Source organism: Rhipicephalus microplus, chromosome X (genome assembly GCF_043290135.1).
Source record: "Rhipicephalus microplus isolate Deutch F79 chromosome X, USDA_Rmic, whole genome shotgun sequence".
Taxonomy (NCBI): Eukaryota; Metazoa; Arthropoda; class Arachnida; order Ixodida; family Ixodidae; genus Rhipicephalus; species Rhipicephalus microplus.
Window position 1 is genome coordinate 499651479 of NC_134710.1, and position 1153433 is coordinate 500804911.

The 1153433-nt window shown below is 44.9% G+C and overlaps 3 protein-coding genes, 2 long non-coding RNA genes, 2 other non-coding genes and 2 pseudogenes across 8 annotated transcripts; 4 read left to right on the forward strand and 5 right to left on the reverse strand.

The window, feature by feature from the left end:
* Positions 1-58660: 58660 nt before the first annotated feature.
* Positions 58661-776894, reverse strand: LOC119160767 (organic cation transporter protein). Its single transcript, XM_075880997.1, has 13 exons — positions 776781-776894; positions 714901-714954; positions 557234-557462; positions 432421-432563; positions 421159-421262; positions 254346-254500; positions 222507-222675; positions 212297-212444; positions 203736-203821; positions 201909-202120; positions 199376-199557; positions 92720-92856; positions 58661-58820 (listed from the first exon to the last, which is right to left on the reverse strand). The coding sequence occupies exons 3-13, from the start codon at positions 557448-557450 to the stop codon at positions 58754-58756; spliced, it is 1620 nt and encodes a 539-aa protein (XP_075737112.1). The 5' UTR covers positions 557451-557462; positions 714901-714954; positions 776781-776894; the 3' UTR covers positions 58661-58753.
* On the reverse strand, positions 160582-162695 carry LOC142776745 (uncharacterized; annotated as a pseudogene).
* LOC119160769 (uncharacterized) lies at positions 189767-194922 on the reverse strand. Its single transcript, XR_005108321.2, has 4 exons — positions 194514-194922; positions 194384-194447; positions 192882-192945; positions 189767-190004 (listed from the first exon to the last, which is right to left on the reverse strand). It is a non-coding gene; the product is annotated as an uncharacterized LOC119160769 (long non-coding RNA).
* On the forward strand, positions 232764-234663 carry LOC142776746 (uncharacterized). Its single transcript, XR_012887777.1, has 2 exons — positions 232764-233239; positions 234321-234663. It is a non-coding gene; the product is annotated as an uncharacterized LOC142776746 (long non-coding RNA).
* On the reverse strand, positions 594370-594442 carry TRNAT-UGU (transfer RNA threonine (anticodon UGU)). The gene has a single exon. It is a non-coding gene; the product is annotated as a tRNA-Thr (tRNA).
* Positions 644932-647587, forward strand: LOC119160768 (uncharacterized). Of its 2 annotated transcripts, none has more exons than XR_005108320.2 (4): positions 644932-645501; positions 645881-646071; positions 646659-646892; positions 647556-647587. XR_005108320.2 is itself a non-coding variant. In XM_037412999.2 (4 exons), exons 1-3 carry the CDS (start codon positions 645209-645211, stop codon positions 646878-646880), a joined length of 663 nt encoding a protein of 220 aa, XP_037268896.1. In that variant the 5' UTR covers positions 644932-645208; the 3' UTR covers positions 646881-646892; positions 647556-647587. The 2 variants fall into 2 exon arrangements, 1 of the variants encoding a protein (XP_037268896.1); XM_037412999.2 differs by having other exon boundaries at positions 646702-646892.
* Positions 696420-698530, forward strand: LOC142775171 (uncharacterized). The gene is made up of 2 exons (XM_075876516.1): positions 696420-696602; positions 696667-698530. The coding sequence occupies exons 1-2, from the start codon at positions 696428-696430 to the stop codon at positions 696930-696932; spliced, it is 441 nt and encodes a 146-aa protein (XP_075732631.1). The 5' UTR covers positions 696420-696427; the 3' UTR covers positions 696933-698530.
* A 122428-nt stretch (positions 776895-899322) lies between the features above and the next one.
* Positions 899323-899395, forward strand: TRNAT-CGU (transfer RNA threonine (anticodon CGU)). Its single transcript has one exon. It is a non-coding gene; the product is annotated as a tRNA-Thr (tRNA).
* A 128050-nt stretch (positions 899396-1027445) lies between these two features.
* LOC142776747 (uncharacterized) lies at positions 1027446-1031832 on the reverse strand (annotated as a pseudogene).
* Positions 1031833-1153433: the final 121601 nt, after the last annotated feature.

Consider the following 1153433-nt stretch of genomic DNA (forward strand, 5'->3'; position numbering starts at 1 on the left):
TCTTCATTTAGGACATCGTTTAAACCACCTGAAATTATCACGAGGTTTCGTCTATCAGCTGTAGTTTTGAGTTTTGCGCTCGCTTGCCTCATGACTGCTTCCAGCTTGCGTCCTGGGAACACCCCTACTGCAACCCTCTTGTCACCTCTTACCCTCTCTTTAATGGCTTCTGTGCATCGATTTAAATTCGAGTGCCCGGCGATTTTCACATGCTGTGACTTTTCAGATGGAGCGTCCTGCACCTGGGGTTTACTTGAACCTGTGACGCCAGCTGCTTTGTCCCCTCCCAGCCCCACCACTACTTCGCTGAAGCTGGGCCTTGCGACAAATGAACCGGCTGAACCTGGTTTTTCCAAACATTCTTGCTCTTCTTTCTCCGCTGTTCTGTTTGCCGGTTTTCTGCTGTTCTCTCCGTAGGGCGCTCCTCTGTTTACCTTGGCTAGTGCATCCTCGGCGGACTTCAGCTTTTCTCCCATAGCCCTTGTTTTCTCTTGCTCTGTCGCCAACGCAGGCTCAAGCTCGGCGAATCTCATCAACATGTCACTCTGGGTAACCATCATTTTCTCCATTTTTCCTCGACCTAACATTGCCTACACTTCACGTCTGCCTCTTCTCCTTCCGCTTCTACACTTGGGTCCACTTTAAAACCAACCTCACATCCTGAACACTTCACAGTCTTCTTAACCATGTCTTTTCGACACCAATTGTTCTACGACTTGTCTCACTCAATAATTACAAAACTTGAGCGCTGCCCTACGAAAAAGAGAAAGCCCAAGTACTATTACAAAAATTACAGTTCAGTAAAGCGATACAGTAAAATACAGTAAAAATACAGTAAAGCGATACAGTTCGTGCCGCGCCGCTCGTTCCCGGAGAGGACTGTGAGAGGGCCAATGCGTTGAGCAGGAGATGGCCCCAAACTCTGCGCAGGGCACGTTTCCAACGTTTCTGCGGCAAAGGAAACAGTAAGCGCCGATGGGCTGATGAACTGCTTGAGTTGGCAAAATGAGACATCACGATAGCCGCCATTCGCAAAGTCTAAAACGATACTTGTTTTAAGGAGAATGTCCCGCATGAGAATCACTGGAACAGTGACCACTGGAAAATGAACAAGCCGGCAGCCTCTCCTTCGATCTCCCCATCTGACATTCAACCTCGCAGCGCCTGCCAAATGGGCCATGCCTTTCGCAAGGGTGAATGTCGTTCGGCTGTCCCGTGAGCGCATTGAGTGCTTCTGCAAGTGGGACAACAACTGTTCGCCTAACAACGAGGTGCTAGCGCCCGTGTCCAGCGATGCCGAAAATTCACGGCCGGCAATATTGACCGGAATGAGCGGTGCGTGCGTATCAGCAAGAAAAGTGCTTGCCTTGCAAGTCTAGGGAAGAAGCAAAGGTTAGGTCACTCGTGCATTCACTAACGACCCGAAAACCCGTTTCCCTGCGTCGCAGGAGGCGTGAATTTGGTGCACTCTGTTAAGTTTGGCCTGGAAATTCGTCTGGGAAGACGACATTGTGTGTAAGCTGATCCACTGGAGAGGTTCTAAATCCCTTCGGTGCCCAGTCAGACCGACGCTGCCGAAGATTTGAGCTATTATCCAGAACAAACAGCAAGCAAAGGCGAGTTCCCGTCCTTCAAATGCGGACTCTTTTGTCGTCCCTTCAAACAGAAGTGGTGACTAATGGACTCGGCGACTCATCGGGCAATGGAAAAGCTGGCGTGACCGGCGCCAGAGCTGACGGCGGAGCGGCGCTTCTTTAATCCTCAGTCAAGTAGCCGACCGGCCGACTGCCTATGCAAGCCAGGCATTGTCCCTGCTGGCCGGAGGATGAGACGTCGTGTCGCCGCGACGCCACAGAGAAGACAACAGGGACGGCGTCTTCCTGGGGAGACCGATACAGACACCGCAGATCGCCCCGCTAATTGGGCGAGCTGTGCGGTAGACCCTTTGAAGTATGCGGCCAGGATCGTGGGAACTCTCGACTAACGGCACACACATGACGAGGAAGAGCCCTGCTGGCGCCACCACAGTGCAGTGTTCACGTGGACCGTGCATGCTCCCCCCCCTCACCTGTGTGTGCGTGAATGGTGTTCGACTCGGAGAGGAGGAGCCCGACAGGGCATAAAACGACGTCACAGAGTGCTGGACGTCGCTCTGAACTATGTAACGTTCAACCACCACACTCGTGGTTTGTGAAACCACTAATGTTTCCTTTCTGTAAATATGTGTAAATAATGTCATAAACCCCGTTCTGTTTTCTGTATCCTCTGGTTTGCGTTCAGTTCTTCCACCCGGTTACATCAGCAACTTCCATCAGCGACCTTCCTTCCCGACCCATAACAACTGGTGGCAGCGGTGGGATGCCATCACCTGCAACTTCTTCCTCCCCTTCTTTACAACTCCCTTGCTATGTGCCATCGGTCATGGAAGTGGTAGCGCACTCCATCACGGTCTGTTTTCCCAGACGGAGCAGCCTCTAGCAGTCGTGATCGGCTCACTAAGTTAACGCAGGATACGTTTCTGCGAGCGTCACCTCCCACATTAGGTTGGTTCGGAAAGCGTCTCTGTGGGGAAGCTTCAGGCGGTGCAGCGCAGGCTGCCCGCCTTTCATGCGTATAGGGATAAAGAACGCGAGTGCTCAACTCCCATGCATAGCCAGTTGCAGCCGCAAAGGCGGCGCCGAGGGGCTGTTGCCATTGGGAAGGGGTCATGGCCCCTCCCTAAGCGCAGCGCGGCTTGAGGGCATCGCTGGCTGGCAGCGGCGGGCAATAGGAACGTGCGGCAAGAAGGTTGCCTTGAACGCGCTACGCCTCGGTGGCCAACTCCTCCAAACCACCGAAGCGGCCACGGCGCAGGTATGCCGAAAAAGTCGGATGTGCCTGCCGTATCACCCGTTGGACACGCTCTTAGTTCGAGGCTCAGCGATAGAAAAAAGTTGATCCATCGCACAGACATACTCCTGTAAAGACTCGTCAGGAGCTTGTGTACCAAGTTTGAGCTCTCACCACATCCTACTTTCGTAATGAGCGGGTAGGAATTCGCGCAAAAAGCCTGCGCAAAACTGCTCGAGAGTTGCTGCACCGTAACCGGTAAGCCGATACCATCTCGCCACCTGGTCAGTCAGTGCAGCTGGAGCAACAGGTTCGATCACCACTTTATCATCCAAACTATTGCTCTCTGTTAACGTGACAGAAAGTCGAGGTAATCTCGTGTGGTGAGCTGATCACCGCTGTAAGTTGGCACAGGCAACATAACCGCGGGGCGACCGCTTTTCGGACTAGCCAATAGCGTTCGCACTGCTCCCGAGAGTGCTTGGATCATTTGCAAGGCGTTTTGCAGCAACGTTTGCGTCGCCACACGAAGCCGTTGGTGCGCAAGGGGCGCGGTCGGGTGAAGGTGAGCAGTCGCGCAGCTCGATCAGTGGGGCGGTTTTAAACGATGGATGAATGAATATGGCTGTACCCTTTAGATCGGGCGGTGGCTTGCGCCACCAAGCCGTAATACTTAATGAACCAAAAATTATATTTATTTTTTCTCTTAAATAATGAGAATGAGGATTCGTACTTTGCAGTGAAGGGTTTTTTTTCACTTGTGCCTTCACTTTAGCCACCAATTAGATAACCTCGTTCTAGTTAATTATACCCGCTTAATGTGTATTTTGCCCTCACTGTCCCGAAACCCCAGTGCTTTGAAAAAATCTGCGCCATCATTTTGAACTATGGGATGAAGCCCTTTACAGAACATTATCAAGTGTTCGGCAGTTTCTTCTTCCTCTCCGTACGCACTGCATACCGTGTCTACACCTTCGTACGTGGCCCGATATGTCTTTGTTCGCAATACTCCCGTCCTGGCTTCAAAAAGTAAAGAACTACACCGAGTATTATCATAGATCCTTTCCTTGGCTATTTCCTGCTTAAAAGTTTGATAGACCTCTAGTGCGGACTTCTTAATTATGCCAATTCTCCACATATTGGTCTGACCTTCCTTCACCTTCTTCTTAACCAATAATTCTTTTTGGTTTGGCGCCCTGCTGTTTTCCAAGAATTTACCAATCAATTGTCTGGTTTGCTTCCACCATTTTGTATCGACATTCTTCTGTACAAGTAGCTGAATACCTTCCTAGCTCAACGCCCCTCCCCCATTTCTCTCAATCGCTTCTCAAATTTTATCTTGCTGCTAGCTTCCCTGCCCTCAAATGATGTCCATCCCATAACACCTTGTACTTCCTGATTTGGTGTATTCCCGTGAGCTCCTAAGGCAAGCCTACCTATTCCACGTTGCTTAATTTCTAATATTCCTTGAACTTCTGATCTCCTGCACAAGACCGCTTTGCCGAACGTCAGACCAGGAACCGTGATCCCTTTCCATATTCCTCTCACAACACCATACCTATTGTAATTCCACAGCGCCCTGTTTTTCATTACTGCTGAATTCCTGTTGAATACCTTTAGTCGACACGTATATTTCGTGTTCCCTTAGGTACTCGGCCCCATTGTTTATCCATACACCCAGATATTTGTATTTATCTGTTATCTCTAGCGTGACCTCCTGTATTCTAAGCTCACTACCTTCATTGTCATTAAAAATCATGACTGCTGATTTTTCCTTACTGAATCTGAAATCTAACCTATCTCCCCCATTATCGCAGATGTCCACCAATATCTGCAAATCTTCCTTGTTGTCGGCCATTAGCACTATATCGTCTGCGTACATCAATGCTGGTAGGGCCTGTTCCATGAGTTTTCTCGTTTGACGAAAGAGAGGTTGAAGCCCAGTCCACTCTCCTCTAATTTGGCCTTTTATCCTTGTAGATACATCATGAATAGCAAGGATGACAGAGGATACACCTGCCTAAGCCCCCGTTTCACCTCTGTGGGCTTAGATACCTGCTTTTCCCACTTTATAACTACCTTGTTACTTTTATAAATCTCCTTTAAAAAATTAGTGACTACATCTTCCACGCCTAGTGTGTCCAGTATTCCCAACAATTCCTTTTGAACCACGCTGTCATACGCTCCTTTGATATCCAAAAATGCTAGCCACAGGGGCCTGTGTTCCTTTTCTGCTATTACAATGCACTGCGGCCGTGAGAACAGATTGTCTTCCAACCTCCTGTGTTTCCGAAACCAATTCTGCAGTTCCCCCAGCACCCCCTCATCGTCTATCCATGTCTGCAGTCTTTCCTTTATAATCTGCGTCGCCAGCCTGTATACCACTGATGTCACTGTTATAGGACGGTAGTTATTTATGTCAGCTTTGTCCCCCTTTTCTTTATAGATCATGCTCATCCTGCTAAGTTTCCATCCTTCGGGAACTTCTCCATCGATTAATATTTTGCTCACTGCCTCTCTCAAAGCCTGCTTAGACTTCGGACCTAATGTTTTTATCAGCATATTTGGAATGGCATCTGGGCCTGTTGATGCACTACTAGGAACCCTTTTCTGACCCATTTCCACTCTCGCTGGGAAAATGGAGCCATTGCGCCTCTTGATTTATCCTTGTCTACTTTGGGGTTCAAAGCATTTCTTTGTTGAAATTTTCTTGTCACCCTTGTTCTTATATATTCAATAGCTTCGTACACTTCTAGCCTAGCACCTTGAGCTGTAGTTATAAATCTCTGCTCTAGGCTCGTCTCATTTCTTAGAGAGTTGACATGGTTCCAACATTTCGCAGCGGCCTTTCTATCTATTTTATGTACTTCTGCCAGCCACTGGGCTCCCTTTCTTCTAATGTTTTCATTGATCAAAAGAGATGCATCCCTTCTACTGCTTAGAAAGATTTCCCATTTTCTTTCAACATCATCTGTCGGTTCACACCGCTGCTTAGCATGTCTGTGTTCCCTAGAGGCTTCCTGACGTTTTGCTATGGCTCTCTTAACTTCCTCATCTCACCAACTTTTGGGTTGCCTACACTTCGCGTCAGCTTCTTCTCCTTCCGCTTCTACTCTTGGGTCTACTTTCAAACCAACCCCACATCCTGACCACTTTACAGTATTTTTAACCATGTATTTTCGACACCAATTGTCCCTATGACTCGTCTCTGCCCTACGAAAAAGCGCCCTGCCCTACGAAAAAGAGAAAGTCTAAGCTCTACTACAAAAATTTGCGTGTTCAGTGTACGTGTACCTCTTCCACGGGGGGGGGGGGAGAAAAAAAGAAAAACAACAAAAAACAAAAAATTTAAACACATGCACAATTTAATAAATACTGGTGACTGACCCCCGAAAAAGCCGTACAATAAAATAAGCGCTACAGGGATTAGAACTGCTGCCCTATAATTATAAAGACAAGCTCAAAACATGCAGAACAACTTATCTGCGCAGTTGATCAGGAGCACTCAAAAAACACGTCCATCCACCATGACAGTCCGAACCGACTAGTTTCGTGACATTCCGAACGGACCACCGCCCTGCGCGCCACTCCCAGAAAAAGAGGCGTCTTTTGGGATCGGCCTGTTGTCGAACATAATGCGCACTTGGTGCGGCTACGGTCGACAATTCAGGCGCCTGCTCAACGTGCGTTCGAAGTGTCGATAGCACGACTGATGGCGGGCAAAACTCGGCCAGGGACAAAGCCTGTGCCCCGTGGATTCCACAGGGAACCGACTGCAAGCGCTGTGCCGACGAACTGCCATGAATGCCGAAGGGTGCATTAGCAGTCAGAGGCGCTTGTGCGTACTGTTCGGGTAGAGCAAGAGACCCATTCCGAAATGACGCGCCATTTCGAAAGGGTGCGGATAGGCGCTATGTGTCTTCACCACAATAGGGAGTGGTGACACGGACGGGTGCCGAAGGGTTCCCGTCCATAGAGGCAATGACCTCATTGTGCAACGCGGCATCCGCTAACAGGGACAGCGGAGAAAAATACTGCGAAGCAGACATGTTGCGACGAGCACGAATAGCGCAGGCGAACTGACTCGCTAAGAACAGTCAAAAGCTCAGAGCTTTTGATATCATGTTTGGAGCCAGTCCACTGTACCCAGTGTACCCGTATCCTGAAGGATTACGGCCACTAGCATGGGCTTGGTCTCAGTGAGCCGCAAAGCACACGTAAACCGTCGCCATGGCGAGAACGCAGTACTGCTCAAGGTCGCAGCACTTGATTGCCAGCGGCAGCACAAAAACGCAGTACAGCCCGTTGAAAAGGCGCGGCGAGAAAGCAAATAGGCTTATCCACGCCACGAGCGAGAAGTACTACACAGGGTGCCGCGTGCACGTCTCTATGGTAAGAGTGATTCACGGAGACACCGGGACAAAGGCCTGGCTGCTCGAGCGAGAAGAAGGCGCTAGTGTTGGCTTTGGACAGATACAGGTCAGAGCAGTTTGACCACGCACTAAGACAGCATACCGCTCTTCGGCCTAGCGTTCGGCAAAAGGGTGATATAAGGTGAGCGTTCGCCGCAGGTGCAAGGCGCTGTTGGCGAAGTCTGAACGAGCCCCAAACAAAGGGAGCCGACGGATGGAAAATGAAAGCGTGCTTATTTTATGTCGTCCACCACGGAGGAAGGAAAGGTAGGAGAGGGCATGCCCAGCCGGCGCGGGGTGTGAAAAGCGTGGCGGAAATGACATCATAGCGGCCATATGCACTAGGCACAATGGCGGCGTTGCTATGGTTACGTGTTGCGCAGTGGAGCTGGTCTAGCAGTGAGCGGCCGCGGCTGGCGGCGAAATGTGTGCCTCCCCAGGTCTCGTGCTGAGCCGTGGCGGACAATATCTGTGCTCTGCGCCGCGTTAATTGTTACGCAGTGTTCTCCTGGCAGTTACATTACTCTTAGCAACGTTGACAAATCCCTTTGTCCATCACGGGGTTTCAACAGTGCGTAGAACGAGTGCATATCCATGTGTCGTGCGGCGGATGACGCGGATGAAGCAATTAGTGTTCAGCGAAATTGCGTTGGGCACCACGACGAAGCTGAATGACGATGAACGCCTTGCAGGTCAGTGACGGTTGAGCAGTGCTCATGCTTGTGACAACCGACGACGCTGTTGAGCCCAGCAAGACGCCATGAGGACCATGTGCGCATACGTAGTTTGTAGTGTGCATACAGTAACAATTTGCATGTGCGCATTAAAACACCTTTTCTGTTCCGCTTGGTACACTCTCCACCAGCATTGCATGTAATCTCAACGTAACAGCAACCGCGTTCAACTATCACTAGCACCATGCTCAAAGTCACCACGGTCGCAGAATGCAGACGACGGTGAGTTTCACGCGGAACACGGACACAGTGGCAGGACGCTGCGTCGGCCGCGTGGCGGAATGCAACCGTAGAAGGTGCACGACCGATCGTGTTGTCTGTACAGTTGCTGAAATAATAACACGAAAGCACTCGCCGTTGTCAGTGCATCTAGCGCGCGTTCTCTCGTAGTTGCTTCGTTGTCGGTGAGCTGTTACTCCCTGTTATTACTCAGACGAAGCGATTTCGCTGAAGGTGTCCCGCTGGCTCTGAGTGATGAGCCCAGTTCGATTAGTTTCGGATCGTCACGACACACGCGCTGTACAGCCCACGTGCTTTCCGAGCCGGAGAGGGAGTCGCGCCTTCTGCTTCGCATTCATATGTAAACAAGAGAGGAGAATTTGCCTAGTATATGGCCGACTTCCGGCTTCATCGCGGCTTCACAACGAGCGACGTCAGGGCCTCTTCATATCTTTCCTTTCTCCATGTCATCCACGGAGAGGTCTCTCTCACTCCCGACGCACGCGCGCGAAACGTCCCGAGAGACCTCGCGCGCTGAGCCACAGTGGACATCCGCTACCGGTTGAGAGGGGTTAAGCGTCACTCCTCGCCCTCCGCGAGCGGCAGACAGCGGAGGAGGTGAGTCATGTCGGGACATGAGAACGGCAGAAAAGGCGGCAAAGCCCGCGCAAAGGCGGCGGGCTAGCCTTCATACATACAAAGTCATATGTCCATTACTACAAAATGAGGTGTAGGAGACGACAGGGGCAGCAACTGTCACTTGGCTGTGTGTAAATTGATTTCGCCATATTTGGCGGGATCTCAGTGACAGCCGCTAGATACGATAGCCGCTCACATTTTGCATGCATGTTGTGTTGCTTCTTTATTGATTTGCATGCTCATCAGTTCATGTATTCGGAATTGCACGACACATTACTTACACCCGAGTATAGTGCGAATTTGCATGTCACTTACCCATACTACATGGTTAACTGCTGTGTACCCAAGAAGTTAGTGTATGGTGAATGTGCAGTGGCAACAAAATCAAGTGATTGCATATGCGAAGCCTGGGCGACGTCCACTGTGCCAACCGGAAGACCCGGATGCTCGAGTGCGCTGTCCTGCAACAACGTACCCAGGACACATGAACGGCGGGGTATTGTTGAAGGCTGTACTAATTTTGCCGTGTCGTGATGCCGTGTTTCAGGGACAGGTTTTGTTTGCTCTTTAGTCGAACCTTCCTTCTGTGCCACATTTTCGCGTCCATTATCATGGCCAGCATGTCAGGATGTGAGATGGTGTGGGGACGTGTTGAAGCAGTCCTGGAACTCTCACTTCCTGCCTCCGGCCAGAGTAGGGGAGAGTTTCCTACCGCTGACGTCCAAGGACCCTTTAGGGGTTCCGTCATGGTCGTGTTTCCGAGATAATCGATCACAAGAACCTGGGTGAGGTCGGTGGTGCTAATATCATGACCGAGCCAATTTTTGGCAAAATCTGGCCATTGTGAGAGCTCCCCATACCCTGGTGGTACACCAGGAAAACTGAATGCATCAGGAACCATTAAAGCGGGCTCCAAAGACCTAATCCCAGGGGCTACCATCGGCATATCCCCATAGGAAGGTGGTGGTGGTTGACACAGGCCTATCAGTGCCGGGAACTAGCCTAGCGGCCTGCCTTTCATTTCTGTTTCAGCGTTCTCCACGACTCATCTCTGGGTCTGCGTCGCTGCTAGAAGGTGTTTCTAGGTAGTGCCATAGCCCAACCTCAAACTATTTAAACTTAGGCGCCTGTACGTGGGTCGCGACGTCGTCCGCGGACCGCCGGTATAAATCAATTCAAATTCCATAAGATGAAGCGCACCTTGTCAGCCGTGCCCACACAGAGGCTGCAATATGCATCTCTTTGGTCGGTGCCTGGGAAAGTTCAACACCAGGAAGAGGAACACTCAATCCTAAGTTATTTATGCTCTCGCTTTGGCCTTTATCCCCGGTGGACCACCTGGTCGTACAGCATGCCCAAGCTTATTCGCTGCACCCTTATACATTTTAATTTAGTCCCCAGTATTGCATATTTTGAATATTATTTGTTGTGCCTATAGCCTACATTTACTGAAGTGTGAGAAGCTGAATTGCATTCGCTGCTCTCCCAGACCAGACGTTTATGATGATCCTGCAACACATGTTATTTTCATTTAAATATGGAGGAGCGCACACTGCTATATATTGGACTTGTAGTATGTGGTGGAGGTTCAGGCACTACCACCTTTTCATTGAAAGCTCCATGCCATCTGATGGTTCGTTATTACCGATAAATTTAGGAGGCTTATTTGAAGGATGGCTTCATTTTGTAGTGTTGGGCTGTTGCTGCAATTTCTTAACACAGTGATTGTAACGTGCAGCAACTGATCAAGGACAAGCTCTAAAAGCACACAGATTGCATTGGCCTTTCACGTCAAAGTCGTGAAGAAACATGTAAGGGTACTCTAAAGCAGCCGGGTGTCTCTGAATTGTGGCATACATGGCATCTACTGGGTTCAATGACGTGCACATTCGATGCCAAGGCGGCTCGGCTCAAAAGGAAAACAACAAAAGTCGCAGTTTTGCCACAAATGCAATCCAATCAATGCGATAGCAACAACTTCGAATGTAGTACTCAGAATGGCTAGCAGATCAAAACGTACAGCCCTATGCTCACACACAAATGGCACAAAAAACAGCACACGCAGGACGATAGCTAACTAACAACGTTTACAGCACGATTCCTATCGTGCTGTGTAAATTAAAACGACGCACGGCCTGCAATCACAGGAATTGGTATGAGTGGGAACTAAAGAGCGTCCCAGTTGTTATTTTGCTTTGTTTGGATAGCGCGCTCTTTTCGCGAACTGGGCCTGCCCAGTAAGCGAAGTTACCTTTGTGGCTCTGATAGAGTGCACTGGTTTTTAGATGGGATGAAGTGCGCGAAATTAAAAGCGGATTGAATGTGTGAACTTTGAAGTGTGCGCCGTAAAACGAGTTGGAAGGTGAGGAAGAAGAAGCTGACACGAACATGAACGAACAAGCAATAAATGACTGAAGCTCCAATCCGATGCAGACGGCGATTGTTCAGAGCACGTGCGAGGGGAGACAAAAGAAAGAAGAGTCGCATTGGTGGCCGGACAAAGACAAGGCACACATCAGGGCAGTCCGGTTTCGAAATTGAGCCAAGGCTGCTTCCTCCATTACACATGACCCGAGGAGCTCTAGTGCTACCTGGCGGTGGTGACGTTCCCGTGCCCATAGACAAGTCTGAGATGTCGAAATTCAGGTTCGAGATCAGACGAGGCTGTCCGGCCGGGACTATACTTCAGACCCAGTGCATCATATGCGGCGTCAGCTGGTCCAGCGTTCGTCGGCAGCCTAGGAAGTTTGCGTATCCTACCGTTCGTGTGGCTGCTCAACGCCGAGGCCCACTATGAAGACGACAGCATCAACCTCGGTGCTTCACGCCCAGGCTGCCACTCAACGTTGTGGGTGAGACCCCGCTCCTTCACGACTTTTCACAACCAACTCTGTGTAGGAAGTGAGCGGTAGGACTCAAGGATTTGAGACTAAGCTACATCATTTATATTTCTTTGTAAATTTATCTGACGGGTAGGACTAGTTATATTTATTGGGGTTCCGTGTTCTTGAGTTATTGTTCATAAATGTTGGTTTTAAACGGACTCGTCCTTCGGGAAGTGTCAACTTGGACTTCCCACGTGCATAACAGAACTTGCACGTTGTGTGAAGTAAAACCACCGCGTTACATTGTCATACACAGTGATAAGAAGAGGCCATTTGCAAAGCTTGTTTGCGAGTCCTGGATATCTTTAAAGATGAGTGCAGCAGAGTTTACGGCCTTGGCAACACTCATAGGCTTATTAGGCGGAGTGTTGAAGGCATGGGTCGGGCAACGTGAAGCATGCGCTTGTGAGAAGAGGGCTGCTGAATGAGAAGGACAAAACATCTAGAGTGCTGGTAGAACAGTTGGCACTCGAGGAACTGAAGCAGGAAACGCTTCTACGAAAACGTAAGTTCACAGGGATGTCAGAGGAGCAGTTAGAAATAGAGGAAACTGTAATGTCTGTGGTTAGCTGTCGAGAAATGTTCGGTCAGCGCGAGTTATGCTCTTTCTCGGGATGAATGACCGGGAACCTCTCCATGGAAATTCGGTAGAGATAGACGCCCAGCTAAAGCATGGTAGAGAGATGGACATTCAAGCAAGTGGAATTAGTTGGAGGGAACTCAATGATAATCTCAGGTCAGAGGCAGACACTCTAACGTTCAGTACGAAGTCTTACGGAAAAAATATGGAGTCTGTGCAATTTTCTTATGAAGTATACGGAAAAAATATGTATTTCCTTGGAAGCATGTGAAAGTTGTATGGCGTATACGGAAAACTTATGGGGAAAATATTGAAGGATACGGAAATCATTTAGGATATACAGAAAGTTCCCTGTGAAAGATTTGGAAGAATACGGAAGTGATGTCATATATACGGGAAGTTACTTATGGAAAATATAAAAAGATGTGCAAATATAGGAGTCTTCACAGAGTATACGGAAACTTTCTTAAGAAAGTTACACGAAGCATACGGAAAATTTCTTACGAAAATATGGCAAAATAAAGACCAATCCGACTAATAAGACTGGAGATGTTAATGACCACATATTCGAAAGGCACTCTGAGCTACAAATACAATTCGATTCGTGGTGGTGCTATACCGCCGCCGAAAAAAAGTAATGTGATTGCGATTGTACATCATATCAATGTTTGAGTTTGAGTTTAGTTTATTTACCACATACAGTTGTACAGTAAGTGGCTGGGACAGAGGAAAAAAGCTGTATAAAACAGGTTGACAAAGCCCCATATCCCCATGGCAACTGTGGCAACAAAAACGGAAAAATCAAATTAAACACAGAACAGTTTAAACGAGCAATGCATATGCTTTGCATCAAAACAGAAAATGTAAACAAACTATACTACTTAAAAACGCACAAGCTATATATCGAAAGAAAGAAGTAATCAAACAGAAAATAATACAACACACAAATAATTACGCATATTTATAATAAAAATTGTAGAGAGCATACGAACATTTTCATATATAATTCCTAATTTATCTAGTATAATCGGCAAGCAATAACTCAATGTCTGAAAGCCATAATTTGTACGCGGTCTCGGCGCATGCCAATATTCAGAGTGTCGGTTTAGGCGCCTTGAAGGATTTATTGCAAGTTAGCTAAACTACGTACATAGCCGCGTCCTTTTATGGTATCAGATCTAAAAGAGACTGCTAAAGAATATTCGTAGAGCAGGTTTAATTTGACTATTTTGTATTTAGCAAATAATTGTGAAGTATGGCCAATAAAAGAAAGGTTAGCAACAGATCGTAGCGCCTTTTTTGTAAGATAATAGGATTACTAATAGATTGCTTTGTTCCATTACACCAAATTAGGTTGCAGTAACTCAGATGTGATCTAAAGAGCGCATTAAATATGAGAAGTTTTTGAGGAACTGGCAATAAACCCTGACATTTTCTCAAGACACCCAAGACTTCGCAAAGCTTATTGTATAAAAATTCCGTGTGATAATCCCATTTCATGTGTTCATAGAAAACAACACCCAAAGACTTCGCAGTGGAAGAGAATTCCATTATGCTGCTATTTAACATGAGATTGTAGGATTCAGTGGTTTAATTAAGGGGAGATTTGGCACCAAAAAGAACAGCTTTTGTTTCGAGACAATTTTTAAGTAAAGAATTTTTAAGGGTTGAGCTAATTATCTTTTGTAACGTTGAGTTAGCAGTGTTTACGAGATGACTAACATTCGTACCTGAAAAAAATAAGCTTGTATCGTCTGCGTAAATTACGTATTGGGCTGAAGACTCAACATGTACAATATAGTTTATAAATATAATGAACAAAAGAGGATCCAATATGCTGCCTTGGGGAACACCATCTTTAACAGTTTCCACGGACGAAATTCCCCTGTTTATAGATACACACTGGTGTCTGTCTGTTAGGTAGCTTTCGATCAGATTTAAGGCTACACCACGAATTCCATAACACTGCAGTTTTCCTAATAATGTCTTGTGGTTTATTTTGTCGAATGCTTTCGGCATATATAAAAATATGCCAAGTGTGAACTTTTTGGCCTCAATATTTTTGAGAATCAATTCCTTTTGAAACAATAGGGCTCTTTCGGTTGAATAGCCTGATCAAAACCAAATTGTGATTGAGTTTTAGCGAAATCTTTATAAAAAAATCAATGGTCTAGTATGAAATTTTTCTCAAGTCATTTGAAAAAAGCGGGAGAATTGAAATCGGCCTGTAATTTGTTAAAGTGTTTTTGTATCCACCTTTATGGATCACCGCCACCTTAGCATCCTTCATATTCTGTGGGAAAATGCCGCTTTTTAAGGAAACATTGTAAATGTGTGTCCGACATGAACTAAGTAGGTCAATAACATGTTTTATTGCTTCCATTTTTTGGACATTGGAATCCTCACTCTTAGACATATTAAAGCTTTTAAACACTCGTATCACCTCATCTTTATCTGTCGGACCCAAAAATATTGATCCCTTGAGTGGTGCTGGTAAGCACTCGAAGTCGCTTGTTTGGTGCGAGCTCTTAAATATAGATGTGAAGTATTCATTAAATTTGTCCCCTAACTCTTTGCTTTTAATAACCTGATTGTCAATTACAAGTTCTAAACAATGTGTAGCTCTACCTCGAAAAACGATGCAGTTTAACTTATTCCAGATTTTTGCTGTCAGGGATGCCTTCAAACATATAATGATAATAATTTCGTTTTGCTTGCTGTTGGACTTTAGTAACTGAATTTCGGTATTTTTTAACGTCTTCAAATCATCTGAATTCTGAGTAACTAGAAATACCTTAAATAATTTATCTTTTTCCTTCATCACTTTTAGGATATCAGAAGTCTACGCAGGTTTGCGATCACGTCGACAATTTGTGTCGACAATCAAAAAAATGCCGACACTTTAAAAAGAAATGGTCGGAAGCGTTCAAGAAGGGAAATGTAGAGTGATAAAAGTGAAGGTCTGCAGAAAAAAATTGTACATTTCGCACTAAAATGACCACTAGGCAAACGAAGAAAACACAATGACAGGATGTGCGCTCACTTACAACTGTTTATTCCTTGATGTATTCCTTTCAAAAGACACGCAGAAAGCCACTTTGCTAAATAAATGTGCATAGAAATTTTATGTAGCAGAATATATGGCCACCATGAGCCAAGACAACCCCCTTAACCAGTATACACACAACCGATAGAATACACAGAAGCAACACTGCGTGCGTGGCGTAAAAAAAAACGGCAAAATGAACGTCTCACGTCAATTCAGGTTTTCTAGAACGCGAAGTAGCAGATGCAGAGCTGGTATCTTGCGGTACAACCACACACATAACAAAATCCCAAAGCGTTTCACAGTTGTTCGCTTTAAATTATGTACTTTGTTGGACACAGGGGCTGGCAACTTCATCATGAGCAGAAAACTGGCGACGCATCTCAAGAAAGTTGGTAGGCCGTGGTACGGAACACAAATCTGTACAGCCAGCGGGCACGTCGTCACACCTGTCGGTATGTGCTCGACTAGAATTCGCATCTGCGGACGCACATTTTTCTGCAGCTGCCTTAGACTTCCCAATCGCTCGCGAGACCTCATCCTAGGCTTCGACGTTTTACGCGAATATGGTGCTTCAATTGACATCTGACAGCACGCCGTGACGTTCTCGACAGACAAAGCCGCAGAAAAATCTCCTGACAGTCATCTCGGCACGTTTTATGTTTTGGCCGACATAATCACGTTGCCCCCGCGTTCAAGCGTCCTGGTTGATGCCGTGTGTGACGAGCTACGTGACGGTGAGGCAGTAAACGAAGGCAACTTAACGCTTTTTTCAGCATATATATCTGCGTGGCCCACAGCCTCATCACGCTTCCTGACTGACGTCCCACGCTGCTCGTGAAAAATTTTAGTAATGAGCAGCGACACCTTTTTCGTCGCACCGCTATCGCTTTCGCCTACCCCATCGAAGACGTTGATGAATGTTTTTCCGCCACATCAATGGAGAGCAGGCTACAATCTACATCGACAGGCGTTTCTACAGCTCTTGCAAAGGTGGACATCAATTCGATCTTGATACAGCAAGAACGCACAGCGCTGCAGGAGCTGTTGCTTGAATTCCAAGACTGTTTTGCTCCATCGTTGAAGGTGCGTAAAACGCCACTTGTGCAACACCGGAATATTACGCACGCTGATGTCTCGCCCATAAAGCAACAACCCTACCGGGTTTCGGCCAAAGAACGTGAAGCGATCAATGCTCAAGTCAATGAAATGCTTCAGGATGATGGCATACAGCAATGCAATAGTCTGAGGTCACCGCCAATCGTTCTTGCAAAGAAAAAGGACGGAACGTTGCAATTCTGCGTCGACTACAGAAAGCTTAACGGTGTGACTAAAAAATACGCGTATCCTCTGCCATACATCAATGATTCACTAGACAGACTATTGCGGGATAGGTATTTTTCATCCACAGACTTGAAAAGCGGATACTGGCAGATTGAGGTTGATGAAAAAGACCGAGAAAAAACTGCTTTTGTTATACTGGATGGCCTGTATGAATTCAAGATGCTACCCTTCGGCCGGTGTTCTGCACCAGCGACGTTCCAAGGAATGATGGACACTGTTCTTACCGGTCTAGTTTATCTCGATGATGTCGTCGTCTTTTCGGTCACCTTCGAAGAACACTTGAAGCGTGTGCAGGCTGTTCCGGAAGCGCTCCGCTCTGCGAACCTCATGCTGAGGCCAAAAAAATGGCTCTTCGCCTATAACGAACTAAAATTTTTGGGCAATGTTATGAGCGCAGACGGTGTTCGACCTGACTCCTACAAGACAACCACCTTAGCCTCTTTTCCCGTTCCCCGTGACAAAAAATTAGTACGTCACTTCCTCAGCCCGTGCGCCTACTATCGGCGCTTCATCGCTAATTTTTCTAGAATTGCCGAGCCTCTGACTGGTATCACATGTGACAACGTTCCATTCGTTTGGAATGAAGAACAGAACGCGGCTTTTATCCATCTATGTGAGCGTATGCAGGCACCACCAGTTCTCACTCCCTCCGACGAAGATGCTGCTACCGATGTTCATACCGACGCGAGCAATGTAGGTGTCGGCGCCGTGCTTGTCCAACATCAACAAGGCACCGAGTGCGTGATAGCTTATGCCAGTCGTACCCTGTCTCGCGCCGAAATGAACTATTCCATCTCGGATGAGGAGTGCATAGCAGAAGTGTTGGCCACCATGAAATTGAAGCCTTACCTCTACGGTCGTCACTTCAAAGTAGTGACTGATAATCACTCATTGTGCTGGTTAGCCAATATATGAGACCCGTCGGGGCGTCTGGCACGATGGAGTCCTCGTTTACAAGAATTTGACCTTACCATTGTCTATAAATCAGGCCACAAGCACGAAGATGCTGATTCTTTGTCCCGTGCAACTACAGGATTTTGTATTGCCGACAATGACGATGACAGTGTCTTCCTCCGAGTCCTTACTGCAACAGACTTGATCGCACCACAACAAGATAACGTCGAGATTCGCGCAATCCTTGACCAACCAGAAGGACGCAGCACATCCGTACCTCGACACCTTTCTCGAAATCTCTCTTCGTTCTGCCTACGGAACGGTGTCTTGTATAAAACGAACTCGAACGGCAATGAGAAAGCCACCTTGCTAGTGGTCCCTCCTGACATTCGAGATGACATTTTTTGGCCTGCTACGACAAGCCCACATCTGGTCATCTAGGTTCTTCACGATCTTTCGCCAGGTTTTAACAGGCGTACTACTGGCTGAAACTTGCTACGTACGTCAAGCGATATATGAAAAGCTGCCGTGAATGGCGACGCTGCAAATCTCGGCCACTGAAACCTGCAGGCCTGCTGCAACCAATCACACCACCAAGAACGTCGTTCGATCAAATAGGAATGGATTTACTGCGGCCATTTTCTCTGTCATCTGCTGGTAACAAGTGGATAGCTGTATCGACAGACGAACTAACGGGATACGCCGAGAGAAAAGCCCTGCAACAAGCCACAGACTCCGATGTTGCCCAGTTTTTCGTCGAACAGATCGTTCTTCACCATGGCGACCCGTCTTGCGTGATCACTGATCGCGGAACAACTTTCACGGCTCAGCTCATTGACGATGTATTCAAACTAAGTTTCACGAGCCATTACGAAACGGAGGTGTATCATCCTTAGACTAGTGACCTGACGGAGCGACTTAAAAAGACCATTGCTGATATGTTATCCCTGTATGTGGACGTTCAGCACAAGACGTGGGATCAGGTCCTCCCATACATAACATTCGCGTACAACACTGCCATTGAAGAAATGACAGACACCATTCACACCGTTCCGTCTCGTCTACGGGCGTAAAGTCCAGACCAAGCTAGACACTATGTTGCCACACGATTACGACGGATTGCTCACACCTGATGCTGAACAGCTTGTTCAGTATGCCGAAGAAGCTCGACAGTTGGCACGCCTGCATATCATGCAACAATAAATTGCAGATGCACGCTGCTACAATATTCGCCATTGACAGGTCGAATACCACCCAGGAGATATAGTTTCGGTATGGACTCGTGTTCACTGCCAAGGGTTGCCCAAAAAGCTCTTGAGTCGCTACTTTGGACCCTACAAAGTAGTGCGTCACGTGAGTGACTTAAACTATGAGGTGGTCTCAGACAGAACCATGTCGCCCCAATGTCTAAAGCACTACCGAAAGACTCGTCACGTTGTATGGCTCAAACCCTACTTCAAGCGTTAGTGTGACTGTGCCTCGGCCTCGTTCATTTGTTGTTCTTCTTTCTTCAGTGTGTCCACAGTGGGCACGTTTGTTTACTTGCGCTTATGCCCTACCATTTGTGCGAGAGTCAGGCGATGCTTTTATTTTTAGGGGAAGAATGCCACCTGGCCATGAACTGCAGCGAGCACGAGCCCGCATTCAGCGAAAGTGAACGAGGAAGTCGTTTTTGGGAGAGCGCGTGCTCTCGCCGAGGCTTTTTTAGTTGTGTCGAGTCACGGACCTTCGTATCTGTGACTACGCGGTATTCCTTACCCGAAGTTCCTCTTTTTCACACGCGACAATGTGTTATTCATACTTGGTTTTTGCACTTTGTGCGCCTGTATGACATCTTTTTGAAGTGCGTCTATATATTGATCTAGATGCTGATCTCTGTTGGCGTCTGGGGTCCATTGCCGCCCAATTACCACACGAAAAAGTGGGTTATATTTTTGTGGTTTATCGAAGAAACAATTCTCCAATCGTAAATTTCGTGCCAAATCGTCCAGGTCTTTTAGGCTTATTTAAAAGTATATTTATAAATTCATAGATAGGCATGAGACCTCAAACTGGGCGTCCCCATTGCGGGAAAAGCAGATGCAAAGTATGAAAACACATGCAGACAACGACATTGGCGATAAGCACCCACTCGGATCTTAAGCACAGGATAAAAGGTGCACTAGAATGCGACTCACTGTCCACTTGGGGGAAGAGTGGATGCGTGGGAGGTATTGTTGACAATGCTGGCATGACTCTTTTACATTTGCCTTAATCTCTGAGAAGCTGTCTCTTCCTAATCTTATCTTTTTTTGTGGATTCTTCTCCAAATTGTTTTTTATTTTTAGCTTTTCTGCGTTTTTTCTCCCAATTTTCTTCATATTTTTCTTCTGTCCCCTTTCCTCCAGTCGCGAGAAGCTATAACAAGACACGGAAAATGTGTAAATAGTATTATGCCTTGAAAAAGACGAGGCTCCTGTCAAAACGTCAGCTGGATAAACAGTTGTTATATGAAAGCTCCTCTACTTTCATAGTTATATTCTTGCAGCAACTGAAGTTACTCTTCCGCATAGAAGCCGCACACACACAAACACACACACACACACACACACACACACGCACACACACACACACACACACACACACACACACACACACACACACACACACACACACGCACACACATATATATATATAAATATATATATATATATATATATATAGGCAGGCATGGTGGTTGAGTGGCCGTAGCGTTGCATATAGTCTAGTAGATCCTCCGTGAGCGGTCACAACGTGGTTTATTTCGACGTTTCGGCCTAGAGTCTGGCCTTCATCAGGAATAAAGATACAGTTTGTCCGTGCTCAGCTTTATACAATCTCAAATCAGAGGGCAAGGAAAGAGGAAAAAAAAGGGAAAGAAAAAAAGAAAAGAAAAGGAAAGAAAAAAAAGAAAAAAGAGAAAAATAATATATGGTGGACGCCCCTGGGGTGCCCCCCTTTTCCACTTTTCCCTCCACTTCCCCCCCATCTCTCTCCCCCCTCTCCCCTTCACCTTTCTGATGTCAGCGGTCTGTGTATGTTTCCGTTCACTAGCGCATTCCTCCCGATCAGACGGTCCCTCCTGGCACTGGCGGTTCGGTGTGGGGCAAAAAAGAGCTTTTCAGGAAGTCCTAAGCGTTTAACTACTCGGGGTCCCGTAAACAATTCGTCGTAGAAGGACGGGGGCCGCGTATTGTGGCAGAGGCTGGTCAGCGGGCATTTTAGGAAGTTCTAAGCCTTTAACTACTCCGCGCCCTGTCAACATTTCGTCGTAAAAATAGGGGTGCCCCGTATTGGGGTAGGCTGTGCAAGCGCGTGCAATGCGAATTCCTGGCCCGCTTCTAAATTACGCGTGTCGTGGGGGCCTCCTGGCTGTGCACATGGTTGCTGCTGGGCATGTCGTGCATGGCACAATTGATTGGGTAGTAAAATAAAACAAAACAGACGACAGCTGCACTTAGGAAGAGTAGTTACACTTGGAATTGTTTTAGGTTGTCCAGTGCCCTTCGCAGCTGCAGTGCCGTGAACTCAGTTACTATTTTCATTGTTGCCGTTATTGTTTTCTAATGCTTTAATTGCTGCAAGTGTACCAGGATTCTCATTTATTCCTCTATCGAGGGTGTTAAATCGGTGTATAAGGTATGACTCTCGTTGTTCACGTTCTCGATTTGATTTAAATCCCGTCTCTAAGAGCGTTACTGATAGTTTGTCGAACGCATGGTCGGGAAGATTGAGATGTTTTGATAGAGGTAGACTTGGGGCTGATTTCGCATGGGCTCTGTGATTATTGAAGCGAATCCTAAATGGTGTTTCTGTTTGTCCGATGTACTGCGTACCACACGCGTTGCATTCGAGTAGGTACACCACATTAGAGGAATCGCATGTTAGGTTTCCTCGTATGTTAATCGAAAACTTGGATTGCGTGCTGGTTGCTTTGTCTGTTTCTCGCATCGCCTTACATACAAGACATCGTGGCTTTAAGCAAGGGCGGCATGAATTATTGGGTGGTGATGTGTTAATTTGGGAGTGGACAAGGGTGTCTTTGAGGTTACGTGGTCGTCGGTAGACGACGCCTGGAGCGGATGGGAATGCGCGTTTCAGACGTTCACTTTGTTCCAGAATGTTGTAATGTCGTTTAAGGATTTTGTTTACATTGGGGAAGTTTGTGCTGTAAGTCAAGCAGAGGTTTGTTCGTTGTGGGTCTTCTCGTGGTGGTCGCTTCATAAGTAAGTCTTCACGCTTTAGTTTTTTCGCTTTTTGAACAGCGTCATTAATTACATGTGGGGGGTATTTTTGTTGCTCGAGCATAAGTTTTAGCCTCTGTGAGCTCGTGTCAAAGTCAGCGTCTCTAGAGCAGATTCGCTTAAACCGGTGAGCCTGGCTGTATGGAATACTGTTTTTACAGTGGCGTGGATGATCGCTTTGGTAATGAAGGTATTGTTGTAGATCCGTTGGCTTGCGATATAGAGTTGTAGAGAGCTTCTCTTCTTCTATCGTTATGGTAACATCAAGAAAATTTACGGTAACTTGCGAGTATGTGTGTGTGAAGTGTATGTTCGGATGTACAGCATTGTAAGTGTCTATAAAGCTGAGAAGTTCGTCCTCGCTGTGGGTCCAAATGAGAAAGATGTCGTCTATGTATCTTCTGTATAACATTGGTTTCAAGGAACTTTGTGCAAGAAATTCAGATTCTAGCTTTCCCATAAATATGTTGGCATAATTAGGTGCCATTTTGGTGCCCATAGCGGTCCCGCTGATTTGTCGAAAATACTCTTGGTTAAACTCGAATGAATTTAATTCGAGGACCATCCTCGTCAATGTTGCAATGGCAGAGAAATCTGGGGTGTTAGATTGTCTATGGTTTGTGTACATGTTTTGTAATGCAGCTATGCCGTCATCGTGAGGAATATTTGTATATAATGAAGAGACATCAAGAGTAACCAAGTACGAGTTTTTCGGCACACAGATACCCGCAATGTCTCGAAGAAAATGTGTGGTGTCTTTTATGTACGACGCGAGGGTGCATGGAATGTGGCTTATTAGTTTGTCCACGTACCCTGATATGGGTTCAGTTATTGTACCGATGCCTGATATGATTGGTCGACCTGGGTTACCGGGTTTATGAATTTTTGGGAGGATGTAGAAGCGACCTGGACGAGGGTATGCTGCTTGCATCAGTTTGTGGTCAGTGTTGGTTATCTTTTCTGCGTCCAACAGTTTCTTTAGTTCTGTTGATACGATACGTTTGTACTCGTCTGTCGGATCACCTGGGAGGCGTTCGTAAAATCTTGAGTCGTCTAGTTGGCGGTATGCTTCTTGTAGGTAGTCGGTTGTATTAAGGACTACAATTGCTCCTCCTTTGTCAGCGGGTTTTATTGTTATGTCTGTCCTAGATGCCATATTTTTCATACTTATTTTTTCAGATTTGGTCAAGTTTTCTCGGTTTCCTTTCTGTCTGTGGTATTCGTGTACTATATCTTTCTGTACTGCAGTGATATAAAGGTCCAAGCACTTGTCTCGATTACTGTTCGGTGTCCAATCATTTGATTTACGGCGGTGAATTGTTTCGTGGTTAGAAGGCCTATCCAAGAAATATTCGCGCAACCTTAAGCTTCGAGCGAAGTTGTCGAGGTCTCGGAGTAAGTGGAATTCATCGAAAAATTTTGTGGTCGGGCAGTAGCTTAGTCCCTTAGATAGCAGTTTTACTTCGTCAGGTGACAAGCTCGTGTCCGATAAGTTTACAACCACAGTGTCACACGGTGTGTTCCTAGATGGGTGCTCGTTTGTACCATTAGTGTTTTCCTGGGTGGTGGTGTTGTAATGATAAGGCACTGTATCAGGGAACGTGGGTTTGGGCACATGGTCTCTTTCGAGTTTATGAATTTTTGTGGTCCTGATGGCTTGGTATTTATTCTGCTCAAATTCTGTTAATCGCGTGATTTCTTCGTTCGATAAAGTGTTGTGGCGGAGAATGGTGTTGGTCATAGCGACCAGTTTCTTTACCTGCTTGTCACTATGATTAAGAGCAATTTCTGTTAATTTAAGAGATGCCTCAAGGAGGACGTTTTTCCATGTTATTTGGTCGTGTTTATCTAGATTTGTAGCGGCTGGTGTGAGGGAGAGTGTCATACCCTTGGGGGCTATTCTAGCACGAAGGTACACTTGCAATGTTGATTTATGCATTTCATGTCTAATTCGTTTGTCAGCAAGTTTTCGTACTTTAAGGAAAGTGGCACTGCAACTGGGAAGTGATGAGCTGGACTTACATTTCAGAAGTCAATCTTCTTTTGGGTGCGGGGATGGCACTGATGAGGTGCGCAGGTTGTAGTTATGTCCGGCAGGCCTTCGTCGTTGTGGGGAGAATTTCGGCGTTGGGCTCCCGGCGAACGTGTTCGTTGGCAGTTCCGGGGTCCGTAATAGGGGGACGCGGTTCCGTAGTTCGGCAGGCTTCCCTTTGAGGAGTGGTGTAGTGGTGCTGTCGTGTAGTGCTTCTGGTCTCGACATCCGCAATAGAGGGACGCGTGTTGGCTGTTCTGCAGACTTCCCCCCTAGTAGTGGTGCGCTGTTGATGATGATGAGGGGGTGCTTGAGGCTCGCGGGAGTCACAGTTTCGTTGATCGTCGGGAACTCATCTGTGGTGTTGGGAGGGTGTGGGGCTCCTGGTGTATGTTGATATGCAGAAGTCTTCTCATGGGTGTCTTCTTGTGTTGAACGTATATTCACGGGAGCTGCTGGTTGAGTCGACCACCCCGTTGTAGCTTCAAGATCTCCACGACCGAGTGCTTTCTTGAGGGTTTCGGCAATCAAAGCGACACCCATAAAACTAGACTAGACTATATGCAACGCTACGGCCACTCAACCACCATGCCTGCCTACACAAGACCGGCCACAGGCGCACCTCCAGTCGAGCAGGTCTCACGGAATTTCCCTAAACATGCACCAACTACAGCCATCATCGGAAACTCGCAAACAAGGTATTTACATCGGCATTTTAACCCACATGAGAAGACGACACCTGCAATCATTTCCATCCGCGGAGCCTCTACATTCGACATCGAGAAAGAGCTTGCTGGCATACCACGATCTGTGACCACGCTCGTCTTTCACGTCGGTACGAGCGAGCTGGCGTCGTACGGACTAGATGAATCGCTACGCCGCCTTCGCCGCCTAGTGAACAACACGCTTCGCACACGCCAGGAACTCGAAAGGCTCGTTGTTTCATGTGTGCTGTCCCGGTACCTCAACCTACACCTGCAGCGATCGAACGAACAATTCGTGCACCGCTTCAACCGGGACGCTCGTCAATTCAACGAGACAGTCAAGGCCTACTGCCGAAGACCAAGCAAGGTGTCATACATTGACTACCAATTCGAGCAGTTGCCACCAAGACGCTTTCTTGCTGCGGATGGGCTTCATCCGAGTTTTATGGGTGTCGCTTTGATTGCCGAAACCCTCAAGAAAGCACTCGGTCGTGGAGATCTTGAAGCTACAACGGGGTGGTCGACTCAACCAGCAGCTCCCGTGAATATACGTTCAACACAAGAAGACACCCATGAGAAGACTTCTGCATATCAACATACACCAGGAGCCCCACACCCACCCAACACCACAGATGAGTTCCCGACGATCAACGAAACTGTGACTCCCGCGAGCCTCAAGCACCCCCTCATCATCATCAACAGCGCACCACTACTAGGGGGGAAGTCTGCAGAACAGCCAACACGCGTCCCTCTATTGCGGATGTCGAGACCAGAAGCACTACACGACAGCACCACTACACCACTCCTCAAAGGGAAGCCTGCCGAACTACGGAACCGCGTCCCCCTATTACGGACCCCGGAACTGCCAACGAACACGTTCGCCGGGAGCCCAACGCCGAAATTCTCCCCACAACGACGAAGGCCTGCCGGACATAACTACAACCTGCGCACCTCATCAGTGCCATCCCCGCACCCAAAAGAAGATTGACTTCTGAAATGTAAGTCCAGCTCATCAGTTCCCAGTTGCAGTGCCACTTTCCTTAAAGTACGAAAACTTGCTGACAAACGAATTAGACATGAAATGCATAAATCAACATTGCAAGTGTACCTTCGTGCTAGAATAGCCCCCAAGGGTATGACACTCTCCCTCACACCAGCCGCTACAAATCTAGATAAACACGACCAAATAACATGGAAAAACGTCCTCCTTGAGGCATCTCTTAAATTAACAGAAATTGCTCTTAATCATAGTGACAAGCAGGTAAAGAAACTGGTCGCTATGACCAACACCATTCTCCGCCACAACACTTTATCGAACGAAGAAATCACGCGATTAACAGAATTTGAGCAGAATAAATACCAAGCCATCAGGACCACAAAAATTCATAAACTCGAAAGAGACCATGTGCCCAAACCCACGTTCCCTGATACAGTGCCTTATCATTACAACACCACCACCCAGGAAAACACTAATGGTACAAACGAGCACCCATCTAGGAACACACCGTGTGACACTGTGGTTGTAAACTTATCGGACACGAGCTTGTCACCTGACGAAGTAAAACTGCTATCTAAGGGACTAAGCTACTGCCCGACCACAAAATTTTTCGATGAATTCCACTTACTCCGAGACCTCGACAACTTCGCTCGAAGCTTAAGGTTGCGCGAATATTTCTTGGATAGGCCTTCTAACCACGAAACAATTCACCGCCGTAAATCAAATGATTGGACACCGAACAGTAATCGAGACAAGTGCTTGGACCTTTATATCACTGCAGTACAGAAAGATATAGTACACGAATACCACAGACAGAAAGGAAACCGAGAAAACTTGACCAAATCTGAAAAAATAAGTATGAAAAATTTGGCGTCTAGGACAGACATAACAATAAAACCCGCTGACAAAGGAGGAGCAATTGTAGTCCTTAATACAACCGACTACCTACAAGAAGCATACCGCCAACTAGACGACTCAAGATTTTACGAACGCCTCCCAGGTGATCCGACAGACGAGTACAAACGTATCGTATCAACAGAACTAAAGAAACTGTTGGACGCAGAAAAGATAACCAACACTGACCACAAACTGATGCAAGCAGCATACCCTCGTCCAGGTCGCTTCTACATCCTCCCAAAAATTCATAAACCCGGTAACCCAGGTCGACCAATCATATCAGGCATCGGTACAATAACTGAACCCATATCAGGGTACGTGGACAAACTAATAAGCCACATTCCATGCACCCTCGCGTCGTACATAAAAGACACCACACATTTTCTTCGAGACATTGCGGGTATCTGTGTGCCGAAAAACTCGTACTTGGTTACTCTTGATGTCTCTTCATTATATACAAATATTCCTCACGATGACGGCATAGCTGCATTACAAAACATGTACACAAACCATAGACAATCTAACACCCCAGATTTCTCTGCCATTGCAACATTGACGAGGATGGTCCTCGAATTAAATTCATTCGAGTTTAACCAAGAGTATTTTCGACAAATCAGCGGGACCGCTATGGGCACCAAAATGGCACCTAATTATGCCAACATATTTATGGGAAAGCTAGAATCTGAATTTCTTGCACAAAGTTCCTTGAAACCAATGTTATACAGAAGATACATAGACGACATCTTTCTCATTTGGACCCACAGCGAGGACGAACTTCTCAGCTTTATAGACACTTACAATGCTGTACATCCGAACATACACTTCACACACACATACTCGCAAGTTACCGTAAATTTTCTTGATGTTACCATAACGATAGAAGAAGAGAAGCTCTCTACAACTCTATATCGCAAGCCAACGGATCGACAACAATACCTTCATTACCAAAGCGATCATCCACGCCACTGTAAAAACAGTATTCCATACAGCCAGGCTCACCGGTTTAAGCGAATCTGCTCTAGAGACGCTGACTTTGACACGAGCTCACAGAGGCTAAAACTTATGCTCGAGCAACAAAAATACCCCCCCACATGTAATTAATGACGCTGTTCAAAAAGCGAAAAAACTAAAGCGTGAAGACTTACTTATGAAGCGACCACCACGAGAAGACCCACAACGAACAAACCTCTGCTTGACTTACAGCACAAACTTCCCCAATGTAAACAAAATCCTTAAACGACATTACAACATTCTGGAACAAAGTGAACGTCTGAAACGCGCATTCCCATCCGCTCCAGGCGTCGTCTACCGACGACCACGTAACCTCAAAGACACCCTTGTCCACTCCCAAATTAACACATCACCACCCAATAATTCATGCCGCCCTTGCTTAAAGCCACGATGTCTTGTATGTAAGGCGATGCGAGAAACAGACAAAGCAACCAGCACGCAATCCAAGTTTTCGATTAACATACGAGGAAACCTAACATGCGATTCCTCTAATGTGGTGTACCTACTCGAATGCAACGTGTGTGGTATGCAGTACATCGGACAAACAGAAACACCATTTAGGATTCGCTTCAATAATCACAGAGCCCATGCGAAATCAGCCCCAAGTCTACCTCTATCAAAACATCTCAATCTTCCCGACCATGCGTTCGACAAACTATCAGTAACGCTCTTAGAGACGGGATTTAAATCAAATCGAGAACGTGAACAACGAGAGTCATACCTTATACACCGATTTAACACCCTCGATAGAGGAATAAATGAGAATCCTGGTACACTTGCAGCAATTAAAGCATTAGAAAACAATAACGGCAACAATGAAAATAGTAACTGAGTTCACGACACTGCAGCTGCGAAGGGCACTGGACAACCTAAAACAATTCCAAGTGTAACTACTCTTCCTAAGTGCAGCTGTCGTCTGTTTTGTTTTATTTTACTACCCAATCAATTGTGCCATGCACGACATGCCCAGCAGCAACCATGTGCACAGCCAGGAGGCCCCCACGACACGCGTAATTTAGAAGCGGGCCAGGAATTCGCATTGCACGCGCTTGCACAGCCTACCCCAATTCGGGGCACCCCTATTTTTACGACGAAATGTTGACAGGGCGCGGAGTAGTTAAAGGCTTAGAACTTCCTAAAATGCCCGCTGACCAGCCTCTGCCACAATACGCGGCCCCCGTCCTTCTACGACGAATTGTTTACGGGACCCCGAGTAGTTAAAGGCTTAGGACTTCCTGAAAAGCTCTTTTTTGCCCCACACCGAACCGCCAGTGCCAGGAGGGACCGTCTGATCGGGAGGAATGCGCTAGTGAACGGAAACATACACAGACCACTGACATCAGAAAGGTGAAGGGGAGAGGGGGGAGAGAGATGGGGGGGAAGTGGAGGGAAAAGTGGAAAAGGGGGGCACCCCAGGGGCGTCCACCGTATATTATTTTTCTCTTTTTTCTTTTTTTCTTTCCTTTTCTTTTCTTTTTTTCTTTCCCTTTTTTTCCTCTTTCCTTGCCCTCTGATTTGAGATTGTATAAAGCTGAGCACCGACAAACTATCTTTATTCCTGATGAAGGCCAGACTCTAGGCCGAAACGTCGAAATAAACCACGTTGTGACCGCTCACGGAGGATCTACTAGACTATATATATATATATATATATATAGCCCTGCCGCGGTGGTCTAGTAGCTAAGGTACTCGGCTACTGACCCGCAGGGCGCGGTTCGAATCCCGGCTGTGGCGGCTGCATTTCCGATGGAGGCGGGAATGTTGTAGGCCCGTGTACTCAGATTTGGGTGCACGTTAAAGAACCCCAGGTGGTCTAAATTTCCAGAGCCCTCCACTACGGCGTCTCTCATAATCATAGAGTGGTTTTGGTACGTTAAACCCCACATATCAATCAATCAATCAATATATATATATATATATATATATATATATATATATATATATATATATATATATATATATATATATATATATATATATATATATATATATATATATATATATATATCTAATGCGATTCGGCTGGGTTTTGCCGCCGGCGCCGACATCTATGTTATGCGCCGTATATGTATACGTATCTATATATGTGAAATCGCAAGAAAAAAATTCCAGAAAAAAACATTGATTGATTGATTGATATGTGGGGTTTAACGTCCCAAAACCACTGGATGGATGGATGGATGCTATGAGCGTCCCCTTTATAACGGGGTGGTGGCAAGTATGCCACCAGGCTCGACAAAAAAAAAAAAACCTTTTTTTCCTTTTTTTTATGTTGGCCTAATGCCTCTACTTCGATAAATTCTATCTTAATGGAAAAAAGGTAAATTTTCAGCTTAAGTTCTCTGCCATTTACGGCACACTGTCCATATTTTATTTTTCCAATATTTATTTTTGTCCTTTCTCTCTAATTTTCTGCCACCAATACTCTAACCGTCTCTTACTTATTTCAATCGCGGGTGTGTTCAGCTTTCCATTGTTGTCCCTAAAACCCAAGGCTTCCTGTAGGCTCGTGCCCAAACGTACACCTGGGTGGATATCTCCACATTCAATCAGAACATGCTCCGCCGTTTCCTTATCTTTCCCGCAGCATGTGCATTGTTGTTCTTCTTTACTGAATCTTGCTTTATAACTACGCGTTCTAAGGCAACCCGATATCGCTTCAAACAGTAAAGCGCTTCCCCTTGAATTATCGTAAAATGCCTCCCTCCTTCTTTCATTTTTGCCCTTTCGGTAGTTACTCAAAGCCGGTTTTTTCTCCATAGCTGCCATCCAGTAAATCCTCTCCGCCTCCCTGACTTTTCCCTTAACGCTCTTTGTTGACATATGGCTCACAATACCAGCCGTATATTTACTAGTGAGTCTTCTAGTTCTTTTTCTCCACTGTGTGTCCACGCTCTTCCTATACAAATAACGGAACACCTTCTCTGCCCATCTACTCTCCTTCATATTTCTTAGCCTTTCTTCGAACCTTATTTTGCTCTGCGCTTCCCTCGCCTCAAAACCTGCCCACCCCATATCGCCCTTTACAGCCTCGTTTGTCGTCTTCCCGTGAGCACCCAACGCGAGGCGTCCCACAGTCCTTTGATTTACATCCATTCCCGATTGCACCTCTGCCCTCATGCACACCACTGAGTTCCCAAAAGTAAGCCCTGGAACCATTACACCCTTCCACAGACCTCGAAGCACCTCATACCTATTGTATCCCCACAACGCTCTGTGCTTCATTATTGCCGCATTCCTCTTTCCTTTTGCTGCCGAGGCTTTTTCCTGTACCTCCATGTATCTATCACTCTCATTTACCCATACTCCAAGGTACTTGTATTCACTTACCCTCGGTATTTCTTGGCCTTGTATTGACACCGTCTGATCACAGGGATCATTGAATACCATCAAACCACACTTCGTTACACTGAATCCTAGTCCAAGAGCTTCACCTTCCCTTCCGCATATATTCGCCAGCTGCTGTATAACATCTCGACTGTCCGCAAATAAGACGATATCGTCCGCATAAAATAAACCTGGAAGCTTCTGCTCAATCATCATGCCGCCCTGTTTGTGTGACAGATTAAAACCAATGTTGCTACCTTCTAGCGCTTTTTCCATACTCACCATGTACAGCATGAATAACAATGGGGACAAAGGACATCCCTGTCTCAGACCCCTGCTAACCTCAACGTTCTCTTTGCTACGCATTCCTTCCCACTCTATGCAAACTGTATTTTCTCGGTATATCTCCCTCAAAAGCTGTATACAGTCGTCGCCCATGCCCATTCCTTTCAATATATCCCACAAAATTTCCTGATTAACGTTGTCGTATGCCCCAGTGATGTCTAGAAAAGCCACGTACAAGGGCCTATTCTCTATTTTAGATATTTCTATACACTGAGTGAGAACAAACAGGTTATCGTCTAACCGCCTGTCGACTCGAAATCCGTTCTGAATTTCTCCCAAAATATCGTTATGTTCGGCCCATGTTTCTATTTTCATTTTTACTGCTTGCATCGCCAACCTGTATAGTACCGATGTAATGGTTAGTGGTCTATACGAGCGAATCTTGTCCTTTTCTCCCTTGCCTTTATAGATTAAGTTCATTCTACTTTGTCGCCAACTGTCCGGTATTTGTCCGTCCTTTAAGCTTTTTTCTACTGCTTTTAACAATGCTTCTTTAGTGTTATGTCCTAGTTCGTTAATGAGGCTAACGGGAATCCCATCTAAACCCGCGGCAGTGCGCTTTGGAATTTTTTCTTCGGCCTTTTTCCAGTTGAAATTATCTAGTACTAGCTCTTCCTCTGTTGCTTTCTCCGCCACACTTTTACTCACCGGGGAGATCCCCTGGACGCTCTTTTGAAACGAATCGGCTGTTACCTTTTGGATGTAACCTAGCGCTTCGTACCCTTCCAATTGATTTCCTCCTTCATCTAGAATATGTTGTTGCGTTGTGACAGACTTCCTACCTAGCGCCTTTATGTGGCTCCAAAAAATCCTAGGCGCGGCCTCCTTTTTTTCGTGTATCTCTGTCATCCAGCGTTCACTTTCACCTTTAATTTTTGCCTCTACCAATTTCTGTACAAGGGATTTTTTCTCCAAATATATTTCCCATATTTTTTTGACTTCGTCCAGCGGCCGCTTCTCCTTTTTTGCCTTTCTATGCTCCCGTGATGCTTCGCGTCGCTTCTCGATCGCCTCCCGGATTTCCTTGTTCCACCAACTTTTTGGCTTCCTTTTTCCTTTCCAGCAAACGGTTTTCTTCTCTTTCCCTATCTCCTTCGTCATTAGATGTAACAGCTCCCTATACTCCCAGTCCTTGCCTGGTATTTCGCCTACTTCTTCCTCGACTCTTGCGGCTATATTTATTATTTGTTTGTCATTTAAATACGAGCTGCCAGACTTTGATTCCATGCTCATATTTTTAGTTTCGTATCCCAATTGTAATGTTATTCGTTTATGATCACTACCCAAGCTGTTAATGCCTTCCTCGTCTATCCTCATTTCTGTCAGTTTGTGGTAAATTCCTTCAGTCATGAGACAATAATCAATACTTGATTGCTTGTTTCCGACTTCCCATGTGATCTGGCCGTCACATTTAGGCCCCGTGTTAACTATCTCCAGACTATGTTGCTCGCAAAGATCTAGTAATAACTTCCCATTGGTGTCTGAATATCCGTCAAGGTCATGTATGTGGGCATTCATGTCCCCTAGAAGGATGATTTCGGCCCCATTACCAAATTCCTTAATATCCGCACTCATGCAATCCACTATCTCCTGATTCTTTTCTCTGCAGTTATTCCCCGTCCACAAGTAGGCTACCCCTAGCCACGTTTCCTTTCCACCTACTGTGCCCAGAACCCAGAGGTGCTCTGAACACGTCTGTTTCACTCTAACCCATTTGGCTCCGCGGTGAATTAGCATTCCTACACCCCCACCTTTCCTTTCCGATATGGTCCTGTTACACCCTTCCCAAACATAATTTTTAATATGTGGTGGCTCTTCCAAGTCTCTAAGGTGTGTTTCTGTAACCGCATACACGCCTATCTGTTCTTTGTTTAACTGCTCCTCAATCTCTAACCATTTTGCCTTCTTTCTGCCACCCTGCATGTTTATGTAACTAATTGCAACACGCGCCTTTTTCCTTTTTCTTTTACCTTTTTTCTGGTTTTTCGCAATTCTACCTGTCAAAGCGTCCTCCTGGTTGTTTTCCCTGTTACGAGCTACCCCGGACTCCGAAGGGCCCGTGAGCCCCCCAAAAAAGCTACTGCGCGTCCTGCCAGTCGCCAGCCCACCTCGTGTCCAAGCCTCTTATCGAAATGAATCTTGTCTCTTTGGAATCCACCCCACCTGTGCACTTCCCTGTTTAAATCCACTACCTCGAAACCCTTCTCTCGACTAATTCGCCATATCTCTTTGTTTGCGTCGACTACCGCTCTTTGCAGGTTGACGTTGCGTACTGGTACTTCCGGTACTGTGTATACTACAATTTGCACCTGGGGGGACACGGTGCGCATGTCATCCACCCCTTTCGCCAAGGTCGTCGCTAGTCCTGACGATTCTTTTTTCAGGACGTCATTTAACCCTCCCGCAATTACAACGAGGTTACGATTGTTAGCTTTAGCTGCGAGTTGTTCACCCGCTTGACTCATTACTGTCCCCAGCGTTTGTCCTGGGAACGTCCCTATCGCAACTCTTTTATCGCCTTTCACCCTTTCTTTGATTGCCGCTGCGCATCGGACTAAATTTGAGTCACCGGCGATGATGACCTGTTCAGACATTCCTTCTGAAACCTGCACCTGGCTGCTGACTAGGTGACTAGCGAGAGTCACGGCTGCTGGTTTGCTCCCTCCCTCCCTCAAAACTACTTCCCGGTAGCTGGGCCCTGTGGCCAATGTATCTGCCTTTGTCATGCCTGTTTCCCTCATCTCTCCCGCACGGGGGGTCGTCGCCATAATGCTTCCGCCGTCACCTGCGTCTTCGTTCCCCTTCACGACCTTCGATAGGCCCTTCTCGGCTGCCCGGTGCCTTTCCTCCATGGCTGACGTTTTCTCTCGCTCCTTCGCCAATGCATTCTCCAGCTCTGCGATTTTCTCCATGAGCCCACTCTGGACCGCCATCATATTTTTCATTTTCTCCTCGAACTCGCACTGTCTACACTTGGCGTCATCTTCTGCTTTCTCTTCCGCACTAATTTCCACCTTCCACCCTATCCCGCACTTTGAACACTTTACGGTCTTTTTGACCATGGCTAGCTCAGTTTACCGATGCCCACGTGTTAAAAAACTGTACTAAAATACACTGGTCTAAGCCAAAAAGAACCACAATAATAAATAAATACGCTACACTTCACAGCACCTGCGCATGCACGTGGTCGGTCTACGCGCAGGCCTCAGCCACGTGGTGGCTGGAGAAAAAAAAAGACACAGTACAGAATACTAAAAAATCACTATATGATTATGAGAGACGCCGTAGTGGAGGGCTCCGGAAATTTCGACCACCTGGGGTTCTTTAACGTGCACCCAAATCTGAGCACACGGGTCTACAACATTTCCGCCTCCATCGGAAATGCAGCCGCCGCAGCCGGGATTCGAACCCGCAACCTGCGGGTCAGCAGCCGAGGGCCTTAGCCACTAGACCACCGCGGCGGGGTCCGGAAAAAAACAGTCCGGCGCGTGGAATCGTCCGTGGGACCTCTGCGTCGTGAATGCAACACGCTTACCACTGAGCCACCTGGAGCACAACGTTCACCGTTCAAACGGCAAGCCACTTATATCTACCACTTACCGCTGCTCACGAGTATCTCGGAGGGGGTTATGTTTTCAGCACTGCCCGCAAAATGGCACAAAGAGTGCGCGTCAAAACGTCTCCCGTCAAAACGGGAGACGTTTTGACGGGAGCGGTTGTCAACGCAAACCAAGAGATATGGCGGATCAGTTGAGAGAAAGGCTTTGAGGTGGTGGAAATAAACAGAGAAGTGCATAGGTGGGGCAGTTTTCAACGAGACAGAATTCACTTCGATGGGCGGCTAGGTCTTGAGGTGGGTTGGCGGCTTGCAGGACAAGCAGTTGCTTTTTTGGGGGGTAAGCGAGCCCTTCGGGATGCAGGATAGCTAGTAACGAGAAAAACAGCCAGGGAGATTCTTCGACAGGTGTTATGGACGGATACGATTCCAAAGTGGCACCAATATCTAAAATAGGTAGAGTCCGGGGCATAAATAGACGTAGCCACGAGCGCCGAGCCAATTCAGACATAGGGTATAGTAACATGCAGGGTGGTAGGAACAGGCTGAAGTGGGAAGAGATAGAAGAACAGCTAAGGGAAGAGAGACCGATGGTATACTCTTGTAGAAACACATCTCAGGGACATGAAACAACCTCCGAACAATCCAGACTACGCGTGGGAATATTGTAATAGAACAGAAAGCAGCAGAAAGGGGGGTGGTATTGGGGCATTCATTCATAAAAGTACAGAGTGCCAAAGAGTCAAGCAGGAGTGCAAGGAACATTTATGGCTAAAAGGGAAAGTGGCAGGTCAAATGACACTCCTTGGTTTCGTGTACCGTGGACGGGAGCAAAGACGAGAGAGGAAAACCAGGCAATGGTAGAGTGTATATCAAAGGACATTCAGGAGTTAGGAAGAGAGTGCGAGATAATTATACTAGGAGACATGAATGCGCACATAGAAGATATAGATGGGTATACCGACCCGACAGGCAAAATGATCATGGATATGTGTGAAAGGCTTGATTTGATCATTTGCAACAGTACCGAGAAGTGTGAAGGGCAAATAACATGGCAGGTAGGAAGGCTGCAGTCGACGATAGATTATGCACTGATGTCACATAGGATGTATGATAAGCTCAGGGGAATGCACATAGATGAAGGTGGCTCCAGAAGTCTGGGTAGTAATCACAAACGTATCAAGCTAAGTTTTGGAAGAGCAGTGAATGTGGGAAAGAGACAAGATGAGCAACTACAGGAAACTTTTTCTCCAGAAAGGCAAATTGAAATAGCCACTAAACAAATTGAGAAAGTAATCACGGAGGATAATAAGACAGTGTGGACATACACAAATCTAATATGACTCTTTGAGCTAGAGCTTGCTAAGACGCGTGAAAAGTCACCCCGGAAAAGAAGACACAAACCCGAACGTTAGTGGGATGAGGAAGATAAGAGAGCCATTGCAAAACTTCAGGAAGCCTCTAGAGAACACAGACATGCTAAGCAGTAGGGTGAATCGACAGATGATGTTGAAAGAAAATGGGAAACCTTTCTAAGCTGTAGAAGGGATGCATCCCTTCTGATCAATGAAAAAATTGGAAGAAAGGGAGCTAAGTGGCTGGCAGAAGTACATAAAAAAGATAGAAAGGCCGCCGCGAATATTTTGGAACCATCTAAACTCCCTAAGAAATGAGACGAGCCTAGAGCAGAGTTTTATAACTACAGCCTAAGGTGCTAGGCTAGAAGGGGACGAAGCTATTGAATATATAAGAACAAGGGTGACAGAAAAACTTCAACAAAGAAGTACTTTATGCACCACAATAGACAAGGACGAATCAAGTGATGCAATTGCTCCATTTTCACAACGAGAGTGGGAAAGGGCTGAGAAAAGGGTTCCTAGTAGTACATCAACAGGCCCAGATGGCATTCCAATTAGGCTGATAAAGACATTAGGTCCGAAGTCTAAGCAGGCTTTGAGAGAGGCAGTGAGCACAATAATAATCGATGGTGAAGTTCCCGATGGATGTAAACTTAGCAGGATGAGCATGATCTATAAAGGAAAGGGGGACAAAGCTGACATAAAGAACTACCGTCCCATAACAGTGACATCAGTGGTGTACAGGATGCCGATGCAGATTATAAAGGAAAGACTGCAGGCGTGGATAGAGGATGAGGGGGTGCTGGGGGAACTGCAGAATGGGTTTCGGAAACACAGGAAGTTGGAAGACAATCTGTTCTCACTGACGCAGTGCATCGAAATAGCAGAATAAGAACACAGGCCCCTGTGGATAGCATTTTTGGATATCAAGGGAGCGTACGATAGCGTGGTTCAAGAGAAACTGTGGGGAATACTGGACACACTAGGCGTGGAACATGTAGTCACTAATCTTTTAAAGGATATCTATAAAGGTAACAAGGTAGTTATAAAGTGGGAAAAACAGGTATCCAAGCCTGCAGAGGTAAAACGGGGGCTTAGCCAAGGGTGTCCCCGGTCACCCTTATTATTCATAATTTACCTACAAGGATTCGAGACAAAATTAGAGGGAAGTGGACTGGGCTTCAACCTGTCTTTAGTCAAACAAGGAAAACTCATTGATCAGGCACTACCAGCATTATTGTGCGCAGATGATATAGTGCTAATGGCCAACAACAAGAAAGATTTGCAGAGATCGATGGACATCTGCGGTAATCAGGGAGATTGGTTAGGTTTCAGATTCAGTAACTAAAATTGAGCAGTCATGATTTTCAATGATAACGAAGGTAGTGAACTTAGAATACAGGAGGTCACGCTAGCGAAAACAGATAAATACAAATATCTGAGCGTATGGATAAGCAATGAGACCGAGTACCTGAGAGAACATGAAATATACGTGACGACTATATAAAAGTAACAGGAATGCAGCAGTGATGAAAAATAGGGCACTGTGGAATTACAATAGATATGATGTTGTGAGAGGAATATTGAAAGGGGTCATGGTTCCTGGGCTGACGTTCGGCAATGCGGTCTTGTGCATGAGATCAGAAGTTCAAGCAAGATTAGAAATTAAGCAACGTGGAATAGGTAGGCTTGCTTTAGGAGCTCCCGGGAATACACCAAATCAGGGAGTACAAGGTGATATGGGATGGACATCATTTGAGGGCAGGGAAGCTAGCAGCAAGATAAAACTTGAGAAGCGATTGAGAGATATGGGGGAGGAGCGTAGGGCTAGGAAGGTTTTCAGCTACTTGTACATGAAGAATGTCGATACAAAATGGAGGAAGCGAACCAGGAAATTGACTGGTAAATACTTAGAAAACAGCAGGTGGCCAAACCAAAAAGAATTATCGATTAAGAAGAAAGTGAAAGAAAAGGAGACTGACATGTGGAGAATGGACATGATTACGAAGTCCGCACAAGAGATTTATCGAACATTTAAGCAGGAAATTGCCAAGGAAAGGATCTATGATAATACTCGGGGTAGTTCTCCACTGTTTGAGGCCAGGACGGGAGTACTGCGAACCAAGACATATCGGGCCGAACACGAAGGGGTGGACACAGTATGCCGTGCGTGTGGAGAGGAAGAAGAAACCGCCGAACACTTGAAAATGTTCTGTAAAGGGCTTCACCCTATAGTTCAGGATGATGGCGCAGAGTTTTTCAAAGCACGGGAGTTTAGGGACAGGGAGGGCAAAATAGACTTTAAGCGGGTAGACTTAACTAGAAGGAGGTTATCTGATTGGTGGCTAAAGTCAAGGCACGAGTGAAAATTAAACCCTTCACTGCAAAGTACGAATCCTCAAACTCCCATTTTAAACAAAAAAATAAATCTAGTTTTTCGTTTATTAAGTATTACGGCTCGGTGGCGCTAGCCACCGCCCGATCTAAAGGGTACAGCTATATCCATCCATCCATCCATCCATCCATCCATCCATCCATCCATCCATCCATCCATCCATCCATCCATCCATCCATCCATCCATCCATCCATCCAGCCACATCGCGCGGCGGTGCCCGCTCTAATCTCCTACGCGTACTTCGCCCGGCGAGATAAGAGCGCGTGAGGGAGTGACCCACCCTTATCTCGCGGCGGCGAGGAGGGGAAGGTCGTATGCCTTGGCCGCCCTTGGGCTTTACCTAAAACGATTCTACTGCAGTTACCTGGTGCACAAAAGTCACTGCAATCATTGCAGTATCTGTTTGCAAAAAGCGCGCGCTTGTGAGACTCAGCAAAGTAAGAAATGAGACGCTTATTCGCGTGCACTCGTACCTGTGAGTACGTTTTGTGCGTGAGGAACGCGGGGCATGTTTCGATCTGCTTTCAATACTGTGCGTGACCTATCGATTCATTGCTATCGCGTGCATTGCTTCACATTTCCGGCAAAGCTGTGACATTTTAATTTGTATTCTTACCCCATGACAACCTAAACAATATCAACTTAACACTTTTGGAGGTTGCAGTTTGAGGAGGGAGTTAGAGTAAAACAAAGGACAACGTATGCCGTGTTAGAAAGCCGTAGAATAAACCTTTGTGACAAGGAAACTGTTTCTGCCAGCTAAGCGTGCAAGAGATAAGACTAAAACGGAGAAAGAAGTAATATCAGACAGTTATAGTATACCGGTCTTACCGGGAAACCGAGTGCTCCATGATACCGAAATCGAAGTGCGCATACGCAGATGCGTACGTTACCCATGCCGTTTACCGTATGTGCGGTATTTTTCTGAATTAACGTTACCGTTGATTGATTGATTTGTGTGATTTAACGTCCCAAAACCACCATATGATTATGAGAGACGCCGTAGTCGAGGACTCCGGAAATTTCGACCACCTGGGGTTAACGTTACCGTGGTAGCGTAGGTGTACGTAGTGTACGTAAACATGGTGGCGCTGTTGAACGCCTGCTCTGAAGTGATTTTGGAGTAGTTGTTAAGTGATTCAACTTGTTCACAGTAAACGACTGTTCAAAGTGGCTTCGCTTGCCATCAGTTAGCTTCGACGACTGAATGTTGCAGATAAGTAGGCGGGGTTTTTGAGATAGCTTCCCATTTTAAATGTATATAGGCCTAACTACAAGATTGATGTTTAACGAATTGGCAACATAACTTTTTTTTGCGTTTGGTGTGTTGTTCATACTTATTTATTTCTATTATTCATAAAATAAACTTGTAACAAGACGCTTGGTGCTTCGCATGCTGGCACTGTGAAACATTCTTGTTTTCTTTTCTTTTCACTATCTTCAACTTATTAACCATCTCATAGGTGGCGCCATCGACCCAGATGGGGCACGTAAAGAACGTAAACGCTATTTCGCTAAACTATTAGACACTGTCCACAACTAACGTCTGTTGCACGGTAACGCCATTCTCTCAAACTCTGCTATCACGTTGACCGCAAACTATAACTGCCTATTCTCTCTTAGCCTATTTCGTAACGTAACATATTCTAATTTACCGAAACGCGAATTAACGTAGCATAATGGGCAAGTATTAGTGATGTTTCTCTTTATTATTAAGAATGCGCAGCATTCATAGCATACAGTGAAAGCGAATAGTGAAATTTGTTATCTGTAAGAAAATGCAAATTTCGTTGAATAATTTTGTTCAACTACCTACAGAACTTACAGAATGTAAAGAAAAATAATTGTTTTTGTCAATTACTCACTGTGATATACTGAAAATTACAACAAGGCTTAAGCAAACGTGACTTTTTGTTGTTGTTAAAGGCAAAGTGACACCGTCAACGAGTAGTACCAGTATTTGAGTGCTGCATTTAGAAAGCAAGTCAAGATAGAGGAGATTAAAGGCGTAAAATTTTAAAACTTTTTTCACATAGGCCTACATAGGCAAACACATAGGCTACACATAGGCCTACACATAGGCAAACTTAAAAACAAAATCTAGCCGAAAAGGGCTTGGTTTTGGGCGAGTTGAGGCTTAGTTGGTGCTTAGCCGGTCCAGATGACTGAGGCGCGAAAAACATTTCGTGAAATGAGAAGAACAGAAGAGAAGAAAGAGCAGTACCAAACACAATTTCGTATACAACCTAACGGCACCAAGTCTGCCTGTACGAGACCTTCATAATGAATAAGGGAAAAAGTGTATACCTAAGGGCTCGTTTTTCCGTGTTTTTACACAAAAATAATGAGATACAACAGACAATTATGCCAAGGAATGTATAGCGGAAGGTATTAGAACCAATAAAATGTAAAGAAGAAAAAAAGTGGGTAATACCTTGCCGTTAAGCAGGAATCGAACCGACGACCTTCGAATAACGCGTTCGATGCTCTATCACTGAGCTATCACGGCGACTACCCCCACAACCATGAGGGACTATTGGTCAGCTGCCAGCTCTTAATAACTTCAAGCGCTACGTGACGCCACACAGGCTCATAGATGAGTGTTCCACACTCACCGCCATGGCTACAGATGGCGCTCACTGACACTCCCACGTTTAAATTCCTATATAAACCCAATAAAGTGGTTGGGAGGGATAGCCGTCGTGATTGCTCAGTGTAAGAGCATCGAACGCGTTATTCGACGGTTGTAGGTTTGATTCCTGCTCAAGGCAAATTATGTTTCACGACTTTTCTTCTTATTCACATTACATTGGTTCTCATAACTTTCCCTAAACATTACTGGGCATTGTTGTCTGTTAGATCTACTATATATATATATATATATATATATATATATATATATATATATATATATATATATATATATATACTTTATGGCAATGCAATTAAACAAACAAAATTTTAGGTTGCAACCATAGGTTGCAATTAATACGACGTAATTAATGTATACGGGAGCAGACATGCTTTACAAGGAAGGAATCGTGTCAGGTCAAAAAGCGTATTGAAGCTCCCGAACCTCGCTAATATGATAAAGCAATCCTAAATAGTACTATGTAAAAACGACAATAATGCAACTTATACTGTTCACAATAATGTATAGTTTGGAGTGGCAGCAAGAAATGTTAATATCAATGCATGTTTGCGTGCGTATCGGTGGACGAAACTGCTGATTATGGGAAGGTTTTGATGGCTATATGCTCCCTTCGTTTAACGAAATTTCAGGTAATCTTGTTTACGCCCCTATGTGATCGCTTTCAGTTGCCATTTACCATAATATCCTGTGCAGTGCGAAGTTTACGAGAGTATCTTTGAAAATAACAAAAAGAAGTTGTGTGAATGCACCTCGCAGGCATTTATATGCTTAAATTCAAGATGGAAATTGAGCTAGTTTATTGCAAAATGCACCTTGCATTTCCTTTATTGTTCTTTGCTGTGTAGTGAATTTATCGAAAATATTATGAGTGCACTAGTGAACAATTTATTTGATGTAGTGCTTGCAAGTGTCAAATAAATCTCACATTGTACACACCTAACCGTTAAGCAGGGTCAACTGAGTCGCACATGATACACATTTATTTAACCATGTATTGAAATGCTGAAGCTTTATTACAACTTTTAACATAGGCTGCCGAATCGACAAAACGTCTATTTTGTGTGTGATCATTTGGTCAAGGTAGCACGTGCTTCGTCTGAATCCGTTCAAATATCACCTTTCGAACACAATTCGTAAGAAATATTTTTGCGAATGAGCCCTCGCATGATGCCTAAACGAAACTCTACGTTATGTAAACAGCCCTTCATCGCGCAGCCACATAATAATATCTTTTCAACACTGGGGTGCATTTACTTTTAAAATATGCATGGCGGTACGTGTAGCCACCAAAATGTGGAAATACACTCTCGCGTATAGCGGTCGATGGAGACACGGACACTAACATTCGCCTAAATGTGGCCAGATATTTTCGGCCATGTGAGAACGGAATAATAATAATAATAATAATAATAATAATAATAATAATAATAATAATAATAATAATAATAATAATAATAATAATAATAATAATAATAATAATAATAATAATAATGATAATAATAATAATAATAAAATTATTATTATTATTATTATTATTATTATTATTATTATTATTATTATTATTATTATTATTATTATTATTATTATTATTATTATTATTATTATTATTATTATTGTTGGTGTGTCTCGCGCAAAACATCCAACGTGTGAATTCTATTCTGTGTCAATACTGTGCCGTTATGCAAGGTTTATGAGATAAGCAATCTTGATGTTCTTTTGATAGAATGCTAAATTTTTTCTACTCGCATTGAATGCACTGCCATGCAAGGCCTTCGTTCTCTCTCTGTTGACAAAATATCTCTCGAGAATCCAGTTCTCCTATAGCCTTCTACAAATTGTACACCGTAATATGTCTTTCTCTACTTGAGTATAAGTGCATATCTGATGTGAAATGGCCTTGCTAAGTCTAGCAGTAACGCCACTGAGTGAGTCCAGAAACAATTAATGAGCATTTACACCCATCGTTTCACTAGACTAGTTTAAACACTGCTAGAAAATTGTCTTTGCCATTACTTAACGGCCGAAAAAATTGCACAGAGCTGTTATTTGTTTACAAGCTAGTTCAGGATAAGATATTCTGCCTTTCTCCGTTGTAATATTTTCAAATTCCGCCTAAGGTATCCAGAGAGAATCAACCGTTGCATGTTCCTGCCAGCTTATTCCCACGCTCTTTCCTTCACAGAATACCGAGTCTCTCTAACGTCAACTTTCTTGATTCATTAAGTTTTTCATAGCCCACAGTCATTTTTTTTATCAGTGAGGTTTGCCCTGTCCTAACGTAGATTTGCGCGTGTACATATTCTCCTCTTTTCCGTCTTTCAGTAAGCCTTCTACACAGTTGTGTATAGTCCGCATTATTTTTAACCTCAATCTACGAATATCTACTCTTTTATTTATTGTTCTTTTTGTGCATTGAATATTTTTTGTCTGTGCGTTTTTGTTCTTTTTATGCTGTGCTTTTCTGTAGACAGTCTGTAATGCATTGTTTCTTGTTATTGTTTTATTTTTGTGTGATCGAGCTCGAAATATCTTATGGCTGTTGTTGTATACGTTAAATAGATGATTGGTTGATAATTACTTGATTGAACATTATTGATAATGTTTTAAATGCTGGACAATTACGACGCAAATCTGGCTAGAACGTGTCTTGCTAGGCAGCGTACACGAAGCAGTGACTGCAGCTTCGCCGAATGGTTGTCTCAAAGATCATACACCTGCAGCTTTCTGGGCCCGCAGGGAGAAAACTAAGCTCCATTGTCTCAAAAAACTCGTCTGACTGCACTGCTGCAGATGCGCGCCGTAAAGAATGCGGAAGAGAGCCAGTCCAGGGGTGAAAAGTTCGGGGAACGTTTGCTGCACACAGCAGTCGGTTGACACAGCGGACAAGAAGTGCCGCGGCCCATTTCCATTAAAGACGAAGAAAAGAGTTTGCGCAAAGTTTTCGTCGTATGGTGATAATGTTGCGTCATTATTTGTGAACAAATGAAACTTCGTTCGCCAATGAGCTTAGGAAAATTTAGTTGCAGTGATAAGCTTTTCAATGAGTGATCTAAAGGGTAATGTAGGTTAGAATGTTAAGCATGCAGTGTATCCATCCACGCCATTGTTCCTTCTTGGCTCACCGGAGCCTTGCGTTCGGTGCGGATCAAGTCAATTTTCATTCCTCTTGCTCTTACTTTGTGTTCAACTACTGCTGCAATTTACACGAGATAATTACGCATCTCTCAGGAATCAAGTTGAGTGTACGTGGTGCAAATGTGGACGGACGTGGAAGTGTTTTTGTGTGCGTTTGCAGACCACTGGATTGGTGATCGCCAACTTTTTGTGCGAAAAAAATAGACACCTATGCTTGAGGGCAAGCTTTCCTTCACAGCTTCTCCTTAAAGCAGTATGAATAGACGTGGTGGCCTTAAGCTGTGAATGAGTTATCAGGATTAAAAAACTCCGTAAAAGACAAGTCTCGGGTTGAATGTTAAGGTAACTTCACCATTTTCATAACCACCGGACGTTGTTCGCAAATATTATAATAACTCAGAAAACATAGCCCATTGCATGCTTCGTAAGTATATAACCTCATAGCAATCATGGTAACGTGATTTGGCTGTTGTGTTTAAGCGATACGACAACACTTTCTTCTTTCTATTTCTTCCAGACAGGGCTCTATTTAATTGGAAACTCTACAGGAGCAAAATATGGGTTTCTTGCTATTGTACCTTCCCTAGAAATAATGATGTAATTAAATTTCTTTTGTAGTCTCGTTTTAACGCTTGAGGAATGATCATGGATAACTTACAACTTGCTCATTTACAAACGAAAAAGAATTGCTTATCTCTATCTCCAAGGATGCCATGAGATTTATGAGCCCGCATTTTATTTGTCCTTCTTCGCCTACTTTCCCCTTGTTTTTATAATTACACGTGCTTTGATAAAGATACGTAGCGAAAACGTTTTGCTAGTTTGGTTCTTCAAAGCAAGGTGCAGTGCTCACGAATTGAAACGGGACAAGTTAGAGAATAGCCCATATTTTTGTCTCCACCATTGATTATTTGATTGATATGTAGAGTTTAACGTCTCAAAACCACCATATGAGTATGAGAGACGCCGTAGTGGAAGGCTACGGAAATTTCGACCACCTCGGGCTCTTTAACGTGCACCGAAATCTGAGAACACGGGCCTACAACATTGGGATCCCGGCTGCGGCAGTTGCACTTCCGATGGAGGCGGCAATGTTGTAGGCCCGTGTGCTCAGATTTGAGTGCACGTTAAAGAACCCCAGGTGGTCGAACTTTCCGGAGCCCTCCACTACGGCGTCTCTCAAAATCATACGGTGGTTTTGGGACGTTAAACCCCACATATCAATCAACGGGCCTACAACATTTCCGCCTCCATCCGAAATGCAGCCGCCGCTGCCGGGATTTGAACCCACGACCTGCGGGTCTGCAGCTGTCTCCACCATCTACGGTTCAGGTCAGATCAGTGTAATTTTGACTGGAATGCGTGCATCACAGCCAACATTATTGTTACAGATGTCGCAACATCGCATATTCAGCTTGAGAAACTGGTCATACCCGTATGCATAGTTAAACAAATTAATGTGATGTCACGTTTTAATCCATGAACAATGTACATAATTTTATGCAATTCGACAAAGAAATTCGTCTGATACATTAGGGCTTGCTACTGTGTAAAAAATTGGGTGAACAATAAGCTCCCTTTCTCAGTGTTGAACGTGACAGCAATATCTGGTCCCTTGTGCGCAATTCAACCACTCAGCGTGTACTTTTTATTGTATGATGCTACTTGTATGATTTTATTTCTGCAATATGACGGTGTAATTGAGAAAGTAGAAAGTGTCTTGTCTCAAGGAAGGTAACGCTCATGGCAGCATTCTGTGTAAAATGATGTAGCATAGTTTAAACCACGAGCAATAATGTATAGTCTTAACTGAGTTGTGCAAAAAATTGAAGTACAAATCGAAGACACCTGGACACAGCGCACATTAAAACTCAAGATTTAGAAGAGAAAACATATATATGCCGTTACGAGAACACATGCGGTGAAAGAAAATGATTAGATGAACTTCAACAAGGTGCTTGATTGGGCTGGTTGGTGCTGCATGGTAGACGAACAAAGTACTTGACAGCGCAAACGACAGGAGGGGAAAGAAGAGACGAGAACAGAACGCTGGACCAACAACCAAAGTACGTGCTATGTTGATTGTGTTTTAGCGATTGTATACAACATATTGTTTGCATGCAGGCTGTGTTACATTGGCCAAACAGGCCGATGCATTAATGATTGCTTGAGGGAGGACGTTTACTCTCTAAACGGCTCCGTTCCCAGCCACTTGGCAGATCATTGTAAAAAGTGGTGCTGGCAGCCAATTTTTGACAAGTGTGTGATTATGGGGCGATATAAAAATCAGCGCCAGCGCGAAATTAGCGAAGCCTTCCAAATTCAACAATTTGGTGCTTCCTGTGTTAGCATACCTTTAATTTCCCTTCACGGCTGCGAATTTCATTATCTAGGGTTTCCTGATACGACTGGCTCTTGTTTAGGTAGGCCGTTCGGCACTTGTATGTCCGATTTCGCTGATGTTGCGTGGTTATGTGAAGATATATTGCAGTTGCATTGCAATAAACGTTGGTTGTTGGTTCAGCGCTCTGTTCTCGTCTCTTCTTTTCCCCTCTGTCGTTTGCGCTGTTAAGCACATTCTACGTCTACCATGATTAAATGAGCAGGCAGGTTGTAATAATGATGCGCTTCTAGAAAAGCTACCTCAGCGGCAAGCAGCATAGCCGAGGGTTGAGCGACAGATGAATCACGAGCTTTGTTGATGAGATACGTCTCTTCAAGTCCCCCTGCTACCTTGACCCTGAGTCTAACTTTAACTAACGTATCATCAAACAAGGGCGCTCAACCGCACTCTCTACAATGCGATAATAGGTTAAAGCCTGGTTGTTCCTTTATAAAAGCTTTGTGATCCATAATTATATTATTGAACCCAAAAGCATACTTCCCACATGGCAGCGGTACCCACCACGGATGTCTGCACGTGGAAAGAAAATGCTTAGGTGTCTGCTCATCTAATATTTTTTTTTCACCTCGCGTGTTCTAGTGACCGCATATATATGTCTGTATTCTCCAATAAAGTTTCAGTTGTTAGTGTGCGTTGTGTCCAGAAGACTTTCTTTTGTACTTCAGTATTTTCGCGCAACTCAGGTAAGATGAATTACCAACTCGAGCAGCAGACCGTGCTTCTCAATATTTTGTGCGTAAAATGTTTTAGAACTTGCTATGCACTCACTACGCAGTCTTGAGGGAATGCGCACAGTAATGTGTGTGCCTTTTGTAATGGTTGGCGTGTTGGTAATAATGGTAATAACGTGTTGTGACGCCCGATGGCTATGTACGCTTGCATAATGCAATATTGCTGCGATATTACATGTTGTGCTGTGAAACCTCATTACACTATGCGTGTGCTTGTTAAACATGACAATTATTTTTCCTGCATTTCTAACTAGAGGAAGGGATACATTATTTCCAAGTAGACGCATAGCTGTGTGGTAGAGCACTTGCTTGCCATGCAAATGGCCTGAATGGTTTCAATCATCACTCAGATCCGAAAAGTTTTATTGATAGTTTTATTTTCATTCTTTTCACCTTTCGGTCAAGGACAAGAATATTTCTCACTCATAACCGCCAAAGCCTATGCTGGAATTTCTGCGGAACGAGCTCTTTACCACTGTTGCGGTAATAATGCAGTATTGGTGGAATGGAAAGTGGGTTACATGTAGAAAAGACATTTTTAGTGACCCGTTGGCAAGAAATATTGCTAATAGCCTCCGTTTCCACGTGCACAGAGACCTATAGACACCACTTTTAGCAGTCACGCTCCATTCCTAGTCACAATACTTGTTCATGACAAGCCTGCCTACATACCAATCGCTTTGACCGAACTCCATAGATGTTGATTACCAAGTCCTTCATATTATTCAATGCACACGCAGTTCATACGGTCAACAGCAAGCAAATATTCCTTGTTTCCTCGCTATGGACGCTCCATTGACACGCCAAAAAAGATTTCATTTAAAAGAGTAGTGACGCCATCTTCCACACACAGTGTGTCTAGTATTCCCCACAAGTTCTCTTGAACCACGCTATCTTACGCTCCATTGATATCCAAAAATGCTAGCCACAGGGGCCTGAGTTCCTTTTCTGCTATTTCGATGCCTGCGTCAGTGAGAACAGATTGTCTTCCAACCTCCTGTGTTTCCGAAACCCATTCTGCAGTTCCCCCCGCACCCCCTCATCCTCTAGCCATGCCTGCAGTCTTTCCTTTATAATCTGCATCGCCAGCCCCTAGACCACTGATGTTACTGTTATAGGATGGTAGTTGTTTATGTAATCTTTGTCCCCCTTTCCTTTATAGATCATGCTCACCCTGCTAAGTTTCCATTCATCAGGGTCTTCACCATCAATTATTGTTCTGCTCACTGCCTCTTTCAAAGTCTGTTTAGACTTCGGACCCAATGTCTTTATCAGCATAATTGGAATGCCATCTGGGTCTGTTGATGTACTACTTGGAACCCTCTTCTCAGCCCTTTCCCACTCTCGTTGTGAAAATGATGCCATTGTGCCACTTGATTCATCCCTGTCTATTGTGGTGCCTAAGGCACTTTTTTGTTGAAAAGCCGCCCCCTCAAGAGCCCACCCTCTATGGTACATCTTTGGAAATACACTGTGCCACAACTACTACAGTGGCCCAGAGCCCTTTTGTTTACAACTTTCTTCTGTTTCCGTGGGGTCGGCCTGGAGTGGCAACATCAATCGTTAGTCCCTCACGTGAGTCCCTCACGCAAGTTAGCTTACCCTTCGCCCCACGCAAAGTCAAAGCGACATCTGTCATCAGCGTTGTTCTTTTTGAAGCCACAGATGCACGTTGCCGAGGGGTTCTCCAGCCTTGTCGGCATTCGGACATTTCCTCATTAGAAGACGCCATCTGCGACTTCCATGCCTGTGCACCCCCGCCAAAATGAGCATCCTCCTCTCGTTCAGCAATTCACATGAAACTGGGCCGGCGAGGCCACATGCCTTACAAATCCACAAATTTCTTCCGTGGGTCACTCAGAGTACATTGCAAGCTTCTTTGCCGCGCCAGCTGCGTCCCACTTCTCCGTTATCTCTCCGAAGTCGCACCCGACGCGCGCCTCTGGGGAGGCTCTTTGTTCACACACGGGCCTTCCTCGACGTACACAGATGGCGGCTTGACCATGTGTCCTTTAAAGAAGTGGTTCTTCTGTCGCAAAACAGTAGAACCAAAGCCGCGGTGCCGAAATGCGTGCGAAAAAACTGTTAAACAATTCAAAAGCGTGTTCCGTGCGCTGCGCCCTGACTTAACCACGCGAGGGTTTAGCTTCGTGAAGCTAACGTTCCTTCACTGTAATATCAATTGGCACTGTGTGTAATGAAATAAATAAATATAGTGTCAATAGATAAGCAGTAAATTTAATTACAATCAGTGTGTCACTTCAGGAAACGAGGGTTAACAATGGCATATAACAACGTCTCCTAATTATTATATTAAATCAGCAAATATACACTAGCAAGAAAACCTCTTTAACAGCCAGGATGGCAACAAAGAGCTGTTGTCGCGGAAATTTCGGTGTCGGTGTCAGTGTTGTTGATGATTCTGAGCGAGAAATGATCATCCTGTCCATGACAAGTAAGCCAGAAAGCTGCCAATAAAATAACAAAAGTTTAAGGTTCAGGTAAAGATTGAACCCAAGCCGTTTGCACGGCAAGCATGTGTCTTTCTATACAGCCACTCGTCATCTTAAAGTACAGTAAAAAAAACTTCCTGTTCTTAAAAAGGCAGTTTCATGACACACTTTGGCTGCGAAATATCAGAAGCACAGAGTAAATGTTTGTGATATTTCGCTTCCAAAGTATGTCCTTAAGCAAGTGCCAAGAAGGCCAACAATCTGTCTTGATTGAAATGCAGTAAAAATGACATTCATGCTTCACAAACACGCGCGTCTTGTTACAGACTTCACAATACAACGTGTAATACCGTATTAAAATTGCATGGCTCAAGCGTTCGTTGCCATTAGGTGTCACAATATGTGATTATCATTACAACTTCGTGCTTTAAGGGCAGCCGCTCATTACAAAAGGTGAACTCGTTACTGGGAGCGTTTATTAAGACAACGTAGTGAGTGCATATCAAGTTTGAAAATAATTTATGCATAACTGCTGGTGGTTTGAAGCATGCTGCCTATTACACAGACTGCATCCATGGGCGAAATTGTTTCCCTTAAGTTTCCGGAGGCACGTTCAACTCCTAAAGGCAACGCTTAAAGGGACTGTCTACTATCCTTCACCGCATTTCAGTTTGGTATCGCTATAGAAAACGTACTATCTGAAATGTAAATTTTTCTAGTGGTTTCTCGGATAAGTAGAAGTTGACAAAATTTTTTAACCTGCGTTCAGTCTTCTTCCAGTGGTGGGATGAATGTCCACAACACTTCGAATGTAGTGTCGGTGAAATTAGAAAAAAGGCTGTGTGCTGTTCTTGCAGCCTTCATCGAGCTTTGTTTTAGAGTATAATAGGTACCTTAGCGTTTGTTACCTTAATGCACACTGCTTAACTAGTGCACAAAAACTTATGCAAAAGGTGTTCATCTTTTAAGCACTGCGTAAAAACGTAACAATGAATAGCTGCCGACTCGCCCAAGAAAGTACCCCTATAGTCTCAGTGGTTCTCTAAAGTACGAAAATCACCAAATAGAGTTTTGTTACCACAGTTGTTCAAGTTTGCTTAATTAGCCTGAAAGCCACCCAAGTCGTGTTGAAAAGTTGGTATGTTCTGACAACACTGGCACGCAGGTGTTGTGAAACGAACTGCAGTAGTTTCACTCATGCCGAACGGGCTATCAAAGCATAGAAGAGACGTTCTTCACAAAAGAATAGAAAGTCCCTGCTGTTTTTCATTTATGTTTTGATGTTCTCTGTTGCATGTATGAAACGAGAGGTAGCATGGACGCCTTGGTGAATGGGTAAGTCATGACCAAATCTTCTTTATAAAACCTCGGGGAATTCTGGTTTCACTTCACGCGCGAGGACTCTCGCCAACTTACTACTTTAGATTCACGGCTATGGTTCACCATTTTACTGATGTCAGCCACTCGGCAATTCGCCAAAAAACGTTTTTTTGGTCGTGTGTTGTTATGACTGATCACCGCAAGACGCAGTGCTCGCGCGTCTTTGTCGTAGAAATGGAAGCAAAGGAGCCGCCAGCAGTGCCACATGGCGCCTCATTCAACCCTTCTTAAAAAAACAAACAAAACTTGCAGTATGACAAACCTAAGTCTGCCTCAAGTGCGTGAAAAACAATTTCAAGTTATACATGTTTGTTGATGATGATGTTTGATGTTTTGTGGCGCACGGGCAATTTCACGGCCAAAGACCGCCAGTTCATCTTGTTAAATATATGGACAATGATTGTGATAAGCGGCTGTATAAGGGCCATAAACTTCCTCGCGGTAAGGCGGGTAAAAACATACAAGAATTAAAATCATGACCATACCGTGAAAGGTGTGTGTGGTGTGAATAAATGAAAAAGTTGTTGATAATAGAAAACGATGGTGGACATGTATGGCAGTAGCACAAGTGCCTCACTTGTTCATACCTGTGCATCAAAGCGCCGTGAGGCAAGTGCTTTGTTGACTATAGCCACCGCAGTGAAAACCTCTCTGCAGAGGTCATGCTACGGAATGCCCGGGTATATGGTATGAAAACCATGAATTTCTTTTAAAACGCGAACAGTGATTTATGAGAAAAACGTGGTTCCCTACCGACAAACATTGCAGGGTGTAAAGGTATATGTGGTCGGTAAGGTAATGGAAAGTGTTGTTTTCTTAGAGTTTATAACTGTTTGCACTGGATTAAAGTGTGAAGAACTGTTAGTGCTTCAACACATCTGTCACACAATGGTGGATTGCCACCAGAAAAAACATATGTGTGTGTCGCGTATGTGTGTCCTATCTTGAACCTCGTTAGCATTACCTCTGTAAGCCGTGATTTTGATACTGGCAGCCAATGGCCATGGTGTGGCTTAATGAATAGTTTGTTTTGTGTGTGTCTATCCCACTTGCTCTGCCAGTAGTCCCTGAGCATTCGTTTGAGAGACGGCTTCAGATCAAGGGCCGGGATTGATATTGTGTAGTGGCAGTGCTTTCGTGGACGGATGCAGCAAGCTGATCCACCATCACGTTGCCTTAAATCTCACGGTGCCATGGCACTCAGCACACTACAACATGTTGTTTGAGTGTGTAGAGTGTGCATAAAATGAAGTAAAGTGAGTCGAGGACAGGGTTTTTCGTTTTTTAAGGGTTTGCAAAGCCGTTACCACATTGAGAGAGTCCGTATAAATTACTGCTTTTTGTATTGGTAATTGTTGGATGTGTTTAGCAGTCACAAGTATCGCGTAAGCTTCCGCTGTGAAGATACTTGTGCCTGGATGTAGAGGGCCAGCATCCGAAAAGGATGGGCCGACAGCAGCGTAGGACACAGAGGAGTTAGACTTGGAGGCATCTGTGAAGAACTCAGGACGTGTGTATTTGTATTGAAGTTCCAGGAAGTATGTTTGGATATGGGCAATAGGCGCATGTTTTGTAACTTCTAAGAAAGACACATCGCATTCTATAGTCTGCCACTGCCACTCTGGCGGGTATGCTACAGGAACCATTAAACTGTGTCTAAGTGACACTCCAGTTTCCTCATCTAGATCTTTCAGGCGAAATGAGAAAGGCTGCCTCATCTAAGGCCTGTTTTGAAACAAAATGGAGCTCGACAAATCATTAATAGTAGAGTATGAGGTGTGCTTCTTGTCTGCTTTCACCTTAAGGAAATATACAAAGGACATGTAAGTTCTCTGCAGATGAAGCGACCACTCATTTGACCCAACGTAAAGGCTTTCTACGGGGCTGAGGCGAAAAGCACCGGTAGAAAGGCGGATGCCCAAATGGTGCATTGGGTCCAGCATCTTCAATGCACTTTGAGTCGCAGACTGATAAACAACGGCCCCATAATCTAAGCGGACGCGAATGAGGCTTCTATACAGATTCATGAGACATTGCCGGTCACTGCCGCACGTAGTACGTGTTAACACTCTTAAAACATTCATGGCTTTTAAATATTTTTTAAATACTTGATGTGCGGTATGAAGGTCAACTTGTTGTCCAAGATTAAACCTAAGAATTTATGCTCCGGAATAACAGAGAGACGTTGACCGTTCAGTTGAATGTCGGGTTCTGAGTACATGCCTCTCTTTCGGGAAAACAAGACACACGTGCTTTTTTGTGGGTTCAGTCGGAATCCGTTTTCCTATGCCCATTTGGAGACCTTGTTTAAACTTAACTGAATCTGCCGCTCACACATTGCCAGGTCGCATGACTTAAAGCCAATCTGGACGTCATCGACATATGTACCATAGAAATTGTTGCGGGGGATAGACAGGTGCTAGAAATTCATTTTGATAATAAAAAGTGTACATTTAAGTGCACCACCTTGCGGTACTCCCATTTCTTGGGCAAATGTTTAGGAGAGAATACTGCCCACATGGAAACGGAATGTCCGATTGGACAAGAAACTCGATTATGGAAAGCATTCTACCGCGCACACCCAGGTGAAACAAGTCTACTTATAAGCCAAAACGCCATGTTGTGTCATATACCTTCTTGATATCGAGAAACACAGAGAGGAATTATTGTTTGTGGGCGTAGGCGTCTCGGATCTTTGCCTCGATACGCACCAGAGGGCCGATGGTGTATCTACCCTCTCGAAACCTGCACTAGAATCTGTCGAACAGATTCTGTGTTTCCAGGAAATGTAAAAGTCGGCGGTTTTAATTATTTTCAAAAAGTTTACAAAGGCAGCTTGTAAGTGCAATAAGCCTATAACTCGAAACTGAGCAAGGGTCCTTGCCCTGTTTTGAAATAGGAATAATAATAGCCTCTTCCCAGGAAGCAGGGATGGTGCCAGAAAGTCAGCTCGCATTGTATTGGGAGAGTAAAGTTATTCGCGTTTTGAGTGGCCGGTTTTTCAACATTTCATACGTGACACGGTCGTAGCCTGGTGCAGAAATACTGCAGGAGTTTAGTGATGTTTGTAGCTCAGTTAAGTTGAAAGGTTGGTTATATGCCTCGTAATTTGTGCACTTGTATTCTAGTTTCTGCTTTTCTATCCTTGTTTTGTATCTTTGGAAAGGTTCAATGTAGCGTGACGAGCTAGACACCTGCTCGTAGTGTGCACCGAGGAAGTTCGTCTGATCTTCCAGGCTGTCACCCTGTGTGTTTACGAGTGGAGTGTGTGTACTTGTCTTCCTGCTACTCTACCAACCGTGTTCCAGACTTTAGCCTCTTGTGTATATGAACTTATCCCTGATAGCAACTTGTGCCAGCTTTCTCTTCTGGTCTGCCGACGCACTCTCCTGCCTTGACACTTTATTTTCTTAAAGCTGTCAAGATTTTCGGCTGTCGGTCAATTCCGAAGCAACCTCCATGCCCTGTTCTTCTTCTTTTGGGCATTCCGACACTCAGTGTTCCACCATGGGACACATCACTTGCCTGGCATACCAGGTGTTTGCGGTATGCACTTGGCTGCTGCATCAGTAAGAAAAGCTGTCAAGTACTGCACAGCTTCATTTGTGTTTAACCTACATATGTCAGTCCAACTTAAACGAGTAGTGTTGTGAAACTGTTCCCAGTCCGCTTTGTCTGTCCGGCATCTGGGAACATGTGGAAGACCTTTTTCTAGTGGTGCACTTAGAATAATCGGAAAGTGATCACTTCCGAAAGGATTGTTGATCACGTTCCATTGAAGTAGAGGTACAAGCGATGGGGACACAATGCTGAGATCTATGCATGAGTAGGTTTTGTTGGCGAGGTTAAAGTGTGTTGGCTCTTTCATATTCAACTGACTCGCACCCGAAGAAAAGAGAAACTGTTCGATTAGGCAACCTCGTGCGTCGCAGCGAGAGTCACCCCATAGACCATTATGTGCATTCAAGTTCCCAAGGACCCCATAAGGTTCCGGTAGTTGATGTATCAGTGACTGGAACTCGTCTTTTCAAGACGGTACTGCGGAGGTATGTAAAGAGAGCAGATGGTGACAAGTTTGTTCAAAAGAACTGCCCGAACAGCCACTGTCTCAAGAGATGTTTGTAGCGGTAGATGTGTACATGCTACGCCCTGATCAACTATAATGGCCACACCACCAGATGACGCTATAGCGTCATCAGTCCTTTGTGAACATTACATAACGACGTAGAAAGTTGGTGTTTCTGTAACTTAAGTGTGTCTCTTGAAACACAGTACTTTTGGGGAGTGTTCGTGTAAGAGTTACTGGATATCGTCGAGGTTTCTAACCAATCCTCTGATGTTTTATTGTATTATTTGTGTATTCATTATGGGTGTAAAAGAGTGCTGTGTGCATTAAAAAAGGATTGCGTCAAGTTAAGAAGCCTTTTCAGGCCTTGATGATGGTTTTTGATTTTCTGGCGCGCTCCAATGAGCCGCGCTTGTCCATCGACACCGATGACACCGTTGGACTTGTTGTTGTGTCCATCACCTCGGACGAGGTGCTGGATGCCCGCTCGTGGTTCACGCTTGCAGGCACGGAGAACTTAGGGCTCTCTGTTGAGACAGAAGGTCCTTGGGCTTCAGGTCGGGAGGCCTGCGAGCCTTTTGGTGGCGGAAGAGCCTGTGCTACTTCTGCTGAGGGGGTGAATGGCGCTGCCGCTTGTACACTTTGTGTGGTACGTGCGGTCGCCGCGGATTTCGGTGGCACTGCCCTCTTTCGTGCCACCTCCGCAAATGAAGGACCTTGCATTAGTAGACGCTTGCGTGCCTCCCTAAACGAGACGTTTTCATTTACTTTCAGGGTGAGTACTTCTTTTTAATGTTTCCATGTAGGGCATGTGCGAGAGTAAGCGGGGTGTCCACCATCGCAGTTCGCGCAGTGGGTAGTGGCATTTTCACATTTGTCTGCAGCGTTTCCTGCGAACTACACTTTGCATAGGTTTGACGGCCGCGGCAGCTCTGAGAACCGTGGCCGAATAGCTGACAGTTAAAACAACGTCGGGGGTTGGGGATCTAAGGTCGAACCTTTAACTTCAAGTAGCCTGTTTCAATTTATTGTGGAAGTGTGCTTGTGCAAAATGTAAGATTGAGGTGCTTTGCGGGGTTTTGTATTATCACGCCTAATTTTAATTCTCTGTACATGCCTTACATGCTGTTCGTTTCAGCCCTCACGGAGCTCACTCTCTGTTAGGTTAATTATGTCTTGAGCAGACAATACGCTTCAGGAACTGTTCAGAGAGCGGTGTGGTGTGATAGATACTGGCGTTGTTCTTAAAAAGGTGAGTTTTGTCAGGTTTTCATACTGGGTCTTAGTTTGGGCTTCAAGAAGAAGGTCCCCACTAGCCATACGTGTAGCCTGATATCCTGGACCAAGGGTATTGGTTAGGCATTTGGAAACGACAAACGGAAAAATGGTTTCTTGCGTTCTTTTCTTGCATTTCACAGTGGATCACATGGAAGCGTGGGAAAATTCCTTTCGGCTTTATAAATATATCCAGTGTTGCTTCGGTGCGCCCCCTCTTAGGAGGAGGGCTATCACACAGTTTAGGAAATGAAAAATACATCATAAAGTATATATAAACTCGGCTGCCTTGCCAGCCGTCCACCATCGAGACCAACATGGGGACACGGCAGCACAGTTATAAGAGCATGCCAGCGCCAGCTGTACGAAGCAACTATAACCCAATAGTATGTGACCAAGAGAAGGCACATACACAAGCTTAACCCTTGCCACCTGGAAGATGGAAGTAAACAGAAGTGAGGAGAGGACAGGATATATTGGAAGAAAGAAAAGACGAAGATCAGGAGGGAGAGAGAGAGACAGGAAAAGGCGACTGCCGATTTCCCCTGGGTGAGTCAGCCCAGGGGTGCCGTCTACGTGAAGCTGGGGCCAAAGGGGTGTGATGCCTCTGCCGGCGGGCCTTAAAAGTCCAATCACCCAGCGTCGGCTCAGCCCCCAGGATCCCCTTTTCCCCGGACACGGCAAATCCACGCACGGCTAGGCTTGGGAGGGAGCCAAAATTCCCCCGTTAGCTCGGGTCCGTGGTTTCGCTACACACCAAACGCCTACTTGCGCAGGCGCCCCTGCGGGGTATACATGTTTGTTTTTAAGCAAAATGCACCTGACTACAAGGATTTCTTGTTCTGCCAGTAGATTGACACCATCATTGCCGTGTGACGCTAGCGGTCTTTCTTTGTCTACTTTCAGCGTAAAGTTAAAATTAGACTTTCTTTTTCATGAGACGGAAACATGCTTGTTGTCGCTGATGTGATGACAGGGCTTCGAATTTTCATCACAAACAGAAAAAATTTTCCGAGTAGTAGACAGTCCCTCTAAGCTTCCTGTAATTTTATTTGTCATGTATGTAATGAAACACTGCAGAGTAGACATCCATAGCCATCCCTGTGGCTATTACCTGATGTAGTTCCACCAAATGATAAAATTAGCGTAACATTTACTTGTAACTTTAAAGTTTTGAAGGGGAGTGGCGAGGTATATTTTCGCCTGATTAGATTACTGGTCGCGCTCCGCCGCGGTGGTCTAGTGGCTAAGGTACACGGCTGCTGACCCGCAGGTCGCGGGTTCGAATACCGGCTGCGGCGGCTGCATTTTCGATGGAGGCGGAAATGATGTAGGCCCGTGTGCTCAGATTTGGGTGCACGTTAAAGAACCCCAGGTCGTCGAAATTCCGGAGCCCTCTACTACGAAGTCTCTCATATTGATATGGTGGTATTGGGACGTTAAACTCCGCATATCAATCAATCAAGTTACTGGTTACAGAATAAAAATGAGGGGGTTTATTATCTGTATTTGACCAGAACTTCTTCAGCTTCTTACCATGCGCACACTTGTAAAGACAGCTTCCTCTGCGTACGTCCATCATTGCAGCACCGGCCTACCATATAATCAGCTTTCAACAAAAGTGACTGCGTGTAGCAGAGCTTTCAAGTGTTCTCAAACGTACAGCCAAAGCGAGAAAACAGCTTCACCTAACCAGAATTACAGTGCAGATAGCGTTACAAAATTTGTTCATGAGGGCGCGTTGATGCTCCCGAAGCAGACCGTGCAGCCTGTGTGACCACGTGCTTTCTGCCAAGCAGGTCACGCCGATGGTAGCGCTAGCTTTCTAAGTTAGTAATCCTAGCCACTCCCACTGGGACTTTACGTTGACGTCACGTGGTTACACCTTATATGTAGGGCATACCAAACTGAGGTCTCCGCGGATTTATGCTTGCCCGTCGAAGAAACAACAAGCCATTGCAGTCATTGTAGATGGCGCTACAGCTGAAATCTCGATCTTGACTTCAGTATGATATTACACTTGCAGCAGGGCATGCTCTAAGGTCAGGATTACTGATGAAAGAATGTCGATATGCGAAAAAATTACACACACAATCTCCAGTCAAAAATTTCAATTTATCTATTTTTTATATTTCTTTTTTCGGGGAAGGTGCCACCTGTTCCAAGAACTCCCGTCTTTCGAACCTTTTTTACCGCAGTGGTTGAGCTTCGGCGGGAACATAGGAATCCAGCACGTTTCTTTCTTTTTGACCATTCCTGCAAATGCCATAAAATTGGAATAAAAATAAAACGCTGCAATTTGTGACTCACTGAAAACTGTGAAGCTAATCTTGAATTGTGTGGTGTGCAATAGTTGTATGCTGTGTATTACTTTAATATCATTAGTCAGCAAGAGTTTGCGTATACTATGTATATATTACATTATTGCCAATAAGCAGTTATTGAAAAACACTTTATCTGTGGAACAGTAAACCCACGCTTGCGGCAATAGAATAACGAGTAGCCTATCAAGGGGGACTACAGCATAAGTGCTTTGTTTATTTAGATGATATGTACAGTTATTTACAGATAAATTCGGCCAGGCTTATTAAAACAGTAACAAAGAAATATGTCAAAACCAAGAATACCCAATCTCCTACATTGGGTACCCTACTAAAATAACGTCCACCATAGGAATGGTAGATTACACCATCCATCATTTTGGTGGATTACGGTGCTATATATATATTGGTGGCACATGGTGTATGGTGGCACTAGTTGTTGGTGGAGTGCCGGCAATGCTGGAGCGCGAAACGGCGTCAGAACCACCAAGACGACCTGCCACTAAAAAGTAACAAGATTGATTGTATCTAAACCGGTGCAGAAAGCACCCGTAAAAAAGTGAGCATAAGTATTCGAACGTGTAACCTTGAGATTTCCACATGAACAAGGTAAACACTGCGCCATGCCGACTTGTAGAAACTTTGTTGTTAAATCACCGGTAAACTTGCCAACTAACCGTTCAATTTCAGTTTTCTTTGTCGCTTCCTCCAGATAGACGGAATCTGCACCTGCTACTAAAGCTGCCACGTTTATTAAACACAGATGACTTCTTTCTTGAACGATTCACACTGCGATATTGACAACAGCGCTAGGTTTTTCTTAAATTCAAACCGCAAAAAAAATAAAAGACCTAGTGGACTGATGAGCAGGTATAGTTTACCGGCGGTTACTGTCAAATTTAGTATCAGTTTCTCGCGCGTACGAAAGGACGACATCAGCTCAGGATTTATGAGGTCCCTAGGCTCATTGGATTGATACGCCTACTAGAGTGATTGAGTAATGCGAAGTGTTTCGAGCAAACGTACAGCGCACTGCTGTAGCTTTATCATTAGCAACAACTACATAGCGGCTTCACCGAAACGAATGCAGTGAGCAGGAAACATCATGTTATTATGTTGGTTCAGTAAGCGTATGAGTGAACAAGTATGTGTTTTCGCATAAAAGCCTGAAAAGTGCACACGAGTGCGACCAGCGGCTGTCGGTGACGGAAGGCGTACGTTTGCAGGAAGTGCTGGGTCCGCGTCGCATCGATTTTTGTCGCTTCTTGTGTGGACGCTGTAAACTATAAAAAATGCTTCATTTAGGTTAAATGATGCCACGAATAAGCTTTATCGTAGTTCGTACTTGTTGAAATTGTGTATATTGAAACCCAGAAGAGCCGATAACACTTGAACGAGCTCGGCTGGTACGCCTTTGGTAGAAATCATGTTGGTAGAACAAAAGGGCGGAAATCAAACTCGCTGGGACTAGTCTCCACGTATGTAGAAGGTAGACATTTAGACATTTTAGCATCTCACACACTTTGTTAACTTAAAAGTATGGTCCAAGTAATTGGGTCTGTAAGAATTGCCAGAGTTGAGTTTCTAGCGTGGCGTCATCAAATGACCGCTGTATTCTGGTCGACCGTTGAAAGGGGTCGTTGCGAAATAGAGCTCGTTTATTTCTCGACAACTGCATGGTAATGTAACAAATGTAGTGTCACTGTTCACAGCGACACCTCTAGTCTTCTAATCATCAACACAAAGCCCCACATCGCGCATGTCAAACGCAAGTGCGTGAAATGTAAACATTCACGGCCACGTTCTACGCTCTACAAAAATTGAAGCGTTGTTGACACCACAGGAAAGAAAAAAACGTGCACTCACAGCCCAAACAGAGCGCTGACAACTCTCTTTGATGATATATGGTGTTTCTTTGGCGCAAGGGCCATTTGATGGCCAAAGAGCGCCACTTCATGGGACAAAGAATGTGGACAATGATTGTGATTAGCGGCTGTATAAGGGCCATAAAATTCCTCGCAATAAGGCGGGTAAAAACATACAAGTAATAAAATCATGACCATGCCGTGAAAGGTGTGTGTGATGTGAATAGGTGACAGAAGTTAGTGATAATGAAAAACGATGGTGGACATGTATGGCATTAGCACAAGTACCTCACTCGTTCATACCCTTGCGTGCAAGGGCCGTGAGGCAAGTGCTTTCCTGTGTAGCCACTGCAGCAAAAACCTCTCTAGAGAGGTCGTGCTGCGGTATGCCCGGGTATATGATATGAAAATTATGAATCTCTTTTAAAAACGCCAATAATGATTTATGACTAAAAAGTGGTTCCCTACCAACGAACATTGCAGGGCGTAAAGGTATATGTTGTCGGTAGGGTAATGGAAAGTGTTGTCTTCTTAGAGTGTCTAACTGTTTACATTGAATTAAAACGTGAAGAACTGTTAATGCCTCACCACATTTATCACACAATGGTGGATCACCACCGGACAAAAGATGTGTGTGTGTGTCGTGTATGTGTGTCCTATCCTGAGTCTTGTTAGTGTTACCTCTGTTAGACGTGATTTTGATACTGGTGGCCAATGGCCAAGGTGTGGCTTGATAACGTGTAGTTTGTTTTCTCTGTGTGTGTATCCCACTTGCTCTGCCAGTAGTCCCTGAGGTTTTGTTTGAGAGACGGCTTAGGATCAAGGGCCGGGATTAATATAGGTGTAGGGGAAGTGCTTTCGTGGACGGATGCAGCGAGCTGATCTGCCCTCACGTTGCCTTGGATCTCACGGTGCCCTGGCACCCAGCACACTACAACATGTTGCTTGAGAGTGCAGAGTGTGCACAAAATGGAGTAAAGTGAGACAAGGACCGGGTTTTTTTGTTTTTTAAGACTGTGCAGAGCCGTTACCACACTGAGGGAGTCCGTACAAATCACTGCTTCTTGCACCTGCAATTGTTTGATGCGTCTAGCCGCCACAAGTATCGCGCAAGCTTCCGCTGTGAAGATAGTTGCGCCTGGATGTAGAGGGCCAGCATCCGAAAAGGATGGGCCGACAGCAGCGCAGGACACAGAGGAGCCAGTCTTGGAGGCATCTGCGAAGAACTCAGGACGCGTGTATTTGCGTTGAAGTCCCAGAAAGTATGTTCGGATATGGGCAACAGGCGCATGTTCCGCAACTTCTAGGAAAGACACATCGCAGTCCACAGTCTGCCACTGCCACGGTGGTGGGCATGCTACAGGAGCCACCAAACTGCGTTCAAGTGAGACCTCAGTTTCTTCGGCCAGACACTCAAGGCGAACTGAGAAGGGCTGCCTCATCGAAGGCCCGCTTTGAAACAGAATGGAGCTCGACAGATCACTAACAGTAGAGTACGAGGGGTGCCCTTTGTCTACCTTCACCTCAAGAAAATACACAAAGGAGATGTAAGCTCTCTGCAGATGAAGCGACCATTCATTTGACTCAACGTAAAGGCCCTCCACCGGGCTGGTGCGAAAAGCACCCGTAGATAGGCGAATGCCCAATTGGTGCACGGGGTCCAGCATCTTCAAAGCACTCCGAGTCGCAGACTGACAAACAACGGCCCCACAATCCAAGCGGGCGCGAATGAGGCCTCGATACAGATTCACGAGGCATTGCCTATCACTATCCAAAGTAGCACGTGACAACACTTTCACAACATTCACGGCTTTAAAACATCTTGCCCCTAAATACTTGTAGTGCGGTACGCAGGTCAACCCGCTGTCCAAGATTAAGCCTAAGAACTTATGCTCGGCTTTGATGGACAGACGTTGCCCGTTCAGTCGAATGTCAGGCTCCGAGCGCATGCCTCTCTCTCGAGAGAACAAGACACACGTGCCCCTCTGTGGGTCAAGCCGAAATCCGCTTTCATCTGCCCATTTGGAGACCCAATCCAAACCCAGCTAAACCTGCCGCTCACACATGGCCAAGTTGCATGACCCGAAGCCAAGTTGAACGCCGTCGACCTATGTACAACAGAACATATTGCGGGGAACGGACAAGAGCAAAGAATTCATTTCGATAATAAAAAGTGTGCAACCAAGCACACCACCCTGTGGCACACCCGTTTCCCGGACAAATGTTTGGGAGAGCACACTGCCGAGACGGACACGGAATGTCCGGTTTGACAGGCAACTTTCGATTATATGAAACATTCCTCCGCGCACACCAAGGTGGGACAAGTCTCTTAGAATTCCGAAACGCCATGTTGTATCATAAGCCTTTTCGACATCGAGGAACACAGAGAGAAAATACTGTTTATGGACGAAGGCGTCTCTGATCTGTGCCTCGATACGAACAAGGTGGTCCGCGGTGGATCTACCCTCTCGAAACCTGCACTGAAATGGGTCGAGCAAACTGTTTGTTTCAAGGATATGTACAAGTCGGCAGTTTATCATTTTTTCGAATACTTTGCACAAGCAGCCTGTAAGTGCAATAGGCCTATAACCCGAAGCTAAAGAAGGGTCCTTGCCCTCCTTCAAAATGGGAACAATAACAGCCTCCTTCCAGGAGGCAGGGATAGTGCCAGAAAACGAGATAGCATTGTACAAGTAAGGTTTTTTGTGTTTCGGCTGGTAGGTTTTAACATTTTAACATTTCATACACCACACGATCAGAACCTGGGGCAGAAGTACTGCAAAAACGTAGAGATGTTCGGAGCTCAGCCAGACTGAAAGCTTGGTTATATGCCTCGTATCTAGTGGATTCGTGTTCTAGTTTCTGCTTTTCTAGTGTTATTCTGTATTTTTGGAAAGTGTCAGTATAGTGAGACGAGCTGGATACCCGTTCAAAATGTGCCCCGAGGAAGCTTGCCTGATCTTTCAAGGTATCACCTTGAGTGTTTACGATTGGAAGTGTGTGTACTTGTTTCCCTGCTATCCTACCGACCATGTTCCAGACTTTAGCCTCCTGTGTGTACGAATTGATCTCTGACAAAAACTTCTGCCAGCTTTCTCTTCTGGCCTGCCGACGCGTTCTCCTTCCTTGAGACTTTATTTTCGTGAAGGTGTCAAGATTTTCCGCTGTTGGCGAGTTCCGCAGCAATCTCCATGCCCTGTTTTGTTCCTTTCGCGCATTACGACACTCCGTGTTCCACCATGGGACGTGTCGTTTGCCGGGCATTCCAGATGTTTGCGGTATGCACCTGGCTGCTGCGTCAGCTAGAAAAGCTGTGAAGTACTGCACAGCTTCATCTATGTTTAACCAACATATGTCTGTCCAACTCAAACGTGTAGTGTTGTGGAACTGTTCCCAGTCTGCTTTGTTTATCAGCCATTTGGGAACACGTAGAGGACATTCATATGTTGTTTGTGAACTCAACACTACAGGAAAATGGTCACTTCCATATAGATTATTTATGATTTTCCATTTCAGTAGGGGTAGGAGTGAAGGTGATACGATGCTGAGGTCTATGGACGAGTAAGTTTTGTTGGCAACGTTATAGTATGTTGGCTCTTTCCTATTCAACAAACAGGCACCGGAAGAGAAGAGAAATTGTTCAATGAGACGACCTCGTGCATCAGAGCGAGGATCGCCCCACAGTCCAGTATGTGCATTTAGGTCCCCAAGAAGCAAATAGGGTTCAGGCAGTTCGTCTATTAAAGACTGAAATTCACGTCTTTCAAGACGGTGGTGGGGAGGTACATACAAAGAGCAGATGGTGACGAGTTTGTTTAAAAGTACCGCTCGAACAGCCACCGCCTCAAGGGATGTCTGGAGTGGTAATTGTGTACACGCTACTCCTTGGTTAATAATAATGGCTACGCCACCGGATGACGCCACAGCATCTTCTCGGTCCTTTCGGTATATGACGTAAGCACGTAAAAATTTGTATTGGAGGATTCCAGATGTGTTTCCTGTAGACACAGCACTTCAGGTGAGTGTTTGTATAAAAGCTCTTGGAGGTCGTCGAGGTTTTTAAGCAGGCCTCTGACGTTCCAATGTATAATTTGTGTTTCCATATTGGAAGTAAAGTAGTGCTGTGTGTACGTTAAGGGAGTGACTTGTTTAAGCTGAAAGGTCGAGCTCAAGTAGCAGGGCTATTATCAGGCCCTGTTATGAGCTTTTTAGTTTTCTTGGCGCGCTCCAGAGAGCCGCGCCGCTCTTTTGGCACCAGGGGTGCCGTCGTATCCATTGCCTCCTCGGAGGCACTGAATGCCCGCTCATGCGAGCTCGTTTTTCGAAGCTTGGGCCTCGCCTGGCAAGGTGAGGCCTTGAGACCCGAGGACCCTGGAGTCCCTGGTCTCTGTTCGATAGTAGGCGGAGTAGACTCAACTACTGCCACCTTGGGGGCAGGCGCCACAGCCAATGGCTCGCTCTGCGCAGGCCGAAGGAGTGGCGAGGGCTGGTGCGACACTGCCCCCTGGCGCGCCACATCAGCATATGTGGGGCCATAAAATAGCGAGACTCTTTTTCTTGCTTCTTTAAATGTAATGTTTTCTTTTATCTTTAAAGTGATGATCTCTTTTTCTTTTTTCCAGAAAGAACAGGAACGTGAGCACGCGGCATGACTACTGCCACAGTTCACACAGTGTGCAGGTGCTTCGCAGTTGTCGGACGCGTGGCCCACGACTCCACACAGAGCACAAGTTTTCTGGCCATGACAGCTTTGCGAGCCGTGGCTATATCTCTGACATTGGAAGCAACAGTGGGGGTTGGAAATATATGGCCTCACAGATGTCTTTGTATACCCAGTCTGAATTGTTTCCGGCAAATCGCTCGAAGCAAAGGTCAGTACTAAGTGTTTCGTTGGTATTTCTTTTTGATCTCTTCTTATCTTAATACGCTGTACGTTTGTCACGTTCTGGCTCTTCCATCCTTCAAGAAGTTCAGCTTCGGTCAGGTCAAGCAAATCTGCGTCCGATACGACCCCGCGAGATGAGTTCATGGACCTGTGTGGCGTAATACTGATGGGTGTGTCTCCAAACGTTGTGAGGGTGTTCAGTTTATCGAATTAGTCTTTGTCACGTATTTCGAGGAGTAGATCTCCACTGGCCATTTTGGTAACCTTGTACCCGGCACCGAGAGTTTCGGTTAAGGACCTAGCCACTACGAAGGGGGATACTGTTCTGGCTTGCTTGTTAGTTTTTTCACAGTGTATAACGTGGAAATAAGGAAAGCTTTGTCTTGGCCGGATGAAAAAATTGATATCTTCGGTGCGTACCCGCTTTGAGGAGGCACGATAACTAAGTAAAGGGAATGCTTTGTGCATGCTAATTGTATGTTGTTCAGCAGCGTTGGCGGTCACCCACCACGGAGCCCAACGAGGGGACGCTGCAAGTTTACAGATACTGAAACCTGCAGACGCCAGCCGTACAACGCCACTATAACCCAATGCGCCTAGACCAAGGTAGGCTATTTGCACAGGGTTAACCCTAGCCGCCAGGAAGTTTGGAAGTAAACGGAAGAGAGTAGAAGACAGGACAGATAAATAGTAAGAGATAAAGACGAAGATGTAGGGAGAGAGAGATAGGAAAAGGCGACTGCCGATTTCCCCTTGGTGGGTCAGTCCAGGGGTGCCGTCTACGTGAAGCCGGGGCCAAAGGGGTGTGTTGCCTCTTCCGGGGGGCCTTAAAGGTCCAATCACCCAGCGTCAGCTCAACCCCCAGGATCCCCTTTTCCCCGGACACGGCAAAGCCACGCACGGCTAGGCGTGGGAAGGAGCCGAAACTCCTCCGTTAGCTCGGGGCCGTGGTGTCGCTACACACCAAACGCCTACTTGCGCAGGCGCCCCTGCGGGGACAACTCTCTTTGCGGGAGTACTTGTCCCATATTCACTTTCTTTTCAGGAATGCTGAAAACTCTGTTCTGCACAGAGTAAGCACACTTTCTCGACAGAGTTCTGGTACTCTGGCAGTACGAGAGTGATTAAGCTCCCTCGCCTAAGTAGAGTTCATACACCCTCTTCGGTATTGGCGCTACTTTCTCACATAGTTTTACAACCTGGTAGGGCTAGAGTGCATCAATTCCCTCCAAGAGTAGAATCAGTCTTGCTGCGTCTCAAAGAACTTATGTTAAGCGTTTTGTAAAAGAACTGAACTGCATAGATTGATTTAAGCTTACGTCACATATGCAGGATGCACATAGGTATACAGATTATAATAGTACGTAACACAGCGAACAACAACACCAAATATATACCTCTCGCAGTGTGGACAACAATTCCTAAAGCAACCGGTATTTATACTCAAGATGTGTAGCCGCCTTCTAGTGCGGGTGGCACTACTTTTCTACAACGCGCTTTGAAGGACAAGTATACAACTAGCCTGTCCAACTATCTGGTGATCGTTAGGCACTATGTAGGCACGTGAACCTTTTATAATAAAAATACATGACATACGTTGCCACTTTTAATACTAAGTTCCAGTGATCAGCTAGTATTCTGTTATATCGGCTAAATTCGGTGAAGCCACTTGTGCCCAAGCCTGAGAGTTTTACTTAGGCGCTACAAAGACAGTTGACACGATCTGTCAGCAGTGCTGACCTAAAAATCATCTACGAGTGCTACGATTCGGCGTCCGATCTGACTTGCGATGCTGCGTTGGGTACTAGTATGCCTGAAAAATAACGCTACTCGGCAAAACCACAACTCAAACGCCTCTCTGGCAATGCCTGTAGTATTGCTTACCTCGTCTACCCTTTAATACAACCATGAGAGGCTTGAGGATTGCTCAAACCTCCGTCATCTTAAGCCACCTGCGCCGAGATTGGTCCAAGTTATAGTGAGTTGTGCGAGTACAACTCCCAGTGAATGTAGGCCTAGCTTACCGGCCGAGTCCGTCATGCATGTCATGGGCGCTTCTGAGTTTAATAATGTGCTATGCCGAGGAGCGAGAATGACTGTACAGTAAAGCCTTGCCATCGGTTAACTTGAATGAACCATTTTTTTGCGTACGGTGTGCGCACAAGGAGCGATGAGCATCGATGCGACGCTCTCTCAGTCTTAGGCGCAGCGCACACGGGCCATCGCCGACAGCCGCCTGGCACACTCGGCGGCACTTAGCTGACTCGTACGTAGAAACACAGGCTTGTCGTTCGGTGTTCATTCATAAGTAACACGGCGAGACAACATGCAATTTGTTTTTTAGCTATCAGCTATATACTTCCAGCTATCAGTTTACCGATGCAAATCAGTACACTCTAACATGGCCGCTGCACTATAGCACATTGTCTCTTGCGCATGAAAATACTCCCAATTCAATCAACTACGCGCGTATTTATCTTATCCAGCACTACAGTCCATATAAAACCTCGGCGCACGTCAACCAGCAGAAAATCCAAATACCAGCTGTTGCTCTCGGCAATAAATCATCTGCCCCTTGTTCTTGGTAATTTTTGTATATTTTTTATGTTGTGAATTCTGAAAGAATTGATTTATATGTGGGGTTTAACGTCCCAAAACCATTATATGATTATGAGAGACGCCGTATTGGAGGGCTCCAGAAATTTCGACCCCCTGGGGTTCTTTAACGTGCCCTCAAATCTGAGCACACGGGCCTACAACATTTCCGCCTCCATCGGAAATGCAGCCGCCGCAGCCGGCATTAGAACCCGCGACCTGCGGGTCAGCAGCCGAGTACCTTATCCCCTAGACCGCCGCGGCGGGGCAATTCTGAAAGAAACTTGGCGTCTTGGCTTTAGTGGCATGTAATGCGTGGACGCCAGTAGTTGTTTCTATTTACACAGCAGGTCTATTACTATGTGCAATGAAGTCCCCAAGGACCAGATTAAGTTCTGGAAGTTCATCAATTAGAGCCTGGAAATTATGCTTTTGGAGCTGATTCTGCGGGGAAAGTAGTTGGAGCAAATGGTGATGAGTTTATTGAAAAGGATGGCTCGAACAGCCACTGTCTCAGGGCACGTTCAAACGCGGTGTGAGCACGTGATTTCTTGATCAACAATAATGGCCGCATCACCAGAGGACGCAACAACACCATCCCCGTCCTTCCGAAATATAACGTAGTGGCAAAGAAAGTTCGTGTTCCTAGATTTAAAGTGTTTCATGTACGCACAGCGCATTTTGCAAGTATTCGTGTAAAAGTTCTGGCATATCATCAAGGTTTCTGAGCAGTCCTTTCATATTCCACTGTAGAATTTGTGTCTCAACCGTGCGTGCAAATGAATGCTGTGTATGCTGCAACAGTTGCTACTTTAAGTTTGGGAGCCGCTCTTGGGCACGGTTACGGGAGTTTTCGCTTTTTTTTTGACGCGCTCCAATGAGCTGCGCCGATCCTTCGGCGCTTGAAGCGCCGTTAGGGTTGCTGTTGTGCTCATCACCTCTGCAGAGGCGCTGGTTGTCCGCTCGTGAATTACGCGTGTGGGTGTCGTACTTTTGGGACATTCCGACTGAACAGAAGGCACCGGGCATGCAGGTCCTGTAGTCAGCATGCTTTTTAGTGGCGGAGCAGCATTGGCTACTGCTTTCGCTGAGGGGGTGGAAAGTGCTGCCGCTAATTCACTGTGTGTGGTGCGTCGCGAACGTTTGTGAAACTGCCCCCCCCCCCCCCCCCCCCGGTGGCGTACTACGTCGGCGAATGAAGGACCCTGACCAAGCGCAAGGAATTTTCTCGCCTCCATGAATCAAATCTTTATGTCGATTTCAGAGTTATAACTTCTTTTCCTTTTTTCTATGTGGGACAGGCGCGGAAAAACGCGGGATGCCCACCGTCACAATTTGCGCATTGGTGAGCTTCCGCACAGTTGTCTATAGAGTGATCATTTGAACGGCATTTTGCACAGGTTTGACAGCTGCGGCGACACTGAGAGCTGTGACCAAAATGCTGGCACTTGAAGCAACGTCGTGGGTTACTGATGTAGGATCGTACGTTCAACTTCAAGTAGCCAGTTTCGAGGTGTTCAGGCAGGACACTGGTGCAAAATGTCGCTATAACGTGTTTTGTTGGGACTTCCTTGTTATCACGCCTGATTTTTATTTTTGCACTTGTGTCACCTCCTGGCCTTTCCAACCCTCGAGGAGCTCACCTTAAGTCAGGCCAAGCCGGTCTTGATCAGGCACTACGCCTCTGGAACTTGAGGGAATTACTTGGTGTAATTGAGTAAAGTAGCCATTGCTTCCTGATGCCAATCCAAACGGTATATGCCTATACTGACGCGTTTATGTTATGCTGCATGTTCGTGAATTGACCTGTACATACTCAGTGCGTTTTTAAAGCATTATACAGATGTTTTCCTACAAACCTGCTATAGTTAGGCACTTGACGTCTTAACAGCCAGTTTCTAGGCCGAGGCAGATTTGGAACTAATTAAATTACTTAGGAGTTAATATTAATAACACAAAAATGCTTAAATTCACTTTTTATTATTAACTTTAGGGTTGTTGTTCATATGGTGATGTTGCTCTACATTGTAATTCATGGCAAGCACAGTTCGAAAAAAAATTGAAACTCTCACACGTATTTCTGAAGATCCATAGTCGGATTTACAGACCGCGATGTCAAATAAACCGAAACTAAACGCACTGGATGCGCTTGATGGGTGGTCCTTGTGACGCATCACTCGTCACTCTCGAACTTCCCTTTACGTAATTAGAATGATGGCACACGACACGAGAACCTCCTGGTCGGAGACTTTGTGTCATGCTAGCTGAGCATGCCAACCAGTGGTCCTTCGCACGTGATGTGTGGTGGTTATCTGAATTTTTGTCTTCTGAAAGGTGCAGGACACGAATATTATGACAAAAGCCTTGAATGGCACGAACTCGCGATGGCCCGTGGAACTCGCCACATCAGATGACATTCGCTTTTTCTGCGAGGAGGATTTCTCTCACACCAAACTGGAATGGGTTCTCTTCAAAAAGCGCAAGCACAGCGCCCCTGGTCCAGAGAAATGACACATGAAATGCTCAGAAACAAGATGCCTCCCAGCACCTTTTCTTGCTGGATGCATTCAGCAGTGTTTTCTTCAGCGCTGTCGTCGAGGATCAGTGGCACTCCGCTACTGTGATCCCTGTTGTCAAGCGAGGCAAACCACCACACTCGACCAAGTTGTATAGACCCATCTCCCTTACTTCAGTCGTGGGCAAAACAATAGAAAAGACGATCCTTTATGGACTGCAGTATATTACGGATACTCGCAACGCCTTCCCTTCAGAACAGTGCTGATTGCGGCCTCAGCACCTGAGAGTAGAGTCCGACTACATCACCGCGATCGTGAGCACCCTCGAGCAAGCCCTACACAATGGTGAAATGGCTGTTCTGCTCCTCCTTGACATACACTCGGCGTTTGACTTGCTCCCCAACGCGTCCATTATCAGTAGTGTGCGCACGCTCGGGGTCGAGAGCAAACTCTTGAACTACGTTCAGACCTTCCTCAACGACTGGACGTTTAATGTGCGCGTCGGCGGGGTGACAAGTGTGCCATAGTCCATCAGCTGCGACGTCCCAGAGGGCAGTGTTCAATTTCGATCTCGCGCCGTTCACCAAGTTCTTTCCAGAAACAGCTGTGTACGCACACAACGTCGGCCTCTATGTGCGTGGACTAACTTGTATTTGCTCAGCGGTGCGTGCCTGTATACAAGAAGCCCCCCAGAGTGTGTTCACCTGCGTTAGAAGCATAGGCTTCATGATCTCGGCGATGAAAACCAAGGCCCTCGTTGTTCACTTTTTTTGCTGAGGCCCCACGACGTCTTCCATGCCTTCAGCTAGATAGTGCGCCGATAGTTTGGCGCAGCGGCGTCCGCTACATCGGCCCCACAATAGACAATCGCCACCGATGGTTTCCGGCGGTGCGGCGCCTATGCCAGATGATATGTCGCGTGATATCGGCTGTGCGCCATCTACTCGCCCATGGCAACAGCTGCCTCACTGCCTTCACCTACATTTTACACCAGGCAATGGCTCTATCTGCCGTGCATTACGCACAGCCCATCTGCAAATTCAAAGCATCAAAGTGGCGACTCATAGACCAAGACCACTTCCGTGCCATCCGCATGTGTCACGGGATTCTTCGTAGTTCTAGTGTGGCCAAAGCACTTGCGGAAGCTCGCATGTAGCCTGCGTCACTCATGGTGGACCTGCGCGCACTGTGCCACTTGAAGCGTCTCCACCGGGCACCCGACCCTGGCCCCCTGCTCACGCTGTTACGTGTTATGCCTAATTCCCGTGTCGGCCAACTCTTGTACGCCTACGATAGCATCGGGGCGACGATCCCGCGTGCCCTTCGCACTGGTAGCCGCCTCACCGGTGATCGCCTATTCGAGTGAATCTGCACTTGGCGGGAATCCGATCGAAGCGCCTCACCCCGCTCAGTGCCATGGCACAGGTGGCTGAGGTGCGAATGTACAGGGACCTGGCCGGAAGGATGCAAGGGTTCAGTGATGGGTCCATCCTGCGGGATGGCTCTGCTGCGTCCGCCTGCATAGGCCCTCAGCTTGGCATGGAGTGACAGTACCACTTGCGGTATTCTGCATCCTCGACAACAGCTTAGCTACTTGGGCTTTTTTTGGCTGCCGACCTCCTACGCTAGTCACCAGTCGTCAATAGCGCGGCAGTATTCTGCGACTCAAACTTGCCCCCAGTCAGCTCGCGAGGAAAGAACGTCGCCCACTTCTGGCTGAGCGCGTTACACGCAGCCTACTGGCCCTCCAAGAGCGTGGCTGTAATCTCGTGCTCCCGTGACTCCCATCACACGTCGGCATCGTGGGGAATGAGGCAGCAGACGAACTTGCCATGTCAAACGAGCACACTCCGCCAAGATCCCGCTGACCGACTACCCAAGCTCCTTCGACTCGGCACGCAGCTTCCTTCGCTGGGAGGACGCTCGGGTTGACACCAGACGTCCCCTCCTCCCATATAAGTGACTGGTTTCACCCGCTGCGAGCGAGCCTCCTCCTAGCCTTGAGGACCACCTCCGAGTGCCAGCTGAACGAAGGCATCGTCTGCGCGGCGCGAGCTTTTCGAAATGCGCTGACTGTGGTGGGGCGAAAACATTGTCCCGCCTCTTGTGCGAGTGTACTGCTCTCTGTGAAGCGCGCAAGCGGTTCGGGAAGAGATACCATCTCGTCAGACTGTCATGTGGGACCCTGCAGGAACTCCTACACGTCACCTGCTACGAGGACCATCACCGCTCTGTCCTTGAGGCCTTACTGGACTTTCTTGGGGACACCAGCTTGACCAAGCGACTTTTATAAGTCACTCGCCTTGGTGAAGCGTGCCTCCTCCATCATACTAGTTTCCTTTGCTTTATCCTTCTTGATCTAACTCTCTCTCCTATCCTTTTAACCTAATTTCTTTCCTTCACTCTGTCTCTTTATTCCCCGTTCCCTCGTGAGTGTAGTAGCTGAAGCGTCCTCACACGAGAAGCAGTTGTCGTGCACTCTACACCCCATTTGCTTAACTTCCGCCTTTTTTTACTTTTTTCCCTAAAAAATACCCCCCTCCATTTTGTTTCTCCTCTCGCGTTTATCTCTCCGGCATGAGCGCTCGTATATAGATTGGTTCACACCAGCGACTAGCACTGTTCGCGCAACGATTTGCGACTAGCGACCAAAAAGCGACAGATGTTCACACCGGCCGAGGCTGCATACAACCAAACAAAAGTCGTAAAGCCGGTGAGTGACGTCCGGACGTCGTTATCAGCGAGACCTCTGAGGCCAGCGCCGATGAGCTGATCAGGAGACATCCTCCAGCTGATTGGGCGGAACGAATTTAGCGCCCCACATTTATTGTCTTCTTCCTCTCTCGTGCAACGTTCCCAGCAGAGCCATGGAGTTCGATTCGAGCGAAAAACAAGAGTGTCACGGCGCTTATGCGATATGCCATGGTGTCAGCACTGGCAGTACAGCAGCATCGAAAGAGAAAAAAATCACAGTATATTCACGAATGCTTTGGAATGACTTGGTATAACTTCTACTAGAGAGATCTCCGTCTTGCTAAGCCGGACTCTAGGTCATGTGCGACGAAAGTGAACTTGTTGTGTTGCTGATGACTGTGCAGATCCCTCTGCCGATCAAAAGCGCACTTGGACTACTAAACTACACGAGAGCTGACCAACGCCTGCGATTCTGAGTTCCCAATACCCTAGAAGAGATTACAGAAGCTCAAGAAAGGTGACAAAATATCAGACTTTCTGGCACCAGGGCGAGCAGACGAGCCCTCATAGAGATGAACTTCAGTAAAACTTGCGTTGGGTCTAGTTGGTACATAGCACAAAAAAAAGAAGTTAACTTCTTTGGCGCAAACAATACGGAAAAAAGGAAAACAGAAGGCGAGGAAAGAAACAGATTGACGCCAAACTAACAACTACTTTATTCTTCACACAGCAACGCATATATATGCCGAAACCACATACATTGCATGCGCACGCACAGCTTCGTATCGTATACGTAAAAACGAAAAATTCCTAAACCTTAACACATCACACCACACACCTGAATGTACACGCGTGTTGTCATATTACACTTGTAGAACACGATATCTTAACCAAGATGTGTACGCAAAAATTCATATTCGATGGCATGCAAAGAAACGGAAGTATCACTGATACAGTCAGCTCCGCTTTTCTTAATATGATAAGCCTCCAAAGCAAGTCTTGCATCTTCATTCCTGCTCCTGCCCAGAATCATCGTATCATGAAACCGTGGCGAACATCCAATGCAGGATTGCAAGTGAGCAACAAGATGTGCCCCTTTGTCTACCTTGTTAACTATTTTTTGCGCATGTTCCCTAAGACGCTCGTTTATGCAACGTCCCGTTTGCCCGATGTAGATCCTGCCACATACCAGAGGTATGCCATATACCACACAGGTGATGCAAGAAATAAAGCAGACACCGTGTTTTATTTTGCACCCAGTTTTGCTACTACCGCAGGTGCGGGAGCACAACTTCAAGAGTTTGTTGGGCGCAGAGAATACCAAGGAGACCCCATGCCTGTTAGCAACTCTCTTGAGTTGATGTGTGACCTTATGTAAATAAGGTATCACAACAGGCCTGAACGTATCACGTTCACATGTCGCCTTCTTTCTTGTTTTCCTTTTCTGAAGCAGGGCTTCAGCTACGGCTGTAAGGAGCGTCATAGGGTAACCTGCAGCCAAAATACGGCGTACCTATACGATACGAAGCTGTGCGTGCGCATGCAATGTATGTGGTTTCGGCATATATATGCGTTGCTGTGTGAAGAATAAAGTAGTTGTTAGTTTGGCGTCAATCTGTTTCTTTCCTCGCCTTCTGTTTTCCTTTTTTCCGTATTGTTTGCGCCAAAGAAGTTAACTTCTTTTTTTGTCCTCATAGAGATGGGCGTCCCGCTCTTCAACGTTGACAACTATCAGGGCCTTCCGAAAGAGCAGAAAGAAAATCTTATCTATCCCCCGCCCCGCACATTATGCATCACCAGCGCAATCTGGAAAGAAGGAAGGCCATGGCTGTGAAGTTGCTACCTAGAGCGTCAGAACTTCCTGGTGAAAACTGTTTTTTCGACGCGGCTCAATATGGCAACACAAATTGTTTTGCAGCAGTATCTATCAACCACAGGGGTTCAAGCGTTAACGCTGCTTAAGTACGGTGATCGTCGTCGTGTGCGGCCGAGTACAGAGCTATTGCCTAGGCGCTTCTCCGTGACAAACACACCTATATTCCGTGAGTCCAGGGCAGCCATCCGAGCTTTCAGCGTTGGCACCGTGTGCAAAAAGCCAATCACATATTGGAGGACAAAGGTATCACCACCCACAGTGACACGTGGTGTCCCGCTCACATGGGATCCATCAGAGGGGGTGGGCAGAAAATTTAATGAGCTGGCTGTCCCACTCTAGGGCGCAAGGTCTCCCTTTCTGTAACCTCATGCAGAGAACTACCCCACCGGCCCGCAGTTGTGGAGAACAGAGATCAAGCGACCATTTACAACGAAATTACCCAGCACTTTTATCTGGGCAGGAGAGACTTCCCCTATCTGAAAATAAACTATATCGAGCGCAGGCTTGGACTATCAGGCAACTGCAGACGGGGTCGTATGCGAGCCCGGCTTTATTACATTTATCCTATTAGCGCTTGCAAGCACTGCAACGAACTCACTAGCCTATACCACATGTTCTGACTTTGCCCCTCGATGAGGTGCACAGAACAATCTAATAAAAAAGTGCCTATCCGCTATCAAGAGGCCCGATGTTGGGGATCAACTGTGGGCTGCCCAGAGGGCCCACGGTGGGCAACGTGGGAGCGGCCCGCTGTGCGTTGAGTTGTGCACCTCCGGACGGCAAATAAAGTTTCACACCTATCCATATCCACGGAGTAGTGATGACTGGGGCAAAGCGTCCTTGCGTCCGTCCGTCTGTGCGCTTGTCAGTTCATGTGCCCATCCGTCCGTTTGTACCTCTGTCTGCCTGTCCGTCCGTCCATACGTAGTTCTGTTCTCTGTCCCTGTGTTTATCTGCCTGTACGTCCGTCCATTCATGCACCCGTCTGTCTGTCTTTCTGTGTCCATCTGCGCGTCCGTTCATTCGTCTATCCATCCACCCATCTGTCTGTCTGTCTGTCTGTCTGTCTGTCTGTCTGTCTGTCTGTCTGTCTGTCTGTCTGTCTGTCTGTCTGTCTGTCTGTCTGTCTGTCTGTCTGTCTGTCCAACCGTACGTCCATCCGTCCGTCCATATAGTGGACACTCCTAGTACCACCACGTCGCATCTTTTCATCGTATATTCATTATATAAAATACCATTATTTAGCCGACATTTTAAAGTCTAAACGAGAGGTGGCGACTATGACAACACGGCAAATACGACCCACGTCGTAAGAAGCTTCGCCCGTAAAAAAAGCCGACGGTGTGTGTGACGGTTCCTGCACGCGCGAGAGTTAGCCTGCTATACAAGGCGCCCTGCTCCCGAGCTGCGTTCACATACCGAGGGTTATTTACGAGAGGGACGTATTTAGGAACCATCCTGTAAATAAACTTGACTTGCCATCGCCTCCAGTGCAGCACAAACGCGTCTCGATTGCGCTGTCTTTAGGTGGTGCCAAGGCATGCAGCATAAACGTGTTCAAAACGTGCTGCATTAAGAGCAGTGGCAAGTTAAGTTCAAGACAAAAAACGATTCCAAATACGGGGAAGATAGTGCGCATCCATTTTCGCTTTATTTTGATGGTCTTTAGCTTCTTGCTGATGCAGCTACTTAAATTCTACACTTTGCTTGAGCTGCTGCACTCGGCCATCTCTAATCCAAGCCGTGCTGGCTATGGTGGCACAGACCCACAGGAACGCACTTGTTTGTATCTGGTGATAGGGGGCCAGCGCAATGAAAAAGAAAAAAATAAACCTGGATGTGAAAAAAAAACGCTTGCGTCACTTCTGGGCATCGCTGATTGATTCCAGCAGCTTTGCGACAGCAGTCGCGCGACTGAAAAATCGGTCAGGAAGCGACTTGCGAAACCTGTCACCTTGTGGCCGATGCTACCATTTGCGACCAGTCGCAAATAGTTGCGCGACCAGTGCTAGTGGCCGGTGTGAGTCAGCCCTATAAACTTTTGTGCACTCACTGTGTTGCACACTCATAAGCAGCACTGGGGGTTCAGATTGCGGCACAAACACGGTAATACACACAATAGAAGGCGGGGAACATAAGCGGTACACAAAATATTGTCACGTTATAATGAACAGAAGCCGGTAACTGCAGCTCGGCCGAAGGTCAGGCTGGACCACTCACTGGCAAAACCAAAGCATCATCTTCTTTTGCGCGCTATTTTTCATCGTCTTTGCTATAGCGGCACATACAATTCCGCCAGCAACAATACGACGTAATACATGCTTGTGGCATTACCCTCCCTCCCCAGGAAGCATTGTCACGATGCGGGTGCATGATTACAGGAGAAAACGCACAGACACACAAGCTAACGGTGACGAAAGGTTCATAAAGTCACGCGTAGGTTTGACGGGTAGTCAACGTTGGTAGAATGGTTTCATCCAGAAAACGTGGACGACGTCTGGCTGCGGTGAATGACGGGATCGATGAGCTTCATCTTCGGGGCGAACTTCGTTGTTCACTTCGCTGAGACGCCGGAGAACTCTGTAGGGACCAAAGTAGCGGTGCAATGCCTTTTATGAGTGGCCTCGTTGGCGATTGCGGGTCCATAGTCAGACTTGATCGCTGGTTTAGTAAATAACTTGGGGATGACGATGGGAGTCGATGGGAGTCGACGCATTGCTGGCTATGGATTCAGAGTGCGAGCTTGCGAGCGGCGTGCGCGAGTTGGGTGAATTCATTGGTGTTGACGTTAACGGCTTACCTGTCGCGTAGGAGCACGACATTCAGCACGGTGGCTGCCTCCCTGTCATGGAGCAAACGGCATGGTGTGAACGTGGTAGTTTCTTGAACAGCAGTGTTGTAGGCGAACGTGACGTACGGCAAAACGTCATCCCAGTTTTTGTGGTCTCGATCAACGTACATGAAAAGAGTGTCCGTAATCGTCTTGTTTAGCCTCTCTCTAAGGCCGTTGCTTTGTGGGTGGTATGCAGTGTTTTTTCTTATGTGCGGTTCTACTAAGCTGCAGGACATGCTCCATCATCCGGGTGGTAAAAGCTGTTGCGCGATCTGTTAGTATACAACTTCTGCCGCTCCGTGGCGGAGAACGAGGTTTTCATAAAGAAGCGGGCTATGTCACTGGCGGTGCTTCACTGTAATGCTTTAGTTTCACAGTATCGTGTCATGTAATCAGTGACGACGACGATCCAGCTGTTGCCATTGTGAGACTTGGGAAAAGGTCCGAACAGGTCCACACGAATCTGCTAGAATGGTTACGCTCGCGGGACAATAGGTCTTAAAAAACCAGCGGGGCACTGAGGTGGTGCTTTACGGCGCTGGCATTAACGACTCTTTCTAGCATAATGCTTGACGTCCTGTGCGAGTTTCAGCCCGTAGTGGTGCTGGCGAATGGAAGAGAACGTTAGTGTGAATCTCTAGTGGCCCGAGAAAGGCTTATCATGACAGGCCGATAAAATATCTGCACGTAGCGTGGATAGAACGATGAACAGGTGTTCAGTCACGTATTGGTTCTACTTATAAAGAACATTGCTGTACAGACAAAAGGATGATGACGAACGTGCGAACAGTCGTGGAGGGTGCGAGTTGCACCCTTCAAGATATTCGATTAATTGTCGAAGCTCGGCGTCAGCCCTATATTGTTGCGCCAAGTCAGACGCAATAATAGCGCTAAGGAAACGACCGTCTATGTCGTCGTCAGTTGCCGTCGTTGTAAGTGGAGCGCGCGAAAGCAATGTGCTTCCGTGCAGTTCCAGCCAGACTTGTAAAGGATTGTTACGTCTAAGTCTTGAAGGTGTAAAGTCCCCCTGGCCCGACATTCTGCAGGTTCTTTGAGATTCAGAAGCCAGCTGAGAGCGTGGTGATCCGTAACAACTTTGAAAGGTCAGCCGTAGAGATATCGTCGGAACTTTGGTATCGCCCAGACAACAGCTAGACATTCTTTCTCCGTGGTCGAGTAATTCGTCTCCGCAGAAGATTATATCCGGCCAGCATAAGCAATGGCACGTTCGCCTCCCTCTTGCCATTGAACGAGGACTGTGCCAAGGCCGATGTTACTTGCGTAATTGTGCAATTCAGTAGAGGCATCTTCATCAAAACGTCCTAGTAAGAGCTGAGTTTGCAGGCGCTGCTGAAGGTAGGAGAAAACGGCCCTTTGCTTAGGGCCCCACACAAAGAAAACGTCATCTTTCGTAAAACGAGTCAATGGTTTGGCTATGTTGAACATATTTTGCACAAAATGCCTCTAGTATGCGCAGAGGCCCAGAAATTGACGTAAATAGCATTTGTTGGCAGGTGGCGGAAATGCTGCAACAGCGAAAGTCTTTTCTGGATCCGGCCGAATAACATCATGGCTGACAAGGTGGCCGAGGAAGTTTAGTTTGTCGTAACCAAAGTGGCAATTCTAAGGTTTTTAAAGAGAGACATACAGAACAAATTGCATAAATGAATAACTGAAGCCGCTCCAAATTCAGTTCGAGTGTTTGTGAAAACACAACGATGTCATTCAAATGAACAAGGCATGATTCTCACTTAAGACCTGAGAGCACTGTATCCATCATCCTTTGGAACGTCGCAGGAGTAGAACACAGAACAAATCGCAGCCCTTTGAATTCGTAGAGGACATCAGTGGTTATGAATGCTGTTTTTTCGCGGTCATGCTCATCCAGTTCGATCTGCCAATAGCTGCTAGATAAATCCATCGAGAAGAATAGTGGGCATGTCAAAGGCAGTCTTGTGAGTTGTCAATGCGTGGAAGAGGGTAGACGTCCTTCTTAGTCACTTCGTTAACTTTCTGATAATCTACGCAGAACCTTAGAGTGCCGTCCACCTTTTTTACGAGCACGACGGGAGATGGCCATGGACTGGTTGAGGGTTGGATTACATCGTCGTCAAGCATATAATAATAATAATAATAATAATAATAATAATAATAATAATAATAATAATAATAATAATAATAATAATATTAATAACAATACCTTTTATTTCTTGAAATAAAACAGTACATTTGACGAGGCCTGCCAAAGCCAATTGGTGGCTTGAGTGGCAGAGCCTGGCAGACAGCAAAACAAGTCAGACGCTTTACAAAATTGCATTTTATGGCCTAAGAGGGATGATAGGACAAAAAAACCACGTGCATATAACATTAGAAACAACAGGGCATATAAGCAATAGTTACAAGCATTATACAATAGTAACAGCAATTTAAAGTGGAAAGGTGTAAAGAAAAAAAGAATGAATGCGAGCAAATGCTTCTTAAGCAAAGTAACACACTGGATAATTGTGCAGCATCATGCTTGCGAATGAGTGTATATGAAATAACACACGACATGCATTACAATTGGAGACAGATACGCCGTAGCAGTTTCTTTATTTTGCATTTTGTTTTTGTGCGAAAAATTCTGGTGGAAAGTACATTGAAATAGGTTGGTACATAAAGGGCTCGTATTCTAGTTCCATACTTTGTTGAACACCACGGCCTCCAGTAACGTATTTTGGGCCTTAAAGAACGAGAAGTAACATACGGAACCAGGAATTCTTTGGACCAGAACTGTTTTAAAACAACCGTTTGAATTAACAGATTTGTGAAGTTTGGCATAAACAGCGTTTTGAAAATGTCTTTCTCAAAATTAATGTTCAGGTCATAAGATATATTTTTTAAAATCGAACGCAATATTCTTTTTATTCTATTGTGCCAACGGACAGCACAGTGTCCGTAAATGGTTATTCCGTAACGCAGTATATTGTAACGTAAAGCGTGTGCTATCAGCTTACGTACTGAAAACGGCTTGTTGTATCTTATGGTATATAATAGACATGACACAGCGCGAAGTCTTTTGCAAACATAGGCGAGATGACTATTCCAGGAAAGGTCGCTGTCAATGTATAAGCCAAGGTATTTCATAACAGATGAAAACTGTAATGGACTACAAGAGCAGGATGAACAGTCAGAAGAATGCAAAATGAAAGGATAGTCAAGGGTTACTTTCTTCAATGGATTGTGGAGGCAAATTAGATTAGTTTTAGATAGATTTATAATAATAAGGTTATCTCGAAACGAAACCATGGCTTTAGTGGGAGCTGACTGAAGAAGAGTAATCGCCTCATAAAAGTCGTTTGCAGTCGTCACGATCCAAGTGTCGTCAACGTATTGATATTGAGAAATCGGCATCGCGCTGTGAAGGTCATTTACAAAAATATTAAATAGCAGCGGACTAAGAATTGATCCCTGTGGAACGCCGGTTTTGATGATTTGGAATGCGCTGTGAGATTGTTCAACGGATACAAGTTGACGCCTGCCTTGGAGGAAATTTTCCTACAAAAACCAGAAAGCACCCCTAAACCCTGACTGAAAAAGTTTATCGAGTACCAAGGTATGATGGACACTGTCAAAAGCCTTGCTGCAGTCAAGAAAGAGCGCACAGGCAACTTTGTTGTTATCGAACGCCTCGTTCAATTGGTCAGAGAAGTCTTCCAATAGCGTCTGAGTGCTTTTCCCCTGTCGAAAACCATACTGGCAAGGCGATAAGATGTTTTGACTATCGAGAAAGCTTGTCATTGTTAACAACAAATGTTTTTCTAGTATTTGTGCTATAAAAGGCAGAACTGATATCGGACGATAATTTTCAAGTTTATCACGCGCACCAAATTTGTGTAGAGGTATAACTATTGATGTTTTCAAGTTTATGGAAATTTCTCCACTAGAAATAATGCGATTTATTAGTGCTAGCAGAACTTCATGGGCGTATTCAAATGTACGGTGCAAGTCGGTTATAGAAACAGCATCAATACCAGCAGATTTTTAACACTTCAAACTGAAAATGATAGATCGTATGTCCTCATGTGATATTGAAGGTAGATAAGCCGATTCGCTAACACTGTGACGTAAAGTGCACGGACCTACTTGGGAATTTGTGTTCTTATTTGTTCGAGAAAAAAAGTTGTTAAATTCATCAGCAATCTCCTGTGCGTTATTGGCTTGACTAGGAAAAAAGTTATTCAAAATATAGACGCCAGTGTTTGCGCCTCTAAAGGTGTTAATTAACACCCAGGTTTTTTTTGCTGCTGTTACTGGCATTCTTAAATTTGGCTCGGAAATGGGTTCGTTTAGCCGAGCGAATTATAACATTAACCTTGTTTCTGCTTTGCTTAAATTTGGCTCGCAAGTCTGAACAGGTAGGATAACGCTTACACTATGTCCAAAGCAAGTCCTTTTCTTTTATTGCAGCGAGTATATGTGCTGACATTCATTTATTATCCAATTTTTGTTGTGTAATGTGTACTGTTCGCGTCGCACTTTCTTTTAAACTTATGAACGCTTCTACAAATTTATCGTAGAGATCACTAGGAGACGTTATTGACAACAAATAATTCCAGTCGTAATGAGCTACCAGATTATCAATTTTTTTTTAATCTAGCACCGAAATTAGTTTTTTTGTATCGCTTGGCATCGTCGTCATATGAGGACAGCTGGTTGAGCCTCAAACAAAGTAATGGTCAGCTATCTTCGTCTGTACTATTGCGGTTTTTGCAAGCAGGTTCTGCGCACGCACGAAAACGTGGTCAATGCACGACACGACGAGCTTGCCAGCCAAAAATTCCTCTCGAGTCGCTTGATTTAGCCGACACTCTAAGCCCCATTCAGAAAGGCAGTCTAGATAATCAGCAACGAGGCCAACAGTGGGACGTAAAAGGTCAATGTTGACGTCTCCTATGATGCACACATGCTCTTCTATCGATAAGGATGATAGTGTGGACTCAAGTTCAGATAAGAAAAGGCGCGTATTGAAACTGGGAGGCCGGTACACCGATAAGAGAGTCACCAAAAAAGCGCGCGTGTTCAAGCGCAGTGCTAACACTTCTGCTTGTGAAAAGAAAAAGGATAGCTGCGAAATTGCCCATCTGTTACTTATAAAAACGGCAATGCCTCCCCCTTTTCTTGTTGGGCGTGTGTATGAAAATGATTGATTGATATGTAGGGTTTACCGTCCCAAAACCTCCATATGATTATGAGAGCACCGTAGTAGAGGGTTCCGGAAATTTAGACCACCTGGGGTTCTTTAACGTGCACCCACATCTGAGCACACGGGCCTACAACATTTCCGCCTCCATCGGAAATGCAGCCGCCGCAGCCGGGATTTGATCCCGCGACCTGCGGATCAGCAGCCGAGTACCTTAGCCACTAGACCGTGTGTATGAAAAGGCTTGGTAACCCGGCAGAACAAACTGTGAGAATGGCTCAGATGAAATGTTGATTTCAGTAAGGACGAAAGCATCCAAAGTTAGGCGAGATGAAGAGGTGATGGCACAGAAATGATTCCAATGTTTCTGAAGACTGCGAATATTGACATGTGCTACTTTGAAGCCGTCAGATGAGGCACAAGAAAGGAATTTAGCTGCATTGGCGAAGTCGGTGCAGGTGATACTTTCTATATCCTCTATGTTTAAGCCAGCTTATCCAAATCCGATAGTTTTTCAATGCGAATGGTAGGTGCTCCTTCCGCTTTTCTTGCTAGCACCTTTCCGTCCCTCGTCCACACGAAGTTATAACCTTTTTATTTTCCTTTCGAGCGGGTCAATCAGAAGAGTTCGCGGTTCATCCATGTCAAGTTTTCATTAATGAACTAACGAGGAAAGTCATCGGACTGGGGAAGACCACAAAGGCCATTTCGAGCTCGAAGCCATTTTTCTTTTACCGAAGTGTTCTCTACTTGCACAAGAATATGTGGGCGGCGTGTAGATATATCGTGGGTTGGCCAACGATGTACTTGGTTCAAACGTCAAGCTAAGTCACTAATGAAGGACATCAGGTTTTCACCTGGTTTAGAAGGGATACCATAGATTTTAAAGTTACAACGTCTACCATATTGCTCTAGTTCATTTATTTGCACTGTCGTTCTGTCAAGAACTTCAGCTTGATGGGCAACTGTAACGGAAACAGTTTCCATCTGAGATCTTAGATGAGAGATTTCGGCTTGGTTACAAGTCATAGTAGGGAGCATGGAATCGTATTTTTCTGACAGGAAGTCAATAGACGTTTGAATTTTTGTCACAGTGCCCGCCATCTTTTCACAGGTTTCTTTGAAAGAGAGCAGTTCCTCAACTTTCGACACAAGCATCTCAATAGTGCTAGTCAGATGGTCCAATTTGGTATTAACAGTAGATAACTGGGGAACACGTGAACCATTGCTATTACCCGAACCCATGCGAGACTTGCACATCTGACACGCCCACGTTTCACGCTTAACCGTAGACATTTTGATATAAGCACTGTCAGTGATCGCGGAACAGTTTTTTCCTAGGTGAAAACTTGCTTTACAACTCGAGCACACCAGGAATTTGCCTTCGACAGGCTTGGTACATGATGAACACAAGGAAAACATTGCAGTGCAGTCAGCGGCAATAACCAAATCACTATTTGCAAGGTGAAGTTTAGGGACCCACCTGCCAAGAATGAAGAAAATGTTTCAGTGACGCTGGCCCGTCTTGCCGCTGACTGCAATGCCAAGCGAGGAACGCAGGCTTTTTGTACGCTGCTAGCGGCCCACAACGACCAAGCGGACCAGGTTGCGGTGATGAAGATCCAAGAACAGGCGTGTCCAGGGATTCGGGGGCCGCATGCACCGAAGAGCGTCTATGATGTCAGCGCTTGACGAAAACAGCGATTATCTACCAGACTTGTCACTGTGTCCTGCCAAGAATGAAGAAAAATGTTTCAGTGACGCTGGCCCGTCTTGCCGCTGACTGCAATGCCGAGCAAGAAACGCAGCCTTTTTGTACGCTGCTAGCGGCGCACAACGACCGACACCAAGCGGACCAGGTTGCGGTGATGAAGATCCAAGAACGGGCGTGTCCAGGGATTCGGGGGCTGCATGCGCCGAAGAGCGTTATGATGTCAGCGCTTGCCGAAAATAGCAATTATCTCCCAGGCTTGTCATTGTGTCCTGCCAAGAATGAAGAAAATGTTTCAGTGACGCTGTCCCATCTTGCCGCTGATTGCCTCACTTGTGCTTCACTTGTGCTTCACTTGTGCTTCACTTGTGCGCGTGTCGCCTCTTGTTCCTTTTGTGACCCTCGGTAGGCGTGCTGACAGACTGGCGTTCAGTTGGATCCATTATAATGCAGTGATTCGTGGTCTGCGTTTGATTTCTTTCCGGGGTGGATGAGAAGCACTCACTGAACTTCTGTAAAATACTTGCATATCCGCTCTTTCTGTCGACGTCACCGCGGTCATCGCGGGGTCTACTTGTACGGCTGCGAAAATCGTAGTAACCACTGAACATGCTTCACTGCCAATGGTCTCAAGGTGAGCAACCGTTGTTTGCTTTGTCAAATGCTGGTATTTGCCACTGAAATTCGTAACCATGACCTCAGTCGTCCTATGTTCCAACCTTACTATTCCGTGGGCGACGCACATTTGCCGAGCTAATAGCACCGACAAGTTTTCTTTGGCGATGCCACTACTACTGTTATCTATGTCGCTCATTACAGTTACGAACATACTGATTCACGTCGGAAGTGTGATGGCGTCGTTGGCGATACGAAGTGATGTTTTCTACGCAGCAGTATCTCTCGGCGTCTGAGCATGGCTATCAGTAAACGTTCCAAGTGATTATCGCAGGTCAATAACGGCTCCATGCTCGCGCAGAAAATCCATGCTGAGAATGACCTCCCGAGAACATTTGCACGAAACGATGAATGAAGTGACAAAGGTGGACTCGCGCATTTGCAATTTGGCAGTACACCACCCGATTGGCGTCCAGAGGTGACCTCCTGCTGACCGGAGGTTCAAGCTATGCTCCCAGGAAGTAATCACCTTTTTCAGTTTAGCGATGAGTTCAACGCTGATAATGGAGTAGTGAGCCCCAGTGTCCACCAGAGAAATAATCCAATGATTGTCAATTCGAGCAGAAATATCGGCAGATACGCTTATGTCGTCGGTGGAAAATTTGGGAGAAATAGAGTCGTCAGAAGTCGGCGGACTAGTCGGGAGAGGTTGTTTTACCGATCGCTCTGCAGTGGCTCCACCGCTGGAGGTTGCTGTTTCTAGTTTTCCTGGCGTGGACTAGGGACCTAGGAGATCGTCCCGCACCGACATCAGCGAAACTTGACGGTCGACCCGGTGATGTGGAGCGTCAAGGTGATGGCGAGCGTGACTGGTGTCGCTGAAAGTTCGGGGACTGAATACTTTCCAGGTACTCTGTAATAGCGCGGGACCGTTCACCATCATGGGGTCGACGGGAATCTGGCCGAAAGCCAAGAAGGCCCATGTGTCGGTACGGACAGTCACGGTACATGTGGCCTGTTTTGTCGCAATGGTAACCAAGGAGCTGATTGTTGGGAGCACGCCACACACTGGACTTCCACACGTAAACTCGCGGGATCTCACAACGCGACGGGGCTGCGAAGTACTGCGTCACCAGCAGAGTGAATGGTCGGAGGAAATAGCTGACCGCAGGTGCAGGAGTACGCATAGCTCCTGCGTGCGTGAGGAGATGAGCTTCGTCTGGTGGCGTCACTAATGATTGTACCAGCTGCCGTACCTCTTCGCGGACGGCGTGAGTTAGGGCAGCTGCCTGGGCCTGGGGAGGCACTGCATGAAGTTTCTGCCACTCGTTGCGTACAATGCTGTGCACAAGCTCTACAAGGTCTCTGACAGTGGTGACGTCGAGGGTTGCTGGCGGTGAAGAGAGGCAGGTGACGTTGTTCGGCCGCTTGTACTGCGAAGACTGCTGCCTTAGTATCCGCTTCATTGTTGTAGCTTCACGGTGAAATTCCGCTACGGTACCAGGTGAGTTGCACATGAGTCCCACAAAGAGCTGTTCTTTTACCCCCCGCATCAGGAAGCGTACATACTTCTCTTTCGCTATTGCGTAGTCAGCTCGCCGGGACAGCCGAGACATCTCCCCAACGAACATAGCAACGCTTTAGTTGAGTCTTTGATTCCTGAAATTGAGAAGGCGCTATGCCTGTTCTTTTCGGTCGGAACTTCCACACGAGTTCCGCAGCCGAGTGCAGAACACCAACCAGGTTGCCGAGGCAGCTTCACTGTTCTCGTACCAAATGCGTGCCGCATCCTCGAGGTAGAAGTGCACGTACCCAAGCTTCGAATGGTTGTCCCATTCGTAGGCGACGGCAGCTCACTCTTGCTGGTTAAGCCAGTCTTCAACGTTCTCGAAAGAGTCACCATAGAACGGCTCGGGGTTTCGAAAGGCGTTGAAAGGCTATGGAGGTGTCGAGGCCTACGGAGTCTGGGTCGGCGCTGTTGCGCTTACCATGTTTCTGAAGCGTTCTTGAAGAGGGCTGTACCAAGGTGGTAGGCCTAATAGTCGCCGACATCGTTGATGCTCACCCGAGTCTTCTAAGGCATCGTTATCTATTTAGGGATGATATTCGTGTTAGTAGTGTGTATAGGATGCTAACCAGCACCTCCACCTGAAAATGCCACCTTAAAATGAACAGAAAGCCATAACTGAAAGTCGGCCGAGTGCCAGGCTGGTCCCCTCACTGGCAAAACAAAACACATTCTTTCTCCCACTATTCTTGATCATCCTTTCTATAGCGGCACATACAATTCTGCCACAAATGATATAACGTAATACATGCTTGTGGCAATATAGACAACTCCGCACACAAATGAAACATACAGGGAAACATGCAGATGCAAACAGCAAATGGAAACGCGAGTGCTTCGTATCACCACATACTTCCCTTAATTTAAAGATGGTATTTTTTAGGCATACGTGGACAGGAAATAGCCAATTTGGTGTGAAGGATTCATAAACGGCAAGCCATTGCTATTTAGCAGCTCCTCTTTAGTGCTGTACAGCATAACTAAATGCAGTAGTATATTTTAACAGCTGCAGCTCAAAAAAGAAAGTACGGCAGCTTTTCACTTGTGGTGCGAAGACAGAGGTCTCCATACCCTTGCATGCGTCTTTCTCTTTCTATTTCTGCATAATATATACCTAGCTCTATCTTCCGAAATCATTCTTTGTCCCTCTTTGTCTATATATTTCTCTTTTTTCTCTCCAAGCCTTTCTTTCTGCCTTGCGTTCTTTCTAATTCTACATTTTGTTCAATGGCACGTTTTACTCACACCTCCTCCCCCTTACGTCTCACTTTTTTCCCCTTCCCGTTTGAGCTCTGCTAGTCACTCCATGTTGTGTACACAACTTGGAATCTCAACAGGTGAAGAATTTTTTCTCCAAACATTTCACTTTTGATATCTCTGTTTTCTCTGCTCTGCTTTCTTTGTCGCAGATCAAAGATATTGCATCCCATTCGAAAGGAATTGGCGCTATTGTACATGAAGCAAAGCAGAAGGTGAAGACGCGATGACGATAAAGAAGAGAACGAAGAGGGCGCGCGCTGCTTCCTGAGGATAGTTACAACGAACCAACTATGGCTATCTGCAACAGGTGCGTTGTAAATATCTCTTAGTTCTACCAGTCAATGTTACACCAAGAAATTTCAAAAACTGTGCTGCGTACACGGAGGTGTCAAAATGTTTATGTATCACAAATATAGAAGAACATGTCAACAATGGCAACGCCCCGGACGGTTTATCTGTTGTGAAACAACAAAAACTGCATTTTCTCCGTAACACCATCGCACCGCCCTCGCACCAAGAACTTTAAATGTTGTAGTGCACTGTCTGTTGCCTCAAAATTATTTACAAAAGTATTGGCTAATTAGATTTGTACCACCCTAGACAACAATCAATGAAATGACCAACGATGCTTCAGTAAAGACTTAAAATATTGCTTCATAAATACGGGGCACCACTTCTCAGAAGAATCACCATGTTTGCTTATTCATGAAGGTCACTTCGATGCTCAGTGTGTAAGTGACGCAATCATATTAGTAATAATATTACACTGTTAAGAAATGGAGTGACATTCTCTCCATTAAGGAAGAAATGGCAATATCCCCAATGTTCGCCTTTAAATGGAGAAATGTTGCTGCCTTTTGCCACGGAAAAACTGTTTCTCTCCCAGAATCAAGATGGCTGACCCAGGGTTAGAGAAGTGAGTAGGCCCAGCGAATGCATCGATTCTCGGCTGATAAGGAGTACACGGCACTAAAAATTACAGAAAATGGTCCCGCTGAGCTTGATATTGAATGAAATGATAATAAAAACAAGCAGACGAATCTGTAGTGATGAAAACATCACGATACAGAACGACGGAGCTAGTAGGTTGTGTTCGGCCAGCAAGACGACGTTCACTTTGAAAGACATGGATACTGCGAAGTTCTCACCCGGAGAGTGTATTCTAGGCTTGCTATATTTATTTCTCGCAGATTCACATATTGCAGCGACGTTATCCACGCGTTTATGTGTCCGCAAGCCACTAGATGTGCCTCCAAACCACAGACCCAATCGCAGCTAAACCATTCCGGCTCAGCAGTTCAGGTGCTATAGATTGAAGTTCCGCATTATATAAGCAGCTGGAGGTGTGATATTGTCATAGCCGTTAAGTAGGTGGTAGCTGGCGCCAACTCGAGGGACTGAACGGTACTGAAAATAAAAGTCGCCTGCAGTGACTTACGTTGACACACCGCACGGCTCTCTAGTGGATAGTTGGTGAGTCAGCCCATTCATAAATTACTGACTGACACCAGACGCTTAATGTATGCTGATGCAATGCATATAGATACAGATGCACATAAGGACACGTAGTACCCGACATTGAGTGATTGATTTGTGGGGTTTAACGTCCCAAAACCACCATATGATTATGAGAGACGCCGTAGTGGAGGGCTCCGGAAATTTCGACCACCTGGGGTTCTTTAGCATGCTCCCAAATCTGAGCACACGGGCCTACAACATTTCCGCCTCCATCGGAAATGCAGCCGCCGCAGCCGGGAATCGAACCTGCGACCTGCGGGTCAGCAGCCGAGTACCTTAGCCACTAGACCACCGCGGCGGGGCAGTACCCGACATACATATATAATGAACTGAATGAACGACAGTACAATCAATAATTCGCCACAATGGCACACACTTAGACGTGTTCACTCACACCCTGCTACGAAAATGCACAAGCCTATATTGCAACAAATTTCGACTAACCGTAGTGGCACAAGTGACAAATAAGTTTTCATAATATTTTGTACGTTTGGTGGCCGTACCACAACATGCGCACACGTAATTATGATGTATCTGATTCTTAGGCAATCAGAAGTTTATTAACGGTTCCACATTGATGAACGGAATAATTACTACTTCTTATCAGGTTTTCGCGAAAACGATGACCCCAAGCCATGAATACAACGCCAACGCCATTCCGAGGGCTGACACATCTCTCGGCCACTGCCACAGATAATTTTTTTCTCGAAACCTACGAGAAGGCAAACGCTTGCCGCGCGCTCGCCATTTCGGAGGTCACGCCTTTTTTTATTCTTCCACTTGTTACTCAGAGAGGGCGCACCATGCAGGCCAGACTTGGTCTCTGTCGTCACGTCGACTTCGTTTAGTTGTTTCGTGTTAACGTTTTCTTATATTCTATTTACGTGCTTACCACAAGTGTGACAATTTGCCATGGATACAGTACACCGCTGGCCCTTCAGTGACAATGTTTTCGATGTGGTGACCACCGTCTCAGTGGTGTATACGTACGTTACAACGCGGGTCGTGCGACGGAAATAAGAGATGACCTCGCACCCGACGGTGTTCTTTCGCGAGCGATGGAAGTGACTGTTGGCTTCGCGGCAGCTTGATTACTTGAGCGGAGCAACTACTGGTACAGTACGCGAATTTATTATAACATTACAGCATGATGTGCCTACATATTTTTCTGCTTCAGATGCGTCTCGCGATTCGCGTGTCCACTTGCGGTCATTGTGCGTGCCTCAATTTTGTTGTTGGCACTGTGGCTGAGATGGTTACTATTACTCTGAATTTGGAATACTCTTTTCACAAAGGTGACTAAGAGTGTTAGTACTTACCTGTTGTGCACAGCTGTTACAAGAAAGGCATTTTGTGTTGAGTTAAGCACGACAAAAGAGAATCATGTGGACGAGAGAGGCATACTGCACGTGTGCATGATTCCGTCCTAACTTACAGTGCTGGCATAGATAATTCGAAACGATAGCGATAGAAAATTTACTTTAATTGACAAGAACCATTGTTTTACTTCTAAGAAAAGTGTAGTTATGATGATGTTTATAACGTTTCTAATGATTGTAACTCAGTGCGGTAAATAAACGCCCGGTGAGACTTGGGAGCCCGCTTCCTTTTCGGAATTCACCTGCCGTGGTAGCATAGCCTCATTTGGTGTTGGGTGACTACGCTGGAGAGCGCAGGTTCGACTCGTGGCCACAGCAGCCTTCTATGGATGAGGATAAAATCCAAAAAAAAACACTCGTGTGCTTATCCTTAGATTCACAAAAAAAACTTCAGTGGGTCGAAATTCTTCCGCAGAACCCCCCGACGGCATGTCTCATAATCATATGGCGGTAGCGACAGCGACACGTATTGCTCCAGCAATTCTATACGATCGTGCTTTCAAGTAAGAACTGTGCAGAGGTATCAATTTTCCTAGAATGTTGAAAAAGTAACTGGGATGCAGTTTTATCCACCTCGTTGAATTGATTAGTGCTTTTGGGGCCGTGCGGAATTAAAAACACGTATGCTTACCAAGTATGTCGACAATAAAAAAATCCATTATTTGTGTACAGTCTAAGGTAATCAGTAAAGCAGTACTGTTTAGGGAAGCAGAGCTTCTTGTATTTGTAAAAAATTGGTTGTATGAAACAACATGAAACACACACGAAAGTGTGGGGAGCATCGTGCGAGTTCCTGGCGATAAAAAGACAAGGCTTTTTTGGTGCACCAACAAAACAAAGGAATAAAAGTCACTCCAGTGTTTCTTGCATCAATCGTAGGTAAAAGTAGTAGCACGTGACTGGCCGCGGCCGGCTAGGCTCGGCGTGTGCATACATGCTTGAAAGACGGGTTGCGGAGAAACGAGAACGCTGTAGGAGAAACTCAGCTCTTTTAGTCCATGTTGTGATAGGGTGCGATAGGTAAGAGCGCCCGAAAAGAAGAAAGTCACTGCGGCGAAGAAGAAACGGAGCTCGTTTCTTCATTCTCTCTTCCTTTTTTTAGAATGTAGGTGTCATAGCTTATACGTGCAAAACCACAATATCAATACGGCCCTAGCGGAAGGACCCAAAAGATTTGACCATTGGGTGTTCTCTCACGTGCACTATTATCGATTGGTCCACGAGACCGCAGCAATACACCTCCATCAAATGGAAACGTTGAGGCTGGGATTGAAACGGTGACCAAGTAGCAAAGCTGTGTATCCACTCTACCGCCTGGGCGGAAAATCTCTACCGTACCTTGCCTTCTTGATGTCGTGCAGCGTGTCCGGAAGTGGTTCGTTGAACGTCTCTGGAAGAGGGAGGGACACGAGAATCAGGCAAGCGCACGCCGCAATGTCAACCACTTTCGGCACCCAGGAGAAGAAAACCACGCCCTGGAGCGAAGTAAAAAAGAAAACATTGTCTTTTCAGCCCTGAGAGATGCGATCAAGAGCTCTATTTCACCGCTGCGCTGATAGATCCCGAGGAAATTATATTATAAGGTACGCTGGCTTTATTCTCGGTGTGTTCATGACTGCAATTAACGGTCACTTCTACTAAACAAAAAATTAAGGCACATAGCATACAGTGTAAAATAACAATCACAATATTCTGTAGGTTCTATTGGACCCGTTTTCCCCTGTTCCAAATCAAGTTTAAGATTGCCCCGTCGTTGTAATCAACTGGCCAAGATACTCGGCTGCTGACCCGCAGGTCGCGGAATTGAATCCCAGCTGCGGCGGCTGCATTTTAGATGGAGGCAAAAATGCCTAAGCTCGTGTGCCCAGATTTTGGTGCTTGTTTGAGAAATCCAGGTGGTATAAATTTCTGGAGCCCTCTACTATGGCGTCTCTCATAATCACATGGTTGTTTTGGGATGTCAAGCCCACCATATAGATCAATCAATCAATCAATCAATCGATTGATTGATTGATATGTGGGGATTAAAGTCCAAAAACCACCATATGATTATGAGAGATGCCATAGTGGAGGGCTCCAGAAATTTTGACCACCTGGGGTTCTTTAACGTGCACCCAAACCTAAGCAGACGGGCCTACAGCATTTCCGCCTCCATCGGAAATGCAATCAATCAATCGAGAGTAGGATCGTTCAACCTTTAGGAAAACAAAATGAAAACATTATACCAGCGTTAACTAATAGCACGGAAGAGAGAACCCCAGAAGGTAGTTGAGGACGACTCCATCGACCACGCCGAGCGGAATGATGCAAAGACCCAGCATTGCATTTGACCTGCAAGTTTTACCTTACATTGGGGTTAATCAAATAGAATATTGGTGTGGTGACCATTGCAGAGAAACCTGCGCAGCCTGTCTTGTCATTGAACAACCTGGCGTGACACGGCCAGTTACTGCAATACGCGTCAGATAAAGAACAGCGCTACTGCAGTTTCACCGAAAGCTTACGTCACCATTAGTTGTTGTAAAACCCAGGCTGTCAAGCTCGGTTTCATGATCGCTCCGCCATGGTGGTCTAGTGGCTAAGGTACTCGGCTGCTAACCTGCTGGTCCCAGGATTTGAATCCCTGTAGCGGCAGCTGCATTTTCGATGGAGGTGAAAATGCTGTAGGCCCGTCTGCTCAGATTTGCGTGCTCGTTAAACCAAGGTGGTATAAACTTTCGGAGCCCTCCACTATGGAGTCTTTCATATTCTAATGATGGTTTCGGAATGTTGAACCCCACTTATAAATCAATCAATCAATCAATCAATCAATCAATCAATCAATCAATCAATCAATCAATCAATCAACCAATCGAGTTTAGGATTGTTTATGTCTTTGAGAAAAAACAAAAAGAAAACAAACTACCAGCGTTAAGTAAAAGCACACCAGGAACAAAGAAGGAAGTTTAGGACTACCTAATTGGCGATGCCGAGTGGAATGGTACAGATACTTCGTATTTCATTTAACCTGCAAGTCACGCAATAGCGTTAGAGAGCCCGTTCGCAGAAATAGCGCCGTCGGTATCGGCCTCGTTGGTAGTGAGCACAAAATTGCCCGTGAGAGAAAAAGCAAGTTACAGAGATCGCCGCGGAAGGCCGCTACTTGTCCTTGCGTGCGTGCGCGATCCCATGAAGAAGCCGCGCATTCAAAGAAAACAAAAGTGCTCAAGGTCACGAGGCGTGGGTAACGCAGTTTCTTCGCCCCTGCCACCCCTCTCTGCTTAGCTTCCAGCGCTTTCGTCAGAACGAGTGACGAGAATGCAATTTCAGTAAGTGACAAACCTTTGTAACTCCACTCGCGCTGGATGGCGTCTTAAAATTTTCGCGGCGTTGAATTCGAGATGCAATAAGCTCTTTTAGTGAATTCATTCCATGGTTGCTTGAAAAGTGTTTCAGGGCTCCTTTAATGCATTTCTTTCAACAGCTGTCATTGACAAAAATGAGCCCCTTCGGCGATCCGTAGGCACATTTGGGATGCTTCAAACTACGTCAAAAAAGGCTGGGATAGTGCAGCTATCGCTGCTAAAAACACACAGGAAGTTTCGAAGAGCTCTAAAAATGGACAACAATGCCCATCTAGCGCAAAGCATATCATGCTTTTCCAGCGGCGTTGATCAAGGAAACAACTGGGGTGTTGGCTCACCATCAGAGCTCTCAATACTCTATGCCAACGTGCACAGCCTTATTCCAAAAAGAGACAGTCTAAGTGTCATAATTAATGACACGAATCCATATATATTTCTGTTGACTGAAACCTGGCTGTCGGACAAAGTCACCTCGTGTGAGCTTTTTCAGCGCGAGAAAACATTCACCATACGTCGTTATGATCATTCTGAGAAAACGGGTGGTGGTGTCCTCCTTGCCGTGAATGAATGTTTTCAATGTTCGCGCTTGAAAATCCCATGAAATTTAGAAATGGTGTATTGCTGCGTAACCGCATGTTTTCAAAAAATGGTTTTTGGCATTTGCTACCACCCGCCTAATACCATGGACTCCTTCTGCGAGAAAATTCATGATTGCGTAAGCCATATCTTGGCATTGTTTACCGGTATTCCAGTTTTCCTTCTAGGTGCTTTTAATTTTTCCTTCAATCCAATGGTCTCATTCATGCCCGCTTGCGGAGCGTACTTCAGCTGAAACTAGCTGCTTCCTAACCACGTATTTCGATTTGAATCTATCCCAACTAGTCTGTCTTCTTACTCGAGTTACTTTTACTACATCATCCTTACTAGATTTCGCACTAACTTCATCACCCCATACTCCACCCAAAATAACTAATTTTCCCGGATTCAGTGACCGCGAAGCGCTGCATTTTTCAATCTCTGTACCGACGACTAGAAGGAGCAAGCACTTTAAACTTATAAAGGATTACAATAAGGCTAATTGTGGCGCTATAAACAATAAGCTTTCCACCTTCCTCGACAGTTTTTGTTCTTTGTACACTGACGCGTCAGTTGAAGAATTGTGGGCGTGTTTTAAAAACAAATTATGGTTTTTGATAAAAACATATCCAGAGAAGGAAGGTGTATGAGTCATCTAACGCACCATGGTACACAAGACACCTGAATTGGCTTTCTAAAAAAAAGGTATACTCTTTCTTGCCGCTAAGAAATAGGCATCTGCTGATAAGTGGTCCGCTTATGCCGCCGCAGCAAAAGCATACTTCAGTGATTTGAGGGAAAAGAAGTTTAAATTTTATAACACTACACTTCCATCGCTACTCAAAGCCAACCCAAAATGCTTTTGAAATGTTGTGAAAACCCACGGTAAACTAACTAGAACATTTACTGGTGAGTCGGGTGAGACAATCCCAAGCAGTCAGTGTGCTTCTGTACTTGACATTGTTTTTTCGCGTTCATTTCGCTCCACACAGTCTGGCATCTCTCCACCATTCACTGCACCTAGCTACCTTCCAATAGAACCCGTTTTACTCGACGCTTCTGGTATCAGCTCCATGATTAAAAACATAAAACGATCCTCCCAGTGCGGTATCCATTGTGTCACGTCAAAATTTATGCAGGCGACTGTCGAATATACTTTCATTATACTGAACTTCATTTTCACGAAATCGCTCAACAACAGCTCGCTATCCAGAGACTGGAAAACAGGCAAAGTGATTCCACACGCACGTCCGGCGATATTCAAAACCTTCACAACTACAGACCTATTTCCTTGACATCAATACCTTGTAAAATATTTGAACACGTCATTTTTTCGCATATAGTAAATTTTTCAGAATCAAATAGGTTTTTTCATAACAGTCAGCATGGGTTCCGTAAGTCCTTCTCATGCGAAACGCAAATACTAACATTTTGTAATGATCTTCACGCTTCTTTAGACGCTGGATTTATAGTGGACTGTATATTTATAAATTTTGCAAAGGATTTTGACAGAGTTAATCACCACTTACTCTTACTAAAACTCAGCCAATTAAATAATGATTCCTTGGTCTTTAATTGGATTTGGGAGTTTCTTTCTAACCGAACGCATTATGTGGGCGCTGATGACACTGACGTTCTTGAAATACCGGTACCGCTCAGGCGTACCCCAAGGCTCTGTTCTAGCACCCTTATATTTTGTAATTTACAGCAATGACCTTCATAACCGAATCCCAAGTACTATTTGTTTGTTCGCCGACGATTGTGTCACATATTGTGCGATTGAAAGCCTTAACGATACGTTGACGTTCCAGCATGACCTAAATAACACTTCAACACAGTTTAAGCTCTTCCTAATGAAGCTCAACACGTCGAAATGCAAAACAATGAGAATTTCTCATAATAATTCAGCCTGCTTTACTTACGCACTTAACAACACTACCCTTGATCAAGTACAATCCTATAAATACCTCGGTGTGCATATTACTAACAATCTTTCATGGAAAAAACACATCGAACACATAACGTTTAAAGCTAACCACATGCTTGGTTATGCTAAATTAAACTTTTCTTTAACTCCACTGAAACTAAAACAACAACTTTACATCACTCATGTTATATGTAACCTTGAATATGCATGCTCGATATGGGACCCTGGCCATGCTACTCTGAAAAATACAATCAAATGTACCGCTCAAATGTACCACAATCAAAAATACAATCAAACAGGCCGCTCGATTTTGCAAAATATGCAAAATCGAGCGGCCCGTTTAATTCTTAACAATTACCATAGATATGCTAGCGTCACTAATAGGAAACTAACACTTGGCCTTCCTCTCCTTTATTCTCATAGGAAGTTAGCTCATCTTTCCCTCTTTCATAAGATCTATTATCATAACTATGAGCTCAAGGGCCGATACATTACATGAGCATCTTATATCTCCCCACGTGTCGATCACCCTTGTAAAGTTCATGTACTTTCACAGCGCACAGTCACCTACTCATATTCATTTTTGCCGAAAACATGTCACGAGTGGAATCGCCTGCCTGCGTCACTTGTCGCTATCAGAGACACAGATCGTTTCCGCAAAGCACTAACAAACGAATTATAGGCCTGCACCAAGCTGCTTCATTACTGCGTTTGCGATTTATTGTTAGTTTGCCTCTTACTTTTTATGCTACATCTTTTTATGCTACATTTTTTATGCTACATCTTTTTTGTTGTTGTTGTTGTTGTTGTTGTTGTTGTTGTTGCTGTTGTTGTTAGTCAATATGAATTTGTGTTTTGCTCTGGTACTTTGTATTCATTTTTTCCCTGTCATCCTTGATATCCGGTATGTTTTCGTTTATTTTTTGTACCATTACTTTTTCTAGCTATATTTATGCACCAAAGTGCATAATTCGATTGTTTTAATTATTATCCACTGTCACTCTCTGATAATCACTGTGCTTTTTATCTTGCGTCGTATTTTCTTTAGCAGACGTGTAAATATATTTTCTTTATTACTGTTTGTGCTTCATTACCTACACTATTATATTATTCTTGGTAACATTGTTTTTCTCCTTTATATTTCGTTGTAATATACATACTTTTTGCATGTATCACGGTACCTTAACTCATCCTTCTATAATGCTTCTTGTGAGCCCTGGGGGTATAAATAAATAAATAATAAACAAATAAATAAATAAAAAATACACGCTAGATAATAAGCTGCTATTTGTGAGGCATTGTGAGACTCCTTATGGCCTCCGAGATGGCGAGCGCACGGCGTGTGTCTTGTAGGCCTTACGACTCTTGCTTTAGATCAAAACCCTGCACGTACCATTCGTGCATGCACGCTGGTACAATTTATTGTGTGCTGTGAGTGTGTATGTAACAAAACATATTACTAAGTAAGCACTTAGCGGTTTTAGGGCGCACTAGCGGCTGGATTTCGCTATAGCGTTCAACTCCTAAAGGCGAGGCTTGAAGGTTCCGCATTTTTTTTATCTTATAATGAAGTTCATCAACAGGAACAATGATGTGGCGACCATTGCGCACATACCTGCGCAGCCTCCATCTCGTTAATGAACAGCCTGGCGTGACACAGCCACTTACTGTGACACGTGCCCGATAAGAGACAGCGCTACCGTAGTTTCATCGGAGGCTTTATTTATTTATTTTATTTACAGATACTGTCGGTCCTCATCATAAGCAAGATAGGCGTGGTAACAATACATAAACATAGAGCAAGCAGTCAACGGAACAATAGAACACTGCGATACAGCGATATACGCCCTATTGTTGTAAACACTCGGACACAAGGGCACAAAACTGATTACGAGTCCCTGCATTTACAATGTTTGGAGAGAGACAATTCCAGTCACGTGCTGTCGAAAGAAAGAATGAGTATGTGTAGCAATTCTTTCGAAATATATTTTACTTAACGTGTCTACTATTTTTTTTCGCACTACGTCGATTTAAATTCATTTAAGTAGAGAGAGTTATCAACAAGTAGCAGCTCAATAATGATTGAATAGAAAAAGCTTAGTCGTTTCTACTTCCTTCTGACATTAAGTAGGGGCAGGTTTGCCCTCGCGTAAAGTGGTGTTACGGCATCTTTCCGATGGGATTGGGAATGAATAAAGCGCAATGCACGTCTTTGAACTTGCTCTAGTATTGACTCTGAATCTTTCAAATACGGACCCCACACTTCATATGCATATTCTTATATTGGGTGCACTAGCACTTTAGTGGCAGTCAATTTCGTGGCTGAAGAAGCCAGTTTAAGGACACATCGAATATATCCCAATGTCTGTTTGTCTTTCCCTACTGCTTTTTAAATGTTTGGTATCCAACTAAGGTCAGATGTTATTAAAATTTCGATAACTTTGTACTCTGTTACGCGATGAAGTGGTTCTCTTTGTAGAGTGCACGTGAATGACAGAGTTTCATGTTTGTGTGTGATGGTCATACATACTGTCTTTGCTGGGTTAAGAGACATCTGCCACATGTCACACCATTGTTGAGCTTTTCCTAAGAAGGTAATAAAGAGTATCTGGTCACTACTAGATTTCACCGCTGTATATTTGACACAGTCATCTGCGAATAACCTTTCTGTAAATGTGGCCGATTCATCGATCAGGTCGTTAATGTATACCAGCAACAACACAAACCCAAAAACTGAACCTTGAGACACCTCTCCTCTCACATCACAGACCCTGGACTTATTTTCATCAATACTGACGAACTGTTGGCGATCAGTAAGGAAGCCTTCCACCCATTTGACTACATCTATATCTTCTAAATTAGCCCTTACTTATTTAACAGTTTTCTATGATTAACCTTACCGAAGGCCTTCTTGAAGTCGAAAAAGATCAGATCTATTTGTCCATTTCCATCAGTAACTTTACTGAAATCGTGAAAAATTTCTAGAAATTGTGTAACGGTTGTTAAACCCTCACGAAACCCATGTTGATAATTACTAAGAATTCTGTTCTGTGACTAAAACAGCCGAATGTACTTAAAAAAATTTGTTCTAACACCTTACAGGAGCATGATGTCAGCGCAATGGGCCTATAATTGGCAGTAGACGTGGTTTCACAGTCTTTAAAAACGGGTATACCTTAAACTCATTTTCCATTCTTCAGGAAGTGTACCTTACCGTAGTGACTTCGTGAAAATAACGAAGAGGTACTTTGCAGTCCATTCTGCATACCTCTTTAAAAACAAATTTGATATCTCATCAGGACCGGCCGATTTCTTTGTATGTAGGTTTTGCAGCAAATTTAATAGTCCTTCATATCTTAACTGTTACTTCACCCCTGGTTGTTATAAAAGCCAGGCTGTCAAGCTCGGTTTCATGATCTCGCCGCCGCGGTGGTCTAGTGGCTAAGGTTGTTGGCTGCTGACCCACAGGTCGCGGGATTGAATCCCAATAGCGGCGGCTGCATTTTAGATGGAGGTGAAACTGCTGTAGGTCCGTGTGCTCAGATGTGGGAGCACGGTAATGAACACCACGTGGTCGAGATTGACGGATTCTACCACTACGGCATCTCTCATAAGCATACGGTAGTTTTGGGACGTCACACCTTACACATCTATCAATATATCGATTTCATAATTGGATTGTTTTTCTCTAACCATTCAAGCGCAGCCTTGGCGTGCCACCCGGCTGTTGCTATCACATCAATAAACACCTATAATTTTATGTTTGGATCTGTTCTTCGTCAACTCGGCATCGCACAATGGTAATCATTTGCAAAAAATGCATTGCTCATGCATAGCACCTGCTTTAAGCAATATTTTTCTATCGGGACTTCAAGGATCCATGCCATTTCATCGCGTAGGGAGAAATCCAAAAAACGTTTTTGAGTATGTGGGTAATTTTATCATTTTTTGACAGGTCGTGGTAAAACTTTGAAACTGTGAGTATAATTGTTTTGAATGCATTTGCGATGGTCTTAGAGGCCAACTGTGGACATATTAGGAGGACGATAGATTGCGATAAATTATCTGGTTGCGTTATTTTGCACAGTTACATCATTTCATGCCAAATTACAGGCTTGAGAAATATGCTGAATAAATTCAAGTGAGTTTTAAAGATTACGCCGAAACGCTAACTTGGCTGTCCAGAATTATTGGCAACACTATCTATGACACGTCATATTTGGAAAGTCAACGAAAGTGACTCATTTGATGGCATCGCTAGCTTTGGCCACTCTATCATTTACTGTGCTGGCCACGAGGCGGTGACGGTGGTGTTTGGCACAGAGAAGCCTTTTTTTCTCCTTCGTGGTGTTCATCGCACTTTTTTCTGTTCCCTGTAGATTAGTGTTCGATGAGTGGTAGTTGGTATTGCGTTGTGCGTTGATTAAACCACTCATACAAGACGCAGAGAGTTTGCTATCACGGCTTACCAAGTGATACTGATCTCCGTGAGAAGTGGGTCATACTGGAGAAGTGGTTACTGAGCAAAATGGCACGCTTGTGGTCTGATCACTTCTCGCCAGAGTCTTATACGTCTGAGTCCCCACTGTCCGACAGCTCCGAGTGCCTTCTCTTCCCGGCTTTCACACTTTTAGCAGTTTTCAAACTCCGCGCAGGACTGGCCAGTGTGCTTTGTACGACTTCCGGTTCTTACCAAATAATCTGTCATACTTAGACAGTGCGCCCGGTTGGGTTTTGGTTTCAGTGTTGCGTCTTCTCGTTTGTTAAAATGTATCTTAAAGTTTTCTGAGCATTTCACCTATAGGACGCGTGACAAAAGTGACTAAGGAACATAGAAGCACCAGTACCTTGTTATTGTTACGGAAGAGAGACGCTATATTGACGAGGCTGTGGATGAAATATATATCAAACCAGCAGCAGCAGCGGCGTGACTGGTAGACCAGACACCTAGCGGAGACCACTCTTTGTCCTCTTCATCAGACACACACGTGCATCGTCCCACAAAATATCAACATGCATGTAGCATAATCCCAGGTGGCAAAAACACCGTCTCGGCGCATCTAGATGTCAACGACAGCGGGAGAGTGGTAAGGCTTCAAGCATGAAATATGTACGATATCGGTGTTATGAGGGGCAGTTCAAGGTGATGAGGCAGCAGGGGCAATTTTGTATGTCACAGGAGTAACTTCACGAAGGACTCGATATGGACCTGTGTAGCGGGAAAGAAGTTTTTCCGGCAAGCCGACTTGACGGGTCGGGGACCACCGCAGCACCAATGAACCGGGTAAGAAGTACAGGTCACGGTGACATTGATTGTACAAACGCCGCTGGTTCTCTTGAGAGACCAGAAAGCGAGTACGGGCGATTTTGCGTGCGTGAGCAGCCCGAGTCATAGCGTCAAAGGCATATTCGCTGGTCGTTGTCACGGTAGACGGAATGACTGTATCTAGGGGTATCACATCACGTCACTTTAATACCTTAAAGACCCCTATGTAGGGGGTATTACATAAGGGGTGGGTTACAGGTAAATGTACACCGGTTTTCAAATGGAAATGTGCGTGGTGACCTTCTCTTCAAATGTTGATGGACACGTGATGGCTGGAACGTCACAGGGAAGGCCGTTCCAGTCCACTGCTACACGGGGGAAAAAAGAGGCAGAAAAAGTAGTAGTGCGAGCATGTGGACGGGCAATTTGAAACGCGTGGGCAGTGCGGTGAGATATGCGCGTCGGTGGGACGATGTAGGGTGCTTGATTAAGAGGGCTGTGAAAGAACTTGTGTAGCAAACAAAGGCTGGTAATGCGGCGGCGCGCTGAAAGATTCGAAAGACTAGTTTCACGTTTAAGGGATGATATGCTTATGTTATATGAATATGAAGAATGTATGAACCTAGTGGTGCGGTTTTGCACAGACTCTAATTCATCTATCAAGTATACCTGGTGCGGGCTCCATATGGGAGCTGCATATGCTAGTTTAGTTCGGATTAAAGATTTATAGGCGAGAAGTTTGATGTCATGTGGGGCATGACGCAAATGACGCTTCAAAAAACCCAGAGTTCGGTTCGCTGATGATATGACGTTTGTGATATGCGTGCGCCATGAAAGATCACTGGATAAGGTGACGCCTAGGTATTTATAGGAGTTAATTTGCTCAAGAGTAGAGTTAGCTATTACGTAAGAAAAATGCAAGAGATTATGCTGGCGTTGAAAAAAAACAAGTTTGCATTTAAAGGGGTTCAGCTCTATCAACCACAGGTCGCACCATTGCTGTACACGATGAAGGTCATTTTGAAGCGCAGTTTGATCAGAGGGTTTAGTAATTTTGCGGTATAGAACGCAATCGTCGGAAAACATGCGGATATGAGAAGATACATGCATGGGTAAATCGTTAATATATATTAGAAACAGAAGGGGTCTGAGGACGGAACCTTGGGGGACTCCTGATGTTACCGAGAGGGAACTAGAATGTTTATTTCTAATATCGACAAACTGGGAACGGTTAGCAAGAAATTCTGAAATCCATGCAAGAATTTTGGGGTGCAGATTCAACTGGGCAAGTTTTAGTAACAGGCGCTTGTGTGGTACCTTATCAAAAGCTTTAGGGAAGTCTAGAAAGGTTGCATCAGTCGGGAAGTTACGGTCAAGATTAGCGTGCAAATCATGAGTAAATGTAGCTAGTTGTGTTTCACAAGATAAAGATTTACGAAATCCGTGCTGGGAAGAATGAAAGAAATTGTTAGCATCCAGAAAGTTCATTATGGGAGTGTATATGACGTGTTCCATGATTTTGCATGAGACGCTGGTTAGTGAAATGGAGCGGTAATTTAGGGGTGACTGTTTGTTACCTGATTTGTGGACCGGAATGACCTTTCCCACTTTCCAGTCTTCTGGCAGCATTCCTGTTTTAAGCGACAATAAAAACAGCATCGACAAATACACTGCAATAATTTGTTTAGTGTTTTTTAACAGTTTAGAGTTAATGTTGTCAACGCCAGCCGATGATGAAAGCTTAAGTCTGTCGATAAGGGACGAAATTCCACCAACAGAAAATTCAATTGGGGTAATGTAGGTTCTCAGCCGAGCAACAGAAAAAATGAAGAGTAAGCGGCAGTGTCATGGCGAGAAGAATTGTAGGCAAATGTGACGTACGGCAACGCAAGATCCTAGTCGATATGGTTGGTAGAGACATACAGAGCATGTCTCTAAGAGTTCGATCTAGACGCTCCGTGAGTCCATTGGTTTGCGGGTGGTATGACGTATTTAGCTTGTGCCTTGTTTGACAGGACTGCAAGATGTCAGCTATAACCTTCGAAAAAAAGTGCGACCACGGTCTGTAAGCAGCTGCCGTGTGGCTTCGTGTTGCAAAATCACGTCCTTGAAGAGGAAGTCGGCGACATCTGTGGCGCAACTTGTTTGAAGAGCTCATGTGATGTCATAGCGCGTGGCGTAGTCGGTGGCCACGGCTATCCACTTGTTACCCAAGGAAGACAAGGGGAAATGGTCAAACAGGTTCAAGCCAACGCGGAAGAACAGTTCTGACGGAATATCAAGTGGTTGAAGTGATCCGGCGGGAAGTGTCCATGGTGTTTTGCGGTGGTAGCATTTCTCAAAAGCTGCAACGTATCTTCTGAGTGAGCGCGCAAGTCCTGGCCAAAAGAAGTGTCGGCGTATTCGGTCGTAAGTGCATGACACACCAAGACGACCAGCCGTCGGAAGGTCATGAAGTTCATGTAGAACTTCCAAGCGTAGGTGTTTCGGAATGACAAGCAGCAGGGCCAGCCCATCCAGCTCGAAATTTGGCGGTATAGTACACCGTTGTGGAGCAGGAATGAGCACTGGGACTGATTGGAATATGGCCATCCGAGGCGCTCAATGATAACACGCAAGGACGCATCATGGCGCTGCTCGTCACTGATGCATGTCATTTGCGAAAGGAAGAAGACACAAGGCTCGGTGTCGGTGTCAGGCATAGTGCTCGAATGAGCGACCTGGTAGCGGGACAGGCAGTCCGCGTCCTGATGTAGGCGTCCGGACTTGTACGTCACCGTGTAGGTGTACTCTTTCAGTCGCAGAGCCCAGCGCCCAAGCCGGTCAGTAGGATTCTTCAGTGACAAAAGCCAACATAGCGCACAGTGGTCCGTTATTGCAGAGATATTCGTGCCATAGAAATATGGGCAGAACTTCATGACTGCCCAAACAAGAGCAAGACATTCACGCTCTGTTATTGAATAGTTGTTCTCGGCAGCTGTAAATTAGGCGGCTAGCGTAGGCGATAACTCGGTCGTGTCCCCGCTGGCGTTGGCTAGGATGGCTCCAATCCCGTGACGACTCGCATCGGTTCGCACTTCTGTTGGAGCGGACGGGTCAAAGTGGGCCAATATAGGTGGGGCCGTGAGAAGGTTGATGAGGTGAGAAGCCCACGTAAAAGTCACGTCTTTTTTCAGAAGGTCGCTGAAGGGTCAAGCGATCGTTGCAAAATATTTCACAAACCTTCTAAATTTGGAACGAATTCTCACAAAGCTCCGGACGTCCTTGACAGACTGGGGCAAAGGAAAGCTCGTGACAGCACGAATTTTCTCCGGTTCAGGCTGCACACCTGATTCGTGGACAAGGTGGCTCAACACCTTAATCTGCTGGACATTTTGACGAGTTTAGTTGAAGGCCAGCAGAACGGAATGTGTCGAGAACCGCTGACTAATGCGGGAGGTGTGTCTCAAATGTAGGCAAATATACAAGGACATCATCCATGTAGCACAGGCATGTTGACCACTTGAACCTTTGTAATAGCGAGTACATCATACGCTCAAACGTGGCTGGGGCGTTGCATAGTCCAAACAGCATCACCTTGAACTGTTATAGGCCGTCGGGAGTTACAAACGCAGTATTTTTTGTCTTTTTCGTCCACCGCAATCTTTCAATAGCCAGAACATAGGTCAATTGAAGAAAAGTATCGCACGCCATGAAGACAATCAAGGGCGTCGTCCATGCGGGGTAAAGGATAAACGCCATTTTTTGTGATCTAATTAAGATGGCGGTAATAGACGCAGAAGTGCCACGTGTCATTTTTTTTTCTGATGAGCACAACAGGAGATGCCCAAGGGCTCGAGGAGGGTTCAATAATTCGTTTGGCTAGCATCTTGACTTCTTCTTGAATTACCTTACGCTATGTGGCAGACAACTGGTATGGTCGGCGGTGAGTGGGAGGAGAATCACCAGTATTAATGCGGTGCTTCACGAGGGCAGTTTGACCGAGTGGACTACTGTAGATGTCAAATATGTCGTGGCAGGAAGCCAGAAGGTGAATAGGGCGTCGGATTGCTCAGCTTTGAGTTTCTGGTCGATCATAAGGCGCAAGGGCGCATCGAGGGATGTGGCATCATGCGGTTGACATGGAAAGTCAGGGCATGCGTCTGCCGCAAAAGCGGTGACATGACCGTCTGTCAAGGGTCGAAGTGCGGTGACTGAAATTCCGTGCTTGCTGCGTGAAACCGAAATTGATAATGGGCAGACATGTTCGGTTAGAAGCCATGGTTACGATGGAGTGTGGCACGGTTACGCCGCGCGCCTGGAGAATATCTGGAATAGGTGTGACGACATAATCACCGTGAACAACGGGAGAACTTGTTGCCAATTCAATAAATATTAGGGGTTTTGGCAGTATTCGACCGAAGTCTGTGGTACAGAGGCTTTTCGGCAGCTCGGGGCGAGAATCTCGAAGAAGAGGGAGTTCTAAACAGAAAGTGCCTGCGGAACAGACAATCAGGGCAAAATGCGTCGATAAGAAGTCCATCCTGAAGATGAGGTCATGAGGGCGATTTTCGAGCACGGTAAATAAAACTGGAACATGGCAACCGGAAAGGCTAATACGAGCGGTACACATTCCAATGACGGCAAAAGTTCCACCATCAGCGACACGGAGGGCTTGTGTTGCGGCAGGCGTGATTACGTTTTTGAGACGGCGACAGAGACCAGCACTCATTATAGACACCTGAGCTCCACTGTCAAGTAAAGCCGTCAAAAAAAGATCGTTCACATGCATTTCCAGCATGTTCTTATTAGTAGGTAGCGTCAACGGAGGATTTGGGTCAGTCGCACTTGATGCAGCACTACCTAGAGGAGCTGCATATTATAGTTTTCCATCCCGGAAGATCCATAGTTAGTCGGCGTTGGACAGTGGCGGTGTTGGGGCGACAGAGAACGGCGCCGTTGCGGTGATGGTGAACGAGCGGTAGAGCGGCTGTTAGGTGCATCGGAAGCAGGATACTCACGGCTGGTTGAATAATGAGGGCGGTCTGCGTATGGCCGAGGAGAAGAAGAAAATTGGCTCCAACGGGGGGGGGGGCGTCCAAGTGCTGTGGTAGTAGCGGGAAACATGGCCAACTCGGTGACCGCGGAAGCATATTGGCTTGTCGTCTGCTGTTCTCCATTCCGTCGGATGTCGGGAGCTGGGCAGCGAGTATGGGTCGTGGCGTGGTGCATTTATTGGCATCTATCTGTCTGTAGTCCGGTCAGGAGACGGAGCAGGCGACAGAAAAACCAAGGTTAGCAATTTCTTGCCGCACGACTGCCTGAATAATGGACACCGCCGGAGGTGTTTGCACGGTGCTCTGGTCGAGTGGACGTGCATGAAACAGTGGCAGACGGGCCACCTCAAGCTCGCGCCGAACGATGCGTGTGACATTCTCGTGCAAGGGTGGTGCGGCACCGAGATCGGTACAGGTTGACGTGACAGCCGTGTTAGGCAGCCGTGAAAATTAAAGCCGAACTCGGCGGTTTTTGGCCATTTCGAAGTGGCGGCATTCCTTAATTACACAGTAAAAATTTTTACACCCAGAAGGGTGTAAATGGGCTTGTCCCGTGGACGACACCCTAAGGGTGTTAATTTAGCACCTTCCAAAAAGTGTGCTTTTTTATGCACCCTTAGAATAGGTGTACATGTAAAAAAACGGTAGGGTGTTAAAAAACACCCTTAAGAAAGGGTGCCTTCGATGTCCATCACTTTTTTAGCACCCTCTGAGGAGGGTGCGAGAAGGGTGCACAAGGGTGTTGAGTGCCCATGGCACGGGTGCCAGTATTCTTTTAGACTGCACTAATAGATATCAGCATGCACTGATAACACACTACTTGAAGAAAGTGGTCCTCATTATCAATGGTGCGCCACCTGTCGAGCTTCATTCATTGCGTCTGGGCAAAAATATAAACGCGTACTATCGTGTATGAACTTGTGCTGGATCTATATATACTTCACAGTATATGCATAATGCGCGTTACAGAAAATGAAGCCTTGCTGCCCTTGCATATTGCGTTTTTTTAATAGGCAAATAAAGCATAAACTTTTCTTCTGCCACAAAACTTTTTCACCAGTTATACGTTCACGTATACGTACGTTACACATGCAACACCTCAAATGTTTATTATATTTATTCAGTTTCACTTTATTGACAATTCTTTGCAACATACAATTACACTGGTTTCAGTTTAGTATACTGCTTCAAGTACATAGAGACTACAAATGAAATATACGCTAATATATCCCTATAATTCTTTCAAGGATCTACAATCCCAGTGGTTTCCAGTTTAATACTCGTTCATGTACACAATCGGTTAATAGGAATGAAATACAGGCAAATATATACTTATGATTCTTTCAAATATATACAATCACCATGATTTCACTATATATGCCTTCATGTACACAATCGTTCCCAAGAAGTGATGCACACAAAAATATATATGAATAGTGTTTTCAAATGTATACAATCACAGTGGATTAAGCTTTGTATTCCTGGATGTATAACAATTGGTTATGAGAAATGATGTACATGCAAACATATATGGGTTTTCTCACATATAACTTTAGTGAATACTTAAGAAACCAATACAATGATCAGAAACACAATAAGCTAAAAACGAACACAAAACTGAGTTAAAACACACAAAAAGCAAAAGAGGTAATGCATAATTATGGCTAATGACACAGCTGGGTCACTTTATGCCAAATGTCCCAGCCATTTTGGCAACCATCTCAAATGTATTCGAAAAACTCGTGCTGCATTGAAAATAGTGAACTTCTGGAATATTTAGGAGAGGAAAAATATTTGGTCACGTGGCTGCCTTCTGAACTTCCTGGAATGCCGTCTAGGTGTTGTATGTCAAAAATTTTATTTTAAAAGCACCGCTCCTTCTTTTCATACGAAACTTGGTCTACGTGTTACGTAACAAGAGCTTAATTTGGGAGAGTTGGTTCATCGTGGTTGTGTGCTAGTCACAGCGCGACAACTTTAGGAGGAGACAGAAAGGACAGGAAAGAGCACCGACTGTCAACTGAATTTAATGAATGTGCTACGAGCGCTTTTATACAGAGTACAAGAACCGTGTTCATGCTCGACGACACATGTGAGCACTACAAAATAATCTTTAACTGTGAAAATAATACTCCCTCTCGTAAAGGATAAGTGAACGTGTAGTAATGCACTGATCATTGGTTTACCTGATAAAAAATACTTCTACAAACGTTAAATTGGCATTAAGTAAACCTATTCTCATGACGAATGGGGCAAGACTGACTATTCCTGTTGCTGGTTAGCACACACACTTTTGAAAGCTTTTGCAAGGGGTGGAAAACAACACGCTAATATGATATCTGCTGGCTATTTCTATTCAATTGTGAGACACATGATGTGGTATAACATGCAAAGGTTTTGGTCATTGTTTTTTGTTGGTCCTGTCTAACTTTACTTTCTGTAGGAGGGTTTTGCAAACGGGTGTGATGATACTGTTGGGATAACCAGCATCTTTTAGTCTTTTAATGTGGTTTTTAAACCTGACCTCACCCTTGTGCTAACACGACTTCTGAAGGGTGGCCTGAGTACATGTAGTATCAATTCCTCTTTCTACTAATTTTGAATGTCCACTATCAAAACACAGAACATTCTTAGCACTCCTGGGCTGATAGCACCAGCCAATACCCCAACAGCATCATCACACTTGTTTGCGAAACCCTCCTGCAGAAAGTAAAGTTAAAGGAAACAGGACCAAAAGAAAAAATATTACGGCATATTCACGGGGTGAATGATGATGAATGGGCGAAGCTCCGGAGGGATTCATCGGTAAACTGTGAATCTTCCGTGTAATTCACCCAGTCGATCATCTTGTAAAGACGTGAGAAACGCTGTGTGTGTATATACACAAATCAACTTTTATTTGTTCTTAGACGATGGATGGCTTGCGATGTCCCTTCATTATGACGGCTTTATGGTCTGTGAAATGAAGGGAGAGCGATTCCTGTATGGGTTGCAGTGGGCAATTTGCAAATACTAGGTCTATGCATGTTCCTCGGATCGTGGTAGGTTTCATATGGTCAAACGATATACGTCTGAGTGCATATCTAGAAGCCATATGTTGGATAAGCCAATTATTGTCTATGATAGCCACGTTAAAGTCTCCAAGTAGTACAAATGGTCCATTCTTGTATTTGTTCTGCGCTCTCTCCGCTGTGCAGCCTTATTCATCCGGCGACTCCGAGCGCGCGCCAACAGCGAACGGATTTTATTACAACGCTCCCCCTAGCGTACGTCGCCGCACAAAATCGAACGATTCCCTTCAACCAATGACACGCGCCATATGTGACATCATTCCTATTTTATAAGATCTCGCGTCTTTCATCAACAACAAGTACCGCTTTCTAGTTTATAACATCTTGCATCTTTTCATCATCAGCTACAAGTACCACCATCTAGTAAACACTACAAGAACTAAACGAGAGGTGGCTACATACAGGAGACGGTACCGCCATCTAGTGAACACTGCAAGAACTAAACTAGAGGTGGCTACATACACGGGACGGTACCACCATCTAGTGAACACTGTAAGAACTAAACTAGAGGTGGTTACATACAGGCTACAGGGGACGCACAGCCCACGCCCTAAGGAGCTTCGCCCCTAAAAGAGAATGACCAATCACCTTTGCAGGTCACATCGTGCTACGTACATAAGGTGTCTCACAATTTTAGGAAAAGAGCCAGCAGATATGACATTGTTGTTTTCCACCCCTTGCAAGCTTTCAAAACTGCATGTTCTTACAGCAACAGGAATAGTCAATCTTGCACCATTCGTCACTAGAATAGGTTTACTGAGTGCCAATCTAATGTGTATAAGATACCGCTAACATGTGGAAAAGTAAACATAGGACAAACTGGGCAATTCTTCAATGATCAAGCAAGACAGCATGCTTTAAAAGTTAAGAAGGGCTATAGTAGTCTCATGGCCGGCCACCGTAAAAATGTAAGTATAGTCCTAGGTTTCATAAAACACGGTTTTTGAAAAAAAAAGCAAGCAGAAAAATGAGAGATTTCAGAACTCTTTATCAGGAAGGCCAAGGATCAATGCATCAGTACACCTTGACTTATCTTTTCCGAAAAAGAGTATTCTTTTCTCGGTTAAAATTATTTTGTCATGGTCACACATGTGTTGTTGCAGATCAGCCCTGGTCTTGTGCTCAGTATAAAAACGCTCGTAGCACCTTCAATAAAATTCAGTTGACAGTGCTCTTTCCTGTCCTTTTTGCGATAAGATTTTTATTACAGAAAGAATTTCATTTTCTTACAATTTAGGTATAATGATGAGTTTTCATTGTATCACAACATGGAGCAAATTGTATCTCAATACGGACAAAAATCACGATTTTGTGAAATTCGTGATATTTTCTCGTATATTTCAGCAGCTTGAGAGGTCTAAAGTTAATTTTTCCTCAAAATATACCTTCTGTGGAGTAAGTATTCACTGCTCAGATATTCATACAAAGTGCAATATTGCAATGAAAAATGCAAACATAACACATTTTGGATTTATTCTTAGAAGCGAATGTGGCAAAAAAGTGCACTATTATTATTGAGCTTCAAATACCTTACAGAAGCACATTTATTTAACAGGTAGACCGAATTTGCTTTAGAAAAAATAAGCGGTAGTTTTAAAACGAAATTTTCCACAAACAGCACACAGACGGCATTATGCCAGGAAGTTATAAGCCAGCCACATGAACAAAACTTTTTTTCTCGCTGAAATATTCTAGCAGTTCACTGTTTTCAACGCAGAAAGTCAGCACTTTTTTTTTTCAAATACAATTCAGATGGTCGCCAAAGTGGCCGGGACGTTTGGCATGAAATGGTCCAGCTATATTTAAGCAAAATAACTACACAAATAACAATGTTTGTTCATCTACCAAGACCACACTAGAAAAGTTGTTCAGGCATTGTTACACTAAAATTTTCAGCGTCGTACTGCCTGAACAACTTCTTTGATAAACTCCAAACTCACGCCGAGAAAAAGCCGCTCAATCACAGTGGTTGTTAGAGGCCTTGCGGCCGTAGACAATGTTGAAAATAAAAAAAATCAACTCATCAGTGCTGTCACTCCTTCTTCGTCATTACTGACACGGAAAATTTTTCGGTTATCCATGTGGAGGTTAAGGAAGTAGGCTCGCTCTAAATTGGGGCCGGGGGGTAGACTACGCAGGACGTCAGCGGCACCCTCTCATCCTGTAATAAGAGCAAATATGACTTCTCATAAAGGATGTTCGTGCTGTTCTGGCAGCACCATATATAAAGATTGTGTAGTGTGTATCCTTCGAAATGGCGTGTAATTGACATTACACTGAACTCGAAGCGTACAACCCATACATTCCGATAATTTCGTATGATAAAGATAAGAGTTTTCCAGCATACAGCAAATTCCCGAAATGAGGTGAAGTGTAAGACTACAGCTCAAAAATGGCACTTACGAAAGCCTGAACTCACCTAAGAATCAAATTCCTTCTAGGGTAGTGAGCCAGTGTGAAAAACAATTCCGAAAGTACAACGTTCAGAACATGTAACATTAATCAAAATGCACAAGAAACTTACCTCTTCATGTACAAACAGTGAAGACATCTCTGCTTTCTCTTTTACATGAGAACAAATGATCTTGGGCGTGGCGCTAGCGAAGAGGTCTGCAAAAAAAAGTAAAAGATTTACTGACTTTAATCACGCCTCTAACAATCTGAGGAATTGTTAAAAGTCACCAATCAGTGCAATTCTGACTGCCTCTATAAGGGCATCAAAAATGAACAATTTTCTCGTTCTTTCTACCCTCAAAAAACGCTCCGTCAATGGAATCTAATCCAAATTTGACGCTGTGCTTCCTATTTGCCTGCTTTCTAGACGTAGGGCTGCGAACATGTGTTTTGTGCACCTAATCTAGCACAGAAATTCGTCATCTATAATTCAATCATCTTAATTCATTGTAATTTGATAAAAGATGTGATAGCTCGTCCAGTTTTTAAAGAGTTGCGGGCCTGCAATAGGCACTGCTTTGCACGTATGAAAGTACTTCTTTAAAAAAAAATTTCAAAGCTTGCTTTCAGAAAAATCATCTGCATATTTCGACAACCAAGCCCATCCTCTGATGGCAATGAGGGGCACGCAATTAGCGATTATTGACTACGGGATTTACAAACGTAACCCGTGCCTAAATACTCAGTTAAACACAATCACGCAAGTAAGAGCGCTCGAACGACACCAACGCGCGCGGACGCCGACTACGTTGCAGCAGCCATGGCTTATGCTAGAGCAACCGCATATAGCTCCAACAGTCACGTATACTCTCTCGATTCTGTTATAACGCCGAACATTATCGCAGATGAAAGCGAAGCACGAAAACAGCAAACAGAAACGAGGGAAAACAACGCACGGCGATGGCCACAACAACGCGCCTTTGGAAGTCTGCTAGATCTTTCCCTGTTTCTGGTGGCACTTGTCATAAATAGCTTAAAAGACTGAGGCGCACGTGCTGGGAGCATCGCGACATATCAGCACCTCCAACTATACCGTCTTTAAGCAAAAAACAGCCATTTCGTACAGTGCGCCTCTGTACATAGTTTTTTATTTTTCTTTGTTTTTTTACGCTTACACCTACAGAAGCATGTTGCACATGTGAGTTATAATAGAAATGTTATTACGATGTAGCCCAAAGCACATCTTAAAACAATATTAATCACTTTGTGCAGTGTAGAGACAATGTGCGATCAGCAACTAATCCCGCCCTTGTTAAGTGATCACATCACTCACTGTATGAGTGATGCAGGCACTTACACAACATCGCGCATAGCAGTGTGAACTCGTTAAGTCACACGTTTAATCGGGCATCTGCAACAGGCCCGCGAATGCATGCTGTTGTAAATGGCTGGCAGCCTACTTCGGCAGAGCTGCTGCAGGCGCCCAGCTAGCGCTGTATGATTACTACCTACGAAAACAGTACACTCACCGTTAACAGGCCCACGTTGTCCGTGTCCGCCACTCCATGAATATTCCTTAACCCGAGCGTCACTTCGAACACAGTGTCATGCGTGACCACCATTGAATATGCGCCTGTTCGCTAGAACACACACAGTGACCAAGACCCCAGACCAACGCAACGCATTAGATAGACGATGAGACAGAGAGAGCGACGTTGAGAGAGAGAAGCAGGAGGCACTGGCGGCGGCGCCGCAGCTGTCGACGCAGGTGTTCGGTGACGCAACTTTTCGCTTATCTACGCCGCCGTTGTGGGAGCAACGCTGGCCGGGGTGAGCGGGGGGGGAGGAGCGGGAAACCCGCCCGGACGGCGCCGAAAGGCAAACGCTATGGCGCATACGGCAGAAGGCCGTTCGACGCGGAATGACTCCTTGTAAATGGCAACTCTCCTTCCAGCCAGTCGCACAGCGACGCAAGTTATTTACCAGCCTTGGGTTCTTTGAGTATTTTGACGGAATGCGATTGCAGTGGGCGAAAAATAGTGAAGCCAAACTTGCGGAAAACAAAGTGCACCATGGAATGGCCAGAAACAATAATTATTTCGTCCTCGGTGGCATTACCGGGAGAGCATCGCTACACCTTTTTCCAGAGGAATTTCTTTTTGTATTGTCTGTGTCTGGCACTTCCGCGTATGGTGCCGCAAACACTGAATACGTAGTCGAAGCTGGAACAAATTAATCCACAGTCGCGGATGTTTAGAAGGCTTGTCACGCACCACGAAACGTGCCGAGGTTGTTATAACAAACTTTTTGCTGACCACATGATCAGCACATAATTCCATATGGTTGCCCAATGAGCTAGCTAAGCACCTGTAGCAAAGGCAGGGCACGTTCTTGTTAAACGTTGTTAATATAAACGATGGTTGTGCATAAGTGCAGTGACAGCTTTTCGTGGGAATTGGTCATAACCCACGTTTTCGGGCGTAGAAGCACCTCAGCGGACCTAATCAGCTACCACAGCAAGTTCGTAAGCAACGATCAGGTACGAAAATGTGCAGCTGTTTTCCATGTACTGAATAGTCCGTGTACAGTGCGTTGACCACCGCCATTCCTTAAGCCACCTCCCATATAGACTCCCAGTCTCAACAGGTGTGGGACCTTAAACAATAAGAAGCAGGGCCTCCCCCCCCCGCACACACACACACACACACACGAAATACGAGGGCGCACGGGCTGATACACACGCATACTTATTCACAGGCGCACACACATACACGTATACACGCATACGGCCACACACACACGCGACCGTAAACGCACGCATGCATGGGGGTACACATGTGAACAGGCACGCTTAACACAAGCGCGGACTCGCACATGCACGCGCACGCACACATGCACGGGTGTACACACAATCGCGCTTACACGCACACACACCCATACTCGGGCGAACATTATTTGTGTAAATCCATAGCAAACATGCAGCTTATAACCAACGCTAAGGAAAGCTTTCGTAACATGGATTGCAGTTAATTGCTATTATAGATGAAACGCGATTTGCTTCTGCTGACATTCTGCTGTATTCGGAGAGCACCTTCACACATTCTAAGTCAATTAGGCCGTCATTTAACGCAAGGTCCACATATTCGTGCAGTAGCTGCGCTGCTCGGCCGCCAATCCGAAGGTCGCGGGTTCGATGGCGGCCGCGGCAGTCGAATTAAGGCGGAGGCGAAAAGGTAGAAGCCTTTGCACTGTGCGATATGAGCGCTCATTAAAGAACACCAAATCGTAAAAATCTCTGCAGCTTTCCACTACGACGACCCTCATAATCATATCGAGGTTTTTGAGACGTAAAATCCCAAATATTATAATTATGTGTTCTTCTTATGCTGCATATTCCATCTGATGAATCGGCACCTACACCCTTCTCGGGCACAAAAGCACCCTTAGAGCCTATGTTAGGGTGCTATCGAGGCAAGCACCCAAACAAAGGGGTGCTTTTTTTTTAATCGACCATTTATGGGTGTCAAAGGGTGTTGCAAAGGGTGCTTTCTCGTAAAAGCACCCTTTTTACATCCTTTTGAGTGCAAACATTTTCACTGTGTATGATATTGACGGTCGTGACGTTGTTGTACACGAGCAAGCTGAAAGCGTCATCCGCAGTGCCCTTGAGTGTGTTGTCCACCTTGTCGCTTTCAGTTATTTTCTCGTCAACTTCGCGGCACAACGCGAGCACGTCCTGTATGTACGAGACATACGACTCAGTTGATGATTGTACTCGGGTGGCGAGTTCCTGTCGTGTGGCCGTTTGTCGACCGGACGGGTCCCATAAGATGTCGCGTAGTCGCTCCGTGAAGATGTCCCAGCTGGTGAGCTCGGCCTCATGAGCATCGAACCATACACACGGGCTGCCATCCAAGTAGAAGATTACGTTGGCGAGCATCATGGTAGGGTCCCATCGGTGAGACAGACTAACGCACTCGTACACGTGGAGCCAGTAGCCGACGTCAAGGCCAGGCTTGGCGGAAAACGTACCGGGATCACGGGGGTGGGACATTGCAAGGTACGTAGTAGCTGGCGCTTGGGAGACACCGTATCGACGATGCTGTGGATGAAATATACTTCAAACCAGCAGCAGCCGCGGCGTGACCGGTAGACCAGACACCGAGCGGAGACCACCCTTCGTCCTCTTCATTAGGCACACACGGGCATCATTTCACGAATTGTCAACATACATGTGGCATTAAGGGTAAAAATCGACGGAGTAGGCCTTTAAGCCTCTTGAAATGATAGTTGATTGGCCAAGCGGCGAACGTATTAGGTTATTTAGATTCATGGCATGTTTGTTCTGACAATAACGTATGCCGCTGCTATGATCCAAGTAAAAAACAGCTTCGCTCTCGTTTTATTTAAATTATTCTTAACTAACCAAGAGAGGTATTATGACGACGTGCCTCAGCAGCCCCGCCATGGTGGTCTTGTGGCTAAAGTACTCGGCTGTTGAACCGCAGGTTGCGGGATCGAATCTCGGCTGCGGTGGCTGCATTTTCGACTGAGGAAAAAAAAGTTAAGTCCAGTGTTCTCAGATTTGGGTGCACGTTCAAGAACCACAGGTGGTCCAAGACACCCGAGGACACCGGAGCCCTCCACTACGGCGTCTCTCATAAGTATATAGTGGTTTTGGGAGATTATACCCAACATATTAATAATCCACGTGCCTCAGCAACGCATTGAGCAAGCCTCGTGTTCACCTAACAAAGCAAAGCTTCCACAATCAGATATCACGATTGCTAGAATCCGGTTATTTTAACCATGTTTCAGTTTCTGATGCAGAAAAAAAGAGTCCAGAAGAACGGTCGGGAGCGCTAGCTATCGTAACGTTTATGGCCACATAACGGTAGAAACTATATGTATGGCCATACTTCCATATTTTCATTAGCTGCCACATATTATGAAGAAGATGGCGCTTTGCGTTAATAATAAAGTGGTATTTTCAGTACCTAAGAAACTCGAGAAATAGTGTGTTGTGACCAATTTACCTTGCTGTGAAAAAGTTGTGATGACCCCCTAAAAATTAATCGCGACAAATCTATCTTTTCAATAACAACACACCAATAACGGATGAGCAGTGCTAACATGAGTTAGATAAATTTTTATCGTCGGTATTCAGAAAAGAATATCACATCTGCGTGCCTTATGTTCCAGATTTAGATTACCCATATATTACACAGATAACGGTCACTGAGGTTGGAGTTGCGCGTCTCATAAATAACCTTAAACTATCAACATCGTCAGGTGTAGATAATATTAACACTAAAATATTGAAAAATACCCTACCTCTTTCTAGTGAAATACTCTGCAGAGTATTTATTCAATCATTGTGTACCGAACAACTGCCTAAAGACTGAAAGGTTGCAAAGGTTATTCCAGTATTCAAAAAGCTAGAAGAAAAATCCACCAGACAATTACCGCCCATTTCCCTAAGTTGCATTTCCTGTAAAATGCTGGAGCACATAACTGCATCGCACATTTACCGCCATCTGGAGACTGATAAGTTCTTTTTCACTAATCAACATAGATTGTGTGAACATCTGTGGTGTGATACGCAGTTGCTCGAACTTACTACTGACTTGTACTTTCACTTGGACAACAATTTACAAACCTATACCAATTTTCTTGACTTTTCCAAAACTTTTTACCAGGTGCCCAGTTTCGATTGGTTTTCAAATTAAATTCCATCGGACTAGACTTTGCTAGCTTATCTTGGATTAGTAATTTCTTATCGTCTCGCGAACAGTTCACCGGGTATAATATTTGTGTTTCTTCCTATCTGATGTAACATCCGGAGTCCCTTAAGGCAGTGGTCTAGGCCCTTTACTCTTCCCTATTGACATTATTCACCTGCCCAATAAAATTTCTTCAAGTAATAGATTATTCATCGACAACTGTATCATTTATAGAAAATACCATCTATTGATAATCACCACATCCTGCAAAATGACATTGGCCCTATAATTACGTGGTGTAAAAAATGGCTGATGATATTGAACTATAAAAAATGTTAACTTATTTATTCGACCCCCAAACATTCGAACTCTGATTTTCGCTGCGTATTTAACAACTCTTTTACATATCGTGTTCAGTCATTCAAGTACCTAGGTATAACTCACTTAACTCACAACCTTGCATGGCGCCGCCACATCACTGCTATCATTGCTAAACCATTATAAACGCTTGGATACACTCGTCGTAATCTGTGTAAATTGCCACCAAACATTTGCAAATTAGCGTACCAAACCTTTATTTGCCCTCAGTAATAATTCGCGTCATCAATTCGGTCCCTTATCAAGACTACCTAATCACTAACTTAAAGCTCGTAAAACCATGCCGCCTGTTTTATTACCGGAAGTTACAAACGGTGATGTGGTATTACTAAAATAAAACTTGAACATTCGCTGCACACTTAGTAAACACTGCTAAATTTGCTTCGTTTTCAATCACTGACTGTCCATGTTTATTCAGTTCGTGTTTCGCGCACGTGCTGCCTGTGTTTGGTTTTTCTCCCTGGGTGTTATTTTTCCTTTTCTGGCGCTCGTTTACATCGCAGTGCACTTTTCAGATTGTAAAGTTTAGATTTCACCTTTTTCTGTATTTTTCACTTGTCATACTTGACATTGTATGCCCCCCTTACACAATGCTACAATAAGTAGTCTGTAAGGTATTGTAAAGAAATAACTATTACTATAAATAAATTAATAAGAAAAGACGTAGAAACAATATTGCTGATTGCAAGATGTTCGTCATTTTTTGTGTTCTGTTCTCATGTATTAAACAATATACCTGCTGAACCACCAGGTGTGTCAATCACCGAGTGTCAGAGCACAATGCACCTTTCCAGAGATCGCAGCGCCACGCCTTCCCCTGGTGGATTAGGGCAGGAGAATAATGGGAAAGCGGAGCGCCGGGCGGGCAGAGCAGACGACGATTTCCCGCTTTCGCCTGCTTTCGTCTGCTGGCGTAACCTGGTGCTCCTGAGAAAAAATGGCTACTCCTGAGTGCTCCAACTTTCATGCTCCCCAACTAGGTTGCAGTGCTCACGACAAATAGCCAGAATCATCACAAAACATGCAGAAAAAGATGGAAAGCGGCGGACAAGCCTGCTCTGTTCGTGGGTGTCATATGACGCGAAAGACATTGGGCGGTTCGTTTTATTGATAAGTGTTACTTCAGAACTTGAAGTTTTGTGATGCTGCAGTTGAGCTTGAACTTTGTTAAGATATGTGAGTTCTCATTCACTGTGATTACGGGGCTGGGGTTTTAGCGTTGTTTTACCACGTATTACACGAAGGCGATGCCATTAGATTTTTCATTAGGTAATCACAAGGTCCATTATGCATTCACCTAAGAGAACAAAGAGGTGAACACACTCTAGTTTTTGTTGTCAGTCTACACTGTAAACAGAAATAAACCGAGATCGGAGTAAATGACCTTGTCCTCTAGCGCACGCCTCGATGGGAGTTTTATAAACACCTCCGTTGGGAGTAAAAAATTTACTCCCTATCAGTAGGCGTTTTTGCATGGTACCAGGGGGGTTTTTATTTACATCCATTGGGGAACTTTTTCAGGTCAGAATGGGAGTAAATTTTTCGCATCGACAAAGAAAAAAATTACGTGAGCAGCCGTACCATGCGCAAGCGTAACTTTAATTACATTACATTTATAGCGCACAACAATGATTACAGTACACAAACATTATCACAATGTTCACGTTAATTCACAACACTCGCACTTACCACAGCTTGCCACACGCAGTACACACCTACAATATAGTCACCGGGTATATATATGCACCACATTTTTACCTCCCATGTAGCCCTGGTGAAAGCCTTTTTTCGCTAATAATTAGGCAATAAATACGCACGGCGTAAGTATAAACTTGCGGTGGTCTGATGTAAGCACTTCAACACACATGCCTTTTATCCTAAGCCTGCCTAATATTTATTATATTTTTACTATAGCGAAAAAGTTTCATTAGTTGACGCTCTGTCGTACGGGCTGAATTTGCATTAGCAGTACTGTTTGTGGACCCATAAAATGCACGGAATCATACACAAAGTGCGCGCGGCCTTAAATGAACACATTAACGAGGCACATTTAGCAGCTCCAGCGATCAACCGAGGTAGACCACCGCTACCGCGTTCGACGACTAGGCCTCACTCACGAGTACGGCACGGTGATTCGATGAATGACAGCTGGCGATCACAAAATGCTTGCTGATGTGCAGTTTACGTCTCGTTTTTCCCATGCACAGAAATAGGTGTCCGCTATCCACGCAGTTTAAGCTACGGAGCGATAGACTTAAACGAATGAGACGGTTCGCAGTCGCTGTTCCCGTTGCTGGCATGCATTGCATGTATAGCTCGCAGAGCTCGCCACGGCGGCCGGTGCGCAGTGCGAGCTCGATACGATGCCGGCTTGATACCAACGCCATAGCGAGGCCTTCTTACCGCTTAGATGTTGCAGCCGGTGAAATACCGGTGACACTCCGAGAAGCCACTATCGGCGGAGACGGAGCGAGCGCGTCACCGGCGCAACTCTCAGACCGGTTGCCGGCCAGCCTGCCGTAGTCGAGCGAAGCCTACTTCAGACCACTTCGAAGTTTCTGACGGTGAAACTCCAGGAGCAGCCACTGACGATCGTAACAGCTTACTTTTGCTACCATTATTTTCTTCTTCGAAGTTTTTTGTTACTCGGCCCTTTGAAGCGCGGCATTCACGAGGTTTCGTTGAGGAATCGAACCGATGTGCAGCGTGGTTTAACGGTGCGAAATATATTGAAATGTTCCTAGTTAATACCAACCGGTCATTGCTATTCTTCGCTGCACTGATAATTTCATTGCCTGTCGACAGATGCTTACACGGTTAGCCACACAAAGCACATGTGTTTCACACCAACGTTCAAACATGTGCCCGTACACACACCTACACACACACGCACACACACACAAACACACGCACACACACACTCACACACACACACACACACACACACACACACACACACACACACACACACACGTCACGCCCAAAGAGGGTTTTAAAGCTCCTATAGGGAGTTTGTAACCACGTGACCTGAAACTCCCTGGGGAGTTTAACAAGGTCATGTCGTTCATAAACTCTGTGATTAAGCAGGGGGCGTTTTACGATGACATGTGCCGAGTTCACTCCCTACCAGGGAGTAAATAATTGGGGCAGGGGAGCTCTGTGGGCTCATGAGCTGGAGAAACTCCCATCTCGGCTAACTTTTGCTTACAGTGTACGTGCAGATTCTACCCCACCAGTCCAATAGTGTCAGCAGGAATGCCATGGGTGCGAATCCGTCTAGAATCGCAGCTGGGGAAAGCACTGGTGTAGCTTGGGCGTGGTGTACCTTGAAGTAGTAAATGTTTGGGATTCCTCCACTCATAAAACCATGGCAAAGCCAATTTAGATGCAGAAAACCTTCGGATGGGTGTGGGAAAGACCAATATCCCGACTGAATAAAGAAAGACGGGTTTTGCCTTCAAATCGTGTTGGATGAACCCATAAAAACAATGCAAGTTTTTTTATCGCAGTCTTCCTTAGTGTTGAATTTGCTGTTTACTGCTTAGTCATGTTCAATCGTATCTGCTTGTTATTCACCATAATCCTAGAGGCCTCACCCATTGTAGCTTCACACACCTTTTTTTTTTTGGTTTCCTGTGTCAAGGCAAAGAGTGCTAGCTGTAGTTTCATTATTACGGATACAAAAAAGACACTCGCAGCCAGGTAAAGTTGCCAACTCATGTGAGCGCTGCTGTGGTATTCTACACATTTTACACACTGAATGAAGCTTCTACTATTACATTCAAAGTCACAGTCTCACCATTAGCAGCCTTGAACAGCATTACTTTTCAACGTTTTCTGGCTTGAACATAGTGTGCCCAAACACTGCGAGCTTATTACCACCATGACAATGCTCTATTCTGGAGATTTTTTTCTTTCTGGATACGCCGAGGCAAGTTTTCAGATGTTCTGTCTATGACAGTTTTGGCGAAGTTGACAGGAAAGGTTGTATGTTTTCTGCAGCTTTGAGGGCCATTTGCACCAAAATGCCAAATTACTAAATTAGCTTAACCATAAACTGTAATGAAACGAGGGATCACGGGAGCTCAAGCAGTAAAGTAGAATATGTAACAAATTGTGCACACTAAGGCCCATAGTTAGTTTCCTCCTCCTCCTCAACTAACTTTTACCCTAGCTAAGGAGAGATGTTTGAGGTTCGGAATGGGTCCCCTCGATGACTCGAGTGCGCGGTGGCAGTGCCAAGGAAGAGCCGTAGTCCGGTGAAGCGACGCTTTATTGCAGCCTCAGGCGTCTGCCCAAGTCCAAGCCCGAACCTCCACTCTTCTCTTTCAGATTCAAACATCCTCTTTTCAACCCTCGGTACAACAAAGGGTCTTCACGCAAACCAATGACACGTTGGTACTCGAAACATCACAACCAATCGCAGGATCACTTTCACACCAGGCAATACATTGGTAAATATCACGTTATGGAGTACAACAAGCCAGGAGAAAGATTCTCCGCGTTTCACACTCTCTCCCATGTCAGGCCGTGTATCGGCCGATCTCTGTCGTTAGCCGCTCTCACGCTAGGGCTCCATCAACTAACTTTCTCAATACCGTCGCTTTGTAGAAGCTTCCGTAAGCGCGGAGATTACATCGTCAGGCCTTGTGCGCTGACCAGGTGTGCATGTGACAGCGAGGCGCCCCGCCGTCCTAACAACACTCGGTAATGACGCATACCGGGGGATGACTATCTCTGTCCGTGCCGCCACTATGTCTCAGTCAGCCCAGTGGTCGCGTACCCTCGTCATTCTCAATGGCACGCGTGCATGCCAGCAATGGCTTAAAATAAGACGGCGGCGCCTGGCCTGCTTCTTGCCAGACGGTCTTCCGAGTAAACCTTCCCCTTCTAGTCCCAAACGTGGGTGATCTTGACGGCTCCGCTCGTGAACCGTCTGAACGAAGGAGTCTCCTTCATTTCCCGTGCGCAGGTCTCCCGCGTTCACCTTCGCGGAACCGATCAGCTTCGTTAGTTGACGGGTTAGGAACTGGCTACGTGCTCTGCATCAGTCGTATTAATTGAGCTACACACATTGCGCCGGTAATTGTTGCCTCATGCTAACTCCTCCCCCCTCAAAAGAACTGGATCCTTGATATTCAGTAACGTGATACAAAAAAGAAGGAAAAACATCGCACAATAGTAAAGTAACTCTCGGTGCGCGCACATGCGTGAACTGATTCTCATTTTAAACTCAACTGAAGAACTTTCACATTCTAATGCAAAGTAGACGCAGTGACATATATACATATTGCGCGAATGGTCCTCCGAAAGAAAACACTCTCGTAATGCACAACAATAAAGAATACACTCTGAATGAAGTCTGCCACGCAAGTCAGTTCGCATTGGCTTGATGCAGGGCACGCGCACCGTAGATAGTTCGGTGGCATATTTATTTTAAATTCACAACACCACACGGTCAATGTCCCAACACGGGAGACTCACTCCATGCGCCCTCCAGGCCCCACATGACACACTAAAAGAGAGTGACGGAGTCAGCGTTTTAGCAATACCTTAACCTCAACGGATCGCACCAAGAAAAAAATTATAACGAACTCTCTTCACAAACGTTACCTTATTTCTTTTGCAAAACTATTCCTACACAACACATCTATTGCACCAACAAGCAGTTCTGTTATTTAGAGGCAAGCTCGGAGCTCAACAACTAAAGTCAACAAAAATGCCTGGTACAACATACAAGGCATTTTCACCTCACGCTGGAATTATTAGTCTCTTCGACCCACTTAACATCAAGCATAACACTTTAGCATGTGATGCAAACTCCTGTACATTCATTCAATTCACATACACTACTTGAGTGGCAATACAACATTAATAACAACAAAAAAAACTCATCCATATGAAACAGACAAAACGTCACCTTGCCACAAAGAGTTACGATCACGCAACGCAGTGATTATTCGAGACACGAAACAGCACAAGCAGCCTCGTTCAGCGCGCCTTCAATACGAACCATTCATTTTTCACTTTCGCCTCTTATTCAACTGTGGACGCTTCCCGTTGCGACTGTTTCAGCCTCTTACTGAAGAATGCGACTGATTGTTCACATTCACCTATCGTTTGGGCGAGGCGACCTCTAATTGATTTTTCCGATGCGTTCATAGCCAAACAAAAAGCTTCGCTGGGGTTTGTTGCCGTCAACTAAGAAAACTGCTTGTGCCTCTACGTATCACGGCAGCGTGTTCGACACCCTCGAACGGCCATTACCGATAAATACCTGACTTTTCACTAAAAGCTATTCACAATCTCCACTCTTCAGTAACACGCCATACCTAAACACTAAAACAAAGCAAGAAACTTGGTAACAATATAACCTCTCATCACGTAAGATAACTGTTTCAAACCTGAAAAAATAAGGAAACCAAAATTACCTTTAACTAATCCAGTAGTCCGATTCTCCAAAGAACTTACGGGTCCATTTTGCACTTCAGTCGCGCACCCGATGGTCCTAATCTGAGGACTTTTTCTTTTAAACGGGGCATACGCAAAACGTAGAACCCCCTCGTTCTACCACCAAACCCCAATGCTAGCCGTTTTTAACGCGCTTTCTTTTCTTTTCTGGGAAGTTCCCACAGCAAGAGTTGTTGTGCGCTGACACTTCATCTAGGCTCGACTCTGATCCTACTGACTGCTGTGACTGCTTCCCGTCTAACTGCTTCCGTTAAGTTACTTTGACGTGCGAACCCATTTCACCTGACGACGCACATCAGTCAGCGGCTGATCTCGTTTCTGCTCTCCCTCGAGAGGATTTAAATCGAATGGACCATGCTGTTCGGTGTCCACAATAACACATTCCGCAGCATAATTGAGACTTTTCAACTCCCCCTGCTCTTTAAGTGACGCGAAATCAGTCATTCGCGGCTAGCTTGCTCAGCCATCCCGTTCATTCTGCACAGCACAGCGTTAGCCTCACGGCTAGAACTTTGAGACACATGTTCTGGCTCCCGCATCGGTGCATTTGCCCCTGTTTATTCTCCCGCTTTTCACAGGTCACCCTCGCATCGCGCTCCTTTAGACAATTCAGTCGCTTTCGCCGGTGGTGACGGAGACATTCGTAATCTTTCTGTGTAAGCAAAACGGATACACTCGAAGCCAACTGATCGGTAACCGCGCGTCGCGATTTCACCGGCTGAGCAACACTTCCTGGCGAGGCTGGGAGTCCGAGAGGTACCCACATTAGACGCGTGGTCACACCTTGCCCAAAAGCGTCGGTTAGCTCTATTGCACCGCTACTCTGACCCAAAACATCAGCGGACACTTCATTCTCACGTACCACTGTGACATTCGCACCTGAGTAAACGCGTGCAAAAGATGGCTTCTTTACCACGAGGACCTCAATCTGCGGATCCCTCATTAGGGAGTTTTTCATATTCGCAGAGTGTCAGGACGGTGTGGCTTGGCTATAAAATGATTGCTTATTCTGGGAAGTTACGCATAAAACTTCGGCTGTACATAGTAAAAAATTTTCCACCCAAAAAGGTGTAAAAACTTTGCAACAGCCTTTAACACCCATAAACGGTCGATTTTTATAAAAGCAGGCCTTTATTTGGGTGCTTGCCTTGGTAGCACCCTTAAATGGGCTCTAAGGGTGCTTTTGTGCCTGAGAAGGGTGTAGGTGATGATTGATAAGATGGAATATGCAGCAAAAGATGAACTAAGATTTGTAATACCTGGAGTTTCACGCCCCAAAAACCACGTTATGATTATGAGGGTCGCCATAGTGGAGAACTCCAGAGATTTTGACCATTTGGTTTTCTTTAACGGGCGTTGATATCGCACAATGCACAGGCTTTTTACCATTTCGCCTCCGTCCTAATGTGACTGCCATGGCCGGCATCAAACTCGCGACCTTCGGATTGGTGGCTGAGCAGCGTAGCTACTTTACCAATATGTGGACCTTGCGTTAAATGACGACCTAATTGACTTAGAATGTGTTAAGGGGCTCTCCGAATACAGCAGAACGTCAGCAGAAGCAAATCGCGTTTCATCTCTAATGGCAATCAACTGCAATCCATGTTACGAAAGCTTAACATAGCGTTGGTTATAATCTACATGTTTGCTATGGATTATATACACACAAATAATTTTCGCCCAAGTATGTGTGTGTTTGTGTGCGTGAGCCATCGCATGTGTTCGTGTGTAAGTGTGATTGTGTGTACACCCGTTCATGTGTGCGTGCGCGTGTATGTGTGATTCCGTGCTCGTGTTAAGTTTGCCGGTGCACATGTGTACGACCATGCATGTGTACGTTTACGTTCGCATGTGTGTGGCCGTATGTGTGTATTTGCGTATGTGTGTGCACCTATGCATGTGCCTGCATGTGTATCAGCCCGTGCGATATCGAATTTTTGTGTGTGTGCAGGGGGGGGGGGCACTGCTTCTTAGTGTTTAAAATCCCACACCTGCTCAGACTGGGAGTCTATATGAGAGGTGGCTTAAGTATTGGCGCTGGCCAATGCACTGTACACGAACTATTCATTACATGCAAAACAGCTGCACATTTTCGTACCTCATCATTGCTTTTGAACTTGCTGTGGTAGCTGATTACGTACGCTGAGCCGCTTCTACGCTCGAAAACATGGGTTATGACCGATTCACACTGAAAGCTGTGAATGTGCCTATGTACAACCATGGTTTAAAATCATAATATTCAACAAGAACGTCACTTGCCTTTGCTACAGGCGCTTAGCTAGCTCATTCGGTAATCATAAGAGAGAGAGAGAGAGAAATAATTAAAAGGAAGAGACGGGGAGGTTAACCTAGACGAACTGGTTTGTTACCCTGTACGGGGGTGGGGAAAAGGGTCGGAAAGAGGATAGCTATAGAGAGATATAAAATAAGTTAGAAAAAAACACATGCACACACATTCAGGGAGTTCCAATCACAGTCGTTTGGACAGGCCGGTTGAACGCAAGAAGCGCATGAGCGCCTTCACAGCCTTCTTCTGCGACATAGATTCCTGTCGGCAGCGCAGGAGTCTTTCTTCCGAATGAGGCTGGTTGTCCAGTTCATCTAGTGCATTGCAGAGTGACTGTCTCTGCGAGCAGTATTGTGGGCATTCACACAGAATGTGCCAAGTTGTTTCATCACTGCCACAATGGTCGCAGGCAGCAGTGTCAGCCATTCCTATGCGCAACGCGTATGCATAGGTAACTGCGACGCCCAACCATAATCTGCACAGCGTAGTAGCGTCTCGTCGGCGTAATTCCGGAAGAATTCGAAGACTGAGAGTTGGGTGTAAAGTACCTAGCCCTGCATGGAAGAAATGTGACTCGTTCCATTGTGACGTGGTGTGCTTGCGAGCAAGCATGCGGAGTTTTCGTGCAGCGTCAGTTCTGGAAAGCGGAATTGATATTTCATCGCTTTCAGTATAGGCAGAACGGGCAGCTCGATCGGCCCGTTCATTGCCAATTCCACAATGACTTGGCAGCCATTGAAAGGCTATTTCATGTCCTTCCTCAATGAGTTGGTGAGTCTTTTCTGCAATCTAAAATACCAGCTGTTCGTACGGGCCGTGGCGTAAAGGTGATATAAGGGATTGCAGTGTCGCCTTTGAGTCACTGAAAGTTGTCCATTTTTGTGTCTGTTGATCGCTAATGAATTGCAATGCGGCACGAAGAGCTGTGAGCTCTGCTCCCGTTGATGTCGTAAGGTGGGAGGTCTTGAATTTTTTGTCGTGTCTTTTATCGGTATAACAAATGATGCCGTTGAACTCTTCTGTAAAACAGAGCCGTCGGTGTATACGTGTGTACAGCCTTGATACGTCTCGTATAACAAGAGCAGAGCAAGCTGTCTAAAAGCAGGTGACGACATATCTGCTTGTTTCTTGATGCCACGTATAGTTAGCCTGATATTAGCATGAGTCAGGCACCAGGGAGGAGTCAAAGGCCTGGCGGCGGGTGTGAAACATGTTGGCAAAGAATCGCGGTATGTGGTGACCGTTTGGCAAAATGACGAACGTGGTCTGTCTGCTGGTAAAGAGGCTAGGTGGTGGCAGGGTGTCCGAGCAATATGCCTTATATGTGTCCGGAGTGCCTCAACGTCAATATGTGTTGTGATGAGGTGGTCACCGGCGATAGCTATAGTAGCCATTGTTGACGCACTACGAGGCAAGCCGAGGCAAATCCGGAGTGCCTGGGACTGAACACTCTGTAGCGTTCGAAGGCTTGTTTTGCTTGCATTGGTCAATGCCGGTAAACTATACCGCAGGAAACCGAGAAAAAGTACTCTGTACAGCTGTAACATTGCACTGGGAGACATTCCCCATGTCTTCCCTGCAAAGAACTTCAGTATATTACAGATGTTCATTAACCGTTTCTTCATGTATGAAACGTGATCGCTCTATGATAGATTTCTGTCAATTATGACGCCCAAAAACTTGTGCGATCGAATGCATGGTACAGTTTGACCATTGATGCTTATAGTGTACTTATCCATAGGCTTTCGTGTAAAAGTTACGAGGGCGCATTTATTGGAAGAAATTTCCAAGCCTCGATTTCGAAGGTAGTGTAATGTTTCAGTGGCAGCTTTTTGAATTCTTCCTCGTAACTGCAGGCGTGTTACAGCCGATGCCCAAATGCACATGTCATCTGCGTACATTGATAGCCTGACCGTGCTTGGCAGATGCTCAGTGAGAGCAATTAACGTAAGATTGAACAGCACAGGGCTGAGTACGCCACCCTGGGGGACGCCACGGTGGCTGTAATGTGAAGTGGTTGGACCGTCTTCAGTGCTCACAAAGAAGGATCGCATTGACAAATAACTACGTATCCAGCGATACATCCGACCACCTACTCCTATATCTTCGAGAGCGGTGAGAACAGCTTCATGCGTAACGTTGTCATACGCCCCTTTGACGTCCAGGAACAAAGATGCGCAGAGACGCTTACGGCCTTTCTCGTGTTGGACATAAGTGACCAGGTCGACTACGTTGTCAATCGATGCTCGACCACGCCGAAATCCTGCCATGGCATCTGGGTAGATGTTGTTACACTCCAAGAACCACTCCAGGCGTCCCAGGGTCATCCTCTCCATAACTTTGCTTACACAACTGGCCAATGCAATCGGACGATAAGATGAGAGGTCCAACGGTGACTTGCCTGGCTTCAGAAGTGGAACTAGGCGACTTGTTTTCCAGCTTGTCGGGAGCGTTCCATCTTGCCAGGATTTGTTGTACAACTCCAAAAGGAGGATTCTCGCGCGTTCACCCAGATGACACAAGGCCCTATAAGAAATTCTATCGGGCCCTGGTGCCGACGTGCGTCCACACAAAGCTAGTGCTGCTCTGAGCTCCACGATAGAAAAAGGCATATCCGTGCGGGAATCCAGTGCTTGTGCACAGTTAGTCGAGGGCAATAGGCTATTGGGCACTGCGAGTGGCCCAGATACTCTGGCACAGAAGTCTTCTGCCACGTCAATGCTGCGTCTCTGTTCAAAAAGTGCGAAAGCCCTGAATGGTGACCACTGAGTGGGTTTTTTGCGGAGGCCTCGTACCGTCTTCCACAATTGGGATAAAGGTTTTCGTGGGTCAAGTGACTCACAAAAAGCAGTCCAACGTTGTGACTCGAGTTTATTTATCCGGCGCTGAATCTTCTTTTGTATACGTCGAGCAATCCGTAAGTCTTCTATTGCCTCCGTGCGTCGGTATCTTCGTTCAGCACGCCGTCGGATTGCTCGAAGTCATTCTAGCTCGATGTCAAATTCCGTTGATTTGGGAGAGCAGGTGAGGGTACACGTAGTATCGTGTATTGTGCTTTTAATTATCTCCTCTATGTCAAGGGTTATGTTTGCTTCACATTGCTCTTCCATGCCAGACTAGAATTTCAACCAGTCCACTTTCTGAACACTGTCGCCTATCTTAGCATGGGACAATCCTTCGATTTTGACGTAAGTGGGAATGTGGTCCCTTCCATGCGTTTCTATGTCTGGAAACCATTCAGCATGCCTGACGAGGCTTCGTGAGACAAAGGCCAGGTCAAGGCAGCTGCTATACCTTGAACCACGTAGGAACGTTGTACTGCCATCATTTAGCAAGAAAAGTTGGTTGTCGGAGGCGAAGGACACCAACTTTCTCCCTTTAACATTGGTCTTCGTACTTCCCCAGATTGTATGATGGGCGTTGAAGTCGCCAATTATAATGCATGGGTGAGAAGTTACTGACAGGATACCTTGTAGTCTTGTATGGTCGAAACGACTTGTCTGAGAGAGGTAGGCACCCACAACCGTGATGGTAAGTCTTCTTCTCACTGTTATACTTATATATTGATTGTCGTCGTGGGGTGACACCGGATGATGAATGTAGGTGAGGTCGCGGCGAATAAACATCAGAACTTTGTTATTGTCCACAGTTGTAGACGACATGAATGACTCATAACCAGAAAGTCTAATTTCTTTCTGCCAATTTGGCTCGGAGATGACAATGATGGGGAACTTATTGGTGTACACGAACCGACGGAAATCGGCGATGCGTGACCTCAGTCCCCGGGCATTCCATTGAATAATCGCTGCTTTTCGGACCTCTTCTTTGAAAGAAAGTGGCTGGTGAGCCATTATTTACTCAAGCGCTGCGAGTACTGGACTCAAAGCGTCCAGTAATTGCAATGCACTTCTTGCTGACGGTGTGTGCAAGTTGCTCAACAACAAGCGGATGGCGTTAATTAATGGTCGCAAAAGAGCTATCACTTGCTGATCTGTGTTCCGCAAGTCCTCCATTACAGCAGCTTGCTCTGAAGAAGACTGCTTCTGCTGCGGCTCTTCTGAGCGTTGTGTACGCGTAAGTGGAGGCCACTCATCTGTAGAGACTGGTCTGCCCCTTTGCTCTTTTACAACGTCTGTGTTTGCCGTGCTGTAAACTGCAGCTGGCGATCTTTCCTGATGCGTCGACTTATCGCCTGAAGTTGGCGCTCTCCGACGTGAAGACCTTCAACGGCGACGTCATCTTCGCCGGATTTTCTCGGCAGCTTCTTTGTGGGTTGAGCTGTCTGGTACCATTTGTCTCAGAACAGAAAATTCTTTCTTTATGTGCGGACATTCTTTCGAAGAAGCCTTGTGAGCACCCTGACAGTTAGGACACTTCAGTGTGGTAGCGCTACAGTTGTCTTCCGTGTGTGGTTCGGCGCACCGGGGGCACGCTGCGGAGCTTCTGCAAACACCCTTTACATGGCCGATCTTCTGACAATTGAAGCATTGCACGGGTTTAGGAATGAATGGTCGAACTTGTTGACAAAAGTGGCCAACCTTCACGTATGCGGGAAGACAGTCACCTTTGAACATTACTCTCACACAGCGTGTGTTTCCAAGCCGTCCAACGCTGACAATGACGTTGTCTTGACTTGCTGGTTTTATAAGTATTGGAAGGTCGGCGTTTGGGATTTCCGTGTTAATGTCGTAAATGACTCTTTATGTGGTCGCACTATCGGCTGGTATGATGGACCTAACTGCAATGTTTCCCAGTTGTGTTACTTGTTGCAGCGTGCTCAGCGCACTCGGGTGCCGCACATCGACAGCCAGGATGTTTCTTCTTGTATTAAGCCGTAGGTCTTTAATCTCGCACGGCACAGTGTTCTCAAAATAGAGCGAAAGCGCTTGCCTGTTCAGAACACGCAGACTTTCGGTAGCGTTCTTTGGCACAAACAGGATAAAATGAGTCCATCGCTGGGCCGCCGTTTTCACAGTGGCTGTACTTGACACCGGCGATGGATTGATGATCCGTCGCTTGGCCTTGCGGTGCATGACAGGTTGAAAGCCGTCGTCTGAGGACTCGTCGCAAGATGCGGAGTACAGCTCAGTGTCATCGCTTTCACTGGATGTGTTTCCTCGCTTCCTCGAGGTAGTGGCCATGGTCGAACCGGAGTCAGACGTTGCCTCGTGAGGTTGTACATCCATTACCGCAACCTACGGGGCAATACACCCCGCAACTGCAGCGAAAAGTCCAGAAAAGCACTGAGACGAGCGAGATGTGCTCTACAAATAATCGGCAACCATAAAGAATTATGTACTGATCATGTGGTCAGCATGAGGTTTGGTAACAACCTCGGTACGTTTCGTGGTGCGTGACAAGCCTTCTAAACATCCGCGACTGTGAATTATTTTGTTCCAGCTTCGACTACGCATTCAGTGTTTGCGGCACTATATACGGAATTGCCAGACCCAACAATGCGAAAAGGAATTCCTCTGAAAAAATGGGTAGCGATGCTCTCTCGCTAATCCCACAGAGGACGAAATAAATATTGTTTCTGGCCGTTTCAGGGTGCGCTTTGTTTTCAGCAAAATTTGCTTCACTAATGTTCGCCGACTGCAGTCGCATTCCGTGAAAATACTCAAAGAACGCAAGGCTGTTAAATAACCTGCGCCACTGTGCGGCTGGGTGGAAGGTGAGTTGCCAATTACAAGGAGTCATTCTCGAAGCGAAATTCAATTGCCTTCCGTGTCGAAGCCGCCACCCACCCTATGCGCCATAGCGTTTGCCTTTCGGCACCCTCTTGGCGGTTTTTCTGCTCACCCCAGCTAAGGTTGCCCCGGCAACGCCCGTGTACACAGGGGAAGAGTTCCGTCGACAGCTGCGGCGCCACAGCCAGTGCCTCCTCCTTCTCTCTCTGTCTCATCGGTCTTTCAAATGCGCTGCGTTGGTCTGGGGCCTTGGTCACTGTGCGAGTTCCAGCGAACAGGTGCATCTACAATGGTGGTCACGCATGACTCCGTGTTTGAAGTGACGCTGGGATTAAGGTATATTCGTGGAGTGACAGAAACAGACAACGTGGGCCTGTTAACGGTAAGTGTACTGTTTTCGTAGGTAGTAATCACACAGTGCTAGCTGGGCACCTGCAGCAGCTCTGCCGAAGTAGGCTGCCAGCCCTTTCCAACAGCATGCGTTCACGGGCCTGTTGCAGATGCCCAATTAAACGTGTCACTTAACGAGTTCACACTGCTATGCGCGTTGTTGTGTAAGTGCTTGCATCACTCATACAATGAGTGATGTGATTGCTTATCAAGGGCAAGATTAGTTGCTGATCGCCCATTGTAGTTGCACTGCTGAAAGTGCTTGATATCGTTTTAAGATGCGCTTTAGGCTACATCGTAATAACATTTTTAACAGTACTGAAATGGGCAACGTGCTTCTGCAGGTGTTAGCGTAAAAAAGAAAGAAAAAGAAAAATTCATGTACACAGGCGCTGTAACAAAGGGCTTTTTTACTTAAAGACGGTATAGTTTGAGGTGCTGATATACCGTGATGCTCCCAGCACGTGCGCGTCGGTCTTTTAAAATATTTAAGACACGCGTCACCAGCAACGGAGAAAGATTTAGTAGACATCCAAAGGCACATTGTTTCCCCTCGTTTCTGTTTGCTGTGTTCGTGTTTTGCTTACATCTGCGATAACGTGCGGCATTATAACAGAACCGGGAGAGTATACGTGACTGAAAGCTATGTGCGGTTGCTCTAGCATAAGCCATGGCCGATGCATTGTAGACGGTGTCCGCGCGCTACGGTGTCGTTCGAGCGCTCGTACTTGCATGATTGTGTTTAATAAAGTACTTAGGCATAGGTTACGTTTGTAAATCTTGTTGTCAATAACCACTAGTAGCGTGCCTCTGATTGCCATCAGAAGACGAGCTTGGTTGCCGAAATATGCCAGGCGCTTTTTCTGAAAGCAAGCTTTGAAGACATGTATTAAAAAAAGAAATGCTTTCATACCTGCTAGGCAGTGTCTATTGCAGGACCGTAACTTTTCCAAAAACTGGATGAGCTATCACATCTTTTGTTAATTTACAATGAATTAAGATATTGTATTAGATGACGAATTCCTGTGCTATATTAGGTGCACAAAATACACGTTGGCAGCCTTACGCCTAAAAAGCAGGCAAATAGGAAGCACAGCGTTAAATTTCGATTAGATTTCATGGAGAGAGCCTCTTGTGAAGGCAGAAAGAACGACAAAATGGTTAATTTTTGATGCTCTTATAGAGGCAGTCAGAATTGTACTGATTGCTGAACTTTCACGATTCCTAGAATTGTTAGAGGCGTGAATAAAGTCAGTAAATCTTTTAATTTCTTTGCATACCTCTTCGCTGGTGCCACGCCCAAGATCATTTGTTTTTATGTAAAAGGAAAAGCAGACATGCCTTCACTGTTTGTCCGTAAAGAGGTAAGTTTCTTGCGCGTTGCGATTATTGCTGAATGTTCTGAACGCTGTACGTTAAAAATTGTTTTTTTACACTGGCTCAATACCCTATAAGAAATTTCATTCTTAGGTGAGTTCAGGCTTTCGTTGGTGCCATTTTTGAGCTGTAGTCTTACACTTCACCTAAAATCGGGAATTTTCTGCATATTATTTATATTATCTGTATCTATCTTATCTGCATCTCATTGATCTATCTTATCTGTATCATGCGAAATTATTGGAATGTATGGGTTGTATGCTTCGAGGTCAGTGTAATGTCAATTACACGCCATTTCAAAGGATACACACAACACATTTTTCATATATGGTGCTGCGAGACAGCACGAACATCATTTTATGAGAAATCATATTTGCTCCTATTACAGGACAAGAGGGTGCCACTGACGCCCTGCGTAGTCTACCCCGGCCCCAGTCTAGAGCAAGCCTAGTTCCGGAACCTACACGTGGATGACCGAAAAATCTTCCGTGTCAGCAATGACGAAAAAGTGACAGCACTGATGAGTTAATTTTTTCATTTTCAACATTGCCTACAGCCGCAAGGCCTTTAACAACCAACGTGATAGACGGCTTTTTCTCGGCGTGAGTTTTGGAGTTTATCAACGAAGTTGTTCAGGCAAGACGACGCTGAAAATTTTAGTGTCACAATGCCTGAACATCTTTCACTAGTGTGTTCATGATAGATGATTAAGTATTGTTATTTGTGTAAGTGATTTTGCTGAATTATAGCAGGGGCATTCCATGTCAAACGGGCCAGCCATTTGGGTGAACATGTGTAACGTATTTAAAAAAACGTGCTGAATTACTGCGTTGAAAACAGTGAACTGCTAGAATATTTCATGCCGTCGGGGTGTTGTTTGTGGAAAATTTGATTTTAAATGTACCGCATTTTTTCAAAACCAAATTCGGTCAACATATTAAGTAAATTTACTTTTGTAAGGTATTTGAAGCCCACTAATATTAGTGCAATAATTTCACCACATTCGCTTTCAAGAATCAAGCCATAATGTGTTATGTTTCCATTTTTATTGCAATATTGCGCTTTGTATGAATATCTGAGCAGTAAATACTTACTCCACAGAAAATATATTTTGAGGAAAAGCTACCTTTTAAACTCTCAAGCTGCTAAAATATACGACAAAATATCACGAATTTCACAAAATTGTGACTTTTGTGCTTATTGAGATGCGATTTGCACCATGTGGGGATACAATGAAAACTCATCTTTATACCTAAATTGAAATCAAATAATGTTACTTTTATAATGAAACTCTTTTAATGAAAAGGACAAGAAAGAGCGCTGACTGTCAGCTGAATTTTATTGAAGGTGCTACGACCACCTTTACACCGAGCACAAGAACAGGGCTCATGTGCAACGACACATGTGTGACCATGACAAAATAATCTTAACAGAGAAAAGAATACTCTCATTCGGAAAAGATAAGCGAAGGTGTACTGATGCATTGATTCTTGGCCTTCCTGATAAAAACTTCTAAAATCTCATTTTTCATTTTTGCTTTTTTTCAAAAACCGTGTATCATGAAACATAGGACTGCACTTACATTCTTTACAGTGTACGACCATGAGACTACCATAGCCCTTCCTAATATTTAAGGCATGCTGTCTTGCTCGATCATTGAAGCATTGCCTAGTTTGTCTTATGATTACTTTTTCACATGTTAAAGGTGTCTCAAAGAAAACATTAGATTGGAATTCAGTAAACCTATTCTTGTGACGAATGGTGAAAGAGTGACTATTCCTGTCGCTATAAGTACACACACTTTTGAAAGCTTGTAAGGGGCGGAAAACAACAACATTATATCTGCTCGCTCTTTTCCTAAAATTGTGAGACACCTTACGTAAGTACCGGGTAACATGCAAAGGTCTTTGGTCGTTCTGTTTTTCGTTTGGTCCTGTTTCCTTTAAGTTTACTTTCTGCCGGAAGGCTTCGCGAATGGGTGTGATTATGCTGTTGGGGTATTGGCTAGTGCTATCAGCCCAGGAGTGCTAAGATTGTTCTGCCTTTTGATAGTCGACATTTAAAATTAGTAAAAAGAAAAATTGCCACCACTATTATTCAGGCCATCCTTCAAAAGTAATGTTAGCACAAGGGTGAGGTCAGCCTTAAAAACCGGATTAAAAGAATCAAGATGCTGGATATCCCAACAGTATCATCGTACCCGTTTGCGAAACCCTCCTGCAGAAAGTAAAGTTAAAGAGAACAGGACCAACAGAAAAACAGAATGACCAAAAACCTTTGCATGTTATAGAAAATCTTAAAGTTTCTTCTTCTTGTGGCACTGACAACATAAATTCCAATTTCTTGATTATACAAAGTTGTATTGTTCCATAATTCTTAATAAACTGTTTGAACAATCCCTTGAAACAGGTTGTATTCCCAATCATTGGAAAGTTGGGAAGGTTATTCTTCTGCACAAGTCTGGAAATACACATTTCCCTGACAACTTTCATCCCATTTCTCTCACTAGTATACCTTGTAAAATCATGGAGCACGTCATATACTCTCATATCGTCTCTTTCTTAGAATCGAATTCTTTTTTCACTATAGCCCAGCACGGATTCCGTAAGCCATTTTCATGCGAAACCAAACTCATATGTTTCACGCATGAACTTCATTGCGTCCTCGATCATGGATCTCAGGCAGACTGTATATATTTGGATTTTTCGAAAGCCTTTGACAAAGTTTCGCATGAACTTCTATTTCTTAAACTACGTAATCTTAACATTGACCCTAATGTACTTGCATGGTTGATCTGTTTTCTTTCAAACCGCTCACAATTCGTAACAGCAAACAACTTTGACTCACATCCTTTACCAGTCCGTTCTGGTGTACCTCAGGGGTCCGTTCTCGGGCCCCTTCTGTTTCTAATCTATATAAATGACTTACCGACTAATATTTCTTCTTCAAATAATCTTTTTGCAGATGATTGTGTTATTTATCGCGAAACTAACGACAATAACGATGTCTCTTGCCTTCAATTCGACAATAACAAGGTCATGGACTGGTGCAACACTTGGAACATGAAACTAAACATTATTAAGTGTAAGCACATGCACGTTTCTCGAAATTCTAGCCCAGCTTCCACTTACCATATTAACAATGTCTTTCTTGAAACTGTACTTTCTTATAAGTACCTAGGTGTTCACATTTCTTCTAACCTGTCTTGAAAAACTCATATTCATTATATCATAAATAACGTCGACCGCATGCTTGGGTATATTCGCGGGAACTTCTCTCATTCATCCAGTTCAATAAAACTATTACTTTATAAAACGCTGGTTCGCTCAAAAGTAGAGTATTCTGCATCTGTCTGGAGCCCCGGCATTGAATCGCTCATTTTCGATTTAGAGGCTGTGCAGAACCGTGCCTGCCGTTTTATACTCTCCAACTATCACCGAGCAAGCAGCGTAACCGCCATTAAATTAAGATTGTCACTCCCTCCTCTTTCTCATCGCAGGTCAGTAGCTTCGTTATGTCTTTTTCACAAAATTTATGACAACAGCTATCTGAAACAGAAATTATTAACAAGGCCATCATACATATCAGCTCGAATTGATCACCGCAATAAAGTTGCAGTTCCATCATGTCACACCAAATGTTTTTATGACTTATTCATACCCAGAACTTGTGTCAGTTGGAATGATCTTCCCCATAATATCGCTTATATAACTGATAAAAGTATGTTTCGTAAAACTATTATTCTTCTCTAAGTGTTTGTATATATATATATATATGTTTCTATATATGTAGTATATATGTGTGTGTATATAAGGTTATTATTGTTAGTATACGTTTTTCCTTATAAATTGTTGTCATTTATGCCTACTTTATTTCACTTATCTGCTGTGAGTTTTTTTTGGCTGTTTTACATTGCTTCTGTTATGTATATCTCCACTCCCCTCTGTAATGCCCTCGGGCCCTGAGGGTACAATAAATAAATAAAAGAAATGTTATACCACAAAAGGTGTCTCACAATTTAAAAAAATAGCCAGCAGATATATAACTTGTTGTTTTGCGCCCCTTGCAAGCTTTCAAAATTGTGTGTACTAAACAGCAACAGGAATAGTCAATCTTACACCACTCGCCACGAGAATAAGTTTACTTAATGCCAATCTAAAGTTTTTAGAAGCATTTTTTATCAGGAAGGCCATCAGTACACCTTCACTTATGCTTTTCAAAATTTAGTATTCTTTTCTCAGTTAACATTATTTTGTAGTGGTCACACGTGTGTCGTCGCGCATGAGCACTGCTCTTCTTATACTCCACATAAAAGCTTCGTAGCACCTTTAATACAAAAGGAGAGGAAGGAGGGCTGACTGTCAAGTGACAGTCGGCCCTCTGTCCTGTCTTTTTTATCTCTTCCTAAAGTTGTCGCGCTGTGACTGGAACACAACCATGATGAACCAACCCACCCAAATTAAACTCTTCTCACTCAACATGTAGACCGAGTCTCCTATGAAACAAAAAGCGGTGCTTTTAAAATAAAATTTTCCACATACAACACCTAGACAGCATTCCAGAAAGTTCAAAAGAGAGCCACGTGACCAAATATTTTTCCTAAATATTCTATGAGTTCACTATTTTCAATGCAGCACAAGTTTTTTGAATACCTTTGAGATGGTCGCCAAAATGACTGGGACATTTAGCATGAAGAGTGGGCGCGGTGGACCGGGAGCGAGTATGTGGTTTAACAAGCCATTCTTCTGTCTCGTTCAGGTGCTTGTTCTTGGATCCGCCGGCTTAACACATCGACGGGAACGTGTACCTTCCGGAATAAATCCGCAGCTCGAACCAACCGAATTTGGCAAGCTTCGTCAGTATTCAGCGTCATCTGAGGAGCCACATCGTGATACTGTCAGCAGTGCGATATCCGTGCTTCTTGACACCCGTGCGCAGACGCAGTCGGCACTCCATGTGACTGCCGCAGAGCACCTTATAAGGCAGCACCGACACTACGCTTTCAGTGGGCGCGGTGGACCGGGAGCGAGTATGTGGTTTAACAAGCCATTCTTCTGTCTCGTTCAGGTTGGTGAATACTTCAGCTCAACTAAGAGCGATCATCGTGGTCTTTTGGTCCTACCGTGCCCACAACGCTTATTTAGCTGTGCAAATGATGTCTTTTGTGTGTGCTTGCTTTTGATTTGTGGTGACGTGGAGTCAAATCCCGGTCCTTCAACTGAGGCCTTGCTAAGAGAATTGTTAGCTGGTCAAAATAAGTTAGCTGATGAAGTTGCAGCCATTAGAGCTCAGCAGAATAATATGGAAAAGCTCATGGCTGACTGGGTCGCTCGTTTTTCGGAATTAGAAAAGCGAGTGGCACGTATTGATATTCTAGAAAATACAGTCAAGTCCTTGGAGGCGAAGTTGACGGATATAGAAGACAAATCTAGGCGTTCTAATTTGGTGGTTTTCGGCATACCAGAAGAAGCACAAGAGACCGATTCTATGTTAAAATCTAAAATCTTAGACGATGTATTTTTGAAGAAACTTAACGTTCAGTGTAAATCAATCGGCAGAATTCACCGTCTTGGTAGACCTGGTAAAAAACGTCCTGTAATCATTTATTTTCAAGTTTATAACGAAAAACAACAAATTCTAAAGAATGCCTACAAACTCAAAGGGACTGTCATATCTTTGCAAAATGATTACTCGCACACCACATTAAGAAAGCGCAAGCTACTGTGGGACAGTGCAAAATTGGAAAAACAGCAGGGAAAAAAAGTCAGTCTAAAGTATGACAAGCTTCGTGTCAATGATGACACATTTATCTGGGACGACACCCAAAACGCAAGAATTAATATTCGGACCCACGGATCTTCTAAACAGAACTGACTTGCCCATGAGGTCTGCAAGGAACTACGACTACTTAATATCAATGCGCGCAGTATTGTAAATAAAAGTGACCAACTCGAGGCAATTATTTTAGGATACGCCCCTCACATAGTGGTGATAACCGAGACATGGTTACATGAAGCTATTGACGATACGGTTGTTTTCCCCCCTTCTTATCGGGCTTTTCGTCGTGACAGGAATACTAGAGGAGGAGGAGTAGCTATTTTGGTCAAAGACGATATTCCAGTCGTGCTTTTACGTCAGCCAGAAAATATTGAATGCGTTACTTTAAAGGTTACATGCTGGAATATTTCATTGTTGGTGTTTGGCTTGTACCGCCCTCCCGATTCATCCCCTCAGTTCTTACATGACCTCTGTGAACACATGTCTTCATTTTCTCATGACAAAATTTTTCTTGTTGGAGATTTCAACCTGCCTGAAATAGATTGGGTGAATGAATACCCTGGTCCCGATTTAAATACAAATTCTAATTATATAAGTAATATCATGTTGTACCACAACTTGAGGCAGGTTGTCAATCAACCGACACGTGTTCATGGTACGTCAGCTACGGTACTTGATCTTGTCTTTGTCAGTCAAACAATCAGTGATTTTTCTGTATCGGTTGAACCAGGTATATCTGATCACCACATGGTGTATTTTTCCTGTCCAATACAGTCTTGTAGCATCAATCCATGTAAAAGGGTGACTGTTAAAGATTTCTCGCGCGCCAGAGACGAGAGTGTGTTGGACTTCCTTGATTTTAGTCTCAACAGTTTTCATGGTGACGATGTTATCAGTCTTTGGAAAAAGTTTATAAACATATGCATGTACTGTATTATTAATTTTATTCCTGAGAAAACAAAGAAAATAGCAAAGAAAAATCCCTGGATGACGCGAGAAGCGCTACAACTGAAAAGAAAGATTAAACGCTTAAGACGACAAGGCGCTTCTCGTGATACTATTCTAAATATTCAACCTAAATTAAATGAAAAAGTGAAAAACGCAAAAGAAAGGTACTTCCAGCATACGTTGCCAGGTTTTATGCGAAATGCCCCGGAAAAGTTTTGGAGGTACTTAAAAGAAAAAACAAGGTCAGTTGACCAAATTGTACACGAGGGATCCCTAGTCGTCGAGAAGCAAAGCATTGCTGATCATTTCAACAAATTTTTTCATAGTGTTTTTTCCCGTTCTTATGATCTGCCGTTAATAAAACATATGCCTCACATTATACCACCCGATATAGTATCGCAACCAGGGGTAGTTTCTATGTTGCTCAATCTGAAAACTAAGTCATCACCTGGTCCGGATGCTTTACCAAATGCTTTTCTGCGCAGATATGCAGAAAAGTTGTCCCATTTTCTAGTTGTCATTTTTCATGCATCGTTATCTTCTGCAGTTCTTCCTAGCGATTGGTTGAGAGCACGTGTCGTACCTGTGCCTAAGAAAGGAGATGCAACACTTTTAAGTAACTATCGTCCGATTTCACTAACATCCTCTTCGTGCAAGCTGCTTGAACATATCATAGCAAACGAGATTAACAAATTCCTTTCTGATAGAAATATTCTCTCTAACTACCAGCATGGCTTTCGTAAAGGCTTTTCTACGGTTACCCAACTGACTTCTATCGTTCATAATTTTGCGTCTGTCCTTGACAAATCTGGGCAAATTGATGTAGTTTTTTTAGATTTTAGGAAAGCGTTTGAGCTTGTTTCGCACTTTAACCTTATAAAAAAACTCGAACTGATTAACTTGCCAGCATATTTAATTAATTGGATTTCTGTCTACCTGACTAACCGTAAGCAATTTGTTGTTATCGATGATAAGTTTTCGGGTGAACTTCCGGTAACTTCGGGAGTCCCACAGGGCAGCATTTTAGGACCTTTGTTATTTTTAATTTACATTAATGACATCACTGACACAATTACAGAGCCCGTTCAAATCAGATTATTCGCCGATGATTGTGTGGTATTCAATGAAATAACTTGCAGTGACGACCAAACTGCACTTAATTCTAACCTTCAAAATATCGTATCTTGGTGTGAAAAATGGAATATGGAATTAAATGTAGAAAAGTCTGTCTATATGAAAATCGCCAAAAAGGTTAAAAAGTTATCCTTTCCATATAGTATCGCTTCCAAAGCCCTAATTGAAGTTAATCAATATAAGTACTTAGGTGTTACTATTACTAACAATTTATCCTGGAATACGCATATCTCTAACATCTGCAAGTCGTCTTTCCGTAAGCTCTGCTTTTTGAGGCATAAATTAAAACAGGCTCCCCACAACACTCGTCTAACAGCTTATTACTCGTTAATCCGTCCCAAATTAGAATATGCATGTACAGTGTGGGACCCTTACACCAAACGTAACACTGACGCATTAGAAATGATACAACGTAAAGCAATAAGATTCATTTTCTTCAAATACCGTTCAACTGATTCCCCATCAACCCTAATGCTAACTAATAGCATTCCAACATTACAACTACGGCGTAAAATTCTCAGACTAAAATTTATGTTCTCGCTGAAAAATAACCGTTTATTCCTTAACCCGCAGCCTTTCATAACTCCGCTCGAAGCACGCCGGACAAGGCATCGCCACGCTGAATCCCTAACGCCTTATAGCACTAAAACTAACGTATTTAAGTATTCATTTTTTCCCCGTACAATATCAGACTGGAACAACTTGCCTTGTGAACAGCTGTCCAATATTGACGCTATTGCTCAGTTAAGATGTTAAGTTTTTTATGCTTTGTGTATGCCTTGTGTATGCCTTTTTGTTCTTGCCTTGTATTTGCTTTGCATATGCTTAGTTTTTATGCCAACTTTTGTATTGTTTCTTTTCCCGTTCCATACTTACAATGTTGTTTCCCTCTGGTTATTATAATTTGTACTTCCCATGCCCCTCCTGCTTGGGCCCTTACCTGGGCCTGCAGTATGTCATAAATAAAAAATAAAAATGAAATGGCCCAGCTGTGTCATTAGACGTATTATGCATTACCTCTTTTGTTTTTTTGTGTGTCCTGATTCAGTTTCGTGTTCGTTTTTAGCTTATTCTGTTTGTGATCATTGTCTTGGTTTTTTTAGGTATTCCCTGAAGTGATATGTGCAAAAGCCCGTATATGTTTGCGTGTGCATCATTTCTCGTAACCAATTGCTATACATCCAGGAATACAAAGCTTAAACTACTGTTATTATATACATTTGAAAACATTATCGGTATACATTTTCGTGTATGACTTATTGGAAACGATTGTGTACATGAAGGCATATAAAGTGAAATCACGGTTATTGTATATATTTGAAAGAATTATCAGTATATATTTGCTTGTGTTTCATTTTTAGTAACCGGTTATGTACATGATGAAGTATATTAAACTGAAACCACTGGGCTTGTAGATATTTTTAAAGTATAAGGATATATTTGCGTGTATTTCATTTGTAGTCTCTGTGTATTGAAGCTGTATACTAAACTGAAGCCACTGTAATTGTATGTTTCAAAGAATTGTCAATAAAGCGAAACTGAAACAATATAAGAAGGATTTGAGGTGTTCCGTTTGTAGTGTACATAATGGTGAACATGTTACACGTCTGGTAACCAAGTTGTGTGGCAAAAAACGTTTACAGGAATGGCACCAACTACTTATTAAGTTTTGTTTGCTTAGTAATGAATGCAATATGCAAGGGCAGCAAGACCTACTTTGCCGTGACGCGCATTGTGCATATACTATAATGTATATATAGATTCGGCAGAAGTTCGTACACGATTGCACGTGTTTATATTTTTGCCCACATGCAATGAATGGAGCTCGACAGGTGGCGCACCATTGCCAATCAGGACCACTTTTTTTCAAGTAGTGTTTAATCAGTGCATGCTGATATCAATTAGTGCAGTCTAAAAGAATAGTGGCACCCCTGCCATGGGCACTGAGCATCCTTGAGGACCCTTCTTGCATCCTCCTCAGTGAGCAGTATTAAAGTTAAGGACATTGAAGGCACCCTTTTTTAAGGGTGTTTTTGTAACACCCTACAGTTTTTTTACATGTATACTTCATTCTAAGGGGTGCTGGAAAAACACCCTTATTGAAGGATGCTGAATTAACACCCTCAGGGTGTCGTTCATTGGCCAAGCGTATTTACACCCTTTTGGGCCTAAAATTTTTTACTGTGTAACAGCAGCAGTCTCACGTGAGAGCTCGCAATCTCTCTGAAAGTGGCCCCGTTTTCCGCAGCAAAAACACGCTCCTCAATTAGGTATGAAATTCGCACTAGCGAAGTGCTCAGTTTGCGACCGGCCACTTTGATTCTTTTTCACAGTACCACGATAACTCCATTGCGCAACTTCCAGCCTGCCGCTGTTGATACTCTCTTCAAAATTGGCAGCTAGCTCAGCAATATCCTTGGGCTTCAAGCAGCCCTTTATTTTCTGCTGAATGACCAATGAACGGACATCTGTTGGCCTTACCTGCTTCAGCCTGTCAGCTATAAACAACTCTTGAAGACATTCAAATGACTCTACTTCTCTACTTCTAAGATAGTAAGTGAACATAGTCTGCAGGCGCGCCGTCACTTGGTTTCAAGATTCATCTGCCTCTCTTTTTATTGACAGAAACATTGGGGGGGGGGTACTCACTTAGAGTTTTCCTCAGCTCTTTTAGAACTCTCGACTTTAAATCTGAATACAGCGTAACCCCAGTTCCTGCCTGATTAGCAACGAACCTACGCATCTTGTCATTTAGGAATGGTAGTATAACCGAGCCCTGAATTTCGCCGGGTATGCTCAATGCTTCAGAAAAAGCGTCCACATGTTTGAAGCAGGCTGGAATTATAGGCTCATTACTGCGCATTAGCGCTAGGATTGCTTTTAGCTCTTTCGCGTGTCGTTCAATACTGGTATGCTGGTTCCGGTTTTCCGGCTCCTCTGACAAAGCACGCGACGATTTCATTTTCTCTAGCTCAATCTTGAACTTTAACACTTCAATCTCAAGCTGCAACCCGTGGGTGCGATCTAATTAGTTACCACTGCCATCTTCTATCACATCTCTGAGTCCGCCGTCTCCCAGAGTGTGCCTGAACGCAAGTGCATTCAGGAAGAAAAAAATTGTGGCCCGAAGAGAACACAAAGCAGCCCTCAACTTGCAGTGATCCATCGCCCGATTACCATGTTGGTTGGAACGGCGTCCGTCTCGCCACCAACCCTCGTTGCGATAAATTCTTTGAGGCGGCAGTCGCTCAACTAGATCACGCCTGTCGTTGTCTGAAGTCAGCCGCGCCGGCTGTCCCGGCTGCTCGGCTCTCGTTCACCAACGCGCAGCGCTCTTGCACTGCCCAACTCCTGGTTCCAAAGTCGATTAGCAGGCTCGAACCGAATGCCACTGCTGCTTTTCGCAGCACGCCAACAGGTCCCGAAGCAGCGAGCATCTCGACGCTACTTCTTGCAGAGCACCAGCAGGTCCCAAAAGCGGTGAGCGTTTTGTCAGCTTCCCGGACTTCAGCACCTTCCTCGCTGCGGGCTCTCCCCTCCCCTTCGACTGCGCCTGTTCATTTCCTTCTCCTAGACTAGCTTTTACACTAGATAAGGAAGGAAGATGTTTCTCGTGTGCACGGTGGCAGCGCGAAGAAAGAGCCGTAGTCCAGTGAAGAGACGCTCTATTGCATCCTCAGGCGTCTGCCCGAGTCGAAGCCCGAACCTCCGCTCTTCTCTTTCAGATTCAGGCATCCTCTTTTGAACCCTTGGTTGAACAAAGGGTCTTCACACAAACCGATCACACGTTGGGACTCACATCATCACAACCAATCTCAGAATCACTTTCACAACCGGCATAAATTGGTAAATGTCACGTTATGAAGTACATCACGAAAGATATCTCCGCGTTTCACACTCTCTCCCATGCGAGGCCGTGTATCGGCCGATCCCTTTCAGTAGCCGTTCTCACGCTCGGGATCCATCAACTTTCTCATTAACGTCGCTTCGTAGAAGCTTCCGTAAGCGTGCAGATTACACCGTCTGGCCCTGTGCGCTTACCAGGTGTGCATGCGACAGCGAGGTACCCAACCATCCTAACAACACACGGTAATGACGTATAGCGGGTGAGGACTAGCTCGTGTCCGTGCCGCCACTTTGTCATGGTCAGCCCAGTGGCCGCGTCCCCGCGTCATTCTCAATGGCACACGTGCATGCCAACAATGGCTTAAACTGAGACGACGGCGCCTGGCCTGCTTCTTGCCAGACGCGTTCCCGAGTAAGCCTTTCCCTTCTAGTCCCTAACGGGGGCGACCTTGACGGCTCCGCTCGTGAACCGTGTGAACGAAGGAGTCTCCTTCATTTCCCGTGCGCAAGTCTCCCGCGTTCGCCTTCGCGAAACCGATAAGCTTCGTTAGTTGACGGGTTGGGGACTGCATCTGCGCTCTGCATCAAGCGTATTGATTGCGCTACACACAACGCGCTGGTAATTGTTGCCTCATAGTAACTCACATTATGTTATATATTTCTTCCCATTGTTACCCTTTGCGAAGTCAGACCGAAAAGTATTAAGTTCTTAATGCGAACCACATAGAGACAGCATGTTTCCCGCCGTTTCAGAAAAGTGCTATGAAGGCAAACTGGGAAACTTTTTTCGTTTTAATAAGTGCAACACCACGTTGTAACTATGTAATCTCCGCACCCGACAGCACTAACTTGATGTCTGGTCTATGGGAGTGCTGGTAGCTGGTTTTTACTATACTCTCAGCATTCCAAGAGCAAAGTTTCTCTGGCACAACTTTTGAGAAAGGTAAGTATAATTAGGATCGATCAGCATAGTGGGGCTCGAAATAATTTATAGGGGTTGGATTTTGACATAGATTATCATGCACGAAGTTCCACTGTCTTGCACCGCGTATCTCACAGAAGCATACCACGAGTGATAGTGCCTAAGATAAAGTACTGATAATAAAGCTGTACGGTCATCTTGAAAATAAAACAAAAGAGAAATGTTTCCGCTACATAGAAATACGACCAACGAAGTGAAAGGGCTCGCCACGAAAGCCGAGTATTGTTTTTAATTCGATGGGCTCTTTCGCGGGCACGTTAGCATTTTTCCGGGTCTTTACTAAGTAGGGTATTTACCATTTCCTAACTTTATGTTGCTTTACGTTGTTACTCTTCTGTGAGTGCAGATAGAAGAAGAATTAACACGCGCGATATTCTCGCAAGGATGCGTTCGTAGGCCTGCGCACTGCGGGAAACTAGGTGAGCCAACGCTTCCTTGAGCAGACGACACTTCACCGGCACTCCGGCTTCCTGTAATGCATCGCGGCTGGCCTAGGTGGCGCGCGCCAATTTCTGCAGAGGTCCACTCCATGTCGAATAAACTGCCACCTGAAGAGTTCCTCGCTCTTCACGTTCATGCATGTGGTTGCCAACCCTTCTTGCACAACACAGGCAATTTTGGTCGACATAAGGATGACAACTCGTCTGATTGTGGCAGCTGAGCTTATCGACACACTTTGTGCTTTGTGCATTAGTAAACCATAAATAGCATTGTCTCCTGAAGAGTTGGGCTTGCTGCATAAACAGTGATACAAGTCAGTATTTGTTATGCTTTTGTGTAGGTAGAGTAATATTGTCCCACATATAAACAGTGATGCACGGTTGTCAACCGTGTAGTTATGATTTACTGCTGTTCCATATTTTGTTATTGTTAGTGCCACTTTGCTTTTTTTGGAACTGTTGTTTTTTTGCCCACACCTCATAAGTTCCTCGGGCCCCTAGAGGTACTAATAAACGAATAAACGAATATATGTAGTGATACCAATTGTCTGCTTAAAGATTGAGATTTATAAGTTGCCTGAGTTCGAAAATAAAGCTTTTTTAGCTACTAGCGCTATCCATGTGTCAGTTTGCGCGTGCCTTATTTGTGGTGAGAAATGTTGTTATTGCTACATTCGATTTCTGAAGTTTTATTTTCGCCCCAAAACATCACACAATTCTCAGCGCAAAACGCGCGTGCAGTTTTCGAGAAGCTTCCGGACTTTAGTAGATCATTTTGATAAGATCACGCCCACTCTGCGAACTGTACAGATTATTCTGGAACCTACGCCACCACCAGCGATAACGCTAGAACATTAGATGGCAAGAGTATAAATGCCGACGCACTTTGCCGCTTGTCAGTTGTTGATCGCAGGCCGATGCTCCGTTCGCCGGTCTAACTGTCTCTTCTCGAATCCTCAAGCGAGACCCGGGGTCACGTCACGCGGACGTCGACCCCAGGGTTTCAAGTCGGCAAAAGAAGTCTACGCGGCACCGGCGTCTTGTACGCGCAACCGCCGCCCCTAGGTCTCGGGCCTTGCTGCCTGGAGCCCGCCTACCCCATGCCAGGAGGAAGTGCAAGGTCTCCGGTTCACGCCCGCCGTCCCGGAGTCCCCCTGCGGTTCACCTGGTACCACCAAGACCTGCGCGGCACCCGCCTCGGCTGAGCCGCTGCCTACTAGAGTGCAGCTCGACTGCACGTTAGAAGTCACCCACGAGCCACGCCAAACCAGCGGCTTGCGGGGTCCACCCACCAGAATGGCCACGCCATTTGAACTCCTGGCGAGGGAGAATTGTTTCATGTTTTCCGCGCCCGAGGGCGATATCTCCGTCGATGAGTTAATTGACGCAATTGAAGAGACAACTGGTGACGACAGCGTATTAGTACTGCAACTTATGGGGGGCGCAAAATTTCTTGTATGCACCCGCAATGCTGGCCAGGCGACGAAGCTAATGGTGGCGGAAGGGTTTGAAGTGAACGGGGCGAGGGTGCCAGTAGAGGCAGTCGGGCTGCCGGTTACATAAGTGAACGTTTACCGTTACCCCCCTTTTCTATCACACGATGCCCTTAGCAATGCCTTAGCCCAGTTTGGTAAAGTGAAGGGCATTTCGTTCGCCACACTAGCCACTCGCCAGACCAAGTTAAACGGGGTACGTGTGGTTAAAATTGAGATGTGCCGCCCAGTCCCCAACTTCATCACTATTGCGGGGCACAAAGTCATGTGCGGGTACAGAGGCATGCGCCGGGTGTGCGCGCGTTGTGGTGAAGTCGGGCATATGGCGACTGCGTGCACCACGGCGTACTGTAAGCGCTGCGGCACCTTCGGCCATGATACTGAGGGCTGCTCAGCAGACTGTAAACGTTGTGGGGGTCACCACGGAACACGCGAGTGCTTTCGTAAGCGCTCATACGCTTCGGCCGCCCGCGGCTTCCCCTCGCTATCTGAATCCGCTTCGTCGCACTCTCAGTCAAGCGGCCCCGTCTCTGCCCGAGCAACTAACTCGCCGCGTATGCAGGTCCTTACGTCCAGGTCCGCATCCCGCACAACCGAGAGGGGATCCCCTTCCGGGGACCGCGACTTAGACTCCGATCTGACTTCAGGCAGTGGCATGGGCAATCCGTCCGCCAGTGAGGGGGAGAGGCCCGGGAGTTTTGACGAGACTACCACCAGGTCGACGGAAACAGAGTCGAGCGATATCGAGACGGGTTCAGCGCAATGGTCCCCCCCTAAGCCGCCTCCACCCTCGGCGAGCCGGGATGACAGCGGGAATTCGCTGACCACGGCTGAAGCGACCCCCGAGTCTAACGAGCAGGGTGAGGCCCTCCTCGCTTTATCCCACACACCCGTCAATGTCCGGGCCCCAGTGACCAGCCTGGCCTTGGAGGCCGGCACCCAAGACCCAGCCGGCGACGACGCCCGCATAAAAAGTAAATGGTATTACTTTCTACCCGGCGACAGCGAATGCGACCATGCTGCACCGACTTCCTCCCCCGCCTCCCGGTCGGCACGCCCAAGCCGGAAATCGGATGCAAGAACTGAACAGATGGCCACTGGGCTAGAGCAGAGAGCTCGCTCACGCTCACAAAGACGCCCTGATGACGATAAGGGGTATCTGGGTGAGAGGGCAGCCAGCAAGGAGGCCCGGCAGCGTAGACCCGGGTCAGCAGGTCAAAGCAGTGATAGTGACGCTCCACCACACGCGAAGGCTCAGAAGCTCGAGAAAGACGGTGTAGCCAAAGGGAAACCACCCCCAAGTCCCGAGACGCAAGTCACTGAAGCGGCGCGCCTGCCCTGTCGGCTTCACGGCCCTTTTCCCTTCCTCTCGTTCGCTCTGGCCGCACTATGTCCCACTTGCCTTCTCTTCTCCTTTGGCGCAGCACCCTCCTCGCCCCTTTTTGCCGGCATGCGGCTGTCGCCTATTTTACTCGGTGCATTCGCTCACCCTTCTTTCCTTCTCCCCTCCAGCGCTTGGCATCGCGCCCAATCGGCAGATGACGGCCACGCTGCTCGCTAGCTTCGATACTTCCCACGTTTTGTTTTCTTCTTTCTAAGGTTTTTGATGGCCTTTTTGAAATTGGCTACGTGGAATATCCGAGGGTTTAGAGATAGGGCGAAACAAGCAGCCATCCTAGGTTTCGCTAGGAACCAGAACATAGATCTCCTCTTTATTCAAGAGGCGAATTTCCGAACGCCGCTGGATGTGGTTAATTTCCGCCGAGATCATCAGACCGGCGCCTTTTTCTCTCTGGCGACCATGAGAGCATGCGGGGTCGGAGTAATATTCGTATCAGGCAGATTTCGATCAAAATCCCATTGTATTTTCGGGGCGAATGGTCGGTACATAATGATTGACATTTTCATCGAGGGCAAAAAAATACGCATTGTGAACGTCTATGCCCCCGTGACAAGAAAAGTTACGAATAAGTTCTTTCGAGAGATGCACCAACTCCTCCTAGAGCCCATTCTCCACGTACTGGTCCGTGATTTTAATTGCGTGGTAGATTCTAACCGGGACGTGAAGGGGCCAAGCCAAGGACGATCAACCTACAATGCAAAAGAGTTGGTGAAAACCCTTCGCCACCTAAACCCCTCGGCCATATGGGTACGCCACTATATAGACCGCTTCGTAGCAACCCGTACCTCTAGATCAGCAGGAAGTAGAATAGACCGGATGTACTTTCCAGACCTCCTCCTCCCTTTGGTAGAAGGATGCGAAGTACTCGTGCTCCCAGCCAACCTGAAAGAGAAGACGGATCATGCCCCGCTTGTCACGATGGTAAAGGGATCCTCCGTTCGCACTCTGATAACAATAGCTGGAGAATAGACGCTGAGCTGCTGAGAGATGAGACTTGCGTAGAAAACTTGAAAGCTGTCATCAGCGTATCAGTAGAAAATGCCGGACATATTACCCCCCCTCTGTGGGATAAACTTAAGGAAGAATGGAAGGCCCTGTTACAAAAAAAGGCAAAGCCAGAAAAAGACATCATACACAAAAGATGAAAGAACTTCTTCGCCGGTTGCAGATCATCAAGGCAGCCGACACGTTGACCTCATGTACAACAGAGTACCTGACCTCGCTCGAGGAGCAATACAACCAACTCCTCAGAGATACCATGAGGCGACCTAGAAGTGAGCATGGACTGTTGGGCACGGCGACCGGAGTTGATGTGAGGGAAGTACGTGGAAATGGCTGTTTGCGAATTACGGAGGCAAAGCGCTTAGACGGTTCTGTAACCGACGACCCAGCAGAAATTGAGAACATCTTCACAGATTACTTCAATCAGCATACAGTTCCAAGACACCAAACCAATAGACACCAATCGAAGACCCGGCCATGTCAAAGAACTTTGCAAACATCTGCAGCGAATTAAGGAGGAGGAGGAGCCAGCAACCCTTAGCGCTGAAGTCTCCCCTGCAGAGCTTCATGAAGCCTTAAGAAGCATGACCCCCAATTCTGCGCCAGGTGCTGATGGTCTGACTGGAGCCTTCTATGTGACTTTTCTCGAAGTTCTCGAAGAATCGTTGTTCGCGATGGTGAATGCGATCTTCAGGTCCTTTAAGAAACCTGACTCCTTCGAAGAGGTTAAAACTGTCCTACTACAGAAAGAGGGTGCACCACCAAACGAGCCCACGGCGTGGCGTCCAATCACGCTTTTGAACACCGATTATAACTGGTAGCCACTATATTGAACAACAGGCTCAAGCTCCTGTTACCGGACATCATTGGCCTGTACCAAACGAGCGTGATTCAAGGAAGGTCGCTTTTTGCGAACCTCACAGTGATCCGTGACTCTTTCGAATACGCGACGACAAGAGGTTTCAATGGAGTTTTTATTTCCCTAGACCAAGCTAAAGCATTTGACAGGGTACGACACGATTACCTCTTCGACGTGATGCAGGAGTTTGGCTCACCGGCAAGTTTTATAAAACTGGCAAAAACTTTTTACGAGGACAAAACCTGCACCGTTGTGATTAACGGAGTCACAACGCCGGCATTCAAGTATAGCAGAGGCATAAGGCAAGGATGCCCATTGGGCCCGACCTATTTTGTCATGTCGTGCGAGCCGCTGATCACAAGTGTCATTGCGCATGAAGGCATTCGGGGCTTCCCACTGACGGGCCAGGAGCAGGTGAAAGTGCTGGCATACGTGGACGACATTTCCCTGTTTTTTCGGGATGAAAGCAGCCTCCAAGACTTCACTGCGACGTTGACGAGATACGCACAGGCATCCGGAGCGGCGATAAATGTGGACAAGAGCAAGGCGATGCTATTTGGAACTTTCCACAGAGAAGCCCTAGGAAACATCGAAGTGGTGTCCATCGTTAAAGTACTGGGAATCTACTTCTCCAGTGAAGGGGTTGCACCAGCCATGTGGCACAGAGCCCTCGAGAGGGCAAAGCAGGCAGCCGACCGCATTCGCCTCCTAAACCTCACGTTACGTGAAAAAGCGCTGGCAGCAAGGACCACCGTTTGCGCGTTTGCGTTCTACGCCAGTAGGGAAGCGGTGATCCCTAGGAAAACCGCGAGCCTACTGAACGCCGTGATCACCGATTTGCTATGGGAAGGGAAACCGGCACCAGTCAAGCGACACCTCCTTCAACTACCCGAGGACAAAGGTGGTCTCGGCCTCCCACACGTACAAATGACCAGCCAGATACTGGCCCTCAAGATTACCCGCACGCTTTATTACGCAGCGAGTTACGTTGGGAAGAATCTAATCAACTACTGGACAAGCACCATCACGCAATATCTGGAAAACCACAAACACACTGGCCCGCGCGCGGAAGCGCCCTCTCACTTTTACAGGATGGCGGCAACTACTACAAAGATAATAGAAAAAGAAGTCATGAACTGCGACATTGACAAGGACTCACCAGCCCGAATCATCGAAGCGATAACAGAAAACCAGTTGTCCGAAGAAGAAAAGGAGCAGATCAAAAGCTTAGGACTGTGCAAACAAAAAAAGCAATAAGTACCGACCGCGCGAAGTACATGACTTCGAGTGGAAGCGCAAGTGGCAAGTTTTGCCCACGAGACATCGCCTGCACCATTTCGGCATCACGCCGAATAGCCAGTGTCATAATTGCCGCGCTGAGGAAACGATCTCCCACGCGTTGTTAGAATGCGGGGCGGCCAAGTCGGTATGGCGCCTGGTTGCGAGGTGCTTCAACATCAGCCCTCCCCCGGCCCTCGAAAGGAATAGGGGCTGCTTAGCAAGGCTGGTGATTTCCATCACGCGCTTGGTGATTTGGAAACGCCGGTGCCTGGCTGAGGAAAAGAACACCCCAGTGAGAGCAGCCTACCCAGCACTAGCCATGATCAGGCAGAAAATAGTGCAGTACTTGGCCAAGCAACTGGTAGCTGGCGGGGAGGACCAGTTCCTTCGCCGCTGGCACACAAAGTTTTTTTTCGTCAGAGGTGCGAAACTCCGTACCCCCATAAGCCCCTATTACCCCTTCTCCCCAAAACATTGTGTGGCAAGTGTATGTATAGCGCCAGTAGAAGTATTGTAATTATGCCTATCCATGTTCACGATCTGTTGTAAATATATGTATATATGATTGTAAATATATATTTGTAGTTTTTTTACGAATGTATGCGTAGTTTAGCACAAACTTGTATGTACATATATCTCTGTATGTGCCGCTAGTTTCCTCTATGGATAATGGAATTTGTATGCCCCATAGTGCACAAGAGGGGTGTCTAAACGAGCACTGTATGTATAAAATGATGTAAAGATTTTTTTTAGTATGAAGTGAATAAACTTCTCTTTGTATCAGTCCAAGAGGGGTGTCTAAACTAACACTGTATTTATAAAATGATGTAAAAAGTTTTTTGAGTTTGAAGTTAATAAACTTCTTATTGTGTCAGTCCAAGACTGCTACTGTAATCGGACTTTTCGTTTACCGAGCACAGGTTCACCCAAATAAACAGTTAAATTTCAACACAAAGTCTCCTGTCCTTGGCCACGTAACGAACCCGCGACATCTGGTGGAGGTGCTGGGTACATCGAAGAAACAGCACCTCCACCAGGTGTCACGAATTTCAGCAATGAGTACAAACATGTGAACAAAGGAACAATGATCGCATACATCGAAGAAATTGTCGAAGCCACCAGTGCTTCCGCCCTCGCCGATTCTGCGGAACCTGCTCAGAGGAACCAAGCCCCTTCCATAGCTTTTGATCTCAATCCCAGACTTCCGAACCATAAGCAAGAACAGCTTAAGGCCCTGCTCCTCCAATACGAAGATTGCTTTTCGTCGTCATCAAAAATTCGGCATACCCCAATCACGAAACATCGCATCATCACCGAAGAAAATGCCAGACCACTCAGTCAGAGTCCGTACAGAGTTTCGACGCGAGAACGTGAGGCCATGAAGAGACAAGTTGATGAAATGCTGCGGGATGACATTATCCAGCCGTCCAAGAGTCCACGGGCATACCCCGTGGTGTTAGTGAAGAAAAAGAATGCGACCCTACGTTTATGCGTCGATTATCGCCGTCTGAACAAAATCATAAGAAACGACGTGTATCCTCTCCCATGAATAGACGACGCACTTGATCGGCTCCATAATGCCAAGTACTTTTCGTCAATGGACCTCAAGACTGGCTATTGACAAATCGAAGTCGACGAAAGAGACCGAGAGAAGACGGCGTTTATAACACCGGACGGCCTCTTCGAGTTTAAGGTGATGCCCTTTGGTCTTTGCTCAGCACCTGCAACTTTTCAACGCGTTATGAATACAGTACTGGCAGGATTGAAGTGACAGACTTGCCTTGTATACTTGGACGACGTCGTCGTGTTTTCCTCGAGTTTCGACAAGCATCTTCGGTGCCGTGAAGCTGTACTTCAAGTCATCAAGATGTCTGGACTCACACTGAAGCCAGAAAAGTGCAGATTTGCGTACGAGGAGCTTTTGTTTCTGGGGCACGTTATTAGCAAGTCTGGAGTTCGTCCCGATCCACGGAAAACAGCCGCCATCGCCGACTTCCCGCCGTCTACTGACAAGAAGGCCGTGCGCCGTTTTCTAGTCCTGTGCGCCTATTATAGCGGTTCGTGAAAAACTTCGCCCACATCGACGATCCTCTCACTATCCTTACCAAGGCCGACGTGGAGTTCAAGTGGGAAAACGCCGCAGGAACACGTCATCCAGCAGCTTCCTGACGCCTCCTGACGCCTCCTGACGTCGCCTCCTGACGTCGCCTCCTGACGCCTCCGTTATTTGCCCATTTCGATGAATTCGCCGAGACAGAAACACACACTGACGCAAGCAGCGTAGGCCTTGGCGCCGTTATTGTGCAGAGGGCTCACGGACTTGAAAGGATTATTAGTTACGCCAGCCAATCGCTATCCAAAACAGAAGCCAACTATAGCACAGCAGAAAAAGAGTGCCTCGCCATCATCTGCGCTACGTCGAAATTTCGCCCCTACCTCTACGACTGGCCCTTCAAAGTTGTGAGCGACCACCACGCCTTGTGTTGGCTAGCCACCTTGAAGGACCCTTCAGGTCGCCTCGCACGATGGAGCCTGAGAATTCAAGAATATGACATTACTGTCATTTACAAGTTCGGAAAGAAACACTCCAACGCCGACTGTCTCTCTCATGCGCCTGTCGACCAATCACCACCCAACGACCCGGACGACAAATACTTCATGGGAACGATAACTACCGACGACTTCGCTGAACAACAGCGGGCTGACCCGGAACTTAAGGCACTAATAGAATACTTCAAAGGCAGGACCGCCGAAGTCCCGAAGGTATTCAAGCGCGCACTTGCGTCGTTCTTCCGGCAAAATGGTCTTCTCCAAAAGAAAAACTTTTCACCGCTTTAAGACAAGTGCCTCTTTGTGGTTGCTTCAGCTCTGCGACCAGAACTCCTGCAGACCCTGCACGACGATCCAACGGCAGTGCAGCTCGGTGTTTCTCGCACGCTCGCGAGGATACAAGAAAGGTACTACTGGCCACGTCTTACCACCGACGTCACTCGTTATGTGAGGACATGCCGGGAGTGTCAGCGACGCGAGACACCATCGACAAGGCCAGCGGGACTTCTGAAGCCAATTGAACCACCTTGCTGACCTTTCCAGCAGATTGGTATGGACCTACTGGGGCCGATCCCGACATCGTCTTTCGGAAACAAGTGGATCGTGGTAGCTACCGACTACTTCACCTGCTACGCCGAGACAAAAGCCCTTCCCAAAGGCAGTGCATCCGAGGTAGCTAAGTTGTTCATCGAAAATATCGTCCTACGTCACCGTGCCCTGGAGGTCCTTATCACCGACAGAGGAACTGCATTTACTGTCGACTTAACTCAAGCCATTATGGCATACAGCCAGACAAACCACCGCCGGACGACAGCGTACCACCCACAGACCAACGGCCTCACCGAGCGGCTTAACAAGACGATCGCTGACATGCTGCCAATGTACGTCGATGACGAACACAAGACGTGGGATGCCATTCTTGCGTACGTGACCTTCGCATACAACACGGCAGCGCAGGAGACGACGCAGATATCTCCATACAAATTGGTCTATGGAAGGAGCCCGGCAACGACGCTCGATGTCATGTTACCTAACGTCACCGACGAAGAAAACCTCAATATGAGTGAGTACCTTCAACGCGCCGAAGAACCCCGACAACTCGCGCGTCTCCGTATCAAGAATCAACGAACGACCGACAGCCGCCGTTACAATCTTCGACGACGCTTCTTGGAATACCAGCCCGGTGAACGTGTTTGGGTGTGGACGGCGACACGCCGACGTGGACTAAGTGAAAAGCTTCTGCGACGATACTTCGGACCGTACAGGCTGGTTCGACGTCTCGGCCCACTTGATTACGAGTTTGTCCCCGACGGCATCACGAACTCTCAACGGCACCGATCGCGACCTGAAGTCGTCCATGTCGTGCGCTTCAAGCCATTTCTTGCGCGTTAACAAACTGAAACAGTGTTTTTTGTAGCAAAAATGTATAGTAATTTATTCATTTTACTTTCTTGCATTGTTGTTGTACCTTCATTTTTAGTTAAAGCATCGGGACGATGCCTTTTTCAGAGGGTTGAATGCCACGTTCCATTTCTCAAGTTTTGTTATCGCCCCAAACACTACACAAATCTCAGCGCAAAACGTGCGTGCAGTTTTCGAGAAGCTTCCAGACTTTAGTATATCATTTTGATAAGATCACGCCCACTCTGCAAACTGTACAGATTATTCTGGAACGTGCACCACCGCCAGCGATAACGCTGGAACATTCGATGACAAGAGTATAAATGCTGACGCACTTCGCCGTTTGTCAGTAGTTGATCGATGGCCGACGCTCCGTTCGCCGCTATCAGTCCAAGACTGCTACTGTAATCGGACTTTCCGTTTACCGGGCACAGATTCGCCCAAATAAACAGTTAAATTCCAACACAAAGTCTCCTGTCTTCGGCCACGTCACGACCCCGTGACATTATTTACTTGTTTGCACCGGCATTGTTCTTACTGTTTCGTTACTGCAGAAAAATCTTAAGACGGTTGAATATTGAGGGAAGCAAACCTGTCCTACATTTTATTTATTTCTTTCGTGAGTTAGTTATTTCGTCATACTGCGGGTCGAATTTCCAGGCCCAAAGACGGGTGGACATTGTATATTCACGCTTATACACGCATACCCCCTTCAACCTAAACAAACCTATCCGGAACTTTCACATTCAAATAAAGGGCTTACAGAAATGCATGTGCAAGCAGCACCACAATGACGTCTTCATATGTAAGAATAAAAGCTGTACGCAAATGTAAAGTGAAAATAAAGCAGCACCGGAGACACTAAAACATTTTTCGAATAACGCGTGCGGTGCTCTACCACAGAGCTACGGTGGCGGTCATCTCTCCATCCACTTTATAGGAACCCAGCGCTGCCCAGGTGGTGCGCTTACCCTTCCTCCGTGCGTTAGGTAGGAAGTCTGTTACAATGCAACAACATATGGTAGATGAAGAAGGAAATAATTTGGAAGCGTACGAAGCACTAGGATATATCCGAAAGGTAACAGCATATTGGTTTAAAAAGTCGGCCAGGGGACTTTTCCGGTGAGTAAAAGTATAAAAAAGAGTGCAGTTGAGGAAAATGTAGTACTCGAGAACTTTAATCGGAAAAGATAAAATTCCTCAGCACACTACTCCGGCCTTAGGTGAGGTTTCCGTCTGCCTCAATAACGAACTAGGATATAGAACTAAAGAAGCACTGCTGAAATCTGTAGAAAAGTGCTTATAGGAGAAGGAAATACCAGACACTGGGGGGAAAAGTAGACTGATTGATTGATATGTGGGTTTAACGTCCCAAAAACACCATATGATTATGAGAAATGCCATAGTGGCGGGCTCCCAAAATTTCAACCACCTGGGATTCTTTGACGTGCGCCCAAATCTGATCACATGAGCTTACAGCATTTCTGCCTCCTTCAGAATTGCGGCCGCCACAGACGGGATTCAATCCCGCGACCTGCGGGTCAGCAGCAGAAAACCTTAGCCCCTAGATCACTTTGGCTGGGCGGAAAAATAAAATGGACTTAAGCCATAAAGGCAAAGATCAAAATGATAGCATTCACTCGTATGGGCCGCTAGCCATTACATATGTGCTATACAGATTGGTGATGCAAGCAGCAAAACTAAAAATAAAAATGTAAGCAGAGCAAACAAATATTTTGGGAGAACTTCATACTAGATTCTGAATCGAGAGGCGGTTGGACGATTCACCTGAATTTTCTTACTCAGTGTGTAGAAATATCTAAAATAGGAAAGAGTTCCTATACGTAGCTTATCTTGACGTCACTGGGCACATGAAAACGTTAATTAGGGAATTTTGTAGGACATATTGAAGGAAGTGGCCATAGGCGATGACTGTATAAGCTTTTGAAAGAAATATACTGAGAATATTGCAGTTTTCATAAAATGGGAAGGAATAAGTAGCGATGATAGCGTTGAAATTAACAAAGCACTGAGACATATAAATACTTTGTTCCCGCTGTTATTCATGCTGTAGATGGTACGAATAGAAAAAGCTATGGAAAGTAGCAACATTGGGTTTAATCTGCTATACAAACAGGCTGGCGTGATGGTTCAGCAGAAGCGTCCAGGTATATTTTATGCATTTGATTGATTGATTTTGTGAGGTTTAACGTCCCAAAACCACCATATGATTATGAGAGACGCCGTAGTGGAGGGCTCCGGAAATTTTGACCACCTGTATATTTTATGCAGACGATATTGTTCTACTTGCGGATAGTCAAGACGATATGCAGCGGTGATATACCGACAGGGGCCTACGTGGTCCTCGCTTTTGCCGTTACTTGGCGCTGGTCTCCGCTCGCCGTTGCTGGCTCACTGGGTCCTTGCCCTTCGATCACTCCGATGACCTGCTGGATGGCCCAGAGCTGTTTTTGCTGGTCATAGTTCTTCGCGGCCACCTCGAGCGGCGACGTGATTGTTCTTGATCGTGCTTCCTCTGGGTGTTTCATGCAGTCCCAGAAGATGTGCATGTGATCTGCTGTCTCCCTCCGGCAGGCCTTGCACTTGTCGGTCTGGTATGCCTCGGGATAGATGCGGTCCAACAGTGCCGGGCTCGGTAGTGATCTGGTCTGGAGCTGTCTCAGTAGTACTGCTTTCACTCGACCCAGCTGCGGGTGCGGGAATGGGAAAGTTCTGCGAGCTATGCGGTAGGCGTTTCTGATGTCGTTGTAGTCCGTCATGTGGTCTTTGACTTCTAACCGCGTTGGACGGTCTGTCGCCGGGGCGTGGATGGTGAGCGCTCGTGCCGCTGCGTGTGCCATCTCGTTGTGGTTGTCATTGCGTTCTGACGTGTCGCCCGCGTGCGCCAAGAACCACTTAATTCTTATGTTTCTGTTTTAAAGCTTTGCCGCACGCAATGTACGCTCGGCCTTTCAACAGATTTGGCATTTGGCGAAGTTTCGCACCTGTCTATAGTCACTCAACACCATGTGGCAGGCTGTGTCAACGATAGCCAGGGAGATGGCCACCTCCTCCACTTGTTCCGCTGTGGAATTTTCACTCGCTACCGTTCTTGTTGCGTGGGTCCATGCCTCGATGACAACCGCTGCGAATGCGTTCTCTTGGTATTGAGCCGCGTCCACGTACCTCACGTGCACGTCGTTGGCGTGCAAGTCAATGAAGGCTCTGGTCCTCACCCACCTTCTTCGCTTCTTGTATTCTGGATTCGTATTCTTCGGAATGGGGTCGGTTTTAATGTGGCGTTTGACCTCTTTGGGTACTGGGAGCTTCATCTCAGGCATCCTATTCCCAGATCCTCCAGTATCTTCGTACCGGCTTTGGTCGTGTACAGCCGCTTCAGTTGAGTGGTTCCTTGCGCTTCAACTATTTCCTCGAGCGTGTTGTGTATTCCGAGTTGTAAAAGGCGGGTCATGCCCGTGGACTCAAACAGGCCCAGCGCCGTCTTGTGCGCTCTTCGGATGATGGCGTTGATTTTGTGGCGTTTGTGTTGCAGCCGTCTGTGGTAAGCTGCAACATACGAGACGCGACTCATAATGAAGGATTCTATGAGCCTGATTAGGCTCTCCTTTCTCATGCCTGCCCTCCGGGATGCGACTCGTTTGAGGAGTCACGTCGTGTTGGCCACCTTAGCCGTGAAACGGCCAATGGTGTCGCCACTCCTTCTGTGTTGCTTGATGACCATGCCAAGATTCCTGATTTTATCAACTTCGGAAATCGCGTTAACGGATTTGGTAACAATTCGATTTTTTTTGTATTGGCGTGGTCTGGTCTAGCCTCTGCCGTTGTTCGCAGGTAGACATTCTAGCAGCTCGGATTTGCTCGGCGAACATTTTAGTACGGCGCCCTCCAGCTGGTCTTTTATCGCGTATACAGTGGCTCGAAGCGCACCCTTGATGTGGGCCTCGTTGCCACCAGCACCCACAGCATGATATCATCCGCGTAGATGGTGTGCCTGACGTGTTCGTTATCCGCGAGCTTCTCTGAAACTCAACTCCAATCATTACCAGGTTGAACAGCATAGGTGAAATGATTGACCCTTGTGGTGTGCCAGTTGTAAGATCTTTCCCCCATGTTGAGTTTAGAGACTTGGGACAAGATCGCCAAGTGATTCCCCTTGTCTGAAGGAGCTCTGCACCAAGCTTTAGGATTGCCTTATTATCGCGCCTGCTGCCGCCTACGTCGATGATTTGGTATTTGATCTACAGCATCGCGTCCTGCGTGCTCAGGTGCTCTCTGAAGCCGATTACTGTTGTTGGATACATGTCTTCCCTTTTAATTTAGTCTTACCGTCTGTTGAGAAAGACGTGCTCCAGCACCTTGCCCACGCAGGGTATGAATGAGATGGGCCGGAGGTTGTCTGTATAGGGTGGCTTATGGGGCTTGGGAATTATAATGGTCTTGGCTGTCTTCCGGATAGATGGATGGATGAATCCGGCTCTGTCTTTTAGATCGGACGGTGGCTCACGCCACCTAGCCATAAAACTAAGTATTATCACTGTGTGCTTAAGGACTGAATTTCACTCGCGCCTCGATTGTAGCCATCAATCAGTTAGCCTCCTCCTGGCTATTTCTCCCCATTTAATATCTGCTTTGCCTTCATCGTCCCTAAATTACAATGCTTTCAAAAACTCGGCACCACTATTCTCGACTATAGGGCGGAGCCCTTTACAAAACATTATCGAATGCTCAGCCGTTTCTTCCTATTTTCCACACGCACAATATACCGTGACCGTGCTTTCGTATTTTTTTCGGTACGTCTTGGTCCGAAACTCCCGTTCTAGCATCGAAAAGCAGATAACTACCCCAAGAATCTTCGTATATCTTTTCCTTTGCAATTTCCTTCTTAAAATATAGTAGGTCTCTAGTCACGATTTCGTAAGCACTGCCATCTTTCACATGTCTCTCTCCGTTTGCTTCACCTTATTCTTCACCGTTATTTTCTTTTGGCTTGGTATTCTGCTGTTGTCAAAATACTTGCTTGACAATTTTTGAGTTCGCTTCCTCTATTTAGTACCGAAAATTCTTTATGCCCAAATAACTGAAAAATTTTTTAGCCAAACGCTCCTCTCCCATTTTCTCAATCGCTCCTCAAATTGCTAGCTTCCCTGCACTCAAACGATGTCCAACATATGGCACCTGTACCCCCTGATTTTGGGTATTCCCATCTGCTACCAAAGCAAGTCCACCTATGCCACGTTGCTTATTTCCAATGTTGCTTGAACTTCTGATTTCACGCACAAGACCGCAATGCCAAACGTCAAACCCGGGAAATTAAACCTTTCCAAATTCTTCTTACAATGGCGTACTTATTGGAGTTCAACAGTGCCCTACTTTTCATCACATCAGCTTTCCTGTTGCCCTTAGTCATTGCGTATCTTTCATGCTCCCTTAGATACTTAGCCCTGTTATTTATCCATACACCCAAATATTTGTATTTATTCAGTATTTCTAGCGTAACTTCCTGTATCTTATGCTCACTGCCTTTGTTATCATCAAAAATCACGATTGCCGTTTTTCTCCTTCTGAACTTCAAATTTAACCTAAGTTCCTCATTACTACTGTTGTCTATTAATCCCTGCAGATCTTTCTTGCTGTCAGCTAGTAATACTATATCATCTGCATAAATCAATGCCAGTAATGGCTGTTCAATGTGTTTTCCTTGCTCGGCAAAACAGAAGCTGAAGCCGAGTCGACTCCCCTCTCATTTGGCTCCTACTTCTGTAGATACAGCATAAATACCCAAGGTGACAAGGGGCATCCTGTCGAAGCCCGCATTGTATTTTTATTGGCTCAGATACCTGTGCTTCCAATTTCATAACTACCTTGTTACTTTTCTAGACATCTTTTAGAAGACTAGTTATTCCATCTTTCATATCTGCTGTGTCTAGTACTCTCCACAAGTCGTCTTGAATCACACTATCATAAGCTCCCTTGATATCTAGGAATGCCAGCCGCAGGGGCCTGTGTTCGTTTTTTGGCTATTTCAATACACTGCATCAATGAAAACAGATTGTCCTCTAACCCCCTTAGTTTACGGAACCCATTTTTTAGTTATCCCACACCACCTCATTCTTCACCCATGTGTGCAGTCTTTTCTTTACTATCTGGATCACCACCCTGTGCACTAATGGTGTCACTGTTATAGGACGTAGTTGTTTATATCGGCTTTGTTTCCCTTTTCTTTATAGATCATGCTAATCCTACTTAGCTTCAACTCAATGGGAGCTTCACCATTCAGTATTGTTTTGCTCATGGCTTCTGTTAATATTTGCTTAGAGTTTGGTCCTAGTTTCTTTTTTTAGGATAATTGGGATGCTGTCAGGGCTGGTTGATGTGCTATTAGGAAACCTTTTTCTTGCCCTTTCTCTCTCTCGTTGTATCATTAAAACCACTGAGCTAATTGGTCCATCCTTGTCTGGTACGGTGCATTCAGCGCTTTTATGGTGTTTAAATTTTTCTGTCGTCATTGTTTTTGCATATTACATTGCCTCACCCTTTTCTAGTCTGACCCCTTGAACTGTGGTTATAAGCCTTTGCTTCGTACTTGTCTTATTACTCAGAAAATTCAGATGCTTCCAAAATTTTACAGCTGCCTTTCTATCTTTTTTGTTCACTTCCGCCATCCATCGGGCTCCATTTCTTCAAATGTTTTCACTGGTCAATTCGGACGCTTTCCTTCTGCAGCTCAAAAATTATCCCATTTTCTTTTGACATCATCTTCCGGTTCTCTCCTCTGTTTAGCATAGCTGTGTTTACCAGAGGCTTCCTGACGTCTTACTATGGCTCTCGTAACTTTTTCAGCCTACCAGCTCTTGGGTTTGTATCTGCTTTTCCTGGTTGCTTTGACTCGTACCTTACGAAGCTTCAACTCAAACAATTGAGTTAGATTTGTGTACGTCTACTATACTTTAGTATTCTCGGTGATTACTTTCTCAATCTCTTTAGTTGCTATCTCCAATTGTCATTCTAAATAAATACAACCGTGTGATTGCTCGTAATGCCACCTTTTCAATTCTATTTCTTTTCAAAAACCCAGCTGGATACGTTTGTGAACTACCTAAGCCTCTGGCCCCATATTCATCTGTGATCATTGTCTTTAGCCGATCAAACATCCTATGTGACATAATTGCGTAATTTACCGTCAACTGCAGTCTTCCCACTTCCCGCGTTATCTGCCCTTCACATTTCTCGGTGTCGCTGCAAATAATTAAATTATGCTTTTCACACATACTCATTGGAATTCCACTTGTTGAGTCAGTATATCCATCCATATTCTCTATGCGCGCCTTCATATCTCTTAATATGGTTACCTCACACTCTTCTCCTAGTTTGTCAATGTAATTTTCTATGCACTGCACCATTTGTTCGTTTTCTTCTCTAGCTTTTGCCCTTGTCCACAAGTATACAAAATCCAGGAGCGTGATTTGCCCTGCCACTTTCCCTTTTAGCCATAAATGTTCCTTGCACTCCTGCTTGACCCTGTGCCAGTCTGTACTTTTATGAATGAAGGACCCATTACCAGCCCTCTTTCTGCTGCCTTTTGTTTTATTACAATATTCCCATGTGTAGTCCGGATTGTTAGGTGGTTATTCCATGTCCCTAGGTTGTGTTTCTACAAACCCATATACCATAAACCTCTCCTCCCTTCGCAGTTTTTTATCTCTTTCCACTTGAGTCTATTCTTGCCAGCCTGCATGTTAATATACCCAATGTTTTCATTGGCTCGGCCTTCGTGGCTACGTCGATTTCGGCCGTGGACTCTACGTGCCCTAAATATTCGTGCCACTTTCGTATCGTATTGGTATATACCACCTGTCAAAGAGTCCCCCAGGATGTTTTTCTCGTTACTTGCTATCCTGGACCCCGAAAGGCCTGCGTGCCCCCCAGAAAGCTACTGCTAGTCGCCAACCCACCTCACGACCTAGCCTGCCATCGAAGTGAATTCTGTCTCGCTGAAAACCACCCAACCTATGTACCTTTCTGTTCATTTTCACCACCTCAAAGCCTTTCTCTCGACTCATCTGTCATATCTCTTGGTTTTCGTTGACAACCGCTCTTTGTAGGTTGCCATCACACACCGGTACCTGCGGTACCATTCATATCCCTACCTGTACCTGAGAAGATATTGCGCGCTTGTCATCGACCCCTTTCACCAGTGTGGTCGCTAGTCCTGCCGTATCTTTATTTAAGACATTGTTTAAACCCTCTGCAATTATCACGAGGTTTGGTACATCACCTGTGGTTTTGAGTTTTGCGCTCGCTTGCCTAATGACTGCTTCGAGCTTGCGTCTCGGGAACGTCCCTACAGCAACCCCCGTGTCACATCTTAACCTCTCTTTGATTCTGCGCATCGGTTTAAATTCGACTCCCCGGCAATTATCACGTAATGTGACCTTTTAGCCGGAGCGTCCTACACCTGGGGGTTACTTGCACCTGTGACGCTGGCTGCTTTGTCTCCTCCTAACACCACCACTACTTTGATAAAGCTGGGTGTTGCGACCATTGAACCAGCTGAACCTGCTTTTTCAGAGCTTGCTTCCTCTATCTCCTCCGACAATCTGGTTGCCTCTGCTCTACTGTTTTCTCCGTCAGCCGCCTGTTTGTTCACCTTTGCTAGTGCTTCCTTGGTGGACCTGAGCCTTTCCCTCATAGCCTTCGTTTTTTCCTGTGCTGTTGCCAACGCTGTCTCCAGCCCAGTAATTCTCTACAGCAGTTCACTCTGGGCAACCATCATTTTCCCTATTTTTTCCTCCTCCTCACATTGCCCACACTTGGCGTCAACCTCCTCTGCATTCGCGTCTGCAATTGCGCCCATTTTCAAACTCATCCCGCAACCTGTCAGTTTTAGTTTTTTTCACCATTTCTGTTTGACACCAATTTTTCTTATGAATTTTCCCACTCAATAATTACAAAACACGGTGCTCGACGAACCCTGCCCTAAAAAAGTGTAAGCTCTACTGCAAAAATTTGCGTCTTCAGTGTACATGCACCTCTCCCACCGGGTGGCAAAAGAAAAAAAACACACAAAAGACACACCCACACCCAAGCAAGTAAATACCTGGTGACAGACTCCCGGAAAGGCCGCATTGTGTAATAAGTGCTAAAAATGTTTAAACTGCTGCCCTACTAATTATAAAAGCAAGCTCAAAACATGCAAAACCACTTATCTGCGCACTCGATCGGGAGCGCTCGAAAAACACGCCCATTCACGATTCCAGTCAAAACCAAACTCCACTGCTTCAGCAGTGGCGTTTCGTTCGGTGGAGTTCGGCAGTGGAGTTCAATTTTTAGTATACATCAACGACTTGCCTAACAATTTACCAAGCAACAATCGCTTGTTCGCCTACGACTGTGTTATCTACAGAAAAATTATTAACACTTCTGACCAAGTTGCCCTACAGAATGACCTCAATAATGTGTTAGACTGGTGTAACCTCTGGCTAATGACCCTTAATTATAAAAAATGTAAATTAGTTTCCTTTCACTACTGCAAAAACCCGCTCCTATTTTTCTAAGAAATCAGTAACATACCTGTCGAAACAAGTGACTTTTATAAATACCTTGGCGTAACACTAACCCCTGATCTTTCCTGGAGCACGCATATTACTAATATCATTTCATCGGCTAACGGGTCATTAAGATTTTTAAAACGCCATCTGCGTCACTCACCCTATCACGTAAAACTTTTGACTTACCAATCACTAATACAACCAAAACTTGAGTACCCGTCAACAATTTGGAGCCCTCACCAAGTATACTTAGTAAACGCCATCGAAGCAGTGCAAAATCGTGCTGCGCGTTTCATTCGTTCTTCCTATTCATGTGATATCAGTGTGTCATCTCTCAAAAATGAATCTGGGCTGACCGCTCTTTCGTCTCGCCGCAGAATCGCTACACTATCACTTTACCACAAGCTTTATCACAGTTCTTTAAGCCAACCTCCTTACATCGCTCCCGCCACGCACACCCCCCCCCCCCCCCATATGGGCCATCCGCTTCAAGTTTCCCGACCTTGTTATAGCACCACTACCTTTTCTACACCTTTTTTCTTCCGCGCAGCTCCAGAATGATATGGCCTTCCCCGCGACATCGTTTGTATCACTTGTCCATCACATTTTGTTCATAGTGTATCTATGTACCTTTCTCGTTATTAAATTGTGGCATTAGTTACGTCTCTGTACAACCAAACCCTTATGTGTAACCCCCTTGAGGGGTCTTTAGGGTAATAAAGTGAAGTGAGGTGCCCCCTCTCTCCAGCGCTTGTTGAAGTATTTTGCTAGGTTCTCAGTCGATCTGTCATCGAGGTTTCTGAGCACTTTGTTCGTGACGAAGTCTGGGCCAGCCACCAACCACATGTTGAGGTCATGCAGGGCCGCGCGGTCCTCTTGGACGTCGATATCACGATCGAGCTTAGCGTTGGGTAGGCCGCTGTATGGCGCGTGCAGCTAGTTGGGTGTACTTGGGCAAGTATTTGTCATTGATGCGCCTGATGACTTCATCGGCGCCATGTGCCGAGATCGCACGATGTATGAACTTGACGAGCCCGTCCCTTTAATGCAGCTTGGTCTTGGTGTCATCTAGTAGGTGCCACAGCAGGTTCCACGTCTTCCTGCTGTGCATCTGTCCATCTGCTGTGTGGCAGATCTCGTTTCTCTATTACGGACATTGCGCTCGGCAGTGATCTTCATTGGCACGGTTGAGCTCTGCAATCTTGTTTCTCACCCTGCAGTTTAGCCGCTGTTTTTTCCATCGATTGAGTACCGACTGTCTCGCTTCAATGAGATGCGCTAGCCGGCTGCCTACTTTGTCGATCTCCGCACCCGTTTCAATTTCTTTGGTCGTGTCGCGGACACTGTTGGTGATTCCGGCCGTACACGAGTCTATATCTTTGATCTCGTTGTCATCGTCTCTCTCCTGTTTTCTGCTGTCTCGGAAGGCATTCCAGTCTATGCACTTGTGTGTTCTGTTTCTGGTGTCGTTGTGTTCCGGTATGCCTATTTCCATGATGGTGTAGTTGCTACCGAGATCGGCCCCCGTTTTTCTTCAAGTGATCGCACTCCAAACATCAGTTTTGACGAACATGAAGTCCGGAGTGGTGTTGTGAGACATGGATTTGCTGATTCTCGTCGGATGCATCGGATCTGTGATAAGGGTAAAGTTGAGTTCCGTGGCTTCTTGGTACAGGACACGGTCGTTTGCTGTGTACTTGTTGTAGCCCCAGGCTCGGTTCATCGCGTCGAAATCACCACACACGATCAGCGTGTTGTGAACTACTGCGGTGCTTGCTTCTCGCAACAACGTCTTAAGTCTCTTTTTTCTTTTTGATGGGTTGCTGTACACGTTGAGCAGCAACAGGCTTTCTTTTCTCTTCTGGCCCGAGATGATTTTTTTGAGAGCGTGCTCGACCTTGATAGTGTTGTGCAGCTCGTGTTCAACGAACGCGAGTACCTTCCTGACCAAGGTGCACAGGCGCCTCTGCCATCAGATGGGCCCTTGTACATTCTGTAGCCGGGGAGTGTCGTTGTGTCGGTGTCTCTTGTAGTAGTATCACGTCCGGCTTGCAAGCGGCATGTGTGATGTGCTGCTGGATGACTGACTTTTTTCTTACGAAGCAGCGACAGTTTAACTGCCACACTTATGCCTGTTGCTGATGCACTAAAAGCTATGATTGAGTTGGCAGGTACGATGTGTCTTGGTTTGGTGGCTGGAGTGCGAAGAGGGACGCACACGTCAGGTGGCCCACGATCGGCTGCAGGGTCATTCAATGTAGGCAATTCTATTCACGTTCTCGGCTTCGTAGACATCCACTGTTTGTTTCATTGCTGTTACAGCTGCGATGTCCACCGTGATTAGCTGTTCGATTTTGGTGAAGCTCTCTTCGAATTTTGCTTCGAAATCGTTGTTGCGTTTGTTTTCTTTTCGCTTGCGCTTGGCCCCGAAAGCTCGTTTCTTCTTGGCTGCTTCCTCTAGGACGGTCTCCTGGCTGTTCAAGATAATTTCTTCGGTATTCCTTGTGCATGCCCTATTGAAAAAACGTCCACCATAGAAATGGTGGATTCCACCGTCTACCATTTTGGTGGAATATGGTGCTGCAAATATTTGTGGTACATGGTGGATGTTGGCGTATGGTAGAGCGGATGGGGGGTGGTGTGCTCTAGCCGGCAATAATGGAGCGCGAGGCAGCGTCAGGGTCACCGTGATGAGCTGCCAGTAACGAAATAATAAAAATAACTGTATCAAAACGATGTAGAAAGCTCTCGTGAAAAAAAAAAAAGATGCGACAGCGCCGAATCGAACCTGCCACCTGTGGATGTTAAACTGAGCGCACTAACCACTGCACTACACCGACAGATGGCAGCTTGGATGTTAAAGAAGTAGTCAACTCACAAACTCACTGTTTAACTTCAGCTTTGTTTGTCGATTAGTCGAGCTGAACGGGATCTGCACCTGTTATTAGTATTTGCACTATGGATAAACACGAACAACTGCTGCCTGTAACGATTGCTACTGTGATAATGGCAACAGCGCTAGGTTATGGTTTCAATTTACAACAGCAAGAAAAAAACAACTCAGTGGACTGTGGAGCAGGTAGAATTCATTGGTGGATACTGCCAAGTTTAATATCCGTTTGTCGTTCCTTCCAAAGGGCGATAACTGTTCAGCCTTTATGACGCTTCTATGCTCATTCGATAGATACGCCCGCACAATTGATTGTGATAATTTTCGCACAACGCACAGTGCAATCGTGCCAGCACACCACTGTGGATCTGTCGTCGGGAACAACTACATAACGACTTGGCAAAAACCAATGCAGTGCGCCAGAAACAATATGCTATCATATTGGTTCAGTAAGCATACGAATTGACGAGTCCGTGTTCGCGCATAAGTGGCAGCGAAGTGCCGGTAAGTGCGACCGGCGGGTGTCGGGGAGACGTACATTTGGTGGAGGTGCTGCAAGCCCTTCGCTTCGATGTTTGTCGCTTTTTGTGCGGACACCATACACAATCAAAAAAGGCTTCATTTTGGTTAAATGATGCCACAGCTGTGCTGTACGGTCACTTTTACTCATCGAAATAGTAAATTTTGAAACCCAGAAACGCCGATAACACTAGTACGGGCTCGGTTGGTAGGACTAGTCTTTGGGGGAAATAATGGTGGTAGAACAGAAGGGCAAAAGTCAAATTCTCTGGGGATCATTTCGACGCATGTCCAAAGTGAAAATTTATGCATATTCGCACGCACTTTGTTAACTTAAATGTACGGCTCAAGCAATCGAGTGTGCAAGAATTGCTTGAGTTGCATTTCTAGCGTGGCGACATCAACGGACCGCTGTGTTGTTCTGCTCTAACATTCAAAGGGGAAATCGCGAACTAGAGCTCATTTGTTTCTTGACAACTGCGTGCTGATGTAAAACATTTATTGTCATTGTTGACAGTGATACCTCTAGTCTTCTAAACATCACAACAAAGAAACACATCGCGGATGTCAAGCTGATGTAAGTACGTGCAGGAAATGTAAACATATTCACGGCCGCATATTCTACGCTCCGCAAAAATGGAAGCATTGTTGACACCACATGAATAACACAATAAACATGCTAGAGAACGTAATGAGAAGCGTTAGTTTCTTTTGACCGTAAACACATATCTTTACGCATTGAAGAATGAAACATAAAAAATAAGTGATTTCACATGCTTTCATGTGCTTTTTCATCATGCCAACATCATCCACCAAGCTTCTATCACACCACCGTCATCCACCTTGCTTGCCAAGCCTTCCACCAAACACGTATTGCTTCGCCACCATAAGCCGGAATTTTTCACTGTCACCACCATTGGCTCACCCCTACCACAACCATCTGCCACCAATTTTTCCCCTCTGGCTGTCATCAGCCGCCATTTTCCACCGTCACCACCATTGGCTCACCACTACCAACACCGTCTGCCATCATTTTTTTCCACTCTCGCCATCATCAGCCACTATGCCCGCTACAGTTTCCACCACATTCACTAATATCTCCGCCATATCCACTATTCTTTCCACCATATCCACCAACAATCCCAGCATCCATCAAACCCTGATTTTCAATAGGGGGGCATGGGTCTCTGTGGAGGCTCGTTCGAAGATAGCAGCAGCTTACAGATCTCGGCGATCTCTTTCTTGAGGTTCGATGGTTGTTCGCAGCTCCGCGTTTCCTTGTCTAAGGATCTCGTTGACTTCACTCACCTTGTTCATATCGTCTTTCTTCGTGGCTTCGGTTATTATTTACACGTTCTCTGTATTGTTCTTTTTTGCTGCGTCTGGCCAGCCCACTCAATTACGTGACGAAAACGTTTTCTTGCTGAGGCTTCTCTTTCTGCTCTCTCTTTATTTTGGCACGCGGTTCTTCGATGGGGTCCTTGACTTTCGCGCAACAGGCGGCTTGTCGAGTGGGGGAAAATTGTTCACCGACTGCGGCTGGCGTTCGGCATGTCGTTGAACCCATTGTCACTTGCACAAAACGTAGGGCATCTTCTATTTTGCCCAGCAAGTTTGGTCTCGAGTCAAGAGTTTACACTTTGGGGTGCAGTTATGGTCATCATTGGGGTTCGCAAGCCCGCAGGCCAGGCATGTTGACTGTAGGGGTGGTGCACACGTCCTAACGGTATCCCACTCAGCCGCACTGCTCGCAAACGTCGATCTGTTTTCTGTACAGGTTACGCGGTATCAGGGTTTCTCCTTATCGAATGAAGTTCGGTAATTTGGGTCTTTGGAACACCACGATTGCGCTGGTCATGCTGCCGATCCTCTTTGCGCCGACTGCTAGCGGGTTCCTCTCGTTAACCTTGTTTATATCTAGCTCTTCAGCACTCGCGTAAGCGGGTAGGGCTCTTATGACGCCCTTAACTGTGTCGTGAGTTGACGTGCGATTTGCGCTTACTTCGTATTGTTTGCCTTGAATAGTGATTTCTTGGATTTTAACGTTTCGCGTTTGTAATAATTTTCACGTTTCGCGTTTCAATAGTGATTTCTTGGATTTTATCGTTTCCAAGCGTTTGTAATAGCGGTTTGAATTTAATGTTCACCTGTAAATTCAAAGTTAAGTTCGTGTATCAGTGCTAAAATAGTGCCTCAGGTGAAGTCGCTAGAAGTTTTGTCATCAACTGAGTCATTAGGGCACTTTTTGGTGAAACATAACCCTTGCGCCAATAAAGCAAACCGAATAAATAATCTACCGAGTTGTATGTTTGGAGTACAGAAACAATCCCGTTCTCATGAGGTAAATTGTGTACAGTGACGCCAGATCTAGTGTGATCAGAAGAGGATCACTTCCAACACGCATATTGACAATGTCATGCAGAAAATGATTAGTGCCCTTGTTATATGAAGAAAATTTGGAAAGACTGGAACTAATTAAGCTGTCTGCATAGCGAGACAAGCTTTCCGTGATGGTTCCTATTCCTGAAAGTATTGGCCAGCCTCGATTGTTGTGCTTATCATTTTAGGGAGCCGATAAAATCTACCAGCTACCGGACTCTGGGGGACGTAAGATTTAAGCGTAGTTTCTGGAATTTTATTTTCTCTTACTAGCTCTTTAAAGTGTTTTTTACTTTGGTTTCGAATTACTCGGTTGCGTTGTAGCTCGAATGCATGTAAAATGCGTGGTCATTCAAATGTCTATGAGTATCACGAAGTTCCTCAGCCTTATTTATTACAACAATTTCACTACCTTCATCAGCCGTTTTGATGACGATGTTGTCTTGGCAAGTCAGGGTTTGGATCACTTGTTTTTCTTTGGCGCTTGGGTTGCGGTGAAATGGCGATTGCCTTTTGTATGCTTCCAGTTCATCTTGCTACACTGCTCGGGTGTAAATATCGAGACATAAATTCCTTTGGGAAAGAGGAGTCAAATGCTTAGTAGAAAAAAACATAGTTTTATTATATTTAGGCTAATTATGAAAGTATTCACGTAAACGCGTGCTCCCTTCGAAATTGTTTAAGTCACCAATTAGTTGGAATTCATTGTATTCTCCAGTGTCAGAACAAAAGTTCAAACGACGAAAAAAAAAACACTAAATTCCTCTTCGATAACCTGGCACTAGAAACATTTACTATATTTTCAGCTTCTGCGTTGGACGAATGCACCAAGGACGTTGCGTCATCAAATCATCAAGATTGCTGACGCTAGAGGAAATGTTATCGCGCATCAAGTTTTTATATTTTTTGTCGTGGAGCTCCCGAGTCTTTTCTTGCCAGTATTTATCAACTAACACCTTTTTGATCGGCAGTAAAATTCCACGTTGCAAAGATTTGGCTCTCTTTGTTTTTTAGCTGCTTTGAGGATGACTCATTATAATTAGAAACACTGGGCATGAGCTTCTGCAAAGCTTGTTTGAATGTGTTGTACCACCTTGACAGCTCATTGCTAGATAATTCAGACGTGGCAAGCCTTTTTTTTCAAGTGTTCAAGTTTCAAGTTTTATTAGTTCCAAAAACAAGGTACAAAATTTAAGATATACAGACGAGGGTCCCAAAGCCAGAGACTTTAGTGGAACCCTCGGTTTGTCGATACAAATTGATGGTAAAATTTATACACAGCAACAGAAAATTCTTATAATATACGGTCATCGAAATGCACTTTTGTATCACAAATCAAGCCAAAACACGCAACATGGTATAAAAAAACGAAGAACAAATGAGTCAAACGGGTAAATTATGATAAGTGAGGTTATTCGAGAAAATGATTTTTGACGGACTTTTTAAATAAAGGAATTGAAGTACAACACTTAATTCTTGAAGGTAAGGCATTCCAAAAGGATATCGCACTGAAAGCGGAAGTTTTTTGTCCATAGTTAGTATGAGCGGGGGGTAACAAGAAATTTTTATCAGCCGCAAACCTGGTCACATTATTATTCTGCAAAAGATCAGATGTAATAAATGAGAATGCGAGTTGATTATACAGCAGTTTTTGGAATAAGGTCACAAGATTTAACCGGAACAAAAGATTTACTGGCAAGATATTGTAAGAGCGTAGTAATGTGTAGGCGTTAGATTGCGAAGAACTAGAAGTGACAATAAGGATTTACTGATTTTGAATGTGCTGCATTGATGATAAATGACAAGCATAAGTGTTGCCCCAAGAGACTACACCGTAAGTAATATGACTATGAATGAACGCAAATTGCAGCGCCAGTAGAGCTTCACGGGAAAAGAAAGGGCGAGTTTTGATTAGTGCGCGGATACCAAATGCCGTCTTCTGCTTAAGATGGTTAAAGTGACTGCGAAAGGTAAGGTATGGGTCAAAATGTATGCCAAGAAAGACGACATCAAAACAAGCAGAAATGGAATGAATACCAAGTTGTATTAAGGGAATAGCAGACCTCTGAGCACTTTTAAACACCATAAATTTAGTTTTTGCAGGGTTGATAACTAAGTGATTACTGCTGCCCCAATTATTAAGGGCACTTAATGCAAGATTCAACTTTGAAACAAGAGCATCAATGTTTTTATCAGATGAAGATATTGTTGTGTGATCAGCGTATAGAACACAGTGGCTACAGTCAAAAAAGCTAAGAACGTCAGAAAGATCATTCATATATAAAATAAATAGCAACGGACCCAATACTGAGCCCTGCGGTACTCCTTGGTTAACATATTTTGTTGTAGAGAAGGTATTTGCGGCGTGTACTGTGTACTGTCAGTCAAGTAGGTATTTTTTTCAGAATGTAAGCGCAGGGGCTGTTATTGAATTAAACTGAAGTTTATGCAATGAGACTTGATGATTTACAGTGTCAAAGGCTTTAGTGAGATCTAAAAAAATTGAACCCACTAAATTTCCCGAATCGATACTTTTCTTTATGTAATCAGTCAGAGACAGCAGAGCTTGACTTGTTGACCTTCCTGGATGAAAACCAAATTGGCTGTCTTTAGGCAATTTAAATTTAACAGGATATCCATTCATACGTTCAACAAGCAGTTTTTCGACTAGTTTGCTGAGGCAGGAAAAAATTGAAATGGGACGGTAGTTGGAAACTGTTTCTTTATCGCCTTTTTTAAAAACTGGAAATACTTTAGCTTTTTTTAAGAATGCAGAAAATAAACCCTGTTTACAGATAAGGTTGATACTATGACACAGCTTATCAGAAACTAAATGTGCAATCAGTTTTAAATGCCTTACACAAATGTCAATTAACCCTGGCTTGTCAATACCTTGTCAATAGCTTGGGTAGCATCAGACCGCTTTTTTTTTTTCAAGACAATAGTCTTTCTCAGGGACCTTCGACGCACAATTTGGTCTGTCTGCCTGTCCATTTGTTTGTTTCTTCCACCTTAACGGTACTGGGTACCCTAAACAGCATCAGATGATACCCCAAACGGCTGACCCCATCCGCAGAGCCCACCTATATTGCTCAAGACTCAGCGTTCATACTTGTGCGATTTTCAATTAAAAAGCAATTATTGCACATATCTGATGCGACATAACAACACGTATATATTCTGTATGAGCGGATTAACTGGAAAAAGCATCCATAAGTAATTCTAAGGACTGTAGCGTTTATCGTGCTGCGCTGACCACGGAATCCTTGCACGAAAAAGCAGGTGTTTCCAACGCTTTTCTAAATTGACACGGTTGTGGCACCTACCTTTCGCCTTACGTTCCACACCTTATTATCTCTCAGACGGGCGCACACACCTGTCTCGGAGCCATGCGCTTCGTTTTCCAAGATAACTGCCAGATAGCGTTCGTGTCTCACGTGTGACGTGACTTGATGCGCTCGTTTACCTACGCTGCACGTTCGAGGAACTCTAACGCAGTGCCTCCAGAATACCGTTCACTGATTTTATTGCGCAGTACATCAAATAAACGTTTTCTTTACGCTCTCCAAACGCAAGACTATCATCTTTCGACGACGTTTGATTGATATGTGATGTTTAACGTCCCAAAACCACTATATGATTATGAGAGACGCCGTAGTGGAGGGCTCCGGAAATTTCGACCACCTGGGGTTCTTTAACGTGCACCCAAATCTGAGCACACGGGCCTACAACATTTCCGCCTCCATCGGAAATGCAGCCGCCGCAGCCGGGATTCGAACCCGCGACCTGTGGGTTAGCAGCCGAGTACCTTAGCCACTAGACCACCGCGGCGGGGCTTTTTCGACGACGTTTGCAGTGTGACATGCAGATCAGGGCCAATTTTTAATATGTGCTTTGACTGAGACAATATTGCATCGAAGGAAGTTGGAGAATTTGCCGGTAACTTGTCTGTCGCCTTACCACTCACTGAATTGTTCGTAACACTGTTAAAATTCACTGCTTTGTTTGTCGTCATCATCGTCCTGACCGGTGTCTTGTTTCTCATTGTCAGGCTGGTTGTTGCGTTAGTTGAAGGTGGACCACTTGGCAGTGTGTTTTTCGTTGGTATCAACTTGTTCACTGAGTCACTCGTCGCAACCTTGTTTCAATGAAACCCTGCTTGTCAATGGCTGGCTTGTCGTTTACTTGCTTGTCGCTTTTCTGCTCGTATATGTGTCGTTTGCCATCTTGTTCGGCTCGTTACTGAACAAAAGAGCAAACAGTTATCGCTTGGATACCACTTGGCGGCATTCTCGCAGCTAGTGCAGGCACTTTGTGAGATGACGGAAGACTATCGTGAGAACCTCGAGTTTTCTTACCGTGAGGCACATTAAAAAGAGTTCTGATGCTTGTGTAGTCTCGCCAAGCAGCCGATGACGCATAATGTGGATTTTCGAAGCGCAACTACCTAAAGTGACAGGCAAGTAGCGTGAATCCCTCGAGGCTTGGGTGGAGACTGTCACTTGTGAACACACGAGATGGCGGGAGCCATTTAAATTCATAATAAACGTATAGTACCAATTGTGAAAGTTGGCCAAAATTTCGAAAGAGCTGGTTGAAAAATCTTACAGGCTTGTTGCGACGTTGCACAAATGCTTGGTTTCTGTTACCTTGACGACGGTTGCAGGATCGTAGCAGGACCAGGCTCACGTATATTCGACGTATCGCGGGGCACCGTTCGTTACGATATCTAGCATCTCGAGGTACCTGGCAAAAGCCTTGTTGCCAAAACACTTCTGGACATCATTACTGCCAACGCGAAACATGGGCATTTTCGTTGACAGTGGCAGAAAATCCAGTAGTGAACTTGGAGCACTAACGGTAGCACCACTTTGAGAGAAGAAAGCTGGCGTACGCACACGAAGCGCATCAAAATATTTATATAGGTATTTTGTCTGCGAGTCGCCCGAAATGGCTGTCGATGTGGCACTCTAAGGGTATTTGCAGTAAACAATTTTTGTAGTGGTTTTTCCGGCACCAATGGTAGTAAAAGGAATCAAAAAGAAGTTCTGCGGGTCCGGTGCACATATAGTTAGAAAATAAAGAAGCACAACTACAAAAATTGGATACTTTTTTAATCATTTACGTTTCTGCCAAGGCACAGCCTTTGACAGAATCAACAGAAATACGAGTGTACGGCCGCGTTTCTCGGCAGGCATGGGCAATTGGGTACAAACACAAAAGATCAGCATGTGAGTGTTCCAAAATTTTGAAAACAACCGCGAAAACGCAAAAAAATCGTTAGAAATTGAAAAACGTCCCCCAGATCATGGCCATGAAAAAAGGCATTTGTAACTCTGACCATTGAACACGATGATTAAGCATGAAGGAATAAAATATGACAACATTTATGAAGTAGGGAATACGTTCGGGATGCTTCTTTATAGATTTCACAAAAATGCGGACGTCAGGGCCGTGCAGCGAGTTTACTCGAAGCATACAAAAAGCAATCGCCCTTCCACCACTATGAAAGAACAAAAAAAAAAACAAGTGATCCAAACCCTGGCATGCCGAGAAGAAATCATCATCAGACCAACTGGTAAAGATGGTGCAATTGTTGTAATCAATAAGGCTAATTACCTTCGTGATGCTCACAGATAAATAAATGACCATGCAATTTACGAGCATTTGAGCTATAAACCGACCGAAGAATTTCAGACCAAAGTACAAGAAACTTTATAAGAGCTAGTAAGAGAACATAAAATTGTTGAAGCTGCACGCTAATCCTTATTGCCCTTGAGTCCAGAAGCTGTTAGATTTGATCTGCTTCCTAAAACTTATAAAACTTATAAGCTTAAAAATCCTGGCCAGTCAATAGTTTCAGAAATAGGAACCATCACGGAAAGCCTGTCTCGCTAGGCAGAGAGCATAATTATTTCGATTCCTCCTAAACTTTCTTCATAAATCAAAAACACTAATAATTTTCTGCGTGACATTGTGAATATGCGTGTTCCGTGTGATGCTCTTCTGGTCATACTAGATGTGGTGTTCCTGTACATAAAAAAATTCCTTGCAGACAGTATTTTTTCTGTACTCCAAGCATACAATGACTCGGTAGACTGCAAACTCATTGACAATTCTACCTTAGGCACTATTTATGTACTGATAGTCGAACTTAACAACTCTGAATTTAACGGTGACAATTATGTTCAAACCAGCGGCCCCACGACAGACTCAAAAATAGGTCCCAATCATGCAAACATCTTCACGGGCACGCTAAAAACTGATCTCCTCGCCACTCGTGACCTTAAACCCCTTTATTACAAACGCTTCATTGACGACATTTTCATAATTTGGCCCCACACTGAAGGCGCATTGCTTTCTTTCATTGCTGACTTAAACAACACAGAACCATTTATCTCTTTTTCCTACTTGTACTCACCAGTCAGCATAAACTTCAATGAAGTCACTGTATCTTTGAGCAATAATAAAATAAGGACCAACCTTTGCACGAAGCTCACTGATCAAAAAATATATCTATACTTTAAAAGCAGCCATTTTTATCATTGCAAAGCAAGTATCCCGTATAACCCAGCTATCTATTTTAAAAGAATTTCTTTGGACAACAGGGAATGAATTGACTCGTAACTGTGACCAGATTCGTCAAGATAACCGAACAACAATATTCTTCGCGAAAGATTGACGACGCTTTCCAGCGAGCAATTGTCTCGACCATGAAGAGCTCATCAGTAAGAAGAAGATATCAGCGCCACCGTCACGAATCAGCTGCACCACGTCACGCATTCTGCATGTATTCCTAATGTGTGGCATATTCTCCGAAAGCATTACAAATATTTCACACAGAGCGATGGGCTCAAAATATTTTCACTGAATCAGCACGAGTTGTTTATCGAAAATCAAGCAACCTGCGCGATATTGTAACTTCTTCCAAGACTAAATTCATTGCTTCTGCTGGTTCTCACCCCTATATTAAACCGCGAAGTAACTTTCGCACGCACATGACCACTGCGATTGTCGCTGGCTGTCAAAGCATCAAACTTTCCACTTTATATCAGCAACATGATTTACTTACTTGAATGCTAAATCTGCCACATGCAAAACCGAAAAATACTTTCGTACTCGTTTCAACAACCAAAAATCGCACGTCAACAGTTCGGCGCATCTCCTATTGTCCAAGCATGTTCACATATAAGGCCATTCGTTTGACAAGATCATGGGGACCCTATTAAATCAGGCTTCAAACCACATCATGATCGCGAAATTCTAGTATCTTTTTTGATGCATGAATTCAGTAGTGTGTTATCCGGCAATAACAAATGCGTGGGCACAGTGTCATGTCTTTCTACGATGCCCTGATATCCGAATTTTTGCGAAATCGTTGATGAACCACCCCTAACGTGTCCTCTACTTCCTAAATGTCATCACACTTTTTTTTCCTTTATGCGTAATCATCGTGGTCAATCGTCAGTGTTAAAAATGTCTTTTCTCAACCCATGATTTTGTCTAGTGTGTTACAATTTTTTATATTTTTCTAATGTCTTTTTAGTGTAGTCGCGGTTGCTTTGAACATTTTGAACTCTCATAAGTTGATCGCACGCGCTTTGTTTCTACGTCTCCGTGCCTAGTCATAAAAGCGGCCACACATTCACATTTCTGTTCATTCTGAAGAAGGCAGTGCCACGGCCCAAAACGTAAATGAGTTAAAAAAAGAATCCATTTCTCGTAAGCGATATATATATATATATATATATATATATATATATATATATATATATATATATTGCTACATGCATGAATCTTGATATTCTAGAGGGTGACACTCGTGTGTGCCTGACGAAGAAGACGAAGGGTTGTCTCCGCTCGATCATGGTGAACCGACCACGCCATTACCGCTGGTTTTAAAATAGATTTAATCCCCAGCCTCGTTGATACAGCGTCTCTTCTTTTCCGTAACACATTTGGTGGAGGTGGAACGTTCCCCGTCTTCACCACAAAGCTTTGCTGTGGCCGCGCCGTTCAGCCTCCGGCCATGGCTAACAACGACCACCCGTCAGCGTCTCCATCTGTAGTTCCAGCCACAACATACCTGACGATTCTGTGCCCCCGTGATCCTGGTACATTCTCTGCACAACCTGGGCTTGACGTTGACTGATGGCTCTATATGTACGAGTGTGTTAGCCAGACACACCAATGGGGCTCTACCATGACGCTCGCCAACGTAATATTTTACTTAGATGGCACCCCACGTGTCTGGTTCAATGCCCATGAGACCGAGCTCACCAGTTGGGATATCTTCAAGAAGGAACTACGCGACATCTTTGGGGACCCGTCCGGTCGCCAAATGGAAGCACGAAAAGAACTCGCCTCGTGTGCAGTCCTAAACTGAGTCGTATGTCTCGTACATACAAGACGTGCTCGCGTTGTGCCGAAAAGTGGAAGAGAAAATGACAGAGAGCGACAAGGTGGGCCACATACTCAAGGGCATCGTGGACGACGCCTTAAATTTGCTCGTATACACCAATGTCACGACCGTAGACATGATTATCAAGGAATGCCACCGCTTCGAAATGGCCAAAAGCCGCCGTGTTCTGCCTCAATTTACACGGCTACCAAACACGGCTGTTATACTGTCACGTAAGAGTGAGGGTAGCCCGAAGACAGGAGACCGGGAGGCTCGTAGAAATAGAAGAAAATCCATTTATTTGGCGGACTTGCGCCCACTAAAGGAAAGTAGACACATCGGCTTAGTGGGTGGCGAACAGCGTGTTCGACGGCTGTCGGGGAACAGAAGGTCCCACTGAATTGTAAGGCGCGTTCACCATCCGAGATACAGTCGTCGTAGCATCTAGGGCTATCTCGTAATCAACGAATTGTCGACGTGCGGGCCACGATCTTCGCAGATGAATCGCGGTGCATCCTGGACCACGATAAGGCCGCGTGCCGGAAGTATCGGCATGCGCAACACTATCCGCAATACGCTTCGCGGCATTGCTCTCCTCCTCAACGTAAGCATCGACTGGATGGTTTGTTTAAAATAAAACCAAAACAAAGGGACATCCTGTGCGAAGGTAAATGGCAAATAAGCACGAATCACGCACACATAAACCAAACAAAAGATGCAAACAGAGAGTGTCCTTTAGCGCGCATGATAGGGCTTCAAACGGGCGACGTGTACCACTTCTTGTCGTGCGCGGCGTTGTTGGGATAAGCTAGCCCCATCAGGGGCCACTTCATGGTCCACTTCGCCCACTTGACGGATGACTTTGTATGGGCCGAAATAACGGCGCATGAGTTTTTCGCTTAATCCGCGGCGGCGAATGGGCGTCCAAAACCAGACTTTGACACCTGGCCTGTATGTTAAATCGTGTCTCCACAGGTTGTAGCGTCTTGCGTCGTTTCGCTGTTGGTCTTTTATCCGTAGACGAGCAAGCTGCCGGGCTTCTTCTGCGCGCTGAACATAGGCGGCCACGTCTAGGTTGTTTTCATCGGTGACATTAGGCAGCATAGCGTCCAGGGTAGTAACGGCATCCCTGCCGTGGAGGAGAATAAATGGTGTCATTTTACTGGTCTCCTGCACCGCGGTGTTGTAGGCGAAGACCACGTAAGGCAGAATTAAGTCCCAGGTCTTGTGTTCTGTGTCCACGTACATAGTGAGCATATCGGCAATAATCTTGTTCAAGCGTTCCGTAAGACCGTTTGTCTGCGGATGGTACGCAGTTCTTCTTCAGTGATCTGCATGACTGTAATGTAAGATTGCCTGAGTAAGATCATCCGAAAACGCCGTTCCCCTGTTGTTATTCGTACCTCAGGTGCGCCATGATGGAGCAGAATGGATTCGACAAAAAATTTGGCAACTACTACGGCTGTGCCGTTCGGAAGGGCCTTAGCTTCAGCGTATCGGGTAATGTAATCAGTGGCCACTATGATCCACTTGTTACCTGATGTTGACGTGGGGAAAAATCCAAGCAGGTCCATACCAATCTGTTGGAATGGTCTCGACGGGGGTTCAATTGGCTTGAGCAATCCAGCTGGTTTTGTTGGAGGTCTCTTCCGACGCTGACATTCACGGCAACTCTTGACGTACCGCGCAACATCTGAGGAGAGGCGGGGCCAGTAGTATCGCTCTTGAATTCTGTGGAGTGTGCGTGTAAAACCGAGGTGGCCGGCAGTGGGTTCGTCATGTAACGCTTGTAAAATTTCTTCTCTGAGGCTGCTTGGGATGACAAGAAGGTAAGCTGCCTTATTCGGTGCGAAGTTCTTTTTCACGACCACCCCGTTTTGCACACAGAAGGAGGATATCCCACGCTTGAACAGTGCAGGTGGTATGGAGGCCTTTCCTTCGATGTAGTTGATCAACTGTTGTGGGATCGGGTCTGAGCGCTGCTGTAATGCAAAGGTGCTGCTGCTGATAGGCCCAAGAAAGGCATCGTCGTCTTCATGGCTTGGTGGTGCACCGACAGGGGCTCTTGAGAGGCATTCTGCGTCGGAGTGCTTACGACCAGACGTGTAGACCACCTTCACGTCAAACTCCTGAAGCCGTAGGCTGCATCGAGCGAGGCGGCCAGATGGGTCTTTCAAACTGGCCAACCAGCACAACTTATGAAGGTCCGTTACAACCTTGAAGGGTCTGCCATACAAGTATGGGCGAAATTTCGAGGTGGCCCATACTATCGCAAGACACTCCTTCTCAGACGTGGAATAGTTCATTTCCGCTTTCGACAGTGAGCAGCTTGCATACGCGATGACGCGCTCGCAGCCCTTGTGCTTCTAAACGAGAATGGCACCTAAGCCGGTGCTGCTGGCGTCTGTATGTATTTCAGTTTCGGCATTTTCAACAAAGTGACCCAGCACCGGCGGCGACTGTAAACGTTGTTGAAGTTCTTTTAATGCCTCACGTTGCGCAGCTCTGCATTTGAAAGAGGCGTCTGACTTGGTGAGCTGCGTAAAATGGTATGCAATGGTTGAGAAGTTCTTGACGAACCGCTGGTAATAGGCGCACAGTCCTAAAAATCGGCGCACTGCTCTCTTATCTTGCGGCTGAGGAAACTGTGCGATAGCGGCTGTCTTCTCAGGATCGGGTCTTACGCCATCTTTGCTTATAATAGGGCCAAGGAACTGTCGTTCTTCATAGGCAAAATGGCATTTTTCTTGCTTCAGTGTCAGCCCTGATGACTTAATTGCGTCCTGTACCGTCCGGAGCCTTTTCAGGCGGTCGCTAAAGTTGGAGGCGAATACGACCACATCGTCCAGGTATACGAGACATATTTGCCACTTGAGGCCTGCCAGTACTCCCCCAGCCGCATTATTGAGATTACATGTGAATTGAAACGTTGGAGTGTCAGTCAGCGCCACCAGTAGCCATGACGGCGAGTGTGGCACACTCTTTTGAGCCTGTTTGGCGTATCGTCGCACGTGAACTAATTACGAGTGGGGGTATAGCTGCCGTGGTAGCTCAGTGGTAGAGCATCGAACGCGTCATTTGAAAGTCGCTGGTTCGGGTCCTGCCCATGGCAAGTTGTCTTTTCACCCACTTTTCTCTCTTCATATTCACATTATGATTTGGTCTAATATATGCCCCAATACTTTCCTAGGCATCATTGTCTGTTAGATATCATATATATATATATGTAGCGTAAGAAGGTAGCGATGGTTAGGAGTTAGAAGTAGTAGCCGAGAAGAAAGAAGTGAGAATGAAATAAACATGGCGTATGAGCCAGGCCACGTCTCCCAGTTATCATAGCGTCACACGAGTCGACAGGATGAAGACCTCCCAGCCACTTCATCAGTGTCTCATCATCGACGCAGTTCTCCACAAGACGCCCTGACCATACATCGACTACGGAATCATCTCTTAGCCGCACACAGTGACCAGCACCATGACAGAACCATCGGCTGATTTTGACATCCCAAAGTACACCGGAGCAGCGGCGACGAACCCGTACAGGACTGGTTCAACCTATTTGAGCTCCACGCCGCCGCTGCATTATGGTCGGAACGGGAGATGATCACCAACTTCACTGACTACATCTCAGGTGAGGCATTCAAATTTTACCTCACGCACATCTTCGATAACGATGAATCTTGGAAAAATATCAAAGAAGAAATGATCACCCGTTTCAAAGAATACGATGAAGATCTGTGCATACCTCATCAGCGGAAGGCTTTTCAACTCACCCATAACAGTTACGCGAAGTCTTCCCGCAGTAGGCCTATTTTCCAAACGAGACCTCAGGGAAAATATACCACCATCGCACTATCGTATGACTCTTCCGAAAAAACATCACCCATTTGGACACCGACTGGTAACTTGCATGTCTCAACAGACAAGGTAAAGCCTCCGTATACCGAAAGGAATCTAGACCGTTTCGCCAAAATAATAAACCTAAAGCCGGCTTTTCCAAGAGCAATGAAATCAGCATTTTCAACGTGTTCACTGCACCACAACACTTCAGATGTTACTGAACCACCCGAATCCCACGATGCTTCGTGTCACACACAAGGCCCAGATAGTTTCGAACGTGTGACGGCATTTACGCGTGACGAGTTCATGAATTCTCACAATACCAGCCCACATTCTGATGTTCAAGACCAGATTCTTTCAAAAGACGTTCTCAGCTCAATTACGCAGCAAAAAGAAAAACAAATGTCATCAGAAGCACCTCAAGCCATGTCTGCTGTGCTCTCATCTTCAAGTGATAACACGCATGCGAGTCGAAGCACTACAGCAGTTTCGAATCCACCAAAGCCGGCACATTGTGAACTTACAGAAACATTTACAATGAATGATGACACACAAAGATCTGGGAAGCTTTCCCAACAGTCTGCCACACTGATTTTATCTCAAGAAAAGCCCTGCAGTACAGTATCGACCACCGACTATCTACTGATCACAGCACCATGCAAAGAAATGCAGACTCATGTTCCTGAGAGATGCCCATCTGACCAACTTTCACAACAGAACGAGCAATTTCAACAAAGGCAACTCCACGAACTCCAGGAACTACAACGGCTGCTCGAACAAGAACAACGATCAAGTGAAACCTCCTCACGAGTACACGTGTGGCTTAAAGGTCATAAGAGACAACACAATTAAAAAAAAGCAAAGACGAAGTGAATGCCTAAGCCATCATCGCAGAAAGCAACGTCGACGATGTTTTCTGCACCAGTTCTCAAGGCCGTGTCTGCGATCCAACGAACCGAGAGAACGCCACAGAAAGTTACGAAAAAGGCATGAAGCTACCACGTATACAAAGGAGAAAAAAAGACTTCCTCCCATCAGCCTTGGCTCTCACGCACGCCGACTAGAAGCAAAGCGTCTGTTGCCACGACGGCGCTGAATCCGAAGCCAAAGACATCCGTCAACCCAATGCTACACAGATTTCGAGCCTTGTTCGTTCTCCTCACAAGACCTCAAGTCGTGTCATCATCAGTGCAGATGTGCAGGGCGGGGTTATGCCATCTAGGACGCAACAGCCAGCCTCGTCCACCCGAGTTCTCTTAGATATAGTCGGACTGCTTTCCTTTGCGGTAGATTTTTTGTGCCACTTAAGGAACTCCCTTCTGAAATGGAACTATGGTGCATTTCGACATTTTTCGCTCGCTTTAACACCCGTTTTTGTTGTTTTGTTAAGTGTCTGAAGCGACTTCTTCCCGGAGGGAGGAGGCATCCTGTAACGTAAGGAGGTAGCGATGGTTAGGAGTTAGAAGTAGAAGCCGAGATGGAAGAAGTGAGAATGAAATAAGCATGACGTATGAGCCAGGCCACGTGTCCCAGTCATCGTAGTGTCATATATATATATATATATATATATATATATATATATATATATATATATATATATATATATATATATAAGCCCTATGTGCAGAACAACTTGGGGTGCCGGAAGGCTCTAAGTATAAAAGCAGATGCGCTTTCACATAACAACTTTATTCAGCAGACGTTTTGACGGACTGCTGAATAAAGTTCATCAGAAATTCTGGATGCGCTATACCTCGAACAACATGAATAACCAACAAGCCCGCCGTGCAACCTTTGACGGAAGCTTCATCTTTTTCAAGGCATAATACTATGCACACATTTTTGTGTCGTCTTGTGTTTTCTCGAGACAGCAGGAAAGAGGATAAAAAATATTAACAACAACAAAAACAAAGAAAAGAAGGAGGAAGAAGCGTTAGAAAAAAGCAAGAGGGACATGGTGGGATTGCGAAGAAACAGGAACTCAACAACGTAGGGTGAACGTAAACAGGCTATGCCACCTTTGTCAACAATACCTCAAAAGCACCCAGGTAGGCGTTGTTTAAGGTCGCAGAAAGCGTCGGGTTCTTTGAAGCCCCGGATAAAGGTGATGTCGTTTTTGACGATTTGTTGTAAAGGATCCGTGGTTTTCAAAAAAAATTGGCACGAAGTGGCGGTAATAAACACAAAGTCCTAGAAAGTGGCGTACATCATGCTTTGTTCTAGCTATCGAGAACAAAGCAACTGCCATAGCCTTTTCATAATCGGGGCAAATACCACTGCTGCTGACAATGTGGCCGAGAAATTTAAGTTCCTCATTTCCAAAACAACACTTTTTCGGCTTCAAAAAGAGGCCGGCAGTGCGAATAGCCAGAAGAACCGCCTCAAGCCGTTCAATGGGTTGTTCAAAAGTCGCATAAAAACTACTACATCGTGTAAATACACTCTAAAAGAGTGCCACTTCCGGTCACATAAAACTGTGTCCATCATTCTTTGCAATGTGGCTGGAGTGGAGCACAGGCCGAAAGGGAGAATTTTATATTCATAGAGACCGTCAGGTGTAATAAACGCTGTTTTTCTCGGTCCCATTCATCTACCTGAATCTGCCAATATCCGCTACGGAGATCCATAGAAGAGAAGTAACGGGCGTGTCGCAGGCGATCCTAGGAGTCACCAATACAAGGAAGAGGATATACGTCATTTTTCGCCATCTTGTTCAGTTTGCGATAGTCGACGCAGAATCGTAATGAAGCATGTTTCTTTTTAACTAGAACAACTGGTGACGCCCAAGGACTTGTCGATGGTTGGTATACGTCGTCGTCGAGCATTTGTTTCACTTGATGATGGATGGCATCCTGCTCCTTCTGCGACACGCGGTAAGCATGTTGGAGCGTGGGTTGGACGTTGGGCTCAGTGATAATTCCGTGCTTCATTAGATGGCTCCTACGAAACAAATTAATTTGCATTTATAAACAGACTAATGTCGTTCGACATCACAATCAATTAACTGTCTAATGTTTTAGTCAGGAATTGAAAACAATTCCTAGCTTCTTTAAATACCCAGTGACAATGGAAATGATACCAGTATGTACTATTTGTATGTTCTGTAAGCAGCCATGTAAGTGGCCTTATTGTTAAACTTGCCATTTTTGTATGCACTTGTATTTTGTTTATTATGTTGTGTAAATATTGCTGATGTACAAAGTGCCAGGTTGATGCTGCTTTTATGTTCTGTATTACATTTTTTTTTACTATGATGAGCAATGATAGCATCTGTACAGAGAGCCACCTGCTGTGGTCTCAGTAGAGACTGGCAGTACTGCAAATAAAAAATAACTAAATGTCAGTCTAGTGCGTCTTTTAATGCGTACCTACTGTGAGTCTAGTAATAATTGGTCACAGTTAGTCTATAGAGTCATGACATTAGAGTTCCTGATGAGCTTTGTCTAGCGTAAGTCTATAGAGGCCCGACGTGCAAGTTTCTGAGGACCATTGCCTAGCGTTCGTCTATAGAGTCCTGACATTCGAGTTTCTGATATCCGTTGTCTAGTGAAGTGCTATCGCACATATGCATTAGGTTGACTTCCCACGTCATCGAACGACTTAGGCCCGATGCCATCAAGAGCACATTTGCAGCACGCAGATCTATAAATCGTTTCATTAATAATATAAAAGTGTGCACACACTACAGGATTGAAAAGTGTGCGCAAATTACAGGATTGCAAAACAAATACCAGCAGACCATTTACACAAATGAACAGTTTAATGCTTTTAGATGTTAGAATATTTCAACGCCGATAAATAATGTCCGCATTTGAAAACACGCACTCCGATTTTTCCTAAAGCATCATTTCATAATTACAAAGTAACACCGATTGAGCCTTTCCTAACGTAATTGCATTTCTATTTCATTTTTGACTTTGCACTGATGAAAGGGTTTCTTGTAGCACCGTTCTCGTGGCACCACTGCTGTATATAAAACCTGCAAGAGAGAACGCGAAAATTTTGTAGGCACTGACGCATACATTTTAGTGCAGAACATGAATAGACATTGCAATTGATGACTTATGCCATTTCTAAATAATGATAAATTTTTAACATTCTTTATTGAATAATCCCTCTGGATGCAATGCCCAACTACATAGGCTTGACTTCACACTGCTTTGAAAAACAAAAGAAAGAAAACTAACCACTATTATCAGTTCAGAGGGCTGCAGAATCATCAGCAATCAGAGAGATGCCAGCTATCACTGACAGAGGAATTAGCTCAGTCAGCTTCTCTAATGCAATATTGCAGAATAACCGCCTTTCATGATTTTGATGGCACTCCATTTATGACTACGGCATGCATCAGTAGGTCTCTTCCACATACTTGTTTTACACAAGACATTCACACTAAAATCCATCTTCTTTAACAGCAAACTCTTGAGAGCTCATGCTCCGAGCTGCAATGTCATAGGTGTGCGCAAGCTTTCCCTACCCTGGGGTGGCGCGGAGGTTTACCATAGCACCCCTTCCCCCTTACTTAGTTAAGTAAGCTTCTACTTTTTTGGCCCCCACTTTAGGTAACTAGGTGGGGGGGGTGGCTGCCCCCCACCCCATGCGCACTTCTATGTGCAAGGCGAAATTGAGTTTCAAACAGGCACACGAAATGTAGAGCTACATCTTGGGGATAGAGATACACAAATTTAAACCCTAGTGAAAATAATAGTAAAATGGCTATTTCTGTAACCTACAATATATTACACAGATATCATGTTGTAATACGTTACAGGTCATTTCTACACATCTTTCGACAAGCAACAGATTACATGAAGCAAGCCTAAAGATTTTTGTACCCTTGACTACTTTTGTGTAATATTCGACAGCTAAAATATATTTTTAGGTATCTTTTAAGGCGTCAAAAGTTTTATAAAAATGGAAATATAATTTCTAGCTACATGCTTTAGAGTGCACAGTTGTGAATGTTCGCTAGCAAATATTGCAAATTATGAAATTGATCTCTGGTCATTAACAAGCAGAAGAATGCACACTGGGGTGTGTTGGTACTTGCTGAACATCTTGATAGAATAAGGATAGCAACCCTTTCTAAAGAAAAATTTCAACAGCAGGTAAAACATGAACAATCAAAAGGGTAGCAACACAAACTAGTGCTACGTTGTGTCGTCTCCCTTATCTCTGTTCATATTTTGCCGTACTGTAGAAAGTTTCTAGGTGAAGAATACCAACTCAACCAAACACTAGCATTAATCAAGTATTTAAGGAAAGAGCACCATTCAGTAGTGAACTCACGACTATGTTAGAAATCGTGGAGATGCCAAAGATATTGCTTGAAACCATATGTCACAGAGATAATACAAGTGAGAGTGTATGCACAAGCTAAACGAGGTAATAAAGTGTACACTCAGGAGTGGACAGCAGTACAAGCTAGGATGCTGACACAGAAATAATAATTGATGCAGCTGTCCATGTATTTTCTTGCACTCCTGTTTTCTTCCAAGTACGTACCAACTAGCCCAGTATGGTTAACACATATTTACTTCCATGAGAGTAGAAATTCATTTAAGTATTGAACTTTAAGGCCCAGCGGGTCTATTCAAGGCACTATCATACAAATTACACTTCTCTGTGTGGTAGGCCTTGATCTGTCTTGCGAGCTGTGTGACATACAGATTCACGGTATTTTTATAGATTGTGGTGGCAACATGTTCCAAACAATGTGATGAAAGATTAGTAGCTACTGCCTTCCAAGAAAAGCTGTCCATGTTTTAGATGATCAAACTATCAGGCATATAAATTATGTAAGAAAACTTTGTTGAAAAGAAATAGGTACTTCCATGTTGCATTAGGCTAATTTAAACACGAGTGCGCTACAACCTATAAAAATACTACGAATCTGCTCATACGTGTGAAAATTTGAAAACCAGCTGAAACAAGAACCGCTGTAACTTCCTTAAGCACGAATTCACCAATTTTTTTGGGCATCATGTGCACACAGCAAAAGTGTGCTTGTTATATTTCATTACTTTTCGGACTTGAAGGCTGTTTACTGTCCCTTTAAAAAGTGCAAATGAATAATTGACACTTTTATTTGTAGAAAAAACTTTGTTAATGGAACGTTTTGTTTTCAATAAAACAAAAAAATTGGAAGGTAAAAGCGTTCATCATAAAAATAAGCGAAACACCATGATTATAAGTAAGATTTCACTGCACAGTTTTATGGGAGTCAAAAAAATTAGATGTTGATTAGAAAATGAAGTAAACTTGGAAACACAAGCAACTCCTATAACAGGAAATGTTGCTGCAGCCAACCATCCCAGTTATGTGATATTTAGCACAATGTAACACAAAGACCAGAAGAGAGAACACAACACATGCCCTAGCTTTATATAAACAGGTTTATTGCAACCATAGCAATAAAATATACAGGGTGAGCATCACCACTGCTACTTTTTGTAGTTCTATTGCAATAACCCATTTTGTTTAAATAGGGAGCACCGTTCTCATCCTTGTGTTATACTGGGCTAATTATTATTGAGGTAAATATCTCACAAACATTACTGTACTTTTTCTTTGTGCAACTATTCAACAAGTAGATCAGTCTTTGTCAAGACAGCAGTGACAAGAAACAGCTGTTCTTACTATTCAGACATCTCCAAGTGTCACAACGTTGGCTCTGGCAGCAATGCAAGTTCAAGGATTACAAACAAAATTATACATGTTCCATGTCCAAGGAATACTACACTGAAGTGCAGGACATAGGCTTCCCACACCTAAGCTAAAAATCAGTACCCATTTCTCAATAGGTGCTATGTGTCCGAAATGTCCCACTGTGATAACAAAAAGAAGAAATGCCTACCACTCGATAAGGCGCGTCAAGGCTTGCAGGAAGACAGCTCCAATTCTGCACTGCAACTTGTCCTCTGTGTCAGTGACATGAACAGTTGTCATTGCAGATACATATATAAAAGATGCCACAAAAAATTACTTTCACACGAACAAACGTTATATCACACACAGATAGCAAGTACCAAACATGTCTTCAGCAAATTGTATATTGATACATTGAAAGGTTGATCCTTGAATAAAGGGATGATGGCAAAACTATAACAGGTAATATTAGCTTAGCCCCATCTAGCTGACAACTGAGAGCGCCACTGCATGTTCAGCTTTCACAAAATTACATAATAACACTACCCAAAGCATGCAAAACTGTATGGGTCATCTAAATATTGAAAACAATATTTGAAAAGAGTGCATTGTCTATGTGCACATGACGTGGGGTGTGAGTGAGCCATACATATTGTTTTCCATCTATTCAGCAAATGAACTGCTGGTACCTTGAAGCAAATTCCCATGTAGTTTGACTTGTTCTCACAAGCTATCTGAAGAATTTCTTTTAGTTACCTAAGCCCTTAAAAAAAATAATATTATTCCGAAATTTTTTGTCAAAATTAAAAACTAATGAGTCAGATATTTTATGTAATTTACTACCTTACAAAACAAAACAAAACAAATAATAAATCACTGAATGCTACACACTGGTTACACATCTTCGTCATACAAGCAAATAGGCAATATCGATAGAGCACTGATGTAAAAAGCACGAAAATACAAGTTGAAGCACCACACAATCAATCAACAATTCTACTACATGAGCACACTGTAAGTTATTTTTGATGAAGAACCTGGTATGCTTCGAGAAAAAAACAAAAGCTTATATGGCTAAGAAAAGTTCACACACAAATATTGAAACAAAGGGTGTTATGTATTAGCCTAATTAACATAACTGAATTCATATATTCTTCTACAAACACTACTCGATATCTCGATATCCACATATCTGCAAAGCAGTGGTAGGAGTGTACTGTTAGTTTCAGCACATACTGCAGTTTATTGAAATACATATACTTCAAGTTAGCTCTCTTGAAATATTTATGAGGCTTCTAGGTTGAAATCTTAACCACAGAGGAATTGCGTGGATTTCTCAACAAAAAGTTTCGGGGTGCAACCACAAAAACATATCCATAATGTGTGCTTGAAAGGGCTGTGTGTTTTTTTATCTACGTGCCCAGTCATATGGTAGTATTGAGCGTAATAACGCACAGACTATCGAGTTGTGTGAACGTGAACTGGTCTGGTGACACCTGTATTTTTAAAATTAGACACTTCTTTTACACGGCGACAAGGAATCAAAGCATAATCTCGTGCAGTAAAAAGCCAAGGAATAACAGCCTGGCACTAGGCTTTCATGACCGAAGGATAGATCGCGTAGCGCAAGGCGAATCTTTAAAACATGTAATCATTGCGAACAGCGACTGGTTCTTACGGTGATGTAAATTAAGCCACCTCAAGACATACCTGCCTATCAGATCTCTGGCCCATCATCCTCACTGTGCCAACACGCCGTCCGGGGCATCGGTTCCTGCATACCAGTCGTCACGCAATCAAGTAACCCAGTTACGTAGTTCAGCAACTTTTTCCAACTTACCGAAGTTTGACATTGGCTGTGCACTCTTCAGTCACCCGTCAAAAGGCTCACGCTTTCGCTCTTATATAACACCAGTCACTGCTTGTCACAACACGGAGTCGTTGATTGTCTTCAGAAGTACACTCGACATTGAATCACGTGAACAACACGAGTAATCGATAAAGGAAGGAAGAAATGACTTTTGACAGCGGACACAAAAGCGCACGTCCGATGAGGCCATTTGGAGCGGCAACGTAGTACGGCGAGGCATCTTCCGCCCCTGGATAAATGCATGAGAACTTCCCGACGCACAGAAACTATCCAGTAGACAAATTACAAAGGACGATATGCATAGAATGCATGCAATATCTATCAACACGGCAATTATATAACCGCGGACTTGCACATGTGCACGCTTGAAGGTGGTGGTGAGCCTGCAGTACAATGAGGCGTGTTGCAACTGCTGATTTACATGCTTAACCAAATTAAGTGTGCAGGTGGCAGCACTATCAAGTCGTTATAGAAGTAATTTTACAATAACAATCAAATGCAATTTGAACTTTTGATGCCAAATCAAGCTTTATTACTAGTTTTAATATATTTAGTTTTCCAGTTGTGTTTGTTTTGCAAAACAAACAAATTTCGCAACTCTTGTCAAAAGCGGTCGTCATTTCTGAGTCTCTCTGTTGCCAATAAGTACAGATCTCAAAGGCAATGTTTTCGTGGCAATGGCTTTGCTGGTGTGTAGAAAACCATGTATGGCTTGCATTCCTGCTTAATAAAGAAAAAAGGTATCTGACTGGTTGTCGCCTTCTTTACCTCACTACGCAGTAGCGTAGCCAGGGGCTAGCACACCCAGCGCGTGAACCCGCACTCTCCCCGCCCTTCTAGAGAAATGTTTTTTCTCGTGGTGTCATACATAAAGAAAAATGACTACTTGCCTGCCCCCTCTTCCCCCCGAGATCCACGAAGTGTTCTTTCTCTTCCCCTCCCCATGTTTTTTCTTTGTTTACCTACACCACTGTCTGCGTGACAGCTAGCAGGGTGAGAGGCATGGCTGCGCATTAATCCTTCTCTCTCCCTCTCCATCGCTCCTTCGCTCGCCACTACCTACCAGTGGCGGGGAGGGGGGGGGGGGGGCGAGGGGCGCACATGTTGGCAGTTGCCGCTCCTAGCCATATTATTATTGTAAAAGTGTATCTAATATTTAAATAAGCTTCCAAATGCTCACTACAACGATAAAATAAGTTTACCTCCTGTGCTACCCTCGGTGTTCACTGATCGGCTAATGTAACCATCCCCCTCGGGGCAAATGAAAAAGTGGCACGTCTATGGTGCAGAAGACTGAGGCGCAAAAAACATAACGTGAAGCAGGAGAGAAGACAGAACAGCGCTTTTCTGTCTTCTCTCCTGCTCTTCCTGCTTCACGTTATGTTTTTTTGCGCCTCAGTCTTCTGCACCAAGTATGCACCAACTAGTCCAAAAACAAGTCCTTTTGGCAAGTCTATGTTTAGGGTATCGCTTCACCGTGAGCGATCGACCTTATGCTTGTTAGTTTTAAATATATATACAAAATTTATGCGCGGAAGGTGGTGGAAATCACCTCGGAATGCCCCATTAAAGTTTTCCTCCACATCGCACTTTTGGCACGAATATCTCAGCAATATTAATAATAATAATAATAATAATAATAATAATAATAATATGATCTAGCTAACATACAGTCAGGCATGTGTACGCAGACATTCTCGTAATATCAATGTTATGTTTACTGAAACATGATCTAAAAATCAATGGTATTACAAACTGTTTGGCGTTTTAGATTTCTGGACAACAACATGAACATGAATGTTGAGATCAGCAAGAACTCGAATTGGATTTAGGTGCACGTTAAGAAATCACAGGTCGTAGGAATTTCTGAAGCACTCCACTACGGCATTCCTCTTAATCATAAAGTGGTTTTGGGATCTAAAGTTTCCTCGATAATTACGTTTAGTAAAACAAAATTGAGTTTTTATTGGCTATAAAAGATTTACGTGAATTTCTTCGTTGTGATATGTCTTGACATTTGGACACGCAATGGAAAATATCTGTACTTTGATCATCAGAAATTCTGGTGCATGTTGTCATCTGAGTCTCCATTGCACACCTGATGCTAAGAGACATTAGACTTTGCAGATGTAGTGTCCATCTAGTCACTCAATAAATGTGCATTAGGTGTACGTTAGACTCTCAAAATTCTTTTTCATAAGAGGGGTCTGCTGCACTTTCGAAGTAGTGGCAAAACAGTCGCTCAAGGATGAGAGGAGACTGAGGAGCCTTGCCCTCTTAGGTTCTTCTAACTGGCGATTGACGTTGAGACGACTAGTCACGTCAGTATCACAGCTGTTCTCAGTCGGGATCGTCTTAATCAAAAGGAAGGCGTCCAAATCATCCAATGCCTTCAAGTAAGCTATGGTTGTGCATTTCGCAAAATGCGTGTATTCGCCACTGAAGTTCGTAACAAAAGCGTAGTCTGGCCATTTCGGACTTGAACGAGACTTCGAGCAATGCTGACTTCCCGATCAAGCAATAACGTCAGGTTAGGCGATGCCTGTGATTGACTGCTCCCGTGGACATTCAACAAGCACGAAGATACTACTGTGAGGAGGCAACGTGACGCAATCATCAAATACACGTAAGGCCATGCCACGATGCTCGTTCTCGATGTCGGAATGTGGAGAAACACAGTTAGCAAAACTGACGAACAAATCACGCAGATTTATTATTGCTCTATACTCTGGCAGAAAATCCATGCCTAAAATTAGCGGCCGAGAACAATTGGGCAGTACCAGGAATGACGCTACAAAGCCGATGCACAAATCTCTAGCCTGGCAGTTGACCTTTCTATAGGATATACGAGGTGTTATCCAGCGCTGATTAGTTGAGGGCCGTCCCACGTTGTCAGCGCCTTGTGTAGACGGGTGGCCAACGAAGCACTCATCACCGAGTAGTCAGCTCCCGTGTCGACAAGCGCAGTCACTGGATAACAGTCGACGGAAATGGTAATGGCAGCGGACGTTCTGTTGGCGGTTTAAGAAACAGGCTTTAACTGTACGTCGTAAGGCAGCGGCGGAGGGTTTTTGTCGGTTCGCGTGACAGCGGCTCCATCTCCGGAAGTCACTGTTTGCAGTTTCCCCTGGCGTGGGCTTGTGCCACTGACACCAGGGGACCCTAAGGCGGGTCGGGCGCGGTGCCTTGATGCGGAAGGACGGGGTGATGGTGACCGTGACTGTCGTCGCGGCGGGACAGTAGCGTGATGGCTACCTTCCAAGTATTCCGCAATTTCTTGCAGGCGCTAACCATAGCCTCAACAAAGGGCATCTGGGTGGCATCCGCGTAGGCCTATTCGTCGGTAGTAACAGTCGCGGAACATGTGTCCAACTTCGCCACAATGCTATCACAAAGTACGATTGTCAGGTGCACACCAGACGGTGTATTTCCGTGGGCCAGGATGAAAATTGGCCTGAGAAGGCGGGCTATGGGCTGGACTTGGAAAGCACTTGGGGGTCCCAGCAGGTGGATGAGCAAAATGTGCCGTCGACGGCATAAAGATGCGTAGGGCATATGTGTAGAAAAGGGTGGGAGGTCGGGCTTGCCTTGGTGGTGAGAATTTAACGAACTGCCTGATTTCATTACGAACAACGTCCGTAAGAGCAGCGCTACTGGAAGGTGACGCTGCGTGAGATTTCCGAAGTTCTTCGCGTACAACTTGCCGTATGAGTTCTGTGAAGACCTCCCTGTTATCACCACCTGGTACAAGCGAGCACTAAGCGGACATGACCGTCTGACGCTGACAACCGCTGCCGAATCATGCGCTCCATATTTGGGGCCTCACGTATGAATTCCGACACAGTCGTAGGAGGGTTGCGTACAAGTCCCGCGAAAGGTTTCTCCTTTACGCCTAGCATTACCTGGTGCACCTTCTTGTCTTCTGGCATGTGGGGGTCAGCCCGTCGAAACAATCGCGACAACTCTTTGAAAAACATGGCGACGCTCTCGTCCGGCATTTAAAACGGAGAAAAAAGTGCCGGCTCCGCTCTCTCTTTCCGTTCGGGGTTACTGAACACCTCGCGCAGCTACCGATGGAATTCCTGCCAACTTGTGAAGGAAGTTTCGTGGTTCTCCTACCACACTCTTGCCGCGTCTAAGAGGCAGACGTACACGTTCTTCAATTTACGGCGATTGTCTCAGTCGTTGATGGCAGCGACCCGGTCGAAATGGTCAAGCCAGTTTTCGACATTCTCACTGGCATCACCATGGAATGGGTTGGGTGTGCGAGACATGTTGATGACACAGGGTACGCTAGGGAATGGGTCATGCTCGGTTTGGGTTGCGGATGTGGCAAACATTGTCCTCACGGAAGTTGCCAAGAGGCCGTACTGTGGTGGTAGTTCTTGAAGGTCGCGGCTGCTTCAATGAATATTACCAGACCTTGGTTCACTGGTGGTGGTTGCTTCTAGTTCAAGACCAGCAGACATAAGACGCTGCCGTACAGTACCCAGCACCTCCACCAGTCTGTCACGAGAGGAAACAATGAACATTAACTTGAAGAGGACAACTGTTTACTCAGGCACACCAGCCATTCACTTTGCTCTCCTCTTCTGCCACTAACACAGCGTGGCAACATATATATATATATATATATATATATATATATATATATATATATATATATATATATATATATATATATATATATATATATATATATATATATATATATACAGGGCATTATGGCGACACCAACGGCAAAACACAGTAGTGCATAATGAGATCTGCGGCAGTAATAAAGCTGTTTAATTCTTACTGCAGGATTTTCAGTGTTCAGAGTGTATACATACCAGCTCTTTGGTGAAGGGTGCCAGTATGGCACCGATACGGCTCGTGGTGATCGTGAAGCCCATGGCGGTGGTGCGCAGCTTGGTCGGATAGAGTTCGGACATCTGCACCACGTTGACGCAGTGGGCCGCTATGAGGCCAATCTTGGCCAACAGAGCACCCACCATCAGTGCCCACGAGGCCTCTGCGAAAGAGACCATTTTTGCCATTCGCTGTACTTGCGCAACATATACACCCTTAAATACAAAGTCTAAGTCGCACGCTTACTAACCCTTTGCGCTTTTAACTGCTTCTTAGCTCTGACTACGCGGAAGCTGGTAAAACTAGTGTGGGCTGCTGTACTACAAGGAACTAGTTATACAGCTATGTGTGTATGATAATGACAGCAGATTTATGTCGCAAAAAATATTTGGCTCCACAATTGTTACTACAGATTTTAGTAGTTTCTCTGGCGATATTAAAATTATAGTAATTGAACAATGTTTGCTCATCAGCATTCCTAAAGTATTTTATATTTCTGAATGCAAGTCGCCTACGACGTAAAATGTAATCATGGGATATAACTACAATGACCATTAGACTTAGGAGAAACTAGCACTCACAGTCTGATTGAACCACTTGTTGGCAAACAAAGAAGCCTTCGCCAGACCCAATCACAAACTACGATTGGAAATCAGAAGTCTTCAGGTGTCTTTTAAGGAGTGCTATAAAAGAGCAATTTTTACTCCGCGAAATTCAACAAAACGTTCTTCCAATATGCATACTTTGTGATAGCCCCATTTTGATGACACTTTTTGAGCATACGGTTCAGGTGCGCAAAGAAATTTCACTGCTTTATTAAAGACGATAGTCTTTCTTGGGGAGCTTCGACACAAAAGCGTTGGTCTGTCTGCCTGTATATTTGTCTTTTTGTTCACTCTTACCGCACAACGGGTACTCTAAACAGCACCAGCCGATACACCAAACGGCCGACCCCATCCGCAGTGCCCACCAATGTTGCTCAAGATTCAGCGTTCATACGTGTGTGATTGTCAAATAAAAGCAATTATTGCGCATATCTGAGGCACCATAACAACACGTATATAGTCTGCAAGTGCGTCTTTCACTAGAAAAGGTATACATAAGTAATTATAAGGGCGGTAGCGTTTATCACGCGGCGCTGACCATGCAACGCTTGCGCGAAAAGGCAACTGTTTCTAACGCTTTGCTAAATTGACACGGTGGTGGCCCTTACGTGTCGCCTTGCGTTCCACACCTTATCACTTCTCAGACGGGCGCACACGCCCGTCTTAGGGCCACGCGCTTTGTTTTCAAAAAAAGAAAATTGTCTGATCGCGCTAACGTCTCACTTGTGATTTCACTTTATGCGCTCGTTCGCCTCCGCTTCACGCTGGAGGCACTTTAACGCAGCGCCTCCGGAATACCATTCACCGATTTTCTTGCGCAGAACATCAAATAAATGTTTTGTTCACTCTCACCACACACAAGACTATCGCCTTTCGACGACATTTGCAGATTGCATGCAGATACGGGGCCAATTGTTTTTTGTACACCGACACTTCGAAGAATGATAACCGGCTGTATATTGCATAAAGTGCGCAATAGGCTTTTTCTGTTGTGTTTTTTTTGCTTCAAGATCAGGAGTAGACCATTATATGAACTGGAAGGAAAAAGAGCGCCAAATGAAGGAGCACCAACGCATGCGACGTAGCGTGAGAACGACGTGAAGCCGCTGCTGGAATTGAACGAACTTCTATTTTTACAAGGGCCAGTTTTAGCTTTAAAGAAAGTTACGCACTTCTCTCAGGTATTCTGATTTGTTTTATGTCCATTTATTTTAGGGCGGAGGTGGACTAAGTATAGACTGTCTCCATCGCCTTTAGTTAAATGCTTTATAAATTCGTCGGCTTTAAATACCAACGAGGTGTGGCCTGACGCCGGTGCACGCAGCTTCATTCAAATAAAATGACCACCGTATATAACATAGACAGGAATAGTGTAAATGTGCACATAGACAGGAATGGTGTAAATAATATAGCAATAAGGCTAGCTACACCTTGTGAACTTTAGCATCCTTCACCTGGGAAGTGGGCTGGAGGAGCTCATGAGAACCGAGGGTACATGCGCCGAGAACAGCTTTAGGTACATATCGACTCCTTTGCGCGCTGTTAAAGCGTTCTCACAGCTTTCTGGGCTCGTGAAATTTGAGGTCAGAATCTTGCTTTCATAAAAAAACCAGTCGGCTCAAGCCTCAGCGGAGAGCATGACGTCTTTCGCGCAAAAGGGTTACTCATTTACCGTGGAGGTTTTACCGATGTACACAAGGGTTATTTACTTCTGCATAATTTGGACTTAGCACTGAACATTAGTTATTCCAGCGCCATAAATGTACGACTAGCCCACCACTGCGAGCCACTGGTGTGGCGCCGCGTCGTGAAATATTCGTTGGTAAGTGCCGTAAGGGTTGAATGAGGATGCACCACTTCATGATACGTTCAGATTTAAACAATTCCTTGTCGCTAAACATGCACTTACCCGCCGGCACAAAGATGGCGGCCGCCGAACAGAGGGACGCAAAGGAGTACAGAGCGATGTAGGCGGTCCTTCGATGCAAGTAGTTCACACAGGCCACGCCGAGAAGTCGGCCCGGGTACTCGGCCACAGCGACTAGCGCAAAGCTAAGGTACGGGTCCCCAAGCAGGATGCTTGAGTAAGTCAGGTTGTAGTACACCAGCGTGTCCAACACCCTGCACCATGGTACATCGAAAGACATGGCCTTCTTTGATTGATATGTGGGATTTAACGTCCCAAAACCACCATATGATTATGAGAGACGCCGTAGTGGAGGGCTCCGGAAATTTCGACCACTTGGGGTTCTTTAACGTGGACCCAAATCTGAGCACACGCGCCTACAACATTTCCGCCTCCATCGGAAATGCAGCCGCCGCAACATGGCCTTCTTCAACGAATGCCGATTGGCAGAAGACGGAACACGTGGAAAGTGTATGAGCGATTGAAAAGTCCACCTGCAGTATATCGGTTCCTGCCAGGAATACTAGCGCATTAACGAATGAGTGCATATTACCACTTTATGTGTGTGCGTTCAAATATTTAGTCCGCCTAATTAGTTTTCTATCTGTTGCGTCTTGAAGAATTTTTTTTTCGGTTTGTGTCATTGTTGTGCCATCTCCCACCAGACCAGTTTAGGCCCTTACATCAATGAAATAAGAGAAAACTAAAAGAAACGATAGAATGAAAGATGTTTCATGGTGGCTGAACCCATAAGGAGTTGTCCAGGCTGCGTAATAACTGCTCAATTCATAATGCCAACGTATCTTAGTACAAAATAGTTAATGGTCGAATAAATAGATAGTTAATGGTCGAATAAATAGTAACACAGGTGAATACTTAAAGTTCTCTTCCGGTTACTCTACCAGACAACGTCATAAACACACTGTCGTTCCTTTCCAGCCCAATAATAATACTTTCAAGTATTCCTTTTTTTCCGCGCACTGCCAAAGAATGGAATGAGCTTGACAGCAAAATTATTGAAACAGACAGTATCGAGGCATTTGAAAAATTTATATCTGACTAGTGTTTTTTTTTCTTCGTGAAACATTTTTTATGTTGTTTGAAGTGCTTTGTTCTGTGTTGACTGCAGTATTGTACTGTTGATTTTGTTGTACTATGTACACCCACTCTGCTATGGCCCCAAGTTGGGGCTAGCAGTATTGCTAAATAAAATACATAGTTTGGTGAAGAGGAACGTTTTCAAGGTGGTCACGAATACTTATGATAACACTGCTTTCGATGGAGTGGAAGATGGTGTAGGACTGTGTGTACAGATTTGGGTTCATGTTAAAGAACCCCAGGGGGTCGAAGAATTCGGAGTCCTTCCCTACGGCGTCTCCATAATCACATGGTGGTTTGGGAACGTTAATACCCAGATAGATATTATTATTATTATTATTATTATTATTATTATTATTATTATTATTATTATTATTATTATTATTATTATTATTATTATGTTAACACAGCTGGGAGAATTTATTTCCAGCGTTTCACATATATGGGCATCAGAAGAGCGGTGAAAAAGCACAGTTGCCTCCATCAAGCCACACCCAAGCTTCTCCTTCCTCCTCAGCAATTTTCTACCGCCCCCCCCCCCCCCCCCCACAGTCACGTCTCTGAAAGAACACAAAATATAGCACTTCACCACACTTCACCGGGTAGTGGTGACTTATGGAGAATTACTGGAAAGATTGATTACAGAGCTGGTGATAAGCGCCTTTATATGGCCGAGAATGTGAATAACGAACTACACACGCTATTTTTCACCGTAATTGGCGAGGAGCTTACGACTTGGCAGAGAGGAGACATGAGGTCATTCGAATGCATCTTGATCGGAAGAGAGCCGTGAACGTGGGCTTCGTTGCAAGCTTGTCCTGTAATTATAAAACACAAAAACTGCAGCAAAAAGCTTTTTTGTCATTGCCAATGCAAGTATATTATTAGGCTCCAAAGGTTCTAAAGCACGAGCTGGAACAGAAATTTCTTAAGCAAACCACCGCTGCGCAAAACCTACGCAGCGTCATGAAGCTGCTTACATATGGCGTACATATTTCTAAATGTGGTGTTTCTCGCCTGATAAGTCGGGCTCACTTGAAGTAGTGGTTCAAAAAGATGTACTTGGTCGTTGAGGTCTTCAATTGAGATCCGGAAAAGGCAGATATAGTGTGGCAGATTGCGTTGATGATGATGTTGATGACGCCTTAAATATGACTCATACCTACTCAGAGGAATCGGCCGAAACGTGCAGCCGTACGTCACTAGAATAACAAAATGATTCCGAAATAATAATAATAAAGTTAAATCTGCCTATTTACCTTAATTTAACTATACAAAAGACACTAAGACAACATTGTATGGGATTAAAATAACGTTGGAGTGTTTTAATAGACGCATTCTGCCCGAAACCCACAACGACGGCACAATCGCTGCCAGCATAAAAATTCGCGTAAATTGTTGGCACACCAAGAAAAATTATGCGAACTGCATCTCACACATCAAAGTTTTTTTTTTGTTGACAATAAGCTAACCTCGGAATTTATACATTGCACTTCATGAGCAGCTTTTACTCGGGAGTCGTTTCTAGAAATAAGATCCGAGGAAGCGAACACGCATTACTGCCTTCTATTATAAAAGTTTGATATGTCTATCCTCGACTAATACGTTCTAAAATAGTGGAAATGTGGGCTGTTTGGTTGACGGCCTTAAGGTCGTAAAGCACGGAGGCAAGAAGCGCGAAACGAAGAATTGCATGACACACTAAGCGTGAACAGAAATTTACTCTACCGTAATTTGACGGGCACATACATGGACTAAGGATCCATTTTGTACTTTACATGTTGTTCATAATTTTGTATCGTGCGTCTGCACTACGCCACCTTAATCTCATGTCGCATACACCTCTTCGAAAACCAGACTCTGTGGTTAAAACTCACTTTATGTCGCACTCTGGTTAGGCAGCTCATTTGAGTGGTCTCATATATACTGTATGACAGTGAATAACTCTTGCACACACGTGACAAATAGCTGTCGTTATTATGACCACTTGAGATGTCTAAGGGCAGGACAAAAGAGAAACCAGTCATCTCTTTTCCTCCTAAGCACTCAGCTACGCAACAACACGATGCTGACCTAGAGTATTGCGAATGACACAATTGTTATACCGTGCTGCTCAACGAGTACAAAGCAACGACGACATAACAAAGCACACTGGTTGTCAGAACGTCAGAGCTGTTTAGCAATAGTTATGTGAGAAGCAGCAAAAAAAAGCGATGTCAAACGCAACATAAATGCTGGCAGTGTGGGGACACGTTTGTCAAGAGAAAAGTCACAGCTTTGCCTCAAAGATGAAGCAATGAACGCGATAGAAACAAATGGAAAGGTCACGCGCAGAATGGCAAGCAGATAGAAACGTGCCCCGCATTTCTCACGCACAAATAACGCACGAAACGTACTCACAGGTACAGGTGAATGTGAATCAGGGTCTCAGTAGTTACTTTTCTTTGTCTGAAAACCGCGCTCTTTTTGCAAACGGATACTGTGCATGATTGCAGTGGCCTTTGTGCGCCTGGTAACTATACAACAGAATCGTTCTGTTGAAAGCCAGAGGGCAGCCAAGACATACGATCCTTCTCGCCGCGAGATAAAGGGGCGTGAGTGAGCATCCACCTGTGGGACAAAATACGCTTGGGAAATTAGAGCGCGCACCTCCGCGCGCCATTGCGCCATCTTGCTGGTAATGCTGAAAACACGATAGTTCCCACCCTTCTCCGAGATGCCCATCACCAGTGGTATAGTGGTAGATATAAATAGCTTGCTGTTTGACCATAAAAGAACGTGCTTTTCCGTGGCTCAGTAATAAAGAGAAAGAAAAGCTTCTCCGTGGCTCAGTGATTAACGCCTCGCATTCATGACTCGGAGGTCCCCCGTTCGAATCCGCGCGCCGGAATCTTTTACAGGATTTTTTTCTTTCCTGCGTTTTCTTATGTATAGAAACGTATACATGTAGGACAAGTGATGGTGATGCTGATGCCGATGCCGGCGGCAAGATTGAGCCGAGAGTTTGAGTATAATAAATATAATTGCTATCGCCATTCAAACAAAATGTGTGAAATGTCTCGCAACACGAATGGCATGTCTGTTAAGTTTGTCGTACTGCAGTTTCAAGCTTGAAAAATCTTGCTAAAGTCACTTTCTACATGAAAAGGTCATTAGCTGAATTATATAGGTAAATATTTGTACTATTTCGGTTTTTGTTCCTAAAAACATATGTGCACAAATAAAGAAATGATTGCTAAAAAAGCTTGTATGACTATCAATGCATGATTGAGCGTAATTTGAATTTTGCGCTCTTTCGATAGCCCGAACAAGCTCACCGACTCAGTGCATAGTGCTCGCCAGCAGAGCCATCTCACCGGGCTACTATATCATTCGTGGCGAACATCCGTAATTTCTAACGAAGTGTCACAGGTAGCCAGAAAGAACTTGACCACACTTGCTCTGGCGAATGTTGGAGAAATTCTTTCACATGAGCATATCACCTTTTTTCTCTCTGAATGCGCTTAGCGTGTAGTGCACAATTTAACCAGCGAGACGTTCCTATGCTCTGTGAAGTTCGACGGTTTGGTTAGGCGATGTCTTATTGTAGTATTCCACCGCTTACTGTGCATCTTTGACGAATGTGACAACTATCCATATTTGCAGGATTTTACATTTGCGAGTAGTACGAGTCATATAACCGTGGAGTCATCTCCACGGTTGGATCGTACCCTAAAGTCAAAGTTTCCTTATGCCGCACTAACACTTGTTATGCTTCTTTTCTGCCACAAACAGGCAGTGACTAGAACCACCTGTTTCTTCCGTCGCTGCGATCAGAGAACCTGCCGCCTTCAAAGCTTCAATCATTAACATATTGTTCAACCACTCCTCTCTGTAATGCTGTCGGGCCCTGAGATTATGAAAATAAATAAAATAAATGAAGAAGTGCAGCCTCAGCTGGTCACGACAGGGGCTTAAGCAAAGATACAACCAAGAAATATGGTCCTCATAATTTGAGTGGGATTCAGTATTCAGCGCTACAGTTCATCGTCAAGTAAAAAATAAGAGGCTGAAAATCGACTATGTACATTTTGAAACGGTTTATTAAAGTCCTTTTTATCGAGAATTTTCGGCTTTAGCTTGGTCTTGAAGTAGATGGTCTAATGCTTGTGCAGGGGACCTTGGTGGGCTTGATTAGAACTTTCTACCACAAAATTTGACTAAGTTGTGAAACAGCTTAATGTTGATGTGCATAGCGACATCGTTTTACAGGCTACGCGGCAAGCAACTGCACATCTTTGAAACGTCCATAGGCACGATGAAACTCTGTCCCTTGACACCGCACTGTCTTTCTAACTCGGTGAGGTGACAAAGGTACTTGAAGGGGATTCGGAGTGAGATTAACCGCTCTTCGACGAGATTTGCCTCGCCGATTGATGTGGTTTCGGCGGGTACCAGACGACGTTCATCACCTTGTCCCGCACAAGCATTCTGTTGCACGTCCAACACAAGTCAAACTCGGCGTGCTCATCCGCACTAGGGAACGCTTTCTTGAGCACTCTGACTGCGAGTTCTTGTTTTCCCTTGTTGCGAATACCACTGATGTGAGACCAATCGGTCTTTAAGCAGATTGTACTGCATACGCAGCATCTATGTATGAAAGTGCACTCGGTAATTGAGAGTCTTTTGGCACCGATGTTGAGGTGAGGTTGCCCAATTCGTCGTTTTACAGCCGCTTCACGGGCTCGGTCCAACTGCATTTCTTGGACCAAGGGCTGCATCTATTTTTCCGAAAGCCCGGCGTGCCGCATGCTGCGCTCGAACGCCTCCCGTTCGCGCAGGACTTCATTACCCACATGCTGAAGCCGATGAGGATAACTTTCGGCGTGCGATTCTAGCAGTGCTTTGCGGCTGCATGCTCCTTTTGAGCCTTGATCTCGCTTGATCTCGCTAGTAGCTTTCACGGAGGTGTGAAGTGGGCGAAAAGAGCGTCAGCCAGGCCTCACCACACAGTCTGTTGCAATGCGTCAGCGCGTGGCTTTTCGATGTGGCGCCACACCTTCTTTTTATGGAGAGAGCGCGCCCGGCTACGCGAAGTGGCGTCTCTCTCCACGAGGACAGGGCGTGTCACCGCGTCGAAAAAATCACGCACTGACACGCTGCAACCAAAATATTTGCTACAGAAATAATGCGAAGCATTTCTCAGCGAACTTCAGCGACATCTATCTATCTATCTATCTATCTATCTATCTATCTATCTATCTATCTATCTATCTATCTATCTATCTATCTATCTATCTATCTATCTATCTATCTATCTATCTATCTATCTATCTATCTATCTATCCATCTATCTATCTATCTATCTGTCTGTCTGTCTGTCTGTCTGTCTGTCTGTCTATCTATCTATCTATCTATCTATCTATCTATCTATCTATCTATCTATCTATCTATCTATCTATCTATCTATCTATCTATCTATCTGTCTGTCTGTCTGTCTGTCTGTCTGTCTGTCTGTCTGTCTATCTATCTATCTATCTATCTATCTATCTATCTATCTATCTATCTATCTATCTATCTATCTATCTATCTATCTATCTATCTATCTACCTATCTATCTATCTATCTATCTATCTGTCTATCTATCTATCTATCTATCTATCTATCTATCTATCTATCTATCTGTCTGTCTGTCTGCCTGTCTGTCTGTCTATCTATCTATCTATCTATCTATCTATCTATCTATCTATCTATCTATCTATCTATCTATCTATCTATCTATCTATCTATCTATCTATTTATCTATCTATGACTCTTAGCTCTCTTAGCCGTTTGATGATCGCATCTATACCAAAATTCCAAAATTGATATGGCATAACATGACTGTATTACGGGCATAATTGACTGCACATAACATGAAAAACATGACAGATATATCATGAATGGAATGATTTCCATGTCGTGGTTTTGGTGCTCTTGCGGTGGTTTCGTTCCAATTACATATTGCAAATCTGGTATGGTATGGCATGACTGCATGGCGAACATAAGTGACAGGCTTCAACAATGATGTGCATGTCGTGTAAGTCATGACTACACGTCATACGCTGATGGTGCGCTCACGGTCGTTTCGCTAGCTTCATAGCCTCGCTGCGATGGTCTAGTGGTTAAAGTACTCGGCTGCTGACCCGTAGGTCACCGGATCGAATGCCGGCTACGGCGGCTGCACTTTCGACGGAGACGAAAATGCTGTAGGCCCGTGGGCTCAGGTTTGGGTGCACGTAAAAGTAGCCAGGTGCTCTAAATTTCCGAAGCTCTCTACTACGGAGTCTCTCATAATCATAGAGTGGTTTTGGGACGTTAAACACCACGTATCAATCTTTCGCTAGCTTCACATATACCTAGTTTGGTATTACCTGGCGTCAATAGATGACGCAGGCATATGACTGGTGCAAGCATGATATTCACGATGTGCGTGGCACTTGTACATGGCTACATGCTATGCTCATAGTACGCTCACGCCTGTTTCGCTAGCTTGATATATACCGTATTGGGTATTGCGTGACGTGAATAGATGACTAAGGTAAATGACACGTCCAAACATGATAATCATTGCGTGTGTGTCTAGTAAGAGCATGACTACATGCTACGCTCATAGTGCGCTCGCGGCCGTTTCGCTAGCATCATATATACCAAGGTTGTTATTATGTGACGTGAATGGATGACTAAGTTATATACTTGTGTCAATATGATAATCATGACATGCGAGTCACGTAGGAATATGACTATATGCCACGCTTACGATGCGCTCGCGGACGTTACGCTAGCTTAACCTATACCAAATTTGGTATGACGTGACGGGAATGTGCGACGAAGGTAAGGGACACGTTTAAAAATGATTATTATGATATGCGTATCAAGTAAAAAATCACCACATGCTATGCTTATAGCGCGCTCGCATTCGTTTCACTAGCTTCACATATACCAAGTTTGGTATTAGGTGAACTGAGTGAACGACGAACATAAATGACACGCGAAAACATAATAATCAAGACACGAAAGGCACAATTCACGTGCCCGCCACTGCTGCTGCTGGTATCGCAAACGTTAGTAGTACCATGGTTTTGCGACTATAAGCAATATACGTGCATCCTATGTAGATACCTGAGAGCGCATAATATTTCTATTTGTGTTTACTGTGAACTACATCCATGCACCTCGTAAAGTTGTGCTGATTTTAGGTGACATATCAAGCTTTCTCATTCGTGCTTCGCATATCACCGATTCCCACTGTACGTATGTAAGATCTGCCATTTTTTTTTGTCATCAACCAACGAATCAATGATGCGTGACGTTTCCAGACAATTTTGCTACAGTGTATTTAAGCTGGTTCATGTCTTTGGTAGAAAATAGACGTCTGGTTTCTTCTACTTTCGGGACTGTACTCATCCTCTGCTTAGAACAGTTCTACAAGTGAATTTCTCTGATGCTTCACCAAGTTTGCTGTTTACTAATTTTGCTTCTCCTCCCTATTGTACGGATGCATTCCCAAAGTATACGAATCAATGCATTTTAAGAAAGTTAGATTTTCTACTCTTTGCTTATTATGTTGCTAAAGTAAGTATATGTATAATAACAATCACAATACGTAATTTCTCACATGAGTGCACCACACGCCATAAATTAGATAGCTTGGACATCACGTGTTTTTACGCGTGACGAAAACACCCATTTCGCCAATATCGCAGACATTTTTCTACGAATTGCACACAAAAACAGTATACCCAGTTGTTGAGGCCTGGTTAAGCGGCTACGACTTCTTTGTATCCTCAATTATTTGCCGCCTCTGTGAAGTTTCACAATAATCAGAAATTTTTGTGTTACTTTAAAGGGCGGTACACTCATTTGGGACGTCCTCAAAGGAGCTAATAAAAAAATTTGATTCAAATTCTCATAGCATACGTTTACACTTGCCACCCAAAAGCAAGCCATGTTATGCCTGTGTACATGGTGTAGTTAATGGGCCTGCACAATTCATTGAAAAAAAACTGGAACGTTAGACTAGCATAAGTGTCCCGCCGCGTTGGTCTAGTGGCTATGGTACTTGGCTGCTGACCCGCAGGTCATGGGTTCGAATCCCGGCTGCGGCGGCTGCACTTCCGATGAAGGCGGAAATGTACGCCCGTGTGCTCAGATTTGGGTGCAAGTTAAGGAACTCCAGGTGGTCGAAATAATCGGAGCCCTTCACTACGGCGTCTCTCATAATCATATGGTGGTTCTGGGACGTTAAACCCCCATATCAATCAATCAAGACTAGCATATGTGGAACTATTAGTGTTATTGCGGTCACATTCCGCACAATTGACTATACAGCTACGATAATTTCATGAACAACTACAGTTCAAGCAGGAGTGGTATTCGCTGTTCTTGAAATCCACTGCCCTGATATGCTTTTGAAAGAGACATTTCTAAGCACGACAGGTTTAGCTTCCCGTCTTTAGAGCGCGTGCTAATGTAGAGATTTCCTTGCATGTCCTACACCGAACGGCACAGTGTGTGCAGTTACTCCTAGTGCTATATCACAATCGACCATTATCATGCACTTTTCTTCTCTTTCTTTCCATTTTCCCCTTACCCCAGCCCCGCCGTGGTGGTCTAGTGGCTATGGTACTCGGCTGCTGACTTGCCGGTCGCGGTATCGAATCCCGGCTGCAGCGGCTGCATTTCCGATGGAGGCAGAAATTCTGTAGGGCCGTGTGCTGAGATTCGGGTGCACGTTAAAGAACATCGGGTGATCGAATTTTTAGGAGTCGTCCACTACGGCGTCATTCACAATCCCATGGTGGTTTTGGGACGTTAAACTTCACACATCATCATCCCCTTACCCCATGCGGAGGAGAAGGCTATAGAAACCCACTTTCAAAGTCAACCTCTCCTCCTTCTTCTCATTAAAACTTCCTTCTTAGAACAGAGTGCTGTATAAAATTTGCTTTCCTACACTTTTCGCACAATATAGAGGTCGCCTTGAATATTTCGTACTATATATGTTTATACATGAAACCCCAATGTAATAAGTACCAAGAAGAAAAAGTGTGGTTCTGTGGTTGAACACACGCTTGCCACACAGTGGCCAATCTGGGTTCAATTTTCAGTTAAATCCAAAGAATATTATTATTTATTGCATTGGGATATTTTTCTAGTTTTAGGTCACGGGCAAGATGATTTTTCGCTCACATGCAGGCAACGAGGCTGTCACCGAAGCCCCGCCGCAATTTCTGCGTAACGCTATCGCGCTAACATCGTTGAACTACGCTCACCAGGGAGATCTTTTCCTTGAACTGTTTGATGATTGCTTCCACAGAAACTCCAGTCACCTTGTTCTTGCGAGCAGCTTTCTCGAGTTCTTCACTTGCTTGGTCGTATTTTCCCATTGCAAGGAGCCATCGGGGAGATTCGGGAATAAAACTGAAAGAGAGCATGATGTCTGGTAAACACGGGGACATGCTCATCGCAGCATGAGGAGTGTTTTTTAGGTGATGCAATATTTTATTGAGGGCATGCGGCAGAATCTGCAGTTTTATCTCTTGGGCTGGATTACTGGAAAATGTGTATACGTTGGCGGCACTGCAACTGTGAATACAGAACTGACAGATAGCAATACTTTCCTAATTATGTTTTCAGTGAGGTGCTTTACGCGCCTTTGCTGATTTACCAACTGTAGTTAAAGTGTGAAAGGTGGAAAGGTTATGCCTCTATTCAAAAAATCGATTCTCAGGATAATGCATTGTTTAGGTACTTTCAAAGAATACACGACAAAGCTTACTAGCTCCGCAGTTAGTTCAAGATTTCTACTCCAAAAGCAACACTTCGGAAAATCAGTACGCGCCACGAAAAGGCACAATTTAGCCGCAAGTTTTTCGGTGCTACATTGCTTTAGCATATTGTTCATGGGAATTTTACTGCACATGTTCATTCAAGTAACTGGAATTCGAAGGTCACAGATTGCATAGCGGCAGCGGCAAGTTAGTTTTTCATCGGCTTTTCTTTTTCTCATTAACAGAACAATTGTTGTAATTAACATCCTCTTTATAATTTTGTCTGTTATATTGGACGGTTAGAATACATTTGAGACTTTTGCAACAGCGCGCACTACCGTGAGTTTTAAAGTTCTAAGACAAGGTGTAACTTTCTTTTGGGATCACTGATGGGCACTTTTGATGAACAAGCGATAAATCTTCAAACTAAAATGGCCGCGTCTTCGACGATTATGTCACCTTGACTCTTGTTATGTATAGGTTAATATTGTTACGACTGATAACCTTGCCGAAAACACCTGTGCCAAAAGAAACTCGAATCAAGGCCAATAACTTCAGCTATGGGTTCCCAGGTAGATAAAAAAAGCCCTATAAACGCTGACCAGTAAAATTGTTCACCATTCTAATTTACCTGACAGACCCCAAGCTTTCTTCATTGCAGACTCACAAATCAGAAGTAGTGTTCAATGCAATATTGTGTGAAAGCAACTCTTAGCATATCTTATCAGCAGCTTTTTCCCAAAATCTTTGAATATAATAATTAATGATCCTTTAGGCATGAAAAATTCTTTTAATATATTTTTTCCTCAGCGATAACCATTCACAGGTCAACATTTTTCCGTGGACGTCGAACATCTTTATTACTCGATAGCGCACGATGAGCTATTCTGTAGTGTGATGACGTGCATCGGATTGCATTTACGCAATGCTGCTGGGGGCCCTCACAAATATTTTTGTCCTTTTTTGAATTTTCCTTATATGTGCAATGTTCTTTAAGAAAATGAGAAAATAAGCAATAAGAAAATAAGAAATAAGGAAACAAGAGACACCCGACGTTTGTAGAATGCAGCGTTAGTGTGGTCTTCAGGATTCGTCTCCCTTATAAAAAACTGTTGTGTCTGTATGGTCATTGTGTTAACAGCTCCTAAAGGACATGAACAGTCTTTGCCGACTGGCACAGTCAAGCTCAAGGCTGAAAAAATGAAAATGTAGAGCATTGCCTAAGCTTAGCCTTATAATATAGGAGAGCCGTGCCACTACTCGGAAATAATCGGAAGCATTCTTTACACAGTTTTTGGGTTCGCAGTGCATTAGTTCGCTTGCTTAACCTTGCTTGGTGTTGAACTTTCTGTTTTGGAAGCGTTATTCTGGGTGCGCTTCGTATATCAAGTTGTGGTTGTTGTTGTGCATGGGGGAAACTACGTACAATGCTGTGCACAGGGTGGACACAGCTCAGCGTGTGATCACATTACAGTCAGCGCGGTGGGGCATGATATCGAAGTGGCGCAGTAATACGAATGCGCGGCTCTTCATGTACACCAGACAAGAAAAAGCAGCACAAGGCTACTTTGAGCGGCGCACTCGAGCGCTGTAGCTAGTGACGTAAAATGTCTTCTGTGTGTTTGTAACGTCTGGCGTGGCAGGCCAGGGGAGTGAGTCTTCTTTGTCGCGAAAGGGTGCGCTTCCCTAAGAACCGATCCTCGGGAGACGATAATCCTCGCTCGCTGGATTGCGTGCCGACCGATTGTGCCCTCGCGATCTCCGACATCAGCGTAGCTTTGGCCGACTGGGCTCGCCCTACGTCATCTCCTGACGCCGACCTCCGCCGACAGTGTAGCTCTGACCGACTGGACTTCCTCTACGCTATCTCCTGACGTCGACAGGAGCTCTCGCAAGTGGTGCCCCGTCCTCGAACTCCTGGGACCGTGTTTCCATCTTTCCTATCTCTCCTATCCCCTCGATATGTCGTCGCTCTCTGGCATACTGTTTCTCTCTCTCTACACGTTTATACCTATTCTTTTAATCCCTCCTCACCCCCATCACTTGTGAGCTACTGTTCAGGTGTCGCTTGCTGAAGCAGACAGTTACAGGGCTCACTTTGTTCTTCCTTTCTCTCTTAGAACCACTTTGAAGACGATAATTCCGGCGTAAGGACGCCCATTCTCGTAAGAAATCCATGGTCAGTCCCCGCTTTTAACAACCAGCTATGTGGTCCTCGGCCAGCAGAGTGCCGGCGGATGACGTGAGGACATCCGGTATATCGACACCCATTCATCTGGATTAGTGTCCACGGGACGGCTGTCACGCTGGAGCGTAGTCAACTCGCAGTAATGGTATGGGCCCGCAGCCGTAACGACATTACCATCGTGTGCGTTCATGCAGTTCGCGGAACATCGTGTGCAGGCCGGTCCTTTTGTCTTTCTCTCTCCGACCGAGAGGTCGAGTGCTTGAATAAGAGAGCGAGAGGAGAGGACTACAACAAGTGTCTTAGTCTGTCTAATAAACGAACTGATGTGTTTTGGTTGGCTGTGAAGAGAATTGGAAAGGGCAACCGAGGGTTTAAAACCTGGTATCTGTTTCCTCTCGGTCGTTCTGGTCACAGCAAAGAGTGCTCTGCACTATCGGCTCTGCCGAGGCAACGTGTGACGGTTCCAACGGTGAAGAGTCTTGTAAATTTGTACATACGTTCTTATACATAAAGTCGTGTTATTGCAATGTATCGAAAGGCGCTGGTCTACATCCTTTACAAGCAGCAGCAGCCCCGACAAGACAAGACGGACACCATGCAACCAGCCTTGCACTCCCACCTATAGCAACAACAGCTACGCAGCTGAGAGAGCTCTGCTCAAGGGAACAGAGAGCGTGGGTAGAACGTTGACTTTTACTGTTGCAGTCAGATAAGATCGAGACGACGACGACAAGGAACGCTCTGCGCACCAAGGAGTTCGTCGTGTGGCGGAGAACACGCAGTACCAAAAACCAAGACATCGGCTGTTCTAATGAAGAAGCGAGCCACCCTGCTAAGGAGGCTGTGGTGCGGCAGCCATCAGTTTCAGTTTCAGTTTATTTTAGCAATCTTTTTCAGCAATCATATTAATAAAGTACAGTGATTCAATGTTTTCATACAATGGCAATGGTCAACACAAAACAAAATGTAAATGAGATTAAAAAGTGAAAAAGATGCAAGAACAGGATATAAAGGCTGCTAAAAAGCAGCTTGACGGGATTCCTGACCTTGAGCAGATTGGCCGCAGAAACGTGGTGATGTAAAAATGAAATAAAATACAAGCAAGTAAAAGAGAAAAAGTGCAAGAACGCATAAAACAAGCAAGTGAAATTTCAACAAATTTAGCAGAAAACTTCAACGGCAGACATAATGTAAAATCACAAACACTGAAAGAATCCGGCATAATATGGGAGAACAGAGAAGAATTACAAAATAACATAATTTATATATATAAGAAACACTACCTTGAAACAGTATGCCTAACGAAAACACAAATACATGAAACAGTTCATGTTTGTACATATACATACGAAAAGGCACAAATGCACTTCTATTCAAACGAGTTATCAAAGTGAATATGATATTATAAAATAATACATAGTGAAAATGAACTCGAAAAAAATTGATCACATTCTCAGACTCTCTGGGGTTGCTAATTAAATATTCTTTTCACTGCTTGTTTGTCAGCGTATCAGGCGTAATACCTTTGTTGTTTAGGTGATTCAAAAAGTTTGGCATGATATGCTTAGGACTTTTAAGGCTGTAATTCGTTCGCCAAAACGGTATTTGCCATGTGTCTCTTTTCCTTATGTTGTAAAGTGTTGCGGGTGACTCTTTGAGCTGACACAGTGTCAGAAAATTGGTTTTACTTTTCAAACCATGTTTGTATTTAGCAAAGAGATTGAAATTGTACAGTTGTTCTACTTGGAGCGCATTATATGTTGTAAATATTGTTGATGTATGAGCGTCGTATGGAACACCTGCGATATGTCGTATTGCCTTCTTCTGTAGCCTGATCAAGTTTTATTTGTACTTTTGCGTGGTGTTTCCCCAGACGAGGGTACAGTAATTGATGTGCGAGTGAAATAAAGCATTATAATTGAGGAGTTTAACATTTGGAGAAACTATATCTCGGAATTTTGAAAGCACTCCACATGCCTTGACAAGCTTTTTGGCAACATCATACACATGGGAATCCCAGTTTTAGTCTTCACTGAAAGTGACCCCCAAGATTTTAACGTCTTGTACAATCCCAATTGTTTTGTCACCGAGGTGTAAGTCTAAGCTAGAATGTATTTTTTATTAGTTGGTTTGAATAGAACAGCTTTTGTTTTAGCAGCATTGGTAACAAGAGTATTCACTTCACTCCATTTCTGTAGCTTTTCTGGCGCGTCGTGAGCTAGTATACTAAGATTAGATACGTCGTTGGATTGGAGGAGCAAGGTTGTGGTATCAGCGTAAACTGAAAATTTGACGTTCTCGCTAACTCTTACTATGTCGTTTACGTAGATGTTAAATAACACGGGGCCTAACACACTTCCCTGCGGAACACCGGTGTTTATGTCTAATAGCGAAGAACTTTTATCTTTAATGCTTACACATTGCTTTCTATTCCCTAGATAAGATTTGACGAGATTTAGGGCTACACCCCGCTAGGAGTTGCGGTAGGAGATGGAGAGACTGTCGCAGATGATGGGTGGAAGCTCTCGGCGGAGTGGACTTGAGTTCGGCTGGCGGGATCCATATAGCGAACTGAGACGCTACTCGAAAGTCCTCACGGGGTGTTACCCATAATTCCAACAGAGGCTGAAGCACCAGTGTGGTTTGAGTCCGTGGAGAGTGCCCTAGAAGTATACGAGGTACCAGGAGAGTTTTGAGGACGTTTGGTTTTCCAGTTGGTAGCGGATAGAGTCCCTTTTTTGTCCACGTGAATGAACCCAATGGAGCATAAAGATTACAATGTAATCAAGCAAATGGGGCTGGACGAGCTCAATTCTTGGGCTGGGAAATTTCTAAGAAGATTCTTGGGGTCGGGAAAGCGTGCGAACGAAGGGTGGAGACCTTTTTCGACACGTTTAGAAAGCTACCTCCACTGTTACCTTGAGGCAAGGCGTGTTTCGACATTCGAGGGCCTGGTTAAGCTTTTGGTTGCCGACTAATAAAAGAAAAATTTGTCGGAGGAGGCCGTGTGGTATGTGACACTCCAAGAAGGAATAACGTGGATGAGTGTCCCAGAGATATCCGCGTTGCTGCGAACGTTTGAGGAAGCGCAGGGTGCGAACAGCGCTGTGACACACGCGAATCAAAAGCCAGCGGAAGCGCACCACGTGAGCGAAGATAGAGCTGAGAATGAGACAGTGAAGAGTAGCGGGGCCGGATAAAGCCTAGGCGCACAAGGAAAACGTCAATCCAGGACATGCTACTGTTGCGGTAGCACTGGGCACCGAAAATTAAATTGCCCTCAGCGCCAGAAACAGCCGACTGAAGGGGTTCCGGGCGCTGAGAGCGAGAGCTTAGTGGCACACGTTTCGATGGGAGAGCTGGTGGTAGCGCACAGCGACTTTATTGCCGTGTCCCTCGGCTGTAAGGACGCATATAGGAGTGGTTTTGGACGCGGGGTGGAGATCACTGTGTTGCGGGAGAGCGCGATCCCACCGGAGATGGTGAAGCCGCAGGGCATCGTTAACTTAACATCTGCGTTCGATGATACAGTGAAGGCGAAGCGCGTGGCGGTCCTGTTGACGATGTCTAGCGAAAGTGGCGTTGGCATTGATCTGAAGGGGATGGTTCTCACGCTTTGCTCGTTAACTGGCCGACTGACAGCACGATCGAATTGCCTGCTGTCAGAAAAAGCGTGGAAATCACTTAAACATGAGTGCGCTTCCGAGAGCATATTTGAAGGTGCGGAGGAGACTGGTGGCACAGAGCTGACGCCGAAAAGTGGGCCGTTGAACACGGCCAAAGTGCGGGAAATAGAAGCCGAGAGCCCTGAAAACCAGGGGGAAACCACGACTAGAAAGGGTGTAATGCCCCAGGTTTTTGTGAGTAACGGAGACGACGACAAACACCAGGGCAGCCGCGCGTCGCCCGACGGATCGCAAGTGGCGGGCAGGGAAGATACAGGCGCACCCGAGGAGTTCCGCGAAAAGGAGCATGCCGAGGTAAAACCGCAGATAGCCGAGGAGGGCGCGGAAGCGGAAGAAATTGAGTGACAACGCGACCGTTTGCGCGTGGCACAGAGGCTGGCAGAGCCTCAAGAGCTGGGGGACGCGAGTGAATTGCGCTTTTGTTGCCCAAAAGTTGGGTCAGTTGCCATATCATTCGAGCAAGGCGTGGAATTTAGCGATGTTGAGGATGAACTGCGACCGACAGCAGCGTGTGCTGTGGGTACTTGCCCAGTCTCCGATCAGATGGCCGATACCGAAAAAATAAGACCACGACCGAGACTACGACCGAGTGCGCGAGATGTTTAGTGAAAACGGAGTGCCGTTCGGTGGCCAACCCAATGCGACTTCGGTGCGCCAACCGAAAACTCGTGAAGAAGAGAGATTAACTGGAAAGAGCTTGCATCCCCACAGAATCGCAATGGGGGAAGTCGGGAGACTTCTCGAGTGGGAACAGTGTTGCGTGGAGTTTCATTTTTAAAGCTACTTAAGGCGTGTTGCAGGTTTCCCTTGTCGGGCGCCTGACGGTGAGGAGATTGCGGTTGTCAAAGGGTTGAGAGTGCCAACCATACGGATGGAGCTGATAAAATTTCAGGGATCGTGTGGACACTACCTAAGCTGTGAGCTAAAGTACGCGGAGGTAGCTCGGCCGTTTTTTGAGCTAATGGGAGAGCAGGTTGAGAACAAGCTTGCGTAGGTGGATGAAGCGTCTCGGCGGCATGGAGCCACACTGTGTGAGGCAGCGCCATTGATAAGAGTAGATCCTGAAAAGCCATATTGGCTCGTAGGGAACTTGTCCATGGCCACCTCTGAGGTCTACCTGTCGCGGCGGGCGAAAAGCGACGCTCAGGCGTCGATCGCGTTTGCATGGCACGGGTTTTCTCCAACTCAATGCCGCGATTCCTCACCAGTCAGCTAGAATTCGGGAGCGTTCAGTTTCTGGCCCTTCAGCGCACTGATGACCATGGTCTGTAGCCCCCCCCCCCCTCACTATTGTTGCCGACGCATGCACACTGTCGAAAGCACCTAATGGTCGCTCGGGAAATGGCAGCGGTGTCTCAGGGCCCGTTGAGACACTAGAGGACTAGGCACGTGGCGGAAACTCCATTAGTTAGGAGTGACGTGCGGGAACCTCGATAGACTTTAACAGCAACATGCGTTGAAATGTATGTGTCTCAGTGAAGTGTATTTTTTCTTGTGCGTGTGTGTAAGCATGCAGGAGTTATGGTATTCGTTGTTTAACTTGAACAGCACCATGTGCTGAAGGGTGTGTGTGTTTCGGGGAAGTGTTTTTGTGCATGTGTATGACAAGAAACATGTATGAGTTGTACAGTTGTACTCGTGTACACTGTGACCCCGTGTCGTTTTTCTTTTCCTTTTTTTTTGCTGCTTTGTTGTGGCGCCCGTTTGTTGGGGCCCCGAGGTTTAAGCAGAAAAATTTAATGCACGCCTTGCAGAGACGCCTGTGGCGTTCAAAGAACTGCGAAGTGCGGCCAGCAGGGTTGGGGATGTTCGGCGCCATCCTTTTATGATGTTGTTTTTCGCGTAGCTGCATTTGAGCTTAGAAGTGTGGCAGCTTGGGCCTAGTTGGTATGGCATGACGATAATTCTCGTGTCTTTCGTGTCCTTTTTGTCTCCGTGTCATTGTTTTGTTCTCGCCCTATAACTATCGTCATGCATTTGAGCGCTAGCGCGAATCTTGGGAAAGGTGTGTAATGTCTGGCGTCGCAGGCCAGAGGGGTGAGTCTTCTTTGTCGCAAAAGAGCGCGCTTCCCTAAGAACTGGTTCTTGGGAGACGATAATCTTGGCGTAAGGACGCCGGTTCTCGTAAGAAGTCCGCCGTCGGTCACCGCTTTTAACAACCAGCTAGGTGGTCCCTGGCCAGCGATGTGCCGGAAGTTGACGTGAGGGCATCCGGTGTATTGACACCCATCCTTCTGGATTAGAGTCCGCGGGACGGCTGTCACGCTGTACAGCGTAGTCAACTCGCAGTAATGGTATGGGCCCGCAACCCTAACGACATTACCATCGTGTGCGTTCATGCAGTTCGCGGAACATCGTGTGCAGGCCGGTCCTTTCGTCTCTCTCTCTCCGACCGAGAGGTCGAGTGCTTGAATAAGAGAGTGAGAGAAGAGGACTACAACAAGTGTATTTAGTCTGTCTAATAAACGGACTGATTTGTTTTGTTTGGCTGTGAGGAGAATTGGCAGGGGCAACTGAGGCGTTAAAACCTGGTTTCCCTTTCCTCGTGGTCGTTTTGGTCGCAGCAAAGAGTGTTCTGCACTATCAGCTCTGCCGAGGCAACATGCGATGATTTCAATGGTGAAGAGTCTTGTAAATTTGTATATAAGTTCCTGTACATAAAGTCGAGTTGTGGCAATTTATCGAAAGGTGCTGGTCTACATACTTTACAAGCAGCAGCAGACACGACAAGACAAGACGGATACCACGCAACCAATCTTCCACTCCTTTCTATAGCAACAGCCACTACGCAGCTGAGAGAGCTCTGCTCAATGGAACAGAGGGAGTGGGTAGAAGGTTGAGTTTTACTGTGTTCGTGTACGCATGCTCCACTACGCTTTGATTCGCGTTCACACCGGTTGCACTATAGCATTATACGCAGAGCATGACAAAGCTGAGCAGTATTCACCCTAACTATGGATGGCACTGTACGTCCTTCTTGTCGATGTATAGATTGAAGCGACGCAGTAAGTTATGTCAACTTATGGTGTAGTGCTTTTTCCTGTTTTCTTTTCTGTAGAGTCCTTCCACGCTAAACAAGCACTGTGGTGCCTCTATGCGTATGTTATTTGTGCGTTCAAACGATCCCTACGACTGAAGTACACTTTTGGTTGGCACTGGTGTGATCGTCCTGAGATATTATTTGATTTCAGATATAGAAGTGTTGAGAATGTTCCGAACCTAAACTCTGAATTATGGTGAATCGGGGACTGGTGAGAAGTTATTTTCAATGAACGCAGAATTTTCGCAAAAAATTAAGCTGCAAAGCAACCTGCAATTTTCAGGAAAAATGAATCCCAAGAACAGAGAGCCCAATCAATAGGTGAACAATTATACGAAATAATATAGCTTTTCAAATAGCTCCTCATAATTTGGCAAGACTTACAGGTGCATCTCTCAGTGCGCAGGATCAGAGTTCCAATATTTTCTCATTGTCATGGCATCATAACTGCGTGAGTGGGTCGTGCTTAGCCCTGGGTACGCTGTGTTATTTTCTTTTTTGTCTCTTTCCACTCTTTCAATAAACAAAAAAGAAAGAAAATGTTTACAAGTCCACATCATTATCCAGCCCTTCTTTTTATTTCAATACTGTGTGGAATGTGGTTAGTTTTATTCCTACCTTCAGATTTCTTTTCGCAACACCTGATAATGTAAAATGCAGAGATAGGCACATGCTATTGGCATCACTGGCTTAGCGTGGATATCAATTAGTGAAGATACGCTAGAGGTCATCGTATAATCGAATGATTGCCACGGATGAACACACAACCACCACCATGAACATCGTGTATGTACTTACAACCAGTTAACGACACTGCCCATGGCAGCAACTGTGATGACACCCTGGAAGATCATCCAGTCTCGAAATAGCCAGGCGAGACCCGTCAATGTCAAGAGTCCTGTCGTCCAACCACCAGTGGAGATTAGAGAGCCCAGCGCCCGGTGTCGTGCAGACAATACTTCCATCGCTGCATCGAAAGTGTAGACATTGCTCAAGTTAATACCTCACACACTCTATATACATATATATAAATATATATATATATATATATATATATATATATATATATATATATATATATATATATATATATATATATATATATATATATATATATATATATATATATATCTTGAATAAACGTGCCTGATAGGGGAAGGAGGGATCTGAGGGTGCTCAAACAACCCTCCTGTGAAAAATTGAGAACAATGCAAGCCTATCTATACCCGCAACTTTAGACACACACATACGAACACACGAACTAAGTTATACAGGTTGCCCCATTTTTCTTTATCCAAAGTTTAAAAATACGCCGACACACGCAACGACAACGCGATCAAAATGATGACGCCATGTTGCTGACTGTTACCTGGAGTGAGTCTGACTGTTTCTGTGTTCTGATTAATTTCCTATTTAGGCCATGTTGATTGACTGACTTTATAGGTAACGAAGAAGGTACAGAAATTCCATTGACAAAGTTGTTCGTTGGTTTGCAAAACGTGCGATTAGACAGTTTCGAGCTTTATCTTGTGTAAATTTTAGTGTTTTTCTGCTAACTACAAATGCCCGTGCTATGAAAAAAAAGTCACAGCTTTGCTACAAAGCTTAAGCCATGAACACAATAGCAACAAATTGGAAGGTCACGTGCAGATTGGCAAGCAGATCGAAACGTGCCCCAAGTTTCTCACGCGCAAAGAACGCACGAAGCATATCCACAGGTACAAAACAACGTGAATAAGTGTCTCGTTGATATGTTGGGTTTAACATCTCAAAACTAAATAAGCGTGTCTGTTGTTACTTTTGTGTGTCTAAAAACTGTGACCTTTTCACAAACGGAGACTGTGCAACTATTGCAGTGACCTTTGTGCACCTGGTAGCTACAAGAGAATTGCCCCACTGCGATGGTCTAGTGGCTAAGGTACTCGGCTACTGACCCGCAGGTCGCGGGATCAAATCCCGGCTGCAGTGGTTGTATTTTTGATGGAGGCGAAAATGCTGTAGGTCAGTGAGCTCAGGTTTGCGTGCACGTTAAATAACCTCCGGCGGGCGAAATTTCTGCAGCCTTCAACTGAGGCGTCTCTCATAATCATATGGTGGTTTTGGGATGCTAAACCCCATGTCTCAATAAATTAAGCAAGTGTACTTAATGTAGGCTTTCTAAAATAGTCTGAAATGGCGAATGTTACGCGTGCTAACGCTCGTTTCTTTGTGGCATACTTCAAGCACCCATTAAGAACCAATGTTACGCTAGCAACCGATCAGGAGATATACATTGAGCCCGATGACGTGTCACGTTATACTCTTGAAGTAGAAGCTCAAGCGTCATCCAAGTTTCCTTCAATATATAGGTTGCCACCCATTCACCAATATTTTCTTTTTATTTATTTATATTATTTATTTGATATTGTACCCCTCGCTTGAAATCATTATAGGGAGGGTGTTGCATAATACATAGTATTCACACAATAAAACAGCATTCAATCGCACACAGGAATAACAGAATAATAGTCATCAACAAGAAAAGAAGAAACAAACAGCAGTGACTTTGCGGATTAAAAATCAGGAAACAAATGCTGGTGACAGAATTTAGCAATTATCACTGCAGAGAAAGCTGTCTGACGCATCTTTAAAGTTGACTGACATCGTTTTTAGCACAACCAAATCGGGTAGGCTATTCCAAATATACCCGCATGGCCAGTTTACAGTAATAAAATTTCAGCTCAACTTTCCTGAACTCACCATTCGGCGTAAGATAGCCCTGTTCTGTCTCTTTCATAAGCTTTATTAATATAACAATAGCCTTCGTGAACATTTTGTTAAACCCCCTCATTCATATTACTCAGAATCAATCATCCACAAAAGAGTCATGTTCCTCAAAGGAGAACCACAACCCATTTTCACGCTTTCATTGTAAGAACTACATCTGAATAGAATCTACTCCCACGATATGCTACCGCAATTACCAACACTGCACGTATTAAGGTTTTTTTTACAACACATGTTTGGCGTTGCTTGATTGCTGCTTCGTGGTATATATATATATATATATATATATATATATATATATATATATATATATATATATATATATATATATATATATATATATATATATATATGTGTGTGTGTGTGTGTGTGTGTGTGTGTGTGTGTGTGTGTGTGTGTGTGTTTATTTAGTTAGGATTGTTTGCTGTTCTTTGCTTGGTTCTTGAACATGTACTACCTGCATTATCGCTACTGCTACATTGTTTTTGTTGACATAGTTTATATATGAAAATTTCTGTATTATTCTGCCAAATATTGAAGTTTCGTTCTTGTATATATTTATCAAGTGTTGTTTCCGGTTTTGACATATAGCATGCCCCTCCCCTCTGTAATGTGAAAACCTTCAGGGTAAAATGAATTGAAAAAAATTGCGTCTGGGAAAAAGGAGTGGCGGAAATCATTCATGCGTGTGAAATAGGGTTGAATAGCTCTGCTATTAATAAGACGATAACTTCGCCTTCCATGTGGCCGCTAATTTCCTCCTACTCGACTAGCTTCTACACTAGCTAAGAAGAGAAGATGTTTGAGGTTCGGAATGGGTCCCCTCGATGACTCGAGTGCACGGTGGCAGCACGAAGGAAGAGCCGCAGTTTGGTGAAGAGACGCTTTATTGCAGCCTCGGGCATCTGCCCGAGTCCAAGCCCGAACCTCCGCTCTCACATTTCAGATTCAAACATCCTCTTTTCAACCCTCGGTTGAACAAAGGGTCTTCACACAAACCAATCACACGTTGGGACTCGCATCATCAAAACCAATCTCAGAATCAGTTTCACAACAGGCAGAAATTGGTAAATATCACGTTATGAAGTAAATCACGAGCGGAGATAGATTCTCCACGTTTCACACTCTCTCCCATGCCAGGCCGTGTATCGGCCGCTCTCTTTCAGTAGCCGTTCTCACGCTCGGGATCCATCAACTTTCTCATTAACGTCGCTTCGTAGAAGCTTTTGTAAGCGCGGAGATTACACTGTCGGACCCTGTGCGCTGACCAGGTGTGTATGCGACAGCGAGGCGCCCCGCCATCCTAACAACACTCGGTAATTACGCATAGCGGGGGAGCATAAGCTCGTGTCCGTGCCGCCACTATGTCTCGCTCAGCCCAGTGGTCACGTCCCCACGTCAATCTCAATGGCTCGCGTGCATGCCAACAATGACTGAAACTCAGAGGGCGGCACCTGGCCTGCTTTTTGCCAGATTGTCTTCCGAGTAAACCTTTCCCTTCTATTCCCAAACGTGGGTGACCTTGACGGCTCCGCTCGTGAACCGTGTACACGAAGGAGTCTCCTTCATTTCCCGTGCGCAGGTCTCCCGCGTTCACCTTCGCCGAACCGATCAACTTTCTTAGCTGACGGGTCGGGAACTGGCTCCGCGCTCTGCATCAGCCGCAATAATTGCGCTACACACAAGACGCCACCAAAGGTTACCTCATGCTAACTCATCCCCCCTCAAGAGTGTTACTACATACTCGATGTCCAGTAACGCAATAAAAAAACAAGAAAATTGTTCAAAATAAACTCACTCTTGGTGCGCGCATATGCGTGAGCCGATTTTCACTTCAATCTCAACAGGATAACGTTCGCGTCCATCTGCGAAATAGACACAGTGACTCTCTCGTAATGCACACCAATGAAGAGTGCACTCAGAATGAAATCCACAGCGCCAGTCATTTAGCATTAGCGTGAAACAGGGCACACGCACCGTGCATCTCCTGCGGCTATTGTCTTTTAAATTCCCCACACCACAAGGTAGTTGTCCCAACACGTGAGACCCACTTCATGCGCCCTCCAGGCTCCGTATGAAGCACTTAAATAGAGTGACGGACCCAGCGCTATAGGTATACCTTAGTCTCAACGGATCACACCAAGAAAAGTATTTAGAATGAACTTACTTCATAAATGGCATTTATTTTATCTACAAAATTATTCCTACAAAACATATCTACTACACATAAAAGCAGTTTTACCATTTAGAGACAAGCTCGTATCTCTACAACTATAACTCAACAAAAAATGCCACGTGCAACAAACAAAACATTTTCACATCACGCTGGAACTATTACTCTCTTCCACCCACTTAACATCACGCATAACACCTAAACGTGCGATGCAAACTCCTGTACAGTCGTTCAAGTCACAGAGACTACTTGAGTGGCAATACAACAACAACGAGAAAAAAACTTAAATATATGAAACAGACTAAACGTCACCTTGCCAGAAAGAGCTACAATCACGCAACCCAGTGATCATCCGAGACGCGAAAGAACACAAGCAGCCTCGTTCAGCATGCCTTCAATACGAACAAGTTATTTTTTCACATTCGCCTCTCATTCAACTGTGGACGCCTCTCGTCTCGACTATCTCAGCCTCTTACTGAAGAATGCGACTGATAGTCCACATTCACCTATCGTTTGGGTGAGGCAACCTATAATTGCCGTTTCCAATGCGTTCGTATAGCTAAAGAAAAAGCTTCACTGGGGTTAGTTGCCGTCAACTCAGAAATCAAACCGAAAGCTTCTCTCAATCAAACGCTACCTGTGCTTCTACGTTTCACGACTGCATGTAAGGCATTCCTGAACCGCCGTTACCGATAAATAACTGGCTTTTCACTAAAAGCCTTTCACAATGTCACCGCTCTTCGGTAACACGCCATACCTGAACACACAAATAAAAACAAAAAAAATGCTTACAAAATTAACTTCTCGCCGTGGCAATCACGTGAAAAAAAAAAGACTGTTTCAGAACATAAGATCAACAACTCAGAACAATGATTACCTTCAACAAATCCGGTAGTTCAATTGTCCAAAGAACTTACGGCTCCACGTCACACTCGAGCCGCACACGCGATGGTCTTGGCCTAACGTCTTTTCCGTTTGAACTGGGAATGAGTAAGACGTACAACCCACTCATTCCACCACCGTTACGCAATGCTAGATGCTTTTTAACGCCCTTTCTTGTTTTCTTTTTTGAGAAGTTACCACCGCAGGAGTTCTAGTGCGCTAACATTTCGTCTCGGCGCGACTCTGGTACCACTGCCTGCCGTGACTGCTTCCCGTCAAACTGCTCCCTACCAGGAACATTGACGTGCGACCCCTTTTTCACCTGACATGCACCGCACACCGGCAAGTGGCTCATCCCATTTCTGTTCTCAAAGGAGACCATTTCTATAGAATGGACCAAGCCGCTCGCTGTCCCCATTGTGACATTCCGCAGCAGAATTGCAACGTTTCAACAGGGCCTGCTCTACACATGACGTGGACTTGGTCATTTGCGGCTCCCTTTCTCGGTCATCTTGTTTCTCCACTGCACACTGCTCGGTGTTAGCACTAGGGCTATAATCTCGATGCGCAAGCTCTGGCTCTCTCATCACTGAATATTGCTCCGATCTAAGTTGCTGTCTTACACAGTTAAGCCTCTTGTCACACTCCTTTCAATCATTGAGGAGATTTTGTCGGTGATGACGAAGACACTCATAATCAGCGGGAGTTTGCAATACTGACACATCAGTAGTTTGCAGATCAGTCACTGCACATCTCAGTTTCGACGGCTAAGCAACGCTCCCTGGCGAGGTTGGGAGACCAAGAGGTACCCACACTAGACGCGCGATAATGCCTTGCCCAAAAGCATCTGCTACCCTTATTTTGCCACTACTCTGACCCAAAATCTCCGTGGCCACCTCATTCTTTCGTACCACCGTGATATCCCCACCAGAGTCAACGCGTGCGAAACATAGCTTGTTTGTCACGAAAACCTTCATCTGCGGATCCCTCATGAGCGAGTTTTTCATAACTGAAGAATGTCGCGACGGTGTGGCTTGGCTCTCAAATGATCGCTTCTTCTGGGAGGCCACACATGAAACCTCGGCTGTATTAGCAGCAGTATCATGAGAAAAATTGTGATCTCTCTGAAAGCGACCCCGTTTTCCGCAGCCAAAACACGTTCCTGATTTGGGGCTGAAATTCTTGGGACGTTAAACCCCACATATCAATCAATTGGGGCTGAAATTCGCGCTAGCCAATGGTTTGTCTCACGGCCCATAACGGAAATTTCTTGGTTCCATACCGCAATAACTGCCCTGCCTGACACTGTCGAAGCTTTCTTCGAAATTGGCGGTTAAATCCGCAATATCTTTGGCCTTAAACCAGCCCTTCACCTCCGGCTGAGTGACCAGTGAGCGGAGATCACTTGGCATTAACTGCTTTAGCCGATCAGCTATCAGTAATTCTTAAAGACTCTCAAATGACTCCACATCTCTACTTCTGACGTAGTATGTAAAGATAGTCTGCAGGTGCACCGTCACTTGGTTCCAAGACTCGCCTTTCTCTGTTTTGATTTCCACAAACATACCGCAGTACTCGCTCTGAGTCATACGCAGCTCCTTTAACACTCTAGACTTCAAATCTGAGTACGGCATCACCTCAGCCTCTACCTGATTGGCAACGAATGTTCGCATCTTCTCACTTAAGAATGGTAGTAATATTGTGCCCCGTACTTCTTCGGGAATGCTCAATGCCACAAAAACACCGTCTATATTTTGAACCAAGCTGGAATCATAGACTCATTAACTGGCATGCGTTCTGGGACTGCTTCGGTTCTCGCGTACCGTGCGATACTAGAATGACAGTTCCGGTTTTCCGGCTCCTCTGACAAGGCACATGATGAGTGCACTTTCTTTAGCTCAAGCTTCAGCTTTAACACTGCAATCTCAGGCTGCTACTCACGGGTACGATCCGATTCATTCACACTGTCACCTTCTATGACATTTTGCTCTGAATCCGCCATCTCTCAAAATGTGCCTGAACGCAAGTGCATTTAGTTTTACAAAATTTTTGGGGCCCCGAGAGTGCACACAAGAGGACTCATCTTGCAGTCATGCGTCGCCCGATGGCCACGTTGGTTGGATCTGCGTCCGTCTCGTCACCAACCCTTGTTGCGATGAATCCTTTGATGCTGCGGGTGCTCCACCAGACCGCCCCGGTCGTTGTGTGAAGTCAGTCACGCCGACTATTCCTGCAGCTCTGCTCTCGTTTTCTGACGCGCAACGCTCTTCCACTGCCGGACTCCTGGCTCCAACCTAGACCAGCAGGCTCGTGCTGAATTACAATGCTGCTTCTCGCAGCACGCCAACAGGTCCCAAAGCAGCGAGCGTCTTGACGCTACTTCTCGCAGTGCACCAGCAGCTACAAAAGGCGGTGAGCGTCTTGTCAGCTTCCCGAACTTCAGCACCTTCCTCGCTGCGGGCTCTCCACTCTACGTCGACTAAGCCAGTTAATTTCCTGCACTGCGAATAGCTTCTACACTAGCTAAGGAAAAAAGATGTTTGAGGTTCGGAATGGGTCCCCTCGATGACTCGAGTGCACGGTGTCAGCACGAAGGAAGAGCCGCAGTTTGGTGAAGAGACGCTTTATTGCAGCCTCGGGCATCTGCCCGAGTCCAAGCACGAACCTCCGCTTTCCCATTTCAGATTCAAACAACCTCTTTTCAACCCTCGGTTGAACAAAGGGTCTTCACACAAACAAATCACACGTTGGGACTTGCATCAGCAAAACCAATCTCAGAATCACTGTCACAACAGGCAGAAATTGGTAAATATCACGTTATGAAGTAAATCACGAGAGGCCATAGATTCTCCATGTTTCACACTCTCTCCCATGCCAGGCCGTGTATTGGCCGATCTCTGTTGGTAGCCGTTCTCCCACTCGGGATCCATCAACTTTCTCATTAACGTCGCTTCGTAGGAGCTTCCGTAAGCGCGGAGATTACACCATCAGGCCCTGTGCGCTAACCAGGTGTGCATGCGACAGCGAGGCACCCCGCCATCCTAACAACGCTCTGTAATGACGCATAGCGGGGGAGCATAAGCTCATGTCCGCGCTGTCTCGGCCAGCCCAGTGGTCGTGTCCCTGCGTCATTCTCAGTGGCTCGCGTGCATGGCAACAATGACTTAAACTGAGAGGGCGCCGCCTGGCCTGCTTCTTGCCAGATGCTCTTCCGAGTAAGCCTTCCCCTTCTAGTCCCAAACAGGGGCGACCTTGAAGGCTCCACTCGTCAACCGTAGGAACAAAGGAGTATCCTTTATTTCCCGTGCGCAGGTCTCCCGCGTTCACCTTCACGGAACCGATCAGCTTCTTTAGCTGACTGGTCGGAAACTGGCTCCGCGCTCCGCATCAGCCACAATGATTGCGCTTAACAATTAACAAAGTCCTCGACGTTGTACGGGAAAGGGCAAGCTCAATGGGTGCAACAAAAACATAACGCTGGATGTACAGGTGTGATCAAAACTGTGCAGGCCACGGGATCATGTTGCAGAATTCATCGACGTGCCAGCTAGCGACGAGACACGATGAGACACCTGCTGCAAGGCACATGCGCGTTTCGTCTTATCAGTGGCTTCTCATGTGGATCTGTTGTACGTGGTTGTGGCACTCGTAGCCAAAACGACAACTGGGTGTCGCTTTCTTTGCTCCATCGAATCTGTGCCGTTGCTTTACGAAGCGGCTGTGACGGCGCCAGTCCAAGCGCCGGATCGCGTTTTTACTCACACCGGTTGATTAGGCATATAGAGCATCGTAAGTAAGCATATCGAGCATCGCAGAACCGGACGAATCCAAACGAACAAAATTGAATTTTCTCTGGCCAGCTTGCCTTTGTCGAGATAATCCAAGCTGCATCTAAATGAGCTTAGTTAGGTCAAAGTTAATGGCGCCGACATTAATCAATTGTAGTCAAGCACGCACTTTCTGACCTAAATAATTAGGCGTAAGTAGGTTTAGTTAAGCGCAGTCTAACTTGGTGTTTTCATGTTAAACGAAGTCAGGCTCAAATGAGCCCAGATGAGTCGAAATAAGTATAGCCAAATCTATTTAGGCAAAGTTGATCATGCTCATCCTTAACCTAGCCGTGCAAATTTAGCCTATACAAGGCGAACATTTTCGAGGCCAATTATTTATGTCAACTTCCCCATGAGCCCACAGAAGTCAATGCCAGGAAGATAATAATTACTATTTACCAACTGTATGCAAAATAAGATACATTATCTTCAATTAGTGCTAAATATATGAATACTAATAATGGCATAATATTAGTCTAATATCTAACTAAAGTGCCATTTATACTGGAATTCAAGTGGCATACTTAGGCTTAATACGCATAGCTAGGCTAATTAGGCAAACACCAAGGTATCTACAAAATGTATTAAGCTTGGTTGGTAATAACATCATAAAACAAATGGGATTATGATAAGCTTTCATTGGGCAACGTGGTAATAAAACACAAACATTTAACGTGATTGAAGTCAAACTTGCTTGAGCTCAAAGAATCCAAGCTCAGCAAATGCTGATTGCTTTCACCGGGTCGAGTTTCATTTACCTAAATATAAATATTTGAACCATAACAGTATTTTAAATATTACTGTGTAATGTGCGTGACATTGAAGCCCACCCGAATTACTCGAGTTTGATGTGGCACAATTATGCAAATCACGCCTCAATCCGCCTAATATAGACATCTGTTGTTGGATAGGTTTGTTCTGAAAGTAAAGGTGTCTAATGCAGTGTAAATATTCACGTTTAATTGATTTCGGCTCCATAAAATTTGACATAATCAAGCTCATTAAAGTGCAACTTGGATTAGCCCAACAAAACCAACCTGGCCTGAGAAAATTTAATTTTGTGCGTTTGGCTTCGTCACGTTGTACCATGCTTGCTACGCTTACTTACCCTAATAAACCAGTGTCAATGATTACGCGAGCCAGCGCTTGAACCGGCCACGTCGCAGTCGCTCCGTAAAAGAACGGTACAGATTTGGTGGAGTAAAGAAAGCGACACCCAGTCCTTGTTTTGGCTACCAGCGCCGTAACGGCGTCCAACAGGGCGATGTGAGAAGCCAAGTGATAAGACGGGACGCGCATGCACCCTGCATTGTAAACAAAAAATATGCGCAGCTGAAAGGAATCGGGAAACAATGTGCCCACTCTTCTTCGGTGACCTCATTCAAACTGGACTGTACTGGAACAAATACATTAGTTTTCCACCGTTTTCCTCCGGTGATCATCGGACGAAAAAAACCGGAAGAAAACAGTGCAAATCCCTGAATATGCTCCCATGGTTCCTCCGGAAATGCTCCCGCGCATCGCTTTGGCCTTGGTGTAGGCTCCTCAATTGCTCCGGGTCATCGCTCACTGGTATTCATTGGCTGTTCAATGAGTGACGTATGCAGCCTCACCACCAGGAGGCCATTCCCCACATACCAACATGGCGCAGACCAAGCCGGTGCAGTGAGGATTGTGCGAAGCGTTGGGCCGCGTTGGAGAAAAGGAAATTGTTCTGAGCACCTTCAGGATATAACAAGCGGCGAGCAGCAACGAAGCTTATCAACGACAAAAGAGAGTTGCGCGAACGGTAATCGTGTGATGATTCCTGGCAGTAAACGACCCATTGTGATCTCGGGAGTGTTGATGTAGCTCGAGGTTGCTGGTGGTGCGACAAAATGGTGAGTGAGCTCTCCTTGAATTACCTGTCTTGTTCTTGTCAGGTAGTGCTAATAACGGATAATTCGGGGTTGATAAACCAAACATGTGATCAATATTTGGCTAATTATATAAGACATCAGAAATATCAGCGGAATTCCGATAATGCGTTGTTTCGACTACCTGTTTCTTTTTTCTTAATATAACTTCGGTAAAGCAAAACAGAGAGGTGAGCGAGTTGGCACTGATTCTTTACGACGTAAATGTAGCGCAAAGAAAGTGAACACTAGAAGCGCTTGTGGTCGTTCACTTTGTGTACTCGTCCTGTTTTGCGCAGCATTAAGGCCATAATACCTTCGGTATATTGAATCAACTCACTGTACTATTTGGAGCGCTGACTAGATATGCAACAATAGAAAATATCAAAATTTTAGGTTGATTATATGAAACGTTATTAATTTTATAGGTAAACCTAACTGGTTAAAAATATTTTTGGTCTTGTCAGTACACATAAACGGTAACATTTGTCTGCTTTTAATATCAATTAATGCCAGGTGGAGGTCTACCACTAAGAAAAATTATTTTGATAAAATATGTAAACTGAACTAATAAAACTTGAAAAACTAAAATCAGTGTAATTCTTTATAAATGTATTGAATTGAGGTAGGGCTTTGTAAATGGTACAGACTTTTACAACGCATACACGCACTCATGCTTGTGAAAAAGTTATTGTGGTTGGATCAATGGCATCTGATATATTATTCTACAAGTACACTAGGCTCTTCGCGGGATGTGGTGCTTTCAGGAAAAAAAAGAGAGGAGCGAAACCAACTGACGATACTAGAGACGAGCAATCCAAAAAAAAAAAAGGAGTTGCTTGGCAGAACGAGCCGTGCAGCGCTCGACGTTTCTATGAAAAGGGGTGGGGGGTAGTAAATTTTGCCCATATGTTAGCAAGGCTCAACTTTCTAAGATGGAGGGGACATTTTAGTGAAAGAAAGAGAGAAAAGAGAAGGTGCACCCTTTCAAAAAACTAGCCACATTTTCTATGTTGATAATAGGAGAGATTACAATCTCTGCTGCTGTATTTTTTTCTCTTTTCAGTCGTGCTACCAAGTCTGCGGCTGCAGTTTTTTTTTTTTAGCGAAAGACGAGAGTGCGAACAGTGCTGAGACGTAGTTTTGACCATGGAAATGCAACGACACTGGCTTGTGAACAGAAGAAGGGAAAAGAACATTTCTTGAAGCTTGGGACGCTCGTCGTGACGCTTGCACATGCATCACAATCTGTGTCCTCCGAACGTGTGCACGGACCTCTCACCAGAGTAAACGGATCGGCCTTCCTTTAATTCTGTGAAAATGCAGTTGGCATAAGTGGCGTTATGTTTGTGCCATTTATAACTTATTTTTTCACGTTGTAGTAAACTTTTCCTTATTATGTGCTTTAAGCTCTTCATCTTGCAGAAATACATGCTCATACAATAACTACTTTAAAAAATGTTCACAACAACAGGTACCATAACAAAGCGGGCAGCGCAAATTGAAAAATAAAACAATGCCAACTTATCTCGAAACGTATTTTACAAAGGAGATAAAGCTAGGCTTTTCCTAAAGACAGACTGCAACCATGCCCACTGTAAGGGCCCACTTTGCTATCATATGAAAATGAGAACGTACTAAATTGCGACTGTAATATTCAGAATTATTTTTGGTTATAATTATTGGGGGGGGGGGGGGCATTGCTGATGCCGTCTACAAGAGTACTGAAATAAGATTATTCTAGTCAAAAATTGCTTTTCAATCATTCAGCAAACGAAGAGCTATTGATTTAGAAATATATAGATAACTTTGCCCAAATTGGAACTTTATTCGCGTCATGGAGGTGTGTTTTTTTCATGTTGCGGCTGTCTCACACCGGATTACATCGTATATGCTTGTTGATATTGAACGCTCATTCTGTCTTTGTGCTTGCTTGTGTGTGTGTTTGTGTGTGTTCTTGTGTGTGTGTGTGTGTGGTTAGTTTTAAAAGTTGCTTCTTTTCATAGACTCACAGACTGTATAGTGTCCGTGGCTCCATTTCCGTGCCTCTCGCATGATTTGCAGTTCGCATGGTTAATTATTTTTTGCTAACTTATGCAGGAGGCATCCAGCTCAACCCTTGCGTCTCAATGAATATGATGAATGGTGCTTCCGGGATGGTCCGCTGGGCCAATTTCTTCAAGTGGCCCAGTGGGCTAACGCACGCGTGGTGTTTTCAGCACCACAAAAACTAGGGAAGCTTTGCAAGTTGAGCTGCCTAAATAATGCCATTCTCTTGGTCTGTGATAAGAAACACCAGGTTAGATTTGTAGGTTGTGTGTGCTGCGTTGTGTACATGCTCTTGTTGTTATGTGGAAAGTAATATACAGGGCAGACCAAGCGGTGTCTTAATGATAGACTACGTGAACATGACTATAACGCAAGAAATAAACTTTAAGCGGGAGTGTTCATGGCGGCACACTGCAAAAATTGTGGGTGCTCCTCTGATCTGTACAGCTGCACCGTTATCGGCCGGCCTCGCAATCAGCTGACACGTCAAAGTAAAGAAGCTGAAGCTATACCACAAATGGGAAACTTGTGTGTGAGTTCACCATCAATTGCACTGAAGGGGAAATAAATCGCTTTTCTGGAAATGGCACCACGTGCAAGATGAGATGTGTTTCTACACATGTATAAGATGGATGTCACGGGCATGATAAAAACAGTTGGAAGCTTAGCGTCTACCTTTCTGGCCATCCCTGTTGTCCTTCCTCTATCATTTTCATATGTGCCACGCTAATACAAGCTAAGTTCTAGAACAATAAAAAGATGGGATATGCATAACATTTTCGTAGTTATTACAGCATATTAAGTGTAAATTTTTGTCGCTGGCCTATTACATATGCCTATATTAATATATTAATGGTCAATCAAACCGTACGTTTGGGCTTAAGACCAATAATATGCAGCGGGAAGTCACTGCGCAGTAATATGGTAGTTAGCACAGCGGTTTTTTACTCCTTTTAGGTGCCTCGAGCGTTTTGATTGGTTTCTCTCTCGCTAATGCACGATCAACCCCTTTCAAGACGATCATTCGCATCTTTCAAAGGCACCATGAAATCACATGCAGGCGCCTCGACTATGTGGACAAGGTCTCATAAATGCTTTAAAAAACAGCCAGAACGCGCGCGCACGCACGCACTCTCTCTCTCTCGCACACACACACACACACACACACACACACACACACACACACACACACACACACACACACACACACACATGATGTGTCGTCCAACCTCCCAGCACCCCCTCATCTTCTATCCATGCCTGCAGTCTTTCCTTTATAATCAGCATCGCCAGCCTGTAGACCACTGATGTCACTGTTATAGGACGGTAGTTGATTATGTCAGATTTGTCGCCCTTTCCTTTATAGTATAGATCATGCTCATCCTGCTAAGTTTCCATCCATCGGGAACTTCACCATCGATTATTATTTTGCTCACTGCCTCTCTCAAAGCCTGCTTAGACTTCGGACCTAATGTCTTGATCAGCCTAATTGGAATGCCATCTGAGCCTCTTGATGTACTACTAGTAACCCTTTTGTCAGCCCTTTCCCACTCTCGTTGTGAAAATGGAGCCATAGCGCCACTTTATTCGTCCTTGTCTATTGTGGTGTATAAAGTACTTCTTTGTTTAAATTTTTCTGTCACCCTTGTTCTTATATATTCAATAGCTTCGTCCCCTTCTAGCCTGGCACCTTGGGCTGTAGTTATGAAACTCTGCTCTAGCCTCGTCTCATTTCTTAGGGAGTTTAGATGGTTCCAAAATTTCGCAGCTGCCTTTCTATCTTTTTTATGTACTTCTGCTAGCCACTGAGCTCCCTTTCTTCTAATCTTTTCATTGATCAGAAGGGATGCAGCCCTTTTACAGCTTAGAAAGGTTTCCCATTTTCTTTCAACATCATCCGTCGGTTCACCCCGTTGCTTAGCATGTCTGTGTTCCCTGGAGGCTTCCTAACGTTTTGCTATGGCTCTCTTAACTTCCTCATCCCACCAACTTTTGGGTTTGTGTCTTCTTTTCCGGGGTGACATGTTACGCGTCTTAGCAAGCTCTAGCTCAAAGAGTCTAATTAGATTCGTGTATGTCCACACTGTCTTATTATCCTCCGTGATTACTTTCTCAATTTCTTTAGGGGCTATTTCAATTTGCCTTTCTGAATAAAAATTTTCCTGTAGTTGCTCATCTTGTCTCCTTCCCACTTTCACTGCTCTTCCAAAACTTAGCTTGATACGTTTGTGATCACTACCCAGACTTCTGGAGCCACCTTCATCTATGTGCATTCCCCTGAGCTTATCATACATCCTATGTGACATCAGTGCATAATCTATCGTCGACTGCAGCCTTCCTACCTCCCATGTTATTCACCCTTCACACTTCTCGGTACTGTTGCAAATGACCAAATCAAGCCTTTCACAGATATCCATGATCGTTTTGCCTGTCGGGTCGGTATACCCATCTATATCTTCTATGTGCGCATTCATGTCTCCTAGTATAATTATCTCGCACACTCTTCCTAACTCCTGAATGTCCTTTGATATACACTCTACCATTGCCTGGTTTTCCTCTCTGGACTTTGCTTCCGTCCGCAAGTACACAAAACCAAGGAGTGTCATTTGACCTGCCACTTTCCCTTTTAGCCATAAATGTTCCTTGCACTCCTGCTTGACCCTTTGCCAGTCTGTACTTTTATGAATGAATGCCCCAATACCACCCCCCTTTCTGCTGCCTTCTGTTCTACTACAATATTCCCACGCGAAGTCCGGATTGTTCGGAGGTTGTTCCATGACCCTGAGATGTGTTTCTACAAAACCGTATACCATCGGCCTCTCTTCCCTTAGCTGTTCTTTTATCTCTTCCCACTTCAGCCAGTTTCTAAAACCCTGCATGTTAATATACACTATGTCTGAATGGGCTCGGCGCTCGTGGCTACGTCTATTTATGCCCAGGACTCTACCTATCTTAGACATTGGTGCCACTTTGGAATCGTATCTGTCCATAACACCTGTCGCAGAGTCTCCCTGGTTGTTTTCCTCGTGCACCCCTAAGGGCTCGCTTGCCCCCCAAAAAAGCTACTGCGCGTACTGCAAGTCGCCAGCCCACCTCATGACCTAGCCGCCCATCGAAGTGAATTCTGTTTCGTTGAAAACCACCCCACCTATGCACCTCTCTCTTTATTTGCACCACCTCAAAGCCTTTCTCTCGACTCATCCCCCATATCTCTTCGTTCGCGCTGACAACCGCTCTTTGCAGGTTGCTATCACGCACCGGTACCTCCGGTATTGTGCATATCACTACCTGTACCTGAGGAGAAGTGGCGCGCATGTCATCGACGTCTTTCGCCAGTGTGGTTGCTAGTCCTGCTGTATCTTCATTTAAGGCATCGTTTAAACCGCCCGAAATTATGACGAGGTTTCCTCTATCAACTGTAGTTTTGAGTTTTGCGCTCGCTTGCCTCATGACTGCTTCCAGCTTGCGTCCTGGGAACGCCCCTACTGCAACCCTCTTGTCACCTCTTACCCTCTCTTTGATGGCTTCTGTGCATCGATTTAAATTCTTCGAGTCCCCGGCGATTATCACATGCTGTGACTTTTCAGGTGGAGCGTCCTGCACCTGGGGGCTACTTGCACCTGTGACTCCGGCTGCTTTCTCCCCTCCCAGCCCCACCACTACCTCGCTGAAGCTGGGCCTTGCGACAGTTGAACCGGCTAAACCTGCTTTTTTCAAACTTGCTTGCTGTTCCTTCTCCACCGTTCTGGTTGCCGGTTCTCTACTGTTCTCTCCGTAGGCCGCTTCTTTGTTCAGCTTCGCTAGTGCTTCCTCGGTGGACTTCAGTCTTTCTCCCATCGCCCTCGTTTTCTCTTGCTCTGTCGCCAACGCAGTCTCGAGCTCATCGATTCTCACCAGCAGTTCACTTTGGGCAACCAACATTTTCTCCATTTTTTCCTCGACCTCACATTGCCTACCCTTCGCGTCAGCCTCTTCTCGATCCGCTCCTACGCTTGGGTCTACTTTCGAACCCACTCCAGATCCTGAACACTTTACAGTCTTTTTAGCCATGTCTTTCTGACACCAATTGTCTTTCTACTCGATAATCACTAAACTCGAGCCCTGAACTATGAAAAAAAGAAAGTCTAAACTCTACCACAAAAATTTGCGTGTTCAATGTACGCGCACCTCCCCCACGGGATGGCAAAAAAAATTTCAAACACACACACCTGCACTAACTAATAAATACCTGGTGACTGGCCCCCGAAAAAGCCGTACCATAAATTAAGTGCTACGAAGATTTCAACCGCGGCCTTATAATTATAAAGACAAGCTCAAAACATGCAAAAACACTTATCTGTGCAGTCGATCCGGAGCGCTCTAAAAACACGTCCATTCACCGTGACAGCCCGAACAGAACTCTCGCGCCTAGAGCGACAGCGTGCCATCTCATGAGCATTCTTATAATCACCAAAAAACCGACGGCTTGGAAGGCACTGCACGTTCGTGTGCGGCCAGACAAAACGCCAATGACACGCTCCTGTAATCGTCTCTCTTTCAGGCACCTTTATCTCCCCTCTACCCATCCCCACTGTTTATCGTTGAGATAAGCACCCCAGAGAGAGACAATTACCACGAGACTCTTGTCTGATCACATCCATTTGTTTCAAATTCATTTCGAGGAGTCGAGCGCGCAAGCCATCGAAAACCGAGGGTTTGGGGGCTGGTGAGCAATCTAGTAAGCATTGTTGAAATCACTGGGTAGGCAACATTGAGCGCGACCTCAGAAGTGTACAGGCAACACTGGTGTACACACCACCGACATAGGACAAGCCGCGAGCAGAAAGAGCAAGCTCCTGAAAGGGCGAGTGAAGCTTGCCAGATACAAATATTTCCTCGAAAGTGTATTCCTGGACATGACACTGTTGGAGTTCTCGGGCAACATTGACGCGATAATATTCAAATCCAACTTGAGTGTTCTGTTTTGATGCAGCTGCCACGTCGGGTTACTGTCAGTTGTAGTTAGGTACCATTCCCTGAAGTTGATTTATGAAGAAGTGCCCAGAGCAATTATCCTCGTGAGCACCATTGCTCTATGTCAGCGCACAGATTCTGTTGTTAATATCCATGTTCCTTTTGTCATCGTTACGCAAATGTAAAGAAATGGTTGTATAAAACATATGTGACTATTTAACGTGTGTCTGTACGTGCATTTGTTCATATCTTTAGCACCACTTTGTAACGTTTCGGTCAATAAGAAAAATTCCACACAGTCACCTTCCAGCCAGAAGCTTCTCGTAAGATTGATTATGGCGCCGTTATAACATCGAAATATTAAAATGGCTCCTACGCGAATCACTTCTCAATTATAATCAACACTCTTAGAAGTAACTGTAACAAACTTTGATTGTGCCCTCGTTTTGGCTGACCCTTTCATTCACAATATTAGAGACCAAATGCTATATTTTTGTTTGTAAACCAACTCAACAACGTACCCAAACAAGTACGTGGAGAATTTTTCTATATACTTACAAATCTTGAAACGCTGAATATGTTTAGAGAGCGCTTGAGCAGAACCAACTAGAGAAATGTGTTTGGAGTGAGCACCCCCAATTTAGCATTCAATTTATTTATGAACAATTTCATCAAAATATATTTTCAATGTTTTACCCTAAAGTCATTCAAAACATTTCAAAAAGTCGGAAAGCTTGGGTAAATAAAGAATGTTTTAAGTTTCTAAAATTGCGGGACCAATTGTTCAGAGCATGTATAGCTAGTGAGTCCCTTGGAGAATTGAAAGCGTTGATTAGAGCACCGAAACCTGATCACCAAACGCCTTCGTGATTAAAAAAACTGTAATATTCTAACGCATTTAACTCAACCCAAGGGTGTAAACAGAAACGTTTCGAAGGCACAGTGCGCTTAGTAATCCACCAGAGACATTACCGAAAATTGTGAAAGATGGTACAGAAACTCAAAAACCTGAATTAGCTGGTGCATTTTAGCGACTTCTTTCTGTCACTTGGTGGCACTACATGCAGTAGTAACGCTCTAAAATACATGAATAATTGAAACAACAAAACGAGTTTTTTAGATCTAGTTCGAAAGAGTAAATTGGGAGTGACATTTTTTATTTTCAATTATATCAAGGCCACTGACACGGACAATATTCAAATGAAACCAGTAAAGTATGTAATTGGCATGCTTGCAGCTTGTCTTACCTACGTATTTAACATATGCTTGCCCACAGGACACTTCCCGCCAAATGGGCAGATAGAAAAAGTTAGTTATCTATAAGAAGAGTCCCAGAAGCGACATGTCCAACGTCCCATATTCATTCTTCCTGTGTTTCAGAAGGGCCTGGAGAAAATTAATTCGAAACGCATAACCTCATGTACTGACAAGTTCAACTTGATCACTTCAGCATAGTATGGCTTCCGGAAAAATTAATGTACTGAAGCTTGCGCTACTGGCACAAAAAATATATTACAGAAAAACTTTGAATCCCGAAACATGATACTCAGTTTTTCTATTGAGTTTTCAAAGGCCTTCAAACTAATTAATAATGAAATTTTTCAAGAAAAGTTGGATAATTACGGTGTAATAGGCGTTGCGCTCAAGTTCATTGCGGCGTACTTGCATCACCATAGTCCGTTCGTCATAATCTAAGGCAAAAATTCTGCAATAATATACTATAAAAAAGCGTCCTGCAGGGAAGCACCTCAAGACCGTTTTCCTTATTACAATATGTTATTGAGATGGTTCGCATTGATGGATCAGCTTATTACACTATATACGCGGACGATAAGAGTTTTTTTAAGCAGATGTATCCGTGATCTAGGAGCCGAGCAAATAGCACATTGTCTAAAGTTAACTCATTGGCCTAAGTATACTCTTTAAAACTAAACATAAATAAAATAAGACTAGTTTCTGTCAGCTCGCCACACACAACTTGAATTTTCCATCATTTCAGTAAATAACACAGGAATTGAAGTCGTCAAAAGATTTAAAACATTAGGCACGTATTTTTCAAACATGACATGGGACGATAACATGAACCCCATTCTTAATTAACTATCTCAGATAATCAGCGTTAGGCGCCACCGTCACTACTTCTTTGCTATTTCTGGAAATATGCTGTTACATAACTCGTTCATTTCTTCTTTATTTCATTATATCTTTCTTGTATAGTCCACAACGTAAACTGTAAGCGTTAGGGAACTTACAATCTTACAAGATTTGCGTCTTGCCTTGAAATTACCACATTGCTGCCACAGAGCATAAATACTTCAAGAACACTACATCATCCAGGTTGCATCAATTTATTATTATTAACAAAATTGTTTATATAGGTTCGGTATATTGAAAATAATGATAAGATTGTCAGAATAGCTTGGTTTCAGAACATTTTTCAGCTCGTGAAGTATGTTAACTTGAAGTGTAGTACATATAAAAATGTAGAACACAATACGGAAATAAATGTTGAAGTTTGAACTGCCTACACTTCTAAATCAGAGAAAATAACATTCACAAATCTAGCCTATCACCAAAACCATTGCGATAGTCTGCCGACTACCTTTTTCATGTCTGGGATATAATCTTTCATTTTGAGTTTCTTTTTTTCATGCCCCTTGTTAAACTCTTTCACTTTGGTTGTCCTTAGTCCTGGTGCAGCTGGCAGGACATAACACTTCATGCTCTTTAAGTAATTTTACATCGCCCAACACCACTTTCAGTCCTTAGCTGCACGCTTTCTGTGCCAACCGGCGTACTAGGGAGGTCAGGGCTACTCAAGCTGTTCCCACAGCTTTTACCTGCCCTTCTCGTAACGTGTTGCTGTTGCAGAATAAAAGTTCATTTCCATTCGCAAGGTACGTGGGTTCTGACAATTTGTTAATTTTTTATAGTCACAATCTTTTGTTCTGTTTCATTATTTTCCACCATTTTTCCTCTTCCCTAGTAGAGGGTAGCGAAGCGGAGTATTCCTGCTATTTGTTAATCTCACTGTCTTTCCTTTATTCCTGTCTCTTTCGTATCTTTCTCTTACTCGTACTTGGCACGCCAACCAAGCGAGATAACCGGGCGTGATCCAAATTGGGAAATCCTTGAACTAGTGACAAAAGTAAGTAAAGGCAAGCATTACAAAAACATGTTTACCACTTCTCGCGCTTCCATATGAAAATTCAAAAAAGAAGAAAATACAAATAAACTCCAGAAAGCTGCCGTGACCCTAAGGCGAGTGGTAGAGCCCCGGAGCATTTGCCGACATCGCCACTCGCGACGTATATTGAGTACATTTTGCTTGAGATATGAAATAACTCCTGGTTGAATAAAGGAATGTTTGAAGTGTGCCATTTTTGGAAGACCACTCTTTCTTCCGAATCACTAGTGATATGGCGAGCAGCGATGCCAGGCCATTGTACACAGGTAAATCAGAAAAACACCAGTGTCTCGGTTAGCGGGCTCGCTTCGCTTTCACTTTGGCGCTTCACAACGATGACGCTGAGAAAGTGAATAACGCATGCTAGCGCATCGCATGTGCGTGCAAACATAACAGTATTGGCAAAAAGAAGTGGTCTTGATGACCTGGCGTGTAATTGCAAACGCCGTCGGTGACGACCGGCGCAAACCATGCTAGGCCTATACATATTGAAGTCGGGAGTGACGGCGGGCTGTTGCGATTTGCTTGTCGCTCGCGAAGACGTAGTTTTAGTGATTAAGGTCGGTAATGTTAGCGCGGCGATGAGTAAATGCACTGAAAACGGCCTGTAGGTGAATGGCCGTTTTGGTGGATGGCAACGGTAGTCTCCTGGCCGTATACGGCAAATAATGTAAGTGCAGTCCTTTGTCTCACAAAACACGGTTTTTGAAAAAAAAGCAGAAACAAAGTATGAAAGAGAGGTTATAGATGCATTTTTATCAGGCAGGCCAAGGATCAATGCATCAGTACTCCACCAGTTCTCCTTTCCGACAAAGAGTATTCTTTTCTCAGTTGGAAATGTTTTGTCGTAGTCGCATGTGTGTCGTGTCACATGAGCACTGTTCTTTCACTCTGTATAAAAGTGGTCGTAGCACCTTTAATACAGTTCAGTTGGTAGTCAGCGCTTTTTCCTTTCCTTTTTGTCTCGTCCTACAATTGTCACGCTGTTACTAAAACAGAACAACGCATACTGGGCACACAAGGCGTTGTGTAAACGCGACTTTGGGGGAGTGCCGAAATCCTCTAGGAGGTATTATGCCCTTGAAACACATGGCTATGCAATGTCGGGTCTACGGGTGCACTGCAGATTTTTCGAGAACACGAGTGTTCTTCTCCGCCACAGTGACCAGCTGGCAAAGAAAGTATTCGAGGCCTACAGAATTAAAAATGCAAGTCTAAACTGCATCAGTCAACCGTGATTTGTCCTTCATTATTATGAAATATAATTTTTATGTAATTGTAATGGCTAACATTGCTAAGGTAAGTTACCTCGGGTCTACAAAGAAGTTTTTCGATTCTACAAAGAAGTTTTATCGGCTTGTGAGAGCATGCACGAAAAAATGTACATACTTGGTGTTTTCTCATTAAATTTCTTAGTTGAAAGTCAGTGCTCGTATTTTGTCCTTCCTTCACTCTACCTTCATTTTTGCGCTGTTTCCCTCGACCAGCTACGAATCGTTACCAACTTGCCGCGTTTTCAATACTATCTTTAGGGATTATTTACTTATATAACGAATCAAGGCTGTGTAAAATTGTTTGTTTTGTGATTAATTACGAAGTCTCTCATGTGTGCATGCCATACCTTGCGAAAATCCTATATACGGACCAACGAAAATTCTGATATATGGCTAAATCAGAAATTGGATATTACAGGCTCTATATGGAATCCCCATATGTGTGTACTATATAACCATATATGTCCAATACCTGATATAGCCACATATGGGCCTTATGCAATCTGATATACCTAATTCCTTATATATGCATATATGGACGTTGAAGTTTATGGCCATACATGACAATCATCAATATATGGCTTTTAATAGAAGCATTCATATCAAGGTAAATACGTCCTTATATGGATACCATTACATATAGATATTCAGATGATTCATCTACAAGAATTCAGCTTGTGTCGCCGGCATAGCTTATAGCCCAACAAACTATTGTACATCTAGAAATATTACTGTTTGTTGAAAGGTCTGCATGCAGTCCCCATCGTCTCCAAAACAATGTTGTACGTATCCTCTCGACATTCTTCTTCAAGTTATTCTCATTATATCCCAAGTTATACTCAAATAACACTTGCTGAAAATGTAACTTGGCAAATTATTTAAAGTTGCGGTGGGTGCATGTCAATGTTAGTCCTCTTTTCCTGAAGAGATACATTGATTTTGTTTAAATTTATTGCTTATCTATCAATAATTTATTTATTTATTTAATTACCCAATGCGCCAATTGGCATTACAGTGGGGGAGCGTTTACAAGAGTAGACTACAAAAAAGATACATAGTCAGACAAACAAATAAATAAAGTCGCCTCAATCACAATCCGCAAAACAAATGCATATATTAATAAAAAATGCAAGACACTCATTCTAGCAAAAAATAAAAGAAATTAATTGAGACGGTGGAGGCAATGTTATAAAGCAGTTGACTCTATTCTCTGATTGTTTTGGTTAAAAAGATCAATTTGAAATACGTCTGTCTTGCATGCGATTTCTCTTATCTTTAACATATGATCAACACCGTCTGAGACATAGTATGGTGCAAGTCAATAATAATAATAATAATAATAATAATAATAATAATAATAATACGTTTATTTTATCATCATTGTGTACATGATGACAGGGGCCCGCAGTAAAAGCTGCAAAATCCGAGGATCAAAAAACAGCTTGACTGACCTGCTGACCCCTAACTTGGCGAACAGTAACAAATATTTCGGTTTATCAATTCCGAATTGACAACAATAAATTGCATGAAAAACCTCAATCGCGATTCGAGTTTCATAAAGTGATTTTTGAGTGTTTTATTTTAAAGCTTTTCTGACATGTCAATTGAGCATCCATAGTGAGTCAAAAAGAAATATTGGCTTGCTTTTGACCGCATTACCTTCGTGTGGTATTGAATAATTTAGAGAACTTGATTACAACCTTTACGGTGTGTGGTCAAAAGTGATTGATATGCAAGCAAGCTTGCCATGTACAAGTATTGTGACTACGAATAGCCTATAGCGTGACTTCTAAAAGTGGTGTCTATAGGTCTCTGTGCGCATAGAAATGGAGGCTAATAGCGATATTTCTTGCCAACGGGTCACTAAAGAATGTCTATTGTACACGTAACGCACTTTTTGTTCCACCAATAATGCATCAATAACGCAACAGCGGTAAAGAGCTCGTTTCGAAGAAATTCCGGCGTAGGCGTCAGTGTTTCTGAGTGAAAAAGCATCCTGCCTGTGACCGAAAACTGAGATAAGAGAAATTAAAAGAAATAATAAAATTTTTTGTGTCTGAATGATGATCAAAACCATGCAGACCATTTGCATTACAAGCAAATGTTCTACCACACAGCTATGTGTACTTGGAAATAAAGTATGAATAACTTCCTCTGGTTAGAAATGCAAGAAATATAAATGCCTAACACATGCACTGTGTATACAGGTTTCACAACACAACATGTAATATTGCAGCAAAATGCGTGATACAAGCATACATTACCATCAGGCATTAGAACGCGTCATTAGCAACGCGACCTTGTAGTTTAAAGACAGCCAACCATCACACGTGGCACACACGTTACTACGCGTATTCCCACAAAACTGCATAGTGGGTGCATAGAAAGTTCTAAAACATTTTACGCACATAATATTGAGAAGCAAGTCTACTGGACGAGTTGGCAATTCATTTTAACTGAGTTGCGCGAAAAAACTGAAGTACAAGAGGAAGACACCTGGACACAGCGCACGCTAACCACTGAAACTTGATTGGGGAAAACAGACGTGTACATGTGGTCACGAGAACACGTAAGTTGAAAAACAAATGATTAGATGAGCAGAATTCAAAGCTTTTTCTTTTACCATGCGGACATCGTGGGGTGTGCGGCACTCCGCTGTCGTGTACAAAGTAATATTATAGAATCATTACTACAATTATGGATCACAGAGCTTCTCTAAGGCAATAACTATGCTCTAACCTATCATCGCATTGTAGGGAGTGCGGCTACGCGTGCTTTTTTGATGATACGGTAGTTCAAGCTAGATTGAAGGACAAGGTAGCGCTGGAAGTTGAAGAGGCACATCTCATCATCAAAGCTGCTTATTTATGTGTCGCGCAACCCTCAGTTGTGTTGCTTACGCTGAGGTAGCTTTTCTGGAAGTGCATCATTATTACATGTCTCCTCATCTAACCATTTTCTTTCGCCACACGTGTTCTCATAACCACGTATATATGTCTGTTTTCTCCAAAAAAAGCTTCAGTTGCTAGTTTGCGCTGTGTTCAGGTGTCCTTTTGTACTTCATTTTTTTCGTGCCACTCAGTTAAGATAACATATTGCTCGTGGTTTATTCTATGCTACCCTTTTTTACACAGAATGTAGCCATGTGCGAGAATTTCATTGAGACAAGACACTTTCAACTTTCGCAACTACACAGTAATATTTCACAATTGAATTTGTTCAAATAAAATCATACAATAAAAACTACACAATGAGTGGTTGAATTATGCACAAGGGACAGGATGTTGCTATCTCGTTCAACTCTGAGAAACAGGGGTTATTGGTCCCGCAGTTTTTTTTACAGTTGCAAGACCTAATGTATAAGACGAGTCTATTTCTCGGATTGCGTAAAAGTATGTACAGTGCTCAAGGATTGAAACTGGATATCACATCATTTTGTGTAGCTATGTATACGGGTATGTGCGGTTCCTCAAGATAACCACGCGATGTTGTGACATCTGTAACGATAATGGTGGCTGTGATGTACGCATTCCAGTTCAAATTACTTTTATGTGACCCGAACTGCAGATGTTGGAAACAAAATATGGGCTATTCTTCAAGTTGTCCCGTTTCGATCAGTAAGCACTTCACTTGGCTTTGAAGAACCAAACTATCAAAATAATTCACTGCGTGTGTTTATGAAAACGCGCGTAGTTATAAAAAGAAGGAGAAAGTGGGCGAAGAAAAATTAAAACGCGAGTTCATAAATTTCATGACATTTTTGAAGATGGAGATACCCATTTGTTTTCCATTTGTAATTGCGCAAGTTGTAATTTATTCTTGGTACTTCCTCAAGCGTTAAAACTACAAAAATACAAAACAATTATACTTACATCCATATCTTTACGAAAAGTACAATAGCAAGTAAACCACATTTTGCTGGTGTAGAGTTTACGACTGAACAAAGCCCTGTCTGGAAGAAATAGAAAAAGGACGTGTTGTGGTATAGCTTAAACGAAACAGCCTAATCACGTAACCACCATTACTATGACGTTATTTACTGACGAAGCATGCAATGTGCTATATTTTCTGAGTTATCCTAACATTTTCAAACAACTTGCGAAGGAAATGAAAAGGATGCACTTATCTTAACAATTAAACCGAGACTTGTCTTTCACGGAGCTTGTAATGCAGATATGCTATTCACACCTTAAAGCCAGCACGTCCATTCTTACTGCTTTTGGGAGAAGTTGTGAAGGAATGCTTGCCCGCAAGCATGGATGTCCAATTTTTTTTGCACCAAAGTTTGAAGATCGCCAATCCAGTGGCCTACACACTCACACGCACACACACAAAAAAAAAACACTTCCACGTCCATGCACAATTGCACCACGTACTGCGAAGTAGATTATGGAGAGCTGCGTAATTATCTTGTGTAAATTGCAGCAGTAGTTTAATATAAAATTATAGCAAGAAGAATGAAAAGTGACATTTATTGTGACATTGACATTTAAGTGACAATAATTTATCATTGAGATGAATGGCTTACGTGCTTTTCACTGAAACTAAGTTTTCCTACGCTTATTGGCGAACTCAGTTTCATTTGTTCACAATAATGATGCAATATTATTAACATACGAATGAATGTTTGCGAAAACTATTTTCTTCGTCGTTACCAGAAATGGAGCGTGGCACTTTCTTGTCTGATGTGTCGACCGACTGCTGTGTGCAGAAAACGTTCCCCGAATGTTTCACCTCTCCGAATTTCACATTCCTTACGGTGCGCGTCTCTTGATTGATTGATTGATTGATTGATATTTAGTGTTTACCGTCCCAAAACCACCATATGATTATGAGAGATGCCATAGTGGAGGGCTCCGGAAATTTCGACCACCTGGGGTTCTTTAACGTTATGTTTTTCATAGTCTACAGTGATTTTTTTATCAGTGAGGTTGGCCCAGTCCTAACGTAGATTTGCACATGTACAGAATTGTCTTTTTTGAGTCTTTCGGGAAGACTTGTGCACAGTTGTGTTTATTGCGCATTATTAGTCTCATGCCACGAATATGTTTTCTTTTATTTATTGTTCCCATTGTGCTTTCATTTCTTTTTGTCTCCGTGTTTTTGCTCTATTTATTGATTTTATTTTCTGTAGACAGTATGCAATGTATTTTTTCTAAATATTATTTTGAGTTGAGCGTGCGCCAGCATGAAAGACTTTATAGTTATTCCTGGATGCATTAAATAAATGATTGATTGATGCTTAGTTTAGTGAATAATATTAATAATGTTATATATGAATGAGAAATAAGATGAAGATCTGGCTGGAACGCATCTCGGTAAGCAGCGTACACGAAGCAGTGACTGCAGCTTTACCAAATGGCTGTATCGAAGGTCATACAAATCTGAGCACACGGTCTTACAACATTTCCGCCTCCATCAGAAATGCAGGCGCCGCAGCCGCGATTCGATCCCGTGACCTGCGGGTCAGCAGCCGAGTACCTTAGCCACTAGACCACCGCGGCAGAGCACAGCGCACGTCTCTTGCAAACTTGCAACCTGCAGCGCAGTCAGGCGAGTTTTTCGGGACCATGGAACTCAGCTTCTCCCCGTGGGCCCAGAAACTGCAGGTGTATGACCTTGGAGACAGCCATTTGGTAAAGCTGCAGTCACTGCTTCGTGTACGCTGGCTAGCAAGACGCGTTCTAGTCAGATTTTCATCCTATTTCTTAAACATTTTTAGTAATATTAACAATAATCACACAACCAAATGTCAATCAATCATTTATTTAACGTATTCAGGAACAACCATAAAGGATTTCATGCTGGCGCACACAAAACCAAAACAATAATGAGAAACAATATATAACAGACTGTCTACAGAAAAGAAAATCAATAAAAAGAGCAAAAACGCGCAGACAAAAAGAAGTCAATGCACAATGAGAACAATAGGTAAAAGAGAACATATTCATGGCATGGGACTGAAAAATAATGCGCAAAGTACACAACTGTGCACAAGGTTCCTGAAAGACTCAAAAAGAAAAAATCTGTACATGTGCAAACCTACGTTAGAACAGTGCGAACCTCACTGATAAAAAAATCACTGTAGACTATGAAACACACAACAAATCAAGAAAGTTGGCATTATAAAGAGTCGGTGTTCTGTGAAGGATAGAGTGCGGGAAGAAGCTGGCAGGTATATGCAACAGTCGATTCTTTCTGAATATCTTACGCGGAATTTGAAAATTATCACAAACGAGGCGGGCAGAATATTTTACCCTGAACTAGCTTGTAAAGAAATAACAGCTCAGCAAGATCTTTGTTGGCCGCTAAGTGATGGCAAAGACAATATTCTGGCAGTGTTGAAAAGAGTCTAGTGAAACGATGGGTGTAAATGCTTATGAATTTTTCCGTACTCTCTCAGTGGCGTTACTGCTGGACTTAGCAAGGCCATTCGAGATCAGATATGCATATACACTCAAGTTGAGAAAGATATATCACGGTGTACAATTTGTAGAAGGCTATAGGAGAACTGAATTCTCAAGAGATATTCTGTCAACAGAGAGAGAACGAAGGCCTCACATGGCAGCACAGTTAATTCAGTTCATTCTTTCATAGGTCTTCTGCAGCAATTTTCACTCCTAAGTACCTAAATTACTTCACTTTGTGAGTGGTTGAAAATGGAATTTATATCACCAATACGGTTTCTTTTAATAATATTCGTAATTACTGATTTCTTGCTGAACTGTGGCCTAGGCATGTGTCTCTTAAGGGACAGTAGGATTGGGCATGTCAGTATAACATGATAACGAGTGCTTAACAGCGCAAACGACAGGAGGGAATAGAAAAGGCGAGACAAAGAACTGAACTGCCAACTATTTACTTTTTGCGAAGGTCTTCGCTTTTATATAGTTACCAGTTGCACCAGTCATGTGCGAAACACAATGATAATGCATAAGTACATCACACCGACAAGCAAAGGAACGACTTTCTTTATCGGTGACCGCGACAAAAAGGGTGCTAGCACAAGCATATTTCAATGAGCATACCTTCTCTTCCTCTATGATCTCGCGTGTGGTGTGATCCCTACATCTTGCAACAATAGTACGCTCTCAAAATGCAGCCGCGTAATAAATAAAACTGCTTGTGAGCATAATCTTTCCACACTAAATCTGTGGTGCATTTACTTATAAATTTTGTATGCTTGTACGTGCACCCACCAAAATGTGGAATTCCCCTCGCGTATAGAGGTTGATGGACACCCGGACACTAGAATTTGCTTTAATGTGGCCAGGTGTTTTTGGCCTCGTGAGATTGATATGAGTGTATTATTATTATTATTATTATATTATTATTATAATTTTATTATTATTATTATTTTATATTATTATTATTATTATTATTATTATTAGTAGTAGTAGTAGTAGTAGTAGTAGTATTGTTATTATTGTTGTTGTTGTTGTTGTGTCTTGCAAAACGCCCAACATTTCAATTTCATATCTTGTGAATCTTGGGTCGGTATTTAAGGTGATAAAATCAGTAACCTTGGTGTTCTTTTTGATAACATGCGAATTCTTTTCTACTCCCATTAATATGAGAAGAAAATCGACATCACATGCAGCGCTAATGAAGAACAAAACACTTTGCGGTTGAAGTGAATACCTGGCGTTGGTAATGATTATCTATGGCTCACAATTATCATATCAGGTTCAGGGGAAATTGTAACTAGTCACGTCACGCAAAAATTTGACGCAGAACAGAAAAATGAACACAAGCGCTAACTTTCGAGGTTTATTTTGAAGTGCCAGTGCCTCCTACTTTTTAATGCGAGCCAGATGCTCCTGATCCAGCCAATCACCACCCTCTCCTATAAAAATTTCCTGGTCTCGGCCATCGGCTAGCCTTTCCATGTGCTTTGCGGTCATGAGGAAGAGGACCCTCTATGTTGTGCCTCACGACAGAAATCACATGAACTAATTTTTTGTTCGGTTGCGTACCCGTTCGTGGGAGGTGTCTTGCATTACACGTGTTCACAACGTTGGCGGTCAAGCTGGCAATGTAAGAGATACGGTGTTTAGAGTGAGCGTGTCACCGTTCGTGACGCTACCCGGTCAGCTAATGTGGAAGCGTCATTGCAACGCTGCTGCATGCGCTGACATTAAGAGCACTGCAAGCCGGCGGCAGTGGTATTGCTTCCAGCCACTAAGAAGTAGCACGAAGGAAAACATCAGGCATTTGGTATTGGAGAAGGAAACGCGTATATCGCATGCTAGTGAGGAAGCGCTCTGGCGCACGTGGGATGCAAGCAGCCCGACATTACATGTGGAGTTGCATCACGACCACTCTCTGAACTAAGATGAACCGATGGCACCAGTTGAGGAGCGCGCTTTTGCACTGTCATTGAAAGGAATAATGAAATCGTTGGAAGGCGTACACAAATAAAGCTCTCGAAATTCTAGAAACAAAGAATTCATTCAAGAAGCCCACATCGGCAATGCGCTAAAGTCCTCCATTCTTATTAAAGGTAATTTTATTGACGAAAGCATGAGAAGGGGAGCGCTTACGCAGCTGAGCCCCACTTTACCATTGCTACTCTATGTTGATAATTTCCTGTGTCGTTTCAATAATGTTTTTACTAACAATAACGTTGAATACAAGTTGTTTGCAGCCACACAAGCTGCGTTGCAAGGCGAAGGCACCATATCGACTATTCTTGATTAGAAGCTTGTTCCCGTAGCCGGTCAATATTACAGCGGGCAGGTTGTCCTACGTACTGCTTGTCACAATGAACAGATGTCTGAGAGATGATTTTTGCTGTACACGTGACGAACGGTATTTTGTGCCTTTTTGATGAACCTCGTTTCGCATTTGAAACATCTTAGCACAGAAGTACGGGGCAGAAAAAACCGCCTTCACATTGGATCTCGTCTTGATCTTTTTCAAGTTTTTGGACATTCCATGAAGATATACAGTATCTGCATGCTTCTCAGGCCTCACTGGCTCAAGTTGTGGGAGGGCTGGCAGCAAGAATTGAAGATTTTTTATCAAACTTAACGCTACGGAAACTTGTTTGTGACAGGGGAGTCTGCATTAAAAATTCACTCTGCTTGCTTTTTAAAACTACTAGCTATTAGATGTGGGCAAGAATTTTGCAAATCATTGCAAAATCTCAAGTTTACAAAACAGTTTTTTACAAGTTTTTTTTACGTGTAATGTTACGAAAGCAGAGGTTTGTTGCTTTTTCGATGGTGTGACCAACAGGTATGGTCTTTATTAAAAGTGAAGTCAATGTCTAAAAATATGAAAGTGTTGTTATTTGGCAACTCGTAAGGAAGAGCGGTTCAAACCGCTATTTGACAAAATTGAGGATGATGTCTAGAGCACTAGACTTTAAGCCACTGTCGGGGAGATTAAGAAGTTGTCAACAAATCTAAAAATGCGCATGGTGTCCTCGTCACATGGGTCGCTAGAAACGGCTATGTTAAGCATATTTAAACACAAGTCACTTAACATTGGAATAATACATGTTAGTGTAGTTTTGTGCGGATAACGAGGAATTAGTGAAAAGGCAAAAAGTTACGTCTGATAATGAATCTCAGTTGTGTGAGCGGCACGCGTATTGGAAAGTTATAGCCCATTGTATACTCACACAAGGTGTAAGTGGTGTTGAGAATGCCGCCGAGGCCCAGAGAAGCCACCAATCTGCCAATGTTGAGCACGAGGAAGCTTTTAGAGCAACATATGACGACGCTCGCCAGGATGGGCAAGGGGGTCATGAACACCAGGGCTCGCTTCCGGCCGTACCTGTGGCACATTTAAAGACGGAAAGAAGAATGAAGGAATGCGCTCGCCGTGGGGTGAGAGAGAGTGAAGGGTGCGTGTAAAGTATGGAAAGACTCTTTCTAGCAGCTTGCAAGAAGCGAGAACAATCATTTGCCCTAGAGAGACAACGCCGACAGCGTTTTATAGCGAGTTTATTGATTGAAAAACAAAAACCACAAAAAACGACAGTGTTTCCTTCCGTATGACCGTTCACAAGCCACCCTATATATATATATATATATATATATATATATATATATATATATATATATATATATATATATATATATATATATAATTATATATATATATATATATATATATATATATATATATATATATATATATATATATATATATATATGAATAAATATGGTGGGGTGAAATTCAATGGATCCGGTGGAAAATGCGGTAGAAAAAGAGGCCGACAAACGTGCGAAAAAACACTAGTTTTACTTACGTTTCGGCAGGTGGTCCTGTCTTCGTCGGAGTGAATTGATTCACTCCGACGAAGGCAGGTCGAATTCACTCCGACGAAGTGCTAGTAGAAGGTGTTGCTGTACGTGCACTTGTCGATCCAGGCACCGTCGTTTCAGTAATTATTGAAAAACTCTCTCGCGATTTGAGAAAAGTTACAACGCCGCTTACTAATCTTGCTCTGTGTACAGCCACCTCCCATTTCATTGCGCCGACGGCTCAGTGCACAGCACGCGTTCTTATTCAAGATGTTTTGTACGCCGTCAACTTTGTTGTTCTTCCACGTTCATCTTACGACGACATACTACGATGGGATTTCCTTTTTACCCATCAGGCCCTCGTCGACTGCGCTCCTGCTGAACTCATGTTGACGAATCCATGCCTTGATATTGACCACCACAGTCCGTCGAAAGTGTTTTCCGCAGAAGACGTCCGCATCGCGCCATCGTCCGCCGTCCCAGTGCCTTTGTTTTCCCCTGCTGCCACTAACTCGATGCTCCTATTCAAACCAACTATAAATAGTGTGCACCACCGAACCATCGTCCTCCCGTTTACCGTCATCAACATTTCCAATGGTTCGGCGGTACTTTATGCGTGCAGTGTTCCTGCTTGTGCGTACATCCTGCTACGCGGCGAGTGTCTGGGAGGTCTCGAGACCTTATATTGTATTTTCGAAGACCCGATGTATCCAGACAAGCCATTTTTACCAACTTGTGCCATTACACCCGCAACTGACGCCAATGAACCTATGGATGTATTCTGCAAGTCTATTGATTGCCACCTCACGCCTGGGCAGAAGGAACAGCTGATCAAGCTCCTCCAGCGTTTTCCAGCCTCGTTTGACCACAATCAGCCTTCCTTAGGTCGAGCGTCATCTGTTGTTCACCGTATAGATACCTGTCAAAAGACGCCATTACGGCAGCATCCATATCATGTGTCAACTACCGAACGCCGTGCCATCAATGAACAGGTTGATGATATGCTGATACGGGGCATATTCGAACCGTAAAGCACTCCATGGGCCTCTCCAGTTATGTTGGTGAGGAAGAAGGACGGATCCATCAGATTTTGCGTAGACTACCAACGTTTCTTCGGAATCACACGCAAGGATGGCTATCCGCTGCCACGCATTGACGATGCCTTGACTGCCTACAGGGAGCCAAATTTTTCTCTTCTTATTATCTGCGCTCTGAATAATGGCAAGTGCACATGGCAGAGGCCGATCGCGAAAAAATATCTTTCATCACGCCTGACGGGCTTTACGAATTCACAGTCATGCCCTACGTCTTCTGCAACGCGCCAGTTACTTTCGAGCGAAGGATGAACTCTATCCTTCGAGGCCTTAAATGGAACGTTTGCCTTTGTTATTTATATGATAATGTCATCTTTTCAACTGACTTTGCAACTCATTTAACCCACCTCGAGAAAGTCCTCAAGTGTGTTTCTGCCGTGGGGCTGCAACTGAATCTGAAGAAGTGCCACTTCGCTGCTCGAAAACTTACGATCCTTGGCCACGTGGTTTCAAAAGACGGTATTCTTCCTGGCCCTGCCAAAGTTACAGCCGTGGCAGCGTTTTCCAAACCGACCACCATGAAAGAGCTCCGAAGCTTCATAGGCCTTTGCTCTTACTTCCGGCGCTTCGTCCGCAATTTCGCGACAATCATCGCTCCTTTGACCAAGCTCCTCGCCGACTCTAGAGACTTTTCAGCCTGGTCTGCCACCTGTGACGATACTTTCAATTAACTGCACGGCCTCCACACGTCGCCGCATATTCTGCGACACTACGACCCATCGGCACACACTGAGATCCACACCGACACTAGTGGTGTCGGGCTAGGCGCTATTGTTGCACAGCAGAAAGACGGCTTCCAGGAGTAAGTGGTTGCCTACGCAAGCCGAACTCTTAGCAAAGGCGAAATCAACTATTCTGTCACTGAAAAGAAAGGCCTCGCCATGAATTGGGCGATAGAGAAATTTCGAGCTTACTTGTACGGGCGCCCTTTGGACGTCGTGACTGACCACCACGCCCTCTGCTGGTTGTCGTCACTGAAGGATCCAAGCGGTCACCTCGCCCGATGAGTGTTACGCCTCCAAGAATATAATATTCGTGTGGTCTATCGCTCCGGCCGGAAACATTCGGACGCAGACGCTCTCTCCCGTTCGCTTCTACCCCCTGACACGGACTGCTGCAAAAGTCTAACCTGTGATGCCACTGCTGTCACCATCACCGACATGCCATCTGAGCAACGCAAGGACCCTTGGGTTGCTTCGATTCTAGACATCCTGGCTGGGTGGACGGCATCCGCACCCCCCGTCCCCTTCTCGCACGTTGCGTCGGCAAGTCGAGCACTTTACCACTCGTGACGACGCGCTGTACCGACGCAACTACGCACCCGGGGGACGTAAGTGGCCACTCGTGATTCCACATCATCTGCGATCCGAAATTTGTTCCGCGTTTCAAGACGACCCCAATGTGGCCACGCAAGTTTCCTGAAGACTTATTCTCGCATACGTCTCCGATATTACTGGCGTGGCATGTATCGTTTTATACGCAATACATTCGGGCCTGCTGGACGTGTCAGAGACAAAACACTACACCTCATCACGCCAGCGGTACCTTATTACCCTTACCAAGCCCATCCCGACATTTCGACCGCGTCGGCATCGATATCTATGGTCGCCTTCCCAACACTGCTAATGGTAGCCGCTGGATCATAGTTGCCGTCGACCACCTCACGCGGTATGCCGAAGCTTCATCCCTTCCCTCGTCTACAGCAAAAGACGTTACGACTTTCGTTCTTCACAATATTGTATTACGTCATGGAGCACCTCGGGAGTTACTGAGCGATCGTGGTCGCGTATTCTTGTCAGACGTCATCACAGCATTGCTGCGTGAGTGCCACGTCGTTCACCGCACTACAAGCGCCTATCATCCCCAGACCAATGGAATGACAGAGTGCTTCAGCCGCACCCTTGGTTACATGCTGTCTATGTACATCTTGTTAGACCACTTCAATTAAGACCGAGTGCTCCCGTTTATCACGTTCGCCTATAATACCGCCATTCAAAGCACTACTGGGTTCTCTCCTTTTTTCCTCCTTTACGGACGCGAACCTTCTTGTACTATGGACACCATTCTTTCGTACCAACCTGACTCCTCAGAGTCCACGACTTTGTCTCAAGCCGCTACATACGCTGAAAAATGCTGCCAACTGGCAAGATTATTCCCAACCCAAGACCAAGGACGCCAAAAGCACCACCATGACGCATCAAATAACACTACTTCCTGCGATCCAGGTTCACTCATCTGGCTGCATGTCCCTTCTGCTACACCTGGCATTTCTACCAAGTTGCTCCCCAAGTGTCACGGCTCATATCGTGTGCTACAAAAAACGTCACCGGTGAATTACCTCGTCGAGCCACTGGAACCATCTTCTGACCAACGTCGTCGTGGCCAGGAAATTGTCCACGTCTCGAGACTTAAGCCCTGCTGCGACCCTGCCGTGTTTCCTTTTCCATAGGTCGCCAGGATGGCTCCTTATTTCGCGGGGAGTAATTGTAATGAATCTGAATAACGGACGCTCTGCTGTTAATAATGAAGGAGACGATGATGATCGGTGGCTGTAGTAGTAGCTCGTGCACGCCGCTCGCCATTAGCCAGACCTGCCTGATAAAGCACATTTTGCCAAGCTGCGTCTGAACCTTTCTCGACGTACAACACCTCTATTATATATATATAAGGGAAAGAAGTGTATACCTAAGGACTCGTTTGTCTTTGTATTGACTATAATAATGAGATCTAACAGACAATTATGACAAGGAATGTATATGGGAAGTTATTAGTACCATTGTAAAGTAAATAAGAAGAAAAAGTGGCGGAAAAGGAACTTGCCATGAGCAGGAATCGAACCTACGACCTTCGACTAACGCGTTCGATGCTCTAGCCACTGAGCTATCACAGCGGCCATCCCTACAGCCACTTTATTGGGTTTAAATGTCAGTTTCAACGTGGGAGTGTCAGTCAGCTCCATCTGTAGCCACCGCGGCTTGTGTAGAACACCCTTTTATGAGCCTTTGTGGCGTCAAGTAGCACGTCAACTTATTACGAGCGGGCAGCTGATCTCGTATACAACCTAACGGCCCCAAGTCTGCGAGTACGAGACCCTTGGTAACGAATATGGGAAAGAATTGTATACCTAAGGGCTCATTTTTTTGTGTTTTGACACACTATTAATGAGATCTGGGGGTGGTGTGCCTATTGCTGCACATCGTTTGCTTAAGTGCTCTGCTGTAAATGTAAAAACGTCTCTGGAAATGGTTTGGACGTGCTGCCATGCCACTTCAACGGCTGTTGCTACCGTTAATCGGCTGTTGCTACCGTCCACCAACCACGGATAGCTCCTTTCTTTCGTCTTTTCACGAAGCATTGTTAGAACTAACAACGACGTTTCCCAACGCTCCCATCTTATTATTCGGTGATGTCAATTTTCCTTCAATAGATTGGAGTAATGTTGCGTCATGTCTTGCACAAAATAACATGGCTACAGAATTTGTAAACATGTGTTTGCTTTTTGGCCTCTCACAGCTGGTCAATATACCTACCCGAGTAACCCAACAATCGTCAACAGTCTTGGACCTCCTTTTCACGTCACAGCCCGATAATGTGCCCCCCCCCCTTACTTATATCCCTGCTATTAGTGAACGCAACGTCATTTATGCAAGATTTCCTTGAAACATAATAAAAAGCAAGAAATCTAAAAAAGTACTCACGCTATACGACAAACCCGATTATTCCAACATCAACCGTGAACTTTGTTTTTCACGAGAAACTTGCACTTACATATCGGCAGCATTCAACTGAGAGCATTTGGATACTATTCAAAGCCGAAATCCTGCGTTTATTGAATCTTTACATCCCAACTATCACTATAAATGAAAAAAGCACGTTTCCCTTGAATTAACCAGTCTTTAAACGGCCTTAATAATAAAAAATCGATTATTTCGAGTTGCTAAACGAACTGGTTCATCCTCGGCCTGGCAAAAGCATAATGAGGTCGTTAAAAGGTACAACTCATTAAAAGCACGCGCCAAGCGTGGCTACTATTTCCTTACCATACCAAATATGCTGCAGTCTAACCCATGCCGTTTTTGGAAAGCGATTAAGCCTGATAATAAAAGTGCCATTTCACAATGTGATAACACGGGGACACCCATTGCTGATTCCGAAGTGCCCGACGTACTGAATCTAGCGTTCTGTTCAGTGTTCACAAAAGAAAGTACAGATGCATCACCACACTTTTCATATTTAGATTTTTCTCCAATGGAGGGTATTAAATTCAGGGCAGAGGGCATTGTCAAGGTCATTGATTCCCCGAAGTTCTCTTCATCCTGCGGTATTGACAGAATCAACGCGAAAGTTCTAAAAAGTACAAAATATGCGTGCAGTTCGATTCTTTGTATTATCTTTCAGCATTCACTTGACACCGGTACAGTGCCAGATGATTGGAAGACAGGAAAGGTCATTCCAGTCTTCTAAAAAGGTGACCGATATTCCCCTGGAAACTACCGTCCCATTTCCCTCATCAGCATATGCTCTAAAATCAAGGAGCACGTCATCTACTCCCAAGCTGCTCATTCCCTAAGCTCGGTGAACTTCTTTCATCCAAATCAACATGGTTTAAGGAAGGGTCACTCATGCGAATCTCAACTTTCTCTATTCACTCATGACATTCATTTAAATTTAGACTGTAACATTCTAACCGATGCTCTATTCCTAGATTTTGAAAAGGCCTTCGATAATGTTCTTCATTCTCGTCTTTTGTTGAAAATGTCTTGCCTAAACATTCATCCACTTGTTCGCAATTTGACTGAGTGTTTCTTAACCAACCGGAAACAGTTCGTATACGCTAACAATTACACATCATTCACTTACCTGTTCTGTCTGGCGTGCCTCAAGGCACTGTTCTAGGACCGCTCCTCTTTCTAATCTACATCAACGACCTGCCATATATTGTAACCTCTGAAATACGTCTTTTTGCAGATGATTGCGCCATGTACCGCCTGATCAACAACTCCTCCGACGTTTGTACTGTTCACGAAAACTTACTTCGTATTCAAGACTGGTATACCACATGGTTCATGTCACTGAACACCAGTAATACCGTGAACATTTCATTCAATCGTCGACTCAACTATGCACCCTTCGTGTATAAGATTAATGACAGCATTATAGGTAATGTACATTCCTTCAAGTACCTAGGACTTCACCTGTCTCAAGACTTATCTTGGACGAATAATATAACCCACATTATCAATTCAGCGAACAAAATGCTTAGTTACCTTCACCGAAACATTTTCATGGCTCAGTCACATGCAAGATTACTTGCATACATAACGCTCGCGCGACCTAAACTTAAATATGCCTCTGCTGTCTTTGACCCCCACCAATATAATCTCACTAAAGCTCTCTAATCAGTCCAGAACCGTTCCGCGAGATTTATCCTTTTTGAGTACTCGTATCACACAAGCGTTTCGTCTCTAACGTCTAAGCGGGAGCTGGTGTCCCTTGCCTCTCGTCGCCGCATCTCACGACTTTGCCTCTACCACAGATTCTTTCACACCGTGCCTCGTGACAGTCGGTTGATTCAACTGACTCATCGTTCGTCCCGAACAAGTCACCTCAACGCAGTAATTCCACCCCGTACCCGCACTACTACATTCCATCAGTCATTCTTCGTCAGAACTGCCCGAGACTGGAATGGCCTTCCAAAAGCTGTTGCACTTGTCCGTGATGCAACACGCTTCCGATATACTATCAACCATACATAAATTGATGCCTTTGGACTTGCCTTTGTGAAATGGATTGTCTTTTTATTGCCACCATTTTCATCCGCATTTTGTATTTTAGTTTTATTGATGTTTATTGTTATATTGTTTATCGTTTTCTCTTCACTTATGATACCCACCCCTCATGTAATGTCTCTCGGGACCCTTGAATTACCAATAAAGAAAAAAATAAATAAAAATAAACAGATCTAACAGATTATAATGACAAGAAATATATAGGGAAAGTTATTAGAACCAACGTATTGTAAATAAGAAGAAAGAAAAGTGGCTGAAAAAATAACTTGCCGTGAGCAGGAATCGAACCTGCGACATTCGAATAACGCGTTCGATGCTCTAGCCACTGAGCTATCACGGCGGCCACCCCTCCAGCCACTTTATTGGTGACGTATTTTCATCCGAATATGACGAATACAAACTAAGAGATTGCAACCCAACAAAGTGGCTGGAGGGATGGCAGCCGTGATAGCTCACTGGCTAGAGCATCGAATGCGTTATTTGAAGGTCGTAGGTTTGATTCCTGCTCACGGCAAGTTATTTTTTCAGCCACTTTTCTTTCTTCCCATATAGGTTATAATAACTTCCCCTATACATTCCTTGTCATTATTGTATGTTAGATCTCATATATATATATATATATATATATATATATATATATATATATATATATATATATATATATATATATATATATATGTATATATATATATATATATATATATATATATGTATATATATATATATATATATATATATATATATATATATATATATATATATATATATATATATATTGTGATGTACTAGACAGAGAACAAGAGACAACACCCGATTCTGGGCCAGCTGTTCTTATTCCGACTCCGTTATTCTGCTCTTTTCTCTAGCTGCCCGCGCGCCGGAGCCCCAGTGTCTTTCTTGGTCATGACACTCGTCCATGCCTGCGCGTGCGCGGGGCTGGCGGCAATGTTTTTGGTGGGTAGGCTTGGCTGCATCGTGGTTGTTGGCCCGGACCACGATGCAACATCGGGCGACGGTCAGGGGGAAGCGTGTCTGGTGGACGGCAATTGTCTGCCTCGAGCTGGTTGCTGGTTTGCACGCCATGATGTCTCTTGAAACAATGCGGTGGACTCAGGCGGCTGACACTGGCTGACCGTTGTGGTCGACGCTCTCAGCCATGCTGCGATTTGGTCCGGGTATCTGCCAGAAGTAGATCTGGTGGTCGATACTGGCTTCATCGCAGAGGTTGGCCTCGGCCACGCTGGAACTGGGTGCCGGATTCTACCACAAGTCTATCGGGAAGTCGAGACTGGCTGCATCGTTGTGGTTGGTCTCAGCCGCGCAGAGACTTTCTGTGGGAAGCAGCTAAATATGCACCTGACAGCGCGCTTCGGACGGGCTGCAAAATCAGCAGCTGACGTAAAACACCGGTCGAGGGTTGCCGAAAGCGTATCCCACAAGACGCGCTAGGTGCCTTGGCTGGTGTCGTGAATGGGTACGCAACTTCTGCGATGTGTGGCAGACACATAATTCATGGCCGGTCTTGGCATCTGCGGCTGGACATTCTGTGAAGCTGTCATCGTATTGGTTGCGTCTGTGCGGGTCTCTCGTGGACGTGATGACTCGCCCTGCGGGGCTGTCGAACACTCCCGTCGGTGACCATGGCTATCTCGTAGCGGTCGCAGCACGCTCAGCAGGCAATTCCGTTGGTACAGTTTGGGGCACTGGTCTTCATTGCCGTCGGCGTTCTGGAAAGGCTGCGATGCCCAGGCATCAAGCTTTGACACAGGAGCCTCTGTGCAGCCATCTCTGCCTCTTGTTGTTCTGCGGTCGCGAGGAATTTGGATGTTTTTGGTGGTTGTGTACCACGCCGTTCATAGGGGTTAACGCCACCACAGCTGCACACCATGCTGCAGACACCAGGGGCTGACCAAGGCCTCACCTCGCTGCTCTGTGCGAGCTGGTCAGCGGCTGGGTGATCTATCTCTGATTCCTCCTTAACGCACACTGCTTCCTGGTGATCTGCACGGCTTTCAGACGGTCTCAAAGTCATATTGCATTGCCCGTGATGCCAAGTAGGGCTGTACGCCGGGAGGCCGGAAGTGCTGATGTCGACTTTGCCTGCTTGCGGCGCATCACTACCGTCGGCCATGGCGTGGTGGGCAGATACGGATAAAACAGGCAAATAGTCCATTATTCTGTCTTCAGCAGACATGGATTGATTGAGTGAAGCACTCTCACACTCGGCGAACGACTGCCGCGTAGTAGGCGAATCACCCACCGCCTGATCACTGAGTCTGCACTCCTCGCTGGTATCACTGGGAACTGTTGGTATCGTAGACAGGTATGTCATGTCGTCAGCCATCCGGCAGGACAAGGGTGGACGGCTCCACGTGCCCAGGAGGTGTCGGGTTCGAAGGCCGCAACGCCAATTGCTTAGGCTCGAGGGTGGTTTCGTTGCCTGTTGTCAGACTGGAGGACTGCGATGAGACATCGAGCTGCCGCCCTTCTTGAGCTCGATATGGTAGTGCGCACGTTGACGAAGGGTCAAGCTACCCTGTGCCCCTCTGTATCCCCCCTCCACGAAAGAGGACGGAATGGCCGTTGGCTGACAAGAATTTGGTTCCGGTACCAGCGACGAGTCTGGAAGTTCATGTGGAGAACTGGAGTGCTCAGCTGGAGCCTCCAGATGGTACCCTTCTTGAACTGCATCCTCGGTACTTTCAGGTTGGACGGGGTGGTGGTGGAGAGGTGGTAAGGATTACGACCAAAAGCAGCTATAAGCTTGCAGCTCCACTCCGCCCATGACTGCTGCTTTCAGCCTTCATACCGGTGCCACGCCGCTGCACCTTCCCGAAGATGGGCAATGGCCACATACCATTTCTGACTCTCTATCCAGGCCACGCGCATTGCTAGCGCGTTGACGGTTGCCACCCAGCTGTCCGCGTCGTTCCGGAGCCCGTGGAATTCCGGTAGTTCGCAGACGGCTGGTGATTGTGGGGTGGCAGGTGGCAGCGCAGAGATCACCGACGCGAAGCAGTCGAGCTGGTGTGAGAGCTCGATGAGAAAGACCGAAGCTGCGTGCGCCGCTCCGGTGTGCTTGCCTCAAGGTCGTATGAGGCTGCTACATCCAACACTGCGTTAACGTCACACAGTGCTGGCAACATTGTAGGAGCTCGCTCGGTGATCAACGCTGTTAGTTTGTTAGTCTCGACGCGGAGTAGCGCAATGGTATGCCGCAGGTCCGCGGTGCTGTCGGGCGTTAAGCCCGAAGAGTCGGTGATGGTGGTATGAGTAAGTAGCGATTGCAGCACTCACCCCAGTGAGGTCGACGAGCCGGGAAGCCTGGGCGGCGTTCCGTGGTGGCTCGTTTGTTGAAGGAGTGCCGCAACTGGAATGTAGGCAAGGGGAAGCATGAGCGGCATTCCCAAGGGACAGGAGCCGGTGCGGATCCTTGCCGTGAAACGGTGGCAGGGTTTCAATCAGGTCATGGCCTACAACCACAGGGGAGGCCTGGACGCCGTCCACAGGTGGTCTGATGGGTGGCTGAAGCGGCGGGTGGGACCCCATCGCTAAGGAAGCGTGAACGGCGTTCCTTGATGGGGAAGCCTGCGCTGCCGAGGAACCACGAAGACACGTACCGGTGGCTTTCTGCAGAGGGTTAACTTGTCGGACTGCGCCATTGTGATATATATATATATATATATATATATATATATATATATATATATATATATATATTGGATTTAGATGTGCAATGTCGTGCCGATGAGAGCTTTCTCTTGCGTGTAGTGGAACATAGAACATTCGCAGTGTGCACGTTAACTAAAAGCATTATACATACTTAGGCTCTCCCCAGGTTTTAAATTGGTGGAGCAGAAATGCCCTTGCCTAGACACTTCGCCTCTCCCCAGTTTGCGACATGAACGTGTCTTAGGCAATTGCCCGCCATCGCTCCACTGACGTATTTTATTCAGGAATATGACGAATACAAACTAATAAATTGCAAATAAAAAACAAGAAGAAAGTTTCGTCGCCAGACCTATAACCTCTCATTAAACCGCGAGTGGCGCAAAGGGTACCACTCCGCCACAAAGCCACTTTAAACCACTCCGCCAGAAAGGGTACGCTCTTCAGCTTACTTACGGTGCACTATTTAAAACATCATATACGGTCGGCAGTCTTTTGAGCTCGGGGACTTCATCGTGTTTTCGTCATCGCTAGCGAGATGGCGCGAAGGTGACGCGGAGGGTTGCTATAAGAGTCGTTGTGCTTTTTTGTTACGAAGAACACGCGCCTACACAGAGCGTGGTCGCCCACGCACGTGCGCTTACCTCATGATTGAGACATCGGGGCGCTTTCTACGTCTTGTGCTTACATGGCATGTTTGCTTTAAAGTTACTGGTTCCAGAGAGTGCGCGAAGATCACCTCGTTCACCGCAGTGGCCGCATTTACGAAAAGAGCATGCTGCTCACACCCGAAATAACAATTGTGATAGAATAACAATTGTGTTCGCGCTTGTTCTGTGTATACTTGTGTGCTTGTTTCGCGCATTTTTCTTTGCATTTGACCAGCGCGCTTTAGATGTCGAGTTGTGATAGTTGTAAGTCTGTGCTCGTCCTGTGTATGCTCATTTCGTGCATCTTTTCTGCTTTAGGGGCGTGCTGCTTATTTGGAGCTTTGGCCGTTTTTCGCGTGACATTACAATTTGTTGCTGTAGCATGCATCAATTTGCCTTCTTGGCGGAACAATGCACAATAAACGCTCAACGTCCTCTTCGATAACACCTTTCACTCCTGTTTTATATACTAATTTTTACAACCGAGTGATCAGTCGTGTTTTTTAGGCGCGAATCACCTTTGATGATGATATATGTTGTTTAATGGCGCAAGGGCCATTGATGGCCAAAGAGCGCCAGGAAATGATATCAGATGAGAGCAATGGTTATGGTAAATGGCTGTAAAAGGGCCTAAAATTCTGCGCTCTAAAGATGCGTAAGACATATATTCATTAAAATCATGAAAGTGAAGTGAAGCACGCCTGGTGAAAATGAGTCTTTAGTTATCATGACATAATAAAATAGGAGCGTTATATTAGCACCGATTTCTCGCTACCGCCCTTCGTCCCAAGGGCTGAGAGACAGCTGCCCTCTTTGGATGTAGCATCCGCAGCAGCAGCCTCCTTTCATAGGCTGTGCTACCGATCACTTGAGTAGATAACATGGAAAGTATTTACTTCCTTTAAGAATGCATTCAATGCATTATATTTAAAAAGAGGTTCGCGACCAATAAACATAGCTGCGTGAAGGGGTATGTGTTCCTCGTACGCTAGTGGAAAATGTTTTTTCCTGTAAGCCTCTAGCTCAGAGCATTCAAGGAGTATGTGGAGTACGGCTACATCTGTGACAGCTGGGTGGGTCACCACCAGATAAAAGGTGTGTGTGCCTGCTGTGTGTGTGTCCTATTCTAAGCCGACAGAGACTGACCTCTGTACGGCGTGTTTTCGACGTGGGCGGCCAGTTATCGAGGTATTGTTTAATCAAGTGTAACTTGTTATGAGTTTGTTGATCCCATAACATCTGCCAATAAGCCCTGAGCTTTTTCCGTATGTTTGGTTTTAGGTCCATTATAGGGACAGCAACTGAAGAGTTTGCGGAGCTTCCGTTAATTGACGTGGCGAGCTATTCGGCCAACACATTTCCTTCGATCTCGCGATGTCCTGGCACCCAGCACACGACGACATGTTGCTTGGAAGTATAGGCCGCGCAGAGTACCGAATAGAGGTATATAATTATAGGGTTTTTGTGTTTTTAAGATTTTTCAACGCTTTTACGACACTCAGGGAGTCGGTGTATATAACTACCCTTGGCGTATTCAATTCTTTGATGTGTTTAACGGCTACGAACAACGCGTAAGCCTCGGCTGTAAAAATGCTTGTGCTGGTGGACAGAACGCCGGCATCCGAGAAGGATGGGCCAACCGCCGCATAGGACACGCCAGTATGGGACTTGAATGCATCAGTATAATATTCTGGACACTCATATTCATGTTGCAGCTCTAAGAAATACATCCGAATGTGTATGGGAGAGGCATGCTTTGTGACAGCTACGAAAGATGTGTCACAGCCTATAACCTGCCACTGCCTTGGCGGGAGCCGCAGAGCGCGGGGGGGGGGGGGGCTGAGGTGGTATTCAAGCAGTGGGACATGTGTTTCTTCAGCTAGGTCTCTGACACGCAGCGAGAAAGGGCGTGTCATTGCGGGTCGATTGTAAAAAAGTTGAGAGCTGGACAGGTCGTTGATGGTGGAATATGCAGGTTGCTCACTGTTCGCATTTACTTTAAGGAAATATATGAAGGAAGAATATGTTTTCTGCAGATGAAGTGACCACTTGTCCGATTCTACATAAAGGCTTTCAACTGGGCTTGTTCTAAAGGCGCCTGTGGACAGGCGAATGCCTTGATGATGAACAGGGTCCAACATTTTCAGAGCGCTTGGTGTGGCAGAGTGATAGACTATTGCCCCATACTCAAGACGTGAGCGTATAAGGCTTCTATACAGATTCATGAGGCACTTTCTGTCGCTGCCCCACGTTGTTCATGACAGCACCTTCAGAATATTCATTGTTTTCAAGCATTTATTTTTAAGATGTTTTATGTGCGGTACAAAGGTTAACTTCGCATCTAAAATTATACCTAGGAACTTATGTTCTGTGTTTACGGGTAGACGCTCATCCTTAACGACAAGTTCAGGATCAGGGTGCAAGCCTCTTTTTCGTGGACACAGGTGCTTTTCTGTGGGTTCAGTTTGAACCCGCTTTCATCAGCCCATTTGGATACCTTGTTAAGGGCGAGCTGAACCTGTCGCTCACAGATCCCAAGAGAACACGATTGAAAACCTATCTGCACATCGTCAACATATGTTGAATAAAAGATATTACGTGGAATGTACAGACGGAGAGAATTCATTTTTATATTAAAGAGCGTACAGCTGAGCACCCCACCCTGTGGCACTCCGGTTTCCTGTACAAATGTTCGGAACAGAACATTGCTTACTCTAACGCGGAAGGTACGATCAGACAGATAGCTTTCAATGACACTGAACATATTACCTTGTATACCTAGGTGTGAGAGGTCTAACACTGTCGAAATTTGGGCTTGTTGGTGCATTGTGACGACGTGGAGGTTTGGAATATTGAGAGGTCTCTCAATATTCCAAACCTCCACGTGGTATTGTCGGCGTTCTCTATGTCGAGGAACACAGATAAGACAAAGTGATTATGAACAAAAGCCTCACGTATGTGTGCCTCAGTACGTATAAGATGGTCGGTGGTAGATCGGCCCTCTCTAAACCCGCACTGCTATAGGTCGAGCAATTTGTTTGTTTCTAAGTAGTGGAATAAGCAGCAATTAATCATTTTTTCAAATAGTTTGCAGAGGCAGCTTGTTAACGCTATGGGTCTGTAACTTGATACAGTAGAGGGATCCTTTCGCTGCTTCAAAATTGGAACTATAACAGCCTCCTTCCAGGAGGAGGGGATCACACCTGAAAACCATATGCGATTATAAAGAGAGAGGAGGGTTCCTTTAGTTTCGGAAGGTAGTTCCTTCAGCATCACGTACATTACGTCGTCAGAACCTGGAGTAGATGTATTACAGCAGCTGAGTGCTGTTCGCAGTTCTGCTAAGCAGAATGGTGCATTATATCCCTCATTTCTTGCGGATTTTTTTCTAACTTTTGTTTTTCTATTCGTGCCTTGTAATTCTGGAAGGATTCAGAGTAGTGTGAGGAGCTCAATATATGTTCGAAATGTTTGCCAAGAAAGTTGGCTTGATCCTCCAAGCTTTCCCCGAGGCTATTTACAAAAGGAAGGGAATACGTTTGTTGGCCTTTAATTTTCTTTACCTTATTCCACACTTTTACCTCATCTGTGTACGAGTTTATACTCGATATAAACTTTGTCCAGCTCTCTGGTCTAGCTTGTCGACGCGTTCTCCTTGCCTGCGATTTGACCCGCTTGAAATTTTCCAGGTTTTCTGCTGTAGGGGAATCGCGAAGCAACGCCCATGCTTTGTTCTGAGTGGTCCTTGCTTTCCTGCACGCGTCGTTCTACCATGGGACACGCCGTATAGAAGACATGCCGCTCGTTTTGGCAATACATTTAGATGCGGCATCAAGTATAAAAGCTGTAAAATACGTGACAGCGTCATCTATGGTCAGGGCAGACAGCTCAGACCATGTCATGTGTGTAAGAGTTTTATACCCTTCCCAATCAGCTGAGTCAATCTTCCATCGAGGAACCTGTGGGGGTAGTTGATCTTTGTTCGGCGCACTCAGGATGATTGGGAAGTGGTCACTCCCATAAGGGTTTTAAGAATGTTCCACTTAAAAACAGGTAAAAGGGACGGTGATGAAATGCTAAGATCTATAGAGGAGTACGTGTTGTTTGCAAGGCTAAAATACGTAGGCTCCTTTATATTTAAAAGACATAAACTAGAAGAAAAAAGGAGCTGCTCAATGAGACGTCCTCGCGCATCACAGTGAGCATCGCCCCACAGGACATTGTGTGCATTAAAATCACCTAGAACCAAAAACGGCTCTGGGAGTTCATCTATTAATAATTCTAGATCACGTCTGTGTAGCTGTTGATGCGGTGGTATGTACACGGAACATATGGTAATGAGTTTGTTAAAAAGTACAGCTCGAATGGCCACTGCCTCAAGAGCCGTTTGGAGCTTCAAATGCTGGCATGCTATACTACGATCCGCTATAATGGCTACACCGCCAGATGGTACGACAGCATCCTCCCGGTCTTTTCGGAAAATAATATATTGTCGTAGGAAGTCCTTGTGCTTAGGAGTTAAGTGCGTTTCTTGCACACATAGCACTTTCGCAATAAACTTACTCAGAAGTTCTTGGACGTCATCTAAATTTCTATTTATTCCCCTTACGTTCCACTGTATGATTTTGTCCATAGTGGAAAAAAAGGGAAAAAGTGCTGTGTGCAGAGAAGACGGAGATTACGTCATTTTACAGGGCCTTTGTCAGGCCCTGTAATCGGCGTTCTGTCCTTTTTGGGGTGGTCGAGAAAAGCTCGCCGCTCCTTCGGCGCTTCCTGCGCCGTTTGGCTTGAACTGGTGTCCATAGCCTCTTGCGAGGCACTGGACGCCCGCTCTAAAGAGCGATTTGTGCGTCGTTTAGACTTCGCCTAGATCGACGAAGTCTTTGTCCCCACCGAGCTAGGGGTCGGTGAAGCCCCCTTAGTCTCGTGATTGCCCTGGCTGCTGCCAGAGCTTGTAGAGGTCACTGGTGTGGACAGGCTGAATGTGGGCAGGGCAGCGCTGGCTGCTCCCGCCGTAGGGGCTTGTGGCATTGGCCTCGGCACGCTAGGCGCGGTCCGGGCAACTGCCGAAGGCCTTTGTGGTGCCGCCCCTCGTTGCACCACTTCGGCAAAAGGTGTTTTTAGTGGCAATGATAACGAGACCCGTTGTCTTGCTTCCCTGAATGTGATATTTTCCTTAACTTTTATAGTTATTATTTCTTTTTCTCTTTTCCAGGCTGGGCATGCTCTGGAGTATGCGGGGTGACTACCTCCGCAGTTAGCACAGAGGACCTCGTCATGACAACATTCATCAACACTGTGGCCGGTTGTGCCACACTTAGCACACATCAGCTGTCCTCAGCAGCTCTGGAATGCATGACCAAATCGCTGGCATTTGAAACAACGCCTCGGGTTTGGAATGAAGGGTCGGACATGGAGTTTTACATAGCCAGTTTCGAGAGTCTCAGGTAAAGTGGTTGAGTGGAAGGTGAGTATTAAGTGCTCTGTTGCTATTTCGTTGTTGTTACGTCTGATTTTGATGCGCTGGACATGTATTACACCTTGGTCCTTCCATCCATCAAAGAGTTCTTCTTCACTCAGTGTCATCAAATCTTCGTCCGATACCACGCTCTTCACTGTATTCATGGTACGATGTGCGCTCACAGAGACGGGGATGTTACCAAAGGCTACAAGGTGCGAGAGTTTATTGTACTGCTTTTTGTTTTTTAGTTCGAGAAGCAGATCTCCACTTGCCATCTTCATGGCCTTATAACCGGTTCCAATGGTCTCTCTCAAGTACTTGGCAACAAGGAAGGGTGAGATTGCTCTAGCTTTTGTAGATGATTGTTCGCAGTGGAGGACATGGTATTTTGGGAAAGTTTCTCTGTTTTTGGGCCAAAGTAGTAGAGTTGCGTCGGTGAGTACCCTTTTCGAGGCACGATCAGTTAGAGAGGGGTCGAGGAACCCATGGGAAAATATAGATTTTTCGGTAACGGCGCCTACCACCCACCACGGAGTCCAACAAGGGGACGTGGCAAAGCATGTGGGCATGTCTGCGCAACGCCAGCAGTACGCAGTTACTATAACCCAATATGGTTTACCCTAGTTTGGATAGCCACACAAGGTTAACCCTTGCCGCCAGGAAAAACAGAAGTAAACAAAAGAGAGTAAAATACAGGACAGATAAATAGTAAGAGATAAAGACGAAGATGTAGGGAGAGAGAGATAGGAAAAGGCAACTGCCAATTTCCCCTGGGTGGGTCAGCCCAGGGGTGCCGTCTACGTGAAGCCGGGGCCAAAGGGGTGTGTTGCCTCTGCCGGGGGGCCTTAACGGTCCAATCATCTAGCGTCGGCTCAACCCACAGGATCCCCTTTTCTCCGGACATGGCAAAGCCACGCACGGCTAGGCGTGGGAGGCAGTAGAAACTCCCCCGTTAGCTTGGGTCCGTGGTGTCGCTACACACCAAACGCCTACTTGCGCAGGCGCCCCTGCGGGGCGCGAATCACCTTTAGACCACACAATGTCCGTGTGTCACCGTCGCCTAGGGCAGATCAGCGCAGGTGTACGTAAAAAAACTGAAACATTTGTGAACAACAAAAAGCTCACAAAAAGTTTGTTAACCAGAATAAACAAAATGAAAGGTCACCACACAGTAAAATCGCCAAAGTTTAACAATCCATATATCAAAGCATATGACAAAACAAAAGGTTAACAAGAAGAACACAACAGGCTCTTGACTATCACAAAATAGAAAGTCACAACTCCATAAAAGCAGGAAAGCCACCAACACGTGAACAGAACAGAACACCTGGGAACAACAAACTGGTCGCGTATCTCAGTTCTTCGCTGCAAAGCACGTCGAAAGACAACAGGTTTCTTTTTAGAGGTGCTGCGTGAGGTACGCCACGATCTGGCAGTAATGTAAAGAAACAAATGTTTTCTAGAACGCGGATCCACTGGTAGGTGGGAGCACCGGGCGTTTTAGTTAACTCTCATGAATGTTTCAGCGAAACGTAGGAACCACCCGCTTTTTCGTTCATAGCGTCGCATTGTCAGCGTAGCACAATAAACACTGCGGTCTTTAGATTTACGTATCTATGCATTTTCTAAATGAAAGGACACACTGCCTAACACCTCGAATATGCGCAATGTTTTCTTTTTTTATTGACATTGTTCACAAGTATGAAGGCATGCCACCAAAGCAAGATGGGTGGGCATCGAGCAAAGTATGAACTTTCTCCGGGTGGCCGAATTGTTAGACGGACACCAACAGACAGACAGTACTAAATTTTTGCGCTGAAGAATCTCGAAAAAGAATGTCGTCTTTAAAAGGCTATCAAAAGACTAATTAGGACAAACTAAAAGAGAAGTCAGAACACCGTGAACCACCTACATTTACTCACTCATCTATGATGAAATATGAAAGGAGAAAACGTAACAAGAGCAAAATTGGACGCTGTAAAGTAGAACAAAATACAAGGCGATGATTCACAATCTGATGCACACCATTTGGCCCCAAAATTGGTATTCACTTTGTTGATACGCGTGAATTTTTAAATAGGGTGTGTTTGCGTGGTTGCTTGGTGCGACGAGTGCACAAATAAGCGGTCTGTGTAAAATTCTTTTATCGCACCTATTGAGCATGAGCGTTTTGTACTTTTTGTTGATTCGAGATGATTTCTTTAGCACGCATAGTCGAGTGATGCCTCTCGCTTCATATTTTTTTTCTATGATCTTCTAGTTATTACTTCTCTCTTCTGTGTGTTTTTGTGTATTTCTATTTTTCTCCCTACTGTCAATTTGTGTTTTTAGGGGCGAAGCTCCTTAGGGCGTGAGCTGTGCGTCCCCTGTAGCCTGTATGTAGCCACCTCTAGTTGAGTTCTTGCAATGTTCACTAGATGGCGGTACCGTCCCCTGTATGTAGCCACCTCTAGTTTAGTTCTTGCAGTGTTCACTAGATGGCGGTACCGTCTCCTGTATGTGAAAGGGCAAAAATGAAATAAGGAGGGAGGCATTTTACGATAATTCAAGGGGAAGCGCTTTACTGTTTGAAGCGAGATCGGGTTGCCTTAGAATGCGTAGTTATAAAGCAAGATTCAGTAAAGAAGAAGAACAATGCACATGCTGCGGGAAAGATAAGGAAACGGCGGAGCATGTTCTGATTGAATGTGGAGATATCCACCCAGGTGTACGTTTGGGCACGAGCCTACAGGAAGCCTTGGGCTTTAGGGACAACAATGGAAAGCTGAACACACCCGCGATTGAAATAAGTAAGAGACGGTTAGAGTATTGGTGGCAGAAAATTAGAGAGAAAGGACAAAAATAAATATTGGAAAAATAAAATATGGACAGTGTGCCGTAAATGGCAGAGAACTTAAGCTGAAAATTTACCTTTTTTCCATTAAGATAGAATTTATCGAAGTAGAGGCATTAGGCCAACATAAAAAAAAAGAAAAAAGGTTTTTTTTTGTTGAGCCTGGTGGCATACTTGTCACCACCCCGTTATAAAGGGGACGCTCATAGCATCCATCCATCCATCCATCCATGTAGCCACCTCTCGTTTAGTTCTTGTAGTGTTTACTAGATGGTGGTACTTGTAGCTGATGATGAAAAGATGCAAGATGTTATAAACTAGAAAGCGGTACTTGTAGTTGATGAAAGACGCGAGATCTTATAAAATAGGAATCATGTCACATATGGCGCGTGTCATTGGTTGAAGGCAATCGTTCGCTTTAGTGCGGCGACGTACGCTAGGGGGAGCGATGTAATAAAATCGAGTGGGCAAAATGTACGGAGGATTCATGGTTTACCAGGTTTACTTCCGGAGCTTCGCCCACTCATCATCATTCACTTCGTGGATATGGCGAAATGTTTTACTTTCATTCTTTCTTTATTGTCTTTAGCTATAATTCTTTCTGTATCATGTCCTGCTAATTTGAACCCCTGACCTATTTTCATGATCGATTGATTGATTTGTGGGGTTTAACGTTCCAAAACCATTATTTGATTATGAGAGACGCCGTAGTGGAGGGCTTCGGAAATTTTGACCACCTGGGGTTTTTTAACGTGCACCCAAATCTGAGTACACGGGCCTACAACATTTCCGCCTCCATCGGAAATGCAGCCGCCGCAGCCGGGTTGACCTATTTTCATGGGTCGTTGTTGGCTGCCCACTGAGAAAAAAACTGAGGCGAAATTTTAATTCAGCGCAACAGTCTTATATAACGAGATATTATAACATATTTTTTCTGGACTTCTGCTGAGGTTTTTTTTTTCGTGTCTACCGCCCTTTCACTGTAGGCTTTCTGCGTTGCGGGCCGTTTATGCAACTCTTCCGCGCCTTGCGGTCGATTATTGCAGAGGAAGCTACCGCTAAGCAGGGGCTCTAAAACGTTAGACCACTGTGCCTTGCCTTTATACTGTGGTTTGCCTGAATATGAAATTTTCATCACAGGTGACGCAGGTGCTGGTGGGAACCAAGTCGAAAACACTTTATACACCAATCACACCCTCTTCGCATCTAAAAAACATAATTCTTAAAAAAACAAATTGAGACGCGGCTGCTCTTATAACTACCAGCTGCCATGAGTCAACGAAGGCGTAGAAGTGTGTGTGAGCGGGCTGAGTGAAGAGAGCTGAAAATGCTTTGCACTTTACTCTCCGATTTAGCAGCCTCGTCTAACCCTATGGTAGCTTAACACAACAGTTGTGGCTTGCAACAATGGGATAGGTAAGGAAAAACACAGAAGAAAGTTCAGCTGTGCGGCTTGTCCCGCCATTTGGATTGATCCGAGCAGGGGGACGGTTGGAGTCCCTCAGCTTTTGGGAAAAAAAAATAAAAAGACGGCCCACCTGCGAACGCTTCCAATTATTATTAATATTGTTTATTTCTTTCTATCAGCAAATAGTTCACAGAGACCTGCACAAGTGCCTAGACCATTACACCACAACCTAAAATATTCATTAAAGCCATGTGCACATGAATCCGTACCGCCAACTTCGATGAAAGCTGCCGCCAAACTGATCAACGTGATTTTTTCTCAAATTACGCTCCGACGGAGGCACTTTCCAGCACTGCCGAAAATTGTTCACCACAGTTATGCGTTGTTTATTGCGCACACGTAATTTCAACACAACATGTAGTCGCTGATTAGGGACATCGCTTATCACGCAGGCAATTTACGGAACACAAACTTTTTTGCCATTAGGCAAGAATCTACATATCGAGGTGGTGCGCAAAAAACAACGCTAGAGAAACCAACCAGTTTACAGCGCTATCAACTAATAATTTATGGAAAAACAAAAATACGCATCAGTGGTTAGATGAATGGGCGTTATAAAAGAATGATCAAACAAAAACTAGTTCATTAGCGCACTCCTATGAAGTCAAAATCTGTGGCATGTATAATGACCGAGGGTCTCCCGACGAATGAATTTCCTCCTTTGAGAATGGGATACGTTTCTTGAAATTCACGAGCTACCCTATTCAATATGTGTTGCAATGCCGTGGCAGCAAATAGGAGTGGGTAGCCGCATTATCAACAGTGCGAAGGTAGAACAAAACATGGCTTTTCCTTTAGCAAAACTTGAGTGTACTTGAACGGGAGAGTGCTCGAAACTGCCACAGCACCATTGTACAGAAAGTGAAGGCCAAACACGGCCAAGCTGCTTGAGGCGCCACGATTTGGAAAGTGTAGTCGTTTTAAGACTTGCGCGTGGCACCACCGAAGTGGTGCATGAATAAAGTTCTTGCCCAATAAGCTTACACTCGCAAAGATAAAACTGAAAGTAAACAACCATTGACGTTTCAGGCCCCACATGGGTCCCTTGATCACAGTGATGGGCATGCAGCTATTTATAGGTCAGGTGGCGCAGCGTGTGGTTGTATATCTTTGGGGGATTTCCGTTTGCACCCAAAATACGGGCTTGCAGTAGGCGGCGTTCTGCTTGGAAACGAAGGCGACAATCGAACGCTTTGAGAACTACATCTTCGCCCAAAGCCGACTTGAGCACCGCTTTCCGGTCGAGTTTCACGACACCTTCTTCACGCCAACAGCATGGCTGCTGCTAAGCGTCATGAGACTAGCTTTCCAGGACTCGAAGTTCATCCTTCTCTTGGGAAGGAATTCCCATAGTTCAAGTTCGCTGGGTGTTCAAAACCTCTCTACGTACAAACTCGACGGGGCAGAGGAAATGCTTCTCAGCCGCGGCCTTAATTACAAAATCAGAGCACGACGAAATATCGCACGGTCGACATGTGCGGTAGAACAAGCGGTGCTTTTTCACGAGCTTATGGCACGAAAAAAAAACACGAAAGAAGGACAAGCGTTCCCTTCTCTCGTGTTTTTTGTGCGCCATAAGCTCGTTAAGAATGAACCAACTCGCCCAACAAGTCACTCCACCAGTGCTTCTTGTTGAGCCAAGTCTAGGTAATGAGGCTCGCTCACGGGCTATTAGGATTGTCTCGAAGGCAACGCGGAAAATTTCTACGATGCTACTGGCAGCAGAAAGAAGTGCGTTAAAACGACTAAAAGATAACTAGAAAATGGTCATCCTTCCCGCGGACAAGTGAAATGCTGCTGTAATCTTCGACCGCGCTGAAGACTTCAACAATGTGAACGGGCTTCTCAAAGACACATTGACATATTCACAGCTGACGAGGAATCTTACGAAAAAAAAGTGGAATTTGAATTTCAAGATTTGCCCGTTGAAGTATTCCAGTTTGTTCAGCCCGAAAACAAGAACCTGTACTACAAGCTGCCCTGCTACAATGGTTCGGCTCCGTCCATGCTCTCTGAAATTCACAAGCCCGACGTCCCAGTACGGCCGATTGTGGCCTACACACGCTCCTTACTGTGCGAACTCTCGGGTTACCTGTATCGTATCCTGCGACCACTAGCGGGGGGCTCACCGAAACTTTCGTCAAAGACTCCGTTCATTTCATTGAGCAATTGAAAGGTGTGCGCCTTGATGACGATAAGCTTATGATATGTTATCACGTGAAGTTAATGTTTACCTGTGTGCCCGTCGACTATGCTGTGGAATGCTGCAAAAAACATTTCGAAACGGACTATTCTTTACCTCAGCATACGCCTTTTGAAGCCCAGGACGTCTGCCGCCTTCTGAGGTTTTGTCTTGTCAACACATACTTCGAGTTCAACAAGGAATGTTTCAAGCAGGTGTTTGGCACAGCAATGGGCACATCCGTGTCCGTCGCTTGCGCCAACATTGCACTGGAGGAAGCGGAATGTGCCGCTCTTTCTTCATTTGGGACGCGACCAAGGTTTTTCTGATATAGAAGTACGATTGCTTCTGTATCATCCGTCACCAACACACAGCACCGTTTCTGCAGAACCTGAACTCTTTTAAGGCGAGCATGCAGTTCACGGTGGAACAGGAAATCAATGAACGAATTCTTTTTTTTTTGACGTCCTTGTGGGAAGAATTTTCAATGGGTTAAAAACAAGCGTGCACAGAAAACCAACGCACACGAGAAAGTACCTAAGCTTCGACTGGGCACACCCTATTGACAAAAAAGATCCGTTACAGCGGCACTTCAATCCCGGGCATTCCGTGTCTCCTCCAGCCCTACAAAACGTACGCACGAACTTCAGAGGGTGATAAGGGACCTGTTAATGAACGGTTACGCTAATCAATTTCTCAGGACTTAGGAGCGTAATGCAGCTAAGCCCTGCCATGAAAAGTAAAAAAAAAAAAGAAAGGCCGAAGCGCGCAGCGATTCCTTACGCAGCGGGAAGACGGAGGTGCTCGCGAGAATTTTTAATAGCTATGGTGTTAAAGTAGCTCACGTACCTACCGGAAAACACCGACAACAGCTTTTTGACGCAAAGAATCTTTTGAAGCTCACGGATTTTTCGGGGGTTTATCTACAGGATACCGTGTGGGGTATGCGATGTGTCGTACATCGACACGAGTAGAAATTTCAAATGGTGTTTTAAACAGCACTAAAATGACGTCGCCAAGGGCTAAACAGCTGTGAATGCCTTGGCGGAACACCACAGAGAAACTGGCCGCAGTATTGAGTGGGACGCAGCACACACTATTGCAACAAAAAGACATTGATCTGCCCGTATCCTATTAGAATCATTTTATATTCAATCGACTAACCACATGATAAACAGGATAAACAGCCATCTACCAGAAATATACACGCGCACTCTGCGCCACCTGACCTATAAATAGCCGCATGCCCTTGCTGACATCTTCATTGTGATCAAAGACCCGCACGAGGCCCGGAACGTCAATGCTTGTTTACTTTGATTTTTACCTTGGTGAGTGTAAGTGTATTGCAAAATTATGTTTCCATGCCAGATGATGGTTCATGAAAGGCTTGATGATATTATGAATAAAATACCCGCTTCCAACTCGACAGGCCCAGGTTCGAAACGCAGCTGTAGATGTCAAGGTTTAATTTTAAATGCGGAGCATTTTTTAGACGTATAATCTCATGCGGCGTGCGTCGGCAGCGATGCCCAAACCACTACTGCGCATGCTAGCGCCTCGCGTGTCGTGCCGCATGCTTGCGTCTCGTGCCAACTGTTCGCTCCCCCCCCCCCTTCTCTCACCTCGAAAAGCCCTCGCACGCAGCGTCTGCAAGTAAAAACCGACTGCTTGAGCTGCACAACCGTTCACTGGCCACCTTTTATACTTAGACACTGGATCGCATGTCAGCCTCCAACAACTCGTTGAAGGCAACGCTTCTCATTGAATCAATAAAAGGAATATTGAAGACGAAATAACAATTAGGCATTCCAAAACCATATACAATGACGAAACACTGACGCGATACGCCCCCCCCCCCCCCACCCCTATGTGACGGTTTCACACGAGTTCTCCGTGTGGAAAGAGGCGCGTGGCAATTTAAATGCGAATGTATTTTTTATATCGGGTATGGCGGGCAGGTGGCGTTATCTTGCCGATTTTACTCCCTCTCATATAGCAACAGCTGTGAGCATGCACGCTTACTCTCGCTACTAGCAACCAGAGCATGTTGTACGTGTAATGAAAATTATTCTTTATCGGGGCTAAGGTTCGTCAACGCTTGTTTGGCGTGTCGTGCGAAGAGAAATGGACTTTGAGACGACGCGGTAACCCACACGACGTTTCTGACAGAGCACAAAAGATAAAAATAGAACATAGAACCAGAAAAAAACGCGAAGCCGAATAAGTAACAAAACTGTCTGATCGAATAGAAAGCTATAGAATGCGAGTTCAAGGCGGAAAGTTCCAAAACCTAACGATGAGATAGGGGGCCCGACGAACGCCGAGGTGCAGGGCAGAAGGTGGCGACAGGCGATCGGAAGCGGGTTGCGTCTGCATGTGTGACACTATGGTGACGATGACGCTTGGCGGAGTGGGAGCGTGGGTCCGACTACAGAGCAGTTCACCCGAATCGGAGACGCGATGCTCCATGCGTGTAAATGGCTAGCCCGTCCAGCGAACAGCTTGCGTCGGGACGCGATGCTCGGCGCAAGCGTGACCATTAGCCAGGCTACGTACGTCGCTGTGCCAAACGTCTGACCACGGAGACGCCTTGCCGAGATCCGCGATGCCCTCGGCAAAGAGAACAGCAGGCCAGTCCGCGCCCCGAGATGCAGTACTCGTGCCGGCAATGCCTTCCCAGCTGGTGGTTGGACGGCAGCAGTGTGGACGGCCGCGTTCTCTGACCGGAACCTGGATCGCCTGCGTCCGACGCTTTGGCCCACTGCCTTCCTCCCGCTGCTTCGGCTCGTCCCCAGCCACAATGCTTACCGCCACGTAATGGTCACACGTGGCCCGATCGTGGCACGCCAACTCTATGGGCCACCACAGGTCATCAGCTGATTGGCTGACCTCACGCGCACAGTTGGCTCGAAATCACACGCGCCTTGCCCCACACTTCTGTCGTTGTCGTCGTTTTCTTCACTCATCACAATACGAAAGAGTGTGGGAGAGGGTATGGACAGTGCTTTGCCGCTCCTTCTCTCGCCGTTCGCTCTCTCTCTTCCCTGCACCCCACTTTCCCGTCTGCTTGCGCCTAACTCTCAACTATTCGATGGCTGGGTGTAGTAAAGAACATCAAGGAATGAGTGGTCGAAACGCCGCTGTAAAATGCCAACGCCGAACCGAGAACGGTGTATGTTTTGTTCACTGCACAGTATTTTTTAACCGTGCACGCTGGCTACTAGAGCAAGAAACCCATACCAAGTTTCTCACGACAGAAAAACGCCACGTGCGGCAAACGGCTGTATAAGCTGCGCGGTTTAAAAAAAACAAAAAGAAAACAATCTTCTAACGCTGGGTTCTCACGTGTGAAATGCCATTGTGAACACTACGCAATTCATTCGTGTTTCCCGAGGATTCCCTTAGGGAAGGTGGGGGCATTTTTTATGGGAATTTCTTATAGCTGTATTCATGTATTCATTCTTTTCTTAAAACTAGATTCAGTTGGCACATGCTGCTACAAAAACTAACTTGAAATGTGAGGTAAATTAGAAAAAAAAATTACATTAAAAGTATAGTATCTGCAGCACCGTCTTACAGCATTCAATGAAAACGCAAAGTATGACTTCCGACACTTCACGTAATTGCAAAGGTCTCGGAGCCGTACTTTTCATTTGCCTCGATTGGCCTCGCTCATTTCCTTCGACTTTCTGGACAAATAAACTCGGGAATAACAAGTGTAAAACATAACAAAAGAGGAAGCAAGCGCGAAACAAAAAGAGAAATGGAAAAGTAGGAAGAAAGATAAAAAGGGAAAAAAAGAAAAATTGATATAGAGTGAGAAATAAATAGATAGCAATAAATGGAGAAAAGCACCATAAAAACGGAGAAAGAGAAAAAAGAAAGAGAGGACCAAATAAACGAAGAAAGTGGTCTTAATCTGCACTTTCATAAGGCTTGGCACCACTAGGCGCAAAGTTTCTTTTTTTTTTTTTTGAAGGCGGCCACTGGTAATCACCACAGAGCGATAAAATCTGGCGAATTTATCAGGCGAAACCGAAAACTACAAGCCAAACAGCACATCTAGCATCGAACGCCGAAAAATACACACCAAACAGCACATCTAACAACGCCCTAAATGACGACATTGTTACCCTAGCATTGGGGGAGGAAGCTAAGCAAGCGTCAATAATCGGCCACGAAGCGAAGTGTCTAGATTGATGGTTGATAGCCGCGAGAGAAAGAAGGTAGTCACGGAGGGTGCTTTCGGGGTGAATGGTAAATGCGCTGCATGGTGCGTCCGTTGCGGTTTAGCCTCCTTAGTTTAGATCATTTAGATCCACATTTGATCGCTCCGGGGTGATTACCAGAGACCACACCTTCACTTCCTTAACTGTTCAGAACTCCTCGTATCAACGTAATCTTTCAAATGAGCAAACATTTTGGTGTGCCTTTTGCAAGTGCGATCTCGCAGCTTTCTTGTGCTCTTACGACTTAGGAACCTGTTGCACTCGAGGTGGAATGCTAGTACACGGGCGCTTTTGATCAATCGACTAAGGTTCAGTCAAGCAAAATTGCAGGTGACTTTCTGAGGCGCAAACTCTCTCGATGCCTGTCATAGGATCCTGCAGCCAACACAATTTCCGAATGCAATGAGTTGGTCTCAATCACGACTAAACTTGCTGTGCATTGAGCAACAGGTTTCACTACGCCCCACCGGTGCTTGCAAAGGTTGAAGCCCTTCCGCACGAAAGAATGCGTGAAGCGACCCACACTACTATGGCAACGAAACTTATTCGTCCGGGCACCCCCTAAGTTTTCCCGACGATACAGTGAGCGGCTGCTTCCGTGGCCTGTAACCTAAAGCTGTTGCACCCGTCATGCAATTGTGAGTCTCTACTGATTTATAAGCTTTAAGTTTGTCCCTTGTTGCGAAGTTTGTGCCGTTAACTAAGTGGCATTTGATGTCCTTGAACCCAATGCGAGGGTGCGTGAACTGTATGCAATGTCTGATGTATTGCCGCTGAAGTTGCACGCGTCGATACCACCGCAAAATTCAGCCTTATTTTCATAGCGAGCATTTAGGAGCTCCTTCCTTCGGCGTGCTCACAGCTTGTTCTATGTCTGTGGCGTGTACATCAGTGTACATCAAGGGCGGCTTTCAGACAGGCTGCATGTCACCTTTACCAAGCCATGACATGTATTTGCCGAACAAGTTCGTCCAAAATGTCGCCGAGGATTTTAAAGGTGGTCCTCAACAGCGGCGATTCCGCTCATATATTGTGTTCGTGCGCGCATTGGACGCTGTAATGTGTACCCACATGGTCCAGGAGAGGCCGGGTCACAGATCAAAGAACCCACGGTGGGACAAAAAAGTGGAGGTGGCAAATCGGGAACAACAGATGGCTGTGAAAGGCCTCGGCACTGAGGTATGTGTAGAGAAGTGGGCTGTGTATCTGGCGATAGTTATAGCGTGAAAACAGAACGACGACAAAGGGACAAGATAGAGACGAGCGCTATTTTTGGCGGTTTTGGCTAGTTGGTAAGACATGACGATAATTCGATAATTATAGCACGAGAACAGAACGACGACAAAGGTACAAGTGCTCATCTCCTTCTTGTCTCTTTGTTATCGTTCTGTTCTTGCTCTATAACTATCGTCATGTCATACGAACTCGCCCGAACCACCGCCTTTTGTGTATCTGGACCGTAAACACAATCTATAGACCCTGACTCAGTGCAATATAGCAGACTACAACCTTAAGTTGATGCAGTCCATCAGACAAGAAGGAAGATCTGCAGCCCACAAATTTTGGACACACGTCAGGTCTTTGGACAAAGTCCCCCCCCCCCTCCCACAACTTCCTCTCATAGATGCGGCAACAGGGCACACTGTCGGCAAGCCCTGTGAATACACTACACAGCAGTTCTCCCGCATCTTCAGGGTTTTATGCCTGAATACAAACACCCACCTTAGTGAATAGGAGGAAGCTAGTCCTATTACTAAAACGGCCCCCAAGCCTTGAAGAACCAGCCTGGGCCTATTCAAGGTTTATAGTTGAACGGGCGTTGGAGCGGATTAGGGCTCTAAGGGCAACTCTTCTGGGCGGCATGCCAGCGCGCGTAGTATAGTGCTTGGAAGAACACTTGAGGGAACAGCTCGCAGAGATCCTCACGACCATCATCGAAGGTAAACCCATCCCCAAAGAATGATATGAAGACAACATGTTTTTTTATCCCAAAAGGGGCGGTGATGCGAGAAAAACAGGGGACTACAGAACAATAATGGTCACCAGCGTTATGTAACGCTTGTTTGTGTGTTGATCAAAGCAGAAATGAGTGGCTGGGTGGAGACCAAGGGACGACTCAACGAGCTTCAACATGGCTTCAGGCCAGGCAGATGGCTGGATGACAATCTCTTCGTCGTCACGCAGTGTGCAGAAATAGCTCACAGGTAGAGGAAGATGCTGTTGGGCTGCTTCCTCGATGTCGAAAAAGCGGACAATAACGTGCCGCATGGCTCTCTCTTTGCATGCTTATCTGACGTTGGACTGCCACAGCTGATAACCTCTACTACACAACGGTAGTACAGCGACAATGTAATGAGTGTGCAGTTGGGTGCCATAAATACTGGCCCAATTAGTGTAAATAAGAGAATGAGGCAGGGCTGCCCACTGTCACCACTGCTGTACACTCTATACGCATCCAGAATAGAGTGGGCCTTGTTGAACTCAGACCTTGAATTCAGCATGCGTTACAGCATAACCAGTGCCGGAGTGAACTTTCGCCTGCCCGGTTCGGCATTTGCAGACGATCTAGTGGCTATATGGCAGAGGGTAACCAAGAGCTGCGATCCCTCTTCGACATCTGCCAGGTGCAAATCACGAGTCTTTGACTTTAATTCAACATAAAGAAATCAGAGGTTTTCCGTCTCGCTGGAGGGAGCACCGATGCAGCGGCGTTGACTTTAGGAGAAGAACCACTGGCCACACGCAACAAATGCAGGTACCTCGGTGTCTCCCTGTGTGTGGATGCCGCAAAATACAGTCTACCCGAGACTATGATTCGACAGACTATGCTGCAGGCTCAACGAATCCTCCGTCGTCGATGCCAATAGGGTCGCAACCTGTTCGAAATCATCCAGGACCTATGAAAAGTGGTTCACGTAGCAGGCCTGACGTTTGAAAACGTGGTAATGTGCATATCGCCAACGACATGGGAGTGGCCAGAGCGTCAGCAGAGAGAGGTACGCCGTGCAGCGCTCGGTTGCCCTTGTCGAGTTGCCAACGAGGCGATACAGGAGAAGTTGAGTTTGTTCGTTGTGTGTTCTCCTTCCGAAAGATCAAAGTCTCGTCAAGGAGATAATATTGGCGTTGATGAAGCAGGAGGCAGGTTGGAGATAATGAAAACTTCAACATAATATTGTAGCAGAATATTTACAGTCAAATATTTACAGCTTGCCGAAGCACACTGACAATAACATAGATGTAAACAGCGTCTTACTCTTCTACTTAACTAGTTTAAGTTAGAGCCCAGAGCACTGTTACTAGATACAAAGAACCTCGTCTCACTGATCAACCACAGAGTGGTTACGGCCCAGACAAAAGTTGCATCGTACGAAGTCTTAGTGATCTATCAGTTCACTGATTGCAGCCTAGACTGAAAGAAAGTGAATTTCATAGAGTATTTATTTCCTTGAGGTAAACTGAGAAAGGGGGAGGTGACCACTGGTGGTCTGCCTCAACATTCTGTTAGCCAATTAGTTCACCGCCAACTTAAGCCACTCATTTTAGGGCTGACCTAATCTCGATATGGTGTTTTCGTAATTTCGGTAATTTTGGTGGGCCTTGGCACTCTTTCTTGGCTCTCTCCTTCTTCTTCACAAGCTGTCAGCGATTCCTCGCTGCGCAGATTTATCGCAAAGTTGTTTACTCTTTCCGCACCACGTGTCCGCAGGCACACTTGCACCGAACACCAGAAGCGACAGCGGGTTCGCATACCACGCCTTAGATATTGATGTTGTAACCGTGTGTCTTTGCGCTGTTTTCTCGCACCCAGCGAGACCAAATCGCAGGGCCGGTCAACAAAATAATTGGGAACCGGCCGCCATTGTCCTCTAACATGGTCACGGGAACTAAGAGATGTTTGCCTGTCATCACCTCCCTTGCATTCAGAGCGCGCGTCACCACGCCGTGACCTTCAGCCCAAGCCTACCTAGGGAAAGCAGTAGCAGGGTCACGTAACCACAACCACAGAGAGCTATGAGCTGGCCACCCCTTGAACGAGCCGTGCGAGGGAAGCCCTTCGCCCTCCATAGATAAGCTTCCAGTCAAAAGACCGCATGGCGAGAGAGCCGAAAAAGTAGTTGTATAACGTACAGTGCCACTTGTCTATTCTGCCCAATTGACATACAAATGGTAGAACGTAACAGGGGAGATGTCGGATAGTCCAGCTTTGAAGCTGAGGAAACCACCGGCAATATTGCTTATCGGGGTCGTCTCAAGCTCTTGAGACGCACTCACTGGGCGCGCTGCGTGTTCGAGTATCTTTGTGCATCATGCATGAGGACCCACTACAAGCGACTACTCTACCAGCTGGAGAGAAAGTATGGCTCCTTTGCAGGAGCCCGCCCTGCTGAAACAGCGGCAAAGTGGGTGGTCGAGGTCCGCCTGCGAGTCAGAGTAACGGAAGAAACCCAAAAGCGAGGAGCTATGGAGGCTAAGTCCACCATCGAGTGCTACAGAAAACACCAGAACAGCATCTGTCTGTCGCGTTTCTATGATAATAGCATTGGCACTAACCTTCTGTTTGAGGCGAGAGCTGGAGCTCTTCGCATTCTGGAGTACCACAGAAAGTTTGATGGCACTGTTGTCAGCAAACTGTGCAGAGTTTGTGGCGTAAAGAGTGAGGCGCAAGAGCACCTAGTTCTTCGCTGCACGAGTCTCCCAACTGTTCCGGTGGAGGGCGCAGCTTTCCCATAGGAGTTCAGTTCGGGCTATCACGGTGGATGGACGTGTTTTTTCAGCGCTCCGGAGCGACAGCACAGATAAGTGTTTTTGCATGTTTTGAGCTTGTCTTTATAATTATGTGGCAGCGGTTGGAATCTTCGTAGCACTTATTTTATGATACGGCTTTTTCGGGGGCCAGTCACCAGGTATTTATTAGTTAGTGCGGGTGTGGTGTTTGAATATTTTGTTGTTGTTTTTTCTTTTGCCACCCCGGTGGGGAGGTGCGCGTACATTGAACACGCAAATTTTTGTAGTAGAACTTAGACTTTCTTTTTTTCGTAGTGCAGGGCTCGAGTTTAGTAATTATCAAGTATAGGGACAATTGGTGGGAAAGTGGGCGTGGGAACAGAGCAGAAATGCGGCACCGTAACCTTGCTCGCTTGTTCACACAGGTTGCTTCACTTCTTCACTTCTGCTCGTGGCTATCACTGACTGCTGGGCATGAGCCACGGACAGTGCTTCTGCTTGATAGCGACCAGTTTTCGGCCAGTTCAGGATTTGGCCGGAAACACCCCTGCAACATCTTCGCGAGCCAGGCGGCCACTTCATCGGTCGTGACGTCATCGCAAGCCCAGGATAAAAACAGATGGCACCTACCTGGCCTCTCCAGTGGGCGTGGGAACAGCGCAGAAATGCGGCACGGTAACCTTGCTCGCTTGTTCACACAGGTTGCTTCACTTCTTCACTTCTGCTCGTGGCTATCACCGACTGCTGGGAATGAGCCACGGACAGTGCTTCTGCCTGATAGCGACCAGTTTTCGGCCAGTCCAGGATTTGGCCGGAAACACCCCTGCAATATCTTCCCGAGCCAGGCGGCCACTTTATCGGTAGTGACGTCATCGCAAGCCCAGGATAAAAACGGATGGCACGAACCTGGCCTCTCCAGTGGGCGTGGGAACAGCGCAGAAATGCGGCACCGTAACCTTGCTCGCTTGTTCACACAGGTTAGTAACAATACTCCTTTATATGCAAAGAAGTCCAACAATGTGTGCTTGATGCTGTTCCCACGCCCGGGAGTCTTGTTGTCACTGTTAAGTGAATGTGTAGATGTTATATCTATGCTTGTTTTGCTATCTGGCGACGTTGAAGAAAACCCAGGGCCAAATAAAAAGGTTCCTGAGTCTGACGTATCGAACAGGGCTCATGAGCCAAAATTTAGTGACATGTTTGCTCTTCTGCAGAGCGTGAACTCTCGAACCGAAAAAAATGGAACAGGACCAAGTGAAGTTAATATCTAGCGTGAATGAAATTAAAAACAACCAGGAAGCAATCGAGCGCAAAGTTAACGACATCGACCGTAGGCTCGCCACTGTCGAAGCAAAAGCGTGTGACAACGCCGAAGTCGGGGATGAACGTTTGCAGCTAAAGCAGCTAACCGACCATCTGAGCAGAGAAAACGCTAGGTTACACGATGAACATTCTCACCTTGAGGATAGAATGAGACGCAGTAACCTCTTGTTTTATGGTTTGACAGACTGTCCGCAGGAGAAATGGAACCAAACTGAAGAAAAACTGGTTAAAGAGATCAGTACCGTTTTTAAGTCACCAGTGCCGAGCGAAGCTCTTGAGCGAGTACACAGGCTAGGAACTTTCAGGCCCAACCAAAATAGACCAGTTATTGCTAAGTTTGCATCTTTTAAGTTAAAGCAGGAATTACTATCGCTCAGCGGAAAATTCAAAGAGAATGGCATCACTGTAAGTGAGGATTATTCCCTTCAAACACGGCAGGCGCGAAAGAAGCTTGTAGAATATGCCAAACAAGGGGATGTTTCTTTCAAGCTTCGGTACAATAAGTTGCACATAGGTGATAAACGTTACAGTTACAATTTTTCTGACGACAGTGTGTACGAACTTGGCGGCGCCTCTGGGGAATTCGTTAATCGGTAGCTTTCAGGCGAACCCTCAGTATCCAGGGCACCGTTATCAGCTGCAAACTCGCCGCAGTAGCGACACGCGAGGGGTGGGGGGCAGTGCCCAAAAAATCGCTTTCTTTTCTTTTCACGAACATCAGGAGTGTCTTATCGAAACGCGATGAACTAAATGCGGTGGTCGACTCATGTGACGCTGATGTTGTATTGTTAACTGAAACGTGGCTTACTTGAAAAATTAACAACAGTGAATTGTTTGATTCTACAAAGCGTTTCAATGTGTATCGTCGTGATAGAGGTGATAGCTGCGGCGGTGGTGTACTTGTTGCTGTAGCGGATCATATTTCTTCGTCTTTTGTGCCTGTTGTAACCAATTCAGAGATCATATTTGTTGAAATTTGCACATGTTATAAAAAGATTATCTTGGGTATCTGCTACCGTCCACCGTCCTGCGATCCGAGCTTTGTCAATAGCCTTCACGATGTGGTTAACATAGTTATGGAACGTTTTCCTAATGTACCAGTCCATTTAGCCGGAGACTTTAACTACCCAAATATATTTTGGTCCAGTGATGTACCTCAGTTAAGTCCGTTCTCTACTGACAGTTATAATTTTTTGAGCTTTTGTTCTGATTTCAACTTTACGCAAATTGTCACCCAACCAAGTCACATTACACCTACTAATTCGAGCGTTTTAGATCTCGTGTTAACCAACGTGCCTGACCTGTTCATGTCTCCACTTTGTTTGCCTCAATTAAGTGATCATTCTTTGCTCCATTTCACTATGGATGTTTGCGTTCTTCACCATGAAAATTATACTAAGCACATTAGAGATTACGCTGCTGCCGATTTTGATGCCATCAATAGAGAACTTTGTTTATTTCTGGACAGCTATCTTGATAAATTCGAGGCTCGTTCCGTTAATTCGAACTGGATTTTGTTCAAAGAAAAAGTAGCATACCTGACTGAAGCGTTTGTTCCCCTGAGGCTAGTCACCACCAATAAGCATGCTCCCTGGTATAGCCAATCTTTGAAAATGCTGGCTAATAAGAAAAAAAGGCTGTTTCGGTCCGCTAAAGTTTCTAACTCGCAGGCCAGATGGGATTCTTACTACGTTGCTAATGGGGAATATAGGAGGGCCACAAAAGCAGCAAAGGAAACCTACTTTAATAACACACTCCCCAATATGTTAGTCAACAACCCGAGACAATTTTGGAGGGTGGTGAATAAAAAAGATACTCATGAAATAACACTTAAAACTTCGGACGGGGTAACCCATAAAGATGATTGCGCTGTTATTCTCTGTGACACCTTCGCGGCGGCAGTGTCAGGTCTCCTCAACAAAGGTTCAAACCCTGTTTGTCAAGCTAGTGGTTATCTCCCGATGGAAGCAATTCGTTTTGACACAGCAGGTGTACAAAAAATAATAGAAAATCTTAAAGTCTCGTCTTTCGCCGGAATCGACAACATTACTTCCAAGTTTTTAATCAACACTAAAGTCTACAGCGCCATAATCTTAACAAAAATATTTGAGCAAACTCTGGAAGCGGGCTGTCTTCCGGATGATTGGAGTGTGGGAAGAATTATTCCATTCTTTAAGTCAGGTGATAAACTTTGTCCGGAAATTTACAGACCAATATCAATCACTTCAATACCATGCAAAATAATGGAACACGTAATTTATTCGCAGCTTGTAAAATTTTTAGAGGGCAATTCTTTCTTTACTGATTCGCAGCATGGATTTCGTAAAAACTTTTCCTGTGAAACGCAACTAATATGTTTTATACATGATTTGCATTCTATTCTCGACAACGGCACACCCATTCACTGTATCTTTTTAGATTTCTCAAAAGCGTTTGACAAAGTACCTCATGATTTACTCATTTTAAAATTACGGAGCCTCAATATAAATGATAACGTCCTCGCGTGGGTGATTGCTTTTCTCAGTAACCGTTCCCAATTTGTAACTGTTAATAACTTTGATTCGCCGAAGGTCCCGGTTGGCTCTGGGGTCCCACAAGGCTCCGTGTTGGAACCATTGCTCTTTCTGGTCTATATAAATGATTTGCCTCTAAACATTACTTCTTCAGTGAGTCTTTTCGCAGATGACTGCGTAATTTCGCGGGCAATTAAGGGACATGCAGACGTTCTAGATTTGCAGGCTGATATGAATCGGGTTCAGGAATGGTGTGAGACTTGGGGCATGGCGTTAAAGGTTAACAAATGCAAGTACATGCATGTTAACCGACACAGCACTAGTATCAGGTCATATCATATTAATAATGTTCTTCTCGAAGTAGTAAATTCTTATAAGTATCTGGGTATCCACATAACTTCTACATTGTCTTGGAAGACGCACATTGAATATATTGCAGGTAAAGCTAATAGCACGTTGGGTTACCTTCGAAGAAATTTTAATCAGGCACCCGTTTTCTTGAAACTCTTATTCTACAAAGTATTGGTACGTAGCAGATTAGAATATGCAGCATCTTTTTGGGACTCGCTTATCTATGAATTAAAACGAGTGCAGAATCGGGCAGCGCGCTTCATCCTTTCAAATTACCATCGCACCTCGAGCGTCACATCAATGAAAACTACACTAGCATTACCCCTACTGTCTCTTCGCAGAAAAGTGTCTCGGCTGTGTATATTCCATAAAATTTACTTCACCAATCCGTTACTCAGAAGCAGATTATTGGCCCAACCAACTTACGTTTCCACTCGCATTGATCATCGCCATAAAGTAGGACTTCCCTTAGCGCACACCAAGTGTTTTCATAATTCATTTGTGCCAAAAACTTCTGTATGCTGGAATCATCTTCCTTATGATATTGTTGGTATAAAAGATGCTGCTTTATTTAAAATTGCCGTCACTAATTTTATTTGTACGTAGCCTCAGTTCAACCCTGTAGCAAGCGACGATTGCAATTTTTCTGTTGTTGTATTTTGCTTTGTATGCTGTACATGTATGTATGTACCCACTCCCCTCTGTAATGCCCTCGGGCCTTGAGGGTAACTGAATAAAATAAAAAATAAAATAAAGACATGGTTAAAAAGACTGTAAAGTGTTCAGGATGTAGAGTGGGTTTGAAAGTAAACCAAAGCGTAGAAGCGGATGAAGAAGAGGCTGACGCGAAGTGTAGGCAACGTGAGGTCGAGGAAAAAATGGAGAAAATGATGGTCGCCCAGAGTGAACTGCTGATGAGAATCGCCGAGCTCGAGACTGCGTTGGCGACAGAGCAAGAGAAAACGAGGGCAATGGGAGAAAGACTGAAGTCCGCCGAGGAAGCACTAGCGAAGCTGAACAAAGAAGCGGCCTACGGAGAGAACAGTAGGAAACCGGCAACGAGAGCAGTGGCGAAGGAAGAGCAAGCAAGTTTAGAAAAAACAGGTTCAGCCGGTTCAATTCTCGCAAGGCCCAGCTTCAGCGAGGTAGTGGTGGGGCTGGGCGGGGACAAAGCAGCCGGCGTCACAGGTGCAAGTAGCCCCCAGGTGCAGGACGCTCCAGCTGAAAAGTCACATGTGATAATCGCCAGGGACTCGAATTTAAATCGATCCACAGAAGCCATCAAAGAGAGGGTAAGAGGTGACAAGAGGGTTGCAGTAGGGGCGTTACCAGGACGCAAGCTTGAAGCAGTCATGAGGCAAGCGAGCGCAAAACTCAAAAATACAGCTGATAGACGAAACCTCGTGATAATTTCAGGCGGTTTAAACGATGTCTTAAATGAAGATACAGCAGCACTAGCAACCACATTGGCGAAAGGCGTCGATGACATGCGCGCCACTTCTCCTAAGGTACAGGTAGTGATATGCACGATACCGGAGGTACCGGTGCGTGATAGCAACCTGCAAAGAGCAGTTGTCAGCGCGAACCAAGAGATATGGGGGATGAGTCGTTAGAAAGGCTTTGAGGTGGTGGAAATAAACAGAGAGGTGCATAGGCGGGGTGGTTTTCAACAAGACAGAATTCACTTCGATGGGCAGCTAGGCCATGAGGTGGGTTGGCGACTTGCAGGACGCGCAGTAGCTTTTTTGGGGGGCAAGGGAGCCCTTCGGTGTGCAGGATAGCTAGTAACGAGGCAAACAACCAGGAAGACTCTTCAACGGGTGGTATGGACAGATACGATTCCAAAGTGGCACCAATATCTAAGATAGGTAGAGTCCGGGGCATAAATAGACGTAGCCACGACCACCGAGCCAATTCAGACATAGGCTATAATAACATGCAGGGTGGTAGGAACAGGCTGAAGTGGAAAGAGATAGAAGAACAGCTAAGGGAAGAGAGGCCGATGGTATACGGTTTTGTAGAAACACATCTCAGGGACATGGAACAACCTCCAAACAATGCGGACTACGCGTGGGAATATTGTAATAGAACAGAAGGGAGCGGAAAGGGGGGTGGTATTGGGCATTCATTCATAAAAGTATAGACTGGCAAAGGGTCAAGCAGGAGTGCAAGGAACATTTATGGCTAAAAGGGAAAGTGGCAGGTCAAATGACACTCCTTGGTTTCGTGTATTTGTGGACGGGAGCAAAGGCCAGAGAGGAAAACCAGGCAATGGTAGAGTGTATATCAAAGGACATTCAGGAGTTAGGAAGAGAGTGCGAGATAATTATACTAGGAGACATGAATGCGCACATAGAAGATATAGATGGGTATACCAACCCGGCAGGCTAAATGATCATGGATATGTGTGGAAGGCTTGATTTGGTCATTTGCAACAGTACCCAGATGTGTGAAGGGCAAATAACATGGGAGGTAGGAAGGCTGCAGTCGATGATAGATTATGCAATGATGTCACATAGTATATATGATAAGCTCAGGGGAATGCACATAAATGAAGGTGGCTCCAGAAGTCTGGGTAGTGATCACAAACGTATCAAGCTAAGTTTTGGAAGAGCAGTGAAAGTGGGAACGAGACAAGATGAGCAACTACAGGAAAACTTTTATCCAGAAAGACAAATAGAAATAGCCACAAAACAAATTGAGAAAGTAATCACGGAGGATAATAGGACAGTGTGGACATACACGAATCTAATCAGACTCTTTGAGCGGGAGCTTGCTAAGACGCGTGACAAGTCACCCCGGAAAAGAAGACACAAACCCAAACGTTGGTGGGATGAGGAAGTTAAGAGAGCCATAGCAAAACGTCAGGAAGCCTCTCGGGAGCACAGACATGCTAAGCAGCGGGGTGCACCAACAGATGATGTTGAAAGAAAATGGGAAACCTTTCTAAGCTGTAGAAGGGATGCATCCTTTCTGATCAATGAAAAGATTAGAAGAAAGGTAGCTCAGTGGCTGGCAGAAGTACATAAAAAGATAGAAAGGCAGCTGCGAAATAATGGAACCATCTAAACTCCCTAAGAAATGAGATGAGCCTAGAGCAGAGTTTTTTAACTACAGCCCAAGGTGCTAGGCTAGAAGGGGACGAAGCTATTGAATATATAAGAACAAGGGTGCAGAAAAATTTCAACAAAGAAGTACTTTATGCACCACAGTAGACAAGGAGGAATCAAGTGGTGCAATGGCTCCATTTTCACAACGAGAGTGGGAAAGGGCGGGGAAAAGGGTTCGCAGTAGTGCATCAACAGGCCCAGATGGCATTCCAATTATGCTAATAAAGACAGTAGGTCCGAAGTCTAAGCCGGCTTTGAGAGAGGCAGTGAGCAAAATAATAATCGATGGTGAAGTTCCCGATGGATGAAAACTTAGCAGGATGAGCATGATCTATAAAGGAAAGGGGGACAAAGCTGACATAAACAACTACCATCCTATAACAGTGATATCAGTGGTCTACAGGCTGGCGATGCAGATTATAAAGGAAAGACTGCAGGCTTGGATAGAGGATGAGGGGGTGCTGGGGGAACTGCAGAATGGGTTTCGGAAACACAGTAAGTTGGAAGACAATCTGTGCTCACTGACGCAGTGCATCGAAATAGCAGAAAAAGAACACAGGCCCCTGTGGCTAGCATTTTTTTATATCAAGGGAGCGTACGATAGCGTGGTTCAAGAGGAGTTGTGGGACATACTGGACACACTAAGCGTAGAAGATGTAGTCACTATTCTTTTAAAGGATATCTCTAAAGGTAATAAGGTAGTTATAAAATGGGAAAAACAGGTATCCAAGCCTGCAGAGGTAAAACGAGGCTTAGGCAGGGGTGTCTCCTGTCACCCTTATTATTCAAGATGTACCTACAAGAATTAGAGGCCAAATTAGAGGGAAGTGGACTGGGCTTCAGCCTCTCTTTGATCAAAGAAGGAAAACTCATTGATCAGGCACTACCAGCATTATTGTACGCAGATGATATAGTGCTAATGGCCAACAACAAGGAAAATTTGCAGAGATTGATGGACATCTGCGGTAATGAGGGAGATAGGTTAGATTTCAGATTCAGTAAGGAAAAATCCGCAGTCATGAAGTTCAATGACAACGAAGGCAGTAAGCTTAGAAAGCAGGAGGTCACGCTTGAGATAACAGATAAATACAAATATCTGGGCGTATGGATAAGCAATGGAACCGAGTACCTTAGGGAACACGAAATAAACGTGACGACTAAAGGTAACAGGAATGCAGCAGTGATGAAAAATAGGGCACTGTGGAATTACAATAGGTATGATGTTGTGAGAGGAATATGCAAAGGGGTCATGGTTCCTGGGCTGACGTTCGGCAATGCGGTCTTGTGCATGAGATCAGAAGTTCAAGCAAGATTAGAAATTAAGCAGCGTGGAATAGGTAGGCTTGCTTTAGGAGCTCACGGGAATACACCAAATCAGGGAGTACAAGGTGATATGGGATGGACATCATTTGAGGGCAGGGAAGCTAGCATCAAGATAAAATTTGAGAAGCGATTGAGAGAAATGGGGGAGGAGCGTTGGGCTAGGAAGGTTTTCAGCTACTTGTACATGAAGAATGTCGATACAAAATGGAAGCGAACCAGAAAATTGACTGGTAAATACTTAGAAAACAGCAGGTGGCCAAATCAAAAAGAACTATCGTTTAAGGAGAAAGTGAAGGAAGTGGAGACTGACATGTGGAGAATGGGCATGATTAAGAAGTCCGCACTAGAGATCTATCGAAATTTTAAGCAGGAAATTGGCAAGGAAGGGATCTACGATAATACTCGGGGTAGTTCTCTACTGTTTGAGGCCAGGATGGGAGTACTGCGAACCAAGACATATCGGGCCAAATACGAAGGGGTAGACACAGTATGCTGTGCGTGTGGAGAGGAAGAAGAAACTGCCGAACACTTGATAATGTTCTGTAAAGGGCCTCACCCTATAGCTCAGGATGATGGCGCAGAGTTTTTCAAAGCACTGGAGTTTAGGGACCGGGAGGCCAAAATAGACTTTAAGCGGGTAGACTTAACTAGAAGTAGGTTATCTGATTGGTGGCTAAAGTCAAGGCACGAGTGAAAATTAAACCCTTTACTGCAAAGTACGAATCCTCAAACTCACTTTTTAAAGAAAAGAATAAATCTAGTTTTAGGTTCATTGAGTATTATGGCTTGGTGGCACTAGCCACCGCGCGATCTGAAGTGTACAGCCATATCCATCCATCCATCCATCCATCCATCCATCCATCCATCCATCCATCCATCCATCCATCCATCCATCCATCCATCCATCCATCCATCCATCCATCCATCCATCCATCCATCCATCCATCCAGTCTGTCTGAAGAGGAAGAGATGAAATATAAATTTATTTTTTCTTGTTATAATTAAACTGATTTAATTGAATTAGATGAAACATTAGGCAAAAATAAAAAGAAAGTTTTCTTTAATTTTTTTTCTTGCTAGCTTGGTGCCACACATGTCACCGCCCCGTTATAAAGGGGACGCTAATAGCATCCATCCATTTATGCTCGGGTTTCAAATACTCAATGAAGATGGCAGCAGCGGCAATGGGGGGAGGTGGGGCAGTACGCAGTTGCAGCCACGAAAAGGCGGCCTACTGAGCGGTGGGCAACAAGAGGAAAGCATTTCTGGAATTTCCACGACCACTCTGTCGGTGAGGGAGCGCACTTCTCAGCTGCCATCGCAGACATGGCGGCTATCGCAGACACGGCTAAGTGGCGGCTGGTAGAGGCGGTGCGTGCGCGCATCGCCGTAACAAAACTAAAGGGCGCTGGCGGTATTGCTGCGTATTCTAGTGCAACCACATATAAAAAGAGAGAGGACGTATGAAGGAAAGGGATGACGTAGAAAGAGGAGGCAGCGGTGCATCCGAGCGGTCAGGCTAGCAAAATTCTGCTCTCGCTCCCCTGTCCAGTGCTGTTGCACTCGTTTTTGAGCCGAATGGCGCGTGTATGCTATATTTATTCGATAGCGAAGAGAGCCCAGTGGAAACCAGGGTGAAAGAGTCGAGTTTGAACGGCGTCTTTCCGGAAATAAAACGAGCGTGTTATACAACATATGGCCAATCTAAACTTTTTGTTTTCATCTGGCCCGCTGAGCGCTGAGTCGTGCACTTCAGGACTAAGAACGTTTTTTTACGTCTATCCATCTTTCCACCACCACCAAACGCCGATTCCACCGCGTGTTGTGAATGATACAATAGGCAGGTAGTCTTTTCTTTAAAGCAGTTGCGTGTAAAGGAAAGCTGCCTTGTCCACAAGACTTGTGCGGGGCCACGTTCACCTACGCCTCTGAGCTGTTATAAAAGATACTGTCGCAGAAGTGCCATAGTTTAACTTGTTTGTGCAAAAGACAAAGTTCTTACAAAAAAAGCAGTGAAATACTCGAAGCTTAGCGATAGAGTAACATAAATTTGATTTTGACTCAACTTTCTGGAGCCAGCCGATGTGGTGTTTTTCTCAATGGCCGCCGTGGCTAAGTAACATAAGAATTTACGCCTTACTATAGAAGTCTCAAATGTTTTCGATTTTCACTCATTGTTTAGTTCGCCTAGCAAGTAACATAGTTTCAGTTTTCCAGCTTGACTGTGTCGGCCTAAAATGAAGGTGCCTGTTCAACGTCGACAATTTCTAGGCTTTCATGCGCCAAACTAGATATCATTTCGAGGTACGCTGTAGTGTTCGTATCAAGATGCGCACACATATCTTGGTTTACGCGTGTTCTTTTTATATTTCATCCCCATTAAAGTGCGGCCGCCATGGTCGCTAATCTATTCTGCGCTCTCAAGAATAGTAGCGCGAGATCACACGTGATATGCTGCCACGGTGGTTTGTTCGATCAACGTCCCCGCGCATACCTACTGCCGGCAGGGCGTACAAACGATGCCAAAAAAAATGACGCAGCTACCACTTACTCTGCTTTTGTTTTTGTTTTGCTTTACCACATATGTTGGCAGCATGATATTGTCGCGGCATGGACTTATGAAGGGGGCATGTCAGCCAGCATTACGGCATGAGCCCAAAACCCAACACGGAATCAGAAAATGAGGACGAGGGAGCTGCCATCATGGCACAGCACTGTCCCTTCGATACTATATGCATAGACGCAGTCTGGTTTGCAGGGCTTCTTTCCGATTTAGTGCTTTTTATGTGAAACTAGCCTTTGGACAAATTTATTTTTCGAAACCACGGTGCACCATTACTGTCGCAATTGCTTTTTGAGCTGTTTGTTCCAAAAGGAAGCACGGCAGCGGCGTACGCGTGTGCTCTCTGAGTGGTACACTGCGGCCGGTCATCTGTGTGGGAGCCGCTGAGTTGTGTCACGACTCTCCGCCAGGTGATCTTTTTCGGCGCGCCACCTATCCAGCGCTGGTCCCCCATACGGCTTACTTAGGACCTAGACCATTATGTGTGCGTCTCCTGCTTTTGTCCTTTAAGCGAGTGGATCCTTCTTCTTTTTCTGTTTGAGGCCAGATCACTTAGTGTGTTCCCCCGTTGCTAAGGGGCCGGCTGCCATCACATCATCATGAGACACTTACAGTATGCCGGGCTTACCGGGATAGAGGGTGTACCGTGATAGCACGAACGAAGTGCCCATGCACAGATACATACGTTACCCGTACCGTTTTCCATACGTGCGCTATTTCTCAGATTTAACGGTAGCGTGTTAGCGTAGGGTTACGTAGTGTACGTAAAACATGGCGGCACTCTTGGACGCCTGCTTCGAAGTGATATTGGCATAGTAGTTGAAAGATTCACTTTGTTCGCTATAAAAGACTGTTGAAATGGCGTCGCTTGCCATCAGTTAGCTTTAATGAGTGAGTATGAGGGATAAGCTGGCGTAATTTTTGAGATAGCTTCGGATTTCGAACGTCCCTAGGCCTAAAAGGAAGATCGATGTAAACAAACAGGCAACATAAATATTTTAGCGTTTGGTGCGTGGTTCATGTTTACTTACTTTTATTATAACTAGAATAAACTTGTATCAATGCTTTGCGCGTTGGCATAGGCAAACATTCTCCTTTGCTTTTCTTTTTTACTGTTCTTTAACTTATTACCCATCCGATGGGTGGCGCCACCTTCCAAGGTAGGCACGTCATTCCCATAGACGCTACCCCGCTTAACTATAGACCATTTCCAAAACGCCTTCCTGGGCACCCCTATAGTCCTCTTTGGGCTGCTCAAATTGGCGTGACCCCTCAAAAATGCACTGACAAGGCTGCGCCCTTGGCCTTTCTACTCCCGCACGCAGCCAATCATGGCGGTGTTTTTTCCCTCCTGTGAAAAGATGTATAATAAGCTGTCCACAACGAACGTTTGCTGCAAGGTAACACCATTTCCTTAACCTGCGCTATTACGCTAACTGTAAACTATAATTCTCTGTTATCATCGGGTTCGGGAGGTCGAAAACACACAGTGGCACTCAAGGGTAACGATTAAGTTCACCCTGCATGGCGAACATAAGGCAGCAGCTCACATGGAAACGTTTTACGACAGTAGGGGTTTTTAGGAAGCTACGTAAACACGTTACAGAAATGCGACATGGTGCCTTACGTATGCGCGTAAAATGGTCGTGCATGCGCACTCCTTAGCCGGCTGCGTGTTGCCGCCTTTCCGTAACGTGTTTCCGTAGCTGGCTGAAAACCTCTAATAGCGTTTGAAGCACGTGCTGGAGGGCTACGTACACTCACATACCATCACCGTTTCGACGAAACGCTGGTAAAATCCCTCTATTTTTCAGACAGCCGGAACTCCTCTTCCCACTTTTAGCACCTTTAGCTCTCGCCCGTCACTGTCGGCTGCCATCATCGGTCGAGACTCGCAAGGCGCGCCCGGCCTTCTTGCAGCGCGCTGAAGCGTTTACTTGTACTTGCTTAGAAACACGACGATTCCGGACGCAGATTCTCCTATTGGTCTGTACGTAAGGTGCGTAACAAACATAGTTTGTAGTTAGGCGGTACCTTGGCTCTCGGCTCATGTTATATAACCTGGCACCAGCGTTCCTGCACTAAAGAAAAAAAGACAATCATGACACTTTACATGCCAACAGATTTCTGGATATGGAACCTGTTTTGAGAATGTGAAAAAAGCAACCTAACATTCGGGCATTGTACTTGAGTTTGTCAGTGAGAAATACGTTGTTCAATCCAAGAAAACAAGCGGCAGAATTCGTTAAACGAAATTCCAAGAAGTCTTTCCAGCTGCCATTTTTCTTTTCTAATACAGGGGTGTTTATTTAGAAGGCGCGTCTTCGAAAATCAAATGCTACATCAACTTATGTATACGCATTAACGCGGAGGCACTGATTTTCTAAATACCTCTGGCATATAATCTTCTTCGTGCGCCCATTTCCCCCATTAGTAAATCTTTTCAGTTTCGTCGCGCACACCTCATGCACCTAGCTCTTTGATTGAAGACTCTTTGTGTGTCCGCAGTCTATGAGATGTTATGTTGGTATTGCTATTCCTAAAGGCCGCTATTTTGTTCAAAGAAGAGCATGGACCTTTCGTTTTCGTTAGTCGGCTAATGGTGAGCTAACGAACACACCTTCCTGCATTCGTGACTAACTGGGTGGGAACAGCTGACAAGTCCCTCATTCAGTAAAGGAGCTTCCAAGCGCAAATAACTTTTTTTTATTTCTATCGATGACACAGGCATAATTATTCAATACAAAGCAAACATATTATTTTAGGGGATCGAAATCACTGCTTCTAGTTGACAAATTATCACATAAAGTAAAACATTGCAACAAAACAATAATTTACACTACTTCATCGCACTTTTGTAATCATTATATAAAACTGAAGAAACTCATTTGTAACACAAATACATACAAACAACTATACAGTGAGGGAACCGCATTGGGATTTAGCTTCTTGCGGTCAGTTCGCTCAAGACTGACTGGCTCGAATTGATCGTCCGTGAAGTGTTCCTGAAAAATACAAACATTTTCCATTGCACCGTCTTTCATTTGGCTAACGAATCACGGAGGAAGTATGCTGCACAACATTTTGCTTCCTGCTTAAACAAAAATGCCAACAAAAACAGTACTGTGCCCTTGCTCTGAATAGGCTCGCGTATATTTACAAGGCAAATGTGCAATTAAAACGTGCAACAAAATATTAAAGCGCATAGAAAAGCAACAATAAGGGAACTGTTTTACAATGATTCTTGTTCAACAACAAAAGTCAGCTATAAAGAACGTAGAAATGTGGATAAACTTAGGATTGTAAAAATCGAGAGCACAAAAAAGTGATCTCTTACATCCGCCTGAAATGAACATATTGTTCACGATAAAAATATTTAGAGACAGAGAACGAACATAATTTCTAAATATAGTTTCTATGCGGACCACCTTTTAGCATTGCTAAGTAAAATGCGTTCATCATACGATGCTAGTTACTTGCCTTGTCTCTTTCTTTATCGAGAAAATCTCTTCACCAAAATGTAGTAATGCAATTTGACAAACTTACCGCTTAACAAACTGCCAAATTTTCAATGTAAGTTTTAACGACTTGTGACGAGTGAATTTTCGAAAATCCACGAATCGTGCCAGGGCTGACCGCAAAAAGAGTGCTCCTTCATTTTTTTTCTGAAACATGGCCGAAAGTTTTTTCCAAAACGTGTGGTAGTTGCCAACTCTAAAACTTCGATGTATTTACTGTTTTTGAGAAAACGTGGCCGATAGTGTCATGTGATTTTCTTTTCATCTTTAAGACATCAGTGTCGAGCCTTAGCTTAATCTGAATGATATAGATTGCAAAATTTGCGTGAAATGGTTTAGTATTATCGAGTTACCTCACAAAGCTTCCCTTCGCGGCAGTTGAAGTTCTTTCTCCTGATGTGATTGAGCCATACTGCTTGCCGTTTGAGTTTTTTTCTTTTTTTTTCCCATGAGGAACACAAAAATCTTCTACCTCTTGGCAACGCTGTTCGAGCAGGCAACAGCGTAACATGTTGGCATCTCGCTGCAGTTGAAGGCGTCATAAAAACTTTAAAAATCTTTAAAAAGCCTGCGTTGAAGTACAACACGCACGTGTATCAGTGCTTACACGGCCGATAATAGCGTCGTTTGCCGAATAGTTCACAAGCGCTGAAAGAGAGCAGAGGCAACAAGCACGGCAACAGCAGAGGGTCCTCCGGGATAGATTGTCACGAGTGGGGCTTAGCCCTATAGGATTGCTCAAGAGGACGAAGAAAAGGGAAAAGACGTAGAGGCGGGGAGGAAATTCGTCCTTTCTTTTTTTCACAATAGTTCGCGCTACCTCTGCAAAATAGACAGGCCTTAAACTTCGGAAGTTCAAGCCACCATCTGTCGCTTCTGCAGAATGTGAAGCGTGAAGCCAGGAGCAAAAACTTCTGCTATAGGGGAGCTGGTGTGCTCATCCCGACCATTTTTCCTAATATATACTCTAGCTCTGGCGCTAGTTTCTATGGAAGTTGCAACGCACGGCGTTTCAGTGGGCTTGGGAATGAGGGCTAGTACACACATTTGTCTAATCTTCGTACTTCTGGCCTGCTTCTGGCTCCGTGTGGGTTCGTGTGGCTTGGAGCTGTTTTCTCACGAAACAAAAATCAAGTAATGTTCACTGGTTGCGCTTATTCACCTTAGTTTTTTAGGCCTAACATTTCGAATCGGGTCACAAAATTGAAAAGAATTCGTCCTTTCCTTTAAAACAAAACCGAAACCAGCAATTAACGAAGCCGCAAGTGCGATTCGTCACCCGCAAGCACGAAGACTAGGCAAATACGTGTACAACCCATCATTTCTATAGTCGCTGAACAATCGCAGCGCCATAGGCCCCTCTAGTTAATTTTAGTAAACTCTTTGATCCTGACTAGACCGTGCCGGCTGCGAGCGATTGCCCCCTTGCATGGTGTTGCAACGAATTATGGTGTTTTTCTTGTTTTTTTTTTTTCAAGTGAATCTGTCACTTCATCTGAGTTCGATGCTGTGCTAATGTTACTTTTCGCGTAATGGAAATGAAGAAAGAATAAACAACGGATACGTATTGCTATGTATCCGTATTCAAAAGCGGTTATCCTGGTTTTCGAGAATTAAATGGGCCCACGTTGTCCCTTATTGGAAGGCCTAAGGACCATGAACGGCGGAAGCAATGGGACAGAAATCTTCACCACAAGAATAAGGCACTTTCCGAGACTTCAGCTGTGTGCGAGAGGCACTTTGAGGAGCAATTTAATTTGAGCGACAATGTTCACGTCGTCAACGGTTTGAACGTAAGGATTACTTGGGGTGAGCCGGTGCTGAACGACGACGCGGTCTCTACTCTGCTTCCTGATTTGCTGGCCTACATATCAAAGGAGACGCATCGGCGAAGACCACAGAGAAAACGTGTTGCTGTGTGTCCAGCAGTGTTGTACACGTTCCTGTAAAACATAAACAAGAGCTCCTTCATTCCTAATTTTAGAGTGAGGTCCCGTTACTAATTCCCTAAATGCAAAAGGAACTCGTTTGTAGGCCCGTGTACTCAGATTTGGGTGCACGTTAAAGAATCCCAGGTGGTCAAAATTTCCGGAGCCCTCCACTACGGCGTCTCTCATAATCAAATGGTGGTTTTGGGACGTTAAACCCCACAAATTAATCAATCAAAAGGAACTCGTTACAACTACAATTCGAAAAATAAACGAGTTGGTAAAATAGCACTACATTTGATTTTCCTACATTTGATTACATTCCTAGATAACACCAAGGCCAAATAAAGTGAGAAATCAAAAATATACTTTAAGCTACGTATCTTTTAGGAATTTAACATTGGCTGGGAAAGATTATATGTAAATGAAAGTGTAAGAAAACACTCATAGAAAAAAATTTCAGAGGTTACTGACCCTGCCAGTAAGAAATATGTATAATTGCAACTTTAGTGCTCGTCTGTTACACGTTCCACGCGTTTGGCACTTTGTACATCAGTCATCAAATGCACAGTCAGAATATTACATTTAAGATATTTAACTATAGCGTTTTAGGGCTTGTTTCGCTCAAATTGTGGAGTCAGCTTTGTTGAAATTTTGAGCTAAACATGAAGTTGTCTATTAGTGAAAGTTCGAGATAACTGCACAGAAATAAGTATTAAAAAGTAGTTCGAGTGCGAATCGAACTCGAACCTTTTACGTAGCAAGCATGCATTTTACCGAACAGTGATGTCATTGCTTGAAACTGGCTTAGAAAAAAAATACACAAATAACACGTAAGTAGACGAGTCTTCTTAACGCATAGTGTTGCGCGGCAGGCACGTACAATTATGCCAGGCGTCAACACATCGGAACTGCGCAATGAGGGAAAGTTTTCAAGACCGACTCATTATAAAGCGCTCAGACAAAGTCAACGGCCCGTGTAGGTTCACCTTTGCCTTACCGACACGCAGCGTGCTCTTCCCTAATTCGCAAAAGGAAGAAATATGGCGTAGTGGGCACTTTGCAATGAAAATTGTAGTAGGCATTGTGATATAATTTGAAACGGCGAATCTTACGCGTGCTCACTTTCGTTTTCTCGTGGCATTGTTGAAGCATCCACCGAGAACCGAAGCTGCCTCAACCACGCTAACAGCGTTGCGCATTTTAGCGTTAGAAACCTTAGACTCAATGTGTCAAGAGAGTTTTTTTTCGTATAGGTTCTTGAATGCACCTTTCTCTCGTCTTCCCTATTGGACTGAGGGTAGTGAGAATTCAAAGGGACAGGAACCCCGTCAAGCTGTAGTTTCGCAGCTTTTTGTTCCTTTCACTTGAGTGTCCTATCTCGGCTGTAAAAAGGTAATGCGAGATAAACTTGAAGCTTACGTCACGCTATCAACTGATGAGGTGACTCACATAGAGCCCGATTAAGCTATCACGTTTTTGAAGCCGAAGCTCAAGAGTCATTCATGTTTTCGTCAAATAGAAATCGCCACACCAGCACCATTTTTATATAGCTTTCATGCACAGAAAATCGCACCTGAATGGAACTGTACGTAGGCGTTTAATGAGTTCTGATTCGATATTGCACTGAGAGTATAAGAAATAATGCCCAAGATACAAGTTCCTTGATCGCAGATGGCAAGGGTTCTATCTCCATGTTGGTATATAATGTACAAGCTTCGTTTTGTTGTCAGTGATTCGTCGGCAATGTTAAAGAGCCGTTTCATGAAGAGCTTGAGGATTCTGAAATGTTGTACAGAAATAAGAACAAAGTAAATCAAGGTTGTAGGGGCGAGAACAGGCTCAGAGGGTGCAGCAAGAATTTATCACTGGATGCACGTGTATTATTATTACGTGACGCTCGTTATCTGTGTGGCGGCTGTTTAAATAAATGATAATGAAAATTATAAACCGATAGCCACAAAGATATTTGGCATGGTAAAGGCATTCCTGGCCGAACGAAACCATCGCAGGCATACGACAGTCACCATTGCGACACCCAATTTCATTACGTCTCGGTCCTCTTCCCTGCCACCCACTCACCTGATTGTCAAAAGTGATATTTTTTATCGCTGCCGATGACATGCACTCGATATTAATACATGATTGAGCGAGCAGCTAAAGCACACGTGATGAGAAAATTACTGCCAGGATTTAGGCCAAAGCTTTGCAGCCGATGAGATCGTGAACATGAAATATATATAAACGTGCGATGCGTTCACTGAAAGCGGCGAGGGGCTTATTTTCAAGGGATATAATTTAAAGTGTACCCTTACGCTTGGGTCCAAGACCATTCATGGGTCGTCGGAAGTCACTGCGTGGGATTGTGTTGGTTAGCAGATCGGTGCTTTATTCACTTTACCATTTGTGATTGGTTCTTTTGTCCTATCAATACGTAACTGTTGACAATGAATTGCGTTATTATTCTGTTGTAGAAGTGTGATTATATGTAATATGTGTTAAAATTTTGTATTCATCCCCTCCCCAATATAATGTCCTTGGACGCTGTGGCTACTATGACAAATAAAAAATAAAAATCTAGGAATAACCTGTTTCACGACGATGGTTTCCACCTTTTGAAGACACCATGGAACAACATCCAAATGCTTCGTTTACGCCGACAAATATGGTGACATTGACGTGTTGCAGAACCACAAAAACATGCACAAAAACGCATGTGCACATGCACGCACTCATACATACACTAACACACATACAAAAGCTACTGATGAGTTCGCTGACAGAAAAATTCGCCGAGGTAAAAGATAGTACGCCCTTTCCCGGTGGCAGCCTTACAATGCGGTTCAATCATTCTCGAATGTCAAGTAAAAATTTAAAAGGTGTGTCAACACTCCTGCACTCCAGAACGGTCTTCATTGCTGTGAAGTGGGATCATACTAATAGAAAAAATATTGAGATGTTCTTCCAACACATGGTTAGTCTCGTCGTTGCACGCTTCCGTGCACAGAGGGTGCCTTAAAGCGAAAACCAGGATGCAGCATAGTCAAATGACAGGTCAGTGTTAGATTGTTGCACCTCACGCAGTAGCGAATTCAGCCCGTTTCGCATATATGTGTTGCGTGCGTGCACCTGTTCAATGCCGAAGAATCCTTACAAAAGGAACGCCGTTCCCCGAGTCTGCCGTTGCTTCCTAAACATAACACATTACCGTTACATTTACACTGATCCTCAAGCGAATGGCGGCGTTCCTTTGTTGCTGAAAAACAAGCAGCTAAAGAAGAGCTTGGCTGAACTGAACGCCAGGCTTAACTTTTTCATCAATGCGCCGAACAGTCAAGCACCGAAACATAGGGAGCACTCATCTCAGCAGCCAAAGGTACAGGAAGCAGTCCCGCAACCCCCGGCACCAAACCTACCGGTACCCGAGGAAGAAAAGGACAACATCGAAATGGAAGAACAACGAAGCGCGGAAAATAACACTGAACACGAAACTGGAGCGACAGGCAGGTCTTGCGGACCAGCACCAAAAAGAAGGGCCCTAAAGGGAGCCCGAGAAAAGCGAATCAATATGAGACTGGACGGACTCGAGGAAAGGCAAAACCAACGGGAGGCGAAAATCGACTGCGTGGACCTGAGGGTCGGCGCACTCGAGCAAAGAGTCGGAGCACTTGAGCAGAAAGTAGACACACTTGAGCGCAAGATCGACATGATCATCGATCATCCAAGCACTCGTAGCAAGAATCATCCCACAACCATCACTCAACCTCAGAACCCTTAATGGATAACGCACCAAAGAAAAATCAAGGCAACCACCAAGCAAGGAAACAAAGCGGGACACTCACAGTATGGCAGTGGAACGCTGATGGCTTTCAAAAGAAGAAGGCACAGCTTCAACAATACATACTACAAGCAGAAGACGCACCGGACGTCATCATTGTACAAAAAACACTCTGCAGCGAAACACCGACACTACCAGGGTACAGATCAATTGAGAAACCCCCCTAGCGCCCAGGAAATGGGAACAAGAAAGGGAAGGGGAGTCTGCACCTTGGTAAAGAAAGGACTTATCGTAGTAGAACACTATCTGATGCAACGGAGTGCTATCGAACACGTGGCAATTCTGAGATCGTGGTCGCTAAACGCAAGAAGCACACGAGCATCATGATAGTTAATCTATATAGTACCCCAAGACAACGCAAGCTAAAGTTCAAGGTACTCATCCAGAAAACGAAGTAGATCGCGGTGGATAACATAAACATCATCACGGGAGGCTTCAACGCACAACAGAAGCTCTGGGGATACAACAAAATTAAGAACAAAAACACCTGCTGGACGACATGACAGAAATGGGCTACCAACTAATCAATGACTTGGAGACCACATCACGGAATGCACTAACGTCAACGCAACGGGACATAAACCCAGACCTGACTTTTTTCAGCGAAACTACAAGACCACTCAGGGATAAATGGAGCAATACCGAAGAAACACTGGGAAGTGATCACAAGATTCTCGAGATAGTGATGCCCTTTCGTGGCAACACTAAAGAAAGCAGAAAACAACACATCGTGGACTGGCATGACTACAGACGGAAATTAAAAGCCAACGGCCCAGAAAAATACAATAGATCGAGGCGTGGGCGAACCTGCTCAACCACACGATCCAAAGTGCCACGCAAACGGTTAATGCCGAGGCAGAGGGCGTGCGAATCGATGGCCGCCTAGCCCACCTAAGGAACGCCCGAAACTTACTCCATCACCACTGAATACCAATCAAGGAGGGTGTAGGGCAGGGGGGCACAATCTCACCAATGCTATTTACCACTTACTCAGAGGAGGTTTTCAGAAGCCTAGAATGGGAACAGTTAGGGGTAAGAGTTAATGGAGAGTACCTTAATAACGTGCGCTTCGCCGATGACATTGCATCGCTGAGTAACTCAGGGGACGAATCGCAACTCATGACTACGGGGTTAGACGAAGAGAGCAGAAAGGTGGGTCTTAAATTTAATCTGCAGAAAACGAAAGTAATGTACAACAACCTCGGAAAGGAGCAGCGCTTCGAGATAGGTAATAGTGCACTTGAAGTTGTAAAAGACTATGTCTACTTAGGGCAGGTAATAACCGCAGAGCCTAACCACGAGATTGAAGTAACTAAAAGAATAAGAATGGGGTGGAGCACATTTGGCAAGCACTCTCAAATTATGACAGGTAGATTGCCACTATTTCTCAAGAGGAAGGTATATAACAGCTGTATCTTGCCGGTACTTAGCTACGGAGCAGAAACCTGTAGACTTACAAAGATGGTTCAGCTTAAAGTGAGGACGATGATGCGAGCAATGGAAAGAAAAATGGTAGGTGTAACCTTAAGAGACAAGAAGAGAGCAGATTGGATTAGGAATCAAACGGGAGGTTAAGGATTTCATAGGTTGAAATCAAGAAGACAAAGTGGACATGGGCCGGGCATGTAGCGAGTAGACAGGTTAACCGCTGGTCATTAAGGGTAACTAACTGAATTTTCAGAGAAGGCAAGCGAAATAGGGGGAGACAGAAGGTAAGAAGGGCAGACCAGATTAAAAAGTTTGCGGGTATAAATTGGCAGCAGCAAGCACAGGACCGGGTTAACTCGCGGAACATGGAAGAGGCCTTTGTGCTGCAGTGGACGTAGTCAGGCTGATGATGATGATGGGTCATGTGTTATTACAAATTAATAAAGGTGTCCGAAAGAAATAACCAAAAAGCTACCACAACTGAAAGAGGGAATTGGCTGAAAGAGGGAATTGGTTGGACTTGTACAGAAAATGTAAATAATCTGCTTGTGTTGTTCCCAGATGTGCTCAAAATATTTTACATAATTTAACATGTCTTGCGTAAATGCTGCACTCAATATGAAAGTGAAAGCGAAACTTTTTTTGCTATTGGTGACGCCTCTGTAGCATTCTGGTACCTAAGGAACAGCCTGCAATCAAGAAAGTCTTGGCTCAACACAACAAACCCTGTGAAGAGAAACACCAGTAAAGTGCTATGCAGGATGATCCGAGCTTCTCGGGCAGACGAATTTGCTCCGAGCTCACCCTGTGGTGGCCATGGCATGAAGACAGTGCGGAGCGCGTGATAAAAGCGTTGATTAAAATGGGTACAGGAACGCAGGGGCAATGGAAACGCGTGTGGGTCATTTGCGGTGGTTATCAAAGAAACACCGTGTCTAAACACGTCAGCGCCGCCGCTCAGCGTTTTAACAGTGCAGCAACATCACCGTGATTGTGGCGCTATTTTTAGGCCTATTCAACATGTGCCTCCCACAGGCAAGTTCGTGGCCGTTTGTCCTCTTTCGGAGAGGTTCTTTCGTTCTACCTGTAGCATGCGAATTTCCACTGTCGAAAGCAGCAATGGTGCACACGCAGCTCTATCGGGCTGCTCGTTTCGTTTCTATCAAATATTGTTGACGAATAAAAGGACAGGTGGTCACCAGCGCCGCTCGCATCATGGCGGCAACGGGGCTCTGATTAGATACGTCGTGAGCGTGGTGAAATTGAATGCGAGACATTGTAGCTGCGTGGTGATATCACTTTTACTTCTGCGTGCGTGTCTGCAGTAAGCGCCATAAAGCTAAGAAATTAATCAGGCCGCTTGACGAGAGAACTGCCCCTCGGCAAGAGCAAACGTGGTGGGCATAGCGAATCTTCGCCGCGGGCGTCTGCCAATCAAACTGATTGACGCGTGAACTTGGATACAAACTCGTTGATTTTGAGAAGGCCCTAGTTTATCTCGTGACTGCGATGGTGCCAACGTGACTGTCAAGCATTTGATGCGCTGACCGCTAAGCTGCAGCCTCTTTGAACAGAAAATAATTTGGTGAACTTACACTACTTGTACAAGGAGGAGCTCGTGATAAAGTGGAGCCTAATTGTACGAAGAGGAGCTTGTTATAACCGCGCGTCTTTCAGAATTTTAAGTTGGTTGTCTGCTCTTATGCGTGGTCAGCTTCGAAGTAAAAACCGCATCAGCTCTGTCTTAATTATGATTGTACTAATTGACTGTGGCTTCACAAACAATACACTGAGGTGTCTTGTGTGCCACTGATAATTGTAGTACGGGTTGCAGTTCAAGAACGAAGGTGCTGGAAGAAAGGCGAATGGAAGGCGAGAAATGGAAGAGAAAGAGGACAACACAAGTTCTGTTGTTGTTTTCGTTTCCTTCCATTCTTCAGCTTCCGTTTGCCTTTCTTCCAGCATCTTCGTGCTTGCGCTGCAGCACTTATTACAATTAAATCTAACCAAGTAGCCCAAATCTTCGTTCTTCTTCCATTGATAGGGCTGTCACTAAAAGGCAATCATCTCGGGCTTAATTAGCTAGGCCATGATCAGTATGGAGCTATAAACGTAGTTCTGAATAGCAGGGCACCAATTGTCATTATATTAGTAAGGGCTCATTATATGGTATCACTTGACGTGCTCATGAATAATTGCGCGTTAATTAGGATGGTTTCGTTAGCTCATAAACTAGCATGTTTTATAGTTAGGCTGGTTCTAGCTTTGCATGGCTTCATATAACACGGTCTTAAGATGTGGCGTAATTTCCTCGGCATTACTACGACTTGGCGCAGTTAGTTTGATGATAGCATGTCCTGGCCTAACCTGCTAAATATACCGTCCAGCCAAATAGCTAATTAGTCGACCGCATGTGTTCGGGTGCTAGCGAGTGATCACAAAAAATACGACGCACACCGGCCAAGCAGCGCGCTACAGTGTACAGACTGACCATGATGATTATAACGTGGTCTCGAGTTTAGCTGCGGTCGCGATGTTGTAAGGCGCTTAGCCGGTACTGTTTTCAGAGGCGATCATGCTGATTATTCTAAAACAGATTGAGTGCAGGCAATAAAAGCTCTAAAGTAAATTTTAACACACCGTGCATCTTAAAAATATCATCACGAACAGTTAGTGACACGTTTATTGTATGGGTGCACTTTTGCACTTAGTGGTACGACAAAAAAAATGAAAGAAGATGTCTCTGCTTTGAAAACACCACCCAACTTAGTCAACCGTCCTTGACGCGATAACTGGTTTCATTGTAACCAATTTTAACGCAGCGCACCGAGGGGTGGACTTGACTTCTTTGTATTGTTAGCTCGTTCAGAAGTGGGTGTCGCCAGCACCCGGGAATACCCCGAGTTTAGCGAAACACGGGCAGAACTCGGTTGATCCTGCAACGCCACTGAGCACCTGAAGCTGGCTCGGTAAATTATAAAGCGCTTGACTTGACTTGCAAGCACACTGCAACAGATAGTTTCTGAAATAAAAAATGAAAATTCAAAAACCACTGGAGATGTCTTAAAGAGAGAACTTGAAGCACTGCCATCAAAACAAAAAGAGGCCACTATGCATATGTTTGCGGCTGCTAAGCGTAAATGTGTGCAGGGACTGCCATACACCAAGAGCTGGATCCTCGAGTGTGTCATAATGAAAATGAAACGCCCGAAACTCTATGAGCACATACACAAGCAAAGTATTTTCACACTCCTCTGCAAAGTCAGCGCTTAGTAACCACCTGAAGTCGTAGAGGATTTGGTTTGGCTTAATTTCAAAGTATTTAGAATAATTAGGGAAAAACAAGCACAATAGATAACTTCAAAAGACAAGGAAAACTGCTAGTAGATGAGATGAAACTCCAAGAAAGTCTAGCTGTTACTTCCAGTGTTTTCATTGGAGGATTTATTGATCTGGGTCTCTTCACGCCAAAGCCTTGCAAACACACTGTGATGACCATGCAATGGTCATTTGCTTGGTGCCATTCGTTGAGAAGTGGACATGGAACCTAGCTGTCATCGTCACTCATGGAAACGCGAAAGGAGACCTGGTAGTGATAATTTTAGCAGAAGCGGTTATCCTTCCAAAAAATGTGTGATTATCTGTTGGCTTCATTAATATTGATGGCACATTATGGAACAGGATGGAAGATGTGGTCTCTGATGACAATTGGAGTGACCGCAATACTGCCATATTGCAAGGTGCAACACCCAGTTGATGCAAACCGTTCACTTCACTTTGCGTCGGACTTCCTGCACCTAATTAGGTGCATCAAAAATCAGCTCCTGAACAGCAGCTTCATTACATCAGAAGACAGGTAAGATGGTTCAGTAGATTTTTTCCTCCATTCCATTTGTAGCAAGCAGGCTTGTCTGTATGTCCAAGGCTGCATATTTATGTGAAATGATAACGGTTTGACTTTTACCTGTCTATACTTTGCAGGTGCCTTCGTCCACTGCAGAAAGCACTGCAGCTTGACTGCTCTAATGTAAATATTCAAGCCATGGCTGGAATAACAAGGTATCACATCACTCCAAACAACTACGGAAAAATGAGGGTTACTCATTCATTCCAAGTGTTCGGCAGAAAAGTGATGAATGGCCTTGTACGATGCAGTCACGGCTTTGGTATCGCGAAAAATGGCAAAAGCGATTTTTTGAAAATTAGGTTTTTGGTGTCTGTAGCCATTTTTCTATTTGATTCCAAAATATCTCCACTGAAAACTGCACAGAACTTCTTCAAAAAATTTGTTTCACCCTCCTAGGTAGCGAAACTTTTTCTGGAAATTGCAAGAAAACGGCAATATTCAAAAAATTATAGCTTCTTGATTGCGCGGCTGGAAGCTAGCTTCTTAGGCTGAGCGGAAAGAGAATTTTTTTGTGTTTAAGTTTCTTGCCTTATCTGGATCCTCCTTTCAAAAACAAGCGCACAAAAAGCAAATGTTCAAAGGTCGTTTTGAGGCGCCTGATTGGCTGTGGCCGCCCCTTGCCTCAGCTCGCCTCACCATTGACCTGATGCTCGCTACGGGAGATCGTCGTTGGATGCTTGTGAGGCGTGAGGACAGAGTTTTTGAAAATCGCAACTTCGTGACATATTCACGGTTCATTGATCACTTAGGATATATTCACGCTTTAGTTAGGAGCTGTAGGCGGATGCACGATCAGATTACTATGATCAGGAACTCAGACTCAGACCGCGGGCGCGCGGTCTACGAGTGCGGCGTGTCATCGGAGTTGTCTTTAGGCCAAACTCCGCTGACAGCGAGACTGCAGGCAAGACCAACGCGATGGAGCACACGTGGAAACGTGCTTCTTTGCAAGCAACGAAGCTGTAAGCGCATTCACGACCAGGTTACTATGAGTGGGTGCGTGATCTAAGAAAGCGCCGCGTCATTCGAGTTGTCTTTAGGCCAAACTCCGCTGACAGTGAGACTGGAGGGAGAACGACGCGCTAGAGCACTCGTGGTGATGTGCTTCTCCGCAAGCAACGAAGCACATCACTCCCTAGGTCTTCGAAACCACGACAGATATTTTACGCATCGGAAGTGGACCCAACACTCTAGCTGGCCACTCTCCCTCCCCCTCCACAGCCAAGGATTGCTTGGAGCAGCGGCTAGTAGTTTTGCGCGTCGTCGCTCGAAAATGCGCCGCCAAGTGCATCATGCGCTGGTTGCACTGTCTACGCGACCGCGCACTTCACGGGCATATCGAGTGCTGTCAAGCGCTTTTGGGATACGACTTAGACGTGCTTGAAGCCGTGCTTGGTATCGCCATGAGTGTCTATGAATGTTCTGGGATAATCAAAGCCTTGTAGATCAGCGTTTCCGCAACCGGTCGTTTGGTGATGCGTTTCACGGCTAGAGTGGCAAAAGAGCATGTATGAAACATGGGCGTGAATTTTTCTACGCCCGTCTCACGTAAATAAGTAGACTCGGCCCCTAGTATGCTGGCCATAACTTTTTCCTCAGCCCCTAGCATGCTGGCCATAACTTTGTTATTTTTAAAGAATACATAGACTGTCATAGTGTGAGTCATTTTCTTGATGCAATAAACTTCTTTGTATATAAAAATGTTCCGTGAATATTTGTATTCATGTACCTAATTACTCTAATGACAGCTTGAACACAAGAAATATGTGTAGTCATTTCAGTGTATGATCTTATTCACTAAAACTTTTTTCTGACACGGTTATCACACCACTCGTTCATACAAAGAGCTTGGTTTGAATCGGTACTTGTTCTTCGTAGATCAAGGAAAAAGGGTCATAAAAAAACGGCAACAAAGGCACACTGGGCGGAGACCGCATGCTTTAGAAGTCAAATATCCCAAAACAAACCGTAGATCACTAGTTTGAGGTGGTTTAGAGACGTAAAGAGAGTTTGAAACATTAAACGCAGTTTCCTCAATACTGTTTTTTTTTCTATTATGCTCAGCCCCTCCACGAGGTTCAGTGAAGAAATACCTTGTCTTTCTTTAGGTATTCGTGGTATTGCCTCGAAACGTTTATGGACGCAGCTAGAGGCCGCTCTTAGTGTCTGTGACGATTTTCATCAATATTCAATCAGAAACAAGAAAGTTCGTCGAAAGAAGCACGTCGAAAACTTCGATAGGCTTTTTCTCACAAGTGTGTTTTGAACAATGTGCATTGCTCGTGGAAAGTGTAGCACGGGAGTAATTGGACTGATTTTGATGCAGTCTTTTTCTCTGAATCCCAAAACATTTCTTGAAAGTCTGACAATCTTCGAGTTATTAATTATGGCGATGTTTTTTTGTAGAATATGACTTGTACATGACACTGTTTTTGAAATTGTGTGTAGGCAGTCTTCAAGATCTCTATAAAAAGGGAAGTGGTAAAAAAATTCTGATATTATCATACCCAATAGTCTTTTCTGAGTAGAGATCAGCACCATTCACAGCTTCCTGGCATGTTTTGGTACAGCGCTAGGCTTTGCACAGGCAGACCGTATAGGTCGAACCACGTAGCATGATGTAACTTGAGAACTACTCATATATCTTGACGAAACCTCACATTTCTATATTGAAGACACATATGAGTATGCATGCCAAATTTCATTGCTAAAGGTCAACAAATGTTTTTCAATGCTACCTCCCCCCTTAGTTAGGTGCCTCTGAAATGAACGCCTGAAGAGCAGCTTCAACACATGAGCAGGTGAGGTAAAATAGTTCAGTAGATTTTCCCGGAATTTCACCTGAGCAAGCAGGCTTGTTTGTATGTCCAAGGCTGTATATTTGTTTCAAATTTCTTAGCAACTTAACGGCGGTCTCCGAACAAGGTATGACAAAATGGTCATGTACATCTAGCCTTTGCAAGTGCGAGTGAAGATAACCTGACAATAAGTGCAGCCAAATGAAATGACATGCCAGTTGGATACAGAGCTATAGCATAGACGTACATGACTTGTATTATGCGATGCCACAAGAAGTGTGGCTGAGGTGTGATGAGGAATGCATCTGTGGATTCAATCATGAGGTTGCCTTTACAACACGTTGTGGAGTTTCAGTTGAAGGCTTTCTTGAACTGTTGAATTGATACGTTCGGGAGTGTGTATAGGGTCTCGAGTGGCTCCTATTTTGAGCAGTATTTTTTCGGGTTGCGTCGACAAGGCCTTACAAAAGCATTTGTGTGGTCTAGTCCCGAAGATTGTGAGTTACGTTGACACAATCAACGGCAGTGTAGTAAATATGTTGAAGCTGTTTAGAGAACAAGGTTTAGAACTGAAGTTCAACTTTGAGTTGCCACAAGAAAATATGATTAAGTACCTTGACCTGCAAATTTCTTTTCAAGAATGCGATATTTTCTGAGTGTATCTTCCCCAGGCCATTAAAGCGCTTAATTTTAATTCCTCACACTTTGAACTTGCAAAAACGGCATTGTTTTGTCTTGTCTACGTTCCGCCGTCAGTACATCATGTGAGCATCTCATACAACAAAGTGTTCAGAAACAGGTAGATAAGGTCTGGAGTGCACGGTATCCAAATTCAGTGATTGTTTTAGCGGCTTAGAAGGCTCTTGAGACTGCCAGGGCGAAATGCAAAAGCGAACAAATGAATGTGTCACTCAAAAAACTGCCTTTTGTGATTATTCCGTATTCCCATGGATTTTCACATCGCTTGAAAAAAGTGGCCGCTCGACACAGAGTTGACGTCATTTTTTCTCCAAACAACAAATTAAGCACTAATTCTCCTGCACTGCAGAGTCGCTTTGGCTCTAAGGATCGTGGTAAAAGCAATCATTGCAACGTAAAAGATGGCTCGCAGTTTGCGCACTGTGAACAAGGGGCTGTGTACTGCACTCTTCTTACGTGTGGGTGATGCTATGTTGGTCAATTGGGCCGTTGCCTGAATGGTACACTTGGAGAGCATGATAGCTCTCTCAAGAGAACAGCATACTCGCACTTTCTGATGCATTTCCATGACGACTGGCGTGAACCAGTTTTCTCTGACACTTCTGTAATTTACAGACTTCAAAACAAATTGACAAAGAAAACTCTCGAAGCCTCTATGATAAAAGTGAAACGTGATGCATGTGTAAGCCAGCCTTCAATTAGCTTGCTTGACGGTGAATGTAGTCTACTGCATAGTCTGGTGTCTTATCTCAGTGATTTTGTGTGTGTGTGTGTGTGTGTGTGTATGGGCCTGTAGAAGCCCATAACCTTTTACAGCAAACTCTTAGCGACATTGAATCTTGATGCACAACGTGGGACTTGCAAATCAACGTTGATAAAACAGCGCTCATTAAATAACTTGAAAAACAAACTGAAGTGTATTTACCTACAGTATCCATGGTTTTGCCGTTAGATAAGTAACGCAATATAAGTATTTGGGGATCACCATTTCAAGTGAAATGACGTGGCAGGCACACATTTCTTCAGTCGCACTTCTGCTTTTCGGGAACTCTGGTTTTTGAAAACGGAAGCTCACAAAGGCCACTGTGAATGTTGAAATTCAAGCGTACAATCGTATTAACAGACTTCATCAGAGTATGCATCCGTGTTATGGCATCCGTAGGCGAAAAAGGATATACAGAGCCTAAAAGCGCTACAAAGGAAAGCTATCAAATTTATATTTATTAAATACAAAAGGCATCATCATCATCATCATAATTTCTTTATCATCGTCATCATCAGCCTGACTACGTCCACTGCAGGACAAAGGCCTCTCCCATGTTCCGCCAGCTAACCCGCTCCTGTGCTTGCTGCTGCCAACTTATACCCGCAAACTTCTTGATCTCATCTGCCCACCTAACCTTCTGTCTCCCCTTAGCCCGCTTACTTTCTCTGGGAATCCAGTTAGTTACCCTTAATGACCAGCGGTTATCTTATCTACGCGCTACATGCCCGGCCCATGTCCATTTCCTCTTCTTGATTTCAGCTATGATATCCTTATCACCCGTTTGTTCACTAATCTACTCTGCTCTCTTCTTGTCTCTTAAGGTTACACCTACCATTTTTCTTTCCATTACTCGCATCGTCGTCCTAAATTTAAGCTGAGCCCTCTTTGTAAGTCTCCAGGTTTCTGCCCCATAGCTAAGTGCCGGCAAGATACAGCTGTTATATATCTTCCTCTTGAGGGATAGTGGCAATGTACCTGTCATTATTTGAGAGTGCTTGCGAAATTTGCTCCACCCCATTCTTATTCTTCTAGTTACTTCAATCTCGCGGTTTGGATCCGCGGTTATTACCAGCCCTAAGTAGACATAGTCTTTTACAACTTGAAGTGCACTATTATTTATCTCGAAGCACTGCTTTTTTCCGAGGTTGTTGTACATTACTTTCATTTTCTGCAGATTAATTTTAAGACCCACCTTTCTGCTCTCTTCGTCTAACCCCGTAGTCATGAGTTGCAATTCGTCCCCTGAGTTACTCAGCGATGCAATGTCATCGGCGAAGCGCAGGTTATTAAGGTACTCTCCATTAACTCTTACCCCTAACTGTTCCCATTCTAGGCTTCTGAAAACCACCTGGAAAAACGCGGTAACCAGCATTCGGGAGATTGTGTCCCCCTGCTTTACACCCTTCTTGACTGGTATTCTGTTGCTTTCTTTATGAAGCCCTATTGTAGCAGTTGATTCGTTGTAGATTTCTTCCAAGATGTTTATCTATATATTTCATCGACGCCCTGATTCCGCAGTGTCTGCAAGACGGCTGATATTTCTACTGAATCAAACGCCTTCTCGTAATCTACGAAGGCTATTTATAGTGTTTGGTTATATTCTGAGCATCTCTCTATTACCTCATTGATAGTGTGAACGTGGTCGATTGTTGAGTAGCCCGTTCAAAATTCCGCTTGTTCCTTTGGTTGATTGGATTCTATTGTTTTATTCACTCTGTTAGCAATTACCTTTGTAAATGCTTAATGTATGTCCGTTCCTTTTCCTAATGTACCCACTCCTGCTATGTCTCGTGTATCGAGACAGCAGTATCTGTAAATAAATAAATAAATAAATAGCTTGTATACTACAGAGAGCAAGCTGATCAGTCTCTAATTCTTTAAGTCTTTGTCATCTCCTTTCTTATGTAATAAGATAATGTTAGTGTTCTTCCAGGACTCTGGTACTCTTCCCGTCAGGAGACACCTCGTAAACAGGGTGGCTAGTTTTTCTAACAGAATCTGTCCTCCATCTTTCAGCAGATCTGATGTTACCTGATCCTCACTAGCAGCTTTGCCTCTTCGCGTGCGCTCCAAAGCTTTTCTGTCTTCTATCAGTATTGGTGGGGTGTCATCTGGGTTACTGCTAGTTCTTATAGTATTAAAGTCGTGGTTGTCCCGGCTACTGTACAGATTTCTGTAAAACTCCCCCGCTATTTTAACTATCCTATTCATATTGGTATTTATTTTGCCTTCTTTGTCCCTTAGTTCATACATCCGATTTCTGCCTATCCCAAGTTTTCTTTTCACTGCTTTGACACTTCCTCGGTTATTCAGAGCGTGTTCAATTCTCTCCATGTTATACCTTCTTACATCGCATACCTTACGCCTATAATCGACTTTGAAAGCTCTGCTAGTTCTATTTTGTCTGTTGTACTTGAGACTTTCATGATTTGACGCTTTTTAATGAGATTTTTTGTTTCCTGGGAAAGCTTGCGAGTGTCCTGTCCAACTACCTTGCTTCCAACTTCCACTGCACACTCCGTAATGATACTCGTCAGATTATCATTCATTGTATCTACGCTAAGGTTGGTTTCCTCACTAAGAGCCAAGGACCTGTTCTGAAGCGATACTCTGAATTTCTGTACTTTCCCTCTCTGTGCTAGCCCATTGATTGGCTTCTTGCGTATCAGGTTCTGTCGTTCTTTCTTCAAGTCTAGGCGAGTTCGAGACCGTACCATTCTGTGGTCACTGCATCGTACCTTGCCAACCAGTTCAACATCCTGCACGATGCCTGGGTGTGTGCTTATTATAAAGTCTATTTCGTCCTTATTTTCGCCATTAGTGCTCCTCAATGTCCACTTGCGGTTTCCTCGTTTTCGGTAGAAGGTATTCAAAATCCGTAAATTATTGCGTTCTGCAAATTCTACTAGTAGCTCTCCTCTGGCGTTTCTAGTACCGATGCCATTATCTCCTACTGCCTGGTCTCCTGCCTGCTTCTTCCCTATCTTTGCATTGAAGTCTCCCATCAGTATAGTATATTTATTTTTACCTTACTTATTGCCGATTCCACGTCTTCATAGAAGCTTTAAACTGAAGCGTCATCATGGCTGGATGTAGGCGCGTAAGCTTGTACCACCTTCACCTTGTATCTTTTATTCAGTTTAATTATGACAATTACCACTCTTTTATTATAGCTATAGTATTCCTCTATATTGCCAGCTTTATTTCTGTGAATTAGGAACCCCACTCCCAGTACTCTTCTGTCAGCTAATCCCCGATAGCAAAGGATGTGCCCGTGTGCTCAGATTTGGGTGCACGTTAAAGAACCCCAGGTGGTCTAAATTTCCGGAGCCCTCCACTACGGCGTCTCTCATAATCATATGGTGGTTTTGGGACGGTAAACCCCACATATCAATCAATCAACCAACCAATCAATCAATCAATCAATCAATCAAAGGATGTGCCCACCCTGTAGCACCGTATAGGCCTCATCTGTCCTCCTAACCTCACTGAGCTCTATTATATCCTATTTAACACCCTATAGCTCCTCGAATAGGACAGCTAGACTTCCCTCACTAGATAAGGTTCTAGCGTTAAACGTTGCCAAGTTCAGGTTCCAATGGTGGCCTGTTCAAATCCAGAGATTCTTAGCACCCTGTGCTGCGTTGCAGATCTGACCGCCGCCATGGTCAGTTGCTTCGCAGCTGCTCGGGACTGAGGGCCGTGAGTTATTTGACGTATGCATGTGGGAGGTAGTGGCCAGCTACTGCACCAGGGTTGCCAATCTTTCTCTGGTGGGAAGGATTGGCCACCCTGGTGGCCAATCCAAAGGCAATACCAAAGGCCAGATTCTCCAAATCAACTTATGAAAGCTTATATTATCCCCCCTCTAGCAGTCCGCAGAATAGTCAGTCGACTTAAGTTCTTGCGTAATAATTTAAACGGTAAGCTTATATGTCTGCACCTTCGTATCTGACAGCCACTACAGCCAGAACCACGCGAAATAATCGCAAACACACCTTTCAACACATTTTTGCCAAAACAGAGGTATTTATACAGTTTTTTCCTCGCAATTTTTTGGATTAGAATGGTCTGCCCTAGTTTGTTTGCGAGGCAGACAATTTTGATGAAGCCATTGAACAATATCTGTCATCAAATCTCTGAGACTGTTACATAACACTTTGTGAGAGTGTTGTATTGTATTGATGCTGTCTTTTATTTCTCTGTTTAAACATCACTTTATAGCAAAACTAATGTATTGCATGTGGTGCTAGTATTGTTGATCAGCTATTTCTGTAGTGTTCTCCTTGATTTTAGAAACCCACTTCTGCCTGGGCCACGCTCGCCTGCATTATCATAAAATAAATTAAAGGGGGGGGGGGCGGGGGTTGACTTTTTTCGAGCAGTATGTGCAAGCGTCCACACATGTGTACCGTCTAAAAGGGGTATACCTTTTTCCTTCTTTTTTGGAAACAAACATAAGTTTCAAGTTAGCACTCGTCATGTGTACTATTCTCTAAGGTCACTGTTTTTGGCGCTTCGAATTTGTTCCTTAATTTTTTTATGTAGGAAAGAAACAAATGGCCACTCTTTTTATTGCGTACCGGGTGTGGGTGCGCCTATGTGCTTGTCTCAGTCGATTCTTTATTCTATGGGGGCTCTTTTTGATAGAAGCGGACGAAAGAGACTGCGACTCATGCAGGGCTATGGATGTCTCGTTATGTTTCGCCCGCTTATTTTAAGCGTGTCGATACGCCCGCCAGCACAATACATGTGCGTACAAAGGTTACATGAAACCAAAAAACATTCATTGGCAGCGGGCACCAGTAAAAAAAATTTCCGACTGAGCATGGGGAACAATAATATTTATTGACAGTGAACCAGCAATTATGTTTGAATGCAAAAGAAATAAAGTAATCTATTGTGTTTGAGGGGATCCACAAGGTGGCGTCGAGTAACATGGTTGTGCTTTACGTCGGCCGCTCTCTTTTTTTATATTTTTTGGGAGAACTCTGCTCAGTGTTGATGCTTTTTACGCCAATGGATGCATAAGGGCAAGAGGAACCCAGGCACACCAGCGTTTATTCGGTGGGTGGAATTTAGGTGGTTTTTTGAGCTGCGTCTCTTCCGATGCTGCCAAACTCTCCTACGCCTGAGAGCAGGTAGGCCTAGCCAGCGTTCGTCGGGCAGGGTTGGTCCCGCGTCCCACCGGCCCTGCCATGGCATAGGGTGTGGTTGTAATGGAAGGAGAGGATCTTCCTCCGGGTGAATTTGGTGAAGAGCATGGCTGCTGCTCCACCGTTGTGATAAAAACGCCAAGCGCGTCTCTCATCGTGACAGCGCCCAGATAGACAGATAGACAAAGAACTTTATTGGGGTCCTGAGGAACTGCGTTGTGACGCACCATCTAGGGGGAATCCGTAGCAGTCGCGGGCTACTCCCACGTAGGGACCACAAAGTTATGGCCCTCTGCCCTCTCACAGGCCCTCTGGACAACCCGGAGCTGAACCGGGAAGTCACCATGATTTAGGGCTTCTTTCCAGTACTCTTATTTGTTGAACTCGGCGTCACGTAACAGAGGAGATTGCCAGAGCATGTGAAGTAATAAGCAATGCACCTCTCCGTAGTCCAGACAAAGTGGTTCTATGGTGGGCGAGAAATGACTCAACCAGCCCCGTGAACGGAAAGACCCGTTTTGAGCACCAATAATGCTGACGATTGCAGTCAAGTAAGTTTAGGATGAGGAAGTGGAAAAGCCCTCCGATGGGGATGATAATGGGTCATAATGGGAGTGTAATGTACATCATATGTGTGACAAATTTAATACTGTACTGCCTCAGTTAACAAATACACATACCCCTAATGTTGATTCTTCACAGCTAAAAAAGCACAAACAGCCATGGGTAACAGCACCCATGATAAAACTTATTAAGAAAAGGAAGAGGCCGTTTCGCATATTTAAGAAAAGCAAATCAGTGACTCACTTTGAAAATTTGAAGTAAATTACCCCCGTATATAAGCAAATGATAGAAAAAGCTAAACATGATTACTTCACTGAGCTGAACACCAAAATGAAATCAAATCCTAAAATGTTTTGGAAGTACTTAAAACAGTGTGGCTCAGAGTAGTTTGAAATACAGGAGTTGAATTAAAATGGCAAGCCAAATACAGATGACGGGGCAAAGCTACATGTCTAAACCACTGCTTCCACTCGGTATTCTTACCCAAACACAGCTGTGATTATCAAGCAAGTATTATAAGCATTCTGCCTATGCTTCTTGTTGAGCTCAGTGTTAACGGGATTCAAAAATTGTTGCGGGACATTGATGAGAATAAGTCTTGAGGCCCAGTTGGAATTTCTCCGCGTGTACTCAAGCGTTGTGGTGTGGGGCCCATTTCTATGTACTTTTTTGCGAGTTTTGAAAAATACTTAGACAGGTAGCCTACCACAAGACTAGCAAACTACGAACGTAGTACCGATACATAAGGGTGGTTTCAAAAACGATGTTGGTAAATTAGACCAATATTGCTTACGTCTATTTCGTGTGAAATACTCGAACATATTTTATACAAAAAATCAATTATTTAAAAAATCGCAAGGTTCTAATCAACGAGCAGCACGGATTTCGCAGAGGGCTGTCTTGCACAACACAATTGGTAGAATCTTATTACGATGTATTAACGGGTTGAGATACTGTAGGACAAGTTCACGGTGTGTTCCTTCATTTTTGGAATGCCTTCGACAAGGTGTCGCATCCACTCTTACTGTTTAAACTTGCCACCCTGAACGCCCTGAAGACTGCGTTAAAATGAATCGAAAACTATTTTTCTCAAAGAATAGAAACCGTGCTTTTAAGTGAAAAATGCTCTCAATATGCAGAGGTTACCTCGGGGGTCCCACAGGTCTCCGTTTTGGGTCCACTATTGTTTTTAAAGTATGTCAACAATATCTCTGCAGGCATTTGATCTTTTATACAGTTGTTTGCAGATGACTGTGTTGCGTACAGAAAAAAATTCGATCCCGATAATCCAACAGAACTTCAGAAGGACGTATCACTGACTTAGAGCTGGTGTATCAAATGAAAAATGAATTTGAATTTAACAAAATGTCTAAAATATTTCATTTGCTAAAGAGATGAAACCGTTTTCGTAACAGTATCATCTGAACAAGGTACAGTTGAAACAAGATAGTACATATAAGTATCTAGGTGTGCTACTATCATATGAGTGTTAATGGAGGACCCAGGTGGGAACTCTCAAAGCGAAAGCTGGTAAGGCCTTAAATTTTATTCAAAGAAACCTGCAATGTTCGCATGCGGGTTTAAATCGCATGGCATACACTACTTGTATTAGACCTATTTTAAAATATGGTTGTTTTGTGTGGGATCCCGCCGAGGTAACCTTCATTGCTGCTCTCGAACAAATCCTGAATCGCGCTGCTAGGTTCGTCATGGGACGGTAAGGAAGGTGGGAGAGCTGCACTGCAATGAAGGCTGAGCTGGGATGGGAGTGTGTTTCTGAACACCACCATAAACAAAAATGGAAGTTTCTTTGTTTATGTTCAATAATAAAACTGGAATTATTAGAGACATTTACCCACACAAATCCTGTTACATATCAAAATGTTTTGATCATAGTTGCAAGATCCTCGAACACCAAGTTAAAACGAACATGTACGCAAATTCATTTTTTCTTAGAACAATTAAACAGTGGAATAAGCTAACTGCGAAGCAAGTACATAGTGCGAATGAAGGCGTATTTTATTCAATGCTGTAATCCCATGCTGTTAACTGAGCGAAGATGTACATATGTGTGAAAATAACTGTATTACGTGTGTGTGTTAACCTCATGGAAAATGAGTAGCGAGTCTCTGTACCTTCCGGCGTCCCCACCTGCGATTTTACCAGAACCGCCACGGTAAGCGATACCTCGCGCAAGGTCATGGCAAACTCATTGGCGTTGGGGATATTGGGATATACGTCGGCCCCAATTTGCGCTGGGAACCATGTCATGGTTTGAAATCCGGCAGCTCCCTCACAGTGAGGATGGCTGCTGCCTCCCGCGAAATGGAACCCAAAGTCGAAAGAACCCGAAGTCTGCAGGACGCGAATCTGTAAAAACCTTTGGACCAGATGGGTCGTTGATTGCTATGACGACGGCTATTCACTGAGCCACCATCACCGAAACCTCCCTAACTGAGGTGGAGCACAGCAGAGTGCCACTGTGATCGACTGAAACCAAGGCAAAGCGATCAAAGCGCCCGTACTGTGCTGCATCGACAAATGTGGCAACATCCGGACTCTGCGCAACCGTCTTCAATAAAAAACTTGTCTGAGCTTTGCAGCGGCCTACATTGTAATGTGGGTGGACCTGTCTAGGAAGTGGAGCTACCGCAAACGTACCTATAATCGAGTGTGAAAGAGTCACTTTACGCTGGTTGATTTCTGTAGTGCCGCAGCCTTTGGATTCCAGGATGCGCCCGCGATGACGATAGTCGGACAACCTGAGCCATCTTCTGGGCCTCGATTACATCAGTGAGGGAGTTGTGCATGTCCAGTTAAAGAAGCCTCTCGGTGCTTGTGTGCACAGGGAGCCGGAGCCTGCCTATAGCTCTCTTTATGCTTTGGCGCACTAGCGTGTCAATTTTCTCCTCTTGATTTTGCACCAAATTAACGCCGAAGCAACATAATTATAGTGGCTTCGGAGAAATGCATGGTAGAGTCGAAACAGATTGCTCTCGCTCAGCGCACCTCTGGGATTCGAGACACTGAGTATGAGTCTAAGCATGTTCTCTGTCTTGAAGGTGATGTGGGCTATAGTCCGTGAATTGCTTCCTGAGACTCCAGGTGGAGCCTGAGAACCCTGATCGAGTCCACCCTGCAAATTTTCTGCCCATCCCGTGTGCGTAATGCTATTTTCATCTGCTAAAGGAGTCACGTTCCTCATATTTTTTTTGGGGTGGGTCTGTGGATTAACAAATTAAATTTGGTCAATGACAGACTCAAGCCTGAACCAACTAAAAAGTTCTTTGTTAAGGTCATCGCCATTTAAAGCACCTGCTCTACACGGGCGTCAGAGACTCCCTTGCGCCACATAGTGATATCGCCCGCGTAGAGAGCGTGGTTAAGCTTGCGCACAGTTGTGATGTGCTCTGATAGGAATTTCATAGCAATATTGAAAATTTCGAGAGAAACAAGCCCCCTGTGGGGTCCCTCTCACTCCCAAAAAAAGTTCTGATGATTTATTTTCACCGAACTTGATGGTGGCCCTGTGATCCCTAAGAAAGGAAATAATGTAGGCATGAATACGTTGTCCAAGACCAATAATAAAAATCGCCTCAAGCAAAAACTTGTGCTAGATACTACCGAAAGCTTTAGTCAAGTCTATAGATATTATGCCTCTGGTGTCCCTAGTGTTGCTGTCAATGATTTGTCTTTTGATAAGAACCGTGACATCCTGAGTAGATGATACAGGTCTGAATATTTTCATATTGTGCGGAAATAGCTCTTTGCTGTCTATGTATTGGGAAATCCGATGGTGATTCGCATGTTCGGCCACTTTGCCCACGCAGGACGTAAGCGAGATGGGCCGCATAATCTCCGGCGCTAAAGTTTCGCCTGACTTCGGGATGAGCCCAACCAAAGCAGACTTCTAGGATTCAGTGGCGAGGCCCGTATCCCAAATTTTGTTAACTTCCTCGGTCAGTTTTTCAACGGATTTGCCATCCAACTTATGGAAAATTTTATTTAGGTTCGATCCAGGCCTGGTTAATAGAGCCTGTTGAGCCCATGTAGGACCTCAGAAATTTTTGGCTTGGTAAATGGCGCGCCCAGTTCCTCCACCGTTCTTCTGCGATAATGCGGATAGTTCGAGTGTCCGGAAGATCTCAGCGAAAGGTAGAGGTTCGCTAACGTTTGCAGGAGGGCCATTTCAGACACCTCTTTTATCATTTCACTGTGAACGAATCCGTCTATAGCCATACTCTGATTTCCCTTGGACTGTGACTCATCAAGTAATTGTTTGAGGATATTCCATTTGCTCCCTACTCTCATCTGTCTGTCAACTGAAGAGCATACTTTATTCTACTGCTGTTTGGACAGTTGAATACAGTAGTGTGCAATCTCGCGATTGAGCTCAGCAATTTTCTTCCAAAGTCTGCGGTTCAGTTTTGCGTCCTTCATGGAGCTATGATGCAATTATTTGCTTCTAACAAATGCGAGAGACGCGCATCTACCCGGTCAACCATCAGATCTGTTTTAACAATCTTGGTCGCAACATCGGCATCCTCCTTGAGCCTCGCAACGAGGCCGTCTAAGCTGTCATATACATCCTAGTTCTCTTTTTTGCAATTTGCGAAAGGCATCCCAGTCTGTTACTTTAAATTTGCTGGCGGAAGCTGCATTGACTATTAGGGTAATAGCCACTACGAAGTGGTCACTACCTAGATTCTCTTGCAAGTTTTTTCATCCTGCTGCGGTGACGTTCTTCACAAATTCCTACTCCGGAGTTATGTCTCGAGTCACTGATGTGCCACTTCTCGTTGGGTATTGTGAAGCTGTAATCAATTCCGGAGAACAGTTCGATACAGTTTTTAGGAGGTTGCTGCCCCTGGGGGATTGCCTAGGGTAGGCCCAAGCGTGATGCGGAGCATTAATGTCTCCCGGAACCACGATGGGGGCCCCTCTGGCCAAAGACGCTGCTTTTTTCATGATCAAAGCGAACGCCTGCCGGTTGTCTAATGATGAACTGTAAACATTCAGAAGAAATACGATCTTTTTGAGCCAGCTCTTGAGAATGATTTCGATCGTAATAACCTCAGCCTTAGTTTTGCGAAGCTGTAGTTTGTATGCATGAAAGGAGCATTTTTGCACCAATTTTACCAAGTACCCCTCCCCCTCTGTATAAAGTCGAGCCTGCCATTGAGAAAAAAAGGGGTTTCTTTACAATGAGCCACAGCCTCAATCCATGGCTTGCTGCTGCAGCGCGTGATTACAAGGCCAGCTAACTTCGTCCTTTTCATTATCAATATTTTATTCCAACGTGCTGCCGCGTGCACGGAATTTTGCAAAAAGTTCAATTCCAGTGGGTACAGAAGCTGGAAGGTCCAGTCATTTCTGTAGCTCTACCTGGTAGTCTGTGGAGCTCCAGTATTCGAAGAATCTGTAGTTTCCGGGGCTCGCTTGAGCGGTGTAAACGAGGCACTAGCTTTTGGCTTAACGTTCTTCTCACTTCAGAAAGGCATCCGGTAAATCAGTGTTCCCAGAAAAGCATACTGCACCGGCTTTCATATTTTCGGCATTGAGGACTCCCTTTGAAGCACTCATATGCTTGCTCTTTGAGGCATGGTGTAGTAGCCAAGCTGTGACATGGTCAGTAGAGTTGTGCGGCCATTCAAGGTCTTCAGGAGCAAGCCATTTCTATCCTGCTCACCAGGCAAAGGAAGGATTCATGACCTCATGCTCCTTTTGTCAATTAGTCATGTAGGCTCTGCTTGCCAGGGCTTATCTTCACTGTGGAAAAATCTAATAAACAAAAAGTGTCGTTTAGGCCTAGAGTCGCTTCTTTCGTTAATGTTTGCTGTCGTTTATTTGCTGTGTTTTGCTTCAAGAATTTCGCAAAACTTCTCCGACATGACGACAATACGTCGGTGCCAGGGTGCCATATAAATGTTAAGACTTCCGGTTGATCTTTCTTTTTTTAAGACGCAACTCCGAAGGTTGCATAGACTGCATGCCGATACCGTGTGAGATATTATAAGCCAACTTCTTCGTCTTCACGAAAGCACGCGTTGTGTCGTTGACTTCGGACTGCAGCCTGGAAGCGTCTTCGACTGAAATTTCTTCTGGGTTTTCGTTGTGGATTCTTTTACGTCCATTGCAGTTCGTTATGATGATTTGTAAGTTATCATAGTTGTCTGTGTTATATTTATAGTCTGTCACTGCCTTCAGTAGAGGAGAAGGCTACTTACTGGTCCATGTAGAGTCCAGCTTAAACTAGTGTCGATGGCCTTGAGTCCATTGTCCAAATTTGTCGTGTTGCCTGTGACAAGGGACCTATTATAGTCACTATTGATCAAGACATCATCACGTTTGAGCTTCCAGCTTGATCAACATCAGAGAAGTAATATCCTTGCTGTTCAAGCATGCCAATGAAGGCCTGATGCGGTTGTCGCCCCGACTGGTGAAAGATGTTTGTCGTGACAAAGGCTTAAATCATAGTGGCACCTTACTACGCTGAGAAGTTAAAAAGACGAGCACACGCTGGAAAGTCTTCTCATCATGTTGTCCTCTGATATATCCCATCGTTAGGTTCTTGTGATTCAGTACGTGACAATTAAAATTTTGAGCGGAGTGCTCAGTGATAAAACTGCTCTGGCTGCCTCCATGAAATAAAACTTGAACAAGGCATTTGTTTCCTTGTCCGGTGGCCCAAGCTGTAGCTGTCAGAAATAACACACGCCGTTTAGACCTGTGAGTTCCAATCATTTCTAGCTGCATCGGCAATGTTGATGTCTGTGGACTGTTAATCGAATTCAGCAACCGAGGATCACACATTGTTGCAGCACGGCGTTGATTACACTTTGTACAGAGCCGTCCACTTCTACACCTAACACTGCGCCGTGCGGCGGGCACTCCGCGGAGCGTCTTTGCAAGGCGCTTCGAAAATTAGCGCGCAAACGCAATGACAGCTGTAGCCGTGGCTTTCGCAGCGTCGTCTACTAAAGCGCAGCCGCTTGACCGAATTGTACCTTCGTTTAGGTGAAGCAAACACAGCTCTTGTTATGTGCGCACGAAAATTGAGAAGTTTTTCATTTTATTTATTAATCTATTTAATTAATACTGTAAGCCTTTCTCAGGCTCATACAGGGTGGGTGGGAAAATATACATAGTCGCGTACAAACCTGGCAATATCGCACATAGCGGAAGAAAACAGAATCAAAAGATGTTGGTGAAAAGACAACTTGAATTATGAAAGCAATTGCACAAAATCATGGGCAGGTCACAAAATTGGTGTCGTTTTCGAGCAGTGCAGAAGATGTGGATTTTTTGCATACAATCGTACAAGTAGGAAACCAAGGCCCATACATGAGCAAAAGTTTCAAGGCGCGCTTGCGCTGCCACAACTAATCTATTCAGTGTAAAGAAGTATTATCCCGCAGCTTGCACGACTGCTTTGGTTACCGCAAAGTTGAGCGTCACGAAATTTAAGGTAAATATATCATGCAAGGCCTAACGTAACAGCTTGCAATGTGTGAAAATTTCGATTAGTTACTAACCTGTAAACAAAATAATTGGACTAGTCCGTTATTCTCATCGAACTGATATCACATTTGTGTCTTGCCGATAGTGCAGCTCTGATGTGCTACCAAACTTAACTCACCGATATTCCACCCTTATTCACTGTTTACCAGCAGCTGTGTTTCTTTTTGCCATTCATGCAGACAAATTGGAAAACGTTCTAATCAAGTTTTCTGCAAAACTCGCACGGAGCAATCAGTGCACCAAACAAGCAGCGATGACAAATTTTTATTGCAGTAAGCAGTTGCGGAATAAAATTTCATACTTTTTGTCTCTGGGCGACTCAAGACTTGCCTATTGCTTTATATCGTTCTTGGCTCGAAAACTTAGCCTACTGCGGTTATTTGTTGTGACCCTTCAATTCGTAGTGCCATTAAACTTTCTTTTTCTTATCGCTGCGTAAGGAAACACTACATATGTTCGGTAGTACTTCATTACAGTATTGCCTTCTGATTGATGGACCACGCTGAAAGTGCCGGAAGACTAAAGACGACGCATCGTAGATTTATGCCTGCGAAAATATTTTCAACGTACTATATCTCCGATGAAAAGCCGTCTTCTTGCAACTGTCAAACGAATCATTCAGCCGTGCCGGAATTAGGGACGCATTGGAGACGCTCCTCGGCAGCGCCGTCACCGGGTGACTATGAAGGACGAAGACCTGCAAGTTGTGGCAGCAGCAGCGGGAACATCCGAAAAGTGCAGTCCAATAGGCACAGGCGGAGCACAGACTAAACCACTTTTCGGCCACAAACGCGAAGCGCCACCGCTACATAGCATTTTAGGGCCAAACCACGGTACAGCCGCACGCCCGGTTCCGCTCCGTTTTTCTGAACCGTTCCGGTTTTCAGCCGGTCTGGAGACGGAGGCTGTTCACGGTGAGGCAGCACGAGCAGAATGCATGAGCACGCTGATTGACAGACGCGATGTTCACGAAGTGCTGGCAGCCGTTCGGTGAAACAGAGGTGTTCGATGGCGACTATAATCAGCAGACGACAGAAAACCTATACTTTTGCCCATGCTGGTTCAATTTAAACGAAGTACGTGCACTGTTACGTTCTGTTCTGCAGCGGCACGAGTGGCATGGTTTTAGTCGTGGACGCTAGAAACTCTACAGTGGGCCTTAACCTGCGTGATTGTTGATATTCGCTTAAGCTGCCGTATCTAGCATGTGATCAGCCCACCTGCACTAGGCTCGTTCTGCGTGACATCGCCGTGCTTGAATGTGCCCGCGCTTCAGCTTGTTAGAACACGACGTTGCTGCACACGTTTCAAACTAGATTATTCAAGTGGGCACGCTGATGACGATCAGGCCATCAATCGCGAGGATACAGACATGTAGTTCGAGACAGATAGACACAAATCTCCATAACTGCCCCCCCCCCCCCGCCAGAAACGCCCCTCTTTTAGAGCAGGGCCGCGGGCCGCTCTAATGAAGTGCGCAGCGTCGGCACGACGTGACAGTGCCACAAACCAGGGCTTGGCAACCTACTGCAGCCGGGCCTCATGCGCGCGCCCTCGCACGACGTCCGAACTCCTTCCCCCTTACCTTGTGACTTTTACCTGAAGGCTAACACAGCAGTTTTGTGCTGAAGAAGATTTTTGCTTCTAAGTTTTAAATGTTTGTAAATTGCAGCTTTGTGACTATTGCACTAACATTACCCATAACTTTTATATATCGACCTATTCTAGTTTTTTTTACATTTTTCTCAATTCGCTAATTTTTTTCCTTTACCAGTGCTGGGTTCCTCATACTACTGAACTGGAAATGTGAGGGGAGATAATTAGAGATAGTGCAATATAACGACTCATACACAGACCAGTGGGCAGGCACACATTTCCTATACTTAACATAACGAAAAGTACACAGCGTGAGAGAGCGTAAAGGCAAATATTCCTACAATGCACGCACGCAGACATGTTTCGATGGTCCCTTTACCTAGAAAAATTCGTCACGAATGACACAAGAAAAGACAGCAATCATATGACAGTCTACAGTGAATATGGAAAGAAAAATTAGCAACATGGCATCTACATTCTCAAATGTTTCCCATTTATTTTTCAAGTGGTTGTAGCTTAGATGTAAATCAAAAGCAGTTAGAGTCATTCATGATCTAATCAAGAGCCATACTAGCAACAATTCTTTGACACCAAGTTCAGAGTGTGATGAAAACAGCACGTTGTTCATGTTTATTTAGAACCCACATGCAGATAGCTCATCGCAATTTGCCCATTGTAACAGATGTCGATCGATGCGATACTAAATATGAGCTGGAAACACCAAAAGAGAGGACGAATTGCCCATTTCGTTGATTTTACACGAGCCAACTATGTAACCTATGAAAGAAGGGAATTCAAATGGCTCGTTTTTTCTGTTTAACTCCACCTTAATGAAAACCAGATGGTAAGGAAGCCGATAAAGGTGTGGGGAATGTTAACCGTACTGTTTTCACTGTATCGTAACAATTGTGATATAGATGTGGGTAACAACAAAGTGGACGAAAGGCAAGTTCCACCGACAAGCACCAAACTTGCAACTTTTAAATGATGCACGTCATGCTCTACCGTAGCTCAAGTTGTATAGCAATGCCCGCATTATCAAAAGTTTGCTGGTTCAGTCCCTTTTGGGGGCAAGTTGTTTTTCCAACCACTTTGCTTTAAGCACATACATATCACAATTATACATTTACAACGGTGCAACTTAGGTCCCCTGTACCTTTCCTTACCTTCACTAATTTCTGAATTTCATTGTCCTGCATAAGTGAAACTGGAAATTTCGCAAGAAGAATGCAGCAGCACTCGAATGATTTCATGAAGGGCAATGCAAGCTTGAATGCCACAACGGATCATCACTGCGTCTGAATAAAATAATCAGATGGTCATCACACCTAACTAAATTATCATGTCTAGCTACTATTATAGCATATGAATGATGACGAATTGAAGTCTACACATTCAAGAAATGCCTTTTTGATTAGATGGTTTTTACAACTATACATGTTATTTCAATTGTTAATTTTTGGTATCACATTTTCACCAAGCATACAAATACGATGTCGTTATGTCATTCCTTGGTGTTTTTATGCATACGATCGCAACGCTATATGTGTGGTAATGCTGTCTTTTGTACAAGTGTACATATTGATGGTTGGTATATTGTAGGATTGGTCTACCGTAGCTCAAGTTGTATAGCAATGCCCGCATTATCAAAAGTTTGCAGGTTCAGTCCCTTTTGGGGGCAAGTTGTTTTTCCAACCACTTTGCTTTAAGCACATACATATCACAATTATACATTTACAACGGTGCAACTTAGGTTCCCTGTACCTTTCCTTACCTTCACTATTTTCTGAATTTCATTGTCCTGCATAAGTGAAACTGGAAATTTCGCAAGAAGAATGCAGCAGCACTCGAATGATTTCATTAAGGGCAATGCAAGCTTCAATGCCACAACGGATCATCACTGCGTCTGAATAATATAATCTGATGGTCATCACACCTAACTAAATTATCATGTCTAGCTACTATTATAGCATATTATAGATGTGAAAAGTAAACAGCAACTGACTTACTAGGTGTCGATAAACAAGTTTTGCAACTCCGTATGATAAGATGTTGGCGCGGATCTTCAAGAAAAAAGGGGTTCAAATCGCGGACGTGCCTTCGTGTACGCTGGGCCGCCTCCTCTCCTGCCAGAAAGACCGGCCAACAATAGACAGGACCCCCGGTGTTGTTTACGAAATTCCGTGCGCCGAGTTCCCCTGGTCGTATATCGGCGAGACGAACAACCAACCGGCACGACTGAAGCAACACGCCAACGATGTGCGGAAGTTCTACAAAGAGCGCAGCACAGTCGCCGAACATGCTGAGACGTTGGATCACCAGGTCAATTTCGAAGCGACGGCCATCCTTGAAAGCGAGCCGAACTGAAGGAGAAGGTTGTTACTTGAGTCGTGGCACATACAGAGGACAGCCCATTGCATCAACCACTCTCTCGGAACCCTTCCCCCAGTGTATACACACGGACTGCGCTCCACGGCAAAACGAGAGAGAGAGGGTGGTCATTACCCACCCCACGAGTGCTTTGAAGACGCTGCTGCCACGTAACCTCCGCAGTCACCCCTGAGGGAGGAACCAAGTCGGTTTTGAAACGTCGGGTTTTTTCAAAACTTTTGGTTGGAGTCTAAATCATTCCCCAAACTTACACTACTGACGAAATTTTTTGTTTATGGTCTTCTGAGGCCTTAAATAATAGTAAAATACGTAATAAGAATGTGTCTGACAAAAATAAAAATGTCAGGCCTGAAAGGGTTAATAACACATACAAGATGAAGGTGGTATAGGCTTACGCACCTACATCCAGCTACGATGACATATTATTTGAAAGCTTCAATGATGACGTGGAATCGGTAAAGAGTAAGCTAAAATCACAGTATATTATACTGATGTGAATGTCAATATACACCACCGCGGCGGAGCGACGCCATGGTAGGGAAGAAGCAGGCTGCAGAACAGGCAGGGGGGAGATATGGCATCGGTACTAGAAATACCAGAGGGAAGTAATTGATAGATTTCACAGAGCGCAATAATTTACGAATCTCATACCTTCTTTTGAAAATCAGTGAACCGTAATTGGACATAGAGAAGCCCGAATGGCGAAAGTGTACACTCAGGCATTGTTCAGGATGAGAAAGTGCTTGGCAAAGTACGATGCAGTGCCTGTAGAATGATAAAGTATTGTATGCACTTAGACTTGAAAGAAGAACGACAGAACCGAACGAAGCCAATCAATGACCTCAAATTGCGAGGCAAAGTACAAAAATTAAGAGCCTCGCTTCAGAACAGATACTCGGTTGTTATCGAGGAAACCAGCCATAGCGTTGACGCAGTGAATAATAATCTGACGAGTGTCATTATGGAGTGTGCAGTAAAAGTTTAAGGTACGGTAGTTAGGCAGGAAACTAGCAAGCTGCCCGAGGATACAAATAACCTCTTATGAAATGTCTTATCATGAAATACTCAAACAGTGCGTACAAAACTTAACGGGCTGAGCTTCTGGAGTTGTTACTAAGCGTGGGGTATCTGATGTACGAAGGTATTGCATAGAGTTGATTGAACATGCTCTGAAGAACGGAGGAAAGGTCAAATTGGTGAAGTGGAAACTTGGGATAGACAAAAACCAGTTGTATGCACTAAGACACAAGGAACGTGAACTAACTACTAATACTGATGTAATAGTTAAAATAGCGGATGCGTTTTACAGAGATCTGTACAGTAGCTGGGACCACCACGACCATAAGTAAAAACTGGCAGTGCCCCGGATCACATCCCACCAGTATAGACAGAGGAAGTCAAGAAAGCCTAGGTCGGAATGCAAAGACGCAAAGCTACTGGTGAGGATTACGTAACATCAGATCTGCTAAAAGATCAAGGACAGATTGTGTTAGAAAAACAGGCCACACTATTTACCAAGTGTCTCCTGATGGTGAGAGTGCTGAAATCTTGGAAGAGTGCTAACATCATTTGAATTCGTAACAAAGGGGACGACAAGGACTTGACGAATCACAGGCTGATCAGCTTGCTCTGTGTCATGTACAAGCTATTTACAAAGGTAATTCCTAACAGAATTAAGACTGCTTTATTATTCACTGTTCTGAATGATCAAGCAGGATTGGTACAGGTTATTGAACAACAGGCCGCATTTCTATTGTGAATCAGGTGTTAGAGAAATGCTAATAACACACCACTTCACATAGCCGTCAAGGGGCCCCGCAACACTTTTTGAGCATGGTTAGAAAATGCTGCCGATCGGTAGTAGAGGCTCCCGTCAGCACGTGAGCCAAGTATTATAGCACAGCACGCGGCCTGAAATTCACAATAAATTGTCAAAATCAGCTAAAAATAGCTTTCTCTTCTTTCGACAAATCACAGAATAAGCCCAAAAGTCACTCGTAGTAAGCCCATCTATTAGGCATTGGCTCATTTCAACATCGCGCGCTTGGTTGTTACAGAGGTCACCGCGAGAGTCCGTCACTTGTCCAACCGTGCGCGCGCGATCGCACTGAAAAAGCTGCGTATACGAAGAAACAACAAGAAAAAGTGCCCTAGTTCACGAGTTGCCAATGACGTTTTTTGTTTGCCCCTCCCACTCCTCCCTGATAAGCTTCCAGCGCTTTCTTCGGGACGAGAGGAGAGAGAATGCGATTGCAGCGTGTGATAAATCTTTGTAACTCCGCTTGTACTGGACGGTTTCTTAAACTTTTTGCGGCATTGAACTTATGAAGTGAAATGCTTTTCCGGTGAATTAACTTCATGGTTACACAAAAAAGTGTTTGACGGCCCCTTTCATAGAATAGGAGAAGGCATTTTATTCAGTTGAGATGTCAGCTGTCACCCAGACACTGCGAAATCTGGGCGTCGGCAAAGCGTGTAAAAACATCCCGGAAAAATGGTAGGGTGGATCAACTGCCACCATAGTGCTCCATAAAGAAAGCGACAGAATACTTATAAAGAAGGGGTGTAAGACAAGGGAATACCACGGCCGCTGGATGAAAGAGTGCACGCGTACGGCCCGCTGCGTGCTCCAAAGCCGGCGTGACAGGTCTAGTTCCCGAACCGCCGCTCTGGCGCCACCGGACGGGGAGGGGGGCAGTTTTCGCGAGCGCCCATAGAATCGCATGCGCGGCACGCTTGCGGTATTTAGGATTGAGCGCGTGAATCATTGTGTGACCCACGAAATCTTCTTTAAATATCCTTCTGGCGTGTGCGCACCAGGTAATTACTGACCTTGCTTTTAGATACCTGCAGTCCTTGCAAATGGTCTGTATTATCTTACCCGAGATGGAACCTTGCACACTGATCAGTTTTTGCGGAAGTAAGAATTGTAAGGACATTTTACTCGGATTCTACAAGATTACAACTAACAGATCGGGAAGAGCTACACCTTTGTAATGCACATAAATTAATTATCGTACCTGAGTATGTTGCTTCAGAAAACATTGCTTCAGATTTATTATTTCAATTTTTGAATTTTTACCCTCAGCAACTACAGTTGCCACCGTTATTTTAACACAAAACAAGATAGACTTCTCACTTCCTCCAAACACGTCTATTGTATTCATACAATGCAGTATCAGATGCAGTAGCCGCGAATTATACTTGGCATGTGTGGGATATCATAACAGTGGACTAGAACCTCTTTGAAATTTCATAACTGTAATTTCAACGCTGGCAATTGAGCGACCAGCTCACAAGTGAATAATATGAAAACTGTGACACGAGAAGAGCAATGAAATGCTGCAAAATGCGAACACAAATGCTTGCGTTCCTGGACTTGTGAATGTTTTTTTCTCTTTCCATCCTCACTTTCTTATGATAATGCAACTAATTCATCAGTGAACACATAATCGGAAAAAGACGCGTGAAAATATTTTATTTGTTCTCAATTTAGGGCTGATTCTGGCATTATTTTTTTCTTCTTTACAGCTTTGCATAATAAAACGACTTGACATTTGCTGCAGCTTGTGCACCCAACTTTTGGCTTCTGCGTCTATCGACAATAAAACCATCCGTTTGGTCTTTTCATGTTAGCCCCTCAACGGGCACTGGCAAATGCCGATAGCACTCCAACGCGCTTGTATTTCAGGCACCGTCATGCGGTTCTGTCATCCATTACTGTTTATTTGTTCTACGGTGTATCGTCGACAAATAGGCACCTTTGCGTCCTCAAACGAAGTCACCACGTCACGTGCATTGTTTTTGCGACGTAAAACCAGTGCGTGGTTGTCACAGAATACGGCCATTGTATATATATATATATATATATATATATATATATATATATATATATATATATATATATATATATATATACACCCTGACGAAGAGAGGGCCGCTCCCGAAAGTGTTGGGAAATGAATATATTTATCCTTATTGACAACACTCCCGCTGTTCCATATATATATATATATATATATATATATATATATATATATATATATATATATATATATATATATATATATATATATATATAGACAACTTAGTGGTTGTCCTAATTTAATTTCCAACGGTGTTCATCACTGGACCGGTCTTCGTCAGGGTTTGCGAACAAGTGCGACGCTATGCGAACATCTCGCATCGACATGGCGGTTTACTAAGAGGGAAAGAGCGATAAATTAGTGGTGTGTTATGTGTTATACTGGTGACATATGCTGTGCCGAACAGTTCTCTTTCGTCACATTCGTTGGAGCAAGCATAACTATATATATATATATATATATATATATATATATATATATATATATATATATATATATATATATATATATATATATATATATATATATATATATATATATATATATATAAGGGTATACCTAAGGGCTCGTTTATTCGTGTCTTAACAGAATATTAATGAGATCTAACAAACATTAATGCCAATTAATGTACAAGGGAAGTTTATTTGAACCAATAGAATGTAAATAAGAAGAAAGAAAAGTGGATGAAAAAATAACCAGCCGTGAGCCTGCTCACGGCTGGTAACGGGCACCATTTCATGCGACATCACTCATCATCTGTCAGTGTTTGCGATATCAAATCCGGCTAAGCAAACAACGAAAAATAAAGTCACGCACACATTTTATTACAAGAACCAGATTTCCAATTTTTCGGCAAGACAAAACTGGCAAGATATGTATTATGCAAGTTCAACTGAGGAAAAATATAGTGCTTTGATCAACATCTTACAGTGACACATGACGGTTGGTGAGACCACTATCACCGCTACAAGAACTAATTTTAAAAGCAAACCATGAATAACGGCGGGCCTTTTGCGCTCCATGAACCACAAAAACAACATGTACAAAAAGTTAAAACGACAACCGCATATCGTCAACCTCGACGCTAGGTACAAGCGATACAACAACCACCTTAGCAAACTAGCACAAGCTAATAACGACAGTAAGGCGACTTGGAAAGTTATTGATGAAGTTCTCAATAAAAGAAAGATGGATAGGAATGTCACAGCAATTATTGATGGTAATGACATTATGGTTAATAATACCGCTATGAGCAGTGCTCTCAATGATCACTTGGCAAATGTATGCACTATCAGTAACGCAATTTCATGCAACAATTCTTGTTGTAGCCTTCCTGGCGGGAAAAACGTGAAATCTATTTTCTTTTATCCGGAAACCAACAATGAAATAAAATATAATTCTTGCACTAAAAAACACCATGTCAATAGGTGACGACGGCGTATCGGTTCAAATTATAAGACACTTATCTACACTCCTAGCTGAGCCATTGACATATGTCATCAACGATATTTTTGAAACTGGTTGATTTCCTTCGAAATTAAAAGTCGCCCAAATAATACCCGTGTTTAAGAAAGGCGACAACATGAAAGTAGCAAATTATCTTCCGATCGCCATATTGCCAGTATTGGCCAAAGTTCTTGAAAGAACAATATATATTAGACTGAAGAATTTTTTTTAAAAACACAATCTATACGCACCTGAGCAATACGGCTTCAGGAAGGGAAAAATCGACAGAACATATACTACTTAACATTGGTGAAAAAACAGAAGCAAACATAGAAAACAAACTACTTTAATGGGTATTTTCGTTGACCTCACGAAAACGTTTGACATGCTTGATCATGACATATTATTAACCAAACTAGATCACTACGAAATACGCGGGACAGCGCTAACGCTTTTGTCAAATTATATGAATAATAGAGAGCAATATGTGCACGTGGACTGTGTGTCGTCATGTCGATCTATAACTATTAGAGGTGTTCCGCAAGGTTCAATTCTACAGTCATTCTTGTTCGTAGCTTATATTACTGATCTGCCATCCATAACATCGAAAGATTGTATCCTTTACGCAGATGACACTAACATATTTATAACAGCAAAAAACAAAAATATCCTACACCTTGAAGCAACAGCAGCCTTACAAAAATTATCATCTTGGCTTAATGCAAACAAACTACCCACCAACAGCTCTAAGAGTAATTACATTATCTTTGCCCCTTGAAACACCCACCTTACATTAAGTACTCAGCTTGAAATGAATAACACAGTGCTAGAAAGGGTTAGTAATACTACATTTCTCGGTGTGTACTTGGGCACATAACTTTCATCGCACACACACGTACATGAGACAACACTGAAGATAAACAAAAATATACTTATTCTTTACAGGCTACGCTACATTTTCCCAATAGAGACAATGTTAACATTATATCATTCTTTCATACATTCACACATCACATATGCCATAGTAATTTGTGGATTGACCTACCTTACAACACTGAAACCCTTCAAGGTTGCACAGAACACGGCTGTGCGTGCCCTTCTCTCCATACCAAAAAAAGACTCAGGTTCCTATGCTTAAAGACTACTAAACATACCACCCATCACAGTTTGTGTCAATTATTGTGTTTTACTATTTGTCTACAAACTTTTGCATAACGATGTTTAATGCCCGTCTACAGCATTACCATATCAAACGCCCACATAGTCGTTACGTTCTACTTTAGGTAAACCGCTATGCATACCTCACTTAAGGACTAACTACGGTTCACATTCATTTTCTTATATTGCATCAAAACTCTGGAACACTTTACCTTGTACCATCGCAGCATCTACATCATTTCATTTGTATAAACAATGTCTTCGCGATCACCTGCAAAACTCACAACAGTAATACATGAATTAAGAATATTATTCTAATTTCTTTGTCGTTATATGTATATTTGTATTGCTATGTATCAATGATATGTATTTATTGTATTTCGTGACGCTTGTATGTACTTACCATCTGTTGGTAGCTCAGCAGTACCTACTACTGTTATAAAACGGACCCCTGCAACTGCCTTGACTGGGTTCTGGGGTCCTACCTGTATAATAATAACCAGCCACTATATGTATGATACACAATAAAACTGATTGAATTGGATTGAAAACAGTTACACTCATATTTTCAAAACTGTGGATTTGCAGGCGCAGATGTCTAGATAAAGGTAGCATTGGATGTGAAGTGGAGTGGTACCGGTGAATATTGAACCACAGCCAAAATGTCGTGTGCCGTCATCGCGGACTCCATCATGCGGTATGTCCACCCGCACTTCAGCCCGAACGATTCAACGACGCCGTGCTTCATCTCTTATGGTGGTGCTATGTTTTCGGATATAACGGCGCTACTTGAGTACCTACCATACCAGGTGGACACGTGTTTCTGAATGTGGGCACTACGGACATCCTCAATACTGGCTCCTCAAGATCACTGAATTCATTGAGGGAGGCATTGAAACAAATGAGGCTGATGTGCCCGAACATGAAGACACGGCATCTTAGTTTTCTACTGCCTCACGCACCCAATCGCCGACGGCAGGACTCGAACTGGTGATCAATGGGGAGTTTTAGTGCTGGGTACGCATTCTCTTGGGGCCTTGCGGGCTTGGAAGCGCGTGGCGTTGCGTGCCCAACCCATACCCAACCGGAATGCCTTTGCATTGGCGCCACGGCGGCACGCACGCAAAAGCAAGCCGCACGAAGTTCACACGCGCGCGCAGAGCAATAGCGTCTTGTCACGTAAGTATTATTTAAGTCTTTTTATGATTTAAAATGTTAAAGTAAACATACATAGTGATCAGGACACTTTTTTTATTGTGTACAGTAATCTGGTATACGCGAAAAAGTTAAATACAAAGTTATTGTAACGACAGTGTCGACATCTTGTGACACTTCGTGCAACTGCAGTCATGAACATGTTAGGTTACGCGTAATGTTTTTGAAGTGCAAATGAATAAAAAGGTTACTTATTCGTAGTATTGTCGCTGCGCAGTTTTTGCACCAGATGTAAAATGCACAATGTTCCTGCAATAACTAAGTTGTGGTTGTCTGTTTCACTATGGCCGCGCTAGATGGCGCCACCTATTCAGTTGGTCGGGGGCTGGCATATGCTTTTTAGTTTCTATGTTCCAGGCCATTCTAGCTTTAGAAATCTGGCTGAAACCGTGTAATCGCTATAAGTGCTCGCACTTTGGCTTACTTTAACTCGACGGCTAGAGTATCCGCAGTGCGGATACCGTGAGTTCTTGCAAAGGTGGACCGCGCGGACGCATTGCCCCATCGCCCCAGTGATCTTGCGACGCATCTGTTTGGGGTTTCGCGCATGCGCAATACTGCTGCCCCAACGTCCTGCGTACGCAAGCCGCTTGGGTACCCAGCACTAAAACTCCCCAGTGACTCAGTTTAATATGGAGGTACAACGATTCAACAGAGAGGCCCGCCGTCTTTGCCACTGCGGGTTGTTAGGAGCAAGCGTCTATTACGTAGAACATGGTTTCTCAACTCTCCTTCTGCGCTGCTTCATGGCTGCTGACGGCTTACATGCGAGCTTCGAAGGTGTCGCGCTGCTGGCACAGCACACGAGGGTACAGCTGCGATGGACGTCAGCGGCATGAAGATCGGTGGCAACCGCTTGCACGGCCAACTCCAGTGCCAAGCCCCCTCAACAACAGGAAGCGGAGGGACACACAGAGCCATCCAGAGCCCCAGCAGTGACGACGTCGCAACTCCCACCAACGAGGCCCTACAACACCAGGCGTACGAACGCGGCGTTCGTACGCCTGGTGGGAAGACTAAGGCGGCGGTTTCCAATTGACACGGGAAAACGAAAGGTACAGGCAGTCTCAAACATGCATGGCCCCAGCCATTTCTATCGATTAGGAAAATCATTGAAAAACGGATGCAATATGAACAACATGTGGAACAGCTAACAAAATCTATATCTCACCAAATTGCACCTAAAAGCCTCCGCCTAGCCTGCAATCCATCAATGTCTACACTAAGTGAAGCAGAAAGGGGGAAGTGGGAAATATTACTAGAAGCGTCCTTGCAACTGACTCGGGTCATTGCAGACCACAGTAAGCGTAAGGCCGCTGAATACAGTGTCGTGGAGGCCATGCAGAAATTAGTATCTCATCTCGGAGAGCATGAGGCAAGAGAACTGGAAATATATGAACTAAAAAAGGATAGCCTAAATTTCAATAGTAAAAGATAGAAAATTCTATCGGGACTGCAGAGGCTCCACTGGTCTGCAACAGGGGAATAAGAATGAGACCCTACAAGAACGCCAGGGACCACCCGTACCGCAACATAACTTTGAGGAGAAAAATGGAACTCGAAACTACAGTGTAAACATAATCAAAACAGCCTTACTCTCGAATATGACGCTGACACTCCCGTGCCACGTGATAGCCGAGAGCAGCAAAAAAACTTATGAGAAAAATGTCCTCAATCTGTCCAACACAACGCTTACATCCGCTCGGCAACAACTTTTGTCGAGAGGCTTAACCTTTTGTCCATCATCCGGTAGATTGAATGAATTTGAACTGTAACAAGACCTCGATAACTTTGCGCGTAATCTCCGCCTCTGTGAATACTTTCATGATCGGAAGGACTGTACGGACGAGAATACAATGATTGGTCGTGACAAATCATGGTTTCCAGGAGAGCAAAGGGACAGTGTCGTGGACGGCCAATTTTGGCGACCCGGCATCACGGCAATTAACGGGCGCCGTACTTCCCCACTGACCGTGGGAACGGCGGGCGCATGAAAGGGAGCCGAGAAGTGCAGAATGAGGTGCTCTTCTTAGAACGTTGCCGCCGACGTTTGATCCTTTTGTAACTTCGGCGGCGTCTGCAAGGTCGTGGAAGGCCGCGATGTACCCCGAACAAGGATTAGGCTACGGGACGCACCAGCTGAGAGCCAAACAGTCTGACCGTTTCCCACGGGGAAAAGCGTGGGAAAACCTCTGGTGGCCAAGCCGTATGACAACATCCCAACAGGCTGTCACTCTCGCTAGTTGAGGGCCCTCTCCCAATTAAAATGGGGTGGGTTCAATATATATTGGGGGCGGAGTTTTCAACAATTAAACACGCATGATTGGACCCATGTAGAGGTCTCTTGTCCCCAAGGAAGAGAGCGAGGAGACACGAGGGTGATTTACGCGCAGGATTTTGCCCTGCTAGGCAGACTAGTTGCTGCCCAACATGGTGTAGAAACAGATCAACAAGCATCTCTTCTAGAAGTTTTTAGTGTGGCTCTGTATTGGCTGGCCACCTAAACTTAGCCGTTCGTCTATTTGTGACGCGATATTAACGTCTGCAACGCAGACATCGGGACTTCGCCTCGAGTTAGCTCAACCTGCACGAAGTCACCTGCAAGCACTAGCCTCCCGGAGCCACCAGCGTTGCAACACCGCCGACATCGCAGTCGTGCCAGAACTCTCTTCGACTTCTCGCATCCGATCGCCGGGGACGCAACGCTGCCGGTCATCACACGTATGCCTTCACCTGTTTATATCTCCGAACTTTTTCCTCCGTAGCTCTACTGTTGTTATTTTGTGTTGTTTGTAATAGTTCTCTCTCGTAAGCTGATTTATTGTTTTGATATGTATTTTTAGTTGTATCAAGTGTTAATGTATTTTGTTAGTTGTATTGAGGTGTTGTACAAGATCCCGTGTGCTGAAATATCACTAGAGTAAAGTTTGTTTTGTTTTCTCACGTCTCTGATTTCTTCACTGTCTCTGCTTGCGTACGGAACGAACCAACCTGCTGTCCTTTCCAGCCGACTTCGCGCTGGCGACGCTAGAGTGGCAGCTTGTAAAAAAACTGGCGTCCGCGAGACAGGACGTTCCGTACAAGAGTAAGACAGTTAGGGGTAAACGAGAACCGTGCGGACAGCGTGGTGATAGAGCCGCACAGTTGAAGTGGTTGCATCGTGCATATCATTGCGCTGGTTTTATAGTGGCATTATAGTGACAGTTTGCAGTATGGAGTGTATGGATTTGGATAAGTGGATTGCGCACGGTAAACAGTTAGGCCTCGAGGGCGCCGATCTGAGACGATGGGTTAAGGAGCAGCAGGAACAGGCGCAGGCGTTAGCCAGAGAAGAGCGGGCACGGGCCCGGGAGGAAAGGGAAAAAGAAAGGGAGAGAGAGCGCGAAGAAAAGGAGAGAGAACGCGAAGAAAAGGAGAGAGAACACGAAGAAAGGGAGAGAGAACGCGAAGAAAGGGTGAAAGAACGAGAAGCGGTAAGGGAAACGGCAAGGGAAGCCGGAGAACGGGAAGTGCAGTTACTGCAATTAGAGATTCGCCTCAGTGAGAGTAACAGTGTGAGGCTGATCTCGCAAAAAGCCAGTGAGGAGGAGATTGAAAACGCGGTAGAGATTTCAGAAAAAAGAGAAAAGAAAGAGAAGAAAAGGAAGTAAGGGATAGAAAAGAGCGTGATCGAACACGCGACTTGGTTATCGAACAATTGGAACAGAAAAACGAGGCAATGAAAACAAAATTCAGCCATCCGTAAGTGTAGCTCAAGAAGAAGTACGATATTCAAACGAGTGAGGTGCAGTCCAAAGCTATAGAGAAGGCTAGCACTTGTGAAGAGCGCAGCAGGTTCGAAGACGAACCAAATTTGAGAGCTGCGAAAGGTGCTCCTCTGAGTATAGAGGCCGACAAAGGCCAGAGCATTTGTGACGAGGTGCTGTGCCAGTTAGATGCTAGCACAACAGATAAAATATCTGTAGGCAGGCTGGTACAGGCCTCAACTGAGGATGTTGCGCCGGTGGAAGTTGCAAACAATGTGGTAGTAGGCAAGGAAACCGGAGAAAGCTCAGGAGCAGCAGCCAAAGCAGAGGGTGAGAATAACAGTACAGTTGCCGACAGCTCCCACCCATTCGAGGTAGATTGTGGAAAGGAAAACTGTGGCACTGTTCTTGAGTGTGTTGAGTTTTCCACCAGTCTAGAGTGCGAAAACATGGTTTTTTAGAAAATCATTTAGACTGCGTGGATTCGACAGCTGACGCAAGGTGTGCGAGGGTTGACGAGCTGGAGTTGCGATCGGGAAGCTCGGAAAAAAGTCGCAAGAAGCGGCGCAGATGCAAGAGACGTCGGAAAGCCGCGCGCGAGAAAAAGGGTACTACGTGGAAAAAAGGCACAAATTCTTTTAGCGTAGCAAGTAGGACCAGGTGTTCTGCATCGGCTTCAAAGCTGGTTTACATGCGTGCGAGGAGCCGGATCAAAAGTAGAAAGAACACTGGTTTGCAAATAAAATCACCTGGAAAGTGCCAGACTTCCCGTTCTATTACCATCATGATTATTGGTGCGCCCTTGAGCTGTAAAACTACCGATGACGCAACCCGAGGCCAATTTCCTAACGGTGCAGGAAAAGTCGATCGCAGACGTCGCCGTAGAGGAGTGAAGGGTACGCACGCGACAGAGCGAAGGCAAGAAGGAGAAAGCAAGCATCGGGGAGAACGAAAAGAGGGTAGCTCATCGGCCAGTTCAGCGAAGAGGCCTTTGTGGCGGGAAGTAAGGCGCCAGTGGCAAAAGGGTAGGCCACAGCGCGCATCTTCGCGACGGAATGTACGCTGGAGATTTAAAGTTTTGTGGGGACAGGACTGTCGAAGGGGTCCTAGAAAAAAGGCCACAATAGCTAAACACCACACGGGAGCTAGCAGAAAGAAAGCATGGCCACTCTGTGCCACGCATCGCCCGGGTCCCCCCCACCAGATTGACCGAAGTCACCTGAAATCGCGAATGATGCGTGACTGTGCCGTCAACTGGTAGCACATACGCGTCGTTGCCTCGGAAGTTCTCGAATTCCGGCAAGACCGCGACCGCCGCGTGTGCGATTGAAGTGAGGGACAGCTGTAAGCTGGAGAAAGTGTATTTCGAGTATTTTCTTTTTGCTTGGTGCATTGGTTGTTTTTACATGTTGTAATGCACATTGAAGGATTTCACTGCAGTAGAGGAGCGCACCTGTTCCGTTTTGTTTCGTAGTATGCATTCGTGCAGTGTATTCTGTATTGATGGCTGCTGTACACGGCTATTTCTTTTTCTTGTTTGTATGGCGCATTGATATTGTTGCATGTAAATGAAGCTGGTACTATAACACTAGTTTTTTTTCCTTTTGTTGTTACTTTGATGCACTCTGCCTATTTCGGTTGTGTATGAGAGGGACAGTCCTCATGTCTCCCTCGTTGGTGGTGTTTTGTTCCTTGTTGTCGAAAAATTCCCCTCAGTCTGAACAAATGTTATGAATAACATTCTGAAAGTGGGGGGCAATGTCACGGACGGCCAATTTCGGCGACCTGGCGTCACGCCAATTAACGGGCACCGTACGTCCCCACTGACCGTGGGAATGGCGGGCGCATGAAAGGGAGCTGAGAAGTGCAAAATGGGGCGCTCTTCTTAGAACGTCGCCGCCGATGTTTGATCCTTTTGTAACTGCGGCAGCGTCTGCAAGGTCGTGGAAGGCCGCGATGTACCCCGAACAAGGATTAGGCTACGGGACGCACCGGCTGAGAGCCAAACAGTCTGACCGTTTCCCACGGGGGAAAGCGTGGGAAAACCTCTGGTGGCCAAGCCGTATGACAACATCCCAACAGGCTGTCACTCTCGCTAGTTGAGGGTCCTCTTCCAATTAAAAAGGGGTGGGATCAATATATTTTTGGGGCGGAGTTTACATCAATTAAACGCGCATGATTGGATCCATGCAAAGGTCTCTTGTCCCCAAGGAAGAGAGCAAGGAGACACGAGGGGGATTTAGGCGCAGGATTTTGCCCTGCTAGGCAGACTAGTCGCTGCCCAACATGGTGTAGAAACAGATCAACAAGCATCTTTTCTAGAAGTTTTTAGTGTGGCTCTGTATCGGCTGGCCACCTAAACTTAGCCATTCGTCTAGTTGTGACGCGATATTAACGTCTGCAACGTAGACATCGGGACTTCGCCTCGAGTTAGCTCAACCTGCTCGAAGTCACCTGCAAGCACTAGCCTCCCGGAGCCACCAGCGTTGCAACACCGCCGACATCGCAGTCGTGCCAGAACTCTCTTCGACATCTCGCATCCGATCGTCGGGGACGCAACGCTGCCGGTCATCACACGTATGCCTTTACCTGTTTATATCTTCGAACGTTTTCCTCCGTAGCTCTACTGTTGTTATTTTGTGTAGTTTGTAATAGTTCTCTCTCGTAAGCTGATTTATTGTTTTGATATGTATTTTTAGTTGTATCAAGTGTTAATGTATTTTGTTAGTTGTATTGAGGTGTTGTACTAGATCCCGTGTGCTGAAATATCACTAGAGTAAAGTTTGTTTTGTTTTCTCACGTCTCTGATTTCTTCACTGTCTCTGCTTGCGTACGGAACGAACCAACCTGCTATCATTCCCGTCACCGACTTCGCGCTGGCGATGCTAGAGTGGCAGCTTGTGACAGACAGACACCACGATATGTATACATCAGCAGTTGGAAAAGATATCATCAGAGCGTATGAAAAAACTCGGCCCTCTCGAAACAACTTATCAAAATCAGAACGAAAGGCACTCATTGAACTACGAAAAAACTTTGAAATTGCCTTCAAACCGGCTGATAAAGTGGGCTGCACAGTAATTCCAAACACGTCGAACTCCTTAAAGGAAGGGGAACGACAACTATCAGACACAAAATTCTACAAAGAACTTCTAACGGACCCGACTCCAGAATTCGAAATAAAGATAAAAAAAGTAACCCTAAATAATCTCCACCAGCACTAGAAAATTACCGGCCAAATGTTAAAAGCAATGTTACTGGCCCATTTTGTTCGCGGTCGATTTTATTTACCCTCCCAAATACACAAAGCAGGCAATACGGGACGCCTGATAGTATTGAGTAACAGCCCACCAACAGAAAATATATCAGAATTCATCAATTCCTAATGAAACACATCCCCCAAATTTTCCCTATTACCTAAAGGACACAAACCACTTCATCTGCGAAACTTCAAGTCTCAGCATCCCAAGCGGTAGTTTTCTGGTGACCATGTACGTCTGCTCACTGTACACCAACATACCCCATCATGACGAAATAATGGCTATGGTTTCTGAATATGTAAAATCTGACTCATCAACTGGTGTAAGTGGCGAGGTACTGTGTGCACTTCTTGAACTTGTACTAAATTATAACCATTTTCAGTTTAATGGCAAGCACTTCCTTCAGGTCAGTGGCACTGCAATGGGCACAAAAATGGTCTCAAAGTTTGCCAGCACCTTTATGGCTTCACTTGAAATACCATTCATTGAGTGACCCACCTTGAAACCTTTCTACTTCAGAAGATACTTAAAGGGGAAGTCTTTTCCGCTTCATAGAGGATTTTAACAAGTGGCACCCGTGAATTAAATTTACGCACAAAATTTTAAAAACTAGCATTTAATTCTTGAACGTCACTGTCATGGTCGAAAATGACCACTTGTCAATAAACATTTAAAACAAGCCTACAGACCGTCAAATGTACCTACAATTTAACAGCAGCCATCCAAAGAATTGCAAAACGGGTATTCTATATTCTCAGTCCTACCGGTACAGAAAAATATGTACCGATATGCAGGAATTGGACAGACACGCAGAACACCTAAAGCATTCCTTATTAAAAGAAAATTATCCCGAAGACATTATTGACAATGCCATACCACGTTGTCGCAATGTGAACCGGAATATTAGTATTAAGGGGCCAAACAGAGTACCTAAACGACTTTCCAAACAAACCATGTACTAACTTACTCCTCATAAGTGCCACGAATCAACAACATACTTTCCTGCCATTTCAACATAATCAGGCAAAGCAAACGACTAACTTCGATTTTCGCAAAGCCACCTCACGTGGTGTACCAGAGGCAAACAAACCTGAAGGACATTCTTGTCAGAGCAAAAACAAACCCCTCCAAAATTCGATCAGGGTGCCATCCCCGCGGAAAAGCTCGATGTAAGGTATGTCCACAGATGGTCACAAGACGTGAATCAAAGCGAACTTCGCCGATTTCAAATTCTGCATAACTTAAAGCCTTAATTGTGACTCCAGTAACGTAATATACATGATTCATTGCAACATCTGTGGACAATATTATATCGGCCAAACAGACACGCCATTTTAGCTGCGGTTCAATAATCACCGGTACCCCACCACTTCACTGCCATAGCTACTTTTATCTAGACATCTGCGCCTGCCAAACCACAGTTTAAAAATATCCGCGTAACTCTTTTACAGTCCGGTTTCTCAAACAGGCGTGAGCGCGAACAGCATGAGGCATATTTTATTTTCAAATTTAAAACATTAGTAGCCGGCATCAATGAGGACTCCGGTAGACTCTCCTGCCTCTGAGAAGTAAGCCAGAAAGAAATCGGTGACAAAGATTCATAGCTGGAGACCTTGCTTGTTTTTTCTGACTGACTCGTACATGTACACTGTCCTTTCTTCTTTTTTATTTTCTTTTTCCTTTTCTTTTCTTATATATATATATATATATATATATATATATATATAATTAACTTGAAGATAGCACATAAGAAAAGGATCGTATTTACTAACGTTTCGGCCGTGGCACGGCCTTCGTCAGAGTATATATATATATATATATATATTCCTCACGTGTACATACAAAGTGTTTACGCTCGCCTACCACTATGGCCATTGAAGGGAAACAGGCGGAGCTGAAAGGTAAAGAGCCGACCGACCCATTAAGGGGAAACTCTTACCTTACGCACGCCATTGCGGGCCCCTCCCGCCACCGCAGCGAGCATCTTGGGTAGCCCGACACACGCCGAGAACAGCCAGCATGGGATGAGGACCGGATGTGGACTTACACTGACATTTGGATGTGCACAGTCTGGTTTCTAGCTCAGAATTCACTGTGTTTTGTTTCTTCTTTTTCCCTTTTTGTTTGTTGTTTGTTTTTGTTTGTTTCTTGAGCTCTCTAACTCTTGCAAACATCTTTCCAGGCAAAACGGACGTGGCAGCAATGAAGTTCGAATGTCTACGTTAGTATAACTCATCCCCTCACGAAGGGAGGACCCCTTCCCGAGGAAGCCGCCGTTACGCCTTTCCGCGTCCCTCCCGGTCCCGCCCTTTACGCTGCAGCGGCCGCAATTGACCCTACCGTTGACACGCACTCTCCCATAGAAAACCGCTCGACGTGGCAGGCCGTACCGTGAGCTTTTCATGCAGCGGCCGTGGGAATACAATCCCTCCAATGCAAATTACCACGCGCTTAGAAAACGTCTTCAGAGGTCTAAAATGGAAAGTGTTGGATAATGAATAAGGCTGATTACCTTCGTGAGGCCCACGGGCAATTGAATGACCACACATTTTACAAAGATTTGAGCTTCGACCCAACCAAGCAATTCAAGACCAAACCAAAAGAAACTTTAAAAGAGCTTGTAAGAAAAAATAAAATTCCAGAAACTGCGCTTAATTCCTTCGTTCCCCTGAGTCCGGTAGCTGGTAGATTTTATCTGCATCTTAAGATTCATAAACAAAACAATCCAGGCCGGCCAATTATTTCAGGAATAGGAACCGTCACGGAAAGCCTGTCTCGATATGTAGACAGCCTAATTAGTTCCATTACTCCTAACTTTTCTTCATATGTCAGGGACACTAATCACTTCCTGCGTGACATCGCAAATATGCGAGTTCCGAATGAGGCTCATCTGGTCAAACAAGATGTGGTGTCACTGTCCACAAATATACCCCATGCGGACGGGATTCGTTCTGTACTCCAAGCATACAATGACTCGGTAAATGACAAAACCATCGACGGTTCCATCTTGGGCAATATTTTAGCACTGATACTCGAGCTTAACAACTTTGAATTTAACGGTGAACATTATGTTCAAACCAGCGGCACCTCGATGGGCACAAAAATAGGTCCCAGTTATGCGAACATCTTCATGGGCATTCTAGAAAATAACTTTCTCGCCACTCGTGACCTTAAGCCACTTTTTTACAAGGGCTTCATTGACGAAGTTTTCTTAATTTGACACCATGGTGAAGCGGCTTTACATTCTTTCATTGCAGACTTCAACATTGCAGAACCATTCATCTCCCTTTCCCACTCTTATTCACCAGTCACCATAAACTTCCTTGACGTCAATGCAGCTTTAAGCAATGGTAAACTAACGACAAACCTATACACGAAGCCCACTGACTGAAAGAGATATCTGCATTTTGAAAGCAGCCATGTCAAACACTGCAAAACAAGTATCGCCTATAGCCAAGCTATCATTTTTAAAGAATTTCTTCAGACAACAAGGAATTCACTCGCATCTGTGACCAGCTCCATAAAGCATTAACCGAAAAACAATATTCTTCACAAATAATCGATGACGCTCTCCAGCGGGCCAAATGTCTCGATCAGAAAGAGCTCATCAGTAAGGACAAGCGATTAGCACCACCTTCCCGAACCAACCTCGTTCTAGCGCATTCTGCATCAATTCCTAACGTGTTGCATATACTCAGAAAGCATTACAACTTACTCGGCCAGAGGAATCGGCTTAAGGACATATTCACTGAATCACCACGGGCTGTATATCAGAGATCAAGGAACTTGCGCGACATAGTAACTTCTTCCAAGACTAGATTCATTGCTCGTGCTGGTTGTCACCCCTGTAAAAAACCACGATGTAAAGTTTGTGCGCACATGACCACTGCGACTATTCCTAAAAGCACTGCATCTAACTTTTCACTCAGCATTAAAGGGGACTTAAATAGCAATAGCAGCTACATCATTTACTTATTTGAATGCTCATTCTACCACATGCAATACATCGGTCAAACCAAGACATCCTTTCGTATTCGTTTCAACAACCGCAAATCACACGTAAACAGTTTGCCACATCTCCCATTGTCCAAGCATTTTCATCTGCCAGGTCATTCGTTTGACAAGATTATGGTGACGCTATTAGAATCAGGCTTTAAATCGCACCATGATCGCGAAATTCGAGAATCGTTCTTGATTCCCAAGTTCAATGGTTTGTTATCCGGCATTAACAAATGCGTAGGCGACGTGTCGTGCCTTTCTACTATGCCCTGACGTCCGCATTTTTGCGAAATATTTAAAGAAGTCCCTAATGTATTCTGTACTTCCTAAAGTTTATTACATTTTTTTTCGTGCTTCATCCTCGTCGTCAATGATGAATGTTACACATGCCTTTTTACATGCCCATAATCTTGTCTATTGTATTACATAATTTTAATGGTTTTTATTGTAGTCACGGCTGTTTCAAAGAATCTTTGTGACACTCACATGCTGATCGCACGTGTTTTGTACTCACGTGTTCGTGCCTGCCCATAAAAGCGTCCACATACTCGTATTTCTGTTAATCCTGACGAAGGCCGTGCCACGGCCGAAACGTAGAGTAAAAACAATGAAATTTTCGTTAGTGTGCTTCTTTATGTCCTTATTATAGTTGCACCACACCCACAGAACTTCTTTATATATATATATATATATATATATATATATATATATATATATATATATATATATATATATATATATATATATTCGAAGCTCACCGATTTGGTTCCTAGGCAAGTTATTTTTTCACGAACAAACTTTTCTTTCTTCATAATACCATTACAATTCGGTGTAATAACTTCCCCTCTACTTTTCTTGGCATCTTTGTGTGTTAGACCTCACTACTATTGTGTCGAAACACGGAAATGCGAGTCCTTAAGTCTACACTTCTTTTCCTTATATATATATATATATATATATATATATATATATATATATATATATATTTATATATATATATATATATATATATAAAATAAGGGAAAGAAGTGTATACCTAAGGGCTCGTTTTTCCGTGTTTTTAACACAATAATAATGAGATATAACAGACAGTAATGCCAAGGAATGTACAGGGGAAGTTATTAACATTAATGGAATGTAAATAAGAAGAAAGAAAAGTGGATGAAAAAATTACCAACTGTAAGCAGGAATCGAACCTACGACCTTCGAATATATATATATATATATATATATATATATATATATATATATATATATGCGCTTTCACATAACTTGTTTATTCAGCTGACGTTTCGACAGAAGCCTCGTATTTTTCAAGCCATATTACTATTTACACATTTTCGTGCCTTCTTATAGCTTTCAGAGACAGGAGGGAAGGGGACAGAAGAAACATAATAACAAAAAAAATAAAAAGAAAAAAGTAGAAAAAACCTTTAAAAGTAGCAAGAGGCACATGGGGGGATTAGGAAGGAACGGGACTTAAAGAAGTAAGGAGAACGTGAACAAGCTATGCCATCTTTGTCAACAATACCTCACGAGCACCCAGCCTTCATTTAAGTGGACATTTTGACCACCGTTTCTGTATTTCACCACCCGGTGCAAACCGCTGGCTGCTTGCCCTCCTTTGAAGTTTGCGACAAATCAGTGGGTAGAGCTTAAGCACTTCAAGTGAATGTTGGTGGCGTTGGAAGATATGAAAGGGCCGGTAATTGTGGCGTGGCTATCAATATTCATTATATGCATTGGCTCCTGTCAGTGAAAAAAAAAGACGAAGAAAAAAGCAAAGAAAAGAAGAAAGAAAAAAATTGGCCCCGTATCGGCATGTTAATCTGCAGATGTCGTCGATAGACGATTGTCTTGCGTGTGGAGAGAGTGAACAAAACATTTATTTGATGATCTGCGCAAGAAAATCGCGAATCATATTGTGAAGGCGCTGCGTCTGAGTGCCTTAAGCGTGCAGCGGAGGCGAACGAGCGCATCAAGCACGTCACATGTGAGATATGAGCGCCATGTGGCAGTTTTTTTTGGAAAACGAAGCACGTGGCTCTGAGACTGGTGTGCGCACCCGTCTCAATGGTGATAAGGTGTAGAACGCAAGGCGACGGGTAGGTGCCACCACCGTCTTCTCTTAGCAAAGCATTGGAAATACTCGCCCTTTCGTACGAGCGTCGCATGGTCAACACCACGTGATAAGCGCTATGGTCCTTAAAAATTACTTATGTATACCGTGTATAGTAAAAGGCGCTCACGCAGAATATATACGTGTTGTTATGGTGCCCCACACATGCGCAATAATTGCTTTTTAATTAACAACTGTGATAGTATGAACGCTAATTCTTGAGCAACACTGGTGGGCGCTGCGGATCGGGTCCGCCGTTTCAAGGACTCAGTGCTGTGAAGAGTGGACAAATAGACAAATGTACAGACAGACAGACGGACTAAAATTTTTGCGTCGAAGGTCCCCAACAAAGACTATCGTCATTAAAAAGGTTAAAACTGTATGACATCCGGGACCACTTTTCTGTGCCTTTCGGCTGTACTTGAAGTTGAAAACCATTTCTTTATTGTCAGATGTATACGCTAAAAGCTTTGTTAGGGCGTAATAATATTGTTGTACTGGGAGGCTAGGGGCCAAGTACTAATTAAAGAGGGGCGTTAGCGCCTTTAATGATCGTAACGCTGACAGGGTACCTGTAGGTTCGATTATTACGTTTTATCATGTTGAATTTGTAGATAAAGTAAGATTCCTGTCGTTCCCGCTCTGTGATATTTCTTAAATTGCTTTCCAATGATGTAACTCTAATGTCATCAAAGCTGTGGACATTTAATGTACTTTTTTTTTGAAAGTGGAAAACCTGGCAGAGAATGTACATATATATGCCTGATGGTTGTTGAATCTAAATCTAAACGGAGTAGCTGTCTGAACCATGTATTGCATCTCACATACCCCACATTCTAGAAGGTATATGATGTTATCCGAGTCACAGTCCAGTGCACCTCTTATCCTGTGCTTAAAATCGGAGCGGGTGCTTTCAGGCACTGTCATTGTCTGCATGTGTTTGCATGCTTTGCATCTGTTTTTACCGCAAGGGCGATATCCCGTTTGAGGTTTCATGCCTATTTTGGAATTTATCAAATAATTCCTTATACTTTTCGGCCACCTGTACACCACACAAAGAGGACAAGTGAAAATTTTGGATAGTCACACGCTTTCTTTCAATTTGTTAAAGTGTTTTTTTAGGACCTCGTTTATGTTAGGTGGGTTGCTCGTGAAGGTAATAGCAAAGTTTTGTTACGGTGCTGGTCAGGATCTTTTTGGTTGTGTAGAAGAGTCTGGCGGTCCAGATATTCCGCTTTTTTGATGGCGTCGTTAATGATAGCTGACGGGTATTCTTGATGAAGGAGCATACTTCGCGCATATGTAAGCTGTTTTTCAGAAGTACTCGGTGCAGGAGAGGATTCGTCGGAATATGTGTGCTTGGAAATAGGGAATGCTGGTCTTGCAGTGTCACGGGTGGCAGCTTTTGAAGTGCAGGTATTGTTGCCTGTCCGTAGGTTTTCTGTATACGCTAGTTACCAACGCACTCTCGTCTATTCGAATAAGTACATCAAGGAAACTCAATTCAGTGTTGGAGTAGGAGTGTGCATATTGAATGCTGATGTGTACTTGGTTAAATGCGAGTGTGAATTTGAGCAGCTCGTTTTTCTAATGCGCCCAAATTATTTATATATCGTCTAGGTACCATTTATCGATTAAATGATTGATATCACAAGATGAAACAAAATTGGACTCTATTTGGTGCATGAATATGTTAGCGTAGTTTGGGGCCATTCTTGGACCCATTGTCATGCCGTTGATTTGAAGGTAGTACCCATTGTTAAATTCAAAGGTGTTCAATTCGAGTACAAGTCCGTTAAGATTACAATTACTTTTTTCCTTGAACATGCAATAGAGCTCTGGGTTCCATACAATTCCACAAGCACCCTTACACCATCGTGATGTGGGATATTTGTGTAGAGTGAATTAACATCCAATGTTACGAGGAATGCACCTTCTGGAATTTTCACGTGCGATATTTCCCGAAGAAAATGGCTTGTGCCACGCAAAATGCACTATTGTGTGGTTGGTAAATTTGTGTTTAAAGAGTCATAATAACTCTAAATTGCTTCAGTTAACGTTCCAATACCTGATATAAGGAGTCTACCAGGGTTTCCTTTCTTATGTATCTTCGTCTCATCTAAAAACGACCAGGCACCGAATGCACCGTAACAGGTTCTTTTTTGAAGCTCTGTATCAATGGCGTCTTCACATGTGGGATCCTCTAGGGTTGTTACAACGATATTTTTGTGCTCGGTGGTACGGTTCGAGTCGACGTGATTGTAGAATTGTTTGTCATTTTATTGTCACTTGCCTTCCTTGATGTAGTCCGATCTATTCAGAACAACAATCGCGCCTCCTTTGTCTGCTGGTCTAATGACGAGATCTTCGTGGTTGCTCAACGCAAGTAGTGCACCTCTTTCTTTTCTTGATATGTTATTCATACCTGGTTTGTGCACTTTGTAGGCATGTATGACATCTTTGTGATCCGCGTCTATATATACATCCAGATGTCAATCTTAGTTGCCGTCTGGAGTCCATTGCCGTGCGATTACCGCACGAAATAGTGGTTTGTCTTTTTGGGGTTTATCGCAGAAATATTCCTCCAATCGTAAATTTCGTCCTATGTAGTCTAGGTCTTTTAGAAGGGTGAATTCATCGTACTTTTTATTGCCAAGGCAGAATGTAAGTCTGCGTGATAGTACACTCAATCGTCGTTGCTAAGTTCTATAACTGAAAGGTTGGTAACGTTTGGTTCTTTAGACAGTGGTGGCCAATCTTTCTGAACAAAAGGTGGCTTGATATTTTTCATGTAAGCAGCAGAGGGTATAGATTTGGGTGAGACATTGTCCCACACAAATATCTTCCTCTTAATTTTTTTGTTTCCTCCGTTTTTCGTGCACAAATATAGCGAGATCTTTAACCTCCCACTCCGAAAGAGGGAAGTTGTTTCTTATATACCGCTCTTCCTCTGTCAGTTCGTTCAGGTTGTTTCTACAGTATTCAATGGTGACCTTAGGTAGCTCCTATGTAGCGTGACCGAAAATTTGGTTCACTGTTTCATTACCCATTTTCAAATTTTTGCATTGATTTGGCCAAAGAGGAAATGAAACAGTGGAACTAAATTCTCGAAAGAACTTAGCAACGAAGAACTGAGTGTACTATCACGCAGACTTGCATTCTGCCCTGCCATTGAAAAGTACGATGAATTCACGCTGCTAAATGACCTACACGACTTCGCGCGAAATTTGAGTGATTGATTCATTTGTGGGGTTTAACATCCCAAAACCACCATATGATTATGAGAGACGCCGTAGCAGAGGGCTCCGGAAATTTTGACCACTTGGGGTTCTTTAACGTGCACCCAAATCTGAGCACACGGGCCTGCGACATTTCCGCCTCCATCGGAAATGCAGCTGCCGCAGTCGGGATTTGAACCCGCGACCTGCGGGTCAGCAGCCGAGTACCTTAGCCACTAGACCACCAGGGTGGGGCCGCACGAAATTTACGATTGGAGAAATGTTTCTTAGATAAACGAAAAAAAGACTACACGCTATTTCGCGGGGTTAATAGGACGGCAATGGACCCCAGACGCCAAAAGAGATTGATATCTGAATCTATATATAGACGCGGTTCTGAAAGATGTCATACATGCGTACAAGTTGCACAAACCAGGTAGGAATAACATATCAAAGAAAGAAAGAGATGCACCACTCGCGTTGAGCAATCACGACGATCTCGTCATTAAACCAGCAGAGAAAGGAGGCGCGATTGTCGTTCTGAATAGATCGGACTACATCAAGGAAGGCAAGCGACAACTAAATGGCAAACAATTCTACAAAGACCTCTACTCACACCCTACCACCAAGCACAAAAAATGATTGTAACAGCCCTAGAGGATCTCATACGTGAAGGCGCCATTGATTCAAAGCTTCCAAAGGCACTTACAGCGGTAAATTAGGCGCCTGGTTCTTTTTACAAGCTGCCGAAGTTTCATAAGAAGGGAAACCCTGGCAGACCCATTATATCAAAAACGGGAACGTTAGCAAAACCCATTTCCAGTTATATTGATTCTTTATTCAAAAACATACCACCCACACATGAGTCCTTCTTGCGTGGCACAAACTATTTCCTTCAGAAAATATCGGACGTGAAAATTCCAGAACGTGCATTTCTCGTAACAATGAATGTTAATTCACTCTACACAAATATCCCACATGACAATGGTGTAAAAGCACTTGTTGAATCGTGTGGCACTTACAACCCTATTGCATATGCAAGCAAAAAAGTAATTGATATCTTAACGAGACTTGTACTCGAATTGAACACTTTGAATTTAACAATGGGTACTACCTTCAAATCAACGGCACGGCAATTGATTCAAAAATGGCCCCAAACTACGCTAACATACTCACGTACCAAGTAGAGCCCAATTTCTTTCATCATGCGATATCAATAATTTATTCTATATGTGGTACCTAGACGATATATACACAGTTTTGGACATTAGGAAAACGAGCTGCTCAAATTCAAACTCGCATTTAACCAAGTACACATCAACATTGAATTTACACACTCCTACTCCAACACTCTATTGAGTTTCCTTGATGTACTTATTCGAATAGACGATAGTGCGTTGGTAAATAGCGTATACAGAAAACCTACGGAGAGGCAAAAATACTTGCACTTCAAAGGTGCCACCCACGACACTGAAAGATCAGCATTCCCTATTCCCAAGCACACAGATTCCGACGAATCTTCTTCCGCACCGAGCACTTTTACAAAAAAAGCATACATATGCGCGAAGTACTCCTTCATCAACAATACGCGTCAGCTATCATTGATCACGCCACCAAAAAATCGGAAAGTCGGAACTTCGAGACTCTTCTACTCCACCAAAAGCATGCCGACCTGCACCATAACAAAAATTTGCTGTTGACTTTCACGAGCAACCCACCAAACATAAACAAGGTCCTAAGTAAACACTTTAACAAATTGAAAGAAAGCGTGTGACTATCCAAAATTTTCACTAGTCCTCTTTGTGTGGTGTACAGGCGGCCGAAAAGTATAAGGGATTATTTGATAAAAAAATAGGCGTGAAAGCTCAAACAGAATGTCGCACTTGCGGAAAAAGCAAATGCAAAGTATGCGAACACATGCAGACAATGACCGTGGCGGAAAGCACCCACTCGCATTTTAAGCACTGGATAAAACGTGCACTGGACTGTGACTCGGATAACGCAATACACTTTCTAGAATGTCGGGTATGTAATATGCAATACATGGGCCAGACAAACACACCGTTTAGAATTAGATTCAACAAAAATGGAACACTTGTACGTTCCCTGCCAGGCCTTTCGCTTTCAAAACACTACAGCTTTGATTAAAACCATTAAAAGACCACAGATTTGCTGACATCAGAGTTACACTATTGGAAGGCAATTTTCCAACTATCAGAGAGCGGGATCAACGGGAATCTTTCTTTATCTACAAATTCAACACGATCAAAAATTGAATAAATGAACACCCAGGCACTCTGTCAGCGTGACAATCAATAAAAGACACAAACGCCCCTCTTTAATCAGTACGCTACCACCAGCCTCCCATTACAACAATATTACTACCCTCTAACAAGGCTTTTAGCATGTACATCTGACAATAGAAAAATGTTTTGCTACCTACAGCACAGCCGGAACGCACAAATAAGTGGTCCCGGATGTCATACAGTTCCCCCTTTTTTCTTTTTTCTTTTTTTTTTGCTTTTTTTTCTCCTTTTTTTCATCACTGCGAGGAGCCAATGCATGTATTAAATATTGATAGCGGCGCCACAATTACCGGCTCTTTCATATCTTCCAACACTACCAACATGCACTTGAAGCGCTTAAGCCCTCCCCACCGATTTGTCGTGAACTTCAAAGGAGGGCAAATGCCCGCGGATTGCACCGGGGGGTGAAATACAGAAACGGTAGTCAAAATGTCAACTTGGGGGAAGGGTGGGTGCTCGGGAGGTATTGTTGACAAAAATGGCATAGCTCGTTTACGTTCGCCTTACTTTGTTTAGTTCCTGTTTCTTCCCGATTCCGCCATGTCCCTCTTGCTTCTTTCTAATGTTTTTTCTTCCTTTTTTATTTTTTTTGTTGTTATTTTCCTTTTGTCTCCTTTTCTCCTGTCTCGAGAAGCTATGGAAAGACACGAAAATGTGTAAATGGTACTATGCCTTGAAAAAGAAGACGGGGCTCCTTTCATGCGAAAGCATATATATATATATATTTAAGGCAATTAGTTGTATCCTTAAGGGCTCGTTTTTAGTGTTGGTATAGGGGAAGTTATTAGAACCAATGGAATGTAAATAAGAAGAAAGAAGAAAGAAAAGTGGATGAAAAAATTACCAGCTTTGAGCAGGAATTGAACCTACGACCTTCCAATAACGCGTTCGATGCTCTAACCACTGAGCTATCACAGCGGCCGTCCCTCCATCCACTTTTTGGGGTTTATATGTGAATTTAGAAGTAGGAGTGACAGTCAGCGCCATCTATAAGCCAAACAACGAGTGTGAAAACACTCTTAGTCGCATGTTTGCGTCACGTAGCACGTGAACTTATTATGAGCGGGCAGCTGATTAATATATATATATATATATATATATATATATATATATATATATATATATATATATATATATATAAATATATATATATATATATATATATATATACGGCTTATGCGCAGATGCCTCAAGGTTGTAAGTATAAAATGGATGCGCTTTCGCATGAATTGTTGATTCAGCCGATGTTCGACGGGAGCCTCGTGATTTTCAAGGCATAGTACCATTTACACATTTTCGTGTCTTCTCATAGCCTAATATATATATATATCATGTGCCCATTTGCCTGGTTCCAGAAAATTTTCTCTCTCTCTCTCTCTCTCTCTCTATATATATATATATATATATATATATATATATATTTCACCTATCGCAAAACGAAATAGATTTTCTTCAGAACGTTGGCACACGTGTTCATGGTGCGTTATCACGATGATTACTCGGTTCTTAGGTGAATTCTGTTTTCTTTGATTTGTATTTGTCTCTTTTTTGTCAGATACTGCTCAAGTATATATTACGTGGTTCCAGCAAATAAATATTGTTGTAAGTCAGTGCCGCTGTCTGTCTCCTCTTTTTCTGGTCCCTCGTTATGGGCGCTGTTTTTTATGCGAACCTTCAATTTGCGTTATACACTCCCAAAACGGCTCGCCATATGCAACGAGCTACACAATGCTGCCCAGCTTCTTCGAAGAAGTTGTTTTGTGTGCCGCCTAATAGCTGCATCCAAGCGGTTATAAGGTGTCTAATCAGAGCTTCTTGTAGAACGCTTTGCCCTCCTGTAAGCATGTCATCGACAAGCACGTAGTCTCAAGAGCTTTAGGTCAGGGTTTGGCTTGTCTATGCTTCGCAGTCGTTGTACCGTAACTTACTGCAGACATTCACTCTAGTTTCATTCACAGATTATTGTGCGATGGCACCCCCGCAATCAGCTGACGAAACTTGTCCCCATTCACTGCTGTGTAGGCAGCACTCTGGGTGCTAGGAGAATTTTCTGGAACTAGGCAAATGAACAGATGATCTTAACCCCATGGCTCAGCTTCGCTTGACCAAGTAAGACGCACATCTCTCGTTGATATGGCAAGATCAACGGTGAATAGTTTCTTTCCTTGCCTATAAATGTGAATGAGCCGTCATTAAGGGTCTGCAGAAAATGTTTAACAATAAGCTCAATGATTTCCATTGCATGATTGTCTTGTGTGCGACAACACCAACGAGAATTATGGGCATTGAAATCTCAACACAACACAAATGACGAGCCACACCAAGATAGCAGGCACTCCAGCAACGTGATGTCCTAAGATCGCGTTGAGCGAAAATGTATGCTTGCTACAGTCTCAGTTGTGTTCCTGAGATTAATAGCAACTGCTATACATTCAACGTCGGCGTCGTAGAGGTCACTTGCGTCGATCACTGCGAAAGGAACATCAGATCATATGTACAATGACGCTTTCGAAGCATTTCGTGGATGCGTGGTGTCTCTACACTGGAAAGATGCACACGCCATCACCGTGCAACAGGTATTGCTGTGAACTCCCACGTAACCCGGAAGTCAGAGTTCGTCATTTTTCACAATGGTTTCTTGGAGAGCTATAACATCTGGTGGATTATTCATTGAAAGAAGCCCAAGAACGAGATCAGAATGGCACGATCGTAGAGACCTGTCGTTCCTTTGCAGCACATATGGACGGGGCTTGCGGCGGGTGTTCATGTTGATTTTAGTGAAGACTTTCGAAAAATGGAACGAGAGCCTCCAAGAGCTGTTGTGCGGCTAATGCTGCTGCCGTTTGATGACCGGCTATCAGAGATCTGACGGCGTCAACAAGCATCTTAAGCACGGTTACAAGTTGGTAATGATCGTTGGCTGGAGCCGTTTTTGGTGCCATGTTTACAGCATTTTCTACTGCAGACATGGCCTCGGCAGAAGCTGGTTCCGACACTTCATGCGGCGTGACTTTTGAGGAGGTTGTGTCGGACGGCTTTCATAGAAGCGCCGGCACCAATGTTGCCGAAACGCTGAAATTTCACCTCCGACTGTCGCTTCGATTTGCTCTGACTGTACTATTCTTCGAAAGTACAGGTGCATCTTCCGTTGTGCCGTTGCCAGCTACTTGACGAGTGCTATGACTAGGCGCCTTTTCTCGTGATGCTATCTCTTTAGCTTTTTCTTTCAGGACCTTCCATTTTTTCTTTAGCTTGGGACATTCTTTGTCCATTGCCAAGTGTTCACTATTATAGTTAGGGCAGCGAGATGTCGCACCGTCACAAAATTTTACGTTTTGATTTGCGCCACATTTTGCAACTATCATAACACTTGTGCAGAAACCCTGAACATGTCCAAACTTGAGACATTTGCGGCATTGTGGAGGCTTTGGTATGAAAGGTCGGACCGGGTAACGCCCTAGTCCGGCCTTTATGTGACTTGGTAGCTTTTCGCACCCGAAAAGATTCTTCACACACTTTGAAGAGCCAAACCTTCGAGCGCTGATGACTCTACATGTGGGCGTGCAAACTATCACACTTTTCAAAAAGTCGTATGAACGTTCTAGGTCTACATCCGATATAACCTCAGCTGTTACATTACTGCCCTGTGGAACAAAAGCCCGCACGTTGACGTTGCATAGCTGAGATAGACCTAGCAGGGTTTGCACCATCTTCTCATCTGTTGTGTCTACGGCAATAAAACTCCTGGGATTCACTCGAACTTCTTAAATTAGACCAGGGGTAAGTTTAAAAAAAAAGCCATGAAGCTTCCGTTCGGAGATTGCGTTCAGGTTTACCGTGACGTCGACGGGCACAAGCAACTGTCGTAGTCACAATTCTGCTGTGTATTACGGACTCTTCACTTGAGAACGATGCTGCCGACTTCCGTCTAGGCCGTCGATGCTTAGTAGGTAGAAATGCATCCGAGTCACCCGGCGTAGCATCGAACTCAGAATCGGCAACTTCTCATGTCACCGAAGAGGTGAGCCGCTTCCTTGCACTGGTAGGTCCACCACCATCTCCTCCATAGCGAGACTTGCAGGGAGCGTAAGGGTCATCCCAGCAGAGCAGAGGATCATGAGGACCAGTACAGGCAGTGCTGGGTGCCAAAGATGCACGATGACCCACATAAAGTACGAAAAAAATTCACCAAAAACTGACAACTGAACGATAAAACTTCGTCATGGTCATCGACGACGAAAGAGTAAATAGAATTGCAGCATGCGACAAACCTGTGTAACTCAACTCGCACTGGGTGGATTCTTATAATTTTTGCTGCGTTGAATTGGTAAGGCAATAAGTTATTCTAATAAATTCATTCCATGCTTACTTAAATTGTGTTTCAGGGCCCCTTTACGCATTTGTTCAACAGGTGTCACGACGAAAACGAGCCCATCTGGCGATAATAGCACGCGCTGGTCCAATATACTGTGTACGTGTTTTTGTGCGGGCATGTGTATGTAACAAAACATATGAATAAATATGCACTTAGTGGTTGAAGGGTCCACTGGGGGCCGGATTTCGCTATCGCGTTCAAGTCTTAGAGGTGAAGCTTAAGGGTCCCCCAAGTTTTTTTCTAAAAAGCTTTGAACCCTTCAGCTAACGCAAATGTCTAAAAACTCTACTGGGAGGGGATTTTCTCTTCGGTCAGTATCTGCCCCATCTAATGACTGACCTTTAAATTTTTTTTCACGCAGTGGAGTCACAAGTATCCCGGTGGTCTTAGTTCATTCTAGCGGAGGCTCTACTCGTCTGCACAACCCTCAGGCCATCCAGGAATCCCTTTATGCTGCCACTCCGTGATACCAGAAGATAACGGATTTCAGACAGTTCGGTTGATGATGTATTGTGTGCAGGTCGCCAGACCAGGCCTGTGTTGCTAATTTACTCTGATTCCGCAGTGTCTGTAGCGATACAGACACTGCGGAATGAGAGCGTCGGTAAAGCATATATATATATATATATATATATATCCTGGAAGAAATCTATAGGAGATGAAGTGCTACTATAGTGCTTCATAAAAAAGCAACAGAATACCAATCAAGAAAGGTGCAAGGCAGGGCGATGCAGTCTTCCCAATACTATTTACCACGTGCTCACAGAAGTTATTCGGAGGCCTAGAATGGGAAACCTTAGGGATAAGAGTTAATGAAGAGTACCTAAGTAACCTGCGCTTCGCTGTTGACATTGCATTTCTGAGTAACCCAGGCGACGAATTGCAACTCATGATTACGGAGTTAGACAAGGAGAGCAGAAAGGTGGGTCTTAAAATTATTCTATAGAAAACGAAAGCAATGTACAACAACCTCGGAAGAGAACAGCGCTTCGAGATAGGTAATATCGCACTTGAAGTTGTAGAAGACTATGTCTACTTAGGAGAGGTAATAACTGCGGAGCCGAACCACGAGATTGAAGTAACTAGAAAAATAAGAGTGGGGTGGAGCACAATCGGCAAGCACTCTAAAATTATGACAGGTAGATTGACACTATTCTTGAAGAGGAAGGTATATAACAGCTGCATATTGCCAGTACTTAGCTAGGGAGCAGAAACCTGGAGACTTACCAAGAGGGTTCAGCTTAAATTGAGGACGACGCAGCGAGCAATGGAAAGGAAATTGTAGGTGTAACCTTAAAAGACAAGAAGAGAGGAGAGTGGATTAGGGAACAAACCGGCGTTAAGGACATCGTAGTTTAAATCAAGAAGAAGAAATGGACATGGGCTGGGCATGTAGCATGTAGACAGGATAACCGCAAGTCATTAAGGGTAACTAACTGGATTCCTAGAGAAGGCCAGCGGGTTAGGGCGAGACAAAAGTTTAGGAGGGTAGATGAGATTGAGAAACTTGCGGGTATAAATTGACAGCAGCAAGAACAGGACCGAGTTGAATGGGAGAACATAGGAGAGGCCTTTGTCCTGCAGTGTACGTAGTCCGGCCTATGATGATGACTGCGCTCGCAAAACCTCCGGTGAGTGCATTTATTCCTGCTCGCCTCGCCTGCATCAAGGGAATCGTAAGAGGTGTCGATGCAAGTCTAGCTCCTCATCAAACACTAGAGAAGTTATTTACAGCTGGCGTTATTGCAGTCTACTGCTGTAGTAGAGTAGTTGACAAGACCCGGATGCATAATCAGTCAGTCATTGCGGCTTTTGTGGGTACAGCATGCCCTTCAGAAATTAAGGTATGGCCATTGGTATTTAGAATGGATCAACTAGCACCACGTCTACTTCAGTGTCGAAAATGTCGGTGGTTTGGTACAGTGTAGGCAGATGTAAATGAGCTCCACGGTACTGCAAATGTGGGGGAAAATGCCCAAAAACATTGCACCTCTCAAGCTAAGCGATGTTGCCTGTGTCGTGGGGATCACACCGCTGATTATTCGAACTATTGAGCTCGTGCCCAAGAAACACAGACTCTGGAAATAATAGATAAACGGCGATGTTCTAGGAGACAAGTGAAAGTCGCTGTAAAAAAAATTCATTTGTATATGCAGGAGTTGCTACCAAACATAATGTCATCTCAGATCAATCTCTCACTGTAATCATTAAATCAGCTGTGCAAAAGGCAGTAGCGAAGGCAATGGACCAGCCCATAGCAATCCTGGGAGAGAGAATATTTCAGAGGCTATTTCGAAAAAAAAATGAATTCCGTTATTCATTCTTTTGGTCAGGGGGCTGCATCCTTGAATCCGAAACCAACACAGTGTATTATTGAGGGAAGACATCAGTTGCCCATCCTAGAATGTGAAATTCCGTAAACGAGGTCTTCTACCCCTGTTTCTGAAAAACCAGCCCATCCACGATATGGAAATGACAGACGCAGAACATACTGCCAGGGCTCAAAAGTGAGCAATGTCGTCCACTAGCGAGGGCTTACCCTCTCTTCCTCTTTTTAAATTAAAGAAAAGTCAGCTAAATATAATTCTAAAAGAAAGCATACTAGAGAATGCCATTTCGACTGGTGCAATATGTTTACCATAGGATCGTTGAAAGTAGTTCACTGGAACTGGCGTTACATTTTTGCAGGTTCCGTAGACTTATTTTGTCTTTAAATAAATTCATTGCAGATATAATATTACTACAAGAAACTTGGTTAACCAGAGAAAAATTTTGCCTCTGCTCTGCTTTGTGCACCGCTGCCGGACACAGTCCGGCAGCGGTGCACAAAGCGATCAGACGGCAAAAATACATCTGCAATTCTTTGCAGGAAATTTCCACGTGTACGCTTCGGTTGGACGCTACGGCAAAACTACCCTTCATCGACGTATGGCCCGCAACGCATCGAGAACCGGCATCGTGACGCTGCTGGCCTGATTGCTGGAACAAGATAACACGGAGTCGGCGCAGAAGGCTGTCAGCTGATCCTCGGCTGGCTTTATAAGCGCTGAGATTCTCGTCTCCCACACAGTCCGGCAGCGGTGCACAAAGCGATCAGACGGCAAAAATACATCTGCAATTCTTTGCAGGAAATTTCCACGTGTACGCTTCGGTTGGACGCTACGGCAAAACTACCCTTCATCGACGTATGGCCCGCAACGCATCGAGAACCGGCATCGTGACGCTGCTGGCCTGATTGCTGGAACAAGATAACACGGAGTCGGCGCAGAAGGCTGTCAGCTGATCCTCGGCTGGCTTTATAAGCGCTGAGATTCTCGTCTCCCACACAGTCCGGCAGCGGTGCACAAAGCGATCAGACGGCAAAAATACATCTGCAATTCTTTGCAGGTAAGAAAGAGGTATCCCTCGACTACTTTCCTTGCTTTTTGCACTGCTGCCGGACAAACATTTTTTTTTCTTTTTTTTGTACTTGTCAAGTGAAGTTCCTATCATGAGTAAGGGTGACAAGAAAGAAATCGCAACGTTAATCTCTGATTTTCAACGGGAAATACGTGCCGAGATAAGGTCACTAAAAGAAAGCCTGAAATTTTGCTGCGATACATGCGATGAAGTAAAGAAAATAGGAACCGATATCAGGGCACTAAGAGCGGAAGTAAAAGAACTGGTTTCTCAGAACGAAAAACTAAAAGCCGAGAATCATCGGCTTGAAAAGAAAGTTGAAGAACTTGAGCAATATCAAAGAAGTAACAATCATGAGATAAAGGGTGCACCAGAGGAACTTGACTCAACTATCGTCGTGAAAAAGATAGGTGAGCTTGTGGGCGAGCCAATATCTGACAGTGACATCGACATCTGTCACAGGGTGTCGACGGCAAAAAGGAATGAACGGAACATCGTTGTCCGGCTCATCTCGCGCAACAAACGTAATGCGGTGCTCGCAAAAGCAAAGAAACAAAGGATCCTTTCTAGTCACCTCGATTACGAGGGAGCGGAAAGCGTTATTTATGTTAACGAGCACCTGACGCGACAGAACAAGCAGCTTCTTGGCGCAGCCATAGCAAAAAAGAAATCTGCAAAATGGAAATTCGTATGGTCTAGTGGAGGAAAAATTCTTGCGCGCAAAGATGAAACGTCAGATGTAATCCGGATAACAAGCCCAATTGATTTAGGTCTCATTAAGTAAAGAAAGGGGAAGGGAAGGAGAAGAGAAGGCGGATTTTTTTCACCATGTCTACTATAGAAACAACAATACCAATAATTAATGATGCCTCCTTTACCATACTACATCAAAATATAAGAAGTATTAGGAACAAGCATGAAGCATTTGATGTCTTTATGAGTTCTCTTCACGTGGACATCGATGCAATATTGTTTACAGAGACATGGCTGTGTAATACTGACATGTCTCCTCAGTTCACTAACTATAATATAGCACGCTTGGATCGCGCAGGAAGAGGTGGAGGGTTGGCTATATACTTACGGCAGCGATATTGTTTTCAAATGCTTGATGATCTTTCTGTGAGTAATGGTGACATAGAGTGCCTAGCAATAGAAACAAATTCTTTTGTACTTGCCGTGGTGTATAGACCCCCAACTGGATATAAGAGGCATTTTCTCAGTCATATGGAAAACCTCATGCATTGTTTTAATGAGATAAAAAAACCATATTTTATCATGGGTGATGTAAATATTAATATGATGAGTGAAGAGCTGTACGCGCTTGACTTGAAAAACCTTGTAGCATCATATGGATGTCGGAATGCCATTATATATCCAACCCGTATTACTCACAATAGTTCCACGTCACTTGACGTCTGTATAACAAGCCTAAATAGTTGCGATTACACCTCGGGCAGACTGTGCTCAGACCTAAGTGACCACCTACCTATCTACATTTCCACACAAAACCTGCAGCACAAAATTAAATGTCCAAATATCGCGCGGTATAGATATATTGATGACAAATCACTGCTTAAGTTTACCGAATTAATTGAACGTGCTGACTGGTCACCTGTGTATGTGCAATGCAACCCAGATAGCGCATATAATACTTTCCTAGCTATTTTCCTTGAGTGCTACGATATTGCTTTCCCGATACAACAGATCAGAACACGAAAGGGTAAGAACAGAAAACCATGGATAAACAGTGACCTCCTGAAACGAATCAAGCAGAAAAACGCGCTTTTTCACAGGTTTCTTGCTACTAGAGATATTGCAATATTGCGTGAATTCAAGCGATTCCGCAACAAACTAAATAGTGACACTAGGAAGGCTAAACTTGCCTATTATGAAGCCACCTTCTCACGTATAAAATCAGAACCGGCAAAAATATGGAAACAAGTTATTTCCTTAACTGGGAGAACAGCAACGTCAAATACACCTAAACAAGTAAAAGTCAACAATATCATTCTGGAGGGTAAGGAACTGGCAAACGCAATTAACCAATACTTTGTAAATGTGGCTGTTTATGATGAAGACTCAACACAATATGAAGATGAAACAAGTAGTTGCATGAACTCTCTCGTACTACACGAAGTATTACCCGAGGAAGTCTACCGATATATAAAAGAACTAAAGACAAACGTTGCGAGTGGTTACGATGACGTAAGGGTGGCTCCAGTTAAGGCTGTCGCATCTATACTTAGCCCCGTATTAGCATATCTGGTAAATTATTCCTTTCTTATTGGAATCTTTCCAACAAAACTTAAGGTGGCCAAAGTTACACCCATTCATAAAGGTGGCAACACTACTGAATTAACAAACTATCGTCCGATATCCGTATTACCTGTATTCTCAAAAATTTATGAAAAATGTATAAATACGCGCCTTATGAAATATCTTGAGAAGTACAATATCTTATCACCGCATCAATATGGTTTTCGCAAAAATAAAACCACGGAAGAGGCACTAATTGATGTAAAAAGCCGCATAATAGAAAATATTGAAAATAAAATGTTCACGTTAGGTGTCTTCCTTGACTTGCGTAAAGCGTTCGATTCTGTTGACCATAATATCTTACTGTTGAAATTAAGCCGCTATGGAATTCGTGGAATAGTCTCTGATTTATTTAAAAGCTATTTATCATCCAGACAACAATTTGTTAGCATAGACAGTAAAAAGTCAGACTATTTAAGCGTAAAGAAAGGAGTTCCGCAGGGGTCCATTTTAGGCCCCGTGCTTTTCCTTTTATATATAAATGATATTACAGAGGTTCAGTATACACCCGAAATTAAAATGTTCGCTGACGACACAAGTATATTCTTCACAGGCTCCACCATTCAGGAAGTAGAAGCTTCGACAAATGTATATCTCTCGAAACTTTCAGGCTGGCTAACAAAAAACAAACTAAAATTAAACACACAAAAAACAAAATTTATTATGTTCAGACCCATTAACAAGCACATCAGTGATAATATAGTAATCTTGTTTGACAATCAGCGACTCGAACAAGTCAGCACACAAAAATTCCTTGGAGTCTGGTTTCATGAGCACTTAACATGGACACCGCACGTAAATAGTCTCTTGGTAGATCTAGCTCGTTCTGTAGGGTGCTTGAGTAAAATTGCTTTCCTCCTCCCTTCATGGTTATGTAAATCATTATATTATAGCATGTTTTACTCCAAGCTTCTATACGGAATGCTTGTATGGGGAACAACAACTAAGACCAATTACGATCGAATACTAATCTTGCAAAAGCGCGCGCTCCGTGTAATAGAAAAATATAAAGGTCACCCCAAGGACTTAGACACTCAGCCGCTTTTTCTTAAACATGGAATTCTATCTGCTAGGAAAGTATATAATCTTAAACTGATGCAACACATCCACAAACATAAACTACAGGATTCCTTTCCACGCACTGTATCAACAACATATGACTTCAGAAATTCTACCCGCAAAACTAAGAAAACACGCACGAACTATGGCAAGCAGGCTATTGATTATAAGATCATACAATTGCTAAACCTTCACGAATCGAATATAGACTTTACTCTGAAAACTAAACAATTTAAATGTCATCATAAATCCTTTCTTCTTTTGACTAAAGACATAGTAGATCCATAGGCTTTTATATTTAGGAATACTTGTATACTGAGTTGATTTTTTTCTTACTGTGAACAATGATACTTAAACAGAATCGTTTGATACCAAAATTATTTCCTGTTTATGTAAAACATATTCTGAATGTATATCATGTAGAAATAAGCTATGTAACTAAATAAGATATGTATAATGTCACTTATTTGTATATGTATGTTACTGATGTGTGAATATGTGTAATATGGCACTGATGCAGACTGTATCAGGAGGTCAAGACCTCGTCAGGCTATTTAGCCTTTAGTCTTTGCCTCCCGCAGGGAAGTTTTTGTATTTTTTTTTCTTTCCTGCAAATAAACTTTGAAACTTTGAAACTTTGAAACTTAAAGTCCTACACGTTGTGACGAGCTGTTGTGGCCATTGGATGTACTGGATTGTGAGGTAATAAAGACGTCCACACTATTTCACGATAAGGAAGGGACTGTCAGACCCTTTTTTTTATTTCACGTTTCTCGAGCGCCCGTGAGCACAGTGCCGATCTACTTTGTTTTCCTGGCGCAAAGTCACGAGAGACGCACCGAGTGTCGTCTGCTATCGCTCGCCCCATGCCCGGGTTAGGAAACAAGTCGTCCCGACTTCATACACAAAACACTAAGACATACATAACTAAACTAACCTAAACAGTCCTATCTGTATCTGTTTACAAAAGTCGTCAAAGCATTGACATTCCACTTTCAGGCACATAAAACAATATACAAGCACCAACAACTATTTACACTGCACGGCACCCATGTACCCCTTAGTGCGAAGCATAGAGTTGCTCCATGTGAGCAATGGGGTTCAGATATGGTTTATATTTTTCAAGATGACAAAGTCACTTTCCATGTTGCCCGCGAGTTAGATCTTGTAGTTCACGGGAGAGAGTTTGATCACTATTCTGTGAGGTCCGATGTACGATGTAGTTATTTTCACACCGGACGCTGGGGCCTTGAGGAACAGCAGTTGTCCTCTTTCAAACACAGCGTCCTTGTGGTGCTTGTCAAAGTGCCGCTTCTGTTTTTCTTGAGCCAGTGGGATGTGCGTAGCTGCGAGCTCCCTGGCTTTCTTTACTCGTTCACACACTACCGTGAAATAGTTCAATTTATCTTTGAGCTCTTGAAGCTCTCGGCAGCTGTATACAATGTCTAATGGTAGCACCGAATCCCTACCATAGACCAGGAAGAAGACAGTTTCGCAAATCGTGTCTTCGTACCTGGTGTTGTAACAGAATACAGTATAAGGGAGGACATTGGCCCCCTTTTCTTCCCTGGCTGTAGTCATGGCAATCATCTGTTTGATAGTCTTATTGGCTCTGTCGCACAAGCCGCTTGCGGCGGGGTGATATGTGGTAGTGGCAGCATGTCTGATGCCTCGATGTTTGAGGTATGCTTCAGTAGAGCGCGCCATCATTTGAGTATCATGGTCTGTGATAATTGTAGCTGGGCATCCGTGCTTTAAGATGATTCGTTGTTCGACAAATTTCTGGATGGTTGTTTCCTCTATGTGCCGGAGTGGTTTTGCCTCCACAAACTTTCTAAGGTATTCAATGGCTACAATGAGGTACTTGTAACCTCTTGAAGTTTCGAATGGCCCTATTATGTCCATTTCAACTTTGTTAAATGGACTGTAGCCTTTTTGGCTGTAATAGATTGTAAGGCACCGATGTCTACATCTTCACATCCTCTTACAAATGTCACAGTGACGCACGTATCGTCTGACATCTGCATAGAGCTTCGGCCAGTAATACTTAAACCTAAGGGCATCGAATGTTCGCCTGATGCCCATGTGGCCACTGTATCGTCCTTCATGCATTTCACGGAGTACCTCAGCTTGTCGTTGTCGAAGGCAGAGGAGAAATCTTCTGCTGACTGGGCCTTGGTCTCTTTTGTACAACACGTCTTTATGCGTGATAAACTTCTTTTGCACGCGTTTCTGTTGCCTGTTCGTGCCCAGCGCACCCCTAAGCATATCCAGGACTTTACCGCGAAATGCATATTAACGCGGCTCCCCACCCACCTTGTCACAGAAACGCAGCGATAGATATGATACTGCAAAAAATGGTTAAGCTTCATCAACAATGGGAAGATTCCTGGAAAGGCAATCTGGTGCGCTGTGCAGAAGTCCTGATATATAGATGACATCAAAGTCAAATTTCTAGAGGATCAGTGACCAACGAAGAAGGCATTGGTTTCCTTTCTTGTAGTGCAAGACCCAGCGCAGCGTATGGTGGTCGCTGTCAACTTGAAATTTTCGGCCAATCAGATATGGTCTTAGCCCTTTACTGCTCATTTTACTGTAACAGCTTCAAGTTCTGTCGAAGAATAATTAACTCTGTGCCTTTAACAGATTGACTCAAGTATAGCATTGGACAATATCGTAGCTCTTCATTTTCTTGCAGCAATAGACCTCTCAAGCTGAGCCGAGATGCATCTGTGTGTATTTGGACACCAAATTCTGATTTTCAGTGAATAGCTTAAGGATAAACCCTTTAATGTCTCAAATGCCACTTGCTGATCTTCCCAAGAAAAAGTAGCGTTTTTATTTAGGAGTGATCGAAGATTTGCTGCGATAACGTTGAAATTAGGGATAAACTTCCTGAAGTACTATGTGAGCCAGATGAAGGATTGTAGTTTCTGTACATTTTGAGGAGGCCTGAAACCTTAAACCGCTGCCAGTTTCGATGGGTCACGAGATATACCGTCTTTTTTAACAACCTGCCCTAGGTAATTGATGGCACTACAAAAAAAGAAACACTTCTGTGGCTTTAACTTCGAAGCTGCTGTTTCTAACCTTGTAAATTTGTTCTAAAGGTGCGAAACGTGTTCTTCGAAATACCGGCTGAAGACTATGCAGTCATACATATACACAAGGGCATTGTCATGCTCAATACTGTCAATGGTCATATCCACTGCTCGCTGACATGTGAATACGGCACCTTAAACGCCAAATGGCGCCCGGAGAAATTCGTAAAAACCCCACGGCGTGACGAAGGCAGTCTTTTGTATGTCATCTGGATGCATGGCAATCTGATAAAACCAGAGACCAAGTCCTTAACAGAAAAGTACTTGCTTACGGTGAGTGGCTGCAGTGCATCTTCAATTCTCAGGAAAGAGTACACAATGTCCTCAGTGACGGCGTTGAGACCTCAATAATCAACGCACATGCGCGTCATCCCGTCTTTCTTTGCTACAAGGACAAGGGGTGACGCCTAAGGACTTGATAAGGTCGCACTATATTGGCATCTATGAGGTCCTTGATCATACTTTTGACGAGATCACGCTGTGTTGGTGACAATCTGCAACGGCGTTGCGATATTGGCTTTGCGTTTCCAGTTGTTATGCGATGTCACTCATCTGTGAAGTAGCCTACATCTGTACTTGACTGTGCAAAGCAAACCGATTGTTGCACCAAGAAATCCTTCATGACCTGCAGCTCATTGGAAGATAACGTTGTTCCAATGTTAAAGCAGGCGTCTCGTATTGCAATTGAAGAGTGCTGCGGATTGACGACCGTATGAGCTGGTGGCGCATCAAGGTCCACAGGAGAAGTCAGGCATGAAATTTGGAGGATACGTTGGAAGTCCTCTCCCGAATGTTCAATATCCTCAATTCTGCTTGCTTCTTCAATGAGGCCAGGAGGAGGAGGTAAAACTTTATTAGACCAAGGGATTTGGGCACTTACGTCCCAGGGTCCCCGCACGACCCCACTGCGCTATGCGTTCATGAGTTCATGCAGTTCCATGACGTGGGTGGCCTGGTCAGTGGCGATTTTCAGCTTGGCCAGGTCCGTCGAGCGCAGCAAGGTCTCCCATTCCTCCCATGTGGTCAGTGGCTCCGGGCCCCGCGGGGGAGGGTCCGCCGGGCATTCCATGAGAATGTGGGTAAGGGTAGCGTGGGGGTGAGTGCATTGAGCACAAAACGGGGCGTACGCTCCCGGGTAAATGCGGGAAAGAAAATAGGGGGAGGGAAGGGTGTGGGTCTGAAGGCGACGCCATAATATTTGGTGAACATTTTTGAGGGATCGGTGGGGTGGTGGGTATAGCTGGCGTTCGGCGCGATATGACTGGGTCATCTCGTTGAACGAATGCATGCGCTCCCTGGAAGAGCCTGACTCCGATACCGCCGCCGCCCGGTTGATGAGACCTCGGGCGTGGTCATTGGCGGCTTCGTTGCCGGGATTTCCAGAGTGCGCAGGCACCCAGATCAGCTCCACATGGCGGGCCGGGTTTTCGGTGGGCGAGCTGAGAATTCTGAAAGCGCTCTCGTGGACTCGTCCTCGCGCGAAATTTAGGATCGCGGTTGTCGAGTCGGAAAGGACGTACCGGGCATCAGTGTGTGCGAGGGCAAGCGCGATCGCCGCTTCTTCCGAGGATTCCGGGGTGGATGCAGGAGGAAGGTGGAGAGTTGCAATGGGTTGGAGTGTGCGATCAACGACTGCGACTGCCGCGTCGTCGCCCGTGCAAGCTGCATCCACCCATACGGCGTCCTCTTCAAGCCCAAACTCCATAAGCGCGAAAATGCACGCGACAGCGACGAGCGACGCTATGAGCGACGAAACAGGGCGTTCGCGCGACGTGTCGCGTGCTCGTTTTCGCGCGATCGCTCGGTTCTCCAGATTTGGAAACCGTCGCTCATCGCCCGGAAGTGCTGGGCTCAAGCAGCCAATAGCGAAAAACCGGAAAAGACGAAGACTACATAGGTGCACGTGACCCTGCCCGAGTCACGTATGCGCAACAAGAAATAACGCAATGTTTATTACGCATGCGCATATAAAAAATGCTGCAAGGCAATAATAAACACTTTCCGTTCCATTACACAACAATATATCTTATTTTTAAATTGAAAACCGCTCGCTACGCGGTTTTCTTGGTGCGAGTTGACGGCCTCATGCCAGCAACAGTGGAATTCGCTTGCCGAAGCCGTCGCGTGAATGAGGTTTGCCTGCGCTAGCGACTGATCGCGCGACGCCGATCTAAGTCGCGTCGCTCGTCGCTGTCGCGTGCATTTTCGCGCTTATGGAGTTTGGGCTTCAGAACCGTAGTATTTGTGGAGAGCTTTTGCACGGGCCTTGCGGCGGGCCGAATGGTAGGTAACGTGGGTGTTTCTTGGGAGAGGTTTAACTATTATTTGTGTGTGTATGGGTCGGGGGATTGGTAGAAGTGTGGGGTCGGCTGCTGGTATGTGAATATTGAGGGTGTTAAGTATGTAGCGTCCGGTGAAAGTCTGAGCTAAACGAGTGTATTGCGCTCGTCTGTGGGCCTCAAGAGGGTTCATGTGTGGTGTTATGGAGCCCAAGCTGAAGAAGTTTAGAGGTCTGTGTGTTAGGGGGGAGGTGTAAGGCCACCTTGTAAGGCTTTACGAAGCATGGCATCCAGGGTGGCTATTTCTTCTTGTCGAAGTCGGAGATACGGGATTGTATAAAGGAAGCGGCTCAGTATGAAGGCATGAATGAGACGACACAAATCGTGTTCCTTCATACCATAGTGTTTTCCAGAAACTCTGCGGACAAGGAGCGAGAGCGCATTCGTCACTTGAGTTTCCGGATAGTGAAAGTGTTACGGCCGTTATTTTGGATGTGAAGGCCCAAGATTCGGATTGTGTCGACCTCTGGGATAGGGCGCCCGTCCAGAGTAACGGTGATGGGGGCAGTGGGAAGAGTACGTGGTGAAGGGCGTATGAGAAGCAGCTCAGATTTTTCTGGGGAACAGGAGAGACCAATGCTTTGCTCGTGTTGTTGTGTAATGTTTGCGGCGGTTTGTAAGGTTTCCTCTATGTCGCCATCACTACTGTGGGTGGTTCACAGTGTGATGTCGTCTGCATAGAGGGTGCGGTGAAGGTGAGGGATATTGTGAAGAGCGCGGGCTAAGGAAATGAGTGTGGCATTGAAGAGAGAAGGGGAAAGGACCGAACCTTGCGGAGTGCCTAGACCACTGAGGGTATATGGAGGGGACGCATGGGGGCCCATATGAACCTCGGCCGTGCGTCCTGATAGGAAGGCTTGTATGTAGGCGTACATACGAACGCCCACATTGAGGGGGGAGAGAGCCGCCATGATCGCTCGGTGTTCTACTCGATCAAAGGCCTTGGTTATGTCCAGGGCCAAGACGGCTTTAGTATGAGCGGGGATGAGAGGATGAAGAATGCCATGCGTCAGTTGAAGCATGGCATCTTGGGCGGAGAGACACGGGCGGAAGCCCACCATGCTGTGCGGGTATAGGTTGTGGTCGTGCATGTGTTGAGTCAGTCTGTTTAAAGCAACGTGCTCGAAAAGCTTCCCGAGACACGATGTGAGTGAAATGGGGCAGAGGTTTGATATGGTAAGGGGTTTGTTAGGTTTAGGGATGAATACAATCTTGGCATGGCGCCAGGATTGCGGCAAGGTGCCTTCGTTCCAGCATTTATTAAAGTAATCTGTAATCTGTGCAATCGATTGCTCATCCAGATTACGGAGCATGGAGTTAGTTATCCCGTCTTTCTCCGGTGCAGAGCTTGTTCGGATGTTCTGGAGGGCCATACGGACCTCTTGCTCCGATATGTCGTTGTCCAGGGCTTCATTCGGGGCTCCCGTGTAGGGCAGGAGAGGCGAGGAGGTGCCGGGTGCCGTGTGTGTTGTGCGTAGTTGGTCCAGAAGGGTGTCAGGGGAAAGCATGGAGTTGTGAAGTAGGCGTGTAATGTGATGTTGTGACGTTGTGCGTGAGTGTGTAGGGTCGATAAGGTGCCGTAGGAGGTGCCATGCGTACTTGGTAGAGAGGTTGCCAGCTATGCTGTTGCACACCTGACCCCAGTTGGAACGACACAACTCCTCGGCGTGCGCAGTTATTTGTGTCTGTAGCGTAGCCAGTCGGCGTCGTAACGTTCGGTTATGTTTCTGTCGTTTCCATCTCTCCAGTATGCTGTGGTGCGCCTCCCAGAGGTGGGCTAAGCGAGTGTCCAATGTAGGGGTGTTGGGTGGTGTGGTAATCTTTTGTGTGTGTGCGGTTATATCATCTAGGAGAGATGAGACCCAATGATCAATGTCTTGTATCGGGGTATTGGGGAGTTCCCGACGAGCGGATCGGATAGCGTCCCAGTGAATCAGATTGTGGGTGAGGAGTCGAGGTCTGTGTGGTGTGTGAGGTATTTGTATGGCGATAATACAATGGTCGCTTCCAAGTGTGTGTTCTGTACGAGACCATGAGATATCTTTGAGAGAACGGCTGAGTGTGAGGTCTGGACTAGTGTCCATTGTTACGCTATTGCCGATTCGGGTTGGTGTGAGAAAGTTGTTATGTGTAGTGAGGCGCAAGTCTTGAATGGTAGTCCAAAGCCTGCGACCCCGTGCTGTGGTGTACCGATAACCCCAGTCTGTATGCTGAGAGTTAAAATCACCGCCTATGAGTAGGGGATTTCGGCCCGCGATGTGGTGAATTCTCTGCAATAGCGCATCGAGAGTGGCCATGGCCTGGCGTGGGGTGTGGTAGATATTGGCTATAAAAATCGGAGGTGTGTTAAGTTTTGTGGGGATGAGTTCTATGAGGACGCACGGAGTGGAGGAGGTGATTGTGTGTTCTTGGTAGGTAAGGGTGCGATGAATAAGTGTGGACACTCGGGGAGTGTCAGTGGGGTCTGAGTGTACTGCATGGTAACTTGGAAGTTTGGCTTGGTGTTGCGTGTCTTGTAACAAAAGAAGTTTGGGTATGGCAGGGAGGGCAGGTATTAAGAGCTGCAGCGGTGCGCGCTTGCCCCGAAAGCCGCGGCAGTTCCATTGAATTAGTGATAGGTGGGTAGAAGTATCACGACCCGCCATATTGGAGCGTGGGCGGAGCTAGGATTGGTTGTTGTTGCTGTAGTGGAAGTGAAATAGAAGGAGCAGGTGTGTGTGAGATGTAGGTAGAAGACCCCTCATGTGATGAGCTGGTAGTTTCGAGCCTCTGAAGGCGGGTCTCAAATTGCGTAAACCTAGTTTCTAGAGTTTGGGTTAGGCGTGTGAATAGTGCATCCATCTGTTGCTCAAAACGAGTAGACAGCTGCTCGACTATCGTTGAAAATTTAGCTTCGATGCGCGCCTCCAACGCTACCAATTTGGCGTCAAATTTGGCTTCCAAGTTTCTTAGGTCAGCCTGATAATCATCGACTGAGTCTGAACTGCGTTTCTTTTTAAGGGGGGGTGAGGAGTGTGTGGCGGGGCTGTTGGGTGACTGCGCAGTGGGTGGGGTGACTTGTTCTGGAGACGGCTGTTGCGAAGGAGGTGAGGGGAGAGTAGGGCTTTGTGTTAGAAGGGTCGTGAGACGGCTTACCTCCACACGCAGGGCCCGGAGCTCCTGGTCACAGGGGTCCCGGGCAGGCGGAGTGTTGGTTGCCGGTGGTCTGGTCCCATTGGGCGTCTTCAGCTTGTCCGCCCACGTAGGTTGGTCGGAACTCTTCGACTGCCCTTTTCGTTGGCCGGCATGTGGCTCAGAGCGTTTGGTGCTTGCACCGCGTAGTGAGTGGTCTACTCTTTCCTGTGATCATGGTTCACGTGGTGACTTGGGCCTAGTTACTTTAGGTAGGTGCCGGTGCTTACACTCCCGGGTCCCCGACAGATGTGGGCCTTTGCAGATGATGCAGACTGGAGTACACGTTGGATTTGCCTCCTTCGGGTGTAATTGGCCACATCTGGGGCACCTGTGCATCCTAGGTTGTATGCATACATCCGTGCGGTGGCCCATGGTCCGCCAGTTACTGCACGTCTCGACCCTTGGTGTATAGGGCGTGCACAGATGCAGTCCTCCACCATAAACAATCTTTCGTGGGACGGTGGCTTGTCCAAAGGTAATGAGAATCGATCGCGTGAGTCCCATTCGTTGAGCGTCTAGTATAGTTTCGTGCGGGTTGCGGGAGATCAAGTCCACGAGTAGTTCTTGTGGTGATTCCTTCCAGTAGGCGTTTGTGATAACACCCCTGACTGAGCCATCGGGGGGGTGCGATGTATGCCGTCATGGCATACTCATGCTTGTCGTAGGTGATGTGCTGTAGCTGCACAAGCTTGAGCGCGTCCTTTTCATTCACCGCAGACACTGTGCAAGTGTTTTTGACAGGGTGAATCCGGAGGGTCAGCGTAGATGGGTTGGTCAGCGCAGCGGCCTGCATGAGAGCGGTGAGGAGGTAGCGTGGCTGGAGCGTCGTAAGGTCAAGGCCTCCCTGGGAGCGGAACACCACTTTAAATCCGTCGAGTGGAAGGGGCGGTAGTTGGTTGGTCTTTTGGGTGGTTGTATGGAGAACGCGCAGCTGCGTCGAAGAGCTCTGTAGCCCGGAAGTTGTGGCGGCCTGCGGAGTCTCGCGCGACTGGCTCGGCGTCTCTCGCACAGAAGGATCGGCGTTCGTACCGTGGGTCGCGTTTCGTGTTTCCCGGAGCTTTGCCTGGGCTCTGAGTACTTGGGTCCAGTCCCGAGGGTCATACTGGCTTGGGTCCATGTCCGTGCCTTGTACTCGAACCTCGATGCTGGCCTAAGGTGAGGAGGCTGCGGCGCGACGCGTCGCAAGGCCTAGCACGGCGGTGGCGCGACGGGGCTTGGTTTTTGGGCCTGGTGGCCCTCCTGGGGCTCGCCGAAACCTCAAGAGGCGTTAGTGGAGAGCGCGCACCTGTATGAAGGCGTTCGTGTTGTTGAGAGCACTCGAGATACCAGCGATTGGCAATTTTCGCTGTCGCGGTACGGAGCCGAAGCGAAGTGCTGCTGCACTCCAAGACCCCTAGCGGCCAATCTCCTTCAATGAGGCCAATTGTCATCTGATAAGGAAAGAAGACGGCATGAGAAGAGCAGTTTGTGTTCAAAACCTTCGTTGTATTTTTTCATGCAGTTGTCACCATGGGCTGCACTATGACTGAGTAGCGGTCATACAAGAGCTTTGTTCCGGTGATGACTAATAAATGCTTTTCATCTTCCGACAGGTGATGCAAGGCCACAGGAATTAACTACCGTGATAATGCTGGCAGTGGTTGCTCCCTAACCAAAGAGAGCTTGCGTAGCCTTTGGGGGACCGATACCGCGAAGCTCGCCGAGCCCCAGTCGATGACGGCTTTTGAAGCCCGCAAGAACTCATCGCCTAGCAGTATTCCTTCGTGAGGTAACTGTGGAAGAAGAACAAAGTCATGCTGCAGTGTTTGGTCGTCCGCTGTCACCACAGCACTGACTTGACATAAATTTTGTAGCTGATGGCCGCTTGCTCCTACCAAACCTAGGGCAGAAGGCCTTATGCTTAATTCGAGTTTTTCAACTATTGGTGCCGTAATCAAACTTTTGGCAGCTCTCGAATCCAAGATGCCTTTAGTCGTTTGTTCGTTGATGACGACAGGAACAGAAAAAGTACTCGCTTTAGAGACACATGACACCTGCTCAATTACTGGTGACTGTTCGTCGGAATCAGCGACACCAGCTGTTCGTCTCCCGCTGTTGTGAGCTGGAAGATTCAAAATATTCCTGCCACATCAAACATTTTGCAGTTAGCGGTAGATGACACTGCGTGAGAAAATGGCCACTTCTAGAGCAGTTCAAGCGCAGTTTACAAACTCTCAAGGTATTTACTTGCGACCTTTCAAAAACACGCGTTGCGAAATAAGTCGATTGCCGCGACGGTGATGGCTTCGCTTTCGTATCCCCTTTCACCTCTCTCAACCCCATATTCACAAATGTTCCTCGACTCGAATTTTCACTCAAAACACTCTTCAAGTGACATTTTCCCATTCACAAACCGCCCTTCACTTGAAACGCTTCCTTCACTTGAGAAAACCTCGAGCGTTTCCTCGAGATTGTCAAGGAAGCGATCGAGCTACCTTGATTCGTCCCTCGAGTGCGCTTTCTGCGCCAACATCGCGTCCATGGCGGAGCCCGTCTCGCTTTGACGGCGTTTCTCGATCAATTAGGATGCCACTACCGCGTTCTTTCAACAGTGACGGTGCACGTTCACTACGGAGCTGGCTTGGAACGGTTCGACAACGGCTACTGTGTCGCCAAGACAGACGGGCGTGGTGTCAAGTGTAGCGCTCACCAGTGCCGTGATGTGTTTGTTCGTGCATGAGCCAGTGAATTCCCTGCCTTCGGGTGTGCATATACTCACCGTGCGAGTGCTCCATGACTTACTGCACACGCCAGTGCTCTCAAGTGGTTCGATGAAGCTCGCACACCACATAAGTTCAAGCGTGGCGCGAGAACTTGACAAACAAGTGGAGAAGAAACGTAATAGCAATTTTTTGATGCGCTGCATTCACCGTACTCCTGAGCGGCTTCCTCTCCGGTGAATCTATGCTACCCTAGCCGTAATATATGGCGAAGCATACTTTCGTTAGATGGTTGTCTGTATCTACGAGGAGGTAAGTTCTCCTGTTTTCTTTTTTTGTTCATTTCTTCCTCTGCATAGGTCAGATGACTATTAGAGGTAGTTATTAGAGTATTAGAAAAAAAATATTGCAAATGAGCCCTTATGAATGTGCTGTTGTTGCTGCTACGCGTGAAACATAGCTTAGATATGCAGTCTCTATGCAGCTCACAATACGAATGAACAAGCACACCCAGCTTTAGGGAATCAAGCAGAGGTTCATGCTCTGTGAAACGGGCATGTACGTGGTAATGCATGGAGTGTCGTATAAAAACGCGAACATACGAAATAGAAATAGAGCAGATACAATATACGGATGTTTTTTTATGGTTGAATCATCCCCCCAGGAGACATTCCTGGTTGCACCATTGATTCGTGCAATGAGATAATCAAATTACATAACCATATGCCTCGTAAGCTGCGCGAGTGTCCGAGCCAAACATGTCTCAAAATAGGCAAAGCTCAATAACTCAACCGTGTCTGTTCTTTAATGCAAGAAATGACAATGATTGTGTGCACTACGAGAAGTTAGGAAAAATGTGGCTTTGATATTCTAGCTATTACGTTTTTCTAATATTATTTCTTGCCTCTTTTGTGCAGGGGCCAGGCTGCCAACAGAAAAACACAGAAGAAAAGTCTTATAAAACTTGTCGTATTCGCAATGCATTGTAGTGTTTGCACGACTGTAGAAAAAAGGATAAAATCTGCCGTGAATGTGTGCAGCTGCACTGCATAAGACACGCTATAGTGTCTACCACATTTGCGATATTTATGACTTCCTATAATCTCAAAATTTATTTCGACAGCGTGTCAGCTGCATGTGCGTCATTGATACACACTTTGCAGCTACAGTCTTGTGTTTGCCACATAACTCTTCATCAGACAAATGTAATAAAGGTTCATTTTTGCCATTCGAAAGTTCTTCTTTGTTCATTTTCATACATAATTATCGTCATGTTCATCTTTTCAGATTGAGACAGAATAACAAAAAACCACTTCTTCGATTCTACAGGAAAGCAGCTCTACAAAAGTCAAGCTTGTTTATATACACCAGCACCACTTTCCTTCCACGAAACTGAGATGGCGTGGTTCCAATGTGCAGACATGCTAATGATGCAACAATAGCGGATATTTTATTTACAACCCACATGATCGTGTTTAAGACAAAACAGCGTAAAAAGTCAGAAGCGGCCTAAATTTTACGATTTCCAAAAGAATGAAACATCTACTTTAAATTATGTACCGCCCAGGCTTTAAAATGATGCACAAAACCACGATTATTTTCAAGAAGTATTCCCGGCAATCATATTCTACAAATAAAAGCCAAAACATAAGTGCAAAGGTCATTCGTTCATTAACAAATGTGCTTCTGAGCAAACATTTTAAGACGTGGCCGCTGTGTGAACTCGGAGACAGAAGCTACAGTGGTTTAAAGACTACGTGCAATTCAATCTGTCATATTAAAGCATCCACAAATGCAGGGCGAAAAGAAAGAAAAAGTAACTGCTTACTCAGGAATGCTTGGAAGATTCAGATTTTAAAATTGAAATAGACACACACACACAAACACACGCACTCAACCGATTATATATATGTTGTAACTGAAAAAACAACAACTTTAAAATGCTGTTTCGCTTTTATTTAAAGAAAAGCACACAATCGCTTTTTTAACTTGCATAGCAGTCAAATTCAAACGCTCAGCCCCGAGTATACCATGCCTATTTTTAACGGTACCCTAGTATAACCTTGAATATCAGTTACAAGCATAGTCTTCCAAGTTTTCTATTACATGCAGAAAAACAACTACCAAAGTGCCGCGTTGAAATTTGCAGTAAATGAGAAAAATAAACATAGCAGAGTCCCCTGAAATTAGGAGCTGCGCACGTACTCCCGCTGCGAAAACTAACTTACGTACCATTATACTTTGTACACAATGGAGTGGTGAATTCGAAAAGCACACCAATGTAACGTGACATAAAAAATTACACACTCCTTCGCGTTACCCGTTCGGTGGCTACACTTGTGATCACAAGGCTTTCAGCAAAGCGAAAGTAAACAAAGCAACAAACCATCTGTTGTACTTCTTGTCATCACTCGTGCAGTTCGTTAGTCACTCCGGTGAAAGTAGGGTCTCAAACAACACACACGCAGACATTAGCGTAAGTCTAAACTGCTATTAATTGACGCATATGAGAACAAATAAACGAATCACGTAGAAACGTTCAGCAGCAGACAAAACGCCATCAGCTGTTCATTCAGCTGCCTGGGTGTGATTGTTGCTAGACTTGAAGCAGGGGTTTCACTAAAATACCGGCTCAGGGAAACCACTTTACCACTCTAAATTTATTTATTTATTTATTTATTCATACTGCAATCCCTAGTACAGAGATTTTAGCAGGGTGGTTACAGATAGAATTTTCACAATGTTGGCACTCAAGAATGCATAAACCAAACAAACAAACAAAAAATAGAACGGCATGATGTGAACAATCAGGTCAAATTTGCCGCAAACAACTTTAAGGACGGCTCCATCACTTCGTTATTAGTTAGTCCATTCCACTGAATTACTGTACGAAAGAAAAAGGAATATTTGAAGCAGTTATTTTGGGACCGGAAAGGGGTTATTGTAAGTTGATGCCTTTGGCGGGTGGCGTACCCAGAAGAAAAGGAAATTATATTGGAAACATCAAGCTTGTAATGCCCTTTAATTAGTTGGTAAAGAAATTGTAGTCGTAATAAACGATTTCTTTCGGTAACTGAAGGCTCATTGGCACGATGTAGGAGTTCAGTTATAGAGGTGCGTCCAAAGCTATTAAAGATAATGCGGACTGCCTTTTTCGGCACGTTTTCCAATTTAGTTATGTTTGCTTTAGTGAAGGGGTCCCAAACAATCACTCCATATGCTAACACTGGGCGAATGATAGTTCTGTACGCTAGAGTACGCACCGTGGAATTAGAATGTTTTAGAGCTCTTCGAAGGAAGAATAGTTTTCGGTTAGCGTTTGTAATTACGGAGTCAATATGTTTAGTCCAGCTAAGGTCATTGGTAACCCAAAGGCCAAGATACTTAATGTTAGTTACCTCAGAAAGGGTGAAACTTGCGGTGGAATAATTAAATAGTAGGGTTTTTTTTTCTTGTGGGTTATACGTATAAATACTGTTTTATCGAAGTTAATTGACATCTGCCATAAATCACACCACTTCACAATGCTATAAAAGGCACTATTCAGAATGATTTCATCGGTTACATTGGCTATTTCAGAATATAGGACACAATCATCTGCATACAACTTGATTTTTACAGGAATTTCATTCACAATATCATTGATAAAAATTAAAAACAAAAGGGGTCCAAGAACCGTACCCTGTGGTACGCCAGAGTCAACGGTTGCCTCTTCTGAACGGAATTCATTAAAAACAACAAATTGTTTACGGTTTATAAGGTAGTCTGCTATCCATTTTATTAGCCGCGGATTTTTTAAGTGTTTTCTCCGATTTAAAAAGTAATTCCTTGTGTGAGACTTTGTCAAACGCTTTTGAAAAGTCCATAAAGATGGTGTCAGTTTGTGTCCCATTGTTATTTGAAGTTGCGAAATCGTGAATTGTTTTGACAATTTGAGTACAGGTTGAATAGCCTTTTCTGAATCCGTGCTGGTGCTTTGTTAATATATTATGCTTACTAAGAAACTCAGAGATATGCGTATGCATTATGTGTTCTATAAGTTTAGAGGTAGTTGACGGTAATGAAATAGGACGATAATTCGAGATAAGTTGCTTTTTACCCGACTTATAAAGAGGCTTGACTCTGGCGGCCCTCCAATCATCTCGTACTCGACCTTTGTGTAGCAATTTTGAGAATAAAACATACAGATATTTGGCGATCCACTCGGCGTAACGCTTTAAAAATGCGTTTGGAATGCTATCCTGTCCAGGTGACTTTTTGAGATTGAGTTTAAGTAGCATATTTAGAATGCCGTGCTCACTGATAACAACGTCAGGTATAGGTGGATAATCTGCATCAAATGAGGGAATAAGATTATTGTCAATGGTGAAAACCGATTTGAATTGTTGATTAAAGGCATTCGAAATAACCTTGCTATCATGGACATCAACTCCATCAACTACAAAAACATTACATTCACTAGATGTAGGCCTAATGCTCCGCCAAAATCTCTCAGGACACGTTTTAATGAAGTTTGGTAATGATTCGCCATGATACAGCTGTTTGTCAATATGGATTTGGTGTTTTAGTTAAGTTGCAATTTCCGAAATCTCTTCGTTTATACGAGCGATATTCCCAAGACTACGACGCTTTTTTAGTCGTTTTAACTTCTTTTTGAGATGCAACGTGTCCCGAGGATGCCAGGGGTTCCTTTCTTTCTTCTTTTTAACAACACAAGGAACGAAGCGATCAATACATTCATTCACCAAATCTTTAAATGAGTCGCAGTGGCCTTGCACGTTAGCAGTACTGTTTAAAAACGAGTCGAAGTTGAGGGAGAGGAGATCTATAATTGATGTATCGTCAGCTTGCGAAAAATTTCGAAAACATGACGTTTTTTGTTTCCGTGCCATAGAGCCATTTGCCAGGGTCAACAGTACAGCACTGTGGTCAGAAAGACCAGGAACCACTTCACAGGTGGCCGAAAACTTAATACATCCACTAACAAAAAAGAGATCAAGTACTGACTTCGAACTTCCCTGCACCCTAGTGAAATCGTGAACAACTTGTAACAAATCAAAAGTAAAAGCAACGTCGAGCATTGCTTCCCCTGTGATATCGTTATGCTTAGTAATTGAAAGAGAGGTCCAATCCATATCTGGTAGACTGAAATCTCCCGATAAAATTATTCGAGCTCCTGACTTTGCATGAGTGCACAGATATTTTTTTTAATTCATTGACGACTTCAATGGACGAAGTTGTGGGTCTGTATATGGAAGCTACAATATATGGAATATTATTGTGGTACATTTTGCAGAATAAGCCTTCCACTTGAGGAATATCTGGCATCCTAATTACTTTGAGACATTTCTTAAATACAACTGCAACGCCTCCTCCCTTACTTTCGCGATCTTTTCTTAGCACACTATAACCAGGTAGAATTATTTCACTATCAAATATTGTACTATTCAACCATGTTTCTGTAAGTGTTATTAAGTCTGGATCATGAGTAAGAAGCAATAATTCTAATTCAGTTGCTTTGTTTACCACACTTCGGCAATTTACATTTAGGATTCTTAATGGTTCAGATACAGGATCACGACGTCAGTTTCCCTTCTTCTTTTGAAGTTTAAAGCGCGAGTTTTTGGTTTCATTCCAACCATACAGGGTGTCATCAATGCTCAATTTGTCATATATTAGCTCAACCTTTGCGCCATTTCTCTTTTCTTGAGCCGCGCTCTTCCACAAATTTCTTCGTACTTCCCGTACCCTGCTAGAGGAGTCCTCAGAAATAGAAATCGTAGTTCCCTTTAGCTTAAATGCGTTCGATAACACAGAAGTCTTTTCCCGATAAGCTAGAAATTTTATGATTACTGAACGTGGCTTATTTCCAACCTTACGGCGAAGCCTATGGCATCTTTTAATGACGGATGTCGTTACCTCAAGGTTTTTTTGAAAAAATTCTGTTACTCCATTCAGTAGTTCCTCGTTAGATTCTCTAGCAGGTTTTTCTATTCCATATATAATTAAGTTATTTCTGCGGGATCTGTTTTCGAGATTGTCAACTTTCAATACAAGCATACAAATCTGTTCATCTCGTTTTGACATAGCAATCTCGATACCTTGTACTTTACTTGTCAGGGTATCTAAAGCAGATAACTGTGCTTCAACCCCTTCTATGCGCTGGGTTAAATCGGAAATTTTTTTCTCGACTCCTTGTTGAGAGCACTTTATGGCGTCAAGTGAGGCAGTAATTTGTGCATGACCATTTAACAGTTCTGACAACATCTGCTCTGTAGGACCTGGGTTTGCCTCTACATCCCCGCATCTCAACAGATCCAGTGACACAGAACAAACAGCAGAAATTAAACCCCTTAAACGTAGTGGGCAGGGCAGCAGCACCAGAAATGGGTCATCACTACGAAAACACTGAACGCATGAATAATTACAAACCTGCAGCACGAAGCGAAAAGGGTTGAGCACCATGCCAGGAATGCTGCTGCGAAGCCCACTGGTGAAGTCCCGTTCCGCTGGTGCTCTTAAAGCCGGCAATTCTCCAACGTGAGGTGACGTCACTGAAGATAGCAACCATGTTGAGTCATTGGAGCGCAGCAGACACGATCCATCCAGGGTGAAGTTATCACCCTCCGAAGATGAGACGCAGCCGGAGGCCATGAGTCTGTGCGCATGCGTCGTCTGCGAAGCGTAGTAGTGCGGCCACGAAGAGGCTCCCAGCAGAACGGTGACAGCCTGCAGCACGAAGCGAAAAGGGTTGAGCATCATGCCAGGAACGCTGCTGCCAAGCCCACTGGTGAAGTCCCGTTCCGCTGGCGCTGTTATAGCCGGCGATTCTCCCACGTGAGGTGACGTCACCGAAGATAGCAACCATGTTGAGTCATTGGAGTGCAGCAGACACGATCCATCCAGGGCGAAGTTATCACCCTCCGAAGATGACACGCAGCCGAAGGCCACGAGTCTGTGCGCATGCGTCGTCTGCGAAGCGTAGTAGTGCGGCCACGAAGAGGCTCCCAGCAGAACGGTGACAGCCTGCAGCACGAAGCGAAAAGGGTTGAGCATCATGCCAGGAGTGCTGCTGCCAAGCCCAGTGCATGTATTTGCTGCAATGTCAATGCATGTATTTTGTTGCAATGTCAATTTATAAAAAAATAACTGAAAAAAGCTTTCATTTATCACACAGAGATAGGAATTTATTAACCGCAATTATGAATACTCTCGTTATCAGGCGCTTTTCTCGGCCAATGCAGTTCACTTAATTTGAGAGAGCATATCCAATGCCTCATTTGACGAAGGAAGTGTGGAGGAGCATTCATGACACGCGGCGGCTGCTTGATTGGAGGAGCACGCTTGGCCTTGACTTCGTCAAGTCGAGGGGAGCCCTTGAGTGAAGTAGCGTTTGGGAATACGAGCCTCAGCTGCTTCATCATCTGGGGAATCGTTAGACTCTATGTTGTCCGCGCGTTGGCGATGGCTTAAAGGCTTTCGAGGTGGACGCTTTGCCATAACACGGCATTTGGCAGATGGCGTTGTGGATGACTTTTCGTGTTCTTCCGCAGAAAAAATTTGAATGCTTTCCTCGTATTCCCTGATGTGGTCAAATCACAGAAAAGAGCTTATCATATCGTCTAGCCACTGAAATGTTTTATCAAAAAAGTGCTTCTTTGCCTTGGGTGACAGAGTATCCATGATAACTTGGCACTTTTCCTGTTGTAGTACAGGATAGTTGCACAGCTCCGTCAGGTCGATCTTTCAGTATGCGAAGTCTGTATATGACTCGCCTGCGTGTTGCGTTGCGTCGAACATTCACTGCTTAGATGTTACATCGAAGTCCATGTTATAACGTCGGTGGAACGCTGCCTTCATGTCATCCCAAGTACTGACACTAGCCACCTTCGTGGGGTGACGCATCAATGTAAAGACTTTACCAGGGAGCCTTGAAATAATGAATGATATGGCGACCTCATCGGGAACGCAGAAGGTTCTAAACCAATAGTCAACTTGGTGAAACCAGACGCTTAGATCTTTCCTGAGATGTGGTAAGGAGCTCGTCACGAAACTCGAGAGTCGGTCGCGAGGGTATTCACTGTTAGACATGCCCACGGAAGTATCACTCCTGGCTTGTCTTTTTGTCTTTGCTGCTTTCTCGAGCGGCGTTGGAGATTCATCGACGCATTGCTCTCTTCTGCACTCGGGCTTATTTCGGCGTCTAAATTTTCGTGCGTTTTTAGTTCTAGACGCTCAATGTGCTCTACTAGCAAGTTAAGTTACACAAGAGGTCGTGACTTGCTTTCATCTGCGATTCAAGAGGCGGTTTTGGTGCGTCGTCGTCTTGGACGGCGTTGTGGTCCTTGAGAATCATAGTTTCAGTTCCTCCAATTCACTTCGGAGCTCGCCCACCTTAGTCCTTAAGACACCGGCTTCGGACACATCTGACTGGTAGGCTTCATCCAGCTGCTCAAACCCGTCGACCGAACACTGGGCCGTCGCCATGTTGGGATCACGGAGCCGACGCTGTTCAAACGTCAGTGGTTGAGCCAAAGGAGTGCGTAGGGAGCGACGTCCCCACATAGAAGATGTAAACGTCTTCTTCGTTTACTTCGAGCCATTGGGCCCCAGTTGTGACGTGCCGTTGTGGCCGTCGAATATACTGGGTTCCGAGGCGGCCTAATAAAGACGTCCACACTCTTCCAAAATCAGGAAGGGACTGCCAGACCTTTTTTTTATTCGACGTTTCTCGAGCGCCCGCGAGCTCGGCGCTGATCTACTTTCCTTGGGCAAAGTCGCGAGACACGCACCGAGCGTTGTCTGCTATCACTCGTCACACAAGTGCTTTCCATTTGACTGACCTACAAGAGGCGGATGTCTAATGACAATTAGTTCGAGTAAAATATGTAATAAGGCGGAACTAATTTTTTTCAATTTATGGATCCAGACTGTGAAATTTTAACCACATAGCTAGTCCTTCCCGGATGTTTTCTGATATATATTGTGAACACTTACTTCCCTAATCGTGTTCAGTGTACTAGCCATCTTGACTGGGCTCTAAATGTTTGCGGGCGTGATATGTAGGTTTCTGGGGACTTCAATTCGCGTCATATTTTTTTGCTGTTGAAGGGCAGATTCCTGTGGTTATTGACTAACTGGTCATTAGACAAAAACTTCTATTGCAAGAACTCCAGTGCCTATACAATTACGAGAGGTCTAACCTGCTCTACAATTCATTTCACCTTCTCTAGCAGTAGTCTGTCTGTATCCTCGTGGTCGATTCATGATAGTGCTACTAATAGTGACCATCTTCCTTTACTTTATAATATTGTTCATCCAGTGATATTCACTGCTTAATAAACTAATACTTTTATAAATTACAGAATATTTAATAATTACTTGGTGTCAACTATTTCTTCACTATCTGATGTTTCTGATGAACAAAAATAAAGCTAATTTCTAATGTTAAAAACTCCAGAAAAAGTCGGAATATATTGCTCAGTCTTAGAAGGATCATTTGTTCAACACTTGGTGAAATGCGGATTGTTCACGCAATTATAAGAGAACGAAATCATCCTGGAAAAGCTTACTACATTACCAGTGTCCGAAAAATTGTAGCAACTATAAATTCTACCAAACTATATTCAAACACACAGTCACCAAAGAAAAATGAGTGTAAGACAATAAAATTGGTTTTTTTTATCGAAACCAAAAATAAGAGCACGCTTTTCAAACTATGCGTAGTAGAAAAATTCTTCCTAGTAAGAACATAAATTCATCAGTTTTATCCAACGAAGAAAGCAAACAAATTCTAAACAATATAGCGAATGGTCTAGAAAACAGATTCTCATCTCTCCTATCTCCTTACACTAAATTGAAAACACATAGTGATGACGGCAGAGTGGAATCAATGGCTGAGCTGGCCATAATTATGCATGAACTTCGAAATTTTGCTTCAGGCGGTTACGGAATCACTTAAAAATGTTAAATATCCTTTTCGATGAGTCTGCTAATATTTTATTACCTATAGTTAACAATTTTTTGTGAAATGCTCATAGATTTCTTATAGTTGGAAAACTGCTAAAATAATTCCAGTTCTTAAAAGCAACTGTGCACAATACACCTTCGGCAATTTAGACCCATTGCGTAAACTTTCAATTTGTTAAATTAGTAGGAGAAATATCTTATTCTCGTCTCAATAAATTAGTAAAAACAAAAAATTCTTGGCCTCTTCATAATTGGTTTCAGACATGGATGCTGTATTTGGCTGTCCATGTAGGCTTTGACAGCCGAATTCAACTAGCCCGCCGTCACAGAGAAGTATCAGCTCTGGTAACATTCGACATCTCAAAAGCTCACGATTGTGTAGAACATAAATTATTATTCCATCAATTAAAATATCATGGCATCCAAAAGTACATGGTGAGGTGGTTTAGTGCATTTTTAAGTGGAAGGGTGTTTAATTACTCACTAAAAGGTCATTCCTCAAATATACATTCACAATCACGAGGAGTTCCACAAGGAGCAGTTACTTTGCCTCTTCTTTTTAATAAATTACTAAGCACCATTCCCAGCCATGATGGAGTATACCCATATGTATATGCTGGTGGCATAGCCTTTTTCGCTTCAGATACAGATACACATTCAATATATACTCGCTTACAATCGTATTGCAAAATGGTAAAAAGCTTTTCATTTCTGTCCTAATGTTAAAAAAGCGCAATTATTGTTTTCCCCTTGGATCATCCTGTTATTATCAGACTAACTTACAACCTGCAGAATATACCTCAAGAGTACTCAGTAAAATATCTGGGAGTTATTTATGGTAGCAAGCCCCTTTGGCATTCACGCAGTGAATACATAGCCAGCCCTTTCAACCGTCAGTAAACCGCCCCAGAATGCCACTATATCTACCACTGACGTCACATACTCAAATTCTTTATACTAACATTCGTCGTGCTCTTCCCAAGCGCGGAGAACTATCTGCCGTAATTCAATCAGCTGATTGCGATTTCATCATCCTACAGAAACATGGCTTTCCTCACATATTACCGACTCAGAAGCTACTTCGTACCAGCCCGGTTTCGCTCTTTACCGTAGAGACCGCTTACTTAGCCGAGGTGGCGGTGTCCTAATTGGAATAAAATTTTCAATTAGTCACTTCAAAATACAACTACAAATCCCCCTAGCAATAATCTTCATAACTTGCCGAACCCGATCAAACCTCACTATTGTCGGAGCATGCTCTCGCCCCCTCAAAACCAGATGCTGATTTTTGCACGCAATTTATAGCCTCCCTTGACCTGAATAAAAAAAAATATCCCACTGCAAACTTATTAATATGCGGCGACTTTAACTACACTGCTATTGACTGTTCTAATCAGGTCAGTGGAGCCAATGGGGAGTCCGGCTAATTCCTAGCTACACTCCGAAATTTTCAATTAAAGCAAATAATAACCCAAGCCACGAGGAAGAACACTCACACGGCAAACATACTAGACTTGATTCTTATGTCCAACCCAAGATGTATCCAGGCAGTTCATTACCTAAAAGAAATTAGTGATCATAAAGTTATCTTGGCATTTTTCTAATCATCATTTCACACAGAAAAACCGAAGGGGAAGCAAATGAAGCTTTACGAGAAAGGCAAATATGAAAGATTTACCGCTAAACTGGGCGAATTCTATACTTTTTTCGAGCAAGGTTATTGCAACCACTCAATAGAACAAAACTGGGGGCTATTTTCGGATAAAATGCAAAAATTAACTGACAAGTATGTTCCAATGGTAACTATTCAAAGCAAACAGTCAGCGCCATGGCTCTCTAACTCAATTAAAAAGGATTGATTGATTAATTGATATGTGGGGTTTAACGTCCCAAAACCACTATATAATTATGAGAGACGCCGTAGTGGAGGGCTCCGGAAATTTAGACCACCTGGGGTTCTTTAACGTGCACCCAAATCTGAGCACACGGGCCTACAACATTTCCGCCTCCATCGGAAATGCAGCCGCCGCAGCCGGGATTCGAACCAGCGCCTTGCAGGTCAGCAGCCGAGTACCTTAGCCACTAGACCACCGCGGCGGGGTTCAATTAAAAAGGAATTAAGTAGAAAGAAAAGATTGCTTAGGAAATCAATGGCCAGAAATGATCAACCCACGTGGCAAGCATACCAAAGTGCAGTAAAAAGCTTTCAAAAGCTATTCGCGCTGCGATACAAAACTCCTTCGAGATAACACTAACAAACATGTTAAAAAATAACCCCAAGCAATGTTGGAAGGTCGTTACCCCATCTCCTCCAATCAGGATAACACTCTATGATGACAAGAACGATTAACTAACCGAGAGTAACGCTGCTGTCACACTGAACAAGGCTTTTTCTTCAGTGTTCACAACAGAAGCAGATATGAACCCCTCCCTTCCACCACATCCAGTAATTTCAGAACCGATGCCCCCGATTTCAATTACGCCCAGCGTAATTCTTCTTATAATCGAAAATATGAAACTATCGTCCACCACCGGACCGGACGAAATGAACTTCAAAATCTTGAAAAATGTTAAATTTCCTATCAGTGCCATTTTTCCTTGCTTTTCGCTCAATCCTTGTCATTTAGCTGTGTTCCCAATGAATGGAAACTAGAACAGATTGTTCTCATCTATAAAAGTGGTAAAAAATCATCACCTTTGAACGACCACCCTATCTCAAGTACTTCCGTTCTATCGAAAGTTATAGAACATATAATTTTCATGAACATCCTAAACTACCTAGAGCGCAATAACTTCGTTTCCATCGCACAGCACGGGTTTTGTAAAGGGCTATCGTGCAAAACACAACTAGCCGCCTTCACCCATGATTTACACGTTAATTTCGACAGCAATATTCAAACAGATGTAATTTTTCTCGATTTCTAAAAAGCGTTCGACAAGGTACCTCATCGCCGTCTAATGTACAAACTATCACTGTTAAATCTACGTTAATTTGCATTCAACTGGATAGAAAACTTTTTCAGAACAAGAAAGCAATTTGTTGTAGTAAATGCCGTGAAATCTAACACAACCCCTGTTCATCCGGCGTGCCACAAGGTACGGTACTTGGCCCACTGCTGTTTTTTATTTATATCAATGACCTGCCTTCCGACATTACTAACAACATACGTCTCTTAGCAGATGATTGTGTGCTGTATGCGAAAATTACTTGTAACCAAGACCAACTTACGTTGCAATCCGATTTTACTACGATTGAAAACTGGTGTAAATGTTGGCAAATGTCATCAAAAGTTTCTAAGTGCAAATAATTGTCTTTTTCACGACGCGCGAGTCCGCTATCCTTTAATTACACTCTATAGGGTCGTATTTACAATCCGCAAAGTCTTATAAGTACTTAGGTGTTCATATCGCGAATGGCGAATGTTCTCTGCTGGACCGTCAACATAAACAGATAAATCGCCTGCGCTACCAGATTTCTTCGGTATCTGCAGCGTACAATGAAATTTGCTCCTTTTCACTTAAAGCTACTGGCCTATGAAACCCTAATCCACCCAAAACTGGAGTATGCAGCCGCCATATGGAATCCGCATCAGCAGTACCTAATTGATAGCATTGAAGCAATTCAAAACCGGGCCGTTAGATTCACTTTCTCGGACTACTCATCATTTACTGGTGTCACAGACCTGAAGTCACTCTTCGCACTTCCTCCCCTCAGCCATGGCCGGAAGCTTTCAAGATTGGCATTTTTGCACAGGTTTTATCATTATTTATCACCCAACACTTACATCGTGCCGAAACCACATGTATCGAGCACCAGCAAAAAATGAATTACAAGTAAGATATCTTCGCCCCCGTACTAACACATTTGCACAGTCATTTTTTATATGCACTACAAAGGAATGGAACCATCTTCCAGATCACGTGGTCCAATTAAAAAACCTTGAGCAGCTCAAGTCATCACTTACTGCGCCCAGGATTGTGTGATACGTTGGTGCCGTTCCTTTGCTTGATGCCCCTCGCATTTATGATGCTATTTTCCATCTCATACATTGCGTTTTAATACTAGTTCCCTGTGCCCGTTGAATTTTACATTTATGTACAAGTTCTTGACCCGACGTTTGTTCATTTCCTTTGTATCATGCAGATCATGTCACTTTTGTATGCTCATACCAAAAGTATCTTTTGTACACCCCTCATGTCATGCTTTCACTGCGGAGGCCCTTGAGGTATTAAAAAAAGTGGTACGGGCGCAAGAAGTCCTATGAAGGCTAAGCAACAGTTAATCAAAGATGCAGGGAGTATAACTAACATATACAAAAATGTAAAAACAAAATGTACAAATATAGAAACAAAATGTACGTACGCCCCGTTTTAGAATTTAGATGTGTTTTATATTCGGGCGCTTCAGCTTATGAATTGCGTCCACTGGTACTCCTGGAAAGAGACGCCCGAGGGGTATATCTTGGATTACCGAAATTCGTCGTCAATAATCTTCTGTACTTAGAGGCAAGTTCTTCCTTCGTTTTGTGCAGATTTAGAATACTAACCGTAGACATTTCTCAAGTTTTATGAGTACCCTATAAAACTAAGTAGTATTTTATGCACCAGCCAGCGTTACTTTTTATCTGATTGGCCTCGGTTTCCGACTCCACAGGTGGGATACGTACAATCACTTATTGGTCCATTAGATATGAAACTGTGTGAAATCCCTTCCTTTAGCAATGCAAGGCACAATTTCGAAATCATGTTTGACGATATATATATTCAAATGATGCAAAAAATTTGTCGTCACATTTGTTAAAAAGCCTTCTGCAACAGCAGTAGGAAAGACCAATATGATAAATATCATAGCTACAGATGCCTCACAATTGAAGAGAAATCTGGCATTGGCGTTTCTACTGAAACCTTCAATTGCTCTTTTAAACTAAGACTACCCAATTTCTTGTCAGTATTTTCGGCAGAATTTATGGCAGTAATTATGGCAATAAGAAAGCTGTGCCCAGCAGCCTCAAGTGTGGCCATAGTTTTCCAATTCGTTATCTTTGTGTCTGGCACTCGCCTCCAATAGTGACTCTTACATATCATGCACAATTAATTTTCTGGTCCGAACTCATGTAACTTCAATCAGATTGATCCGGGTTGCAGGACACAAGGAAATAAAAATGAATAAAATGGTGGACGCTCTGACAAAAGCCACTCTAAGTAGTCGGGTACTTTCAGTTACTCCCACATCGGCACTCATATTACGAGACAGATTTCGAAGACGTGCTATAATTGAAGACTCTGGTGAAGCATTAATCACTCACCTAAATGAATATGGACAACGTTTGTTCCCTTAGCGTACGAAGTTTTGGTCAACACGCAAAGAAGAAGTTACTTTTACGAAATTATGCTAAAAGTGCAAAAACAAAATTACTACATGCATAGAGCTGGTCTGGCTCCTTTCACTCTCTCCTCAATCTGTAACAAGGATGAAACAACCAAGCAAGATTTTTATCTCGTACTCGCTTCAAGTCACTAAGGAAAAACATGTTTAAAGTTGCTTTTAATTGAATTAGGTTGGATTATATTATTTCTAATATTGTCTCCTTGGCAGCCTCCCCATAAGGTTATTGTCACTGGGATATCTGTTCTGCTGTACAGAGATTGTTAATCAAGTCAAGACAGTTTTGATTGCAAATCTCGGATGTGTTTATATTACTTAATAAAACTTGATTTCTTTGAGCCTTTTTTATTTATTAGATTTAAAAGTAATATGTGATACACTATCTAAATAATTGTTTCTAAGCCCATCCCCAAGTTTGGGTGTGAGCCATTCGTTTAGGCCATCATTATCACCATCAACAGCCGGTGCAGGATCGGCTGTTGATGTTTATCTTCATTACAATGACGCAGTTCGACATCTGAACTTTGCGGCTGAAGCCACCTGTACCTCGCGGGTGGTCAGCAGTACGGGTCTGTCAATCAAGAAATGGTGTCCATGCTTCCTGGGTAATGAACTTCACGACCCGACTGCTGCTGCAGCTACCCAAGGAATCATTCACGGTCGGCGTCAATGTCTCTTCAGTGGTATTAGGGTACGGCCTGGCTGAACCTAACTACAAACCAAGTCAGAGAAGGCGCACAACCTCCTGTCGTTTGGAAATGCCGTGTACGCTTCCTGTGATCTGAATCTCGAGCCTAAGGCTCTTCTAATGGGTGCAAAAAACATCGGTTAGACTGTCTTGGCGTACCCCTCTGTCGCCAAGACAGTGCGTGGTCTCTGGTTGCCCGGGGACGCTGTCTATGCTTCTCGTCGCGAAAACCACTCGTTAAATAGTGTATAGACTCTTCAGCACCTTTGAAATGCTGTATATGCTCCCTAGGACAAGCAACCCTCTACCATGACAATAACCAACACCTCACGCTTCCCCAACATTTCAAGGGCTCCGCGTTCGGCTCATCGGATAGCACCGTGCAGCTGCGGTGCACCCTCACGCGACTCCGCTTTGAGCTCAACGTTTGAATAGCGCGGAGTTCCATGATATGTCCTGCTGCTGTACCAACATTCTGTGCACCGAATACCCTGCTGGCTGCGGCCGCTTCGCAAGACATTGAATCCAGTTCAGCCGATAATCGCAGAGAGCTCAGGCATGTACTCGCACAGCTCTCACAGCAACTTGGCAGTTTGGCATCGGCACACTCTGGATTTTCACCTGCCGTCCAACCATCATCTGCACTCTGCGAACTACTAGAATTCCACGGTTTCGAAATGACGCACACGCCTAGGTGGCGACTGTCAACGCTCTAGCAGCACGTGAGGCCTGGACGGAGCCTCAGAAATGGTACGCGGCTGTAGACTACCTTCGGGAAGGGGGAAGGCGCCGCGGTGTGTCAGCGGTATGAAGGCGTGAGGCAGTAGTCATGGGTGGAGTGGAGTGCAGGTCTGATTGCTGCTTTCGGTCCTATTGGCTTTGACGCCACCAACGAACCTGCCACGTCTTTTACAGAGGTTGAATCTAGAAAAGGACATCGCCAATAATTCTAACCTGACACGTCTTTTACCGAGGTCGAAGCTCGAGAGGGTCATCTCCTCGAGGTTGCAACTGCAATCTGTAGTTCACCAGCAGATACCTAGGCAGCCGGACCTAGTACGAATCCCAAACTCAAGATGTGCTCCAACTTTGCCTCGGTAGCGACGCCAAAATATCCCTGTCAGCGGCTGAGAGTAGTTTCCAGCCGCATCCATCGGGAAAGCTTCCCCCATTCTCGTCATCGCTTGGACACTTAGGGTCACTGGCACCCGTCGAACTGAACACCTTAACAGCAATCCCGTATGTCTCCACAGATGTAGCGAATACGTTGCGTGTCCTATCACTACTCAATCAAGGCGAATTTGCAGATCCTGACAAGACTGGCCTTGACCAGGCAGTCCCATATGCCTGAGCGCCACGGCACCTATTGGAAGGCGAGCTCGTGGACGTTCGTTATGCGCAAAGTGTTCTAAGTGCTACCACCATGAATGATACCGACGTGACTGTGACTGCTGTGGTCAGTGTCATCGAGGGCTTCAACGTGGAGCTTGAATGCGCTGCTAGTGATGTGAATTCTGAGTGCCACTGCTCCAATGTTTGCAAAACTTTGTCGAGGACCACCACAACGAGATTCTCGTTGAGCACACCAGAAATACCGCAAAAGCATGGGGAGCATCGATCGTCAGCACAGAGGCTCGTCGCCACTTCTTCAGTAATGGGTGGGAGATTCCGCTGCCGCAGTCCGACCCTTCACAAGCAGCGCGGCACTCTACCCATTGAGACATTCAGTGGTTGCGAATGCGCAGCACCTTGCCCTGTTTGTATACCTACGATGTAACAGACGTCAACTGGAAGTGCTGCAATCTAGAAACATTCGGGTATGCCCGCCAGAGACATTGTTGGGAAGTTTTTAGAAAACGTCACGCTGTGAAAAAGACCAGCCGCAGTGACGCAGACAATTCCGAACTCCGGAAAACACACAGGAAGGTCTTCACGTGGAGGCACAGCGTCACCGGGACTGACCACCTCGGTGCAGCCAACACCACCCACGGGAGGCATCTTTGCCAAGTTCTCACTAGTTCACTAAAAGAATAAACCGACCCCAGCAATATAGCCAATTCCGTCCACCAGACAACTCAAAGACAGATACACAGGCAGAGTCGCAACATGGCTGGTTCCGACCTCTGCGTTACAGGCAGCATCGCTCACCACAAATGTCAAGTGCTGCATCTAGCCTCACCCACCGGAACATTGTTGTTTGCCCCATGGACAATGCTTGCAGTCATGGCCGAGTGTGGTGATGAAGACGGACACTGGGACTGGCACAGGCGCGCAAGCTAGGAGAGCGAGGAAGACGAGGTAGAGAATAGAACAGCCAGCCTAAGATTGGGCGTTGTCTCTGTTATTCTGTATTACAGTACATATATAAATATATATATATATATATATATATATATATATATAGGCAGGCATGGTGGTTGAGTGGCCGTAGCGTTGCATATAGTCTAGTAGATCCTTCGTGAGCGGTCACAACGTGGTTTATTTCGACGTTTCGGCCTAGAGTCTGGCCTTCATCAGGAATTCCTGATGAAGGCCAGACTCTAGGCCGAAACGTCGAAATAAACCACGTTGTGACCGCTCACGGAGGATCTACTAGACTATATATATATATATATATATATATATATATATATATATATATATATATATATATATATATATATATATATATATATATATATATATATATATATATATATATATATGATGAAGGCCGGTCTTCGGCTGACCCGTCGGAAAAATAAAAAGTTTTCGTTTTTCACGTCCTCTAGTTCTTCCTATATATATATATATATATATATATATACACGTAATTCACAAAATGAACGTTTATGCACAGTTTAGTCCGACGTTTCGGCCATGGGACCGGCCTTCGTCTAGAAATCCAGAGCATAGAAAACTATATGTCAAAGATCGAGCCCCCCCCCCCCCGAAAAAAGCACGTCCCCTAGTATAACGAACAAGGCTATTCTGTATCAGCACAGAAACGGTTACGGTTTTCAGTGATAAAAACAATATCTATATAGCACTGTGTGATGTCACCCTGTGGCAGTCATTGGTGTGTGATACGGCTTTACGGGATACACGTGTAAATCGTGGCTTTACAAATGGCATAGTTTTTTTACAAAGACAGTGGGTACGTAAAATATATGCGTTGCGGATGACAAGTAATAAAAATATATGTAAACAGATCGTTTTTTTTAATTTTATATATTCTCAGCAGAGCGCACTCTCAAAGGAAAAGTTCTACTGTCAAAATAATTGGCTGTGATAAATAAGAAGGCTAGCCTACGCTTGTACTGTTGACCAAGATAACTTACGTAGAAGGAAGACACGTCAATATGCCTGCATCCTCATTGATGCATCCTCATCTCCTAAAATATTAAAATTGAATATCTGGTATAATTCCCGGAATCGGCGATCATAACTTGAGCGGACACCAGATTCAAGAATGGTTGCTTTCACTTGGTCGAAAGAGTGGCCTGGCATGCGAACATGTAGTGACAGCGGTAGTTGAGGGAAAATATTTACATGAGATTTGTTGTTATTAAAGCGTATTCTGAACGGAGTTTCTGTGTGACCAAAATATCGTTTCGAACAGGCACTACATTCCAACATGTACACGGTATTATAAGTGTCGCAGGCAAGTCTACCAAGAATCTTTAATCAAAAGCCCGAACACGTGCTTGCGACGTTTTGCGTGGTTTGAATGTGCACACAACCTTTGCACCGCGGTTGGTTGGTTGGCACCGCGGTTGGTTGGAAGGTGCACAGCCCCGCCACTGTGGAAGTGACAGGAACGATAGCTCTGTTCAAACTAATCTTGTTCCAACACTCTCATCATGAGTTCCTAAGGTTTCCTAAGGTTTCCAATATACCTAAGGTATATTGGAACGGCACTACAACATCTTAACACAAAGTGATAATCTTAAAAAAATATTCCCTGGGCCGCCTTGTGGTTTTTACCGACGGTCAAAAAACGTCGTGAGCACGTCTTACGTCTTTGTACTTCCTTTAGCACGTCTTTGTACGAAGGCCGCGCCACGGCCGAAACGTTAGTAAATACATTTTCCTTTTCAAATATGCTGTCTGTCAGTTCATTCAATATATATATATATATATATATATATATATATATATATATATATATATATATATACAATAATAATGACACAATATTAATGAGATCTACCAGACAATATTGCCAAGAATTGTATACAGGAAGTTATTAGAACCAATGTAATAAAATAGGACGAAAGAAAAGTGGGTGAAAAAATAACTTGCCGTGAGCAGGAATCGAACCTAAGACATACGAGTAACGCGTTCGATGCTCTACCAGTGAGCTATCCGGCAGCTACTCCCCCAGCAATTACATTGGGTGTGGGGATAGCCCACCCACTGTTGTCTCTGATTTTCTGCATTACAATATTTATATATATATATATATATATATATATCTAGGCAGGCATGGTGGTTGAGTGGCCGTCGCGTTGCATATAGTCCAGTAGATCCTCCGTGAGCGCTCACAACGTGGTTTATTTCGACGTTTCGGCCTAGAGTCTGGCCTTCATCCTGATGAAGGCCAGACTCTAGGCCGAAACGTCGAAATAAACCACGTTGTGACTGCTCACGGAGGATCTACTGGGCTATATATATATATATATATATATATATATATATATATATATATATATATATATATATATATATATATATATATATATATTGTCAGCGGCACTCGAGTTCGCACAGCTGAATTCTCCGGCAGCGTCTCCGTGCTTGCTCGGGAAACGCCGCACTGCGTTAACGTGGACTCCGAGCCCTGAGCGCGTCCACTCGACGCGGTTGCCCATTGGTTCAACGAACATTCAAAAAACAAAAAGTGAGCCTTCGAGTGAGACCGCATAGCAACGCATCGCCAGAGAGGGAGAACGAGCCGAGATTCGAGCCGGGACCGCAGAGCAACGCACCGCAGAGCGAGCCGAGACGCGAGTGGCGTCGGACGTATCCGATCGAGCTCCTGCACTGAGTCCAGTTTCTTATACATGTAACCACTGCCGATTCACCTGTAACATGGCACAATACAGTTTTTCTTAAAATTTGAACCTTGCCTTGACTACATTCATTCGGACATCGCTGACATGGCGCAGCCGACAGGATGTGAATCGACCGAGCTGCATGCGGAGGAGGAAACGACGCCACGAGAAGGAGCGACGCCACGCCGTGCATCGTCTCGGGACTCCGAAACGACCATCGTCGAAAGTGTGTTCACGACCCTCGACCACAGCAGGATGGCCAATGTAACGAAAAAGCAACTCGTCGACGAGCTGAGAGCACGAGGTCTACGGGGCTCCGGACGAAAGGACGAGCTCATCGCAAGAATCATCCGCGACAACATCACTCGCCAAGCCCTAGAGCCGACGGACTCGTCAACGAAGGACCAGGCTGCCTACGACGACGACAGGCAGGCGCACCTGGAGACGCTGTCCGCCGACAACGCGAGGCTTTGCGCTGAACTGAGCAGCCTGCGAGCCCAGCTTAACCGTGCGACCACGAGTGAACTTGAGACATTGCACGAAGCCCATCAGAACGCTTCACTGCCAACGGAACGGGTGACGACTCCAACCCTCGGGCTGCACCATTCCGTCCCTGCTGACATAACGATGTCCTCGCGTTCGACGTGGCCACCGTCACTGAACGACGGCACCAACCAAGACGCGGCACGCCCCGCCGCACCGACCGTTTCAACGCACGAGGGAGAACCTTCCATGGCCCAGATCCTCGCCGCGCTCGTGAACACACAAGCCCTGCTCGCCAACACGCTGTCGAGAGGATTCATTCCACAAGCGACACGTCATCCTCAATCCCCTTGTTCGATGGGACACCGCAACAAAGTACTCACGAATGGATTACGCAAGTGGAGAGAATCGCAGCGCTCGCCCACTGGACGCCATCGCTGACGTTGGTGACAGCAGCAAGCCGCTTGACGGGATCGGCCAAGGATTGGCACAGCGCCTACGGCTCACAGTATGACACCTGGGAGCAATGGAAGGGAGCGCTCATTCTCCGATTCAAACGAAAGCTGACAATGCAGGAGTTCCTCGAACTGCAGACGAAGCGAAGCCTTCAGAGCCACGAGACCATCGTCGAGTACATGTACTCGAAGAACGCCATTCTGAACAAGGCGCCGTACCGTTTAGCAGAGGAAGAACGTATTTCCCTCATTCTCAGCGGCATCGAGGACGACACATGGGCCAACCCACTCGCAGCGCAGCTGTGTGGCACAGTAACCGAACTCATTGACAGAGCGGCTTTGCTCGACGCGAGGCGTCGCACGACCGTGTGTGCCGAGAACGACAAGAAACCGTCATCGTCTACAGCAAGCCGTGGTCAGGGTTCGAACCATCGGGTGCCAGCCAGCAGCTCTGCCAACTTGCCGAAGGCCAACCCGCGCAGCGATTTCTCGGGAGCTTCACACCCGTGGCCCATCTTTGCTCGTTCGTGCTTCAACTGCGGCGACATCGGTTACCTGTCCCGTGATTGCAGAAAGCCGAAAACGCCAGCAACGATCAGAGCGGACGAGAAACGAGCGAAGAGGGACAATAGCAGCCACGAAACAGGGACCACGTCACCTAGGCAAGCGAACTGTTTTTTGCATTCGACGGGCGGCACATTACCAATAGTGTCCGGTACTGCTGACAACCGACCCGTCCGCGTGTGCAATCACAGTGGCGCCAACTTATCCATCATGAGTGCCAATGCCTTGACGGACGACATTCCCACGCACGCATGGGTATCGCGCGAGAACATTGAAGTTCTCAACCGCAGCATATGCCCAACTCTCGCTGCAACGCTTGATGTGACATTGGGCACCACGAATGTGCGACTCGAAGACGTCGTGGTAACGGAACTGCCCAGCGGCATCGACCTGATTCTGGGATCAGACTTGCGACGAGTCGCGAACGTCGACGTAACGTTTCACACGTCAAACGATGTGACTATCATTCCAGTCGAGCCCTCCGGAAAATTTTCATCGTCCGAAGTGCCACCCCCGAAACAAGGCACACCACACTGCACCGGGGAAACGCTTATTGTGACGTTCTACCGGCATTCGGACGAGAGTGTTCTAAAGACGAAGGGTACGTGCGCCTCAACACGAAATGTCCCGCACCCGACGAAAACTTCACGAGTATAGTCGAAGACGCCACACGGAAGATAACGAAGGATGCCACCGAGGCAGAGAGAGAAACTTCGCGCAATTCTGTTAAGGCATCACCAAGCGTTCACTTCCAAAGGCGACACTTTGGGAGTGTGTCCTCACACCGAGCACAGCATCGAACTCAGAGACAATATACCAGTGTCATCGAGGCCATACAGGTGCTCACTGGCTGATCGCAAGTTCATCCGAGAACAGGTGAATGACTACCTCTCCAAGGGCATCATAAGGCTGAGCGAAAGCGAGTACGGTGCTCCGACGATAGTCGTCGACCAACCGCACCACTCGACGACTCCACGAAGAATGGTACACGACTATCGCAAGCTCAACGAGAAAACCATCAACCCTTCTTATCCAATGCCCATCATGGAAGACGTTATTGACGTTGTCATGCGCGACGGATCGGCTTACTTCACTGTGTTGGACGTGAAGACGCCATTTCTGACTAAACGAATGAAGCCGGACGACGTACACAAGACCGCATTCGTCACTCCTCACGGAAAGTACTAATACCTTCGAATGGCCTTTGGGTTTTGCAAGGCCCCTCAGACCATGCAAAGAGTCATGCGTCGCACGTTCGATGGCTTACCTAGGACAGCAACGTACATGGACGATGTTGGGCAGGGAGCCACAACAGTGAGGGAGGCTTTCAATTTGCTGAACGAAGCACTCAGGAGAGTCGTGATCAACGGCTTGAAGATGGATCTCCGGAAATGCCAGTTGATTCAAGACAAAGTATCTTTACTGGGTTACGTGATCTCCGCCGAAGGACGAACACTGGACGAATCCAGAGTTGCCGCTGTCGAGAAGTTCAAGCCGCATCGCAACGCAAAGAAGCTGTACTCCTTCCTGCAGTTCGCTAACCACTACCGAAAGTTCATACCGGAGTTTGCAAAGGTCACGCACAAGCTACGGCACCTTCTGGTGAAGGACGTTCTGTTCGTATGGACTGACGCTCATGAAGCAACCGTAAGCGCCACGAAGCATCGTCACAGTGGCCACAGCCCATTTCGACTCATGCACGGATACGACCCAAAACTGCCAGGAGAGCTCAACCTCGCCTCAGTCGAGGGAGACATCGACGAGTCTCATAGACTACACGACTTGGCAAGGGGACGTGCGGAAACAAGAGAGAGGCTACTGCAGAGTCAGCACAAAACAACGATCTGATACGACAAGAAGCGGCGAACTACGAGGTTCAAAACGGGGGACCTGGTCCTGCTTGAGTTGAGCGCTCGAGGCACATTAGACCCTCGCTATGAAGGTCCGTTCAAGATAACGGCCCTCGTCGGAGGAAACAGGGCCGAGATCCAAAGAGTACCCCACACACCGGGCATGATCAACCAAAAAATCGTCAACGTGGAGCAGCTTCGTAGATATAAGGAGCCGCTCCTAGAAGTTACGGAACCATCGCCATCTAACGACATGGACGCCTGAGGACAGGCGCAATTTTCGGGAGGGCCGTGTCAGCGGCACTCGAGTTCGCACAGCTAAATTCTCCGGCAGCGTTTCATTCTCCGGCAGCGCCTCCTTCTCCGGCAGCGTCTCCGTGCTTGCTCGGGAAACGCTGCACTGCGTTAGCGTGGACTCCGAGCCCTGAGCGCGTCCACTCGACGCGATTGCCCATTGGTTCAACGAACATTCAAAAAACAAAAAGTGAGCCTTCGAGCGAGACCGCATAGCAACGCATCGCCAGAGAGGGAGAACGAGCCGAGATTCGAGCCGGGAGCGCAGAGCAACGCACCGCAGAGCGAGCCGAGACGCGAGTGCCGTCGGACGTATCCGATCGAGCTCCTGCACCGAGTCCAGTTTCCTTATACATGTAACCACTGCCGATTCACCTGTGACATCGCACAATACAGTTTTTCTTAAAATTTGAACCTTGCCTTGACTACATTCATTCGGACATCGCTGACAATATATATATATATATATATATATATATATATATATATATATATATATATATATATATATATATATATATATATATATATATATATATATATATATATATATATATATATATATATATATATATATATATATATATATATATATATATATATATATATATATATATATATATATATATATATATATATATATATATATGTGTGTGTGTTGTAGGTTCGATTGCTCACGGCAAGATATTTTTTCACTCACTTTTCTTTCTTCCTAATTGAATTAAACTGGTTCTAATAACTTCCCCTATACATTCCTCGGCGTTATTGTCTATTCGATCTTATTATTATTGTGTGAAAACACGGAAAAACGAGTCCTTAGGTATACACTTTTTGTCTTATATATATAGATATATATATGAGATATAACAGACAGTAATGCCAAGGAATGTACAGGGGAAGTTATTAGAACCAATGGCATGTAAATAAGAAGAAAGAAGAAAGAAAAGTGGATGAAAAAATTACCAGCTGTGAGCAGGAATCGAACCCACGACCTTCGAATAACGCGTTCGATGCTCTTATTCGAAGGTCGTGGGTTCGATTCCTGCTCACAGCTGGTAATTTTTTCATCCACTTTTCTTTCTTCTTTCTTCTTATTTACATTCCATTGGTTCTAATAACTTCCCCTGTACATTCCTTGGCATTACTGTCTGTTATATCTCATTATTATTGTGTTAAAACACGGAAATACAAGCCCTTGGGTATACACTTCTCTCCCTTATTTTAGATATATATATATATATCTTGCTCATGGCTGGTTATTTTTTCATCCACTTTTCTTTCTTCTTATTTACCATCCATTGGTTCTAATAACTTCCCCTGTACATTCCTTGGCATTACTGTGTGTTAGATCTCATATTATTGTGTCAAAACACGAAAAAACGAGCCCTTAGGTATACACTTCTTTCCCTTATATATATATATATATATATATATATATATATATATATATATATATATATATATATATATATATATATATATATATATATATACCAGAAACAAAAGTGGTGCTGGGTCCGGGTAAGATTATCCGTAGGCAAGAAGACGCACGTACGAAGTGATTTTATTGACGTTTCGGCCGCGGGTCCAGCCTTCGGATGAAGGCCGGACTCGCGATGAAACATCAATATATATATATATATATATATATATGTGTGTGTGTGTGTGTGTGTGTGTGTGTGTGTGTGTGTGTGTGTGTGTGTGTGTGTCGTTGTCACTGATGGTGCTCATCACACAGAACTGCACTCACTTAGGCAATGAAACGTACGTGCGGATTTCTGGTGAGCTTTACAGCCTTTCAGCTTCTTGAAAACCAAGTGTGAATGCACCGTTAGATATCTGCTTCGAATCGATGAGAGACCTGTGGATTTTTCATCATGACAGTGCAACTTTAGCCCTAACAAAGCCCAGTCACCAATTTTTCAGTAGCCTTAACATAGCCACATAGTCAACTAGTCCAAGCCGACACCAAAAATTCTTCTCTGTAGCCACATTCGACTATATATAGCCGAAGCATGAAATACTGCTTTCCTAAGAAGCAAGCCTCGCTCCCTGCTGTTTCTAGATGGGCGTTGACTTGCGTCTAAAAATAGACTACTTGCCCCTGTTAGCACAGCGACAGCACACAAGCAGAAGATAAGAGCTTGTGTACTAGAATTTAAGAAACTAGTGCGTTATGCGGTTTACATGCGCATCACCTGCTCTGGTCCCATCATCATCAGCAGCACTCGTTCCACCCGTTCTTCTTCTCTCATGTGCGCAGGAACTGGCCACAACATACACGCTCAGACTGACCTCTCTGCTTTTTTATATATTAGCTCTCTCTCTCTCCTACTAGTGTTACAATTTGTTGAACGCCATCAATTTTTAAAGTCAGAAAGTTGTTTGAAGCCTTAAGGACTGTTGCCTCCTTTGAAGTTTACGTTTGAAAAAAAAAACCAAACATCACTTTTATTGTTTCGAAATTCTACAGACCTTGAGACCTGGGCTGGTGTAAAAAGCATATCTCGTTGTGGTTTTTTTAATAGTTGTGTTTGTTTTCACAACTACTGGTAAAACTTCCTGAAAAGACAACTAATATTTTGTGAAAAGAAATCCTACATTTTCAATACTAAAATAAACATATATATGAGTTCATCAAGTTCGTGGGTAGCACTTAGTTCAGTTGGTAGGGAAGCATGCTAAAGCTTAATAAGAATGAGCGATGCTAATCACTGTCAATGTTTATTAAGAATTGCACTAATTACTATGTGGAGGCACAAGAAGTCACACCATGTTTACACTGCACCGATGTGTTGTACAAAGCTATTTCTTACCCACTTCTGAGTCACGTATAGTTGCCTTACAGAATGTAACAAGATATGGCTAAGCTTCAAATGGGACAGAGGCCGAAACGCAATGTGAAAAGTTGCCGTGCTAGTAACGGAGTAAAACCTGTGGGCACAGTGCAAACAAGCAGCGGGGAGGTTTTTATATAGTGTACTTGATTGAGGCAGTGTGTCTCCTGGCGCCGAAAGAATTGCTAGTTTTTCGATGACGGCCGGTCATGCTTGAGCACACAGTACTACTGTGTCACTACCTGTCACCGCCTCCTGAAGTAATTTTTGAGAAGCTGAGGTATAAGGTATCCAAGATTATTCGTTGAAGTTGCTGCCATTCCCGCACTGATCGTACGTGTGCGGGGGACACACGTCGATTGCTTTCTACCGTTTCTCATTACGCATCAGTGAGTTTCAGTGTGTGCAATATATACCCGGTATTTGCGAAAGCCTGATGCATAGCAGTTTTTGCAGACCCGCAGGAACTCAAGTGTAATTACTTCTGGAGTACACACATAAACTACACTATAAACCTGAGTGCTTTGAAGACAATTTCCAATTACTTTTCAGGACTTTGGCGTTCCTTTGTTGTGTAAAATTTACAAATAAGCACAGCAGTGTTCGTCATTGAGCGTTTATTTTTTTAACATCACGACTACTTACTCTCCTGGCTTATGTAAGTGGTAGCCGTGGAACCCACTCGTTGATAACGCTATTTTTTAGGATCTCTTCGTTTGTTTTGTCGCAAGACTTCAACTTAGTGCGATAGCTAGGGAGTGTACATATGTATCAAATCAATAGCCATGTGCTTTTGGTGCTTCTTGACATCAAAACAGTAAGCATGCTGAAGATCTGGCTCCCTGGTCTGCGATAGAAATTGTGCGAGCTCAGACTACGCAGAAACAGCAATATAAATCGATATATATATATATATATATATATATATATATATATATATATATATATATATATATAGATATATATATATATATATATATATATATATATATATATATATATATATATATATATATATAAGGGAAAGAAGTGTATACCTAAGGGCTCGTTTTTCCGTGTTTTTAACACAATATTAATGAGACATAACAGACAGTAATGCCAAGGAATGTACAGGGGAAGGTATTAGAACCAATGGAATGTAAATAAGAAGAAAGAAAAGTGGATGAAAAAAATTACCAACTGTGAGCAGGAATCGAACCTACGACCTTCGAATTACGCGTTCGATGCTCTAACTACTGAGCTATCACAGCGGCCCTCCCTCCATCCACTTTTTTGGGTTTATCTGTGAATTTAGAAGTAGGAGCGACAGTCAGCGCCATCTATAAGCCAAACAACGAGTGTGAAAACACTCTTATGTGCATGTTTGGCGTCACGTAGCACGTGAACTTATTATGAGCGGGCAGCTGATTAATTGTCCCTCTTATACAACCTAAACACACCAAGTCTGCCAGTACGAGACCCTCGTTCAATGAAATAAGGGAAAGAAGTGTATACCTAAGGGCTCGTTTTTCCGTGTTTTTAACACAATAATAATGAGATATAACAGACAGTAATGCCAAGGAATGTACAGGGGAAGTTATTAACATTAATGGAATGTAAATAAGAAGAAAGAAAAGTGGATGAAAAAATTACCAACTGTGAGCAGGAATCGAACCACACTGGTGGCGTCATCGCAAAAGCGACCACCCCTACCTATTTGTTTGCTGTGGAGATGGCACACTGCACCACTTCAGTTCAGTATAGTTTTTTTTAAAGACACGCTTAACAAAGAGAAGGATGTGTGCGCCGAGCTCAGTTTACGCCATATATTTTGGGGAAATTTAATGTTGGAATACCGACAACGGGATCGAACGCTTCAATGGGATGCTTTTTCAGCATGTGCCTAAAGATGTCCACGGATGCCCAAAAATGTTTTTCCTTTGTACTTTAAGGTTGTATAACTTTCAGTTCGGTTCAGTTTCAGATCGTATATAAGTTCAGCATGAAAATAGCGGCTCGATGAATATCTCGACCCAGGCTAATGTCGATCGTGGCTACAGCAGCACAGAAGCTTCTCTTAGCAGGAACTAAACACGCATGAAGAATGCCAGCTGCCAGTCAACGGCTGACAAAACAACCTTAAAAACGAGGAGCGACTAAACCACGTACAAGTCAACTCATGGCAGTTACAGAAGGTGCCAGCTATGAGCCTGGTGCTTTCTAGCATCCCACAAATCTGCAGTGCTGTATATAACACGTTTGGAAAACATCTGTCTTTAACATACTTTCTTGTTTTACTCAAAAACTTCATTTTTAGCTCATTTCTTAGCCATAAGCCAGAACTTGCAATGATCAAATGTTGCTTAATACAACCTCACATACTTCTGTATGGAACAACAACCTATGCAAGGAAGTAAGTTGATTGAAAACCACCGGCAACTTTTTATGTTATAAGGTTTCAACGGCATTGAAACCACTCGAAAGAATACAATGTTCTTTTGTTTGGCCTTAGTACGCTTACTATTGAAGACAGCGCAAATATTATAGTACAGCTACACTGTTGCCTAGCGATTTTTATTCTGTGTCACGAGATCGGTACTTATCACTCTTCGCGTGGTGAACATATTTAGGGTAATTTTCTTATTAAATTTAGTTGCACATTTTTTGCTCAACCCATTCGAAGTTTCCTTCTAAACAGTATTTTTAAGACAAACATATAATATTAGGTTACGTTTAAATTCTTAAAATATTTTCGAAAAAGAGGGATCATACCGTTTTAAGGACGAATTCTTCGAACGGTCTATTATTCCCATGGTACTTACACCGCAAACCTTTTCACATCCTTAAGGGTGAATTTTTCTATAAATCACCCTTCTTACACCTATTATTTTTGCTCAATATTTTCGTCAGGTGTAATTTATGCACTTACACCTTTTGTACGCCCATTTGTCATGATTAGGTGTAATTGTGGTGTATGTTCGCAAATTACACCCAAGGGTGTGTCTTTGAATGTTACACCTATCATATTTGTATATAGTTTAGAGCATCAATACATATCACATCTCAATGGATGCAATCAAACTACATGCCAAAGTTCTGGTGAAAAGAACCATGTTTTGGCATTTGTTTTCATTTCACGTTTCATTTGCCAAAATATAACGTCCTATAAAATATATTTACCATACCATTCCCTATTTACATTGCTCAAAAAATTCATCACATGTTCACTGACCTAATTCATGTGTTGACTTTTTGGGATTCTTACTAAAAAGTATTTTGCTGCCAATCATGTCCATTCATCACTAATTCTCACAGAGACACCGGTAAAAGTGACTATGTTGCGCTTAAACATAACATTAAACAATTACATACGGTTTTCGACAGGATGTCGTTCGTGCTTTTTCATTTCAAGTCACCCTAAGTTTTTCGTGTCAGAGGTCCTGTTTATTTAGGATGGGGTCAACACATTTCCGCACACTGAAAGTATTTCGCAACAATCCACAAATCTCTTATTTATTTAGGAAGTTATATTTGGATCAATGAACATGGATGAGCTCCGATTGACTGTTTGCAGAGTTGTCATTGCCATAGAACTAGAACTGTGATGCAGCTGCTGTGCATGCATGGCGCGCCACAGGACAAGCTTGGCGCACATCAACTAAGCACGGGTGAAATCGTCCAATTGGACGCATCACTCTGTGGGCACTCACTGCTCTTTTTGATTTCCTTAATATGAACGCTTGCGTAGTATAGCTTATACGTGAACGATCGCAGACGACATTAGCGCACTGTACTCATGCCGCAAAAAGTGAGAGTAGTTGATTACTTGCAGCATTGTAATTGACAGTTCTTACTAAGGCGTTACAATGCACTGATAATCGCACATTCGTATGCTCGCATAAAATTTAAAACTTGAAATAAAAGCAAGCATCATTCATACTTTGTCGGTAAAAAAAGCATAGTCCCCAGGTTCTTGCTGAAAGGCAGAGTGTTATTTAAAAAAAAAAAAAGCTGATAGCACAGCAGGGGTACTGCTAGGATTTATGTATGGAGAGTAATAAAAAAAAGGAACGAAGGGGGCCTGATCCATATGTATGTACATTTTTGCCTGTGGTTGCATACGTGCGGATCCAAATCAGAAACTTTTTTTTCGGTATGGGCCAAATCCTGGCCCTAAAGTAGCTCAAACGACTCTCAGTTGGCTCATACATACTTTATTCTTTTCACTAAAACAGTAATGTGAAAACATTTTATATAAATAAAACTGTTCTTGAAGAACGTTGATATTAGTATATTAGTACTACGTATATTAGTATGTTGTTTAGTATATTAGTAGCTTGTTTCGGTTCTAGATTTGGCCTATTTGGAATTTTAAAAAAAGCTCCTCAAGCGAACACATAAAATGGGTGGAGATATGTGTCAAATAAGGAACAACCTCCTCGCCCCACCCTAACTTTCTTTTTATATCTATGATGCACAAGTACCAAATGTGGACTCCAAAGTGTCGAAACAACGCCGCAATTACGCCTCCCTCGGGAAAAGAAAAATGTGCATCACGAAGGCTACGCTATTGTCGCCTGCACACGTCAGTGGCAAAAAAAAAAGAATTTGAAGCTCCGCTAGCAAATCAATATGTTTTCAAGCATAATATATTATACTGTATCTTAGTAGCTTCACATAACTTCGAAATTATATCATAAAACGGTGCTGCTATGAATTTCGGTTTCGGTCTACAGGTCTCGGGGCAACTGCGCATCGCCATCAGGTAGACTTTGAATTGGGTGGTAAAATGTCATGAACGTGTTTGCTGCAGGCTCACGGTGGAGGATTGTTTTACTATTCACTTGCTTTGTCCTGGATATGTACTTCTACGGCTTCCACTGTTTAACTCGCGCTTACAGTAGATATAGTACATGTATCTGTAATCGTGCACCTGTCACTGCAATCTGTGGCGCGTCGGCAAGTACAGAACAACTTCGGTGCGGCGGAGTGCGTCTTCTCTCTCAACGGCTTCCGTTGAAGCTTGTGCACGCCGCAAGTTGAGTGTTTCTGATCTAGCATTCAACGGAGTGTACGCTGGGAGCTACATGGAGAACGCTTTTAGATTTTGTGCTATTGCTTGAAAGGTAAGGTTTCGTGCATGTGAACAGCGAAGTGCAGAAGTGCGTGCTTGCCAACTCCCGATTTGCCCTCAATACTCGTAATTGCAGGAAGCGACCGTTCCTTGGCGCCAGTAGCTTCGTGGCCTTCGCTCGCTGTGCGCTTATCAGCTGCAATGTCTCAACAGTTGCAGCATTCGTGAACCCCGCTGTGGCGCACGGTTAAAAAAACGGGGGGATGTGCCGCGCGCAGATAGACCTTAAAGCGCGCGGCAGCGGGCGAAAAAAAAGGAGGTGAGGGGGATGAGCGAGCCGAGGTGGTTGAAAGGGAAGGCATAATAATAATAAAAAAACGAAACAGATCAACGGGCAATGAGGTGCCAGTTGTGAGTTAGCGGGGCTGCAGCGGACAAATCGGGCGCGTTCATTACGTGAAACAAAAAAAAAATCCAGATTTCAACGACTGAAGTTAGGGCTGCGTTTATGATGATTGTAAATATGCTAATTAAAGCAACAATTCAAAAATATTTGAAATTTGTATCAGTGCCCCTTTGATGCCTGTGCGTTGCATCGGCGTGACTTGTGTTTTGTTGAAAATTGTGCAGCTAACCAAATAAATTATATATACCTTGTCTCGTCAGCAATTCGTGCTTTTATGCCTCGTTAGGTTTGTTTATATCTATACTTGTATATCACAGTCAATCAGGCTATAGAAATATTGATCTGCTTCAGTAAGGGCTTGAACAGCTACACTCAATTGCACACATAATTTTTTGCATTTTTGCACCGTTGCAGTGCGGCACATAAAATATTGTAGAATAGAATGTTTCTAAATATTTCGGTGTATGGTTTTGTGGCTGCGGTTACATAAAAGCTTAGCCAAAGTGCACCGACACGCACCCACACAAAACTTTGTTACACTGATACAGCACAGAGGATAATGGTGTACACATAATTAGCCACTAAAGAACACGCTCACGAAAAACAAAATGAGGATGACGACACAGGTGGCTGTGGATAAAATAAAACAGACCTAACAGCCCTTGTATGTCTCATGCATTTTGTCTGTGAAGGTTTCATCCTTACGAATGTAAACAAATTGATCCAACTAAGAAGTCCTACATGCATATATTCCTGTTAGCATCTTCTGCAATATGTCGTGATTATTTTAAAATTTATTACATATTTAGTGTCTAGCAGTTCGGAGCTTATTGAGTATCTATTTAAATTACTTGTGATACTATATGTGTTGCAAGACTAGTTTTATGAATTTAAAAATTCGAATGCGAAAAAGCTGCTTTTGCATGCACTCGAAGAAGAATAAGATTAGCATGTCTTATTGATTTTTTAGAGTAGTCAGCCATACTTGTTGGCTAAAGGAATCATTTTGTTGACCAATAAGCAAACTGTGAAAGACATAAAATTATCCAGTATACCAAATTTATGTAAATGGAGAAGAAATTTAGAGGTGAGCATCCACAAATAAACAGTGCTGTGTTTCCAGCTGTAATTGTCCAAATATAAGTGCTGTTAATCCCCTCAGATTGGGACTTGCTCGATGCTTTACGCTAGTTTCACGCAGTAGATTGTACATCTGTGATGTGTACATGTCAATAAAATGATCCTTCGAAGTAAATGATAAATATTGCTACATTTGTGTCACCCATTGTTGTGACCTATTGAATAGGGTATTCTAGCTAAGCAAGAAATCTTGGTGTAAAGGCTGAAATTTGAGCATCCCGGTATATTTCAAACTTCTTGGTAGGTGCATTATTGAAGAGAGAAGCACTTTTCCACCACCACGTACATTTGCTAAGGTTTCCGATGAACCATGGTGTAGACTCACCCATAGCACTTGCATTTGTACACTAATATGCACAGGTGCTTGTAAACGTAAAAGTGAAGAGTGGTAAAGCTGAAGTGGGGAAGCTAGAGCTCTCTATTAAAAGATATGCCATAATGAGGTTCTGATTGTTCCCAGTATTTTAAAATTCTTAGTTGAATGTTGTGCATGTCTTACATGCAGAAGGTTGAAAGGACAGCACACTACCGCTTCTACAACGGACTGGGTGCTGACGATGCAGTGCACTCTACATCACAACCTGAAAGCAGCTGTTCCGGGCTCACAACCTCACTCAAAGAGTTGCAGCAGTGGTGGACGCTACTCATAGGGTGCACCAACTATCTTGTACATTTTCGGAACATTTTTCTGGTGGGAAAGGCTTCATCTCAAGCTATGTGTCTTATATACCTATTTATTTTTTCAATATGAGTATCAGTTTGCCATCAGAATAACAACAATGCATGTAGAAAACTGTTTGCAAATGCATATTGTTAAGAGAATTGTATAATAAAGTGCAGACAGCCTAAATGTCTCCTACTTAAAAGGTTGATTCACTAATGGGTCATTTCATGCCAAACATCCCAGCTATTTTAGCGACCATCTCAATAGTATTTAAAAAATGTGCTAATTTACTGCATCGAAAACAGTGAAACAGTACAATGTTTCCGAAAGAAAAAATTTTGGTCACGTAGTTACCTTATAAACTAGCCGGAATGTCGTTTTACTGTTCTTTGTGCAAAAGTTTATTTTAATAGTACTGCTCTTTGTTTCTATACCAAAATTTGTCTTCATGTTAGGTAAAAGTTCATGTGTGAAGCGTTTGAAGCTCAGTAATATTAGTGCAATTTCACTGGCACATACGCCTCCAAGACTAACAAAGTGCTTGATACGGCTGGTTGGTGCTGTATGGTAGACAAAGAAAGTGGCTAACAGCACCAACGACAAGAGGGGATAGAATAGACAAAAATAGAGTGCTGAACTAACAACCAAAGTTTATTGTAAATCAACTGCAATATATAGAAAATAGATTCTGCGCATAACCACGCAACATAAGTCAAATTGCTCATATATGCGCCATATGGTGTTCCTTATCAAGAAGTTGTCATATCAATGGACCCCAGATAACTAGTTTCACAGCCGGAAAGGAAAATTGAGAGTATGGTAACACAGTATGCACAAGTTAATGAATGTGAAAGGCATCACTAATCACGTGCTTGCGCCAAATTTTATATGGCCCCATGATCACGCACCTGTCAAAAATTGGCTGACAACCACACTTTTTACAATGGTTCACCAAGTGGCTGGGAAGAGAGCCTTCTAGAGAGTTAGCGTGTTCCATCAACCGATCATTTATGCATTGCTGTTTGGCCAACGTAACCAAGCTTACAAGTAAATAATATATTCTAGAAAATCGCTGAAACACATTCAACATGGCACGTAACGTAATTCTTAGTGCATGCTTCCTTTTTAGGTCCTTTGCGGTTGACCCTGCAACATATCCCAGCGAGCTTTTCACGTGCGCAGAATACAACTCTTACACTTATTTTGCCAGCGACCTTCTTTGGCCTATGGGAAACTTCGTGTATGTAAAGAATGACAGCCTTGCTAGAATGAGGCTTCTTGAGTTAGCTGTTGCTTTGTCTCTTATCAGGCACTCTTAGTGACGTTAGGAGAGTCTCGGCATCAGAAGTTAGCAGGGGATTACGAAAGGCTGCTTGTTGAAGGCGGTGAACTTGGAGCGAAAAACTGCATTGTATCTGGTGGTGACAAGAGTGAGTTAGAGCTGCTTTTAGGCAGGAAAAATCAACGCTTCACTTAAGTAGCATAGAATGGGTGGACGTGAAAAGCAGGCTCTTCCTTGAGCACGGCTCGTACCGCCAACATACATGGTCAACCAAAAAAAAAAAACATTTCTAAGTCTAGACATCGTACCTTGTCTTCAAAAATAAACTCCGACGTCAATTCTAGTTTCTTAATTTCACGCCAAAAAACGTCAAACATCATCATCATCAAGTATTTTGCATGGTTAGTATATAGTGACACTGTTAAGCCAATTTTGCTTACTGTCTTCACTCCTGTATTACTGTTTCTCCAGTAGTCTGAATGTCTGAACACACGAGGGTTATTGTGAAATGAAAACGCTATTTTAAGACTGTTTTGTCCTTACATTCATTAGAATACCACTAGCCTTGCATATTATGCATAAGGCACGCCACAACACATGCAAACTGTGGCGTATCAACGTGGCAATTGCTGTGTGCTTTGATATAGTATTTCAGTATATTGGAAAAATAAGGCATGCTGCATTGCACTACCCTTCCTGCTGTTTGTATGCTTCACCGCACTGTACTTTTGTGTTACACTAAGCTTGTTAAAATTAGTTCTTCATTTTTAAGTGCAAATAAAGGCTCTTCTGTTGTACTGTGATATGCATGCCTTGGTCGTTAGAGCTCCATGCCATGCCATCGTCGTCTAATTTCCGGTCTTCTTTTGTAGCAAATGGCATTCTGCTCCGCATAATTGAAAAAAGGTTTTTGATTAAGCTACAATTTGTCTCTGAAGCCTGTATGTTCTGTGTGTCTAATACAATAAAGCTTGACTTAATTTTGCACTATGGGACGACTTTGTGAGCGTTGTGTTATGTGTGACAGCTCATTTTGAGTGTTGCCTTCTCAATAAGCTAGGATTACGTGTTATATGTGAGAGCCTTATATGCCGTGCTTCATATATGCACTATAAAAGCAGTGCTAGGGCCAGAATTACCATACTGTGGCAGGAGCCACTACAATAGGACATCTGCGCATGAAAGGTCTAGCTAAAGGGTGAGCTTTCACGTGCTTCCACGGGGGCCTACTGAAAAAGGGTAACACTCGAATTATGGTAATTTGCGCACGGGTGTTGGAGAATAATTCTGCGTGAACACCTCCAAACCCTTTTGCTGTTCGGGTGAATTACAGCCCTACCTTACTTTTGTTGTTTAAGGGTGTTGGGGTGTCATAGCAAGATTACACCCTTCCGCCCTCAATAATACTTGGGTGTAGATTCGCTTTTACACCCTCACTCCCTTAAGCCCACTTAGGTGTACATTTGCTTTTACACCTCGAAAAATGTTCGTACGCTAGGGTGTAAATTACGAAATCCACCCATGATATAGGTGTAGTCCTGCTTCTTACACCCATTTTGTGGGGTGTAGGGGTGTGAGTTATAGACACAATATTACACCTATATGGGTGTAATTTGTTTTACAGATACTTAGCCCGGCGAATGGTTCCAAAGAAATTACGTCGGAATATGCATTTTTTACAAAAAACGCGATACGCAAAGCTCTGTGTCACAGAAGGGTGGCCTATTAAGAAGCTGCCGGCCTGAATCCTACGAGTGGAAGCTTGGTGACAACGGGTCTCTAAAGAATGCGTGATCATTTCACCAAGAGGGGCAGTTGACACGCCGCTTTAATGTACTTGATGGGAAAATGTTTCTTGTTCTCATCATGACAGCAAGAAACAACTCTTACCAGTCTGAAAGGTGTGAGAATATGAAGTTTCCGATCATGAGGCCCGCCATGTAGAAACTTTGCGACGCTGCTCGAAGCCATACACGGTCGCAGACGAGGTCGAACTGCATGTAGAAAACTTTGTTAGGTTATTTAAAAGAAGAAGTGTGTAGGATTTGACGATGCATCTTCTGAAATGAGTACTTTATGCATCCGAACCCTTGTCACGCCTAAACAAAAACAATGTTCGGGAAAGTAATAAATAGCGTCATCATGCTAGTGGTTCCCATTGAAACCCGTCGATTTCTTGTGCTCAACCCACGAACGCATTTTGAAGGACACTGAAGCTCGAAATAAAATTTACAAGCACGTGAGGCTGAGTTGAGGCAAGGCCTATGTGCGACGTAAAATTTTTAACGTTAAATCTTGCCGAGTGGGCTGTTTGCATTATCCAATCCATCGTGACGATTGCTTCATGCGCTGCGAATCCATGCACTGTGCGATGCGCGAAATGATGCTCATAATCTAGCGCATTGCGCTCGTCGTGTATACTTCGTAACGCGTGTCCTCTCTTACGACTTTTGTCTGAGTAGCGTAGTATTCTATTCACGGAAAACTAACCAGACTGGTACCTCATTTTTCAGACCTCTGTTTTCTGACTTCACGCCAAAATACTCTAACACTTCATGGAAGTTTTTAGTCCGCAAAGAGTATTAGGGTAAGAAGCTAAAAGGTGCTCGACAAGGAAGCTACTCACCTGATATTTCTATGTCTCATGTTTAATAATAACAATGTGGAACAGGACGTTGCGTTATGTGTGCTAGCAGTAAAAAATCATTAATAAAATATTTGACCTGTGTGATCTAGTTGGCTCACTAAACTTGTACAACAAATCTTCACAAAAAAGAAACAACCATTTTTTAAATTTAAATGAGCTTGCTTTTACAGGCTTAACTTTCTCGTTAATCGCCTCTTGTGCTCTGTCATTAAAGACTTGTCTAGGGATAGCCACAAAACTGCCTTCCTGCATCAGACAGACTTGTCTTTAAAGAAGGATACCACGTGGTGCGTCCTTCGCACTTCACAACCAGTGCCAGCCTTTGGAGCCGTCTTGTGTAGACTTCACACAGGCCACGCTCACGCTGTTCATGGGGCACATTTCTGTAAACTTGCTTGTTCCACGCAAGAAGTTTTTGTGGTGCAACCTAATAAAGCCCAAAGGCTTTATTTTTGTCCTTTTTATTTAAAAATCTTGCCTAACGGAGTGCATAATTGAGGGTATAAAAAATATCTGTTTCTTGAATGTAAATATTTGACAGAAGTCTCTGGTTGGGTTTTAAACTGGGAGATTTAGACTCCATCCAAAATGTTTTGAAAAAACCCGATGTTTTCAAACCAACTTGGTTCCTTCTTCCGGGGTGACTGTGGGACTACAAAGCAGCGGCGTCTTCAAAGCACTCGCGGGGCGGATAATGACCCCTCCCTCTCTTTCTCTCTCTCGTTGCCTTAGAGTGCAGTCCATGTGTATACACTGGGAGAAGGGTTCCGAGAGAGCGGTTATGTTATAGGATGTCCTCTGTATGCGCCACTACTCGAGTAATAACCTTCTCCTCCAGTTCGGCTCACTTTCAAGGATGGCCGTCGCTTCGAAATTTATCCAACGTCTCAGCATGTTCGGTGACTGTGCTGCGCTCTTTGTAGAGCTTCCGCATATTGTGTGCGTGTTGCTTCAGTCGTTCCGGTAGGTTTTTCGTCTCGCCGTTATATGAACAAGGGCGCTCAGCGCACAAAATTTTGTAAATGACACCGGGGGTCCTGTCCATTGTTGACCGGTTTTTCGGGTGGCGGAGGAGGTGGCCCACCGTACATAAAGACACGTGCGCGATGCGAACTCCTTCCTTCACTAAGATCTGTGCCAACATATCACTGGTTTCCTAAACGTATGGCAATTATACGTGTTGCGGGGGGCTGCGATTTAAGGTTGATGGGGGTTTGCGTATTCTTTGTTGCTCTGTACGGCGGGTGGCGGCTTGAATGAAGTTTTTTGGTATCCTTTTTTTTCTGAGGTCTGCAATTACGTAGGCCTCTTCTTTCTTTTCATCCGTGTCATTGGAGCATAAGTTTTAGCTCTCTGGAGTAGCGTGGTTACAACCGAGGTCTTGTGGCAGGTGGGGTGGGAAGAATCAAATTAAAGGTAGCAGCCAGTGCGCGTTGGCTTCCTGTGAACAGAGAGGTCTAGGCTGTTGCGCTTTCTTGCCACCTGGACGTCAAAAATAGCAGGAAGGGGTCGCTTTCACACTCGGTCGTAAATTGTATGACTGGGTGCACAAAGTTTAGATGTTGTCTAAAGTTTTCAACTTTAGACGTCTTCATAACAGAAAAGCAATCGTCCATATAACGGAGAAAAAACATGGGTCGCGGCGAGAAGGAGCTGAGTGCTTCCTTTTCTATATACTCCATATATAGAAGAGAAAGCACTCAGCTTCTGAGTTCTTTCTCTTCCTGAGAAAGAGCAGGAAGTATTTTATGATGTACGGTATCTCTTCATAAAGAGTTCGCTTGCGTTTGACAAAGTATAAACGTTTGATCTTGGGAGCAAGTTTTTAGATCCCTGTAAGGTAGGCACATGCTATCGTACGCATATAAAGTCGCCAGTTCTAAATGGTGCATAGTAGTGTGTCCTGTGAGGTATCGTTTTCGGAGTTTCTTGCGCTTCTTCGAAATTACTGACTGCTTTGCTTCGGCCGTCTGTCAGAGTCAGGGGCCTTTTGCTGTGGTCAGAGGAGAAGAACAGGCTTGATGTGCACAAACTTTTGATGTGACATATTTGGTATGAACGCAAACAATAGTTCGAAAGGTGAAAGGCCAGTACTTTAATAGCGATTTGTATTGAAAGCGAAAGCTACTTCGTCTAGTTATGATAGTTTTTTAAGAACTTATGACAGTTTTTTTAAGAACTGTCATAAGTGTTCTAACTGGCAAGCTCAACAAGCCCGTTTGTAGCAGCATGACAGGCTACAGAAAAAGGCATGCATTCGTGTGCAATTTTTGAAGGGGTGAGATTCAAACACCTTGGCATGATTGGATAAGCAGCCCTAATAACCTCCAAATCTGTAGAACAAGGAATGCAAACGCTTTAGCACATCATTGTTTGAGGTTGTGGGCACCGCTGCTCTGGCAAGATATCTGGTTGTGGAGTCTGTGACGTTGAGGATGCACCTCTCTTCTGTTCTCGCCATTGAAAAGTAGTCAAGGGCTATGACACTCAAAGGAATGTCAGTCGTAGCATGTGACACATTGTGGCAACTAAACATGTGGTAGGCCCGTAATGCACCTGGTAAACTGAATGGGCTTCAAATGAAAAGAGCCGCATGACGTTGTATATTGCGCTTCACGGCTGTTTGTACTTCGGGATTAAGTGAGCATAGTGGCAGATGTCAGTCAGTGGATTATCAATGGCGTGAGCAAGAAAGTCTGATGGCAACAGGCTGGAGTAATTTGTCTAGAGTGGGCTTGTAGGTCAAGTTGTTTGCCTTGTTGAGCTCAATGCGAAAGGGATTGTTCTTGACTGGTTCGTATTGAAGTGGCTCGGCCTTTGGCAGCGAGCGGTCAAAACGTGACAACAACGACGCCTAATTACGGTATTTAATATCAATTTCAATTTTTTTCCTGCACTGAAGGATAAGCTTGGTAGATAGTTGGCAGATAACAGGTAGCTTTGGAGGTGTGAAGTGGACTGCAGCTTGTGCTGTGTAAAACTAATTCTTTCAGAATGAACGCCATTCAAGAAATACTGCTTCGATAACTTCAGAGCGACGTTTTATACTGATTTTTAAAAAGACTAATCCTTCAGGCATGACGTTGCTTCCACCAACGACGAGCAAATGTGGCTTCGTTCATCATTCGATGTTAAGGTTTGATGCTACGCTTGCTGCAAAAATTGTGATATTTGAGATGAGGTGAGGGAAAGCACCAATCGCTCCTAGTTATTTAACATGAGCAGTAATGACGGAACATATGCATTTCGATCCATACATGGTGTTGTTGACATGACCAACAAAGGCTTTCATGACTGTGTTCTTGTGGTCACTAGTAGACGTCTTCGGTGTAGCACATTTACTTGAAGGGTGGCCTTTCTTTTTAGAGTCGTAGCGGACAGCATCCAGCAAGTCTTGTCTTCTTCTGTATGCTCGGGTGCCATACTTAGCTGATGTGGATTCATACCTTGACTATTGGTGAGTCCGTGACAGGCTGGCAATACAAGGGGGCTACGTCCTTCTAGTCGTGAGCTCCAACGTAGATGGCCGAGCATTCTGTGAGGTGGCACAGTACTGTCAGTTCAAGTAGTAGCACTCTGCAACCGAAGATGACTCGGCTGTGCTGCGAAGTGGTCTGTGCGCTGCGGTGATTGGATCAGGTGGGCTTAGTATAGTGCTCTATCCACTTCGAACACTATGTTAAGTAAGTCATTCACAGTACGGAGGTAATTGAGAAAAGATGTATGTGTTTACTTGATCGTCACGAATGTCTTAAACGAGGTGTTCGATGCGTTTGTTGTGAGTGATTAGATAGAGACAACGATACGTGATCTAAAGCTTTGCAAAATATACTGCTACAAGCTCTCTACGGCTTTTCGTGTGAGGACTGGGACCTTTTATTGCTACTGTAAATCGAAAGTCACTCGCGAAATTGTTATTTTGTTGAAATCAAGCCTTCCAAATGGTCTCAGGCGGTAAACTGTCGCCCTGTTGCTGCCACTCCACGTAGCTTTACTTGGGTGGTGGCGACGCGAGTTAGGTTTTGCCATCGTGAAGGTATATACGTGCTCTCATGCTCTTATATCCAGCGCTTGAAAGTAAGGGTACCACTTCAGTTGAAGGTAGATAGGGACGCAGAGAGATCTGGTAGTGTTGTCACGTGCGCGTGGTTTGCGTGACTTGCTATTGTCGTCGTCTAAAAATCATTTTCTAGTGAAAAAGTCATTCCAAGAGGTGCACGTTCATTACTGGGTCTGACGTGAGAGTTAGCATGTTTCCAAATGACATCACAAGTGCTGACATGAATAGAAACGGCGTTAGAATTGTGCAAGCGCATGAGGTGGCCTTATGATTTGGCTGTCAGTTTTTTTGCAATATCAACCAAGGCTCTTCTGATTAGTTCCTTCTTGTTGCTGTTGGTGGAGAAGCTGCGGTATTGCCACTCTTTTCTAATAAACTGTAATGTTGCGAGGTCTTCTGCGGCGGCAACACGCCAGTCGATGAATGACATCGTTGTTAACACGCTGGAAGGGTTAGGCTTAGGAATGGTTTGGTAAAACAGTGTTCAGTCGAGGGCATGACAACTTGGCGGGAAACGTAGCTGTAGTAGGTTGTAGACGTCAACTGCTCCATGTGTGAGCAGAATAAGCGCGTGAAAATACGAAAAAAATATTTATCTCAAAGAAAAATAGGCTGAATACAAATTAGCTTTTATTGCTCTTACATTTTTACCGTAAAGTGCCCGGGGAACCTTTCCCAACTTAGCGGGTTGCTGCATTACCTCCTTCTAGAATACAGCTATGTTTAGAATTGGAACTCACAATATGATTGAGCTTGTTCAACAGTGAAATTATAGATGAGGTAAGAGAATGATAAAAGACTACGCTGGTGTTGAAATGCGTTTTTGTTTAGTAGGACTAAGCTTCTGGTACTACAGATCACACCACTCTTGTACAAACTTAAGTCTTTATGGCGTGCAATTTATTCAGCATTAAGTTAAGTACCTGATAAGCAATTGATAACGTAGACACCAGAATATGAATGGCTAAGTTGACATAGATATATCAGTATGTCACTAATACAGGGAAAAAAGAGGGTGTGAGCACAGATCCTTGGTGGACACCGGATGATTGTGGGAATGGTAATTCACAATGGTTACTGACTGAAGTGGTAAACTTTAATTGACGCAAACTAAAGCGGTTAGTATTGAGTTCTAATATTATAATAATATCTGGAGTTTTACGTCCCGAAACCGTGATATGATTATAACAGACGCCGCAGTTGAGGGCTCCAGAAGACTCGGAGTTACTCATCAGTGTGAATGCGTGTCATGAACCGAAAGATTTACACGGCACTGTCTTGGGTGCCTTTGCGGCCACTTGGTTATTTTACTCATAATACGTTTGCTTTGGCGTGACAAGAGTCAATGACCAACACAAGTGAGGGGTTCTATTCTGTAGATCATGATGCTCATGCCATCTACAACCAGCCATATGCACCCGTACCAAAATTGCCGGTGGTGGGGGCGTAAATGGCGTGAGGTTCATCGTGTCGGGGGGGCGGGGAGGGGGAGAGGAGAGTCAACATTTAGGATTTGTTGGCGAGAGAAACTTGTCCCATTAATTTTGAAAAAAATAATATGTTTTTCCGAAAGGGCGACGCGGACAACGTGACACTGCTGTCTCAGTTTTCGGGGCTTAGCAGGTGTGAATACAAATTTTCTGCACCTTGAAAGATACAACTTAACAAAATACATGCTTACGCAGTTGTATTTTTTTACTTGCTTAGCACCGAGTCTGCGCAGATACTCATATGGCTCAATCTAAAAATGCACCTTCTCAGAAAAGCAAACTAAGAACAAGCAAAAGAAAGCGAGAAGAATTCTGGCTTGACCTAACAAGCATAATACTTGGAGGATCAAATCACCGGGTGTAGTGTGCAGAAGATAAAGCAAATGATATGGGTGCTAGAACACTTGAACCACAGGGTGAACTATCTTATGCAGGAGGACGACACCATTGCAAGTGCGCCAATATTCGAGTAGGGCTTCCACGATAAACATGCGCATGTAAAGTAAGCGTATAAAGGTGGTCATAGTGACAAATTTTAAAGCAGTATTGATTTTTAGAACTGATCCTAACATAGTTATGTCAAGTTTTTGGTGAAGTGACCAAACATCCAACGCATATTTGACTCTAACAGAAGTTTTGTGCACTGCCAGTCAGCATTCCTTTATCGAGAAGCTTAACGTGCGTCGGAGACACCGAAGTACTGGAAGTGCTAGTTAGAAATTGTCTCGACCTGCGTATGATATTTTAAATTTCCTGTAGTAGTTACACTTATTGTATTTAGGCTACGTAACAAATACTACACTTACACTGTCGTTAGCATATCTAAAACCATTGATTGATTGATATGTGGGGGTCCCGAAACCGCCATTCGATTTGATTATGAAATGCGCCGTAGTGGAGGGCTCCGGAAATTCCGACTACTTGTTCTTTAACGTGATCCCAAACTTCAGCATATGGACCTACAGCACTTTCGCCTCTATCTAAATTACATCCGCCTTCGCCGGGATTCAATTCCACGACCTGCGGATTAGCAGCCTAGTGCCTTAGCCACTAGACCACCGCAGTGGGGCTATGTATAAAATAAAGGGGCTGTTTCTTATTCGAAAAGGTCGTCACTAGTTTTTTTTTATGTTTGCCACGTTTCAATCCCGCTACCAAACGGTGAAAAAGTAACACTATTCAGCGCAACCTAATCTTGAGTATTAGAGATGGTTCTACGACAGCGCAGTCGTCTTAAGCATTCTAAGTTCAATTTCAGTATTACTGACAATTTCTACTCTGTCACTTACATAAACAATCAACAAAAGCGCACCAAGCACCGAAGCTTGAGGCCTCTTACTGATGCAATATGTACTTCACATGACTTCGCGTGGTTATAACGCAGCAACTTTTGAGCGTTAAAGCAACTAACGTGCTATTCAATCAACCAGCTTCATGGCGCAAAAATTGTAAAAAGAATATTAGCATGGCCATCATGTCAGAGACCTTCAACTATCATCGCTCATCACGTAAACTTGTTTTCGGTCGTTCAGCGAATAGTCAATGTAATGCGTAAATTGTTGTAACTGTGTTAAGCAGAATAGTCGGTTGAAAATGAATTGGGTGCGTTTAGGTATATATAAGAGATTTGTTAATGATATGCCCTAAAGATTTACGGTTGGTTGAAAGCAAAAATATTTACCTGTAATTGGTATAATTTGTTTGTTTCCGGAGCTATACGGGTTCAATGATTACTGATTTCAATGGCTGGAGAACTGTTGCAAATATCATCTTTATTCAATATTATTGAAACATAGTCATTACAGGAATTCGAATACTACCATAGAAACATAGTTACAATAAAATCTGGGCGAGATGGTTTGAAAACCTCGAGATTTATTAAAGGTTATGTATTCCTGAGGAGGTTAGTTCAAATTAGGAAGAGTGGGTTGATTGCTCCACGCGGAATATAAAGAAGTGATCTCGTTATAGGTTGAAAATACAGATTTGAGGTAATTAATAAATGCATTTCCTAAAGCTTGAGTATTTGAGGAGGATTGGACGCCAAGAGTAAACGATGAGGTCATAGACAATGCAGGACTAAATGATCTCTAACCTGGGTGTATTTTTTCTCATAAATGTAGTGAAGGCAGTGATTTAGAGGTATTTTTTGCCTCTTTCTTTTAGCTACTAACGTATATTTCAGTGCCATAAATTAAGAACCATTATCTTTGCACCTGAAATGAGGTAAGCGCTTTATGCAACAAGTGAGATTAAGTATATCTTTATGGAACCATAAGTGTCTTGAGTTGCATTACACATGTTCTTGAGGCACGTAGTTGGATTGAGTGATTTTTTAAATATTTGGGGTTTAACGTCCTGAAATCACAATATGAATATAAGAGACGCCGTAGTGTGGGGCTCCAGAAATTTCAACCACTTCGGGTTCTTTAACGTGAACCCTAATCTGAGCACAAGGGCCTACAGCATTGTCGCATCCATGAAAAATGCAGTCGCCGCTATCGAGATTCGATCACGCGACCTGCGGGTGAGCAGCCGAGTACCTTAGCCACTAGACCACCATGACGGGGGCACATACTAGGTATTCACGCACAATGTCACAAGACGTAATAAAGAGCGCATCTACATAGCGAAATTTGCAACAAAATTCAAATTCCTGAAAACATGAGGCTAAAGTGTCAGGTACCGAAGTTTTATTGACTTTAGGAAAGTTCAAAACGTTTTTGAACTAAGTTCTTTGAGGAGAACACGCAAAGTTTCATGTCACTTCAACAGTTTTATGGTCAGAAAAGCCTTTGAAGACTTCACAATTTGCACCATGCGATAGGAGCACGCAGTCCCGTGTTACTTAGGCTGCAGCTAGATTTATTTTTTCATCTGATATCGAGAAACCGCAAGACGCTGGTCCATAGGAGTACGACTGCTCAAATGAAGAGTTTTTCACAATGTGATAATCTAGCGTGTAGAAGGAACGGTACGCGAGCTATTGACTGATGTCTGCTGAAATAGCGCATGCAAGAACTTGCGATTGCGCTCTGATAATCAAAGTTTACAGTTGAGAATCGAGCCACGCAGCATCCTACCCACTCCTTCGTCCAGCAAGAAACAGACAGTGCTTCCTTTTCGGTTGGGGAGCAATTGATGGCAGAAACCGCATGTAAAGTGATGTAATCGCATGCATCTTCCGGGCGATGGAGATAGACAGCTTGTTTCATTTACGCTTCAGCAGTGTTCCTCTTCGCGCTGGCGAAATTTATTTGCGGGAACAGCATACAGTGTTCGTACAAAAGTAATTGATTTTGACTTTGGACAGATTATGACAACGACGACAAAAGCCTGTAGAGTGTCCATACAATATTTCCTCGCAATTAAAAAATATACAGAGAAACTTTGAATTGGCTTGCCTTTTTTATGGCGAGCTGCGTCGGCCTCACTAAAGAATACGTCCGTTGGGAGAATGAAATAATCTGGAGCCCTTTACTTTGCTTTTGTTATTCAATACACTCCACTGCACTCCCTGTACTATAATTCTTACACGCTGTATCTTTTACGTCTTAATAAAGCACGTGTACAATATGTGAGCGCTAAGCATTGAGCCTAACAGAGTTTCAAGCTTGTGGCCTACATTCTATTATTTACACTTGCGCAATCCCAGTCACATAATGCAGCGAAATCCTAAGTTCATCACACGTCATATTGATGTGAGACGCGAAGAAGAACGGGGGGGGGGGGGCGGTTCACGTGACTCACCGCTCACGCATCACGAAGCGCGCTAAATGTACAAGAAACGCCGAGAGAGAATAACATGCTGCACAATCGTGTATCTTGAGTAGCTGTTTTAGAGTCATTCCATAACATAGACACAAGGTACCGCAAACGCCACTCTCAAAATTTTCAAGCTGCAGAAAAAACGGGAATCATGTATTTTATGCCCAGCTTCCTAGCTCAGGTAATGATGACCGTGAGTCGCAATTATTGCGCGGCGGCGGTGGTGGTGGTGGTGTGGTCTCTCTCGGGACGTCAGCGTTGACAAGAACGGCGTAGGCAATAATGGGTCGCAGTGCACAGCTCTATCTACAACAATATTTACACGACATGGTTTCAGAGCCCTCCTGCTTGCCTAATTAATTAATGTAAACCAAAATTGCTATGACTACTTATATTTGTAAAAGAGCCGAAATTTCAGGTTTTAACCTGAAAATCATGATTGGCATGTCATGTACGTTGCGACTAGCGAATCGCCACGCTCATGGTGTGCTCGCGGTTAGTTCGCTAGTTTGCTCTACACCGAAATCGACACTGCAGCTCACGACTGTACCACGTGATACTGCAGCTTGAGACTATTCCGAGCATTATTATTAGGCGGTATCTTGACAATCATGGCCTGCATTTCATCGACGGCACTATTCACATACCGTGACCAAAGGGCTAACTCTTTTCAATCTAGGGCTTCGAAAAGCTCCTGTAAGCACACGGCCTATTCATTGGAAAGGTCATGTCTCCCAGCCAAACAGCCTTCCTTGTTTTGATTTTGTTGATTTTTTATTTAGGGCTATGGTAGCTGTGCATCCCTTGTAGATTTCATCCAGTATATTTATGTAGACGTCGTGGATGCCCTGATGCCGTAGTGCCTGCATGACTGCTGCTACTTCGACCGAATAAAATGTACTTTCATATTCTATGGAGGTATTATTCTCTAAAGGTTGATATGCTGTCTCTATCACCTACTTGATCATACAAGTTCATCATACATATTTTTGAATGTCCTGTGCGAAATCCCGACCACATTAGGGCTCTTTAACGTGCGCCTAATTAAGAACGAGCGCCTTCAGCATTGTCGCCTACCTCGAAAATGCACCCGTAGCGGCCAGGATCAAACCCGTGCCATTTAGGTCAGCAACAAAATACCACTGCACCACGTCATTGTGAAATGAAAGAACAAACACAAAACTTACGTCATTGGTCATCGTATTCGTGTGGTCCCCTAACTCATACTCCCAACTGGAGCAGCGCACCATAGTGTCGTTGGTAATGGTGACAGTGCCATTACCGAGGACTTCCACCGTGTATGTGTCGCACTGGCTGGTCATCCCGTTCACTGTCACGGAAGAAGTAAAAGACACCCAAAATACACTTGCGCTAGATTGTCGTTGGTAAGATATATATATATATATATATATATATATATATATATATAGAGTGAATGAACTCGCACGTAGCACAGATTAAACACGAAATACTTTTAAAACGTTTCGGCTATGTCACGCCCTTCTTTTCTAAGTAGGTCTCTCACAATGCAGCCACTTTTAGTAGCTCACGTGTGAAACTATCAGTACAGCAGCTAGAAAGCTCGAAATAAAATACATTTAATTATTGGCTGCAAATATCTGTGTTAACATAACTGACAAGTGATAGGTATCTGCATCCGCAAGTTTAAAATATTCTTTGCGTGTCAACCTGTGGTACACCATATGGTAAGCAGGACATGTAAATGTAGCTCTGAAGTAAACAAATCAAAAAAGCGAAAGAAAAAAGAAAACACTTCTCAAATGAACAAGATGACTAATATGAAAAGTCCTATTGTTTTATTGCAAGACAGGTGACCTTTTCGGCGTTTCGTTCATTGAATGAATGAATAAATTGATTTTATTCAAGTGCAAAGAAATTTCACTGCGGAAAGGGAGGACTAAAAGGATTCACGCCTGACGAGGCCCTTCAATCTGAAACAACATTTTGCGCGGAAGCAATGACAGCAAATCTTACATAAAGTAACTAGTAGTTAACGTGCAACTTTGAATACACATAAAAAGATAAAAAAGAACATTTTACGGGTAAACATTTAATCAAACTTATCATTGTTGAGACCGAGAACATTGAAAGGAATTAGCATGCAATATGTACAGAATTAAACACAATTAAAAAGCTTCGAACGAAGTAGTTGACTCAATTGACGCTTTATTATTATTCGTGCTTTGTGATTTATATTATTTCTTGTATCTTTTTGTTGCTTTTCAAGAGTGTCGTAACCTGGTAGTGCAACGTTTGCGAAACATAGTTTGTCCGTATGCTGTCATTCCTGACGCTAACATGTCGGAATGTATATGGTAAATTTTCTTGACGATCGTGTAAAGTGAGTGAAAAGGTTATGTCGTTCTTAAGTAAGCGATGTGGCTCAAGAGCTAGCCGCAAGGTTTTCATGTCGAGTCTGTTTGGAATACATAGTTTGCTCCATTGTGCGTTTGTACTGTCTCGATATATCATATTACTAATGAATCGAATGGCTTTTTATTTGTAAAACAAATAGTGATCACAAATTAGATTGTGTAGTACTTTCCAAAACCAATAAACAGTAATGAAGGTATGATTGCACAAGAGCGCAGTACATTCGTTTTTTGAACTATAGGGCCAACAAATTTCTTATTTTATACATCATACCAATAGAACTGGAGACTTTAGAACATACATAGTTACCGTTATCTGTCCTTTACGTGTAATTAAATTACACCTAAAACCTTAGAGTCTATGTGCGATGCAGCATCATTGCGAAAAATTAAGGGGTTTATTATCAATAGCTTTGTTTTTTGGTCTGAATAATACAAACTTTGTTTTGTGTACACTGAGCTCTATTTTACTTGCTGTGAGCCATTTTGACCGTCAAGCCAGCCACGTGTTTGTGCCGCTTACTACTCAATCTATATCATACTCAGGAAAGAAAATATTTGTGTCTTCTGCATAAATAACCACTGAAGGAGTTCAAGAACTGTTGACAATATCATTATTATGCCAGAAGAAGAGCAGTTGTACCCAAGTTCAGTCCTACGGTACGCTTGTGCGTATTACCATGTAGCTAGATGAAGAGCCACTCATGCTAGTGAAAGAATAGTAAAAATACGTGGATCAAGAAGGATCTCCCTCACTTCCCTATAGTGAATTCTTTTGAAACCAGACTCACTAATGGTAGCCTCATTTTGTCGTAATCATGGTAAGGCGTACTGACGTGCTTAGACTATATGGTAGAATGGAGAGACCTACCGCACGCGCGCAATAAATAATAGAATAACTTCTGGTATTGCAACATGAAAGTATATTATGCCGGGGTCGAGCAAGACTTCAGTGACGTGTTTCACTCACGGATATGACGCTGTAAATTTAACGCTAATAAATAACAAAAAGAAACGTGACAGCTTTCCCACAAAGGCGAAACAACGAACGCAATAGCAACAAATTGGAAGCTCATGCGAAATTTGGAAAGCAGATCAAAACGTGCACCGCATTTTCTCACGCACAAATGACGCACAAAAGGAACTTACAGTTACAAATCAACGCGAATAAGCTTCTCAGTTCTTACTTCACTCTTTCTGAAAAGCGTGCCCTGTTCGCAAGCTTAGACTGTGCAATAAGTGCAGAGGCCATTGAGCGCCCGGTAACTACAACTGAATTGTTCCTGTGAAAGCCCAAGGCGTAAGATTGTGCCCGCCGTGAGCTAGGCGAGTGCATGCGAGAGCGTCCTCTCTCCGCGGGGCGAAGTACGCGTGGGAGATGACAGCGCACACCACCAGGTCGTGATGATCTGGTGATGTGCACTCATTGCGCCATCTCGCTGGTAATGCTAAAAACACGATAGTAGTTCTCTGCAGATGTCCATCGTCAGAGGTAAGTAGTAGGTATAAATAGCTTGCCGTTTGCATGCTGAAGGAGGTGCTACTTCGCGGCTCAGTGGCTAACACCTGGCACTCATATTTCAGAGGTCCGACGATCCATTCTGCGCACCGCAGTCTTTTTCTGGGCTTTTTTTCTTTCTTGTGCTTTAACATATAGATACGTATACATATACAGTGAAAGAAAGTGACTACGGCAGCCAAATATAGCTGAGAGTGTCCATATTATTGATATCGCATTTAAAAACGTGGCTCATAACTTCATTTTTCACTGCGAAGGACGTCAAAAGATGATAGTTTTCTGGCTGCAAGCATTGCGTTAGAATGCGTCAATGTCCTCCTAAATCGCCTCTCACGCTTACGAAGGAGAACATAGAAGCACTCTACAGTGCATTCACAGAGTTAGAGTGACTTCACGCAGGGCAACACGGATGGATGGATGGAATGTCCTTCTAAATCGCCTCTCACGCTTACGAAGGAGAACATAGAAGCACTCTACAGTGCATTCACAGAGTTAGAGTGACTTCACGCAGGGCAACACGGATGGATGAATGGATGGATGGATGGATGGATGGATGGATGGATGGATGGATGGATGGATGGATGCATGGATGGATGGATCGATGGATGGATGGATGGATGGATGGATGGATGGATGGATGGATGGATGGATGGATGGATGGATGGATGGATGGACAGACGGACGGACGGACGGACGGACGGACGGACAGACGGACAGACGGATGGATGGATGGATGGATGGATGGATGTATGGATGGATGGATGGATGGATGGATGAATGGATGGATGGATGGATGGATGGATGGATGGATATGGCTGTACCCTCTACATCGGGCGGTGGCTAGCGCCAGCAAGCCGTAATACTTCATGAACCAAAAACTAGATTTATTTTTCCCCTTAAATATTGAGGTTTAGGATTCGTACTTTGCAGTGAAGGGTTAATTTTCACTCGTGCCTTCACTTTAGTCAACAATCGAATAACCTCCTTCTAGTTATTTCTACCCGCTTAAAGTCTATTTTGCCCACCCTTTCCCTAAACCCCAGTGCTTTGAAAAACTCTGCGCCATCATCCTGAACTATTGGGTGAAGCCCTTTACAGAACATTTTCAATTGTTCAGCAGTTTCTTTTTCCTCTCCACACGCACTGCATACCGTGTCTATCCCTTTGTAATTGGCCCGATATGTCTTGGTTCGCAATACTCCCGTCCTGGCCTCAAACAGTAGAGAACTACCCCGAGTATTATAATAGATCCTTTCCTTGGAAATTTCCTGCTTAAAAGTTCGATAGATCTCTGGTGCGGACTTCTTCATCGTGCGAATTCTCCACATATCAGTCTCAGCTTCCTTCACCTTGTTCTTAAACGATAATTTTTTTTTGGTTTGGCCCCCTGCTGTTTTCCAAGTATTTACCAGTCAATTTTCTGGTTTGCTTCTTGTATTTTGTATCGACATTCTTCATGTACAAGTAGCTGAATACCTTCCTAGCCCAACGCTCCTCCCCCATTTCTCTCAATATCTTCTCAAATTTTATCTTGCTGCTAGCTTCCCTGCCCTCGAATGATGTCCATCGCATATGACCTTGTACTCCCTGATTTGGTGTATTCCCGTGAGCTCCTAAGGCAGGCCTACATATTCTACGTTGCTTAATTTCTAATCTTGCTTGAACTTCTGATCTCATGCACAAGACCGCAGTGCCGAACGTCAGACAAGAAACCATGACCCCTTTCCATATTCCTCTAACAACATCTTACTTATTGTAATTCCACAGTGCCCTGTTTTTCATTACCGCTACATTCCTGTTACCTTTAGTCGACATGTATATTTCGTGTTCCCTTAGGTACTCTGCCCCATTGCTTATCCATACGCCCGATATTTGTATTTATTTGTTATCTCTAGCATGACCTCCTGTATCCTAAGCTCACTATTTTCATTATCATTAAAAATCATGACTGCTGATTTTTTCTTACTGAATCTGAAATCTAACCTATCTCACTCATTACCGCAGATGTCCACCAATCTCTGCAAATCTTCTTTGTTGTCGGCCATTCGCACTATATCATCTGTGTACATCAATGCTGGTAGTGCCTGTTCAATGAGTTTTCCTTGTTTGACGAAAGAGAGGTTGAAGCGTAGTCCACTTCCCTCTAATTTGGCCTCTAATCCTTGTAGGTACATCATGAATAATAAGGGTGACAGGGGACACCTCTGCCTATCCCCCGTTTTATTTCTGCAGGCTTGGATACCTGTTTTTACCACTTTATGATTGCCTTGTTACCTTTATAGATGTCCTTTAAAAGAATAGTGACTACATCTTCTACGCTTAGTGTGTCCAGTATGTCCCACAACTCCTCTTGAACCACGCTATCGTACGCTCCCTTGATATCAAAAAATGCTAGCCACAGGGGCCTGTGTTCTTTTTCTGCTATTTCGATGCACTGCGTCAGTGAGCACAGATTGTCTTCCAACTTACTGTGTTTCCGAAACCCATTCTGCAGTTCCCCCAGCACCCCCTCATCCTCTATCCAAGCCTGCAGTCTTTCCTTTATAATCTGCATCGCCAGCCTGTATACAACTGATGCCACTGTTATAGGACAGTAGTTGTTTATGTAAGCTTTGTCCCCCTTTCCTTTATAGATTATGCTCATCCTGCTAAGCTTTCATTCAATTGGAACTTCTCTATTGAATATTATTTTGCTCACTGTCTCTCTCAAAGCCTGCTTAAACTTCGGACCTAATGTCTTTATCAGCATAATTGGAATGCCATCTGGGCCTGTTGATGTACTACTAGGAACCCTTTTCTCAGCCCTTTCCCACTCTCGTTGTGAAAATGGAGCCAATGCGCCACTTGATTCATCCTTGTCTATTGTGGCGCATAAAGCACTGCTTTGTTAAAAGTTTTCTGTCACCCTTGTTCTTATATATTTAATAGCTTTGTCCACTTCTAGCCTAGCACGTTGAGCTGTAGGTATAAGCCTCTCCTCTAGGCTCGTCTCAATTCTTAGAGAGTTTGGATGGTTCCAAAATTTCGCAGCTGCCTTTCTATCTTTTTATGTACATCTTCCAGCCACTGAGCTCCCTTTTTTCTAAATTTTTCAATGATCAGAAGGGAGGCATCCCTTCTGTAGCTTAGAAAGTTTTCGCATTTTTTTTCTACATCATCTGTCGGTTCACCCCGCTGCTTAGCATGTCTGTGTTCCCTAGAGGCTTCCTGACGTTTTGCTATGGCTCTTTTGACTTCCTCATCCCATCAACGTTCGGGTTTGTGTCTTCTTTTCCGGCGTGACTTTTCACGTGCCTTAGCAAGCTCTAGCTCAAACAGTATAATTAGATTCGTTTATGTTCACACTGGTTTATTATCCTCAGTGATTACTTTGTCAATTCGTTTAGTGGCTATTTGAATTTGCCTTTCTGAATAAAATTTTCCTGTAGTTGCTCATGTTGTCTTCTTCTTACTTTCACTGCTCTTTGCATTTCCGATGGAGGCGGAAATGTTGTAGGCCCGTGTACTCAGATTTGGGTGCACGTTAAAGAACCCCAGGTTGTCAAAATTTCCGGAGCCCTCCACTACGGCGTCTCTCATAATCAAATGGTGGTTTTGGGACGTTAAACCCCACAAATCAATCAAATCAGTCAACTTTCACTGCTCTTCCAAAACTTAGCTTGATACGTTTGTGATCACTACTCAGACTTTTCGAGCCACCTTCATCTATGTGCATTCTCCTGAGCTAATCATACATCCTAAGTCCCATCAGTGTGTAATCTATCGTCGACTGCAGCCTTTCTACCTCCCATATGTTTTGCCCTTCACACTTCTCGGTACTGTTGCAAATGATCAAATCAAACCTTCCACACATATCCATGATCATTTTGCTTGTCGGGTCGGTATACCTATCTATATCTATGTGCGCATTCATATCTCCTGGTATAATTATCTCGCACTCTCCTCCGAACTCCTGAATGTCATTTGATATACACTCTACCATTTTCTGGCTTTCCTCTCTGGCCTATGCTTCCGTCCACAAGTACACAAAACCAAGGAGTGTCATTTGAACTGCCACTTTCTCTTTTAGCCATGAATGTTCCTTGCACTCCTACTTGACCCTTTGCCAGTCTGTACTTTTATGAATGAATGCCCCAATACCATACCCTTTTCCGCTGCCTTCTGTTCTATTACAATATTCCAACGCGTAGTCCGCATTGTTAGGAGGTTGTTCCATGTTCCAGATTATGTTTCTACAAAACCGTATACCATCGGACTCTCCTTCCTTAGCTGTTATTCCATCTCTTCCCACTTCAGCCTGTTCCTACCACCCTGCATGTTAATATACCCTATGTCTGAATTGGCTCGGCACTCGTGGTTACGTCTATTTCTGCCCCGGACTCTACCTATCTTAAATACTGGTGCCACTTTGGAATCGCATCTGTCCATACGACCTGTCAAAGAGTCTCCCTGGTTGTTTTCCTTGTTACTAGCTATCCTGCACCCTGAAGAGCCCGCTTGCCCCCTCAAAAAGCTACTGCGCGTCCTGCAAGTCGCCAACCCACCTCATGACCTAGCCACCCATCGAAGTGAATTCTTCCTCGTTGAAAACCACCCCACCTATGCACCTCTCTCTTTATTTCCACCACCTCAAAGCCTTTCTCTCGACTCATCCCCCATATCTCTTGGTTCGCGCTGACAACCGCTCCTTGCAGGTTGCTATCACGCACCGGTACCTCCGGTATTGTGCATATCGCTACCTGTACTTGAGGAGAAGTGGCGCGCGTGTCATCGACGTCTTTCGCCAGTGTGGTTGCTAGTCCTGCTGTATCTTCATTTAAGGCATCGTTTAAACCACCCGAACTTATCACGAGGTTTCCTCTATCAGCTGTAGTTTTGAGTTTTGCACTCGCTTGCCTCATGACTACTTCCAGCTTGCGTCCTGGGAACGCCCCTACTGCAACCCTCTTGTCACCTCTTACCCTCTCTTTGATGGCTTCTGTGCATCGATTTAAATTCGAGTCCCTGGCGATTATCACATGTGACTTTTTAGCTGGAGCGTCCTGCACCTGTGGGTTACTTGCACCTGTGACGCCGGCTGCTTTGTCTTTTCCCAGCCCCACCACTACTTTGCTGAAGCTGGGCCTTGCGACAATTGAACCAGCTGAACCTGTTTTTTCCAAATTTGCTTGCTCTTTCTTTTCCGCCGTTATGGTTGCCGGTTCCCTACTGTTCTCTCTGCAGGCCGCTCCTCTGTTCACCTTAGCTAGTGCTACCTCAGCAGACTTCAGCCTTTCTCCCATAGCACTCATTTTTTCTTGCACTGTCGCCAACGCAGTCTCGAGCTCGGTGATTCTCATCAGCATGTCTCTCTGGGTATCCATCATTTCCTCCATTTTTTCCTCGACCTCAGCTTACCTACATTTCGCGTCAGCGTTTTCTCCTTCCGCTTCCACACTTGGTTCTCCTTTCAAACCAACGCCACATCCTGAACGCTTTACAGTCTTTTTAACCATGTCTTTCCGACACCAATTGTCCCAATGACTTGTCTCACTCGATAGTTACAAAAATTGAGCCCTGCCCTACGAAAAAGAGAAAGTATAAGCTCTACTACAAAACATTGCTTGTTCAATGTGTGTGCGCCTCCCCCACGGGGTGGCAAAAGAAAACAAACAACAAAAAACGAAAAATCAGCCACACACACGCACGCACAAACTAATAAATACCAAGTGACTGACCCCTGAAAAAGGCGTACAATAAAATAAGCGCTACAGAGTTTTAACTGCTGCCTTATAAATAAATGGACAAGCTCAAAACATGCAAAACAACTTATCGGCGCAGTCGATTGGGAGCGCTCAAAAAACACGTCCATCCACTGTGACAGTCCGAAATGAACTCTGCGTGAAATATGGGCGCCATCTAGCAGTGATTTCACGAAACGAAAGTATTTTAGAATGAAGCGCAACTAATATGTGGCAGCAACGTGTTGCTTCAGCGAAGCATTGAAAACATCCGTTTTTTCATTCATAGCATCACATTAACAGGGCACAGTAATAGACACTGTGGCCTTTAGAATTGGGCATCTATAAAAAAAGAAGCACTCTATATTATACTCATCTATTGACGTTGCGTCTAAATATGCGCAATATTTGCTTTTTAATTGGCAATGTTCACTAGTATGAACACAGCCAGAAAATCAGGACGCGTGGTCGTTCAGCATGGGGCACGGTGGCAAGGGGTATAAGTTTTGCTCGGATTACTAGATTGGTGGACAGACAGACAGACAAACAGAAAGGTAGACCAAAATTTTTCGGATGACAAATCCCAAGTACAAATATTATTATATATTATAATATTATCACAGTGTATTATTATATATTATAATAATATTATTATAATATTATCAATAAAAAACTAATAAATCATTCTACCACCAGGAGTCGAACCTCCGACCTCTTGGGAAACCCTGACAAGCAACTGGTGCTCTAATAACTGAGCTATTCAGACATTCCAGCTTTTCTACGATGCCACTGCGCATGCCCACTTCCATAGCGGAGAAGTCGCGAAGGCTTTCATTCTAGCCATACCAGTTCGTCCAGCCACTACGAAACTCTACCAAAACACCACAGTGCAGCACAGGAAAATAGAAAAGGCGGATTGCTAACTCCGTACAAACGCGCCTTCTTTCTTTCACACACTTTTTTTTTGTTCCGTGCTCTTTGTTGGTGAAGTGAGGCGGGGCCACCATCTGTGAGTGCTTAAGAAAAGTAATGTGACATGATGCAGTTGAAGCATGGCGTCCGAAATTGCGTGCCGCGGTACAGTCTTGGAAGCCATGGTGAAACTTTCTCGATAGCAGTGAAACTCTGACTGAGCAAACATCGGAGAGTAGCTGTGGCAGTTATGCTCACCTTTCGCTTCGTGTTGGCTTCTGGCAGCTAGCTCGTTTTTGAAGTCGTGAAGCTTCCACGTGCACCAACGATGTTTGATCACCGGCTACTTCGAGTGTGATAACACCTGATAATTTAACCAAACTGCTGCAGTAAGCATTGCAGCAAGGCAATGACGTCGATGGGTGGATGTCATTCATGCCTTGGCGGAGCAAAACTGAGGTCTGCAGGACGTCGAACGCCAGCGTGTGGTCGCAGCTCAAGCCAGGAACCTCTGCGTCTCACGTAGCTGAAGCGCAGTTTGCATGAGCGCTGGCCTAGGTTGGAGCAGCGCACACCGTGTTGTTTCTCTTCATAACTTACGATCTTTGAAGACACGCATATTGTCTAGCAGTTTTTAGTGTGTGCTTTTTGAGCCATCTTTGTGAGCGATAAAGGATATGCTGTGTTCAGGTATGTTAAAAACTTCAGTTGCCTAACGGTTAAATTATGATCATAAGTCGTAGCCGTCACCATGGAGACGTGCCACCAGGCGTCCACGTGGCTGAGAAAAAGCGAGAGAAGTGAGAGAAAAAGCTGCTTTTAGGCAGCTTCACAAAGCTCTCACCCCGTGTATCTTAAACTTCGGTCAGCATTTGGCCACAGACTCTATTATTACATCAATATCTATTACACAAGTCATTAAAATAACGTGTTTGAACACTGTTATCATTGAGAAAAGTACTACAAAAAGAGAACCATACAGTGAAAAAATAGTACATAATTGCATATTCTTTACAGTAACAAATTGTGAAAATTTTCAGTTTAAGTCAGAATAAATGAAAGAAAGAACTGTCACGAAAATGGGGATCAAATCTATAAATCATATATTAATGTTACATGTAATGTTGCTTAATCTGGTCGAAGGTGAAGTACTCTATATGTATGTTTTGAGTATAAAAATTATTTAGCTTTCTAGAGATGAGACAACACAGCCTATCTTCACCATTGTTTGTTCTGCTAAGAGGCGCATCCGAATATTCAGGATGCCTAGTGGAATAGCTGCTCGCGTTTACTCTTAATTTAGCCAGGGTGAGTATACTAGGTGTGTCTCTCTTAATTCAATTTCGCAGTGCGAAACTTAGTTTAAAATCATAGAGGTTGTCTAAACGGATTAGGCCGTACTTATGAAGTAATGGTTCAGCTGAATGATCAGGAGCAGTGTTAGCAATTACTGTCATTATTTTGTTTTTGATTCTTTCAAGTTTGAAAATATTTCTAGAAAAGGCTGTTACCTAAACATAAAAACATTATTCAATGCAAGAAAAAAATAAAGAGTTGTACATAAATTATGGTATTTATTGGCAATGAGTCGTGATGACGGCACAGAAGTCCTAACGCATGAGCCGCTTTGTTAGCTACACACTCATTATGCGAGTCCCGTGACATATGGTAAATAAATACTACACCAATAGTTTTAAGTTCGTTACCAACTTCAATGGAGCTGCCGTTTAGCAGGAGTGAATCGTACGATACAAAAATATTGGATTTTGTCCAAAAAAGAACAGCTCGCATTTTGAAAGCATTTATAACTAGATTATTACATAAGCCCATTCTGCTAGCCTAAACAAAATCTGATTAGCGCGTTCGAATGAGCGCTCCATCTCATCATCAGCCAAAAAAAGCATCGTGTCGTCGGCATAGATAATATGTTTAACATTGGGGTCCACATTAACTGTATCAATGCTGTATATATTGAAAAGGTATGGTCCTAAAATGCTACCTTGCTGCACTCCGGAGGAAGTGCTTTTAAATGAAGATACTGTGTTGTCGATAAAGACACACTGCTTTTGTTGACTAAGATAAGATATGACGATTTGTCGAGCTTGACCACAAATGACATAGATTTCTAATTTCTGGATAAGATATCTCTAATAAAAGAATTGAATGCTTTCGTAAAGTCTATAAATATTGTCACGGGGTCGTGACGTGGCCGAAGACAGGAGGCTTTATGTTGGGATTTAACTGTTTATTTGGGCGAACCTGTGCCCGGTAAACGGAAAGTTCGATTGCAGTAACAGTCTTGTACAGATAGCAGTGAACAGAGCGTCAGCCGTTGATCAACTACTGACAAGCGGCGAAGTGCGTCGCCATTTACACTCTCGCCGTCGAATGTTCTAGCGTTATCGCTGGCGGTGGTGTAGGTTCCAGAATAATATGTACAGTTCGCAGAGTACGCGTGATCTTATCAAAATGATCTACTATAGTCCGGAAGCTTCTCGAAAACTGCAGGCGCGGTTTGCGCTGAGAATTGTGTAGTGTTTTGGAACGATAACAAAACTTGGGAAATGGAATGTGGCATTGCCCCCCTCTGAAAAAGGCATCGTCCCGATGCTTTAGCTAAAGATGAAGGTACAACAATAATGCAAGAAAGTACAATGAATAAATTACGATACAATAGTAATACAAAAAAACACTTTCAGTTTGCGAGCGCGCATGAAACAGCTTGAGGCGCGCGACATGGACGACTTCAGGTCGCGATCGGCATCGTTGAGTGTTCGTGATGCCACCGAGGACAACCTCGTAATTAACTGGGCCGAGACGTCGAACCACCCTGTGCGGTCCGAAGCACCGTCGCAGAAGCTTTTCACTTAGTCCACGTCGGCGTATCAGCGTCCACACCCAAACACGTTCACCGGGCTGGTATTCCACGAAGCGCCGACGAAGGTGGTAACAGCGGCTGTCGGTCATCTGTTAATTCTTGATACGGAGACGCGCGAGTTGTCGGGCTCCTTCGGCGCATTGAAGGTGCTCACTCACATCGAGGTTTTCTTCGTCAGTGACGTTGGGTAACATGGCATCGAGCGTCGTTGCCCGGCTCCTTCCGTAGACCAATTTGTATGGAGATATCTGCGTCGTCTCCTGCACCGCCGCGTTGTATGCAAAGGTCACGTACAGAAGAATGGCGTCCCACGTCTTGTGTTCTACATCGACGTACATTGCCAGCATGTCAGCGATCGTCTTGTTAAGCCGCTCGGTGAGGCCGTTGGTCTGTGGGTGGTACGCTGTCGTCCGGCGGTGGTTTGTCTGGCTGTATGCCAAGATCGCTTGAGTTGATTCCGCAGTAAATGCCGTTCCTTTGTCGGTGATATGGACCTGCGGGGCGCCGTGACGTAGGACGATATTTTCGACGAAGAACTTAGCTACCTCGGATGCATTGCCTTTCGGAAGGGCTTTTGTCTCGGCGTAGCGGGTGAGGCAGTCGGTAGCATCCACGATCCACTTGTTTCCAAAAGCCGACGTCGGGAACGGCCCCAGTAGGTCCATACCAATCTGCTGGAAAGGTCGGCAAGGTGCTTCAATTGGCTTCAGAAGTCCCGCTGGCCTTGTCGGCGGTGTCTTGCGTCACTGACAGTCCCGGCATGTCCTGACATAACGAGTGACGTCAGTGGTAAGACGTGGCCAGTAGTACCTTTCTTGTTTCTTCGCGAGCGTGCGAGAAACACCGAGGTGCCCTGCCGCCGGATCGTCATGCAGGGCCTGCAGGAGTTCTGGTCGCAAAGCTGAAGGCACCACAAGGAGGTACTTAGCTCGAAGCAGTGAAAAGTTTTTCTTTTGTAGAAGAACGTTTCGCAGGAAGAACGACGCAAGTGCGCGCTTGAATACCTTCGGGACTTCGGCGGTCCTGCCTTCGAGGTATTCTATTAGGGACTTAAGTTCTGGGTCGCCCCCTGTCGTTCAGCGAAGTCGTCGGTCGTTATTGTTCCCAAGAAGTAGTCGTCATCTGGGTCGTCGGGTGGTGGTTGGTCGACAGGCGCACGAGAGAGACAGTCGGCGTCGGAGTGTTTCTTGCCGGACTTGTAAATGACAGTAATGTCATATTCTTGAAGTCTCAGGCTCCATCGTGCGAGGTGACCTGAAGGGTCCTTCAAGTTGGCTAGCCAATACAGGGCGTGGTGGTCGCTCACAACTTTGAAGAGCCTGCCGTACAGGTAGGGGCGAAATTTCGACATAGCCCAGATGATGGCGAGACACTCCTTTTCTGTTGTGGAATAATTGGCTTCCGCTTTGGATAGCGATCGGCTGGCGTAACTAATAACCTTTTCAAGTCCGTCAGCTCTCTGGACAAGAACGGCGCCAAGACCTATGCTGCTTGCGTCAGTGTGTATTTCTGTCTCGGCGAATTCGTCGAAATGGGCAAGTAACGGAGGCGTCTGGAGGTGATGTTTAAGCTCCTGGAAAGCGTGTTCCTGCGGCGTTTCCCACTTGAACTGCACGTCGGCCTTGGTAAGATTAGTGAGAGGATCGGCGATGCGGGCGAAGTTTTTCACGAACCGCCTATAATAGGCGCACAGGCCCAGAAATCGGCGCACCACCTTCTTGTCAGTGGGCGGCGGGAAATCGGCGATGGCGGCTGTTTTCCGTAGATCGGGAGAAACTTCTGACTTGCTGATAACGTTCCCCAGAAACAAGAGCTCCTCGTACGCAAATCTGCACTTTTCTGGCTTCAGTGTGAGTCCGCACGTCTTGATGGCTTGAAGTGCAGCTTCAAGGCATCAAAGATGCTCGTCGAAACTTGAGGAAAACATGACAACGTCGTTCAAGTACACAAGGCAAGTTTGTCACTTCAATCCTGCCAGTACTGTATCCATAACGCGTTGAAATGTTGCAGGCGCTGAGAAAAGACCGAAGGGCATCACCTTAAACTCGAAGAGGCCGTCCGGTGTTATAAGCGCCGTCTTTTCTTGGTCTCTTTCGTCGACTTCGATTTGCCAATAGCCAGTCTTGATGTCCATTGACGAAAAGTACTTGGCGTTATGGAGCTGATCAAATGCATCGTCTATTCGTGGGAGAGGATACACGTCCTTTCTTGTGATTTTGTTCAGGCGGCGATAATCGACGCAGAAACGTAGGGTCCCATCCTTTTTCTTCACTAACACCACGGGGGATGCCCATGGACTCTTGGACGGCTGGATAATGTCATCCCACAGCATTTCATCAACTTGTCTCTTCATGGCCTCATGTTCTCGCGTCGAAACCCTGTACGGACTCTGACGGAGTGGTCTGGCATTTTCTTCGGTTATGATGCGATGTTTCGTGATTGGGGTCTGCAGAATTTTCGATGACGACGAAAAGCAATCTTCGTATTGTAGGAGCAGGGCCTTGAGCTGCTCTTGCTTATCGTTCGGAAGTCTGGGATCGACGTCGAAAGCTATGGGAGGGGCCTGGTTCTTCTGAGCAGGTTCCGCAGAATCGGCGAGGGCGAAAGCACTGGTGGCTTCGACAATTTCTTCGATGTATGGGACCGTTGTTTCTTTGTTCACATGTTTGTACTCATTGCTGAAATTCGTGAGCATAACCATTGATTTGCCTCCTCACAGCTCTGCAATTCCTCTTGCGACGGTAATATTTTGGGTGATCAACAGATGCTGACTGCCTTCAACGACGCCTTCCAAGTCAGGTGATTTAGGAGCGCCGACTGAAACATTGACGCTTGAGCGAGGCGGAATGGTGACTTGTTCTTCCAGCACATTCAAGGCGTGGTTTCCTGACGGCGTGAGCGGCAATAGTGCTTCTTCTGAGGATAACGTTATCGACTTTGTTTTTAGGTTGATGACAGCACCATGGAGGCATAAGAAGTCCACGCCAAGGATGACATCTGTCGAGCAACACTGTAGGACTACGAAATCTGTAGGATAAATATGGCCGGTAATGGTGACTCTCACTGTGCAGATTCCTGCAGGCGTTACGAGATGACCTCCGGCGGTGCGGATTTCAGGGCCTTCCCAAGCTGTCCTAACTTTCTTTAACTTCGCGGCGATAGACCCACTGATGACGGAGTAGTCGGCTCCAGTATCGACGAGAGCAGTCACACTGTGACCGTCCGGTACATGAACGAAGCAGCACCTCCACTAGATGTCACGTGGTCGTGACGCGGCTGAAGACAGGAGGCTTTATGTTGGAATTTAACTGTTTATTTGGGCAAACCTGTGCCCGATAAACGGAAAGTTCGATTACAGTAGCAGTCTTGCACAGATAGCAGTGAACAGAGCGTCGGCCGTCGATCAACTACTGACAAGCGGCGAAGCACGTCGGCATTTATACTCTCGCAGTCGAATGTTCTAGCGTTATCGGTGGCGGTGGTGTAGGTTCCAGAATAATCTGTACAGTTCGCAGAGTAGGCGTGATCTTATCGAAATGATCTACTACAGTCCGGAAGCTTCTCGAAAACTGCAGGCGCGGTTTGCTCTGAGAATTGTGTAGTGTTTGGGACGATAACAAAACTTGGGAAATGGAATGTGTCATTATAATAAGAATATATTTCTCGTCTTCAATGTTCTGCAGTATAAGTTCTTTTTGATTAAGAAGTGCTAGTTGCGTGGAATAGTTTTTTACAAAAGTCAAATTGATATTCTGTCATTACGTTGTGTTTATCGGTAAAAGACACCACTCGAGAATACAGAGCTTTTTCGAGAATTTTTGAGAATGAGGACAATATTTAAAATGGTCTGTAATTCGCTAAGTGATTGCCGTCTTCTTTTTTGTACAACACGCAAACTTTAGCTGTCTGTAGTGTAGCAGGAAATATATCCTTCGAAATGCTGGTTTTAAATACATGCACTAGAATTTTAGCAAATAAATCTGCAATGAATTTGCCAGGACACACTTGAGTTCCAAAGATGTAACAACAACTACTATTTACTTCTCTATCAGAAGGCAAACTTCATCTTCTGATATACGGTTTAAATACACCGAACCAGCGTGATCGACTTTCAAGTTATCTACTAGGATTAGCTGCAGCCATAGGAAAAAATAAATTTGTAAGATATTCATTGAACAGTTGAGTTAGTTAAATACCCCGAACTACTTCACAATTTACATTAATTTCATGTGTGATAATATAATTGCTAATATCAAGTACTGACTTATTCGTCTCCGTGTTTCACCAGCATCCTTCGACACCTCTGAAAACATGTTGTTAAAGTAGGCATTTTTAGCACGCTGAACTTTTTATATATTAAATGGTTACGGTATTTTTCAATTCTTCAAGTGAAGCAGGGTCATGAAGTTGAGTGAATGTGTTATACATAGAATTTTTTGTTTTGATTTTCGAGTATAACTCGCAAGTAATCCAAGGTTTTTGTATACCTCGAGGACGTGAGGACTATCTATACGAGAGGTGTGTGTCGTATAAAATTTTTGAATTTACAAAGACAGATATCAAAAGCCACAGTAGCATCGTTAGAAGTAATAACATCAGTCCAGCGAGTAGTCAACCATTCTTGGCGAGAACGCTCGAGGTTCTGAGAAGACATACTTTGCACTAAATATAATAGTTTCGAAACTCTGTGGGCTTGTGGCAATATCATGTTTTTTGGTAAATGATTATTAAACTCACTCGCAATAACACTGGAATGTACATGTGGGATGCGAGAACGCGCAAGAAAAATAAATAAAAGTTGCAGTGTTTTGACAAATTCTAGTTGGCAAACAATAACATTGACCTAATCAAAGCTTTTATACAGATAGACCGATTGGGTACTTTTTTTGGTATTAGTTTACGTATTTATAAAGTCACCACCACACAAAGATAACCAGCTTATGTCTAACATAGTAAATTGGATTTAATTCTTAATTGGATTCAATTCCTAAATGGATTTATTTAAATTGGATTTTATTCTTAAGAATACTCAGCTTCTAAATTGGATTTCCGGTTGTCTTTCGAATCGAAAACAGTACGTCTTTTTCAATGACCACTGTTCTCGTACAGTACCGGTTGACTCGGGTGTTCCCCAAGGCTCTGTGCTCGGACCCCTCCTCTTTTTATTGTTTATAAATGATATATCACATGACATACCTGTAAAAATTAAGTTATATGCGGATGATTGCATCCTGTACTCGAAATTAGAAAACCATGCTGAACAAATTCATTTAAACGATGCATTTCAAAAGGTCATTCGTTGGTGCGATAAATGGCAGATGTCAGTTAATTTTACAAAGACCATTTTCATGAAACTTTCTCCCAAACGTAACACTCTTAATTTTGAATATTCAGCCAATAATGTTTTTTTTGCAGGAGGTACAACACTACAAGTACCTTGGTCTTTGGATTTCGAATGACCTGAACAGCACTAGACATATTAACACTGTAATAAGCTCGTGCAATTACAAATTATTTTATCTTAGACGAGCTCTTAAGCACTCCACTCCCGCCGTTCGCCTTGTTGCATTTAATGCAATTTTTCAACCTACTTTAGATTATGAATCCATAATTTGGTACTCTTACACCAGAAAAAATATCAGCGAAATGGAAAAAATTCAAAAGAACGGTGTTAGGTTTATTTATAACAGTTTTGGTCGTACTTCAATAACATGTTTATTAGCAAAAGCTAACCTCCCAACACCTACACAACGAAATAAAGTATTAAGATTGAAATTTTTCTTTCAGTTAGTTAAAGGTTATTTTAAGTTAGACTTATCACATATACTTCATTTGTCCACAAGATATACCACAAGGCAGAGGCATGCCTTTACAATAACCCCATTTTCCACCCGTAATAACACATTCAAGTATTCGTTCTTCCCTAGGACAATTACCGAATGGAATAACCTTAGTAACGAAGTTGTTTCCCAGTCATCCTTGAACCATTTTGCTGCGCAGCTCTAGCAGCGAGTGTCTAATTTCTATGACATGTGCTCCTGTTGTTTATTTCAATCACTGTAACCATTCTCCACTTGTGATCATCTTGAATTTAGCACTCATTTCTCTATATGTTCTTCTGCCGGTTTATTACAAACCACAGTTTTTTTTTTGTTATCAAAGTGTGTAAATGCCTTACCTGTTTTATATTTATTTGTTTGCCAATTTGTAAACTTATCAAATGCATATCCACCCTGCCAAAACTCTATGTTAGGGTTCCAGTATTCATAAACAAAAAAAATTAAGTACTCTTCTAGGTATTCAAAAAATGGACCTAATTTCCAACTTGGAGGGCGATAAACGTTAGAAAACATACACTGATTAACTTTTACAGATAGTATTTCATAGTCGCCATTTCAACACGTAAAATTGCTGATAACTTAACATGACAAACTTTCCATGACCAGAGCAGACACACCACCTTCACGACGACCTGAGCAATAAGGCTCAAAAGCATTGTAGCCACGTGGCTGGTATGCGTCACTACCACGTACATAACAAGTTTCAGATAGCATGATCACGTAAAACTTAACACCAAGTTGATCACAAAACGCGTCACAGTGGACATATTTATTTTGTATAGATTGTGCACTTAAGTAAAAAAACTTTGATACATGACAAACCGATTTCGCCTAGGTGTGTTTTTACATCGTTATGTCGATAGACATGATTGTTTAAAAAGAAAAAAGAAACATGCACGTGGTCTTTGCTGAAATTGTGCCCCGCCATGGTGGTCTAGTAGCTAAGGTACTTGGCTGCTTACCCGCAAGTCGCGGGTTTGAATCCCGGCTGTGGCGGCTGCATTTCCGATGGAGGCGGAAATGTTGTGGGCCCGTGTGCTCAGACTTGGGTGCACGTCAAAGAACCCCAGGTCGTCCAAATTTCTGGAGCCCTCCACTACGGCGTCTCTCATAATCATATGGCGGTTTTGGGACGTTAAACCTCACATATCAATCATTTGCTGAAATTGTGGAAAGACTTAAGCTCTCAAGTTGTTTCTTCCCCTGACGACGATTACTGACTGGCCTTCTTTCCACCTAGCTAGCGCTTTCCCATTATTGTACCAGAGCCCCACCACGGTGGTCTAGTTGCTAAGGTACACGGCTGCTGACCCGCAGGTCGCAGGATCGAATCCCGGCTGCAGCGGCTGCATTTCCGACAGAGGCGGAAAGTTGTAGGCCCGTGTGCTCAGATTTGGGTGAACGTTAAAGAACCCCAGTTAGTCGAAATTTCCGGTGCCCTCCACTACGGCGTCTCACATAATCATATAGTGGTTTTGGGACGTTACACCCCACATAATAATCAATCATCAATGTGCTAGACAAAACGAAAGTCATGTTCTCGTGCCCACTGTTTCGTCTCCCACAGAAGCTGACGCATTTGCTTAGTTAGGTTTTTTTGGATGCGTACATCTGATTGAAGCCCGCAGCTTGCTTCAGTTTCGAAGCCAGTCGTCCCTGACAGGCTGTCTGGAAAAAAATGACAGCGGGTGTTTTATGAGGCTTTGATGGCAAGCGGTGCACAGCGGTTATATCAGTGAGAGAGAGTGTTGATTGTTGAAGCGAGGCAGACACTTCATTTACTTTCTCGAGAAGGTTTTCACAATAAATTTTCGGAATGCCATGGAATACCAAATTAGGGTTTCGATTGTGACACTCCGGTTCATTCATTTCTTTTCTCAGCTCACATATTTGCTGTGATTCCAGCCCAGCCACATGTCCATCCACACGTTCTCTGATATCCTTTAGCTTGTTACCTTGTTTGCTTAATTGAAACAGTATTGTATCATATTCATCATACAACAATTTTGCGCTTGTCTCGGTACCTTTTATGATGTTCGTGAGGCTGTTGACTTTATCATGAAGCTCAGCTATGGTAGCAGCACTAACTATGTCAACTATATTTTTGCCTCACAACCTTGCACATTGGGCATCGCCACTGTTTTCGAGCCGCGTCATTTCTCAATTCAAATGTTCTTCCTGAATTACCTGAGCATATACATCGGAGATACGAGAAAAGGCCTTCATTGTACACAGTATAGCCTGCGTTGCGCTCTATCTTCAAACTGTATTGAAAGCAACACTCATTGTGCTCTGCATTACTCATTTTGAAAATTCCCAAGGGCAGCACACAGCTGCAAAGAAAGATAACAAAGAACTTAGAATACACAAAAGAGTGATCGTAATGCACCTGTAAATAGATAATCAAAAATGAGACACGTGTGTGGTCTGCGCCGCTGCTGCTGCCCTAGTGAGATTTGCAGAAGCTGCACGGTCATTTATAGGTGAGGACGGTGATTGATTGATATGTGGGGCTTAACGTCCTAAAACCACGATATGATTATGAGAGACGTCGTAGTGGAGGGCTCCGGAAATTTCGACAACCTGGGGTTCTTCAAAGTGCACCCAATTCCGAGCACATGGGCCTACAGCACTTCCACCTCCATCAGAAATTCAGCCGCCGCAGCCGGGATTTGATCCCTGACCTGCGAGTCAGCAGCCGAGTACCTTAGCCACGAGACCAACGCGGCGGAGCTAAGGTGAGGACGGTGATGCCCTCGCAAGGCAGACCGGGTTTGCAGATCGTCAGATTTTCGGCGGGCCAAGTCACGATTACAAGAAGGCGTCAGCAGTTGTATCTGAACTCCGTTGCTGATCTACGCGACATTGGCTTTAAACAGAGCAGCAAAAATAAGACACGTGTGTTGTGTGCGCCGCTGCTGCGGCCCAGTATCACTACACAATAAGCACTACTTTATAAGGGCACCCTTAATTTTTTGTTATAAGTATTCCTATCACAGAGGGATCAGCTATGTTTTTTCAGCCTAGGATGAAGCATACTGTTGCTATTTAATTGATTAGCAAGAACATAGCGACAGTATTCACTTCCCTACGCGCGTGCGCAAGCATCCTAACGCGATAAAGCAATGCGAACTGGGCGCCATATACATGCTCAGTTGCTATCATTTATTAAATACGCAGAAGTTTTGGGAAGAATCTGTGTGTTTCACCATATCTATCTATCTATCTATCTATCTATCTATCTATCTATCTATCTATCTATCTATCTATCTATCTATCTATCTATCTATCTATCTATCTATCTATCTATCTATCTATACCTTCGTCCTCTCATGGTGGTTTCATTCATGGAATGCGGAATGTAAACCAAAGTTGGTATGGCATATATAACTATGATGAACATGAGTCACACACCGTAGTGTGAAAGTTAAAAGATGCATGTGATGTACCAAATTATCTACACGTCCCTGTTTTGGTGCTCTTGCAGCCGCTTCATTAGTTTTAAAGATATCACGTTTGGTATGGCGTGACAAAAGTGAATGCCGAACATGGGCTACTGGTTCAATTGCGCGAAGTATGATACGCATGCAATCTACAACATGATTTACATCACGTGGTCATGGGGTGGGAGTGTTTTTTTAAATAAATGCATGTAAGCAAAATTGCTATGACTATGTCTATTTGTACGAATAACCTAAATAACAGGTTCTAACATGAAAACCATGACTCGCAGTTCATGTACGTTTGGCTTACAAATCACCATGCTCAAGGTGTGCTCGCGTTCAGTTCGTAATCTGGATATACACCAAACGTTATTCTGCAGAGCACGACTGTATGACGAGACGATAGTTATAGCGCGAGAACAAAACGATGACACAGAGACAAGAAGGACATGAAAGACACGAGCTCTAACTTCCAACGGAGCTTATTGCGCAGAGCACAAAAATATATAGAGGAGACAGTAACCATGTGGTAAACGCCATATGGCACAAAGAGCAGAACATGAATAAAAGAAACACAAAAGAAAAAAAACAAGAGCACAGAAAAACGGCAAAGTAAAAACTAAAAGAAAACGAAACAGGAAAGTAAAGATAATACAACTAGTTGCGTGCACCGAAAGCTTCCAGGAACCTGAGTTCCTTCCCGCAGAGAGCCAGGGAGGGCTTGCTAATACAAGGCACCTGTTCGCGTGCCATCTGCGCGGCCTCGACAATGAATCGGGTGCACTCATCTCTGTGGTTGTACAGCGTCGCTGTGTCCTTGAAAAGGGGCACACAATTGCACTCAGTGCAGTGCTGAGCAGAAAACCATATTTCCCGTTTCTAACATTGTTAGCGTGTTCTCTCACCTGATCGTTGAGACATCTTCCGGTCGTTCCGACACAACAAGCACCGCATGAAAGTGGGGTCCTATAGACAACTTCCCGGGAGCATGCCGCATACCTGTTTCTATGTTGAACTCTGAATTCCGATGATGAATGCGTTTTCAGGGGGTTTGTAGATTTGGTGGGGCTGACTAATTTGAACGGTGCCGAGAACAGGACACGAACTCGAACACGTTTTCCGATTTTCTTGAGCCTGTGTGATATCTGGTGTTTGTATGGAATCACGGCTATTCTTTCACGTTCTGTATCCATGTTGCTCGGATTCTGTCACTGCCTCTGCTCTGCCTTATTAGTCGCAGGATAGTCTCAGCTACGGAAGCGATAAACGGCTCGGGGGAAACGCCAAGCCTTAAGCCGGAAAACTTGACCTTTGAAGCTCGCAGAGATATTATGGGCGCACAACCTATTTAAGGCATTCTCAAGACAGGTTCGTGCTATGCCTCGCTTAACTAACTTGCTGTGAGCGGAAGAAAAAAGAAGTAGCGGTTGCTTTAGAGTGTTGCTGGCCACGCTTCACCAGAGGATTCTGACAGGTGCATCTTAGAAGGCGTCAACGTGCTCCTACGGGGTAAGCCTACCAGCAACAGCCTTCCAGTGCGGAAGACGACCAAGTTTCTTAGAGACAATGAACTTTGTGTCGTGCCGTCAGATAACGAGGGTGGTTTCGCCGTTCTTCCTAATTGCTTGTACCTAGAAAAGGCGGTCACAGCTATCGACTCTGTTTTCAAATATTGTACCGACATTCGTCTAGATAGAGTAAAAGCGCAGGCCAAGGAAATGTGTCGTAAACTAGAGTTAAAACAGTTAGCACAGCATATTAGCAAAAGTTACAAAAATGGGCTCAGCATGTTTTTTACTGCCAAAACACATAAGGTTGACATGCCCTTCCGTGTCATTGGGACAGAAAGTGGTGCGTGGCAAAAGCAGCTTGGCTTGTTTATTCAGACCCATCTAAAGAGTCTAAAGATTGATGACCTTTTTCTGATCAAAAACTCGCAGGCTCTGATAAAGTTTTTCAAACAGTCAAATTATCTAGTCTTTTCGGTCTTTCAATTGACATAAAGGACCTATACTACTCTCTGCCTAGCGATGAGGTATTAGACTATATAAGAGATATCATAGAAATTTTCGGAGAATCGAACTTCCAATTAAAAACTTGCATCAGCTGGTGCGCGAGATTTTCTTGAACTGGTTTTGCTGTACCTTACCTCTACTTTCGTTCAATGGAATGATTTCATTTATCTGCAGAAAAAGGGTGTTCCAATCGGCTCATGCGTAGCAGCTCTACTCAGTGACCTTCCATTGGCAAAAATGGGCAAAAGACTGCAGGAAATGTTAGAAGGCTCGCATGTCGTCAAAGTACTTAGATACGTGGATGATTTCTTGGTTCTTCTAAATTGTGATTCTTCTGTTCCACTCGTGTGCAACTCAAACGATAGGTGTGTTCGAAGATTGTTTAAAGCCTCTTGTGTTGACACATGAAATGCCCGAGAATATTGTTACGCTTTTTTTTGGATTTAAGACTGGTTTATAGCTCACAGCACATCTGTTGGTGTTATGAACCACGTGCGCAGAAACCTCTACTTCCTTTTTCTTCCGCTCACAGCAAGTTAGTTAAGCGAGGCATAGCACGAAACTGTCTTGAGAACATCTTAAATAGGTAGTGTGCCCAAAATATCTCTGCGAGCTTCAAAGGTCAAGTTTCTCGGCTTAAGGCTTCGGATTTCCCCGAGACGTTTTTCGCTTCCGTTGCTGAGACTATCCTGTGGACTAATAAGGCAGAGCAGAGGCAGCGACAGAATCCGAGCAACACGGATACAGAACGTGACAGGATAGACGTAATTCCATACAAACACCAGACATCACACAGGCTCAAGAAAATCGGAAAACGTGTTGGAGTTCGTGTCCTGTTCTCGGCACCGTTCAAATCAATCAGCCTCACCAAATCTACAAACCCCCTGAAAACACAGTCATCAACGGAATGCAGAGTTCAACATAGAAACAGTTATGTGGCATGCTCGTGGGAAGTTGTCTATAGGACCCCCTTTCATGCGGTGCTTGTTATGTCGGAACGACTGGAAGGTGTCTCAACGATCGGCTGAGAGAACACGCTAACAATGTTAGAAATGGGAAAGATGGTTTTCTTGCTCAGCCCTGCACTGAGTGCAATTGTGTGCCCCTTTTCAAGGACACAGCGACGCTGTACAAGCACAGAGATGAGCGCACCCGAGTCATTGTCGAGGCCGCACAGATGACACGCGAACAGGTGCCTTGTATTAGCAAGCCCTCCTTGGCTCTGTCCGAGAAGGAACTCAAGTTCCTCGAAGGTTTCGGTGCGCGGAAGTAGTTATATTATCTTTACTTTTCTGTTTCGTTTTCTTTTAGTTTTTACTTTGCCGTTTTTCTGTGCTCTTGTTTTTTTCTTTTGTGTTTCTCTTACTCATCCACGAGTGTTGAAGATTGGGCGAGTTGGTTCGTCGTACTTGAACTGGTATAGCGCATTACGGGGAAGAAGAAACACAAGAGGACATAGCGCTCTGTCCTCTTGTGTCGGTCTGCTCGGCCGTTTCTTCTTCCCCATAATGCGCTATACCAGTTCAAGTTCTCTTACTCATGTTCTGCTCTTTGTGCCTTATGGCGTTTATTACATGGTTATTGTCTCCTCTATATATTTTCGTGCTGTGCGCAATGAACTCAGTTGGAGGTTAGCGCTCGTGTCTTTCGTGTCCTTCTTGTCTCTGTGTCGTCGTTTTGTTCTCGCGCCACAACTATCGTCATGCCATACCAAATAGCCCAAGCTGCCACACTTCAATGTATGACGAGAATTACTAGCAGGTGGTAACATGACAGTCACAAAGTTCATTTAATTTACAGCGTGATTCGCATGCTGTGCCCATGTGACACTCGCGGTCCTTTATTGTTGTATAATGATTTGTGGGCTTTACCGTCCCAAACCATCATATGATTATAAGAGACGCCATAGTGGAGGGCTCGAGAAATTTTGACCACCTGGGGTTCTTTAACGTGCACCGAAATCCGAGCCCACGGGCCTACAACATTTCCGCCTCCATCGGAAATGCAGCCGCCACAGCCGGGATTTGAGCCCGCGACTTGCGGGTCAGCAGCCGAGTACCTTAGCCACTAGGCCACCGTGGCAGGGCTGTTCTTGTTGTATACAAGATTGATATACTATAGGGCTCTGTGGCGAAGTTGAATGGATTGTGAACTGGCCACAAGCGCTTCATAAGTGATGTATGTGAATCATGCTCTAAATGAAATCCATGTCGCAATTTTTATTTTTTGGTCAGAGGGTCAGGGTCACCATGCAGTCACCTCACGCAATACCAATTTTTAGTTTATATCAAACAAGTGAACAAGCCACGAGCCCCCCCCCCCCCCCCCCCCATGATTCTCGCATGTAAATTTTGCCGTACACGACATGAATGTTATGATTTTTATGTTATCACTAGTCGTTTGTGTTCGTCATACAGTCTCATCATGCATACGGCTCTTGGTGTATATCAAGCTAGTGAACCGGCTACAATAAGATTTATGTGCGGTACATAAAACGAATGGCATCATTTTTATGTTAGCACCGGTCATTCAAGTTTGTCATGCAGTAACCATACGATCATGCCAATTTTGGCCATTATCAAGCGAGGTAACTGACCGCGAGCACAGCATGAGTGTTGCGTATAAATCATGACGTAAATGAAATACATGTTTCAATTTTCACGTTACCAACTGTCATGGAAGTTTGTGATTCAGACGCGTGAAAAATTACACTTTGGTGTACATCAAGGTAACCAACCGGCTGCAAGCCGACTATGACCATGACAACTATGCCAGGTCGTGCATCGCATGCAAGTCATAGTTTTTATGTCGCCACCTGTAGTTTACGTTTGTCTCACAGATGTATCTCACCAATAATATCAATATGGTATATATTTGTTAATGAACAGCCACTAGCGCCCCTAGAGATTCTGGAGTTGAGAGAGCTCGAACTTTCATGAACCGATATCACGGAGAGCCTGCGGCGGAAGAAAATAAACAAAAAACTAATGTCGTACTCTTCCTGCTCAAGTGACACTATTGTGCGCTGAAATCTACACGAGTTGCACTTTTTTTTACTTCACGACTTTCATTATTACCGTAAAAAAGCTAGAACGTGACTATTACTTGAAAAATAGATGAGTCAGTTGCCATTTGAGCAAGTTTGCACACGCCCTTCTGACATAATAATGATTAGATTAGTACTGTTTCTCCTAAAAACATAATTAAAACGTGGGAGAACTTTATCAAACATCAATAACTAAAAAGTAGTAGTGGCTACTGCACTCAGTGGGGACTAATATGCATTAGGTGTGTTATGCGTAGCGGTGCTTTTTTTTAAATCATGCTGAGTGGCAGCTGGTGTGTCCTGTCTACATACTTCGACAGAACTTTCCAGTTATTACCCCGCGTCGTTACACAAAGAGTGCGTATTTTTTTCCAATAGAGCACAATAGCCACTAATAATTGTTTCGTTATTGTTGCGTAGTTTTTAGACCTAAGTTTTTTCGCTGATAATTTTTCGCATGTCATTTCAAACGAAGCTCTTTTCAAAATTGTGTGAGGGATAGCTGGATTGCCCTGTATACATTTTAGAGATAGGTTAGCTAAACACTCACCCTATGAAGCGACTGGGAACGGACGCGACATTCTCCACTGCCGACACGCACGATGTCACTACATTGTCGATTCTGTGACACGGCGCAGAAAAGACGCATGAGGCGGGTCGTCGACGATCAAAAGTTTATTATTCGAAGACACAGTGCAATGCGACAAGCATGGGCTCAGGGCCGATAGTAAAATCCGCAAGACCAATCGAGGACACTAGCCTGCGGTACCACGGCTACTGCACACAGAAAATTGCCGAAGGGCGTGAACCAGAAGACATCCGCAAAGGCCGAGCATAGCTTCCTTGTTGCACGCGGTTGAGCATCTTTCCCAGCGCGTAAGCAAGCCCGGAGGGGTTGTCACTGGCAGTCAGTGAGGATCAGCGAACCACCGTAACGCAAGGGGCAGGCATTGTCCGGGCATCTTCGTACACGTGTCTGGAGAAAAAACTGACGCATGGCTCGAACCAGACAAAAACGTCTGGCAAGGAAACCAAGGCGGCAATATTTCTGACGTTTGAGGGCATGGAGCCAGCACTCCTGCTGGCTCGGGAACGAGGTGGCAAAGGGGGAAGGCACCCTACAGTCCACGATTTATATATATATATATATATATATATATATATATATATATATATATATATATATATATATATATATATATATATATATATATATATATATATATATATATATATATATATATATATATAGGCAGGCATGGCGGTTGAGTAGCCGTTGCGTTGCATATAGTCCAGTACATGCTCCGTGAGCGGTCACAACGTGGTTTATTTCGACGTTTCGGCCTAGAGTCTGGCCTTCATCAGGATTAAAGAAACAGTTTGTTGGTGCTCAGCTTTATACAATCTCAAATCAGAGGGCAAGGAAAGAGGAAAAAAAGACAGAAAAGAAAAAAAAGAAAAAAAGAAAAAAGAAAGAAGGAGAAAAAAGAGAAGAAGAGAAAAATAATGGCAGAGACTGCTGCGCCGCGCGGCGCACGAGCCACCCCCACACAGAAACGGCTGCTGCGCCGCACGGAAGAGACGTGTTGCATTTTCCGGTTAGGCGCTTTGTTTGAATAGTCGGGAGTGTCTAGCTGTACGTCTAGACATAACAATAAAATCCGTTAAAATTACGTCCAAACGAAAAAGTGAACAAAAATGTTATTTAGGTTTCGCGTGACAACAATACAAAACAGGCTTGTTTGTCTCCTCAAACCGATCGGCAGCTGTGGCGTAGTTGGTTGAAGCAACACATGAGCTGGTGAGCTCGGTGGTTCAAGTCCCATTGCAGTTATGGATATTTTTCTCTTTTTTTGTTAACGCGTGTATTGTTTTCACATTTGCGCCTCCTCATCAGCCCAACTTGCTGCTGGTGGTGGTCCCGTCCACAGGCCCTTTAATATTGGATCTTCGATGACGCTTGCAGGATTGACTATATTTATTACGATACAGTGTTTTGCAAATTAGTGCTCTTAATCGGCGAGACGCAAAAAGCCACAAAAACTCGAATGCAGCTGGCTGCATTGGTTTCTTTTGCACAGGTGTCAGAAATGTTGATTTCCACGGTTTATCAAAGTCTTGATGACAGAAAGGTGCACTGCAACGTAGTCTTGGGCAACTTTTTTTATGTCGCTCAGTGTACCATCACCTGACGAGGTAACCAGCAGGCCGCTTTCTTCAAAAATACTGACGTGTCACCGCAATGTTCTCGGCGATCAGCACTTGATAAACAATGCCCAAGGGCAAGTGCCGACGGCGTTAGCCCATCTAACTGCTTGTCTGCGTTCCTCAAAAACTCGCGCGGCCTGTGACAGCACGGGGGCATTCACGTAGCAACGGATGAGAACGGCCGTACGTGTTCGCACTTGACAAAACAGACGGCAATGCAGTAGCTCTGGCCTTCGGAGATCACAGGCTTCGTAAGAACATTACAATAAAGTTGTTTCCATCCATCGTATGAACACTTCGCCGACGCACTCGGGTTTCATGCATGTGCGTCCGGTCAGTCACACGTGAATCGTGCGAAAGCATTTATTTCATCGTCGACCTTGTCCTTCGCGACAAGCAAATCTCGGCAGCAAGAACACTTTCTCCGTTGACAACACCATGCTTGGCATTGCAATCTAGAAAATGCAGTACGTCCAACGACTCTAATCCGCACATCATACTGAGAAACTTTATGGCGCACACACTCAGATGAAGCTGCGGCGCGGTGGACCGCCGCGCTAGCTCCAACCACCAGGTTCAACTAAGCATCCAGCAATCACATGAAGCAGCGACGACACTCCAGTCCACCTTGGGAGTGGCCTAGGCCATGGCCACGATTTCATCGGAGTTTTCACCACCTCCTTCCTCCGTTACCTAACACATCGCAGGCGGCTATATTGCGCGGCTACCATCTCGCAGTGTTTATCTTCCGCAGCCGCAGCGCCCAAGGCGCCCCCTGTATTCAAAATACTTGTAATATGTATTTAAATAACAAACCTAATTTATTGACTCGTTAAACACCTTCTTATTAAATGTTTTGTAGGTTTAATGCATTAGGCACGAATAATTTACACATTTAACTAGCTTTAGGTAATAATTTTTTATGTGACATCACTTCCATGCGGCGCAGGAGCCACTTCTGTGTGGGGATGGCTGCTGCGCCGCGCGGCGCAGGAGACGCTGCCAAAAATGTTATACGGTGGACGCCCCTCCGGTGCCCCCCTTCCAGTCTTCCCTCCACTTCCTCCCTTCACTCTTCCCTCCACTTCCCCCTTCATCTCTCTCCCCCTCTCCCATTCACCATTCTGATGTCAGCGGTCTGTGTATGTTTCCGTTCACTAACGCATTCCTCCCGATCAGATGGCCCCTCCTGGCACTGGCGGTTCGGTGTGGGGCAAAAAAGAGCTTTTCAGGAAGTCCTAAGCCTTTAACTACTTGGAGTCCCGTAACCAATTCGTCGTAGAAGGAGGGGTGCCGCGTATTGTGGCAGAGGCTAGTAAGCGGGCATTTTAGGAAGTTCTAAGCTTTTAACCATTCCGCGCCCTGTCAACATTTCGTCGTAAAAAGAGGGGTGCCCCGTATTGCGGTAGGCTGTGCAAGCGGGTGCAATGCGAATTCCTGGCCCGCTTCTAAATTACGCGTGTCGTGGGGGCCTCCTGGCTGTGCACATGGTTGCTGCTGGGCATGTCGTGCATGGCACAATTGATTGGGTAGTAAAATAAAACAGGAAACAGACGACAGCTGCACTTAGGAAGAGTAGTTACACTTGGGATTGTTTTGGGTTGTCCAGTGCCCTTCGCAGCTGCTGTGCCGTGAACTCAGTTACTATTTTCATTGTTGCCGTTATTGTTTTCTAATGCTTTAATTGCTGCAAGTGTACCAGGATTCTCATTTATTCCTCTATCGAGGGTGTTAAATCGGTGGATAAGGTATGACTCTCGTAGTTCACGTTCTCGATTTCATTTAAATGCCGTCTCTAAGAGCGTTACTGATAGTTTGTCGAATGCATGGTCGGGAAGATTGAGATGTTTTGATAGAGCTAGACTTGGGGCTGATTTCGCATGGGCTCTGTGATTATTGAAGCGAATCCTAAATGATGTTTCTGTTTGTCCGATGTACTGCATACCACACGTTGCATTCGAGTAGGTATACCACATTAGAGGAATCGCATGTTAGGTTTCCTCGTATGTTAATCGAAAACTTGGATTGCGTGCTGGTTGCTTTGTCTGTTTCTCGCATCGCCTTACGTGCAAGACATCGTGGCTTTGAACAAGGGCGGCATGAATTATTGGAGGGTGATGTGTTAATTTGGGAGTGGACAAGGGTGTCTTTGAGGTTACGTTGTCGTCGGTAAACGACGCCTGGAGCGGATGGGAATGCGCGTTTCAGACTTTCACTTTGTTCCAGAATGTTGTAATGTCGTTTAGGGATTTTGTTTACATTGGGGAAGTTTGTGCTGTAAGTCAAGCAGAGGTTTGGTCGTTGTGGGTCTTCTCGTGGTGGTCGCTTCATAAGTAAGTCTTCACGCTTTAGTTTTCTCGCTTTTTGAACAGCGTCATTAATTACATGTATGGGGTATTTTTGTTTCCCGAGCATAAGTTTTAGCATCTGTGAGCTCGTGGCAAAGTCAGCGCCTCTAGAGCAGATTTGCTTAAACCGGTGAGCATGGCGGTATGAAATACTGTTTTTACAGTGGCGTGGGTGATCGCTTTGGTAATGGAGGTATTGTTGTCGATCCGTTGGTTTGCGATATAGGGTTGTAGAGAGCTTCTCTTCTTCTATCGTTATGGTAACATCAAGAAAATTTACGGTAATTTGCGAGTATGTGTGTGTGAAGTGTATGTTCGGATGTACAGCATTGTAAGTGTCGATAAAGCTGAGAAGTTCGTCCTCGATGAGGGTCCAAATAAGAAAGATGTCGTCTATGTATCTTCTGTATAACATTGGTTTCAAAAAAAATTGTGCAAGAAATTCAGATTCTAGCTTTCCCATAAATATGTTGGCATAATTAGGTGCCATTTTGGTGCCCATAGCGGTCCCGCTGATTTGTCGAAAATACTCTTGGTTAAACTCGAATGAATTTAATTCAAGGACCATCCTCGTCAAAGTTGCAATGGCAGAGAAATCGGGGGTGTTAGATTGTCTATGGTTTGTGTACATGTTTTGTAATGCAGCTATGCCGTCATCGTGAGGAATATTTGTATATAATGAAGAGACATCAAGAGTAACCAAGTACGAGTTTTTCGGCACACAGATACCCGCAATGTCTCGAAGAAAATGTGTGGTGTCTTTTATGTACGACGCGAGGGTGCATGGAATGTGGCTTATTAGTTTGTCCACGTACCCTGATATGGGTTCAGTTATTGTACCGATGCCTGATATGATTGGTCGACCTGGGTTACCGGGTTTATGAATTTTTGGGAGGATGTAGAAGCGACCTGGACGAGGGTATGCTGCTTGCATCAGTTTGTGGTCAGTGTTGGTTATCTTTTCTGCATCCAACAGTTTCTTTAGTTCTGTTGATACGATACGTTTGTATTCGTTTGTCGGATCACCTGGGAGGCGTTCGTAAAATCTTGAGTCGTCTAGTTGGCGGTATGCTTCTTGTAAGTAGTTGGTTGTATTAAGGACTACAATTGCTCCTCCTTTGTCAGCGGGTTTTATTGTTATGTCTGTCCTAGATGCCAAATTTTTCATACTTATTTTTTCAGATTTTGTCAAGTTTTCTCGGTTTCTTTTCTGTCTGTGGTATTCGTGTACTATATCTTTCTCTACTGCGGTGATATAAAGGTCCAAGCACTTGTCTCGATTACTGTTCGGTGTCCAATCATTTGATTTACGATGGTGAATCGTTTCGTGGTTAGAACGCCTGTCCAAGAAATATTCGCGCAACCTTAAGCTTCGAGCGAAGTTGTCGAGGTCTCGGAGCAAGTGGAATTCATCGAAAAATTTTGTGGTCGGGCAGAAGCTTAGTCCCTTAGATAGCAGTTTTTCTTCGTCAGGTGACAAGCTCGTGTCCGATAAGTTTACAACCAAAGTGTCACAGCGTGTGTTCCTAGATGGGTGCTCGTTTGTATTATTAGTGATTTCCTGGGTGGTGGTGTTGTAGTGATAAGGAACTATATCAGGGAACGCGGGTTTGGGCACATGGTCTCTTTTGAGTTTATGAATTTTTGTGTTCATGATGGCTTGGTATTTATTCTGTTCAAATTCTGTTAATCGCGTGATTTCTTCGTTCGATAAAGTGTTGTGGCGGAGAATGGTGTTGGTCATAGCGAGCAGTTTCTTTACCTGCTTATCACTGTGATTAAGAGCGATTTCTGTTAATTTAAGAGATGCCTCAAGGAGGACGTTTTTCCATGTTATTTGGTCGTGTTCATCTAGATTTGTAGCGGCTGATGTGAGGGAGAGTGTCATACCCTTGGGGGCTATTCTAGCACGAAGGTACACTTGCAATGTTGATTTATGCATTTCATGACTAATTCGTTTGTCAACAAGTTTTCGTACTTTAAGGAAAGTGGCACTGCAACTGGGAAGCGATGAGCTGGACTTACATTTCAGAAGTCAATCTTCTTTTGGGTGCGGGGATGGCACTGATGAGGTGCGCAGGTTGTAGTTATGTCCGGCAGGCCTTCGTCGTTGTGGGGAGGATTTCGGCGTTGGGCTCCCGGCGAACGTGTTCGTTGGCAGTTGCGGGGTCCGCAATAGGGGGACGCGGTTTCTTAGTTCGGCAGGCTTCCCTTTGAGGAGTGGTGCTGTCGTGTAGTGCTTTTGGTCTCGACATCCGCAATGGAGGGACGCGTGTTGGCTGTTCTGCAGACTTTTCCTCTTTCCTTGCCCTCTTATTTGAGATTGTATAAAGCTGAGCACCAACAAACTGTATCTTTAATCCTGATGAAGGCCAGACTCTAGGCCGAAATGTCGAAATAAACCACATTGTGACCGCTCACGGAAGATCTACTGGACTATATATATATATATATATATATATATATATATATATATATATATATAAAAAGCAAGAAAGTTTTTGCGTTACCACATTCCCCTTCCAAAACCACTGACCAACGAAGATTCCGTTCCCGTCGAATCATCCTGTTCTAGACGAGACAAACTATCAGCTAGACCTGACGTAGTAAACGTTTCAAACGTGGTTTTATCTGACTCAGAAATGAGTGTGCTTGCTCGGGGATTGAATTTCTGTCCAGCTACTGGCGGCCACAATGAATTTGACTTGATAAAAGACTTAGATGAATTCACGCGCATTATGAGGCTAAGCGAACTCTTCCATAAACGTTCATCATCCAAGATTAACATGTCTTCCCAACAACACTGGACGCCGCCAACACAACACGATAAATTCCTCGATATGTACTTTTCTGCAGTTCAGCGTGACATCCTGCAGGCTTATGGAAACCGCATTTCATTCAAAAGAAACCTCACATTCAAAGAACGGAATGCAGGTAAATATTTACAAGAACACACAGATATTGTAATAAAACCCGCTGATAAAGGAGGCGCAATCGTGATAATGAACACAACGGACTACGTTTGTGAAGCTAAGAGACAGCTAGATAATGACACGTTTTACAAGCGACTCAGTGAAAACCCCACCGAAGAATTTAAGGACATCGTTACTAATACAATCAAGCATTTAATACTGGATGACAAACTTCCCGATAAAGCAAAGTACTCATTAGTCCTACTGAGCCCTGTTCCAGGAAGGTTTTACCTATTGCCTAAAATACATAAGCCCGCTAACCCCGGACGTCCTATAGCCCTAACATATTCTGTATAACGCACTGCTGCTACGCTATCAACAAAATGCTGCGCATGCCTGAATATCTTTTTGTTAACATGTATGTCAATATTTCTAGAGTGATTATTCACAATTGGGGGCCCCCATGCTATGTCCTTAAGAAGTGCGTGTTAGTGTAATATGCACGTATGCCTTGACGAAGGCCGGTCCCCAGCCGTAACGTTGGCAATAAAGCATCGTTTTTCGTTTGCTCGTTCGCTTCTTCTGGTGACTTATAACTCGACCGGAATCGAGGAAGACTTTCAAGAAAAATATATATATATATATATATATATATATATATATATATGTATATATATATATATATATATATATATATATTTATTTATATTTATATATATATATATATATATATATATGTATATATATATATATATATATATATATATATATATATATATATATATATATATATATATATATATATATATATATATATATATATAAATTCAAAATACCTTACAGGCCTCACAGGGCATTGTGTAAGGGGAGCATGAATTGAATAGATACACGAATTTGCACAATTTCTATAAAAACAATAACATAAACTAATTGCCAATTATTATACAAGTCCTAACAGGAATAACAAACAGAAAATATTATCAATAATTTTAATAGGAATAGAACGGCAATGAAAATCAGATGAGTATATATGTAAGATAATGACGTAAAACAAGCTAGAAAGCAAAGAAAATTTGAGGAAACGCTTTCCAATGATTCAAAAGAAAAAATTGCTCAGGAATACGCAACAGAACTGGATGGCACGTTAGTATTCGAACCCTAAATAAATAAATAAATAAATAAATATATATATATATATATATATATATATATATATATATATATATATATATATATATATATATATATATATATATATATATATATATATATATACATATATATATATATATATATATATATATATATATTTTTCTTGAAAGTCTTCCTCGATTCCGGTCGAGTTATAAGTCACCAGAAGAAGCGAACGAGCAAACGAAAAACGATGCTTTATTGCCAACGTTACGGCTGGGGACCAGCCTTCGTCAAGGCATACGTGCATATTACACTAACACGCACTTCTTAAGGACATAGCATGGGGGCCATATATATATATATATATATATATATATATATATATATATATATATATATATATATATATATATATATATATATATATATATATATATAGTCAAGTAGATTCTCCGTGAGCGGTCATAACGTGGTTTATTTCGACGCTTCGGCCTAGAGTCTGGCCTTCATCAGAATTGAGGGTACAGTTTGTTGGTGGTCAACTTTATACAATCTTAAGTTACAGGGGGAGACCGAAAGAAGAAAAAAACAAAGATAAAACAAGAAAACAAAAAAGGAAAAAAAGGAAAAAAGTTGAATATAAGGTGGACTCCCCCAGGCGCCCCCTTCCACTCTTCTTTCCCCTTCCCTGTCCATCTCTCTCCTTTTTCTCCGTTTCACTTTTAGGATGTCTGCGGTCTGTGTGTCCTTTCTTTCACCAACGCATTCTTCTCGATCAGACGGCGCTGCCTGGCTCTGGCGGTTGGTGTGTAGGAAAAAGAGCTTTTTAAAAAGTTTAAGCCTTTAACTACTCAGCGCCCCATCGACACCTCGTCGAAGAAAGAGAGGCGCCGCGTATTGCCGCAGAGGCTGGCAAGCGGGTGCAATGGCAATTCTGGCCCGCTTCTGGATTACGCGTGCAGTAGGGGCCTCCCGACTGTGCACAGGGTTGCTGTTGGGCATGTCATGTGTGGCACAATTGATTAGATAGTGAGGTAAAAAGAGAAACAGACAACAGCTATACTGTGGAAGAGTAGTTACACTTGAAATTATTCTCAGTTTTCCAGTGCCCTTCGCAGCTGCAGTGCCGTGCACTCATTTATTTTTTTCATTATTGCCGTTATTGTTTTCTAATGCTCTGATTGCTGCAAGTGTACCCGAATTCTCATTTATTCTTCTATCGAGGATGTTAAATCTGTAGATAAGATATGCCTGTCATTGTTCACGTTCTCGGTTTCATTTAAATCCCGTTCCTAAGATCGTTAATGATAGTTTGTCGAATGCATGGTTGGGAAGACTGAGATCTTTTGATAGGGATAGATTTGGGGTTGAATACGCATGGGCTCTGTGATTGTCGAAGCTATTCCTAAATGGTGTTTCTGTTTGTCTGATGTACTGCATACTGCAGACGTTGCATTCGAGTAGGTATAACATATTAGAAGAATCGCATGTTAAGTTTCCTCGTATTGATTGATTGATATCTGGGGTTTAACATCGTAAAACCACCATATGAATATGAGAGACGCCGTAGTGGAGAGCTCCGGAAATTTCGACCGCCTGGGGTTCTTTAACGCGCACCCAAATCTGAGCACATGGACCTACAACATTTCCGCCTCCATCGGAAATGCAGCCGCTGCAGCCGGGATTCGATCCCGCGATCTGCGGGTCAGCAGCCAAGTACCTTGGCCACTAGACCACTTCGCCGGGTCAGGTTTCCTCGTACGTTAATCGAAAACTTGGATTGTGTATTGGTTGCTTTGTGTGTTTATCGCATCGCTTTACATGCAAACGTAATCCAGATGTGGACGAGAATTCCCATTGCACCCACTTGCCAGCCTCTGTGGCAATACGTGGTGCCCCTCTTTTTACGACGAGGTGTCGACGGGGCGCTGAGTAGTTAAAGGCTTAAACTTTTTAACAAAGCTCTTTTTCTCCTTCACCGAACCGCCAGAGCCAGGAAGCGCCGTCTGGTCCGGAACAATGCGTTAGTGAAAGGAAGGATACACAAACCGCAGACATTCTAAAGGTGAAAAGGAGAAAAGGGAGAGCTATGGGGGAGGAAGGGGAAGGAAGAGTGAAAGGGGGCGCCCACGGTAGTCCACCTTATATTCTCCTTTTCTTCCTTTTTTTCCTTTTTCCTTTTCTTTGTTTTTTTTTCTTGTTGTTTCTTTCGTTTTTTTCTCTTTCTCTCCCCCCCCCGTGATTTGAGATTGTATACAGCTGAGCACCAACAAACTGTACCCTCAATCCTGATGAAGGCCAGACTCTAGGCCGAAACGTCGAAATAAACCACCTTGTGACCGCTCACGGAGGATCTACTTGACTACTTGCAACGATACGGTCACTCAACCACCATGCCTGCATAATATATATATATATATATATATATATATATATATATATATATATATAATATATATATATTACATATTACTGTTTGGCATCACTGTCTGTTATATCTCATTTAATATTGTGGTAAAACACGGAAAAACGAGCCCTTAGGTATACACTTGTTTCCCTTATTATATATATATATATATATATTGCCACCAGCACGTAGTGGGTCGACAGCAAGAGCGGCTCTCAATCTGGAGGAAAAAGATGATCGCGTGCTTTCTTCTCTGCTCGAGAGCCAGCCACGACTGACGCATCGTCCTAGAGCTAGCTATTCGGTCGTTCAATAAATCCCCCAGTACTTGTGACTCATCGTGACAAACTGGTGGAGGTGCTGGGTAGCCTCACGGATGCTGCAGACCCCCCCAGGAAGCCGTAATACGAGTCCAGTGCCAGTCAACACTCCCGTGCATCGGACCAGCCGCCGAATCAGGGGATTGCCTCCGGAAGTCAACGATACTGCTCCCACCACGTCAACAAACATGACCAGCACTTCGGTACGAACCTTGGCAACCGGCACGGGAAGCACGTCGCCGAACCGCTATACGTTGGAAAGCCCACGGGCACCGCCGACGTTCCATGGTACGGAGCGCGAAGACGTTGAGGACTGGTTGGCGGACTTCGAGCGTGTAGCCAACTTGAATCAGTGGGACGACGCGGCGAAACTGGGTTGTGTCTACTTCTATCTCGAAGACGGGGCTCGCACGTGGTATCAAAATCGGGAGGAGCAGCTGACGACGTGGCCCGAATTCTCTCGTAGACTTCTGCAGACATATGCCAGCACTGACCGCCAAGAAAGAGCTGAACGAGCTATTCTTGCCCGCGTCCAGTCGCCAAACGAAACTGTGACCGCGTACGTCGAAGACATGACGCGCCTCTTCCGACGGGCCGATTCAAGAATGACGGAGGACAAGAAGTTGCGTCACTTGATGCGCGGTGTCAAGGACCAGCTTTTTGCCGGCCTCGTGCGAAGTCCTCCGAAGACGGTCGCGGAGTTCTTGTCCGAGGCCGTGACAATGGAAAAAATGCTGCAGCAGCGATCCAACCAATACGACAGGCAAGTCAGTGGCATGTCTACTGCCGACATTTTCACCGCCACTAGAACCAACAACGACTGTCTACGTGAACTCATCCGTGATATAGTACGTGAAGAGTTACAAAAGGCTGGTGTAACACCTCATCCTACAGTCAACTCTATTGCAACTGTGATCAAGGATGAGCTGCACCAGGCCCTCCGGGACACCTTGCCTCATGATACAGATGTGCCAGCTCCTGCTGAATACCGCCGTGAGACAACCTACGCGGAAGCCTTGAAACGCCCTGCTGCAACGCCGCCATTATTCGTCCATCCTGTTCCTGCTGTTTCACTACAGTCAGCGCAGCACATACCGTACTACGAAGGCACGTACACGCCACCGCCCCTGCCCTTTGTCCCTGGTGCTTCTGTCGCCCATCGTTCAGTGCAACCAGTTCAGTACATCGACGATCGGCGCACGTCTCCTCGAAAGTCTGATGTTTGGCGCACACCTGATCGCCGGCCTCTGTGCTTTCACTGCGGAGAAGCTGATCACTTGTACCGCCAGTGCCCATATCGCCGTCTTGGGCTTCGCGGCGTTCTCTGCGTACTCGCCGCCACCCCGTTACGGTCAGAGACCACGCGACATCCAAAACTACCTCTCCCAGCAGCATGCACCACCGTCTGCCGGGCGCCAGTCGCGCTCGCCATCACCGAGGCGATTTTCATCAACGCCCCAGCGGTATTCTACCGCACGATCTCCCAGCCCCCGCCGGGAAAACTAGCCGAAGCGACCTCTGGGGGCGGGGTCGCTGAACGTCGAAGCGCTGAAGACCTCCTATTGACGCAGAACTGTACAGAAACTGGTCCGACATCACCTGCTGCTGCAAAGGATAGCCGGCTTTCACTCGACATAGCAGTAACAATTGATGGTTGTGTAGTTAATGCGTTAGTGGACACCGGCGCAGACTATTCCATACTGAGCGGGAAACTGACAACGCAGCTGAAGAAAGTAATCACACCATGGCATAACTCGCAGATTCGGACAGCTGGTGGCCATGCCGTTACTCCACTGGGTGCCTGCACAACTAGAGTACAGATTCAAGGGTACACATTCGTAGCAAGCTGCCTTGTTCTACGTGAATGCTCCCGTGACGTCATTCTGGGAGTTGATTTTCTACAGGAAAATGGAGCTATCATTGATCTGCAAGAGCGCCGCGTCACGTTCTCAGCCCAGCGAGCAATCAACGTGCAGGATGACGGAATGCGTGTCGACGTACTCCGTATTTCTGAACAGAGCGTGACGCTTCCTCCCCGAGCCAGTGTTCTAGTCGACGTAACATGCTGTGGTTCGAGCGATGGCGATGTGGTGGCCGAGACAAATTTAGAACACCTCCTGCAGCAAGGCATATGTGTAGCGAGAAGTGTAATACACGTTCGTGACGGCCGATCTGAATTGCTCGTTACCAACTTTAGCAACGAGCATCGACACCTTTTCCCTGGCACTTCGATAGCGTTTGCCCACGAAGTAGCAAACGTAACCAACTGTCTCACGTCAGAAGTAGTGGATAACGCAGACACATCAATGAGCAACATTGACATCAATCCTGATCTGTCCACCGATAACCAGACTGCGCTACGAGCGCTCTTGTTCGAGTACAGGTCTTGCTTCGCAAGTTGCTCGAAGATCCGCTAGACGTCCATCACTCAACACAGGATCATCACGTACGAGGACGCACGCCCAATACACCAGCACCCCTACCGCGTGTCGGCTAAAGAACGTGAAGCGATACGTACGCAAGTTCGCGAGATGCTTGACGATGGCGTTATCGAACCATCCAACAGCCCGTGGTCATCTCCAGTCGTGCTTGTCAAAAAGAAGGACGGGTCGCTACGCTTCTGCGTCGATTACCGAAAGCTTAACAACGTGACCAAAAAGGATGTGTACCCGCTACCGCGTATCGACGATTCGCTAGATAGACTTCGTCGTGCCTATTATTTCACTTCTCTCGATCTCAAAAGCGGGTACTGGCAAATTGAGGTAGATCAGCGAGACCGCGAAAAGACAGCCTTCGTGACTCCAGACGGCCTATACCAATTTCGAGTACTCCCTTTCGGCTTGTGTTCAGCGCCGGCGACTTTCCAGCGAATGATGGACACTGTCCTCACAGGGCTGAAGTGGCAGACTTGTCTTGTCTACCTTGACGATGTGGTGGTCTTCTCTGCCACGTTCGAGCAGCACCTTCAGCGCCTGCGCAGCGTGCTGGAGGCTATCCGATCGGCGGACCTCACACTAAAGCCACAGAAGTGCCACTTCGGCTATAAAGAACTAAAGTTTCTTGGACATGTAGTTAGCGCCAAAGGAATCCGTCCCGATCCGGACAAGCTTGCCGCTGTTGCCGAATTACCAGCTCCTGTCGATAAGAAAGCCGTCCGTCGCTTCCTTGGTTTGTGCGCCTACTATCGCCGATTCATTCATGGCTTTTCACAGATAGCAGAACCTCTGACTCGTCTCACAAGGGACGACACACCGTTTGTCTGGAAAAACGAGCAACAAGCAGCTTTTGATGAGCTGCGACAGCGCATGCAATCAGCGCCCGTTCTCGCTCATTTCGACGATGATGCTGACACGGAGGTCCATACCGACGCTAGTAACATTGGGCTTGGTGCAGTGCTCGTTCAGCGTCAAGAAGACATCGAAAGAGTGATAGCCTACGCCAGCCGCTCTCTATCGCGTGCTGAGGCGAATTATTCCACTACGGAGAAAGAGTGCCTCGCAGTCGTGTGGGCAATCACCAAGTTCCGCCCGTACCTTTATGGTCGTCCCTTCAAGATAGTGACGGACCACCACGCCCTCTGCTGGTTGGCAAGCCTGCGCGACCCTTCAGGACGGCTAGCACGGTGGAGCTTGCGGCTGCAGGAATTTGACGTCACCATCGTCCATAAGTCCGGCCGTAAGCATGAAGACGCTGACACACTGTCACGCGCGCCCCTTCATGTCGTCAGTCAGGAAGCAGAGGAAGACGAAGGCTTTCTGGGCGCCATTAGCTCATCAGACTTGAGTAAACGGCAGCGGGATGACGCAGAGATTCGTCCGATCATCGATAATTTAGAGGGCCAGGACACAATCATACCACGTCATTTATTCCGCTCGTTGCCGTCGTTCTGCCTTCGAGATGGTGTGCTGTACAAGAAGAACGCTCGTTCGAACAACCGTGCCTACCTCCTGGTGGTTCCTCGAGACATGCGAGACGACGTCCTCTTCGCTTGCCATGACGAACCCACATCCGGTCATCTGGGCTACTCACGAACACTTGCCAGAGTGAGTGAGAGGTACTATTGGCCAGGACTTTCGGCAAGCGTCAAGAAGTACGTGAAGAGCTGTCGGGAATGTCAGCGCCGAAAGCAACCATCTGTTAAGCCAGCTGGTTTGCTTCAGCCCATTGAAGCACCTTGCACGCCATTCGACCAAGTCGGCATGGACATTCTCGGGCCATTTCCCCTGTCTGTGGACAGCAACAAATGGGTGATCGTCGCGAAGGACTATTTGACACGCTACGCTGAAACCCAGGCGATCCCACGAGCCACGGCTTCTGAGGTAGCACAATTTTTCATGCGCCACATCGTGTTACGACACGGTGCTCCTTCCAGTGTAATAACGGGCAGAGGGACGGCATTCACGGCGCAGCTTACGGATGAAGTTTTCAAACTGAGCAACACCAGACACCGAAGAACAACTGCGTACCACCCGCAAACCAACGGACTTACCGAGCGACTGAATAAGACCCTCGCAGACATGATCTCAATGTACATCGACGTACAGCACAAAACATGGGACCGGATCTTACCTTACGTGACCTTCGCGTATAATACCGCCGTGCAAGAGACCACGCGATTCACGCCATTTCGGCTTCTCTACGGCCACGAAGTGCAGACCATGCTAGACTCTATGCTACCGTGTCAAGACGAAAACGAGTTGGCAACTGACGCCGAAGAATGCGCAGAGCGTGCTGAGGAAGCCCGGCAGCTCGCGCGACTGCACATCGGCCAGCAACAGCAGGCAGACGCACGACGCTATACTACCCGCCACAGAGAAGTGTTTTACAGCCCCGGAGATCAAGTTTGGGTGTGGACGCCCGTCCGCCGCCGTGGCCTTAGCGAAAAGTTGCTGAGCCGGTACTTTGGCCCATATAAAGTGTTACGCCGCGTCAGTGACGTGAACTACGAAGTGGTTCCGGACTCAACACCCCATGCACGGAGCAGGACACGGCTGAGGCCGGACGTCGTTCATGTGTTGCGCATGAAACCATTTATTGCGCGTTGCTCTTAACTTTTCCTTTACCGTACAGCATTCTTTGTGTTTTTTGTTTATTTGTGTGAACTTGCTTTCTCGTTCATTGACGTTTCTTATATAGGCACGCTCTTCAATTTTTACTTTCACATTATCCGAATTTCCAATTTCTTTTTCACGTGCCTATGTAGTAGCATCGCGGTGATGCTATGTACTTTTCTTTCCTCTTTTTGGGACTTGTTTTTTTTCTTTTCGGAAGGGGGGATATTGCCACCAGCACGTAGTGGGTCGACAGCAAGAGCGGCTCTCAATCTGGAGGAAAAAGATGATCGCGTGCTTTCTTCTCTGCTCGAGAGCCAGCCACGACTGACGCATCGTCCTAGAGCTAGCTACCCGGTCGTTCAATGAATCCCCCAGTACTTGTGACTCATTGTGACAATATATATATATATAGAAAATAAAGGAGCACACTACAAAAATTGGATACTTTCTACGTTTCGGCCGCGGCACGGCCTTGGTCAGGTTCGCCATGCAGTCGCCTCACGCAATACCAATTTTTAGTTTATATCAAACAAGCGAACAAGCCACGAGGTCCCCATGATTCTGGTATGTAAATTGTGCCATGCACAGGATTTGATCCTGACGAAGGCCATGCCACGGCCGAAACGTAGAGTAAAAAGGTATCAATTTTCGTAAGTGTGCCCCTTTATTTCTTGATTATACGGGCACTGTACCCACAAAAACTTCTTTCTTGAACTATATATATAAATTCGTGAGCAATATATATATATATATCTATATATTTATATATATATATATATATAAGGGAAAGAAGTGTATACCTAAGGGCTCGTTTTTCCGTGTTTTTAACACAATAATAATGAGATATAACAGACAGTAATGCCAAGGAACGTACAGGGGAAGTTATTAACATTAATGGAATGTAAATAAGAAGAAAGAAAAGTGGATGAAAAAATTACCAACTGTAAGCAGGAAAGGTCGTAGGTTCGATTCCTGCTTACAGTTGGTAATTTTTTCATCCACTTTTCTTTCTTCTTATTTACATTCCATTAATGTTAATAACTTCCCCTGTACGTTCCTTGGCATTACTGTCTGTTATATCTCATATATATATATATATATATATATATATATATATATATATATATATATATATATATATATATTGCTCACGAATTTCACATGTTGGCAGAAACACCTTGGCGAACTTATTATGAGACTGCGACGAATTACCAAAGCCTAGTACCTAGCTTTGTAAATATTGATTTGAAGGGAAGTGTTTATTTATGAAGTTTGAGTACGGGCTAATTTATGACTAACATATTTCGTTAGAAATCAGGAAATCGCACGAGGTTGGAGATATTCAACAATCAACTTGCGTGAAATTGAAACTGATTGCACCTGGTGAGCACGATACGTGGTGGAAGACAGGCATGATACACTGCAGGGAAGCGACGAAATTGGAATAAAGATGCACCAAAGCGCCCTTTGGTAAGAAAAATTGGCGAAAATTTGGAATTACGCCAGTAGACCACTAAATGTTTGCTGGCGACGGGTGGTGCATACTCATTTATCTCTTGAACGATATGGTACCCTGCTGGGTCAATTAAATGTTCTTTTTGTTGATTGAATGATTTGTTGAACAAATATAGACGCAAAAAACCATTCAAGAACAAGCGTCGCAGGGGCTGTGCCAATGTTTATGCTTCCCAGACAGGGCAAATAATACTTCCACAGGGTTGAGACGTGAACAAAGGGAGAAGACTCGATGCTCAGATGAAAGTGTTTATTAGACCAAACTTGTGGGCAGCAAACTGAAGGTCAGTTTATAAGAATACACGTGCACCGATATCAGTGAACTGAGCGTCGGCCGTCGATCAACTGACATGTAGGGAGGCACGTCAGCCTTTTTACACGTGCCATCGCGTATTCTGCCGCATTGTTATTGAAGGCATAGCTTCCACAAAAATCTGTAATGTTCGTGAAGCGAGTGTAATCTTAACAAATTGACCTACTGTACCCCTGAAGCTTCTTGAGCACTGCAGGAGTTATTTGCGTTGAGAATCATTGAGAGTAAAAAAGGGCAATAACAAAACTTGAGGAGGGAATGTGGGGTTGCCCCCCTCTGAAATAGGCATCGGCCAGTTGCCTACCAAATGATAAAAGTACAATAAATATTAAAGTAAGAAAATAAACAATAAGTACGAGCAATAAACACAACAACAACAAAAATGCAGTCCTCAGATCCGCGCATGAAATGGCTTGAGGTGCACAAGGATGACTTCATGTCGTGCATGGTGCCATTGAGAGTTCGTAATGCCGTTGGGGGAACCTCGTATTCGAGTTAGCTGAGACTTCGAACTACCCTGTATGGTATTAGGTATCGTCGCAGAGGTTTTTGACTGATTCCACGTGGGCGTATCGTCGTCTACACCCGAACACGGTCACCAGGCTGTTATTCCACGAATCTTCCTCGAAGATTGTAATGGTTGCTGTCGGTCGTCTATTCGTTTTTGATGCGGAGGCGGGTGAGTTGTCGAGATTCTTCCATGCGCTGTCGGTACTCACTTATATCGAGGTTTCCTTCGTCGGGGACGTTCGGTAGCATGGCGTTGAGTGTCATTGCTGAGGTCTTTCCGTAGACTGAACTGTATGGTGTCAACTCCATAGTCTCTTGTACGGCGATGTTGTACGCGAAGGTCACGTACGAAAGAATTGCACCCCACGTCTTGTGTTCAACTTCGGCGTACATGGCCACCATATTGGCGATGATCTTGTTAAGACACTCAGTGGGGCTCGATAGTATCACTAAGACGCTGGTTGTCTGTGGATGGCAGGCGGTGGTCTGGCAGGGACTTGTCTGGCTGTACCTCAGAATCGGCTGTTTTAGGCCAGCGGTAAAAGCCGTTTTTGCTGTCAGTAAACAGAGCCTCTCAAGCTCCGTAACGCAGGACGACGTTCTCGACGAAGAACTTTGCTACCTCGGCGGCACTGCTTTTGGGCGTAGTGGGTCTCAGCGTAGTGTGTAAGGTATTCAGCAACGACGATCGATTAGTTCCCGGAATTCGACATCGAAAATGGCCCCAGTAAGTTCTTGGTGGCTTGGTAGAACGGCCGATGAGCTGGATCGATGGGTTGGAGAAGTCCAGCAAGCCTAGTCAGCGGTGTATTTTATCACCGACCGTTTCGACAGGTCCTGACGTATTGAGTGATGTCGGCGGCTAGTCGTGGCCAGTAGTGTTTTTATTTCTATTTTTTGTGAGCGTACGGGAAGGACCAGGGGTCAGGCCTTCCAGTGGTCATGTAGGATCTCAAGGATTTCTGGCCTCACTGCTGAAAGAACCACGAGAACGTGTTAGGCTCAATGGGGCGAAAAGTGCTTTAAGTGGGCTACATTTCGCAGGAAGAGTGACTCCACTTTTCTGTTTAAGATCTTTGGAACAGTCGTGCTGTTACAATTGAGATATTCCACAAGGCTCTTAAGTTACTGGTCAGCTCAATGTCGCTCAGCGAATCGTTGGTAGTTATCGTTGCCATGAAGCGGTTGTCATTCAAGCAGTTGACGTTGTATTGTTCTTTCCAGACTTGTAAACGATGGCCACATCAAATTCTTGAAGTCTGAGACCCTACCGTGTGAAGTGACCCGAACTGTCTTTCAAATTAGATAGCCAACACAAGGCTTGGTGATCGCTCATAACTTTGAAAAGCCTGACGTAGAGGTAGGGGCAAAACAACCATGTAACCCAGATGATGGCAAGACACTCATTTTCTGTTGTAGAGTACATGGCTTCTGTGTTAGATAAAGACCGGGCCGCATAACTATTGAGTGATGACCTTTTAAAATCTATCAACCTTCTACACTAAAACGACTCTGATTTGCACGCTGTTCCCCTCCATGTGGATTTAGGTATCGACGTATTCGTCGAAGTGTGCAAGTAGCGTCGTTTTAAATCTTGAAATGCTTTTTTCTGTGGTATTTGCTACTTGACCTCGACGCCGAGTTTTATAAGGTTGGTGAGTGGCTTGGTAATGCGGAAGAAGTTATCGACAGACCGATGGTTAAGCGCACATGCCAGAAAATCGACGGACTGGCTTCTTCCGTTGGCGGCGGGAAGGCGGCGGTGGAAGCTGTTTTCTAGAGGCCGGCGCAAACTCAGGATTCCCTGATGACGTGGCTCCGGAACAAGAGCTCCTTATTCGCGAAGCGGCATTCTATTGTCTTTAGGGTGAGTGCAGATGCCTTGATTGCTTGCAGTGAAGCTTTGAGGTGGCGGAATTGTTCATCGAAGTTTGAGGAAAACACGACGACGTCTTCCAAGTCTACGAGGCACGTCTGCCACTGGAGTTCTCCGACTACTGTATCCATAATGCGTCGAAAAGTAGCAGGTGCCAAGCAAAGACCGAAGGGCATGACCCTGAATGCGAAAAGGCCATCTTGTGTAATAAACGCCATTTTCTCTTGGTCTTTCTTATGGACTTCGATTTCGTAATAGCGAGTCTTGAGGTGCATCGACAAAAAATTCTCCGTGTTGTGTTGTCCATTCAGAGCGTCGTATATCCGTGGAAGAGGATAAAGATCGTTTTTTCTGATTATTTCGAGGCGGTGATAATCGACTCAGAAACATAGGATTCCGTCCTTTGAAATAGAATTTCTTACCCCCCTATTCTGGAACGTCCCTTCACTCAACGCTTCACCTTCACTTGAGAAAGTCGATGGGAGCGCCGTTTCTAGGCACAGCAAGGTACTGAATATCAGCAATATTCTGCTGCAATTCTTGAGCAGCGCAGCATCATTTTCAGCCGAGCAGATGCGCAGTGCTCAAGTCTGTCAAATGAAGGGTGAAAGTCGAGTCTAGGAGCGTTTTTGAATATGGGGGTTAGTCACACGATGTCACGCGTAGTTCATCGGCGGCGACCTCCACTCCTCCACTTCGCATGATCGTGCCTCGCGTGTCGTGCCGCATGCTTTCGCCTCGTGCCAACTGTTTGCCTCCCCCCCTCTCTCACCTCACAAGCTCGGGTAAAAACCGACCTCTCGAGCGGCACAATTGTTCACTGGCTACCCTGCATATGTGAGCACTGGATCGCACAACAACGTCCCACCACTCGTTGAAGGCAAAGCTTCTCGTTCATTCAATAAATAATAATAAAGACTAAATAACAATTAGGCATTCCAAGACTGTACCTAATTACGCAAAATTTACGCGATATTGCCCTCGCCCACTGCGCGACGCATTTACTAGTGTTCCCCCCGAGGCAAGGTGCGGGTGGCATTTTTTTTTCTTCAGTAACACCATGGGTTACACCCATGAAGTATTAAACGGCTTGGTTATGTCGTCACTTAGAATTTCAACTTGTATTTTTGCAGCCTCGAGTTCTCGCGTCGAAACTGTGTGCACTCTGGCGTTGTGGTCTGGCACTTTCTTCTGTGATGATGCGAAGTTTCATGACTGGGGTCTGCCAAATTTTTGACGACGACGGAAAACAGCCCTTGTATTGCAGGGGTAGGGCTTTGGGCTGCGCTTGCTTATGCTTCGCAAGACTCGGAATGACGTCGAAAGCAGAGTGAGGAGCTTAGTTTCTTGGAGTAGGTTCTGCATAATCAGCGAGCGTTAAAGCATTGTTGACTTCCATAATTTCATCAATGTGGGTGTAACCTTAACAAAATAATCTACAGCAGTCCTGAAACTTTTCGAACACAGCAGGCGCAGTTCACGCTAAGAATCATGGACAGAAAAAAGGGACGATAACGAAACTTCAGCCATGATTCGGCATTACTATTCTGGCTTTTTGTTTACAATTCGACAGAAACCAACAAGCACGAAAAATTACGTTCAGAAGCAAGGTGCCGTACACGCACAAGTAAAATAACTTGCAGCTTTAAAAAATTTTACTGCCATCTCATACAAAGCTCCAGTCTGACTTTGAAAAATAATCGCTCTTCGTGCGCACCTTGACCAATAGGTTTTGATTTCGCCAATCAAGTTCGATTATTAATATTGTGATGAGGTCGTGGCGTGGACGAAGGAAGCGGACTGTAATTACAATATGAAACTTTATTTGGCTGAACTTGTGGCCTGTAAACTGAAGGTCACATTACAGTGATGCCCACTGGCACTTATAGCGGCAACACAGGGTCAGCAGTCGTTCAACTGACAAGCGGTGAAGCGCGTCAATATTTGTACACGTGCCGTCGAGTATTCTAACGTTATCGCAAGTGGTCGCGTAAGTTCCAGAATAATCTGTAATGTTCATGAATCGAACGCTATCTTAAGAAAACAATCTACTACAGTCCTGAAGCTTTTTCGATTACTGAAGCTGCGGTTTGCGCTCAAGATTACTGACCGCGTAATCGGGTGGTAGCAAAACTTGAATAGGGAATGTGACATTCCCCTCCCCCCCCTTCGAAAAATGCATTGTGTTAATGCTCTAACAAATAATTGATTTGTAGGGTTTAACGTCCCAAAACCATACTATGATAATGAGATCACGCTGTAGTGGAGGGCTCCGGAAATTTCGACCACCTGGGGTTCTTTAACGTGCACCCAAATCTGTCTGAGCACACGGGCCTGCAACATTTCCACCTCCATAGGAAATACAGCCGCCACCGCCGGGATTCAAACCCGCGACCTGCAGGTCAGCAGCCGAATACCTTAGCCACTAGGCCACCGTGGCGGAGCGCTCTAAGAAATATTAAAACTACATTATTAGTAAAGTAAGCAGATAAACAATAAGTACGAGCAATAAAAACAGAAACGACAACAAAAACACAGCCCTCAGGTCAGCGCATGAAATGGCTTGAGGCGCACATGGAGGACTTCAGGTCGTGCATGGCGCCGTTGAGTGTTCGTAATGCCATCTGGGACAACCTCGTAGTCGAGTAAGTTGAGACTTCGTAGTACTTTGTATGGCTCTGACGTATTGTCGCAGAAGTTGGTCACTGAGTCCGCATGGACGTATTGATGTGCAGACCCAAACAAGGTCACCAGACTCGTATTCTGCGAAGTATCGTCGAAGATTGTAATGGCGGCTGTCGGTGGTCTGCTGATTTTTGACGCGCAGGTGGGTGAGTTCACGAGCTTCTTGAGCACGCTAAAGGTAGACAGTGACCTCGAGGTTATCTTCGCCCGTGACGTTTGGTAACATCGCGTTGAGCGGCGTTACTGGGTTCCATCCATAGACTAACTTGTATGTTGTCATAGGCGTTGTATTTTCATGGCCGTGTTTATGAGAAGGTCTCGTTTGAAAGATTACGTTAAACTTCTCGTGTTCGACGTCGACATACATAACCAGCATGTCCGCGATGGTCTTATTTAGACGCTTGGTTAGCCATTGGTTTGTGTGTGGTACGCGGTTGCACGGCGGTGGCTTGTCTGGCTGTGTCTCAAGATTGCCTGAGTCAGTCTGCAGTGAACGTCGTGTCTCTGTCGGTAATGAGAACCTCTGGGGGCAATGTCGTTAGACGATGTACTCAACGAAGAACTTGTAACCCTCAGTGACACGTTTTTTTGGCAGGGCTCTTGTTTCGACGTAGCGGATGAGGTAGCCAGTAGCTACGAAAATCCACTTGTTTTCACCCCGCAGTGGTAGTCAAGTGACTAAGGTACTCCGCTGCTGATGCGCAGGCTGCAAAATTGAATCCCGGCTGTGGCGGCTGCATTTTCGATGGAGGCGGAAATGCTGTGGCCCCTGTGCTCCGTTTTGGGTGGACGTTGAATGACCTCAGGGGGTAGAAATTTTCCGAGCCTTCTACTACAGCGTCTCTCATAATGATATGGTTGTTCTGGGACGTCAAACACCACATATAAATGAATCCACTTATTTCCGCAAGTCAACGTTGGAAACGGCAACAAGAGATACATCTCGACTTGCAGGAATGGTCGCCGGGGAAGGTAGATTGGCTCGAGGAAGCCTGCTGGTCTTGTGGGTGGTGTCTTCCATCGTCGACAGTCTTGGCCTGTCCTCACGTAACGAGTGACTTCGGTGATAAAGCATGGCCAGTTGTACATTCCTTGTATCCTTGCAAGCGTGCAGGACACAACAAGGTATCCTGCCGTTGGATCATCCTGCAGGGCCTGGGGGAGTTCTGGTCGCAGAGCTGATTGCACCATAAAAAAGTACTTGGCTCGAATTGGCAAGTTCTTTTTTGTAGAAGGCCGTTTTATGGCCAAAACGACGTAAGTGCCCGTTTGAATACTTTCGGAACGACGGCGATCCTGCCCTCGAGGTAGTGGATCAGGCTCCTAAGTTCCGGGTCGGCCTGCTGTCGTTCAGCGAATTCGTCGGCAGTTATCGTACTCAGGAAGCAGTCGTCGTTCAGGGCGTTGGGTGGCGGTGGGTTGGTGGAGCTTGAGAGAGGCAGTAGGCTTCGAATTGTTTTCTGCCGGATTCGTAAGTGACGGTAATGTCATATTCTTGAAGTCTTCTGCATGATGGGTAGCTAACTTGAAGGATGCTTCAAATTGCCCTGCACAAACACAATGCGTGCTGGCCGCTCTCAACTTTCAAGGGTCGGCCGTAGAGCTAAGAACAAAACTTTGACGTCGCCCAGATGATGGAAATATACCCCTTTGCTGTTGTGGAATAATTGCTTTTTGCCTTAGATAGCGACAGGCTAGCATAACTAATAAGCTATTCCACTCCATTGGTTTCCTGCACAACGATGCCACCGAGTCCTACGCTGCTTGCGTCAGTGTGCACTTCTGTATCGGCGTTTTCGTCAAAATGCGCGAGTAACGGAGGCGTTTGCAGACATAGTTTTAGTTCTTGAAACGCTTCCCCCTGTGGCGTTTCACACTTGAAGTCGACGACGATCCTAGCAAGGTTAGTGAGTGGCTCGACGATGCGTACAAAGTTTTTTATGAACCACCTGTATTAGGCACGCAGGACGAGAAATCAACGCATGGTATTCTTGTCGGCGGGCGGCGGGAATACCATGCAATAGGGGCTGTCTGCTGCGTGTCAGGTCTTACTCTGGACTAGCTTATCACGTGACACAAGAACAAAGGAGAATGAGGAAAGTTTAAGCGAGAGGACAGGGATGGTAGCCAGTTCTTAGACCGGCTGGCGACCCTGTGCTGGGGAAAGGGACAAGGGGAATAAAAGATGATAAAAAGAAATGTTTAGAAGAGAGAGAAAGAGAGAAATTAATAAAATAGCGACAGAGGAAAGGCAACATCAAAAAGTATAAGACACTAATGTCTGTCTATGAGGTCAGTTGTCCTCAAAAAGCACAGCAAAGCTTTCGAAGCTTTATGCGCTAAGGATGGCCTCGGCCAATGACCCAGAATCTTTTGTTCCGACAAAAGCCGATCATTCAGTCTATCTAGAGCTGCAGTCAGTTCTTGTCTTTGCGCGTTGTCTTTCCTCAGGGATATCTCGAGCTAAGGAGACACTTCTATGCTGCCTGTGGCTTGGAGTGGCTTTCACGAACGCATACTCCTATCTCATCGGAATGGCCAGCTCTTCTACATGCGATTACTGCAGCTGCGAAGAAACCATTGCGCACCTTCAATGTGAGTGCACCCAAGAACAAAAGTTCCTCTTATGCGAAGCGGTACTTTTTTGGCTTCAGGGTGAGCCGGGAAATCTTGTTTGAAGTACAGCTTTAAGGCGCCGAAGATACTCGTTGAAGCTCGAGGAAAACACGACGCCGTCGTCCAAGTAAACGATGCAAGTCTGCCACTTCAATTCTGCAAGCACTGTATTCATAATGCGTTCAAAATTCGCAGATGTCGAGCAAAAATCGAAGGGCACTACTTTAAATTTGAAAAGGCCGTATGGTGTTATAAACACCAATTTTTCGGTCGCTCTTGTCGACTTCAATTTGCCAGTAACCAGTCTTGAGGTGCATAGAATGAAAGTCTTTCGTGTTGTGGAGTCGATCCAAGGCGTCGTATATCTGCGGGAGGGGATAAACATCGTCTTTTGTGATTTTGCTGAGGCAGCTCTTTCACTAACACCACGGGTAATGCACGTGGATTTTCCGATGGTTGTATGATGTTGTCGCGTAGAGTTTTGTCCACTTGTCTCTTTACGGCCTCGTGTTTTCGCTTCGAAACTCTGTAGGGGCTCTGCCGTAGTGGTCTGGTGCTTTCCACTGTTAGGATGTAATTTTTGGTGACTCGGGCCTGGCGAATTTTCGGCGACGATGAACAGCAGCATTTGTATTACAAATACCTCGAGGGCCTTGAGCTGTTCTTGTTCGCGAATTGGGCGTTATCCTAACAAAACGATCTAGTACAGTTCTTAAGCTCCTCAAACACTGCAGACGTGGTTTGCGCACAGGATCACTGACAGTGAATTGTGGTGGTAACAAAACTTGAGGAAAGAATGTGGCAATACAACGACGGGCCACACTTATGATTCCAATGAACACCGGAGCCTGTGACCATTGCGGCAGTGACAAAACAACTCGGCATAATCTGTGCGAATACACACCGTTTTGTGCACAAAGAAAGTCACTCTGCAATGCCCTCGATCAACTGGCAGACCAGACTCTTTTGGAAGAAGAAATCCTACGCCACAGACAGGACTGCACGTCTCACAAGAAGGCTGCTGCGCTTTTGGAGTTCAACTGGTCTCTTCAAACGACTGTTATCAGAACGCTCTGCATGGGTGTGCACGTATTCCTATTCAAAATCTTGGGTTGGTGGAGGCTGGAATCGTTGGTGGATATGGTGGAAACAATTGCTGAATATGGTGGAAATATTAGTGGATATGGCGGATCCTGTATTGGTCGTAATGATTTGTTGATTTGTCGGGTTTAACGTCCCAAAACCATCATATGATAATGAGAGACGCCGTCGTGGAGAGCTCCGGAAATTTTGACCACCTGGGGTTCTTTAACGTGCACTCAAATCTGAGTACACGGGCCTACAACATTTCCGCCTCCATCGGAAATGCAGCTGCCACAGCCGGGATTTGATCCCGCGACCTGGGCGTCAGCAGCCGAGTACCTTAGCCACTAGACCACCATGGCGGGGCATTAGTCGTAATGGCTGATGACGGCAACAGTGGAAAAATGACAGCAGATAGTGGTGGTGGTGACGAGCCAATGATGGGGACAGGAGAAAATGCCGGCTGATGACGGTGAGAGTGCAAAAAATGGTGGTGGATTGTGGTGGCGCGCCAATGGTGGTGACAGTGGAAAATGCCGGCTGATGGTGGCGATGCAAAACGTGTTTGTTGGAAGGATTCGTGAACAAACTTGATGGTGGTGGCATGGTGGAAGCTTGGTTGATGATGGCGGCATAATTAACAAGAGCATGAGAGTATGTGAAATCACCTAATTATTTGTAGTGTTTTATTCTTGAATGCGCAGCAAAGTGTGTTTCTGGTAAAAAACCAACCCTACTTATCACGCTTTCTAGCACGTTTTTTCCCTGCGGTGTCAACAATGCTTAAATTTTTATGGAGCGTAGAAGGCGGTCGTTATGCTTACAATTCGTGCACGTACCTACATCAGTTTGACATGCGCGGGGTGTTGTTTTGTGGCGATGCTTAGAAGAACAGAGGTGTCGATATGAAAAGTAACAGTAAATGTTTTTCATCTCCATGCAGTTGTTGAGAAATAATTGAGCGCCATTTCGCAATAGCCCCTTTCAACGGTATAACAAAATACAGGGGTCACTTGATGTCGTCACGCGAGAAACGCAACTCTGGCAGTTCTTGCAGACCCAGTAACTTGAGGCGTACTTTTGAGTTTTAACAAAGTGCGTGGACTCTAATATGCAAGAACCTCTACCTGCAACATACGTGGCGACGACTCCCAGTGAGTTTGTCTTTCACCCTACTGTTCTACCACCATGATTTCCACCAAAGTTTAGGCCCACCGACCAAGCCCGTACAAGTGTCATAGACACTTCTGGGTTTCAGAATACATAATTTCGACGAGTAAGGTTGACAATGGAGCACATTCGTGACATCATTTAACCTAAACGAAGCCTTCTTTAATGCGTACCGTGTCCGCTCAAGAAGCGACAAACACTGACGCGACGCGGTTTCAGCACTTCCACCGCACCAACGCCTCCCCTCACCGACAGCCGCCGGTTGCACTCGCTGGCTCTTCTCTGGCTCTTATGCGAGAAGGCAGAGTCGTCCATTCGAATGCTTACTGAATCAATATATTGACATATGATTTTCGGTGCAGTGCATTCGTTTTGGCCAAGCCGTTATGTAGTTGTTGCTAACGAAAGAGCTACAGCAGTGCTCTGGCATGGCTTCGCTGTACGTGGCGCGAAAAACATCACAATACCCAATCAATTATATAAGCGTGTCTATCGAATGAGCCTAGAGGCGTCAAAAAGCCTGAGAAGATGTCGCCCTTGGGAACGATTGTGAAACGTATGTTAAGCTTTACAGTAACTGCCAATAAATTGTAGCTGCTCCCAGTCCACTTAGTTTTTTTTTTCTTGCGGTTGTAAGTCACAGCAAAAAAAAAAACAGCGCTGTTGCCATTATCGCAGTGGAAATCACTACAGGCAGCAGTTGTTCGTGTTTATTAAATGTGAAAATTTTATTACCAGGTTCAGATCCCATCCATTTCGAATACGTGGTGAAGAGAGCTGAAATTGAATAGTCAAACGTAAATTGACTACTGATTTAACAACACACGTTTCATGGGTTGGCATGGCGCATTGGTTAGTATGTTGAGTTCGGAATCCGAAAGTTGCATGGTCGAATCCACGTGGTCGCGTTTTTTTTTCTTGTGTATGCTTTCTGCATCGTTTTCTATACAATTATTTATTTATTTATTTATTTCAGTGGCAGCTCATCATGGTGGTTCTGGCGCCAGTTCACGCTCCAGCATTGCCAGCAGTCCACCATCCACCACAAGCTAGCATACACCATGTGCCACCAATATTTCGAGCACCATAATCCACTGAGACTGTGGATGGTGGCTATGGTGGATGTTTTTTTCGATACAGATGTTTTTTTATTCATTTGCTTTATCTACATTCCTCTTTATTCTATTTTCAATCCTGATTTCCCACCCTACTAGTTTAAAAACTGAAGGTTCTTCTAGCAGCTCAACCTACCTGTCTTTTATCTATTTATCTCTCTTAGAATTTCTAAAATATGGGTATGCTATAAATTTGCATGCCCTGTAACTACGTAATATATAAACACCTGCTCTGAAAGAAATAACAATATTTGCTGGGGTTTAACGTCCAAAAACCACCTTATGATTGTGAGAGACGCCGTAGGGGCGGGGGGGGGGCTGCGGAAATTTTGAATACCTGGGGTACTTTAACATGAACCTAAATCTAAGCACACGGGCCTTATTCGTTTTCACCTTCCCTGAAAATGTGCGCCAACGCAACGGGGATTTAACCCCACGACCTGCGGGTCAATAGCCTAGTGCCTTACGCCAGTCCTGCAGTAAAGAAATAAATGAATAATGAATTTTCATTATAGTGGTAAGTATCATGTAAACCGCGACAAACTATTCATACAAAAATGGCAGGAGCTTTATGGTCATTAAATTTGTGTAAAATGCATTAAAGATTAGAAATCACCCTGTCTATATATATATATATATATATATATATATATATATATATATATATATATATATATATATATATACTTTTCGGCTTCTACCAACCATTCATGCCTTTTTACGTCACAGGATTCTCCCTCCACCGCAAAATGCGTCAGTTACATTCAACAGAAAATTAATGCGAAAACCGACAAAATGCGCAACAGTTCAATTTCAGTATTCAGTTTCTTAGCTCGCACAAAAACTCACATTAGAGGGAAGAAGTCCGGTGATACTGCTAGACTCTCTGATGATGTTGCTGATGTATGGTGTTTAGTGGCGCAAAGGTCACTGTTTGGCCAAAGAGCGCCAAAACTGTTGATTGATTGATTTGTGGGTTTTAACGTCCCAAAACCACCATATTATTATGAGAGACGCCGTAGTGGAGGGCTTCGGAAATTTAGAGCACCTGGGGTTCTTTAACGTGCACCCAAATCTGAGCACACGGGCCTCCAACATTTCCGCCTCCATCGGCAATGCAGCCGCCGCAGCCGAGATTCTATCCCGCGAGCGCCAAAACTGTGGTTATGTTGTTGTATGGCTTTATGGTTTATGCAGTGGCTGTAGAGATGGCTCAAAATAAAAACTATAAGTGCTTTAAAGCAACTGGAAAGCCCCGCCACGGTGGTCTAGTGGCTAAAGTACTCGGCTGCTGACCCGCAGGTCGCGGGATCGAATCCCGGCTGTGGCGGCTGCGTTTCCGATGGAGGCGGAAATGTTGTAGGCCCGTGTACTCAGATTTGGGTGCACGTTTAAGAACCCCAGGTGGTCAAAAATTTCCGGAGCCCTCCACTACGGCGTCTCTCATAATCAAATAGTGGTTTTGTGACGTTAAACACCACAAATCAAAACAACTGGAAAATAAAATTATGGCGGCTGCTGTAAATTGGTTGAGTGCTATGTGCAGGCAATGTTAAATTCTAAAAAAAGAAGAGCACCTTAATTCTAAATAGATGAAATACAAAGTGGCACAACGGCCTCAACAAGGCCTTGTTTCCAAGGTCCAGGAGACATGGGCCATTACAAATAAAAATCGCAAATACTGCCTCTCGAAGAAGGCAGTGTTACGATTACTGGAGCAGATAATGTTGAGCATGCAGACATCGCTCAATAAAGCTAAAATGGATTTCGTGCTAAATAGTGGTTCTCTGCCTAGAAAGAGAGACAAGTGAAGCGGTATGCACTTTTAAATGCTAATCGGAAGTGTCTCATCCTTTTAATTACTGCTTCATGACATCCCAACAGGATATGATAAACTGTAAGCCTTTCGTCACAACTACCACACAGGGGATGCTCCTCACCAGTATATAAAAAACTGTGCGTGCCGTAAGTGTGTCCCATTCTGAGGCGACAGAATAGAACATCACTTCGCCTTGACTTGGTTAATGATGGCCGATGTCCTAACTGTGGCTTAACTATGTGGAGTTTGTTTAAAGATTGGGAGTCCCAGTCAAGTTGCCAGTGAGTTCGTAGCTTTTTTTCGCAGGTATGGCTTTAGATCTTGTGCAGAGACAGCAATAGATGCTTTATTTGCATTAGCGTAGGGTGAATATGCGATTCGGTACGCCAGTACATTTCCTTCGATACCCCTGTGCCCCGGTACCTAGCACACTGTTATATGTTGGCCAGAGGTGTAGACAGAGCACAGTAGGGAATACAAGTGCGCGAATACTGGTTTTCTGAGTTTCCGGCAATGCATTCCGGCTTGAACCACGCTCAGTGAGTCTGTGTATATAACCGCCTTGGCCTGTTTAAGCTAGTTGATGTGTTTTTGACAGCAGAAAGTAAGGCATATGCCTCTGATGTAAAGATGCTTTTATTGAGATGTAGAACATCTGATTGAGAGAAGGATGGACAGACGGCTGCAAAAGACACGCCGGTCCCAGTGAGACTTGGAGACACCTGTGTAATATTCATAGCAGGAGTATTTCGACTGCAGCTCATGGAAATGCGTGCTGATATAGGCGTCTGGAGCATGCTTAGTCACTTCTGTAACTGACGTGTCACAGTCCACAACATTCTGCAACCATGGCGGGAACGATTCATATTGACACTGTAGGCGATACTCAAGGAGCGGAACAGGTATATCTTCACACAGCCACCTAACTCGAAGTGCAAATGATTCTCTTACTATGTATTTGTTCTGAAAAAAGTAGTGCAGAGGAGGTATTAATTTTTTGGGGTAGCAAGGATGGTGTTTCTTAGAATTTACATTCAGGAAATAACTAAAAGCACAGTATTAACGTTATAAGTCAAGTGACCCCTTATTTGACTCGACATATAGGCTTTGGATTGGGCTTGTTCTGAAAGCACCGGTGGCGAGACGTATGCTTAATGATAAATAGGATACATCACCTTCAAGGCGCTGGGTGTAGCTGATTGGTAAACTGCAGCGCCGTAGTCTAGGCGTGATTGAACAAGGCTTCTGTAAAGATTTACCAGGCATTTCCTGTCACTACCTCATAAGATGTGTGACAAGATCTTCGGGATATTTATTGCTTCGGGGCAGCTAGCCTAAAGGAATTTCACGTGGGAAATAAAAGTAAGCTTGGAGTCAAGTGTAACGCCTAGAAATTTTTCACTGCATACGGCGCTAAGCGTTGTTCATGAAGTTCAATACTTGGATCTGAGACCAAGCCGTTTTACCCGGTAAAAAGGACAATGCAGCTTTTCTTAGCATTAGGTTAAAGCCATTCTCAACAGCCCATTTTGATAATTTGTTCAGGCTCACTTGTACGTGTTGCTCACAGATAGTTAGGTTACAGGACCTCAATCCTACTTGAACATCGCCGATATACACGAAGTAGAACATGTCTTTTATAATTGAGCTTCGCAAAGAAGTCACTTTTACAACAAAAAAGGTACAGCTAAGTAAACCACATTCTGGTACCCAAGTTTCTTGAATGAATGATCTGGAAAGCGTGTTACCAATACTGACATGGAATTTACGGTTTCATAAGTAACTCTGAAAAATTTTAAGCATAATCCCACCAACCCCCGTTGTAGACAAACCATCAAGAATTCCATAGCACCACGCCATATCGTACGCTTTTTCAATGTCAAGAAAAACTGAGAGGAAGTACTATGGACAAATGCATTACGAATAGAGGTCGAACACGCACAAGGTGGTCTGTTGTCGACCTGCCCTCCTTGAAGTCACACTAATGCGAGTCTAGAAGGTTGTTTGTTTCAAGATGATACAATAAGTGGCGGTTTATCATTTTTTCAAACACCTTGCTGAGGCAGCTCGTTAGTGCAATAGGGCGGTAGCTTGTTACCAAAGAGGGGTCTTTGCCCTGTTTTAATATGGGAACTACTATCGCTTCTTTCCACGTGTCTGGAATGTCTCCGTTAGCCCAAATATTGTTGTAAATTTCAAGCAGTATCATTTGAGTGTCAGGGTGTAGGTACTTAACCATTCACATACATGTCTGTCAGGTCCCAAAGCAGAGCTCTGACATGAAGAGAGGGCAACCTTTAACTACGCTATGCAAAAAAAGACAATTATAATGTTCATTCTGATGGCATTTATGATCCAGTGCTTTGAGTTCTTCTTTGTTTTTGTATTTCCGAATTGACTTTCAATAGTTCATAGAGCTAGACACACGTTCCAAGTGCTCTCCCAGGGCGTCTGCTTGATCTTTCAAGGTGTTTCTCTCATCATTCACAAGTGGCACTGGTTGAGCTTGTTGCCCCTTGAAGCTCCTCATGTTATTTCATACTCTATATTCCTGAGTGTGTGAGTTTATGCAGGAGAACTTCTTCCAGCTTGTCCGTTTGGCCTGCCTCCATGTGCGCCTTCTCTGTGATTCGGTCCGTTTAAACTGTACCGGATTTTCCGCAGTTGGATATTTTCATAGGGTACCTCATGCTTTAATTTGCTCTCTTAGCGCATACTTGCAGTCGTTGTTCCACCAGGGAACTCGTCATCTGGTTGTGTGTCCATTTGATTGTGGTATCACTTTTTCGGCTACGTCTAAAATAAAAGTGGTGAAATATGCAACAGCAGCGTTCATGTTAAAATCATCAATAAAATCTTGTGACAGATGTGTGAATTGTTTAAACAACTCCAAGTCAACAAAGTCTAGTTTCTATTTGGGGTTATTTATTTTTTATTTATTTTTTATTTATTTAATACTGTAAGCCTTTCTCAGGCTCATACAGGGTGGGCGAGCAAATATACACAGTCGCGTACAAACCAGGCAATATCGCACATAGCGGAAGAAACAGAATCACAAGATGATGGTGAAAATAAAACTTGTACGATGAAAGCAATTGTACAAAATCATGGACAGGTCACAAAACATCAAGGTATCAGCAGGGGGTACTGTGATCAGTGTGTTCGGAAGCGCTCACAAACACAAAAAAAACAAAAGTTGCTTTTAGTCTTCATAAAACAGGCTTTCTACATTCCGAACAAATGAATCTACAGAGGAATGATTAACGCATTCACGTGGCAATTTGTTCCACTCTTCCACTGCTGACGGGAAGAATGAATATTTAAAAGTGTCACAGCGTGACATAAATGGTCTAATGCACTTATTGTGGTTGGTACGACGGGAGTGATGGTTAGGCGGCTTTATATAGTTGTCTTTATCTATGTTTAAACCATTGTGATACAAAAGAAAAATAAACTTTAAGGAAGAGATACGGCGACGGGCTGCAAGGGTCGGCAAGCATGCCTGCCTGCGCAGCTAACTGACACTGTCATGCCTCGAATACTTAGAATAGATAAAGCGAAGGGCTTTGCGTTGGACCATTTCTAATTTGTCGGAAAGATATTTTTGGTGGGGGTTCCAAACAATGCTGGCGTACTCGAGGATTGGCCTTATGAGAGATTTATATGCTATCAACTTTACATTAGGAGGCGCCAATGCAAGTTTTTGACGCAGGAACCCCAACTGGCGATAGGCTTTTGTGTATGTGCTGCTTATATGTGCATCCCACTTCAGTTTACTTGTAAAGGTAACGCCCAAGTATTTAACAGCGTCGTTTCTTGCAATGTTTGTGCCGACCAAATTGTAACTAAAAGGCTGGATTGTTTTTCTGCGAGTTATGCTAAGGCAAGCTGTTTTTGACACGTTAATTTTCATTCCCCACTCAAGACACCAACATGCAATATTAGCTAGTGTGGTATTAAGTCTAAGCTGGTCATCAGTTGTGCGGATAGTGGTGTAGATCACGCAGTCGTCAGCGAATAATCTCATTTTAACATTAGGCTCAAGGCACATATAGATATCATTAACATATATTAGGAATAAGGTGGGTCCTAAAACAGAACCTTGTGGTACTCCGGAAAAAACTTCCAATGAATCAGAGGCTGTGTTGTTTACGGTTACATACTGGCTTCGATTTGATAGATACATTTTTATCCATGCTATTATGTTACTGTTCATACCAATAGACACAAGTTTGTCAATCAATATCAGATTTGGGTGCACGTTAAAGAACCCCAGGTGGTCGAAATTTCCGGAGCCCTCCACTACGGCGTCTCTCATAATCAAATGGTGGTTTTGGGACGTTAAACCCCACAAATCAATCAATCAAGTTTGTCAATCAATTTACTGTGAGGCACCTTATCAAAAGCTTTGGCGAAGTCTATAAATATGGAGTCGGTTTGCAATTGTGAGTTAATAGTAGTTACGAAGTCATGCGTTATTTCCAAGAGTTGAGTAACGGTAGACAGGTTTTTACGGAATCCGTGTTGGTTTGGGTGCAATAGGTTGTTGTCTTCTAAATAAGTAATTATTGCCTTGTTGATTACATGTTCAAATAATTTACAGCAGCAGCTAGTTAGCGAGATAGGCCTGAATGTTTCTATGGACAGCTTGCTCCCGCCTTTATGAATTGGAATAACCTTTGCACACAACCAGTCGGCAGGTAAAGAAGCTGTTAGCAGGGATGTTTTAAAAATTGCTTCAAGGAAGGGACATAGTTGCTCTGCGTGGCGTCGAAGGAATACATTTGAAATATTGTCAGGACCCACTGATTTCTTAACATCGATCTGCAACAGCAGGTTCAGAATACCTTCTGTAGTGACAACGACATCGGGCATTAAAAAAGGATGCACCGGAGCAACAGGGCTGCTTGGTGCGCATGCTCGTGTAAATACCGACTGAAAATACCTATTGAAAGCATTGGCAACGGTCCGCGCGTCCTTTACGATAGTACCCTCAATTTCTACTTCAGTTGTTGGGTTTTCAGGCCGTGCCAAGAAACGCCAAAATTTTTGCGGCTGATCCGCCATGAAGCGAGATAACGTATGTGAAAAAAAAGTTTGTCTTGCATTTCTAATTTCCACCTTAAGCTGAGATGAAAGTTCCTTTAAAATGATTGGATTCCTCTTTTTCTTACGCATTCTCTGTACCCTTCTTTTAAGGTGAATAATACGGCGATTGATCCATGGTGTTTTTCTTTGTGTGCGTTTTAGTTTCGTTGGGATAAAATTTTGTTCACAGTACGTGATTATTTTTTTCAGTTGAATCCACATACCTATAACACCCTCACATTCCTCTAGAGAAAAAGTCTCTTGTGCTGTGTCGAGGTAATCAATAACACAAACATCATTAGCTCTAGTTTAGTCTTTCACGGCTATCCGTGAATTTGTGCCATCGGGTTTGGTATTTAAGCATTCGAGGTTAAAAGTTATGATTAACATTTTGTGGTCAGATATTCCATCTTCTACAGTGGCCTTACCGGATAGCTTATCGGAAAGAAAAGCTAGGTCTAGTATGGAGCGAGTGTTTCCTTGAATTCGGGTTGGTTCCTGGACCAACTGGGACAATGAAAAATTGAACATTAAATCGTATAATAGCTCGCTGTTGGCGGTATTTCTAGTACTTGTTAAGTTTTCCCAGTCAATATCGAGATTGAAATCTCCAGTCAGTATCAATTTGGTACGGGGGGTAACCTTATCAACCAGATAGTCATGTATTTGTAAAAGGTAACCATCAGACGCATTTGGTTTTCTGTAGATGCCACCGATCAGTACTGGAGCATCGTGAGCAAATATTGTGCACCAAACGCTTTCGTGATTCGCGATACCCCTTTCTCTACGATATTGCAAACCACGTTTTATTGCAATGGTGACCCCGCCCCCGCGACCGTCACGATCTGACCGAAGTAGGCAGTATGAAGAAGGAACAATTTCAAAATCAAGAATGTCTTGGTGCAGCCACGTTTCAGTTATCCCGACAATATCAGGAGTGTACGAAAATAACAATTCTTCTATCTTGTCAGTTTTGTTAACAATGCTACGGGCATTCAAACATACCAATGAAAACGGTGTGGCGGCTTGAGGGTGTCACGCGTTGCTTTTCGCGCGACCATCGTGACGTGCCCTTCTCATGGAAACTCTTGCATTTTTTGCTTCATCCCATACGTACAAGTCGTCATCTCTCTTTAGTTTATCGAATACAAGAGTGACCTTAGCACCATTGTCCCGATCTTTCTTTGCTGATTGCCATAGCTTTTTGCGCAGGTCCCGAACTCGTGCGGAAAAGTCTTCGGATATCGATATCGCTGTTCCCTTCAGTTTGTTGCAATTACGAAGGACGAACATTTTTTCAGAGAAATTGTACAGCTTAAGAATTACTGGCCGCTCTCAATTTTGTGTTTTCCTGCCGATTCGGTGTATGCGTTCTACAGATGTAACATTCACCTTGAGGATGTCTTTAAAAATGCCCTTAACAATACGCTGTTGTAAATCTGCATTTTGTTCGTTATCACCCTCTTCCACGCCATAGATTATTATGTTATTCCGGCGGCTCCTGTTTTCCAAGTCTTCTACCTTAACTGATAGCTCTCGCACCAGTTTATTTGTTTCTACGGTCATCACCTCATGCTCGGCGAGTTTATCCTCAAATTGCTGTAGGCGAGCTAACTCTTTTTTCATGGCGGTCAATCTTTCCTGTACGTTGCTTACTGTAGTTTCTACGTGTTTTAAGTTTTCAGAAAGAGCAGTGAGCACTTTATTCGTCTTTGTTTGTTCCTTTAGAATTTTCTTGAGGAGCTGGCTATTTAAAGTGGCTTCTAAACCAGACTCTGAGTCTGAGCGGGGTCCAAGGTTTAACTCCACATCACCTGATGTTAACAGCAGCAGCCTAATAACAAGAAAACAATCACAAAATGAAGAAAGCAGTCTCTGTGGGCCCGGCAGCACTACTAAAGTGAGCGAATCGTCTCTAATAGAGCAGACAGAATGTTTGTCACCCACCTGGACGAAAAAGTAGAAAACCATGAGCAACCGCCCGAACACGGTGCTGCCAAGCCTACTGAAAGACTGCTGAAGATGGCTTCGGATTTTATGCTGAAGCTCAAGCGTGTCCGCTGACGTCACTCGGTTGACCACATGGTAGGGGAGGGGCACTTGAGGCGCTGCTTTCCATGATGGTTCTTCGTGGACGGGGCTGTCCGGCGCAGGCGCGGCGATGTTTCCCCGTGGTGGGAAGAGTTCCGCCGGGCCAACGACGGAATCCACCCGCCGCAAGGCGATCTGGACGAAAAAGTAGAAAATCATGAGCAACCGCCCGAACACGGTGCTGCCAAGCCCACTGAAAGACTGCTGAAGATGGCTTCGGGTTTTATGCTGAAGCTCAAGCGTGTCCGCTGACGTCACTCGGTTGACCACATGGTAGGGGAGGGGCACTTGAGGCGCTGCTTTCCATGATGTTTCTTCGTGGACGGGGCTGTCCGGCGCAGGCGCGGTGATGTTTCCCCGTGGTGGGAAGAGTTCCGCCGGGCCAACGACGTAATCCACCCGCAGCAAGGCGATCTGGACGAAAAAGTAGAAAATCATGAGCAACCGCCCGAACACGGTGCTGCCAAGCCCACTGAAAGACTGCTGAAGATGGCTTCGGGTTTTATGCTGAAGCTCAAGCGTGTCCGCTGACGTCACTCGGTTGACCACATGGTAGGGGAGGGGCACTTGAGGCACTGCTTTCCATGATGGTTCTTCGTGGACGAGGCTGTCCGGCGCAGGCGCGGCGATGTTTCCCCGTGGTGGGAAGAGTTCCGCCGGGCCAACGACGGAATCCACCCGCAGCAAGGCGATCTGGACGAAAAAGTAGAAATTCATGAGCAACCGCCCGAACACGGTGCTGCCAAGCCCACTCATGGGCTTGGCAGCACCGTGTTATGGGGCAGGAAATAATCTTGCTCTGTTAACTGCAGCCTTATGGGAAAGTGGTCACTCGTAAATTGGTTTTTCACAACATTCCATTCATGATGGAGAAGGAGAACTGCTGAACCAATCACTAGGTCAATGGTTGAGTATAAATTGCGGAATAGATTGCAGTATGTTGGTTCCTTTTTCTTGAAAAGGCATAGATCAGAGGATGTGAAAATGTTCTCCACAAGGCGACCTCTTGCATCACAGCGGATGTCTCCCCTGAGTATGTTATGTGCATTGAAATCTCCAATGAAAATGCAGGGCTCAGGAAGCTGGCTAATCAAGTTGTGTAACTCCGCTTTAGCGAAGGGGTAGGTAGGTGATATTTAATTAGAGCAGATGGTAAACAACCTAATAAATAAGATAGCACAGATTGCAATTACTTCAACAGGCATTTGGAGGACTACGTGATGTCAAGGCACAGACTTGCCAAGAATTAATGCCACACCTCCCGATGAAGAAAGAGTTTCTTCACGATCCTTCTTATAACTGGCATAACGCCGTAAGAAATTCTTTTTTTTTTCAGTTCAAATGTGTCTCTTGGACACAGAACACCTTGGGTTGATAGGAACATAACAGCTCATTTAAGTCGTCTAGTTTACAAATGAGGCTCCTGATATTTCAAAACATTATTTGTGTGAACATACTAGCAAAGATAGAAGTGTTCTGTGTGCGACAGTACTAGAAGTTGTTGTTCAAGTGTCCTTGGGAGGACCCGCGATTTTCCGCTTTCTTTTTTATTGCTGTCCGCAGCGTTGCACTACTATTTCGGCGCCAAAGGCTCCGGAGTAGTGTCCATTGCTTCCTGGGAGGCACTGGATGCCCGCTTATGCAGGCTGATCGTTCGAGTTTCAGACCTCCCTTAGTGAGACGAGGCCTTGTGACCCGACGACTCTGGAATCGCCAAGGTCTGTCGTGTTGACGGAGACGATTGAACTACTGCCACCTTAGGGGCAGGTGCCACAGCTGACGGCACGCTCAACGCAGGCCAGGCTGGGGCCATAGGTTGGTGCGACGCACCCCCTGACGCACTGCATCCACATAAGTGGTGCCATAAATCGGTGCAACTCGTTTCATGGCTTCCTTAAATTATATGTTCTCTTTGACCTTCAAATAAATTATCTCTTTTTCCTTTTTTCCATGGTTCACATAATCGTGAGTATGCTAGGTGGTCACCGCCACAATCGCCACAGCAGGCTGCGCCCTCGAAGCCTTCAGAAACGTGATCCGTTGAGCCACATCTGGCACAAGTGGACTGACCTTTGCAAGTATGGGAGCTGTAGCCGTACCTCCGGTACTTAAAGCATCTACGTGAGTTTGGTACGCAGAGCCGAGCTTTAAGTTTTGTGTAACCTATCTACATGGTTTCTGGCAGTTCACTTGATACAAAAGTTAGTATTAAGTAATTGGTTGGCTTTTCTGAGTTGTCCCTTCTTATTTTGATCCGCCATATGTTGACAACATTTTGCTGTTTTCATCTATCAAGTAGCTCATGCTAAGAAAGATTCAGGAGATCTTTATCTGAGACGACACCACGAACGGTGTTCATGGACCTATGTGGGGTGACTGTGACAGGGATGTTCTCAAATGATGACAAGTTGGAGAGCTTTTCGTACTGCGTCCATTTTTTGAGCTCAAGGACTAGATCGCCACTGGCTGCCGTCTTAGTCGCTTTGTAACTTGGTCCTAATTATTCAACTAGAATCATTGCCACCAGAAATGTCTAAATGGTTCTGGCGTTTTTGTTTGATTGCTTGCGGTACACAATGTGGCGTTTTGGGAAACGTTCAGACATCTTGAAAAAATTGCAGAGGTGCTTCGGTGCGTACCCTTTTAAGAGTACGATCAAGTTAGGACAAGGATGTACTTAACATAGTAAGTGTTTCTGTTTCAGCGGCAGTGGCAACCGCCCTCCACCGAGCCCAACAAGAGACGAGACAGGGAATGTGCGATGACAAGCGTGACGTCAGCTGTACACCATTGTTATAACCAAATATGGTGAGCCAAGACTGGCCAGCCGCACATGGTTAACATTAGCCACCAGGAAGTTTTGAAGTAAACGAAAGAGAGTAGAAGACAGGACAGATATAAAGTGAGAGACAAAAACGAAGATGTAGGGAGAGGGAGATGGGAAAGGAGACTGCCGATTTTCCCTGGGTGGGTCAGCCCAGGGGTGCCGTCTACGTGAAGCCGGGGCTAAATGGGTGTGTTGCCTCTGCCGGGGGGCCCTAAATGTCCAATCACCCGGCGTCGGCTCCACCCCCAGGAATCGCTTTTCACCGGAAATGATTCAGCCACGCGCGGCTAGGCGTAGGAGGAGGTCGAAGCCCCCCCCCCCCCCCCCCCGCCCCGTCAGCTCGGGTCCGTGATGTCGCTATGCACCGAACACCTACTTGCGCAGACGCCCCGGCGCGGTGCCACACTGTTTCATCATGTTTTGTTATTACTTCGTTTTACTGTCAGTAATTCTCATTGCAAACCACGCCTACACTCTTCTAGAATCTTCGGGACAGCAGCATATCAATTAGTTAAGATTAGGCCCACTTCGGGAACACAGATTATTCTGAAACCTTCGTCGCCACAAGCGATAACATGAGAATAATCGATGGCAAGTGTATAAATGCTGACACGCTTGGCCGCTGGTCGGTTGATCAACGGCCGATCAATTGACTCAGCGCTATCAGCGCCAGTGTTTTGCTGTTATCTCACTTTCTTTTAAGTGGCTACATGTTCAGCTGAATAAACAGTTTATTCTTCAACATACAGTGTGCTCCCTTCATCGACGTCACGATCCTGTGACAATATCTCGGGGAGCTCTGGTGGCCGAGGCCGGCTGTTGCGTCCTGGATAGTATAACCAAGCCCCGGGGATCTGCACTGATGACGACATGGGTTGAGGTTTTGTGACGATGGAACAAGGTTAGGAGTCCGTGTAATATTTGAAGTTCGGATGTCGAAGACGCCGCCTTGCGTGTCATATATGGCGGGAGCCGGAGGTGTGCTTCCCGCTTCCGTGTGCGATGGTCGCGGCTTACGGGATGTTGTCTTGCTCTCTGCATTGTGCAGGCGTTGACTTCTCGCCTGTTTCGTGGTTTTCTGCGGTTTCGGAGTTGTATTCATAGTCTTGATCACTTCTGCAAAATGCGTTTATTTCTCACACCAATCTCTTACGTAAATATGCCTCAAGTCTTGAGCTTGCTTTAAGACACTCGCTTTACGTCATCGTCCTTGTTGGTGTGTCCGTTGGATTGTCTGGAATTCTTGCACTCTTTTTACGCTGGCGTTGCTGCTGTTGCTGGGGAACGTGCTGAAGTGGGAGCCCTTCTAAAACACTGTGCCGGTTTTCTTTGCAACTTCATGTGGTGGCCAGCCGACAGCTGGTAGTCTGTGGGCTGTTGTAATCCTGTTTTGGCGGTGCAGATATTGCTCCAGAGTCAATGGGAAGCTCTTTAGAGGCTCCTTCTGCACTTTTTTTTATTTTTATTTATGAATACTGCAACCCTAACATAGGGTTTTGGCAGGGTGGATATACATTTGATAAGTTTACAAATTGGCAAACAAATAAATATAAAACAGGTAAGGCATTTACACACTTTCATAACGAAAAAAAAAAGAATAGTGGTTTGTGATAAACCGGCATAAGAACATATAAAGAAATGAGCGCTAAATTCAAGATGATCACAAGTGGAGAATGGTTACAGTGATTGAAATAAACAACAGGAGCACATGTCATAGAAATTAGACGCTCGCTGCTAGAGCTGCGCAGCAAAAAGGTTCAAGCATGACTGGGAAACAACTTCGTTACTAAGGTTATTCCATTCGGAAATTGTCCTAGGGAAGAACGAATACTTGAATGTGTTATTACGGGTGGAAAATGGGGTTATTGTAAAGGCATGCCTCTGCCTTGTGGTATATCCTGTGGACAAACCAAGTATATGTGATAAGTCTAATTTAAAATAACCTTTAACTAACCCGTCGGAGTCTTGTTGCAGTCCCGTTGCAGTCTTGTACTTTGGGACCCTCTTCTGTATATTTTACTCCCTGTAACATCATTTTATGGCATGATAATAAACTGATTGATTGATTGATTGAAAAAAAATTTCAATCTTAATACTTTATTTCGTTGTGTAGGTGTTGGGAGGTTAGCTTTCGCTAATAAACATGTTATTTAAGTACGACCAAAACTGTTATATATAAACCTAACAGCTTTTTTTTGAATTTTTCCCATTTCGCTGATATTTTTTCTGGTGTAAGGGTACCAAATTATGGATGCATAATCTAAAGTAGGTTGAGCAATTGCATTAACAGCAACAAGGTGAACGGCGGGAGTGGAGTGCTTAAGAGCTCGTCTAAGATAAAATAATTTGTAATTGCACGAGCTTATTACAGTGTTAATATGTCAAGTCCAGTTAACGTCATTCGAAATCCAACGACCAAGGTACTTGTAGTGTTGTACCTCCTGCAAAAAACATTATTGGCTGAATATGCAAAATGAAGAGTGCTACGTTTGTGAGAAAGTTTAATGAAAACGGTCTTTTTAAAATTAACTGACATCTGCCATTTATCGCACCAACGAATGACCTTTTGAAATGCATCGTTTAAATGAATTTGATCAGCATGGTTTTCTATTTCAGAGTACAGGATGCAATAATCCGCATATAACTTAATTTTTATGGGTATATTATGTGATATATCATTGATAAACAATAAAAAGAGGAGGGGTCCGAGCACAGAGCTTTGGGGAAGACCCGAGTCAACCAGTACTGTACGAGAACAATGGTCATTGAAAAACACGTACTGTTTTCGATTCGAAAGATAACCGGAAATCCAATTTAGAAGCTGATTATTCTTAAGAATTAAATCCGATTTGAAGAGTAATTTATTGTGAGAGACCGTATCGAAAGCTTTAGCAAAATCCATAAAAATTGCCTCTATCTGTTTTCCGGAATTTATAGATAGTGCGAAATCATGAACTGTAGTTACCAGCTGAGTACAAGTAGAAAATCCTTTCCTGAATCCGTGTTATGAACCTGACAAAATATTGTGCTTATATAGAAATTCTGAAATATGCTTATGTATTATATGCTCAAGTAGTTTACAGGAAGTTGAAATTAATGAGATCGGCCGATAGTTAATAACAGAATGAGGATTTCCACTCTTATGTAGGGGCTTGACTTTAGCAGTTACCCAGTCATCCGGAACTTGACCATCTTTCAGAGATTTAGAAAAAAAATTGTTGGGTACTTTGAAACCCATTGTGCATAGCGTTTTAAGAACTCATTCGGTACTCCATCAGGACCTGAAGATTTTTTAACATCAAGCTTTAAAACTAAAATTAAAAACTCCCTCTTCACTTATGACAATATCCGATAGGGGTGGGCCTGCCATATCAAATGTTTCCAGGACTCCATTAGCCTTCGTAAAAAGTGACTTAAAATGATAATTGAAAGCATTAGAAATAACAGAGGAATCACTAGTTTCCACACCGTCAATTTCAAAAACATCAGTAGTCACAGGATTGGGCGAAATTAAACTCCAGAACCTCTCGGGAGACGAAGACATGAGACTCGGGAGTTCTTGGCAATAATAGCGTTCCTTGTCAGACAATACATTTGCTTTTAGTTGAGAAGCCAGTTCAGAAATTCTTTGTTGGAGGATACCTCCGTCTTTAGAGTACCGTCTCCGATTTTTTATACGTTTGAGCCGTCTTCGCAACTGCAGCGTTTCCCGAGAAATCCGGAAGTTTTTTCCTTTCGATTTTTTACAATGAGTGGAACAAATCTTTCAATACACACATTTATAAAGTCCTTGAAACGCTTCCACAAATAATGAATATCAGCAGTGCAACTCGAAAAAGAATCAAAATCAAATGATAGTAAGTCCAATATTGAAGTGTCATCTTCACGAGAAAAGTTAGGGAATGATACCCTCTTGCAATTTTTCTTTAAAACAACATCAGAAAGCGTAAGTATCAAAGCCTGATGATCAGATATTCCAGGGAGAACAGAGCAGCTAGCTTGAGCAGAGATTGAGCCACTAATGAAAAAGAGATCTAGAATTGAACAAAAGTTTGCCTGTATTCGAGTGAATTCATCAACGACTTGCATCAAGTCAAAAGCAAACGCTATATCGATCATTCTTTCACCAATTTTATAGTTAGGTTGTTGCAAAGAGAAAGATGGTTAGTTAACATCCAGCAAATTAAAATCTCCAGCTAGAATTATCCGATCCTCAGGCTTCACATGCGCGACAAGGTAATTGTGTAATTCATCCAGAACATACATGGAGGAACTAGGTGGACGATAAATAGCCCCAATAACATACCTGGTCTTTCCGTAATACACTTTGCAAAATATGCCCTCGACATTATGTATCTCACGCATTTTTGTAATTTGCAATGACTGTCTAACCAGGATCGCCACTCCACCGCCTCTAATCCCATGGTCATTCCGGTACACACGGTAGCCCCGAGGAACAAATTCACTATCAAGTATGTTATCGTGCAACCATGTTTCGGTTAGGATAGCAATATGGGCCAGGAGGGTTCCTTCTAATTCTGTGGTTTTGCTAATAGCACTTCTACAGTTTAAATTTAGTATTTTCAGCGACTGAAGACTTCACATGCTCCGTCATTTTGCATTCTTCCTTAGCTTAACACGTGGATTTTTCGCTTCATCCCAATTAAACAAGTTCCCATCCACACTCAGTCGATTGTAGAAAAGCTTTACTTTAGCACCGTTCTCTCTCTCTTTTTTCGAACTTTTCCAAGTTTTTCGAACTTTTATCTACCAAGGGCTCTTACGCTTGGCAGCATGTGGCGTTCAATGCGTCTGAGCCTTCTGCTTTGCTTCGACTGTCGAGTGTGTGTGCACCGGACGGTGATGCATGAACCCATGTGGAAGGATCATGGCTCGAGAGAGTATTTTACCATTGCGTCAGCTCGTCGATTGTCAAAATTTGCGTCTTTAGGATGCAAACGGTGAGTGTAAGGAGCACTGGAAGAGTCACCTGAAAAAAACCGCGTAGTTCTGAAAAACCTCCAGTCTTATATTATTGGGAACTTGTATAAAATGCCGATCTCTTTGTATATGGCAAACTTGGCATGTAGGGTTTCTTAGGCAAACGAGCCAGATGCTTTTCAATGCGAAAAGGCTCTACTTTGTTTGTTGGGACTGTACGTTCGTATTCGGTGTTCGTGAAAATTCACATGATGGGTCTATCAATACTTTCTGGGACTATGTCTCGTTTGGTAACTGTGTTTGCTGTGAGAAGACTTTTCTTCACTATGTTGAGCGAGATGAAAGGACTCCAGCTGATGACTTGCGCTGAAGTCTTCATCGTATTTTTTAAATTGAGTGACTAATTATTCTTTGATTTTTTTGCCACAATTCGTCGTTTGCAAATATCTGCGTGAGGTAAAACTGAAATGCCTCGCCTGAGACCTAGTGAGTAAAGTTGTTGACCTTCTCCCATTCCGACTATAATGCAGCGGTAGCGTGGAGCTCGAACACTTCAAACCAGTCTTTTACGGGTCCATCGTGCACTGCTACGGTGTACTTAGGGATGGGAAGATCAGTCAGTGGTGCTGGCATGATGCGGGTCATGGTGTAGAGTGGAAATGCACTTCTGTTGTCCACGTTCAATCACTTGGTCTTGCTGAGGTCTTCGTTGACGATGGCCAGTTGAGTAAGGGGCTGCCAGGTCTTCATCCACTCGACTGGTGTGACGCTATTGGTGACTGGTAGACGTGACCTGGCTCAACCACTATATTTGTTTATATCTTCCAGCGCCACCGGCATGCACTTGAAGCGCTTAATTTTGCCCCCACGAACACACCGTAAACGTCAAACACAAGCCACCAGCGGATTGCACGGAAAGGTGCAATACTAAATGCCGGTCGTGCAATTGTCAATAATGGCATGGATTCTTTACTACTACAATGTTCACGTTCGCCTTACTCTCTTGGGATGCCATTCCTCCATAATCCCGTCGTGTTCTAGGGGCGAAGCTCCTTACGTCATGGGTCGTACGTCCCGTGTCGTGAGCGTCCTAGTAGTAGCAAGTTCAAAAGTTTAGTAACGGTGTCACAGCATATCCACTGAGTGAATGATAATGAGTGGGGTGAAGCGTCCTTCAGTTCATCCGTGCGTCCATTCGTCGGTGCGTCCATCTGTCCCTCCGTTCGCGCATCCACGAGTCTGTCCATCCGCTTCGCCCCACTCGTCATCATTCAACTCGTAGATATGCTGTGATTTTCTCTCTTTTTCTACTTTTCTGTTTTCAAGTATTTTCTCTCTTCATTCATTTTTTATGTTTTCCTTCTTTTACCTTTTTCCCGCTTTTTACTTTTCGTTCACTTTTTCCTTCGCCCTCCTTCCCTCTTGTCTTAACAAGCTATACGAAGGCATGAAACTTATATTAATATGCCTTGAAGAAGACGGGGCTCCCAGAAACGTCGGCGAAATAAACAGTTATGTGAAAGTGCATCTACTTTATTATATATATATATATATATATATATATATGTGTGTGTGTGTTCATTGATATGTGATTGATATGTGGGGTTTAACGTCCCAAAACCACCATTTGATTATGAGAGACGCCGTAGTAGAGGGCTCCGGAAATTTTGACTGCCTGGGTTCTTTAACGTGCACCCAAATCTGAGCACACGGGCCTACAACATTTCCGCCTCCATCAGAAATGCAGCTGCCGCAGCCGGGATTCGAACCCGCGACCTCCGGGTCAGCAGCCGAGTACCTTAGCCACTAGCCCACCGCGGTGGGGCAGTGTGTGTGTGTGTGTGTGTGTGTGTGTAATTGAAACGGGGTTCATCGAACATCACCTCAACAAGTGGCCTGAGTGTGGGCATTGACGACTGAAAAAAGAATTATGGAACGGCAGCCAACACCTCGCTCTTGGCGCTTTTGGTTAAGGACACGATTCAATACTGGGCGTTGTTTTTCTTCCTCCTTACAACTCCTCGGTGACAAAGAGAGCCATCCTGGTTAGTAACAATGACGACAGTGTTAAAGGGTTTCGGTATGTCTTGAGGCAAGTTACGTGGACTGTCTCTCGATCAAGTTGCCAGCTATCGATGAATTGAGTGGCTTTATTGCATATGTTATATTAGAGCGACGTTCCACGACGTGCTGAGGACTTTAAAATTTTGGGTCAAGCTAGGACGACAGGCCAGGAAAGTGGATAAGCAGTCGGAGGCAGACCAGTGAGCCTATGGCGAAAAACTGAATTTTATGGTTGTTGCCACGGCGTTACAAAAAAGAACGGTCCCGCTGAGCTTGATATCAAACGAAATTATTATAAAAACAAGCAGATGAACTTGCGGTGATAAAAACATCGCGAAAGAGAATGACGGAGCAAGTAGGTTTCGTTCCACCCGCGAGGCGACGTTCACTTTGAAAGACACGGATACTACAGAGCCCTCACCCGAAGAGTGCATGCCAGGCTTGCTGTATTTATTTCTCGCAGATTCACATAGTGTAGCAACGTTATCCACGCGTTTACGGGGCCGCAGGTCACTAGATGCGCTTCCATACCGTCGACTATATCGCAGCGAAATCATTCCGACTCAGTAGTGCAGTTTTGGTAGATAGGTGTTCAACGTTATATAACTACCTGGAGGTGTGAAAGCGTCACAGCCGTGAAGAAGCGGTAGCTAGTGCCACCTGGAGAGACTGAACGATATTAAAAAGGTTGCTTGCGGTGACGTACGTTGTCATACCCACCATCAAGGCTCTCTTACGGATAGTTGATGACACAGCCCATTCATGGATTACTCACTGACACCGGACGCCTAATATATGCTGATGCAATGCATATAGCTACACATGCACACAAGGACACGTACTACACCTACAGAGTGAACTCAATGAACCAGAATACAATCAACAATTGTCCACAGTGGCACACACATATACGTGTTTTCTCACACCCTACAACGAAAGCACAATGAATTTCGAGTGACCATAGTCAAACAAAGCACAAGTAAGTTTTTGTCAACTTTTTCACGTTTCGTGGCCATACCACAACATGCGCACACGTAAATATGTTGTATTTGTTGCTTGAACACATGGAAGTATATCAACGGTTGCATAATGATGAACGGAATGATTTCTAGAGTTTATCAGTTTTCTGCGAGAATGATTACCCGAAGTCATGCACAGAATGCCAATGGCATTCCGAACGCTATGCCATCTCTTGACCACTGCCACAATTGTTTTTTTCTTGAAGCCTCCGAGAACGCAAACGCTTGCCGCGCACTTGTCATTTTGAAGGTCACGTCTTTTTTTTATTCTTCCACTTGTTATTTGGAGAGGGCGCAGCATGCAGGCCACACTTTGTCTCCGTCGTGGTAAGTGTTCTGTGGTCGCGTCGACCTCGTTTAGTTGTTCCGTCTTAACGTTTGCTGATATTCCTTTTACGTGCTTACCACAAGTGCGACCGTTAGCCATGAATACAGTACACCAGTAGCCCTTCAATGACAATGTTTTTGATGCGGTAACAACCATCCTAGCAGTATATACGTACGTTACAACGCGGGTCTTGTGAGAGAAATAGGAGATTACCTCACGCCCGACGGTATTCTTTCGTGAGCAACGGCAGTGGCTGTTAGCATCGCGGCAGCTTATTATTTGAGTAAAGGAGCTAGCGCTGTAGTGCGCAAATTTACTATAAGGTTATAGCAAGCTGTGCCTACATACTTTTCTGCTTCAGATGCCTCTGGCGATTCACCTCGTGTGTCAACTTGCAATCAAAGTGCGTGCTACAATTTTGTTGTTAGCGCTGTGGCTGTGATGGTTACTGTTACTCTGAATTTGGAATACTCTTTTCACAAAGGTGAGTAAGTGTTAGTTCTTACCTGCTGTGCACAGCTGTTTCTAGAAGTGAGTTTTGTGTTGATTTTATCACGACAAAGGAGAATCCCGGACGAGAAAAGCATAATGCTCACGTGCATGATTCCGTCTTACCTCTCAGTTTTGACTTGGGCAATTCAAAACGCATGCGAGTGAGAATTTGATTTAACTGACAGAAGTCATTGGTTTACTTTTCACAAAAAGTAGTTATGATAATGTTTAAAACGTTTCTCACGTTTATAACTGTCCTACCAGTCCGTACCAGTAACACACTGAGTAAGCTTCAAAACAAGAACGTGTATTCCAGATAATGCTGCTGTATTTATGCTGTAAGTCTTTGCGCACGCATGCGCATACGTTGGTGCCGAGTCCGCACTTTAGACGCCGTGATATGGCACTTCCTTTCCCTTCGATGAAGTCCAGTCTATCAGGCTGCCTTCTTCTGTGCGTAGAATGCCTGGGAAATTCAGACGCTGTCTGTGCCCTCTATCCTGGTTCACTCACAGCTCGCGATGTGCCCAGCGATAGGTCGGTTGACTTGATGTCACCTTCTAGAGGTTGGTCTGGTGAAAGTAGATCACGTGGTGGGGGTTGTTGCTCAGAAGATCGGTTTGCGCAGAGCTCCTGCTTTGCCACCACTGTGGGGTGCTGCGGCCGCAGTTCGTCCACGTGACACTGCATTCCTCTGGTGGTGTCCACCAGGACCAAGCGCTTGCCTCTTGAAGCCGTCACTGTGCCCGGTAACCATCTCTAGCCGGCTTTATTTTACTGGCGTGCCCACACAGGCACCCCCTGAGGAAAACACAGCGTCTGCACTGGGTCCCGGTCCACTGCGGGGTCCCTGTCTACCTTCTCTAGAAAAGGTGCGCTTAGACGGGTCCTCGGCTGAAAACCGAGCACCATCTCTGCGGGCGACTGACCGCCTTCAGTCAGTTTTGTCCTGTATCGTAGTAAAAACTTGTTAATTCGACTAAGCGAACTCCCCACTTTATTTTTATTGATTCTTTCACTAATGGTGCGCATAGCGCGCTCTGCGGATTCGTTTGATTGAAGGTAGTATGGGGCAGAGTTCACATGGTGCCCCTAACTATCTTCAAAAAAATTTTAGTCTCTGAACTGTTAAATTGCGGCCTATTGTGGGAGACGACTGTCTGAAGCAGGCCAAAACGAGCGAACATACCCCGCAGTGTTTCAACTGTGGTTTCTGCACTAGCCGTCAGGATGGGTACTGTTTCTAACCATCTAGTTTCCGCATCCACTACGACCATACTCATGTGCCCTTCCACCGGCCCCGCGTAGTGGATGTGTAGGCGAGACCAACGTTGGTTGGTTTTCGGCCAGCTGATAGGGGCCTGCCTTGCCGGCATGGGCCAATTCTGGACACATGGCTGCCAGCTTTGCACCAACTCTTCTATGTCATGGTCTAATCTGTGGTTTTGAAACAATGAGCGCGCCAGCCGTTTCATAGCCGTCATGCTGGGATGGGTATCGTGGAGCAGTTGCAGCATATTTGACCCCATTGCTTCGGCCAGAACCACCCTATGACCCCAGTAGATTAGTGCCTTACTGACAGTAAGTTCGTGTCTGTGGGTGAAGTACGCCAGGAAGCCCTGTTACTCCTGCCCGAGTTTTTTGGCCAGCCATGCAGAATTCATGTCTTCACCTGCATCAGGAGACTGTCATCGTTCGTGCTGTCCGCCAACTGCGGCGCGCAAAGAGATAAATCTGTCAATGCTTGCGCATGCAGCACATAATCTACGGGATCATCTTCAACATGATTCTCTGCTTCCGGCAAAGGCATACGGCTCAAGGCGTCAGCATTCACGCTCAATGGCCCGTTTCGGTACTCAATGTCGTACTGAAAGGAGGATAATCGCAGTGCCCATCTCTGGATCCTAGCCGCTCCCAGTTGAGGAATAGGTTTGTCGCGATGTAACAGCCATGTCAGTGGCTTATGATCAGTCACCAAACAAAATTTGTTCCCAAAAAGATAGTGTCAGAACCTTGTCACCCCGAAAACCAGCGCAAGTGCTTCTTTTTCCGATTGTGAGTATTTCCGCTCCACTGGGGTTAAGGTTCTTGAGCGAAAAGCTATTGGATAGTTTGCGCCATTAATCCGGTGCAACAACACTGCGCCCTAGCCAACCGCCGACGCGCCGCACTCCAGTCTTAGAAGCTTTTGCGGGTCACAGTGGGCAAGAAATTTAGCCTTACTTAAGGCCATCTTTACAGCCTCGCAAGCCCTGTCATGTGTTGGCCCCCAGTTCCATTGCACTCTTTTTTTCAGAAGACCATATAGAAGAGCTAGCGTCGTTGACAAGTTGCGCAGAAACTTCGCATAGTATGTCACCAAGCCCAGGAAAGACTTCAGCTGGCTTACTGATGCTGGCTTCGGCGCTGCTAGTAGTGCCTCTAGGTTGTCTTGCAGGGGGCGAAGGCCATCCTCGTCGATGCGATGCCCTAGGAACAACGCCTGTGCTTCTCTGAAGCGGCAATTAGCTTTGTTCAACTTCAGATTGTTTTCCCGCATCCGCTGAAATACCTGCTGGAGCACGGAAGTGTCGTTTCTCTTTTCCGCCACGATGATGTCGTCGAGGTACACTTGAGCATTCGGCACCCCTTGCAGTATGGATTCCATGCGTCGCTGAAACAATGCGGGGGCTGAAGCAATACTAAATGCTAGCCAATTGTTGGAATGCAGGCCTCGCTGTGTGTTCAGCACTGTTATCTTCCTGGCTTCTGCGTCCAGTGGCGGCTGATTATAGGCTTTGCGCAAATCCAGCGTTGTGAAGACTTCCCCTCCGGAAAGAGCCGCAAAAATGTCTTCAACATTGGGCAAGTGGTATTGTTCCATGTGCGATGCTGGGTTAACGGTCAACTTGACGTCGCGGCACAACCATATGCCACCGTTTCTCTTTGCGAGTGGGAACACCGGAGTTGCTCATACCGAAACACTTACCGGCGAAAGCACCTCGTCTTGTACAAGACGGTCGATCTCGGCTGAGACTGTTGCACGCACAGCATACGGCACTGTACGTGCTTTGTAGAATCGTGGGCGGACTCCCGCTTTGAAGTGCAGTTTCACAAGTGGCCCCTTGCAACAACCAAGCTTGTCTTCAAATATATCCGCAAATTCTTCGAGCAAGGGGTTCACTTCGGCGTTTTCATGCACTGCATTTACATTCGACGAATGGCCGTCGTCCCAAAGCGACACCCCTACCCTGAAGAATGCTTCTATAGTGTTACGGCCGCAGAGCAGAGGTCCGTCACAGCCAATAACGATTACCGTGCTCTATACCACCGTTGAACCTTACTGTACATTCATAGTTATCCGACCGACAACAGGTCATGGCCCCAAGAAGCATGTTAACCAGAGCAACGTCTTCTCCAGAGCCGGCCACCACTTGCGATGTTTCTCGAATATGCTCAATGGTATGACGCTGACCAGAGAATCTGTGTCTATGATCATCCGCAGGGTTCGACCCTGCCATGTCAAATTTTCTTCGCATGGTTTCATGGTAGCACCGGTGCCCGAGCTGTGAGCAACGAAACCAAGCAGCACCTCTTCTTCACCCTCACCTTCTGCTGGCTCTACTGCATATGCTCCCGTCATCCGGGAACGCCCGTGGCTGCAAACCTTTGCTAGGTGTCTTTTTATGCCACAATGATAGCATCTTGCATTGCAGTGACAGCATGTGCACGTAGCATGGGGGCCACCACATCGATCGCACACCTGCCTGCCTGCTTCATTATTGCCCCGCTGTGTCCATTGCCGCCACCCTAGCTGTGACCTCAAAACGTTGGTGCTTCTCGCGGTCGTCTCCGGGAGCCCTTCGCGCATGTCTTGCACGTCGTTCAGCGCTTTTTCTGAGTCTATGGCGAATTCTTCCACCTCCTCGACAGTTAGCTTCTCGCGCGTAAGGGGGCAACGACAAGTATCGTCGTCCCGAATGCCACATACGATGCGGTCTCGCCGCCTCCGATCGAGAGAGTCGCCGAAGTTCCAATTCTTCGCCAATCTTCGGATGTCTGAGATGTATTCCCTAACGTTCTCACCATCCAGTTTTTTGCGCATGAAGCATTAAAAACTTGCTGCTGTTTCATTAACTTGGGGGTTGCACTGTTCCTCAAAGTATTCAACGATTTTCTCGTAGGTTTGCCTGTTGACCGACATGGTTGAAAGGCGATTTTGCAAGTGGCGGACGACATTATCACTCAACGAAGACACCAGAAGAGCGCGGCGCTTTGCACTGTCGGTTATTTCATTTCCTTCAAAATAAGCTTCCAGGCATATCCGGTACGTGCTCCATCTGCTCACTGTTTTATCGAACCCCGGGGGGCGTGATGCCGTCGTCCATTCGATGCGTGCCACTGCTAATCGCGCTAGCAGGGGGTGTTTCAGGTAAATCTCATCCTCGTCGCCATTGCAGTAACCCCGTCTGAGAAATAAACTCTTGGTGAAACTTCGCAGCCTGTTTCCCTTTGTGCTTTCACCTGCCAAGGTAGCATAGCCTCATTGGGTGTCGTGTGACTATGCTGGAGGACGCAGGTTCGACTTCCGGCCACGGCGGACGTATTCGATTGGGGGGAAACTGCAAAGAACACCCATATGGCGGTAGCGGCACGTAGAACTCCTTCAATTCTATATGAATATGCGTTCACGTATGGACTGTACAGTAGAATCAGGTTTCCTAGAAGGTTGAAAAATTAAGTGTGATGCTTTTTTATGGGCCTCGTTGAATTCATGAGTGCTGTTGGTGCCGTGCAAAACTGAAAATTCGTGGTCTTGCCAAGTATGTCGGCACCGAAAAAGTCTATTATTTGCGTACAGTATAAGGTCATCGATAAAGCAAGACTGCTTGAGAAGCATCGCTCCTTGTATTCGTGACAAATTGGTAGTATGAAACGACACGAGATACACACGGAAGTGTGCGGAGCATCGTGCGGGTGCCTGGCGATAAAAAAAGAGAGGCTTTTACTCTACACCAATAAGAAAAAACACCATTCGTGCATTATTTGCATCAATCTTAGGTAAAAGCAATCGCTCGCGAATGGCCATGGCCGGCTAGGCTCGGCGTGCGCATGCGCGTGGGCAAGACCCATATGATTGAGGAGAGACTTGAACACTGAAAGAGGAACGTTGCTCCCTTGGTCCTTGTCGCGAGAGGGTGCGATGAGTAAAGCGCCCGAAAAGAAGAAAGTCGTTGCGCTAAAGGAGAAACGGAGCCCATTTCTCCAATCTCGCTTTCTTTTTTTAGAGTGTTGTTGACTGCGTCGCAGTATTTTATGCATAGTTAAAAATGGGAGCACCGTATGCCAGTTTAGTTGGTCAGAATAGAAATACATCGTCAGCGTGTCTCCCTACGTTCGGTAGAATCTCTCTGTTAGAGCATTGATTGGCATGTGGTATAGGCTGTAAAGTGTGGTGAACCATGTGGCATGCGCAAAGGATTTCTCGAAGAAACTCAGATAAATATACGAGCCCACTATCACTGAGTAGCTCGCGTGCTGCACCGGGACATAGGACGAATCATCGTAAGATAAAATTGGCTGCATCCCGAGCACCATCTAAAAGTAGTGGAGCTGTTTCAGCGTATTCATGAGATGGTGCACGGCATCAATTACCCATGAATTTCCAACCACGGAGTGAGGAAGCGGTTCATATGGATCAATTTCAACATGGTAAAAAGGGTGTGCCGGACATGTTAGAGGCTGCAGTAATCCGGACTAATACAAGTGCTATAAACAAAAATGAACAACGCTATCTCTACAACAAACATGGTTCGCCCTGAAGCAGAAAAAATTATGGAAAACAAATGCTACAAAACCTATCTACAGCGCTGGTTAATCAATTCAAAAATAGAACGCATTCCACGTCAGTCTAGGTGCACTTAAAACGTTAGAGAACTTTTGATCGGAACAGAAATAACTCATCATCACTAATATTGTATAAAACGAATAAGTACATCAGGCTCTCACATTTTAGTAAATCTCCGAAAAGTATGTCGTTATTTTTAAGACAAATATATACTGGTGCTTGCATTAACTAGTTTCGTAATACTACAATTACTAGTTTGGTATTACTGGTGTTACTAGTTTTGTTCCTGTTTTTTTTTCTCTTTTTCATGTGTAACACGAGCATCTATGCAGTAAAGGAAATGTAATATGTGGTGCTTGTTTTTTGTTGCATTATTCAGTTGTTAGTGCGCATGAAGTACATGACATGTCAAAACGTTATGCTGTACGTACGTAAGTGCAAGTAATGTGAATCTGTGGTGAACTTCAAGTGCAGATGCCTTTGTCAGGCGTATGAAACTCCTTTAAACTCAGTTAGCTTTTTTTTGTAGTCAAAGAAATGAAATTATCCAACTACTAAAGCTACCACTTCTCTTGTTGACACAACGTACACGATCGCGTATATTGATCAACGAAGGTGTACATGCCACACCGGTGTAAGCGTTGGTCGAGGCTTCAACGCTCCATACAGCAAGTTGCCGATCAGCATGAAAATAAGCCCATACGTACGTCCGATCGCATGACGCCTGGTCTGACCAATGGCCGTTTATGGTTATTCACTGGCTTCTTCCGTGTAATAGCACGTCTCGAATTGCGAAATTTGTGGCTTGACGATAAAAACCACGCATGTATGCATACATGGAAGTATATAAAAAGAGGTTAAGGAGAAGTGCAACACATCGGTTATTACGCTGCCAGATGATATACTTGTGATGACGAGGGTAGTGAGGGGAACGTCAGTTACTGAGTGGGGGTCTTTGGTAGATGACACTCGAGTGCACTGGCGACCGAGAGAGTTCGTCAGTGTCAAACTATTTCCGCCCAGATTAATATTCGACGTGATTGTGAAATTCTTGTTCGTGAAGAGCCCAACGTCGAAGGCCACCGGAAGGATTCTTTGGAGAAGCTATCCAACAGAGTGCATGATGGTCGGTGACGACATAGAGTTTCTCGTACAAATAAGTCCATTCGTACAGCCTATAGGTGCCCTGCGACACAATAAAGCACCCATTTTTTCTTTGCGGTTTGCGTAGACCAATAGATGGAAGTTTTTTAGTAAAGGTCTAAGTGCTGATAACAAAATATTTTATCACGCAATGAAGTTATTAGATCACTAACAACGGCCTCACCACGTAGTGGCGCTCGTCGGAACTTTACGGGTAGAAATGACACTGGAAGGTTGCCGCCACATAATTGGATAAATGTAAGGTTAGAAGCGATCATGTTGTAGGATTAAAATTGACGTTAATATTATGTTTTCTTTTTCAAGTTTTCGCTTCTTATCAAAATTTAACAGACGCGGTCACAAGAAAAAAGATCGCTGCGACTACAAAGCATGACAAAGACGCTTGTTGCCATTTCGTCACTAGATTTTTGGCTTGCGAATCACGGGTCGAATTTTCATACGTAAGAACTCTGTCTCTTTCTTTCCTCCTCTTAGTTTTGGAAGTTTGCGAGCTGTCTTTTTCCGCACGTGCGCTGCTGAAGAGGCGCAGTGCTCTATTTTTATTCATCGGGTGGCTCACCAAACAACGTGCGAAGGGTCAACAGTGCTTCACTGTTCTGGTCTTTCCACGAATTTCTCAGAATAAAAGGGAGTGACCTGTAGTGTTGTAAAAAACTGTAGGAAATACCTCGATTCGACACAGTAGCTCCCGCTCGCGTTATGGCAAGCCAAGGCTCAGGCACCATGTTTATTACCTTTGTCCAAAAGGTCAACCTAGGTGAAAGGAAGGCTGAGGAGAGGCCTTCGCAATGCGCGCTGCAGAGCGAAAAGTGTGGCCGAAGTCACGTGCTTATGCAGGGAGTTGTGAGACAATGTGGACACGCCAGCGTCTAGTGCGCCAGCGAGAGGAAGACGCCGGGAAGCGAGTAAAGAAGAGCCGCCATGCATGCCGGCGCCTCCATCTCGCTGGCGCCCGTTGTGCATGCGCGAGCGCCGTAGTGCGTCCACAAGTGCGATGAGCAGCGCTCCTACTCTTCTCTACATCTGGCCTCACAAATTGTGACGTAATGGCCTCTCCTAAGTTTTTTCTTTCCTCCATGAGGTCAACATTCCGTTGAAAAAAAGAAAACAATCAACAATGGGGAGTGAGCTTCCCCTACCTAGGCGCTTCCTGCTTATTTCATTTGGGGACTTTCCGACGTCATGGGTAAGTAAAATGTGGTCAATTGACCCCGTAAAATGGAGGTAAGGGTCGGCATTGCTTTCTTGAATTTTGAAATTTCTAAGTCGAATATGTTCAGACTGCGTGCCGTTATCACTGCCGATTTGCCGCATTAGTCTGTCTGTACTTCAGTCTACAAAACCCACGAATAGCACATGGGGCGGGGGGATAAATATTAATGAACAGCCCCTTTAAATGCCAGCGCAATTAAGAGGTACTCTTTCTGGGTGACTTAATAGTTGGTTTCCGCTTTCGTGAGTGCATGGATAGCATACCCGACGACATATTCTGGAATACCGGGCTTACGTTTCGCAAGTACTGCGTGAAGACCGACACTTCTCTCGTCAGTGTGTAATTCAGTCAGGGCAGTTGGCTTGTGATGGCGCAGAATGGATGGTGACGTAAGCAGGTGACGCAATGTCTCGAAGGCTTCAATACATGTCTCGTTCCAATTCGAAAGGTTACGAGGGCCAGCAAGTAGTTTCGTTAGTTGCGCTGCCTTTTATGCACAGTTCCGCACGTAATGATGAGAACAAGAGCACAAGTCAATGAAGGTCCGCCACTATTTAAGTGTTGTCAGCTTTGTAAACTTGGCGATTGCACATTTGTACTAATCTGGAAGCATTTCATTTTTTGACATAATATGGCGAAGTTTACCAATTGCCGAGCCCTGAAGCGACAGTACTTGAAGGGTTACTTTGTTAAAGTACTTAAGAATCGTGCTCGAACTGTTGACTTGCGTGGGAAAACGAAAGCGTCACAGAGGTAAGATAAATGTATCTGCCACTTAGAACGTAAAATGCTGTCCATCATTCGGTCTAAAGTTGCAGGCGCATTACAGAGACCGAATGACATTACTGTTAAATTGTGTGTCTATGTTGTGTGACGAACTCAGCTTTAGGATGGTGACATGCTGCCATCGGTTCTTCCTAATATCTAGCACGTAGGCCCGATGAAGAAATGTATTCTGCCCTTTGCAGCAAATCGATGGCGTGATTGACTCGGGCACTAGGGAAGACATCTTACGCGTACTTTTGTTAGGGCGTCTGTCATCTACACAGAATCACATTGAACGATCTTTTTCAATGAAGACAACTAAAGGCGAAGCCCAAAGTGGAAAAAGGCATTATTACACTGGTCTGAAGCATGTGATTCACCTGCTCTACAATAATATTACGTTCCATTGCTGGGAATGGGCGTGTATAAGGTTGGTCACAAAGCAGTGTGCACTGCCATGTCGATGTTGCGAGCACTGGTTTTGTTGGGACTCAGTGGCTTCTGTGGATTGTCGGAGCAATAACTAATCTCCTAAAGAAACGCCATAAGCTATGCCTTTTGATCCCGAGGGAGCTCGTGGTCGATGGAGCGGTTGATGATATTGTAACGGGGAGTATTCAAAAAGTGAACGGCGGGCGGGCAATCACTGCACACAGTATGCAAGCATGCAGGACAAGAGGGCAGTTCAGACACAGCCCCACAACAACATCGTTGTCTTCATTTTGTCTGCGTCATTTATGCACCCGTGCCTGAAGTACCTTTCTATACTCGTGACATTACCCCGGGCGACAAAGCACCGTCCCGGTGCCTGCTGTTATTAGATGGACGGATCACTGTAATAGGGCTTCAGGCGAGTCACATGCACAATGTCACTTCTGGATGTAACAGTGGGGTTTGTAGTAGGAATATTTCATAAGTGACAGGTGTGACTTGGCGCAGAACTCGGTAAGGCCCAACGTGTTGCGATAAAATTTTCTCGCCCAGGCTGACACGACGGGATGGCAGCCACAGTAGCATGAGAGAGCCCGGAGAAAACTCGACATCCCTATGTCGGCTGTCGTAGAGCGACTTCTGTGCTTTCTGTGACGATCAGAACCTGGCGCGGGCTACTGTACGTGCGATAAGAGCACGAGAGATGGCATTTTGTGCCTATGAAGTGGTAGATGGATAGTCATGCGCAAGCAGGTTATCAAAAGGTAGTGAGAGATCACGGCCAAAAAGAAGATAAAATGGTGAATAGCCGGCTGTCTTATGACGGGACGAGTTGTAGGCGAAGGTTACGAACGGAAGGGCAGTGTCCATATCGGTGTGGTCGTCAGAAACATACATAGCAAGCATGTCCGTCCGTGTGCGGTTTAGGCGCTACGTAAGTCCGTTAGTCTGAGGATGGTAAGAAGTCGTAAAGTTCTGCCGCGTAGCACAGGATCTAAGGAGGTCGTCAACCACACGAGACAGAAAGCAGCGGCCACGGTCCGTGAGTAGGTGAGAAGAATTGCCATGCTGAAGGATGATGTCATAGAGTAGGAAATTTGCGACTTTCATTGCGCAGCTGGTCGGTAGCACTCGAGTAATTGCGTACCGAGTGGCATAATCCATAGCTACTGCTATCCATCTGTTTCCCGTTGCCGATGTTGAGAAGGGACCTAACAAATCCAAACCCACACGATGAAACAGCTCGGCTGAGACTTCAATAGGTGGAAGGTGACCGGCAGGGAGAGACGTAGGCTTCATCTGACACTGGAAAAGGTCACACGCTGCAACATAGCGGCGAACTGGACGATTAAGGCCTTTCCAGAATACCCGTCGGCGGACGCGATCATAGGTTCTGGGGACACCTAAATGCCCGGAAGTTGGTGCGTTGTGAAGTTCCTGCATGATGTCCTTCCGCAGATGACGTAAAACGATGAGCAAACGTTTTGCGCCATGGGGCTGTAAGTTGCGGCGGTAAAAAACGTTGTCTTGAAGAAAAAATAGGCTCAGTGAAGGGTCTTTATGGCCGGATTGAAGACAGTCGATCATCGATAGCAGTGATTGATCTCGACGTTGTTCGTCGGCTATTTGCAGAAAATCTGTTATGACCAGGATGTTTGCATCAGCTTCTAACTCAGAGGAGTCAGGTGGATCAACAGGGTGTCGAGATAAGCAGTCGGCATCGCTGTGAAGCTTGCCAGACTTATACACTACAAAGAACGCGTACTGCAATCGCAACGCCCATCGCCCGAGTCTTCCTGTAGGATCTTTGAGGGTTGACAGCCAGCAGAGCGCATGGTGGTCTGTGATGGCTGCGAACGTGCGTCCATATAGGTACAGACGAAATTTTGCGGTAGCGAAGATGAGAACCAGACACTCTCACTCAGTGATTGAATGGTTCCTTTCCGACTGAGAAAGTAGGCGGCTGGCGTATGCTATGACATGGTTTGTGCCGTTCTGCATTTGTGCGAGTGTTGCCCCCATTCCATGGCCACTTGTGTCGGTGTGTAGCTACGTTCGTGTGGCTGGGTCAAAATGAGCGAACACAGGTGGGGATGTGAGCGCAGAAATCAACGACGTGGAGGAATGTTCTTGGTATTCACACCAGGAAAAAGCCAAGTTCTTTTTGAGGATATCTGTGAGGGGCCGAGCGATTTCCGCGAAGTTGCCGACAAAGCGGCGGAAATACGAACGGAGTCCCAAAAATCTGTGGACTTCTTGCGTGGAACGTGAGAGCGGAAACTCGCGCACAGCGCAGACTTCATCAGGATTGGGTCGTACACAAGCAGCGTCAATAAGGTGGCCAATTAGCTTTATCTGACGATGCCCAAAGGTGAACTTAGACGCGTAAGCTGGAGGCCAGCACAGCGAAAAACCTCAAGGATGGCCGACAGACATGAACAATGGCTTTCGAAGGGTGGCGAGAAAACGATGACATCGTCTAGATAGCACAGACAAGTCAACCATTTAAAAACGTGAAGGAGGGAGTCCATCAAGCGTTCAAAAGTTGCTGGCATATTGCACAACCCAAAAGGCATGACTTTAAAATGATAAAGCCCGTCGGGTGCTATGAATGCCGTCTTATCCTGGTCTGGTCATCGACTGAAATTCGTCAATATCTAGGTCGCAGGTCCAGGGAAGAGAAATACTTGGCACCATGAAGGTAGTCAAGCGCATCATCACTTCGAGGCAGAGGATAGACATCCTTCTTGGTTATTCAATTGAGATGACAATAGTCGATGCGGAACCGCCAGGTGTTGTCCTTCTTTTTGAAAAGCACAACAGGTGATGCCCAAGCACTGCTGGAAGGCTCTATGACTTCTTTGTCGAGCGTTTTCTCTACCTCCTTCTGGATTATTTGGCGCTATGAATGAGACAGACGGTAAGGACGCTTATGAAGGAGACTGGCGTCGTCAGTGTCGATACGTTGGGCTACGACACTCGTGCGGCCCAAGGAACGGTCGTCGATATCAAAAATGACAAGGTAAGAAAATATAAATTCACTGAGCGCTTCAACTTGGGACGGCGACAGGTCGTTTGATATCATTTTGTCTGGGAAAGCTCTTTTCTGTGCGGCTGCGGCTACGGTCATGACGTCAGGAGTGAGAGATGAAATATTACATTGCTCCAGAGTGCAGAGTTCTGCTAAGGCCATACCTTGAAGAATGACCTGGGTCGCCCGAAGAAGATTAGTACAGGGAGAAGCGTCTTCTTGTCGCTAATCCTCACTATAGTATGAGGAAGTATGATGATCCGGGGAAGGATCAGGTCAATGAGTGGAGCGGCCAAGTAGTACCCATCAAGAACAGGTGAAAACGGCGACATAGAAAGGTACACAGCAGCCTCGGGCGGTAATCGTAGACACTCCACAGACCGTAGCCGTGTGCGAGCTGCAGGAGGGACATCAGAGTACAAAGGCAACTGAAGCTGTGAAGTGCCTGTGGAACAATCAATGAAGGCTGAATGCGCGGTCAAGAAGGCAATGCCAAGAATCACGTCGTGTAGGCAAGCGTCTAGAACAACGAAGAGGACTGAAGTGTGAAGGCCGGCAACAGTGACGCCTGAACATTACAGCTCTAATATACACTGGTGCCCACATAGTGACGCGGGCCGTGCATATACCAAGAACTGATGTTCGGTTGCCGTCGGCTACTCGCACAGTCGAAGACATGGCTTGGGTAAGGAATATTTTCAGGCGGTATTGAAGACGTGAACTCAAAACAGATATGTGGGCACCAGTGTATATAAGAGCTGTAATGTTCAGGCCATCGATAATAACAACAAAAAAATTTCGTCTGGAATTAGTGGTCGGTAGAGGTTTTTCGGTCCGAGTTACCAATGCAGCGCCACCTCCAGGAGCTGCATCTGTTAGTTTCCCGAAAACTGCCCAGAATACGCCGGTGACGGGGAGCGATGGCGTTGATAGGAGCGGGGCTGGTGACCCTGAGGCGACGGCGAGCGGCTGGACCGGGTTCGCTGGGCGACGACATTGGCGTAGGATGGTTCGGAGCGTTGCGTAGAACGGCTAGGTGGCAGGTCCTGAACGTGGTCATTGAAAAAACGAGGTGGGAAATACTGCCCACGATTCAGTCGGTGGTCGTCTAGAAGACGTTGCCGGAAACGCCATCTGTTGCGGCAGTGGCGGAAAATGTGGCCAACGCGATGGCAAGGGAAGCATATCGGTCAATCATCTTGTGTGTGCCACTCAGATGGATTTCGGTAGCGCGATGAGAACCACGGGACCAACGCGGCAGCAGCGAGTGGGGCGGGGTGGTAGTGAGCGTTAGGATTTATGGGCTGCGGTGTGTGGCTGGAGTTTCGGGAACTAAGACACCCATGTTGGCAAACTCTTCTCGCACAACAGCCTGAATAAGAGATAGTGGGGCCGAGTTGTCAGGCACAGGGGGTTGATAAGCGAAAGAAGCCATGGCTTCCAGCTTCAAGCTCCTAGCGCACAATCCTTGTGATGTTTGAAGAATTCACGAATGGAGGTGGCGCCACAGGATCCTCGCAGGAAGAAGTCGCAGCAGTTTTCGGGAGTCGGGAAAAACGTTGCGTGATTCTCTTGCTTTTGGCTTGTTTCAACCGCCGACATTCACTGACAATTGAGTCAATTGTGGTACAGTTCTTGCGTATTAGAATGTTGAAGGCATCGTCGGCCATGCCTTTCAACACATTGCTTACCTTGTCTAGTTTGGTCATGTCTTTGTCAGTCTCCGACACAATGCGAGCACGTCTTGGATATAGGTGACATACGAATCCGTGGAAGATTGAACTCGTGACGCGATTTTCTGCCTGGCTGCCATTTGTCGAGCAACTGACTGGGCGAACAAGTCACCGAGCTTCTGCTTGCACACATCCCAACTCGTCAGGTCTTCCTCGTGCATCTCGTACCAGGCGCGTGCAGTACCTCGAAGGTAAAAGATGATGTTGGCCAGCATTAGCGACTCATCCCACCTGTATTGCTTGCTGACGCGCTCGTATAAGGCGAGCCACTCGTCAACGTCAGTTGTGTCGGTCCCGCAAAATGTACCTGGATTGAGAAGATGGGAAGGGATCACAGGTGATGGAGCAGGCGTAGACTAAACGGATGGCGCACAGCCTTCAGGCATCGTGGCTGGACGATGCTGACGTCCGCTACGGAGATACAGAGTCGAGATGTTACCCAGCACTTCCACCAAAAGTATGTAACGGGGAGTATTTAATAAGTGAACGCCGGGTGGGCTAACACTGCACACAGTATGCAAGTATGCAGGGCTAAAGGGCAGTTCAGACACAGCCTCCTAACGACATCGTTGTCTTCATTCTGTGTCTGCGTCATTTCTGCACGCGTGCCTGAGGTACCCTTTTATACCTGTGACAATATTGGAGAGGCGTCATCCGGAGTAAAACAGGGAATTACGCCGTCAAACTTAAGTTTTGGTCCAGTTTCGTGTGATTCAATAGGCACGATAGCATTTTCAACTACAGGGTGAACGGGGCCAAGCGTCAAGTGATTGCGTAAGGTGTCAGGGTACCCCGCCACGAAGGTCTAGTGGCTAAGGTACTAAGCTGTTGACCCGCAGGTCGCGGGATTGAATCTCGGCTGCGGCGGCTGCATTTTCGATGGAGGCGAAAGTGCTCTAGACCCGTGTGCTCAGATTTGACTTCTCGTTAAAAAACACCAGGTGGTCGAAATTTCAGGAGCCTTCCTCTACGGCGTCTCTCATAATCATATGATGGTTTTACAATCTTAAATCCCACATATAGATCGAGATGTTAGGGCATCACATGTGGTTGCAAACAACTATTCCAGTCGCATCTTGATGGCACGTGGCAGAGACGTACCGGGGCGACGACTCAGAACCTCACATGGCGTGTACATAATGGCAGTGCAATCATATCAGTGTAATCAGTGTGGTCACAAGGACAATGACAATACTAAGAGGAAGAACGTCAGGGGCCACGACAAGCGTGCTAACGCTGTGTTGGTTGGGGTTGGTAAACGGGGAATCGGCAAACACAGAAAGTTCCACTTGAGTGCGAGTGTTGTCATTGACGGCGCGGTGGTGTGATAAGAGGTCCCCTCTGAGCATTACACCATGAAAACACGTGACGAACACTAGAAATTCTCACTCTGTTTAGAGACACTCCAACCGGGCAAATTTAGTGCGCACCAGCTGTACTAAGCAAAAACCCAGATGGCGGCGTCACAACCATTCGTATCCAACTTGTCCCTTTGTCGCTTACGATTTCTTTCGGTAACCCGACTCGCGATAAAGCCTCTACCTCCTACGACATGCACAGCGACAATTTCGGGGAGTGCAATGGCATCCGCATATAAGGTGGCAAAGTTAATAAGCATTAGAATGTAGTGGTAGCCACGGTCTGACTTCGGTGAGAACAGACCAATTAAATCGACCGCAATACGCTCAAACGGCGTACGTATAACAGACATGTTGTCCATAGGCGCCACACCAATTTTGCCATTTGGTGTCGTTCGTCGACACTATTCGCATGACTTTACGAACTGTTTCACATCGCCATACAGATCCGGGCAGTAAAAATAAGCTAAATTGCGATCTGTAGTGTGCCGAATGCCTTGGTGCCCTGCCACAAGGCTCTTATGGCCAACTTCCAGGATATGCCATCTAAAGTTATTTGGTATGCCGAGTTGGTTAAAGGTTCTGCCGGTCGCAAGACAGTATTGTCGGTAGAGCAGTCGAGCTCTCTCTACAAACATATAACCGAAGCCATTCGGTGACTTGAAGTCTTTACCAATTTCAGCGAACACAGCCTTCAATGTTTTGTCCTTCTCCTGTTCTCCGAAGAACAGGTCCTTTATCACGTCACACCATTTGATTTTGAGAACAGCCAATAGATTAATCTTGTCTTCATGTGGTTTAACCGTAGCAGAAACGTATCTGGGATGTTCATAACTTCCACAGGGCAATATTGCGTCGACTTAAGTGTCTGGTCAGTTGCCACAGGCTTCCGCTTATGATCCTCATTGTGAGGGTCTTTGCCACCTGGCAGATTACCAAGCACCCAATTGTATAGAGGCTCGTTCATACAGAATGCTGTTATCTATCCTGTGAAATACGGAGTATTCGCAGGAATTTTGGCCTCTGGTACTTCGATATCCGAACCATCAATGTGCAAAACTTTCCTACTTATCCCGGTCAAACTTCATTTGGCACCAGATCTCTCCAGATAATTGCAGTGTTACTGCTTGTATCTTGAAGCACTTAGACTAGCTTGCCCGGAACTTCACCTGCAACTACTGCCATTCCCTTAACAAGAAATAGGGGTTTCATTTCCTCCAATTTTTTATTACGACAGTTACGTTTCTTTTCTTTTTTTCCTCATCCAGTATGTTTACTTGAAGGAAAACTTGAAGAAGTTTTGTTCGCTACACACGCGCATCTTTTTTTTGTGTTTTCATGCTCCAGCACTCATTGCTTTTGTGAACGATTTTCCCACAAACCTCACATTTATTCGCCTCTTTAGATGAAGTACTACACTCATGTGCTTGATGCCCTAGGCGCTTGCAAAGCATACACTCTAAAGAAATAGCGAGTAAAAGGGTATCTTTTTGTCCCACAATAATAACCGTCATCTATATTGCGTTCCATCCTTGCGCTCTCGCCCTGCGCCCGGTACATTCAGTTCACGATGGACATGCCCATAATAAGGGTTACATTGCATTCTCGATAGGAAAGTAGCCAGCACCGAGTTTTCAAGAAAGGAAGCGCACGCAAGCCTGATGACGATTATTGTTGTGGGACAAAAAGACACCCTTTTTAATCGATATTTTTAGAGTGTACACTTTGATAGTACTTTTTGGAGCATTATCAATATTTTTGAAATTTCTCGAGTCGTCGTGACCTTTTCCGATGTTAGATAAGTTTTGTACTTCCATGAAGCGATCAACAGTGCCGGCTAGCTGTTGGAGTAATCTTAACTCGCGTTCTTTCAAAAATATCGTGAGCTTTGGATGACAGCAGCGGAGAAACTGTTCGGCGATCATGCGGCCTCGAAGACCGTCGAACGTTCTAGGCACATCGGTCATGTCAATTCAATGGTCGAAGTACCAGGAGAGTCTCGCAGCTAAGTGTATGCCGGTTTCCCCATCTTTCGCTCGTGTCTTGCGGAATTGCTCTTAGTATCCTTGCACAGTGAATCGAAACCTCTGCAACAAAGCTCTCTGAACTTTCTCAAAATCTAGAGAATCTGTGGCAGTAATTCGGCAAATTACTGTCAACGCTTCGCCACTCAGACACATGCTAACCGCTAATGCCCATTTTTTTGTGGCCAGTTATGGCCTGTTGCCACGCGTTTAAATCTTTGCAAGTAGGCATGCAAATAATTTCTTCGCTCGTCGCACAATGGAAGCAATTTTGGTAGATTCAACACTGAAGAGGAGCTATCTGGAGGAGCCACAGAATTAGAGTGTGCTGTTCCATCTACCTTCAGAGCTTCTTCTTGAAGCTCCAGCTCCAGCTCGAGGATTCGCATCGCTCTCTCATCTGCTTCCTTTCACGCCTCTCACTCAGTGGCACGTTCATCCCTCTGCCTTGCCTGTTCTTCAACCTACTTGCGCTGTTATACACCTGACAACCCTAGTTGTAACTCAACGGTGGTTATCTTATAAGTTTCATGATCGGACTGACCGTTGTGAGGGTACACTCGAGAAACGATAATTTCCTTAGATGTCTTTACGAGTGGAATCCTGGCAGGCTTGCCAGATTGTGATGTAACATCAGGCTTTGGCCCCAGGACCACTCACAAAGAAACTGAGTCGAGCCACGAGTGCACACACACACAAACACATATTACATAGAAAGATGATCTAATAATGATCAATGTGGTAGGTACGCTAATATATGCAGTCGTAACTGCGCTAATTGTACTTTGAATTCAGAATGTTCTTGCCGTGTTTGAGGCCGTTGAAGGACGTCGATGCCCGACGCTCGAAGACAATGTCCCGTCTGGCTGGTTGACGTCGCTCACGTGTGCCTGCCCTCGCCAAGGTGCAGCTCTCTGCTGCAGCAGCTCGTAGCTCGGCTTCCACGCTCGTCTCGGCCCCGCTCGCGTCGTCTCAGGGACTCTGGACGACCTGAGGAACAGTATTCCACCACCCACGGAACACGCTCGATCAATGTACACGACAGCGAAGACGAGGGCACCTCGTCAGATCCCTGCGCCAGCTGCCCCGCCGGAATGCAGGCCTCACTCGTCACGGTTGCCCTGCAGCAGTTAGGAACGCCAGCCGGAACTTCTGCGCCTTGTCTGGTCCCTGGGACAGTCCCCAGCCGGAGTACAGAAATGGTAGTGCCTGGAGGACCTCGCTTAGTTCCCCGGACCAGACGTCCAGCTGAGAACCATCTGTCCTTGACCGCTGGGCTGTGTCGACCACCGGCACGCTCACCGCGGCACGTGGCTCCCGCACACACTTCAGTTCTTCTCTTCATCGCCCCCGCCCGGCGACCACTTATTTGTTTTTTCACGCATCTATCATGACAAAGCTGAACTTTCTTTGTAGGCATCTGGATTTCTGCTTCATAGGCACGTACCGACAAGGTGCAGCTGTCATATGCCTTCATCTAGAGGGATAGGGCAATATATCATTCACAATTTGAGAATGATTGCCACATGTGCTTAATCCCATTTTTATTCGTAGTTTGGCTCCGCGGTTACTACTTGTCTTCACTGTGAAGTAGACGTATTCTTTTACAACTTCAAGTGCACTGCTACCTTTCTCGGAGTGCTTCTCTCTTCTGAGGTTGTTTTATTTTTCATTCTTTTTCTGTAGATTAACTTTTAGACCTAAGACCTTTCTATTCTCCTTGTCTAATTCAGTAATCATGAGTTCCAATTCGTCCCCCGAATTACTCAGCAATGCAATGTCAGCGGAGAAGCGCAGGGTACTAAGTTATCTTCCGGTAAGTCTTATTCCTAACTCTTCTTATTAGAGGCCACTGAAAACCTCCTGTAAGCCCGCGGTAAATAGCATTAGGGAGATTGTATTGTCTTGTCTCACACAATTTTTGATTGGTATTGTTGCGCTTTTTTTACGAAGCGCCATGGTGGTAGTTGATCATCTGTATAATTCTGCCAGGATGTTTATTTATGTTTTGTCGAAGCTCTGATACCACAGTGTCTGAATGACTGCTGATATCCTTATTGAGTCAAAGCCTTCTGGCCATCTATGAAGGCTATGTGTAGTGGTTGGCTGCAATCTGAGACAGAGTGCTTGATGGGGCTGGTTGATGCTGCATGGTAGACTAAAAAAGTGCTTAACATCACAAACGACAGAAGGGGAAAGAAGAGAAGAGAACAGAGCGCTGAACTAACAACCGAAGTTTGTTGTAAACCAACTTCATTGTGTATATTGTCACGCACTAGGAGCTCGAAGAAACGTAGAAGGAGACGTGACTGTCAGAACCTCAGACACAAAGAAAGACGTCTCTGCTGGCACGGGTTGCTCGTCACTGGCACAGAACTGGCTCACTGTTCACTTGCACAGAACACCAGGGGACATTACTCCTCCTCTCAAGAGAGCATCGACCCGATGCTCAAACAAAAGTGTGCACAGCAGTGGGTCGAAGTAGGCAACATAAACAAACATTGGGCAAAGTAGCGCACAAGAGAAAATGCGTGCTGAGCCCGGCAATCGAAAATAAACGGCATTCACTGTTCACATGAAGAGTTCACTGGCACACGAAGAAAATTCGCATCACTGCGTAAAGTACGGTTTAGGTGGCCGACGTGTACCGTCTCTGGGCGCGGTAACCTGCGCTGGAATGATAGTGAGCTTCCGTCTGGAACCGTAGTTCACGTCAATCACACGTCAGAGTACTTTGTAAGGTCCAAAGTACTTCCTTCAAAAGTTTCTCACTGAGACATCGCCAACTATTGGGTGTCCAAACCCAAACTTGGTCACCAGTTTCATAATCAACTTATCGATGGTGGATGTTGTACTGGCATGCATATGCACACTGTTGAGTTCTGATGAGCAACCGGGCTAGTTTGCGTGCTTCTTCAGCGTGCTGAATGTACTCTTTGATGTTGGGGGCTAATTGGTCGAGCTTGTCGATGTCCTCATACAGAATCATGGCGTCTAGGATAGTTCTCGTATCTCGCCCATAAACGAACTGTAATGGCGTGAAGCGTGTAGTTTCCTGCTTTGCAGTGTTGTGCGCAAATGTTACGTACGGCAGGATGTCGTCGCACGTTTTGTGCCGCACATCCTCGTACATAGAGATCATGTCGGCTAGTGTTTTGTTTAGCTTTTCTGGTAAACCACTACTCTGAGGGTGATATGCAGTGGTCTTTCGATGGGTTGTGTAACTCAACCTGAAGATAGCATCCAAGAGCTTCGCTGTGGATGATGTCCACCGGTCAATCATTACATAAGACGGGGCGCATTGTCGTTGCACAAATTGATGCATAAAAAACTGGCAACTTTAGATGCGGTCCCTCGCGGCAATGGCTTCGTCTCAGCGAAACGCGTCAAGTAATCGGTTGCGACAATAATTCATTGGTTGCCGGAAGAAGACAAAGGAAACGGGCCTAGGAGGTCCATTCCCACTAGATCAAATGGTGTACGTGGTGGATCGATCGGTTGTAGATGGCCTGCAGGCTTTAGGGGTTGTCATAACCGGCAATAAAAAGAACCGGCATGCAAGGGCCGCTCATCGGCGTACCTGTCATACGCTGTCCACGTTCCACAAGAACGCGGGAGATCTCTTGGCGCGCTGCGAGGAACGCGCATCGGCAGGCCTGCTGTACGCAGTCGGCGTCTAGCGCGTGCACGGACGGCTATAAAAAGAGCGTGTCGGGAGTGCGCTGGGCTCTCTCTCTCTCTGGACTTCGCTGGCCCGCTCGTCTCGAGTGCGCTCTGAGCCCTTGTGATGGGAAGGCGCGTCTGTACGCTCTCGTTACAATATACTTCTCTTGCAAATATGTAAATTAAACGCATCTTCTACTAGTTCGTGAGACGCGTCGCAAGAGTCGTCCTTCGCCGGATCCTGGGTGGCAGCCTCAACCCCTCCGCGGGCATATCAACTGGTTGGCAGCAGCGGAATCGGTTCGTGTTCTTTTCTGGTACCGATGCTGGTGAGTGGTCAGTTTCCGTAGAGATTCTGTCAGGTGTTTTGGATAGATGGTGATGTTTATCCAAAATGGTAGATTAGTTGCTGCTTTGTGAAGGATTGGGTTTATTAGAGGTACCTTCACGGCAGTTTGAGCAACAGAAGTCGGCACGGGGTGACCATGGACTTGAACAAATTGAGAAAACCAGATTTAGTGCTGTTGTGCCAGGAGCTGGGGATTGATGTGGCGACTATACATAGAAAGCCACTTTTAATACAGGCGGTTGAGGATTCTGGCGCGGATGCGGAGGAGCTCGCCGAGTGCTGGGAGCTAATTCAGGAGAGGATGAAAAGGGCACAAGAAGTCCAAGAGCGAGAGCGCCTTATGTTTGAAAGAGAAACCGTCAGACGCAAAGAAGAAGCGGAAAGCCAAGAAAGGGAGCTTGAGCGCTTGCGGCTTCAGCTTAAGATTGCAGAGGTTGAGGCGTGTCAGGAAGCGCTAGAACCAGAGATCGCGCCGGAAAAGGGCCCGTTATCCTTGAATGCATCAAGGTCGAGCATGTAAACAACGAGGCCTTGGCCGGTCTGGAGGTAGGGATGATGTCGGAGGACGCTCCTTGCATGGATGAGGAGAGTTCCAGCAGCCCTGAAGAGCCCAGTGAGGAGCTGGAAGGTTTTTTCATGCCTCAAGAGGATGTTTCGACATCGTCAAATGTAGGCATAGATAGCGCAGTGGCCGGTGAGAGTAAGAACGCCTTGCTTCAGCAGTGCAGCCCTATTATCGAGGTGATTTGCGAACATCGCAGAAAAAGAAAGAAGCGGAAGCGTTCGTCACTGCGTAATCCTAGGACAGGCCCCACTCAGTCGCAAGAAAGACGAGAGGGTAGGCCGTTAATCCGTTTTAAGGAACGTCAATGGTGGCGTTCAGAGAGGTACAAGCGGCGAGCCAGGTGTGGAGGGGAAAAGGAGGGACGTCACCCAAACGAAGCGCGTGGTTCAGTTCGACGACTTCGGAAAAGCGGCCTTGCCGGAAGGGTCAAAGTTGGAAGGGCAGAGTGGCTAAATACCGCGTAGGGGTGAACACAAAGAGAAAATGGCACAGGCTCCCGCCCAGCTTCTGGCGTCACATTCAAATTCCTGTGGGGAATAGGCCCAAGTGGAAAATGAGGTGTGACAGCAATGCACTGCTTAGAGTTTGTGAATTTTGTAGCTTCTGGAGTTCTCGAAAACCACCGGGACCGCGACCGCGTCGTGTGCGATTACAAATAATCTAGTTGAGAAAGGGGGAACGGTCAGTTAGAGTAACTGTTGCACGGGCGTGTTAAATATTGTTACTCAGTGTTGCATTAGAGATGCATATTTGAGTCCTTTGTCAGACGCAAGTGCTACTATTTAGCCTTGTGCGTGTGTGCGCGCGTTTTTATTTCTTTGTTCGAGTTCACTTGGTCACCACCATAGTGTAGTCTTCTGTTGTGCAATAAATTACGAGCCTTGCAGCAAGTTACACCTGGTGATTCTCGGTAGAGCTGAGTGTTCTCAGTGTTGGTGCCCGGTTTGAGAGCGTCTTCCCCGCTAAAGGCAGGCAGAATATTGCTATGCCTACCGGTCCAACAGCAAGGCATGGTGGACACAACGAACCAGCTATTGCGGACTGTGGCCCTTCAGTAGGGCTTCCTGCTTCCTTCGGCCAGTGGACGACCAGGCAGCGGTGACGGGGCCTTTGCAGCTGTGGACAGTCCCATGCTGTTACCAAGCGTGTGATGTGCTGGGCCTCTTTACGACGTCGAGGTGCGCCTACCGTAAGACCTGCTATGTTGTGAGTGTGTCTGTGTTGTGGTGGACAGTGTTGCGCCTACGGAGACGGACTACGGCCACTTCAGGGAGCAGCGCCACTGCAGCCCTTACGTGACCTCTTCGGACGGCGGACGAGCTGTCATAAGCGGCAATACAAGGAACCGGCATGCAAGGGACGCTCAACGGCATACCTTCCATACGCTGTCCGCGTTCCACAGGAACGCGGGAGATCTCTTGGCGTGCTGCGAGGAACGCGCATCGGCAGGCCTGCTGTACACAGTCGGCGTCTAGCACGTGCACGGACGGCTATAAAAGGAGCGTGTCGGGAGTGCGCTGGGCTCTCTCTCTGGACTTCGCTGGCCCACTCGTCTTGAGTGCGCTCTTGGCCCTTGTGATGGAAAGGCGCGTCTGTACGCTCTCGTTGCAATGTACTTCTCGTGCAAATATGTAAATTAAACGCATCTTCTACTTGTTCGTGAGACGCGTTGCAAGAGTCAACCTTCGCCAGATCCTGGGTGGCAGCCTCAACCCCTTCCCGGGCATATCAGGGTGGTGTTTTGTGACGCTGGCATTCACGACATCCCTTCACGTAGCCTTTGACACAGGCAGACATTTTAATCCAGTAGTATAGCTGTCGCACCCGATGCATAGTTCTCGAGTAGCCATCGTAGCGCATGAGAGAGGCCGGATGTGGGCTCGTCATGGCAAGCTATTAAGACATCATCACAGAGAGCTTCAGGCATGACAAAAAGGTGAGATCTGTCACCAGCACCGGTGTACCTTTTGTATAAGATGTCATTTCGTAGGCGAAACGATGGCAACGTTCGCGAAATTGGACGAGGAATGGGCACGGTGCCACCTTCTAAGTGATCTATAATAAATCTTAGATCGGTGTCATTTCATTGATGAGACATCAGATCCGGCTCTCTGAGAGTTGCCACGAAGGCGCCGTCCTCTTCTGCGCTTGTACTAGCGGATTGAAGAGGTGCTCACGATAGCGTGTCGGCATCTTCGTGCTTTTTGCCTGACTTGTACACTATGGTGACATCGAATTTCTGTAGGCATGAACTACATCGTGCTTATCGTCCTGAAGGGTCTCCCAGATTGGTCAACTAGCACAAAGCATGATGATCAATCACGACTTTAAATTGTCTTCTATAGATATATGGCCTAAACTTTGTAAGTGCCCAAATGACATTCTTTCTCTCATGTGGATTAGTTAGATTCTGTGCCAGACAGTGTGCGACTTGCGTAGGCTATTACCTGTTCAATACCGTCTTGTATTTGCACCAATATAGCTCCAAGACTAATATTGCTGGCATCAGTGCGTACTTATGTGTCAGCATCTTCATTGAAGTGGCCGTGCTTCGGAGGGGAAGAGAGCCAATGCTGTAGTTCCGCAAAGGCAATCTGCTGTCCGTCAGTCCAGACAAATGGTGTGTCGTCACGCATGAGGCGTAATAGTGGCTTCGCAATGTTGGAGAAGCGCCGGCAATACGCGCACAGACCCAGAAATCGTCGAAGACTTTTCTTCTCACTTGGAGCTGCAAAAGCGGCGATGGCAGCAGTTTTGTCAGAATCACGCCGAACACTAACAGCGCTCACGACGTGACCAAAAAACTTTAACTCTTCGTAGCCGAAATGACATTTATCAGACTTGAGGGTGAGATCGGCCGTTCGAATGGCTTTGAGCACATTCCGAAGGCGACAAAGATGCTCGTCGAACATTTCTGAAAACACAACAACATCATCGAGGCAGACGAGACAGCTTTTCCACTTGAGGTCTGCCAGGACGGTGTCCATCATTCGATGGAATGTGGCTGGAGCAGAAGAGAGACCAAAAGGGAGCACTCTAAATTCATGAAGTCCATCCGGCATTACAGAAGCGGTCTTTTCCCGGTCGCGTTCATTGACCTCTATTTGCCAATAACCACTCTTCAAGTCAACGGCTGAAAGATACTTCGCGCACCACAGCCTGTCCAGAGAATCATCAACTCTGGGCAATGGGTGCACTTCTTTTTTTGTGACATTGTTCAACTTCCTGTATTGAAAACAAAAGCGAAGCACGCCATCTTTTTTTTTACAAGAACGACTGGTGATGACGAAGTGCTGCTTGAAGGCTGTATCACGCTATCCTGAAGCATTTCCTTAACCTGCGTTTGAATTGCGTGCCGTTCGGTTGACGAAACACAATAGGGAGTTTTAGAATACCGTTTGCAAGCGCTGCGGGCGTTGCGGGCGAGCGGGCGCCATAAGAGATTTAGAATGGCGTTTGCCCTGCTGCGAACCGCAACGCACAATCGCAGCGACACCGTAGCCTCAAAACCAGCGCTTGCAGGCCACATGCGGGCCTCCATCACCGCCCGTAGCCTCAAAACCAGCGCTTGCGGGCCACATGCGGGCCGCAATCGCCGCTCGCGATTTCGGATTTTCTGCGTGCGGTCCACGAACGCGAACACCGACTCGAGATACGACGCATGCGCAGTGGCAGTGACCGTACCGCAAGGGCTCGCGGTGCGCTATTCTAAAACTCACTAATAAGACTGTGGCCGTATTGCAAGCACGTCGTCGTAGGTGATAATACGGCGTTTCGTTATCGGTGTTTGACGTATCTTTGAAGAACGTGCAACGTATGTGCGGAATTTCAGCAACAGCTCGCTCAAATGCTGCTAGTTCACTTCAGCAAGCTTTCGATTGACCTCGGCGCTGCAGAAAGGAGCTTCAGCAGTGCCGATGGCCTTGGAAGCAAAACACTCAGTGAAATAGGCGACTGGGTCGGCGTAGGCGATGACAGTTCCATGAAAAAAGGGCTGGTGCTTGTAGCTGAAGTTTGCGACAAAAACGTCGCAGTGATCATCACGGAGGTCAACAAGGCTTCTCGCTACGCAGACACCCTGAAACAGCAGGAGCGAGTGATTGCTTTCCACGACTGCTTCACCGTGCATCACTCCGTCCCACGCCACCTGAACCACAACAGTTGCACGGGATGGTAACTTGGCAGTGTAGTCGATGACGCGAAGAGACACTCGGGAGTGGCTGGGGTCTGCGTAAGCTGTTGTGGCGTTTGTGGTTGCGAAAGTGCCTTGACGCCATCGAATGTAAGTTATAGCACCATGCTCCCTGAGAACATCCATGCCAATGATCAGGTCTCGATAACACTGCCGGAGAACGCTCAAACTGGCAACAAATATACAACCACGGACTTCTAATTTTGCCGTGCACATACAGAGTGGCGTGACGATATGCCCGCCAGCTGTACGAATTGGCGTTCGGTTCCGAGGAGTATTACTTTCTTCAAAAGGGCGGCCGATTTTTTGCTAATTATGGAATAGTCCGCCTCAGTGTCCACTAAAGCGCTGAATTTGTGACAATCTAGCAGAACACGAGTATCTAATGAAACTCTTCCGCAATCAGCCAGTGATTTCGTTGTCGATGTATCGTCGGTATCTTTAGTTCGCGTCAGAGGGCCTTGAGCATGATCAGTCTGAGCAGCCTTGCCGCCAATGGTCGCTGCGGCTACTTTTCTCGACGCGGGCTAGGTGACCAGCCCTGCACCCCGCCCAAATAGGTGCGATGATTCGGCGAGAACCGCTGCGGTGATAGAGAACGTGAGTGGTGCCGAGATGTCAATCCGTGCCGCTGGGCAACGTAGTCCGCAATTTCCGGAGGCCGCCGACCTAACCTATTGGGTGGAGAGTTGGCCGAAAAACCACGAAGTTCCAGCTCTCGATAAGTGCACTGTCGGTAGATGTGCCCAGGTTCGTCACAGTGATAGCAAAGAGGACTTCGATTGGGGGTCACCACACGTCTGATTTTTGCGGAATCGGTTTGTGGTCACTGAGGTATGGGCCCTCTTGAACTGCCTAAAACATGGCTGGGGCCGTGAAATAAAGCGGAGTGAAATGTCGCGCAGATTGGCGCAGTTTGGTTTGACAGAAGCATGGCAGAGGCAACATTGGAAGCGGAGCCAAAAGTGGTGCTGGCTGAAGCAGAGTTTGCGCATAAGACTTGCGAGGGAAGTCATTTAGGGCCGCGGCTCTGTCTGACAGGACGATTCTCGTAGTGCCTGCGGAACTTCATTTCGGACGATGCCGGACAAAGAACTGACAGTGGGTGCCGAGTGTACTGATAACTTTTGCAGTTCTTCGCAGATTGCAGATCGTATGAGCTCTCGGAAAAAGTCGACGTCAACTTCAAGATTGCCCATGTAGTCCGTAGCAGAGGCAAAGCTCACTTGTCGCTCGTACGACTGGGTCCTTTGTCAAAGCGTGCTTTCAATTAGGACGGCATCAACAAGAAACTTTGACGTTGTCTTTGGTGGGCTGCGTACAAGACCATCGGACAACTGCTCCTTCACTCCACGCATCAGGTATCGCACCTTCTCTTCCGGCATGTGAGGGTCAGCCCGTCGAAAAAGACGCGTCATGTTATCAACATACAGTGCTACGCCTTCATTTGGCATTTGCACACGGCACTGGTGTTCACGTTCAGCTCGCTCTCAGCGATCGGGACTTGCATACGTTTCGAGAAGCCGGCGTTTGATGTCCAATCATGACGTGAACACACCTGCCCGGTTTTCGTACCAAACACGCGCCCCGTCATTCAAACTGAAGTAGACATCTCGGAGCCTATCTGTGTCTTCCCACATGTTATGAGTGGCAACGAAGTCATTGTGGACTAGCCAATCCTCAATATGCTCATGGACAGCACCATAAAAGGGATTCGGCATTCGTGATTTGAACAGCGTATAGTGCATTGACGTTGCGCATTCCATACCGGCTGGGTTGGAGTCGCTTGGGACGGCGCTGACTGGAATAGTTGGGGCCATCATCCTCTCTGAGAGAAGTCTGAACTGAGGGTCCACTCCACGTATCCTTCGGCTAGCACGTAGAACAGGCGTAACCACTGGTATGGGGCTGGATCTTCTTGTACTGGGAGTGTTTCGTTGCATAGGGTACCCAGCACCTCCACCAAATGTCACGCGCTAGGAGCTCGAAGAAACCTACAAGGAGACGTGACAGTCAAAATATCAGACACGAAGATGGACGTCTCCGCTGGCACGGGTTGCTCGTCTTCGTCTTCTTCGTTGACTGGCACAGAATACCAGGTTAGAATATCAACTAGATTTAACGTCAGAGATTATTTGTGATGACAAGCTACAAGTTTTAAACTTATAAATGCTTTCTTTCTTGGTGGACCATGTCTGTTGGCGGTACGAGCCATCATAAAAAAATCATTATTGTTTTTAAGTCCGCCCATTCTAAATTAGCCAAGCGAAGCATCATTTTCTCCTTCCTAAAGGCTGCTCTTAATCGCTCTTGTCACCACTAAATTGGAGGCAGGTTTACGCACCAAGTTCGCCGCCTTCATCAACCAGGTTTGCCTTATCTCCTGCTAACTTGCATCGCCGAGACTCTCCTTACGCCACCAAGAGTGTCTGAGGGGATACAAAGCAACAGCCAACTCAACAAGCCTCATTCTAGCACGGCTGTTATTCCCTACGCACACGACGTTTCCCATGGGCTAAACAAGGTCGCTGGCAAAATAGGTGTGAGAGTCGTGTTCCGCGCACGCGACAAGCTCGCTGGGCTATGTCGCAGGGTCAACAGCGAAGGACCTAAAAAAGAAGTATGCAGTAACAAACACGCTACGCGCTAAGTTGAATCTGTTTTAGCGATTGTATACAAAATATTGTTTACTTGCGGGCTCTGTTACATTGGCCAAACAGGCTGATGCATAAATGATCGGTTGAGGAAGCACGCGTTCTCTAAAACGCTTTGTTCCCAGCCACTGTAAAAATGTGTGTTCCCAGCCACTGTAAAACATTTGGTTGTCAGCCGATTGTTGACAGGCGTGTGATCATAGGGCAACATAAAAATCAGCGTGAGCGTGAGATTAGTGAAGCCTTCGACATTCAACAACTTTGTGTTTCCTGTGTTAGCGTACCCTCAATTTTTCTTTACGGCTGTGAAATTAGTTATCTTGGGTCCACTGATATGACTGGCTCTTTATACGGTGAGTCGTTTGGCGCATGTATGCGCGATTTCGCTTATGTTGCGTGGTTATTCGCAGATTCCGTTTTGCTATATATTGCAGTTGGTTTGCAATAAACTTTAGTTGTTAGTTCAGCGCTCTGTTCTCGTCTCTTCTATACACTCATGTCGTTTGCGCTCTTAAGCACTTTCTACGTCTACCGTGTATTTTGAGCATTTCTCAATTACTCGATTGATACTATGAATAGGGTCAACTGCTCAGTAGCCTGTTCGAAACATCTTTATTCTTCATTCTTTATTCCTATATATCCCCGCTTTGCCTCGAGGCGTTACAGCAGGGGGGTTACAGAGTTGAAAATATACATTTTCATTGACACTGGACACTTGCACAGTTGTCAAATAATTCCATTGGTTGATAGTTTTTACGCAGAACGAATGTGCATACAGTTTCGTCCTGGCCTGGCATGTTCTTATTCAGTGTTCATGGTCTGTGCGTTGAGAAATATTATCTAGTTTTTAAAGTAAATGTCACCGTCAGTTGCCATTTTTTTACGAAATATCTGGTACAGAAAGCTTCAGACGCTATTTTTTACGACGGGACGACAGCAACTCCCAGTTTAACTCGTTTTTCATTTCGGTACAAGTGTGATTTTTTTCTTACCAACCCAAGACAAGCCTGTCTGCTCTGTTTTGAATTCTTTCTAATTCATTAATAAACCCTCTTGTGCTGGGTCCCAAAGAGTACAGGCATATTCTAAAATTGGGTGAATACAAGTGAGGTAAGCCGTGCTTCCAGGGCTAGATTCTGAACATCTCAAATTCCTTTTAATATTGTGGTGGATTGAATCCTAATCTAGTTTTCATCATCATGAGAATAAGGTCATGTAAAACATTACTTCTATGCGTACCTCATGGCTTACTCATGACCAGTTCACTTGCTTGATATACAACAAATTTTGTATTGTATGTCTTCACTGTGATTACCACACACAAGCGATGGTAATCATGGTATTTGTTCCATTGTCAACATGGTTTGCATTCCACGCTCATAGTGAGCTTGTGGCCAGTTCTCTAGCGTGATGTATACTAAATTTTCTATTGCGTGACAGGTCTGTGTGGCGGACATAATGAGAAGTAATATAAAATAAATGAAGTCATCTCAGCATAACTCGCATACCACGCTCATGGTGCGCTTGCGTTCAGTTCGCTAGCTTCACATGAACTAAATTTGGTATTGCGTGCCGCGTTGGTATGACGGACATATATGAGAGGTGGTAATAAGAAAATCTTGACATGTTACATAAGCATCACTTGCATACCACGCGTAAGGATCGCTAACGGCTGGATAGCTAGCGTGACATACACCAAAATTGGTACCACGTGACGTACCTGTATGACAACCTTTCATGACAAGTGGTTACATTAATCATCGCATGTTAGGTAAGCATGACATGCAAAGCACGCTTATGGTGCGCTTGTGGCCAGTACGCTAGCATGAAACACGTTACTGGTATAGCGTGGCAGGTCTGTATGATGGACATATATGACAAGTGGTTATATGAAAATTATGTCCTGTCATATCAGCGTAACTTGCATACCATGCTTATGCGTAGTATGCGGCCAGCTTGCTAACTTGATATAATCTAAATTTCATATACATGACGTGCCTGTTTGAGGAAATTTAATTACAATTGGCGATGTGAAAATCATGACGTTCTTGTCATGTTATGAACGATTCGCTTGACACGCTCTAGGGACGCTTGAGGGCAGTTGGCCAGCTTGAGATGCACCAAGTTTGGTATTGCATGACGTGCCTGAATGACGACTATAAATTACAGATGGTAAAATGAAAATAATGACATCGTCATTATGTACAAAGCGATTTAGATCCTATGCTCACGTTGCGCATGCGCCAGCTTCACTTGCGTGATATGCACGAAATTTGGTATGGCATGAAGGGTCTGTATAAAGGACATAGATATATATTAAAATATAAGTCGTCATATCTATGACATGTGCAACATGATTCACATGCCACACACATGGTGCTCTTACGACTGCTTCGCTAGCCTTATATACGCCAAATCTGGTATTGCGTGACATGAATCTAATACTAACATTACTGAGAAGCGGTAATATGCTAATCATGGGATGTCAACTCAGCCTGGCCTAAACACCGCGCTCTTGGTGCGCATACGGCAAGTTCGCTAGCATTATAACACCACACGCCGTATATATAGTGTATGAGCCACCCGCTGTGAAACAGCGCGATAGCCTGAAGCTAAGCCCAATCATTTACTGCCTCGAAGGGCCCAATATCAATCTTACTCAAACGTTTGCACGCTCGCTCGCCTCCTTTTGCATCTGGCATGGAGTGTTCTATAGGAAAAAAAATTGACCATACGGAAGCTACTTACATGCTGGTGGCGCTGACCTGGCTCCATGATGATATTTTGCATGCTTATCACGACCAACCATCATTACGACACCTTAGCTTCACGCGCACCTTGGAACGAACTCACCGCCGCTATTACTGGCCACGTCTCATGAAGACTTTCAAAGAGTACATTCCTACATATTACTACTGCCAACTCCGTAAGAATCCAGCTGTCCGACCAGCTAGACTACTACAGCCTATAGCTACACCGAAACACTATTTCATAAAATTGGCATGGACTTTCTCAGAACATTCTCCACTTCTTTCGAAAGTGATGGATTGTGGTCGACACCGAATACTTTACAAAATACTGCGAAAGAAAGGCCCTGCCCAAAGATATCACTGCCGAGATCACCCAGTGCTTCGTCAACAGTATCGTCCTCCGTCAAGGAGCACCCGATGTCATAATTACTGATCGTGGGACAGCTTTAACCGCATAGAGAGAGAGAGAGAAAGAGAAGAAATGCAGGAAATATAGGGAGGTTAACTAGACTATGCGTCCAGTTTGCTACCCTACACATGGGGAGGGGGAGAGGGGAGTAAAAAAGAGAGAAAATGATAGACACGTGTAACATCACACACATAATGCCGAGTTTCACAGGCGGTCTCTCATTGAAGTTGCTGTCAAATATCTCAGGAGAGCTCGTGTGGCTTTCTGTGCTGAAGTGCTGCGCGACCATGCTCCTCAGATCTTTGCTTCATTAAATGGCCAGTCATCGAGTCTTTTAAGGCACACTGGAGAGTCCAGCGATCTCCATCGAATTGGGCTCAGTGGCACAAGAGATGTTCAATAGTCTCTATACAGTTAAAGCTTTCACATATGGATGAATCTGCCGTGCCATTGCGATGGCTGAATGACACTTAGTAAACGCTACCCCAGTCCACAGCCGGCACAGCATTGTAGCGTCATGTCGAGAAATCTTGGATGGTAGTTGTTTCTGGAGTAATGACTTAAGGTTATTAGGGCGATGATTGGAGTTAAGTGGAGAATTCTAGTGCGCAAACGTGGCATTATGCGCGATGTGACGAAGTTCTCTAGCTGCGTCTACTCTTGACAAGGGTATTAACAGTGTGGGCGCTCCATCGTGGGCACATCGGGCAGCGTCGTCGGTGAGGTGGTTACTACTGATGCCACAGTGGCCCGGCAACCATTGTGAAACAATGTCGTGTCTTTGATCAGCGGCGCGATGACAAATTTCATTAATGCGATACACAATCTGGTGGTAGTTTCTACGTCATAGACTTCACACGCATTGAAGGGCTGCCTTGGAGTCGCAGAATATGGCCCATCTACTAGGGGATTTTTGCGTAACAAACTCCACAGCGGCTTGAAGAGCAATGAGCTCGGATCCCGTAGATGTCATGTCGTGTGATGTCTTGAATTTGACGGTGATTGATCGAGATGGTATCACAAAGGCACCTGTCGAACTTCCCCAGACCGAACCATCCGTGCAAACATGAATTTGGTTAGCATACGACAAATGCAAAAGGTCCAGTGAGATCTGCTTCAGGACTGCATGTGACAGGCTTGCCTTTTAGGATATCCCCGGCACTTCAAGGTGCACATTGGGTCTGTTCATGCACCACTCTGGAGATAGTGGTATGGTTTCAGGCCAGAATCTCCACAAAATGGCATTCTGGTTAGCCGCAACAACTTTGGAAAACGCTGCCTGGTCTTTATAGTGGCAAGCTAGCAAGGTGGTGGTTAGGCACTCTGGGTATATGACGAATATGTGTTCTGAGTGTGTCTACAGTTATATACGTCGTGATTGGATGGTCTTTTGCCATACGAATTGTTGCTAACGTATTAGCACACCGAGGTATCCCCAAGCATGTGCGGAGGACTTGGCCTTGAATGCTTTGCAGGACCCTGATGTTAGTTTTTCCGGCGTTGGAAAGCACGGGCGTGCTATAGCGCAAATATCCCAAGAAGAGCGCATAGATACTGCAGGAAGTATTGAGTGGCACAGAACATCGCACAACCCATGGTTATCACTACCTAAACAAACGGGCCAACCAAACGGATCAACAAATCTATTTCAGAGACAAAGTCTATCTATTTATGTGGCCATTGACCACAAGAAGAGGAAAGATATCCTCCCTTAGGTACCTTTTGCTTACTATAATGCAGTTCAAGAGAGTACACGTGTCAACACTTTTCGCCTAGTCCAAGGTCGAGAGTTCACAACGATGCTTGATGCCATGTTCATCCCGACAACCTGGGCATGTTTAACACGCACGCAGCTTTGTTCACTCCACGCGCAAAAAAGGCCCGTCAATGCACCCGACGCCGTATTCAGATTCGCTAGACTGCAGACGCACGCCACTAGAATTTTAGACATCGAGAACTTATATTCGAAACGGACATGAAGTCTGGGCGTGGACCCTCATACCACAGCGTGGCCATTCCAAAATGATACTGCTGCGCTGCTTCAACCTGTGCAAATTTCTACGCCGGCTCAGCTCAGTGACATAACGTATGAGGTTCTCCCAGGTCTTTCCTATCGACTTCCACGAAGTCATGTAGTGCATGTTTCAAGGCTCAAATTCTATTTTTCGTGTCATCAATCGAACATACAGTGATTAAGATGATGATGATGATGATGGCCTATAAGTATGGCTCACACCAACTCTGTGGAATTGAACAAAGGAGTATAATTAGGTAGAAGGCATAAACCTGTTGATCGTAGGTAGGGTGGGGTAAAATGGGCCAAAATTTTTAATATAGCAAGGGCTTATTCCATTTTGCTCCATACAATTAAATATCAATCCAGAAACTTTTTGGGTGCAAGATATGTGCTACATTATTATTGCTCTGTGGCGGCCGTTTAAAACATTATCTTTAAAATAAATGAAAAGGTACTTCATTTGGCCCAAACCGACGGGGCAAAACGGCACGCTGCGTGGGACAAAACGAAATAGTGTGAAAATAATTCAATATTTCAGTTTTTACAAAAAAAAACACTTAAAAATCACTCTTTCGGCCCTTACACAGTTTTAAGAAGCGAAGTCCTCTGTCTCCGCGCATTTATTCTAGACAGAACACGGTATTGTGTTGCTCCGAAACTTTTTGCACATCAAACAGCGCCACTTTTTCTTGGTGCTAATTTCGTCTTTGTTAAACGCGGATCTCATTGGGTTATTCAACTATGGGAGGCTCAATATGTTTTGACATATCTTGTTCAGAACTATTTGCCGTTTTGATGCAGAGTTTCTCAGGCGTTTCATGGCGTTCAACTTCGTCCGGCGGGCTCTGTCAGGCAATGAATTTAAGCCTGTGCTATATAAGATTCTCTGGCCTTTTTTTCAACTAGGGTATCGCAAAAACGTAAATAAAACTCAATCTAATTATGTGTTTGTAAAAGACTACTCGGCGATTCGGCCATTTTTATGCATCTATTGAGAGCATCATTGTAAACAAAGAAATACCTAGGTACAGCGTCAACAGAGAAAGTCAAGCCCTGAACGACATTAAGTGCTTTTTCATGTCGTTTTGCTCCCAGGAAGCTCTGTATTATGTTTTCTTGTATGTACGAACTCTTTTAAACAAATCAATATGGTATATAAGTAGTGTAAGTTAATGGTTAAAATAGCACACTCTCTAAGACACTCTCTACGAGACACTATGAGACACTCTATAAGACGCACTCTATAAGACACTCCTAAAGCGATTCGGTGCCTTTTTGTCGCGTTTTGCTCCTCTCAAATGCCAAAATTAAAAACGAAATTTTGTTTTTATTTCCCGGGTACTAAACGAACTAAGCTTTTGATATTATGAAGCTCCTAGTCTCAAGTTACAAAATAAATATTTAGGTTGCTGTACTAACGCATAGGTGGCTTTGTGTATGGAATCAAAAATATGGCCGAGAAGAATTTTGTCCCTTTTTGACAGGTCACGAAAACTCTGACACCAGTCGCGTAATCTTTCCCGTGAGAACACTGCGAGAAATCATAAACGTTTACACATGAAAAGGTAGACAATAACCAGAACTTATTGCTGGAAAAACGAAACAAAGATAAGTAGTTTTTACATAAGCTAGAGAGGCTGGAAATGTCAAATGTCGCGTTTTGCACCGTGTCTCATCGTACCCTACCCAACCACTGAAGCATTAAACTGAAGCATTAAAAATGGTTGAAAATTACTTTTTCAAATTTAGGAATTCACAATATAAACCGTTCTCATTCGATTAGGAATATTTCTGCAGCGGAACTGATATCCCAATGACAATTACCTAATGAGGGGTTCCCAAAGAGAAAATGCTGAAAAAAAATAAAATAGAATCAAATTTTTTGAAAACCACTTTAAGAATTCTTTTCCTCAGTAAATTGAAGCGACTGTACGATAAATTATATTGTCCGATTGTTTTTTTCTTGTTACAAAATGAGCAGAAAGGAGAAGGGGCTAGACCAGCTCTATGCATATAAGTATTTAGTTTTGGAACACGATAGCGTAACTTTGTAAAATCAACTTTTTTACGTGTAGACCAGAAATGGGAACGAGAGTAGTAGGTATTCCTTTAAAACAGTGATTATTGTTGCACCAGAGTCTTAGAATATGGCACGCCTTGGAAATCTGTCATGTATAAAGAGTGCTGATGTGGGAATGATTGAGATTATTGAACCACTCATAGCGGCTTTCACCAGAGCGTCAGCAATTTCATTCGGTTTTATCCCTTTATGTCCTCGAACCGAGATCAATATGAACGAAGTTACCTGGATTTTTTTTATTATTATACAAGCTTTTATTGACGCAATGACATCTAAGGCCAAAAAGCGCAAGTACAAGCGCTGTTTCATTTCAGGTTATTAGTGTGAAAATAAAACAAAGGATGTTTAGTAAATATCTGTGAAATACTTAAGACACTGGGCGTTTGAAAGGAATGTCACTTTGTGAAACATTTTCATTTCGTTGGCTGGAGTCTGTGACGATAAAGGAGTCAGCAAGGTCTAAGACCCTCGCGGTTGAAGTCCTTGCATGAGCAAGAGCTGCGAAGGCTCAGATATATTTATGTTTTTTGCACAAGGTGTACCTCACACTTCAGGCGCAGCCTGGCGGCTAGGATGGAATATTATCATTGGTAAAAATGTGACTTTCAGATAATCAAGAAGTCTCTTAGAGTCGAACACTGCATCAAGTGATAAAAACGGCACGGCATGAAGTGGAATATGATACTGGTCGAGCTCCCTGAACTGGGCTAGTCGTGCTTGATGAAGCACAGGACATTGAATGAAGGACATGCAAAACGGTGAGATTCTCTCCACGGTGTATACATGTAGGTGGATCAGTGCCTGTCAAAAAGTGTTTATGTGTGGCATAAGTGTGGCCTATTCTGAGCCATGCTAGAGTGACTTCAGTGAATCTGTTGAGCTTTTGTGTGATAACTTTCCTTAGTTGGGGTTTTACTAGGTGGAGTTTGTTGTCGACCTGTTTTTCCGATTTATCTTGCCAGTGGTTGCGTAGCCCTCTACGTACAACAGGTTTTATGTTCACAGCAAAAACAGTGGTTACATATATGGCTTTCCGATCAGTGGTTTCTCCGGCATTCTCGTCCACTATTTCATCCCAGAATGATCTGGCACCCAGCAAATAATGATAGAAAGTTTTAAATTAGAGGCTGCATAAATTTTATTAAAGATATTGTTGAAAGTGGGGATCTTGCTATACTTGCCACAAAACAGGACCGTGACAACACTTAAAAAATCTGTGTACACTATAGGATTTTATATCTTTTGTTGTGTAATGTGTTGTAATATAAGCAGGATACCCAAGGCTTCTGCTGTGAAAATGCTGGTATGTGTATGCATGGCTGCGGTGTCGGAGCAGTTTTGTCCGTAGGCTGCACAGGATGCAGACGCTCGAGACTTTGAGCCATCAGAGAAGAATGCGGCTGAAGAATATTTGTGCTCAAGTGCCAAGAAAAGTTGCTCATTTAACGCACTTGAACAATTTTTAAAGTCTTTGAAGGACCAGTCACAAGTGACCGGACACTGCTGCAAAGAGAAATGTGTTAAGCGTGGTCACTTTGTTGTAATTTATGGAAACAAATTCCAAGTTTTCCTACTCCAGGTATTATTGCCTATTGAAACGGTGGGGTGATAGAAGGACGGTTTGCGTATAATGGAGTAGTGGACAGATCATTCATAAGTAATTTGCATTGGGGCTGCTTTAGGGACATAGGTGACTAACTGCATAGGTGACTCCTAGATATGTGCACTGATAGTCCAGCGGCCACTAATCTGACTCGGTATAAAGGCTTTGAACAGGGCTGGTACAGAAAGCAGCAAGTGCCAGTCGGAACCCTAAGTGGTATACAGGGTCAAATAGATTGAGTGCTGTCCTTAAAGCTGACCGATGTACTATGAATCCATAGCCTATGCGTGACTGGACCAGGCTTATAAACAGATATATGAGACAGTGCCTGCCTGTCGCTTATGACTGATGCGATAAAATCTTTGAAAGGTTCATGGTCTTGAGAAATTTGAACTTCAGCTGTTTTATGTGCTGAATGAAGGTGAGTTTAGCATCAAACGTTACACGGAAGAAGTACTGTTCCTTTGCGATGACTGAGCTTTGTCCATTCATTAGTATGCAGGGGTCAGGATGTATACCTCTTCGTCCGGAGAAAATGACACAAGTTGTCTTGTCAGCGTTAACCTAAAACTATTTTTCATCAGCTCATTTTGCTAGGTGGTTAACACGTAACTGTGTCTGGCGTTCGCATACAGTCAGGTTACATGATTTGAAACTAATTTGGATGTCATCCACATAAACAGAGTACAATATCGCAGGTGGAATAAGAGAGCGAAGAGAATAAAATGCGTGTAGCTTAATACTCCTCCCCATGGTACTCCATCTTTCTTTGATGAAATATGCGCGATATCACACTGCCTATTCTTACACGAAACTTTTTTTCTAACAGGTAACCTCTTGATATAATAAAAACCTGCCGCGTATTCCGAAGGACAATAAGTCTTCCAGCATTTCGTATCGCCAGGCAGTATCATATGTCTTCTCAAACTGAAAGAAAACGAACAGACAGTATTGGTTGTGTACAACCGCGTCACGCATAAACGACGCCAAGAGGACAAGAATGTCACTTGTGCATATAGCTGTATGGAAGGCAGACTGGCATCGGTCTAATATATCGTTGTATTCAAAGTAAAAGACCAAACGGTGGTTAATCATTTTTTCCAATACTTCGAGTAGGCAGATTGAGAGTGCAATAGGCTTGTTTCTATTTAAAGAAGAGAGAGCTTTGCGCTGTTTAAAGATTTGTATGACTATTGCCTCTTTCTAAGCAGAGGGTATTTTCCAGTATTGAAACTCTTGTTGTGAAGTGCTGAAAGACATTTCAGGGTTTCGCAGGGAAAATTTGCGATCATTTAATAGGTAGTTGTATCAGAACCAGGAGCATAACTTCCACAGAAACCAAGGGCAAGCTTCAGTTCATGTGATGGTAATGGTTTAACGAATCGATTTGATACAGGCTAGTTCAGGCGCAGAGGTGCACTTTTAGCTATGCCTGTGTGGCGTAAGAACTTTGCGCTATAATTTTCCGAGCTTGATATTTTCTCGAAATGTTCTTCAAGGGCATTCGACTGTTCTTCTATCGTACCACCGCAGTCATTCACTAGGGGGAAGGGATTTGGGCGTTGTCCTTGAAGTTTATGACCCTATTTTACACCTTGTTGGCGTCTGCGTAGAAGTTCATTGAGATTATGTAGTGTGTCCAGCTTTCCCGTTTGGTTATATGGTGTATACGTCTGCCATTCGTTTGTAACTTCTGAAGTTTGTCAAGCTTTATACTGTTGGGTGGCAAGAAAAAGTGTTCATGCTTTGTTTTGCCGTTTTTTAGCAAGTTGACACCCACGATTCTACCAAGGCTCTTCGTTGGCCTTATTATTGCTAAACTGCGGTATACGCTTTTTAGTACAAGTGAGCACGTATTCGCAAATATAGTTTGACATCTCTTCTATATCCATATGGTCCACATCTTCTAGGCATATTGTACATAGCTCTCCAAACTTTGCCCAGTTTGCGCCATGAAATTTCCACTTTTTAGGATAAAATGGCCGGTTATTCCGTTGTCTTGTTTCTAAAACAGTTGGAAAATCGTCACTTCCATATGGAGTGCTAATGACTTTGCAATCTAGGTAACTTGGAAGTGATGGTGACCCAATGACTAAATCTATGCATAAATATGTATTGTGCGCGGTACTGTCGTATTTTGGCTCTGCCTTATCGAACAGACAGGCTCCAGGCGAGAAAAGAGTTTTTTTTTATAGCATGACCTCTCGCATCACATCTGGCATTGCTCCATAACAAACTTTGAGAATAAATATCTCTAATTGAAACATATGGTTCTGGAAGCTGATTAATCAGCTTTTCAAGCCCCGCCACGGTGGTCTAGAGGCTAAGGTACTCGGCTGCTGACCCGCAGGTAGCGGGAACGAATCCCGGCCACGGCGGCTGCATTTCCGATGGAGGAGGAAATGTTGTAGGCCCGTGTGCTGAGATTTGGTTGCACGTTAAAGATTTGGGTGCACGTTAAAGAAGATTGGAGAGCATGCAAAGAGGCAAAGCTGCTGGTTAGGATCAGGTAACAGCAGATCTGCTGAAAGATGGAGGACAGATTGTGTTAGAAAAACTAGCCACCCTGTTTACGAGGTGTCTCCTGACGAGAAGGGTACCAGAGTCTTGGAAGAACGCTAACATCATCTTAATACATAAGAAAGGAGATGACAAGGACTTGAAGAATTACAGGCCGATCAGCTTGCTCTCTGTAGTATAGAAGCTATTTACAAAGGTAATTGCTAACAGAGTAAAGAAAACATTAGAACTCAATCAACCAAAGGAACAAGCAGAATTTAGAACAGGCTACTCAACAATTGACCACATTCATACTATCAATCAGGTAATAGAGAAATGCTCAGAGTATAACCAACCACTATACATAGCCTTCATAGATTACGAGAAGGCGTTTGATTCAGTAGAAATATCAGCCGTCATGCAGGCACTGCAGAATCAGGGCGTAGATGAAGTATATATAAACATTCTCGAAGAACTCTACAGGGGATCAACTGCTACCATAGTGCTTCATAAAGAAAGCAACAGAATACCAATCAAGAAGGGTGTAAGGCAGGGGGACACAATATCCCCAATGCTATTTACCACGTGCTTACAGGAGGTTTTCAGAAGCCTAGAATGGGAACAGTTAGGGATAAGAGTTAATGGAGAATACCTTAGTAACTTGCGCTTCGCCGATGACATTGCATTGCTGAGTAGCTCAGGGAACGAATTGCAACTCATGATTACGGAGTTAGACAAGGAGAGCAGAAAGGTGGGTCTTAAAATTATTCTGCAGAAAACGAGAGTAATGTACAACAACCTCGGAAAGGAGCAGCGCTTCGAGATAGGTAATAGTGCACTTGAAGTTGTAAAACGCTATGTCTATTTAAGGCAGGTAATAACCGCAGAGCCTAACCACGAGATTGAGGTAACTGGAAGAATAAGAATGGGGTGGAGCACATTCGGCAAGCACTCTCAAATTATGACAAGTAGATTGCCACTATCCCTCAAGAGGAAGGTATATAACAGCTGTATCTTGCCGGTACTTAGCTACGGAGCAGAAACCTGGAGACTTACAAAGAGGGTTCAGCTTAAATTGAGGACGACGCAGCGAGCAATGGAAAGAAAAATGGTAGGTGTAACCTTAAGAGACGAGAAGAGAGCAGAGTGGATTAGGGGACAAACGGGAGTTAAGGATATGATAGTTGAAATAAAGAAGAGAAAATGGACATGGGCCGAACATGTAGCGCGTAGACAGGATAACCGCTGGTCATTAAGGGTAACTAACTGGATTCCCAGAGAAGGGAAGCGGGTTAGGGGGAGACAGAAGGTTAGGTGGGCAGATGAGATTAAGAAGTTTGTGGGTATAAATTGTCAGCAGCAAGCACAGGACCGGGTTAACTGGCGGAACATGGGAGAGGCCTTTGTCCTGCAGTGGACGTGGTCAGGCTGATGATGACGATGATGAAAGAACCCCAGGTGGTCGTAGCCCTCCACTACGGCTTCTCTCATAATCAAATGGTAGTTTTCGCACGTTAAACCCCACATATCAATCAATCAGCTTTTCAAACTATTTTATCGAACGGTTCGTCAGGAGGTATGTAGATGGAGCACATAGTTATCAAATGATTGAATAGAACTGCGTGAACAGCTACAACCTCAAGAGAGCTTTGTGGCGTAATGTGCTGACATGCTACGCTCTTTTGTACAATGATTACCACACCTCCTGACAAGAAATCGACACCATTTGGACCTTTACAAAAAAACCCATAATGATTCAAGAAATTCATGTGAGTTGATTTTAAATGAATTTCTCGAACACAAAACGCTTTTGGCTGATAGTACTTACAGAGTCTTTGATATCATCCAGGTAATGAAGTAAGCCCCTGGCGTTTCACTGTAGTAGTTGTGTGGTCATATTGAGGAAAGATGTGTGTGTCCTTTGTCAAGATGAATGAGCTAAAACTCATGTGCTATAGGGAAGTAACCCTTCAGTTTACTGACCCCTTTGGCAGAGTGGTTATGGGACTCTTTCCTTTCTTATTACCCTCCAAGTAGCGCTGATCATAGGATGTACGCGATGCTGGTACTCGCCCATTGACTTCCATAATAGCCTTCTCTGAGGCACTTGAAAATGGAGCACCGGGCACAAGGACTTGAGTCTCCACCGTTGGGATTCAATTCAGCTTTGGGACCTGATGAGCCGAAGCCAGCTGATCCAACTTCGAATTTGTGGCGTGGCAATAGCAGCAGCCACTTGAGGGGTGGACGGAGTGACTACTGAGCCACTGTTGGTGACCGCAGTGGACTGCTGAGGCACTTGCGGCACTACCCCCCGTTGCACCACCTCGGAAAAACTTGTGTGATAAAGGTATGAAACACGGTTCCTTGCTTCACGAAAGGTGATGTTTTCTTTTACTTTTAGTGAGATGATCTCTTTTTTGATCTTCTATTTAGGACATCTTCTAAAGTAGGCTGGATGACTTCCATCACATTTCACACAATGCGGAGATGATTCGCAAGCGTCGGACTTGCGTTCATTGAAGCTGCATTTAGCACATGTATGCTTTCCCCAGTATGTCTGATATCCGTGGCCATACCACTGGCACTTAAAGCACCACCGAGGGTTAGATCTTCGGCCTCACGCCAAGTTTGATGTAGCCTGCATCTAGTGTAGTAGGAAGCACACAGTTGTGAAAGATTAGTATTATGTGCTTAGCGCGGATCTGCTCATTGTTTTCTTGAATCAAGATTCTTTCAACTTTTATAACATTTTGATTCTCGAAATCATCAAGACGTTTTTCATCACTAAGGTGCAAAAAGTCATCTTTCGAAATTACACCACGGCTCATGTTCATTGTTCTATGTGCAGAGACTGTGATTGGTACGTCGCCAATGCGTTTCAAGTCATTCATTTTCCCAAATTGGTATTTATCCTTAAGTTTCAGGAGCGAATCACCGCTATTCATTTTCGTGGCCTTCTAGCCTGGCCCAATGGTGTTTCCAAGGCGTTTTACCACCAAGAAAAGGGACAATTTAGGAGCAGCTAGGTTGCCCTCACTATGGATTACATGATATTTAGGAAAATGGTCAGTGCTTTGCAGGAAGGATTGGACAGGTGCTTCAGTGCGCCTTTTTTTCTGAGGGCAATGTAGGTAAAGGGACACTTGTTTAGCTATAGAGTACTGATTGTGTTCGGCTATAGCACCAACCGTTCACCACAGAAGCCAGCAAGGGGATGCGGCAAGATTTCAACCAAGCCTAAAACGCCAGCTGTACGCTATCATTATAAGCGGATATAGCATACCCAAGCTTCAATACTTACACGAGGTTCACCCTCGCCGCCAGGAAACAATGAAGTGAATAAAAAAAGAGAATAATACAGGATAAATTTCAAGAGGAGAAAAAGATGAACATGTAGGGCGACATAGATAGGAAAAGGCGACTGCCAAGTTCGCCTGGGCGGGTGCCGTCTACGGAAAACTGGGGCTCATCTCTTTAATAAACACAACATTATTACGCCGTCACAGTTCGGTTTTCAGTCAGGCCTCTCAACCGAAAGTGCCTTACTATACCGAAAAGAATTGATTCTAACAAATATAGAAGCAAAAAAACTTACCCTAGGAATATTTCTAGATTTCTCGAAAACTTTCGATAGAATAAACCATGATATTATGCTAGAAAAACTGACTGTTATGGAGTTCGTGGTGCCGTTTTAGCTTTAATAAGAAGCTACTATTTATAATATGAAACAATCTGTATAAATCAATCGAGAGCTATCATCATCCATGTACCTTAAGAGTGGTCAACCTCAAGGTAGCATTTTCGGACCCCTGTTATTTAATATTTTTATCAACAATTTTGTACGTATTCACAGCTCTGTAGAATATGTAATCTACGCGGACGATACCAGTATCATTTTTCTGGGGAAACGGCTGATGACCTCATTGTTTCTGCTATTGAAATACTAAATAAAATATATGCCTGCACTGTGGCAAATTCTCTACACAATAATTGCTCTAAAAGAAAGGCTGTACTGTTCCGTGCGAAAGCCAGGTCATTTGAAACTTCTCACAAACTAATACTTAATAACGTTGAAGTTAAACTTTCTCAAACAGTTAAAACTCTCGGTGTCCATTTTCACGAACACATGGCATGGAATTACCATGCCGAACACACTAGTCACAAACTTTGTAAAGTTTTAGGTGTGTTGCGTCGATGCCAGAACATACTACCTGTGAGACAAAAAATATAAGTGTGCAATGCTCTTTCTTCTTCACATTTACACTATTGTCATTTGGTCTGGTCTACAGGCTCTAAATCATCTCTAAAGAACCTGGTCGTGTTACAAAAAAATGCCTTGCGGTGCATTGAAGGTGTATCCTATAACGCACTCACTGCTTCAATATTGGCAAAATATAGAATTTTAAGAAGTACCTGTTATTACGAATACCAGCTTTTGTCAGCTTTTAAATGGAAAATACGCAGAGTAAGTATCTTTTTACGAACCTTGGCTACCTTGCAACCAAATCCTGCCAGTCGCGTTACTCGGTGTACGGAGACTTGGCACGTACCTTGTCCTCGCACAAACTATGGATTTGAAACACTACGTTACCGCCTTCCAAGCGTGATGAACAAATGGAAACTAACAACTGATAATCTGCGTATATTGTCGAAAACCGAAATGTTAAATCGGATGTGCTGATTGCGTTGTAAATGAATGTTGGGTGATTTCTGTAATGATTATTCAGTTTTTATTCCTTCATGCTTTGCTTTGTTATGAATATTTTTGTGTGTATTTTAGAGTTGTGATTCTATTATTTGCTGTCAAGGGCCACATGCGTGTTTCTTTTTGTATTGTCGCATTCCGCTGCCTGTAATTTTTGTATTTTTGTAAATTTGTAGTTCAAATTTTTTTCGGTGTGAAGGGGCAAGTCAAGCTGTAAAATGCAGCTTTTTTCCCTTCGCACCAAACCACGTATACAGTGTATTTTCGTGTACTTGTCACGTGGTTAAATAAACTCTAACTCAAGAGGTGTGTCGCCTCTGCCGCGGGGCCTTAAAGGTCCGATCACCCAGCGTCGGCTCGACCCCCAGGATGCCTTTTTCTCCGGACACGGCTCAGCCACGCACAGCTAGGCGTGGGAGCAGGTCGAAGCCCCCTCGTTAGCTCGGGTTCGGGGTGTCGCTATGCACTTAACGCCTATTTGCGCAGACGCCCCTGCGGGGAAGTTACATGAGTGGAAACCAGAAAATGAAACGTACATGGTAATTGCGAATTACTATTAGAATTTAGCTCGTAACGCAAAGTTTATGAATCAGTAAGCATGGCCGTTGCGGTTGGTGGGCTGATGTTTCTTAATGCCATAATCACTGCCAGAAGCTCCACCAAAATACTGACAAGAAATATGGAAGTCTTCATGAGAATTATCAGTTACAGGTCTTGGAAAAAAATGCCGTTGCCAGATTTTTCTTCGACTGGTGATGTGTCTGTAGCTGTGATGTTTACTATAATTATACCTTTTAAATTCTGTTGCAGAAGACCAATAACTAGGCGTGAAGCCAAATATATTTGCTCCAATGAAAACTTGGCTTCTTTTTTTTTCTTTGTTTCTGTGTTTTTTGTACTGGCTCGAGGCCTATTCCTGCTTTATCTATTTACTACTTGCGTGACATTATCATATTTATCTTACCTTACGAAGCAACTGTATAGGTTATAAAAGAACGAGTTTTCTGAATTTATCATTTTAGTACATATAACCAGAATCAAGCCAATTCTTATCGTGCAGAGGCAATAACACCACAATTTAGAGTGTATGAGCCATACGCTGTGGCATGTACCCGGTAAGGAGGGGAAGAAAAGAATAGCGCTCTTCTTGGTCAGGTTCCGGGGAAGACGTCATTTCCTGGTTGTTTGTATTTCGTCCTTGATGATATACAACAAATTTTGTTAATTTACAAGTGGGGTTGAACGTCCCAAAACCACCAAATAATTATGAGAGACGCCGTAGTGGAGGGCTCCGGAAATTTCGACCACCTGGGGTTCTTTAACCTGCGCCCAAATCCGAGAACACAGGTCTACATCATTTCCGCCTCCATTGGAAATGCAGCCGCCGCAGCCGGGGTTCGATCCCGCGTCCTGTGGGTCAGTAGCCGAGTACCTTAGCCACTAGACCACCGCGGCAGGGCTACAACAAATTTCGTATTGTGTGATTCGTATGTATGACGGACTTAAATGACAAGTCCTAACTATAATTTATACGATTCATGCCATGCATACACGGCTTACTTGCTAAGCTCATGGTACGCTTGCAGCTGTTTGGCTAACTTAACGAACGAAAGAACAGCACGTAACACAGAACAGTGACGGAGACGGACGAGGCGCTGAACTTAAAACCTAAGTTTAGTTTATACATGAAGGTATATCTAGCACACGAAACTTAAATAGGAGGTAGAAGAGGAGAGTGACATGGAAGAGTAACTTTTTTTGTGTTTGCATGCGTTCTAGTTAATTCAGGCAAGTGATTGATTGCGTAATCAGTTTTTTACTCAAGGGCATAAAAATATAACAAAAGTTACTCTTTCATGTCGCTCTTGTCCTTTCCCTCCTTTTGAAGTTTCCTATTCTATATATACCCCAATGTAACAAATGGGCGTTGGTTGTAAGCTCAGCGCTTCGTCAACCTCTGTCAATGTCCTGTGTTGCGCAATGTTTTATCGATTCTTTGATCATATACTAACCGGCGCAAATGAGCACGTTTGTGCAGTTCGCTAGCTTAAGATACATCAAAACTGGCATTACGTGACATGACTGTATGGCGAAATTAGACGACAGTTGGTAGCAAGAAATCATGAAATGCATGATATTTAAGGCATGCGCACATATCATGCTCTTGACGCACAAGCACGCTCCGCCACGGACGTCTAGTGGCTAAGGTACTCGGCTGCTCACCAGCAGGTCGCGGGACCGAATCCTGGCTGCGGCAGCTGCATTTCTGATGGAGGTGGAATTGTTGTAGTCCCGTGTACTCCGACTTGGATGCACGTTAAAGAACCCCAGGTGCTCGAAATTTCCGAAGCCCTTCACTATGGCGTCTCTCTTAATCATATGGTGGTTTAGGGACGTTACACCCCACGCAAAAATCAATCATGGTGCACAAGCAGCCGTTTTGCTAGTTCGGTACAGGAGAAAATAGCTATTGCCTGACGTGGTTGTATGAAAGCCTAAATAACAGGTCTTAGCAAGTAAGTCATGACATACACGTTATGTACAGAATAATTTGATTCCTGCTGCCTGCTCACAATACATCAAACGCCAAATGAGTGAGATCAGGCACTTTTTTGTTTATACGTCGTTTTGCCAGCATTCGGCCAAGCACACTAGCTTTTTGTCTGACGAGTATGAGTGATCGTTATTATTCATAATAATTATTTAAGTTTAAATTTCCGAAACCCACATATGACTACGTAAGACGCCGCAGTGGAAGACCCCGGAAACTTTGACCAACTGGGTTTTTTTTACAATCACCTTTAGTCTAAACCCACGGGTCTCAAGGATTTTCGCTAACTGATCATCATTAAGGCACTCGAAGAACAAGAGGAAGATTTCTTGATGTGAGCGCGCGCTCAATATGATACGCACGGAGCGTTGCGTGACGTGACGATAACAACATCTGCAGCACACGACAGCATAGGACCGCCCGGCCACCTGAAATGCTCTGCACTGAAAATTATTTGAAAAGGACGTCTTCGTCTCATTGATGGGAGCCTTGTTAAAAAAACAGGCTTCCATGAGGGAAGCCGAAACGCCTTTTTCCAGGTTGATGTCACTGCATGGTATAACGGCATTATATATGGAGACGCCATACTGAGGTTCCCTTTAGGACTCCTATAGTACTGTGCTTACAAGAACTCGTTTAGTAAATTTTAGGGAGTACGTTTACTGGCAGGTCCTTGGACCACTTCGGTCGGTGATAGGCACAATTACCATACCTTCAGTGGGAGGCACGGCTTCTGAGTGCCACTGTTGTGAGGTCCAGTTTCGCAGCTGTGGTGGCCTGGCGCACCAGTGTCGCAGGGAGGGAGCCGTGAAAGAGAGTGACATGGCGTAATAGGCTGCCGGGAAGCCTCGGAAGAAGCAGAACACCAGCACCGGGTAGTGCCAGGGCCCCAGATGTACCAAGATGTCGTCTACTGTGCTCGTGGCCATTGGGGTGTTGGGCTGCGCGTGAAGAAGACGATTGCTGGGACGCGATTCAAAGAGTTGATGCCCTTCTTTGGGCTACTTCGCGTGACATTCCGGATGATGCGCACTCGCTTTTGAATTGTATAAGCACCACTGCCGGATTCAGTGTGGATAGCTGGTACACTATAATCTCTGTGTCTAACTTACGGGAAATGAACTCATCAATTCAGCGTTATCAAGCACTTTTTGTGTGGATTGACTTGTGTAGTTGGTGGCCCTATTGCAGAAAAACCAACCCCACTGGGTACCAGCGTCCAGCGCCATGCCTGATTATGGGCCTAGCATTGCGCTGGTACCAGCGCTTCCCAGCGGTGGTACTGGGACGCTGAAGCGGTAGTGTCCCAGTACTCTGCGCAAAATGGCTTCACAGGTTAAAGAGTTTGTACTCATTCCCCATTAATAAATACATAAATAAATAAATCAGCGCGCATTCACATTAGGAATTAAAAAACAAAAAATAGAAACTATAAAATGCGTCCTGTCGGAATTCGAACTCGCCATCTCCCGATTTCGAACAGAGTATACAACCCACCACAGCACACCAGAGCGTGTTTGTTGGGTTGTAAAATGTATATTTATCCGAACAACACGCCGTTCGACTTCATGTTCGCAAGTTGCACAGTGAAGATTGACAAAATATTCCTTTCCAAATACAAATTGCGTCTTGATTCAACAGTTACGAACGGCTTCCGGGCACCGAATGACTTGAGGATATTGGCAAGAGCACAAAGTTTTTTTTTAAAGCATCCGCATCTTAATTCTGAAAAAAAAACTAAAATTGACTGGACTAGCAGCCACAGATTGTATACATCCCTACCAGCATAATTTGCTTGGGCCAAGCATGATAAATCATCAGTGGCCAAGCTGTCCATGCTTGGAAAGTTATTAAAGGCCAAGGAAAGTATGTGCTTGGGAAGTATGACAAGCCTGCCATCGGCCAAGCAAAATAAGGCCGTGCTTGGAAAATCATTGGAAACACCCTTTTACAAATACGGCACTGCGTTGGAATACCATGCAATAGCCAAGCATGTTCTTGGAATCAGAGCCAAGCATTTGGGCCAATGCATTATCGGGCCAATTCATTTTAGTTTTCATCTTGGCTACAACTGGATGCCCGGCTACTTTCTTCAAGATTTTCGCATGCCTCCCCCCACTAGAAGTAACAAGATAAAAATTTAGGTGCTTCATGTTTATTTTACCCGTATTATACAGAAGGCAATATGTCATTTTTTTCATTTTCCGAACTTTTGTGACTCTGAAGTGTTGCATGGGCTTCGCTTGAAGTAATCCATCATAGTGGCATGCCTTCTTGCAAAGGTGCACCTTCTTGATCAGAAGCAAACATGAGCAATCCTTTTGTTACGTCCGAAACAGCTGCGTCAGCTTTGTTAAACAGAGTATGTCTCATCTGGGAAATGAGAAAACAAAATAACATCATGAGGTCCTCTTGTTCAATAAGCCATCATTTAGACCACCACTTTCACCAATTTTCAACAAAACACAGTAGGAACATTTTTTTGGGAAGCAAATTCGATATGCATGATTATGAGAATGACAGCATCTGCACAGACGTGAAGAATATACTTGTTTGACTGCATGATGCAGTTTCGTTACTGAAGTAGCGTGAATAGTCATGAGAGACTCCCATCAATACAAAAAAAAACATCTCGCACATTATAACATATATTCTCTCGATTGAAAAACGGTAATCTTTTACTGATATCATTAGGAAAGCAGCATTGGCACAGAAGCACTGTTAAGTGTCCTTGCTTTTTCTTGTATGTACGTATTTTTATATTTGAAAACATTACTGAGGTATTGAATGCAGATTCCATTATGAAGGTTATTTTGGTCGTGTAGCTTGTGTTGTAAGTTCTTTAATATATTTCAATGCTTATTATAGAGCAGTGCTGCCGCTTAGTAGTGTAGCTAAATGTTAAAACGATGAAATTGGTTAGGTGCTCTGGTTCTCGGCTCCCATAAATCGGCAAGCTGACAGAGCAGGAAATAGAATCAAACAACATTGAAGTGGTGAATATGATGGTAGTGAAACTGTTTCGATGCTCAATCTTTGCTTGAGATGGCAGAAGTTGGCTTTTTCAGGGAGCCAGCATATGTAAAATGAAAAAAAAAGTATATTATTAGGTCCAATTTTCATAAAAAACATCAGTGATGCAGTATGTGCAATATTCTGTTCATAGTGAAACATTTTCTAAAAACAGCAACCAAAATATCACAGCATAGAGAAGTCTACATAACAAAAAGTCATGAGGATGTTGACAATAAAAGCTAAAGCAAGAAACCAATTTATTTGTTTTCTGTTGATGCTCACCAAGCAGCAGCGGCCGCACATTTGCAGGTATATAAATGGAAAATTGTTCTCAGTGACTCAGCAGTACTTCTTCGTAACCACACTAGTAAATTATGATGAAGCTTTCTGTGCACAGCGTATTCAGCACTGCTGACATTTTTTTAGGAATAGCTCACCTGTAAGAAAAAAAGCAATACATAAATGAGAAAATTGATAAACGTAACACATGTATAAAAGCTTTGAAAATCCTCTACTATATGCAGTGGTTGTGGTACCAACATAAAGATAATCTTCCCATAACAAAACAGCATCAGTTCATCAAAATGTCCATTGCACATTTACAAAGTACTTGTAGGACTGGCGAAAGTATGCCTTCGTTGTAGAAAAATGTGAATAAAATTCGCAAGACTCAGTAAGCATTCAGGCCTAATTACTTCATGTAAACAGCAGTTTTTGTTTAAATTTCATAAATTTCTTGTTGGACAACTGAAAGAATCGTGTTTTGGTGTAATTTAAAAATATTCTGACGACTGGCACTCACTCCATGCAAAACAATACAGCGGATATACGTAACTAATAATACATTTAGATGATTATACATCATTTACGACAGATAATACAATGAAAATTTTGAATAAATGCATTGAATTTAGACTAGCATGGCTCACCAACGTTGCGTACTTATTCACTAACCACAACTTTCAAACTGCGCCAACATCTGAAATGACAACTTTCTCAATATCGATAAACGAAATCACGAAGCCGCTTAAGCTCAAATTTCATCATAACTTTTTTCAAATGTATATTTCTACTAAAGTAGACCCAACAATACCGAGGAACCCTACTGCGTCAAATCTTTACGTAAAAGGAAAAAATTACAGGCGCAGAAGAATTTCGATGGTCACCCCATGATTTTCTGGCATTCGGCACCAGCCTTCATATCTATTTTACCTTTTAAATATGACCGCACGCCCAAGTTTATAATTTCGAATTAATTAATAAAGCACTGGCGTCGACCCTAAATCACATGGCGCGTTAGCGAGATGCACTCGTCGTCAGCGACAAGAAGTCTTGCCAGAAGCAAACAAGAAATAGCCGCGCACCACGCGTCAACATACACAACCAGCGGCTGGGCGACTGTCCTTCGGACCGCGCCGTTTTGGTTCATTTCAAGTTTTTCCCGAAAACAGTGTATCGCTCATTTAAAAAAAAATACACCGAATTGAATCGATGCTTGAACACTGTGCCGAAGAACGTTTCGAATTTGTCCGGCTTTTACTTGTAACAAAAGAAAACTACGCCATGTTCAATCTCGCCAAGACGAGCTAGGACTACAGCTAGGACTACGCAGCGCCCGCTTCTTAACACATGCGCTATTTTCGCCGTTGTAAACCTGACCGCCAATTCGCATAAGGCACTGAGAGAACAAGGGCAAATACAGGTACTGCTGATACTTACTCACCTTCAAGTTGAACTTCAATAAACAGCTGGTCACTGCACGGCTGTGACGGCCGTGAGATCTATCCAACGTGCAAACAAGGTGAAGATGGCGCGCAGACATACATGCACGCGGTAGAATGTGAAAGCGAGCATAAACGCCGCATGCGTGTATAGTGGTTTAAAGCTAGATTATTTCCAATATTTTGATGACTTTTGTGCTAGTACGTAAGTCCTTTATAGCTGTTTGTAGGCATCTGAGAATGGCCTGTCTGGAGGCTTTGGTGAACTATTTTTAAAGCGCAGTAGGGCTGTGCATGGGCCAAACGGCGCGCGCATGGTGGAAAGTGTGCAGTTTAAACGCCACACTGTGCACTTGCTGGTACACTTCTGGTGCTTTGGATGAAAAGAAAACAAAAAGAGGTATTCCATAGAGAAGCCAGTGCGAACTGAATTAAGGACTGAAAAAATGATCATCCGTGGCTATTCGGTAGCTGTTCGTCTGACTTCGCGACAAAGTGACCTTGTACATCCCTTGTACATGCTCCCGTGCCCCGAATTTTCGTCGAATAGTATATAATACACAAAAGTAAGTAGCCTTGATGCCCAGGCAAATTCTGTCAGCATAGACCAGCCACCATTGTATGTGTCAAGAAAGCCCTCGGCCTCCATGTTAATTATCAAAAGTATTTCGCAAAACTTTTGTTTTCTTTATATTATTGAGAACGAAAAACTAGGAGAACGACCAAAAACTAATAAAAATTGAGGTTTTCGCTACCATCTCGCCCATATTTTGCTTTTAGGCCATGCCATTTTCTGTCACACTGTCCAGGCATTGGCCAATGATAACGGAAGCCAATGGGAGTCCAAGCTGCTGCCAATCGTCGGTAATCGGCCACTGCTAGCTGGTAACGATATTTGCAGTTATATTGATACCTGCAACTAAGAAGCCGCCGAAGGAATTACTAATGCAATCCGCTGAAAAAGTATGCCAGCGTGCTAGTTCACTAAGTTGTACCAAATTACCAACTCAAAATGGCGTGTTATTACATACGAGTCAGAGAAGTACCGGCTACTGCGCTCAGAAGGAAGCTTTTGGGTGACAGCCTGCATGCGTTGCTGAAAGCATGACACATCGATCGGCCTCGTGCGGGCGTCGCACACGGGATGGATAAATTGTCGATTTAGGCTCGCGGATGTCTAAACTGTACTTTACAGTCATTCTTATGCTTTTGAATTGTGCCTACCTAAAGTAAAAAGCGCCGCCAGCTTGTACACTGACGCGGCCGGCACGATAGGCCTCGCGGGGACGGGGCACAGGATGAGAACCGGATGTGGACTCACACGGACATTTGGATGTGCACAGTCTGGTTTCGTGCTCAGCGTTCACAGTGTTTTGTTTCTTCTTTTCTTTCTTTTTTATTTTTTTGTTTTTCTTTTGTTTGTTTCTTTAGTTCTCTCTCACTCTCGCAAACATCTTTGAAGGCGAGAGGGACGTGGCAGCAACGAAGTTTGAGCGTCTATGTTAGTATAACTCATCCCCTGACGAAGGGAGGACCCCTCCCGAAACTTTTGGGAAATAAATATATTTATCCTTGTTGACAACGCTCCCGTTGTGCCATTTCCCATATATATATATATATATATATATATATATATATATATATATATATATATATATATATATATATATATTGTTATGTCCGGTGTTGTCGTCGGCCCATAGACGTACGCGTTGGTCGCGGTAGTCCAGAAAGATCAGACAGCTTCGAACGGTTAAAAACAAGTTTATTCCTATTCGGATGGAGGCGGCGGCCGAACTGCCGGGGGAAACGAACGGTGGCTCGTTTGCGCCGAGCGGGGGAAGGGGAGGAGTCAACATCTGGAAGCAGTTTTAGCATCCGCTCCTTCGCGGGTTCGGAGGCCCGCTCGCGACAGAGGGGTGCTTGGAACACAACATCTCCTCCCTCCTTAGATTGTCGCTTGGAAGCGATCTGGGGGCCGCCATGGGCGCGTGGACGCTCTGGACGCACTAGGAAGAGAAGCCTCCGCTCACTGGGTGTCGTTTCTTTTGTGTTCAGGGCCGGCGGGCGGCGGCGCCGATTCATCTGGTGCGAGATGCCAGGCTAAGTGGAACGAATATTCCGTTGAGGTGGCTGCTTGAATGGGAGGTTCCCTTGGCAAATTATCTGAATGGCGTAGCTGATTAAGGTGGCGGCGTGTGGCCTTTCTACCAATTATGGTACACCAGCGCCCTATCAGGTTTGCGGTGGATTCCGGAGCAGCATGTACGCTCATCAGCGAGGACACTTTTTGCGCTACTTGGCGTGAAAACGCGCCAGCTCTCCAGCAAGACGACACGCAGCTGAGAACGTGGTCCGGACATTCCCTTCCACTGCTGGGCTGTGCCAACGTAGACGTGTACTACAACGGGCAGACCCATCAGCTCTCCTTGCTAGTCGTCCGCGGTTCTGGATCAAGCCTTTTAGGACGAAATTGGTTCACCCCCCTTGGAGTGGTCATTGGCGGAGTTCACCACACACCCAGTTATCCGTCAGTGGAGCAGCTTCAAGATAAGTACAAAGCGGTTTTCTCCGAAGAAATACCAGGGAACAACGGACCTCCAGTCACACTGGAGCTGCGGGAGGATGCGACGCCGAAATGTTTAGAAGCTAGGTCGGTGCCTTTCGCCCTACGAACGTCAGTCGAGAATGAGCTTGACCGACTGCAGGAACAAGGGATCATCGAACCGACGCAACATTCGGAATGGCTACACCACTCGTTGTCGTCCGAAAGAAGAACGGCACCCTACGCCTCTGCGGAGACTACCGGAGCACTGTCAACCTGGCGACAAAAGCATCTTCCTACCCACTGCCAACACCGGAAGAGGTTTTTAGCACGCTTCGTGGTGGAAAAATTTTCAGCACCTTGGACATGACACAAGCCTACCAGCAGCTGAAGATGAGCGAATCAACGTCTGTACTGCTCACGATAAACACTATTAAAGGTCTTTACAAAGTTAAAAGGCTACCATTCGGAATATCTGCAGCGCCAGCAATCTTCCAGAAATTTATGGAGTCTATACTTAGCGGGATGCCAGGTGTTTGCGTCTACTTGGACGATGTTATTGTCGGTGGCGCCTCCAATGAAGAGCACAAAGAACGCTTGGAGCTCATTTTGGAAAGGCTAGCAAATGCTAATTTGCGCATCAGTAAAGAAAAATGTGTTTTTGCGGTGCCTGAAGTGAAGTTTCTTGGACAACAAATTGACGCGCAGGGTCAATTTGTTGTCCCATCCTCGTTGCCACTGTTATGTCGGGTGTTGTCGTCGGCCCATAGACGTACGCGTTGGTCGCGGTAGTCCAAAAAGCTCAGACAGCCTCAAACGGTTAAAAACAAGTTTATTCCTATTCGGATGGAGGCGGCGGCCGAACTGCCGGGGGAAACAAACAGTGGCTCGTTTGCGCCGTGCGGGGGGAAGGAAAGGAGTCAACATCTGGAAGCAGTTTCAGCATCCGGTCCTTCGCGGGTTCGGAGGCTCGCTCGTGACACAGGCGTGCTTGGGACACAACAACTATATATATATATATATATATATATATATATATATATATATATATATATATATATATATATATATATATATATATATATATATATATATATATATATATATATATATATATATATATATATATATATATATATATACAGAAGAATAACTTCGGTTATAAATATGAAAGTAGATGCGCTTTCACATAACAACTGTTTATTGTGCCGACGTTTCGACAGGAACCCTGTCTTTTTCAAGGCATAATACTATTTACATATGTTACAGGAGGGGAGGGGTCTTTTCAAAAAGAGAAAAAGAGGCACTACTCACGTTGAGCAACTGCGAAGATCTCGTCATCAAACCAGCAGACAAAGGAGGCGCGATTGTTGTTCTGAATAGATCGGACTACATTGAGGAAGGCAAGCGACAACTAAATAACAAACAATTCTACAAACACCTCGACTTTGACCCTACCACGGAGCACAAAAAAATCATTGTAACAACCCTAGAGAATCTCACACGTGAAGGCGCCATTAATTCAAAGCTTAAAAAGGCACTTATTACGGTACATTCAGCGCCTGGTCGTTTTTACATGCTGCCGAAGATTCATAAAGAAAATAACCCTGGCAGACCCATTATATCAGGCACGGGAACGTTAACGGAACCCATTTCCAGTTATATTGATTCTTTAATCAAAGACATACCACCCACACATGAGTCCTTCTTGCGTGACACAAACCACTTTCTTCGGGAAATAGCAGACGTGAAAATTCCAGACGGTGCATTTCTCGTAACATTGGATGTTAGCTCACTCTACACAAATATCCCACATGACGATGGTATAAGGGCACTTGTTGAATCGTATGGCACACACAACCCTGTCGCTTATCCAAGCAAAAAAGTAATTGAAATCTTCACAAGACTTGTACTCGATTTGAACAGCTTTGAATTTAACAACCAGTACTATCTTCAAATCAGCGGTACGGCAATGGGTACAAGAATGGCCCCAAACTACGCTAACATATTCATGCACCACATGGAGTCCAATTTTCTTTCATCTTGTAATATCAAACCATTACTCTATAAACGGTACCTAGATGATATATTCATTATTTGGACACATTCGGAAAACGAGCTCCTCAAATTCATACAGGCTTTCAACCAGGTACACCCCAGCATTTATTTTACACACACCTACTCTAACACTGAAATAAACTTTCTTGATGTACTCATTCGAGTTGACGATGGTGCGTTGGTAACTAACGTATACAGAAAACCTACAGACAGGCAACAATACCTGCACTTCAAAAGCTGCCACTCGCGACATTGCAAGACCAGCATTCCCTATTCCCAAGCACACAGATTTCGACGAATCTGCTCCCGCACCGAGGACTTCCACAAAAACAGCACACATATGCGCGAAGTACTCCTTAATCAAGAATACCCGCCAGCTATCATCGATGACGCCATCAAAAAAGCTGAAAATCTGGACCGCCAGATTCTTCTCAACCACCAGAGAAACGCCGACCAACACCGCAACAAAAACTTGCTATTAACTTTCACGAGCAACCCACCGAACATAAACAAGGTCCTAAGAAAACACTTTAACATATTGGAACAGAGCGTGCGACTATCCAAAATGTTCACTTCTCCTCCTTGTGTTGTATACAGAAGGCCGAAAAATATAAAGGATCATTTATTAAATTCAAAGATAGGTGTGAAATCTCAAATTGGGTGTCACCCTTGCGGAAAAAGCAGATGCAGGGTATGCAAACACATGCAGACAACGACAGTGGCGAAAAGCACCCACTCGGATTTTAAGCACAGGATAAGAGGTGCACTAGACTGTGACTCAGACAACGTCATATACCTCCTGGAAGGTGGGGTATGTAACAAGCAATACGTGGGCCAGACAGACACTCCGTTTAGAATTAGATTCAACAACCATCGGGCACATGTACGATCTCTGCCAGGCCTTCCACTTTCAAAACACTGCACATTAAAAGACCACAGCTTTGATGACATCAGGGTTACACTACTAGAAAACAAATTTCGAACAATCAGAGAACGGGAACAACGGGAATCTTATTTTATCTACAAATTTAACACGATAAAATACGGAATAAATGAACACCCAGGCACTCTGTCTGCGTTACGACAACTAAAAGACGCAAACGCTTCTCTCTAATCAGTCCGGTTTCATTACGACAATAATATTACCCGCTAACAAAGCTTTTGGCCTATGCATCTGAAAACATAGAAAGGATTTGCCTCATCAAGCACAGCCGGAACGCACAGATAAGTGGTCCCGGATGTCGTATTGTTCCCCCCCCCTTTTTTTTTTCTTTTTCTTTCTCTTCTTTAAGTTGAAACGCACATTATGTTCCTTCACTGACAAGGAGCTGACAACTAGGTGGTTTCGTTAACTTTTTCGTGAATGCGCGCATGTCTTCCCAAGTGAGCCGCAACTGTGTGGTGACTGTCTCAGATGTCGTACAGTCTCCCCCCTCCCCCCCCCCCCCCAATGGTTTTTTTTCTTTTTTTTTCTTCTTCAATTTTTAACGCACATTCTGTTCCTTCACTGACAAGAAGCCAATGCATATAAGGAATATCGATGGCGGTGCCTCATTCACCGGCTTTTTCGCTTCTCCCGACGCCACCAGCATGCACTTAAAGCGCTTAAGCCCTCCCCATTAACTTGTCATACACTTCAAAGAGGAACGAGCCGCCAGCGGACTACACGGAAAGGTGAAATACAAAAACGGTGGCTCCCTGCCCACTTGGGGAAGTGTGGGTGCGGGGGAGGTATTGTTGACAATGATGACATTCCTCATCTACCTCTGCCCTACTCTGTTGAAATGCTGCCCCTTTCTAATTACGCCGTGTCGGTCTTGCTTCTTCTCCTAGATTTTCTATATTTTATTTAATGTTTGTCCTCCGGTTTCGCTGTTTCTTCTTTTTTCTTTTTTTTCTCTCTCTCTCAATTGACCCCTCCCCTCCTGTCTCGACAGGATATAAAAAGGCACGGAACATATGTAAATAGTATTATGCCTTGAAAAAGACAGGGTTCCTGTCGAAACGTCGGCACAATAAACAGTTGTTATGTGAAAGCGCATCTACTTTCATATATATATATATATATATATATATATATATATATATATATATATATATATATATATATATATATATATATAGAGAGAGAGAGAGAGAGAGAGAGAGAGAGAGAACTTAGTGGTTGGCCTAATTTAATTTCCAACGGTTTTCACGGCAGGACCGGTCTTCGTCAGGGTTTGCGAACAAGTGCGACGCTACGCGAACATCCCGCATCGACATGGCGGTTTACTAAGAGGGAAAGAGTGATAAATTAGTGGTTTGTTAAACTGGTGACACTGTGCTGTGCCGAACTGTTCTCTTCGTCTCATTCGTTGGAGCAAGCAAAAGAGAAGAGAGAAAGAAACAAGGGTGAGATAGGCCCCATTCAGAGTGGGGCATGGGTTATACGTTTGGGCGAACTATAAATTAGGGGACAGCAGAATGCAAACAAACCGACTAAACATTCAAAAGAGTAAATATAGTAAAAAATTTGGTGGGGGGAGCATAACAGAGGGGGATTGGGCGGCCTATGTGACGTGGATTTGAAGGTCGTGAAGGGACATTGTTGACGAGTTTGGGTGGCAGGCAATTACTTGCAGCGAAATGACGGACTCGGCAGAGAGAGTCTCCGATCCGGGCCCTTCTGTGGTAAGTTAGGAAAAAGGAAAGAAGAAACAGGTGCTTCATTTTCGCTTAAACTATACTGACACGTTTTTTATGTGTGCGGGGGGAGGGGGGAATTCCGGGGAAAAGATGGTGAAAGTACACAAGGCCGTTTAAAAAGTAAAGGATCAATCTAAGGCTTGAAGATACACATTGTCCATATGACTGCATGCACGTATTCAGCCCTTTGGTACTAGTCCCCGAAGCGGCTGTGATTGAAACCGGCTGGCGTTGGTTGGGATCTCTCACTTACAGATAACAAGGCCAACATAAGTTAAACGGAATGGCAAAAAAATTATAAAAAAGGTGAATTGTGAAAAGGAACAAATATTAACAAACATAATGAAATAGGTAATATTGTGCGAGAGATATGTGGACAAATCTGGAAAATCAGGAAAATGCAAACAGAACAAAAGTAACGATAAAATAAAATACAATATTAATTTCCCAGATTTATCCACACATCTCTCGCACAAAATCACCTATTCCATTCTGTTTGTTATAATTTGTTCTATTTTCATATTTCACGTTTTTACATATTTATTGCCATTCAATGATTCTGGCAGGCTATGCAGTCGAAAAACGCAGTTTGAACTATGAAGTGCCTTCTTTGAACAGAAATATCCATCTAGGTTAATCAATGATGTGATGAGGCGCACTGACGCATTAGAGCCCACAACGCTCTGTAAAACTGAGAAAAAACTAAGATTTGTTCACAGGTTAACTAAGCTTTAACACACATTGCATCGGCCCTTAATGTCACAAGTATTCTCAGAAAACACTACAACCTTCTTCAGCAGAGTGAATGCCTTGCACGATACTTTTCACAACCACCAAGAGTTGTGTACAGACCTGTGAAATATCTAGGCGATTTGCTGATTTCGTCTAAAACTAAATGCAATACAACATTCAAATGGTAGGTTGCCATCCCTGTAAAAAAACCTCGCTGCAAAGTGTGCGCTCACATGACAACGACAACCTTAGCAACAAGCAAAGTGACTAACTTCAAAATAACTATCAGGGGAAATTTTAATACAAACACAAAGAACGTCATTTATTTGCATGAATGCTCAGCCTGCCCTTTAAAACTTAAACTGCTTTTAGTTGCCCCGCCGCGATGGTCTAGTGGCTAAGGTACTCGACTGCTGACCCGCAGGGCGCGGGTTCGATTCCCGGCTGCGGCGGCTGCATTTCCGATGGAGGCGGAATTCTTGTAGGCCCGTGTGCTCAGATTTGAGTGCACGTTAAAGAACCCCAGGTGGTCAAAATTTCCGGAGCCCTCCACTACGGCGTCTCTCATAATCATATCGTGGTTTTGGGACGTTAAACCCCACAAATCAATCAATGCTTTTAGTTATCGCTTCAAAGATCATGGAGCTCAAGTGCATGCACTTTCTCTCTTACCAGTTTCAAGACATGTTAGCACCACATGTCATTCTTCTAGCAACATCCGAATCACAATAACTGAACCAGGTTTCAAAACACAATATTGCCACGTTCCATTTCCCAAGTTTTTGTTATCGTCCGAAAACACCGCACGATTCTCAGCGCAAACCGCGCCTGCAGTTTTCTAGAAGGTTCCGCACTGTAGTAGATCATTTCGATAAGATCACGCCCACTGTGCGAACGGTACAGATTGTTCTGGAAGCTACGCCACCGCCAGCGATAACGCTAGAACATTCGACGGCAAGAGTATAAATGCCGACGCGCTTCGCCGCTTGTCAGTTGTTGATCGAAGGCCGACGCTCCGTTCGCCGCTATCAGTCCGAGACTGCTATCTGTGCGAGACTGCTGCTGTAATTGGACTTTCAGTTTACCGGGCACAGGTTCGCCCAAATAAACTGTTAAATCCTAACACGAAGTCTCCTGTCTTCGGCCACGTCACGACCCCGTGACATCTGCATGTGAACAAAGGAACAACGGTCGCATACATCGAAGAAATTGTCGAAGCCACCAGTGCTTTCGCCCTCGCCGATTCTGCGGAACCTGCTCAGAGGAACCAAGCCCCTCCCATATCTTTCGACGTCAATCCCAGACTTCCGAACGATAAGCAAGAACAGCTCAAGGCCCTGCTCCTGCAATACGAAGATTGCTTTTCGTCGTCATCGAAAATTCGGCAGACCCCAATCACGAAACTGCAGGCGCGGTTTGCGCTGAGAATCGTGCGGTGTTTTCGGACGATAACAAAAACTTGGGAAATGGAACGTGGCAATATGACCGTGAAGTTAGAGAGTCATTCCTAATTCATTCATTCCAAACTCTCTCAAATGGAATGAATGAAAGCTCGGGAACACTTACTTGCATGTTGCCTTAGCTCATCATTAAATTTTAGCAATAGCTGGTGCTGGTTTGTTGTGCTAGTTCAATGATTTGCCTATTATTGCGTACATAATGTCTCTAGTCTGCATCCCGCACACCTTTGAACACACACGATTTCTGCACTTTTTGTAACGTCTTAATAACACGTTCTATAAGTTTTTTCTGTGCTCATTTAAAAGGAAATCCTTCTACATTTGTGTTCACATGAGCGATTGTGCGTAGTTTGATGCTCTGCCTGAATTTGCTCAGTGCGTGCTTTTAATCATTGAATTTTGTTTTATTTCTGATGTTGTCTTGTATACTTCCTTCGATGCGAACAATTTACCGCGTCTGTATTAGCCAGATATGTCATCTGGCTATTAGCCAGATATGTCATCTGTAATAGCCAGGTAGGCCATCTGGCTATTGTGAATTGTCTAGTGTATTGCATATATTCACGTCTGTCAATTGACTTGCATTGTTTATCTGTTATCTAGCGTAAAAAAGCGAGAAATGACGCATTCTGTTGATACCGGAGCCAGCCGCTCATATATAGTCACTGCGCGGCCTTTCATCATTTCGGCGAACAGTCATTAAAAGCTGCGCTTCGTACGTTCTTGTCGTTTTTTCCTGACAGTATATATACAGTCGCGAAAAGTAGACGAAAAGCGTTATATATTGCGGGTGAATAGATACTTTGCCGTGGGCAGGAATTTGCCCATGGCATGTTAACTGTTCACCCACTTTTCTTTCTTCACATTTACATTCCATTTGGCCTCCCCTATACTTTCTTATGCTTTCTATACTTTCTAAAACTAGCCACCCTGTTTACGAGGTGTCTCCTTACGGGAAGAGTACCAGAGTCTTGGAAGAACGATAACATCAACTTAATACATAAGAAAGGAGATGACAAGGACTTGAAGTGTTACAGGCCGATCAGCTTGCTCTCCGTAGTATACAAGCTATTTACAAAGGTAATTGCTAACAGAGTAAAGAAAACATTAAGATTCAATCAACCAAAGGAACAAGCAAGATTTTGAACAGGCTACTCAACAATCGACCACATTCATACTATCAATCAGGTAATAGAGAAATGCTCAGAATATAATCAACCACTATACATAGCCTTCATAAATTACGAGAAAGCGTTTGATTCATTAGAAATATCAGCCGTCATGCAGACACTGCGGAATCAGGGCGTCGATGCAGTATATATAAACAACCTTGAAGAAATCTACAGGGGATCACCTGCTACCATAGTGCTTCATAATGAAAGCAACAGAATACCAATCAAGAAGGGTGTAAGGCAGGGGGACACCATCTCCCCAATTCTATTTACCGCGTGCTTACAGGAGTTTTTCAGAAGCTTAGAATGGGAGCAGTTAGGGATAAGAGTTAATGGAGAATACCTTAGCAACCTGCACTTTGCCGATGACATTGCATTGCTTAGTAACTCAGGGGACGAATTGCAACTGATGATTACGGAGTTAGACAAAGAGAGCGGAAAGGTGGGTCTTAAAATTAATTCGCAGAAAACGAAAGTAACGTACAACCTCGGAAAAGAGCAGCGCTTCGAGATAGGTAATTGTGCACTTCAACTTGTAAAAGACTATGTCTACTTAAGGCAGGTAATAACCGCGGAGCCGAACCACAATATTGAAGTGACTAGTAGAATAAGAATAGGGTGGAGCACCTTTGGCAAGCACTCTCAAATTATTACAGGCAGATTGCCACTATCCCTCAAGAGGAAGGTATATAACAGCTGTATCTTTCCGGTACTTAGCTACGGAGGAGAAACCTGCAGACTTACAAAGAGGGTTCAGGTTAAATTGAGGACGACGCAGCGAGCAATGGAAAGAAAATTGGTAGGTGTAACCTTCAGAGACAAGAAGAGAGCAGAGTGGATTAGGGAAGAAACAGGGGTGAAGGATATCATAGTTGAAATCAAGAAGAGGAAAGGGACATGGGCCGGGCATGTAGCGCGTACACAGGATAACCGCTGGTCATTAAGGGTAACTAACTGGATTCCCAGAGAAGGCAAGCGGGTTAGGGGGAAACAGAAGATTAGGTGGGCAGATGTGATTAAGAAGTGTGCGGGTATAAATTTGCAGCAGCAAGCCAAGGACCGGGTTAACTGGCGGAACATGGGAGAGTCCTTTGTCCTGCAGTGGACGTAGTCAGGATAATGAAGAAGATGATGATGTTGATGATACTTTATTTGCCATTATTGTCTGCTAGATTTCTTCAATATTGAGTCAAAACACGGAAAAATTAGCCCTATTGTATACTCTTCTTTCACTTATTCATTAACGAGGGTCTCCTACTGTTAGACTTGGTGCCTTAGGATGTATACGAATACGAGTGACTATTGGTAACCTACCAGGTCGTAATGAGTTCACGTGCTACGTGACGTCACACAGGCTCTTAAAGAGTGTGTCACACTCACCGTCATGGCTACAGATGGCATTGACTGACACTCGCACGTTTAGTTTAACTTATATACCCAATAAAGTGGCTGGGTGGATAGCCGCCATGGTAGCTCAGTGGTAAAGCCTTGATCGCGTTATTTGAAGGTCGCAGGCTTGGTTCCTGCCCACGGCAAGTTATCTTGTCGCCCACTTTTCTTTCTTCACATTAACATTACTATGCGGTCTAATACCCCCCCCCCCTATACTTCTTTGTATCATTGTCTGTTATATTTCAATAATATTGTGCCAAAACACAGAAAAAAGAGCCCTTAAGAATACTCTTCTTTCCCTTATTCAACACCTAGGGTCTCGTACTGGCAGACTTCTTGCCTTAGGTTGTATACGACAGACTATTGGTCAGCTGCTTGCTTGTACTAAGTTCCCGTGCTACGTGACGCCACAGGCTCATAAAAGAATGTACCGCCATGGCTACAGATGGCGCTGACTGATAGTCCCACGTTTAAATTCAGATATATACCCAATAAAGTGGCTGGGAGGATAGCCGCCATGGTACCTCAGTGGTAGAGCATCGGACACGTTATTTGTTGGTGGCAGGTTCAGTTCCTGCCTACGGAAAGTTATTAAGTTATTTCTTCGCCCACTTTTGTTTCTTCACCGTTATACATTACTATTTGGTATAATAACCTCACCTATACATCCTTTGGCATTACTGACTGTATTATATATATATATATATATATATATATATATATATATTATGAAGTCTTGGTAGTCTTGGCTGCGACAGCGTTTATTTGAGGAAAGACCTCGCAAAACGAACGGGCAGAGCCAGCACACAGACGATGACGATGATGATGAACCAGAGTGGCGATGAGGGCAAAGAGACAAGCGGATGATGGTGATTGTGATTATGCAGGGATGAGGACGATGTAAGTTACAAATGCCCACACTAATTCCCCCCCCACTTGAAAGCGGACACCCTGGCCGCCGTAAGTCAAAGTGATGGGGAACGTCGCGTGAAAGGTTTCATGCGACAAACGTGTACAATCTCTGTGCTGCGGTAGCGGCGGTCTGTTGGGGCGACGAGTGGTGTCACACAATAATTAACCGGCGAAGTCTGTTCTAAAACAATGTATGGCCCGATGAAGCGTGGTTGGAATTTGTCACAGAGACCAGGAGTGCGAATAGGTGTCAAAAGCAGCACCTCGTCACCAGGTTGGAAAGACACAACGCGGTGGGATTCGTCATAGATGATCTTCCGCTCGTGCTGTCTCGCTTCAGTATTGATGCGAGCCTGATGGCGAGACTGGGCCAGGCGGGAAATGTATTCTTCGCTAGAAAACTGACATGAATTCCCATGGCTGCTAAAGAAGGAGACGTCGAGAAAGGTAGTCGGGGTGCGTCCGTACACGAGGTAAAACGGTGAGTAGCAAGTTGTTCGCTGAACGGCGGTGTTGTAAGTGAATGTCAGGAATGGTAAAAGAGTGTCCCAGTTTTTGTGGTCGGGTTGGACGTAAACGGCTATCATGTCTGCAAGGGTTCGGTGAAATCTTTCTGTGAGACCATTTGTCTGAGGGTGGTAGCTTGAAGCTGTCTTGTGAGTAGTTCCAGATGCGCGCAGTACTTCATTTACAACTTGTGACAGGAACACTTTGCCGCGGTCACTAAGCAGTACACGAGGAGCCCCATGACGCAATATTATTGCGTGAAGAATAAAGTCTGCAACTTCCACAGCTGAGCCTGTAATAACAGAGGAAGTCTCAGCGTAGCGTGTCAGGTGGTCCACGGCAGTCACTATCCATCGTTTGCCAGCAGATGTGACGGGGAGAGGCCCGTAAAGGTCAACACCTACAACCTCGAACGGCATTGAAGGGCACGGAAGTGGCTGTAGAGGTCCAGCAGGTGCCGACGTGGGGAGTTTACGACGCTGGCATGGGTAGCAGGAACCGACGTACCGAGCTACACTAGAAGAAAGGCCAGGCCAGTAATAACGACATCGAATGCGGTCAAGAGTTTTTTTAAAACCAAGATGACCAGCAGTCAAGTCGTCGTGGAAGGCTTCGAGCACCTGAAGTCGGAGAGAGCGTGGCAGTACAGGAACCCAGCGCTGACCGTCAGGGTGGTAGACGTGGCGGTGGAGAACCCCATTGTCCAGCCTAAAGTGCAGGAGTTGACGACGGAGTCGCGCGTTTGGTGGATGAGAAACTCCCGAAAGGTGGTCCATGATGCGTCTGCAGTATGAATCGGACCGCTGGCGGGAGATAAATGTTGGCTCGTCATCCGAAAAGGGTTGCGTCATTGATGCGAGCGTATGAACTTTGGTAGATGTGGTGGTTGAGTTCTCACCAACGCTCATATGGGTAGTTGGAAGCGGGCAACGAGATAAAGCATCGGCGTCTTGATGTTTTCTGCCTGACTTGTAAGTTATATCAAAGTCGTACTCCTGCAAGCGTAGTATCCACCGACCCAAGCGTCCGGACAAGTTCTTCAGTGTAGAAAGCCAGCATAAGGCATGGTGGTCCGTAACGATTGCGAAGTGACGCCCGTGGAGATAGGGACGGAACTTCTGAACCGACCAAACCACAGCCAAACACTCTTGCTCAGTTATAGTGTAGTTCTTTTCAGCAGCGGTGAGTACGCGACTGGCATATGCAATAACTTTCTCTAGGGAAGACTTGTCGCGTTGTAGAAGTACGGCTCCTATACCAAGGCCGCTAGCGTCGGTATGGAGGATAGTTGGTGCGGCTTCGTCAAAGTGGCAGAGCAGAGGTTCAGACGTGAGTGCCCGCTTCAACAGGTCGAATGCAGTTTGGCATTCTTGAGACCACAGAAAGGGGACGTTGGAAGCAAGTAGTTGGTGTAATGGAGCAGCAATAGAAGCGAAGTTCTGGATAAACCGGCGAAAATAGGAGGCAAGGCCAAGAAAACTGCGAAGCTCCTTTGGTTTTTCGGGGCGCGGAAAGTGAAGGACTGCAGAAATCTTGTCAGGGTCGGGCCGGATGCCATCTTTGCTAACGACGTGTCCTAAGACCTTGATAGATTTGCTAGCGAAAGAGCATTTCTTCGTGTTTATTTGAAGCCCGGCGCCGGCAAGGCACGTCAAAACTTGATCCAATCGTTCTAGGTGCTCAGGAAACGTTGACGAAAAGATAATAATGTCGTCCAGGTAGCAAAGGCAACTTTTCCATTTCAGGCCACGCAGCACGGTATCTATCATGCGCTCAAAAGTCGCGGGTGCGTTGCAGAGCCCGAAAGGCATCACGTTGAATTCATATAGCCCGTCGGGGGTTGCGAATGCCGTTTTCTCTTTATCGTCTTCATGCATGGGGATCTGCCAGTACCCAGAACGCAAGTCGATGCTTGAAAAGAATTCCGCGCCTTGTAGGGAATCAAGGGCGTCGTCAATGCGTGGCATAGGGTACACGTCCTTGCGTGTGATCTTATTGAGCGCCCGGTAGTCCACGCAAAACCGCACAGAGCCATCCTTTTTATGGACCAAAACAATAGGAGATGACCAAGGGCTAGATGAGGGACGGATGACTTCCCGTTTAAGCATGTCCGCAACGTTTTCTTCTATAATTTTTCTTTCAGTTAGAGACACGCGGTAGGGTCGGCGGTGTACAATAGATGTCCCAACAGTTTGAATTCGATGTGCTGTAGTATTAGTGCGGCCCAGCTTAGACGAGCAAATATCGAAAGAATTTGCATGTTTCTGTAACAATGCGAGCAACTGCTGCCTCTGTGAATATGTCAATTCGCTGCTGATAGTGGTGGTAAAGGCGGAGGAAGAAACATGCTCACCGAGGCAAGGTTCTTTAGATGCGATGGCCTGAAGTGGCGTGACGAGTACAGGCTCGAAGTCATCAACACGGGCCACAGTAGTGCGCTGTGGCAGTAAGATCTTCTCCGGTGTAGAGTTGACAGCGGTGACAAGTGCCGAGCCATTGCAAAAACGAACGACACCGGACGGAAGAACTATACCTTTGCGAACGCAAAGTGGTGACGGTGAGACCAATACATCCCCGTGATAGATGCCGTTGGACGTAATGGTGACAATTTGCTCTTGTAGTGGCGGGAGTTCGATGTCTTTCGCAGCGACCAGACGAAGTGGCTTCTGATTATCGTCGTCAAGCATGTAGTCGGTGTCAGCGAGGTGAACGACGCGTTGTCCACAACAAATCGCCGCGGAAGCAGATGATAGAAAATCCCACCCTAAAATTAGTTGGTGAGAGCAGCGGGACAGGACAGCAAACTGGACATGATGGCGGATGCCGTCGATGAAAACACGCACAGTACAAAGCGCGGAAGGGCGAATGATGTTCCCCTGGGCAGCAACTAACGTGGGACCATCGTAAGGCGTCATTACTTTCCTTAAATGTTCACACAAATCAGCACGTATCACAGACAATGTCGCACCTGTGTCCACCAAAGCATCGACTCGCACTCCTTCCACTTTCACAGAAACCATGTTACACGGGCCTAATGGAGGAATTTCAGTTCTAATTCCGAATGCAGTTTTTCCTCCACAAACTGCATCACTTAGTTTTCCGAACGAATATCAGAGGCGAATGAGGCGGGCCGAAGTGGAGAAGTGGAACGGCGGAAGGGCGAAGGCGAGCGGCGTCTCGTGTTTCGGCTGTTTCGTGGTGCAGTCGATGCAGGAGGAGATGGAGACCGGTGCGGGGGAGACGAATAACGCCGACCTTGATAAGACGCCCCGTTGTACAAATCCCGTTCACGCACATCGTTCCGACGCTCATCTTGCTGGCGCTTCCGGCAGAAACGGGATATGTGGCCGCGATAGCCACAGTAGAAGCATACAGGGCGAGACGAGCGCCACGGTGGAGAATAGAAGGCATTCGGGGCACTTGGAGATAGCGCGGTCAGGTGGGCCGAAGGGTCAGGGGGCACGGAATGGTAGTTCACAGGGGTAGCGGCAGCAACTGACGCGTAGGATGGACGTGGCAATGTCGCGTGGGCGTCGCTGGGAGGCACGGCAGCAACTTGAGGGTACGTGGCTAAAGGGTGAGAAGCAGGTGGCTGTACGGGTGCAGAGCCAGTCAGAGATGTAAGTTCCTCCCTGATGATGTCACGTAAGGGCATTCCCGAAGGCTGAGTAGGTCGCAGTGTAGGAGGTGTGAAGCCCATGGACCGCAATTCTTCGCGTATAATGTCCCGGATGAGGTCACGCAGATGGCCTTCTGACGTGGAGTGGTGGTCGCCGATGTCTGGTTGAAGGCGGACGGAGTCCAGCGCATCAAGGCGCTGGCATGTCGCAACGACATCAGCGATGGTAGCTGGGTTTTGCACAGCGAGGGCATTAAAGGCAACAGGCCCAATGCCTTTCAATATGTGGCGCACTTTGTCCGATTCCGGCATGGATTTATTGACACGCCGGCAGAGTGCGAGGACATCCTCGATGTATGAAGTGTACGATTCACCGCGATGTTGTCGGCGAGTATCGAGTGTCCTCTTCACGACGGCGGATCGAATGTCTGGTGTCCCAAAGACGTGCCGCAGCTGCTGCTGGAAGGTAGCCCAGTCGGGTAAGTCAATGACGTGGTTAAAATACCATGTCTTTGCGACTCCGGTCAGATAAAATGGGACGTAACGCAGTTTGGCGGCCTCGTCCCACCGATTAGCGACACTTACGCGGTCGTAGTCGTCGATCCAGTCTTCTACGTCTTCTCCACGACTACCAGCGAAGAGCGGGGGTTCCCGCTGATGTCCGTGTATGTAAGTAGGAGGGGCAGCTTGCGGCGGTGCGTGGTTGATGACATCAGTGCCGGCAGGCTCGGTCTGGGACATGCTGCCTGACTGTGGGAGCAAGCGGCGGCCTGAACGAAGCTCCAGGGGGTATAGCGGGCTGCGGGAGGTCAGAGGACCGAAAATTTACCTCCACCACGTATGAAGTCTTGGTAGTCTTGGCTGCGACAGCGTTTATTTGAGGAAAGACCTCGCAAAACGAACGGGCAGAGCCAGCACACAGACGATGACGATGATGATGAACCAGAGTGGCAATGAGGGCAAAGAGACAAGCGGATGATGGTGTTGTGATTATGCAGGGATGAGGACGATGTAAGTTACAAATGCCCACAATATATATATATATATATATATGTATATATATATATATATATATATATATATATATATATATATATATATATATATATATATATATATATATATATATATATATATATATATATATATATATATGACGTCTAGGTTTAGACAGCGTTTATGCGGCCAAGCCCAAGGGCTCAGCAGCGAACCGGCAGCCTGAGACCGAGCGAGGGCGCACACACCCGATGATGATAGTGGTGACCCTCAGTGAAGATGAGGACACAGACCCAGACGGATGATGATGATTATGATAATGCATATATGAGAAAAAGCACATGACGAATGTCCATACTAATTCCCCCATCGAAACGGCCAACCTGGCAGTGGGAAGTCATTGTGACAGAGAACGTCGCCTGATAGGCTTCATGCAAGACACGTGCACGATCTCTGTGGTGCGGTGACGGTGGTCTGTTGGGATGACAAGTGGGGTCAGATGTAATTAACGGGCGAAGTCTGCTCGATAACTCTGTAAAGCCCATTGAATTATGGCTGAAACTTGTCACACAGGCCAGGTGTACGAGTTTGTGTGAACAGTGAACGAAAGCACCTTGTCACGAGATCAAAAGAATACAAGGCGATGCGATGCGTCATAAATGACTTTTAGATCTGGTTGTTGCGCTTTTGTGTTGATGCTAGCACGGTCGTGACATTGGGCTAGTGTTGAAATGTATTCCTTGCTGGAAGACGGAGACGAGTTCACGTCACTGTAAAAAAGGAAACATCGAGGAAGAAAGTAGGGGAACGTCCATAAACGAGGTAGAACGGCGAATATCCGGTGGTGCGATGAACGGCCGTATTGCAGACAGAGGTGAGGAACGGCAGAAGAGTATTCCAGTTTTTGTGGTTTGGACTGATGAAGATAGCTATCATATCAGCAAGAGTACGGTGAAACAACTCGGTGAAACCGTTGGTTTAAGTGTGGTAGCTTGAAGCTGTCTTGCGTGTTATCCCAGAGGCGCGCAATACTTGATTTAGCACTTCTGAGAGGAACACCCTTCCACGGTCACTCAGCAATATACGAGGGGCGCCATGGCGCAAGATGATGGGGTGCAGAACACAGTCGGCAACTTCTGAAGCAGAGGCAGTTGATACAGACGTTGTCTCCGCGTAGCGTGTCAAGTGGTCTACGGCGGTCACTATCCATCATTTGCCAGTAGTTGTGACGGGAAGAGTGCCGTAAAAGACAATACCTGCAACCTCAAACGGCGTTCTTGGGCATGGCATTGGCTGCAGAGGTCCAGCCGGTGCAGTTGTCTGGATTTTACGACGCTGGCACCGGACACAGGAACTGACGTAGCGCGCGATTCTAGTAGAAATACCAGGGCAGTAGGAGCGATTTCGAATGCGATCGTAATTTTTTCTAATACCAAGATGTCCAGCAGTCAAGTCATCGTGCAAGGCTTCAAGCACGTCAAGCCGAAGAAAGCGTGGTAGCACGGGAACCCAGCATTGACCCTCAGGGTGGAAGATGTGATGGTACAGAGCTCCATTCTCCAGCTTGAATCTCAAGATTTGACGACGATACCACGCGTTTGGTGGACGGGACGCTCCTGAGAGCTGTCTTATAATACGCCTAGAGTACGGATCATACAACTGGCAGGAATGAAATGCGCACTTGTCGTCTGAGAATAGCTGGTCTAATGAGGTGAGCGCGGGCGCTGCAGTAGAAGTGATAGCCGAACTTTGACCGATGCTGAACTGGGTACTTGGTAGCGGGCAGCACGAAACGGCTTCGGCATCTTGGTGTTTTCTACCCGACTTGTAAATGATATCGAAGTCATACTCCTGTAAACGCAGAATCCACCGACCCAAGCGTTCAGACAAGTTCTTCAGCGTGGAAGCCAGCATAGGGCGTGGTGGTCCGTAACAATCGTGAAATGACGACCATAGAGATGTCGACGGAACTTTTGCACTGAGCAGCCCACAGCCAAGAACTCCTGCTCAGTTATGGTATAGTTGTTCTCGGTCGTGGTTAGTACTCTACTGGCATGTGCAATTACTCTCTCTCTCTCTCTCTTGTGAAGAGGGGTCGCGTTGAGACAGAACGGCAACTATACCGCGGTCATTTGCTTCCGTAGGTAGAATGATCGGTGCGGCCCCATCAAAGTGGCGGAGTACAGGTTGAGACGTAAGGGCACACTTTAACATGTAGAATGCTTTTTGACATTCTTCCGACCACAGAAAGGACACGTCGCAAGCAAGAAGCTGGTGCAGTGGAGCCGCCATTGATGCGAAGTTTTATATAAAACGGCGAAAATAGGAGGCGAGACTAAGAAAACTTCGCCACTCCTTCGGTCTTTCAGGGCGCGGAAAGCGAAGCACCGCAGCAATTTTGTCTGCGTCTGGCCGAATTCTCTTTGGTCACAACGTGGCCCAAAACCTTGATAGCTTTTTTGGCGAAACGACATTTTTTGTGTTGAGTTGGAGAGCAGGTGCTGAGAAAAAGTTGACGAAAAAAATGACGATGTCGTCCAAGTAGCAGAGGCAGGTCTTTCATTTGAGACCACGCAGCATGGTATCTATCATGGGCTCAAATGTAACGGGTGCGCTGCGCAGCCAGAAAGGATTAACGTTGAATTCGTATAGCCCGTCTTCGGTTGCGAATGCCATTTTCTCTTTATGCTCTTTGTGCATAAGAATTTGTCAGTATCCAGAACATAGGTCGAGGCTGGAAAAGTATTTCACACCTTGTAGAGAATCAAGGGCGTCGTCAATGCGAAGCATCGGGTACAGATCCTTGCGAATGATCTTGTCGAGCGCCCTGTACTCGACGCAAAATGCACGGAGCCATCCTTCTTACGAACCAGAACCACAGGCGACGACCAAGGGCTAGATGAGGGGCGAATCACCTTTCGTTTGAGCATGTCAGCTACGTTTTCTTCGATAATTTTTCTCTCAGCAGGAGACACGTGGTAGGGCCGGCGGCTTACAACAGATGTTCCGACTGTGTGGATTCAATGCGTTGTAGTAGTATTGCGGCCCAACGTCGAGGAGTAAACATCGAAGGCACTTGCGTGTTTCGTCAACAAATAAGCAGCTGTTGCGTCTATGAAGGTGTCAAGTCGTCGCTAATGGCTGCAGTAAAGGCGGAAAAAGAAGCAGCCTCATTACTAGGGCTGTCATTGGAGGAGACGACATGAAGTGGCACGGCGCACGCCGGCTCGGGATCCGTCCCGCAGGCCACCGTGGTGTTCTGAGGAAGTAGAGTTTTGTCATATGTTGCATTCATGGCGGTGACAAGTGCGGAACCATTGAGAAAACGAACTACTTCGGAAGCAAGAATGATGCCTTTACCGACGCAACTATATAATGGTCAAACCAAGACGTCGCCATGGTCGATGTCTTTGGAGGTAATAGTTACAATTTGCTCTTGACCTGGCGGTAATTCGGTATCTTCCGAAGCTGTCAAATGAAGTGGCCTCTGAGGGTCATCCTGTAGCGTGCCGTCCGCGTCGGTGAGGTTGACGACGCGTTGGCCACAGCAAATAGCTGCGGAGGCAGAAGAAAGAAAATCCCACCCGAAAATTAATTGATGAGAACATTCAGTCAGGATGGCGAACTAAATGTGGTGTTGGATACCATCAATAAAAACGCGCGCTGTACAGAAAGCGGAAGGGCGAATGGTAATACCCCTGGGCCGCAACCAACGTGGGTCCATCGTAAGGAGTAATCGATTTTTTCAGACGTTGGCCTCAATCAACACGCATAACAGTAAATGTCACACCCATGGCCACCAGAGCATGCACGTACACTCATTCCACTACCACCGAAACTATGTTGCATGGGCCTGGTGGAGGAATATTAGTCCTAATTTAGAATGCAGTTTTTCCCCCAGAAGCTGCATCACTTCGTTTTCCGAATGACCGTGCAGTGGCGGATGAGGCAGGCCGAAATGGGGAGGAAGAGCGGCAAAAGGGTGAAGGTGAACAGCATCTGGAGCTCCGGCTGCTCCGTGATGCACTCGATGTGGGCGGAGAGGGAGACCAGTGTGGAGGTGATAAATAGCGTTGACCTTGATAGTACGAAGTATCTCGTTCACCCATGTCGTAACCGCGGCGCTCGTCTTGCTGGCGCTTGCGGCAGAAACGAGAAATGCGGCCGCAATATTCGCAGTAATAGCAAACTGGGTGAGATGAGCGCCAGGGGAAGGGTAGAATTCATGCGGAGTACTTGAAGAGAGTGTGGTCAGGTGTGCAGAGGAAGGGTCAGGCGGGACTGAACGAAAGTTGAGGGCAGAAGCGGCAGCGACCGACGCGTACGATGGTAACCGCACCGTCGTGTCTACTTCGCTGGGAGGCGTAGCAGCGACCTGCGCGTATGGACCGAGACGGGTGTGACTAGACGTGAGTTGGAGAGTTCAGACATGTCCATTCCTGCCCGATGATGTTGCGTAATGGCGCTCCAGTAGACTTTGGAGAACACGGTGGCGAAAGTGAGAAACCCATGTTCTGCAACTCTTAACGTATTGTCTCTTAGAGGTCACGGAGAGGTATGTTTGTCGTGGAATAATGTTACTTTATTTTATTTTTTATTATATTTGGTAATACTGTCAACCATCACAGAGGGTCAAAACACAAAGGACACACATAAAAATGTACAATGTTCATTAAGTTTTTTAATATTTCGACAACTCACAATGAAAACTGGTATTCTCTTAATTAACAACTCAACATTCAAATAACAATTCAAGAACAATTCAAAACTCAGTCACTTTTCAAAATATTTGCTATGAACATGAAGTCGCTTACATCACTTGGCATTGAAAAACAAATTTAATTTACCAATCACGTAAATGCGCTTCTACAGCATTTTTGAAAACAGTGACATCTTTTAAAACAACAATTTTGTTGGGTAGTTTGTTCCACTTTTTTATGACATCTGGAAAAAAGAATATCGAAATGTGTCAGTATTTGTACGGTATGGTTTTATGACACAATGGTGGTTAGTTCGGGAATTTCTTTTGCCTGAAGAATGTATATACTTGAGCTTATCTATTTTCAAGTGATCGTGCGTTATTTGGAACAATACTTTCAGCCTATATTTATTTCTACGTAGTTCAAGAGGATCTAGGTTGCATTTCCGTAACATCAGTGTGACTGATTCTTTCCTTCGGTACGTTGAACAAATAAAGCGCACCGCTAGTCTCTGTATTCTTTCTAGCTTCTTCTTAAGAGTAGCTTGATGGGGACTGAACTACGGATAAATATTCTAGTACGGTCCTAATGAAGGTGGTGTATGCAATATGTTTCACGTTGCGCGAGGCATCCTGCAGCTTCTTCCTCAATAGATATAACTTTTGACAGGCTTTCGTGCAAACGTTATGTATATGACTACTCCATGTTACTTTTTCCGTAATTGTTACCTCAAGGTACTTGAACTGGGTCGTATTCACCAACAAGTGTTCACCAATGCTGCACAAAAAGGAATGGATTGTTTTCTTTTCGCTGATGTGTGTAAATGTAGATTAGAATAGTTTACTGCCATTTTTTATTTCCTACACCAATTATTGAAGTTTTGCAAAGAGTTCTGAATTTTGATTTGGTCGTCTAGTTTGGTAATTGCGGCATAGATTAAGCAGTCATCTGCGAAATGTTTAACGTGAACACTCTCTTCTGCCACACTACTGATATCACTGATGTGCAGGAGAAACAATATTGGTCCCAACACAGAGCCTTGGGGTACTCCCAAAAGTATCGCCAAGGGTTGTGATAAGTGATTATCCAGTTTCACTACCTGCATACGATGTGACAAATAAGTTTCAATCTATTTTAGTACAAGTTCATTTATTCCTGCACGACGTAATTTGACGATTAATTGGACATGGGATACTTTACCAAAAGCTTTCGCGAAATCCACACATATCACATCAATTTGTTGTCTTTTATCTATAACACTTGAAAATTCATGAATTGTTTCTATTAACAGGGTCACGGTTGATAACCCCGTCCTAAAGCCATGTTCATGAGCGTATAGCAAGGCGTTCTGATCCAGAAATGCGAGTATGAATTTTGCAATTACGTGTTCAAACACTTTGCAAGCAACGGGAGTGATACTGGTCGGTAATTTGTTGCCAGTTTGCGACTCCCGCTTTTAAATACAGCAATGACGAAGGCAGTGCACCAATCTCGTGGCAGTGAGTGCGTCGCATAAAATTTCTTAAAGATAACAGTTAGATAATGTGACATTCATTTTGTATATCGCTTGAGGAATACATTTGGTATATTATCAGGACTACTAGATTTTTTCGTATCTAATATGAGTAGCTGCTGAAATACCCCCTCCCTAGCTATTTCAATGGTTTCCATCGAAACAGTAGGAAAAATTAATAAGGGTTATTCCGTACTTGCTTTAGTTTCTGGCAGGTTAAATACATACTGAAAAAAATGGTTAAACTGGTCTGCTATCACATCTTTTTTCGTTATATATCACTAACAACATGTATTTCGTCGACTACTTCTTTCCGATTGCTAATATACCTCCAGAGTTTCTCGGGCGAAGATTTAACGGAATCACTGAGAGTTTTTTCAAAAAATGTTTGTTTTGATTTAGCCTAAACATGCTTAAGATCAATTTTTAGATTTTTCAGAGCCACTGGTGACTTGCTCTTTCTACGCTGTCTCTTATTTTTTCTTCACATGAATTGTATCTCGGGTGATCAAAGGACTTCCTTGTTTTGTTTATTTAACACGTTATGGAACATTATTGTGTATGCAGTAACTTATAACACATTTAAATTTTTGCCATAGCTCTTCTACCGATTTCAATGCAGAGGTGGTCTCGAAGTTTTGAAATTAAACCTTCAAATAGTCAAGAATATAAGTATCGTCCACCCTAGCATAGTTTTCAACCTTTACTTGTGTATAGCTCTTCACATATCGCGTTGCTCGAACAGGCAGCTGAATACAGGTCCACCTGTGATCCGATATATCATATTCCACTGTCATTTTGTAATCGTTTAACTTATTGGATAGGAACACCAAGTCTTGTAACGACCTTGACATTGGCGTAATTCTGGTATCCTAAAGAACTATTTGCTTCGCATAATAGGGAAGCCTTAGTTCTAGCATTTTTTCAGCGTTTACTGGTTCCCCACCACTGGACAAAAAATGTTTCCAGTTTTTATGTGAAATATTGAAATCTCCAGCCTTTACCAACCTAGTGTTCCCATTTACATGCTAACATAAAAACTTGTTCAAACATTTCAGGAACTCAGGGGATCTTGAGGGTGGCCGATATACAAATCCAATAAGGAAAACAGTGCTGTCACAAGTTAATCTGCCCCAGAGAGCCTCTGGTACTTCACAATGAATCAATGAAGCATTTAGAGAACCTTTACAACTATGCACACCCCAGCTACCCCTGAGTCTTTGTGCTTTTTAAATATATTGTAACTGGCAGGTACAACACAGTCATTTGGCACAGTTTCATGCAACCATGTTTCCGTTATTGTGTTTATATGAGGATTATGTGAAAGCAATAAGTACTCAAGGTGTGTAGTCTTGTTCACTACACTGCGAGCATTGAATGAGAGTAATCTTAGCTATTTTCTTGGTGTCTCCAAAGAGCTGCCTGGGCTATCAGATTCGTCTCTTTTGGTTGATACGACCCGCTCAATTCGTTTCATTTTATCGGTGTCACGTTTGCCCGAGAGCAAATGGCACTTGCGTCTGATGTCGATATGGGGGGTTTAACGTCCCAAAACCACCATATGATTATGAGAAACGCCGTAGTGGAGGGCTCCGGAAATTTTGACCACCTGGGGTTCTTTACCGTGCGCCCAAATCTGAGCACACGGGCCTACAACGTTTCCGCCTCCATCGGAAACGCAGCCGCCGCAGCCGGGATTTGATCCCGCGACCTGCGGGTCAGCAGCCGAGTACCTTAGCCACTAGACCACCGCGGCGGGGCTTGCGTCTGATGTAGTGCCATGCGTTTATCTCACTGTTTATATTACGTTTATCATGCACGAGAACTACTTTAGCACCTACCTCCCTATCCGTAGCACCGCTTTGCTATAACTTCTTTCCTATCTGCACTGTTTCCTACGCGTGGTCGTTGCTTATTCTGATCGAAGTTCCTTTTAGTTTTTTGCACCTACGCGTGGTCGTTGCTTATTCTGATCGAAGTTCCTTTTAGTTTTTTGCACCTTTTAAAATTTAAATCTTTGTATTTGCCGTCGTAAAACTTCTAGATCACTGGTCTTGGTTTATCCGGGTTTACTTTGCCGATCCGATTAATTCTTTCCACCGTAGTGACTTCTACTTCAAGAACTCTAAAAAAAATGTCATTCACAACGCGTCTCTTTAACAATTGTGCAGACTCGTTCGCGCTTTCAGTGAGGCCAAACACTAAGTGATTATTTCGTCTGCTTCTATTTTCATAATCGATTCATTTGTCATTTTGCATGGTGGTCGCCAATTTATCTATTCTATCTTTCACTTCATCAAACATTGATTGATTGATCAAAACCACGCTATGATTATGAGAGACGCCGTAGTGGAGGGCTCCGGAAATTTTTACCACCTGGGGTTTTTTAACGTTCACACAAATCTGAGCACACGGGCCTACAACATTTCCGCCTCCATCGGAAATGCAGCTGCCGCAGCCGGGATTCGATTCCGCGACCTGCGGGTCAGCAGCCGAGTACCTTAGCCACTAGACCACCGCGGCGGGGCTTTCATCAAACATCGATAGCACACCTGCATTTTTTTCTGTTTTAGCATTGGCTTCAGCAATTTCTTTTTTAATATCATCAGTTTGGCTACCCAAATCATTTTGTTTTCAAGAACTTCCTGCAAAAGTTCACCAGTCTTTGGGCCGGGGTTCTTCTTAACGTCACTAGCCAGCAGCAGCAACAGAACAGACCAACAATCATTCAAAATAGCATGGCATCTGTGAGGGTACGGCAGAACTAACAACCATCTTCTCTACGACACGTAGAGCTGTAACTGATGTGCAATTGCAGCAACGGCGTTTTAGACATCTTGCTCGTCGGCCAAGGGCCGTGCCCTCTGAAGCTGACGTTCTCGCGCAGTCTGTTTTGTAGACTGGATGCCGGTGACGTCACGCCCGCGCAAACAAGCCGAGAAAGTGCGCACTCCAAGCTTGCATTCCCACAGCGCTGCTCATCGATGACGAAAGAGCAGCCTCCGTCGTCTTCCACAGGCAATTCGACGAAAAACCAAGGCAGCATCTGCAATAACAGCAACGGCGTTTTAGACATCTTGCTCGTCAGCCAAGTGCCGTGCCCTCTCGCCAATGTCTGGTTGTAGACGAACCGAGTCCAGAGTGTCGAGGCGCTGACATGTCGTTACGACGTCGGCTGTAGTAACCGGGTTCTGAGCAACCAGGGCATTGAAAGCAACAGGGCCTATACCCTTCAAAATGTGGCGTACTTTGTCGGACTCCGGCATAGACGAATTGCCACGCAGACAGAGTGCAAAAACGTCCTCGATGTACGACATGTACGACTCACCGGAATGTTGTTTTCTCTTCGCGACTGAGGACCGAATGACTGGTGTGCCGAAAACATGAAGGAGCTGCTGCTCGAAAGTCGCCCAGTCGGGTATATCGATGACGGGGATTTGCGGCCACAAGTGGCAACTGTCTAACGATTGCTTTCTGCTGTTTTAGCATTGTAAAGTTCGCCTCATGCTGACTGCCACCTGGCTGCTTATTGAAGATAGAAGACCGAAGCAATCGTGACCGTGCCATTTCCGTGACGCTGACCAATCACGTGATGTCAGCGACGATGGCGCCTTCAAACCCATAAAACCGAAGTGAAGCGACGAACCACCGGGATTTGCGGCCACAAGTGGCAACTGTCTAACCATTGCTTTCTACCGTTTTAGGTATGAATTTTTATTGTTAAAGCTGCTACTGAAATTTATGTGGCCTGGAGATCCCTCTTTTTGAACATCGGTATTGATGTGTGTAGTTATCGTGCTCGCATTGTTTTGTTCTTTGCTTGCCGAATGCCTAAATGTTTCTTCGGCAGCCGTCTCTCTACCGGATCAGGTCTTATCCGTGTACTCAGCCCTAGGCCCTCGACTCTCTTGCTGTCAATGTGTCTCGCATTGCTACTGCTTTGTGCTGGTGACGTGGAGGCAAATCCCGGTCCTAAGATCGAGGATGTTCTCAGCTTGCTAAAAAAGTGTCATAATGAAACCACGTCCAGCTTAACTGAAATCAAACAGCAGATCACAAGCATTGAGTGCCGCCTCTCAAGCCTAGAAAACACCGTTCACAAAGTATCGGACCTGACAGGAAACGTTGAAACTGTCATCGACACTGTTCAGGAAGTAAAAGGAAATGTTTGCAAGACGAACGAACGTCTTGCTGACGTCGAGGACGATATGAACAATTGAATGAGGCGAATTAACCTTATAATCAAAGGCCTTCCAGAAGAAGAGCACTAAGCCCCGCCACGGTGGTCTAGTGGCTAAGGTACTCGGCTGCTGACCCGCAGGTCGTGGGATCAAATCCCGGCTGTGGCGGCTGCATTTTCGATGGAGGCGAAAATGTTGTAGGCCCGTGTACTCAGATTTGGGTGCATGTTAAAGAACCCCAGGTGGTCGAAATTTCCGGAGCCCTCTACTACGGCGTCTCTCATAATCATATAGTGGTTTTGGGACGTTAAACCCCACAAATCAATCAAGAAGAGCACGACGGATATGCGGAGTCTGAAAGAATAGTCAAAAAATTCTTTTCAACACGCCTTAAAATTGAGGCTGGTGATATCGAACGTGCTTATAGATTAAAAAAAACCCCGACTCGACTTTAACCGCCCTATAATAGTGATTTTTTGAACTTCAAATCAAAATTAGAAGCTCGGTCTAGCGCCCCAATTTGAAAGACCTACAAAAGCTCAAAGTCTGGCTTGAGGAAGATTTCTCGCCAAAAGTCCAACTTGCCAGAAAGAAGTTACGCGACTACGCTAAAGCTCAACGTAAAGGCGATGAAAAATATACGTTGCGTTTTAACAAGCTTCAGATGCATGGTTCTACATTCTGTTACGACTCGGTAAACGATTGCGTTGTCATGTTGTTAACAAATAAACAAAGCCCTTCTGAATGACCCTGTAGAACACGTCACCACATGTTAAACTTGTCAAAATCGGTCTCGCTACTTTTATTTAATTTTCGTAACGTTTATAAAAAGCTTGATGCAATAAACGCCCCCGTGTACACGTTCTCAGCTGATATAGTCATAGGTACGGAATCATGGTTGACCGAGGACGTAACAAACAGTGAACTTTCGTTTCCATCATCGTTTGTTCTGTTTCGTAAAGATAAAATAGGTTGTCGAGGTGGTGGCGTTATTATTGCCACAAAAGAAATCTATCAGCCATCGCTTCTTCCCTCAGATTCCCCCCTTGAAATTGTCTGGGTTTCATCATATTTCCATCACATTTATTGCATAATTGGTGCCTGTTACCGACCCCCTGATTGCCGGCAGGATTTTGTTGAGCTTCTTGAGGAAGTCATTTATTCCATTCTCCTCAAGTTTCCTAATTTTTTTCTAATACTTGGTGGTGACATTAACTATCCTTCAATCAACTGGTCCACTTTATCTGTCCCTGCTCATACTAATCACCATGAACAGCTTAACTTTCTGCGCTTTCTCCATTATCACAATCTACAACAGATTGTACAGGAACCAACACGTGACAGCAATATTTTAGACCTTATAATAACCAATCATCCCGACAGCCCTAAAGTGGAGATGTTAGAAGAAATAAGTGATGATATGACAGTTCACTGCTCTCTGCCTCTTTCGCATGCCAAGAAAACAAACGTCCGACAAAATATACTTAACTACGCACGCGCAGACCCTGATAAGCTTAACAGATTGCTAGAATCTTTTTCGGATAAATTTTTATCTAACTTTCCCAATAAGTCTACTGAATAAAACTGGTGCTTATTTTGTGACAAATTAAAAGAAATAGAGCGTCTTTGTGTGCCGGTGATTACAATAACTGAAAGAGCGGATGATCCATGGTTCACCCGTGACATTAAAAGATGGCTTAATAGAAAAAAGAGAGCGTACACTAAAGCGTCGAGAACTAACGCGTCGGAGGAGTGGCAGAAATATAAAAACCTTTCCAAACAAACATAAACCGCCATTTCTGAAGCGAAAAGTAGGTACTACAATGACACGCTACCTAACATGTTCAAAACTGACCCCCTAAGAAGTTCTGGAGCACTGTAAATCCCAAGAAAAGAAAGTCGGTGCCAGCACTCTGTAGAGAGGATGGCAACACCCTGAGCTTAGCCAGCTGTGCTGAAAAACAACCTTTTTTTTTCTGAAGTTCACACAATCGAGATACCGCTCGATAGCAACCTAAATTTGCCACAGCTAACTATCTCTAATCAATTTTCTCCCGTCACAATTACTGCACACGGTGTAGCTTGTGAAATAGATTGTTTAGCTCTTAAAACCAGCCCTGTCCCTGATAATATTAGCGCTAAGCTTTTAAAACTAACCAGCCACTTCTCAGCCTCTTTGCTCACGTTAATTTTTCAACAATCTTTAGATACTGGTTGCTTACCAGAGGACTGGAAATCTGCTTACATAATCCCAATAATGAAATCTAGTGATAATACTCAGCCCAATAACTACAGACCAATCTCTTTGACGTCCATATGTTGCAAACTTCTCGAACATATCCAATTCCCAAATATAATGGCTTATCTTAATTCAAATAACTTGATCCTAAAACACCAACATGGTTTTCGTCAAAATTTCTCATGTCAATCGCAACTTTTCGAATTAATTACTGACCTTCATTCTGCGCTTAACTCTTCCCGTCATGTCGATGCCATATTTATTGATTTCTCAAAGACATTTGATAGGGTCCCCTACAAACGTTTAGAACTAAAAGTTCGCAATCTGAAGCTTGAAAACAATACAACACAATGGATACTGGAATTTCTTACTAACCGATTCCAATCTGTAAAACTAAATAGCTACATCTCGAACCCGACTAGCGTTTTATCCGGTGTTCCTCAAGGCTCGGTTCTTGGTCCTCTTTTGTTACTAATATACATTATTGACATAGCATGTAACATAAGTTTGCAAATTCGGCTATTTGCAGATGACTGCGTTATTTACAAAGAAATAACTTGCCCTACCGATAATACCAATTTACAATCTGACCTCGATAGGCTGGCCGAGTGGTGCGACACGTGGCAGATGGAAATTAATATATGGGAAACTAAGCACTTAGAATTTAGTTCTGCTCTAATCCCTTTGCATGAGTCATACACCATAAATGACATTCGAATAGATTCAGTACAATGTTTTAAAAATCTTGGGGTAATTTTCACAGCCAATCTAAACTGGACCTTTCACATTGAACATATCACTACTAAAGCAATAAAAAAACTTGGCATCCTCAAAAGGCGATTTTACCTTGCCACCGAAGAAACCAGACTGTATGCATACGTTTCCCTGATATGACCATCGCGGGAGTATGCTTCAATAATATGGCACCCTCACACTGAAAATTTAACTTACCTGGTTGAATCAGTTTAAAACAAAGCTGCGCGCTTCATAACATCGTCATACCCACCGTATGAAAGCATAAGTTCCATACTGAAATCGCTTAATCTGCCCTTCCTAGCCACGCGCCATAAACTTGCAAGGCTATCTAATTTTCTCTCACTCTTCCACAGCAACTCGCAGTTTGCGCGCAAGCATATCCTCCCGCCATCACACATTTCAGCCCGTGTTGATCACCCTAACAAAGTTAATCCCATCTTCCCGAGAACAAAAAAATACCAAACCTCGCCCTTAGCCCTGTCAATAACAAACTGGAATTCCTTGCCAGCTGATGTAGCCACTCTAACAGAATCATCATCCTTTCTGAAAGCGGTAAAAGTGTTCTTAGAAGTTCCGAACGATTAATGTAGTGATGCGGTGGTGTTGTTTGTGTGAAATACTTGAATATTTTTGTTTGTGTTCTTCGCGCCTACACTTGTTACCTGAAGCCTATTGTATTTTTGTTAACGTACCTTTTCTTCTGCAGAGTTTATATATATGTTTTTATTATCCTTTGCACTACTGTTGTGTGTACTCTTTTTTTTTTCAATTTTTTTCCATTTAGGCTTTATATAATGACGCTTCTGAATATTTATTGCATTTTACACATGTTGAAAATCTTCCTAATCCCCCCCCTATGTAATGCCCTCCCGAGTCTTTAGCATATGTGAATAAATAAATAAATAAAGTGTGGTTAAAGTATCATGTCTTCGCCACACCGGTCAAGTAGAAAGAGGCGTAACAGATTTTGGCGCTATCGTCCCAGCGATTAGCAACTATCACGCGGCTGTACTCATGGAGCCAGTCCTCCACGTCTTCCTCGTGACGACCGGTGAAGAGAGGAAGATCATGCCTATGGCTGTGTACGTAAACAGGAGGCGCGGCTGAAGACGGTGGGGGATAGATGGCAGCAGCGCCGGCAGGCTCGTTCTGTGACATGCTGCCAGACAGTGGGAGCCTGAACGGAGCATGAACCAGCTCCAGGGAGTCGAGCGAAGTGGGAGAGGACCGAGGAGCGAAAATCTACCTCAATCACGTATGACGTCTGGGTTGAGACAGCGTTTTTTCAGCCCAATGGCTCAGCAGCGGACGGGCAGTCTGATACCATGCGAGCACACACCCGATGATGATTGTGGTGACACTGAGTGAAGATGAGGACAGAGACCCAGACGGCTTATGATTTGATGATTATGATAATGCATATATGAGTGGAAGCGCATGACGAATGCCCACAAACTATATGTATACATATACATATATATATATATATATATATATATATATATATATATATATATATATATATATATATATATATGAGATATAACAGACAGTAATGCCAAGGAATGTACAGGGGAAGTTATTAGAACCAACGGAATGTAAATAAGAAGAAAGAAGAAAGAAAAAAGTAGATGAAAAAATTACCTGCTGTGAGCAGGAATCGAACCTACGACCTTCGAATAACACGTTCGATGCTCTAACCACTGAGCTATCACAGCGGCCTTCTCTCCTAAACGAGCCCTTAGGTATACACTTATTTCCCTTATTTTCATTGAACGAGGGTCTCGTACTGGCAGACTTGGTGTGTTTAAGTTGTATAAGAGGGACAATTAATCAGCTGCCCGCTCATAATAAGTTCACGTGCTACGTGACGCCAAAACATGCGCATAAGAGTGTTTTCACACTCGCCGTTTGGCTTGTAAATGGCGCTGACTGTCACTCCTACTTTTAAATTCACATATAAACCCAAAAAAGGGGATGGAGGGAAGGCCTCTGTGGTAGCTCAGTGGTTAGAGCATCGAACGCGTTATTCGAAGGTCGTAGGTTTGATTCCTGCTCACGGCTGGTAATTTTTTCATTCACTTTTCTTTCTTCTTATTTACATTCCATTGGTTCTAATAACTTCCCCTGTACATTCCTGGGCATTACTGTCCGCTATATCTCAATAATATTGTGTTAAAACACGGAAAAACGAGCCCGTAGGTATACACTTATTTCCCTTATATATATATATATATATATATATATATATATATATATATATATATATATATATATATATATATATATATATATATATATATATATATATGATTCAAACAAGAATATCCGTGGGTCCGGTGCAAATATAGTTAGAAATAAAGGAGCACACTTACGAAAATTTGATAGTAGTTTACGTTTCGGCCGTGGCACGGCCTTCGTCAGGATTAACATAAATACGAGTATGTGGCTACTTTTATGGGCAGGAAGGAACACGTCAGTACAAAATACGTGCGATCAGCATGTGAGTGTCACAAAAATTTTTTGAAACAGCCGTGACTACACTAAAGAAAACAATAAATATGCAATACAATAGACAAGATTGTGGACAGGTAAAAAGGCATTTGTAACATTTACCATTGACAACAAGTATCACGCATGAAAAAAATATATAACAAAAAATAAAAAAGTAATATATATCTGGTAACCTTTAGAAAGTATAGAATACGTTAGGGATGGTTCTTTAAATATTTCGCAAAATTTCGGACGTCAGGGCATCGTAGAAAGGCATGACACTTTGCCTACGCAATCGTTAATGCCAGATAACAGACTGTTGAACTTGTGAATCAAGAACGATTCTCAAATTTCGCGATCATGGTGCAATTTACAGCCTGATTCTAATAGTGTCACCATAATCTTGTCAAACGAATGACCTGGTAGATGAAAATGCTTGGACAATGGAAGATGTGGCAAACTGTTAAGGTGTGATTTGTGGTTGTTGAAACGGATGCGAAAAGATGTCTCGGTTTGACCGATGTATTGCATGTGGCAGATTGAGCATTCAAGTAAGTAAATGATGTTGCTGCTATCGCTGTTTAAGTGCCCTTTAATCCTAAGTGAAAAGTTAGATGCCGTGCTTTTAGCAACAGTCGCAGTGGTCATGTGCGCACACACTTTACATCGCGTTTTTTTACAGGGGTGACAACCAACGGGGGCAATGAATCTAGTCTTGGAAGAAGTTACCATGTCGCGCAAGTTTCTTGATCTCCGATATACAACCTGCGGTGATTCAGTGAAGATGTCCTTAAGCCGATCGCTCTGTGTCATTAAGTTGTAATGCTTTCTGAGTATATGTGACACGTTATGAATAGATGCAGAATGCGTTAGAACGAGGTTGGTTCAGGAAGGTGGCGCTAATCGCTTGTCCTTACTGATGAGCTCTTTCCGATCGAGATTTTGGCCCATTGGGGAGCGTCGTCAATTATTTGCGAAGGATATTGTTGTTCGGTTAATGCTTTACGGAGCTGGTCACAGTTGCGAGTGAATTCCCTGTTGTCCGAACAAATTCCTTCAAAACGATTAGCTTGACTATAGGGGATACTTGTTTTGCAGTGTTTGACATGGCTACTTTTAAAATGAAGATATCTTTGTCGGTCAGTGGGCTTCCTGTATAGGTTTGTCGTTAGTTTACCATTGCTTGAAGCTACATTGACGTCAAGGAAGTTTATGGTGACTGGTGAATAAGAGTGGGAAAAGGGGATGGATGGTTCTAATTTGTTGAAGTCTGCAATGAAAGAATGTAATGCCGCTTCACCATGGTGCCAAATTTAGAAAATGTCGTCAATGAAGCGTTTGTAATAAAGTGGTTTAAGGTCACGAGTGGCGATAAAGTTATTTTCTAGAATGCCCATGAAGATGTTCGCATGATTGGGACCTATTTTTGTGCCCATCGAGCTGCCGCTGGTTCGAACATAATGTTCATCGTTAAATTCAAAGTTGGTATGCTTGAGTATCAGTGATAAAATAGTGCCCAAGGTGGAACCGTCGATGGGTTTGTCATTTACCGAGTCATTGTATGCTTGGAGTTCAGAATGAATACCGTCCGCATGGGGTATATTTGTGTACAGTGACACCACATCTAGTGTGACCAGAAGAACCTCACTCGGAACATGCATACATACAATGTTACGCAGAAAGTGATTAGTGTCCTTGACATATCAAGAAAAGTTAGCAGGAATTGAACTAATTAAGCTGTCTGCATATCGAGACAGGCTTTCCGTGATGGTTCCTATTCCTGAAATTATTGGCCAGCCTGGATTGTTTTGTTTATGAATCTTACGAAGCAGATGAAATCTACCATCTACCGGACTCAGGGGGACTAAGGATTTAAGCGCAGTTTCTGGAATTTTATTTTTTCTTACAAGCTCTTTTAAAGTTTCTTTTACTTTGGTCTTGAATTCCTTGGTTGGGTCGTAGCTCAAATGTCTGTAAAATGTGTGGTCATTCAATTGCCTGTGGGCCTCACGAAGGTAATCAGCCTTATTCCTTATTACGATTGCTCCCCCTTTATCGGCCGGTTTGATTACGCTGTCGTCTCGGGAAGCCAGGGTCTGGATCGCTTGTTTTTCTTTGTCGCTTAGGTTGCGGTGAAACGGCGATTGCTTCTTGTATGCTTCGAGTACATCTCGCTACACTGCTCGGATGTGAATATCGAGAGATTTATCCCTTCGGGAAGGGGGGTCCAGTGCTTAGTAGAAAAAAATGCTGTTTTGATAAATTTAAACCGATAGTGAAAGTATTAGGGTAAACGCATGCTTCTTTCAAACTTGTGTAAGTCACTGATTAGTTGGAATTCATTGTATCCTCCAGTGGCAGGATGAAAGTTCAAATCATGGGAAAGTACGCTCAATTCTTCAGCTGATAACGTGGCACTAGAAATATCTACTATATTTCCAGCTTCTGCGGAGGACGAATGCACTGAAGACGTTGCGTCATCAGGCGTGTTGACGCTTGTGCAAATGTTATCGTGCATCAACTTTTTATATTTTTGTCGTGGAGCTCGCGAATCTTTCTTGCCTGTAGTTATCAAGCGACGCCCTTTCATCGGCAGCGAAATTCCGCGTAGCAAAGAGTTGGTTCTCTTTGTTCCTTAGCTGTTTTCGGGATGACTCATAATGGTTAGTGACAATGCGCGTGAGTTCCAGAAACGCTCGTTTGAGTGTGTTGTCCCACCTGGAGAGATTATTGCCAGTTATTTCAGACGTAGCAGGCCTCAAGTCAAGGCTTAAACGTTTAGGTACTTTTGATGTAGCAAATACATTTTTAAGGTGGAAGCATGCAGGTCACAGCGAATACGCTTTTCGATTACTTTTCTCAGCTTCAAAAAATGCACTGAGGCATCCCCGGCTAGGTGGTAGTCATTCGGTTGCTTGGGTAGGATCATGCCGCTTGCTTCTGAATTGGTACCTTGACTGGGAGGCAGAGAAGCGGCCGGTGTTGCCTTGCTGCTCACTGGATTGTTCGTAACTCTGTAAAAAGACATTGCTTTGTCTGTCATCGTCGTGGTAATTGTCCTTGCCGGTGTCTTGTTTCTCGTTGTCAGGCTGGTCGTTGCGTTGGTTGATGGTACACAGCTTTACGATGTCTTTTTTGTTGGTGTCAACTTATTCACTGCATCTCTCGCCGTGGCCTTGTTCTCAGAAGCCCTCCTGGTTGATGGCCACCTTGTCGTTGGCTTGCTTGTCGCTGCCCTGCTTCCATATGTGTTCTTTGCTGTTCTCGCACTTGATCGGCCTGTCGTTGAGCGAATTTATATCACTCCGGTACCACTTGATGGCATTCTCGCAGAGGGTGCAGCCACTTACTCAGATGACGGAAGACTGCCGTGAGAACAAGCTTTCATGGCACGAGGCACATTACAAATAGTTCCGCTGCTTCTGTAGTCTTCCCAAGCAGAAGATGACGCATCATGTGGATTTTCGAAGCACAACTGTCGAAAGTGACAGGCAAGTAGCGCAAAGCCTTCGAAACTTGGGTGGAGACCGTCACTTGCGAGCACGCGAGATGGCGGGAGCCATTCAAATCCATCATTGACGTGAAATACCAGCTTTGAACGTTGGCCAAAGTTCCGAAGGAGCTGGTTGAAAAATCTTGCAGACTTGTTGCAACGTTGCACAAAGGCTTCATTTCTGCTACCTTGATGGCGGTTGCAGGATCCTGGCAGGACCAGGCTTGCGTATATTCGACGTATAGCGGGGCGCTGTTTTGTCACGATATCCAACATTACGCGGTACCTGGCAAAAGCCACGTTGGCAGAACACTTTGGGACGTCATTGCTGGAACGTATATATATATATATATATATATATATATATATATATATATATATATATATATATATATATATATATATATATATATATATACACATATATATTTATCGGGGCGTCATCAAGGTATATTAGAGGGTCGAGAAGTCTCGTAGTCTCGTTATAACAGTTCAGGATGTGGTGACAGTAAGGGTCAGTAGGTTGTTGGGATAACAATAAATCACACTCGTTCGGAAAAGTTGGGTCCAGAGTAGCTATGGACGAAACATGTGAACATGTGGGGAAGAGACAGCCGAAAGCTCGTCGCGTACGGCAGTGATGGGTTTCTTCATCACCATCATCATCATCATAATTATCATCATCATCAGCCTTACTGCGTCCGCTGCAGAACAAAGGTCTCTCCCATGTTCCGCCAGTCAACTCGGTCCTGTGCTTGCTGCTGCTAATTTATACCCGCAAACTTCTCAATCTCATCTGCCCACCTAAGCTACATGTCTCCCACTAACCCACCTGCCTTCTCTGGGAATCAACATAGTTACCCTTAATGACCAGCGGTTATCCTGTCTGCGCGCTACATGCCCGGCCCATGTCCATTTCCTATTCTCGATTTCAACTGTGATATCCTTAACCCTTGTTTGTTCCCTAATCCACTGTGCTCTCTTCTTGTCTCTTTAAGTTACACCTACCATTTTTCTTTCCATTGCTAGCTGCGTCGTCCTCAATTTATGATGGTTTTGTTAGGTGACTTCAAAGGCAGCGAGCAACGCGAAAGTGCGTCGGCGTCTGGATGTTTTTCCCCGACTTGTGTGTAATACCGAAGCCATATTCTTGCAAGCGAAAAATCCAGCGGCCACGGTGGCCAGACAACTTTTTGATTGTCGAGAGCCAGCACAAGGCGTGATGGTCCATAACCACAGTAAAGTGGTGGCCGTGGAGATAAGGCCGTAACTTTTGTATAGACCGCACGACCGCTAGGCACTCTTGTTCGGTGGTAAAATAATTCTTTCTGCAGGGGTCAGTGCACGTCTTGCGTATGAGACGACCCTCTCACACGAAGGTTTGTCTCGCTGTAGGAGAATACCACCAATGCCATGACCAGTAGCGTCTATATGCAGGAGCGTAGGCGTGGTTTCATCGAAATGACAGAAGACTGGTTCGGATGTGAGTGCACACTTCAGTTGGGACAAACACCGATTCACATTCAGGAGACCACATAAAAGCGTCGCTTGATCCGAGCAAGTTGTGCAATGGTGAAGGTATTGAGGCGAAGTCTTGAATGAATCGGCGGAAATAAGAAGCGATGCTAGGAAACTGCGCAAATCTCTGGCTTTTTGGGAGCGCATGAAGTGTTGCACCGCAGAAATCTTGTCTGGATTAGGTTGAATGCCGTCCCTGCTTACGATGTGGCCTAACACATTAATTGTCTTGCTCGCAAAACGGCACTTCTTGGTGTTCAGCTGAAGGCCTGCGTTTTCAAGGCACGCGAGAACTTCGTCCAGTCGTTGCAAGTGCAGAGGGAAGGTTTACGGGAAAATAACGATACCATCTAAATAGGACAAGCAAGTTTTCTCCTTCAAGCACCGTAAAACTGCGTCGATCATCCGCTCGAAGGTTGCTGAAGCATTGCAAAAGCCAAATGACATGACCTTGAATTCGTACAGCCGATCTGGTGTTGAAAACGCTGTCTTTGTCGTCCTCGTGCATGGATATATGCAAATAACCTGAACACAGGTCTAGGCTTGAGAAGAACTCGGCACTGCGCAGTGAATATGAAACGTCGTCTATGCGCGGCATTCGCTAACCATCCTTGTGGGTAATCTTACTAAGTGCCCTGTAGTGTACGAAAATTCGCATGAAACCATCTTTCTTTTTTCCTTAGCAAAACAACGGGAGATGACCAAGGACTCGCGGAGGGTATGATGTTTCATTGCAGCATATCGGCGACATTTTTCCAACGACCTCGCGCTTGAATGAAGAGACGCGATATGGTCGACGGCGTACGATGGAAGTGCCATCGGTCGTGACACGGTGCGTGATAATGAACGTCAGTACCAGAGATGAAGAATAGGCATCAAACAACTTCTTACGCTTTTGTATGAAGGCAAGCAACTCATCTATCTGTGAAGAGGTTAGCTCAGGACTAATAGTCACGGCGAGAGCATAAACACGTCCTGAACGTCCAATAGAAGGAAGGTCAGAACACGCTGGAATACGCGGGACAACAACGACAGGCTGGGATTTGGTAACGCAAGCCGTTGTGGTGCCTTTAGGAACGAGAATTCTCTCAGATGTCTAGTCTGTAGTGTGGAGAAGTCCAAAGCCACTGTGGAACCGTACTAGACCTGAAGCAAGGACTATACAACATGCGACACAGCGTGCAGATGGTTGGACAAACACGTCACCAGAGTCGATCACGTTAGAAGCGATGGGAACTATTCACTGATGACCGGGTGGTAGCTCGGCATCTTCCGCAGCGAAAAAGCAAACGTGCTTGTCATTCGCATAAAGGGGATAGTCAGTATTCATCATATAAATAACGTTTTCTTCACAGCAGATGGAAGCGTTCGCCGTAGACAGAAAACCCCAGTCTAATATAGGCTGGTGGGCACACGAACTCAGCACATTCTTTAAAAAAGTTAGTAAAAAGGTAGCAACTGCAAGCAAACAGATAGCAATTGCAGTGCTTACCACCTTTCTCAAACCATTACTACCCTTTTATACCTGTTTTCTGCCTACGTTAGTAAACAATTACAAGCTGATGCCATTACTAACTTTTGCGACCTGTTACTACCTATGTTAGTAAACAGTTAGTAACTGGAATGAAAGAGGTAGTAACAGCATCTTTTACTACCTTTATTGTTCCGTTGCTACCTTTTTGCTACAAGGCAGCTTACAACCCCAAAACAGTGTGTGATTCTGATTCTGATAATTTATGCGAGGAATAGTCTCGACGTACCATCATTAAACAGAAAGATGACGCAGGAGATATCCATAGATAAGGAAAAAATTGTTATATATTACGTAAGTGAGATATGTAAACGTCATTCTGATATTGTCGAAGCGAAGAAGTACAAGTTAACAAACCATTAGCAAGTACTACACGCATTGTAATAGACAATTACAACAAACTTAGATAAAACAGAGAATTAGCAAGACCGGCGGATCAAAATGACAAGACGGTCACAATTATTCCGGAGGACGGTCACAATTATTTCACTGTGAAGTGTCTCCAAACATTATTGTTGTTTTGGCACGTCACACCCCAAAAACACTGACCCGCCGCGGTGGTCTAGTGGCTAAGGTACTCGGCTGCTGACCCGCAGGTCACGGGTTCGTTTCCCAGCTGCGGCGGCTGCATTTCCGATGGAGGCGGAAATTTCGTAGGCCCGTGTGCTCAGATTTGGGCGCACGTTAAAGAACCCCAGGTGGTCGAAATTTCCGGAGCCCTCCACTACGGCGTCTCTCATAATCATATGGTGGTTTTGGGACGTTAAACCTCACAAATCAATCAATCAATCAATCACCCCAAAAACAACTATTACCTTTTAACTGCTGATATACTAGCTAAGTAAAGCATTCAAATGCACTAAGACTATGTTAACATGTACGGTACATTGTTTCAGCCAATGTAAATAATGCCTTTTTGTGACCCTTTTATGATATAGATATGGCATATATTTTTTACAACTAAAGCTGATTAAAAGTTTTGTGCTACGTTCCCAAACACACGTAGTCAAGCAGTATGATATAGTGCTCCAGATTAACATTTGCAATAATTCATCCAGAAAGACAAGTGATTCCCTGTGCCAGATATGCATTTGCAAAGTAGGGGCTATATACCACACGTGTAATCAATACTGTAGCGTAAAAAAATAGTGAACTTCTTAGGTCTATGTACTCATCACACTCATCGCACACAACGCAAGATTACCCGAAGTTGTTTAGTAATGACACATTAATTGACCAACATAAGCAATGAAGAGAGACTATGCCAAAATAAGTGAACAGGGTGGTTTCGCTTGGTACTTTTTTTTGAAACCTTTAAGTCTTACTACCCATAGGTGGTAACGGCTAGGATAGTAACAGTTACTACATGATGGTAGTAACAGCAAAGGTGGTAACTGTTACCACCCTCGCCGTTACTAACTACACTTACTACCAGGGTTATAACGTATGTGACAAACCGTTACTACCGGACAGTTAGCACGTACTACTACCTTTTATCTAAGAGTGCACGGCAAATCGTACAAAGTGGAGACCAGCAATGAAAACACGAGTGGTGCACATACGACAGGTATAATGGCATCCCCTTGAGCAGCGAGCACTGTAGATTCATCATAAGGGGTGGTGACTTTTCGCACTCGTGAGCACAAGCAACGATCAACCCAGACAAACTAGCACCAGTGTCTGTTAGAGCGTCCACGTACCCACCTTCCATTAAAACAGACATCATTTTATATGGAAGCACTGCAGAAATTCGTCTTTTCGTTGAATGTAGCTTTTCCTCCAAAAGCTGCAGAGACCAGTTTTCCGGGCGTTGGTTGGTGAATTGTGAGACAGGTTACAATGAAGACGTAGAGCGGCGGAGGGGTGATGTTGAGCGGCGTCTAGTAGAGCAGTAAGAAGGGGTTGTCTCAGATGTCGCAGCTGGTGACGGAGAACGACGTAGCGGCGGATCATAAGGATGGCGTTTGTCCACGCTTGTCCCATCATCCCGTTCATAGGGGTCGAATCCAAGACGCTCGTCCTGCTGACGCTTCTTACTGAAGCGTGCAATGTGGCCCCGATATCCGCAGTAATACCAGATCGGACAAGGTGGCCGCCATGGTGGGTAAAAGGGCTGGCTAGGCGCACTCGGTGTCATCGAACCCAGGGGGACAGGCGGCGAGTGTGCAGGCATTGGTTGTACGACGGGTGGTGAACCAGCGAGGACTTGTGCGTACGTCACCTGGAGTCGAGGTACTGGAAAGTCTACATACGCTGGCTCAGCCATGGACGCCAACTTCTCTTTGATAACATCACGCAAAACAGTGCTGAAGGGGGAGATGGACTCGAGGTCACTGAGAGGCCGAAAGATGTCAGCTTTTCCTGTATAATCCCCCGGATCATAGCACGCAATGAGGGATCAGTCGTGGTGGTGTTTTCAGGGCTTTGCGGCGCTACTTTTGCAACTCAAGTTCCTCTAGGCGTTGGCACGTGGCAACAACGTCAGCGACTGTGGTCAGGTTTTGTATAATCGAGGCATTCAAAGCGATCATGCTGATATCTTTCAAGAGATGGCAAATCCTCTCTGATTCGGACATGGGCGTGCTGAAACGGTGACAGAAAACAAGCACGTTCTCTATGTACGAGGTGTAAGACTCACCACGTTGCTTGCGAGCGTCCATTTCTTCTTCGTGACAGCTGAATGAACCGCCGAGGCACCGTACATTTGGCGAAGCTGTTGCTTGAAATGTGTCCAGTCCGTGCGATCTGTAGTACCATGAGTTGGACATGACGCACGAAGAACACAGGGCACGGCGCCGAAGCGCCGGCTGTCAAGAAGTATGCACCAGCCGGTAGCCAAGCAAGAACTTGTTTATTAGATACAATGCCGTGCATATATATACAGTGTAGCACCCCTTTAGGGCGAAACTACTACGCATGAAACCGACACTAACACGCCACATCAATGCCCCCCCCCCCCCTAGAATAAAAAGAACATGTGGCTCAAAGAATCTTATACAAGGAATAATGCAGACTATTATCATTATTTTGAATTATTATTAGAATTATAATGGCCAATAAGTAACTTGTATTACGTTATACAATTTTAGAGTAGTGGTATGACACATAGGACTTGTACTACTATACTGACAACCACAACATCCCCCCTCCTTTTCTTGTAAAACGTAACCAATTGAAAAAGAAAGAAGCGACATGAGAAGGATAAAAAAAGCATAGCTATGTACACAGCGCACTATGACTAAAAGCACTTATACAAACATTATAAAACAAAAAATCACAGCATACCACTGTACCAAGCGGTCGACTTAACCCTTATACAATAAATTCACAGCATACACACAACAATGCACACGTATGGTACAGACTCCATTACACGAGTAAGAAGAAGAATTTAGGACACGAAGCCCTTAAACCTGGACGGTTTCTTACGCGAACGTTTAGAACGCCGAAGGTCATTGCACTCTGAAGCGCTCCCTTGTGAAGCATGAAGTTTTGTATGTGAAGATGAGCCTACTGGCTCGACTTACGCGCTCCTCAGGCACAGCTGAGAGCGTAGAAATATACCTGAAGTCAGACGACTCGCTTAAAGTCCCTGAGTTATAGCTGGAAATGGAGAACTCTCTCGCGAAACATTGGAACCTGCAGGTTCGGAAGGATGTCCATTAGTGTTAGGAAGGATACTGGCAAGGAGGCTGGGCTCGCCAGTGAAGTAATGATATGGAGCCTGAATCCGAGAACTCTGAAGCGTGCTCGGTACACGGTAAAACTTCATGGTGACTGGGCACCACTGCCGGACTTGCCTGAATAACACTTGCAGTGGTGCTATGTGCAGTGGTGCTATGTGCCTGAATAACACATAGCACCACTGCCGGACTTGCCTGAATACCGGCGCCTGAATAACATTTTCCCCAGAGAAAGATGGTGATGCTGCAGTAATAGGGATAGAAACCGCTCGTGGAACCGAGACATCGTATTGCGACTGGTTCTGCAAAGGTATTGAAGAGTGCAAGTGTGAAGGTGGTTCCCATTCGGAATGGACGATTGCAAGTTTAGAAGCATTCCCTACTGAACAATCACTGAGCTTAAATGTCCGGGATCCCACCGCAGACATAACGGTGAACAGATCTCGATAGTTGTGTTTTTTCCCTGAAACACGTACTTTGACTTCTTGGCCAACGTGAATGACTGGAGGCTTCGCTACTCGCTTCTCATCTACATAATTCTTCCTGTATTTTTGCTTATGAATACTTCACGTCCTTATGGTATTGTCCAAAAAGAACTGAAAAGTTGAAGGCAATGGCAGATCAGTTATGTGAACCGCTGTGCGAGGTCGACGCTTAGAAGCATCATCGTGGGGGACGATCCCGCAGTTGGCTGAGAATAAAAACGGTAAGTACCCAAATACTCTGTAATAGCCTTAAATAAAGGACGTTGTTCTATTTGGACTAGTTGAATGTACTTCTTCAGGACCCTGTTGAACCGCTCAACCTGCCCATTGGCTTGAGGATAGTAGTTGGAAGAAGAGAGATGTTTAATACCTCGTTCGGAAGAAAAGTTTCAAACTGATGAGACTTCAACTGTGGACCATTGTATGTTACTAAGTATGCTGGAAAGCCTCCACGGCAGAGGACGGAAGTCAAGAAGGTGATGACTGCATCGGACGTAACGTCTCGAACGAAACAAACCTCCGGCCATTTGGAGTAATAGTCAAAGTGATAGCAAAGCGACAATCTGAGGCAACATATGAAACAGGACCAGTAATATCCATGCGTAACTTCTCCCACGATTTCTCAGGAAAGAAACTGGTTGTAGGGGTGCAAAGACAAGTTTCGCCAATTTATTGGCAGTCTGACAGATGTAACAGTGCCAAACCGCACGTTCCACTTGTTTGTCAAGACACGGCCACCAATACCTGTTACGAAGCAGCTGCTTGGTACGGATTATGCCTGGATGATTTTCATAGGCTAACTGAAATTATTTAATTGTCCCATGCAAGTTTCCCGAACTGTAACATGTTCGCCACTGAAAATTAGCCGATAGGCATGAGACAGCTCGTCTTTCACTGCAAAGTAACGTACAAATACCGAAATCACATGCTTCTTTGGAGGCCAACTTTCAGCAAAGTATTGTATAAGCTGCTGGAAAACACTATCTTTAGCAGTGGCTGCCTGTAGCTCCTCCTTATTTAGTCATGCAGCAACTAAAGAAATTATCTATTCTTCCGGCACCTGTGCTGGGGGAAGCCGGATTGGCAGCCGAGATAATGCGTCCGCTACGACATTATCGGCATCTTTGCAATATTGTACAGAAAAGTTAAAACAGCTGGGTGCACCATCGAGAAACTCGCAAGGGACGTCGCCCCACCGTGCCAGCAGACAGCAAAGTAGTTAAAGCTTTGTGGTCAGTCCGTCATGTAAAATGTTGACCTCAAAGGTACACATGTCATTTTTCTACCACGAACAGACAAGCAGGAGCTTCGCGTTCTCCTTCTGAATAGTGGCGTTCTGCCGGGGACAATGTTCTAGATGCAAATGCAACAGTTAGCAGCTCATCTTCTCTCCGTTGTTGAAGCACTGCTCCGAAGTCGACATTCGATGCATCGGTGGTAACGCTCACCGGATGAGTGTTATCAAAAATATTTGTGATCGGGTGGATATTGAAAGACAGTGAAGAGGGTGGAATGGCGAAGGATAGCATAGGGAATGCCGGCCTACTACCCAGAAATTGTTATTTTTACTATGCCGTCACCGGTGCCCAGCAAGTGTGCTTGCAGCAGGCAGCCAATGGCTGTTTAGAAAAGGCTCTGAAAGGCCGCTCTCATAGCTTTTGCTGTGACTGTGCTGCGCCTTCCATGCTGTCCTGGCGTTTTTTTTTTGTTTCAATTTCTTTTAATTTTTGCCTTGGCGTAAAATTGTAGTATGCTGCATGCTTAGTGTTTTTTTTAAGAAACACAAGTTTTTCCACTGTTAGGTACTTATATTTGCTCTTGTATATGTTTATATATTATATGAATAAAGTACTTCGGGAGTGAGAAAAGTACAAACACTGCCAGAATATTGGGACAAATTTGGAGAAAAAAGCACTTTTACCCATATTGCGGCCTGATTACTCAATGCAGTTTCATATAAAGCTATGGCTTATATATTTTTGCATAGTACGATTTGTCAGCTAGACTTTAAGGAAGCTTCAAAACAGCATATTTTGTCTTAAGGAAGAAAAAAATTTCTATCAGAACAACCACAACGTAGTACAAAGCTTGCCTTTGTCTCGCCTTCACTGCATAGCATGTCAATGCGAGCTTCCAGCGGGGGCTTCTCACCAGTGAGTAATGCATTTCGTACAATTTCTGCTCACTTATTTGAGTGATACTGTAGTACAGAACGTCAAAAGGGACAATAGTGCTAGTTTTATGGAACGGTATTTTACTCCTTGGATCATTAAAGGGCACGTTTCAACCCCCTTCTCAGTGCCGATGAGCACAACTATATTGCAGTACATCACCTGCAAGATAGTATTGGGGCGTTTTTGCTGGGCTATGATAATCATAGCACAAGGACTTAAAAGTAAATACGGACATACCTTAAGTGTAGTTTACCTTATTACGATGTGTCATGTATAGGCCTATGCGTGATCGTTTTCCGCTGGTGTGTTTAATGAAACAATACTTCCTAGGTGTAAAAGTAAGAAATGATTTGTTATTGTGCCCATTAATGACACTAAAGCCACCATCGCGAAGGGATTTTAACATTTTCATTTGAAGGGGCCTAAATGTTTTCATTGAAAGCTCGTTTGGTAATGGTCACGTATATTTAACACTTTCAACAGCATAGGTTGATTAAAGAAAGACGGATAAAAATGTTAAAATGCGTCATGAAATGGCAAAATAAATGTCATTTATGAACACAATAACGAATAATCTTCAATTTGTACACAAAAAATACAAAATTTCATCATGCACACCAGGCGTCAACGATCGTATTACTGAAACATCATAAAAACAGGTCAGCGAATTTATACTATAATTATGTCATTATATATTTTTAGGACGATAAGTAAAATTTATCTTAAGGCAAACAAAATGTCCCTATACTGTCTTGCGGGCCATCGACTGCACTATAATTCTACTTCTTGGAACTATGAGGCGGTTGAATATAACCTGCCATTTAATGGCCAAAAAGGTAGATACTGTTGCATTGAACTAGCACTATTGCCCCTTTTTCTGTTTTATGCAGCACTATCACTGAAACAAGTGAAAAGCAGTTATGTAACATGCGTTATTTACTGCTGAAGTACAGCCACTGAAGCCTCGCGCTGATGTGCTATGCTGTGAAGCTGAGACATTGGGAAGTTTCGTACTGCCTTGTACTTGTTTCGATGCAATTTTTTTTTTGCCCTCAAAACAAACTCTACTCTTTTGAAACTTTCATCATGTCTTACTGGGAAACTATATTATGCAACTATACATGAGCAGTTTTTTTACTTGCACTACTACATTGAGAAAATAAGGCGACAACATGAAATAAAATGCTAATTTTTTCAAAGTTATCGCAATATTCTGTGAATTTTTATGCTTCATTCACTCCCGTGATGAGCTAATTAGAATACATAGGAACGAACCTATACCTAGAATTTTTGAATACATTACTCGCGCAAAAGTTGTATTTTGAATTAAAAACAGTAATCCCGCAACGTAGTGGATTTTTTGTTTGCCCAGGCGAGAAATAATTGCAGTTCCAGTTTAAGGTTCACTTTTTATTCATTCAAAATGCAAACTTCTAAACTAAAAGTATGCAGAGGAAGGTCCGAAAATTGGGCGACTGCAGTGGGACTGCCGGTCAAGAATAACAATAAAAGGTTTATTATAACAGCATGTAATACTACACACCGAAAGTGGAAGTAGCAAAATAGTACGACAAATAAGTGAAAGATACACGATCAAATAAATACACGATCAAAGCGATACAAGTACATAATAATTAGTTGTACAAGTGGAATAAGGAAACCATAAAAGAAAACGCAACCTAAAATTTTTAATTACTTAAACTTTTATAAGCGTCTCATAATCATATCATGACTTGGGGCGTTAGACTTCACATATGAATCAACACTTTTATACTATCAATTATTGGTGTTGCTAGCCTAGCTATACCAGATGAAATTTTGAAGTTCATGTTTGAATGCATGTAACGATGACAATGATTTTATTGAGTAGGGTAAATAATTCCATAACTTATTAACTTAGTCATTTTGCCATAACAGCTGTTATATTTAGGTAAAGTTGTGATTACGGGCGTACCTAGTGCTGTTAGTGTTAGTGAGTAATCTAGCATTGATTAAATGAAAAACAAGCTCTTTCTTCAGCTGTTTAACTCTTTCCTTACCCCGCCTATTCAAATTGATCACCGGGGATTGACGATTTTCGGAAATCGGTTTTGGCATGTTAAATTTTTTCTCATGCACCCAGCACTTTGTAGTAGTTAGTTCCACCCCTCAACTTTCACAATTGTTTTGAATTTGCTGACTTCGGCAACATAGCGACTTTTTACAGACTTTGCACGAACCAATGTGCGTGTGTAGTTGGAAATATGCACTAGGTTGGCAGACTTCATGATTTGATTGATTGATTTATGGAGTTCAACGTCCCAAAACCACCATATGATTCTGAGAGATGCCATAGTGGAGGACTCCAGAAATTTTTACCACCTGGGGTTCTTTAACGTGCATTCAAATCTCAGCACACGGGCCTACGACATTTCCGCTTCTACCGGAAATGCAGCCGCCGCATCCGGGATTTGAACCCGTGACCTGCGGGTCAGCAGCCGAGTACCTTAGACACTAGACCACCGCGTCGGGGCGTCGGCAGACTTCACAGAAGGGCGTGCCCCTCGTGATTATGCTCTAGTAACACCGAAGTTCTGTAATGAAAAGAAACTTCGTAAGTAAAATATCGAACTGATGTGTTAGCTTCGCAATTTGACCGAGCTGACCTGTAATATATGTCGAAAATTCATGCGAGCTAATCAATAAAGAGCTGTTGCTAGAAGCCAGAGAGATATAATTCTGCAAAAGATATTTCAGAAGGTGCGCCGCATGTGTAAAGTGTGCACGTGGCTCTCACAGCCAGTTTCCAGCCGCTTTGAATTTGCTTCTAGTGATATATCAGACCCAGGCTCACATCTAGTGTCACTAGTCGCTCCTATTACGCGGTCGTCACGCGTGCATGGGTACGCATCAGCGCTGCAAAACATATGCGCTGATTAAAACTGTCTTGCGAGCACACCTGAATTGAGTGAGAACGAGCTGCGATTTCGTAGATGGCAGCACCTCAGCTTCAAGTTTTATTGCGACGATGTTTTGCGTCAGCCTGAGACATCCGTAGCTGTTCGTTGGTTTGGTTTGTCTACATTCTCAAGTTATCTCCTCCACCACAAGTGCATAGAGCTTCTGACCTTTGTGCATTGGATTGGATTGGATAAACTTTTATTTGGTCCTCCAAAACACAGATCACTGTGTTGCGGGCAGCTCCCACGTGGGAACTGAGGTGCCAAGCTCCTCAGCCGCCTCGCGGGCTTGGTGGACAGCCCAGAGCTGATCTGCCAAGGACGAGCTGCGGATTGCCGCCTCCCATCTGGCAGAGGTGATGTGCGATAAATGAGCGAATTTGGCGCACTGCCAGAGCATGTGTTCTAATGAAGCTATTTCCCCACAATGTGGACAAAGATTACTTGGGTATAGGTCAGGGTACATGATGTGTAACATTTTCAAAGTAGGGTACATCCGCGTTTGCAAAAGCCTTAATGTAAGTGCTTGGGGCCGGGTTAGATTTTTGTGAGGTGGAGGGAAAATCCTTCTAGACAGGTAGAAATGTTTAGTGAGCTCGTTATATGTTGTAAAAATTTCCCGGTTATCCCCTTCACCGGTAGAACGCATCCCCGGGGAGGCGCGGTTGGAGAGTTCTCGCGCCGCCTCGTGTGCTGCTTCGTTGAGATTGGGACGGGAATCGTTGATTTGTCCAAGGTGAGCTGGGAAACAACTCAGAAGATGATGTGTTATGTTCTTGCCTTGCAGTATTTTCAGCGTTTGTTCACAGACCGTCCCCTTGGCGAACGCCCGTAGTGCTGCCATGGAATCACTGTAGACGACTTCAATGTTATCCATCTTGAGTGCTAAGGCGATGGCCACTTGTTCCGCAATGATTGGGTCTTTCGTCCTGACTGTCGCTGAGTTGACGACATGGCCAGCCCCATCGGCTACCACTGCCACAAACGCTTTCCCATTGGCGTAGGAAGCCGCGTCAACAAATACGACCCCTCGTTCTTCGTTTGAGACTTGATGAAGTATAGTCCTAGCCCTCGCTACTCTTCTTCCGACGTTGTGTTCCGGATGCATGTTTCTCGGTATAGGAGATACCGTGATGATCTCCCTGATGTTGTCAAGGATATCATTGTAATTGCGTCTGATTGCTATTGGGTGTTGGCCCAGCTCCTGCAGGATCATTCTTCCCGACCTTGTAGTAGATAACCTTGCAAACTGTGCTCTCTCTTGGGCTTCTGCTATTTCTTCGAGCGTGTTGTGTATGCCAAGCTCAAGCAGACGCTCGGTGCTGGTATGTATGGGTAGGCCCAGGACCTTCTTGATAACTTTCCTGAGGAGCACATTCAGTGTCTCGGACTCTGCTCTTGACCAGTTGTGCATTGCTGCCTCGTATGTGAAGTGATTTAGAACAAACGCATGCGTCAACCTGATGAGGTTGTCTTCCTTGATCCCATTTCTTTTGTTGGCCACTCTGCGTATGAGGTACACCGCACTGTCTGTTTTCCGAGTTAACTTGGCTATAGATTTGCTGTTGGCGCCGGTAGACTCTATGGGCATTCCCAGCACTTTGATGGAGTCGACCCTCTGGATGGCATCCCCTTGATGTGTACGGAGATGAATGTCTATCTGGTTTAACGGCTTCCATCCCCTGGGCTTCGGTCCCCGGCGTGCAGTCCGATAAAGCAAAAGTTCTGACTTACTCGAGGAGCACTTGAGCCCGGAAGGGCGAAGGTAGTCTTCTACGGTGTCAATCGCCTCTTGCAGAGCGCTCTCAATCTGCCCCTCGCTTCCACCTGTACACCAGATGGTAATGTCATCTGCGTAGATGCTGTGCTTCAATCCTTCAATGCTCGATAATTTCTTTGACAGTCCAATCATGGCAATGTTGAACAGCATTGGTGAAATCACTGCCCCTTGTGGCGTGCCCCTTGCTTCTAGTTCGATTGCTGCGGTCTCGATATCTGCAATCTTCATCACGGCTTTCCGATCTGTAAGAAAGGACCATACGTAGTCATAGAAGGCTTTCCCTAGACCAAGCTTGGAAATTGCTTCGAGTATGAATGAGTGGTGGATGTTGTAAAACGCTTTTTCTAAATCAAGGCACAGAATGGTTCTCATGTCTCTGGTTTCATTGTCAATGACCTGGTGTGTGATAAGCTTCAATGCATCTTGTGTGGATAGCCCTGCCCTGAATCCAACCATATTGTGTGTATATATGTTGTTATCTTCCAAGTACTTGTTTATCCTGTGCAGTATGGCATGTTCTGCGACCTTGCCGATACATGATGTCAAGGATATTGGCCTCATGTTGTCCAAGTTAGGGGGCTTTCCTTGCTTAGGAATAAGGATCGTGCTGGCCAGCTTCCACTGCTCTGGCACCCTGCCTTCTTTCCATGCTGAATTGATCATATCCCTCAGGGTTTCAATTGAATCGTCATCAAGGTTACGCAGGGCCTTGTTTGATATACCGTCCGGGCCAGGGGCCGACCTGCCTTTGAGATCATGCAAGGCTCTTCTGATCTCCTCGATGTTAAAGTCGCCCTCAAGACCTGGATTTGGCGTGCCCTGGTACTGTCTACTTGGTGGTGCCAATCCTCTTTTGATTGGGAGGTACTTATGGACGAGCTGCTGGACAACTTGCTGTTCTGTAGTGCGCCCTATCTCTTTATGCAAAATTCGAGCGATAACATGCTTTTGATTTGTTTTGGTGGTGTTTTCGTTGAGGAGATGCTTTAACATATTCCATGTCTTGCCATTGCGCATCTGACCATCGACGGAGTTGCAGATTTCGTCCCATTGCTGCCTCAATAGTGTGCGACAATGTTCCTCGACTGATCTGTTTACCTCAGCTATCTTCTTCCTCAGTCTTCGGTTCAGGCGCTGACCCTTCCAACGGTTCAGTAGTGCTTGCTTTGCCTCAAGAAGATGAGAGAGCCGGCTATCCATTCTTTCAACCGGAAAATCTGTGGTAATGGTGGAGGAGACGGATTTGATGTCATCTTTAATCTGTTTGACCCACTGCTCCAAGCCTTGTCTGTGGACATCTTGTTCCCTTTCCATCCTTATTTTCCTGAACTTATCTCAGTCGGTGAAGTGAAATTCTCTCTGCTTTTTACGCTCCACGGAGAAGGTAGTGGCAAGAATGCAGTGGTCACTCCCTAGGTCTACAGCAAGGTTCATCCACTGGGCCTTCTTGATGTTCCTTACAAATGTAAGGTCCGGGGTGGAATCCCTGCAGCAAGATGTACCAAGCCTTGTTGGTAGGCCGGGGTCTGTGATTAGGGTGAGATCAAGTTCACTGGCACTTTGCCAAAGTCGATTTCCTTTCCCAGTGTTGTACTTGTAACTCCATGTATGATGAGGGGCGTAGAAATCACTTGCTATGACGAGTAGACATTCCCCGGCGATATTAACAGCTTTATTTAGAACCGTCTTGAACCCTTGCTTTTGTTCCTTTGGACTGCTGTATATATTAAGAATGAAAATGCTCTGACGGTTGCTGGTACCCGACACGATCTCTACCAAGACGTGTTCCAACCGGCCTGCTTCTATCTTGAGGTCGTGGGTTACGTGCGTTAGTTTGTTGCATACGAAGGTGCAGACTCCCCTCCCTCCAGTATCCCCTATTACAGGCCGGAATCCAGGCAACATTGCTTGCGGTGAAAGGGTCTCTTGTAATAATATAATATGAGGCTTTTCTTGGCTGCTCCTGATATACTGCTGCAGGGTTGCCTTCTTTTTAAGGTAACCTCTACAGTTCCATTGCCAGATACGAAATGCTTCACGCAGCGCTGCCATCATGGTTATTACATGGGCGGCCAGAGCCTGATGCTGCACCTGTCGACAGGTTTGGTACCACTAGTATTGGTGGCCGAAGGGGTGAGCTTGGTGCATGAGGAGGCCTTGCTGTGTTGTGCAGATATGCTTCGACCTTTGTAATGCGCAAAGTCATATGCTCTTCCAGTTCCGCCACGCTTGATTGTAGCCTACCCATCTGCTCGCTAAGATTGGCTACTACTTTGCTGAGCGTGTCAAACACCTCTTTCATATCTGCCATGGTCGTTTGGTTGGATTCCACGTGTTCTGCCATGACTGCCCTCTTTTTCGCGGTTCTCGAGTCCCCCACGTTTTCAGCCACAGGGACATCAACTGGCTGAGGCATTGGCTGTGAAGATTGCGCGCTGGTTAGCTTAGTGAGAAGAATTTTTATTTCCTTTAACTCAGCTGGTAGCCTCTCATTCGATTTTGTAAGTCTCGCGTGTTCTTGCTCTAGCTGTGCAATTCTATCATGCTCTGGCAGCTTACCTGTCATCACCTCTGCCCCGCCGTTGCGCACTCGCTCAGCCCAGCTGCCTTTCGAAGTAACTGCAGGCGTCCTCCCCGGGTGTGAAGCCGTGATCTCGAACTGAACGCCAGGCAGCTGGCCATTCGGGTGCCGCCCAGGCTGATCCCGACCCTGATGGTGACCTTGAGAACTCGAGCGCCCCCGTGATTGGGAGCGGGCTTTGGGTCTAGAACCTCTTCTGGAACGCGACCTCCCCCTGGAGTGGGGCCGCCTTTCCTGTTCTTGTGCAGTCTGTATGCTCTAGGTCCCATAGGCTTGAATAAGCTGCTTGTCATTGATGTCTGGACTCGATGTGATTGATGCGTCCCGGGCTTCTGCGGCTGCTCGCGATCTTTCCCAACGTCTGCGTCTGACGACGTATGGCACTAAGAACCTGTTCTTGCACTCCTTGTCTGCCGTGGGATGGTGACCGTCGCACAGCCTGCATCTTGGATTGCACTGGTGCAGGCTATCTGGGTTCTTGATCTCGCAGCCTTTGCAGATTGTTTCAGCTGGGTTCAAACAGACGTCAGACCGATGTCCCAGCTTTCCCCAGACGTAACAAATATTGATGTTCTTGTGGTAAAGGGAGCACTGCAAAAGTGAAGGTACATATCTCACGAATCTGGGCACCTTGTGTCCTTCGAATGCTATGATGATTGTCCCGGTGTCCTTGATTCTCTTGGCCTGCAGCGCGAGCAGGTTGTTCGCGTTCACAATCTTTCGGGTCAAAATGTCCTGAGTATAGCTTACGGGGATCCCGCGAATCACTCCTTTACAAGTGTCGTGGGGTGCCGCGGCGTACGCGCTAACCTCGTAAACTTTGCCTTCAATGTCAATTTGCTTGACCTTGAGGTATCTTGAAGCTATGTCTTGGTCCGGAGTGCTTGCCACCATAATGTTCTGCTGCAAGTTGGAACAGATGATGTCCTGCATGGCCTCTTCCTCTTTGACGCCGGCCGCCAGTACTATCGCGTCTGCCACGGCTCCAGTGCCAATTCTCGAGATATTTAATCCTCCACGTGGTCGTAGCACAATTTTGCTGAAGTCCTTAGGTAGTGGCGGCATGCGTCCAGCTCGCACGATTGTATGCTTGGTGTCATACCTACTACGACTGGCTCGAGCGTCTCCCGCAACGCCGGCCTCGGTCGAACCCTTGGCAGCAGGAACGCTAACCGCGGCTTGCTTATTCCTTGAGCGTCTCGTTTCGGCTTCCTTCCAACCTATTTCTTCCGTGCGATCCTCTGGAGAGATGTCCTCTCCATCTACTTGGTATTCCATTCTCAGTTGCAGATACTGGAACGCGTAGAGCGTTGAGTCGCGTTGGCGCCGGGCCGGCGCATCGGCGACAATCGCCTCCTTGGTTAGGCCTAAATCCCCCGGTGGCGTTGCCGTGTAAAAATGTCCCAAAAAACGGTTTAAAAGTCCACTCACCGGCACAAAGGTGGTATCTGCTGATTTCTTGAGAACTTAGGCACATGATGAGAGCAAAAACTCGGCGACAAATTCGTGAATACCACAGCAAAGCATTCTTGAAAGCAGGAGCCGATCTTCGCGCGTCCGCACTGGTCGGCACCTCGGTGGTTTTCGACCTTTGTGCATAATCTTATAGTTACTCAGGTTACGTGCGTGGTCCACACTTCGCTAGGGCCCGGTGTGGTGGCGCTGGCTGCAGAGTTTCCCTTAATGGCAAGCAGGCCCTCAGATACACATCTTGACCCTGACCACGGAGCACGGTGAAACATTTTAGTACTGCGTGCGATATTGTACCTTTTTGTTACGATATGCGCAAAGATGCTAAGGATTATGCTTAGATGCAAATATTGGAACGCCAACATATGCGGAGGGAGGTGGCTCGTGGAAAGAGGTGATGCTAGAATAAATAGCGAAATTCATTGAACATCTTATTTATAGAGGGATTATTCGCATCGCGGGTATCCATCTGCATTGGAATACCTAAAGACTTATCGCAAGGCAACAAAAATTTACTGAGAAGAATGTACGAGTACGCTTGTTTCTCGAGAAAAACCATGCAATGCTTGACCGCATGACATGAGCATACCCCGGTTCTGATTTTCTTTCTCTATGGAAGAGAAACATTTCGTACAGCATCAATTATTTTTATTCTGTTCATGGGTCATTTATCTGCAAAGTGTACATTCTGAATTTTCTTTTTTTTGAATATTTTTGTATATATACTGTTTTTTATTTCACTGTTTACTTGCAGGTGACAAAAAACTTCACACTTTTCACATTTTAATTCACTTTGTGGCTCTACAATGTATATTTTCTGGAAAAAGCATTTCATTTTGCAAAGTTTAGTGTGCGTGCTGGGGTACTTTTCGAACTTGCAAAAATGATCTTCCCGAACCATGAGAAACAACCATTCTCACGCGGTAACGAAAGAGTCAAACAAGATTATGATTAAGTGAAAGTCAAACAAGCTAGACAAAGTGAGAATGTGGTTAGACTGTAGGAATAGGTTAGCATTGAAATGAAATAAAATGCTGGTAATGATTCGAATGACCTGATTCTCAATGTGTTGTATATATGGAAGATGAGTGTTATAGGTATTACCTCATAAAGAAATGCCATAGGTGATGCGACTATGTTTGACGGCAAAGTATAAAAAAAGGCTTAAGAGAAAAAATAATTATATTTAATTAGTAACTTCATGCCTGTTGCTGTTTTTTGTTTAGGATAAATTATATGAATACGGAAGTTTTAGTAACGGTCTAGTTTTATGCCCAGAAAACACACAAAATCAGATGCAGGAACGAAGTGATGGCCAATAAACACCTGTTGTATAAAAAAAAGCATTTTTATAGGTTTAAAAATCACGAACAGAGTTTTAAGAGGGTTTCAAAGGAAGTTGTTGACGTACATCTTTTTAGTACCTACGTTTCAACCGGACCTTCCAAATTTCGACCAGACCTGGGGCGAAACGTAGGAACTAATAAACGTTTTTGTGTTAATGTGACAACCCAGCCCGAAAACGGCACACAAAAGAAGGAGCACACAGTACAAGCGCTGAACTAGCAACTGACATCTTTATTACAAAAAAGGAGAATAAATACAATCAGTACCACTGCTTGCACATCTTTCAAACTCCCCGTAATTGTCAGGCTGGTTCAAGTAAAATGATTTCACAGTCTTGTAGAAAGATGGAAGGGGCAGAGATGCAATTATCATGCTTTTCTTGATGTGTAATGCTTCAATAATTTTACGTGCTCTTTAACACATGTGTCTGAAGATGACGTGCGTGTTAAGCGACCGCATGTACCCGATTTCCTACAGCGACGAACGACAGTGAAAAACTTGCTCCGTCGGGCCATCGCGTCGCGACGGCTGCAACCGCCACCATAACCGCATGTCGGCGACAAAAATTTATTCTAGCTTCAATGATAAACTATGGCGTGCATACTCACAAATTTTGAGTAGAAATTTAATTGTTGGTCGACGACAACATGTCAAATTTATCACTGTCTTGTGTGACATAAAAAAGCCACAAAAACTTTTCGCCACCTTCTTTTTTCGCAATATCTTGTTTAACAACTACAGGCTGCTCAGATGCGTACGCTGCGGTGGTAGCGACACACTTCGCACGAAGATTTCGCTCTGTAGCAAGGGACTAGTGTAGCAAAGCTACTGTCAATACATCAAAAGAAACCTTCAATAACAATATTTAAGACAAGATACGGCCGGTCTCTCACTCTACGCGTAAGATGAGAATGTAAAAAAGGGGGTCCATACCTTGCATAACTTGAAGTAACATCGGATAACAACCATCGAGAGAAAATTTCAGCCAAAATGAGAACCAGGGGCGCAGCCATTTGGCCGGAAACCACCACACTGGCTTCCGGGCGACAAGGAATCTTTTCTAGTGTTTCCAAAAACGCACGACGTGACAAGTGGCGCCCACGGATGGGCCTCCACGACAGCAAATCTCTCCGCTCGTCGCTGCCGCTTGTCGTGTCGCGTGGAAATCGCGTGCATGTGGTTAGAGCTTCATGGAACAAAGGTTTACAACTACAGGTGCGACAGTGGGAAGAAAAATGTGAAGTGGGTGTGCCCTTCAATGTATTGCAGTGGTGCCGAAGCCTCTTGTTAAGGCATGTGCCAGTCTTACCGGTATACACTTTCCCACATGATAATGGAGTAATATATACCGCGCCAATTACACACATGACAGACAGATTTCGATGCTTGATGGAACACACTTTTTTACGCGATAGCTCTGTAAACCTTCTATATACAGCGCCGCATGCTCTTCCAACCTTGCCGTGGGCAGAGCACACTACATCATCGTCGAAGCCTTTTACAATTTTTTTTCAGCCAGAATGATAGATCACTTATGATCATAAGGAATGACTGTGAATTTCTTTAGCCTATTACTGCTGAAAATGCATTGCCAAGCTGTACAGCAGAGAGCTTCAGAGATTTAGGCAACCTGAGAGAAACGCATGACAAGGTTAAACCCGGAAAACCCGCTTTTCTTAAGCGAGCTAACTGCTACAGAAAAGTGTATTCGATCCCGTGGTGGCAAGACTTGTTAAAAGCAGAATTTTACGAATTAAAGGCGATGCCGTTCTTTACAATATGCCTGGACGAATTGCTTAAAAGTAATTTTTATTTTGCTCGAGGCAAAAAACACCAGCATAAATGGTCTGGCTCGGTACAAACACAGATCTAATGACATCATTGACCGGCTCTTCAGCCGCGAACTGCAACGCAAAGGCATCGTCTTTGAAAATGTTCAGTCAATCATGAAATAGGGAGGTACAGGCGTCACTTGGCTGGATAATTACAAAGCCATCATTATAATCAAATATATTATTATCTAGACCATATGCCTTCTTTTCTATCCCCTCGCAAGGCCGACGCAGGCCGTGTCTGCTAGTAAAAACTGACTGCTCGCACTGCACAGCCATTCACGGGCCACCAAGTAAATGTAGGCACTAAATTGTGCGTTTGCAATTCAGTCAAGAGCATCTTTATTTGGGTTTCGCTTGGCTTGACGCTTTGTTTTACTTTACTTGAGTAGATGTGATGGAAGCAACAGTACTTTCAACCAGTAGTGCGGCACAACCCAAAATCAGCGTCCCACCACTCGTTTAAGGCAACGCTTCTCTTTCATTCAATAAATCAGAATAATAAAGATGAAATAAAGATTAAGCATTGTCGAAATTTACCCATTTACGCAACATTCACGCCATACTGTCATCACTCTGCGACGCATTTACTTGAGCTTCCCCCGTGGGAAAATGCGGGTGGCGTTTTGTATTATGATTATTCACTCAATCCGCAGAAGACATGCGCCTAATGCCAACGTAAGTAAATATGAGCAATATATATATATATATATATATATATATATATATATATATATATATATATATATATATATATGGGTTTATACATTACATGTAAAATGTACCCGGTAAATTTCCGACAATATCCGATTATGCGAAAAAATATTGTGCAAGTATATATGTCTGTGAGAAGTTTTTGTTGAAGCATTACATTCCGCGAGAAAAATTATGTTGCCTAGAAGCTGCTTCAATGTTCCGGCCTCTTCAACACACAGTGGCAGTACTTAACTTTAAGGCTAGGTGGCGTGAGCCACCACCCGATCTAAAGGGCACAGCCGGATACATCCAACCATCCATCCAACTTCGTTGTGCGCGTGCCTCCACTTCTTGCGTAGACACACGATGGATGGATGGATTGATATGTCTGCACCCTTAAGATAAGGCGGTGGCTAACGCCACCAAGCCGTAATACTTAGTCAACCAAAAACTAGATTTATTTCTTTTTTTCTTTAAATAGTGAGGTTGAGGACTCGCACTTTGCAGTGAAGGGATTATTTTCACTCGTGCCTTCACTTTAGCCACCAATCAGATAACCTCCTTCTAGTTAATTCTGCCCGCTTGAGTTGAAAGATTGATTGATTGATTTGTGGGGTTTAACGTCCCAAAACCACCATTTGATTATGAGAGACGCCGTAGTGGAGGGCTCCGGAAATTTTGACCACCTGGGGTTCTTTAACGTGCACCCAAATCTGAGTACACGGGCCTACAACATTTCCGCCTCCATCGGAAATGCAGCCGCCGCAGCCGGGAATCGAACCCGCGACCTGTTGGTCAGCAGCCGAGTACCTTAGCTACTAGACCACCGCGGTGGGGCCGCTTGAGTTGATAGAAGTTGGGAGGTACATCACATGGTCGATTCTCTCTGTTTAACTTACGTGGAAGCCAAAAATTTAAATAACTGAGAAGCAAAGGGCACGATATCATACCGGGAACTAGCTTTTAAAAAATAAGAGGTAAGCACGGTTTTGTCAGCAGTTAAGTGATCGCAATGATGAGAATCTGTAAGTGTTAGAATGATATCAGAGGCATTTCTGGCAAAGCAATGGTTGCAAATACTAATGCTTTTTTTTCTGGACTCGTTCAATTGTGTCACTGCCAGATTTAGCGAATAATAATAATGAAATGAGGAGGAACGAACGCTATAGTGCGTCATCATCTGCTGTAACATGGCAGGTCTGTCTATACCACACACTGCTCGAGGGCGCTGTTCATTTGCTTGCAAGATCCGTTTATTAGAGTCGTTGGTCAAGCTACCGGCCGATCCCTATGCCAGAATTCAATAACCTTTTGAACAGCAACAACAACAAAAACACAATAATTATATGAGAATAATACATTTGTTATTAAGATATAATTACTTTTGTTATAATGATAATACCAATAACATTACTAATATTACTACTATGTAAGCTGCACATTTTCTTTGAAAAAGTGAGTGTAGTGTAATTAGAGGCGTCCCTAACGGGAACGATGCATTAGTACTATAGTTATTACACCAACAACTTCGCGTTTTCGGGGCAGCGCGTGATAATTTATAGGCAGCTGAATATACCGAAAAAGAGTGTTCTTTTGCGAAATAGCAGTGTCGGCGGTGGTGTCGGGGTCCAACAAGATATATGCAAATAAATGAGTAATAATAATATTAATAATAATAATATTCAGCTAGCGCATGAATTTAACCTAGTACTTCTGCACAAAAAGCAGGTGTTCTTTCTACAACACAGCCATGCATGTGCTCGAAACTGTTTAAAAAACTATGATAATTGTATATATTGTGAAAAAGCCCCTTCACTCGTGTAGTGTTGCGTCACAGAAGCGTAGAATTGCACCAGCGTAAAACATTGAATTGCACAACTAGTGGCCACTTTAAAAACTCGCCAATACGTGCGCCAAGCAAAAAATAACAAAAAATTAGGGAATCCTTTAGCTTCGCCTTTAAAAGCTTAACGTGATAGCGACATCCTGTCCTTAGTGCATGCTTCAAACACTTAATGTATTAAACCTTTTCGAACACCCCGCCGCGGTGGTCTATTGGCTAAGGTACTCGGCTGCTGACCCGCAGGGCGCGGGTTCAAATCCCGGCTGCGGCGGCTGCATTTCCGATGGACGCGGAAATGTTGTAGGCCTGTGTGCTCAGATTTGGGTGCACGTTAAAGAACCCAGGTGGTCTAATTTTCCGGAGCCCTCCAGTACGGCGTCTCTCATAATCATATAGTGGTTTTGGGACGTTAAACCCCACATATCAATCAATCAAACCTTTTCGAACAAGTTATGCACCTGCTGCGTGGCCTTAATATAATAGGCGTGGTAACATGTGTGACTTTTGTAGTGGGTGACAAGCTTTAAACCAGGAAGTCATTATGATGATCACATGTTCCTGGCGAGTAAGTGAGTTAATAAATTTTTAATGAGCTCAGCAAAACATGTAAAAGATCGTAGGGCCCGGTTTAATCACATGTTCTGACGCCCAATAGCAATGAGCGCTTGTACCACACATTATTACTGCAATATTTCTTATTGTATTGCAAAGCAGAGGACGTGTGTTTTGCCAAGCAGAAGAAGTTATTTTCACTGTATTCAGAAGCGGACGCGAGCCATTGTTGTAGAACACCCACTTACCACGCAAACGATCTGGGTTCGATCCTTCTTTAGGTTTTCAATGTTCTGCTGTTTTATTTGCATCTTTGTGAAAGTTTCGACCACGCACAAGATAGTTTTTCGCTCACAACCAACGAAGCCAACACAAGAATTTCCTTGAAACGAGCTCTTTGACACTATCTCGTCAATGGGTCTTACAGGGTACCTTTTAAGAAACATTACCGCATAAAAATTTCAACACACTGCTCTTGAGCAAAATGCCCCAAGAAACAATTGCACTAGTAGCAGCATGAAAACCCGACGAGCGATATATCTTCAAACTTGCATATGTGCGTTCTTTGTCCTAATTAAAGGTGGCCAAAAAAGCTGGGTCTCAAAACAAAACCTGATGCCGCTGTGCAGACCGCATCAAAATTTACAGAGCCCTCCACTACGGCGTCTCTCATAATTATATGTTGGTTTTAGAACGTTAAACCCCAAATATAAATCAATGTGCAGACCACTTAGCCATTGAAACAAAGAGGTGTGTGTTACGGTTGTGTACATATCGCACAGTATAATACGCGCTTCCACCATTCTGCTTCCATCAAAATATCGCCACGGCGGCTGGGGTCGAACATGCAGCATTCGGGTACCCGAGGACTGTAACCACTACATCTCTGCCGCGGACGGTGGCACATTCGGTAGCAGCGGATGGTTGCGCATTACGGTCGTAATGAAACAAATATAATTGGTTGCATTACACTTCCTTGAACACTTAGCAACAAGGGGAAGACGAGCTCTATAGCATGTCATGCAGGTATGGAATGCACTATTTCAGATGGCTTTTTCTATGTGCTCTAGAAACATAAAGAGCGTTATACAATTTAAAGCGTCTTATTTAGGATGCTCATAATAAATATAATAAAGCAATTTCGTTCCTGCACTAAATTTCCGTCTTTCCATCTGCATCTTTTTGAACTCTCAAAAAGATTGTCACTGGCAGAGAATACGGCACGGCAAGGTGCATGCTTCGCGCTATGGAAGGAAAAAAATCACTGCTACGGGACACCAACAAATATTAGAGGCCTGTTTCTGCATATTCTCAAAGACTCATCACCATTTATTAGGCGGATATTTGTAATTAGCTTTTGTGTAATACAAAAACAGCAGTGATAAAAGAACATCCTAACTTTCTTGAATGAATCTGTCCCGCCAACTTTACAACTGGACAAAATATATTGAAACCGATGACAAGAAGGGCAATGCTGCCTTTCAAAATAAAAGGTTTTCAAGCACAGCCAAATAACTGATGCGCCCGAATTCATAAAAAGCTACTCTTGAATCACAATCCAGCAGCAAACCGACCACTCGTCGTACGACTTGCGCTTATCAGTCGTGATAAGCGCGAGTTGCGCTCTTGGTCATGATAGTCGACATCGAACTGCTGTTTATCTTTGGCCAATTTGTCTGCCGCGCGCCATACGTTATCGCGCTAGCTTTAAAAGTTGAAGGTCTGTACGCCACGTGGCTTGAAAACCAGCGAACTAAAAGCGATGTCCCGAATTCCTGGGTATGTCCGCTCAAAGATGAAATGGCATAGCTATGAAAAAGACAAGACTAGACTAGGCTATCTTCTTTCGCATTAAACATGAATAATTAAACGTGTGTTAAGGTAAACTGAACAACTCAATGGTAATTGAACTGAGGATAATTAGCCGTTCAGTTGGCTGCGTAGGTTCGCATTAGGTCGATTCGATTATCTAGGTTAAGGTACTCTGAATCTTGAACCATTCAACTTTGAGTAAATTGAAATTGCCTGGCCTGTTGGATAACAGAGTATCACAACAACAACAACAACAACAACAATGATAACAACAATTTAATGTACACATCAATAAGAAATACAACGGAACGGGCCTGTTTAAGTTTTAAGAACTTGTGCGACTAGGCCCAGAAGAACCGGTTAGAGCAATGTGGATACAAGGTAACAAAAACTATTGTTGCTTCTTTGCGAACGAGCAGACTAATGATTGACACCATTGCTTTTTACAGGCAGTAAATAAAAAAAGAACAAATGAGGGACCCAAAGCATATGTGACATACAAGTAGACCATGTAATTTTACAGCTGAGCGAGTAACTTTTTCAATTGCTTTTTTGAACCCGCAGAAAAAATTTTTCAGTTTGTTCATTGAAAATTTTTGAAATATATACACTTCAACACGCTTCTTTATATCTGGTAGAAATACGGGGTACTATAAAACGCTTTTTTTTTCTTTGGGATCGCCGCGTTACATATGGCACTTTGGAGTCATCACACCAATTGTATCTCAGCACAATTGCTTTAGTAAAGACATCCTGGATTACACAAAAGCCCAAATCTTGAATAATAGTACTAGCATCTACCTAACTACCACAAGCTACACTTTAAAATATTTTGAAGCAAACTGTCACTGCTTGTTTTCCAGTGTGATGAGCAAAATGCGAAATCTGTAATACCATATCTCACCACACTATATGCTAGCGAATGCACTATAATTTTTTGTTCACTGGTCGGACACCAAGCTTTATATAGTGAAAAGCAGACAAGCCACACTTCTCAGTTTGGAACAGAAAAATTCCATGTGATGTTGCCAAAATATACCACTAAGAAAACTTACGCCTAGGTATTTGAATGTTTATACATTTTCCACTGCAGAACAGTTGCATGGGTTACAATGCTTTGTGTGAAGAAAAAGTTGTATATTCATTTTTGTGTTTTTACATAGCTTGAAAAGCAGATCAGTTTGGTTTTATTTTGTTTACAATTAAGCAGTTTCCTTCAAACCATATTATTGCATTATGAATTTCACTCTGAAGAGCAATAATCGCCCCTTCATAACGTAAGTCAGGTGATAATAGCACCGGGTCATCTACATACTGGTACACGTCGGCTTTACAAATTCCTGAGGCGAAGTAATTCATAAATAAATAAATACCAATGGTAACAACGCCTTTACTTGTGGCACACCAGCATTAATATATTTTCTATAGCTAATTACTTCTCTACGTCCAACAACGACTTGTGACCTGTCTTGTGTGTAATTATAAAGTACATCATAAAAAGTCCCCCTAAAGCCCCAACAAAATAGCTTTTCTAACAAAATGGTAGAGTTCACTGTTTCAAACGCTTTTGGCAAGTCTAAAAACAGAACACAAAACAGCAGGCTCTTGTCTAAAGCCGAATATATTTCATCACTAAACTCTTCTAATAATGTTACAGTACTGCGATTAGCAACGAAACCAAATTGCCGGGGTGTTAGTAGCGAGAATTTTGGTAAGAAGGACGTCATATATTAAATCAAATTTTTTCTAATCTGGGAGAGTATCGGCAAAATGGAAATTGGTCTGTAATTTATTATATTAATATTATTATTATTATTATTATTATTATTATTAGTAGTAGTAGTAGTAGTAGTAGTAGTAGTAGTAGTAGTAGTAGTAGTAGTAGTAGTAGTAGTAGTAGTAGTAGTAGTAGTAGTATTACTATTATTATTATTCTATTGCAAAAACCAGCGCCACTGGGTACCAGCCTCCAGTGCCATGCCTGATTATGGGCCCAGTATGGCGCTGGTACCAGCGCCTCCTAGCGCAGGTACTGCAACGCTGGAGCGGCAGGGTCCCAGTACTCTGCGCAAAATGGCTTCCCAGGGAAAGAACGGGGGCGCCCATTCGTCATAAATAAAAATATATAAGAAAAATAACACGCATTCATCATAAAAACTACAAAAAAAATGAAATAGAAAAAATAAAATAATGCTTGACGAGATTTCAACCTGCTACCTCCTGATCTCTAACCGTGTACGCTACCCACTACACAACTCCAGAACGTGTTTATGGGGGTTGTAAAACGACTATTTATCCGATGAACGCGCCGTTCAACTTCATGTTTACAAGTCGCACAGTCAAGACTGACACGATATTCCTTTCCAAAGAACAATTGAGCCTTGATTCGACAGTGATGACCGGCTTCCAGGCACCGAATGACGAGCAGTTATTCTCAAGAGCGCAAAGTTTTTTTTTTTTTTTTTAAGCATCTACATCCTAACTCAAACATCTCAAATAGACTGGAGGAGCAGGCACAGATTGTCAGCTGTTGCTGCCGATAGTCTTTTTTTTTTCCTTTGATAGTCGTTTCTAGCACTTGCTACTGGTCAACAAGTGTAGATGATTTTTTTATGTCTTGTTTGGTAGATACTCACTCACATGAGTGAATATTGAGTATTTCTTTGACTCAAGCGACAATGTAGCAGTACACATCTGGCATGCCAGATTACATATTTGCAGTTATATCGATACCTGCAACTAAGAAACCGCCAAAGAAATGACTAATGCAATTCGCTGAAAAAGTATGCCAGTATGTTAGTTCACAAACGCGTACAAAATTGTCAACCTGAAATAGCGTGTGCTTACGTACGAATCAGAGAAGTACCGGCTCCTGCGCTCAGAAGGAAGCTTTAGGTGACCACCTACGTTTCAGAAAGCATGACGCATCGATCATCGCCGCGCCTTGTCCAGGCACCTGACACACAGATAAACGGTGGATTTAGGCTCAGGTATGTCTGAACTGTACTTTGCAGGCATTCTTACACTTTCAAATTGTGCCTACGTCAAGTAAAAAGCGCTGGCAGCAGCTACACTGACGTGGGTGGCACGATAGGCCTCGCTGGCACGGGGCAATGGGTAAGGATACTTTCGAAGCAGCTGAGTTACGATGCTTGAAGCAATTAGCTTTGAGCTTCGCAATATTTCTAACTGTTACCTAAACTGTACCTGAAGTAAGTGGAAGGTCAATCAATGCCAGATATGCATTTACGGAGTGGCGATGGCGAGCGACAGCCGTTTATTTTGGCCTCCACTGGCAGTGAACAGCGGGCGTGCCAGTGTACAGATATGTGCAGTTATATTAATACTGCAATTAAAAAACCCGTAGAAATACCAATGCTTTCCGCTGAAAACGTATGCCAGGAAGTCAGTTCATGAAGGCGTACTAAATTACCAACTGAAAATTGCGTGTCGTTACATATCAGTCGGAGAAGTACCGGCTAAGTGCAGCCGGCAGCTTTTGGTGACCGCCTGCACGCATGCGTAGCTGAAATCGCGACGTTCGATCGTCAGCGCTCTTTGTGCGAACATCGACACCAGACAAAATAGTTGATTTATGTTCATGGATGTCTAAACTATCCTTTACAGTTATTCTCACACTTTAAAGTTGTATGTACACGAAGCAAGAAGCACGGGTACCATATATACCAACGCGGCTGGCATGACAGGTTTATTGCTCAGTACCTGTTGAAAAATTACGTACGCTCACTATCTGTTAGGGTAGCATCTCTTCCTGCCGTCGAATCGAGCGTTTTATATTCAACGACACCAAAACAAACGACGGCACACGCTACAATAGGATGCACGCTGCAGCTGCGCTAGTAGAAACAGTGCGTGCTCCAGTATTCACCAGCGCTTTCCAGTGAAAATTTCAGCGCTTAGCAGCGTGCACCAGCATCGCAGCGGTTGAGCCAGCGCCCCTACCAGTGCGACACAGATTGTTTCCAGTGCGCCCAGCGAAGGGCCAGTGATTACAAGGGTGTAGCAGCGTCTCCAGCGTGTACCAGTGCCAAAAAACTGTACTGGCATCACGCTGTTTTTGCCATAGGGTATTATTATTATTATTATTATTATTATTATTATTATTATTATTATTATTATTATTATTATTATTATTATTATTATTATTATTATTATCTTCTACAACACAACACAGTCATCAATTGCAATCACAACGTCTTGTACCTCTGTGTCCAAAGATCAACCCGTTCAAGTTGCATGCTTCGACATCTCTCTTGTTCGTCTTGACAAATCCCACCCACCACTTAATGTAAGAATATCTGTATGTGCCGAAACTACGAGCCATAGTAGTCAGTTTAACCAATCCCCAAAATTTGATTTTAAGAGAGGGGACTGCACTTGCTTTTATCACTACTTGTCAGCCGTTGATTGGTCCCAGATGACTAACAAACCAAGTGTTGATGAAAAAGTTGAGCAGTTTACGGAGCTTGCATAAAACAGCATGCATAAGTTTATACCACAATATACGTCTAAAAATTGTTAATATCCCCGCTGGTTTCCCCTGAGCCTATAAGTGCACAGAAGCATCAAGGTCACGCTCGCAAGAAGGCCAAATGTTCTCCTTTTAGCAAGTGGAAGGAAAAGTTCGGCTTTTTCCGAGCTCTATCTAAACGCTTATATAGACGGTACCAAAATTCATATATTGCATTATTAAAAAATATTTCTGACAGGCCAGCTGAGTTTTGGAAATGTGTACGCAAACGGTCTGGCAAAAGTGGGGAGTACGTCAGGCTACTAGACTCGGAAGCTGACGAAGTGCATACCGTTGCTGACTGTTTGGCCATGCAATTGTCATCTATTTATAAAGCCGCAGACTTTTCGACTGAAAGAGTACAACAGCCCAAAGCAGTTAGCACACGTAGTGCTCTATCGCTGGATGAAAAGCTCATCTGATCATGCATTAAGCGCTTTAAACCGTCCTCATCGTGTGGCCCAGATGGCATTCCTTCCGCCATAGAAAAAGCTTATGGTAGTATATTTGCCCAGTACTGACTACAATATATATTAACTGTATGAACGCTTGCACATTTTCTAGCATGTGGAAAACTGCGCGTGTTTTTCCAGTGTTCTATTGAGGCTGCAAAACTGATGTTTCTAAGCATCGCCTGATTTCTCTATTGTGTGCCGCATCTAAGACTTTTTAGCTGGCTCCTCACAACATTTTGTATGTTAGCGTGAATAATTCACGAATTCCTAATCAACACGGGTTTTTCCCTGGCTGCTCAGCTACAACAAACGTTGCTAGTTTCATGACCCAAATCTCTTCTATTTCTCTCAGAGGACACGTTGATGGACTCTACAGTGACCTGAGCAAGGCTTTTGACCGAGTCAGCCATTCACTGTTTTTGCTTAAACTTGCAAACTTTTATGTTGACTCGTCTGTTGTGAAACTCCTGCACAGCTATCTGCTTGATAGATTATGCTATGTTGGCGTAAATGACCAAACGTCTTTCTTGTACAAATCGACTAGTGGAGTCCCCCAAAGATTGGTATTAGGCACACTCTTATTTTTAATTTACGTTAACGATGTTTTTTCTGCAATTCGTTTTTATTCTTTTCTCATGTATGCTTATGATAACATATTTAAGGAAATCCAATCAGTCAACTACTGGCGCTTGCTGCAGTCGGATTTCTGTTCTTCCTCTAAATGGTAAAAAACCTAAGTCTGAATACCCCAAAAACCAAAATCATGAGTATATTTTGCAAACAATCCATCGTGTCATTTCTATACTCTGTCATTACCCTGTCTTCATGTAAAGTACGTGAATTCAGTGATATTGGAGTTCTTCCTATTTATTTAATTTACAGATGCTGCAATCGCCATAAGGAATTTCAGCAGGGTGGAAATACATGATCATGATAAAAAAATTTAGGCAGGAAAACAAAGGGTAGAAAACATTCATTCTAAAAACTACGATATAAATAAATACAGAGCACGCTTACGAAACGTCAACTACATAAAAATGACAATAAATACATATTTGAACGAGATCATGCTGCACACTTGCCGATTGGAAAGTACTTAACAGATATTTGTAGCAAACGAAGACAGTGAAGGTTGACCGACTTGATTGTTAGGCAGGTTATTCCACTTAGTCACAGTATTTGAAAAAGAGAATATTTGAAACAATTCTTTTTTACGCGAAATGGAGTTATTGTTAGGTGATGTCTTTGTCTTGTCGCATGCCCAAAATAAAAAGTTATGGTGTAAGAAATGTGAATTATAATGTTTATTGATAAGCTGAAATTAGAGCTTTGATCGGGAGACACGACCGCGTTCCGTAAGTGAAGGCAAAGAGGCATAATTTAGGAGGTCTGTTGCAGAGGTACGGGAGCAGTTATTGACGCCATTGAGCAAGTCAAGAAAAAAATCATAAGCATATACAATCATCGTTTCGCTAGAAATAACTCTCGATCTCGTTCTAACACTGCCAAATTATTATCATTGCCATCATTTCACTGCGGACGAAATCATGCAGACCTATTATTTCTTTACAAACTAGTTCATGGTATGCTATCCTACCCTTCATAGTTGTGTGAGTTTTCGGATTCCCCATAAGTTAACCATGCTATCCTACCCTTCTTGGTTGTGTAAATTTTCGGATTCCCCATTAGTTAACCAGGGAGAATCGATCCTTTCATGTACCTGCGAACTTCTTTCAACACTCAACTCTTCACAAAGTACAAAGTATATATAATGTTAACTTTCATTATCTTTACGTTTTAGGGGTGAAGCTCCTTATAGCGGCACCCGTTCGTCCCTCGTGGCCGTAGTAGTAGTGTGTAACAAGTATTACATTTTGACCTCCAAGGTGGTGTCGGTGAGAGATTTCTTCCGTGCGTTGTTGAACAATAAAAGATAGTGCTTAATGAAGATGCCAATAGCTGCTAAGAGGGAATGAGAGACAGGAAAATTTGGCTTTTAGCGAACACGCACGCTGCGAATTTTTTATTTAGCAAGCGTAGGGCCACAGTGCCATGAATACAGTGAACTTATATACCATGAACTCGAGGTGGTTAAAGGTGGGAAGTAGACACCAAGCGCAAGCCGTAAGAAAGTGTGCATGTGCCTCCTCTCTTTCAGTCCTTGGAATGTCCGCTGGATAGCGGTGCTTCTATATGAGGATTATATGATGAAAAGATGCGAGATGGTGGTACTTGAAGCGTTGAATAAGTGGACGAACGGACACACAGACAGATGCATGGGTGGACGCAAGGATGGCTGCACAGACGGATGGACGCATGGACGGACGCAGGAGCGTATGCATGGACAAACGCACATATAGACGTGTGGACGCACGAATAGACGCACGCACGGACGGGCGTATGGACGCACGGGCGGCCACACAGACGCACGCATGGATGAACGGAAGCAAGAACGAATGGACGGATGGATGCTTCTCCCCACTATCCATCATTCACTCCGTAAATATGCTGCCATTTTTTTCACATTCCACTATCATTGTTCATATCTCAGCTCAGCACTGTTTTAACGTAGTTTCCCACAATGTACAGATTCTTCCCTTTCCGTTTTTTAGGTAGGTTTCTGCATAGATATCCATATTCTCCTTTATTTTTCACTCCCAAGCTTTCTGTGATTCTAGTATTGTCTCTTTATTCTTCCCATTTTGCGCTGATTTATTTTTTCTGTGTTTTCACTATTTATTTCATCATTCTGAAAAGTGCCTATATTGTACTATTTGTATTGTTTTATTGTTATTTTTAGTTTTTATTAGTTATTTGTATTGATTTATTTTGACTTAGCCTGCACTAAGACCCCATGACTGTTCCAGGGCCCGTTAAAAATGATTGATTGATTGGTTGATTGATTAAGCTAATTCGATTAGCAAGAATAATATACTCAGAATCTTGAACCATCCAATTTTCGTAAGTTGAAATTCTATTATTATTATTATTATTATTATTATTATTATTATTATTATTATTATTATTATTATTATTATTATTATTATTATTATTATTATTCGTAGTAGTAGTAGTAGTAGTAGTAGTAGTAGTAGTATTTTCACGAATACCGTGTTGTTGAATGGAGTGGGCACTTACAGTGCTTACCCTTTCCATCAATACTGTATTGTGTCAGATTAACCTAAGTCACATTAAGCTAATCGCGAGCAAGTGAATTAGGAGTGACTTGAGATTGTCTAGCCTGTTGATCGTCAAGCTTGGTCACTTTAGGCCTTTCCGGAGTAAGCCACATTAACCTAATTCAAATTAAGCTAATCCCGAGCAAGGTCGGTATGCAGGATCGGTCGAGTTTCGCCCGAGTATTGCGAAACTCGGGATATTCCCGCGCCCCGGCGACGGCCCCTTATGAACTAGCGCAAAGTACAAAAAAGTCAAATCCACCACTCTGCGCTCTGCGTTTCATTGGTTACTAGAACCAGTCATCGCGTCAAGGACGGTCGAGTATGTTGAGTGGTGTCTTCAAACTAGGGGCATCTTGTTTCATTTGTTTGTCGTTCCACGGAGTGGAGAAGCGCACCCTTGCATTAAAATTGTCAAAAACCTGTCGTGATGATATTTTTTTTCAGGCACGGGGTGTTATTATTATTATTAAATCTATTTTGAAGCTTTGAATGGCTGCACTAAGTCTGTGTTAGAATATTCAGCAAGGTGGCCTCTGAGATCAGTGCTGGCTAAGCGTCTTACAACATCGCGACCGCAGCTAAATTCGAGGCTACATGTTAATCATGGCCAGCTTGTACATTCTAGCGCGCTGCTGTGCCGCTGCGCGTCGTCTGTGTTGTCATCGCCAACTAGCACCCAAGCATGTGCGGCCCACTAATAAGCTATTTGGCTGGACGGTATACTTGGTTAGTTAGGCGAGGGCGTGTTATGACTTAGCCAATTAGGCCAAGTCACGGCAAGGCCGATGTAATTGCGGCACATAATAAAAAGACCGTGCTGAAGAGACCATGTAAACCTAGAAAAGGGCTAACTAAAGCATACTTTATAGTTGATGAGGTAGCTTAACTATGGCAAATAACGCGACGTTAATTGTGATCACGCTATGTAAAACAATGCTAATTAGCCCTTACTAATATGATGCCAATTAAGATCCTGGTAATATGCGTCGAACTCAACGTTTCATTGCGGCATACTGATCATCGCCTTGCTAATTGCAACCAAGCTAATTGTTTTTAATTGAAGCCTTATCAATAAAGACTAGACAGCTTAGTGTAATGGTTGTTAAGCCTCAGTATACCAGTACAATCAAAATTAGGACAGAGATGATGCGGTCTTCTCATTGAAGGCGACCACTCACATCAGTAAACGACCAACGTTAAAAGCTGCAAGAAGCTAGGTTATCACAAGCTACACTATGGCTCCAGAAGAATGGCTATTTGGGCTAGTTGGTTTGAATTCATGGTTTTTTTCGTGGGGAGGGTCTCTTTATAGACAACGTAAGGGAGTTTGCATCGGGTCAAGGGTCGCCCCGGTTCTGAGTGACATTTTTCTTGCCAAGATTGACACCATCCTCAGCGAAAAACTTGTGAATTTGGCGCAAACCGCTTTCAGATATGTGGACGACTATTTAATTTTTCGGCTGCCTTCCGTAACTAACAGGAAAAACCCGGCTGAACTTGTATTGAGTGCTTTTAAAACAAATGGAGGTGGGCTAGACTTCACTTGCGAAGTTCCCCAACAGGCATCACTGAGGTACTTAGATATTAATATTACATTGTTTCCAAATCACGTATGCTGGGAATACCAACCGCGAAGTGTTAAACCCTTGTTAAACTTTGCCTCCTGCCGCACAAAACTGGTCAAGAGAGCTATTGTTTCGTCGGCAGTTAGTGCTGGCTTATCTAAGTCATGCCTACACAAAATGACTGATAGTGTAACAATGCAAATTAACAGACTTCTGTCAGCGGGATTCCCAAAATCTGTGATTTCTTCACTGTGCGAAGCTTTGTTGCAAAAAATCAAACAAAAACAAGAAAAGGCAGGAGGAAATAAAGAGCGAAAAAGAGTTGCAGTCATCCCATACTTCCACAATATATCTTATGGTTTGAAGAAGGTAGGCTCGAGATATGGTGTAGATGTAGTTTTATCAGCCCCGTGCAAAGTAAGCGAGATTTGCAGAATGACGGATGAGCGACTTAGTGGAGTCACCAAAAAAAAGTTGGACATGCGCCGTAAAACACATAAATGAATTCGTAGATTGCACAGTTGGTGTTGTTTACATGCTTACTTTAACGTGCGGTCGTTGTTATATAGGCCAAACTGGGCGGTGCATCAATAAAAGGTTAGGAGAACATGTGAATGATATATGTAAAGGAATTATTTCAAACCTTGTTTTGCACTGCAAAAGCTGCGGGTGCCAGCCTCGATTTCCGGGCGGGAGTGTGCTGGCACGCCACATGGACAAGTTAACTCGTGAAATAGCTGAAGCGTATTTTATTAGAAAACATAGTGACGGATGCGTGAGCCAACCTTCAGTGGCCTTGCATGACAAAGAGTTCGCGCTTTTAGATAAGGGTTAGCCATTTTATCATTGTACCTTCTTTTTATCAGACCATTCCCCAGAATATGTCACGTTGCTCACGTTTGCTGTTAAAAGGTTGCCTGTAGTATATATTATCATGTGTGCTGCGAATAATAAAATTCAGTTGGTAGTCAGCGCTCGTGTTGTCCTCTTTGCCTTCCGTGCCTCGCCTTTCGTCTGTTTCTTCTAGCACCTTCGTGCTCGCGCTCAGCGCTCATGTTGTCCTCTTTGCCTTCCGTGCCTCCCCTTTCGTCTGTTTCTTCTAGCACCTTCGTGCTCACGCTGCAGCCCTTATTACTATGGCTCCAGCCTTGCACAACTAGTGTAAGCCGCCAAAATATTTGGGAGGTTTAGAATAGTGCACAGGGAGCGCTTCTGGTCACTGCTACTGCGCATGCATCGTAACTCGAGCCGCCATTCGCGCCTGCGGCCCGCCCATAGAAATTAAGACACATGAGTGTGGCGATCGTGGCCCGCGAAGCCCGCAAAGTGTTGTAAGTAGCTTCCGTGCAGTGTGTTAGCGGTCGGGGCAAAAGTCCCTAGACTTGTCCTTAGGGGGAGCAAACGCTATTCTAAAACTCATATGTCGCTCACAACTGATGATTGATATGTGGGGTTTAACGTCCCAAAACCACCATATGATTATGAAAGACGCCGTAGTGGAGGGCTCCGGAAATTTTGACCAACTGGGGTTCTTTAACGTGCACCCAATTCTGAGCACACGGGCCTACAACATTTCCGCCTCCATCGGAAATGCAGCCGCCGCAGCCGGGATTTCAACCCGCTATCTGCGGGCCAGCAGCCGAGTACCTTCGCCACTAGACCACCATGGCGGGGCGGCGCCCACAACCGAAGCAACGCCCTGAACGCCTGCTAACGTTAATCGAAACCTCCATATTTTATATGCAAAGAAGCTGCCGCTTAGCGTTCATCACATCAAATGCCTGACAGTCACATTGGTGGTGCTATGCAGGAGTAATTTATTAACAAATATTTATTAGGTTTATTGCACAACAAGGTTGCTAGGAGACCAGTCAAAAAAGCTGCCCTGAGCAGCTTGAGGAGAACCTGGCAACCTCACACACTGAGCGCTCAAAACAGTTCAACGCATGCCCTATACCTAATGCATGACCAGAGCAGCAGAAACAGTAGGCAAACACGATAAGCAATAATTAACAAGTGTATGTATCAACCTTTAAGAAATACCCGTAGTGATGAAAACAGAAAAAAGTTCGGCAGATCACAAGCACCAGAGAATCCACGTTATGCGAAGCATGCGGAAGGAAAGTGACCGTGTTGAAATTTTTTACTGAGTGACACGCCGTGAAGTGACACTAAAAAACCAGAAGCTGATATGAAGCGCTCATGCTCGTAAGAGTGCTGGCCCTGGACACTGCTACATAAATTAACTTCAGCGCAAGGCAACTAACTACAATTGACGTTAATCTGACATGACGGCTGCATTAAAGAAGTACATATGTAGTGTTTGTAAAATTGGGTAGGTAGCACTGCAACCACTACTGACGTTTCACGAAGATTAGTCCCGAGACCTGGCGTAGCTCTTTGGTAAAATGCTTCATTGCCACGCAGAATGCTAGGGTTTGATTCCAGCTGGGACTCTGACATTTATTCTTTGCATTCATCGGGTCGACGCTTTCGATGTTGGGTATTTCATAATGCTCGCGCGTTGAAACTTCCCATGTGTGTTTTCGTAGTTTCTGAGTAGATACCAAGTTTCAATCGCCTGTGGCACATACCCGCATACCAGCGGCATGTACCCATCCGTAAGTATGTGCCACTGTCTGGTGGAAAGTGTTTGACGACGTACGCGACGCAATTGCGACGTTATTTATGTCTTGACCAGCACATCATATTCGTCAAACCATCTTACCCTCCCATGATAACTTTGGTTCACGCCAAGTTAAGGGGGGGAACACGAGATCACCCAAACATAAGCGGCCATATATATATATATATATATATATATATACAGACAGACAGACAGACAGACAGACAGACAGACAGACAGACAGACAGACAGACAGACAGACAGACAGACAGACAGACAGACAGACAGACAGACAGACAGACAGACAGATAGATAGATAGATAGATAGATAGATAGATAGATAGATAGATAGATAGATAGATAGATAGATAGATAGATAGATAGATAGATAGATAGATAGATAGATAGATAGATAGATAGATAGATAGATAGATAGATAGATAGATAGATAGATAGATAGATAGATAGATAGATAGATAGATAGATAGATAGATAGATAGATAGATATGCTCAACAAAGCCAAAGTTTGCTCAGAAATGCTTCGCATTAAACAAAAAGAAAACAACGGGTGAACCTATGGCAACACAGGCAATCATACGAATATGTCACGTGGGCTTTTCAGCGACACAGTGCGTTTTTTTTTGTGTAACCGTTTTAAAATAGTCGGTAAACAAAACTGTAGCATTTCGTCACCCTATACAGTTGTGTTTATGTAGACGATCCAAGGTTCTATATGATAAAATTTATAAAAAGTAATTATGTTACTGTAAGGATCCTAGTTGTAATAAAGAGTCATCATTCTTAATTCTGCCCAGTCTGATTTGATTGATTTGTGGGGTTTAACGTCCCAAAACCACTATATGATTATGAGAGACGCCGTAGTGGAGGGCTCCGGAAATTTTGACCATCTGGGGTTCTTTAACGTGCGCCAAAATCTGAGCACACGGGCCTACAACATTTCCGCCTCCATCGGAAATGCAGCCGCCGCAGCCGGGAATCGAACCCGCGACCTGCGGGTCAGCAGCCGAGTACCTTAGCCACTAGACCACTGCGGCGGGGCTAATTCTGCCCAGTCTATGCATGCGACAAAGCCTATATGTGTACAGCCCTGCCGCGGTGGTCTAGTGGCTAAGGTACTCGGCTGCAGACCCGCAGGGTGCGGGTTCGAATCCCGGCTGCGGCGGCTGCATTTCCGATGGAGGCGGAAATGTTGTAGGCCCGTGTGCTCAGATTTGGGTGCACGTTAAAGAACCCCAGGTGGTCTAAATTTCCGGAGCCCTCCACTACGGCGTCTCTCATAATCATATAGTGGTTTTGGGACGTTAAACCCCACATATCAATCAACCCTATATGAGTACAAAGATTCAATTTTTATGGTGCTAAGCTTTGTGAACAAAGGAGCAGTATGCCAAAAATACAGAACCCTGGGAACAAGGCGTATCGCTTTTTTTGTAGTACCTCGAGTCACTGAAAATTTTTGACTGCAGTGGTCCCCCAGACTAGAATTCCGTATTGAAACAAATAAACATTTTTTTATGTATTTATGTATATTTGGTTAATGGGATGTTGGAAAATAACTCATTGGGATGCGCAGCATCTATTGCTCTAGATAATTTACTAAGTAATTCACTCGGAAATCCCATGACATGGTTTTAGAGAAATATACGCCAAGTGACTTGAAAGACGACAGAATTTCTATTGAAGTAATGTTTAATTTAAAAGGGTTAATTAAGATTGTTTTTTCTGCAGATAAAACATTACAGGTTCTCTTTTTCTTACAATATTTTAAGATAATTGCTCGTCGCCCACTTCTGCATACTTGCAAGCGTCTTATTGGCTCGATTTCACATTTCAGAACCTGAGTCACCCTCAAAAAACATGCTTGTATCTTCTGCATAAAGTAGGCACTTTGCCGATGGGTCAACATTAACCATGTCATTGATGTAAAACATAAAGAGGTATAGACCTAATATGCTCTCCTGCGGGATGCCTGTTACGGATTTGAACCCTGAATGCTATATCTACGAAGTGAATTTGAGTTTAAGGTAGGGTGTAAGTAGAAAAAGAGTTACGCCTCAGATATCATAGTCATCAAGTTTTTCAACCAAGAAATTATGACTTATAGGGTCAAACGCCTTTGAAAAATTGTGAGAAATACCAAGAAACATTTTCTTTTCCTCAAACTTTTGCAATATAAACTATTTTTGGGTCATAGGGATAATTCAGTTGCTAACGTGGTTGCTTGGGCGAGTTGGTATGACATGATTCACATAAAAAACAACGCCTATAACGAGGGACAAGTAAAAAGACTAATTCAGTTTACCTGTCATTTGTAAAACCGAATTGTACAGGACTTATGATAATAAAGTCGTCATTGAACGAACGAAACCGTTCCAATACAACTTTCTCCAAACCTTTTGAGAGAAACAGGTAGCAGTGATACAGGGCGGTAATTTGAAAAATGTTTCTTTTCGCCTTTTTTAATATTGACCTTTACAGTCGGCATGCTTCGAGGAAAAACGCCTCTTGTCAAACAAAGATTAAAAATGTACTCTAGGCAAGATGCATTTATGTCTGATAAATTTCACCGGCGCTATTTGAATACTAAATCCATCAGCGGCTCTGATATTACTTACTGATAAGAATGAAGCAATAACCTCTTGCGTTGTAACCTTCCTTAAAGAGAATGACAGAGAATCAGATGGGCTTCTGTACAGTTCAGTGCATAATTTTAGAGACCACGGGAGCGCGTGCCGAGGCGCGTCGCTGCGCCTTTTGGTGGCTGCACGGCTTTGTCCGGGAGCGCGTACTGCGCACGCTCGTCCCATATCACCCGGCAGCCTGCCCTTTCGCTCGTTTCAACCGCGCGCATCTAGAAACGATGCGGACGGTGCAAAGTGTCACTTCTGTAGTCGCTGTGAACACAATGAGAAAAGTCGAGCGCAAATGTGACGACAGCACAACATTTGCGGGTTTCGGCGTGCTGCACATAGTGCATGTTACTCCTAGGCGATCCGCGGCGTGATCACATTTTGAATGTCGAGTTAGGCAATCAATAATCTCAGCCAGCAGTGCTGCCTTTTGCGCTTTCATTCACCGAACTAGCGCTTGTAGTAATACTCGGTCCAAATATCATGTGTCTATTAATATGCATGAAACCACCAAGCGTACAAAAGCTGCAGAAAAGAGCCGAGGAAGAAAGGTGAAAGCAAACTCGGTTTATTAAGGATCAATCCTTTATTGAGGCCGCTGCGGTGGTGCAGTGGTTTCGATGCTCGGCTGCTGACCCAAAAGTCTAGTCCCGCATGCCGTATTTCGATAGAGGATAGATATTGAAACTAGTATACTGAGTGGATGTTAAAGATCCCCGAATGAGCAAACATTCCCAAGACGTTACTTTGGTGGAGCTCTATGTCATATCTATATAATAAAATTTATTTCTCTCTCTATATCGTGGTTCTGTCACGTCGAGAACCCGCACTTATTATTGGTAGGAGTCGAGCCTTGACCCAAGAGTTTCTAGGATTCGAATTTCAGATATTCATGTGTCGTCTTCTACTACTAGGACCATAAACCCCGATTGAAGTCAACCCATTAATTAGACGCATTATAGTAGATTAGGAGAGGTAAGCGTGATATAATGCGGATTAAGACGTGCTAGAGATGTCATAGGCTTTCACTTTCGAGTCTTTTTATATTTGGGGGTATCTTTCCTGGATAGCAGTTATAGCTATCGTTTTCTTTTTTTCTCGCCCATAAGAATAAACTGTTTATTCATCGCGTTTCCTGGCAATTCATTCTGGATGTGCGATATTCAGGGGTTTGCTGCATACCACTGCACGCGCGATATTCACACCATGATTGATATGTGGGGTTTAACGTCCCAAAACCGCCATATGATTATGAGAGACGCCGTAGTGGAGGGCTCCGGAAATTTAGACCACCTGCGGTTCTTTAACGTGCACCCCGATATTCGCACCAAGAAATGGAGCCGCCATAACGTCTCCGACACAGAGCACAAAATTTATCACTGCAAGATGAGCATATCACGCAACTGCGTTTGAGAAAAGCTGAGAAACTGCATATTTTCCGGGCTGCATCAAGGAAGAAAGCGTATTGCATGGCGCACTCGAGCTAGCTATTACATTAGAGGCATTTTCGCTGCTATATTATTGCTCGGGAGTACCTGTGCTTGCACAGCGACTGCAGAAGTGGCACCTTGCGCCATTCGCATCGTTTCGAGATGCGCGCGGTTGAAACGAGCGAAAGGGCAGGCTGCCGGGTGATATGGGACGAGCGTGCGCAGTATGCGCTTCCGGACAGAGCCGTCAGAAGGCGCCAGAAGGCGAAGCGATGCGCTTCGGCATGCGCTCACGTGGTCTCTAAAATTATGCACTCGACTGTACGAGACGTCAATACCATCAGATGCCTGACCAAGGGACAAAAAAGTCCATAAACGCGTTAGCAAGACCAACCCCTTTTATTCAATTGCTTATGTTAGCACTGTCATAGTTCTTTCAAGCGCGTTCCAGTTATCGAAGCGTGTGTCCTCCAAATTTAATCAGAGCGCCTTGCAGTCGAGTTTAACAGATTAAAATGATAGAGCTTTTTAGCATCTCTTACTGTTTTGTGACGTAGTTTCTTTATTCTTTGAATGTTTTTAATGCTTCCGGTGGTTTAGTTGGGTTAAATAAGCTGTATAACCTCTTCCTCTTTTTTATAAGCTTGAGCAAGCGCCTATATATCCACAGATAACGACATCTTTTTGTCTGTTTAAAAGTTTGCATCGGAGAAGATGCGGAATACATTTCCCTAAATATTTGCATAAACTTGTCAAAAGCCTCATTTGTACTTTTTTTCTTTGTGCACATTATTCTATGTGACCCTGACAATACGTTCTCGAAACGCAGACAAAATGTTAGAGTTTATGCGCCGATAAGAGAGCGCTTGATGTACATGTTTGTTACTCAACTGCAGTAGCAATGAAGAAAACACAGGTAAGTGGTCACTAATGGCATAAACCAAAACACATGGTTTTACAGAAGGCACATCAAAACTAGTCATGAACAAGTCTAATGCAATTTACACGTTGCCGTTGTTGATGTTATATTATTCTGACCGAGATGAATGTTTAAGAGAGATTATATTTCTAATTCCACCTTTTTCTGGGTAAGCACATTTATATTCAGGTCCCCTCCAAGAACTATCTGCTAAATGTTACTGCTAAATTCTAGCAAAGAATCTAAATATGATAAAAAGAGCAGATAATTTCCCGATGGGGGCCTGCAGCAGACGTAAAATATCATATTGTTCCATTTAACTACGACAATGTAATAGTGCTGATTAGTACAACGGAATTCCGAAAGAAGCTCAAAGTTGAATGATTCTTATATCAGCATTAAAACGCCTCCCCCACGTCTATCTCGACGGTTTATGTAAAAAGGTTTGTAACCGGGAAAGCTATACACATCATCTTCTGAAGCAAAGCACGTTTCTCAAAATATGACAACACCAAATCTACATTCTGTTCCACCGAAAAAGCAATCAAGTTCATCTTATTTTTACCAGATCTCAGGCTGCAATGTATACAACTATAGCGATTCGAACCGTGACTTTGCATGATGGCATCCAAGTCCGAGAAATTTACTCGATCCATGAAAAACAACTCGCATAAGAAGAAACGTTTGCTATAAAATTTCAAGTGCTGGACAGTTGATCAAGGTCAGTCGTAGATCGCGTGACACCTGCAGGCTCGTTCTCATTCATTCGAACAAAGATTTTCCAGTTCGCATGGCATGCGAAGCAACAATCATTTGCACCTGTTTATTCTTTCACGTCGCGCAGCAATTTCTGGTTTTGCCGGGTCATGTTTTAGATTGAAACATTAGGATTAATGTTACGTAGGACTTTGCGTTTTTTATGCATGTTTCGCGGGGAGAGCTGTAGAAATTGGACGATAATTCCAGGTACTTTGCCTTGCCGCTAAGGCAACCTATGTACCACCTCTACATCAGTAGGTACCAGCTGTGACGAGTTAACGGACTTTGCTACATTATTTAGCTTTCTGGTGAGATTTTCGCTATTGGTGACTGGTATTCTAGGCACTTCAACGTTAGGCCTCCTGCTGCGCCATTCAAGGTCATTTATAAAGGCACCAAGTTGCTGAATTTCACTTGACTTTGAATTCTGTTCAAGCTTGGTTACTTTCTTCTTCAAGCTAGTTTTTTTTTCTGGGCAGTTTGAAGACTCAGTATATATCATCGTATTTTTGAGACAGTAGTTGGATTGAGGCTTTTACGTTGTCGACCTGCTGTGGCAAGCTGCTAAGCGTGTGTAACTTACGAGCTATCTCTGCCAAGGCGACTGGAAAGTCGGTATCTATCGTCTGTCCTTTCGCTGCAGAAGCTTTTGGCACCCTGCATATCACACATCGCCCCGTCCTACGCCCACTGTCGCCTTTACTTCTATAGGAGACTTCACTGCAGCCGGAACAATCTCCGAGATGGTAGTCGTACTCACATTCAGAGCACTTCATGCAGCGGCCATCTGCGAGAAGGGAGTCGTTGCAGGACCGGCACTGCATCATCATTCGCCCACCAAGTATACACGCAGCGCAAAAGAGTATGAAAACGCCACAGCACTTGACACCATAAGAAGTAACACGGCGGCAACGGAAGTGCTGGTGGCACAAAATACATGGTAAGACAAGTTTTGTTAGCAATTAACCCGAGTTTGCAACCTGCAAAAGGTAGAATAAAGATGTAGGGGGGGGGGGGGGGGCGTCCTTTTACTACCACCGTCACCGCCCGTGTGAGCTGGGTCAGATGACCGTCACAAGCGCAGCGAGCACAGCCAAGACGAAAAAAATCTATTTGTGACGTGAGTGCCGGCAAGAATCCTTGAAGCTGGCACAGCACTTTAGCGTTGCGTCTTGGATGAGTATTAAAAACACACATTTATTGTTGCGTCGAAAAGCACTAGGTAACGACGCTTATCAACACCATGCGGTCAGGTAAGCGGAGTCGCCCACAAACCTGCAACGGATAGAATAAAAATGCAAGGGGGGGGGGGGTGCCCTTCCATCACCGCCCGCGTGAGCTGGGTCAACTTGACCATCACGCGCGCCGCGAGCACGGCCGAGATGAACAAACTATTCGTGACGTAAGTGCGGGCAAAAACCCTTGAAGCCGGCACAACATTTGTGCTTTGCGTCCTGCAAAGGGCAGAATAAAAATGTAAGTGGGGCGTCCTTCCACCACCGCCATCGAGTTTGCTCCAAACTCGCACTGTGGCGACCATGGCATTAAGTAGACGAGGTGCCGATCGCGTGATAGCATTGATAAATATGGCTACTGGAACGCACGTGGCATAGGAAAGGGATGTGGGACATTTGCGGCGGCTAGCAAAGAAACACCGTGTGTGAACACGTCAGCGCCGCCACTCAGTCAACATTTTTAACACTGCAGCGACGTCAGCGAGATTGTAGCGCTTTTCTTTTTTTGCCAACTCAAGACGTGCCTCCCAGAGGCGTGATCGTCAGCGTATGCCCTCTTTCACACAGGTTCTTTCATTTCACCTGCAGCATAGAAATTTCCACTCTCGAAGGCAGGAAGGCTCCACACGCAGCACATTCGTGCTGTTTGTTTTGCTTCCATTAAGTAACGCAGATCAATTCTAAGAACAAGTGGTCCCCAAGGCCGCTCGCATCATGGTGGCAGCGTGGCTGTCATTTTAGAGAGTAAGAGCTAAGCGGCTCAGCGGGTCCAGCGGAGCAGCGGAGATGCCAGCTGCGCATGCGCGGCACGCCGGGGCAGCCAGCGTCTTTGCGGAGAGAGTCGCTCACCCGCTCATTTTGTCTCCTCAGCGAAGCGGGCGCAGCGGACGAGCGTGTTCAAAATGGCAGCCCCCAACACAAGCGGCGGCGGCATGCCTTCGGCGGCGCTTGCAAGCGCTGCGCAGGCTCAGCTGCTGGCGAAGAGGCCCCGGCGGGGTTTTACTGCTGAAGATGACCTGGCAGTTTTGAGGGAAGTGTCAGCGGTGAAGCTCTTTGGTGACAATTTACTGTGGATCCGTATGATTGGCAGCTTAAAACCTGTGCTCGGCCGGGAGACTACTCTCAGAAGTCTAAAAGATCGTGTAGATCTTTTAATTGGTTACTGGAGGCAAGAAGACAGTAGGAAATTAAGAAGGTAAGAACCAATTTTCATGTATTGTCCGCGCAGATAGCATTTAATCCCGCGCGAGAGCTGTCCAACGTGCACGGCAACGCCGGCGAGGCTCAAAGCCGTTCGCGCCTCCGACAAACATAGTCGCACTGTCAAAAGGAAACTCTGGTCGTTCACGTCGAATCTATCAAGTGGCCGCCGTGCGCTCTGTAGCTTGTAAGTTCCGAATTGATGCTTACACTCACTTTAGATTCATTTCCCTAAGCTTCGACAGCAATGTATTCGTCCCGATTCGGCATCCTTTTTGAGAGCCATCGCCGTGCCGCTAGCGTGAGCGGGTATTCAGAGACTTGTTTTAGAGTAAAGCAAGCCTCCTGTAACATACTCGCATTTCGCTTTGCAGGTCGGGAACGGAGGAACAATACGCCAAAAAAGAGCAGATACTGCAGGACCTGTCGGAATATACAAGGTCTATAAATTATGTCCTCAGAATAGCACCTAGAAGTTCAAACAGCTCTGGCCGCAAAAGAAGTCACGCAGCTGCGTCCTGTCTGGCGACGCTGCCAGAACAAGTTCGTGCAGATGGAGAACAAGGTGAGTGTAGCAGTAAAGCCTCATATCTCTGAAATCGATATATTGGTTCTACGATCATAGACATGTGTACGCAATATCTTGCGACACTTCAGGTATCTCGCATTCTATAACGTGCTTGCATAGTTGCAACCATTGAAAAAAAATGTTGCACTTTTTCTGCCCTGCCTGCCAACTCTATTGATTCGCATAGTGAGAGCAATGAAAATCAATAGTATGCAGTGATCCCGAGAAGCAGGTGCATTATCATGTATCAACCTAACACATTAATGAAGTTGTCAATCCATGGACTTGCATAACGACAGTGTGCATTGTTCATTTGTGGTTTTGAGTAAAAGTAAGTCTGTAATAGTTTGTTTTACTATTTAACATTACCTAGAACATGCAAAGTAAACTTTCAAAGTGCGATTCGCATGTGAGCCCACAATATTCATTCATTACATTAGTTAGCGATTTGGATGGCTATGTGTTATTGTAATACAAGAAAGTTAATCTCTACTGGGGGTTCCCAATGTGCCAGAGTTGTAATGGAATGTGCTAGTGGGCTATTATGTGACACCTCCCTGTTTTCTATTATGCATTACAATCAGGACATGCTGCACAACTCCTGCTCTCAATGACCACCCCGCGCAGTCCTGCTACTGTTGAACTCTCTGGAGAGCCGTGCAATGAGGAGGAGGAGGAATAGCAACACCACCACCAGCAGCAACAACAACAGCAGCACCAGCAGCAGCAACAACACCAGCAGCAGCAGCAAGAAGAGCAGCGGCAGCCACAACCACCGCCTGCAGCTAAGCAACGAGTTCCTGTAACGGCGAGTAGAGGTAAATTTTGAAGGACTCCTTATTCACGTCGTAACATGGTACAATATTGCCACAAGGTGCAGTACAAATAGGCAACATGATGTTTCTGTAGAGTCTAGAACATTGGACTCCCTGGTTTCACTATATGCAAGACCAACTAGCCCAATACTTTACATTCATTGCTAGAACACTGGTAGCATGTGAACATCACATTTAAAATGAACATTGAGTCAAGAACATTGGGCTTCCTGGTTTCACTATATGCAAGACCAACTAGCCCAACACTTTACATTCACTGCTAGAAGCAAGGTACTACAAGCAAGGTGAAAAGAATGATGGCTTTCTTTACCACGCCTAAGTGGGAGTTTTGGATGAGGTTAGCATACGACAACTGGAAACTTTGACCCTCTCTTTACATTGAACACTTGTAAATAGCGGTAACTGAACAGTTTTTCTTTTGTCGTTACACGAAATGTCAAGATCCTAGCAACTGCTGCGATGTTATCAATCTTCGGGGATCACCCTGCTGAAGCACAAAATAGATTATCACTAAATGATGTGCGATAGCATAGAGTTGAAGGCTGATACGTTTGTGTTACGAGTCCATCAAATTAGCTTTCTATGACATGTGATATGCGTATGTGAACTGACTTACTGAATGGCCTCATTTTGCAAAATTTGCAGGAATCAGAGGCCTGCAAAGCATGGGCTTACAATTGTTGACTATGCATCAAACGCATGAATTTGAGATCCGGCAAAGGAAACTTGCCGTTGAAAACAGAAAATTGGACATTGAAGAGAGACGACTAGCTCTGGAGGAGCGCAAGCTGGCACTTGCCGAAAAAAAAGCATGAACTTGAGGTTACAAGTCGCCAGCAGGAACGCCTGGACTTTGTGAAGCACGTGGAAGAGATGTTCGATAAACTCAGCCAAGAAGTAACAGACCTAAAAATAAAAATGTCTGGAAGCAGTTGAATAATAAAAAAGTGATTTGTTGCACACTTTATTCTTTTAATACGCAAAAGGATTCCCCAGTGTCCCATTGAAAGCTGTCCCAAAAGTTAACGGGCATTCAAGTACACTTTCAAGGATGATGGTTGCAGATCAAAGTATTGCGTCACCTGTGCACCATACAGGCAAGTATGGCAGTTTGCCAGCAATGCACTCGCTTTGTATATCCTTGCAACATTCTGGTGGAAGATCTTTTGGTTTTTTCCGAAATCTACAAAGGCAAAGAGTCGACCCATTTTTCCGAAGCCCCATTCCACGGCCCGCCTCACGCTGCTCATTGCCTTGTTAAACGCACAATGCTCCGGTGTCAAAGATGCACCGTCGTAAGGTTTTAACAGAAGTGGCCGCAATAGGTAAGCAGGGTCCCCTTAAAGACAGTAGTGGTGTCCCTGCACCAGCTTTTCCAGTTTAGTGTACATCTGGCTGTTGCCAAAGTTACCTGAAAAAATTGAAATGAGATACTGCGTTAGCACCACTACGCCTGCTGATCAAACATTGGGTGCAGGTGTGGTAGAGATTATAAAAGTAGCAGCAGAATAGGCGAGATGCCCTAGCAGGCGTTTGCTTATTTTACAAAATTTATTTTTTTATTCTTGCAAGATCGATGTTCAACAGGGAGGAAGTAGTAAAGCTATATATAAAATTTAAAACAGAGAAGTCCATTATGGCAACACCAAAGAATACAGAAAACAGCATTGTTCACACATAAGTGAACCTAAGGCATGCTATTTCAATACAGTGGTAAGTCATTCGAAGCAGAGGGAAAACAAACTACAATCAATGACAGCATATATATATATAGCACTTAATGAGAGACGCAAAAGTATAATAAAGGTGTTAATTTCAGACAAAGTTCACGCGTCAGCGCAACCTTTTCCTTGCCACGTCTTCTTGAATAGCCTACTCTAGCCTTACTTAGTTCAGCTAAATTCCTGAGGCTGGCTATAGTATTTCTTATTTTCGACATGAATACCACACTAAGGCAAAATTCATGATGGTTTTGTGCTTTGGTCACTTTATAGTGACTAATTTAAGCTGCAGTCGAATTGCGCTGTGAGATTTTATATGCATGTCTGAGGTACCTTTCTTGGATTAAGTGAATGCCACTCAACCTGGTGTGCTCCAACCTAGGTAACAATGATCTAATGTGAGTTTGACTGAGCTGTAAGTCAGCACCAGGCATATGAACTACCCTTTACTCACCAGCATCGTGCTTGCTCCCGGATAACATCCATCCAACTGACAAATGATGCCATTTAGGCACATTATGGATTGGTACTTCAGGGCATGAAATCTTTTGTGCCTGCTGAAATACAGCTGCTGCTGCCTAGTTGGTTGGCATATAGCACGCGCAGTGCCATCAATGCAGCCCCAGAAGTTGGTAAGTGGGGCTCCCTTAGCATAAATGGCCGGAAAAACAAACGCAGAAAAGTCAACAGGTATACCACAATCTCCAATTTGCACAAATGCAGCTTCCATTCTACTGTCATTGCTCCTTACCTTCGAGAAATTCTCCAGCGTGTCAATAATCAGCCAGCTGTGATGATTCACATCGTCCAGCAAGTGGAAAAATTCTCATCGATGTGCCTCAAGACCTCTATCGTCAGGGACGATATTGTCGACCTGTGTCGGCCGAAGAAGTTCTCGAGGTCTTTAAGTCGGTTCGGATAGGTTAGCCGTCGAAGAGTAATGCAGAGAGTTCATCTCCTGGGATCGGCACACTCTGAGCAGTAATAACCGTTTCTGTATTGCGCAAAGCTACTCGTACCTTCACTATGTCCTCTTTCTCAAAACGAAAACAAGTTCAGAACATGCCGTTGTTCATAGCGTCAATCTTGAGCAGGCCACGGGAGGAAAGTGGTTCACGGAGAGCCTCCCCTTGCACCTCTAGTGCTACTAGATCTTCTATCTCCGACCATTTGAGTTGAGAGAGAAGCAAAGGGTCTTGCAATACGCTTCGCGGCATAGCGCCATTAGCAACGAATTGCAAAACACTGCAACAACGGTTCCGCTAAAAACACACCCACTCGATTGCTTGGCTTGGCTTCACCTGCAACCTTTCCGCGCCGACTTTTTTATTCCAACGTAGAACAGTTCGTCATGCATTCAAACCACTGCGAAAATCAAGTCATGCAAAAAAACGAAAATTTATGTCCGCCTAACGCCCGCTACGTAATAAAAATTCCTTTCGTAATATTCTTTTCGCAGTAAATTCAACTTCATTCGGCAGGTGACGCAGCGAAGACTCTGCTGAGTTCAGTTCAGGCTGTCAAGGTGGATGGACGTGTTTTTTGAGCGCTCCGGATCGACTGCGCAGATAAGTGTTTTCGCACCTTTTGAGTTTGTCTTTATAATTATAAGGCAGCGGTTGAAATATTCGTAGCACTTATTTTATGGTACGGCTTTTTCGGGGGCCAGTCACCAGGTATTTATTAGTTAGTGTGGGTGTGTGTGTTTGAAATTTTTTTTTTGGTTGCTGTTTTTTTTGCCACCCCGTGGGGGAGGTGCGCGTACATTGAAAACGCAAATTTTTGTAGTAGAGCTTAAACTTTCTTTTTTTTCTCGTAGTGCAGGGCTCGAATTTAGTAATTATCGAGTATAGGGACAATTGGTGTCACAAAGGCATAGTTAAAAAGACTGTAAAGTGTTCAGGATGTGGAGTGGGTTTGAAAGTGGACCCAAGCGTAGAAGCAGATGGAGAAGAGGCTGACGCGAAGTGTAGGCAATGTGAGGTCGAGGAAAAAATGGAGAAAATGATCGTTGCCCAGAGTGAACTGCTGATGAGAATCGCCGAGCTTGAGTCTGCGTTGGCGACAGAGCAAGAGAAAACGAGGGCAATGGGAGAAACACTGAAGTCCGCCGAGGAAGTGCTAGCGAAGCTGAACAAAGAAGCGACCTACCGAGAGAACAGTAGGAAACCGGCAACCAGAACGGTGGAGAAGGAAAAGCTAGCAAGTTTGGAAAAAACAGGTTTAGTCGGTTCAACTGTCGCAAGGCCCAGCTTCAGCGAGGTAGTGGTGGGGCTGGGAGGGAACAAAGCAGCCGGCGTCACAGGTGCAAGTAGCCCCCAGGTGCAGGACGCTCCAGCTGAAAAGTCACAGCATGTGATAATTGCCGGGGACTCGAATTTAAATCGATGCACAGAAGCCATCAAAGAGAGGGTAAGAGGTGACAAGAGGGTTGTAGTAGGGGCGTTCCCAGGACGCAAGCTGGAAGCAGTCATGAGGCAAGCGAGCGCGAAACTCAAAACTACAGCTGATAGACGAAACCTCGTGATAATTTCAGGCGGTTTAAACGATGTCCTAAATGAAGATGCAGCAGGACTAGCAGCCACACTGGCGAAAGGCGTCGATGACATGCGCGCCACTTCTCCTAAGGTACAGGTAGTGATATGCACGATGCGTACCGGTGCGTGATAGCAACCTGCAAAGAGCGGTTGTCAACGCAAACCAAGAGATATGGCGGATGAGTCGAGAGAAAGGCTTTGAGGTGGTGGAAATAAAGAGAGGTGCATAGGTGGGGTGGTTTTCAACGAGACAGAATTCACTTCGATGGGCGACTAGGTCATGAGGTGGGTTGGCGCTTAGCAGGACGCGCAGTAGTTTTTTTGGGGGGCAAGCGAGCCCTTCGGGGTGCAGGATAGCTAATAACGGGGAAAACAACCAGGGAGACTCTTCGACAGGTTGTATGGACAGAGACGATTCCAAAGTGGCACCAATAACTAAGATAGGTAGAGTGCGGGGCATAAATAGACGTAGCCACGAGCGCCGAGCCAATTCAGACATAGGGTATATTAACATGCAGGGTGGTAGAAACAGGCTGAAGTGGGAAGAGATAGAGGAACAGCTAAGGGAAGAGAGGCCGATGGTATACGGTTTTGTAGAAACACATCTCAGGGACATGGAACAACCTCCGAACAATCCGGACTACGCGTGGGAATATTGTAATAGAACAGAAGGCAGCAGAAAGGGGGGTGGTATTGGGGCATTCATTCATAAAAGTACAGACTGGCAAAGGGTCAAGCAGGAGTGCAAGGAACATTTATGGCTAAAAGGGGAAGTGGCAGGTCAAATGACACTTCTTGGTTTCGTGTACTTGTGGACGGGAGCAAAGGCCAGAGAGGAAAACCAGGCAATGGTAGAGTGTATATCAAAGGACATTCAGGAGTTAGGAAGAGAGTGCGACATAATTATACTAGGAGACATGAATGCGCACATAGAAGATATAGATGGGTATACCGACCCGACAGGCAAAATGATCATGGATATGTGTGAAAGGCTTGATTTGATCATTTGCAACAGTACCGAGAACTGTGAAGGGCAAATAACATGGGATGTAGAAAGGCTTCAGTCGGCGATAGATTATGCACTGATGTCACATAGGATGTATGATAAGCTCAGGGGAATGCACATAGATGAAGGTGGCTCCAGAAGTCTGGGTAGCGATCACAAACGTATCAAGCTAAGTTTTGGAAGAGCAGTGAAAGTGGGAAGGAGACAAGATGAGCAACTACAGGAAAATTTTTATCCAGAAAGGCAAATTGAAATAGCCACTAAACATATTGAGAAAGTAATCACGGAGGATAATAAGACAGTGTGGACATACACGAATCTAATTAGACTGTTTGAGCTAGAGCTTGCTAAGACGCGTGGCATATCACCCCGGAAAAGAAGACACAAACCCAAAAGTTGGTGGGATGAGGAAATTAAGAGAGCCATAGCAAAACGTCAGGAAGCCTCTAGGGAACATAGACATGCTAAACAGCGGGGTGAACCGACAGATGATGTTGAAAGACAATGGGCAACCTTTCTAAGCTGTAGAAGGGATGCATTCCTTCTGATCAATGAAAAGATTAGAAGGAAGAAAGCTCAGTGGCTGGCAGAAGTACATAAAAAAGATAGAAAGACAGCTGCGAAATTTTGGAACCATTTAAACTCCCTAAGAAATGAGACGAGCCTAGAGCAGAGTTTTATAACTACAGCCCAAGGTGATAGGCTAGAAGGGGACGAAGCTATTGAATATATAAAAACAAGGGTGACAGAAAAATTTCAACAAAGAAGTACTTTATGCACCACAATGGACAAGGACGAATCAAGTGGTGCAATGGCTCCGTTTTCACAACAAGAGTGGGAAAGGGCTGAGAAAAGGGTTCCTAGTAGTACATCAATAGGCCCAGATGGCATTCCAATTAGGCTGATAAAGACATTAGGTCCGAAGTCTAAGCAGGCTTTGAGAGAGGCAGTGAGCACAATAATAATCGATGGTGAAGTTCCCGATGGATGGAAACTTAGCAGGATGAGCATGATCTATAAAGGAAAGGGGGACAAAGCTGACATAAACAACTACCGTCCTATAACAGTGACATCAGTGGTCTTCAGGCTGGCGATGCAGATTATAAAGGAAAGACTGCAGTCGTGGATAGAGGATGAGGGGGTGCTGGGGGAACTACAGAATGGGTTTCGGAAACAGAGGAGGTTGGAAGACAATCTGTTCTCACTGACGCAGTGCATCGAAATAGCAGAAAAGGAACACAGGCCCCTGTGGCTAGCATTTTTGGATATCAAGGGAGCGTACGATAGCGTGGTTCAAGAGGAATTGTGGGGAATACTGGACACACTAGGCGTGGAACATGCAGTCACAAACCTTTTAAAGGGTATCTATAAAGGTAACAAAGTAGTTATAAAGTGTGAAAAACAGGTATCCAAGCCTGCAGAGGTAAAACGAGGGCTTAGGCAGAGGTGCCCCCTGTCACCCTTATTATTCATGATGTACCTACAAGGATTAGAGGCAAAATTAGAGGGAAGAGGACTGGGCTTCAACCTCTCTTTAGTCAAACAAGGAAACCTTATTGATCAGGCACCACCAGCATTAATGTACGCAGATGATATAGTGCTAATGGCCAACAACAAGGAAGATTTACAGAGATTGATGGACATCTGCGGTAATGAGGGAGATGTGTTAGATTTTAGATTCAGTAAGAAAAAATCAGCAGTCATGATTTTCAATGACAACGAAGTTAGTGAGCTTAGAATACAGGAGGTCACGCTAGAGATAACAGATAAATACAAATATCTGGGCGTATGGATAAGCAATGGGACCGAGTATCTGAGGGAACACGAAATATACGTGACGACTAAGGGTAACAGGAATGCGGCAGTCATGAAAAATAGGGCACTGTTGAATTACAATAGGTATGATGTTGTGAGAGGAATATGGAAAGGGGTCATGGTTCCTGGGCTGACGTTCGGCAATGCGGTCTTGTGCATGAGATCAGAAGTTCAAGCAAGATTAGAAATTAAGCAACGTGGACTAGGTAGGCCTGCTTTAGGAGCTCATAGGAATACACCAAATCAGGGAGTACAAGGTGATATGGGATGAACATCATTTGAGGGCAGGGAAGCTAGCAGCAAGTTAAAATTTGATAAGCGATTGAGAGAAATGGGGGAAGAGCGTTGGGCTAGGAAGGTTTTCAGCTACTTGTACATGAAGAATATCGATACAAAATAGAGGAAGCGAACCAGGAAGTTGACTGGTAAATACTTAGAAAATAGCAGGTGGCCAAACCAAAAACAACTATCGGTTAAGAAGAAAGTGAAGGAAACGGAGACTGACATGTGGAGAATGGGCATGATTAAGAAGTCCGCACTAGAGATCTATCGAAGTTTTAAGCAGGCGATTGCCAAGGAAAGGATCTATAATAATACTCGGGGTAGTTCTCTACTGTTTGAGGCCAAGACGGGAGTACTGCGAACCAAGACATATCGGGCCAAATACGAAGGGGTAGACACAGTATGCAGTGCGTGTGGAGAGGAAGAAGAAACTGCCGAACACTTGATAATGTTCTGTAAAGGGCTTCACCCTATAGTTCAGGATTACGGCGCAGAGTTTTTCAAAGCACTGGGATTTAGGGACAGCGAGGGCAAAATAGACTTTAAGCGGGTAGGCTCAACTAGAAGGAGGTTATCTGATTGGTGGCTAAAGTCAAGGCACGAGTGAAAATTAAACCCTTCACTGCGAAGTACGAATCCTCAACTTCATTATTTAAAGGGAAAAAAAAGATAAATGTAATGGTTAGTTCACTAAGTATTACGGCTAGGTGGCGTTAGCCGCCGCTCGATCTAAAGGGTACAGCCACATCCATCCATCCATTTATCGAGAGTAACTTCAACGTTGTTCAACAGATGGTGCAGCAATGCGATCCGCTGAAACGAGAGAGGCGACGCTCAGCTATTACTCTTTTTTTTCGTCTTGCGCTCCGCTGATAGGGTGGCTAGAATGCCACCCTACCGCTGCTTTCTCCCCTCGTCTGCTGGACCCGCTGAGCCGCTTAGCTATTGCTCGCTATTGGAGACGTCGTGAGCGCGGTGAAATTTAATGCAAGACACCATAGCCGGGTGGTGATATCACTTTTACTTCTGCGTGCACGTGTGAATAGTCTGCGCTGTAAAGATGATACATTATTTATGCCGCTCGACGGGAGTACTCCTCCTCGCCAAGAGCAAACGTGGTGGGCATACCTGATCTTCATCGCAGGTGCCTGTCAATCAAACTGATCTACGCGTGCACTCGGATACAAACTTGTTTATTCTGAGAAGGCCCAAGCTCAACTCGTGACTATGATGGTGTTGGTGTGACTGTCAAGCATTTGGTGTGGTGAACGCTCAGCGGCAGCTTCTTTGCAAATATAATAATTTGGTGAGCTTACACTACCTGTGCAAGGCTGGAGCCATAGAGGAGCCTGTGATCACCTAGCTTCTTGCGGCTTTTCAAATTGGTCGTGGTCGGCTTCAATGTGAAGACCGCATGAACTCTGTCGTTATTTTTGCTGTGATAACTGACTGAAATCTCATAACCACTACTTTGACCTGTCTTGTTCTAATTAATAAGGTTTTAATTAAAATTCAATTATTTCGGGCGCAACAAGGAAGGCCATGATTAGTATGGAGCTAATAAACGTAATTCTGGTTAGCAGGGCACTACTTAGTTATGTAAGATAAGGGGTAATCAGCATGATTGTATTTAGCGTGGTCATCATTATCGCCGCGTTAATTAGCGTATGTGAGTTAGCTCATCAACTAGCATGCTTTAGTTATCCCGGTCTTTGCTCTACATGGCTTCATTATCACGGTCTTATTAAGATTTGGCGTATTACGTTGGCCTTACTATGAATTGGCGTAATTACTTGGTCATAGCATGTCCTGGCCTAACTAGCCAAGTTTACCGTCCAGCCAAAAAATGATAGTATATCCACGGAGGGAATGACGATGAGTGCGGTGACGCTTCGGAAGTTTTTATTGGTAAACCGTGAATCGTCCGCCCGTTCGTCTGTCTGTCAGCACCTGCTGATTGAGTCAATGAACTAAGTGGTCACGAACCACGGGCTACGTGGGTCAGACCCATGGCTTTAGGAACTTCGCCACTACCGTAATAACTAAATAGCTGGACGCACTTGCTAGCGTTCTAGCACGCGATGATGGCCAAAGACGATGCGCACCGGCTGGGCAGCACCCTAGAATGTACAGACTGACCATGACGAATTACACATGGCCTCGGGTTTAGCTGTGGTCACGATGTTCTAAGATGCTCGGCCAGTATGATCTAAGAGGCCACAGTGCTGATTATTTTGAAACAGACTTAGTGCAGGCATTAAAAGCTTCAAAATACATTTAAACGCCCCATCTCTCTGAAAACATCATCACGAAAAGTTTCTGACCCTTTTATTGCATGTGTGTAATTCTGCACTCCGTGGAACGACAAAAAAAATGAAAGAAGATGCCTTTGGTCTGAAAACACCGTCCAACTTAGTCGACCGCCCTTCACACGATGACTGGTTTTATCGTAACCAATGAAATGCGGCATGGTGAGGGGTAGATTTGACTTTTTCGTACTGTTGGCTCATTCATAACGGGGTGTCACCAGAGCTCAAGAAGATTCCGAGTTTCACGAAGTGGGGCGAAACTCAGCCGATCATGCATAGCGTCCCGGCACCATAACAGTAACAAGTTTAACTGGGGTCTTCTCTGAACGAACGAGTTCGTATCTAGGTTCACGCGTCAATCACACTGATTGAAAGATGTCTGCGGCGAAGATGCGCTTCGCCCACCACGTTTGCTATCGCCGAGGAGCAGTACTCAGGTCGAGCGGCCCAATTATTCTATTAGCTTATTCACACAGACTATGCGCACACTCACGCATAAGTAAGAGTGATATCACCCTGTGGCTACGATGTCTTGTATTACATTTCACCACGCTCACGACATATACAATCACAGCCGCGTTGCCGCCATGATGCGAGTGACCCTGGTGACCACTTAATTTTTTATTCATCTGCAATACTTCATAGAGGGGAAATGAGCAGCGCGAGAGTGCTGCGTGTGCGCCCTTGCTGCCTTTGAGGGTGGAAATTGTCATACTGCAGGTGCAACGAAATAACCTGTCCGCCAGAGAACATACACCCAGGAACACGTCTGTGGGAGGGGCGTGTTGAGTTGGCGAAAAGATAGCGCGACAATCACGCAGATCTCGCTGCACTTTTAAAATGTTGACTGAGTGGCGGCGCTAACGTGTTCAACGAGGTGTTACTTTGATAACCACCACGAACGTTCCACGTGCCTTTCCGATGCCACGCGCGTTGCTGTAGCCATTTTTATTAACGCTGCTATCACGTGCTGCGCACTGTCTTCATGCTACGGTGGTCGTAGAGCGAGCTCGGAACAAACTCGTCGGCCCGAGAAGCTCGGGTCATCCTGCAAAGCACCCAGAGTTTCTTATCAGTAAGTTGAAATTGCTTATCTGTTGACTGAGTATGACCAAAGTAAGACAATAACCAATAAGCTGGAATACTCTACCACGGATTAAGCTAATCCAGACTGATTTGATCCTGAAGCAGTCATTTTGAGTATATTCAGTTTGTCTAGTCAGTTGCATGATAAAGTATGTGCACAAAACAGTGTGGGTTTAGCCAGATTGGACTGATCATCTACAAGCTAGTCACAACGATCGAATTCGGAGTGACATTTTGTCTTATCTGCTGGGTGCCTGAGCATGGCCACGTTAGGCAAGCCCGGAAAGAAAGCGGAATAATCAAGTGTGATTTGAGGTAATGCTAAATAAATCTATTTTGATTGAGTTCAGATTACCTAGCCGGTTGGATGACTGAGTAAGACCGCAATAGTAAAATGAAGATTAAGCCTGATTAGGCTAATCCACAATAAGCTAATCAAGAGCAAGTGAATTCGGAGTGAGTTGAGATTGTCCAGCCTCCTGGATGCCGGAACATGATCTCAAGTCTATCCGTATTAAGCCAGATTAAAATATTCTGAATTCATCTCGACCAAGTTGCTTATTAGTGGTTGTAAACTGCTTAGAACAATTTGATTACTGAGTACGTCCCGGGCTGAGCTCAACCACTTGTGTTGGGAGTGCACTGTGTACAACCCACCTAGGCTTTGTGCCCTGACCAAAAGAAAACGGGAACCCTGGCCTTCTCTCCGGACATAAGCCTGCCCGGAGCCTTCGCCCCCAGATGGCACCATCTGATTCTGGCGAGCACTAATCTTGTTTCTCCAGGACCAAGCCGCGCCACTGGTCGGCGACCGGCTTTGCGACAGCCACAAGGTTTAAGCCATTTAAGCAACCCCCACTTAGCTGCCTCTATGACGTCCATTCATAAAACGAAGGCTACTCTTCCCCCTCACTCTGCCCTGTACCTGTCCACCGCAGCGCCCTCGGTGTGAACAAAGTGAAATAATTGTGGTTTCATTTATTCACTCTGAGCATGACCACAATAACATAATAGAGAATAAGCCACAATAATCTAGACGATATTAAGCCAGATTAGGCTGATCCAGACTAATGTAATCCAGAACAAGCCAATTTATGTATGTTCAGCTTGTCTAGTCAGATGATAGAGTATGGCCACAAAGCAGTGTGGATTAGCCATAGTAAGCAAATCTGCATTAGGTCAATCACAGGGCTCCATGACCGGGTGATGTATATCATGGCCTACATGACAGGCATGACAAGGTCTCATTGTTAAAACTACCTATTCATGTTATTCATAATTTTTCTTGTGTCATGTAAATTTCGGTACTCATCAAGTTCATTAAATCGCCATTACAGCTTCATGATCTGGTCACATGACGTACACGACATGCGTGACATCTTCTTGGCGTTTTTACCAGTCATTTTTGTCATCTTACGCTGTTTTCATTTCCTGTCAATTTTAGTGTACATTGAGCTAATTAAATGACCGTTAGAACACTATGGCTGTGCATGTTTGTCATGGTGCAATTGTCCCATCAAAATATTTTCGTGTTATGATCAGTCATTCATGTTAAACATACGCTCCTATATTGCCATGTCGGTTTTGGTAAACATCATAAAGTGGCCATAAGACCTTCATTACCAGGTCCTGTATGACATAGCCTACAGGACATGCATGACAACGTTTTCATGTTATGACCGTTCATGTGTATTTTCCTCATGCTCGTATCATACTGCATCAATTTTAGTACTAAGTTCACCATACGGCCGCTGTAGCTCGTTGACCCTATCACCTATGTCATGGCGTACATAAAAGGCATGTCGTGATTTTCATGAAATGAGCAGTCATTTAGATTTTCCACATGCTCTTCTGCTGCCATGTGAATTTTAGTGCTCGTCAACTTAACCAACCAGTTGTGAGAGCCCAAGTACGCAGCCAATCACATAGACCGATCAATACGCTCTAAATGTATTTATTTCGTCATCAAAAGCTTCATCTGTATTAGTGCCTATAATCTATTTTTTATCTACATTGCCACATTGAATATGCAGCACCAAGAGAACAACGAAGAACACGCGAAGCGAGAGAAAAAAGACGAAGTTATCTTCCGATCAGTTTGTCATTGTTCTGGTACAATTAAAGTGAGTTTCCTGTATTCGACTGCTTCTGTTCCTGCATTGTGACGCTGGTGGAGGAGCTGGGTACATGTTCGGGACGCCTGACAACAGCCCCGCATCTAGTCAAGACAGGCTTCCGCGCATCGACACCCCCGTTCACCGTAGCAGCCGCCACCTGTTAGGCCTCAGCCCGGAGTTTGGTCCATTGCCAGAAAGCGTGACCGTGCCAGAAAGCATAACGGCGCCTAGAAGCACTGGGCCCAATATGTCCAGTCCGAACACGACACAGGTAACTGTTTTGAACCCTTGACTTCCAGTTGACTTCCACGGAAACGCATGAGGAGGCACATGACTGGCTCGAGGAATTCGAGCACACAGCGAATGTTAACCGGTGGAACACCACACAGAAATTGGGCTACGTTTAATTTCCGCTTCAAGACGGAGCCCAAACATGGTTCACGAATCGCGTGTGGTCGTCTTGGGACGAGTTCCGGCAGAAGTTCCTCTACACGTTCGCGAGCACTGAAAGACGAAAAATCGCACAGCGTCTCTTCGAGCCACGTATTCAGAAACCAAATGAATCCGTTACGATGTTTGTTTAGGACATGGCGCAGCTATTTTGTCGAGCAGATCCTAATATGCCCGAAGCCAAAAAGGTTAGCCACTTCAAGCGGGGCGGCAAGGAGCAGCTCTTCACTGGTCTCGTACGAAACCCGCCTACAAGTATTGATGATTTCTCCAAGAAGGCGACATCTATCAAACGCGCACTGCATCTACGTTATCGCCAGTATGACCGCCCAACCCACCGTGCACCGATCGGCGTGGCAGCCACGACCACAGCAACAACACCCGATGAAGGATCCTTGCGCCAACTAATACGAGAAATCGTACAAGAAGAGGTCAAGAAGCTCGTCACCAAACCGAATGACTGCGCGATCACCTCAGTAACAGAAGTTGTATGCTAGGAGATCAGGCAAGCGCTCTCGCTTCCTGAGTCGAACATGAGCACTCTCAGGGCAAGCAATGCAGACATAGTCCGCCGACAGCCAGCGAACGTGCCGACACCACATCAGTACTACCAGACACATCCGCCGATAGCACCTTGGTACTACAGAGAAATTCGACGCCTAGGCAGCCACCACTTCACAAGACTGACATCTGGTGTACCCCTGACCATAGGCCCCTGTGCTTTCAATGTGTGGAAGCAGGCCACATCGTTCGGTATTGCCAGTATCGCGTCGCAGGGTACCAAGGGTTTCCTTCCACTATTCCTCGGCTCCATTTCAAGGAAACACCTAACGTCGACATGAGTGTCATGACCCCGCGGGTAGTTCCTCCAGGGTTTCGGTCACGCTCACCCTCTCCTGGCCGTTATTCTCCATCCTCTAGACAGAGCACCACTGACATGCCAAGAGGGAGATCTCCTAGTTCACGCCGGGGAAACTAAAAGCAGCGACCTCAGGGGGGAAGGTTGCGAATCGTCGAAGTGATGAAAATCCCCCAATACTGCCGAGCGAACAGACACATTTTCAGTGAATCGACGATAGACTGGGTTGGTACTGCCGAAGTTGCAATTACCATTGACGGACATGACGTCATGGCATTGGTCGACACTGGCGCGGACTTCTCAATAAGGAGTGAGAGTCTGGCAGACATGCTCAGGAAGGCTAGAATGGAATGGACAGGACCACAGATTAGAAGAGCTGGAGGGCAGCTACTCACACATACCGGAAAGTGCACCGCAAGAATGAAGATAAAGGATGCATCCTTCGTCGCTTGATATGTGGGGTTTAACGTCCCAAAACCACCATATGATTATGAGAGACGCCGTAGTGGAGGGCTCCGGAAATTTTGACCACCTGGGGTTCTTTAAAGTGCACCCAAATCTGAGCACACGGGCCAACAACATTTCCGCCTCCATCGGAAATGCAGCCGCCGCAGCAAGGATACGAACCCGCGACCTGCGGGTCAGCAGCCAAGTGCCTTAGCCACTAGACCACCGCGGCTGGGCATCCTTCGTCGCAACTTTCGTTATTCTTTCTGAGTGTTGCAAACAGGCAATCTTCGGGATGGATTTCTTGCGTGAATATGATGCCATCATCAATATACCAGACGGTGTACTCACCTTTTCAGTGGATCAGAGCACAGCGCTACACCGAAAATCCCTGCGAGTCATTGACGATGTGACCCCACCTCCGTTATCGTGCTGCCTCGTTTCAGTCACGTGCAGCGAGCAGAATACTGGAGAAGGAATTGCTGAACAAGTATTGACGCTTCTACTCTCTTGCGGTGTCGCAATTGCCAGAAGTATCGTCAATGTTGTGTGCAGGGAAGCGGAGGTTTTGTTGACGAATTTTACGAACGAGTGACGACACATTACACAAGGCACTACAGTTGCCTACTTTGACGAGATCACCGAAATCCGCGAGTGCTGTGTAGTACAACAGCACGAGCCGCAAGCCACGTCAGCCCCACCACCTATTGACGTAAGCACGGATTTGTCACCAGCGCCGAGACAGCGTCTAGTAGATCTTCATCAGTTCAAAGACTGTTTTTCATCGACCTCGAGGGTCAGTCAAACGCCACTGACGAAGCACCAGATAACAACGGAGGAGACGGCAAGACCAATATGACTGAACCCATAGCACGTAGCACCGAAAGAGCGTGAAGCAATCCAGGAACAAGTGAAGAAAATGCTCGATGATGACGTCATCCAGCCGTCAAGAAGTCCTTGGGCACCGCTGGTAGTGCTGGTTAAAAAGAAAGACGGAAGCTTGCAATTTCGTGTCGACTACCGCAAGCTGAATCGTGTGACAAAGAAAGACGTATACCCATTACCGCGCATCGATGATTCACTCAACAGGCTGAGGTATGCACGTTACTTTTCGTCAATGGACCTCAAAAGTGGGTATTGGCGAATTGAGGTCGACAAGCGAGATAGAGAAAAAACGGCTTTTGTTACGCCTGACGGGCTTGATGAATGTAAAGTCTTGCAATTCGAATTGTGCTCAGCCCCCGCAACAGTTCAGAGACTGATGGATACCGTTCTGTCAGGCCTTAAGTGGCAGAGATGTCTGGTCTATCTGGACGACGTCACCACCTGAGCAGGCTGCTATCGGTATTCAGGGCAATAAGGTCTGCCTGCCTGACCCTGAAACCCAAGAAGTGTCATTTCGGTTTCAAGTAGCTTCAATTTTTAGGCCATGTGGTGAACCATGAAGGTGTTCGACTAGATCCCGATAAGATTGCGGCCGTCAGAAAATTTTTGGTGCCAACAGACAAGAAAGCAATCAGGCGTTTCCTTGGCCTATGCGCATACTACCGAAGGTTTATTGCCGATTTCTCCCACATAGCCTCGCCGTTAACACGACTCACAAGAGAAGACGTTTCGTTCACATGGGGCGCCGATCAACAGGCGGCATTTGACGATCTCCGACAACACCTGCAGACTCCGCCTGTGCTTGCTCACTTTGATGAGGGTGCTCCTACCATGGCCCACACAGATGCCAGCAACGTGGGTTTAGGTGCTGTACTCGTCCAGTGGCAAGACTCAGCCGAGCGTGTGATCGCATATGCTAGTAGGACACTTTCCCGCACCGAGTCCAACTACTCCACAACGGAAAAAGAGTGTCTTGCTGTCGTATGGGCGGTTATGAAGTTTCGTCCGTACTTCTATAGTCGTTCCTTCCACGTAGTCAGCGACCCTCATTCCCTCTGCTGGCTGACCAACTTGAAAGATCCGTCTGGTCAGCTCGTACGGTGGAGCTTACGCCTTCAAGAGTTCGATATGACGGTCGTGTATAAGTCCGGGCGGCAGCACGCCGACACCGATTGCTTATCAAGGTCATCGATAAAGCGTGACGATGACACAGAAGATGACAGCATGGCGTTTGTAGGAGTCGTTCACACCACTACGATTTCGTGCAAGCAGAAAGAAGACAGCGAGTTGCTTCCCCTAATTAATTTTTGAACGACCGGACAACAACCGTCCCTAGAAGACTTGCAAGGAGCCTGCTGTCATTCTGCTTACGCAGTGGTGTTCTCCATAAGAAGAACTTTTTTCCCAGAGGAAGCACCCACCTTCTTGTCGTTCCGACGTCAATCCGTGAGGAGATACTTTGTGCTTGCCAGGATGAGTGAACTTCTCGTCATCTCAGATACACTCGCACATTGGCCAGAATCCAACAAAAATGCTACTGGCCAAGACACCAAGCTATTGTGAAGTATTACGTGCGCACATGCCTCGATTGCCAACGATGAAAATCGCCACCGTTAAAACCAGCTGGACTATTACAACCAATTCAAGTGCTTATGGTACGTTTTGCCCAAACTGGAATGAATCTGCTCGGACCATATCCGACTTCCCATAATGCAAACAAGTGGGTAATAATCGCCACTGATTATCTTACGCGCTACGCGGAAACAAAGGCTTTGTCAAGTGGCACCGCCGTTGAAACCGCACGATTGTTTGTAGAAAATATCGTCCTGAGGCACTGTGCTCCGAAAATCATATTAACGGATCGAGGTGCCGCTTTCAGGGCCACGCTCCTGAAGACAGTCCTTGAGCTCAGTGGAACAGCCCATCGGAAAACCACTTCCTATCATCCACAAACCAACAGCTTAACAGAACGCCGCAGCAAGACTATTGCCGACATATTGAGCATGTACGTTGACGTGGATCACAAGAACTGGGACGACATTGTACAGTTCAACACTTTCGCCTATAATACAGCACAGCAAGAAACTACACAAAGAACGCCGTTCAGTCTCCTTCATGGCCTTGAAGTGACGACGATGCTTGACGCCATGTTACTGCACGACTGCAATGACATCAATTTGGACGTTGCATCTTTTACCCAATGAGCAGAAGAAGCGCGGCCGCTTGCACGCGTCCGAATCACCCTGCAGCGAAATTACGACGCCCAACGTTATAATCTGTGACACCGATTGGCCCAGCGACAAAGTCTGGGTATGGAGTCCTATCCACCGCCGAGAACTGTCTGAAAAATTGCTGAAGAGGTATTTTGGCCCCTACACAGTTTTACAACGCCTCAGCGACGTTAATTACGTGGTCGTTTCTGACAGCCCCTCGACAACTCGCCAGCAAAAACCAGAAATCGTGCACGTTGTGCGAATGAAGCCCTATTTTTCAGACTGATTTACACCATACATGCATCTACTACACCATCTTTTGTAGAAGAGCATCGGGAGGCTGCTCTCTGGAGGGGGGCAAATGCCACGTTGAATATGCAGCACCAAGAGAACAACGAAGAACATGCGCAGCGAGAGAAAAAAGACGAGGTTCTCTTCTGATCAGTTTGCCAGTGTTCTGGTACAATTAAAGTGAGTTTCCTGTATTCAACTGCTGCTGTTCCTGCATTGTTACAATATAAGCTGTACGTGTCACGTGGACGTATCCTTCTGAATGTGTCTGGTGCCGAGAGTCATCGGGGCCAATCAATTGAAGTTGATGCTATGCGCTGAGGGATGCAAACACTTCATTAATTTCGAACGAAGTTTCTTGCCTTACGCCTCCTCTCTAGAAATAAAAATAATTCACTCCTTACATTTCCGCCCACTATTCTGCGTTATCAGGCTAGCCGTATATGTCATTCCTAGTACGCTTATCTGACTCTCAACAAAAGACCACCACTATATCTATTTACCAGTGTTTTAAATACTACTCTGAAACGCCAACAAATCAGGATACAAGCTTAAAGGCAATGCCCGTCTTTATATTCTTTAGCAGTTAGAAACTTTTGGCGTTTTCTTTTCATGCCCTCCAACCACCCGCGCCGGGTACGCTCAGCGTAACAATCACATAAAAGTGGCCGATTTGTTCGGAAAACAGGAGCGTGCAAGGTGTCAGTGGACAGGAAACGTCAAAACAGGAGTGCGTCCACTCGGACTACGCAAAACTCTAATATTACGGGCATTTTGAAACACACAATGTTTAAATTTGGTGAGGCAGGAAGAGGTTAGGAGAAGATAAACGCATAAGAAGGAGGGCCATTCAGCGCACTAATCCTGCCTAAGCTCACATGGTGAGAAGCTCAAAACCATGTCTTTTTTTATAATAATAGAACAATGACTTTTAAAAAGTCAATAAAAGTCTATGAAAGCTCCGATTCATGTGAAGTTGAGAGCTGCTTGGCTGTCAGTTGGTATTCTACAGTGCTAAAAAGTGCACCAAAACACTCTACTTAGAGGTAGCGCGTTAGCCTAGCATGCAGTGACCAAACTGGGTTCGAATGCAGATGCCAGGTAATTCCCAATTGTATATTTACTTGAAACGCGTGACAAATGTATCGTTAAAAAAAAGAGGCCTGAGGTGCAGCCACACTGGCGACCACTTGCTGGTCATTGATGTACGTTCTTAGCATAGCAAGAACAGCCACCCTAGTGCCTCTACCTCCCTCATTAAAGTACCAATCAATATTTGGCCCTCAGTGCCCAGCGGCTGCGAAGCGACTGTCCAAGGCGGTGGTCAGACCTGCGACACAGCAGAGGTTGCTAAGAATCTCTGGGTCCAAACAGGCCATCAATATAATATGAACTAGGACCGTTCAATGCTAGAACGCTATCTAGTGAGGCTGGTCTGGCTGTGCTTTTGGAGGAATTAGAGAACGTAAATTGGAATTCAGTAGGGCTCAGCAAAGTTAGGAGGACAAAGGAGTCATGTAAAGTGCTGAACAACGGACACGTCCAATGATATTGTGGATTAGTTGACAGAAAAGAACTTACTACGGCATCACTGAGAAACTGGCAAGTATGATAACTATGTTTACCAAAAGGTACAAAATGAAGGTGGCAGAGGCTTACGTGCCTATAGCGGGCCATGATCATCATTTGGTTGAACGCTTGTATGAACCCATTATTAAAGACGCAGTATAATATTGTGATGGGCAAATTAAATGCCAAAGTAGGCAAGAAAAAGGCTGGAGACCATGCAGTGAAGGAATATGGCATCAGCTCTATTGATGCCAGAGGGGAGTCATTAGTTGAGTTCGCCAAACGTAATAATTTACGGATCTTGAAGATCTTCTTCAGAAAACAGGCTAACCGTATGGGCACGTGGCTAAGTTTTAATGGTGAAACTAAAAATCAAATAAACATAATTATGTGTGCACAATGTTATTATCGGCCTGCCTGGCTTGGCGCCCCTTTGTTGCATAAGACCTAACCTGACTTCTTCAGAGTCACCGTTCCCAGAGATGCACCAAGAATGCCGACAACAGCGAAATTGTTCTTGTAGTTATCTCAGCCATCAGCGCCCCTCGTAAAACCCTTTGGACATGCCTGACCGAGTGACGGATTAGGAAGAGCTGTTGGTCGTCTAGGTGGCTTACTTTGTCATCAAGGTGCCCCGGGTAAAGGGCCCAGCGTCTCAGAACCATCTGCAGATGCCTTTCCTACGTTCTTCGTGGCACCTTTGCCACTGTTTTCACAGTTTCTAGTCTGCCTGGTGCCTGATAGCCAACACTGCAAGAGACTAGGAAATAGACTTCCACGTGAGGCTTAACGTCCTCGTGCTGTGCTGTGTCGTGCGTGGTGTGCAGTGTTTTATACCTCGCCATGGGCTGAACTGGGTCTGCTTCTTCCCTCTTTCTTCGGTCGGAAAGGCGGTGGCGTTTGGCCCTTTCGAGGGCGGAGGTGAATATTGCAATTTTCATTCGACTGTCCTGGCCTCCATTGTTTTTCATGCAGAGAAACTTGGGAAGGCCTGGACATGAAACGCGAGTGCCAAGGCGCTCCCGAGAAGCTTTCCGAAGCTACCATCGTGCTTCCATCGAGAGCTTCCTTGATGCTACCACCATCATGTACCACGATACCTGTAAATAATGTAATTAAAAGTTACTGTTACCAGCTTCAGGCTCCTCCCCTTGACATCTTCCCGAGACTCTGGCTGGCTCTGGTCCTCTGGGAGAACCCTGACTACATCAACTGGATGGCAGTGGTGGGATGCTGCTGACAACCGGAAAACAACTGGTTAGCAGCAACGGAATGACCCATGCTTGACTCGGGCCTCATCGATATGGTGAGTGCTTGACTAGAGTTTTGCCAGGTTTTAGCTTTTGAAGTTTTTTAAATGTGTGTGTAATGTTCTGTGCGTATAGTATTCGTTATACAATACCATACGTCACAGCTATTCACTAAATTTTAGCTTTAATGTTCTAAACTCGCAGTGTTTTTACCGTGCGTGTAGGCTTCGCTTGTTCGCTACCTAAAGTCACGGTGGGTAAGAAAGTCCTGACTCTTGAGTACCATGGATTTGGTAACGAGGCTAGAGAAACCAGACCTCTTGCTAGTTAGTGAAGAGCTAGAATTTTAAGTCGGGAGAGAAGAGAGAGAGACACAGCTCATTAAGGGTATTCAGGAATGCGGGGCGGAGGATGATGAAATGGAGGAGTGCTGGGAGGAAGTTGAAAAGAAGAAAAGATGGGCTGAGGATGACCGGATAAATGAGAAACGACGCTTCGCTTTAGCAATTTAATAGGCCTCAAACAACTTGAATAACAAGATAACATCCTCCGACAAAAAAAAGAACTGCAGTCCTGCCAAGTCAACGTCTACAGTGAGCCGCTCAGAACATCCCTATAAACGAGAGATGTTGAAGGCTAGAAAGCCGGTCGTATGCCACCGTTGCAAAGAGCCTGGTCACATAGATATCGGCTGCCGTTTGCCTAAGAGTGGTCTCTTTATGGTGGGCAGCAGCGAGAGTAAGCGAGAGCAATAGAAACCCCACATTCAGGAATTAGTTGAGTATAACGTACTACCGGATCCAGCCATACCATTCATTGATGTACATTCCGACACCATGAAAAATGAGGTGACCACAGGGGAACACGCGTGCGCACGGCAAGTAATTGAGGAAAATGTGTGTTTGCCATTCACCCGTATGGAGAGTGAGGGACCGTTCAGACTACTCGCAACAAAAATTGTGGTGTCCCAAGGCCTGCCCGAGCATTATTCCTCGCAGAGTGACGTGAATATGCTTTTGAGAGGCCTATGTTTTGGTGATGAATTGGCGGCAGCTCTGACGCGTCTGATGACCAGTGAGTCCACGCATGAGATGCCAGAAACAAAAAGCGCAAATTCGAGGCAAGGAGACTGTAAAAGTGCCGATGATGGAGCACTTAGCTTATCCCGAGAGGGAGAGACGCTTCACATAGCGCGAGGTGATGACTCCGATCAAGGAGAGACATCTGATGGCGAGCCCGCTGGCTTAGCAAGTGTCAATTGTAGCTTTTTTTCTAAAGTGCAGACAGCTAGGAATAACGCCGAGTATAAGCCAGTTGAGCCGCCTGGATTTTTTAGCAATGTACTTCCGAGTATTACTGCCGAGTCGGTGAGCATTCCTACCGCCGCGAAAGGAAAGGGCGCCGGCGAAAACGTAGAGGGAACGCGAAGGGTCGAAAGTGCCTCGAGCGGAGGCCAGAAATTCCGAGCAAGCGGGCTAGATGTCAAAAGTTGACAGTCCCCCTGAAAACAGCATTTGGCATGAAGCCTGTCTAGCAGACGAGGAAACGGAGACGCCAAAGTGGTCGCCCGGTTTCATCTTCAATGCAGACTAGATGTAGGAGCAGAGCAAGGTGGCGCGTACGCGACTCTAACGAGAGAAGCCGTCCGCCACCTTAGCGGAATAGTGACTGCTGTTTTCGGAGGCCTACAACAGGGAAGCTAAAGCGTCAGTATGCCTCTTTGTCCAAGTTTGGGGGCCGTAGAACAAAGGTCACCGCCACTGAGTGCTTCCGTAGTTTCGGACAGGCTGGATGTTTGTCGCTTTCTCGCGATCTGGAGTCTCAAAAACTGCGGTATGATCATCCCCCCAGCGCCCGTCTGAAACGGTGCCGCTTAATTTTTGGGACAGAGCAAGGGTACTGAGAGCTGTATCCAGTTTTTGATTATTTTACTTCTATTGTTTGCATGTCTGCCGATAGATAGCAAGGAGTATGTCAATTTCCGAAAGTTTTACTTTCCTTCTATCTTAACAGCAGACTTTAGGAGATTTATTGGTTTGCTTAAATTTAGCAAATACTTGCACTCGAGAAGAGGGCTTTTGCGCTGAGTAAAAAAAAGACGAAGGCTGACTAAAAGCCTCTGCTTAAACCTTTTGTTTTTGCAGTGTAGTATATGTTTTCGTTACTCTGTTTATTTTGTTTTATGCGCAAGTTGAATTTATTCAAGAAGTAGGCTGAAGATAGAAAGCATCTGTTTAAATCTTCTGTTTTTTGGATGGTAATGTAGGTTTTGTTTTTTTTTTGTTTTAAATTTTACGCGCAAGTTTGCTTTTTGGATTTACTTATGCCACGAGAAGCGTTCTTGATTATTTACTTCTTTTCGTTTTTTGTGTCGCCCATAGCCCCTGCGCGCCTGAAACGCTGTGAATCTCTCTGAAAAATGATACAAAACGTTAGGCTGTTGATTTGCTTCGCATGTAGTAGGTCTGAGTTTGTTATGGCTTAGTTATCTCATTCTTGATTTTGGTGAGTGAGCGCGCCCATTGGAAATTTCTAGGGAGTTTTCCCTGAACTGCAACCTGGCATTTTTTGAGGTCAATTGAGTGCTCTCTAATTTTTGTGCCTCGGGTCTTGCGTGGTTTGTTTCTGGCGTGTGCGAGCCATTGCCTAGGTCAAGAGATTGGTACAGCTTGCGTCAACGTCTACAACAGAGCAGATCTACGGCTTCTTCGGAGTGCTTTGGTGCTGCAACCCCTTTGAGACCTCCTGTGGCGGTGGACGGGCTGTTATGATTGGCCTTACTGGCTTGACACCGCTTTGACGCGTGAGACATGGCTGGGCCTACCCTGATTTCTTCCGAGTCAGCGCTCCTCGAGATGCACCAAGAGCGGCGACAACAGAGAAATCATTCTTCTAGTTATCCTAGGTCGTCGGCGCCCCTCGTAAACGCTTCGGACACGCCTCACCGACAGATGGATTAGGAAGAGTTGTTTGCCGTCGAGGCGGCTTGCTTTGTCGTCAAGGTGCTCCAGCCAAAAGGCGCAGCGTCTCAGAGCCGTCTGCAGATGCCTTTCCTACGTTCTCCGTGGCGCCTTGGTGCTGCTGTTTCCACAAGTTGTGGTTTCTCTGGCGCCACATACCCATCACTGCAACAGACTACGAAATCGACTTCTACGTAAGACTCAATGTCTTCGTGCTGTGCGTGGTGTCGTTGTGTCGTGCGCGGTCTGCAGTGTTTTCCCCCTCGCCATGGGCTAAACTGGGCATGCTTGTTCCTTGTTTCCATGGTCGGAAAAGAGGCGGCTTTTCACTTTCCCCTTTCGAGGGTGGAAGTGAATATGGCAATTTTCATTGGACTGTCCTTACCTCCACTGTTTTTCAAGCCAAGAATCCTGGGAAGGACAGGACATAAAAAGTGAGTGCCGAGGCGCTCCTTACAAGCTCCCACAAGCTCCCAGAAGCTATCATCATGCTTCTATCGACTGATTCCATGATACTACCACCATTATGTAACATGCTACTAGGAATTGACGTAATTAAAAGTTACCGTTAACAGCTCCGGGATCGTCTACTCGACATCTCCCCGAGACTCTGGCTGGCTCCAGCCCTCTGCAAAAGGATCAAAATGTGGGCCAGTTGGTAATTCATTTTCTTCGTTCAGCGAACTGGGAGCGCAGAGAAAACACAAAGGACGAAGCGAGGAACCACACAACACGAGCGCTCAACTAACAACTGATTTATTTTCCACATCGGGAGGACATATATAAACACAAAATGCGCATGTCAAAAAAAGATTATGACGAAATCAAGGGCAGCATGCGAAGCGTGTAATCAAGGCACATGTCTAAGGGTTATCTAGGTAGCTGAATTCACAGTCAAGTAGTGAGAGGGAAGGATGACTTATACATTGGTCAGTATTCCTGGAAATGTGATAGGCTTCAGAAATTTCGCGCGTAGTTTGATGAGGATGCCGGAACAGAACAATTGTATTCTCAAACAGAGGTTGGCACTTGCACGAAACGCAATGTGACGCTAAATGGGAGTAAGGTGTACTTTTCAACGAGCTTCTGTGTTCCCTGAGACGCACGTTCACACATCGGCCGGTCTGGCCAATGTACATCCGTCCGCAAGAAAGGGGTATCTTATATACTACTCCGGTGATGCACTTAACAAACTTAGTTACGTGCTTCTGGAGGCATCCTCTACCTTTAGATGCATTATGTGCCCTCCTGTGCACCATTGAACATATACTGGCCAATTTATTGGGTGCCGAGAAAACCACGCGCACACCGAACCGGTTTCCCACGTTTTTTAACCCATGGGCCATTTTATGAATGTAGGGGATTACTGCCGCGCGCTTCTTATTCCCTTCCTTGTTCTCTGAAGAAGTACATGTGCGTTTTTCATTATTTTTGACCGTACGCAAGAGCTTTTCACAGACTGAGGCTATTACGTAGGAAGGGTATCCCGCACCTATCAGCCGTTCCAACTGTGCTACGAAACCACTTTGCAAGGTATGCAGGCAACATTTTCCGAGGGCTGAACGTAAGCATGACATTACGATTCCGCGTTTAACAAGCTTGGAATGTCCGGAAGAGTAGTCTAGAACGGGTTTTGCGGAACGAGGATTATATCGCCAGCAAAGGTGCTTATCACCAAAAAACAGGGAAAGGTCTAGGAACTGCAATTTGTTATCTTTTGGAAGCTCGGAGGTGAACCGGAGGCCCATGCCTTCCTTCTCGAAGCATGCCTTCATACTTTCAACGTCCACTGCTGAACACTTTTTGATGATAATCAGATAATCGTCAACATAACGGAATACTTTTGTGCCAGGTTGAAGTTTAGTGCTTAAGGCTGCATCCACCTTCCCAAGAAAGATTTGGCTTAAAACAGGGGCCACACTTGAACCTATACACACACCTGATTTTTGCATGTACAGGTTCCCAAGCCATACGACGAAGGTGGACTTCAAATAGAACGTCAAAATTTCTAGAAAAGACTGAGTCGAAATTCCCGTGCTATTCCTGAACGATATCTCATCATTGTCTTCCACAATGCACTGCTCTACGCTGTTTAACAGTTGATCATGCGGCAAAGAATAATATAAGTCGACTACATCAAGACTAAAAGCTGTAACACCGGAGCATTCACATGTGTTGAGGTATTCAACCACGACACCAGAGTTTTTTGCGTGAAAAGGGTCATTTACGCGCAACGCAGAAAGATGTGCTTGCAGATACTGAGATACAACCAACTGCCACGTATCCCTTTCTGAAACAATCGCGCGCAGCGGCATTTCCGGTTTGTGTGTTTTAATGGAGTAAAAAAGTTCTAGCTCTACACCTTTCGCCTTTTCTACTGAAGAGCCGAGTTTTTCCAGGTTAAGCCTTTTCAGCAGCGATATCGCTCTAGTCTTTACTTCCTTGCTTTTTACAGAGAGTGGTTTAAAAATTCTTTCTAAGGCTTCCTCAGCCTTCTTGAGAAAATCTAGTTCATTAATGATAACGAAGAACCCTTCTTTGTCAGAAATGAGTACCCTTAGCTGATTGTTCAAACAAAACTTAACAACTGGATGAACGCGCAGTCTTCTACTCACATCGCTAACATTGCTCGAAACTGCTTGAACACATTCTGTTACACACCTATAACGCTCTTCCTCCTTGGCCAGCTTGGAGACAGTCCTTGCTGTGGCAATCTTTTCTTCAGGTCGAAGGGTAGGTTCTACGGAGAACTTCGGGCCTTTTTGCAGAACTTGCTGAATTTTTTCCGGCACAGACACATCACTTAGGTTCAAGAAACGTCCCTCACTTGAAGCTTGTTTTTTCCTGGCAGGTAGTTGTGGTCTGATCCAATTCCACAAAGTTTCCGTGACGGATTTCGAAGTTTTGCACCAGTCGCGATACGAATATCGGTTGTTACGTCTATGAACGTCTTGGTCACACATGACCCTCAGCCAGTCCTTATACCACCGGACTTGTCTGTACCATTCCGAACGAAGGATTCGGCACATCCTTTTGGTATGCCCAAACGACGGACTCATCATTCCAAAAAGCATTTGTACCTCTGCCGGACAAGTTCCTTGACGAAGGTGCCACGATGCTACTCTTGCCCGACATGTTGAGACAGCAATCCACGATGCCAAAATGGCAGGGTCTTGAAAAGAGGGACTAAAACAGTTAAAAGAGCCCTGTGTACTAGAAATACATTGCAAAAGGATCAAAATGTGGGCAAGTTGGTAATTCATTTTCTTCGTTCAGCGAACTGGGAGCGCAGAGAAAACACAAAGGACGAAGCGAGGAACCACACAACACGAGCGCTCAACTAACAACTGATTTATTTTCCACATCGGAAGGACATATATAAACACAAAATGCGCATGTCAAAAAAAGATTATGACGAAATCAAGGGCAGCATGCGAAGCGTGTAATCAAGGCACATGTCTAAGGGTTATCTAGGTAGCTGAATTCACAGTCAAGTAGTGAGAGGGAAGGATGACTTATACATTGGTCCGTATTCCTGGAAATGTGATAGGCTTCAGAAATTTCGCGCGTAGTTTGATGAGGATGCCGGAACAGAACAATTGTATTCTCAAACAGAGGTTGGCACTTGCACGAAACGCAATGTGACGCTAAATGGGAGTAAGGTGTACTTTTCAACGAGCTTCTGTGTTCCCTGAGACGCACGTTCACACATCGGCCGGTCTGGCCAATGTACATCCGTCCGCAAGAAAGGGGTATCTTATATACTACTCCGGTGATGCACTTAACAAACTTAGTTACGTGCTTCTGGAGGCATCCTCTACCTTTAGATGCATTATGTGCCCTCCTGTGCACCATTGAACATATACTGGCCAATTTATTGGGTGCCGAGACCCCGCATCCAGCCCTCTGGGCAGAACCCCAACTACATCAACACCCAGGCATTGTACAGGATGCAAAAGTAGTTGTAAAGATCGGATGCAGGGTCCATAGAACGCTAAGAGTTCGTATTTACCAAAATTTTAAAAAAGCAAATGCATAAACTAATATGCAAGAAGCCGACTAATGAGCTAACAGTGAGGAGGAAATTACAGGAACTCAGAGTTTCACTTCAGAATAGATTCGAAGCTCCAAACGAGGTAACCTACGTTAGCGTCGACATAATCACCGACAATCCCACTAGTATCATCAAAGACTGTGCAATGGAAGACAGAGGTACAGTGAATAAACTGGCAAACTATCTCAGGAGGTGAAAAACCTCACTAAGGGACGACAAACCACGAAAGCCTCAAATGCAACTGAGAATATAGAGCTATTGGGGCTTTCCACGTTAATCAATAGGCGCAAGGTAGCCGACATCAGAAGGTATAACTTGGAGCGAACTGAGCAGGCTGTAAAATGGGACAGAAGCCTAAAAGCTGCAAAAACAAGCTTGTGCATAGGCAAACACCAGATGTATGAATTAAGGGACAAGGAAAGCATTGTCATAACCAATATGGATAGGATAGTTGATGGGGCGGAGGAGTTTTACAGAGAGTTGTAGGGAAGCCGAAACAACGAACATGATATCATGAGAAACAATATTAGCGCAGAGGGATTCGACATCGTACCAGTAACAACAGGAGAAATAAGGAAAGCTCTAGAAGGAATGCAAAGAGGCAAAGCCGCTGGTGAGAATAAGCTAACAACGGACCTGCTGAATGAGGGCGGAGAAATTGTGTTACAAAATCTGGCCACCTTATATAGGAAGTGTCTCTTGATGGGAAGCGTGCCAGAATCCTGGAAGAACGTGAACATCATTTTAATCCATAAGAAATGACTTGAAAATTTACAGGCCGATCAGCTTACAGTTCGTTCTTTACAATTTATTTATAAAACTAATAGGTAATAGATTTAAGGTGATATTACAGTAAAATTAACCAATTAACAAGCAGAATTTTGTACAGGCTACTCCACAACAGACCATATTCATACTAGCGCTCAGGTAATAGAAAAACGCGCGAAATACAATCAACCCCTATACATAGCTTTCATAGATTACGAGAAGGCGTTTAACTCAGTCGAGACATCACCATTAATGCAGGCACTACGGAATCAGGGCATCCGCGAACCCTGGATTAACATACTGGAAGAAATCTACAACGAATTCACAGCCACCATAGTTCTCCTTTAAAAAAGCGACTGAATCCCATATAGAGAATGGTGTAAGGCAGGGACACACGATCTCCCCAATGCTATTCACCGCGTGTGTACAGGACGTTTTCAATGCTCTAGATTATAAAGAGTACAGGCAAGTAGCACGTATAGACAGGATAACCACTGGTCATTAAGGTAAACTTACTGGATTCACAGAGAAGGCGAACGCACAAATGTGAGACAGCGAGTTATCGGGGACGGTGAAATAAAAAAAAGTCACAGCTTTGCCGCAAAGGCGAAGCAATAAATGCAATTGCAACAAATTGGAATGTCACGAGAAAAATGGCAAGCAGCTTAAAACGTGCCCACATTGCTCACGCACAAATGATGCACGAAACGTACTCACAGGTGCAGATGAACGCGAATAAGTGTCTCAGTTGTTAGCTCTCTGTCTGAAAAGGACGGTTTTTTTGCAAAGGGAGATTGTGCAGCGAATTCAGTTACTTTTTTGCTCCAGGAAACTACAACAGAATTATTCTGGTGAAAGCCCAAGGCGTACGATTCTTCGCACCACGAGATACGCGCGCGCACGCATGAGCGTCTACTGCCCCTTCGCAGGGCAAATTACGCGCGGGAGATGAACGCATCAGCGCTCGTTGCCGCATCGTGACGATATGGGGACGCGCACTCATTGCGCCACCTTGCTGGAAACGCGGAAAACGCGATAGTTTCCCCAAAATCACCATCGGCAGTGGTAAGTGGTAGTAGATATAAATAGCTTGCCGTTTCAACGTTGAAGGGCGTGCTTCTTCGAAGCCCAATGACTAACGCCGCGCACTCACAAGCAAGAGGTCGGACGTTCGTTTTCATGCGCTGGAGGCTTTTTCAGGATTATTTTTCCTTCTCGCATTTTCAGAAACACACACACACACACGCATATATATATATATATATATATATAAACGGTGATTGACGGCGGTCACCAACATCGACGCCAATGATGGCGGCGCCAAAACCCAGCCGAAAATGTCCACATCGCAATAAAAGTTCGCAGGTGTAACGTGGCAGCAGTAAACACAAGACCGGGTTGTTTGGTGGATCATGGGAGATACCTTTGCCCTGCAGTAGACGTAGATCAGCTGACGATGAATGGATTTCTTACCTAAATTATCTATGTGAGCCCTACCACCAGAAGCGATAAACTGAGCCAAGTGACCACACATTTAGCTGAAAACGATTCCTCTCTGCATACAAGGCATGCCATCAATTGATTGATATGTGGGGCTTAACGTCCCAAAACCACTATATGATTATGAGAGACGCCGTAGTGGAGGACTCCGGAAATTTCGACCACCTGGGGTTCTTTAACGTGCACCCAAATCTGAGCACACGGGCCTACAACAATTCCACCTCCATCGGAAATGCAGCCGCCGCAGCCGGGATTTGATCCCACGACCTGCGGGTCAGCAGCCGAGTACGTTCGCCACTACAAGGCATGCCATCAAACTTGAACGTTTGGCGTCAATATGGCGTCCACAAAAGCAGTGTATCCACCCTGCTGCGGAGGAGCACATTGAGGCACCCAACGTAACTTTATAGGTAATATTACTACAGCTTAAATATATAATAAGCCTTTCACAAAGCAGTAATTATTATCTTCCGCAAAACTGGCACGATAAAACTGAGTCGTCACGGATATAAATGTTGTCCCAACGTCACTTATACTCGAGTTTCTCGTGAAACAGTCGAGCACACCGGGGCTTGTACGAGAAACACTGAGCTCCGGATATCGTAGAGACTGCCGACAAAACGAGCGTATGATTTAATTGTGGTTTTGATACTTCTCCTCTTTTAGTAGTTCGTCAGAAGTCACTTATGATGAAACGCAGCTCACAGCGTTGCTTGAGTGACAAGCAAGGCGGATCCGTGCAAAGTCCGATTGATTTTTTTTTTTGTGTGCATCGGCTGGCTCTTGAAACATTGATTGTATCGATGCAATGTCAGCGTACCTGCATATTCACTCGTGCACCATGGTGCGTAGCAGGTGCATTCACTGATAAAGGTTCAGAAATGCATTAAACGCGCTAAAAACAAGCAAATACACGCTTTCGTAGGCTAGGGCACGCGCGCTCCTCATGATGACGCTCCTGAGATCTTCAGTACCATGGGACAACAGTGCCGCCACTACTATCACCCGCCGGAGAATCAGTTAAGATGCGGCGTGGCCGCCTCGTTCATTCCACTGTTCCTTTTAGTACACTGTACAAACCGCCCGGGTTCCGCTATTATGGAACACTTGCCAGCTTTCGTGTGACGACAGTGGTGTACCAACTTCTTCGCGAGGGGGTGGGGGTGGGGGTGCAAGTTTTTTCTTTTTGTCGTGTATATATATATATATATATATATATAGGTATGGGATATGGCACAACGGGAGCGTTGTCAACAAGGATAAATATATTTATTTCCCAACAGTTTCGGGAGGGGACCTCCCTTCATCAGGGGATGAGTTATACTAACATGAGTTTCCAAACTTCCTTGCTGCCGCGTCCCTCTCGCCTTGAAAGACGTTTGCGAGAGTGAGAGGGAACTGGAAGAAGAAAAAAAAAGGAGAAAAAAGACGAAAAAGAAAGAAAAGAAAGAAAGTAAAAAAGAGGAAGAACCACTGTCAACACGGAGAACGAAGCCAACTGTCCGTCTACATCCACCTACGGTTCATATCACGTGCTGTTCAGTTCTTGGCGTGTGTCGGGCCACCCAAGTTTGTCGCCGCGGTGCCGGGAGGGTCCGGGACAGCGTGCCTAAAGAAAGGGGTTTCCCCGTTATTGGTCGTTCGGCGGGCGGCGGGCGGTGTATATATATATATATATATATATATATATATATATATATATATATATATATATATATATATATATATATATATATATTTGAGATCTAACAGACAGTAATGCCAAAGAATGTACAGGGGAAGTTATTAGAACCAATAGAATGTAAATAGGAAGAAAGAAAAGTGGATGAAAAAATAACCAGCCGTGAGCAGGAATCGAACCTACGTTCTTCGAATAACGCGTTCGATGCTCTAACCACTGAGCTACCACAGCGGCCTTCCCTCCATCCACTTTTTGGGATTTATATGCGAATTTAGAAGTAGGAGTGACAGTCAGCGCCATCTATAAGCCAAGCGACGAGTGTGAAAACACTCTTTTATGCGCATGATTGGCGTCACGTAGCACGTGAACTTATTATGAGCGGGCAGCTGATGAATAGTCCCTCGTATACAACCTAAACACACCAAGGCTGCCAGTACGAGACCCTCGTTCAATGAAATAAGGGAAAGAAGGCCGCTGTGGTAGCTCAGTGGTTAGAGCATCGAACGCGTTATTCGAAGGTCGTAGGTTCGATTCCTGCTCACGGCTGGTTATTTTTTCATCCACTTTTCTTTCTTCTTCTTTACGTTCTATTGGTTCTAATAACTTCCCCTGTACATTCCTTGGCATTACTGTCTGTTAGATCTCATTAATATTGTGTTAAAACACGGAAAAACGAGCCCTTAGGTATACACTTCTTTCCCTTATTTCATTGAACGAGGGTCTCGTACTGGCAGACTTTGTGTGTTTAGGTTGTATACGAGGCACTATTAATCAGCTGCCCGCTCATGCTAAGTTCACGTGCTACGCGCCGCCAAACATGCGCATAAAAGAGTGTTTTCACACTCGTCGCTTCGCTTATAGATGGCACTGACTGTCACTCCTGTTCTGTTTGGGCTGTCACGGTGCATGGACGTGTTTTTCGAGCGCTCCAGATTGACTGCGCAGATAAGTGTTTTTGCATGTTTTGAGCTTGTCTTTATAATTATAGGACAGCGGTTGAAATCTTCGTAGCACTTATTTTATGGTACGGCTTTTTCGGGGGCCAGTCACCAGGTATTTATTAGTTAGTGCGGATTTGTGTGTTTGAATTTTTTTGTTTTTTTTCTTTTGCCACCCCGTGGGGGACGTGTGCGTACATTTAACACGCAAATTTTTGTAGTAGAGCTTAGACTTTCTTTTTTTTTCGTAGTGCACGGCTCTAGTTTAGTAATTATCGAGTATAGGGACAATTGGTGTCAGAAAGACATAGCTAAAAAGACAGTAAAGTGTTCAGGATGTGGAGTGGGTTTGAAAGTGAACCCAAGCGTAGAAGCGGATAGAGAAGAGGCTGACGCGAAGTGTAGGCAATGTGAGGTTGAGGAAAAAATGGAGAAATTGATGGTTGCCCAAAGTGATCTGCTGGTGAGAATCGATGAGCTCGAGACTGCGTTGGCGACAGAGCAAGAGAAAACGAGGGCAATGGGGGACAAGCTGAAGTTCGCCGAGGAAGCACTAGCGCAGCTGAAGAAAGAAGCGGCCTACGGAGAGAACAGTAGAGAACCGGCAACCAGAATAGTGGAGAAGGAAGAGCAAGCAGGTTTGGAAAAAACAGGTTTAGCCAGTTCAACTGTCGCAAGGCCCACCTTCAGCGAGGTAGTGGTGGGGCTGGGAGGGGACAAAGCAGCCGGCGTCACAGGTGCACGTAGCCCCCAGGTGCAGGATGCTCCAGCTGAAAAGTCACAGCATGTGATGATTGCCGGGGACTCGAATTTAAATCGATTCACAGAAGCCATCAAGGAGAGGGTGAGAGGTGACAAGAGGGTTGTAGTAGGGGCGTTCCCAGGACGCAAGCTGGAAGCAGTCATGAGGCAAGCGAGCGCGAAACTCAAAACTACAGCTGATAGACGAAACCTCGTGATGATTTCAGGTGGTTTAAGTGATGTCTTAAATGAAAATACAGCAAGACTAGCAGCCACACTGGCGAAAGGCGTCGATGACATGAGCGCCACTTCTCCTAAGGTACAAGTAGTGATATGCACGCTACCGCAGGTACCGGTGCGTGATAGCAACCTGCAAAGAGCGGTTGTCAACGCAAACCAAGAGATATGGCGGATGAGTCGAGAGAAGGGTTTTGAGGTGGTGGAAATAAACAGAGAGGTGCATAGGTGGGGTGGTTTTCAACGAGACAGAATTCACTTCGATGGGTTATTAGGTCATAAGGTGGGTTGGCGACTTGCAGGACGCGCAGTAGCTTTTTTGGAGGGCAAGCGAGCCCTTCGGGGTGCAGGATAGCTAGTAACGAGGAAAACAACCAGGGAGACTCTTCGACAGGTGTTATGGACAGATACGATTCCAAAGTGGCACCAATGTCTAAGATAGGTAGAGTCCGGGGCATAAATAGACGTAGCCACGAGCGCCGAGCCCATTCAGACATAGGGTGTATTAACATGCAGGGTGGTAGGAACAGGCTGAAGAGGGAAGAGATAGAAGAAAAGCTAAGGGAAGAGAGTCCGATGGTATACGGTTTTGTAGAAACACATCTCAGGGACATGGAACAACCTCCGAACTATCCGGACTACGCGTGGGAATATTGTAATAGAACAGAAGGCAGCAGAAAGGGGGATGGTATTGGGGCATTAATTCATAAAAGTACAGACTGGCAAAGGGTCAAGCAGGAGTGCAAGGAACATTTATGGCTAAAAGGGAAAGTGGCAGGTCAAATGACACTCTATGGTTTCGTGTACTTGTGGACGGGAGCAAAGGCCAGAGAGAAAAACCAGGCAATGGTAGAGTGTATATCAAATGACATTCAGGAGTTAGGAAGAGAGTGCGAGATAATTATACTAGTAGACATGAATGCGCACATAGAAGATATAGATGGGTATACCGACCTAACAGGCGAAATGATCATGGTTATGTGTGAAAGGCTTGATTTGATCATTTGCAACAGTGTCTTTCGTGTCTTTCTTGTCTCTGGGTCGTCGTTTTGTTCTCGCGCTATAACTCTCATCATCGTAGTACCGAGAAGTGTGAAGGGCAAATAACATGGGAGGTAGGAAGGCTGCAGTCGACGATAGATTATGCACTGATGTCACATAGGATGAATGATAAGCTGAGGGGAATGCACCTAGATAAAGGTGGCTCCAGAAGTCTGGGTAGTAATCACAAACGTATCAAGCTAAGTTTTGGAAGAGCAGTGAAAGTGGGAAGGAGACAAGATGAGCAACTACAGGAAAATTTTTATTCAGAAAGGCAAATTGAAGTAGCCACTAAAAAAATTGAGAAAGTAATCACGGAGGATAATAACACAGTGTGGACATACACAAATCTAATTAGACTCTTTGAGCTAGAGCTTGCTAAGACGCGTAACAAGTCACCCCGGAAAAGAAGACACAAACCCAAAAGTTGGTGGGATGAGGAAATTAAGAGAGCCATAGCAAAACGTCAGGAAGCCTCTAGGGAACACAGACATGCTAAGCAGCGGGGTGACCCGACAGATGTTGTTGAAAGAAAATGGGAAACCTTTCTGAGCTGTAGAAGGGCTGCATCCCTTCTGATAAATGAAAAGATTAGAAGAAAGGGAGCTCAGTGGCTGGCAGAAGTACATAAAAAAGATAGAAAGGCAGCTGCGAAATTTTGAAACCATCTAAACTCCCTAACAAATGAGACGAGCCTAGAGCAGAGTTTTATAACTACAGCCCAAGGTGCCAGGCTAGAAGTAGACGAAACTATTGAATATATAAGAACAAGGTTGACAGAAAAATTTCAACAAAGAAGTACTTTATGCACCACTATAGACAAGGACGAATAAAGTGGTGCAATGACTCCATTTTCACAACGAGAGTGGGAAAGGGCTGAGAAAAGGGTTCCTAGTAGTACATCAACAGGCCCACATGGCATTCAAATTAGGCTGATAAAGACATTAGGTCCGAAGTCTAAGCAGGCTTTGAGAGAGGCAGTGAGCAAAATAATAATCGATGGTGAAGTTCCCGATGGATGGAAACTTAGCAGGATGAGCATGATCTATAAAGGAAAGGGAGACAAAGTTGACATAAACAACTACCGTCCTATAACAGTGACATCAGTGGTCTAGAGGCTGCCGATGCAGATTATTAAGGAAAGACTGCAGGCATGGATAGAAGATGAGGGGGTGCTGGGGGAACTGCAGAATGGGTTTCGGAAACACAGGAGGTTGGAAGACAATCTGTTCTCACTGACGCAGTGCATCGAAATAGCAGAAAAGGAACACAGGCCCCTGTGGCTAGCATTCTTGGATATCAAGGGAGCGTACGATAGCGTGGTTCAAGAGGAATTGTGGGGAATACTGCACACTAGGCGTGGAACATGTAGTCGCTAATCTTTTAAAGGGTAACTATAAAGTAACAAGGTAGTTATAAAGTGGGAAAAACAGGTATCCAAGCCTACAGAGGTGAAATGGGGGCTTAGGCAAGGGTGCCCCCTGTCACCCTTATTATTCATGATGTACCTACAAGGATTAGAGGCCAAATTAGAGGGAAGTGGACTGGGCTTCAACATTTCTTTTGTCAAACAAGAAAGACTCATTGAACAGGCACTACCAGCATTATTGTACGCAGATGATATAGTGCTAATGGCCAACAACAAGAAAGATTTGCAGAGATTGATGGACATCTGCGGTAATGAGGGAGACAGGTTAGATTTTAGATTCAGTAAGGAAAAATCAGCAGTCATGACTTTCAATGACAACGAAGGTAGTGAGCTTAGGATACGGGAGGTCACGCTTGAGATAACAGATAAATACAAATATCTGGGCGTATGAATAAGCAATGGGACCGAGTACCTTAGGGAACACAAAATATACGTGACGACTAAAGGTAACAGTAATGCAGCAGTGATGAAAAATAGGGCACTTTGGAATTACAATATGTGTGATGTTGTGAGAGGAATGTGGAAAGGGGTCATGGTTCCTGGGCTGACGTTCGGCAATGCGGTCTTGTGCATGAGATCAGAAGTTCAAGCAAGATTAGAAATTAAGCAACGTGGAATAGGTAGGCTTGCTTTAGGAGCTCATGGGAATACACCAAATCAGGGAGTACAAGGTGATATGGGATCGACATCATTTGAGGGCGGGGAAGCTAGCAGCAAGATAAAATTTGAGAAGCGATTGAGAGAAATGGGGGAAGAGCGTTGGGCTAGGAAGGTTTTCAGCTACTTGTACATGAAGAATGTCGATACAAAATGGAGGAAGCGAACCAGGAAGTTGACTTGTAAATACTTAGAAAAGAGCAGGTGGCCAAACCAAACAGAACTACCGGTTAAGAAGAAATAGACGGAAACGGAGGCTGACATGTGGAAAATGGGCATGAATAAGAAGTCCGCACTAGAGATCTATCGAACCTTTAAGCAGGAAATCGCCAAAGAAAGGATCTATGATAATACTCGGGGTAGTTCTCTACTGTTTAAGGCAAGGACGGGAGTACTGCGAACCAAGACATATCGGGCCAAATACGAAGTGGTAGGCACAGTATGCAGTGCGTGGGGAGAGGAAGAAGAAACTGCCGAACACTTGATAATGTTCTGTAAAGGGCTCCACCCTATAGTTCAGGATGATGGCGCAGAGTTTTTCAAAGCACTGGGGTTTAGGTACCGGGAGGGAAAAATAGACTTTAAGCAAGTAGATTTAACTAGAAGGAGGTTATCTGATTGGTGGCTAAAGTCAAGGCACGAGTGAAAATTAAACTCTTCACTGCAAAGTACGAATCTTCAAACTCACTTTTTAAGGAAAAAATAAATAAATATAGTTTTGGGTTCATGAAGTATTACGGCTTGGTGGCGCAAGCCACCGCCCGATCTAAAGGGTACAGCCATATCCATCCATCCATTCATCCACTTCCAAATTCACATATAAATCCCAAAAAGAGGATAGAGGGAAGGCCGCTGTGGTAGCTCAGTGGTTAGAGCATCGAACGCGTTATTCGAAGGTCGTAGGTTCGATTCCTGCTCACGCCTGCTTACTTTTCATCCACTTTTCTTTCTTATTATTTACATTCATTGGTTTTAATAACTTCCCCTGTACATTTCTTGGCATTACTGTCAGTTAGATCTCAATAATATTTTGTTAAAACGCGGAAAAACGAGCCCTTAGGTATATACTTCTTTCCCTTATTTCATTGAACGAGGGTCTCGTACTGGCAGACTTGGTGTGTTTAGGTTGTATACGAGGGACTATTAATCAACTGCCCGCTCATAATAGGTTCACGTGCTACGTGACGCCAAACATGCGCATAAAAGAGTGTTTTCACACTCGTCGCTTGGCTTATAGATGGCGCTGACTGTCACTCCTACTTCTAAATTCACATATAAACCCCAAAAAGTGGATGGAGGGAAGGCCGCTATGGTAGCTCAGTGGTTAGAGCATCGAACGCGTTATTCGAAGGTCGTGGGTTCGATTCCTGCTCACGGCTGGTTATTTTTTCATCCACTTTTCTTTCTTCGTATTTACACTCCTTTAGTTTTTATAACTTCCCTTGTACATTCCTTGGCATTACTGCCTGTTAGATCTCTATAATATTGTGTTGAAACACGGAAAAACCAGCTCTTAGGTATACACTTCTTTCTTTTATTTCATTGAACGAGGGTCTCGTACTGGCAGACTTGGTGTGTTTAGGTTGTATACGAGGGACTATTAATCAGCTGCCCGCTCATAATAAGTTCACGTGCTACGTGACGCCAAACATGCGCATAAAAGAGTGTTTTCACACTCGTCGCTTGGCTTATAGATGGCGCTGACTGTCACTCCTACTTCTAAATTCACATATAAACCCCAAAAAGTGGATGGAGGGAAGGCCGCTGTGGTAGCTCAGTGGTTAGAGCATCGAACGCGTTATTCAAAGGTCGTAGCTTCGATTCCTGCTCACGGCTGGTTATTTTTTCATCCATTTTTCTTTCTTCTTATTTACATTCCATTGGTTTTTATAATAACTTCCCCTGAACATTCCTTGGCATTACTATCTGTTAGATCTCATTATTATTGTGTTAAAACACGGAAAAACGAGCCCTTAAGTATACACTTCTTTCCCTTATTTCATTGAACGAGGGTCTCGTACTGGCAGATTTGGTGTGTTTAGGTTGTATACGAGGGACTATTAATCAGCTGCGCGCTCATAATAAGTTCACGCGCTACGTGACGCCAAACATGCGCATAATAGAGTGTTTTCACACTCGTAGCTTGGCTTATAGTTGGCGCTGACTGTCACTCCTACTTCGAAATTACCATATAAACCCCAAAAAGTGGATGGAGGAAAGGCCGCTGTAGTAGCTCAGTGGTTAGAGCATCGAACGCGTTATTCGAAGGTCGTAGGTTCGATTCCTGCTCAGGGCTGGTTATTTTTTCATCAACTTTTCTTTCTTATTTACATTCTATTGGTTCTAACATCTTCCCCTGTACATTCCTTGGCATTTCTGTCTGTCAGATCTCATTATTATTGTGTTAAAACACAGAAAAACGAGCCCTTTGCCATACACTTTCTTCCCTTATATATATATATATATATATATATGTATATATATATATATATATATATATATATATATATATATATATATATATATATATATATATATGTGTGTGTGTGTGTGTGTAGCTTGGGGGCAGCGAACCTAGTGCTCACTTTGTCATAGAGGCATACAATCTTAGATATATAAGGTTTAACGTCCAAAAATCACCATATGATTATGAGAGTCGCCATAGTAGAGGGCTCCGGAAATTTCGACCACCTAGGGTTCTTTAAAGTGCACTAAAGTCTGAGTACACGGGCCTACATCATTTCCGCCTCCATCGGATTGCAGTTGCCCCAGCCGGCATTTAATCCCGCGACCTGCGGCTCAGCAGGCGAGTACTTTAGCCACTAGACCACTGCGGCAGGGCAATATCGTGCCAGGTGTCGAAAGGTGTGATTTTAGCAACAATTAGGTGTTTCAGAGGCCCTGCCAGTACGAGCATTCAGGCATATTTATTCATCATCAGCAACAGTAGCATCAACAGATTGAACAGCTGCGTAGTCAATAATATTTGAAGTTACCGGAAAGTTGTTCATGAAAGCATAGTTTAAAGGAGTTGAGGAATGACTTTATAAAGTTGCGTTGCCGAAACTCTAAGCAACAGTAGTTTACAATGATGCTTTGTGCTGTGCTCTGCCAGGTTTAGGCTTGATAATTGGTCCTTACGCTCATATTTTCCGTGTTGATTTCGTTGTGTCACCTTGGCTACCTTCCATTTCATCTGATATAAATATCGCCATATACCAGAGGCATCTGGTAGACTACATAACCGCGAACACGTGTGCGGGCACGTTATTACTGTGCTCAATAAATCCTTAGTTGAGAGTCTCCGCTGTATGTGTGTTTGCCGTCCGAGGGGTATTTTGCACTAGAGAAGCCCATTCAGAACAACACAAACCACATATATGCTTTCGCGTGGTATTTTTAGGTAGTTTTTAGTCACAGAAATTATACCAATTTAGTTGGGTCACATTAGCTCTTGTTGTCAAGTTTGCATTTAGTTTTTCAGTGAAAGATAAACTGGTGTTATCTACATGAACTGTAAATTTAGCGTTGTTGTCATTGCTTCAAACCCACCTGTGCCAATTATAATGACAAAAGTTCCCAGAAACGGTTGCTCGGCGCTTGCCCCATTTAGGCTCTTTATGGACTGCTAACAAGAATCTGAGTTCAACGCGTTAAATATGATTACGGAGAACGTTCTACATCCCAATTACATTAAATCCTTAAATTTTCACTATCTAAATTAATAATGTAGCTGGCATAGCTAAGTATTTCAGAGAAAAGTTTAAAAGAAACCATGTGCTAATTTGTACCTGTAAGTGTTCACTAGTACAGCGAAAGCTTGTTGATTAACTAACGTTTATTCGGAAAGTCGGATAATTTAGTCGTGTTATCTGGCCCGGCTGGAGTATGTATTGTTTATTGGCACATGAAATATCATATGTATGGTGAAATTTAGATGCAACCCAGATAACTCAGACTTTCCTTGGAGCGCAACGAGTGTGAAGCCCGCAATTATGCGACAAGGTACGGAAACGAGTTTCGCGGACAGCCGAAATCGGCACCGCCTTTCAGAAAGCCGTGGTCACCAACCACAATCGTGTTGTTGGTACGTATCAAGGTATTCAATCAGAGGACACTTCGGATGGAAACACAGGGGTCTTGAGGTGCGCTCACAATGTGAACAAAGTCACAAATCACAAAAATTGGGGCTTTTGCAGTGTTCTTACGCAGCAAAATCAATAAAAGCAACTTTGCCGGTATACTGGTGCCAAGCCTGAGGAAAGTGCGAGCCTGGGTAGAATTCTTTGTTTCTTTGATCCCTTCCTTGATTTTTTGTTTTTCCGTTATTTTCTGTTGTTCCCCTTTTATTTATTTCTATTTCTTTCTTCTTCTTTGTATCTTTTTTTTGCTCTCTATAATTCTTCCCAATTTTTCATTTTTTTCTCTGGTTTGCGTTTGCTTAACTGCTGACACGGCTTTGCATTCCCGGATGAAAGATAGGGAATGCGTGAAAGTCAAAAAGTGCATCCCGTTCACGAAGCAAGTAGTTACTGCATCGCCAAACTGTGTACCGAACCCTCAGTCATGTTACTTGCCAGAGAGTTGGACTGCTCAAAAGCACCCTGGAACTCAAGATTTTTTTGTTTTTATAGTATTTTACCATGTTTGAGTTTGAGTTTGAGTTTATTCAACCACGTGACAAGTACACGAAATTACAATGTATACGTGGTTTGGTGCGAAGAGAAAAAAGCTGCATTTCACAGCTTGACTGGCCCCTTCACCCAGAAAAAGAAATCTAAACTACAAATTTACAAAAAATACAAACATTACAGGCAGCGGAAAGCGACAATACAAAAAGAAACACGCATGTGGCCCATGACAGCAAATAATAGAATCACAACTCTAAAATACATACAAAAAATTCATAACAAAGCAATGCATGAAAGAATAAGAACTGAATAACCATTACAGAAATCACCCAACATTCATTTACAACACAATCAGCACATCAAATTTAACATTTCAGTTTTAGACAATGTACGCAGATTATCAGTTGTTAGTTTCCATTTGTTCATCACACTTGGAAGGCGGTAACGTAGTGTTTCAAATCCATAGTTTGTGCGAGGACAAGGTACGTGCGAGGTCTCCGTACAGCGAGTAACGCGGCTGGCAGGATTTGGTTTCAAGGTGGCCAAGGTGCGTAAAAAGATACTTCCTCGGCGTATTTCTGATTTAAAAGCTGACAGAAGCTGGTATTTGTAATAACAGGTAATTCTTAAAATTCTATATTTTGCAAATATTGAAGCAGTGTGTGCGTTATAGGATATACCTTCAATGCACCGCAAGGCATTTTTTGTAACACGACCAGGTTCTTTAGAGATGCTTTAGAGCCTGTGAACCAGACCAGATGACAATAGTGTAAATGTGAAGAAAAAAGAGCATTGTACACTAATATTTTTTGTTTCACAGGTAGTATGTTCTGGCATCGACGCAACACACCTAGAACTTTACAAAGTTTATGACTAATGTGTTCTGCATGGTAATTCCATGCCATATGTTCGTGAAAATGGACACCAAAAGTTTTAACTGTTTGGCAAAGCTTAATTTTAACGTTATTATGTATTAGCTTGTGAGACGTTTTAAATGACCTAGCTTTCGCACGGAACAGTACAGCCTTGCTTTTAGAGCAATTAATGTGTAAAGAATTTGCCACAGTCCAGGCATATATTTTATTTAGTATTTCATTTGCAGAAACAATGAGGTCATCAGCCGTTTCCCTAGAAAGAAAAATATACTAGTATCGTCCGCGTAGATTACATATTCTACAGAGCTGTCAATACGTACAATATCGTTGATAAAAATATTAAATAATAGGGGTCCCAAAATGCTACCTTGAGGTATGCCATTTTTAACGTTCATGGATGATGATAGCTCCCGATTGATTGATACACATTGTTTTCTATTAGATAAGTAGCTTCTTGTTAAAGCTGAAACGCTACCGCGAACTCCATAACACTGAAGTTTTTCTAGCAAATTATCATGGTTTATTCTATTGAAAGCTTTCGAGAAATCTAAAAGTATTCCTAGGGTAAGTTTTTTTGCTTCTATATTTCTTAGAATCAATTCCTTTTGGTATAGTAAGGCACTTTCGGTTAAGAGGCCTGACTTAAAACCAAGCTGTGTTGGCGTAATAATGTTGTGTTTAATAAAGAAATTTGATAGCCGAATGAAAATAATGTTCACTTAAAAACACATATTCGTTTTTTTTTTTCAATAATTGGTGAGCTCACAGTTCACGCCTTGTCAGTGCTACTTTCTCTTGTGTTATTTTTTTGCGCACCATCACACTAAAATTATTTTTACTTAATGAAAATTTTTGTGTACCACATAATCATTTTTGTGATACGCACTTCAACAAATCTGTGAAAACTTGTTGAGTTGAAATTGTGTGCACAAGGAGCAATGTGTTATTGTGGCGAAGTTTTTTCGGCATTGCCGGACAGTGTCTCCTTCGGAGCGTAATTCAGGAAGCATTCCCTGCCATCAGTCGGACGGTGGCTTTAATTGCACTTGGCGAAATGAATTCGTGTGCCTCTAATAACTATATTCAATTCTAACATAACCGTGTTGGGCCACTCATGCGCACGCAAACATCTCCGTGAACTCTCCGCGGATAGGGGAAAATAAACATGATTAAAAACCAATGAGAGCCTTCTTAGGTGGGCAGTCTTTTAAGGACGATAGTCTTTCTTGGGGACCTTCGAAGCAAAAACTTTGCTCTTTCTGTCTGTACTTTTGTCTGTTTGTCCACCGTTACCGTTAATTGAGAACTCTAAACAGCACCAGTTGATACCCCAAACGGCCGACCCCATCCGCAGCGACCACCAATGTTTCTCAAGGATCACCGTTTATACGTGTGCGATTGTCAATTAAAAAGCAATTATTACGCATATTTGAGGCACCATAAGAACACGTATATATTCTGCAAGTTCGTCTTTTACTAGAAAAGGCATACATAAGTAATACTATGGACCATAGCGCTCATCACGCTGCGCTGACCATCCAATGCTTGCACGGAAAGGCGAGTGTTTCCAACGCTTTGCGAAAACGAGACGGGGTTGGAACCTACTCGTTGCCTTGCGTTCTAGATCTTATCGCCTCTGAGGCGGGTGCGCAAACACGTCTCAGAGCCGCGCGCTTTCTTTAAAAAAAAACTGCGAGATGGCGGTCATGTCTCAGGTGTGACGTGACTTAGTGCGCCCGTTTGGCTCCGCTGCACGCTCGAGGCACTCTAGCGCAGCGCCTACAGAATATCATTCACCGATTTTCTTGAGCAGAACATCAAATAAATGTTTTGTTCACTCTCTACACACGCAAGACTATCATCTTTAGATGACATCTGCAGATTACATGCAGATATGGGGATAATTTTTTAGTTCAGAAAACTTGTACTATCTCCCTGCTAAGGTGGATCAAGCCGTGGGGCAAGCCTGAAAGCCGGACTTTCCTCTGCGCTCAAGTATATTATTTTACCTATCGCATTGTTGCAAACCATCACAATTGTTTGAGCATACCTTAGTATAAATTAAGTGACGCTGGCTCTCCCAGTGTCACCTAGATTTTAGCTCCCTCGACTCGGGCTCCTTCAAAAAATATTCTATGCCTTCAATGACTCACGGCAGCTGAGATACAGAGGAACCACAGTTCGATTCGTTTTCTAACAAAAATAATGATATTTTAAAGCGGGAACAGCGCCTGATCATTTCATAAAGCGTTTTCTATTTGGTTCCCACCTGCACCTGCGTTACCTGTGATGTACGTAAATTTCAGGTTAAGCAAACCCCAATAAAAGCATGACAGAGTGGTCTAAAATTCTAGTGCCCCTGATGAGTGGTAGCTTCCTCTGCAATATCTAAGTTCAAGGCATGATAGGGTTGCATAAGTGGCCCGCAATGAAGAAAGCCTCTGTTCATAGCCGCTTTTCCGCTAGACGGAAAACAGCATTCTCAGCAGAAAACTCAGAAAATTATGTTATAAAATCTCAATTTTCATTATTATGTGACTGCTTCGTTCCATGAAAATTTTTATCCAGTTAGTTTTTCAGTGGGCAGCTTGCAGTGACCACTGCCGAAACGGGGGGGGGGGGGGAGGGGGGCTCAGCCTGCCTTACTATTCTCAGCCCTAGGAAAACTCCCCATAGAAAATTATATTGCTCACATGCATAATTTGTGTGCGCTCTTTCATTTATATAAGACCTTTGTAATGCAAATGGGGTAGTGAATTGGTCTCTTAGGATGAAAGCTATTAGTTCTATTGGCATATAAGCACATGGCTTATGGTGTGTATATGGTCCGAGTTAGCTCTATTGAAAGACGTCTATGGGTGTGACCAATAACACCGACAAAACTTGGATATATGTGTGTATGTGGTACAGACATTTTTTTTAAAGAACATCACATTCATTTGCTCGTGTACTTCAACATAATACACAATGACCAAGCAATATATGGAAAATATTTAAATTGAGCAACCCTAGTAGAACAAGTTAACAAATCTAATGGGCAGATTCAATACCTTCAGTTTGCATCATGATTGATACACATTAAAAGTCATGAAGAACAATATTTAGAAAAACATTCAGTGATAATAAAGAAAATCTATGATTATGTGGGCTCAATTTCACTATTGTTTATGGTAGATTGTAGGCAATGCCAATTGAAAACCTGCAAGTCCGGGCCTTTAGGCAAAAGTTGTCTTACAGTGGCCAAACACAGGCTGAAAATGGGGATGATGACGATGATGATGAATTGAAAAAACACAACACAAATAAATGAAAGCATTTCCTTAGTTTTCTACTGCTTCTCTCCCATCCCGTTCCCACATATTCGGCATATCTACCACATATTGCTTACTGCCAATTGTCAAAAAAACAGAAACTGTTAACTTCATGAGGAAAAAGCACTACCTTTTGAGCTGCTTGTTTACACGCATACATATGAGGCAAACGTTTATATATTTGACAGTCCATGCGTGTGCACATTAAAACACAAGTGCCTCCAACAGCTGTATGGCTTTTACCAAGGCATAATGGTGCTAGTCTATGCTGCTGAAAACAAAGTTGCTAGTCTTCTTGGCACGCCTCTAATTTGTAGCATGGATGTGCGGGTTGTGCACTTCCAATCGTAGGCAGCTTGTGGGTACAAAGCCAAAATGCTGAACGCAAGCTACCTGTTCGTCTTGTTCAAGTGTTTCCAAAACTATTCCCTTTCCTAGAAGCCTGGATCTCATGTTACCTGCAGCAGCTGCTGCAGGTGGTGGCTTCAACTCTTTCCAGAGCAATTTAGCACATTCACTAAGTTGAAGTGTATTTGCAAGCTTTGTCATTTGAGTTTTCATTACAAAGTGCTCAAGAACTTGTTCAAGCACACCTTTTGCATCAGATATTAGTCGCAGTAAAAAGCCATTGCCCGACTTAAAAATGAATCTGAGTGTGACCACAAGGGCCCAGCTCCAGCACGCTATTTGGAAGGTGCAGCAATCGATGCACAATAAACGTCATTGCTGCTTCACTCTAGAGCTCCTGAGTGCGAATAACAAAGCTTGAATTGCCATTCATAGATTTGCAGACATATTCTTTGACAACAGCACCCTTAAGCAGAAGATAAACAGCAGACACAAGCAAAGACATAAGCTCATGATATATATCTGACGAAATGCCGTCCAGGCATGGCAAATTGTAGAATAGAAGCCACCACTACCTCTCGCTGGCTTTCCAAAGTGGTCTCTCCTCCATAGCACGTGATAGTTTTTTACCCACTGTGGTGGCGTCAAGCCAAGAAGCCTTAAGTTCACCTGTCGCACAGTAAAGGGCTCCCCAATATATGCAGCAGATCTGTGTGCTCCCAACCAGACCTCTGCCAGCTGCTTACGAACTCTTTTCAAGCTGTGCATATAGTCAGGGGAAACGCTCCATTGATTGATTGATATGTGGGGTTTAACGTCCCGAAACAACCATATGATTATGAGAGACGCCGTAGTGGAGGACTCCGGAAATTTCGAACATCTGGGGTTCTTTAACGTGCACCCAAATCTGAGCACATGGGCCTACAACATTTCCGCATCCATCAGAAATGCAGCCGCCGCAGCCGGGACTTGAACCCGCCACCTGCGGGTCAGCAGCCGAGTACCTTAGTCACTAGACCACCGCGGTGGGGCAGGAAAAACGCTCCAGACAAGGTCAAAGTTATGCAGGCGGGCAAGAGGAGAGTGCCCTTTGAATTCAGGGTAAAGCCCTCCAGTTGATGCTGCTAACCACATGTCCTTTCATACAGCGCTCTCTTAGTGCTGTCGGCAGTGCTCTACTGACTGGGTACTTGACAGCGCCTAAAAAAACACATGCATGATTGTACAGGTAAAATATTGCCTTAAAATAAACACAGTTACATAGCTGAAATTCCAGAAGATACTGTAAGTGAGAGCAAAATACTACTATGGTGTCATATAAGGAGGACTATGAATAAAATATTTTTAATGGACAACAGCTAAGGCTATCTGCTGCTCTGTTGGGCTTATGCTTATATTAAAACTAATCAAGCTCTCCAAAGAAGTATGACATAATAATGAAAGCTTGAGTGAGTTGGTATGCGTTCATCTTGGTTGAACAGAGCACACAATATGAGAATAACGAGAAAGAACACAGACAAGGGCTGTCTCTGTTCTTTTTCTTCGTTTTCTTCTCGTGTGCACTGTTCAACCAAGAATAAATATAACTGCCAGACATTTTGCGGGTATAATAGGTGCTTCCTATACTCAATAGATACATTTTAATATACTTAGGACCGACAAGGGCACCCTTATGGGTGCAGTAGCTGCAGCCGTAGTATCCATTGAATTGTTTCATGTTGAGCACAGCGCCCTTTGCAGGAGCGTCTACACAACAGCAGATTGCCCGCATTCTGTACTTGAAAAGTGGTCCATCACATTCCCAATTTACCACTACTGGCTGAGTGATGGCATCAGTAAATACTTGAAGAAATGTCTTCATTTTCGGACGGCCCTTTCCGAAATAAAGTCCACAGAGTAAGATACGGCTCCACCCCATCGCAACAGCAAGTTCATTTACAGTTAATTTGAAGTTCATTTACCGGTCATCGCAACAGGAAGTTCATTTAGGCCACAGTATGCATTTAGCGCTCTCGGTATTAAAGTTAAGAGAGAGGTCTCACCAAGATGCGTCCTTCCTCAGGTGCTTGTAAATCTTTCCATCAGTGATGTCCCTGAATAGGACATTGCTGTTCTAGGAGACACTGTGTGCCTGAACCTTCTTGAATGAGTTCTGAAGGGCCTTTCACACCTTTGGGTCGGAGAGGTGCAGCTCCATATGTTTTTTTATGTTCACAGCCTAGAACACATTGCTGGAAGGATTGTTAGCATTGCAAAATGGGCAGCTGTAGTCTTTTCCAGCTTCATCATTGAAGACAGTTTTTCCACCATTCTCACAGTACAAGTTGTCTGTGAGCATGTCTTCTTCCCACTTTTTCCACACCTAACAGATAAGATACTGAGACATAGCCAGCACAGACAATCCCAAAAGTGGTTAGTTACTGAAACTAACATTTCCATATGCACCTAGTTCAAACCAATGGACGCGGAAAATGGATAATAAATGAGCATGGCGTCTCTGACAGTGAAATCGCCATTTGGGAGGCATTCATCAGAGAACGTATTGCAGAATTACTCTGCGTCACCTTGTTTCGCGCTCTCAGCATCAGAATCGTCATGACATTCACCACTGTGTCGAAAGCGTGCACTTCGCTGCAGGGGTCGTGACCTATTCTGCTGTAACTGCTATTTTCTGATACATTGCCAGAAAGAGCAGTCTCACTTTACAAGCCTTGTGAAGAGTTGCATCATACTGTGGTATCATTTTTCGTTTCGTCATCAGATGAGGAGGAAACTATGTTTGATCCGTCCTGTGGGTCGCAGCACTTATTATTGGAGGTTTGCAGCAAGTCACTGACTGTGTTAATTACACATTACCGCTGCTTATTTCCGCCTTGATAACGAAGCGCGGGTCGCGGACCTACGCAAAGTTTCCCCGATTCCAGATAACGTTTTCGTTTTCTCGCAAGAGGATGCAGGAAGTTGGCAGCTTCAGTGACAGCGGTAGAAGGGCGTCGGCTGAATCTTCGCTGGCGTCGGCAGAATCTTCAGCATCACCCATAGCAGTTGAAATGGTCGAAACAGATTCAGACAACAAACCATATGAGTAGCCAAAAAAGGAAAAACACAGAATACACAACGTCACAATGCTTCTGCGCCTTGACTTTTCCTGGCTTGACTTAGCCAGTGGCTTAGATGTTAAGAGGCGCCCATTGCGTGCATGGCCCGCGTTTAGTAGACCACTAAAGCGCTATTTAGTGACATTCAGAACAATTCTATTGAAAATTTTATTATTATTTCATAAATCTTACTTAAAAACGCGCATTTACAAAAAAGCCCAACGCGTATTTACAGCAAAAAAACTCAAACGGAGTTGAGCAGCATCCGCGGCAGCCGGAGTGGTATCGACATCATCACGCGCGCACGGCATAGAAGTGCACGGCATGTTGTGTGCCCGCGCGTAGTAGTGACTACTGTTTAGTGACATCATCCTTTGTGATTGTTTCTTCCTCAAGTCTGCTCACGCTGTCATGTACGCCTGCATACGGTTCCAGGATGATAATCATCGAGCTGTTGTTGAGACAACAGACTTTCACGACTTCAGCCCTGAACACAAGGATGACTTTGAGAACAGGTGGTACGAAGTCTTCTGGCACGACGAGTTCCCAAGTGCTTACTTCAAAGCACTAAGTGTGTGCTTGTACGGTAAGTGCTCTGTAGTTCTATGAGCGTTAAAGTTCTGCTATCAATGTTTTGTTACTGCATGCAGCTTCAAGACAAGATACCGAAAAGCTCGGCAAGAGAGTGCCCATACCACCGCCTCCCTCGGACAGGGACAGCGACACGGGCTCGAGTGATGAGAGCCAACCAAAAAAAAGTTCTTATACTGGAACCTTCTTGATGATGATGCGGCCAGATCGAAAGTCCTGTTGCTCTAGGATCATGTTTTTAGATGGTCTCGCGGCGTACAATGACCATAGTTGTGCATCAAAAACGACACGTGAGTGCATTGGAAGTATGTTAGTAACACGTTGACCGATATGCCGCAGTGAGGGAACAGAACAAGGACCATAATGCCGTAAACACTGTTGTATATATGTACTTCAACATACAATGCCATTGAACTTAGTAAATCAGAGTAATAGAGTTTCATCGCTTGTTGCTGATCACACTTCGCGATAAAATATTACTGAGAATATTGATGCAAGCTACCTTCAAATTATGTGCGCTGACCGACTCTTACACCCTCCCAATATTCATGGCATACTTGAGCACTGAGTACAAATATAGTAGCACATGCCTACATGTGCAGGGCCACAGCAGCTGTGTGCGACCTTCCTAGGCCACAAGAAAAACAGGGGGAGGAGAAGAGGCCTGGAACTCGAAAAAAAAAAGTACTTGCCTGGAGCTGAGACTTTTTCCGGCCCGAGTTTACCCCAACTACTTTATTCTACTGACGTGTGCTCCTTATTGTGCGCTACAATGTAGTATTACTGCAAAGTCAAGCAAGAAATAAGTGCTTCGTAATGCTTACTTTTTGTTTAAGAAATATATTTGAGAACAGTGTTAGGTGGTTATGCCACAAGAAAGTTTGCATAACAGTCTGCCAGTCAGCAATTCTTTTTCTTTGTTTTTAAAATTCTTGTCGGAAGTATTTACACTGGTGTTTGTTTCATACATTCCATTGTTGATTGCATTTGTCTGGTCATGTAACACTTTCTAGTTTATATGTTTTCTCATCGTTAAAACTGCGAGTTAACATCCGGAAACTTCTTGGTTGCTATGGATGAAGGTGTAATGTCACCAACATATTGCCCAAGCACTCACGTGTTACTTTAAGTTAATTCTTTTTTTCTCCTGGGTTATCTTAGAATTGTCTTGCTTATCCACAGAATCTGCAAGTCAGGAAGGGGAGGGTGATGATGGTTTTCTGGATGCCATTAATACAGGCGATGCCGAAAAGGTGCTGAAATTCGCCCAATAAAATAGTGCTTAGAGGGTCGCTGATGATGATGATGCTGTGAACGTACCCTTTGAAACGGGCTGTTATTGATTTACGCTAGGCCAGCGATAGTTGGAAAGACTTAAAAAACATGGAAAAGGGTAATAAGTGCTGTTATACTATGCCAACTATCCCGCATCTCGAAATCTTTCTGCCTTCAAGACGGTATACTGTATAAAAAAAAACCACCACAGTGGTCTAGTGCCTAAGGTAGTTGGCTGCTGACCCGCAGGTCGCGGGATCGAATCCCGGCTGTAGCGGCTGCATTTCGGATGGAAGCGGAAATGTTGCAGGCCCGTGTGCTCAGATTTTGGTGCACGCTGACGAACCCCAGGTGGTCGAAATTTTCGGAGCTTTTCATTACGGCGTTTTTAATAATCATATGGTGGTTTTGGGACATTAATCCTCAAATAAATCAATCAAATAGAAAAAACACACCATCTACAAGCCGCGCTTACCTCCATGTGGTTCCAAGGGACTTGCATTCAATGTATGGTAAATGCATGTTTTAAGGGTGCGCCATCATCAGCCCAGCCTACAGAATTGAACTGAAACGTGCAACACTAAAGCTACTGATTTAAGGAAGAGTGTTAATGTTAAAATATTGTCCTTTAAAAATCTTCGAATAATGTGGTGCCTTACTTTTTATGCAATAAATATGGTCCCGTTCTATCAAATAAGCAGTTTGGTCAATGTAACTGCTTTTATATCTGCAGCTCTTCAAGAAACCAATGTGCAGCATGCTGCCAGAGGAGCGCTTCAAAACAAGAAACATGAAACTGCTGCGCGCCAGAGATGAATATGAACTGGATGAGCTGAGGGAGGAAAATGAAAAACTTCATGACCGCATCGAAATGCTGGAAAAAGCGTTGTGCAGCAAAATTTTCGAAACAGGTGTAGTTTCATGTTTTTCACTCACTGGGATGATTGCATGGTTCAATCTATAGGAAGACTTCTGCGTATAAGTGAATGTGCATTCGCTATCCTACTTTGCTTCAAGAGTATAGGCATCCTTCCTGTACACAACTTAAGTTTCATGGGCCTTCTCTAAGCAGAAGAAATCCGGTGAAAAAAAGCTGGCCCACTACCGAAGAAAAACAGACTTCTATGCCACACAGTCCGTCTTGGAGTGCAGACCACTCCACAAAATATCCGGTATGAATTTTTAGATTAGGTGATTGTGCCACCTTCACCTGACAATGGTGCAAGTAAGGTGCAGAGAAAAGCTCCCAAGGAGGAAAATTTGGTGCGATTTGCGACCGTTGGCTCTGAGGTATGTATATCATAGTTTGGTTTGTTTGCACAATATTAAGAGATAAATAGTGTGGTGTTGCTGTGCATCATTTATTTCAGGTATTTATTTTTATTTTTTTTATTTATTTATTACTGTAAGCCTTTCTCAGGCTCATACAGGGTGGGCGAGCAGTCGCGTGCAAACCAGGCAATATCGCACATAGTGGAAGACACAGAATCACAAGATGATGGTGAAAAAAAAAACTTGAACGATGAAAGCAATTGTACAAAATCATGAACAGGTCACAAAACATCGAGGTAGCAGCAGGGGGTACAGTGATCAGTGTGTTCGGAAGCGCTCACAAACATCAAAAAACAAAAGTTGCTTTTAGTCTTCATAAAACAGGCTTTCTACATTCCGAACAAATGAATCTGCAGAGGAAAGATTAACGCATTCACGTGGCAATTTGTTCCACTCTTCCACTGCTGACGGGAAGAATGAATATTTAAAAGTGTCACAGCGTGACATGAATGGTCTGATGCAATTATTGTGGTTGGTATGAAGGAGGTGATGATCAGGCGGCTTTATATAGTTGTCTTTATCTACGTTCAAACCGTTGTGATACAAAAGAAAAATAAACTTTAAGGAAGAGACACGGCGACGGGCTGCAAGAGTCGGCAAGCATGCCCGCCTGCGCAGCTCAGTGCCACTGTCATGCCTCGAATACTTAGAATAGATAAAGCGAAGGGCCTTGCATTGGACGATTTCTAATTTGTTGGAAAGATATTTGGGGGGGGGGGGTTCCAAACAATGCTGGCGTACTCGAAGATCGGCCTTATGGGAGATTTATATGCTGTCAGTTTTACATTAGAAGGCGCCAATGCAAGGTTTCAACGCAGGAACCCTAGCTGGCGATATGCTTGTGTGTATGTGCTGCTTATATGTGCATCCCACTTCAGTTTACTTGTAAAGGTAACGCCCAAGTATTTACAGCGTCGTTTCTTGCGATGTCTGTGACGACCGAATTGTAATTGGGATTTGCGGCCTGCAGCAGCCATGGCTAAGTCCTCGTTTTGATTGTTCTAGGTTCCTGCCTCGTGTTCCTTTTGCTGCTTGGTCGCACACCGTCACCGAGGATTGGCACCGATTCATCCTTTCTGCGCCGTCACCACTCAAGAATGACATCATCCTCCCGCTGACGTCATAACGAATGTAGCGCCACCGGACACTACATAAAGACGCTGCCCACAGCTCTTTCTTGGGATTTGCGGCCTGCAGCAGCCATGGCTAAGTCCTCGTTTTGATTGTTCTAGGTTCCTGCCTCGTGTTCCTTTTGCTGCTTGGTCGCACACCGTCACCGAGGATTGGCACCGATTCATCCTTTCTGTGCCGTCACCACTCAAGAATGACATCATCCTCCCGCTGACGTCATAACGAATGTAGCGCCACCGGACACTACATAAAAACGCTGCCCACAGCTCTTTCTTGGGATTTGCGGCCTGCAGCAGCCATGGCTAAGTCCTCGTTTTGATTGTTCTAGGTAGGCATTTAGTCTTGCCCTCTTTACAGAACTGTATTTCTTGCATACTGCTGGCCGCTGATCCCCACTGTTCCTTGTTGTGTTCTGTATCCTGGGCACTAGTATGGGTGTAGACGTGTCTACATACCGGGCACGCATCGGGTCGTTTGTGTCTTGTTGTAAGAACACAAGTTACCCTAGAGCTCGCTTCAATGGCGCGTCTAACTTGTTCCGCCTTGCTAGCCCGAGACCATGTGTTTTGTTGGTGAGCACGTGCCTTTCTTTGCTCCTACCTTGTGCTGGTGACGTGGAAGTGAACCCTGGTCCGAAGATTGATGACGTTCTAGCTTTGATGAAAGATTTTCATGAAGAAACTACAGCTACACTGACAGAAATAAAACAAAACATCGCAGGCATTAATGCTAAAATTCATGACATTGAGACAGGTCTGCAAAAGATATCGCAAATTGAGTCAACGTGCGAAGATGTAGGTGATTCAGTACGTGAAGTAAAATCAAGCATATCAAAAGTAAATGAAGATCTCGTTGATGTAGTAGACGATATAACTAACAGGATGAGGCGGAACAACCTCATCGTTAAAGGCCTTCCCGAGACCGACAAAGAAGACTACGAGGAAACAGAAAAAATTGTTAAAGAATTTTTTTCCGCGCACCTTGAGTTACAAGTTGGTGACATTGAACGCGCCCATCGCGTCGGTAAGCGACGCCCGCATTTTGATCGACCCATTATAATCAAATTTCTAAACTTTAAGTGCAAAACCGAGGTCTTGCGCAATGCCCCGAAACTGAAAAACTTAGATTTTCCCAAGGTTTGGATTGACGAAGATTTCTCGCCGAAGGTGCAGATGGCCCGTAAACGGTTGAGGGATTTTGCAAAGCTTAAGCGCAAAGGAAGCGAGCGTTATTCGGTTCGCTTTAACTGTTTGTACATTTGGGGCCGCGTTTTTCGATACAACTTTGTCACTGATAGCGTTGTCGAAGTAACTCCCAGACAGGAATTCACGCCCCATGCAATGAAACCCCAAGGCAGTTCTCTTAATGAAGTCTCTCCGCACCAACCTCTCGCTGATTGACAAACTACCTCTTCTAATCGAAACTCCACCTACAAATCTGAAGTAACGTTGCTCCTAATAAATTTTAGGAGCATTTTAAATAAGCTAGACACCCTAAATTCCTTCTTGTACACATGTTCCGCCGACATTTTGATCGGTACGGAAACGTGGCTGTCGGCCGACATTTCGAACTCTGAACTTAACTTTCCTGCACAGTTTACAGTTTTTCGCAAGGACAGATCGGTATCTAAAAGAGGAGGAGTAATTATAGCTGTTAAACAAGAATTCCAACCGTCAGTTATTGCTTACGACTCGTCCATCGAAGCAATTTGGGTTACTGCGCAGTCAGCTCACACTACCGTAATTATCGGTGCCTGCTACCGACCCCCCGATAGCGGTCCAGAGTTCGTCGACTTGCTGAATGATTCACTCGAGTATGTGCATGCCCATTATCCAAATTCTCTTCTTATTCTCGGCGGCGACTTCAACTACCCAGGCATAGATTGGGCATCTTCTTCTGTCAGCAGCAACAGCTCCCACCGTCACGAATGCTTGCGTTTTCTACATTTGACACACGTCCACCTAATGACCCAGTTAGTAACAGAACCTACACGTGGCGATAACATTTTAGATTTACTTTTCACTAATAATTCCCTGGAAGCTCTTACCCACGTGCTTGAAGAAATTAGCGACCACAGAGTTGTCCATTGTTCACTATATCTACCACGCGCCGACAAATCAAAAGTAACTAAGCAGTTATTGAATTGCGCATGTGCTGACATCGATAAGATGAACCGTATGTTAGATGATGTTATACCAATATTTGAGTCAAGTTTTGAACATCGCGCTGCAAACGAAAATTGGCTTCAATTCCGTGACACACTAAAAAAAATAGAAGAATGCTGCGTCCCGAAACTAACAATCAGCACCAAAACAAATGACCCGTGGTTCACACGCGATGTAAAAAGATGCCTAAATAGGAAGAAACGAGCTTTTAAAAGGGCTACACGAACTAATACTCCGGAAGATTGGCTTAATTATAAAAATCTTTCAAAACAAGCGGAGGCCTCAATAAAAGAGGCCAAGGAAAAATATTTTAACTGCACCTTACCTAACCTTTTGAAAACTGACCCCCAGAAATTCTGGTGCGTGGTGAACCCTACAGCCTACCCTTCTGAGCCAACTCTACTGAGTGATCAAGGCATAGCGTTGTCGCCAGAGGAAAGTGCTGAATGCTTCAACGAATTTTTTGCATCAGTGTTCACGGAAGAACTTCCACTAGACTCACTGGCACTGTTAAAACCTACCATTCACGACCCTTTTTCTTCAATTACAATAACTGAAAATGGTGTCGCGCAAGCTGTACAACGCCTTCCTCATAAGACTAGCCAGGGGCCCGACGGAATTAGTGCCAAACTCCTAAAATTAACCTGCCACAGATCAGCGTATTTATTGTCGCTGATCTTTCAGCAGTCGCTTGACACGGGCTGTGTACCGGAAGACTGGAAATATGCCTTTGTTAAACCCATATACAAATCCGGCCAAAAGTCAAGTCCGAACAACTACCGTCCAATCTCTCTAACTTGTATATCTTGCAAGCTATTAGAACATATCATTTACTCGAAAATTATATCTCACTTGAACAGAAACAACATCCTCATTCCAAACCAACACGGCTTTCGGGAAAAACGCTCTTGCAACACCCAACTATTCGAATTGTTGACAGACTTGCACAAATCCATGCATAGCTCTGCTCCTACAGATGCTATTTTTATAGACCTTTCAAAGGCTTTTGATCGCGTCCAACATAACCGATTAATAACTAAAGTCCGTAACCTCCAGCTTGATCAGAAAACAATCCAATGGATTCAAGAGTTCCTCTGTAACCGGTCGCAATCGGTCAAACTTAACCACATAATTTCCAGAAAGTGCATGGTAAAATCCGGTGTCCCCCAGGGCTCCGTGCTCGGACCATTATTATTTTTGGTCTACATCAATGACATTGGATCTAATATTGTTTCTTCTCTACGCCTATTCGCAGATGATTGCGTTATATATAAGGAGATTACCGAACCGAATGACAGTAGCATTCTACAGTCAGATTTGTTAAAACTCGCTGAGTGGTGCAATTTGTGGCAGATGCACATCAACGCTGAAAAAACCAAACATATTAGATTTACTTCCGTAGCCAAACCCTCATCATCCGTCAGATACATAGTCAATAGCACCGTAATTGAGACCGTTTCATCCACAAAATACCTCGGCATTTTCTTTAGTTCCGACCTAACCTGGAACAGTCACATTGAATACATCACCAGCAAATCATCAAAAAAACTCGGTCTTTTGAAACGCCGCCTCAGATGCGCAAACTTGAAAACTAAACTTCATGCATATCAAGCTCTGATCAGGCCTTCACTAGAGTATGCGTCAACCATCTGGCATCCACACACGGCAATGTTATCTGATATGCTAGAATCGGTACAAAATAAAGCAGCTCGGTTTATCACCTCCTGTCATTCTCGCCACCAAAGCGTAACATGTCTTAAGCGTTCCCTGAACCTTCCATTGCTTGCCACGCGCAGAAAGTTGTCCCGCCTATGTTTTTTCCATAGTTTATATCATAGTGACTCGTCATTTTCCCGATCATTCATTCACCCAGCTTCCTACGTTTCTGATCGCGTTGGCCATGCACATAAGGTCAATACAATATATTCACGCACTAAGAAATACCAATTTTCACCTCTGCTGTTATCCATTAACGAGTGGAACGCGCTGCCCTCAAACATCGTCGCTATTACAGAACCCTCCCTTTTCCAGTCTGCAGTACAAACTTACTTAGAAGTTGACAATAATTTGTAACCACCATTGACATTTAATGTGTAACGCATGCTCAAAGAATGTTTATTGCTATTTCTTGAAATATGTTTCCTGTTATGGTGGGCTGCTTACTGTGTTTTTTGCTTATTGTGTTATTAGTAATGTTGCTTGGGCTATCGGTCTGTTTGATTACTAGTATTACTCCCTGACATGTTGTTTTACTGATGCTATAGTAAACTCTTGTATGTATCCCCCCTTATGTAATGCCCTCCGGGCTCTTAAGGTATTTAAATAAATAAATAAATAAGTAACTAAAATGCTCGATTGTTTTTCTGCGAGTTTTGCTAAGGCAAGCTGTTTTTGACACGTTAATTTCCATTCCCCACTCAAGGCACCAACATGCAATATTAGCTAGTGTGGTATTAAGTCTAAGCTGGTCATCAGTTGTGCGGATAGTGGTGTAGATCACGAAGTCGTCAGCGAATAATCTCATTTTACCGTTAGGCTCAAGGCACATTTAGATATCATTAACATATATTAGGAACAAGATGGGTCCTAAAACAGAACCTTGTGGTACTCCGGAAAAAACTTCCGATGAATCAGAGGCTGTGTTGTTTACGGTTACATACTGGCTTCGATTTGATAGATAAATTTTTGTCCACGCAATTATGTTACTGTTAATACCAATAGGCACAAGTTTGTAAATCAATTTACTGTGAGGCACCTTATCAAAAGCTTTGGCGAAGTCTATAAATATGGAGTCGGTTTGCAATTGTGAGTTATTAGTAGTTACGAAGTGATGCGTTATTTCGAAGAGTTGAGTAACGGTAGACAGATTTTTACGCAATCCGTGTTGGTTTGGGTGTAATAAGTTGTTATCTTCTAAATAAGTAATTATTGCCTTGTTTATTACATGTTCCAATAATTTACAGCAGCAGCTAGTTAGCGAGATAGGGCTGAATGTTTCTATAGACAGCTTGCTCCCGTCTTTATGAATTGGAATTACCTTTGCACACAACCAGTCTGCAGGTAAAGAAGCTGTTAGCAGGGATGCTTTAAAAATTGCTTCAAGGAAGGGACGTAGTTGCTCTGCGTAGCGTCGAAGGAATACATTTGAAATATTGTCAGGACCCACTGATTTCTTAACATCGATCTGCAACAGTAGGTTCAGAATACCTTCCGTAGTGACAACGACATCGGGCATTAAAAAAGGATGCACCGAAGCAACAGGGCTGCTTGGTGCGCATGCACGTGTAAATACCGACTGAAAATACCTATTGAAAGCATTGGAAACGGCCTGCGCGTCCTTTACGATAGTACCCTCAATTTCTACTTCAGTTGTTGGGTTTTCAGGCCGTGCCAAGAAACGCAAAAGCTTTTGCGGCTGATTTGTCATGAAGTGAGATAACGTACGTGAAAAAAAAGTTTGTCTTGCATTTCTAATTTCCGCCTTAAGCTGAGATGCAAGTTCCTTTAAGATGATTGGATTCCTCTTTTTCTTGTGCATTCTCTGTACCCTTCTTTTAAGGTGAATAATACGGCGATTGATCCATGGTGTTTTTCTTTGTGTGCGTTTTAGTTTCGTTGGGATAAAATTTTGTTCACAGTACGTAATTATTTTTTTCAGTTGAATCCACATACCATTAACACCCTCACATCCCTCTATAGAGAAAAAGTCTCTAGTGCTGTGTCGAGGTAATCAATAACACAAACATCATTAGCTCTGGTGTAGTTTTTCACGGCTATCCGTGAATTTGTGCCATCGCGTTTGGTATTTAGGCATTCAAGGTTAAAAGTTATGATTACCATTTTGTGGTCAGATATTCCATCTTCTACAGTGGCTTTACCGGATAAGTTATCGGAAAGAAAAGCTAGGTCTAGTATAGAGCGAGTGTTTCCTTGAATTCGGGTTGGTTCCTAGACCAACTGGGACAATGAAAAATTGAACATTAAATTGTATAATAGCTCGCTGTTGGCGGTATTTCTAGTACTTGTTAAGTTTCCCAGTCAATAGCGAGATAGAAATCTCCAGTAAGTATTAATTTGGTACGGGGGCAACCTTATCAACCTTATAGTCATTTATTTGTAAAAGGTAATCATCAGATGCATTTGGCTTTCTGTAGATGCCACCGATCAGTACTGGGGCATCGTGAGCAAATATTGTGCACCAAACGCTTTCGTGATTCCTGGGAAACGAGGTGAAAATTTCAAGGGCTACATTGAACCATTTGATGAGCCGTCATAAGGATAGCAACTTCGTGCGGGAGGCATCGGTTGCAATATTTTCAACTGTGGGGCTTCTTGGTCGCAGTATTACGGGCCCTGTGCGCAATCGAACAAAAACAGACCAGAAACCATCTTTGGGTACCCTGAAGTACGACGCACTCAGTGGTATCTCATTGAGGTGCACGCTTTTTTCCAGAATCCCGTGCCGTCTGTTTTTGTAGTAGGAGATACCACAACAATGCGAGCATGAATGGCTGTGCATTGCAGTTAAGATGAAGCTGATTAAACACTATCTTTCTCTGCGCAACACTTTAGTCAGAAGCAAGAAAAAAGTTGACAGATGCCTATACAGCAGCTAACTAGCTTCTGCTTGTCTACAGTGTAGGCTTCTCACGTATCCGCAGTAATGGCACTTCTCTTTCTTCCTGCGAGCCCTGCCTCAGTGGTCTAGTGGCTAAGGTACTCGGCTGCTGACCCGCAGATCCCGGCATGAAATCCCGATGGCGGCTCCTGCATTTCCAATGAAGGCGGAAATGTAGGCCCATGTGCTCAGATTTGGGTGCACGTTAAAGAACCCCAGGTGGTCGAAATTTCCGGATTCCTCCACTATGGCATCTCTCATAATCATATGGTGGTTTCGGGACGTTAAACTCCACATATCAATCTTTTTTCTTGAGAGTCTCAAATAGTAGATGGGTTATGTAAGAGGATTTTCCAAGGCTGAGTGTGGGTGTTTAATATACATATCAATCTTCCTTCTTGCGACTCTCAACTAGTAGATTGGTTATGCAACAGGCTCTTCCAAGGCCCAGTATGGGTGTTTAATATATGGTGTGTCTTATCCTCAAGATTTGCTCAAACACTACCTAGAGCAGCATTGCACAGTGCCTGATGTACAGCTGCGGCACCGTTCCTTACGGAAAATCCTTGCCATGAAGATTGCCGATGTAACCAAAAGACTGATACTCAAATTGAATGAGATTCTCAAAGCAAAATAAACCTGGGTAAATATTCTCATGTTTTAATGGCTATAGTGCACTAGGGACAACTTTAAATAGTACATGCAAACAGGCATATAGGTCCGTATTCTTGTATCGGTCCAAATATGCCTATAGGTATTTGGACAAATAAGCTTGTTTGGCCACTTAGCTCTATAGGTTCAAATAGGTGCATAGGTTTAAATTGGTCTATAGGTGTCTATAATTAAATAGCCTATTGGTGTTTTCGATTGGTTTTTTTTTTTGCAAGGAGAAACTAGTGCCCCCTTGCCCCCCCCCCCCAGGCATACGCCTATGTGTGGCGTCCACTCGCACTCGCCACTGAATGCTACAATAACTCCTGGAATTTTCGTGTCTTCATGGCCCTCTTTCGCGTCGCAGTAAAATACTGTCACACATAGACGAATTGTTGGCTCTAACAACACATTAAAATGATTTATGTATGCTTTTTTTATTAAAATATGCACACACAGAACATATACGTATTGTTATGGTGCCTAATATATGCGCAATATTTGTTTTGTAGTGAAGAGGAATGCCCACTACCCCAGCGACATCGACACGTTGGCGCGAGGTGCGAGCTGGGACTGCCTGGTTTCAGCTGCGACGACGCCCATATATCCGGCCAGCTCCTGCTGCTTCAGTCCTGGCGCTGCTACCGCTTATCGTCTTGCATCGACATCATATTCGGGTGGAGACTGCTGCGGTTTTCGCCGACCCTGAAATTGCGTAGCCGAAAGCTGCCGTCCGTCATGCCTGACGGCGCTGTCTTCAGCCTCCCCCCCCCCCTCCCGGGCTTCACCACCCAGGGGTTGTCCCGGTGCCCCGCTCCTGCGTGAGCCCGACATCTTCAGCGGCACAGAAAAGAAAGACGTTGAGGATTGACTGGAATTCTACGAACAAGCCAGCGCTACCAACAAATGGACTTATGCCATGAAACTGGGTACCGTGATCTTTTATTTAACGGATGTCGCCAACCTGTGGTACAGAAACCACGAGACGTACATTCCTACTTGGGCGACCTACAAAACCTCCATAAAAGCTGTTTTAGACGCCCTGGGGTGCGCAAACTTCGCGCAGAACAGTGATTACGAAGCCGGTCCCAACAACCTGGTGAGACATTCACCAGCTGCATCGAGGACATCTTCGACCTCTGACGGCATGTTGACCCGACGATGCTGGAAACTCAAGGTACGACACATTATGAAAGACATTTCTGACAACGCCTTTCAAATGCTCCTCTCCAAAAACCCTGCCACTGCCTCAGAGCTCATCGAGCTGTATCAGAGTTTCGAGGAGCTCCGACGACAGCGTCTTCTCACGCGACAGCCTAACGTCCCGGATGACACCCTCTCAAGCTTCACAACCACCTATGACCAGCACTCGCTGCTATCGCAGATCAGAGTTTGTTCGCGCTGAGGTCGCTCGTCACCTGTCACTGCTATCAACAGCCGGCCGACCACCATCACATCTGCCAGCAAACATTCGTGAGGTGATTCAGGAGCAAGTTTGTGTGGCTCTGCCACCTGCCCGCGACACTTCGCCGTTGTCGACCCCTGTGGCCTGTGCCGAGGTGAATGCACCTCCAAGCTATGCTGAGGTTGCCGCGAGGCCCCCTCTTCAGACTTTTAGGTCACTACCATCAGCTGTGCCCACTCCTAGGTTTGCTCAGCCAAGGTCCCTTCAAAGTAGCGGACAATGGCGTACACCCAACAATCCGCCGATATGCTTTGCCTGTGGGTTGCCTGACCACATAGGGTGATAGTGCCGTCGGCGTGTACCTGCCTATCACCAGAACTACCACCAGAGCTTCGAACCTGTCCCTTATGTGCTACCGCGCCTTTCGTTCGCTGGCTCTCAGCATCCCGATCATATGTCATAGTACGCCGACCACCACCCTCCTGTTAACCGTCACTCGCCATCACCTCGACGCCGCTCGCCATCGCCGATGCGTCATCGTCCTTCATCGCCGGAGCGGGAAAACTAATTGCCGCAGTTCCAGAGGCAAGGAACTGCGACACCCGCGAAAAGTGTAAGGCCTCTCTCTTCACCGACAAATGTACTGAACGTATATGTGGACGGCGTCGCTGCACTCGCCTTTTTCTACACTGGTGCCGCAGTTTCAGTGACCAGTGCCAGACTCTGCCACTTCCTCAAAAAAGTTATGACGCCACAAGGAAGTATATCGCTTCGTACAGCAAACGCAGAGCACGTCACGCCGGCCACTGCCTGTACTGCTCACATTGCGATTGACGGCCTCATCTATGTCGCCGAATTACTAGTGTTGAATTTTTGCTCCCATGACCTCATTTTGGGCTGGGCATTTCTCTCCGCTAATAAGGCCGTCGTCAACTGCTCGCGCGCTAAGGTGGCATTTGAAGTGTTTAGCGACGCTACTTTACATGACGCTGTTGAAACCGGGGACAAACTATTTGTTGCTGAAGACATTACCATACCGCTGCACTCTTTTGCCCTTGTCATGGTGTCTTGCAAAGCGCTTGCCGAATCAAGTGCCCTTTTTACGCCATCTGCCGTTTTCGTTCGTCGCAAGTGTTTGCCGCTACCTCATGCCCTTTTGGAACTTCATGACGGTGTTAGCAGGCTGCTCATCTGAAATCTGCTGTCATGTCCTGTAACATTACTTCGGGGCTAATGCGTCGGGCGCGTTTACAGAGTCGACCCTTCGGCGATTATTGACATGCCGACTGGTTCTTTCGCCGAACACCAGTCGCTGGATTGACCTGTGCATCTTCGTCGCAGACTATTAGACCTAACATACTGAGCAGCTTCATCGCCGACACGTTAACCGTTTCGCAACGTACTCAGCTTCTACGACTCCTAAACAAGTTCCGTTCTTCCTTTGACTGCCAGCATAGTCCCCTCGGCCGCACATCAGCTTTGTGTCACCACATCAACCTGGGCACCAATGCACCACTGCGTCAAAGACCCTATTGCGTGTCCGCGACAGAGCGCCAGGTTATGACCAAGTAGCTGACATGCTCAAGTGTGGCGTCATCCAGTCTTAGAATAGGCCCTGTACATCTCCAGTCGTTCTCGTTAAGAAGAAGAACGGGTCAATTAGCTTATGTGTTGACTGCCGTCGTCTTAACAAAATAACTCAAAAGGATGTTTACCCCTTACCGAGAATCGATGATGCCCTTTACAGCCTCCAAGTTGCGGAGTTCTTCTCTTCTATTGACTTACGGAGCGGCTACTGGCAAGAGTGGCGATGTGGGCTTGTTGGTTAAACATTTGAAAGAAATTTATGTAGCGCGAGGCGAAAAAACTGACACAGGAAGCGCTCTGTCCTTTCAGTCTATTCCTTCCTGTGTCCGTATTTTCGCCTCGCGGTACATAAATTTCTTTCAAATGCTACTGGCAAGTCATTATGGCGCCTGAGGATCAGCCTAAAACGGCCTTTGTCACACCTGATGGCCTTTAAGAATTCTGCGTCATGCCTTTCAGTCTTCGGAACATGTCCACAACATTCGAGCGGATGATGGACAATATTTTGCGTGACCTGAAGTGGAAAACATGCCTGTGCTACTTAGATGACGTGGTTATATTTTCACCAGATTTTCCCACGCATTTCCGCAGGCTAGATGAAGTACTACAGTGCCTAACTGACGCCGGCCTTCAGCTCAACCTGAAAAAATGCCGCTTCGGCACAAGTCAGCTCACGATTCTCGGCCATGTTGTTTCTAAAGACGGTATTCTTCCTGACACCGCCAAGCTTCAGGCAGTTGCAGAGTTCCCTAAACCCTCATCTCTAAAGAATCTTTGCAGCTTCCTTGGACTCTACTCGTATTTCGCCGCTTTATTCGGGACTTTGCGATGATCACCGCCCCCTTGACTGAACTTTTACGGAATGACTCGAAAAGTTACGCTTGGTCACCCGCCTGTAATGATGCCTTCAAAAAGTTGCGCCACCTGTTAACCTCACCGCCAATCTTGCGTCACTTCGACCTGACTGCTCCGATTAAGGTACACACCGATGCAAGCGGTGTTAGACTCGGCGCCGTACTCGCGCAGCGCAAATCCGGATTCCAGGAGTACGCAGCCGCTTACGCAAGCCGTACCCTCACCAAAGTAGATAAGAATTATTCTGTGACAGAGAAGGAGTGTCTGGCAATTACTTGGGCTCTAGATAAATTTAGACCGTACCTGTATGATAACCCTTTTGACGGAGTCACCGTTCACCATGCACTTTGTTGGTTATCCACGTTGAAGGACCCCTCCGGCCCTTTAGCTCGCTGGTCTTCGTGGTTGCAAGAGTTTGACATGCACGTTGTCTACAGGTCTGGCCAACGTCACACTGATGACGACGCCCTATCGCGTTCTGCTGTATCATCGGAAAGTTCCGCCTGTCTATCTGCCGTGGACGAAACAGTTGCGTTTCCAGCAAACTGCTACATGGCGTCTGAGCAACGTAAGGATGACTGGATCAACGCTCTTCGGCGATTTCTTTCAGACCCGTCGACTTCTCCATCTTCTCGAACATTACGCCGTCAAGTCGTTCACTTTGAGATCCGTGATGACCTCCTTTATCGCAGGAATTACAAGTATGACGGCCGAAAGTGGTTACTGGTCATACCTCGCCAACTTTGTGCTGCAATAAGTTCAGCTTTTCACGCTGACCTTCAGTGCGCACATGCGGGCATCTTCAATACATACGCTTGGATTTGCTCCCAGTTTTATTGGTGAGGCATGCACACCTTTTTGCGCAAGTACACTCACTCATGCCTGCCGTGCCAATGAGAGAAAGCTCGGCCTAATCACACCTCTGGTCTGATCCAGCCAATTCCTTGCCCAGCCAGGCCTTTCGACCGCACTGGAATCAATCTGTACGGGCCTCTTCCACTCACGGCTTCCGGAAACCATTGGATCGTTGTCGCTGTCGACTACTTGACGCGATACGCAGAAACAGCCGCTTTGCGTGCTGCCACAGCACACGACGTGTCATCTTTTCTCCTGTGCAACTTCATTCTCCGTCACGGTGCGCCACGTGAACTCAGCGACAGAAGACGTGTGTTCCTCTCTGAAGTCGTCAACGCACTCCTTGCCGTATGCCGTATCGTTCCCCGGACTACCACCGCCTACCACCCCCACATGAATGGCTTGACGGAAAGATTCAACCGTACCCTTGGCTACATGATATCTAAGTATGTTGCCTCATACCACTGCGGATGGGACCTCATTCTGCCTTTTGTGACATACGCCTACAATATTGCTCCACAGGCGACTACGGGCTTTTCGCCATTTTTCCTGTTATATGGCCGAGACCCCTCCACCACACTAGATACCATTGTGCCCTACCACCCCAATTCCTCCGAGTCTACGCCCATCTCTGAAGCTGCCCGCCGCGCCAAGGAATACCGTAAGCTCGCTCAGTCGTTCACAATCATCGACCAATGGAGACGAAAATCTAGACGTGACGATAACCACCCGAACCCCAACTTTGTTCCGGACACCCTTGTGTGGCTTTGGGTTCCAGCTGTCCCTACAGCCCTTTCTTCGAAACTCGTTTCGAAATACCAGGGACCCTACCGCGTTGTATCGCAGAATTCACCTGTTAACTACATCATCGAACCCGTGACGCCATCCACAGACCAGCGCTTTCGCGGTCGCGAAACCGTTCACATACAGCGGTTGAAACCATATTACAATCCGCTCGTACTCTGTTCTCCGTGAGTCGCCAGTATGGCTCTTTTTCCGACGGGGGACGATATGTAGTGAAAACGAATGCCAACTACCGCAGCGACATCAACACGTTGGCGCGAGGCGCGAGCTGGAACTGCCTGGTTGCTGCTGCGACGACGCCCGTATATCCGGCCAGCTCTTGCTGCTTCTGTCTTGACGCTGCTACCGCTTATCGCCTTGCATTTACATTATAGTTTTTTTTAATTGACAATCGCACAAGTATGAACGCTAAATCTTGAGCAATATTGGTGGGCGCTGTGGATGCGGTCGGCCGTTTGGGGCATCGACTGCTACCGTTCAGAGTACCCGATACCCTTAAGGATGGGCAAACAGACAAATGTACAGACAGACAGACAGACAGACAGACAGACAGACAGACAGACAGACAGACAGACAGACAGACAGACAGACAGACAGACAGACAGATGATATATACTGCGAAAATCTGGGTGTTTTACCTGCTATATTTAGTGCTTCTTCAAATTACTGTAATGGCAACAATGACAACGTTCCAAGATGTCAGCGCTTTGGTGGGTACAGTATGGTCCCTACAATATGTTATAGTTATAACCATAGTTATAGCTTTTCTGACCCAGCTTTTCCTTTAGAGTCTGTATATTACCTCTATTAGCCAGAAAAAAGAAAGGGAGAGTGAGCATAAGCAAGCAGATTCTGCTTGCGTCGGCGTTGTGAGGCGGGAGAGGAAGGAGCGTTGGAGAAAAAAGAGGGGGAGGGGCACGAATGCTGAGTATGGGGGGTCACGCCGCGCTCGACAATAGAACGCTTGTCATCTAAAATAAATACGGATGAAAAATGGCGAAGGAAATGGCGAAGTGTCATTTATAGGCACCGTATAGAATTTTCTGCAGTGTGTTCACCTAGGATGCGTCATTTCATCATGCACACCAGTGGTAAGCGATCACGCATCGGCCTATAGGTTGTATTGACGTGACGTCAGCTTGGCGGAAGGGGCAGCGAAAAGTGCGCCAGCTTTCTCACAACCACGTGGCCACCATTTTGAAGGCCGCCATATGGGTGGCCGGTGGCATACCGGCAGTTGTGTCCGGTGGTTCCAACAGGTGCCCACAAGTTACTGCGGGCACGTTGCTCTTGTTTTATTTTACTTGGATTTAGAAGGTACGAGATTTACCATTTGTGAAGCTGCTGCAGCCATGGGCGATGCGTACTCAGCTCGCTTGAGCCTGTACGCCAAGAAATTGGACGCCGATGCTACACGGACAAAATGGCTCTTTGCAGTGTGTGTTGACCCGCTCATTCTGGCGAGCGAGAAGGCCACATATGACACCAGACTTGTTTCGAAGGTAGATCTCTGAGACATAAAGGACTGGTTGGTGCATATACAAGTTTTGTGACGCGTAAACGACTCAAAGCCAAGAAATTGTTGGATGCTTGACTAGGGAGTTTGTCCACAAACCTTTGCTGAAAAGTGACGGTGACTGCGTTGTTGTGGGTGCAAAGGTAAGATAATCTGAAATTAGTGCAAAAATTTGTGAAATTAGTGCAAGTGCAAAAGTCTTGTTTACTCATAAATTCGACACTCGTGCAATCTTTTACAAACACTGTCGAGTTGAAGCGGTGGGCTTAACAGCGCCTACGAACTTTCACGTGAAAACTCCTAAGCAAGGGGCAGATTATATTATGGTAAAGTACATACGAGACTAAAATTTTGACGTGGTTGGCTCACCCACAGTTTTACCAATCAAATAAAAAGTATCAGGAACATTAAAGTATTCACTAGACCAACGTTTCAAGCCACCTGTACTTCGACGCAAGTGTACTGAGCCAGGTGGCTTTAGTGAAAAAAAACAAAAGCATGTGCCTCTCATCAAGCTCGCAGTTTACTGCGCATGTATTAATATGAATAGTGCAACGTTGAGTACTCCGCTGTCTTGTTTTTTTCGCAGACGTTTCGGCCAGAGCAATGAAACTTACTGCATTTACTGTGTTATCGTGATTTCTTTATTTTCGTGTTTCGTTCGCATCTGAATTACCTAAAGCTGTCAGAATCCAAACTCAACGGAGTTTTCACCTCGCCGCAGTGGTCTAGTGGCTAAGGTACTCGGCTGCTAACACACAGGTCTCAGGATTGAAACCCAGTGGCGGCGGCTGCATTTCCGATGGAGGCGGAAATGTTGTAGGCCCGTGTGCCCAGATTTGGGTGCACGTTAAAGAACCCCAGGTTGTCAAAATTTCCGGAGCCCTCCACTACGGCGTCTCTCATAATCATATGGTGGTTTTAAGACGTTAAACCCCACAAATCAAGTCAACTGAGTTTTCATTCACAGGTGAACCAATGTCAAGCACTCACCCCACAGCCAATCAATAAAATGAGCTTAGCGAAGACGGCTGAATTACTCGACACGACGCTTCGCCGTAACCTGCAGTGTACGGCCTCATTACCGCAAATAACGTTCGGCAAGGAATAAAATTTAACCGTTTTTTTTCATGCTCGTCACCCTTCCATTTTGTGCGATTGCTGCACACAAATATGGCACAATCAAACGTGATAACGGATAGAGGGCGCAGACAACGACTCAACTTTAGTATCACGCAGAAGCATACGCATGTGTACATGGCCCTATTCATGGCAGCCAGAAGTAGTACATTCTTCGCAGTACCAGCATGCTGTGCGGATAGCTGAAGCGTAGGCTGCGGGAGCACATGGTTGCTCGGAAGTGAATACCACCTAGATATGAGACATCTTAAAACAGCTTGGGTAAAATATAATTTATATATACCATTGATGATTAGTAAGACCAATTTTATCAATTATTAGAAGCCTAAAAATGTCGCAAGTTTGTAGTGCAGGCCATTGATTGAATTATAATTCTGCCCCTTGGGACTATGAAATGGCTGAATATACCATGACCTTTATTGTCCAAGAGCGAAAACACTCTTCCAAAAAATGAGCACTAAAGCCCTTTTTCACGTTTTATACAGCTGTACAATCATAACTCTCGGTTCGAATAAGAGCTCGCCTGGCTACATTCGGGTGGCTTTTGCTCTTCTATTGAAGAGTACCAAGTACTCTAAATCGTTACACACTTTTTCTAAACACAAGAAGTCGTATGACCTGCATTCCTCTCTGTTGGAATGCCACCACAGAATCTTCCCGCTGACGTGCTATGGGGTGGAAACGAGGCAAAGTAAAGCTTCGTACTACCTTGCGGTTCTTCAGATAAAAAAAAATACCCTTCAAAAACTACGTTATCTAAAACATTCTGAATATCTTACTAATAAAGTATACTAAGCAACAATATACAAGCTATATTTTTTTATTTTGATCGCTACACTACAAGAATTAGGCCGTAATACGAGTTAAAATACTATTTTTTGAAACTTTGTCACAATATTCTGGCAACATTTTTGCATCATTCGCTTTCGAAGTATAATATATTTTGTTATATTAACATACCAAACAGAAAAATTGATTGCAATGATGGCGACTAAAATTGTGCTTGGTATGAAAAACGTTAAACGTACCACACATTGCATTTTTCCACCATTTTGCTAAATAAATTTAAAACAAGAATGAACAAACTATATATTCATGAAATGGAAGTACTTGAGTATAAAGAAAAGATGTATTGTAGTGATTGCCTAAACAAGTCATATTATCTTATTTCATTAGTGCACATAGAATCATTGAAGTAAATGAATGAACGCTATGAGCGTCCCTTTTATAACGGTGACATGTGTGCCATCAGGCTCACATGAAAACAACGAAAAGAAATAATTAATTTCATGTTGGCATATTGCTTATCTACTTCAATAAAATTATTCTGATTATAACGAAGAAAAATAATAAATTCTGTTCAATCTCTCTGTCTCTTTAGGCAGAATGATCTCAATTTTTGATAAATTCTGTCTTTCATCTCTACTCTTCTACCACAAGTAACTCTAACCACTCTAACCGTCGCTCGCATGCTTTTATCGCGGACGTGTGCAGCTTTTCATGTTTGCCCCTGAAACCCAAAGCCTCATATAGGCTTCTACATACACGTATACCTGGATGAATATCGCCGCAATCAATCAATACACGTTCCATTGTTTCTTTATTTCCCCCACAGCATGTAAATTGTTCTTCTTCTTCACTGAATCTCGCCCTATGACTATACACGTTCTAAGGCAACCCGATCTCGCTAGCAACAGTGATGCGCTTCTCCTTGACTTAAGAAACCTCCCCGGCCGTACTCCGTTCTGGCCCTTCCGGTAGTTACTGAGAGCAGGCTCTGTTTTCATCGCTGTCATCCAATAAATCCTCTCCACCTCTCTGACTTTTCGATTAGTGCTTTTGTGGACTTGTCGCCCAGACTTTCAGCCGTACATTTACTGGTCAGCTTCCTAGTTTTTTTCTCCACTTTGTGTTCACACTCTTCCTGTATAAATACCTTAACACCTTTCCCATACATCTACTCTCCTTCATTTTCCTAAGCCTCTCTTCAAATCTCATTTCGCTCTGAGAGAGAGAGAGAGAGAAACGAGAAAAAAAAGGAAGGCAGGTAGGTTAACCTGATGCTAGTATCCGATATGCTACCCTACACTGGGGTTGGGGAATAGGGGGTTGAAAGAGAAAGAGAGAGTTAAAAAATAACTAAGAGAAAAACACCGACACACACACACACAAAATCAGTCCACTCAGAGGCGTTATTCAGGTTTTATCGCGGTCAGTGACATTATCCAGGTTTTATCGGTCTACTGTTGTATAAACAGCCTGTGTGATCGCAAATAAAACATTAGTTGCAAGTTAGCGCTGTGTGTGTGTGCATCTCTCCTTTGTGTGTGTGTCCTTGTCGTGGTGCGCTATACCAGTGAAAATGATGAATCTCAACTACTAGTCCTGCAACGTGCCTTAGCAAGGCCAGTAGTTCGCAAGAAGCCCAGTAGCGCTTGCACGGCTTTCTTCTGTGACGATGAGTCATGACGATGGTGCAGTATACTTTCTTCTGACAGTGGCTGGTCATCTAACCTGTTTAGTGTATTAGAAAAGTGTTGTTGTCTTTCCAGGTGGTATTCCGGGCAGTCACACAGGATATGTTGAATCGTTTCTTCATCTCCGCAGTGTGCACAGTCGGCGGTCTCGGCCATCTCTATGCGCAGCGCGTACGCACGGGTAAACGCAACTCCTAACCATAGTCTGCACAGAGCAGTAGCGTCACCTCGTCGAATTTTCGTTGGAGGCTGTAAGCTTAACGTTTAATCAAGGGATCGTTATTTTGCATACGTAAAGAGAGGCTCATTCCAAAGAGCCATGGAGCGTTAGCGAGCAAGCATGCGGAGCCTCCTAGCAGCGTACGTCCTTGAGAGAGGTATTGACTGGTTGTTGTCTTCTCTATGGGCGGAACGGGCAGCTTGATCAGCTCGTTCGTTACCGATAATTCCACATTGGCTTGTAAATCACTGAAATATAACGTGGTGCCCTTGTTCTGTTATATGGTTTAGCATTTCTGCTGTTACGAATACCAAGTGCTCATGTGGACCACGGCGTAGGTTTGACAGAAGTGACTGCAGTGCCGCTTTGAAGTCGCATAAAATCGTCCACCGTTGCGTGCTTTGGTCGTTAATGAAACGGAGCGCAGCGAGAAGCGCTGCAAGCTCTGCTGCCGTTGTTGTGGTTCCATGAGCTGTCCTGAATTTGATGGTTGTGGCGTGCGTTGGAATACCGACCTCCGCAATTGAGCTGTTTGGCAGGACGGAGCCGTCGGTGTAGACGTGGGTGCAGTCTTGTTACTTCTCGTACAGCAGAAGTAAGCGAGCTGCTTGAGGGCTAGTATGGAGAAATCTCGTTTTTTCTGGATGCCTGGTATTGTTCAGGTTGATGACTGGCTGTTTGAGGCACCATTGAGGAATTAAAGGTCTCGCCGCGGGCGTAAAACCAGTTGGTAGGGAGTCACCATCTGTAGTTATTGTTCTTCAAAAGGAAGTATGAGGTCTATCCGCTGGTAGAGAGGCTAGGTGGTGATGGGGAGTCCGGCCCACATGCCTTATGTGTGTCCTCAAAGCTTCAATTTCAATATGAGTCTGCACGAGGTGGTCTTTGGCTAAAGCTAGAGTCGCCATTGTTGAGGCACCCTGAGGCAGACCTAGACATATTCGAAGCACCTGTGCCTGAACGCTTTGTATCACGACTTGTTTTGCTGGCGTTTGATAATGCAGGCAGACTGTATCGTAAAACACCAAGTGAAAGCACTATGTACAGTCGTAACTTAGCATTAGGCGGAATTCCCCAAAGTTTCCAGCGAGAAACTTGAAAAGAAGGCATATGCCTGTCAATCGCTGTTTCAAATACGACACCTGAGGGCTCCATGATATGTCTCTGTCGACTATGACACCCAAAAATTTGTGAGCTCGACGATATTGTCACGGGGTCGTGACGTGGCCGAAGACAGGAGTCTTCGTGTCGGGATTTAACTGTTTATTTTGGCGAACCTGTGCCCGGTAAACGGAAAGTCCAATTACAGCAGCAGTCTTGCACAGATAGCAGTCTCGGACTGATAGCGGCGAACGGAGCATCGGCCTTCGATCAACAACAACTGGCAAGCGGCGAAGCGCGTCGGCATTTATACTCTTGCCATCGAATGTTCTAGCGTTATCGCTGGCGGTGGCGTAGGTTCCAGAACAATCTGTACCGTTCGCACAGTGGACGTGATCTTATCGAAATGATCTACTACAGTCCGGAACCTTCTGGAAAACTGCAGGCGCGGTTTGCGCTGAGAATCGTGTGGTGTTTTGGGACGATAACGAAAACTTGGGAAATGGAACGTGGCATTGCCCCCCTCTGAAAAAAAGGCATCGTCCCGATGCTTTAACTAAAGATGAAGGTACAATAAAAATGCAAGAAAGTACAATGAATAAATTACGATGAAACAATAATACAAAAAAACACTGTTTCAGTTTGTTAACGCGCATGAAACGGCTTGAGGTGCGCGACATGCACGACTTCAGGTCGTGATCGGCGTCGTTGAGAGTTCGTGATGCCGTCGGGGACAACCTCATAATCAAGTGGGCCGAGACGTCGAACCACCCTGTACGGTCCGAAGTAGCGTCGCAGAAGCTTTTCACTTAGTCCACGTCGGCGTATCGGCGTCCACACCCAAACACGTTCACCGGGCTGGTATTCCACGAAACGTCGTCGAAGGTTGTAACGGTGGCTGTCCGTCGTCTGTTGATTCTTGATACGGAGACGCGCAAGTTGTCGGGCTTCTTCGGCACGTTGAAGGTACTCGCTCACATCGAGGCTTTCTTCGTCGGTGACGCTGGGTAACATGGCATCGAGCGTCGTTGCCGGGCTCCTTCCGTAGACCAATTTGTATGGAGATATCTGCGTCGTCTCCTGCACCGCCGTGTTGTATGCGAAGGTCACATACGGAAGAATGGCGTCCCACGTCTTGTGTTCGACATCGACGTACATTGACAGCATGTCGGCGATCGTCTTGTTAAGCCGCTCGGTGAGGCCGTTGGTCTGTGGGTGGTACGCTGTCGTCCGGCGGTGGTTTGTTTGGCTGTATGCCAAGATCGCTTGAGTTAAGTCGGCAGTGGATGCCGTTCCTCTGTCGGTGATAAGGACCTCCGGAGCGCCGTGACGTAGGACGATATTTTCGACGAAGAACTTAGCTACCTCGGATGCACTGCCTTTTGGCAGGGCTTTTGTCTCGGCGTAGCGGGTGAGGTAGTCGGTAGCTACCACGATCCACTTGTTTCCGAAAGCCGACGTCGGGAACGGCCCTAGTAGGTCCATACCAGTCTGCTGGAAAGGTCGACAAGGTGGATCAATTGGCTGCAGAAGTCCCGCTGGCCTTGTCGGCGGTGTCTTACGTCGCTGACAGTCCCGGCATGTCCTCACATAAGAGTGACGTCGGTGGTAAGACGTGGCCAGTAGTACCTTTCTTGTATCCTCGCGAGCGTGCGAGAAACACCGCGGTGCCCTGCCGTCGGATCGTCGTGCAGGGCCTGCAGGAGTTCTGGTCGCAGAGCTGAAGACACCACAAGGAGGTACTTAGCTCGAAGCGGTGAAAAGTTTTTCTTTTGTAGAAGACCGTTTCGTAGGAAGAATGACGCAAGTGCGCGCTTGAATACCTTCGGGACTTCGGCGGCCCTGCCTTCGACGTATTTAATTAGGGCCTTAAGTTCCGGGTCAGCCCGCTGTCGTTCAGCGAAGTCGTCTGTAGTTATCGTTCCCAAGAAGTAGTCGTCATCCGGATCGTCGGGTAGCGGTTGGTCGACAGGCGCACGAGAGAGACAGTCAGCGACGGAGTGTTTTTTGCCGGACTTGTAAATGACAGTAATGTCATATTCTTGAAGTTTCGGGCTCCATCGTGCGAGGCGACCTGAAGGGTCCTTCAAGGTGGCTAGCCAACACAAGGCGTGGTGGTCGCTCACAACTTTGAAGGGCCTGCCGTAGAGGTAGGGGCGAAATTTCGACGTAGCCCAGATGATGGCGAGGCACTCCTTTTCTGTTGCGGAATAATTTGCTTCTGCGTTGGATAGTGATAGGCTGGCGTAACTAATAACCCTTTCAAGTCCGTCAGCCCTCTGCACAAGAATGGCGCCAAGACCTACGCTGCTTGCGTCAGTATGTATTTCTGTCTCGGCGAATTCGTCGAAATGGGCAAGTAACGGAGGCGTCTGGAGGCGATGTTTAAGCTCCTGGAAAGCGTGTTCCTGTGGCGTTTCCCACTTGAATTCCACGTCGGCCTTGGTAAGGTTAGTGAGAGGATCGGCGACGCGGGCGAAGTTTTTCACGAACCGCCTATAATAGGCGCACAGGCCCAGAAATCGGCGCACGGCTTTCTTGTCAGTGGGCAGCGGGAAGTTAGCGATGGTGGCTGTTTTCCGCGGATCGGGACGAACTCTAGACTTGCTGATAACGTGCCCCAGAAACAAGAGCTCCTCATACGCAAATCTGCACTTTTCTGGCTTGAGTGTGAGTCCAGACGTCTTGATGGCTTGAAGTACAGCTTCAAGGCGCCGAAGATGCTCGTCGAAACTCGAGGAAAACACGACGACGTCATCCAAGTACACAAGGCAAGTCTGCCACTTCAATCCTGCCAGTACTGTATCCATAACGCGTTGAAACGTTGCAGGCGCAGAGCAAAGGCCGAAGGTCATCACCTTAAACTCGAAGAGGCCGTCCGGTGTTATAAATGCCGTCTCCTCTCGGTCTCTTTCGTCGACTTCGATTTGCCAATAGCCAGTCTTGAGGTCCATTGACGAAAAGTACTTGGCGTTATGGAGCCGATCAAGTGCGTCGTCTATTCGTGGGAGAGGATACACGTCCTTTCTTGTGATTTTGTTCAGGCGGCGATAATCGACGCGGAAACGTAGGGTCCCATCCTTTTTCTTCACTAACACCACGGGGGATGCCCATGGGCTCTTGGACGGCTGGATAATGTCATCCCGCCGCATTTCATAAACTTGTCTCTTTATGGCCTCACGTTCTCACGTCGAAACCCTGTACGGACTCTGACGGAGTGGTCTGGCATTTTCTTCGGTTATGATGCGATGTTTCGTGATTGGGGTCTGCCGAATTTTCGATGACGACGAAAAGCAATCTTCGTATTGCAGGAGCAGGGCCTTGAGCTGTTCTTGCTTATCGTTCGAAAGTCTGGGATTGACGTCGAAAGCTATGGGAGGGGCTTGGTTCCTCTGAGCAGGTTCCGCTGAATCGGCGACGGCGAAAGCACTGGTGGCTTCGATAATTTCTTCAATGTATGTGACCGTTGTTCCTTTGTTCACATGTTTGTACTCATTGCTGAAATTCGTGAGCATAACCGTTGCTTTGCCTCCCCGCAGCTCTGCAATTCCTCTTGTGACGCAAATATTTTGGGTGACCAAAAGATGCTGACTGCCTTCAACGACGCCTTCCAAGTCAGGTGATTTAGGAGCGCCGACTGAAATGATGACGCTTGAGCGAGGCCGAATGGTGACTTGTTCTTCCAGCACATTCAAGGCATGGTGTCCTGAAGGCGTGCGCGGCGGTAGTGCTTCTTCTGTGGATAACGTTATCGACTTTGTTTTTAGGTTGATGACAGCACCATAGAGGCATAAGAAGTCCATGCCAAGGATGACATCTCTCGAGCAACGCTGTAGGACTACGAAGTCTGTAGGATAAATATGGCCGTTAATGGTGACTCTCGCTGTGCAGATTCCTGCAGGCGTTACGAGGTGACCTCCAGCTGTGCGGATTTCAGGGCCTTTCCAAGCTGTCCTCACTTTCTTTAACTTCGTGGCGAACGACCCACTGATGACAGAATAGTCAGCTCCAGTATCGACGAGAGCAGTCACACTGTGGCCGTCGATAAGAACGTCGACGTGGCTAGTTCGCCGTCTCGCATTACAGTTAGGGCGTGGCGTCGGGTCACGGCTGCGTCGGCTTGTTCCGCTGCTTCTATGTTGCGTCGTCAGGCCACCTTCGGTAAGTGAGCTTTCGCCGTCAGTGCTTTGCCTGGTTGGCGTTGTGTTCGGAAAGCTCCGTCGTGGCATCGTCGTTGTCGGAGGATCTTCGGTAGTTCGTCGCACAGCAACCGCACCTCCACCGGTTGCTGCCCTTAGTTTCCCGGATACGGGCTAGGAGACCGGCCCCGCGTTGGGCCGGAGTACTGCCGGGGGTGTGGTGACATATCTGGGCGACGGCGAACGGGAAGGACTTCGTGGTGTCCATTGAGTTCTTGTCAGGTAGTCGGCGATGTCACGTAGCCGTTCCCCTGGCTGCGGACGTGGTGCATCGACGGCGAAGCCACGCAGTCCCATCTGTCGGTACTGGCAACGGCGGTAGGTGTGCCCGGCCTCGCCGCAGTGGTAGCACAGTGGGCGGTGGTCAGGGGTGCGCCAAACGTCGGTTTTCCTCGGCGCACTGCGCTGGCCCGCTGGCGAACGGTAGGTCGTCGGTGGGGGTGGTGGCGGCGGTGGTGTCTGGCGACGGAAGTGTGACGGGGCGGCGTTTCGGCGTGGACGGGGAGGAGCGTTGTGGCGCACTGCAGCGGCGTAGCTCAAAGTTTCTGGCTCAGGCAGCGGTGTTTGGGGAATTTGAAGCGATTGCCGAACTTGTTCTCGCACAATGTCGGCGATCGAATCCACTTGAGGTTGCGCCGAAGGCAACAGTTTGCGCAGCTCTTCCCGCACGATCGCTCGGATCGTTTCACGCAGGTTGTCGGAGTCACTGGCTTGAGCAGCAGCGCATTCTGGAGTCAGGCGACGATTATACTGTCTGGTGCGCATGTCCAGGGTTTTTCGATGGTGGTCGCCTCGGATACAAATTTTTGGACGGTGTTCGGTGGATTCTTCATTAGTCCCGCGAAGAGCTCCTGTTTGACCCCTCGCATGAGGAAACGAACTTTCTTCTCCTCAGACATGTCTGGGTCAGCGTGACGAAACAGGCGGGTCATCTCCTCTGTAAAAACTCCAACCTTTTCATTTGGTAGCTGAACCCGGGTCTTTAGTAGAGCAGCGGCCCTCTCTTTGCGTGCGACGCTCGCGAACGTTTGTAGAAATGCGCCGCTGAAGACATCCCACGTTCGGAGCGTGGACTACCGATTCTCTAGCCAGGTCCTTGCGGTGTCTTCCAGGTAGAAGTACACACGACGGAGCTTTTCTTCGTTGTCCCAGTGGTTGAGGGCGGTCACACGGCCGTATGTTTCTAGCCAGGTTTCCGGGTCTTCAAACGATGACCCATGAAACGTTGGTGGTTCCCTGGGTTGATGAATGACGATCACGGGCTGGGACGCTCCGGTTGTCATAGTCGCTGCATTAGAGGTCATGGCCTTGGCTTTTCGCGCCTTGTCTTGTAGAAGCCCGTACTCCGGTGGGGGACCTTGCTGTCGGCGGCTTGTTCGCTGCTCTGGGTTGGCCTCGGTGTCTTCGCGACGTGGGCTGGGTTCACGGCTTGACGGGGGCGTCCGGTACATGAACGAAGCAGCACCTCCACCAGATGTCACGGGGTCGTGACGTGGCCGAAGACAGGAGACTTCATGTCGGGATTTAACTGTTTATTTGGGCGAACCTGTGCCCGGTAAACGGAAAGTCCAATTACAGCAGCAGTCTTGCACAGATAGCAGTCTCGGACTGATAGCGGCGAACGGAGCGTCGGCCTTCGATCAACAACAACTGGCAAGCGGCGAAGCGCGTCGGCATTTATACTCTTGCCATCGAATGTTCTAGCGTTATCGCTGGCAGTGGCGTAGGTTCCAGAACAATCTGTAGATAGATATGTGGGGTTTAACGTCTCAAAACCACCATATGATTATGATAGACGCCGTAGTGGAGGGCTCCGGAAATTTTGACCACCTGGGGTTCTTTAACGTGCACCCAAATCTGAGCACACGGGCCTACAACATTTCCGCCTCCATTGAACAATCTGTACCGTTCGCACAGTGGGCGTGATCTTATCGAAATGATCTACTACAATCCGGAACCTTCTGGAAAACTGCAGGCGCGGTTTGCGCTGAGAATCGTGTGGTGTTTTGGGACGATAACTAAAATTTGGGAAATGAAACGTGGCAATATGGTATATTTTGACCGTTAATTGACACTCTGTAATTCGACATGGTTTTGCGCGTAAATGCCAGAAGAGCGCACTTTCCGGAGGAAATTTCTAGGCCTCGATTGTGGAGATACAAAGCAGTTGCAGTAGCAGCTCTCTGTATTCTTGCTCGTAACTGCAGGTGAGTTACCACAGATGTCCAGGTGCAGATGTCATCTGCTTATGTTGATAGATAAATTTTGTTTAGTAGGTGCGTATGGAGAGCGATTAGTGTTATATTAAATAGCACGGGCCTCAGTACACCACCCTGAGGGACGCCACGACAACTGAAATGTGCAGACAAGTTCCCAGCCTCCGTACTCACAAAAAAGGATTGCATTTGGAGATAACTGCGTATTCACCTAAACATTAGGCCACCCACTCGAATCTCTTCTAGTGCGGTAAGGACGGCTTCATGTCTAACGTTATCATAGGCTCCTTTGACATCAAGGAACAGAGATGCGCGAAGACGCTTATGGCCTTTCTCGTGTTCAACGTACGTGATTAGGTTGATGACGCTATCGATCGATGATCGACCACGTCGAAAGCCACCCATGACATTGGGGTAGATCTCATAATACTCCAAGTACCACTCGAGTCGGCCGAGAATCATTCTCTTCATCACTTTCCCCACGCAACTAGCCAATGCGATCAGGCGATAAGAGAAGAGTTCCAATAGTGACTTGCCAGGTTTTAGCAATGGTACTAGACGACTAGTTTTCCAACTTGAGGGGACAGTGCCCTGTAGCCAACAATCAGTATATAGCTGAAGTAGAGCTATTGTGCGTACTCACCCAGATGAAACAGAGCTCTGTAGGAGATTCCGTCAGGTCCTGGTGCAGAGGTACGTTTGCATGAAGCGAATGCTGCCTTGAGCTCCTGAATGGTGAACGGGAAGTCCATACAGGAATCATGTGGTGGCGGACAACTGCTCGAAAGTGGTGAGCTGCTAAGTGCTGTAGTTTGCCCTGAAAATCCGGCGCAGAACTCTTCGGCAACGTCCACATCTGGTCGAATTTGGTATAGGGCTAAGGCCTTGAATGGTGACTTCTGAATGGGGGATGACCGCAAACCTCTTGCCGTCATCTATATCTGCGATAAAGGCTTGCGACGGTCGAATGACTAGCAGAAAGTAATCCAGCGTTGGAATTCTAGCTTGTCCAACCAACGTTTGATATTCTGCATACGTCTAGCAGTCTGTAAATCTACTATGTCCTTCGTGCGCCGGTGCCTTCTTTCAGATCGTCGTCGCAAGGCTCGAAGTCACTCCAGCTCTATGTCGATGTCCATGATTCTTACAGGGCATGGTATCGTACACACAGTCTCTTTTACAGTGTTCGTGATGGCCTCTTGTAAATCGGATATCTGTCCTTGGCATTGGTCTTCCATACGAGACTGAAATTTTTTCCAGTCCACTCTTTTAACCATGTCGTGCACTTTAGGAGATGACAATCCTCTGATCTTCACGTATGTTGGAATGCCATCACTCCCATGCGTTTCTATATCCTAAACCATTCAGTATGTTTCACTGGGCTTCACGAAACAAAAGCTTAGTCGAGACAGCTACTGTATGCGAAGCCACGTAAAAATGAAGGACTTTCATCGGCCAGTAACCAAAGTTTGTTGTCGGAGGCAAAAGACACCAAGTTTCTGCCCTTCATGTTGGTATTCCGACTTCCCCATAATGTATGATGAGCGTTAAAATCCCCGATGATAACACGGGTAAGGAGTTAACGCTGTGATGTCTCAAAGTCTTTTTTGATCGAGCCAGCTTGATGGTGATAGGTATGCGCCAACCACAGTGATGTTGAGCCTCCTCTTTTTCCCTCTCAAGCATACGTATTGGTTTCCGTCATGAGGTGGTACAGGTTGAAGGATGTAAGTGATGTCTCGGTGAATGAACACCAGAACCTTGTTGCTTTCAGTAACAGTGGACGACATAAAATGCTCGTATCCCAAGAGTCGTATTGCACTCGATAAGTTCGGCTTATAGATGACGATAACGGGAAACGTATTGACGTACACAAATCGACAAAAGTCACCAATGCGCAATCTCAGTCCCCTCGCATTCCACTGTAATATTGCTGCTTTACGAACCTTATTCTTGAAAGACAGTGGTGGGTTAGCCATGGTCTACTCTAGGGCTGCTAGCACTGGACTAAGCGCGTCCAGTACTTGAATGGCCCTTTTGGCTGACGGTGTACTCATGTCGCTTAACAATACGCGAATGGTGTCCACTAATGATATTAGCATCACCATCCCGCGATGATGTGGCTTCCCGGCCGTTGCAGCCTCTTGTGCTTGTTCTTGAGACGGCTTCTGTTGAGGCTCAACAGGTCGTGTAGACGGCTTCTGTTGAGGCTTAACAGATTGTCTAGGCTGAAGGGGTGGTCATTCCTTTGGTGAGAGAGATCTCGCAGCATTTTCTCTTTCAGCGCAGATGTTTGCCATGCTGAAAGCCACGCCTGTCGATTTCCCTTGAGTTTCTGACTTTCTCGTTAGATTTTGCACTGTCCTTCATGAGGACCTTCGACGATGACAGCGCCTGCGCCTTACTTTTTGCGCAGCTTCTCTGTGAGTCGAGTTGTCTCGTACCATTTGCCTCAGAATATAAATCTCTTTCTTAATCTGAGGACAGTCCTTGGAGGAAGCACTGTGAGCGCCGTGTAGTTGGGGCATTTCAACGTAGTAGCACTACAGTCATCTTCTGAGTGGTGTTCAGTGCATCAGGGGCACACTGCGGAATTTTTGCAAACGCCCTTCACGTGGCCAATCTTCTGGCACTTGAAACACTGCACAGGCTGGATGGATGGATGGATATGGCTGTACCCTTTAGATTGGGCGGTGGCTAGCGCCACCAAGCCGTAATACTTAATGAACTCAAAACTATATTTATTTAATTTTTCCTTAAAAAGTGAGTTTGAGGCCTCGTACTTTGCAGTGAAGAGTTTAATTTTCACTCGTGCCTTGACTTTAGCCACCAATCAGATAACCTCCTTCTAGTTAAGTCTACTTGCTTAAAGTCTATTTTGCCCTCCCGGTCCCTAAACCCTGGTGCTTTGAAAAACTCTGCGCCATCATCCTCAACTATAGGGTGAAGCCCTTTGCAGTGTTCGGCAGTTTCTTCTTCCTCTCCACACGCACTGCATACTGTGTCTACCCCTTCGTATTTATTTATTTATTTTATTTATTTATTTATCATATACTGCGAAACATTTAAGGTCCAAGCAGGAAAGGTACAGCAAGTTCAAAGGTAAAATGAAGGTACAACAAAGTTACAACAAAATTGATACTGGTATACACGAAATGTAAGAAAAACATAGCAATCACCATCAAATTATACTCGTTTCCAGAGGGCTGAGTACGCCCACTGCAACACAATCCTTAAGCAAAGCACCACACTCTTGGGCACACAACAAGTTGTTAAATCAAACAAGTATTGTGAAAGCCAGGAAACACAAGGCGCATTTCATGGTGAAAAGGAAAGAAGAGTAGAGTTTCGGGGCAACAAGTTCCACACAGAGATTGATTTCGGGAAAAAAGAGTGTTTGTATAAATTAGTTCTCGCGAAAATTGGCTTGATGCTACAGCTGTGTTTGTGACGGGAAGGCCTGGAAGAATCCTTTGCCATGTAGTTTCCTGGCTTTATTTCGAGTTTAGAAAAATATATTAGACGGAGTAAGTTAAGTCGAGCAGCTCGTCGTCTGTCCTCAAGAGGTTCAAGATTTGCCAACTGCAACATCGCAGAGGGGCAATATCGGCGTCTATACCTACTGTAAATAAAACGGGCTGCTAGGCGCTGAATTTTTTCTATCTTTTGTATATTGCTTTTTGTGTGAGGGTCCCATACTACTGAGGCGTACTCCAAGGAAGGCCTTACCATTGTTTTGTAAGCTTTAAGCTTTAAGGAACTGGGGGCATTAGCATTAGCATTAGCATTAGTATTTGGCCCGATATGTCTTGGTTCGCAGTACTCCCGTCCTTGCCTCAAACAGTAGAGAACTACCCCGAGTATTATCATAGATCGTTTCCTTGGCAAAGGCTTCGGAATAATTGGGCGAACCTGGTGACGAAATTGGGCAACCTTCACGTAAGAGGGAATAATTTTATTCGCACACAATGAGAGTTGCCTAGGCGACAAGCATGCACAATGACGTTGTTTTCACTTATTGGTTTTATCAGTACAGGAAAATTTTCATTGACAATTTCAGTGTCTATATCATAAATAACTCTTGTTACGGTGTCATTATTCGCTGGTATGATCGGACTTTCATGTTTCCCAGCTCCGACACATGCCGTAGCGTCTTCAGTGCACTCGGGTTCATCACACCGATTGCCAAAATATTCTTCCTCGTGTTTATCCTGGTGTCCTAAATCTCGTTAGGCACAAGGTTTTCATGATATAAGGGCAGTGCTTGCCTGTTGAGGATGCCTAGATTGGCAGTACTGGTCTGCGGCACAAACAGAATGGAGTGAGGCCATCACTGAGGCGCTTACCTCCCAAAGGCTGTACTTGATGCCGGTGATGTGTTCATGATTCTTCCTTCGGCCTTGCAGTAGAGCACAGGTTCGAAGCCGTCTTCTGAGGACTCGTCGTCTGATGCAAAGTACAGCTCGGCGTCCTCGCTCTCGCTAGATGCATTACCACGCTTTCTTGAAGAAATGGCAGTGGATGAACTGGTACCGGGTTGGATCTCCAGGGATTGTACATCCATCACCGCGATGAAAGGGGCGAGAGACCCCGCTATTGCGCTGTGGAACGCAGAAAATACAGTACAGACCGCAAGATGTGTTCCACAAGAGAAGCACTTCGTCTTCCCTCTCCTTTTTTTAGCTCTAGGCTCCGAGCTTCTCTTAATTCAAATCCTGTCCATCCCATAACCTCCTTTGTAGCCTCATTCATTGTCTTTCCGTGAGCGCCCAACGCGAGACGTTCCACTGTCCCTGATTTACATCTTTTCCGATATGCACTTCTGACTTCATACACACCACTGAGTTCCCAAATGTAAGCCCTAGAACCATTACGCCTTTTCACAGTACTTGAAGCACTTCGTACCCATTATACTACCATAATGCTCTGTGCTTCATTACTGCAGCATTCCTCTTTCCCTTGCTGCGAATGTTTTTTTTTTCATGTACCTCCATATATCTATCTCCCTCACTTACCCATATTCCGAGGTACTTGTACTCGCTTACCCTCTGTATTTCTTGGCCATCTATTGAGGCAGCCTGGTCTTTTTGATCAATAAATACTATCAATACGCATTTTGTTGCACTCAATCCTAGTCATAAAAGCTCGCCTTCTCTTCCACATATATCTACAAGCCGCTATATATCGTCTTGACTATCCGTAAATAGAATAATATCGTCTGCATTAAATAGACCTGGAAACTTCTGCCCCACCAATGCGCGAGCCCAAACTTTGAAGCGCCCTCTGTGCAACACAAACTTTTTGCGCGAAATATAATGTCTCAATAAGAACTTCTGACATTTATATATACTGGTACGATGTTTTCAGCAAGAACAGAGATGGTCGAAAATTGATGACCTTTCTCTGTCTCTCTCTTTATATATATATATATATATATATATATATATATATATATATATATATATATATATATATATATATATATATATAGTTACGAATAAATATAGCACCTGGTACTATATAATTTCTTTATTTAGGGCGAACTTGTGCCCGTAAACTCAAAGCTAAAAATGGTCTGCCAAAAAAATGTCTCTGCTCGCTGACCCCAACTTCGCTGGTCTCTTCTTCTGCCCCTCGAGTTTCGTGCCGGTCCCCTGGTGTAGCATCGTGGCGCGTGCAGGACGGCGTTCCATGGCGCGGCACTTGCTTGACGGCTTTTACGAACGCGAATTGTGGTACGCGTCTTCTGCGATGGTCGAGCTGTGGCATTAGTCCCCCTCCTAGCATGCATCGCCCCGACGCGTAGAGCCGGCAGAGAGTTTCTAAACAATAGGACTTGTCCTTGTGTTAGACGACGTGAGTCAGTTCACTTGTTCAGTTCCTGTCGTAGTACGGTTTCATACGTACTACATGTACAACTTCCGGGAGATTCCTGCGTCGTGTTGTGCATACTTGACCTTCAGGGATCACTTCGTAGTTTAATGGGCCTAGATGACGAAGAACCCTGTAAGGGTCAAAATAGCGCCGCATAAGCTTTTCTGATAGGCCACGTGCACGTACAGGCGTCCAGACCCACACATGGTCTCTAGGGGAGTACTGAACGTCCGTTCGTCTTAGATTGTAACGGTGCGCGTCGACGTCCTGCTGTTGAATGATGCGGTTCCGTGCTAGTTGTCGCGCCTCTTCTGCCCTTTCTACATATTCGCTTATGTCAGGGTCCTCTTCATTCGTGCTGTTGACAGGCAGCATCGCGTCTAATGTCGTTATTACTGTCCGACCATAAACAAGTTGAAATGGCGTGAAGTGGGTTGTCTCTTGTACTGCGGTATTGTATGCAAATGTAGCATACGGTAATATGGTGTCCCAAGTCCGATGCTCGACGTCCACATACATCGCGATCATGTCAGCAAGCGTTCTGTTCAGCCTTTCAGTTAACCCGTTAGTTTGCGGATGGTATGCGGTAGTTCTTCCGTGATCGGTGTGCGTTAGTTTCATGACAGACTGTACTAGCCTGACAGTGAACGCAGTTGCTTTGTCAGTTATAAGATCTTAAGGTGCGCCATGTCGCAGCACTATCTGGGTCACAAAAGGCTGAGCCACTTCATTTGCCGTTCCTTTTGTGAGAGATGACGTCTCGGCATACCGGGTAATGTAGTCAGTTGCTACAACTATCCAGCGCTTCCCAAACGATGACATAGGAAATGGTCCTAGCAAATCCATTCCGACCTGCTCAAACGGGACTTTCGGTGGCTCTATCGGTTTCAAAAGACCTGCTGGTTTTAGGGGTGGTTTTTAGCGTCTTTGGCATTCTCGACATTATCTTGCGCAATGCTGTACTGAATCCATCAATTTTGGCCAGTAATATCTCCGGCGGATTCTTGCCAAAGTCCTACTATTGCCTAAGTGACCTGCCGATGGGTTATCATGACACGCTTCTAAAATTTCCGCTCGCAGTGATGATTGTATCAGCAGTAGGAACGTTTCACCGGTGTGTTGAAAGTTTGTCTTGTAGAGAACGTTGTTGCGGAGGACGTAATAACGCAGTCCACGGACGAAAACTCGCGGTACTGCGACTTGCTGCCCCTCTAAGTATTGAATGAGCAGAAGTAATTCTGGGTCCATTCGTTGATCATGAGCCATCTCCGACACATTCACAGCTCCAAGAAATGCGGAGTCTTGTTCATGCTCAGGAGACGAGTTCTGGATTGGTGCTCGTGACAAGCAATCCGCGTATTGTGCTTGTGGCCAGACTTGTAGAATACGGTGATGTCATATTCTTGTAGACGCAGGCTCCATCTAGCAAGTCTTCCGGAAAGATCTTTGAGGTTCGCAAGCCAGCACAATGAATGATGGTCACTGATGGCTCGGAATGGTCTACCGTATAAATATGGACGAAACTTACTGATGGCCGATATAACTGCAAGACATTCCTTTTCCGTAGCTGAATAATTATACTCAGCTTTCGACAGAGTGCGGCTTGCATAAGCAATAACTTTTTCTTCCCCGTTCTGCCATTTAACAAGAATAGCACCGAGGCCAACGTTGCTGGCGTCCGTATGAATGTCTGTTTTGACATCTTCGTCAAAATGAGCGAGTATGGGAGGTGACTGCAAACGCCGTCGTAACTCAGAGAAGGCGTCTTCTTGCCCTTGGTGCCAGATGAATGGCTCACCTTCCTTCGTAAGCCGTGTCAGTGGTTCCACAATCTTGGAGAAATTTTCAACGAAGCGCCTATAGTAGGCACAAAGCCCCAGGAAACGTCGCATAGCTTTCTTGTTTCTTGGCCTTGGGAAATTTTCAACCGCAGTGATCTTATCCGGATCTGGGCGGACACCGTGAGAACTGACAATGTGCCCGAGGAACCGAAGCTCCCGGAATCCAAAGTGGCACTTTTCGGGTTTGATCGTAAGTGCAGCCATACGAATAGCGTCCAGTACCGTTCTCAATCTCTGTACGGGCTGCTCGAACGTAGCGGAAAAAATTACTACGTTATCCAGATTGACAAGACATGACTGAGATTTGAGGCCGGAGAGCACAGTATCCATCATCCTCTGGAAGGTAGCGGGAGCAGAACACAAACCAAATGGGAGTACTTTGAACTCGTAGAGTCCGTCGGGTGTCACAAACGCCGTCTTTTCACGATCTCGTTCGTCGACTTCTATTTGCCAGTACCTGCTCTTTAGATCCAACGATGAAAAAAAGTGAGCATTGCGCAGTTTATCCAACGTGTCGTCGACTCGTGGGAGTGGGTACACGTCTCGCTTCGTGACGAGGTTGAGTTTTCTGTAATCAACACAGAACCGCATGGTGTTGTCCTTCTTCTTCACCAGTACTACCGGCGATGCCGATGCCCATGGGCTTTTGGAGGGCTGTATGACATCGTCGTCGAGCATCTCCTGTACTTGCTTTTTTATCGCCTCCCTTTCTTTTGGAGCTACTTGGTATGGATGCTGACATACTGGTCTAACATGCCCTACGATTACAATGCGGTGATTGCTACAGGCGTACGTCCGACGTTCGAAGGAGAGGAAAAACACTCTGGGAATTCCTTGATCAACTCCACAATCTGGTCTTTCTGCAGAGATGAAAGCTCTCGGTCAGTATCTATTTTCTCGAGGACACTGTCCACTGTTGAGGGCGTTGTAGGCACTTTCTCTATGGTGCAAACATCTGAGACTTGTACGTAGTCATGAAGTGATGCTATGGCTGCTCCTTTCGCCACATGCTGTACCTCGTGTATAAAGTTAGTCATTAGCACATGAGTATATCCGTTCCGCAGATCACTAGACCTCTCGCCACGCGTATCCCCTTTGTGAGCAGCAGTTCGATATTTCCATCAGCTAGTCCGGCATATTCACGAAAAACGTCGCTTTTCACAGAAACTGTCACGCTACTACGTGGTCGCACTGTCACACCTTCATACACAATACGAAGAGACGAAACAATTGGTTGCTCCGCATGACACACGGCAACAGCGTTCTCTGTAGAGAAAGAAACTTGGGATTTCTGCAAGTCGATGATGGCACTGTTTGCTTGCAGAAAGTACATGCCCAGAATTGCCTCACGAGAACATTCAGGGAGAACAATAAAACTGCAGACGTACACACACATGGCCTCTTATTCTCACTCTCGCTGTGGACAATCCTACGGGGCTGACTAAATGCCCGCCGGCGGTGCGTATCTGCGGTCCGATCCAATGAGTGAGCACTTTCTTCAGCTACTTTGCATGGCGTTGCATGGCGTTACATGGCGCGGCTTTCTTGCTACTTGCTTGACGGCTTTTACGAACGCGAATTGTGGTACGCGCGTCTTCTGCGATGGTCGAGCTGTGGCAATATATATATATATATATATATATATATATATATATATATATATATATATATATATATATATATATCAGATTCTTTGAACATCATTCGCGCTGGACGCACGACGTATTGTATGCAAGAAAGAGACGACGAAACTTTCATGGAAGCGTCTTTACTAAACATTTTGAGCTGGTGGACCAGCCTTCGTCAGAGTTTAAACAGTCAATAATGCCAAGGGATGTATAGGGTAAGTTATAAGAACCAATGTTGTGTAAATAAGAAGAGAGAAAAGTGGGTGAAAAAATAACTAAATGACTTGCCGTGATCAGGATGCAAACGTGCCACCTTCGAATGACGCGTTCGATGCCCTAACCACTGAGCTATCATGGCGGCTATCCACTCAGCCACTTTATTAGGTTTATATGTGAATTTGAACGTGGGAGTGTCAGTCAGCGCCATCTGTAGCTGTAGCGGCGATTGTGGAACACCCTTTTGTGAGCCTGTGTGTCGTCACGTAGCACGGGAACTTATTCCGAGTGGGAAGCTGACCAATAGTCCCTCGTATACGACCTAACGGCACAAAGTCTGTCAGTAGAAGACCCTCGTTAATTATTAGGGGAAAGAAGTGTATACCTAAGGGGTCGTTTTTCCGGGTTTTGACACAACAATAATTATAGCTGTGTTTAGGCACCAAGTGCCGAAACAGACATATATATATATATATATATATATATATATATATATATATATATATATATATATATATATATATATATATATATATATATATATATATATATATATATATATATATATATATATATATATATAGTGGTAGTAATAATTCAATGGGCCAGTTATTCTTTGTGAAGGTATGGGATATGGCACAATGGGAGCGTTGTCAAGAAGGATAAATATATTTATTTCCCAACAGTTTCGGGAGGGGTCCTCCCTTCATCAGGGGATGAGTTATACTGACATGAATTTCCAAACTTCGTTGCTGCCGCGTCCCTCTCACCTTGAAACATGTTTGCGAGAGTGAGAGGAAACTGAAAAAAAGGGGGGGGGAAGAAAAGAAAAAAAGTAAAAAAGAGGAAGAACCACTGTCAACACTGAGAACGAAGCCAACTGTCCGTGTACGTCCACATACGTTTCTTATCACGTGCTGTTCAGTTCTCGACGTGTGTCGGGCCACCCAAGATTGTCGCCGCGGTGCCGGGAGGGTCCGTGACGGCTTGCGTAAAGAAAGGGTTTTCCCGTAATGGGTCGGTCGGCATGCGGCGTGCGTAAAGGAAGGGTCTCCCGTTAATGGGTCGGTCGGCTCTTTTTACCTTTAATCTTCGTCCGTTTTCCTTCGTTCAGCGAACTGGGAGCGCAGAGAAAATACAAAGGACGAAGCGAGGAACCACACAACATGAGCGCTCGTGTTGTGTGGTTCCTCGCTTCGTCCTTTGTGTTTTCTCTGCGCTCCCAGTTCGCTGAACGAAGAAAAATGAATTACCAACTGGCCCACATTTTGATCCTTCGTCCGTTTCCCTTCAATGGTCATCAAGTGGTAGGCGAACGAAAACACTTTGTATGTGCATGTGGAAAAAGAAAGAAAAAAACGAAAACAAGAATGGACAGTGTACACGTACGAGTCAGTCAGAAAAAAGCATGGTCTCCAGCTATCAATCTTTGTCACCAATTTCCTTCTGGCTTACTTCTCGAAGGCAGTTGAGTTTACCGGGGTCCTCGTTGATGCCGGCTACTAATGTTCGAAATTTCAAAATAAAGTATGCCTCACGCTGTTCGCGCTCGCGTCGGTTTGAGAAACCGGACTGCAAAATAGTTACGCTGATATTTTCAAAACTGTGGTTTGGCAGGCGCAGATGTCTAGATAAAGGTAGCTTCGGCAGTGAAGTGGCGCGGTACCGGTGATTATTGAACCGCAGCCGAAATGGCGTGTCTGTTTGGCCGATATATTCTTGTCCGCAGATGTTGCAATGTAGCATGTATATTACGTTACTGGAGTCACAATTAAGGCTTTCTGTTATGCAGACTTTGAAATCCGAGAAGTTCGCTTTGGATTTACGTGTTGTGACCATCTGTGGGCATACCTTGCATCGAGCTTTTCCGCAGGGATAGCACCGTGATTGAATTTTGGGGGTGTTTGTTTTTGCTCTGACAAGAATGTCCTTCAGATTTTTATCCCGGCTGTACACCACTTGAGGTGGCTTCGCGAAGATAGAAGTTAGTCATTTGCTTTGCCTGATTATGTTGAAATGGCGGGACAGTATGTTGTTGATTCGTGGCGCTGATGAGGAGTAAGTTAGTACAAGTCCTCATCAACGCCACGAATCAACAACATACTGTCCCGCCATTTCAACATAATCAGCAAAGCAAACGACTAACTTCTATCTTCGCGAAGCCACCTCACGTGGTGTACCGCCGGGATAAAAATCTGAAGGACATTCTTGTCAGAGCAAAAACAACCACCCCCAAATTTCAATCAGGGTGCCATCCCTGCGGAAAAGCTCGATGCAAGGTATGCCCACAGATGGTCACAACACGTGAATCCAAAGCGAACTTCTCGGATTTCAAAGTCTGCATAACAGAAAGCCTTAATTGTGACTCCAGTAACGTAATATACACGCTACATTGCAACATCTGCGGACAAGAATATATCGGCCAAACAGACACGCCATTTCGGCTGCGGTTCAATAATCACCGGTACCGCGCCACTTCACTGCCGAAGCTACCTTTATCTAGACATCTGCGCCTGCCAAACCACAATTTTGAAAATATCAGCGTAACTCTTTTGCAGTCCGGTTTCTCAAACACACGCGAGCGCGAACCGCGTGAGGCGTATTTTATTTTCAAATTTTGAACATTAGTAGCCGGCATCAACGAGGACCCCGGTAAACTCAACTGCCTCCGAGAACTAAGCCAGAAGGAAATTGGTGACAAAGATTGATAGCTGGAGACCATGCTTTTTTCTGACTGACTCGTACGTGTACACTGTCCATTCTTGTTTTCGTTCTTTCTTCATTCATTTTTTATTTTCTTCCTTTTTCCACATGCACATACAAAGTGTTTTCGTTCGCCTACCACTTGATGACCATTGAAGGGAAATGGACGAAGATTAAAGGTAAAAAGAGCCGACCGACCCATTAACGGGAGACCCTTCCTTTACGCACGCCGCATGCCGACCGACCCATTACGAGGAAACCCTTTCTTTACGCACGCCGTCACGGACCCTCCCGGCACCGCGGCGACAATCTTGGGTAGCCCGACACACGTCGAGAACTGAACAGCACGTGATAAGAAACGTATGTGGACGTACACGGACAGTTGGTTTCGTTCTCAATGTTGACAGTGGTTGTTCCCCTTTTTTAATTTCTTTCTTTTCTTTTTTTTCTCCTCCCCCCTTTTTTTCAGTTTCCTCTCACTCTCGCAAACATGTTTCAAGGCGAGCGGGACGCGGCAGCAACGAAGTTTGGAAATTTATGTCAGTATAACTCATCCCCTGATAAAGGGAGGACTTCTCCCGAAACTGTTGGGAAATAAATATATTTATCCTTGTTGACAATGCGCTCCCGTTGTGCCATATCTCATACCTATATATATATATATATATATATATATATATATATATATATATATATATATATATATATATATATATATATATATAAGGGAGAGAAGTGTATACCTAAGGGCTCGTTTTTCCGTGCTTTAACACAATATTAATGAGATCCAACAGACAGTAATGCCAATAATGCCAAAGAATGTACAGGGGAAGTTATTAGAACCAATTGTATGTAACTAAGAAGAAAGAAAAGTGGATGAAAAAATAACCAGCCCTGAGCAGGTTATTGCTGGTGATCATGGCTGGTTATTTTTTCATCCACTTTTCTTTCTTCTTAGTTACATTCAATTGGTTCTGATAACTTCTCCTGTACATTCCTTGGCATTACTGTCTGTGGGATCTCTTATATATATATATATATATATATATATATATATATATATATATATATATATATATATATATATATATATATATATATATATAGCTCTGTTTAGGCACGGGGTGCAAACACAAGCAGGTATGCTTTTTTCCGTACAAACCCAGAAACGTTCATATAGTAAAGAAATAGCTTTCCTCATAAAATGTAACAAACCAGCTGGCCAAAAAGTCAGTTCCAAGATCCATGTTGTGTAGGCATCTGTCTGGGAAAGATAGATTACGTGGTCGGCCAGTAATGGAAGGAAGCATTGCGCAGTGCGGGTAAAGTTCATGAAAGAACGCGTGAAATATCTCTAAAAATCTCAGTGCATTAGCCTCCGCAGTCTTTTTTGAAGCTCGTGGTAGGATAATGTTTGAAGTATGAAGAATTACCTGACAAGCTTTGATTTGAAGATGTGGTATATCTTGCGTTTAATGAGTATATAATTGCAGGAGTATACACGAATTGTGTCCTCTCTGATTGTTCATTAGTTGAGCACTTGGGCTTCGGTTGGGGTGTATTGTGCTTCGTTCTTTCGTGTGTTCTGAAATGTACAGAAAGGTTGTTTCTCATATTTCAGAGAGAGCTTTTCATAATTCCGTAAACAAGGCGGGGAGCTTCGGGTGCGTGTTTTCCAATGTCCACATCTATGTTGTATTTAGGAGCATTATGAAGGTTGCTCCTTTTGTTAAAAAAATTGTAGTTGATTCCTATGATAAAGAAACCATTTAAAATTACAACAAGGAAGCATATCGTCAGAAAAGTGGTTTAGTGCATTTTCTATATAGGGTGTACTGGTGTTTGTTGACAACAACACTGTTTCATTGTTACACACCCTTGTTGACGCCTGGTGACACTATTTCTTCATCAAGGAAAGCAAACGCTCGCGATGGGATCCAGAGGCATTGCATTTGTGATTTGGAGCATCGCGCGAATCTCACTTGAACCACAGGCGTTGTGAAGCAGCGTAGCGAAACCGGATGGACTTTAACTCGGCCGTTTCGTCAACTGACGGACCGCCGCAGCAAAGGGTTCATGATTTCCGGGTGAGTGACCGTCCTGCGGAAGTGTATGGCATGCGACGTGGTGTTGGTGGGCTGCGTCCTGCCGGTGGGCCGCGTTGGTGAAGATACCATCATTTCGGTCCTCATTCAGTGGGTGTATGGCAGCTGGTGGGTTGCGATGCGCTCAACTTCAAAAACGCGAGAAATGAAATTTTATGCAAACCACGAATGCGTTAAGTCCTTCCGCTCCCCCTGGCGTGTCCCTCACTGTATCAAACTTACTTGCGCGACTTTCACCCGTTGACTCCGTTGTCTTAGGGAGGTGTTTATAGCAGTAGTTCTCGAAGTAAGCGCCTAAATAAGCATTTTTTGTAGGTGCTCAGTATTCTCATAGTGCAGCACTCCTCTTTTCCGCTTGTATGCGGTGGCACTACTCCGACATACCATGAGCGCAAGTACAGAGAGTAGTGTGCGATATATATGGCGCGTCTGATATATTTTTCCTATATGCGCTTGTGGCGCAGTTAAGTTACCAGTATGTATAAAAAAAGACTTCGTTTGGGACGAGTTGATGTTTAACTTGCTTAGGTATGGATGATTGAGGAGTGGAAAAGAAGAAAGAGCAGCGCCGACTACCAACTGTTTAATGACAGTGTAAAAACCACAGAGGACAAAAGGAAGACATTTTTCTCGCGTGCGTCAGCAGCCAACAAATGACGTAAACTATATGATCCAGACAGCCCATTATGGCATCCCGCTCCTTTTTTCAGCTCCCAACAAGTTTGCTCAATGATTCCCGTGTATCACACGCGACGGGCCAAGGGGCTGCCAGAAGCACCACACTAAACTGTTTAGGGCGTTGTGCACAAGAGGTGGTATATAAGATAAGCCTAAGCTGTGGCGAGCCCTACATCGGATAAACGAGACGTTTCGTTATTGTTAGACTGAGGGAACATGCTAACAGGTTTGACAAAAGAGATTATGCGCGTCTTTTGTGCATTGAAATGCCGACGTATGTGAACCATTCTTTGCGCAGGCGTTGACTCTAGGCAAGTGCAATAAGCAAACAGCTAGAAAGCTCTTGAAATCCTTATTTATAAAAAGGGGTCTCATCGTATCAGTGACACCTCTATAACGTTGCATTTGACAGAAGTGCTCTTTCTAGATAGCTTGTTGTCTTGGCCATGTCATTGAACATCATTTGTTGGCTGCTTATTTGCTTGCTTGCTTGTTCCTTTCTTTTGTGGCTCTCACCCACTAAGGGGGATTGACCAAGAAGCCGGTGTTTAATGCAAGTCAATACCTTTAGGGTTTCTAGACTAGGGGAATATGATTAGTGTTTTGACTGTGAAATTCATTTGGCGCAATATAAAAAAAGGAAAAAGGGGGGGGGGGAGAAATAATAGAAGTTGTTGAATATCTGAGGTGGAATCGTTATGTGAAATTCTCCTAAAAGTTGAATTATTGCAGTGTATCAGCTAAATAATAAGTGGTAGTGTGGCTAGTAAAATTCGAGAGCTGATCGCTGATTCAGCAAGGTAATTTTCTTGTGTTATATATGAATTCGCAGAGGGCCCCGCAGATGTTCCTGTCGCTGTGTCCTAATGAATCGCCCCCAAAAGACAAAATATTGGGAGTAATAAGTGATATTCTTAGTTTTCTGAATAAAATTTCGAAGCAGTTTTTTCTTTGATTTTTGAAACGGTGACATGTGATAAGAAAATGGTTGATATGTTTAGGTTCGTTACAGCTTGAGCACAGAGGGGATGGCACCAGACCAGACCTGCTTACTCATGCACAGAAATGTCTTCTTTTTTTTCTGTGTGGTTCTGAAACTGTCATTAAACAGTTGGTAGTCGGCGCTGCTCTTTCTGCTCTTTTGCTACTCCTTTTTTGCGGTATGTTTATTGCGCTTCAGTAATCCGTACCAAAGCATGCCAGTTTGTATCACCGTGGACCGAGATTTCGTGGGTTCGAATTCGTGGAGTAAAATTTGCGAACATTTTTCTTCCGGCTAGTATTTTTGTATTCTGTCCTTGAAAATTTTAACCATGTCGTGTCTGTTACGAAACTACGTCACTAAAATCTCAGTGGACCCCTGTTTTGTGTTAAACTATAATTAAACTTGTGACTAAACCAATTTGTGGAATCCTTGGCAGATTGGTGTAGTTTTTACTGACTCCTGTAGTGACGAGACATACTCATGAAGCTATTGTGTAGTAGAATAACAGTACTATGCGTGCGGACAATAACCGGTTAGTTTATTGACCTGCTGTTGCAATGTGATGTAAATAACGTGATATCAAGCAAGAGTGAATCAAGTTATAGAAGATGGTATAAGCTTCATTGCATGCACACATTGAAGAAACTGATTACCAGAGTGAATGTGCAATAGGAGAAAGGAATATGTCAGGGCCGCAACGCTTGTCTACGACCGCAAGAGCATCACTGCTTGAATTATCCAGTGCCATCCAATCCGTGGCGGCTGCATTTGAATGAAACAGGTATGCAGGTTTTTTCAGGTGCTTGTTAAAGAACTAGGTACGGTGTCCCTAAATCATGCGGAGTTAAGCGGGATGCCCAAAAATGGTTGTACACCCACTGCAGGTGCTTAATGTGGCCCACTTTGTCATTGTCTCATGGTCTCTCGCACATATTTAAATTTTAGGAAATTCTATCTCGAGTATTCAACATTGAATTAGGTCGGCAACCATGAGCACCCGCAGCCCCGCCCTCGGAGTCAGTGGACAGTAGCGTCTGGTGAACACCAGCATTCCTCAGTCTGGCTTCGTAAGCACTTGCACTCGGCTGGCAATAAAATACAGCTACGCACACATAACAGTCTCCACAGGGAACATTTTTTTTTCGCATTTTGTCTCTATCTATTATCATTTTAGCGAGACAATAAAGAGAAAAAATATTTTAACATGAAAGTGTGTTACGGCGGCGTTCATTGAAATTTAAGTTACGTATTTTCGTCCCACATATGACATTGCTGTATAGAACCTAACAAATGAGAAAGGGGAAAAACCTTGTCGGGAAAAAGTTCCATCGCGGTGGATCGGAACTACATTGTCTCGGACCACAAACGCCCGGCTCGCTAAAGACAAAGCTACCGAGGCATGTCCCACTACAAGCGCGCCCTTACATCTCGCACACATTTCTCGCAGGGTTCTTACTGTTGGAGGGGCTTGGCGGGGTAGTGTGGGGCTCTGAGTGGTGAAGGGAAGAAATGCGGCTTAAGGCCCAACCACATGTACGCTCTGAGTACGCTCTCCGAGCGCACGCGCTCCGCCGGCAGCGCATGTGCGGAGGGGGCAAGCTCGCCAAAACACGCTGCATATGCGACTGTTTGTGGCTATCTGATTTGGCCTTTGAAAAAGCGGGCGTTCGGCCGCGCATGAAGTACTGCAGATACGCAATGATGTCCTGGCTCAGTCAGCAGTCGATCCGGCATTTAGGTACCAATTTAGAGTGCGTTTCTTTTTCGTGCATATTTTACATCCTTACACACAAGACAAATACACTCATATAGATGTATTCATTTACGAGCTCCATCACATTACTGTATGCGACCGACTAGCTCTTGTATCTCGTGCGACACGGCGTGCACATCGTACCGATACACACATGCACTCTAGCGTGCACTCGTAATCGTCTGTCCGTGCTTTCTAGTGCTGAATTATTTTAACCCCGCAGCACTCGTTTGGCTCACGTCGCGGTGGATTCGGCGTACCTGCCGGCGGTGCACTACGCGTCGTGCGCATAGCAGCGATGAGCAGTTCACTTGTCTACGCATTCATGTTCGCCTGTCCGTGCGAAGTGGTGCGGTATGGCTCTGTCCGGCACCAGCTGGACTTGCCGAGAGTCGTGAAGTTCATACAGACTACTTCGAAGCTCATAAACAGTTCAGTATAAGGCGCCACCCGGCTATTCCCGCGTGCTTGGAATAAGCGCGCGCCACGCACTCCTGCGAGTAGAGGTGTGCGCCGAGGCGCTTTCGACCGGCGGCAGCGTGGCGGTCGTCCAGAGTCGGCGGCGTTGTCGCGCACGCCGGTAACTTCATCGGCGGCGGCGGCGGCACTGGTGGCGCAGAAACCGAAACTGAAAATTCAAAAGACTCTTCTGCCACAGGCTACTGAATTAGTTGAAATTTCGGGATTTTCATTCAAATAGCATAAATGACACTACACAGATGTGTCGACATCACGAGGAATTCAAAGCGTTCTGTAAAATAGTTTTTATTTCGCTTTCATAAAAAATAACGCGTATTTTAATCTATGTCCATGTTCTACCGTGAATATGCAGTATTTTGCTTGTTTTTTTTACTTAAGATGCAGCAGTTTGTTGCTGTTGTTGGCTACGTCATACTTCATGAAAACTTCTTTCATTGAACAATGAGCAAGCAGTGACGCACGTCACTCAATTCGCTTTTTCCGAATCAGATCTTACTTTTACATTGTACGCTGGACAAAAAAAGAAGCACCCCTGCTTCGAGTTTTCTTATTGCGATTGCATGAAACCACTTTTTTGAGTATCTGTCATGCCTTGAATGTAACTTTCCTTCAGACGAATCAAAATAGCTAGTTTTAACAATGTGAGAATTATTTATGCAGTGGTATAGGATGCGGAAGAAAACAAATCTGCGCATTTATTCAACTAGTCCTCACCGCGGTCTTCAATGAATGAAGCGTAGACAGGGGCGTGGGCGAGGCGGGTGGTGCAGAAAGGACACTTGACCCCTTCAAGCTGCACCAGCACTTGCTACCCACTCTGGCGACACCAACACGACCCGCTCCCTCAGCCATGATGCAAGTTGAAAGAAGGGTTTGCATCCCCCAAGACAAAAACCGGTCGATGGTCATATGTGCAGATGAGAGCAAATGCAAAATTTGCTCAGATACACAGCCCATCCTGGTCACGAGCTGAACGCCCGTTGACCACGCCTGCAGAGTACCTTGACTCCCCGACCTTTGTGTTGTCAGGGGAGGAGGACACCCCATGCAAGTGGGCACCATTAAAATTTATCTTTAAAAAACGACACAAATAAGAATGCTTGATAAGTATGTATAAAACATTCAACTTTTCAATGCTTTTTTTTTGTAGCGTGTACACGTGCTTAATACCCATCAGATGTGTGATACAATTGAAATTGCAACTGGCACTCTCGACTGGTACCGAAAAAGACTCAATAGAAGAATGCAATTAAGAGTGCTGAGAACCTACGTTCATTTGTATATTTGATTTCTAGGCATGATTTAAATTCTTGTGTAAAAAAAATAAAACCTGCAACACATTTTAAAGGCTGCTATTGCAAAATGTGCGTTGCAAGCCGTGATTTTTCTAGACTTACGCCTCTGCCAGGTTTATCTGGTGTCACAAACTAGCAAGTGTCCCCCCTTTTTCTCCACGACATCTCCCGATCCCCCCCCCCTAATAAAAAGGCACCAATGTAGGCCTCCGTAGGCCTCCGTAATTGCCTACTGGCGCGCGGCGCGCCACTTCGGTTGCTAAGACCAACAGTGCCGATTTCGACATGCTTGTTGAAGGTGCTGAAGGATCAAGAAAAGGCCGATTGTTGTAAATTTTTTGAGAGATCAGTGATAGTTTCTTTGTGAATACCGTGGATTATTGAACCTAACTGTGTAAAATGCTCCAATGAAAAAAAAATGGTTTCATCCTTGCGTCACTGCAGATTCAGAAGCCATCACATGTGCAGGCATCATTAAGTCTCTATATTACATTGCTAAGGTCCAGTACGTTTGTACAAATAATTCTCTTTATTTGAACATTTTAAGCATAATCCTTACTTGGGTTAGTATGTGTGAAACATAAATTTCATATTTAAAAATTCTCATAGTGGGTTTCTGCAGCAAAGACACATTGATTAAAACTGATGATTCCGGAGTTACTGCAGAGGTAACATTTGTTATGTTTTTCGGTTACGGTAACGGTAATGCGTTACCTTTTTTATGTATATCTATAACGTGGAGCCCTTAAACGTTCCATTTTTTATTGGAGTAACGAGTAACGTATTTAGTTACTTTTTATTGTAACGGATACAACAATAAATAGACTTACAGAAATGATGTCGGCCCACATCGTCAGTTGTTGCTGCGGTCTATAGGCTGGCTGTAAACATTACATGGATATATTCCTTTCACCCAGCACATGATAAGGAAGAGTTGCTCGATCATTGAGGATCTGGACCTTTGAGGAATGCACAACAGCTTCTTAATGATATGCATATCATCGGTTCTGTATGAAAATGGCGTCCACATTGAAACATATCGCGACAATAATATACTGTCACGCTCGCTTGTATGTTTATGTCACTGTCCTGCGCAAAGGCATCGCCGTAGTGGTTCAGTAGCTAAGGTACTCGACTGCTGATCCGCAAGTCGCGTGATCAAATCCCGCCTGTGGCGTCTTTATTTTCGATAGAGGCTAAAATGCTGTAGGCCCAACTGCTGAGAATTGCGTGCATGTCAAAGAACCCCAGGATGTCAAACTTTCTGGAGTCCTCCCCTACGGCACCTCTCATAATCTTGTGGTGGTTTTGAAACGTTAAACACCACATGTTAATCAAATGCCTTGCACAAAGCACGGTTGGCTGTCTGTGAAAACTCTAGATTATTTTAGAATCTTCTGATAGCTTGAGACACTTACGATATGCTTGATGTTCGATGCCACGTGTATAAATGGTGACATAACTTCGCACATATCATATTACTGACTACCAGTGCTCTGATCTATCTGCCGCTATCTGCGCTATCTGACCGCTATCTGCGTAAAGCATGAATTTCTAGTACTTTGCGCTTTCCTAGGCGGCACATGTTCACTCAATAAAATGTGTCGTCTTGAGCAACCCACGTACCATCTTCTTTGACGTCGCAAACACTTGGCGATACCGCAAGTGAAATGAGAACGCTGAAATCATTGATACAAAACAGTGAGATAAGGCGTAAGTGCAAACCCTAGTTTTATTTGAGATACGTATACCACAAGCTATTTTCTTCTATAGAACCAATATGATGTGGGTTTGTTAAATTACTGTGAAGTTGAATGTCAACATATTAAAGAACACGAACTTTGAAAGAGACAGTGGAGACGAAAAGTGATAGGTATCGACGTAAAGTTTGATCGGTCATTCCACGCCAAACGTCCAAGGTGTATTGGCGACTATCTCAGGCATATTAAAAAAATTTCGGGCTGATTTACTCCATTGAAAGCAGTCTATTGCGAAAATGTTTCGCGGAAAGAAATGTTTTGGTCACCTATATGTGACCGAAATTCCGGCTATAGGCTGGACCCTATATCGAGTCGTAAGATAAAAGAACATTTCCTGAGCGAGTCTATGTGGGCTACATTTATTTTGCCGACCTATGGTTCCGAATATTTAAAACTTCCCACGATGACGTGCCTTGTCGTATGGACGTTCCTGCTTGTAAAGCCGAAAATTTTATTTTTCAAATTATAAAACTGTTCATATCTCCACCCTCCCTGGAACTTATTCTAGCGCTGGTGCTTTGATAAAAACCAGTCACATATCTTTAAAAAATGCTTAGATATCAACTTTTCATAGCTCTCATTTAAGTATATGGAAATAAATGACCATCAATAAGTGACTGATGAGGTGAAATATTAACATTAAAAGCATAGTAAACGTGACTAAAAAGCTAATTCTACAAAAACAATGTAACTTGAACTAATGATGTCACCACAAATCTAAAACATCATGCATTGTATAATGCATACCTGCAAGGTGCAGTTATTCGAGCGCTTTTTGCAGTGAAATTCGGTCACGGACCGAATTACCACCCGTTCATGGTGGTGCTAATTTTAAATTTAACGTTTGAACATCTAACGAAACATGAGCGAATTCTTCCCGTGAAACCCGTATTTTTTTGGCGATGTGATTGAGGATTGTATGCATTGAGCTGGCACGAAGTTCAATGTAGGTGATGTGTTTATAGGGTACACCGTTCGGGGACTGTAATGAAAGAAAAACAGCAATTTATGGTAATTCATGCTACAAAACTCCAGTGACCTGCTCCCAGAGAACAGAAGAATGCATAACAAAGTGCGTTACTAACGAACAGAAGAATTAAATATTTCTGGCATTTTTTTTTTGTTGTTTCTGTATTCCAATCTACAAACGTTCGTTTTAAACGAGCATGATGGTAAGAAGGCATGGAATGGGGTTCTGCAGCACGTTGTGACGCATTTGCCACTCCAGGTCACCTTTATTACGTGACATCGGAATTCACACTGAGCTTGATCTATGATTATGTACCTAATCAACGGAGAATATGTGCTAAGCTCCGGATTCATTATTATTGTTGCTTCAAAGACAAGAAAGCAGCACGATTCGTGAGCAATTGAGCACCCGTTCTCTCTCTCTATTGCGTTGAACTGCTTGTGCCCTCAGATGCCACTTGAGTTTTATTTGAATAATTGTCACGATTGGGAAAGTTGGCAGTGCCAAACAAGACGCTAACAACAACAAGAGAGACAGGACGGCTGCGTGTGAACGTCGTGTGGAAGCATTGGTTTGCACTCAAAATTTCTCTATAGCAATGCGCCATCAGGATGGATTTCAAGTTTAGTTAAAATGTAGCGATGACAGAGACCATAGGCTTTTGTCATGTCATTTGCTACAAATTAAACAGTGGCTGTGTAATTTAGGGTATTATGAAAAATGTCGCGGCCATATTTCAAGAAGGAAGGAGGCAGAAGCCCACCGTTCATGCTGTACGTGATCCTTCACCACTGGCGAAAATTAATTTATACAAGCTGTAACGTGGTCGAAGAATTTGGTTACCTCTCGGCAATCAGAGAGGCTTTTAATTCTCGAGACTATTTATGAGATATTGCTGACATCTTTTTCCAACAGGCCGGCAATTCTTTTGTACCAACACAACGTAGCAATGCCCATGTTTTTGTAGTTTTTTTTCCTCCCCATTCAGACACTTTTCCATTCATAGACATCTTTGAAGCGCGTAAGAACTTCCTGTCATCCCTCATCCATCATTGCGTTCGTCCTGACCACATTGCAAAAGGATTGATGTCAAAGTTGTTTTACACGCTCAGGTATCTCGTACCAAAGCTTTCGCGCTCTTTGTGCATTTCAAGGAATGCAGAAAAACCACAAAACAACGCAATGAGCTCTACGCCGTGCCGTCAGGACTGGTATGGGGCGAACATTCTGCGAGTGGCCTCGCAGTGTTCGGCCATTGTGCTCCGTTCGCTGTTCCCTGCACTCAAGTTGGGTCGACACGCGGCGTCGTTGCTGCGCTATTGGTGTCATGTTTCCCATGTCTTTTCTTATACACAGTGTTCTGGCAACACATCCCTCTGTGTAGCCGCTGGTGCCGAGGTCACGGATTACGTTTTTCCTACCTTCCTTCCGCAGCTGTGGTGACAATTGGTGGTTATATTATCAGTTATTTCTTTAATCATTGCAGTTTTCTATTTTTCTGTATTTTTGCCCAAGAAAGGTGATCTAGAACATTTTTCTCGACGAAATGACCATAGGTATCTTCGCACGTGGTTGCAGCTCTACATTTCCAAGTCATACAACTCGGACTGCCCTGCCAACGGCCCCTATTCTCTTTGTGCTCTAGCAGCCATGACCAACACGTTCTTCCAAACCTTCTCTTCCTACCTACTTCAAAACTCTTTTCTCTATCCCCCCCCCCACTCCCTTCAAGCGACTGAGCCGTGGTCTCGCAAGGAAAGATAGTGTCTTTTTCCTTTTCTTTAACCACAGATTCATCCATTCAGGGGAAGCTTACATGCAGTAACTTGTTTGGAAAGCAGGTAAGGATCGCGGAAACTCACCTCACCCTGAGCTGCCGAGCACAAAACAAAGCCTAGCCGAGAGTCATGAGAAGGCAAGGACATTACACAGCAAGATCAAAAGAGAAGATATTTTGACTAATGGAGTATTGCGAAAGCCACTGGGGCAACTCTTTTCTTTACCACCATCCCCACTTCTAGTCGTACATTGAAGTAATGAGAAAACTCTAACCAAAACATAATAAAAAATTGACGTTCTGAAGCCAATCTCTAATCCCTGGGGAAGAAGCCGGACCAGCTTCGAAACATCGGTTTTTTTTTTTCCTTAAATACCTTTTGGTTCGAGTTCTCATTCCTTGAGCTTCTATCCAAAACAGGCAGACTTATGTCGAACGTTCACCTTTGATTCCAGTCGTACATTATATCCTCGCTGCTCGGACAAACCCCCTCACACCAAAATATTTACAGAAGGAATGACAGGTTCGCAACCGTAAACAGCCCCTCTTCCATCTTGGACGCTTATAGCTCTCGTGTGCACGTGTGTGTGTGGATGGGGGGGGGAGAAGAGAGAGGAGTACTGACGGAAAAATTGTTGAATCTTGTTTTTTTTGTTTTTTACAGCAGGTAGCTAGCGAACTAGTCATTATTTTCTTTTTCAGGAAGCAGCATACAATACAACACAATCCACAATCCTTCCTATCTAAATAGACTCAAGCACAGGCGCTGTATTGCAACTGATGAGGTATTGTCGGAAGACTCAGCTCATGAAGAATAACACGTACATTTGCACTAACACCAGACCATACAATGAAGACAAGTTTTTCTTGCAGTGTTTTTCAGGGAGACTTAATGAATGATGAACCACGAATGCACCTTACCTCATTCGAAAGTCGAGACAGGTAACAGACTTTTTAAAGAACACGACCCCGTCAAGTCTTGGTTCTCAGATTTTCTGGTGACAAAACTTTTATATTACAGCATTCCGGAAAATGACCGAATTACAAGTGTGGGCAAATGTATTTACCAGCTTATTATCACCAAATTTCAAAATAGCACAAGTTTTTACAGCAGCCAATTTAGGTGGTACTCATTGTATTTAGTTCTATCAGCGCGCATGTGCCTGTCGCGGAAATTGCATGTTATGTTAAGATTCTCTTTAACAATAATATGTATAGGCACAGGAAATAACTAGTTTTTGTATGTTGAAAGCTTATATATATATATATATATATATATATATATATATATATATATATATATATATATATATATATATATATATATTATCAGCCTGACTACGTCCACTGCAGGATAAAGGCCTCTCCCATGTTCCGCCAGTTAACCCGGTCCTGTGCTTTATTTATAATTTATACCCGCAAACTTCTTAATCTCATCTGCCTACCTAACCTTCTGTCTCCCCCTAACCCGCTTCCCTTCTCTGGCTATCCAGTTAGTTACCCTTAATGACTAGCGGTTATCCTGTCTACGCGCTACATGGCCAGCCAATGTCCATTTCCTCTTCTTTATTTCAACTATGATATCCTTAATCCCCGTTTGTCATCTAATCCACTCTGCTCTCTTCTTGTCTTTTCAGGTTACACCTACCATTTTTCTTTCCATTGCTCGCTGCGTCGTCCTCAATTTAAGCTGAACCCTCTTTGTAAGTCTCCAGGTTTCTGTTCCGTAGCTAAGTACCGGCAAGATACAGCTGTTATATACCTTCCTCTTGAGGGATAGCGGCAATCTACCTGTCATAATTTGAGACTACTTGCCGAATGGGCTCCACCCCATTCTTATTCTTCTAGTTACTTCAATCTCGTGGTTCGGCTCTGCTGTTATTACCTGCCCTAAGTAGACATAGCCTTTTTAACTTCAAGTGCACTATTACCTATCTCGAAACGCTGCTCCTTTCCGAGGTTGTCGTACATTACTTTCGTTTTCTGCAGATTACTTTTAAGACCCACCTTTCTGCTCTCCCTGTTCAACTCTGTAATCATGAGTTGCAATTCGTCCCCTGAGTTACTCAGCAATGCAATCTCAACGGCGAAGCGCAGGTTACTAAGGTATTCTCCATTAACTCTTATCCGTAACTGCTCCCCTTTTGGGCTTCTGAAAACCTCCTGTAAGCACGCGGTAAATAGCATTGGGGAGATTGTCTCCCCCTGCCTTACACCCTTCTTGATTGGTATTCTGTTGCTTTCTTTATGAAGCACTATGGTAGCAGTTGATCCCCTGTAGATTTCTTCCGGAATGTTTATATATACTTCATCTACGCCCTGACTCCGCAGTGTCTGCATGACGGCTGATATTTCTACTGAATCAAACGCCTTCTCGTAATCTATGAAGGCTATGTATAGTGGTTGGTTATACTCTGAGCATTTTTCTATTACCTGACTGATAGTATGAATGTGGTCATTTGTTGAGTACCCTGTTCGAAATCCTGCTTGTTCATTTGGTTGATTGAATTCTTATGTTTTCTTTACTCTGTTAGCAATTACCTTTGTAAATAGCTTGTATACTACAGAGAGCAAGCTGATCGGTCTGTGATTCTTCAAGTCCTTGTCATCTCCTTTCTTATGTATTAAGATGATGTTAGCGTTCGTCCAAGAGTCTGGTACTCTTCCCGTCAGGAGACACCTCGTAAACAGGGTGGCTAGTTTTTCTAACACAATCTGTCCTCCATCTTTCAGCAGATCTGATGTCACCTGATCCTCATCAGCAGCTTTGCCTCTTTGCATGCTCTTCAAAGATTTTCTGACTTCTTCTATCGTTATTGATGAGGCGTCATCTGGGTTACTGCTAGTTCTTAAAGTATTAAGGTCGTGGTTGTCTCCGCTACTGTACAGATCTCTGTAAAGCTCTTCCGCTATTTTAACTATCCTATCCATATTGGTAGTTATTTTGCCTTCTTTGTCCCTTAGTGCATACATCCGACTTTTGCCTATCCCGTGTTTCCTCTTCACTGCTTTGACGCTTCCTCCGGTTTTCAGAGCGTTTTCAATTCTCTCCACGTTACACCTTCTTACATCGCATACCCTACGTCTATTAATGAACTTCGAAAGCTCTGCCAGTTCTATTTTGTCTGTTTTACTTGATACTTTCATGATTTGACGCTTCTTAATTAGGTTCTTCGTTTCCTGGGAAAGCATGCCAGTGTCCTGTCTAACTACCCTGCTTCCAACCTCCACTGCACACTCCATAATAATACTTGTCAGATTATCATTATTGCATCTACGCTAAGGTTGGTTTCCTCACTAAGAGCCGAGTACCTGTTCTGCAGCGACACTCTGAATTCCTGTACATTCTCTCTCAGTGCTAGCTCATTTATTGGCGTGTTGCGTATCAGTTTTTGTCGTTCTTTCTTCAAGTCTAGGCGAATTCGAGACCGTACCATTCTATGGTCACTGCATCATACCTTGCCAACCACTTCCACATCCTGCACGATTCCTGGGTGTACACTCATTATAAAGTCTATTTCGTTCTTATTTTCGCCATTAAGGCTCCTCCATGTCCACTTGCGTTTTTCTTGTTTTCGGTAGAAGGTATTCAAAATCTGTAAAATATTGCGTTCTGCAAATTCTACTAGTAGCTCTCCTCTGGCGTTTCTAGTACCGATGCCATAATCTCCTACAGCCTGGTCTCCAGCCTGCTTCTTCCCTACCATTGCATTAAAGTCGCCCATCACTATAGTATACTGTGTTTTTACCTTACTCATTGCCGATTCCACGTCTTCTTCATAAAAGTTTTCAACTGAAGCGTCATCATGGCAGGATGTAGGCGCGTAAGCCTGTACTACCTTCATTTTGTATCTTTTATTCAGTTCAATTACGATACCTACCACCCTTTCATTAATGCTATAGTATTCCTCTATATTGCCAGCTATGCTTCTGTGAATTAGGAACCCTACTCCCAGTTCTCTTTTGTCTGCCAAGCTCCGATAGCAAAGGACGTGCCCATTCTGTAGCACCGTATAGGCCTCCTTTGTCCTCCTAACCTCACTGATCCCTATTATATCCCATTTAACACCCTCTAGCTCCTCGAGCTCCTCGAATTGTACAGCTAGACTTCCCTCACTAGATAAAATTCTAGCGTTAAACGTTGCCAAGTTCAGGTTCCAATGGCGGCCTATATATATATATATATATATATATATATATATATATATATATATATATATATATATATATATATATATATATATATATATATATATATATATATATATATATATATATATATATATATATATATATATATATATATATATGACGCGACAAGATGGAGACACGTCGTAGTCCAGATGCCATGCGTTCATTCTAATGCACGCGCACTTCCTCTTCGTCGGCTTCTCTTAGAATCACCTTGGTAATGCGTCACACTTCCCCCTCCCCTCGAGGAAGTCTGAGTTCAGAAGGTACAAAATGACGCCGCAGTTTTCTAACATACACAATGTCAGAGTTTCTACCTAAGGATAGCACAGAGCGGTTGATCTCATAGTTCACTGTTGAGGCGTTGCGTATAATCTTGTAAGGTCCTTCCATGACGGAACTCAGTTTGCCGTTGTTGGGATGCCATGGTGTCTCGTAAAGGACAGTCAACGACTTGGAACTCAATCGGAAGAAATTTTCTATCATAAATGACTTTGTTCTTATTGTGGTAGGCGATAAAATTGGTAACTGCAGTTTTTCGCGCTTCTTCGACAGTTGCTTCTCATTGTTCTAGTACTGTAGGATGAGATAAAATTCCATACAACAGGAAGGAAGGTGCGTATCCGGTCACTTTGTGGGGTGTTCTGTTGTATTCGTCAATTACCTCCGAAAGCAGCTTATTCCAAGGCTTCTGTGGTTCGTCATTTATCTTACATTCAGGTCTCGTTACGATAGTCTGGTTTGTCCGCTCGTTCATGCCGTTGCATTGTGGATGATGAGATGAGGTGAATAGTTGGTGTATACAATTATGCTTTAAAAACTGCTAGAATTTCTCTGCAAAAAATCCTGTTCCACGATCTGAAAGGAGCTTCCGTGGTTTTCCAGAAGAAAAAAATTGTTTTTAAGCATGAAATGTAGGCGTCGCTGTTCTCACTTTTATGAGCAAACGCCCATACGTATCGAGTCGCGTGATCAATAACCAAGTGTATAAACCTTTTTGACGAGTCATATCCAGAAAATCCTCCAATGGTGTCTATTGCAAAGAGGTCGAAGGGCTCTTCAGCTGGATGCAGTGATTCAAGCGTCCCAAACTTTTTTTTGTTTTCGTCTTCTTGCATCTCTGGCATGTATCACAATTCCGAATGTAAGTGGAAAAATCGGTTACCATATGCGGCCAATAATATTGCGGAGACAGGAGTGATAGCGTCTTCTTCACTCCGACATGCCCAAAATGTAGATGTACATTCTTCAGAATGGCTGGGCGTAGTTCATGGGGCACGTATATTTTTCGTAGTTCTTTTCTTTTGACGATGATGATGTTATTTTCCAATGACTGCTTTCCTTTTGGACGCTCATTGTTGCATCTCTGAAAGTCGTTGGGTGACAGAAGATTAACTATTGGGGCTCTGGAGAGCGTTCTGCTTTGACATTATTTGCGCCCTTTTGATGTTTGATGTTCACATCATACATTCACAGTTTCAAAGACCACCGGAAGAGACAACCTTGAGGATGTTTAACATTCTTCAGCCACTGGAGTGCAGAGTGATCTGTTACAACAGTGAATTACTTTTCATGAAGGTAGCAATGCCATTTATCAATGGCATCTACAATGGCAAGGTATTTTCTTTCTGAAATAGCATAGTTCATGTCGTGCTTAAGTAGTTTGTGGGACTAGTAGGCAACAGGATGTTCTTTGCCTTTGTCATCAGGTTGTCTTAGCACTGCACCAATGCCTTCGCCAGATACGTCACAGTACACAGTATATAGTCTCGAATGGTCGTATATGCGAAGCACCGGTTCTTCAGTTATCCGCTCCTTCAGTTTACGAAAGGCTTGCTCGGATGCTTCTGTCCATACCCACTTGCTGCCTTTGTGTAGTAGTTTTGTGAGTGGAAGAGCGATATCGCTGAAGTGAAGGATGTACTGACGGTAGGTGTTTACGGTGCCCAGAAAACGCTGGAGATCTTTTTTTCGTTTTGTTGTCGGCAATTTCAGTATGGCAGCCACATTACTTTGCTTAGGTGTCACTGTTCCTTGTGAAATTTTGTGGCCCAGGTATTCAATGCTGCAGCGTGCAAATTGGCACGTTTTTTGTTTGCGTTTTACGTTCTCGGTTTTGCGAGCTTTCAATAGTGCCTCAAGGTGTCGTAAATGATTAATAAATGTCTCTGAGTACACGACCACATGGTCAAAGTAATTACTAACATCGGTGAGCTGATGTTTCGCTATTATTGATTTCATGGCTCTTTCAAATGTAGCCGGAGCGTTCTTCGACCCAAACGGCATTAGCAACCACTCAAAATGACCATCAGGCGTGACAAATGCAGTTTTCTGAACATTGTCAGGATTCATTTGGACATGCCAGTATCCCAACGTTACGTCCAACGTAGTGAAAAATTCCGCCTTTCCCAAGTGGTCAAGAATATCGTCTATCCGTGGAATAGGTTGAAAGTCGGGTACCGGTATGGCATTGAGTTTCCGGTAGTCAATACATAGACGAGTGCGTCCTTCACCTTTCTTTTCTGCTAAAATGACAGGTGTGGCGTAGGGCGATACTGAAGGCCTCAAAACACCTTGCTTGAGGAGAGGGTCAGTTTGTTTGTTGATCTCCACTTTGTGTGCCTGTGAACATCGGTACGGTGCTCGACGAATAGGGACAGCATTGGTAAGTGCGATCTTATGCTTCTCAGTAGTGATGTACCCAATATCTGTCGGAGATTTCAAAAATATGTCGTCACAGTTGCTTGAAAGAGAGTCGAGCGCCGCAGACTCATGCTCTGATAAGTTTTCTGAAGTCAGGGTTCGCATCAGCGGTGCTTGGATGGTTTTCTTTTCATTGTTATGCGGAAGGTTCATATTCTCACGTGCTTGTGTCACTGCCTTGCTTTCCAGATTTACAGAAAGATTGATGTACGAAGCACTGTCTAGGCCAAGAATTAATTGCGTTCTCATGCCTCGCAGCACATGTGCATAAACTTTCTTTATCACGTTCCCAATTTGTAACTGAATGTTCACACGACCCTAAGTTTGAATGCTTGATGCAACTTGCTGGACCATGATGCTGGAGTCTCTCATCAACTGAAATTTTAGCTGTTTGTACACATCCTCGCTGATACAAGTAATTGTTGCTCCTGTATCGAGAATTGCATTTACTGGCTTTCCGTTGATGAGAGCACTGAAATGTAGTAATGAAACTCTGGGTCACCCTCCTCGTTTCACCGTTCAGTATCAATAGCGGACACATTGCCACCGCGTGGACATTCGTGGTGCCAGTGAACCTGTCATGGCAAACCAGCAGCTAGGCAGTCTCTACATTCCTTTTGCGAGGCACGCGGTTGAGGAGTTATTGTTGGCTGCTGCAGTCTGCTGAAGAGACGTGAAGCTCTTGATGCGATACTAGCGATACTAGTAAAGGAAACTCCTTTCACCCGTTTTAACGATGTCTTGACCCATTGAGCAGCGGTGAGCCACTCTAATTACGAGTTGAAAGATAGTCCGGCGAGCACCAGTTCCACATCAGGAGGAACACCATCAGTCAGTTCAGAAATGATGTGGCACTCTTTCTGGTCAGCCAAGGAACCCAGTCGCTTTTTCTCGTCGTAGTAGTCCTTGATTATCTGCCCTCCTTTCAGTCGGTAGTGAATGAAGAGACGGAAGGCATCTCCGTCAGTCGTAGCAAAGCGGACTTGCATGTCACGCTTGATATCGTCCCAAGTTGTCTCGCCGTTGCCGAAAATCTCTGTCAGGTACCACTTGCACGCTTCCCCTTCAATGAATTCGCTGAAGTGACTGACCCGATCGTGGTGAGGCCATGACGCCTCGACTGCTGTCATGTCGAAAAGAAGAAGCCACTTGTCGTAGGGGACGTCTTCTGGTGTTCCCTTGAACTTCTGTATGTTAAGCGGAGGCTTTGGCCTAGCCATGGCGCGTTGATGAGGTGAATCCTGTCGACTTGTGTGACGCTACGCAATGGAGATACGTCGAGGTCCAGATGCCATGCGTTTATTCTAATGCACACGCACTGCCTCTTCGTCGGCTTCTCCTAGAATCACCTTGTTAATGCGTCAGAAATATATATATATATATATATATATATATATATATATATATATATATATATATATATATATATATATATATATGTATATATATATATATATATATATATATATATATATATATATATATATATATATATATATTGTAACGCGGAGAAATAAGACAAAGAGACAACGCCTTTGCTGCAGGCCGGCTGTTCTTTCTCTGCTTCCCCCTCGTCGTCTTCCGTCTCTCCCAGGTATGCGCCGAGCACGATCGCCGCTTTGTCATCATTACACTCGGCCACGCTGCAGCTGGTCTACTCCTGTAAGAAAAACACAAACCAATGTCATGTTTGCCGCCGTATGCAGTTCTTCATCCGCGACACATGCACCGCAAAGTTATTCCGTCTTCTCTTGTCTCTGCGCGTATCAGAAGCTGTGGATCGTACTCGCCAAGTGTTATCTCCCAAGCGCTCAGAAATAATGTAAGGGCCGTTGTACTTTGGGTGCAGTTTGTTTGAAGACGATGGCGCACCTCGCTGTAGCCACACCTCATCACCTACACTGTATTTCGGCGCGGGACGGTGGCGTCGGTCGTAGTATCGCTTTTGTGCCTGTTGAGCATGCACAATCCTCCTACGCGCCTCCACACGGATATCGCGACAAAGTCTCTGGCGTGCAGCGGAACGCCCTACTTTAACGGGAGTGTCCAAACCGAACGTAGCATTCAGTTGCGGGAGCTGACCATAGACAATCTCGTAGGGGCAAATTCCTGTGGAGCTGTGTGCCGCCGTGTTCACTGCGTACGCAGCTGCTTGGAGATGATCATCCCAGTCGGCCTCACCTCGTTTGTGATTCTTACAGTACGGTGCGAGTCTAGCCTGGATAGTCTGGTTCGACCTTTCGGTCAGTCCGTTCGCCTGCGGATGGTATGCCGACGCGAAGTGATGGTCCACTCCAGCTTGTTGTAGGTAAGTGCGGAGCTCGCGACTGCGAAAGGTGGTCGACCGGTCGGAGATCAACTTGTTAGGAAGACCGTGTCGCCATTCGAAGCGATCTTTCAGGAATCGGATGACATGGCTAGCAGCAAGCGAAGGCACGGCCGCGACCTCTACGAACTTGGACAAGTAGTCCACAGCGAGTATAATGTAACGATTGCCCGCTGTCGTCATTGGAAGAGGCCCGATGTGATCTATGCCCAACGTGTGGAAAATTGTCTCTGGAGGCTTGATCGGCGTAAGAAGTCCATGTCGAGCTCCAGGACGTCGTTTGTGTTGCTGACAAATCTCGCAACTGGCAACGTATGAACGCACGCTTTTATCCATTTTCGGCCACCAAAAACGTTCTTGTGCCTTGCGTAAGGTGGCTCTGTAGCCAACATGGCCTCCCTCGGGAGTGTCATGGATGGCGCGTAGTACGCTCGTTCTTAAGGTGTCAGGAATGACCAGGAGATGACACTCGGTGCTTTTATCGGCCCAGTGACGCCGATACAGCGTTCCATTACGTAAGACAAACTTGGCATTGCGTCCCGCATCGCCAATGGAGTCTATAACGGATGCGAGTCTTCCATCGGCTTGCTGAGCCTTGGTCACGTCCTGTTGAGAAAACAGGATCCAGGTTTCTCGATTTCGTGTGGAGAACTCCTCGATCGGATTTCGCGATAAAGCGTCCGCAAGCTGATTTTGTGCTCCAGCACGGTGACGGATGTCGTACGTATAGTCTTGGAGCCGAACAATCCATCGGGCAAACTTGTGCTTGAGGTGCTGCTTCTGGAACATCCACGCAATCGCGGAGTTGTCTGTTACTACCGTGAAGTGTCGGCCAAACAAGTAGTGGCGGAACTTTTCATCCACACTCCATACTACAGCCAAACACTCCAGTTCATTCGAATGATAATGCCGTTCTGCGTCCGATAGTTTACGACTGGCGTAGCAGATGACGTGCCCACGCCCACTCGAGTCACGTTGAAGTAAAACCGCCCCCAGGCCAATCTGACTCGCATCAGTATGGACTTCTGTCATCCAATCTTCATTAAAGTGGCAGAGCACCGGGCTATGTGTAAGCTGGTGTTTGAGGGTTTGGAAGGCGTTATCCTGCAAAGGACCCCACTGAAATTGGGCGTTTTTCTTCAGTAAGTCCGTGAGTGGAGCAGCAGTTGACGCAAAGCTCGGTACAAACTTGCGCAAGTATGACGCCATTCCTAGGAATACCTGGAGCTGTTTTATAGATGTTGGTGCAGGGTATTTGGCAACGGCGTCTATGCGTTCAGGCAAGGGTCGTACGCCATTATGAGATATCTGATAACCAAGATAAGATATTGTCGTCAACCCAAACTGGCACTTCTCGCGGTTAAGTCGAAAGCCGGTGTTGTATAGCCTCTGCAGAACCGTGTCGAGATTTTGTAGATGTTGTTTTTCTGTTTCCCCGATGACTAGAACGTCATCGAGGTACACGACGCAGGCACGGTCTATCAGTGTGCCTAACACTGTGTTCATGGCACGCTGAAAGGTGCTTGGAGCAGTTCGCAGACCGAACGGCATCCGATTAAACTCGTACAAGCCAGATGGTGTTCGGAAGGCCGTCTTAAACTTATCTTCTTCAGCCACGTTGATCTGCCAATACCCTGCTTTTAAATCTAGCGACGAAAAGAACCTCGCTTTTCGTACGGCGTCAATAGCGTCGTCAATATATATATATATATATATATATATATATATATATGCATAAGGAAACAAGTGCATACCTAAGCGCTCGTTTTTCTGTGTTTTTACACATTAATAATGAGATCTAACAGACAACAATGCCAAGGAAAGTATAGGGGAAAAAATCAGAGCAAATTGCAATGTAATTATGAAGAAAAGTGGATGAAAAGATAACTTGCCGTGGGAAGTTCAGATCCTGCCCACGGCAAGTTATCTTTTCACCTACTTTTTTTCATATTTACATTACAGTTTGGTCTAATTTCTTCCCCTATCCTTTCCTTGGCATTATTGTCTGGTATATCTTAATAATTATATATATATATATATATATATATATATATATATATATATATATATATATATATATATATATATATATATATATATATATATATATATATATATATATATATATATGTATACACGCTGCTTCGTAATTGCAATTCTTTCGAATGTGTTTTTGAATGGTGCTCCTTGGACGTTTATTGTATGAGCCGGACCAAGTCGAATATCGCTCAATTTAAGTGTTAGTGCATCTGTTTTAGTAATATTTGGGAAGGCTGTGAGTCCGAGCGAGTCCTTTTCAGGGAAATTTTGGTGAGTCTGAGTCTGCCAAAGTTATATTTTCATTTTATTTTGGTGAGTTTCCGTCCGAGTGAGTCCGGTGAGGGAACGTTTTGATGAGTCTGAGTATCAGTGGGTATATTTGAGGAAATTATTAGTGGATCCGGCTGAAAAAAAACATCGGTGAGTCTGAGTGAGTTTAATTAAAGAGAAATTTCGTTAGTCTCAGTCCAAGTGAGTCCAAAGCAAAATATTTATATATGATTATTGAGTTAGTCTGAGTGAGTTCCAATTATTCTGCCAATCTACGTCGTACGTGCACTCTTTTCATATTCTGCACAGTGTAGTCCGAGTGTTGCTTGCGAAATTTACTATAACCTTGCTAGTTTAATGGCAAATTCTGTTTTCATGTTAGGCAAAATCTTTTGTTTAGGTGTTAAAAGCTGAACAATATTCCTGGTATTTTCTGTCATACAAGCATCCAGAAATCTTGATGAAATATTCTGTTTGAACTTCTTCCAGGTAGCAGCGCAAGGGGTGGGTACGAGGGAGCTGGAGCTCCCCCCCCCCCCTCCGATCAATTTTCACTCGCCCCCCTCCATCACCCCCCCCCCCCCAAGAGGGAACATAGACACAACACAATGGCTAAGTTCCCTGCCTCCCTCCCCATCATTCAGCAACTCCCTTATCATGGGTGCCCCACCAGTAAAATAATCCTGACGCTGCCCCTGATTTATTTCTTTGTGTTATTGCGCTATGCATAAATACCTGAGTAAGAAAATGCTTGCTCTGGGAAGGGTATATCATGCCTATATTTTTAGATGACCAAAGTTTTTTTTTTTCGATTTTGTGAAAAAAAACACGGGCTTAAGGAAATCGTAATTGGGGTCCACATTGAGACGCATTTACACCACGTGGGGCTCCAAGTGAAAATTAACTTTATACCTCAATTTAGACCAACCAAGCAGCTTTATGTGGCAAGTGTTATCACTGGGCTATTTTACGCCATCACCCCAAATCTTGGCGCTCGACCATTAGAGATTAGCTTTAAAACTTGAGGATCATCCATTTATAGAGAAAAGGGTTTTCCTCTGAAATGTTTCTGGACATACATTTTTTCAGTACCATAAGATGCATGCGAAATGTTTTCGGAAAGATGGCTCGTAAATTGTATTGCCAAAAAATCAGTTCAGCGTTATCCATAAAATTTTCACTAACTCATTCCTAAAGTAAAATAGAGAAAACTTTTCCCAATTGAACCAGGGTGTCCTTTTAATTTAAAATAATTTTTACGACCCCTTTCTCAAGTGTTTATTGCTGCTTTAAGGAAGAGAAATACAGACCATATTGGAGATTTTTCCCATACTCAGATAATACTGAAATGAAATAGATTGTATTAACGAACTGTCAAGTACTTTTCCTGTAGGCAAAAAATAATTTTAAGCATACGTAATGGAAAATAGTGTGGACAACTGGCAACAAACTTTGCTAAAAAAGATTTTTTTTGCTCATAAGCGTTGGTGTGTTTAACATTGACGTGGTTCAAGTAAAAATATACTGAACAGTCCATTAATTAGGAATTTTTATTGCGTACTGACTGAAAGTTATTGTTTACTTTTTGTTTTAGGTTAGAAAAATTTTCACTAGTTATCTTCGGCCTATGTATTTTATCTGTGTGCTTGCATGTGTTCATACCCTGTAACAATGGATCCTAGCATGAGTTACAAGCTGCGTGAAAGCGAGAACATAGAGAACATAATCAGCTTTGTTCAGGCTAGTTGAAGTGATTTATTAGAGAATATTTATTAGCTTGGGTTCCTATCAAAATGCCGAAAATCAAGACACCGTATTCTTAAAAACACGAATGTTAGAAAGTTGAAAATTTTAAATGCCAGAAAATCCAAACACCTTAAACAACAAATGGTGGAAAAATCAAAATGCCGAAAAGACGTATTGAAGAAAATCCCTTGAACCATGCACGCAAATACCCCAGATCCGGAGGGAAATGGGCAAAAATCTGGCGGGTTGTGTTACCAAAAAGAAAAACCAATACTTTGTTACAATTGTGGTTATTTTATGTGTTTGACAAAAAGGTGTGTTCTAGGCACTATTGTAGGTGCGAGATGTGAGCAGACTGCAACGCCACAGTGACTACCAACCTTCCTGTAGAAGGTACTCGCATGGCAATTTCGAAGAAATGTATTTACGACAGCTATGCACTTTTGGCCTATTGCTACCATGAAGAGGAAGCAAATCAGACTCGAAGACATCGTCAAGGGAGTGACAATTCCGCCGCTTACAGAGAAAGAATCAAGGGTTACGCAAAATCGCTTGATGCTGCCCTGGGCAACCCGAACAATGACGACGATTCAAGTTTTCGACAACGAATTGCACACAGGCTGTTTGCGATAAGCAAAAAATCACTCTGATGTGCGATTGGAGGTGGAAAAGTATATAGTTTGCTATTTGTATGAAGGCTTGAGATAAATGTGAAGGGACAACTGGAAATGAGGGTGAAAGAGTGTGCTGGCGTAACCTCTAATTATTGAGGTACTTTATCTTCCAGTATAGCTAGGTGACGCAGGCATTTTGATAATTCGCCGTTTTCATAGTTAGGTGTTTTGATTTTTTGACAATTTACACTTTCGGGATCTTGTATAATCGACTTTTTGATTTTTAGGTGTTCTAAATTTCAGCAATCCAATAGTTCGTCATTTCTATTTTCGGCTTTTCGAGTGCCACATTATTATAACTTTAGTAAACGAAAAATGCGAACTCTACACAGGTGCATATAAAACACGAGTAGCTCTCCGCTTACCGGGAAGTGATACCAACCTGTGCGACTAAAGCGAAAAATTCATGAAGATAAAAAAAATGTTGCATTGCAAAGAAGTCACAGTTACGAACTAAATGAATGGTATATGAGGGACCATGTTTAATTAACCAGTAATCATGTGTTGATTTATAATTGCAACTCATCCGCCGCGAAGCACACATTTTTTATTTTCGTGGATTCTTTGCTCATTGTGCTATATCAATTCATAACTCTTTGGGTGAAATGAACGAGGTGCTTTACACATCGGTATCCTTTCACAGTGTCACGAGAGGTCCACGTGGTGCACTCTAAAACTATTCGAATTCCTCTTTGACTAAAGCAAATACTTGCACGGAAATAATTTGAATAAGTACTTAGAGAGCTGGATGTGCTGTCTAGATATTTCTCGGCGTCCACCAGCTTGCACTTAATGCTAGAATCCATTGCTTAAGGTATAAACCTTCATATAAACACATGCAAGAACTGAGATCGACATAACGCCAATACAAAATTATTTAACTCACTAAAAACGAAAAAAGTTTTTTTTAAACTTACTGTTGGTACACAGGACAAGCTGCTAGCAAATGCGCTGCTAGCGTATTGCTCTCTGGACACATCAATGTTAAATTTAGAACCTAATGTGGCGCGTCATTGGCTAAACATATTTCTGCAGAACACCACAGTCTAGATGGTGATGGTCTACAACTCCTTCAATTAGCAGATGTTGTCTCTTACAACGCGCTTTTCTTTTCCAACTGCGACACGCGTATAGTCTTCTAGGCAGCCCCTTAGAATAGGTTTAACTGAAGGACTCATTGAAGAGATACAAGCTGCTTTTCGTTTTGTACCAGCATCAAAAAGCACATCGGCACTACTGCCGCGTGCTCCACATGGCACCACTCAGTGAATAGACAAACGTTATGATGAAAAATAGCAATGGGTAAATTGCATGGTTTAACCCAACGCCCTCAAGACATGAGGGTTTTGTTACACCAGCCGTACAGACAATAGCATAAAGGCTTTTACTTGCCGTCTTCACGTTCGCGATGGTCGAGAGTTGTAGTGTGCAGCGTCTGTGCACCAGGCCCCAATGCATAAACCAGGTTTTCAGCAAAAATATGTCGCTTCTTTTATTCCAAATATGCTGGAGAGAAAATGTCTGGTGATCGAATGCTTGGTAGCGTGTAGGAAATCCTGTCAATGCGTTGATACAGCTTATTGTACACCATTATATAGAAGCGGCAGCGGGGCTTAACATTCATGAACCATGGAAAATGACAGAGGACAAGTACTCCCACATGCGCACTTAGTATGAAAAAATGTTGGAGCAATTTCTTTTTCTTGTCGCATCATTCAGGAGTATCAATTCCAGAAGTAATGCTTGGCGAACAAATAATTGTAGTACTTTAACCCAAATGTATGCGACAAACAACCGCCCCATACCTTAGCTATATAATGAAAGTATACTAGAATTACAAAACTTTCAATGAAAAGAAGCTATGGCATAAACTGCACGCCTTTTTATAGCAGATGCACGTTGCGTACGTAATTGCGACCACTACCGATTCCCTCTCGCAGTGAAACTGAGCGTGCTTGTGTGCGTGTGTCTGTAGAAGATGTTAAGATCGGCCTCCTTGGCTCGGTGCCGCTTGGACGCGGGAGACGATTTCAGCTAAGCCTACCTTGATTTGTTCCTGAACAACGCTATCGAGGTGGGCCAAAAGTGGCGACAACACGAAAGTCATACTTCGAATTCTTTAGGGCTGTTGGCTCCCCTCGTCAAAAACTCTTTGGACACGCCTGACTGACTGATGGCCTAGGAAGAGCTGTTGGAAATTGAGGCTGCTTGATTTGTTCGGCGGGCCACAAGATGCGCTGAACAATTAGCCGAGAGGTTGGGATCCATCGTCAGGTATGTTTCCCACACTCTGTGGTGCTTTCAAGTCTTCCATTCTCACAAGCCCTGGCCTGCCTAGCACTGTAGACCCTATTCTGCACGTGCGATGCAATGTTACTGCACTGTGCTGTGTTGTGCGTATTATTGCATTATGACCTACGTTGTGTTTCTCTCTCGCCGTGTGATGAACTGAGCCTGCATCCTCTCCCTTTCCTGGGTAGAAAAGAAGGCAATGTTTGACTTTCTCTGTCTTTTTCCCTCTCTCGTTTTTTAATACTTATTCGCGGCGCCGTGCTTCCTGCAGGACTGCAGAAATCAGGCGCCTTCTTCTAACAACTACCCCCACCAATCGGGGGATGGAGATGAAGACGACAATTTCTTCGGACTGCCCTGGACTAAATGGACATGCAGTCTGTCTGTCTACAGTGATCTGCAAGGCGGCTTTCCTGGAAGGTTTATTTTGCAACCAAAAACTATCATTCACAGGCTGATTTTCTTCCTCATTGTGCCTTTTTACCTCTTTGAATTCCAGCGAATGCACGTGAACACGCGAGTACAACAAAATGTCACCTCTCCAAATTCTTCATAGACCTCTCATTTGCGAGTGACCATTGCCGGTACGAATGGAAGAGGGAGGCAGACACGTGGGGTTCAGATCATTACCCCCTCCACCTAGAGCCACTTGATCGGTGCCGCGCGGATACACGAACATACACTGTCACTGACTGGCCACGTTTTCGGCAACTCTCGGCTGCCTCCCCATCTTCCGGTAATGCCTGCTTCTCGCACGTCGCCCGCTGCGTCGAAGCGGCCTCGCGCAAGTGCACAGTGCCAGTGGGAACACCCGCTCCGGACATAAAACTTCTTAATTTACGCGCGGCTCCCTGGAGGCTCCAGCGCCGTGCGACAAAAAGCGACCGCAAGGAGCACCGGACACTTTATAATCGCCTTGACGCCGTGTGTCGCCAACACGCACGGCAAAGACGCGACTGCTCCTGGGACAGTCTATGCGTCACGCTGGACGATCCGCGACGCTCCGCGCGTGCATGGAGGATATTCAGTGCCGTCCTCTGCCCCGTTCATTAACGTTTCCCAGTCCTCGCCATTGCTGTGGCACATTGTCTCACTTACCAGCGATTGGCCGAGCTACTGGCTGACACCCTCCGCCTCAGCGCTCCTGAAAGCTTGCCCGAGGTTCCCCAACTCCCGCTGCACCATCGCCGAGAGTAGTACAAACCTCGCCACTTTTTTCTCACCACCAGCATGCGCAATCAAGTACGTGCTTTATGCACTGAAGATTTCACTTTCAAATTCAATCGCATCACCTCGCCTCCCTTCCAACTTCCAGGCCCCGCTCTGCGTTCTGCTCTCTTATTGCCCCACATCGCACGGTGATTCCCACGAACTTCACGCACGCAGCAAGACCGTCATTACCATTGTGGTGTCTACATCCACTGGAAGCCCTGATAATCATCCCCGGAATGCAAAAGAAGAAAAATTTGTCAAATTTGGCCCTAAAACAAACAACATTACTGTTTCTGCATGAGAAACGCAGTGGACGCATTCAGATTTACACGGATGGTCGGTCACTTCAACAAGTTCAACAGGTGCAGTGGTAATTCTGGAGAAATTCATCACGATAAAGTTCAGGGCCTCACATCCTGCATCATCCACGGCGGCAGAACTCGCCGCCATTCGCGCCGCTCTGAAGTTCCTAGTTGAAGAGCCGCAGAAGACATGGTCAATCTTCTCCGACTCCAAAGCAGCCCTCCAGGGCATTGCCTCGCCATATCGTCATGAACCACACGAACAACTAATTGCTTTTTTACGACTACCGGGCTATAGATAAACAACATGACGTAGCGTATCAATGAATACCAGGCCACTGCAGCATTGATGAAAACGACCGTGCAGATGAAGCAGCCTGATCTGCTCATGATTATGCCCCTTGTGCAGCTATACCATAATCAAGAACGGACGCCGCTGCAAGGCTTCGATCACTTGCACGAGAACTCACACTCGCTCAGTGGAATTCACCGGCATTCACCAACGTCCGCTTTTGTCATTTGGACCCACACCTACAGCTCCGTCGTCCATCAGGAATAACCAGAGCAGAGGAGACACTTTTGTGCCGTCTGTGGATTGGGGTGGCCTTTACGAATGCTTATTCGTTTCAAATCGGAATGGCCAGCAGCCCGACATGTGACAACTGTGGCTGCGCAGAGACTTTCTCCCATCTTCTCTGCGAGTGTCCTCGCTTCAGCGTGCCAAGAAAACAACTGTGGAAAGCTCTAGATAGAATAGACAATCGCCAATTGTCGGAAGAAAGGGTATTAGGACAATGGCCGAGACCGTCCTCTGCACGCAAGGCATTGAGAGCGCTGTTTCGCTTTCTGCGGCCAAGTGGTCTTAGAGACAGACTGTAAGCAGCGTCGTGGATCGTCTGATGACCTTCTCTCTCCTTTTTTACGTCTCTTTTTTCTCATCGTTTATCCCCCTTAGCCCCTTAACCCCTTCCCCAGTACAGGGTAGCCAGCCCTTCTGAGAACTGGCTAACCTCCCTGTCCTTCCTCACTTATTCCTCCTCTCCTCCTCCTCACTCTCGGGGAGTTGCGCCTGGCTTTGGCGTCGCGCAAACGGCGCTCAGCGCCAGGCGCTGATGGCGTGACATACCAGATGCTTCGCAACATCGATCAGTCCCAGCTCCCAGTGCTCTTGGCCACCTACAACGACGTGTGGCGCACGGGGATAGTGCCGCAGAAGTGGCGCGAAGCCATCGTCATACCCGTGCTCAAGAATGGCAAACCCGCCTCGGGGCCAGCGTCCTATCGCCCTGTTTCCCTTACCTCCGCAGAGGGCAAGCTCTTCGAGGCCATGGCACTGAGGAGACTTGAATAAATTGCCGAGGCACAGGATGTTTTCTCGCCTTCGCAGTGTGGCTTCCGCCGTTCGCATGCTACTGCCGACGCCCTTGCCGACGTCATCGCAACGCTTGAGGAGGCACAGCACAAAGGAGAGGCCGGGTACCTGATCCAGTTAGACATCAAGGCAGCATTCGACTCCCTGCCACACCCCACCATCCTGAACGCGGTGCGTGATCTCGGAGTGACCGATCTCCTCTTTACGTACATCGCTTTCTTCCTCGGCGGCAGAACCATGCGCGAGCGCGTCGGTTGAGTGCTTAGTGAGCCGCGTCCTGTGAGTGTCGGTGTTCCGTAGGGCAGTGTACTCAGCGCCTTCTTGTTCAATCTCGCCCTGGCTGACATCGACAATTACATTCCCCGTGCTCTTCCCTGTGATGTGTGCGTGGCGGTCTACGCGGACGACATTACGGTGTTCGCGATGGGACCTATGCCCAGTGGCCGGTGTATTCGCACCAGTGTCCAAACCGTCCTGGATTCTATTGACGCGTTCATCACGGGCAGGGGGATGACGCTTTCACCGGCGAAGACGGAGAGGATGCTGCGGCACCCCAGTTATGGCGCCCAGCGCTAAACACCCAAGTTCACTCTCCAAACAATTCCCTTCCTTAGAAGAGGCGAGTGACCTACCTCAGAGTTCAGCTGGACCAACGCCTCAACTAGTCACCAGCGGTCAGCGACCAGCTTCGAAACGTGCGAAGGGTCGCCTCCGCCGCTCGAGCGCTCCTTGCTCGGGGCAATGGATGCACACCATCCCTAGCTCTCCGCATCTACAACGGAATGGCTGCGGCGCGCATTTTGCTCGGCCTTCCTCTCGCAGCGCTTACGCTTTCCAGCTGGGACACACTGGACGCAGCGCATCTTGTCGCGATTCGCCAGTTTTCCAGCTTGCCCAGATCATCTCAAATCGGCCCACCACTCACTGAGGCCGGAGACATGCCACTGTCACTCCGGGCCGATATTCGAGCGCTAAATCCCATAGAGCGTATGAAACCCTCGCGCCACGGACAGCAGCTGGTATTCTGGCTCTCCTCACTACTGCACTCACGGATGTGGCAATGCGCTACGGCATTCTACGCCCTCGTCCCGAGCTCACCGGATGTGAATGACTATAGTGCCCCGCCCTGCAACCATCGCCCTCTCAAGACTCGGACACGGTTACCGGGAGTGGCAAGCAAGCGGATGACGCCAGTGTGTGCGCTTCGGCACGAAACTGCTGCCACTTTTGACGAACTTCTCGCGGAACGACTCCTCTTCTTTACTGATGGTTCAGTGTTGAACGATGGTTGTGCCGTGGCTGCGTGTGTGGTGCCTTCGCTGAAGCTTCACAATCAGTGCCGCCTCGCCTGCGAGGCATCGTCGACGATAGTCGAACTCGCCGCGCTTGACCTCGCCGCCGATGCCCTCATTCAGCTGAGAGTTCCGTCGGCTGCCGTTCTCTCGGACCTACGTGCTGCTCTCCAACTACTCTCGCAGGACGTCCGTAGACCTCCGGTTGCCACGCGCATCGCGCGAAAGCTCGAAGCAGTGCAGGACGTAGGGTGTGATCTTGTGCTCCAATGGATACCGGCGCACGTTGAAATATCCGAGAACAAAGCGGCCGACGAGCTGCCCAAAGAAGCACACTCTCCGGGAACCCCTGTGACTACAGCGGTGAGCACATTCGACGTAGCACGGCTTCGCACACGGTGCTCCGTCACCACTCGCCACCCGGACCCACGAGTTGCGGCAGCGCAGCCACCACGCCCACTCCCGAAAACTGGATTATCGAGAGAGGAGCGTGCCCTCCTTCTCCGCCTGCGCATCGGCTGCTACCGCACGGCGGAACGGGTTCACAGACAGTTGGGACGGGGAGACCTAAACTGCCGTCATTGCCCACAGCCCGAAACACTCCATCACATTATCTTCGAGTGTGAGGAGTATTCGGACGCGCGCAGATCACTCTTCGATGCTTACAGCAAACTGGGACTCTCCACCAGCACTGTTGATGTGATTCTTTTTCCCCGTACGTACGCATGCCTAGTGAAGCGCGCGCAAGCTGCCCTCATCACTTTCCTCAATACTTCTGCGCTATTTGAGCACTTGTCACTTGAAGAAACATAAGTGCCTCTTCATCAATGTCCACTGGACTCGTAATAGTGAGTGCTACTGACCACAATTTTTTCCGTACAGAGATTACGTGCTTCGGCGAGTGCTTCACACGCTTTGTACGACGTGACAATCAAACCGTTGTCCTCCTCTCGATGACGATACCTCTCCGGCCCTTGGGAGATTTCCTAGTCAGCTGCGCATGGCGCGTGGGGGCTTGTGAGTCCGTTGCGGAAAGCAGAACGAATGACCCTCGCCTCTCTTTTTTTTTCTCTTTTCCAATCTTTCCCTTCCTATATCTTTTGTTCCCCATACCCCATTCTGGTGCTGACCTGTTGAGGTGTCCTTGTAAGGAGAGACTGTTACGGGTCGGCACTTTTCTTTTCTTTTCTTTTGTTATAACTACTTATATATAAAATTCCTGCGAAGGCACGCGAGCACAACACGATCTAAAAAAGGGGAATGGCAAAAAAAATGAGCGAGAAAAGCAGTCTGTGAAGGAGAGTTTTTGGTTGGAAAAATAACCTTACAAAAAAGCTGCCTTGCAGATCATTGCAAACCGTCTATTGTTTTCTACTGCAGAGAATTTTAGGAAGACCAGGGCTTAAAACACGAGCACCAAGACGCTCTGAACCAGCTATTAGAAGCTCCCATCAAGTTTCCATGATGCTACCTTTAGTGTGTAAATTGTGTATATAAATGTTGCTCTTATCAGCCTCGGCTACTCTGCTCGACTTCTACCTGAAACCTGGCTAGCTTCTTCGAATACACCACGAGCAAGCGAAAGGGCACGGAGTTGTACAAGCGAAAATGTGCAACATCACATTGCTTTTATTACGTGACATATTCGTTCTCCGCTGCATTCGCTCACTTGTGTACGCATATAACGTTCCAGTTTTTTATAGCGACGACACATCGTAGATACGGTCACGTCATTTAATGTCAATCAGGCAGCGGTTGCATTACTTATTTGAAAATTACTCCTCCATCAAGTATGGTGAAGTAACTGATTACTTGGCCACCTGAGGAGCTTTCTAACTTGACTTACTTTTTTATTAGGACCTGAATATAATGTTAAGATTTATTCCGTTGATTTTGAACATTACCTTCGCAACAGATGTACATCTGTCAGCAACAATCATTCTTCACCTCTCCCAGTGCCAGAAGGTCCGTTAAAGTTACTTGATGAAAGCCTGTTTGCTGGACTGTGTCATATATGACAAGTCGCTCAAATGTCTGCCTCGCATTATTGACGAATCCAGCCGTCCTTTATAAACTTTCTACTGGCAAGTCTTTTTAGGTTTCGTTTTGTTCTTTTTAAAGCTGGTGGCCTCAGACAAGCTTATTACGCCTCTCCTCACCACGGAATAGCCGTTGTTACGCACGGCGCCTGGGCCGACGGGGGAGAGCCACGTTCTTTGTTCATCAAACAAGTCACCGAAGGGCTGCCAGCCTGCTGTCCGCCGTGTATTGTCCATCATAGCCGGGAAGTGAGGTGGCATTTCGACACCATAAGACGTTTGACGAGATGACCACAATGGTTTCTTGGTGTCACAAGTGCAGTGTGGTGGCCACGCCCCAATCAAAGACCTTGACTGGAGCGAGTGTGAGCGGCACCGTCAGAAATGGTGTGTGTCCCCCGTGATTCAACAACGCATTCTGGACCCATTCCCTGATTTAGTCAAAACGTACACTTTATAGTGAGCGAGCCAGCTCATTCGCAAGAGATCTCTCGCCCTGTCTTTACAGAATGTTATAAATCCTCTGTTAAGTTTGCCATCCTACTCCTGAGTGCACATGCGTTTTCTTTTCTGCCTCTCTACACCCCCTTTCTTGCCCCTATTTCCCCACCCCCAGTGCTAGGCAGCAAACCGCATGCCAAGATATGGTTAATTCCCCAACCTTCCTTTCTCTCTCTTGCCATCTAACTACCCTGGCATCTTCATTCCGGATATCCTGTGTCTTAAAAGGCTGGTACAAATAGAAAAGGTAAAGAATAAAACAGATGGTGAATGTTTTCTGCAGCATGCTCAGACGCCGCATACAAGTGGCATCCTTCAAAATTATAAACTTTAACACCATGGACAGGTGATAATATACCCTGAGTAGGTTCGAGCATGTATTATGTCTTGACGCTTTTAATCTTCATTAAACTTCTTCCTTTGAATTTCATCCTTCGGGACTTTGTGTAGTTCTTCATCTAATGCGCTGCATTTGCGCTGCACTGCTACCACTTCATTTCTTCTGTGTTTACGGCCTGTTTCGGGCACGGTTATAGGCTGCCATCTTGCACTAATAATGATGCCGTTTTTCATCCGTATGAATATTCGCATAGTGCTATGGTGAACTCGCACGCATGAAAACGCTGGGCCAGTACATTCAACGTCGTATGACCATAATCATTGCTAATTACGACGTATACAACCAGCGAAAATTGCTTTTAAGCCCAAGATGGCAGTGTATATGCTTTACTGCAACTGTTACCTTTATTTTTGTCAATTTGTTCAATATGTCATTTCATGCAGCAGCAGCCGAATTTGTGCCGCTGTTCATAGTGGTACTCTCGGTCTCTGAAGCTGGATGAAAACTAAGAAGCCTGGTTTTTACTGGCTACATAAAATGTGAAACTAAGCTATAAACCAAGACCAAAAAATGACAAATCTGTGAAAAGTCAGTACTGGCGTATAAATGGCGCACCGATTGCGCCGATGAAAAACGTCGTCGTCGGCGGCGGCGGCGGCGGCGGTGGTCGGCGAAAACTCTCGGCGGCGGCGCGCCGACCAGTCGGTGCACACCTCTACCCGCGAGCTAATAATGTGGGGGAAAACCGCCATTCCTCGTGAGTAGCGCCTCAGGTACGCTCTCCGATGCGCTACTGATGGTGGTGGCAGTGGTTAGAAAAGGAGAAAGGCACCTAATTTCTGCAGCCCGGTCAGAGAAATTAGGTGCCTTTCTACCACCATCAACAGCAGTGCGTCAGTGAGCGTACCTTGGGCACTATAGTCACAAGGATTGGCGCTTTTAACCCACATTATTAGCTCGCTAGAGTGCGCCGGCGCACGCTCATTCCAAGCGTGCGGGAATAGCCGGGTGCTCGCGCTCGGGCAGCGTACTTGGGTTTGGCCTTCACTAGCGCTCAGAGGAAATTACTCGGAAGTGTAGCAGTTAAGGAATGGCCTTCGAGACTCGAGGTTTCGGAGGCGATACCAGCGATAAACACTGGCCGTGCTGGAATCGGGGAGCCACCATAGACGCAGTTACCTTCTTCGCCTTTCAGTTTCTGTTAGCGGGTAATGGCTCATTGCCGGAGTAGTGCAGCTTCCACATGCACCAACTGTGTTTGCTGTTTGCTGCTTCGAGTGCGAGAGCACAGACTAATAAAAATGCGGGAATAAGCACCGCAGAAAGGACAGTTGTGGACAGGCGAATGTCTTGCGTTGGCGGAGCGAGAGAACGGTATGGCGCCACCATAACTGAGGTATCCGGCACGTGAATGGCCTGCACAGTTCGCAGTTGAAGCTATGAACGTCTTTCTCCAGCGTAAATGAAACGCAGTGTGAGAGTAAATGCATGAGCATGAACCTACACTACCACACTTCTGTATGCACGGGCATAGCGAGCAATGAGGTGTGGTATCGTACCTATGGGCATTCACTACGGCAGCCTGTTACTCGGTAGCGCTTACCCTGCAATTTTCTCCTTCATGGACGACGTTTTGAAGAACTACTTACGAATTATCATTGTTTATTACATGCTTGTTTATGCCATCTTTGCACGGGATTCCCGATACGCTGGGTCCTGGTATATGTTAGCAAGTTAAGCTACCACAACGCCTAAATCATGATCATGTCTGGCAGTAGTCACCATAAACATGTGCCATTAGGCGCCAAGGCGGGTGCATCGATGTCAAATGGTTCGTTAGGAAAACCACAATGTACAAGCTCTCATGTATCACTTCCCAATGTTTTTATAGTGTTAATAAATCACTACTTCACGATACTAAAAACAGCACACTTGCTGAGAGAAGAAGTTCTGTGGGCGAGAAAGCACGAAAAGAATAAGCGAGTGGCAACGCCACCTTGAAGTTCCCCCACCAGTCACCATAACGCCAAGGATTTTGACGGTGTCTACTGTGTCCTACGTGGGTGACAATTTGTAAAAAGGAATGGCGTTGCCATAAGAGAGGCTAGAGACTCTGCATACGCAGTTTGCAAAAAAAAAATTTCGTTGAGCCAGTGCGGTAGAAGTATAAACATAACATTTTGAAAGCTGTGTAGTTCATGCTGAAAACTACATGCGTAGCTTCTAGCATGAACTTAAAAAAAAGATTTCAAACTTGAGAATGGTGTCTTGCTGGGTGAGTTGGTAATATTGCATTAATAAACGTAGCACAAATGACACCAATGGGATAACACGCACAGCTCTGTATTTGTGTTCCCCCTTGGTTTTTTTTTTGCGCTACGTTTAAATAAGTAACGTTGAAATTGATTTTATCAATTCCAACGTAGTAAGGCGATCATGAAGGTGAAATTAACTATAACATATTATTTATAATGCCAATAATCACTCTACTCTGATTCAATGTTTCACGTTAGAGTCGCTTTTACATAAATTTAAGGGTACCATTATATAAATGGAACTTAGAACGAGTAGTATCGTTCAAGGCGTTCCTTAGAAGACTCATCTCTGGACTGAATTTCTTAGATGTTTAGAGTCTAGAAAAAAACTCTTTTGTGGCTTTTTCTCGCTCCTTCGTTGAACAGGTGGGAAGTCGTCATGAAAATCATTAACCAGATCTAAAACGTACATGAACGAGGATGGTCACAATTGTTGCTCGTTCTCGTACATTAGAAAGGCGATGTAATGCAAGAGGCCACAACAGCCTGAGAAAACCTGAAAGTATTCGATTCGAGCTGATAGCCCAATAAGGAAGCTTATTTGTTTTTTTTCTCTTAATGCAACGCGGCTCATTAGTCTCAAGAGCCACTGTGGAGCATGGGCTTTAAACATTTCGCGTTATATCGCCACGCGGAAGTGTATCTGTAACCTCGGTAGACATGTGATGGAGCGAATGCTTGGGTCAAGCTGGTTATGCGCTTATCATAAGTACGGCAGCTGTATTATCGCAGCAGGGCCAGGAGCCCGACAAGGAGAGAGGGAGCACTGCTACAACTTTGCAGCCAAATAATTGTATCTGTGTGAATATCCTGCACTCAGAAACAATGCCTGAACTGTTTCTTTTTCATCTAAGGCGGCACGCATGAGCCTAGGTTCCTTCAAGTATCTGCTCTCTCCACCAGCCACGTAAAAGAACCGAGGAAAAATAAGAAGAGGCTCACTCACGGTCTCGATTCTTCTCCCGATTCTTCTGCGCCAAAGAACTAGTTTTCTGGGATCTTGAAGCAGCAGCAGCTCGCTCGCAGAACCGGCCTTTGTAGAGATAAAGTGCGTGCCTGGTCGTAGGCGCACGTAATTGCCCAGGTGCAGTCATAAAGCTCAAAGAGAAAAGAAACCGCGTTAACATTAATCTTATCGCACAAGGTTTTCTCGTCACCGCCTTGGTCCACCGGGGCCAGCCGTCGGCGTCGTACGGCCCGTGGCTCCGCCGGCACCGATTGCTCCTGCGACCAAGGCACCTGCGAAAGAAACTTCACGGCATAGTGCGCCACTCGACGCCACATAGAACTAAGTCGGCCCATCGCAATGAAGAGACAGAGGGTGCTCCTTTTTTATGCACAATGCGTGTAAGGACCGAGTAAAAAGGATCGCAGATGCACAACCACAAGTGTGTCTGCCATATTTTAATTATTTCTTGTTTTATGAGCGTAGATTACGCATCAGAGATTCGCTCAAGCCACAGCCCTGAAACGGGCATTTGCACTTTAAATCTTCCAACGCGTCTTAGCAAACTTGGCCTACAAGAAGGCACCTAGGTTAATTAAATATTGAAATAAAAAGGGTGAGGATTGCTAAGTTACCGTTTTTCTAAAAAATGTTTAGAGAATAACTTCTTTTAACGACGAATAGATAATGAAATATGTGGGTGGAGGAGGCTAAAAAGTTACGTAATCATAAACTGAGACAAAGTGATCATTAATCATTATAAGACACTGATGCTCAATTATAAGACAGTGCGAATTGGTTAGCCCATGTACATTAAAAAGCGTGAACACTTCTGACGAATGTAAAGCACGTCCAATATTAAAAAAGGGTCAGTGCCCTTCCGTTTTTATGAACAGTTGAAATTTAAAAATATTTTACCTTTTCATGCACTATGTTGTACTACTTCAGAGTGAATCACCAAACCAGAAAGTTGCGTTAAAAATTTTGGATGCGCTGGGTGGATAAGAATCTGTGTCTCTTGAGACGCAAATGTAAGTACTATCTCGTATATATATACTATACATTATTTTTCACCCGCTTTTCTTTCTTCCTATTCACAATACAATTGTTCTAATACCTCCCACCATACAATCCTTGGGATTATTGTCTGTTAGATTTCCTAATAGTGTGTCAAAACACGGAAAAACAAGTCCTTAGGTATACACTTCTTTCCCCTATACATTAACGAGGGTCTCGTACAGGCAGACTCGGTGCCGTTAGGTTGTACACGAGAGACTATACGTCAGCTACCAGCTCGTAATAAGTTCACGTGCTGCGTGACGCCATACGGGCTCATAAAGACAGTGCGCCACACTCGCCGCCATGGCTACAGGTCGCGCTGACTGACACTCCAACGTTTAAATTCACATATGAACCGAATAAAGTGGCTGGGGGGGATAGCCGCCATGATAGATATATAGTAAAGCAACGAACGCGTTATTAGAAGGTCGTAGGTGCAATTCCTGTTCACGGCAAGTTATTTTTTCACACACATTTATTTGTTCCTATTCACATTGCATTGGTTTGTATAACTTCCCCTATACACTCCTTGGCATTATTGTCTGTTAGATCTCATTATCATTGTGTCAAACCACGGAACAACGAGCCCTTAGGTATACACTTTTTTCTTCTATACATTTGTATATGTAGAGTGCAGGGCACTGTTAAACAAAACAGTCGATTGAGCGCTTTTTGTATTGCTGACGCCACAACTCCTAACGGTTGCGGAAACATTGTTCGTCGAAAGTACTACTTTGTCTAAATGAGTAGTTATAACGATATATCTATTGGCATTCCCGCAAAAATTACACTGTATATAGATGATTCTGTTATGAGTTCAAAAATAGACTGTCAGCAACGAGTTATGGCAAAATGAAGCTTTCAAAAAACTTTAAAAAGATGAAGTGATATGCAGATGACTATCGACTTTGACAAAACAGTTTTTACGAGCATTTCGCGCAGGTGCATGATGCTGCGCTTCCGTAATTCGGCGCATAATGTCTTGTTATCTGAGGTTGAGCAGGAACTCTCTTGATATTTGGATTGGCATAGGCCTCAGATGGAAGAAATACAGCAACAGTAAGGGCAATTCTGCCAATGAAAAGTTTTTCATCCTCAGATGGGCTCCAGGGTTGACACCTCCGGAGCTTTGTCTTCTAGACATATCGCATTTGTGCAGCCACTGCAAAATTGCGCTGTTTTATTTGACATTCTTTCCACAAAATACATTAATAAATTAAAAGTTTGCTTCACTATATATGTAACAGCTTTTGGCGCCTATCCAGTACACCATTGCTGGACTGAGCAGATATTTTAACCTTGACTCAAAAAATCTTACAGGAGGTTTTCAGAGCCCTCTAATGGCAAGAGTAGGAATAAAATTTAATGGAGAGTACCTCCGTTGTTGAGCTTCACCGATTACATTGCATTGCTGAGTAACTCCAGGGACGAGTCGCAATGCACGAATACTGATTCAGACAAAAAGAGCATAAAGGTAGACCCTAAACTATTCTGCACAAAACGTAAGTATAGTACATCAACCTCGAAAACGAACAGCGCTTCGAGATAGGTAGCAGTGTACTTGAAGTTGGAAAAGAGTATGCGTGTTTGGGACAGGTAGTAACCGTTGAGCTGAACTACGAGATTCAAGTAACAAGAATATTAGGTATGGGGCGGAGGACATTCGGCAAGCCTTCTGAAATGATGACTGGTTGATAATCACTATTCCAAAGAGGAAGGTATAAAACAAGTGCATCTTGCCGGTACGTACCCAAAAATCAGAAACCCAAAGGCTTACAAAGAAGGTTCCGCTTAGGTTCAGGACAATCCAGCAACTGATGAAAAGGCAAACGATAAGTGTATCCTTAAGGGACAAGGAGAGCATAGTGGGTCAGAGAACAAAACGGGGTTAAGGTTGTTATAGTTGAAATCAAGACGAATAAGTGGACATAGGCAGGGCACCTAGCCCGTAGGTCAGATAACCGCTACTCAGTAAGGGTAACTGACTGGATTTCCAGAGAAGGCAAGGGGGTGAGCAGGAGAGAGAAAATTAGATAGGTAGAATACATTGGGAAGTTTGCTGGTGTAAAGTGGCAGCGGCCACCACAGGACCGAATTCACTTGCGGTACATGGGAGAGGCCTTTGTTCTGCAGTGGGCGAAGTCAGGCGAATGATGATGACGATGATGATGAAAAAGGTTTTGCTCCTGGACAACAATTTTTGTTTCATATAATTATGAGACACCGCATCGTAGACATTTCTGAGTTCTTTTTCTTCTCAACAGGTAATGCTAAAACGATGGCATGAACTGGGAATTACTCGGGCTTTTTCACTATACCTGTTATAATTGCTTTAAACAACAGCGTACCATGTGACATGTCTAACCTTGCATCGGTTTCTCTGGAAAGTGCCTGGAAATTTTTGAAACAAAATTTTTCTGTCCCCGTTGTGTCTCTTTCCATTGGTGGGATGAATGCCCACAACAAGCCCCGCCGCGGTGATATAGTGGCTAAGGTACTCGGCTGCTGACCCGCAGTGCGCGGGTTCAAATCCCGGCTGCGGCGGCTGCATTTCCGATGGAGGCGGCAATGTTGTAGGCCCGTGTGCTCAGATTTGGGTGCACGTTAAAAAACTCCAGGTGGTCAAAATTTTCTGAGCCCTCCACTATGGCGTCTCTCATAATCATATGGTGGTTTTGAGACGTTAAACCCCACATATCAATCAATGCCCACAACAATGGTCGATGCCGGTGATAGTCCAAAACTGAAACCACGTGCGGTTTGCGCAGGGCTCATCAAGTTTGGTTTTAATAAAACAAATACCTTTGTGGTAGTTTTAGGCACGCACACACTTTTTTGTTGTTCTCTTGAGTGGTGGCAAACGCCATGGTCACGTTTCTCTGTCATTTGCAGGCAGGCATGCAGGAGAGCGAACACACTGCTGGCAGCTCCAGCAGGCGCCCATTGAAATGCGTGAGAAACAAAGCAAAAATATGTATCTGGCGCAACCTAAAGCTGCCTCATGTGCACAAACTATAATTCTATGGTAAACTTGTTTCTTTTTAAGCAAAATACGTCCACTTGCGAGGATTTCTTGATCTACCAATACATTGTAAAGATTGACTGCATTCGCTGTTGGGTGACGCTAGTGGTGACTTTTTATCGGCTTTCAATATCAAGTTAAAAGTATAATTCTTTTTTTCTGACACAAAGGCAAGCTCGTTGCCACCGATGTGACGAGCAATATATTCATTTGCGCCACAATAAGAATTTTTTGACTGAGCGGTAGACAGTCCCTTTAACCCAACAATGACATCATATGACACTCCTGTATGAAAAGATAAGACAATCGAAAACACGGAAAACAAAAAATACACACTTTGGCTTTTTCTCCCTCTTCCGAAGGCATTTGACTTTATACAATTCATACTATTTATAAACAAATTATCCAAATATGGTTTGCATTCAGTGCCACTATAGTTGTTAAAAAGTTACTTGCAAGATCGCTATCAGTGTGTACAAATCAACAATAGAATATCTAAAAAATTAAATTGAACCAAAGAGTTTCCAAGGGGCCCATACTGGGGCCAGTATTGTTTCTTGCTTACATAAATGATATCTCCGATATACGTCAGTCACCGGAACTTAGTATGTACACTGACAATACGGCTGTTTGCTTTACATCAGACAATTTATTATCACTTGAAGTAAGCGTAAATAACTAAGTCACTTTTCAATTTGGTTAAAGCAAAATGAACTGCGTTTGAATGGGCAAAAAAAACAGCCTATATGATCTTCCTGCCTATAATGAAACCTATCAGTAACATAACTGTAAGTTTTGAAGGAAATTGTATTGCACATATTGAGGAACAAAACATTTTTGCCGTGTGGTTGAATCGGAACACACATGTGAACCATTTAATTACCGCACTGTCACGAATAGTTGGTTGTTTCTTTAGAACAATGCACTTAGTTTCACAGACATTAAAAAAGTATGTAGTACGTGCTTTTCTATTCTAAAGTGGACTTATAAGATGCTAGTCTGGGGAACAATATCGCAAAAATATTACCTAAAGCTAATATATATACAAAAGAAAATACTGCGTTGTTTTGAAAAATACAGAGGAAACACACAGGACTTGTGAACTGCTCCATTATTCATCAAACAATCCATGCTCAGGCTGAATTCATTGTATATCTTCAAATTACGGCAGTTAATTTAAAAGGACAACTTACACGAGGAAAGTTGCACCTAAACATTACAATACTCTTTGCGAGAAGAAAAGAAGCGAGCACCCAGAGCAAGAACCCATTCCACGAAACAAAGTGTTGCGTACCAATCGTCTCACGTGATAAATGTCCTAGAAGATTTTAAAGGCTAGCGAAGCAGCTGTTGGGTGCGAAATTAGCGCGTTCACCAAATACCTTCATATTGTTACCCGCCACACTGACGGCGAGCCCACGCCATGACGGAGGTGGTACCACTGAACAGGCGGAATGACGGATGTCTGTCGGTCATAAAGGATATAAAGACCCATGTCTCCCTAGGGACTTAGTGGTGGCGCCTTACAGAAGAGCTGATTCCGGCTGCTAGGGTAAATGGTGCACTTGCGCTCCGCTATAGCAACCAAAACCAGTGGCCGTGGTGGCGTTGATACACGGTCCAATTATACTGATAGCCTGTCAGCCCAGCGTTGCAGGCACGTGCCTGGAAGATGCATTCCCATGCCTCGTCGACGCCAGACGGCGAGTGTTCCGGAAACCGGAGTCAAGGAAGTTGACGGCGGTGAGAGGCGGTGGTTCTTCGAGGAGGATCCGAGGAGGAAAGTCTGCGTGCCTGGTACATTGAACGGTAGCCAACTGGGAGTCGAGGAGAGACATTTCTGTGTTCCAATTGGGTTGTAATATTGTTTGAATGAGGAGTGAGGGTATAAAATCAGGGGAGCAAGGATCGGAAATAAAGAAAGAAACGAATAAACATCTCTATCGAAATGATGTACAATCGGTCCTTTCCGCGAAGTGCCAGCAGATGAAAAATCTCGTCTTGGGCTTTCTTGGCGGCAACAGCAAATGTCGCGCAACCTACGAAGCGAGTGGAAGACAAACACAGAACTTAACTGGCGCAGTCGAGCAGGATCTGCATGACTGAACTGAGGAGGACAGCGGGGAGCGACATTGGCCGAGACTGACGACAACCACATTCAACTGACTACCGCACTTCGGGATCAACGAAGCAAAGCTAGTCCGCTGGATTCCGAGAAGGAAGAGCACACTGCAAGACTACTTCAGGCGGATACCTCTATTTTTTCTTGGGCTCAGGCTATAACAAAAGGTTTCAACTTGCGAGACAGAGAAAGGACAACTCGGAAAGGAATTGGGTTGGGGCAGGACACTTGCAAGCATTGGGAGTCGCTGACAGCGGCACGGGGGTCATGGTATGGCATCAGATACGGGGTCGAAACAAAAGGTTGCTTGCTTCAGCTGCAATTTCACATTGCCGAGGCGGAAACAGAGAAGCTGGGCTTCATGCTAGAAAGCCAGCGGCTAGGAGCCCGTCATGGGGCAGAGTCCAATGAGGGCAGTGACAGCGTATCATTTGGCAAGAGGTAACAGGAAGACAGGTGACGGAAATTTTCAAGTTTGTTAAAGGTTGTACTGGCACCAATGCCGAAACAAGAGACACTTGTGCCAATGGGGTTCAAGTACGTTCAGGCAATGCTCTAGTAGTACGAGGTTCCGAGCAAATCGTGGGCCGGGCTAGTTTTACCACGGTTAAGCGAAAGAGCACGTGGGCTTTTCTGCAGGTTGGCTGCAGAGGAGTGAAAAGCTTACGTTAAGCTTTAAGTTGAGCATTTCGGAGGGTCTCAGGCTTTCGGCGGCGGAGTGCAAGAGGCTATTTGCAGGGTCGAAAAGGGGAGAAAAGGAATCCTTGAATGAGTTTGCCGTGCGCTTTGGTAATTAGTGCGCTTTGGTAATAAGTACCGTGCGCTTTGGTAATTAATTAGCAGCTAGTAGTTGCGGATCACTTGAAAGAATGTTTGAGTGCGGAAGCAAGAGCGCATGTTGTTCGTAGTCAGCAGGAGGCCTTTTTGCAACCCAGTAGCGTGGCTAGCCTCGCGGAGGGCCTCAAGAAGTGTGCAAAGTGCAATGCCGCACAAAAGAAGGGCAATGTCGAGAAGTGGCGAAAGGAAGCTAAAGCATCCTTAGGAACACCTGTGGACGAAAAATGTAAGAAGCAATCTTTTGAATGCAAGGTAACTGACCACATTGGTAGGAATTGCCCGAATAAGAGCTTAGGGGCAAAGCAAGGCGCTAGGCCAGCAGTACGACCACTAAACGGTCCAGTGGTCGCGAGAGTGACAGCTTCTGCATTCGAATCAGGAATAGCAACAACAGACAGGTTGTGCCAGTGCAAAGCGCAGAAACAACCCGCACTAGAACGGTAACGCTTAAGAGCTCATGTTGGTCGTTAAACGCCGTGGTAGACTCAGGAGCAGACGTTAGCGTGATCATAAAGGTAGTGGTACTTCAGTACAACGGTACAGGGTCACAGATTAAGTGGACGGGAGCGTGTTTCGGCAACAGCTAACCACAGAGTTCGCTTACGTGCTACTCACTGCTACTCACGTGATGTCCGAGATGGTACAGTCGACCATGTTTGTGCAACCACAAACAAGCTGCTAGACGGCAGAGCCATGCTGATTATGCCTAACTATTGCGCCCAGTTTTTCGAGGAAAGGATAACACGGGACATAACGCCAGAAGAGTGTTTAGCAGTCGAGGAGACCAAAGCCATCGTAGAGCTGTCGGATGAGGCATGCGAAGAGTAACAGGTGATTGCATGTGTGATAACCATGGAGAGCAACAGTGAAAGTTCTGAGCAGGTCAAAAACAAACGGCAGGAGTTTTGTGAGGCCCAGGAAGCAGATCCAGATTTTTCAGATGCTTGGGCGCAGGAAAAAGCTGGAACGCATGGTGTGCTCGTTCAAGGCGAACTATTATATTATTAGGAACACCTCGTGGGTCACACCTGCAGACGGCTATTGTTACCATCGCACAAGCAAAAAGAAATGCTGAAAATGGCTCATGATTCACTATGGGCAGGTATTTTAGAAGAGCAGAAACACTACAAGGGGCAAAAATCTCATTCTACTGGCCGCAAATATCGTCAGACGTGAAGGAGTACTGTTGCTCATGCAATGAAAGCTAGGTGAAATAGGGTTCCGATAACGCCCCTGGCCAAGCCTAGCACGCTGTTTTAGATAATAAACATGAGCTGCATTGCTCCTTTGGTACCCCTTTCGGCTAGAGGTCACCGCTACGCTCTTTGTGTCGTAGAATTACGCAGCAGATGGCCAGAACTAGTAGCCATCAAATGATGCTCAAGTAGTATGCCGGTTTCCTTCGCAAGGCCCCTCCCCTGAGTAAGCAGGGCTGTCTCAAAGAAGGCCACTTCTAAAACACAGCAAGGCTTGACATGTCATTAATGGTGGAATGTAAAGGATGTTCCTCGTGTGCGTTCACTTTAGGATCATATTTAAAAGACATGTAACATTTCTGTAGGTGGAGCGACAATGCGTTCAATTTCACGTACAGGCTTTCTACGGGAATATTGCGAAAAGCACCCGTAGAGAGACGGATGCCCAGATGATGAACAGGGTCAATCATTTTAAGGGCAGTAGGTGTTGCAGACTGATATGCTACATTCCCATATTCTAGGCGAGTACATATGAGGCTTGTATACAAATTGATCAGAAATTTCTCGTCACTTCCCCACGTAGTGCAGAACAACACTTTTATAACATTCATGGCTTTTATGCACTTTTTTAGATACTTGATGTGTGGTATGAAGATTAGCTTGGCATCCAAGTATAGGCCTAAAAATTAGTTTTCAGTATTAACAGAAAGCAGTTGCACATGCAGTTGAATATCGGGTTTCGAATGAATGCCTCTCTTCCTGGAGAACAAAACAAAGTAGCTTTTCTGTACATTCAGTCGGAACCAGTTTTCTTCTGCCTAGTTGAAGACTTTGTTCAAAGCAAGCTGAACCTGCCGCTCACTCATGATCAGATTACAAGACTTGAAATCTAGCTGAAAATTGCGGACATATGTGCAGTAAAACATATTTGGAGGGATGGACAAGCGCAAAGAATTCATTTTCAAAATAAAAAGTGTGCAGCTAAGTACACAACCTTGCGGCACTCTTGTTTCTTGGAGAAAATTTGGGAAAGAACACTGCCCACTCGGACACGGAATGTCCGATTTGACAAGTAACTTTCGATTTGGGTAAACATTCAGCCACGCACGCCACGGTGGAAGAGGTCTCTTATTATTCCAAAGTGCCATGTCTTATCGTAACACAAGGAGAAAATACTGCTTGTGGAAGAAAGCGTCTCCACTCCTTGCCTTGATACAAAAAAGGTGCTCCGTGGTGTATCTACGCTCTCAAACCCCGCACTAAATTGGGTTGAGATACTTTTTTGTTTCAAGAAAATGTACATGTCGGCAGTTTATATTTTATCAAAAAGTTTGTACAAGCAGCTTGTAAGTGTATAGGCCTATAACTGGAAACTGAAGAAGGGTCGTTGCCTTCTTTCAAAATGGGAATAGTAGTAGCGTCTTTCCAGGAAGTAGGGATAACGCCAAATACTAGTTATCACTGTACATGCAAAGTAAGGTTTTTGCGTTCCGATTTGTAGGTTTTTCAACATATCGCACACCACTCGATCAGAACCTGGGGCGGAGTTACTGCAGGAGTTTAGTGATGTTTGGAGCTCAACAAAGCTGAAAGATTGGTTGTATGCTTCGTGTTTTTTTTACATTGGTGTTCTAGTTTCTGCTACTCAATTCTTGTTTTGTGTTTTCAGAAAGCGTCAGTATAGTTTGGCCAGCTGGACACCCTTTTGAAGTGTGCGCCGAGGAAGTTCGCTTGATTTTCTAAGCTGTCACCATGGGTGTGTACGAGTGGGAGGTGTGGGAATAGAGGCTAGCCCACTGCCTTTGCGCGGGCTTTGCCGCCTTTTCTGCCGTTATCATGTCCCGACATGACTCCCCTCCTGCGCTGCCTGCCGCGCTGGGGGAGCGAGGAATGGCGTTTAACCCCTTTCACCCGGTAGCGGATGTCGACTGTGCGGCCGCGCGCAGTCTCCCGAGAAGTTTTGCGCGCGTGTATCGGTAGGGAGTCAGAGACCTCTCCGGGAATGACATGGGGGTTAGCACGCTTTTCTTTTCCATCCGTCAGCTTCCTTTGGGGCTCTTTCGGACTTCACCAACAGCACCGACGGCGAACGCTTACCTAATGTCGCCCCCCCCCCTTCTTTATGCTAGGCCGAAGAGTGGTGCGGGTTCCTAGTGCGTGGTCACACTAAGCCAACCCGTATCTCTCCAAAGCCAACGCGAGTGCCTTTACCCTCGCTCAAGCAACCGGGCCTTAGTCCCGGTGTCTCCGTGAATCACTTTTACCGCGGAGACGTGCTCTTGGTACCCTGTATAGTAGTTTCGCCCGTGGCGTGGATAAATACATTTGCTTTCCCACTGCGCCTTTAAAACGGGCTGTACTGCGTTTTGGTGTTGCCACAGACAATAAAGTGTTGCGACCTTGAGCAATACTGTGTTCTGGCCATGGTGATGGTTATCGCGTGCCCTGCGGCTGGCCAAGACTGAACCCACGCTAGTGGCCGTACTCTTTCGGGATACGTGTCACTACAGAAGGAGTGTACTTGCCTTCCTGCTACCCTACTAATCATGTTCCAGACTTTGACGTCCTGCGTATACGAGTTGATTCCTCTTAAAAACTTGTGCCAACTTTCCCTTCTTGCCCACTGACGCATTCTCCTGCCTTGAGATTTTATTTTCCTAAAGATGTCAAGGTTTTCTGCTGTCGGTGCGTTCCGCAGCAACCTCCAAGCCCTATTCTGCTCCTTTCGCGCAGTTCGACACTAAATGTTGCACAAAGGCACGCGTCGCTTGCCGGGCAGTCCAGATGTTTGCGGGATGCACTTGGCTGCTGTGTCCGTAAGAAGAGCACTAAAATACTGCACAGCTTCATCTATGCCTAACCCTTATATGTCCGTCCGACTTCAATGAGTCGTGTTATAAAATTGTTCCAAGTAAGCTTTGTGTATAAGCCATTTGGGAACATGTGGAGGATATTCATATATTGTTGGTGTACTCAAGAATTAAGGAAAATAACCACTCACATAAGGATCATTTATGACTTTCTTTTTCAGTTGAGGGCGATGTGAAGAAGATAAGGTAGTGAGGTCTATATACGAGTATGTTTTGTTGGCGATGTTACAGTACGTTGGTATCTTCCTATTTAACAGACAGGCATTGGAAGAGAAGAGAAACTGTTCAATGAGACGACCTCGTGCATCAAAGCGAGAATTACCCCACAGACCACTATGTGCTTTCAGGTCCCCAAGGAGCAGATAAGATTCAGGTAGTTCATCTATTCGAAACTGGAATTTACGTTTTTCAAGACGGTGGTTTGGAGGTATGTACAAAGAGCAGATTGTGACGAGTTCGTTAAGAAGAAATGCTCGGACAGCCACCGCCTCGAAGAAAGTTTGAAGGAGTAGTTGTGCACATTCTATCCCTTGACTAACCATACTAGCTACACCACCGGATGATGGTATGACATCATCTTTATCTTTTCAGAGGATGACGTAGTTACGTAGAAAGTTTGTGTGTGTTCGTTTTAAGTGTGTTTCTTGTACACAAAGCACTCTTGTATTGTGTTCATGGAGGAGTTTTTGGGGGTCATCGAGGTTTCGAAGAAGGCCTCGGCTGTTATATTTCTTGGCGCACTCCAAAGAGCCACGCCACTTTTTTGGCACCGAGGATACCCTTGTATCTATTGCCTCCTCGGAGGCACTGAATGCTAGCACGTGCGAGTTTGTGGTTCAGATTTTAGGCCTACCCTGGTTAGGTGAGGCCTTGAGACCAAAAGACCCTGGAGTCTCTGGTCTCGATTCACTAGGAGGTTGAGTAGACAGAAGTACTGCCGCTTTGGGGGCAGGCGCCACAGCTGACGGCTCGCTCTGCGCTGGTCGAAGAAGTGGCGAGGGCTGGTGCGGCGGTGCCCCCTGACGCAACCCATCAGCATAAGTGGGGCTATAAATTGGGCACACTTTTTTTCTTGCTTCTTAGAATGTGATGTTTTCTTTTAGCTTAAATGTGATGATCTGTTCTTTTTTCCAAAGTGAACAGGACCGTGAGTAGGTGGCATGATTTACGCAACAGTTCACACAGTGTGACAGTTTTTTGCGATTGTCAGAATTGTGACCTGACACTCCACATTGTGCGCAAGTTTGGTAACCACGACAGCTTTGTGAGCCGTGGACATACCTCTGGAATTTAAAACAACGACGTGTGTTAGGTACGTATGGTCTGATCAAAGTCTTCGTGTAATCAGTTTGAATAGTTTCTGGCGGATTACTGGAAGCGAACGTGTATGTAAGGTGTTTTGTTGTCTCTTCTGATGATAATCCTTTGTACATGCATTGATCACATTCTGACTCTTTCACCCCTCCTGAAGGTCTGTTTCGATCAGGTCAAGCAATTCAGCGTCAGATACCACTCCACGAGTTGTGTTCATTGATATGTGTTGTGTTACAGTGATCGGAATGTCACCAAAAGTTAAAAGATTGTGTAGTTTCTCAAACTGTTCTTTTTCTCGAACTTTGAGGAGGAGATCTCCGCTGGCCATTTTAGTAACTTTGTAATTAGTCCCAACAGTTTCCGTAAGGCACCTGGATACTGCAAAGAGGGATACATTTCTGGCTTGCTTGCCACTTTTCTCCCTATGTATGACATATGAAAATGGGGGAAGTTGTCATTTGATTGGTTGAAAAAACCAAAGCCTTTGGTGCGTAAGCGCATTAAGGCGGTACGATCTTTTAACAGAGGAAAAGTTCTATGCATGCCTGTTTAATTTTGTTCAGAAGCGTTGGCAGCCACCCACCACTGAGCCCAACGAGCGGACGCTACAAGTTTGCGGATGCTAAAACGTACAGACGCCAGCCGTACAACGCCACTATAACCCATTGCGCCTAGAAACCAAGGTAGGCTATTTCCACAAAGTTCACCCTAGCCGACAGGAAATTTGAAAGTAAACAGGAGAGAGTAGAAGACCGTACAGATAGAAAGTGAGAGATAAAGACGAAGATGTAGGGAGAGAGAGATATGAAAAGGTGACTGCCGATTTCCGCTGGGTGGTTCAGTTCAGGGTTGCCGTCTACGTGAAGCCTGGGCCAAATGATTATGTTGCTCTGCCGGGGGGCCTTAATGGTTCGATCACCCGGCGTTGTCTCAACCCCCAGGATCCCCTGTTCCCCGGACACGGCAAAGCCACGCACGGCTAGGCGTGGGAGGGAGTCAAAACTTCCCCGTAAGCTCGGGTTCATAATGTCGATACAGGTTTTGATCTAGTTAGCTCTATTACCAATACGAAACCTTTATAGTGGATACAGATCAGTGATCATCAAATATGTGTTGTAAAATTTGGGACGTTTTCTTTTTATAGGTTTCTTTACTCAAAAATGGAGTAATGCTTTATCAGAGTATATTCAGAAAAAGCTCTGACAAGCCCTTTCTAAACACTCATTGTTTCGCCTTGCACGCAGGACTGGCGTTGTCTTTCAGTTCCACAAGTGACTTGATTGAATTCTTCTACAATGTGGTGTTGCAGCCATCACTGAATTTGATTATCATCTCTATTGTGTAAGTTATTGAATATAATTTTTGTCTTGTGAACAGCTGCACTTGCATTTGACGTGGAATGAATTCGGAATGCGTGGGGGTTTACGCGTAGGATAACTGTTCAAGCATTTGATTTCATCTTTTACAAAATTTATCCAATAGTTGGCCCCTCACATGCTCCACCATTTTTATCGGCACGCCACGCCTCAATAACCAGATGTTATTAATCGTTCCTGTACCGGTACAGCACTGCACACTTAGCAAACTTCGGTGTGCACTTAGGCTCTCGGCAATGTAACAAACAAGTTGTGAAGGGAAGCTCTAGCTGAGCAATCTCTTATCTTCCAATACTCTCTGGTGAATGTAATGATGTTATAGGGTCTCGCTCGCTGGATTCCGTGCCGACCGGTTGTGCCCTCGCGATCTCCGATGTCAGTGTAGCTCTGGCCGACTGGGCTTGCCCTACTTCATCTGCTGACGCCTGCCTCCGACGACAGTGTAGCTCTGACCTACCGGACTTCCTCTATGCCATCTCCTGATGCCGACAAGAGCTCTCGCAAGTGGCGCCCCATCCTCGGACTCCTGTGACCGTGTTTCCATCTTTCCTATCTCTTCTATCTCCTCAATATGTCATCAATCTCTGGCATTTTGTTTCTCTCTACACCTTTATTCCTTTCCTTTTAATCCCTCCTCACCCCTTTCCCTTGTGAGCTACTGTTGAGGTGTCGCTCGCTCAAGCATACGGTTACGGGGCTCACTCTTCTCTTCTTTCTCTCTTAGCACCACTTTGTGTGTATGCTGTTCTATTTAGAGCCACCATAGCTGGAAGAAACCTTAAAGTCCACACCTGCGCGCCAACGAATGAATTTGTTGGTGTGTTTTACGAAAGATAAAATTGACAGATCCCACGTACAGCAGGAATTGATCATATGCGAAGCCCGAATGAGCAAGATTGATGTAAGGTTAAAATCACCAAGACGTTACAAGGTGGACGTAAATTATGCCATGAATGTCTTCGATGTCATTGTTTCAATCGCGTGTGGATTGAACAGACTGGACAGCTGGCTTGTCGAGAAACAAGTGAACCCCATCGTTTATTCTGCGTTGGTAGTTATAGTCAAAGGTGGAAAGGGTTAGAAAAGGTGAGGGCCAGGAGTACACACGAGGCAATCATGCATGTAGATAGCACATGTGCTTTTATCAGATATGATTCATCCTCCTTCCAAACAGTTGACTAAATTATTGCCGCTAGCTTGTCTGCTGGAGCTGCTCGTCATAACCTAGACGCTCTAGCGGCCACGTCTGTCGTCGACTGCGTCTCCGCGGCTGAGGCAACGGCTGCTTAGCTTCCGCGGGCGAGGCTGCGGTGGTCGATGACGCCTCACCTTGAAATGGGATGTGGTTGTTAGCAAAATCGTCGTCTGATGAACCAACACTATATGGTTCTTTCGTTGCCAAAAGGTGCTGACGGTTGCGCCTCAGCACGGTGTTCTCTGTGCGTACGTAGAAAGACCGTGGGCCGGCTGATCCAATCACTTTAACATTTGTTGCCCATGGTGTCCCATTCAAGCGAACCACGCCATTGTCGCGGAGGCCAGGTAGGGTGCGCCTATGTTGTCTTCTTTGCCGGTGTTTCTTGACGAGCGTTGCTGACACTGCATTGAAGTCCGGAAATGGTGTGCGCCGCCGCCTTCCTTGCAAGAGTTCACCCGCAAACCGGCCATCTTCAACAGGACTCGCCTGTAATTCAACAAGCCCAGCCAAAAACACTCTCCTGCAGCTTTTGTTTTCTTTAGGATGCGTTGTACAACTTGTGCACTCTTTTCTGCGAGCCCGTTCGATTGCGGGTACTGCAGGCTTGATTTCACATGTTTAAAGTCATAACGCTTTGTGGAAATAATGAACTCCTGGCTGCTAAACTGTGGGTAATTATCAGTAGAAATGCGGGCAAGTATGCCATACCTTTAAAATATTGCACTCAGTCTATCGGTGACAGTACTGGCTGTTGTATCGGGCAGTAGCTCCACCTCAGGGAAATCGGACATCAAGTCATAGGCACACAAATAATGTCTTCCCGAGTACTGAAACAGATTGCCACCGATACGGTACCACGGCTGAGCAGGCGTTGGTTGCATTATTAAAGGCTTCGATGGCTGCTTATAAGCGTATGTCCTGCAACTTGGACACCTTTTGATCAAGGACTGAATTTCCCAGTTTATATTCGGCCAGTAAACCATTTGTCTTGCTCTAGTTTTACACTTTACCTGGCCAAGATGGCCTGCGTGGATCCGTTTCAAGATGTCGCTACGCATGCTTGTCGGTATCACCACTTTAGTGCCTTTCAATAGTATGCCGTTTACTACGGATAGCTCGGCGGCCACCGGTTTCACGGGGCCATCAACAGGCTTTCCCTTGGCAAGCTTTCTTAGCACTGTGCCAAAATATGGATCGACAGCTATTTCCTGTGCAAGTTTTCTTGCTTTCATTTCACTTACGAGTGCTGATACGACCGTGACGGCAGAGATCTGGACGTCACTCGTGCCTGCAGCTAACTTGATTTCAGGAACAGGTGGTCGGGACAGCATATCAGCAAGGGCCATCTGTTTACCAGGAATGTACGTCAGCGTGTGATCATATTTCATCAATCTCAAGAAACATCGTTGCACTCTGGGTGGCATATCGCTCATGCCTTTCTTTTATATGTCTATCAGCGGACTGTGATCACTCTTGAGGGTGATGGGGCGGCCATAAACAAAATGATTGAATTTTTCACAACCAAAAACTGAAGCCAAAGCCTCTTTTTCAATCTCTGAATATCTTTGCTTTGATTCTGTTAAAGCTATTGACGCTTAGGCTACCAGCTGCCAGCAGTCTCCATGACGATGCAGAAGTGCCGCGCCAACCCCACTTTGAGAGGCATCTGCAGTTACCTTTGTCTCCCAATTTGGATCAAATATAGCAAGCACTGGGTCATTACTTAAATCCCGGCATATAGCCTGCCATTCGCTGTCGTGGTTTGGTGCCCAGTCAAAGATGATACCATGTTTCATTAAAGAACGTAAAGTAAACGTACGCTGTGAGAGAGCTGGTAGGCACATGCTGAAGTAGTTAACTACTCCCAATAGCCTTTGGACAGCCCATTTGTCCCGAGGTCTTGGCATTTTCAAAAGACCGTCAACATGATCAGAATTCGGCGTAATACCCTTGTCGTTAATAATGTCACTCAAAAAAGAGCACTTCTTGTTGGCCGAAGCGACACTTGGATGCATTGAAGGTAAGGCCTGCTTTTTCAGCTGTTTCTAATGCTCTCCGCAGCCTCTCATCGTGCTCAGCCCTCCTCTACGTACACGCGTACACCGTCAAGATCATCAAAAACCTCATTAAGGGCATTTTGAAACACTTCGCTCACCGACGCTATACCTAACGGTAGACGAAGAAAGCGATACCGGCCGAAAGGCGTCGCGAATGTGCATATCTTCGACGATTGTTCGTTTAATGCGATTTGATGAAATCCCGCATTTGCGTCGAGCCGCGAAAAAAACTTCGCGTCTGCCAAGTCTGCTTCAATATCCTCTCGGCGCGGCATTGGGTAGTGTTCCCTCTGGATGTTTTCGTTGATGCGTCTACGGTCCATGCAGACCCGCAATTTGCCGTCTTTCTTTAGTACAACGACAAGGGAGCCTACCCAATCTGTGGGGCTGCCGACCTTCTGGATGATGCCTTCCTTTTGAATTCTGACAAGTTCAGTACGTATAGGCTCACGCAGGGACAGGGGAACCCTCCGAGCTGGCTGGACGACTGGCACGGCATCCATGTGCAGCTCAATCTTGTATTCACGTGGGGCGCATCGTGTTCCGTGGAAAAGGCGTGGAACTCCATGACAATTTCTTCTGTGTCGTTCGTCGTCACGCTGTCAACAGCCCGCTGTACGATTCCAAGCTTCTCGCTGGTGTCCGATCCTAAGATAGTGCTGTGGTCCTTTACTACAAAAAATTCTGCACACGCCTTGCGACCACCAATCTCGATAAGCGCTGAAAACTTGCCAATGTGTTTGATTATGTTGCCACCATATGATCTCAGAACTGCGCTACTGGGCATCAGGGTTGTCGTCTTGAGCTTGCAAAACATTGAAAGTGGCAGAACATTGGCCTGCGACCCTATGTCCACCTTAAAGGAGATGTACTTGTTACCAATGCAAGCGTTTACACGCCAGTCCCGTTTTCTGCTTGCGCAGCTGCTGGCGACATTCAGTACTGTCGTCGCTCTGATGTTGCACTTCATACACGCGCTCTTTCCCGCCGCAACAAGACGCGAAGAGGTTGCGGCCATTACACGAGTAACATACTTTTCCGTATGCCAGGCAGCATCTGTAGGCATGCCTTCGGTTTCAACGATTGCATTTTAGGTCGTTCCTGGACCCTCTCTGGCTCTTACTGGCTGTGACAGCGTTCATATCGAGTTCCTCCTTTGTTTTCTGCCAGAATTCATTTTGACGAGCTGATGTTTCCGCCGCCTTGCAAAGGATGACTACTTTTTCCAAGGTCACGCTTTTGTCCCTGAGCATCTTTTCTCGAAGTCTTGGCAAGTTTGTTCCAAAAACAAGTTAGTCTCGCACCATGTCATCGGCCATGGTCCCGAAGTTGCAGTGCTTGCAGTGCTTGTTTTTCAAGCTCGCGTAGAAACTGCTCAAAGGGCTCCGCCTCACCTTGACTGCGGGAACGGAACACGTATCGCACGTATATTTCATTTTGTTGCTTCAGGCAGTAATCTTCGAATTTGGCAATTATGGTGCTGAAATTCTCCTTGCTCTCTTATCCGCTGAACACAAAATTGTTGAAAACGTCCAAGGCATCCTCCCCCGCAACGCTGAAGAGCAGGGCCGTTTTTGCTGCTTCCGACCTCGGATTAGCTTGGCATGCCATCGCTTGCAGAAAAAACTTGAACTTCTGACAAAACCGCGCCCAGTTCCTTCCTCCATCAGCTGTCAAACGTAGCGGTTCAGGCGGCCTCAGGTGATCTATGTCGTTGCTTATACTTCTGACACCATTCGGGTGTGGAATGTACAGACTGGACAGCTGGGTTGTCGAGAAACAAGTGAACTCCATCGTTTATTCTGCGTTAGTAGTTATAGTCGAAAGTGTGAAGGGTTAGAAAAGGTGAGGGCCAGGAGTACGCACGAAGCAATCAAGCATGTAGATAGCACATGTGCTTTAATCAGATTCGATGATAGCTGGAAGAAACCTTAAAGTCCACACCTGAGCGGTAACCAGTGAATTTGTTGGTGTGTTTTACGAAAGATAAAATTGACAGATCCCACGTACAGCAGGAACTGATGATATGCGAAGCCCAAATGACCAAGATTGATGTAAGTTTAAAATTACCACGACGTTACAAAGTGGACGTAAATTATGTCATGAATGCCTTCGATGTCATGATTATCATGTATGGACATGTCATTTACCTTCGTCGTCTATTCACGTCACGTGATACCAAATTTGGTGTGTGTGGAGCAAGCAAAACGGCTGCGAGTGTGCCAAGAGCGCAGCATGTTGTCATACTTTATATGACGACATGTCATTTTATATGACATACATGTCATGATTATCATGTTTGAACATGTCATTTAGCTACATCGTCCATTCATGCCACGTAATACTGAATTCGGTATATGTGATGCTACCGAAACAACCACGGGTGCTCAATGAGCGTGGAATGCACTCATGTTCTACACGACACTCATATCATGACTATCATGTTTGGACCGGTCATTGACCTTCGTTGTCTATTCACGTCACGCAATACCAAATGTGGTATATGTGAAGCTTGCAAAATGCCCGCGAGCGTGGTATGTACTGATGTTCCTAAATAACGCACATCTAATCATTATCTTGTTTTCACCAGTCATATGCCATCGTCATACGTTCACGTGCCGTTATACCAAATTTGGTGTATGTGAAGCTAGCGACCATACCAGTTTTGCAATATGTCATGTGAACAAAACCACCGCAAGGACAGCAAGCTCATGAACTGTAAGCTATAACGTTCATGACATGCATGTCATGAGTTTAATGTTGTGGCTTGTCAGTTATGTTTGTCATACAGTGATGTTACGCCATACCAATTACAGTATCAATATCGAAACGGCCAGAAGAGATAACTGTCGTAGGCGACTAGATAGATAGATAGATAGATAGATAGATAGATAGATAGATAGATAGATAGATAGATAGATAGATAGATAGATAGATAGATAGATAGATAGATAGATAGATAGATAGATAGATAGATAGATAGATAGATAGATAGATAGATAGATAGATAGATAGATAGATAGATAGATAGATAGATAGATAGATAGATAGATAGATAGCCCACCGTGGTGGTCTACTGACTAAAGTACACGGCTGCTGACCTGCAGGTTGCGGGATCGAATCCAGGCTGTGGCGGCTGCACTTTCGATGGAGGCGTAAATGCTGTAGGCCCGTGTGTTAATGTTTGGGTGCACGTTAAAGAACCCCAGGTGTTCGAAATTTCCGGAGCCCTCTACTACGGCGTTTCTCATAATTTTATGGTGGTTTTGGGACGTTAAACTCTATATATCAATCAATAATCTATTCCAGAGACAAACGACTCGGTGTGTGCTTCAAGTAACTTTTATGGTGCCTTGTGAAGAACGAACTAAACTCATCGACATTGGCTTTGTACCCTATGAAGGCACGTTGGCGTCATGAACCCTGAGTTAATAAGCCATTGTTATAGTTTCATTTAAGGCATACTAAAAATGTCAAATGGGAGGTTTCAAAGATGTGCTTGAGCGAAGTACTCGAGAAGTGATACCAGTTCGTCATGCATGACACTTTTAGACAGGAGGTCTCGCAGTAAATTGGTGTAGATAGTTCCAAGCACCTCATCATGTCAGTTGCTGACGGCTTGTATAGAAAACGCTGGAGACAAATATAAGCAGATGAATTGCGCAAGCACCAAGCAACGAAAACATTTTTACGTCGTTCCGTGCGTTCATGAGAACAACGAATACGACTGAAAGGTGTGACACAAAGGATATTTGTTCAGCGCTTCATAAATTGATGAGGATGTGCAGGACAACAAATCCAGCTACGGAAACACATAGCCTATGTAAAGAAACATCAAGAAATATTTAGCATGTCGTGCGTCTGTTGATTCAATTTATTTGTCTAAAGTCGTACACTGGACATCTCAGTATGTGCTTAAGCTGCAGTTTCAAGAACATGACAAAGTAAGTGACGTTGCTCCGTACGCTTTCTTTGCCTTTCATGGACAGATGTAAGTGCAAGCATACATTTAAAACTGAGATGAGTGGGTAAAAGGGTTTGATATCAATTATACGAAAATCCTACATACGTGCGTCATCAAAACCTTCCCTCCAGACACGTATCGCACATGCCACTATGCCCGGGTAATGGTGTGCTGGTATGCGTCACAGGTAATTGACAATTTATATCTACTCAAGAACGACTGAGGTGGCCGAAATTTCCGGAGCCCTCCAATACGCCGTTTATTGTATTCAAATGGTGATTTTGGTACTTTAAATCACACATATCAAACACTAAAGAACGGCCAGCCACGCTGACCAATGCTCCCACGTGTAATATCCATATATACCTCATAAAGTGGACGGGGGGGATAGCCGCCGTAGTAGCTCAGTTGGCAGAGTATCATACGTGTTATAGGGAAGTTTCCTGTTCAGTTTCTCCCCACGACAAGTTATCTTTTTGTCCACTATTTTTTTCTTCTCATATAAATTACGAAATTATCATACTATCCTGTATACTTTCCCTCCCATGACTGTTTGTTACATCTCATTATTATTGTGTCCAACATAGTAAACAAGCCCTTAAATATACACTTTTCTTCATTTATTATGATGGTCTTGTTCTGACAGATCATGGTGCCTTCAGGTAGTACAAGAGCGAATATTGGTCGGCTGCCAGAACGTCCAGGCGTTTCTTGACGCCAAACAAAGAGATAAACAGTGTTTCACACTCGCCGTCGTGACGACTGGTGGCTCTTATGTTCAATGCACATATATACACCGTCAAATAAATGGAGGAGGAGGGGGGAGCCGCCATGGTAGATCAGTGGGGAGATCATCGGATGCATTATTCGAAGGTTGCACGGTAGGTCCCTGCGCACAGCAAGTTATCTTTTCGTCCACTTTATTTTCTTCAGATTTACATTACAATGACTTCCAATATTATTTCCTATACGGTCCTTGGTATGATTGTCTGTTGAATGTCATTATCATTGCGTCTAACAGAGTACTTTTAAATGTAGCCTTCTTTCTTTCAGATGAGAGATTAGTAATTTAAATGTGGAAGTGTTAAAAAAACGATACTGCAGGGCTAACCCGACGGATGTAAGAAAAAAATCAAAACTCCAACAAGACTTCAACACAAGCATTCTGCGTGGCAGTCAGTCATTCTACCTCTGAGCCACATCAGGTCTTCAAACTGCTTTATAAAATGGTCCCTCGAAAGCGTATTGTTGGCGTCGCTAGAATTGAGGTCACACGTTAGCTCATTCAACGTAATAATAAAGCAATAAACTATAAATAAGTACTACTGATACAGGCATCATGTCAGGCTAACATGAACTCAGGTTCCGGTGATGGCTCCGGTTTTCTAGCAGTCTCAGAAATATTACATTTTTACGCCCATAATATGGTAAACTATATTCAAGCTATAGTAAGAAAGCATTACTCACCATGAGGTCTACCCTAGCGTACAACGCTAACAAAAATAGCGCAATATATTCACCTAAGTGCACCATGAATTGTTCTTCGTTTTCACAATTCTGACGCTGTGCTCTAACGCGAGTGCCGACGTTACTTTTGACATCAACCCACTAGCGCTCAGCGTGCTGTACAAAGTACATTCCATTTTTTCATGTATGAAAATTGGCCAAATTAAAATTTTAGCCAGAGGTTGCTTTAAGCTTATCCTAATCTCACATAGTGACTAAGGTCTATCTTTTTTCATGCTACAACTAGTTAAACTTTCCGTAAACAACGCACGTTGAATCCACGTGATGCAGACAACTAAAAGAGTAGTGCAGCGTTGATTTTTTGTGGAACACTCATAATCTTTCTGCTCTTTCAGGCGAGGGATAATTTACCAGTTGATAACTTTCGTAACGCGTACATGTGTTGTCTCGTCAAGAAAATGGCAGTCGCAATTTCGCATGTGTTGTCGCTCTCTTCTCTAGTCCCTATTCTGTACTGCGTTCCACTTCTTGCATTTGCAATGAACCCTTGCTATCTAGCCGAATTCGCTGTTTTGCCACAAGTTTAAGCATGTGTTTACATGAAAATACCTTATGCAGGGTGTGAAGGTCTAGGAAAGGGATAGATTGGGCACCACTTAAATATATTGAAGTTCCGCTTGCTTGCAATCGCAGTTGTGTCTCTTAAAGATATTTATTCATGCAAAACAAAAGATAACATTAGCTGGTGCGGTACCATTCAATCAAAATAATTACGAGGAAGGGCTGCCGCATCTCAATCGAGGACGAAATGCAAAAAACACTCGTGTGCTTAGAGAAGGCATAGGTCAGCGAATTCACTCATGATTCAACTTACTCGGACTCACTCAGCTCAGATAAGCCGTGAGTCCGAGTCTGAGTAATTAACAATTTGTCGAGTTTGAGTCAGAGTGAGCCTGGCTCCAGAAACTTTTAGTGAGTTGGAGACCAAGGGAGCAGAAAGTGCAAGTTATATTTCTTGAATAAGTAGGAGTGGGTGTAACTTTTTTTGCACATCAATTGTCTTATCTACTCATATTACACTATATAATCAGCCTTACCTGCACTCATGTTTATACTCACGTCTGCTAGCATGAATTCAGAAGTAGTATGGTTCATAATTTTTTATAGTAAGTGATCGCAGACGTGAATCTTATGAGGGCTTTCTTGGCTTCTCCCTCAGCCAACTTTTCCAGAAAAACTGATTGATATGTGGGGTTTAGTGTCCCAAAACCACCATACGATTATGAGCGACGCCGTAGTGGAGGGCTCCGGAAATTTAAACCACCTGGGGTTCTTTACCGTTCACCCAAGTCTGAGCACACGGGCCTACAACATTTCCGCCTCCATCATACATGGATCCGGCACAGCCGGAATTCGATCCCGCGATCTTCGGGTCAGCAGCCGTGTACCTAAGCTACTAAACCACCACGGCGGGGCTCTTCCAGCAACATTTTCTTCCATTTCTCGTTCGTATTTCTTTTTCAAGACATTTCTCTTTCAAGAGAAATTCTCTACTCGTTTGGAATCACTCATGACTCGTATTCTAAAATGCTATATCAGAAGGCGTCACGACTTGCACCGATTACGCGAAATATTGATAAAGAGCATTCACGCCATCACAAACGAGGGCTGCAACGACGCTCGAAAGTGCGTCAAAGCAGACGGCACCAACAAATCAAGCGCGGCGATTCAATGCATCAGAAATGGACGCTTTTACGGGGCGTACACCACCTAACTCCTTCTACCAGGCTTACCGCCTGGTATATTTCAAAAGGAGCCTGAATTAAAGCTAAAAGTAGCCAAAGTAGCCATGTCATTTAACTTATCACCACATTTGTATGAAATAGAACAAAAGTGGTGGTATAAGTGGAATTGCTTTTACTATTATGCAATAAATATGATTTAGAATACGCAAAACAGAATAAGGAACACAATTTTCTCTCTTCCTTGGAATTGCAGGTACAGATGAGTGCAATTAAAATATTTAGTTCCTTGCTTATTGTGAAACAAGCGAGCTCACCTACGAACACCTATTATTATTGACAAAGTGTTAGTAAACAAGGTAGTTATGCAGATGATGATGATCTTTGAAATATTGGCGCACACCTAAAAAGGGGAATCGGCCAAGAACTGGGCGGCAGGATTTTTTAGTTCAAGGCTTATTGTTTACCAAACTCAAGGTAACTTTGAAATGCTATATATATATATATATATATATATATATATATATATATATATATATATATATATATATATATATATATATATATATGATTCAAAAAAGAAATTCTGTGGGTCCGGTGCAAATATAATTAAGAATAAAGGAGCACTTTTACGAAAATTTCATAATTGTTTACTCTACGTTTCGGCCGTGGCACGGCCTTGCCACGAATCCTGACGAATCATCCTGACGAATCCTGAACCCTGACGAAGGCCGTGCCACGGCCGAAACGTAGAGTAAACAATTATCAAATTTTCGTAAGTGTGCTCCTTAATTCTTAACTATATATATATATATATATATATATATATATATATATATATATATATATATATATATGGTGGGGTGATATTCAATGGATCCGGTGGAAAATGCAGTAAAAAGAGGTCGACAAACGTGCGAAAAAACACTAGTTTTACTAACGTTTCGGCAGGTGGGCCTGCCTTCGTCGGAGTGCAGGCGGCAGGTGGGCCTGCCTTCGTCGGATTCACTCCGACGAAGGCAGCCCCACCTGCCGAAACGTTAGTAAAACTAGTGTTTTTTCGCACGTTTGTCGACCTCTTTTTACTGTATATATATATATATATATATATATATATATATATATATATATATATATATATATATATATATATATATATATTATATATACGCAGGCATGGTGGTTGAGTGGCTGTAGCGTTGCATTAGTAAAGTAGATCCTCCGTAAGCGGTCACAATGCACCTTCACATCGTACATAAAAGACACCACACATTTTCTTCGAGACATTGCTGGTCTGTGTACTGAAAAACTCGTACTTGGTTACTCTTGATGTCTCTTCATTGTATAAAAATATTCTTCACGATGACGGCGTAGCTGCATTACAAAACATGTACACAAACCATAGACAATCTAACACCCCAGATTTCTCTGCCATCGCAACTTTGACGAGGATGGTCCTCGATTTGAATTCGTTCTAGTTTAACCAAGAGTATTTTCTACAAATCAGCGGGACCACCATGGGCACCAAAATGGCACCCAATTATGCCAACATATTTATGGGAAAGCTAGAATCGGAATTTCTTGCACAGATTTTCTTGAAACCACTGTTATACATGTTTCTTATTTCGACCCACAGCCAGGACGAACATCTCAGCTTTATCAACACTTACAATGCTGTACATCCGAATCTACACTTCACACACACATACTCGCAAGTAACCGTAAATTTTCATGTCACCATAACGATAGAAGAGGACAAGCTCTCTACAACCCTATATCGCAAACCAATGGATCGACAATACCTCCATTACCAAAGCGATCACCCACGCCACTGTAAAAACAGTATTCCATACAGCCAGGCTCACCGGTTTAAGCGAATCTGCTCTAGAGACGCTGACTTTGACACGAGCTCACAGAGGCTAAAACTTATGCTCGAGAAACAAAAATGCCCTCCACATGTAATTAATGACGCTATTCAAAAAGCGAGAAAACTAAAGCGTGAAGACTTACTTATGAAGCGACCACCGCAAGAAGACCCACAACGAACAAACCTCTCCTTGACTTACAGCACAACTTCCCTAATGTAAATAAAATCCTTAAACGACATTACAACATTCTGGAGCAAAGTGAACGTCTGAAACGCGCATTTACATCTGCTCCAGGCGTCGTTTACCGACGACCACGCAACCTCAAAGACAAAATTGTGCACTCTCAAACCAATGGCTCACCTCCCAATAATTCATGCCGACCTTGTTTAAAGTCACGATGACTTGTGTGATGAGTGAAAAAAACGACAACGACGGAAGTGCGGGGCAAGGCGCGTGTAATGTGCGCTTGAGTGTCAGCGAATCAGCTGATGACCTGTGGTGGCCCATAGAGGTGGCGTGCCACAATTGGGCCACATGTGACAATCACGTGGCGGTAAGCTTTGTGGCTGGGGACGAGCCGAAGCAGTGGCAGACGGAAGACAGCGGGCCGAGGCGTCGGACGCAGGCGATCCAGGTTCCGACCAAGAAACGTGGCCGTCCACGCTGCTGCCGTCCAACCACCAGCTGGGGCGGCACTGGCGGCACGAGTACTGCATCTCGGGGCGCGGCCTGGCCTGCTGTTCTCTTCCTTGCCGAGGGCATCGCGGATCTCGGCGAGGCGTCTTCATGGTCAGCCGTTCGGCACAGCGATGAACGCGGCCTGGCTAATGGTCACGGTTGCACCGAGCATCGCGTCTCGACGCAAGCTGTTCGCTGGACGGGCTCGCCATTCCCCGCATGGAGCATCGCTTCTCCGATGCGGGTTGACTGCTCCGTAGCCGCACCCATGCCATCAAGCGCCGGTGTCACCAGAGCGTCACACATCGGCAAGGGACGAGTGAGACGTTCTGCCGGGCGAGACGCGGGCGTGTGTTCGGAGCACCACGGAGCCGGGCGAGGTTCAGGGTGGCCGAGGATCCAGGTGCCAGGGGAGTTCTGGCTGAATCGAGGATCGCCGAGCGGTGCCGAGCCGTACCGAGCAACGCGCCAGACTCGGACGTGGGCCTCGAGCTCATGAGCTGCAGTGTCCACCCGAGGGTACCTGGCGGTGCCCTGGCCAAGAAGAAGGAACGTGGGAAAAAGAGCTCGAGGGTGGAGGCCACGAAGACAGACGAAGCGGTGCGCCGCTCGAGAGGACGAGTTCCTGGCGGCGTTCCTGAGTCGGACGTGGGACCCGTACGTGTCGGCCAGGTCAAGCTCTGGTGTGTCCATTCGAGGTCGAGTCCGCCGGCCTGTACAAGGTCCAAGGACGGGGCCTGCTGAACGGCTCCAGCCTGGGTGCAGTGGCCGAGAGCAGGTTCGAGGGCGAGGCCTACCGGGTGTGGTCCTCGTGAGCCGTGGCCTGATCCTGGACCTCCGGAGTTGCGACCCTGACTGCTGGGTTGGTCGCGACGTCCGACTCAACGGCGCTGCACACGGTAGCGTATCCGTGCGCCGTCAACTGTTCCACTCGTGCCATCAAATAAATTGTTCATGTTAATCCTTTCTCGTCCGCTATAAACAAACATAGTGACGAACGTCCTTAACCATCACAACTTGTATGTAAGGCGATGCGAGAAACACACAAAGCCACCAGCACACAATTAAAGTTTGAGATTAACATACGAGGAAACTTAACATGCGATTCCTCTAATGTGCTATACCTACTCGAATGCAACGTGTGTAGTATGCAGTACATCGGACAAACAGAAACACCATTTAGGATTCGCTTCAATAATCACAGAGCCCATGCGAAATCAGCCCCAAATCTACCCCTATCAAAACATCTTAATCTTCCCGACCCTGCCTTCGACAAACTATCAGTAACGCTCTTACTGACGGGATTTAAATCAAACCGAGAACGCGAACAACGAGAGTCATACCTTGTCCACCGATCTAACACCCTCGATAGAAAAATAAATGAGAATACTGGTACACTTGCAGCCATTAAAGCATTAGAAAACAATAACGGCAATAATGAAAATAGTAACTGAGTTCACGGCACTGCAGATGTGAAGGGCACTGGACAACTCAAAACAATTCCAAGCGCAACTACTCTTCCTAAGTACAGCTGTCGTCTGTTTTCTGTTTTTACTTTACTACCAATCGATTGTACCAAGCATGACATGCTGAACAGCAACCATGTGCACAGTCGGGAGGCCCCTACTGCACGCGTAATCCAGGAGCGCGCAAAAAATTCGCATTGCGTCCGCTTACCAGCCTCCGCCGCAATACGCGGCACCCCTCTTTCTACGACAAAATGTCGACGGGGCGTTGTGTAGTTAAAGGCTTAAACTTCTTAAAAAAGCTCTTTTCGCCCCACACCGAACTGCCAAAGCCAGGAGGCGCCGTCTGGTCGGGAAGAATGTGTTAGTGAAAGCAAGCATACACAGACGGGTGACATCAGAAAGCTGAAGGGGAGAAAAGGGAGAGAGATGGAGGGGGAATAAGAAGGAAGAGTGGAAGGGGTGCCCGGGGGAGGGGAGTCCACCTTATATTCTTTTTCTCTTTTTTTAAGTTTGTTTTCTTTTCTTCTTTTTTTTCTTTTTTTCTGTCTTTTTTATCTCTTTCCTCTGATTTGAGATTGTATAAAGCTGACAACCAACAAACTGTACCTTCAATCCTTATGAAGGCCAGACTCTAGGCCGGAACAAACCACGTTGTGACCGCTCAGGGAGGATCTACTTGACTATATATATATATATATATATATATATATATATAAGATATAACAGACAGTAATGCCAAGGAATGTACAGGGGAAGTTATTAGAACCAATGAAATGTAAATAAGAAGAAAGAAGAAAGAAAAGTGGATGAAAAAATTACCAGCTGTGAGCAGGAATCGAACCTACGACCTTCAAATAACGCGTTCGATGCTCTAACCACTGAGCTATCACAGCGGCCGTCCCTCCATCCTTTTTCTGGGGTTTATATGTGAATTTAGAAGTAGGAGTGGCAGTCAGCGCCATCTATAAGCCAAACAACGAGTGTGAAAACACTCTTATTCGCATGTTTGGCGTCACGTAGCACGTGAACTTATTATGAGCGGGCAGCTGATTTATTGTCCCTCTTTTACAACCTAAACACACCAAGTCTGCCAGTACGAGACTCTCGTTCAATGAAATAAGGGAGAGAAGTGTATACCTAAGGGCTCGTATTTCCGTGTTTTAACACCATATTAAGATATAACAGACAGTAATGCCAAGGAATGTACAGGGGAAGTTATTAGAACCAATGGAATCTAAATAAGAAGAAAGAATAAATAAAAGTGCATGAAAAATTTACCAGCTGTGAGCAGGAATCAAACCTACGACCTTCGAATAACGCGTTCGATGCTCTAACCACTGAGCTATCACAGCGACCGTCCCTCCAACCACTTTTTGGGCTTTATATGTATGAGGGACGGCCGCTGTTTATATGTATGAGGGACGGCCGCTGTGTATTACTGTCTGGTATATCTTATTATTATTGTGTTCAAAGACGGAAATACGAGCCCTTAGGTATACACTTCTCTCCCTTATTTCATTCAACGAGGGTCTCGTACTGGCAGACTTGGTGTGTTTAAGTTGTATAAGAGGGGCAATTAATAAGCTGCCCGCTCATAATAAGTTCACGTGCTACGTGACGCCAAACATGCAAATAAGAGTGTTTTCACACTCGTTGTTTGGCTTATAGATGGCGCTGACTGTCACTCCTACTTCTAAATTCACATATAAACCCCAAAAAGTGGATGGAGGGACAGCCGCTGTGATAGCTCAGTGGTTAGAGCATCGAACGCGTTATTCGAAGGTCGTAGGTTCGATTCCTGCTCACAGCTGGTAATTTTTTCATCAACTTTTCTTTCTTCTTTCTTCTTATCTACATTCCATTGGTTCTAATAACTTCCCCTGTACATTCCTTGGCATTAGTGTCTGTTATATCTTATTATTATTGTGTTAAAACACGGAAATACGAGCCCTTAGGTATACACTTCTCTCCCTTATTTCATTGAACGAGGGTCTCGTACTGGCAGACTTGGTGTGTTTAGGTTGTATAAGAGGGACAATTAATCAGCTGCCCGCTCATAATAAGTTCACGTGCTACGTGACGCCAAACATGCGAATAAGAGTGTTTTCACACTCGTTGTTTGGCTTATAGATGGCGCTGACTGTCACTCCTACTTCTAAATTCACATATAAACCCCAAAAAGTGGATGCAGGGACAGCCGCTGTGATAGCTCAGTGGTTAGAGCATCGAACGCGTTATTCGAAGGTCGTAGGTTCGATTCCTGCTCACAGCTGGTAATTTTTTCATCCAGTTTTCTTGCTTCTTTCTTCTTATTTACATTCCATTGGTTCTAATACCTTCCCCTGTACATTCCTTGGCATTACTGTCTGTTATATCTTATTAATATTGTGTTAAAACATGGAAATACGAGCCCTTAGGTATACACTCCTCTCCCTTATTTCATTGAACGAGGGTCTCGTACTGGCAGACTTGGTGTGTTTAGGTTGTATAAGAGGGACAATTAATCAGCTGCCCGCTCATAATAGGTTCACGTGCTACGTGACGCCAAACATGCGAATAAGAGTGTTTTCACACTCGTTGTTTGGCTTATAGATGGCGCTGACTGTCACTCCTACTTCTAAATTCACATATAAACCCCAAAAAGTGGATGGAGGGACAGCCGCTGTGATAGCTCAGTGGTTAGAGCATCGAACGCGTTATTCGAAGGTCGTAGGTTCGATTCCTGCTCACAGCTGGTAATTTTTTCATCCACTTTTCTTTCTTCTTTCTTCTTATTTACATTCCATTGGTTCTAATAACTTCCCCTGTACATTCCTTGGCATTACTGTCTGTTATATCTTATTATTATTGTGTTAAAACATGGAAATACGAGCCCTTAGGTATACACTTCTCTCCCTTATCTTATATATATATATATATATATATATATATATATATATATATATAAAGAATCGTAATTCACACCCAACGAACGTTTCAGCACAGTTTAGTCCGACGTTTCGGTTGGGGCACTGGCCTTCGTCTGTGAATACAGAGCACAGAAACAACGTACTTATACATGTCAATGATCGAGGCACCCCCAAAAAAACAGCTCCCCTGGTACAACGAACAAGGCTATCTGTATCAGCACAAAAACGGTTTTCAGTGATAAAAACTATATCACTGTGTGATATCACCCTGTGCCAGTCATTGGTATCTGATACGGCTTTACGGAATACACATGTAAATCGTGTCATTACAAGTGGCATACCTTTCTTACAAAAATAGTTGGTATGTAAGCTATACGTGTTGGAGATGACAAGTAAAACAATATATAAAAACAGATCGCTTTTTCATTTGTATACATTCTCAGCAGAGCCCACTATCAAAAGAAAAGTTCCACTGTCAAAATAGTCGGCTGTGATAAAGAAGCGGGCTAGGGTACTCTTTTGTACTGTTGACAAAGATAACTTACGAAGAAGGAATACACGTCAATAAGCCTCCATCCTCATTGATACCACCTTCTAAAATATTAAACTTGAGTATCAGGTATGCTTCCCAGAGTTCGCGATCATGACTAGAGCGGAAACCAAACTCAAGAATGGTTGCTTCCTTTTGGTCGCAAGAGTGGTCTGGCATGCGAACGTGCCGTCATAGCGGTAGATGAGAGAAAATACTTATTTGGGATTTGTGGTTATTAAAGCGTACTCTGAGGGGAGTCTCTCTGTGACCAATATATTGTTTCGAACAGGCAATACATTTCAACATGTACACGGCATTATAAGTGTCGCAGTGAAATCTACCACGAATCATTAATCTAAAGCCTGAAGACCTGCTCACGATGTTTTGCATGGTTTGCATGTGCACACATACTTTGCACCGCGGCTTGTTACAAGGTGCACAGCCACGCTCTTTACGGGCACCAATCTTAGATGACGTTAAGATGTCGTAAAGGTTTTTTACCATCGGTAAACAACACGAGGTGGCCCAGGAAAGATTTTTTTAAGATTATCACTTTGTGTTAAGATGTTGTGGTGCCGTTTCAATATAGCAGAGACCTTAGGTGCTGACGATCAAAAATGCTACAACAAGATTAGTTTGAACAGAGCTATCGTTCCCGTCAATCCCTTTGAGAATCTCGGCAGGGTTGAATTGGTCGGCTTGAGTTATGGTATCGTCCAATAGTTTTTCTGGAGATTTTCTTTTTACTAGAGAACGTTTGTGTCTAATAAATTTTCAATGAAATCTGTATGGTCAGAGTACAGTCGTTGAAAACGATGAACCTGGCTATAAGAGATTCCTGTTTTACTATGCCGAGTGGTGGCAGCTCTGAAAATGCAGGAGTTAATTTTGGTCAGTGGGCTTGCGGAAAAGCTTTGTGACAAGTTGTTCTTTAGAAATCGTGACTGTGACACGAGAAAGTTTACAGAAGTGCGCGAAAATTGGTGCGAGAACTTAGTAGACGAATGAAAATTATTAAACGTTTGAATGAAACCAAGCAGACTTGCTTCGTCATGCGTCCAGACAAGAAAAATATTATCAATGAAGGGCATATAATAGAGAGGTTAAGGCGTGGTTTTACCTCAAAATTCGCCTTCCAGAATGCTTATGAAATTCTTGGCGTAGTTAAGGCCTACTTTCGTATCCATTAAGGTGCCGTTGGCTTGTACGTAGTGAATGTTGTTAAACTCTAAATTGTTTATTTCAAGAATAAGTTTCAAAAGAGTACCAAGTGCTTCTTTATCAATAGGTATATCAAAAGGAGAACTTTCATAGGCTTTTATTACTGCACAAATACCATCTTTATGCGGTATGTTTGTGTATAGTGATGCTATGTTCAGGTATACTAACATTGAAACAGGTGGAGCATGAAGATCTACAATTTTTGAAGGAAATGGTTGGTGTCTTTGATGAATCACGGAAATGTGGCTAGAATCTTGTTCATGACGGAGTCAACGTACAGAGATAAATTTTCGGTGATGGTGCCCATTCCAGAAATGATGGGGTGGCCGGGTTTTCCAGACAAAGGCCGTGGTCTCTGCCGAAACGTTGGACTAAACTGTCCTGAAACTTTCGTTGAGTGTGAATTACGCTTTTTTTACACTATCAGAGCCAGCGTGATACTTCATATAGCTCTTCTACTTACCCGCAACGGCTTTTGTCACGACAACGGTAAAGCACATCATTTTAAAGTATCCCCAAGAGGAAATTTCTACGGTCGTCATTAGTGATTCTCAGTCCAAGTACGTCCACAAGCATTGCGACCCATGTTCAAGAGGGACTCTTGTTTCATCTCTCAATTGGGTGCAAACATCTCCGACGTGCGGTCTTTACTTGAACTTGTGCCAGAAACCGCAACCACCCTCGTTCTCCACGTTGGTACTATGGACATCGCTTCAACAAGTGCTTCTGTAGCAATCGGAAGATACCGATCCCTGCTGGAGCACGTCCTGAACTACAAGCTTCACATTTCAAGGATTTACGCTACACTCGTTCTTCTACGCTGCCCTAACCGTCGTAATAGCAACCGAAACCCTGCATTTGTTTACCGGTGCAATATGGAAGCCACGCACTTCAAACGACTGCTATGCAACTAGTGCAGGCGCTTCAGGTAAGTTTTTTTCGTCGATCATGGTCTCTACTGGCTGCGCCGGACACGTATGTTGGCAGCTGATGGTCTTCATCTGAGCTTCGAAGGTGTTGCCATCATCGCTAGCCATATTCGCGAACTCTGCTGCAAACGTTTTCAAGAAACTACTTCATCATGGCGCCACTGCCCCGCGTGCGAACCCCCACAACGCTCCACGCAGACGTATACCGGTGGACGCCAACAAACGTCCCCAGTGGGTGCTACACACAACTCTGCTTCTTCAAGCCAAGACACAACCCCGCAAAACCGAACCTATAGGCTCCCGCTACCGTGGGTCATCGCTGCCCTATCCGCCGAAACGCCGGTCGAAGGAGTGCGACCGACTGACGGCCGGCGCCTGCGTTTAAAGGCAATGTATCAAGTCTTACTTAGCGCGAGTTTTTCTAAGCTAAGAAAATTGTTGCGAAAAAAGTTCGTTCCGAGCTACACGTATCCTCACTTACGAGCTACTTGAATGCTTCGGTAGTCCCGAAAGGTTTACAGATAAGATTTACACTAGCTACTTCCGCACTTTCAGCCTCTAACAAAGCCAAATGGCAAGAAGTGTTAGGTAAAGCGTCCTTAAGTCTCCTACACATAATTATTGACCATTATAAATCTCGCACGCTAAACCTTATGCATAGAGAAGCTCGCCTATTGAATAAGCTAGGACAGCATGAGTATGAACGTTTAATTGCTTATAAAAAACGTAAGAGGGACAGGTTCAACACAAATAAACAGAAAAAGTTTCTATGTGATGGTTTAAGTACGCACGAGCGCCAATTAAAGGCGACCAAACGCGCCGCAATACATTTTAATGATATGAAAGACCAGTCTTCTCAAATCAATGGCAACGTTGTAAGCCTTTTGAAAATAGTTCTTTAGATCAAACAAGTGGGTGCTCTGTCAAGGGGCCTCAACTTTTGCCCCTTTCAGGTGGCTTCAATGAGTTTCGTGGTATAACTATCAGTTAAATAGCACGAAAAACAGACAGGAAGAGAGGACAAGCGCTTTCTCGCAACTCAGCTGTTTATTAGAAAGGGCAGAATATATATACAGGCAATTGAAAAACACGACGCATGCGTGTGCAGGCAAAAAAGTACATCTGTGGCACATCGAGAACACATGGAAAAAGAACACAGATTATCTCGGAACATAATCTGGAAAAACAAACTCTTTATCGTGCAGCAAACCGAAGGCTGGCTAACGCATTGTTCCCCTCTATTTCTTATGTGAAAAGCTTCTGTCAACTCACGTGGTAACTTATTTTTAGACCGAGAAACCACTTCAGTATCCTGAAAAAGAGGATAACAACCGCACTCTCTGCAATGAGCCGCGAGATGCGATGCACCCAAAGATTTCAAAGAAGAATCGTCCTCTCTCCGACGAACATTGACGCATCTTCCCGACTGACCGATATACACTTTACCACAGCTAAAAGGAGTCATGTAAACAACGCCCATTGCGCAAACCACGAACTTTTTGCTGTGTTTCATGTGACATTGCGGAAACTCTCTGCGCATGCGTGAACAAATAGACTGCAGTTTGCCTTTGGCTGAGAAAAGCACATCGACTTTATATCTATTAGCTAGTTGCTTAAGTTCATGTGAAGTCTTATGAAGGTAAGAAATCACTGATATCCTCCTACCTTTTCTACTCTCTTCACGGCGCCCCGAGTGGTTCCCTTCAAATTTAAGTTTTTTAATCATGTTGTTACAAACGGACGTGATGACATCATTAGGATACCCTGCTTCTACTAGTTTCTTTACTTGACTATGAAAGGTCATTTTCATTATGTGGTGACAGGACTTTTTTAGAGCAAAACCCAAACTCCTAGTAACGATACCTCTCTTCACCAGCTTAGAGTGGCTCGACCTGTAATTGAGTACAGGCTTTACAGATCTGGGACAATAATACCAGCAAACATGCTGGGGTTCGAAGACCAAGTTAATATCTAGAAATTGCAGTTGATTTAGACGCGGCAATTCAAAAGAAAAGTTTAATTTCTTGCCTGTTTCTTTAAAAATCTTGAAACTATTCACAACATCTCGCATAAAATCTGAGGACGTAGTGAACACATGAAAATCGTCGACATATCTGAATACGCGTACCGGGAGTCCTGAAAAATGATTTTGAAGTGCCACATCAATTTTTCCGAGAAAAAATTTCGCTTCAAATCGGAGCTACTGAAGAGCCTACGCATATCCCTGATCTTTGGACAAAAAGATTGCCACTCCAAGCCACAAAAGTTGACTTCAGGTAGAAGCTAAGTAAATCTAGAAAACTGGATATAGCAGTTCCACACTTCAGGCTGAAAGACAATTCATCATTATCTTGCACGATGCAGCTTTGAACACTTGCCATCAGCTCATCTTGAGGTATCGAATAGTACAAGTCCTCAATGTCTATACTGAAAGCCCTACATTTGCTAGAACTATCGGTGCTCAGAAACTGAACCACCTCTTCGGAATTACTGACACGATAAGGATCCGGCATAGCAAGAGTTTCTAAACAGCTTTGCATGTATCTAGAAACAACACTTTGCCACGTGTCTTTTTCGGACACAATCGCTCTGAAAGGCATTTCTGGCTCTCGCGTGTTTTGACCGAAAAAAATATATCAAGTTCAGATCGCTTAGCAGATTTGACCTCAGAAGCTAACCGCTAAAAATTCATGTCAGAGAGCAAAGAACAAGCATTTTTCTTTACTTTTGAACTCTTGCAACTTGCAGGCACAAAGTTCTTGTCGAGTGCTTTCACGGCCCTCTCCGAAAAGGTTTCCTCATCCATAACAACAAAGAAACCTTCCTTGCCAGCTACAAGAAGTTGCAGTTTGTTACCTGCCAAAAACTTACAAACTGGGCGAACTCTGTCCCTACACTGTGCGTTCGTCTCAGTCTTAACAATGGCATCCACACACTCCGAAATGCACCTGGACGTGATGACATCATAATGATGTCATCACGTCCGTTTGTAACAACATGATTAAGAAACTTAAATTTGAAGGGAACCACTCGGGGCGTCGTGAAGAGAGTAGAAAAGGTAGAGGGATATCAGTGATTCCTTACCTTCATAAGACTTCACATGATCTTAAGCAACTAGCTAATAGATATAAAGTCGATGCACTTTTCTCAGCCAAAGGCAAACTGCAGTCTATTTGTTCACGCATGCGCAGAGAGTTTCCGCAATGTCGCATGAAACACAGCAAAACGTTCGTGAACTGCACAATGGGCGTTGTTTACATGACTCCTTTTAGCTGTGGTAAAGTGTATATCGGTCAGTCGGGAAGATGCGTCAATGTTCGTCTCAGGGAACACGATTCTTCTTTGAAATCTTTGGTGCATCGCATCTCGTGGCTCATTGCATGCAGAGAGTGCGGTTGTTATCCTCTTTTTCAGGATACTGAAGTGGTTTTTCGGTCTAAAAATAAATTAACTCGTGAGTTGACAGAAACTTTTCACATAAGAAAAAGAGGGGAACAATGCGTAAGCCAGCCTTCGGTTTCGCTGCACAATAAAGAGTTTGTTTTTCAAGATTATGTTCCTAGATAATCTATCTTCTTTTACCATGTGTTCTCGATGTGCCACAGATGTACTTTTTCGCCTGCGCACGCATGCGTCGTGTTTTTCAATTGCCTGTATATATATTTTGCCCTTTCTAATAAACAGTTTAGTTGCGAGAAAGTGCTTGTCCTCTCTTTCTGTCTGTTTTTCGTGTGCTTTAACTGATAGTTATACCATGCATATCCAACTAGCCCAACTTTCGATTCTGTTTCAGTGAGTTTCAACTTCTGAAGGATCTACGCAATTTTTCCCGTAATTTGCACCTCGGAGAATACTATAATGACGGCCGAAGCCCGAAGGAAACGTGACCTGCACTACCGACATATAAACAATGGACACCTCCACCACATCGTGACAAATGCCTAGACATTTACATAAACGCTGTACAAAGGGACATTTTGGCTGCCTATAAGAAAACCATGCCTTACCGCCACAATTTGCCTAAAAAGGAAAAGGTGGCTCTAAAATTGTCGACAAATCAGGACATCGTCACTAAATCAGCTGATAAAGGCAGGGGCTATTGTCATTCTCAATGAGGTTGATTATACAAACGAGGCTGACAGGCAACATTCAGACGCCACCTTTTACAAACTTTGCCCTCTGATCCTACCAGCGAGTATAAATCTAAGCTTAAGGACGAACTTGCGTCTCTACTAGAACATGGTAAATTCGACAAAAATACAGTGCGCTCATTGGTACCACTCAGTCCCGTAGCGGGAAGATTTTACATGCATTCTAAAATTCAAAAGCAGAATAATCTCGGCCACCCCATCATTTCCGAAAATGGCGCCGTCACTGAAAATTTATCTTGCTATGTTTACTAACTCATAAACAAGATTCCAGCCACATTTCCGTCATTCATCAAAGACACCAACCATTTCCTTGAAGAAATTGTAGATCTTCATGTTCCACCTGTTTCAATGTTAGTAACGCTGAACGTCGCATCACTATACAACAACATACCGCATAAAGATTATATTTGTGCGATAATAAAAGCCTATGAAAGTTCCCCTTTTGATAAACCTTTTGATAAAGAAGCGCTTGGTACTCTTTTGAAACCTATGCTTGAAATAAACAATTTTGAGTTTAACAACATTCACTACGTACAAGCCAACGGCACTTTAATGGATACAGATGTACGCCCTAACTACGCCAACGTTTTCGTAGGCATTCTGGAAGGCGAATTTTTAGGTAAAACCACGTTTCAACCTCTCTATTCTACGCGCTTCATTGAAGATATTTTTCTTGTCTAGATACACGACGAAGCAAGTCTGCTTGGTTTTATTCAAACGTTTAATAATTTCCATTCGTCTATTAGGTTCTCGAGCCCATTTTTGTGCACTTCTGTAAATTTTCTCGATGTCACAGTCACTATTTTCAAAAAACAACTTGTCATAAAACTCTTCCGCAAGCCCGATTGATTGATTGATGGATTGATTGATTGATATGTGGGGTTGAACGTCCCAAAACCACTATATGATTATGAGAGACGCCGTAGTGGAGGGCTCCGGAAATTTAGACCACCTGGGGTTCTTTAACGTGCACCCAAATGTGAGCACACGGGCCTACAACATTTCCGCCTCCATCGGAAATGCAGCCGCCGCAGCCGGGATTCGAACCCGCGCCCTGCGGGTCAGCAGCCGAGTACCTTAGCCACTAGACCACCGCGGCGGGGCGCTCTTCCGCAAGCCCACTGACCAAAATCAACTCCTGCATTGTTATAGCGGCCACCCCCGGCATAGTAAAAGAAGAATCCCTTATAGCCAGGCTCACCATTTAAACGAGTGTGCTCTGACCGTACAGATTTCATTGAAATTGGTAATAGACTCAAATGCTTTCTAGTAAAAGGGAAATTCCCAGGAAAACTGATATACGATACCATAACTCGAGCTGACCAATTTAACTGCACCAAGATTTCGAAAGGAAGTGACGGGAAGGATAGCTCTGTTCAAACTAATCTTCTTCTAACATTTTCATCGTCAGCTCGTAAGGTCTCTGCTATATTGAAACGGCACCACAACATCTTAAAACAAAGTGATAAACTTAAAAATTTTTTCATGGGCACCTAGTGTCTTTTACCGACGGTCAAAAAACCTTCACGACATGTCAACGTCATCTAAGATTGGTGCCCGTAAACAGCGTGGCTGGGTTGCGCACCTTGTAACAAGCCGTGGTGCATAGTATGTGTGCACATGAGAACCATGCAAAACATCGCGAGCACGTCTTCGGGCTTTACATTAAAAATTCGTGGTAGATTTGACTGCGACACTTATAATGCCGTGTTGGAATGTAGTGCCTGTTCGAAACAATACATTGGCCACACAGAGACTTCCTTCAGAATACGCTTTAATAACCACAAATCCCATGTAAATATTTTCACTCATCAACCGCTATCACGGCACATTCGCATGCCAGGCCACTCTTGCGACCAAAAGGAAGCAACCATTCTTGAGTCTCGTTTCCGCTCTAGTCATGATCGCGAACTCTGGGAAACATACCTGATACTCAAGTTTAATACTTTAGAAGGTGGTATCAATGAGGATGCAGGCTTATTGACGTGTCTTCCTTCTACGTAAGTTATCTTTTTCAACAGTACGAAAGAGTACCCTAGCCCGCTCCTTTATTACAGCTGACATTTTTGACAGTGGAACTTTTCTTTTGATAGTGGGCTCTGCTGAGAATGTATACAAATGAAAAAGCTATCTGTTTTTATATATTGTTTTACTTGTCATCTGCAACACGCATAGCTTACATACCAACTATTTTTGTAAGAAAGGTATGCCATTTGTAATGCCCCGATTTACACGTGTAACCCATAAAGTTGTATCACTTGCCAATGACTGACACAGGGTGACATCACACAGTGCTGTATAGATATAGTTTTTATCACTGAAAATCGTTGTTGGGCTGATACAAAATATCTTTGTTCGTTATACCAGGGGACGTGTTTTTTTGGGGCGCCTCGATTATTGTCATTTATAAGTACGTGGTTTCTATGCTGTGTATTCTCAGACGAAGGCCGGTCCCCCAGCCGAAACGTTGGACTAAAATGTGCTGAAACGTTCATTGGGTGTGAATTACGCTTTTTTCTACACTATCAGAGTCAGCATAATACTCCTTATAGCATATATATATATATATATATATATATATATATATATATATATATATATATATATATATATTGTTAAGGCGTTTAATAGCCGGTCCACAGCGAGCAAGCACAATGGCGACAGTAACGGCCAAGCACGGGCTCTCAGTGCGAGCGGCGTCCTTGTTGGGTAGCCCCACTAGAAGGTACTCAAGAGTTCGACCCATTTCATAGTTCGGAGGCTTCGCTACAATTACCCCGGGGTCGAAGAGGGAGCCGCCTGGCGACCTAACAGCTTGTTATTATGAGCGGGTCATAATAAGCCTTCAGGCGCTCCACGTTGACGATGTCTCGCCCACGGCGGCGCATGTCCAAAGATTGTTCAACGGGTTCGATCAGATAGTTGACGGGTGAGGTGCGCTCGATGACACGGTAGGGGCCTTCGTATTTGGGACGTAGTTTGGAAGAGAGGCCAGCGGCAGAGGTCGGGATCGAGAGCCATACAAGCGCACCAGGAAGGAACGTGGGCTCAGAAGTGGCGCTGGCATCACGGATACTCTTCTGCCGCTCTTGCTCTTGCGTCGTAAAAGTCTTGGCAAGCTCGCGACACTCTTCAGCAAGCCGGGCTGTCTCGGAAATAGGTGTACACTCAGATGGATCCGGCGTGTACGGGAGTATCGTGTCCATGGTGTGCGACGGGTGCCTTCCGTACAGCAAGTAGAAAGGTGAAAAACCAGTCGTGCTCTGAGGGGCGGTGTTGTAGGCGTAGGTGACGAAGGGCAGTATATTATCCCAATTAGTGTGGTTGGCAGCGACGTACATACAAAGCATGTCGCCGAGGGTGCGGTTAAAGCGTTCGGTGAGGCCATTCGTCTGTGGGTGGTAAGCAGTAGTTTTGCGGTGGACAGAATGGCACTCCGTCAGAATGGCTTCGACGACTTCCGACAAGAAGACACTGCCTCGATCACTGAGAAGCTCTTGGGGTGGTCCGTGGCGCAGTATAAATCGATGCAGCAGGAAGGACGCAACATCACGCGCAGCAGCCGCAGGGAGAGCGGCGGTTTCGGCGTATCGCGTTAAATGGTCAACGGCAACGATGGCCCAGCGGTTACCAGCCGACGTCAGAGGAAGTGGTCCATACAAATCGATACCTACGCGCCCAAAGGGACGGTCAGGGCAAGGTAACGGTTGTAGACTTGCGTGCGACATGTGAGCTGACGGTTTACGACGTTGGCAAGTGAGGCAAGAGCGAACGAACTGCTGCACATAGCGGTACATCCCGCGCCAGAAGTAGCGTTGTCGAATGCGATGGTAGGTTTTGAATACCCCAGAGTGCGCGCATTGCGGATCAGAATGGAAGGATTCACATATCTCTGACCGCAGACTGCGGGGTATCACGAGTAACCACTGCCGGCCGTCGGCGTCGTAATTGCGTCGGTGTAGAAGGCCGTCACGAATGGCGAAATGGCGAGCTTGACGACGCAATGCACGCGTGGATGGCGTTGCGGATGGATCAGAGAGCAAGTCGATCAGCGGGCCGATCCAATTATCTTTTCGCTGTTCGGTAGCGATTATGTCAACGTCAATGGCAGAAACAGCAGCCGAGGATACTGAGCAGAGCACATCACCTTCAGGCAGAGGGGAGCGCGAGAGGGCGTCGGCATCAGCATGCTGGCGTCCATTGCGGTACAGCACGCGGATATCGTAGTCTTGTAAACGAAGAGCCCAACGGGCGAGACGGCCTGAGGGATCCTTCAATGATGAAAGCCAGCATAGTGCATGATGGTCGGTGACGACATCGAATGGGCGACCATACAAATACGGTCGAAACTTTGTAAGAGCCCAGACGATCGCCAGGCACTCTTTCTCCGTGACGGTGTAGTTTGTCTCAGCTCTCGTGAGCGTACGGCTTGCATATGCTACGACATATTCAGGGAATCCGGGTTTGCGCTGCGCCAGGACAGCGCCGAGGCCTACACCGCTGGCGTCTGTGTGCACCTCCGTCGGGGCCGTAGGGTCGTAGTGGCGTAGAATGGGAGGAGATGTCAACACATGGCGGAGCTTCGCGAACGCGTCGTCGCACTCAGACGACCACGAATTGAGGGACCCGTTACTTCCAAGGAGCTTCGTCAGCGGTGATATGATCGTGGCAAAGTTTCGTATGAAGCGTCGGAAGTACGAGCACAGGCCCACGAAACTACGCAGTTCTTTGACGGACGCAGGTTTGGGGAATTCGGCCACGGCCCGAAGCTTGGCTGGGTCAGGAAGAATGCCATCCTTGGACACGACGTACCCAAGGATGGTGAGTCGCCGTGCTGCAAAGCGGCACTTCTTCAGATTTAGTTGCAATCCGGCATTGCTGACACGTGCAAAAACTTCTTTCAGACGTTGGAGGTGCGTAGAAAAATCTGGAGCGAACACAACAACGTCATCGAGGTAACACAAGCACGTGTGCCATTTCAAGTTGCGCAGAACGGTGTCCATCATGCGCTCAAAGGTCGCAGGTGCATTACATAGACCAAACGGCATGACGTTGAATTCGTACAAGCCGTCGGGTGTGATGAACGCAGTCTTCGGTCGAGCGTCATCAGCCATGGGTACTTGCCAGTACCCCGAGCGCAGATCGAGAGAAGAAAAAAATTCGGCTCCGTGAAGGCTGTCAATTGCGTCATCGATGCGCGGCAGTGGGTAAACATCCTTGCGAGTGATCTTATTGAGCCGTCTGTAGTCTACACAGAACCGCGCAGAACCATCTTTCTTCGCAACAAGAACAACAGGAGACGCCCATGGACTGTCCGAGGGCCGAATAACGTCGCGTCTGAGCATATCATCAACCTGCTCGTTAATTTCCCGACGTTCAGCAGGCGACACGCGGTAGGGACGTTGCCGTAATGGTGGATGGGCACCAGTGTCGATACGATGCGTAACAGCGGACGCACGACCGAGAGAACTTCGCCCGACATTGAAAGAAGAACGATATTCTCGCAACAGGTTTAGAAGCTGGGAACGCTGTACCGACGTGAGGTTGTCATCAATGCAAGGGCCAAATACATCAGGAGATGACGAATCAGAAGTGAAAACAGCACTGATGGTACGCAAATTGGGACAACGCGAGTCATCAGGTACGTCCAGGACTTGTGCGTTATCCACTGGTTCCACTCTGCCGAGACATTCCCCTCGAACCAAGGTAACAGTGTACGGGGATGGGTTGGTCACGAAAATAGAGGCGTTGCCCTGGGTGATTTGCACGGTCGCGAAAGGTACTAGCAACCCTTTCCTTCGGCAAGCACGGTCGGATGGCGAAATGAGTGCAATTGTGTCGGAGAGTCCAGCGCAGTAGACAGATACACCCATCGTGGAGCTTGGAGGCACTATGGTATCGTCTTTCACGAGAATCTTGCTCACTTTCGAAGAACTGTCTTCCGGCGTCAAATGCGAGAAGGGGGAGAGTTCAATTTCGGCGGCGGCACAATGGATGACGGCGTCGTTGCGGGAGAGAAAATCCCACCCCAGGATGACGTCATGAGAGCATGCGGGAATGATGATGAATTGGGCGACATACAGAACGTCCTGAACGACAACGCGAGCTGTGCACCCTGCTGTAGGATGGATACGATGCAAACCGGCGGTACGAAGGGACAATCCAGAAATTGGCGTCGTCACTTTACGAAGCAAGCGGCAAAATTTTTCGTCCATAACGGATACTGCAGCTCCTGTGTCAATAAGAGCAGATGCGTGAACACCGTCCACAAGCACGTCAATGACATTAGATGGGCGGCTCTGAGGGCTTTCACAATGCGATAGCATCGCAGTCCTTGCCTCGGGGACTGCGACGACTAGTTTTCCCGCTCGTGAGCAGCTGAACTTGGCCGCATGGGGGACGGGGAACGACGTCGTGGAGACGGTGACCTACGAGAAGATGAAGCTAGGCGAGTTGGCGGTGGCATAGACGGCGTTTCCTCGTGATAGGTACGCCTAATCTGGCCAGCAACAGGCGACGAGATATGGGGCGTCTGTACGCGAGTGCAATAACGTGCTACGTGGCCGGCGTAACCGCAGGCAAAGCAAATGGGCCGGTTGTCGGATGTGCGCCATCGGTTCGCCGGGGTAGGTCTTGTCCATGACGCAAGAGCCGATGGACGGAACGGTGGCTGGAAAGGCTGCAGGGGGTGCTGGAGCTGAGTCTGAGAGGTCACGTCAACATACGTAGCCGGCATACCCGCTGCAAAGGATGGAGGTCGTGCGGCAGCTTCGGCGTAAGTCAGTGGGGCGGGCGCTTGAACGACTGGAGGCGGCCTGGCGACCACTTGGGCGTAACTTGGGGATACAGGAGCCGGAAGCTGTTGTGGGTGGTACGCAGGCATAACCTCCGCTATTTCCTGCTCAATCGCTCGGCGGATGGGGGGGGAAATGGTAGTGGCCGATTGTTGAGCAGCCGGTGGGTGGGCGAAGGGCAGGAGAGAGAACTGCCGTGCGATTTCCTCACGTATGAAGGACTTGAGGTCTGCCAGCAGTGCCATCTGGTCACAGCTCGCCTCCAAGCCTGCAAGCCCTGCATCTCGTGGTGTGGAGCGACGGGTCATCGAACGCTGCCGGCGGAGCTCCTCGTAGCTCTGGCACAGCGTGATGACCTCAGCTACTGTGCCTGGGTTTTTGGCCAGCAGCATCGTGAATGCATCATCGGCAATGCCCTTCATGACGTTCCGGATCTTGTCTGAATCGGACATGCTGTCGTTGCATTTCTTGCATAGGTCCAAGACGTCTTCAATGTAGCTGGTGAATGATTCACCGGCCTGCTGAGCGCGTTCGCGTAAGCGCTGCTCGGCTTGCAGCTTACGAACGGCAGGGCGGCCAAAAACGTTGGTGATAGCAGCCTTAAAATCGGACGAGGTTGCGAAATCAGACGTGTGGTTGTTATACCACATGCCAGCCACACCCGCGAGGTAGAAAACCAGGTTGCCGAGTTTACCTGCCTCGTCCCAATGATTGGGGACGCTGACGCGTTCGTACATGACGAGCCAGTCCTCGACGTCGGTGCCATCCGCGCCGGTGAAGACAGGTGGGTCGCGGATGCGGGGGACACTGGAACATGGCGTCGGCGCAGGAGGAAGCGTTTGCTGGGCGGCGTCTTGTTGCATGGTTAAAGGCACGGTACGGGATCTAAGCTCCAAGGGCATCGAATGTGAACCGAAGATGTTTGAAGGGCACAGCACTCTCCACCAAAATGTTAAGGCGTTTAATAGCCGGTCCACAGCGAGCAAGCACAATGGCGACAGTAACGGCCAAGCACGGGCTCTCAGTGCGAGCGGCGTCCTTGTTGGGTAGCCCCACTAGAAGGTACTCAAGAGTTCGACCCATTTCACAGTTCGGAGGCTTCGCTACAATATATATATATATATATATATATATATATATATATATATATATATATATATATATATATATATATAAATATATATATATATATATATATATATATATATATATATATAACAGACAATATTGCCAAGGAAAGTATAGGGGAAGATATTACACGGAATTGTAATGTAGATATGAAGAAAAGTGGGTGAAAAGATAACTTGCCGTGGGCAGGATCTCAGTGGTAGAGCACCACTGAGCAGGAAATCTACCACTGAGCGGGAGTTAGTGGTAGAGTATCGAACGCGTCATTCGAAGGTCGCAGGTTCGGATCCTGCCCACGGCAAGTTATCGTTTCACCCACTTTTCTTCATATTTACATTACATTACTTGCCGTGGGCAGGATCTCAGCGGTAGAGCACCACTGAGCAGGAAATCTACCACTGAGCGGGAGCTTAGTGGTAGAGCATCGAACGCGTCATTCGAAGGTCGCAGGTTCGGATCCTGCCCACGGCAAGTTATCGTTTCACCCACTTTTCTTCATATTTACATTACATTTCGGTCAAATATCTTCCCCTATACTTTCCTTGGCATTATTGTCTGTTAGATCTCATTATTATTGTGTAAAAACACGAAAAACGAGCCCTTAAGTATACACTTCTTCCCTTGATATATATATATATATATATATATATATATATATATATATATATATATATGAGATATAACAGACAGTAATGCCAAGGAATGTACAGGGGAAGTTATTAGAACCAACGGAATGTAAATAAGAAGAAAGAAGAAAGAAAAAAGTAGATGAAAAAATTACCTGCTGTGAGCAGGAATCGAACCTACGACCTTTGAATAACGCGTTCGATGCTCTAACCACTGAGCTATCACAGCGGCCGTCCCTCCATCCACTCTTTGGGGTTCATATGTGAATTTAGAAGTAGGAGTGACAGTCAGCGCCATCTATAAGCCAAACAACGAGTGTGAAAACACTCTTATTCGCATGTTTGGCGTCACGTAGCACGTGAACCTATTATGAGCGGGCAGCTGAATAATTGTCCCTCTTATACAACCTAAACACACCAAGTCTGCCAGTACGAGACCCTCGTTCAATGAAATAAGGGAGAGAAGCGTGAACCTAAGGGCTCGTATTTCCGTGTTTTAACACAATATTAATGAGATATAACAGACAGTAATGCCAAGGAATATACGGGGGAAGTTATTAGAACCAACGGAATGTACATAAGAAGAAAGAAGAAAGAAAAGTGGATGAAAAAATTACCAGCTGTGAGCAGGAATTGAACCTACGACCTTCGAATAACGCATTCGATGCTCTAACCACTGAGCTATCACAGCGGCTGTCCCTCCATCCACTTTCTCATTAATATTGTGTTAAAAACACGGAAAAACGAGCCCTTAGGTATACGCTTCTTTCCCTTATTTCATTGAACGAGGGTCTCGTACTGGCAGACTTGGTGTGTTTAGGTTGTATAAGAGGGATAATTACTCAGCTGCCCGCTCATAATAAGTTCACGTGCTACGTGACGCCAAACATGCGAATAAGAGTGTTTTCACACTCGTTGTTTGGCTTTTAGATGGCGCTGACTGTCACTCCTACTTCTAAATTCACATATAAACCCCAAAAAGTGGATGGAGGGACGGCCGCTGTGATAGCTCAGTGGTTAGAGCATCGAACGCGTTATTCGAAGGTCGTAGGTTCGATTCCTGCTCACAGCTGGTGATTTTTTCATCCAGTTTTTTCTTTTTTCTTTCTTCTTATTTACAATCCGTTGGTTCTAATAACTTCCCCTGTACATTCCTTGGCATTACTGTCTGTTATATCTCATTAATATTGTGTTAAAACACAGAAATACGAGCCCTTAGGTATACACTTCTCTCCCTTATTTCATTGAACGAGGGTCTCGTACTGGCAGACTTGGTGTGTTTAGGTTGTATAAGAGGGACAATTACTCAGCTGCCCGCTCATAATAAGTTCACGTGCTACGTGACGCCAAACATGCGAATAAGAGTGTTTTCACACTCGTTGTTTGGCTTATAGATGGCGCTGACTGTCACTCCTACTTCTAAATTCACATATAAACCCCAAAAAGTGGATGGAGGGACGGCCGCTGTGATAGCTCAGGGGTTAGAGCATCGAACGCGTTATTCGAAGGTCGTAGGTTTGATTCCTGCTCACAGCTGGTAATTTTTTCGTCCACTTTTTTCTTCCTTCTTTCTTCTTATTTACATTCCGTTGGTTCTAATAACTTCCCCTGTACATTCCTCGGCATTACTGTCCGTTATATCTCATTAATATTGTGTTAAAACACGGAAATACGAGCCCTTAGGTATACACTTCTCTCCCTTATTTCATTGAACGAGGGTCTCGTACTGGCAGACTTTGTGTGTTTAGGTTGTATAAGAGGGACAATTAATCAGCTGCCCGCTCATAATAAGTTCACGTGCTACGTGACGCCAAACATGTGAATAAGAGTGTTTTCACACTCGTTGTTTGGCTCATAGATGGCGCTGACTGTCACTCCTACTTCTAAATTCACATATAAACCCCAAAAAGTGGCTGGAGGGGCGGCCGCTGTGATAGCTCAGTGGTTAGAGCATCGAACGCGTTATTCGAAGGTCGTAGGGTCGATTCCTGCTCACAGCTGGTAATTTTTTCATCCACTTTTTTCTTTCTTCTTATTTTTATTTACATTCCCTTGGTTCTAATAACTTCCCCTGTACATTCCTTGGCATTACTGTCTGTTATATCTCATTATATTATTGTGTTAAAACACTGAAATACGAGCCCTGAGGTATACACTTCTCTCCCTTATTATATATATATATATATATATACATATATATATATATATATATATATATATTCGAAAAAGGAGTATATTTGATATCTGAGCTAGGGTGCAGGCTATCAGATGCGATTTGAGACAGAGATAGTGACGGGTCCGAAATGAATGATGAAACAAAAAATGCACACTAACTTGGCAATCGCTTTCTTTCAATTTCGTAGTCGAGTACCGCAGAGCAGAGGTCCCTGTGGTTATAATCTAATTGAATGCTGCTAAACAATGAATTGACTGCCACATTTATATTTAATCCTAATATTCAAGGAAAGCTACCAGGTGTCTTTTCCACTGCTAAGAATATCAGCGGCAAAATAAAAAGAAATGATCTATTGTTTCCATTTCTTCACAAACCTGACATAACGTTGATGCCTTTGGACCAGCTTTATGTGCATAATAATTTTGTTGTAGAATTCTACAACGCAATTAGGTATACGTAACTTCCAATCGCCTTGTTGCGCATTACTGTCTATTCCAGCAGCATCTTAGATGTGCGAAGTCGCGAAATTTATCCAATGAGAAGAGGTTGATTTCATTATCTAACAAGAATTTCTAAACCTTATTGTTGTCGCGTAAGCCGTACCAGGTGAAATCGGGATAAGGGTACCGCTGAGAGATACTGTGGCTAGTCCATCCGCCATCTCATCGAGATATATACCGCGCGTGCCGAGTATTCATAATAACTAAAGTTTTTTGCAAGTTAGTCGGTATAAGTTGTCGAAAAATATGCATAAGTGTTAAGTTCGCTCCCGAAGACAGAGCAGCACATACTGAAAAAAGAATCTGTAACGACTATTCCTTCTGATTCACCCGAAGGAAGTTTCCGCAGTGCCAGTACAATAGCGAATAATTCGGCTATGAGTAGTGGTGTGTAGTCTGGAAGCCTCATCAAAAAGGACCAGTCAAGAGAACGCGAAAACATACCTACCCCAGCTTTTTCATTTGATGCGGATGCACCAGTCGCAATTATGTTGTTCATGTTCCCATATGCCAAGAAATACTGTCGTTGACCATTTAAATATTTGAGTGGCATTAGCTTCGTCTTAGAGGGGTAAATATTCTGAAATTCTTCTCGAAGGTTTAAACTAAAGTTACTTGTTGGGGAAATACTTTAGATTTCGACGTTCAGTAGTTCCAGCAGCGATTGAACGAACATAATCTGTGGGCAGTGGAATGGCGAGCACTGAGCTTAAAAAAATTAAGCTTGTCTCTTTCATAAAAGCATAAGACGATTCTCTCTGGGGCGAAGTGTACACAGTTTTAAAAATGCTTGGATAGGAAGTATTTTGAATCTATTTAGGAATGTTTGGAGACGCGCTTCTACCTAGATAACATGGTTAGACACAAACTTGGGCAGTCCAAAGCACAATCGTAAAGGCTTCCTTTGTAACAGTGTTAGCGGTCTCATTTTATATTTTGCACTCCAAGAAAATAACGCACTGCCAAATTCCATGATAGGACTTATGTACATTTTATAGATCATTACCAATGTATTTCTTCACAACCCTGTTTTTTTATTGCTGAGCTTGCGTAACCACACCATGCTTCGGTACAATTACTCAACGCGCAGAAAGGAGCTCACTTGGTGATCAAAGGAAACGACATGAAAGGAGGGTCATAGCAGGGTTTGAGCTCTGTTCAGTGAATTGTTCATTCACCCGACCATGGTTCTTTGAAGGTGGGTCAACCAGCTCAATTATATAGTTCACAAGATACGCTTTTTGGACCACACAGTATGTGTCATGGTATTTAGAAGAAAGCTTTGGGGAAAGACCAAGGTGGTAGATGGATAACCCAGAGTAAAACCAACATTACCGGAAAACAGCGGGCACTAAATGCCGAGGTATCGTGGAGAGTTTTCTGGGGCCATCGGTCTTGCGTGGCAAATAAGTGAGCGAATTAACAACACTCTCCGGCATAAGTAGCTGCTTCGGGAACAGCGTTGCTTCGGAAACAGCTCGCTTGTAGGGGAGAATGGTATCCATGGAGCACGAGCGTTCCTGTCTGTGCAGATGAGAGAAAGGAGAGAAGCCGGTGGTTGTTTGTGGGCGAGAGTTGTAAGTCCATGTGACAAAGGGAGAGCCTGGTGCCATTCAGTGTGGTCATCAGACGCGTACATGGCAAGCATATCTCCAAGGTTACGATTAAAGCTTTCCGTTATGAAATTGTTTTGAGGATGGTATGCCAAGGCTTTCCGATGAAGAAGACATAATTTGTTCAGCAGTGTATAGATGGCATTCGAGAGAAATACGTGGCCATGGTCATTCTGTAATTGTGTCTCAAGATGAGGTGGTCAAGAAGGGAGCAAGCAACGTCTTTTACGGTGGCAGCAGGCAGCGCAAATGTTTGTGCTTAGTGTGTCAGGTAATCTACGGCGACAATGAATCACCGGTTGCCTTGAAGAGCGTGCAGTAGAGGACGATAAAGATAAATTATGATGTGATTTAATGGTGTTTCTGGGCAGGGCAAGGGTTGCAGAGGGCCAGCAATGCTGTGAGGAGGCGTATTGCGGTGTTTGCAAGCGGAAAATGACCGAACATACTAGGCAACCTGGAGATACATGCCGCATCAGTAGTACCTCAGACGAAGGTGCGAGTAAGTCTCCAATACTCCAGCGTGGCCACACTGGCGGTCATCGTGAAGGGCAGCACAGATGTCTGAGCGCCACTGACTGATGGTAACAAGAGCCACCGATGGCCATTCGTCAGGTGATTTCTGCAATACCGCAAACCTTCATGGACAGCAAAGTGTCTTGCTTGACGACAGCGGGAGCGTGACGCCTACCCTGATGAACTGCAAGAAAGGATGGTGAGTAGAGAAGCGATTCAGGAGTTCTTCTGCTGCGGGGCTGGCATGTCGGTAATTCTCAAAGATGATGAGTCGCAGGTGACAGTTCGTAAGCGTGTACCCACACGATGGACTTCTTCGCGGAAGATCGTTCTGCCGGCCGTACGGCTGTCAAGTGCATCCATACGATGAACGAAACGAGTAGATGGAGTTACTGAAGGAAAAAATGGCCCCGTATCATCATGTTTTACGGCAAATGTCGTCGAAAGACGATTGTTTTTCGTGGGGAGAGAATGAACGAAACATTTATTTATTGTTGTATGCGAGAAAATCGGTGAATTGTATTCTCGAAGCGCTGCGTCAGATAGTCTCGATCCGTGCAGCGAAGGCAAACGAGTGCATCGAGGTACGTTAGACACGAGCGCCATCTGGCAGTTATCTTCGAAAACAAAGACAGGCGTGCGTGCCCGCGGAGAAAGATGCGTGCCTGTCTCGTAGGCGATAAGGAGTAGAACGCAAAGCGACGGGCAGGTGCCGCCATTGTGTTGTCTTAGCAAAGCGTTGGAAACACTTGCATTTTGAGCATCTTGTTGCACTGTCAGAGCAGCGTGATAAATGTTTCGGTCCTTAAAATTAAAAGTGTGCCTTCTCTAGTATAAATGCACACATGCAAAACATAGATGTGTTATGGTGCCTCAGATATGTGTAATATTTGCTTTTTAATTGACAATAACACAAGTACGAATGATGACACTTGAGCGAAATTGGTGGGTGCTGTGGATGGCGTTGGCCATTTGAGGTATCGTTTGGTACCATTAGGAAGATCGTTACCGTGGACAAACAGAAAAGCGTGCAGAGAGACAGACAGGCAGTTACATGGACAGGCCAAAATTTTGGCGTAAAAGGACCCCAAGAAAGACTATGGTCTTTGAAAAATGGCAGCACTTGCAGCAGTGACAGCTGTCCCTTTCGAATCTTTAGGTTTTTTCTCGCGCGTGGCGTGGGCTGTTAGTCCCAAAATGACGACTGTGCTGGCTTCAGGTCGGTATCCGCAAGGTTCACGGCCAACGTATTTATAATAATTCGGTATTATTTCTGAGCACTGCGTACTTGTTTTCTGAGAGCTGTAAGCTTAGCGAGTGCCTGTATTGGCATAACGTCAGCTCGGTGATCTGCTGTAGCGCGAGTACTACCAAGTCTCGGAGGTTATAAATATTGTGCGCATGCTTGCTTGTTCCTTGATTGTTCAGCGAACTGGGAGCGCGGGGGTAAACACTGATACGAAGCAAAGAGTAAGCACACAGCAGGAGCACTTTGTGAGCGCTCGTGCTGTATGCCTCCTCTTTGCTTCTTGTCGGTGTTTACCGCGGCGCTCCGAGTTCGCTGAACAATCATGACTTACCAACTAGCCCACCTTTCCATCCTATTGCTATGCTTGTTCCTTTTTTTTTCTAGATGGAGCGAGCAGTCTGAAAGTCAAACATACAATTAACGCTACGAAAAATATGGTAAGTTTTCAATGTTTCCGTATTTGTCGCAGAGTTTACGTCAAAGGTTTAGTTCAAAGTAAAGTGATGATTAGCTGCAGCGACTGTCGGGGAATCATATTTAGATAATGAAGCTCTAACTTTCCTGTAAAAAATCTTGTTGGAAAAAGGAATACACCGCTAACAAGCACGTGGATATGCAACACCAACTGTACCACGCAAAATGGTTACGCCCCTTGCACAAGTAGCAATTTTTCCGTAGGCTGGAGAGTGCCGTGCAGCAGGATCGGCTGAAGCGAGAACATTTGAAGTTTCGGATCGACGATGCTGCAAGGACGTGAAGGTCTCCATTAGTCTTCTGCCAAACGAGTTCTCACGTGCTGATGTTTCCGCCGCCTTGCATAAAGCCACGGCTTTGTTCAACGTATGGTCGTTGTCCCTGAGCAGCTTCTCCCGAAGCATTGGCTAGTTTGTACCGCGCACAATTTGGCCGCGCACCATCTCGTCTATCATCGTTCCATTGTTGCAAAACTGCGCCTGCTTTTTCAGCGCACGGAAGAACTGTTCGAAGGGTTCAGCTTCGCTCTGTAATCGCGACTGGAAAACGTAGCACTCGTGAATTGTGTTCTCTTGCACGACGTAGTAGTTCTCGAGCTTGGCCACTACCATGCCGTAGTCCTGCTTGCATTCGCCTTCATTGAACTTAAGGTAGTTGTACACTTCAAGCGCCTCGTCACCAACCACGCTGAAGAAAAGGGCCGTTTTTGCTGCCTCTGGCTTTGGTTTTTCAGTGCACTTCGTGGCTGCCAAAAAGAAACCAAATTTTGGCCGGAAGAGCTTCTACGTTTTTCCTCCGTTGGTCGAGAGGCCAAGAGGCTCTAGTGGTTTGATGTACTCCATGCTTGCGGTGGTTTTTAAGGCTGTGGTGTAGGTACCTACTTGTTATGGTGCTTCTTTCATCGTCTAGCAGGCAAGGCTCTGGTTCCGCACTTCTGACACCATGTATAAGCCCGGCCCCGTTCAATGGCACCAACACGCATGTCAGGACAGTAGTGAACACCTGTATTTATTGCCGTCAGTCTTTTTATAGCGAAACGAGGGAAAAGGGTTGATGTTTAGTAGATAGTAAAGAAAGGCTAGTGTAGTGCAACCAAGATAGCTGGCTTGTGCTCTTGGGCCTAATACGATACAGAGGCGACGACGCCAGTGTTGCAGGAGGCATTGAGCAGTCTAAAAAGAAGCGCACGCGCAAGTGGCGATGCAGTGTTTCGTATTGTTGCTCCCAGAGGGCGCGACAATCTGCTCACTCCAGCTAGGTCGGCAAATGCGTGTCCGGGTTTCAGAACGCAGTTTCGCCACTCATATGATTGAATAACTCTGGTTGCAGCCGGTGACTGCAGCGCCACGGCGAGTCATGGCGTGAACTACTACGAGTGGCCGCACCCGAGGTGCTGTTCTGGCGACTGCGCGCTGCCTAGGCACCAAATCGCGTGAACATCTTTAGGTGCTTTAGTCCCTAGCAGTGCGCTGACGTCGACTGTCAGCGTCTTCCTCTATTTCGGTCAACGTTGATTTGGGTGTTGTGCGGCAGTGTGTATGGATTGTGGTATTATTGCTTGCAAATCTGGTGATGCGGCAAAGATTCTCGGCCGACCGAGCCTTGAAAGGGGGGAGATCAAGTGCCGTGGGTGTTTCGTGGAAACAGTAGCGTTGAATGACGAACATCTCGCGTTGATGTGATATGCTCAAGTGCTGGCTGTCTTGTATGTGCTGTACAATGGTTTGTTTGACAAATTTAGTTCCCTGTACATTTGATGAAACGTTAGTGTTGGCTGGTTCGTGCGAGCTGTAGTGTTGAATTACTCCCATGTAGGCGTGATCATGTTTATGCAGACGTACTTCCGAATGAGATTTAGGGTCTGACGCACTGTACTGACAACACCACTGTCACACGGGTTCTTGTTTGCTATGTCGTACCCTTCAATATCTCAGTTAGATGACGGCTTCGCCGTATTGAATCTGATTAGTTTGGGCAGTTAGTGGTGACTAATACTGGTGTCGCTCAATTACTTTTGCTCGATATCGACAAGTTTGTCGCTGCTGCACCGGATCGAGTTTGGCGCAGATGCCCCAGCTGATTGCAATCAAAAGTGCCCGTTTGACACCGGTATGATCACATGTGCGAATGCTCAAACCCTTTCTGTGCGCTCTTGTGGTCTCTAGCTTTTTGGCTGCTGGTTGCGTCAGCAGAATAGCACGCAAGGAAAACAGTTTACTACATATACAAAGCTATTCTATCAAAATGATACAGAAAAGGTGCATCATACTGGGTTGCTAAGTTTGTAATAGTAGCACGTCCGCAAATAATCACATGTACACAGAAGGACTGAAAGCTGGATCAGTTGGGGACAGTACTTGAACATATTTTAACACAGCGCACGACCATGCGGACACAAGATCGATTTGTCTCTTCTCTAGGGACCCTGTAGTCCTGCCCGGTGTTACAATACGTTCAAACACATGTATGTATTAGGTCTTGCTAAATCAAGTATCAGAAGGAAAATTGAAGGACTTTTCAATCTTTAGGAAGTACAATGACATTTTGGGTCTTATTACTAGTTCTTTTGCGTGTAATTTTTAAGTGAAAGAATGGGACGTTTACTTCACTATCAGATTAGCACATTTGTCCCCACTTAGTTTTCAGTGCACGGTACAAGCTTTTGGTGTTCGTTTGTGCGTGTGCGCAATAATAAATAACATCAAGTTACATTTCTCGGCTCCTCTATATTATAAATAACATTATTTCCTTAGATGGGCACAATGATAAAGTACTATGGTGCTTGTATTGAACAAAATTTCTCAAAATTTTGTTGAGCCTTGTAAAAGACAAGTCCACTTGTCTAAACGTCGTCACCAGCACCTAACCCCATTTACAAAATTTTCATAGCTCCCCAGTGTGCATTCTTTACTAATAAATACTAATAAATCTCTATCTAGCAAAACCATCTTGCGAAGTTTCTAACCTAATGACGAATTTCCATTCACCAGAAAAACTCTGTAGAATGTAACGTTGTCTTCAAACCAATTTAAAGTTTTTTTAAAACGACTAGGTAAAAAAGCAGTGATTTTTTATAATTCTGCCACAACAGATTTGAGCATGCGCTCTTACACTACCACATCGAAGAATTTCTGCGCCCTCGTATTACGTTTACGGAGCTGCATGCCATAACCCTGTGCAGAAGAACAATGGATGCAGCCTTTGGAAGTACTCTTACGTTCCAGTTGGTGACAGAGGTGACGGTGGTTGCTTTTTTTTTATATGGCTCATTCGACAGAAGGCACTAATCACTCCTGGCCTTTTTCTAGCTTACAATGCATGCACAATCACTGCATTCATTCTCCTTGGCATTGCACACCGGTAACTTGTCATAGCCTCATGTCTCCCTTGTCTGCATCACCCAAACACGATGTCCCTCTTCTATATTAAATTCGCCCCTACAGATTTTTAAGACACAAAGGTCAGCCCAGAAGTACTCTCTGCTCTTCTAATAGGTCCATGTTCTTCTAGAATCCACAAAGATATCGCTGTTTTTTATGATGACATGATGAGAAAAGGGGTCTAGGTGAGGTGAAAGTTTCGACAGTTTATTCATCATATCCTGCATCAAATATTATTAGGCACACACGCGTTGAGTAAGCTAGGCTGACATTGAGAGCATACTGACTAATCACAATCTGTGAACTTGTTCTCTACCAACCAGAAAGACAAATTAATACTGATACCCAATGAACCTCGTGATTTCATAAAGAATGCATCCATGCATTCTCGAGTAGTTGTGTCCCTGCTTCTGCCAATGATCCAAACCTTATCTAAGTACGGCTCACACCTATGAGAATCGCAATGCGTCAGAAAATGTGCCCCATCTCTTTCTTTTAACGAAATCTCATGTTTCTGTGCATGCTCACTGACGCATATGCTTGCTCAGCAAACATTCATCTGTTGCTGTAGGATAGTAGAAATTCATAAACCACCCGGTTGACACATTTGTGTATGATTGGCCTGCCTTTTGTCGTAGCCACATTTGTTGCTTCTATCAGAAAGTATACTAGTAGACATGAGAAAGCTGAGATGATTTTTGTAACACAGAAAAAAGAATCAGCATGCCATCGCTGTTTGCAACCATTTTTAGGTCGTGTGCTGCTCGGTGCATATACGGTGCAAGCTCAGGTCTCGCTGTTCTGCGCTCTTGCTCTACCCTAGTAACGTAGTATTCTCATTTGATAGTCTGGTGAAGCAACGCAGCTACAGCGTTAAAGAGCATGCGAAAGAAACCAACCACAGACAACCAATCCAATTGGTTTTGAAAATACTTCTGCATAACGTGTGCGCACGACCCTGCACATGCATACTCTGGGCATCGTTCAGCTACGGCCCTTTTAACAGTTTTGAAATGGGTCAACTCGTACGGAAGCAATTTTTCTGCACACCTAGACAAAAAAGCCAACAGCCGTGACGACTCTGCAAGGTGATGCGCTAAGCCGAAAACTGCAAAGAGCAACAAGCCTTACACTCATGTGTAAACACCAATCCTTTTTCAGTCTACAAAAGCCTGGAAGCACATTGTTAACAATAGGCTATTATGTGACGGTGGTTAGTTGCTTTAAAATAATAAAAAATTATCATCATACGTAAGAACTTCTGAAACCTTTCATTAATTAAAATGTTCATGGAAGTAAAAAAAGCGCTTACGGTCAAACATAAGAAACTGCACAACACACAAGCAACATACGAGCCTATTAAAATGCCTCATCTTTGAATACAAAACCGCTAATGAAGTAGACTTTAACATAAAACTTGAGAAGGGCCATAAAAGCTTATACTTCCATGCCCCCGGCATTCCTGAAGGCAACCACACTACTATCGTCTATGCAAATTTTTATGTAGAAAAACAATTCACCATGCCGGACAAAATAAAATAGGTCGTCAACATCAACCAAGAACAAGTACCCATCGAAGGATTCTTTGAAGAAAGTAGATAATGCAAGGGAAATTCTCTGTTTAAAATGGGTCTCTCATGACGACCTAGTCTAGCCGCTTCATTAAAAACTGAATAATCACATTCTGCGAGATAGATCAATCATTCCTAATTGTCTTGAATGAAACACCTGGCTAATGCGTCTTGGCCGTAAAAACACTGAAAGGGTGTTCTTTTTGCTAGCTGCCGTATGCAATAGACTCTGCTAGTTGTGCAACTTCTAAGTCCTTACTCAGAGCCACTGCCTTGCTTTTCAGAACTCTTGTTTTGACGACTTTTAACTTGACGAAGTTCAGGTAGACAGCTTGTCCTGTCTTGAAGTTGCACAAATCTACATCTATTGCTTCGGAGTCACTACTTTTATCCACTTGAAATGGACCAAAGTTGTTTCATTTGAACAATGACAACACCCACCAACGTATCATCCTGACGAAGAGGGTTTTTTCCCTGTTCTTGCTAGAGTTTAGACACTGTCTTGTAAGCAATAGTTCCCAACTGTGACATCGACTTTTGCCGCAACTCATCGGTGCAATCTCAGTAAGTAGTGAGCCAGCAACAGAGGTTCGTGGCTAAATTTTGGGCCTCTGTTGAGTACATAGCGTACACTTTCTGCAATTTGAACATTTCCCGGCCCAGTGAGGCCTTCCCAAGTCGTGCGAGCAGGTTCTTCAGTATGAAACAGCGGGCATGCCCCACCTTCAGGTTCCAGTTTGCCTCAGTGATGTGGGCTGCTGAACGCTTGGCATCGCGAAACTTCTTGAGTGCCAGCCACTCCAGGTCCCAACTGAAGCAAAGTGCACGAAGCAGGTTAAGAAAGCACACCTGCTGCCACAAATTATGATTTCACATACTTTCGCAACATAACCAAAAGAAGGAGTGACTTCCCCAAAACGAGCACTCACTTCTTGTAGAACATGGCTTCTCGGGGAAGTCATGCTTTCATTTGGTTCTGTTAGCAAGTATGTAAAATTTTAAAATTGGAATCGTGGTGGCAGGTGCGCTTATTTTTTCACCTCCTTCGTGTATTGTGCTTTAGTTTGGAACTAGAGGTGCTGGTATTAAAGAAGTTTTGCAATGCCAACCGTATCATACTTGACCAGGCACAATAACAAGTGCCTAGTCAGGCATGTGTTATCAGTCGAAACTTGTCATCTTTCAGACTTCACGTGCTGAAAGCGCCTGTGGAATTATGCACCTTTGGTTGAACAGGCACACCTTTCAACATGGTCACTTTTGTGCAAAACAGCCCAGCGCATGTCTATTAGGTCACGCATGCTCCTGGGCACACCGCGTCGGAGCCCACAACTTCCGAAAGGTACCACGGATCAAGCCTGGCTGCAGATGCACTTTACAGAGTCGGAAACATGGCTGTACATGATTCTGCTAAATGTTTCAAATATGTTTAAATGTTGCTAAAAACCTGTCGAAAAGCAGTTGGTAGTACAACTGCAACACGTAGGCAGTAGCACTGTGATGTGAGTTGAATAACCTGTTGGTATTGAAACCAACCTGCGATGTGAAACAGCTCAATAACACATGCACTTCTTGTATCAGCCTTTTTTATTTCGAATGCTATACAAAGGTTTCCCCCGTTACCTACAATTTTTCCTACACCTGTGCAAGCTTATTCGATCTTATGCATGCAAATTTTTCAATTCATCATCCCATCCGGCCCTCTGCCTTTCTCAGCAATTTTCCCCATCCTTTCGAAGCCACACAATCTCTCTAACTGGCCACTTGTCATTCTCTCAGATTGCTCGACCTGCCTAGATCCACCCTTTTTTTCTCATGTCAGCTAGAATGTCATCTAGCCCTGTTTGTTCTCTATTGAGCTCTGCTTTTTATTATCTCTATGTTATGCATGCCGTTCTCTGTTTCTATTTTGCATAGTTCTTGATTTTTTCTAAACTGTTTTTCTATTTTTTCTTTTTTTACCATTATTCAAGTTTCTGTACCATATTTCAGTACTCGCAGCATGCAATTGTTTACCATTTTCTGCTTCAGGGGCAGTCTTTTAAGATTTCCGAATGTTTGCCGTTAAAGCTTTAGCCCATCCATATTATTTGGTGAATTTTCTTTTCAAGAAGAATGTGTCCTGCGAATATCTGACTTAAATACTTATATATTGTAAGGGTTCTAGTGGGCCGTTCTAACTCTCGCTCTCTTGTTTAGTCTCCTAACATCAGATCCTTGTCTTTTACTTATTTATCTGTAACTCTACTTGAACACTTTCTCGGTTTAGATTCTTAGCTCATTGTAGTTCATCGGCACTACTGCTGAAAAGCAAAACGTCATTTGTAAAGTGCAAATACTAAGGGTTCTTCGTCAATGTTTATTCGAGTTTCTTATCAAAATGATGGCTCAAATACTTCTGCTAAGCATGCCGCAAATGTTGCTCACATTTCATATTCTTGCCAGATTCACTTCACGAATAAAATTTTTTGCTCTGCGACAGCACTTCCCCGATAAATGGACTTTTATAGCCACCCCTCAAGACGTTAATAAAGTTAATTGTCTGTCTGTCTGCTATGGGCTCTCTGTAGATGTTGGCTAGGGTATTCATGCATGCATTATGCACTAGCTACTCTAAGACTTCTGGTATCTCTACCGAGTCGAATGCCTTTTATTGGTCTCTGCAAGCTAAGTAAACTGATGTATTTCGTTTCGCAGATTTTTTTGTTTGACAGTGCATGGCTATGATCCACAGTGGAACGTCTGTTGATCTGTGTATAATTCTTTAAACCTTTCATATCTCTTTTTTCTGTATTCTTTGGTATTTACATTTTTACAGTTCAGTTGTACATTTGATTCGCCAGTACATGAGGCGTTGTGCAGAAAGTGTCACAAGCTTGTTAAACACGAGGTCTCCATCTTTGATCGGGTCAACAATTTCACTGGATAATTTTTTGTTGGTCATGTTTTGTAGGGCTCTATTCCATTCTCTCCGGGTAGGGTAGCCAACGAGATTCGTTGTTAGTTAGGCTTCTGATTGTATGTTTCTTTTTAACTTTGTTTACATTTACTCGTGGAATTCAAGTGTTTTGTTTAACTTTGGCTTCTTTCTCTGTTAGGTGGCCTATTCGTGAGCTCTAGTAAAAGTCTCCTGCCACCTTACTATAGATCGGCTGCTGACCCGCAGGTCGCGGGTTCGATTCCCGGCTGCGGCGGCTGCATTTCCGATGGAGGCGGAAATGTAGGCCCGTGTACTCAGATTTGGGTGCACGTTAAAGAACCCCAGGTGGTCAAAATTTCCGGAGCCCTCCACTACGGCGTCTCTCATAATCAAATGGTGGTTTTGGAACGTTAAGCCCCACAAATCAAATCAATCAATCAAATCAATCACCTTACTATAGATGTTGAGACTGCTGATTATATTACTCTTTCTGTTGGAGTGAGCATTCGTAAGTAGTATCCTGTTGTCATGCTCAGTCCTTTCTTTGAATTCTTCATATAATACTTTGGTGCTATAAATCCCCATGTGGGCAATTTTATTTTTTGTTAATCAGCCCTGCTCAGTTAATTAAAGTTTAGATCTTGAGGGAGTAGCTTTTGTAGATTGTTGTTCCTTTTTTGTTTTTTTGGGATTTGGCAAAGTTTGCTTACATCTTGCCTTAGTGCTTTAACCTAACTGCTGTTGCATTTTAAGGATCCCTGTAGGTATGGTTTTGTTTCTTTCGTCTGCATCATAATTTTACCCTTGTTCTAAGGCCTCGCATACGAATGTTGTAAGGCAGTGCTGAGAATGCCCGTGAGTGTGGCTCTGCTCCATTTTCAGAGGAGCCTTGCAATTTTCTACAAATAATAATAATAATAATAATAATAATAATAATAATAATAATAATAATAATAATAATAATAATAATAATAATAATAATAATAATAATAATAAACAAATGCCCTTTTTTGGTGTCTTGAAGTTCCGCATTCAATTTTGGCGGGCTTACTGATGATGATAACTATAGAATTCATGCATGCGAAAAGATGCTTTTCGTCAAACATTTAAAATGAAACATAAAAGACGAAAACGTATTAAGCACGAATCGCTGGTCACCGCTGCTGTATCTGAGGTGGTAGCTGCGTTGAATTTCGCTCGCAAAAACTTAGGCTTACGTTGGCTCGTGGGCACTGCGTCTGTTTCCTGTGAGGCAAAGTGTCATGGCGGCTTCCGGTTTTATCATTGGACCAGCGCTAAGTTTAAGCTACGTGTTTACTCGCTGCAAGCACTCTTGCTCACGATAAATCTACTCTTGAGTGACGATAGTGATGAGCACAGATGTTCACAGCTTCATTGTGCACCTCGTGTCAAGGACGGGTAAGCTGTCAACCTCGAAGTAATCTTCGGGGGAACGTGCTTTTGCACAATTAATTTCGTACCAGTGATGGTAACACCACTCTGTGTTGTAGTACCACAATTTGAAAACGTTCTTCCTGCACAAGTTGCCCGGTTTGTACAGCATCCTGATGAGATTATTATAAAGGCTAATACAGATCTTGAAAATTAAAGTAGGGTTTTCATTGTTTACCGTACTTCCACCTTACCTGTTGCGTATTTCTTTTCTTGCAATACGTGTACTCATGATATACATTGTGTGTGTAATTTAAACACGTTGTTGCTTTTAGGATCATGTGTCGCTCTTCTGCTGTGCCCGATCTGCAGCGGGAGCGTTTGAACCAGGAAAATTTTGTTGCGTTGACACTGAGTGACAGACGAGTCAGCTGCTCAGTTTCGCATAACAAATTAGGGTGTTACGTCACATTTGGCCCACTTTTGAAATTGTTATGCTATTTGAATTAATGAACCACCAAAAAAAATGCAGATGAGCGTCGGCGAGGGGGTAAAACGTTTTTTTTTTCATTTTCGCCGAGGAATGAACTCATCATTAGTTAGCCAGCAGTCATGCCTGCAGCACTTGACATGCTGGTAATAAAATAAAGAGACGCAATTACTAAATATCCTAATTTCTGTGATACAGTTTAAAACACCATTACTTTTGCTTTGTTCATATTTTCAGTCTTAGTATAGTACGTACTAGTCATTAGATGCAAGATTGCAGGAAATTGCAAGATTGCAGGTTCAATAACTCAGTCAAATGATTCCTCAAAAGAAACCAAGACAATGGGTGCGTTGAAGATCTGCCAAAATACAGACAAAACCAAGCTAATACTAACACAAGTTATACAAGGCAGCAGCAATTTTATTATTATTTTTTAATCAGAAGTGTCATGTTATGAAACCAAAAAACACAGAAGTTGAGAGGAAGACATGCTTAAAGAGATGAAGCATTTGTGAACACGGGATGTCACTAGCGTCATCGTCTCAACATGCAGACTTCTTCAAGGCTGCAACTGCCGACCTATCTGAATTGTGTAGGGCAGATTTATCAAGATAAAGGGAATCCACATACAGTGATGCGAACAGTCAGCAAATGACCACAAAACATTTCACATACGTTGTACCAACAAAGCCAAAATTGATCCCTTGCGTACCTTTGTGCATTTTGTATATTCTTCATACCCTCTCCTCCAACCTAAACAAAGCAGGGAAGGCCACATGTGAAAAAGGGGGAGATGAAAACGAGGAGTCAGCATGCTGAACTGGGTTCGACTTATGCAACAAAATTTCTCTTGCGCAAAAATGTTTTTGTAAGTGAGTTTTATGAATCCGGCCCCTGTTCTTTTGTTCTAGTTCTATGAAGTATGTGCGGATATGTGCAATGGGTGCATGCTTTGTAATCTCTAAAAAAGACACATGACAATCTATCAATTGCCACCGTCATGGTGGCGGACATGCTGCGGGAGCTATCAGACGATATTCGAGCGACACACTGGTTTCCTCAAAAAGGGCCCCTCACACGTAGTGAATAGGTTTGTCTCAAATATGGACGGTTTTGAAACAGAACAGAAGTAGACTTGTCATCAATTGTGAAATGTGAAGGGTGGTCCTTGTCTGCCTTCACTTTGAGATAATATAGAAAAGACATCCAACATCTCTGTAGGTGGAGGGACCATTCGTTCGATTCCACGTACAAGCTTTCAAAGGGGCTAGTGCGGAAGGCACCCGTAGAGAGGCGAATGCCTAGGTGTTGAATAGGTTCAAGCATCTTTAGAGCGGTGGGTGTCGCAGACTGATAGATTGTTGCTCCATAATCCAAGCGAATGCGTACGAGGCTCCTGTACAAGTTCATGACACACTTTTTGTCACTCCCCCACGTTGTGCGCGTCAGCAGTTTTAGAACATTCATGGATCTGATGCACTTGTTTTTTAGATACCTAATGTGTGGTACGAAGTTTAGCTTGGTGTCAAAAATCAGGCCTGAGAATTTGTATTCGGCATTAACAGACAAGCGTTGACCAAGCAATTGAATGTCAGGGTCGGAGTGAGTGCCTCTATTTCTAGAGAACAAGACACACGTGCTTTTTTGGGGTTTAATTGGAATCTGTTTTCCTCAGCCCATTTAGAGACCTTGTTCAAGCCAAGCTGAACCTGCCGCTCACAAATTGCCTGGTTACAAGACTTAAATCCAAGTTGGTAGTCATCAACTTATGTACAGTAAAGCATATTTTGTGGGATAGAAAGACGCAAAGAATTTCTTTTGACAATAAAGTGAGTACAAGTAAGTACACCACCTTGCGGTATTCCTGTTTCTTGGACAAATGTTCGGAAAACAACACCATCCACTCTGACACCCAAGGTACGACTGGACAAGTAGCTTTCGATAATAGAAAACATCCTACCACACACACCAAGATTGCACGTACCTCTTAATATTCCGAATCTCCATGTCGTATCGTAGGCTTTTTCGATATCGAGGAACACAGAAAGAAAGTATTGTTTGTGGACGAAGGCGTCTTGGATCTGCGCCTCGATACGTACCAGGTGGTCGGTGGTGGATGTACCCTCTCGAAAGCCCCATCGAAATGGGTCGAGCAGATTGTTTGTTTCAAGGTAATGTACAAGTCGGCGATTTATCATTTTTTCAAAATGTATACACATGCAACTAGTAAGCGCGATTGGCCTGTAACTACTAACAGAAGATGGATCCTTGATTTTCTTTAAAATCGGAATAATAACGGCTTCTTTCCAGGCAGAGGGGATTTCAACGGAAAACCAAATAGCATTATACAGGGAAAACAAGGTTCCTTACGTTTCAGGAGGCAATTGTTTTATTATTTCGAGTACTATACGGTCCGAATCTAGAGCTGATTTATTGCAGACATATAGCGATGCTTGTAACTCGTCCATACAGAAAAAGTTGTTTTACGACTCTTGTTTAGAGGATTTTTGCTGTAGTTTTTCTTTTTCGATTTTTCTTTTGCGTCATTGAAAAGCTGCAGTAAAATGCGATGAGCAGAACACCTCTTCGAAGTGGGCACTGAAAAAGTTCGCCTGGTCTTCCAAGGTATCCCCTTGTGTGTCTTCGAGAGGTAGTGAAGACGGACGTCGTCTTGTTACCTTGCGAACCATGTTTGTTTCAGACTTTGGTTTCTTGCGTATACGAAGTGATGCCTGATAAAAACTTAAGCAAAATTTCTCTCCTAGCCTGCCGGCGCGTTCTTCTGCCTTGGGACTTAATTTTCTTAAATCTTTCAAGATTCTATGCTGTCGACGAATCCCGTAGCAACCTCCACGCTTTGTTTTGTTGCTTCCGTGCATTGCGACGTTGAGAGTTCCACCATGAACACGTCGCTTGCCAGGCAGTCCAGAAGTTTCCGGGGTGCATTTCATCGTGGCGTTGGTCAGAAAAGCTGAAAAGTATTGTACAGCTGCATCTATGTTTAAACTAGATAGGTCAGTCCAACTTAAGTGAGTAATCTGCGAGAACTGTTCCCAATCAGCTTTGTCAGTGATCCATCTGGGGACCTGTGGGCGATATTCATTTGATATGGGTGTGCCGAGCATTACCGGAAAGTGGTCCCTTTCATGAAGATTATTGATGACATTCCAAGTCAGCAAAGGAAGGAGGGATGGAGAGACAATACTGAGGTCTATTGACGAGTAGGTATTGTTGGCGAGGCAGTAGTATGTGGGCTCTTTCCGATTTAGACTACACGCGCCAGAAGTAAAAAGGAACCATTCAATCAGGCGACCTCGAGCATCATAACGAGAGTGACCCCATAGATTGCTCTGTGCATTGAAATCTCCAAGGAAAATATAAGATTCTGGAAGTTCGTCCATGAGGTACTGGAGTTCATGCTTTTCAAGACGGTGTTGTGAAGATATGTATAGAGAGCAGATAGTGACGAGCTTATTTAAAAGAACTGCTCGAACAGACACCGCCTCAAGGGATGTTTGTAGTGGTAGGTGTGTGCATGCGATTTCTTCATTGACTATAATGGCAGCGCCACCGGATGACACATTGGAATCATTTTGGACCTTTCGGAAGATAACTAAATTGCGTAGAAAGTTAGTGTGTTTTGGTTTGAAGTGTGTTTCTTGCACACACAGCACTTTCGGTGTATGTTCGTGTAAGAGCTCCCGGATATCATCGAGATTTCTCAGCAGTCCTCTGACGCTCCACTGTAGTATTTGTGTCATTTTAGTCTTGTGTGGTGCTGTGTGTACAAAAGTGTTGCCTTAGGTTACAAAGTGTTCCCTTAAGCCTTTTGGTGGCCCTGTTATTCGGTTTTTTTTTTTGGCGCGCTCCGAAGAGTTGCGCCTATCCATCGGCGTCTGGGGCGCCGGAGGAGTCCCACTTGTATCCATCACCTTTTTTGGGGTGGGGAATGGTGCCTGCTTGGCAGGCATGGTCACAGAACTTTCGAACCTAACTGCGCTTGCAGTGGTTCAAGGTTCAGCAGACACAGGGGTCTGCTGGCCCTGTTTGTGAGGTGATGGAGCAGTACAGGCTGCTCCAGCCGGGGTGCTAGTGTCACGACCATGGCCAGACACTGTGACATTCGCGGGTGCAGAAACATGTGGCGCGGCACCCCGGCGCGTCACATCTGCAAAGGAGAGATAAGATCGGTTGTGTAGTGCGAAACGTTGACGTGCTTTTTGCAATGACAGATTGAATTTAACCTTAAGTTCTACTATCTGTTTCTCTTTTTTTTATGTGGGGCATGATTGTGAGTACGCAGCGTGGTCTCCTTAACAATTCGAACAATGAGTTGTTTCTGAGGTGCAGTTTTCTGATATGTGTTGAATGAATACACACTTTGCGCAAGTGGCACCTCCTCTGTAACTCTGCGATTTACGCCCGAAACGCTGACACTTGAAACATCGACGAGGATTGGGAATGTATTGTCTTATACGGAGCTTACAATAGCCGTTTCCTATTGCTTCTGGTAGGTCACTTGTTCCGAAGGTAAATATCACGTTTTTTGTAGGGTCAGTTTGTTGTTTCATCTTATTGTTATTCGTTGGACTTTGACCACGTTCTGGTCCTCCCAACCTTCGAGCAGCTCAGTTTCAGACAGCTCAGTAAGATCATCATCGGAAACTACGCCACAGACAGTGTTTATAGACCTGCGTGAGCCCAAGGTTTCCCAAAGGCTACAAGTTGAGACAGCTTCTCATACAGAGCTTTGTCACGAACCTCCAGAAGAAGATCGCCACTTCCCATCTTTGTCCCTTTATAGCCTGGGCCTATTGCTTCCATGAAAGTTTTCAACACGAGGAAAGAGGAAATCGCTCAGAATATCTTCTTTTCATTCTGGCTGTGGATAACATGGTACTTTGGGAATGTCGGCTTTGGTGTGTTAAGCAAGAAAGTGTCTTCGGTGCGCTACTTTTTCAGGGAGCGATCAGGAAGGGGGGGGAGCTTTTGCCATAAATTACTATAAAGTTCGGCGGTGATGTTGGCCACCCACCACCAAGCCCAACATGAGGACGCCACAAGGTTGGAAGCAAACACTTGGAGACGCCAGCCATACATCACCGCAATAACCAGTTATAATTATCCTAGGTTGGATAGCTACACCAGGTTAACCCTCACCACCGGGAAATTTGGAAGTAAACAAAAGAGAGAAAATAAAAAGCGAGAGATAAAGAAGATGTAGGTAGAGAGGGATAGGAAAAGGCGACTGCCGATTACCCCTGGGTGGGTCAGCCAGGTCTGCCGTCTACGTGAAGCCGGGGCCAAAGGGGTGTGTTCTCTCTACCGGGGGCCTTAAAGGTCCAATCACCCGACGTCGGCTCAACCCCCAGGATCCCCTATTCCCCGGACAAGGAAAAGCCACGCACGGCTACACTCTAAAAAAAAGAGCGAGCAAAGAGGGTGTCTTTTTGTCCCACAACAATAATTGTCATTTATAATGCGTTTCAGCCTTGCACTATCGCCCCGCGTCCGGTATATTCTGGTCACGATTGACATGCGCATTATCAGGATTACATTGTATTCTCGATAGGAAAGTGGCCAGCACCGAGTTTTCAAGAAAGGAAGCGCACGCAAGCCTGATGACGATTATTGTTGTGGGACAAAAAGACACCCTTTTTACATGATATTTCTTTAGAGTGTAGGCGTGGGAGGAAGTAGAAACTCCCCTGTTAGCTAGGGTCCGTATTGTCGCTACACACCAAACGCCCACTTGCGCAGGCGCCCCTGCGGGGTTAAAAAATGTTGCACATATATAAGGACTCTCAGAACTTTCAATTCAAGAAACTGCTGCTGCATAATTTTGTAGTAGAAAACAGGTTGAAAAATAATTGTGGGAGGGGAGGGGGCGCTTGTTCGGTCATTGGCACATATTCAAGATCTCTCGTAAAGTAAAAAGGAGTGCTTCCTCGGTATTTTGCAGTGCCCACTCGCAATTGAAAGTGGAATGGAAGCACAAGCATGTGCTTTTTTTCATAGCATTTCCAGGGCTACACAAGAGCCCCATTAAACGTGACTGCCCGTTCAACCAAGAAACGCTTGCCACCCATTCAGCTGCTCTGCGAGTGTTCTCTTCACACTATCACTTTACTGCGCTATACTTTCCAGTAATAAAATCACACCTATTTTCATATTTTTGAGTTTCAACAAATTTTGCCTAAATCTTTGCAATCTGAACTCAGTGGACCATAATCACAGTTTTAATAAGAGTTTATGCTTTTCATTGCAGCCTGAGTCACGCAGTGAAGTTCATGCATGCTCAGCTTACTCAACGCCACCCTTAATTGGTAGTGGGAAGATAGGCTGCTGCTTGAATTGTACAGTCACATAAAGGAGGAGGTGGGATCATTCGCCATGTCTGTTACAGGTCGGTGTACTTGCTGCCAAGGACCTCAAAGGAGGATAGGTGTCAGTGGTGGAAATGAATCTGCACTCCTGCCAAGCGCACAGCGAGCTAAGTCAGGAACATTATTGAAAAGACCCACAAGTTAAGCATTTAAAAAACTGATAATGAAACATTTTCTTGGCTTCATCATTCTACATGTGGTCATTTTTATATTTCTTTTAATTTTCCGGCATTAAAACCCTCAAGCTGAGCATTATGATGCTATTACTAGCGCATATATTTGCAGGTGCTTATTTTCCTGCAATCTTAGATAGGATATTTAGTAAAAGGGCTCAGTGACATTAATGTTTATCTGCTCTCTCGTTTGGTTTTAAGATGCATTTGTATAGACTTCCACTTGTCTCTAATTGCAGAGAATTCATATTGATCCTTGAGGTCTGTAGTAAATAACAAGCAACTTTTTCAAACAAGGTTCACTTAGCATTTTCAACGATATGTGAGGTTTAACGTCCCAGAATCAACATATGATTACGAGAGATGCCTAGCTTTGCATTTTCCTCTCACTAACTTTTATTTAATATTCCTATTTGTACTCAACATTTATTTCTCGGACAGTATAGCTGCATGACTGCCACAAAATGATATAGAATTTGTTGGCATAAAGAGGATGAAGGAATTTTGTAGTTGGAATTTCGTAGTTGCCACGTGACCAACGCTGTCACTAAGTGACAGCGTTGGTCACGTGCTTCAGGGGCAGTGCCAGGCAGAAACGGTGAATAGCCTGAGCTATGACGCCGTCATACAGTTGCTGGACAACCACTTGGATCTTTAAGCTAATGAGATTGCAGAGAGCTACCCTTTTTTATGCGGAATCAAGCACAAGGCGAAAAGGTAAGGGACTACATCACTGACCTGAGACGTCTCGCAAAGGATTGCAATTTCGAGAAATTCATCGACCACATGTTGCGGGATCGAATTGTCTGCGGAATCCGTGACGAACAAGCTCGACGGCACATGCTGTCACAAAGTACGTTGAATTTGGCGGAGGCAGAGGCTTTCGCTCTAGCTGCAGAAACGGCGGAAACGAATGTGCGAGCTATGCAAGAGAGGAGCTTCAACGACAACGGTGTTGCCAATTTCGTACAGAAGCACAGGATGAACCCGCCAAAATCCGGAAAAGGGTATGCACCCACGACCAAGTCTATTCAATGCTGGAGATGTGTGTCGAACCATGCTTCATGAATGTGCAGTCACAAGAAAGTGACGTGCCACAAGTGTGGCAGGAAGGGACACCTGGCGAGAAGGTGCTCCAGCGGTCGCGATAACCTCTCTGGAAAGTACACTGTGAAGGAGCTAGACAGCAGTGACGAAGAAATACTCTACGCTTTGGTGGCTCGCAGCTACAGTAGCAACGAATTCGTTCGACCATTAAAAAGGAATTTCATCTAGGAGGGCCGGACACTGCGCATGCTAGTGGCTACAGGGCCCACTATCAGCGTAATTTCAAAGAGGGTATTCGAGAACCATCGTGAACTGTGGCTGACACTGGAGAAGACTTCACTGCACCTGACGTGCTCTGTGGGGCCGCTGCCGGTTCTTGGCCGAGTGGCCATGAAAGTCAAATGCGGTAATACGGAAGCGGAGAGCTCGCTAGTTGTAGTAGATTGCGATGGGCCTCTGCTGTGCGGCCGCAACACCATCCAAGCCTTCCGGAATGCTGGCATGGTGCTACTGGAAGAATGTGCACCGGACAACGTAAATATGATTTGATATGACGCAGCCACAGCGAAACTTGTGGCTGAATTTTCGAAAATTTTTAGGAGAGGTTGGGTTGTTGCAAGGGGCTGCCTGTGAGGCTACACAGAAAAGAGGCTGCTGTACTATGCTTTTGCGATGCTTGACCAGTGCCATTCGTGCTTTGAGATAAGGTGTCGGCAGAAATCGACCACCAAGTACAGGAGGGAGTGCTTTCACCAGTGAGAGTATCGGATTGGGCTACGCCTGTCGTGCCCGTAGTGAAACGTAACGGGGATATAAGGCTGTGCGGGGATTTCCAATTGACCGTGAATCCAGCAACACATTTAGAACAATATCCGTTGCTGAAAACTGAGGACATATTCACATCTCTGTACGAGGGTGAGGTGTTCACCACTTTAAATTTACGGCACGCCTTAATCAATTTCGAGTCACTGGACAAAGAGGCACAAAAAATGGCTGTGGTGAACACACACAAGGGGTTGTTTGCATATAGCCACCTCGCTTTCGGCATTTCGTCTGCTCCGGCTTTGTTCCAGCGCCGCCTCGAGTCCATTCTGCAAGTCCTGCCTCATGTCAAGGTGTACATAGATGACATCATCATAGCAGAAAAGCAGAATGACAACTCCACTCTGCGGCGAGTCCTTGAGCGGCTACGGGACAGAGAGTGGTGTTGGGCACTTAAAATTTACCTAAAAGAACATAAAGTGTTAAGCCCTGCCTGCTGCACCGAAGTATCGCAGGCTGCCAAATTTAAATATATATATATATATATATATATATATATATATATATATATTTATATATATATATATATATATATATATATATATATATATATATAATTTTTTATATAAAATAAAGAACAGAATGAAAGAAAGGGATGACTACCACCAGGGGAACGACGGCCAAGGGAGTGGACGGACCGGGAAATCAGGGAATTTCTTTTGTATTTACCATACCACACTTCTTCAAGAATCTTGTTATGAAATGCGTCTCAAGTCATGTCCCCTCAACGATTATTAGAACGCAATCTGCTCCCCCTTATCAGAACGCAATCTGCTCGCACGACGAGGGAAGTAGTGCGAGCGGGACGCAAACTAAAGAAGATGCGCAAAAGACTGCGCCAAAACCCGTCATCTTCTCATGTATCAAAATTTTCTAATATGCGTTTGCAGTTAAATGAAACCATAAAGAAGGCAAAAGACTACGTTTTCAACATATCTTTGAAAAACTTCTTGCTTTCTGCTCCTGCGAAGTTCTGGCGACACTTGTCACCTAGGAAGCAACAGGCATATAAAATCCTCGTTAATGGAGAATTGGTAACTGATGAATCACTCCTTGCGTAATCGTTTAACAAGTTCTGTTCAGTCTACACAAATGACGATGGGAAACAACCAAATTTTGCGATTTCTCAGGACGTACCCGAAATTTTTGACTTAATGATAACTGAAAAGGGTGTCTTATCACTGCTGCTTAAAATTAATATAAAGAAATCACCAGGCATTGATTGCATACCGAACGCATTACTAGTAAGGTATGCAGAATGGTGTTCAAAGTATTTATCTATTATATTCAAAAAAACATTGTCCACTGCAGAACTCCCGAGAGATTGGAAGCGCGCGAAGGTTGTTCTAATCCCTAAGGCGGAAGATCCTTCACTAATTACGTCATACAGACCAATATCTTTACTGTGTACCTGCTCAAAATTGCTAGAACATATTAATTTTACGCACTTGTCAAACTTTCTGCAACAAAATAAATTCATTGATTGCCGCCAGAATGGTTTCCGTAAGGGAATGTCGACTGTTACCCAACTCCTTGAGACAATACACGAGTTTGCCTCAGCCTTAGATAAACAGAGTCAAATCGATATAATTTTTTTGGACTTCCAGAAAGCATTTGATCGCGTCTCGCACCATAAGCTTTTGTAAAAATGAAAACCCATATTACAAAATAACTCACTTCTCTCCTGGATAAAGTCATACTTATCGTCTAGGAGTCAATGCGTATCAGTTGGCGGCTCGTGTTCACGCCCGGCGCCCGTGCAAACAGGCATTCCCCAAGGGTCGGTTCTCGGGCCACTATTCTTTTTAGTTTATATAAATGATAACGTAAACAATATACCTTTCAAAATCAAACTGTTCGCGGACGATTGCATCCTTTATCAGGAAGTAAACACACCTGCCGACCAGGGATTATTAGGTAGTGCCCTGGACAAACTGCATATTTGGTGTGAAAAATGGCAGATGAGCATCAATACTACAAAAACCGTCTCAATGACAATTTCAAGAAAGAAGGCACCACTTACTTTCCAGTATTCAATAAATGGTCGCTGTCTTAGTGCTGTAAATCGTTATAAATACTTAGGTTTAATAATCACTTCAGACCTCCGGTGGAATGAACATATCACTTTTCTAGAAAAGAAAGCCATGAAAAAGCTTGGATATCTTAGAAGATTGTTACGACAGTCAACGCAATAAATAAAACTATTAGCATATAAAACCTTTATTCGTCTCTTTTGGAATATGCCTGCGTTGTCTGGGACCCATACACAAAGAAAAATATTGATAAACTAGAAAACCTACAAAAAAAATCTGCTCGATTTATCTTTCGCTCATACAATCGCCTTACGTCAGTCACTGCTTTGCTTAAGACAGCGAACTTGGAAGCTACATTTGCGGCGATATCGCGAAAGACTAATATATATGTATCTGCTCTACCACGATAAGCTTGGCATTGATTCAAGTGCGTATATAGAAAAAGTTGTGCGACGGCCCACGCGGGCGGATCACTCAAAAAAATTACAGGAATTTTCTTGCAGAACGAACTTGTACATGGGCTCTTTTTTCCCACGAACTGTACGCGAGTGGAATCGCCTCTCTGGTGGGATTGTGGAGGCAGCGACAGTGGCGTCATTCTTATCGGAGCTAAAAAACTTATAGCATGTCTTCCTGCCATATTTGTACTCTTTGTTTTGTGACGTTGCGTTGTTAGTACACAAGTGATGTTAGTACGCACTTATATAGGTATTATGCTATGCATGTCATGCACTGTATATTTTTCTTTTTACCGCGTTAAAACCTGTGTGTCCATGACATTCTCTGTGCGTAATATATTGTGAAAATGTTCAGCGTGCTATATTTAGATGTTACCCACTCCTGCTTATGGCTTCACTTTGAAGCCAGCAGAAATCCTGTAAATAAAAATAAAAATAAATAAAAAAATAAACTAGTTTACATTCTATGTGTGATCTTCATCTTGACTTACAATGATTCTTTTTTTGTCTCCTTGTGAAAACTAATTTACATGCTATTTTTGGCTTGTTTGGTCTTGACTAACAATTATTCTTCTGTTGTCTTCTTTTTATGTAGGCCTCTCGTACCCTTCGTAGTCTTCGCTTGATGTCTTTTCATGGAGTCCTCCTTGATTCTTCACCTGTGTTGATCCCCCACTTTTTTTTTCTCCTACAGTTTCCTCACCACTGCCCAGGCTCTTACATTTGACGCTTGAATTCGTATACACAATAAGTATGAAATTGATGTCAATTAAACATTCCTACCCTCTTTGTTGTTTGTTCCCCCCTTTTTTTCTTTTTTCTTGTAATTCTCCATGTTTTTTTCTTTCTCTCTTTTCTTTCATCCTGTTTTCTATGCACTCAAATTGAACCTCGACAAATGCATGTTTCACGAGAAGCAAGTATCGTTTTTAGGCCACAAGATCGACGCCACAGGTCCTCCATCCCCCTGAAAATATGGAAGCCATCACCGCGGCACCAAGACCAGAGACGGTGAGCCAGCTGAAATCATTTTTGGTACTGATTACATATGACGCCAAGTTTTTGCCTAACCTTGCCACCCCATTGTATCTACTCTATCGGCTGCTGGGTAAAGTAGCGCAATGGCAATGGAGAGCCGAACACGAGGAAGCCTTCAAGGCAGCCAAGCGCGCTATGGTGTAAGCGGAACTTCTAGTACACTACGATCCCGAAAAGCCCTTGTGGCTTCAATGTGATGCTTTACCGGTTGGGGTTTGCGCGGTGCTGTCACGTTGTATTGGGAACCGAGATCATCCCATATCTTTCCGCTCGATAACCCTGACAGCTGCTGAGCGAAATTATTCGCAATCAGAGAAATAAGCGTTGGCCTTGGTGTTCGGCGTTATCAAGCTTCGAGATTACCTGTTGGCGAAGCATTTTACTCTGGTGTCAGATCACAAGCCACTGACGAGACTGTTTTACCCAGAGAAGCCGATTCTGCATATGTGAGCTGAGAGAATTCAACCGTGGGCATTGCTACTCTCGGCTTACCGATATGACCTCAAGTACCGACCAGGACAGCTGAATGCTAACGCACGCGTTCTCAGTCATCTACCATTGCCGTGCTGGAAGGATTGGGGAGGGCAAGAACCCATGGAATACGTGCTCTACACACGAGGCCTAAATTTCGTGGCACTTTTCGCTGAGCATTTCGCGGACCTGAGCCGTACTGACAATACGATTCATCGGATCAGGGTATGGATAGCGCACGGCTGGCCACGGCGCTTATCTACAGCACAGCAACACATTACGCCGTACTTTTCTCGCCGTGGTGAGCTCGCGGCCAGTCATGATCTGATTTACTGGGGCCATCAAATAGTGTTGCGAGATGCGGCGCGACGGTGCATGCTAAGGGAACTGCACGACAGCCACCCCGGTACTAGCGCGATGAAGCGCACAGCGCGTGCACTTTTTTGGTATCCCGGATAAGACAGGGACATCGAACTGTTGATTCAAAGTTGTCCACAGTGTATACAGTCCCGGCCTATGCCTGCCGCAGAAGTTCCGTCTCCTTGACCGGTGAGCAACAAGCCATGGTACGGGTTGCAAATGGATTTTGCGGGCCCCATCAATGGCTACCAAGTTTTGATGTTGGTGGACGCCGAGGCTGAATGGATTGATGACATACCTTTGAAGACCGCCATGGCGGAGGCCACCATTCACGTACTCCAAGGTATTTTCGCATGTTTAGGTCTCCCGTACTGCTTAGTATCAGATAACGGATTACAGTTTTCAAATGCCACCATGTCAAGTTTCTTGCAGGAAAATGTGCACGAGGAGATAACTTGTGTAGCGTACACATATCCCGCAGGAGTATGGCCACTAGTGTGAGTTTTGCCTTAGCAAGCCACAGAGCTTTGTTCAACGTTTTTTTTTTGCGTGAATTAGCACCGCTGCACATGCGGGTTTGGACGGCAAAGGCGCTGAGTGCAGCGCCGCAAGTACACGGTACTACTTTCAAACTATTTGCAGCACTTTATTGCCTGCAGCAACACCACAAAAGCTGTACTGCTCGCTGCAAAGGCGGCGGGAAGGTAAGAGCGTCTTATTCATGCCACAGGTGAAAGTACAACACAAAGGTGCATAAAGCACGTCTTCATTGCAAAAAAGGGGGCTCATGGCGACATGCTGGTGAGGGATATGATCTCTCGTGACAATGCTGTGTGCTCTCACAATCGGTGACCACAGGGCCCAATTGCTCAAGAGAGGGCAAACTCCACTCGCGTTGGTTTCGATAGGTATTGCTTAGCGTAGTTTGACCCCGCGCGGACCCACTGCACTGCTCCTCAGCCTACCGTTCGTAAGGGGCAACAGAATGTAAGCGTTTGTTGCGGGTGCAAAGCACAGTTTCGAGCTCTGTCTAAACAAGCCGCAAAAGCAAAGGAGCCGACGGACGGGGAAAGAAAGACGTGCTTACCATTCGCTGTCCAGAGAAATTCTTCATCCCACCATGTGCACGCGAAACGACTTGAGAGACTGGAGCGCGGCTCCACAGTCAAGATCTGGTGCCGGGTAAGAGATATCAATGTCACTTTTGCTCTCTCAGCACTGATGGACTGTGGAGTAAGGTAGAGCATTGTTTGGACATGTGAATGGCATAAGTAGGTGAAAAAGCCCGCACTATGGTAACGGGCTTGCCTCAATCCCAACACTTGCCACCAGCAGGATTCAATGCTGTGAGTGAATCGTAACTGTAAATTGTACACCGTAGAAGCTGTGTTTGGAGTTCACTTCTAGACCACATGTCGTAAGCAGCCATGTTGCAACTGAACAGCTTGCCAAGTTCATGTCCTCCCTTTTTTTCAGGAAGGAGCGGGGGAAGGAGCGTCACATATTCATTTTGTCACTCAGTAGCTCTGTTCTTGCTGTGCCGGTGAAACTTTTCCCAAGTGTCCACTTATAGGAAAAAGCATGAACATATGAAATTCTCAGGGATGTTGGAGAGTTTGGAAAAACTGATAAAATGCCTATGTTCAAGCTTGCAAGGCTGTTTGGGAGCCACTACTCTAATGTCACCATCACCTCCCCCTCGCCCGGCCATTTTCAGCTAGCTAAACTGGTGCGCTTACCGCTACACTCCCCTCTTGCTTCATAAGTTTTCCAGATTCAGATTTCTTAAAGCACGACGGAATCACCCCGCTTCCTGTAGTGGAAAAAAGGGGAGAAGGTTGGTTTTTGGGTGACTTGTGACTTCGACATGAACATTCGGCTGGGAGGCAAGTCTGACATTGAGGTCCATATCGCTACGTGCAATATGCAGATCACCAGCTAAGCTTGGCAAGTTTGTTGCATGGTCACACCGAATGAGTGGTTGTTCTGATAGCTTGTTGTTAAAGGGCGAGTAAGCAACGGCGAGGTCCAAAAAATTTAATGAAGAGAAATATGCACACTTTTGCTATGTGAACATGCTGCCACAAGAAGTTTGCGAATCTATGCTGTAATAAAGAAGTTACAGGGGTAAGAACACTTGTTTCAGCAATTTTCAGCTCAAATTTTGCCGCAACTTTTTTCATAGACAAATCTTCGGTCATTATGAAATGTGCGAAAAAAGCGCTGATGCCGACCTCTTCTCCTATTTCCACGATAGTCACACGATGGTCCCGCATCGCCACAGTGGTCACTTTGGCAATGACCCGGTCCTTTCAGCATGTTGATGGCTGACCGGAGCGTGGTTTACTCTCTACCGATGTGCAGCCGTCTTTAAACCGGTTATACCACACCTTAATCTGTGTGCACCTCATAGCATCCGGAATGAACTCCGGCTTGATCTTCCGAATTATTTTCACTAGGCTGTTGCTCAGTTTCTGGCAAAATTTTATGCAGTAGCACTGCTCCAGTCGCTCCGTCATTTTCCTTGCCATAAAAAAATTACGAGAAAACTGCGCACTGCCTCACTCAAACACTGCGTCCCAGCAACTGACGCTATTGACAGGTAGAAAAAAATTCTTGCATGAACCTTTACAGTGAGGTACATGCGGACTGCTACACACAACAAAATACCTCGAAATTTTCAATAACCTAAAATCGCATAGAAGCTCATTCGAATATTCCAAGTATTCAAATATTCCCACAAGCCTAGCCAGTGTATGGGAACATCTCAAATTTCATACGCTAAATATTTTCCTACTTTTTCACTAAAGGTTTTTACCACTTTCCACCCAAATAGCTTGTCAACAACAGCTTTATTTTAGCCCCAGCCTCAGGAATAACCTGCTAACGTATAGCTCACCACTTCGTGCATGCTCGGGTAGCAAGTTGTGCAGACCAAAATAGACATTGTTCCATTAAAGAACTCGCACAAACACTTCGTTGCTTTTTGCGGCACTCCAAACACAATGCAACGTCTGCTCCCGAGACGCTGGAAGTAATGGGCTCTCGCACGTGGAATGTACACCAAAAAATTAAACCGCGAGTACCTTGTAGCTGGAAATTGACACGTCGCTCCGGAAAACGTCCCTGTTGCTTACTCCCGTGATGACCACTGGACTTGGTAACGAGAGCTAGGGAAAATCTCGTGTGCAGAGGTACGACCACAAATGAGCACTACGCACCACTCTTTGGCTTGTCAGTTGCAACTGGATTTAGCACATAGGTAAGCATGCCTGCCAACGATGCTGAAGCATCCAGGCAAGCTGCAGTCTGGCAATTCCCAAAGAGGACAAGACAGAACAAAACACGCGTTTTGCTGCATTCACACACGAAGCCTCACCACTGTTCACTGGGGTAAGACGACAGTGCTTTACTGCATTGTGTGCTCCGTGCGTAGAACAATAATGGTATGCTCGTTCAGATTGACACACTTTAAAATAACAAAGCACTCTACTCCGGCCACACGAAGTAAGCACCTTTACTCCCCTTGTTTCCGGTTCTCTTTTACATGCTACTTGATTGGTGGGTTGCCTTCGAATTGAACCATCTGCTTATCCATTGACGTGTGCTATTAATCAGCTTAGTCAAGGCAGCAGGTTCAAGTTCCCTCCAAAAATGGACGCGCCTTCTAAAAGTTGTCGATGCACTTTTCGTCAGACTCTCCAGTTTTGTCCAAGTTGTTCCAGTGTCTGAAAAAACTTCCTCTTTGTTGTTTTCGCTGATAAGTGTAGCTCTCATTCTAGGGTTCAAAGTATAGGAGAACAGGCAGAAGAGAAACGATGCCCGCTAGGATGTGCCTACCAAAGTTTTTTCAGCTTTGGTGTTAACATTCTTCAGGGTTGTCTGAAGGCTATGTATACAATTTGGTTTGCGTTGGAATTATCTTGAACATAAGTTCTGTCTTGCACCTTAAGAAGCACGAATATGGACTAAGCCCTTTTGTGGCTCCTGCAGACTGTTGGTGATGTTACAGAACTCTGTATCAGACGGAAGAAAAGCTTTCTTTTCCACTGAAAGTTAACTCCTCTGATCATTTGCTGAAGCTGAATTTCCCTAGATAATTCACCGTATTCCTCATTCTCCTGACCTCACTCATCCTTGTCCTCCTGATTTTTATCAAGGCAGTGCCCAAAGTTGGCAGAATGTATTGGTGAAATTGTGTGCCTTTATTTTTTTTTTTTCCATAGCGCAAACTTCGAACGTCCATAAAAAAACCCCACGGCTTATATTGTAAACTGGCAGTGCTGATGTTGTTACCATTGTGACGCTTTGTACATGTTTCCCACCATAGAGTGATTACTCTACTCACAGCTTACTGTTTGTGTTTACCCTACAAACCTCATTATGCATGCAGCTTTGCCAGCGACATGCCGTGTTGATTTGCAGGCCTCAGTATCGAGCCAAAAAAAAGCAAAATAAGTATTTAGTTGGCACCAACCTGGTGGTATTGCCATCGTATTTGTTTTGGTTTGTATTTTTTGCTGTCATCGGCATATGGCACCCAAGTTGTGAATGTTGCTATGTGCCCAAAGTTCTACTTACATTATCAAAAATCTGTAATTGTTTAAGAATTATCTTGACTCCTGTAGAATGTTCGTAATTATTTACATAGCTAACATATAAAAAAAGTTTTTAAAAGATGCATCTTTGTTCAAGTTAGGTTGCCTTTTCTTTTCGTATAAGAGGCGATTTGAACTCCCAGATACCAATGTTTTTGGGTAGACTTGTGCAGTACCTTGATCGATCAATGCATGAAAACATAGTCCTCGAAACTGCGACAATTTATCTGGAGCGTTTCAAGCTTTACAAGGTTATGAAGTAGTAAATATGTAGGAGGCCTGCAGCAGCTAAAAAATATTGACCTTTTTTTTTGTACCACAACATTGTTGGCTCCAAGCCACTTGTGGAAGCGCTTCCCATAAGCAAGCAACGTCTTGCCTTCACCCTCAAACGCATCTATCCTATCGAAAGTAAGCATGGTTGTTCATGCAATCGGTTAATCTTTGCCAGTTTGTTACATGTAGCCAGACGTAGTGGAGCAGAGACCAAAGCTGACAGTGTGAACATCTGTTTATTCTCTTTCCAAAAACTGTCCCAGCCCTGCTCTTGTCACTCAGTCTTCCACTCACTGCTGTAGGTGGCACTAGTAGCCAATAGCTCTACAGCTGGTAGAGCACAACAGTATGAATCGTCACATACCTCCTTGCAAGGGGAAAGATATTAGGGGACGACGACAGCACTTCACCATTGCGACCGTAGAAGGAGGTACGCAATTGACGCAGAATGGTTAGTGTGTTTGGCGAAACAAGCTTGACAGGAACAGTGCTCAGCTTTGGAACGGATTTTAATGGGGAATGTGGCCTATTGCTTGAAAGGAGGTGCACACATTTTCCGGCACAGCATCATAAGTACTGCTCTAAACCAATTCTTATGGCTGTTTCATCCCAAATACTCTGAGATAGTATGGCATAATACTACATTCATAAGTCACTAAGACATAAGTGTCCTACTTTTTTGGAGCGAAGTACTGCTTTGATTTTAATGAAATTTATTTTACACCCTAATTTCGTAGATTATGTGCTCATAACATAGCCGGTATTTAAACATTGTGTCCAATATGTCGGCGAATTTACAAAGGAAACATTCCCAACATTTCGAGGTGCTTTCAGACTGTCAAAGGGGTGACTGATAAGTTGACTGCGAAGTTTGCACTGTTTAAGCAGCTGTGACCTTTTCCACTGCCATACATCCCACTGCCCTCGTCAACCCACTGCCCTCTCCATTTAACTTGAGTGTAGTGTGCATGAACGTTTGGCAAAAATACTGTGCATTCGTAAGTGTTTTCCAGTGTTGTTTGTATATGCCACGATTACAAGTATTTTTTGGTGCGGCTACCTTCCATTTCAATGGCTCAGGCATTCTCAACGTTCAGGCAATGGTCCAACTACTTGCCGAGTTATTTTAGAGTGTTTCATACTGTATTGAAGGTACATACATTTTTTTCCTTATTATTGTGTCCTTTCCAGAGTTTTTGATTTCGCCAAAGTAAGTGGGGTTGGCAATAAGTGCAAAGAACCTAATTGATTCATCGCAGCACTTGTGATCAGAGGCAAAAGGAAAAACCACTTAAAAATGGCTCGAGAGAAGCTTTTCTCCTGTGGAGTCAGAGACACTAGTTGTCGTACAAGCATGTTCTGTACTTTGTTAAGACATAGACATTTTAAGCAAAACGAAAATTTGAATGCAAAGCACTGAAATAGGCATGCATTGTTTTTTACCCTATACAGAACGTCCCGCACTCGTGTACATCCTGATCACATCAGCGTGATTCAACTAGACTCTACATCACTACTATGGTATTGCATTAGTTATATTTTAAGTGTACAGCTCTAACCAGACACATTTTAAGCAAAGGGCCTAAGAAAAGAAGAAACTGTGCAAGTCAGACAATATTTTTATTTTTTTGTGCCAAATCGTCAGATGTTGCACATTTGTTCACCTTTGCCTGCACAGCCGTGAGCATAGCTGTCTTGCATTCGTACGATGCAAACAATACAATTCCTAACCTCCTATACTCAAAATCAAGGCAATGACATCAACATTTGAAAGCATTTTTTTCAAGATCCTGCAGCGCACTGAGCCAAAAGTGTCACAGAATATTGTCACACTTGCACACTATATGAACCAACCAGATCAACGAAGAGATTTCACTTGCAGGGTCTCTATAATCGCAATCTCATAATGCTTGTCACCAGCTCTCAAGAATGCCATCAAGCGTGAAGTTCACGCACTTAATCTTGCAATTTAAACTACCAAAATTATAAAACACATACAGGTACAGCTTGCTAGTGTTACGATATTATGTATTTGTGGTTGCTTATGAGTACACATACATGGGTTTTTCACTGAACTTATAACAAACAGAATACTGCTCCAATGGTTACTGATGAATCCTGTAATGAAGGGATGAAAAATAATGACACTTTCTCAATGAACTTTGCAACATGCATATAGATGTGTTAGTGACATAAGCTTAAACGCTGTCCTAATTATGCACATGCTCTGCGACAATTTTGAAAATGAACAGTCCCGCTTCTGCCACTTTTGAGCTAAATAACGATCTCCCTCACTCACTCTCCTGTGTGGGTTCGCAGGTGATCATTGAATGTGGATTTATGTGAGAAGCTACGGCAACACAGGTGGCACTCATGCAGTCGTTCTGCTGTGTTGGTGCACAACTAATCATTCAATGTACGTTTATGTGAGAAGCTAAAGTAACACAAGTGGTCCTTATGCGGTCGTTCTTCTGTGTGGGTGTGCAGGCGATCATTTAATGTGGATTTATGTGAGAAGCTATGGCAACACAGGTAGCACTTATGCGGTCGTTCTCCTGTGTGGGTGTGCAGGTGACCATTCAACGTTGATTTATGTGAAAAGCTATGGCAACACAGACGGCACTTACGCGGTCGTTTTCCTGTGTGGGTGCACAGGTGATCATTCAATGTGGATTTATGTGATAAGCTATGGCAACACAGGTGGCACTTATGCGGTCGTTCTCCTATGTGGGTGCGCAGGTGATCGTTCAATGTGGATTTATGTGAGAAGCTATGGCAACACAGACGGCACTTATGCGGTCGTTTTCCTGTTTGGGTGCGCAGGTGATCATTCAATGTTGATTTATGTGATAAGCTATGGCAACACAGGTGGCACTTATGCGGTCGTTCTCCTGTGTGGGTGCGCAAATGATAATTCAATATGGATTTATGTGAGAAGCTATGGTAACACAGGCGAAACTTATGCGGTCGTTCACCTGTGGGGGTGCACAGGGGAACATTTAATGTGGATTTATGTGAGAAGCTATGGCAACACAGGTGGCAGTTATGCGGTCGTTCTCCTGTGTGGGTGCGCAGTTGAACATTCAATGTACTTTGTGCTGAGAAGCATTTGGGACACAGGTAGCATTTATATGTTTGCTCCCCTGTGTATACATTGCGAATATAAATCTGTTGTGGTAATCATTTAGTAAGTGCGGAAGTTTGTTACAACCCACTTGCCAAATGTAACCAGTTTGACTATGCAGAACAGTCTGTGTCTCAGATTTTGTATATAATATGTATCGTCTTCAGAATAGCAAATTTAGATTACGAAGTGGCTAGGAAGTTTTGTAGAATTGGGAGTCGAACTTGACTGGTGTATTTGATATATTATCAAAAAAGCTAGCTAAGTTATGAGCCCACTAATCTGCACACTATATTTTTAATTGTGCAAATGTGAGTATTTTGTACCTAAGAAAATGGAAGCAACTTTGAATGATAGCCGGATTTCAATTTCAGTAGAATAATGGCGGTATACAGCAAAAGTTGTTCTTCTTCAACGTAGACAATATTTAGAGCACATAAGCTTGTTTAACTATCTTTTAAACTTTAAAAATCATCAATCGATGTAAGGGTAATATGTTCATCTAAGTAGGGTTTCATGAAAGCACGGATTTCTCCTGAAAATATGACTTCATGGATCAGCACTCCACTGCACTGAAACCACCTTTTCCAGAAGAGTTACATGCAAACTAATACACACCTATTTGTTAAAATAAAATACTCTAAAGCTTTCCAATATTTACACTTGAACCAAGGCAAATTTGAATACTGTTGTATTCATTCTTATTTCCAACGTTCTCTAATATTTGCACAAGCCTACATATCGCAATTTTTTTAGCTTTTTGTAGAATTTCCAACTTAAAGACCCTGCCACAGTGGTCTAGTGGCTAAGGTTCTTGGCTGCTGATGGTACTGCATCGGTCGCGGTATTGAACCCTGGCTGCGGCAGGTGCATTTTCATTGGAGGTTAAAATGCTCTAGGCCCGTGTGCTGAGATTTTGGTGCCCATTAAAGAACCGCAGGTGGTCGAAATTACAAGAGCCCTTCGCTATGGCATCTTTCATAATCATATGGTGGTTTTGGAACGTTAATCCCCACATATCAATCAATCTATCAATTTCTGCGGAATACTAGAGTCTGCACTAAAGAGCTGCTATAGTAGTGTAAAGCACAACTGCAACATAAATAACGCCCCAGGCAGCAACATGATGAAGCATGCGATGCCTTGTGAGAGTGGCAATTGTGTTTGACCAAACGCAGACCTCGAATTTCGAATACTGCCAAAAAGGCTCGCAACGCTGTGACAAGCCAAGATGTTGAAGGCTTGAAAGGTGGTCACTTCTCGCCACTCGTACAGTTCCTCCGCGCGCACAAGTGATTCGCATAGACAGATATATAGGCACACAGAGAAAAGAGGCAGAGAGCAAGTTGGCAACAGCAACACAAGTGCTCCGTTCTACAGAATGTTTCCTGACATGAAAATGGCGATGGCCTCGCATGTAGGAAAAAAGTGTGCAGACCTTGTGTGCCATGGCCTGGTGCCTTTCTTTTTATCGTCCATTCACTGGCAATAGTTAAGTTCTTATGTCGTTCTACTTGATGAATCTGCAAATGATTACCCCCCTCAGATGCTGATCAACATTCGCATAAGAAACTTTGATGTATCTCAAAATATAACAGCCAGGTATTTCACGTTCATTTTCATGGGCTGTGCATCGGCAGCTGACCTCAAAGATAAATTGCTGATGACACTGGAGCCATTACCACTTGTGTATATTCTGCTAGTTTTTAAGAATGAACCAAAGGTTAATTTTGAAACTTTTGAGGCGTTTTCAGCGGAACCTGCAAGAGTACTATCAACTACATTGTTATGATTTAAACATTAGAGGTCTGCATGTTGTGCACAATGCCTACATAGCACGTGTAGCTACTAGCAAGCAGAGCTAGGATTGGGAATTTCGATGCCTTAAGTGCATTAATTCCCCGGTGAGTGGAGTTCGTACTTGTGATCAAGAAAACAATATTCCCCCTCAGTACTGTTTCCTATAGATAGATTGAAAACGTTCAAGTAATAGAGCGAGTCCTTTCTCCGTGGTTTTATGTTGGTCTGACACCTCTTTCTCAATTCTTGACAAACGTGCACCAAGGAAAACCAGTTTTTAGCAACTGTGAAGGATGTTTTGAATTCTCTTAAGTTCTCTGCGCGCACAGCTGGCGAGAAAGGGTTGGCATTAAACGTCAAAATTCAAAATGACTAACTGTAGGAATGCCGGAAATCTGTACACAGGAGAATTCAAAAACTCGAATATACAACAGACCTAAGGTTTAAAATGCCGAAAAATCAAAACAGGAAATCATGCAAATTGTGAAACATCAAAATGTCTCTACCACCTTGCTGCAATAGAAGTATCTTGCCAAAAGAGAGTCTCCGTTAGTATTTCAAGATATGCACACCCTACACCCTCATTTTCAATAGTCATTTCTCTTTACATATGGTTCAAGCCATTACATATATTTCAGCATATTATAACAGAGGTATTCATTGTTTATAGCAGACAGGTTGTGTGCAATTTCTTGTCAAAAATTTTAAACGCTGTCTTTGTTCAACAGCCCCAGAGCAGCTATCAAGCGATTTTTTGCGTAACCTTTGTTTCTTGCTCATACAGATGAAGCAAACAGATTGGGAGACCAGGGTTACCAGATTACTTTATTGGCTTGACTGTGCGTTTCACTTGGTACTGAGGATAAAACTACCAGCGCACTGCCACTCTCGTCTGGAGCAAGTGCAACAATATGGCCGAGAACCGCAGAACATTCTTTCATAGCTCCCACTGCAGGGGGATAGTTTGACCTTTCAGGGAAAGGGTTCCTATTTTCTCCGAGTAGGTGAGCGGAGGCCTCGTCTACCCGCTAATCTGTGGCGTCATTACCTCTTGATCTTAAGTCTATACAACTCCTCTCAGGACTTCTCCATGTAAATGCCCCTGCTGTGTCATGACCGTACTCGCAGGTGGACAAGGTATTGGCTGAAATGATTGCATTCAGTTGTAAAATTGCTTCTCTTCGATACAACAGGTAGAAGGGTGAGAAGCCTGCTGGGTCAAGAAGAGGTTAGTTGTACACAGAAGTTGCATAGGGTAGAAAAAGACTACGTTGCATCTTGATGTGGAAAAAGGACCAAGCCGGTTTAATTCACCACGTTAAAATAGCTCAGTGGATATGACGATGCGTCATAAATTACGAGTTGGTAGCAGTGAAGGTGGTTTGTGTCATTGACATAACTCATGCGTGGCAACGTGTCGGTGTACCGAGTGAGAAAGACCACAGCAGCTGAAACAGCACTGCACACGCTCGTATGTGGCAGTTCGGCCAAGGTGTCTAGCGGTAGGCACTTCATGAAGTTCAGTGAGGACACGGTGCTGTAACTTCTTAGGCATGACTATAAGAATGTCCGGTCGGAAGTTGTGGCAGAATAGGATGTCCTCGTATGATGGACACAGGCATATTTGAAGAAGGACTTTGTGCGGCTGATGATGTCAAACAGCAGTGCATTCCGTTTCTGTTCTTCCCCAGTGTGAATGAAATCTGACACTGGGAAGCTGGTGTGCATCATGTTTGTGTCTGTGTCATCAGAATCGTTGACAGGGTACTAGGAAAGGCAATCCGCATTCTGGTGCAGGCAGCCAGATTCATACACGAACGAATAGACAAATTTTCTCAAGGTTGTGACAAAGCCCAGCGGCCAAGGCATCCTGAGGAATATTTAAGAAAGTTCAGTCACCAGAGTGCGTAGCAGTCAGCAACTACCAAAACTGGCGTCCATATAAGCATGACCTGAATTTCGTGACCGCCCGAATGAGAGCATCGTGCAGTGCCGAAATGAGAGCGTCGTGACTGCCGAAATGAGAGCCAAGCACTCGCGCTCTTTGATGGAGTAATTGCGTTCAGGCGTGGATAAGAGACTGCTGGCATATGCGATTACACAGTTGTGGCCACACCATCGTTGAACTAGCACTGCAGCGTTGCCATAACCACTTGCATGCGTATGGATCTCAGTTGGGACAACATGGTCAAAGAAATCTAAAACCGGAGGAGTAATAAGAAGCGCGATGAGTGTCGTGAACGCAAAGGCCGCTTTAAGCCGTCATGAAAACGAGACTTTGGGGAGCACCATAAAAAGCTCACTATGTCCGCAAATGTTTTTGACGAAGCGGTATAAGTATGAGAATGGTTCAATAGAGCTGCGTACATTCTTCCCAGATCGTGGCACACAAAAGTTTCTGATTGTGTTGATGTTTGTCGGGTCTGGTTGAACACCGTCAGCCTCTATAAATGGACAAGAACTATGAGTTGGTGGTGGCCAAAGTGAGGTTTTGATAACTTCAGCTGCAGGTCAGCACAACGGAAAATGTCTAAAATGGCTGACAGGCACTATATACGAGTTTCAATTGTTGGTGAAAAAACGTCCAAGTATAGCAAACAGGTAGGCCATATAAAGCCTCTGTGCAGGGAGTCCATCATTCGTTCAAACCTAGCAGGAGCATTACAAAAACTGCAAACCATGACCTTGGACTGATATAGGGCATTGGGGGTGATTAATGCAGTCTTTTCATGATCCAGTTTATCTACTTCAATCTTCCAGCCCCCGGAATGGATGTCTTTGGAGAAAAAAATAGCAGACTCCCCAAAGGCAATTAAGGGTATCATCCTGTCGTGTGAGTAGGTACACATAATTTTGGCAACTTTGTTTAGGTGTCATAAACGACACAGAAACGTCATGTGCTGTCTTGTGGACTAGCACAACAAGGGATGCCGAAGGACTAAAGGAAGGCTGAATGATGTCTTTGGCAAGCATTTTGTCAACCGTGCTGAGTAATTTACCCCTCAGCCGCCGACATCTCATATAGACGCCTGTAAATTGAGGTATCAATGTTTATGCGGTAGATTACACCACCACTGCGATTGAAAATGTTGAAGTAGAACAGCAGAGCCTGGTGATGCTGATCAGCCTGCTGCAGTGTGAAATTAAAAGCAATCTTCGACCAAATTCCTTTATCTGGGCGAGTATTGAACTGGCATTGAGCATACTGGTCTGAAGGCGTGTCCACTGTGAAAGCGTACATTGCGATGTCATCCGAGGTGAAAAGCAGTGCCAAAGAGATGCCGTTTGGCATCACTCGGAATGTCTAGGTAAAATTGACAACTGGAAGGCACATGGAGTTCCCTGCGATAGAAATAATAGCTTGTGGTGATGTGATACTGTGGCTAATGAGGACATCAGTAATAGGCGTCAATACATGGTCGCCAAAAGGAACTTGAGGCATCAATACAAACTGGAGGTAGGTGAGTGTTTGGGGTTGAAGGCGAGTAAATATGACAGTGCAGAGGCGACTCGGTCATGGTTCATCAAGGTCTGTTATAGGCAGATGGAGTGGAAGCGTACTAACGTAACAGTCAATGAAGGCAGAATGTGTGCACAGGAAGTCGATGCTCAGGTTTGCGTCATGGGAACATTTTTCAAGGATGGCAAAGAAGGCAACTGTGTGGAAATGAGTGATGCTTACATGAATGAATCACAATTCAATGACAGATGCTGTTCTGGCGTCGGCAACGTGGATTAACTTTGTCATCGCAGCCGTTAGTACATTCTTTATGTTGTGAGGAAAATCAATGGTCATAAGAAAAAATGGAGCCTAGTGTCGAGAGCAGTGGCATGCGCCCCGTCTACGCTTACATTTATTTATTTATTTATCAAATACTGCGAACACGTAGTTCAAGCAGGGAGGCAAAATAAAATGGTACAACAGGGAACATGTCGACAACAAAACAATAAATGAAACAAGAACACTAATACAAAAATAGAGTCAATACGTTTGGCGAAACGCTATACAAACGAATGAATAATAATGAGCCTTTTGGTGTCGGTTCGATTACGCGATCCTATTCAGTTATTGTACGAGCAAAAATAATTTTATATGTATTCGTTCTCGCTAAGTAGGGTGTTAATTCATCTTGTCTACGGTGACGAGTGGTTCAGGTTATTAGGGCCGACAGATATATTGATGGGTTTAGGGGTGTATTGTTCGTGTTAACTTGTTTAAAAAATTTCATTCGGTGTTTCTGTCTTCTCATATCGAGTGGTTCATTGCGGTTAGCGTTCATATGTTCTATGGGTGAGTCCTGTCTTGATAATTTGTGAAATATAAATCTAACTGCCTTTCGCTGCACTCGCTCGAGGTGATTGATATTAGTTTTTGTGTATGGATCCCAAACAATACATGCATATTCTTGTTTGGTTCTGGTTAGGGTGTTATAGCATAGCAGTTATACGTCGGAAGGTGCTTTTTTAAGTTTGTGCCTCAGGAGGCATAATTTTTTGAAGGCTGAAAAGCAAGTTTTGCTAATGTGGTCATTCCATGTTAACGCGTTGTTAAAGGTGACTTCTAGATACTTGTACTGGGTTGTTTCATGCAGGGGGGAAGAACGTAATTGACACGTATGAAGCAAAGGTGCCTTCTTCTGTCATTCGCCTTAGTACGCTTTAGTGTGTATTTAATGTCATTCCCCAGTGAATGCACCATTCAAGAATATTATTTAAACTAGTATGTAAGCTAATTTGGTCACTGATAGAAATAATGTCTTCAAAAAGCACGCAATCATCGGCAAGTAATCGAATCTGGACAACACCTTCAACCATATTAACAATGTCGTTAATGCATATATTAAAAAGCAGAGGACTGAAGACACTGCCCTGCGGCACACCTGATGTGACTGGAAGTGAGCCCAACTTTTCACCATTAATTTCCACGAATCGATGTCGGTTTGTTAGATATGCCGCAACCCAAGAAATTAACAATCCTGAGATTCCTGCTTTTAGAAGCTTCAGAATCAGTTTATCGTGAGGAAAAGTGTCAAAAGCTTTTCGGAGGTCTAGAAAATATATGTCGATTTGTCCATTTTTGTCAAGAGTTGACGCAAAAAAAGTGAACAACGGTGATCAGCTATGTGACAGTCGAATGCCCCCACCTAAACTCATGCTGATACTCAGTTAAAACAGAATGCATCTCTAAATATGTGGTTATGCTGTTTGCTAATATATGTTCAATAAGGTTGCAGCATGACGAGGTTAGAGAAATAGGACGGTAATTTTCAACGAGATGATGACCCTTCTTATGAATTGGTGCAATGCGGGCTGTCCTCTAGTCAGTCGGTAATTCTGACAACAGTGCCGTACGAAATATTATAACAAGAAATTTTGTAAAGTTACCACGTATCTACGATAAAATGGATTAGGTATATTGTCAGGCCCACTAGAACTTTTGTGTTTGAGGTTTAACAACATAGCAAGTACACCCGGTTCCGATATAAAACTTGCATCAGAAAGTTTAGGCATTGTACAGTTGTGTGAACAATCACTAGAATTAGAAAAAACGCCATGAAAAAACTTATTAAAGTGATTGGCAAGTTGTAGCTTATGAGTAACCATCTTGTCATTCACTGTCATTAGTGATATTCGCTTTTTTCTTCTCGGCAATGTAACTACAAAAGTTACTTGGATAAATTTTAATGAAATTGGGCATGGACGGGGTAAAGTAATAGTCCTTCGAATCACGCGCCGCAAGCGCGAGCTAGTTGGCCATGCAAGCTGCGGCTTAACTCCCCTACCTGTTCTTGACAGGCAAGCGTCGCAAATGCATCAAACGCAGAGCCATGCCTATTTCTTCAGGATTTTCGCTTGTTAACAAACACAGAAAATAGTATTTCTCTCTAGTCAAGAAGAATTTTAGTTTTAAAATTGCCAATCCTCGTGAAGTGAATAATGAGTGGATCAAACGTTAGGATCTTACGGTGTGACAATAAATTACCCATGACATTCACTCGTCATGCATGTAAATCAGTGACAAAGTGGTATACAGTTTTGTGCAATGTTTATCGCTAATAAATGAGATTACGAAATGACTGTCTCCCAAACCGTAAAAGAAAACGCGACATTATTCTGCGTTCATGGCGAACTATCTGCCTTGCCATCCCTCGCGAACTTTGTGTCCTCGGCTTTCTCTTTTTCCCTCCCGGTGTCGCACGTTCTCGTAACTCCGTTCCAGTTCATTTTTTCAACAAATGGTATGTCCTATTAGTTGCGCATTCAGCTTTGCCTTCAATATTACTGCTTTGTTATCCGTGAAATGTAGATCCAGTGGTTCTTCAATCAGATTTAGCCTGAAGCTGGCAAAGTGGAGGATTATGTACGTTCCTCTGGTGGTTGTTGGCCGTTTCCGGTTGTGCGAAATGTGAGATACTAAACCCTCATTATAATGAAGTCAGTAAGACGGCAGTTATATCCTATATGAGCAGTAATTCAATACAGTTAAACTTCTTTATAAGAGGCATGCTTCGGGCAACCATTCTTGTCTCTTATACGAGATGTCTCGTATAAGCAGGGTACCTCGCATGAATTTCTTATCAACCCGTATTTTACCTTAGGCACACTGGTGTCTCTAATACCAATTTGTCTCTTATATCAGTGTCTCTTATAAAGGGGTTCAACTGTATACGTGACTACTCCAAAAAAAGCTCAGCAAGTACAGCTAAACTAGCCATGACATCTTCGTAGAAGTGGTATTCTGTGAAACAAACCTACATTTGCGCCCGAAAAAGTCATTCAGCTGGCTTTGCCGAGTGTTTTGGCTGGGCACAAGAATTGCCTGCTCCAGTTGGTTCGGGCGAATCATAAGGTCACGGTTGCCGCCCGCGCACTTTACTCTATTTCGTAAGAAACGGGGGCTCTCCTGCGTTTGTCCCACTGTTGGTATTTTGTAAGGCTTTTTGTCTAGCCACTCATCTTCCTCATTGGGGCGTCCAAGCGAGTGGACTATTCCAGCCAAAAAGTACACCAGGGCTTTGCCACCATCCCCAGTATCAGCGAAGAAGGCTTGGCCTCCCCCGTCGCATAAGCGCCGAACAGCACTGTAAGGCGTTTATTGGTTTGTTTACATCCTGATGAAGTTCCGCCCGAAGCAGTGTGCGTGCACTTCGGCAATGCATGTAAAAGAGTGTCACCTCGTCCAAGTTCTACATGTCTCTATTTTCGTAGGGCGCTCAGCCATTGCTTGTGACGATCCGTCCACGACGTCGTGGTCCACAGCTGCCCTGTCCCCAACAATTTATTTTGAAGACACGCCATGCCGTGACTTGAAACGTTCAAGCCAGCCAATACTTCACTCAAAATCTTGCTTACCCATTTTTGTGGCTAGGGATTCGGCTTCGCGATCAATGCAGGCCCATTTACAGAAAGGTTCGCATTTCTATCGTTCCATTCAAGAAGCACTCTTTCCACTTCATTATACATAGATTCACGTCTGCGCTTTCGTTTGGCTGAGAAACCCTTCTCCAAGCCGCTTAATATGAAATCCATTTCTTGGGAAGAGTTGATAATATTTTGGGCGGTATTCCAAATTGTCTTGCAATTTCAGACTTTTGCCAACCATCTTTTTTCCGCCTCACGTGTATGTTGACCTTTATGCTCTAATGTCAGACACTTCCATGCATGCACCGGTGTTTTAACGCTCACTTGATGGTAACTAAACGCACACAAAGCGCACACTCAACGTCATGGGTTCACACAGACCTCACACAACACACGCGCACGTCTGTCTTCGAAACACGGATGGAAAAAACTTAAGCGCCAGGGAGCACGCCAGTGGTGTCACGTGACATCACCGGCATAGCCAGTGGCGTAACGGTGAGCAGACATCAAGCTAGCAATCGCCTCCATGCCGGAGTATGGTGCGGAGAAGAGTTGGGAGAAAAGCCACGCCACGCCACGGAGACCCTCACGCCATCAGCCTCAGTCGGCACTGGTGCGCTTTATCGTGGCGATGCTAGCACGAATATCGCTCGCACAGTCCAAAAAAGGCTGCTCGGCACGGGACGTGGATGCAAAAAGCGCACAAATACTGCGGCAGCGTGGGAGGCACTTCTTTGTTGAAATTTTTCTGTCACACTTAATATTATATATTCATACACTTTGCCCCCTTATAGCCTAGCACCTTGACCTGTAGTTATAAACCTCTCTTCTAGGTTTGTCTAATCTTTTAGGGAGTTTAGATGGATCCAAAATTTCGCAGCTGTTTTTCTATTCTTTTTATGTACTTCTGCCAGCCACTGAGCCTGGATGGCTGGATGGATGGATGTGGCTGTACCCTTTAGATTGGGCGGCGGCTGACGTCACCTAGCCGTAATACTTAGTGAACCAACCACAAGATTTATCCTTTTCTCTTTAAATAGGGAAGTTGAGGACTGGTACTTAGCAGTAAATGGTTTGATTTTCACTCGCGACAAGAATTTAGCCACCAATCAGATAACCTTCTTCTAGTTAATTTTACCCGCTTAAAGTCTATTTTGCACTGCCTGCCCCTAAACCCCTGTGCTTTGAAAAACTCTGCGCCATCATCCTGAACTATAGAGTGAAGCCTTTACATAACATTATCAAGTGTTCGGCAGTTTCCTCCTCCTCTCCACATGCACTGCATACCGTGTCTACCCCTTCGTATTTGGCTCGATATGTCTTGGTTCGCAATACTCCTGTCCTAGCATCAAACAGTAAAGAACTACCCCAAAAATTATCATAGATCCTATCCTCGGAAATTTCAGGCTTAAATGTACGCTAGATCTCGAGTGCGGACTTCTTAACTATGCCGATTCTCCACATGTCAGTTTCCGTTTCCTTCACCTTTTTCTTAACTGATAGTTCTTTTCCGTTTGGCCCCCTGCTGTTTTCTAAGTATTTACTCGTCAATTTTCTGGTTCGCTTCCTCCATTTCGTATCGGCATTCTTGATGTACAAGTAGCTGAAAACCTTCCTAGCCCAACGCTCCTCTCCCACTTCTCTCAATTGCTTCTCAAATTTTATCTTGCTGCTATCTTGCCTGCCCCCAAATTATGTCCATCCCATATCACCTTGTACTCCCTGATTTGGTATATTCCGGTGAGATCCTAAAGGAAGCCTACCTATTCCACGTTCCTTAATTTCTAATCTTGCTTGAACTTCTGATCTTATGCAGAAGACGAATTTGCCGAACGTCAGACCCTGAACCATGACCCCTTTCCATATTCCACTCACAACATCATACCTATTGTAATTTCACAGTGCCCTATTTTTCATCACTGCTGCAGTCCCGTTACCTTTAGTCGTCACGTATATTTCGTGTTCCCTTAGGTACTTGGTCCCATTGCTTATCCATACACCAAGATATTTGTTTTTATTCGTTATCTCTAGCGTGACTTCCTGTATCCTAAGCTCACAACCTTCATTCACAATAAAAATCATTACTGCTGATTTTTTCTTACTGAATGTGAAATCTAAACTATCTCCCTCATTATTGCCGATGTCCATCAATCTCTGCAAATCTTTCTTGTTGTCGGCCATTAGCACTATATCATCTGCGTACATTAATGCTGGTAGTGAATGATCAATGAGTTTTCTTTGTTTGACTAAAGAGAGGGTGAAGCCAACTCCACTTCACCCTAATTTGGCCTCTAATCCTTGTACGTACGTGATGAATAACAATGGCGAAATAGGACACCCCTGCCTAAGCCCCCGTTTTACTTTTGCAGGCTTGGATACCCGTTTTTCCCACTTTATAACTGCATTGCTACCTTTATAGATATCCTTTAAAAGATTAGTGACTCGATCTTCCACACTTAGTGTGGCCAGTATTCCCCACAAGGCATCTTGACTTTCGCTATCGTACACTCCCTTGATATCCAAAGATGCTAGCCACAGGGGCCTGCATGTCTTCCTCTTCTGCTATTTCGATGCAGTGCCTCAGTGAGCCTTGATTGTCTTCGAACCTCCTGTGTTTTCGAAATCCATTCTGCAGCTTCCCCGGCACCCCAAATCCTCTATCCATGCCTGCAGTCTTTCCTTTATAGTCTACATTGCCAGCCTGTAGACCACTGATGTCACTGTTATAGGACAGTAGACGTTTATGTCAGCTTTGTCCCCCTTTCCTTTATAGATCATGCTCATCCTGCTAAGTTTCCATCCATCGGGGACTTCGCCATCGAAAATTGTTCTGCTCACTGCCCCCCTCAAAGTCTCTGTAGACTTTGGACCCAATGCCTTATCAGCATAATTGGACTGCCATCTGGGCCTGCTGATGGACTTCTAGCAACCCTCTTGTCAGCCATATCCCACTCTCGTTGAGAAAATGAAGCCAATGCGCCACTTGATTTATCCTTGTCTATTCTAGTGCATAAAGCACTTCTTTGTTGAAAATTTCAGTCACCTTTGTTCTTATATATTCATACACTTTGCTCCCTTAGCCTAGCACATTGAGCTGTAGCTATAAACCTCTGTTCTACGTTCGTCTCATCTTTTAGGAAGTTTAGATGGTTCCAAAATTTTGCAGCTGCTTTTCTGTCCTTTTTATGTACTTCTTACAGCCACTGAGCCCGGATGGCTGGATGGATGAATGTGGCTGTACCCTTTAGATCGGGCGGTGGCTAACGTCACCTAGCCGTAATACTTAGCTACCAAATCACTAGGTTTATCTTTTTTTTTAAATATGGAAGTTGAGGACTGGTCCTTTGCAGTAAATGGTTTGATTTTCACTTGCACCTTGAATTTAGCCACCACTCAGTTGACCTTCTTCTGGTTGATTCTACCCGCTTAAAGTCTATTTTGCCTTCCCTGCCCAAAACCCAGTGCTTTGAAAAACTCTGCGCCATCATTCTGAACTGTAGAGTGAAGCCCTTTACAGAACAATATCAAGTGTTGGGCAGTTTCCTCCTCCTCTCCACATGCACTGCATGCCATGTCTACCCCTTCCTTTTTGGCCCGATATGTCCTTGTTCGCAATACTCCCGTACTGGCCTCAAGAAGTAGAGAACTACCCCGAGTATTACCATAGGTGCTTTCCTTGGAAATTTCCTGCTTAAAAGTTCGATAGATCTCTACTGCGGACTTATCATTCATGCCAATTATCCACATGTCCGTCTCCGTTTCGTTCATTTTCACCTTAACCGATAGTTCTTTTTGGTTTGGCCACCTGCTGTTTTCTAAGTATTTACCAGTGAATATCCTGGTTCACTTTCTCCCTTTTGTATTGACATTCTTGATGTACAAGTAGCTGAAAACCTTCCTAGCCCAACGCTCCTCTCCCACTTCTCTCAATTGCTTCTAAAATTTTATCTTGCTGCTAGCTTGCCTGCCCCCAAATTATGTCCATCCCATATCACCTTGTACTCCCTGATTTGGTATATTCCCGTGAGATCCTAAAGGAAGCCTACCTATTCCACGTTCCTTAATTTCTAATCTTGCTTGAACTTATGATCTTATGCAGAAGACGAATTTGCCGAACGTCAGACCCGGAACCATGACCCCTTTCCAAATTCCTCTCACAACATCATACCTGTTGTAATTTCACAGTGTCCAATTTTTCATCACTGCTGCTTTCCTGTTACCTTTAGTCGTCACGTATATTTCGTGTTCTCTTAGGTACTCGGTCCCATTACTTATCCATACGCCAAGATATTTGTTTTTATTCATTATCTCTAGCGTGACCTCCTGTATCCTAAGCTCACAACCTTCATTATCATTTGAAATCATGACTGCTGATTTTTCCTTACTGAATCTGAAAACTAAACTATCTCCATCATTACCGTGTATATCTATCAATCTCTGCAAATCTTTCTTGTTGTCGGCCATTAGCACTATACCATCTGCGTACATTAAAGCTGGTAGTGCCTGATCAATGAGTTTTCCTTGTTTGACGAAAGAGAGGTTGAAGACAACACCACTTCCCTCTAATTTAGCCTCTAATCCTTGTATGTACGTCATGAATAACAAGGGTGACACAGGACACCACTTCCTAAGCCCCCGTTCTTCCTCTGTAGGCTTGGATACCTGTTTTTTCCCACTTTATAACTACCTTGTTACTTTTATAGATCTACTTTCAAAGATTAGTGACTCCATCTTCCACACTTAGTGTGTCCAGTATTCCCCTCAAGTACTCTTGAACCACGTTATCGTGCGCTCCCTTGATATCCGAAATGCTAGCCACAGGGGCCAGTGTTCCTTTTCTGCTATTTCGATGCAATGCGTCAGTGAGAATAGACTGTCTTCGAACCTCCTGTGTTTTCGAAATTCATTCTCAAGCTCCCCCAGCACCCCTCATTCTCTATCCATGCCTGTTGTCTTTCCTTTATAATCAGCGTTGCCAGCCTGTAGACCACTGATGTCACTGTCATAGGGCGGTAGTTGGTAATGTCAGCTATGTCTCCTTTTTCTTTATAGATCATGCTCATCCTGCTAAGTTTCCATCCGTCGGTGCCTTCACCATCGCTTATTGTTTTGCTCACTGCCTCCCTCAAAGCCTGTTTAGGCTTCGGACACAATGCCTTATCGGCATACTTGGAATGCCATCTGGGCCTGTTGGTGTACTTCTAGAAACCCTCTTCTAAGCCCTATCCCCTTCTCGTTGTGAAAATGGAGTCATTGCGCCGCTTAATCAATCCTTGTCTATTCTGGTCCATAAGGCACTTCTTTGTTCAACAAGGGTGCATAAGGCGCCCTTGTTCTTATTTATTCATAAACTTCGCCCCCTTTTAGCCTAGCACATTGACCTGTAGTTATAAACCTCTTTTCTAGGCTTGCCTTTTAGGGAGTTTAGATGGTTCCAAAATTTCGCACCTGCCTTTCTATTCTTTTTATGTACTTCTGCCAGCCACAGAGCCCGGATGGATGGATAGACGGATGGATGGATGTGGCTGTATTTTTTAGATTGGGTGCTGCCTAACGTCACCTAGCCATAATAATTAAAGAAACAACCACTATATTTATGTCTTTTTTCTTTAAATAGGGAAGGTGAAAACTGGTACTTTGCAGTGAATGGTTGGATTTTCACTCGTGTCTTGAATTTAGCCACCAATCAGATAACCTTCGTATTGTTAATTGCACCCACTTAAAGTCTATTTCGCCATCCCTCCTCTAAACCCCAGTGCTTCGAAAAACTCTGCGCCATCATCCTGAACGATAGGGTGAAGCCCTTTACAGAACATTATCAAGTGTTCGGCAGTTTCCTCCTCCTCTCCACATGCACTGCATACCGTGTGTACCCCTTTGTATTCGGCCCGATATGACTTTGTTTGCAACACTCCCATCCTGGCCTCAAAGAGTATAAGAACTACCCCGAGTATTATCATAGATCCTTTCTCTGGCGTATTCCTGCTTGAAAGTTTGATATATAGTTTATCGAAAAAAGTTTGATAGTTGTATATGCCAGCTTTGTCTCCCTTTCCTTTATAGATCATGCTCATCCTGCTAAGTTTCCATCCATCGGGGACTTCACCATCGATTATTGTTCTGCCCACTGCCTCTTTCAAAGTCTGGTTAGACTTCGGACCCAATGTCTTAAACAGCATAATTGGAATGCCATCTGGGCCTGTTGATGTACTACTTGGAACCCTCTTCTCAGCCCTTTCCCTTTATCGTAGTGAAAATGGAATCATTGCGCCACTTGAACCATCCCTGTCGTTTGTGGTACATAAGGCACTTTGTCGAAATTTTTAAGTCACCCTTGTGCTTATATATTCAATACTTTCGTCCCCTTCTAACCTAGTACTTTGAGCTGTAGTTATAAACTTCTGTTCTAGGCTTGTTTAATTTCTTAGGGAGTTTATATGGTTCCGAGATTTCGCAGCTACCTTTCTGTCCTTTTTCAGTACTTCTACCAGCCACTGAGCACCCTTTCGTCTAATCTCTTCAATGATCAGGAGGAATGCTTTCCTTCTAGAGCTTAGAAAGATGTCCCGCTTTATTTCAATATCATCTGTCGGTTCACCCCGAAGCTTACCTTATCTGCGTTTCCTAGAAGGTTCCTGACGTTTTTCTATGGCTCTCTTAACTTCCTCAATTCACAAGCTCTTGGGCTTGTGTCTTCTTTTCGGGGGTGACTAGTCACGTGCCTTAGCATGCTTTAGCCCAAAGAGTCTAGATTTGTTTAGGCCCACTCTGTTTTCTTATCCTCAGTGATTACTTTCTCGATTTGTTTAGTAGCAATTTTGCCTTTCTGAATGAAAATTTTCCTGTAGTTGCTCATCTTGTCTCTTTCCCGCTTTCGTTGCTGTTCCAAAACTTAGCTTGATACGTTTGTAATCACTACCCAGACTTCAGAAGCCACCTTCTTCTATGTGTATTCTTCTGAGCTAATCCTACGTTCTATGTGACATCAGTGCGTAATCTATCGTTGACTGCAGCCTTCCTACATCCCATGCTATTTGCTCTTCACACTTCCCAGTACTGTTGCAAATGATCAAATTATGCCTTTCACACATATCCATGATCATTTCACCTGTTGAGTCAGTATACCCATCTTTTAACTTCTATGTGTGCATTCATATGTCCTAGTATAATTATCTCGCACTCTTCTCCTAATTCCTCAATGTCTTTGATATACACTCCACCATTGCCTGGTTTTCCTCTTTGGCCTTTGCTCCCGTCCACAAGTACACGAAACCAAGGAGTGTCATTTGCCCAGCTACTTTTCCTCTTAACCATAAATTTTTCATGCATCCCTGCTTGACTCTTTGCCAACCCATGCTCTTATGTATGAATGCACCCGGCGATTGTCCGCCACCACCTCCAGGAAAAGAAACAAAGTACTCAAAAAGTAGATTTGTGGTGTTAAAAATACCGCGCAGATGGCGCTACATGTCAGAGTGCACAAAAAGTTTCGTTTGAAAGTGCGTTAAAACCCACTGGTCGTATACGATCGACAGCCCTATGGAAAGGTCCTGAAATTGTTTAGAGAAGCGTGATAGCCAGGTAATCCGGGGTCATGCCGGTCGTCAGACCTAATCCCACACACACACACACACACACACACACACACACACACACACACACACACAGGCGGGGTCCACACTTACTGATCTCGTCAAGTGCGTCGTATTTATTTCATTGCAACATCGACGCTCTTGGTCGCCGGAACGGTAAACTAGTCTTATCACATTCCTCCACCATTTAATAATGGTTCCAACAATTGATTAGGATGAGTAGTGCGATACTGGTCGTCAAATTCAGGTACTTCGATGCAGGACAGGAATACTGGGTGCTGTGACTGCAAGTTACGTTTCCCTCACCACGTCTTCCCTGGGATCTTGCCTAGACTGTGTCGTGATGGCTATCCGGAGTTAGCTGCCTCTTACGTCCAAGCTTGCAGCAAGACCTGTAGCGATGGCGCTTCCACGCTTTTTGTTGTCTACACTCAGTTTCTTATAGGGCTGGCGGATGTGATCGAGATGTCGAGTTAACTGCCGTTTGTCCTCCAGTAGAACATCCATGGACGAAGAGCGTTGTTCAGTGACAGCCGCAGGTAGCCACCCAGGACCTGGTCGGAAGTTCCTTGCGAACGCCAGGGTGACCCAAAATCCTGCGTCTTGTTCCTTGGTCCCACCTAATTTTCTGCTTAAGTTTCTTCTCTAGAACTGTAGTCTGGAGGCCTGGGTGTAGCCGGTCCAACGCAGTCCTCTGCTTCCGCCCCAACTACAGCTTCAACGGACAGCAACCTGTGATTTCGTGAGGCGTTACCTGTAAATCAGGAGCACACGGGTAATTTTAGTGTGAATATCTCCAGGGTAAGCCTTCGGCAACTTGTTTTTGACCGTCTGCACTGCTCGCTCCGCTGCACCGCTTGACCCTGGATGATACGACAGCACCAACATTTGCCTCACCCCGTTTTTCCTAAGGAATGTGGAGTAGAGCTCACTGGCAAATGCCGGCCCATTATCCGACATGACCACGTGTGTGAGGCCTTGGTTTGTGAACATAATTCGCATGCAGGAAATAGTTGCTACAGCCGAGAGGGTGGCGGCCGGGAACGCTTCGATGCACTTTGACAATGCATCGACTGCGATAAAGAAATAGGTGTTCCTGTAAGGACCGGCATTGTCCACATGCGGCCGTGACCACGGTTTCTCCGGGAACGGCCAGGACATCACAGGCACTGTTCATGACACCCTTTGATGATTTTGGCAAATATGGCACCTTTGAATGGTTATCGCAATATTGTTATCTAAGCTAGGCCACCACACATGGCTACGCACCACTGCCTTTATTTTGGACAGTCCTGGATGACTCTAATGCAGCAACTGGAAAACTTCCTCTTGTAGAGATTTCCGAACAATGACTCTGTTGCCCTACAGTAAACAGTTCCCTTACACACTCGTCTCCTGAAAGCGAGTCTTGTAGGGTCTTCCCTCTGACCCTTTGTTCATCTGGCAGCCTGACTACAATTTTCACCGGGTCTCTGGAGCTAGCTGCCGCAACGGCATATGACGGCAGCACCCCTGGGTATACTCCTTCCAGCATTAACACTTCGACTGGGCAGTCAACAACAAAATCGGCACTTGGCAGAGATAGCCGTCTTAACCCTTCGGCATGTGCAATTTGTGAACCCGGCCTATACTTCAGGTCGTAACTGTTCCCCGACAACAGTGACGCGCACTTTAGCACTCTCAGAGAACAAGATTCGGGAACTGGTTTGTCTGCTGCGAACAGGCCAAGCAGTGCTTTGTGATCTGTGACGGCCTCAAATTTCCGGCTCCATAAGTACTGCCTGAACTTTGTAACGCCAAATACAACGCTCTATGCATCCTTATCTAATTAGCTTTAGTTTTTCTTTGCAGTTGCCAGGCATCGGGAGACAATACCAATGCAGTGCTCTTCTCCAGATGACTCTCGTTGCAACAATACTGCTCCAATACCGTAGGAAGATGCATCAGTGACAAGCACTGTTGGCTTTCTTGGGTAAAAGTGTGCCAATATAGCAGCAGAGTTCAATAGCTCCTTGCTTTTCTGAAATGTCTGCTCTTCTTCATTTTTCCAGCGCCATAAAGTTCTCGACGCCAACAAACTATTGAGCGACTGTAGCACAGCCGAAAGGTTCGGCAAAGACTTTCTGTAAAAATTAACCAACTCGAGGTAACTCTGAAGTTCCTTGACCGTTCAGGGCGGGGGGCTTCCAGCACTGCTTCAGTTTTAGCCGGGTTTGCACGCAGCCCAGCCGCACTAATAATATGGCCCAAAAACTGGACTTATGGTTTCAAGAATTCGCATTTGGATAACTTCAGTCGCCATCCCGTGGTTTTCAGGTGATCCAACACTCCGCCGAATTTTTTCCAGTGCTCTTTGTCACTAGTTCTTGTGACCAGAATATCGTCAAAGTACACTAAAACATGGTCTTGGTCGTGCAAAAGATTTTCCATCTCTCGCTGAAATATAGCCGGAGCGGATGAAACCCCGAACGGCAGCCTTTTGAATCGGTATGATACCCTCGGAGTGTTAATGGTGAGTAGCTTCTAGCATTCCTCATCATGTGGGAACTGCTGGTAGGCGTCTTGGAAGTGAAGCTTTGTGAATTTCTTGCCCCCTGTTAGCCGCGCAAAAAGTTCCTCGATCTTAGGAATAGGGTAGGATTCCAAGACTGTCACCAGGTTTATGGTAGTCTTAAAATTGCCAACCAGCGCTGCGTACTCGTTCACATAAAAATGGCATGCATGTGTTGCCTATGTGTGCAGATAAGGCAGTTGTTTAAAAAACAAGTGTTGAGGCTACTCGCTGATGAATACTTTGATTTTTCGAGAATATTTAGAGTTCCACAATAACCAGATTCGCACAGAAACAATGCTTGTCCCCTCATGTATTCCTGTGTTCTTCTGTTCACTGTTAAGCGCTGGATGTCTTTTAAAAAATTCAGTGGTCAGGGCTAGCTAACAGCTTGAACAACACTTTTCAACCATGTTAATATTTTTTTGATGATTTGACACGGTATAATTACCATACAATAAGAAGTCACGCTTTGAAGTTCAAGGCCATGCATGTGGAACTACCCCAAGTGCATTCTCGTGGGACAGAATATTTTGTACATGCTCACTCCTCATTACACTCGTCTGACCGCGATGTGGCTGCTGGAAGAAAACATGGAATATGTAATTCTGCTAGTACTAGAGTGAACATCATAGAGCATGTTTTACTGTTTTGCTTTAATGTATTATTGCTACATTCTTGTAATGGATATGTGTAATGCATGGCTAGGAATGGCCTCATGGACACGCTCAAGCTAAGCCTACGATCTATGCAGATTTTTGGATTTTGCACTAAACCTTCTCATTCGGTAACTGAAAGCTGTAAAAAACACATAAATACACTCAATTCTCTCATTTTCAGCATTATGCTTTGTAAAGCCCTTATGCCATTTGTACGGCACGTTATATTTTTTCTGTATGTTTTAAAAACTGAAACAATTCATTTGGCGTTTAGTGAAAGGTAAGCTGTGTATATTACCTTTGGTCAATGTCACTCATGTTGCACTGAAAGAATGGTGAACAGAGTTAATACTTCAAAGCTCTGGCCTCCATTGTTCTACATCAAAAGAGCACATTGTCACCACATTCATGATCACATGCATGTTCATTGTGAATGAGCTCCTGAGACTAGTATGTTTGAGTACAGTGTACTTATGTGTATTAGGGGCGAAACTCCTTAAAGCGGCACCCATTCATCCCTCGTCGTAGTGGGTAACAAGTCTTACGTTTTGACCTGCAAGGTGGAGCTGGTGAGAGATTCTTCCTGTGCGTTTTGAACAATAAAAAATTCGCAGCGGGCGCGTTAACTAAAAGCCGCATTCTCATGTGTCTCATTCCCGATTAGCAGCCATTAGCATGTACATTGAGCACTATCTGACAAGAAAGGGTTGCTACAATATACTCGCTGGGCGTAACCTCCTTGGTTTAGAAAAGGTTTAGCGAGCGTTGGGCCACAGTGCCATGAATACAGTGAACTAGTGTATACTATGAACTCGAGGTGGTTAAAGGTGGGAAGCAGACACGAAGCGCAAGCCTTAAGAAAGTGTGCATGCGCCACCTCTCGTTTAGTCCTTGGAATGTCCGCTGGATGGGGGTGCTTCTATATGCGGAATCTATGATGAGAAGATGCGAGATGCTCGTACTTTCCAGTTTTGACTAGATGGACGAACGGACACCACAGACAGGTGCATGGATGGACGCACGGATGGCTGTATGGATGGATGGACGCACGGAAAGATGCAGGGGTAGATGCATGGGCGATCGCAGGGACAGACGCACGGATGGACGTGTGGACACACGAACAAATGCACGCACGGCCGTGTGGATGAACGCACGAATGGTCACACAGACGGACGCATGGACGGACGGAAGCAAGAACAAATGGACGGACGGATGCTTCGCCCCACTCTCCTTCATTCACCCCGTGGAAATGCTGCCATTTTTTTATATGTTGTGGGAGGGGGGGGGGGGGGCTGACACCTTTTGTAAAGTTGTTTGCACCGCGGGGCGCAGTTGTCTTGCCCAAAAGCCGCATTTCAGGGGTGACTACTGCTGGGCGATAGATGGCGCTGTGTTCGCACTGAGCAGCATGGTCCCTTCTGCGCGTGGCAGTTCCCGTGAAGGGTTGTCTCTAGCGTAGGTCCTCGCCACGTGGCACCGTACGCCTGTGCGCCCGGGGCCCTCGTGGTAAGTCAAGCGTTGGTGACACCACCTTGCGTGTGTCGCGATGTGTGTTTGTCATCTCATTGTGTAACAATGTCCTAGCGTGTTAATCACGATTGATGTATCGATTTGGTTGACAATATCGTCATCTAAATTAGTTAAATAAATGTATGTACGTTGTTTGGTTTGTACTGACCGCGTCTGCTGTGTACGTTCCCTCCAGAAGCGTGGCCTTTTTTGCTCGCAATTTCGAGACCCCACACTGGCGCCCAACGTGGGGCTCTTGGAGTGTCGGACGACAGTTTTTTGCTGTTCGGTACAAGCTTTTGTTAGAGCCGGGGTAGAGTAGGCCTAGGGGGACTTCTTTGCTAGTGTCGGCGGTGTGTTCTGTTGAGAAGCGAGGATGTCGGTTTGTAACGTGTTCGAATCTGTCAGCAGGTTGAGTTTTTATTTATTTTTTTGCTCGCAAGTGTTGTTCTTCTTTGTTGGTGTTAGTTTTCAAAACCGTTGTTGAATTGGGACGAGAGTCATGCGGTCTGCATCATGGGTTGAGCAAGTCTTAGAGCACGTGGTTTTTAGGCCAGGCCCGAAGTGAGTGAGTAAAGAAGCCTCGTGGGTGATCCGATTTTCTGTAAATGGTTTCTTCTATCTTTTTGGGCTCAGGGAGCCGGGCATCGTTGCTGTCTTGTATTGCGGGTTGACGCCGGGGCGTCGTGACACCACCCGGGGCGGTGGGCGCCGAGCGCTCGGTAAACTGCTGTGTGCGGCGAGCGATAGGGCCACCTCACAGAGTGAATGTCTTCTCGCGGCTGCCTCTTCTGCGCCTATAGGCTGGATGCTGGGTGGATGCCGGTTGTTGCCGAGCGACTCATTAGGCCTAAGGCTCTGCGCAGACACCAGTCGCACGTGGCACAAATAGGTGGATCGTGGCGTTGAGGTGTCGCGCTCTGCTTCCTTCACTTTTTTTTTATCTTGCGATGCATGAGTTAGCAAAAAAGTGATTTTTGATTTATTTTGAAGGGCGTCTCAGCCGCCGCCGATGTATTAATTAGCAGTACTGACCATCGTACTACATGGCTGAAAAGCCCGAAGCTCCCTTTCCTAGGCCCTGCTCCATTGTTCTTTCGAGTTTTATTGTACACAGCGGGAGTGTTGTAATCCGTGGCTGGCTGTCTCCTGCACATTCCGCTGGCCAGGAATGCGGTCGTGAGGTCGGGTGATGGAGATGTCTGGGACCTGCGCAACTGCCTGCAGTCCAGCGCCCTCGTACGTGCTGGTTGCAACCGGAAGACGTGTCGGCGCTAGTGACGGTTCGTCGCGCCGACGGCAACGTTGCTGTTGTGAGACCGGTACTGAGGTGAAGCGGAGCCGGACAATGCAGCAGTGTCGACCGATGGCGGTGTCATAGTGCACGGACATTATGTAGAGACATGTGTTGTGATTTTTTTTTGTTAGAGCTTGTGTAGTTGATTTTTTTTGTTTTTCGGAATATAGTTTGAATTAAGGTTGAGGGGATCTGGGGGTGCTGACACCTCCTGTAAGGTTGTTTGCGTCGCGTGGCGCACGTGTCTCGCCCAAAAGCCGCAATTCGGGGGTGACAACCACCGGGCTATAGATGGCGTTGTGTTCGCGTTGAGCAGCACTACCATGATCATGGTTTTTACAGTGGTATCGCCGGCAGTGACCCCTGGCGGAAGCAAGCCTTGGTGGCAGTCGAGAGTAGAGCGAGCCGCTTTTGCGCGTGGCGGTTGCCGCGAACGGTGTCTCTCGCAGTGGGTCTGCCGTGGACGGCACCGCGGGCCGCCTGCGGTTAGAGTCGCTGGAAAAAAATTTCAAAGTATCGCATCTGTTTTTCGCGCGCCGATGCCGCCGTAGAGCCACGGTAATTGGGTTATTTGTGTCACGTGACCTTCCCTCGCCATATCCCTTCCAAGCATGTTGGGCGTCCCCACGCAGAGACGTTTCTTTCGCTATTGAACGAGCATTGTGCGTGGATTTCAACGTGCCAGCTACGTATTTTGGACGGATTATCACCAAGCGCACGTGCCAGAACCATGCCTGGCTGCTGCGCCTTTGGGTGCAGCAACCGAACGGAGTCTGGGAAGGCATTTTTTTTTTTTGGATTCCGACCGGAAAAAACGACCAGCAACGACGTTCGGCATGGCTGCACAGATTCGGCCTTAAGAACTTTGTGTCTTCAAAGAACACCCGCTTGTGCGAGCGAAGTTGGTGAAGTCAAGTGCAATAAAAAGTAGCGTTACAAGTTGGACGAGTTGGTGATAATTAATTTTGCTCTCCAGTTTAAAATAACAGATAGGTGAGATAAATGGTACAAATGCTCGTGTGTGTTCGCTTGTGCAATTTCGTCTTAGCACTGTTGTATGAGAGAGGCGGCGGTTTACTGGACATGCTCTAATGCGGTTGAAATATTTACCCGTTCTGTTGTCGCGGCTTGTTCGAGCAATTGCGTACTACGGTCATACGCACAGACATTTATTGTGTGGAGCGTTTAACCAGTCGGCATTGACGGCATGACAAGCCTTCGATTAACGGGACAGAAACACAACTTAGAGTGCGCATAAAATACGAGGTATTTCCTATTTACGCGATCGTATTGCGGGTATTTATTTCATAACTTTGTGACGATGGTTAGTCAGCCGAGAATGGCAAAAAAGTGCCTCTAATATTAGTGTGTCTGCAGAATGCGCTTCGAGAAAGTTGGTTTAGTTGTACATACAAAGTTTGAACGCAAAGGTGCCACTGGTTTCTTCCTTTTTCGTCAACATGTTTTCGCCTTTATATTACAACTTATAAGACTGAATAAATGTCGACGGCCGTTTGCATAATTTTTTTTTGACTGGAGGTGCCTAGTCTATTTATATAGTGCTGCTTCAACTGTGCTCTTGTTTCCCTCCCTGTTGTACAGCAAAACACGGGGGGGGGGGGGGGGGGCTCTTCCATGCCTGCCTTTTCATCTATGATAGCACCCTTTTAACCTGTTTTGCATTTAAAACTAGGAAATAATGAGCAAGCATACAAGAAAACGCCTCTGATAATTTAAGAACGTGGTGTAGCCCAAACAACGAAAAGTGATATTTTCAAGATGTTGGCAGCAACTATAATTCCTATTCAATGATTTCTCATGACTATTAAAGCATTTAGAAACAATAGGCCAAAGTAACGTCAATCACATTTTTTCCTGATTGACAATGAACAGGACTACTTCCTTCCGGATGAATTTGAGAAACCAAGAGTGGATGGCAAAAAGAAGTTGAAGTGGATCGCAGTGCCAAGCATTTTTCAGCATAGACCACAGAAAAACCCAGAAAGCCTCCATTTTCTCGTCCGGTCTCACAACCAGGATGCCAGCAGCCAATGCCAGATAACCCAGGCAATGCGCTTGAAGCGCCACAATTTACAGACAACCAAGGTGCACCTGAGAATCCAGAGGAAACCCCGCCTTGCGAGGGAGCACCTGCGAGCTCAAAAGGCAATGACGAGGATGGAGGCACAGCGATGGAATGCTCTGTAGCAGGTACCTTATGTAATAACGCAGTTGGAGGCTAATTCAATGCACGAAAACATTAACGAAGTGAAATCCATCTGAATCGTATTTGAGTCTTGTTCAGGGGGCATCTGTGGCTTTCATTTTATGGCGCTAGAGTTACCAGTGCAGACTACACGTGCGTACAAAGACACAAGTCCTCTGCTGCAAAACCAGGCTACTCTAGAGATTTGCCAGATCAAAAATATGCATGTCCTCTGCATTTGTTGCATATATTTATTCTTAACAATTTTGTTTTCATTTTTCTTGGTGATACACCAAGAAAACCGGAGAAATCGAAAGAACATGAACTTGGACATGTAGGTAATCCATCTTAACAACAATAGCGCACTGCAGGGACAGGAACACAAAGATAAACGTTGTGTCCACGTTGTATCTTTTTGCCCCTGTCCCTCCTGTGCGCTATAGTTGCTAAGATGGAGAAATCGAATGAAGTCTGAGTCTCACATTTTCAAAAACTCTAGTTTCCGCTGCTCACTGTATGCTTTAAATCTGCATTCAGTAATTTTGTTTCAAGTTGTTTTGTGCATTCAGCCAAACAACTATGGGGCATTCCTTGTGCAAGAGTTCCCACAGCTTCAAGGTTTAGAAGCCTTTGTCACGCTCTAAGGTGTCATTTGTGCTAGTTTTTTTTTTCTGCTAAAGCAACAATGTTTGCACGATTCATGTTACTTCTTCGTCCACGTTTTCGGTTTGCGCCAACAATTTTCCAGCCAGCACAACAATGTAGAGAATCATTCAACCAGTGGATTGAACAACACCTGTAGCAGTTGTGTGTGCTAACTGCTCTATTTTTTATGTATCGGTTCTCTCTATGGTCAATGTAAAGTTACAAATTTAAATTGGTTTTTACTGTTTTATCCAATGTTTGCACGGTTTTCGTTACGTCCACGAACGAATCAATTGGTTCAGTTCAATATGCTTGTTGAAGCACTTTTTTAGATTTGTAAAGCCATCACATTGGTCATGATGCACGTAGCCTCGAATATCCTTTGAGTGCTCTTCTTAATGCTGCAGGTTTTCCAATTTTAGATAATTAAAAGTTTTAGTGTTAGGACTAATGACTAATGTCATGAATGGAATCGTATTTTCCAGCAGAAGATGACCGAATGAACAAGTCATCATCAGTGCAAGAAGACGATATGACGGGACGGAGCACTTTTGCAGACAATGGCCCATTTGATCATCGTCAATGACCCAATGATCAAACTTGTTACATGAGAATGGAAGTTATTAGTGCAGTTTAATCGTGAACTTTTTGTGGTTTCTAATTACCAAGATGCAAAACTGGTTTTGTACTAGTGGTGACAAGGCAGCACATCACTCTCTGAGTGTTCATATAAAATTTAGTTCATTCGATTGGATTCAGCATGTCAAAGAATCCTAGGTGGTCAAAATTTCCAAATGAGCTTTTGGTCTTAAAGCGGCAGCTCAATTGAGAGCAGAAGAAACGAGCACAGGCCGAAAAAGAGTGCAGAAGCCTGAAAGAGTCATTAAGGAAGATCTTTGCCGATGATCAACTGCGTTATCTTGGTAAAAGAACTATGAGGGGATCTGCATGGACTGATAGTACAGGGCAGGAATCATTAAAAGTTCGACTTGCTTGTGGATCGAGAGGATACGAATACCTCCGTGACAATGAATGGCCACTGCCCACAGAAAGAACGCTCCAGGAAAACATTGAAAATATCTAGTTCTCGCCAGGTACGTGCCTTCTTTTTCGTACAAGGAACAGTATAAAAGAAACAGTCAATCACCATTATAGCAATTTATGGTACGTCTTCATCAAGTAACAAACAAATGCGAACAATACACTACTGGAAATTAGGGTGAAACATGATACGTAGCTCAGTACGACAAATGTAAGAAGTGCCTATGTCAAGCCACAATTTTACAAGGCTTCTTTATTCACCTAAAGGGGCCCTGAAATTCTTTTAATACGCATCCTGCAGCGCTGGAGTGTCTGTCATGCTGAATCTTGGGATGAGCGCAAAAATAATGATCAAACTTGTTGCATCAGAATGGAAGTTATTAGTGCAGTGTAATCGTGAAATTTTTGTTGTTGCAAATACCAAGATGCAAAACTGGTTTCGTACTAGTGGTGACAAGGCAGCACATCACTGTCTGAGTGTTGATATAGTATTTAGTTCATTCAATTAGATTCAACGTGTCAAAGAATCCTAGGTGGTCAAAATTTCCAGAGCACTCTACTATGGCATGCCTCATCATATAGTTTTGGCATGTAAAACCCTGGCAGTTATTATATGAATATTATTATTGGACTTGCTTGTGGCACAGTTGCTGTTCCTGTTTCACTTGGTCCCAAAGCTCTTTATGCATGCCTCTCATGAAAACTGTATGGCAAGTAGACAACAGTCTGCATAATTCTAGGAATCCTTGAGAATGTCTTTCCTGCACTTGTGGCAAAAGTTGCAACATTCAAGACAGAGGATCGGTACGCCGTCATAATGCTTGATGAAATGCAGCTCACCCCAGGCCTCGATTATTACTGTACTGCAAGTTCTGCAATTGGTAAGTGTTCATGCAGGTTCTGTTTCTTGCAGTCTGACCTTGGTGGAAAGGCGCAATACTTACGATTTGTAAAACTTAAGCTAAAGATAATGAACATTTTTTCAGCTCGGCATAAAGTGTGCTCTGAAACTGGCGTTCTTCGTAAGCTGTGAAATCAATAGCTCACTTTTTATTCATAATGCCACATGGTAATATGTATATGAAAATTTCCGCTAAAAGGCATGTAGATTATTTTGTTTTCAAATGCAAAAGATAACTTGCCACTGGTAGGGGCTGAACCTGCACTCTTCAGATAATGCGTACTGTTTTGGTACTAAATGACAACTAAACAACACCTTACAAGTAATTATTAGTTCTATTCAGGCATTACCTGCATCAACAAAGCATTTCTGCATTCTCTATTTATTAATTTTAATCTATTAAGTGTATACTGAAAATTTAATGCTCTTTACAAACATATGCTTGTGCGCTACTTTTCAGGACATTCTACTTTAGCATCATCAGACCCAAGTACACCAGCTGGTCTCGCAACACACGCCCTGGTGTTCATGCTTGGAGAAGGTGGAGGTCCAGGTTGAAACAGACAGTAGCATACCACTTTTCAGGTAAATAATGCATGCTCTGTCACTTCTAGAGGACAAAAGCAGTTTATCTAGCCAATGGTGACACATTGTTCTCTCTCGTTGTACACTTTCTATTTGGGTGAATCGCACTAGACTGCAAGAGTAAATAAGCAAGCTTATCATAAAACTTAAGGCCTTGCCGCCACAGTGAAGCAGTGATTATGCTACCCGACTGCTGGCCCAAAAGATACGGGTTCCATCCCAGCCGTGGCGGTTGCATTTGGATGGAGGCGCAATACTAAAGGTCTATGTATTGTTCAATGTTGATGCACCATAAAGTACCCAAGGTGGTCATAATTATTCAGCGCCCTCTGCTAGGCCTTGACTCGTAATTATATCGTGGTTTCGGCACATTAAACACCAGAAATTATAGCATGTTTATTTTTTCAGCTGATTCATTTGATGCAAAGCAGGTATTGGCCATACTCTTTGACATCGTCAGGAAATATGAAGCGAATGGTCTGTCTGCAGACTGTGAAACTTCTGGCATGGGAAGTGGAAACCAGGCCATTTGGAGACTGTGCAGTATTATGGCCACCAAGTTCGGGCGCCCTCGGGCTACATGTGTTCACCCTTGTGATGAAGGCCGCAACCTGCACTTTCTTGCGGATGCACCCCACCTTCTGAAAAACTTGCGTAGTCATCTGGTGAGGCAGCAGAAGATAGTTCTGGATGATGAGACTGTGGTTGAGAACAAGTTGCCAACGAATGAGGTAAAGTATTTTGTTGCTATGTAAGCAGTCAGTGCATGGCATCTTGTGGTCACGTAGTCACCAAGAGAAACTAATTCCTTTGACAGCTTTCTTTGAATGACCGGGTGTTATAACACTTCAAGACAAATGCAAATAAACAACCTCATATGTGCTAAAGTGTTTGCTTGAGCGTGTTGGTACGACATATTGGAGGGTAACAGCGTGAAAGACGGAAGACCAGGCAGAGACCAGGCTGTTGTATATGTCCTTCTCTGTCTGGTCTTCCATCTTTCAAGCTGTTTCCCCACATTGTCTCCAATGTGCACTGCTGTATGAATGTTTCTGCTTGCAATTTCCAATGAACCCTGCCAGGATGCCTGCACAAGGGGCTCTACCACGTTCAAATACAACCTAAAGTACATGAAAGATGAATGTGAAAGCCAAACAAAGCACACGATGTCCACATTTCTGCAGGTTTGATGATTTCTCTCTTTCAAACTGTCAACAAGGCACACCAAATAAATCAGCACATTCTGATAGCCCCATGTTGCATTATATGGCTCTATCATATACCTGCATATTTCCTCATTTCATCGCCTCTATTCCTGTGCTCTTGAATGCACCCCTTCTGGTATTTTGATCGATGACCTGTTATCTACTGTAGGCATAACTTACTCAACTTCATGTCACTAATTCAAACTGCCTTTGTTATCCGATTTACTAGCATTTACTCTCTTCAGTTAGTGGGTACTACTCGCACTACTCTTCGCATTTTTAAACATTATCCATATAGTTTTTCTATCCTTCAGTGCAGTCCTTGGCTTCCTCATGAGCTTCTTTGCTTGAAATAATTGCACGATAGGTAAATACGAGTAGGGTAAATACAGCACTTTTGGTCCAAAGGGATACTAGTAAGTTGCCAGCCACAACTCGGAAGAGCCTTCGTTATAAGAGTTTACAATTCATATGCATTTATAAACTTACTTGTGAACTTTGCTGGTTAGTCTGAAATGGCGAAAACCTGAAAACACATCGTAGAGATTGGTAGAGAAATGGTTTCATTTATGAAATTTTACTATGTTTCAAATGAGCTACAAATTTTTATGTACAGTATGGACGGATGGCTGCGCGGACGGATTGACGCTTGGATGGACGCAGGGGTGGATGCACGGAAGAACGCAGGGACGGACGCACGGATGAACGTGCGGATACACGAACAGACGCACCCACAGACGATCGGATGGACACTTGGACGATCACACAGACGGACGCATATATATGATGAAAAGATGCGAGATGGTGGTCCAATGTTGACTAGATGGACGAATGGACACCACAGACAGGGAGGGCATGGACGGACGCATGGTTGGCTGCCCGGACCGATGGACGCACGGAAAGACACAGGGGCGGACGCACGGATGGACGTGTGGACGCATGAACAGACGCACCCATGGCCGGGCGGATGGATGCATGGACGGTCTCACAGACGGACGCATGGACGGATGGAAGCAAGAACGAATTGACGGACGAATACTTCGCCCCACTCTTCATCATCCACCCCGTGGATATGCTGCCATTTTTTTTCTCTCGACGCCAACCTTCGCAATACATCCTCGGCTTAGTGGGGAAAATGGCCGCCATGAGGCTTTCTGGCATGAGGGGGATAGGTTAGATTTCAGATTCAGTAATGAAAAATCAGCAGTCATGATTTTTCATGATAATGAAGGTTGTGAGTTTAGGATACAGGGAGTCACGCTGGAGATAGCAGATAAATTCAAGTATCTGGGCGTATGGATGAGCATTGGGACCGAGTACCTAAGGGAACACGAAATATACGTTACGACTAAAGGTAACAGGAATGCAGCAGTGATGAAAAATAGGGCAGTGGAATTAAAATAGGTATGATGTGCGAGGAATTTGGAAAGGAGTCATGATTCCTAGTCTGACGTTCGGCATTGTGGTCTTGTGCATGAGATCAGAAGTTCAAGGAAGATTAAAAGTTAAGCAACGTGGAATAGGTAGGCTTGCTTTAGGAGCTCACGGGAATACACCAAATCAGGGAGTACAAGGCGATATGGGATGGACATCATTTGAGAGCAGGGAAGCTATAGCAGCAAGATAAAACTTGAGAAGCGATTGAGATAAATGGGGGAAGAGCGTTGGGCTAGGAAGGTTTTCAGCTTCTTGTACATGAAGAATGTCAATACAAAATGAAGGAAGCGAACCAGGAAATTGGCTGGTAAATACTTAGAAAACAGCAGATGGCCAAACCGAAAAGAACTATTGGTTAAGAAGAAAGTGAAGGGAACGGATACTGACATGTGGAGAATTGGCATGATTAAGAAGTCCACACTAGAGGTCTATCGAAATTTTAAGCAGGAAATCGCCAAGGAAATCATCCATGATAACACTCGTGGTAGTTCTGTACAGTTTGAGGCCAGGGCAGAAGTATTGCGAACCAAGACATATTGGGCCGAATACGAAGGGGTAGACACGGTATGCAGTGCACGTGGAGAGGAGGAGGAAACTTCCGAACACTTGATAATGTTCTGTAAAGGGCTTCACCCTATAGTTCAGGATGATGGTGCAGAGTTTTTCAAAGCACTGAGGTTTATGGACAGGGAGGGCAAAATAGACTTAGGCGGGTAGAATTAACTACTAGGAGGTTATCTGATTATTGGCTAAAGTCAAGGCACGAGTGAAAATCAAACAATTCACTGCAAAGTACCAGTCCTATACTTCACTATTTAAAGTAAAACGAAAAAGATAAATCTATTTGTTGTTTCACTAAGTATTACAGCTAGGCGGCGTTAGCCGCCACCCGTTCTAAAGGGTACAGCCACATATATCCATCCAACCATTAAGCAATGGTGCGGGAAATGCGCTACCGGGCGTGCGCCGCCGACGCTGCTGACTCTGAACGACCCAAACGCCGCCGTGGATCGAAACCACCTCGGCGTCGGCGCACACGTCTTCTCCTTTTTGCTACCATCCTGCAGCTTTCACAAGTGAGGTGCGGGACGTGGAGAGAAAAGTGCGCTTTGGTCGAAAAGTGAACAAGCAGTGAACCACATATAATGAGAAATGCAGGGCCCCAGAATAGCTGCGAGTTCACCCCAAAGGACGCTCGTCGATTTCTCTGTCATACGCAGCCGGCATGCCACAACAACATGCACAAAAAGACCTGCAAGAAGCACGTGTTTCGCAACTTGCTTAACGCAACTTAGTGTGCTTCGACTGTAGCTCCTCTATAGTGTTTTTCACATAGCACGCATTTCCACTGAGCTGGTGCGGAATTGTTTCTTCAGCTCACTACGGTTCTAGTACTACTATACAGCTGATGGGTGAAAGAGCGACTTGATCATCGAATCTGAGGTCTCCGCAGTGTCTGCGTGCGCACAAGGTGAAAGAGGGAAAAAAGAACGTCGAGGAGAAAAATATTGTTTCACTGGATGTGGCGTTCTTTGCTTTTTCTCTTTTTTTTAAAGCAACTACTCGAGCTCAGGGTCCCGCCCGGCCTAAGTGCTGCTGCTACTCGCCGAACGATGCAAGTGAACATTGTAGTACTTACCTTGAAGGATTCCTTTTTGCCGTCAGATGCCTGGATGATGACTTTCTACCGCACTTCCTGAGCGCGGCACGCCGAATTCTTGGGCAGGTCGGCACTAACGGCCTTCGTAAGGTAAGCAAGCTACTTCATTGTTTTGTTTCGCTAAATATGCACCGGTAAGAAAGCAGCCGCGGTGTCGTGCATGTGTGCCTGCCCACGTGCTTTCCCACGTTGTAATTTCTTACCAAAATCACAACATTCTGTTTCGCTGTCATCGTAGACGAATGCATAATTATTTTTGTAAGCTGAACCACTCATTGTGAGCGTTAGTTTGCCGATGCCCCGAATATTATTCTCACTACAGGCGGCACTCCTTGTTCAGCTGCGTAATTTTGGTGTCACTGAGTTGTAAACATTTCTAGATATGCCTCGTTTGATTTAGGTGGGGAAGCACGAGGAGCTGATGCACGTAAATGTATGTAGTATAATCAAGCAAACACGTATTTCGAAACGAAGTGTGTAGCATTAGGTCTAGAATTAATAGGAAATGATTCATTAATTGCATTTAGGGTGCCGGCCAATAGATAGCTCGTCCGCGACATCACGGATGCCTCTTCGGAATGTACTGGCACTCCACGATTGAGCCTGACAGCGAACGAGTGGCGTCACTGTGAAAAGAATGTGGCCGGAACGTCTGCATGTCCAACGAAGGATGTATGGGATGTTTTGATGGAATTGAAAGGGTCGTGAAACGAAAATGAAGCTGCCCGGCAGTAAATTACCCTGCTTCAATAGAGATGAGATATACAGATTTTAAAGTATCTCTTCATAATTAATCGTGCCCTTTCGAATTTTTCGGGCTCCTAAACGTCCACGGGGTCTTGCCTGCCACCATAGGATATTAACATGCGACGTCGGTCAAGCTTCATGGTAAGAAAAGTTATTAACACAGCGGTAGCTTTCATTCGCTTCAAAATGACAGATTTTTAGGAAGCTGGGACAGACAAAAAATAACAGCAATTCTCGTGCTCTCAGCTGTGTATACCATAGAAGTACAGTCAGTGATCTGCTTATTTCTGCTTTCAAGTACATCTGCGCTCTGTCACGTGTTGCCTTCACTCACTTGGTGCCACATCTAAGATTTTTTTTTGCTGCTTGCCTTCTGCGGCATGTTTTCGATGGCTTCGTCCTCACTACGCATACCGCATGCGTCGTCATATGGTGCCGCACAACTTCTCAAAGTGGAAACAACGTTCTTCACTACTTTGTGGCTCTGCAACCAAGACGATGTGATGCCATGAAACTCGGTCAACTATTGCTCAGCAAACATCACTGCGTCGCCATGTGTTGTCGACGGCAGAGACCGACCTAAAGGAACGTGAGATGGGAATTGAATGTAACGATTAAATCAACTTAGCCGAGGTATAGTTGTGAATGAATGGCCATGATTCTGAATACACATGCAGTTAAAGCTTTTCGAAAAACGTTGCAAAACCCCTTTTATGTGAAGTGGCAGATGATGTGTCTTCACATACTTGTGTCTCAACACGGTAGTTTGAGTGACATCAAAGCATGCCATCTATAAAGGCAGCCTGTTAACTGCTCACTAATTGACTTTGGTGAAGTCTTAGGCTGATGCCTTGTGCCTGGCTTATGGCTGCGCTGACAGTTGTTTGAATTATGTGTTTATTAAGATGAAAGCCTTAAGCGCCCCTTGTGAAGCGTAAGGTTTGCTTTGAAAACTGTTGTGTGCAGTACGGAGATTCACATGATTTTGGTGAGGTTAATAAATAGATCATCAATTAGAAAAGGCAGGGTTCAAGCCAAAATCGAAGCCGGGCACTCAAGATTTCTGCTACAGAGCCACTTCAGTGCTTAAAAAGGGCTGCAAGATCCTATAGAGTATTCACTGAGCTCATCTAGAAGGTGTGACCAGTGAGTGCCCAAATCTGGCCAAAATAGCCGTCGTTTAGTGATCTGACATATGAAACTCTGACGTCGTTTTAAATGGTGAGGAAACGACAATCAACAGCAACATACTCAGGCCAAGCACGTTGGTTGTGGTATTAAGATGACTGCACGTGACCACAGTTACGGTGGCTGTGGTTCTAGAGCTCCTTGTGGATGACTTTATGTGAATACCTTCTGTACAGTCGTCACACCCAAATTGTCTTGTTAACAGGTGTAATCTCTCGTGGCACAATTCCACCTGGCGTCAGGCTGCAAGAATTTAGTTGGATGCTGACAACACGTGGCCAGGATTCTTTCCTGCGACCCAGCCACCAAATGCCTTAGCCGCTGTACCACTATCAGGGGTCCAACACAATATTGTGACGTGGGCTTGTTTACACTCTGGTCGCGTTGGTGTTGTCACAAGGAGCTCCATACCTTCAGCCTTGTGGCACGCACTTTAAAATTGATTTCGAACATATTCTAGGCTATGTTGGCCTTTCACATTTTATAGATGTTGTATGTGTCTCAAGGTAAATAGATCTCACTCATTATGTTGCCTTCAAAAATTTCTGTCGGCGCTCCTCTAAGTGCATTGTAGTAATGATTATATATATATATAAGATCTAACAGACAATAATGTCCAGGAAGGTATAGGGGAAGTTATTAGGCCAATTGTTTTGTAAAGGAGAAGAAAGAAAAGTGGGTGAAAACATAACTTTCCGTGGGCAGGATCCAAACCTGCGACCTTCGAATAACGCGTTCGATGCTCTACCACTGAGCTACGACGACAGCTATCCCCCCAGCCACTTTATTGGGTATCTATGTCAGTTTAAACGTGGGAGTGTCCGTCAGCGCCACTAGTAGCCCAGGCGGTGAGTGTGGCACACTTTTTATGAGCCTGTTTGGTGTCACGTAGCACGTGAACTTATTACTAACTGGCAGCTGACCAAATAGTCCCTCGTATACAACCTAAAGGCACCAAGTCTGCCAGTACGAGACCCTCGTTCATGAATAAGGGAAACAAGTCTATACTTAAGGGCTCGCTTTTCGTGTTTACACAATAATAATAAGATCTAACAGACAATAATGTCCAGGAAGGTATAGGGGAAGTTATTAAGCCAAATGTATTGTAAATGAGAAGAAAGCCTAGGCTACTAGTGGCACTGACAGACACTCCAACGTTTAAACTGACATAGACACCCAATAAAGTGGCTGGGGGGATAGCTGTCATGGTAGCTCAGTGGTAGAGCATCGAACGCGTTATTCGAAAGTCGCAGGTTCGGATCCTGCCCACGGCAAGTTATCTTTTCACCCACTTTTCTTTCTTATCCTTTACAATACAATTGGTCTAATAACTTCCCCTGTACCTTCCTGGACATTATTGTCTGTTAGATCTTATTATTATTGTGTAAACACGAAAAGCGAGCCCTTAAGTATTCGATTGTTTCCCCTATATATATATATATATATATATATATATATATATATATATATATATATATATATATATATATATATATATATATATATATATATAATTTTGGTGAGGTTAATAAATAGATCATAAATTAGAAAAGGCAGGGTTCAAGCCAAAATCGCTCGAAGCTTAAGGTTGCGCTCGAAGCTTAAGGCTGCGTGAATATTTCTTGGACAGGCCTTCTAACCATGAAACAATTCACCGTCGTAAATCAAATGATTGGACACCGAACAGTAATCGGGACAAGTGCCTGGACCTTTATATCACCGCAGTACAGAAAGATATAGTACACGAATACCACAGACAGAAAGGAAACCGAGAAAACTTGACAAAATCTGAAAAAATAAGTATGAGAAATTTGGTATCTAGAACAGACATAACAATAAAACCCGCTGACAAAGGAGGAGCAATTGTAGTCCTTAATACAACCAACTACTTACAAGAAGCATACCGCCAACTAGACGACTCAAGATTTTACGAACGCCTCCCAGGTGATCCGACAGACGAATACAAACGTACCGTATCAACAGAACTAATGAAACTGTTGGATGCAGAAAAGATAACCAACACTGACCACAAACTGATGCGAGCAGCATACCCTCGTCCAGATCGCTTTCACATCCTCCCAAAAATTCATAAACCTGGTAACCCAGGTCGACCAATCATATCAGGCATCGGTACAATAACTGAACCCATATGAGGGTACGTGGGCAAACTAATAAGCCACATTTCATGCACCCTCGCGTCGTACATGAATGACACCACACATTTTTTTCGAGGCATTGCAGGTCTGTGTGTGCCGCAAAACTCATACTTGGTTACTCTTGATGTCTCTTCATTGTATACAAATATTCCTCACGATGACGGCATAGCTGCATTACAAAACATGTACACAAACCATATACAATCTAACACCCCTGATTTCTCTGCCATCGCAACTTTGACGAGGATGGTCTTCGAATTAAATTCATTCGAGTTTAACCAAGAGTATTTTCGACAAATAAGCGGGACCGCTATGGGTACCAAAATGGCACCTAATTATTCCAACATATTTATGAGAAAGCTAGAATCTGAATTTCTTGCACAAGGTTCCTTGAAACCATTGTTATACAGAAGATACATAGACGACATCTTTCTTATTTGGACCCACAGCGAGGACAAACTTCTCAGCTTTATCGACACTTACAATGCTGTACATCCGAACATACACTTCACACACACATACTCGCAAGTAACCGTAAATTTTCTTGATGTTACCATAACGATAGAAGAAGAGGAGCTTTCTACAACCCTATATCGCAAACCAACGGATCGACAACAATACCTCCATTACCAAAGCAATCACCCACGCCACTGTAAAAATAGTATTCCATACAGCCAGGCTCACCGGTTTAAGCGAATCTGCTCTAGAGACGCGGACTTTGACACAAGCTCACAGAGGCTAAAACTTATGCTCGAGAAACAAAAATACCCTCCACATGTAATTAATGACACTGTTCAAAAAGCGAGAAAACTAAAGCGTGAAGACTTACTTATGAAGCGACCGCCGCAAGAAGCCCCCCAACGAACAAACCTCTCTTTGACTTACAGCACAAACTTCCCCAATGTAAACAAAATCCTTCAACGACATTACAACATTCTGGAACAAAGTGAACGTCTGAAACGCGCATTTCCATCTGCTCCAGGCGTCGTTTACCGACGACCACGTAACCTCAATGACACACTTGTCCACTCTCAAATTAACACATCACCCCCCAATAATTGATGCCGACCTTTTTTAAAGCCACAATGTCTTGTATGTAAGGTGATGCGAGAAACACACAAAGCAACCAGCACAACACACAAAGCAACCAGCAAGTTTTCGATTAACATACGAGGAAACCTAACATGCGATTCCTCTAATGTGGTACACCTACTCGAATGCAACGTGTGTGGTATGCAGTACATCGGACAAACAGAAACACCATTTACGATTCGCTACAATAATCACAGAGCCCATGCGAAATCAGCCCCAAGTTTACCTCTATCAAAACATCTCAATCTTCTCGACCATGCATTCGACAAACTATCAGTAACGCTCTTAGAGACGGGATTTAAATCAAATCGAGAACGTGAACAACGAGAGTCATACCTTATCCACCAAATTAACACCCTCGATAGAGGAATAAATGAGAATCCTGAACACTTGCAGTAATTAAAGCGTTAGAAAAAAATAACGGCAATAATGAAAATAGTAACTGAGTTCACGGCACTGCAGCTGCGAAGGGCACTGGACAACTCAAAACGATTCCAAGTGTAACTACTCTTCCTAAGTGCAGCTGTCGTCTGTTTTCTAATTTATTTTACTACCCAATCAATTGTGCCATGCCCAACAGCAACCCTGTGCACAGCCGGGAGGCCCCCACTGCACGCGTAATCCAGAAGCGGGCAAGGAATTCGCATTGCGCCCGCTTACCAGCCTCTGCCCCAATACGCGCTACCTCTCTTTCTACGGCGAAATGTTGACAGGGCTCCGAGTAGTTAAAGGCTTAGAACTTCCTAAAAAAGCTCTTTTTTGCCCCACAGCGAACCGCCAGTGCCAGGAGGCGCCGTCTGGTCGGGAAGAATGCGTTAGTGAAAGGAAGCGTACACAGACCACTGACATCAGAAAAGTGAAGGGGAGAAAATGGAAAGAGATGAAGTGGAAGTGGAAGGAAGAGTGGAAGGAGGGCGCCCGAGAAGAGTCCACCTTATATTCTTTTTTTCTCTTTTTTTCCTCTTTCCTTCTTTTTCTTCTTTTTTTCTTTTTTTTTCTTTTTTTCTGTCTTTTTCCTCTATATATATATATATATATATATATATATATATATATATATATATATATATATATATATATATATATATATATATATATATATATATATATATAATGAGATATAACAGACAGTAATGCCAAGGAATGTACAGGGGAAGTTATTAAAATCAATGGAATATAAATAAGAAGAAAGAAAAGTGGATGAAAAAATAAGAGTGCTTTCACACTCGTTGTTTGGCTTATAGATGGCGCTGACTGTCGCTCCTTTTTCTAAATTCACAGATAAACCCAAAAAAGTGGATGGAGGGAGGGCCGCTGTGATAGCTCAGTGGTTAGAGCATCGAACGCGTAATTCGAAGGTCGTAGGTTCGATTCCTGCTCACAGTTGGTAATTTTTTCATCCACTTTTCTTTCTTCTTATTTATATTCCATTGATTTTAATAATTTCCCCTGTACATTCCTTGGCATTACTGTCTGTTATATCTCATTAATATTGTGTTAAAAACACGGAAAAACGAGCCCTTAGGTATACGCTTCTTTCCCTTATTTCATTGAACGAGGGTCTCGTACTGGCAGACTTGGTGTGTTTAGGTTATAAAAGGGACAATTATTCAGCTGCCCGCTCATATTAAGTTCACGTGCTACGTGACGCAAAACATGCGCATAAGAGTGTTTTCACACTCGTTGTTTGGCTTATAGATGGCGCTGACTGTCGCTCCTACTTCTAAATTCACAGATAAACCCAAAAAAGTGGATGGAGGAAGGGCCGCTGTGATAGCTCAGTGGTTAGAGCATCTAACGCGTAATTCGAAGGTCGTAGGTTCGATTCCTGCTCACAGTTGGTAATTTTTTCATCCACTTTTCTTTCTTCTTATTTATATTCCATTGATTTTAATAACTTCCCCTGTACATTCCTTGGCATTACTGTCTGTTATATCTCATTAATATTGTGTTAAAAACACGGAAAAACGAGCCCTTAGGTATACGCTTCTTTCCCTTATTTCATTGAACGAGGGTCTCGTACTGGCAGACTTGGTGTGTTTAGGTTATAAAAGGGACAATTATTCAGCTGCCCGCTCATATTAAGTTCACGTGCTACGTGACGCAAAACATGCGCATAAGAGTGCTTTCACACTCGTTGTTTGGCTTATAGATGGCGCTGACTGACGCTCCTACTTCTAAATTCACAGATAAACCCAAAAAAGTGGATGGAGGGAGGGCCGCTGTGATAGCTCAGTGGTTAGAGCATCGAACGCGTAATTCGAAGGTCGTAGGTTCGATTCCTGCTCATAGTTAGTAATTTTTTCATCCACTTTTCTTTCTTCTTATTTATATTCCATTGATTTTAATAACTTACCCTGTACATTCCTTGGCATTACTGTCTGTTATATCTCATTAATATTGTGTTAAAAACACGGAAAAACGATCCCTTAGGTATACGCTTCTTTCCCTTATATATATATATATATATATATATATATATATATATATATATATATATATATATTTGTGTGCGTGTGAGTGTGTGTGTGTGTGTGTGTGTGTGTGTGTGAAAAATTTAAAAGGGTCTAAAAGAACACAACTTGCATCCGCTAAAACTGGACCTGCAACCTTGACTGAATCTGCTATATTTCGATACGAAGGTTGGAGGTTAAGCCTCTGCATGATGCAAATTGCGTTTTTTTAATCCACCTTACATTCTTCACACCTATAACCCGCAACGTTTGGATGCGAAGGTTACATTTTTTGGGAGAATATTGAGAAACATGTGTCCATTTCGTTCGGAAATCACACTCGATTGATTCTAATTTGGAAGCTATACCGTTCCACAAAACCAATTTATGATATCACTACTGTAAATGACTACTACATGCTAAATTTTAATAACGTATTCATATTGGTGACAAAAATAACCACGTGCCAAGATGCTGCTGTTGATTAGTTAATGGTGTGCTTCATGTGGGAAACTGTTCCTGGTGAGGTGGTGGTCTTCTGTACGAGGGCACCATGTTGGTAAGATGTTCAACTGATCCTGATCAAACTCGACGTTTTGGGGCAGCTGATGATGACAGCCTTTCCTCTTCTCCTGCTGCCATCTGTCACAGGGACCTGGTTGTAATGCATGGACGAACTTTGTGTAGTGCAAATGTGTGTGCGTGGAAACATTAGTGAAATTTGGAAATGTTTGTGCGGGTGTACGAGGAAAAGAAGGACGAGGACAGGAAGCCGAGCCAGCGACAGGTGGCACTGCATACATACGACAGTACATGCCGGACCAGGGCGCTGTCCTTGGAGGTTTTTGTGGCGTGCTAACAGAGGGCTTGGTGCTCGCCTGGTGGTCCTGATGGTGGCTCCAGCTGGAACACGCCGGACCAGGGCGCTGTCCGAGGAGCTCCTCCTGCCTGTTCCCTGGCCCGGGAGCAGCGGTACCTGTCCGGGGCTAGTGACAATGGGTGCGACTCCTGCTACGTCGGCGTGCGCGACAGGGACGACTTAGTTCCGGCTTGCCGTCACCACCTGAGACGGCTGAAAGTCGTCTACGAACGTGAGGCCTGATGGAGGCCTTGTCTACTGCTGCGACTGCACACGCCACTTGTGTGCCTGGGCTGCTACGGGCAAGGGTCGTCACCGTGCGTGGACTGCCACTTCCTCGGACGCTGGTTCAACAAACTGTGAGATATTGTGTAGCCATGTAGATTAGACAGTAGCCACGCAGGACTTAGGTAGTTTAAGTGTGTACTTTTGTTCTTGTCGTTGTGAAAGTCGATCGAGTCCCTTGTTCTTATAGATGTTGTTCAAGATCTACTCCATCGTCATCTCTTATTGTTCATTTCGTTCACCACGCATAGGCAAACGTGACGAACCACCCCTGTTGTTACACTGGCAAAGTGGCTGCTGTGTAGGTTGCAGTTGTGAACTCTAAGCGCGACACACTGACAGCCGCACAGTTTGCTATGGTGCATTTCGAGTGACTGTTGCTATTCTTGTTGCCATTGATTAGCAGCTGAAACTTGAGTGCAATTTCCGAAGCTTCATTGGTGGCATTATTTCAACTGCTGCGCTTAAGCTGCGCTGTCCCATGGGTAGGATTATGGTGATCTCACGAGCCAGGCAATGCTTTCACGCAAAGTCGCTCTCAATGTGTCAATAGGCACTCATTAAAAGCAAAGCCTGACAAAAGACATTTAAATTTTCAGGGACCCTCATATAGCCAGAGGAACTACACAGTCCATTTAAAAAGCTTTGCAAACTTGTAAGCATATCTACTTCAGTTAGTGCACTTCATTGTCTTTGGATTCCTTCGTAAATAGCCTACAGCCTCAAATATTTCATATCAGTGTGAAAGCATGTTTGTTTCCTTTGTACTGCTCTATTGTGTAACTGCTTAAGGCAATGCCTTACGCAGTTACCCTCATGCAGTTTCCATAAAACGAGGTATTGCATATGCTTGAGAATCGGGGCATGTATTATTTCCTTCACCCTCCTGTATATGCCACGTCATACACATATCTAGGGCAGCCCTATGTGTGTTTCATAATTCCATGTGTGTTTCATAGTTCTTATTATTGACACATTTCATCCATTCACGGTTAACTACTTTAGACCCAACTCTCAGTCTTCGAATTCCTCCAGAATTACGCCGACGAGACGCTACCATGCTGTGCAGATTATGGTTGGGCGTCGCATTTACCAATGCGTACGCGTTCCGCATAGGAATGGCTGACTCTGCTGCATGCGACCATTGTGGCAGTGATGAAACAACTTGGCACATTCTGTGTGAATGCCCACAATACTGCTCGCAGAGACAGTCACTCTGCAATGCACTAGATGAACTGGACAACCAGCCTTTTTCGGAAGAAAGAATCCTACGCTGCCGACAGGACTTTATGTCGCAGAAGAAGGCTGTGAAGGCGCTCCTGCGCTTCTTGCGTTCAACCGGCCTGTCCAAACGACTGTGATCGGAACTCCCTCAATGTGTGCGCGTGTGTTTTTTTTCCAGTTTATTTTCTATCTCTCTATATGTATCCTCTTTCCGACCCTTTTCCCCACCCCCGTATAGGGTAGCAAACCAGTTTGTCTAGGTTAACCTCCCTGTCTCTTCCTTTTATTTATTTCTCTCTCTCATCATTAATATGCATTATTATTATTTCTGATATTACACATCTTGAATTATGCTACTACATTGTAAATATCAATTTACCACGTAACCTCATTTATACATTCCTCGAGTTATGCTGACACCCATTTATGACCCATTTGCTTGGTCACGGGAAAACATGTCAAAATATGTAATTTACTAAAGACCTAAAATAGGTTCTAATTTAGTGGAGACTATTATGCGAGGAAAGTTCACGCTAACCCTACCATGTACACCTTTGTTACCAACTGAGAATATAATAAAATTTACAAGAATATAAAATGAACTTGGATTTCATGGGTTCAACAAACAATTTAACTTAATGTAATATTCCAGCTTTTTAGTATAAAACAGATGTGCCGCTTAGAGAGAGAGTGTGTGAGACACAAGTATTCTATGCCGTTCATGAAATGGGTTGTTTATCTCTTTGCAGTTTTTTCTTCAGCAATGTGAATTTGTAGTTTTAAAAATGCTTGGGGGTAGGTTTTGGAAACAGAGATATTCTGGGGCTGTTATCTTTACAACGCCGCCTTTCTTCATAGGATTGTTTGAGACTGTCGGCAAGCTAGTATTTGAGGTCCAGATATTTTCTGTTTTTTGTCCACTAAAATATTCCTGATAGATGTGTAATTTCAGAGCTCATCCTTGTGGTAATCAGACAAAGGTATTCAGCATGCAAAAACAACGCGATGCAGCTATTTTCTTTCTGCATGTAGAATAATAACTTCTTCTTTTATATGACTTTTTTAATTGAATTGAATCTTTATTTTCATGTTTCATGCTAGATGAAGGTAGCAGGAGTAAAAGCCCCACTGAAACAGCTTGACTAGCTCCCGCTACCTAAAACGAAAGGGTCAGGAGCAATGGCATACAAATAATATAACAAAAGCATACTATACGGAAATGTGATAACAATAACCAATTACATAATCTAAACGTAAACAGGATACAACAGTTCCTGTAAAGAGAAAAACAAAACATCACAAACTTAAAAGGCTATGTACATGTACATGTGTGTTACAATGTGCATAAGAGGTTAAACATACAAAAGGGTAAACGACATCATGATAAAATTTATAAGAATAATGATGTAACATGTTTTGTGGTTATCAGAAACTGATGCAACTTGCAGGTTGCAGCCATGCACGGAATTAGAATGAGCCTCAAGAGGACCGACGCAAATGCGGATAAGTGGGCTCTATTATTTCGGAGACGCGATACTACTGTTAAAATATCACTGCATTCCTGTGATACACTGCAGGGCACAAGTGTTACCTGAGAAATATGTATGGCCTTGATGCATTTGTTTTCTAAGTTGTGCTTCTCGTTTCTTAGTGGACTCAACCAGCGTGGAAGTACTATTGCTTTTCTGCTGTGTTGCTGTCGAGGGTTATTCTTCTGGTTGTTCTCATTATATGGCCACTGTGGGACCATTAGGTATAGCATGTATGTGGTGTTAGGTATTTGCATACCCACCCGCTCGTAGTGGTTCGACAGCAAGGGAGAATGCCACCCGCACGTAGTGGGTCGACAGCAAGAGTGACTCTCAATCTGGAGGGAAAATATCACGTGTTTCTTTTCTGCTCGAGAACCAGCCACGACTGGCGCATCGCCTTGGAGCTAGCTACTCGGTGTTTTAATAAACCCCCCCAGTACTTGTGATTCATCGTGACAAACTGGTGGACGTGCTGAGTAGTCTCACGGATGCTGCAGACCCCTCCCCCCTAGGGAGCCGTGATACGAGTACAGTGCCAGTCAACACTCCTGTGCATCGCACCAACCGCCTAATTAGGGGATTGCCTTCAGATGTTGACGATACTCCTCCAACCACGTCGACAAATATGACCAGCGCTTCGGTGCAAACCTAGCCAACCGGTACGGGAAGCACAACGTTGAACCGTTATATGTTGGAAAGCCCGCGGGCATTGGCAACGTTCTATGGCATGGAGGGCGAGGACGTGGAGGACTGGTTGGCGGAATTCTAGCGCGTAGCCACCTTGAATGAGTAGGACGACGCGGCAAAACTAGGTCGTGTCTATTTCTATCTCGAAGTTTCGGCACGTAAGTGGTATCAAAATCGATGAGCAGCTGACAACGTGGTCTGAATTCTCTCGTAGATTTCTGCAGGCCTATGCCAGCGCTGATTGCCAAGAAAGAGCTGAACGAGCTATTCGGGCCTGCGTTCAGTTGCCAAACGAAACTGTGACCACGTAGGTCGAAGACCTAATGCGCCTCTTCGGATGGGCCGATTCAAGAATGACGGGAGACAAGAAGTTGCGTCACTTGGTGTGCGGTGTCAAGGACAAGCTTTTTGCTGGCCTCGTGCGAAGCCCTCCGAAAACTGTCGCAGAGTTCTTGTCCGAAGCCCCGACACTAGAAAAAATGCTTCAGTAGTGATCCAACCAATACAACAGGCAAGTCAGTGGCATGTCCACTGCCCACATTTTCACCGCCACTGAAACCAGCAATAACCGTCCATGTGAACTCATCCGTAATATAGTATATGACGATTTGCAAAGGACATGTAACACCTCAACCTATTGCTCTATTGCAACTGTGGTCTATATAGCTGTATTGCGAATGTGATCAAAGATGAGCTGCCCCAGGCCCTCCGGGACACCTTGCCTCCTGATAGAGCTGCGCCAGCTCCTGCTAAATACCGCCGTGGAACATCCCACGCGGAAGCCTTGAAACGCCCTGCCGCATTGCGGCCATTGTTCGTTCATCCTTTTCCTGCTGTTTCACTCCAGTCAGCGCAGCACATACCGTACTACGAAGGCACGTACACGACACTGCAGCCATTGTTCGTTCATCCTTTTCCTGCTGTTTCACTCCAGTCAGGGCAGCACATACCATACTACGAAGGCACGTACATGACACCATCCTTGCTCTTTGTTCGTGGCACTTCTGTCGCCCATCGTTCGGCTCAATCGGTCCAGTACATCGACAATCGGCACACGTCTCCTCGGAAGTCTGATGTTTGGCACACACCCGATCATCGGCCTCAGTTCTTTCACTGAGAAGCTGATCACTTGTACTGCCAGTGCCCATATCGCCGTCTTGGGCTTCGCGGCTTCCCTGCGTACTCGCTGCCACCCCATTACGGCCAGAGACCACGCGACATCGCAAACTACCTCTCCCAGCAGGATACACCACCGTCTGCCAGGCGCCAGTCGCGCTCACCATCACCGAGGTGATTTTCATCAACGCCCCATTGGGATTCTACCACACGGTCTCCCAGATCCCGCCGAAAAAACTAGCCGAAGTGGCCTCTGGGGGTGGGGTCACTGAACTTCGAAGTGCTGAAGACCTCCTATTGACATATAATCGTACAGAAACCAGTCCGGCATCACCTGCTGCTGCAAAAAATAGTCGGCTTTCACTCGACATAGCAGTGACAATTGATGGTTGTGCAGTTAATGCGTTAGTGGACACCGGCACAGACTATTTCATACTGAGCGGGAAACTAACAACGCAGCTGAAGAAAGTCATCGCGCCGTGGCGTAACTCGCAGGTTCGGACATCTGGTGGCCACGTCGTTACTCCACTGGGCGCCTGCACAACTAGAGTGCAGATTCAAGGGTATACATTCGTTGCAAGCTGCCTTGTTCTACGTGAATGCTCCCGTGACATCTTTCTGGGAGTTGACTTTCTACTGGAAAATGGGGCTATCATTGATCTGGAAGAGTGCCGCGTCACGTTCTCAGCCCAGCGAGAAATCAACGTGCAGGATGACGGACGGCGTGTCGGCGTACTCCTTATTTCTGAACAGAGCATGACGCTTCCTCCACGAGCAAGTGTTCTAGTCGACGTAACATGCTGTGGTTTAGGCGATGGCGATGTGGTGGCCGAGACAAATTTAGAACACCTCCTGCAGCGAGACATTTGTGTAGCTAGAAGTGTAATGCGCCTTCGTGATGGCTGATCTTAATTGGTCGTTACCAACTTCAACAACGAGCATCGGCACCTTTTTCATGGCACTTCGATAGCATTCGCCCACGAAGTAGCAAACATCACGAACTGCCTCACGTCAGAACTAGTGGATACCGCAGACACGTCAATGAGTAATTTTGACATCAATCCAGATCTATCCACCGATAACCATACTGCGGTGCAAGCGCTCTTGTTCGAGTTCAGGTCTTGCTTCGAAAGTTGCTCAAAGATCCATCAGACGTCCATCAGTCAGCACAGGATCATCACGTACGAGGACGCACGCCGGATACACCAGCGCCCCTACTGCGTGTCGGCTAAACAACGTCAAGCGATACGTACGCAAGTCCGCGAGATGTTAGACGATGGCCTTATCACACCATACAACAGCCCGTGGTCGTCTCCAGTCGTGCTTGTCAAAAAGGACTGGTCGCAACGCTTCTGCGTCGACTACCGAAAGATTAGCAACGTGACCAAAAAGAATGTGTACCCGCTGCCGCGTATCGCAATTCGCTGGATAGACTTTATCGTGCCCATTATTTCCCTTCTTTCGATCTCAAAAGCGGGTACTGGAAAATTGAGGTAGATCAGCGAGACCGCGAAAAAACAGTCTTCGTGACTCCAGACGGCCTATACCGATTTCGAGTACCACCTTTTGGCTTGTGTTCAGCGCCGGCAAGTTTCCAGCAAATAAGGTACATTATCCTCACAGGGCTCAAGTGGCAGACTTGTTTTGTCTACCTTGATGATTTGGTGGTCTTCTCTGCCACGTTCGAGCAGCACCTTCACCGCCTACGTAGCGTGCTGGAGGCTATCCGATAGGCAGACCTCGCACTAAAGCCACAGAAGGGCCACTTTGGCTATGAGGAACGCATATTTCTTGGACATGTAGTTAGCGCCCAAACAGTCTGGCCCGATCCGGACAAGCTTGCCACTGTGGCCGAAGTACCAGCTCTTGTCGATAAAAAAGCCGTCCGGTGCTTCCTTGGTTTGTGCGCCTACTATCGCCGGTTCATTCATGGGTTTTCACAGATAGCAGAACCTCTGACTCGCCTCACAAGGAACGACACGCTGTTTGTCTGGAAAAACGAGCAACAGGCATGCTTTTGATGAGCTGCGACAGCACATGCAATCAGCGCCCGTTCTCGCTCATTTCAACGATGATGCTGACATGGAGGTCCATGCTGACGCTAGTAACATTGAGCTCGGTGCAGTGCTCGTTCAGCACCAGAGGCCATCGAAATAGTGATAGCCTACGCCAGCCGCTCTCTATCCCGTGCCGAGGTGAATCATTTCATTACGGAGAAAGAGTGCCTCGCAGTTGTGTGGGCTATCACCAAGTTTTGCCCGTACCTTTATGGTCGTCCCTTCAGGAAAGTGATGGACCACCACGCCCTCTGTTGGTTGTCAAGCCTGCGTGACCCTTCAGGACGGCTAGCACGGTGGAGCTTGCGGCTGCTGGAATTTGACGTCACCATCGTTCATAAGTCCGGCCGTAAGCATGAAGGCGCTGTCACGCGCACCCCTTCTTGTCGTCAGTCAAGAAGCCTAGAAAGACGAAGGCTTCCTCGCACCATCAGCTCATCAAACTTGAGCAAATGGCAGCGAGATGACGCAATGATTCGTCCAATCATCGATCATTTAGAGGGCCAGGGCGCAATCATACCACGTCATTTATCCCACTCGTTGACGTCGTTCTGCCTGCAAGACAGTGTGCTGTACAAGAACGCTTGTTCAAACAACCGTGCTTACCTTCTCATGGTTCTTCTAGACATGCGAGACGGCGTCCTCTTCGCTTGCCATGGCGAACCCACATCCAGTAATCTGGGCTACTCATGGACACTTGCCAGAGTGAGCGAGAGGTACTATTGGCCAAAACTTTCGGCAAACGTCAAGAAGTACGTCAAGAGCTGTTGGGAATGTCAGCGCAGAAAGCAACCATCTGCTAAGCCAGCTGGTTTGCTTCAGCCTATAGAAGCACCTTGCACGCCAATCGACCAAGTCGGCATGGGCATTCTCGGGCCATTTTCCCTGTCTGTGGACAGCAACAAATGAGTGACCGTCGTGACCGACTATTTGACACGCTACGCTGAGACGCAGGCAATCCCACAAGCCACGGCTTTGGAGGTAGCACAATTTTTCATGTGCCACATCGTGTCGCGACACGGTGCGTCTTCGAGTACAATAATAGACAGAAGGACAGCATTCACGGCGCAGCTTATGGACGAAGTTTTCAAACTAAGCAACACCAGACACCGAAAGACAACTGTATACCGGCCGCAAACTAATGGACTTGCCGAGCGACTGAATAAGACCCACGCAGACATGATCTCAATCTACATCGACGTACAGCACAAAACATGGGACCAGATTATACTATACGTGACTTTCGCGTGTATTACCGCCATGCAAGAGACGACGCGATTCACGTCGTTTCGGCTTCTCTACAACCGCGAAGTGCACACCATGCTGGACTCTATGCTACCGTGTCAAGACGAAGACGAGTCGCAAGACGAAGACGAGTTGGCAATTCACGCCGAAAAATTCGCCGAGCGTGCTGAGGAAGCCTGGCAGCTCGCATGACTGTACATCGCCAGCAACAGCAGGCAGACGCACGACGCTATAACACCTGCCACAAAAAGTGTTTTACAATCCCGGAGACTAAGTTTGAAAGTGGACGCCCGTCCACCACCGTAGCTTTAGTGAAAAGTTACTGAGCCATTACTTTGGCCCATATAAAGTGTTACGCCGTGTCAGTGATGTGAACTGTGAAGTGGTTCCAGACTCAACACCGAAGGCACGGAGCAGGACACGACCGAGGTCGGACGTCGTTCATGTGTTGCGCATGAAACCATTTATTGCATGTTGTTGGTAACTTTTTCTTTACCATACACTGTTCTTTGTGTTTTTTATTTATTTTTGTGAACTTGCTTCTTCGTTCATTGACTTTTCCCATATTGGCACGCTCTTTAATTTCTACATTGACTTTGTCCAAATTTTCAATTTCTTTTTTTCACCTCAGAGCAGGTCGCAGTATGTCTTCATTAACCAGCAGACCTCATTTTTCAACCACCAATGGTCTAAATTACGGTGCCCTTAAGTAATATTTAAACAGAAACTTTTGGACCACTTAAGAGTTAACCATTGAGAAATACTTGTACTCAACAATGTACGTGCAATTAGTATTGTTTTAATTGATATATATCACAAGGATGCAAAAAATTTACCATATCAGTATATAAATGGCCTTTTGGAACATCATTTTAGAAACATCCATTGTGATAGCGACTGACGCTTCTGTTTAGAAAGAGAAGGCTGGCGTAAGAATCGTATTATTCTCTCTAGATTGGGCTATCTCATTTCGATTACCCGAATTTACCCCTATTTACCAAGCTGAGCTGCAAGCAATAGTCCTAGCATTGTGTAAAGTGCGCAAATATCTATCAGCGGTTACTTGATTAATATGTGGGGTTTAACGTGCCAAAACCACCATATGATTATGAGAGACGCCATAGTGGAGGGCTCCGGAAATTTCGACCACCTGGGGTTCTTTAACGTGCACGCAAATCTGAGCACACGAGCCTACAACATTTCCGCCTCCATCGGAAATGCAGCCGCCGCAGCCGGGATTTGAACCCTTGACCTGTGGGTCAGCAGCCGAGTACTTTAGCCACTAGACCACCGCGGCGGGGCTATCAGCTGTGATTCTTCTAACAGACTGTCTCTCGGTCTGTACTGCCTTAAGCTCACGAACTTTTTTGTGAACTTTAGAAACTTTCTACTCGCTTATTCCTAGACATGTGCGACTCGTTCGACTAGTTTGGGTACCAGGTCATAGAGGTTAAGCTCTCAATGAGCATGCAGATGCACTAGCTGTATCTTCCCTTGATTGTCCTGTTTTACCTATTTTGCCTACTTCAGAATATATCACAGCAGCACGCTTTGAAAAACGCACAACGGCCAATAACTTCAAGAAATCTCCTTTGTTTTTATCAGACTATCCGCAGCTAAAGTTTTCTTGGAAGAACAAGTGGTGTTCATCAAGAAAGAAAGAAATAGTAACTACAAGGCTGCGTTGTAGAGTCCTTTCATTCAACTTTCACCTTCACAGGTTGGGTCTGGCACAGTCGCCTTTTTGCCTTTATTTTAATGAGAGTGAATCTTTGGAGCACTTCTTTTTGTCATGCCGAAAATTCAAAAGTCAAAGGAAAAATCTACGAGAAGATTTCCTACGAAATTCGGACTTAAACTTGACACTTCCAGTGATTCTTTCATTTGGCGCAGTCGCATTTGGTTTCAGCCACAAAAGTGTTTTTACCGCCGTTACAGATTTCTTACGGGAATCTAAAAGAATGAAATGCTAAACATAGATAAATTCAGTTGTTTTGTGTATGAATTTTTTTCTTTTTTGTGTGTGTTTTCCTTTTGAATGGTTTTTGTTTGTTTGTTCAGAGATCTAACCCTTTTTATTTTTTAGCTATATTACCTAATTTATCCAACCCTGCCCTTCAAGAAGTGAACTGATTTAAAAAACAAGGCACCGTCCCATTCATGGCCTATTCCCTACGTGGGTGGCGCCAAGGTGTTGAGGCACCAACCAAACAACCAACCTGTACCCGAAGGAATCGGCTCTGCGCTGCTTCTCATGTGTTGGAACGGCTGGAACGACGGGCGGCAGGATTGCACTTGAGTTTCACGTTTGCTTATTTATGGTTTTGAGCGCTATTTTGACAGCTGTTTTTTGTTTGTGCCAATTGATTTTCTGAGTTCAAGCGAATCAGGCTATCGAGATGTCGGTTTCTTCGCCTGGCCAAGGGCCTTCCCCTTGGCTAGCATCTATACCGGCCAAGGAATGGCCGATTGATTCTTTTCTTTGCAGTGGGGTTATCAACGTCCCTGTGGCTCTGGTACCGACCAATGGAGGTACGATACCAATGAATAATCCGAAGGTGATTCAAATGAAGCTTCCTAAAGCCACTTCACACTTTCAAAAGATCACAGAGTTTCGGCATTTCTGTCGTGGTGGTATTTTGTGCTGCTCTGCCGATCAGGAGTGTGTCCGAGAGCTTCTCATTTTTAGCGAATTTGCAGCGTAGCAGGTGAGCCCATTTATTCCAGTGCATCTTGCATGTTTGAAAGGCATAGTCCGCGGTGTAGATACGAGCCTGACCCCGGCGAAAATTCTGGAATTATTTTCGGTAGCAGGTGCAGTGTCAGTATAGAGGTGCACACGTCTGGTTGACAAGAAAAAATCACCTACCGAATCGGTGATAGTAACCTTTGCGGGAACGATAAGGCCAACTGAAATTAAGGCTTGGCCTCTTATCTATAAGGTAAAGCCTCTACACCCTAAGCCACTGCAATGCTTGAATTGTTGGAGTTATGGCCACAGCGGAAAAGGGTGTAGATCAACTGCTAGATGTCGAATATGCGGAGAAAATTATGAAAGCCGTAAGTGCAACTCTGCAGAAGCGAAGTAACGTTTATGTCATCACGCCCATCCTGCAGACTCTTTAGAATGTGAGGCGAAAGAACGAGAAGCTAGACTACTGGAAATTGTGGAATGCAGGCGTTGCTCCCGGAGGGAAGCTGTGACCTAATTACAAGAACGCTCGAAAGGCTACACAAGCGTAACAGCACGACATACCGCGGCTACGGATGCATCATTAGCAAAATCAATCTATAGCAGAGACCATAAAGAAGGCAACGGAACAGGCGATGGAGCGTCTTGCCAACAATATTATGGGAGTCGTGGCTGAATTGTTAACATCTCAGTTGACCCAAATCCTTGCTTCAGTGTCTATGAAAAATCAGACTTCTGAGGATTTAGAGGTTGCAACGTGTGCAGGGACAGAAAGCCCGATAGCTCCTACACGATGCGCATCTCCTCGAGCAGGACCCTCCAATAAGATACTGTGGGCAGATCCAGAACCTACATCGGATGACTCCGATGAATTCACAGATATAGATGCGGAATCTCAAAATTCCTTGAAGTGCGCCTGATCTCCCCTATCGAAAAAGTCTTCACAGAAGTCAAAATCTAAAAAAATACTTGTCAAGGAACGACTTTTTTGAGAACCTTTAAAAAAAGACTTCTTGAAGAAAGATCTTTTCGATCAAGCAGTCTCCGCGTCGAGTTTATAGCGAAAAAATAGGCTCCCTAAAAGTATTACAGTGTAATTATCGATCAATAGGGTCGGCTACCACAGATTTATCATCTATTTCTTCGCCAATTTCTCAGATATTATTACTTTACAAGAAACCTGGCTTATAAATGGACAAAATTTATACCTAAAAATTATCGCTTATTTCGTTTAGACAGACCAAGCACAGGTGCTGTACTGGACATTTTTATATCAACTAAACTTAGTCATAGAGCGACCACCAACTACCTGTGCATGGACACTATGAAATTATGATATTAGACATCACTCTGCCTGGCTGTTCCCCTTTTTCTTTTGTTAACGCATGCTTTCCGGCTGGAGTGCAGAATACAAGATGCTTAGATGCGATGTTTGCTTCCTGCAGGAAGAGTGTAATATTAACTGGTGACTTCAAATCACACCACGTGTCTTGGGGTTAAAAGACTGATGTGAGTGGAAGGCGCTTCTGGGAATGGACTGTTGATAATCAATTATCTTGTATAAATTTCCCCACTGTTACTTTTGTTAGGAGACAATCAAAGTCTGCTATAGATCTGACCTTCTCCAGCTTCTCATTAAGCGTTTCGTCGTGGAAAACTTTAGATTGCGCAACAAACAGTGACCACTTTCCTATTAGCTTCGATGTTAACTTTCCCATGATATATTTAATTGACAAAATTGACTCGTTTGTATATTATCAGCAATTACAAAAAGACTTAAAGTCCACTTTGATTATTTGCAAGGACATGCAGAAAGACCTTCAGGCTATGAGTCTGTGTGCGGTATTGAGAAAAGCAATAAAATGTCTACTTTTACAATAACCTCAGGCACAGGTGGATCGCTTAGCCCATAGTGAAACGCTGATTGTATGAGGGGGTATAGAAAACGAGAAGCAGCGTGCAAGCAACTTATTCACAACGAATGCCCAAAAAACTGGTGGGACTATAAATACGTGGCAGCAGATTTTAAACGTACAGTACACAAAGCAAAAGATGACTATGACACTAACAAATTCAGCTATCTTTCAAAATCATTGATTTATTTGTGGGGTTTAACGTCCCAAAACCACCATTTGATTATGAGAGATGCCGTAGTGAGGGCTCCGGAAATTTTGACCACCTGGGGTTCTTTAACGTGCACCCAAATCTGAGTACATGGGCCTACAACATTTCCGCCTCCATCGGAAATGCAGCCGCCGCAGCCGGGAATCGAACCCGCGACCTGCGGGTCAGCAGCCGAGTACCTTAGCCACTAGACCACCGCGGCGGAGCATCTTTCAAAATCAAACAACAGAAAAGCACTTTCTTAGATTTTTGCGTTCCAGAAAAATGATACCACCATCCGGCAATATTTATTCTTCAATTTTATTGCCTCGCAAACTCACTGGACAAATTGAAAACATTGCTAAAGAATTAGAAGATAGATTCAGATCAATAATGCCAAAACACATAGTAAAGCCAATTGCAGGGGAAGAGTTCTATGACGTGACATTAGCGGAACTAGCAAATGTAGTGAAGCACTTACCTCCTGCAGCAGCTGGACTAGATTGAGTAACCTCAGCAATGATAAATGTACTATACGACGTTTCCCCTATATAACTCTTTATAATGGTTAATTACTCTTTGAAAACTTCTTGGCTACCTGCGGATTGGAAACTCTTCAAAATAATTCTGATACCTAAAAACAGGGACTCGGGTATACAATTGACAATGTAAGGCCAATTTCTATTACATCTAATTTGGTTAAACTCATTGAAAGAGTTTTAAATGCACGTGTGATGAAATACATTTAGGAGAAATCAATACTGAACCCTAGTCAAATTGGCTTAAATCGGGAAGTTCTATATAGTGTGCGCACGTGGATTTGGAGAGTCGTATACAGTTGGCCGCGTAGAAGAGAGTATTGGGCATTGGTTACGCTCGATTTGGCCAAGGCATACGACAAAGTGAGCATAAAATACTAATATAGCAGAGGGAAATGTATCACCAAACTACTTGATAGCATGGGTAGCAGAGTTTTTAAGGGAGAAAGAGTTTTATTGCTTTCAAAGTGGTTGTTTTTCTAAAAAATATCGACAATGCCGCTGCGTTCCACGGGGAGCAGTGCTCTCACAAACGTTGTTTAACATGTTTCTCAGTTCAATTCCAACACATAGCAATACTCATTTATATGTGTATGCAGATGACATTGCTTTCTTTGCGACAAACAGGGATCTGCAATTACATTATCATACATTACATAATTACCTAAACATAATAGAGGAATGGCTTGAAAAAAATCGAATGTCTTTAAACGTAAAGAAGAGCGCGCGTCTTGCATTCTCGTTCAGGGATTCTGTCAACATCTCCCTTATATATGGCACAGAGCTGATTCTCTAGGTGGATTCACTCAAATACTTAGGCATCATATATAACTGCTCGTTAAATTGGGACAGTCACATTGATAAATCACATTGGGTCCAAGAAAACATGAGCCATGGGGTGGTTACGCAAGCTCAGCAACAGAAAAACGGAGTTGCGCAGAAATACATTGGTAATGATATATAAAATGTACTTGCGTCCTACCATGCAATTCGGCGGTGCGTCATTTTTGGGCAGGGCGACTTATAAAATGAGACCGCTAATACTATTTGGAAAAGGAAGCTTTACAATTGTGCCTTGGACTGCTAAGTTTGTTGGCCCCACCACGGTGGTCTAGTGGCTAAGGTACTCGGCTGCTGACCCGCAAGTCGCGGGTTCAAATCTCGACTGCGGCGGCTGCGTTTCCGATGAAGGCGGCAATGTTGTAGGCCCGTGTTCTCAGATTTGGGTGCACGTGAAAGAACCCCAGGTGGTCGAAATTTCCGGAGTTTTCCACTACGGCGTCTCTCATAATCATATGGTGGTTTTGGGACGTTAAACCTCACATATCATTATCAAGTTTGTTGCTAACAATGTGCTCTACATGGAAGCGCGTCTACCTTCAGTGTTAAATAGATTCAAAATACTTACTATCCAAACATTTTTAAAACTATATACACTTTGTCCCAGAGATTATGCTTTTAATAAAGAGCCAAGCTTATTTTTTTAAACTCCGTGGTCGCGATTCCACTACCTGCACACCATGTTCATTCAAACGCTGCTAGAACCACTGAACATTAAAATCAAACATATTTGCTCAACAAGTAATTTATTTAAATTTTCAGGTAGAATTTAAGAATATTTACCCCTCTAACGCGAAGTTAATGTCATTTCAATATTTAAATGATCAGCTTCAGGATTACTTGGCACACGTGAACATCAACATCATACTTGCGACTGATGCATCCGTATCAAATGAAAGAGCTGGGACAGGTATCTTCTCACGTTCTTTTTACTGGTTCTTTTGGGTTAGACTTCCAGATTACACACCTATATTCATAGCAGAATTATTTGCTATTGTCCTGGCACTACGGAAACTTCCTTTGGGCGAATCAAAAGCAGTAGTTATTACAGATTCGTTTTCAGTATGTGCTGCTCTGTCTTAGGGAGCCAACTGAACACTTATGCATATGTTTCGACAACTAATACTGAAAAGCTTGCAAAAACTTCACCTGTTATGGGTGCCAGGCCATCGTGGCATACATCTCAATGAGATGGCGGTTGCACTAGCCACAGTAACTCTTAGCGGTCCCCTTAGCCCGATTTTGGCTGATACGGCTTACGCGACAGCAATAAGGTTTAGAAACCTCTGTTTGCATAAATTCAGCTCCTACTCATTGGATAAATTTCGAGATTTCGCATATCTAAGATGCGGCAGGAATAGACAGTGGTGTGCAACACGGCAATTGGAAGTTACTTATACTAGATTGCGTTGTAGAATTCCATAACTAAATTATTATTTACATAAAATTAGTCTAAAGGCGTCACCTTTATGTTAGGTTTGCAAATAAATGGAAACAATAAATCATTGCTTTTTATTCTGTCGCCGATATTCTTATCAGTGGAAAAGATACCTGGTAGCTCCACTTGAAAAATTAGGATTAGAATTAGATGTGGTAGTAATTTTATCGTTTGGCAGCATTAAATTTGGTTGTAGCCACAGGGACGTCTGCTCTGCGGTATTTCACAACATAATTGAAACAAAGCGATTACCATGCCAAAGTGCCTTTTTTCTATATATATTCTTACAAGAAAACGTATATTTACAGATATTTACAACGATTACACGCGATGACAATGCCTGGCGCACTGGCGGGCTGGAACCAGTCTCTATCCACTTCGTAGTCTTTTCTTTCAGCCAGGGACCCTCTACCGCTTTATGCCCCAATCCCACTACTGCCTTGTGGCACTACCCCGCGGCGTGAAAGCGCCGACCCGGCGCTTGTCACGAAAGGGGAGTGTTGGGTGACACATAAGGCTTCAGTCTGACGACGTGCACAACAGTGGATGGTGGTGGCATTGAGTGCGCTTCGTCGACGACTCGCTGTATCTCGTAGGTGAGGTTGGTGATCTTGTGAAGGACTTTCTATGGTCCGTCATAGCGAAATAAAAGTTTTTCTGAGAGGCCGATGTGACGACATGGGGTCCACAAGAGTACGAGAGAACCTGGTGCATACGAAACTTCGCGGTGGTGACGATCATATCGATCTTTCTGGGAGGCTTGAGAAAGCATGAGTCGTTCTCGGGCAATCTGTCGTGCTGCGTCGGCTCGCTCTATGGCATCGCGGACGTATGTGACAGGGGAGCTTGAACCAGCGGGAAGGAGTGTATCAAGAGGCAGAGAGGGTTCCCGTCCATAAAGAAGGTAAAACGGGGAATAGCCTGCGGTGTCATGTCTGGAGGAGTTGTAAGCGAAGGTGACGTAGGGTAACGTTGCGTCCCAGTCACGGTGGTCTGGAGAAACATACATTGACAACATGTCCGTGATAGTGCGATTCAGGCGCTCTGTAAGTCCATTAGTTTGTGGATGGTATGCCGTTGTGAACTTGTGGTTCGTGGAACAGGAACGTACGATATCCTGGACGACGCGAGATAAAAAGTATCGGCCTTGATCAGTAACTAGCTGTCGAGGAGCGCCGTGATGCAATATGATGTCATGTAGCAGAAAGTCGGCGACATCGGTAGCGCAGCTGGTTGGAAGAGCGCGGGTGATCGCGTAACGTGTCGCGTAGTCGGTCGCCACGGCAACCCATTTGTTCCCGGAGGCAGAAGTGGGAAATGGCCCGAGAAGGTCGAGCCCTACGCGGTAGAATGGTTCAGCAGGGATCTCAATAGGGTTAAGAAGGCCAGCTGGAAGCGATGTTGGTCGTTTTCGACGTTGACAAAGGTCGCAGCTGGCGACATACTTTTGCACAGAGCGATATAGGCGTGGCCAGAAAAAACGGCGCCGGACGCGATCATAAGTGCGGGTGACTCCCAGGTGACCAGCGGCAGGTTCATCGTGAAGCTGTCGGAGAACATCTACACGCAGATGGGAAGGCACGACGAGAAGGCGGTCAGGACCATTAGGGCGCATGTTGTGGCGGTAGAGAACTCCTTCTTGAAGGAAATACAAGTTCAGGGAAGTGGGCGGAGTAGCGGAACTCAGGCTTTCTATGATGGGAAGTAAATCCGGGTCGCGGCGTTGCTCAGAAGCGATATCAAGAAATTCTGATATTGATAAGACGCAAGTTTCCGTAGCTCTCTCTGTGGCGTCTGGTGGATCCACTGGATACCGTGACAGGCAGTCAGCGTCTTGATGGAGGTGACCAGATTTATAGACGACCGAGAAGGTGTATTCTTGGAGGCGTAGAGACCAACGACCGAGGCGTCCCGTGGGATCCTTTAGCGAGAAAAGCCAGCAGAGTGCATGGTGATCAGTTACAACAGTAAAACTGCGGCCGAAGAGGTACGGGCGAAATTTAGCGACAGCCCAAACAAGAGCAAGGCACTCTCTTTCGGTTATGGAATAGTTCCTCTCGGCAGGGGATAAAAGGCGGTTGGCGTAAGCGATGACACAGTCACGTCCATGCTGACGCTGAGCTAAAACAGCACCAATTCCGTGGCCACTCGCGTCCGTACGAACTTCTGTCGGGGCAGTCTGATCGAAGTGAGCTAATATTGGCGTAGTCGTGAGGGCTGCAATGAGCGCCGAAAATGCAGCACTCTGAGGCGAATTCCAATTAAATGGGACGTCTTTTTTAAGAAGCTCGGTGAGAGGCCGCGCAATATCGGCGAAATTTTGGATGAAGCGGCGGAAATAGGAGCACAAACCAAGGAAGCTCCGGACATCCTTATGAGAAGAGGGCACGGGAAATTGAGTCAATGCGCGAATTTTGACTGGATCGGGCTGTACTCCAGATGCGTTAACAAGGTGACCAAGTACAGTTATTTCGCGACGGCCGAAACGGCATTTGGAGGAGTTCAGCTGGAGACCAGCGTTGCGAAATACTTGGAGAATACTGGACAGTCGCTCTAGATGGCTTGCGAACGTCGGTGAAAAAACAATTATGTCATCTAAGTAGCATAAGCAAGTGGACCATTTGAAGCCGCGCAGAAGGGAGTCCATCATGCGCTCAAAGGTGGCCGGCGCATTACAAAGCCCAAACGGCATTACTTTAAATTGGTATAACCCATCGGGGGTTACAAATGCTGTTTTTTCTCGGTCCCGTGGGTCAACAGCGATCTGCCAATAACCAGATCGAAGGTCAATGGACGAGAAAAACTTTGCGCCATGAAGGCAGTCAAGGGCGTCATCTATTCTTGGTAAAGGGTAAACGTCCTTCTTAGTGACCTTGTTGAGATGTCTATAGTCGACGCAAAACCGCCATGTGTTGTCCTTCTTCTTGACAAGCACGACCGGGGATGCCCACGGACTAGATGAGTGTTCGACGACGCCTTTGGCGAGCATTTCCTCGACCTCTTTCTGGATGACAGAGCGTTCGGCAGCGGAGACGCGGTAAGGGCGGCGATGAATTGGGTTGGCATCGCCGGTGTTGATGTGATGGGTCACAACTGATGTCTGGCCTAAACGGCGGTTGTCAAGATCGAATATGTCCGCATAGGATGTCAACAGACGGTGGAGGTCTTGTGCTTCGGAGGGCGAAAGATCTGGCGCTATCATTTTGGCAATGTCAATGCTTGACAGGTTGGGCGCAGTGAGCAAGTTGACGTGCGGAGTAGGTTGCTGAGCCGACAGTTCAGAAATATCACACTCTTGCAACGACGACATGACGCATAGTTTAATACCAGCAGGCAGCACATGCGTGGAGAAACCAAAGTTCAAAAGAGACAGATGGGTCTGTTTGTGGCATACTCTCACCACGGTGTGCGGGACAGCAATGGAGTGCTTTAGCACAACGTCGGTAATAGGTGAAACGACATATTCACCATCGCGCACAGGCGGATCACACACGAGCTGCACGTAAGTCGCGGCTTGCGGCGGAAGATGCAGGAACTCGGTGGCACAAAGGCGACTTTGAGCGTCATGGGCAACAGCTGCGTCAAAAGGCAGTTCCAACTGAAGAAGACCCGTCGAGCAGTCGATAAGGGCGGAGTGCGCAGAGAGAAAGTCGAGGCCAAGAATCACGTCATGTGGGCACTGCTCAAGCACGGTGAACAATACGACAGTCTGGCGCCCAGCAATACACACGCGAGAGGTACACATGCCGAGAACGGCAGATGTGCTCCCATCGGCAAGCATTACTGCACACTTAATAGGAGGCGTGGTCACTTTTCGCAGTTTAATACAGAGAGCAGCACTCATGACTGAAATTTGTGCACCAGTGTCTATGAGGGCTGTAACGGTAACGTCATCCACCAAAAGGTCCAAAATATTGCGGCGTGTACGAATCGTCAACAGAGGATTTGCAGAATAAGTCGTTAATGCAGCGTCACCTCCGGGAGCTGCATGGTCTAGTTTCCCGAGGTTGAGGGCCCAGGTCGTGCAGGGGACCTGGATCGAGAAATCATCGGCGAGAGAGATCGGTGGCCTTGGGGTGATGGTGACCGGCTGAACCTTCGGCCCTGAACGTTAGTAGGAGCAGGCTGTGGATCGTACGGAGTAGAAAAGCGGCGAGAACTGCCTTCAAAGCGACGCCATGTCCCAGTGTTCCAAGATGAATTGAATGACCAACGATTGCGACAGTAGCGTGCAATGTGGCCGGCGCGAGAGCAGTGAAAGCAGATCGGTCTATCATCCGACGTTCTCCATTCAGCAGGGTTCCGGTAGCGTGAAGGGTAGCGTGACGGGTACACCGGAATCTGGTTAACAGAAGCCGAGCTCTCGGTGGTGCGAACGGCGCAAACAGGTGTGATGCCGAGATTTGCTATTTCTTGGCGAACGACGGCTTGGATGAGGGAGACGGTGGATGCGTTGTCTTGAGGACCGTCAGAGGCGATGGCTGCAGGAGCCATTGCTTCGAGTTCACGACGAACGATTCGGGTGACATTTTCGGACGATGTAGCTTGCGTGAACTTGGGGCTGTCTTCACAGGTCGAAGTGGCTGCAGTATTAGGCAGACGCGCAAACTGGCGGGTTATGCGACGGTTCTTGGCGTGCTCGAAGCGCTGACACTCCTTCACAACCACGTCGACGGTGGCGCAATCTTTAACGATCAACAAATTGAATGCGTCATCGGCAATTCCCTTCAATATGTGAGCGATTTTGTCAGTTTCGCTCATGTTCTCGTCCACCTTTCGACAGAGGCCCAATACGTCCTGTATGTAGGATACATATGATTCTGTCGATGTCTGCACGCGACATTCCAGGTCTTTCCTCGCGGCCTGCTGTCGCCCAAATGGCCTGCTGAATAACTCGAGAAGCTTCAATTTGCAAACGTCCCAGCTGGTCAACTCCGACTCATGCGTCTCATACCAGGTGAGCGCCGTATCCCGCAAGTAAAATACAACTTTGGCCAGCATCAACGTAGGGTCCCACCTATAGTATTCGCTCACGCGCTCGTACAAAGCGACCCAATCTTCAACATTCACCTTGTCCTTGCCTGTGCCCGAGAAGGTTCCGGGGTCTCGTGGAGGCAGGAGAATCAGAGGAGGCAGCTGGTGCTGGTGCTGCTGGTGCTGGTGCTGCTGGTGCTGCTGCTGCTGCAGCTGCGGCTGTTGTTGCTCTTGTGGGTGGGCCTGTTGAGCCATTGCAGGAAAATGAAGGTGGCGACCACTCCGAAGTTCCGTGTTGGTTTGCCCGAAAAGCCAGGCAGGCGTACCCAGCACCTCCACCAATAATCTTACAAGAAAACGTATATTTACAGATATTTACAACGATTACACGCGATGACAATGCCTGGCGCACTGGCGGGCTGGAACCAGTCTCTATCCACTTCGTAGTCTTTTCTTTCAGCCAGGGACCCTCTACCGCTTTATGCCCCAATCCCACTACTGCCTTGTGGCAATATCATTCGTTTTAGACCAACCTTTACCTCTGTCTCAAATCAAATACGTGTTTCTGTCTCAAATCACACAGAATTAAATGTGGTAGTAACTTTATCGTTTGGCAGCTATAAATTTGGTTAAAGCCACAGGGATGTCGGCTCTGCGGTATTTGACTACATAATTGAAACAAAGCAATTACCATACATATATATATATATATATATATATATATATATAGTAATAATTCAATGGGCCAGTTAGCCTTCGTGAAGGTATGGGATATGGCACAACGGGAGCGTTGTCAACAAGGATAAATATATTTATTTCCCAACAGTTTCGGGAGGGGACCTCCCTTCATCAGGGGATGAGTTATATTGACATGGACTTCCTTGCTGCCGCGTCCCTCTCGCCTTGAAAGACGTTTGCGAGAGTGAGAGGGAACTGGAAGAAGGAAAAAAAAGAGAGAAAAAAGACGAAAAAAGAAAGAAAATAAAGAAAGTAAAAAACAGGAAGAACCACTGTCAACACTGTCTCAGTGTTGACAGTGGTTCTTCCTGTTTTTCACTTTCTTTATTTTCTTTCTTTTTTCGTCTTTTTTCTCTCTTTTTTTTCCTTCTTCGAGTTCCCTCTCACTCTCGCAAACGTCTTTCAAGGCGAGAGGGACGCGGCAGCAAGGAAGTTCATGTCAGTATAACTCATCCCCTGATGAAGGGAGGTCCCCTCCCGAAACTGTTGGGAAATAAATATATTTATCCTTGTTGACAACGCTCGCGTTGTGCCATATCCCATACCTTCATATCTATATATATATATATATATATATATATATATATATATATATATATATATATATATGAGAAACAAGTGTATAATTAAGGGCTCGTTTTTTGTGTTTTACACAACATTAATGAGATCTAACAGACAATAATGCCAAGGAAGGTATAGGGGAAGTTATTAGGCCAATTGTAATGTAATTGAGAAGAAAGAAAAGTGGGTGAAAAGATAACTTGCTGTGGACAGGATCCGAACCTGCTACCTTCGAATAACGCGATCGATGCTCTACCACAGAGCTACCACGACAGCTATCCCCCTAGTCACTTTATTGGGTATCTATGTCAATTTAAACGTGGGAGTGTCAGTCAGCGCTACTAGTAGCCATGGCGGCTAGTGTAGTGCACTCTTTATGAGCCTGTTTGGCGTCACGTAGCACGTGAACTTATTACTAACTGCAGCTGACCATTAGTCCCCCGTATACAACCTAGAGGCACCAAGTCTGCCAGTACGGGACCCTCGTTAATATTCAGTCCAAAATTACTTTGTGTTTGTAAAACCATAAGCTTTTTTAATTAAAGACTCTGCCACCCGGTTTTTGGCCGATCCCCCTTTGTGGGTGTGTGCCAGAATAACAAGGATCATCATCATCATCATCATCATCATCATCATCATCATCATCATCACCATCATCATCATCATCATCATCATCATCATCATCATCATCATCATCATCATTCTTCTTTGCTCGAGAGCCAGCCACGACTGACGCATTGTCTTGGAGCTAGCTACTCGGTCCTTTAATAAACCCCCCAGTACTTGTGATTCATGGCCACTGTGGAATGGCTGCTGTGGAACCATTAGGCAGAGCAGGTATGAGGTATTAGGTATCATATATACTATTAGGTATGTGAGGATATGTTTGCGCTAGGCATTACACAAGTTCATCTGGCATTTTCTATTGAAAATTATTGTTTTTATACCAGGCACTTTGCAGCCGGTTGAAAAGTTGCTCTCCTCCCTGATTTCAGGCTTTTGGGGGGAAATTCTAAAATCCTGACGGTGGATGTGAACCTTCGTATAAATCTTACTGAGCCTGAACACTTTCCTGTCCACACCTATGCCCTTTGATAGCCAGCCATAAATTGTTTTCATCTTCAAATTCTGCTGTACTAGAAGTGCTTACCAATGCCTAATGTTATCTAGTGTGCAAAACAATTTTTAGTTTGCTTTTTCATTTATCATTCCCAATGCAGGTGTCTTCTGAGTGTCTTTAAGTCGAGAGCTCCGAAAGCTGATAGCTTCAAGGATGGTGCCGACACCATGCACATCTGTCTCTCAGAAACGCCAAATTTCGGTGTATACCGACGAGTCTTAGTCAAAGTTTTCTTATATACTCCGGGTAGGACCTATAGGGGCGCCTTAAAAGGGCGCGCGCAGCGCCACTTGTGGTGTGGCGGGCAAGCAACGTTGAGAGTCGTAGCAGACAGCAGCGCCTAATTGCTTTGATAGCTATGGTGGCACAAGCGCCTGTGGTCGGCGGGTTACCCCTAGTTCACACTGAAGAATCTGCTTTCTACAGCGAGCGAAATTCTCCTGCCGCCGAAACACAGCGTTGTTCGCAATGGACGCGTCTCACACCGTCGAACGCGCGATGGATCCGCAGTCACTTGGTTGTTGTCACGGCTCGCAAACGCCACACACACTATCCGGTGATCTGGACTTGGATGATTCTCGTACGCAGAAAGCAAGAAGAAGCAGTACTGTCTACTTTGCTGGCAAATCGCTGTCTTGTAATAATGCATGAAGAGCAGAAAAAACCACCAACGCCAACGGCACTGGGGGTTAATCTTGCTCTTCAAGACCACGTCAAGCTTGGTCTTGCCAACGACAAGCTTGGTCACCTCTTTTATGAAATAGGGACGTGAAGTAGGCACAAAGTGGGTTAAACTTCCGTTAGTTACAGCATTCAGTTACGTGCACTGCGACATGACAAGTGAATAGGGCTTGGCCGCCCTTTTTCAAAAACCCTTCACCAGAGCTTCTATTGATCCGCTGTGACCGATTCAACGGCAGACGCCGCAAAAATTGGTTCGAGAGCGATCGGCACGGATAAGGCTCTTTCGGCGGATCTCGCCGCCGTCGAATTGGATTCGGTGCACTTTCGGCGGCCGGAATGCTTAGTGTGAACGCACCTTTAGAGCATGCTTCGAGCAGAATTTAAAGATATTTCAGGGGGACAATGTTCCGCGATGCCACCATGAATAAAGGGGAAAACCTTCACCAAAGCGGCCACGTTATTTGCGCTAGTGAGCGCTTTGCTGCCCGTCGTCAGGGATGATCGACGGCTCAACACGTGTCTCAAGTGTGCGTAATGCATGAAGCTTCCTGCATAACTATCGCTGCAATCTGTCATTCTTTCGAACTTAGATTATTATCGGTGCTTGCCCGCTGCCCACGTACTTGGAAAATACTCGTAGCGTTTAGAAATATTGATGGATTCACGGCCACTCGCCATGGAAACTGGCGATCTCCTATTGCGGCATCGTGCCACGGCGATTATTTCAGCCACTGAGTCTCGCAAAGTGCTTTGCTTGAAATTGTCGTGGCATAATCGTCGCTCATCATGATCATATTCTTTACTTCGCCGCTCACGCAGTAAGAGCTTGAGGCGCGGTTGAGAAAGAAAACGCGAGAAAATTTACTCCAGAGAGGACGGCACATCCCCCGTTCCGTCTTTCGCTTCACCTTCTAGAGTGCTGACGACGACGGCACGGTCATTTCAGGCACCGTCACGTGCCACTGTCACCTCTTGCGTTGTTTATGTTGCTTTCCGAAACAAACACCGACAGGCACATCCGTTGCTACAGCATTCACAAAGCATCGTTTCTTACCATATATAGTTCTGCTATACTCTACGCCCTGCATCATTTCTTCTTAACCTGCAGATTGTTTAACTGTCAAAGGAAAAGGCTTTTGAATGAACCAAATTTGAAAGATGAAATTCAATTCATTACTTCCGGTGGTTATTTTTTTCGAGCTACAGCACTTGGTTTTAGACACGGGAGCATTTGGGATGCCATATGCGATTTGCTACGCGAGACGAAACAAATTGAATTGTAAGGTTATGTAAGTGAAACCTATTCTTCAACGGCATTACACTTTTTTTCGTGAATTGAGCTAATTAGTTGTTTAGAAAAGGATTTGTTGCTAAAAATTTCTTATTTATAAACGAAATCTTTTATATAACAAGGCACCACCCATTTCATGGCCGATCCCCCATGGTGATTTGTGCCAGTTTAATAAGGACCAACCAAGTGACATACTACCTTGATCCTATCGAATGCGCCTACGCTGCTGAGTGGCTACTTGTGTTTACGGTAAAATGCTATGTAATTCAGTATGCCCCTTCGCTGATGGACCTATCAACTTAGGAAAGCACTAATGGACCTCGCATTGCATTTCTCAAAACTGCGAACGGTACGTGGTGAGGTAGTAATTATTAAGGTTCATTAAAACGTCCCATCAGCCTTGATCTGAAATACAAGTTCTTGCGTGCCTTTCTTTTCTCACCACCTCTATGCCAGCAAGAACAACGAGCAAGATCATCGCACCTGCAGAGAGTGTCTCAGACCAATTCAAGCACGCATTGGTAGAATGCGAGACGGCAGACAAAATGAGAACTAAACACTTTTTTTACGTCCCACAGCATTGATCCCCTGATTTTGCTGCCCATTGAAACAGGAACAAGACGAAAAACTCTGAATTTTCGTTCCCGCAGGACACGGCGTCTACCGGTTGGTACAATCGACTACGCAGCAGTTCACGATTCAGATAAACTACGTGCTAGCGAACGTTGGGGGAGTGTTTTGTTCTGCTCGGGCTCTCAAGGTTTGCCTTCCCTGATGGCCACGTGGCGGTGCGCCAGTCTCAGTGCATGGAGTCTATAGTGGCAGCAGCAGAAACTGAAAAAATAATTTTCACTCTTCATACACCACCACAGACAGGGTGAGTGTGTTAAAAAGTCACGGAACCTCAACAGGTATCCGCTGATAACTCTCGTTTTTATTTCCTAACCAAGCCATCACAGCTGCGCTCCATTCTAAAGATATTTGGCATGTTCTAAAGGTCGAAGCTTTTATCTGCATGGTGTCAACACTGTTTGGTTGGCAGTTCATTCCCACAACTGCTGAATATTTTATTTTATTTATTTATTCTTTATTCGGTTTATATGTGGAGTTTCTTGCGGCAAGGCGAAATGCAGTGAATTTTGGCGTAACACTCTGTAGGGCAGTGCAGCGTTTTATATGCCTATTCTTTACCTGAAAAATCATCGCAGAATTCTGTAACACGGCTAAGAATTATGCATTGATGCAAGCTCCTGGGTCAGAAATAGAACAGAAAATGAATGTTTTTTCTAAGACATGCTGCGCAAACCCATGCTTCAACACATGGTCTAACTGCATTGTGCGGTGGCACCACAGCCACTTGGGCTAACGTGTTTATCTGGTAACTGCTATGGATAAAATGCTTATATATTTAGGATAATTGCAAATGATATTTTTGCCTTAAAGACATATCTTTTGTGTTTACTCTGTGCAAAGCAGTAATAATGTACATTCAATGTTTACGGGTTTCTTGAAATTCTTTTTGTTAGAGTTTGTATTTCTCGCAACATTTTTTTTGTAAAGTTAAATTCAATACCAATAGATCCATTGCGTTTCCACAAACTTGTCAACGTGTTACAGTTTCAATAGCTGTATGTGACGTCATAGAACTTGTTTACAAGATTACAGGAAAAATTGTTCATTTTCCCATGAACAGGAAAGTTGTGGTCAGTTTTGTGACTAATGTTTTAACACGTTCACTTTATTTCTCTGCCCGTCATGGTGGTCTAGTGGCAGGCACTTGGCTGCTGAGCCGCAGGTCACGGGATCAAATCCCGGCCGCGCATTGGACGAGTTCCTTCATCTGTGCTGTAGTTTTTGTTTTGTTTTTATGTGCAGTAAAACCTTGTTAATTCGAATTCACTGTGACCATGGCAAATATTTGAATTAAGCGGGTTGTCGAATTACCAGAACATACAAAAATTGGGATGCAAGGAACTTAAAATTATTTGAATTAATAAGGGTTGGTCGTTTCCTGTTCCAGCTAGTTTGTGGCACCAAGAGTTATGTTTTCCAGCAATACCTGGTCACAATGTTGCAGCATACAAGGGGAAATTCAGGGCCCAACTGCTGTTACCAGAAAAAAAAACATGAACTAAAATGCGCACCTGCGAAAACCAAGGCATCTTCACTGCAACATAATAGTCATACACGGAAAGCATGTCGCCTGTTCCTCAAGCGTTTTTTTTTTTTTTTTGGGGGGGGGGGTAAATTTTTTTGGTAAAATAAGGAATTCATTAATGGACAGTGTGACGAAATTTTCGATGTGTTTTGGCAGGAAAACATCATCATTGAAGCTTCCGGCCAGAGTTTTTCAAGTAGGCGTTGCAGGCAAGAACTCCTGCAGCAGTGCAAGTTGCTGGAGCAACAGGCAATCAGAGGTTCATATACGTCGCGGGTTTCTCCAGACTGTCCTTTCTTAATTTTTTTCAAATTCCAGAAAGAAAGAATAAATCGTGACGCGCTGACGTTGCGAGAAGCGTGCGACACGCTGTCCGCATGTCACTTGTGTATTGCAATGAAGCACGTCTTATTTTCCACAAGTGCAAGCCGATCACGAGAGCGTTTTTTTTATAATTTTATTTGCCGTGCTCGCAGTAGCGAGGCAGAGGTGCTTCAGCTACCACTAATTAGTATCACTAAAGTACATCGCTAATGGCTCTTAAGGACGGTCGTTTCTGCGGATTTGCGGCGAAATCAAAATCAAGAATTTGCACACTGCCACAAAGTTTTCGAATTAACCAGACTTGTTCTGACCACCGCTTGAAATTGCCCGCTCAAATTCACATTGCAAAATACGGGACCATGTAAATACTTCGAGTTAAGTAGGATTTTGAAATAGCAGAGTTTGAATTAACGAGGTTTTACTGTAGATACTGTGCACATTAATTACTATTTCGTTATGCATGTTATTTCGGATGTGTTCCGCGAAATCTCTGCGCCAATTTGGCACCCCCTTCTCGGAGCTTCAAGATTGCAAAAACAAGTGTAAATTATGTAACTACAGTACTTCTCACGGAAAATATGGCACTAGTAACCATGTAGTTATGATTGTAAAATTTTAGTACTTGTGTTACAGCGAAGCAAGCCCCTGCCATGAGAATATGGGGGAGGACTGGTGTAAAAACTTATTTCTTTGATGGTCATGCAGTAAGTTACCACTACTTAGGCAAACTATGTTGCCTTGCCAACCTAGACAGCCTACATTCATGTGCGCAAATGCCATGGAAGAATCACCAACCAAGTATTCGAGGAAGGACTGAATTCGGGGAGGATTTTTTTCTTGACAAGCACATGAACTTCATAGCACAACTGCACACTACAATATTGCACAGATATGGACTGCGTTGTTCATAGTTCTAAAGCTGTGTGACTGTCCCTCTTTGGCTGTTTTTGTAGAAGAGTCTGACCTCGGCTACATTGGCATTGTACATCACCGTTTGCTGAAAGCCCGTGTGACTTCATGACGGTGCACAGCATTTGAGCACTCTATGCTCATACTGCTATTCGAAAAACCCCTAAAAAAGTAGGTATTGAGAGAACCTTGCTGTGTTTAAAAAATCCTGGGTTCGATGATGTATATTGTCTTGCATTCAATTTATTCAGGTGTTTTTTTCTAGTTGCACTGTGCAGTAGCACAAAGAAAGAACCAAGCCACTTGTGCATTTGAATGTACATGCTTGTGCACACCATACTGTTAAAAGCTTTGTACTATACATTCCTGGGGGAAGTGCCCATGTGCAGTGTCGAAGGGCACTGACACAAGCTTTCATAGCTAGCCTGTGGGATGTGTAATTGCGTATGTCACATGTGCATATAATATACAAAATCTGAACAGCAAATACTGCTTGGGAGGTAATTTACATGCATTTTGAAGATTGTGTGCCCTATCTTGTGCTATACACTGCTCATGACAACACTGACATTATACAAAGTGAGCTGAAGGTGACTGACTGCCAAGTCCTGTGATGTTACCATTGCAGCCAAGCTCCGAGATGCTCAGCTAAATCGTGATATCACCGTCAGCATTGTGCTTTTGCTGTGCTGGAGCCAGCAGGCTCCTTTCTTTCATAGTCAGTTTTTAATAAGTATGTATGCATACACATAAAACACACCCACAACCATACGTAAGCTTTGGTTGCAACCCTCCCCTGAAAAAAAGTTTCTAGTAGGGGTGTGCGAATATTTGAAATTTCAAATATTGTTCTAATGCGCTTGCTATTCAATTTGCACTGGAATTTTACTATTCGAAAGTATTTGGACTTACCAAAGACAAATTCAACGTCCGATTTGCAGGGGCCCAATTTTTAATATGATTCACCTCACATCATCTTTTATTGCATCAAAGGTGCCTTTCAGGCTCTGCTACAATTACAAATATATTGATTAATTTAAAAAAACTGCTGGTTCTAACACGGAAATGATTGATTTGACAAACGTGGGAGCTCAAATAATGCTGTTTTGACCTATAATTTGGCCATAAAGTAAAAAATTCGGATGCTAAAAACTTTTAGCATCCAGAATTTAACATGTCCTTATATATTGATGCCTACGAAGTATATTAAGAAAGAAGGAGTCAAAGGGAGCTAATCCTTGTCCGCCGCAGTTAGGCTTCCACAGAAGTTTTAACAGAAGGAGAGGCTGAGGAAATGGAATCTTGGCCTTTCAGGTGTAAAGTGCTGTAGACAACACCTAGGTTGCACCAAATCTTGTACATAAATACAATTCCTCTTCTGCCTTGCTTCATTCTTGATGAGGCAATACCACATCAACCTAGCCTAAAAAACCTGTCAATTTGTTATTTTTGCAATCTTACAATCTCGCTTTGAAAGATTTGAAAAATATTTTTAAAATATTTAATTCGATTCGCACTCACGCTTCAATACTTGTATTTTCTTTGCACCTGAAAGTTCGCACAGCTCCAGTTCCTAGCTATGTTCCTAGTGACATACTTTTGCTATGAGAACGTCTTGAAGTCTATCTGGTTGCGGAAAAGAGTCCCAGCTGATGTGGCTGTGTTTCGGTATATGCAGAATACTTCAGGCCTTTAACGCCAATGTTCAGGCCTTCGGCACCAATGAATACTTCTGCACCCATGTTCATTTTCTGTACCGTCTGAAAAGATATGGGCTCTGAGACGACGTGCGAAACACACACCGACACTTATGACAAACACAGAAAAAAAACCTACAACACAGAACCCGCAAAATCGTTAAATCAATTGAGTAACAAGGCTGTCTGACTGAATGAGCAAAACAACAAACGCGAGTTTAATGCAGAAATTTTCAAAACCTCACGATGAGATGAAGGGCCAGACAAATGCTGAGGTGCAGGGCAGGAGGCGGCGGCGGGCCATGTGGAGTGAGGTGTGTCTTGATGCGCGACGTTGTGGCGACGATGACGCCTGAATTCGTGGGTCCAACTACATAACAGTCAGCCTACATCAGAGACGTGATGCTCCACGCAGGGAATGGCTAGCCCGTCCAGAGAACAGCTTGCGTCGATATGCGATGCTTGGCGCAACAGTGACCATTGGTCAGGCCACCTCCGTCGCTGTGCCGAACGACTGACCGTGGAAACGCCTTGCCGAGATCCACGATGCTCTCTGCAAGGAACAGAGCAGCAGGCCTGGCCGCACCCCGAGATGCAGTACTCGTGCTGGCAATGCCGCCAGCACGAGTACCGCAGTAGCGTGGACAGCCGAGTTTCCTTGCCGGAACCTGGATCGCCGGCGTCCGACACATCGACACGCTGTTTTTCATCTGCCGCTGCTTCGGCTTGTCCCCAGCCACAAAGCTAGCTACATAATCCTCACAGGTGGCCCAATTGTAGCACGCAACCTCTATGAACCACAGGTCATCAGCCGATTGGCGCACAGTTGGCTCGCCATCCCATGTGCCTTGCCTCGCACTTTCGTAGTCGTCATCGTTCTTCCTCACTCATCACAATAACGCACCACACAAGAAAGTTGCTTCCCTAAAACAACTCTGTTCACACCAGCACCGTGATGAGGAACAACACATAGAACTGCTAATTCAACTTTTGTCTACCTAGAAATGTCACACTAGTTTACAGCCTGATTTTTTCTTAAGATGACATTCAGGACCAACCAACACTCAGAACCGTACGTCTGTACTAACAAACACTCAAGAACAAAGACACTAGAGGTTATTCATTTTCAATCTAGCTGTATGATAGGCTCATTTCCAACGTATAATAAAAATTCTGAAGCAACACTTGAAATCTACCCTGTTTTCTAAATGATCCATAGGTAGATTTAAACTCATTTCCTTCAATATCAACTGGACACATATATGTTGCAACCACACTGTAAAAATTAGCTAATGCCAACGGCCTGTTGGATGCGTCAAAATACTTTCATACTTTATCGGCCCAAGACGAAACAATGAACGAGCAAACATACTTGCATATGTTCCGAGATAAACCACATTACAAAGAACTAAACAAGGCGCACCTTCCCGAAATTGTTTCCTTGTGCAAGCTATTTTCAGCACCAACATTTTGGTCTAGCTGTTGTCCTGATCAAACAAAGACAATTGCAGAAAACACCACCTGCAGAGTATCTGGTATGCCCAGATATTTAATAGATTCCTTCATATTCTAATTCACAAACAGCAGCAACTCATTCAGTCTCCTAAGCTGTCTTCACAGAAACAGAATCGATAATATCGAGTCTAGTTGACCTGATAACTTTTTTTCTCGTTACTGCACATGAAGCTAGAAGCACAACTTTCGAGCCCTCATAGCTCTTGGCGTTCCAACGCTTACCACTGGCGCCCACGTACTATCAGCGTCAAATGAAGCCTGAACAGCGGCAAGCCTTTGCGATGGCGTAGTGTGTGCCATCCGGTTATCACCATTGACAGGCGCACGCATTCTGTTCAGCAGCTTTGCGCATATATGCGTGACTGTTTGTAGCGATAAGTGGATGGTGTGCACTATACCATCGCGAAGGCTTGCCGCTGTTCGGGCTTCATTTGACACTGATAGTGCATTGTCAAGCCGTGTAAGACTTAAGCCACTGACTGCCATAGCCGTCGCCCATCAAGCCACTTTTGCTCCCAAGCAAGCGCTACCATTTGTGCGACTTACAATTATAAGTGAAAGCTCATCTATGCAGAAAAGATGTTTTTTTAGATGACTTTTTTCATCATGAGATTTTTAGTGAAGCCTTCGTGCAAAATTCAATGGCTAGCAGCCAGGTGACCATTTTCAGAGATCTCTAGATAATGTGCACTTTTAAGTTTTATTTAAGGCGATAGTGTTTTTTGGAATACTTAACAGCAAAAAATTGGGTCTGTTTGTCTGTTGCTCAAGTACAACCACATCTACAGCGCCGACCAATATTACTCAGGCTTCTGCGTTCATACTTGTGGGATTGTCAATTAAAAGCAAATATTGTGCATATCTGAGGCATAATGTCTACACGTCAATATTCTGCGGTGTGTTTCTTTATACTAGAAAAGGTATACATAAGTAATTCTAAGAACTTTAGCGTTTATTACGCTGTGCTGACAATGGAACGCTATGCGCAATTTTTTGGGGAGGAAAGGCATTTCTGGGGGGAAATGCATTTTTTGACTGGCATCTTCCTGACTCTCACATATACGAATGCAGGCAAACCGAAAAACAAAAGCGAATGCACGCACAAACATGCACACTGAAGCACGCTTACACAAAACATTCACAACAGGATACAGGACGGGCGCTACTATCATCTAACATTATTTGAGGCTTCGCCCATAAACGTCTTTAGAAAAACGCAAGCACACACAGTCAAAGCCAATGTCAAACAGTTTCTGTATATATTTATGGGCAAAACTTTAAATAAATTTAGATGAAAGTAGCTCCTGCCTTGTCTCTTGTCATTGTGAATATCTTGTTTTTTTGTGCTCGAAATTTCCAATAGATACACGTGCGGGCACAAAACACATGTACCTGTAAAACACATGCACACACGACTATGTGTTAGTTCGAGAGTGAACTCTAGCTGTTTATATTGTGTGCCTAAACTCATCGAAAGGTTCTACACCAATGGGAAGGTTCCCAGACATTCGGGCACAGTTAGTGCTAGGGAGTAACATGCTTAACGGGTTTGTTACATAAAAATTTAAAATGGAGTACTTGTGGCCATATAGCTCTAGCTATACTATTCTCTTTGTGTTAGTGTTCTAGCTAGTTAAACTACTGCCTTGATATCACATTGATCAGAGTGGGTGTGTGTGCTGCCATGAAATGTTCTTGTGTGCCATGAACATATCTCTACTTTTTTATGCATTGATTGCAGTAACAAGCACCAATATTTGTTGTACTTGTTTTTTTTTTTCAATGCAATGAAAAGCCTTGCCTTCATTATGTTTTTATATGGAATGGTAGCACGAATATCAGAATTTTTGTGTGCAGAGCCGATTAAGTCTTTCATACGTCACATACAGCTGACAATGCTAGGCTAGCATGACAGATAATTTCTACTCCGGCAAACAAGGGAGGCCTTGTAAATATAAATTTAATGTGCTTATAGAGCCTCTATTGTGGCAGCCCATCTTTGTGTGCTGAGGTATGCTGCATAGGTGGGGACAGTGGCTCGATAGCTTTTCAATTCCAGTAATTGCTGCGAAGAGAGCACTAGTGCATAGATTTAACTCCATTTACAACGTTAGAAGTGCATAATGAAGTAGGGGCGTGTAGTAATATAATACGCGCTGTAATTTTATGCACAGATTATGAAGCACCTATACAAATGTTTCAGACTAGAGAGGGTTTCAGCTTGTCTACTCTTTTGGTATATGCAAAATGCAAAGGATTGAACAAAATACTGAATACCTGATTCATTTTGCCCCGGCAGATATTGCCAATATCTAGGCTTCGCACATTTAAGACTACGACATCTGGTATAACGCTAACGCAAAGGAGTTTGCAGACAGACTGAAACTGTGATGTACAGCAATCCTAACAACCCATTTGCACATTGCAGAGGCTTGTCCTCCAGGTAGCGCAATGTAATGGTTTTTGTGGCCTCCAAACACACAATTTAAATATGAAGATCCTACTGAAATAGCGAAAACAATGGTAAATTTTGTCATTATAGTTCATGGTCTTTATTTTTGTCATTTTGCTAAGATATAATTCTATGTTGCTGTCACTAGTTAATATTTTTCAAGTAATACTTTCAACTTAATTGATCGTCTTGCAGCTTCAAAACTTTGTGTGGTCACATGACCAAGCCACCTACACTGCTACGTGCCCAACTCAGTGCCCCGAAATTGAAAATTCTCCTCATAAATAAGGCGATATGTAAATGTTTAGCGGAAACAAATGAACCTTGCGTGTATGGTGCTTCTTTACTCTTATAGAGGCTTCACTCAAAAAACTGCCTTTATCATACCCTCCGATGGCATTTTCGAGCTATAACAGTTCACTGGATATAATAAGTTTTTTAGGCGTACGCTATGAATGTTAAACATACCTTGAAGCTTTGTGAACATTTTTGTGTGTGCGTGTTTGTATGCTGTGTGCACCGTTTGCACATATTAATGATGGGAGCAATAAACGACAGTGATTCTGGGTTTTAATTATTACATTTTATAACTGCCTTAACGTGATCAGCCGGAAGAAAATAAAGCTATATAGATTCGTTGGATTCTTCACATCAGAATATATTTATTGTTAATAACATCCCCGATGCTTTTCTTAGCATGATTGTTACATATAATATTGTGCCTAACAAAGAAAATGAGCCCTTAAATGTACCCTTATTTCCTTCGTTCTTGGTGAAGAGCTCCTTCTGAAAAACTTTGTGCTTTCAGATACTAGTATATGAGCTATTACTGACCAGTTGCCAGCTCGTAAGACCACATACGTGATGCCAAACAGGCAGAGAAAAAGTGTTCCACACTCGCCGTCATGGCTGCTGGCAGTGCTGACTGATGCCCCCACATAAAAGACACATATATAGCCCAAGAAGTAGAAGGGAGCATAGCTCAGTTGGTCGTGTCAGTTGGCTCATTGGAAGCGTTATTCGAAGGTTGCAGGTTTGATACCTGGCCACGGCATGTCATATTTTTGGCCACTTTCCTTAGGAGCCGCGCCGTGTGGGGAGCTGGGGCTTCCCAAAACTTGTTCCCGCCCCCTCCCTTCCTCCCTCCTTCCGGTAAAATAATCCTGGCGCCGCCCCTGCTTCCCTTTATTAACATAAGAATTACTTGTGATACCATCTTCTATACTTGTCATTATTTAATTATTTTAACATACTGCAGATCCGAAGGGCTATCGCTGAAGAATGTCAGATCTGTTAATACTGAAATGTCGGCTGGATTTCATTCATACTGCAATGCATACTTTACTTCTGTGTGCGTGAGATCATAGGCATGGGAACAAGAAGAAGCGCTGCTGCCTCTTTAGTAATCTCAATGGTGCTCCGATTTGGCTTCGCACCTGTTCCTATTAAACAGCGTTGTGTCCTTGCATTTCTTTACGTCGATTGCGTTTAAAAAGCCTACCGGATTAGAGGGCGCATGCGCATGAAAACGTTCAGCAGGCACCATGTTTTTATTCATTCGGAAACTTAAGATGGCGGTTGCACTTTGTCGGAGTCCTGCGCCGGTGTTTTTGTGTAGAGCTAATTTCTACGTTTTGTTCAAGAGTGTGCAAAGAGCAGACGTTTGTGTTCAAGTTGTGAGTTCTTCCATACGAAGGAGCGGCGCATGGATATTCGCCAAGTCGAGGCTGTTCGGGTGAGACTCTTTTCTCTGGCCTGAACATTCTTCAGCTGTGTTGAGCACTGGAGGTACAGGGACTATAATAATTGAGTGTCAAAGCTGTATGGGTGCACCTTTACTCGCATGTATACGGAATGTACGATTCCATACCTCTGAAGTTGCTTACGTGTTGTTGAGTCGCCGAAAGCAGCTGGCATCATAAATCCTAATATAGTCGTTTTAGGTCCTTATGGTGTAATTATAGCATGACTGGAAGCTTGTAACTAGCGTGAAGTAGCAGCTGCAGACACCAACCGCATCCACAGCCACGCGCTTCGCTGCTCTAGGCAACTGTGATCAGTGCTCACGGATTCAAACATGAGACGTTAGGGATAATGCCTGTACTGTCATTCAATGGCTTAGACTCGAATATTTGAGTCAGGGCAAGTCTTCAATATCACCGGAAACACCTTCGGATGGCGGAGTGGAGTTCCACCTCGCTGTGTGTGTGCTCGTGCACACGTGAAATTGAATCATGTTTTGGCTCACGTCGGAACTAAGTGCCCCGGCATCTTTTTTGAACATTCGCTAGAGATCGCCGAGCACGTCGTATAGCTGCATTTGTGCAGTTTTTTTTTTCTTTTTAACAGTTGAATGACAAAAACACTGGTCAAACATTTACTCTGAAAATGCCACTTTTTTTAATTTACAAGTGACTTAATGCGCTAAGAATTCCTTGAAACATAGACACAAGTTCGCAGATGAAAAAGAACGGTGTTTAGAAGGACACGAAGTAGTAGTGCATGAAAGTTGTCGCGGACAACCTTCTTGGGAGATTTCGAGCCATTGAAAGCGCGCATGTCTCAACGGCTTCTGTGTTCTCCTTCGAGGTGGGCCATAAGACAATGACACGTGCACCAGTGTCAGTGGTTGTTTCTGTGTGCTACAAGGAGGAGAGCCCAGCAGAATCTTGAGGACATCAGTCACCAGCGAACCTTTGTGCTTGCCAGACATTCCCTGTTCTTGGTGTCATTGAATTAGTTAATTTTGTTTTAGTCCCCAGCTTTGCGGTGTTTCATTACTTGAGCCATCAAGTCAAAGGGACACTACAAACGTCATCTTCGTTTTTCAGTGTTCTGGTCTGACCGTTTTTACACGATAGTTTTGTGCAAAATAGTAAGAGTGTCATTTGAAATACCTGAGCTAAAGTAGAAATGTCACTACACTCAATTACATAGTGCTTTTTTGTGCTCCATTGCTGGGACATCACGTTGCATGTGGCATCGGTTTGAAGGGTTAGCATTGTGTGCATGACTTTTCAGTGCTGGGTACTGTAGTTGTGCTCCTCTTCCTTGGCAATGCGGACAGGCCACTCTAATGCGTTTTCTCCTTTGAGGAGATTGTGCATTGCCATCTGCTCACTTAACGAAGGATTCGCCAATCCTTGCCTTGCCTTCGTATGATAGTGGGCTTTCGTTTTTTTTTTAAGTATGTTCGCTGAAGCTGAATTGTTCTTTTCGATGCCTTTTTTTGTGCTGTTTGTGTGTTCGTGACGGCACTAATCTTTGTAAATGCATCTTGCAATGTTGGCTTTACCTACAACAAAAAAGTATCTGGAAGTGGTTGTTCTAGGTGGGCACAGCGTGCCAAAATGGCCATCTCCTTTGGTCTTACAGCCTGAATACTGTTTTGCGGCAGTCATTAGTTTGTCTTCCTCTGCTTGTGAATGGCAGCCTTTAGGGGGGGGGGGGCATTCAAAAAGCTTTTTTGCAGCAATTCATGCGTTAGATGCACGGCTAAACATGCCCACACTATATACATTTCTATAATCTCTTTCGTATAAGATCTATTTGTGACAGTTGTATGTTTCACCATTCAAGTGTTGCCATTGACATGTTAGCTGCAATTTCTCTAGTTTGTTTCAGTTATCATCATTCTGAGCCTGTTCTTGTCCACTGCTTAGACATAGGCCTTTTCCAAAGATCTTCAGTTTACCCTATCCTGTGCAAGCCAATTCCATTTTATCCCTGCAAAATTCTTAATTTCTTCACTCCATTTAACTTTCTGCTTTCCTCGACAGCATTTCCCAACCCTTGATACTAATTCTTCAGCAGAAAACATCACCGGTAAAGTATCTCATCACCTTAACCCAATCAAATGTAGCACTTTATTTGCTTCAGCTTTTCGGTGGAGTTTGTGCTGAGCAAACCTGTAGCACACAAGCTATTCAAACATTTGATGTACTGTAATGTAGTTGTTTATAATAAAAACAAAAAAGCCCGACTTTCGCAAAGGAGTGTAGACTACACCAACCTCTGATTCTAAACATTATGCTGCCATAGAAGCACTATTTTTTTTTTGCTGCTGCTACTTGTTCCACCTATAAGTTGCACTTTCTTTTTGTTTTGCTTACATACATCGTCTTCAAGGGCACAGCTCAAATAATTAAATGGATTCATTACCAACGATTGTAAAAATGTTCGAACAGCAACATTTGCAGTTGTGAACTGGAACAAAGATATGACTAATGCCAACTTGATAGTGATATATTATACATCCATTGAATTGAAACATTAAAATATATATTGTGCTCTTAGTGACTGGAAGCAAAAGGATGGGTGAAATAGACATGTAAAATATTATTTATTCACTTGGGCTTCAACTTTTAAGTCGGTTGAAACAATGTTGTCTGCAGGCCTAGGGAAATCTTTGCTACATAGTGCTTCCAGTCTTCAAAACCTGGAACGAAAAAAGAATATTGACCGCCTTTGCAGACAGTTGGAATAAAAAAAATCACAGGAAGCCAAAACTTGCGGGCTTCCAAAACTCGCTATATGGGAGCTATTAGCTGTATTATTCCTGAGATTGTCCAAATTTTACCAAAATAATAGAGCACACACATCTTAATGAACATAACAATAATGTCTCGTAGAGAATTTATTTATTATTAGCAAATATGTACATACAACCACCCAGTTTACCTGTCTATTCCAGATTTTGAATTGTGCAACACACTACTCCCACATATTGCCCAGTGTGTCAGCTTGACAATCCGATAGTCTCAATGTTGTGACACACAATAATTATTTCATCTAATCCTGCATTGTGATGACCCCCAAATGTAAGTTACCAGCATGTTGATGTTTGGTGTTTTGTGGTGAAAGGGCAATTTGATGGCCAATGAGTGCCAGGTCATGAGACAAGAGAAAGAGAGAGAAATAAAGAAGAAAGGCAGGGAGTATACAAGAGGTGAACAACGACTACGATAATAGACGGCAAAAGGTCGTGATAATAAAGCCATTAATTGAGATGGCATTAGCGCAAGAGCCTCATGAACTCCCTTGCGTCCAAGGGCTTTGTTTATATAGCCACCACAGCAGCGACCTCTCATAAGATTTTTGCTACAGAATGCCTGGGTATACGGCATTAAAAGTATGCAGGTTTCTCTAAAGAAGCTAACAATGACTAGTGTGTGAATAGTGACCCCTACCAACAAACATTGGTGAGTGAAGTGGTATCTGTTGTCGGTAGGGTAATGGAAAGTGTTTTCTTCTTGGCGTGTCCGATACCTTGATTGGATTGAAATGTTTAGCACTGTTAGTGCTTCACCATGTCTCACACTATGTTGGATTGCTACCAGACAAAAGATATGAATGTGTAGTGTGTACTTGACCTGTTGTTAGCCTCGCAAGTGTTACTTCTGTGCGTCGTGATTTTGATACTGGTGGCCAATGATCAAGTAGCAACTTAAGGGTAGAAGCAGGTTTAGTGACGGAGATTGATCTGTCGGTTGAAATGCCAACATTTCCGCTGCCTGTTTCTCCGGCCGCCTCAGACAACGTCGGCGATACGCAGGGCGGCACAAGGATAGACACAACCTTTTCGATGAGCGCTGATCATGCGTAACAGCAGGAAGCTAGTGACGATAGGATCTGTAGCTTATTGGCGAGCTAGTGCAAGCTGTGAACACTTGCGACAATGCGCAAAGACTCAGACCCATAGGCGGCTGGATCCTCGACTACTCTAAGATTAATTACCAAGCTCCTTGATTGATTGATTGATATGTGGGGTTTAACGTCCCAAAACCACTATATGATTATGAGAGACGCCGTAGTGGAGGGCTCCGGAAATTTAGACCACCTGGGGTTCTTTAACCTGCACCCAAATCTGAGCACACGGGCCTACAACATTTCCGCCTCCGTCGGAAATGCAGCCGCCGCAGCCGGGATTCGAACCCGCACTCTGCGGGTCAGCAGCCGAGTACCTTAGCCACTAGACCACCGCGGCGGGGCAATTAACAAGCTCCTTGAGAGGTCTACTAAATGCTGGACGTACAGTGGGACCAGTTGCACGGCCGCTGGATGAAAGAGCGCACGATATGGGCTGCCGTGTCGAGCGGCTTTCTAAGGGAGAGTGCGTGTCGACCGTAGGGTCAGTTGCGGCCGCTGCAGCGCGATGGGGCGGAGACGGGAGGGACGGGAAAACGAGTGGCGGCAGCCTCAGGGCAGCAGCCGAATCAAATTAGCTGGTGTTTGTCACAACAGTGACCCACTCAGTTTTTCTGATCAGCGTTTTTTTTAATAGCATTCATCGCAGCGATGACATATCGCATATTTAGTAGACTACGAGGCGCTATCTAGTTGAAAAGTACATTTATTTTTCCTGTGTGTGCCATGCACCTGACTTTTTGTTTTTCAGGACCAGTTTTTTTGCTTTGAGGCTGAATGGAAAATCCGCAATGCATGTAGCTGAATGATATGGCACTGAATGCATGACAAAGCCGTCGTTATATTTATGAAGATGTGTTAAACTAACAAATTTTTATTTTTGTGACATTTATTCAGCACTTTCACAATTTTTCAGCCGTACCAATGCTACAGTGGCTAGAATAGGAAAGTGTGATGAACGCGCCGGCTCACGCGTAACGCCTTGGGAGGAAACCGCCAGAAGGCACTGGCACACGTTTGCACGTCACCCAAGGCGGCAATTCGCTGCGCAGAGACGGCAATCAATCACGCGCGCGGGTGATGTGAAACACTTGAAATATATTTTTTGACCGTGCTTGACCTCAAATGGCGACTGAGAAAATTTATAATTAGCTTCTGGAAAACAGGATGCCTATGCGAGTGCACGACTGAAATGAAATATTGTCAGGTCGACAGGATGCCGAAAGTGAGCGCGTGACGACACTGAAACATTTTATCGATGTGAAGTGGTAGAAGAGTGCAACGATGAACTCAGTTGTGAGCCATTGCTTGCAACACTTTTCACGGCGAACCATCATTTTCACAAGCACTAATCTGTAAATAAAGCCCCATCATTCAAAACGTCATACTCAGTGACGAGAATCACGAGCGCTATCTGGATGAAATCCTTTTATTTTCTGCACACAGGTCATACAACGCATTTCCAAGTAGTGACTGACTATCTGTTTACAACAATGTATTGTTATTAATTTGTGGCACGTCCTTTTTTATCGCCAAGAGAAAAATTTTTATAGTTCACAGGCACCCACAAAACATTGGGCTGCAAAGCCTAGGTGATGCGCCTGAGCTTCAGGTACTTCCTCTTTTCACGGGAAGATGCTGGCTCCTTGAGGAGTACCTTTGTGTAAAAACGCAAAGGGGCAAGCAGAAAAATCTTGTTTACTTGATTGGTGAGATTCGGACCATGTTGTGCGCAGCCCAGTGTGACATGTTTTTCTCTTTTTTTTTTTTCAAGCAGGAAACAAGCTTCTTCAAGCTATCACTGTGAAGCTCGTTGTAGCTAAACCACTTTGAAAAAGTGATGTAAAAAGCGTCTACAAATGCGAAGATAGCTTCTCCGAAAGGCCTACCCACAGGCGTCCTTACGAGGGGGGCAAAGGGAGCTGGCCACCTGGGAGGGGGCACTAAATCTGTTCTATAGGCACCCGGCAATGCAGTTTACGAGATCTGATGGTAGCGCCAGAACACATAGCCTAGCGGGTAGGCGCAGCAAAACCGAGTCTTCCAATGCGTAGCCTAGCGAGTAGACGCAGCAAAACCGAACTTGCACGTGCATATCATTTCTTTCTTAGTTGTGAGCAAGCGGTTACAGCTGATTATGTAAGCGCTCCGGAAGCGTTCTTTGCAAACGGGTCAAAAAGGGCACTGACACTTCAGCCTGTCACTGTGTTCAGCGAGCATTCCATTTTCTTAGCATCCCTGGTGGTCGGCATCAACAATGCTGAGGCGGCCCAAACAGCTTCGTTGCACCCTCTGGTTCACTTTCGGGTGCCTATATATACATTGACCAGGCAACGGCGCACTCTTTTAGTCATCTAAAAAGGGGCATAAAATCTGCCTCGTGCACTGATTTAATAGGGAGGAGGTGCCCTGCATTGAACCTTCCCCCCCCCCCCCCTGAACGGAAAGCACACCCATGGGTCTACCCCTTTCAATGCGGACAATTTCGCCAATCACAGTGTGCTCGAAGTGCCGGGAGACGTACCCCTCGCCGAAGAGCAACTCACACACAGTCGAGTTTTTTTGAAGCAGCTTGTCAGCGCACGGGATCGCTCTCCGCCACTGCGCTGAGCTTCGTCCTTCAGAACGCCGAACAACGCATGCTTCTTTTTAGCTGACTTGTAGCCTGTAGTGAACCCCGGGACGAAACAAGAACTTTGTTTTCGCGCCATGAGAGTGCATACAGAAGCATTGGCGTCAGTGTGCCCCCGCAATTAAAAGAACGAGGACGAACGCGCCCGACGAAACTGTCGGAAATGTGGTAACAATGAGCTTCATCGATTTACACGTCCCGGACGGCTCCGGACGGCCGCGGATGCCGGCGCCACATTCGTTTTTCTCAGGGACCAACTGGACGCTCCGCCCACTGGTCCGGGATCGCTCGGACGCATGTTCGTTTTTCGCGTGCCTGGCGGCCTGTGGGTGACCCGGGACTGCCCAAACAATTTTTTTCGGGCAGCTGGCAGACGACAGCGCGGTGCGCATGTTGTGCGGCCATCTTAAGTTTGACGCGGGAAATTTTCGATGCGCTCTTGCTTTCTTTTTGCTTTTCTGTCCGCTCCTCACATGTTTCTGGATTTCGCATCGCATGCGCTCCCAGTTCTCGTCATTGGTGTTCTGAGCCACGTCGAACATGTGCGTATTCCCGAAGGTCGGGCAAACACGCTTTATGCTTGCTAGGAGAAACAGCGGTGAAACGACCGCGCCGGTCTAAGATGCGCACGCGCTAAGGTAGTTCACATACAGTAAGTTGCATCACAACAGAAATAGGTATAATTCCCTACCTAACTGCTGTTTAGGTTTCAAATGGGTCAGCGTTGTGGCCTGTGTTTCAGCTATGGAGGGAGCAGATGGCATAGCCTGGCATAGCAGACGCCGCAGCGAATGCAGTCAGTATCAAGCACGCAGATGGCCCAAGGCTACAGTGCACTAGAAGGGGGCAGGGGAGTGAACAAGGCGGCCACGCTGCATCTCGGCTGATTCTTCGGCGGGTGACAGTAGGGGCGGCGCTGTTGTCCCATGGTACTGAAGGTCTCCGGAACGTCTCCATTGGGAGCATGGGCGCCGTAGCTTGCGAAAGCGTTTAATTGCTCGTTTTTCGCGCGTTTAATGCGTTTCTGAGCCTTTATCAAAGGACGCACCTGCTACGCGCCATGGTGCACGAGTGAATAGGCAGGCACACTGAAATTTTGTCGATACAGTCATTGTTTAAAGAGCCAGCCGACCCACAAAAAAAAAGTGTCAATCGGAATTTGCACGGATCCGCCTCACTTCTCACTCAAGCAGCGCTGTGAGCTGCGTTTCATCATAAGTGACTTCTGACGAACTACTAAAAGAGTAGAAGTATCAAAACCACAATTAAATCATACGCTCGTTTTGTCGGCACTGTTTACGATATGCAGAGCACAGTGTTCCTTTTATGAGCCTACATGAGCTCGATGGTTTCACGAGAAAACCGAGTATAAGTAACGCTGTTACGACGTTTATATCGGTGACGACTCAGTTTTATCATGCCAGTTCTGTAGAAGATAATAATTATTGCGTTATGAAAGCCTTATTACATATTGAACATATTAAAAACGCACAAGCATATGAAAAAGTGCCCATTGTATATATAGCTTCTCTGCTAATCTGCATAAATTTATTGTAACCAGTTCTCATTTTCTATCGACAGCTTAAATTGGGCTGCTTTCCAAATAATCTATTGGCGTAACGCCATTGCAAGCCAGCAAATTTATGACGATGTTTTGCATTTTAAACATAGTTATATTGTCAAGTGTCAAAGTATAGGCAGGCAGCTGTGCATCTTGTTTTAAGAAATTCAATTGCTATAAGTACCCACTAAACACACACACACAAAATATATTGTTTCATATATATTGTTATATCATCTGTTATATATATATATATATATATATATATATATATATATATATATATATATACATATATATATATATATATATATATATATATATATATATTGTTACGTAAAAATGACACGAGGTGTGTCTATTTAAAATCTATATTCAAAATGATGCGTCTGGCGTCGACTAAGATGGAAGCAGCACGCGCAACCGACAGACCACTTCCTCGTTGTCTTTTCACCGCTGATGCGTCAGCTACGTAGCAATAGTAGCAATATATATATATATATATATATATATATATATATATATATATATATATATATATATATATATATATATATATATATATGTATATATATATATATATATATATAGGCAAGAAAGAGACGACGAAGCTTTCGTGGAAGCGTCTTTACTAAACGTTTTCAGCTGGTGGACCAGCCTTCGTCAGAGTAATGTGACAACAGTTCATACATGGCTTTAAAAGCTTCTTTCAATAACAGATCAGCGCCATCTGCTCAGGTTAGCATTACAATGCGCATCATAAAATGTCAAGTGCTTCAGAAAAAAACAAAAAATACAAAAAATACGAAAACCAGAAGGGTACATAGGTACTAAAGACATAGTTAAGGATTCCCTTAAATGTACTGTGACGTGATACCACGCTTATACGAGGTTAAGAGATGTAGATGTGCAATGACATTGCTTGGCAGCATAAGAACAATCTTAGTGATATGTGAACGTATAATGGAAGCAACTGTGAAATGATTGAAGATAAATAAAAATAAAAATAAAAATGGCAGACATAGAAGGCGTGATTTAGGTGGTACAATTTGAAACCAGTGCATCATCGCTCTTAATCTAGTGAAAGACAGGTCAGTTTTCCTTTGTTTTCGTTGATTCCAGCTGAAACAGTGTTAAATTTATGAATGAGATATGATTCGCGCAGTTCACGATCATGGCTGGTGCGGAATCCCGATTCTAGTATCGTGACTTTGAGGTTACTAAATGAGTGGCCGGGCATGTTCACATGCTTTGATAAGGGAAGGTTTGGTTGGGTTTTAGCATGCGATCTGTGATTGTTGAAACGTATTCTGAATGGGGTTTCAGTGTGGCCTATGTATTGCATATGGCAGGTGCCACACTCAAGTAAATACACTACATTAGATGAATCATAATTAAAGCTTCCCCTAATTGTGAAAATGAATCGATTAGATGTGCTGGTGGCTGTTAATGACGGTTCTATTTGAGGACAAACTTTACAACGGGGTTTGTTGCAGCGGCTACAACCAGTACGGTTAGTAGTAGCAATTTTAGATGACGTCAGGATGTCACCTAAGTTTTTTGAGCGCCGATACACTACTCGAGGGGGCTCAGGAGAGACCGCTTTTAGTCTGTCGCTTTGGGTGAGGATGTTGTAATGGTTATGCAGTATACCTTGAACTCTGGGGATGGACGCTGAGTGTGTTAGTACTAAATTGGCTGACTGAAGCCCGTTGCTTTTTATGCTACCTTTTAAACAGTCCATTCGATCGCGTCCTCTGGCTCGGTGTATCGCGTCGTCAATAATTTTTTCTGGATATTTTCGCTTAAGAAGCTTCTTTTTCAGATCTTGGCAGCAAGAACTGAAATCTTGATCTTCAGAGCATATGCGCCTTCAGAGCATATGCGCCCGGCCACTCATTTAGTAACCTCAAAGTCACGATACTAGAATCGGGATTCCGCACCAGCCATGATCGTGAACTGCGCGAATCATATCTCATTCATAAATTTAACACTGTTTCAGCTGGAATCAACGAAAACAAAGGAAAACTGACCTGTCTTTCACTAGATTAAGAGCGATGATGCACTGGTTTCAAATTGTACCACCTAAATCACGCCTTCTATGTCTGCCATTTTTATTTTTATTTTTTATTTATCTTCAATCATTTCACAGTTGCTTCCATTATACGTTCACATATCACTAAGATTGTTCTTATGCTGCCAAGCAATCTCATTGCACATCTACATCTCTTAACCTCGTATAAGCGTGGTATCACGTCACAGTACATGTAAGGGAATCCTTAACTATGTCTTTAGTATGTATGTGCTCTTCTGGTTTTCGTATTTTTTGTATTTTTTTTGTTTTTTTCTGAAGCACTTGACATTTTATGATGCGCATTGTAATGCTAACCAGAGCAGATGGCGCTGATCTGTTATTGAAAGAAGCTTTTAAAGCCATGTATGAACTGTTGTCACATTACTCTGACGAAGGCTGGTCCACCAGCTGAAAACGTTTAGTAAAGACGCTTCCACGAAAGCTTCATCGTCTCTTTCTTGCCTACAATACGTCGGGTCCAGCGTGAATGACGTTCAAAGAATCTGGTATATATACCGCAATGGACCTTGCAAAGACGACTTTCTGGAAGTACCCAAAGACTCCCACCAACACAACCATAATCGGTGACTCGCAAATGAAGTACGTGCATCAGTACTTTAATCCACATCAACAAGGTACGCCTGCTTTCATTACTCAACCTGGTGCCCGAATTGGAGATGTGCACTTTCTGCTAGACTTCGTACCTGACACCACAAGGACCCTCGTACTGCATGTCGGTACCAACGACTTATCCTCCGCGAGTGGTGAAACAGCTTTCCACAAATACCGCTCATTAATCGACCACATTCGGATAGAGCGACCCAAGATATCCCGGATTTATGTCAGCCTGATATTACCAAGAAGCCCAAATTGAAGATATGGCGGCAGAAATCAAAGTTTCGTCCGACGATGTAACTCGGAAGCCTGCAAGCTCAACGGCATGCTGCGCAACTTCTGTAATCGATCCAGTGCAGTCTACTTCATTGATCATGGTTTTGAATGGATACCTGCGTATCGAGTCCTCGCTGCCGATGGACTACACCCCAGCTTCGAGGGTTCAAGCCTCTTAGCAAGCCACATCCGCCAGCTTTTCCCCAGGAGAATTCTTGACGCCACTTCGTCCTGGTGTGACCACTCGACAGAACAGCCCCCAATCTCCCCGAAACAGAATTCCGGATCAAGAGACAGAGTGTCAACCTACGTTCGGAACTCCAAGTCTCCGAACAATCCAGCCGCAAGTAGCCAGTGACTACAGGACTTCTCTGGTAATCAAAATTTAGGTACTGCTTCTGCATGTTTTCTTAAGTGCCGGAAGGTAACTGAAAAACGCATTCGCGCGGAACTGCATGATGCGTGCCTCAGGGAATATGTAAATGCTTCCGAAATTCCCAAAGGTCTTAGGCTTTATGTGAACCCTGCTACCTGTGAACTGTCAAATGCAAATAGGCTTAGGTGGCGGGATGTGCTGACCAATGCTTCACTTGAGCTTATTCGCATTATCATAAATCACTATGAAACGTCAATTGGTAACCTTCTGAAAGAAGAAACTACCCTTTCTAGGCAGCTCGTCCCTCACGAAGCACATTTGCTGAGTATTCATGAGGAAAGAAAGCTAAACGCCTTAGGCAAAATAAAAGCTCGGAAACTATTGCGGGACGATGTTCCAGCAGCACCCTACATGAAAAAAATCAGGAGTTCGCCAATTGCTTTAATCAGAACACCTGAAACATTGCCCGAGATAAGCCAACAGGACGCCAATATAGTCAACCTTTCTGACGTTACAATCCTCCCTGCAGAGGAAAGAGTTGTTTCAAAAGGCCTGAATTTCTGTCCAACTTCTGGCGGGTTTGATGAATTTCAGTTGATGAAGGATATAGATAATTTCGCTCGTAATCTCAGGCTAAAAGAGTATTTTCACGACCATGCTAGCAACAAGGGAGCTCGCCCGGCTGTACCGTCCACGACACAATGGACGCCAGCCTCGCAAAGGGATAAATGCCTAGACCTTTACATCAAATCTGTCTCGCGTGACGTGCTCAACGCTTACAAAACGCGTAACCCGTTCCGAAAAAACCTTTCTGCCAGTGAATTTGACGCTCTTAAAAGTTTAAATGCACGTGATGATATTATCATAAAACCAGCAGACAAGGGTGGCTCGATTGTGATAATGGGCAAAGAAAGTTACATAAAAGAAGCCGTACGACAGTTATCTGACCCTGCTTTTTACAAACAACTTCCCGCTGATCCTACCACTGACTTTCTTGTCATCATAAAAGACACCATTAAGGCATTAGTAAAAAAGAAAAGGGTTGACGATAAGACAGCACGCAGCCTCATTCCGCTTAGCCCTGTTGCCGGAAGATTTTACCTGCTCCCAAAGATACACAAGTCAGGAAATCCAGGCCGTCCCATTGTTTCGGGCATTGGAACAGTAACAGAAAACATATCTCGTTACACTGAGAGTTTGATAAAATTTCCTCCGCCCACATTCGCTTCCTTTGTTAAGGATACAAACGATTTTCTCAATGGAATATCACACCTAACAGTGCCTGATGGTTCGCTTCTGGTGACGATGGACGTCACCTCCCTCTACACTAACATACCCCACAAGGATGGTATACAGGCTGTTTTACATTCATATGACCACTCCAAATCTGACAAGGTAATTGACACGTCAACTCTCCAAAAACACTGCTGAAGCTCATTCTCGAGTTGAATAACTTCGAATTCAATGGCTCTCATTACGTACAGATCAGTGGAACATCGATGGGTACAAAGATAGGCCCTACATACGCAAACATCTTCATGGCAGTGCTCGAAGAATCGTTTCTTAAGAGTCTGCCACTAAAGCCTGAGCATTTCAAACGCTACATCGATGACATATTTTTTATTTGGACACATGGTGAAACAGAACTTCTAAACTTTATAGCGAAATTCAACCAGGTACATCCCGCTATAACGTTCTCCCATACTTACTCACCCTTGTCTGTAGCCTTTCTCGACGTCAGGATTACCATTTCCCATGGACGCCTAATTACGAAGCTTTTTAAAAAGCCAACCAATAATCACCAGCATGGCTTTCGTAAAGGTTTGTCGTGCGAGACTCAACTGGCTATGTTTTCGCACGACTTGCATATTAACTTGGATTCTAACGTACAGACTGATGCCATATTCCTGGACTTTGCGAAGGCATTCGATAAAGTACCACATAAACGCCTTCTGTTGAAACTTTCCCGCTTAAACCTACACCCCAACGTCCTAAAGTGGATCCGTGAATTTTTAAGAAACCGCACTCAAGCTGTCTCTGTTAACAATGCTACCTCTACTTCACTTCCGGTAACATCTGGTGTCCCGCAGGGGTCGGTTCTGGGCCCGATTTTATTCCTGATATTTATTAACGATCTTCCATCTCATGTATCCTGTAAAATCCGAATGTTTGCCGATGATTGTATTATTTACCACACTGTTTGTAACGCTTCTGATCAATTAGCTCTACAGAGTGATCTTAACAATGTAAAACAATGGTGCGATGATTGGCTAATGGAACTTAACCCTCACAAATGCAAAGCCTTATCCTTCACCCGCCGGCGTTCTCCACTTGTTTTTCCATATTCCATCAGTAATATTCCAGTTGAAACTGTTAATTCCTTTAAATATCTGGGGGTCACACTCTGCAACGATCTTTCATGGGGTTTGCATATCACGAAAGTCATATCATCGGCAAACAAAACATTGGGATTCTTGCGACGTCATCTACGTAACGCACCTAGAAATGTAAAATTATTAGCTTACAAAAGCCTTGTTAGAACTAAACTTGAATATGCTTCCCCAATCTGGAGCCCGCATCAGGCCTATCTTGAAGACGCCCTTGAGTGTATTCAAAACCGTGCCGCTAGGTTTATCAGTAATTCTTACTCCAGTGACGTCAGCGTATCTTCACTTAAGGCAGAACTTCAACTGCCCCTCCTTTCCCTCCGCCGCCGTATCGCCAGTCTTTCATTATTTCATAAGTTTTTTCACAGCTCGATGCGCATGCCACCTTATTTTGTTCCCCCAGCGTACATCTCTCAACGAACTAATCATCCACTTCAAGTCGGACGCCCACGTGCACGCACCGTTACTTTTTCAACATCATTTTTTCCTCGCACGGCAGTTGCCTGGAATGGCCTTTCAGGTGATATTCCTGCCATTACTTGTACTTCTACCTTCACAACCAGTATCACTAATCATCTTTCACTTTAGGACAAACGATTGTTTTCTGCTCAATTTTTATGTGCCCACCCCTTATGTAATGCCCCGCAAGGGGTCTTTAAGAAAATAAAATGAAATGAAATGAAATGAAACCAGTTTCTTCATTTTGAAAGTAGCCACGTGCGCCATTGGAAGACTGGAATTCCATATAGCCAGGCACAGCGCTTTAGGCGCATATGCTCTGAAGATCAAGATTTCAATTCTTGCTGCCAAGATCTGAAAAAGAAGCTTCTTAAGCGAAAATATCCAGAAAAAATTATTGACGACGCGATACACCGAGCCAGAGGACGCGATCGAATGGACTGTTTAAAAGGTAGCATAAAAAGCAACGGGCTTCAGTCAGCCAATTTAGTACTAACACACTCAGCGTCCATCCCCAAAGTTCAAGGTATACTGCATAACCATTACAACATCCTCACCCAAAGCGACAGACTAAAAGCGGTCTTTCCTGAGCCCCCTCGAGTAGTGTATAGGCACTCAAAAAACATAGGTGACATCCTGACGTCATCTAAAATTGCTACTACTAACCGTACTGGTTGTAGCCGCTGCAACAAACCCCGTTGTAAAGTTTGTCCTCATATAGAACCGTCATTAACAGCCACCAGCACATCTAACCAATTCATTTTCACAATTAGGGAAGATTTAATTGTGATTCATCTAATGTAGTGTATTTACTTGAGTGTGGCACCTGCCATATGCAATACATAGGCCACACTGAAACCCCATTCAGAATACGTTTCAACAATCACAGATCGCATGCTAAAACCCAACCAAACCTTCCATTATCAAAGCATGTGAACATGCCCGGCCACTCATTTAGTAACCTCAAAGTCACGATACTAGAATCGGGATTCCGCACCAGCCATGATCGTGAACTGCGCGAATCATATCTCATTCATAAATTTAACACTGTTTCAGCTGGAATCAACAAAAACAAAGGAAAACTGACCTGTCTTTCACTAGATTAAGAGCGATGATGCACTGGTTTCAAATTGTACCAACTAAATCACGCCTTCTATGTCTGCCATTTTTATTTTTATTTTTTATTTATCTTCAATCATTTCACAGTTGCTTCCATAATACGTTCACATATCACTAAGATTGTTCTTATGCTGCCAAGCAATGTCATTGCACATCTACATCTCTTAACCTCGTATAAGCGTGGTATCACGTCACAGTACATGTAAGGGAATCCTTAACTATGTCTTTAGTATGTATGTACCCTTCTGGTTTTCGTATTTTTTGTATTTTTTTTGTTTTTTTCTGAAGCACTTGACATTTTATGATGCGCATTGTAATGCTAACCAGAGCAGATGTATGAACTGTTGTCACATTACTCTGACGAAGGCTGGTCCACCAGCTGAAAACGTTTAGTAAAGACGCTTCCACGAAAGCTTCGTCGTCTCTTTCTTGCCTACAATACGTCGGGTCCAGCGTGAATGACGTTCAAAGAATCTGGTATATATATATATATATATATATATATATATATATATATATATATATATATATATATATATATATATGTGTGTATATATATATATATATATATAACAGATGATCAGAGTTTCTTCCGGCTACCTTAATAAACGTTATAAACTTAGACAAAAGTGTGTGTGTGTGTGTGTGTGTGTGTGTGTGTGTGTGTGTGTGTGTGTGTGTGTGTGTGTGTGTGGGTGTGGGTGTGGGTGTGGGTGTGGGTGTGTGTGTGTGTGTGTGTGTGTGTGTGTGTGTGTGTGTCCACAAGTACACGCATTTAAGTTACACGTCCCCGCCCCATTAACAATATCCATGCAATGCCCCTTAGCACAGCTGCTATTTTTAGGTGTTGCATTTCTCGTCCGACTACGTTAGACTTGAACTAGTTTAGGACGTCATACTGTCGAAAAGGTAAAATTGACAGGGCGCATTAGTACAGAGACACGCTATATTCAGCTTCACCAACTGTAAACCTTCGGCGCAAAGCTACCACCCAGAATATTTTTAAAGGGGGGGGGGGTGCAGCAGAACCATTAACTTTTGCAATTGGTGGTCGCTTTGAATGCGTGTAAATATTTTAGTATAACCTAAAAAGTTAAATTATGTAAAAATTTCATGGTGTGGGGGTTCAGGTTTCCTCCCTCTCCCCTGTCTACTAACTGCTTCCTGGTTCTGCGTGTGTTTGCAACTGTATTTTTTAAATCTCACAGCTTTCTGAGCGCAGCTAACTTCCAATATATCGGCTTAGTTATTCTGTATATTGTAGACACTTAACCAGCGAAGAAAGAGTTAATACAGGAGAAATCATTATAAGACACCCTCTTTCTCAATTATTTTCGATCTCTACAAGGGCTCTTATAGAGCTTAAGTTCAGTAGATTGGCCTGTCATACTTCAGGGACTATGTCATATGTGTTAGACATGAATGATGGGCAGGTACGAAGAAATCTGAATTAAGGAAACACGACGGAGAGGCCGCAACACATAGCAGTTCTTGCACGCGGTGCACGGCTCTTTCAGTACTACTCGACTGCAGTGCCGCCGCTACGGGCAACGCGGAAGAGATCAGGCGGCGAGGCGCGGTCTCACCACTCAACACTTCTAGTACACTCTACCGAGGCCGCTCGGGCTAGCTCAGGACTTTAGATCACGTGCATGTGACGTAGCTGCCTGTGAGCCGAGGCGTCCGCGGGCTGTCCGCGCGTGATCCGGGACTTCGTAAATAGACGAAGCTCATTGTGGATGGATGGATGGATTGATGTGGCTGTACCCTTTAGATCGAGTGGCGGCTAAAGCCACCTAGCCGTAATATTTAGTGAACCAAAAACTAAATTTCTATTTTTTTTCTTAAATAGTGAAGTTGAGGACTGGTACTTTATAGTGAATGGCTTAATTTTCATTTTTGCTTTGACTTTAGCTACTGATCAGATAACCTCCTTTTAGTTAAATCTACCCGCTTAAAGTCTATTTTGCTCTCTATGTCCCCAAAGCTCGGTGCATTGAAAAACTCTGTGCCATCATCCTGAAATATAGGTTGAAGCCCTTTACAGAACATTGTCAAGTGTTTGGCAGTTTCCTCCTCCTCTCCGCATGCACTGCATACCGTGTCTACCCTTTCGGCCCGGTATGTCTTGGTTCGCAATAGTACTCTCTGGCCTTGTACAGTAGAGAGCTACCCCGAGTATTATCATAGATCCTTTTCTTCGCAATTTCCTGCTTAAAAAGTCGATAGATCTCCAGTGTGAACTTCTTAACCATGCCACTTCTCCAAATGTCAGCCTCCGTTTCCTTCACCTTTTTCTTGACCGATAGTTCTTTTTTGTTTGGCCCCCTGCTGTTTTCTAAGTATTTATCCGTCAATTTTCTAGTTCACTTCCTCTATTTTGTATCGATTTTGTATCCGTTTTGTAACGTTGGATAGATGGGTGGATTGATGTGGCTGTACCCTTTAGATCGGGCGGCGGCTAACGCCACCTCACCGTATAAACGATTGCGCGCGCCCCCCACACGACTCCTCCTCGGAGGCTTCAGTGCGCTCCGTAGGCGTCGCTTCCGCTCATCAAACTTTGCTATTCCAGCCACTGTAATGTCGCGCATAAATAAATATAGCTTCAGTTTGTCCCTGCAGTTTCAAGATTTTGTTTTAGGAGTTGAGGCCTATTATTGCAAGCGTCATTGCTCTAGATATAAGTCGCCCCTTGCCAGTATATATATATATATATATATATATATATATATATATATATATATATATATATATATATATATATATATATATATAATACCTTGTACCGGATAACATGCAAAATATTCAAATTATGTTTCTTTGATATGCTTTCAGAATATCAAAACTGTGAACGTCTACTGTAAAGAGTGCAAAAATAATCGTCAAGCATTCCAGCTGATGAGAAAACGCGAAAGTGCTGAATAAACGATAAACCTCACAATAATCAGAATATGTTAGTTTAAGACATCTTTATTAATAGAACAATGATTCGTCCCGCATTCAGTGCCATATCATTTAGCTACAAGCATTGTGGATTTTTCTGTCAGCCTCAAAGCAAGAAGCTGGTTCTGGAAAAAAAAATGTCATGTGCTCGGCACGCATAAGAAAAATCAATTGGCTTTTCAACTAATTAATGCCTCGTAGTCTACTAAATATGCAGCATGTCATCACTGTGATAAATGAGATTAAAATAAAACGCTGATAAGAAAAACTGAGTGGGTCTCTGTTGTGACAAACACCAGTTAATTTGCTGCGGCTGCGGCCCCGAGGAAGCTGCCACCACTCATATCCCCGTCCCTCCCGACCCCGCCCCGTCGCTCTGCAGCAGCGGCAACTGATCCCTACGGCATACACGCGCTCTCCCATAAAAGGCCGCTCCACGCGACAGGCAGTACCGTGCGCTTTTTCATCCAGTGGCCGTGGTACTACAGTGCATAGAGTTTCCTATTATACACTAAATAGAACTCTGGCGCTAGTGGCCATGAGAGCTGCAACACACCACGCTTCAGCGAGCATGGGAATGAGGCAGTGACTACAGTGGCTAGAAGGAGAAGTGTGATTACCGTCAAGCGGCGTCTATGGGGAGGGCTGACGCCGCTTAGTTTTACATCCGCTAGGTGGCACTTGCTGTCGCATACCCATAATTATACTAGGAGATATAGATGGGTACAAAGAAGATATAGATGAGTATACTGACTCAACAGGCAAAATGATCATGAATATGTGTTAAAGGTATGATTTGATCATTTGCCATAGTACTAGGAAGTGTGAAGGGCAAATAACATGGGAGGTGGGAAGGCAGCAGTGAACAATAAATTACGAACTGATGTCACATAGGATGTATGATAAGTTCAGGGGAATGCACAGAGATAAAGGTGGCTCCAGAAGCCTGAGTAGTGATTACAAACGTATCAAGCTAAGTTTTGGAAGAGCAGCGAAGTTGAGAAGGACACAAGATGAGTGACTACAGGAAAATTTTCATTCAGACAGGCAAATAGAAATATGTACTAAACAAATTGAGAAAATAATCACTGAGAATAATAAAGCAGTGTGGACATACACAAATCTAATTAGACTGTTTGGGCTAGAGCTTGCTAAGGCACGTGACAAGTCACCCCGAAAAGAAGACACAAGCCCCAGAGTTGGTGAGATGAGGAAGTTAAGAGAGCTATAGCAAAACGTCAGGGAGCCTCTAGGGAACACAGACATGCTAAGCAGCGGGGTGAACCGACAGATGATGTTGAAAGGAAATGGGACATCTTTGTAAGGTGTAGAAGAGAAGCATCCCTTCTGATCAATGAAAAGATTACAAGAAAGGGAGCTCAGTGGCTTGCAGAAGTACAAAAAAAGGACAGAAAGGCAGCTGCAGAATTTTGCAACCATCTAAAGTCCCTAAGAAATGAAACAAGCCTACAGCAGAGGTTTATAAATGCAGCTCAAGGTGCTAGGCTAGAAGGGAACGACGCTATTAAAATATAGGAACAAGGGTGACAGAAAATTTTCAACAAAGAAGTGCCTTATGCACCACAATAGACAAGGATGGATCAAGTGGCGCAATGGCTCTGATTTCACGACGAGAGTGCGTAAGGGCTGAGAAGAGGATTCCAAGTAGTACATCAACAGGCCCAGATGGCATTCCAATTATGCTGATAAAGACAATGGGTCCGAAGTGTGAACAGACTTTGGGAGAGGCAGTGAGCAGAACATATAATCAATGGTGAAGTCCCCAATGGATGGAAACTTAGCAGGATGAGATTGATATATAAAGGAAAGGGGGACAAAGTTGACATAATCAACTACCGTCCTATAAGAGTGACATCAGTGGTCTACAAGCTGGCGATGCAGGTTTTAAAGGAAAGACTGCAGGCATGGATAGAGGATGAGGGGTTGCTGGGGGAACTGCTGAATGGGTTTCGGAAACACAGGAGGTTTGAAGACAATCTCTTCTCACTGACGCAGTGCATCCAAATAGCAGAAAAGGAACTCGGGCCCCAATGGCTAGCATTTTTGTATATCAAGGGAGCGTACAATCACGTGGTTCAAGAGGACTTGTGGTCAATACTGGACACACTAGGTGTGGAAGATGGGGTCACTAATCTTTTAAAAAAAACTATAAAAGCAACAAGGAAGTTATAAAGTGGGAAAGCCCACAGAGGTGAAACAGGGGCTTAGGCAAGGGTGTCCTCTGTCACCCCTGTTATTCATGACGTACCTACAAGGTTTAGAGGCAAAATTAGAGGGAAGTGGACTTTGCTTCAACCTCTTTTTCGTCAAACAAAGAAAACTCATTGATCAATCACTACCAGCATAAATGTACGCCGATGATTTAGTGCTAATGGCCGACAACGAGGAAGATTTGCAGAGATTTATGGGCATCTGCGGTAATGAGGGAGATAGGTTAGATTTTAGATTCAGTAAGGAAAAATCAGCATTCATGATTTTTTAATGATGATGAAGTTTCTGAGCTTAGGATACAGAACGTCACGCTAGAGCTAACAGATAAATACAAATATCTTGGCGTATGGATAAGCAATGGGACCGAGTACCTAAGGGAACACGAAATATACGTAATGACTAAAGGTAACAGGAACGCAGCAGTGATGAAAAATGGGGCACTGTAGAATTGCAATACGTAGGACGTTGTGAGAGGAATATGGAAAGGGGTCATGGTTCCTGGGCTGACGCTCGGCAATGCGGTATTGTGCATGAGATCAGAAGTTCAAGTAAGATTAGAAACTAAGCAACGTGGAATAGGTAGGCTTGCTTTAGGAGCTCACGGGAATACACCAAATCAGGGAGTACAAGGTGATATGGGTGGACATCATTTGAGGGCAAGGAAGCTAGCAGTAAAATAAAATTTGAGAAGCGATTGAGAGAAATGGGTGAGAAGCAATGGGCTAGGAAGGTTGTCAGCTACTTGTACATGAACAATGACGATACAAAATGAAGGAAGTGAACCAGGAAATTGACCTTTAAATACTTAGAAAACAGCAGGTGGCCAAACCAAAAAGAACTATCGGTTAAGAAGAAAGGGAAGGAAACGGAGGCTGACATGTGAAGAATTGGCATGATTAAGAAGTCTGTACTAGAAATCTATCGAACTTTTAAGCAGGAAATTGCCAAGGAAAGGATCTATGATAATGCTCGGGGTAGTTCTCTACTGTTTGAGGCTAGGACAGGAGTATTGCGAACCAAAACATATCGGGCCAAATACGAAGGGGTAGACACGGTATGCAGTGCATGCGGATAGGAAGAGGACACTGCCGAACACTCCGAACACTTGATAATGTTCACTGAACATTCCGAATACTCTGAACACCTGACACCCTAGATCTCTTATTAACATCTAACCTTGAAAACATAAAAAATGTGACTTTGCTTCCTGCCCTCAGGGACCATAGCCTCCTTCATATCAGCATTTCTCTGCCTATAAAAAAGAACGCCCCAACGCAAAAATTAATCACTGATTACAAGAAAGCTAACTGATTACAAGAAGCTGCCTGCGCATGCGCCTTTTTGTATCTGCCTTTTGCTTATCACTGTTCTGTACCGCTTGGCTGTGATAATGCAGCTGCCCCGCGATATATATACCGGCACGCTGCCACAAATAAAGGTTTTTCTTCATTGTTGCTTCAAGGCTGCGTGTTTACTGCTGGACACCGGAACATGGTGTCAGAAGTGGGATCGCGTTCGCCAAAGCAGTGACGACAGGCAGAGGGGCGTCACCGTGCACCTTCATGATGGAACTACTGAAGCCACCGCAGCCATTGGTGCTCTCGGGAAGTACAGCAAAGAACTGGAGCCTTTTTTCCTGCAGGCCACGGAGCCGTCGAAAGAACCGAGGTCGGAGGCAGCCAAGACAGCAATCCTGCTTAGCGTTGCCGGAGAGGACGCCCTAGAGGTATTCAACAACTTTGCCTTCTTTGAGAACGAAAGCAAGGAAGATTACGCAACTGTTACGAGCAAGTTTGAGGCGTACTGTCAACAGCAGCAGAACGAAGTATACGAGCGTTATGTTTTCCGCTCAAGAACGCAAGCAGAGGGGGAGCCCTTTAAGCATTTCGCCTGGGACTTAAGGCGGCTTGCACGAAGCTGCAATTTCGGCACCTTGAGTGACTCTATGGTCAGGGACCAGATTGTTTTTGGAACAGTTAATCCGAAACTGCGCGAGAAAATGCTCAAAGTTAAAGATCTCACGCTACAAAATCGGAAGACATTTGTAAGGCCGACGAAGTATGCGCTGAGCAAAATAATGCCTGGGCTGGTACAGAGAAGGAAGTAGCGCCGATCAAGATGCACCGGCAGGCCAAATGTCCAGCGTGTGAACAATATTCCGAATGTGCCGAGGAATGTAGGGTGGAACCCGAGAAAGGAATTGCACATGTTAAGGCACGCAGACAATTCAGGTGTTCCCGGTGCCATCGTTCCCACGAGCGTGGAAAATGCCCAGCCTTTGGCAAAACTTGTTTTCTGTGCCGAGGCGCTAACCACTTTGCTTCCTGCTGCAAGAAATGGCCTCAAGTCAGTGAAGTACGCGACGAGCAAGATGACTTTGACATCCTCGATGTCAACGTTGGCAGCAAAGCTGATTGGCTGATCAATGCAACAGTGGCTTCCAAACAAGTGTCCCTTAAGGTTGACACAGGCTCACAAGCCAACTTGTTGCCTCAGTCTGTGTTCCAAAGCCTAAAATCGAAGTCCGGGTTACGGGAAAGCTCCTCTGTTCTGCGCTCATACAGTGGCGACGTTATCAAGCATATCGGTGTTACTACGCTACAAGTTGTCGCGAACAGCCACACCGGTTACTTCGACTTCTTCATTGTTAAGAAGAGCACCCAGGCCATCCTGGGGCTGTCGGCGAGTGAAGCTTTAGGACTGGTCTCTCGTACTGTCGACGCTGTGAATACAAGCAGCACCATCGAAGCGATGACAGAATTTCCCGAGTTGTTTCAGGGCATCGGCTGTCTAAAACGCCAGTACCACATGGTTCTGCGGGGGAATGCAACCCTGGTGGTCCAACCGGTACGACGGGTGCCCCAGGCGCTGCTCCAGCCCTTGCGAGAGGAACTGGACCGCATGGAGCATGAAGGCATCGTGGTCAAAGTCAGCGAACCGACGGATTGGGTGAGCCCCTTTGTCGCCGCGAGAAAAAAGAATGGTAAACTGCGTGTCTGCATTGACCCCAGGCGCATCAATGAGTGCTTAAAAAGAGAGCACTATCAAATGCCAAAAAGAGAGGACATTGAGGCTGAGCTGGCCGGCGCCAAGTTTTTCTCTCGCCTCGACGAGCAATCTGGATTTCATCAAATTCCTCTAGATAAGGCTACTTCGAAGGTGTGCACGATTGGCACGCCGTTTGGGCGCTACCGTTTCCTAAGGCTGCCTTTTGCTATAGCTTCGGCACCTGAGGTTTTTCAAAAAACCATGAATGAAATATTCGACCAGGTCCCAGGAGTGCGAATATATATCGACAATATATTGATATGGGGTAGCACGAGGGAAGAGCATGACGCCCACCTCCGCACAGCCTTGCAGTTGGCCAAGAGCGCCGGCCTAACGCTCAATGCTGCTAAGTGCGAATTCGGGGTCACCGAAATCGACTTCTTGGGCGACGTGATAAGCCAAGACGGGATCAGACCTGGTAAGCAAGAAAATGTTTGCTCGTCTAGCTGAAGCAACAGCTGCTGACCCAGATTTACGAACTGTGCTGCGCTGCATGAGAAACGGCGAAGAACTACAAGGCTGCTTGAAACCATTCAGCTCAAATTTGACCGAAGTTCAAGGGATTGTCCTGAAAGGAACAAAGATCATCATTCCTAAGGCTATGAGAGCTGAAATACTGGGTTCATGAAGGTCATTTAGGCATAAATAAGTGCAAAGCAAGGGCCCGTCGACTAGTATTCTGGCCCGGCCTGAATGGAGACATCGGAAATCGAGTGAAAAACTGCGCTGTTTGTCAAAATTACGCGTACAGGCAACAAAGTGAACCGGTAGTGCTCAGGCCAACCCCAGAGCATGCCTGGTACAGAATTGGCGTTGACATCTTTATGTACGCCGGGAGCTCCTTCCTGTGCGTGTTTGATGCGTTGTCGAACTTTCCTGAAGTCGAAAAGCTGCCGGACACAACGACGGGCACGGTCATAAATAAACTTAGCTCAATCTTTTCTAGATATGGAATTCCCTTAGAAGACTGCACTGATAACGACCCCCAGTTCGCATCCCATGAATTCTCTTTGTTTGCCTCCAGATATGACTTCACGCACGTGACTTCCAGTCCAAGATTCCCGCGGTCAAACGGGCTCGCAGAAAAAGGAGTTCAAATTGTTAAAAGGATCATGAAGAAGACTGGTGAAAGGAAGGAGGACTTCTGGCTTGGTCTACTCAGCTATCGCTCGACGCCACTGGACGAAGGCCGATCTCCAGGAGAATTGCTGCAGGGCAGGAAATTGCGCAATCAGCTGCCCGAATTCAGACCGTGCTCTGGACGCCAGGACTTGAGGCGTCAGTCGCGCCAACCGAAGTCGTCGAGAGGGAAACCCCTGCCAGAACTCAACAAAGATGCAGTCGTAAGAGTTCGTGGGGATACATGGGATCACAAGGCTCGTGTTTTGGATAAGGTGGCGCCAAGGTCTTATCGCGTCTTCACAGAAGACAGTCGGGTGCTTCGACGGAATCGGCAATACCTTCTCGCCACACGTGTATCTTTCCAGAGGGACGAAGCGGAGGACTCATCCACCGACGAAGACATGTTCCAGGAAAATTCATGGTCGCCGTCAGTGGTACAACCTGCGTCAACAGGAAGTTCGCCGTAGTCGACGACGTCAACCCCAACGCTAGAACACTAACCAAGGAAATCCGCCCGGCAAAGGCGAAAACCCAGCCGCCTTGGTTACGACGAGAACTTCAACCAAGTCACGTGTATCTTGATGTCAAAGCTCTAGCTGTCATACGGAGAGAGATGTATCGTGTTAGCTGCCTGCGCATGCGCCTTTTTGTATCTGCCTTTTGCTTATCACTGTTCTGTACCGCTTGGCTGTGATAATGCAGCTGCCCCACAATATATATACCGGCACGCTGCCACAAATAAAGGTTTTTTTTTTCATTGTTGCTTCAAGGCTGCGTGTTTACTGCTGGACACCGGAACAGGCTTATCCCCCCTTTTATTTTTAATCTACGTCAATGACGTACCATCTAACACAAAAACCAAACTTTGAATTTTCGCCGATGACTGCGTCATCTACAATGCCATTCACAAGCCTAGCGACTCCACTAATCTTCAGGAAGACATGGACACTATCGCTGCATGGTGTGTAAAATGGCTCATGCCTCTTAACCTTAATAAGTGCCAATCTATGTCTTTTTCCCGTAAACGCAGCACCACTATTCATGGATATCATATCAATTCAAATGAAATAACTCCAACAGACTGCTATAAGTATCTAGGCGTTCAGTTGACATCGTTATTATCATGGGTCGCTCACATTAAAACATATGGCGCACATGCTTCGCGCACACTTGGATTTTTGCGCCGAAATCTCAGATCTGCATCACCCGCAATTGAAAAACTTGCATATCAGACATACGTTCGGCCTGAATTGGAATACGCTTCATCTATCTGGCACCCCTCACAAGCATATCTCACCTACGAATTAGAATCCATCCAGAATCGCGCTGCTCGCTTCATAACGTCAAACTACTCACGTAAATTTAGCACCACTGAACTCAAACGCACACTTGACCTTCCATGTCTCCAATCACGTCGAATCATCTCGCGTCTCTGCTTGCTTCACTCTTTCTATTATCACCCACTTGCCAGGCACCCTTCACTTCTACCCCCGCCCCAAATCTCGCCGCGCCTCAACCACAGCAAACCAATCGCACACATTCAGTGCCGCACATCATCAATGAAAGATTCTTTTTTCCCCCATGCAATAAAACAACCCTGCGGAACACCCTCCCCGACAGTAATGTTTCGTCCACCGACCACCTGCCTTTTCGCGAAAAAATAACAATGCATCTGACCTCAATTGAAATAAATTCCTAGTTGAACCATGTTAGTAGCCAACTTTTAATGACTCATGCATTATGATGCTGATCACTATGTATATTGCTGTTTTATTTCCAGCCCACGATAGTTGATTTTTTCTGCTTGCTTGATTCCTTTCTTAAAGATGTTTTTTGTACATTTCTTCGTCTTCCTTTTTCGGCGTTTCTGTTATTAAGGGTTCGTCATATATTGCTTGCCCCCACCTAATTTAATGCCTCCGGGCCCTTAAGGCTTCAATAAATGAAATGAAATGAAATGAAATGTTCTGTAAAAGGCTTCTTTCAGTAGTTCAGGATGATGGCGCACAGTTTTTCAAAGCACTGGGGTTTAGGGACAGACAGGGCAAAATAGACTTCAAACGGGTAGAACTAGAGAAGGTTATCTGATTGGTGGCTTAAGTCAAGGCACAAGTGAAAATTAAACCCTTCAATGCAAAGGAGCAGACCTCAACTTCACTATTTAAAGGGAAAAAAAAGATAAAACTTGTTGTTAGTTCACTAAGAATTACGGCTAGGTGGCGTTAGCTGCCACTCGACCTAAAAAGTACAGCCACATCCATCCATCCATCCATCCACGTCAAGCTCGCGTGCATTTGCCCGGTCAGGAGCGATCAGTTGAGCTTCGACGTGCCCGTAAAGTGCCTAATACGTGTGAAACTCTTTGTCGACACGGTTAGCTGCCTTCGTAGCACTTTGTAAGCACCCTGCAGGAGTTCGCACTTGCACGTGGTGCAATTCGCTGGCCAGGCTTGTAAAACGTGCCGGCGGCTAAGCTACTGTTTTGTTCCCGGCTGCGAGACTGGTTAGAAATCCTGCAATCGAAAACTTTCATTGTTCGGTGTACCTAAAAAAGATGAGCTAGTTCCGAAGTGGCGATGGAACATACCCAGAACTCACAAGCCGCTGGAAAGAAATGCAGCAGGATGTGAGTTGCATTTTGATCAGCAGTCTTTGTCGTGGAATTTCGAGCATGTAATACAAGGCGAATCGTAGCGCATTGGTCAAACCAGGCCGGTTCTGCCAAACGTTGTACCGACTATATTTCAAAACTTACCCAAATACCTTTCTAAGCCACTTCCGAAGAAAATAAGTGCACGGGAGAAGCCAGCATCACATCCCTCGTCGCCCAAAAGAAGACATCGCATGGACGGAACGTGTTGCCCAAATTCTGAAGTTGTTGAAGCTGAAGAAGTCTCTGCTACTGTTGATGCTTCAGCTGCACATGTTCTGGAAGTCCTGAATGTGCCACTTCTAACCAACCAGTGGGTGAAGCACGTGTTCAGCGAGAATACCCTTCACGTGGCCTACACCGTGTGTTTACCTAGAAAAGACATGAGCCTGCTTCATGCGCTGAAAATGGTGGTGTTTAGATGCATCGAAAGTGTGATAAAACATGAAGTGTTTGTGAGGAGTGTCGAGGTCGTGCTTGATGTGCCAAGAGATCCAGCATCTATTTTGCAAGAGGTCGACAGCCTGCACGCTTGCACTGGAGCAGGACTGTGTGCGGAGTTTCTGATAGCGTGCTCCAGCGCAAATTCGAAGCAATGGAATGATGCTCTGTACCACATTAGGTGTAAAGGTGTATGAAGCCAGAGTGAGAAATGGTGCGTGTCGTGCAAGTATCTGAGGAGACTCATAATTAACCAAAGGTGCCGGGCGAAGGAAACGAAGAAGACTAGAAGAAATACCTCATCAAAGCTGAGAGTGAACACTCGGGCAGTGCGACGCCTTAGAACCAAGGTGAAGTCGCTAGTGCGAGGGATCTCCCAAATGAAGGAAGAAAATGAGGTGATTGAAGAATCCACCCTCTTGAAGAAAATTGGTCAGCTTCCACCTATGCAGAAGGCTACCTTTGTTCGGTGTTTTGAGGCTGCGACATGACAATCCCCAAAGAGGATGCAGTATAACTCTGAATTGCTTCTTGAATATATCATTATGCGTATAAGGCGCCCACGGCTCTGAGCGTATTCGTAGAGAAAAATCTTGGTGCTACCAAGACGCAGCTGCCTCAAAAAATACATGAAGCAGTACGAGAGCACGTTTGGTTTTAACCACAATGTGCATTCGGGAATTGCAAAAAAACAGAAAAAAATGACTGAATTTGAGTGTTACGGTGAGCTCATTGTCGATGAGATGAAGTAGGCTGAGAATTCCGCTGTGAAAAATGGCTCGGGTAAAATTGACGGCTTCATCGACCTGGGTCCTTTCACTCCTGAGCCCGAAAAAACAGTTGTATGCGCCCACGGTTTGTTTATCCTTTTCCTGCCACTTTCAGTGTCGTGGCACTAGATTTTTGGATTATTTGCATCTCGGGGGAATGTGAAGGGAACCACTGCTTTAATAATAAAATTGCAAAGAAACAGTAAGGAACTCAAGAACTTGTTCTTGGGCGAGTGGGTGCTTTAGTTTGCTAAACATGTGCGTTCTTGTCTATTTTTGTGTGTGTTTTTAGCTTTCCACCTGAATAACAAGTTTGGCAAGTAGTACGAAGGTAATTTTTGCAGTGCCACTATACATCTTAGTCGCAGAGCATGCTATAAAGAAAAGGACACGGGAGTGTGGAGGTTTGTGTTACACTGGGTGCACAAAAAAGAGGGGAAAAACAGAATTGTTTAGGCAATCAGCGACTTATCTTTTACCCAACGACTCAACAATAAATGCGTTAGTTACTTGTTGAAGGTGCCAGCGCAAGTAAAACTACTGATGCTAACCCAAAATTCATAAAAACCCATGGCTACCATTGATACGCCAGCAGCGTGCCGACGTGGATGGATGGATGAATATGACTGTACCCTTTAGAGCGGGCGGTGGCTAGCGCCACCAAGCCGTAATACTTAATGAACCAAAACTAGATTTATTTTTTTTCCTTTAAATAGTGAGGTTGAGCATTCGTACTGTTCAGTCAAAGGTTTAATTTTCACTCGTGTCTTTACTTTAGCCACAAATCAGATAACCTCCTCTACGTTATTTTTACCCGCTTAAAGTCTATTTTGCCCTCCCTGTCCCTAAACCCCGGTGCTTTGAAAAACTTTGCGCCACCATCCTGAACTATAGGATGAAGCCCTTTACAGAACGTCATCAAGTGTTCGACACTTTCCTAATCCTCTCCATACGCACTGCATACCGCGTCTACCCCTTCGTATTTGGCCCGATATGTCTCGGTTCGCTATAATCCCGTCCTGGCCTGAAACAGTAGAGAACTACCCCGAGTGTTATCATAGATCTTTTCCTTGGCAATTCTCTGTTTAAAAGTTTGATAGATCTCTAGTGCGAAGTTCTTAATCATGACGATTCTCCACATATCAGTCTCAGCCTCCTTCACCTTCTTCTTAACCGATAATTCTATTTGGTTTGGCCCCCTGCTGTTTTCTAAGTACTTACCATTCAATATTATGGTTCGCTACGTCCATTTTGTATCGACATTCTTCATGTACAAGTAGCTGAATGCCTTCCTAGCCCAACGCTCCTCCGCATTTCTCTCAATCGCTTCTCAAATTTTATCTTGCTGCTAGCTTCCCTGCCTTAAAATGATGTCCATCCCATATCACCTTGTACTCCCTGATTTGGTGTATTCCCGTGAGCTCCAAAGCAAGCCTACTTATTCCACGTTGCTTAATTTCTAATCTTGCTTGAACTTCTAATCTCATGCACAAGACCTCATTGCTGAACGTCAGCCCAGGAACCATGACCCCTTTTCATATTCCTCTCACTTCATTTCATTTCATTTCATTTTATTACCTTAAAGACCCTATTGAAGGGGTATTACATAAAGGGTGGGTACATATATGAAAACGTGAAAGCCATTTTTTTTTTACAATGCAAGGTAATTTGTTACGGCGTTCAAAAAGGTGGTAGGACAGGTTATGGCGGTGATTTCGTTAGAAAGGCCGTTCCAGTTCGTAGCTGCCCGAAAAAAGAATGTGGACGAAAAAGTGACGGTGCGCGTACGCGGCCGCTAAACTTGTTGCGGGTGACCAGTGCGATGGGAGATGCGTGCCGGAGGAAGAATGTATGGTGGCCTGCCGAGTGAGCTGTAAAAAAACTTGTGAAAAAGGGAAAGACTAGAAATGCGGCGACGAGATGCAAGCAATGATAGGCCAGAATCTGTTTTCAGTGCTGATATGCTGACGTCGTAAGAGTACGTAGAATGAATAAATCGTGTGGCTGATTTTGAAGTGACTCGAGTTCATTGATGAGATATGCTTGATGCGGGCTCCAAATGGCTGATGCGTATTCTATCTTCGTCCTTACGAGAGATTGATAAGCTAGTAATTTGACAGTATAAGGAGCGTGACGCAAATGGCGTTTTAAGAACCCGAGTGTTTTGTTAGCAGATGCAATGATGTTCGTAATGTGCGTTGCCCAGGTTAAATCGCTACAAAGGGTTACTCCGAGATATTTATAGGAAAGAACTAATTCGAGGTTTGTGTCAGCAATTTGGTACGGGAATACTATCGGATTTCGATGGCGGTGAAAGGAAACAGTTTTACATTTGTTAGGGTTGAGTTCGATTAGCCAAAGGTTACACCATTCCTGTAAGTTTAGTAAGTCAGTTTGAAGAGACGTGTTATCCGAAACGTTGTTTATTTTACGATAAATAACGCAGTCGTCTGCAAACATGCGTATGTTAGAAGATACATGTAACGGTAGGTCATTTATGTAAATCAAAAACAGAAGCGGGCCTAGGAAAGACCCTTGAGGGACACCTGAGGTTACCGGGGTAGTGTTAGACATTTGATTGTTGACGGAAACTGATTGCGAACGATTAGTTAAGAATTCTTTAATCCATGCTAATACGTCATCATTTAAATTCAACGCGGCAAGCTTTAGTAGTAGGCGCTCATGAGGAACTTTGTCAAATGCCTTTGCGAACTCGATGAACATGGCGTCAGTCTGAAGGTTAGAGTCGAGGTTAACATGCAGGTCATGAACAAACATAGCTAGCTGCGTTTCACACAAATACCCTTTCCTAAAGCCATGCTGCGCAGGATGAAAAAAAAATTATTGGAATCAAGGAAGTCCATGATATGTGTGTAGATGATATGCCCGAGGAGTTTGCTGGGTACGCTGGTTAATGAAATGGGACGATGATTTAATGGTGATTGTTTGTTGTGTACCGAAGCATAGTGGCGCCAGCTCTGTGCCAGCGTGAAAGAAGACGTTGACGTCCATGTGTGGCTCGTGCTTGCCGGGTTCCTGCCTGTACCAGCTTGTTGCGGCTAACGTTTCTGGAATAATAACCTGTGTTTTGACGCAACCTTGCTCGTTGCATTTGGTGGAGGTGCTGGGTAACGTCCTGGAGCTCCGCAGCCGTAAGCTACCAACTCAGTCCACGATGACCGAGCGCGTCGATCCCCCACAAGGCTCTTCCACGCTGCCACCTGTCATGTGTTCACTTCGTCTGCGTGACCCACCAGTATACAACGGCACTGAAGATCAAGATGTCGAGGACTGGCTGGCAGAGTACGAGCATGCCAGCACGATTAACAAGTGGGATGACCCTGTGAAGCTGACTCACGTCATCTTCTACTTGACGGATTTGGCCAACCTATGGTTCACCAACCACCAAGCCGACATCCCCACCTGGTCAGTTTTCAAAGAGGCCGTCACCTCGTTTTTCGGTCGTCCAGCCATGCGTAAGCTTCGTGCTGAACTGGGACTGCGGGGACGATTTCAGCAAAATGGTGAGAGCTTCACGAGCTACATTGAGGATGTGATCAGCCTCTGTAGGCGAGTTGATGTGATGATGACGGAGGCTGACAGAATTAAGAATATAATGAAAGGCATTGATGACGACGCTTTTCATATGCTTGTGGCCAAAGACCCACAGACCGTCACGACCGTGATTCAGTTATGTCAAAGTTTCGATGAGCTGCGCAAGCAACGAGTTTCTACACGTCGCGCTAATACGCAAACAGCTGATATTTCGGCCTTGGAGTGCAAAAGCAGTGGCTCCGACTACAGCGTGTTAATGCCTCAAATTCAACAGTACATCCGGGAAGAAGTTGCTCGACAGCTCTCTCTTGACGCCACCATCAACGAGACCCCCACGACACTGGACCACTCACTTCGCCGTGCTATTCAGACGCAAGTTGCCGAGGCTCTCCCTTCGCCCGCATCTCCAATATCAGTGGCTGCACCGCTGACTTATGCAGAAGCCGTCCGCCGACCTCCTGCCTAACCGCCGCTCCCTTCATACAGTCCAGCCACCAACTACTACAGGTTACCAGTTTCAGTTTATCCGGTAAATCGGCCCTTTCCACCACCTCGAGCACCTGTAAACTCTTGGCGTACTCCCGATAACCGGCCCGTCTGCTACAACTGTGGTATTCCAGGACATGTCGCGCGCTACTGTCGTCGCCGTGCATTCTATTTTAATGATGTGCAGCATTCCGGCAACATACCTCGGCAATCATAATCGCATGTGACACCTGATTCACAAGACCCTCGCTCATGTCGACCAGACTTCAGCCGACGTCGATCTCTTTCATCCCGTCTTCGGTCTCCTTCCCCCATGCTTCGCCGTTCCAACCACGCCCAGGAAGAAAACTAACAGCCGCAGTTCCTGAGGCAAGAGCTGCGCCACCGGCGAAATTTCCAAGGCCTCATCTTTCGCCCCCTAACGAGATTGCCCTGTTTGTGGACGGTTTCGCCACAACTGCTCTTGTCGACACAGGTGCCGCTATTTGTATAATCAGTGAAGTGTTATGCCGCAAACTGAACAAAGTGACGACTCCACTGGTTGAAATTTCTTTACGCACAGCGAGTTCGCAACACGTCCAACCTTCTGCCACATGCACTGCTCGTGTTGTGATTCAAGTAGTGCTTTACATCGTTGAATTTGTCGTCTTTCCGCATGCGTCTCATGAAATCATCCTGGGATGGAACTTTCTTTTTGCTAATCATGCGGTTGTTGACTGCGCTCGTGCTCAACTCGTTTTGTTTCTATTCAGCACGACATTCATAGATCTCCCTCGCTCACCCAAAAAGGTGATCGTCGCCGCTGATGTCGTCATTTCTGCTTTTTCGGTCGCCGCTGTATCTCTTTTGTGCAACTCCGTTTCCGATTCAACTGCCCTATTTATGCTGTCACAAGAATGCGCTCGTCGCCGGAACCTTGTCGTCCCGTTTGCCGTCATAACACTTGCCGATGGCTCCAGTGCCGTGTACGTGTGCAATCCGTTCCGTTGTCCCGCTACCTTATTGCATGGCGAATGCATTGGGAGTCTTGACACTTATGATGACATCTTTCCTTTCTATGCCCGTTCTGATACGACACTGATGTCCGTGGCTGCTGTCACAGCTGGCACCGCGCCCTCACTACCTGACGAAGACGTTCTGTTGCGCAGCGTAGACACTGGCCTTACGCAAGACCAGGGCAATCCGCTCATTCAACTACTTGACCGTTTCCGCGCCTCCTTCGAGCACGGACAACCTCCCTTGGGACGCACATCAGTTGTCGCTCACCATATCGACACCGGGCATCATACTCCATTTCGTCAGCGCCCCTACCGCGTCTCACAGGCTGAGCGTGACGTCATCACTCAACACGTCGACGAGATGCTGCAACGTGGTGTTATTCAGCACTCACACAGTCCTTGGGCATCGCCAGTGGTCCTCGTGCGAAAAAAGGATGGCTCCATCAGGTTTTGCGTAGATTATCGTCGACTAAACAACATCACACGCAAGGATGTTTATCCCCTGCCCCGCATTGATGACGCCTTGGATTGCCTTCAAGGTGCGGAGTTTTTCTCTTCACTGGATCTGCGCTCTGGATATTGGCAAGTGCCAATGGCTGAACCAGACCGTCCGAAAACGGCGTTTGTGACCCCTGACGGCTTATATGAATTTAATGTAATGCCCTTTGGTCTTTGCAATGCGCCTGTGACTTTTGAAAGAATGATGGACAGTGTCCTCAGGGGGCTTAAATGGCACATCTGTCTTTGCTATTTAGACGACATAGTTGTATTCTCGGCGAATTTCGAAACTCATCTTTCCCGTCTGGAAGAAGTTCTCCAGTGCCTTACGGCAGCCGGGTTGCAACTAAACTTCAAGAAATGTCGTTTTGGCGCCCGCAAACTCACAATTCTCGGCCACGTCGTTTCAAAAGAAGGAATATCGCCAGACCCTGCCAAACTGTGTGCCGTTGCCGAGTACCCCAAGCCTACTACCCTAAAGGAGCTTCGTAGTTTCGTAGGCTTGTGTTCCTATTTTCGGCATTTCATTCTCAATTTTTCCTCTATAATTGCCCCCCTGACTCAGCTTCTCTCCCGTAGCGCGGACCTCTCTGGCTGGAATTCCCACTGCGATGAGGCATTCACGGCGCTACGCCGGCTACTCACGCCTCCGCCAGTTCTCCGCCACTTCGATCCCAATGCACCCACTGAAATTCACACGGATGCAAGCGGTGTCAGCCTCTGTGCCATTCTCGCTCAACGCAAGGATGGCTGCGACGAGTACGTTGTCGCCTATGCCAGCCGTACACTAACGAAGGCAGAGTCTAACTATTCCTTCACGGAAAAGGAGTGCTTGGCTATCATTTGGGCTATAGGAAAATTTCGCACCTACCTTTACGGACGCCAGTTTGATGTTGTCACAGATCACCATGCCTTATGCTGGTTAGCGTCCATAAAAGATCCTACTGGCCGCCTCGCTCGTTGGGCTTTACGCCTTCAGGAATACGATATTCGTGTTGTTTATCGGTCAGGACGCAGACATTCAGACGCCGATGCACTATCCCGTTCTCCACTGCCTCCTGACCTTGCCTGCTTATCAACTGCCATTTGCGATTCGTCATCATTGAGCATCACTGACATGCCATCCGAACAGCGCAAGGATCCCTGGATCAATTCTTTGCTCGACGTCCTCTCTCACAGTTCGTCAGAAACGACTTCACGCTCCCTCTCTCGTCAAGCAAGACACTTTGCTGTCCGTGAAGGCTTGTTGTATCGCCGCAATTACGTGACGGACGGCCGTAGGTGGCTCCTTGTCATCCCTCGTCATTTGCGTTCAGACATCTGCGCTGCCTTTCACGATGACCCCCAGTGTGGCCACGCTGGAGTATTTAAGACTTACTCTCGCCTTCGTCTAAGATGCTACTGGTGCGGCATGTATCGGCACGTTCACCAGTACGTTCGGTCATGCACCACGTGTCAACGACGCAAGACGCCTTCTCACAGCACTGCTGACCTTTTGCAACCCTTAACCTGCCCAGCGAGACCATTCGACCGCGTTGGAATTGATATTTATGGTCCTCTACTCAACTCTCTTCGAGGCAACCGGTGGATTATCGTCGCCGTGGATTATTTGACACGCTATGCTGAAACATCTGCGCTGCCTGCTACCACTGCGAAAGACGTTGCGTCCTTTCTTCTTCACCATCTCATTTTGCGACACGGTGCACCTCGTGAATTACTGAGGGACCGTGGACGCGTGTTTCTCTCGAACGCCGTCGACGAGCTGCTCAAGGCATGTCGCACTGTCCATCGGAAATCCTCGGCATACCATCCTAAAACCAATGGCATGACGGAACGCTATAACCGTACCCTTGGAGATATGCTTGCCATGTACGCCTCTGACGACCACACTAATTGGGACCAAGTGCTCCCTTTTGTCACGTACGCGTACAACTCTGCGCCACAAACAACCACTGGCTTTTCTCCTTTCTTCCTTCTGTACGGACGTGAGCCATCATGCTCCATGGACACCATTCTCCCTTACAGGCCTAATGTTTCCGAAGCGACGCCTGTTTCCAAAGCAGCTGCTTATGCCGAAGAGTGTCGTCAACTCGCTCGCTCATTTACCGCACAAGACCAATGGCGCCAGAAAACTGACCACGATTCCTCTGCATCTACTGTACACTATAACCCAGGAATGCTGGTTTGGCTCTGGGTCCCGTCTACCCCTCCCGGTCTTTCCCCGAAGCTTTCGTCGAAATACAATGGCCCCTACCGTGTGGTGCGGCAAACATCTCCTGTCAACTATGAAGTTGAGCCCATTGATCCACCTTCGGACCAACGCTGCCGCGGGCGTGAAACAGTACACGTATCACGCCTCAAACCGTCCTATGACCCCCTTGTCGTGTCCTTTCCCTAGGTCGCCAGGTTGGCTCCTTTCTGCGCGGGGAGTAATTGTACCGAAGCACAGTGGCGCCAGCTCTGTGCCAGCGTGAAAGAAAACGTTGACGTCCGTGTGTGGCTCATGCTTGCCGGGTTCCTGCCTGTACCAGCTTGTTGCGGCTAACGTTTCTGGAATAATAACATGTGTTTTTACGCAACCTTGCTCGTTGCAGTTACCTGATTTGTGGACTGGAACGACCTTTCCGTGCTTCCAATCTGGAGGCAGCATTCCTGTTGAAACTGATTGTGAAAATAGTAGACACAGATACGCTGCACAGATATGTTGAGTATTTTTCAGAAGTTTGGATGTAATGTTGTCTACACCAGCTGAAGAAGAAAGTTTGATTTTGTCTATTAGTGATGAAAAACCGCTAGAAAAAAACGTAATTGGTGGCATGGTACATTCAAAGTTCGCATGAGGGATGGTTAATGACAACTCAGTTTCTTGGGTGAAAACGGATGCGAAGGCGGCGTTAAACACGCGTGCACATTCCGTGTCACTTAGGGCATCCCCTAACTCATTACATAGTGTAATATTGCGCGTGTCCTGTGGATTTATGACTTGCCAGAATTTTTGGGGGTTGTTCTTAAGCATGTTCGGTACGTTCGAATGAAAGAATGAGTGTTTGGCGTGACGTATGGCTTGCAGATAAGCAGATTCGGCGGCTTTGTACTTGTTCCATGCATCAGGGGTGTTACGGGACTTGGCTACGCGGAAGGAGCGTTTTTTCTTGTTTTCAAATCGTTTCAGTGCTTTATTGAACCAGGGTTGGGCGGTATTAGGATTGATGTTAATTTGGGGAATGTATTTATCAACCGTTTTGTTTAGCTTATCTCTGAAAATCAACCAGTTTTCGGTTACATTATGATGAGAAAAGCCAGTGTCAAAAGTCGAGTAAAAATTTGTTAGTTCAGAGTTAATTTCTTCGTAATTTCATTTATCATACAAACGGATAGTTTTTTTTATGGTCTGGGCTAAAGCGGGCCTAATCACGAAGTCAGCATGAATGACTTTATGGTCACTGATTTCAGGCAGGTATGCAATGGAGGACACGCACTCGGGATGGCTGATTAATATTGTCACGAGGTCGTGACGTGGCCGAAGACAAGACACTTCGTGTTGTGATTTAACTGTTTATTTGGGCGAACCTGTGCCCGGTAAAGGGAAAGTCTAATTACAGCAGCAGTCTTGCACAGATAGCAGTCTCGGACTGATAGCGGCGAACGCAGCGTCGGCCTTCGATCAACAACTGACAGGCGGCGAAGCGCGTCGACATTTATACTCTTGCCGTCGAATGTTCTAGCGTTATCGCTGGCGGTGGCGTAGGTTCCAGAACAATCTGTACCGTTCGCACAGTGGGCGTGATCCTATCGAAATGATCTACTACAGTCCGGAACCTTCTAGAAAACTGCAGGCGCGGTTTGCGCTGAAAATTGTGTGGTGTTTTGGGATGATAACAAAAACTTGGGAAATGGAACGTGGCATTGCCCCCCTCTCAAAAAAGGCATCGTCCCGATGCTTTAACTAAAGATGAAAGTACAATAATAATGCAAGAAAGTACAATGAATAAATTACGATACAACAATAATACAAAAAAAAAAACTGGTTCAGTTTGTTAACGCGCATGAAACGGCTTGAGGCGTGCGACATGGACGACTTCAGGTCGCGATCGGCGTCGTTGAGAGTTCGTGATGCCGTCGGGGACAACCTCGTAATCAAGTGGGCCGAGGCGTCGAACCACCTTGTACGGTCCGAAGTACCGTCGCAGAAGCTTTTCACTTAGTCCACGTCGGCGTATCGGCGTCCACACCCAAACACGTTCACCGGGCTGGTATTCCACGAAGCGTCGTCGAAGGTTGTAACGGTGGCTGTCGGTCGTCTGTTGATTCTTGATACGAAGACGCGCAAGTTGTCGGGCTTCTTCGGCGCGTTGAAGGTACTCGCTCACATCGAGGTTTTCTTCGTCGGTGACGTTGGGTAACATGGCATCGAGCGTCGTTGCCGGGCTCCTTCCGTAGACCAATTTGTATGGAGATATCTGCGTCGTCTCCTGCACCGCCGTGTTGTATGCGAAGGTCACATACGGAAGAATGGCATCCCACGTCTTGTGTTCGACATCGACGTACATTGACAGCATGTCGGCGATCGTCTTGTTAAGCCGCTCGGTGAAGCCGTTGGTCTGTGGGTGGTACGCTGTCGTCCGGCGGTGGTTTGTTTGGCTGTATGCCAAGATCGCTTGAGTTAAGTCGGCAGTGAATGCCGTTCCTCTGTCGGTGATAAGGACCTCCGGGGCGCCGTGACGTAGGACGATATTTTCGACGAAGAACTTAGCTACCTCAGATGCACTGCCTTTTGGCAAGGCTTTTGTCTCGGCGTAGCGGGTGAGGTAGTCGGTAGCTACCACGATCCACTTGTTTCCGAAAAGCGACGTCGGGAACGGCCCCAGTAGGTCCATACCAATCTGCTGGAAAGGTCGGCAAGGTGGATCAATTGGCAGCAGAAGTCCCGGTGGCCTTGTCGGCGGTGTCTTGCGTCGCTGACAGTCCCGGCATGTTCTCACATAACGAGTGACGTCGGTGGTAAGACGTGGCCAGTAGTACCTTTCTTGTATCCTCGCGAGCGTGCGAGAAACACCGAGGTGCCCTGCCGTCGGATCGTCATGCAGGGCCTGCAGGAGTTCTGGTCGCAGAGCTGAAGGCACCACAAGGAGGTACTTAGCTCGAAGCGGTGAAAAGTTTTTCTTTTGTAGAAGACCGTTTCGTAGAAAGAACGACGCAAGTGCGCGCTTGAATACCTTCGGGACATCGGCGGTCCTGCCTTCGAGGTATTCTATTAGGGTCTTAAGTTCCGGGTCGGCCCTCTGTCGTTCAGCGAAGTCGTCGGTAGTTATCGTTCCTAAGAAGTAGTCGTCATCCGGGTCGTCGGGTAGCGGTTGGTCGACAGGCGCACGAGAGAGACAGTCGGCGTCGGAGTGTTTTTTGCCGGACTTGTAAATGACAGTAAGGTCATATTCTTGAAGTCTCAGGCTCCATCGTGCGAGGCGACCTGAAGGGTCCTTCAAGGTGGCTAGCCAACACAATGCGTGGTGGTCGCTCACAACTTTGAAGGGTCTGCCGTAGAGGTTGGGGCGAAATTTCGACGTAGCCCAGATGATGGCGAGGCACTCCTTTTCTGTTGTGGAATAATTTGCTTCTGCTTTGGATAGCGATCGGCTGGCATAACTAATAACCCTTTCAAGTCCGTCAGTCCTCTGCACAAGAACGGCGCCAAGACCTACGCTGCTTGCGTCAGTATGTATTTCTGTCTCGGCGAATTCGTCGAAATGGGCAAGTAACGGAGGCGTCTGGAGGCGATGTTTAAGCTCCTGGAAAGCGTGTTCCTGCGGCGTTTCCCACTTAAACTCCACGTCGGCCTTGGTAAGGTTAGTGAGAGGATCGGCGATGCGGGCGAAGTTTTTCACAAACCGCCTATAATAGGCACACAGGCCCAGAAATCGGCGCACAGCTTTCTTGTCAGTGGGCGGCGGGAAGTTGGCGATGACGGCTGTTTTCCGTGGATCGGGACGAACTCCAGACTTGCTGATAACGTGCCCCAGAAACAAGAGCTCCTCATACGCAAATCTGCACTTTTCTGGCTTCAGTGTGAGTCCCGAAGTCTTGATGGCTTGAAGTAGAGCTTCGAGGCGCCGAAGATGCTCGTCGAAACTCGAGGAAAACACGACGACGTCGTCCAAGTAAACAAGGCAAGTCTGCCACTTCAATCCTGCCAGTACTGTATCCATAACGCGTTGAAAAGTTGCAGGCGCTGAGCAAAGGCCGCAGGGCATCACCTTAAACTCGAAGAGGCCGTCCGGTGTTATACACGCCGTCTTCTCTCGGTCTCTTTCGTCGACTTCGATTTGCGAATAGCCAGTCTTGAGGTCCATTGACGAAAAGTACTTGGCGTTATGGAGCCGATCAAGTGCGTCGTCTATTCGTGGGAGAGGATACACGTCCTTTCTTGTGATTTTGTTCAGGCGGCGATAATCGACGCAGAAACGTAGGGTCCCATCCTTTTTCTTCACTAACACCACGGGGGATGCCCATGGACTCTTGGACGGCTGGATAATGTCATTCCGCAGCATTTCATCAACTTGTCTCTTCATGGCCTCACGTTCTCGCGCCAAAACCCTGTACGGACTCTGACGGAGTGGTCTGGCATTTTCTTCGGTTATGATGCGATGTTTCGTGATTGGGGTCTGCCGAATTTTCGATGACGACGGAAAGCAATCTTCGTATTGCAGAAGCAGGGCCTTGAGCTGTTCTTGCTTATTGTTCGGAAGTCTGGATTGACGTCGAAAGCTATGGGAGGGGCTTGATTCCTCTGAGCAGGTTCCGCAGAATCGGCGAGGGCGAAAGCACTGGTGGCTTCGACAATTTCTTCGATGTATGCGACCGTTGTTCCTATGTTCACATGTTTGTACTCATTGCTGAAATTCGTGAGCATAACCGTCGCTTTGCCTCCCCGCAGCTCTGCAATTCCTCTTGCGACGCAAATATTTCGGGTGACCAACAGATGCTGACTGCCTTCAACGACGCCTTCCAAGTCAGGTGATTTAGGAGCGCCGACTGAAATAATGATGCTTGAGCGAAGCGGAATGGTGACTTGTTCTTCCAGCACATTCAAGGCATGGTGTTCTGACGGCGTGCGCGGCGGTAGTGCTTCTTCTGTGGATAACGTTATCGACTTTGTTTTTAGGTTGATGACAGCACCATGGAGGCATAAGAAGTCCATTCCAAGGATGACATCTCTTGAGCAACGCTGTAGGACTACGAAGTCTGTAGGATAAATACGGCTGTTAATGGTGACTCTCGCTGTGCAGATTCCTGCAGGCGTTACGAGATGGCCTCCGGCTGCGCGGATTTCAGGGCCTTTCCAAGCTGTCCTAACTTTCTTTAACTTCGCGGCGAACGACCCACTGATGACAGAATAGTCGGCTCCAGTATCGACGAGAGCGGTCACGCTGTGGCCGTCGATAAGAACGTCGAGGTCGCTAGTTCGCCGTCTCGCATTACAGTTAGGGCGTGGCGTCGGGTCACGGCTGCGTCGGCTTGTTCCGCTGCTTCCATGTTGCGTCGACAGGCCACCTTCGGTAAGTGAGCTTTCGCCGTCAGGGCTTTGCCTGTTTGGCGTTGTGTTCGGAAAGCTCCGTCGCGGCGTCGTCGTCGTCGGAGGATCTTCGGTAGTTCGTCGCACAGCAACCGCACCTCCACCGGTTGCTGCCCTTAGTTTCCCGGATACGGGCTAGGAGACCGGCCCCGCGTTGGGCCAGAGTACTCCCGGTGGTGCGGTGACGTGCGGCGGCTGGGCGACGGCGAACACGAAGGGCTTCGTGGTGTCCACCGAGTTCCTGTCAGGTAGTTGGCGATGTCACGTGGTCGTTCTCCTGGCTGTGGACGCGGTGCATTGATGGCGAAGCCACGCAGTCCCATCTGTCGGTACTGGCAACGGCGGTGTGTGTGTCCGGCCTCGCCGCAGTGGTAGCAGAGTGGGCGATGGTCAGGGGTGCGCCAGACGTCAGTCTTCCTCGGTGCACTGCGCTGGGCTGCTGGCGTACGGTATGACGTCGGTGGGGGTGGTGGCGGCGGTGGCGTCTGTCGACGGAAGTGCGATGGGGCGGCGTTTTGGCGTGGACGGGGAGGAGCGTTGTGGCGCAGTGCAGCGACGTAGCTCATAGCTTCCGGCTCGGGCAGCGGTGCGTGGGGAATTTGAAGCGATTGCCGGACTTCTTCTCGCACAATGTCCGCGATCGAATCCACTTGAGGCTGCGCCGAAGGCAACAGTTTGCGCAGCTCTTCCCGCACGATCGCTCGGATCGTTTCACGCAGGTCGTCGGAGTCACTGGCTCGAGCAGCAGCGCATTCTGGAGACAGGCGACGATTATACTGTCTGGTTCGCATGTCCAGGGTTTTTTCGATGGTGGTCGCCTCGGATACAAATTCTTGGACGGTGTTCGGTGGATTCCTCATTAGTCCCGCGAAGAGCTCCTGTTTGATCCCTCGCATGAGGAAACGAACTTTCTTTTCCTCAGGCATGTCTGGGTCAGCGTGACGGAATAGGCGGGTCATCTCCTCTGTGAAAATTCCAACCTTTTCATTTGGTAGCTGAACCCGGGTCTCGAGTAGAGCAGCGGCCCTCTCTTTGCGAGCGACGCTCGCGAACGTTTGCAGAAATGCGCCGCAGAAGACATCCCACGTTCGGAGCATGGACTCCCGATTCTCTAGCCAGGTCTTTGCGGTGTCTTCCAGGTAGAAGTACACACGACGGAGCTTTTCTTCGTTGTCCCAGTGGTTGAGGGCGGCCACACGGTCGTATGTTTCTAACCAGGTTTCCGGGTCTTCAAACGATGAGCCATGGAACGTTGGTGGTTCCCTGGGTTGATGAATGACGATCGCGGGCTGGGACACTCCGGTTGTCATTGTCGCTGCAGTCGAGGTCATGGTCTTGGTCTTCCGCGCCTTGTATTGTAGAAGGCCGTACTCCGGTGGGAGACCTTGTTGCCGGCAGCTTGTTCGCTGCTCTTGGTTGGCGTCGGTGTCTTCTCCGTGACGGGGGCTGGGTTCACGGCTTGACGGGGGCGTCCGGTACATGAATGAAGCAGCACCTCCACCAGATGTCACGAGGTCGTGACGTGGCCGAAGACAGGAAACTTCGTGTTGTGATTTAACTGTTTATTTGGGCGAACCTGTGCCCGGTAAAGGGAAAGTCTAATTACAGCAGCAGTCTTGCACAGGTAGCAGTCTCGGACTGATAGCGGCGAACGCAGCGTCGGCCTTCGATCAACAACTGACAGGCGGCGAAGCGCGTCGACATTTATACTCTTGCCGTCGAATGTTCTAGCGTTATCGCTGGCGGTGGCGTAGGTTCCAGAACAATCTGTACCGTTCGCACAGTGGGCGTGATCCTATCGAAATGATCTACTACAGTCCGGAACCTTCTAGAAAACTGCAGGCGCGGTTTGCGCTGAAAATCGTGTGGTGTTTTGGGATGATAACAAAAACTTGGGAAATGGAGCGTGGCAATATAAGATCCAGAATGTTTTGGCAGTTATCGGTAACGCGGGTTGGTTCTGTAAGAACTTGAGATAGGTTAAAGTTAAAGCATACATCAAGGAAGTCGTTCGATTCCCTTGACGTAGCCGCTGGTGCAGGCTGGCTTGCCCAATCGATATTAGGAAAATTAAAATCGCCAAACAGAATTACATGAATGTTAGAGGTTTGGTCGTTATTTCGCTTAGGATATTATTGAGCTTAGCAGAAAAATCGGGAGTACTGTGAGGGGCCTATAGCAAACGCCTAGTAAAACTGAGTGCGGTGCGGCATAACATTTAAGCCACAAGATTTCAAGGTCGGACACAATGTTTATAGACGAACAGGATATGTTGTGACTGACAGCGACGAGTACTCCTCCTCCTCTCGTGCCGCTGCGATCGTTTCGAAACACTCTAAAATTGGGTAGGTCAGCGAGTACTTCGCCGTCAGTCACGTCACTAGTAAGCCATTTTTCCGTTAGTATCAGAAGGTTGCTATCAGATGATAACACCAGGTTAGAAATAATGTCACGTTTTGGAATAAAGCTGCGTATGTTAGTAAAGATAGCAGAGAGCAATAAGTTTGATCGAGGGGCGGATCGAGGGCGGTGAGGCCTATTTTGATGATGGGGCAATTGCTACAACATTTCCTGAACAGAATCTGTGGAGTGGTCATACACGTAGCGTTTGGTACCAATGTGCAATGTTTTGAACCGCAATGAGTAGGAAGTAGATTTTGTTTTAGCGAAGGCGATCAGTTTTTTACGAGCAACTCTAACGGGATGAGAGAAATCTTTACCAACACTGAAATTGCTTCCCTTAAATTTGGGGCCATTAGAAAGTAGAGATTCTTTAGTTTTGAATTCATCGAATTTTACAATGAGTGGCCGATTATGGCCTCCTGTATGGCGCCCTAGGCGATGTGCGCGTTCAATGTGATTAGGGTCAACGGTGAACTTTAAGTGATCATGACAATGACGGGTGACGATTTCTTCAGATTCTGCGAATGTTTTTTTAGGGTTTGGGTCGCGAATGTTATAAAAGATCAGGTTATTGCGATGGGACCTGTTTTCGGTATCATTCATCTGTGCAGCAAGACGGTCAATCTGGTCAGTCATTTCAGTGGTATCTGTTTTTATAGTGTCCAGGTCGGTTCGGATGGTTGAAATGGCGTGATAATGTCTTTCTAAATCAGTCATGCGTTTATTGAGGTCCGATAGGGTTTTGTCTGTTGTTAAAAGCTGGTTTTAAGGTCTAGCATATTGGTAATCAGCTTCGACTGGCTAGCCGATAGCTTTCTTAACTCGTTCATTACGTCCTCAATACTGGGAGGGCCAGGGTTAGTGTCAATATCTCCCGCCAAATGCAAAAGCGACTGCATCGCATGAACACATTCAACAACAAGTGTAGCGCAACGCCGTGGGCTCGGTAGCTGTATAAGAAAGTAATTGCTAGTTTTTTTTTTCAAAAGAATGAGACATTCGACTAACCTGCATGGCGAAAAGCAACGGATTAGTGGTCTGCGCTGAAGCACAGCCACCGAGCCCACAGAGCGTGCGGGACGACAGGGGCGGTTTTATAGCTGACTTGGTGGTTGATGTTGCTGACGATAGCACTTTTCAGGGTGATTGGGGAACCAAAGAGGGCAGTGGTGGCGCTGTTGGGCACGCTGAATCGGTCGCGGACGGAGCAGGGCAGGCGCCCGCACCGGGCGTGCTGGAACGGTTTGCTGCGATCGCTGTAGCTTGGGGGAAGGCCAGAATCGCGGGAAAAAGTAGTCCAGTGAAGAAACTGTGGACCTGCATGGCGAAAAGCAACGGATTAGTGGTCTGCGCTGAAGCACAGCCACCGAGCCCACAGAGCGTGCGGGACGACAGGGGCGGTTTTATAGCTGACTTGGTGGATGATGTTGCTGACGATAGCGCTTTCCAGGGTGATTGGAGAACCAAAGAGGGCAGTGGTGGCGCTGTTGGGCACGCTGAATCAGTCGCGGACGGAGCAGGGCAGGGGCCCACACCGGGCGTGCTGGAACGGTTTGCTGCGATCGCTGTAGCTTGGGGGAAGGCCAGAATTGCGGGAAAAAGTAGTCCAGTGAAGAAACTGTGGACCTGCATGGCGAAAAGCAACGGATTAGTGGTCTGCGCTGAAGCACAGCCACCGAGCCCACAGAGCGTGCGGGACGACAGGGGCGGTTTTATAGCTGACTTAGTGGATGATGTTGCTGACGATAGCGCTTTCCAGGGTGATTGGAGAACCAAAGAGGGCAGCGGCGGCACTGTTGGGCACGCTGAATCGGTCGCGGACGGAGCAGGGTAGGGGCCCACACCGGGCGTGCTGGAACGGTTTGCTGCGATCGCTGTAGCTTGGGGGAAGGCCAGAATTGTGGGCGAAAGTAGTCCAGTAAAGAAACTGTTGACCTGCATGGCGAAAAGCAACGGATTAGTGGTCTGCACTGAAGTACAGCCACCGAGCCCACCATACCTATTGTAATTCCAAAGGGCCCTGTTTTTCATTACCGCTGCATTCCTGTTACCTTTAGTCGTCACGTATATTTCCTGTTCCCTTATGTACTCGGCCCCATTACTTATCCATACGCCCAGATATTTGTATTTATCTGTTATCTCTAGCATGACCTACTGTATTCTAAGCGCACTATCTTCATTATCATTAAAAATCATGACTGCTGATTTTTTCTTACCGAATCTGAAATCTAACCTACTTCATTACCGCAGATGTCCATCAATCTTTGCATATCTTCCTTCTTGTGAGCCATTAGCACTATATCATCTGGTACATCAATGCTGGTAGTTCCTGTTCAATACGTTTTCCTTGTTTGACGAGGGAGGTTGAAGACCAGTCCACTTCCCTCTAATTTGGCCTCTAATTCTTGTAGGTACATCATGAATAATAAGGGTGACAGAGGACACCCCTGCCTAAGCCCCCGTTTTACCTCTGCAGGCTTGGATACCTGTTCTTCCCACTTTATAACTACCTTGTTACCTTTATAGATATCCTTTAAAAGACTCCATCCTCCACGCCTAGTGTGTCAAGTATTCCCCACAATTCCTCTTGAACCATGCTATCTTACGCTCCCTTGATATCTAAATATGCTAGCCACAGGGACCTGTGTTCCTTTTCTGCTATTTCTATGCAATGCATCATTGAGAACAGATTGTCTTCTAGCCTCCTGTGTTTCCGAAACCCATTCTGCAGTTACCCCAGCCCCCTCATCCTCTATAGGTGCCTGTAGTCTTTCCTTTATAATCTGCTTCGCCAGCCTGTAGACCATTGATGTCACTGGTATAGGATGGTAGTTGTTTACGTCAGCTTTGTGCCCCTTTCCTTTATAGATCATGCTCAACCTGCTAACTTTCCATTCATCGGAGACTTCACCATCAATTATTATTTTGCTCACTGCCTCTCTCAAAGCCTGCCTAGAATTCGCACCTAATGTCTTTATCAGCATAATTGGAATGCCATCTGGGCCTGTTGATGTACTACTAAGAACCCTCTTCTCAGCCCTTTCCCACTCTTGTTGTGAAAATGGGCCACTTGATTTGCGCCATATCATTCATCCTTGTCTATTGTGGTGCATAAAACACTTCTTTGTTGAAAGTTTTCTGTCACCCTTGTTCTTATATATTCAATTACTTCGTCCCTTTTAGCTACCACCTTGAGCTTTAGTTAAAAACCTCTGCTGTAGGCTCGTCTCATTTCTTAGGTAGCTTAGATGGTTCCAAAATTTCGCAGCTGCCCTTCTATCTTTTTATGTACTTCTGCTAGCCACTGAGCTCCCTTTCTTCTAATCTTTTCATTGGTCAGAAGGCATGCATCCCTTCTACAGCTTAGAAAAATTTCCCATCAACGCGAAAGCGGGGGCGAGCGCCACCTAGGCCGTGAATCACCACAGTGCACGCAGGCGACGGCTCCCTGATCACACTTCTTCTAGCCACTGTAGCAGTGACTGCTACGACCCGGTGAAAATAGCGCAAACGCTGTTTTCACCCAACTTGGCTTGGATAAGTACAAAGCTATGGCTTTTGGAGAATGATGGGTCAGGTCATAGAGTTTCCTAAAATTAACTAGAGGGGACTCTGACGCTGCGATTGTTCAGCGACCATGAGAATGACGGGTAGTACACACATTTGCATAATCTTCGTAATTGCGGGAGGTGAATCGTACTAGTGGCTTCGTTTATTGCTGGTTACGTTTTCGTTTTATAAAAAAGAACGAACTCATTTGAACTTCCTAAGCTGATTTGAAAAGAAGAGCTTTAAAAAAATAAGGTAGTGAGGCACAACCGCTGAACATTTGCTCATTTTTTGTTTCGTGAGAAAACAGCTCCAAGCCAGACGAACACACACGGAGCCAGAAGCAGGCCAGAAGTACAAATATTAGACATATGTGTGTACTACCCATCGGCAGTGACTACTAAGACCCGGTGAAAATAGCGCAAACGCTATTTTCACCCAACTTGGCTTGGATTCCTACAAAGCTATGGCTTTGGGCGACTGGTGGGTCAGCAACCTCAGGTTCTCTGCAGAGTTAATTCTGGTTTTCTGGGCATATTTTTTCGCGTGTAGCGTGCTGTGGCTTTTGGTTAACAGTGGGTCAAGCAACCTCAGGTGCTTTCGGCGTATGTGCATGTGTGCGTGTGTGAGATGAGCTGTACGTGATCGCAAGCTGTACACATCTCTGTTGTTCTGAACGTGCGCTAATTGCGTTCTGCTTGTAGTGGGCGTGGGCACTGCGATTGAGCTGATCGTTGTCCATGTGCTTGACGAACACGATAGGTGTTTGCAGTGCTTGACTTGCGCGAGGGTCATTTTCACTAGAGACCATATGTGCACTGCAACTACGTGCTTCAGCGTTATTTTTGTGATTGCTAATATTTGATTTTTTTGTGTGTGAGGTGGCAGCGTTCATTCGACAAATTTTACTGAGCATGAAAATGTTTTTCACTGTGCTTCATCATAGGCTTAGGTAACTTGCTTTTGACTGTTTTGCCGCGTGCTCATCGAATGTATCAATTAATCAGTGAGTGGCATTATAGCCATTTTATAGGTCAACGAGGCCAATTTTCTGTCTTAGTTAAGGCATGCAAGTGTTACACGATGTAATATTGATTGAGATCCTGATCCTGATTGCAAAATGCAGAAGTGAGCTGTTGCTGCTTGAGAAACACGAATCAAATTGAAAGAGCCTGTATTGCTCTACTCTTTCCTCATGCAGCTGCATACGATCATACTATCGATAGTTGTACATAAACAAGTGTTCGACACCTGGGTATGTAGTGCGTGCAGTTTGCACCCAGCAGGATTGCCTGCCTATGCGTGTTTCATTTGTCGGCGCAAAATGGCGCCCTTGTAAGCAATAAAAAAACTAGTATCAATTCCTTTCAGAGATGAAAAAACAGATAGGCACCTGCTTTTTCTGTAATTGGAAAGTAAGCAAATTTCTAAGAGGAAAAACACTTAGTCCATGTAGGATGACAGCAAAAAAAAGCACTGAAAAAAGGTGACTTCTTTAAAAGTACAAAAATGTTTTACAATAACATAATTTACAATTTGAGACTTACGTATATTATTGAAGGAAGGTGACTGTGGTGTATTTAGCAAAACGCACTCAATGACATTAAACATATTACCAAATGTTGTACACACAGATGTATGTTCAACAGTTGCATATGTTTTATATAACCAGCTGTTTACATTTGCATATTGATGCCAGAAGCAACACGGCTGTTATCAACATCAGCTGCGGTAAGCTGATATGTAGCGCTTGCGCTCTCAAGGGTGATAGCCCCGAACACTGCTTCATAAATCTACCGAAGTGTATGGCACTCAACTACAATCGACGTGAACTGGTCATGACGGCTGCCTCATAGGAGTGTATTTGTAATTTTTAGAAAGTTCTATAGTTAGCATTGCACCTGCAATTGACCTTTCAAGCTACATTGTGCCTGAGTGGTGTGTATTTTCACAGCAGTGTCGCGACGTGGTGTGGCTCTGTGGTAGAATACTTGATTGCCACGCAGAATGTATGATTTTCATTTCATGAGCGAATGAAACCACCATGAGCACACATTAACAGTATTCGTGCAATGAAGTGGTTTTTCTGCTAGTAAAAACAAAAAGTCATCATTGCGCCCCCCTCTACGGTGTTACTTTAGGTGACCGCCGCCCTTAAAATGAGTGGCTGGATCCGTCCCAGGCTTCACATACACCAAATTTGGTGTTACGTGAAATCAATAGATGATGAAGGTATATGACTGGTGCAAACATTATAAACATGACATGCGTGTCATGTGAGAACATGACATCATACCACGCTTATGATGCAATTGCAGCCGTTTTGCTAGTCTCACATATAACGAACTTGGCAATTATGTGGCGTAAATGGATGATGAAGGTAAATGACACGTTCAAACGTGATAATAATGATATGGATATCATGTAAAACATCACTACATGCTAGCCTCATAGCTGGCTTGCCGCCATTTCGCTAGCTCCACATATACCAAATTTGGTATTACGTGGCGTGAATAGATGATGAAGGTAAATGACGTGTCCAAACATAATAATCATGACATGGAAGTCATGCTCAGTATAATTTACGTTGGTTTCGTAACACTTTCATTTTAAGCAACATATCAACCTTCCTTATTCGTGCTTCACATATCATTGATTCCCACTGTACGTGGGATCTGCCTTTATTCAAATTTTGGACTGTTTAGCCTATTTCTCATTTTCTGCATTCGCACTTTTAACGCCTTAGACCCTGGGTACATTATCGGGAATGGCACATGTGTGCCTGGAAGCCACCTAAAAAGTGAGTTCTAATAGGCCTGGCCTACCTTCGCTGTGTTTTAATCTACTATTTGTTTACTAAGCTTCCAAATTACAAGTGTGCCTTCACTGTTACCTTCTTGCTAAATGAGCTCTATTTTATATCTGTCAGCTTTATAATAGGATGTGGCAGTATTGTGTGCCCTAAAGTAAAGTGATATTTATACCCTGGCTTCCTCTTGACCCCGTTAATGTCAGGGATGCATGAATAGCTCTTGTGCAGGTCTAGCCATGTAGTACACAACACACACACATAAAAACTCTCTTCTTCAAGGTAGAGGTACATGTAGGAAGGAGTAGAGATTAAGTGACAAATTGCTAAGGGGTTCTTAGGGTGGGGCTACCTCGCCGAGCTATCGGGGCCTCTGCTCCCATCCACCCTCTGCCACTTTTGAACAATAATTAAGTTTTTACTAACTCGAGAATGAGCAGAGGTATGCGTTTGTGTTAACATGGAAGCATATAAAAGCCGCATGCAGAGACCAAGGTGAGAAGCAATATTGCATTTTTACCATTCTCAAAATAATTGTTTATTTTGGTGACTGATTTCTCCGGTCACTCTTCAGCATGTTGCTATGCCAGGCAATCGTATGATGAAAAATAGTGCCAAAATATTTTGTATAAAGCTAGGGCTGTGTTTTCTGGGGCATATTTAGCTAGTGTGTTCGCTGCATTAGCATTGAACTGGATTAAGCTATTCGCTATTTGATGGGGAAGAAATTTAATAGCGCCATAAAGGAAAGGTGGGTGAAAATGACAGACACAACGTATGCGTCTTTTGCCTTCTCTTTCATTTACCCTGCTGTTTGATAACTTCCTAAAAAATCCATATTCAGCAGTACACCTGCAGTGTGGGCTGCCATGCACAGTCTGAACAAGTGCTCCACAAAATTTCAGGTAGTCAGTGATTTCAGAGTACGAGAGTAGATTGATTGATATGTGGGGTTTAACGTCCCAAAACCACCATATGATCATGAGAGACGCCGTAGTGGAGGGCTCCGGAAATTTTGACCACCTAGGGCTCCTTAACGTGCACTCAAATCTGAGCACACGGGCCTACAACATTTCCGCCTCCATCGGAAATGCAGCCGCCACAGCGGAATTTGATCCCGCGACCTGCGGGTCAGCAGCCGAGTACCTTAGCCACTAAACCACCGCGGCGGGGAATTACGGGAGTTGATCGCACCACATCTGGCATGTATGGGTTACATCATTGAAAAAGAAAATGAGTATACTACACTTGCGAGAAAGTTAAAATAGTATCAGCAATGCTAAAGCTTGAGAGAAAGTACAAATGTTTGTATGCTATATATGTATTGGCGAGAAACTATAAACCCACCTTTTTGAGAGAAACGAATTCTCCGGAACTGCAAGATTATAGGCACTTTTTTCATTTGTACTGCGGATGATCTCAAAGTATGGTCTGTCACATATATCTCGGCTGCTTTACATATTACGCATGCACATCTGCACTTCACAGCAAAAGTTATTGCAATGAATTCAGCCAATCAAGTTTTCTTTAAATATTTGTTGCAGCTACAGAAACACGGCTTGGCAGGGGTTTTCTCTTTGAGCTTGGAAATATGTTACGAAAGATGTAGATTTCCTCTGCAAGTGAAACAAGTTTTGCAAGGTCATTAATAGCGTTTACGTGAACGCGTCAACGAAGTGTAAACAACCAAAGCTTCCAAGGCATACAGGCCATAATGCACTGCATAATATATTATGAATCCCAGAGCCGGCCCACGTGAGAACCAAGACTGTAGTTTATAACAACCAGGTTTATTGTATAATTTTTATTATCGCTTTTGCTGCAAGAGCCGGGCGCGCTCATTTTTAGGTCTTCAACCACCATGACCATACCAGAATCTTTGCAAAACTTCTACTAAATTGTTTTAGACTATTTGCGCCCACGGCACGAGTAGTCTAAACACGAGCCTCCGCGATAACGACGCCTAATGCACGGGGTCCCAATCAGTCAACTTTGTGGACAAGGGATTGTGTTAAACATTGTACAGTGAGTGGAGGCGTTGGCGGGCTAGTTTGTTTTATCATACTTATATGCACAATAACTCGAGGTATTCACATCACATCACCACAAATTTGGTTTCTATAGATAATGCTGACTCTGATCTAGGGGCTGGAGTTAAAATTACACTGATTTGACCCCGGGTGAAAGCAGTGGAAACAAAAATATGTGCGTTACTTAGCTCTAAATTTTCCTGTTTCAATCTGACGGAGTGCTCTAGATGCAACTACCTTTATGTGGATTCACACTTGAGAAAGCACATTAATAGACCACTTTGATGCACACGTGGTGTTAATTCTCATTGGCATGCTTGTCAAGAGCCACATCCAAGAGGTCCGACGCCAATTTTGTCATATATATTTAACTTTTGATAAGCACATGTACACCTTCGATCAATGCTCATGCATACGTTTGTTTAGAATTTCCCATCAGTCACAGCCGCGATAATTTACGTTCTCTTACAGCATGCTTAATTTCCAAGATCGAAATTCAAGATATTCGCCTTAGTTGTTTTAAACTGATCGAGTGCTACCATCCACTCATTCATTTATTTGAATTCACTTTCCTCAGCTATATCTCACCTGAAGCAACGCGTCATTTGCATGAAGCATTCACGCGAAAATCAATCATTTTGCTCGAATTTATTAAAAAGTTCACTTGTTGCCATGTTTCACATTGAATTTTGAATGTTTATGTGATGTCACAGATACATGATTATTTTCGTAATTGTGCGTATATGTAATTTTTGTTCACTAGGACAGTGTTGTTGTGCACTTATTATTTTAATTATTGGGTATATATAATCTATATATTATGTTAACATATATATGTCTATCAGTTCGATTTATCAGAGTACTCTTTTATTGCCACATAAAAATTATCAAGTTTTTTGCGTATATGTGCGCCTTTTTATCCTCCTGCACATGTTACCTTTGATGTTCTAATTGATGCTCAAAGGATAAACACTGGCATTTGTCTCGACGTTGTCTTGTTAAAATTACCAATATTATTTTTTGCCTTTCTTATATAGACGAACTGTCAATCACCTGTGGCACATAACCGCATACCTTCAATATGTGTGCCACACGTCTGGAAGAAAGGCTTTGACGACATACGCGATGGGAATGCGGCATTATTCACGACCTTGCGGGCAATCATATTCGCCAAACCATCTTACCCTCCCATACTAATTTGATTTACCCAAAGCTAAGGGAGTGATCACGAGAGCAACCAGACGTAGGTGGGTAGATAGATAGATAGGAAGACAATTAAACTACATTTTTTCTTCTTAGTCAATTGAATTTTTATAATGTTTTCTACTCACTGTCCAACCCTGCTTGGTTATAGGTGTACATATAAACTAATAAAACGGCAGTCATTATTTAGGCGCTGAGAGGTGTATGCAATGCAAAATATCTCTTAATTCAAATTCAAAATAAACTTCCCTTCTCGAGATAGAAAACGGAGCTTGGGCTACAGATATTGTCACAATCAGAATACCACCGTGGTCATTACACACATACATATTCCCACATGGGGAAGGGCCGATGGTATATGCGTTCGAGGACAACGTAGCATTTGTTTGGCTTCACTGCAGGACGAAAACGTCACACGGTGAAGCATAATTGCTTTGCGGTAAAGCATATTTGTTGTGAGCATACCGAAAGCGGCGCTCCCTGATGTATACAACTTGTAAGAGCTTCTTGCGCAAGCTCCCACTATGTTTGAACAGCGCAATTGAATGCGGATAGAAGAGAACAAGGGCATACACCCGCACAGAATAAACATCCTTGCTGCACGATGATTGATCGAAGGTGTGCCTGTCAAAAAATCTAGCTATATATGTAGCGAAAGCTATTGGACATCTTGGTTTGCTTATGGCAAGCAGACTAATAAGAGTTAACATCTCTTGCACATCAAATTGATATCTCCATGTGCTTTTACAGGTGTGAATGCACACACAAATGCACGGATTGTAACCTGACCATTCAGGGCTCAGTAAACCACATGTTTTCCTTTCCACCATTTTCAACTTTGGTCACAACGGCGCAGTTTTCACTCGAACGAGTAGATCAAAGTCAACACTATCTCTAGAGACCAGATTCGTGATGACATGACGTGATTATATCTCAAGATATCGCGCATACAAGTATGATAAACAAACTAGCCCGTCAACGCACTTCAGCTAGCTCACATGCTTCATATATAGTTCGATGTACATGTACATCATTCGTCAGACATTCAGAACCGCTTCTGATCTGACGATCCCATTCGTGCAGTATCGATTGTCATGTGGGTTTGAGACGTTATGCCGTTTCATGAGAAAGGTGGTCATATCAGCTGTTTAAAGAAGAAACGAGCGTTATCACGGAGGCTCACGTTGGGAGCACAGTTATAGAAACTCTGTTAGTATCCTGACTCCTAGCACGTGTCATACACGCAAATAGTCTAAAACAATCTAGAAGTTTCTCAAACATTCTGGCCTGCACCGATCAATTTTTCATGAGTATATCGATCATATAAAAAAGAAATCAGCGAACGTGGAATATCACCGCTACTGTATACAACCCAATCTCTTTTAACGACCCACTCACAACTTTTCTACACGTACCCACCGGGGAAATCAACCATAAAAATTAAGTCATACAATAAACTGGGCTATTATAACTAATACAGTTGTGATTGTCACATTGGTTTTACATCATGCTGTTAATTGTCGCCTGTACGTATTCCTTGCACAACTTGTTTCATTTGCAGTACAAGATCGTTTTGCAAGAACATTTCCGGGTGCGAAGTGCATCTTGGGTTCTCTCGAGAGAACACAGTATGCACTAAGCTTGCAGATTATGTAGCTGCAAATAATACGAAAAACTTGGTTCTCTTGATTCATCAACTGCAATTGTTGTGCAGTGACGTGGAACACATTTGTGCACAGTACACAATAAGAGATATGCGACCATACTAGAAGTCATCTGCAGTATTAACTAAACAGTACTACTGCAGTTCTCTGTAAATCTGATTATTTCTGAAATGTATATTGGAAGTTTTTTATTACCAGTTAAATACCTAGCATTTAAAAGACATTTCCTTGCTGTCCAGCTTTATATATATATATATATATATATATATATATATATATATATATATATATATATATATATATATATATATATATATATATCAGTATCGGATCCTTATGAAGGCCAGACTCTAGGCCGAAACGTCGAAATAAAACCACGTTGTGACCGCTCACGGAGGATTTACTGGACTATATATATATATATATATATATATATATATATATATATATATATATATATATATATATATATATATATATATATATATATATATATATATATATATATATATAGTGGGAGTAATAATTCAATGGGCCAGTTAGTCTTCGTGAAGGTATGGGATATGGCACAACGGGAGCGTTGTCAACAAGGATAAATATATTTATTTCCCAACAGTTTCGGGAGGGGACCTCCCTTCATCAGGGGATGAGTTCCTGATCCCCTGATGAAGGGAGGTCCCCTCCCGAAACTGTTGGGAGATAAATATATTTATCCTTGTTGACAACGCTCCCGTTGTGCCATATCCCATATATATATATATATATATTTGTGTGTGTGTGTGTGTGTGTGTGTGTGTGTGTGTGTGTGTGTGTGTGTGTGTGTGTGTGTGTGTGTGCAACATTGCTTGTAACTTTGGTCTCTGGTTTGATCTCTTTCACTGTTGAAACAAAGACATATATATATATATATATATATATATATATACTCTGTTCTTTGTCCAAAAAACCCAATTAGCAATTAGTCACTAAATTCATTCTAATTCTTGGGATGTACTTATACTGTAGAGAAGAAAGTATTTCTTTGCTGTGTTTTATACATGGCTATAGTAGTACAGGGGCAACGCATACACCCCTGGCATCAACAAAGCCATAGAGGAAACCAGGGTATGAATATTGCTTTATTTTAAATGCACAAGATGGTGATATCCTATACATATGAGTGCTAGGTCTTTGGAATCATTTGTCCTTTTTTCTTCAGCTTTAGAATTTCCTGCATATTTTTAACTTCCTGCAAGAGTGGTATACTCATTTTTTTTGTTTTGTTATATAACCTATGCATACCAAAGTGGAGCTCCTGCTCCTATACTAGACTCAGAAATGAACAACTCCCTCATTTATTGTGTGGAGCACTTTTTCACTATGTGCTTAGTAGCACACACTGAGGGTGTACTATTGAATACATCTAGTTTAGGGGATAATCGTGCTGCATTGTGGATAAATTAAAGAGAAGGCAACAGACACAACGCGAGTCTGCCATTTTCACCTTATCTTTTAATCATGGTGCTGTTCGATTCCTTTCTCATGAAGAAACTGCAGGGCATAATTCAGTCTCGACAAATGCAGCACAGCCCCATCTTGGTACAGGCTACTGTACATAATTATTGTAGAGCAGGTAGTGCTGTAAAAAAAAGAGCTTGATTGAAGCTGAAGACGCAGGATGTTTTTGCCCCAGTGTGTATCAGATGATGCTCAGCATAGACACACAATAAAAAACGACTGGAGAAATTAGTTATACCAATAGAAAATAATTATACTCATCAGGGCATTAATGCAGTATTGTGTGTTACCTTGGAAACGGTTTTCATTTGTTCCTTTCTTGGTGCAACCAAATTATTCTGTAGAACGTGAAAAAAGCCCAGCTAGCAATTTGTCACCTGTACTGCAATTCACACAGAGAATATTACATGAAACATTTCTTGTACAGCAGAAAGTGTTCTCGTTTGCTGCAATGCATAAAACATGGCTAGAACTGTACATGGACTGTGCATGCATGTGTGGCATCGACAAAGCCACACAGGAGACAGAATTAAGAAACTTCAGTTTATTTATGGCACACAAAAATGTCACACTCTACTTTGATACTGACAGGTAAGAGATCGACGAATCCAACTTTCTTCACACATACTGTGAACAAATTACAAAATTCTTTGTTGCGGCAAACTTGTTCAGCAAGAAGACAGGAGCCAGTGATTTGTGCAACATGGTAATCATATGAAATAAGACACTGATTGGAGGCTCATTTTAAGCCACTTCATGATTGTTTTCCAGGCACACATGCTTTCTTAGCCCCTTTGCCATAGCAAGAATGCCATCCTGGACGAGGCGCCGAATACCGAATATATGAGGCTTTAAATATACGAGTGTTTTTTTGGGTGCATTGAAAACCACTTCATAGACAAAAGGACAATAAATCTATCTGCCATAAAATACATTGTATACTATAGTATAAATGACAATACGCCTTCTCCTGCTCCCTGCAGCAATGTGAAGCACGATAGTAATAAGGCACATCTTTCCTTTAAAGTTGATTACACGTGGTAATCAAGATTTCATAATTGAGACGTTGTAAGGCACTAATTTCAAATATTAAGCACCCTCTTGCAAAGCAAATAGTATGTACAGAAGCAAAGCGCTGCAGCTATGTGCCAATGTGAAAGAAGACTATGTTCCTGTGATTCGTGCTTGCCGGGTTTCTGCCTGAACCAGCTCATTGTGGCTAACACTTTATCAATAATAATAACAACTCTTCGTGGGCGTACTCGCTTGTTCCATTGTGACAAGTTGTAGAGATGTGACTGCCATGTCCGTGATTAAACTCCCGAACTTCGGGTCGGCAGACGAGCACCTTAGCTCCTGATCCACCATGCTAGATGCAACTTTAAGCAGTCGTGTGGCTCTGGGGTAAAAATATTGGCTACTTCACAGAATGCCTCGGTTCACTTTTGGCTTCAACTGTGATTTTTATTCTGTATGATCTAGAAATATTTTACTCTCCAGCATTGTCACTGAAACAGGCAGCAGAATGTTTTTTTGACGTATGCTTTTTAAAGTTATTATGGTAAGATTTCCTATGTCTGTTTTAGCGATACTTGAGAATAAAGCCTTACTGTGGGCTTACGACCTGTGGGAGACGCCCAAATTTTATGGGTCATGGGTATGCACCAGATATGTACAGGAAAGGGCTTCGTGATTTACACGACAGATATTTCATGTCAGTCAAGCCATGACGCGTCAGTTATGTTTCTCCTACGCTCATATTCTTATATGCCAGTTTTTGGTACTTACTAGTAAAAAAGGTGATCACCCGAGCACCCAGACGCAGGCAGCTAGATATATGGATATATCGAAACGATCAAAATAACTTGATTTAGGTAAAAATGCTTTGATACTCGGATGGTGCACAAACACTTGAGAACAAATTGGAAGATCATTTGGAACAGAGTCAAAGATTGGGCATGTGACAATTTTTCATATATTAAGAGTGGAGCTGTTTAAGCAGAACATTGGTTGTGATGGGACAACAGAAATAACTATCATCACGAACGGGCACATGCTTTCTTTGGCCTCTTGTTCATCTTTGTGCTGCTGTGCTTCGCTCCCAGAACAAATGCACCGATATGTCCGGCATGGTATGCATTAAGATTGATGCACTAAATGTGTGCAAAGAGAATGAAATGTTTGCAAAAGACTCTGAACGAGACGGCATTCAAATCTATGTACTGACAATCTGAAAAAAACCACTGCGCTATCCTGGCACGCTAGCAACATTTGTCATAGCTATTTAAAGTATAGAGCGCAAGGGGGTTAAAAAGATAAGCGAGATTGAGAAATAGGGAAAAAGGTGGGGAGGGAAAAGGTGTCACATAAAAAGAATGAGGAAGGAACAGAATCAAAAAGTGAAGGGGAAAGAGAAGTAGAATGCAATCTAAAATAGAGACAAAAATAAATTGTAAGAAAGAAGACAGAAATGACAGATAAAAAGAAAAAGAGGAAGAAAACAAGAATAATAACACAAAAACAAGAAAGTTTGTTGAGTATCATTTCTTTGAGGCTTGGCACCACTATTGCAAATCTGCCTGAATGTTTTCGTCCCATTTTTATCACGTGAGAACAACACTTGGCACTAATTGCAGAATAAATCAAAAGCCTGAAAAACGTGTCCTGCCGACCTTTTTTGAGTGACCAAGCCTGCACAAAATACTCTGAAGCCGAGATCTTTACCCTACTGACGAGGCCCTGCGATCAACCATGAGGATCGTCTCGGCGTAAGAATACAAACATTTCTTTTTTGTCGCTACTAAATTTCGCAAGGCATCAAGCGAGCATCTTAAGAACATCAGCAGCTGTTTTGTACTGTAAAATGAATAAAGTTGTGTCATTTTGCTAAATAACACTCGCACTTATTCTCGCCTCTTGCCCTTCATAACGTGTTCAGGCAAATCAGACAGATGTCTGATTTGCCTGAACACGTTATCAGCTTGAGATGTCTCAAGCTTTTATTCAACAAGCACCCCATGCAGCCAGAACATACCAACGAAGTGAATGTTCTTTAATTGTAGTCAGCATTCATATTTTAGCCATTCCGAATGTCGGTATCATCATCTCTTTTGCACTTTAATGACAAATCTCTCTCAGAAAAATCCCATATATATTATTCGGCAAAAAGGTTATTTTAAATTTCATTACTTGACGTTTTTCATCCCCTCCTCCACATGAAAGTTCTGCACCATACTAGCCTTTTCAGGACTAAACTTTGTTATTGTAGTCCACCAGATCAGGGGAGTTTGATACTTTCGGTTTCCTTCTAATGCTGTGCGTTCTCATAAGGTTAGTTGCGAGGTGGCGCAGTGGTGTGTATTTGTGCTTCCTGTGTCCTCGTTTTTTCGCTGTGTCGATTTCAACATGCATACAATGCATCTGTGCAGAGATTTGAAAATAGCCAGCGCAACAGCAGATAAAGAAACCCCAGTGACACAAGGACAAGTACAGGCTTTCAACTGAAATTTTATACAACAGACAATATATAGCCCACATCCAAAATATAAACATACTCATGGTAAGAAAAAAGAACTTAAATGAAAGTGCACTGAAACAAACTGTAAAAAAAACTAAGGCAAAATAGCACATGATGATGAATACAGGTAAGCCAGTTCTTTAACAGATAGGAACATCGAAGGTTTAATGTCACCAGCTTCTTTTAGCTGTTCATGCAGCCTTAATGATAATTCTGGTGCTATCATAAAGGTGAGCTGCAATAGCTTCTGTTTTCTCGAACACAGGCCAGCAACCACATTCTCAACAATCAAAAGCCAAAGAACCATCTCTATCTATGGTTTTTACCTTTTGACAATGTTCCTGAAACCTTATACTTAGGCACTTGTCTATTTGACCCACATAACTGTGTCCACAGAACCAAGATATGCTGTAATCGATGCCTCCTGCACAGTCAACAAAGTTTTGTCGTGCATAGATTGGCTATGGTTCAAAGCTCTGTGGACATCACGAGTTCAACTACATAAATGAGATTGCTTATTCAGTGCATTGGTAAAACGAGAAAGTATCTAAACGTATGGTTACAGAGAAATTTGTAGAAAGTAAAATACATGAATAGAGACGTTTCTTTTGGTTTTCATAATCAGAAATACAATTGCCAATGCCTGTTTGAGAAAACACAAGCTGTCATAACTCATCCTCATGATGGCACCTAGAACCTTTAATACTTTGACTGCAAAAAACTGGCTTACCTAGATATATTGGTGTGTTCTATGTCACCGCTTTTCGTTTTCTTGTGTTCTTAGTTATTTTATGCTTCACTTCATTTTTTTCAGCTTACGCATGTTGTTTTTATCTCGGGTATAGGCAACACATGAGGGAGTTGAGATAAATTTCAATTGGATATCGGCGCTAATTCTCGTCTCACTTGAGCTGCTGTGTTTACCGCTGAGCAGTTTGAAGTATGGAATACCAAAAAATACGCAGCCACATATGTTGTTCTATTCAGAGAAACCTTGGAGCCCTCGCCGCACGCTCAAAGTCGAATGTTTTTTCATCGCTTGTGCAACCATGGAAGCGGATAGCGAGGCTTGACCGAGCATGCGGCTGTCACACGAGTACTTTCTTTCGAAAGTGAATTTATGATCCGTGATTGACTCATCTCCGCATCTAACGCAATCAAGAAACTTGTACTGGATAGCCATCGAAATTATATCGTGTGACGATTGTACTTTGAAATCAGAAATGGTCGGCAGCTTTTTGAATGATGTAGTGGTTAAAGTACCGCGCATTTAACAGCTCAGGTAATACCAGTTTGATGCTACTACGCATGTAAAACGAAGTATTCGACGAACAAGCGCAAGAATTTGAGCAGGTTGCCGAGCGGCTGCGCAAACCACAAAACTACAAGCGCACCCCGCAAAACTGGCAACACGTACGGACTACCACATCGTCATCACCTCACACACAACAGAAGTAAATATCACGGATGTCAAAGAGCACTGAAACAGATTGACGAGTCCTAGACATTGTGGCCTTGGACTCGCTCGCCAGATTCCGTGCCGACCAGTTGTGCCCTCGAGATCTCCGACGTCAGCGTAGCTCTGGCTGACTGGGCTCGCCCTACGTCATTTCCTGACGCCATCTCCTGACGCCGCCGACAAGAGCTCTCGCAAGTGGTGCCCCGTCCTCAGACTGCTGTGACCGTGTTGCCATCTTTTCTATCTCTCCTATCCCCTCGGTATGTCCTCGCTCGCTGGTTTAGCGCATCTCTCTTTCTTACTCTCTACACCTTTATTCCTATCCTTTTAATGCCTCCTCACCCCCATCCCTTGTGAGCTACTGTTGAGGTGTCGCACCCTGATGCAGACAGTTACGGGGCTCACTATTTTCTTCTTTTTTTATAAGCATAAACACTCCCCCCCCCCCCCCCCCCGCGCACATCTTGGCCTTCACGCAAGCTCAGGAGAACCACAAAATTCAGTTGTTCCAAACGCGAACAGAACCAAACTATTCACGTTCACAGAGTACATTGCAACGACAAACACAATTACGCGAATACCGAGCTGACCATAAACACGAAAAAAATACGCCCGATGCGCCTTCATCAAAATAAAAGCTTCCATAGGTTGCCTGAACCGGCGTTGTAAACTTTGACGTAATGCCAGGTGGTTTCTCAAATCCGCCTAGATTCAAGCCAAGTTGGGGGAAAACAGCGTTTTCGTTATATTGACCAGGTGAGAATAGAATACCGGCTATTCTCACCAGGTAACGCCGCAGCCGGTCGAAACCGCCTCGGCGCACACCTCTAGCCGCCACTCGTTTCCCCGTGCCTACCATAGAGTTTCTTAATATACACTAGAGGGAACTATGGCGCTAGTGTCTATAGGAGCTGCAACACACGGCGCTTCAGCGAGCATGGGAATGATGGGTAGCACACACATTTGTCTAATTTTCATACTTCTGGCCTGCTTCTGGCTCCGTGTGTGTTTGTGTGGCTTGGATCTGTTTTTCACAATAACATAAATTAGAAAATGTTCACCGTTTACGCTTCACAACTTTATTCTATTAGTCTTACCATTTTGAATCAAGTCACTAAGTTCAAAAGGGTTCATTGTTTCTTTCTAAACAAAACTGAAACGCAGCACTAGACGAAGCCGCAAGTACGGTTCGCCACCCACAAGTACGAAGACTAGGCAAATGTGTGTACTACCCTTCATTCCAATGGTCGCTGAACGATCGCAGTGCCAGAGTGCCCTCTAGTTATTTGTGGGAAACTCTATGGTCCCTCCCGTCTACGCTCCGTTGCACTGCAGCGACCGCAACTGACCCTACGGCTGACACGCGCTGGGGGATGGCTAACGTCATCCTGGCGATGCCACTGGGGGATGGCTAAGATCGGGGGATGGCTAACGTCACCAAGCCGTAATACTTAGTGAACAAAAAACTTGATTTATTTTTTTTTTCCTTTACATAGTGAGGTTGACGACTCGTACTTTGAAGTGAAGGGTTTAATTTTCACTCGTGCCTTGACTTTCGCCAACAATCACATAACCTCCTTCTAGTTATTTCTACCCGCTTAAAGTCTATTTTGCCCTCCCTATCTCTAAACCCCAGTGCTTTTAAAAACTCTGCGGCATCATCCTGAACTATAGGGTGAAGCCCTGTACAGAACAACATCAAGTGTTCGGCAGTTTCCTCATCCTCTCCACACGAACTGCATACCGTGTCTACCTCTTCGTATTTGGCCCAATATGTCTTGGTTCGCAATACTCCCGTCGTGGCCTCAAACAGTAGAGAACAACACCTACTGTCAGCGCGTGCAAAAGTGCCGCCTCAAATGCGTCATGTGCTGTTCTGCGCGTATGTATTGCATCGCATGTGTGTTCCATTTCTTGTTATGTATAACTTCGAGTTGCTGGTCACAATAATACCGAGAAATTATCTCGAGACCTGTATGGTACTTCTTTTTCGCAAATAATTGTTTGTACTTCCACCCTGTAACGGCCCACTTCTGGGCTAACAGTATAAATAAATGAATGGATGAACTACCCCGAGTATTATCATAGATCCTTTCCTTGGCAATTTCCTGCTTAATAATTCGATGGATATCTGGTGCAGACTTCCTAATCATGCCAGTTCTCCACATGTCAGTCTCCGTTTTCTTCACTTTCTTCTTAACCGATAGTTCTTTTTGGCTAAGCCACCTACTGTTTTCTAAGTATTTACTAGTCAGTTTCCTATTTCGCTTCCTCCATTTCGTATCGGCATTCTTCAGGTACAAGTAGCTGAAAACCTTCCTAGCCCAACGCTTCTCCCTCATTTCTCTCAATCGCTTCTCAAATTTTATCTTGCTGCTAGCTTGCCTGCCCTCAAATAATGTCCATCCCATATCACCTTGTAATCCCTGATTTGGTGTATTCCCCTGAGCTCCTAAAGCGAGCCTACCTATTTCACGTTGCTTAATTTCTAATCTTGCTTGAACTTCTGATCTCATGCACAAGACCGCATTACCGAACCTCAGTCCAAAAACCATGACCCCTTTCCATATTCCTCTCACAAAATCATGGCTATTGTAATTCCACGGTGCCCTATTTTTTATCACTGCTGCATTCCTGTTACCTTTAGTCGTCACGTATATTTCGTGTTCCCTTAGATACTCTGCCCCATTGCTTATCCATACGCCAAGATATTTGTATTTATCTGTTATCTCTAGCGTGACTTCCTGTATCCTGTCACAACCTTCATTATTATTAAATATTATGACTGTTGAATCTTTCTTACTGAATCTGAAATCTAACCTGTCTCTCTCATTACCTCAGATATCAATGTCTCTGCAATGCTTCCTTGTTGTTGGCTATTAGCACTATATCATCTGCGTACATTAATGCTGGGAGTGCCTGATCAATGAGTTTTCCTTGTTTGACAAAAGAGAGGTTGAAGCTAAGTCCACTTCCCTCTAGTTTGGCCTTTAATCTTTGTAGGTACATCATGAATAATCAAAGTGACAGAGGACACCCCTGCCTAAGCCCCCCCTTTCACCTCTGTGAACTTGGATACCTACTTTTCCCACTTTATAACTACCTTGTTATTTTTACAGATTTCCTTCAAAAGATTAGTGACTCCATCTTCCACACCAAGTGTGTCCCGTATTCACCATAAGTCCTCTTGTACCACGCTATCGTACGCTCCCTTGATATCCTAAAATGCAAGCCACAGGTACCTGAGTTCTTTTTCTGATATTTCGATGCACTGCGTCAGTGAGAACAGATTGTCTTCCAACCTCCTGTGTTTCCGAAACCCATTCTGCAGTTACCCCTGCAACCCCTCATCTTCTATTCATACCTGCAGTCTTTCCTATATAATCGGCATCGCCAGCCTGTAGACCACTGATGTCACTGTTATAGGACGGTATTTGTTTATGTCAGCTTTGTCCCCCTTTCCTTTATAGATCATGCTCATGCTGCTAAGTTTCCATCCATCGTGGACTTCACCATCGATCATTGTTCTGCTCACTGCCTCTCTCAAAGTCTGTTGAGACTTCGGACACAGTGTCTTTATCAGCATAATTGGAATGCCATCTGGGTCTGTTGATGTACTACTTGGAACCCTCTTCTCAGCCCTTACCCACTCTCGTTGTCAAAACCAAGTCATTGCGCCACTTGATGTATCCTTGTCTATTGTGGTGCATAAGGCACTTCTTTGTTGAAATTTACCCTCCTTCCTATATACTCAATAGCTTCGTCCCCTTCTAGCCTAGCACCTTGAGCTGTAGGTATAAACCTCTGCTTTAGGCTTGCTTGATTTCTTAGGGAGTTTAGATGGTTTCGAAATTTTACAGCTGCCTTTCTGTCCTTTTTATATACTTCTGCAAGCCGCTGAGCACCCTTTCTTCTAATCTTTTCATTGATCAGGAGGGATGCTTTCCTTTTAGTGCTTAGAAAGATGTCCCATTATCATCGTCTGTCGGTTCACCCCGCTGCTTAGCATGTCTGTGTTCCTTAGAGGCTCCCTGATGTTTTGCTATGGCTCTCCTAACTTCCTCGTCGCACCAACTTTTTGGCTGGCATCTTCTTTTTCGGGGTGACTTGTCACTTGTCTTAGCAAGCTCTAGCCCAAACAGTCTAATTAGATTTGTGTATGTCCACACATTTTTATTATCCTTAGTGGTTACTCTAGCAATTTGTTTAGTAGCAATTTCTATTTGCCTTTCTGAATAAAAATTTTCCATTAGTTGCTCATCTTGTCTCCTTCCCACTTTCGCTGCTCTTCCAAAACTTAGCTTGATACGTTTGTGATCACTACCCAGACTTCTGGAGCCACCTTTATCTATGTGCATTTCCCTGAGCTTATCATACATCCTATGTGACATCAGTGCGTAATCTATCGATCGTTGACTGCAGCCTTCCTACCTCCCATGTTATTTGCCCTTCACACTTCTCGGTACTGTTGCAAATGAACAAATCATGCCTTTCACACATATCCATGATCATTTTGCCTGTTGAGTCAGTATACCCATTCATATTTTATATGTGCGCATTTATATCTCCTAGTATAAATAACTCGCACTCTCCTCCTAATTCCTCAATGTCCTTTGATATACACTCCACCATTGCCTGGTTTTCCTCTCTGGCCTTTGCTTTCGTGCAGAAGTACTCCAAACTAAGGAGTGTCATCTGCCCAGCTACATTCCCGCTTAACCATAAATGTTCTATGCATCCCTGCTTGACTCTTTGCCAACCCATGCTACTATGTATGAATGCACCAATTCCACCCCCCCTTTTTGCTGCCTTTTGTTCTATTGCTATATTCTCATACGTAGTCCGGATTGCAAGGTGATTGCACCATGTCCCGAAGATTTGTCTTCGCAACCCCATATACCATCAGCTCCTCCTGTCTCAACTGCTCTGCTATCTCTTCTCACTTTAACCTATTCCTGCCACCCTGCATGTTAATATAGCCTACACGTCTGACTTAGCTCGGCCCTTGTGCTTACGTTGACTTCTTCTCCCACGGACTCCGTGTGGCTTGCATATTTGTACCCCTTTAGAACCATATCTTTAGCTACACTGTTGGCTTCAGGGCTCTGGGTCTCCCTAAAAAAGCTGTGGCTTGACGACCCATTCTTTTACCGACCCTCCTGCCTGTCGCACCAATGTATTGAATGCCATTCTGCGCAAAGGGACGAGCGCCGGGCTCGCACACGTCTTGGTTAACTTCCATTACGCTGTATCCGAGTTGCCCATCATACCCTTGATCACACAAACGGCCTCCACTACCCTCCTTTCAATCCCATGAGACTGCCCCCAGACCTCACGGACTGTACATATGGTCACATGCACACTCCCAGAGGCTTCTCGGAGCTTACGCATCCTATCCTCTAACTGTCTCTGAAGATTCTAATCCTTGCACTTCAACACATCATTGAACCCAGCATGAATAATGACGAGATTTTCGCCCTCCATGCTGTTCTCTACAACCTCCTGAGCTTTGGACAATGCATCCACCATGTTCTTTTCTGACTGGGCCTCCACCCTGACTCTGCCATCATCATTCACTGTCCACCACCAGGACCCTTTTACGCTCCAATCGCTGACTTCCGGTTTGTGATGGCGCCCCTGTTTTCTTCACCTGTTTCTCTCTCTGCCGTCTGTCCTGTGTTTCTGCCCTGCTTGAAGACTGCCGCGCCACCGAGCTGTATGTTCTCGGAGCCTCCGTGCTGTGGCCAGACACTGCGGCCCCTGTACCTCCCTTCTCGCCTGTTCCTTCCTGCCTGTCGCCTTCTCCGCTACCCACGCCTTCCGTCTCACACTGCTCGTGGCCGAGGCACAGCGCCATTAGCTCCTTTACCCACTGCTCGAGCTCGGTCCGCCCTTCCCATTCTTTTCGAAGGTCATCCTTCATTTGGTCTAATAGGCTGGCGGTAGCCTCCTCCCGCTCACGCGACGCTCCCAGCTGTTTTTGGAGTTCTATCCTCTGCTCTCGTTCCGCCCTAAGCTCCCACTGAAGCACCCTGATGCTAGCCTCCATGCGCTGCCAGGCCGCCTTCAGTGCCTCACACAGCCTGCACACGAAGCTCGTCTTCTGCGCGTCGGCCAAAGTCGAGAATTCTGTCTCGTCCTAGTAGCACCAGAGCTTGCATTCTTCACACTGCACCAGCTCACTCTCGCCCGTGCTTTTGCTAGCCTTCTTAGCCATTGCCCTCCCGACCATTGGACCAAGCGGCGGACACCCCTAAGCTGAACCCTAATCCCGCTATCCAGCCGCCTCCGCTAACTCTCCTACCTCAACAACTTTTAGAAGCTGCCGCCTAGCCTGCACACACGCGTGTTCGATTTCGCTAGTAGACTCTTACTAGGTCCCCTTGGTGTTCGGCTCTAGCTGTTTAACAACTAACCTGGCACCCCGAACTTCTTCAAAACAGCCGCCTATCCCGTTCACGTGGTCAACGTCACTGCAACGTTGCCCGTGTTCCACACTTACAGTACTCGAAACGCAAGTTATTGATTAGGGAAAAAATAGTGGTGTTCACAAACGCAAAGAAATAAAGAAAATGTTATCTGTTGTTGCATGCTGCTCCTTCACCAACGGACCTGGTCAACCTTGCATGGCCTGTTGAGAAGTCACCCAAGAAGGCGCTGCAACTTACTTTTGGTAAGTTGCAGCGCCACATGGCGCTTAGCGGCAGGCGCCAATACCAGAAAGGGCGTGCTGGCGCTTTCCTCGCTTGGCAGGTCAGTGAAATACAGTAGGTCGTCCGTAGGTGTTCTGTGACATAGCCTCCTAGATATCCTTTGCCTTCCGGATGAGCACGAAAAGCCTGTCATCTATGACGGCGCTACCTACGTAGGCTGTAGGTAGCACCGTAAGTACTTGGCCTTTGAGATTAGCAATTTTGGCGTTTGCTAATTTTGAAGGCTATGCCTTGGTCACTGGAAACTTATGAAAAGTCATATCAGGAGTCTTCCTTTGCCTTGATTCGTAGAAAGGCACGCAGCACACCAAAATCATGATGGTTAATTTGCACCAAAAAACCTCGCTTCGCTGGTGTACAAACTGCGCCTACCTGCACGCTTTGGTCGCAGCTTGGCACGAGAGGGGTTGCCTGTTGAATGAGCGTGAAACGCCTGTCATCTAAGGTGGCGTCACTTATGTAGGGTTAATTAAAAGTTTATGCCTTTTGACAGCATTTCTACGTTATTTTTGTTGCATAAAAGTTCCAATAACGTAAAAACTTTTTTGAAGACACTCCTACTCAAGTAGCGCCACCACCATAGTTCCGACGACGGCCGCTTTCCAAGTGACCACCGATGATCCGGCAGGCAAGGAAAATCTAGGAGGCTGTGTCTGTGAGGAAGTTTCAAGAAAAATTTTTCAGTCTACAACTGTTACTCGTCGCCGTCGGTCTGAGTGGCGTCTGTGTCAACGTAATCGACGCGAGTCTCAAGCGGGCTGTGACATAGCAACGCAACGCTTAGCTTTGAGTATCGGTGCCTCTTACTTAATTGCATGTGCGCAGTTCTTCCCAAGTGTTAAGAAATTGTGGTCACTTATCTCTCGAGGTGAAAACATGTAGCGAGCGCCTATGTGCACGTGCGTATGGACGCACGGGTAGGTAAGTGGCGTGCAACTCATATCAGCAATCTGGCTGCAGTCCCTGATTGTAGCGAAACATTTTCTTCGGCTAGTAGGTTCACGACTTTTCAATGAAACTGTAGCCTATAGCAACAGAAGGACAGACGAGATGGCAGTCCCGTGTTTTAATGCATGCTCTGCGCTACCCCAAGTTTAGTCCATCAAGTGCCGAGATAGCACCGTCGCGGCAGGGGCAAAGCTTGAGGAGGATGGGTATTTGAGCAGCGAATAGTACGCAAAGCTTGCGGGCGTAGCGTTAGCGCAAGGTTGTCAAACGAGTTTTAGGCCTAGTAAGGTTTGGTTTGGCTATGGTGGCTAGAGGGCGGAAGTGTGACAGGCAAGGGCGGAAGGCTGCACGAATTCACAATGAAAGATGGCGGTCACACCAGATGGCGCCACCTGCGCAACAGGTTCTTGATTGATTGATGTGTGGGGTTTAACGTCCCAAAACCACCATATGATTATGAGAGGTGCAGTAGCTGGAGGGCTCTGGAAATTTCGGCCACCTGCGGTTCTTTAACGTGCACTCAAATTTGAGCACACGGGCCTACATTTCCGCCTCCATCGGAAATGCAGCCGCCACAGCCAGGATTCGATGCCGCCACCTGCGGGTCTGCGCAACAGGTACTTGTGGCGGCGTTTGCTTGTTTTGGGTATAGCCGTTACACATTAGTTTCACTTGTTTTAAACAGCTGCTCACACACCACACCGATGCATTTTCAGACGCTAGGTGTTTATTTCACTAAGAAGAATGTGTTGGAAGTCCTGAGTGGTGTCATGCGACGGAGAAAAAAGCGAAATGCTTTTAATTCTGACAGAACCGGCATGCCTAACGGACCTGTTCAGCGCCTGTCCTGTGTAGTTATCATTGCGTTGCGTTATTTTTTCACTGTTTTTACCGCCTAATACGCTGCAGCTGAACGAAATCACTTGCTCGCATGCATAGCTGACTTTAGTGTTTTCTCTCGTGCTGAAATCTTCCCACCTCCTCGCCCACCTTTATTTTTTTTTTGTACTTCAAAGGGGTTCCCTACTGTGTGAATTGCATTTTCTGGTATCTTCAGCGATTGTTCTCTCTAGGCTAGGACAAATTATTTTCTTTAAGTTATGGCCTTACATGCAATGAAATACACGCAAGCGAAGTGGTAAAACGTGTTTATTTACGACACATTCGTCATCACATGAATCTGACACACATTTGTTATCATATACTTTCCTGTTACGTGAAGTCAGATTAGTTGCACCTCCTCAACTTCAAGTGTTTCTGGCACTCCCTTTGGACACTCCTTTCTTTATTTAAAGATTTTTTACAGAAGTGCATACACGTGAGCAGAAAAAACTGCATAACTTTAGCAGTCAGTTCCTTGCTATGAATTTCGTAGCCAACTCTATCCAGCTTGATTCCTGCCAAGAACTGCATGAAATCATGTATGCTGAAGGAATGCTATTTTTCAGTGGAAAAAAAAAGAGAAAGTAAATGCATCTTCCAAGGTTTTCACAAGTCTGGCCGTATTTTCACAAGGATAAAGTAAGCCTCCCTTGTCAAATGCACTCACGAACTCTGTTTGGTGTGACAATGGCACCTGATTTGTTGGTGGCAAGAAATTGCCACCTAGAAATCTGCATTCAGCAGCTTTTTTCTGAGTCGTACGTAAGCTGCGGTGTGTGTTAGCGAGCTTTTTTCAGCATTTAGACACGCCCCTATTACGCCGCTTTTGCGACATTTGGTTTTGTAGCATTTTTTGTGTATTTGCAATGCATAAACCACGGCTCTCACACACATAGGTACACTGGGTGGAAAAGTAATTGCCAGCAAAGAATACATATGGTCCTGACTTTGCCTGTCTGATGCCACAGCCTTGACACAATATAAGTGTACGTGTGCCGTTGAGCACCGACTGTGCTTCTTCCTGCGGTGAGACTGTACATTGCGAATGAACTTTGCTCCTCAGGTACACAAAGCGACAAAATGAGTTCTGTTCGCAGCTATTCTCATAGGATGGATGGATGCTATGAGCGTCCCCTTTATAACGGGGTGGTGACAAGTATGCCACCAGGCTCGACAAAAAAAAAACCTTTTTTCTTTTTTTTTATGTTGGCCTAATGCCTCTACTTCGATAAATTCTATCTTAATGGAAAAAAGGTAAATTTTCAGCTTAAGTTCTCTGCCATTTACGGCACACTGTCCATATTTTATTTTTCCAATATTTATTTTTGTCCTTTCTCTCTAATTTTCTGCCACCAATACTCTAACCGTCTCTTACTTATTTCAATCGCGGGTGTGTTCAGCTTTCCATTGTTGTCCCTAAAACCCAAGGCTTCCTGTAGGCTCGTGCCCAAACGTACACCTGGGTGGATATCTCCACATTCAATCAGAACATGCTCCGCCGTTTCCTTATCTTTCCCGCAGCATGTGCATTGTTCTTCTTCTTTACTGAATCTTGCTTTATAACTACGCGTTCTAAGGCAACCCGATCTCGCTTCAAACAGTAAAGCGCTTCCCCTTGAATTATCGTAAAATGCCTCCCTCCTTATTTCATTTTTGCCCTTTCGGTAGTTACTCAAAGCCGGTTTTTTCTCCATAGCTGCCATCCAGTAAATCCTCTCCGCCTCCCTGACTTTTCCCTTAACGCTCTTTGTTGACATATGGCTCACAATACCAGCCGTATATTTACTAGTGAGTCTTCTAGTTCTTTTTCTCCACTGTGTGTCCACGCTCTTCCTATACAAATAACGGAACACCTTCTCTGCCCATCTACTCTCCTTCATATTTCTTAGCCTTTCTTCGAACCTTATTTTGCTCTGCGCTTCCCTCGCCTCAAAACCTGCCCACCCCATATCGCCCTTTACAGCCTCGTTTGTCGTCTTCCCGTGAGCACCCAACGCGAGGCGTCCCACAGTCCTTTGATTTACATCCATTCCCGATTGCACCTCTGCCCTCATGCACACCACTGAGTTCCCAAAAGTAAGCCCTGGAACCATTACACCCTTCCACAGACCTCGAAGCACCTCATACCTATTGTATCCCCACAACGCTCTGTGCTTCATTATTGCCGCATTCCTCTTTCCTTTTGCTGCCGAGGCTTTTTCCTGTACCTCCATGTATCTATCACTCTCATTTACCCATACTCCAAGGTACTTGTATTCACTTACCCTCGGTATTTCTTGGCCTTGTATGGACACCGTCTGATCACAGGGATCATTGAATACCATCAAACCACACTTCGTTACACTGAATCCTAGTCCAAGAGCTTCACCTTCCCTTCCGCATATATTCGCCAGCTGCTGTATATCATCTCGACTGTCCGCAAATAAGACGATATCGTCCGCATAAAATAAACCTGGAAGCTTCTGCTCAATCATCATGCCGCCCTGTTTGTGTGACAGATTAAAACCAATGTTGCTACCTTCTAGCGCTTTTTCCATACTCACCATGTACAGCATGAATAACAGTGGGGACAAAGGACATCCCTGTCTCAGACCCCTGCTAACCTCAACGTTCTCTTTGCTACGCATTCCTTCCCACTCTATGCAAACTGTATTTTCTCGGTATATCTCCCTCAAAAGCTGTATACAGTCGTCGCCCATGCCCATTCCTTTCAATATATCCCACAAAAGTTCCTGATTAACGTTGTCGTATGCCCCAGTGATGTCTAGAAAAGCCACGTACAAGGGCCTATTCTCTACTTTAGATATTTCTATACACTGAGTGAGAACGAACAGGTTATCGTCTAACCGCCTGTCGACTCGAAATCCGTTCTGAAGTTCTCCCAAAATATCGTTATGTTCGGCCCATGTTTCTATTTTCATTTTTACTGCTTGCATCGCCAACCTGTATAGTACCGATGTAATGGTTAGTGGTCTATACGAGCGAATCTTGTCCTTTTCTCCCTTGCCTTTATAGATTAAGTTCATTCTACTTTGTCGCCAACTGTCCGGTATTTGTCCGTCCTTTAAGCTTTTTTCTACTGCTTTTAACAATGCTTCTTTAGTGTTATGTCCTAGTTCGTTAATGAGGCTAACGGGAATCCCATCTAAACCCGCGGCAGTGCGCTTTGGAATTTTTCCTTCGGCCTTTTTCCAGTTGAAATTATCTAGTACTAGCTCTTCCTCTGTTGCTTTCTCCGCCACACTTTCACACACTTTCTCCGCCAACATATTTCACAGATGGTGGCGCCACCATGCGGCCGATGTTGCTACGGTCATTTGGGGCATTCCCGCGCAGCCAGCCGTTCAGTAGGCCTCACTTTGGCAGTTCACTAGTGCTTTATACTTTGTCGCTGGCGATTTTTTTACAGCTATTCTTGGCTCATTAGTCAACTACCGAATTCTGACGGTACTGCGTGTTGCAGTAGCAATGGTTTACTCTTTATTATTTGCTCACTGGGAGCTACATGTAGAAGTCACCAAATGCGCTAGGTGCTGCTGTGCACACGCCATGCAGTCAGACAAGGTTTCCTGCTTTGCAAGAGCAGTAACCCTGCAAGAGAGGGAGAGACAAAAGAAACGTTTGTACTCGCACCATTTCTGTCGAAGAATAAGCGCTAAGCACACTCAGGGTTTTGCTTCAGGTGGGCGCGAAGACTCGTCGAAGTTCCGCACGTCTTTATTATATCACTGTTTGTGGGTGACATTTTTAGGTTACCAGGCCCTCCCTGCCTGCACCCACCCATGCGCACGCATGTGAGTAGAGATGGAGAAGCACTTCTTACAACTATATTTTTTTATCAACCTGTTTTTTGTACACTGTTGGTCTTTATATTTATTCTGCGCTCATCACATATGTTCCTTTGCTTATTACCTAATTTTTATTGCTGTGCACACACACCAATTATAATGTGAGGTGGCTGACAGTGATTAATGAAGCAGTCTATAGGCCAATTTTTTCGTTGTTGTCTTTTACCTGGGAGACTATATATGATGAAAATAAATGTTGCATTTGAAATAATATATCTATGATTATGTATTCAGCTTCCAAGCATGCTTGAAATTTTGGCACGTGCTTTAATACCTCATTGACCACGCTTTATCACGTAAATACAACCAAGTTTTTTTTTTGTTTAGAAGCGCGTTAAAGTTGCGTTACTCCTGTGCAAAGCGATAACAGGTTCGAACAATGACGTCACGACTTACTGTTTGCTTGATCATGTGAGCGGATGGTTGCGCTCTTCAGAGCACCACTGATTATTCCGTAGCCGTGCATCAAATTTAACATGCATAAGGCAAGAAGCACGACTGCCAATTTTGCTTCCGTGCGAGATGCCTCGAACGCCCTGTCTCGGAAATGCGCAGCCATCTGCTCGTATCACCTTTGAACTAAGAGTGAACGACTGTCCTAGTAAGCAACAGTTGTTTCTGTACTACCTGCGGGTAAAAAAAAAAGTAACTGCGACTCCATAGGTGCCGGTCACACACGCCAAGTCGGTGAGAATAACCCATCGAAGAAAGATGCATCCCTCCCTCCTTACTTAAGGTAGTCATTCAGTACAGTACGTGAACTCACCTTCATCGTTTCGTTGGTTCTGAACTCGAATCATGCCTCGTGTGTGTATTTCACGGTTGGCAAGTCACCAGGCACAATACTTGGATAGTGTTCACCATGCTGTGCGTGTGAACACTAGCAATCACACCTCAGCAATCGATGTGACTAACGTTCTAAACTTCTTTTCCTTCAGTAATACACCGCACACGTGTTTCTCAAGACCTAGTGTTATAGATGCTAAAATCGATGATCTTTCAAAGCAAAGGCTTGACAACATGGAGGCTGCAACCGAAAATACCAAGCAGTCCGAAGTGACGGGCACCCAGTCGGCGGCCGCGACGCGTTGGCGGCACGATCCCCTAAAGGACAGTCATTTTAAACTTACACCAGCGCCCTCTTTAGGCGGTGAAAGTTGTGAATTAGATTTGAACTTCACCAGCTTGGGCAGCAAAACGTAGTCAACTTGCTCGCCCTCGAGCTGATACACCGTACAATGCAGAGTCATGTTCACTGCCAAGCGTCAACTTGTTCCATGTTTCATCAGGTAGACGGAGATTCACACACGCACGTTGAACTTCGACGACAGCGTTGACTGCGTCAGATGTTTTGACCTCAGGAATATCGGGAATTTCGAGCTCCTGCACGTGTACTTCAGGCTCTTGTCTGCTGACTGAGTTGCGCTTTTGCCGCTTCGTAGCAAGTCCGTGCTGCTCACATATTTTTCAGTCCTTTCTTTTCAAAGGTGTTCTTTTCGTAAAGTACTTTGGTGCGTCCGGGAACACCGTACGCACAGCGTCGTCAGACAAACTCTGTCGATCACGGGGTATCTCTACAACCTCACCATTTACAACGTGCCAGTATGTTTTTTTAATGAAGCTCTCGTCGAAGTGCCGCTCGCATACGACGCTGTCTGTTGTCAGTTCTTTGTCAGCCTGTCTAATATTGCGAGCCCAATGCTGACGTCTTGAGGGATCTTTGGGGGCGTTAAAAACCGATAGCTTTTCTGAGCATGATTTATACCCGCCTTTACAGCAAGGCACGAAGCATGAACTTGACTGGCTGGACGGCACGGTCAGCAAACTGTCCAAGCGCTAGTTCGCAGAACATGTGGCCAGATAAACAGCGAAGGCCAAGCATCCGAACGAGGCAACGGCACAGCACAGAGAGAGCGAGCGAGCCCAGAAAACACCTAGCCGAAGCAAGCGCAGTGAGCAGCTGTTGCTACCGCAGCGCCTCTTGCGACGGCCAGAATTTTCATTGCGTTCTTCGTGCCCCTCTTTCATGGCAAGAATGCAGCGCGCGCCACACTTCCCCCTTCTAGCCACCATATTTTGGCGTTGCATAAACATATGCCAGATTTAGGGGTGGTTGTTGACAGACTGCCGCCAAATTTGGCGGAGAAATTCACTTCTGTAGTTTACTTCTCCGTGAGCGTTTGGTGTCATCCACAGTGAATTTCGCGAGTGCATGAGCGACCCTTGCCGAACCCGGCAAGGGACACTCACCGTTTTAATGAACAAATGGAACCGTGCCTTGCGGCCATTGGGACGCATTCTCTTGCTGTGTGTGCTGCTGTGCAATTACCAGATCGTGTCTCTGAGTTAGGGAACCAACGACGAGTCGTCCGCCGTGCATGAGTGGCGCTGGCCGTTCTAATTAATGGAATAAACGGCGCCTTGCAGAAGTCAGGGTGTGTTCTTTTGCTGTGTGCGCAGCTGTGCGATTAAGAGATTGCGTCTCAGTGTTAGGGACGACGGGAAAACTGAATAGTGTCGCCGCAGGTGGTGCGCTGCCCCCCCCCCCACCTTTTTTCACAGCTGATTGTGCCGCGTTGACGACGCACCACGACGGGCACGCTAAGTTTCCCTAGCCTTGGGGGGGGGGGGGGGGGCAGCGCACCACCTGCTGCGACTCTATTCAGTTTTCCCCGTCTTCCCTAATACTGAGACGCGATCTCTAAATTGCACAGCTGCGCACACAGCACAAAAACGCGCCCATACGTCTGCAAGGTGCCGTTCATTTCGTTAATTAAAATGGCCTCTTAATTGCACAGCAGCACACACAGCAAGAGAACGCGTCCCAATGTCTGAAAAGCGCAGTTAATTTTGTTAATTAAAACGGCCAACAGCGCTCATGCACTCAAGAAATGCAGCGCAGACGACACCAAACCCTTACGAAGAAGCCACAACAAAAGGAGCAAATTTCTCCGCCAAATATGGCACAAGTCTGAGCCACAATTTATGCAACGCCAAACAGAACCTTACCGGCCTATGGACGGCATTTTGATCATTGCCTTGTCAATATTATAAGGCAACGTTTTTGCTGCAAGAACCTTTTTTTACTAGCCAAGCCTCTGCCCCACAATACAGGCCAGACTGATGATGATGAGTATGTACATATGACAAGATGACACGCATGAATAATGCTCACATTTATTCTCCCCCCCCCCCCCCCGCTTGAGCGGCCAGCCCGGACGCGTCTTAGGCGGAAACGGAACGTTGAACGAATGTCTTCAGACGCGATACGTGGACAATCTCCGAACCACGACAGCGACGATCCGAAGAAAAGTCACTGGGAGTGACACGGTAGTTCACTGGTGATGTTTGTTCGTTGATTGTATAGGGTCCAATGAAGCGTGACTGAAATTATCACACAATCCTGAAGTACGAATGGGCCTCCAAAGCAACACTTCATCCCCCGGACTGAAGGAGACGTCGCGATGAGAGCCGTCGTAGCGATGCTTGCGATCTTGCTGATTGGCTTCTGTATTAAGGCGAGTCCGTTGCCGACATTCCTCGAGCCTTGTGATGAACTGTTCTGATATGGTTGCCGAGGAGTCAGTTGGAACATTTAGAAAAGAGACGTCGATGGCGAATGTCGGTGTACGGCCGTACACGAGGCAGAAAGGCGAGTAGCCAGTAGTTCTTTGAACAGCGGTGTTATGGGCAAACGTCACAAAAGGCAAAATCGTATCCCAGTTGTCGTGGTTTGGTGCGATGTACATCGATAGCATGTCTGTTAGTGTCCGATGAAATCTCTCTGTCAGCCCATTAGTTTGGGGGTGGTAGGCTGACGTTGTCTTATGTATTGTACCACAGGTTGTGAGCAGGGTTTCGATTATGGTGGACAGGAACGTCTTGCCGCGATCACTCAGGAGGATGTGAGGTGCACCGTGACGCATACAATGGCGTTGAGAAAGAAGTCTGCGACGTCTGAAGTAGAACTTGTGCGTAGTGCAGCAGTCTCTGCGTACCGTGTCAGGTGATCGACAGCAGTCACAATCCAACGATTCCCTGCTGGCGTGATGTGGAGTGGTCTTAGTAGGTCTATGCCAACGATGGCGAAAGGTGTCTCGGGACACGGAATTGGTTGCAGAAGGCCAGCAGGAGACGAATTTGGTCGCTTCCGCCGTTGACACAGATGGCAAGATGCAACGTACTTGGCCACAAAAGTAGAGATGCCAGGCCAGAAGAAAGGTTTCCTGATGCGGCTTTGTGTTTTGTGAAATCCCAAGTGGCCTGCACATGGGTCGTCATGAAAGGCTTCGAGGACTTGGTGACGTAGAGAACGCGGAAGTACTGGAACCCAGCGGTGTCCATCAGTAGTGTAAACGTAACGATGGAGCACATTGTTATCGAGCTTAAATTGCCGTAGTTGTCGGCGCAATCTAGCATTAGGAGTAGATGATATACCATTTAGGCGTTGAATAATGCTATTGCAATACGAATCATCATGCTGGCGTGTGGCGATCGCTCGGTGCAGCGATTTGAAGCAGGCGTGTCGATAACGGCAAGTTGTGATAATGTGAGGGGTGATGCAGTGTTTTGCCCACCAGACGAGCAATCACCTGACATACTCGATGGCGACAGTGGAAGGTGGCAGCGAGAGAGAGCATCTGCATCTCGGTGTCTTTTGCCAGACTTATAGATGACGTCAAAGTCGTACTCTTGTAGGCGGAGCACCCAACGACCGAGGCGACCAGACAAGTTTTTCAGTGACGATAGCCAGCACAAGGCGTGATGGTCTGTAATAAGTGTGAAGTGGCGTCCGTAAAGATATGGTCGAAATTTTTGTACGGCCCAGACGACAGCAAGGCACTCCTGCTCAGTTATGGAATAGCAGCAGCCGTAAGAGCATGACTAGCATACGCCACAACTCTTTCCCGTGAAGTGGCATCCCGCTGTAGAAGAACTGAACCAATGCCTTGGCCACTCGCGTCGGTGTGGAGACGTGTAGGTGCGTTCTCGTCGAAATGACACAGAACAGGGTCTGATGTTAAAGCATGCTTGATGGCTTGAAAGGCACGCTCGCAGTCGTCGTTCCAAGCAGAAGTTGATCCGGATGTCAGCAGCTTATGCAGTGGCGACGCGATGGCAGCAAAATGGCTAATGAAGAGGCGTAAGTAGGATGCCAGGCCCAGGAAACTTCGTAGGTGTTTCTGATTTTCTGGCCGAGGGAAGCGTATCACGGCAGCAAGCTTGTCAGGATCCGGGTGAACGGCGTCTTTGCTGACAAGGTGGCCCAACACCTTGATGCTCTTGTTGGCGAAGTGGCATTTCTTGGTGTTTAGCTGAAGTCCAGCATTAGAAATACACGTCAAAACTTCGTCTAAACAATCAAGATGCTGACGAAAAGAAAAGGAGAAAATGACGATGTCATCTAGATAAAAGAGACATGTTTTCTATTTTAGGCCGCGTAGAACTGTGTCAATCATGCGTTCAAACGTGGCAGGAGCATTACATAAACCGAATGGCATCACGTTGAATTCATACAGCCCGTCTGGTGTTGCAAAGGCAGTTTTTTTTTGTCCGCTTCGTGCATAGGTATTTGCCAATAACCAGACCGTAGATTGAGGCTGGAGAAAAATTCAGCGCCTTGCAGAGAGTCAAGTGCGTCGTCGACTTGTGGGATCAGGTACACGTCTTTGCGCGTGATCTTATCAAGTGCTCGATAATCGACGCAGAATCGCACCGAACCATCCTTCTTTCGGACTAGCACTACAGGTGATGACCACGGGCTGGACGAAGGCCGGATAACATCTCGTTTGAGCATATCACCAACGTTGTTCTCGATTATTTTCCGCTCTCCGGATGACACTCGATATAGGCGGCGGCGTACAATTGTATTGCCTTCTGTTTCAATTCGATGTACGGCGACGGCAGTGCGACCCAAAAGCTGGGAATTGACATCAAATGAAGCACTGTGTTTTTGAAAGATACCCAAAAATTCTTGCTTTTGCGCTGACGTGAGATCGGGATTTATTGTGGCTGTTAAAGCAGCCGTTGTAGCATCGTCATCATTACTCGTAGAGAAAGATGGCGTGTCTGCGTGAAGGGGCACCAAAGAAAGTGGTTCGGTATCTGTGAAGCAACCCACACTGGTACCCTGGGGCAGTGCAACACACAAAGAAGTAGGGTTAACTGCCGTAACTAATGCTCTGCCATCATGAAAGCGCACCAGGCTAGGAGCGATGGTAAGCCCACCAGAGTTGTAGCGTCCACACGGTGCCAGGAACACATCACCAGTACTGATCTTATCTGATGTCAGGGTCAGAATATGCTCATTACCTGGAAGAATAAAACAGTCATCAGTGGTGACAAAGCACTGGCTATGAGCATCATTATCGGACGAAAGCGCAGTATCTGACATGCGAATGACCTTCTGACGGCAAGATATCACGGCTGAAGCTGAGGAGAGAAAGTCCCACCCTAAAATGAGCGCATTATTACACGATGACAGAACGAGGAACGGTATATGGTGAAGGATGCCCTGAATAAAAACTCGTGCTGTGCAAACACCAGAAGGCTGAATGAAAACCGCATTAGCACAATGAAGGGGAGGGCCATCCATCATACGGTGTCTTCACTTTGCGCAAACAGGAACACAAGTCCACACTAATAACTGAGAGCGATGCACCTGTGTCCACCAAGGCTTCAGTCTATATACCCTCAACACACACTGAAAGTACATTTGAAGGGCGTTCCGGAGGAGTTCGATGCAGTCCGCCAAATGCAGCTTTCCCTCCTGAAGCGGCAATGTTTAGTTTTCCGGGCGATGATCAGACGCCGTAGTAGCCGGACGAAGTCGTGACGAGGAACGGCGCATAGGTGACGGGGAATGGCGGCGCGAGGAGCGGAATGTACTGGCTGCATCGAAGTGCAGTGGAAATGGTGAGCGGCGTTGGTACAGTTGGTATGGGTGGCGATGTTGTGGAGCAGGGGCAAACTCATCCCTCTCGTAGTCACCATAGCCCCGCCTTTTGTCTTGTTGACGTCGATGACAGAACCGTGAGATGTGGCCACGTATTCTGCAATAATAGCAGATCGGTCGAGATGGACGCCAGGCATGGAAAGAAGAAGGCGGTGCCCTTGGGGCGAGGACATTTAGGGAGGGCTGCGTAGTTGACAAGTACTGCGGCGATTGCTGAGGGGGTGACGCTGCAACCACCTGAGAGTATGTCGGCTTTGGAGTGGTATGCGAGTTAGGGACTTGCTCACACGTCATGGATACCAGTTCCTCCCTGACGATGTTGCGGAGGCTGCCTGCAGAAGGTGTTATGCGGAGCTCACAAGATGACGAGGTGGCCTGGACTTGCAGCTCCTCGCGAATCATGGACCGTATCAACGCACGGAGCTCATTGTCATGCGTTGGCCTGAGATCTCCTGTGTCACGTTGTAAACGTATAAGTTGAAGGTCGTCGAGTCGCTGACACGTACTGATAATATCTGCGACCGTGGTGGGGTTCTTTGCCGCCAAAGCGTTAAATGCGACGGCGCCTATGCCCTTGAGCAGGTGGCGAACGCGGTCATGTTCCGCCATTGAGCTGTCGACACGACGGCATAGGGCGAGGACATCTTCAATGTACGAAGTATAGGACTCGCCGGACTGCTGGATACGTTCAGCAAGCTTCCGTTTGGCGATGTCTGCACGTACAAAAGGGTTGGAAAATATCTGACGGAGCTGCTGCCTAAAGGTAGGCCAGTCTGGGAAATCCAGCTGATGGTTGAGAAACCATGTCTTAGCGACCCCCGTCAGATAGAACGGCACGCGGGACAGCTTCCCATAAGCATGCCAATAGTTAGGCGCACTCACATGGTCGTACTCATCCAACCACTCTTCAACGTCTTCACCGCGAAGGCCAGCGAACATCGGGGGATCTATTTGAGGGGCGGTGACAGTCCATGAAGGCATGCCCAGGGGTGTAGGCGGGGTGGATGGAGCCGTGTTGTTGTGCTCGTCTTGCGACATGACCGTGGGCTGACTGTGCAAACGGCGGCCCGACCGGAGCTCCAGGGATGGTTGGTAGTCGAAGATAACAAAAAATCGCTGCAGGGAGAGGACCAGGGGACCGGAAAGCACTCTTCACCACTTCTAAGGCAACGTTTTTTGATGCAAGACACTTCTTTTACTAGCCGAGCCTCTGCCCCACAATACAGGTCAGACTGATGATAATGAGTATGTACATATGACAAGATGACGCGCATGAATAATGCTCACAATATCTTGGATATCTGCAGGCGATATGATGTAGGTTCCGTGAAAAATATCAGCGCTGATGTAGTTTTTTTATAGTGAAGTTTTTACGCTTGGCATTAGAAAAAAATCTTAAGAGTGTAATATCTCCCGATCAAGGCATATGCAAACGTTATCTGGTGTGGTTGTTGCCACTGTGCGTGTGTCATAACGCTAAATAGAGTGCCACCCACAAATTCCCTTTTGTGGTGACACGGGAGGTTTAGTATAGGGAGTTTTACAATAGTGTTGGCAGGCGCTGCGGGCATTCCAGGCATGGCGGGCGCACATGAGTTTTAGAATAGCGTTTGCCCTCTTGCAAACTGCAATGTACGATTGCAGCGACAGCGTATCATTGAAACCAGCGTCCGCTATTTTGGACTTGCTGCGGGCGGGCCGCGAACGTGAACGGCGGCTCGCGTCACGGCAAGCCTTTGCGGTATGGTCGCGGCCACTGCGCATGCGTCGTGCGCGTCGCGTCCGCGACTCGCACCGCAAGCCTTTGTGGTTGGATTTGAGGCTACAGTTGCTACGATCGTGCATTGCGGTTCGCAAAAGGGCAAATGCTATTCTAAAGTTCATATGGCACCCGCTACTAAAGCAACGCCCACAACACCTGCAAACGTTGTTAGGGAGTTCTAGAATACAGTCTGCAAGCGCTGCGGGCGTAGCGGGTGCCATATGAGTTTTAGAATAGCGTTTGCCTTGGTGCAGTGACACCACAGCCTCGATCCCTTGGTGCAGCGACGATTGCAGCGACACCGCAGCCTCGAAACCAGCGTATGAGGGCCGCGATCGCCGCACGTTATTTCCAATTTTCTGCGCGCGAACACCGACTCGCGTTGCGACGCATATGCAGGGGGAGCAGCCACACCGCAAGGGCTCTAGTCTTTCTAGTCTAAATCTCCCTAATAACATTCGCAGGCGTTGCGGGCTTTATTTCAGTGGCAGGCACCATATCGCTTTTAGAATAGATTTTGCTCCACCTAGAGAAAGGTCTATCGACTTTCACCCCGATCGCAAACCCAAATGCATGGAAGCTACACAAGACACTCTGCGGGCCTCGCGGGCCGCGATCGCCACACGCTCTTTCTAATTTTCTGTGGACGGGCCGCGAACCGGGGCTTGCGTTACAACGCATGCGCAGCAGCCGCGCCGCAAAGGCTCGCGATAATCTCTTAACCTCCCTATTGCACGCGCGTGCGTCAGTGTTTGCGGGGACAAAAGCTGTTCGAAAACTCGTATGACGCCTATATGCAAACTGTACGCCCGCTAACTTAGCGTACGTTATTCGAAAACGCCTGACTAATCACAATAGGTGAGAAAATATAGTGAGCACAAGCTGCCCATGCTTGTAGTTGCGGCAGTTGGCGTATACAAGAAAAAATAGCATCCGCTGAGCCTGTCGCACCTGCAAAGTAGGGGCTGTGGTTTTAGTGCAGGAATAATATACAAAAGTTGCCGCCACTTTTCGATTTTGCAAGCGCACGACTATGTCAAGGTGTCCGCCTGCAAAAACATAGGAAATGTTTGCGGGCAATTTCTTTCAAATGACAAGCCCACTTGTGAGGCGCCAGAATAGCATCAGAATAATTAAAACAAAAATGTACAAACAATCCTTGGTCAGCCAGTGTACAGTATGGTGCCCTGTTAGAGGGAACACGGGAATGCATGACCGGTGGTCCGCGGAGTGCTAACTGCAGGCAAGATTTCGAAATACGGCACATACACATGTGACCAGTCAGTCATGGAAGTGCTGCTCCTATTGATCTAAACGAGACATGCTGCCCCAAATAGTGGTTTTGAACCAGCTCCAAAATGACACAGAGAAAATGAAGATGAGCTACTTCAACTGTTTGACCAACTTGAAAGCCCTAAAGAAACTAAAGAGGATATTTATACAACTTTGTTGGCTTTTATCTTAATTCTGCAAAAAGAACGGGCATTTCTTTCATCATGGCAAGGTGGGAAAAATGTTCGAGAATCGGTACATACACAGAAATAATGAAAACACAATAAATCTTAGGATGTGAGTATACAAAGCGAAGGTTCAAAAACGCTTATTTCAACAAACTTTTCGAGTAAAATAACACATATTAACACATGAAATACGGGTTACAGACTAACACAATAATTACAATAAAACAAACGATACAATGCAACATGTAGTGATAGTTTAGGTGATGCTGTTTTCAAACAATGACAGTTCCTTGTGTAAAACAACATCATTTGTCAGGTTATTCTAGTCATTAGAATTTCTAGGGAAGAACGAATGCAAGTAGCAGTTAATCTGTGAAGGTAAAGGAGTTATCGTTTCACTATGTCACTTGCGAGTTGCGTGACTGGAAGAGAACTGAAGGATGCTTGCAGTGTCAACATTTAAATGACCATCAATTAATTGATACAAAAACTTACGCTGGCAAGTGCGGTTTCTGTCCACAACCGGTTGCAGCCCGTTTTTTAGCAATGTCTGAGACACAACTGTTCTACCGTGTGAGTTATAAATAAAATGTAAGCCTTTGTTGTGCACTTTTTCTAATTGATAAATATTAGGTTTAGTGAATGGATCTCATATTATTAAAGCATCCTCCAACACTGGACGATTAAGTGTTTTATATGCCAACATGCGTACAGACTGGGTAGAATATTTTAAGGACCGCTTTAGAAAAAAAGTTTACGTAGACATTTACCGGTAGTTATGTCGGCGTGTTTGTTCCAGATTAGATCATTAGTTACCCATATTCCAAGGTACTTGTATTCTGCAACTTGTGTAAGGTTGATGCTATTCGTGCCATACTGATAACATAGATAATTTTTAGTGTTATTTTCATATAAACAGTTCTGTTGCAATTATTTGACAATTGCCATTCCTGGCACGAAAAGATGACCTTGTTAAATTTATTATTGAGTCTTAACTGATCCGCAGCAGTTCTTACTTTCGTGTATAACACACAATCATCAGCAAAAAGCTTTACACTTACAGAAAGGCCATTCATTATATCATCTATATATTATAATAATAAAAAGTCCAAAGACCGAGCCCTGAGGTACGCCGGAATCCACAAGAAGTTTGCTGGAACAGCTGTCCTTAAGTGAAACAAATTGTTGTCTGTTTTCAAGATACACTCGAATCCATACCATAATTTTCGGATTTTTTAAGATGTATTGCAACTTATGAAGTAAATTTTATGCGAAACTTTATCAAAGGCCTTTTGGAAGTCCATAAAAATGGCATCTAGCTGTTCACCTTCATTTAGTGCGGTAGCAAAATCGTGGATGGTTTCAACCAGCTGTGTAGTGGTAGAATATCCACGTCTAAACCCAAGCTGCGTTTTTGTTAGTACTTTGTGTTCATCAAGAAATGTAACAATGTGTTTGTGAATTATGTGCCTAAGAATTTTACAAGCTGTAGAGGTTAACGAAACTAGTCGATTATTCTTTATTTAAGTTTATCACCTCCTTTTTGTAGAGGCTTAATTCAGGCAATCTTCCAGTCCTCAGGGAGTACCCCTTCGTTCAAAGACCTAGTATACAACACACACAAATATTTCGCACACCACTCTGCGTACCGTTTTAAGAAGGCATTCGGTATCTCATCTGGTCCAACAGATTTCTTAACATCTAGATTTAGCAATAAATTAAACATACCTTCTTCAGAAATAGTGACATCTGATAATGGTGGTACGTTCGCAATGAAAGGTGGGAGATGATTATTTTTTGTATACACGCTGTTGAAATAGTTATTAAAGGCCGTACGACAGCTTTTCCATCACTCTAATTTTCCATCTAAAAAAATACATCGGTAGAGCACGTGCCCGGAGGGACCTCTTTCCAAAATTTTCTTGGACACATTTTAATAAATGACGGCAATTTTTTGTTTAAATACCTTTTTTTGTCATGAAAAGATTTTGCTTTAATTTCTTCACATATATTGCAAATAATTGTTTTTAAATTAGGACTGTTAGCCTTGTTCGGCCTTTCTTTAACCGTTTCAACTTTCCCTTCAGCTGTAACGTCTCTCTTGTTATTCAGGTATTGTGATTTTCTATTTTCTTTGTAATTAAAGGGATGAAACGCTGCACACAATCTTCAATCATTCTCTTAAAGCAAAGCCACAGTTCTTGAATGCTACGATTACCTCCATTGAAGTGATCATATTCAAAGGCATTTATATTTAATTTTACGTGCTGGCCATTTCGGTGATATGTAAAAATAACCAAGATTGTATTTTCAATGTAGAGCTCATACCACGAGCATTTCATAAGCAACCTCATAATCGTTTCTTGCTATTTACGTTGATTTTAAGCAGTGAAATATCTTTGAGAACAGATTTCAGTTATGTGACACGTCGGTTATTCTTCGACTGCTAGGAGTTTTATGGAATATTCACAATCTGCTCCTAAAACGCCAATAGCTGCTCTAAAGTGGCATTTTTCTTCTATAAAAACGCTTGTGGCAATTTTATCCCCCAAATGCTGCTCCGAAAATTCGGCAGATCCCATGTTCCTTGGCAATTGATGTTAGGCGAAGCATGGGGATGAAAGGTCAATGTGTTGTAATTTTCTGTCTAAACGTTACCAAATGATGGTAAGGATATGTACAAATGCTGTACACAGACATGCTAAACAGTCACATGTTTACTGTTGCATAATGATGCAAACAGCAATATGGTCATTGTCAACAGCACAAGCAGTAAGCTTATATGTAGTGCTTGTGCCAGTGAGGATGGTGATTCAGTACAGTTGTCGTTAGCCTGACGGGCCGGCTGTATCATAGAAGTACATATGCAATGCTTACAAAATTGAATAGCCAGCACAGCAACCACAATAGACGTTTCACGAACATTACAGTCTACTTGAAAAGTGACTCCCAGACCTGGCATGGCTCTACGGTAGAATACTTGATTGCCGTACAGAATGCTGGGGTTCGATTCCTGCTGGGACAAGGATATTTATTCAATGCGTTTGTTGGCTCAAAGCTGCCTATACCAGCTTTCAGGGGTAAAGCTCTTTAGGGCTGACCTATTTGGCTACTATTATGGCCCACGTAACCGAAACTGAACACCTACACAACAAAAGACGAAAATGTGTTAAAAATCATCTTTATGTGTAATAAAATGTATAACATGATGACCCATGCCATATGTCTGCCCGTCCATGCATCTGTGCTCATGTCCACCTGTCGGTCCATCTGTCTGTCTTTCCTTGGTACTAGTTGGTGACTTCAACGTAGACATTGTGAACCTCAGGACCTGTAGCTTTTCCCACTCGTCGTCATTCACTTTGTGAAGATGCACTGATGTTTTTTCTTGAAGCTCTCGAATTAAAATCTCTGTTCGTACTGTTGTTTTGTTCATATAAACTGTCAATCACTTTCAGTGCATTGCACTAACTACAGTTGATCTTGACCCGACATGATGGCTGTATCTTAGTGCATATGTAATGTTAATAAAATTGTATCATCACTTCCTCCCCAAGTAATGCTTCACGACACTTAAGGTTCTTTTGAAAAGCAGTTGCGAGACCTGACGTAGCTCTGCAGTGAAATACTTGGTTGCCACGCAGAATGCTGCGGTTTTATTCCTGCTGGGGCCACTTTTTTTTTATATTCGAATAAATGCAGCTATGTCAACATTTTCTTAACCCTCATGCTCTAAAACTGCCCATGTGCTACCCATCTTGCTGTGTTTCCGCGGGGTCACTGGATCTTCAGGATACAGGTGTCTAAAGTTCCTTTGAAATTTTTGAATGGTACAGACCTCGCATGTGACTGGTGATGAGTGAAAATTACGTATGGTGCAGTGAGATAAAGTACAGGCATAATACTGTATGTGGCATAGCATAGAGGCCGCCGGCTTATGCAGGCTTACGTAGCGCTAAGCGATTTTTTTGTAAGAGCTTGCCCATGCTTAGTTAAAAAACAAACAAACAAAAGAACATTGGATACAATTAGGAAAGGGGAAACCACGTGGGGCAATTGCCTGAAAATTATGCAAGGCCTACATCCACTGGCTACCTACAGCATTCCAATCCTAATCATTGCTGTGTAGATATGAAGGGTCAATCACCTGTGACAAATACCTGCACACCACTGAAAAGAAAGTGTTTAACGACATACACAACGGGATCACGACTATTATTCATGTCATGACCAGCGAGTCGTATTCGTCAAACCATGACCATCTTACCCTTCAATACTAATTTTGGTTTAGTCCAAGTTAAAGGGCTGATGTGGTGGTGGTGGTGAAACATTTATAACCAATAAATGGTTACAAAGAGCTGATTGGGTTGGGGCCTTATCGGCCTCCTACCCTCGCAGCACTAGGTGGAACTCCTATTCCGGGGCTTCATTGGCAAGCAACGCCACCCGCACCCGTTGAACCAGGGCCTTTTGGGCCTTCCGGTCTTGACAGCCGTGCTGAGCCACCTCCCATTCTTCTCTCGTGGGGTTGGGGTTGGGGGGGATAGATAGATTAGACTGGCACGCCCAGACTATGTGGAAGGTGTCAGCCACCTCACCACAGAACTGGCACGTGCCATCAAAAGATGAATGGAAATGTTTTAGGACGGCCGGGCACATTACAGTATTGGTAAACAGTTTTAAAAGGAGGCGCTCGTCAGCGTGATGCAGTCCCTTACAAGGGTCTGGATAGCGCCGGTGCTCCTTCTTGTAGTAATTGGTAATATCTTTGAATGAAAGGGCCGAGTTGCCTGATTTGGGAATAGGCTTCCAAAGACAGGGAGATAGCCCGGGAAGAGAGTTTGCGGGCGGTCTGATCGGCCTGTTCGTTACCCCCGAGTCCTTGGTGACTGGGTGCCCAGACCAGATTTCGGGGAATTGGATTACCGTATCGGCATCTGGGTTCCAGTATGCGCTGAGCAAGCGGCGGAGCCCACCCTGGCTGATAGTTCCGAAAGGCTCCTCATGAGTCGGTGATGATATTCAGTTCAGTTCAGTTCAGTTTTATTTCCTTAAAGGCCCCCATTCAGGGGGTGTTACATAAGGGGTGGGATTACAATTCAAAACAGCGGAGATTCAATTAACATTGCAAACAAAAAATTGAATTAACATGGCAGATGATCGGTGAGGCGTTCCAGGAAGGTAGATGATGAGGCAATTGTGACAATGTCGTAGGGCAGGCCGTTCCAGTCTGAAGCTGCTCTGAGGAAAAACGATGCAGCAAACGTAGTGGTGCGTGATGGCGGGCGGGCAACTTGAAGTGAATGACTGGTGCGGTGGGAAATGCGTGAGGCGGCTGTTATATAAGGAGCTTGATTGAGTGAAGAATAAAAAAACTTATGATAAAGAGTTAGGCTAGCAATGCGGCGACGATAAGAAAGGAGTGATAGGCCAGATTCATGTTTCAATGGTGAAATGCTGATGTCATATGAATATGAGGAATGGATGAAACGGGTGGCCCGATTTTGAACACCTTCCAAGGCAGTGATTAGGTATGCTTGATGGGGGCTCCAGATGGCAGATGCGTATTCTAATTTTGGTCTTATAAGCGATTTATACGCGAGTAATCTAACATGTGGTGGAGAAAGGCGAAGGTGGCGTTTAAGAAAACCCAGTGTTTTGTTCGATGCTGAAATGATGTTTGTAATATGGGCGCGCCATGATAAATTAGAACAAAGGGTGACTCCTAGATATTTATACGATTCTACTAATTCGATACATGATTTAGAAATAGAATACTGAAAGCGAGAGGGATTGTGACGACGAGAGAAGGACAAGAGTTTGCATTTAGTGGGGTTGAGAGTCATTAGCCAAATATTACACCAGTTTATTATATTGTTAAGGTTGCTCTGAAGGATGTGATGGTCATGACAATTAGTAATAGTATGATAGATTACGCAATCGTCAGCGAACATGCGAATGTTACAGGAAACATGCAATGGTAAGTCATTAATATATATTAGGAATAGGAGAGGACCGAGAACAGACCCTTGTGGGACGCCTGAGGTGACTGGGAGTGGTTTAGACAGGTGGCCGTTAAGATAGACAGATTGCGAGCGGTTAGTTAGAAACTCCTCAAGCCACCTGAAGATGTTAGGATGCAAGTTTAGTTTTGAAAGTTTCAGTAACAGACGCTGGTGAGGAACCTTGTCGAAAGCTTTTGCAAAATCAAGGAATATTGAGTCGGTTTGGATATTACAGTCGAGATTAGTCTGTAGGTCATGAACGAATTGTGCTAATTGGGTTTCGCAAGAAAGGCCCTTTCGAAATCCGTGCTGTGAAGGATGAAAAAATTCGTTGGAGTCCAAAAAATTGAAGATTTGTGAGTAGATGACGTGTTCCATGATCTTACAAGGCACGCTGGTTAATGAAATGGGGCGGTAGTTCAAGGGTGAGTTTCTGTTACCTGATTTGTAGACTGGAACGACCTTGCCCGTTTTCCAATCATCCGGCATGATTGCTGAGGTGAGTGACTGTGAGAAGATAAGACATAAGTATGCTGCGCAAGTCGATTTCACATTCTTGAGGAGTTTCGAGTTGATGGAATCCATACCAGCTGATGAAGAAAGTTTTAATTTGTGGATTATAGATGAAATGCCTTCTTCGAAGAAGGTGACAGCAGGCATGAAAGTTTCTACGCTAAATGATGGCGACTGTGAGGGCATGTCAAGTTCAGTAGTGAAGACAGATGCAAATGCTTCGTTGAATATTTCTGCGCAATCATGGTCAGTCACTGTCTCGTGTGAATCATTCGTTAGTTTAATATCGGAAGGATGTGTGGGGTTTAGAACTTGCCAGAATTGCTTGGGGTTCCTGATTAAGAGATTAGGTAAGTCTATATGGTAAAACGAGTATTTAGCTTTACGAACAGATAGCAAATATGATTTTTCAGCTTCGATGTATTTTTGCCATGCCGTAGGCTTGCCGTTGCGTTTGGCGGTACGAAAAAGTCGTTTCTTTTTGTTTTCAAGTTTTTTTAAATGCCGAGAAAACCATGGTTTATTGCGGTTAGTTTGAAAAGTAATCTTCGGGATAAACATATCAGAGAGGTGATTTACTTTGTCCTTAAAGATCAACCAGTTGTCATGAACTGAGCGCGTGTGAAATGTAGATTCATACTGATTAAAAGAGTTACTGAGATCTTCAGATATTGCACTATAGTTACCCTTATCATAAAGAACAATTGTTTTATTAGTCGTCTGTTTTTTGGTCGAGGTAAATGAAAATAAAGCATGTATGACCTTGTGGTCGCTGATCTCAGGAAGGTAAGTAATAGATAATAGGTTCTCGGGGCTATTGGTTAATATCAGGTCGAGAATATTTGCTGATCCTCGTGTGACACGGGTTGGTTGGGCGACTAATTGTGTAAGGTTAAAGTTGAGACATACATCGAGGAAGTTTTTTGCCTCTGCGTGACATGATAATGTAGAAGTAACTATGTTTTGCCAGTCAATATTAGGGTAGTTAAAATCACCGAACAGAAGAATGTGAGCCTTTGGGTAAGCGGAAGTAAGTTTTTGAATGGAATTGTTCAGATGACATGGAAAATTTGGATCCGTTTGCGGGGGCCTGTAGCAGACGCCAAGTAGGACAGTTACGGTGTTAGTACGACAAATTAGCCACAGGGATTCGGTATCGGAATCGACGTTAACAACGGAGCAAGATATGCCCCGATGAACTGCGATAAGTACTCCGCCCCCCCGTGAGCCATTTCGGTCATTTCGGTACACGTGGAAGTCCTGTAAGTCAGTTAATATTTCCGCATCCGTTATATCGCTGGTAAGCCACGTTTCTGTTAATACGAGTATGTTGCTTTTTGATGACGAGATAATGTTGGATATGAGTTCACGTTTTGGAAGAAGGCTACGTATGTTAGTGAATATTACGGAAAACGAGAGAACATGACATGGGGAAGCCGTTTGGCGTTTTATTGCTCTTTGTTGGCGGGGTAACCGCTATGCAATTTCCTTAACCATGTGTGATGATGCGTCAAATATATAGCGCTTCGACCCGACGTGCAGTGTTTTGAACCGCAAGGAGAACTTGTCCGAACGTGCTTTTGCAAATGCAAGTAATTGCTTGCGCGCATATTGAACGGGGCGGGAAAAGTCCTCCCCGATGCTGTAGTTAGTGTTCTTCAGTTTCCTGCCGTTTGATAAAGTGCATCTCTGGTTTTGTATGATAAAAATTTCACAATTATGGGACGATTTCGGTTTAGTGAATGAATACCGAGACGATGTGCGCGTTCTATGTCGTTAGGCTGCACTGTTAGTCCAAGGTTATTGTTGCAGATATCGATTATCATTTTTTCAGATTCAGCCCACGTTTCATTCCTAGTGGGGTCAGGGATGCCGTAGAATGGAAGGTTATTCCGGCGCGACCTGTTTTCAGCGTCATCCAGGGAAGTTTCTAGCTCTTGAATTTTTTTAGTCATGTTGATTACGTTAGCCTGTGTTTTTTCGATATCATTTCTGAGGGGAAGAAGAGTTTGGTAATGTGTTTCGAGATCGCCCATTCGTTTGTTTAAGTCTGTTATTCTTTTATCCGTTGTGCTTAGTTGAGATTTCAAACTCTGAACTTCGGCAATCAGCTGGGCCTGGCCGGCACTTAGCTTTTGTAGCTCAGTAAGAATAGCAGCGTTTCCGTTAGGGCCAGGATTAGTTTCGACGTCACCCGATAAGATCAGCAACGAGTGAATCATATGAGCACACTCAACAGCAATAGCAATACAGCAGTGGGGGCTCGGGAACTGCACCAGGAAGTAATTACTCGACTTTTTAGCGAAGAGGACATACGATTTACTAACCTGCATTGCAAAGGTAAGTGGATTAGATGGCTGCATTGTGGTGCAGTCACCGAGCCCACGAAGTGGCGTCAGCGGGTGATGTTCCTTTATACTTGATGATGCTGTGGTTGATGACGATGCGGCCTTCCATAGCACGGTGATTTCCGGTGATAGTAGTTCCTCCGACGTAATATCCGGTGGGGACGAGCAGTTGGTGAGTAGTAGGCGGCAGGAGCCTGGCTCGCTTTCGGAGCCCGGCAGCACCAACATAGATGACGCCCCCGAGGATAGGCCTATCATGTTCGACAGCTGCAGGCTGGCAAACACAAGTATGGTCGTCTGCATTGCAAAGGTAAGTGGATTAGATGGCTGCATTGTGGTGCAGGCACCGAGCCCACGAAGTGGCGTCAGCGGGTGATGTTCCTTTATACTTGATGATGCTGTGGTTGATGACGATGCGGCCTTCCATAGCACGGTGATTTCCGGTGATAGTAGTTCCTCCGACGTAATATCCGGTGGGGACGAGCAGTTGGTGCGTAGTAGGCGGCAGGAGCCTGGCTCGCTTTCGGAGCCCGGCAGCACCAACATAGATGACGCCCCCGAGGATAGGCCTATCATGTTCGACAGCTGCAGGCTGGCAAACACAAGTATGGTCGTCTGCATTGCAAAGGTAAGTGGATTAGATGGCTGCATTGTGGTGCAGTCACCGAGCCCACGAAGTGGCGTCAGCGGGTGATGTTCCTTTATACTTGATGATGCTGTGGTTGATGACGATGCGGCCTTCCATAGCACGGTGATTTCCGGTGATAGTAGTTCCTCCGACGTAATATCCGGTGGGGACGAGCAGTTGGTGCGTAGTAGGCGGCAGGAGCCTGGCTCGCTTTCGGAGCCCGGCAGCACCAACATAGATGACGCCCCCGAGGATAGGCCTATCATGTTCGACAGCTGCAGGCTGGCAAACACAAGTATGGTCGTCTGCATTGCAAAGGTAAGTGGATTAGATGGCTGCATTGTGGTGCAGTCACCGAGCCCACGAAGTGGCGTCAGCGGGTGATGTTCCTTTATACTTGATGATGCTGTGGTTGATGACGATGCGGCCTTCCATAGCACGGTGATTTCCGGTGATAGTAGTTCCTCCGACGTAATATCCGGTGGGGACGAGCAGTTGGTGCGTAGTAGGCGGCAGGAGCCTGGCTCGCTTTCGGAGCCCGGCAGCACCAACATAGATGACGCCCCCGAGGATAGGCCTATCATGTTCGACAGCTGCAGGCTGGCAAACACAAGTATGGTCGTCTGCATTGCAAAGGTAAGTGGATTAGATGGCTGCATTGTGGTGCAGTCACCGAGCCCACCTCGTTTTAGGAAAGGGATATGTGAGAGCCAGAGCGATGGCAATCTCCTTTGCGTGTGTTGCGCTGTAGGCTTTGAAAGTGAGCCCGTTTACGGTGTTTGTGTTGTGTATGATTGCGGCCGTATACCACCCTCCATGGTGCGGGTCGGCAAAGTCCACGTAGCACACGTGTTCCTCTTGACCAAAGTGTTGCTGCAACGCTTCCGCGTGCGCCTGGCGGCGACCATTGTGGTTTTCTTTGGACATGTTGCGGAGAAGGGGTCGGACCCGGAGGGCGCATCTCCAACGTTCTGACACTCTCACCCTTTCCTCAATATGTTAATCGTGTTTGATGTGTATTCGGTCCAAGAGGCGGCAACCGGAATGGGTCTGTGCAAGGCGCGTGTATTGGTTAACGAGGTGGGCTTCTCGAAGTTCCCGGTAGGTATTCACCATGCCTAGGGCCAGAAGTGTTTGGTTTGACGTGGTGATAGGGAGGTCGAGAGCCCGCTTGATAACTTTACGGTGGATTACCTCGAGTGGATCATCCTCGTGTTTGCCTAGGTGCAAGTAGGGAGTCGAGTAGAGTATTGTACTCGTTACAAAAGCATGGGCAAGCCGCATTGCATCCCTGCTTCGCAATCCCCTCCGCTTGTTGGAGACCCGGCGGACCATACGGCCCACCTGGTCTCCCACCGTGCGAAGTTTGGCTGTTGTGGTGTCGGCCTTGCATTGGTGGTGTATGAAGAGGCCAAGGACGCGGATCTCTTTGGCGGCACGGATCGGTCCCGAGGGAAGACTGATATGGAGCTGAGTTTTGTCCTGAGGAGAGGGACGTACATGCACAAATTTTGACTTAGCCGGGGCACACTGGAGTCCGCAGTAGGTTGCGTCGAGTGCAGTTGCTGCTGCTTGCAGGCATGACTCCATGTGACCCAGGTTACCTTGCGTGGCCCAGATCGTGATAATATTCGCGTAAAGAGCATGATGTATCGTTGGTAGAGAAGCCAATTTGGGGGGAAGATGAAGCATGGCTATAATAAATAGGAGGGGAGAGAGGACCGCGCCTTGAGGAGTTCCCCTCAAGCCGATGACGTAAGGCCCATATTCCTCATCTTGTATGTAGGCTTGATGGTCTGTAAGAAACTGTCTAACTTAATTGAATGTTTTATAACCACAGTTGGTATGACTGAGGTAGTCAAAGATTACCTCATGCTTCACGCTGTCGAATGCCCCTTTAATATCCAAGGCCAGGACTACCTTGTCATTGTGGGGGCATTCAACAGGATCTAATATGTCATGCTGGAGCTGTAGTAGTATATCTGGGCTGACTTCTGAGGGTGAAAACCAAACATGGTGTCCGCAAAAGTGTGCTGTGTTTCTAGAAACTCGGAGAGTCAGTCGCGCACCATCGTTTTTATCAGCTTGCCGACACAAGACGTGAGGGAGATGGGGCGAAGGTTCTCCACGTCAATAGGTTTACCTGCCTTCAGGATGAAGGTCACGAGAGCTGATTTCCATTCAAGAGGAAGAGGAGTCCCAAATGCTATTGATGTATCTGATGAGCGTGGCGTAGGCTGCGTCGGGAAGATTGGCCAACAGTTTGTCCGTAACCTAGTCACGCCTTGGTGCAGTGCCACGCTTCATCTTGCATAAGGCTGCCTGGAGGTCGTGGAGCTGGAACGGCATGTCCAACTGCGTGTTCTTTTTGCCTGCGTAAGATTATGCGGTCGTCCGGGGGTCCTTGGTGGTGCACAGGTATTGGTCCCTGAGCGTGTGTGCCAGCTGTGTTGTCGTTCCTGTAAAGTTGTGCATGACCTTATGTAAGTGATGTTGAGTTTCCATGCGTCTTTGTGTTGAATCAATGAGAGCGCGAAACAGGCGCCACGTGTTGCGTCCAGACATCCGGCGTGCAGCCGTATTGCACCTGTCCACTCAGTTAGTGTCGGCTAGCTCAGCAGCATATTCCGCAGCTTGCTCCGTGAGCTCTAGGGTGCGTTCCTTGAGGCGTCTGTTATGTTTCTGTTTTTTCCGTCGTTTGGTGAGGCTGTGGCGTGCCTGCCAAAGACGGAGGAGGTGGTTGTCCACGTTTATTTGAGTTTCCGTGAGCTGTATCAGCCGTTGGTGTTGTTTCAGTGTAGACGTCGGTGATTTAAACCAGGTGTCGTATCCCGACTGGGAAGGGTCTACATAGCTAGAGAGGTGTGGAAAGTTGTCCAGTCTGGGATATAAGCTTGTGTAAGTGGGCGTTTTAAGGGAAGCATGTACACGGTTGTGTTTAATACACAATGATCACTACCGAGAGTGTCCTGTGTGTTCAGCCAGTCGGCATGGCGTATGTTGCGTTTAATTGTGAGGTCCGGGCAAGTATCTCGTTGAACAGAGTTGCCTACACGTGTTGAGCTGGCGGGATCAGTGTGGAGGGTGAGTCCAAGTGTAGAAAGAAGTTACGCAAGCTTCCTTCTACGCGTTTCTTCTCGCGGGTAACCTCATAACCTGCTTGGGGCATTGAAGTCGCCGACGATCAGGAGGGGGTCCCTTTTTGCCATCTGCATATCTTGTGTGAAAGTTTCGCTGAACGTGACGTTCTCAAGCTTTGGGGGAAAGTAAATGTTTAAAATATTCTTACAAGGAACGTCCTTCTTAGTGACCTTGTTGAGATGTCTATAGTCGACGCAAAACCGCCATGTGTTGTCCTTCTTCTTGACAAGCACGACCGGGGATGCCCACGGACTAGATGAGTGTTCGACGACGCCCTTGGCGAGCATTTTCTCGACCTCTTTCTGGATGACAGAGCGTTCGGCAGCGGAGACGCGGTAAGGCCGGCGATGAATTGGGTTGGCATCGCCGGTGTTGATGTTATGGGTCACAACTGATGTCTGGCCTAAAGGGCGGTTGTCAAGATCGAATATGTCCGCATAGGATGTCAACAGACGGTGGAAGTCTTGTGCTTCGGAGGGCGAAAGATCTGGTGCTATCATTTTGGGAATGTCAATGCTTGACAGGTTGGGCGCAGTGAGCAAGTTGACGTGCGGAGTAGGTTGCTGAGCTGACAGTTCAGAAATATCACACTCTTGCAACGAAGACATGACGCCTAGTTTAATACCAGCAGGCAGAACGTGCGCGGAGAAACCAAAGTTCCAAAGAAACAGATGGGTCTGGTTGTGGTGTACTCTCACCATGGTGTGCGGGACAGCAATTGAATGCTTTAGCACAACGTCGGTAATAGGTGAAACGACATATTCACCATCGCGCACAGGCGGATCACACACGAGCTGCACGTAAGTCGCGGCTTGCGGCGGAAGATGCAGGAACTCGGTGGCACAAAGTTGACTTTGAGCATCACGGGCAACAGCGGCGTCAAAAGGCAGTTCTAACTGAAGAAGACCCGTCGAGCAGTCGATAAGGGCGGAGTGCGCAGAGAGAAAGTCAAGACCAAGAATCACGTCCTGTGGGCACTGCTCAAGCACGGTGAACAATACGACGGTCTGGCGGCCAGCAATACACACGCGAGAGGTACACATGCCGAGAACGGTAGATGTGCTCCCATCGGCAAGCATTACTGCACACTTAATAGGAGGCGTGATCACTTTTCGCAGTTTATTACAGAGAGCGGCGCTCATGACTGAAATTTGTGCACCGGTGTCTATGAGGGCTGTAACGGTAACGTCATCCACCAAAAGGTCCAAAATATTGCGGCGTGTAGGAATCGTCAACAGAATATTTGCAGAACGGGTCGTTAATGCAGCGTCACCTCCGGGAGCTGCATGGTCTAGTTTCCCGAGGTTGAGGGCCCAGGATCGAGAAAACCCTGGATCGAGAACCTGGATCAAGAAATCATCGGCGAGAGAGATCGGCGGCCTTGGGGTGATGGTGACCGGCTGAACCTTCGGCCCTGAACGTTAGTAGGAGCAGGCTGTGGATCGTATGGAGTAGAAAAGCGGCGAGAATTGCCTTCAAAGCGACGCCATGTCCCAGTGTTCCAAGATGAATTGGATGTCCAATGATTGCGACAGTAGCGTGCAATGTGGCCGGCGTGAGAGCAGTGAAAGCAGATCGGTCTATCATCCGACGTTCTCCATTCAGCAGGGTTCCGGTAGCGGGAAGGGTAGCGTGAAGGGTACACCGAAATCTGGTTAACAGAAGCCGAGCTCTCGGTAGTTCGAACAGCGCAAACAAGTGCGATGCCGAGATTTGCTATTTCTTGGCGAACGACGGCTTGGATGAGGGAGACGGTGGATGCGTTGTCTTGAGGACCGTCAGAGGCGGTGGCTGCAGGAGCCATTGCTTCGAGTTCGCGGCGAACGATTCGGGTGACATTTTCGGACGATGTAGCTTGCGTGAACTTGGGGCTGTCTTCGCAGGTCGAAGTGGCTGCAGTATTAGGCAGACGCACAAACTGGCGGGTTATGCGACGGTTCTTGGCGTGCTCGAAGCGCTGACATTCCTTCACAACCGCGTCGAGGGTGGCGCAATCTTTAACGATCAACAGATTGAAGGCGTCATCGGCAATTCCCTTTAATTTGTGAGCGACTTTGTCAGTTTCGCTCATGTTCTCGTCCACCTTTCGACAGAGGCCCAATACGTCCTGTATGTAAGATACATATGATTCGGTCGATGTCTGCACGCAACATTCCAGGTTTTTCCTCGCGGCCTGCTGTAGCCCAAATGGCCTGCTGAATAACTCGAGAAGCTTCAGTTTGCAAACGTCCCAGCTGGTCAACTCCGACTCATGCGTCTCATACCAGGTGAGCGCCGTATCCCGCAAGTAAAATACAACGTTGGCCAGCATCAACGTAGGGTCCCACCTATAGTATTCGCTCACGCGCTCATACAAAGCGACCCAATCTTCAATATTCACCTTGTCCTTGCCTGTGCCCGAGAAGGTTCCGGGGTCTCGTGGAGGCAGGAGAATCAGAGGAGGCAGCAGCTGCTGCTGGTGCTGGTGCTGGTGCTGGTGCTGGTGCTGGTGCTGCTGCTGCTGCGGTTGCTGTTGCTCTTGTGGGTGGGCCTGTTGAGCCATTGCAGGAAAATGAAGGTGGCGACCACTCCGAAGTTCCATGTTGGTTTGCCGGAAAAGCCAGGTAGGCGTACCCAGCCCCTCCACCAATAATCTTACAAGGAAATGTATATTTACAGATATTTACGACGATTACACGCGATGACAATGCCTGGCGCACTGGCGGGATGGAACTAGTCTCTATCCACTTCGTAGTCTTTTCTTGTTGTTGTTGTTGTTGTTGTTGTTGTTCTCCTATCGTTAGTGGCGCATACCCACTGTGGGGGATTGGCCAAGAATCGAGTGGCTTTAAAATTTACTGTTCAGATTTAGAATGATGGAGGTATAACAGAAAGATTACCGATAGCCTATAGGCAAGTGTGGTGCTTAATGTAATGCATAGAAATATTTACATAAACAAATTTATTCTTAGAATAGAGCATTAGTCTGATTTTATACGTATATAATTAGGTGAACATGTTAAGATAATGAAACTGGTTAATTAGTCAACCTATTAGTTTCATCAATATAGTCCCGGACGGCCGCGCATACTGTGCCATTACAGAAACCAGAAATGGAAGCTCCAAAAGACAAAATGACAGGCAGAGATAAGTCCATACCAATGCCACACAAAGGTATTTCTAATAGGGTTTTTCGTAATGTGTCAAACCGCCTGCAGGTCAAAAAGAAATGGTCTATTGTTTCCAGTTCATCACAGAATGCACACAGTGGCGAAGGTGCCTGAGCAGACCTGTGTTTATAGAAATTTAGATTTGGTACCCGGCAACGCAGCCTTGTGATAGCTACTTCTTGTTTTCGAGTGCGGCAAAAGTCTCTTCGCCAGGGATATAATAAATGGCGATATTCTGTAGAGTTTGTTAGTGCTGAACCTTTAAAGACTTGCATAAGCGTACGTCTGCGGAATCGAGCAGCAGTTACATAAGCGGATGATGGACAGAGCGGTAGAATTGGTTCGCTGATTGACGACTTAGCTAAGGAATCTGCTATTTCATTAAGAAACAAACCTTTATGTCCAGGCACCCAAACTAATCGCACTTTTCTTAAATGCGCAGGTACTAATGCACGGAACGCCTTTGTTACGTGATTATCAGCACCAACAGAAAGTGCCGCACAAAGAGATAGGGAATCTGTTATTATGACAGCTGATGTAATTTCTGTATCTAACTTGCGTAAGGCGAGCACTACTGCCAGAAACTCAGCCACAAAAACGGGTATGAAATCGGGTAGTCGAAGGGAATAAATCCAATTTAAAATAGGGCTGAGAATACCAACCCCTGACTTTTCGTCGTATTGCGATGCGTCTGTAGCAATAATAACGTTCGTTGTAATACGGCGCAGGTGATCTTGGAGTAAACCATCCAAAATATTATGGGGAAGTAATTTGGCATTATTAGGAAAAATGTCGTCGAATTGAATTTCTACCGGGGCTGAATTATAACGACTCGGCATGATGTCGCATATACGTACGTTTAGAGGCTCCAGTAAATTTTGCACAAATATAATTTGTGGCGTGTGAAATCGCGGCCATCTGGCAGCAAAAAATGATTCCGGGGTGGAAATAAAGGCTGTTTCTGAATGTCGTAATGGTGATTCATAAATTCTTAAGAATGTCTGAACAGTCAGAAGGCGAATTCGACAAGAAAGCGGAGGGACCCTCGATTCGAGATATAACACATTGTTGGCGACTGTTTTGGGAAGGCCAAGGCATAAGCGTAAAGCTTCTCTTTCCAGAAGAATTAGAGGCCGCAACTTGTAAGCTGGAACTCCAGAGAAAAGCACACAACCAAATTCCAAAATGGGACGAACATACATGCGATATATCATTAATAATGTGTCTCTTCTCATACCTATGCGGTAGTTACTTAGCCTACGTAATATGCCAATGGCCCGCACACCTTTTCCGGCGATATATTCGATATGAGATCGCCAGTTGAGCGACGTGTGATAAATTACTCCAAGGTATTTAACAGATTCCACCTGTGGTATATCCTCATGGTGGTAAGACAGAGAGATGTTCACAGGGTATTGCAGCGGGAAAACAAGGAGGGCACATTTACTTGGATTAAGGAAAAAGCTGTTGCCATCGAGCCAGCTCTCCAATATATTAAGGTAAGTCTGCAGCCGTTCATATAAGGTCTGAATGTTATCTGCCATTGCAAAAAATGCGATATCGTCTGCATAAACATAAGTTGTTATATCCTTTTTAAGTGGGATGGTGCTCATTAGTAAATTAAATAGCACCGGGGAAAGCACCGAGCCTTGCGGTACTCCCCTCGTTTGGGTATGAGTAGATGATGAAAACCCATCTTTAAAACAATAAAATTTCCTGTCTGCGAGAAAATTGTGAACCCACGCTACTATGTATGATGGAAAATCAAGGTATTCTAATCGATCTATCAAAATACAGTGCTCCACGGTATCATATGCTTTAGCGATGTCTAAGGTAACTAAAGCAGCATATTTTTTATGTAGCCGAGCTAATTGAAGCCTACTTTCTAAGTCAACGTGGGCATCCCAAATTGAACAACCAGCCCTGAACCCAATTTGACAGGGACTTAGAATAGACCTCATGGTAATAAGTTCATTAATTCGTATATTGATGATTCTCTCAACCAATTTCACTAAGTTTGATGTCAGTGCGATCGGCCTTATGTTATCCAACGTGTATGCATCATTTTCATTTTTTAGCAACAATACAATTTTGGCAAGTTTCCATTCTGGAGGTATCCATGCATTCCCCAAAGAGTAATTCACTAGTTCTAGCAAAAGATTAGGCGATTCCTGGAGTAAACATTTCAACATAGAGTTCGTAATCCCATCTGGTCCGGGAGCCGTCCTCGGTAAGCATAATACTGTCTGATTCAATTCAGCTAAAGAAACTTCTGGAAATTCATGCAAGTTTACCAGAACGGACTGAATAGCCGAAAAATTCGCAGTGAAGCGGCGTTCTAAACCTTGCGCTATGTCTTCTAGAGAAGTGTTCATTTCTACCGGCGTCAAGACACATGACTGCAACGTTAAAGGTGCTGGTAGTACTTTTCTTGTCCGAAGATAAGCGAACAAAGCACGCTTATTCTTTGATTTAGAAAGATAATCAAAATGTCTACTCTCGTATTCTTCTTTCGCGCGGTTCACTGTACGCTTAAATACGCCAGCAAGGAATTGATAGTCTTTCCAGTTTGTTGGGCTCTGATTAAGAAGAAGTTTTTTCCAAGCGGCTTTTCGTCTTCTATAATCGCGCGTACACTCATCGTTCCACCAACGAGAGGAGGATCGTTTATTGGATGGAATAGAAAATTCAGAATTTTTTCTAGATCCCTCCAGCATTGAACCTATCGTAGATGCAATCTCCTTAGTACTGGCATTTCCAAGCTTGGAAATGGCAGAACGAAGGCAGGCTTGAAATTTGCTTTGGTTGATGTATGTGCGTTTTGGCTGATCTAAAGTTATTGTTGGACAAGTAATGTCAAAAACTACAGGAAGATGGTCACTGTTAGTTGCCGAATCCAGAACAGCCCATGACAAAATCTTGATTGAATTGGAGGAAAACGTTAAATCCAATACTGAGCTAGTTTGTCCTCGGACAAATGTTACATGACCTTTATTCAGACAGGAGAGGTTGTGATCAATAGTCCATTCCCACAGTCGCCTACCACAAGAATCTGTCCTTATACCCCAAGACAAATGGTGTGAATTAAAGTCTCCTGTGAGTATAATTTCCTTTCTACATGCTACCAAAACGCTGTCAAGATAACGCGTGCTTTGCACACCGGAGGGGAAGTAGCAATTTACGATTGAAAAAGGGTGGTATCCGGGGAGACACAAGTCTAATGCTAATAATTCGCAATCGAAGTCTAACATTCTGAAAGAAATTTTCGCTTTATGGCATAATTTACTTGATACAAGGATCATTAAACCACCACCACGTGATGGGCGATCTAATCGAAAAGAACGAAAACCTGCAAGATGGAAATTTTTATCTGGTGTAAGCCAAGTTTCTTGGAGAATTATAATATCAAGATAAAAATTATTGCAAAAGTAATGTAAGTCGGTTGAGGCTGAGAATATAGAACGGCAGTTCCACTGCAGTACCCTCAACTGACCTATGGTGTTGAGCGCACCGCAGAGGCGCATGTCGCACCCTTGTTAGCATCTTCACGCGAAATAGCTGATTCATTCCGTTTAGATTTGGACTTGAGATCGGTGAAGATAGGGGATCTGGTACGTTTATTATTTCTTATATCGAGTTCCATATCTGTATCAGTACTTGTACTCGGCCGAGGCGAATGTCGGTCCAAGTGCACCTGTGTTCCTGGCTGCTTAGCCTTGCCTGCAGATGCAGAAAGTTCGTCCATCACTACATTGCGTAGCTGTGTGGCGTCACTAGTAATGTGTAATACTGCAGGTTCTGTACCAGTCTGTACTGTTTGTCCAATCTGGCTTGAAAGAATTTGCACTAAACAGTCGGAAAGGTTAGATATTAGTTTATCCATTGCCTTACTCACTGCCTTTTCCACAGCAGTTTCAATAGCCTGCGATAGGGTTGAGTCCATACTGGAAGTGCAGCGCGCTGTTATACCAGAGTATCCAAAAGCCCTGTCTCTAACTATGTCAATGGCTTCCCTTCGTGAACAGCGGCGGCGGTCAATAACTTCCAGGATTTGAACCTCCCGGGAACGAGCGGAACAGTCAGAGTTGTCGGCGCAGTGACTGCCCCCACAAAGACAACACTTTTCCACTGTTGCAGTACAATTGCTTGAAGGATGACTCTCTCCACAGGTGCGACAACGAACGTTAGATTTACATCCTCCCGCACTGTGGCCGAATCTCCAGCAGTTCTTGCACTGAATCGGACGAGAAGCGAGGGGTTCTACTCGGAAGATCAGTGGCCATAATTTTATTTCTGATGGGCATTTTGTGCCCACAAATGTCGCGATAACAGATTCGGTTGGTACCCTCTGGTTGTCGACTAGGCGATTACACCGGTAAATTGAAATTACGCCTGCTCCAGAGAGCCTGTCTAGGGTCTCAGCTGGACTCAGCTTGGAGTCGACTCCCCGTACAAGGCCTTTGGTACATGCAAGGTGAGGCGGAATGAAAGCACTCACCGGGGTAGCAGCAAAGGAGGTGCATTTGAGAAGATCCTGCACGCAGGTCTGATCAGGCGACCTACACACGATACCTCCTCGCCCAAATGGGCGCACATCTGTGATGGTCTGGAAATGATTTGAAGTTGTCTTGAGTTCCTTTTGAACCACCTGAGGGTTTGAAAGTCTGATGAAGCCTCCATTTGTAGGTACCAGTGCTACGGGAATGCTGTCGATACCACTGCGGAAAAAGGAGTCTAGTGGTAATTCATTAGACGGCAAGGACGCTGACCAGGCGGATCGCGCCTGGCCAGGAGAAGTAGTCGACATGAGCACTAGAGATATGGTTAGACTCAGAACAAACTAGAGTCGGACTCTAAGACAGAAATTTAAAACCACTCAATCCTCAGCCAAGAACACCCCAGTAGGTTGAGCGCGGCACCAGCTACTGCAGGAACGGTCGTCCGAAACTTGCTACGCTCCAAACGGGCGCGTGCACTTCTTCTTTTCTTTCAGCCAGGGACTCTCTACCGCTTTATGCCCCAATCCCACTACTGCCTTGTGGCAATATGAACAGGTGGATCATATTGCCTTATGGACAGCACCAACGCCATCGTGTATGGAAAAGGCGGTGTTGTGGGGAGTGTGACTTCCTGGGCGGTATATTGCTTGTGAACAAGTATACGTGTCTCCGGGTTGTGTTGAAATTTAGTGCAATTTGTGAGTTTGACGTCCGTTCTGGGTTCCTGAAGGGCGACCACGGCAACGAGGAACTCAAACGTCTCAAGATAGAGGTGGAAATGAGCCCGCTTCTTGTGGTTCTTGAGACCTCTGCAGTTCCACTGTGTTAGTAACATCGGCTGAGTTGCTCTGGCTCGCGACGTAGGGTTGGGAGCCATGTTCGGAAATGTAGGGTGGGGTTGTGTTGTTAAGATTAGTCAGTTCACTAGCACCCTGTGCTGACGTGCTGGAGTCACTCTGTTAAATTTTTAGGGGCGATTAACATCCCTAATGGGCCCTACGCACTTAAGGATGCGTGGATTGCCTTGTATGCACTTTCGGATAATGTGAGTTACAGTTTGTGTCCCCTGTGCGATGACAGTCTTCATCTGACGCGCGATGGTGTCGTGAATAATTTTAGGGCGGTCAGCCAATTGTGTTTCTATTGCATTCGCCCTGGTCTCCAGGGCCGCGACGCATTTCTCTACAGTAGTAGGAATCTCCCTGTCTGTTATATTTTCCTCTTCATCGCTCAACGAGGGCTGAGTAGTGGGATTGGTTCTGAGCGAGTCAAGTTCGCTGGCTAGTTTTTCGTTCTGAGATCGCAAAATGGTGAGCTCGTGTCTGAGTTTTTGTGTTTCGGTAGTGCTTGTGGGAGAAGAAGGTGGAGGGGAGGGAGAGCAGGCAACCTCCGCCCAATTTTCTACCTTGGGTTGGTTGCGTGCAGCGTTGCCAGATGGGGTGCCGAGAGCTAGAGATTCTGCCGCGCCAGGTGGTAGCGTTGCCGTTGCTGCTTTGCCAGGGGTTGGCGCCTTGCCAGTTGACGAGCACTTCGGTTTTGTTGGGGTCCCCGATGTCCTGAACCCTGGTTAATGAAGCCTGATTAACTTTTTGGTGCATTCGCAGGAGCTGATGATGTGCGGACCCCCGCAAACTATGCACGTTGGGTTGCATTCGTGGGGGGCCGTCCCCTCAGGACCAGCGCCCACGTTTTGGCCACAAAGGCTGCATCTTTCGGTGACCGGGTGGGACAGATATCCGCCCGGTGCCCCAGTGCGCCACAGCGGTAGCACGCTGGCACTGTCTTCTTGTACTCCCTGACGGGAGTCAGTTCTGCGTTATTGTGGACGAAACGCGGAAGAAAGTCAACACAGCTACGTTGGAGTTCCCTAGCTTGCACGCATAGACTAGTTCACCACCACGCCCTGCACACTATGATTCAGGGACGCACTAGTATCGAGGTTTTGCACCGGTGAGCTTGAGGTGACCGCGAAGTGGCAGCAGTCCTTTGCTGGTGTTGATTTGAAAGTCCGACAGCAGTTTCTGAACCACCTCGTTATTCTTCGTGCCACATATGATGATGTTCTGCTCCCAATTGGTAGAAACGGTGATGTCTTTCATGTGCTGCCTTCCGATGAGTTGAGAAATGGCAGCACCAAGCTCACCTTGCTGAAACACTGTCTTGAGGACTACTGTGATGCGTGGTTGAGCACAATCACGAAGCCGCCAGGATTCATCCTGACCGTTGGTTTCGGCGTCCACTTGGAGACTGGTGAAATCTTTTGTGGAGTTTGAGGAGATGGAAGGCGAGCGTCTCCAGTGGTTGGATTGTTCGGAGGAGTTTTCAGTGCAGACGCTCCTTCCACCTTTCCTTGTCGGCGACGCCGTCCCTCGACGAGTTGAAAAATGTCGGCTTGCTCCGCCGAAATGGTAGATGGGCTGTCATCTGATTCATTTGTGGAGATATATGACCACGACAGAGTCGTAGGGTCGTAGCCACGTTGTTCAGGCAGTGCCATGTTGAGGAGTTGACCGAGGAGCGTCTCAGCATCAAGCAACGGCGGAGCCGCAGCCGTGAGGCATAGCTCGTTCGCTACGTCGTGATGCGAAGTTCCTCGCAGTGGCCGAAAATTGGGCGCACCTGGGTAAGATTGGTGTCTCCAGAATGTTGCTGACTTTGCAGATGCAGTCGCACAAGTTTTAGAGCAGCCACATTAAAAAGAGCACGGTTTGAGGCGAAAATCGACGGAGCTGGTGAGCTCGTGTCCGATCACTTCGCGAAGCTTCCCGCTCCCAAAGGGCTGATCACAAGAGCACCCAGACGAAGGTGGATAGATAGATAGATAACGAGATAGATACGTAGATAGGCGTCAAAAGTGCTTGCAGCACACAAAGAAGTGCTTGGCATGAAAAAATAAAAACTCTTCCAGCACTGATTTCTTCATCTGTCACAAAGTGGCGCTCACGAAAGCGCACGCTTCTGAATTTCGGTAACGGAGACGATACCGGGCGCCACATTGTCGCCCTCTGAGGGCAACGTGACAGAAGAAAACAAGCATTAAAGGACTCTCCGTGCATACCGCCTCTCTCTCGGAAGCGCCGCCACGTGGACCAATCTCCTTACATTGGCCGCCGAGCAAGCTCTGAAAAACTTTTAAAGGAAAAGGGCATTGCAGAGTTGCGTCACGTGTCACAGATGGTTTTTTAAAGGTCTCGCCTTTTTCCCCGCCTTGGCTGTGCATCTCGCCGACGAAACGATCAGAACTTTTTCGAACCCAGCGCAAAGGTATTTATTCGAGCAGCGAAGGGTAATCGGGAAATGAAGGAGATCATGCACAAGTGTGCATAGAGTTGTCCGGCCATTGGGCATAGGCTTTTGTCCTCAGTGACAAAGCAGCGATAAAGAGGGTTTTCACCTCAAGGGTGAAGGCTTGTGTTACAAGCAGAAGAAGAGAGTGTCTACCGCCAGCGAGCGAAGTCGCGTTTGCAGCCACAGCGCGTGGAAAGCCAACGTGTTACAGGCGAAGCAGTGGTGCTTGGAGTGTGGACATTTGAAGACGCGAGGTTTCCTGGAAAAGAAGCTTCGGGGGCAGCGGATCAACAACAGCGCTGGACTTCGAGTGAGTGATTCCTGGAAGAGTATAATTCAAACTTTGTTCCAAGAACTTTGAACTGAATACGTTTACAAACTCTTTAGTTTTTAAGTGTCTTGGTTGTTTCATGCATGTGATTGCATTGTAGTGCGTATTGTTGTTTTTGGTCAGTTGCTTTGAGTGTATCTGATTGTATTGTGTAGCCCATTGTTTGTGTGGTGACATATTGATTCGGACTATTGCCAGGAGTGCATATTTGTGCATTGTTTGATCTGCCATATTTGAGAATATATTTTTTTTTGTCCACTCTCGGCTCCGGATCGATTTTTGGACCACAGTCGGCGTCTGCTGGTGCGCCAATTAGGACCACGTTCAAATTGTCCATGCTTTCGTGGTGCAGCTCGGGGGCCCGATACTTCCGCCCCGGGAATTCGCCCGGCGATTGCCTCTAATTAACGAGACTAGTGACATCATTAAGGTGGTGTGTGCCCTGCGTCATCTGCTACTTCTCTGCCCAGGCACTCTGCGTGCACTAGCAAGCCATCACCTTTCATGCTTTTCGATTAGTGGTGTTTATTGGCGCAAGGGCCAGATATGGCCAAAGAGCGCCAGAGCGATGATAATGAATTGTGGGATGTGCAGTGTAGATAAAACAAATGTGACGTGGCTGTAAATGGGCCTAAAAAACAGTCGCTGTAGGTGTGTAAAAATATACATATGGTAAAATTATGGCAATGACAAATGATGTGAGCTATGGAGACATAAAATGATTTGAAAGTGATAAGTATGTCAAATAAAAACTTGGCATGGAGCACCAGTGCCTCGACAGAGCCCTTAAAACAAGAGCATGGAGGCCTGGGCTCATTGAAATCTGCTATCACAGCAGCATCCTCTGAACAGAGGACGTGCTGTGAACCTGTTGGGCTAAAAACATTCAATGTTGGACTAAACACATTCAGTACTACATCCTTTAAAAAGCTTAAAACTGATTTTGTATCAAAAAGCGGCTCTTCACCGAGAAACATAATCGGATGTAAAGGAAGATTATAGCGGTATGCTAAAGCAAAATATTTCTTTCTCTCCCTTTCAGCTTCCGCACACTCCAGGAGGACGTGGAGGACGGTTAGCCTGTCACCACATCTACCACAAGTAGGAGGTTCATCGCCAGTCCGAAGAAAGTTATGAGTACCATAAGTGTGTCCTATTCTGAGGCGACAGAATAGGACATCAGTTCGCCGTGTTCTTGTAGCGGAGGGCCAGTAACCCAACCGCGGCTTAATCAAATGAAGCTTATTATTTATTTCTGTGTCCCACAAGCATTGCCAGTGGTTTCGCAGTTTCTTTCGTAGAAAGGGTTTTAGATCTGTTGCAGGGACAGTAGCGGTGGGGTTAATAGCGCGCATTATAATTGACGTGGCCATTTGGTCAGCTAACACATTGCCCTCGATACTTCTATGGCCAGGTACCCAGCAAATAGTAATATGCTGGTTGGACATATACGCTGTACACAGAACGGAATATAGCTCAATTATTATCGGATTTCTGAATGTGAAAAGGAATCTTAATGCATTTACGACGCTTAACGAGTCTGTGAATATAATTGATTTTTGTATGTTTGATTTCCGTATATGCTTCACAGCGGACAATAGTGCATAACCCTAAGCCGTAAATATACTTGTTTCCGGGTGCAGCACGCCGGATTCCGAGAAGGATGGTCCGACGGCTGCATAAGCCACCCCTGCATGCGACTTAGAAGCGTCAGTATAAAACTCTACGCATGAGTAGTTGGACTGGAGTTCTCGGAAATGCATTTTAATATGTGCTTCTGGTGCATGTTTAGTGATCTCAACAAATGAGGTGTCACAGTGTATAAGCTGCCACTGCCACGGCGGTAAAAGTATCGCTGTGGGCGTAGGACAGAGTTCCAGCAGCGGAACACCCATTTCCTCACATAAGTTTCTCACACGCAAGGAGAACGGCTTTCTCACTGTGGGTCGATTATGGAAGAGGGTGGCAGCGGTCATATCGTTTATAGTTGAATACGATGGATGCTTGATGTTTGCACGTACCTTTATAAAATATGTGAAACTGCTATAGGATCGCTGCAGGTGAAGTGACCACTGATTCGACTCTACATAGAGGCTCTGGATCGGGCTTGTCCTGAAAGCACCGGTTGCAAGTCGGATACCCAGATGGTGAACGGGGTCTAGGATTTTTAATGCACTTGGCGTTGCGGAATGATAAATTATAGAGGCATAATCAAGGCGCGACCCCACAAGGCTTTTGTATAACTTCAAGAGGCACTTTCGATCTCTACCCCATGTTGTACGTGACAGGAGTTTTAGGACGTTCATCGCTTTCAAACATTTCATTTTGACATATTTAATATGGGGAATAAACGTAAGCTTAGAATCTAAAGTGGTTCCCAGGAATTTATGCTCGCTGCTTACAGAGAGTTGGTCTCCCTTGATCGCAACATTTGGTTGTGGCATTACCCCTCGTTTATTGGAGAAAAGTATGCAAGTACTTTTCTTCGTGTTTATTTTAAAACCGTTTTCATCCGCCCATTTAGAGAATTTATTTATTCCAAGCTGCACTTGTCGTTCGCAGACAGACATATTGCATGATTTCAAACTCATCTGCACATCATCAACATACACGGAATAAAACATCGCACTTGGAATGACTGACTGCAGGGAGTTCATTTTTACAATAAAGAGTGTGCAACTAAGCGCGCCCCCTTACGGAACACCAGTCTCTTGGGTAAAAGTTCTAGAGAGAGCATTTCCCACTTTTACGCGAAAGGTTCGGTTAGACAGGTAACTTTTAATTGTGTTTAGCATGTTCCCACGGATGCCCATGGTGACAAGATCGCGGAGAATCCCAAATCACCATGTGGTGTCATACGCCTTCTCTAAGTCTAGGAATACCGAAAGTACAAACTGCCTATGAATAAATGCATCTCTGATGTATGTCTCTATGCTAACAAGTTGGTCTGTTGTCGACCTCCCCTCTCTGAAACCACACTGAAGGGGGTCTAGTATACTGTTACTTTCTAAAAAGTGGATTAAGCGCCGGTTTATCATTTTCTCATATAGTTTGCATAGACAGCTTGTTAGCGCTATTGGCCTGTAGCTGGCGGCCAAAGACGGATCTTTGCCTTGTTTAAGTACTGGGATGACTATAGCTTCTTTCCATGACAATGGAATATACCCAGCTACCCACATGTTATTGAAGAGAGTTAGGAGTGTTTTTAGTGCTTCGGGGTGAAGGTACTTGACCATTTCGTATGTTATACGATCAACACCTGGCGCTGAGTTGTTGCAGCACGCAAGAGATGCCTTAAGTTCAGCTAATGTAAATGGGCAGTTGTAAGACTCACTGGATGGACGTTTACATTTAAGGGGCTGTCGCTCTTCGCGTTCTTTGAATTTTAAGAAAGTTTCTGTATAGTTTTATGCACTTGAGACGTATTCAAAGTGTTCGCCTAGGCAGTCCGCCTGCTCCTCTAGGCTCTCACCTCGGCTACTTACCAAGGGTAGGGGGTGTGACTCCCGACCCAATAACCTATTTACCCTATTCCAAACCTTCGTTTCGTCGGTGTAAAAATTTATACTGGAGATGTACCTATTCCAACTTTCTCTCTTTGCAAGACGACGCGTTCTTCTAGCTTGTGACTTCACCTGTTTAAAATTGTCGAGGTTTTCAGCCGTTGGGTAATTTCGGAGTAATCTCCAAGCTTTATTTTGACTATTTCGCGCTTTCCGACAATCGTCATTCCACCATGGAATGCGACGCTTATTAGACATTCCTTTAGTTTGCTTAATACATTTCGCTGCAGCGTCAATAATAAAATCTGTTAGGTATGCCGCAGCATCGTCTATATTAAAATCAGCAATGTCCCCTCCATCTAAAAATGTGTTTTCTCGGAACAGTTTCCAGTTGGCTGACTTGGTGTTCCAGTGAGGAAAGTCAGGCGAGCATACATCTTCTTTAGTTAGCTTCAACATTATCGGGAAGCGGTCACTCCCAAAGGGGTTCTTGAGAACAGTCCACTCCAGATAAGGAATTAGTGTACTCGAGACAATACTCAGGTTTATAGAAGAGTATGTGTTGTGCGTAGTACTATAATATGTTGATTCTTTTTTGTTAAGTAAACATGCACCTGACGAAAACAGAAAGTGTTCTATTAGGCGTCCTCGTGCATCCAAACGGGAGTCGCCCCATAGAGGATTATGTGCATTTAGATCACCAACGACTATATATGGCGGAGGAAGTTCATCAATGAAGCTTCGAAATTCTGTCTTCGAAAGTTGATAGCACGGAGGAATGTAAATAGAAGTAATTGTTAGTAGCTTCCCGAACAGCACTGCTCGGACAGCAACTGCTTCAAGAGAAGTTCGGAGGTTTAATTGCTTACAGGCAACACCTTTATCAACTATTATAGCGACACCACCCGACGAGGCGGCAGCGTCGTCACGGTCTTTGCGGTAGATGGCATATTGCTTTAGAAAGTTTGTTTGTGTGGACTTGAGGTGTGTTTCCTGAACACACAGCACCTTTGGAGTGTGTTTATTAAGGAGTTCTATAATATCATCGAGGTTATGGAGAAGTCCTCTCACATTCCACTGTAAAATCTGCGTGTCCATTTTAAATGTGTTTTGTGCTGTGTGCTCAAGGATAGAGAATTAGCTCACGGACCCTTTCCAGGGGCCGTGACACGAGATTTTTCTTTTTTATATCGGTCGACGGAGTCGCGCCGATCCTTAGGCGCTTGCTGCACCCTCACGCTTGGAGTTGTGTCCATTGCCTCTAGCGAGGCACTGAACAAGCGCTCTTGCGAGCGCTGCAGTTGTTTTGAGGGCCTCGCCTCTAAAGGCAAGGCCTTCGCGGCCCCCAGCCCGGAGGTTGGTGGGTCCTTCTTCGACGGCGGAGCAGCACTGGCTGCAACCGCCGAGGGGGCGGATGGCGTCACCGCCGGCTCACTACGCGTGTGCCAGACAGCCGCCGGAGGCCGTCGTGGCGCTGCCCCCTGACACGCCACTTCGGCAAAGGTGGTTTCTGGTAGGTAGGACACCTGCCTTCGTGCCTCCTTAAAGGAAATGTTTTGTTTTACTTTAATTGTAACAATTTCCTTTTCTTTTTTCCAGCGTGGGCATGACCGTGAGTATGCGACATGCTCCCAATTACAGTTCGCACAGTGAAGAGAGTTTTCACAGGCTTCAGATGTGTGTTCTTCAGCACTACATTTGGCGCAAGTTAGGTGGCCTCGGCAGTTCTGTGAACTGTGGCCGAACCGCTGGCCTTTGAAGCATCGGAGCGGGTTTGGTACATATGGCCTCACTCGAAGCTTGATATACCCAGCCTCAACGGAGTCTGGCAGTATACTTGAATTAAACGTAAGTATAAGGTGCTTAGTCTGGAGTTCTTTGCCATCACGTGTCATCCTTATTCGTTTCACGTTGATGACATTCTGTTCGCTGAAACCCTCCAGGAGTTCAGCCTCCGTCAGCCCTAACAGGTCATCATCTGAGACAACGCCACGGGTGGTGTTCATGGTTCGGTGTGGGGTTACTATTAATTTTGTATCTCCAAATTTCACTAGATTAGACAATTTTTCATACTGTTTCTGATCGCGGAGCTCCAACAGGAGGTCACCACTTGCCATTCTCGATGCTTTATATCCTGGGCCAAAGATTTCAGTCAAAGACTTCGAAACAAGAAAAGGTGAAATTGTTCTCACTGGTTTGCCGGGTGTGTCAGCGTGGATAACGTGGAATCATGGAAAGGATACTCTTTGGTGACCAAAAAACTGGAATACTTCATCGGTGCGCCCCCTTTTCGTAGGGCGATCAGGGAGTGGGGGGAAGGAACAAGCCATAAGAAAAGGTTTATTTTCGGCAGTGGCGCCAGCCACCCACCATGGAGTCCTACAAGGGGACGCTGCAGTGTCTGTAAGCACAGGACCTGCAGACGCCAGCTGTACACCACCGCTATAACCGAATATGGTGTATCCAAGGTAGGATAGCCACACAGGGTTAACCCTTGTCGCCAGGAAACACGGAAGTCAACGGAATAGAGTAGAGGACAGGAAAGATTTAAAGTAAGAAAAAAGACGAAGATGTGGAGTGGAGACAGGAAAAGGCGACTGCCGATTCCCCCCCGGGCGGGTCAATCCGGGGGTGCCGTCTACGTGAAGCCGGGGCCAAAGGGGTGTGTTGCCGCCGCTGGGGGGCCTTAAAGGTCCAATCACCCAGCATTGGCTCAACCCCCAGGATTCCCTTTTCCCCGGACACGGCAAAGCCACGCACGGCTAGGCGTGGGAGGGAGTAGAAACTCCCCCGTTAGCTCGGGTCCGTGGTGTCGCTACACACCAAACGCCTATATACTTGCGCAGGTGCCCCTGCGGGGCCTTTCATGCTTTTCGTTTTCGCATTGTAAATTAACTAATAGCAACTTGACCTTCCGTTTGTTTAATAAGTCGATATATCATACTTCAACAGCCTCATCTGTTACTGAAAGGGGCCAATTGCAGCTAGCAGTATGTGAAAAATGTGACGAGCTTAACAAGGTGAGCGCTTGCGAAAAACTGCAGCAATAAATTAAACTACATTTTTTTCTTGTTGAAAATTCAGTGAGCAGCAGGTAGAGTGACAGCTACATAAATTACATCAAAAAATATAAAAGTGCTTTCCCACGCTTTCATGCACTAAGACAGAGAAGTATCAGACTAAACTAGGCACGAATCGCCATTACAATTCTATGCGCATGCGCCGTGTTTACAAATCTCTCTGCCTGTTAGCACCATGTGGCTCATTGGCCACAAGCTTGCGTGTTCCTTCCAACACTGGACCGTAATGTACAGTGCACTTACACATTTCCTGCTGAAAACCTTACGTCTACAAACTTGAAGCAGTTAACGAATTGCCATAGGTCCACAACACTACTGTTTAGTTATGCGAAATTCGCTCGCTCTTCTTTATTCGTAGAAGTTCACTGCTGTCTGAAAACAACGCCATAATGCCATGTTTCAAGGAAGTTGGCAGGATGAGGAGACAGAGGAACACAAACAGGATTTCTTAGTGGTCGCTCTTCTTTTAGGTGCAGCATGTTGCCGCTTTTCTATCAGTGGCTTGGTCTTTTCTGGCTTACGTTTCTTTAAAAAGCTTGTTTATTGCAAGTAAGTTGTGCTTGTGATGTTCATGTTAATGTGGCAAAACCGTCCGGATGATCAAAGAAACTAGTCGACAACATTTATTTCCGAGTGTGTAAAGTGGCAGCGAAATGGACAGACATTCGGTAAAATAATTTTGGTCAGTCTTTTACTAAACACAAGGCGAAACCTTGCATCTCATGCACAGTGACCACGTTGCTACACTTCATATGTGTGATGGCCTCTTGTGGAATAAAATTGAGCTTTGCCTATAAGGCATTTTAACTTGTTTTTGAAATAAGGATGTGTGCTCGTCAGAGTATTCAGGTGCACTCGACCTTTTCTGTGGTTTGACGCAGACAGGAGGATCCCTCCGGACGTCGCAGAGGTCGAGCAAGTATTGTTGGTGTTGGAGAACATTTGTGGTGCGGGTCTAATATCCCGACTGGCACCCGGTGAGGGCTATTGTTCGTCACCCCTCTCGCTCTGTTGTTGGGCTGCTCACAAGGTGGTTTTGACATTTACTCCAGGAAGGTTTTTTTTTTTTGTTTGAGGACATGCTCAAAGCATTCAGATCATTTAATTCATTACCACCTGCAGGTATTCCTATTTGAAAACTGTGCACTCAGTGTCACCGAAGCTAAAGTGCATGTAGCCTTGGGCAGTGCCCCGCTGTGGGGCACTAGTTTGTTAGGGTATTTAGGTGGGGTTTTGAAGTGATGCAAAATATTTAAGAATGATTGATGTTAGCATTAATTATACAATATGTTAGAGCATTTACAATTGAATGTTGTCATTACCATATGCAAAGTCACAAATGGCTGTAAGAAAATCTCAAACAACTTTTCTTCTCTGCGCTTTTTAACTGTAATCTCAAGGACTTGCCAGAATATTAGTCTTTCACACTCACTGACTAAAACCGTGGCTTGATCTGTGCCTGAGTTTGCTGACCTATGGCCTGCAGTATTCTGGGCAGTGCATCACCTCTTCCAAAATAATGTGCGAACAAAACACTTTGCAGAAACTGACACACCTACTCTTGCCATTCCTTTTGCAGATTGTGAGGCAGTCGATCATCCTAGTCTATTCCACAATTTCATGACCTTTGAAAGATGAACCCAATGACAATTATGAATGCGCCCGCCACGGTGGTTTAGTCGCTAAGGTACTCGGATGCTGACCCGTAGGTCATAGGATCGAATCCCGGTTGTGGCGGCTGCATTTCCGATGGAGGCAGAAAAGCTGTAGGCCCGTGTGCTCAGATTTCAGGGCACGTTAAAACCCCAGGTGGTAAAATTTTCCGGAGTCTTCCGCTACGGCGTCTCTCATAATCATATGGTGGTTTTTTACGTTAAACTCCGCATATCAATCAAATAAATCACAATGTATTAATGCGGCAAAAGGTGCCGTTTAGTCGAGCTACTGTAAAGCATCCAGGAGAACAAACCTCTCGGTATCACACCTTTCTTTGATAAACTCGAGGAGGCTCTCCAAAAAAACTGAATACATCGATTTGTCGACTGCATGATACCCCTCACATTTGTTTTTTGAGGAGATACCAGTTGTTTGCCGGTAGACTGCTACTCACTTTCCAACAGTGTATACCTTTAAAGTGTAATGGGACGAATCTCTCTCGTGTTGTCCGGTTCAGTAGAAGCTTCCCCAGCTGCTGCGAATTGCCACCAGCGCAATGATATATTGCCTCATGCCCGAAACGTTTAGAAAACCCAGATAAAATGATTCACACATTTACGACATGAAGTTGATTTTAAATTTGTGTTCTGTAAAAATTTTCAAACTATTGTCTCAATGCTGGCAACACAACTAAAGCTCTAGTTTTATATTGTCCTGGTGCAGAATCAGCAGATGTCGGATATAGGGGAGGTCATGTTAATTATGTGCAAGGTATTTGCAAAGAGAACAGGGCAAGAACTTCGTGTTCCTTTATTGCTGCGTAAGCTCTCCTCTGTAGCTTGAATGCGGCATTTGTCTCCCTCCGGGGAAAGCATCGTCCCGATGCTCTGCTACAAAATACGACTTGTATATAGTAAACCTAATATGCAACTGACTTAGCGCAATATGGCTTCATCCGCACAACATGTACAACTTCCAATTTATGCTGGTGAGTTCGCGAGAAACTGTCAGGAATGACCTCCTAGTTCACGTCACTTAGGTGCCGTACAACATTGTAGGGACCAAAATACTTCTCCAGTAAATTTTTAGAAAGGCCCCGTCAGCGAATAGGACTCCAGACCCACACTTTTTCGCCTCGTTTATTAGTGGCGTGCTGGTTTTGCAGGTGAAAACTGTGTGCGTCGTAACTCTGGTGTCAGGTGATTTGCACGCGTGCAAGCTGCCTCGCCTCTTCAGTTGTTAAGTAAATGCTTCAGCATCCATGTCTGTATCATCGCAGTCGGGCAGCAACATAGCACCTAGCATTGCCCTCACTTCACGGCCATGAAGAAGACTAAAAGGCATGCTTTGAGTAGTTTTCTGATGTGCCGTGTTATAAGTAAATGTCACGTATGGTAGAACGTTGTCCCAATTTTCGTGATCCAGGTCAATGTACAGTACAGTCCACTCTTGGAGGGAACACGGCAACGCGTGGCTGGCGGCCCACGTGGCGCAAACTGGCAGCGAGATTTGTAAATGCTGCGCATGCGCATAGGCGTGAAAGGGTGGGGCTCGCCGCCTTTCGTCTGCTACTTCCAGCTTCGGCGCTTGCCATGCACTGGATACAGCGTTCGCATTTCCCAACTATTCCTGCCCCTCCCCGGGTAATCAGCGTGCAGAAAAAAAAGTGCCTGTTGGTTGTTGTGCTTTCTCGGCAGCTTTGTTGCAACTCCATTCATGGCCACAGCAGCTGATTTCAGATTACAGGTGAAATGCAAATAAAAGACATGTGCTTAGAGTGTTTAGAAGCACGTTAAAAAAACTCGTGTTTGAAAATACTTCACTGTTCGCCACTATGGCGTGACACCGAATTTTATCATTGTTGTGGATTGCAATACGCAGCAAATGTTAGTTCTAACTCGCGTTACATTTCGTCTTCTTCGTTGAAGCGAAAACGCCAGAAGCTCCTTATGTCGAATATGCGATAGCGTTAACTTTTTCGAAAATCATTATATTTCACCGATACGCACGCTGAAAAGTGGTGTACGTAGAACACTATGGAGTGAATGAAGAAAAATTAATTTCTCAAACTTAGACATGTTGAGTGAGGTCAGATCGGTAGTCTCGAAACATATGAATAATGCAAACGTCCCCAGGATTCCGGCCCACGCGCAGGAGGCGCGCTTTCCCGCACGGTGGGGGCGGGGCCCCGCGTCACTCTATGGAACGGGAGAGAAAAAAAATAATAACTCCTCTCCCTTTCTGATTTTCTCATTGCTTTCACGGTTTCAAGTAGCAACTGCATGAAACTTTCTTCTGCCGGAGTTACAGTATTGTAGTTGAAATAGTGCGAGTTCCCTAGCTTATTAAAAAATAATGCACAGCGCCTATGGGCGCTCTCAGAAATATCGGCTGTTTTACCGCATTTGAATCGCTACCGTAGAGCCGTGCTTGAAGATATCCAATTGCTTTCTGGGATTTAGGTACTGGCATATGTCTAGTTAATGATGGTGTACAGCGTGTCTGAATCACGTGGTAAAAAAAAGTTCCCTGGCCAGTTTTGTTGAGGGTGCGACAGCCGTCAAGCCCTCGTAGCTCCATCTAGCGTTGAGATGGTGTACTCTACGGTGCCACGCAAATATTAAAATAGGGTACGCGTAAAAAGAGAGGATTCTTATTGAAGGCACATTCATGACCTCGTAAAACAATATTTAGTGTTCGTTGAGGTAAAGATCTATAGTATAGAACATCAATTGGTACTTAAAAAAAAAAAAAAGACGAAGTGCGCGTTTCCGAATAGTCAGTGTATGTACCACATAGACCCCTCAATTTACAGCACATTCTCGAGTTTTGCAGGTTCCATAGTAGTTTTAGGTATCTACTAATTAGTTAATTAGTGTAAATAACGAATGCATCTTAGGTTAGGCTTTGAAAGCGCGAGTAATATTCACCGGGCGCGGTATTACGGATAGTGGTATCAACTCGCCGTCTGCGCCGCTTAAATCTGGCAGACCTCTGGGATCCGTCCTCGGACCTCTTTTCGGTTTATATCAATAATGCCACCCGTGATATTGCAGCAAATCTAAAGCTTTTTGCGAATGCCTGCGCGCTTTAAAGTAGTTAACGAATCCAGTGACCAGGTTCTTTTAAATAACTCTTTTAAGATTCAAGATTTGTGCACAAAATGACAGAGGACCTTTAACGCGAGAAAAACTCTGGCGATAACCATGACCTGCAAAAAAGATCTACTAACATTCCAATACAACCTAGGCAATCAATTCTTGTCCTTTGTCTCACAGTATATGCACCTTAGTCTTGTTATCACATCTACATCAAGATGAAACCAACATGTTTGTTAAACTGAGAAAATGGCTTTGAATATACAAGGCTACTTACGGGCACTCGCTATGGCATTCGGCAAACCGAAATGTGAAACGAACGTAATACCAATATTATAATATCCATCGGCTATCTGGGACCCGCACACGCAAGCTAACACAGATAAACTTGAATCAATACAGCGAAAAGCTGTAAAATTCATATTCAATACGTAAATGTAACACATCTCCGTCAGTTCTTCTGGAAGGCGCTAAACTAGAAACCTTGGAATGGAGACGTTATCGCGAAATAACGAAGCTGTTCTATCGCATATATAATAATAAGCTGGCAATACAAAAAAAAAGTCTAATTATATCGAACCAATTTTGCGCCACGAAACGCGTGCCTCCAATCTCGAAAGAGTGACTGAGCCCCTATATACAGGTACCTTTTTTTTTTTTTTTTCGAACAATCAGAGAGCGGAACAATACGCCGCCAGAGATTCTTGTAAGTGTCGATCTCAACTAGTTTCTTCGTGCGTTAGCTGTTCACATGGCTTATAACTACACCTTCATATATATTACAGTGCACTTTATTCTAATACCCATCTTGATCAGACCGATTGCTTGAGGTTCAATGCCTCGCTTCTGCACGATTCTTAAATTCTTCGATTCTGCAATGTCTCGCTTCTTAACGTTGCCGACTTTATTTTTGATACAGTTAATATTTGCGTTCTTTTTACTTTTTACTCAAACAAAATAACCTAGTGGACACTGTTTTTATAGTTTTTGTTTTTTTTAGTGTATTATGGCCATTCTTGGGATCGTGGACCATGTTTTATGTTGCTTCTTTTTTTTTGCGTTTTGAATCATCGCGCTTTCATTCAACACTATCTATACTGCTGTACCTCCTACACAATGTTGCGTCCACTGCGCCACACCCCTGCCCAATGTCCGGCACTAGAATGGCACTTTTTCTCTGAAATAAATAACAAATATTTAAATAAATAAATTCACTTCCTTTTTTTTCAATGCGCACCTCTCCAATTTATTGATAGAAATTAAAAATATTAACGGAAGTAAGTTAAAAGAGAGAGATATAATGCTGAAAGGTGGGGAGGTTGAATTTGTTAGGAACTAATAACCCTATTTGCACTGTGCTATGTCCATGGTAGCCATAATACCAAGCGTACGTAACAGGGAACTGACTTTATTACTTTCAAGAAAGGCATTTGCGCGCAGCATGGTCCAAATGGTCCAAGCGCTGGCTTTCGAGTCCACTGTGGGCCATAAAAGGGGCGAGGAGCACAATGGACAGGCAACCAGTGCGCGGGCACACTGATTGCCCCGATAGTCCGTCACTCCCTGGGCGCGCCGCGCCCAGCATCGAGGGGGAGGGGGGGGGGCGGTCAAGGTGGAGGGCAGAGTGCATCCTTGCATCCGTGGAAGCGGCAATGCCCGGTCTAAAGCCTCTCCATGCGCTTTCCGGTAGAAGACGCGATGAAGGGGCTTTAACTTCAACAAACCAAAACTCCGGGTGAAACTTTTTTTTTTTTTTACGATGGCTGCCGTTCATTCGGGCATTCTTTGAAACTGGCGGGCGACCACTGGTTGTCGTTTGTGGAGCTACCGGCAACGCGAGGCGTCTTCCTAATCTGGTGTTACCTTTCAAGGCGGTTCTGGCAGAATGGCTGAGATGTGTGTTCGCAGCTCGCAAGAAAACATGAGATTCGCCGATACCTGGCCCGTCTGGCCCATTGTGAGTTGCTTGACAAAAAAAAAAAACGTGCAATGCGCCGCTGTATTGACCCCGCAGAGTATCTTGCAAGAGCACGTTTTAGCTCTACCACGTAGCGTTTGGCCTGTCCGTTTGTGGTTGGGTGGTTCGGTGCAAATTTCACCACATGATGCAGTTTTCACTCGTAGGATTTCTGTATTTTGGCTGTCAGGAATGCGATTCCGTTGTCTGAAACCACTTTGTGGTGTAATCCAAAAGTTTCGAACAACAAGCGCAGGAAATCGATGGCAGCTGTCATGTTGTTCTGTTCACATGGCGACTTTCAACTCATTTACTGTAGGCACAAGAATAGGACAGCAGCGCAAAACTTGCGAACGAACCAGTACCTAGGAATGCTGCTATCTCCTGGGATAATCACTTGACCTGTGACTACACGTAGGCGATCATAGCTGAGCGTCTCCTTTAAAAAAAAATTCCAGTTTCCTGACGCATGTACCTGGTGTTCAATTGTTTTCTCAAGTTCTTGAAAGCTTTTATAATAAATTTCTGTAACATAGCCTAGGGTTCTGTAAACACAAGTAATGTTCATGAAGCTTTCATCATATTGTAGCTGCCTTAAGCATTTAGTTCAAAATGATTCATATTTATTTATTGGTTTCTTTATTATTTGTTCGCTGTGCCAGCAGTGTAGCCAGAAACTTCATTCGAGTGGAGGCTTTGCCGTCCCTTATGCATGCTGGTACATCTCTTTGCATGTGTATGTGTACACAAGCACCCCCCCCCCCCTCACCACAGCACAGCCTTCGCCAGGCTCTGTGCGATTTTTGCAGCTGAAGTGAGTTCTGACACAAATAAGATGCCCAAATTCAGCATTACTATGGTTTTATGCTTCAAAAAACTGGAAGAAGTTACTGCAGTGGTAATGTTTGGTCGGTGATGGGCTCTATCTCATAAAGAGAAAATTGTTGCTGAGGCTTGATAAGGACAAGAAATGAAAGTACTTGTGAATACTTTATTTTTTATCCTTTGAATGTATACAAAGTGCATTTATTACCAATTACTGTGCTTGAGCATATGTTCCTTACTTCTGTTATGATCTTGGCATTTGCATCTGTTTATAGGTATAACCGTCATATTTTTTTATATTTGTATCGGGATATGTATATAGGTTGCATACATTTTTTTGGCGGATTTTGTGTTTGATTTTTCACGCATTTATTTCAAATGTGTGCCCAATGAATGTCTAACAATCTTTTTATTTGTTAGACACATTGTGGAAATAGATCATAGTACAGTTTTACAAAATAATTTTTTATAAAACGAGCTGCGTTGTATTTTGCATGTGCATTTTTTGCTACAGAAGACAGCAAGCTCTATTGAGACTATCACTCCACACAGGTACTTTACCTAATCAGTGGAAGGTATAAGGGAGGTAGTTCCACTTCTCAAATTAGGTAACAAAACCTTAACGACCAAATATCGGCCCATTTCTTTTACCAGCACGTGCTTCTAACTATTATATAATACTTCGTAATCAAAAGCACCCTCAATTTCTCTGAAAATAACATATTTTCATCTTCACAACATGGTTTTAATAAATCATAATCATGTGAGACTCAACCTACATCTTTCACTGATCTAATTCTTGATCGTTCATCATCCGCTGGCTGCATTGTTTTAGATTTTGCAAAAGCATTTGATAAAGTGTGTTATAAACTTCTCATCCACAAGTTACGGAACTTAAATCTTGACATTAACCTATTAAAATAGGTCGGATGTTGTCTTGCTAATCACTAACAGTACGTTACTGCTTACGGCTACAGTTCATAAATGTGCCATGTTATCTCAGGAGTGCCCCAAAAGTTAGTAATTGGTGTTTTGTTGTTTCTAATATATATTATTGACCTGCCTTCTCAAGTAGCTTCTAATATCCACCTTTTTGCTGATGATTGCGATACTTTTACAGCAGTTACTTTAAACGACTATTGTAATCGCCTACACTCCGATTTAAATAAATATCTAACTGGTGCAGCTTGTGGCTAATGGAACTAAATATTAACTTAAGTAAAGTTAAGCATATATTTAGGTCACCTAACTCTTCTCGGGTATACTACTTAAATAATTTACCTTGAGATCAAGTAACCTCATACAATACTTAGGAATTCATATCACATCCAATCTTACTATACACATGGGCTTGTAATAGTGCAATGGTGATTACCCGGCACCCTATATACTCAAGCCAGGGTGTAGGAGGAAAATACCCATTTGCCAGACGGACGTTTTTTGTTATCTCGTTGAACGCGAGCAAGGGTTCGTCTCAAGGTAGGCGGACAGCGGAGGCAGCATGGTCCTCTGGCGTCGTCGTCCGCACAATGAAGATTCGGCGAACGCCTTCCTCAAACCACATTCCCCCAAACACAAACGACACGCTGGGGGAAGGGGGGTAGGGTGGACGCCAACCATGGTCAGAAGTTTAACCAAGCTCCCAACGAAAGAGAATGAACATTTTTTCTGTTTGCAAAGTCTACCCCCCCCCCCCTTTTTTTTTCTCAGTAGTTGGCTTGACGGAGGGATAATCATTACGGCGGGAGCAGGTTTTTCTTGCCAAAGTGGCGGTGTGTGGACAAGTGCGGAGGAGTCAAAATCGTGTCCGAGTCGGATACGTGGCAGGATTCTGACACTCCTTTCGGCAGAGATAACCACAGCATGCAGCAGTGACCCAGTGCTTCAATTTTGGACTCGCTCACTACATATAAGGCCTTATGCTGGCTGCTCTCCGTCTCATCATATTTCGGTTCTGGTTTTACTGCGCATTTGCTACTGAACATTCTTTTTTTGTATTCTCTTTCTATGGTGTGCCTGGATGTTTATTCACTCATGTTCTTACCGATGAAATGGGCACACGGGAGAGGTTTTGCTACATGATTCATTTCATTACAATAAAAATTGGCATATCCCACGTACAGTGGGAATCGATGATATGCGAAGCATGCACGAATGAGAAATGTTGATATGTCTCTTTAAAATCAGCACAACGTTACGAGGTGGGTGTAAATGATGCCGTACATGACTTCCGTGTCATGATTATCTTGTTTGGGTGTGTCGTTTACCTTTGTTATCTGTTCACGTCGCGTGAAACCAAATTTAGTATATGTGAAGCTAGCGAAACGACCGCGAACACGCTGTGAGCGTGGTATGTTATCATGTTCTTACACGACACGTGTGTCAGAATTATCATTTGACACGTGTGTCAGAATTATCACGACACGTGTGTCAGCACCAGTCATTATAATTTCGTCATTCATTGACGTCACGTAACACCAAATTTGTTATATGTGAAGCTAGCAAAATGGCCGCGAGCGCATCATGAAGGGCTCAGTATACTCCCATGTAGCGTCCACGCTCGAGCACACTGGGCACAGCGACGCTTCGTTAGAAAAACGCGAGCACTGTATAGTCTGATGCCAGGCGCGACTATCGTGCGTCGGCGCCGCCCGACGGCAACTGGCGTGAAATGCGACATGCTGCATTTAGCGCCGATGCGTTACCAAGACAACACTGCGTCTCCCTATTTTCATTATGGAGGGCCGCCGGACGCGCTGAAACGCGCATGCGTCAGAGCAACGAGGCGCGCCTGCGAGTATATGGCAGGACCGGCGCCTGGCGTGGCAACGCCAGCGTGACGCGACGAAATAAATGTCGGAGAGCACGCGCACCGCGTCACGTCAAAATGTATTGTCGCCTTGACTTAGGCATGTAGTCATGCTCTCACATGACACGCATGTCATGATTATCATGTTTGCACCAGTCACATATCTTCGCCATCCATTGGCTTCACGTAATACCAAACTTGGCATATGTGAAGCTAGCGAAACGGCCGCGAGCGCATCATCAGTGTGGCATGTAGTCATGCTGTTACATGACACGCATGTCGTGATTATCATGTTTGGATGTGTCATTTACCTATGTTGTCCGTTCGCGTCGCGTAATACCGAGTTTGGTACATGTGAAGCTAGCGAAACAGCCGCGAGCGCATCATGAGTGTAGCATGTGGTCATGTTGTTACATGACATACATGTCATGTTTATCATTCTTTCACCAGTATCATATCTTCTTCATCCATTCACGTCTCGTAATGCCAAATTTAGTATATGTGACGCTTCCGAAACAGCCGCGAGCACACCATGAGCGTGGCATGTAGTCATGTTGTTACATGACACGCGTGTCATGATTTTCATGTTAAGTATGTCGCTTGTGTTCGCCATGCAATCATACTATAGGATACCAGTTTTTCAACATGTCATGTGAACGAAACCACCGCAAGTGCTACAAGACCATGAAATGTAAGTCATGACGTTCATGACATACATGTCATGATTTTCATGTTATGACCAGTCAAATATGTTTTTCATACAGTCATGTTATGCCATACCAACTTTTGTATTGATACCATTATCGAAACGGCCAGGAGAGCTAAATGTCGTAGGCGGCTAGATAGATAGATACGCTGAAAGTCGCCGAAGGTCGCTAAAAAATGAAGGAAGGAAAATGGGAGGAAAAGAATGCCAGGGAGGTTAACCAGCCTATAGGCAGCCGGTTTGCAACCCTGCGCATGGGAGGGGGGTGGGGGAGATGAAAGATAGAGAGCAGAGAGGGAAGAGGGATAAACATTACGTTACCGCCTTCCAAGTGTGATGAACAAATGGAAACTAACAACTGATAATCTGCGTATTGTCTAAAACTGAAATGTTAAATTGGATGTGATGATTGTGTTGTAAATGAATGTTGGGTGATTTCTGTAATGGTTATTCCGTTTTTATTCTTTCATACATTGCTTTGTAATGCATATTTTTGTATGTATTTCAGAGTTGTCATTCTATTATTTGCTGTCATGGGCCACATCCGTGTTTCTTTTTGTATTGTCGCTTTCCGCTGCCTGTAATTTTTGTATTTTTGTAAACTTGTAGTTTAGATTTTTTTTCTGGGTGGAGGGGCCAGTCAAGCTGTGAAATGCAGCTTTTTTCCCTTCGCACCAAACCACGTATACAGTGTATTTTCGTGTACTTGTCACGTGGTTAACTAAACTCAAACTCAAACTCAAAACTTTCGGCAGCACACGCGCTCACACTCAGTCATAGTCCAGTCTTGTCTTTCGCGGTGTATGACATTGCTGTTACAGCCGCTTGTTCAAGTCCGTGTCGCGTAGGAATTTTAACAGAGCTTTTGTCGCCTTCTGTTGCAATGTCTTCTCTCGGGCACTTGACAGAATAGTGTCCACAGACATTTGGCTGTTGTCGATGCGCGCAAAAATGAATGCCAGTGACTGTCTCTGGATGGCATACAGCGGACAGTCACACAAAACGTGGTGTAGCGTCTCTTCGCAATGACAGGCATCGCAGAGAGCGTTGTCGGCCATTCCTATGACAAAGGAGTAATATTTTGTAAATGCCACTCCTAGCCATAAGCGATGAAGAAGGGTGGCTTCTCTTCGGTCGAGTCCAGTGGGCATGCGGAGAGTCATCAAAGAGGACAGGTGTTGTTGACGATTCGCATCGATGCTTGGTGGGCACCATAGTGAAAACGTGATTTCACGCGCAAGTCGTCGAAGATTACTGGCAGCATCGCTCCGCGAAAGGGGTATGGCTTCTTCTCGTGTTCCTTCAAGGGCTGCCCGCGTGGCAGTATCGGCATGTTCGTTCCCTATGATGCCGCAGTGACTTGGCAGCTGAAACGTCACATGATCCCCTTTCTCTTGTGAAGTGTGGAGGAGGCATCGAATTTTGAAAACAAGCTGTTTGTACGGACCGCAACGTATTGCTGAGAGCACAGATTGTAGGGCAGCCCTTGAGTAGCTGAAAATCGACCATTGTTGCGGTGGTTCCTGATTGACCACACAAAGTTCAGCACGCAAAGCAGCTAGTTCCGCTGTTGTAGATGCCGTGGAGTGGTCAGTCCTAAAGCTGATGGTAACACATCTTGCTGGGACAACTACTGCAATGCTTCGCATTTAATATTGTGAGATGAGCAATGCGTGCGTGTGGGCGTGTCCACCCTCTCTATATCTAAAGTTTATTGGATCTTGTGGTACCACTCAAGTCTCGTGATGCTTTTCAGGTCGCGTGCAGTAGATTATTCGTGTTTTAGGCCCGCAAGTTATTACTGAAATATTTTGAATTTCTGCTTGAAGCTTTTCGGCATTGTGATTGCCGTGCATGTGTTACAAATGACTAACGATAATTGCGAATCAACCTAACCTTATTTTTTTGGTCAATGAGAGAAGCATAGTGGGAGGGGTGGCTTTATTGTTAGTCCCCTAATTCCGCGTTTTCACCGGACCGCCTAACATTATCTTTGTTTTCTTCGGGCCCCTCTTTAGTTTGTTTTCTTTCGGGCCCCTCATACTTTAACGTGTATTTCTTTTACATCTAGAAATATTTTTTTTTTCGTGAATCATCACCGGCATTACTAAAAAGCGCGATATTGTCCGCAGAACTCAAATAACAAAGATATTATACGTTAAGCCTTATTATTTTGTTTTAGTTCTACTTCTTTAATATCATGAAAGTGCCGCGAATCCTATACAAGAGATTCTAACTCTTACTGAGCGCATTACCGATCATGATTTTCTTGCTTTTCTTGAGGAATACTGTGGTTATGGGGTTATGGGGTCGTTTAAAAGCACGTAATAAACCTTTACGTAGCATAGGCTACTACGAATATGAGTATTGCTGATGACACTTTCTTTTATCCCATTCGTACTTACGTCATGGCTGTAAGCGTCTGCTTATATGTAAATATTCTTGTTTCTTTATATGTTGATTTTTTCAATTTGTCTGGGGCAGCACAATGTACGAAACTTTTTTACTAGAGGGAAGGGGGAGCAGGTGTTTAACCATACTTCATTATGTTCATACGTGTAGTTTGTATGTGTGCGCGTACATAAACACATGCATCCACGCACTCCTGCCTAGGCCAGGCGTCCGTACAATTTTCGCAGCTGTAGTTAGTTTTGATAGTAATGAGGTGTTCATAGCACTACCATGGTTCTATGCTTGAGAGAACTGAAAGATGTAGCTTTATTAATTTATCGTCCCGAAACGGTGATAGGATCTTTTTCACACCAAGAAAAGTGTTGAGGCTTGATAAGGACAAAAAACAACAGTACTTTCAATGTAATTATTTCATTTTTCGTTCTTTGTTTTGATTATCTCCACAGTGAATATAACATTATATTGTGCATGCATATACGTACCTTGTATTGTTATGATCTTGACATCTGCATTCGTTTGTATGTAAAGTTTGCAGATTTGCACAGCATAATTTTTTACATTTTAATCGGGACATGCACATGCGTTTCACACATTATATTGAGGTGTTTGTGTTATTAGAGAAAACTTATTTCTTATTGATTCATGAAGAGCACACAATAAGTATCCAAAGATGTTTATATTTGTAGACACATTACAAAATATATCATAAGATTGATTTGCAGCGCATGTTTGATTACAAATGAACTGCGTCGTATTTTGCAGGTATGTTTCTTGCTATAGGCCACCACTCTATCAATGACAGGAATATTTCACTTTTCTCGGAATTTATTACAGGCTCAATATTTTCGGAGTATTTTACATGACTCAATTCTACAAATTGACTACGAATTGAGTACCAATTGGATTATTACAAATTGACTACAAGTTTGGTTACTGTGATTCGGTTTGTGGTGGCAGCTATAAAACTCCGACGACAGAAATACTCATGAAAACATACGATTGACGACATCACTGCCATATATTCCTATATTTGCTCGAGTACAAGTGTTTGCTCAGTATTATACACTGCACCATGATTCAGAAGCACAGCCTCAGAGGGACGGGACTTGGACAATGTCGGTAAAAGAAGTTTACATAGTTCCCACGCTGAGCGATAACACCTTCACATTTAGGATATTCTGTGTGTGCCAAAAGTTTTACTAAGCACACAGTGCTCTAGTAGATGCCTCAAGGCCTTCAACGTGCACTTCGGTGACGTTCAGGATGGTAACTATATGTGAATGAGGGGGTTCTGACCCCCACCAGATTTTTTTGTAATGCTTTAGCTTTTCGGGTGCTACAAAAGTATCTCCGCGCCTTCAGATCGACCAACGTTGCCAAAGTTAGCCAATTTACAAAAACCCAGGCGGGTATGCTTGAATTCGTTCACTTATTTCTTCGTGGTATCAACTTCCAAGACAAGCACGCTCCATGAATGACGATGGCACGAACGCAGACCAAAGCAGCAACTCAATTACACAAAGTATAAATCTGCTACTTCAGGTGCTTATTAGCAAAGCAAAACACATGCATATATTGACACACACACACACACACACACACACACACACATATATATATATATATATATATATATATATATATATATATATATATATATATATATATATATATATATATATATATATATATATTCAGCAGGAAGTTCAAGGGGTCTGGTACGTATAAAGAACACAAGCGAGTACACGTACGAAAGAGCAATACTTTTATGCCAACGTTTCAGCCGTGGCACGGCCTTCGTCAGGGAATGACGAAGGCCGTGCCACGGCTGAACGTTGGCATAAAAGTATTGCTCTTTCGTACGTGTACTCGCTTGTGTTCTTTATATATATATATATATATATACACGACGTTTAAGTAAATATTTCTAAATCAACAGCAACATTTTAACAGCCAGCACTACACACTACATTTTTTGTTTATTTTTGCTTTATTTGGAGGTCGTTAATTTGTGGAGTGTGAATTCTATAAGCTTAAATGTAAGCATTTTGGCAGAAATCTGTCGGGCTCGGTGGAAGATTTAAGAAGTTGGGAAGTTCGTAGAGGGCCGGGGGTGTGAGGAACGACTTGGTACTTCCTCGGGATCTGTCTGTGTTTGTCACAAAACATATCCGTGTCTTGTTTTGCCAAAACTGTGTTTCTCCATTTCCAATACGTTTCCGAAGCCGTGAACGTATACAGAGGAGATTGTTCCTAGATAGCGGTTCAAGTTTGTTGGCGTGCTGTAAATGTGTCAGGACTCGCGCAAGGACCTCCTTCCGAAATTCCTCTCTGTTCCTATAACAGAAAAGCTGTAGAAATCGATAATATCGTCGGGCTGCTCAAGCTCTCTGCAAAAGCGCCGCGTTGCACTTCTGCCTCTCTGACGTCGTTCTTAAGTTGGCGTAATCTTAACGAGTGGGCGCGGAAGTTTATTGCTGCCCGGCAAGGCGCACGTTAGCGCTCAGCGGCTGACTCCCTCGTCAGGAACGCCAGTCCAAGCCTTTCGGCCGCTCCACGGGCTTTCTGAATGCAAACATTCGCTTTTGCCCACGTAGCTGGCTGGACACTCTGAACACGGCAACTTGCAGACTACTCGCTGGTGTTGCTTCTTCCTTCGGCCGTGGTAGCAAGTGGGTGAGCGTCTAAGCAGGCTTGCGAACCACCTCGACCCCCGATTTTCCGAGAACGGCGGAGAGCTCTTCACTGGCACCCGGCACATATGGGATGACAATGCGCTTGGCTGGCTTCAACTATTTTAGATGCGGAGCATCTTATACTCGCGCCTTGTAGTGCGCCGTCCGCGCCGTCCGCGCCGCTTCTCGAACATTCGACAGCTGACGCGCGCGCATACGCCGTCGCGCCGTCGCCCACTCTTCCACCATCTGTGCATTCCTTCCTCCTCTACACACCGCGCGCGCTTCACTCCTCCACCATCTGTGCACCCTTCCTCCTCTACACACCGCGTTCGACATCTACAATTCTCCTGATTCTCCAGTGGACGCGCATGTGGCGTCGCGCTTCGAGAACATTCAACAGCTGACAGTGCATGCGCCGTCGTGCTGTATATATACTCAAGGTCGGCGCTCGCTCGCTCAGTTGCCGCTCGTCGGTTGGTTTGTACGGCGCGTCGACGTCCAAGGTTGCGGTGAAATGAATTCCAACGAATCCACAAACACAATGATCGACGTCCCTTCGACCAGCGCCGCCCTTTCGCATACGTGTGTACGTGTTCACTCATTTAACACCCCCTCCTACAACCACGTTAACCAATTTAGCCATCGACCCAAGTAAGTCGCAATTTAACACCCCATTTCACAACCATGTTAACCAATTTAGCCATCGACCCAAGTAAGTCGCCCTTTAACACCCCGTTAACCAATTATATGGTCCGCATCCTCCTCAGTGTTCCCCCGAGGGAAGCTGCGGGCAATTTTTTTCTGCCAGTGGGGTGACCAGTGAGGGAAGGTTGCCGCGTAGTGTGTCTTTCACGGGTCCCTCTACACGGTACAGTGATCGTTTTCTACCCATGGTGACGCCTGCTTAAATAACAAAAACGCAGGCAAAAAACGGAAAGAAAACAAGAGCTATCTAAATGCACAACGCTGGGTAATATTTTTGTCAGTTTGTACCTCTCGAGGGGGCGTCACAAAAGTTTAGAGAGTCAACTTCTTCGTTGATAAATGTAAAACCAGGTTGCCGAGATGTATTAATAAAGGCAAGCTAACTGAAAAAAAATGTTTGGAGTGATTTATGTTGTTGTATACCATAATTGAAAAAACAAATGCCGTAGGTAAATATTGTGTTACTGTGTTGCTTTCCGGCACTAAAACTCAGCTGTTCCTCCAGTAGTTCGTCACGTACACTTCAGCACCAAGAATGTAACCCTACCATCTGTGATCAATATTTTATTATGAGCATTTAGTGTGTTCACCTACCTGTACGGTGAACAGTTTAAAAAAAAGGCAGGCTTATCAACAGAATGCAATTCTAGTTTCATGATGCATTTTATTGTCGCTTCCCTTTGTAACATTTACAAACTAGACCACTTTGGGCGCTTTAGCACTGTGCGAAGAAATGCGAATTGTATAGCATTAATATATAAATGATCGTTATTGCTGAGCTTAAGAAAAAAAAAAACAGATTTTACTGGCGCACACGAGAAGACTGTGGAAGCAACGATGCTGGTGGCCTACCCCAATTCCTTTCATTTACTTTACCTCTTCCTCAGTTTTTTTTCTCCCTTCTTGCTACATCAGTCTATCGGCTCGTTATATATATATATATATATATATATATATATATATATATATATATATATATATATATATATATATATATATATATATATATATATCAATGCTTTGTTTACGCTTAGCTGACACATGTGTTCCAAGTTCGGAGAGGCCGTCGGGCCAGGCTGGAAATGAAGTTTAAACACTCTGCCGTTGAAAATAAAATGCTACATGTATCAAGCATGTAATTCACCTAAATTTTCATCTTACGCTCTTGTCTAAACTGTGGGAGGATCGAAGCTGTAACACTGTATACGATGGCACCAAACGTGAACATCAGTTTTCTTTTTTCCTGGAAGGAAAATCAAAGCATATTTCTGCCAGTAATGACCTCACGTTAACAACTAATGGAATATTATCAATAAATACCTGTTTTATAGACTAATAAAAAATGTTCTGCATCACTTTTTTTTCTTGGCTGCAGCATGATTAGTGTTCCTGCCGTTGCCATGTTTACAAATACATCAGCGAGACCATTGAGTGAAAAGGTGGATTATCATCAATATTTCCCAATCTAATATAGGCAATAATTATGGTGCATTCACTCTTATATCGCAAAATCAAGCTCTGAATTCCGACAACATCCGGGGGCGAGAGGAAGCACTACATACTTGAGATGTACACCTAAATAAACAGTGTGGGTTTAAAATTGCTTATAAGTTAAGCATGCTAGCCCTTACATCGTACGCCAAGGACCCCATTCGATAGCTCTTTTATTGGTGCACAGCCCTTCAACACATTTATCAATAATGCGGAGATCGTTGCACATTCGACTATCTGTTGCATAAAGCAGTTGTAATGTGCGCAATAACACTGTGAAATTTCCTTTCACATGTCGCAATGAAATCTCGCCAGATGAAGTGTTACATAAATAATTTATCTATTACTATTTGTAATATATCAAGGCGATTGAAATGAGCCACAAACATAAACACACAATAGTTCTAGGTGTAGCAAATCTTTTGTTAAACACACGATGCTGCATAATCTGAAGTTGCGAATCTCGTTAAATTAAATGTTGTCAGGTAGTAGTGGAAAAACAATCAGGCACACGCTGTCCCTTGAAGTAGGCATTGTTTGAAGTACAGTTTACGGAACTATGCTGAGTACCTTATAAAATCAGACTCATGCAATGAGATGCCAGCAAATGAGAGGTTAACACTAAATTACAAAAAGTTCTACAAAAGCCGCTCCTTCAGCTTACACTGTGCTGTCGGTCCCGAGCATCTGGTGCTATTTTCTCAATGGAACTATACTTACCTCCTTGCGCACATCGACGCAAAGAATAAGCTCTACGAAGAAATAAGAAAGCGAAAGAGCTTCCGCAAAGGATAACCGCGCAGTACAATCTCGGAGCGTTTACTATGTAGTTAACAAGCACATTCCTTTCCTGCCCCTTGACTAATGTATTGAACACTATATTTATTATTACTATTTATTTGCAGTTACTGCAATCACCATTTGGGGATTTCAGCAGGCTGGTACATATACTTAGTCGCTGACAAAAACATGACGGTAAAAGTGATGAATAAAAGTAAGCAGAGCTACAGTCAGAACTAAAACCACTTTGGTAGCTTCTGTAAGAGTCGAGTAAGATGTTTTTAGGTGTAGTTCACCCTTCAGCTCCACCTATTTATCGGGCACTAGAAGTAATTGCGTAATCTACGCGAAACTGCGTGCGCATGATGCGTTCAAGTATACAAAAGTATTTCAGGACATATCTTTGCACCATTGAAATCATTTAAATTGTATAAGTTCTGTCATGTTTTTTCGATACGTTGTTGCAAAAATGTAGTTTTTCTAGTAAAAACTTTGCTGGCAATGCGAAAATTACCTATGTCCAGTACACTCACACCAAGATGCAATTGGTGCACATCGTGCTCAATTTAGAAGGAAAAAAAAGAAAACAAGAGGTGGCTTGACGTGACACTCTTCAAGCCCAGTCATAAAAATAAAACTGGGGCATGCTGGGAATATATCAACAGCATGAAGCATGAAGAGGATCAGCGAAGAGGATCAACTTTTTCTCGGGACAAAACAAACCCCGCTTGTGTTATATAAGACTAATAACCTAACAGGGCCAAAAGCAGCGCTCTATCTAAGAGAATAGCAGAATATGTGTACCTATTTGTTCAACAATTTATTCCCAGTGTCCAATATACTGGACATGCTTCTCCTGTGAAAATCGTTCTACTAACATCTTTCTTAATTTTTTGCGTGCTTTTCAATAGCCTAGTAGCTAAAAAAACAAGATTAAAAACTTTGTTCCGCCCTACAGAAAGTTTGGGTCGGAAAGTAATATGGCTTGGCCACAAATTAAGTATTGAACCTGATATTATGATTACAATAGATTACCTACGACGAGAAAAAAACTAAAGAATGTAATGCAGTTGGTCCTAGCTTCTTCGTATATAAATTATCTATGACTATATCAAAACTGTGAGGACTCGAATTCAACCAAGGCAAGAAAAAAAAGAAGTCCTCAGTCTGAAAAGTTGTTCATGGCTGGTCCGGAACCTGTTCGCGTACTCTACACAGGCCGGCTCTTAAACGGCGTGAGTAAGAATGCACTGACAGCGGGTCGCTATTCTTTGGTTCCCGCAATGAGGGGTGGGCGAGAACAGGTTGAAGAGCGAGGCCACTTCCGTAGGGAACTTGTCAGCGCCGTGGTGGGAGGAGAAAAGAGGGAACGAGGGGGAGGGTTCAACTTCATGCGGCACGTGGTGGACGTTTAACGAACTAGCCCCTCGTGGGCCAGAATCCTGGCCTCGGATAATGAAACACAACTGAACCCTGTAAAACACACAATAACATGCAAATCTGTGCAAGCGAAATAGGACTACACGTGACAGAGCTTGGCCATAGAAAAAAATACATTCGTAATGCCGATGATTACGCTGGTAATGAGAAAGTGGCCATTTCGCGATGGCATCGACATCAAGCTGGCTGTATTCTTTGGTGTACAACTCGACTATACAAAGCCTTTCCTCCTCAGGTACTCTAGCCATGCCACTTCTAGAACTAGCTCTACCAAAAATGTGGTCAACGAAGTATGCCGCCAGCTGTGGAAGCCTGTGAAAGCGATAACGAAGCGCTTCACTCGCGTAGCCTAATGTTCGTGCTCACCAAAAATGTAATCGTAATAAAAGCTTTTCAAAAGCCGTTTGAACCAGCCAGGCGCTTTTGATAACAGACATGAAAATTGATGGTCGACGAAGTGAGCACAGCAAGCTTGTCACTAGCGCGCGCAGAGCATAGGGTGGGGTAGTAGCAGACAACGCGGACAAGTACCGGCCTTGCAATTCTGCGCGCATGCTCCGCGTTTCCGAATCTCGCCAGCAGTTGGCGCCCCGTGGACCGCCGGCTACGTGCTCGTGTGTTCCCTCTAACAATAGACAATACTGTACATACTCAGCATATCGGCAGTTGTCTTGCTGAGGCGTTCTTTTAAGCCGTTGGTTTGTGGGTGGTAGGACAAGAAGTTTTTCGATGAAGTGTTCCACTGAGCTCAACAAGCACAGACTTCAGGAGCACGGCCATGAAAGCGGTACCTCTGTCCATTATGATGATCATCGGAGCACCATGCGTGGGAAAGATATTTTCAATGAAGAATCGTGCCACTTCTACTGTGGTGCCGCTTGATAAAGCCTCCGTTTCTGCATAGCGAGTAAGATAGTTGGTAGCTACAAATACCCACTTGTTTCCATCATTCGAAGTCTGAAATGATCCAAGGAGGTCCATTAAGATTTGGGCAAAAGGCACGGTGAAACTGGTGGCAAGGCTGGTTTAACAGGTGGCGATTTTCTTCGTTGACAATTGAGGCGCGTGCAGGCGTAATGCTTTACAGCGCCTGAAAGCTTCGGCCAGTAGTACTTCTGTTGGATTCTGGCCAATGTTCTCGTGTATCTGAGGTGGCCGGAGGTCGGCTCAGCATGGCAAGCACTCAGGATCTCCTCGCGAATGGATTTCGGAATGACAAGTGGGTACTTCCGCTGGAGGAAAAGTTCTCGTTTGATAGGACACTACTGCATGCAAAATGACGGCAGGCTCTTTGAAAATATATAGAGACGCTTGCAGACTGGCCATTAGGAAAATTAATGATCGGGAAGCAACGCACTGTCTTCTCTCCGTTTAGACAAAATGGCGACCATGTCGACTACTAAGAACGCTATGTCAACCTCTCCTGGGACATTTTCTTGCTTTATAGGTGACCTGGATAAGCAATCAGCATCAGAGTGCTGCCTTTTCGACTTACATACGACCCTCATATTGAATACTTAGACATAATCTCCATCATGCTAGCCGACCAAATCTGTTCAAGTTGGTGAGCCAGCAAAGCGAATGATGGTCGCTGACTACTTGGAAGGAATGGTCGTAGAGGTATGGGTGAAACATCATAAGTACCCATACTACAGCAAGACATTCCCTTTCCGTAGTAGAATTGAACTGCATGGGAAGGCGTCCTACTTGCTTATGCGATCACCCGCTCGGCTGAGTTGCCACCGGACAAGTACAGTGCCTAAACTTGTGTTGCTGGTTGGTGTGTTTCATGGTAGAAGCATGTTTGTCAAAGTCCGCTAGCGCAGGTGGTTTCTGCAGGCACTGCCATAGATCGTCAAATGCTGCTTGTTCTTCTTTGCCACACACGAAGGAAACATCTTCCCTTATTAGATGTGTCAAGGTTGACATTATGGCGAGAAACAGGCGATGAGTCTGTGGTAGTAGGTGCAGAGGCCAAGAAAACGTCTCATGAGTCTGGAGTAGTAGGTGCAGAGGCCGAGAAAACGTCTCACTGCCTTTTTATCCGTTGCCTCTGGAAATTTTCTGACACCAACTTTGTCAGGGTCTGGGCGAACATCTTCGTGGCTTAAAACATGTCCTAAGAACTGGAGTTCCTTGAAACCGTAATGATATTTCTCGGGTTCCAGCGTCACGCCGGCGGCTCGTATTGCTCGAAATACTTAGAGCAGCTGTCTTAGATGTTTCTTGAAAGTTGCTAAGAAATAAATGACGTCGTCGAGATATACTAGACACGTCTGCCACTTAAGGCCTGATAGGACTGTATTTATTAATCTCTGAAATGTTGCTGGAGCTGAGAATAATCTGAAGGGCAAGACTTTATACTCTTAATGCCCGTCGGGTGTTACAAAAGCAGTGTTTTCTCTTTCTCGCTCATCGACCTTGACTTGCCAATATCCACTTTTCACGTCCGTCGACGAGAAGCGTGCATACCCAAGCCTGTCAGGCGATTCATCGATACATGGTAATGAGTATACGTCCTTTTTGACTTCATATTGAGGAGGTCAACACAGATGCGTAAGCTTCTGTCTTTCTTTTTACCCAGCACTACCGGTGATGCCCAAGGGCTCTTTGACAGCTGTATGATGCCATCGTCGAGCATTTTCGGTGTTTGTTCTTGGATTGCTTAAAGTTCTTTCGGTACCACACCGTATAGATTTTGTCGCATCGGGCTTGAGGTCTCTTTTGTTACGATTCGGTGCTTTGTCAGTGGCGTTTGATTTACCCTCGATGTTGACGAGAAAGATTCGTTGAACTGGTGCAGAACATCTGGAAGACTCTGCCTCTGCACAGGCGATAAATCTGTGTTCACATCAATAGTTGGTGTTGCTGAAGTGGCTAGCGTCTCTGCCTGTTGCACTGAGAAGCACTCGCTGAATTCTACAATTTCAGCGAAGTATGCAACTGTGGTAACCTCTGTAATGTGTCGACGCTCGTTGCGAAAGTTCATCAGCAGGACCTCTGCTTGCCCATACACTACACTGGCGAGACTTGTGCTACGACATCTTCTCCAGTATGCTGCATGTTGCACGTGACAGAGAGGAGGCGGCATGATAACTCATGTCGTCAATAACTGCAGTGCAAGTCCATGATAACTCATGGACTCGCACTGCAGGCTGCGCTATGGTCTGCTGAGAAGGTCAGTAAACCGTCCAGTATATTTATCACGCCAGGGTGCTCCTGCAAGAAATCTATACCTAAGATGGCCTGTTTACAAAACTCGGAAAAAATAACGAAAGTTGCGACTGATGAATCACTGGTCTTGATTCTGGCGGGGCACTTTCTGGTAGGTGTTAGTAAGTCGATCGGGGCTCAGGCCTCACACACAGCGGCTGGTGCGGTGAATGGGTGTTTATATGAGCGAAAGTCTTTGTGGACTAGATCCGGGCCTGTTGGAAGATGTCCTGGACATGTACCCCACACCTCCACCAGTCTCACGACGCAGAAGCAGTGGAATTCTAATATAGGAGAGCTCATTTTAATTATATACAAGGCACTCGCGAAGAGCACTGGCCAAGAACTCTGTCTTCCTTTTTTTTGCTGTGCGAGCTCTTCTCTGCAGGTTGAATGCGGCAATATCGTGGGCCCTTAATAGAGGCTTTCTGTATATACATTTGCTAATAAAACTTGATTCTCTCTCTCCTTTTTAGAATTTTGAGATTAGTACTACCATGAAAAGATGGATTTTTTTCAGAGTTGGAGTAGTGTATTGTCCAATAACCATGTCAAAGCGTTCCGTACAACAAACATGTCTAAGTGTTCTTGAGTAAAAAAGTCATGTTCCATACTTAACCTAACCACATAACAGGCATGCATAAATTGTTTTCAGCCTTCATTGGCACTGTTGTCACAAAACTCTTTATGACAAAAGCCTTAAAATTCTCACTTGTTTTTTTTTTTCGCCTCCATGATACCAGTGGCAGTTACACCAAAGGCTGGGGCTGAAATGTTCCTGAAATTGAGAGCTGCAAGGAAAAATCACTCCATATTCTTGGAATAAATGATGACAAACGGGCGAAGCGTCCGTGTGTCTGTCTGTGCGTTCGTTCTTCTCTGTGTACATCCGACCATGCGTCTGTGTGGCTGTCTGTCGTTCTGTCACTCACACTAGCACCACCTGCTGAGTGAGTCATACAACCAGGTAGTTACGAACTGGTCACAAAAAACATGCATGAACAGACTCGAAGCTTTAGGAGCTTCACTTTTCAAAATATGAAGAGCTCAATGTTCTAGACAAGAGGTCGGACGTTTCGAGGTAGAGGGCAGAGTAGCATGAAGGCCACATGGTCGTAGGGTGCACAGAAAGTGGGGTGAGGATGGGCGCTTTGCAGGCAGAAAAAATATTTTGGCAAACTGGCAGTAAAGACATTCAAAAGTGGAATATAAGTCGTAGCATTGAAGCACAGATGTCACAAGGTTGCAAATAATGGGCATGATATAGCAATAGAAACCAGTCATGCAATGCGAATTTCGGTACTCGGCACTTGTAGCCATCTCGTAAAGATGTCTATATTAAGGTCACTCATCAACAAGCTCAGAAAGATGTAAGGTGTTCATCAATTTGTTATGTGGGGGGGGGGGAGGTTGGTTGGAGGGGGTGGGCTGCACAAAACTGCCCTGATAACTGTAGGTTACCATCTCGTGCGCTAGTCTGGAAGTGAGACCACGAATATACAACATTTAAAAGAAAAACTAGCACCTTGAGACAGTTTACCACATTCAGTGCATTTGATATGCTACATTAATGTGGCTTGCACAATCTTATATAAGGACAGAAATTCAAGCATAACTAAGGGTCATTTTCATCTGTAGGGAAAGAAGAGACAGAAAAAGAACTAGAATGGTTGGTGTATGAAAGAGGTCAGGCTGTGCCGCTCGTACAGCCTAGTAAGTGCATATTGTGTACCCTGACTGGAAGTGAGTTCTGCTAGAAATTTTGCTTTTGCATGTTCGACATTGCTCTGTACTACTTCCTTTCGGTCATTTTGTATGAGAAATATGCGCAGGGTTGCACGTTCATACTGATGTATTAGTGCAGCACGATAATGTATATGAAGGAAAATATGAAGATGCGATATGGCAGATGTGAGTACAGCATATGACCCGTCCGTATATTATTTGTTGTATTTATTACCATCCTGTAATAATACATCATTATGAACCCAAACCAACCCGCCCCCGCAGCCTATATTCTGCAATGGATTACAGGTTGGTGTGCTTGTGAGATAATGGGACAGATGTTGTGCCACTTTTATTTGTAAACTAATGGTCATAGTTGCTTAAAATTGCTTCATATTTTTTTTAAGCATCGTATATATTTATTCGGCAGGTATGCTTTTTGTTATGGGAGTAATACCGTTTTATGTTGCCTATTTTAGTAGTCATTCTTGTGTCCTGCATAGTTTGTTTAGTGCACATATGCACAGACAGCTGCACACGTGTGCACACCACTTAGCACTTTATTTTTACTTTTATTTTTATTTATTTATTCAATACTGCCAGCCACCCTTTGGCAGCCAGGGCAGGAGTGGTACAGTGCAGAGTTTGAACGCAAAGTTTACCACCAACCCCGGTCCGCGGTACACAGGGAAGCAATAATGCAGTAAGCTTACAGATTGTCACGACACACAAGCGCACGCAATCAGTAACACGGCCCATGATTCGCAAAGCAGCAGTAATTCTCGTTACAAATAGCTACATGAATATACAATAAAACCGGCAATGCTAGTCTAATGCAAAACACACAAAGTACACTACGCGCATTGACCAGGAAGCGTGAAAAAAAAATGGATGTTGCCATGTAAAGATAAAAGATATTTCACAAACAAACAAACAAAAAAAGACAAGCAGTGTGCGTTGTGGCATGGGAGCAAGATAACACGTGAAATACGTTAGTTCAATAGGACAGGGGAACAAGACCAGCACTTCCAATCATACACAATTTTGAATAGCCGTTGAAAAAGCATTTTGATTAGTTAAGTTAGTAACGTCGCGTGGCAAAGTGTTCCATTCTGCTATCGTTCTCGGGAAAAAAGATAGACGGTGAGCGTTTGTTCTCGTGAAAGGCATTAGGATTGTTTTGTTGTGCTTGTTCCAGGTGGGGCGTGACATGTTGAATTCGAGATAAGTATTGAAGTCAAGCTTTGAATAACCATTGACTATGCTGTGTAATATTTTAAGTCGTAATTTACGGCGGGACTCTAGTGTTGGTATAGGTCAGAACGCCTGCGCAGTTCTGTCACGGATACTCGCCTGCTGTATGCGTTGTGAATAAATCGCAGCGCTTTCTTTTGTACCCGTTCGAGCATCGCTGAATCCGTCTTTGTGTGTGGGTCCCAAACAACGTCTGCATATTCGAGCAAAGGGCGGACCAGCGTAGTGTACGCAACGGTCTTCGTTCTGCTTGTACAGTGCTGAAGTCGGTGTCTTAGAAGCCAAAGTCTGCGCAGTGCTGATGATGTAATATTTTGTATGTGTTTGTTCCAGGTGAGGTTTGATGTCATGGTTACGCCCAAATATTTGAACTCGTTAACAACCTCTAATTCAAGATTGTTAATTTGATAAGCATATTGAAATGGAAACTTTTTGCATGTTATTGTCATTTGGCGGCACTTTGTTGTGTTGAGGCTCATGTTCAAATCGGCACACCAATTACTAACAGCTGTTAAGTATTTGTTGAGAACTTTCTGATCATTTACCGATTCAATAGGGAGATAAACAACGCAGTCATCGGCAAAGAAACGGAAACGCACCGGACAGTCGAACTGTAAATCGTTTAAATGGATAATGAAAAGCAACGGACCTAAGACGGAGCCCTGTGGGACTCCAGAAACAACTGATGACAAGTGAGAGGCAGAGTCACCTATCTGAACGTACTGATACCGGCTTGATAAGTAGGAGTCCAACCACTGAGTTATTTTCTCATTTTTGACCAAGTTTCAAATTTTTAACATCAGGTTGCTATGGGGTACTCGATCGAAAGCTTTTTTGAAATCCAAGAATATAGCGTCAATTTACCCCCCCCCCCCCCCCTTATCTAAAACTTTTGAGATGTCGTTAGTCGTGTGTATTAGTTGTGTAACCGTGGAAAATCCACGCCGAAAACCATGTTGATTGCTCGTAAAAAACATGTTGCTCTCAAGATACGTTACTAGGCGTTTAAATATAAAGTGCTCCAAAACTTTACCGGCTGTACACAAGAGGGATATGGGGCGGTAGTTTTTTACAGAAAGTTTATCGCCGGGTTTATGCACAGGAGTAACTTTTGCAGTTTTCCAATCGTCTGGAACCACACCGCTTAGTAGACTTTCGTTAAATATAATGTAAAGGTATTTCGAGCACCATCCGCATACCGGTAAAGGAATGCATTTGGTATTCTGTCGGGACCTGCAGACTTTTTAAGGTCAAGGTTGAGCAAAGCCGAAAATATTCCCGGCTCGGTAATAGTTACATCAGGAATGTCAAAGCCAGGAATATTGAAATTAGTGCAGCACTGGGTTGCACGTACAAACACAGACGAGAAAAAAGCATTAAAAGCCCTTGCTATCGAGCAGGCATCGGACACTTCCCTGTCGTTTATTTTAATTTTGCCGACTGGGTCTTTCTTTTGGGTGATGTGAGTCCAGAACTTCTTAGGGTTGGTGACAAGAAAGCCGTGCATCTTAACATTAAAAAAGTGATACTTTGATTCTTTGATTTTTTTCCGTAGGTCAGCCCTTAGGGAAGGTAACACGTTAGGCGTTTTGGGCGCTCGGGAGAGACGCTTAACACGACGTTTTAAGTGAATTATGTCACGCGTAATCCACGGGCTTTGGTGGTTAATCTTTCTTTGTTTTTGTGGGACATATTTGTTAATACAAGTATGCACGGCCGTCTTGAAGTGCAACCATAATCCGTTTACGTCTAGATACTCGTTATTGTATTTGCTCTTAAAGGTGTCGAAATCCAGTTCGAGGAAGTCCAAAATACTTTCATTATCAGCACTGTTAAAATCTCTAAATGGCTTAATGATTGCCCGCGAAGTTGAGGGCCACATATGACTTTTAAACTGTACTATTTTGTGATCTGAAATCCCGGGCAGAACATTGACATCAATACCGAGCCGTTGAACGGATTCAGAAAGAAAGACAAGGTCAAGTAGTGACCTTGAGTTTGTCGAAACACGAGTAGGTTCATGCACAATTTGGCCTAATTTACAACAAAAAACAACATCAAGCAGTAGTTCGGAATGATCGCAGGTAGGAACGGCACGCATCGAATCCCAGTCAATTCGGGGCAGATTAAAATCACCGCAGAGTACCATATGCGTGTAGCGCTTGGCATACACGCCTACATATTCTGCAAATGCTTCAAGTACTGTAATGTTGGAATTTGGTGGTCTGTAAAATACACCGATAAAGATGTTGAGTTGCGGATGGTGAAGAACAATGCAAGCCATTTCAATGTTTTTGTGTTGGGGAAGGGGGGTATAGTCCAGGCCTTTTTTATTATTAGTGCCACACCCCACCTTTTGAAGCCCGGTCACAACGATAGATTTCGTGGGAGCTCGGTATCGCTACCGAGTCTGGAATTTCGTCACTTAGCCACGTTTCTGTTACAGCCGTGACGTCGGGATCGTATACGGTGAGAACGCTTTCCAGATCATCAGACTTGTTTAAAATACTTCGTGCATTTATATTCAAAACAGAAAAGGGTTTGGAATTCGTGAGCGAAGGCACATCAGAGTCGCTCTTTCCTTTGCTATCAGCTCGATCGTGGTTTGGTGGCAATCATCACTGCGGAGCGAAAGGGACTCTCGCTCCAAGAGTGTCGTCCCACACAAAAAGCTTACCATCGACTTTGATCTTGTCGAACGACTGCGTCACTTTTATCCCCTTCTTTCTTAGTTCAGCAGTGCTATCCCAAAGTTTTTTCCGGACAGCCCGGACGCGAGACGAAAAGTCTTCTGATATGCCATATTCCGTGTCTTTCAAGTTTTTACAGTTTTTTAGTATCCTCGCCTTGTCTCTACCGTCCACCAGCTTGAAAATTACTGGTCTACATTTGTTTTCCTTTTTTCTACCTATCCTGTGAATACATTCTATTCCGACGTTCTTCACTTTTAGTATTTCACCAAGAATGTCGTTCGATACTATCTGCTCTAGCAACTCCACCTTTTCATCCTTCATCCCTTTGATACCGTACACTATCAAATTACCCCTCCAACTGCGGTTTTCCAAGTCGTCGATTTTACAAACGAGGCTGTCCACTTGTTGTAGTTTGTCTACTTTAGTGGTGTAACTTGTTACGGTGCCAGATAGTTCATCTAGCTTTCTCTCAATTGCTGAGAGCTTATCACAAGTTTCACTCAAGCGTTGTGTGGCGGTACCTGAACTTTCTTTGAGTAGACGAATTTCATCTAAAATCTTCTGAAACATAGCTTCTGTGGGGCCAGGGTTCGATTCAACGTCCCCACAATGAGGTAGCAGGTCTACAAAACAGTCATACACTGCAGAAAGAACAAGTAGTAGCGACCGTGGGCACGGCACAAGCACAAGGCATACATCATCACTACGATATTCAAGCTCCGGACGGTAGTGTCTCACCTGAATAACAAGCAAGAAGGGGTTCCTGAGAATCATGCTCTCGGCGTGCCCACTGGTCGGTACCGGCCGAGCGCTTCTTCTTATATCCGTTGGTGTCGATGACGTGGCTGATGGTGGTACTCGATGCGCCGCCAGGGACGGAGTAGTAGTGCGCAGGCTTGAAGAATTGGTGTCGATCCCGTACACGGGCGGATACGCGCTCCAGGCAGCATATCTTGCTGGTTGCGTCTCGGTACAAGGGAACGCCGATGCGCAGATGGCACGAACATGAAGCAGCACCTGAATAACAAGCAAGAAGGGGTTCCTGAGAATCATGCTCTCGGCGCCTCTGTCGTGCCCACTGGTCGGTACCGGCCGAGCGCTTCTTCTTATATTCGTTGGTGTCGATGACGTGGCTAATGGTGGTACTCGATGCGCCGCCAGGAACGGAGTAGTAGTGCGCAGGCTTGAAGAATTGGTGTCTTTCCGATGGAGGCGGAAATGTTGTAGGCCCATGTGCTCAGATTTGGGTGCATGTTAAAGAACCCCAGGTGGTCTAAATTTCCGGAGCCCTCCACTACGGCGTCTCTCATAATCATATAGTGGTTTTGGGACGTTAAACCCCACATATCAATCAAATCAATCAGAATTGGTGTCGATCCCGTACACGGGCGGATACACGCTCCAGGCAGCATATCTTGCTGGTTGCGTCTCGGTACAAGGGAACGCTGATGCGCAGATGGCACGAACATGAAGCAGCACCTGAATAACAAGCAAGAAGGGGTTCCTGAGAATCATGCTCTAGGCGCCTTTGTCGTGCGCACTCGGCGTGGTTTATGGCGTGGTTTCAGTCGTATTGGGCTTGCAATGTTCCTTTGCAGTGTTTTTGGATGCAATACACAATCAACTGACGGCAAGCGACTTTTTCAGACTCAAGTATTCATCGCAAGATGAGAAGTAAAGCGAAACCTCGTGTGTTGGCGTCAGCCGTCGGTTACCTGATGGCGAGGCATGGTAAGTGAGCGTCTTTTTGCACGTTGCCAACTTCGATTTTCGTCCAAAGTGCTGCGCCCCCATTTCCGATTTATTTGTAACATTCGTATCCGGCTGCCTTGTAGTAGTCTTCAAATGTGTATCTTTCACCCTTGATTATTGTGTAAAAAGTATACACTTCAGGTGGGCACACTCCTCAGCTTGCATTCGCTACAAAGCATGTGCGACAGCAATTTTGGGGTCCGCTGCATGCATAGGTCAGCAGGGGATGGGCACTTCTGTCATACTCGCTCGCAAAACATTTTTTGCTTCAAGAACTCGCCCAGACACGCACTCTCCAAAATTTTTCTCCTGTGCATTCTGTTCAACTAGGGCTCACTACCAATTCTTTTAGCCAAACTCACTCCAACTAGCTCCAACTCGCTCACCAAAACATCTCGCTTGGACTTGCTCAGATGAGTGTACCAGAGTCTGATTGAGCAGACTCACGAGTTTAATAGGACATATTTACCTTTTACATGAAGTTTTTAATGCTTTTGAGCCAGAATATCTCACATAATAAATGATACACTAGAAACCTTGTAATCTTCTATTTATAAATACCACCTATAGGTGGTTAAACTCCAGTAGGGGTTTTTATTGCATGATCACCGATGACATATTTTTGTAAAATAATTCTGGTAAAGAGCTTGCTGGAGGAGGTCAAATCGTCTCACCCGCCTCTGTCTTGCGGCTCTGATAAATATTGAGCTGGCTTACGAACACTGGTTTGTTAAAGTATGTGTGAGTTGGTGTGAGTGCAAGCCGAAATAAGGCTGATAATAATGCTGAAGTTGAGCAGTTATAACGCGAGGTCATCGCAGCCATGTGCAGCACACTAAGACTCGCTAAAAACTATCTTTGGTGCGTGGAGCTCACTCAGATTCAGTCAGCGAAATTTGCCTCAGCCAGACTAGCTCAAATTTATAGCTCGATTAGAGTGAGGAGGTAAACTAATAATTGAGTTTGCCAGCCTAACATATATGTCAGCATGTCTCTGCTTTCGTTCCCAAGAAATTTTTTTCTGGCCTGACATAGCTGTGGTGGCCCTCTAAAAAATTTAAATTATCTCTACTAGGCACGAATATGTTACGTGAGTAACGAGTTAATATATTGCAAATATATTGCGACGTAGTCCTTTACACGCCTTTATCAGGCCTGGAAGACGTGGCCAAAAACAGTCACCTCCGAGGCACAGAACAGACTCGAAGGCTATATCTACTAACGATGAAGAGGAGGAACACTATGTGATGATGGTTATACAGGTAATGAAGAAGCGTGTTGTAAATGCCCACACTGATTTCCCGCGCATAAAAGTGGCCATTCTGGCCGCAACTTATAGATGCGGAGGATGACTTGCGAAAGATTTCATACGCAAGACATGCACTATCTTGGTCCGCGACAGCGCCGGTCACTTGGAGCAACCACTGTTTTAACGTGATAATTAACGGGCGAGGTCTGCTGTAGGTTATGTATGGGCCGAGGAACTGAAACTGAAATTTGTCGCACAAGCCATGAGTGCAAACTGGTGTCCGGAGTAGCACCTTGTCACCAGGGTGGTAGATCACAGTGGTGGGAGATGCGTCATGCAGATTTTCACGATCTTGTTGTTTCTCCTCAGTGTTGAGTCAAGTGAGCTGGTGACAGTATTGTTCACAGGAGGATGCAGATGGTGCAACAGGGGCTGTCAAGAACGAGACGTCAAGAAAGGAAGATGGCGATTGGTCGTAGACAAGGTAGAACAGCGAACCAACCAGTTGTGCGTTGTATGGCGGTGTTATATGCGAACGCTAAGAATGGCAAAATTGCATCCCAGTTGGTGTGGTATGGCTCAATGTGCATGGCTATCATGTCGGACAGAGTGCAATGAAAGCGCTCAGTGAGCCCATTGGTTTGTGGGTGATAGCTGGAGGTTGTCTTGTGGCTGGTGCCGGAGGCTTTGAACAATTCTTTCACAAATTGCGAAAGGAAAGCTTGTCTACCGCCACTCAGGATGCCGCTGTCTGTCTCCTTCTTTTTCTAGTCTCTCGTTATTGGCGCTGTTTTTTATGTGAATCATGTCGTACCAACTCGCCCAAGCAACCACGTTAGTGTCTTGAAAAGTTACCGCAGAGAAAAGCTCCTGTGTAATGATGCAAGCCAACGTTAAGCCCTTCTGAACCAGAATTTTTTTCAGATGCCCGGTTTGTTATGCAAACGATTGCGAAGGTATCGTCGAAACGAACCAGGCCTGATGCAAAGGCTATCCCTCTGGTGACACAGCATCCCGAGGGTTGTACGAGCACATCGCCGCGGTCAGACAGAAGTGTAACAATTTGTTGACTGTGCGGAGGTAGCTCAGTGTCTTCTGCAGCATGAAAACAAAGTGGCGCATCATCTGCGTGAAGCAAAGTGGCGGTATTGTTCATGTGGAGAACACGTTGCCGGCAGCAGATGAACGCGGATGTGGTTGAAAGAAAGTCCCATCCTATTATTAGCTGTTAAGTACACAAACTAAGCATTGCAAATTGTAAATAAAGCAGAAGTTCATCAATGCAGACACGAACAGTGCACACGGCAGAAGGTCGGATGGCGTGCCCTTGAGTAGCGAGCAACATTGGTCCATCGTAGGGCGTATTAACTTCGCGGATACGTGCACACAAATCTCTGTGAACAATTCCCAAATTAGCACCAGTGTTTAATAATGCCTCCACTTCTATGTCTTCCACTAAAACAGATATTATAAGAATGTTCCGAAGGAATCTTTCTAACTTCGCCAAATGCAGCATTTCCCCCAGAAGCTGCGTAATTTAGTTTTCCGGGCGATGGCCGGCGAACTGAGAGGCTGGTCAAAGTGGCGACTTAGAGCGACGAAGAGGGGATGGCGAGCGATGCCTGCCACTACGGTAGTGTCCCGCCACGGTGGCCTAGTGGCTGAGGTACTCGGCTGCCGACCCGCAGGTCGCGGGATCAAATCACGGCGGTAGCGGCTGCATTTTCGATATAGGCGGAAATGTTGAAGGCCCGTGTACTAAGATTTGGGTGCACTATAAAGCACTCCAGGTAGTCCAAATTTCCGAAGCCCTCCACTACGGCGTCTCTCATAATCATATGGTGGTTTTGGGGTGTTGAACCCCACAAATCAACCAAAATCACTATAAAAGTGAGGAGCCATTTCAGGAGTTACTGATGGTGAGGAGTGACCGGGAAGCATAGCGTAAGGACGATGCTGGGAAGTGGTCGCAGTGGCAGTCATCCTGGTCGTAAGTGTGAAACCCACGACATTACTCTAGCTGACGCTTGCGACAGACATGTGCGATGTGTCCGCGATATCTGCAATAGTAGCACGTAGGTCTCGTCGGGAGGATTGGGTGTTTGGCAGAGTGACTTGTAGGGCGAGTTGGTTCATTGGATTGGTAACAATTGAAGCCATGTGTGCTGGCACTGGTCCTTCATAGTAAGGCTGGTTTCACGTGCTGGGCACCAGGGACATCAGGTGGGCTGGCGTCGTCATGATTGGCATCGATGGAACGAAAACTTGAGTAAGTGTGGCGACTTGCGCGTACGTTAGTGGGGCTTTGAAGGCGTGAGGATCTGTGGACGCATTACCAGTCATAGCCACCAACTCCTTCCTAACGACGTCCTGTAAATTTGTACTAGGGGTGTCCGAAAGAAGCTGACGTGCTTAAAAACCGAGCAACTGCAGTTTCTCTCATATCATTGCGTGTATCATGGCTCGTAAGGAGAATTGTTCAGCTGCGGCTGTGCGGATTCGAGCTCATCTAGGCGCTGGCACATAGCTACAGCGCCAGCAACGCTAGTTCAGTTGTTTGCGATCAAAGCATTGAATGCTACAGGCCTTATGCCTTTGAGCAAATGGTGCACTTTGTCTCGGTCATGAAGGTGTTGACGCGTCGAAAAGAGAGAGAACATCCTCGGTATATGAGGTATAAGACTCGCGTAATTGTTGTTTGGGACTATCAAGAGTTCTCTTTAACAGGCTGGCTCGAACTGCTGGAGTAGCGAAGACTTGTCGTAGATGTTCTTTGAAGACTTTCCAGTTAGGAAAGTCAATCTGGCGATTAAAAAACCAAGTCTTCGCCATGCCAGTAAGATAGGAGACGTGGCGGAGCTTGTGCAGATCGTCCCAACAGTTCGCTGCATTCACTGTCATGTTGGTGTAGCCAGTCATCCATGTCCTCATTTCGTAGTCCAGAAAACAGAGGGGGCTCACGAGGGGGTCCACTGATGATCCAAGAGCTAGTAGCTTCGGCAGTCATATCCAGAGGGGTAAAGTGAGAAGCACCAGAGGGTTCGCCCTGCGGCATGCAGGTGGACACTTAGCCCAAACGGCGACTTGAGCACACAGCTCCAGGAGGTAAAGCGCGCGAGCTGGGACAGGGAATGGAGGAGTAACCTCCACCACTTGCGACATAGCTCTTCACACACCTTAATTAGGCCTGGAAGACGTGGCCAAAAACATTCGTCTCCGAGGCAGAGAACAGACTCGAGGGCTATGTCCACTAACGATGAAGATGAGGAACACCATGTGATGATAGTTATGTGAAGGTAATGAAGAAGTATGTTGTGAGTGTCCACACTATTTACAAAATATATTTGCAAGAGCCGTTGCAGCACTAGCCAGTCTGGCTCCGAGCTCGAGCAGCTAGCGACCTTCATCCTCTTCGTTGGACGCACACGTGCATTGACAATATGCACTGTGACAGCCTACATGTAGAACCCCCGTCGGTAAAGGCGCTGTATCGGTGTATGTAGACGTCAATGGGCGAGTGGTACTGCTTCAGGTATGTGACGTGTACGATGTCGCTGGTCTGAGGGGTATATGAAGACGACGAGGCAGCAGGAGTGATTTCTTAAGGGACGGGAGTCACCACGCGAAGCACTTTGTGTGGCCCTGTGTACCGAGGGAGCAGTTTGATAGGCCAACAAGCCTGGTCGGAGACCGGAGCAGAACCAACGAACCAGGCGAAAAGTGCACATCGCGGTGTCGTTGATCATACTGACACTGTTGGTTTTCTTGGGAGGCCAGAAGTCGAGCACGAGCCGCTTCGCGTGCGTGGGCGGATCGACTATAGGAAAGCGGTTTAAAGCTATACTTATAGCACAACAACTCTTTTAGTGCCGTAGTCGTCTGCTGGTGTAAGTAAGGATAGACAGAAAAACTTTATTAGAAGTCGGGTGTGGATGATTCCGTGTTCATGGAACCTGTGTTGCCCGTTCCACGACCCATGTCTGGATGACTAGGTCTGAGCTGGTCAACAAGACTTCCCACTGGCCGAGGAAACGATCACGCATAATATCCGGCCGCGGCACCATGTCACATCCTCATATTTTGAATGTTGCCACTGTCTGGCACCATTTGCATTTGGCTTAATATCTTCCGGTGATATGTTGCTCAGTACATATGGGCTGGAAAAATTGCATCTGCAGTTTTCTCCTGATGCATTCCTGTGCCTTGGTCGACTTGCTTATGTATGGGGGAAGTAAGCCCTCCGCTCTAGTTTATGATGATTGGGGATGTCGTGAAAAGAGACCAGCCAATCTCTTGCGAACCTCCCTGGAACGAATGACTCACCTGTCCGACTGACGAAAACGCGAGCATTCGGGCGAGCAGTCTCCGGAGTGTGCTGGTACCCCAACACTTTCTATTTCGCGAATGTAGGGACACGGGGGCAAGGTCAAGTAGCTGTTGTCTGACAGCATATCAGCAGGAAAAAAAGAAAGACACTGGACACTTAGCCCCTTGCAGACAGCACACGAAACGAGCATGGGCATAAACACGATATCTTTGTCGTGACGAACAAGGTTTTTCGTGGCCATGCAATGTAATGAATGGCCTGCTGTGCTTATAACACGCACGCCACCTGCCTGCTGATGTCAATTGAAACATTCGTTACTTCATACTTACCTGCTTAGAGCTGACAGTACCACAAGGAGAGAACTTTCCCAAGCATTTTCAAATAATTCATCAAGCTTCTTTTCTTTATAATTGTTTGACCATAATTATTGTCACGAGAATCACTGTATAATCATATAATTTATTGTACGAAAAATTGCTTTCAATCCTTTTTGGAGAGAAATAAAACCTGTGGCGCATGGATCGCTTTTGTCAAGGTGTGTAATGGGAGAGAGAGCGGGAAGGTGTGTAGAAGGAACAAAAATCGGGTTTCGTAATGCTGACTGCCGTCTAGCTCTAGATGACAACGGATGGTGGCTGTCGGTGAATGAGGTAGGAGAGAAGACTATCAACACAGTGTGATTATTTATGTATGTAGACAGACGGATGTTATGTCTCGTGGTTTGCTCATTATGTGACGTCCATTAGAGAGTTCAACACTCAGCACTGCATTTTGGCACTGTATGTCACGGACAGCATCTGGCTAGTTGGGCTGGCCATCCTCTGGGAACAGGTTTACAGCACAGTTCTTCCTTGCATAAGAAGCACGACTGCAGGGAACGGAAACTATTGAGCCAGGGTCTTAGGAATGAGACAGGTGTTGAAGGAAAGGAAAAAGCCCCGACTGAATACCTCATTTCTCTGAGCCGTGACGGCAAGTTTCGCGCCTCTTCCTTATCCGCTGTGGCACGTTTGCACAACTTCACTAATGTTATCTTTGAAATGTTGCCCTTCTAGTCCTGACATAGTGTTTTCTGGTAGAACTACTGGCAAGGTGGCAAAAGTGGAATTTCCACCTTTACTAGGTGGTTGTCTGTTCACTGTGGGCTCTGGAATGAGCACGAAGAAAAGGCGGCAACAGTGAAAATGAGATGCTTGCAACCAGTGGGATGAAGTCGCCGAGAATCACCTGTACATGCTTCACTAGTGTTTTAATATTACGTATAGTGTAACGATAGAAGCGGAACTGGCCACTGCTAAGATCTATTCAGTTTGTTGTGATAAGATTGGAGGAGAGCAAAGGTAATGCTGAAACAGCGCACATGAACCAACATGAAGAACTGATATTCTATGCCGATGCTTCAAAGGGCATAAGAAAGGTGCAATTCTCACATTTATGGCTTCTTACGTTCGAAGGGTTTGTTTGGTTAATCATCAGCAGTCGTTGATGCTCAGAACCGTGTCAGAAACGTTTACCATGCGAAAGCTGACCATTAGTCTTCATGCTACCTTCTGTTTTCTTTTCCCCCCTGAGTACCATTTCGTCGGTAAACAAAAGTCTGAAACTTGAGCAACCACACTTGCAGCGTCCGAAATCTGCGTGCAGTGCTTGCCGCGGTCTGTTATATCTTGATTGCTAGTGGACTTCAGCAGGCCAACTACGAATGCACGCCGACAACATGCTTTAGAATGCTTGTTCTCACCTATTTTTCACTTTGTATGCACTGCATAAGTAGCATGACCATGCCAGAAGTGTGTGTTATAAAAGAAGTTTTGAAAAATGTTCACTATATGTGGCCACACTTTCTATGGGTAGTATAGGAATATCGTTAGTTCACAAAAATGTAGTCAATATGCGTGATATATCATATTTGGGATAGTTATTAGTAGGTTCGACTGCACATCACCTATATAAAGATTACATTACACAGTACACTTAACATTATCTGTACCTTCTATTGCTCTGTGATTTGCTGGCTTTCAAAATGGTTGGGTAAAGCAAAAAACGAGCCCTCACAAATCCCTTCTTTCAATACCATTCAGCTGTGTTTTAGCATGTGCTGACTTTTTGACTACTTTAATACTGTATCATGCTGTTTCTAATTAGGAGTAGTTATATACTAATTGATAAATATAGTTAACCATTTCACTATGTTAGTGTCATGTAGTCTGCAGTGCTTTTATTTGTGAAGGTTGGTTGACATCCTTGTCATCCAATTGTTCCTCTGCAGCTCGATTCACTGTAGGGCTGCCATCGGCCGGTCACGGCTTCAGCGGCATAGGCCACTTTCACGGCGTCAGAAGCGCCTCGCCATGCACGGTGCCAGTGATGCCATGTTTGGCCCAGGGCCTATCTCAGGCACGCTGAGCGTTTCAAATTCGCCCTCCATTGAGAGCGATGAGAGCCGCTCCACCAGGCCGACAAGTTCATCTGTGCCAAGCTCTGCTTGCTCCACGTAAGCATGTTTTGCACCTCGCACTGACTGCATGGGAAGGTGCTGGCTGAACGAGGAAGGTGCAGTGTGATGAGTGCTAAGTTCAGCTAAATGTTTATTGTCAGTAAAAACTGGTTAATTATTGTACTTATTTGCATACTGTTTTTGTAATTTTTGAGCTTCTAAATGGGGTGTGAAGTATACGCAGACTTCGCACATGCATCCGAAATAATTTACAATCGTCTTTAGTCTTACCGCACCTTTTATATACTTTATAAAAAATAATTCGGAGCTATAAAATGTGTACTTCTTTATTTATCTGAAATGAATCGTACTTTGAACCAGTGAAATCCTGCTTATGCACGGCCTATTCGGAATCACTGACAAAGGTCCTTTTTGAAAATCGCTGTGGCAGCTGTAGCTGCTTGCGCCAAGTGCATCGTAATTGGTTCGGTAAAACAGGTTTGTGTGCCCCATTGTTTTTAAGCTCTTTTTCACAATGCTTGGAAAACGCAGATCCAATGACACAGCGACACAAGAGGACCTAAGCTTTCACGCATAGTTGAAATGGCCTTAGTGGTAGGAAACTTGTATTAGCAAGCACTCATTCTTCTGCTTTTTCTCGTATGCAAAGTCACTCTTTAAAGGGGTCCTGAAACACTTTTCAGTAACCATGGAAATAATTCACTGGAAGAGTTTATTTCCTCACGAATTCAACGCCGAATAAAATGTAAAGAATCCGTCCAGTACGAGCGGAGCTACTAAGATTTGTAACACGCTGCAATCGCATTCTCTTTTTTCTCGTCCCGAAGAAAGCGCTGGAAGCTAAACGGGGAGGGATTCGAGGGGCAAATAAAGTACGTCACGCTCGCTTCGTGACCTTGAGCAATTTATTTTTCTTGTTTTTTAGGCTTTTCCAATGCGATCACGCACGCACGCGTGAACAAGTTGCGGCTGTTTGCGGCGACTTCTGTAACGACCGAGCGCGTCATGCTCAAATCAGCCAACGGTTGATAAATAGGCTTGCTACGTGCCATTTTCGAGCGTCTTCCATAATTTGTCGAGGGAACAGAAAGCAGTTTTAAACTGACTTTGGTAATTTATTGAGAATTGTAGGCCGCATGCTCGGCTATAACATTTGGCTCGCGTGTTCTCAGGAGCCTCTACTACCAATCGGCAGCTTTTTCTGACCATGCTCCAAAAGTGTTGCAAGGCCCCTTTAAGATTTTCACGATGAAGTGCTTGGCGGAAGTGCGGTTCTCGTTTTCTTTGGCTAACTTTACAACAGCGAGTTTGAATTTTGAGGTATGTACAAATATTGTCTCTCATCACAAGGGAACACGAGATGGATGAATGGTGAAACCTAAACTTTCTAAAACATCAAAGCATGCGTTGCAGCGTAGATATGGTGACTTCAACAAAAGGCACTCTTTACAGGACAGGCCTTTGCATGCCTCTGACACAGCAAATAGTTCGTGCCCTGTCGTGAGCATGCATTTTTACAGTGAGAGAGATGGGAAGGTAAAGAGAGACAAAAAAAATACTTGCGCAGCTCTGGCCGCCCAACAACAGGTCTGGGTGTTCAGGTATGATATTCTAGAGACTATTATTTGGGGAAGTCCATGGAAGAGACTGCGCACTCGCAGCCAGTTTCATGTATGTCATATTGATGAGGATGAGAAGTTGGCTGCTTTAAAGTGCTTCCAGAGGCAAAATTAGCTGCTCCAATCTGCTCTGAAATGGAAATTCTTGCTGCTCTAAAGACCTCGAAAATGAAAATCCCAGCTGGTCTGTAGCACCACATTAACCTTCATTTTATCATTCATTTAAGCAGCCGTGCTAGAAATCCAACCCTTTTGTGCACGCCCCAATTAAAAGTTCAGTCAGTGGAGTAAAACACAAGCACTGGCCATGATGGTAATTGTCCACTTTATTGGGCATTTATGTTCATGCAAACCGGGTAGTGTTAGTCGAGGCCAAAGGCTGCATGGTCACTGATGTTCTCGTCCACTTTAGTTTCCTCACACTCACATACCACTTGTGAGACAACATTTAGGCTGTACAATTTTGTGCCCTATACCATATCTGGCTTCATTATTTTCAGATTTTCGTGGAGACAGAGAAAAAACATATTTTGAAAGCCTTGTTTGGGTGTGAGCTCCAGAGTGAGGATAGTTATAGCGCGGTAACGAAAGAACAACAAAGGGACAAGAAGCAGACCCTTTGTCGTTATTCCGCTTTCGCGCTATAACTATCGTCATGTCATACCAACTAGCCCGAACCGCCACACTTGTAGAGTGAGGCTTTACTGACCTCCCCTTAGGTGGCTAGTTGGTCAATGAGGATTTTTTCGCCCAGATTCTTAACCCAGGCTTCCCATGTAAGTATGTTAGACTGGAGTGATTGACGTTGTGGCGTATTGGCTCTAGTACAGTTTCAGTAAGAGTTGGTATGAAACCGTACACTTGGCGGTGAGGTGTATTTGGGGTTTGTTGTATTTTGTGCATAGTTAAGTCATTTGGCAGGGAGTGTGTGCTTGCCTTAAGAGAGCGGTTAGTTTTCAGAGAAAGCTTCAGGTGGCCTATGAAGCTCATCATTTTCACTGGTATAGCGCACCACGACAAGGACTATACCAGTGAAAATGATGAATCTCAACCAACTAGCCCGGCTACGTGCCTTACCTACGAAGCTCTTTTCTTTTCAGGCTATTTGGAAGGATTGCAGGTAGGCCCGTCATTCCTGATGACATTTGGCATTGTCCGCTGTTGGCAGATAAGTTACAGGCCAACCTTGGGAAGTATGTGAACATTAAGGTACCGAAGCCTCAACGTGGGTCTGGCAGTTGTCCAACTAATATAGCGAGATTATGGTATCCATAAGTAGTGAACTAAACCAGTACATTTGGTGGGAGTTCGTTCTGGAGGAAGGCCCGTAAGGCTGCCTGCCAGTCTGTCCTGACCGTCAATTCTTGAGAGGCATGTTCGTCCTGTGTGATGGCTTGCATTATGGCATTTCTGCTATTGGTGTGGAAGGAATGTTGTTGCAGAAAGAAATAAGCTCTTTCTGCACTGGCCAGCCAGCTGTCTTATAGCCTGTGCTGACTTTTTGACAACTTTATCACCATTTCGTACGGTTAGTAATTGAAAACGGTATGGTATGTATTGGTTTGTGTAGCATAAACAGTGCACTATCTTAGTGCTCTCATAAATCGCAGTCTTTTATTTAGGAAGGTTTTTTTGACAATGGGCATGGAGTAGGCATGCGAAATGCACCAAGCAGCAATGCTGACAAAGTTCTGTCACTTCGTTATGCAGGCAATTCTTCTCGGAAGCTTGTTCTTTGAGCCCGCCACCTATCAAGAGCCCGTCTTCCCCCCGGAAATCAAATTATCTCAGCGAGCCACACCATTCATCACAACTGGACCACGGAACGTGTGGTTCAACTTCCCTGCCATCACCGACGACATGGCGCTACGCTCTGTGACGTCGTCTTAGTTGGTACTTGTAAACTCAGGCACTCAACGATAGAACTTAAGTGGACATGGCGAAATGCACCAAGCAGCAATGCTGGCCAAGTTCTGTCGCTTTGTTAAGCAGGCAGTCCTTCTCGGAGGCTTGTTCTTCGAGCCCGCCAGCTATTAAGAGACCATCTTTCCCCCGGAAATCAGATTATCTCAGCGAGCCACACCATTCATCACAACTGGACCAGTGCACGTGTGGTTCAACTTCCCTGCCGTCACCGACGATATGGCGTTACGCTCCGCGACGTCGTCATCGTTGGTACCTATAAACTCCGGCCCTCAACGGTTCAACTTCAGTGGGCATGGCGAAATGCACCAAGCAGCAATGCTGACCAAGTTCTGTCACTTAGTTATTTAGATTGGTTGTACGCATGCTTCTGTTCGTTCAAGCAACAGGTTCTTGGTTGTTGTGCCATGCCCACGCACCTGCCTCGGTATTTTATACGACAGTTTTTTTTTTAGTGCAAACTTAGACTCTATGGCGATGTTGAGTCAAACGCTGGACCCGACATTCAAAAAAATATTAGATAAGGTTTTGAAAGGGCAGAAAGTAATTCTGAAGAGTATCTCTGCTATAAAATCGGAACAAACCACCCAACCGGTAACATTCACAGCTGTCTTTCGAAAAGTTTCTAACCTAGAAACGCTTCCTAACACCATGAACAAGTCTACTTGTAAGATCGATAACTTTGATACAAGTTTAAATGCACTAAAAACATCGTTAGCAGATCAGTCGGAGAAGATAGCCGATATTGAAGACCGTAGTCGGCGATCAAACCTAATAGTGTGCGGCCTCATTGAAAAACCGAACAAAACTGAGACTGTCTTAAGAAAAGCAGTGAATGAACTGTTTTGAAAAAAACTTGTATCCTGCAACTCCATTGGTCGTAGACATAGACAAGCTGGAAATCGTCCCACAATCATGTATCTTCAGGACTTCAAGGAAAAACAAGAAATATTAAAAAACACAGAAAACCTCAAAGGAACTGAAATCTACATTCAAAATGATTACTCCCGTTGCACACTGCGTCGACGTAAACTGCTGTGGGAAAGTGGATTGACAAAGCAAATGGGAAAAACTCATATCTTGTACACGATAAGTTACGGATAGATGACGACACTTTTATGTGGGATGATAGCAAGAACATGCGCGTGAAAGTTTTAAACGTTCCAAAGCAGACACCAGTTTCAAGCACAGTTAGTGCATGACAAGCCTCCCGCCGATGTAATAAAAATTTGCACCTCCTTAATATTAATGCTGAAAGCATTAACAAAAATGTATAACTCGAACGTATATTGTTAACCTTCCCCCACAGGGGCGCCTGCGCAAGAAGCGTTTGGTGTGTAGCGACACCACGGACCCGAGCTAACGGGGGGGGGGGGGGGGGGTCAACTTCTTCCCACGCCTAGCCGTGCGTGGCTGAGCCGTGTCCGGGGAAAAGGGGATCCTGGGGGTTGAGTTGACGCTGGGTGATCGGACCTTTAGGGCCCCCCAGCAGAAGCAACACACCCCTTTTGCCCCATCTTCATGCAGACGGCACCCCTAGGCTGACCCACCCAGGGGAAATCGGCAGTCGCCTTTTCCTATCTCTCTCCCCTACGACTTTGTCTTTATCTGTCACTTTTAGTCTGTCCTGTCGACTTCTCTCTTCTGCTTACTTCCGCTTTTTCCTGGTGGCAAGGGTTAACCGTGTGTGTTCACCCCACCTTGGGATGCCTCACATCAGGTTATAGTGGTGGTGTACAGCTGACGAATGCAAGAAACTTCTTCATGTCTTGCGGCATCCCCTCGTTGGGCTCGGTGGTGGGTGGCTGCCACCGCCTTTGAACACAGTCCATATTTTATGGCCAAAAACTTCCCACCCTCTGTTGATCGCTCCCTGAAAAGGGCGCGCACCGAAGCAAGCATTCAGCTATTTCACCTAAACAAAAACAACTTTCCACGCTACCACGTTGTCCACATTGACACGCCAGAAAAACCTGTCAGAAAACTTTCCCTGTTTTTAGATTCAAAGTGCCTAATAGACACACTTGGAACAGGGTACAAAGCTACAAAAATGGCCAGTGGTGACCTTCTCGTTAAAGTTCGAGACAAGGAACAATATGATAAACTATCCAGTTTGAAAACTTTTGGTGATGTCCCATCACTGTTTCAGCACACCGTTTGATGAACACGGTCCGAGGAGTCGTATCGGAGGATGACCTAGCTGACTTGAGAGATGCCGAACTTCTTGACGGCTGGAAAGAAGAAAATGTAATTATGTACAAAGAATCAAGATAAAGCGAAATGGCAAGGAGACTCCAGCGAAACATAATTGTTACCTTTGGCTCCAGCATCCTTCCCGAAACACTCAAACTGGGCACGCAAAGCTTCGTGTTAGACCATACATACCAAACCCGCGGCGATGCTTTCAGTGTCAGAGATATGGCCATGGCTCGCATAGCTGTCGTGGCCGACAAACTTGTGCACAATGTGGAGTATTGGATCAGACCTTCGTTACTTGCACAGAAGCGGCACACTGCGACAACTATGATGTAAATCATGCCTCATACTTACGGTCATGTCTATTCTGGAAGAGAAAGATCATCACGTTGAAGGTGAAGGAAAACATCTCATTTAAGAAGCAAGAAGGGTCTCGCCATTCTATGGCCCAAAATCATACGCTGATGCGGCGCATCCAGGGGTAGCGTCGCACCAGCCATCGCCACTGCTTCAACCTGCACAGAGCGAGCCGTTGGCTGTGGCACCTGCCTCCAAGGCGGCAGTATTCCAGTCTACTCCGCCTACATACGAACAGAGATCAGAGACCCAAGGGTCTTTGGGTCTCAAGGCCTCCCCTTATCAGGCGAGGCCCAAAATTAGAACTACCAGCTCGCACGTGCCGACATCCAGTGAGTCTGAAGAGGCAATGGATACATCGGCAGCCTCGGTGCCGAAAGAGCGGCGCCGCTCCTTAGAGCGTGCCAAGAAAATAAAAAAAGCAAATAACAGGGCCTGGTGACGGCCCTGTTACATGAACTCGAACTCCCCGCCTAAACAGCCACACGCTTTTCATACACACCGCACTACTTCACATTCACCATGAACACTCAAATTATACAATGCAACGTCAGGGGCCTTCTCAGAAGCCTTGATGACATCCAAGAACTTTTACATGAACAATCACCAAAAGTGCTGTGTGACAAGAAACACACCTCAATTCAAAACACACCAAATTTTTTCGTAAATACGTTCGTTTCCGAAAGGATCGTGATGATGCCATGACATCATCCGGAGGTGTTGCCATTATTGTGAATCAAGGGATTGCATGCATACACTTATAACTCCAAACGTCCCTTGAGGCAGTGGCTGTTCTTTTTGATAAACTGATCACAATTTGCACAATTTACATTACTCCCAGCTATCAGCTGCAAAACGTGATTTACACTGTTTAGTTTATAAACTTTCGGAGCCTTATGTTCTCCTTGGAGACTTTAATGCGCATAGCAGGCTATGGGGTGACTCTGGTTGCGACGCGCGAGGTCGACTGTTTGAACAGTTCCTTCTCTCGTCAATCGCGTGTCTCCTAAATCGAAAAGATCCAACCTATTAAAATCTTGCTAATAATACCTATTCCTGCATAGACCTAAGCATAGTATCTCTGTCTATTTTGCCTCTACTCCGGTAGAAAGTCATCAGAAATCCGTACGGAAGTGACCATTTCCCCGTAGTTTTGATCACAACCACAGCTACTGAGTGTCCACCACGTGTTCCCAAATGGCTCATAAACAGAACTGACTGGGAACAGTTTTATACCATCGCTCGTCTAGGTTGGAGTGACATATGTACTTTGAGCACTGATGTTGCTGTCAACGACTTCACAGCGTTTTTGATTGATGCTGCAACAAAATGCATCCCACAAACAAATGGACACCCTGAAAAACGGCGTGTGCCATGACGGAACTCTGAATTTAGAAACGCGTGCAAACAGCAAAACAGAGCATGGAGGTTGCTTCGGAACTCACCGACAGCCTAAAATCTTGACACCTGCAAGAAAATAAAGTCTCAAGGCAGGAGAGCGCGTCGGCAGGCCATAAGAGAAAGCTGGCACAAGTTTTTGTCGGGGATCAATTCATACACACAGGAGGCTAAAGTCTGTAACATGGTTGGTAGGGTAGCAGGAAAACAAGTACACACACTTCCACTCGTAAACACACAGGGTGATACCTTAGCAGATCAGGCGAACATCCTCGGTGCACACTTCGAATGGGTGTCCAGCTCGTCACACTATACTGATGTTTTCCGAAAATAGAGAACAATAATAGAAAAGCAGAAACTCGAACACAAATGCACTAGAGACGAGGCGTATAACCAAGCTTTCACTTTAGCGGAGCTTCAAACATCACTTAACTCCTGCAGTACTTCTACCCCAGGTTTTGACCGTGTGATGCATAAAATGTTAAAAAACCTACCAATCGAAACACAAAAAACCTTACTTCGTCAGTACAACGCTATCTGGTTTTCTGGCGCTATCCTTACTTCCTGGAAAGAGGCTATTATTATTCCAATTTTGAAAGAAGGCAAGGACCCTTCTTCACTATCGAGCTTATAGGCCTATTGCACTTACAAGGTGCTTGTGCAAAGTCTTCGACAAAATGATAAACTGCCGACTTGTACATTTGCTTGTAACAAACAATTTACTCGACCCATTTCATTTCGGCTTTCCAGAGGGTAGGTCTACCACAGACCACTTTGTTCTTATCGAGGCACAGATCAGAGACGCTTTCACCTATAAACAATATTTTCTCTCCGTATTTCTCGATATCAAAAAAAGGCTTACGATACAACATAGCGCTTTGGAATATTAAGAAACCCTTCCCACCTTGGCGTGTGCGCAAGAATGTTTAACATAATCGAAAGTTACTTGTCAAATCGGACATTCAGAGTTTGAGTAGGCAGCATTCTTTCGAAAACATATTTCCAAGAAACAGGCGTGCCGCAGGGGCGGCGCCAGGATGTTTTTACTGGGGGGGGGGGGGGGGCAACCACGAAAAGTGAGTTCCTCCGGGGGGGCAAGCTAGCTCTGCTCCTACTAGGGTTTCAATATATGCTTCCGGGCACTTGGGTGGGCATAGGGGGGGCAGGCGAGAATTTTGGGGGAACTCCAGCCCACCCTTGCCCCCCCCTGGCGCCGCCCCTGGCGTGCCGCAAGGTGGTGTACTTATTTGCACACTTTTTATTATCAAATTGAATTCTTTGCGCTTGTCTATTCCTCGAAATATCTTCTATTCCACATATGTCGATGACGTCCAGTTCGGTTTTAAGTCTTGTAATCTGGCCATGTGTGAGTGTCAGGTTCAGCCCTGTCTGAACAAAGTCTCCGAATGGGCAGAAGAAAACGGTTTCCGGCTGAATGCACAGAAAAGCATGTGTGTCTTGTTTCCAGGAAGAGAGGCCTTCATTCCGAACCTGATATTTAACTGCATGGGCAACGTCTTGCTTTTAATACTGAACATAAATTCTTAAGCCTAATATTGGACACTAAGCTAAGCTTCATACCACACATCAAGTATTAAAAAACTAGTGTATAAAAGCCATAAATGTCCTAAAATATTGTCACATACTACGTGGGGAAGTGACTAGAAGCGCTTAATGAATTTGTATAAAAGCCTCAAACGTACATGCCTAGGCTATGGGGCAACGGCATATCAGTCTGTGACACCTACTGCCCTTGAAATGCTTGACCCTGTTCATTTTCTAGGCATCCGCCTCTCTACGGGTGCTTTTCGCACTAGCCCCGTAGAGAGCCTGTACGTGGAATCGAACGAATGGTCGCTCCACCGACAGAGATGTTACATGTCTTTTAAATATTATTTTAATGTAAACGCAGACAAGGATCACCCATCACATTCAACGATTATATACATGTCAAGCCTTGCTGTGTTTGAAAAACGGCCTTCCATGAGACAGCCCTACTCACTTCGTGTGAGGGGCCTAGTGAAGGAAACCGGTGTGCCACTCGAACACTGTCTGATGGCTGCCGTTAGTATGCCTGCCACCGTGGCAGTGGCAGGCGATAGATTGCGACGTCTCTTTCTTAGAGTTTACGAAGCATGCACCAAGTGCACACATCCAGACACACTTTCTTGAACCACAACATAAATACACATGTCCTAAGTTCTTTACGGATGCTTCAATGTTGCCCCGCCGTGGTGGTCTAGTGGCTAAGGTACTCGGCTGCTGACCCACAGGTCACGGGTTCAAATCGCGGCTACGGTGGCTGCATTTCCGATGGAGGCGGAAATGTTGTTGGCCCGTGTGCTGAGATTTTGGGTGCACGTTAAGGAACCCCAGGTGATCGAAATTTCCGGAGCCTTCCAATACGGCGTCTCTCATAATGATATGGTGGTTTTGGGACGTGAAGCCCCACATATCAATCAAACATGCTTCAAAGCCTAACACTTCTGTCTCGTATGCAGCCGTCGGCCCATCCTTTTCGGAAGCCGGGTTATGCACACAAATACAAGCATTTTCACTGGCGAAGCCTATGCAATACTTGCGACTGTTAAACATATTAAACAAATAAAACTACAGAAGGCAATAATATATACAGATTCTCCAAGTGTAGTAAAAGCTCTGAAAACGCCTAAAAAGCACAAAAACCCTGTCCTTGTCTCGCTTTATTCAATGTTATGCACAGTCTACTCATCCAAGCAGCATGTCATAGTCTGCTGGGTGCCAGGACACCACGAAATAGAAGGCAATGTTCTGATGGACCAGCTAGCTGGATCCGCCAACAAAACCGCTATCAACACTTTGATACCAATTCCTGCACTCGACGTGAAAGCTCTTATAAAGCGAAAAATCAGGGCTTATTGGCAAAGCACATGGGACAAACACACAGGGAATAAATTGCATGTCATCAAGCCACAACTTGGTCATTGGCCGCCAGTATCAAAATCACGCCACACTGAAATAATCCTTACAAGGCTAAGAACAGGACATACATGCACTACACATTCATTTCTTTTGTCTGGGGGTGATCCACCTTTGTGTGACAGATGTGGAGAAGCACTCACCGTACTTCACATTGAAATACAGTGCAAAAAATTAGACGAGCTAAGAAGACAACACTTTCCATTACCTTACCGACAACAAATACCACTACATCCTGCAATGCTCGTCGGTAGGAAACCACTTTTCACACATAAATCATTGTTAGCTTTTTTAAAAGACGTCCGTACGTTTCATATCATATACCCGGGCATTCCGGTAGCACGACGTCTCCAGGGAGTTCTCCGCTGCGGTGGCTACACTCAAAATAAAGCCCTTGCCTCACGGCCCTTGGACGCAAGGGTGTGAACGATCGAGGCACTAGTGCTTATGCCTCACGTGCCCACCATGGTTTTTATTAGATGCGGAGCATCTTATACTCGCGCCTTGTAGTGCGCCGTCCGCACCGCTTCTCGAACATTCGACAGCTGACGCGCGCGCATGCGCCGTCGCGCCGTCGCCCACTCTTCCACCATCTGTGCATCCCTTCCTCCTCTACACACCGCGCGCGCTTCACTCCTCCACCATCTGTGCACCCTTCCTCCTCTACACACCGCGTTCGACATCTACAATTCTGATTCTCCAGTGGACGCGCATGTGGCGTCGCGCTTCGAGAACATTCAACAACTGACAGCTATCGTCAGCAACATCATCCACCAAGTCAGCTATAAAACCGGCCCTGTCGTCCCGCACGCTCTGTGGGCTCGGTGGCTGTGCTTCAGCGCAGACCACTAATCCGTTGCTTTTCGCCATGCAGGTCCGCAGTTTCTGCACTGGACTACTTTTGCCCGCAATTCTGGCCTTCCCCCAAGCTACAGCGATCGCAGCAAACCGTTCCAGCACGCCCGGTGCGGGCCCCTGCCCTGCTCCGTCCGCGACCGATTCAGCGTGCCCAACAGCGCCGCAACTGCCCTCTTTGGTTCCCCAATCACCCTGGAAAGCGCTATCGTCAGCAACATCATCCACCAAGTCAGCTATAAAACCGCCCCTGTCGTCCCGCACGCTCTGTGGGCTCGGTGGCTGTGCTTCAGCGCAGACCACTAATCCGTTGCTTTTCGCCATGCAGGTTAGTCGAATGTCTCATTCTTTTGGAAAAAAAACTAGCAATTACTTTCTTATACAGCTACCGAGCCCACGGCGTTGCGCTACACTTGTTGTTGAATGTGTTCATGTGATGCAGTCGCTTTTGCTTTTGGCGGGAGATATTGAAACCAACCCTGGCCCTCCCAGTATTGAGGACGTAATGAACGAGTTAAGAAAGCTATCGGCTGGCCAGTCGAAGCTGATTACCGATATGCTAGACCTTAAAAACCAGCTACTAACAACAGACAAAACCCTATCGGACCTCAATAAACGCATGACTGATTTAGAAGGACATTATCATGCCATTTCAACCATCCGAACCGACCTGGACACTATAAAAACAGATACCACTGAAATGGCTAACCGGATTGACCGTCTTGCTGCACAGATGGATGATACCGAAAACAGGTCCCGTCGCAATAACCTGATCTTTTATAACATTCCCGACCCAAACCCTAAAGAAACATTTGCAGAATCTGAAGAAATCGTCACCCGTCATTGTCATGATCACTTGAAGTTCACCGTTGACCCTAATCACATTGAACGCGCACATCGCCTAGGGCGCCACACAGGAGGCCATAATCGGCCACTCATTGTAAAATTCAATCAATTCAAAACTAAAGAATCTCTACTTTCTAATGGCCCCAAATTTAAGGGAAGCAATTTCAGTGTTGGTGAAGATTTCTCTCATCCCGTTAGAGTTGCTCGTAAAAAACTGATCGCCTTCGCTAAATCAAAATCTACTTCCTACTCATTGCGGTTCAAAACATTGCACATTGGTACCAAACGCTACGTGTATGACCACTCCACAGATTCTGTTCAGGAAATGTTGTAGCAATTGCCCCATCAACAAAATAGGCCTCACCACCCTCGATCCGCCCCTCGATCAAACTTATTGCTTTCTGCTATCTTTACTAACATACGCAGCTTTATTCCAAAACGTGACATTATTTCTAATCTGGTGTTATCATCTGATAGCAACCTTCTGATACTAACGGAAACGTGGCTTACTAGTGACGTGACTGACGGTGAGGTACTCGCTGACCTACCCAATTTTAGAGTGTTTCGAAACGATCGCAGCGGCACGAGAGGAGGAGGAGTACTCGTCGCTGTCAGTCACAACATATCCTGTTCGTCTATAAACATTGTGTCCGACCTTGAAATCTTGTGGCTTAAATTCCATGCCGCACCGCACTCAGTTTTACTTGGCGTTTGCTATAGGCCCCTCACAGTACTCCCGATTTTTCTGCTAAGCTCAATAATATACTAAGCGAAATAACGAGCAAACACCCTAACATGCATGTAATTCTGTTTGGCGATTTTAATTTTCCTAATATCGATTGGGCAAGCCAGCCTGCACCAGCGGCTACGTCAAGGGAATCGAACGACTTCCTTGATGTATGCCTTAACTTTAACCTATCTCAAGTTCTTACAGAACCAACCCGCGTTACCGATAACTGCCAAAACATTCTGGATCTTATATTAACCAGCCATCCCGAGTGCGTGTCCTCCATTGCATACCTGCCTGAAATCAGTGACCATAAAGTCATTCATGCTGACTTCGTGATTAAGCCTGCTTTAGCCCCGACCATCAAAAAAACTATCCGTTTGTATGATAAAGGAAATTACGAAGCAATTAACTCTGAACTAACAAATTTTTACTCCACTTTTAACACTGCCTTTTCTCATCATAATGTAACCGAAAACTGGTTGATTTTCAGAGATAAGCTAAACGAAATGGTTGATAAATATATTCCCCAAATTAACATCAATCCTAATACCGCCCAACCCTGGTTCAATAAAGCACTGAAACGATTAGAAAACAAGAAAAAACGCTCCTTCCGCGCAGCCAAGTCCCGTAACACCCCTGATGCATGGAACAAGTACAAAGCCGCCGAATCTGCTTATCTGCAAGCCATACGTCACGCCAAACACTCATTCTTCCATTCGGAAGTACCGAACATGCTTAAGAACAACCCCCAAAAATTCTGGCAAGTCATAAACCCACAGGACACGCGCAATATAACACTATGTAATGAGTTAGGGGATGCCCTAGGTGACACGGAATGTGCACGCGTGTTTAACGCCGCCTTCTCATCCGTTTTCACCCAAGAAACTGAGTTGTCATTTACCATCCCTCATGCGAACTTTGAATGTACCATGCCACCAATTACGTTTTTTTCCAGCGGTATTTCATCACTAATAGACAAAATCAAACTTTCTTCTTCAGCTGGTGTAGACAACATTACATCCAAACTCCTGAAAAATACTAAACATATCTGTGCAGCGTATCTGTGTCTACTATTTTCACAATCAATTTCAACAGGAATGCTGCCTCCAGATTGGAAGCACGGAAAGGTCGTTCCAGTCCACAAATCAGGTAACAAACAATCACCGTTAAATTATCGTCCCATTTCATTAACCAGCGTACCCTGCAAACTCCTCGAGCATATCATCTACACACATATCATGGACTTCCTTGATTCCAATAATTTTTTTCATCCTGCGCAGCATGGCTTTAGGAAAGGGTATTCGTGTGAAACGCAGCTAGCTATGTTTGTTCACGACCTGCATGTTAACCTCGACTCTAACCTTCAGACTGACGCCATCTTCATCGATTTCGCAAAGGCATTTGACAAAGTTCCTCATGAGCGCCTACTACTAAAGCTTGCCGCGTTGAATTTAAATTATGACGTATTAGCATGGATTAAAGAATTCTTAACTAATCGTTCGCAATCAGTTTCCGTCAACAATCAAATGTCTAACACTACCCCCGTAACCTCAGGTGTCCCTCAAGGGTCTGTCCTAGGCCCGCTTCTGTTTTTGATTTACATTAATGACCTACCATTACATGTATCTTCTAACATACGCATGTTTGCAGACGACTGCGTTATTTATCGTAAAATAAACAACGTTTCAGATAACACGTCTCTTCAAACTGACTTACTAAGCTTACAGGATTGGTGTAACCTTTGGCTAATGGAACTCAACCCTAACAAATGTAAAACTGTTTCCTTTCACCGCCGTCGAAATCCGATAGTATTCCCGTACCAAATTGCTGACACAAACCTCGAATTAGTTCCTTCCTATAAATATCTCGGAGTGACCCTTTGTAGCGATTTAACCTGGGCAATGCACATTACGAACATCATTGCATCTGCTAACAAAACACTCGGGTTTTTAAAACGCCATTTGCGTCACGCTCCTAATAATGTCAAATTACTAGCTTATCAATCTCTCGTAAGGACGAAGATAGAATACGCATCAGCTATTTGGAGTCCGCATCAAGCATATCTCATCAATCAACTCGAGTCACTTCAAAATCGAGCCACACGATTTATTCATTCTACGTACTCTTACGACGTCAGCATATCAGCACTGAAAACAGAATCTGGCCTATCATTGCTTGCATCTCGTCGCCGCATTTCTAGTCTCTCCCTTTTTCACAAGTTTTTTTACAGCTCGCCCGGCAGGCCACCATACATTCTTCCTCCGGCACGCATCTCCCATCGCACTGGTCACCCGCGACAAGTTGAGCGGCCGCGTACGCGCACCGTCACTTTTTCGTCCTCATTCTTTTTTCGTGCAGCTACGGACTGGAACGGCCTTTCTAACGAAATCACCGCCATAGCCTGTCCTACCACTTTTTTGAACACCGTAACAAATTACCTTGCATTGTAAAAAAAAATGGCTTTCACGTTTTCATATATGTACCCACTCTTATGTAATACCCCTTCAATGGGGTCTTTAAGGTAATAAAATGAAATGAAATGACAGTGCATGCGCCGTCGTGCTGTATATATACTCAAGGTCGGCGCTCGCTCGCTCAGTTGCCGCTCGTCGGTTGGTTTGTACGGCGCGTCGACGTCCAAGGTTGCGGTGAAATGAATTCCAACGAATCCACAAACACAATGATCGACGTCCCTTCGACCAGCGCCGCCCTTTCGCATACGTGTGTACGTGTTCACTCATTTAACACCCCCTCCTACAACCACGTTAACCAATTTAGCCATCGACCCAAGTAAGTCGCAATTTAACACCCCATTTCACAACCATGTTAACCAATTTAGCCATCGACCCAAGTAAGTCGCACTTTAACACCCCGTTAACCAATTATATGGTCCGCATCCTCCTCAGTGTTCCCCCGAGGGAAGCTGCGGGCAATTTTTTTATCACAAATTTTCGTCATTCATTAACACCACATACTTTTCATGGCATGCTCATGATTTTATTATATCTATGTTTTTACACGCCTTAGGGCGAGGAATTTTAAGGCCCTTATACAGCCGCTAATCAAAATCATTGTTCACATCTCTTGCCTCATGAACTGGCGCTATTTGGTCATCAAATGGCCCTTGCGCCACAAAGCACCAAACATCATCATATCGTTAACCTATGCACCCCACATTACCTTTCTTACGGAAACTTGGTTAAGCGATAATCATTCTGATTAAGATATAGTACCGGAAAGCCACAAAATAATTAGACGAGATAGACCGAATCGCGGTGGTGGTGGCGCTGCTGTATTGAATACTCACACAACCACTACTCTTTTAGATCAAATAGATCATGAAAGCTTATGCCTACAGTTAAACATCTTTGGAAATACAATTATCTTAATTGCCGTTTACCGCCCCCCGTCTTCAGACGTAGAATTTTTAACCAAGATTTATGATCATTCACTCAAACATTCCAAAAATCACTTGATTATTTCTGGTGATTTTAATCTCCCGAACATCAACTGGACTATGTTACGCTCTCCATGTTTCAGCGATCAAGTTTTTTTTTTTGATATTATGTTGCCGTGCGATCTTGATCAAGCAGTATCTCCAACACGCTTTCAGGAAAATGCCGCATTCATTCTTGATCTCGTTTTTCATAGTAAAAGTTTCTCCAATGTACATGTATCTGCAGAAGGCAGTCTGTCCGACCATAAGCTTGTCCTTTTTTCATGTTCTGTAGTAGATCTGTCTAACCAAGTGCCCTTACAGGGAAAAATGTTTAAAGACTTTAGTAGGGCTAATGATGAATCTATTCTCGACTACAGTCGAGCCCGACTATATCGAACCCAATTTATATCAAATTATCCCATACGTCAAACAATTCCTAAACACGGTAAGTTTACATTGAGAACATATAGCAAAAGTTACTGTTTTATCAAACGAAAATAGCAACGACGACTGATATATCAAACTCCATGTGCCTCAATAGTGCCCCAGCAAGTTGGCTTTGCCTTGCGGTGGCGGGGAAAACTGCCGGCGCCACTCTAGAAAAAGTTGGTTAGACCCGGTTGTGCGTGGGCGAACACCCCCCTCCAAGAAATGATCCTGGCCTGCTTGCAGCACTTACAGCCAATCAGAGGCCGTCGCGCTTTCTCCGAGGCGCGAGGCGGTAGAAGTGAGCGCTATTTTTTCTTTCTTTATGCTTGTGTGCAGGCTGTTGCCGATTCAGCGTTGTCTGTGGTGTTTGGTGCCTGTTGGTGCTTTGTGAACTGTATTGGCGCGCTGTCATCACGGCTTTCGCAAAGAGGCAAAATTTGCCGTTCGCCGCGAAACTCGAAATCATCAATCGGGTTGAGCGCGGTGAAAAGAAGTCTGACGTCGCCGCCGCGTACAAAATTCCAAGGAGCACCTTGAGTACTATCCTGAAGAACAAGGCAGACATCAGGGCCAAGTCGGATAAAAGGCCAGGTGCCCGTGGCGCCTGACGTGTGTGCGCTGCTGTGTACGAAGATGTTGAAGCGAGCGTTTACAAGTGGTTTGTGGACGTTCGGTCGCGAAACATCCTGGTGTCCGGCCCTATGATCGAGCAGAAAGCCAAGGACCTTGCTTTTCAACTTGACAGGAATGATTTCCAAGGCGGTTAAGGCTGGCTTCAGCGGTTCAAAGAACGGCACGACATCGTTGGCAAAGCTGTTATACCAAAACCTCATAAGCGCGAAAATGCACGCGAAAGCGACGAGCGATGCGACGTAGATCGTCTTCGCGCGATCAGTCGCTAGCGCAGGCAAACCTCATTTCAGGCGACGGCTTCGGCGAGCGAACTCCACTGTTGCTGGTATGAGGCCGTCTACTCGCACCACCGCGTAGTTAGCGGTATGCAATTTAAAAGTAAGATATATTGTTGTGTAATGGAACGGAAAGTGTTTATGAATGCCTTGCAGCACTTTTTTTAAATCAAGATATCTGCAATGCGGATGAAACCGCTCTATTTTGGCAAATGTTGCCAAACAAGGCACTTGCGTGTCGTCGCGACAAGACAAGCGGTGGCAAGGCAAACAAAGCTCGTGTGTCCGTGCTGTTGGCAGCTAATTTAGACGGATCGAAAAAGCTTCGACCTCTGGTTATCGGGAAAAGCACGGCACCGCGGTGTTTTCGAAATGCGCTGTCGCTTCCTACCTACTGAGCAAACTCAAAAGTGTGGATGACCGGGGAGCTTTACAGCAGATGGCTATCGTCGTGGAATCATGATCTGGTAGGTGAAAATCGCAAGGTGTGCCTGCTCGTGGACAATTGTTCATCGCACCACTGCAGTACGAGCTTCAGCAACATCGAGCTGCATTTTTTGCCCCCGAACACTACGTCTGTACTGCAACCACTGGATTAAGACATTATACGCGCAATGAAAGCCGGCTATCTGAAGCGCCTGTTGGAGAGGCTGCTGCAGAACCTTCGTGTCGGCAGGGAGCTTAAGATCGACTTGCTCGGAGCTATTTCTATGTTGAGTAGATCGTGGGCATATGTCAAGGAGACGATCCAGACCTGCTTTAGGCATGCCGGCTTCCGTATGCCTGGTGATGACACCCCAAATTCTGACAGCACTGAAGACACCGCAGGTGCTTCCGCCGAAGTTTAGAACGAACTGGCACTGTTACCGGGTACTATCGACGGATCGACATTCGACGAGTTCGTCAGTGCGGACAATGATGTCCCCGTCATGGACCAATTACAGGATGATGATTACATTGCAGACGTCGTGCCGACCACGAGCCAAAGCGATAGCAATATGGAAATCGACGACGCCTCATTGTCTACATCCTCCGAAGTGATTAGTGCACTTGCGTTGGTCCGGCGCTATTGCTTGAATGTGGCAGGTTGCGGCCTCAGCTGCTCCGACTCGTTGGACGACGAGGAGGCGTGCGTGCTGTCGCAGGCAGCGAAGTCGTTGACACAGAAAAAAATCCGGGATTATTTTGTTCCACAGTAGGGCACGCAAGTAAGCCACCATATTAATAGTGTACTTTTCTTCTAGTTTGTTATGTGCCTTTGAGTCAAAACCTATACCGGGCCTATATCGAATTATGCCATATATCGAACTAATAAACGTTTTTTGGCGAGTTCGATATACCTGGGTTCGACTGTATCTTGATTTGTCCTTCGACGGTTTTTCAGGCAATGTTGCTAATTTTCTGTGGAAAAAGTTTCAGTCCGTGTGTGAGTTTTGCCTCGAAGACTTCATTCCAAACAAAGCTAAAAAGTGAAACCACAGAAACCCTTGAATAACCAGAGAAATTATTCATTTAACGCGCAGGGTTAAGAAAACAAAAAGGTGGCAGCCGAAAAACCCGCTGCTTCAAAAGTTGATACAATTGCCAATAATATACGCACAGCTAAACTCTATTAGTTCTCGGTGACCCTGCCGTAGTTTCTAAAAAGTGATCCGGCAAAATTCTGGTGCAAACTTCAGCCTAATTAACGAAAATCAGTCGAATGTGTTAAGCTCGGAGATGATATTATCCGAGATTCTAAGCAAATCGCAATTGAATTTAACCTCTACTTCCACTCGGTGTTTTCTGACCCGTTCGTGTTTGCCAATTCAAATAACTGTATTAAGGTTGATCCAGATTTCATAACATTTGAAGCCGTATTTTTCATGCTTCTTATTATCAAATCTAAATCGTCAAGTGGCCCAGACAACATTCCTAATGTATTTGTTTGTCGCTACGCCGAGCTCCGCCGCGGTGGTCTAGTGGCTAAGGTACTTGGCTGCTGACCCGCAGGTCGCGGGTTCGAATCCCGGCAGCGGCGGCTGCATTTCCGATGGAGGCAGAAATGTTGTAGGCCCGTGTGCTCAGATTTGGGTGCACGTTAAAGAACCCCAGGTGGTCGAAATTTCCGGAGCCCTCCCCTACGGCGTCTCTGGTGGTTTTGGGACGTTAAACCCCACATATCAATCAATCAATCAATCAGTCGCTACGCCGAGTCACTCGCACGTTTCCTGGTTGCAATTTTTCGCTCGTCCTTGTCACAAGGCATTGTCCCGAAAAATTGTGTTTAAAAAAGGAAATAATGCCATCGTAACCAACTATAGGCCATATCACTGTGTCATGTTGTAAACTCATGGGCACATTATTTCGAACTACATTTTGAACTTTTTGGATGAGCGTAATATTCTGTCACCTTTTCAGCATGGGTTTCGTAAGAGCCTTTCTACCACTACTCAGCTTATTACTTCTATTCATTCCTTCTTTGCTGTAATTGACAAATCAGGCCAAACCGACATTGTTTTCATAGACTTCAGCTAAGCCTTCGACAAAATTTCCCATTCAAAGTTAATTTTCAAGCTTAATTTACTGGGTCTTCCATCTACAATCGTGAACTGAATAAAATCTTACCTTCATTCCCGCGCTCAATTTGTAGATATAAATGGTTCTCATTCAGACTTCCTTCCTGTTAAATTCCGGTGTCTTCCTGGAAAGTGTTCTAGGATCGTTAATTTTCTTGATTTATATTAACGATGTAGTATCATGTGTTAAAGAAGGCATTGAAATACGATTATTTGGAGATGATTGTTTGTTATCCAGCACAATTAATTCTTCTAATGATCAGCAAATTCTAAACGACAGCCTCGACGCAATAAATAATTGGTGCGACCTTTAGGACATGAAACTAACTACTGAGAAAACTATATTTATGCGTATTACTAATAAAAAGCAACCATATGAACATCAGTACACAATCAATGGTCTTTCTATCTCGCAAACTGATAGCTTTAAATATCTTGGCATTACGATTACTGGTAATCTAACATGGTCCTCCCACATTCTTAAAGTATGCACCTCAGCACGATGAAAACTAGGCTTACTAAGACATAAACGGAAAAATTCGCCTGCAAGCATGAAGCTTCTTGCGTCTAACTCAATAGTACGACCATGCCTTGAATACGCATGCATAGTCTGGGATCCAAATAATAAAAAAGACATTGAAATTCTCGAAAAAATCCAAAGATAAGCCGTTCGCTTCATTTACAATCGATACCACCGTCATGACTCCCCGACAGAATTAATGAAAATGAATAAAATCCCTACTTTGAAATCTCAACGCAAAATGAATGTGCTAAAATTTCTTTTCCAATTATTACACGGGAACATCAGACTCGAAACATCGGCCTTCCTGACTCCGTTATCATTGCGTCCCACCAGGAATTACCATTCTGCAAAGTTCACGCCTATCACAGCGTGCACTAACAATTTGAAGTATTCGTTTTTTCCTCGCACTATAACTGACTGGAATAACCTCCCGCATGAAATTCTTTCATCCGATAATGTGCTGAAATCTATTGAACAAATGTTTGACTTGTAAATTTTGTATTACTAATTTACAGTGTTTTTCCAAATAATTTGTATTGTCCTGTTTGTTGTTTTTACCTTGCTAAAGAGTATAATTGATCTAACGGCTCTGTAACACCCCCACTCCTGCTTGGGCCCATTTGTGACCGGCAGTAATGTATAATAATACTACTACTACTAATAATAATAATAATAATAGTCCTGTCGCCCCATTGGCTCTCTGCAGCCCACCATGTGTGCACAGGAGCGCCTCGTCTGGAAGAGCAGGCTCTTCCGGATGGCTCGCCAGTGAGGGTAGTGCCGTGAACCTGTTCTCACCCTACAAGCAACTCCACCTGCCCAGTTAGTGCCAAGACAGTCTTTCTCATCGTAAGCACATTTTAGGGTTCCTATTGATTGAATGGCAAGGTGTCCATAAGGCAGGCAGATACGAATTGGGAAAGCACAACAGGATGCCCTTAATGAATCCACCAATGACAACTCGTGGGCACGACGTTGTGTGTGGCCTTGTCTACACAAAAGCTTTTTCATGTACAGTAGGGGCGAGGTGTTGTTGGGTTTTGAGACATGCACATTAGTCATCAGCAATGATGAGTGGCATGCTCTTCTCTACAGAATCTCTGCGGCAAGGAGGCTCCTCGTTGTTGGCTTAATTGCCGAGGAACGCACATAAAAAGCTATTCAGTTATTCAGTCTTTTTTGCATTCGGAGCACAGGTATATGGCGAGTCAGAGTCGTCCTAATTTTTTGTGCAACATAGACTGTACTGATTTTGCTGCTTGTGTCAGTGTTTTAGAGTATAGACTGTGGGACCACAGTATGGTGTGAGCAATATTAAAGTTGCACATTGCTGTGTTCTTAGATATGGTCATGGCAGTGCACCTGCAGCCGCGTCTTATTGTAAAGAAAGCACAAAACTAGCCCAGTTTTTTGAAAGCAGCCCCATAATTGTGAATCTAGCCCAGTTTGCTTGCTGTTATATTGAGGTTGCATGGACGACTCACTGTAATCCCATAATGTAGGTAGGCCTTTTGCTTTCCGGGGTGAACATAGACCGTCAGTCACCTGTACACATACCCTTGGCATATAGGCATGTACCATGCAGGTCTCAATGAAAGTGTTTGACAACATGAAGATTTTTATATTATTCACGTCTTGACCAGACAGCAGTGATTCCACTTCTGTGCTAAGTGCACCAAATCAGATTTACTGTGCCATCTTGTAATATCAACGGAAATTGCGCCAAACCACGCCAAAGTCTCGGGTTTCGGGGTGTCTATCATCAGCCAAGCTAAACATGTGCAGGTTGTTATCGGCGCTGCCTTATTCACAAGCTCGTACCTCAAATTATTCTGTTGAATAGATAGCGATCAGGTGTACCTTCCAAGTAATCCAAGATGCTGTGCTTGTGACGGAACTTCTGTTGTACAATTTGGCTGAACTGTAAAATGCGCTCTCTACAGAGGCTTGTGACGTCTAGTTATATTGGTAACGGCTAGTTGTGCCTGTGATTCATGGGCAGTCTTCCATGTCAGAAACACTACTGATAGCTCGTTACAAGTCACATGGCATGTAATTAAAGCAATATTCACTAATGAATGTACGCGTGCCACCAGAATGTCTCTTCCATTCATTTCTGGACAGTGGTTTAACTTTCTGTGCTCTGGGTTCACAAAAGAGCACACAAAGGGTGGAAATGCCTTGACACTTTTTTTCAAATATACATTGTCTGTAGATTTTCATTCAGAAGATCGTTATAATTATTTCCAACACCGCACCCGTCTTTCTAATCGCTCTTGTGCCACGTGCTTCGGAAAGACCCTGCCTTTTTGAGCTCACTAGTGGTAAGGTCCCAGCCCAGCCGCAGGTATCTAGTGGCTAAGGTACTCTGCTGCTGACCCGCAGGTCACCACAGGTGCCAGCTGCGGCTGCTGCATTTTGGTTGGAAGCGGAAATGCTGTAGGCCCGTGGGCTCAGATTTGGGTCCACCTTGAAGAACCCCATGTGGTTGCAATCTCCGAATCTCCACTACAGTATTTCTCATAATCATATGGTGGCTTTGTGGCGTTAAACTTCACATATCAATCAATTATCAGTCAAGTGGGAAGGTCCTTAGTCGAATTTCTCGCATGCTTTTTTAAGGATGTCCTCTCAGTAATGAAATCAAGCCTCCTGGACAAGACAGCTTTGGAAAAACAGATTTTTGCCGGCATCAGTGTATTGCTGGATGGAGCAGCCACGATTCAGTTTTAACATACGCAGCCTTCGGTTATGGACCCATCGCTGACTACCCTGGTGTCTGAAGGCCCACTGTGATGCGGCTACACCATGTTAGGTGTCAGTTCCTCGCTTTCAAGGGTCAACAGCTAATGGCTAAAAGAAAATGCAACATCAGAGTATCACATTCGTTGCGTCATTCTGAAGGGTTGGAGGCTGCGTCGCTCAAAAGGCACAGTTGCTGCCATGCGCTATTTCGTGGCATTATGACACTGCTTGTAAACTTGCTGTACTGTCAAGTTCTACTTGGCGTTTAGAGAACTGATAGCAGGAAAACCGCATTGGTCCATGGAAAATGGTCATAATTCTTTTGTTCACCATTCTGTTAACTTGTGCAATATTAGGTCCAAAATGATGCAATTTGTTAGTTTCCCTTAAGCTCATAGCAAGGACCAACGACTTCTATTGTTATACCAAGTAAGACTTGATGTCATCCGTGAGGAGCCCTAGTAGCGGGATTGCAATTTTGAAGCTCCGTGCACTAGCCGCATGCACAAAAAAAACTTGCTGCACTTCTGTGTTCAAGATCCATATGGAGACTTGGGTAACTAGAAACGCCAGATCACATCTTGCGTGTTGATGAATGTACAGCACGAACGGTGTATACGAATGAACCTCAAAAATGACGTGACGGTGTTGCCGCCTTTCGATCAATGCTCAGGGCATGTCTCTCTGCATGGCCGCTCTAGGGACCGAAACACTTCTCGCACAGTCTGTTGAGAGCACAACACGTGGAAGGGTGAACTATAGCCATCTGTGACGCCTGCCAAAATAGTGCGCACGCAGCGATCCCAATCGCACCCTTAAAGTCAAAGTTCACAGGTGCCGCTCTAAGGCCACAAGGCCCTCCCTCTCCCTCCTTGCATTCCTTCATGCTTCTTGAAAAGGGGCGGCGTGTTCCTTTCTGCTTTTGATGGCAGGCCTGGCACGCGGCCTAATGTTATTGCGTGCACCCTCCGTACAGTGGAGATAGTTGGCTCTCTTTATCTGCTTCAGCCACATTTGTCACCTTCGCTCACACACCTCGACTCGCATGTGAAATAACCAATGTGTGGGGGGATGTTATCGATTTGGGCATTAGACAAAACTAGGCTTGTAGGAATATTCAAAAATGAATAGTAGAGTATTTGAATTTGCTTTGATTCGAATTTACAATATTGAAAATTTTGAATTATTCGCTATGAACGAATAGGTGTATGTTAGTCCACATGTGACCCCTTGTAAAGGTTGTTTCACTACAGTGTACAAGTGCTAAGCCACAAAAGCACTCATCCAAAAGAAATTCGCACTGCCCCGAAGCCCCACTCAAATGTTAAAAGGGGCCTCGCAACACTTCGTGAGTTTGCTTAGAAAACCCTGCCGATCAGTATTCAAGGCTACTGAGAACACGCGAGCACACAGCCAGCATTTCACAATAAATTCTCAAAGTTAGCCAAAACTTGCTTTCTCCTCTCCACAAATTTTACAAGCATAAAAATCGCTTGTCACAGCCATTCTATCAGCCAATAGCTGATTTGAGCATGGTGAACTGAGTTGTCACTGGCCGCCTCTTGTCCACGCGTGTGTGCAGTATCACAGTGAAAAGCCGCATATTTCAAGTGAAAAAAAAAAAAAAAAGAGCGAGAGAGAAAAAATCACAGCATATTCATGGACTGAATGATGATGAGTGGGGTGAAGTGTGCATCTATCCGTCCAATCGTGGGCCAACCTGTCCCTCTGTGCGTCCGTCTGTCTGTATGCCCGTCCATCTAGTGAACCTTCCAAGTACCACCATCTCACACCTTATCATCATATATTGATTGCATACAACTACTGCCATCTAACGGACATTCCAAGAACTAAATGAGAGGTGGCTACCTACTACAAACATCGAGGACGCACGACCTACGGCTTAAGGAGCTTAGACCCTAAACGTCTATCCCAGTGGTACACACCCGCTCTCTTGGGTATGTGCCACTGGTGGTTACAAACGGGTTTGTGCCGCTGGTGGTTACAATTCATAACTGGAGGCAGACGGGTGATGCCATGAGGGGCTTTGCCACTGAGAAGTGCTCAAGGTCACTGGGCATGTGTCACATACAATTTTTTCCCACGCCATTCCTCCCTACATAGCTTCCAGTGCTTTCGTTGGGTCAATAGAAAATGCAGTTGCAGTGTGCGACAAGTCCTTATGACTTTGCTTCTACAGAAAAAATTGTAAAGCTTTTGTGGCGGTGAATTCGTGAAGCCATAAGCTTCTTTAGGGAATCTATTTTATGGCTACTTGAAAACGTGTGGCAGGGCCCCTTTAAGGGAACAAGGTAATCCATGTATTTTATCCATAGTTTATGTACCTTTTTCTTCATAATCATAAGGTTTACAGTTTATATTTTACTATCAATGTGATCGTAAGTCATTGCTTTTTTTTTTTTTACTGAAGCAGATTTAGCGCTGAAAGTTGTAACGCAACTTTTTCATAAATGTTTCAGTTCAGGTACCTAATTATCACCCGGTAACAGCTATTTGATGTTGTGCTTAAGAAGAGCAGATCCTCACACAATAATTCTTCTTCAGCATATTTCCTATAGCATCATATAAATACTGGCCGAAATCTATGATTCTAGATGCGGTCGTTGCTGAGATAAAGGAAGTAAAAAGCGTATTTGAGATAATCACTTATGATGTTAAAAATGTGCCTTATTTGAAGAGTGCATCAAGATAACTGCAAATTGACAAGCCCGTTGAATAGGCACCAGCTGGATACTCATCACTTATATCATTTGTTCTTTTTGTGTTGAAACGTCCTGCCTGGCGAGCCTCTTTTGGCGCCTTCTCTGCAGCCTGGTCAACAGCAAAGTACTGTCCACCCAGGTCATGGGTGCACAGGACCTGCATTGCGCAGTGCCGTGGCAAAATTCTGAAGGAGTTGAGCATATTCACATGGGCTATATTGCTGTCATTAAAAGTGAGAACAGCACCAAGAGTGTATGTTCTCAGTGTTTGGTGTGAGAGGAAAACGCCATTTGGAGTGCACTCTCACACAATGCAACGACTCATTCGGGTTTCGACTTTTCCCAAGAAGCAAGTAATTCTCGATGAGCTAGTTTCGGGCAATTTGGCTTAATAGCCTCAATAACAGATGCTTGAAGGTATTATTTATGAACAAATGGTCCACCAGGTCTGCGTTAGCTCCTTTTTTGGGGGGGGAGGGGGGAGGTGATATTTGCATATTTATGACACCTGATATCCCTGATCCACACCTGTTATCTCGTTCTGCCAAGAGAAGTCGTCCACATGCACAAGCCGCCGACCCGAAAAGAGCCCATTTTAGCAGCGGGCTTGTACAAGCAAACTAGATGCGCAAATATATAATAGTAAAATGCGTTAACGACCAAGCCACGAAAGAAATATCTGAGCATAGACTTGTTTTGATAACTTTAACCTGTATAATTATGGGGAAAATTTGCAACCATTTATGTCCGGTGTTCAAGATTAGCGTCGCTCACTCAATGACCACACATAATAACCACAGTTCAATAACCACAGTTCTCGAAACAAAATTTATATGTCTTATCAACTGTTGGAAGCAAATATCATAAAATTGCACATAATTCTACATTTAACAATGTTTGTTTCTAGCAATGTTAAATCCAAGAATGTTAGCTTACTTTTTGTTGCACAAGCATTTCATCTACAAAATGTCTTTTTTGTAATGGTAATATTTATGTGTTAGGTTGTTCTGAACTTTCTCGATCAACAGCCAATAAAATGGGCATTTCGCACTGAATACTTTAGATTTCTTGCCTTCTAAATTAAGCACTAAGAAAACCAAGTTCTGTTTTGGGCTACTGCGTGGTATTTTCACAAGTTATGAAATATTCAATCAAATTTAAAGTATCTATTTTGGGATCTGTGTTGATCTCATAGATTCATGTGTTTGCGATGATCGCAGCGAGGAGGTGAATTGCTGAGATGGATGCCAATTAGCTATCTGCAACCTTTGTTAGCCATAGTATCGGTGAGACAGTGGTGTCAATGGGCTTAAGTTGCTACCTTGATTGGCATCTATCTGTTTCAACCAAATTTTTGTTTTAGGGGTGAAGGGAAGGGGCTGCAAGAAGAAAATCAGTTTCGCATCCAACTTGTCTTTTTTTTTAATCTTGCTACCGCGGGCTTACACATATTCTGCATAATGTGTAAAATTTGATTGAGGCAGGCTCTTGATCTGAAAGGCAACTTATAGACTGGTTTAATTTATCAGCTGTCTCCTGGATTAGCCAGAATTTCATGAAAAGCTGCTTATAGTGATTAATCTCAGTCTCAAACGTGGGACTTCCCAAGTTCGATGCAGTGATAGTTCACCATTGTGCTTAGCGAAGTGTGCTCCTTTTGCACAGGAACTTGTGGGCATTGCTTTTATGTTGCCACAGTCTCTTGGGTAAATTCTCTGCTCTTCCACTCCACAAACAAAGCGTCACAATGCACATGTGGTATGGTGTTAACCAGCTCACGCTCTTTCCCTTTGGACAGCCTGTATTTTTGGCACAGAAAAGGCAGGCATCAACAATCCACCTGCTATAATACACTTCCATGAAAAGCATGTCCACACAGTTTCTCTTGGTGAATTTTGTGGCTTTCTTCAAGCTTTGCATGGTAATTTCACAACCTTCTCCACAGGGAGTCAGCCTGTCATAGAAACTCCTACCACCCATGATTTCAACTAACATTTCACCTATGCATTGTTTGTCCATGCTTGGCAGGCCAGCAGCTGTGCAACGCTGCATCAAAAGAATTCGTTGGGGCGAGCTCTGGAAAATTACACCTACGAGATGAAAAAGTGACTAATAATTTAACACAACACGTTAAGGGAAAATGGTACAGTAAGTATTATGAAGTCTTGGTTTGGAAGACCTTTATTAGGCCCGAAGAACCGGCAGCCGACAGCTGAGATGAACGAACCAAGATGATGATACGTGACAACGATGAGGATGCATGAGCAACACATGATAATGATGATAATGTACAGATGAAGAGAATTGGTATACTAAATGCCCACACTAATTCCCCCCACGTGAAAGCGGCCAGCCGGGCCGCGGCAAGTCAAGGGGACAAAGAACGTCGCATGAAGGGCTTCATACGGGAGACATGGACGACCTCAGTAGTTCGATAACGGCGACCTACTGGGGCTACAAGTGGCGTCACGCGATAATTCACTGGTGAAGTTTCTTCAAGAACTGTGTACGGCCCAATAAACTGTGGCTGGAATTTGTCGCACAAACCAGGTGTGCGAATAGGCATCAAAAGGAGCACTTCGTCTCCAGGTTGAAAGGATACAGCACGATGCGATTCATCATAAACTTGCTTTCTGTCTTGCTGTCGGGCTTCAGTGTTTATACGAGGACGTTGGCGGCTCTCTGCGAGCCGTAAAACGTATTCCTCTGAAGAGGATGGAGATGAATCCGCGTGGCAGGTAAAGAAAGAGACGTCCAGGAAAGAAGTAGGGGAGCGTCCATAAACTAAGTAAAATGGTGAGTAGCCAGTTGTCCGCTGAATAGCCGTATTGTAGGCGAAAGTGACGAATGGTAGAACTACATCCCAGTTCTTTTGGTCTGGTTGAATGTAGGCGGCGATCATGTCAGCAAGAGTGCAGTGGAATCGCTCAGTGAGGCCGTTAGTTAAGGGGATGATAACTAGAGGCAGTCTTGTGGGTTGTGCCAGAGGCGCGAAGGAGTTCGTTCACTAGTTGTGAAAGGAAGGCCCTTCCACGATCACTGAGCAATACACGTGGAGCACCATGACGCAGTATAATGGCTCGGAGGATGAAATCGGCAATTTCAGAAGCTGAACCGGTAGTAACGGATGCCGTCTCAGCGTAGCGCGTCAAATGGTCAACGGCTGTTACTATCCATCGGTTTCCAGCAGCACTGTCTGGAAGGGTGCCATAAAGATCAATGCATACAACTTCGAATGGTGTGGCTGGGCACGGAAGAGGCTGTAGGGTACCGGCTGGAGCAGATGTGGGTAGTTTTCTACATTGGCAGGTAGTGCAGGATCCAACGTACCGAGCTACACTAGTGGTAATACCTGGCCAATAAAACCGACTTCGAAGGCGATCGTAGGTTTTGTGGTAACCAAGGTGACCAGCCGTCGGATGGTCATGAAGTGCTCTAAGGACTTCAGACCGAAGCGATCGGGGTAGAATGGGAACCCAGCGCTGACCATCAGGATGGTAAATTTTACGGTACAGCACCGAGTTGTCCAGTTTAAACTGCGAGAGTTGGCGACGGAGCCTCGCATTAGGTGGACGGGAACTGCCAGTGAGGTAGCCTATAATACGTCGACAGTATGGGTCAGCCAGCTGTCGAGAAGAAAAATCGTGCGGGTCGTCCGAAGGCAGCTGGTCCATAGAGGCGAGAGAGGAAACCGCCCTAGACGTGGACTCCGAGGGTGTGTTGTGCAAAGTGAATGCGGAAACGCTGAGGGTAGCCGCTGGTAGTGGGCAGCGAGAAAGAGCATCGGCGTCGCTATGCTTTCTGCCACACTTGTATACGATGTCAAAATCATACTCTTGTAGGCGTAGAATACAGCGGCCGAGGCGTCCCGACAAGTTCTTGAATGTCGAAAGCCAACATAAAGCGTGGTGGTCGGTCACAATGGTGAAATGGCAGCCGTGAAGATAGGGACGAAATTTCTGCACTGGCCAAACGATGGCGAGGCACTCCTTCTCGGTGACCGTGTAGTTCCGCTCGGCTGCGGAGAGGACGCGGCAGTGTACGCAACGACTCGCTCTCGCGAAGAGTTGTCGCGCTGGAGGAGCCGGGCTCCTAAACCGTGGCCGCTAGCGTCTGTACGGAGGAAGGTCGGTGCACCATCGTGAAAATGAGAAAGTACAGGATCGGTCGTGAGGGCACTCTTCAACCTGTCGAAAGCCGATTCACGTTCCTGAGACCACTGAAAGGGCGTACCAGAAGCAAGTAGCTTATGGAGTGGTGCGGCTATGGAGGCAATGTTTTGTATTAATCGCCGAAAGTAAGAGGCGAGACCAAGAAAACTTCGCAAATCTTTCGGCTTGTCAGGGCGAGGGAAGCGAAGCACCGCAGCAGTTTTCTCAGGGTCTGCACGAATTCCGTCCTTGCTCACAACATGACCGAGGACCTTGATAGATCTGCTGGCGAAATGGCACTTCTTGGTGTTTACTTGAAGACCAGCGCCCGCAAGGCAAGTCAGGACCTCGTCCAAGCGTTGCAGATGTTGAGGAAACGTCGATGAAAAGACAACAATGTCATCGAGGTAACATAGGCAAGTCTTCCATTTCAGGCCACGCAGCACGGTGTCAATCAAGCGCTCAAAATTTGCGGACGCCTTGCATAGAACAAACAGCATAACATTGAATTCGAATAGGCCATCCGTGGTTGCAAATGCAGTTTTTTTGTCATCTTCGTGCATGGGGACTTGCCAATAGCCGGAACGCAAATCGAGGCTTCAAAAGAATTCAGCACCTTGTAAGGAATCGAGGGCGTCGTCAATACGTGGCATGGGGTATACGTCCTTTCTAGTGATCTTATTGAGTGCTCGGTAATCGACGCAAAATCGTACGGAACCGTCTTTTTTACGCACCAGAACCACTGGAGATGACCAAGGACTGGTTGAAGGTCGGATTATTTCCCGTTACAGCATATCGTCTACGTTTTCCTCAAATATTTTTCGTTCGGCTAGGGAGACGCGGTACGGACGACGATGCACAATGGATGTTCCGTCGGTCTGAATACGATGTGCTGTAGCAGTTATCTGACCCAGGCTGGATGAATGAACGTCAAAAGAGTTTGCATGATTTTGCAACAAATCAAGCAGCTGCTGCTTCTGTGAGTCTGTCAAGTCCTTGTTGATGGCTGCTGTAAAGGCCGAGGAAGCAGCATGATCTCCAGGGTGGCCTTTGGAGGAGGCAGGGGTAAGAGGCACGATGCACACAGGCTCCAGATCGGCAACGCAGGTGACAGTAGTGCCCCGCGGTAGTAAAATTTTATCTGGTGTGGTGTTCGTAGCAGCGAGGACAGCTGATCCATTCTTGAAGCGAGCCACACCTGATGCGAGAGGCATGCCTTTATTAAGGCAACGGGGCGATGGAGTGACCAAAATGTCACCAGAGTCAACGTCGTTGGACAAAACTGTGACTAATTGATGTTCGTTTGGGGGTAACTCGATGTCTACAGCAGCGATGAGTCGAAGTGGCCTGTAGGTTTCGTCACTAAGCAAGTGGTCTGTGTCAGTAAGATAGACGACACGTTGTGCACAACAAATAGCCGCGAAAGCAGATGAAAGAAAGTCCCAGCCTAAAATGAGTTCGTGGGAGCACGGGGATAGCACAGCGAATTGTATATGATGAAGAATGTCGTCGATTAGCACACGGGCAGTACAGAAAGCGGAAGGGCGAATCATTGTTCCCTGGGCTGTAACCAGTGTTGGTCCATCATAAGGCGTCGTGACTTTTCGAAGACGGGTACACAAATCAGCACAAATAATAGAAAACCCAGCCCCAGTGTCCACCAAAGCATCAACGCCCACTCCCTCAACTGTGACTGAAATCATATTGTAAGAGCGCGCTGGAGGAATTGGAGTACTGTGTTGGAATGCAGTTTGTCCTTCAAAAACTGCATCGCTTAGTTTTCCGGACGCCGATCAGAAGCGAGGAAAGCAGAGGGAAGGGAAGAGAAAAGGAGCGACGGTAGGGCGATGGTGAACGCCGTCGGGTTGATCGATGACCACTGCGCAGTTCACCGGATGCTTGCGGAGATGGAGACCGACGTGGCGGTGACGAATAACGACGGTCCTGGTACAAGGCTCCTGTGGTATAGTCTCGTTCGCGTATGTCGTACCCTCGATGCTCATCTTGCTGGCACTTGCAGCAAAAGCGTGAAATGTGACCACGATAGCTGCAATAATAGCACGTAGAGCGAGTCGATCGATAAGGAGGGTAGTAGCTTGTCTTAGATGCACCGGGAGAGAGAGCAGTCAGAGGGACAGATGATGGCTCAGGCGGTGGTGATGGAAAGCTCGTGGGAAAACTTCTGGGAGGTGCGGCAGCAACCGACACGTACGTTCGTGGCGGCGACGTCGAGCTGACGGTGCCTGATGGTGCGGCGACGACATGCGAGAGCGATGGGAGAGTACTAGCGACAGTGGGCTGCAGGTGGGCCATGTGGGTCATGGACGTGAGCTCCTCCCTGATGACATCCCGTAATGACGTTGAAGAAGACTGAATGGGACACACTGAAGGTAGTGTGAATCCCATTGATTCTAATTCTTCACATATAATCACCCTTCTTGTGTCTCGTAGGTTTGGATCCGCCGTAATACGGGCCGTGTCACTGTCCGGTTGTAGACGCATAGACTCCAGTTCTTCGAGGCGCTGACAGGTTGTCGCAATGTCAGCAACGGTAGCCGGATTCTGGATTGCAAGGGCATTGAATGCGACGGGTGCAATCCCCTTAAGAAGCTGGCGTACCTTGTCTGACTCTGTCATTGGCGTGTCAACCCGGCGGCAAAGTGAAAGGACATCCTCGATGTAGAATGTATACGACTCCCCGATGCGCTGTTTCCGAGTCGCGAGAGCTTTCATTGCGAGAGCTGAACGAACAGTCGGTGTGCCAAAGACATGGCGAAGCTGATCTTTGAAGGCTGACCAGTCGGGGATGTCGATGAAGTGGTTAAGGAACCACGTCTTCGCAATACCCGTGAGGTAGAATGACAAGTGAGCGAGTTTGTAGGTGTTATCCCACCGATTAGCAGCGTCGACACGTTTGAAATCGTCCAGCCATTCCTCCACATCTTCCCCGCACATACCAGCGAAGGGATGGGGCTCTCGCTGGAGGCTGTTGATGACCTGAAAAGGCGCAGCACGTGGTGGCGAAGTGGGAACGGCTGCAGCACCGACATCTTCTTGGTGCAACATATTTCCGGACACCTGGCTCAAGCGGCGACTTGAACGTAGCTCCAGGGGGTAGAGTGGTCGAGAGGATGACGGGGGATCTAACAGCACGCTCCACCACGTATGAAGTCTTGGTTTAGAGACCTTTATTAGGCCCGAGGAACAGGCAGCCGACAGCTGATATGAACGAACCAAGATGATGATGATGATACGTGACAACGATGAGGATGTATGAGCAACACATGATAATGATGATAATGTACAGATGAAGAGGATTGGTATACTAAATGCCCACAGTATGTTATCTGTTACAGCTAGGAATAGTTAACGAGCACATCACTGAGTTATGGAAAAAAGTAACTCGCTACTGCCTACACTGGCTTTAACCTCCCCGCAGGGGCGCCTGCACAAGTAGGCGTTTGGTGTGTAGCGACAGCACGGACCCGAGCTAACGGGGGAGTTTCTACTCCCTCCCACGCCTAGCCGTGCATGGCTTTGCCGTGTCCGGGGAAAAAGGGATCCAGGGGGTTGAGCCGACGCTGGGTGATTGGGCCTTTAAGGCCCAATAAAGGATTGGACCTTTAAGGCAGAGGCAACACACCCCTTTGGCCCCGGCTTCACGAAGACGGCACCCCTGGGCTGACCCACCCAGGGGAAATCAGCAGTCGCCTTGTCCTATCTCCCTCTCCCTACATCTTCGTCTTTATCTCTCACTATCTATCTGTCCTGTCTTCTACTCTCTTCTGTCTACTTCCAAACTTCCTGGCGGCTAGGGTTAACCCTGTGCAAATAGCCTACCTTGGTCTAGGCGCATTGAGTTATAGTAGCGTTGTACGGCTGGTGTCTGCAGGTTTTAGCATCCACAAACTTGTAGCGTCCCCTCGTTGGGCTCTGTGGTGGGTGGCCGCCAACGCTTCTGAAGAAAATGAAACTGGCATGCATAGAGCGTTTCCCTTATTAAGAGATCGTACCGCCTTAAAGCGCTTACGCACCGAAGAATTAGGCTTTTCAAACCAATCAAATGAAAACTTCCCCCTTTTTAATGTTATACATACTGAGATAAGCAGCAAGCAAGCCAGAACTGTATCCCCCTTTGTAGTAGCCAGATGTCTCACAGAAACTTTTGGACCGGGTACAAAGTTACCAAAATGGCCAGCAGAGACCTCCTCCTTGAAGTTCGATAAAAAGAACAGTTTGACAAGCTACCGAATCTTTCAACTTTTGGTGACACTCCCATCACTGTAACGCCACACAGATCTATGAAAAAAACCCGTGGAGTAGTATCTGATGCTAATTTGCTTGGCTTGACCGAAGAGGAACTTCTGGAGGGGTGGAAGAGTCAGAATGTGACCAATGTACAAAGGATCATCATTAGAGGAGACAACAAGGTAACACCAACAAAACACCTAATACTCACGTTCGCTTCCAGTAATCTGCCAGAAAGTATTCAAACAGGGTACACGAAGACGTCGATCAGACCATACATACCTAACCCACGTCATTGTTTTAAATGCCAGAGGTATGGCCACGGCTCACAAAGCTGTCGTGGTCACCAAACTTGTGCACAATGTGGAGTGTCGGGCCATAATTCTGACAATTGCGAAGAACCATCACACTGTGTGAACTGTGGCGGAAATCATGCCGCATACTCACGGTCTTGCTCATTTTGGAAAAAAGAAAAAGAAATCATCACATTGATAATGAAAGAAAATATCACATTCAAGGAAGCAAGACTACGAGTGTCGCCATTTTACGGCGCTACATATGCTGATGCGACGCGTCAGGGGGCAACGCCGCACCAGTCCTCGCCACTTCTTCGGCCAGTGCAGAGCGAGCCGTCGGCTGTGGCGCCTGCCCCCAAGGCGGCAGTAGTTCAGTCTACTCCGCCTCCTAGCGAATTGAGGCCGGAGACTCCAGGGTCTTCTGGTCTCAAGGCCTCCCCTCACCAGGCGAGGCCTAAAATCCGAACCACCAGCTCGCATGTGCGGGCGCCCAGTGCCTCTGAGGAGGCTATGGATAGAACAGTATCCTTGGTACCAAAAGTGCGGCGCGGCTCCTTGGAGCGCGCGAAGAAAAATAAAAAACCAATAACGGGGCCGGACGACCGTCCTGCCACCTGAATTAACGAGCTCACTCCAACACAAGATACTCTTTGTACACACAGCAGCATCTCTCTTGTTTAAATATGCAGACAGAAATATTACAGTGGAACATCCGAGGCCTTCTTCGAAACCTCGATGACTTCCAAGAACTCCTCCATGAACACAATCCGAGAGCCTGTGTGTACAAGAGACACACTTAAAACGAACAAACACAAACTTTTTACGTAACTACGTAATCTTCCGAAAGGATAGAGATGATGCCATGCCACCATCCGGCGGTGTAGCGGTTATAGTTAGTCAAGGTATAGCACGCACACAATTACCCCTTCAAACTTCCCTCGAGGCGGTGGCTGTCCGAGCAGTTATTCTAAACAAACTTGTCACTGTCTGCTCTTTGTACATACCCCCGCACCACCGTCTTGAAAAACTTCAATTCCAGTCTTTAATAGACGAACTACCTGAACCTTATCTGGTCCTTGGGGACTTGAACGCACATAATGGTCTGTGGGGTGACTCTCGTTGCGATGCACGAGGTCGTCTCATTGAACAATTCCTCATTTCATCAGGTGCTTGTCTGTTGAATAGAAAAGAGGCAACATACTATAATGTCGCCAACAAAACTTAATCGTCTATAGACCTCAGCATCATATCACCTTCACTTCTACCCCTACTGAAATGGAAAGTCATAAAAAATTCATATGGAAGTGACCATTTTCCTGTTGTGTTGAGTTCAACAACATATGAATGTCCTCCACATGTTCCCAAATGACTGATGAACAAAGCGGACTGGGAACAGTTTCGCAACACTACTCGTTTAGATTGGACTGACATGTGCAGGTTAGGAATAGATGAAGCTGTGCAGTACTTCACAGCTTTTCTTACTGACGCAGCGGCCAAGTGCATACCGCAAACATCTGGAATGCCTTGTAAGCGGCGTGTCCCATGGTGGAACACTAAGTGTCAGAATGCGCGAAAGGAGCAGAACCGGGCATGGAGGTTGCTTCGGAACTCGCCGAGAGCCGAAAATCTTGACAGCTTTAAGAAGATAAAGTCTCGAGGCAGGAGAACGCGTCGGCAGGCCAGAAGAGAAAGCTGGCACAAGTTTTTATCAGGGATAAATTCATATACACAAGAGGCTAAAGTCTGGAACATAGTTGGTAGGGTAGCAGGAAGACAAGTACACTCACTCCCACTCGTAAACATGCAGGGTGACAGCCTGGAAGATCAGGCGAACTTCCTCGGTGCACACTGTGAGCAGGTGTCTAGCTCGTCACATTTCACTGAAGCTTTCCAAAGATACAAAGCAAAGATAGAAAAGCAGAAACTAGAATTCAAGTGCACAAATTACGAGGCATACAACCAACCTTTCAACTTAGCTGAGCTAGAAACATCACTAAACTCTTGCAGTAATTCTGCCCCAGGCTACGATCGTGTCACATATGAAATGTTGAAAGACCTGCCGCTCAAAACGCGAAAAACTTTACTCTCTCTATACAATGCTATCTGGCTTTCAGGCACCATCCCTGCTTCCTGGAAAAAGGCTATTGTTATCCCTATTTTGAAACAGGTCAAGGACCCTTCCTCAGCTTCAAGTTATAGGCCCATTGCACTAACCAGCTGCCTTTGTAAACTTTTTGAAAAAATGATAAATCGCCGACTTTCACATTTCCTTGAAACACACAATCTGCTCGGCCAATTTCAGTGTGGGTTTCGAGAAGGTAGATCCACCACCGACCATCTGGTGCGTATCGAGGCACAGATCCGAGACACTTTCGTCCACAAACAATACTTCCTCTCAGTGTTTCTCGATATCGAGAAGGCTTACGACACAACATGGCGTTTTGGCATATTAAGAGACTTGTCTCATCTGGGTGTGCGCGGTATAATGCTTTCATTAATCGAGAGTTACTTGTCCAATCGGAAATTCCATGTCCGTGTGGGCAGTATTCTCTCGCAAACATTTGTGCAAGAAACGGGAGTACCGCAAGGTGGTGTGCTTAGTTGTACACTTTTTATTATGAAAAATGAATTCCTTGCACCTGTTCATCCCCCGCAACATGTTCTATTCCACATATGTCGATGATGTCCAGCTTGGCTTTAAGTCATGCAACCTAGCAATGTGTGAGCGGCAGGTTCCGTGAGGTTTAAATAAGGTCTCCAAATGGGCAGAGGAAAACGGGTTCCGGCTGAACCCAGAAAAAAGCACGTGTGTCTCGTTCTCCCGAAAGAGAGGCATGCTCTCAGAACTTGACATTGAACTGAATGGTCAACGTCTGTCTGTCAATGCGGAGCATAAATTCCTAGGCTTAATCTTGGACAACAAGTTGACCTTCGTATCACACATCAAATATTTGAAAACAAAATGTTTAAAAGCCATAATGTTATAAAGGTGTTGTCACGTACTACGTGGGGTAGCGACAGGCAATGCCTCATGAACCTGTATAGAAGCCTCATTCACACCCGCTTAGATTATGGGGCCGTTGTTTATCAGTGTGCGACTCAAAGTGCTTTTAAGATGCTGGATCCCGTGCAGCATTTGGGCATCCGCCTTTCTACGGGTGCTTTCCGCACCAGTCCCGTAGAAAGCCTTTACGTTGAGTCAAATGAGTGGTCGCTTCATCTGCAAAGAACTTACATGTCCTTTGTATATTTCCTTAAGGTGAAAGCAGACAAGAAGCACCCCTCACACTCTACTATTAATGATTTGTCGTGCCCCATTCTGTTTCAAAACAGGCTTTCGATGAGGCAGCCCTTCTCAGTTCGCCTGAGGGGTCTAGCTGAGGACACTGGAGTGTCACTTGAACACAGTTTAATGGCTCCTGTAGCATACCCGCCACCGTGGCAGTGGCAGACTATAGATTGCAATGTGTATTTCCTAGAAGTTTCTAATCATGTGCCTATTGCCCATATCCGAACATACTTCCTGGAACTTCAACACAAATACACACGTCCTGAGTTCTTTACAAATGCCTCTAAGTCTAACTCTTCTGTGTCCTACGCTGCTGTCGGCCCATCCTTTTCGCATGCTGCCCCTCTACATCAAGGCACAAGTATTTTCACAGCGGAAGCTTACGTGATACTTGTGGCAGCTAAACACATCAAACAATTACAAATACAAAAAGCAGTAATTCATACAGACTCCCTCAGTGTGGTAACGGCTCTGCACAGTCTTAAAAAACAAAAAAACCCTGTCCTTGTCTCACTTTACTCCATTTTATGCACACTCTACACACTCAACCAACATGTTGTTGTGTGCTGAGTGCCAGGGCACCGTGAGATTCAAGGCAACGTCATGGCGGATCAGCTTGCTGCATCCGTCCACGAAAGCACCGCCACTACACCCATATCAATCCCGGCCCTTGATCTTAAGCCGTCTCTCAAACGAAAGCTCAGGGACTACTGGCGGAGCAAGTGGGATAGACACATACAAAACAAACTACATGTTATCAAGCCATACCTTGGTCATTGGCCACCAGTATCAAAATCACGTCATACAGAGGTAACATTAACGAGGCTCAGGATAGGACACACATACACGACACACTCATATCTTTTGTTCGGTGGCGATCCACCATTGTGTGACAGATGTGGTGAAGCACAAACAGTTCTTCACATTTTAATTCAGTGCAAACAATTGGACACTCTAAGAAAACAACACTTTTTATTACCCTAACGACAACATATACCTTTACACCCTGCAATGTTGGTCGGTAGGGAACCGGTTTTTAGTCACAAATCATTGTTAGCGTTTTTAAAAAAAATTCATAGTTTTCATATCATATACCCGGGCATTCCCTAGCACGACCTCTCCAGAGAGGTTTTCGCTGCGGTGGCTACACAACAAAGCACTTGCCTCACGGCCCTTGGATGCAAGGGTATGAACGAGTGAGGCACTTGTGCTAATGCCATACATGTCCACCATCGTTTTTATTATCACTAACTTTTGTCATCTGTTCGCACCACACACACCTTTCACGGCATGGTCATGATTTTATACTTGTATGTTTTTACCCGCCTTACCGCGAGGAATTTTATGGCCCTTATACAGCCGCTTATCACAATCATTGTCCATATTTTTAGTAAAATGAACTGGCACTCTTTGGCCGTGAAAGGGCCCTTGCGCCACAAAACATCAAGCATCATCATAGCTTTAACCTATTTCCTGGGCAAAACCAGTGATAAAACAGTACTACGGACAGACAGGCTAGTTGGTTTTATTGTATACTGAAGCTTTAGCGCACACACACGAGGACAATTACAATAATGACACAGGGACCAGTGCAGTTTAACAACTGATTTCAATTGAATAAGAATTCAATGTGTAGAAGTCATTGCGAATGCAAAGCTCAGTTGTCAACAACGTTCTTTGGGGGACAGCTTTCTTGCTATTTGCACACTAAAGAGTTAAAGGTAGTGAAGTTGGACAAGTAAGGTCACCTTGTAGTGTTGCCGGATAACATGTTTTCAACTAAGGCTTGGAATGTTATGTGCAAGAGATTTGAGAAAGTTAACACCGCAGGACTTCAAGAAACGTGCTATGGGATTGTTGAAAAATTATAAGTTGTATATTTTGGTATCGCTCGTCGAAAAGAAAAAAGGCCATACTTTGAAAGTGTTCTTTGTCCTAAAGATGCATAAATTAGGGATTCCCTTCAGAGCAATAGTGTTGAAACACAATTCGTGGCAGTTCATTGTGCCTGGCTTTCTCGAAAAAAAAGATAACCCATTTTTCGTCAGGAGTTCTGAGGAAGTGGTATCGTACTTATCTGGTGTTAAAGAAGGCAGCAACAGTGGTTTTAGTGTTGATATTAAAGATTTATACTATTCTTTGCCGCAAGCTGCTCTGTGATAGAGTGCATTGAACGGGATAATGATGAAGTGTATTTCCGTAATACAAGTGGAATGTCATTAGAAACGTTTCTTGAATTGCTCTGCATGTACATAGAAAGCACGGTTGTGTTGTTTAAAGATGGGCTGTTTCGTCAAAATAATGAAGTATGTATTGGATCTAAGGTAGCCCCTTTGCTAAATACAATTTTTCTGAACAAAGTTCAGACTGGTCAATTATGATTTGGAGGGCAAAGTTCTAAAAGTATTCAGATATGTGGATGATTATCTAATTTTGGGCTTAAACAAGGAATGGGATATGTTCACCTCAAGAGTGACGGAAGCATTCATAAAAAGAGGCAAAGGCCTAATTTTCACATTAGAACTACCCAGTAATAACTGTTTACAGTTCCTAGACTTGAAGCTTATTTTTGAAACAAATCATGTGTGTTGGAAATGTTCCCCTAGAACAGAGAAGCCCTTGTTACAGAACACTTCAACCCATTCAAGGATAGTAAAAAAAACGAAATAGCATTGGGGCGTTTCAAATCAGCTCTGACAAAAACATGTGTGCACAAGTTAAATGAGTCTTTCCTAGAGCATAAGGTAGAGCTAGAAAAGGCTAGATACCCTAATTTGGCTACTATAACTGTAAGCGAAGGATTATTAAAGAGAATGAAATTCAGGGAGAAAGACGAAAGAAGCAAAAAGACAAAGAAAATTTCGGATTCTCTCAGAAACTTAAGAAAGTGGTAGCTAACCATGGGGTCAAGGTAGTATTCTCAGCAAAAAACAAAGTGGAGGGTGTGTGTTTGGCTGTAAATAACATGTATGAAAACAGGACAAAAGATATCGGTAGTACATGCTCCAAGCGTGCAGAACATTAGGTGGTCGAATGCAAAAGAAATGTAGTGCATAGAACTCCCTTCAGTTGTGGGCACTGTTATGTCGGTCAAACTGGCCGGTGTTCGAATGTGAGATTGAAAGAGCACTTCAACAATTTTTGAAAGGAAGGCCGGGGACACATTTAGCATTGCATTGTGTGCATTGTTCTTTTGGTTCATATAAGCCTTTGTTTAATAAAACTGAAGTTTTGTATGTTAAGCACAATCGGACAACAAGAGAAATTGTAGAGGCGTGGCATATCTCTAGCCTCAAGAAACGTGTGTTAGTTATCCTTCCATATCACTGAATGAAAAGGAAATTGAACTGATCAATAACATGCGATATTACAATGTATCTGTTAAAGAATGTATAGGTCTTGTATATTTTTTTGTTTGTACAATATCATTTTTGCTCATGTGCAGTGATCATGAGGTGCTGTAAAATAGTATATAATATGTTTTCTTATTGAATAAAAATCAGTTCTTAGACTGCACTGGTCCCTGTGTCTCTGTCGTATTTGTTCCCGTGTGTGTGCGCTAAAGCTTCAATATGCAGTGATAAAAGTTTCGAGGGCTGCTTTTTTGGGTCAATTTTTTTTTTTTTACTATTCAAAAAACTGTGCCCGTTTTTAAGCAGCTATGCTAGGAGGCCAACCCTTCTGTGTGCCATGAGTAAGCAGGTGTGTGCCGAGCGCTAGAATGTGGCTTTGGTGCGCAAGACCCCGATGTTGTGCAGACACGGCACATTCATGTGTGGGATTGGTCGGAGGAAGGCTCATGGCACGTGACCCAAGTCATGATGGAAAATCAAAATATGAGCTAGCACTGTGGTGTGGAGCTTGGAACTGCAAATGTCAGTGACACTTCAGTGATGGAAGCTGTAGAGGCGCCCGGATCTGAAGAATTTCAGTGTATGAAAGCCCTAGAAGTGGCCGTCGACCTCAGAGGTTCCGAGTGAGGCTGCCCTGACATGCCTGCAACCTTGTACAGCAGTTCCTGCGGTGACTACTGCTCTTCTACTTTGAGCCCAAATGAGTGCAGCCTACACCAGTCATCAGAGTGCGTGATCAATGAGGTCTTATACGAGTTGGGTTTGACCAAGAAGGCCGAAGATGACGAATAAGACTGACACAGCGGCAGTCAAGACGAGTGGATTGTTAAGTGGATGCACACCAACGAGATAGCGGTACCACTTTGTTGTAGTTCCGAGGGTGGCATGTGAACAGTAAGAATGTTGAACTATTCATTTCCGATGGAGGCGGAAATGTTGTAGGCCCGTGTACTTAGATTTGGGTGCACCCCAGGTGGTCAAAATTTCTGGAGCCCTCCACTACGGCGTCTCTCATAATCAAATGGTGGTTTTGGGACGTTAAACCCCACAAATCAATCAATCAATCATGTTCAACTATTGCGGGAGCGCATAAGAGTCGGGACCGAGCCGCCATCTTGGGTTGAGAGATTAGGCTTTAGACATAGCTTGACTTGGATCAGTATTAATTACGGCATTGCTATATAGCTAATTATTGCGTGTATATTTGTTTTTTGAGTCAAAGTAAGAGTTATATTACTAATTGCCATTTTGTGTAGAATTAAAGGGGGTTTATGTGTTACCTCAGACTCCAGTCTCTCTCTCTCAACTCCATCCGCTGCAAGCGCTCCCTAGATAAATTGTGACATTGTGTGCGACATCGCTACACCTGTTTTAAAGCTTAGTCAGTGGGGTGAAATACAAACATTGGCCACAGCGCTGGTTGTTCACTTTATAGGGCATTTATGTGCATGTAAATCTGGTAGGGTACAAGTAATGTTTTTTCGGTAGTGACAAGTAATGTTTTCTTCTACTTTACTTTCGTGACAATTATATTCTAATATGGAGATGACATTCAGGCTGTACAAATAATATGCCCTATACCACCCCTGGCTTCAATATCTTCCAATTTTTATGAAGGTTATGTGCATGAAAAAACGTGTCCTCACGATTCCCATTCTGCACTGGCCAGCTAGCTGTCTTGTAGCCAGTGCTCACTTTATGGCCACTTTATTCTCATTTCGTACTGTTGTCGATTGGAAATGGTGCAGTGGGTATTAGTTTATATAGCATAAGAAACAGTGCACTCTCTTAGTGTTCTCACAGTTTGCAGTGTTTTTATTTAGGAAAGTTGTTTTTACAGCCCCGTCGCCCGATTGGACCTCTGCAGCCCACCATGCGTGCGCAGGAGTACTGGGACTGGCTCGAATGCCTCGTCTGGAATGCCAGGCTTTTCTGGATGGCTCGCTAGTGCTGTGAATCTGTCCACCCAACAGACAACTGCATCTGCCCAGTCGGTCCCAAGACAGTCTTTCTCACCGTAAGCACGTTTTGGGGGCTCCCAATGATAGCATGGCAAGGTTCCCATAGGGCTGGTAGACACGAAGGAGGAAGGCAGTGTTGAAAACTGTCTAGAAGACAAAAATGGACACTATCATCATTTAGGGAGGACATCAGTATTCAAATAAAAAAGAGGTTAGCGAGGGCTTTCGCCTTGGACATGGCGGCTTGTCCTATTCTCCACATTTTAGGGCTGAATCTCGGGATCGAATCTGGGACTTTTAGAAGAGAGGCTGTATGATTCGGTCCAGTGTTGGAAACGTGAGAAATCACTGGCTGGCCACCTCACGAGGCGAAGATGCAGTCAACATAGTGTTCATTTCACAAGGTTCACACGATGATGATCTGGGCATCGTCGAGATACGGTCAGTGGTAGGATTAAGCCTTGCATATCAACTTCACCCATGGCGACTCCACAAGAGGGCTACAAGTGGTCGAGAGTACTTGAAATTCTTTCACCCCTGAGAGCTTTCTCCCAAGTTTTGGCACTAAAAAGGATGGGCCACTGACCTATTTTTATTTTTTATTTAAATACTGATCTCCTCTTTCAATGATGATATCGTTCCTCTTCATCTTGTACACAGTTTTCAGCTGGCGGAACGGGACGGCCACAAGCTTCATCATAATGTGCATTTTCAGAAGCAGCAATAAGGGGGGACGTTACCTTTGAAAACTGAAAAATCGTGAAAAAGTAGATTTTTTTGAAAAGCCACATATTTGGGCAATATGTCCCGTAAACTATCTGTTCTGTAAATATTAATGTCTAATTCATCACAAGTGAGGCTGGTGCCAGTGATTTGTGCTCAAGTGCGTCTGATGCATCACGCTGGCTAACTGCAGTGATTACGGCCCCTAACAGTGTGACCACATTGTCGACTGTGTGTTTCAGACTTGCTTTTAAATGTGCGATGAGTGAGCTGTGGAGGATAGCGAACGTTTTGCTGTGCAACAAAAGCTCGGCGCTACGCGGGTGCCCGACGAGCTATGCCAGCAACAGACAGAGCTATGCTAGCAAGCCATGGTGCTATGCCGGCAAACAAGTGCTCCGGAAAAACTCTCTGAAAAAGACTCAAAAAGGGATGTCACGCAGGCAAGAAAAGTGTCAAAAGAAGAGAGTCCCAAAGGACGCACCTAGTTACTGTGCAGGATCATTTCAGACCAATATATGCGTTCGAAACTATCGAAGTCTGTTTTTTCAGAATGACTTTTTTGGCTAGTGAAGCTGTCTACTTTGGGGATATTTGTGTAACCATTCATCTGATTTCTATCAGGTTTGTTTTATTATGTATCCTAATAATTATCCCACACAACACCAAATCTGCTTTTTAGATTTATTGTTTCTATTTTGTAATAAATAATTGAAACTTCATTGATAAAAGCTGAATGGCAAACACTAAATCTAGTGCTCTGCCAAAAATGTTCAGCTGGGAAATTAAAAAGAAAGCTTTGTCGCAAGTGTAGAGCACCCATCCAGGAATTATCATAGTAAACTTCACTGTACTAGCACATTTACCGAATTCACCAGAGCCTGACTAAAAAACCCATGTAGACTATTTTGATAAATGGCTGCAACTCTGAAACCAATGAGCATAAATGCTTTGTGGGTATTTGCATGGCATTGCTAATTAGCCTACCCTGGAAATTTAATTTAGAAGTTTAAATTAGGAAATTAAAAAAGTTGCCCTTTCAAGGTTGCTTCGTAGAAGAGGACGTGGCCCTTGAAAACTAAAAAAACTGCAAAAAGATCGATCTAAAAACTATGTTAGTTTGTATGCCACACAAACTGCCTATTCTGTAATTATGAGCACCTAATTCTATCCCAAAGTGAAAATAAAATGCAGAGTGCTGATTGGCTAGAGCAGCTCATTCATATCTCGTGGGTGAAAGTGCACGCCATTGCCTGCTGCGCTAGCAGTGGAGGGCGGTCCCTCCCGGCAATGGCGCATCCGGTGCGCTTGTCTCGCTGTTGCTCTCTGCTCCATCTGCCTCGACCAACGTCTGCTTACGATTTGCTTTTTGCCTTGTGCCATATTTTTGATCAGTTTGTCTTTTTTCCTTTTCATCCTAGTTCGGCATCTTTTATCTTTGTTGCTGTGCGCGATGCCGGCCACAAAGCCGAAGACTCTGCGCAAGTTTGGTGTGCAGAAATGCATTATGCAGTTTCTATGAGCATCAAAATTCTGCTTTCCTGCTGCAAGCGCCCAGTGAGTAGACGCTTGCAGTGGCAGAACTGCGCTGTCGGCTGCCACCAGTCCAGAGTATGACACAATGTGTGTACCTGGAGCCCTGAATGCATCAAACGTGTCCGAGATTGGCGGGTCCAGCGCATGCTCTCGATCGGTGCCATTGAGCATGACACTGAGTGTTGCCAAAAAGCACCAGACCCATCACTTCATCTGCATCGAGGCCATCGAGCATGCATGGACCTTTGGCCCTCTGTGGATGCATTTCCTAACGAAGAAATCAGTGCGAATGCGAGATCTTGAGACGCCGTTCGCGGTGAACTCAAATCAACACAGCGACACAGAAAAAAATTTCAACTGATAGAGTTCGCTTTTGTACATGCAGTGACAAGTAAAGGTGAACATCTCTTGCTCATTCAAATGAACATTTTTAACATGGTGCTCAACTCACAGTGCGTAAGCAGTGCTTATAAGGTGTCCTGATTGTTCGGGAGAGCACCAATCTTGGAATGGCAACAAAGCTCGAAGTCATGTGCTCCTCTTGTGGCGCCATCAAGCAGATAGGTAAAGGAAAGATAGCTCTCAACAATTTTTGGGCAGTCATGAATATCTCTTATAGAAGTCTCCACCATAAGGCTTTTCAGAAACACCTGAAAGATACATTCAGGAAGCCAGAAGCCACCGCTCTGGACAAGTTTTATGAATATGCTGAATATGCCACAGCAGTGATTACTATGTGCAAAAATATGACCCCACCCCTAGCAAGGACATGACCGTGGTGTACGACGATACTTGGCCCAAGTATGTGCACACATCACATATTGGAATAGGAACTCTGATTGACTCCAGTGCAGGCCTCAGATGATGCTTGGATGTCAAACAGGGCCTAAACCTGCAGATGCAGCCTATGAAAGCATGAGCGCCATGTTTGCTATCACAACGGCGATGCCAAATCTGGAAACATGAAGGTAAAAGCTGCCCTCACTCTATACAAGAGGTCCGTTGACAAGTATCCATGGCCTGCGGTACATTACCCTCGTAACTGATCGGGATAGCCGTACATTCTCTGACCTCACTGCAGCGAATGTTCACTAAAATGGGAGTGTGTGAACCATGTTCAGAAAAGGATGGGGCGTGCTCTTCAAAACATTGTGCCCAAGAGTGACAAGCCACTCAGTGGGAAGCTGACTAAAGAGAAGCTCATAGGCCATTATGGTTGGGCGTTGAGGAACAACTCCTGTGACGTAACAGCAATGCAGGGTGCAGTGATGGCAACATAATGGCATGTTGCATCGACTGACCGAGACTCTCGCCATGACATTTGCCCATGGGTAGCCAAGTCGTGGTGCCGCCACAAAAGCTGCAGAAGCAAAGGGTGAGTCACAAACCAGGCACAAGCACAACCTGCCAGACTATGTTGCTGAGGCTATGATGCCCATCTACCAGTGACTTTCTCAAGAGTGTTTTTTTAGCACTGCTTGAGAACAAAGATTCATAATGCATCAGAGTCATTCCACTTGGTTCTCTGGTCACTAATGCCAGGTGACAGCACTCTTCCTTTGTTGCTGTGGAAACGGCACTGCATCAAGCAGTGTTGCATTACAATGTGGGCTGCTGGAAAGCAACCGAAGTGATATCCAACGCTGTTGGACTTCGACCAGGGTACCTAGCCATCCAGCCAGCTCTAGAAAGAGATCCCTATGTCTGAAAAAAAGTCCAAATGACACCATGAGAAGATGGAGGGAATACAGAGGAAGAGAGTGCACGAAGACATGTCAAGTTACTCTGCTGAAGTTTTTTTTGAGGAAAATGCATGTGCTGAACTTTCGAAGCCCGTTTTTCCAAAATGGTTTTTTTATCTAGTTGTGCTGAGGAAAGCGATTTTTCAAGACCTGCTTATCAAATTTGCCTTTTTTTCTGTTCCTGGATGATATTGCCAGGGTGTACCAAGCTTTTTTGGTGCTAAAAAAAATGGTGCCAAGAATTAATACATTTATTTTTAATAAATGTCTTCACTACTGGCTACGTCAAAATCAAAGTTGCATAAAAATATTGCGTAGGAGAAATAAAAAAACAGCTTTGTAGCACCCGAATATATCTATTCAGGGATGTCTACAAACAATTTCAGATTTCTGCTATGTCCAGGGATTTTTTTCAGCTCTTTATCAGGCACACTTGTGAACCATTCAGCTAGACTTCAGGAACTCTTCAACTGATGATCAGAATTTTATGAAATCTTGCACTTTCTCTAGTTTTAATGTATTGAACATACCCTAAAAGTTTAATAAAGAGATCTTAAGAAATAAAATCACAGCATATCCACGGAGTGAATGATGATGAGTGGGGCGAAGAGCTAGAGGGTTTCGTCGCTAAAATGTGTGGTTTTTAATACTTTATTTGTTTTTGCCTCAAGAACTGTGGGCGACACTCATATGCATTTGTGTCACGTGGTTTTCACTTTTTTTTATTTCGCGCTTTTTTATTGTCTGCAAAAAAAGCTTATACAAACAATGCGTCACAAAGGTAATGCTTTTTCCAAGCAGTTTGCTGTTGTAAAATCTAAAAAAATTTCTTTCTTTGGGGAGGCATAGTGGAAGCTCACATTTTATATACAATATCTTTGAGTGACCATTGCATCCTTCAAGCTTGCATCTGGGCGGTTCGGCTTGTTCTGGTGCTTCAAGCATTATTGTGGGCTTAGCACAGACCCTATAAAAGCATCCATCTTTTCTCAGGGCGTTGGAGACTGTACATCCTGAAGTTTACGTGATGGCCTTCCTCACTTAGTTGCATTTAGTGTAGATGTTATGAGTGCTTCTGCGATCTCAAGTCAGAAGTGTCTCAAGTTCACTTCTTTTACTTCATTTTAATGTCATAGAAGTTGAGAAGGTTTATTTTGTGAACACCACCCATATTTTACTGTATTTTGCAACTACTTCCGTTTTTTTGACAAGAAATTCAGGCACTTAGATTTTCCAGACTATTTCCAACTTCCTTTTCATTACTGATACCGATTCTTCTTGGAAGTGGTGCAAAAAAGAGACCGAGTTAAAGTAATTATCGAAATGTGGCTGATAATTACATCCAAACGGAACTTTTCAAACAGTGGACCACAGACTAGTAAACGAGTCAGACAGCATATTTAGCTCATTATTAATTACGCTTGCCTCATGGTGATATTTTCTAATGGTAATAGAAAAGTTGTGTGGCTTGTCAGCCAGATAACGAGTTGAATGCAGTCAACTTCTTTAAATCAAAACTTTGGACAAGTGACTGGGTTACGGGAATAAACAGCAATAGGTAAACAAGTTGAAAGAGCACTTGACACCGTGAAAAAGTGTTGCAAATTCTTGGACAGATAGAGCTAAACTGAAGCAAGAATTCGGGGTCTTCTTCGCACCCTGGCACTGGGAGGTGGGGGAGGAGGAGCAGTGACTTCACACACGATGACACTTTACACATGGCGAGGAGTTCCTGGAACCATTGGCAATCAAAGGCACCCAGCTGTTCAACAATGATGCCACGCAAAAAACTAAATGCTCACAGGCACTCTCATGCACATACACACACACAGAGCTCCACCACTGTTCAGTGTGGCAAAGCGGGCAGCGTTTTCTATATGCTGTGCACTCTGTGTGCAGAACTAGTGTCAGCTTTTGTTGCTGCCATGTGAGGTGTCAGCTCTAGTTGCACACCACTGCAGAATAAGGCAATGAAAACGTCTTCATAGTCTCATTCGCGACTGCCTTGACCACTGTCTCTTGGATTATTCCATCTTTACTGGGAGAACTTTTGTCACAACTCCTACTGGCCAGGCACTGCGGGGGGTCTGGTTAACCTTTAAACAAGATGTCCCCTTTCTGTAGGTGAGGCTTTGCTATTTTTGCCATTGCTGCTAAGTTAAGAGGAAGGTGATGTGCCAGTGCTTCTTGTTAGCACTCATTTGTTGCCAGTGCCACTTGTACAGGTTACTAGTTTTCGCATCTATATGCTAACTGATGTGTTGTTTTTCTGTATGAAGAGTTACTGGAGTGAAAAGATGGGTATCTTTTGGGTCATATGATAGGGGGGCTTAGGGCCTGGCATTTGTTATGGTGAGAACTTATGCCATGAAGGTAGCAAGCAAGTCTTGCATTAGATGATCGTACTGGTTCTGAGTAAGCATGGAGCCATAAATGTAGTGTATGATGCCAGGTATCCGCTTCCTCAGTCATATGAGAAGCATGTGATGAGTTAACTCCCCAAGTGCAGCCGCTCTCACTAAGAAAGTTGCCAGTGTCTGAACGATCAAGGCTCATGGTAATAATTCTTAGTTCTCTGCAAGCTCCGACAAAATTTTCACAGTTGGGACGTGTCGGTTTTAGTTTTCATATCTCTGAGAACCCATGAACGGCATTGCTGAAAGCTGTCGTGTTGAGTGACTGAATCACTTCAATCGAGTGCACAGCATCAATGCTGAGGCCAATAAATATAACTGCCAAGGCTCTCTGTTGACTATTACACCTCTTGTTAGGTGGGCAGTGTAATTCCAGGAGCCAAATACGATTGTGAAGAGAGGATTCTAACCGAGCTGGTCTTTTCAAAAGTCTGCCGTTTTCTTTTCTTGAAAGCGTCCCCTGAGATTCTTGCATAAAACGCAACACCCTGACTGAGCAGATGCACCTCTTGCCTCCAATTACCCAAAAACTAGTTATACGAATTGTGCCCCAGTAAATTGTCTACGTTAGTGTCGCACACATTCACGACAGTGATGCTCAAAGTGTGTCGAGACATGGTGCCAGCCCAGGATTATCAGGGAGTTCCTTCTGTCAATCGGAATGTCTCCTTTGTTCAAACAGCCACTGACATGAAACAAACTGCATATGCAGAGAAAGGGGTCAAGCTTTTGAAGAAGCCATTTTTACTAGGAAGTGACTTCTCATAAATGCAGTGTGTCTTTTGGATGAAAGCACCTTGGTGCACACTGTTCCCGTTATGACAGTCTTGGACCTCAATAGCACCTGCACACCACCTGCGTCCAGCTAGGGCTCGTTCTCCTGCTAGAACTGGCGACAGTGCTAAGTATTGATTGCCAGCTTGAAAACCGAATCAAGTGGTTGTATCTTGGACTTTTGTTTATGTGCACCTTGGTAACTATGTGCTGGTCCCAGTCCTCAGTTTTTTTTTGTCATAATCAGGATCCACGGGTACGAAATCCTTTGTGGAATTTGTCTTATGCCCCGAAAGATCTGGTGCCGTGAACCAGTTTGTGCCCATGAACAGCGTTGCTGCGGCAATTATCATGACGTGGCCTACTGGGTTTTCGTCAGTGCAGACGTTCTTTCACTGCTCGGACTCCATGCTCTTCCAAATGCCTTGGACACTGTTAGCTACATACACAAGGAGCCACCTGGTCTTGTGCTATATATATATTCCAATAACACCTTGCTGTCTGTGTAAAATAGAGTCCACCTGAAAGTCTTAATAACTCTTGTAGGATAAAATCAGCCATTTCAACTGCGAACATTGCAGCACACATCTCAAACATTAATATGGTGTGATGTGGCTGGGGATCAGTTTAGCCTTTTCTATAACAAATCCAATGTGTTTTCTTCTATCTATGTTTAACACATACAAGGTGCTACGGTTTTCATGAACGCATGCGAAAAGTCGCGAAGTTGTGCTTCGTGTACATCGGTCAGAGACGCCGAGTAAAGACACAAGCATGGCTTGTAACTACAAGGAGTCCTTTATTCGTCTTTGCTCCCCACGCTTTAAACTTGATGTAAGGTGGCGCTTGCATGCTCACAAAGCCCTCTGCGTCTACTACAGTGCATACAATCGTGTGATTCGAAGCTTGTGTAATGCATGAAGTGAGGTATTCCAGCCCTCCCACTGTTGCCACTTGTCCTCTGAGAGAGGTGTGTCCCAGTCTTAACCTTCTGTAGTCATCTCGAGATGTAGGGGTTTTCCTTGTACTGTGGCTGTAGCAAAAAAAAAATCTGGTCGCAGGGGCTATTAATCATCGACAACACTCCTCTACGATTATACAGCTTGTCTGGAAGGGTTGCTTGAGAAAATAAAACTTGTCGCATACGTCCCAAAGCAAGCTATGGCTTCTCTGTGTGGGCAATGGGTTAGCTCTAAAGTTGGGGTGTTGGAAGCTTCTCGCGTGGTCCTAAGGCAAGAGTGCGAGCGAAACATTTTGCCAGTTAAACGCTATTTTATGAAGCTTACTATCAGCAGATTCATGCATATGTTATGGTGTTTAGCAGGCCAATGGTATCCTCTTTTTTTTGGAAGCGACTTCAGGGCGTCAACCACATAGAGGTCTCTTTTGACAAACTTCTTTGCGTCTTCTCAGAACTGCTGAGCAGCCTTGAATGTGTTCGAAAAGCCTATAGGTACCCTATATGGCAGATTACATGAAATGTGTTAGAAAAGTATCCGACTTTATTTTTTGCGAGCACCTGATATATTTGAAACAAGCACGCTTGCCTCAGCGGAGCTTGAACCTTCGTGCTTATGCCTGAACTTTTTTTCCGCTTGTCAATAGCGTCAGTTGCTGGGACGCAGTGTTTGAGTGAGGCAGTGCGCAGTTTTCTCGTCAGTTTTTCATGCAAGGAAAATGACAGAGCAACTGGAGCAGCGCTACTGCATAAAATTTTGCCAGAAACTGGGCGACAGCCTAGTGGAAATTATTCGGACGATCAAGATGGTGTTAATTCAGGATGCTATGAGGTGCACACAGATTAAGGTGTGGTATAACCAGTTTAAAGACAGCCGCACATCGGTGGAGAGTAAGCCACACTCTGGTCGGCCATCAACATGCCAAAATGACCAGGTCATTGCCAAAGTGACCGCTGTGGCTGTGCAGGACCGTCGCGTGACTATCCTGGACATAGCAAAAGAGGTCGGCATTAGCACTTTCTCTCCACATTTCATTATGACCAAAGATTTGTCCATGAAGAGAGTTGCGGGGAACTTCGAGCTGAAACTGCTCAAAATTGAGCAAAAGCAACTTGTAATGAAGTCTCATAGCACATGCTGCATTTCACAAGCAGTGACCCTAACTTCATGAACACCGTTATCACAGGATGGAAAACTTTGATTTGGTTTATGGTATGACCCGGGAGCCGAATTCCAGTGGTCACAGTGGAAGCATTCCATGTCACCATGGCTGAAGAAGGCCTGCCAAGTGCGCAGCAACGTCAATGTGTTGATGAGTGCCTTTTTTTTACTCCTGCAATGTGGTACACCACGAGTACGCACCACAGGGTCAAATAATCGCCAATGTGTACTACAGGAATGGTCTCTGTCATCTACGTGATGCTGTGTGGCGCGAGACCCAAGTTGTTGTTTACAGGAAACTGGCTCATTCATCACGACAACGCTCCTGCACATTCTTTCTACTTAGTTCAGACTTTTTTAAGCAAAAATCAGACTTCTTACTAAACAGGCTTCTTAATCTCCTGATACGGCCCCCCGCGACTTCTGGCTGTTTCCCAAACTCCAGAGGACATTGAAAGAAGAGCGATTTCAGACAAGGGTGGACATTATGGCTGCAACGACAGCTGAACTAGAGTCCATCAATACTTTTACTTCGGTGGAAGTTCGATATAGTGACAGAAGCAACCGCTAGGGGCGCCCTCGTCCATGGCATGGCATCGTAGCGGCCGTGGCGCTGCAATTTCTTGGCACACGCCGGGGCTGTGAAACACTATTAAATGTAGCCATGAATGTTAAATACGTCTTCAAAGTAATGTTAGCTTCAAGAAAATTCGAGAAAGCTCTAATACTATAGTGAAATGCAGCGTCTAATCAGGCCTTGAAGCTAGAAATTCGACGGAATACTGATTCTACTGTGAGATATACTATCGTTATAAAATTATGCCTATTTTTTATTTAAGCCTCTAGTGAACATTTGTGTACAATCCAGAGTTCGACTCTGGTGGTTCTTAACGCGTCGTGGAAGTGCAGTGGTTGCAACTTTTGACAGTGCATATCCAACTTTGCAGGTTCTATACACATTCGGAGTGTCTATATACGAAGATATGTCTCAAAATTTCCTCGCATGTTTAAACCAATGGCCCGTTTGAATGAATCAGTGTTTTAATTTAGCAAGTAATGAAGATCAACCAATACTTCATACGACTTCTGCCTTGTTTTTGTGTTTTGTTTTGCGTTGATTTCGCTACGGTGCCGTTGCGCGTTCTAAGTTCGGTTTGCTGAGCAATGTAGTTTCCCAGTTCTTTACTTTGCTGTGCAGCTTACTCATGCTCTGTTTTCTCTGTTCTTCTTTATTGTTTTCTCTGTAAAGTCGAAAGCCTTACATGCCTCCTCAAACGTGAAAATTGCCCGACTGCGTCCCGCGCCGGTGGCATCAAACGTGTTGCACAAAAAGTAATCTTCTCGTGCTCATGATGTATTCATATCGAAAATTAACTTTTCACAATTTAACAGCTTGCACAAGTTTTATACAGTATTTTGGTGCAACCTCTTTTGAGCTGTCATCCTAGCACGCTTCTATTGGTAGAGTTGAAGTCTGTTGTAATCAAGGGATGTGTGCTTTGAATTTTTCAAGCTGTGAGGAGTTGCATGTAACTCCGCCTGTTTGGCTTATGACCTCTACATTTTTGTTCATCTCTGCCTGTATAAAGAAAACGGCAAGCATTTCACTCATTGAGCTTCTCTATTACCTACTGGTATGCAACGAGGACAATATGTTCACCTTAAATAAACGCAATATTATTCATCGCAGCCATGTCAAAAGGGCTCATGCACAGTGTCGATGCAGCCTCAAGTCTTCAGCTCAGCTGACAGTTCTCAGCTACGCTTGGTAGGCGGGTGAGCTCTGTATCCTTTTGCACTATACAAATACACCATGAGGCCGTGAAAATCTGCGGCACAGCATCAGCAAATGTTCCAGAACATCGCGCCATGATTTCACAACAGCACCTCCGATTAGCCACTGGCCCACCCGAACAACGTCACTCTCATCAAATTGCTTTTGGCACACGCGCATATTCGGGAAATCAACTGTGAAGCGAGCAGTGTCTTGTCACGGCAGTGCGCGCTTCCACTTCTTTCGCCGATCACTGTGGGCAGCGAGAACTCGGAGACTTTTTAATCATTTCTTTTGTAATAAGATCGACAACTAGGCACACAGCAGGTACACAACATCCTCCCCAATCTTCAGGCACAGCACACTAGGCACACTAGTAATCACATTGTGAAAGCTTCACGATGACGCTCTACGACATAATGCAGTGAACCCAAAACGGCACCAGCATCCAGCTTCCCTGCGGTCTGCCTCATTCCCCGGGCGGGAATGCAGCGCCATCGCACGGCCTCTACTCGCAGTTCACAAAGTTCTCCCATAAAGTTAGGGCGAAGCTTCATGACCAGTAAAGGTATTGAAGGACCCTGGCTGAACTAAACTCTATTCCAAAAAAAGGCCTTCTCAGAATGCTCCATCTCAGAATGCGCTGGGAAAAGTGTGTGGAATCCAAAGGGGACTCTTTTGAAGGGGTTTATATTTCCAACACTTCAATTATGCCAGTTTTTTTCTTCCACCAAAGGTCGGATACTTTTTCAACAGACCTTGTAAGTCGACCCTCGAACTGGCAACCGCCCTTCAAGGCAAAAAAAGGGGGTGTGGAGGGGAAGAGGAAAGTTGACGCTACACAGCTTCATGCTGGGGCCATAACTCACCAAAAGTAATTTCTTCATATCCGGGAGTAATGCAAAGAAACATTTGCCCGTGAAATATTACTTATGACCCGTCACTTAAGAGAAGGCTGTAGTCACTGTCATTGCCATCTTGTGAGCCACTGCTGCTGCTCGCTGTCGCAAGAGATGGCAGTGCTACTGAGATGCTGCTCATGATAAATGCGTCACGGTCCATGTCGGTTGGCAGTCTGTACCAGGCATCGTTGACTCGTTGTGCCACTTCATAGAAGTGCGCTTCAGCTTCCCTTTTGGCGTCTGCGGGTTTCCTTGTTCCGAGACATTCACTGTAGAATGCACATTTATGATCTTCGAATGGCTTGTTCAGGACCATGTCTTGTGGCTGCAGAATGTGTGTCCATCTGCATTGAATGATAGTCAGCTCACATCCAGAATTCGCTACCACTTTCTTCACTCGATCTGTGATGTGGTCGCGTTTGGGGTCCAGGATTAGCATGCTGCAGTGCTTCAGCAAAGTTCTCGGGTGCCTCCGCCACCCGAGGCAAAATTATCTTTCTTTGGCATTGTTTTCTTTTTGAAGATAAGAAATGGGAATAGCTTTTGTCTGTCGGCCGTACACCACAACATGACAGTTAAACGATTGTGCCTGTTACCCATTGTCGGCAGGCAAACCTGGCACTTCACTTTTCTGGACACTGTTTTCTTGCTATTTATGTCGAACCATATGGGAGTCTGGTCAGCATTGGCAATTTCACCCAGCAAGAATGAATACTTTGCCTTCAGGTCACTTTCGTAGCGAAGAAATGTGCACCGTTTTTGTTTGGGCCAGCTTTAGCACACAGTTGGGAGTATTTTAGGCTCAGGCCATTCAGTTTCATGAAGTTCATGACTTATTTCTTAAATACGTTGAACTTTGTTGCGGGATGCACATATCCTTTGTAACAGTATGTCGTTTTGCTTCACTGTCGTCATCTATAGCAATATCTTTGGAATATTGTATCGTTGTATATCATGGCCGGGGAAAGGAATGGCGTGTAGCATCCATGTGAAGGACTTGGTGCTTTGTTCTCTCAAATGTCTGGCTTTGAAAGCAGCATATGCGCACCGGGAGATTGCAATTCCTCACAACTACTCTGCTTGTTGCTTATGTTATTAGTGCGTCAAATAGCAGCGAATCTGAAAACAATGTCCTTTCGTCAGACCCCATGGTATTTTTAAGACTCCGCGTTTAGGTCGACTTTGATTATGCGTCTACCCTCAATATTGTCACGGCGCCATGACGTGGACGAAGGTACCAGACTCGATGTTGAGATGAAACTGTTTATTTGGCCGAACTTGTGGCATCTGTCCTGCAGTGGACGTAGTCAGGCTGATGATGATGATGATTCGGCCCAACTTGTGGCTAGGTAAGTGAAGGGCAGATTACAGCAACACACCGGCACTGATAGCGGCAAAGAGAGCGTCGGCCGTCGATCAGCTGATAAGCGGCAAAGTGCGTCGGCATTCATACACTTGCCATAGAATATTCATGCGTTATCACTAGCAGCAACGTAGGCTCTAGAATAATCTTTAATGTTCACGAAGTGGGCGTAATCTCAACAAAATGATCTTCTGCACTCCTTAAGCTTCTCAAAAACTATAGGTGCAGTTTGCTCTGAGAATCGCTCACAGTTCATTGAGAGGATAACAAAACTTGAGGAGGGAATGCGGCATTGCACCACTCTTAAGAAGGCATCGTGTCGATGCTTTAACAAAAGACGAAAGTGCACTATTAAAGGAAATAAACAATACGTAGAAGCAATAAAGCACAGCAATAACAAGACACAGTCCTCAGGTTCGCGCATAAAGTGGCTTAAGGAGCACGACATGGACGACTTTAGGTCGAGCACGGCATCGATGAGAGGTCGTAATGTCAACGAGAATAAGTTCTTAATGGGGAAGAAGCTGTTGATTTATGATTAGAGCTGTGCAAATAGCGATACTTTGAGCACAAAGCAAATTCAAATATTGAGTGTTAGTGTGAATTGAATGTTTCTGCAATACGTTTAAGTGAAATTGCAAGAAAAAAGAAGTTGCAGAGGATCATTAGGCATGTGGCTTTCTCAGGAGGAGGAGGAAAAACTTTATTGCGCAAGTGATTTCGGTCTTCTACAGACCCTGGGCCACCGAATGGGCATCACATTTCGTGTATGTGTCCAGACCACGCAGTGCTAGGGCACTGGCACCCCGGTTCACACAGCGAAGCTGGGCCTCCAGGTCCTGCAACACAAGGAGGTCCTTCCATTTCTCCCATGTACGGATTGGGGGGCTGTCCCTGCGTGGGAGGATCGGCAGGGCAGCCAAAGAGAATGTGGTCTAGAGTGGCAGGCCCTAGACCACAGGAATGTGGTCTATTTCTCCGGAGCGCACTCTCCACTGAGAGTGCATTCCGGAGAAATAGGGCGAAATTGGAATAGGACGTGAGGGGGAAGACTTGCTTGTTTGAAGTCGCTTCCAGGCGACTTGTTGTGAGTGAGAAAGACGGGTGTTGGGAAAGGGGTAGAGGCAATGGGCAAGGCGTGCACTTGTTGGGTGAGTTCAGAGAATGTGTGTGCCTGATTTCTCGAGAAATCTCGGCTGGGGTCGGCGTTTGCCCGAATAATAAGTCCTCGGGCAATGTTATCGGCAGCCTCATTTCTGGGATTGCCAGAGTGAGCCGGCACCCACGCGAGTTCTATAAGCCAATCGGAATTTACGGTACACACCCTCAATGTTTGCCACGTGAGAGGATGGACGCGGCCACGGGAAAAGTTAAGAATTGCTGTTTTCAAATAACAAAGTAAGTAAATGGTTTTGGTTTTGGCTATCGCTAACGCAATAGCAGCCTCCTCTGCTTCCTCCGAGGTACAGGGCGGGTCGATGAATTGGATGAGTGGGGGGGGGGGGGGGGGCTACAGGATAAGCTACAGCTACCGAACGGTCTGGACCACACGCTGCATCTACCCAGCGCACATGCTCTAAAGTGTCATAGGCCTTATAGAGAGTTGCTGCGCACGCTACACCGCAGGATTGGTGGTACTTAGGGTGGGTGTTCCTGGGGAGATGTTTGACAAGTGTGGTGTGCATGCCGTCAGGGAGCGAGACTAATTTTGTAGTATGTGCTGATATACGGAAATCCAAGTGAATCGAGTATATGCCACCCTGTTTTTGACCCAGCCAGACGAAGGTACTGTGATTGTCTGTGCACATTTATCAGTTCCTGCTCTGTGTTGTGCATTCTCAGTTTTAGGAGCCTATCCGCACGGGAGATAAGCGCTGCTTTGGTGGCCATGCAGATTAAATGCTTTAGTTTATCATTGTCTGTGCAGGATAGGGTCACGTAAGGAGAGGCATAGAGAATGCGACTAAGCACAAAGGCATGTAGCACTTTGAGGTTGTTGGCTTCGTCCAAGCCTGCTGGTGAATGGGAGACCCTTCTTAGAAGCTGGATGACTCAGTAAGTGGACTGCCTTAGTGCCTCTAATGTAACATTGTTTTTTCCACTGTCCTGCAAGTACAGGTTGGCAATTCAGCGTGTGGATGTTGCGGAATTGGGAGTGTTTTGCAAATAAATTTTGATAGTTGCAACAGGGACACGCTGCGGTCGGAGTTTGAGGAGGGTCGACCTTGTAGGGGAGCATTCAAGGCTGATGCTTGCCGGGTGTGCAGCTATAGCTGTGGCTGCATCCTGAAGGGTCGATTCATTATCACCATCCGAGCCATACGTGGTCCAGACCGTTATATCGTCAGTGTACAGTGTATGTCCGAAGTATGGTGTAAGAAAAGGACACAAAAGTGCGGTGTTTAGGTACGATTTGTGGCTAAAAAGACTTAAAAGCGCCGAGGATCGTCAAACCGAAACTGAATAAGACGAGCGGAGGGCAGGTGGCACGAAGGCAATAACAAGAAATGAAAAAGAAGAGAAGAAGAAGAAGGAACGTGCGAAAGCGAGCTCGAGCGTGGAGGCCACGAAGGCAGACGAAGCAGTGTGCCGCTCGAGAGGACGAGTTCCTGGGAGCGTTCCTGAGCCGGACGTGGGACCCGTACGTGTCGGCCAGGTCGAGCTCCGGCGTGTTCGTTCGGGGTCGAGTCCGCCGGCCTGTACAAGGTGCAAGGACGGGGCCTGCTGAACGGCTCCTGCCTGGGTGCAGTGGTCGGGAGCAGGTTCGTGGGCGAGGCCTACCGGGCGTGGTCCTCGTGAGCCGGGGCCTGACCCTGAACCTCAGGAGTTGCGACCCTGACTGCTGGCCGCGACGTCTGACTAAACGGCGCTGCACACGGTAGCGCATCCGTGTGCCGTCAGCCGTTCCAGCCGCTCCAGCCGTGCCACCTTTGCCCTCGCGCACGTCGACGATCGCTTCATGTCGGGACGACGGGGACCCAAACTGTGAGGCAGCGTTTTCCTCTTGCGAACTGAGAACTCTACGCAATGGACTCGGAGTAAGCGTAGCCGCGAGCTCTCCGCATAATAGAGGTCTGACTCTCGTACATGTTGCGTGACGCTTGGCGTGTAGGGTTGGACATATAGTTTTATTTTCACCTGCCACTTCGTTCTCTAGTGTACAATATAACGCTTCTTTTGTTCGCATCCATTGTTGATGTTAATCCTTTTTCGTCTGCTATCAACAAACATAGTGACGAACGTCCATAACCATCACAATTTCTGGCGTCTGCGAGACAGGACTAGGCTCTTGCCTCACATCTGAAAGCCTCACGTTGTTTGTGTGTAGCGGACGAAGATGGACGACAAGAGAAAGCTAGTTGAGCTAGGGAAGGAGATGTGGCTGAGTGGTGAGGCTTTGCTGGCATGGGTGAGCGCTGAGGAAAAAGAAATGAGGGACCAGAGAGCGAAAGATCGAGAGGAGGCACGGCTAGCAGCACAGGTGGAGCATGAGCGTGAAATAGCTCGCATGGAGGCTGAAAGGCTCCTGCTCGAGGAGCGACGTCGTGTCGCAGAAGCGCAGCGGCCGAGCACGAGTTCTGCGGACGATAGTATGGGTGGTGGTCAGAGTTTTCGCAGCCCTCACAAAATGATTCCGCCCTACAATGAGAGTAGGGACGAACTGGATGCGTACATGCAGAGATTTGAGAGGGTTGCCATGAGCCAAGGCTGGCCAACCGACAAGTGGGCCCTGTCACTGAGCTTGTGTCTAACGGGAGAAGCCTTGACCGTGGTAGGACGGATGTCTGCAGAAGACTCTACGGACTACGCAAAGCTCAAGCAGACGCTCCTCCAGCGGTTCCGTTATACAGAGGAGGGATACCGCACGAAGTTTAGGGATGCCTGTCCCGAGAATACTGAGACAGGTCGACAGTTCGCGGGACGTCTCTGTGGATACTTCGACCATTGGCAGGAGCTGGCGAAGACTCCCAAAACATATGATGCACTGCGAGACAAGATGGTGTCCGAGCAATTCCTCCGGCGGTGCGACGAGAAGTTGGCTGTCTTCCTGAAGGAGCGAGAATGTCATAACCTGGACACGTTGACAAGAACGGCTGATCAATATTTGGAAGCTCAGGGAATTGTGAATCTCGCTAGAGGAAAAGACGAAAAAGGGAAACCGATGGCTACAGCTAAAGTTGACACTGTCAGCGAAAGCAAAGGAAAACCGCTTTGTTTTCTGTGCAACAAGCCGGGTCATTGAGCTTCCGATTGCTGGACAAAGTCTCGAGCGCCCAAGTCGACGTCGTGCTGGATCTGTAAGAAGTCGGGGCACAGATCCGATAGTTGTCCTTCAAACTCGGGAAAACGTAGAGAGGCATCATGTTCCGTCTTGGGATACCAGAAAGCGCACCATGAGAGATCAATTGAAGATGCGCCTGACAATCAGGATGAGAAACATTGTCATGACCTGTGTGATGGGACCCAAAGCAACGCAACTTGCGACAACGGGTCAAAACAAATGCCAACTGTAAAGGGCTATCTCGAAGGGAAGCTGGTTACCGTATTGCGGGATACCGGTTGCAATACGGTAGTAGTGAAACGATCACTAGTTCCTGACTGCAACTTGACTGGCAAAACCCGTACCATTCGCTTATTGGACCGATCTGCAAAAGTCTTACCAGAAGCAGAGGTGTACATAGATTCTCCGTGTTTCAGAGGTCAGGTGCTTGCTGTTTGTATGGAGAATCTATTGTATGAAGTCGTGCTTGGCAACATTGCGGGTGTACTGTCAGCTGCCCAACTAGCCCCGAAGCAGCCAGCAGGACGTTCACAACTAGCACAGATTCACCGTGATCCAGTATGCCCCGAAGAACCTGAAGATGCAACCTCATCAGATAGAAGACGACAAGATGACATGTCCGCGGCTGCAGGAAAAGAAAGGAAAACGCCCAGTGAACTGATTGTTCCTCGGATCCAACCCCTGGATATCAGCCGGGGAGCGCTAAAAAATTTACAGCACACAGATCCCACGCTGGAAACCTGCTTCACCGCATTGGGAAAGATCATATCTAAGAAGCCAGCAGTCACTGAGTTTGTGCTGGTACGCGACATTCTTTTCCTGCGCCACCGCACGGCAGAAAGGCGAGACTTGGAGCAACTTGTAGTACCCAAGGATCTTCGGAACACCGTAATGAAGATGGCTCATGAAGGCCTTCTGTCTGG

Bases quoted from the DNA above. Each gene is read 5' to 3' on its own strand.
- LOC119160768 (XM_037412999.2), top strand. From the start codon at position 645,209: ATGGCAGCCCCCAACACAAGCGGCGGCGGCATGCCTTCGGCGGCGCTT. The intron at 645,502-645,880 runs GTAAGAACCAAT...TTCGCTTTGCAG, and splicing joins GACAGTAGGAAATTAAGAAG to GTCGGGAACGGAGGAACAAT. The intron at 646,072-646,701 runs GTGAGTGTAGCA...CACCCCGCGCAG, and splicing joins TCGTGCAGATGGAGAACAAG to TCCTGCTACTGTTGAACTCT.
- LOC119160767 (XM_075880997.1), bottom strand. From the start codon at position 557,450: ATGGCCACGAGCACAGTAGACGACATCTTGGTACATCTGGGGCCCTGG. The intron at 254,501-421,158 runs GTAAGAGTTGTT...AATGTGCCACAG, and splicing joins TTCTCACACCTTTCAGACTG to GTACGGCCGGAAGCGAGCCC. The intron at 58,821-92,719 runs GTACGGTAGAGA...TGGCATTTGCAG, and splicing joins CACGACATCAAGAAGGCAAG to GAATGGTCAAAAAGAAAGAA.
- LOC142775171 (XM_075876516.1), top strand. From the start codon at position 696,428: ATGTACGCCTGCATACGGTTCCAGGATGATAATCATCGAGCTGTTGTT. The intron at 696,603-696,666 runs GTAAGTGCTCTG...TACTGCATGCAG, and splicing joins ACTAAGTGTGTGCTTGTACG to CTTCAAGACAAGATACCGAA.